This window comes from Pseudophryne corroboree, chromosome 5 (genome assembly GCF_028390025.1).
Source record: "Pseudophryne corroboree isolate aPseCor3 chromosome 5, aPseCor3.hap2, whole genome shotgun sequence".
NCBI lineage: Eukaryota > Metazoa > Chordata > Amphibia > Anura > Myobatrachidae > Pseudophryne > Pseudophryne corroboree.
The window spans coordinates 156,294,726-157,448,158 of record NC_086448.1 but is presented as its reverse complement, the minus strand read 5'-3'; the positions used below and the strand labels follow the sequence as shown (position 1 = coordinate 157,448,158).

The following is a 1,153,433-nucleotide window of genomic DNA, read 5'->3' as shown; positions in this document are numbered from 1 at the left end:
TTGTAAAAGAGAATCACAGTACAAATGATACACTACAATATAACAGAGACTACCTAACCAGATAACTACACAAGAAATACAATACAATACAATTACTATTTATGGGAAAATGGAAGGGGAAGAGAAGAAGAGAGAGATAGAGAGAAATGGCTCATGATAACATTAAATAAGAGACAACATGGTTGCAGATAAAACTACACATGTGAGAGACAATCGCTGCGCAGTTAGTCAATGCTGAATACAGCATGGGATGGAAGCTAGACTCCATTTTGAGAAAACTCCCATAATTCTAAAGACTGCACCACATGCCTGAAAGGGGGAGGGGAAGACATCCAGCAGCAGCCATTTTAGATTTGCAGGTCCAAACACATGGCACTCTATACTAAACCACAATCACATAGCAGAAAACACAAGACTCCATTTTCTTCCAAAATGTCCAAGCCTCAAAACAATGCATATGTTCTGATTTTACAATTCCAAACCATCTAAAACACCTTTCACAATGTAATCCAACTTCCTAGAACCATCTCATAATTTCACATCCCAAACAACTTCAGTATCTCAATAACCAGAGCATATTCATCACAAGACCAGATCACAATGTAATTAACACAAACGTAACTGCATGGTGGTATTTATGATTAACAGGATATATATATTATAACTAACCAGCACAATCTATTTTAAATCTCCATAGGCAAACAAATACCACAAATACTATGCTACAGATGGTATACTGTTCCAATTTATCACAGACTTCACAGAGTATCCACAAACACCCAACAATCACACAACCAAGTTACAATATCCTATTTAAACCAGAAAGCAATCTGTCTGTTTCCTTATCTAGCCATGTGAAGTTCAATACTTAGCCTTTAGTTTGGAAGATGTCCTGGGGGTTTAGCCGCCATGCTGCTGGGTGCCAGGTAGCTGTGTGTGTGTGAGTGTAGCTACATTACATCTGTTCTCTGAGGCCACACCTGACCACTACCTTCCTGTTTGACCAGTACCTGGGGGAGGGGTCTTTCTTTCTCCTTTGTATTGAGTCACCATTCTCTTTGTATATGCTAATCAGGTTCAGCCCTGAAAACTTAGTAAAAGGTTGTCTTGAGCATCCATTGTTCTAACAATATGATCTTAGCTTTTATACATATAATCATATCTATCTGCTGCAATGTCCCACAACAACACAACCGGCCTCAAACTAACCCACACCTCATTCTGCTTGCTTCAATACCAAACATGATGTGTTTATCTGGTTCGGTTCGAATGATACACATCCATGACATTAATTCATCAGCCAATTCTAAATCTCCATTATGTCTGGTGTTTGCTGTGCTCGCTGCGCATATTTGCAAGTATAGCGGCTTATATGTGTGCAGTTTATATGGTCTCTCTATGTAATATTTTTGACTTTGACACGCCTCTTTTTTTCTTTGCGTCATGTGCTGTTTGGGGAGTGTTTTTTGGAAGGGCCATCCTGCGTGACACTGCAGTGCCACTCCTAGATGGGCCAGGTGTTTGTGTCGGCCACTTGGGTCGCTGAGCTTAGTCACACAGCTACCTCATTGCGCCTCTTTTTTTCTTTGCGTCATGTGCTGTTTGGGGAGTGTTTTTTGGAAGGGCCATCCTGCGTGACACTGCAGTGCCACTCCTAGATGGGCCAGGTGTTTGTGTCGGCCACTTGGGTCGCTGAGCTTAGTCATCCAGCGACCTCGGTGCAAATTTTAGGACTAAAAATAATATTGTGAGGTGTGAGGTGTTCAGAATAGACTGAAAATGAGTGGAAATTATGGTTATTGAGGTTAATAATACTTTGGGATCAAAATGACCCCCAAATTCTATGATTTAAGCTGTTTTTTTAGGGTTTTTTGAAAAAAAAACCTGAATCCAAAACACACCCGAATCCGACAAAAAAAATTCGGTGAGGTTTTGCCAAAACGCGTTCGAACCCAAAACACGGCCACGGAACCGAACCCAAAACCAAAACACAAAACCCGAAAAATTTCCGGTGCACATCTCTACGGAAAACCAGAGGTTCTTTATCATACAGTACAACCAATTAACATATTTGTGTATTTATGAAACAGTTTCAATAAATTAAATTTACTCATGTTGCGCTCGTGCTTAGAGCGCCAGCCACTGGAGGGCACTATGAGCAAATATTTCTAGCACAGAGCCACACAGACATGACCCAGCCCCCAGTATACCCAATCAACAGAGGATGTAGCATCCTGGGGCTCCCCCTCCACTCTGCCTCCAACCTCACACTGGTGACACCCACTCCCATCGGCAGCAGCGTATCACCAAAGAGTAAGGGGTATATTTATTAACATTATTTTTACTAAAATAATGTGAAAAAGGGTGTTTTCACTTTTCACACCCTTTTCACATTATTTTAATATCACCTGAATGTATTAAAGGGCATTTGGAGCAGTTTTCATGAAAAACTGCTCCAAACCCTTTAATTCACTTTTTCTTTAGTAACCCACATCGCATTCCCCATACTTATAATGGGAAATGTGATGTGGCCAAATTTCCTAAAAAAAAATGTGACAAAATACCGCAGTGGGCCCTGTAATAATAGCTGGCGAGATCACAGGGCAGCACTGTGACAGGGAGGCATTTGCCCAGCTTTCTCTGCCCCTGGCAGAGAAAGTTGAGCAGGACCGGGCTCCAGTGATCAGCTCTGTGCGTCCGATGGACACACAAGCTGATCAGAGTGTAAAAAGAAAAAAAAAATAGGAAAATAAAACCCCAAAACCATACTCACCTGTCCAGGGAGCCGGTGTCTGCTGCTCAGGTGAGCGCTGCCGGGCGCCAGGTCCCCCACATGCTGCAATGTGACCCTGGTGCAGTAAAGTGACGCTGCAAAGCGGCAGGGCACTTTACAGCACCGGGGGTCACATTGCAGCACAAAGGATCCGGCGACCGGCAGCCCAGCAGGAGCAGCGCAGACCGGCTCCCTGGACTGGTAAGTATATTGATCTGCTGGGGGGGGTCCGCGAGCGGCGCGCGGGGGTAGTCGCAACAGTGGGTCTACCGGGCGGTGGCGGTAGCGGCGATGACGGCGGGGGTGGTGCATGCGCAGCAGGGCATCAGTGTATTTTTTTTTTTTAAATATCGGATGATGCTGTGGAGTGTCATCACAGGGACAGAGCTTGACCGCAAGCTCTGTCCCTCCATGCGATAATTATACTTTCCTGTGATGTAATAAATTATCGCAGTGCGAATTTGGGCGATTTTATCACCTGTCATCCACATCCTGGATGTGTATGGTGATAAATAGGCCCCTAAGTGAGATGTATGAAGAGGCAAATATATTTTTCTCTGTCAAAACAAATGTTAAGCAACTTTTCTTGATCTTATGCCCTTACTGTATGTATATAAGAGTACCAGGGTATATGTATGACTGACATGAATCTGATGCATGTGTTACTGATACAGAGCCGGATGTGTTTTGTGATGTGTATGCCTCTGCATATGAGCAGCTTTTTAGAAATTACTTACCACAGGTGCCTCCAAAATAGCATTACAAGGAACAGCATACCCGTCAACTACTGATCCCATCCATACCTCTCAGAACACTGATACACATAATGGTAGTTGCTCAAATCAATTTATTCATCCATCACAGGTGCTTGCAAGGGAGAGGTTAGTCTAAACTAGTAAAAACAACAGATTCCCCAAGCAAACCATAATGAACCAGCAGAGAGACATGCATACTACATGATAATAGCAATGTAGAGATCTCAGTTACATTGATTTGCAAACATATGGTAAGCCACCAGCCATGGCAAGGCGTCTCTTCTCCAGTGGTATTACTCTACATGATAACAGCATCTACTTTGGGTCTTGGCCAATGGGGTGAAAAGGTTGCTGCTTTATGGCACCTGTGTTTAGCTTACAGGGTCTCTGGAACGGCACCATGTAGCTTAGACAGTTGTCATAGAGCTGCCTTCTTCCTGGTCCTGGCGGCTTAGGTTATTCTTGTTCCCAAAGTCCCAGCCTCTCCGTCTTCATGTAAGAGGGTGGTGGCGGTGCGTGTAGTGCCTGCTGTCGTGCAGGTGTAGGTTCACCACTTACCAGGCGCCGCACTCTCTCACCTTCAGGTACCGGAACCTTCAACGGACCTGGAAATCTTCAGTCGGACCCGGACACGATGACCTAGGAGGAAGGAGATTGCTGAGTGCCATCCTCCTGGCTGTGGACCGAAACGCCCTCCGGAACCGAGGGAAATAGCGCTTTCGGGCTAGGTGAGGGTCATCCCAGGCGTACGCCTCAGAGCTCAAATTTCACCTATTGGCACTCTCGCACCAGGTGGAAATTCTACCTTGCACCGGTGTGCAAGGCTCACCGTTCGCCCTGAAGGAAGGGAGACAGATAGGGACAAACACAGAAGGAACACACAGACGGATGTTACTCACCGTCCTACGTCTTGTACTCCGATCTTCTCCACTTACAGGTCCCTGTAAGGAGGCAAAGAGAGAAACAGCCGTGCAGGGCCTAACTCTAACCTAGTGTGCATCCGCTACACTAGCTACATAAACAAAGTCCTCAAACTGGCTCAAGTGTGGGTGGTGCAACACAAACTATGCACAAACTCTAAAACAACATTTTGCCCTGCACGGTAACAAAACACATATCAGAGTACGACATCAGACGGTGCTGTTCCTTTAAATCCCTACCTGCACTCTGGGGGGTGGACGCCACACAGCCTACCCACCTCCTGTACCCTCCCTCATGTGGGGCTCAGGCCAAGCGAGCCTGCCTACCTATACACCTTGGGGTGGCCTGGGTCTAGCGCCCAGTGCCACCTTTATTCACCTTGGGGGCACTTATTTACTGGGCCTAGCGCCCCTAATTACACAGGCCAGAGGCTTGACTTTATCCCTCGGGCCTAGCGCCGGCCTAACTGGTCGCCCGTTGGGTGACCTGGGCCTAATGCCCTGGGTCACCTTATATCCCTAACCTTCAAAATACACTAGGGCCTAATGCCTGAATTGCCCCTCTGGCCTAATGCCCGCCTATCTTGCACCACAGGCCTGTGGCTTGACTATTCCTATGGGCCTAGTGCCCAAACTGTGCCCCCAGGCCTAGTGCCTGCCTATCAGGGCCACGGGCCTAGTGCCCGGTTGACAGGTCCACGGGCCAGGGGGGCCCGACTACACGTGCCCACGGGCCAGGAGGGCCCGACTAAACGTGCCCACGGGCCGGGAGGGCCCGACTAAGTGCCCACAGGCCGGAAGGGCCTGACTGTGCCCACGGGCCTAATGCCCAAACACCTGGTGGTCTAGGGAGGAGCGAGTACAGGGGCACCTGAGAAGGGCCTACCTGACCCGCTGGGAGAGGCACCAGGGGGGAGCTTCGTCAGCTCTCCTCCTTTCCACCCCTGGTGACCTCTCCGGCGCTCCTTTTCAATCTTCGGCCACTGGCCCGTCCTGGCCAGCGGCGCCGCCGTCGCCTCGTCCATCCGCCGCTGGACATCTTTTTTCCGGAGCCTGGAGTCTTCTGGCCTCTTCCGCGGCCACCCGAGCTCTTCAGCGCTCTTCCGCGCGCCCTCCGTCTTCGGCTCCCGCCCAGCGTCTGACGTCAGATGCCGGGGGCTGGGCCTGTGACGCGGCGAGCGCCGATTGGCTCGCCGCGCCCGCTTCTGATTGGCCGGCGCCCCGCAAGCCGTGATTGGCTCGCGGGCGGCGCCGGATTTGAAATCCCGCGGGCGGCGCTTCTGATTGGCAGCCAAATTGGTGCCAAATTCAAAACGCCGCCGCGCTGCCCGACTACGCTGACAGTCTGGTGCAGGGAAATATCTGATCCCTGCACCGGACACCCGCCGCTGCCGCACTCCCAGCGCTGGGGACAGACAAGCTGCCCCAGCGCTGTCCACAGCAAGGAACTGCAGGGGACGCAGATCCCCTGCACACTGTTGTGGTGATGTGCCCTGGGACACAGGGCACATCTCTACATTTCCCCCCCCTTTTTCCTTTGTAGTCCCTACAAAGGTCTCCACGACGTCCATTGTCCGCGGGTCAGGGAATTCCGAGGTCCCTCCGGCGAGGTTGTATTCGAGGGCCCAGCCCGGACAGACTGTGACCCCACATCCTTCCTCCTCCAGCTCCGGGTTCCTCTTCTTACGTCCTAACCTCCATCGGCGGATCCTCTGGGGGAGTGGCACCTCCTCACGGTCGCTCGACATTGGCCACCAAGGGGAATCTTCCTCCACGGGGACAACAGTCACCCACTCTTGACCTCCCATATTGTCTGGGGCATCGTCCCTGTCTTCAGGGTGTGGTACCGACCACCACCCAACAGCGGAATCCTCCGGGGCATCCGTTTCCTCCCGGTCAACAACCACCATCTGTCGCATTTCCTCGTGGGGCATCTCCAAAGGTCCTATGTCTTCCTCTGGAACGGGTCCTCCCATGGCATCACGATCCTCTCCCCGTCCGTCCGTCCAACTCGTCACTTCCGGCAGGTATTCTTGCTCCAGGACTATCTCCTCCTCTTCACGGAGGGCAATCAACTGGGAGCACGACTCCACCCGATCCTGCCAGTCACCCTCGTCGGCACTCCCGATGCCAGAGTCGTCCTCCATCTGTTCTTGGAGGGATTCATCGGCGGACATTTCACCGTAGTCCGAGTCCTCCTCCGATACCTGGACTAGGGGATTATTTTCCTCCTCAGCGTACTTAGTCCCTTCCGCTGGCGCCTCTAATTCCTCAGCGTACTTCTCTTCCGCTGGTATCTCTAATCCCTCAGCATACTCCTTCGCTTCCGCTGGCATCCCTACTTCCTCAGCGTACTCCTTCGCTTCCGCTGGCATCTCTACTTCCTCAGCGTACTCCTTCACTTCCGCTGGCATCTCTTGGTACCCAGGACACACCTGTTCCACACGTCCTGGTCGTGGACGGTTCCAACGCGGGGAGATTCCGGACATCCTCGTCACTGGGTCTTCACGCCTTTCTTCAAAGCGTGGTTTCTTCTCCTCCCAGTCGTCCACCTCCGCCTTATGCAGGAAAGGATCCTTCGTTACTGGAGTCGCTTTCTTGGGACAGAGTAGGTCCGCGGCATCTTCCCAGGGACACTCATTGGCCGAATGTCCTGATCGCCGACACTTCCAACAAGGGAGAGTCACTGCCACCTCCTTCACTGAGGGATCTTCACCCGTTGGTTCCGGCTCAGAGGAAATGGGCACCTGCGAACTAACTTCAAGCAGGGTCTTCCGCTCCATTTCCCTGGTTTCCTCCTCCCATCTCTGGGCACGACCATCCGCCATCATCCGGTCTTCATTCCACGGACAATCGGGAAGCTCATGTCCCCTAGCCTTGCAGAGCGCGCACACGGGCTCTGCAGCCACCCGGTCCCAAAGTTGCTGACGGGACTCCGTCAGCTGCTTCACCGTGGCTTCGTAGTCTGTCCTGTCTTCCGTCCATGGACACTCCGGGAGCCGATGTCGGGGATCTCCACAGCTTTCACACCAGGAATCACCAGGGACAACTGTTATGCTCATGCCCGTAGGTTCCGCAGAGCAAACACCAGGACTCTTTCTTCGCTTGGCCCTTCTGACATCTTCGGTCCGCTTCCTGGACCACCTTCTTTGGGGATGTCTCTCGCCAAGTACATTCATTGGCAAAGTGTCCCGTTTGCCGACATTTCTTGCAGGGCGTCACGGCGGCTTTCTTGCGCCCCTTCTCCCGGCGCTCTTCCTTTTCACGCTGGACCGACCGCTGCACCATCTTCAGGAGGTCTGCCCCAGACACCGTAACCCAGTCGCTCTGGTCCACACACATCCGGGGGTGGGTCTGTTCCGGAGCCGTCCACAGGGAGGTCTTCTTGGGGACGTTCCACATCGTGTCCGCGGTCCTTGATCCTGCCGACTATACCAAAATGTAAGAGGGTGGTGGCGGTGCGTGTAGTGCATGCTGCCGTGCAGGTGTAGGTTCACCACTTACCAGGCGCCGCACTCTCTCACCTTCAGGTACCGGAACCTTCAACGGACCTGGAAATCTTCAGTCGGACCCGGACACGATGACCTAGAAGGAAGGAGATTGCTGAGTGCCGTCCTCCTGGCTGTGGACCGAAACGCCCTCCGGCCCCGAGGGAAATAGCGCTTTCGGGCAAGGTGAGGGTCATCCCAGGCGTACACCTCAGAGCCCAAATTTCACCTATTGGCACTCTCGCACCAGGTGGAAATTCTACCTTGCACCGGTGTGCAAGGCTCACCGTTCGCCCTGAAGGAAGGGAGACAGATAGGGACAAACACAGAAGGAACACATAGACGGATGTTACTCACCGTCCTACGTCTTGTACTCCGATCTTCTCCACTTACAGGTCCCTGTAAGGAGGCAAAGAGAGAAATAGCCGTGCAGGGCCTAACTCTAACCTAGTGTGCATCCGCTACACTAGCTACATAAACAAAGTCCTCAAACTGGCTCAAGTGTGGGTGGTGCAACACAAACTATGCACAAACTCTAAAACAACATTTTGCCCTGCACGGTAACAACACACATATCAGAGAACGACATCAGACGGTGCTGTTCCTTTAAATCCCTACCTGCACTCTGGGGGGTGGACGCCACACAGCCTACCCACCTCCTGTACCCTCCCTTATGTGGGGCTCAGGCCAAGCGAGCCTGCCTACCTATTAGTGATGAGCGGGTTCGGTTTCCGAGAAACCGAACCCACCCGAGCTTTACCTTTTTTTACACGGGTCCGAGCAGACTCGGATCCTCCCGCCTTGCTCGGCTAACCCGAGCGCGCCCGAACGTCATCATCCCGCTGTCGGATTCTCGCGAGATTCGAATTCTATATAAGCAGCCGCGCGTCGCCGCCATTTTCAAACGTGCATTGAGATTGATAGGGAGAGGACGTGGCTGGCGTCCTCTCCGTTTATAATTGTAGAAGAGACAGTTGATTGCTTGTTTTATTACTAATTGTGGGGAGGATTGGGGAGCAGCTGTTAGGACTCGGAGTAGAGTGCAGAGTTTTGCTGATAGTGACCACCAGTTTTTTTTTATCCGTTCTCTGCCTGAAAAAAACGCTCCATACAATATCTGTGCTCAGTGTGCTGCATGATATATCTGTGCTGAGTGCTCACACTGCTTAATTGTGGGGACTGGGGAGCAGCTATAGCAGGAGTACATTGCACAGTTTTGCTGACAGTGACTACCAGTATACGTTTGTCTGCCTGAAAAACACTCCTGTGGTGGCTTTTTTTTATACTAGTTTAGCAGTCTGCTGACAGTGTCCACCAGGTCCATTATACTGTATATAGCAGTACGGTAGGCCACTGCTGTACCTACCTCTGTGTCGTCAGTCACTCGTCATCCATTAATAATAATAAGTATACTATCCATCCATCTACATTGTATACCTGTGGTGGCTTTTTTTCTTTATACTAGTTTAGCAGTTTGCTGACAGTATCCACCAGGTCCATTTATTATACTGCATATAGCAGTACGGTAGGCCACTGTTGTACCTACCTCTGTGTCGTCACTCGTCGTCCATAAGTATACTTTCCATCCATCTATATTGTATACCTGTGGTGGCTTTTTTTCTTTATACTAGTAGTACTAGTTTAGCAGTCTGCTGACAGTGTCCACCAGGTCCATTATACTGTATATAGCAGTATGGTAGGCCACTGCTGTACCTACCTCTGTGTCGTCACTCGTCGTCCATAAGTATACTATCCATCCATCTACATTGTATACCTGTGGTGGCTTTTTTTCTATATACTAGTAGTACTAGTTTAGCAGTCTGCTGACAGTGTCCACCAGGTCCATTATACTGTATATAGCAGTACGGTAGGCCACTGCTGTACCTACCTCTGTGTCGTCACTCGTCGTCCATAAGTATACTATCCATCCATCTACATTGTATACCTGTGGTGGCTTTTTTTTTTATACTAGTAGTACTAGTTTAGCAGTCTGCTGACAGTGTCCACCAGGTCCATTATACTGTATATAGCAGTACGGTAGGCCACTGCTGTACCTACCTCTGTGTCGTCACTCATCGTCCATAAGTATACTACCATCCATCTACATTGTATACCTGTGGTGGCTTTTTTTTTTATACTAGTAGTACTAGTTTAGCAGTCTGCTGACAGTGTCCACCAGGTCCATTATACTGTATATAGCAGTACGGTAGGCCACTGCTGTACCTACCTCTGTGTCGTCACTCGTCGTCCATAAGTATACTATCCATCCATCTACATTGTATACCTGTGGTGGCTTTTTTTCTTTATACTAGTAGTACTAGTTTAGCAGTCTGCTGACAGTGTCCACCAGGTCCATTATACTGTATATAGCAGTACGGTAGGCCACTGCTGTACCTACCTCTGTGTCGTCACTCGTCGTCCATAAGTATACTATCCATCCATCTACATTGTATACCTGTGGTGGCTTTTTTTATACTAGTAGTACTAGTTTAGCAGTCTGCTGACAGTGTCCACCAGGTCCATTATACTGTATATAGCAGTACGGTAGGCCACTGCTGTACCTACCTCTGTGTCGTCACTCGTCGTCCATAAGTATACTATCCATCCATCTACATTGTATACCTGTGGTGGCTTTTTTTCTTTATACTAGTTTAGCAGTTTGCTGACAGTGTCCACCAGGTCCATTTATTATACTGTATATAGCAGTACGGTAGGCCACTGCTGTACCAACCTCTGTGTCGTCAGTCACTCGTCATCCATTAAAAATAATAAGTATACTATCCATCCATCTACATTGTATACCTGTGGTGCCTTTTAGTTGTGCGCATTAAAATATGGAGAACAAAAATGTGGAGGTTAAAAAAATAGGGAAAGATCAAGATCCACTTCCACCTCGTGCTGAAGCTGCTGCCACTAGTCATGGCCGAGACGAGGAAATGCCATCAATGTCGTCTGCCAAGGCCGATGCCCAATGTCATAGTACAGAGCATGTAAAATCCAAAACACAAAAGATCAGTAAAATGACCCAAAAATCAAAATTAAAAGCGTCTGAGGAGAAGCTTAAACTTGCCAATATGCCATTTACGACACGGAGTGGCAAGGAAAGGCTGAGGCCCTGGCCTATGTTCATGGCTAGTGGTTCAGCTTCACATGAGGATGGAAGCACTCATCCTCTCGCTAGAAAACTGCAGTGCCACTCCTAGATGGGCCAGGTGTTTGTGTCGGCCACTAGGGTCGCTTAGCTTAGTCACACAGCTACCTCATTGCACCTCTTTTTATCATTGCATCATGTGCTGTTTGGGGAGTATTTGTTTGAAGGGCCATCCTGCGTGACACTGCAGTGCCACTCCTAGATGGGCCAGATGTTTGTGTCGGCCACTTGGGTTGCTTATCTTAGTCACACAGCTACCTCATTGCGCCTCTTTTTTCTTTGCATCATGTGCTGTTTGGGGAGTATTTTTTTGAAGGGCCATCCTGCGTTACACTGCAGTGCCACTCCTAGATGGGCCAGGTGTTTGTGTCGGCCACTAGGGTCGCTTAGCTTAGTCACACAGCTACCTCATTGCGCCTCTTTTTTTCTTTGCGTCATGTGCTGTTTGGGGAGTATTTTTTTGAAGGGCCATCCTGCGTGACACTGCAGTGCCACTCCTAGATGGGCCAGATGTTTGTGTCGGCCACTTGGGTCGCTTATCTTAGTCACACAGCTACCTCATTGCGCCTCTTTTTTTCTTTGCATCATGTGCTGTTTGGGGAGTATTTTTTTGAAGGGCCATCCTGCGTGACACTGCAGTGCTACTCCTAGATGGGCCAGGTGTTTGTGTCGGCCACTTGTGTCGCTTAGCTTAGTCACACAGCGACCTTGGTGCGCCTCTTTTTTTCTTTGCATCATGTGCTGTTTGGGGAGTATTTTTTTGAAGTGCCATCCTGTCTGACACTGCAGTGCCACTCCTAGATGGGCCAGGTGTTTGTGTCGGCCACTTGGGTCGCTTAGCTTAGTCACACAGCTACCTCATTGCGCCTCTTTTTCTTTGCATCATGTGCTCTTTGGGGACAATTTTTTTGAAGGGCCATCCTGTCTGACACTGCAGTGCCACTCCTAGATGGGCCAGGTGTTTGTGTCGGCCACTTGGGTCGCTTAGCTTAATCACATAGCTACCTCATTGCGCCTCTTTTTTTCTTTGCATCATGTGCTGTTTGGGGACAATTTTTTTGAAGGGCCATCCTGTTTGACACTGCAGTGCCACTCCTAGATTGGCCAGGTGTTTGTGTCGGCCACTTGGGTCGCTTAGCTTAGCCATCCAGCGACCTCGGTGCAAATTTTAGGACTAAAAATAATATTGTGAGATGTGAGGTGTTCAGAATAGACTGAAAATGAGTGGAAATTATGGTTATTGAGGTTAATAATACTATGGGATCAAAATGACCCCCCAAATTCTATGATTTAAGCTGTTTTTTAGGGTTTTTTGAAAAAAACACCCGAATCCGACAAAAAAATTTCGGTGAGGTTTTGCCAAAACGCGTCCGAACCCAAAACACGGCCGCGGAACCGAACCCAAAGCCAAAACACAAAACCCGAAAAATTTCAGGTGCACATCACTACTACCTATACACCTTGGGGTGGCCTGGGTCTAGCGCCCAGTGCCACCTTTATTCACCTTGGGGGCACTTATTTACTGGGCCTAGCGCCCCTAATTACACAGGCCAGAGGCTTGACTTTATCCCTCGGGCCTAGCGCCCGCCTAACTGGTCGCCCGTTGGGTGACCTGGGCCTAATGCCCTGGGTCACCTTATATCCCTAACCTTCAAAATACACTAGGGCCTAATGCCTGAATTGCCCCTCTGGCCTAATGCCCGCCTATCTTGCACCACAGGCCTGTGGCCTGACTATTCCTATGGGCCTAGTGCCCAAACTGTGCCCCCTGGCCTAGTGCCTGCCTATCAGGGCCAGGGGCCTAGTGCCCGGTTGACAGGGCCACGGGCCGGGGGGGCCCGACTACATGTGCCCACGGGCCAGGAGGGCCCGACTAAACATGCCCACGGGCCGGGAGGGTCCGACTAAGTGCCCACAGGCCGGAAGTGCCTGACTGTGCCCACGGGCCTAATGCCCGAACACCTGGTGGTCTAGGGAGGAGCGAGTACAGGGGCACCTGAGAAGGGCTTACCTGACCCGCTGGGAGAGGCACCAGGGGGGAGCTTCGTCAGCTCTCCTCCTTTCCACCCCTGGTGACCTCTCCGGCGCTCCTTTTCAATCTTCGGCCACTGGCCCGTCCTGGCCAGCGGCGCCGCCGTCGCCTCGTCCATCCGCCGCTGGACATCTTTTTTCCGGAGCCTGGAGTCTTCTGGCCTCTTCCGCGGCCACCCGAGCTCTTCAGCGCTCTTCCGCGCGCCCTCCGTCTTCGGCTCCCGCCCGGCGTCTGACGTCAGATGCCGGGGGCAGGGCCTGTGACGCGGCGAGCGCCGATTGGCTCGCCGCGCCCGCTTCTGATTGGCCGGCGCCCCGCAAGCCGTGATTGCCTCGCGGACGGCGACCGGATTTGAAATCCCGCGGGCGGCGCTTCTGATTGGCAGGCAAATTGGCGCCAAATTCAAAACGCCGCCGCGCTGCCCGACTCCGCTGACAGTCTGGTGCAGGGAAATATCTGATCCCTGCACCGGACACCCGCTGCTGCCGCACTCCCAGCGCTGGGGACAGACAAGCTGCCCCAGTGCTGTCCACAGCAAGGAACTGCAGGGAACGCAGATCCCCTGCACACTGTTGTGGTGATGTGCCCTCTGATTGGCCGGCGCCCCGCGAGCCGTGATTGGCTCGCGGACGGCGCCGGATTTGAAATCCCGCGTGCGGCGCTTCTGATTGGCAGCCAAATTGGCGCCAAATTCAAAACGCCGCCGCGCTGCCCGACTCCGCTGACAGTCTGGTGCAGGGAAATATCTGATCCCTGCACTGGACACCCGCCGCTGCCGCACTCCCAGCGCTGGGGACAGACAAGCTGTCCCAGCGCTGTCCACAGCAAGGAACTGCAGGGGACGCAGATCCCCTGCACACTGTTGTGGTGATGTGCCCTGGGACACAGGGCACATCTCTACATTCATACCTCCATACTCGTTTTTGCGGGACAGTACACATTTTTTAGGACTGTCCCGCTGTCCCATCCGCGGGCCACAGTGTACCGTAGTGGGGGGGGGGGGGGGCAGTTGGGAGGCTCCAGACACTCGCTGCTCTGCTCATGAAATGATATACTATAATATTATAGAAGATACAAGTATAGTATATAATTTCATTGAATGAGGGATCACTTATTTTCGCTCACTTACACCATTTCGCCTATATCATAGTACATTAATACGTGTGGACATTAATGTTCCTTAAATGTGGACGCTTGCTCTCGTTTCATCTTTTTTTATGTATATAATAATTAAAGTTATATTTTAATAATTTCATCATTTCAATTTTTCAAGTGTGCCCTGGAAAAGGCATATAGTTGCTTTTGTCCTTTTTCCTCTTTAAAGGACCTTTTCCGTTGTTTCCTGCCCATTGTCAGGGGTTTATTGCTCACTGTCAGGGGTCTCATGCTTGTTGCCAGGGGTTTCCTGCTCATTGCCAGGGGATTCCTGCTCATTGCCACGGGGTTTACATACACCAGCTACAGCCGGGGTGCAGGTTGCGGGCGAGCGACGGGCACCTGCGGGTTGACTGCAGCCATGCCCTTAGGCCCCAGCAACCCGGGAAGTCGCCCGGCTTGCCCACACCTAAAAACCACTCCTGTAGCCATCACTAGTGTAAGTTTGAATTTATATATATCGATTTGGGTATATGACAATATCCATACAACTTGGTAAGGATGTTAATAACAATTCTAAATCATGGATATTATGTGAGCTCAGATTGAGATAAACAAAAATAGTTGGCAATTATGAAACAGAAGGGGGTCGCACATAATTCTTGTTTTCATTTAGTCGTAAAATGGTGACATTGAGAATCTAGAAGGAACTGAGGCAGAATTATCGCTAGGCAGCCAAAGCAGCCGCTTAGGGCCCGGCAAGTCTGAGGGGGCCCCGTGACACAGGCGAATCTGAGCAGGAGCCGGCACTGAGTGAATAAACTGAAAATATACTACAGCTCTCAGCAGCCCTTGCTGCTGAAAGCTCCCGGCAGCAAGGGCTGTCGAGAGCTGTAGTTTATTTTCAGTTTCTTCACTCAGTCACGCCGGGGCGGATTGGCACCGCTGATTCTCCCTCTGTTTTGGCTGTGGGTGGGGATTGTGGCTGGCTGTTGCGTGGAGCAAAACCGGCACAAAACCACAGCTGGCAGCCTCACTTACTGGAAGCCGCTTGGGTAGTGACTGAGGGGCAGATTTATTAAGCCTGTTGAAGTGATAAAGTGGAAGGTGATAAAGCACTAGCCAGTCAGCTCCTGTCATGTTTCAAACCCAGCCTGTGACATGGTAGTTAGGAGCTGATTGGCTGGTACTTTTTCACTGTGCAATTTATCACTACATCAGGCTTAATAAATCTGCCCCTGTGATACATGAGGCATGAGCTCAGCAGGGGGTGGGGTAACATGGGACCCATGGGGTGGGGCTACACAGGACTGTCTCAGGCTGCCTGCTGACCACATGGCTGCTGCTGTTGCTGTGAAAGGGAGAGACGATACTGCTGCAGATCTATGGCCAGCCCAGCCAGTGAGACTGCACTCTGATGTCTTTTGTAAGGTACTGTAAAGGCCCATACACATTAGACGATGTCGCTCTGTGAGCGACATCGTCTAACGTTTCCCCCTCCCGGGCCGGCCGGCCGGTCGGCGGCCGCCTGTACGCACTGAGCGATATGACCGCTCATATCGCTCAGTGACGTCACGCCCCCGCCAGCCCTGCATGAAGGTCGTGGACGACAGTCCACATCCTTCATGCATGCCCTACCGACAGCGACGATCGTTGCCGACCCGCGGGGCTGCGCACCGGTCGTCGCTGGCGGCATACACACTTAACGATAAAATGAGCGACGTCGCTCAAGGAGGGGGAAAATGAGCGACGTCGCTCATTTTATCGTTAAGTGTGTATGGACCTTTAGAGTGAGTGGAGGCAATTGTATGTGTGTGTGTAACTTGTGTGTGTGTGTTAGACTTCCGTGTGTGTGTGTGTGTGTGTGTGTGTGTGTGTGTGTGTGTCTGTGTCTCCCTGTATAGCCTCATTGTTTGTCTGTAGTGTACAGTATGTGAGGTCTTTCCCTGTGTATCCTCATTGTGTGTCTGTAACGTGCAATGTGTGTGTCCCTCCCTGTGAACACTCAGCTATGAGATCGACCAGCTGTCCCTGAGGACACGGATGGGGTTAAGGGATGTCAGGACAAAGTACATCTATTAAAAGAGAGTTTAAAGTAGAGATGAGCGGGTTCGGTTTCTCTGAATCCGAACCCGCCAGAACTTCATGTTTTTTTTCACGGGTCCGAGCGACTCGGATCTTCCCGCCTTGCTCGGTTAACCCGAGCGCGCCCGAACGTCATCATGACGCTGTCGGATTCTCGCGAGGCTCGGATTCTATCGCGAGACTCGGATTCTATATAAGGAGCCGCGCGTCGCCGCCATTTTCACACGTGCATTGAGATTGATAGGGAGAGGACGTGGCTGGCGTCCTCTCCGTTTAGACAGTGACACTTGATTTACTAATTTTGGGGAGCATTAGGAGTACTCAGTAGTGTACAGTGCAGAGTTTTGCTGATAGTGACCAGTGACCACCACTTTTATTTATAATCCGTTCTCTGCCTGAAAAAAGCGATACACAGCACACAGTGACTCAGTCACATACCATATCTGTGTGCACTGCTCAGGCTCAGGCCAGTGTGCTGCATCATCTATTATCTATATATAATATTATATATATCTGTCTGACTGCTCAGCTCACACAGCTTATAATTGTGGGGGAGACTGGGGAGCAGTGCCAGTTATAGGTTATAGCAGGAGCCAGGAGTACATAATATAATCCGTTCTCTGCCTGAAAAAAGCGATACACAGCACACACTGACTCAGTCACATACCATATCTGTGTGCACTGCTCAGGCTCAGGCCAGTGTGCTGCATCATCTATTATCTATATATAATATTATATATATCTGTCTGACTGCTCAGCTCACACAGCTTATAATTGTGGGGGAGACTGGGGAGCACTACTGCAGTGCCAGTTATAGGTTATAGCAGGAGCCAGGAGTACATAATATATTATATAGTGAGTGACCACCAGACACACAGTGCAGTTTATTTAATATATCCGTTCTCTGCCTGAAAAAAGCGATACACACAGTGACTCAGTCAGTCACATACCATATCTGTGTGCACTGCTCAGGCTCAGGCCAGTGTGCTGCATCATCTATATATATTATATATCTGTCTGACTGCTCAGCTCACACAGCTTATAATTGTGGGGGAGACTGGGGAGCACTACTGCAGTGCCAGTTATAGGTTATAGCAGGAGCCAGGAGTACATAATATTATATTAAAATTAAACAGTGCACACTTTTGCTGCAGGAGTGCCACTGCCAGTGTGACTAGTGACCAGTGACCTGACCACCAGTATATAATATTAGTAGTATACTATCTCTTTATCAACCAGTCTATATTAGCAGCAGACACAGTACAGTGCGGTAGTTCACGGCTGTGGCTACCTCTGTGTCGGCACTCGGCAGCCCGTCCATAATTGTATATACCACCTAACCGTGGTTTTTTTTTCTTTCTTTATACATACATACTAGTTACGAGTATACTATCTCTTTATCAACCAGTCTATATATTAGCAGCAGACACAGTACAGTGCGGTAGTTCACGGCTGTGGCTACCTCTGTGTCGGCACTCGGCAGCCCGTCCATAATTGTATATACCACCTAACCGTGTTTTTTTTTTCTTTCTTTATACATACATACTAGTTACGAGTATACTATCTCTTTATCAACCAGTCTATATATTAGCAGCAGACACAGTACAGTGCGGTAGTTCACGGCTGTGGCTACCTCTGTGTCGGCACTCGGCAGCCCGTCCATAATTGTATATACCACCTAACCGTGGTTTTTTTTTCTTTCTTTATACATACATACTAGTTACGAGTATACTATCTCTTTATCAACCAGTCTATATATTAGCAGCAGACACAGTACAGTGCGGTAGTTCACGGCTGTGGCTACCTCTGTGTCGGCACTCGGCAGCCCGTCCATAATTGTATATACCACCTAACCGTGGTTTTTTTTTCTTTCTTTATACATACATACTAGTTACGAGTATACTATCTCTTTATCAACCAGTCTATATATTAGCAGCAGACACAGTACAGTGCGGTAGTTCACGGCTGTGGCTACCTCTGTGTCGGCACTCGGCAGCCCGTCCATAATTGTATATACCAGTGACCTAACCGTGGTTTTTTTTTCTTTCTTTATACATACATACTAGTTACGAGTATACTATCTCTTTATCAACCAGTCTATATATTAGCAGCAGACACAGTACAGTGCGGTAGTTCACGGCTGTGGCTACCTCTGTGTCGGCACTCGGCAGCCCGTCCATAATTGTATATACCACCTAACCGTGGTTTTTTTTTCTTTCTTTATACATACATACTAGTTACGAGTATACTATCTCTTTATCAACCAGTCTATATATTAGCAGCAGACACAGTACAGTGCGGTAGTTCACGGCTGTGGCTACCTCTGTGTCGGCACTCGGCAGCCCGTCCATAATTGTATATACCACCTAACCGTGGTTTTTTTTTCTTTCTTTATACATACATACTAGTTACGAGTAAACTATCTCTTTATCAACCAGTCTATATATTAGCAGCAGACACAGTACAGTGCGGTAGTTCACGGCTGTGGCTACCTCTGTGTCGGCACTCGGCAGCCCGTCCATAATTGTATATACCAGTGACCTAACCGTGGTTTTTTTTTCTTTCTTTATACATACATACTAGTTACGAGTATACTATCTCTTTATCAACCAGTCTATATATTAGCAGCAGACACAGTACAGTGCGGTAGTTCACGGCTGTGGCTACCTCTGTGTCGGCACTCGGCAGCCCGTCCATAATTGTATATACCACCTAACCGTGGTTTTTTTTTCTTTCTTTATACATACATACTAGTTACGAGTATACTATCTCTTTATCAACCGGTCTATATATTAGCAGCAGACACAGTACAGTGCGGTAGTTCACGGCTGTGGCTACCTCTGTGTCGGCACTCGGCAGCCCGTCCATAATTGTATACTAGTATCCAATCCATCCATCTCCATTGTTTACCTGAGGTGCCTTTTAGTTGTGCCTATTAAAATATGGAGAACAAAAATGTTGAGGTTCCAAAATTAGGGAAAGATCAAGATCCACTTCCACCTCGTGCTGAAGCTGCTGCCACTAGTCATGGCCGAGACGATGAAATGCCAGCAACGTCGTCTGCCAAGGCCGATGCCCAATGGCATAGTACAGAGCATGTCAAAACCAAAACACCAAATATCAGTAAAAAAAGGACTCCAAAACCTAAAATAAAATTGTCGGAGGAGAAGCGTAAACTTGCCAATATGCCATTTACCACACGGAGTGGCAAGGAACGGCTGAGGCCCTGGCCTATGTTCATGGCTAGTGGTTCAGCTTCACATGAGGATGGAAGCACTCAGCCTCTCGCTAGAAAACTGAAAAGACTCAAGCTGGCAAAAGCACCGCAAAGAACTGTGCGTTCTTTGAAATCCCAAATCCACAAGGAGAGTCCAATTGTGTCGGTTGCGATGCCTGACCTTCCCAACACTGGACGTGAAGAGCATGCGCCTTCCACCATTTGCACGCCCCCTGCAAGTGCTGGAAGGAGCACCCGCAGTCCAGTTCCTGATAGTCAGATTGAAGATGTCAGTGTTGAAGTACACCAGGATGAGGAGGATATGGGTGTTGCTGGCGCTGGGGAGGAAATTGACCAGGAGGATTCTGATGGTGAGGTGGTTTGTTTAAGTCAGGCACCCGGGGAGACACCTGTTGTCCGTGGGAGGAATATGGCCGTTGACATGCCAGGTGAAAATACCAAAAAAATCAGCTCTTCGGTGTGGAGGTATTTCACCAGAAATGCGGACAACAGGTGTCAAGCCGTGTGTTCCCTTTGTCAAGCTGTAATAAGTAGGGGTAAGGACGTTAACCACCTCGGAACATCCTCCCTTATACGTCACCTGCAGCGCATTCATAATAAGTCAGTGACAAGTTCAAAAACTTTGGGTGACAGCGGAAGCAGTCCACTGACCAGTAAATCCCTTCCTCTTGTAACCAAGCTCACGCAAACCACCCCACCAACTCCCTCAGTGTCAATTTCCTCCTTCCCCAGGAATGCCAATAGTCCTGCAGGCCATGTCACTGGCAAGTCTGACGAGTCCTCTCCTGCCTGGGATTCCTCCGATGCATCCTTGCGTGTAACGCCTACTGCTGCTGGCGCTGCTGTTGTTGCCGCTGGGAGTCGATGGTCATCCCAGAGGGGAAGTCGTAAGCCCACTTGTACTACTTCCAGTAAGCAATTGACTGTTCAACAGTCCTTTGCGAGGAAGATGAAATATCACAGCAGTCATCCTACTGCAAAGCGGATAACTGAGTCCTTGACAACTATGTTGGTGTTAGACGTGCGTCCGGTATCCGCCGTTAGTTCACAGGGAACTAGACAATTTATTGAGGCAGTGTGCCCCCGTTACCAAATACCATCTAGGTTCCACTTCTGTAGGCAGGCGATACCGAGAATGTACACGGACGTCAGAAAAAGACTCACCAGTGTCCTAAAAAATGCAGTTGTACCCAATGTCCACTTAACCACGGACATGTGGACAAGTGGAGCAGGGCAGGGTCAGGACTATATGACTGTGACAGCCCACTGGGTAGATGTATGGACTCCCGCCGCAAGAACAGCAGCGGCGGCACCAGTAGCAGCATCTCGCAAACGCCAACTCTTTCCTAGGCAGGCTACGCTTTGTATCACCGCTTTCCAGAATACGCACACAGCTGAAAACCTCTTACGGCAACTGAGGAAGATCATCGCGGAATGGCTTACCCCAATTGGACTCTCCTGTGGATTTGTGGCATCGGACAACGCCAGCAATATTGTGTGTGCATTAAATATGGGCAAATTCCAGCACGTCCCATGTTTTGCACATACCTTGAATTTGGTGGTGCAGAATTTTTTAAAAAACGACAGGGGCGTGCAAGAGATGCTGTCGGTGGCCAGAAAAATTGCGGGACACTTTCGGCGTACAGGCACCACGTACAGAAGACTGGAGCACCACCAAAAACTACTGAACCTGCCCTGCCATCATCTGAAGCAAGAAGTGGTAACGAGGTGGAATTCAACCCTCTATATGCTTCAGAGGTTGGAGGAGCAGCAAAAGGCCATTCAAGCCTATACAATTGAGCACGATATAGGAGATGGAATGCACCTGTCTCAAGCGCAGTGGAGAATGACTTCAACGTTGTGCAAGGTTCTGATGCCCTTTGAACTTGCCACACGTGAAGTCAGTTCAGACACTGCCAGCCTGAGTCAGGTCATTCCCCTCATCAGGCTTTTGCAGAAGAAGCTGGAGGCATTGAAGAAGGAGCTAACACGGAGCGATTCCGCTAGGCATGTGGGACTTGTGGATGCAGCCCTTAATTCGCTTAACAAGGATTCACGGGTGGTCAATCTGTTGAAATCAGAGCACTACATTTTGGCCACCGTGCTCGATCCTAGATTTAAAGCCTACCTTGGATCTCTCTTTCCGGCAGACACAGGTCTGCTGGGGTTGAAAGACCTGCTGGTGACAAAATTGTCAAGTCAAGCGGAACGCGACCTGTCAACATCTCCTCCTTCACATTCTCCCGCAACTGGGGGTGCGAGGAAAAGGCTCAGAATTCCGAGCCCACCCGCTGGCGGTGATGCAGGGCAGTCTGGAGCGACTGCTGATGCTGACATCTGGTCCGGACTGAAGGACCTGACAACGATTACGGACATGTCGTCTACTGTCACTGCATATGATTCTCTCAACATTGATAGAATGGTGGAGGATTATATGAGTGACCGCATCCAAGTAGGCACGTCACACAGTCCGTACTTATACTGGCAGGAAAAAGAGGCAATTTGGAGGCCCTTGCACAAACTGGCTTTATTCTACCTAAGTTGCCCTCCCACAAGTGTGTACTCCGAAAGAGTGTTTAGTGCCGCTGCTCACCTTGTCAGCAATCGGCGTACGAGGTTACATCCAGAAAATGTGGAGAAGATGATGTTCATTAAAATGAATTATAATCAATTCCTCCGCGGAGACATTGACCAGCAGCAATTGCCTCCACAAAGTACACAGGGAGCTGAGATGGTGGATTCCAGTGGGGACGAATTGATAATCTGTGAGGAGGGGGATGTACACGGTGATATATCGGAGGGTGAAGATGAGGTGGACATCTTGCCTCTGTAGAGCCAGTTTGTGCAAGGAGAGATTAATTGCTTCTTTTTTGGGGGGGGTCCAAACCAACCCGTCATATCAGTCACAGTCGTGTGGCAGACCCTGTCACTGAAATGATGGGTTGGTTAAAGTGTGCATGTCCTGTTTTGTTTATACAACATAAGGGTGGGTGGGAGGGCCCAAGGACAATTCCATCTTGCACCTCTTTTTTCTTTTCTTTTTCTTTGCATCATGTGCTGATTGGGGAGGGTTTTTTGGAAGGGACATCCTGCGTGACACTGCAGTGCCACTCCTAGATGGGCCCGGTGTTTGTGTCGGCCACTAGGGTCGCTAATCTTACTCACACAGTCAGCTACCTCATTGCGCCTCTTTTTTTCTTTGCGTCATGTGCTGTTTGGGGAGGGTTTTTTGGAAGGGACATCCTGCGTGACACTGCAGTGCCACTCCTAGATGGGCCCGGTGTTTGTGTCGGCCACTAGGGTCGCTAATCTTACTCACACAGTCAGCTACCTCATTGCGCCTCTTTTTTTCTTTGCGTCATGTGCTGTTTGGGGAGGGTTTTTTGGAAGGGACATCCTGCGTGACACTGCAGTGCCACTTCTAGATGTGCCCGGTGTTTGTGTCGGCCACTAGGGTCGCTAATCTTACTCACACAGCTACCTCATTGCGCCTCTTTTTTTCTTTGCGTCATGTGCTGTTTGGGGAGGGTTTTTTGGAAGGGCCATCCTGCGTGACACTGCAGTGCCACTCCTAGATGGGCCCGGTGTTTGTGTCGGCCACTAGGGTCGCTAATCTTACTCACACAGCTACCTCATTGCGCCTCTTTTTTTCTTTGCGTCATGTGCTGTTTGGGGAGGGTTTTTTGGAAGGGACATCCTGCGTGACACTGCAGTGCCACTCCTAGATGGGCCCGGTGTTTGTGTCGGCCACTAGGGTCGCTAATCTTACTCACACAGTCAGCTACCTCATTGCGCCTCTTTTTTTCTTTGCGTCATGTGCTGTTTGGGGAGGGTTTTTTGGAAGGGCCATCCTGCGTGACACTGCAGTGCCACTCCTAGATGGGCCCGGTGTTTGTGTCGGCCACTAGGGTCGCTAATCTTACTCACACAGCTACCTCATTGCGCCTCTTTTTTTCTTTGCGTCATGTGCTGTTTGGGGAGGGTTTTTTGGAAGGGCCATCCTGCGTGACACTGCAGTGCCACTCCTAGATGGGCCCGGTGTTTGTGTCGGCCACTAGGGTCGCTAATCTTACTCACACAGCTACCTCATTGCGCCTCTTTTTTTCTTTGCGTCATGTGCTGTTTGGGGAGGGTTTTTTGGAAGGGACATCCTGCGTGACACTGCAGTGCCACTCCTAGATGGGCCCGGTGTTTGTGTCGGCCACTAGGGTCGCTTATCTTACTCACACAGCGACCTCGGTGCAAATTTTAGGACTAAAAATAATATTGTGAGGTGTGAGGTATTCAGAATAGACTGAAAATGAGTGTAAATTATGGTTTTTGAGGTTAATAATACTTTGGGATCAAAATGACCCCCAAATTCTATGATTTAAGCTGTTTTTTAGTGTTTTTGGAAAAAAACACCCGAATCCAAAACACACCCGAATCCGACAAAAAAAATTCGGTGAGGTTTTGCCAAAACGCGGTCGAACCCAAAACACGGCCGCGGAACCGAACCCAAAACCAAAACACAAAACCCGAAAAATTTCAGGCGCTCATCTCTAGTTTAAAGTGCCAGCTTATACCTACAGCATGACATGTTTACCTCATGTGACAGAATGGTGCAGGTGCTGAGTAATACCCCTTTCACATTGCAAATGCCGGGTCCCACCCGGTAATTGGAAACGGGTCCTTACCGGGTGATACCCTGCATTTGACCCTACAAGCCGCATTCCCGACCTGGCATATTGCCGGGTCAGGCTACTATAGAAGGGGTGGGGACTGGCACATCATTGGGGGCCGAGGCGGCGCTAGAGATGAGATCATCTCCATGCCGCCTCTCCCTCTGTAGTGAACGGGTCCCGGGTCGCATCGACCCGGCAACCCGTTCACACTGCCACTGACCCGGTATTCAACCCGGGTATAATACAGCTTTATTCCTGGGTTGAATTAACGGGTCAGGCGACCTGGGAATTCGCCAAGGGCCTTTTCACATCGCACAGCAACCCCTGTCGACCCATCAATATGTCGGGTCGATACCGGGTTATTTGTGCGGCGTGACAGGGGTATTAGAGAGGAGATAGGCGGGCAGTGAGTAAAGAGGGGAAAAGAAAAGAATGGAGACAGACACAGATCAGAGTGCACAGGGGAGATTTAGAACTGAATGGGGCCCGTGAGCCGATGTCTCTAGACTCCCTCCCTCATATAAAGAAAAAGTGCACTGTAACTGTTCTAATAATCAAGCATTATCTTTGTAATTACTAGAGATGAGCGGGTTCGGTTTCTCTGAATCCGAACCCGCACGAACTTCATGTTTTTTTCACGGGTCCGAGCAGACTCGGATCCTCCCGCCTTGCTCGGTTAACCCGAGCGCGCCCGAACGTCATCATGACGCTGTCGGATTCTCGCGAGACTCGGATTCTATATAAGGAGCCGCGCGTCGCCGCCATTTTCACACGTGCATTGAGATTGATAGGGAGAGGACGTGGCTGGCGTCCTCTCCATTTAGATTAGGGTTGAGAGAGAGAGAGAGAGATTGACCTGAGGCTGTGATACTGTAGAAGAGAGTGCAGAGTTTAGTGACTGACGACCACAGTGACCACCAGACAGTGCAGTTGTTTGTTTTATTTAATATATCCGTTCTCTGCCTGAAAAAAACGATACACACAGTGACTCAGTCACATACCATATCTGTGTGCACTGCTCAGCCCAGTGTGCTGCATCAATGTATATATATATCTGACTGTGCTCAGCTCACACAGCTTATAATTGTGGGGGAGACTGGGGAGCACTGCAGTGCCAGTTATAGGTTATAGCAGGAGCCAGGAGTACATAATATTATATTAAAATTAAACAGTGCACACTTTTGCTGCAGGAGTGCCACTGCCAGTGTGACTAGTGACCAGTGACCTGACCACCAGTATATATAATATTAGTAGTATACTATCTCTTTATCAACCAGTCTATATTAGCAGCAGACACAGTACAGTGCGGTAGTTCACGGCTGTGGCTACCTCTGTGTCGGCACTCGGCAGCCCGTCCATAATTGTATATACCACCTAACCGTGGTTTTTTTTTCTTTCTTTATACATACATACTAGTTACGAGTATACTATCTCTTTATCAACCAGTCTATATTAGCAGCAGACACAGTACAGTGCGGTAGTTCACGGCTGTGGCTACCTCTGTGTCGGCACTCGGCAGCCCGTCCATAATTGTATATACCACCTAACCGTGGTTTTTTTTCTTTCTTTATACATACATACTAGTTACGAGTATACTATCTCTTTATCAACCAGTCTATATTAGCAGCAGACACAGTACAGTGCGGTAGTTCACGGCTGTGGCTACCTCTGTGTCGGCACTCGGCAGCCCGTCCATAATTGTATATACCACCTAACTGTGGTTTTTTTTTCTTTCTTTATACATACATACTAGTTACGAGTATACTATCTCTTTATCAACCAGTCTATATATTAGCAGCAGACACAGTACAGTGCGGTAGTTCACGGCTGTGGCTACCTCTGTGTCGGCACTCGGCAGCCCGTCCATAATTGTATATACCACCTAACCGTGGTTTTTTTTTCTTTCTTTATACATACATACTAGTTACGAGTATACTATCTCTTTATCAACCAGTCTATATATTAGCAGCAGACACAGTACAGTGCGGTAGTTCACGGCTGTGGCTACCTCTGTGTCGGCACTCGGCAGCCCGTCCATAATTGTATATACCACCTAACCGTGGTTTTTTTTTCTTTCTTTATACATACATACTAGTTACGAGTATACTATCTCTTTATCAACCAGTCTATATTAGCAGCAGACACAGTACAGTGCGGTAGTTCACGGCTGTGGCTACCTCTGTGTCGGCACTCGGCAGCCCGTCCATAATTGTATATACCACCTAACCGTGGTTTTTTTTTCTTTCTTTATACATACATACTAGTTACGAGTATACTATCTCTTTATCAACCAGTCTATATATTAGCAGCAGACACAGTACAGTGCGGTAGTTCACGGCTGTGGCTACCTCTGTGTCGGCACTCGGCAGCCCGTCCATAATTGTATATACCACCTAACCGTGGTTTTTTTTTCTTTCTTTATAGTCATACTAGTTACGAGTATACTATCTCTTTATCAACCAGTCTATATTAGCAGCAGACACAGTACAGTGCGGTAGTTCACGGCTGTGGCTACCTCTGTGTCGGCACTCGGCAGCCCGTCCATAATTGTATATACCACCTAACCGTGGTTTTTTTTTCTTTCTTTATACATACATACTAGTTACGAGTATACTATCTCTTTATCAACCAGTCTATATTAGCAGCAGACACAGTACAGTGCGGTAGTTCACGGCTGTGGCTACCTCTGTGTCGGCACTCGGCAGCCCGTCCATAATTGTATATACCACCTAACCGTGGTTTTTTTTTCTTTCTTTATACATACATACTAGTTACGAGTATACTATCTCTTTATCAACCAGTCTATATATTAGCAGCAGACACAGTACAGTGCGGTAGTTCACGGCTGTGGCTACCTCTGTGTCGGCACTCGGCAGCCCGTCCATAATTGTATATACCACCTAACCGTGGTTTTTTTTTCTTTCTTTATACATACATACTAGTTACGAGTATACTATCTCTTTATCAACCAGTCTATATATTAGCAGCAGACACAGTACAGTGCGGTAGTTCACGGCTGTGGCTACCTCTGTGTCGGCACTCGGCAGCCCGTCCATAATTGTATATACCACCTAACCGTGGTTTTTTTTTCTTTCTTTATACATACATACTAGTTACGAGTATACTATCTCTTTATCAACCAGTCTATATTAGCAGCAGACACAGTACAGTGCGGTAGTTCACGGCTGTGGCTACCTCTGTGTCGGCACTCGGCAGCCCGTCCATAATTGTACATACCACCTAACCGTGGTTTTTTTTTCTTTCTTTATACATACATACTAGTTACGAGTATACTATCTCTTTATCAACCAGTCTATATATTAGCAGCAGACACAGTACAGTGCGGTAGTTCACGGCTGTGGCTACCTCTGTGTCGGCACTCGGCAGCCCGTCCATAATTGTATATACCACCTAACCGTGGTTTTTTTTTCTTCTTTATACATACATACTACTACGACATCTCTTTATCAACCAGTCTATATTAGCAGCAGACACAGTACAGTACGGTAGTTCACGGCTGTGGCTACCTCTGTGTCTGCACTCGGCAGGCAGTCCGTCCATAATTGTATACCACCTAACCGTGGTTTTTTTTTCTTTCTTCTTTATACATACATAGTTACATAGACATCTCTTTATCAACCAGTCTATATTAGCAGCAGACACAGTACAGTACGGTAGTTCATGGCTGTGGCTACCTCTGTGTCTGCACTCGGCAGGCAGTCCGTCCATAATTGTATACCACCTAACCGTGGTTTTTTTTTCTTTCTTCTTTATACATACATAGTTACATAGACATCTCTTTATCAACCAGTCTATATTAGCAGCAGACACAGTACAGTACGGTAGTTCACGGCTGTGGCTACCTCTGTGTCTGCACTCGGCAGGCAGTCCATAATTGTATACTAGTATCCATCTCCATTGTTTACCTGAGGTGCCTTTTAGTTGTGCCTATTAAAATATGGAGAACAAAAATGTTGAGGTTCCAAAATTAGGGAAAGATCAAGATCCACTTCCACCTCGTGCTGAAGCTGCTGCCACTAGTCATGGCCGAGACGATGAAATGCCAGCAACGTCGTCTGCCAAGGCCGATGCCCAATGTCATAGTACAGAGCATGTCAAATCCAAAACACCAAATATCAGAAAAAAAAGGACTCCAAAACCTAAAATAAAATTGTCGGAGGAGAAGCGTAAACTTGCCAATATGCCATTTACGACACGGAGTGGCAAGGAACGGCTGAGGCCCTGGCCTATGTTCATGGCTAGTGGTTCAGCTTCACATGAGGATGGAAGCACTCAGCCTCTCGCTAGAAAAATGAAAAGACTCAAGCTGGCAAAAGCAGCACAGCAAAGAACTGTGCATTCTTCGAAATCCCAAATCCACAAGGAGAGTCCAATTGTGTCGGTTGCGATGCCTGACCTTCCCAACACTGGACGTGAAGAGCTGATTGAAGATGTCAGTGTTGAAGTACACCAGGATGAGGAGGATATGGGTGTTGCTGGCGCTGGGGAGGAAATTGACCAGGAGGATTCTGATGGTGAGGTGGTTTGTTTAAGTCAGGCACCCGGGGAGACACCTGTTGTCCGTGGGAGGAATATGGCCGTTGACATGCCAGGTGAAAATACCAAAAAAATCAGCTCTTCGGTGTGGAGGTATTTCACCAGAAATGCGGACAACAGGTGTCAAGCCGTGTGTTCCCTTTGTCAAGCTGTAATAAGTAGGGGTAAGGACGTTAACCACCTCGGAACATCCTCCCTTATACGTCACCTGCAGCGCATTCATAATAAGTCAGTGACAAGTTCAAAAACTTTGGGTGACAGCGGAAGCAGTCCACTGACCAGTAAATCCCTTCCTCTTGTAACCAAGCTCACGCAAACCACCCCACCAACTCCCTCAGTGTCAATTTCCTCCTTCCCCAGGAATGCCAATAGTCCTGCAGGCCATGTCACTGGCAATTCTGACGATTCCTCTCCTGCCTGGGATTCCTCCGATGCATCCTTGCGTGTAACGCCTACTGCTGCTGGCGCTGCTGTTGTTGCTGCTGGGAGTCGATGGTCATCCCAGAGGGGAAGTCGTAAGCCCACTTGTACTACTTCCAGTAAGCAATTGACTGTTCAACAGTCCTTTGCGAGGAAGATGAAATATCACAGCAGTCATCCTGCTGCAAAGCGGATAACTGAGGCCTTGACAACTATGTTGGTGTTAGACGTGCGTCCGGTATCCGCCGTTAGTTCACAGGGAACTAGACAATTTATTGAGGCAGTGTGCCCCCGTTACCAAATACCATCTAGGTTCCACTTCTCTAGGCAGGCGATACCGAGAATGTACACGGACGTCAGAAAAAGACTCACCAGTGTCCTAAAAAATGCAGTTGTACCCAATGTCCACTTAACCACGGACATGTGGACAAGTGGAGCAGGGCAGGGTCAGGACTATATGACTGTGACAGCCCACTGGGTAGATGTATGGACTCCCGCCGCAAGAACAGCAGCGGCGGCACCAGTAGCAGCATCTCGCAAACGCCAACTCTTTCCTAGGCAGGCTACGCTTTGTATCACCGCTTTCCAGAATACGCACACAGCTGAAAACCTCTTACGGCAACTGAGGAAGATCATCGCGGAATGGCTTACCCCAATTGGACTCTCCTGTGGATTTGTGGCATCGGACAACGCCAGCAATATTGTGTGTGCATTAAATATGGGCAAATTCCAGCACGTCCCATGTTTTGCACATACCTTGAATTTGGTGGTGCAGAATTTTTTAAAAAACGACAGGGGCGTGCAAGAGATGCTGTCGGTGGCCAGAAGAATTGCGGGACACTTTCGGCGTACAGGCACCACGTACAGAAGACTGGAGCACCACCAAAAACTACTGAACCTGCCCTGCCATCATCTGAAGCAAGAAGTGGTAACGAGGTGGAATTCAACCCTCTATATGCTTCAGAGGTTGGAGGAGCAGCAAAAGGCCATTCAAGCCTATACAATTGAGCACGATATAGTAGGTGGAATGCACCTGTCTCAGGCGCAGTGGAGAATGATTTCAACGTTGTGCAAGGTTCTGATGCCCTTTGAACTTGCCACACGTGAAGTCAGTTCAGACACTGCCAGCCTGAGTCAGGTCATTCCCCTCATCAGGCTTTTGCAGAAGAAGCTGGAGACATTGAAGGAGGAGCTAACACGGAGCGATTCCGCTAGGCATGTGGGACTTGTGGATGGAGCCCTTAATTCGCTTAACAAGGATTCACGGGTGGTCAATCTGTTGAAATCAGAGCACTACATTTTGGCCACCGTGCTCGATCCTAGATTTAAAGCCTACCTTGGATCTCTCTTTCCGGCAGACACAAGTCTGCTGGGGTTGAAAGACCTGCTGGTGACAAAATTGTCCCTGTCACTGAAATGATGGGTTGGTTAAAGTGTGCATGTCCTGTTTTGTTTATACAACATAAGGGTGGGTGGGAGGGCCCAAGGACAATTCCATCTTGCACCTCTTTTTTCTTTTCTTTTTCTTTGCATCATGTGCTGATTGGGGAGGGTTTTTTGGAAGGGACATCCTGCGTGACACTGCAGTGCCACTCCTAAATGGGCCCGGTGTTTGTGTCGGCCACTAGGGTCGCTAATCTTACTCACACAGTCAGCTACCTCATTGCGCCTCTTTTTTTCTTTGCGTCATGTGCTGTTTGGGGAGGGTTTTTTGGAAGGGACATCCTGCGTGACATTGCAGTGCCACTCCTAGATGGGCCCGGTGTTTGTGTCGGCCACTAGGGTCGCTAATCTTACTCACACAGCTACCTCATTGCGCCTCTTTTTTTCTTTGCGTCATGTGCTGTTTGGGGAGGGTTTTTTGGAAGGGCCATCCTGCGTGACACTGCAGTGCCACTCCTCGATGGGCCCGGTGTTTGTGTCGGCCACTAGGGTCGCTAATCTTACTCACACAGCTACCTCATTGCGCCTCTTTTTTTCTTTGCGTCATGTGCTGTTTGGGGAGGGTTTTTTGGAAGGGACATCCTGCGTGACACTGCAGTGCCACTCCTAGATGGGCCCGGTGTTTGTGTCGGCCACTAGGGTCGCTTATCTTACTCACACAGCGACCTCGGTGCAAATTTTAGGACTAAAAATAATATTGTGAGGTGTGAGGTATTCAGAATAGACTGAAAATGAGTGTAAATTATGGTTTTTGAGGTTAATAATACTTTGGGATCAAAATGACCCCCAAATTCTATGATTTAAGCTGTTTTTTAGTGTTTTTTGAAAAAAACACCCGAATCCAAAACACACCCGAATCCGACAAAAAAAATTCGGTGAGGTTTTGCCAAAACGCGTTCGAACCCAAAACACGGCCGCGGAACCGAACCCAAAACCAAAACACAAAACCCGAAAAATTTCAGGCGCTCATCTCTAGTAATTACGCCGCCAGTGCAATATTTCTGAAAATATCACGGAATAATGGTGCAGGCGGCAGTAGGACGGATAGGAGGCAACTGAAATGCCCACCCTGCACTGCAACCGTTATAAAGTAGATACGCCACTAAGAGTACCGTATACATGTACTTATCAGAATGCAACTAACATGTGCACATACTGTAGTACTGTTCATTTGCTTATGCATAAAGAATATAACCTGATAAATGTGAAGGTTGGAAGTACTCTGGCAGTTTGTATACTGTAGCTGGATACACACTGGAGCGATGTTGTTCCAAAACGCAGTTTTGGAACGACATATTGCTTAAATCACTCAGTGTGTATCCAGGATTGAGCACTCCCGCAGGGACAGACACTAGGTTTGATGTGCTGCACATCAAACCTAGCGATATCGCTAGCCTCATTGTTTATGCTAATGAAGGACAGAACATGGTTGTTCCGTCCCTCATTAAGGTCGCCCCAGTGTGTACGGGCCATCTGGCCTGACGGGGATTCGTTCCGCACCCCTTGCTATGACGTAACAGTACCGACATGTGTGGTCAGTCTTACATTTCTATGAGTAAAAGGTGTATACAGTAGCTCACTCATTTTGGTGTGAAGCTTTTGTAAACAGGAGTGTGGCTGTGCAGGCTAAGGATGCATTTGGGGTGACAGACCAAGTGTTGTTGGTGCTTTTACTTGTATGGAGGACCATAGGGCAAGATCTGAGCTGGGGCCGCACATATATGCTATGGCATAAGCGTTGCCACTGCCCTAAAATATTTGGAGGAGGTAAATCCAAGGCACGGTCACCAGGGAAGGGCATTGTAGTGGCATTAGCATGACATCGCAGATGCAACTGCAGCAAAAGACGCAAGGAGGCTGCAACTGCATCCAACTCAGAATCAGGCCCTATGAGGAATGATTCCACCCCCCTCAACAGACCTTACCCCCTCGACAGACCCTGCCCCCATTAAGACTTCTCCTATAAATTTTTCGGGCTAGTTTTCCATCCCAATCCGCCCTCTGTCTTTGGCTGTTTTCATGCTGTGTTCCTGTAGGCTGGAGAGAAAAGGGAAGGGGTTGCAATTTTGTCTGTGTAGTTGTTTTGTGATCATGTAGTGGTTGTTGTTGTTGTGTTGCTGCTTTGTGTGTTGTGTCTCTTTTATGGTAAAGCAAGGTATTTGATGCACTCCCTTGGTATGTGAATTACCTTTTTTCCCCCTTAAAATTTGGCTTAGCATCACGGTATTGCCATAGTGGGAGCAACTACTAAAGGAGATATATACATATATGAATATATTTAACCAAACGTGCTTGGAGACTGTTTTTAACACTAGGGGTTTTCTTATTTTTATTGATATACATGCAGCCCACCAAGAACCTTTGCAATCTGGTAGACAACTATGCAATATATAGCACCTATCCTTGTGCATCAATGCCTACAGATTGTAAGCTTGCGAGCAGGGCACTCCTACCTCTATGACTGTTTGTTATTACCCAGTTTTGTCTGCTCATTGGCCCTCATTCTGAGTTGATCGCTCGCTGCCTTTTTTCGCAGCACAGAGAACAGATTACTACTGCGCATGCGTATGCACCGCAATGCGCACGCGCATCATACGGGTACAAACAGCATCGTTGCTGTGCAATGCTTCTAGCGACCGATCGCAAGGAGATTGACAGGAAGAGGGCGTTTGTGGGTGTCAACTGACCGTTTTTGGGGAGTGGTAGGAAAAATGCTGGCGTGTCCAGGCGTTTGCAGGGCGGGTGTCTGACGTCAATTCCGGGACCGGACAGGCTGAAGTGATCGCAAGGGCTGAGTAAGTTCAGACCTACTCAGAAACTGCAAAAAACTTTTTCGTACCGCTCGGCTGCACATGCGACCGCACACTTGCAGAGCGAAAACACACTCCCCCGTGGGCGGCGACTATGCGTTTGCACAGCTGCAAAAAGTAGCTAGCGAGCGATCAACTCGGAATGAGGGCCTTTGTGTCCAGTTGTAAAGCACAACGGAATTTTCTGCGCTATATAAGAAACTTAATAAACAATAATAAGAATAATTACTTTGTCACTGCTGCTGCCGAGAGTGTGACGTCAACGCTCCCTGCTTCCTGGCCTCACCGTCCACTGGCTCCTTGTTCCCTGAAGGTGAGGGCGGCTGGCAGGACACATAGAGACATAGAAGAGGGAGGGAACACACACACACATAGAGAGACATAGAAGAGGGGGTGCAGAGATACATAGAAGGGGGAGGGGGACACACAGAGAGACATAGAAGAGGGGGCAGAGAGACATAGAATGAAGGGGGGGATTATGATACAGAGAGACATAGAATGAAGGGGGGATTATGACACAGAGAGACATAGAATGAAGGGGGAGACACAGAATAAAGGGGGGGAGGTACGCAGGCTAAACATGATGGTGTGGCAGAAAGACACATTTGGGAGATGATGTGGCTGAGAAAAGCAGGGAGAGATGGTATGGCTGAGAGATGCAGGGGGAGATGGTGTGGCTGAGAGATACAGGGAGATGATGGTATTGCTGAGAGGCAATGCAGAGAAAAGATAATGGTGTAGCTGATAGACGCAAGGGAGGAAATGATGGTGTGGCTGAGAGACGCAAAGGGGAGATGGTGTGGCTGAGAGATGCAAGGGGGAGATGGTGTGGCTGAGAGATACAGGGGGCAGGAAGTAGGTCTGGTTGAACTGTTGTTGTATGATGATGCCCTTGGTAATATTCCTACGCAAACAGGCATTTTCCGGACGACGCAATATCCAACATGAATAGTGAATACCAACTGAAGATGCCGTCTTTTCGGGGAGGATACATTACTTCAGAGGTTCCCCATTGTGAGAAACCATCATATAGGTAAGGTGCATATGGAATGGAAAGGAATGTTCCCACGGTGATTAGAAATGGGTGGCGTGTCATGTTGATGCGCCCCATTTTCGTGGCCATGTCCATGTTTTGGCAGACACCTTTGGCACGTGCACATAGTTTGGGGTGGGGGTGGGGGGTGTTCTTCATCTTGCCCTGGACGCCAAAGACCCTAGATACGCCTCTGCCTGTGCCTCAGCACCTGGCAGCGACTGGCCCCTGCTCACCCAGTGCAGTGCCACCACACTCCTCCTCCTCTGCAACTGTGAGGGCCTCTCATTGTCACTGCCCTAAGATGTGTGCACTGTGTACATGCAGCGAGCCAGCGTGACACCCTGTGTCTGCCTGCACTGGCCCTGCCGGCATCTGTGCCCGTGGAAATGGACTCGCATATACAGGCTGTGACCCTCTCTGCATGGGGTTCATTGTAACTAGTGGACATGATATCTGGGGGCAGGAATATGTGATGTGCACAGGATGTACTGCGTATATAGATTACTACTGAGATCATTGTGTGTGTTTCCCCCTTCAGCAGTGTGTGTTCCCTGTGTCTGCAGTGCAGAAGGCCTTATAGAGAAGGTATTATCTGTGATGGGTATATCCGGGGAGGATCAGTCTGCAGTATTATTAATGTAGAAATAAGTTTGCACAGATGTTACTAATGTTGATCATAAGTGTATTCATGTTGGTTGTACATGAACTTTGTATTTTATAGACGTGTGGTGTGAATCCTCACATCCTATGCAGGCCTTCAAAAAGCTACGTCTGATTTATTTCAGTGCAACTGGTACAGCATGCTGGTCCTATGCTTGTAAGATGATTTAATTTGCACTTCATCACCCCCTTCCTACCACCAGCTCTGCCTGCCCCAAGCTCCCTCTTTGCCCCTGTCGCTGTCTATCTTTACCCCCTCACTACCCCCAACACTGCCCATAGTACTGCCTATGCTTAACCCCCTCCTTGCACTACTGTGTGATATAATGTGTATAAGGGGTACTACTTTGTAGCATAATTATTATTAGCAGTTTCTTATATAGCGCAGCATATTCCACTGCGCTTTACATGTTGATACGGGTCTCTAATGTGTTGTGTAATATGAATAAGGGGTACTAATGTCTGTTGTAACATAAATAAGGAACACTACTATGTGGTGTAATGTGAGTAAGGGGCACTACTGTGTGGCATAATTTGAATTGGGGCGGTACTATGTGTGGCCACGCCGCTTACCCTGAATGACTGGAAGGGTTGTGGGGGGTGGATAGTATGTGGAAGGGGGGGCCCCAAATTAATGTCTTGCTTAGGGCACCACGAGATCTAAATCCGCCTCTGAGAAGGAACAATAATAAAGTTTGAAGGACAAAGATCAAATAAGACCTAATACCCCCAAATGAATAATTGCGCTAAAGCATTCTTTAAAATTCTTATGATAGGTTAGGATAATATTCCCACCAAGCCTGCTTCCTCCTTTCTTCCCCTTGCACTCAGTACACTGGCTATTCCTGATTGCCGCTTTTCTCCTCTGGACTGTTTGCTTCCGTTTCTGCATGCATAAAACACAACTATTTTCTTTAGGAGTTTTGCTGTTGTTGATTCAGCTGTGTACAAATGAGATGAGATCAAGTGGCTGCTAGTGACTGGGTGATCCCTGAAACATAAACCTGTCACTGCAAACATTGCTGGAGTGCTAAAGGCATAACACACATGACAGAAGCATGTTGGCATACAGTCACACGCTATACACTTTGGTTGATGAATACTGTTGGCTTTACTCTGTCATTCAACCTCACAACAGCTATACTGATAATTACATCACTAGCTATAACCCTTCATGTACATAAAGAGCAACAGAGTGCACATGTGAGGGGAGGGGAGCGTGGCCAAACCCCAGGGGCGTGGCTGCACCCACTCAAAAACAATCCATAAAAGGATGGACAAAATGCTCTGCTTCTGGATTTTTCTCTTAATGTATGATTGTCTGCACCTGTGTTGAACAGGTTTATGGATAAGAGAGGTGTTTCACTACAGGTGATGGCAATCATACGTTAAGGGGGAAGTCCAGGAGCAGAACATTCTGTCCATCCTGCAGAGGGTCATGTTGTGAGCTATGTATGTGCACCAAGAAGGATGTTACTCCTTCCATCCCCAGCTAACCTGGGCCCCTTAAGCTAAGTGCACATTGCCACATTTTTCTAGTGATCTCGACAATCGGACGATTTTTCTGGAAACCGTAGACACCAATACCCTACACACTAACAGATTTTTCTTTTAAAGGTACAGATTTTCTGCCACATCACACTGCATTTGCATATGCCACACAAGAAGGATAACATAGTGACAGGGAAACATAGGAAATATGGGCAGATTATTGGGAATGCACACACACTGCCCAATATCAGGAGATTGTGGCTGAGATTTTTGGTGTGGGACAACAGATTGCAAAATCGGTCGCTCCTGTGTGTGGATTTTCCAGAATTATGGGCGAAACGCAAAAACGATCCCTCGTACACACGATATAATAAATTTATCAGAGAACCCAAATATTGGCAAATCGGACCAATAATAGTATATTGTGTACCTAGCTTTAGACAAGACTGGGTAATTAGTGCCAGCTCGCTCCACCTCTCAGTACCTCTCTGCACATATACAATATACTGTTATCTTATATGCTGTAGGTGATGTCGAAGTCGAAAATATTACATAAAGAGAACATACAAACTTCACACATATAAGTCGCTATACTTGCAAATACACGCAGCGAGCACAGCCATATATGGTAACACACACATTTACACGGACATGCCACAGAGATGGATTCGACACTTATTTCATACAGTACATAATTATAATAATATCAAGCGCCAGACATCATGATGATTTAAAATTATCTAATGAATTAATGTCGTGAATGTGTATTATTTGAACAAAACAAGATAGACCTGTCATGTTTACTATTGAAACGACCAGATTAATGTGTGGATTCATTTGATACTTGTTATTAAGTTGTAGGACATTGCAACACGGAATTATGATTGAATGTATAAAAGCTAAAATCACTTTTATTAGAACAATAGATATTCCAAACAGGTAATGAACAGGAAACTCAGGCCAGCCCCTTTGGACGTCCCCAAGGCTGAACCTGTTCAGCATATACAAAGAAACTAGTGACTCATCCTGAATGAGAGAGAGTCCCCTCCCCCAGAAACTAGTTAACACATTTTGCTGATCACACAGGAAAGTAGTTCCTGTTTTGGTCTCAGAGTTGCTGTAAGGTCTCAGAGGAAGATGGAGTCCCAGCATTACATTACAGAGAGAGAGAGAGTAATATGGAAAGACGAATTTATATAACTTAAGGATAATGGTATTGTGTCGCTGGCATGTAACTGTATGTAACTGTATGTAACTGTAAGTTAAATCTGCTTACTGTGTGAGTGTAACCATGTAACTATAGGTATACTGTACTTTGTAATATATTGAATCCATTTCCTTTTAATAACAAATATATACATCAATGAGCTTTGGAACTCAGATAATGTGTGGGTGTATTGTTTTCTCTTATGGGATGCAGTGTTTTGCGATGTATAGCGCACATTCATGGGATATGGTAATAAGAGGTGCAGGCGTTTACAATATATATTAGAGCGGGCATTTTAAATATTTGTGAGAAATCAATTTGGCATTCTTAGATGGGGCTGGTCCGCGATATCACGTTCTTAATGATGCACTGTACATTATAAACGCAACGCTGTGGTTGATCAGCTTGTGATGGACGCATCATAAAAGCTGCGAAAATCATATCCGTGTGTATTGTTGTGTTATTAGTAAGACGCTGATATGAAATTCAAGGGACAATGCGTTTCTCATAATATTTAAGATGCTCAAATGTATTTTTATTGTTGCAAAACAAGGTTCAAATAAGTAATATTGTGTTTGATTCAGATTGGCTTGCTTATCTGTTAAGTAGGGTTAAAAGTACATTTAAAAGTTGCTGCATAGCCTTGATATAGTTTTTATTTTTAATTCAGGCCTAAAATAACTTCTGGTGCTTGTATGATGTGTAATTTCTTTGTGACAAAGGAAGCCGCATGGTCTGTCCTCCATTTTGGACTAACCACATGGCCTGTCCACCATTTTGTGTAACCCTCATGGATGTGGAATGGGGAGGAGCAGCGGCCATTTTGGGAAGGTCATTTTTCTAAATGGCTGATTTTTCACTGCTCAGAATAATCAGCTTTCCTTGGTCACATCAAACACCATTTATGAGTTACCAATGCATTTATTTAACCCATGCCATAGTAAATTACAAATAGTTTCAGCTGGGCCTAGTGAGATTTAAGAGATGAATACTTGATGTAAGAATTACACACAGATTTAAAAAAAAAAAAAGTTTTTTTTTCCTTTTACCTCTAGGATTTAGTTAAAATCTGCTTGCTAGTTTAGGATAGCCATTGAAATGTTAATTAACCTGTCTCACTACCCTCTTGAACAGGCATATGAACCTCTGTTGATATGCAAATTAGAAGCACCCAATGGGTAAATTTTGTCTAATAGGAGACCAGTGAATGGTACATATATATAATATTATTATAATTGTGTGTATATTTATATCAGTGTATGTTCTGCATGATAGCTATCCAATCTGAATCATATCATTTAAATTATTGATTATTGCTAGATTCATTATAGATCTGTGTGAAACCGAATACATTTGTTGCTATATACTTAAAACTAAAATAAATGTTTAAGGAAGTAAGTATAAAGACACAAAACGCAGTTCTGGCCCAGTCGTAATAGGGTTAAAACGGAACAAGTGTGTGTTGTGTTTAGTGGGCAATAGTAGTTTTTATTGCTCACATTTATCAAAGTTGTGTGAGTTGTTTTATTGCGTACGCACATTGGTACACGTGATACGGAATGTGAGGACAGCGTACAAAAACGTGCACGTGGCGCAAAGCCGCACACGTGGCATAGAGGTACGCACGGTTGCGTAATTACGCAAGCTTGCGTAGGGTTGTGTGTGCATAATAAAACCACACAATAGTGTTGTTTAGTTTAAAGGAGGGACAGTAGCCACGCTACAATAGCACAAAACTGCTCGGTTTCCAAAGATTAGTATAAAACTTTTTGTTTAAACTGTATTGCCTCTGGGGGAAATGAATGAATGAAAATTTTCTTTACAGAAATACAAAGTATACCTGAGTGAGCGAACGTAGGAGTGAGTGAAATTCGAACCCTGGAATTCGGGATCCCGTCGTTTGTTACATCAAGTGAGTGGAGGCTTGGTGGCGTGAGAAGGCTGACTCAAGTTAGTATAAGGTTTAATACGCAAATCGTGAGGTGATTTGTAGAGGAGCGTGATAGTGCATTGTATTGCGAAGTATTGAAGTAAAAAGGTTTTTTTTGGTATTACACTCCGGACTGAGGGTCCCTGTTTGTACAACGACCCGTGGTCGTACGGCAGATAAGTAACAAGTACCTATACGCTGTGCGATTGGACCGCGCGTTTGTGGGTGCGATACATAGCGCAATGTGATATCCTTTTACGAGCTTTTGCGTAAAATCGCGGTATCATTAGCGCTATATAGAGCATACGCAAGCGTGATTTGTGTATAATAAAGTGCATAGGGAGTTTTCGCTGGTCTCTCTCAGAAAAATCTCCAACGACCGATACTTTACTGGAAAGGGTAAGTTATTCCTAAAAACTTCCAGTAAATATAGGTCAGATAGGGCCCTAGGTTGGGTACATTGCCTTCGCTATCGACAGTGTATGGTAGTACTGGCCAACATGGGCGTGAGTGGGTGAAAGCGCTCTGAGAACTTTCACCGTCTATTCGTATTGTGCATTGGGGATTGCGTAAAAGGAAAAAGTCCGTGATGGGATCCAATTGCACAAGCGGTGGACATTTTGTAACCAGGGTTCAGGTTGAAGAGCCGCGGCCCAAGGGGTCAGCGAGGTTTGTTATGTGTGGAAAATATGGTTCACATACGGAAGACTTTTTGTCTGAATGGGTACGTATGACTGACAAAGATAGGGTACCATTCCCTAAAGTGGGCAGCTTTGAACCAGAGGTATTGCAGAACTTAAGGATAAGAATATGTCTGATAAAATCCCGAAAACAAAGGGTCAGACATACAAAGTGTTTAAACCTGTGACAGCAAGAGGGGTTGGGGAGTTTGATCCTAAGGTATTGCAGGTGGTATGTTTAACCAAAGTCATATAAGACAAGAATGGAAATATAAGAACTGTTTGAACTTGTAGCAACAATAAGTATGTAAGTACACCGCCTTATGTAGATGTGGAAGCAGTTACGGCCAGCATACAAACTATAGAAAATAATAAAAATATGAAAAATATGACTGTAACCTATATATGTACTAATGAATGTTGAAGTTTTATTTAGGAGGAGGTGACCTGATCGTTTTCAGCCATTTCTCATGCACCCAGAGGAGTATCCAACTGGTAAAAGAAGAGCAGTAGCCTGTGGGGGAAGTGGCTGAGACCAGTGGAACAGGTAAGTATGGTATCATTCGTGTACATATATAGTAAAACCCAAAAATAAAACAAAAAAAATCAAGAAAGTAACGTCAGAAATGGAGGGGGGAAAAAACCTGTCTGCACATTTAGTATTTGCCAGTAGGAAAGCAGGCAGAGACAAGGTAACCCCAGGGTATTTCTTTCAGTTACCATATAAGAAGTATTCATTCCTAGTAATGCCCCTAGTAAAGATGAGCTTGGAAATGTTTGTTGGACCATGTACAGACCCTTTATACGGGATGAGAAGGATTGAATGAAATACTTTGCATGACCTAGAAGCTTGTTAAACTATTTTTTTGTTTTTATCTTTTGCAGAAATAGAAAACTCTCCATCTGGATAAGATCACTGGTAAACACTAATTCGGCAAATGGGAGGTGGCTGTCTCTGTACAAATGGACGGGCTCAATAAGGCATTGAGTGTCAAGGTGCAGACTTCTTTGCAAAATTGGAAAGGTCAGAGTAGCTAATCTTAGATAGTGTGCTATTGAACATCACAAGAATAGTGTTAGGCGCAGAGAACAACAGGTGGAGAGGTTGAGGACGGCAAGTATACTGGCACATACAGGAAAGACCCATCAGTCCAAACCCCAGATCCCTAATGGTCAATAATATGTTACACTTGTAGGAAGGAAGGGCATTTTGCCAGAGATTGTAGGAGTAGTAGGACACATAGTCAATATAGATCCCCTAGACAGAAAACACAAGCCACATTATTAAACACATAGACGGGACCAAGGGACACATAGTAAGGAATCATAAGCCATATAGAAAACACAGATTCGGTTAATGGGAAGAACAAAATAAATGCAACTTACTAATGTTACATTTCACTGTTCTAGATGCATGTCCATCACAGGTAGAGGAAATTAACTCACAGATACCGGGTTCTCTATGAACTTAGGATGGACAGGACACTGGATTGATGGCTGAGATAGTCCCAGTAGAGATAAGACACACAGAAATTTTTTTTAAGGAGTAGACCAAGTAGAGAATCACTTCCCCGTAGTGCCCAATCCAGTTGTCAAAATTTTCATAAAATCTTCTTCACCTCTACAAACTCATCTGTCACCAACCTCTATTCTGTTTCTCTAGTTTTCCTCTTCATATTTTGCGTTCACACAGAGTGGTACAATACATGGACCCAAGTACAGTTCAAACTCCACATGCCTAGGTCCTTCAGAGTTCTGCCCGAACCCAGTATATCTCAACAGCACGATGACACCAGTATTACTGCAGTGTGCCTTGTCATGCACAAAGGGTGGAGAATGGGAATACTGGCGAAGGGAAATTTTGTATAGACACTGATATGTCTGTTGGTGAATGGCAAACCTGACATTTTCTTTTTCATTTTCTTCTCCTTTCTCTCCTCTAGAGATGTTTCTTTTTTCTTTTCTTTTTTTTTTGAGTTATGCTCATGGTACTCTACATTGCAAACACACAATAGTTAAATTAAGATACAAAAATTTGTGTTCCCTGCAGGAAGAGGCAGTCTGGAGGACAAAGGGGTATGGCCAGGAGTCCTCAGGACTGTGGGCAAGTTGACACGGTAAGCTAGTGGCCCACAGAGCATACCTTCTAAGTCTAGCTGAGGTGGCACACGGTCTCACTCATCTAGGCAAAGAGGGTAGGTGCAGGCTGATGAGAGCCTACTGGTGTGCGCCAGGATTCTATTCTCATGCAGGTAAGAGAGCAAAACCTGTCTTGCTTGCTTGAGGAAGAATATTGGTAAAGCAATACCAACAGAGCCATCCCATATCCCTCCTGCAGACGGATCTTTTCAGGAAATACAAATCGACTTCGTACAGTTAACACCCTTTAGGAATTATTGTTATGTATTGGTGTGCACTGATGTTTTCTCAAACTGGGTAGAGGCATTTCCTGCCGCCACGGATGCTGCTGTGTTTACCGCAAAGGAAAATTGCGCAGAAATTTGTGTGTAGATAATGGTACCCCTAGAAGTAGGAGCAAAGCTTGAAATTGTACTATTGTGATCATAGATACTGCCACTAGTATTATGTGGCTTCGGAACCACTCCCAGATCTTCACTCAACGAATCACCCTCTTCGAAATTTGTTTTTATTTTGGTTTTGGTATTTGTGTCTTTTTGGTTGTTTTTGGAAAACAACCTCATGTCATGATTGATCCGCACAATGATCAGAAATACACCAATGAGGTGACAGTACAATACCTTGTTGAGATGAGCCAGCATTTGAGAACTTGACAAAAGAACTTTAAACTGTTGATTGCTGGTATCCCAAATGCTGTCTTGATTGTGAACCAAGAGACTGTGTGATTGTTCTTACTCTCAGGTTGCCTAATAGACAGGTGGGAAGGACCATACCAAGATTTGTTGACAGCACTAAAGGTCGCCGAAAGAGAGACTTGGGTCCACTCGTCCCACTGCAAGAAGGTCGCTGGCCCGGAGAGTTTGTGTGTTCGAAGTGAACTGTGTGTTCCAAGTGAATTGTGTGTTCAAAGAGCAAGGTGGAGAGCAAAGTGAACTGTGTGTTCCAAGTGAACTGTGTGTCCAAAGAGCAAGGCAAAGAGAACCTTGTATCACTAGAGACTCTGTTCCGTGAAGACTGAGAGGCGGCACTGTTGAACACTACCTGAGTGTACTAAAGGACTGCAGAAAGACCAGTCATTGTAATTGATTTGTTATGAGCAAGAGTTGTTTTGTTCTATTTCTCTTTTCTCTCTTTCCCGCTGACAAACATTTTCTTTCAGGATATTCTATTTTTGCGAGGTTTTTTTTATGAGGAGTCGAGTGTGGGACTGGAACTGGTTCTGTAGGAAGGAGTGATTTCCTTATAGGATCCCAGGATTAGCCGATCAGTTTGTTAAAATCAGAGAAAAATCAAAGATCTAGTAGTTATGGAGTTCAGAGGTAATCAGGAACAATCAGACAATGGCTATTCACACATTGCAGATAAAGAGCTAATTAATATATGTGGAAGAAAGGTTTATGAGTGGCTCTCACCGAACTCCGAAGGTTTATGTTATTTAGGAAGGACACTACTTATAACCCTTGTTCAATGATTAAACAGACCTAGCATACATTCCAGAAATGGAAACAATGTTCAGAAAATGATAGGAATATGTAGATCATGAAAATTTTATATGTCACTGTCAGGATTTTTTTTGTGTCTTCTTCACCTACCCAGCAGAACCTCAATTGAATCCAAACATCAGTGTACAAAGACGTAGGTACATGGATGTGTGAAATGTTCGTTGCAAATCAGACATTATAGGCCAAAGCACTGTCCCAGCATACTCTATAGGTTGAATGTTGTCCCACACCCAACCAGTGGTCCCGTGACCGCCGAGTGCATATAGAGGATGTCTCGTCCTCCTCCCTGTCTTCCCCAAATATAGTCAAGCGTCTGATTTGCGAAATGCATACATACTCGTGTCTAGGTCACCGATTATGGTATGAAATATTTTTTTCTTATGTTAATAATTGATGGCAGTTATTGTTTACTGCCAAAGGGTGGACTGTCGAAGTCAAAAATATTACATAAAGAGAACATACAAACTTCACACATATAAGTCGCTATACTTGCAAATACGCGCAACGAGCACAGCCATATATCGTAACACACGCATTTACACGGACATGCCACAGAGATGGATTCGACACTTATTTCATACAGTACATAATTATAATAATATCAAGCGCCAGACATCATGATGATTTAAAATTATCTAATGAATTAATGTCATGAATGTGTATTATTTGAACGAAACAAGATAGACCTGTCATGTTTACTATTGAAACGACCAGATTAATGTGTGGATTCATTTGATACTTGTTATTAAGTTGTAGGACATTGCAACACGGAATTATGATTAAATGTATAAAAGCTAAAATCACTTTTATTAGAACAATAGATATTCCAAACAGGTAATGAACAGGAAACTCAGGCCAGCCCCTTTGGACGTCCCCAAGGCAGCATATACAAAGAAACTAGTGACTCATCATGAATGAGAGAGAGTCCCCTCCCCCAGAAACTAGTTAACACATTTTGCTGATCACACAGGAAAGTAGTTCCTGTTTTGGTCTCAGAGTTGCTGTAAGGTCTCAGAGGAAGATGGAGTCCCAGCATTACATTACAGAGAGAGAGAGTGATATGGAAAGCCAAATTTATATAACTTAAGGATAATGGTATTGTATCGCTGGCAGTTAACTGTATGTAACTGTAAGTTAAATCTGCTTACTGTGTGAGTGTAACCATTTAACTATAGGTATACTGTACTTTGTAATATATTGAATCCATATCCGTTTAATAACAAATATATACATCAATGAGCTTTGGAACTCAGATAATGTGTGGGTGTATTGTTTCCTCTTATGGGATGCAGTGTTTTGCGATGTATAGCGCACATTCATGGGATATGGTAATAAGAGGTGCAGGCGTTTACAATTTATATTAGAGCGGGCATTTTAAATATTTGTGAGAAATCAATTTGGCATTCTTAGTGATAATGACAAAAATTTGTTAAAGCAGAAAAATGGATCTTCTTAATGAATGTATTGCATAGCCCTAGTGGGCTAAATTAAAAAAAATGCTGATGTAAGAAATTATCATATATTTCTTACAGTATATTATATATTAGTTTAACATTGTATATGCCTCTCCAAGTACAACGTTAAATGCAATTAGTGTTTAAATGTTGTAATTATCTCCCCTAGAAGCATCTTTAATTAATTAGAAATTGTAATTGTTATCTCCGGGCATATTATAAATAGAGATATGCGGCGGGCACTTTTCATGTTTTGGGGGTCATTCCGAGTTGATCGTAGCTGTGCTAAATTTAGGAAAGCTACGATCATTCACACTGACATGCAGGCGGACGCCCAGCACAGGGCTAGTCCGCCCCAAACGTCAGTGCCAGCCCCCCCCCCGCAGAAGTGCAAAGCGATGCCTTTGCACTTCAAGAGTAGCTCTCAACCAGCGCACTTTAGCGTGCTGGCCAGGAGCTACTTGTCGATCCAGGCCCGCAACGCCCTGTCGCCTGCCCTCCCAACGGACCGGCCACGCCTGCGTTGGCCGGACCGCGCCCCCTAAACGGCGGCTTAATTCCACCGTCCAGCCCCCACCCGCCCAGCGACTGCCTATGCCTCAGAGGCGATTGCTAGGCAACGACGGCTGGCATGCACCGGCGCACTGCGGCGCCGCCGGCATGCGCAGTTCAGACCTGATTGCTGCGCTGCGAGAAACTGCAGCTAACGATCGGAATGACTCCCTTTGTGTTTTGGTTCTGGTTCCATCCTCGTGTTTTGGATCTGGATTGGTTTTGCCAAAACCACCCTTTCGTGTTTTTGTTTTGGTTTTGGATCTGGATGATTTTTGCAAAAAAAACAAAAACAACTAAAATCACAGAATTTGGGGTAATTTTGATTCTACGGTATCATTAACCTCAATAACATTCATTTCCACTCATTTCCAGTCTATTCTGAACACCTCACACCTCACAATATTGTTTCTAGGCCAAAAGGTTGCACCAAGGTGGCTGTATAACTAAGCTAAGTGACACAAGTGTGCTGCACAAACACCTGGCCCATCTAAGAGTAGCACTGCAGTGGCAGACAGGATGGCACTTAAAAAAACTAGGCCCCAAACAGCGCGTGATGCAAAGAAAAAAAAGAGGTGCAAGATGGAATTGTGCTTGGGCCCTCCCACCCACCCTTATTTTGTATAAACAGGACATGCACACTTTAACAAACCAATCATTTCACACGACTGTGGCTGAAATGACTGGTTTGTTTGGGCCCCCACCAAAAAAGAAGCAATCAATCTCTCCTTGCACAAACTGGCTCTACAGAGGCAAGATGTTGACCTCATCCTCCGATTCCTCACCCCTTTCAGTGTGTACATCCTCCTCCTCACAGAGTATTAATATGTCCCCACTGGAATCCATCATCACAGGTCCCTATGTACTTTCTGGAGGCAATTGCTGGTCAAGGTCTTCCCAGTGGAATTTATAATTTATTTTGATGAACATCATCTTCTCCACATTTTGTGGAAGTAACCTCCTATGCCGATCGCTGACAAGGTTACCGGCTGCACTAAACACTCTTTCGGAGTAAACACTGGAGGGGGGGCAACTTAGGTAAAATAAAGCCAGTTTGTGCAAGAGCATCCGAATTGCCTCTTTTTCTCTTACGTCCTAGAGGATGCTGGGGTCCACATTAGTACCATGGGATATAGACGGGTCCACTAGGAGCCACTGGCACTTTAAGAGTTTGAGAGTGTGGGCGGGCTCCTCCCTCTATGCCCCTCCTACCAGACTCAGTTTAGAAAATGTGCCCGGAGGAGCCGATCACAGCTAGGGGAGCTCTCCATTTTCTCTAGTAAAAGTTTTTTTAGAGTTTATTATTTTACAGGGAGGCTGCGGGAAACATCCTCCCTGCTTCGTGGGACTAAGGGGAGGAATAGTGTCTGCCCTGCGGGGTCTGAGCCACTATCTCCGCTGACAGGACACTGAGCTACCGAGGGTGCTTATCGCTAGCCGCTCCAGTTGACCACTCACTCCGGCAGCATGCCGCCACCCCCTATCAGAGCCAGAAGACTTCGGTGGCGAGTGAGTCACTGGCCCCCCTGGCAAGTGGGGAGCCAGTGTGAAGATGGCGGCAACAGGGTAGGGAGCGCAGTACTAACTGCGCTCCGGGGCTCAGCGGTACATAGTGCTGCGCTGTGAGGGGCGCCCTGAGCCAGCGCCTATACCCTACACTGGTCAGCAAGCCTGTCAGGGTCCCCGGATAGCTGCCAGCAGAAATCCTCAGGCTAGTATAATATAATGAAGAGCGGGAAGCAGCACCATGTTCAGGGGGCGGAGCTTCTCCTCAGAGCGGACCCAGCAGCGTTGTGTGTGTGTGTGTTTAATATCTCATATAGCGATGTCTAGGGACTCTGTGTCATATGCTGCAGAAGATGTTTCCTCTCAGGAGGGATCCACTCCATTTACACAGGATTGTAATGCTTTGTCTCAGATCCCTATTGTTGAGCCTGAGTGGTTATCTTCTATCAAAGGAATGATCTCTCAGATCTCTACTAGGGTAGCTAATACTGAGACTGAAACTCAGGTGTTGAAGAAGTCTATGGCAGTTTGGTCAGGCTCTGTCCCTACTCCTGCAAAATCCCCTAGCATGTTCCCGCAGAAACATGCACTTGCCCAAATTATGCAAGATGACACCGATACTGATTTTGATACTGCAGATGGTGATGGGGATGTGCTGAGGGGGGCGGCATCCGTTGCTAAGGGGGTGCAGCTCATGACTGTGGCCATTAGAGATGTGTTAAACATTAATGACAACACATGAGCAGGTTGAGGCGGTTTACTTCACTGACAATAAGAAAGCCTCGCTAACCTTCCCTGCGTCTAAGGAATTAAACGCTATAATTGAAAAATCCTGGGAAAACCCGGAGAAAAAATTCCAGATCCCAAAAATGGTTCTGGTTGCTTTTCCCCTCCCTGAGGAAGATAGGAAAAAATAGGAAAACCCACCCATTGTTGACGCATCTGTCTCCAGACTGTCTAAAAAGGTGGTTTTACCTGTACCTGGATCTACCGCGTTAAAAGAACCGGCTGATCGTAAGATTGATACTGCGCTCAAATCCATTTACACTGCTTCAGGAGTGGCATTAAGGCCCACTATTGCCTGTGCATGGATTTCTAAAGCCATAGTAAAGTGGTCAGGCACATTACTAGAGGATTTGGATACAATGGATAGAAGTGACATTGAATTGTTTTTACGTAACATACAGGATTCTGCGGGGTTTATGGTGGAATCCATGAAGGACCTGGGTACGCTGACTGCACGGATATCTTCCATGTCGGTCTCAGACCACAGGGGACTCTGGCTATGCCAATGGTCTGCAGACGCGGGGTTTATGGTGGAATCCATGAAGGACCTGGGTACGCTGACTGCACGGATATCTTCCATGTCGGTCTCAGACCACAGGGGACTCTGGCTATGCCAATGGTCTGCAGACGCGGAATCCAGGAGAAGTGTGGAGAACCTACCCTACACAGGTTTGGGGAAGCGTTGGATGCGTGGATTTCCTTCCTTTCCTTCCCTCTGCTACACCTTCTACGAAGAAACCATTTTCTTCAGCTGTGCCGCAGTCCTTTCGGACTGCTAAGGCAAAAAAGTCCAAGCCTCCTACCACTTTCTTTAGAGGTGGTCGTGCAAAATCCAAAAAACACTGCACCTGCAGGCTCACAGGACCAGAGACCTGCTTCTGGTTCCTCAAAATCCTCAGCATGACGGTGGACCACAAAGCCTGGAGGACGGGCTGGTGGGTGTCGTCCAGCCTGGATCCCTGGGTACAGGATATTGTGTCCCAGGGGTACAGACTGGAGTTTCAAGAACTCCCACCTCACGATTCTTCAAATCAGGCTTGCCAGCTTTGCTGACAGACAGGGCTATCCTACAGGAAGCCATCCTAAAATTGGAAATGTCACAGGTCATTGTCCCAGTTCCACCTCATATGCAAAACAACGGTTATTATTCAAGCCTTTTCGTGGTACCGAAACCGGATGGTTCGGTCAGACCAATTTTGAACTTGAAATCGTTAAACCCTTACCTGAGGGTGTTCAAATTCAAAGTGGAGTCTCCCAGAGCAGTGATTTCAGGTCTGGAGGAGGGGTAGTTTCTGGTATCTCTGGATATCAAGGATGCGTACCTCCATATTCCGATTTGGCTGCCACAACAGGCTTATCCCAGATTTGCACTGTTGGACAGTCACTATCAATTTCAGGCACTGCTACTCGGCCTCTCCACAGCACCGAGGGTGTTCACCAAGGTGATGGCAGAGATGATGGTTCTTCGCAGACAGGGGGTGAAAATGATTCCATATCTGGACGATTTGCTGATAAAGGCATCATCCAGGGAAACGTTGTTGCAGTCCATTGTTCTTATGACTCGTCTACTCAGGGAACACGGTTGGATCCTGAACCTTCCAAAATCACATTTGGAACCGACCAGGAGGTTGTCTTTTCTGGGAATGATCCTTGACACGGAAGTGCAGAGGGTGTTTTTCCCGGAGGAGAAAGCGTTGGTGATACAAGCAATGGTCCGGGATGTCCTGAAGCCAGCCCGGGTTTCGGTTCATCAGTGCATTCGCGTTCTAGGGAAGATGGTGGCCTCTTACGAGGCTCTACAGTAGGGAAGGTTTGATGCTCGATCCTTCCAACTGGATCTTCTGGACAAGTGGTCGGGATCTCATCTACACATGCACCAGAGAATACGTCTGTCGCCGAAAGCCAGGATTTCACTCATCTGGTGGCTGCAACTACCTCACCTTCTGGAGGGCCGCTGGTTCGGGATTCAGGACTGGATCCTTCTAACCACGGATGCAAGTCTCCGGGGCTGGGGCGCAGTTACTCAGGAAGAAACCTTCCAAGGACGGTGGTCAAGCCTGGAATCCAGCCTTCCAATAAACATTCTGGAACTAAGGGGGTCATTCCGAGTTGATTGCTAGATGAAAATGTTCGCTGCGCAGCGATGATGTAAAAAAACAGCACTTCTGCGCATGCGTATGCGGCGCAATGCGCACGCGCGACGTACTTTCACAACGGCCGATGTAGTTTCACACAAGGTCTAGCGACAATTTTCAGTCGCACTGCTCGCCGCAGAGTGATTGACATGAAGTGGGCGTTTCTGGGTGTCAACTGACCGTTTTCAGGGAGTGTTCAAAAAAACACAGGCTTGCCAGAAAAAACGCAGGCGTGGCTGGGCGAACGTAGGGCGTGTTTGTGACATCAAAACAGGAACTGAACAGTCTGAAGTGATGGCTAGCGCTTAGTAGGTCTGAAGCTACTCTGAAACTGCACAAACTTATTTTGTAGCCGCTGTGGGATCCTTTCGTTCGCACTTCTGCTAAGCTGAAATACACTCCCAGTGGGAGGCGGCATAGCGTTTGCACGGCTGTTAAAAACAGCTAGTGAGCGATCAAATCGGAATGACCCCCTAAGAGCCGTCTACGACGGTCTTCTCCAAGTGGCCCATTTTCTGCGAGATGGACCCATTCAAGTACAGTCGGATAATGTAACGACGGTGGCTTACATAAACCGACAGGGCGGAACGAAGAGCAGAGCTGCAATGTCAGAGGTAACAAGAATCATCCTCTGGGCAGAAAAACATGTGTTGGCGCTGTCACCAATCTTTATTCCAGGAGTAGACAACTGGGAAGCGGATTTCCTCTGCAGACACGATCTCCATCCAGGAGAGTGGGGACTCCATCTGGAGGTGTTCACGGAGGTATCAGATCTTTGGTGTGTACTTCAAATAGACATGATGGCCTCTCGTCTCAACAAGAAGCTTCGGCGGTATTGTTCCAGGTCGAGGGACCCGCAAGCAGTGGCGGTGGACGCCCTAGTGACTCCGTGGGTGTTCCTCCACTTCCACTCATTCCAAGAGTTCTAAAACTAATAAGGAAAATAAGAGTTCAGGCAATCCTCATTGCTCCAGACTGGCCAAGAAGGGCTTGGTACGTGGATCTTCTGGATCTACTGCTAGAAGAGCCGAGGCCTCTTCCTCTTCGGGAGGACCTGCTGCAGCAGGGGCCGTTCGCTTATCAAGACTTACCGTGGCTATGTTTGATGGCATGGAAGTTCATCAGTGCATTCACCTTCTGGGGAAGATGGTGGCCAGATATTAGCTCAGAAGGGCATTCCGAAGAAGGTTGTTCCTACCCTGATACAGGCTAGGAAAGGAGTAATGTCTAAACATTACCATCGTATTTGGAAAAAATATGTATCTTGGTGTGAGTCCAAGAAGTTTCCTATGGAGTTTCAACTGGGACGGTTTCTACTCTTCCTGCAAGCTGGTGTGGATATGGGCCTGTGGTTGGAATCCGTAAAGGTCCAGATTTCGGCACTGTCCATTTTCTTCCAGAAACAGTTGGTTTCTCTCCCTAAGGTTCAGAATTTTCTGAAAGGGGTTCTGCACATCCAGCCTCCTTTGTGCCGCCTACGGCGCCCTGGGATCTTAATGTGGTGTTACAGTTCCTCCAATTGAATTGGTTCAAACCTCTACCGGAGGTTGAGGTCAAATTTCTCACGTGGAACGCTGTCACTTTGTTGGCCTTAGCTTCTGCTAGGTGTGTGTCAGAGTTGGGGGCTTTGTCTTGTAAGAGCCCCTACTTGATCTTCCAATTCCTTCTGAAGGTTGTATCGGCATTTCATATCAACCAACCTATTGTGCTGCCAGTTGCTACTGACTCCTCAATTTCATCAAAGTCATTGGATGTTGTAAGGGCTCTGAAAATCTATGTGAAGAGGACTGCTCGTCACAGAAAATCGAACTCTCTGTTTGTCCTGTATGATCCCAAGAAACTTTGGCCGCTGAGGACCTGAAGTTTTGTCAATCAGCTCTGCAGGAGCCTCCGCACTCTCCCTCCCGTTCTGGGAGCTTTGGTACATCCCCATGATGCTAATGTGGACCCCAGCATCCTCTAGGACGTAAGAGAAAATAGGATTTTAATTACCTACCAGTAAATCCTTTTCTCGTAGTCCGCAGAGGATGCTGGGCGCCCGCCCAGCGCTTCGTGATCCTGCAGTGGTTACTTAGTTCAGTACTGCTTAGTTCTTGGTTAAGTACTGTTTTGTTACTTGGTTAAGAAGTGTTGTTCAGCCGTTGCTGATGTTTCAAGCTGGTTAGCTTGGTTTGCTTGTGTGTGTGAGCTGGTGTGAATCTCGCCACTATCTGTGTAAAATCCTTCTCTCGAAGTTTCCGTCTCCTCGGCACAGTTTCTAGACTGAGTCTGGCAGGAGGGGCATAGAGGGAGGAGCCAGCCCATACTCTTAAACTCCTAAAGTGCCAGTAGCTCGTAGTGGACCTGTCTATACCCCATGGTACTAATGTGGACCCCAGCATCCTCTACGGACTACGAGAAAAGGATTTACCGGTAGGTAATTAAAATCCTATTTTCCTGCCAGTATACATACAGACTGTATGACATGCCTACTTGGATGCTGTCACTCATATAATCCTTCACCACTCTTTCAATGGTGACAGAATCATATGCAGTGACAGTAGACATGTCAGTAATTGTTGGCAAGTCCTTCAGTCCGGACCAGATGTCAGCACTCGCTCCTGACTGCCCTACATCACCGCCAGTGGGTGGGCTAGGAAATCTTATCCTTTTCCTCGTAGCCCCAGTTGTGGGAGAAAGTGAAGGAGGAGCTGTTGACGGGTCACGTTCCGCTTGAGTTGACAATTTTCTCACCAGCAGGTCTTTGAACCTCTTTAGACTTGTGTCTGCCAGAAAGAGAGATTCAACGTAGGCTTTAAACCTAGGATCGAGCACGGTGGCCAAAATGTAATGCTCTGATTTTAACGTATTGACCACCCTTGAATCCTGGCAAAGCGAATGAAAGGCTCCATACACAAGTCCCACATACTTTGCGGAATCGCTCCGTCTTAGCTCCTCCTTCAATTTCTCCAGCTGCTTCTGCAAAAGCCTGATGAGGGGAATGACCTGACTCAAGCTGGCAGTGTCTGAACTGACTTCACGTGTGGCAAGTTCGTAGGGTTGGGGAACCTTGCACAAGACGGAAATCAATCTCCACTGCACTTGAGTCAGGTGCATTTCCCCTCCTTTGCCTATATTGTAGGTGGATGTATAGGCTTTAATGGCCTTTTGCTGCTCCTCCATCCTCTGAAGCACATAGAGTGTTGAATTTCACCTCGTTATCACCTCTTGCTTCAGATGATGGCAGGGCAGGTTCAGGTGTGTTTGATGGTGCTCCAGTCTTCGCCATGCAGTGGCTTAATGCTGAAAGTGGCCGCAATTCTTCGGGCCACCGACAGCATCTCCTGCACGCCCCTGTCATTTAAAAAAAATTATGCACCACCAAATTAATTGTTGTGCAAAACATGGGACGTGCTGGAATTTGCACAGATGTAATGCACGCACAATATTGGTGGTGTTGTCCGATATCACAAATCCCCAGGAGAGTCTAATTGTGGTAAGCCATTGTGCAATGATGTCCCTCAGTTTCCGTAAGAGGTTGTCAGCGGTGTGCCTTTTATGGAAAGCGGTGATACATAGCGTAGCCTGCCTAGGAACGAGATGGCGTTTGCGAGATGCTGCTACTGGTGCCACTGCTGTTGTTAATGCAGGAGGCCATATATCTACCCAGTGGGCTGTCACAGTCATATAGTCCTTAGTCTGCCCTGTTCCACTTGTCCACATGTCCGTGATTCAGTGGACAGTGGGTACAACTGCATTTTTAGGACACTGAGGACAAATTTTCTGACATCTCTGTACATTCTTGGTATCGCCTGCCTAGTGAAGTGGAACCTAGATGGGATTTGATACCGGGGACACAGTACTGTACCTCAAACAATTCTCTAAGTCCCACTGAACTAATGGCGGATACCGGACACACGTCTAACACCAACATAGCTGTCAAGGCCTCAGTTATCCGCTTTGCAAAAGGATGACTGCTGTCATATTTCATCTTCCTCACAAAGGACTGCTGGACAGTCAATTGCTTAGTTGAAGTAGTACAAGTAGTCTTCCGGCTTTCCCTCTGGGATGACAATCGACTCCCAGCAGCAACAACAGCAGCGGCAGCAACAGTAGGCGTACAACTCAAGGATCCTTCCTTTATGAATCCCGGTTAGGAGAGGACTCCTCAGTCTTGCCAGTGACATGGCCTGCAGGACTACTGATGTTCCTGACTGAGGAGGAAGTTGACATTGAGGGAGTTTGTGGTGTGGCTTGCAGGAGCTTGGGTACAAGAGGAAGATGGGATTGAGGTGTCAGTGGACTGCTTACGCTTTTACCCAAAGTTTCACAACTTGACACTGACTTCTGATGAATGCGCTGCAGGTGACATATAAGGGAGGATGTTCCTAGGTGGTTAACGTCCTTACCCCTACTTATTACAGATTGACAGAGGCAACACACGGCTTGACACCTGTTGTCCGGATTTGTGGAGAAATAATTCCACACTGAAGAAGTGGCTTTTTTGTTATTTTGCCCAGGCATCACAATTGGCTTATTCATCCCACGGACAACAGGAGTCTCCCCCGGTGCCTGATTTAAACAAACCACATCACCATCAGAATCCTCATCGTCAACTTCCTCCTCAGCGCCAGCAAGACCCATATCCTCATCCTGGTGTACGTCAACAGTGCTATCTTCAATTTGAATATCAGAAACTGGACTGTGGGTGCTCCTTCCAAATGGTGGAAGGAGCCACCTCTTCCCATCCAGTGTTGGGAAGGCCAGGCATCGCAACCGCCGACACACTTGGACTCTCCTTGGGGATTTGTGATGCCATCTTAGAATGCACAGTTCTTTGCTGTGCTTTTGCCAGCTTAACTCTTATCATTTTTCTAGCAGGAGAATGAGGGTTTCCATTGTCATGTGAAGCTGAACCACTAGTCATGAACATAGGCCAGGGCCTTAGCCGTTCCTTGCCACTCCGTGTCGTAAATGGCATATTGGCAAGTTTATGTTTCTCCTCAGACCATTTAAATGAATTTTTTTGGGTTTTTTTACTGAACTTTGGCTTTTTGGATTTTACATGCCCTCTACTATCACATTGGGCATCAGCCTTGACAGACGACGTTGATGGCATTTCATCGTCTATGTTATGACTAGTGGCAGCAGCTTCAGCACTATGAGGAAGTGGTTCTTGATCTTTTCCTATTTTAGCCTCCAAATTTTTGTTCTCCATTATTTTTCTGGAGTTATATAACAATATGCGGTACAGGAAAGCGTACCTCTACACCACACAGGGCAAACCCTGTGAAAATTATTTGGATTAAATATTAATAACCCCTTTATTTGGAGTAAATAATATACAGCACAGGACAGCACCACAGAGCTTATATGGCAGCACCACTGGACTGGATCACTGGAATTATACGGCAGGAACACTGGACTTATACGGCAGGATCACTGTAATTATTAGAGATGTGCACCGGAAATTTTTCGGGTTTTGTGTTTTGGTTTTGGGTTCGGTTCCGCGGCCGTGTTTTATGTTCGAACGCGTTTTGGCAAAACCTCACCGAATTTTTTTTGTCGGATTCGGGTGTGTTTTGGATTCGGGTGTTTTTTTCAAAAAACCCTAAAAAACAGCTTAAATCATAGAATTTGGGGGTCATTTTGATCCCAAAGTATTATTAACCTCAATAACCATAATTTCCACTCATTTTCAGTCTATTCTGAACACCTCACACCTCACAATATTATTTTTAGTCCTAAAATTTGCACCGAGGTCGCTGGATGACTAAGCTCAGCGACCCAAGTGGCCGTCACAAACACCTGGCCCATCTAGGAGTGGCACTGCAGTGTCACGCAGGATGGCCCTTCCAAAAAACACTCCCCAAACAGCACATGACGCAAAGAAAAAAAGAGGCGCAATGAGGTAGCTGTGTGACTAAGCTCAGCGACCCAAGTGGCCGACACAAACACCTGGCCCATCTAGGAGTGGCACATGACGCAAAGAAAAATGAAAGAAAAAAGAGGTGCAAGATGGAATTGTCCTTGGGCCCTCCCACCCACCCTTATGTTGTATAAACAGGACATGCACACTTTAACCAACCCATCATTTCAGTGACAGGGTCTGCCACACGACTGTGACTGAAATGACGGGTTGGTTTGGACCCCCACCAAAAAAGAAGCAATTAATCTCTCCTTGCACAAACTGGCTCTACAGAGGCAAGATGTCCACCTCATCATCATCCTCCGATTCATCACCGTGTACATCCCCCTCCTCACAGATTATCAATTCGTCCCCACTGGAATCCACCATCACAGCTCCCTGTGTACTTTGTGGAGGCAATTGCTGCTGGTGAATGTCTCCATGGAGGAATTGATTATAATTCATTTTCATGAACATCATCTTCTCCACATTTTCTGGAAGTAACCTCGTACGCCGATTGCTGACAAGGTGAGCGGCGGCACTAAACACTCTTTCGGAGTACACACTTGTGGGAGGGCAACTTAGGTAGAATAAAGCCAGTTTGTGCAAGGGCCTCCAAATTGCCTCTTTTTCCTGCCAGTATACGTACGGACTGTCTGACGTGCCTACTTGGATGCGGTCACTCATATAATCCTCCACCATTCTTTCAATGGTGAGAGAATCATATGCAGTGACAGTAGACGACATGTCAGTAATCGTTGGCAGGTCCTTCAGTCCGGACCAGATGTCAGCATCAGCAGTCGCTCCAGACTGCCCTGCATCACCGCCAGCGGGTGGGCTCGGAATTCTGAGCCTTTTCCTCGCACCCCCATTTCCGGGAGAATGTGAAGGAGGAGATGTTGACAGGTCGCGTTCCGCTTGACTTGACAATTTTCTCACCAGCAGTTCTTTGAACCCCTGCAGACTTGTGTCTGCCAGAAAGAGAGATCCAAGGTAGGTTTTAAATCTAGGATCGAGCACGGTGGCCAAAATGTAGTGCTCTGATTTCAACAGATTGACCACCCGTGAATCCTTGTTAAGCGAATTAAGGGCTCCATCCACAAGTCCCACATGCCTAGCGGAATCGCTCTGTTAGCTCCTCCTTCAATGTCTCCAGCTTCTTCTGCAAAAGCCTGATGAGGGGAATGACCTGACTCAGGCTGGCAGTGTCTGAACTGACTTCACGTGTGGCAAGTTCAAAAGGTTGCAGAACCTTGCACAACGTTGAAATCATTCTCCACTGCGCTTGAGACAGGTGCATTCCACCTCCTATATCGTGCTCAGTTGTATAGGCTTGAATGGCCTTTTGCTGCTCCTCCAACCTCTGAAGCATATAGAGGGTTGAATTCCACCTCGTTACCACTTCTTGCTTCAGATGATGGCAGGGCAGGTTCAGGCGTTTTTGGTGTTGCTCCAGTCTTCTGTACGTGGTGCCTGTACGCCGAAAGTGTCCCGCAATTCTTCTGGCCACCGACAGCATCTCTTGCACGCCCCTCTCGTTTTTTAAATAATTCTGCACCACCAAATTCAAGGTATGTGCAAAACATGGGACGTGCTGGAATTTGCCCATATTTAATGCACACACAATATTGCTGGCGTTGTCCGATGCCACAAATCCACAGGAGAGTCCAATTGGGGTAAGCCATTCTGCGATGATCTTCCTCAGTTGTCGTAAGAGGTTTTTAGCTGTGTGCGTATTCTGGAAAGCGGTGATACAAAGCGTAGCCTGCCTAGTGAAGAGTTGGCGTTTGCGAGATGCTGCTACTGGTGCCGCCGCTGCTGTTCTTGCGGCGGGAGTCCATACATCTACCCAGTGGGCTGTCACAGTCATATAGTCCTGAGTCTGCCCTGCTCCACTTGTCCACATGTCCGTGGTTAAGTGGACATTGGGTACAACTGCATTTTTTAGGACACTGGTGAGTCTTTTTCTGAGGTCTGTGTACATTTTCGGTATCGCCTGCCTAGAGAAATGGAACCTAGATGGTATTTGGTACCGGGGACACAGTACCTCAAACAAGTCTATAGTTGGCTCTGCAGTAATGATGGATACCGGAACCACGTTTCTCACCGCCCAGGATGCCAAGGCCTCAGTTATCCGCTTTGCAGCAGGATGACTGCTGTGATATTTCATCTTCCTCGCAAAGGACTGTTGGACAGTCAATTGCTTGGTGGAAGTAGTAAAAGTGGTCTTACGACTTCCCCTCTGGGATGACCATCGACTCCCAGCAGCAACAACAGCAGCGCCAGCAGCAGTAGGCATTACACGCAAGGATGCATCGTAGGAATCCCAGGCAGGAGAGGACTCGTCAGAATTGCCAGTGACATGGCCTGCAGGACTATTGGCATTCCAGGGGAAGGAGGAAATTGACACTGAGGGAGTTGGTGGGGTGGTTTGCGTGAGCTTGGTTACAAGAGGAAGGGATTTACTGGTCAGTGGACTGCTTCCGCTGTCGCCCAAAGTTTTTGAACTTGTCACTGACTTATGATGAATGCGCTGCAGGTGACGTATAAGGGAGGATGTTCCAAGGTGGTTAACGTCCTTACCCCTACTTATTACAGCTTGACAAAGGCAACACACGGCTTGACAAATGTTGTCCGCATTTCTGTTGAAATACTTCCACACCGAAGAGCTGATTTTTTTGGTATTTTCACCAGGCATGTCAATGGCCATATTCCTACCACGGACAACAGGTGTCTCCCCGGGTGCCTGACTTAAACAAACCACCTCACCATCAGAATCCTCCTGGTCAATTTCCTCCCCAGCGCCAGCAACACCCATATCCTCCTCATCCTGGTGTACTTCAACACTGACATCTTCAATCTGACTATCAGGAACTGGACTGCGGGTGCTCCTTCCAGCACTTGCAGGGGGCGTGCAAATGGTGGAAGGCGCATGCTCTTCACGTCCAGTGTTGGGAAGGTCAGGCATCGCAACCGACACAATTGGACTCTCCTTGTGGATTTGTGATTTCGAAGAACGCACAGTTCTTTGCTGTGCTTTTGCCAGCTTAAGTCTTTTCATTTTTCTAGCGAGAGGCTGAGTGCTTCCATCCTCATGTGATGCTGAACCACTAGCCATGAACATAGGCCAGGGCCTCAGCCGTTCCTTGCCACTCCGTGTGGTAAATGGCATATTGGCAAGTTTACGCTTCTCCTCCGACGATATTATTTTAGATTTTTGAGTCCTTTTTTTACTGATATTTGGTGTTTTGGATTTTACATGCTCTGTACTATGACATTGGGCATCGGCCTTGGCAGACGACGTTGATGGCATTTCATCGTCTCGGCCATGACTAGTGGCAGCAGCTTCAGCACGAGGTGGAAGTCGATCTTGATCTTACCCTATTTTTGGAACCTCAACATTTTTGTTCTCCATATTTTAATAGGCACAACTAAAAGGCACCTCAGGTAAACAATGGAGATGGATGGATACTAGTATACTTATGGATGGACGAGTGACTGCCGACACAGAGGTAGCTACAGCCGTGGACTACCGTACTGCGTCTGCTAGTATAGACTGGATGATAATGATATAAAAAAATATATACATCACTACTGCAGGACAGGTATATATTATATAATGACGGACCTGCTGGACACTGTCAGGAGCAGACTCCTAAACTACTAGTATGAAGAAGATAGAAAAAAAAAACCACCACAGGTAGGTATACAATTATGGACGAGCACTGCCGACACAGAGGTAGCTACAGCTGTGGACTACCGTACTGCGTCTGCTAGTATAGACTGGATGATAATGATATAAAATATATATATATATCACTACTGCAGGACAGGTATATATTATATAATGACGGACCTGCTGGACACTGTCAGCAGCAGACTCCTAAACTACTAGTATGAAGAAGATAGAAAAAAAAAACCCACCACAGGTAGGTATACAATTATGGACGAGCACTGCCGACACAGAGGTAGCTACAGCCGTGGACTAGCGTACTGCGTCTGCTAGTATAGACTGGATGATAATGATATAAAAAATATATATATATCACTACTGCAGGACAGGTATATATTATATAATGACGGACCTGCTGGACACTGTCAGCAGCAGACTCCTAAACTACTAGTATGAAGAAGATAGAAAAAAAAAAACCCACCACAGGTAGGTATACAATTATGGACGAGCACTGCCGACACAGAGGTAGCTACAGCCGTGGACTACCGTACTGCGTCTGCTAGTATAGACTGGATGATAATGATATAAAAAATATATATATATATCACTACTGCAGGACAGGTATATATTATATAATGACGGACCTGCTGGACACTGTCAGCAGCAGACTCCTAAACTACTAGTATGAAGAAGATAGAGAAAAAAAACCCACCACAGGTAGGTATACAATTATGGACGAGCACTGCCGACACAGAGGTAGCTACAGCCGTGGACTACCGTACTGCGTCTGCTAGTATAGACTGGATGATAATGATATAAAATATATATATATATATCACTACTGCAGGACAGGTATATATTATATAATGACGGACCTGCTGGACACTGTCAGCAGCAGACTCCTAAACTACTAGTATGAAGAAGATAGAAAAAAAAAAAACCACCACAGGTAGGTATACAATTATGGACGAGCACTGCCGACACAGAGGTAGCTACAGCCGTGGACTACCGTACTGCGTCTGCTAGTATAGACTGGATGATAATGATATAAAAAAAATATATATATATCACTACTGCAGGTATATATTATAATATAATGAATGACGGACCTGCTGGACACTGTCTGTCAGCAGAATGCGTTTATAGAATAAAAAAAAAAAAACACCACACGAGTGTTTAACTTTTTCAGGCAGACAATATACTGGTTGTCACTGGTCAGTCACACTGGCAGCAAAAGTGTGCACTGTTATGTACTCCTGCTATAACTGCTCCCCAGTCTCCCCCACAATTAAGCTGTGTGAGCAGTGAGCACTCAGCACAGTCAGATATACATAGATGATATTATCATGCAGCACACTGAGGCTGAGCACAGATATGGTATGTGACTGTGTATCGTTTTTTTTCAGGCAGAGAACGGATTTTAAATAATAAATAAAACTGGTGGTCACTAGTATAACTATCAGCAAAACTCTGCACTCTCTGAGTACTCCTAATGCTCCCCAAAATTACTAAAATTAAATTACTAGTAAATCAAGTGTCTCACTCTCTATCTAAACGGAGAGGACGCCAGCCACGTCCTCTCCCTATCAATCTAAATGCACGTGTGAAAATGGCGGCGACGCGCGGCTCCTTATATAGAATCCGAGTCTCGCGATAGAATACGAGCCTCGCGAGAATCCGACAGCGGGATGATGACGTTCGGGCGCGCTCGGGTTAGCCGAGCAAGGCGGGAAGATCCGAGTCTGCCTCGGACCCGTGTAAAAAGGCTGAAGTTCGGGGGGGTTCGGATTCCGAGGAACCGAACCCGCTCATCTCTAGTAATTATATGGCAGGATCACTGGTATTATACAGCAGGATCACTGGATTTATACGCCAGTACCACTGGAATTATACGGCAGTACTGCTGGACATATACGGCAGTTCCGCTGGACATATACGGCAGTAACGCTGGACATATACGACAGTAACGCTGGACATATACGGCAGTATCACTGGACTGGATTTATACGCCAGTACCACTGTAATTATACGGCAGGATCACTGGACTTATACGCCATTACCACTGGATTTAGATGGCAGAATCAGTGGAATTATACGGCAGGATCACTGGATTTATACGCCAGTACCACTGGAATTATACGGCAGGATCACTCAAATTATACGGCAGAAACACTGGACTTATACGGCAGGATCACTGTAATTATATGGCAGGATCACTGGTATTATACAGCAGGATCACTGGACTTATACGCCAGTACCACTGGAATTATACGACAGTACCGCTGGACATATACGGCAGTACCGCTGGACATATACGGCAGTATCAATGGACATATACGGCAGGATCACTGCAATTATACGGCAGGATCACTGGAATTATACAGCAGGAATACTGGAATTATACGCCAGTACCACTGGAATTATAGGGCAGGATCACTGGAATTATACGGCAGGATCACTAGAATTATATGACAGGATCACTGGATTTATACGGCAGGATCACTGCAAGTATACGGCAGGATCATTGGACTTATACTGCAGGATCACTGGTTTTATACACCAGTACCACTGGAATTATACGACAGTACTGCTGGACATATACGGCAGTAACGCTGGACATATACGGCAGTATCAATGGATATATATGGCAGTATCACTGGACATATACGGCAGTATCACTGGACTGGACTTATACGGCAGTACCACTGTAATTATACGGCAGGATCACTGGACTTATACGCCATTTCCATTGGACTTATATGGCAGGATCACTGGAATTATACGGCAGGATCACTGGATTTATACGGCAGTACCGCTGGACTTATACGGCAGGATCACTGGACTTATACGGCAGGGTCACTGGACTTATACGGCAGGATCACTGGAATTATACGGCAGGATCACTGGAATTATACGGCAGGATCACTTGAATTATACAGCAGGATCACTGTATTTAAACGGCACCACCGCTGGACATATATGGCAGTATCAATGGACATATACGGCAGGATCACTGGATATATACGGCAGTACCACAGGACATATACGGCAGCACAGGGACACCACCACTGGACTGATGCAAGACAACACAGCACCACTGCAATGGACTGGACTTATACAGCAGCACTGGACATATGGCAGCAGAGGACACCACCACTGTGACTGGACAGATGCAGCACAAGACACGGACACTGAGGATGGAGACACATCCTCTCTTTACACTCTCCAATGCCAGAGTGAAAATGATGGTGATGCGCGGCTCCTTATATGGAATCCAAACCCCGCGAGAATCCTATAGCGGGATGATGACGTTTTGCCTCGTTCTGCTTTCCGAGTCAGGCGGGAAAACCCGAGCCTGACTCGGATCCGGGCTCGGGTGGTGAAGTTCGGTAGGGTTCAGTTTCCTGAGAACCGAACCGCTCATCTCTAATTATAAATTATTAAGAGCTACATAAAATAAAACTATCATTGTACTTATGAGCTTTGACCAATATGGATTACAACTTGCTCTCTGACTAAGTTTCTGGGACTGTCCTGCCATCCTAACCATGGTTTGCAATGTCCCACGGTGGCAAAAGTGTGTGGGAGGAGAACTAGGTGCACGCAGCGCGAGTAGAGCCTGAGGGCAGCCCAGCATCTCCAGGAGCAGGGGCATTTTAACAAAGGAGTAGGCCCATGTGCAGAGTCTGGGTAGGCCCCCTCCTCTCTATGGCATAGTAAACTCTGGCATTGTGCCAGAGTCTATTGAGCATGTGCAGGTCTCTGGAAACATGGCGCCCTAATCACTACTGTACATGCATGGCGGCCATTTTGACAGTGATTTTTGCCGCAGCTGCCAAGTGCCACTCACTTGAGTTGAGGTGTGGGTGGGATCTGTACTGTTCAAACTAAATGGCTATGTGCTGCGCTCTCTATTGCAATAGGCATACTGTATACGTCCTTTCTCTAATTCATCCCTTCTACCAGTCTACCTCACTTAATTCTAGAGATGAGCGCCGGAAATTTTTCGGGTTTTGTGTTTTGGTTTTGGGTTCGGTTCCGCGGCCGTGTTTTGGGTTCGACCGCGTTTTGGCAAAACCTCACCGAATTTTTTTTGTCGGATTCGGGTGTGTTTTGGATTCGGGTGTTTTTTTCAAAAAACCCTAAAAAACAGCTTAAATCATAGAATTTGGGGGTCATTTTGATCCCAAAGTATTATTAACCTCAAAAACCATAATTTACACTCATTTTCAGTCTATTCTGAATACCTCACACCTCACAATATTATTTTTAGTCCTAAAATTTGCACCGAGGTCGCTGTGTGAGTAAGATAAGCGACCCTAGTGGCCGACACAAACACCGGGCCCATCTAGGAGTGGCACTGCAGTGTCACGCAGGATGGCCCTTCCAAAAAACCCTCCCCAAACAGCACATGACGCAAAGAAAAAAAGAGGCGCAATGAGGTAGCTGACTGTGTGAGTAAGATAAGCGACCCTAGTGGCCGACACAAACACCGGGCCCATCTAGGAGTGGCACTGCAGTGTCACGCAGGATGTCCCTTCCAAAAAACCCTCCCCAAACAGCACATGATGCAAAGAAAAAAAGAGGCGCAATGAGGTAGCTGACTGTGTGAGTAAGATAAGCGACCCTAGTGGCCGACACAAACACCGGGCCCATCTAGGAGTGGCACTGCAGTGTCACGCAGGATGGCCCTTCCAAAAAACCCTCCCCAAACAGCACATGACGCAAAGAAAAAAAGAGGCGCAATGAGGTAGCTGACTGTGTGAGTAAGATAAGCGACCCTAGTGGCCGACACAAACACCGGGCCCATCTAGGAGTGGCACTGCAGTGTCACGCAGGATGGCCCTTCCAAAAAACCCTCCCCAAACAGCACATGACGCAAAGAAAAAAAGAGGCGCAATGAGGTAGCTGACTGTGTGAGTAAGATAAGCGACCCTAGTGGCCGACACAAACACCGGGCCCATCTAGGAGTGGCACTGCAGTGTCACGCAGGATGTCCCTTCCAAAAAACCCTCCCCAAACAGCACATGATGCAAAGAAAAAAAGAGGCGCAATGAGGTAGCTGACTGTGTGAGTAAGATAAGCGACCCTAGTGGCCGACACAAACACCGGGCCCATCTAGGAGTGGCACTGCAGTGTCACGCAGGATGGCCCTTCCAAAAAACCCTCCCCAAACAGCACATGACGCAAAGAAAAAAAGAGGCGCAATGAGGTAGCTGACTGTGTGAGTAAGATAAGCGACCCTAGTGGCCGACACAAACACCGGGCCCATCTAGGAGTGGCACTGCAGTGTCACGCAGGATGTCCCTTCCAAAAAACCCTCCCCAAACAGCACATGATGCAAAGAAAAAAAGAGGCGCAATGAGGTAGCTGACTGTGTGAGTAAGATAAGCGACCCTAGTGGCCGACACAAACACCGGGCCCATCTAGGAGTGGCACTGCAGTGTCACGCAGGATGGCCCTTCCAAAAAACCCTCCCCAAACAGCACATGACGCAAAGAAAAAAAGAGGCGCAATGAGGTAGCTGACTGTGTGAGTAAGATAAGCGACCCTAGTGGCCGACACAAACACCGGGCCCATCTAGGAGTGGCACTGCAGTGTCACGCAGGATGGCCCTTCCAAAAAACCCTCCCCAAACAGCACATGACGCAAAGAAAAATAAAAGAAAAAAGAGGTGCAAGATGGAATTGTCCTTGGGCCCTCCCACCCACCCTTATGTTGTATAAACAGGACATGCACACTTTAACCAACCCATCATTTCAGTGACAGGGTCTGCCACACGACTGTGACTGATATGACGGGTTGGTTTGGACCCCCCCAAAAAAGAAGCAATTAATCTCTCCTTGCACAAACTGGCTCTACAGAGGCAAGATGTCCACCTCATCATCATCCTCCGATATATCACCGTGTACATCCCCCTCCTCACAGATTATCAATTCGTCCCCACTGGAATCCACCATCTCAGCTCCCTGTGTACTTTGTGGAGGCAATTGCTGCTGGTCAATGTCTCCGCGGAGGAATTGATTATAATTCATTTTAATGAACATCATCTTCTCCACATTTTCTGGATGTAACCTCGTACGCCGATTGCTGACAAGGTGAGCGGCGGCACTAAACACTCTTTCGGAGTACACACTTGTGGGAGGGCAACTTAGGTAGAATAAAGCCAGTTTGTGCAAGGGCCTCCAAATTGCCTCTTTTTCCTGCCAGTATAAGTACGGACTGTGTGACGTGCCTACTTGGATGTGGTCACTCATATAATCCTCCACCATTCTTTCAATGTTGAGAGAATCATATGCAGTGACAGTAGACGACATGTCCGTAATCGTTGTCAGGTCCTTCAGTCCGGACCAGATGTCAGCATCAGCAGTCGCTCCAGACTGCCCTGCATCACCGCCAGGGGGTGGGCTCGGAATTCTGAGCCTTTTCCTCGCACCCCCAGTTGCGGGAGAATGTGAAGGAGGAGATGTTGACAGGTCGCGTTCCGCTTGACTTGACAATTTTCTCACCAGCAGGTCTTTCAACCCCAGCAGACTTGTGTCTGCCGGAAAGAGAGATCCAAGGTAGGCTTTAAATCTAGGATCGAGCATGGTGGCCAAAATGTAGTGCTCTGATTTCAACAGATTGACCACCCGTGAATCCTTGTTAAGCGAATTAAGGGCTCCATCCACAAGTCCCACATGCCTAGCGGAATCGCTCCGTGTTAGCTCCTCCTTCAATGTCTCCAGCTTCTTCTGCAAAAGCCTGATGAGGGGAATGACCTGACTCAGGCTGGCAGTGTCTGAACTGACTTCACGTGTGGCAAGTTCAAAGGGCATCAGAACCTTGCACAACGTTGAAATCATTCTCCACTGCGCTTGAGACAGGTGCATTCCACCTCCTATATCGTGCTCAATTGTATAGGCTTGAATGGCCTTTTGCTGCTCCTCCAACCTCTGAAGCATATAGAAGGTTGAATTCCACCTCGTTACCACTTCTTGCTTCAGATGATGGCAGGGCAGGTTCAGTAGTTTTTGGTGGTGCTCCAGTCTTCTGTACGTGGTGCCTGTACGCCGAAAGTGTCCCGCAATTCTTCTGGCCACCGACAGCATCTCTTGCACGCCCCTGTCGTTTTTTTAAAAATTCTGCACCACCAAATTCAAGGTATGTGCAAAACATGGGACGTGCTGGAATTTGCCCATATTTAATGCACACACAATATTGCTGGCGTTGTCCGATGCCACAAATCCACAGGAGAGTCCAATTGGGGTAAGCCATTCCGCGATGATCTTCCTCAGTTGCCGTAAGAGGTTTTCAGCTGTGTGCGTATTCTGGAAACCGGTGATACAAAGCGTAGCCTGCCTAGGAAAGAGTTGGCGTTTGCGAGATGCTGCTACTGGTGCCGCCGCTGCTGTTCTTGCGGCGGGAGTCCATACATCTACCCAGTGGGCTGTCATAGTCATATAGTCCTGACCCTGCCCTGCTCCACTTGTCCACATGTCCGTGGTTAAGTGGACATTGGGTACAGCTGCATTTTTTAGGACACTGGTGACTCTTTTTCTGAGGTCTGTGTACATTTTCGGTATCGCCTGCCTAGAGAAATGGAACCTAGATGGTATTTGGTACCGGGGACACAGTACCTCCAACAAGTCTCTAGTTGGCTCTGCAGTAATGATGGATATCGGAACCACGTTTCTCACCACCCAGGATGCCAAGGCCTCAGTTATCCGCTTTGCTGTAGGATGACTGCTGTGATATTTCATCTTCCTCGCAAAGGACTGTTGGACAGTCAATTGCTTGGTGGAAGTAGTAAAAGTGGTCTTACGACTTCCCCTCTGGGATGACCATCGACTCCCAGCAGCAACAACAGCAGCGCCAGCAGCAGTAGGCGTTACACGCAAGGATGCCTCGGAGGAATCCCAGGCAGGAGAGGAATCGTCAGAATTGCCAGTGACATGGCCTGCAGGACTATTGGCATTCCTGGGGAAGGAGGAAATTGACACTGAGGGAGTTGGTGGGGTGGTTTGCGTGAGCTTGGTTACAAGAGGAAGGGATTTACTGGTCAGTGGACTGCTTCCGCTGTCACCCAAAGTTTTTGAACTTGTCACTGACTTATTATGAATGCGCTGAAGGTGACGTATAAGGGAGGATGTTCCGAGGTGGTTAACGTCCTTACCCCTACTTATTACAGCTTGACAAAGGGAACACACGGCTTGACACCTGTTGTCCGCATTTCTGTTGAAATAGTTCCACACCGAAGAGCTGATTTTTTTGGTATTTTCACCAGGCATGTCAACGGCCATATTCCTCCCACGGACAACAGGTGTCTCCCCGGGTGCCTGACTTAAACAAACCACCTCACCATCAGAATCCTCCTGGTCAATTTCCTCCCCAGCGCCAGCAACACCCATATCCTCCTCATCCTGGTGTACTTCAACACTGACATCTTCAATCTGACTATCAGGAACTGGACTGCGGGTGCTCCTTCCAGCACTTGCAGGGGGCGTGCAAATGGTGGAAGGCGCATGCTCTTCACGTCCAGTGTTGGGAAGGTCAGGCATCGCAACCGACACAATTGGACTCTCCTTGTGGATTTGGGATTTCGAAGAACGCACAGTTCTTTGCGGTGCTACTGCTTTTGCCAGCTTGAGTCTTTTCATTTTTCTAGCGAGAGGCTGAGTGCCTCCATCCTCATGTGAAGCTGAACCACTAGCCATGAACATAGGCCAGGGCCTCAGCCGTTCCTTGCCACTCCGTGTGGTAAATGGCATATTGGCAAGTTTACGCTTCTCCGACAATTTTATTTTAGGTTTTGGAGTCCTTTTTTTACTGATATTTGGTGTTTTGGATTTGACATGCTCTGTACTATGACATTGGGCATCGGCCTTGGCAGACGACGTTGCTGGCATTTCATCGTCTCGGCCATGACTAGTGGCAGCAGCTTCAGCACGAGGTGGAAGTGGATCTTGATCTTTCCCTAGTTTTGGAACCTCAACATTTTTGTTCTCCATATTTTAATAGGCACAACTAAAAGGCACCTCAGGTAAACAATGGAGATGGATGGACACTAGTATACAATTATGGATGGACTGCCGAGTGCCGACACAGAGGTAGCTACAGCCGTGGACTATTGTACTGTACTGTGTCTGCTGCTAATATAGACTGGATGATAATGAGATGTAGTATGTATGTATAAAGAAGAAAGAAAAAAAAACCACGGGTAGGTGGTATACAATTATGGACGGACTGCTGAGTGCCGACACAGAGGTAGCTACAGCCGTGGACTACCGTACTGTGTCTGCTGCTAATATAGACTGGTTGATAATGAGATGTAGTATGTATGTATAAAGAAGAAAGAAAAAAAAACCACGGGTAGGTGGTATACAATTATGGATGGACTGCCGAGTGCCGACACAGAGGTAGCTACAGCCGTGGACTACCGTACTGTGTCTGCTGCTAATATAGACTGGTTGATAAAGAGATGTAGTATGTATGTATAAAGAAGAAAGAAAAAAAAACCACGGGTAGGTGGTATACAATTATGGACGGACTGCCGAGTGCCGACACAGAGGTAGCTACAGCCGTGGACTACCGTACTGTGTCTGCTGCTAATATAGACTGGTTGATAAAGAGATGTAGTATGTATGTATAAAGAAGAAAGAAAAAAAAACCACGGGTAGGTGGTATACAATTATGGACGGACTGCCGAGTGCCGACACAGAGGTAGCTACAGCCGTGGACTACCGTACTGTACTGTGTCTGCTGCTAATATAGACTGGATGATAATGAGTTGTAGTATGTATGTATAAAGAAGAAAGAAAAAAAAACCACGGGTAGGTGGTATACAATTATGGATGGACTGCCGAGTGCCGACACAGAGGTAGCTACAGCCGTGGACTATTGTACTGTGTCTGCTGCTAATATAGACTGGTTGATAAAGAGATGTAGTATGTATGTATAAAGAAGAAAGAATAAAAAACCACGGGTAGGTGGTATACAATTATGGACGGACTGCCGAGTGCCGACACAGAGGTAGCTACAGCCGTGGACTACCGTACTGTGTCTGCTGCTAATATAGACTGGTTGATAAAGAGATGTAGTATGTATGTATAAAGAAGAAAGAAAAAAAAACCACGGGTAGGTGGTATACAATTATGGATGGACTGCCGAGTGCCGACACAGAGGTAGCTACAGCCGTGGACTACCGTACTGTGTCTGCTGCTAATATAGACTGGTTGATAAAGAGATGTAGTATGTATGTATAAAGAAGAAAGAAACAAAAACCACGGGTAGGTGGTATACAATTATGGATGGACTGCCGAGTGCCGACACAGAGGTAGCTACAGCCGTGGACTACCGTACTGTACTGTGTCTGCTGCTAATATAGACTGGATGATAATGAGATGTAGTATGTATGTATAAAGAAGAAAGAAAAAAAAACCACGGGTAGGTGGTATACAATTATGGATGGACTGCCGAGTGCCGACACAGAGGTAGCTACAGCCGTGGACTACCGTACTGTGTCTGCTGCTAATATAGACTGGTTGATAATGAGATGTAGTATGTATAAAGAAGAAAGAAAAAAAAAACACGGGTAGGTGGTATACAATTATGGACGGACTGCCGAGTGCCGACACAGAGGTAGCTACAGCCGTGGACTACCGTACTGTACTGTGTCTGCTGCTAATATAGACTGGATGATAATGAGATGTAGTATGTATAAAGAAGAAAGAAAAAAAAAACCACGGGTAGGTGGTATACAATTATGGATGGACTGCCGAGTGCCGACACAGAGGTAGCTACAGCCGTGAACTACCGTACTGTGTCTGCTGCGACTGGATGATAAATAATGATATAAAAAATATATATATATCACTACTGCAGCCGGACAGGTATATATTATATAATGACGGACCTGCTGGACACTGTCTGTCAGCAGAATGAGTTTTTTATTTTATAGAATAAAAAAACACCACACAAGTCACACGACGTGTGTTTAACTTTTACAGGCAGACATTCACAATACAATATAGTATACTATATACTGGTGGTCAGGTCACTGGTCAGTCACACTGGCAGTGGCACTCCTGCAGAAAAAAAGTGTGCACTGTTTAATTTTAATATGTACTCCTGGCTCCTGCTATAACCTAACTGCTCCCCAGTCTCCCCCACAATTAAGCTGTGTGAGCACAGTCAGATATTATACATAGATGATGCAGCAGCACACTGGGCTGAGCACAGATATGGTATGTGACTGAGTCACTGTGTATCGTTTTTTCAGGCAGAGAACGGATTATATTAAATAATATAAAACTGCACTGGTGGTCACTGGTCAGTCACTAGTATAACTAACTAATACTATCAGCAAAATTCTGCACTCTCTGTCTGAGTACTCCTCCTAAGCTCCAGTAAATGAAGTGTCACTGTCTCACTCTGTCACTAGTATAACTAACTAATACTATCAGCAAAATTCTGCACTCTCTGTCTGAGTACTCCTCCTAAGCTCCAGTAAATGAAGTGTCACTGTCTCACTCTCACTCTCCTATCTATTTCTTCTCTAAACGGAGAGGACGCCAGCCACGTCCTCTCACTATCAATCTCAATGCACGTGTAAAATGGCGGCGACGCGCGGCTCCTTATATAGAATCCGAGTCTCGCGATAGAATCCGAGCCTCGCGAGAATCCGACAGCGTCATGATGACGTTCGGGCGCGCTCGGGTTAACCGAGCAAGGCGGGAAGATCCGAGTCGCTCGGATCCGTGTAAAAAAAGCTGAAGTTCGGGCGGGTTCGGATTCCGAGGAACCGAACCCGCTCATCACTACTTAATTCCCTTTTCATTACATTTATAGCCTCCTCTTTTAGCTTGTTGCTCCTCATCCTTGATGCCCAATACACACTCTATGGGAAGATATACAAAGCGGTGGCTTGCTTCAAACAGTGCCGTAACTAGACATTTTAGCGCTGTGTGCAAGAAACAGCTCCCCCCCCCCCCCCCAATATTTTTAAAGCAGCTGAAAGGCCCCCGAAGTGTGCATCTTATGTGAATATTTAAATTAGATTCAAGGGTTAACTTTGGGTGGTGTTATGCTCTCACTGGGACTTCTATTAAGCATTTTTTCTGCAGAATGTAATTTCCCTCCACAGTCATGCACCTGTCCACAATATGCCCCCATAGTGGAGATACAGTCCACAATACACCACCACAGTTGTGCACCAGTCCGGAGTATGCCACCACATTAGTGCCCAAGTCTGCAATTTGATCACACAGTAATGGCCCAGAATACAATACACCCTTGTAATTTGAATTGTTACTATTGTGTGGCCACGCCCCACCCATTTTTTTGCGGCATGTGACTTTATTAAGTATGGGAGGGAGGGCACAAATTTATAGTTTGAATGGGGGCGCTGAACACCCTAGCAGCGGGCCCTGGCTCCAGCTCTCCATATCATGACACCATCATTACCAGCCGCCCACAAGTTGGCCGTAAATCATAAGTATTAAAATACAGGGAGTTCAGAAAGTTCCTCTGCAGTGAGCGTTTTCTCTGGCTGCAGATCTCCTCTGCAGCTGAGGGAAACCAGAGAGGGACAAAGCCAGACAGGATGTGACCAGAGACCGTGCAGCACAAGCTTATTTAATGTAAATAAAGTACTTAAAACCAATTATGTTGTCATATTGCTTAGCAGACATTTTCTGTGGGGAGATTTGCTTAGCACACACTAACAAAATGGTGCAATTTTGTACTTTTACATATTTAGGTAGACATTGGGGCTGACAACGTAGGGGATGGACACGTCGACATAGAGCACTGTCCACACCCACACAGAACTGGTTACTCCTCCTCCACTTCCCGTAAAAGGTCCTTGATAATTTTCAGCACCAGGCCATGTGGCCATTAATTCAGCCGTTCTGTCTGTTACTGTCTCCTCTTATCTGCTTCATATGTCCTCCCTCCCCAACCTGTCCCTGCTCATAGCTTTGCAGACTAGAAACTTTTTTCTCTTGTTCACAGAAACCCTCCCCCTCCTGTCATCTCCTCTCCTCCTTACCTATATTCCTCTACGCTCTCATTGTATGTCTCTTCTGAATTAGCACTTACAGTAGCTTGGCTCCGCTTCTCTTCATCCTTTATGACAGGGGTGGGGAACCTCAGGCCCGCGGGCCGTATAAGGCCCGCAGAGCCACTTTATCCCGCCCGGCTCACCTAACCGAGGGAGATGCCGGGCGTCTACTTATATTTTGTTACTAGTGGGCGCCTGGCTTCTTCCCCTCAGCAGCAGCCGGAGGCAGTAGCTCACTCCTGAGCTCCGGCTTCAGACTCTGCTGCTGTGTGCGTGTAGGCCCGGACTAGCCCATAGGGGTACAGGGAAAACCACCGGTGGGCCCCACTGCCTAGGGGCCCACCCTTTCAATTATACATTATGAATATGTTACATTATACTGCACAGGACTGTGGTGTATTTTCTGCAGGGCATTGCTGTTATTAATCTGGTACATTATCATGCATGCACTAGCAGTATTTACTATATATATTATTATCAAGGGGCCCAGACCATGCACTAATGGTTACCCAAGCCTCTAAGTATGGGCCCCTATCACTGCATTTCCCCTGGTGGGCCCTTCATGCCCCAGTCCGACACTGTGTGCGTGTGCGGCTGTGCGCTATGGGAGAGATGTCAAGACATCTCTCCCATAGTTCTGAGGAACGGGTGGCCAGGTGGAAGGCAGCGGTCCAAAAGCAGGAGCAGGGCTGTTGAGTATTGTGGGTTTTTTTTCTATTAATGTGTATGTGTAAGCGGCACTACTAGGGGGCATATCTAATGGGGCATAACATCTGTCTGTGGGCATATCTAATAGGGCATAACAACTGACTAGGGGCATATCTAATGGGGCATAACATCTGACTGTGGGCATATCTAATAGGGCATAACATCTGACTGTGGGCATATCTAATAGGGCATAACAACTGACTGGGGGCATATCTAATGGGGCATATTTAATGTGGCATAACAACTGACTGTGGGCATATCTAATAGGGCATAACAAGTGACTGGGGGCATACAGTATGTACTGGGGGCATATCTACTGGGGCATAACAACTGACTGGGGGTATATCTACTGGGGGCAAAACTACTGACTGGGGGCATAACTACTGACTTGGGGCATAACTACTGGGGGCCAGCCAATTTTTAACTTGATCATTTTTGTATGGTCCCCGAAGGATTTTATAAATATCCAAATGGCCCTTGGTAGAAAAAAGGTTCCCCACCCCTGTTTTATGATAAGGAGCCAAGTGCTCTGCAGACTGCTCCTTTTAAGCAATTTCAGGTAGGTCCTCTGCACACACATTATATGCAATGACCTATGTAATACCCTGGAACTGCATTGTTGTTCGCAGCACAGCGGTCAGGCTAAAAATCTGCATTTCTGTGCATGCGCATGCTCCGCAATGCGCACACGCGACGTACGGGTACAAAGCCCGTTGTGATTGTGCACAGGTTCTAGCGAAGTTTTCAGTCGCACTGGGGGCCGAAAGAAGATTGACAGAAAGTGGGCGTTTCTGGGTGTCAACTAACAGTTTTCAGGGAGTGTTTGCAAAATTGCAGGCGTGTCTGAAAAAATGCAGGCGTGGCTGGGCGTTCGCTGGGCGGGTGTATGACGTCAAATCCGGACACGAATAGGCTGAAGTGATCGCAAGCGCTGAGTAGGTTCAGAGCTACTCAGAAACTGCACAAACTGTTTTTGCAGAGCTCGACTACACATGCATTCGCACTTCTGCTAAGCTAAAATACACTCCTCAGTGTGCTCCGGCATAGCGTTTGCACGGCTGCTAAAACTAGTTAGCGAGCGATCAACTCGGAATGACCCCCCATGTCCTGTGCACTGATTGGGGGAGGTTTGGAGCTCAGCCGGCTTTCACCTGCAAACCTCATGCAGGAGGGGGGACAGGAAGTGTAAGCTAGGAAAGAGCAGAAGAGTGGAGTGTAAGCCAGGAGAAGGAGCAGGAGGTTTGCTGGGGCCATAGGATGGACAGTCGTCGTTCCCGTGGTCCCCTGCTTTGGGAACAGCTGCCATGAGCTGCATCCTAGATAGGGAGAAAGCAGCAGCACATGTGGGTTGCTGTGAATGAAGCCCATTTCTGCAGAGTAATATGAGAAGAATGCAGCCTCAGTGAGAGCTCCTCACAGAACATGTGGGGAGTGCTGCCAGTCACAGCAAGACACCTGACAGAGGGAGAGACCGCAGTGCGAGAGCAGCAGTACTCAGAGTCCAGTGAGAGGGTGATGCCCACCTTTAGGGGTGCCCTAGAAGAGTGTGCCAGGTGTGAGTCTCAGGAGACGACATATCTGGGTGAGTGGTCGGAAGCCTTGCGGCATGCTTAGGAGCCCCTCATTGACAAGAGTCTTCACTATGGATGAGAGAGACTGTAACCTGTTATGTGTAGCACTACTGGTCCCAGAATGTCCTGGTATGTATTGCTGTTCAGCATATTTATGCCGCTGCAATTAAGTGATGTGCTGGAGGAGGTGCCCTGATGCAACGATGCGATTACTGTGCAGGAGGAGTTGGATTGATATGTGATCTAATGTAACCATTATGCTTTGTGCTGGAGGAGAGTGTTATTATTATTAGAGATGAGCGGGTTCGGTTCCTCGGAATCCGAACCCTCCGAACTTCACCCATTTTACACGGATTCTCCCGTATGGCTCGGTTAACCCGAGCGCGCCCGAACGTCATCATCCCGCTGTCGGATTCTCGCGAGATTCGGATTCTATATAAGGAGCCGCGCGTCGCCGCCATTTTTCACTCGTGCATTGGAAATGATAGTGAGAGGACGTGGCTGGCATCCTCTCACTGTGTTTCAGGGGGCTGCATATCTTTATTCTGGGGACCAGCAGTATTATAGGAGGAGTACAGTGCAGAGTTTTGCTGACCAGTGACCACCAGTATACGTTGTCTGTAGTGATGAGCGGGTTCGGTTCCTCGGAATCCGAACCCCCCCGAACTTCAGCCTTTTTACACGGTCCGAGGCAGACTCGGATCTTCCCGCCTTGCTCGGTTAACCCGAGCGCGCCCGAACGTCATCATCCCGCTGTCAGATTCTCGCGAGGCTCGGATTCTATCGCGAGACTCGGATTCTATATAAGGAGCCGCGCGTCGCCGCCATTTTCACACGTGCATTGAGATTGATAGTGAGAGGACGTGGCTGGCGTCCTCTCCGTTTAGAATAGAAATAGATAGAGAGTGAGAGTGAGACACTTGATTTACTGGAGCTTAGGAGTACTCAGAGAGTGCAGAGTTTACTAGTGACTGACCAGTGACCACCAGTGCAGTTTTATTATTATTTAATATAATCCGTTCTCTGCCTGAAAAAAAACGATACACAGTGACACAGTATACCATATCTGTGCTCAGCCTCAGTGTGCTGCATCATCTATGTATATCTGACTGTGCTGAGTGCTCACTGCTCACACAGCTTAATTGTGGGGGAGACTGGGGAGCAGTTATAGCAGGAGTACATTAACAGTGCACACTTTTGCTGCCAGAGTGCCACTGCCAGTGTGACTGACCAGTGACCACTGACCACCAGTATATTGTGATTGTCTGCCTGAAAAAGTTAAACACTCGTCGTGTGGTGTTTTTATTCTATAAACGCATTCTGCTGACAGTGTCCAGCAGGTCCGTCATTATATAATATATACCTGTCCTGCAGTAGTGATATATATATATTTTTTATATCATTATCATCCAGTCTATATTAGCAGCAGACGCAGTACGGTAGTCCACGGCTGTAGCTACCTCTGTGTCGGCAGTCGCTCGTCCATCCATAATTGTATACCACCTACCTGTGGTGTTTTTTTTCTATCTTCTTGATATTAGTAGCTTACTTTAGGAGTCTGCAGTGCTGACAGTGTCCAGCAGGTCCGTCATTATATAATATATACCTGTCCGGCTGCAGTAGTGATATATATATATTTTTTATATCATTATCATCCAGTCTATATTAGCAGCAGACGCAGTACGGTAGTCCACGGCTGTAGCTACCTCTGTGTCGGCAGTCGCTCGTCCATCCAAGTATACTAGTATCCATCCATCTCCATTGTTTACCTGAGGTGCCTTTTAGTTGTGCCTATTAAAATATGGAGAACAAAAATGTTGAGGTTCCAAAAATAGGGAAAGATCAAGATCGACTTCCACCTCGTGCTGAAGCTGCTGCCACTAGTCATGGCCGAGACGATGAAATGCCATCAACGTCGTCTGCCAAGGCCGATGCCCAATGTCATAGTACAGAGCATGTAAAATCCAAAACACCAAATATCAGTAAAAAAAAGGACTCAAAAATCTAAAATAAAATTGTCGGAGGAGAAGCGTAAACTTGCCAATATGCCATTTACCACACGGAGTGGCAAGGAACGGCTGAGGCCCTGGCCTATGTTCATGGCTAGTGGTTCAGCTTCACATGAGGATGGAAGCACTCAGCCTCTCGCTAGAAAAATGAAAAGACTCAAGCTGGCAAAAGCACAGCAAAGAACTGTGCGTTCTTCGAAATCACAAATCCACAAGGAGAGTCCAATTGTGTCGTTTGCGATGCCTGACCTTCCCAACACTGGACGTGAAGAGCATGCGCCTTCCACCATTTGCACGCCCCCTGCAAGTGCTGGAAGGAGCACCCGCAGTCCAGTTCCTGATAGTCAGATTGAAGATGTCAGTGTTGAAGTACACCAGGATGAGGAGGATATGGGTGTTGCTGGCGCTGGGGAGGAAATTGACCAGGAGGATTCTGATGGTGAGGTGGTTTGTTTAAGTCAGGTACCCGGGGAGACACCTGTTGTCCGTGGGAGGAATAGGGCCATTGACATGCCTGGTGAAAATACCAAAAAAATCAGCTCTTCGGTGTGGAAGTATTTCAACAGAAATGCGGACAACATTTGTCAAGCCGTGTGTTGCCTTTGTCAAGCTGTAATAAGTAGGGGTAAGGACGTTAACCACCTCGGAACATCCTCCCTTATACGTCACCTGCAGCGCATTCATCATAAGTCAGTGACAAGTTCAAAAACTTTGGGCGACAGCGGAAGCAGTCCACTGACCAGTAAATCCCTTCCTCTTGTAACCAAGCTCACGCAAACCACCCCACCAACTCCCTCAGTGTCAATTTCCTCCTTCCCCAGGAATGCCAATAGTCCTGCAGGCCATGTCACTGGCAATTCTGACGAGTCCTCTCCTGCCTGGGATTCCTCCGATGCATCCTTGCGTGTAACGCCTACTGCTGCTGGCGCTGCTGTTGTTGCTGCTGGGAGTCGATGGTCATCCCAGAGGGGAAGTCGTAAGACCACTTTTACTACTTCCACCAAGCAATTGACTGTCCAACAGTCCTTTGCGAGGAAGATGAAATATCACAGCAGTCATCCTGCTGCAAAGCGGATAACTGAGGCCTTGGCATCCTGGGCGGTGAGAAACGTGGTTCCGGTATCCATCATTACTGCAGAGCCAACTAGAGACTTGTTGGAGGTACTGTGTCCCCGGTACCAAATACCATCTAGGTTCCATTTCTCTAGGCAGGCGATACCGAAAATGTACACAGACCTCAGAAAAAGACTCACCAATGTCCTAAAAAATGCAGTTGTACCCAATGTCCACTTAACCACGGACATGTGGACAAGTGGAGCAGGGCAGGCTCAGGACTATATGACTGTGACAGCCCACTGGGTAGATGTATGGACTCCCGCCGCAAGAACAGCAGCGGCGGCAACAGTAGCAGCATCTCGCAAACGCCAACTCTTTCCTAGGCAGGCTACGCTTTGTATCACCGCTTTCCAGAATACGCACACAGCTGAAAACCTCTTACGGCAACTGAGGAAGATCATCGCGGAATGGCTTACCCCAATTGGACTCTCCTGTGGATTTGTGGCATCGGACAATGCCAGCAATATTGTGTGTGCATTAAATCTGGGCAAATTCCAGCACGTCCCATGTTTTGCACATACCTTGAATTTGGTGGTGCAGAATTATTTAAAAAACGAGAGGGGCGTGCAAGAGATGCTGTCAGTGGCCAGAAGAATTGCGGGACACTTTCGGCGTACAGGCACCACGTACAGAAGACTGGAGCACCACCAAAAACGCCTGAACCTGCCCTGCCATCATCTTAAGCAAGAAGTGGTAACGAGGTGGAATTCAACCCTCTATATGCTTCAGAGGTTGGAGGAGCAGCAAAAGGCCATTCAAGCCTATACAACTGAGCACGATATAGGAGGTGGAATGCACCTGTCTCAAGCGCAGTGGAGAATGATTTCAACGTTGTGCAAGGTTCTGCAACCTTTTGAACTTGCCACACATGAAGTCAGTTCAGACACTGCCAGCCTGAGTTAGGTCATTCCCCTCATCAGGCTTTTGCAGAAGAAGCTGGAGACATTGAAGGAGGAGCTAACACAGAGCGATTCCGCTAGGCATGTGGGACTTGTGGATGGAGCCCTTAATTCGCTTAACAAGGATTCACGGGTGGTCAATCTGTTGAAATCAGAGCACTACATTTTGGCCACCGTGCTCGATCCTAGATTTAAAACCTACCTTGGATCTCTCTTTCCGGCAGACACAAGTCTGCTGGGGTTCAAAGAACTGCTGGTGACAAAATTGTCAAGTCAAGCGGAACGCGTCCTGTCAACATCTCCTCCTTCACATTCTCCCGCAACTGGGGGTGCGAGGAAAAGGCTCAGAATTCCGAGCCCACCCGCTGGCGGTGATGCAGGGCAGTCTGGAGCGACTGCTGATGCTGACATCTGGTCCGGACTGAAGGACCTGACAACGATTACGGACATGTCGTCTACTGTCACTGCATATGATTCTCTCCCCATTGAAAGAATGGTGGAGGATTATATGAGTGACCGCATCCAAGTAGGCATGTCAGACAGTCCGTACTTATACTGGCAGGAAAAAGAGGCAATTTGGAGGACCTTGCACAAACTGGCTTTATTCTACCTAAGTTGCCCTCCCACAAGTGTGTACTCCGAAAGAGTGTTTAGTGCCGCCGCTCACCTTGTCAGCAATCGGCGTACGAGGTTACATCCAGAAAATGTGGAGAAGATGATGTTCATTAAAATTAATTATAATCAATTCCTCCGTGGAGACATTCACCAGCAGCAATTGCCTCCACAAAGTACACAGGGAACTGAGATGGTGGATTCCAGTGGGGACGAATTGATAATCTGTGAGGAGGGGGATGTACACGGTGATATATCGGAGGATGATGATGAGGTGGACATCTTGCCTCTGTAGAGCCAGTTTGTGCAAGGAGAGATTAATTGCTTCTTTTTTGGTGGGGGTCCAAACCAACCCGTCATTTCAGTCACAGTCGTGTGGCAGACCCTGTCACTGAAATGATGGGTTGGTTAAAGTGTGCATGTCCTGTTTATACAACATAAGGGTGGGTGGGAGGGCCCAAGGACAATTCCATCTTGCACCTCTTTTTTCTTTCATTTTTCTTTGCGTCATGTGCTGTTTGGGGAGTAGTTTTTGGAAGGGCCATCCTGCGTGACACTGCAGTGCCACTCCTAGATGGGCCAGGTGTTTGTGTCGGCCACTTGGGTCGCTTATCTTAGTCACACAGCTACCTCATTGCGCATCTTTTTTTTCTTCTTTGCGTCATGTGCTGTTTGGGGAGTAGTTTTTTGAAGGGCCATCCTGCGTGACACTGCAGTGCCACTCCTAGATGGGCCAGGTGTTTGTGTCGGCCACTAGGGTCGCTTAGCTTAGTCACACAGCTACCTCATTGCGCCTCTTTTTTTCTTTGCGTCATGTGCTGTTTGGGGGGTGTTTTTTGGAAGGGCCATCCTGCGTGACACTGCAGTGCCACTCCTAGATGGGCCAGGTGTTTGTGTCGGCCACTAGGGTCGCTTATCTTAGTCACACAGCTACCTCATTGCGCATCTTTTTTTTCTTCTTTGCGTCATGTGCTGTTTGGGGAGTGTTTTTTGAAGGGCCATCCTGCGTGACACTGCAGTGCCACTCCTAGATGGGCAAGGTGTTTGTGACGGCCACTAGGGTCGCTTAGCTTAGTCACACAGCTACCTCATTGCGCCTCTTTTTTTCTTTGCGTCATGTGCTGTTTGGGGGGTGTTTTTTGGAAGGGCCATCCTGCGTGACACTGCAGTGCCACTCCTAGATGGGCCAGGTGTTTGTGTCGGCCACTAGGGTCGCTTAGCTTACTCACACAGCTACCTCATTGCGCCTCTTTTTTTCTTTGCGTCATGTGCTGTTTGGGGAGTGTTTTTTGGAAGGGCCATCCTGCGTGACACTGCAGTGCCACTCCTAGATGGGCCAGGTGTTTGTGTCGGCCACTTGGGTCGCTGAGCTTAGTCATCCAGCGACCTCGGTGCAAATTGTAGGACTAAAAATAATATTGTGAGGTGTGAGGTGTTCAGAATAGACTGAAAATGAGTGGAAATTATGGTTATTGAGGTTAATAATACTTTGGGATCAAAATGACCCCCAAATTCTATGATTTAAGCTGTTTTTTAGGGTTTTTTGAAAAAAACACCCGAATCCAAAACACACCCGAATCCGACAAAAAAAATTCGGTGAGGTTTTTGCCAAAACGCGTTCGAACCCAAAACACGGCCGCGGAACCGAACCCAAAACCAAAACACAAAACCCGAAAAATTTCCGGTGCTCATCACTAGTTGTCTGCCTGAAAAACACTCCATATCTGTGCTCAGTGTGCTGCATATATCTGTGCTCACACTGCTTTATTGTGGGGACTGGGTACCAGCAGTATTATATAGGAGGAGTACAGTGCAGAGTTTTGCTGACCAGTGACCACCAGTATACGTTGTCTGCCTGAAAAACGCTCCATATCTGTGCTCAGTGTGCTGCATATATCTGTGCTCACACTGCTTTATTGTGGGGACTGGGGAACAGCAGTATTATATAGGAGGAGTACAGTGCAGAGTTTTGCTGACCAGTGACCACCAGTATTATACGTTCTCTGCCTGAAAAATGCTCCATATCTGTGCTGCATTGTAGTATATAGTAGGAGTACAGTGCATAATTTTGCTGACCACCAGTATATAATATATAGGAGTACGGTACAGAAGGCCACTGCTCTACCTACCTCTGTGTCGTCAAGTATACTATCCATCCATACCTGTGGTGCATTTCAGTTTTGCACAGTTTGCTGACCACCAGTATATAATATATAGCAGTACAGCTCAGTAGGCCACTGCTCTACCTACCTCTGTGTCGTCAAGTATACTATCCATCCATACCTGTGGTGCATTTAAGTTTTGCACAGTTTGCTGACCACCAGTATATAATATATAGCAGCACGGTACAGTAGGCCACTGCGCTACCTACCTCTGTGTCGTCAAGTATACTATCCATCCATACCTGTGGTGCATTTAAGTTTTTCACAGTTTGCTGACCACCAGTATATAATATGTAGCAGTACGGTACAGTAGGCCACTGCTCTACCTACCTCTGTGTCGTCAAGTATACTATCCATCCATACCTGTGGTGCATTTAAGTTTTGCACAGTTTGCTGACCACCAGTATATAATATATAGCATTACGGTACAGTAGGCCACTGCTCTACCTACCTATGTGTCGTCAAGTATACTATCCATCCATACCTGTGGTGCATTTCAGTTGTGCGCAGTATATATAGTAGTAGGCCATTGCTATTGATACTGGCATATAATTCCACACATTAAAAAATGGAGAACAAAAATGTGGAGGGTAAAATAGGGAAAGATCAAGATCCACTTCAACCTCGTGCTGAAGCTGCTGCCACTAGTCATGGCCGAGATGATGAAATGCCATCAACGTCGTCTGCCAAGGCCGATGCCCAATGTCATAGTAGAGAGCATGCAAAATCCAAAAAACAAAAGTTCAGTAAAATGACCCAAAAATCAAAATTAAAAGCGTCTGAGGAGAAGCGTAAACTTGCCAATGTGCCATTTACGACACGGAGTGGCTAGGAACGACTGAGGCCCTGGGCCTATGTTCATGGCTAGTGGTTCAGCTTCACATGAGGTTGGAAGCACTCATCCTCTTGCTAGAAAACTGCAGTGCCACTCCTAGATGGGCCAGGTGTTTTTGTCGGCCACTTGGGTCGCTTAGCTTAGTCACACAGCTACCTCATTGCGCCTCTTTTTTTCTTTGCTTCATGTGCTGATTGGGGAATATTTTTTTGAAGTGCCATCCTGCCTGACACTGCAGTGCCACTCCTAGATGGGCCAGGTGTTTGTGTCGGCCACTTGTGTCGCTTAGCTTAGCCATCTAGCGACCTTGGTGCACCTCTTTTTTTCTTTGCATCATGTGCTGTTTGGGGACTATTTTTTAAATCTGCCATCCTGTCTGACACTGCAGTGCCACTGCAAGATGGGCCAGGTGTTTGTGTCGGCCACTTGGGTCGCTTAGCTTAGTCACACAGCTACCTCATTGCGCCTCTTTTTTTCTTTGCATCATGTGCTGTTTGGGGACTATTTTTTTGAAGTGCCATCCTGTCTGACACTGCAGTGCCACTCCTAGATGGGCCAGGTGTTTGTGTCGGCCACTTGGGTCGCTTAGCTTAGTCACACAGCTACCTTATTGCGCCTCTTTTTTTCTTTGCTTCATGTGCTGTTTGGGGACTATTTTTTTGAAGTGCCATCCTGCCTGACACTGCAGTGCCACTCCTAGATGGGCCAGGTGTTTGTGTCGGCCACTTGTGTCGCTTAGCTTAGCCCTCCAGCGACCTTGGTGCACCTCTTTTTTTCTTTGCATCATGTGCTGTTTGGGGACTATTCTTTAAATCTGCCATCCTGTCTGACACTGCAGTGCCACTCCTAGATGGGCCAGGTGTTTGTGTCGGCCACTTGGGTCGCTTAGCTTAGTCACACAGCTACCTCATTGGGCCTCTTTTTTTCTTTGCATCATGTGCTGATTGGGGACTATTTTTTTGAAGTGCCATCCTGTCTGACACTGCAGTGCCACTCCTAGATGGGCCAGGTGTTTGTGTCGGCCACTTGGGTCGCTTAGCTTAGTCACACAGCTACCTCATTGCGCCTCTTTTTTTCTTTGCTTCATGTGCTGTTTGGGGACTATTTTTTTGAAGTGCCGTCCTGCCTGACACTGCAGTGCCACTCCTAGATGGGCCAGGTGTTTGTGTCGGCCACTTGTGTCGCTTAGCTTAGCCATCCAGCGACCTTGGTGCACCTCATATTTTCTTTGCATCATGTGCTGTTTGGGGACTATTTTTAAATCTGCCATCCTGTCTGACACTGCAGTGCCACTCCTAGATGGGCCAGGTATTTGTGTCGGCCACTTGGGTCGCTTAGGTTAGTCACACAGCTACCTCATTGCGCCTCTTTTTTTCTTTGCATCATGTGCTGTTTGGGGACTATTTTTTTGAAGTGCCATCCTGTCTGACACTGCAGTGCCACTCCTAGATGGGCCAGGTGTTTGTGTTGGCCACTTGGGTCGCTTAGCTTAGTCACACAGCTACCTCATTGCGCCTCTTTTTTTCTTTGCGTCATGTGCTGTTTGGGGTCTATTTTTTTGAAGTGCCATCCTGCCTGACACTGCAGTGCCACTCCTAGATGGGCCAGGTGTTTGTGTCGGCCACTTGTGTCGCTTAGCTTAGCCCTCCAGCGACCTTGGTGCACCTCTTTTTTTCTTTGCATCATGTGCTGTTTGGGGACTATTCTTTAAATCTGCCATCCTGTCTGACACTGCAGTGCCACTCCTTGAAGGGCCAGGTGTTTGTGTCGGCCACTTGGGTCGCTTAGCTTAGTCACACAGCTACCTCATTGCGCCTCTTTTTTTCTTTGCATCATGTGCTGTTTGGGGACTATTTTTTTGAAGTGCCATCCTGTCTGACACTGCAGTGCCACTCCTAGATGGGTCAGGTGTTTGTGTCGGCCACTTGGGTCGCTTAGCTTAGTCACACAGCTACCTCAATGCGCCTCTTTTTTTCTTTGCTTCATGTGCTGTTTGGGGACTATTTTTTTGAAGTGCCATCCTGCCTGACACTGCAGTGCCACTCCTAGATGGGCCAGGTGTTTGTGTCGGCCACTCGTGTCGCTTAGCTTAGCCATCCAGCGACCTTGGTGCACCTCTTTTTTTCTTTGCATCATGTGCTGTTTGGGGACTATTTTTAAATCTGCCATCCTGTCTGACACTGCAGTGCCACTCCTAGATGGGCCAGGTGTTCTCTTTGCGCCTCTTTTTTTCTTTGCATCATGTGCTGTTTGGGGACTATTTTTTTTAAGTGCCATCCTGTCTGACACTGCAGTGCCACTCCTAGATGGGCCAGGTGTTTGTGTCGGCCACTTGGGTCGCTTAGCTTAGTCACACAGCTACCTCATTGCGCCTCTTTTTTTCTTTGCTTCATGTGCTGTTTGGGGACTATTTTTTTGAAGTGCCATCCTGTCTGACACTGCAGTGCCACTCCTAGATGGGCCAGGTGTTTTTGTCGGCCACTTTGGTCACTTAGCTTTGTCATCCAGCGACATCGTTGCAAATTTTAGGATTAAAAATAATATTGTGAGGTGTGAGGTGTTCAGAATAGACTGAAAATGAGTGGAAATTATGGTTATTGAGGTTAATAATACTATGGGATCAAAATGACCCCCAAATTCTATGATTTAAGCTGTTTTTGAGGGGTTTTTGTAAAAAACACCCGAATCCAAAACACACCCGAATCCGACAAAAAATTTTCAGGGAGGTTTTGCCAAAACGCGTCCGAATCCAAAACACGGCCGCGGAACCGAATCCATAACACAAAACCCGAAAAATGTCCGGTGCACATCACTAATTATTATTATTATTATTATTATTATTATTATCCTTTATTTATATGGCGCCACAAGGGTTCTGCAGCCCCCAATTACAGAGTACATAAACAAATAATCAAACAGGAAAACAGCAACTTACAGTTGACGACAATATAGGACAAGTACAGGGTAAATAAACATAGCTACATCAACAGATTACACTGGAATAAGTATCAGGTGGCAGAAGACTGCCGGATTTGGTGCAGCTGAAGATTATTAAAGTAAGAAAAGGGTAAGCACATGAGGGAAGAGGGCCCTGCTCGTGAGAGCTTACATTCTAAAGGGGAGTGTTCTGAAGTTATCCCTGCTATATCTCTGCTTTTATGTTAAATAAACTATTTATGCTGTTTTATGAGATGGCCTGGCACCCAATTCTTTCTGCGCTGCACTGACATCTGTAGTCCACTCCCACAATGCAACTGTAATAAACACCTGATTATTCAGGGGATCCCCTGGTACCTGTGCCTTACCCATGACCAGCCGGAGGAGAGTAAGTGTGATGCACTACACACAGTGGGGGGGTCATTCCGAGTTGATCACTAGCTGCCGTTGTTCGCTGCGTAGTGATCAGTGAAAAAAATGGCTAATCTGCGCATGCATATGCATACACCATAATGCTCACGTGCGACGTACAGGTACAAAGAGCATCGTGGTTTTGCACAGGTTCTAGCTAAGCTTTCAGTCGCACAGCCGATCGCAAGGAGATTGACAGGAAGGGGGCGTTTCTGAGTGTCAACTGACCGTTTTTTCTGGGAGTGTTTGGAAAAACGCAGGCGTGGACGGGCGTTTTCTGGGTAGGTATCTGACGTCATTACCGTGTCACTCGTCGCAGCAATCATTGCACAGGAGGAGTAACTACAGGACTAGTCTTGTTTTGCACAAAATGTGTTTGCAGGCGCTCTGCTGCACAGGCGTTCGCACTCCCGCAAAGCAAAAATACACTCCCCCGTGGGCGGCGACTATGCGTTTGTACGGCTTTTAAAAAATGCAACACGGAATGACCCCCAGTGACTGCAGTTTTGCATACCTAGTACCAGCGGGGTTTTACAAATATCAGTGGCACATCAAACTTAATTGAATTCCACCCAAATGTTAACAAATAATGAATCAAAATAGTACTGCAGGAACTAATGTTATTAATCAAGAACTGATTTGTACATTTCTCATACGTCCTAGAGGATGCTGGGGTATAGACGGGATCCGCAGGAGACATGGGCACACTATAAGACTTTGAATGGGTGCAGTGGCGGATTTAGGGGGGGGGCACCAAGGCACGTGCCCCCCGTCATTTTTAGTGCAGACTGACATGCGGACTAGCGTCCGCATGTCAGTCTGCGGTCTCGTTTCGTCCCCTGCTGTTAGGAGGGACACGGAGGGCACAGTGCGCACCTCTCCTGTGTCCCTCCTGTGTCTCCGGCGGCCGCTGGTCTCATAAAGGAAGTGCCGTTCGTGAGCACTTCCTTTATTACAGTGACCCGCGGCCGCCGGAGACACAGGAGGGACACAGGAGAGGCGCGCACTGTCCCCTCCGTGTCCCTCCTAACAGCAGGGGAGCGGGGGGAGCATCGGCGGCGGCGGCGGCGGAGGAAGGGACGCACTGGGGGGTTATATCTGGCACTGGGGGCATATTTGGCAGGGAGGGGGGAGGGGGGGGGAGAACATCTGGCACTGGGGACATATATGGCACTGGGGGGAATATCTGGCACTGGGGGCATATCTGGCACTGGGGGGGGGGATATCTGGCACTGGGGGCATATTTGGCAGGGAGGGGGGGTGAGAATATCTGGCACTGGGGACATATATGGCACTGGGGGGAATATCTGGCCCTGGGGGCATATCTGGCACGGGAGGGGGGGATATCTGGCACTGGGGGCATATGTGGCACTGGGGGGGGGGGGGGGGGATATGTGGCACTGTGGGGAATAACTGGCAGGGGAGGGATATCTGGCACTGGGGGCACATGTGGCACTGGGGGGGGAATATCTGGCACTGGGGCATATGTGGCACTGGGGCATATGTGGCACTGGGGGCATATAAAGCACTGGGGGGGGAGATATCTGGCACTGGGGGCATATGTGGCACTGTCTGGGAATATCTGGCACTGGGGGTATATGTGTACCTGGCACATGGGGGGGGCTATATTTGGCACTGGGGGCATGTGAGTACCTGGCACCGTGGGGGAATATCTGGCACTGGGGACATATGTGGCACTGGGAGCACAGCCCTAGCAACAAGGACTACCTCCTAGCAACGAGCATGACACCCAGTGCATGAAACTCCTGGCAACGAGCATGACACCCAGTGCATGAAACCCCTGGCAACGAGCATGACACCCAGTGCATGAAACCCCTGGCAACGAGCATGACACCCTGAGCATGAAAACCCCTGGCACCGTGCATGGAACCAAGAGCATGAAACCCCTGGCAACAAGCATGACACCCAGTGCATGAAACCCCTGACAACGAGCAGGTATTTGAAAAGTAATTAGAAGCCTTACTGTAGGACTTAATGTGTAATGGGCATTACGGTGTGTGGCATAATGTATCACGGACATTGCGGTGTGTGTCATAATGTGTCACAGGCATTACGGTGTATGGTATACTATATCGCTGGCATTGTGATATGTGGTATAATGTCTCGGGGTCATTGCAGTGTGTGGCATAATGTATCACGGACATTGCGGTGTGTGTCATAATGTGTCAGGCATTACGGTGTGTGGTATACTATATCACGGGCATTGTGGTATGTGGTATAATGTCTCAGGGTCATTGCAGTGTGGCATAATATATAACGGGCATTACGGTGTGTGGCATAGGGTATAACGGGCATTGCGGTATGTGTCACAGGCATTACGGTGTATGGTATACTATATCACGGGCATTGTGGTATAATGTCTCAAGGTCATTGCAGTGTGTGGCATAATGTGTCACAGACATTGTATGTGCTATAATGTATCAGGGGCAGTGCAGTGTGTAGCATAATGTATAACGGGCATTGCGATTCCTGTCATAATGTGTCACAGGCATTACGGTGTGTGGCATAATGTGTCTGGGGCATTACAGTGTGTGCATATTGTGTCATGTGCATTATTGTGTGTGGAATAATGTCTAAGGGCCATTGCAGTATGTGGAATAATGTATACTGGGCATTACTATAAGGAGGAAAAATGACAAATAATGTAAGGGGCATGAATCAGGATTATTTTTCTTTCCTGTGGTGGCCAACGTCTGGGCGTGCAGGTTGCAAAACTGGGGTATAAGGTAGTCTTTTCCTGCAATACCACGCCCATTCCAACGAAGCCACGCCCATTCCAACGAAGCCACGTCCCTAATGTTGCCCCCCCTGTAATTTTTTTCTGGATCCGCCCCTGAATGGGTGTGTACTGGCTCCTACCTTTATGCCTGTCCTCGAGACTTCAGTTAGACTTTGTGCCCAGGAGTGACTGGACACACACTAGGGGAGCTCTACAGAGTTTCTCTAAAAGACTTTATGTTAGGTTTTTTATTTTCAGTGAGACCTGCTGGCTACAGGCTCTCTGCTTCGTGGGACTGAGGGGAGAGAAGTCAGACCTACCTCTTCTTAGTTAAAGGCTCTGCTTCTTAGGCTACTGGACACCATTAGCTCCAGAGGGTTCGATCACTTGGTTCGCCTAGCTGCTTGTTCCCGGAGCCGCACCGTCAACCCCCTCGCAGAAGCCAGAAGAAAGAAGCCGGGTGAGTATGTGAAGAACAGAAGACTTCAGTGACGGCAGAAGACTTCAGTAACGGAGGTAACACGCAGCGGTCGCGCTGCGCTCCATGCTCCCACACACCAACGGCACTCACAGGGTGCAGGGCGCTGGGGGGCACCCTGGGCATCAAGTTACTAGAAGTTTAAAATACCGCTGGCATAAGTGCAGACTCTGTAACCTGGGCACCGTTACGATACCCCCGCCAGATATCGCAGCGGTCACGCTGCGCGCCATTGCTCCCACACGCCAACGGTTGTTACGAGGGTGCAGGGCGCTAGGGAGGGAGCGCCCTGGGCAGCAATGTGTATATATAAATTTCTGGGGGTGACATGACATCTATATTCTATACAGTGTCTAAACACTGTATAGGGACCCCCGTTGGCATACACGAAGTTATGTTTTTTGCGGGCTGGAGCGCGCCAGGAGGGGGGGGGCTTAGCCCTCACTTCAGGATACAGCGCCATTTTCTGCTTGCCCCCGCCAAAAGCATGATGGGGCACAATGTTTAGTGCTATTTAGAGAAAAATAGCACTATTTTTAGACAAATGGGCTTGTATTCTGTGTGTTATAAATATATATTTATATCTGTGTGTTCCCTGTCGGATACCCACTATAGTTTCGTCGACATAGGTCGACAGGTGTGAGTGCTCTGTCATTTATGTGGATCACAGTCGACATCGCCGACTACTGTTGGTACTTGATTCTGTAGGTGCAGTGTCAGCAAGTCGGTAGTTGTATACTTGTCAAAAGTAAACACTGTATGGGAGACACAGTAGTATGCAGGTGATTCTGTCGGCACCGACTGTTATTACTGGGTGTTCATTAGTGTGCGGTAACTACCTATACCTGTATATATGTATATGTAGGGTACGGTTCCGTGGGCCTGTTACTCATGCACAGACATGGTACAAGTATGTTATTTTGCATGATTACTACTCCCTGCTGTCGACGAATACTAGGTTTTCTGTCGACCATAATGTTTCCTGGTAGATCCACAACTGGGGATTCAGTACATGATCATACACAGTCAGAACACATTAATGTCATTAGGGACCCGTTGGTTCCGGATAATCCGCTTATATGTATATATATTAGTGATGAGCGGGTTCGGTTTCTCTGAAACCGAACCCCCCCGAACTTCACCTTTTTTACACGGGTCCGAGGTAGGTTAGAACCTTCCCGCCTTGCTCGGCTAACCCGAACGCGCCCGAACGTCATCATCCCGCTGTCGGATTCTCGCGAGATTCGGATTCTATATAAGCAGCCGCGCGTCGCGGCCATTTTCTCACTCGTGCATTGGAGATGATAGGGAGAGGACGTGGCTGGCGTCCTCTCCGTTTATTGTAGAACTAGAAGTTGATTGGTTTATTGCTTTTGCTTAATTGTGGGGAGGATTGGGGAGCAGCTGTTAGGAGGAGTATAGTGCAGAGTTTTGCTGATAAGTGACCACCAGTTTTTATCCGTTCTCTGCCTGAAAAAACGCTCCATACCATATCTGTGCTCAGTGTGCTGCATAATATATCTGTGCTGAGTGCTCACACAGCTTAATTGTGGGGACTGGGGAGCAGCTATAGCAGGAGTACAGTGCAGAGTTTTGCTGACAGTGACCACCAGTATACGTTGTCTGCCTGAAGAAAAACACTCCATATCTGTGCTCAGTGTGCTGCTTTATTGTGGGGACTGGGGACCACCAGTATAATTAATATTATATAGGAGGAGTACAGTGCAGAGTGCACTGCTGTACCTACCTCTGTGTCGTCATCCATTAAGTATACTATCCATATACATTCTATACCTGTGGTGCATTTTAGTTTTGCAGTTTACTGACAGTGTCCACCAGTATACTATATTAGCAGTACGGTAGGCCACTGCTGTACCTACCTTTGTGTCGTCATTTGTCATCCATTAAGTATACTATCCATCTACATTCTATGCCTGTGGTGCATTTTAGACAGTTTTGCAGTTTGCTGACAGTGTCCACCAGTATACTATATATATACTTATAGCAGTACGGTAGGCCACTGCTGTACCTACCTCTGTGTCATCACTCGTCATCCATTAAGTATACTATCCATCTACATTCTATACCTGTGGTGCATTTTAGACAGTTTTGCAGTTTGCTGACAGTGTCCACCAGTATACTATATATATACTTATAGCAGTACGGTAGGCCACTGCTGTACCTACCTCTGTGTTGTCACTTGTCATCCATTAAGTATACTATCCATCTACATTCTATACCTGTGGTGCATTTTAGACAGTTTTGCAGTTTGCTGACAGTGTCCACCAGTTTATTATATATATACTTATAGCAGTACGGTAGGCCACTGCTGTACCTACCTCTTTGTCGTCACTCGTCATCCATTAAGTATACTATCCATCTACATTCTATACCTGTGGTGCATTTTAGACAGTTTTGCAGTTTGCTGACAGTGTCCACCAGTTTATTATATATATACTTATAGCAGTACGGTAGGCCACTGCTGTACCTACCTCTGTGTCGTCACTCGTCATCCATTAAGTATACTATCCATCTACATTCTATACCTGTGGTGCATTTTAGACAGTTTTGCAGTTTGCTGACAGTGTCCACCAGTATACTATATATATACTTATAGCAGTACGGTAGGCCACTGCTGTACTACCTACCTCTGTGTCGTCACTCGTCATCCATTAAGTATACTATCCATCTACATTCTATACCTGTGGTGCATTTTAGACAGTTTTGCAGTTTGCTGACAGTGTCCACCAGTATACTATATATATATACTTACAGCAGTACGGTAGGTCACTGCTGTACTACCTACCTCTGTGTCGTCACTCGTCATCCATTAAGTATACTATCCCTCTACATTCTATACCTGTGGTGCATTTTAGACAGTTTTGCAGTTTGCTGACAGTGTCCACCAGTATACTATATATATACTTATAGCAGTACGGTAGGCCACTGCTGTACTACCTACCTCTGTGTCGTCACTCGTCATCCATTAAGTATACTATCCATCTACATTCTATACCTGTGGTGCATTTTAGACAGTTTTGCAGTTTGCTGACAGTGTCCACCAGTATACTATATATATATACTTACAGCAGTACGGTAGGCCACTGCTGTACTACCTACCTCTGTGTCGTCACTCGTCATCCATTAAGTATACTATCCATCTACATTCTATACCTGTGGTGCATTTTAGACAGTTTTGCAGTTTGCTGACAGTGTCCACCAGTATACTATATATATACTTATAGCAGTACGGTAGGCCACTGCTGTACCTACCTCTGTGTTGTCACTTGTCATCCATTAAGTATACTATCCATCTACATTCTATACCTGTGGTGCATTTTAGACAGTTTTGCAGTTTGCTGACAGTGTCCACCAGTTTATTATATATATACTTATAGCAGTACGGTAGGCCACTGCTGTACCTACCTCTTTGTCGTCACTCGTCATCCATTAAGTATACTATCCATCTACATTCTATACCTGTGGTGCATTTTAGACAGTTTTGCAGTTTGCTGACAGTGTCCACCAGTTTATTATATATATACTTATAGCAGTACGGTAGGCCACTGCTGTACCTACCTCTGTGTCGTCACTCGTCATCCATTAAGTATACTATCCATCTACATTCTATACCTGTGGTGCATTTTAGACAGTTTTGCAGTTTGCTGACAGTGTCCACCAGTATACTATATATATACTTATAGCAGTACGGTAGGCCACTGCTGTACTACCTACCTCTGTGTCGTCACTCGTCATCCATTAAGTATACTATCCATCTACATTCTATACCTGTGGTGCATTTTAGACAGTTTTGCAGTTTGCTGACAGTGTCCACCAGTATACTATATATATATACTTACAGCAGTACGGTAGGCCACTGCTGTACTACCTACCTCTGTGTCGTCACTCGTCATCCATTAAGTATACTATCCCTCTACATTCTATACCTGTGGTGCATTTTAGACAGTTTTGCAGTTTGCTGACAGTGTCCACCAGTATACTATATATATACTTATAGCAGTACGGTAGGCCACTGCTGTACTACCTACCTCTGTGTCGTCACTCGTCATCCATTAAGTATACTATCCATCTACATTCTATACCTGTGGTGCATTTTAGTTTTGCGCAGTAAATATAGTAGTAGGCCATTGCTATTGATACTGGCATATAATTCCACACATTAAAAAATGGAGAACAAAAATGTGGAGGTTAAAGGGAAAGATCAAGATCCACTTCCACCTCGTGCTGAAGCTGCTGCCACTAGTCATGGACGAGACGATGAAATGCCATCAACGTCGTCTGCCAAGGCCGATGCCCAATGTCATAGAAGAGAGCATGTAAAATCCAAAAAAATAAAGCTCAGTAAAATGACCCAAAAATCTAAATCAAAATCGTCTGAGTAGAAGCGTAAACTTGCCAATGTGCCATTTACGACACAGAGTGGCAAGGAACGGCGGAGGCCCTGGCCTATGTTCAAGGCCAGTGGTTCAGCTTCACCTGAGGATGGAAGCACTCATCCTCCTGCTAGAAAACTTAAAAGAGTTAAGATGGCAAAAGCACAGCAAAGAACTGTGCATTCTTCTAAATCACAAATCCCCAAGGAGAGTCCAATTGTGTCGGTTGAGATGCCTGACCTTCCCAACACTGGACGGGAAGAGCTTGCGCCTTCCACCATTTGCACGCCCCCTGCAAGTGCTGGAAGGAGCACCCGCAGTCCAGTTCCTGATAGTCAAATTGAAGATGTCACTGTTGAAGTACACCAGGATGAGGATATGGGTGTTGCTGGCGCTGGGGAGGAAATTGACAAGGAGGATTCTGATGGTGAGGTGGTTTGTTTAAGTCAGGTACCCGGGGAGACACCTGTTGTCCGTGGGACGAATATGGCCATTGACATGCCTGGTCAAAATACAAAAAAAATCAGCTCTTCGGTGTGGAATTATTTCAACACAAATGCGGACAACAGGTGTCAAGCCGTGTGTTGACTTTGTCAAGCTGTAATAAGTAGGGGTAAGGACGTTAACCACCTCGGAACATCCTCCCTTATACGTCACCTGCAGCGCATTCATCATAAGTCAGTGACAAGTTCAAAAACTTTGGGTGACAGCGGAAGCAGTCCACTGACCACTAAATCCCTTCCTCTTGTAACCAAGCTCCTGCAAACCACACCACCAACTCCCTCAGTGTCAATTTCCTCCTTACCCAGGAAAGCCAATAGTCCTGCAGGCCATGTCACTGTCAAGTCAGACGAGTCCTCTCCTGCCTGGGATTCCTCCGATGCATCCTTGAGTGTAACGCCTACTGCTGCTGGCGCTGCTGTTGTTGCTGCTGGGAGTCGATCATCATCCAAGAGGGGAAGTCGGAAGACCACTTGTACTACTTCCAGTAAGCAATTGACTGTCCAACAGTCCTTTGCGAGGAAGATGAAATATCAGAGCAGTTATCCTGCTGCAAAGCAGATAACTCAGGCCTTGGCAGCCTGGGCGGTGAGAAACGTGGTTCCGGTATCCATCGTTAATTCAGAGGCAACTATAGACTTGATTGAGGTACTGTGTCCCCGGTACCAAATACCATCTAGGTTCCATTTCTCTAGGCAGGCGATACCGAAAATGTACACAGACCTCAGAAAAAGACTCACCAGTGTCCTAAAAAATGCAGTTGTACCCAATGTCCACTTAACCACGGACATGTGGACAAGTGGAGCAGGGCAGACTCACGACTATATGACTGTGCCCACTGGGTAGATGTATTGCCTCCCGCAGCAAGAACAGCAGCGGCGGCACCAGTAGCAGCATCTCGCAAACGCCAACTCGTTCCTAGGCAGGCTACGCTTTGTATCACCGCTTTCCAGAATAGGCACACAGCTGACAACCTCTTACGGCAACTGAGGAAGATCATCGCAGAATGGCTTACCCCAATTGGACTCTCCTGGGGATTTGTGACATCGGACAACGCCAGCAATATTGTGCGTGCATTACATCTGGGCAAATTCCAGCACGTCCCATGTTTTGCACATACATTGAATTTGGTGGTGCAGAATTATTTAAAAAACGACAGGGGCGTGCAAGAGATGCTGTCGGTGGCCCGAAGAATTGCGGGCCACTTTCGGCATTCAGGCACCGCGTACAGAAGACTGGAGCACCACCAAACATTCCTGAACCTGCCCTGCCATCATCTGAAGCAAGAGGTGGTAACGAGGTGGAATTCAACCCTCTATATGCTTCAGAGGATGGAGGAGCAGCAAAAGGCCATTCAAGCCTATACATCTGCCCATGATATAGGCAAAGGAGGGGGAATGCACCTGACTCAAGCGCAGTGGAGAATGATTTCAACGTTGTGCAAGGTTCTGCAACCCTTTGAACTTGCCACACGTGAAGTCAGTTCAGACACTGCCAGCCTGAGTCAGGTCATTCCCCTCATCAGGCTTTTGCAGAAGAAGCTGGAGACATTGAAGGAGGAGCTAAAACAGAGCGATTCCGCTAGGCATGTGGGACTTGTGGATGGAGCCCTTAATTCGCTTAACCAGGATACATTTTGGCCACCGTGCTCGATCCTAGATTTAAAACCTACGTTGTATCTCTCTTTCTGGCAGACACAAGCCTGCAGAGGTTCAAAGACCTGCTGGTGAGAAAATTGTCAAGTCAAGCGGAACGTGACCCGTCAACATCTCCTCCTTCACATTCTCCCGCAAATATGGGTGCGAGGAAAAGGCTAAGAATTCCTAGCCCACCCGCTGGCGGTGATGCAGGGCAGTCTGGAGCGAGTGCCACTGCTGACATCTGGTCCGGACTGAAGGACCTGCCAATGATTACTGACATGTCGTCTACTGTCACTGCATATGATTCTCTCACCATTCAAAGAATGGTGGAGGATTATATGAGTGACCGCATCCAAGTAGGCACGTCAGACAGTCCGTACATATACTGGCAGGAAAAAGAGGCAATTTGGAGGCCCTTGCACAAACTGGCTTTATTCTACCTAAGTTGCCCTCCCTCCAGTGTGTACTCCGAAAGAGTGCTTAGTGCAGCCGCTCACCTTGTCAGCAATCGGCGTACGAGGTTACTTCCAGAAAATGTGGAGAAGATGATGTTCATCAAAATGAATTATAATCAATTCCTTCGTGGAGACATTCACCAGCAGCAATTGTCTCCAGAAAGTACACGGGGACCTGAGATGGTGGATTCCAGTGGGGACGAATTAATAATCTGTGAGGAGGGGGATGTACACAGTGAAAGGGGTGAGGAATCGGAGGATGATTATGAGGTGGACATCTTGCCTCTGTAGATCCAGTTTGTGCAAGGAGAGATTGATTGCTTCTTTTTTGGTGGGGGCCCAAACCAACCAGTCATTTCAGTCACAGTTGTGTGGCAGACCCTGTCGCTGAAATGATGGGTTCGTTAAAGTGTGCATGTCCTGTTTATACAACATAAGGGTGGGTGGGAGGGCCCAAGGACAATTCCATCTTGCACCTCTTTTTTCTTTCATTTTTCTTTGCATCATGTGCTGTTTGGGGACAATTCTTTGGAAGTGCCATCCTGTCTTGATTGACACTGCAGTGCCACTCCTAGATGGGCCAGGTGTTTGTGTCGGCCACTTGTGTCGCTTAGCTTAGTCACACAGCCACCTTGGTGCGCCTCTTTTTTTCTTTGCATCATGTGCTGTTTGGGACAATTTTTTGGAAGGGCCATCCTGTCTTGATTGACACTGCAGTGCCACTCCTAGATGGGCCAGGTGTTTGTGTCGGCCACTTGTGTCGCTTAGCTTAGTCACACAGCCACCTTGGTGCGCCTATTTTTTTCTTTGCATCATGTGCTGTTTGGGGACAATTTTTTGGAAGTGCCATCCTGTCTTGATTGACACTGCAGTGCCACTCCTAGATGGGCCAGGTGTTTGTGTCAGCCACTTGTGTCGCTTAGCTTAGTCACACAGCCACCTTGGTGCGCCTCTTTTTTTCTTTGCATCATGTGCTGTTTGGGGACAATTTTTTGGAAGGGCCATCCTGCCTGACACTGCAGTGCCACTCCTAGATGGGCCAGGTGTTTGTGTCGGCCACTTGTGTCGCTTAGCTTAGTCACACAGCCACCTTGGTGCGCCTCTTTTTTTCTTTGCATCATGTGCTGTTTGGGGACTATTTTTTTGAAGGGCCATCCTGCCTGACACTGCAGTGCCACTCCTAGATGGGCCAGGTGTTTGTGTCGGCCACTTGTGTCGCTTAGCTTAGCCATCCAGCGACCTAGGTGCAAATTTTAGGACTAAAAATAATATTGTGAGGTGTGAGGTGTTCAGAATAGACTGGAAATGAGTGGAAATTATGGTTATTGAGGTTAATAATACTATGGGATCAAAATGACCCCCAAATTCTATGATTTAAGCTGTTTTTTAGGGTTTTTTGAAAAAAACACCCGAATCCAAAACACACCCGAATCCGACAAAAAAAATTCGGTGAGGTTTTGCCAAAACGCGTCCGAATCCAAAACACGGCCGCGGAACCGAACCCAAAACCAAAACACAAAACGCGAAAAATTTCCGCTGCACATCACTAATATATATATATATATATATATATATATATATATGAGTAAAAACAGAGATTAATACTGCAACAGATATGTTATAAGAATGGCAACCCTAAATGATACTCCCTAGTGCTAGTAATGGGGCGTCAGCTCAGTCCCTCAATAAAACAGGGGTGGTAAATCCCTGAAATAAATTATGTGAGATATGGGGGAGGGTGATATATAGCGACCACAGTATCAAAAATAGTTTCAGGCGCCCATGGTATTAAAATTCTATTTAATATTAAACATACAGATACATAAAACATGCATAAAAAATGGGACAACAATACATACACAGCTGGACTAAAAGCACTAAATGAAATATGAGTTACAGTAAAAGTAATTAAAATCAAATTTTCCTTATCTTTAGAGTGAGGTAGGTACAGGTGACCTGTACCTACCTCACTCTAAAGATAAGGAAAATTTGATTTTAATTACTTTTACTGTGACTCATCTTTCATTTAGTGCTTTTAGTCCAGCTGTGTATGTATTGTTGTCCCATTTTTTATGCATGTTTTTATGTATCTGTATGTTTAATATTAAATAGAATTTTAATACCATGGGCGCCTGAAACTATTTTTGATACTGTGGTCGCTATATATCCCCCTCCCCCCGTATCTCATATATATATATATATATATATATATATTTAAGATATGTGTGTAGTTGTGTATTACATTATGTATATTCATATTACATTTTTAATGGTTGCTGAATTAATAGTATTCCTTCTCATGTGCTGGTCGCTCTGTTGGTAAAGCTCTAGGTCGGCCGTGACGAGTTGGTGTCAGAAAAAAGCCTGAATGTTTGTTCTTTTCCCGCTGCGGATAGAATACTGTGAAAGTCAACTCCTGGTCGACACGGGGCCCTGTCGCATAGGATCGTACACAGGAAGCTAAGTGATATTTTATTCTTTACTTTGGAGTTATTTACATTGCCTGCACATGGGGGGAATGTGCTTTTCGGAAAGGCATCCGATAGATTTACCCTTTGGAAAGAGGGGATGTGTCTTATGTTGATCCTTTTCTATAACATGGCAACAGGTTGCAGTGCGTCTGCAGTTGAAATGCTGAGGCTGAATCCGAGAGATACTGGAGTGTTTCCCTGGGACGGTGTACCGCTGTTGGGGAGGCCTCAGTTCAGTCAATCTGGGCAGATACCGCGGGTAAGTCTGACTACGTGAGTTGGATTCCCTCACAACCGTTGGTGACGCATTCGGTTGTGGGATGCAGTCATTTTAACCGGTTTGATACTTTTCTTTTTTCCTTTTCGGTGCAGATTGTGGAAGGTGACAAGGTAAGAGTTCTGCAGCCTTGTTAGGTTCGCAGAAGCGGATGTTGTTGTCTGTTGTCTACCACATCCACCGCATGTCGCTGGGTCTATCTGGCTGGAGCCTACTCCGGTGGGAACTCGTCTACTACTCTTCAGTCATTCCGAGACTGGACTTGGACCTGTGAGTTACTCATAGAATAAAAAAGGGGGACATGCTGGGGTTTACAGATGATTCCCCTCACTGTTTTTTTTAAAATAGATCTTAGCGATTCCCCTCTGGAAGGGGAGGTAGTACGCGTCGCCATACCAGAGTTGCGTCAGGTTCAGGACATTGTCCTGCTGTCCAAATAAAAAAAAAAAAAATTTGAATCTAAAGTTTCTACTTATGAAGGTGCTTCAGCACGTAAAGGTAGAAAAGGGGTTAAATGCGTTTTTCCCTGCATTCAGCTTACCTAGGTTGATATCCAGGTTGTCTTTGCCATTTCACCGGAGTGATGGCAGTATGCTGGGTTTCTTTCAATAGTAAGAGCCATTGTTATTCTGTACTGAGACACTCTCCTGATTAAGGCGAGGTCAAGAAACGAGTGGTGCAAATAGTTGTTTTTTCTCTGACTGTTCTTCAACATAGGGTATAGCTGTTGTTCCCAATGACGCAGATGTCGGAGGTGGGTATCAGAGTAGATACTGAACGGTGGAGGTTCTGTGTTTCCTGTGGAAAGAGGTCTGAAGATTCAGAGTCGAATCAGTTTTGCAGTGACAATCCATCAATATGTTCCGTTGATGAAGGAGTTGGTGCGGCCTAAGAGGCTTTTCGGTGAGCAGGTTAACTGCCAGGGTGGTTTTCACGGGGCCAGCTGGAAATGTGGTCCGGGTCTCACCTACACATGCGGATTATAATCCTAATGGCCAGGATATCGCTCCTGTGGTGTCTGCTCAGTTCTCACCTCCTAGAGGGACGAGGGTTCAGAATCCAGGAGGAGATCCAGGTGTCCATGCATGCAGATTTCCGAGACTGGGGAGCAGTCCTTGCAAGAGAAGTATTTCCAGAGGAAAAGGTCAAGCTGGGAAGCTTGTCTGCAATAAACTGTCTTGAATTAAGAGCTATTTTCAATGAACATATGCTTCGTGATCTGCCCGTGTTAATTCTGTCGGACGACTTGACAGCAGTGGTGTAAGTAAGCTGCTAGGGCGAAACAAGGAGCAAAGCGGCAATGGCAGAAGCTGAAAAAGGTTTTCCGCTGGGTGAAAAGACTGGTAAACGCTATATTACCAGCCTTCATTCCGGATGTGAACGACGGATAAATAGATTCCTCTGCAGACGCGATCTCCATCCAGGTGAAATACAGTCGTCATCGAGAAGTTTCACTGAAGTGACAAGTCTTTGAGGAGTGCCTCAAGTCGACATGTTGGCGTCTCGCCTCAACGAGAGATCTCAGGGATATTGTTCCGGGTCAGGGGACACTCAAGCTATAGCAGTGGACGTCCTCAGGACACCTTGGGTGTTTTCAGTCGGTCTATGTATCCCCTCCGTTTTCACTCTTCGGAAGGTGATAAACGTAAGAAGAACAAAGGTTCAGGCGACCCTCATTGTTCCGGTCTAACCAAGGAGGGCTTGGTATCCAGTTTTTAAAGATTTACTCATAGAAGATCCATGGCCTCTTCCTCTATGTGAGGAACTGTTACAACAAGATCCGGGCGTGTATCAAGACTTACCGTGGCTGCGTTTGACGGTGTGGCGGTTGAGCATCATATCCTAGCCAAAAAGGCTATTACCGGTGAAGTCATTTCCACACTTCTTCAGGCTAGAAAAAAAGTACAGGCAAAGCCTTCCCACCGTGTTTGGAGACAATATGTGTCTTGGTGTGAATCCAAGAAGGCTACTACGGAAAACTTTCAGTGGGGTCGTTCTTCTCCATTCTTTGCAAGCAGGTGTGGGTGCAGGCCTAAAGTTAGGCTCCATTTAAGTACGGTTTTGGCTTTATAAATTTTCTTTCAAGAAAGAATTGGCACCCTTTCCGGAAGTTCGGACCTTCGTGAAAGGAGTACTGCACATTCAACCTCCATTTGTGCCCTCGTTGGCACCGTGGGACCTTGACGTGGTGTTGCGTTTTCTTGTGTCACACTGTTTGGAACCTTTGTGAAAGGTTGTGTTAAAATTTCTCTTTTGGAAAGTGGCCATGCTATTGGCTTTGGCATCCGCAAGGCGGGTGTCCGAAGTAGCAGCTTTGTCTCACAAGAGCCCTGTTTGATCTTCCATGTGGATAGAGAGGAATTGAGAACTTGGATAACAGTTCTGCCAAATGTGTTTTCTGGGTTTTGCAGAAATCAGCCTATTTTGATGCCGGTGGTTACTTAGGCATTAGCTGATTCAATGTCTCTCGATGTAGACAGGGCTTTGAATATTTAGGTCGCCAATTTGGCTCAGATTGGGGAAACAGAGGCTCTGTTTGTCTGGTATGCTCCCAGCATGATTGGGGCGCCTGCGTCTTTGCAGTCTGTTACACGCTGGATCTGTGATACGTTTCGGCGTGCTCGCGCTACGGCTGGATTGTCGTTACCGAAGTCGGTGGAGACCCATTCTTCTAGGAAGATGGGCTCTTCTTGGGCGGATGCCCGAGGAGTCTCGGCGGTTCAACTTTGCCGAGCGGCTACTTGGTCGGGTTCAAACACTTTTGCTATGCTCTATGGGTTTGATACCCTGGCTGATGGGGACCTTTTGTTTGCTCAATCGGTGCTGCACGGTCGTCCACACTCTCCCGCCCGGTCTGGAGCTTTGGTATAAACCCCATGGTCCTTACAGAGTCCCCAGGACGTATGAGAAAATAGGATTTTAATACCTACCTTTAAATCCTTTTCTCTTAGTCCGTAGAGGATGCTGGGCGCCCGTCCCAGTGCGTACTGTGTCTGCAGTTATTGGTTATGGTTACACTCTTGAGGTGTTTCTTTTCTGTCAGGCTGTTGCTGACGTTGTTCATGCCATGGCATGCGGTGTCTTGTTATTGGTTGTGTTGACACACAGATTGTGTTACATATTCTCTCAGCATGTGGCTGTATATTTTTTCATGCCATTGGCTGGTATTCTATTGAATGCCACGTTTTGTGGTATGTTCGTGGTGTGAGCTGGTATGACACTCACCGTGTTTAAACAATAAATTCTTTCCTCTAAATGTCCGTCTCCCTGGGCACAGTTTTCTAACTGAAGTCTGGAGGAGGGGCATAGAGGGAGGAGCCAGTTCACACCCATTCAAAGTCTTATAGTGTGCCCATGTCTCCTGCGGATCCTGTCTATACCCCATGGTCCTTACGGAGTCCCCAGCATCCTCTACGGACTAAGAGAAAAGGATTTACTGGTAGGTATTAAAATCCTATTATTGTCTATAGGTAATTATAATAGCTACAATAACATATCTTTTCAGATGAATCTTATCAGAAGACATTTGAGGAGCAGCTGTGAACAGAATGCAGAAGAGTAGATACAGAAGGGACATTACAATGTAGGACGCAGAGAGAAAGAGAAGAGACCGAATCACATCAAAGGTCCAAGTCAACCTCTCCCTCAGTGACCATCTGCAAATAGTATGCCAAACACCAGACTCCTGTGTTACAGTACATGTTTTGTGGGTTTTGAAAATGGGGATCAAGTCTTGTTGCTGCCCTACGCTCATATATTCCATGTATACTGCCTTGCACAGTGAATTCAAAGAACACCCAACTGTCCCTTGTGCTGCAGACCATGCTTTCCACCACGCACCTGGGAATCCAGCTGTCCTACAGTATCTCATAGGCACATTCCATCGTGCACAAGGGAATCAGACTGTACAATCTATTAAGTACTTACCACCATTCACATGTGGATCCAGCTGTACAATTTACCAAGTACTGTACTTTCCACATGCACATGGGGAAACAGCTGTACAATCTCCTCAGTGCATTCAACCATGCACATGGCATCCAGGTGTCCTACACAGTACAGTATATCCTAAATTCTAGAGATAAATTGTCATTCCACCACTTAGTTCATTTCCATCAAGGAGCTTTTTGACAAATTAGCATTTTGTATATATTCCTCTAATAAATAAAATAGATAACAAATGATTCGAGTAGTTTCAGATAAGGACTGGCAAAATCAGATTGATGCTCCTTTGAACAGCCCTTTGGTCCTTAAAAAGGCCATCTCATACTATTACCACTGTTTTAGGAAAAATTTGAATCATGCATCCGCCTATAGAGGTATGGCATAATGGCTACAGAAATTCCCTGCATATACGGTAGAAGACCTGGTGAAAGCCCGGGTGTCTCCTGTAAGATGCTCACTTCATCTATGTACAAGGAAATGTTTTTGAATATCTTTCATAGAACATATTTATCTTCACATAGAAGTTTTTGAATGGGACGGTCATCCTCACATTCTTTTTTTTTTTTTTAAATCGTTTTATTGATTTTATAAGCATATAAACAAACAAATGAACCGTGATAAACAGTAAGAGGCATATAAGGAAATAATAGGGAGGGGGGCGCTAAACAGGTGTACCAATTGGAGAATATCAAACAACCCTCCGTTCGAACAGGCTTCATAAACTGTTACAAACATCAATGAAAATAAAAAAAGAAGAAAAGACCAAAATTGAGGGGGATAAAGAATAAAGAAAGAAAAGGAAGCAGGGGCGGGAGGGGATAATAAAGAACGGGGGGGGGGGGGGGGGGGAGAGAGAGGTCGGCCAGTCGGAGCCATGTATAATAGTAATCTGGGGCATAATTAAATAGATTGTCAGTGGCGGTTCAGCATTAAAGTGTAGGGTCCAAGGCGTCCATGTATTAGTAAGGGATTCTGGGGAGTCTCGAAGCGCAGCTGTAATGCGTTCTAGCTTATATGTGAACCAAATTGCGTTAATAGTAGCAGTCAAAGTGGGAGGGGCCGTGGACTTCCAATTAGACGCAATTTGACATTTAGCCGTATTCATAATGTGTTTAATTAAGGTGCGTTGGTGGTGTGAGGTGTCAGGAATGGGACGGGAGAGTAGCGAATAAAGAGGCGAGTCGGGGACGGTTATATTTGTAAAACCAATTTATGGATTTGTCGCCAATATTGGCGTATCGATGAATAAGACCACCAAACATGCAGCAGGGTCCCCCGGTGCCCACATAATCTCCAGAACTCAGCCGAGCACGTGGGATAGATAGTTTGCAGTCTAGCAGGAACCAGGTACCAGCGGTAGTACAATTTATATGAATTTTCAGCAATTCGAACAGAGATAGAAATTTGGTAATTTCTTGTCTAATATCCTCCCATTCCTCAACGGTTAAGGTTTCTCCCACCTCTTTCTCTCAAGCCAATTTGTGACTCTCTTTGGGGGGGACGTTGTGTGACAGTAACACCCGGTAAATGCGAGAGAGTAGTCCCTTCGTCGAATGAGGGCCGCGACACCACATCTCAAGGGGGGTAGCTACCATAGGGTGGGTGGGTTTAGTGAGAGTACCATAGAAATGTCGAATTTGTAAAAACTGATAAAAAACTGAATGGGGGAGCGAAAAACGGGATTGTAGATCCGCAAAAGATGGGAATGAGGAGAGAGGGGCTACGTCCTGCAGAAAAAGAATGTTGTGCGTGGTCCAATGGTGAAATGCGGAGTCATTATTGCCCGGAGGGAATTGTGTGTTATTCCATAAAGGAGTGAAATAAGGGTTGTGAGAACGGAGTTGATAGAAGCGAGTACAAAAATCCCATATCGACAAAGAGAAACGCACCGTTGGTAAGAGAAGAGTAGAGTTCGGGCGGGAGCGGGACGGACACAGCAGGGTTGAGGGTGAGAACATATGCAGAGAATGCGCCTCAAGAAAAGTCCACGTTCTCTGTGCCGGGGGTGAATGCCAAAGAACACAAGAGGCCAAATGTGTAGCACGGTAGTAACGAATAAGGTCTGGCACGCCAAGACCGCCCTCTAAGCGGTGTTGTTGGAGCAGCCGCATTTTGACTCTGGGTTTTTTCCCAGCCCAGATGAAATTAGATAAGTCTCGCTGAAGATTCTTCAATATCTTAACGGGGATGTGAATTGGAAGGGTTTGCCATAAGTATAATAAGCGCGGCAATAGGTTCATCTTAACTGCCGCGATGCGACCAAACCAAGAAATAAACAATTTATTCTACGCGGTGAGATCAGATTTCATTGAAGATATTAAACGTGGAAAGTTGGCAGCATATAACGATGAATAGGATTTGGTTAAGTAAATACCTAAATATTTGAGCTTAGTGCTTTGCCATTTAAAGGAATAAGAGGAACGTAAAAGACAAAGATCCTGTGGAGAAATGTGTAGGTCTAGAACCCCTGTTTTGTCAGCATTGAGTTTATAGTTCGAAAGGGAGCTATAGGTCTGAATCTCCTCAAAGAGATGTTGCAGGGAGGTGTGCGGGTCGGTCAAGGTTAAAATGACATCATCCGCATATAGTGCAATTTTATATTCATGATTGCCTAACAAAATACCCGAGATGTTGGAGTTCAGTCGGATTTTTGCCGCTAATGGCTCCATCACCAGGGCAAAAAGTAGGGGGGAAAGTGGACATCCCTGTCGGGTGCCATTTCTAATAGGTAGGGGCGGGGAGGAGAGACTGTTAACCAAGATAGACGCAGAGGGGTTAGAATAGAGCGAAGTGATGGCATTATAAAATGGACCATGCAATCCTATAGCCTGCAAGGCTTGCTGTATGAAAGGCTAGGCCACTCTATCGAAGGCCTTTTCCGCATCAAGAGCCACCACCAGAGTTGGAAGGGAGTCCCGATGGGAAAGGTGTATGAGATCAATAAGACGCCGTGTATTGTCCGCAGCTTGACGGTTGGGGATAAAACCCACTTGATCCGGGTGTATTAATGTGGGGAGATAAGGGGCGAGCCGGTTTGCAAGGATTTTAGCGAATAACTTTAGATCTGTGTTTAACAATGAAATGGGCCTATAGTTTTTCATTTCTAGTGGATCACGGTCAGGTTCGGCGATAACGATAATATTGGCTCTGGTGGTGGCTGCATCAAGGGAGCCCCCCTCCATCAATGAATTAAAGAGTGAATGCAACATAGGAAGAAGGGCTTGGGAGAATTTTTTATAATATATAGCAGTGTAACCATCAGGACCCCGGGGCGGAAGAGCGGCGGAGTTGCTTAACCGTAGTAAGGATTTCCTCGTGAGTGACAGGAGCGTTGAGTGTCTTAAGATCTACTGCGGAGAGTGTCGGTAGGTGACAAGAGGAAAGATATTGTTGGATAGCTGAAACATGGTGTGGAGCGGTAGAGACCTCGGGAGGGAGGTTATAGAGGGAGGTATAGTAATCTTGGAAGTGGGAGGCCATCAGTTTAGGGTCACATGTCGTGGATCCATCAGGGCATCTCAAAGCCAGTATACGATTAAGCATGCGTTTCACACGTAGTCGACGATTTTTCGTAAAATTTCTGACGGATCCACAAGAGTGATTTGATTGTCTTTTTAGTAAGGATTTGTGACAATTGCCCTTTCAAGGCGAGAATCTTTAGGTATAGTTTGCGTTTGGGGAAGCGTTGATGACGAAGAGTCAATGAAGCCAATTCAGCCTCTAAGTCCGCGATCCGTTTAGATTCAACCTTCCTCTGGGCAGACGTAAGGTTAATGAGGAGACCTCACAGTGTAGCCTTATGTGCTTCCTATAGTATCGCCGGTGAGATGTCGGGGGAGACATTTTCAACAAAATAGTGATGAATCGCGGCATCGATTTGAGACACGTTAGAAGACTTAAGAAGCAGGGACTCATTAAGGCGCCACTTACGTGTAGTCGAGGGTTTATAAGGAGTAGCGAAATCAAGTAATATCGCATAGTGGTCAGACCAGGTGATCGGGATCACTTGAGCGCCCGAGAGGGTTTGAGTGGAATCCCTATCTACAAAAACGTAATCGATACGAGTATATATATCGTGTTGTGGGGAATAGTGCGTGTAGCCCATAGCGGACGGGTAAAGTGTTTTCCAGCTATCATATAGGTTGTGAGCTGTGATGCATGATTGAAGAAGTTTAGATAGTTTCGTATGGGGAGAAGGCCCCAAGCATGGACGGGACCTGTCAACATGGGGGTCCAGGGTAGCGTTACAATCACCGGCCACAATAACCCAGGGATTCGAAAATTTAGAGAGATGGTCAGAGAACGTCTTAAAAAAGGAACCCTGCTGCATGTTTGGGGCGTAGATCGATGCCAAGGTGATGGGGGTTTGATTAAGGGAGCCGGAGAGAATTACAAATCTGCCATGGTCATCAAGTACCGTGTCTCGGACGACCAGGGGGAGGTCACGATGGAACAGAATAGCAGTACCTCTGCGCTTAGCTGACATTGTTGAATAAAAGGCATGAGGATAACGTTTGGAGCTTAAAGAGGGGTGTGGAGCCCTAAAATGGGTCTCCTGCAAGAATATTATATTCGCTTTTTGTCGGGCAAAAAACTGAAATGCCATGGATCGCTTGGTCGGGGAATTGAGGCCATTGACATTAATGGACAAAACTTTTAGAGTCATGGAGGATGAAAAACAGCAAAGCTCAGTAGAAAGAATAACCCATGACATGGCCGACCAGGGGGCATGAGAGAGGGAAGAAAAAGACAATAGAAACAGGTGAGGGGGAACGTAAGAACGAACTTAAGGGATAGACCCTTTTCTGAAAACGGGTTGGGTCCAGGAGTGAAAGGGCGGATGCCAGGTGGGCAGCCCCTTCGGAGTGGGGGGTAGCGCCAATAATAACAAACAATGAGGAGAAAGAGGAACATAAAGAAAAAGAAAATATACATTCTGCGAGCCAGGGTAAGGGGTGTGAGAAAATCAGGTCAGTGAGTAAAGAGGAGCAGGGAAAGAAGAGAAGACATTGCAGACAATATCTATGTATATAATAACAGTACCTTAAGATGTGAATTCAATCAAGACCTTTAAAAAACATCAAACAGTTATACAGCGATGATTAAAATAAATCAGTGGTGGTTTGCGAAAACAATAGCAACCAAAACAAACATGTCTAAACTATAGGCCAGGGTAGTCCCTCAGGATTGAGCGGTAGATTAGCCTTACCAAGTCAAGGCACGAGACCAACACACAAAAAAGGGACCACCAAGGACTGATGTGCAGGAGATCTAAACAACACATAGACCACCAAGCAACAAAAATCAAACGTGTAAAACAATGTAATAGGAAGGGGGAGGAACTAGCATGTAATAACAAACATAGCAAAAGGACATCTAAATGTAAAATTAGTTAACCTATCCATAGAAAAGGAAACAGTAGGCAGGTATACATTGAAATCTAAAGGAACTAGTGGCTATATGTAAAGAACCTAACATTTGGAATGGACAAAGTGTTTCTATAAGACTATGTTGTTCCCTGGAGCAGAGCGGCATAGTAGCCGACCCACTTCAAAGCACGCAGCCATCATAAGAGTGGGGTCACCATGGGCTGTCGTGCAGGAGTCCGAAACAACGCACAGTCCACTAAACCATAAAAGTCAAACGCGTAAAACAGTGTACCATGAGAAGAAAATGAAAAAGGGGGAGAACTAATGTGCAATGTCAAGTGTAGTAGCTAATCTGAATAGAGCATCTCAACTGCTCATTTAGTAGACCATTCAGTAGTAGGCGCCATAGTTCTTCTAGGGGAGGTGATAGTGAGATGATTCCGGATCTCGTCAGGAAGAGAGCCAAAGATGCCAAGGGACCTGAGGAGGTCGTAGCCTTGGGCGGGCGTTTTAATCGAATGGTGGGAGCCATCTTTGGAAACATGAAGTTGGAATGGGAATCCCCATTTATACTTGATGGAGTGGTCTCGAAGGACCTTGGTGATAGCGGTGAGGTCTCAACGTTTTCGAAGCGTGGAGGAGGCCAAGTCCTGGAAAATTTGTAGTTGGGTTCCGGAATAAACAACTGATTGGTGTTCCCGAGCCGCCATCATGAATTTCTCTTTTGTTTTGTAATAGTGGAACGGCAGGATGACATCCCGGGGGGGTTGAGTGGGGGGAGGACGTGGGCGCAATGCCCTATGCGCTCTATCGAGAAGAAGGAAATCTTTAGAAACCTCAGGAATCATAGTCAGCAGTAAGCCTTCCAGAAAACTCAGGAGGCCCTCCATAGAGACGCTCTCCGGTATGTTGCGTATCCGGACATTGTTCCGGCGATTCCAGTTGTCCAAATCCTCTAGGTGGTCTCCCTGTTGGACCAAATCCGCGCGAATCTCAGACAGCTCTTGTTCGACCACTACCTGATATTGGCAGACTTCATCCACTTTACATTCCAGGGAGTCAGTGCGGGTGCCAAGATCAGCGAGTTCAGTTCTGAATTCGGCTAGGACCGACCTCATTTCCGTCTGGATGGTTTTAGTGACGATAGCAATTACATCTTGGGTCGTGAACCAGCCATCGGAAAAGGAGCATCATCGGCATCTGACATGGGGTCTATGGTGGGGGAGTTACGAGAAGTAGCGCCTGCTTTCTCCCAAGCCCGGAGGATACTAGGTTTAGCAAGAGCAGGGGCTTTGCGGTTCCTCTGTGACATAGTGGAATGAGAGGTAGATGGGTAGCAGCAGAAACTATCGGTTTAGTGGAACAGTTGGTACAAGCGTGAAATGGGTAAATGACGGCTCCTTTAGACCCTATAATTAGTATCAAGAAGAGCCCCTAAACACTATAAGGCCGCAGAATGATTTAGCATAAAACAGGCATCATGTATTCCTCACATCGCAGAGGGCGAGGTAAGTAGTAATCAGGTGTGGTGTGAACCAGCGAGGTAGAATAAGGTGAGTATCCTCCACAAAGCCTATATCGGTAGCCGAACGGTGGGGGGAACATGCCAACATGGCCACGGACCAGCCAGCGACCAGTGGCAGTGCAACAGGGCTGAGTAAGGACACCACCCGGTCCACCCGTGGTCTCGAGGAGGAGATGGCACCGGGGGGGGGGGGGGGGCTACGATATATCTGCTTCTGTCTGGGCACGACTGGCCGTAGGATGGGTTGCTGATAGGGGGGGTTCACCACACAACCCGGGTCGGGCTCAGCCAGGGGCCAGGACAGGAGGGAGGAGGGGGAGGTCAACAATCCCCTGTACACCACAGCATCCCAGTGATGGCAGAGAACTGATCGTAGGCAGCAGAGCCTGGAGGGGGGGGGGAGCAGGGCTAATATCTGGTGCAGCTGGAGTGAGCACTCAGGCCAGCGCAGCTCCTGCCGTGGAGCCCTAGTGAGAGCCGCTGTCTGTGCACCATGCAGCGGGAAGCGAGGGCTGCACAGCGCCGCCCCCACACAGGGAGCTCCGGAGACAGTTACCTGGGGGCAGAAGGAGGAGACCGGCCGGCGGCAGGAGAGACCACGGGAGCCCAGCGATCCCGCTCACCGCGTCACCGGAGTCCAGCAGCGGTAAGATCACAGGGAACAGCAGCCGGAGGGAGGGCAGCAGCTCATACGGCCGGCGTCCCGGTGCACAGCGAGCTCCACAGCAGAAGGCAAGATGGCCACCGCTCGATCCCCAGTCCCGACGGGCCGCGTCCCCTCACTCGTCTCCCGCACGCCGGGGCTATATAGCGGCAGATGGGAGGATGAAGGAGCTGCATGGAGGCCTGTAGAATGTATACAGGGGACACTGAAGGCACCGCAGAGCCGGCAACGCAGCCACGGACATACGGCCCGGATGGGACTTCAACTCTAGGCCCCAGCTTCATGTTGGAGGAAAGGCCGCAATCCGCAGGAGGGCTGAAAAGCGCTCCCCGATTCCGCGGGACCCCCCCAACGACAACTGCAGGGTAAGAGGGGTTACAGGAGGCACTCCAAGGCTCTCAGGGAAGGAGCAGGCAGGTGAGAGGATTATTATAATAAGGTGCCCTCAGGAGCTGTAAGAGAGCACGTCCTCCCAGTACGATAGCTAGGCCACACCCCCATCCTCACATTCTTGTTACAGTTACGGAGAAGACTTTGCAGACTTATATCATTGCTTTTGGTCATGTCCACTTATTAGGAGTTTTTGGCTTCAGGTCCAAAAACATGTTGAGACTTATTTGCTTCATTATATATCCCTAAAAGCAGAGTGGGCTATATTTGGGCTAATTCCATTGGAGCTCAGAATCAGTAAAGGAGGTAGACGCTTGCTATTAGCAATAAGTGCGGCAGCCTGTAAAACAAACGTGCATGAGTGGATATCCCCTTACACTCCGTCATTGTCACTTTTGAAATCGAAACTTTTTCATTTGTTCTGTATGGCTTGGATTGAAATAACACTGGATAGGGAATCCAAAGTAGAATTTTTTCGTAATGTGGGAAAGTAACATTTCAACTTTATCATTGGAGATGAAGTGCCAGATTTATTATTGCTTAAGAGACACAACTTGGTATCTACAACAATTGATAGATAGAGGCAGGGCGTTCGGCGCCCCCCTGCAAACTATAAATTTGCGCCCTCCCATACATTACAAAGGGACAGCGCAGATAGGGGGTCATTCCGAGTTGATCGCTAGCTGCAATTGTTCGCAGCGCATCGATCAGGCTAAAAATCGGCACTTCTGCGCATGCGTATGGGGCGCAATGCGCGCGCGCGTCGTTCTTCTACAACGAATGAAGTAGTTTCACACAAGGTCTAGCGAAGCTTTTCAGTCGCACTGCTGGCCGCAGAGTGATTGACAGGAAGAGGGCGTTTCTGGGTGTCAACTGACCGGTTTCAGGGAGTGACGCTTAGACACGTAACGCCCCCTGTAGCAGTGACGCTTACACACGTAACAACCCCTATACCAGTGACGCTTACACACGTAACGCCCCCTGTACCAGTGATGCTTACACACGTAACGCCCCACTGTACCAGTGCCGCTTAGACAAGTAACGCCCCCTGTACCAGTGAAGCTTACACACGTAACGCCCCCTGTACCAGTGCCGCTTACACACGTAACGCCCCCTGTACCAGTGCCGCTTACACAAGTAACGCCCCCTGTACCAGTGCCGCTTACACACGTAACGCCCCCTGCAGTAGTGATGCTTACACACGTAACGCCCCCTGTACCAGTGACGCTTATACAAGATGCAGTGATTCTTACACACATAACGTCCCCTGTAGCAGTTCCGCTTAAACACGTAACGCCCCCTGTACCAGTGACGCTTAGACACGTAACGCCCCCTATACCAGTGACGCTTACACACGTAACGCCCCCTGTACCAGTGATGCTTACACACGTAACGCCCCCCTGTACCAGTGCCGCTTACACAAGTAACGCCCCCTGTACCAGTGAAGCTTACACACATAACGCCCCCTGTACCAGTGCCGCTTACACACGTAACGCCCCCTGTACCAGTGATGCTTATACAAGACGCAGTGACGCTTACACACGTAACGCCCCCTGCAGTAGTGATGCTTACACACGTAACGCCCCCTGTACCAGTGACGCTTATACAAGAAGCAGTGATGCTTACACACATAACGCCCCCTGTAGCAGTTCCGCTTACACACGTAACGCCCCCTGTACCAGTGACGCTTAGACACGTAACGCCCTCTGTAGCAGTGACGCTTACACACGTAACAACCCCTGTACCAGTGATGCTTACACACGTAACGACCCCTGTACCAGTGATGCTAACACACGTAACGCCCCCTGTACCAGTGATGCTTACACACGCAACGCCCCCTGTACCAGTGATGCTTACACACGTAATGCCCCCTGTACCAGTGACGCTTACACACGTAACGCCCCCTGTACCAGTGATGCTTACACACGTAATGCCCCCTGTACCAGTGACGCTTACACACGTAACGCCCCCTGTACCAATGATGCTTACACACATAACGCCCCCTGTACCAGTGACGCTTACACACGTAACGCCCCCTGTACCAGTGCCGCTTACACACGTAACGCCTACTGTACCAGTGATGCTTGCACACGTAACGCCCCCCCTGTACCAGTGATGCTTGCACACGTAATGCCCCCTGTACCAGTGATGCTTATACAAGACGCGATGCCCCCTGAAGCGGTAATGCTTACACACATTATGCTGCACACATATGTGGAAATGTGCCCTTTGTCCCAGGGCTCATCAGCACTGCAGGGTGCAGGGGATCTGTGTCCCCTGCAGAGCGCAAGGGTGGACAGCGCTGGGGCAGCTTGTCTGTCCCCAGCGCTGGGTATACAGCAGCGGCGGGTGTCTGGTGCAGGGATCAGACGTTTCCCTGCACCAGGCTGTCGGCGGCGCGGCAGCGGCGCTTTAAACTTGGCGCCATTCTGGGCACCAATCAAAAGCGCCGCCCGCGGCTTTTCAAATCCGGCGCCGTCCGCGAGCCAATCACGGCTCGCGGGGCGCCGGCCAATCGGAGGCGGACGCGGCAAGCCAATCGGCGCTCGCCGCGTCATGGGCCCGGCGTCTGACGTCAGACGCCAGGTGGGAACAAAAGGAGAGGACCGCGCGAGGAGAAGACGCCGGGCGGGAGCCGAAAATGGAGGGCGCGCGGAAGAGCGCTGAAGAGCTCGGGTGGCTGCGGAAGAGGCCAGAAGACTCCAGGCTCGGGGAAGGAGATGTCCAGCAGCGTCTGGACGCGGTGAAGCGACGGCGGCGCCGCTGGCCAGGACGGGCCAGCAGCAGAAGAGCCCATCCCGGATTGAGAAGCGCTGCAGTGGTGGGAAGCAATGGAGCTAGGCAGTTCCCCACTGCAGCCTTCTCCACCGCAGGTAGGCCCTTCTAAGGTGCCCCCCTCTCCTCCCTAGACCACCGGGTGTTCGGGCATTAGGCCCGTGGGCACAGTCAGGCCCTTCCGGCCTGTGGGCATTTAGTCGGGCCCTCTTGGCCCGTGGCACTGTCAGGCGGGCATTAGGCCCGAGGGCACATAGTGGGCACTAGGCCCGTAAGGATAGTCAGGCCACCGGCCTGTGGCACCAGTTAGGCGGGCAGTAGGCCCGTGGGGCAAGATCAGGCACTAGGCCTGTGGAGCATTAAATACCTCTCTCCACTCCAATCTATCCTCAATGCTGCTGCCCGGCTCATTTTCCTCACCAAACGCACTACGTCCACCTCTCCTCTCTTACTAGACCTTCACTTGCTCCCCTTCCCTTTCAGAATCAATTTCAAGCTTCTCACACTTGCTTACAAAGCCCTCACCCACTCCTCTCCCATCTACATCTCTGATCTTATCTCGCTTTACACTCCCACCCGTCCTCTTCGCTCTGCTAATGCTCGCCGACTCTCCTGCCTACGGATTAGAGATGAGCGGGTTCGGTTCCTCGGAATCCGAACCCGCCCGAACTTCAGGTTTTTTTACACGGGTCCGAGCGACTCGGATCTTCCCGCCTTGCTCGGTTAACCCGAGCGCGCCCGAACGTCATCATCCCGCTGTCGGATTCTCGCGAGGCTCGGATTCTATCGCGAGACTCGGATTCTATATAAGGAGCCGCGCGTCGCCGCCATTTTCACACGTGCATTGAGATTGATAGAAAGAGGACGTGGCTGGCGTCCTCTCCGTTTATAGAGAAGAGAGTGAGACTAGAGTAGAGAGAGACACAGTATTTACTTTAGTAATTTTGGGGAGCATTAGGAGGAGTACTACTACTTGCTGAAGTGATAGTGTGACTGTATATCTGACTTGTGGGGGAGACAGTGGGGAGCAGTTAGAGTCTGAGAGCAGGAGTACATATTAACGTACAGTGCACACTTTTGCTGCCAGAGTGCCACACTGCCATTGTGACCACACTGACCACCAGTATATATTGTGATTGTCTGCTTAGGAGTACTACTTTCAAGTTGCTGATAGTGTGACCAGTGACCTGACCACCAGTTTAATTAATCACTACCAGTTTAATATATATATATATATATATATATATATATAATTGTATATAATATATATATAATTGTATACCACCTACCCGTGTTTTTTTTTTTTTTCTTTCTTCTTGATACATACTACTATAGTAGCTTACTGTAGCAGTCTGCGGTGCTGAGCTGACAGTGTCCAGCAGGTCCGTCATCAGTCATTACATAATAAATATATATACCTTTCCGGCTGCAGTACTAGTGATATTATATATATATATATATATATATATATTAATTTCATCTCATTATCATCCAGTCTATATTAGCAGCAGACACAGTACGGTAGTCCACGGCTGTAGCTACCTCTGTGTCGGCAGTCGCTGGTCCATCCATAATTGTATACCACCTACCCGTGTTTTTTTTTTTTTTTTTCTTGATACATACTACTATAGTAGCTTACTGTAGCAGTCTGCGGTGCTGCTGAGCTGACAGTGTCCAGCAGGTCCGTCATCAGTCATTACATAATAAATATATATACCTGTCCGGCTGCAGTACTAGTGATATTATATATATATATATATATTAATTTCATCTCATTATCATCCAGTCTATATTAGCAGCAGACACAGTACGGTAGTCCACGGCTGTAGCTACCTCTGTGTCGGCAGTCGCTGGTCCATCCATAATTGTATACCACCTACCCGTGTTTTTTTTCTTTTTTTTTCTTCTTGATACATACTACTATAGTAGCTTACTGTAGCAGTCTGCGGTGCTGCTGAGCTGACAGTGTCCAGCAGGTCCGTCATCAGTCATTACATAATAAATATATATACCTGTCCGGCTGCAGTACTAGTGATATTATATATATATATATATTAATTTCATCTCATTATCATCCAGTCTATATTAGCAGCAGACACAGTACGGTAGTCCACGGCTGTAGCTACCTCTGTGTCGGCAGTCGCTGGTCCATCCATAATTGTATACCACCTACCCGTGTTTTTTTTTTTTTTCTTTCTTCTTGATACATACTACTATAGTAGCTTACTGTAGCAGTCTGCAGGGCTGCTGAGCTGACAGTGTCCAGCAGGTCCATCATCAGTCATTACATAATAAATATATATATATACCTGTCCGGCTGCAGTACTAGTGATATTATATATATATATATTAATTTCATCTCATTATCATCCAGTCTATATTAGCAGCAGACACAGTACGGTAGTCCACGGCTGTAGCTACCTCTGTGTCGGCAGTCGCTGGTCCATCCATAATTGTATACCACCTACCCGTGGTTTTTTTTTTTCTTTCTTCTTGATACATACTACTATAGTAGCTTACTGTAGCAGTCTGCGGTGCTGCTGAGCTGACAGTGTCCAGCAGGTCCGTCATCAGTCATTACATAATAAATATATATACCTGTCCGGCTGCAGTACTAGTGATATTATATATATATATATATTAATTTCATCTCATTATCATCCAGTCTATATTAGCAGCAGACACAGTACGGTAGTCCACGGCTGTAGCTACCTCTGTGTCGGCAGTCGCTGGTCCATCCATAATTGTATACCACCTACCCGTGTTTTTTTTTTTTTTCTTTCTTCTTGATACATACTACTATAGTAGCTTACTGTAGCAGTCTGCAGGGCTGCTGAGCTGACAGTGTCCAGCAGGTCCATCATCAGTCATTACATAATAAATATATATATATACCTGTCCGGCTGCAGTACTAGTGATATTATATATATATATATTAATTTCATCTCATTATCATCCAGTCTATATTAGCAGCAGACACAGTACGGTAGTCCACGGCTGTAGCTACCTCTGTGTCGGCAGTCGCTGGTCCATCCATAATTGTATACCACCAACCCGTGGTTTTTTTTTTCTTTCCTCTTGATACATACTACTATAGTAGCTTACTGTAGCAGTCTGCGGTGCTTCTGAGCTGACAGTGTCCAGCAGGTCCGTCATCAGTCATTACATAATAAATATATATACCTGTCCGGCTGCAGTACTAGTGATATTATATATATATATATATATATATATATATTTAATTTCATCTCATTATCATCCAGTCTATATTAGCAGCAGACAAAGTACGGTAGTCCACGGCTGTAGCTACCTCTGTGTCAGCAGTCGCTGGTCCATCCATAATTGTATACCACCTACCCGTGGTTTTTTTTTTCTTTCTTCTTGATACATACTACTATAGTAGCTTACTGTAGCAGTCTGCGGTGCTGCTGAGCTGACAGTGTCCAGCAGGTCCGTCATCAGTCATTACATAATAAATATATATACCTGTCCGGCTGCAGTACTAGTGATATTATATATATATATATATATATATATTTAATTTCATCTCATTATCATCCAGTCTATATTAGCAGCAGACACAGTACGGTAGTCCACGGCTGTAGCTACCTCTGTGTCGGCAGTCGCTGGTCCATCCATAATTGTATACCACCTACCCGTGTTTTTTTTTTTTTTTTCTTCTTGATACATACTACTATAGTAGCTTACTGTAGCAGTCTGCGGTGCTTCTGAGCTGACAGTGTCCAGCAGGTCCGTCATAAGTCATTACATAATAAATATATATACCTGTCCGGCTGCAGTACTAGTGATATTATATATATATATATATATATATATATATATTTAATTTCATCTCATTATCATCCAGTCTATATTAGCAGCAGACACAGTACGGTAGTCCACGGCTGTAGCTACCTCTGTGTCGGCAGTCGCTGGTCCATCCATAATTGTATACCACCTACCCGTGGTTTTTTTTTTTCTTTCTTCTTGATACATACTACTATAGTAGCTTACTGTAGCAGTCTGCGGTGCTGCTGAGCTGACAGTGTCCAGCAGGTCCGTCATCAGTCATTACATAATAAATATATATACCTGTCCGGCTGCAGTACTAGTGATATTATATATATATATATATATATATTTAATTTCATCTCATGATCATCCAGTCTATATTAGCAGCAGACACAGTACGGTAGTCCACGGCTGTAGCTACCTCTGTGTCGGCAGTCGCTGGTCCATCCATAATTGTATACCACCTACCCGTGTTTTTTTTTTTTTTTCTTTCTTCTTGATACATACTACTATAGTAGCTTACTGTAGCAGTCTGCGGTGCTGCTGAGCTGACAGTGTCCAGCAGGTCCGTCATCAGTCATTACATAATAAATATATATACCTGTCCGGCTGCAGTACTAGTGATATTATATATATATATATATATTTAATTTCATCTCATTATCATACAGTCTATATTAGCAGCAGACACAGTACGGTAGTCCACGGCTGTAGCTACCTCTGTGTCGGCAGTCGCTCGTCCATCCATAAGTATACTAGTATCCATCCATCTCCATTGTTTACCTGAGGTGCCTTTTAGTTGTGCCTATTAAAATATGGAGAACAAAAATGTTGAGGTTCCAAAATTAGGGAAAGATCAAGATCCACTTCCACCTCGTGCTGAAGCTGCTGCCACTAGTCATGGCCGAGACGATGAAATGCCAGCAACGTCGTCTGCCAAGGCCGATGCCCAATGTCATAGTACAGAGCATGTAAAATCCAAAACACCAAATATCAGTAAAAAAAGGACTCCAAAATCTAAAATAAAATTGTCGGAGGAGAAGCGTAAACTTGCCAATATGCCATTTACCACACGGAGTGGCAAGGAACCGCTGAGGCCCTGGCCTATGTTCATGGCTAGTGGTTCAGCTTCACATGAGGATGGAAGCACTCAGCCTCTCGCTAGAAAAATGAAAAGACTCAAGCTGGCAAAAGCACCGCAAAGAACTGTGCGTTCTTCGAAATCCCAAATCCACAAGGAGAGTCCAATTGTGTCGGTTGCGATGCCTGACCTTCCCAACACTGGACGTGAAGAGCATGCGCCTTCCACCATTTGCACGCCCCCTGCAAGTGCTGGAAGGAGCACCCGCAGTCCAGTTCCTGATAGTCAGATTGAAGATGTCAGTGTTGAAGTACACCAGGATGAGGAGGATATGGGTGTTGCTGGCGCTGGGGAGGAAATTGACAAGGAGGATTCTGATGGTGAGGTGGTTTGTTTAAGTCAGGCACCCGGGGAGACACCTGTTGTCCGTGGGAGGAATAGGGCCGTTGACATGCCTGGTGAAAATACAAAAAAAATCAGCTCTTCGGTGTGGAAGTATTTCAACAGAAATGCGGACAACATTTGTCAAGCCGTGTGTTGCCTTTGTCAAGCTGTAATAAGTAGGGGTAAGGACGTTAACCACCTCGGAACATCCTCCCTTATACGTCACCTGCAGCGCATTCATAATAAGTCAGTGACAAGTTCAAAAACTTTGGGCGACAGCGGAAGCAGTCCACTGACCAGTAAATCCCTTCCTCTTGTAACCAAGCTCACGCAAACCACCCCACCAACTCCCTCAGTGTCAATTTCCTCCTTCCCCAGGAATGCCAATAGTCCTGCAGGCCATGTCACTGGCAATTCTGACGAGTCCTCTCCTGCCTGGGATTCCTCCGATGCATCCTTGCGTGTAACGCCTACTGCTGCTGGCGCTGCTGTTGTTGCTGCTGGGAGTCGATGGTCATCCCAGAGGGGAAGTCGTAAGCCCACTTTTACTACTTCCACCAAGCAATTGACTGTCCAACAGTCCTTTGCGAGGAAGATGAAATATCACAGCAGTCATCCTGTTGCAAAGCGGATAACTGAGGCCTTGACAACTATGTTGGTGTTAGACGTGCGTCCGGTATCCGCTGTTAGTTCACAGGGAACTAGACAATATCTTGAGGTAGTGTGCCCCCGTTACCAAATACCATCTAGGTTCCACTTCTCTAGGCAGGCGATACCGAGAATGTACACGGACATCAGAAAAAGACTCACCAGTGTCCTAAAAAATGCAGTTGTACTCAATGTCCACTTAACCACGGACATGTGGACAAGTGGAGCAGGGCAGGGTCAGGACTATATGACTGTGACAGCCCACTGGGTAGATGTATGGACTCCCGCCGCAAGAACAGCAGCGGCGGCACCAGTAGCAGCATCTCGCAAACGCCAACTCTTTCCTAGGCAGGCTACGCTTTGTATCACCGGTTTCCAGAATACGCACACAGCTGAAAACCTCTTACGGCAACTGAGGAAGATCATCGCGGAATGGCTTACCCCAATTGGACTCTCCTGTGGATTTTTGGCATTGGACAACGCCAGCAATATTATGTGTGCATTAAATATGGGCAAATTCCAGCACGTCCCATGTTTTGCACATACCTTGAATTTGGTGGTGCAGAATTTTTTAAAAAACGACAGGGGCGTGCAAGAGATGCTGTCGGTGGCCAGAAGAATTGCGGGACACTTTCGGCGTACAGGCACCACGTACAGAAGACTGGAGCACCACCAAAAACGCCTGAACCTGCCCTGCCATCATCTGAAGCAAGAAGTGGTAACGAGGTGGAATTCAACCCTATATATGCTTCAGAGGTTGGAGGAGCAGCAAAAGGCCATTCAAGCCTATACAATTGAGCACAATATAGGAGGTGGAATGTACCTGTCTCAAGCGCAGTGGAGAATGATTTCAACGTTGTGCAAGGTTCTGCAACCTTTTGAACTTGCCACACGTGAAGTCAGTTCAGACACTGCCAGCCTGAGTCAGGTCATTCCCCTCATCAGGCTTTTGCAGAAGAAGCTGGAGGCATTGAAGGAGGAGCTAAAAGGGAGCGATTCCGCTAGGCATGTGGGACTTGTGGATGGAGCCCTTAATTCGCTTAACAAGGATTCACGGGTGGTCAATCTGTTGAAATCAGAGCACTACATTTTGGCCACCGTGCTCGATCCTAGATTTAAAACCTACCTTGGATCTCTCTTTCCGGCAGACACAAGTCTGCTGGGGTTCAAAGACCTGCTGGTGACAAAATTGTCAAGTCAAGCGGAACGCGACCTGTCAACATCTCCTCCTTCACATTCTCCCGCAACTGGGGGTGCGAGGAAAAGGCTCAGAATTCCGAGCCCACCCGCTGGCGGTGATGCAGGGCAGTCTGGAGCGACTGCTGATGCTGACATCTGGTCCGGACTGAAGGACCTGACAACGATTACGGACATGTCGTCTACTGTCACTGCATATGATTCTCTCACCATTGAAAGAATGGTGGAGGATTATATGAGTGACCGCATCCAAGTAGGCACGTCAGACAGTCCGTACTTATACTGGCAGGAAAAAGAGGCAATTTGGAGGCCCTTGCACAAACTGGCTTTATTCTACCTAAGTTGCCCTCCCACAAGTGTGTACTCCGAAAGAGTGTTTAGTGCCGCCGCTCACCTTGTCAGCAATCGGCGTACGAGGTTACTTCCAGAAAATGTGGAGAAGATGATGTTCATTAAAATGAATTATAATCAACTCCTCCGTGGAGACATTGACCAGCAGCAATTGCCTCCACAAAGTACACAGGGAGCTGAGATGGTGGATTCCAGTGGGGACGAATTGATAATCTGTGAGGAGCGGGATGTACACGGTGATATATCGGAGGATGATGATGAGGTGGACATCTTGCCTCTGTAGAGCCAGTTTGTGCAAGGAGAGATTAATTGCTTCTTTTTTGGTGGGGGTCCAAACCAACCCGTCATTTCAGTCACAGTCGTGTGGCAGACCCTGTCACTGAAATGATGGGTTGGTTAAAGTGTGCATGTCCTGTTTATACAACATAAGGGTGGGTGGGAGGGCCCAAGGACAATTCCATCTTGCACCTCTTTTTTCTTTCATTTTTATTTGCGTCATGTGCTGTTTGGGGAGTGTTTTTTGGAAGGGCCATCCTGCGTGACACTGCAGTGCCACTCCTAGATGGGCCAGGTGTTTGTGTCGGCCACTAGGGTCGCTTAGCTTACTCACACAGCTACCTCATTGCGCCTCTTTTTTTCTTTGCGTCATGTGCTGTTTGGGGAGTGTTTTTTGGAAGGGCCATCCTGCGTGACACTGCAGTGCCACTCCTAGTTGGGCCAGGTGTTTGTGTCGGCCACTAGGGTCGCTTAGCTTACTCACACAGCTACCTCATTGCGCCTCTTTTTTTCTTCTTTGCGTCATGTGCTGTTTGGGGAGTGTTTTTTGGAAGGGCCATCCTGCGTGACACTGCAGTGCCACTCCTAGATGGGCCAGTTGTTTGTGTCGGCCACTAGGGTCGCTTAGCTTACTCACACAGCTACCTCATTGCGCCTCTTTTTTTCTTTGCGTCATGTGCTGTTTGGGGAGTGTTTTTTGGAAGGGCCATCCTGCGTGACACTGCAGTGCCACTCCTAGATGGGCCAGGTGTTTGTGTCGGCCACTAGGGTCGCTTATCTTACTCACACAGCTACCTCATTGCGCCTCTTTTTTTCTTTGCGTCATGTGCTGTTTGGGGAGTGTTTTTTGGAAGGGCCATCCTGCGTGACACTGCAGTGCCACTCCTAGATGGGCCAGGTGTTTGTGTCGGCCACTAGGGTCGCTTATCTTACTCACACAGCTACCTCATTGCGCCTCTTTTTTTCTTTGCGTCATGTGCTGTTTGGGGAGTGTTTTTTGGAAGGGCCATCCTGCGTGACACTGCAGTGCCACTCCTAGATGGGCCAGGTGTTTGTGTCGGCCACTAGGGTCGCTTAGCTTACTCACACAGCTACCTCATTGCGCCTCTTTTTTTCTTTGCGTCATGTGCTGTTTGGGGAGTGTTTTTTGGAAGGGCCATCCTGCGTGACACTGCAGTGCCACTCCTAGTTGGGCCAGGTGTTTGTGTCGGCCACTAGGGTCGCTTAGCTTACTCACACAGCTACCTCATTGCGCCTCTTTTTTTCTTCTTTGCGTCATGTGCTGTTTGGGGAGTGTTTTTTGGAAGGGCCATCCTGCGTGACACTGCAGTGCCACTCCTAGATGGGCCAGTTGTTTGTGTCGGCCACTAGGGTCGCTTAGCTTACTCACACAGCTACCTCATTGCGCCTCTTTTTTTCTTTGCGTCATGTGCTGTTTGGGGAGTGTTTTTTGGAAGGGCCATCCTGCGTGACACTGCAGTGCCACTCCTAGATGGGCCAGGTGTTTGTGTCGGCCACTAGGGTCGCTTATCTTACTCACACAGCTACCTCATTGCGCCTCTTTTTTTCTTTGCGTCATGTGCTGTTTGGGGAGTGTTTTTTGGAAGGGCCATCCTGCGTGACACTGCAGTGCCACTCCTAGATGGGCCAGGTGTTTGTGTCGGCCACTAGGGTCGCTTATCTTACTCACACAGCTACCTCATTGCGCCTCTTTTTTTCTTTGCGTCATGTGCTGTTTGGGGAGTGTTTTTTGGAAGGGCCATCCTGCGTGACACTGCAGTGCCACTCCTAGATGGGTCAGGTGTTTGTGTCGGCCACTAGGGTCGCTTATCTTACTCACACAGCTACCTCATTGCGCCTCTTTTTTTCTTTGCGTCATGTGCTGTTTGGGGAGTGTTTTTTGGAAGGGCCATCCTGCGTGACACTGCAGTGCCACTCCTAGATGGGACAGGTGTTTGTGTCGGCCACTAGGGTCGCTTAGCTTAGTCATCCAGCGACCTCGGTGCAAATTTTAGGACTAAAAATAATATTGTGAAGTGTGAGGTATTCAGAATAGACTGAAAATGAGTGGAAATTATGGTTTTTGAGGTTAATAATACTTTGGGATCAAAATGACCCCCAAATTCTATGATTTAAGCTGTTTTTTAGTGTTTTTTGAAAAAAACACCCGAATCCAAAACACACCCGAATCCGACAAAAAAAATTCGGTGAGGTTTTGCCAAAACGCGGTCGAACCCAAAACACGGCCGCGGAACCGAACCCAAAACCAAAACACAAAACCCGAAAAATTTCCGGTGCACATCTCTACTACGGATTACTTCCTCCCACTCCTACCTCCAAGATTTTTCACGTGCTGCACCACTTCTCTGGAATTCCCTACCTCTCCCCCTCAGACTCTCCACCTCTCTACAAAACTTCAAACGGGGTCTCAAGACCCACTTCTTCACCAAACCCAGCCAAATCTCATCCTAAACCTCTGTTCCACGCTCTCTATGTACCCCATCTGTCTCACCCCTGTCTGTCTACCCCTCCCCTTTAGAATGTAAGCTCTCACGAGCAGGGCCCTCTTCCCTCATGTGCTTACCCTTTTCTTACTTTAATAATCTTCAGCTGCACCAAATCCAGCAGTCTTCTGCCACCTGTCATCTGCTGATGTAGCTCTGTTTATTTACCCTGTACTTGTCCTATATTGTCGTCAACTGTAAGTTGCTGTTTTCCTGTTTGATTATTTGTTTATGTACTCTGTAATTGGGCGCTGCGGAACCCTTGTGTCGCCATATAAATAAAGGATAATAATAATAATAATAATAATAATAATAATTAGAGGGCATTAGGCCCTAGTTCCCTTTGGCGTAGGGTTATAAGGTGACCCAGGGTATTAGGCCCAGGTCACCCAACGGGCGACAAGTTAGGCGGGCGCTAGGCCCGAGGGATAAAGTCAGGCCTCGGGCCTGTGGGCAGTTAGGGGGTGTTAGGCCCAGTAAATAAGAGGTTCCCTCCCCAAAGGTGGATAAAGGTGGCACTGGGCACTAGGCCCAGTCCACCCCAAGGTGTTTAGGCAGGCAGGCCCGCTCGGCCTGGGCCCCTAGAAAGACAGAGTACGGGAGGTGGGTGAGCTGTGCGGCCCCCACTGCCTGGTGCTCTGAGTCAGGTACTTAAAGGGACAGCACCATGGTAGTTGCTTGCACTGTATCGTGATGTATGTTGTTACCGTGCGGGGCAAAGTGTGAGCTTGTTAAGTCTGTGTATAGTTTTGTTGCACCACACCCACAGAGCTAGTTTGAGGGCTCTGCCGTTGTAGTTAGTATAGGGGTGTGAGACTAGGTTAGAGTTAGGCCCTGCACGGCTGTTTGCTTGTCTGTTTGCCTCCTTACAGGGACCTGTAAGAGAAGAAGACGTTCGCAGTGCGGAACTGACGGTGAGTAGCATCTGTGTACGTTTGTCCCTTTGTCTGTCCCCGAGCGCTGGAATAGGGGTTTGCTCACGGACGTGAGAACCCCTTCATCACACTACGCACGAGAGTGCGAGTGTATGACTACTGGGTGGCTGAGGCTTTGTGCCAGTGATGACCTTTCTCCCAACCAGTGAAGGTCGCCGTCACCCCTGGGGTATCCCCTTTTCCGGTGGAAGAAGGGTTGATACCCCCCTTAAGGTAGACTATTTTCTCCTCAGCTCGTTCGTCGGTCAGCTCCGAGAGGGTATCGCCGTGTCCGGATCCGACTGAAGATTTCCAGGTCCGTTGAAGGTTCCGCTACCTGAAGGTGAGAGAGAGCGGCGCCTGGTGAGTACCGAAACTACACCTGCACGGCAGCAGGCACCACCACACGCACCGCCGCCCTCTTACATTTTGGCGTAGTCGGCAGGATCAAGGATACAGGATCACGGACACGATGTGGAACGTCACCAAGACCTCCCTGCGGACGGCTCCGGAACAGACCCACCCCCGGATGTGTGCGGACCAGAGCGACTGGGTGACGGTGTCTGGGGCAGACCTCATGAAGATGGTGCAGCGGTCGGTCCAGCGTGAAAAGGAAGAGCGCCGGGAGAAGGGGCGCAAGAAGGCCGCTGTGACGCCCTGCAAGAAATGTCGGCAAACGGGGCACTTTGCCGACGAGTGTACTTGGCGAGAGACGTCCCCAAAGAAGGTGGTCCAGGAAGTGGACCGAAGACTTCAGAAGGGCCAAACAAAGAAAGAGCCCGTATGTGCGCTCTGCGAGGCTAGGGGACATGAGCTTCCCGATTGTCCATGGAATGAAGACCGGATGATTGCGGATGGTCATGCCCAGCTCTGTCCCAAGAAAGCGACCGCAGTAACGAAGGATCCTTTCCCGCATCAGGCGGAGGTGGACGACTGGGAGGAGAAGAGACCACGCTGCGAGGGAAAGCGTGAAGACCCAGTGACGAGGATGTCCGGAATCTCCCCGCGTTGGAACCATCCACGACCAGGACGTGCGGAACAGGTGTGTCCTGGGTACCTAGAGATGCCAGTGGAAGCGAAGGAGTACGCTGAGGAAGTAAAGATGCAAGCGGAAGCAAAGGAGTACGCTGAGGAAGTAAAGATGCCAGCGGAAGCGAAGGAGTACGCTGAGGAAGTAAAGATGCCAGCGGAAGCGAAGGAGTACGCTGAGGAAGTAAAGATGCCAGCGGAAGGGACCAAGTACGCTGAGGAGGAAAATAATCCCCTAGTCCAGGTATCGGAGGAGGACTCGGACTACGGTGAGCTGTCCGCCGACAAATCCCTCCAAGAACAGATGGAGGACGACTCTGGCATCGGAAGCGCCGACGAGAGTGACTGGCAGGATCGGGTGGAGTCGTGCTCCCAGTTGAATGCCCTCCGTGAAGAGGAGGAGATAGTCCTGGAGCAAGAAGACCTGCCGGAAGTGCCGAAATGGACGGACGTACGGGGAGAGGATCGTGATGCCGTGGGAGGACCCGTTCCAGAGGAAGACATGGGACCTTTGGAGATGCCCCGCGAGGAGATGCGACAGATGGTGGTTGTTGCCCGGGAGGAAACGGATGCCCCGGAAGATTCCGCTGTTGGGTGGTGGTCGGTACCACACCCTGAAGACAGGGACGATGCCACAGACGACATGGGAGGTCAAGAGTGGGTGACTGTTGTCCCCGTGGAGGAAGATTCCCCTTGGTGGGCCCCGTCGAGCGACCGTGAGGAGGTGCCACTCCCCCAGAGGATCCACCGATGGAGGTCAGGAGGAACGAAGAGGAGGAATCCGGAACCGGTGGAGGAAGGAGGTGGGGTCACAGTCTGTTTGGGCTGGGCCCTCGAACACAACCTCGCCGGAGGGACCTCGGAATTCCCTGACCCGCGGACAATGGACGTCATGGAGACCTTTGTAGGGACTACAAAGGAAAAAGGGGGGGGAAATGTGGAGATGTGCCCTGTGTCCCAGGGCACATCAGCAGTGCAGGGTGCAGGGGATCTGTGTCCCCTGCAGAGCGCAAGGGTGGACAGCGCTGGGGCAGCTTGTCTGTCCCCAGCGCTGGGTATACAGCAGCGGCAGGTGTCTGGTGCAGGGATCAGACGTTTCCCTGCACCAGGCTGTCGGCGGCGGCGGCGGGTAGCGGTGCGGCAGCGGCGCTTTAAACTTGGCGCCATTCTGGCCACCAATCAAAAGCGCCGCCCGCGGCTTTTCAAATCCGGTGCCGTCCGCAAGCCAATCGCGGCTTGCGGGGCGCCGGCCATTCGGAGGCGGATGCGGCGAGCCAATCGGCGCTCGCCGCGTCATGGGCCCTGCCCCCGGCGTCTGACGTCAGACGCCGGGTGGGAACAAAAGAAGAGGACCGCGCGAGGAGAAGACGCCGGGCGGGAGCCGAAGACGGAGGGCGCGCGGAAGAGTGCTGAAGAGCTCGGGTGGCCGCGGAAGAGGCCAGAAGACTCCAGGCTCGGGGAAGGAGATGTCCAGCGGCGGCCGGACGCGGCGAAGCGACGGCGGCGCCGCTGGCCAGGACAGGCCAGCGGCAGAAGAGCCCATTCCGGATTGAGAAGCACTGCAGTGGTGGGAAGCAATGGAGCTAGGCAGTTCCCCACTGCAGCCTTCTCCACCACAGGTAGGCCCTTCTAAGGTGCCCCCCTCTCCTCCCTAGACCACCGGGTGTTCGGGCATTAGGCCCGTGGGCACAGTCAGGCCCTTCCGGCCTGTGGGCATTTAGTTGGGCCCTCTTGGCCCGTGGCACTGTCAGGCAGGCATTAGGCCCGAGGGCACATAGTGGGCACTAGGCCCATAAGGATAGTCAGGCCTCCGGCCTGTGGCACCAGTTAGGCGGGCAGTAGGCCCATGGGGCAAGATCAGGCACTAGGCCTGTGGAGCATTAGAGGGCATTAGGCCCTAGTTCCCTTTGGCGTAGGGTTATAAGGTGACCCAGGGTATTAGGCCCAGGTCACCCAACGGGTGACAAGTTAGGCGGGCGCTAGGCCCGAGGGATAAAGTCAGGCCTCGGGCCTGTGGGAAGTTAGGGGGCATTAGGCCCAGTAAATAAGAGGTTCCCTCCCCAAAGGTGGATAAAGGTTGCACTGGGCACTAGGCCCAGTCCACCCCAAGGTGTTTAGGCAGGCAGGCTCGCTCGGCCTGGGCCCCTAGAAAGACAGAGTACGGGAGGTGGGTGAGCTGTGCGGCCCCCACTACCTGGTGCTCTGAGTCAGGTACTTAAAGGGACAGCACCGTGGTAGTTGCTTGCACTGTATCATGATGTTTGTTGTTACCGTGCGGGGCAAAGTGTGAGCTTGTTAAGTCTGTGTTTAGTTTTGTTGCACCACACCCACAGAGCTAGTTTGAGGGCTCTGCCGTTGTAGTTAGTATAGGGGTGTGACACTAGGTTAGAGTTAGGCCCTGCACGGCTGTTTGCTTGTCTGTTTGCCTCCTTACAGGGACCTGTAAGAGAAGAAGATGTTCGCAGTGCGGAACTGACGGTGAGTAGCATCTGTGTACGTTTGTCCCTTTGTCTGTCCCTGAGCGCTGGAATAGGGGTTTGCTCACGGACGTGAGAACCCCTTCATCACACTACGCGCGAGAGTGCGAGTGTATGACTTCTGGGTGGCTGAGGCTTTGTGCCAGTGATGACCTTTCGCCCAACCGGTGAAGGTCGCCGTCACCCCTGGGGTATCCCCTTTTCCGGTGGAAGAAGGGTTGATACCCCCCTTAAGGTAGACTATTTTCTCCTCAGCTCGTTCGTCGGTCAGCTCCGAGAGGGAATCGCCGTGTCCGAATCCGACTGAAGATTTCCAGGTCCGTTGAAGGTTCCGCTACCTGAAGGTGAGAGAGAGCGGCGCCTGGTGAGTACCGAAACTACACCTGCACGGCAGCAGGCACCACCACACGCACCGCCGCCCTCTTACATTTTGGCGTAGTCGGCAGGATCAAGGATACAGGATCACGGACACGATGTGGAACGTCACCAAGACCTCCCTGCGGACGGCTCCGGAACAGACCCACCCCCGGATGTGTGCGGACCAGAGCGACTGGGTGATGGTGTCTGGGGCAGACCTCCTGAAGATGGTGCAGCGGTCGGTCCAGCGTGAAAAGGAAGAGCGCCGGGAGAAGGGGCGCAAGAAGGCCGCTGTGATGCCCTGCAAGAAATGTCGGCAAACGGGGCACTTTGCCGACGAATGTACTTGGCGAGAGACGTCCCCAAAGAAGGTGATCCAGGAAGCGGACCGAAGACGTCAGAAGGGCCAAACAAAGAAAGAGCCCGTATGTGCGCTCTGCAAGGCTAGGGGACATGAGCTTCCCGATTGTCCATGGAATGAAGACCGGATAATTGCGGATGGTCGTGCCCAGCTCTATCCAAAGAAAGCGACCCCAGTAACGAAGGATCCTTTCCCGCATCAGGCGGAGGTGGTCGACTGGGAGGAGAAGAGACCACGCTGCGAGGGAAAGCGTGAAGACCCAGTGACGAGGATGTCCGGAATCTCCCCGCGTTGGAACCATCCACGACCAGGACGTGCGGAACAGGTGTGTCCTGGGTACCTAGAGATGCCAGTGGAAGCGAAGGAGTACGCTGAGGAAGTAAAGATGCCAGCGGAAGCAAAGGAGTACGCTGAGGAAGTAAAGATGCCAGCGGAAGCGAAGGAGTACGCTGAGGAAGTAAAGATGCCAGCGGAAGCGAAGGAGTACGCTGAGGAAGTAAAGATGCCAGCGGAAGGGACCAAGTACGCTGAGGAGGAAAATAATCCCCTAGTCCAGGTATCAGAGGAGGACTCGGACTACGGTGAGCTGTCCGCCGACAAATCCCTCCAAGAACAGATGGAGGACGACTCTGGCATCGGAAGCGCCGACGAGAGTGACTGGCAGGATCGGGTGGAGTCGTGCTCCCAGTTGAATGCCCTCCGTGAAGAGGAGGAGATAGTCCTGGAGCAAGAAGACCTGCCGGAAGTGCCGAAATGGACGGACGTACGGGGAGAGGATCGTGATGCCGTGGGAGGACCCGTTCCAGAGGAAGACATGGGACCTTTGGAGATGCCCCGCGAGGAGATGCGACAGATGGTGGTTGTTGCCCGGGAAGAAACGGATGCCCCGGAAGATTCCGCTGTTGGGTGGTGGTCGGTACCACACCCTGAAGACAGGGACGATGCCACAGACGACATGGGAGGTCAAGAGTGGGTGACTGTTGTCCCCGTGGAGGAAGATTCCCCTTGGTGGGCCCCGTCGAGCGACCGTGAGGAGGTGAAGCGACGGCGACGGCGGCGCCGCTGGCCAGGACAGGCGGCAGAAGAGCCCATCCCGGATTGAGAAGCACCTTCTCCACCGCAGGTAGGCCCTTCTAAGGTGCCCCCCTCTCCTCCCTAGACCACCGGGTGTTCGGGCATTAGGCCCGTGGGCACAGTCAGGCCCTTCCGGCCTGTGGGCATTTAGTTGGGCCCTCTTGGCCCGTGGCACTGTCAGGCAGGCATTAGGCCCGAGGGCACAGAGTGGGCACTAGGCCCGTAAGGATAGTCAGGCCACCGGCCTGTGGCACCAGTTAGGCGGGCAGTAGGCCCATGGGGCAAGATCAGGCACTAGGCCTGTGGAGCATTAGAGGGCATTAGGCCCTAGTTCCCTTTGGCGTAGGGTTATAAGGTGACCCAGGGTATTAGGCCAAGGTCACCCAATGGGCGACAAGTTAGGCGGGCACTAGGCCCTAAGGGATAAAGTCAGGCCTCGGGCCTGTGGGAAGTTAGGGGGCGTTAGGCCCAGTAAATAAGAGGTTCCCTCCCCAAAGGTGGATAAAGGTGGCACTGGGCACTAGGCCCAGTCCACCCCAAGGTGTTTAGGCAGGCAGGCCCGCTCGGCCTGGGCCCCTAGAAAGACAGAGTACGGGAGGTGGGTGAGCTGTGCGGCCCCCACTACCTGGTGCTCTGAGTCAGGTACTTAAAGGGACAGCACCGTGGTAGTTGCTTGCACTGTGTATCGTGATGTATGTTGATACCGTGCGGGGCAAAGTGTGAGCTTGTTAAGTCTGTGTTTAGTTTTGTTGCACCACACCCACAGAGCTAGTTTGAGGGCTCTGCCGTTGTAGTTAGTATAGGGGTGTGACACTAGGTTAGAGTTAGGCCCTGCACGGCTGTTTGCTTGTCTGTTTGCCTCCTTACAGGGACCTGTAAGAGAAGAAGACGTTCGCAGTGCGGAACTGACGGTGAGTAGCATCTGTGTACGTTTGTCCCTTTGTCTGTCCCCGAGCGCTGGAATAGGGGTTTGCTCACGGACGTGAGAACCCCTTCATCACACTACGCGCGAGAGTGCGAGTGTATGACTTCTGGGTGGCTGAGGCTTTGTGCCAGTGATGACCTTTCGCCCAACCGGTGAAGGTCGCCGTCACCCCTGGGGTATCCCCTTTTCCGGTGGAAGAAGGGTTGATACCCCCCTTAAGGTAGACTATTTTCTCCTCAGCTCGTTCGTCGGTCAGCTCCGAGAGGGAATCGCTGTGTCCGGATCCGACTGAAGATTTCCAGGTCCGTTGAAGGTTCCGGCACCTGAAGGTGAGAGAGAGCGGCGCCTGGTGAGTACCGAAACTACACCTGCACGGCAGCAGGCACCACCACACGCACCGCCGCCCTCTTACACATATACCACACACACACATATACATACAACACGTACATACATTACACACATGAAGTCACACATACACACACATACATATACACAGATACTGTATACATACACACACACATACTGCATACATATACACTTACACACACTTTCACTCACTCTTTCCAGCCACTTACATAAAGAAGCCTGGTAACTCGTCCTCCTGTGTTGCAACTGCAGCCTGGTCCCGTGTAGCCCCGCCCCCTTAACCCTGCCCCCTTATCCCCGTGTAGCCCCACCCCCTTTGGACTCGGCCAGCACTGCGGTGAGTCTGTAACAGGGGAGGGGGAGAGGATGCTTCATGATGCCGGCGCCGCTGCCTGTCATAGAGTGTGACAGGCGCAGCAGCTGGCATCAGCAGGGAAACTCAGCACTGGGATGCAGAGCGGGTAGAGCGCCTCTCCCCCCTGGCACCTACCTGCACTGCATCCCTTTGCTGAGCGGTAAGCGCCGGGCCTGGATAGAGGTTGACGTTACCAATGGTTAGGTCTACCTATATTGACCGGATCAGTGTGGATCTGTGGGCTGGAGGGGGGGGGGGCACTGCTCCCGGGGGAATGGGGGGCATGCGAGAGAGTGTCAACCTTTTCTTTTCTTATTATCTTCTTCTCACTGATCACATTACTGTACATTGGAAAGGGTTGGGTATGCTATGCCGGCTGCTGGGATCCTGGCAGAATGCCCGGAGGAAGGGGGGGGGGGTGCACCACAGGTTCTATTCACACTCCCATTTGTATTTCATATATGGATCTTTAAATAATTGGTCAATTTTCTCTGTTGTAAAGATTGTTTAACGACCTGATTTGTATGCACATAATACTTCTATAAAAATAATAGATAACAAATAACCTGGGGTGTTGGAATCATTACTTTAAAGACTAGACCAGTGGTTCCCAAACTGTGTACCTAGACACCCTGGGGTGCCTCGGGTCACTTTCAGGGGTGCCTTAGATTGGAAGTCCAGGACCAATTCAAATTATTTATGGTTAATGAAATGGGCAAACCAGTGCTGGTGGGTGCCAATCATAAAATATGTGGACAAACAGAAGCAAATCTTGTCCCTCACCACACAATTGTACCTAATGATGACATATAAACACAATTTACTTAACTTAATATTTATTTCTAAATTTCTCAATTAGAAACTTTTGGCCTAGGGGTGCCGTGAAAAAAAATTCTGATGCTGTAGAGTGCTGTGATTCAAAAAAGTTTGGGATCCACTGGACTAGACAGTTATCATCCTATTAAGTAACTGCCATATATGACATCATACTATGAAGTAACTGCCATATAGTAAATGACATCATACTATGAAGTACAGTAACTGCTTTATATGACCAGAAGCAGTGTTGGATCCCTCTTTGCAACCCAGAATTCATTCCCATGGCAAGCAGCAGGGCATAGAGAACAGTCGCCATATTGCAGACCTTAATATGCATGTTTTTAATAGTGTTATTATTCCACTACACCACCACTTTGATTTGTATGTTATACACAAGCTTTAAACGCACCATTATGTCTTGGGTAAGGAACACAGAAGTGACTGTGGCCATTTGTTATCATTAAGAGCCCTTTGATTACTGAACACTCCCTGGACACTATGGTCTTTAGACTATAGGTTGTACTGCGCAAGGGCCACGGGTTTGCCATTTTAATGTTTGTGTGAATGTTATATTTTTGCTATGTATTTATGGATGGTATTATTTGTTAAACGTGAGAAGGTGAATTCATGATTAGTACACATGCTGTCCCCAGACCATCTCATCCTTGGCATGTCGCAAAATAGTGCTCCATTGCACAGGTCAGAGAAAGGGTCAAAAAGTACAATTTACTTTTATCTGCCGCCTTCTAGGAGTGCCTGTAACCATATGTTTTCTACATCGATCTAATTAAGTATGGCAGCAACAACGTAAAAGGTCATGTAGAGGAGCACCTTCTATACCGCAGAACATATATGTAAGTATTCATTCCAAGCATGAATTGGACAAGGATTCATAGCTCTGAAGTAAACAGCTGCAGTGAAGATGAACATGCTGCACTTGTCACCTGCCAGCTTGTGTCTAATTTAGGTCTCTCAGATGTCCTGGGTGCTAGAGTGGCTTTAGCAAATGATTATGCTCTTTTTATTCCGGCACCTAGTCACAGCTAGCAACAGAGGCTCTGAGTCATAGAATCACATGGCTTCATACCTAAGTGTTCTACAGTACCTTAATACCCTCTATTATTCATTTTAAATGTTTACATGATAACGGTGTGCTGCAGAAAAATCAAATAAAAAAATAATTTTCGTATTTTTTGGCAGCATAGTTTTTCATTTACTAAGCCGGTCTAAGCCCCACGCTGCTGCGAGCACTTATCTGTCTTATATCATAGTGAAATATGCTAATGTTAGCACCGGCCCTTCCCCTGGCGTACAGGTGTGCTTCTGGATGTGCAAGGACTGAAATGATCACTTGAAGCATATTCAGTCACTGTAATACCACCTGATGCGTCTTTAGATCGGACTAGATTGCTAAGAAATTAAGCACACATCGCTCCGTGTGTAGGGTGCCGGCGACAGCGGTGTGCAGTCCCGCGCGTCGCTATCGCCGGCTCTATTTTTGGCGTGCATGCCAAATCTAGGTAGATCACTCACTTCACCGCTGTGCGAAGTGAGCGCCCCCCCGCCCCCCCCCCCCTTCGCACAGCACACATCGCGCTGAGTGCTAAGCGGGGGAGAGATGTGTGCTGAGTCTGTGGTCTGTGATATATAGCTCAGCACACATCTCCCCGTGTGTACCCCCCTTTAGCTACTGTGGCCAAGTTCTGGAATGTGTAGCGTTCTAGATCTTGGTAAAATTGGCATTTAAGCATCTCTCAGGAAAAGAAAAGAGTATACCACTAGTGGAAAACCCCGATCAGGCGCTTTATCTGCGCTGGTGTTTTCCAAACCGGGTAGTCACTCCACAATAAATAGATACATACAGTATAAAAACAGCGCATAATAACTAGTACTGCAGACAGGTGTAAATGGAGAAAAACAATTAATACAATTTATTTAAAAAACACAATTCATCGTGATCATGGTACTTTTCATAAACCACATAAATTCTCACGTCAGCAATATATCAAAAATGGGAGCTGTGTATCACCGATCTCTGGTATAACTTAAAAAAATGTTCATTAGGACATTAGAGTTCAGATCCTATATGGCGATGGATATTAGAGCCAGATATTTGAAGGGACTATTATCCAGTGAGTTGGAATAGTTACCAGTCCTGTGGGGCTCTGTTGGGTGTCCCGTTAGTGGTGATCCTATGGGCACACAAACAAGGGGCAATTAAATGCTACAGTCACTCGAGCACATCCATGCAAGGAGGCATTACACTTGTTTTCAAAATGTGTGATGAATTTGAAAGTGTTTCTCTCTACTTCACATACATGTACAAGACTGCGGTGTGTAATGGGGAAAATAAACCTCGCTTCTGTTTAACAAAACACCTGGAGTGTTCATTGTAATGTCTGCAAAGCACACAAAAGGCAACATGCAATAATTGCCAATAAAGGAACACACTCTATTCACACATTTTCTTACTCCCACGTTGCCTACCTTTTAACAACACTTGCTAATCACTCTGTTTACGAAGAAACCTCTTGTTTTTCACAAAAAAATCTCTTAGTAGTAGTACATATTCTCTTAGGCTATTAAGTTTTAATTTCAATGCATAAAAAAAATTTGTCTTAAAGAAAAATATTTGTTAAAGCAAAACTATATTCCCACAAGCATACGCGGGATCAGTGGGGCACCAAGGCACATGCCAGAGTTTGTTTTTTAAACACTTTATATCGCAGTGCGACCAGCAGGCTTTGCTTGGCGCTGCTAATAGACGTGCCCACACTGTGAGCCTCCTCTCTCTGCGGCAGTAGCAGCCAGTCCGCACCGCTTCCCTGGAACTAAAGAAGAGGGCTCTCTGGCCGTCACCGCCCGTGCTGTGCTTTCAGGCCATCTACAGTTGCTGTCAGAGTCTGGCGGATGGATCGGGGAGGCACAATCAGGGAACACTGGCACCTTCAGCAGCTGCAGACAGAGTAGCAGTGACCTCAGTCAGACTAGGGAGTCTATTTACTAAGAGATAAAGCGGATGGGGATAAAGTACCAGCCAAGCCACTTCTAACTGCCATGTTACATTCTGTGTTTCAAAAATGACAGTTAGGGGAATGCGGTCAATTTACTTACAATCAAAATCCCGACGGTCAAAATACCGACAACCATTGACCTACAGTCCAAATCCCAACATGGTTAAAATACCAACATGGTCAAAATACCGACATGAGTTTTTCATGATTTTTTCATTGAAATCGACTTGTTAAATCGACTTGTTCATACTTTACCATCCCAGACCCAGAGGACCTGGAGGGGGAATATAATAGCGTGCCCAAAGCTGCGAGCCATGCGAGGGGACGTGGTACACTTATATGGTGTCCATGTCGACCTATGTTGACATACACACCAAAAACAATGAAAAACTCATGTCGACTTTTTGGCCTGTTGACATTTTAAATGTCGATATTTTGACCTTGCCTGTATTTTAAATGTCGGTATTTTGACCTTGTTGGTATGTTGACCTTGTCAAGATTTTGACGTCAGGATTTTGAATGTAGGTATTTCATACTAAACCCCAGTTAGGAGCTGTTTGGTTGGTACTTTATCTCCGTCCACTTTATCTTTCTCCAAGGCTTAGTAAATAGACCCCTAGGCGAATGAGGGGGGATACCTTGCTCATTAGCGTGCGTGTGTATGAGAACCAGGGGGAGACCCATTGAAAGAATAATACCTGCAGCCGCCATATAGAAAGGAAGGCCGTCTGCACCGGGGACAGCCAGCGTGTCTATGGAGGATCCGTTCTTATTGTGAAAGGGTGGGAGAGAGTGCCAGGCCGATATATAATGTGTGTATGGAGGGGGGTGTATTATATGGGGGAGTAAGACTGCACAGGGGTCTGTGATAGTAATGGGGGCATATGCAGCTATATTAGGGCGTTCTGATTTTGTTTGGGTCAGATCTGTTATTGATGGGGAATATATTGTATTAGGGTGGAGGAGAATCTGTGATTGTTTTGGGGGGAGGGGTCCAGCGTTTTATTGGTGGTTGGATCTGTTATTGTATTGATGGTGGGAATATCCACAAATATAGACAAAGATGATTTTATAGGTGAGTAGCTATCCTCATCCAGCCCAGTCTATCCCACCATCTCACTGACTCCCCCATCCCAGTGTCTACCATCCTGCCAGACCAGTGTCTCCTCTCTTCCTTCCCTGACCAGCCCAGTGCCCCTCAGCAAGAACTCCCCCCAGCTAGTCCAGTCACACTGTCCTCACCCTCATTCAGCCGAGTGTACCACCTTCTCAAGCCTAGTGTCCCCTACTCTTATTACCATCTCACTGCCCCTTTCCCATCCAGCCCAGTTTCCCCCTATATATCACCCACTGTCTCTCCCCGTCACTCTGTCCCTGTCAATCACTGCCTTTCACTCGCTACCTGGCATCACCCACTGGCTCTCCCTGTCACTCACTGCCATTCATTCTCTACCTGGCATCACCCACTGCCTCTCCCTGTCACCCACTGCCTTTCACCCTCTACCTGGCATCACCCACTGCCTCTCCCTGTCACTCTCTCCATGTCATCCACTGCCTTTCACCCTCTACCTGGCATCACCCATTCCTCCCTCTGTCACCCATTCCATGGCATCACCCACTGCCTCACCCTCTGCCTCTCCCCTGCGTCACCATCTCCCTATCACCCTCTCTCACCTGTCATCCTCTGCCTCTTCTAGGCATCACCCTCTACCCATCATATGGATTTGGCATTCAAGGTCATACCCACTTTTCCTGGGAGATTCGTGCCTGAGGTGCGGTGCAAATAAACCCTCCTAATACCCCTGTCATGTTACCTCCCTGTCAGTTTGCTCTTGATCCACCCATGCCCACAAGAGCACAACACACACATACACATATATACATGCACACATACACACATATACTCACACACATACACACACATAATAAACTGTACAAGTTTTTACAAAATTGTGTTATTAAGAACAGTCTGCTATATCTATTATAAAATCTCCAATGGAATCAGTCAAAGGTATACGCAGTGCAGCACATGGTATTCCCATACCTAGATGACAGCTCCCTTAAGCAATAATGAAGAAGAAACGCCAGTGGAGAAGGTCTCATCCTAAATCCAGGGCCAGCGCCACCATTAGGCAGCTTTAGACAACTGTCTATGGGCGCCTGCACTTGGAGTGCGGCGCACAGTAAACCAAAAAAATGAGTGATGTGACAGGATATTCACCAGGAGGGATGTAAGGTGCCTGCTCACCCAGTATCTATATTTTTGTGGAGGAGCTCAGGCTGCAGTGGAAGCTGTGTAGCTGTTAGTGATGAGCGGGTTCGGTTCATCGGAATCCGAACCCCCCCGAACTTCACCTTTTTTTACACGGTTCCGAGCAGACTCGGATCCTCCCGCCTTTCTCGGTTAACCCGAGCGCGCCCGAACGTCATCATCCCACGGTCGGATTCTCGCGAGATTCGTATTCTATATAAGAGCCGCGCGTCGCCGCCATTTTTCACTCGTGCATTGGAGATGATCGTGAGAGGACGTGGCTGGCGTCCTCTCAGTTTCTATGTTCAGTGGGCTGCAAATTGTGCTGCAAATATCTGTGCTCAGTGTGCTGCAAATATCTGTGCTCAGTGTGCTGCAAATATCTGTGCTCACTGTGCTAATTGCTTTATTGTGGGGACTGGGGACCAGCAGTATTATATAGTAGGAGGACAGTGCAGAGTTTTGCTGACCAGTGACCACCAGTATTATACGTTCTCTGCCTGAAAAACGCTCCATATCTGTGCTGCATTGTAGTATATAGTAGGAGGACAGTGCAGAATTTTGCTGACCACCAGTATAACTATATATATAGCAGTACGGTACAGTAGTCCACTGCTCTACCTCTGTGTCGTCAAGTATACTATCCATCCATACCTGTGGTGCATTTCAGTTTTGCACAGTTTGCTGACCACCAGTATACATAATATATAGCAGTACGGTACAGTAGGCCACTGCTCTACCTACCTCTGTGTCGTCAAGTATACTATCCATCCATACCTGTGGTGCATTTCAGTTTTGCACAGTTTGCTGACCACCAGTATATAATATATAGCAGTACGGTACAGTAGGCCACTGCTCTACCTACCTCTGTGTCCTCAAGTATACTATCCATCCATACCTGTGGTGCATTTCAGTTTTGCACAGTTTGCTGACCACCAGTATATAATATATAGCAGTACGGTACAGTAGGCCACTGCTCTACCTACCTCTGTGTCGTCAAGTATACTATCCATCCATACCTGTGGTGCATTTCAGTTTTGCACAGTTTACTGACCACCAGTATATAATATATAGCAGTATGGTACAGTAGGCCACTGCTCTACCTACCTCTGTGTCGTCAAGTATACTATCCATCCATACCTGTGGTGCATTTCAGTTTTGCACAGTTTGCTGACCACCAGTATATAATATATAGCAGTACGGTACAGTAGGCCACTGCTCTACCTACCTCTGTGTCGTCAATTATACTATCCATCCATACCTGTGGTGCATTTCAGTTTTGCACAATTTGCTGACCACCACTATATATAATATATAGCAGTACGGTACAGTAGGCCACTGCTCTACCTACCTCTGTGTCGTCAAGTATACTATCCATCCATACCTGTGGTGCATTTCAGTTTTGCACAGTTTGCTGACCACCAGTATATAATATATAGCAGTACGGTATAGTAGGCCACTGCTCTACCTACCTCTGTGTCCTCAAGTATACTATCCATCCATACCTGTGGTGCATTTCAGTTTTGCACAGTTTGCTGACCACCAGTATATAATATATAGCAGTACGGTACAGTAGGCCACTGCTCTACCTACCTCTGTGTCGTCAAGTATACTATCCATCCATACCTGTGGTGCATTTCAGTTTTGCACAGTTTGCTGACCACCAGTATATAATATATAGCAGTACGGTACAGTAGGCCACTGCTCTACCTACCTTTGTGTCATCAAGTATACTAACCATCCATACCTGTGGTGCATTTCAGTTGTGCGCAGTATATATAGTAGTAGGCCATTGCTATTGATATATTACTGGCATATAATTCCACACATTAAAAAATGGAGAACAAAAATGTGGAGGGTAAAATAGGGAAAGATCAAGATCCACTTCCACCTCGTGCTGAAGCTGCTGCCACTAGTCATGGCCGAGACGATGAAATGCCATCAACGTCGTCTGCAAAGGCCGATGCCCAATGTCATAGTAGAGAGCATGTAAAATCCCAAAAAATAAAGCTCAGTAAAATGACCCAAAAATCTAAATCAAAATCGTCTGAGGAGAAGCGTAAACTTGCCAATGTGCCATTTATGACACGGAGTGGCAAGGAACGGCTGAGGGTCTGGCATATGTTCATGGCTAGTGGTTCAGCTTCACATGAGGATGGAAGCACTCATCCTCCTGCTAGAAAACTTAAAAGAGTTAAGATGGCAAAAGCACAGCAAAGAACTGTGCGTTCTTCTAAATCACAAATTCCCAAGGAGAGTCCAATTGTGTCGGTTGCGATGCCTGACCTACCCAACACTGGACGGGAAGAGGTGGCGCCTTCCACCATTTGCACGCCCCCTGCAAGTGCTGGAAGGTGCACCCGCAGTCCAGTTCCTGATAGTCAAATTGAAGATGTCACTGTTGAAGTACACCAGGATGAGGATATGGGTGTTGCTGGCGCTGGGGAGGAAATTGACAAGGAGGATTCTGATAGTGAGGTGGTTTGTTTAAGTCAGGCACCCGGGGAGACACCTGTTGTCCGTGGGACGAATATTGCCATTGACATGCCTGGTCAAAATACAAAAAAAAATCACCTCTTCGGTGTGGAATTATTTCAACAGAAATGCGGACAACTGGTGTCAAGCCATGTGTTGCCTTTGTCAAGCTGTAATAAGTAGGGGTAAGGACGTTAACCACCTAGGAACATCCTCCCTTATACGTCACCTGGAGTGCATTCATCAGAAGTCATTGACAAGTTCAAAAACTTTGGGTGACAGCGGAAGCAGTCCACTGCCAACTAAATCCCTTCCTCTTGTAACCAAGCTCCTACAAACCACACCACCAACTCCCTCAGTGTCAATTTCCTCCTTAGACAGGAAAGCCAATAGTCCTGCAGGCCACGTCACTGTCAAGTCTGATGAGTCCTCTCCTGCCTGGGATTCCTCTGATGCATCCTTGAGTGTAACGCCTTCTGCTGCTGGCGCTGCTGTTGTTGCTGCTGGGAGTCGATCGTCATCCCAGAGGGGAAGTCGGAAGACCACTTGTACTACTTCCAGTAAGCAATTGACTGTCCAACAGTCCTTTGCGAGGAAGATGAAATATCACAGCAGTCATCCTGCTGCAAAGCGGATAACTTAGGCCTTGGCAGCCTGGGTGGTGAGAAACGTGTTTACGGTATCCACCGTTAATTCACAGGGAACTAGAGAATTGACTGAGGTACTGTGTCCCCGGTACCAAATACCATCTAGGTTCCATTTCTCTAGGCAGGCGATACCGAAAATGTACACAGACGTCAGAAAAAGAGTCCCCAGTGTCCTAAAAAATGCAGTTGTACCCAATGTCCACTTAACCACGGACATGTAGACAAGTGGAGCAGGGCAGACTCAGGACTATATGACTGTGACAGCCCACTGGGTAGATGTATTGCCTCCTGCAGCAAGAACAGCTGCAGCGGCACCAGTAGCAGCATCTCGCAAACGCCAACTCGTTCCTAGGCAGGCTACGCTTTGTATCACCGCTTTCCATAAAAGGCACACAGCTGACAACCTCTTACGGAAACTGAGGAACATCATCGCAGAATGGCTTACCCCGATTGGACTCTCCTGGGGATTTATGACATTGGACAACGCCACCAATATTGTGCGTGCATTATATCTGGGCAAATTCCAGCACATCCCATGTTTTGCACATACATTGAATTTGGTGGTGCAGAATTATTTAAAAAATGACAGGGGCGTGCAAGAGATGCTGTTGGTGGCCCGAAGAATTGCGGGCCACTTTCGGCATTCAGCCACCGCGTGCCGAAGACTGGAGCAGCAGCAAACACTCCTGAACCTGCCCTGCCATCATCTGAAGCAAGAGGTGGTAACGAGGTGGAATTCAACCCTCTATATGCTTCAGAGGATGGAGGAGCAGCAAAAGGCCATTCAAGCCTATACAGCTACCTACGATATAGGCAAAGGAGGGGGAATGCACCTGACTCAAGCGCAGTGGAGAATGATTTCAACGTTGTGCAAGGTTCTGCAACCCTTTGAACTTGCCACACGTGAAGTCAGTTCAGACACTGCCAGCCTGAGTCAGGTCATTCCCCTCATCAGGCTTTTGCAGAAGAAGCTGGAGACATTGAAGGAGGAGCTAAAACAGAGCGATTCTGCTAGGCATGTGGGACTTGTGGATGGAGCCCTTAATTCGCTTAACCAGGATTCACGGGTGGTCAAACTGTTGAAATCAGAGCACTACATTTTGGCCACCGTGCTCGATCCTAGATTTAAAATCTACGTTGTATCTCTATTTACGACACAAGTCTGCAGAGGTTCAAAGACCTACTGGTGAGAAAATTGTCAAGTCAAGCGGAACGTGACCCGTCAACAGCTCCTCCTTCACATTCTCCCGCAACTGGGGCTGCGAGGAAAAGGCTAAGAATTCCGAGCCCACCCGCTGGCGGTGATGCAGGGCAGTCTGGAGCGAGTGCTGACATCTGGTCCGGACTGAAGGACCTGCCAACGATTACTGACATGTCGTCTACTATCACTGCATATGATTCTCTCACCATTGAAAGAATGGTGGAGGATTATATGAGTGACCGCATCCAAGTAGGCACGTCAGACAGTGCATACGTATACTGGCAGGAAAAAGAGGCAATTTGGAGGCCCTTGCACAAACTGGCTTTATTTTACCTAAGTTGCCCCCCATCCAGTGTGTACGCCGAAAGAGTGTTTAGTGCAGCCGCTCACCTTGTCAGCAATCTGCGTACGAGGTTACTTCCAGAAAATGTGGAGAAGATGATGTTCATCAAAATTAATTATAATCAATTCCTCCGTGGAGACATTCACCAGCAATTGCCTCCAGAAAGTACACAGGGACCTGAGATGGTGGATTCCAGTGGGGACGAATTAATAATCTGTGAGGAGGGGGATGTACACAGTGAAAGGGGTGAGGAATCGGACGATGAGGAGGAGGTGGACATCTTGCCTTTGTAGAGCCAGTTTGAGCAAGGAAAGATTGATTGCTTCTTTTTTGGTGGGGGCCCAAACCAACCAGTCATTTCAGTCACAGTCGTGTGGCATACCCTGTCGCTGAAATGATGGGTTCGTTAAAGTGTGCATGTCCTGTTTATACAACATAAGGGTGGGTGGGAGGGCCCAAGGACAATTCCATCTTGCACCTCTTTTTTCTTTCATTTTTCTTTGCATCATGTGCTGTTTGGGGACTATTTTTTGAAGTGCCATCCTGTCTGACACTGCAGTGCCACTCCTATATGGGCCAGGTGTTTGTGTCGGCCACTTGGGTCGCTTAGCTTAGTCACACAGCTACCTCATTGCGCCTCTTTTTTCTTTGCATCATGTCCTGTTTGGGGACTATTTTTTGAAGTGCCATCCTGTCTGACACTGCAGTGCCACTCCTAGATGGGTCAGGTGTTTGTGTCGGCCACTTGGGTTGCTTAGCTTAGTCACACAGCTATCTCATTGCGCCTCTTTTTTTCTTTGCATCATGTGCTGTTTGGGGACTATTTTTTTGAAGTGCCATCCTGTCTGACACTGCAGTGCCACTCCTAGATGGGCCAGGTGTTTGTGTCGGCCACTTGGGTCGCTTGGCTTAGTCACACAGCTACCTTATTGCGCCATTTTTTTTCTTTGCATCATGTGATGTTTGGGGCCAATTTTTTTTAAGTGCAATCCTGTTTGACACTGCAGTGCCACTCCTAGATGGGCCAGGTGTTTGTGTCGGCCACTTGGGTCGCTTGGCTTAGTCACACAGCTACCTTATTGCGCCATTTTTTTTCTTTGCATCATGTGATGTTTGGGGCCAATTTTTTTTAAGTGCAATCCTGTTTGACACTGCAGTGCCACTCCTAGATGGGCCAGGTGTTTGTGCCGGCCACTTGGGTCGCTTAGCTTAGTCATCCAGCGACCTCGGTGCACCTCTTTTTTTCTTTGCATCATGTGCTGTTTGGGGACTATTTTTTTAAGTGCCATCCTGTCTGACACTGCAGTGCCATTCCTAGATGGGCCAGGTGTTTGTGTCGGCCACTTGGGTCGCTTAGCTTAGCCATCCAGCGACCTTGGTGCACCTCTTTTTTTCTTTGCATCATGTGCTGTTTGGGGACTATTTTTTGAAGTGCCATCCTGTCTGACACTGCAGTGCCACTCCTAGATGGGCCAGGTGTTTGTGCCGGCCACTTGGGTCGCTTAGCTTAGTCATCCAGCGACCTCGGTGCAAATTTTAGGACTAAAAATTATATTGTGAGGTGTGAGGTGTTCAGAATAGACTGGAAATGAATGGAAATTATGGTTATTGAGGTTAATAATACTATGGGATCAAAATGACCACCAAATTCTATGATTTAAGCTGTTTTTGAGGGTTTTTTGTTAAAAAACACCCGAATCCAAAACACACCCGAATCCGACAAAAATTTCCGGGTGAGGTTTTGCCAAAACGCGTCCGAATCCAAAACACGGTCGCGGAACCGAATCCAAAACCAAAACACAAAACCCGAAAAATTTCTGGTGCACATCACTAGTAGCTGTAGGAGGATGTAGCAAGGAAGGCAGGACCAAGTCTGGCCCAGCCTGCTCTGCCTTGGCTGGCTTCTGATTCATGGGTATTTATGGGATGGGGCCTAATGTAGTGATGTCCCACCCCCATCATAGACCTATGCGGTACTGTATCTCCTGCTCTCCCTCTCCCTGACACTCTCTCTTGCTCCTCCCTCTCTATTTCTCTCTCTCTCCCTGACACTGTCTCTTTGCGCCCTCCCCCCCCACGCACACACACACACACACACACACACACACACAAACACTGTCTCTCTCTCTGACACTGTCTCACTCTGTTCCTGGCACTGTCTCTCTCTCTCTCTCTCTCTCTCTCTTCGTGACACTATACCTCTCTTTCTGTCTCTCTCTCTCCTGGCACTATCTCTCATTTTCTCTTTCCCTCTCTTCCTGACACTGTCTCTCTCTCTCCCTGATTCTATGTGTCTGGTTCCTGTCCCTGCCTCGCCCTCGCGTTGTTTGCTTCCCTGTCCTGATGACCGAGGAGAAAATCCCCTCCCTCCGCTGGCTCCCGGGCAAGCTACATGGCCTAATATACCACAATATTACTTATGGGGTAAAACTAGTGATGAGCGGGTTCGGTTTCTCGAAATCCGAACCCCCCCGAACTTCACCCTTTTTACACGGGCCCGAGCCATACTCGGATTCTCCCGTATGGCTCGGGTAACCCGAGCGCGCCCGAACATCACCATCCCGCTGTCGGATTCTCGCGAGATTCGGATTCTATATAAGCAGCCGCGCGTCGCCGCCATTTTCACTCGTGCATTGGAAATGTTAGGGAGAGGACGTGGCTGGCGTCCTCTCCGTTATTGTTGAACTTGATTGTGCACTATTGCTTAATTCTGGGGAGGGCTGGGGAGCAGCTGTATACTATAGGAGGAGTACAGTGCAGACTTTTGCTGATCAGTGACCACCAGTTATCCGTTCTCTACCTGAAAAAAACGCTCCATATCTGTGCTCAGTGTGCTGCATATATCTGTGCTCACACTGCTTAATTGTGGGGACTGGGGAGCAGCTGTATTATATAGCAGGAGTACAGTGCAGAGTTTTGCTGACAGTGACCACCAGTATACGTTGTCTGCCTGAAAAACACTCCATATCTGTGCTCAGTGTGCTGCTTTATTGTGGGGACTGGGGACCACCAGTATAATATTATATAGGAGGAGTACAGTGCAGAGTTTTGCTGACCAGTGACCACCAGTATATAATATATAGCATTACGGTACAGTAGGCCACTGCTGTACCTACCTCTGTGTCATCATTAAGTATACTATCCATCTAGATTCTATACCTGTGGTGCATTTCAGTTGTGCAGTTTGCTGACACAGTGACCACCAGTATATATAGCAGTACGGTACGGAAGGCCACTGCTGTACCTACCTCTGTGTCGTCATTAAGTATACTATCCATCTACATTCTATACCTGTGGTGCATTTTAGTTTTGCAGTTTGCTGACACAGTGACCACCAGTATACTATATATAGCAGTACGGTACGGAAGGCCACTGCTGTACCTACCTCTGTGTCGTCATTAAGTATACTATCCATCTACATTCTATACCTGTGGTGCATTTTAGTTTTGCAGTTTGCTGACACAGTGACCACCAGTATACTATATATAGCAGTACGGTACAGAAGGCCACTCTGTGTCGCCATTAAGTATACTATCCATCTACATTCTATACCTGTGGTGCATTTTAGTTTTGCAGTTTGCTGACACAGTGACCACCAGTATACTATATATAGCAGTACGGTACGGAAGGCCACTGCTGTACCTACCTCTGTGTTGTCATTAAGTATACTATCCATCTACATTCTATACCTGTGGTGCATTTTAGTTTTGCAGTTTGCTGACACAGTGACCACCAGTATACTATATATAGCAGTACGGTACGGAAGGCCTCTGCTGTACCTACCTCTGTGTCGTCATTAAGTATACTATCCATCTACATTCTATACCTGTGGTGCATTTTAGTTTTGCAGTTTGCTGACACAGTGACCACCAGTATACTATACATAGCAGTACGGTACGAAAGGCCACTGCTGTACCTACCTCTGTGTCGTCATTAAGTATACTATCCATCTACATTCTATACCTGTGGTGCATTTTAGTTTTGCAGTTTGCTGACACAGTGACCACCAGTATACTATTTATAGCAGTACGGTACGGAAGGCCACTGCTGTACCTACCTCTGTGTCGTCATTAAGTATACTATCCATCTACATTCTATACCTGTGGTGCATTTTAGTTTTGCAGTTTGCTGACACAGTGACCACCAGTATACTATATATAGCAGTACGGTACGGAAGGCCTCTGCTGTACCTACCTCTGTGTCGTCATTAAGTATACTATCCATCTACATTCTATACCTGTGGTGCATTTTAGTTTTGCAGTTTGCTGACACAGTGACCACCAGTATACTATTTATAGCAGTACGGTACGGAAGGCCACTGCTGTACCTACCTCTGTGTCGTCATTAAGTATACTATCCATCTACATTCTTTACCTGTGGTGCATTTTAGTTTTGCAGTTTGCTGACACAGTGACCACCAGTATACTATATATAGCAGTACGGTACGGAAGGCCTCTGCTGTACCTACCTCTGTGTCGTCATTAAGTATACTATCCATCTACATTCTATACCTGTGGTGCATTTTAGTTTTGCAGTTTGCTGACACATTGACCACCAGTATACTATTGTCAAAGTCAGAAAAATATCTCTATGCACACTACCATATTTGCACCTCACACAGGTCCGTGCTGCGCATGCGTGCGCTCTCCCGTACGTGCGCATACTCACAGTCGCGGGCACCCGCAGGCGCACGGTATGCGTATTTACGGTAGAGTTTATGTGATCGTAGCGTGCGACTCAATCGTTACATATTTTCACTATATAATGTATTTTGTAGATCATGGTCCCTTTGATAGATTCTGAAAGTTTAGTTAACATAGCATGTTCCTGAACAGAGAGATCCCTCTTTGTATTGTACGAAGGGTCTAACAGGGGTCATACAGTGGTGTTTGGTACCCATCGGAAGAGTATTTAAATAGCAATATTCCGGTGTTGGTTTGGAGCGGATTAATCGCTCGTGCGAATAGTTATGGACATAAGAAGTTTATGTCCATTTACTATTATTTGTTCTTATTTAGTCATGCGGCGGGAAACTCAGTGTCCCACCCACCTGAACAGTTGGAAGCAGTCACAGCCCACCTGTATGAATCAACCTATGACCTTTTGTTATAATGCGAAGCCGAATTCCTGTGTCCAATGAACAATGAGATTGTAGGGACCATTGAATTGCATTGTGTGTGGGGCATAAATAGGCAGGCCGACCATATCCAGTACACTCTCTTCAACGGTTCTCATTGCTGATAATCGGGAGCTGGATATCGAGGCGCATGCGATCGTTTCCCCTTGTGCGTAAGTGTTTCTCCGCAACTATATTGATCTTCTTGTTATTATGAGCCATTTCTCTCTCTCTTCTCTTTCTCTCTTATCTTCCCTTAGATAGTAATTGTATTGTATTTCCTGTGTAGTTATCTGGTTAGGTAGTCTATGTTATATTGTAGTGTATGATTTGTATTTGTATTAATTCTTTTGCAAGTATATCCTTCATAATATATATATTAGGCGTTGGACCCTAAGCCCAGATATCTGTGTATTTCTTATAGTGTCTAGTATTCTCAGAGCGTCGGTGACGCTCAAACAGCTTTTAAGTTAATCAGGTTACACAAGGTTGCATCTACACACTATCACTACACTAAGGTTTTACTGCATAATATACTGTTTATGGTTTAGATTTAAAGGTTTAACATTGTGAGCGTCTGCGCCGCTCGTGATCTCCTCGTGGTCTCGAGCGTCCGCTACGCTGATAGCGTAGCATTACGGTAGTCGCTCACCTATAAGTGTGCCCGATACCAACAGCGTATTCTCGTGAGCGTCTGTATCGCTCGAGCAGCCCGCTCCCGATACAGCGTCCGTTACGCTATAGTGAACCATTAAGTTAGTCAGCAGCCAATAGCGTGCCTGCCTGTGATCTCTTGGCCGTGAGCGAACGTGACGCTTGAGCGTCTCGACCACGGCTAAGCGATTGTTACGCAACAAGCGTACCCTTACGGTACTTCATACGTAAATAGCGTACAGTGTTCTTAGACCTCACAAAGGGTTTTATATATGATAAATATTCAGCTTTATCAATTGGCGGCTCGCCCGTCCTTCACATATCTGCACTAGGTAGATACAGCAGACATTATCCATCAGCAAAGGGCGGGAGGTTATATTCCTCGTAGTGCTGTCGGGATAAGCGTCTGCTTCTCTTAGTAAAGGGTGCTGAAGGAATCCGGGACCGGAGGTAAGAACAAAACGATAGTCTCTTTTAAAACTGTTTATTTTTCTGTCTTGCGTACACACGCACGCACATATATATCTGCATTTCTTTTTCATTTGTGTATTTTCGTATATCACTCTTCTGTTTGCCTTTTTATAATTGATAAACGTGCTGAGAGAGATTTGCCGCTGTTTCAATAGTTTGAGTAAAGGTAATATAGTTAAAGTATAGACAAACACAGCTGTGCCTGAGAGACAAGGAGGTCAGTGTGGTGCGCGGTAGATGATCGAGGATCATCTACATTGATAAACGTATAAGTTGTGTTACGGTGGATCTTTGCTTTACGTACACGTGTCTCTAACAAAGGACTGAGACTTGTGTACGCAATCCAAGGGCCGACGCACGCAGCGTATATTACGCAACGGAGCGTACGGGTACGCCCACGTAACTCAAACCACAAGTGTTATTTTTAAAAGGAGATAAATAGCGCAACGCGGTAAATAACGCAAGGCGATAAATAGCGCAACGCAGTAAATAACGCAAGGTGATAAATAGCACAAATTGATTTCAGTTTTTCCAAAACTTAGTTTAAATACCTTACTTTACTGTAACGCCTCTGGGGAGAGCTATCAGACTACGGGAAATGATTTTTCTGATCAGAAAACTATAAGAATGATAGTGGGTTGAAAACGGTATGAGTGTATTGAATCCCGCTTTGTGGACTTTGTGATCTATGTGATAAAACGGTATTGAATTCCGCTTTGTGGACTTTGTGATCTGTGTGATCTTTGGTGGAACGTGATGAGCACGGTCTGAGTGAAAACGTGCAACAGAGTGTGATAAAGTTTTCGTTGTATTACGCTCTGGCTGTTTTGGAGCACAGTAGGGAGACTCCAATGATCCTACCATTTATGGGCAACAAGTGTCTATAAGTGGTACGATTGGACCGCACGGTTGTATGTGTGACCAATAACGCAACGTGATATGAGGTCGTATATCCATGCGTAAATCTTGCCCTCATACGTGTTGTAGGGAGCACATGCAAGCGTGATTTGTGTAAAGAAAAAGGAAGGGAATTTTCTCAGGAAAATCTCTAAGAGATAGGGCCTGCAACGGCTACACGTGTCTGCTAGAAGGCGGACCGGAGATACTCGGAGCAGAAGAAGTTCAGTGGAAGAGCTTTAAGGATTTCCAACGTAAATTTCTGTGTTTGGTGCATTTTAGGAAGTTTTTCTGTGTAAGGTCCACAATGGCAGCCAAGTGCACAACACAGAGACGTTCAGCAGTCAGGATTCAGACTCCAGAGGCTTGCAGACCCCGAGGGTCTGCTCGGTTAGTAATGTGGGGGAAATATGGTCCCCACACTGAGACCTTTTGTGATGAATGGACACGAATGACTGCGGGGGATAAGGCACCATTTCCCGGGATAGGTAGTTTTGACACAGAGGTGTTGCATAATTTAAGGCGGAGGATCTGTCTCATAAAATTCTGGAAACAACGAGTTAAACATTATGATTGTTTGCAGTTATGGCAACAGGAAAGTGACATGCAAAGAAATGTAACTTACACACCTAACTTTCATCTTGAGAGGAGAGACATGGCAATGGAGAGGATTGTGGTTGCGGAGAAAAGCACAAGGGTGAACAATAAAAACGCTCTTAGCAACTGTAGTATAGATGATAAGAATAAGTGTAATAAATGTAACAATGATAATTGTAATGCTGTTGAATGTACAACTATTAACCCATGCAAGTCGCACCCCATGTTAAACTTTCCTCAGGAACAACAACAAGAAAGTGAGCCCAGCACAATGTCGGAGCCTTTTCCAGAAGCCATCACACAAGACATCCAGGTGGACGCGACCAAATCGGTAAAGACTGTAATCAAACCCCCTAATGGAGGGTCAGGTGAGGTCGTGTCCACAGGTACGTATGGTATTATACATCACGCACAAACAAATGTACCTTATATCGTAGAATCAATTCAGAATGACGTTACTGGACTTAATCCTGTCAGGGTAATTGCAGTACCAAATGGGAAAACTGACTCTTCAGGAGTCACTCCCGTCAGGAACATCGCCATGTACTGCCCCTTTTCCCGGACAGAATTAAGAACAATTCTGTCTGAATTTCCTGATCCCAGGAAAGACTTAGTTGCTTGTCAGAAATACATTAGAGTGCTAGGACATACTGCAGAGCCAAATAACAAAGATTGGAGGACAGTTTTGAGGACATGTTTACCCCCCGATGTTGATTCATTGAAATTTATCGCTGATTGTAAACTAGATGAGGAAGTGCCACTAACAGACGAGTATAACCAAGATAATGTAAAAAGAATTAATCTACAGTTGAAAGAATATTTTCCTACAGTAGTAAAGTGGAATAAAATCTTTACAATAAAACAAAAAGAAAGTGAATCCGCATCAGAGTATTTTCACCGGGCTCTGCAGGATATGGCTAGGTACACGGGTATAGATGACATTGACACTAATGTACACCACAGAGAGGTAGCTGTGTCTGTATTAATGAACAACTTAAAAGACACACTAAAAATTAGGGTACAAACCTCGATACCTCATTGGAGAGGTATCTCGGTCGCTGCATTAAGAGAGTCCGCTATCGAGCATGACTGAAATATCCAAAGAACCAGGGAAGCGCAGGGAGAGCGGTTAATGGCACTGAACATCCAAGCACTAGAGGAGGCATCAAGTCGACCGGAACCCCAGGCCCCTAGCACATGGAGAAAGCCAAGGATTTGTTATCATTGTAGAAGAGAAGGGCATTATGCCAGCAACTGTAATAACCCACATAAAGTTAGACCCCCTAGACCAAGAAATTAGCAAAATTATAACACACAAAATTATAATCAGGGATCATATAGGAAAAATTTTGGCCCACACCCATAATGTGCAGTCAGGAAAGGTGATCATTAGGACTGATGGTAAGCCTGAGGTTATAGTTAATAAATTGGGAGGTCATTCCCTGAAGACACAGGAATGACCGGGTGAAACGTTGTAAATGTATCTGTGAAATGTTTCTTTTTCTCTCTCCCCATCTCTGACGATTATTGGTAGGATTCAAACATTGCATATATACTTGGTCTTTGCAGAAGTCTACCAAACCCCAGCATGACCTATCCGCACCAATGTATTCTGGCCAGATACAGACAATGGAATATGGAAGTGCTGGGGGGAGGGACTGCGCAAGGAAACCATTAGACATGTAGATATGACAGCCTGATGATCTGACAATGTTTTAAAATGTTTTAAAATGTTTTGAAAACTGTTTGTTTGAAAAATGTTTTTTTCCCTGTGGTTGTTTATTGATGTGTTATGTTATATATATACATATATGAATTGTTCTCTCTCTCTTTTGTTTTTTTGCTGTTGTTGTTTTCTCTCTCTCTTCTCACTCATGCTTTCATGTTTTAAAGATGGTATGTCACACCTCAGTTAGGCAAATGGTAATGCAAGATTTTTTGCTCCTTACAGAAAGATCGCTGGTTTGGAGGGAATATTGCATCACCAGAATGTTCGTTTGGAAGACTGAGAGACAGCACCTTTGAGAAGACAGCAGAACAAGAAGAACAACAAGACGAAAGAACTAATTATCGTAACAAGTTTCTCTCCCCCTCAAACTGATTTTCTGTACCCCATTACAAATTTATTCTTTTCTCCTCCTGTAAGATGGACTTGCCCCAAGAGACTGTGATATGGATTTTCCTGTTTACCATGATGTTGACCAGAGCAGTCTGTTCCAGCGAGAGTACCGGAGAGGTCGAGAAAGGATCCAGAAAGGTCCTGATGATAAAGATGGAGGTGTAAATTTCCAATAACAACCCAATCACCAAGCAAAGGCGAGTACCGGAAACGATCCAGCAGTCATGTTATTTGTAAACATTGTGAAGGATTGTTAGCTGAAGAAAACTGTATCTGTCGGCTCTGTAACAATGTCATTGAGGATGGGTCCATAAAGAAATGCCAATCCAGTTTTAATATCCATATGGACCGGCATCCCTTGAGTGACTATCACTCCTTAGTGGGTAGTGTATTAAATCAAACAGATTGTTGGGTATGCTCTCAAGTACCTCAAGGTCATAGCAAATCAGGGCTAGTACCATTTCCTTTAACGGTAGGGGAGGTACTTGAGCTAAAGGGTGGGAGACCGGTGGACAGGAGGTTTAATATCTCCATCCCCCCTAGTTTGAAGCTCCACCAATACCATGTGGATAGGTCCCTATTATGTTTTAACATCTCCAATCCCCGAAAGCCGGGTAATTGGGAAGTGTCATGGAGTAATCAAACCATGACCTTTTCACATAGAGCAGATAGAATGCCTACAGATACAGAGCTTATACGCCACATAGCCAGTAGAGGAAAATCTTTCCGGTATAGGTATACCTTAGGAAATAGGATTACGAGAGTTGGAGAGGTATCACCAGGATACTGTGCACATATCGTACGACCTGATACGTGTACTAAGCAGATGGAAGAATTAGGGTTAGGAGATTTCACATGGAAGGTGTGTAATATGGTTATGTCCTACTCCGTCCCATATGTTCTCCCCGATGATGCATATTTCATATGCGGGAGAAAGGCGTATAAAGTGGCTTGCCCCAAACTCTGAAGGATTGTGTTATATTGGAAAAGTACTACCTGAGGTAATGAGTCTAAGGAATGAGGAAACTGTAATTCCAATGGACTTGATTTATGACCCAACGGTAGAAACAATGATGTGATGAAAATGCGATTTCTACGGTCCGTTTCTTTCACCTGTTTTTCCGTTTTCTCCAAGGTAAAAAGACCCATTTGGACGAGGAGTTTGATGAGCCGATATACAGACAACAGATGGATTAAAGAAGAAGTTTTGACAACCAGATACACAGATTTTTGATGAACTATGCCATGGATCCCCAGTTTCCCTAGAAATTTTAAAATTACGCTAGCCCAACACTTTTGTAAATCTATGGACATTGACAGCTTTTGCTCGCACCTTATGGGCAAAAGCACAAAGAAGACTGCATTCAACAGACACCAAACAAGACCTCAATCGACGAATGTACATTTACCTGACATAGAATACCACCGCATTTACCGTAATTATGTATTTTCTTCATTTCTATGACACACATAGTCGATAGGGAATACAGGCACAGATATCAGCAATCACATATCTCCCCCATTCATGTATCATCAACTAAAATGTGCTCCCCCATTTTGTTACAACCAAAGCCGAAAAGAGCTCGGTAAAGTTTGACAGCCCATCCACAGACCCGTACCACGGGATAAGAAGGAATTCAAATGTATACTTCGCAATACCTCGAAGCTTGATTTAAAACACGTACGGCATGATGATACATGACCCCCAAACACGGATTCATACACACATGCTTCTGCTATCTCACTAGGTCATACCCTTTTCCTACCTTCTCCTCTCCTCCCCTACCCAACCATGTAAATGTATTAACCCCTGACATATATTTTTCTCTTTTTGAAATGTTTTAGAAGGTGGCAGTTATTGTTGACTGCCAAAGGGTGGACTGTCAAAGTCAGAAAAATATCTCTATGCACACTACCATATTTGCACCTCACACAGGTCCGTGCTGCGCATGCGTGCGCTCTCCCGTACGTGCGCATACTCACAGTCGCGGGCACCCGCAGGCGCACGGTATGCGTATTTACGGTAGAGTTTATGTGATCGTAGCGTGCGACTCAATCGTTACATATTTTCACTATATAATGTATTTTGTAGATCATGGTCCCTTTGATAGATTCTGAAAGTTTAGTTAACATAGCATGTTCCTGAACAGAGAGATCCCTCTTTGTATTGTACGAAGGGTCTAACAGGGGTCATACAGTGGTGTTTGGTACCCATCGGAAGAGTATTTAAATAGCAATATTCCGGTGTTGGTTTGGAGCGGATTAATCGCTCGTGCGAATAGTTATGGACATAAGAAGTTTATGTCCATTTACTATTATTTGTTCTTATTTAGTCATGCGGCGGGAAACTCAGTGTCCCACCCACCTGAACAGTTGGAAGCAGTCACAGCCCACCTGTATGAATCAACCTATGACCTTTTGTTATAATGCGAAGCCGAATTCCTGTGTCCAATGAACAATGAGATTGTAGGGACCATTGAATTGCATTGTGTGTGGGGCATAAATAGGCAGGCCGACCATATCCAGTACACTCTCTTCAACGGTTCTCATTGCTGATAATCGGGAGCTGGATATCGAGGCGCATGCGATCGTTTCCCCTTGTGCGTAAGTGTTTCTCCGCAACTATATTGATCTTCTTGTTATTATGAGCCATTTCTCTCTCTCTTCTCTTTCTCTCTTATCTTCCCTTAGATAGTAATTGTATTGTATTTCCTGTGTAGTTATCTGGTTAGGTAGTCTATGTTATATTGTAGTGTATGATTTGTATTTGTATTAATTCTTTTGCAAGTATATCCTTCATAATATATATATTAGGCGTTGGACCCTAAGCCCAGGTATCTGTGTATTTCTTATAGTGTCTAGTATTCTCAGAGCGTCGGTGACGCTCAAACAGCTTTTAAGTTAATCAGGTTACACAAGGTTGCATCTACACACTATCACTACACTAAGGTTTTACTGCATAATATACTGTTTATGGTTTAGATTTAAAGGTTTAACATTGTGAGCGTCAGCGCCGCTCGTGATCTCCTCGTGGTCTCGAGCGTCCGCTACGCTGATAGCGTAGCATTACGGTAGTCGCTCACCTATAAGTGTGCCCGATACCAACAGCGTATTCTCGTGAGCGTCTGTATCGCTCGAGCAGCCCGCTCCCGATACAGCGTCCGTTACGCTATAGTGAACCATTACGTTAGTCAGCAGCCAATAGCGTGCCTGCCTGTGATCTCTTGGCCGTGAGCGAACGTGACGCTTGAGCATCTCGACCACGGCTAAGCGATTGTTACGCAACAAGCGTACTCTTACGGTACTTCATACGTAAATAGCGTACAGTGTTCTTAGACCTCACAAAGGGTTTTATATATGATAAATATTCAGCTTTATCACTATATATAGCAGTACGGTACGGAAGGCCACTGCTGTACCTACCTCTGTGTCGTCATTAAGTATACTATCCATCTACATTCTATACCTGTGGTGCATTTTAGTTTTGCAGTTTGCTGACACAGTGACCACCAGTATACTATATATAGCAGTACGGTACGGAAGGCCACTGCTGTACCTACCTCTGTGTCGTCATTAAGTATACTATCCATCTACATTCTATACCTGTGGTGCATTTTAGTTTTGCAGTTTGCTGACACAGTGACCACCAGTATATATAGCAGTACGGTACGGAAGGCCACTGCTGTACCTACCTCTGTGTCGTCATTAAGTATACTATCCATCTACATTCAATACCTGTGGTGCATTTTAGTTTTGCAGTTTGCTGACACAGTGCCCACCAGTATGCTATATATAGCAGTACGGTACGGAAGGCCACTGCTGTACCTACCTCTGTGTCGTCATTAAGTATACTATCCATCTACATTCTATACCTGTGGTGCATTTTAGTTTTGCAGTTTGCTGACAGTGACCACCAGTATATATAGCAGTACGGTACGGAAGGCCACTGCTCTACCTACCTCTGTGTCGTCAAGTATACTATCCATCCATACCTGTGGTGCATTTCAGTTGTGCGCAGTATATATAATAGTAGGCCATTGCTATTGATAGTTACTGGCATATAATTCCACACATTAAAAAATGGAGAACAAAAATGTGGAGGTTAAAATAGGGAAAGATCAAGATCCACTTCCACCTCATGCTGAAGCTGCTGCCACTAGTCATGGCCGAGACGATGAAATGCCATCAACGTCATCTGCCAAGGCCGATGCCCAATGTCATAGTAGAGAGCATGTAAAATCCAAAAAACAAAAGTTCAGTAAAATGACCCAAAAATCAAAATTAAAAGCGTCTGAGGAGAAGCGTAAACTTGCCAATATGCCATTTACGACACGGAGTGGCAAGGAACGGCTGAGGCCCTGGCCTATGTTCATGGCTGGTGGTTCAGCTTCACATGAGGATGGAAGCACTCATCCTCTCGCTAGAAAAATGAAAAGACTTAAGCTGGCAAAAGCACAGCAAAGAACTGTGCGTTCTTCTAAGTCACAAATACCCAAGGAGAGTCCTATTGTGTCGGTTGCGATGCCTGACCTTCCCAACACTGGACGGGAAGAGCTTGCGCCTTCCACCATTTGCACGCCCCCTGCAAGTGCTGGAAGGAGCACCCGCAGTCCAGTTCCTGATAGTCAAATTGAAGATGTCACTGTTGAAGTACACCAGGATGAGGATATGGGTGTTGCTGGCGCTGGGGAGGAAATTGACAAGGAGGATTCTGATGGTGAGGTGGTTTGTTTAAGTCAGGCACCCGGGGAGACACCTGTTGTCCGTGGGACGAATATGGCCATTGACATGCCTGTTCAAAATACAAAAAAAATCAGCTCTTCGGTGTGGAATTATTTCAACACAAATGCGGACAACAGGTGTCAAGCCGTGTGTTGCCTTTGTCAAGCTGTAATAAGTAGGGGTAAGGACGTTAACCACCTCGGAACATCCTCCCTTATACGTCACCTGCAGCGCATTCATCATAAGTCAGTGACAAGTTCAAAAACTTTGGGTGACAGCGGAAGCAGTCTACTGACCACTAAATCCCTTCCTCTTGTAACCAAGCTCCTACAAACCACACCACCAACTCCATCAGTGTCAATTTCCTCCTTACCCAGGAAAGCCAATAGTCCTGCAGGCCACGTCACTGGCAAGTCTGACGAGTCCTCTCCTGCCTGGGATTCCTCCGATGCATCCTTGAGTGTAACGCCTACTGCTGCTGGCGCTGCTGTTGTAGCTGCTGGGAGTCGATCGTCATCCCAGAGGGGAAGTCGGAAGACCACTTGTACTACTTCCAGTAAGCAATTGACTGTCCAACAGTCCTTTGCGAGGAAGATGAAATATCACAGCAGTCATCCTGCTGTAAAGCAGGTAACTCAGGCCTTGGCAGCCTGGGCGGTGAGAAACGTGGTTCAGGTATCCACCGTTAATTCAGAGGCAACTAGAGACTTGATTGAGGTACTGTGTCCCCGGTACCAAATACCATCTAGGTTCCATTTCTCTAGGCAGGCGATACCGAAAATGTACACAGACCTCAGAAAAAGACTCACCAGTGTCCTAAAAAATGCAGTTGTACCCAATGTCCACTTAACCACGGACATGTGGACAAGTGGAGCAGGGCAGATTTAGGACTATATGACTGTGACAGCCCACTGGGTAGATGTATTGCCTCCCGCAGCAAGAACAGCGGCGGCGGCACCAGTAGCAGCATCTCGCAAACGCCAACTCGTTCCTAGGCAGGCTACGCTTTGTATCACCGCTTTCCAGAAGAGGCACACAGCTGACAACCTCTTACGGAAACTGAGGAAGATCATCGCAGAATGGCTTACCCCAATTGGACTCTCCTGGGGATTTGTGACATCGGACAACGCCAGCAATATTGTGCGTGCATTACATCTGGGCAAATTCCAGCACGTCCCATGTTTTGCACATACATTGAATTTGGTGGTGCAGAATTATTTAAAAAATGACAGGGGCGTGCAAGAGATGCTGTCGGGGCCCGAAGAATTGCGGGCCACTTTCGGCATTCAGCCACTGCGTACAGAAGACTGGAGCACCACCAAACAGTCCTGAACCTGCCCTGCCATCATCTGAAGCAAGAGGTGGTAACGAGGTGGAATTCAACCCTCTATATGCTTCAGAGGATGGAGGAGCAGCAAAAGGCCATTCAAGCCTATACATCTGCCCACGATATAGGCAAAGGAGGGGGAATGCACCTGACTCAAGCGCAGTGGAGAATGATTTCAACGTTGTGCAAGGTTCTGCAACCCTTTGAACTTGCCACACGTGAAGTCAGTTCAGACACTGCCAGCCTGAGTCAGGTCATTCCCCTCATCAGGCTTTTGCAGAAGAAGCTGGAGACATTGAAGGAGGAGCTAAAACAGAGCGATTCCGCTAGGCATGTGGGACTTGTGGATGGAGCCCTTAATTCGCTTAACCAGGATTCACGGGTGGTCATTCTGTTGAAATCAGAGCACTACATTTTGGCCACCGTGCTCGATCCTAGATTTAAAACCTACGTTGTATCTGTCTTTCCGGCAGACACAAGTCTGCAGAGGTTCAAAGACCTGCTGGTGAGAAAATTGTCAAGTCAAGCGGAACGTGACCCGTCAACATCTCCTCCTTCACATTCTCCCGCAACTGGGGGTGCGAGGAAAAGGCTAAGAATTCCGAGCCACCCGCTGGCGGTGATGCAGGGCACTCTGGAGCGAGTGCTGACATCTGGTCCGGACTGAAGGACCTGCCAACGATTACTGACATGTCGTCTACTGTCACTTCATATGATTCTCTCACCATTGAAAGAATGGTGGAGGATTATATGAGTGACCGCATCCAAGTAGGCACGTCAGACAGTCCGTACGTATACTGGCAGGAAAAAGAGGCAATTTGAAGGCCCTTGCACAAACTGGCTTTATTCTACCTAAATTGCCCTCCCTCCAGTGTGTACTCCGAAAGAGTGTTTAGTGCAGCCGCTCACCTTGTCAGCAATCGGCGTACGAGGTTACTTCCAGAAAATGTGGAGAAGATGATGTTCATCAAAATGAATTATAATCAATTCCTCCGTGGAGACATTCACCAGCAGCAATTGCCTCCACAAAGTACACAGGGACCTGAGATGGTGGATTCCAGTGGGGACGAATTAATAATCTGTGAGGAGGGGGATGTACACAGTGAAAGGGGTGAGGAATTGGAGGATGATGATGAGGTGGACATCTTGCCTCTGTAGAGCCAGTTTGTGCAAGGAGAGATTGATTGCTTCTTTTTTTGGTGGGGGCCCAAACCAACCAGTCATTTCAGTCACAGTCGTGTGGCAGACCCTGTCGCTGAAATGATGGGTTCGTTAAAGTGTGCATGTCCTGTTTATACAACATAAGGGTGGGTGGGAGGGCCCAAGGACAATTCCATCTTGCACCTCTTTTTTCTTTCATTTTTCTTTGCATCATGTGCTGTTTGGGGACTATTTTTTTTAAAGTGCAATCCTGTCTGACACTGCAGTGCCACTCCTAGATGGGCCAGGTGTTTGTGTCGGCCACTTGTGTTGCTTAGCTTAGTCACACAGCGACCTTGGTGCGCCTCTTTTTTTCTTTGCATCATGTGCTGTTTGGGACAATTTTTTTGAAGTGCCATCCTGCGTGACACTGCAGTGCCACTCCTAGATAGGCCAGGTGTTTGTGTCGGCCACTTGTGTCGCTTAGCTTAGTCACACAGCGACCTTGGTGCGCCTCTTTTTTTATTTGCATCATGTGCTGTTTGGGGACTATTTTTTTGAAGTGCCATCCTGCCTTACACTGCAGTGCCACTCCTAGATGGGCCAGGTGTTTGTGTTGGCCACTTGTGTCGCTTAGCTTAGCCATCCAGCGACCTCGGTGTAAATTTTAAGACTAAAAATAATATTGTGAGGTGTGAGGTGTTCAGAATAGACTGGAAATGAGTGGAAGTTATGGTTATTGAGGTTAATAATACTATGGGATCAAAATGACCCCCAAATTCTATGATTTAAGCTGTATTTTAGGGTTTCTTGTAAAAAAACACCCGAATCCAAAACACACCCGAATCCGCCAAAAAATTTTCGGTGACGTTTTGCCAAAACGCGTCCGAATCCAAAACACGGCCGCGGAACCGAATCCAAAACCAAAACACAAAACCCGAAAAATGTCCGGTGCACATCACTAGGTAAAACCAAGGCTCTGTTGTAGTCTGGAACATAAAAACCAGTGGTTTAGTGTAGTGATGAGCGGGTTCGGTTTCTCGGAAACCGAACCCCCCCGAACTTCACCCTTTTTACACGGGTCCGAGGCATACTCGGATTCTCCCGTATAGCTCGGTTAACCCGAGCGCGCCCGAACGTCATCATCCCGCTGTCGGATTCTCGCGAGATTCGGATTCTATATAAGCAGCCGCGCGTCGCCGCCATTTTCACTCGTGTATTGGAAATGTTAGGGAGAGGACGTGGCTGGCATCCTCTCCGTTTATTCATTGTTGAGTTGATGCAAATATTTGTGCTTGCTTATATCATTGTGGGGACTGGGGAGCAGCTGTATATCAATATAGGAGGAGTACAGTGCAGAGTTTTGCTGATCAGTGACCACCAGTTTTATCCGTTCTCTGCCTGAAAAAAACACTCCATATCTGTGCTCAGTGTGCTGCATATATCTGTGCTCACACTGCTTAATTGTGGGGACTGGGGAACAGCTGTATTATATAGCAGGAGTACAGTGCAGAGTTTTGCTGACAGTGACCACCAGTATACGTTGTCTGCCTGAAAAACACTCCATATCTGTGCTCAGTGTGCTGCTTTATTGTGGGGACTGGGGAGTCGGGACCACCAGTATAATATTATATAGGAGGAGTACAGTGCAGAGTTTTGCTGACACAGTGACCACCAGTATATATAGCAGTACGGTACGGAAGGCTACTGCTGTACCTACCTCTGTGTCGTCATTAAGTATACTATCCATCTAGATTCTATACCTGTGGTGCATGGTGCATTTCAGTTTTGCAGTTTGCTGACACAGTGACCACCAGTATATATATCAGTACGGTACGGAAAGCCACTGCTGTACCTACCTCTGTGTCGTCATTAAGTATACTATCCATCTACATTCTATACCTGTGGTGCATTTTAGTTTTGCAGTTTGCTGACACAGTGACCACCAGTATATATAGCAGTATGGTACGGAAGGCCACTGCTGTACCTACCTCTGTGTCGTCATTAAGTATACTATCCATCTACATTCTATACCTGTGGTGCATTTCAGTTGTGCAGTTTGCTGACACAGTGACCACCAGTATTAATAGCAGTACGGTACGGAAGGCCACTGCTGTACCTACCTCTGTGTCGTCATTAAGTATACTATCCATCTACATTCTATACCTGTGGTGCATTTTAGTTTTGCAGTTTGCTGACACAGTGACCACCAGTATATAGAGCAGTACGGTACGGAAGGCCACTGCTGTACCTACCTCTGTGTCGTCATTAAGTATACTATCCATCTACATTCTATACCTGTGGTGCATTTTAGTTTTGCAGTTAGCTGACACAGTGACCACCAGTATATATAGCAGTACGGTACGGAAGGCCACTGCTGTACCTACCTCTGTGTCGTCAAGTATACTATCCATCTACATTCTATACCTGTAGTGCATTTTAGTTTTGCAGTTTCCTGACACAGTGACCACTAGTATATAGAGCAGTACGGTACGGAAGGCCACTGCTGTACCTACCTCTGTGTCGTCATTAAGTATACTATCCATCTACATTCTATACCTGTGGTGCATTTTAGTTTTGCAGTTTGCTGACACAGTGACCACCAGTATATATAGCAGTACGGTACGGAAGGCCACTGCTGTACCTACCTCTGTGTCGTCAAGTATACTATCCATCTACATTCTATACCTGTGGTGCATTTTAGTTTTGCAGTTTGCTGACACAGTGACCACCAGTATATATAGCAGTACGGTACGGAAGGCCACTGCTGTACCTACCTCTGTGTCGTCAAGTATACTATCCATCTACATTCTATACTTGTGGTGCATTTTAGTTGTGCGCAGTATATATAGTAGTAGGCCATTGCTATTGATACTTGCATATAATTCCACACATTAAAAAATGGAGAACAAAAATGTGGAGGTTAAAATAGAGAAAGATCAAGATCCACTTCCACCTCGTGCTGAAGCTGCTGCCACTAGTTATGGCCGAGACGATGAAATGCCATCAACGTCGTCTGCCAAGGCCGATGCCCAATGTCAAAGTAGAGAGCATGTAACATCCAAAAAACAAAGGTTCAGTAAAATGACCCAAAAATCAAAATTGAAAGCATCTGATGAGAAGCGTAAACTTGCCAATATGCCATTTACGACACGGAGTGGCAAGGAACGGCTGAGGCCCTGGCCTATGTTCATGGCTAGTGGTTCAGATTCACATGAGGATGGAAGCACTCATCCTCTCGCTAGAAAACTGCAGTGCCACTCCTAGATGGGCCAGGTGTTTGTGTCGGCCACTTGGGTCGCTTAGCTTAGTCACACAGCGACCTTGGTGCGCCTCTTTTTTTCTTTGCATCATGTGCTGTTTGGGGACTATTTTTTTGAAGTGCCATCCTGTCTGACACTGAAGTGCCTCTCCTAGATGGGCCAGGTGTTTGTGTCCGCCACTTGGGTCGCTTAGCTTAGCCACACAGCTACCTCATTGCACCTCTTTTTTTCTTTGCGTCATGTGCTGTTTGGGGAGTAGTTTTTTGAAGGGCCATCCTGCGTGACACTGCAGTGACACTCCTAGATGGGCCAGGTGTTTGTGTCGGCCACTTGTGTCGCTTAGCTTAGCCATCCAGTGACCTTGGTGCAAATTTTAGGACTAAAAATAATATTGTGAGGTGTGAGGTGTTCAGAATAGACTGGAAATGAGTGGAAATTATGGTTATTGAGGTTAATAATACTATGGGATCAAAATGACCCCCAAATTCTATGATTTAAGCTGTTTTTTTAGGGTTTTTTTTAAAAAAAAACACCCGAATCTAAAACACACCCGAATCCGACTAAAAATTTTCGGGTGAGGTTTTGCCAAAACGCGTCCGAATCCAAAACACGGCCGCGGAACCGAATCCAAAACCAAAACACAAAACCCGAAAAATGTCCGGTGTACATCACTAGTTTAGTGGTGGTTGTTATCGGTTACAGCCAGGGGCGTTTCTAGAGAGGAGGAGACCTGTGTGCAGGCTCCGTCTGGGCCCCCTCCTCTCTAGCCTGTATTTCTGGGAACTAGGGTCATTAGGGACTACAGCGCATGCGCAAAACACTGGGAAAATCGTGCCGCACCATTTTCTCAGTGATTTCTGTAGTGCTGCTGCTGTGCCACGGGACTCCGGAGGGTGAGTATTAAAACTAATGGGAGCAGGGTATGTGGTGTGGGGCCCCCTGGACCCCTGGGGATTGTGTGCATTGCACACACTGCACCAATTATAAATACGCCAGTGGTTACAGCCACATGTTCTGTTATCTTAAATCCCTTCCCTGGAGGTTGCCTATTGGCTTCTCCTCCTGTGCACAGGCCCCTCACACAGATAGTTGGGGTGTAGTATGGTATGCCAGCGGTCGGGCTCCCGGCGACCAGCATACCGGCGCCGGGAGCCCGACAGCCGGCTTACCGACAGTGTGGCGAGCGCAAATGAGCCCCTTGCGGGCTCACTGCGCTCGCCACGCTATTTTATTCTGCCTCCAGGGGGGTCGTGGACCCCCAAGAGGGAGAATAAGTGTCGGTATGATGGCTGTCGGGATTCTGGCGCCGGTATACTGTGCGCCAGGATCCCGACAGCCGGCATACTGAAGACCACCCAGATAGTTGACGTAGCAGGTGACTATAGTTCTCCCGTATCTTCCACTGTACAAATTTTAGTGATGTGCACCGGAAATTTTTCGGGTTTTGTGTTTTGGTTTGGGGTTCGGTTCCGCGGCCGTGTTTTGGGTTCGAACGCGTTTTGGCAAAACCTCACCGGAATTTTTATGTCGGATTCGGGTGTGTTTTGGATTCGGGTGTTTTTTTAAAAAAAAACTAAAAAACAGCTTAAATCATAGAATTTGGGGGTCATTTTGATCCCATAGTATTATTAACCTCAATAACCATAATTTCACTCATTTTCAGTCTATTCTGAACACCTCACAATATTATTTTTAGTCCTAAAATTTGCACCGAGGTAGCTGTGTGACTAAGCTAAGCGACCCAAGTGGCCGACACAAACACCTGGCCCATCTAGGAGTGGCACTGCAGTGTCAGACAGGATGGCCCTTCAAAAAAATACTCCCCAAACAGCACATGATGCAAAGAAAAAAAGAGGCGCAATGAGGTAGCTGTGTGACTAAGCTAAGCAACCCAAGTGGCCGACACAAACACCTGGCCCATCTAGGAGTGGCACTGCAGTGTCACGCAGGATGGCCCTTCAAAAAAATACTCCCCAAACAGCACATGACGCAAAGAAAAAAAGAGGCGCAATGAGGTAGCTGTGTGACTAAGATAAGCGACCCAAGTGGCCGACACAAACACCTGGCCCATCTAGGAGTGGCACTGCAGTGTCACGCAGGATGGCCCTTCAAAAAAATGCTCCCCAAACAGCACATGACGCAAAGAAAAAAAGAGGCGCAATGAGGTAGCTGTGTGACTAAGATAAGCGACCCAAGTGGCCGACACAAACACTTGGCCCATCTAGGAGTGGCACTGCAGTGTCAGGCAGGATGGCCCTTCAAAAAAATACTCCCCAAACAGCACATGACGCAAAGAAAAAATAAGAATTTACTTACCGATAATTCTATTTCTCGTAGTCCGTAGTGGATGCTGGGGACTCCGTCAGGACCATGGGGATCAGCGGCTCCGCAGGAGACAGGGCACAAAAGTAAAAGCTTTAGGATCAGGTGGTGTGCACTGGCTCCTCCCCCCATAACCCCCCTCCAAGCCTCAGTTAGGATACTGTGCCCGGACGAGCGTACACAATAAGGAAGGATTTTGAATCCCGGGTAAGACTCATACCAGCCACACCAATCACACTGTACAACCTGTGATCTGAACCCAGTTAACAGCATGATAACAGCGGAGCCTCTGAAAAGATGGCTCACAACAATAATAACCCGATTTTTTTAACAATAACTATGTACAAGTATTGCAGACAATCCGCACTTGGGATGGGCGCCCAGCATCCACTACGGACTACGAGAAATAGAATTATCGGTAAGTAAATTCTTATTTTCTCTGACGTCCTAAGTGGATGCTGGGGACTCCGTCAGGACCATGGGGATTATACCAAAGCTCCCAAACGGGCGGGAGAGTGCGGATGACTCTGCAGCACCGAGTGAGAGAACTCCAGGTCCTCCTCAGCCAGGGTGTGCCCCTGACCAAGTAGCAGCTCGGCAAAGTTGTAAAGCCGAGACCCCTCGGGCAGCCGCCCAAGATGAGCCCACCTTCCTTGTGGAATGGGCATTTACATATTTTGGCTGTGGCAGGCCTGCCACAGAATGTGCAAGCTGAATTGTACTACACATCCAACTAGCAATCGTCTGCTTAGAAGCAAGAGCACCCAGTTTGTTGGGTGCATACAGGATAACAGCAAGTCAGTTTTCCTGACTCCAGCCGTCCTGGAAACCTATATTTTCAGGGCCCTGACAACATCTAGCAACTTGGAGTCCTCCAAGTCCCTAGTAGCTGCAGGTACCACAATAAGCTGGTTCAGGTGAAACGCTGACACCACCTTAAGGAGAAACTGGGGACGAGTCCGCAGCTCTGCCCTGTCCGAATGGACAATCAGATATGGGCTTTTGTGAGACAAAGCCGCCAATTCTGACACTCGCCTGGCCGAGGCCAGGGCCAACATCATGGTCACTTTCCATGTGAAATATTTAAAATCCACAGATTTGAGCGGTTTAAACCAATGTGATTTGAGGAATCCCAGAACTACGTTGAGATCCCACAGTGCCACTGAAGGCACAAAAGGGGGTTGTATATGCAGTACTCCCTTGACAAACTTCTGGACTTCAGGAACTGAAGCCAATTCTTTCTGGAAGAAAATCGACAGGGCCGAAATTTGAACCTTAATGGACCCCAATTTGAGGCCCATAGACACTCCTGTTTGCAGGAAATGCAGGAATCGACCGAGTTGAAATTTCTTCGTGGGGCCTTCCTGGCCTCACACCACGCAACATATTTTTGCCACATGTGGTGATAATGTTGTGCGGTCACCTCCTTCCTGGCTTTGACCAGGGTAGGAATGACCTCTTCCGGAATGCCTTTTTCCCTTAGGATCCGGCGTTCAACCGCCATGCCGTCAAACGCAGCCGCGGTAGGTCTTGGAACAGACATGGTACTTGCTGAAGCAAGTCCCTTCTTAGCGGCAGAGGCCATAAATCCTCTGTGAGCATCTCTTGAAGTTCCGGGTACCAAGTCCTTCTTGGCCAATCCGGAGCCACGAGTATAGTTCTTACTCCTCTATGTCTTATAATTCTCAGTACCTCAGGTATGAGAAGCAGAGGAGGGAACACATACACCGACTGGTACACCCACGGTGTTACCAGAACGTCCACAGCTATTGCCTGAGGGTATCTTGACCTGGCGCAATACCTGTCCAGTTTTTTGTTCAGGCGGGACGCCATCATGTCCACCTTTGGTCTTTCCCAACGGTTCACAATCATGTGGAAGACTTCCCGATGAAGTCCCCACTCCCCCGGGTGGAGGTCGTGCTGAGGAAGTCTGCTTCCCAGTTGTCCACTCCCGGAATGAACACTGCTGACAGTGCTAACACATGATTTTCCGCCCAGCGAAGAATCCTTGCAGTTTCTGCCATTGCCCTCCTGCTTCTTGTGCCGCCCAGTCTGTTTACGTGGGCGACTGCCGTGATGTTGTCCCACTGGATCAATACCGGCTGACCTTGAAGCAGAGGTCTTGCTAAGCTTAGAGCATTGTAAATTGCTCTTAGCTCCAGTATATTTATGTGGAGAGAAGTCTCCAGACTTGATCACACTCCCTGGAAATTTTTTCCTTGTGTGACTGCTCCCCAGCCGTTCAGGTTGGCATCCGTGGTCACCAGGACCCAGTCCTGAATGCCGAATCTGTGGCCCTTTAGTAGATGAGCACTCTGCAGCCACCACAGAAGAGACACCCTTGTCCTTGGAGACAGGGTTATCCGCTGATGCATCTGAAGATGCGATCCGGACCATTTTTCCAGCAGATCCCACTGAAAAGTTCTTGCGTGAAATCTGCCGAATGGAATCGCTTCGTAAGAAGCCACCATTTTTCCCAGGACCCTTGTGCAATGATGCACTGACACTTTTCCTGGTTTTAGGAGGTTCCTGACTAGCTCGGATAACTCCCTGGCTTTCTCCTCCGGGAGAAACACCTTTTTCTGGACTGTGTCCAGAATCATCCCTAGGAACAGCAGACGTGTCGTCGGAGACAGCTGCGATTTTGGAATATTTAGAATCCACCCGTGCTGTCGTAGAACTACTTGAGATAGTGCTACTCCGACCTCCAACTGTTCTCTGGACCTTGCCCTTATCAGGAGATCGTCCAAGTAAGGGATAATTAAGACGCCTTTTCTTTGAAGAAGAATCATCATTTCGGCCATTACCTTGGTAAAGACCCGGGGTGTCGTGGACAATCCAAACGGCAGCGTCTGAAACTGATAGTGACAGTTTTGTACCATGAACCTGAGGTACCCTTGGTGAGAAGGGCAAATTGGGACATATAGGTAAGCATCCTTGATGTCCAGGGACACCATATAGTCCCCTTCTTCCTGGTTCGCTATCACTGCTCTGAGTGACTCCATCTTGATTTGAACCTTTGTATGTAAGCGTTCAAATATTTCAGATTTAGAATAGGTCTCACCGAGCCGTCTGGCTTCAGTACTACAATATAGTGTGGAATAATACCCCTTTCCTTGTTGTAGGAGGGGTACTTTGATTATCACCTGCTGGGAATACAGCTTGTGAATTGTTTCCAATACTGCCTCCCTGTCGGAGGGAGACGTTGGTAAAGCAGACTTCAGGAACCTGCGAGGGGGAGACGTCTCGAACTTCCAATCTGTACCCCTGGGATACTACTTGTAGGATCCAGGGGTCCACTTGCGAGTGAGCCCACTGCGCGCTGAAACTCTTGAGACGACCCCCCACCGCAGCTGAGTCCGCTTGTACGGCCCCAGCGTCATGCTGAGGACTTGGCAAAAGCGGAGGAGGGCTTCTGTTCCTGGGAATGGGCTGCCTGCTGCAGTCTTCTTCCCTTTCCTCTATCCCTGGGCAGATATGACTGGCCTTTTGCCTGCTTGCCCTTATGGGGACGAAAGGACTGAGGCTGAAAAGACGGTGTCTTTTTCTGCTGAGATGTGACTTGGGGTAAAAAAGGTGGATATTCCAGCTGTTGCCGTGGCCACCAGGTCCGATGGACTGACCCCAAATAACTCCTCCCCTTTATACGGCAATACTTCCATGTGCCGTTTGGAATCTGCATCACCTGACCACTGTCGTGTCCATAAACATCTTCTGGCAGATATGGACATCGCACTTACTCTTGATGCCAGAGTGCAAATATCCCTCTGTGCATCTCGCATATATAGAAATGCATCCTTTAAATGCTCTATAGTCAATAAAATACTGTCCCTGTCAAGGGTATCAATATTTTCAGTCAGGGAATCCGACCAAGCCACCCCAGCGCTGCACATCCAGGCTGAGGCGATCGCTGGTCGCAGTATAACACCAGTATGTGTGTATATACTTTTTAGGATATTTTCCAGCCTCCTATCAGCTGGCTCCTTGAGGGCGGCCGTATCTGGAGACGGTAACGCCACTTGTTTTGATAAGCGTGTGAGCGCCTTATCCACCCTAAGGGGTGTTTCCCAACGCGCCCTAACTTCTGGCGGGAAAGGGTATAACCCCAATAATTTTCTATCGGGGAAAACCCACGCATCATCACACACTTCATTTAATTTATCTGATTCAGGAAAAACTACAGGTAGTTTTTTCACACCCCACATAATACCCTCTTTTGTGGTACTTGTAGTATCAGAAATATGTAACACCTCCTTCATTGCCCTTAACATGTAACGTGTGGCCCAAATGGAAAATACGTTTGTTTCTTCACCGTCGACACTGGAGTCAGTGTCCGTGTCTGTGTCTGTGTCGACCGACTGAGGTAAATGGGCGTTTTAAAGCCCCTGACGGTGTTTGAGACGCCTGGACAGGTACTAATTGGTTTGCCGGCCGTCTCATGTCGTCAACCGACCTTGCAGCGTGTTGACATTATCACGTAATTCCCTAAATAAGCCATCCATTCCGGTGTCGACTCCCTAGAGAGTGACATCACCATTACAGGCAATTGCTCCGCCTCCTCACCAACATCGTCCTCATACATGTCGACACACACGTACCGACACACAGCACACACACAGGGAATGCTCTGATAGAGGACAGGACCCCACTAGCCCTTTGGGGAGACAGAGGGAGAGTTTGCCAGCACACACCAAAACGCTATAATTATACAGGGACAACCTTTATATAAGTGTTTTTCCCTTATAGCATCTTAATATATATAATCATATCACCAAATAAGTGCCCCCCCTCTCTGTTTTAACCCTGTTTCTGTAGTGCAGTGCAGGGGAGAGCCTGGGAGCCTTCCCACCAGCATTTCTGTGAGGGAAAATGGCGCTGTGTGCTGAGGAGAATAGGCTCCGCCCCCTTTTCGGTGGGCCTCTTCTCCCGTTTTTCTGAGACCTGGCAGGGGTTAAATACATCCATATAGCCCCAGGGGCTATATGTGATGTATCTTTTAGCCAGTATAGGTATTTCATTGCTGCCCAGGGCGCCCCCCCCAGCGCCCTGCACCCTCAGTGACCGCTGGTGTGAAGTGTGCTGACAACAATGGCGCACAGCTGCAGTGCTGTGCGCTACCTCATGAAGACTGAAAAGTCTTCTGCCGCCGGTTTCTGGACCTCTTCACTCTTCGGCATCTGCAAGGGGGTCGGCGGCGCGGCTCTGGGACCGGACTCCATGGCTGGGCCTGTGTTCGATCCCTCTGGAGCTAATGGTGTCCAGTAGCCTAAGAAGCCAATCCAGCCTGCACGCAGGTGAGTTCACTTCTTCTCCCCTAAGTCCCTCGTAGCAGTGAGCCTGTTGCCAGCAGGACTCACTGAAAATAAAAAACCTAACAAAACTTTTACTCTAAGCAGCTCTTTAGGAGAGCCACCTAGATTGCACCCTTCTCGGCCGGGCACAAAAATCTAACTGAGGCTTGGAGGGGGGTCATGGGGGGAGGAGCCAGTGCACACCACCTGATCCTAAAGCTTTTACTTTTGTGCCCTGTCTCCTGCGGAGCCGCTGATCCCCATGGTCCTGACGGAGTCCCCAGCATCCACTTAGGACGTCAGAGAAAAAGAGGCGCAATGAGGTAGCTGTGTGACTAAGATAAGCGACCCAAAGTGGCCGACACAAACACCTGGCCCATCTAGGAGTGGCACTGCAGTGTCACGCAGGATGGCCCTTCAAAAAAATACTCCCCAAACAGCACATGACGCAAAGAAAAAAAGAGGCGCAATGAGGTAGCTGTGTGACTAAGATAAGCGACCCAAAGTGGCCGACACAAACACCTGGCCCATCTAGGAGTGGCACTGCAGTGTCACGCAGGATGGCCCTTCAAAAAAATACTCCCCAAACAGCACATGACGCAAAGAAAAAAAGAGGCGCAATGAGGTAGCTGTGTGACTAGGATAAGCGACCCAAAGTGGCCGACACAAACACCTGGCCCATCTAGGAGTGGCACTGCAGTGTCACGCAGGATGGCCCTTCAAAAAAATACTCCCCAAACAGCACATGATGCAAAGAAAAAAGAGGCGCAATGAGGTAGCTGTTTGACTAAGATAAGCGACCCAAGTGGCCGACACAAACACCTGGCCCATCTAGGAGTGGCACTGCAGTGTCAGACAGGATGGCCCTTCAAAAAAATACTCCCCAAACAGCACATGACGCAAAGAAAAAAAGAGGCACAATGAGGTAGCTGTGTGACTAAGATAAGCGACCCAAGTGGCCGACACAAACACCTGGCCCATCTAGGAGTGGCACTGCAGTGTCACGCAGGATGGCCCTTCAAAAAAATACTCCCCAAACAGCACATGACGCAAAGAAAAAAAGAGGCGCAATGAGGTAGCTGTGTGACTAAGCTAAGCGACCCAAGTGGCCGACACAAACACCTGGCCCATCTAGGAGTGGCACTGCAGTGTCACGCAGGATGGCCCTTCAAAAAATACTCCCCAAACAGCACATGATGCAAAGAAAAATGAAAGAAAAAAGAGGTGCAAGATGGAATTGTCCTTGGGCCCTCCCACCCACCCTTATGTTGTATAAACAGGACATGCACACTTTAACGAACCCATCATTTCAGCGACAGGGTCTGCCACACGACTGTGACTGAAAGGACTGGTTGGTTTGGGCCCCCACCAAAAAAGAAGCAATCAATCTCTCCTTGCACAAACTGGCTCTACAGAGGCAAGATGTCCACCTCATCATCATCCTCTGATTCCTCACCCGTTTCACTGTGTACATCCCCCTCCTCACAGATTATTAATTCGTCCCCACTGGAATCCACCATCTCAGGTCCCCGTGTACTTTCTGGAGGCAATTGCTGCTGGTGAATGTCTCCACGGAGGAATTGATTATAATTCATTTTAATGAACATCATCTTCTCCACATTTTCTGGAAGTAACCTCGTACGCCGATTGCTGACAAGGTGAGCGGCGGCACTAAACACTCTTTCTGAGTACACACTGGAGGGAGGGCAACTTAGGTAGAATAAAGCCAGTTTCTGCAAGGGCCTCCAAATTGCCTACTTGGATGCGGTCACTCATATAATCCTCCACCATTCTTTCAATGGTGAGAGAATCATATGCAGTGACAGTAGACGACATGTCAGTAATCGTTGGCAGGTCCTTCAGTCCGGACCAGATGTCAGCACTCGCTCCAGACTGCCCTGCATCACCGCCAGCGGGTGGGCTTGGAATTCTTAGCCTTTTCCTCGCACCCCCAGTTGCGGGAGAATGTGAAGGAGGAGCTGTTGACGGGTCACGTTCCGCTTGACTTGACAATGTTCTCACCAGCAGGTCTTTGAACCCCGGCAGACTTGTGTCTGCCGGAAAGAGAGATACAACGTAGGTTTTAAATCTAGGATCGAGCGCGGTGGCCAAAATGTAGTGCTCTCATTTCAACAGATTGACCACACGTGAATCCTGGTTAAGCGAATGAAGGGCTCAATCCACAAGTCCCACATGCCTAGGGAATCGCTCTGTTTTAGCTCCTCCTTCAATGTCTCCAGCTTCTTCTGCAAAAGCCTGATGAGGGGAATGACCTGACTCAGGCTGGCAGTGTCTGAACTGACTTCACGTGTGGCAAGTTCAAAAGGTTGCAGAACCTTGCACAACGTTGAAATCAGTCTCCACTGCGCTTGAGACAGGTGCATTCCACCTCCTTTGCCTATATCGTGGGCAGATGTATAGGCTTGAATGGCCTTTTGCTGCTCCTCCATCCTCTGAAGCATATAGAGGGTTGAATTCCACCTCGTTACCACCTCTTGCTTCAGATGATGGCAGGGCAGGTTCAGGCGGTTTTGGTGGTGCTCCAGTCTTCTGTACGTGGTGCCTGTACGCCGAAAGTGGCCCGCAATTCTTCTGGCCACCGACAGCATCTCTTGCATGCCCCTGTCGTTTTTTAAATAATTCTGCACCACCAAATTCAAGGTATGTGCAAAACATGGGACGTGCTGGAATTTGCCCAGATGTAATGCACGCACAATATTGCTGGTGTTGTCCGATGCCACAAATCCCCAGGAGAGTCCAATTGGGGTAAGCCATTCTGCGATGATCTTCCTCAGTTGCCGTAAGAGGTTTTCAGCTGTGTGCGTATTCTGGAAAGCAGTGATACAAAGCGTAGCCTGCCTAGGAACGATTTGGCGTTTGCGAGATGCTGCTACTGGTGCCGCCGCTGCTGTTCTTGCAGCGGGAGGCAATACATCTACCCAGTGGGCTGTCACAGTCATGTAGTCCTGAGTCTTCCCTGCTCCACTTGTCCACATGTCCGTGGTTAAGTGGACATTGGGTACAACTGCATTTTTTAGGACACTGGTGACTCTTTATCTGAGGTCTGTGTACATTTTCGGTATCACCTGCCTAGAGAAATGGAACCTAGATAGTATTTGGTACCGGGGACACAGTACCTCAATCAAGTCTATAGTTGGCTCTGAAGTAACGATGGATACCGGAACCACGTTTCTCACCGCCCAGGCTGCCAAGGCCTCAGTTATCCGCTTTGCAGCAGGATGACTGCTGTGATATTTCATCTTCCTCGCAAAGGACTGTTGGACAGTCAATTGCTTACTGGAAGTAGTACAAGTGGTCTTTCGACTTCCCCTCTGGGATGCCGATCGACTCCCAGCAGCAACAACAGCAGCGCCAGCAGCAGTAGGCGTTACACTCAAGGATGCATCGGAGGAATCCCAGGCAGGAGAGGACTCGTCAGACTTGCCAGTGACATGGCCTGCAGGACTATTGGCTTTCCTGGGTAAGGAGAAAATTGACACTGAGGGAGTTGGTGGTGTGGTTTGCAGGAGCTTGGTTACAAGAGGAAGGGATTTACTGGTCAGTGGACTGCTTCCGCTGTCGCCCAAAGTTTTTGAACTTGTCACTGACTTATGATGAATGCGCTGCAGGTGACGTATAAGGGAGGATGTTCCGAGGTGGTTAACGTCCTTACCCCTACTTATTACAGCTTGACAAAGGCAACACACGGCTTGACACCTGTTGTCCGCATTTGTGTTGAAATAATTCCACACCGAAGAGCTGATTTTTTTTGTATTTTGACCAGGCATGTCAATGGCCATATTCCTCCCATGGACAACAGGTGTCTCCCCGGGTGCCTGACTTAAACAAACCACCTCACCATCAGAATCCTCCTTGTCAATTTCCTCCCCAGCGCCAGCAACACCCATATCCTCATCCTGGTGTACTTCAACACTGACATCTTCAATTTGACTATCAGGAACTGGACTGCAGGTGCTCCTTCCAGCACTTGCAGGGGGCGTGCAAATGGTGGAAGGCGCAAGCTCTTCCCGTCCAGTGTTGGGAAGGTCAGGCATCGCAACCGACACAATTGGACTCTCCTTGGGGATTTGTGATTTCGAAGAACGTACAGTTCTTTGCTGTGCTTTTGCCAGCTTAAGTCTTTTCATTTTTCTAGTGAGAGGCTGAGTGCTTCCATCCTCATGTGAAGCTGAACCACTATCCATGAACATAGGGCAGGGCCTCAGCCGTTCCTTGCCACTCCGTGTCGTAAATGGCATATTGGCAAGTTTACGCTTCTCCTCAGACGCTTTTAATTTTGATTTTTGGGTCATTTTTTTACTGATCTTTTGTGTTTTGGATTTTACATGCTCTGTACTATGACATTGGGCATCGGCCTTGGCAGACGACGTTGATGGCATTTCATCGTCTCGGCCATGACTAGTGGCAGCAGCTTCAGCACGAGGTGGAAGTGGATCTTGATCTTTCCCTATTTTTTTAACCTCCACATTTTTGTTCTCCATAATGGCCTACCGTACTGCTATATACAGTATAATGGACCTGGTGGACACTGTCAGCAGACTGCGTTTATAGTATAAAGAAAAAAAGACACCACAGGTATACAATGTAGATGGATGGATAGTATACTTTATGTATGACGACGAGTGACTGAAGACACAGAGGTAGGTACAGCAGTGGCCTACCGTACTGCTATATACAGTATAATGGACCTGGTGGACACTGTCAGCAGACTGCGTTTATAGTATAAAGAAAAAAAGACACCACAGGTATACAGTGTAGATGGATGGATAGTATACTTTATGTATGACGATGAGTGACTGAAGACACAGAGGTAGGTACAGCAGTGGCCTACCATACTGCTATATACAGTATAATGGACCTGGTGGACACTGTCAGCAGACTGCGTTTATAGTATAAAGAAAAAAAGACACCACAGGTATACAATGTAGATGGATGGATAGTATACTTTAAGTATGACGACGAGTGACTGAAGACACAGAGGTAGGTACAGCAGTGGCCTACCGTACTGCTAAATACAGTATAATGGACCTGGTGGACACTGTCAGCAGACTGCGTTTATAGTATAAAGAAAAAAAGACACCACAGGTATACAATGTAGATGGATGGATAGTATACTTTATGTATGACGACGAGTGACTGAAGACACAGAGGTAGGTACAGCAGTGGCCTACCGTACTGCTATATACAGTATAATGGACCTGGTGGACACTGTCAGCAGACTGCGTTTATAGTATAAAGAAAAAAAGACACCACAGGTATACAATGTAGATGGATGGATAGTATACTTTATGTATGACGACGAGAGACTGAAGATACAGAGGTAGGTACAGCAATGGCCTACCGTACTGCTATATACAGTATAATGGACCTGGTGGACACTGTCAGCAGACTGCGTTTATAGTATAAAGAAAAAAAGACACCACAGGTATACAATGTAGATGGATGGATAGTATACTTTATGTATGACGACGAGTGACTGAAGACACAGAGGTAGGTACAGCAGTGGCCTACCGTACTGCTATATACAGTATAATGGACCTGGTGGACACTGTCAGCAGACTGCGTTTATAGTATAAAGAAAAAAAGACACCACAGGTATACAATGTAGATGGATGGATAGTATACTTTATGTATGACAACGAGTGACTGAAGACACAGAGGTAGGTACAGCAGTGGCCTACCGTACTGCTATATACAGTATAATGGACCTGGTGGACACTGTCAGCAGACTGCGTTTATAGTATAAAGAAAAAAAGACACCACAGGTATACAATGTAGATGGATGGATAGTATACTTTATGTATGACGACGAGTGACTGAAGACACAGAGGTAGGTACAGCAGTGGCCTACCGTACTGCTATATACAGTATAATGGACCTGGTGGACACTGTCAGCAGGCTGCGTTTATAGTATAAAGAAAAAAAGACACCACAGGTATACAATGTAGATGGATGGATAGTATACTTTATGTATGACGACGAGAGACTGAAGATACAGAGGTAGGTACAGCAATGGCCTACCGTACTGCTATATACAGTATAATGGACCTGGTGGACACTGTCAGCAGACTGCGTTTATAGTATAAAGAAAAAAAGACACCACAGGTATACAATGTAGATGGATGGATAGTATACTTTATGTATGACGACGAGTGACTGAAGACACAGAGGTAGGTACAGCAGTGGCCTACCGTACTGCTATATACAGTATAATGGACCTGGTGGACACTGTCAGCAGACTGCGTTTATAGTATAAAGAAAAAAAGACACCACAGGTATACAATGTAGATGGATGGATAGTATACTTTATGTATGACAACGAGTGACTGAAGACACAGAGGTAGGTACAGCAGTGGCCTACCGTACTGCTATATACAGTATAATGGACCTGGTGGACACTGTCAGCAGACTGCGTTTATACTTATAGTATAAAGAAAAAAAGACACCACAGGAGTGTTTTTCAGGCAGACAAACGTATACTGGTGGTCACTGTCAGCAAAACTGTGCACTGTACTCCTGCTATAGCTGCTCCCCAGTCTCCCCCACAATTGAATTAAGCAGTGTGAGCACTCAGCACAGTCAGATATATCATGCAGCACACTGAGGCTTAGCACAGATATGGTATGGAGCGTTTTTTTCAGGTAGAGAACGGATAAAAAAAAACTAGCAAAACCCTGCACTGTACTCCTCCTGAGTCCTAACAGCTGCTCCCCAATCCTCCCCACAATAAGCTACGCAGTAGCAATCAGATCAACTAACTACTATAACTATATAAACGGAGAGGACGCCTGCCACGTCCTCTCCCTATCAATCTCAATGCACGTGTGAAAATGGTGGCGACGCGCGGCTGCTTATATAGAATCCGAATCTCGCGAGAATCCGACAGCGGGATGATGACGTTTGGGCGTGCTCGGGTTACCCGAGCCACACGGGAGAATCCGAGTACAGCTCGGACCCGTGTAAAAAGGCTGAAGTTCGGGGGGGTTCGGTTTCCGAGAAACCGAACCCGCTCATCACTATGTACAATACACAGCAGCAGCAGTATACACCCCTTTCTTCCGGGTCACTAGCAGCTGGGTGGGCACTGGGGTGGTGCTGAAGATTTGTCTAGGGTGCTGAGAAACCTTGCACAAGCCCTGCCTAAATCCCAAAGCCCAAGAAAGTCCCATGATCTGGGTATCTACACCTTCTACCCCAGAAGGTCATGTGAACCAGGCGTATAAATATAAAAGGATATCATAGTGATAAAAAAATAGAAAAAAAGGAATCCCTGTAGTTCTCTAAATATTAAAGGTGTTGAGGTAGGTGACGAGTTCTAGAAAGTCATTTTTTCCAGCATGAGGAGGGAGAGTGACTCAGTCTTACCATCGCTATTCACAGTCACTGGCTCTTATTGCTTCTGTTCAACCTTCCCAAGGAACTGGGTCATTGGGTCTAGGGGGGTGATTCAGACCTGATCGCTGGGCTGCTAAAATTGTTGTCCTGCTTTAAGATAGTCACCACGCAAGGGGAGTGTATATTCGCTGTGCAAGTGTGCGATCACATGTGTACGCCGAGCTGCTAAAAATCCTTCAGTCAGTGGAAAGCTGTAAATCCGTTTGCACCTCACTCACCATCGAATGATTTTTCTACTGTGTAAAGTGTGTGCGCAGCCCAGGACTTACTCCTACAGAGTGATGAGAACAGGCTGATCGGGTCCGGAGCTGACGTCACATACCCTCCCTGAAAACACTTGGGAACGCCTGGGTTTTCCCTGACTCTCCCAGAAAATGGTCAGTTACCACCCACAAATGGCCTCTTCCTGTCAATCAACTTGCGAATGCCTGTGCAAATAAAATATTCGCACCAGCCTGTCGCTGACTGGCGATGCCTGTTGTCGTTGTCCGACAGTGTGTGCATTGTGGTGCATACACATGCCCAGTCTATTGCTGATCTTCCGCTGTGCAAAAACGCACAGCAGCGATCAGGTCTGAATCACCCCCTTAGTGTCTTTATATATTAATTAGTTGTATAAAAATTTAATTATTTGCATCATTGCAATTTTTCCCTATATGGCGCTACGAACACTTGGTGCTGACAAAGAATAGAAAGATAATAATAATAATAATAATGCCTTCTTAGCACTACTTTGTGGGTTTTCCACAGAAATATAGGGGAAATAGGATGGTTAAATTTGACACAAAATCTCCCCTCGTTGGTGTCAAGAAATTCAAAAGTGTCATGACGACGTGCTATTAGAATTGCCGTACACCCCTTCTCTTCTGTCTGATACTGCATGTACTGTAAGAAGGTTGTTGGATAGGATCCAGATAGGTTACAAATAGTTTTGCGTCAGGTTGTTGACAGTTCCAGGGCTCCATAGATCACTAAAATGAGTAGCTGGCAGTGTATTGTGTTTACTATCACTGCATCTCGCACCAAAACATACTATTTATCTGCCAGTACTCACCAGTACTTCCATGTTCAGCAAGGTCCAGTGCTGTCCTTAAGGGGCATACACGCTAGATGACTTTTTCCAAAGATATGGACGATAAAGACGATTTTCAACAATATATCGTTAAAGTCATCTAGTGAATATGCACATCCCGACGGCCGATGCGCTCACCCGCACTTGTTAAGAGCAGGTCGCGGGTCGGCTGTGCAGGCAGCTTGTGACATTGCTCATCTCGGCATGTGTGTACACGATGAGCGATGTGCACAATGTGACATTGCTCCTCCTCCCGGACCCTCCCCGCCTCCATCTTACCAGCCGCTGCCGCCCGCCGCGAGCACAGAGGACGGAGCCACACGCCGCACAGCCAGCCAGCTCAGCCTCCTGCACAGTTTGTATTCTATTAAGTCACCGCTGCCCCACCAATGTACAGCCTACATTCACTATGCTACTAACGATTCTCACCCACTGCCCCACCAATGCACAGCCCACATTCACTGTGCTACCAACGATTCTCACCCACTGCCACACCAATGTACAGCCCATATTCACTGTGCTACCAACGATTCTCACCCACTGCCCCACCAATGTACAGCCTACATTCACTGTACCACCAACGATTCTCACCCACTGCCCCACCAATGTACAGCCCACATTCACTGTGCTACCAACGATTCTCACCCACTGCCCCACCAATGTACAGCCTACTTTCACTGTGCTACAAACGATTCTCACCCACTGCCCCACCAATGTACAGCCTACTTTCACTGTGCTACTAACGATTGTCACCCACTGCCCCACCACTGTACAGCCCAAATTCACTGTGCTACCAACGATTCCCACCCACTGCCCCACCAATGCACAGCCCACATTCATTGTGCTACAAATGATTCTCGCCCACTGCCCCACCAATGTACAGCCCACATTCACTATGCTACTAACGATTCTCACCCACTGCCCCACCAATGCACAGCCCACATTCACTGTGCTACCAACGATTCTCACCCACTGCCCCACCAATGTACAGCCCACATTCACTGTGCAACAAATGATTCTCACCCACTGCCCCACCAATGTACAGCCCACATTCACTGTGCCACAAATGATTCTCACCCACTGCCACACCAATGTACAGCCCACATTCACTGTGCTACCAACGATTCTCACCCACTGCCCCACCAATGTACAGCCCACATTCACTGTGCTACCAACGATTCTCACCCACTTCCTCACCAATATACAAGCCACATTTTAATAAAACTCTTCCACTGTGCCACCACAATGATTTCCACTATTGGCACTGTTTATATATATATATATATATATATATATATATATACATACAGAGGTGGAGGGGCACTCGGTATAGGGTAGCAGCTGCATGGGTGCCATTCCAATGCTGTGTATACCAAAGTTCCTATCTACATAGGAAAAGATGGCACTCCACGGACTTTTCTTAGAAGCTGATGTATTTAATGCCCACCAACGTTTCAAGACCGAAACGGTCTTTTTTTCAAGGTGCTTAAAGAGAACAAAGTGAAAGGTTCTTACCTTAAACAACAGTGAAGAGTGTAAGATCCTCCCGTACAGCCCGCCTTCCGGATGCCGCGCATCTGGTCCGTCACGTCATTTCCCTTAGAGCCCACTGGCATTGTGGGATCGTTGCTACGGTTACATGACACGGATTCGTCTTAGCCCGAGCGACTATCTGGTAACTTAGCAACCAACATCAGCTGGATGAGATGTCGCTCGTCCACGGCGCGCTGCAAGGGTGAGCTAAGATAGAAAGTACACAGATTAAAACATGAATATAACGGGCACAGGAACACATTAAAGATAATATAATACATGTCAAAGCGATCCAAATGAGAACACTGGGCGGACTTCTCAGTCAGGCGCCATCTCTTTTGTCGTGACGGATTGCACCTGACTGAGGAGGGGACAGCGGTGCTGGGGGGAAGGATGGTTAGAAGGTTGGAGGAGATTTTAAACTAGGAGCCTGGGGGGTGGGTTTAGCTAGAAACTACGGGTCATGCAGTGAGAATAGTGGGGATGGCGGTATTAAACGAAATGGGGGAGAAGTTGGGGGGAGGGTAAGAGCAGGCGGTAAGGTTACTAACATGGGTACTAAAAGAGATTTTACCAAAGCACTAACCAATGACGATTACAGGTCATCATTGCTACATAAGGTGAAAGATGTCCCTAACGCAAGGGAAAATACTTACCTTAGTTGTATGTATGTAAACGCTAGAAGCATTACTGGTAAAAAGGGTGAACTAGAAATACTTGCAGCAAGCAAACAGTATGATATTATAGGCATTACTGAAACTTGGTGGGATGAATCTCATGATTGGACAGTCAATCTAGAGGGCTATACACTGTTTAGGAGAGACAGACTAAATAAAAAGGGTGGAGGGGTGTGTCTTTACGTAAAGCCGTTTTTAAAACCTGATATACGGGAAGATATTCAGGAGGGGACTGTAGACACTGTCGAGATATTATGGGTAGAAATTGCATGCGGGGAAAAAGGAATAAAAAAGTTAGTATTGGGTGTATGCTATAGGCCGCCTGGTATCAACGCATCTGATGAGGAATTGTTACTAAAGCAAATTGAAAGAGCAGCAGGAGTAGGAGACATAGTAGTGATGGGAGATTTTAACTATCCAGAGATAAACTGGAAAAATGATTCATGTGATACTGCTAGGGGCAATATGTTTTTAAACACACTTAATGATAACTACTTAGTCCAACTAATTGAGGAACCAACTAGGTACAATGCAATCTTAGACCTGGTATTAACAAACAATGGGGATTTGGTATCAGGTATTATAATAGGGGAACCCATAGGAAACAGCGACCACAATATGGTCACATTCAATATCAGTTTCCATAAACAGCCCTATACTGGCTCAACTAGGACTCTAAACTTTAGCAAAGCAAATTTTGAAAAGATGAGGGTATTTTTCAGGGATATTGAATGGGAAGGTTTGTTTTTAGGAAAAAATACTACGGAGAAATGGGAGGTACTAAAATTCCTGCTAGCTAAAAATACACTCAAATGTATTCCTATGAGCAGCAAAAAAAGGAATAAAACTCATAAACCGATGTGGCTTAACAAAAAGATTAAGAACTTATGGGCAAGAAAAGGCGAGCATTTAAAAAATACAAATCTGACGGGGAAGCAGAGTCATTTCAGCACTATAAGGAATGTAACAAAATTTGCAAAAAGGAAATAAGAGCGGCTAAAGTAGAAACTGAAAAACTAGTAGCAGAGGAAAGCAAAGCGAATCCCCAAAAAATCTTTAAATACATTAATAGCAAGAGATTAAAGAAGGAGAGTATAGGCCCTTTAAAAGACAACTTGGGAGTCTTTTTTTCAACAGTATTTACTAGAGAGGACCCAATTCAGGGACTGACACACAATCTCAATAATGAGAATATCCCACTGATAGGTACTTATTTAAGCGAGGAAGTAATCTGTGACCGATTAAAACATTTAAAGATTAATAAATCACCAGGGCCCGATGGTATTCACCCAAGGGTTCTAATGGAGCTTCACTCTGAACTGGCAAAACCGCTATTTTTGATCTTTAAGGATTCAGTTATATCAGGTATGGTTCCCAAAGACTGGCGTATAGCGGAAGTAGTGCCTATATTCAAAAAGGGAAGTAAAGCTGAACCAGGTAATTATAGACCAGTTAGTCTTACATCTATAGTGGGGAAAGTATTGGAAGGTATTCTAAGAGATAGTATTCAGAAGTTCCTTGAAGTCAATAAGGTCATTAAAAGGAATCAACATGGGTTTATGAAGGACAGATCCTGTCAAACCAACTTACTTGGCTTTTATGAAACAGTAAGCGCAAACCTAGATCAGGGTAAAGACGTGGATGTAATCTTTTTAGACTTTGCCAAAGCGTTCGATACTGTACCACACATGAGACTTATCTACAAGCTACAAGAATCAGGGCTAGGAAGCACAATATGCACTTGGGTCAAAAACTGGTTAGATAATAGGGAGCAGCGCGTTGTGGTTAATGGATCTTTTTCAACTTGGACTGAAGTGCTAAGTGGTGTGCCGCAAGGCTCAGTATTAGGACCGCTATTGTTCAATATTTTCATTAACGACCTAACAGAAGGTCTAGAGAGCATGGTGTCAATTTTTGCAGATGATACCAAATTGTGTAAGGCTATAAATACAGAGGAGGATGCCGAATCTCTACAGAAAGACTTAGTTAAATTAGAAGCATGGGCAGCCAAATGGAGAATGCGCTTCAACACAGACAAGTGTAAGGTAATGCACTGTGGTAACAAGAACAAAAATTACACCTACCTACTAAATGGGGTAAAATTAGGGGATTCTGTACTGGAAAAGGACTTAGGTGTCCTCATAGATAGCAAACTAAGCAGTAGTACCCAAAGTTGGACTGCAGCAAAGAAGGCTAATAAGATATTAGCATGCATAAAACGGGGTATTGATGCTAGGGACGAGAGTATTATACTCCCATTATATAAATCACTAGTGAGGCCACACCTGTGTACAATTCTGGGCACCATACTACAAAAAGGATATCCTGGAGCTAGAAAAGGTTCAGAGGAGGGCGACCAAACTAATTAAGGGCATGGAGACGATGGAATACAAGGAAAGGCTTGAAAGACTAGGCATGTTTACATTGGAAAAGCGGAGACTAAGAGGGGATATGATCAACATCTACAAATATATAAGGGGACAATACAAAGAGCTTGCGCAGGACCTGTTTTTGGTTAGATCAACACAAAGGACTCATGGACACTCGCTCAGGTTAGAGGAGAGGAGATTCCGCACAATACGGCGTAAAGGCTTTTTCACAGTAAGGACAATACGTGTTTGGAATTCCCTGCCTGAGGGAGTTGTAATGGCGGAATCTGTCAACACCTTTAAGAATGGGTTAGATAAATTCCTAATGGATAAGGATATCCAGGGGTATGGTGCATAGTCATGTATTATAGTTACTATAAATAGGGATAAAATGCAACGGCTGACATCAGCATCAGTCAGAAATTTTAGTCAAATCATCATGCATAGGAGACCACAAATAGGTTGAACTCGATGGACAATTGTCTTTTTTCAACCTCAGATACTATGTAACAATGTAACTATGTATACCACGAATTTACTTGTGCATGTTACTGCATGCCTGATTTTGTGTTTTTTACCGGAATGGGGATGATTGAAAGTATTCCCTATCTCCATGTAACGACATGTAGTACATGATATACATCTATAACATCCCGTTTTTTTGTAAATGGTTTTAGGAACTGTCTGGAACATCGGAGTGATATCATTTTTCATGAGGATATCCTTAAGATTCCTTCCTCTTTTATAGCAGGTCATTGGTCTTTTATTCTGAAAAGTTGTCAGATCAATATCTGTACTTACTATGGGCCATAAGGCCCTAGTAGCTCTCGGAACTACTGAGGTGCCAAGTGTTAATTCTGTAATAAAAGGGATACTATTCATTTCACCTTTAGGAGGAGATGCAAGCAACTGATCACGTGACATTCTGAGCACGTCCTTTTTCTGTTGGAGTAAGGTTGTATGTATTCATATCCTCTGGCTAAGAATTTTTGTACAATCAGATCCACTTATGACTCAGCCTCCGTTGGATTGCTAGTTATGCGAGCCACACGCTTGTGACTTGGCTAATCCTTTCTTCAAGGCGGGGGGATGGAAACTATTAGATAATAATGTATTCAGTGATCGCGCTGAGACAAAAAAAACGTGGGTCACAGGGACCACTCACTTTTAAAAATTGGGATCCTACCTGTCCTTTTCTGGGTCCCATCGGAATAAAGGTTTTAATTAGTCTTATTAATGATTCAAATATAAAAACACAAACTTGATTTGGACACTACAAAAGTGGTGCAAGGGGGATGACAGGGTGACGATGATGCTGGGTTGTGTAGCAAACAGGACACCCCGCACTATAGATGTAACTAGACATTTTGGTGCCCTTGTGGCAGAAAGAGAATTGGTGCTCCCCCACTAACACTGAAAACTGCGACAATGCGCGCCGAAGGCATGGCTTTGTGGGGAAGGGGTGTGTGGTCACATAATAGTACCAATTCACATTACTCCAGACAGTAGTGCAGCTTATACACATTGCACCAGGTAAAACCTCCTATACACACTGAGCCAAGGAGAGCACGTTATACAAATTGTGCCAGGCAGAGCACGTTATACACATTGTGTCACACATTGCACCAGGTAGAGCATGTTATACACATTGCGCCAGGTCGAGCACGTTATACACATTGCACCACACATTGCACCAGGTAGAGCACGTTATACACATTGCGCCAGGAAGAGCACGTTATACACATTGCGCCAGGCAGAGCACATTATACACATTGCGCCAGGCAGAGCACATTATGCACATTGCACCAGGTAGAGCACGTTATACACATTGCGCCAGGCAGAGCACATTATACACATTGCGCCAGGCAGAGCACATTATACTCATTGCGCCAGGCAGAGCACATTATACACATTGCGCCAGGCAGAGCACATTATACACATTGCGCCAGGCAGAGCACATTATACACATTGCGCCAGGTAGAGCACATTATACACATTGCGCCAGGCAGAGCACATTATACACATTGCGCCAGGCAGAGCACATTATACACATTGCGCCAGGCAGAGCACATTATACACATTGCGCCAGGCAGAGCACATTATACACATTGCGCCAGGTAGAGCACATTATACACATTGCGCCAGGCAGAGCACATTATACACATTGCGCCAGGTAGAGCACATTATACACATTGCGCCAGGCAGAGCACATTATACACATTGCGCCAGGCAGAGCACATTATACACATTGCGCCAGGCAGAGCACATAATACACATTGCGCCAGGCAGAGCACATTATACACTTTGCGCCAGGCAGAGCACATTATACACATTGAGCCAGGCAGAGCACATTATACACATTGCGCCAGGCAGAGCACATTATGCACATTGCACCAGGTAGAACACGTTATACACATTGCGCCAGGCAGAGCACATTATACACATTGCGCCAGGCAGAGCACATTATGCACATTGCACCAGGTAGAGCACGTTATACACATTGCGCCAGGTAGAGCACTTAACAATTATAAGATTAAAAAACAGGACACCATTATTAAATAATACATTTTATATATGTAATGGGTTTATGGTGCCGTTATAATAGGAGCCCCAGACTGGATATAGACACTACAAAAGTGTTGTGGGGCAGGGAGGGGAGAGAGGGTGACAATGCTGCTGGGCTGTTATCATATCGGAAGTATGCGGTGGCGGCTGTGGGACTGCTCATATCGGTGGGAAGGCAGAGATGGGGTGCTGCATGGCGCTGGCAAACAGGTTGTTAAACACCACAAAAATGTTGCATGGGGTGGGGGTGAGGCGAGGGGGTGACAGTGCTGCTGGTCTGTGCAGCATACAGGACACTTGGTACAACCACTGGATTCGAGTCATGCTGCCTGTTATTTATGTGCTGAGTGATCAACTTTAGTGACACTCACTGTGCTGGCTGTCTTTACAGTAACCAGCAGCAACCAACAAAGACAGCCAGCACAGTGAGTGTCACTAAAGTTGATCACTCAGCACATAAATTACAGGCAGCATGACTCGAATCCAGTGGTTGTACCAAGTGTCCTGTATGCTGCACAGACCAGCAGCACTGTCACCCCCTCGACTCACCCCCACCCCATGCAACATTTTCGTGGTGTTAACAACCTGTTTGGCAGCGCCATGCAGCATCCCATCTCTGCCTTCCCACCGATATGAGCAGTCCCACAGCCGCCACCGCAAGTCCAGCTCACCCTTCCTCACAGCACTTACAGACAGCGTTCACCTCCCCCCGCAGCACAGTGTGTAGCGCGCTGCAGAGCCGTCCTCACTCTCTGTCTGGCCCCCGTGAAGCTGCAGCAGGTGATCGGGGCTGGGGGGGGGGTGCACCGCTGTCACCGCAAGAGAACTTGTACGGCTCCACCTCCGTCCTCTATTTTTAAAGACAACCAGTACAACCAGCTTCAGCAGAGCGCGTCCCCGGGGACCCACACAGTTTAGAAAAGTGAGTCCCCGGACCACAGAACTGGGTAAAATACGCGCTATAGCACGTATTTGCGAACACTGGTATTACGATCTGTGCTTTTACTATTCAGATGTTGAAATTCTTGAATTCTGTATACTAATTGTGATGTCCAGAAAGTTGCGCTCCTCTGGACTATAGTTATAACTTATAAGTAAATTTGATAGGTGTATTTTGAGAATTGATATCCTCGCCCCCCTGCCAAATCAGGAGCAGATCGTCGATATATCTCGTATACCAGATTATTTGATTCTCAATCTCCAAGTTAGTAAAGAAGAATCTCTTTTCGTATGCAAACATAAATATTCACAAATGACGGGGCAACGTTACTTCCCATCGCACAACTCGTTTTTTGTAAATAAAACTGACCATTAACATAAAAATAATTTCTTTTTAAGGTTAGTTCGAGAAGATGTAAAAAAAGGTTGGAGTCCATGGTTTTGAAAGAGTTTGTTTGCAACCTCCTTATAATTACTTATGATAGAAAGAAACTGTTTAGATTTCTTTTATTCCTAAATGCATTCTGATATATGATCATGAACATATTATTATCAAATCCATCCGTATTTAAAAAACAAAAATAAAAAACAGATAAATACACAAATATGTAAATAAATAAAGAAAACCTTATTGTCCGCTTGTCCATAGAATTCTCCTCTTTTCTCTATAATACATCCACAGCCATTTACCAAAATGTATTCATAATCTTTATCCCTAGGTGTGAACCCATACCTAATATACTACCAACATTAAGAAATATAAATTTAAAAACATTTTAGTTTGCTTAAATGTACCACTGTAATATCACCCCTTCATATGATTCGAACACCCAGCTTCACCCTTCCTAATCCTTTTCTCTACCATTCCTCCGCCACTGGGTACATATCAAGCATAGGAACATATTCTTTACTAATTTATCCATTTAACGAAATATATACATATGTGTACTGAACTCAATAATCGAACCAATAATTGTCCTGATTATCCTATTTATCCTCTACCATTGTGTTTACACTTATAAACTGAACTAATAATATATAAAAATAAGAATAAAAAATATTATGACAAAATATTTTATCATATTATCAATATTAAATCTTCTCCTTTTGTGATTCGTACACCACCCTTCCTTCCTCCCAACCCATAACCCTATTATTTCTCCATCTCTGGATCCATGACCAATATCCAAAAACCACATCCCCCAACTACCCTAATATTTAGTCCCCTCCCCAACACATACCTAGTTGAGATTAACATACATTCCTATTAACTTAGTTAAGTGTTTATATCCAAGACCACAAAACCAAAAATGTTTGGCATAGCCAAAAGACAGCTGAACTGACATTTTTCCCTTTTGTGCAAACCAGGGGGTCAGTCCACTGATTTTCCAAAACAGACTCCTAAGCAAAAGATTCAAATTCAATGCTTTCATTGAATCCCTGAGGTGATAGCGTTTTTTTTTGTAAATACAATTTTTATTTTTCAACGATAAAGAAGTATACAATCGAAAGGTGCATCGTCAAGTACATACAATGCTGGAATCCAAGAATGCAAGAACATTTAACACGAAGAACAAATCCAAGTACAACGCATTAATTTGGGGAGAAACAACGGCAAATACAATGCAGATTCTACTATAAATTGAGGATTCAATTTTGTTTATCCATGTAAAACTAGGACGATTACTTACAAGAAGGATAATATTGAAAAGGATAAAAGAAAAAGAAAAGCAGAGAAAAATGAAAACAATGAAGGGGAAGGGGAGGGAAGGAGGGGGGAGGGGGGGAGGATCTGATCTTTATTATCGAGAGAGGTCTGAAATGTTTTGTAACCATCTAAACATTGTTAAGTAATAAACCAATGAACCAATGTTGGGTGGAATTAGGAATTTGCGATAATACGTAAATGATGCCAGTCCGTATTTTTGTATACTTTCATAATTCTATCTTGAGTAGACGAGTCTAGAGAATGTATAAATGGGGACCATTTGGCATAAAACCGATCAACATGTTTATCCATATCGGGAAAGGTGCTATTTCTATCAAAGTAAAGAAGTTGTAAGAGTTTTAACTTCAATTCTTGCAGGGAGGGAGATGAGGAGGAGATCCAATGAGTAAGAATGATTTTCTTTGCAAGTGTCACAATGGTAACCAACAACGGAGTGTAGGGAGAAAGTTCTCTGTTAGGGAGCCAGTTTTTAAAGTTCGCACATAGGCAGGCTAAAGGGTCAGGGAAAACATGTGTGGAAAATAAAGAGTTTAGGTACACAATTGTTTTATTCCAGAAGCGTTTTATTTTCCCACAGTCCCAAAAACAGTGGAAAAAGTTAGTGTGGGAGCAATGACATTTAAGGCAAGAGCCTGATGAGTCTGGAACCATATGGCTTCTTTGAGCAGGGGATATGTAAGCTCTATGTAAGGTTCTCCAGTGAACTTCCTGAAGATAGGAGGATTTCAGAAACTTTAGAGTTTTAGAGCTGTGTTCAGTGAGAATCAGGGGGGAGTCAATGTCAGGGATATCGTTTTGCCAAGTTAACACCAGTGATTGCCATGATTTTGTATTGGGAATCGGTAATAATATAGTATAGATAAATTTTGTACGATAGGGGATAGAATTTAATAAACGTAGAAGGGAATTAATGGGATCAGTTGAGTGTTGATGTCTAGTCTGAGGGTCAAGCGAAAAGACGTAGTGCCGTGATTGTAAATACATGAAGAAATTAGAGGTGTGTAGCGAGAACTGTGTTTGAAGAGTAGAGAAAGACAGTATTTGACCTCCAGGATCGAAGACCTGTGAGGTAAGTGACAAACCTTTATCTTTCCACGTGTGGAATATTGGATTGGATAGCGATGGACAGAATGAGGGATTACCCCAAAGTGTATTATATGGAGAAGAAGACGGATTTCTTGCCAATTTTTTGTTAATAGTGATCCAAGCTGAAAAAGTGTCATAAAACAAAATATGGTGTAAAATATTTGGAGGAATATCGGATTTTTTGGAGTGAAGAAGGGCACTGGGAGAGTATGGGCTGAATAGAGCTGTGTCTAAAGAAATTGAAGTGTATGTGGATTTAGAGAGAAGCCAATCCGAAATATATCTAAAATGCGTGGCTAGAGTATACAGTTTTAGGTTTGGAAGGGACATGCCTCCGTGAGATTTGTGAGTTTGTAGTTTGTGGAAAGCGATTCGAGGGCGTTTGTTTTGCCAAATAAATCGTGATGTGATCTGGTCAAAACGTCTCAAGTCGGAAACAGAAAGACTGATTGGTAGCATTTGTAGTAAGTAGAAAATTTTAGGAAAAATTATGCTTTTAACTACCGCTATTCTTCCGATGATAGACAACGGCAGGTTTAACCATGAATCGTATAGTGAGGAAATTTTGGTAAGAGATGGTGTATAGTTGAGTTTATATAGAGAGGAGAGATCTGAAGGAATACGTAGGCCTAAGTACTTTATTTCTGTTTTGAGTATAGATGAGGAAAGGGGGTTTGTGGGAGAAAATTGGGATCTTCTAATTGTAGGATTTCTGACTTAGTCATGTTTATCTTAAATCCTGCTTGTGCTCCGAAATTAGATATTAATGAGAATAACGAGGGTAGGGAAGTAGAGGGGTCAGACAGAAAAAGTAATAGGTCATCTGCGTATAGGGCGAGTTTTAATGAGATTTTTCCAACTAGGATTCCTTGAATGTTAGGGGAGTTCCTGATTGAGATTGCTAATGGTTCAATAGCGATGGCGAAGAGTAATGGAGAAAGGGGACAACCCTGACGAGTACCTCGAGAGACTGCGAAGGGGGTAGATAAATGTCCATTACAGTAGAGCTGTGAGATCGGGGAGGCATACAGGGTTTGGATAATAGAAATGAAGGATGAGGGATAACCAAAAAGTTGCACGGATCTAAAAAGGTGTGGCCATTCCAAGAGATCAAATGCCTTTTCTGCATCTAAGGCTAGTACAATATTATGTGATGAGGTGGGATGAGTTTTCAAATGTTGGATTACAGAGAGAACTCTGCGCACATTGGTTACAGAGTGTCGGCCCCAAATAAACCCGGATTGGTCTGGGTGAATAATGTGAGGGAGAGAAAATTTTAGACGTTCAGCTAAGATTTTTGCAAAAATTTTATAATCTGAATTTAATAGAGAAATTGGGCGGTAGGAGCTTGGGAGGGAAGGGTCTCGTCCTGGTTTCAAAAGAACTTTGATTGTGGCACTATTAAAATATAGGGCGATAGATTTTGAAAGAATTATTGAGTTAAACAATGCCAGTAGATGTTTATCAATTTTGTCAATTAATAGTTTATAAAACTCATTTGAGAAGCCGTCTGGGCCCGGAGCTTTATTAGATTTCAAGTGGCTGATAGCTGAACGAACTTCCTCTAATGTAATGGGTTTGTCTAAGGTTTCAAGAAAATCAGAAGGAATTTGAGGTAAAAGGGGAAAAGACCAAGGTTGGGGGAGCTCTTCAGAGGGGGAAGATTGACCGGAGTATAATGTTTCATAAAATGATTTCATTATAGATGCGATATTTTGGGGGTCATTAGTTAGGGAACCATCAGGGAGTCTTAGAGGATGCACTATCATTGGAGGAGAGGTACCTTTCAGAATATTTGTTAGAAGCTTACCTGTCTTGTTTCCGAATTTGTGGAACCGGTAATCGACTTTAAATTTATATTTGTCACCCATCAGGGAGAGAAATTCATTAAACGGAAGTTTTAGTAATAAATATGAAGATTTATTAGACGGGGAGGGGTGGGATTTGAAAACTTGAAAAGCTGTAGATAAGGCTCTTTGCATATCTATATAAGATTGAGCATATTTTTTCTTTAAGGCCGAGGAGTATGAAATAATGTTGCCCCGAAGTACTGATTTGGCAGTTTGCCAAAATAGAGGAGGGTCCAGTTTTGAGTGTTGTTCATTTGAAAAGAAAAAGGAGTCCCAAGTCGACTGCAGGGAGTCGCAAAATTTTGAGGAATTAGAAAGATGAGAAGGAAATTTCCATTGAGGGGTTAGGGAATGAGAGGGTTGTAGAATGAAAGAAAACCAAATTAAAGCGTGGTCAGAGATAAAAATGGGTTCAATGGCTGAATCTGTAACTGATGGGAAGAGCCGATGGGTAATAAACACATAGTCAATTCTAGAAAATGTGTCGTGGGCGGAGGAATGACAAGAGAATTCTCTCTCTATTGGGTTAAGTGCATGCCATATGTCAATTAGTTGCAAAGTTTCAGAAAAGGTAGGTATACCAAGTTTGGGAAGGTGTTGGGGGTTCCTAGTAGTATTAGAGCGGTCTAAATAACTAGAAGAAATTAAATTAAAATCGCCACAAACAATGAGATTATCATTAGAGAATGGGGTTAATTTAGCTAGTAACGTCTGAAAAAAAGATTTTTTATACATAGTAGGGGCGTAGACGTTGCAAAGGATTAAAACACGGGAATTAACAGAAAGTTTGATGATTAAGAATCGGCCGTTTGGGTCTATGTCAGAGGACAATATTATGATGTTAAGGTTACGTTTAGCTAAGAGGACGACACCTCTGGATTTAGAGTTGAATGGAGCTGCCGCTATGAGGGACCAGTGTGACATCTGCAATTTCATGGATTCCTGGAGAGACAGATGGGTTTCCTGCAGAAATGCAAAATTAATATTCATCTTGGATAAATACATAAGGATTTTACGACGTTTAGCCCGGGAATTAATTCCACCAACATTCAGTGTACCAATTTTTAGGTCAAACATTTAAATATCCATGAAAAGTAGAAAAGTAAAAAGGTCAACCTTATAATAACTGATCGGATCCGAAAGAGGGAATAGGAAATGGGGGTAGGGGGGGGAGGGGCATGGGAAGAATGCAAATACATACAAGAAATTGTGGTTAATGTTCGACAAGCAAACAGACTTCCGGGCCAAAAATACAGAAATAGAACTGAAATTATTCTAAACATAACTTCTAGTCCGGAGCAATGCTCCAGATATTTTCCCGACAACGGCATCTGGGTAAAGTTATACTGTATAATATGATGGAGCTAATCTAAGAAATGTAACAGTAGGCAAAGGATATATTAAGAAATATACTAATCTTTAAATAAAAAAAATAAATAAAAAAAAAATAAAAAACATCAATAGGCATAAATGTTGAGATAATCATAAATGAGATCTAAAATAGCCTGAAAACGAGAATCAATTTTGATTAAGACTTCCCGTCTAGATGATATGCAGGTGTATGTAATGAATTTAAAATCCTGTAGGACATTGTCTATCATATTATAGATTATCACAAGATTTAAAGCACAATAAAACTTGACTAGTTTATGTGAATTATACAGGAACAAATGGGGGAAGCCCTTAATGTTACAATATTATGAGATGGACCTGGAGATCAAGTGTCAGGGATAGGAGCGACGTCGGCGATGTCATTGTGGTCGTCTGAAGGCCCTTCTTGGAGGTAGGACGTTGCGTCTTCTGGGGTAGAGAAATCTAGGTGTTTGTCTCCATCGTATATCCGAAGTTTCGCTGGATAAAGTAAGGAGAACTTTCGTTTGGAGGACACCAACCTTGAACAGATTGGGTTAAAGGCCTTTCTAGCTCTTGATAATTTGGCAGAAAAGTCTTGGAATATGAGCAGTCGATTGTTTTCCCATTGTAAAGATCTAGTCTTCCTAGACGCGGTCCAAATGGCAACTTTGTGAAGATAGTTGAGGCATCTGAATAAGGTGACCCTAGGGCGTCCCTCAGAGGAGCGAGGCGGAGGACCAACACGGTGCACACGTTCAATTACGAGGTCCTTGCAAGTGTCAGCGATACCCAGGAGGGTAGGGAGTGTCACTTTGACAAATTGAGAGAGATCGTCCCCTTTCACCGTTTCTGGAAGGCCTACCAGGCATATATTATTTCTTATGGACCTATTTTCTGCGTCGTCTAGCTTCATCCACAATTGGTAGTTCTCTTTTTCAAGACGTTTGACACAGCCCTGAACATTAGCCATGTCGTGACAGGGACCTCCAATTCTGTTTTCATTAACAGAAACTTTATGTGAGAGGTGTTGCAGTTGGAGTGATATATCTGAGACTGCTTTTGATAACAGGGGTGATATAGCTTGTGTTATGGCTTCTGTCAGATCCGCATAAGTAATTGGTGAGTCAGGAGATCGGACATTTGGTGCGTTACGTGAGGGAGATTGCGATGCAATTAATTTTTTGGGGGCTGAAGATGAAGGGGGGGTAGTAATGCTGGGAGCCATGGTTGAATTGGCTCTCCTTTTTTCTTGTCTAACAGGGAGGGAAGAGGGTAGAGCGGAAGGAGATAATCCATAGAAAACGGTCCATCAGCAAAAAGAGGTGGAGAGGGCACAGCTAATAAGTCTCTGAGTTAGTGAGGAGAAGAAAAGCTGGGTGATGTATAGAGAAGGCCTGTTTGTGGAGGCTATAATACCGTCTGGGGACTGCTGAGACTGAGCTTTTATCGAGGATTGTCCCTGGGAGAGACAGGGAGTTGGACAGAAGAGTAGAGATTTGTTATGAGAGCCATACCTTAATTAATCTCCGGTGATGTTTTGTAAACGTCTGAGACGTAATAAGTGCGTGTAGCCAAAGGGGGTCCGAGGTGAGGTGACCAGACTGTTTATTTTAGAGTTCAATGTGTGCAGCTGGAGTAGCCTGTTATCAGGCTGAGGAACTCAGCGGCAGCCAGGAGAGACAGTGTGGTAGGCAAACGCCGGAGAAAGTCAGAATGGCCTTGCTGTGGTTGCTATGGATACCGCACCTGTCCGTGTGAAGGCCGATCGTTGTGTCCGTCTGCAGGGTAACTTGCTGGCGGTTCCCGGGGCTGGACGGAGTGCTGCAAGGATCGTTGCAGACCATGGCGTTCGGTCTGGTACACTGGAGGCCCCGTGAGTGACGTCGCAGCGACACACCAGCCAGCGGGGGGATTCTCACGGCGGGAGAGCGGCTTGACGAGGGAAGGCAGACGCCGAAGGGGTCTCTCGGAACTGGTCCGTCAAGGATATAGTAGGGTTAATGGCTCCAGGAGACTGATGAATCAGTCGTTATAGCGGTGCCGGGGTCGGGAATCACCGGAGCTCTGCTGTGTTGCGTCTTCACAGCATGAGGCCGGAACCGGAAGTCGAGGTGATAGCGTTTTTAAACGAAATATCCATAATGCCTCTTTTTTACATAAACTCCGAAATCGATCTCACCCTCTTGTAGTCCCCTTCACATGATGGACCCCTATGCAACTCAGCCCTTTTGGATTTGATTGATGTACCATAAGAAATGGTGGGAGACGCTATGCTTGACGAATCCTTTGAGAATGTTCAATCGATGCTCCCTAAACCGAGCTTTTAATGACCGAATGGTCGTACCCACGTACTGCAGGCCACAAGGGCACTGCAGCACGTAGACACAATATACCGTGTCACAATTGATAAACTCACGTATAGTGAATTTCTCTTTTGTGACATTTGATTCAATTTCTGTGGATTTATTAGCCATGAAACCACACATTATACGTTTTCCTTTTCCACACCTATAACATCCCACAACCGGATTCCCTAACCAAGATGAACTACTTGATTGAGAGATCTCCTTGGGTGGTTTCTTTACCATACTGGGGGCTAGCAAGATTTTGAGATTCCTATTCTTTTTAAAGATAATCTGAGGTTCCGCCAAAATAGCAGTCTGTAATATATTATCCTGTTGTAATATCTTAAAATGTTCTTTCACCACTCTTTTAATTTCTAAGGACTGATTATTATATTTGGTTATGAACCTCATACGTGTTGGAGTTTCCGTATTGTTTATCCCATGTACATTGACCTTTTTCTTTGTGGTCAATAAAGTATTCCTATCACATTTTTCTATTCTATCATGCGCAGCAGATACTAAATCTTTAGGGTAGCCTCTGGCGACAAAATCACACGTCATCCCTTTAGCTTGTTCCCTATAATCTTTTATATTAGAACAATTCCTACGCAACCTGCCAAATTGACTGTGGGGCACATTGCGTAGCCATGGTTTATAATGATTGCTTGAGAAATGTAGGAAGTTATTAGTATCAACTTCCTTTTTATAGTTTTTTGTACATATAGTCCCTTCATCAGAGAAGATAGTCAGATCCAAATAATTAATACACACCTTACTGTAAGTGTGAGTGAATTTTAAATTAAAACTGTTTTTATTCAAATAAGTGACAAACTCAAGTGCTGATTGCGAATCCCCATCCCAAATAAACAATAAGTCGTCTATATAACGGCCATAGAATACCAGATTCGCGCTGAATGGTCCACTCCAAATGAACTCTTCTTCAAATGTTCCCATGTATAGATTAGCAAAGCTCGGCGCAAATCTGGTACCCATGGCCGTCCCTAGAATCTGTAAAAAAAATTCACCCTCAAAAACAAAATAATTGTGCTCCAATATAAACCTAATAGCTAAAAGTAAAAAGGTGCATAGTCCAGCCGAAATCTCATTATTTTTTATAAATGTATCCACTGATTCCACCCCTTTAATATGGGGAATGTGAGTGTACAACGCCTGTACATCCAAAGACAAGAATGCATAATTAGGCTTCCATTGTATACCTCTTAAAGAATTTAATAAACTTGTAGTATCCTTAATATGAGACTTCAGCGTGACCACAGACCCTTGTAAATAATAATCAATAAATTGTGACAAATTAGAAGTGATGGACCCTATACCAGAAATTATGGGACGACCAGGAGGTGAAGTGAGGGATTTGTGCATCTTGGGGATGTGATAAAAAATAGGAGTGACAGGATAATCTATAAATAAAAAATAAAATTAATCTTTGGAAATGATATCTCCTCTTCGGGCTTCTTCCAACAACTCTCTATATTGTTTCTGAAAAGACATTGTGGGGTCCTTATCTAATTTTATATAAAAGGTATTATCATGTAACTGATTATAGGCCTCCTTCAAATAATAATCTCTAGTCATTAACACAACCCCCCCCCCACCTTATCAGCACATCTGATCACCAAAGAATGATCTTTCTCTAATTCTTTTAAGGCTCTCCGTTCTTGTGGAGTAAGGTTAGACCACCCAGATTTCTTATCACAAACCCTCTGAAAATCATCCATAGTTTTCTTATAAAAATATACAATGGTATTAGATTTATGGAACGCAGGATTGAACTGTGACTTTCTCCTAAAGGGACTAACCCCTTCTTCCCCCTCTTTATGAGACCTCACATCAAACAACTGCAACGTTTTTTTCTGTTGAACATCTATATGATTCTCCTCCCATAAACTTTCTAACTCCAACAAGGAATCCAAATCCGTTTTGTCTAAAATTATAGGTGCTATTTCATCGTTCTTAAGTTTTTTTGAGGCAAAGTACCTGTTACGGCAGAGGTCACGGGTAAAGTAATTCAATTCAACAAACAGATCAAACATGTTAGGACCCTGAGAGGGTGCAAAATTCAATCCCTTTTTAAGGAGGGTAATTTGTTCATTACTAAGAGATCTATCCGTTAAATTAAATATACCCTTCTGGTTTAATTTAACCGGCCTTTTCTTACGTAATTTCCTCCCTCCTCTTCTTCCTCTTGTTCTCTGGGTCTTTTGGACTGATCTCTGCCTAAAGGGGCAAACCGGTTGTATGTGTTGAATTTTCCCAATCTTGAATTCACCTCTAAAAAATCACTATGGGGAGTTTCTTGTTGATCGCTGCTAGCCTTTCTCTCTTTTCTTTGGCTATATGTGGGGGTAAATTTGGAATACTGATTTCTATTTTCATTTCCATATTGTCTTCCCCAATCTTTAATGGGGGATCTACGAGATTGATGTCTACCATAATATGGTCTTCTATTCTCATATGAACTCTTAGGGTAGTGGGGCGTACTTTGTTGTAATTGCGTATCATTTCTTTGTTGATTACGTGGGAGCTGCTTACGATATGTTCTCACTTGACCATCCCTATAGTCATGATTATCCCTCATCAATTTCTTATTTTTCATTTCTACCAATTCCTTTTCAAAGTGCTCAACTTGTTGGTTGGTATTCCTATCCCTTTCAGAAAATAAGGGTGAATCTTTGTATTTAATCAAAGATTCTTTGGCTTCTTCTATTTTCTGTCCTATCTCTTTAACCTTATTTTCTCTGTAAACAATAAGAAGTTCCATTAATTTAAATGAACATTCATCCAACGTACAATCCCACTTCGATATTAAGGTGGGATCCTCATGAATAGACAGTGACTTAAAAATTCTCAACCCACGGGGTATTTGTTTAGCTGCTAGATATTTCCTTAAAGAGACACTGTCCCACCAATGTCTCATCTCGTCTTTCAGTAATTGTTCCAACTTAAAAAAACCTTTTATAATATCACCATCATTACCATTACTTGTTATTTCTATTGGTTCTGGTATATCTCTATCTGATTGCACATATAATTCCCTTCTGGACAAGCGGGCATTGAAACATGTGAATTCAGCCATACCATATAATTCCTTAGGCAATATGCCTCAATATTGAAAAGAAAGCTGCCCGGTTAAATATTCAGCTGGAACAAGTTCCTGCTGAAAACACCCAATCTATGCACAACACACAAACTGCAACCAGGCGCTTAATAGATAATTAAATTCAATTAATATATCATCAATTAATTGTTTTCAAGCTGCAATACAGAGCTACTGACTTGGGGTCTGTATTGATGACTTGGAGCTACTGACTTGGGGTATGTGATGATTTGGTGCCTGATCAATATGCAAAATAGGTAGGCCCACTGTTATCTCATATTTTGGCCACATAAAAATTAGTAATTGGTTCAAATTATCAACAAGTCACTAGTGTAAATTGTGAAAAATCTGAATTTTTGTTGCTGAGATGTGCCATGGGTTTTTAGAACTCATAGAAACAGAGAATGTGATGGCAGATAAGAACCACTTGACCCATCTAGTCTTACCCTTTTTACCATATTTTTATCTCAAACCTTATTTGATCCTTATTTCTTTGGAAGGATATCCTTATGTCTATCCCATGCATGTTTAAATTGCTCTACTGTGTTAGCCTCTTCCACCTCTGATGGGAGGCTATTCCACTTGTCCACTATCCTTTCTGTGAGTTTGCGTTTTTTCCTCAAATTTCCCCTGAACCTACCTCCCTCCAGTCTCAGTACATGTCCTTGTGTTTTATTGCTTCTCTTCATTGTTTCTCTGGACTTTGTTAAAACCCTTGATATATTTGATAGTTTCGATCATGTCCCCCCTTTGCCTTCTCTGCTCCAGACTATACATAATGAGATTTTGAAGTCTTTATGGGTATGTTTTGTGATGTAGGCCATGCACTATTTTAGTTGCACTATGAGCCAGTGTTAGGAATAGTTGGCCTCCAGGTGTTGTCAAATGAAACTAATGTATTTTTTATAAGGTTCCGAAGCTGGAGCTGCAATCTCTTCAGGAAACCCTTTCATTCATATATAATTTTTCTAGCACTATTGCCCCATCCTTCTGACATTCTTGTAATTGGATGATGTCCTGTAACAACTGCTATAGAACTTACTTGATGTGTTAGTAAGACAATACCTCATCTTTCTCCTCCGGCTGTTTAGTACAGCCATAGTCTGTTTTCCTATTATTGGGTATGTAGAGCAGGGGTGGCCAACCAGTCAGAGACAAAGAGCCAAGAAATCTTGTTAGGTACATCAAAGAGCTGACTTTGAGCCGAAGGCGCACTTACAAAAATGGGGTGTGACCTTGTGCCTGCTAGGCCACGCCCTGGTATAAAATACATTGAAAAAGCCAGATCCAACATAAAATACAATGTAAAAGCCACTTCTACATCAAATAATTAAAAAAGCGAGATCCGCAGAAAATATATTGAAAAGCCAGATTTACATAATACATATCAGTTCCCCCATGTGTCACGCCAGCCAGCTCCCCCATGTGTATTTGGCTCCCTCAGTTCTCAGTCTACGTAGTGCTGCTGCATGTCTGGCTGGAGTGAAGTGGTTTACAGATCTCTTGTGGTCACGTGACTTTGAGTGTTGGGAGCCACATTTGAAAAAAGAAAGCCGCATGTGGCTCAAGAGCCACGCGTTGGCCACCACTGATGTAGAGCCTTCCTGTAACTCCAATTGGGCTGAGAATTGGCTTTATTTACTATTAGTAAAATAAGAAAATATTTTTGAGGTAGTTTCAGAGGGATCATCATCTTCAGATTATTAATCAGTTAATATTATAGATCAATCTTACTGAGTCCAGTAGACTAGAGAGGGGAGTCAAGCTTCTGAGAGCTCACCACTAGAGGATTTGTATCCAGTCATGTTGAAGGCTTGTTCTAAGACCAGGATTTAATTCTTTAAGAGAATTAGAATGTAAGCTCTCATGAGCAGGCCCCTCAAGCCTCATGTGCTTATCCTTCTCTTAGTTAAACTATCCTCGACGTCACCTAATCCCGCGGTTTTCTGCCACTCTGATACTTATGTCAGTGTTATTTACCCTGTACTTGTCCTATATTGTCACAAACTGTAAGTTACTATTGTCCAGTTATAATTTTCATTTATGCACTCTATAATTGGGCGCTGCGGATCCCTTGTGGCACGATATAAATAAAGGATAATAATAATACTAATAATACTATGTTTTAGTTCACAGCAAAAGTTGAGATACAGTGATTGTAGGGACTATGCATTATTATTCCATTTTACATAATTTAGAGGAGGAATAATATTGTGTGACAATTACTTGCTAAATTATCAGAACTGATTTTGGCAGGGTCTTCACATGTAGAAATCTCCCATTCCATGGAATGGGGATGCGGTTTAATACCAGCGCAGAATCCTGACACATCCCAGAGGTAAGTACAGGGGTGGGGATTAGGGTTAGGCTTCGGGGGTGGGGGAGGGTAGGGCTAGACTGCAGGAGTGGGAGGTTAGGGTTAGGCTGAGGCAGGGGGAGGTTAGGGTAGGGCTGCAGGAAGGGTGGTTTAGGGTAGGGATTAAGGCAGAGGTGGCCCTAACCAATATGATGCCCTAGGCAAGATTTTGGCTGGTGCCCCCTACCCCCGCCACTAGTTCCGCCTCTGACCCTGCACCCCTTTCCCAGCACCATCCAGCAGTCCTCATTTTGGTACTCCTACCGCCTATATTTTAAATAGGAATAGTGCGCACATTTGGCGCAGAGCCCAAAAAAGGGCATGTTCTTGCTGGGAAGGGGCATGGCCACACAATAGTACCCCCAATTCAAATTACGCCACACTGTAGTGCAACTTTATTCACATTATGTCATGCGATAGTGTCCCTTATTCACGTTACATCACACAGTAGTACCACTTTACCTTATATACGTTACTCCTGACAGTAGTGCCTCTTATTCACATTACATTACACTGAATTGCTCCTTATTCACATTACACCACACCATATTGCTCTTTATTCACATTAGACCACACAGTAGTGCCCTTTCTATACGTTACACCAAACAGTAGAGCACCTTATACACATAATGCCACACATTAGTAATGCTTTTATACACATAATTCCACACAGTAATGCCCCTTACACATATGCCACAGATTATTAATGCCCTTATACACATAATGACACATATACTGCCCCTTACAAATATGCTGCACATTATTAATGCCCTTATACACAGAATGACATACATAGTGCCCTTACACATATGCCGCACTTTATTAATGCCCTTATACACAGAATGACAGACATAATGCCCTTACACATATGCCGCACATTATTAATGCCCTTATACACAGAATGACACACATAATGCCCTTACACATATGCCGCACATTATTAATGCATTTATACACATGACACACATATACCTCCTGACACACATAACGCCCCTTATGCCGAACACTACTGCACAACCAACCCACCGGCACACAACACTCACATGGCCGCTAACACTGTGACCTCTGCCTATGCTTGGATACAGATGTGTCCTCATACATCTTACCTCAATATGCCATGCAGCAGGTGATGCCTGGCGTGAGTCAGCTGGCAGCTCTGCTAATGTCGGGCACCTTTCTTGCTGAAAATATGTCTTATTTGCATTGCTATGTGGCTAGGATGCACGAGCAGCTTCTGTTGATTAAAATGATATGTGGCATGCCTATATTCTTTGTGTAATTGCGGCTGTATCTGCATATGAAATGCTATGTTGATTTATAGGAATACACTGTAACGCAGCATTTTGTTTGCAGATACAGCCGCAGACACACACAGAATATAGGCATGCCGCATATCATTTTAATCAGCAGAACCTGCTTATGCCCCATGGCTTTCCAAATGCCCTAGGCATTTGCCTAGTTTGCCTATGCCTAAGGCTGGCTCTGGATTAAGGGTAGGGTAAAAATACTTACCGGGATGTGTCAGGATTCTGGCTGTCAGAATCATGCTGTTGGTCTTTGATTGCCAGTATTTTGCACCCAACCATATGGAATGCTATGTGTTCACTGGTACTTTGTTGTAACCAGGTCTTAAACTAAAAGTAGTGATAGTTTATCAAGTTTAGTTTGAAAAAAATAGCAAGACTAGATGATTCAAATAACTAACCTACAAGTTCCACTCCAAAGTACCAGATCAGAGAAATGGATATAGCATAAAAGACAGTCAGCAACCCCATTTTAGCAGCAGAATACAGAAATAACAGAGTCATAGCAATAGGCAAACCAAACAGGATGCGCATGATGCAGAGTGTAGTAACCAAAGACACAGTTTGGCTGTAGAGTATGATGCAATAAGTAATGCATACAGATGGAATTGAATATAACAGGTGGTAGTAGCTGGCATTCGATGTAGTAAGATACGTGAAAAACACAGTCGGGTCTTGATTTAGATGGCATTACCATGAGGGAGGCATCTGAGCAAGCCTACATCCACAGAAAATTTGTGGTTCTCCAAGATGTTTGGAACAACCTCCCTGTCGAGTTCCTTCAAAAACTGTGCAAGTGTACATAGAAGCAGATGTGTTTACCATCCCAGCGGTCATGTGACAGACTCCAGAATCCTGACATCACTCAGGAGACTGGCACCGATCATCGAAAGCCCGAAGGTGAGTATTGGGGTTCAATGTTTGTATTAAGGCCCGGTAGGTGTGTGTGGGTGGGGACAGTTAGGATTAGGCACTTGTGGGGGTTAGGCTTAGGTACTAGGGGGGTGGTTAGCCATAGTGCCCACCCCGCCACCCCAAGGGTTTGCCATAGCCACCACCCCCAGTAGGTTAAGTTTAGGGTAGGGGACAGGCCACTAAATATTGATTTGATTTAGATTTCTTTTCTGTTTATTCACTTTGCATTTTGTTAATTGATCAAAATAAACTATTAACATTTCTATTTTTGAAAGCATTCTTACTTTGCAGCATTTTATCCACACCTGGCTAAAAGTTTTGCACAGTTCCGACTGCCGGCATCACAAACATAAGTATGCCAGGGATGGTTGGGTTAGGCTGCAGTGGGGGAGGTTAGGGTTAGGCTGCAGGGGAGGAGGTTAGGGTTACGCTGAGGGGTTTAGGGTTAGGCTGCAGGTAGGGAGGGTTAGGGTTAGGGAAGTAGGGCGAGGTTAGTGTACTTACCGGGTGTCGAGATCCTGACCATCGGCATGCCACTGTCGGTCTTCTGACTGTCGGCATGGTAAGTGCTGGGAAAACTTATGGCTAATTTCTACATGATATGTAGACAAAATACATATGAAATGCCGGTGTATGGGATGCTAAGAAATATGTAATTTAAAGCTACCCAACCCACATTTCTTTCCATACATTTTGCAAATATAGACCCTCCAAATTCAGAGCTAAACATTATGCTAGGATACGGATACAGACATAGGGCCTAATTCAGACCTGATCGTAGATGTGCTAAATTTAGCACACCTACGATCAGTCACGCAGACATGCAGGGGGACGCCCAGCACAGGGCTTGTCCACCCCGCATGTCAGGCCCGACCCCCCCCAACATAAGTACAAAGCATCGCACAGCTGCAAAGCTTTTGTGCTGTAGGAGTAGCTCCCTGCCAGCGCAGCTCTTGAGCGCTGGCAGGAGCTACTCGTCGCTGTGAGGGTCACAGCGCTTGCGTGTGGCATCACGCAGCCGCCGCGGTCAGCCCCCACACTTGCTTTGCCCGGACCGCACCCCCTAAATGCGGACTGCGCCCCCTCCCGCCATCGGCCGCCTCTGCCTGTCAATCAGCCATAGGCGATCGCAGGGCTGAGACAACCATCGGCTGTCTGGCATGCGCCGGCGCCACAGTTCAGACCTGATCGGCTGCTGTGCGAAAATGCACAGCAGCGATTAGAACTGAACTAGGCCCATATTGTGTCATTTAGCTTCAGTAGCAGTTTTCCTAAAAACAATACACTATTAAAGATTCACAGAAAATAATACAATTATGAAGGGGGGGGGGGAGGAATTACTGTTGTGACTAGAGGCACCCTCACCCCTAGATCCACCCTGGTTGTCTTATTCTAATCAGATATGCCCGCACTATAAGCCATACATTGCATTATTCTTTGAGCAATAGACCCTCATACAGTGTTATATTTATGAGAAGGGTACTGGGGAGAAGGCAACAAGAGATATATAGACTGGAGGGGGCAGTGGGTGCTATACAGGAGGCAATGAGAGATCTATAGACTGGAGGGGGCAGTGGGTGCTATACAGGAGGCAATGAAAGATCTATAGACTGGAGGGGGCAGTGGGTGCTATAGAGGAGGCTATGAGAGATCTATAGACTGGAGGGGGCAGTGGGTGCTATAGAGGAGACAATGAGAGATCTATAGACCGGAGGGGGCAGTGGGTGCTATACAGGAGGCAATGAGAGATCTATAGACTGGAGGGGGCAGTGGGTGCTATAGAGGAGACAATGAGAGATCTATAGACTGGAGGGGGCAGTGGGTGCTATAGAGGAGGCTATGAGAGATCTATAGACTGGAAAGGGCAGTGGGTGCTATAGAGGAGGCTATGAGAGATCTATAGACTGGAAGGGGCAGTGGGTGCTATAGAGGAGGCTATGAGAGATCTATAGACTGGAGGGGGCAGTGGGTGCTATAGAGGAGACAATGAGAGATCTATAGACCGGAGGAGGCAGTGGGTGCTATAGAGGAGGCTATGAGAGGTCTATAGACTGGAAGGGGCAGTGGGTGCTATAGAGGAGACAATGAGAGATCTATAGACCGGAGGAGGCAGTGGGTGCTATAGAGGAGGCTATGAGAGGTCTATAGACTGGAAGGGGCAGTGGGTGCTATAGAGGAGGCTATGAGAGCTCTATAGACTGGAAGGGGCAGTGGGTGCTATAGAGGAGACAATGAGAGATCTATAGACCGGAGGAGGCAGTGGGTGCTATAGAGGAGGCTATGAGAGATCTATAGACTGGAGGGGGCAGTGGGTGCTATAGAGGAGACAATGAGAGATCTATAGACCGGAGGAGGCAGTGGGTGCTATAGAGGAGGCTATGAGAGGTCTATAGACTGGAAGGGGCAGTGGGTGCTATAGAGGAGGCTATGAGAGATCTATAGACTGGAAGGGGCAGTGGGTGCTATAGAGGAGACAATGAGAGATCTATAGACCGGAGGAGGCAGTGGGTGCTATAGAGGAGGCTATGAGAGGTCTATAGACTGGAAGGGGCAGTGGGTGCTATAGAGGAGGCTATGAGAGATCTATAGACTGGAAGGGGCAGTGGGTGCCATAGAGGAGGCTATGAGAGATCTATAGACTGGAGGAGGTAGTGGGTGCTATAGAGGAGGCTATGAGAGATCTATAAACTGGAGGAGGTAGTGGGTGCTATAGAGGAGGCTATGAGAGATATATAGACTGGAGGAGGTAGTGGGTGCTATAGAGGAGGCTATGAGAGATCTATAGACTGGAGGAGGTAGTGGGTGTTATAGAGGAGGCTATGAGAGATATATAGACTGGAGGAGGCAGTGGGTGCTATAGAGGAGGCTATGAGAGATCTATAGACTGGAAGGGGCAGTGGGTGCTATAGAGGAGACAATGAGAGATCTATAGACCGGAGGAGGCAGTGGGTGCTATAGAGGAGGCTATGAGAGGTCTATAGACTGGAAGGGGCAGTGGGTGCTATAGAGGAGGCTATGAGAGATCTATAGACCAGAGGAGGCAGTGGGTGCTATAGAGGAGGCTATGAGAGATCTATAGACTGGAGGAGGCAGTGGGTGCTATAGAGGAGGCTATGAGAGGTCTATAGACTGGAAGGGGCAGTGGGTGCTAAAGAGGAGACAATGAGAGATCTATAGACCGGAGGAGGCAGTGGGTGCTATAGAGGAGGCTATGAGAGGTCTATAGACTGGAAGGGGCAGTGGGTGCTATAGAGGAGGCTATGAGAGATCTATAGACTGGAAGGGGCAGTGGGTGCTATAGAGGAGACAATGAGAGATCTATAGACCGGAGGAGGCAGTGGGTGCTATAGAGGAGGCTATGAGAGGTCTATAGACTGGAAGGGGCAGTGGGTGCTATAGAGGAGGCTATGAGAGATCTATAGACCAGAGGAGGCAGTGGGTGCTATAGAGGAGGCTATGAGAGATCTATAGACTGGAGGAGGCAGTGGGTGCTATACAGGAGGCTATGAGAGGTCTATAGACTGGAAGGGGCAGTGGGTGCTATAGAGGAGGCTATGAGAGATCTATAGACCAGAGGAGGCAGTGGGTGCTATAGAGGAGGCTATGAGAGATCTATAGACTGGAGGAGGCAGTGGGTGCTATAGAGGAGGCTATGAGAGAGCTATAGACCGGAGGAGGCAGTGGGTGCTATAGAGGAGGCTATGAGAGATCTATAAACTGGAGGGGGCAGTGGGTGCTACAGAGGAGGCTATGAGAGATCTATAGACTGGAGGAGGCAGTGGGTGCTATAGAGGAGTCTATGAGAGATCTATAGACTGGAGGAGGTAGTGGGTGCTACAGAGGAGGTAATGAGACCTCTATGGATTGGAGGGGCAGTGGGTGCTATAGAGGAGGCAGTGAGAGATTTATGGATTGGAGGGGCACATTTGGTTTTTCAGCACTTACACATCTGTTGTTCTAGGATTCATTATAAAATAACCTGCAGTTATGTATTACTAGGATTTGTCACCTCCCCCAGTTTGTAGGCCTCTAATTTAGTGTTTACTTATTTTTTCCTTTCATACTTATTATTTTTGTTATAAATCAATAAGTATTTTTTTTTTAAATGCACCTATTTCACTGGCTGATTATATTCTTGCAAAGACCACATATCAAGGAGAGGGGGGTCATGATCATTAATCAAATAAAAATAGATAAATTATAAGAATAATATTTTTAGAACCACAGATGCCATAAATTTATTCTCCAACAACCACGTACCTCCAGTGTCGGACTGGGGCATGAAGGGCCCACCGGGGGAATACAGTGGTGGGGGCCCATACTTAGGGGTGTGGTCAGCCTACAAAGGGGGTGTGGTCAACCCCCACAGAGGTTTGAAATACACAACAGACTTGTGCAGTGTAACGCAACATATCTACCATGTATAATACAAGTGCACAGTCTGGAACCTGATCCCTAGAAGAAGGAGTGGGGCCCCAGGCAGTGGGGCCCACCGGTGGATTCCCCTGAACCCCTGTGGGCCAGTCCAACCCTGCGTACCTCGGGTAGTAACCTACAACTCGCAAATGGATGTTCTCTAGAGATATTAAGCTACTTGAAATTTAAGTTGGACAAGGAATATAACCTTAATAAAACAGACATTGAGCTTCTGATACTGTCACGTGTAGCCACCATGGAAGAAGGTCATTGTTATTAAAGATGTGGCCATAAGGTACTTGGACAGATAGTACTACTCAACAGATGGGAGATACTCCATATACCGACTGTCGGATCCCGGCGCTCAGCATACCGGCGCCGGGATCCTGACTGCCAGGATACCGACATCTATTTTCCCTCTTGGGGTGTCCACAACACCCTTGGAGGGAGAATAAATAGCGTGGCGCACGTAGCTTGCCACCATACCCGCAGCATGGCGAGCGCAGCCAGCCCACAAGGGGCTCTTTTGTGCTCGCCCCGCTGCTGGCATTCCAGCGTTTAGGATCCCGGCACTGGTATGCTGGGCACCGGGATCCCGACAGCCGGCCAGTCGTACTACACCCCTAAAGATATGGTCATATTTACAGCATTTACATGGTGCTAAAGAAGGCTAACGGCCCATTATTACCAGCGATATCACAGGGTGATGGGATTTGTTTACTGAGCTACAGTGCCATCTGGGTAACCTGAATAGCTGCATGCGCTTAGAGTCTTCAAATTCCCCAGAAGCCAAAGTCTAAACGCCACAAACATATTTCATATTAAACCGATCAGTTGTACTCCAGCAGATGTGCAGTGTGAATGGCTATTTACGGAGCACGCTTATGTACTGTGTTTTGGGTTTAGCAGCATTACAGGGGGAGTGTATTAACCCACTGTGCCTGAAACCCTTAATTAAGCCTCCACCGACTCCTCAATCTATTGATGCTAGTGTGCTTAAACTCCAGTAATAAGCTTTCCTTGCTTGAAACTGAAACCAAGTGATGTTGTGAAAGAAAGCAGCATTTGCACCACACCACAGCATTTGAAATGATTGGCCATGGCAAACTATCCAAACCTTGAAGCAGGATATATCAATTCCACTAATGCAGAACAACTCCACCTGTAAGAAGGGCAATATTGCAAAACATCTTGTGTGCTTACATGAACCACCCAGTGAAATTTCCAAATTGCAGCTTTGCAACAAATACTGCCATTTTGCTATGTTAACCTATGCACCCAGGCAAAACTCTAGGCACACTTGCACAAACCGAGGCACCTGATGGGGGTCAATGCTAAATTTGCTCTGTACAGCTAAGCTAAGCTGCCACATTTTGCAAATGACTGCCAGAGAGTGTATAATGATCTATAAACACGAGCATGGATTTTTCAGTAACTGACCTTTAGGATAAACCATTGCAAGCATTGGGGTTTCCCACTACTTTTTTCAATTCATTCATTAAGACTTAATTCATATAGAAGACCTGGTTTACATCAATGAATGAAGAGACTCCACATGACGTCAGACAAAAAGTGGCAATACTGAAGCAGATCAATGACGCCTTCATGAAACATATCAAGTTGGGTTGTCTGTCTATTGTTATATAGAGCTATAGTTTTTTCATAATTTAAGTTAGCCTTAAATATATATTAATAATAGCAGGGAAATAATTGTGTGGCACAATAGCATAGTTAGGCCCAGATTAATCAAGCCTTGTAGATTGATAAATTGCATGGTGATAAAGTACCAACCAATCAGCTCCTAACTGTCATTTTTCAAATACAGCTTGTAACATGGCAGTTAGGAGTGGATTGGCTGGTACTGTATCACCGTGCAATTTATCACTCTCCAATGCTTGATAAATCTAGGCCTTAGGATCATTGGTAAACAATGGCAAAAATAAAAGTAAAATCGCAAAACTGTCATTCGGGCTAAAGGAAGCTACAAGGGTGCAAATAAGAAGAGCCAAAGAGATAAAAAAGAATGATAATTTTATTCAAGTATATTCAAGGTCAATACAAGAAGTTCTCAAGGGAACTTTTTATTACATGTGCTGTGTAGGTGATAAGTGGACATCACTTGAGATTAGAGAAAGTGAGCTTTTATGTGCAACATAGAAATGGTTCTTTACAGTAATGGCAATGGAAATGTACACATTATTAAGTAATGGCTAGCTGATGCAGTTGATACTTTTAACAACCGTTTAGACATTTTTAGAACAAAAGGATAAATGGATGCAACGAGTTATACACAGTAATACTAAACCAGGCAAAACTATAAATGAAATTTTTTGAAGTAGTGATTGGATTTTGTTGCCTCGTTAAAAGGAGGAAATGGCTTTTTCTCTGACTTTTAGTACCCATGGAGCGTGCTTTATTCAAACAAAAGGCACAACGAATCCACGCAGCCCTACAGAGACTGTATACGAAAAGTGCATTTAATCGGCACGCTTGTGGGCCGCATCACGCTAATCTTGTCAATTAAATTATCTTTATTTAAAAAAAATATCTGTGATATGAGACACCTGACTACAACGAAAAGAAAATCCATTACACAGGGTGCATACTTAGTTTGTGCGGTGATTCAGCACATGGAAAGATTTTGTTGTCCGTACAACATTTCACCATGGTGCCAAACAGCAGGCAGGATTTATAGAGAAAAACCCAAAGATTGCAGTGACAGGTAAAATAAGCCCCACACTGGATTCTCACCCTTAATCGTCTTATTGTACATGGCACCACACAATAAGATGGAATTGACTTTTTACACCAAGCCTAGAGTGGTCTTCTCTAGCATGCTGCTGTCCAGCTAAATAAAGACAATTACTTTTTAAAAAGCTGTGGATGGGTGGAAGACACACGATGATATGGCAGTTAGATTGGATGGAAAACATGCAATGGGGGATATATAGTTGATTAGATGGGGAAATGGGAAAGAATGACATAGCTATGGAAGAAACATTGCATAGACATTTTGGGTAGAATGTGGATGAGTAACTGAGAAACCCTGAGGGAGTCTGAGACATGGAGGCAATACAGAGACTTATATGGTTGGACACGTAGACTACTGTAACTGTTGGCAGAATTATAGGAAAGAAAAACAATATGGATTAGAAAAAGAGCTGAAAGAAACATGGGAGTGATGAGAGGCGGTGGCTACTAAGCAATATTTCTGTTAATAGCTGGGGCCTGACCGAAGATTTAAATGTTTTTTAATTTATTTCTTAAAAATCTCAAATAAACTTTTTTTCTCAGACATATTTAATTCAACAAAATTGTTGGTTATTTAGCACACGTTAATTCACCCTTTTTAAAAGCTTTATTTGCATTACCCATGCCAAGCAATTACACGTCAGCTTGTAATAACAGTTGAAATGTTTTGTAACAATTGTGAGCAGTAATATCCCAACTTTTTAATTTTATTTTTTTATATTACATAATTTGAGAGTTTATAATGCAGATCTTTAAACGACCATCTGCTCTCCCCTTGGAAAAAACAAAAACTTTTTTTATGTAAAAAAAAAATATATCAAATATAAATGTATGAAAGACCGTTCGAGACATATACAGTAGGTGTATATAGTTTTGCTACAGCAGCTTGTGATATTTGGATTTAACTTAGATACAAGGTCATATATAACCTTTACTAAACACACTAGTATAAGACCATAAATGAATGTATACAATCAGGCTTTGTCTGTGTATAGAGATACATTGCATTACTCTGTTACACATTAGCATACTCATAACCACGCCACTGTTATTACTTTTTAGGCTGCATAAGTTCTGGATGTAGAAATATAAAGCAAAGTTGACTGGTAATCAGTCAATGACTGTAGAGCATCTGCGCCCAGTTCTTCAAATGAAAAGTTATTTATTTTTATTTGCAAATAAATTGAACAGGAGGGGGTCCAGAACAGTTGTGTACTCGTACGTCATAACATCCTGTAAACGATATCTGATAGCATTTCAAAAACGATTATACAAATGATTCTTTGTCTCTGTCTGCACATATTTTAAAATCTGTGGACTCATCGCTTTTCGCAGTATCTTCTCTTTCCAACTGGACATTGTCACCTGTGTCCCTGGTTACACTGTCATAAGAAGGTGGAAAAGAAGTTGAAGAGAGAGATTCCACTTTATCCAAATGATGCCCAAAATTCTCATTCATAATAATTGCTATAAGACCTTCCTTTTCTGGGGCATCTTCCTCAATGATGTTGCCATCACATGACCTATGACGGTAAAGGAATGAGGCTTGTTTCATGGAACGATGAAGCAGATGCCTCCTGTAGGCTCTTTGGATGATACAGGCAGACACCTCTTCATGTTTACGTCTTAGTGTTGTGGTGATGGGTTCATAAGAAATTTTAGATGGGTTGGCCGCCATAAATTTTTCTTCCATTTGTATCTTTAAAGCATCCATCTCACCAGATTCACCAAGAACTCTTTTGGTGAATGCAAACAAAATATCTAAGCAATGAATCCTGTCTCCACTGACCATAGGAAGGTCCATTGCGATGAGTTTAATCCCATTTGGGATTGGTATACGTAAAGGCTCAGCAATGGAGTCTGCAAATGTGGAAAGTACTGAGTAATCAATGAACTGTGTAGCTTCTGGGTCAAATTTCTCCCAGACTTCATAAAACATTTCAAAGTCATCCTCACTTAGAGGTTCTGTACTTTCCTCTGTTGCCACACTGAAGTTCTCTAGAATGATGGCTATGTACATATTGACTACGATAAGAAATGATATGATAATGTAACTGACGAAAAAAACTATTCCCACTGTAGGATTTCCACAGTTCCCCACTGTACTGCTCCCTGGGTTGGGAAAAAATAGATCACAGTCGGGTTCTTTACTGTTTAAAATCGGGCTGAGAAGCCCATCCCATCCAGCTGATGTTGTGATTTGGAAAAGACAAATCATGCTGTTTCCAAAAGTTTGAAAGTTAAACATGTCGTCAATTCCACTTTCCATCTTCACATATGCAAAGTTTGACATACCAAATATGGCGTATATGAACATAACGAGGAAGAGGAGGAGACCAATGTTAAACAAAGCAGGAAGAGACATCATCAAAGCAAACAAAAGAGTCCTTATTCCTTTGGCTCCTCTAATAAGGCGGAGAACGCGCCCAATTCGTGCTAAGCGTATTATCCTGAACAGTGTCGGAGACACAAAGTAATTTTTGATAATATCCGAAAGTACAATGCCTAAAAAAAACACAAAGAGACAAAAAATTACCAAAAACAGGTCTTTGCTGATACTAACATATTTTCTTAAACCTGACAATAATAAAAAATAATTGAGCTAATGTTCAGAATCTGGCATAAATTATTAATTATTTCAATGTATTAAGATTAGTTATATTTATTCGTACTAATACTTATACTTATTAAGCCATTCTAATAAGCCTTTTTCACTAGTTCCTCTTGGCAAAGTTTATTTAAATAAGACAGGGCCATAACTAGTGGTGTGCAAGCGGTGCCGTACTGTCCAGAACAAAGCGCAATAGGGGCAGCACCATCGCTGCCCTATGGCACCCGCAGCCAGTAGTTCTGCAGAAGACCAACCCAGAGTGTCCAAGGGAAACTCCACTTATTAATGCCAGAAGTTCGGCCCCTTGGCATGTTGTCAGGAGTTTGGGGGGCAGGTCAGCATAGTGACCTGCTCAGCCCTGGTGGTACATGTACCACAGCAATCCTCTTATCACTGTCAATCTCAGGACAGTGATAACAGAGAAAACAGCAGAAATAAAATGCTTCTTAAAAACAATAGTCTGATTAATATTTTTCTAGGAAGTTTTTATTGTCTCAAAAGTGAAACTGTAATCAATCGGGATTCGGGGTCCTCTAGGCAAGCCTTATCCCTGCACATTAGTAAATAGACCCCATAGTTGTAGAATGTTGCTTGTACTGTAGAAATTATTTTATATAAGGGATCTTATTTAAAATAATTTTAACAAAAGCCCCTCCTGACAAAAAGCACATATACAGGTTGAGTATCCCTTATCCAAAATGCTTGGGACCAGAGGTATTTTGGATATCGGATTTTTCCGTATTTTGGAATAATTGCATACCATAATGAGATATCATGGTGATGGGACCTAAATCTAAGCACAGAATGCATTTATGTTACATATACACCTTATACACACAGCCTGAAGGTAATTTTAGCCAATATTTTTTATAACTTTGTGCATTAAACAAAGTGTGTGTACATTCACACAATTCATTTATGTTTCATATACACATTATACACACAGCCTGTAGGTCATTTAATACAATATTTTTAATAACTTTGTGTATTAATCAAAGTTTGTGTACATTGAGCCATCAGAAAACAAAGGTTTCACTATCTCACTCTCACTCAGAAAAGTCCGTATTTCGGAATATTCCGTATTTCGGAATATTTGGATATGGGATACTCAACCTGTATCACCAATCTTCTATTGTGACTTCTCCATAAGAAATAGTTGTCATGCATCAATGAAACAATGAAAATAGCACAGCACCCAGAATTTTTCATATGGTTCTAGTAATGGATTTAATGAGAAATCTGTTTCTTCTTAGGCAGTTAGTTGTTTTCTTACAGGCTTCTTCCAAACTGTGCATAAAAGTAAAAAAAAATCTTCCTCCCTTATAAAATACTCATATACATGCGTATTTCTCTTAAAGGGAAACTAAAAGAACAAAATATGTTCATATTATTTGTATACGAGTGTAGGTGTGGTTCTATCATTATATTTTAGAATGTGTCTCTAATATATTTAGCCTCTCCAGACAGTGATATTTAATATTTTTTTAAACACCATATTACCTAGTACATAAGTTATATAACTTTTAAAGTGTATTCATTATAGAATATTTAAGAGTTATATTATAATTAATTTGATTTTGAAGCGAAAATATATCCCACCTATAAGGTCTCATGTAGATGACATGGGGGAGATTTATCAAAGCTTTGAGAGAGATAAAGTGCAGAGAGATAAAGTACAAACCAATCAGCTCCTGTAATTTTCCAACACCACCTGTAAGCTGGCAGTTAGGAGCTGATTGTCTGGCACTGTATCTCTCTCTACTTTATCGCTCTCCAAGCTTTGATAAATCTCCCTCTAGGTTTAAAGCACTTATTTCTATGTTTTATTTAAAACACAAGAAAGCAATCCCAACATATATTTCTGAATCAGGCTGACATAAGAAATACTGCGGGGTAGATGTATTAATCCTGGAGAAGTAATCAAGTGGAAGGTGATATCGCACCAGACAATCAGCTCCTAACTGTCAAGTTACAGGCTAGGTTTAAAAAATGACAGTTAGAAGCTGACTGGCTGGTGCGTTATCACCTTCCTCTTTATCACTTCTCCGGGCTAAATTGATCTGCTCCTGTATGTCTTGTTGGCCGTTAGGTGCCCTGTGTAGATATAATCTGTTCACTGAGCTTCTTCAGTGTATTATCGTGTGTGTGTGTGTGTGTGTGTGTGTGTGTGTTTGTGTGTGTGTGTGTGTGTGTGTGTGTGTGTGTGTGTGTGTGTGTGTATACGTACGTGCTAAACAGCTGCTGCTCTTTGTCGGCAGGATATCTCAGTTGCTGAGATGGGAGTTCCCTACACTTAATACTGCCGGATAGTGTTTTTATTTGCTGATGTTGTACCCGAAGCTCAGTAAAATGGGGACACTTCAGCTGCACAATAAATGACATAGGCTATATCAATGTTTCCCTAACTGCAGCTAATGTAAAGCACATGCTCACATTTTCTTAATACACTCACCCACATGGTAATTACACAGATTCTGAATCCAAAGCAGAACACACACTAATTGAGGACAACATTTTTTTCTTAGAGACATATGTGAGTTACACAGATTTCCTCATATCTACAAATGGAAAACTCATGTAATGTGTATGCGAAACACTGACACATTTTTTTTTATATACATTAAGAAATTATAATTATGGGAGCATAGTTTCCCTAAAGTACCTTAGAAACAATTATATATAAAATGTATTATATAATGTTGCTAAATGCCTGTCTTCCGCATACGCTGTGAGAGTCAGGGGGTAGTATGAGCGCTGTAGATTCCTTTTACTTGCAATAATGGCGTCCACAGTTACAAGAATCTTAGAAAGAGACGGAGGATGGGCGCGAGTGATTGAGAAAGACAGAGAGAGGAGAAGATAGGGATGGCCATTGGTGTGGTTGCCATCAGAGCCATAACTAGACTTTTTGATGCCCTGTGCCAGAAAGAGAATTGCCCCCACCCTGCCATTTTTCCAATAGAGACATAAGGCGCATGCCTCACGGGGAAGGGGCATGACAAAATTAATCCCAGAGAAAGCCCATGCTATGCACACACATTTATAGAACACTGCGAGAAAATGGATTTAGACACAAATCCTCTTTATACCACATTCAAGCACTTAATCCGAGAGCTTGCCATCATTCAGCCACATACCCCTCATTAAATAACACATTTCAATATACTGCCAAACCCAGGACTCAAACCCACAACCTGCTGCATCCCAGCTAAGCACCCCTCCCACCGAGCCACTTGATCCCACATAAAAACTATGAGATTTCTAACTATATGAGTCTAACTGTACCCCATAACAAAATAATCAGTACCATAATCAAGCAGATCCATGCAGTGTTCAGCCACACATCCAATCCCCTGCAGCCACACACTACATAGATATCCCCAGCCATACCGCTGATCACCCCTTCACAAAGTACAAGGTAAGCTTCAAATAGTTAAAACTCTCCAGCTTGGAATTCTCTAGCTTTCTATGTAAGTGCAGATAACTCAATTAATAGATGGGTTAAAATCCCGGGCACATCAGCATCCTGAAATGTAATAAAAGACAGTGCCACTGAACAACAAAGAGCTATCAAGTCAAGTCCATGAATGCTGTATAGGTATTAGCGACTAAAGGGATGGGGGTAGGAGACAGAGGGGGTCAAGAGATGCTGGGCTTCAAAAAGGGGGGGGGGGGAAGCTGCAAGTGAAAGTAATTAGATAATTGACAAATGCTGCCAATAGTGCCCCCTACCCTGCAGCTCTATGTGCAGAGCACACTCCACACACACCTTCTTACGGCCCTGGTTGCCATTGATGGTTGCCCTCAATGGCGATATGACAAGTAACCATAGATGGCTGCCAACTATGCAGTGGATGACCATCGACAGTTACCACAACCAATGGTCATCCCTGTTTTTTCACTGACTGGGGGCTTCATGGGTGTCAGGGGGGCGGAGCTATGCTCCGTGTCCCGGTACCTCATCAAAAGAAAAAAAAATATTTGATTATGCCTTTCCAAAAGACACGTTCCTGCAATGAAGTGAGCCAAAATACACCTGGTGGCAAAATGACATTGCTTAAGTGTATGGGAACTTTTATAAGAAAAAAAAATGCTATTTTAAATTTGCCATTGATGCACGAGGTATACTGTTCACATTCCAGCTTTGGGCTCACCGTTCAGGGTAAAATTAGTGTATTAAATATAAAAAAATTAAAAAATTAAATATAAAATATTAATTAATGAAATGTATGAAATGTTAGCATTTTTATTAAATCATTGTTTGAGATTCGCAGTTACCCTGTTTCCCAAAATGTATAAAGTTTAGCATGACTATAGGCCTAACTCATGTGTGGAAGGAATTGCACAGCCAGAAGAAAGCGGCTGTGCAATTCTGTGTCATTAACATTCAAATTACTTTTGAAGAACAGTGCAGGATGCAGTCCCCGCTCCGTCCCCCAAATGCTGCAGAATGTCAATCATGCTGCGGCAGACAGGGGGGCTGGAAGCAGTTGTGCTAGTATTCCTAGCATAACTCAAGTTTATTAAAAAAAATAAAAAAAATAAAAGTATTTGTTTTTCTTACCAACAACGGATAGGATCACCACAACAAAATCGAAGATGTTCCATCCGATAGTGAAGTAGTAGTACCTGAGCGCCAGGATTTTCAACATACATTCCCCAGAAAAAATGACCACAAATGCCAGGTTAATATAGTAAAGTAAATTATCTACATAGTCAGTCTGTTCATCTGTTTCCACCATCATCGTGACCATGTTAAGACATATGAGGACCATAATAATAATGTCAAAGGCTTGCTTGGTTACAACATCAAAGATGAATCCTTGAAATTTGTTCTGAAAAAAAAAAAAAAAAATATATATATATATATATATATATATATAGCAGAAGCTTTAATTCACAAATATGACGTATTCCAATATTTGGAGCTTGCTTACAGTATCATGCTTTTGGACAAATGAACAACAAGCATCATGAATAGACACAAGCCACCTTCAGAAACTGCTTTGACACCTGATTGCTTGCTGCTATCAGAGCCGGCCTTAGGCATAGGCAAACTAGGCAAATGCCTAGGGCATTTGGCATGCTTAGGGGCACCAGCAGCTCCTACTGATTAAAATGATATGCGGCATGCTTATATTCTGTGTGTGACTGCGGCTGTATCTGCATACGAAATGCTACGTTGCGTGTATTCCTGGAAATCACTGTAATGTAGCATTTCGTATGCAGATACAGCTGCAGTCGCATAGGCATGCTGCATATCATTTTAATCAGCAGAAGCTGCTTGTGCATCCTAGCCATATAGTAATGCAAATAATATGCATTTTCATAAACAAAAGGTGCCCGACGTTAGCAGAGCTGACAGCTGACTCATGCCAGGCTTCTCCTGCAGAACTAGCGGCGGTGCTAGGGGGCACCAGCCAAAATCTTGCCTAGGGCATCATATTGGTTAGGGCCGGCTCTGGCTGCTATACATTCTCAGGTTCTTCATAAATGGTGGAACCAATATCACAGCATGTGGTGCAGCCGGGAGGTTAGGGTGTGACCTGGACCTGGCTTCTGCAGTTCTAGATTCCCCAACTCTGCTTGTGTAAGAGCAGAAAGACGTCTTCCGAGCAAGTCTTGGCCTAGCTCAGATGCAGTATACATGTGCCAGACCGTACATGATTAACAAAGTCTCCAGATCCAACCTTTTCAGAGCAGAGGTGTTACCATAAGAGACTACAGTTGCCAGACTGTTACCCAATATTGTTATAGGGGGGCCAGCATCGCATTATTTCTCCCCTGTGCAGAAGCATGGATGAAATGGCAAAATGTGCTTTTTAGCTTTGAATGTACACCTTAAGAGAATAGTGGCAGCGTGGGGTTAGTTGCATTGGAAAGTCTGGAAAGTCAGCGTGTTAGGAGTGGGTTGTTGGTGTTACCTCTCGCTCTTCTCACAAAGTACAGTATAGTCTGTAACCTTATTAACATTTATTTATACAGTGCCAGGATACGCTGTACACTTGAGCACAAGTACACTGATAAAATGACACTGACAAAGTTTACAATCTAGAGATGCGTCCTTATACACGGTGGCCGCAATCACGCCATGCAGCTCTTTTTTGCTCAATGTGCATCTTAGTTGCACAAATGAAACAATCGGAAGTGACAAACCCGCTTAACAAGACTGTACCGATTAATTTGACACTTGTACATCTGCATGTGAATGAGTCTGAATCTGTGTATGCAGCGCTACGGTGCAGCAGTCGCTGCTTTTTTTCACCTTGCGGCTCCCTCGTGGTGGGTGTATAATGCTGCGCCCCGTACTGGGGATTGGTGTATTAGGACATATATGTATAGGGAAACAGGAGATTGATACATGAAGTGAAACTTATTTCATATTGGTGCCACCAGATAGCAATAGGAAAAACCATTCCTGGAATATACCATGAAAATAAATGTAAGCTTGTATGAGCTATGTAGCATGGTGGGAATCAGGTAGAATAGTTTGGGGAAGTTATGAAGACAATGAAGGTGAGTTTTCATGGGAATGCGAGCAGGTATCGAGTGTGGATAAGAGGTGCAAATTCTGTGCAGAGAGGAGAAGTCAAGTTGTAGGATATTTTGAGACGACTCAAGCGATTTATTATTTTATCTTTTACAATACCTGTAGTAATGTAAAGTATTTTATATTAGATTTGTTAAAGTACAGGCAAGAAGTCCAGGGACTGACAGAGCATTATTGATTCTCATATGTTAAAGGATATATTTTAATTGTAATCTTTGCTATTTCTTATGTACAGATGTGTCCTCATACATCTTGCCTCAATATGCCATGTAGCTGAAGATGTCTGGCGTAAGTGAGCTGACAGGTCCCGTGCTGTTCCGTTAGTGTTGGATGTCTTATTTTGCTGAAAATGCATCTTATACACTTTAATGGACAAAGTTGCACGAGAAGATGCTCAGCGCTATCAAGTCAGATGTAAGTAGACACATCTGTAACTGTTTTTTTTGTGTTGTTGTTACAAAAGTTTCATGCAATAACATAATTGTAAAATATACAAGACTATTAAGAACATACTTTAGAAGTGGCATTGTTGTGTTGCGCTATAAATACAATCATGTATATATGACCTATATTTTACCTTTGGCCTTGGAATTGGTTTTTGAGGCTTTTTTGAGCCCAGCTTCTTCATTGCATTATAATATTTTTTTTGTTCCTCTGTCATAAAAATATCCTGGCCTCCTAAGTAATATGATAAAAAAAACACAATTATTGTTTTTGCAAATAATTCATTAAACAATCAAACGCATATTGTTATATACAGCTGATATAATTATATTTCCCAGTAATGGTGTTTATAGGAAACATTTGGTTTGGAGTAAGACTTCTTCAAGTAGCAATGTAATGTATTAAGTGAAAATTAAATTTACATATTAAAAATAATGAGGTCATTATATTGCAATTATAAAATGTTGTTATATAATTACATTTAACCTCCAAAATAATAACTACTGTATATCAAAAAAATAAATAAAAATTACTGTAATCAACAACGTAAATAAAAGATAATTAGGGAAGTGTGAAGGAAGCTCATTCACTTTACTTGAGGTATAATAGAATTCATTCTTTATTTTCAAAGAAAGTGCACTTAATATTTCATTACTTACAGTGCATCTGGAAAGTATTTTTCACGTGGTCACTATGGGGTATTGTGTGTAGAATTTTTAGGATAAAAATTAATTTATTCCATTTTGGAATAAAGCTGTAACATAACAAAATGTGGAAAAAGTGAAGCGCTGTGAATACTTTCTGGATGCACTGTAGATTCTTTTTTAAAGGGGAACTACAGTATATGCATATTTATGTTATATTTTGCAATTTAAATATAGAATAATATAATGATTATAAACACGCGCTATCATGTTGACTTGCTGCAGATATTTCAAACACTCAAGCAGATTTTTAAATAAAATTTAGAAAGTGCTTTAATACATCATCCCTGGTTATTCTACAGAGTATTCTACCGATCTTCTTAGAGGCTATACTAAAATGACACACTACATCATCCATAAACCCCAATGGCCACACTGAAATGGCAGCAGTGTGTGTGTTAAGAAAAGTGGTGGGGGGGGGGGGGTGTTTGGGGGTGACTGCTAATGAAGTCAAGCAGATTGCCTTTGGGCTCTTCCCTTGATTTTCTATTAAGTTCCTATTCTTTCCAGACTAAGAACTGTATGAGAGCTTACAAAGCTTGAGAGCATGATTGATGTCTCCTCAACTAGAAAGATATAAATGCCAGACTCTGGTATACAGTACACCAGGGCAATTCCCTTTAATTTCCCACACATGTTGCTAGTTCTTGATCTGAAGACTTAGATGTGGAACCAAACCTGTCTCAATTTGTAAACAAGTGATGTTCAACGTTAAAAAATGGATACACTCATCTATACTAATATTATGAGAACGTAGTGTCTGTCTGTTTGTTTTAAGTTGGCACAAAAACTACTGAACTGATTTTCATGAAAATTGCATAATTTTGTAGTAGAATTTTCCAGAAATAAACTGCACTTTGTTCAATGTCGATCCGTCAAGTTAAAGCTGATCAATAACAAAAACAAAATCTATTGTCATCTTCAATGCAAGAGATTGCAACTCGTGGTTATGCGAACATATGATCCTTGCACCAAGAACGAACAATTTAATCCTACTAACAGTTATACAGTATATTAGAGAGGTTTCCAGGTGCCAGATGTACTAAGAATTGTAAAGTGATAAATTGCATGGTGATAAACTACCAACCAACCAGCTCCTGTCATTTTTCAAACCCAGCCTGTAACATGGCAGGAGCTGATTAGCTGGTGCTTTATCACCGTGAAATGTATCACTTTTCAAGGCTTAGTATATCTGGCACCAGGGGAGATGAGAGTTTACATTTCTGTAAATACTGTCATGAATGTAGAATATGCAGCACACTATCCTAAATAATCTATCAGCAGGGTACAGTTCTTCATCAGAAATTTAGCTAGCTCACTGATTCTGAGTAATACGCAATGCTGATATTCAGGCAAATGGTTGATGTTTCAACTGCGCTTTAACGTTACTAAAAAGTCACGTAGTGCATGCGTTCCATAATAATAATAATAATAACATCTGGATAGTTTTTTTTGCAGGCTTAATTCTAGGGATAAAGCCATGGAATACATACAAAAGAGGTTTAAGTGGACCCAATGGCCTTTCCACAAGTCTTTTTTATGTTGTGATTTGAATTCACTGACCATTTATAATAGTTATAGTTATATTCCAACAGGATGTTTGGGAAATTGCAGACATCATACTGATCCATATATTTAATAAATCAGTATGTTAAACTTGTTATGACAAAATAGTGTACAATAATAATTTAAACTTGATTTATGAAAACCAAGTAATTATAGCACCAGAAATAGGGGAATTTTTTTCTTTTCTTTTTTCAATGGGTTATACTTTGAAGCAAACAAACTGTAGTTGGCAGGTCCACATTTTGTTAAATGCCTGGTATGGATGTTTTAACTACAAGTTTCAGTAAACTCTCTGACCCGGCTACAATCTAAGGGTTTACACTTGCGGCGGGATGCAATGCAGCCAGAGTCCGGCGGTCAGGTGGGATGCCGGCCAAACTCAGATTTTTTTAAAAGGGGCAAACACTTACAAGGCATGGTTTTGCCTTGTAAGCGATTGACCCTTTAAAAAACATCCGAGTTCGGCCGGCATCATGCACGGCCACCGGACTCTGACGGTATTACATCCCGCCACCGGTGTGCTGTCAATGTGTATTAGACAAGGGTCATTGCACATGTTATTACCTACTCCCCAGATCGGACATTTGCCCTGATTTATCAAGCCTTGGTGAGTGATAAAAAGCACGGTGATAAAGTACGAACCAATCAGCTCCTGTTATTTTTCAAACTCAGCCATTAACATGGCAGTTAGGAGATGATTGGCTGGTACTGTATCACCATGATATATCTCACTCTCCAAGGCTTGATAAATGAGCCCCATAGACAGCAAAAGAATATCCTGTAGCTAGTTAGATTGTGGGAAAGTTGACAGCTACCAATGAGAGCATTTTAGGATATGAGACAGTGGGGCAGATGTATTAAGCCTGGAGACAGCATATGGAAGTGATAAACCAGTGATAAGTGCAAGGTGATAAACGCACCAGCCAATCAGCTCCTAACTGTTCATTTACATATTGGAACTGATTGGCTGGTTCGTTTATCACCTTGCACTTAACACTGGTTTATCACTTCCTTATGCCTTCCCCAGGTTAATACATCTGCCCCATTGACTGCTATGGACCAGTCTTCTTGTATTATTATGTTAGAAAGGCAGTGTTGCAGGTGACAGCAGCAATGCTAATGGTATTAAGAGATGAATGGAGGCAAGAAGAAAGCCACAGACTATGGGGCCTATTTATCACCATCCACATCCAGGATGCTGATGACAGGTGATAAAATCACCCAAACTCGCACTGCGATAATTGATTACATCGCAGGGATGTATCAATTATCACATGCAGGGACAGAGCTTGAGGTCAAGCTCTGTCCCTGCGATGACACTCCGCAGCATCATCTGGGTATTTTTCGTAAAAAATACTCTGATGTCCTGCTGCGCATGCGCCGCCCCTGCCGACATCACCGCTACCGCCGCCGTCCGGTTGACCCCCCCGTCGCGACTACCCCCGCGCCCCGCGGACTTTCCCCCCAGCTGATCAATATACTCACCAGTCCAGGGAGCCGGTCCGCGCTGCTCCTGCTGGGCTACCGGGCGCCGAATCCTGTGTGCTGCGGTGACCCCCGGTGCTGTAAAGTGCGCTGCCATTTTGCAGCGTCACTATACAGCACCGGGGTCACATTGCAGCACACGCGGGACCCGGCGCCCGGCAGCGCTCAGCGGAGCAGCGGACACTGGCTCTCTGGACAGGTAAGTATGATTTGGGGGGGGGGGGGGGGTTTGCCTTTTTTTTTTTCTTTTACACTCTGATCAGTTTGTGTGTCCATTGGACACACAAAGCTGATCACTGGAGACCAGTCCCACTCAGCTTTCTCTGCCAGGGGCAGAGAAAGCTGGGCAAATTACTCCTTATCGCAGTGCTGCCCTGCGATCTTGCCAGCCTGGCGAGATTATCACAGGGCACACTGCAGTATTTTTTCACTTTTTTTTTTTTTTGTAGATTTGGCCACATCACATTTCCCATTACAAGTATGGGGAATGCGATGTGGGTTACTAAAAAAAGTGAATTAAAGGGTTTGGAGCAGTTTTTCATGAAAACTACTCCAAATGCCCTTTAATACATTCAGGTGATACTAAAATAATGTGAAAACACAATTTTTCACATTATTTAGTAAAAATAATGTTAATAAATAGGCCTCTAAGAGTTAGATAGTGAAAGGAGCAGCATTCCCCAACAGCATCCTGCCAACTGGGAAGACGGCCTTGTCAAAAGCTCTTCTTCCTTTAGCAAAGTTCATACTCTATATTTGACTTGTTACAGGATACCAACTTTACTAAAAATACATGCAACTCATTATAATAGATCAGAAATCTACAAAATTACTGTACACTAAGACAATAGCAAGACAAATATCCCTGAGTTGTTTGAATAATAAAATAGGGTCAGTATTTTTATTTGACACTTTAAGCATCATGTCTTACGTGAAATCTAAATATAATTGCCTGAATGCATTTAATAATAAAAGTAACTGCTTTGATAGAAAGTAAAGCTAGAAATCAGATTATCTATCTTGCTTATTATTATCCTGCATTTGGGTAAATCAACGTCACCTCTTTGTAGCAGTAGAATATCACGCCTGCCGGCTGTTTTCTTGTCTAACAGCACGTGTGAGATTATGATAAAGCTGCAATATTCTTCTAATGGGATATTCCCCTATCTTTTTCTACCTAAGACACAGGGGTAAATTTACTAAGAATCGTATTTTCCCGTTTGAGGTCAAAGTTCAATCACGAATGACATCGAAAGTGTAAATATGCAACTTTTTGAATTGATTACGACTAATTTACTAAGCTGCCGTATTCTGCATTTTCGGTTTTTCCGATGTCGATGTCATTCGTTTTTTTAGGCAGTGTTTTACGTGAGTGACTTGTAAAACACTGCCGACTTTAATACAATGAATCTCGGCCGGATCTGAGAGATCCGTGCTGGGCTTCATTGTTCACCTTGTAAAAAAAAATAAAAATGTTTAAACTGTAAAAAAAAATTGCGTGGGGTCCCCCCTCCTAAGCCAAACCAGCCTCGGGCTCTTTGAGCCGGTCCTGGTTGCAAAAATATGGGGAAAAAATAGACAGGGGTTCACCCATATTTAAGCAACCAGCACCGGGCTCTGCGCCTGGTCCTGGTTCCAAAAATACGGGGGACAAAAAGCGTAGGGGTCCCCCGTATTTTTGAAACCAGCACCGGGCTCCACTAGCTGGACAGATAATGCCACAGCCGGGGGTCACTTTTATACAGTGCCTTGCGGCCGTGGCATCAAATATCCAACTAGTCACCCCTGGCCGGGGTACCCTGGGGGAGTGGGGACCCCTTCAATCAAGGGGTCCCCCCCCAGCCACCCAAGGGCCAGGGGTGAAGCCCGAGGCTGTCCCCCCCATCCAATGGGGGGCTGATAGCCTTTGTTGAAAGTTATGAATATTGTTTTTAGTAGCAGTACTACAAGGCCCAGCAAGCCTCCCCCCGCAAGCTGGTACTTGGAGAACCACAGCGGTGAGGTTACTCTCGGTCAACCGCTGACCTCAAAGTTCCCACCATTGGTTACAATGGAGCGCATAGGCGCTACATTGTAACACTGCCGTGTGCTGCCTGTCATACAGTACAGGAGCACACAGCCAATCAGGAGGGTGCCAAACGTGGCGCTCCCTGATTGGCTGATGGAACCTTCTTGGACTTAAGTCAGAGGGGGTTCCAGGCATTCGGGGAAAGGGGTCCCATGTGAAAACATGGGGCCCCTTTCAGTTCGTGGTCGGGTCAGAGCCGAAACTAGGGAGGGGCTAGGGGGGCATGTGACCCGGGCGCGGGATTGTTTAGGGCGCTGGGATCAGCTGCGTCTGACACAGCAGAGAATCTAGTGAAGAAAAATGGGATTTGTAGTCATGTGTGCTACTGCTTACACTTTATGCAGTAGCATAGAGACTACAAATCCCATGATGCATTGCACCCTGCAGAAGATGGCCGCCGCTCGAGCTAGGGAGTCAGGGAAACGTCTAGTTTCCCTTCCTCAGCTGCAAGCCGAAAAAGTATTCCAGCCGCCCGCCCGCCCGCCCTAGCTATGAATGTGGTCATGCTGCTGACCTTTCTCTGGCCCCACACAGAACTGCATTCAGCGTTTCAGCACAGTGATAGCACAGTGATGGATGGAAGCAGGACTTGAGAGAATCGAGGTAAAACTTCACCACTGTGACAGCTACAAATTTTTTATATATATATATATATATATATATATGTATGTATGTGGCTGCGTACATATATACACACACGTATGTGTATATATGTATGTATATACATATATATATATATTTATATATATATATCAGTGATCGCAAAAACGCACTATAACGCGTATTTTACGCGTTATAGGCAGTGGGGGACTCAGTTTTTAAAAACGAGGGGGTCCTGCGGGACGCGCTGTGACTCCTCTACCAATTACCGCGGCCAGCATCACACGTCTCTTCAACCAGTCATAGCCAGCAGTGTCCCCAACCAATCACTGCTGGCAGCGTTTCCTGTCATCCAATCACTGCGGCAGCCTCCGTCCTGACTTTTCTTCCCGCTCTGCAGTCTGAATCCTCCTCCTTGGGCTCCGGGTGACAGCAATGTGTAACGTGCTCTACCCGGTGCAAAGTGTGTAACGTGCTCTACCCGGTGCAAAGTGTATAACGTGCTCTACCCGGTGCAAAGTGTATAACGTGCTCTACCCGCTGCAAAGTGTGTAACGTGCTCTACCCGGTGCAAAGTGTGTAACGTGCTCTACCCGGTGCAAAGTGTATAACGTACTCTACCCAGTGCAAAGTGTGTAACGTGCTCTACCCCGATGCAATGTGCATAAGCGGCACTACTGTGTGGTGTAATGTGAATTGGCACTATTATGTGGCCACGCCCCTAAATTTTAGCGGCGCGCCTTCGGCGCGCATTGCCTGTTCTTTGCAGTGTAGGGCGGGGAGCACCAATTCACTTTCTGCCACAAGGGCACCAAAATGTCTAGTTACAGCTCTGGTGCAGTGTCTGTATGCTTCACAGCCCAGCAGATTTCTCACTCCCCCCCCCCCTCCTGTTACACTTTTGTAGTGTCCAAATCAAGTCTGTGTTTTTATGTTTGAATCGGTAATGAGATTAATATGAACCTTTACTCCAATGGGACTCAGAAAAGGACCGGTAGGACCCCAATTTTTAAAAGTGAGGATTCCCTGGGACCCTCTTTTTTTCCGGCTCAGCGCGATCACTGATATATATATACACCATGTGTGTATTACGGGGGTCTGCTGGTCTGAGGGATATCTGTTTTGTGTTTAGTTGTTTGTTTCTTAATTTTTTATTTTTTTTTATTTTTTTTTTCTATTTTATTTTATATATATATAGAGAATTTTTTTATTTATTTTTTTTGGGGGGAGGGGGGGGGGGGCGCTAAATTTCTGTCTTGCCCCGGGTGCCGTTAGTCCTAGTTTCGGCCCTGGGTCGGGTATCCGTTTTTTTATTTTTTCAAGTACGTGGATTACAAAAGGATTACAAGCAGAGGAGCCTTCAACCATGGATTATGTGAGTATAATTTTTTCAACAGGTACACCATGGATTCTACTGGAGAAGAGGACCGACCTGCGTGGGAACATAGGTAAGTATGTATGTATGTATGTTGTTGTGCATGTATGTATTAAAGTTATACTTTCAAGGCGTGTGTGTGATGTCTTTTTTGGGGTATTTTTTTAGTAGTAGTACTACAGGTACCAGCGGGCCCCTTTTTTCCGCCACATGCTGGTACTTGTGGTTCTCCAAGTACCAGCTTGCGGGGGAGGCTTGCTGGGCCTTGTAGTACTGCTACTAAAAACAATATTCATAACTTTCAACAAAGGCTATCAGCCCCCCATCCGCAGCCCATTGGATGGGGGGGGGACAGCCTCGGGCTTCACCCCTGGCCCTTGGGTGGCTGGGGGGGGGGACCCCTTGATTGAAGGGGTCCCCACTCCCCCAGGGTACCCCGGCCAGGGGTGACTAGTTGGATATTTGATGCCACGGCCGCAAGGCACTGTATAAAAGTGACCCCCGGCTGTGGCATTATCTGTCCAGCTAGTGGAGCCCGGTGCTGGTTTCAAAAATACGGGGGACCCCTACGCTTTTTGTCCCCCGTATTTTTGGAACCAGGACCAGGCGCAGAGCCCGGTGCTGGTTGCTTAAATATGGGGGAACCCCTGTCCATTTTTTCCCCATAATTCTGCAACCAGGATCGGCTCAAAGAGCCCGAGGCTGGTTTGGCTTAGGAGGGGGGACCCCACGCAATTTTTTTAAAAAATTTCAAACATTTCCCACCCCTTCCCACTGAAAAACATGCACGGATCTCATGGATCCGTGCATGCCTATCCAAACATGGGATAAAAAAGCAGGTCTGTTTTTTTTTAGCACTTTTTCACGATTTGTATTTCATCACGCCAGTGTTTGGCTATTGTCGGCAGTGTTTGTGTTTTGCACTTTTTAGTAAATGACCGATTTCTACCAAATTGCAGGCGTATTTGACCGATGGTGTATTGATTCGTGATTTTTTCCTAGGACTTCCAAAATATTACGAATGCCCTCATCACTGCCGTGATTTTTGCTTAGTAAATTACCGAGATGACACTTTGAAGAAAAAACGGCATCTCGGTCAAAATCGGGAGCTTAGTAAATATACCCCACAGTTTCCGATGAGTAATGTGTTCCACTGAGTCATTATAGAAAAAGTGTCTTTGAAAGTATTCTCGCTTATCTGATTCAGCTTTATGAATCCAGGATTTTATGTCTGGGGTAAAAGTGAATGTTTTATATTATTTGTCTCTGAATCAAAGAACAGAAATTCAGTGAAGGATAAACTGGTAGATGTTTCACCGATGGACACACAAGCTGATCAATGTGTGTGTGCGTGTGTGTGTGTGGCTGCAGAGTGTGTGTGTGTGTGTGTGTGGCTGCAGAGTGTGTGTGTTCATGGCTGCAAAGTGTGTGACAGAGTGAGTGATGTAACAATGATAATTTTAATAGAATAAATGAAAGCTAATTAAAATTAGAGTATGCTGGTTTCAAGCTAATTATCGTAATTTTATTACAATTCACTGCACCGCTGGAGATTTTATTATGCTTTAAATTCATGACATTCTATTTATTGGTTTACGTTTGAACATACTATTTGCAGAACTGTGGGTGGAGGCAGGGCCCTGCCTATTCTGAAGGCAGCCTTGTACCCACCTGATACTATAACTCTGGCTGTTATCGCCTCTTCTCACTAAAACCTAGCCTACACCTACCTGATACTACTCCCGCTGGCAGGGTGCTACCTCCTCTTTTCAGTAAAATGTAGCCTACACCTACCTGTTACTATACCTCTGGGCACTACGAGCTACTATCCTATTGCTCTAGCTCTTGTTATCTCAGCATCACCTTCCCCCTCTAGATTATAAACTGCCACAAGCAGGGCCCTCACTATTCACGTGTCTCATGTCTGCACTTCTCCATCACTCTTGTACATCTTTGTTGTTTCTACATATAATTTATTTTTCCTGGATTTTCTTTGTTATACTGACTGTCCACCACTGCAAAGTTTAGTGGCCCTTCATAAATAACCGATGATGATGATGATTGGGATGTGACCATGTCTGGAATGGGAGAGAGCAATCTAGTACAAATGATTGCACTATTTAAGACTAAAAGTGTTTTTAAGATCTTAGAAAACAATTAATAAAATCTAAATTTTATATGAAATACCCGCATATAATTACTCTTATTTCTCCTCCATTAATATAAAGAGCAGTTTATGTGATTAGGGAACAGAAAGGTGCTAATTTGTGCACAGATGAAACATGATGGGGGTTTAATACTTATCTTCTTTTTTTGTTGGTTGAAGTTGTCTATGATCACACCAATAAAAAGGTTCAGGGTGAAGAAAGATCCAAAAATGATGAAAATGACAAAATACAGGTACATGTACTTATTTTTTTCATATATTGGCTGATATTCTTGCTAGAAGAGAAAAAAATGAAATACATATAAATTAAAATGTTATAGTGTACATGAGTTGCATATAGTGCTGTCTATCTGCACAAAAGACATTCTGCTATTGTTGGGTACCTTTGCCAGACATTGCAGGTGTCACTGTAGCAAAGGCCTGCCAATGTGGTCATAAAACACAACTGCAGCCACCGTGGGACAGTAATCTACTGAAGTACGTGCATTCCTAAGCAAAAGAACATCCAGCAAATCACTAAGGGCATACTCTATGGGCCTAATTCAGATCTGTTCGCTCGCTAGCGTTTTTCGTTGCGCAGCGATCGCAGGCGCGCCGTACGGCTACAAAGCGAATCTTTGTTGTGCACTGGTTCTAGCAAAGAAACCATTCGCACAGCCGTTCGCAAGGAGATTGACAGGAAGAGGGCGTTTGTGGGTGGCAACTGACCGTTTTCTGGGAGTGGTTGGAAAAACGCAGGCGTGTCAAAGCGTTTGCAGGGCAGGTGTCTGACGTCAATTCCGGGCTCGAATAGGCTGAAGTGATCGCAGCGGCTGAGTAAGGTCAGAGCTACTCAGAAACTGCACAAGCTGTTTTTGTACAGGGCGGCTGCACACGCGTTCGCGCACTTGCAAAGCTAAAATACACTCCCCTATAGGCGGCGTCTATCTGTTCGCAGTGCTGCAAAAAATAGCTAGCGAGCGAACAGATCTGAATTAGGCAAATCTCCATGAAAATGCCCGCTGCGCCATTTTCCCAGTGATTTCTGTCTGCAATGCCAGAGTATATGGGACTCCAGAGAGGCAAATATAATTATATGGGAGCATGGTGTGCGGCTTGGGCCCCCCTGAACCCTCACAACCTGCACCTATTATAGATGTGCCAATATCTTGCCCCATTAATTACAGCATCATTCCTTATGAGCACAATAAGAATTGATTTTTCAACCCAATTTAACAAAGCGTTCTTGCCAGGACAGCAGGTACCAACAGAGACTGTCCTGGCAAAGACCTTAGCAGTAAGTGGAATGTTATAGGGGCCTATTTATCACTATCCACATCCAGGATGCCGATGACAGGTGATAAAATCACCCAAACTCGCGCTGCGATAATTGATTACATCGCAGGTATGTATCAATTATCGCATGCAGGGACAGAGCTTGTGGCCAAGCTCTGTCCCTGCGATGACACTCCGCAGCATCATCGAGGTATTTTTCGGAAAAAATATCCCAATGTCCTGCTGTGCATGCGCCGCCCCCACCGACATCGCCACTTCCGCCGACATCCGGTCGACCCACCCTGTCGCGACTACCCCCGCGCGCAGTGGACCCCCCCCAGCAGATTAAAATACTTACCAGTACAGGGTGCCGGTCCGCACTGCTTCTGCTGGGCTGCCGGATCCTGTGTGCTGCGGTGACCCCCGGTGCTGTAAAGTGTGCTGCCGCTTTTCAGTGTCACTTTACTGCACCAGGGTCACATTGCAGCTGTCAAAGTCGGAAAAATATCATGCTACACGTTGCCATATATCCACCCCATGCGCGTGCCTGCTGCACGTGCACATTCTCTCCCGTGCGTGCGGATACTCGCAGCCGCGTGATGGCGCCTCGGCCATGCGCTCGAGCGCGTGGTATGTGCATTTACGGTAGAGTTTGTGTGCATCTAGCAGGCGACTCAATCGTTAAATAATAAAACCAAATAGTATGTTTTTTAGATAATGTTCCCCTTAATAATGACTGTAAGTTTGTTTAATGTAAATGGTCGCTGGATAGAGAAATTCCTCTTTGTATGGTACGAAGGGTCAGACAGGGTTTGAACAGCTGTGTCTGGTACCTAACTAAAGAACATTTTATTAGAAACAATCCGGTGCTGGTTAGGTAAAGATTAATCGCTCCTGCGTATAGTTATGGCCATTAGTATTTTCTGGACATTTACTATATTTGCGATTCATTACCCATGCGGCGGGAATCTTCAGATTCCCTCCCACCTCTGCAGTTTGATATAGTCGCAGCCCACCTGTTCAAACTAACCTATGACCTTTTGTTATGATGCAAGGAGACATTCCTGTGTCCAATGAACAATGAGATTATAGGTCCCTTTGTAGTATACTGTACTCAGTGTATATAAGATCAGCCAGCCTGGGCAGCTCTCTCACTCTCCACAAACGGTTTTCATCTTGACTAACTTGGAGCTGGTACCAGAAAGCTGCGCAGCGATCATTCCCATTGTGTGTAAGTAATTCTCTGTAATCAACTTGTTCTCTGTTTGTATTGGCCATTCTCTCTCTCTCTCTGTTATAGTATAAGTTTGTGACGCTATTGTATATTTCTGTCTAGATATTCTGTTAGAATTATATGTTAGCTTGTAGTGTATGACTTGTAAACTGTTTTTCCCCTTTTCAATATAACTAAAAGCTTGTTAGTAAAGGTGTTGGAACCTTAGCCAGGTATCGTGGGTTTATTATATTGCAGAAGGTAATAGGAGCGTCTCAAACGCTCAAGCAGCTTTAGCATTAACAAGGTTAAGCAGCGTTATATCGCTACCGTATTTCAGTACAAGGTTTACAGCATAAGAGTATCCTTTCTGTGTGTTACATTCAAGGTTTACTGATTGTCATCCCGTGAGCGTCTGCGCCGCTCGTGTTCTCCTCGTGGACTCGAGCGTCCGCTACGCTGGTAGCGTAGCATTATGGTAGTCGCCCGCCTATAGCGTGCTCGACACCACACATTAAGCTGTGATCGAGCGTGTCGCATGTGCGTCTTGATCACGGCTGAGCGTATGCTACGCTAAGTGCGTACCCTTACGGTACCCCATACGCCAATTGCGTACTGTGTCTCTTACCCATTTATTGTGAATGTTATAAGATAAATAGATAGCTTTATCAATTGGCGGCTCGTCCGTCCTCCACATATCCGCACTAGCGAACACAGACTTTATCTGTCAGCAAGGGCGGGAAGGCAGTATCCCTTCGTATCGGGATACAGTAGTGCTGGCTAGATAAGCGTCTGTTTCGCTACGTTGAAGGAGTGCTGGTGGAATCCGGAACCGGAGGTAAGAACAATACGCTAGTGTCTTTTAAAAACTGTTTATTTCTGTTTTGCGTACGCACGCACGCACACACCTGTATTTCTTTTCATTTGTGTATTCTCACATATCACTTTCCTGGTTGCCATTTCACAATTGATAACGTGCTGAGAAAGATGTGTTGCTATTGGTAGTTAAAAGTAATATTAATACGTTAAGGAGTAATTTGTAATACACGCGCACGGCTTGCATAAGATACAAGGAAGTTTGGTGTGGTGTTCGGTAGATGATTACAGTTAAAGATCATCTACATTGATATAAACGTGTTAAATTGTATCTCTGTGGACATACCTGGCTGGCGTACACGTGTCTCTAACAAAGGACGGGACTAGTGTACGCGACGCAAGGGTCAACGCACGGCGCGTATATTACGCAATGGAGCGTCTGGGTACGCCCACATAATACAAATCACACGATAGTATTGTTTTAGTTAGGCGATAAGGAGGCAACGCGATAATAGCGCAAATCGATCTGTGTCCAAAATTTTAAGCTAATAGATCCTTCTCTACTCTTCGGGATTAGCCTGCGATACTGAATGAAAGGGATTTCTGCGCAGAAACGAAAGTAAAGAGTATATGAGGTGAAAAAGTGTGTATATATATATATAAGTTTCTAATTTTTGGGGTTGAACCACAGGAAATCATCGAGTTCTCGTGAAGGTACATACGTGTAAGTGACTGCACGGTGGCTTGGGAGGCATCCCTTGTTAAACATTTAAAAAAGAGCATTAGAGTATAGCAGACCAGGAGGTCTACTGTAGCACAGACCAGGAGGTCCAGACAGACCAGGAGGTCCAGGTACAGCAGACTAAGAAGTCCGCTATAGATAAAGAGTAAAAGAGCACAACACCAGAAAGGGTTGGTGCGGTACCCATATAGGCCATTAAGCTCAGGCTGAAGGAATTCGCAGCCACAATTTTCGATTCCACTGGTCGCTCCGCACATAAGATTAGTTGCTTATGTGCAGAACGATTGTACCGCACGTAATTGTGTGCATTAGTTAGTAACTTGACCCAGTACCATTTGCGTACGCTAGAGGGGTCATAAACGCTATTTGTACATTCTAACGTGATTTGTGTAATTTTTTTTTATTTTAAGGGAAGTTCGCTGGTCACTTGGGAACTATCCAACAACCAATAGTTACTGGAAAGGGTTAAGTGCTCTTCGGATCACACCCACATGTTCCAGTAAATAGAGGTTCAGGTCGCAGGGGCCCTAGGTCGAGTACGCCAGCGCTAGAGCAGTGTGTGGGCGTATTGGTCGACGTAGGCGAGTGAGTGGAGTACTCGGTAAACTTCCGCCGCCGGCCTACCCCGGACATCTTGGTTTTTGTAAGGGTTCGCTGAAGACCCTGATTTGAAGGTCAGAGGTAGTGAAAGCAACACCTGCAAAGATGGGGGCCAGTTGTTCAGGTAGGGGGCGATCAACCTCGGTTCGGGTTGACTTAGTAAACCGACCAATCGGGTCGGCAAGGTATGTAATGTGTGAGAAATACGGTTCACACACAGAAGTTTTGTGCGATGAATGGGAAAGAATGTCTGTGCATGATGGGGAAAAGTTCCCACGGGTAGGCAGTTTTAGTCCCGAGGTGTTACAGAATCTAAGGAGAAGGATATGTCTCATTAAATCTGCAAAGAGATGGATCAAACATTATGATTATTTACAGTTATGGCAACAGGAAGGTGAAATACAAAGAGGATTGGCTCAAGCGGGTGGATCTAACCCTATCAGAAAACTGATAGCCACCGCGCCACCTCCACCATACATAACGGGAGAGAAGGTGGTTGCAGAGAATGGCACACTGGTGAATGATAAACATGCACTTAGTAACTGTATAAATGTTAAGACTAATGTAACCAAGATTGTTGATGCTAATGTTAACCCGTGCAAGCTGTACCCTGTTTTAAACTTTCCCCAGGATTGTGACCAAGAGGATGAACCAACAACAATATCGGCACTCTCTCTAGCAGCCACCATAGCAGAAACAACAGTGGGCACGGCCCAACCCGTAAGATTAGTATCAAAGGCCCCTAGTGGAGGGACAGGTGAGATCGTATCAACGGGTAAGTACGGCACCATACAATATGCTGAAACCATTTCACCACATGCTGTAGAATCTACTCAGAATGATGTTATTGAACTTAATCCCGTTAGGGTAATTGCAGTGCCAAATGGGAAAACTGACACTTCAGGAGTCACTCCTCTCAGACACATCGCCATGCACTGCCCCTTTTCCCGAATGGAATTAAGATCAATGGTGTCTGAATTCCCTGATCCTAGGAAAGATCTAGTTGCAAGCCAGGAATACATTAGAGAGCTAGGAAATACTGTGGAGCCCAATAACAAAGACTGGCAGATATTGCTGAGGGCATGTTTACCCTCCAATGTCGACTCAGCGAGATTTTTAGCTGACTGTAAATTAGATAAGGATGTACCCCTTACGGATGTGTACAACCAAGATAATGTAAAGAGAATACATTTACAGTTAAAAGAGTATTTTCCAGCTGTTGTCAAATGGAACAAAATTTTCTCCATCAAACAGAAAGAGGGAGAAACAGCAGCTGATTATTTTCATCGGGCACTACAGGATATGGCTAAGTATACAGGCATAGAAGACATTAAGACAAATGTGAATCATAGAGAAGTAGCAGTATCTGTGTTAATGGATGGTTTAAAGGAAGTATTGAGGACGAGGGTACAGACCACCCAACCATGTTGGCGAGGTCTGTCGGTGGCTACTTTGAGAGAGGCCGCTATTGATCATGATCGGAATATCACCAGACACAGGGAGTCGCAGAGTGATAAGTTAATGGCCGTAAGTATACAGGCCCTGACCACAAGGCCACCTCAGTATAAATCTCAGACCCCTGTGGGTAAGTCAAATGTGGTAACTTGTTATTTCTATCATAAAGAGGGACACTATGCACGAGACTGTAGATCAAAGAATGCACAAAAATCATATCAACCCCCTAGACAACGACATGACACACGAAATTGGGATCAAGGACCGCAGAGACGGAGTTATGAGCCACACGCAGGGGAAACAAAAAGGTATCACCCAAAAAGAGACTGGCAAGTCACTGATAGATCCCATTTACCCCTTTCACAGGTAATAGCTGCCAGCGCAATGCAGGGAGGCCACCACGCACCATAGGGGCGAGGCCACACCTGTAATCTGCAGCCAGTGAAATTAATTGCGAACCTTGGAAGTGAACCCGAGGTCACAATTGATGTAGCTGGTAAATCTCTAAATTTCCTTGTAGATACGGGGGCGGCCAAGTCAGTGATAAATTCGACCGTGGGCATGAGAACCACTGGTAAAACAATTCCAGCCATGGGAGTAACAGGAGTAGTACAGCACTACCCTTTAAGCAAACCTGCAGAGATTACGATAGGGCCTTTGCATACCAAGCATTCTTTTCTGCTGGCTGCATCGGCTCCGACTAATCTCCTAGGGAGAGATTTACTGTGCAAAATGGGATGCGTCATATACTGTACTCCTGAAGGTGTGTTCTTGGACATACCCGAAAACCACGCTCAGGAAGCGCAGGATATGCTAGACTCCCCAACAAGATTAATGTCACACACTGTTGTTGTAAATAGGTGTCCGTCCGAGGTAGAGGAAATGATTTCCCAGATACCGGAATCACTTTGGACCAAGGATGGACAAGACACTGGATTAATGGCAAACGTAGCCCCAGTAGTTGTGCAAGTAAAAGATGGTAGGATAGCTCCAAAAATCCCACAATATCCTCTGAAGCCAGAGGTGGAGTTAGGAGTCTTCCCTGTAATAGAGCGCTTGCTGCAACAGGGCATTCTGGTAAGAACGTCCAGCACTGCCAATAGTCCCATCTTCCCTGTTAAAAAGAGTGGGGGGAGGGGTTACCGATTAGTGCAGGATCTAAGAGGGATCAACAAAATAGTTGAGAGTCAATTCCCTGTAGTACCAAATCCAGCTGTCATCCTTATGCAAATCCCTCCCACTGCCAAATTTTTCACTGTGATTGACCTCTGCTCCGCTTTCTTCTCGGTACCTCTGCACCCTGACAGTCAATACTTATTCGCATTCACATACAGAGGAGTTCAGTACACTTGGACTCGATTACCACAAGGTTTCATAGACAGTCCAAGTATTTTCTCACAAGCTCTGCATGATTGTTTACAGTCTTTCCAACCAGAGAGTGGATCAATATTGATACAGTATGTGGATGATTTACTACTGTGTTCAGATTCACTGGAAGCGTCCCTGAGAGATACGAAACAACTCCTGTTTCATCTTTCAGACACAGGACACAAGGTTTCCAAGGACAAGTTACAATTATGCCAGACCCGTGTGAAGTATTTGGGACACTGTCTAACACAAGGACTGAGACACCTTACCGCTGATAGAATTCAAGCAATTCGTGACATGACCCTGCCACAAACCCAGCAACAGATTAGAACGTTTTTAGGAATGTGTGGGTATTGCCGTAACTGGATCCCAGGTTTTTCCATACTGGCCTTACCTTTGCAGGAGATGGTCTCATCAAGCAAACCTGATCGGATTTCGCACACAGACGAATCTGAGATGGCATTTGAGAGACTTAAACAGTGCCTAATGCAGGCACCAGCATTAGGTATGCCTGACTATGGGAAACCCTTTGAGCTGTACGGAACAGAGAGTGCTGGGTGCGCAGCAGGTGTCTTAACCCAGAAGCATGGTGATGCCAGCAGGCCGGAAGCCTACTATAGCGCTCAGCTAGATACGGTAGCGCGATCCCTCCCCACATGCTTGCGAAGTGTTGCAGCAATAGCATTGCTAGTCACAAAAAGCGAAGATGTAGTGCTAGGACACAACCTCACAATTCATACACCACATGCAGTGTCAGCCTTACTGAATTCTGCCCAAACCAGACACGTCTCATCAGCGCGGTTTACAAGATGGGAATTGGCATTGATGGCCCCCGTAAACATCACCATAAGGAGATGCAGCGCATTAAATCCTGCAACGTATCTCCCAGGTGTGCCTGGGCAGGCACAAAGGGTGGAGGATGAGAGTGATGGTGAAGGAGGATTTAATACAGGGGATGATACGCATGATTATATGGAATATTTGACCCAAAATTTCACGGCAAGGCCTGACATCAGTGACAACCCACTGGAATATGTATATTTTACCTTCTACACTGACGGTAGTTGTCACAGACAGACGGACTCGGGAGACTTGTGTACTGGATACGCAGTCGTAGATGACCAAGGTACCATAGAAGCAGAACCGCTAGGCCCACCACACTCAGCACAAGTTGCTGAACTGGTTGCCCTAACCAGAGCATGTGAATTGGCTAAGGGCAAATCAGCCAACATTTACACAGATTCTAGGTACGCCTTCGGAGTAGTCCATGATTTCGGAGCCCTATGGCGCCTCAGAAATTTCATGACGGCAGCTGGCACACCCATAGCGCATGCAGCCCACATCAAAAGACTTCTAACAGCGATACAGGAACCCGGCAGAGTGGCTGTTATCAAGTGTACAGCTCACACATATAGCCAAGACCCGGTATCACTTGGTAACAGCCGAGCAGACGAAGCTGCTAAATCAGCAGCCGGTAACCCCATACAAACAGACAGTACAAGACTGATGGTATTTAATACTGAAAACACACAGAAATTGTGTGAAATGCAAAATTTGTGTTCCCCACAGGAAAAGGCAGTTTGGAGGTCAAAAGGATATGGCCAGGAGTCCTCAGGACTCTGGACAGATGGACAGGGTAAACCAGTGGCACCCAGAGCATACCTTCCAAGTCTAGCGGAAGCAGCACACGGGCTGACTCATCTAGGCAAAGAAGGAATGTGTAAGCTAGTAAGAGCTTATTGGTGCGCCGCAGGATTTTCCTCCCATGCGGGTAAAAGAGCAATGCATGTCTCACCTGCTTGAGGAAGAATATCGGAAAGGCAATACCGACAGAGCCATCCCATATCCCTCCGACAGATGGTCCTTTCCAGGTAATACAGATTGATTTCATACAATTGCCACCTTGTAGAAATTTAAAATATGTATTGGTCTGTATTGATGTGTTCTCAAATTGGGTTGAAGCATTTCCCGCGGCCACAAATACCGCTGTATTTACTGCAAAGAAAATTGTGCAGGAATTTGTGTGTAGGTACGGTATCCCTAGAATAATTGAAAGTGATAGGGGTACCCATTTCACAGGTGAAGTCTTTCAAACAATGTGTAAGTTGATGGGAATTAATAGTAAGCTGCATACTCCGTACCGCCCCCAGGCGAGCGCGAAGGTGGAAAGAGTAAACAGCACTATTAAAAATAAATTGAGCAAGGTAATGACTGAAACAGGACTGTTATGGCCTGAAGCTTTGCCAATCATACTATACAGCATCAGAACCACTCCCAGGTCCCCTCTAAATCTGTCTCCTTTTGAAATTCTGTTTGGTCGACAACCCCATGTTATGATTAACCCCCAGGATGATTTGAAATGTAACAATGAAGTAACCGTAAAGTACTTGGTTAAGATGAGTAAGCAATTGAGGAATCAGAATGATAATCTAAAGTTGGTGATTCCTGATTTGCCAGACAGTAATTGTCATGACATTGAACCTGGGGATTATGTAATGATACGGAATTTTCTACGCTCAGGTTGCCTTATTGACAGATGGGAAGGACCATATCAAGTCTTATTGACCAGCACAACTGCTTTGAAGGTTGCCGAGAGAGAGACTTGGGTCCATTCGTCTCATTGTAAAAAGGTCACTGACCCAGAGAGGTCCTGTGATAAAGAACAGACGGTAGAGGTTGTATCACTAGAGTGTCTGTTCAGGGAGAATTGAGACGACACCTGAGCGCTGAGAATAACAAGACCGGAAGCTTGTCGAGCCAGATTTCTTTTTCCCATTTGTTATTTTCTCCAGTTCCCACCTCCCTCCTATTTCCTTTCCCCCTTCTTATTTTTCTCCTTTTACTCCTCTAAGATGGACTTGCCCCAAGAGACTGTGATCCGGATTTTCCTGTTGACCATGATGTTGACCAGAGCAGTCTGTTTCGGTGAGAGTACCATGGAGGTCGAGAAAGGATCGGGAATGGGTTCTGATGACCAGGATGCAGGCGTAGATTTCCAAGAACAACATAATCACCGAGTAAAGGCTAGTATCAGAAAACGATCTGGTAGCATTGACAATAGAAGGAATTGTGAAGGATTGTTAGCTGAAGAAAACTGCATCTGTAGGCATTGTGACAATATAGTTGAGGATGGGTGCATAAAGAAATGTCAGTCCAGTTTTAATGTCCACATGGACCGGCATCCATTGAGTGACTATCACTCCTTAGTGGGAAAAGTGTTAAATCAGACAGACTGTTGGGTATGCTCTCAAGTACCTCAAGGCCATAGCAAACCAGGACTAGTACCATTCCCATTAACTGTAGGAGAGGTACTTGAGCTAAGTGGTGGGAGGCCGGTGGACAAGAGGTTTAATATCTCTAGTCCTCCTAGTTTGAAGCTCCACCAATATCATGTGGATAGATCCTTAGTTTGCTTTAACATTTCCAATCCCCGAAAGCCGGGAAATTGGGAAGTGTCATGGAGTAATCAAACCATGACCTTTTCATACAGACCCGACAGAATGCCCATAGACACAGAACTTATACGCCAGATAGCCGACCATAGGAAATTTTTCCGGTATAGGTACACCTTAGGAAGTAGGACCATGCGAGTTGGAGAAGTATCACCAGGATACTGTGCACAGATCGTACAAACTGATACGTGTACTAAACAGATGGGAGAATTAGGGTTAGGAGATTTCACATGGAAAATTTGTAACATGATAATGTCATACTCCGTCCCATATGTTCTCCCCGATGATGCATATTTCATATGCGGGAGGAAGGCGTATAAGTGGCTTGCCCCAAACACAGAGGGATTGTGCTATATTGGAAAAGTACTGCCTGAAGTAATGACTGTAACCCATAACAAAATGAAAGATATTCACCGCAGTGCCCAAGCTCCTTATACTCACACTCATTACGAGCACATCGTTAAACGGCACCTGAGAACAGAGCATCCGGCCTCTGACCTGATCCATGAATCCACCGGGATTCAATTCCTAATCACGTTAGATATCACTCGTACCGCCAGAGGAGTGATAAATTATAAATATATATCTGCGCTTGCAAATTTATTAGACAATATCACCGAAATGTATGACGACACATTCAGGTACACTGGGAAAGAGTTACAAGCTTACAAAACAGAACTGGTTCAGCATAGGATGATTCTCAATTACCTCACAGCTGTGACAGGCGGGTATTGTGTTACCCTGGCAACTCAATATGGAATAAAGTGCTGCACGTACATTACAAACAGCACGGAGGACCCAGCCGAGGTCATAGACCAAAAGATGGATGACATTTTACAATTAAAGTGGGAGTTTCGAAGGAAACACAATCTCACACTCGCTGCTGTGGGTAATTGAGCTTACCAGTTGGGTGTCATGGTTGAACCCACGAAATTGGTTCTCGGGCTTAGGAGAATGGGCCCAAGGTATTATTATGGATGTAGGGAAATTCCTTTTGTGTATTCTGGGAGTCGTCATATTGGTTGGCCTGATATTTAGATGCGTTCGGGTTTTAGCGAAGCGTAAAAGTAATACCAGGGTGATGAGTCTAAGGAGCGAGGACACTGTACTAACAACGACTAATTTGATGTATGACCCAACGATAGAGACAATGTTGTGATGAAAATGTGAATCCACGGTCCGTTTCTTTCACCCGTTTCTCCTTTGTTTTCCTCCAAGGTACAAAGACATCCGCTTGGAAGAAGAATTTGACAACCTCTTTTATACAGACCATTGATGGACAATGCCATAGACCCCCAATATCCCTAGTGACTTTAACTTTCACGATAGCCCAATACTTTAAAGATTGTAAGTCTATGGACATTGAGAAAGCTTTTTTATCACCATTTATAGCAAAAGCATCGGGAGACTACAGTCAACATGTACATCGAGACAAGACACAAGACAAGACCTCAATCGGCAAATGTATATTAAACTCACATAGTTTATGACTGCATTTACCATAATTGCTTCTTATCTTCATTTCTACAATCTTCAGGTAATGACACACATAGTCAATAGGGAATATAGGCACAGATATCAGCACTCACATATCCCCCCAATCATGTATCATCAACTAAAATGTGCTCCCCCATTTTGTTACAACTAAAAGCCGAAAAGAGCTCGGTAAAGTTTGACAGCCCATCCACAGACCCTTGATACGGGATAAGAAGGAATTCAAAAGTATACTTCGCAATACCTCGAAGCTTGATCTAAAACACGTACGGCACGATGATACATGACCCCTCAAACATGGATTCATACACACATGCTTCTACTATCTCACTAGGTCATACCTTTTTCCCACCTGATCCTCTTCTCCCTTACCTAATCATAGAAATGTATTTACATATGACATATATTTTTCTTTTTTGAACGGTTTTAGGAAGTGGCAGTTATTGATGACTGCCAAAGGGTGGACTGTCAAAGTCGGAAAAATATCATGCTACACGTTGCCATATATCCACCCCATGCGCGTGCCTGCTGCACGTGCACATTCTCTCCCGTGCGTGCGGATACTCGCAGCCGCGTGATGGCGCCTCGGCCATGCGCTCGAGCGCGTGGTATGTGCATTTACGGTAGAGTTTGTGTGCGTCTAGCAGGCGACTCAATCGTTAAATAATAAAACCAAATAGTATGTTTTTTAGATAATGTTCCCCTTAATAATGACTGTAAGTTTGTTTAATGTAAATGGTCGCTGGATAGAGAAATTCCTCTTTGTATGGTACGAAGGGTCAGACAGGGTTTGAACAGCTGTGTCTGGTACCTAACTAAAGAATATTTTATTAGAAACAATCTGGTGCTGGTTAGGTAAAGATTAATCGCTCCTGCGTATAGTTATGGCCATTAGTATTTTCTGGACATTTACTATATTTGCGATTCATTACCCATGCGGCGGGAATCTTCAGATTCCCTCCCACCTCTGCAGTTTGATATAGTCGCAGCCCACCTGTTCAAACTAACCTATGACCTTTTGTTATGATGTAAGGAGACATTCCTGTGTCCAATGAACAATGAGATTATAGGTCCCTTTGTAGTATACTGTACTCAGTGTATATAAGATCAGCCAGCCTGGGCAGCTCTCTCACTCTCCACAAACGGTTTTCATCTTGACTAACTTGGAGCTGGTACCAGAAAGCTGCGCAGCGATCATTCCCAGTGTGTGTAAGTAATTCTCTGTAATCAACTTGTTCTCTGTTTGTATTGGCCATTCTCTCTCTCTCTGTTATAGTATAAGTTTGTGACGCTATTGTATATTTCTGTCTAGATATTCTGTTAGAATTATATGTTAGCTTGTAGTGTATGACTTGTAAACTGTTTTTCCCCTTTTCAATATAACTAAAAGCTTGTTAGTAAAGGTGTTGGAACCTTAGCCAGGTATCATGTGTTTATTATATTGCAGAAGGTAATAGGAGCGTCTCAAACGCTCAAGCAGCTTTAGCATTAACAAGGTTAAGCAGCGTTATATCGCTACCGTATTTCAGTACAAGGTTTACAGCATAAGAGTATCCTTTCTGTGTGTTACATTCAAGGTTTACTGATTGTCATCCCGTGAGCGTCTGCGCCGCTCGTGTTCTCCTCGTGGACTCGAGCGTCCGCTACGCTGGTAGCGTAGCATTACGGTAGTCGCCCGCCTATAGCGTGCTCGACACCACGCATTAAGCTGTGAGCGAGCGTGTCGCATGTGCGTCTCGATCACGGCTGAGCGTATGCTACGCTAAGTGCGTACCCTTACGGTACCCCATACGCCAATTGCGTACTGTGTCTCTTACCCATTTATTGTGAATGTTATAAGATAAATAGATAGCTTTATCACAGCACATGGGGGACCCGGTGCCCGGCAGCGCTCACCAGAGCAGCGGACACCGGCTCCCTGGACAGGTGAGTATGATCTTTTTTTTTTTTTACTTTCTACACTTTGGAACCGGGTCCCGCTCAGCTTTCTCTGCAAGGGGCAGAGAAAGCTGGGCAAATGCCTCCCTATCGCAGTGCTGCCCTGTGATCTTGCCAGCCTGAGCTGGCGAGATTATCACAGGGCACGCTGCTTTATTTTTCACATTTTCTTTTTAGTAAATTTGGCCACATCACATTTCCCATTATAAGTATGGGGAATGCGATGTGGCTTTCTAAAAAAAAAGTTAAAGGGTTTGGATCCAAATGCCCTTTAATACATTCATGTGATATTAAAAGAATGTGAAAAGGGTGTGAAAAAATCTAACTCTCTCTGCACATGTTAAATCTGCCTCCCCTGCAGTGCACATGGTTTTGCCCAACTGCTAACAAATTCCTGCTGCGATCAACTTGGAATTACTCCCGTTAAAACATGTTACCATCTTTGGGCCTAATTCAGACCTGATCGCAGCAGCAAAATTGTTGTCTAATGGGCAAAACCATGTGGACAGCAGGTGTGGCAGATATAACATGTGCAGAGAGAGTTAGATTTGTGTGGGGTGTGTTCAAACTGAAATCATTGCAGTGTAAAAATAAAGCAGCCAGTATTTACCCTGCACAGAAACAATATAACCTACCTAAATGTAACTCTCTCTGCACATGTTATATCTGCCCCCCTTCACCCCCCCTTCCCCCGCCCACTTCCCTGCAGTGCACATGGTTTTGCCCATTACAGAACAATTTTGCTGCTGCGATCAGGTCTGAATTAGGCCCCTTAACTCTCAAGGCTCCATATTGTTAACATTACAGGTCATAAACACACATGCAGACAATATTACATAATTAATGTCATTTAACTCGACGCCACTAAAAAAAAAAGCCTATTTTCCCTTTGAAAATGCAGTCTAATACTGTACGTATGTGTTGTTTTCGGCTATACTTCTGTTGTAAAATACAGCCAAATACAATACACACACTGTGAGAATTTCAGACTCTATTTAAGTTTGTTAATAATAACTGTAAGTCACTAATCACCATGAGAACTGTATAATACAATTCATAATCGGGTAAATATGTGCATATAAATGCTGTTATATGACTGAGCTCCTCCTGAAACCTCAGAGTCAATTCACGCTGTAGATTACTTTATGTCATCTGGAATATAGATCGGCATAATAAAAAACATGTGTCAATCAGTTCTGTCACCACATAGAAAACAATGACATAAAGACCACCAAGTGTAAATCAGAGACAGCAAAGAAGAAATCATTATATTACTAATGTTTTACATTCATCGCCACTCTTCTTGCTGCCACTATTGCTTGTAATAAAAAATAGTTATTTAATTAACAATATGAATGGGAATGCTACATAGCTTTTCTAATGCCAGCAACCTGACTGGTTTTAATGAATGCATCATTAAATCTTCAGTCTACTCTACTATTTCTAGTATATATTATACAGTACATAATACAAAAGGGGAGATGTATCAAAGTTTGGAAATAGATAAAGTACTAACCAATCAGCTTCTAAAGGTCATTATATAGGCTGATTACAGGGGCTGATTAGTTGCTATGAGCAACTTCTCCAAGATTTGATGGATCTCCTCCCAAGTACTGGAGCAGTATAGCGCATGACCATATAATGGCAAGCACTGTATTGAAAAGTATAAGCCATAGGTTCTCTAACGGTCCAGGTTTTAAGTATATCCATGCTTGACCACTGGTGACTTAATAAGTACCTCAGTCAATTTGATTAACCATATGTGCTGAGCCCTAGATATCTTTAAAAAACTGGAACATTAGGGTGACTTGAGGACCGCGTTTGGAAACCACTGGTATAAGCACTGGGAGGGTTGGGGCTGTTTTACCGGTGGGCAGGATACGGGTGGTCAGCATCCGTCGGTCACATAACTACATCCTCACTTGGACAACCAGCTAAAATATAGCCAGGTGTCGGTGGTAGACTTGGAAGGGCGTACACGCCCACCCCTTCCCCTTTCTGCTGAAATAGGCACAATAAAAATAATAAAAGGTCTAGAAGAATCAGTGCCCTATTACATTTTGGGCTATAGTAATATGACATTATGTGTAGTATTTATTTTCATATGTGAAATGTTTATAGTAAAAAAATTCAGCAGAGAAAGAAAATTTAGATATTTGCCGTAGTTCCCAATTTTTGATCACAGATTTTGATGGGGCTGCTATATTGGGATTTACCAAGTACGGGAATGCAAAGCACACAGTAGCTTGGCCCAGTAGCGAACACCATCTTCAGATGGTGTTAGCCTATAGTAGCCCATAGGCTACTATTTTTTGCATCTCCTTCCGTTAGCTCCCACTGATGTATGTCAGATTCATTAGGCTGGCCAAGAATGAAAGTGATAGCATAACCATTCACTCTCTTCGCCAAAACAGGCTCTTAGGTATGTGAAAATATTTGTTTTTGCTTTTGTGAATTTAGTCGTTATTATCATACCCCAACCACATTACAAATGCGGGACATGATAAATATGCCCCTTGGTCACATCTACCACTTGTGGCTCTTTACCATAGAAGAGATGCAACAATGGAGGGAAGGCGTGAGAGGACATAAGTCAAATACAGAACGTATAGGAGGTGTTAATGTTGTGGGTGTTGGAGGTCTGGTGTAATGAGACAAAGTGATGAAGATGATTATAAACTGTCAGCACAATTTAACCGCTGTTGATTGGATGTATCCGTTTGAGTCACCTATCCAGCTCATAGTACTTAAATCATTAATGTTGTTGCCATATTATATGAAATCACGGCCTTCTACTCACATTACTTAATTGATATTTTCATTTGGTCGGCCACAGGAATAGATTTTTAAAAGAGGAAATAACAAATCATGACAAACGAATCTTATTGACTTTTTTGATTCCGTGACTAAAATAATAGATTACAGGTGCATGTTTTCCAGGTCTCCTCACAAAATCACCAGTAAAATAATGAGCTCGACCTGTGGATGTTTTAAAATGAGTCAGTGAGTAATGAATAACCCTGTGCTCCTGCTAGGTGACCTGCAAAACGTGAACTGTGTGGGGTCCTGAGGACCAAGTTTAAGATCTGCTGTAATAGATCAAAGGGGGGCCGTAGCATAGCTAGACTTGAGTAAAGCATTTGACACAGTCCCATATCACATGACTGCTAAATAAACTCGAAAGCGTGGGATTGGATTATAAAACAGGGGAATGGATAAGAACCTAGATGAAGGATAGGAAACAGTTGTAGTAAATGGAGTGCATTCTCTCGAGGTATGTTACCAGTGGAGTACCCCAGTGCTTTTTAATATCTATGTTGGTGACATTGCAATTTGCAAACTGTATTGAAGGGAAAGTATGCCTTTTTGCAGCTGAAACAAATATATGCCACAGGGTAGACATACCAGGAGAGGTAAAACAAATAATTGACGATTTAGGTAGACTTGAGGAATGGTCAGGAACACTGGCAACTACAGTTTAACGCTAAAAAATGCCAAATCATCCACTTGGGTCTCAAAATCCCAAAGGCTAAATACAGTGGCGTAAGTTCGTCACAGTTGCCCGGAGGCAAGATAAATATTGGTGCACCCCATTTCCTATATTAAGATAAATATATGTATGTATGTAAGTGTGTGTGTGTGTGTGTGTGTGTGTGTGTGTGTGTGTGTGTGTGTGTGTGTGGAGTGTTCTGAAAATTTTTTATATACTGTATTTCTCTGACGTCCTAGTGGATGCTGGGAACTCCGTAAGGACCATGGGGAATAGCGGGCTCCGAAGGAAGCTGGGCACTCTAGAAAGATTTATGACTACCTGGTGTGCACTGGCTCCTCCCACTATGACCCTCCTCCAAGCCTCAGTTAGATTTTGTGCCCGGACGAGGTTGGATGCACACTAGGGGCTCTCCTGAGCCTTTAGAAAGAAAGTATAGAAATTAGGTTTTTTATTTTCAGTGAGACCTGCTGGCAACAGGCTCACTGCAGCGAGGGACTAAGGGGAGAAGAAGCGAACCTGCCTGCTTGCAGCCAGCTTGGGCTTCTTAGGCTACTGGACACCATTAGCTCCAGAGGGATCGACCGCAGGCCCAGCCTTGGTGTTCGGTCCCGGAGCCGCGCCGCCGTCCCCCTTACAGAGCCAGAAGCAAGAAGAGGTCCGGAAAATCGGCGGCAGAAGACATCAGTTTTCACCAAGGTAGCGCACAGCACTGCAGCTGTGCGCCATTGCTCCTCACACACACTTCACACTCCGGTCACTGAGGGTGCAGGGCGCTGGGGGGGGGGGGCGCCCTGAGAAGCAATAATAACACCTTGGCTGGCAAAAATACCACAATATATAGCCCCAGAGGCTATATATGTGGAAAATACCCCTGCCAGAATATAGGAAAAAGCGGGAGAATAGTCCGCGGAAAAGGGGCGGAGCTATCTCCCTCAGCACACTGGCGCCATTTTCACTCACAGCTCCGCTGGAAGGAAGCTCCCTGGCTCTCCCCTGCAGTCTACACTACAGAAAAGGGTAAAAAAGAGAGGGGGGGCACTAAATTTAGGCGCAGTATACATTATATAGAAAAAGCAGCTATAGGGGACATAACTCAGTTAGTCCCTGCATTATATAGCGCTCTGGTGTGTGCTGGCATACTCTCACTCTGTCCCCCCAGAGGGCTTTTGTGGGTCCTGTCCTCTGTTGGAGCATTCCCTGTGTGTGTGCGGTGTGTCGGTACGGCTGTGTCGACATGTTTGATGAGGATAATGATGTGGAGACGGAGCAGATGCCTTTAGAAGGGATGTCACCTCCTGCGGGGCAGACACCTGAGTGGTTGAGCTTATGGAAAGAAATGAGTGCACGTATAGACTCCTTACATAAGAAATTTGACGACATGTCAAATGTGGGACAGCCGACTTCTCAGCTCGTGCCTGTCCAGGCGTCTCACAGGTCATCAGGGGCTCTAAAACGCCCGCTACCTCAGATCGCAGACCCAGATGTCGACACTGATACTGACACCAGTGTCGACGACGATGAGTCTAACCTGATGCCCACTAAGGCCATTCACTGCATGATTGAGGCAATGAAAGAGGTGTTACACATTTCTGATATAAATACAGGTACCACTAAAAAGGGTATTATGTTTGGGGAGAAAAAACTACCCGTAGTTTTTCCCCCATCAGATGGATTAAATGAAGTGTGTGAAGAAGCGTGGGCTTTCCCTGATAAAAAATTGGTAATTCCTAAGAAGGTACTAATGTCGTTCCCTTTCCCGCCAGAGGATAGGTCACGTTGGGAAACACCTCCTAAGGTGGATAAAGCGCTCACACGTTTGTCTAAAAAGGTGGCACTACCGTCTCCGGATACGGCCGCCCTCAAGGAACCTGCTGATAGAAAGCAGGAGGCGATCCTGAAGTCTGTATACACACACTCAGGCATTATACTTAGGCCAGCTATTGCGTCAGCATGGATGTGCAGTGCTGCCGCTGCGTGGTCAGATAAACTGTCAGAAAATATTGACACATTAGACAGAGACACGATCCTGCTAACCATAGATCATATCAAAGACTCAGTCTTATATATGAGAGATGCACAGAGGGAAATCTGCCGGCTGGCATCTAAAGTAAGTGCATTGTCCATTTCTGCTAGGAGAGGCTTATGGACTCGCCAGTGGACAGGAGATGCAGATTCTAAAAGGCACATGGAAGTTTTGCCATATAAGGGTGAGGAATTATTTGGGGATGGTCTCTCGGACCTAGTTTCCACAGCAACGTCTGGGAAGTCAGCATTTTTACCCCATGTCCCCTCACAGCCTAAGAAGGCGCCGTTTTATCAGGTTCAGTCCTTTCGGACCCAGAAAAACAAGCGTGGAAAAGGCGGGTCTTTTCTGTCCAGAGGCAGAGGTAGGGGAAAAAGGCTGCAACAAACAGCAGGTTCCCAGGAGCAAAAGTCCTCCCCCGCTTCTTCTTCCAAGTCCGCCGCATGACGGTGGGGCTCCACAGGCGGAGCCAGGTACGGTGGGGGGCCGCCTCAAGAATTTCAGCGATCAGTGGGCTCGCTCACAGGTGGATCCCTGGATCCTTCAAATAGTATCTCAGGGGTACAAACTGGAATTCGAGGCGTCTCCACCCCACCGGTTCCTAAAATCTGCCTTGCCGATTGCTCCCTCAGACAGGGAGGCGGTGCTAGCGGCAATTCACAAGCTGTATTCCCAGCAGGTGATAATCAAGGTACCCCTACTTCAACAAGGCCGGGGTTACTGTTCCACACTATTTGTGGTGCCGAAACCGGACGGTTCGGTGAGACCCATTTTAAATTTGAAATCCTTGAACACATACATAAAACAATTCAAGTTCAAGATGGAATCGCTCAGGGCGGTTATTGCAAGCCTGGACGAGGGGGATTACATGGTATCCCTGGACATCAAGGATGCTTACTTGCATGTCCCCATTTACCATCCTCACCAGGAGTACCTCAGATTTGTGGTACAGGATTGCCATTACCAATTCCAGATGCTGCCGTTTGGACTGTCCACGGCACCGAGGGTATTTACCAAGATTATGGCGGAAATGATGATACTCCTTCGAAAAAAGGGAGTTTTAATTATCCCGTACTTGGACGATCTCCTAATAAAGGCGAGGTCCAAGGAACAGTTGTTGGTGGGAGTAGCACTATCTCAGGAAGTGCTGCACCAGCACGGCTGGATTCTGAATATCCCAAAGTCACAGCTGGTTCCGACGACACGGCTACTGTTCCTGGGTATGATTCTGGATACAGTCCAGAAAAAAGTGTTTCTCCCGGAGGAGAAAGCCAGGGAGTTGTCATCTCTAGTCAGAGACCTCCTGAAACCAAAACAGGTATCAGTGCATCACTGCACGCGGGTCCTGGGAAAGATGGTAGCTTCTTACGAAGCAATTCCCTTCGGCAGGTTCCATGCCAGAATCTTTCAGTGGGACCTGTTGGACCAATGGTCCGGATCGCATCTTCAGATGCATCGCTTAATAACCCTGTCTCCAAGAACCAGGGTGTCTCTACTGTGGTGGCTGCAGAGTGCCCATCTTCTAGAGGGCCGCAGGTTCGGCATACAGGACTGGGTCCTGGTGACCACGGATGCCAGCCTTCGAGGCTGGGGGGCAGTCACACAGGGAAGAAACTTCCAAGGACTATGGTCGAGTCAGGAGACTTCCCTTCACATAAATATTCTGGAACTAAGGGCCATTTACAATGCCCTAAGTCAAGCAAAATCCCTGCTCCTACACCAGCCGGTGCTGATCCAGTCAGACAACATCACGGCAGTCGCCCATGTAAATCGACAGGGAGGCACAAGAAGCAGGATGGCGATGGCAGAAGCCACAAGAATTCTCCGATGGGCGGAGAATCATGTTCTAGCACTGTCAGCAGTGTTCATTCCGGGAGTGGACAACTGGGAAGCAGACTTCCTCAGCAGACACGACCTCCACCCGGGAGAGTGGGGACTTCATCCAGAAGTTTTCCAGATGCTGGTAAACCGTTGGGAAAAACCACAGGTGGACATGATGGCGTCCCGCCTCAACAAAAAGTTAAAAAGATATTGCGCCAGGTCAAGGGACCCTCAGGCGATAGCTGTGGACGCTCTAGTGACACCGTGGGTGTACCAGTCGGTTTATGTGTTCCCTCCTCTGCCTCTCATACCAAAGGTATTGAGAATAATAAGAAAGCGAGGAGTAAACACAATTCTCGTGGTTCCGGATTGGCCAAGACGAGCGTGGTACCCGGAACTTCAAGAGATGCTCTCAGAGGACCCGTGGCCTCTACCGCTCAGACAGGACCTGCTACAGCAGGGGCCCTGTCTGTTCCAAGACTTACCGCAGCTGCGTTTGACGGCATGGCGGTTGAACGCCGGATCCTGAAGGAAAAGGGTATTCCGGAAGAAGTCATTCCTACGCTTATTAAAGCCAGGAAAGATGTTACGGCAAAGCATTATCACCGCATATGGCGGAAATATGTTGCATGGTGCGAGGCAAAAAAGGCCCCAACAGAGGAATTTCAGCTGGGTCGATTTCTGCATTTCCTGCAAGCAGGAGTGAATATGGGCCTAAAACTAGGCTCCATTAAAGTACAGATCTCGGCTCTGTCGATTTTCTTTCAAAAAGAACTAGCTTCAGTACCTGAAGTTCAGACATTTGTGAAAGGAGTGCTGCATATTCAGCCCCCGTTTGTGCCTCCTGTGGCACCTTGGGATCTCAACGTGGTGTTGAGTTTCTTAAAATCACATTGGTTTGAGCCACTAAAAACCGTGGATCTAAAATATCTCACGTGGAAAGTGGTCATGTTATTGGCCTTGGCTTCAGCCAGGCGAGTGTCGGAATTGGCGGCTTTATCATGTAAAAGCCCTTATCTGATTTTCCATATGGATAGGGCAGAATTGAGGACTCATCCTCAGTTTCTCCCTAAGGTGGTGTCAGCGTTTCACCTGAACCAGCCTATTGTGGTGCCTGCGGCTACTAGGAATTTGGAGGACTCCAAGTTGCTAGACGTTGTCAGGGCCCTGAAAATATATGTTTCCAGGACGGCTGGAGTCAGAAAATCTGACTCGCTGTTTATCCTGTATGCACCCAACAAGCTGGGTGCTCCTGCTTCTAAGCAGACTATTGCTCGCTGGATTTGTAGTACAATTCAGCTTGCACATTCTGTGGCAGGCCAGCCACAGCCAAAATCTGTAAATGCCCATTCCACAAGGAAGGTGGGCTCATCTTGGGCGGCTGCCCGAGGGGTCTCGGCTTTACAACTTTGCCGAGCAGCTACTTGGTCAGGGGCAAACACGTTTGCAAAATTCTACAAATTTGATACCCTGGCTGAGGAGGACCTAGAGTTCTCTCATTCGGTGCTGCAGAGTCATCCGCACTCTCCCGCCCGTTTGGGAGCTTTGGTATAATCCCCATGGTCCTTACGGAGTTCCCAGCATCCACTAGGACGTCAGAGAAAATAAGAATTTACTCACCGGTAATTCTATTTCTCGTAGTCCGTAGTGGATGCTGGGCGCCCATCCCAAGTGCGGATTGTCTGCAATACTTGTAAATAGTTATTGCTAACTAAAGGGTTATTGTTGAGCCATCTGTTGAGAGGCTCAGTTGTTTTCATACTGTCAAACTGGATATAGTATCACGAGTTGTACGGTGTGATTGGTGTGGCTGGTATGAGTCTTACCCGGGATTCAAAATCCTTCCTTATTATGTCAGCTCGTCCGGGCACAGTGTCCTAACTGAGGCTTGGAGGAGGGTCATAGTGGGAGGAGCCAGTGCACACCAGGTAGTCATAAATCTTTCTAGAGTGCCCAGCCTCCTTCGGAGCCCGCTATTCCCCATGGTCCTTACGGAGTTCCCAGCATCCACTACGGACTACGAGAAATAGAATTACCGGTGAGTAAATTCTTATTTTATACATTTAATTGTCTTTTATTTTAAATCACACATTTCTTAGCAGTCATACCCAGGATTAGAACCCATGACCTGTTACACTAACAGCAGACACTTTACTGATGGAGTTATTTGCTCCTGTATAGGAGGCATAAGAATTCTAACTATATGAAGTTATGTGTAATTGTCAGAGAAGTAGCTTCATATAGTTAAAATTCTCATATTTCCTATACAGGAGCAAACAGCTTCATCAGTAAGGTGTCTGCTTCCAGTGTAATAGGTTGTGGTTTCTAATCCTGGGTGTGATACTTGTAAAATGTGTATATTCAGTATAATAAAGAGGGTGTGATTTTTAAGGTGCAGGGACCAGTGAGGAAGTCGGCCACTGAAAAGACAGCGACAGCTATCAAATAACTTAATTCAATGGTGTCACAGAATGGGAGTAGAGGTGCCCCCCTTCAGAGCAGGAGCCCGGCGGCAGATGACTCCATTGCCTACCAGAGTTCTGCCTCTGGCTAAATACAGAATCAATGATACTATAATGGAAACTACTGAGGAGGAAAGGATTTAGGAGTCACCATTGCAAGTTATTTAAAGTCTGGGAAGCAATGTAACAAAGCAGTGAGAAAGGCTAGTTAGATGCTTGGCTGCATAGGGAGAGGAATCAGTAGCAGGAAAAACAAAGTAATAATGCCACTGTATAGGTCATTTGTACGGTCTCATCTAGAATACTGTGTCCAATTCTGGAAGCCATATCTCCAGAAGGTTATAAATACATTAGAGAGTGTACAAAGAAGGACAACTAAAATGGTGCTTGGGCTACATCACAAAACTTACACAGAAAGACTTAGGGGGAGATTTATCATAAATCACAATTACATTGCGCGTATGAAGTGAAAAATTAGATTCAATTTGCATTGCGATTTATATCTAAATCGCAGGAATGTATCACTATTCTCATGCCTAGGCCATACCTCCCAACTGTCCCGATTTTTGCGGGACAGTCCCTTTTTTTGGGGACTGTCCCACCCACGGGCCGCAGTGTCACGCGGTGGGGGGAGGGCAGTTGGGAGGCTCTGTCTCCCGCTGCCCTGCTTAGCAGAGCAGCAGTGAATAGACACTGTGTGCAAATGTAGAGTCTAATCCTACTGAGCATGCGCAGCTGTGACTGGAGACACTTGGCCGACCGCTGGACAGAGGGCTCCCACACTGTATGGAGAGAAGGCTACTGTGTGGCTCTCCTGTTTAACATTCTGACAACGCTGCTTACAAACCTGCACCCCCGTGCTTTTTTTTTTTGTATCTTGTAAGGTGACATGTATAATTTACCACTCTCCCCTCTCTGCTGCTCAGTCTCCCCTCTTACCATATACCTGTCATGCAGCGCTGAAAGGAGCTCCATTTCTTACTAATAACAGGAGTCCTCCGGCGGCTGCTGCTGCTGCTTAGCAAAACACAGAGGGAGGGAGGGGGGGGGGGGGGACGGACGCCGGAGCTGGACTGCTTTTTAGTAATTACGCAGTAAAAGCAGTATTATCGCATCTGCAGTGTTGAGAAAACAGCCATAACGCCATTTCCAGCTGGTGAAATTAACACCAGGTACTTCTAACTTATTTTTTCACAATTTGAGGTTAGTAAATTCAATCAGACCACATTTCCCATTATAATTATGTGAAATGCGACCTGCTTACTAAAGCAGTGTGATAATAAGGGCATAGAGGAGATTTTTGAGAATTCTCCTACAATTGCCCTTTAGTACAATCTTGTGATACTAAAATAATGTGAAAAGGGTGTGAAAACACCCTTTTTCACATTTTTTTTAGTAAAAATAATGTTAATAAATAGGCCCCTAAAAGATCTTAACATGTACAGTTTGGAGTAGAGAAGGCAAAGGGGGCTCATGATAGAAACTTTTAAATATATCAATATATGTACTACTTGGGTGTCATGATCAGAGCCGGCCCTAACCAATATGATGCCCTAGGCAAAATTTTGGCTGGTGCCCCCTAGCACCACCGCTAGTTCCGCCTCTGACCCTGCACCCCTTTCCCAGCACCATCACCCCCCACCCATAGCAGTCCTTTTTTTGTTTTCCTACCCCCTGTAATTTAAATAAGAACAGTGTGCACATTTGGCCTTACACATATGCCGCACATTATTAGTGCCCTTATACACATAATGACACACATAGTGCCCCTTACACATATGTTACACATTATGAATGCCCTTATACACATAATGACACACATAGTGCCCCTTACACATATGTTACACATTATGAATGCCCTTATACACATAATGACACATGTAGTTCCCAGCGTGAGTCAACTGGCAGCTCTGCTAATGTCGGGTGCCTATTTTTTTATGAAAATGCATCTTATTTGCACTGCTATGTGGCTAGGATACACAAGCAGCTTCTGCTGATTAAAATGATATGCAGCATGCCTATATACTGTGTGAGACTGTGGCTGTATCTGCGTACGAAATGCTACACACAGAATATAGGCATGCTGCATAGCATTTTAATCAGCAGAAGCTGCTGATGCCCCTAGGCATACCAGATGCCCTAGGCAATTGCCTAGTTTGCATATACCTAGGGCCGGCTCTGGTCATGAGGACTGTGTTTGGGAACCACTGGCCTAGTTATCACTTAATATTTAAATTAAAATTAAAATGCAGCATTTTGGACCAGTGTTGACCTTTTTCACCTGATATCCAGTATTAAATAGTACCCATTAATTTAGAATGTTAGGAAATAAAACATTTTATATTTGAGCAATGTAAACCCTTAATTTAAAAGTTAAACTACTTTAAAAGAGAAAAAATCCAGATCTGTACTGACCTCTTCCCGTGAGTCCACAGCAGCGTACATGATGTCCATCCATCCTTTAAATGTTGCCTGCAGAAAAGGAAACAATAAGAATTACACCATTCATCATTTTATTATTTATCTTTAGTATTATAATTTTTTAATTGTGTTTATCAACCAACGCTTGTCTTTGCTATGCTCAACAATGATGCTTATGTATTGGGCATGAGATCTGGTCCTCCGCTGAGAATCGCATCACAAAAAAAGCTTTAAATATTCAATTTACGATGGTGGCCAGATCTTTTTCAAACAACAAGTTTGTACAATGCCTCCTATTCTGTTTTCAAGAGGAAACAGCTGTGTCCCCCCCACAGGGGACCAGCACAGAACAATAAGGAAATAAAACAAGTTAAAATGCCAACAAAGTATCACCATGTCTGCACATTACATATTGCAGCAATTAGCACTGTTTCTGTCTATGTAAATAATACATTGCTAGGGCGCTCTGTCATTGCTGGCGAGGCCTCGGTACTGGATACAAAACCCAAGCATGAAATTATCAGGCAGTCTTATATATGACATGTCATTGTCTGCATCATTCTGAGGTCAGGTATAATATTAGAATAAGAATGCTAGATTTGAGTAATAAATGAGAGATGAGCGGGTTCGGTTTCTTTGAATCCGAACCCGCACGAACTTCACTTTTTTTTTCACGGGTCCGAGCGACTCGGATCTTCCCGCCTTGCTCGGTTAACCCGAGCGCGCCCGAACGTCATCATGACGCTGTCGGATTCTCGCGAGACTCGGATTCTATATAAGGAGCCGCGCGTCGCCGCCATTTTCACACGTGCATTGAGATTGATAGGGAGAGGACGTGGCTGGCGTCCTCTCCATTTAGATTAGATTTAGAAGAGAGAGAGAGAGAGAGATTGCTGTGATACTGTAGATTAGAAGAGAGTGCAGACAGAGTTTAGTGACTGACGACCACAGTGACCAGTGACCACCAGAGACAGTGCAGTTGTTTGTTTTATTTAATATATCCGTTCTCTGTCTGAAAAAAACGATACACAGTCACACAGTGACTCAGTCTGTGTGCACTGCTCAGCCCAGTGTGCTGCACATCAATGTATTGTATATAAAGCTTATAATTGTGGGGGAGACTGGGGAGCACTGCAGGTTGTTATAGCAGGAGCCAGGAGTACATGATAAATAATATTATATTAAAATTAAACAGTGCACACTTTTGCTGCAGGAGTGCCACTGCCAGTGTGACTAGTGGTGACCAGTGCCTGACCACCAGTATATTAGTAGTATTGTATACTATCTCTTTATCAACCAGTCTATATTAGCAGCAGACACAGTACAGTGCGGTAGTTCACGGCTGTGGCTACCTCTGTGTCGGCACTCGGCAGGCAGTCCGTCCATCCATAATTGTATTATAATATATACCACCTAACCGTGGTTTTTTTTTCATTCTTTATACCGTCGTCATACTAGTTGTTACGAGTATACTACTATCTCTTTATCAACCAGTGTACAGTGCGGTAGTTCACGGCTGTGGCTACCTCTGTGTCGGCACTCGGCAGGCAGTCCGTCCAACCATAATTGTATTATATACCACCTAACCGTGGTTTTTTTTTCATTCTTTATACCGTCGTCATACTAGTTGTTACGAGTATACTACTATCTCTTTATCAACCAGTGTACAGTGCGGTAGTTCACGGCTGTGGCTACCTCTGTGTCGGCACTCGGCAGGCAGTCCGTCCATCCATAATTGTATTATAATATATACCACCTAACCGTGGTTTTTTTTTCATTCTTTATACCGTCGTCATACTAGTTGTTACGAGTATACTACTATCTCTTTATCAACCAGTGTACAGTGCGGTAGTTCACGGCTGTGGCTACCTCTGTGTCGGCACTCGGCAGGCAGTCCGTCCAACCATAATTGTATTATAATATATACCACCTAACCGTGGTTTTTTTTCCATTCTTTATACCGTCGTCATACTAGTTGTTACAAGTATACTACTATCTCTTTATCAACCAGTGTACAGTGCGGTAGTTCACGGCTGTGGCTACCTCTGTGTCGGCACTCGGCAGGCAGTCCGTCCAACCATAATTGTATTATATACCACCTAACCGTGGTTTTTTTTTCATTCTTTATACCGTCGTCATACTAGTTGTTACGAGTATACTACTATCTCTTTATCAACCAGTGTACAGTGCGGTAGTTCACGGCTGTGGCTACCTCTGTGTCGGCACTCGGCAGGCAGTCCGTCCAACCATAATTGTATTATAATATATACCACCTAACCGTGGTTTTTTTTTCATTCTTTATACCGTCGTCATACTAGTTGTTACGAGTATACTACTATCTCTTTATCAACCAGTGTACAGTGCGGTAGTTCACGGCTGTGGCTACCTCTGTGTCGGCACTCGGCAGGCAGTCCGTCCAACCATAATTGTATTATATACCACCTAACCGTGGTTTTTTTTTCATTCTTTATACCGTCGTCATACTAGTTGTTACGAGTATACTACTATCTCTTTATCAACCAGTGTACAGTGCGGTAGTTCACGGCTGTGGCTACCTCTGTGTCGGCACTCGGCAGGCAGTCCGTCCAACCATAATTGTATTATAATATATACCACCTAACCGTGGTTTTTTTTTCATTCTTTATACCGTCGTCATACTAGTTGTTACGAGTATACTACTATCTCTTTATCAACCAGTGTACAGTGCGGTAGTTCACGGCTGTGGCTACCTCTGTGTCGGCACTCGGCAGGCAGTCCGTCCATCCATAATTGTATTATAATATATACCACCTAACCGTGGTTTTTTTTTCATTCTTTATACCGTCGTCATACTAGTTGTTACGAGTATACTACTATCTCTTTATCAACCAGTGTACAGTGCGGTAGTTCACGGCTGTGGCTACCTCTGTGTCGGCACTCGGCAGGCAGTCCGTCCAACCATAATTGTATTATAATATATACCACCTAACCGTGGTTTTTTTTTCATTCTTTATACCGTCGTCATACTAGTTGTTACGAGTATACTACTATCTCTTTATCAACCAGTGTACAGTGCGGTAGTTCACGGCTGTGGCTACCTCTGTGTCGGCACTCGGCAGGCAGTCCGTCCAACCATAATTGTATTATAATATATACCACCTAACCGTGGTTTTTTTTTCATTCTTTATACCGTCGTCATACTAGTTGTTACGAGTATACTACTATCTCTTTATCAACCAGTGTACAGTGCGGTAGTTCACGGCTGTGGCTACCTCTGTGTCGGCACTCGGCAAGCAGTCCGTCCATCCATAATTGTATTATATACCACCTAACCGTGGTTTTTTTATACCACCTAACCGTGGCAGTCCGTCCATAATTGTATACTAGTATCCAATCCATCCATCTCCATTGTTTACCTGAGGTGCCTTTTAGTTCTGCCTATAAAATATGGAGAACAAAAAAGTTGAGGTTCCAAAATTAGGGAAAGATCAAGATCCACTTCCACCTCGTGCTGAAGCTGCTGCCACTAGTCATGGCCGAGACGATGAAATGCCAGCAACGTCGTCTGCCAAGGCCGATGCCCAATGTCATAGTACAGAGCATGTCAAATCCAAAACACCAAATATCAGAAAAAAAAGGACTCCAAAACCTAAAATAAAATTGTCGGAGGAGAAGCGTAAACTTGCCAATATGCCATTTACCACACGGAGTGGCAAGGAACGGCTGAGGCCCTGGCCTATGTTCATGGCTAGTGGTTCAGCTTCACATGAGGATGGAAGTACTCAGCCTCTCGCTAGAAAACTGAAAAGACTCAAGCTGGCAAAAGCACCGCAAAGAACTGTGCGTTCTTTGAAATCCCAAATCCACAAGGAGAGTCCAATTGTGTCGTTTGCGATGCCTGACCTTCCCAACACTGGACGTGAAGAGCATGCGCCTTCCACTATTTGCATGCCCCCTGCAAGTGCTGGAAGGAGCACCCGCAGTCCAGTTCCTGATAGTCAGATTGAAGATGTCAGTGTTGAAGTACACCAGGATGAGGAGGATATGGGTGTTGCTGGCGCTGGGGAGGAAATTGACCAGGAGGATTCTGATGGTGAGGTGGTTTGTTTAAGTCAGGCACCCGGGGAGACACCTGTTGTCCGTGGGAGGAATATGGCCGTTGACATGCCAGGTGAAAATACCAAAAAAATCAGCTCTTCGGTGTGGAGGTATTTCACCAGAAATGCGGACAACAGGTGTCAAGCCGTGTGTTCCCTTTGTCAAGCTGTAATAAGTAGGGGTAAGGACGTTAACCACCTCGGAACATCCTCCCTTATACGTCACCTGCAGCGCATTCATAATAAGTCAGTGACAAGTTCAAAAACTTTGGGTGACAGCGGAAGCAGTCCACTGACCAGTAAATCCCTTCCTCTTGTAACCAAGCTCACGCAAACCACCCCACCAACTCCCTCAGTGTCAATTTCCTCCTTCCCCAGGAATGCCAATAGTCCTGCAGGCCATGTCACTGGCAAGTCTGACGAGTCCTCTCCTGCCTGGGATTCCTCCGATGCATCCTTGCGTGTAACGCCTACTGCTGCTGGCGCTGCTGTTGTTGCCGCTGGGAGTCGATGGTCATCCCAGAGGGGAAGTCGTAAGCCCACTTGTACTACTTCCAGTAAGCAATTGACTGTTCAACAGTCCTTTGCGAGGAAGATGAAATATCACAGCAGTCATCCTACTGCAAAGCGGATAACTGAGTCCTTGACAACTATGTTGGTGTTAGACGTGCGTCCGGTATCCGCCGTTAGTTCACAGGGAACTAGACAATTTATTGAGGCAGTGTGCCCCCGTTACCAAATACCATCTAGGTTCCACTTCTCTAGGCAGGCGATACCGAGAATGTACACGGACGTCAGAAAAAGACTCACCAGTGTCCTAAAAAATGCAGTTGTACCCAATGTCCACTTAACCACGGACATGTGGACAAGTGGAGCAGGGCAGGGTCAGGACTATATGACTGTGACAGCCCACTGGGTAGATGTATGGACTCCCGCCGCAAGAACAGCAGCGGCGGCACCAGTAGCAGCATCTCGCAAACGCCAACTCTTTCCTAGGCAGGCTACGCTTTGTATCACCGCTTTCCAGAATACGCACACAGCTGAAAACCTCTTACGGCAACTGAGGAAGATCATCGCGGAATGGCTTACCCCAATTGGACTCTCCTGTGGATTTGTGGCATCGGACAACGCCAGCAATATTGTGTGTGCATTAAATATGGGCAAATTCCAGCACGTCCCATGTTTTGCACATACCTTGAATTTGGTGGTGCAGAATTTTTTAAAAAACGACAGGGGCATGCAAGAGATGCTGTCGGTGGCCAGAAAAATTGCGGGACACTTTCGGCGTACAGGCACCACGTACAGAAGACTGGAGCACCACCAAAAACTACTGAACCTGCCCTGCCATCATCTGAAGCAAGAAGTGGTAACGAGGTGGAATTCAACCCTCTATATGCTTCAGAGGTTGGAGGAGCAGCAAAAGGCCATTCAAGCCTATACAATTGAGCACGATATAGGAGATGGAATGCACCTGTCTCAAGTGCAGTGGAGAATGATTTCAACGTTGTGCAAGGTTCTGATGCCCTTTGAACTTGCCACACGTGAAGTCAGTTCAGACACTGCCAGCCTGAGTCAGGTCATTCCCCTCATCAGGCTTTTGCAGAAGAAGCTGGAGGCATTGAAGAAGGAGCTAACACGGAGCGATTCCGCTAGGCATGTGGGACTTGTGGATGCAGCCCTTAATTCGCTTAACAAGGATTCACGGGTGGTCAATCTGTTGAAATCAGAGCACTACATTTTGGCCACCGTGCTCGATCCTAGATTTAAAGCCTACCTTGGATCTCTCTTTCCGGCAGACACAGGTCTGCTGGGGTTGAAAGACCTGCTGGTGACAAAATTGTCAAGTCAAGCGGAACGCGACCTGTCAACATCTCCTCCTTCACATTCTCCCGCAACTGGGGGTGCGAGGAAAAGGCTCAGAATTCCGAGCCCACCCGCTGGCGGTGATGCAGGGCAGTCTGGAGCGACTGCTGATGCTGACATCTGGTCCGGACTGAAGGACCTGACAACGATTACGGACATGTCGTCTACTGTCACTGCATATGATTCTCTCAACATTGATAGAATGGTGGAGGATTATATGAGTGACCGCATCCAAGTAGGCACGTCACACAGTCCGTACTTATACTGGCAGGAAAAAGAGGCAATTTGGAGGCCCTTGCACAAACTGGCTTTATTCTACCTAAGTTGCCCTCCCACAAGTGTGTACTCCGAAAGAGTGTTTAGTGCCGCCGCTCACCTTGTCAGCAATCAGCGTACGAGGTTACATCCAGAAAATGTGGAGAAGATGATGTTCATTAAAATGAATTATAATCAATTCCTCCGCGGAGACATTGACCAGCAGCAATTGCCTCCACAAAGTACACAGGGAGCTGAGATGGTGGATTCCAGTGGGGACGAATTGATAATCTGTGAGGAGGGGGATGTACACGGTGATATATCGGAGGGTGAAGATGAGGTGGACATCTTGCCTCTGTAGAGCCAGTTTGTGCAAGGAGAGATTAATTGCTTCTTTTTTTGGGGGGGTCCAAACCAACCCGTCATATCAGTCACAGTCGTGTGGCAGACCCTGTCACTGAAATGATGGGTTGGTTAAAGTGTGCATGTCCTGTTTTGTTTATACAACATAAGGGTGGGTGGGAGGGCCCAAGGATAATTCCATCTTGCACCTCTTTTTTCTTTTCTTTTTCTTTGCATCATGTGCTGATTGGGGAGGGTTTTTTGGAAGGGACATCCTGCGTGACACTGCAGTGCCACTCCTAGATGGGCCCGGTGTTTGTGCCGGCCACTAGGGTCGCTAATCTTACTCACACAGCTACCTCATTGCGCCTCTTTTTTTCTTTGCGTCATGTGCTGTTTGGGGAGGGTTTTTTGGAAGGGACATCCTGCGTGACACTGCAGTGCCACTCCTAGATGTGCCCGGTGTTTGTGTCGGCCACTAGGGTCGCTAATCTTACTCACACAGCTACCTCATTGCGCCTCTTTTTTTCTTTGCGTCATGTGCTGTTTGGGGAGGGTTTTTTGGAAGGGACATCCTGCGTGACACTGCAGTGCCACTCCTAGATGGGCCCGGTGTTTGTGTCGGCCACTAGGGTCGCTAATCTTACTCACACAGTCAGCTACCTCATTGCGCCTCTTTTTTTCTTTGCGTCATGTGCTGTTTGGGGAGGGTTTTTTGGAAGGGCCATCCTGCGTGACACTGCAGTGCCACTCCTAGATGGGCCCGGTGTTTGTGTCGGCCACTAGGGTCGCTAATCTTACTCACACAGCTACCTCATTGCGCCTCTTTTTTTCTTTGCGTCATGTGCTGTTTGGGGAGGGTTTTTTGGAAGGGACATCCTGCGTGACACTGCAGTGCCACTCCTAGATGGGCCCGGTGTTTGTGTCGGCCACTAGGGTCGCTTATCTTACTCACACAGCGACCTCGGTGCAAATTTTAGGACTAAAAATAATATTGTGAGGTGTGAGGTATTCAGAATAGACTGAAAATGAGTGTAAATTATGGTTTTTGAGGTTAATAATACTTTGGGATCAAAATGACCCCCAAATTCTATGATTTAAGCTGTTTTTTAGTGTTTTTGGAAAAAAACACCCGAATCCAAAACACACCCGAATCCGACAAAAATAATTCGGTGAGGTTTTGCCAAAACGCGTTCGAACCCAAAACACGGCCGCGGAACCGAACCCAAAACCAAAACACAAAACCCGAAAAATTTCAGGCGCTCATCTCTATCATACACACAGATCCTTTGGGATGTATGAAAATATTACTAGCTTTAAAGAATACTTTTTCCACAATCCAATACGCTTTCACCATTACATTCTATTGTATGGTTAGGCATACTTGGCTACACTTCTGGAATGTCCGGGAAGACTCATTAATACCGGGCAGTTGTCCCGCACTCTCTGGAAAATAGAAAAGTCCAGCGATTACCGTCTAGCAGATTGGCGAATCATGTAATTGAGGCCTTGACCCTTGCTGGCTCATAGCAAGAGTGTGCAAGAGCCGCTGCAGACACAGGCTAACCCAACCCTACTCGGGAACATGCACAACCATTTTTCACGCCAAGTACCGTTGTGCTTCATCAGCAACATTGTACATGTTTAAAACTAATTCCTGTGCAGTTATAGTCGCAGCCCAGCATCTGCAGTACACTTTGAGTGGTGCTTCGCTGCCTCTGCAATGTGCATAAGACAGAAAATTTATAGAAAAATATGGTAAGCTACATCACTCGGAGCGGCTCAGTTTCTCTAGGTGTCTCGCACCGCATGGCATTAAGATTCTAGGAGTATAGTTTACAACAAGTCAGCAGCAGCAGCATTACACTGTCAGCCCCAAACAAAGGAAAACATTTATGTTATTGTAAGAGTTGGTACTACAAAGACTGGAGCTTGTTAGCTGTCTGTCATTCTGATTGGTTAAGCACACTTATAGGCTGCAGAGCTGTCTCCTGAAAGCAGAGAGTAAACATGCACCGTAAAGCTTTGGTGTATGACCCAGGGCTGTCTTTTTGTATGGGCTCAATGGACAATTGCCCAAGGGCCCCAGGAGTATAAGGGCCCTAGGCTGATTTTTCCAGGGCTACCAGATTTTTTAAAATCGGCCCTGGGGAACCGGAGTTATCTGACTTCAAAGCAGTGGTCCCATCCGAGCTTGTTAATTGTTCTTCCCAGCCAGATATCACGGGTCCTGTTTGACAAAGAATGTTTCTGAGGGTATACTCCAAAAGCTGGGACTCTCCCCTTTCGGTGGACACTGGCAGCTTGTTTCTACTATGCCCAGAACCAGATATATCATCCTTTCAGCAGCTGGTCCCTGCTCCAACTCCACACGCCTGGTATGCAGTTTTATATCTTTGTTGGTGAATTTCTCTGGCTCCTGAAGTCTGATCCCCAAGTCCCCAGTACTTCCTGAACGATGGGACTCTCTATTTTTTTTATCACATTAAAAGCTATTAAATCTCTTTACAGAAACTGGCGATATCTGCAATCAAGCAAGCTGCCCTTCCACCGGAAAATGCTAAATATAAAGCCCACTCCACTATACACCCCTCCCCTGCTTATTAAACACCCCCTACCACCCTGGAAGTCATGTACCAGGCCCTTTCATTCAGTCCAATACCCACTTCTACAGGTCAGTGTTCTCCCTTCTTCCCCTTCTCCCACCATCTGTACAGTAAAGGAGTAATTAGCAGAAATTACTGTTCCAGGTCCAACATGCTGAGCGAAAGATAGAACACCCCCTACCACCCGCGGTACATCAAAGCTGCCACTGATAGCACCCCCCACTCCTACTGCTGGAGGATTGCTAGGGGCCCCAATGCATTGCTTTGCCCAGGGGCCTATACTGCTGTTAAGACGGTCCTGGTTTGTTCATCGAAGCACACAGGTGCGGAAATGTGTTTTGTAAATATGATCCTATAACACTTCCTGTAAATTAGAATACTCTTGTGGTTTAGTTATGAATTAGAATTTTGGTGGAAAATAACAGAGATGTGAACAGGTCATGATGTGATTATTTTGTAACTATTCTTGGCTTCATTGGGGTTAATTAAAAAAGTAAATTCCATTACCCCATTCCTAAACTAAGTAACATTTCTGCTTCAATCACCTGGAATCTGGAAATGATATACTACAATTTTGTTCTGTGTTTTTTTGTTGTTGTTTTTTTGTTTGTTTTTTCATTTTTACCTTTCCAATCCCTGATTTATTTATTTTTAGTAAGCAAAAATGAAAATGTTCTCTGGATGTCTAATATAATTCCACCTACAGCCTCCAACAGAACTAAAAAGAAAATTAGACCTTGTGACCGCATAAAACCTTGTAAGTTAAAGGTAGAAATGAAATAATGAATAAAGTACTTACTTATTTTATGTAACTCTTTAGCAGGAATAGTATAAGCTGTTAATGGCTTAGATTGTAATAACCCTGTCTTGGTGTCATGGCCATGCAGTGTAGAGGAAACTGCACTGAGACAATATAAGGTGGGCACATACACGGCAGATATGATTATCTGGCAGATAGATCCATTTTCTGACATGCAAAAATCATCAGATATGTTGGCCATAAATTAACAGATATTTAATCACGACCCACAGATTTTTTTGTTCTGAAAATCTGCTAGGCCCTGTCATATTATTGTTCCCTCACAGAGGTGGAAAATTTTTATTTGCTTAATATACTGGACAAAGGCAAATGCAGGAGGGGTCTCCGGTTGCCCAGAAAACCCCCTCTTCGCAAGTGGCTCAAAGTATGACAACAATAGCAATGGTGTATAATATGTTTACTAGAGCTGCCACAACATGCAGTGTAAGGAACAGAGCAGAGCTGCTGCACATGCCCAGTGGGAGCAGCTTCTTCTACCAAGTTCGCTGTTTGTGTGGAGAGTCCTCAATCAGTTCACAGGACCAGACAATAGCTACCAAGAAAAAGAGACAGGTGCCTTACCATGAGGTGGGAGAATGTGTGCTTAGAAAGTGCAGTTCTGTTTCTGCTATGTGTGTATTTATTTATGGTATGTTTAACCTTTTCCTGACCACTTATTTATATTGAAATATGTTTGATACAGCCTGAACTATAGACCATCTATAGTAGAAATGGAGCGCTTTGTGAAAGGTATTAAAATATCAGAAGGTAGGGGGGTGGGGGGGTTAAAATAAACGTAATTAGTGTCATAGACAAGAGAGACATGGGCAAGGAGAGACAAGGAGGAAAGAGAGATACAGTATATGGGGGAAAGAGAGAGACATAGGAAAAGACAGAGAGACACACATGGGGACATAGACAGAGAGAGAGACACAGACATGGGGTAAAGAAAGAGACACAGACAAAAAGACAACACAGTGAGACAATGGAGATGGGGAGGCCAGAGAAGAGATAGGAAAAAAGAAACCCCTGCAATGTTATTAATAAACAGTGTAAAAAAATATTTATTAAAAGATTTTTTTTTTCAAAATCAACATTTTAAATAAGTACATAAAAACACACACACACACACACACACACACACACACACACACACACACACACACACACAATGTTTCATGGCTAACGCGTCCTTTTTTCAACTCTCCCCTTTTTTTTCACCTGAAAAAAGGGGATGTAGTTATGTGACCACTGATCACATTACCGACGGCTACATCCCGTCTCTCTCTAAATCCCAACAGTCGGCATGCCAACTAGCAGGCATTATTCCCACTCGTGGGTGTCCACGACACTCATAGAGTGGGAATAGAAACTATGTCTCGCCACCGAGCTCACAAGGGGCTTGTTGCGCTTGCGTGGAGTAGGTGAAGATCTATTAGAGCATAGGTCTGCAAACTCGGTCCTCATTACCCCACACAGTGCATGTTTTGCAGGTAATCCAGCAGGTGCACAGGTGTATTAATTACTCATAGACACATTTTAAAAGGTCCGCAGGTGGAGCTAATTATTTCACTTGTGATTCTGTGAGGAGACCTGCAAAACATGCACCGTGTGGGGTAATGAGGACCGAGTTTGCAGACCTATGTATTAAAGTGATGAGTTTTCAGAGAGTATTTGAAGGATGTGGAAGAGACTGATCAAGGACAACAGGGAATTACATAGGCGGAACAGAAGAAGTCTTATAGTTGGGACTGAGAGTTTGTTATCAGAAAATAAACAATGCATAGGCCGGGGTTACATCTAAGAGGGTATATCAGAGATTATTTTGAGATGGGAATCTAGATGTACAGTGATGTACAGTGGGTATTGAGATGTACAGTGCTAAGTGTTTTGTAGGTAAGGGTGAGTAATTTTGATTGGATTCTGGAGGACATAGGGAGTTAGTGTAGGGATCTGCAGAGCGGTGAAGCGGCTGTAGGGCAGAGAGAGACCAATCTTGCAGCAGCATTTAAAATTAATTGAAGTGGGTATTAAATGGGTGAGGGAAATGCCAGATTTGAGGAGGTGGCAGTAGTTAAGGTGCTAGATAATGGATGAATACATAACAGTTTTGATAGCTAAGTGACCTCTGATGGTATATTTTGGCAATAAGGATATGGACTTCTCAATCTAAACATGATACCTGTACTTTATATGGTGGCAACAGGGGCAGTATGCTACAAAGGAGCCAGGTGTGTTTAACTAATAAGCCCCAGGAAAGTCATGCATTTGTCAGTATGACCGATGCCAGATAGTGGCCGGTGACTAGGGAAAAGTTCTGTGGTCATCCAAACTAAATAGAACAGGGGTGAAGGAGTCCAGAATCAGATTGCGTGTTTCCACTATAAGAATACTTTAAAACAATATTGAGTGAGATCAAGTCACATTTACAACACTTGAATAAATGACAAAGTACTTTAAAAACACTACTGGTTTCTGTTGGTTTTCAACTATGCAGTTAAATAAAAACCATCAATAGCACCACCAGTTGCAGAATTCCTGGAGGCAATGGAAGCATTAGCCTGTGGGCGCCAGCTGTCAAGGGGGCACAGTTAAATCCATCTACACCACTGCCTGTGCCTTGCTGATCACTGCAGCAGTGCAGGCAGTGGTTATGGATGGATCTATCCGTAGGGTCTGGGCAGCCGTGTTGCTTGCAGGCAGATGCTTGGTACAATAAAGTTTGTTTTTAATTGAGGCAAGGTGCGCATGATGTCATGCATATGCACCACTGAGAATGGTGCAGACACATCCACAAGACAGAAGTTGCCAAATGTCTGTGGGCTGCAGGGGGCTGGAGCTCTAGGTATACTGGGGGGCTGAAGAGACAGAAGGGGGCTGGCTGGGGAAACATTGGATGGCTGGAGAAAAGGGGGCTGGCTGGGGAGACATTGGGTGGCTGGAGAAAAAGGGGGCTGGGTGGGGAGACACTGGGTGTCTGGAGAGACAGAATGGGGCTGGCTGTAGAAACACTGGAAGGCTGGAGAGACAAGAGCAGGCTGGGGATACACTGGGTGAATGGAGAGACAGGATGCTGGCTGGGGAAACACAAAGGTGCCTAGAGAGTCTGAAGAAGGCTGGCTAGGGAGACACTGGGGAGCTGGAGCTGCACATACATGTAATCATTCTCAAATTGACCATATTAGTTTCTCTATATGAAAAAAAAAAAAAACATAAAACACTTACCACTTGAAGAAGCGCCAGGTATCCTGCACCAACATTATCGAAGTTGACTTTTACTTTAGTCCAGTAGGCTTCTGTTACATTCATTAACTTACAAAGGGTTTTATTGTCTGCAATGGAGGGATCCACCTCTGTCTTGTTATCAGCATAAATGCATTTTCCAAACTTTCCAGCAAATAAATTCACTCCCATAATGCTAAAAATGAGCCAGAAAATGAGACAGACCAGCAGGACATTCATGATGGATGGGATAGCCCCAATTAAGGCATTCACTACCACCTTAAAAAGGAACAAAACATAGTTAGTACACAAGTAAAAGAAAGAAGAAACATAACAATATATATGTAATAGTACAGTGATCATAACACAATAAACAAGACAGTTTGATTTTAAATTCAGTACAATATTTAAGTTTCATTATGGGGCATAAAGAAAAATCTACTTTAATACACCATGCGTATGATGCTGATGCTCTGTATCTCAATATATTGTTGGATTACTGCTACAATATAAGTCTTTTTTTTTATATAGTACCTGGAGTCGCTTTACGTTACTTTATATTCTGTAATGATCATGGCATCTGGACTGTACAAACAAATGTATTGACTCCGTAAACTCAAGCTGCAGTAATTTATTGCTCAGCTCTTTTTATTAAATATAATTTAATTCTACTATAATGAATCTATGCTTTAAGAAACCTGAGTCAGCATATATCCGCAGGCGATAAACCATTAAGCATTTCTGAATCAGTCTTAGTTGTAATATTGGGCGATTTATATCCAGAGAGGATTGTATTAATTATGTAGTATAAACTGTAATAATTAATTTAAAATTTCATATTCAGTCCAAATACCAAATGTATACTGTACATTAGTCATCTGCAAATTTTTTATTGTTATTAGCACAGGCTGGAAGGGCGCGTATTATGAACACATCATACATTATTAGAGGTATCGAAACACTAATGTCCACAAATAAGTTATACAATGTACCAAATAACTGTTTTAATAATTAAAACAAACTGGTATTTTTCCCTAAAACGTTGTGGCCTAACACCGGTACAGCTAAAATAGCCAAATTAATTCTTTCCCTGCCTGCAGTATTATACAACATTTGGGGGAAGGGTAATAAATACCAAAATCGCCAATTTTCAGGAATCTTTATTTTGGGATTTAAAGGAGCTGTCTAAAACAAAATCCCCACTTTAAAACATATTGTAAAAATTGCAGAAAATCCACAATTTTGATAAATAACCATTTCTTACATTTCCCCCTTTAATTTTCTCCCTACAGAACTAGCAAGAATTATTTAAAGTAGAAGGGAAATAATTGAAATCTCCCAATAACAAACTGTTCTTTAAATGCAACAACGGAATGGACTGGGGTTAATGACTGGTACTATGTATAAGTCATGTTTTTAAAATGTAAATTAGGATAAAATACTGTATACTCTACCCATGGATGGTTCAAGAGAGGAGGGGGCCAGTGTACAGACCCTCTCCTGTCTCTGCAGGTCAGTTCCAAGTAACTATCCCAGAGTTTACTGCGCAGGGAGGCGTTTGATAGACAATAAAAAGATAGAAGACAGTCACTAGGTTGACACCATATGGTTCACAGTGAAAAGGTCAACGGGGTCAAAAGTCAGACAGGGTCAAAAGGTCAATAAGGTCAAATTTTTAAATTTAATAATCATGTCACAAACTATTACCTTTAGTGACCTTGTGGCGAGCAAAGCGAGGCAAGCGAAGAGAGTCCGCGAGAGGCAGAATTTCAACAAATATGAGGAAAAAAATGTTTAAAAACCCCAAATTATTTTTTTTTTGTGTTGACTTTTTGACCCTGTTGGACTTTTGACCCCATCGACATTTTGACTGTCGACCATATCGTATTGACCTAATGACTGTCTATCTTTTAACTGTCTAACTTGTATATCACACCCTACTGCCCATGCCTAGGTCTCTGGGAAAATGTCAGCCGCACCATTTTCCTGGTGATATTCCTGACCCATTATAGATATGCCATTGGCTCTATCATAGTTATCAGTACAGTAAAACATATTTTGAACACTAGTGTTCCTTAATCACAGAGTCATTTCACAGTTGCAGAATTAGTGGAGACTGCACAGGTCATGGTATCAAGCAATGTGAATACTTTTTCCTATCAACACAGAAAACAACTACAAAGGGAAACATCACAAATATATAGAATATGTTGTTGGCATTACTCAATTGACACATTTCCTAATAAGCACTCAGTTATCATTATCTGGTACCAATCTATACAGGTGGGTTTTCTGCCACATCTTCCACACATTGAACATTGACTTAGCCAGGCTGTAAGCTAGGTCAGAGGTCAATGGTGACAGTGAGCAGTCCGGCAGTCAAGCAATACCCCAGAGAGACTGTCGCAGTGCTGCAGTGCTGCTGCAAAACTGCATAATGACAAAGGATCATTTTTGGTTTAATATGATGAAATATGGCCACAACATATTTAGTGAACAATTTATGATGGTTGTATACAACGTCTGAAACATAACAATGTTATGGTAGAGGAATTATTAGTAGTCATATGTTTAGTAGATCAACAATCTTCACAAAACATTCTGATAATTGTCCATTAATCCCTTAACGGTCACAAGTAAAGACGAGACTTAAAGAAGCAGTTCTCAAACTTTTTCACTAGGTTAAACATGTTCATTAACTCAAGAGCCAAGCCTGACCGAGATCACAATCAGTGAATTCAATGAAACGCGTTTATATATTTTCCATAGATTTTTCAGTGCACAAATAGTAAAATTATTATTGGTAATTCTTATAAATTAATTATCTTTTATTTACTATTTTTTTTCTATATAGAATCAAACTGATCCAAAAGTAAAGCTGGACAGTAAATAGACACATCATTAAAATGTCTCCTTGTGTATCACCGAGGTGATCCCTTACTTTATGTCTAACAGGCTAAGTTTACCCAAACTGAAGGAATCAACAGTTAGGCCTGGCCCAGTTTGAGAATGACCAATAAAACAAAAATAGAATATTAGAGGGAAAAGATACAAGAAACATTAGAAGTTCGAGTTCAACCATTTACACATTCATTTCATATTTGTTCAGACAAGTCACAGTTAATGTGAGGACACAGAATAATGCATCCACATGCAATTCAGCATTTAAGGCTTGTGAATATGTGTCTCGGGAAAGGCTGTTTTCGGTCAGACAATGGTACAGATTTATGCTGTCTATTTACTAAGCCTTGGATGGAGATAAATTTGCTGGAGATAAAGTACCAGCCAATCGGCTTCTAACTGTCATTGTTCATACCCAGCCTGTGACATGGCAGTTAGGAGCAGATTGGCTGGTATTATATCTCAAGCAACTTTATATCCATCCAAGGCTTAGTAAATAGACCCCTTAGGGGTCTATTTACTAAGCTGTAGATGAAGATAAAGGGGACGGAGATAAAGTACCAGCCAATCAGCTCCTGTCATTTTTCAAACCCAGCCTGTGACATGGCAGTTAGATACTTTATCTCCGTCCACTTTCTCTCCATCCAAGGCTTAGTAAATAGACCCCTCAATGGCCTGATTTACTGTTCAGCATAAAAATGCTCATACTGTATGAGCCACTATTTATCTGCACACTTGTGTTTCCACACATGCAACCTTATATTTAGCATACAGATATGTTAGGAGAGAAGTTGACCTAAACAGGGATGTAACTAGATATTTGTGAACTCCACAGCCAAATTTTCATATACCACCGGAGGGAGAAAAAAACATATAGATGCTGTATATACATCAGGAGCGTGACCTCATGTGTGAAGGATGAGATACCACTCCTGATTGGCTGGTCATCTATCATATGGGCACATGCCAACCTTAACTTATTCTGTGATGGAGGACAGGAAAATTCAGTTGTTTTTTGGGTGACTCTACTTTATGGGCACCCAACGGAGCAATTCAATTGTCCTGGGCGCCAATTAATTATTGCACTTGTCATGCACAAAAGAACCAGGTTTAGCTGTGTAAAGTGACTAAACCCGTCTAAACTACTGGTTAGGGTGGCCAAACCAAAGAGTTTTTGCACATTTCTGCCTAACATATCAGGAGGCTGCGGGCAGAAATGTGGGTGCCCTTGGCACTTGTGCCCGATCGGAGCAATAACTGAATTGCTCCATCAGGTGCCCATTAAAAAATTGCCTCCTATATATGTCTCTGCTGGTGGTTTTGCCATTTGCAATCCGCAGGGCACTGCCAGTGGGCTGCAAAGCACCCTCCAGTTTGGAGGGAAAACCAGTGGCCAGTGAGGTCAATAGACACCTCCAGCTTAGTACCATACAGAGCTATTGCTGCTGCTTCCACGGAATCAGCAGCGATAGCAACTCCGTCCACATCTATGTTATTGTAAGCAGACATGTGGGTCATCTTGATTACAAAAATGTTTGCTCTTTGGGGCTAACAATAAACCACAATTTTATTTATATTTGCATTGAGATACAGTACGAGATTAAACATAGGTGGCTACCTAAATAAAGGTATTCGTCAACTCCAAATGTGCTGCAGCTCAAAAATAGGAGACTGGCCAGGACTATTTAATGACAACAGACTCCAATATATCATAGGTCTAATTAATAAATGATTTCTTAATTAGAGACTGTTATGGGATTGCATTTTATATATTTTTAGAATGGTTGTTGTGCGAAACTTGTGTTTCACTGGTATGAACACTCATGGATTCAGCTAATCTAAACCGTGTTTCTCTCTTGTATGACCCATTTTCCCAAACGGCATTGGAGTAGAATTATCTCTAGGATTTTATATATACTTCTATGTATAGTATTAGTGCCTAGAATCACTAGAATCAAGAGTCAATCAGCCAAATCCTAAGAATTCAGTCAAATCCTAAAACTGGCAAAAATTCTGATGACTCCATCAAATCCTCAGCACAGTCCTGGGTTTGGTCCACCAGTGCAAGGCATTAAATAAATGAAGCATCACTAGATTTAATAAGACTGAAATGAAGTGTTCTTTCTTGCTGGCTGAAAACTACACCAGACAAACATACAGTAAGACGAAACACAGAAAATAATATAAGCATGCATGTTAACACAGGGGAATGTAGTCATGCAGAATACACTTTGAATATACACGTTAAATAAAAAATGAACTAAGACTTATTTATTTTAAAGTGTTCTTGACGGTATCCGGACTATGGGGGTAATTCCAAGTTGATCGCAGCAGGATTTTTGATAGCAACTGGGCAAAACCATGTGCACTGCAGGGGAGGCAGATATAACATGTGCAGAAAGAGTTAGATTTGGGTGGGTTATATTGTTTCTGTGCAGGGTAAATACTGGCTGCTTTATTTTTACACTGCAAATTAGATTGCAGATTGAACACACCACACCCAAATCTAACTCTCTCTGCACATGTTATATCTGCCTCCCCTGCAGTGCACATGTTTTGCCCAGTTGCTATAAAAAATCCTGCTGCGATCAACTTGGAATTACCCCCTATGGGGGTAATTCTGAGTTGATCGCAGCAGCAAGAAAGTTAGCAATTGGGCAAAAACATGGGGGTAATTCCAAGTTGATCGCAGCAGGATATTTTTTAGCAGTTGGGCAAAACTATGGCCCTCATTCCGAGTTGTTCGCTCTGTAATTTTCTTCGCATTGCAGCGATTTTCTGCTAACTGCGCATGCGCAATGTTCGCACTGCGACTGCGCCAAGTAAATTTGCTATGCAGTTAGGTATTTTACTCACGGCATGACGAGGTTTTTTCTTCATTCTGGTGATCGTAATGTGATTGACAGGAAGTGGGTGTTTCTGGGCGGAAACAGGCCGTTTTATGGGAGTGTGTGAGAAAACGCTACCGTTTCTGGGAAAAACGCGGGAGTGGCTGGAGAAACGGAGGAGTGTCTGGGCGAACGCTGGGTGTGTTTGTGACGTCAAACCAGGAACGACAAGCACTGAACTGATCGCACTGGAAGAGTAAGTCTCGAGCTACTCAGAAACTGCACAGAGAAGTCTTTTAGGAATATTGCGAATCTTTCGTTCGCAATTTTGATAAGCTAAGATTCACTCCCAGTAGGCGGCGGCTTAGCGTGTGCAAAGCTGCTAAAAGCAGCTTGCGAGCGAACAATTCGGAATGACCACCTATGTGCACTGCAGGGGAGGCAGATATAACATGTGCAGAGAGAGTTAGATTTGGGTGTGGTGTGTTCAATCTGCAATCTAAATTGCAGTGTAAAAATAAAGTAGCCAGTATTTACCCTGCACAGAAACAAAATAACCCACCCAAATCTAACTCTCTCTGCACATGTTATATCTGCCTTCCCTGCAGTGCACATGGTTTTGCCCAACTGCTAAAAAATATCCTGCTGCGATCAACTTGGAATTACCCCCCATGTGCACTGCAGGGGATGCAGATATAACATTTGCAGAGAGAGTTAGATTTGGGTGGGTTATTTTATGTCTGTGCAGGGTAAATACTGGCTGCTTTATTTTTACACTGCAAATTAGATTGCAGATTGAACACACCACACCCAAATCTAACTCTCTCTGCACATGTTATATCTGCCCCCCCTGCAGTGCACATGGTTTTGCCCAATTGCTAAAAAAATTCCTGCTGCGATCAACTTGGAATTACCCCCTATAGCTCTACACTAAAAAAGGTCTACTGTTAATAGGTCTACCACTAATGGTGGACATGCATTAGATCTACAGGGTCAAAAGGTCGACATGGTCAAAAGGCTAACATGTAAAAGGTAGACAGTTTAAAAGGTGACAGGGTCAAAAGGTTGACGTGACAATGGTCGACACAAGTTTTCTTTTTTTCATATTTATTTATTTATTTTTTTTTTTGTCAACTTTTTCATACTTTACCATCCACATGGACTACGATTGGGAATAATACGCTGTGCCGAGCGCAGTAGTAATGGAGGGAGGCACCTTGCCCGAAGCATCACGAGCTAATGTGGTACACTAATGGGGGTTGTTTGTTGCAGAAAAGTGACAAAACACCCACAAAAACAAAAAAATTGTGTCTACCTTTTTGTGTTGACCATTTACATGTTGACCTTTTGATCCTGTCGACCTTTAACCATGTTGCCCTTTCCTACTGTCTACCTATTCTGTCGACCTTTTGACCCTGTCGACCTAATGCATGTCTGCCATTCGTGACAGACCTATTGAATGTAGATCTTTTTAGTGTAGATCTAATAATTCACACTCGTTCTTGACATATAAAAGTGCACAGATGACTTATTGGGGCATATGTAATAGGGTCAGAGTTTGAAGGTTTTTTTTAAAGGGGCAATCAATTATAAGGCAAAACCATACCATGTAAATGATTGCAGCTTTAAAAAAACGTCCAAGATCGTCCGGCATCCCGCACTTCCTGCAAACTCGGACCCTATTACATATGCCCCATTACCTGTATCAATTCAAAAGGTATATACAATAATTATATAATGAAATTATATATCATTTCAGTTTACAAAAAAGATAAAGTATTTGTGTAAAGAAATATAAAGTTATTTTATATAGTGCATGTACAGTAATAAAATGTATCTGTTTAAAATATTCCATTAAACAATGTATCTATTTATAAGTTTGGCTACAGTGTTCCACTCTAAACTTGGATACTCACTTTTATGATCACTCGACTGATCGGGTTTCATGATCCTGATCAGCTGAGTAGTGTGTATCCAGCATGACCCCCTGTGGGGCGGTAGCAGCAGGAGTGAGGCGAGTGGCTGCTCTATGGTATTGGAAGAAATATTAAACTACGCATAAGATGCAATCTCCTGATCCTGACTGTTGCAGCAGCATTGCAAGCTGTTTATCAGCTGACGCTCCTGCAACAGTACGGCATACATACCTATGCAATCATCAGCTCGTTTACCAGATATCGAGTTTTCGGGCCATGGACTGTATAGGTGTGTACCCAGCTTTACAGTCATATGGTTCATCTAAATTTCTATGGACCCTACACACTTACAGATCTCACTGCACGATATGAACGTTCTCGTTCATATCGTGCAGTGTGTAGACACCAACGATTAACGATGCGCGGCCCCGTGCTCGTTAATCGTTGGTGCCGGGTCGCTTATGCATGCAGGCCAATATGGACAATCTCGTCCATATTACCATGCACTGCTATGGAGCCAGGTGACGGGTGGAATTAAGAAGAAACTTCACTCCCCCCATCACCTCCCCCCGCCGCCGGGTCGCCCATCAGCCGTATCCGCCATCGGGCAGCTCAAGTGTGTAGGGCCCATTAGACACTTTATGCTACATTATAAACACCTAGGGGCAGATTTACAATAGCTTCCAAACCAGACAAACGAAGGTGTTGCCCATAGCAACCAATCAGATTTGCTCTATCTTATTCTAGAATGTAATAGAGAAATTATAGCCAGAATTTGATTGGTTGCTATGGGCAACACCACTTTTTTTTTTTTTTTTTTTTTAAAGTAAGCTTTAGAAAATACCCATATTCTAATCATTTTTAGATCAATGATGTCCAAGTGTCTCTATTTTTGAACTGGGAATACTGTATGTTGGAATGTAAGTTTTTCATGTGACGGCCAGGACTCCATGTAATCTCGCTGGTGTGCGGGAAAAACAGCAACCAAATCAAATGTCTGATTGCTTACAATAATACCCAGTGTCTTTTTTTTTTTTTTTTTTTTTTTACTGTGTTCCGTCTGCTTATAAATATATAATCAGAATTATATATCAGTTTTATAATTATGAATTGTCTTTAACTCTACAGTTTTAAATAATGTGATCTTAAATGATTGCCCCTCTAACAACTGTCAGGATTTTATGAATGTTGTCCTTAACTAGTGGTTCCCAAACTTTTTTGAATCACGGCGCCATAGAATATCAGAATTATTTTCACAGCACCCCTAGGCCAAAAGTTTCTTATTGGGAAATTCAGAAATAAATATAAAATTAAGTAAATTGTGTTTATATATCATCCTTAGGTTCAATTGTGTGGGGAGGAACAAGATTTGCTTCTGTTTGTCCAAATATTTAATGATTGACAGCCACCAGAACTGGTTTTGCCTATTACATTGACCATACATCTTTTGAATTGGCACTGGACCACCAATCCAAGGCACCCCTGCAAGTGTCCCGAGGCATCCCAGGGTGCCAAATCTTTTGAATTGGCACTGGACCACCAATCCAAGGCACCCCTGCAAGTGTCCCGAGGCATCCCAGGGTGCCAGGGCACACAGTTTGAGAACCACTGCCCTAACTGTATGTCTCATGGATGGAAAGTCCTTATTTTGGACCCTAGTCCAACTTACCTTGTCTTCCAAATGCTGCTGTTGGGGTCTAATGTATGGATTCAAATGATCTCTTTCCTGTTCAAACAAATCTTACGTGAATCCAGTTATATATATATATATATATATATATATATAGTGTGTGTGTGTGTGTGTGTGTGTGTGTGTGTGTGTGTGTGTGTGTGGATATACACTGTATATCCCTTATCTAAAAGTCAGAATGTCAAGGATCCAGTTCTCAGAATCCAAGACATTCAGGAGTACTTAATTCACTACCATATGGCGTATAAGGAATACATATATATTTATTGGATTTACTGATTCCTACATAAAGGGGCGCTACTCGAGTACTGACTTTTCAATGCTCTTGACCATTGAATGTGCACTCAGTAAGTAAGCTGTGTGTGTTGGGTGGTTATGTGGTTGGAGTTGGGGTGCTATGTACAGGTTTAGTATATTATGTAGACAAGAGAGATTCAAAATGGTCATCATGTCAGTAGTAAACATGTTGACATTCCCCATGGTGAGATTCAGGATGCTAGCATTGGGGAAATGTTGACATGGTCAAAATGTCATCAATATATTTTGAGCCTTACCCTAATGTTAACCTAACCCTAAGCTGAACCTTAATGCTAATGTCGACAATTTCATATGTCAGTATTTTATATGTCACCCCACTATGTCAACATTTTTCAGATGCGGACATTTTAACCAGATTGACATCATAACTGTTGACATTCTGGTGTTACTATTATGAATATTGACATAGTGATTGTCAACTTAGTGAGTACTTACTCTAAGTATCATTATCTGACAAACTGCAGAAGTGTGTTGCCTGGAACCCTTACATTTTTGATACATGGAGGTTTATTATTAAAAATCAGATTAGGTGGACACCCCCTTTAAATGTACCTCTTTGGCCAGTTAAAATGTATGGAGGTCTGCTGTCCTCTTTCCTCCCAGCTCTTTACAAAGATAACCATACAGTACTTTCCCTTTGTATAACTTACATAACTGGTAAGTATCATAGAAGTCTACAAGGCATGTACAAAATAAGGTATTGTGTTCTGAACACAAACTTTTTGTATATTATGCCAAAGTGCATACAGAAACCCAGTAAGTGCTGTGAATTTCTGTATATTGAGGGTCATATACGTGTAATACGCCTTGCCAGCTGCAGTCCTCTAAAGACACAAGCAGGCCAAATATTCAGACCATTATGAAGGAATATGAATTAGATCATTGTGCAATAAATGTGTTCTGCTTAAATGAAAAACAGTTTCATTTCTACTTTAATTGTCCTGTAAGCTTTGTCTGTTTTTGCCAGATATTTTAATGTGTTGGGGCTTGAAAATAGTTTTCTCTGCAAACAACACAGCAATTTCTTAAAAGATACAGTATATGTTAACGTTACTCATAAACTTACAGGTATTAGAACTTTTAGGATTAACCCGTTTACTCTAAATAAACTTTTAGAACTGTTGTAGCTACTATTATAACAGCACACATGAAGATAACCACCAAACACTTTTTTCCTGCAGGCACTGGGAGGAGCACTACTACGCAAGGTGTGCAGAAAGGGAATTTGGCATGTGTTGCTTTTAATAAGACATGTTGGCCATATATGTTTTAAAAAATAACTAGATTGATTGTTCAGCATATTACGCATGTCCCTAGTTTGAGGTACATAATGTTTGATAGGAACTCTTTTTAAATATGATTTTCATTTAAGCTGTCATAGCAGCTGCCAAGTGCAAATTATAATTTTAAGTTGTTTTTTTTTTAAAGTTATTTTTTTTCTACATATTTCTGCATAACCAATAATACTGTAATTGGTCATTTTAGGCTCTTGTGGTGATTTTAATTCCCTTTTCATTGAGAAGTCCATGCTGTGAGGATGACAAGCACTTCATGCTGCTGTGTGGTTTGCTTGGAGGATGACCAGAAAAATTTAAAGCCAAACCGCTCCAGTAAAATCTGCAAAAATGTGCAGGAAAATGCAGGGTGAAAACAGGGTGAAAAGTTATGTAGCTCATCTCTAGTTAGAGACCAAATAATCAGCGTCTCTGTAATACCCCTTTTCCACTACTGTAGCACGGGTCACAGCCGTGTCGCCTTACACGGCGACGACCCGTGCTACAGCCCCCTAAAGACAGTGCTCACCAACCCGGCAATTGCCGGGTTGGTGACTCGGCTAGTGACGTGGCAGGGGCAGCGCTGGGAGATCACATGATCTCCCAACGCCACCCACCCATACACTGTGAACGGGAGCCGTGTCGCCTCGACACGGCTCCCGTTCAAACTAGACAGCTAGCCGGGTTGAACACGTGTTCAACCCGGCTAGCTACCAAGGTAGGATTCCCGGATCACTTGATCCGGGAATTTGCCGGGGGACCCTTTTCCACTATGGAAAAACACGGGTAAATGCGCGCCCCCGCGCATTTACCCGTATTTCTAAGAGCTAGTGGAAAAGGGGTATTAGTGTCATTTCTCCAGAGTTACACTGCATAGAAACTAAGCATTAGCTACATGTGTCCTGCCATTCATTGGGAGTTCTATTTACTTGATGACTTCAATACATACTTCCCTACTTTTGAAAAAGCATTTCAGGGAGATTGTGAAAGTAACACCTATCAGCGCGGACGTGTACTGCTACATCTGAGAGGCGTGTCATAAAAATGACTTACATCCAAATGTAAATGAGCCCCCAAGTTAGTAAGATCTGCTTGATGAAGAAAAGACACATATTTTTCAGGACCATTGTGTCTTATAACCAATGCAAGGAAATGGCACTGATGATCCCATTTGAATGTACAGTGGCCCTCCTTCCGAGTTGTTCGCTCGCTAGCTGCTTTTAGCAGCATTGCACACGCTAGGCCGCCGCCCTCTGGGAGTGTATCTTAGCTTAGCAGAATTGCGAACGAAAGATTAGCAGAATTGTGAATAGAAATGTCTTAGCAGTTTCTGAGTAGCTCCAGACTTACTCTGCCATTGCGATCAGTTCAGTCAGTTTCGTTCCTGGTTTGACGTCACACACATGCCCAGCGTTCGCCCAGACACTCTCCCGTTTCTTCAGACACTCCCGCGTTTTTCCCATAAACGCCAGCGTTTTTTCGCACACGCCCAGAAAACGGCCAGTTTCCGCCCAGAAACACCCACTTCCTGTCAATCACAGTACGATCACCAGAACGATGAAAAATCCTCGTTATGCCGTGAGTAAAATACCTAACTTTTGTGTAAAATAACTAAGCGCATGCGCTCTGCGAACCTTGCGCATGCGCAGTAAGCGACTAATCGCAATATAGCGAAAATCGGCAACGAGCAAACAACTCGGAATGACCCCCAGTATGTATCTCTGTTTTCTTTTGTTCCCCAAAAAATGTAACAGCTACATAATGGGGGTAAGGTGCAATCAGGGAGATAGCCGGACTATTCAGGGAGTAAGGGAGATTGCTGCTATTTCAGGGAGTCTCCTGCAGAATGCAACTATGCTTCGAAATATAGAAGAGTTGATATGTAAATGGTTTGGCACTTAAGCTAATATTACAAAAAAATATCTTGCCTGATAGTAGGGATGGTAATGGAATAGTTAACCAACTATGGTGCCATCGATGCTTAACATCGAGGGCATGAAACTACTGATAACCTCCCTGCTGTGTAGCATAGTGGTCCAATCAGGTACTGCAGGGAGGGGGTGGGGGCAGTGAAGCTACATTTTGACAGGAGATATGACCTCAAAGACATTGACTGGCACTCATACTAATGGAAGTATCTAAAAATAGGGGCGGGATGTAGTGTCGCCTGAGCTCATCTGATATGCGGGATTCCGGACTAACTCTGGCATTTTTATTTTTACATTCTACCCCATATCTATCATTCAATAGGGCAAGATTCTTTATCTAGTTAATAAATCAGGATACTATAAGGTATTAAAGTTTAAAATGTGGAAGCACAATTAGATCAGTTAGTAACGGAGGCACAAGGCTTGGTTTATTATTAGATAGACATTATAACAGCATTTATTCTTTCCCTGGTAACCACCATCTAGGAAGGGGGGAAACGTAATTACTATTCACCTTGCAGGTAGGGCACCAAGAGGGGGGGGGGGGGGAGCGGATATTAACTGTTGGGCTTGTTGGAGGGACTCCGGTCAGCTGCTAAAGGTTACAAATGTCCCCCTTTGCAGCCTCCAGTGACCTCTGTGCAACTACCGGCACTGGGTTTACTTATTTTCTTTTTGGGAAGCAGAGCAACACCTCACCAGATTTGGCCGTACCCCCTTCAGTACCTGGGCTGGCGTCCACTGAGTGGGCAGGTGATAATAATCTTTTGTGTTTGTATTAAAGTAAAATTGCCATTATAAAGTCTTTACATTTTGATTTACTGACTGAAAAGCACTATGATATTTTTCTAAATATATATATTTCTGACAAAGAGCACAAAGGTAACAGCTTTGACAAAGAACTGCTTTAAGCAACCAATCAGGTTCTGAAATTTTCCTAGTAACAGTTTAGAAAAAAATCAACAACTGATTGGATTCTGTGGTTTACAGCACCTTCTTGGATAACTGACTGTTTTACTTTTTATAAATGTTCTCAGTGTTTGGTCATTTGCGGTTTCTGCTGTGTTATTTTTAGTTTTGATAACAGCAGTACACTTTCCGATTTGCAAAAAGTAAATAAAACAAAAACGCAAAAACAAAATAAAAACAATTGTGTCATGTTAGCATATATCATTGTGGTTAAACAAAGGGATTAAAAAAGAGGAAACAAAAAGACAACATTGCCTCAGAGTCTTTAAGATTACAATATCATTTATCCAATATTGTTTCTCTGCCAGCAATCCCAATTTTTTTTGTTTTTGCAAAACACTATGGACTTGCAAAAGGAAATGTGGGGCTGATAGTTTTATGAACTACATAAAATCCAAAAAACTTTTTCAGTGTATCTGTTGGAATAGACATCTAACACCAACAAGAAGGCAGAATATTGTACACACTATAAAAACAGTGACACACTGTTTATTATGTATAAAGCTACTGTGACTCATTGTTTATTATGTATAAAGTTTATTTGAAAATTATGTAAATCAGCTATGAAATACTTATTTGTTATAATTTACAGACAATCTTGACCTCTGCAATTTCTCCTCCTCTATAGACTCCCTTGTCTCTATCATTACTACTCTCTCCTGGCCTAACCAAGCTTTCTCTTTGCTACCCCAGGTGTTAACATCGATCCCTCCTCCAACTCTGGCACGTTACCCTGACCCATTGTCTCAAAAACTGCTCTTGCTCAGCTGAGCGCCTGTGGAGGAAATCATGATCTATTGCAGACTTACTCCTCAGTCTTTAGTTCTACTTTCTCACTCATTAAAAAGTCTCAAAGTCCTCAATGCTTTCTGAAACTCAATATTTCAAAGAATGTAACTCATATTTCCCCCAGCCAACTTCGTTCCAAGGGGGTCATTCCGACCCGATCGTTCGCTGCCGTTTATGGCAGCGCAGCGATCGGGTCGGAATTGCGCATGCGCCAGTGCCGCAGTGCGCCGGCGCATGCCGGACGGCCGAAGGCCGTCGTTCAGCAGCAATCGCCTCTGCCTGTTTGACAGGCAGAGGCGGTCACAGGCCGGGAGGGGGCTGGGGGCACGGTCCGGCCAATGCAGGTGTGACCGGACCGTTGGGGGGGCGGGCCGCGGCGGCCAGTGGCAGCGACGAACAACTCCAGCCAGCCGCAGGAACTGCGCTGGCCGGGAGTTACTCCACAAATACAAAAGCGATGCTTTTGTATTTGTGTGGGGGGGGGCGGACTGACATGCGGGGTGGACTAGCCCTGTACTGGGCATCCCCCCGCATGTCAGGGAAGATGAACGTAGCTGTGCTAAATTTAGCACAGCTACGATCAACTCGGATTGACCCACCAAAGCCCTTCAGTTGATAATGTCTCTCTTCCTCTCCTCTCCTACCAAAGTCTACATTCAGTCCCTTTCCAAATGCTGCTATTTAGAAATCTGCAATATATCTAGTCACCTTGGAGGCTACTAAAACTCTTTTATGCCCTCATCATTTCTTGTCTATGGCCCTCATTCCGAGTTGATCGCTCGCTAGCTGCTTTTAGCAGCAGTGCAAACGCTAAGCCGCTGCCCTGTGGGAGTGTATCTTAGCTTAGCAGAATAGCGAACGAAAGGTTAGCAGAACTGCTCTAATTTTTTTCCATGCAGTTTCAGAGTGGCTCAGAACCTACTCCTAGATTGCGATCACTGCAGTCTGTTTAGTTCCTGGTTTGACATCACAAACACGCCCTGCATTCGGCCAGCCACTCCCCTGTTTCTCCAGCCACTCCTGCGTTTTAGCCTGACACGCCCGCGTTTTTTTAGCACACTCCTGGAAAACGCTCAGTTACCACCCAGAAACACCCACTTCCTGCCAATCACTCACCGATCAGCAGAGCGCCTGAAAAGCGTTGTTCGCCCCTGTGTAAAATTGCTTAGTTTTGTGTGAAATTACTTGGCGCGTGCGCCCTGCGGCCCATACGCATGCGCAGAACAGCCGGATTTTAGCCTGATCGCTATGCTGCGAAAAACGGCAGCGAGCGATCAACTCAGAATGAGGGCCAATATTACTGTAATCTACTCTTCACTGAATTTCCAAACTCCCAACTCACTACTTTTCAGTCTATCTTTAACTTTGTTGCCCACCTAATTTTCCTCTCTTGCCACCATACATCTGCTGCCCCTCTACCCATAACTCCACTGGCTCTCTATACCATTCAGAAACACAAACTTCTCTCTCTCACCTACAGAGCTCTCAGCTTCTCCTCTCCTTCCTACATCACGAACCTCATTTCCTCACATACGCTCTCTTTGCTCTGCTAATGACTGTGGCCTCACCTCCTCCTTGATCACCACTTCCCACTTTTGCATTTTCCTGGGTGGGTTTGTTAGTTTAGATTACGCTTAATGGTCCACTGGATTTTCATCCAGCCTTTCAGCCACTTGTGTATCTATAATATGGGTGCAGGATGGGTCCACACACTGTACCCATATAATTATACCTACCACCCCACTGGCCCGTCGCTGGCCACAAAACTGCAGAAACCAATAGAAGAATGGCTGCTGTGGCCATTTTCCCAGTGATTTGCACATGCACAGGAGAAATGTCCCTGGGAGCAAGGTGTAGGTGCCATGTTTCTGGAGACCTGTGCAAAAGCCAGTGGATCCCTATGGGGCGGTGAGCACTTTTGTGCGAATTTGGTTCGCCGTAAGGTGTGGCCACTGTTGCAATGATTCGCACCCACAATATAATCGCGGATAATAGGATCGACCCCTTAATGTGTGTCCAAAACATGTCTTTGAGAGCTTCTATGCGAAACTCGTTGTATGGGCTTGGAACTCTGGTGTAGCACACAGAGCCCTTCTGGCTCCTGGGCTTTTCATCGCTCCTCACCAAAAGTATAGCATATTGCAGCATTTAGTTAAATGTGAGTTAGATATTACTGTCGTGGAACTAAACACTAATGTATTTTAATATCTACTTTATCCTGTTTTGCTATATCCCGAGTTGTGTGGATCCAGCATATTGCAGGATTTTACTAACCATCAGTTGTGAGAACACAGCAAATATCTATACACCCATTCTTTGGTTTAATCCTTCCTAAGGGATAGGAAACAATATTTTGAATCAGTGCAATCAATATTTCTCACATTAAGGATTAGCATTGTGTAGTATAATTAATAATATTAAAAAAAACAAGCAAATTTTTGTTTGGACGTTAAAGTATTTCAAAGCTCATGTTTTACTGAACTAAATAGTAAATATAAAATAACAAATTACATATTATTTTGTACTACATCGGTCTAGCATAGGGTTGGCAAAATACGGCCCGCAAACCGATCCTGCCCGGCCCATTGTCTCCCACCAGCGAGCAATGACAAGTGGCCCGACCAGCTGAGCTGCTTGTCATTGCTCTGCACTGCAGTACCTCCAAGCTGCCAGCCAGATCAGTAAGTTATTGGGAAAAGTGAAAGAAAGTGTGTGTGTGTGTGTGTGTGTGTGTGTGTGTGTGTGTGTGTGTGTGAGAGTGATAGTGTGCATATATTTGTGTGTGTGGGCAGTGGCGTCAGACTGTTTTTAGGTTTGGGGGAGAGATCTTTAGCTCTCGCTGTACCAACCCCTCCCGTGTTCTATCACCATGTCACCCCCATGTTCTGTCACTATGTCACCCCCCCCCGTGTTCTGTCACTGTGTCACCCCCCCCCGTGTTCTGTCACTGTCACCCCGCGTGTACTGTCACTATATCACACCCCCCGTGTTCTGTCACTATGTCACACCTTCCGTGTTCTGTCACTGTGTCACCCCCACCGTGTTCTGTCACCGTGTCACACCTTTCCCCAGGGGCCATAAGACACTGGATAATTTGCTTGCTGCACAATAATTATCCTAAATAAAATGTTAATGTGTAAAAAGGCTCTCTACCTGCCGTAATGTGTGTAAAAGGGGCTCTACCTGGTGTAATGTGTGTAAGTGGCGCTGTGTGGCGCAATTTGAATAATGGAGACTATTGTGCAGCCTAATATGAATCTGTATTATTTTTTGCTCACACCCCTTCCACATGAAGCCACGTCCCTATATTTTGGCAAGTGGGGCGAGCTGCTATTTTGTATGTGGCCCTCGGATACTGACAGGAAATGTCAAGTGGCCCCTCAGCTGAAATAATTGCCCACCCCTGGTCTAGCATGTGTTTTGTGCATCCTTCTGAGGAACTACCATCTCCTGTGGACAGACTGCAGATTTGTACTCATAGACTGCATGATTACTGCATACTTGCTAACTACCGTGTTTCCCCGATAATAAGACACTGTCTTATTTTATTTTTCTGTCAAAAAAACACCATAGGGCTTATTTTCGGGGTAGGTCTTATTTTAATTAACATTGACAGCGCTAATAGTGTATAGCAACTCAAGTTGTAAAAGTGATTTGTATAGTTAAAACTTCTGGACAAGCAGTGTGTACCATATCGCAATAGAGCTCCAGGAAGGGCTGTAAACATTTGTTTAATTAACCATCCTTTTTTAAAGGTGCCACTTAATGAAATCAGCGCTCGTTTTTTACTATACATGCCCCTCAGTCCTGCTTTACAATACGGTACTTTACTTACCATTTTTTTCCCTTCACTTTCCTGTACCCTCCTCCACGGCGCAGCTGTAATTGGCACTGGCACGCACGCCAGCGTCATTCACAGAAAACGAGGGGAGGGTGCGCGCTCACTGTGAGAGAGTGAGACGCTGCAGCTGTGATGTGGTTGGATTCATGCGGGTGGGGGGGGGTGAGCTGGGGGCATTGTAGTGTAGCGCAGGGACCGGACAAAATGGGGATTTAGCTAGGTCTTATTTTCGGGGTAGGGCTTATTTTGGACCATTCTGCAGAAGTAAGGGTAGGTCTTATTATCGGGGTAGGTCTTATTATCGGGGAAACACGGTATCTCTGAAGGTCCAGGAGAGTCCCTAATTTTGGGGGACTCTCCCAGCCACCTGACAAAGTTAGCAATTCTCCTGATGCCGTCCACTTCCCCACTAATATGGGCGAATGGGAGGTTGGATGAAGCAAATCGGATTGAATTGCATCATCCTAGCCCCGCCTCACAGTTGTTAAATACAGAGAAGTGTGATTTTGAACAGCAAAGCATAGGGCCCCAATGCCATGCAGCCAGGGGCGTAGCGAGGGTGGAGCAAGTTGAGCTCGAGCTCCAGGTGCCGCTGGGGACAGAAGGTGATGACTCCCTGTAACACAGACCTGGAAGCCGGGACTCGGGTAGGAGGAGATGACGGGAAGAGAGGGAAGGGGTGGCCAACACACTGCCTGCATGTTCCATGTCACTGATTGCTGTGCAGAAAGTGCAGTATGGTGTGGTGTGTTGTTAGGGAAGAGGGAAGGTTTGGAGGCTCGTCAGAAGAAGCTTCCTGGCTGGCTGTCAGGTATCTGCATTCAGTGATCTGAAACATGCAGGCAGTGTGGTGGCCACCCCTTCCCTTTCCTCAGTCCTTTCCTTCTACCCACGGAGGCCCAGCCTGTCAATCACATAGAAGCTCCACCCCTCCAGGCTAGAACGAGGAGCTGCTCTGCTGCTGCCCACTTGGTGAGAATTAATGTGTGTATAGTGTGTGTGTGTGTGTGTGTGTGTGTGTTTGTATGTGTTTATGTTTGTGTATACTGTGTGTTTAAGTGTATATGTCTGTGTTTGTGTGTAAATGTGTGTATATGTCTGTGTGCATATATGTGTTTATGTGTATACATGTGTGTGTTTATGTGTATATATCTTTGTATACAGTATGTGTGAGTATATTTGTGTGTTTATGTATGTATATGTGTATGTCTGTGTATATCTGTGTGTATATTTGTGTTTATGTGTGTATGTGTATATATCTGTGTGTATATATGTGTGTGTTTATGTATGTCTGTGTGTATATTTGTGTGTTTATATATGAGTGTGTATATATCTGTGTGTGTTTATGTATGTCTGTGTGCTTATATATGAGTGTGTATATATCTGTGTATATGTGTGTTTACATACAGTGTGTGTGTGTGTATATATCTGTTTGTATATATCTGTGTATATGTGTGTGTTTTATGTATATCTGTATGTATATTTGTGTGTTTATGTCTGTGTGTATATATATGTGTATATGTGTGTTTATGTGTGTATGTGTGTGTGTGTATATGTGTGTGTTTATGTGTGTGTATATATCTGTGTATATGTGTGTGTTTATGTATTTATGTGCCTAAATGTGTGTATGTATGTATGTATGTATGTATGTATGTATGTATGTATGCATGCATGCATGTGTGGTGGTGGGTGGGAGCGTCGTGACATGATCCTGCTCCGGGTGTCATGTCTCCACGCTACGCCTCTGCATGCAGCTGTAAAATGTTGCTAACCGTGGCATTATACAGTGGGGCGGCGCCATGCCACGGCCATGAAAGAGGTTGCTCCCTCCGGGAATCTAGTCGGCAAACATGAATTACTGACATGCTACTGACAACTGACATGCTGCAATTGATCAATTTGGCCTAAACCAGAACAAATGTAAATGCTGCCTGGGAGTTGTGGAGGTGGCTGTAGCTGTTTGTGGGGGAACATATACTTAATTAAACTCTTTACACCCTAGCAGTAGAAAATCAGGAAAAGTCGGAATACAATATTTACCTTCAGGATTCATATATCAAGATTTTTTTTCTGTTTAGTTTACAGCCATGTCAATATTGCAATTTACTTTAATCAAGTTGCTGTGACTTTAAACTTTCAATAAAATGTGAATTGTTATCTCATACTGTACTATCAGGATTGCCGAGCTAACCTCACTTTAAATCTCCTGGTTTATCTGGCAATATTATGTGTAGGGAACTTGTTGCTAAGGTCTATTCATTCTAGTGTGTGTGCAATTATTCAAATTAAGCTGAACAAAAAATGTTCAAACTGAAAAGGAATTAGAGAAAATAAACTTCCCTCTAACAATACCTAATTACAAATATTGCTAATTGTTGTTTACAGCAGTGGAAGAGTCAGGGCACACAGCCAAATGCATTAATAGGCTTTTGGCATGTGCTTGGCGCAATACGTATTTGTCAGCATGATTGTCAACAGGCTGTGCTTTCCTCTCCCAGTTCTTTTACATGCATCATCTCCATGGGTATGTTGTTGGGTTGTTTTTTTTTTTTTACATACAACAAAATGATTGATTGAATTTTTTACTAGATACTTTAATAGGAGAAAAGTATCCTAACGGCACCACAGTCTTATTTTATGACCGCCAACATATTCTAAGGCTAGTGTCGCATGGCTATATTCCACAGCAGTGCCTTATAAGCCAATCAAATCAATGCTGATTTGGTCATTAATACATTTTTTTTTCCAGCAGTAGTAAAATCTCCACTTGCCAGTGGGTACATACCATGTGATGAAACAACCCAGTGTCGCGTTGTAACAATATACTGCATCCGTCATACAAATGATCGACTGTACAGTGGCTCATTGTTTCCTTAAGCTGGGTACACACTGGAGTGTCAGGGATTCGTTCCAACATCGGATCAAATTTCCCTCAGCCCGGACTACCTGTACACAGTGGGGTGACTTTAATGAAGGTCGGAACAATCATGTTCCTTCCTTCATTAACATACAGTACTGGATGCTAGCGATATCGTCAGGTTTGATGTGCAGCACATCCCAACCTGACGATGAGACCGCGGGAGTGTATTGAGTGTACACACTGAGCGATGTAGACAATACGTCAGTCTGATCCACGGACGGAATATCATTTAATGTGTACCCAGCTACTACATTGCGGTCGGCCATGGAATCATCCCTATTGGACATGCAGCGCATCCAATGGGATGTTTCAATAAATTATATCTGGGAATGACGTGGTGGAACACGCTATAGGATATATATTACAGTGTGTAAACAGCTTTAAACCAGAAATGTAATTTATTAATTATAATAATTGAAGTATGTAATAAGCATTCACTTAATAATTCATCATTTAATAATATATAATAAATATATGATATTTTATTTACACAAAGTAGACCCATGTCTTCTCTGATCCTCCTTTACAATGTGTATTTTATTCTGTACTTATACATCTGCTGTGTGTACTTGCCTGCATATTGCTGAAGCTCTAGTGCTATCATATTGCAAAGTAGTGCATGTAAATAAGGGCACATACTAATCATTTATAAATCACACAAGTCTAATTAATGTTTTGGGATCAAATGAAGTGAAACCTCTTAGCAAAGTTGTTCCCTGAGTATATGTGTATCTGCTGGTACTTTTAATAAAACGGTGAATGATCCCAATTAAAAGCTGAGTGCCTGCGTTGTCTATCAACTACATATACTGTATAATACCTAAATTATTATTATCTTTTAATTATTAACGAGCAACAGTGAGACTATTAAGCAAAAAGACACTGATTACAGGAACAAAACTTCAGACAGACACAGTGATGTCCTTAACAAGAGGTTTCAATATAAACCGCATGGGCTACAAGCTGATACCCATCACCAGCCAGAACACTAACTGCTAATAACACACTCTGGGTCAAACGACTATGGTAACTTGTATTCAGAGATAATGTGGTGAGGGGTGTAACATCAATTCATACACGAGCTAGAACACGTCATGCATAAAAATGGACACGCTTAATTATAAAATGCACTAAACCCTGCAGAAACAATTCTTTACAACACATATTGTACAATAAAACAAATGAATAATGAAATGCAACTTAAGTTTGCATATTTAAGATGCACCTATAAACTGCAAAAACATGCTTTAAAAATAGTTATGGAGTCAGACATACAATGGAAATGGCATGCAACTGAGAGAGCTTTCTAAGTGCAAAAAAGCAACAACGTGACACACAAGAATAATTAGTAAATATGAACATGCAAAAAATAATAATTAAAAAGATTAGCATGCTAGCAAAAAAACACAAGTATTTCAGAAGAAAGTCTTTGCAATGAATGTATTCATGGATTTAAACCTTAAAACAATCGGTGGAATACACCACAAATCTCAAAGTGGTTCTAAATTTTTTTGTACTGTCATGGATATCTCATTGCATTGGGTTGATCGATGACATACCCTCATCTGAAATCTTTTCATTATTTGGTTCATTCTTTGTAATGGGATCTTTCCCCTTTTTTTAGTTCTTGATTTCCCATACAGAGATGAAACAAATGTAGAAGAAACTACTGTATACCAAATGCATCAAGTCATTTTTGTATACAGATCTATTGACGACAAGTTCAAATAAAATGAGGTCCTTGACATGCTTTTGGTTCAAATAGACCCCATGTTGTTGTTGTTGTAGTCTTACCCTCATCCCTTCAAACCGTGACAATGCCCTTAACGGTCTCAAAGCTCTGAGGGTCCTAAGAGATTTTATAGGACCAAAGTCGGAGAATCCCAGTGCAGTAGCTATGAGGCTTATTAAAGACACCTAAATGGAGACACAAAGCAGAACCCAAGCTGTTAACACATGTTGACCATCTCCAACCTGCCTCAAATCAATGGAGAAAAACAACCACGGACCTGCAGGGGGCAAAAGTTGTTAGGCGTTAGAAAGGAGCTGCAGTCTCTATAGTTACAAACTGATTCCACTGTGTTCTTTATTATTTTTTAATCAAGAAGGAGGTTATGAGAATCCCCGCAACGGGGTCCATTGTAAATAAATTATGAAAATACTCAATTCACACCTTTAACACAATTTCAATTTACCACCTTAGACATTGAAATAAATTATGTAATGCTATTTATACTCCAGCTCTTTTCTTAATCACTGTGTTTGGAAGAAATAAAGAAAAATATGTTATTTACCTGTGGAAAAAAAATATGTTTAGAGACATATATAGGATTGTTGGTGAATTTTACCCTTACCCTCATTCCTTCAAATCTGGATAAGGCTCGGAGTGGCCTCAGGGCCCTCAGTGTCCTGAGAGACTTCACGGAACCCACTGTCACATGGCTATTCCCCAAAGTTGCTATCAGACATGCTACTGAAATCTGCACAGATTGAATGAAATGCAAAATTATTGATAAGATGCACGTAAAATGATCACCCAAATGTCTTTCGTTGTTGGTTTTCATAAGCAAATGGTGGCTGAGTTACATACTAAGCCGCTTGATTGGAGTTTAGTACAAAGGTCACATTTTCTATCATTACTTCAATATAAAAATTTATTTTTTCTTAATAGAAGCTCAACAACCATGTGTTACCTGATACTCCTTGATCAGATCAATAAACTCGCCCAGTCCGGATCCAATGAAGTACATACCAAAGTTTATTCTAACATTTTCAGCTAATTGGTTCAAAGGAGGGAAGATGTGACATTGCATAAATGCAGCAGCTTTAATGTTCTTTCATGGCAAATGGCTATTCCTTTTTTATATTTCCACCTATGATGATTATTGATCCAGTGCAATACTGATGTTTCTATGTATTTCAGGATAATGCTAAACAATTTACTGTTGGCGAGGTCCATTGTTTGAGAACCAGTGCTTGAAAGCACCTTATTTATTTATAAAAAGAGAGATTCCATCCTTCGATAATAACCACAATTATGCTAGTACAGTGTTTGTGTCAGACACATGTATCTGCTTTTTGTTTTCTATTATTGTGACCCCTGTAATACAGTTTGCAAGAGCTTCTATCAATCCTAGTAAAAGTTATCTTGGTTAGTACAGTAGTTTAAAGGAAAAAGAGAGTTGTGGCGGGGAAAGTGTTGCCTGCAGTGACATCACAGCCCTGTACACAGAAAGGATAGCATAAAGGTACAGCTGCCATGATGCACTGGGGTCCTGATGGTAGTGCAGTTAATGCCACAAAGCACTAATGTTTGGTACTTTGCATATGCGTGGATCCATACTGCGCAGGTGCAGCACAGGTCTGCGAACAGCTGTAGACTATCAGTGATTAACAGTCTGCTGCCATTTGGGGGTGGTAACAGTCACCGTTTCCCATAACAGAGGCGTGTCATCTATATTTGGGGGCAGTGACAAGGCCGGGATCTCCATCGGAAGATAAAGATTTTCTGGCCTCTTTGTTGGTTCTGCAGTGGTCCAAGCTAGCATGGCCGGACACCGCACAGATCACTAATGAAAGCAAGAGGAGTCTACTTATATCAGATGCCTCCTGCTGCATTAACATTTTAGTGCTATCACTGCTGCTTCCATATACTGTAGCACCTCCAACCATATCTGTATCATTTCCCTGGATCTTTACGCCAACAATAAACAGAGTCTATTTCTGCCACGCTGCTTGTAGCACAATTGTGCAAGCTAGGGTTTAAATCCAGCCTGCACGTTTCAACACAATATATGTACATCAATATACACAAACTTCAGAAACAATTAAAATATAATTTTTAATAGCATGAGTATTTCTTAATACATATTTTTGAGTAATGCGATTGGAGACTTTAATGAACCTTTCAATTAACTTGCTTATACTGTAGAAACACTGAAAAACCCTACAGTTTATATCAACTGCGTGTTTGATTAATTTAAAAAAAAATGCTCAATTTATTTAAGACGCAAAAAAAAAAAACCTTTGCCAAGTATATATCAGATAGGTTTTATGCAACCTTTCCCTCCTTGACATAAATTTGGGATGGTATGGTGCTAATCCCTTTTGATCCCAGGATTTAGGAATGTAAATCCCACCTGTTGCATCCATTCAGCAGGCGAAAGAAATTTAAGATAAATGATTTCCCATCTGCTGAACGAGGTGACAAATTGCAAGATCTGTGTGTGTCTGGAGGCAGATATTGTTCATCTGCTCACGTTTATAGGGCCATTATCCATTTTATTACTGACAGGAGACTACATCATGTTAGCTATTCTGTTTCCGCATGCATAAGTGCAGCACCACCTATGGCATCATTTATTTTTAGTATTTTTCCACTTATGCACAACTTTGTTATGCCTGGGGCAAGATAATATGGGATGTAGTTACATTTGCCGGCAGTCGGCCACCGGCATCCCATACCCAACGCGATAATATACTTGGAGTAGTTTTGGCTTATAAAACAATTGTTTTTTAAATGACCATATCTCTGTTATAAAATAGCATTCCTGCATAAAAGCAAACAATGACAAAAGCGATGGTATCTAAAAAATGTAGACATAACATTTTACTTTATGTCTAGACCATACTTACCTTCTTTTTCGGAATGGCCGGGAGGCTCCCAAAAATTGGATGGCGCTCCTGGCCCCCCTGGAAGAGAGGGCTAGCCTCCCGGCCAACGGCACCTGCCCCCACTTCCCCCGCAGTTGCACACAAGCTCCAACAGACAGGAGGTGGCAAGGATGTGATTTGCGGTGAATCGCGTCATCGTTGCCCCGCTCCCTGCCTCACAATGCCTGTAATGTCGCCATTGTGTAGCAAAGGCGGGTCCGTAATGACACGATTTACAGACACAACCCCACTCTGCCCCTATCCCGCATCACCCCCCCCCTCCATCACGCCCCCAGTATGCCAAGCCATGCCCCCAGCCATGCCGAGCTGGCTGCCTCCTCACATTTTTAATAGCACTGTACTCAGATAATTAGATCACTGTCTTGTGGGAGTAAGTTCCAGATTTGCACTTTCTGAGGAAAAAAAATAACCCTGTAAGTATATTATGTATCAAGAACTGCTGATTTATAGAACAGTTCAGAGGTGAACCTAGGCTTTCTGTCACCTGGGACAAAGACTTAGCTCAGTGCCCCCAGGCCCCAGTTGGTAGTAATCACCATTCTCTTGCTTAAATACAGACATCAACATTTTAAAGACTGAAACAAATGTAGTATAATAGCAAAAACTGTTACATCAAGATGCCAGCACCTGCTGTATTAATTAGTATCCGCCTCTGGTGCTCAGAGGCGGATACTAATAAATCAGGCCCGGGCTGCTGGAGGGGCCCAGGCTGCTGAATGGACCCGCTGCCCATCCCCCCCAAGTATACCTGTGGCCGTACCATCTTCCCGCGCCTGTATCTGCATCAGTGGCGTAACTATAAATTTTTCTCCCCCAAGCCAAAAAATCCTTTGGCGCCCCCCCCCCCCCCCCCCCCAATACCCCTCATAATTGGCACTAGTAAAGGGACAAATATGCGCGCGCGCCGCCAAAAAGGGTGTGTGGCTTCGTTGAAATAGGCGTGGCTTCGTGTAAAGGGGCATATTGCAGGAAAAGACTACCTTATACCCCAGTTTTGCAACCTGCACGCCCAGACGTTAGCCACCACAGGAAAGAAAAATAAATCCTGATTCATGCCCCTTACATTATTTGTCATTTTTCCTCCTTATAGTAATGCCCAGTATACATTATGCCACATACTGCAATGGCCCTTACACATTATGCCACACACAACAATGCACATGACACAATATGCACACACTGTAATGCCCCCGACACATTATGCCACACACCGTAATGCCTGTGACACATTATGACAGGAATCGCAATGCCAGTTATACATTATGCTACACACTGCAATGCCCGTGATACATTATAGCACATACAATGTCTGTGACACAGTATGACACACACCACAATGATCCTGAGACATTATACCACATACCACAATGCCCGTGATATAGTATACAACACACCGTAATGCCCGACACATTATGACACACACCGCAATGTCCGTGATACATTATGCCAAACACTGCAGTGACCCTGAGACATTATACCACATACCACACAACGCCCGTGATATAGTATACCACACACCGTAATGCCCATTACAAATTAAGTTCTACAGTAAGGCTTCCAATTACTTTTAAATTACCTGCTCGTTGCCAGGGGTTTCATGCTCTTGGTTCCATGCACGGTGCCAGGGGTTTTCATGCTCAGGGTGTCATGCTCGTTGCCAGGGGTTTCATGCACTGGGTGTCATGCTCGTTGCTAGGGGGTAGTGCTTGTTGCTAGGGCCGTGCTCCCAGTGCCACATTTGCCCCCAGTGCCAGATCTTCCCCCACAGTGCCAGGTATATGCCCCCAGTGCCAGATATTCCCCCACAGTGCCAGGTATATGCACCCAGTGCCAGATATTCCCCCACAGTGCCAGGTATATGCACCCAGTGCCAGATATTCCCCCACAGTGCCAGGTATATGCACCCAGTGCAAGATATTCCCCCACAGTGCCAGGTATATGCACCCAGTGCCAGATATTCCCCCACAGTGCCACATATGCCCCCTCAGTGCCTGCTCCCCCCAGTGCCAGATCTTCCCCCACAGTGCCAGGTATATGCCCCCAGTGCCAGATCTTCCCCCACAGTGCCAGGTATATGCCCCCAGTGCCAGATCTTCCCCCACAGTGCAAGGTATATGCCCCCAGTGCCAGATCTTCCCCCACAGTGCCAGGTATATGCCCCCAGTGCCAGATATTCCCCCCAGTGCCAGGTATATGCCCCCAGTGCCAGATATTCCCCCCCAGTGCCAGGTATATGCCCCCAGTGCCAGATCTTCCCCCACAGTGCCAGGTATATGCCCCCAGTGCCAGGTATATGCCCCCCCAGTGCCAGATATTCCCCCACAGTGCCTGCTTCCCCCCCAGTGCCAGATATTCACCCCCAGTGCCAGGTATATGCCCCCAGTGCCAGATATTCCCCCACAGTGCCTGCTTCCCCCCCCCCAGTGCCGGATATTCCCCCCAGTGCCAGGTATATGCCCCCCAGTGCCAGATATTCCCCCCCAGTGCCAGGTATATGCCCCCAGTGCCAGATCTTCCCCCACAGTACCGGGTATATGCCCCCAGTGCCAGATCTTCCCCCACAGTGCCAGGTATATGCCCCCAGTGCCAGATATTCCCCCCCCAGTGCCAGGTATATGCCCCCCCCGTGCCAGATATTCCCCAATAGTGCCTGCTTCCCCCCAGTGCCAGGTATATGCTCCCAGTGCCAGATATTCCCCCCCAGTGCCAGGTATATGCCCCCAGTGCCAGTTATATGCCCCCCCAGTGCCAGGTATATGCCCCCCCAGTGCCTGCTCCCCCCCCTCCCTTGTGTTGGAGGGACACAGAGCGCATAGCGCGCCTCTCCAGTGTCCCTCCTGGCTCTCCCCCGGCCGGTCTAATAAAGGAAGTGCCGGTTCGTGAGCCAATCAGAGCTCACGAACGGCACTTCCTTTATTAGACCGGCCGGGGGAGAGCCAGGAGGGACACAGGGGGGCGCGTGATGTGCGCTCCGTGTCCCTCCTTGCAGGGCGGCTCAGCGGCGGAGGGAAGAGACCACAGATTGACATACGGACGCTCGTCCGCATGTCAATCTGTGCAAAGTCAGTGGCGCCCCCGCAGCCCCTCGCCCCCAAGCCACCGCGAGGACTGCGGGGGCAGTAGTTACGCCACTGATCTGCATACAAAATACTACATTAGAGTTGCATTTGTATATACTACATACGAAATGTAGCAAAGCATTTCGTATGCAGATACAAGCGTGGTCGCACACAGAATATAGGCATGCCGCATATCATTTTGCGTCCTATTCTCTTTTTGAAAATAAGACGCACTTAAATGCAAAAAGTCGCATGAAAAGATGCACGGCGAGACCAAGTCACGCCACACCGGTTTAACGTGCCAGGAGGTTAGATGTAAGTGGACACATCTGTACACTCACCGTGCTACCACTGCTGGCCGCACTACAAGTCCCACTGCTTTTACTGCATCTACTTGAGGGAACCCACTACGAACACCTCACACCTCCTGCATTAACACACTCTTGGCTGGATCTGTCTCCCTGCATGGTGCTGCATTAACCCTGCATTGTACCACATCCTGCTGTTCTACCTGGTTAACAAACCAATCCCCGATTAAGCTATTCATCATGTGGACTGACCTCTATCACACACAGTGAAACTTATCAACATAGGTTCTGTCAGTAATATTTATCCACAATTTAAAATCTATTACTATTATTATTAAGTGGAGCTAATTACTTAGCAGTGAAAAGCTGTTGGGTGAACCAATCTGCTTGATTCCTGAAACTTCTGCTGCTCTCCGCTACACCTTTACTAGGTGAAGGGCATTGGCTAGAACTCTACCTGTTTGAAATTACCTATGTAGAGTTATGTAACTAATAATAAAAAAAAAACCTCTATGGCCCTGATGTAATGAAGTCCAAGCTGGCCAGAGCTGCGGGTTCCCGGCCAAACTCAGATATATTCTTTAAGGCGGCAATCATTTACAAGGCATGGTTTTGCCGCTTTGAAAAAAGTCGGAGTTCGGCCGGGAATCCGCACCTCCGGCCAACTCAGACTTCATTCCGGCCCTATAAGTGTTATCATTGTCAAGTGTATAGAAACTATATAATAATCGACTGTGATCTGTTCCTTCAGTCAAGCACAGTGAGAACCGACAGACATGTCTGTTATGTGCACCATCGCAGCGATGGAGACAGGATATACCACCAGGAGAGAGGACCACTGCCCTGACAATGGGGAAAGTATAGTGGGGAAAGTATAGTGGGGAGAAAGCAAGGAAAGAGTAGGGAAGAGGAGACCCCAGTATATGCCGGATCCATAGTACTAATGTTTTTTTTTTTGTAAATACAATTTTTATTGTTCAATAATAAAGAAGTATACAAACAAGAGGTGAATCGTCAATTACATACATTATGAAAATCTGGGTATGCAAAAATAGTTAACATGCGTGTCAATCTCAAGTACATCCCAAACTATTTGAGGAGTATTGACAGTAGGGGTCTTGCAAATGGTACTGTAGATTGAGGAGTCTGATTTGGTAAAACTATGTAAATTATGACGATTGCTTATAAGAAAGATATTATTGAAAAAGATAAAAGGTAAGAAATGTATGAGAACGAAAAGAAAAGAAAAATGAAATGAAAACTGTGAATGGGAAAGGGAGGGCCAGGGAGGGGGGAGGGGGGGGAGGATCCGATCACGGTCATCGAGAAAGGTCCGAGACGAGCTATAACCAATTAAATGTTATTACATGGTGAACCAATATATCAATGTTGGGTGAAATTAGGAGTTAGCGATGATATGTAGGTGATGCCAGTCCGTATTTTCGTATACTTTCAAAATTCTATTTTGAGTGAGCACATCTAGAGAGTGTAGAAACGGGGACCATTTGGCGTAAAATCGTTCAACATGTTTGTCCATATCAGGAAAAGTGTTATTTCTATCAAAGTAAAGCAGTTGTAAGAGTTTTAACTTTAGTTCTTGCAGGGAGGGAGAAGAGGAGGAAATCCAATGAGTGAGGATGATTTTCTTTGCAAGTGTCACAATGGTAACCAACAACGGGATATAGGAGGAAAGTTCTCTATTAGGGAGCCAATTTTTTAAGTTTGCGCATAGGCAGGCTAGGGGGTCAGGAAAAACATGTGTGGAAAATAAAGTGTTTAAGTACACAATTATTTTATTCCAGAAGCGTCTTATTTTCCCGCATTCCCAAAAACAGTGGAAAAAGTTAGCGTGGGAGCAATGACATTTGAGGCAAGAGCTTGATGAGTCTGGAACCATATGGCTTCTTTGAGCAGGGGATATGTAAGCTCTATGTATAGTTCTCCAGTGGACTTCCTGGAGATATGAGGATTTCAGAATCTTTAGAGTCTTATCGCTATGTTCAGTGAGGATCAAAGGGGAGTTAATGTCAGGGATATTGTTTTGCCAAGTTAGCATCAGTGAATGCCATGAATTTGTATCAGGAATCGGTAATAATATAGAGTAAATAAATTTTATACGATAGGGGATAGAATTTATTAAACGTAGTAGGGAATTAATGGGGTCAGTTGAGTGTAAATGTCTAGTCTTAGGGTCAAGCGTAAAGACGTAGTGCCGTGATTGTAAATACATGAAGAAATTAGAGGTATGTAGAGAGAATTGTGTTTGAAGAGTGGAAAATGGCAATATTTGACCTCCAGGATCGAAGACCTGTGAGGTGAGTGACAGACCTTTGTCTTTCCAAGTGTGGAATAGTGGATTAGATAACGATGGAAGAAATGAGGGGTTACCCCAAAGTGTATTGTATGGAGAAGAAGACGGATTTCTTGCAAGTTTTTTGTTAATAGCAATCCAAACTGAGAAAGTGTCAAAAAACAGAATGTGGTTTAAAATATTCAGAGGAATATCGGATTTTTTGGAGTGGAGAAGGGCGCTAGGAGAGTATGGGCTGAATAAGACTGTGTCTAACGAAATTGATGTGTATGTGGATTTGGAAAGGAGCCAATCCGAAATATATCTGAAATGTGTGGCTAGAGTATATAGTTTTAGGTTTGGAAGAGACATTCCTCCATGAGATTTGTGGGTTTGAAGTTTATGGAAAGCGATTCGAGGGCGTTTGTTTTGCCATATAAACCGTGATGTTATTTGGTCAAAACGTTTCAAGTCTGAAGCAGAGAGACTGATTGGTAACATTTGTAGTAGATAAAAAATTTTAGGAAATATTATACTTTTAACTACAGCTATTCTTCCAATGATAGATAACGGCAAATTCAACCAGGAATCATAAAGTGTGGAAATTTTGGAAAGAGCTGGGGAAAAGTTGAGTTTGTATAGCGATGAGAGATCTGAAGGGATATGTAGGCCTAAGTATTTTATTTCTGATTTGAGTATAGATGGGAAAAGGGGGCTTGTAGGTGATGGTGTAGAAATATTGGGATCTTTCAATTGTAGGATTTCAGATTTAGTCATGTTTATTTTAAATCCTGCCTGTCCTCCAAAATTAGATATTAGCGAGAGTAATGAGGGTATGGAAGTAGAGGGATTTGACAGAAAAAGTAGTAGATCATCTGCGTATAGGGCGATCTTTACTGGGATGTTTTCAATTAGGATACCTTGGATATTAGGGGATTTTCTGATTGAGATTGCTAACGGTTCAATGGCGATGGCAAAGAGTAATGGGGATAGGGGACATCCTTGACGAGTACCTCTGGAGATTGCAAAGGGGGAGGATAAATGTCCATTACAGTAGAGCTGTGAGGTCGGGGTGGAATATAGGGATTGAATAATAGAAATAAAAGATGAGGGAAAACCGAAAAGTTGCATGGATCTAAAAAGATGTGGCCATTCCAAGAGATCAAATGCTTTTTCTGCATCTAATGCTAGTATAATATTATGCGATGAAGCGGGGTGGGTTTTCAAATGCTGGATTACCGAGAGAACTTTTCGTATGTTGGTTACAGAATGTCGTCCCCTAATAAAGCCAGATTGGTCTGGATGAATAATGTGAGGGAGGGAAAATTTTAAACGTTCAGCTAGAATTTTTGTAAAGATTTTATAATCTGTGTTTAATAGAGAGATTGGGCGGTAGGAGCTTGGGAGAGAGGGGTCTCGACCTGGTTTCAGGAGAACTTTAATGATGGCACTATTAAAGTATAGGGGGATGGTTTTTGAAAGAATTATTGAGTTGAACAGAGCCAATAGATGTTTATCAATTTTATCAATTAATAGTTTATAGAACTCATTTGAAAAGCCGTCCGGGCCCGGCGCCTTATTAGATTTCAAATGACTGATAGCTGAGCGAACTTCATCTAATGCAATGGGTTCGTTTAAAGTTTCTATAAAACCTGAGGGGATTTGAGGTAATGGGGGAAAAGACCATGGATGGGTGGACTCGTCAGGGAGGGGAGATTGAACAGAATATAGTGTTTCATAAAATGATTTCATTAAGGCTGCGATAGTTTGGGAGTCATTTGTTAGGGAACCATCTGGGAGTTTTAGAGGGTGAACTAACATCGGAGGGGTGGAACCTTTCAGAATATTAGTTAGAAGTTTACCGGTTTTATTTCCGAATTTGTGAAATCGAAAATCAACTTTAAATTTATATTTATCGCCCATCTGGGAAAGGAATTCGTTGAATTGAAGTTTTAATGTTAAGTATGTAGATTTATTAGATGGCGAGGGGTGGGATTTAAAATTTTGGAAAGCTGTAGATAAGGCTCGTTGTATCTCAATGTAAGATTGGGCATATTTTCTCTTCAATGCCGAGGAGTATGAGATAATGTTACCCCGAAGTACCGATTTGGCAGTTTGCCAAAATAGGGGGGGGTCTAGTTTTGAGTGATGTTCGTTTGAGAAAAAAAAGGAGTCCCATGTTGACTGCAGGGAGTCGCAAAATTTGGAAGAATTAGTAAAATGGGAAGGGAATCTCCAATGAGGGGTTGGGGAATGAGAGGGTTGTAGAATGAAAGAAAACCAAATTAGAGCGTGGTCAGAGATCAAGATGGGTTCTATAGCTGAATCTGTGACTGATGGGAAGAGTTGTTGGGAAATAAAGACATAATCAATTCTAGAAAATGTGTCGTGGGCAGAGGAATGACAAGAGAAATCTCTCTCTAATGGGTTAAGTGCACGCCATATGTCAATAAGTTGTAAAGATTCTGAGAAGGAAGGAATGCCAAGTTTGGGAAGGTGTTGGGGATTCCTAGTAGTATTAGAGCGGTCCAAGTAATTAGAAGAAATTAAATTAAAATCGCCACAAACGATGAGATTATCATTAGAGAATGGGGATAATTTAGCTATTAACGTCTGAAAAAAGGATTTTTTAATGTGTAGTGGGGGCGTATATGTTGCAAAGGGTTAAAACCCGGGAGTTGATTGTAAGTTTAATAATTAAAAATCGGCCATTTGGGTCTATTTCAGAGGATAATATTGTGATGTTAAGGTTGCGTTTAGCTAATAGGACGACACCTCTGGATTTAGAATTAAATGGAGCTGCCGCTATGAGGGACCAGTGCGACACTTGCAATTTCATGGATTCCTGGAGAGACAGATGAGTTTCCTGAAGGAATGCAATATTAATATTCGTCTTAGATAAATACATAAGGATTTTACGACGTTTAGCCGGGGAATTAATTCCCCCAACATTTACTGTACCTATTTTAAGGTCAAACATTAAATAGTCTTGGAGAGTAAAGAAGTAGACAGGACAGTCTTATATTAGCTGATCGGATCCGATGAAAGGAGTAGGAAATGGGGATAGGGGGGGGGAGGGGCATGGGGAGAATGCGCATATAAACAGGAAATTGTGGTTAGTGTTCGGCCAGCGAACAAACTTCCGGGCCTAACATATGGAAACACATCTAGAATTAGTCTAAACATAACTTCTAGTCCGGAGCGATGCTCCAGATATTTTCCCGACAACGGCATCTGGGAAAAAATATACCATATAATGTGCTGGAGCTATTCTATAAGACGTAACATTAGGCATTGTATATAGTAAGAGATATACTACCATTTAGGTATAAATTCAATAACTGCTATAAATGTTGAAATAGTCATAAGAGAAACATTATATAATTTGAAAACGAGAGACAATATTGGTTAAGACTTCCCTATTGGATATTATACTCAAGTATAGGAAATAAACAGGGTCCTGTCGGACTTAATCTAATCTATTAAAGATTATCTCAAAGTTCAAAGCATAGTAAAACTCAAGCAGGTTAAATGAGAGAGACAGAGGGAAAAAAAAAGGGGGTAAGCCCTTGTGGTTACAATGTCATGAAGTGAACCTGAAGATCAGGTGTCGGGGATAGGGGCGACGTCAGCGATGTTGTTTTGGTCATCCGACGGCTCTTCTTTAAGATAGGATGCTGCATCTTCTGGAGAAGAAAAATCGAGGTGTTTGTCTCCGTCGTAAATCCGAAGTTTCGCTGGATAGAGTAAGGAGAATTTTTGTTTGGTGGAGATCAACTTTGAACAGATTGGGTTGAAGGCTTTTCTGGCTCTCGACAATTCGGCGGAAAAGTCTTGGAAAATGAGCAGCCGATTGTTATTCCATTGTAGAGATCGAATCTTCCTTGATGCGGTCCAAATGGCGACTTTGTGGAGATAATTGAGGCATCTGAACAAGGTGACCCTGGGGCGCCCTTCTGATGAGCGAGGCGGAGGACCAACACGATGCACTCGTTCGATTACTAGGTCCTTGCAAGTGTCAGCGATACCCAGGAGGGAGGGGAGTGTCACTGTAACAAATTGAGAAAGATCGTCTCCTTTCACCGTTTCTGGAAGGCCTACCAGGCGTATATTATTTCTTATGGATCTATTTTCTGCGTCGTCTAACTTCATCCATAATTGGTAGTTCTCTTTTTCAAGGCGTTTGACACAACCCTGAACCTCAGCCATATCGTGACAGAGGCCTCCAATTCTGTTTTCATTAACTGAAACTTTATGTGAGAGATGTTGTAGTTGGAGCGATATATCTGAGACTGCTTTTGATAACAGGGGTGACATAGCTTGTGTTATAGCTTCCGTCAGATCTGCATACGTAATTGGTGAGTCAGGAGGACGAGCATTACGTGAAGCATTACGTGAAGGAGATTGCGATGCAATTAATTTTTTGGGAGCAGGAGATGAAGGGGGGGTGGTAATGCCAGGAGCCATGGTGGAATTGGCTCTCCTTTTTTCTTGTCTAACAGGGAGGGAAGAAGGTAAAGCCGAAGGTGACGGGTTGGGGGACAGAAAACGGTCCATTAGCTAGATGAGGTGATAAGAGAGTACCTATCAAGTCTTTAAATTGGTAAAGAGAGACGTGGGGTGACGTGGAGAATATAGGACCAACTGGGGGTCACTGAGGTCGAGCTTTTATTTAAGGATCACCTTTAATCAGAGGAGTATATGATTTTTATGAGAAACGTGCCTTAAGTGATCCTTGGTAATGATTTGTTAGCGGCTGAGGTGTATAGCCAAAAATGAAAGGGGGGGGGGGGGTCCGGGGAGATGAGATTAGGCTGATTAAAATGTCAAGAGCGAGGCAGCCGGAATTATCTGATATCCTGCGGGTGCACTCTGTTGATGGTAGGAGAGGCAGCGTGGGAGACATACATCAGAAATTAGATAAAAGGTTCAGCTGCGGTTGTTATGGAAACCGCACTTACTCGTGGGGAGAGCCGTTCGTCCTGGTCGTCTGAGGGGAAACTTGTTGGTGGTACCTGTGGCTGTGCGGTGATCCGCTAGCTGCCGGGATCTCTGCAGCGCGTGACGGCTGGCTTGGCGAGATGGCTCGTCGGAGGCCCCGTGTGCGGCACAGCAGCGTCGCTCTTTCCAGCGGGGTTTCCTCACTGCGGGCGAGCGGCTCGACGGTGGAGGACGGACACCAGGGAGGGTTCTCGAGTCTAATCAGCCAGAGGTGCGGAGGGGGTTAGAGGCTCCGGGAGACTGACAAAGTCAGTCGTAGTATCGATGCCAGGGTCAGGAATCACCGGAGCTCTGCTGTGTGCGTCTTCACAGCATGAGGCCGGAACCGGAAGTCCCATAGTACTAATGTTTAACAAAATCCATAAACTTCCCATAAAAACTAATAATAATAGTAGTACAAGTTGAGTCTGCTTGGGACCAGAAGTATTTACATACTTTAATGAGTTATCTTGGGGATGGGACCCTAGTCTAAACACAAAATGCCTTTATGTTTCAGATACACCTTATACACACAGCATAAAGGTCATTTTATACAATACTGTTAATCATTTTGTGCATTAATAATACATTGAGCCATCAAAAATCAAAGGTTTCACTATCTTAGTCACACTCAAAAAAATCTGTATTTTGGAATATTGTGTATTTTGGAAGTTATGATATGCGAGACTCGACCTGTGATATAACCTAAATTCTGTGCACTAATATTATCTCTCTCTCTGTTTCATTTAACTAATATGTGTATGTTATTCTTTTGCAATATCATATTCATATTTTAGGGCATTTTGCTTACATTTTTATAGGTATGGAAAGTGGTGAGTGAATCAAGAAATTGACTGCAGGGAGAAGAGTTTTGTGTAACTGGGTTCATCGAAATGTTTCTTGCTGAATGGCTGAAATTCGTGCCCACTCATGGCCCAGATAAAATATATATATGAACATTAAACGGCCCCGTGACTGCATCATTAAACCGGGTTCATAACAAAAAATAATATTCTGAATACAAATCATATCCTAATCTACAGATCAAGTATGGAAATATTAGTTTCATAGCACTCTGCTCGTGCTTGTTTTTGTAATAAAACATGCTGACTCGTGAATTGCTTCAATGCTGAGAGCTCTGACAAGAAGTCTGCAAACATCCTAAGAGGTCTTACTACGACAGCAACCAGATTCTGGGGCAGATGTATTAAGCCTGGAGAAGTGATAAACCAATGATAAAGAAGTGATAAGTGTAAGGTGATAATGCAGCAGCCAATCATTACGGGTTTGAAAAATGACAGGAACTGATTGGCTGGTGTGTTATCACCTTCCACTTATCACTTCTTTATCACTTCAACAGGCTTAATACATCTGCCCCAAAGTTCTTTGTGGATTCAAAGAGAAAAATCTGTATTTGTTACAATCGAGTACCATAATGTTTTTGTTATATACTAGTATATTATAGATTTACCTCTACTATTCATTTATTCATAATACAGACAGATGTGTCCTCAAACATTATTGGTGAAGTTGCACAATACAACCTTTCTCTGCATGTCAGGTTCCATGCTACTCTGCTAGCCCCAGGTGTCTTTTTACCCAAAAAAATGTCTTAGTCGCAATGTGATTTGACTCACCACAAGATTATGCTGATTAATTTGATATAAAACACTGTGTGCGACTGAGTCTGAATCTGTATACTAAGTGCTACGTTGGAGCGGCCATAAGGCCCGATTCAGACCTGCTCGCTGCTCTGCGGTTTCGCACAGCGAGCGATTATCGATAAACTGCGTATGCATTTGCCCCGCATTGCATCGCCAAACAACAGGCATTCGCCGGAGAGCGACAGAATGGTGCGAAAAATTCAGTCACACAGCCATTCGCATGCTGATTGACAGGAAGAAGCCATTTTGTGGGTGGTAACTGACCATTTTCAGGGAGTGTCCGGAAAAACGCAGGCGTGCCCAAGCATTTTCAGGGAGGGTGACGTCAGCTCTGGACTCGATCAGCCTGTTCTCATCGCATTATAGAAGCAAGTCCTGGGTTGCGCACAGACTGCATACAGTGGAAAAAACATTCGATGGTGAGTGAGGTGCGAATGGATTTGCAGCTGTCCACTGACTGAGGAATATTTGTAGCATGGCGTACACATGCGATCACACGCTTGCACGGGTGAATATACACTCCCCTTGGGCAGGTACTATCTGATCGCAGGACAACAAATTTAGCAGCCCAGTAAACAGGTCTGAATTTCCCCCATAGCTTTTTCCAATACCTGGTTTTGTTGTGCTATATACAGTATACAGACTCGGGGGGGATCCAATTAGCTGCTAATCGTTCCCCCAGGGTCTATTAGCACCAAAAGCCTAAAAGAAGGAGAGGGAAAAATCCCTGATAACTAGTGATGTGCACCGGACATTTTTCGGGTTTTGTGTTTTGGTTTTGGATTCGGTTTCACGGCAGTGTTTTGGATTCGGACGCATTTTGGCAAAACCTCCCTGAAAATTTTTTGTCGGATTCGGTTGTGTTTTGGATTTGGGTGTTTTTTTACAAAAACCCCTCAAAAACAGCTTAAATCATAGAATTTGGGGGTCATTTTGATCCCATAGTATTATTAACCTCAATAACCATAATTTCCACTCATTTCCAGTCTATTCTGAACACCTCACACCTCACAATATTATTTTTAGTCCTAAAATTTGCACCGAGGTCGCTGGATGATTAAGCTAAGCGACCCAAGTGGCCGACACAAACACCTGGCCCATCTAGGAGTGGCACTGCAGTGTCAGACAGGATGGCACTTCAAAAAATAGTCCCCAAACAGCACATGATGCAAAGAAAAAAAGAGGCGCAATGAGGTAGCTGTGTGACTAAGCTAAGCGACACAAGTGGCCGACACAAACACCTGGCCCATCTAGGAGTGGCACTGCAGGGTCAGACAGGATGGCACTTCAAAAAATAGTCCCCAAACAGAACATGATGCAAAGAAAAATGAAAGAAAAAAGAGGTGCAAGATGGAATTGTCCTTGGGCCCTCCCACCCATCCTTATTTTGTATAAACAGGACATGCACACTTTAACAAACCCATCATTTCAGCGACAGGGTCTGCCACACGATGGATGGATGGATAGTATAGATGGATAGATGGATGGGATGGATGGATAGTATACTTGACGACACAGAGGTAGGTAGAGCAGTGGCCTACTGTACCGTACTGCTATATATTATATACTGGTGGTCAGCAAAATTATGCACTGTCCTCCTACTATATATACAGGTGGTCTTCAGTATGCCGACTGACGGGATCCCGGCGCACAGTATACCGGCGCCGGGATCCCGACAGCCAGCATACCGACACTTATTCTCCCTCGTGGGGGTCCACGACCCCCCTGGAGGAAGAAAAAATAGCGTGCCGCGAGCAGCGAGCCCGCAAGGGGCTCATTTGCACTCACCACACTGTCGGTAAGCCGGCGGTCGGGCTCCCGGCGCCGGTATGCTGGTCGCCGGAAGCCCGACCGCCGGCAGATCGTAGTGAACCCATATATACACTGCACCACTTAAATGCACCACAGGGATGGATGGATAGTATACTTGACGACACAGAGGTAGGTAGAGCAGTGGCCTACTGTACCATACTGCTATATATTATATATTGGTGGTCAGCAAAATTATGCACTGTCCTCCTACTATATATACACCGCACAACAACTAAAATGCACCACAGGTATGAATGGATAGTATACTTGACGACACAGAGGTAGGTAGAGCTGTGGACTACTGTACCGTACTGCTATATATAATATACTGGTGGTCAGCAAAATTATGCACTGTCCTCCTACTATATATACACCGCACTACTTAAATGCACCACAGGGATGGATGGATAGTATACTTGACGACACAGAGGTAGGTAGAGCAGTGGCCTACTGTACCGTACTGCTATATATTATATACTGGTGGTCAGCAAAATTATGCACAGTCCTCCTACTACAGCGCACAACAACTAAAATGCACCACGGGTATGGATGGATAGTATACTTGACGACACAGAGGTAGGTAGAGCAGTGGACTACTGTACCGTACTGCTATATATTATATACTGGTGGTCAGCAAAATTATGCACTGTCCTCCTACTATATATACACCGCACAACAACTAAAATGCACCACAGAGATGGATGGATAGTATACTTGACGACGCAGCGGTAGGTAGAGCAGTGGACTACTGTACCATACTGCTATACTGGTGGTCACTGGTCAGCAAAATTCTGCACTGTCCTGTCCTCCTATACTACAATGCAGCACAGATATGGAGCGTTTTTCAGGCAGAGAACATAGATATTTTCAGCACACTCAGCACAGATATTTGCAAGCACACTGAGCACAGATACTTGCAGCACACTGAGCACAGATATTTGCAGCACACTGAACACAACTGAGAGGACGCTGCACATCCTCTCCCTATCATCTCCAATGCACGAGTGAAAATGGCGGCGACGCGCGGCTCCTTATATAGGATCCGAATCTCGCAAGAATCCGACAGCGGGATGATGACGTTCGGGCGCGCTCGGGTTAACCGAGCAAGGCGGGAGGATCCGAGTCTTCCTCGGACCCGTGTAAAATGGGTGAAGTTCGGGGGGGGTTCGGATTCTGAGGAACCGAACCCGCTCATCACTACTGATAACTGATCGCGAAAACACTTGGATCTCGGAACTTATTGCGGATCCTGTGTGTTTCACACACAAACTGACTTTTTTGCACCGTAAACAAATCCCAATTTATAAAAAAACAGAAAGAAATAAAAAAAAATTAAAAAATAAAATAAAAAAAATCGCTATAAAGTCCTCTTTTGACAGCACAAAAAAAATATTGTGTCTGATTGAATTTCCCACATACTGTAGTCGCACACAGATATAAAAGTGTTGAATATCAAATTAATCAGCACAGTCTCCTGGGGAATCCTAGTTGCATCACATTGTTACTAAGCCATATTTTCACATAAGAAGATGTGAAAAAGTTTCTTGGCCCTAGTAGAGTTGCACGGGAAACGGCGTCTCACTTGCGCCAGGCACCTCGCGTCACTTGGCATATTGAGGTTAGTTGTATGATGACACATCTGAATTTCATAGTATTATTTTAGTGTATAAAAATAAGACTGCACTAAAGACTACATTATTTTTACTCCTTAAGTACAGTAGAGTATGAAAAGTTCAAATGTTTTTGTGCAGATAATTCTCATAGCTTGGCCTTTATCTTCCATTACGGTTAGTTGCTTCAATTTGAAGAATGGTTTAAGAGGTTTTTTTGTTATTATTGTAATTGCTTTTTAGTAGTTTTCTGTAGGCTGGTACATTTTATTTGAAGTACATATTACTAAAAGAAGGGAATTAGTGGCAAGCAGAGGAAGGGAAAGTAGTTATCAGGGGATGTAGTTAATATACTGGCTGTCAGGATCCTAATGCCGGAATCCAGACAGCTGGTAACACGCCTGTGGCCGCTGCCAGTATTACGGCTAGTGGGATGCCCCTATCGGGATCCTGGCAGCCGGCATTCCATCAGCCGGCATATCATACTGAAGCTACTGCCAGCTACTGCTCCTCCATCACAATAACCGGTCGTGAGTTCAGGGCCTGATTCACAGTTTATTGCTGGTGAGGGGCAGTATTCAGATTATTGTGAATCTGCGGCTGTACGGTCCATTCTGCACATGTGCAGAACAGGAATTGCAATGTCGCCCGTAGTTTCCCCCTGCCACTGCCTGATTGACAGGCAGTGCTGTTGACGGTGTGGGGATGGGGCGGCATGTGGCTTGCGTTCCTAGAAATGGGGGAGTGTCACCATGCCGACTTTCCTAGCCTCAAAGTCCCTGCTTCTGTAGGCCAGCTTCGCTAGCCAAGACTTACTCAGCTGGCCGACTGCGTAGAACAACTACACAGTCTAGGATCGGTTGCAGTGCTAGGATCATAGTTACATGCAGGAGGCATCTCTCCTGCTGAGACGTCTCCTGCATGTCCCTCCTAGAAATCAGATGGAAATTCAATGCTGAATCAGGCTCTCAGTGTGGTAAGCTGTGATATCACAACCCAATTCCCCACTGCCAGTTTTTCCCCAACTGGAACTGGCCTAGTAGAACATGCTCACGATAATTTAAACAATTAAACATACCCTCTATTTACCATTGAATCTCAGGGACACCAGAGCTCAGTAACATAAATTATGAAAAATAAATAAATAAGGGATAATGTCTTATGAATGATTTGAGTAGACCAAAGGTTAAACTTTTTTCACTTGACTCTAAACAATATGCTTGACACATCAGCTAAACATCATGCCTACATCGAAGCTTGGCAGTACCAGAATCATGCTTTGGGGCTGCTTTTCTTCAGCTGGGACAAGAGCTCTAGTCACAATAGAATGCATGATGTACTGTATAGCTCTAAGTGTCAAGATATTTTGGCACAAAACCTGCTGGCATCTGTCAGAAAGATGATAATGATGAAGAGAAGTCTCATCATTCAACATAATAATACTGTAATCCAAAGCACACATCCAATTCAGCCAAGGATTGCCTTTGAAAAATAAAGCTTGGAATGGCCAAGTTAGAGCACAGATCCTAAACTCACTGAAAACCTGTGGAATGACCAAAAGAGCTGTGAACGGACTCACCCTCCCTTCACAAGTTCAAAGTGTGCAAAGTATATAAATGCTTATTCAAAAAGGCTCACTGCTATAATAATAGCAAGATTTGCTGCCACAAAGTATTAGGTTAGGGGTGTTTACACTTATGCAGTATTGTAGGTTGTCTATTTTCACCATTCTGGGCATGATACAAGTGAGAAAGGGAAAGGACATTATTTTAATTTCAGACTTTAGATAAAATTCCTACAATTTCAGTAAAGGTGTGTACATTTTTTTGTATCCACCGTAAATAATAAAAAAGAAAATGTAAAAAAGAAAAAATTATACATATATATATATATATATATATATACACACACACACACACACACACACACACACACTCATAACTCATATACATACACACACACACATACATAAATTTATTTATTTTTTTATTTATTTTTTTACACACACACACACACACACACACACACACACACACACACACACACACACCACTGCAAATACTAAAAATTAGAAGTCACCAAGATGTTCCTTGCTTAATCGGCTGTTGACAAATAAAATGTGCAGTGCTAATTTTGACTAGAAATTTTTATTTCGTTTTAGTCTTAGTCACTTACTTAAAAAATCGTAGTTGGCTTAAAGTCACATTTTAGTCTTTTTTGCTTCATTTAAGTCAAGATTTAGTAAGTGGATATCAGTTTTTATTTTAGTCTAATTTTAGTCAATGTTTTAGTCAGAACTTTTGCAGTTTAAAGATGCTGAAATGGATTTTGCGGAAGAACATTTTTCTAAAATTCCCTTGAGAAATTTGCATACCTTTAACTATGTGTTTAGTAATCTAGGCTCAGTAGGCTGACAATGTGTTACATACTGAGTCTGACTTCCCATATATCATATACAAATGAATGCCTTAAGTCTGTAAGCACAAATAAGTGCAATACACAATCATATTTCCTTCACAGTAGGTCATTTTCTACAAATATCTAGAACACAAATGTTCTTGAAAAATGTAAAACACTACTTCCAGTGTTAATTTTGACAAGGATTTTTAATTTAGTTTTAAGGGTGAATGTAATAGAGTGTGAGAACCATTAAGTGCGGGACTTCATCCAAGCTCACTAGGTATGCGTGAAATCTTGCCTCTATCGCAAGATTTCCTATGCAGCCCGGAGCCGGCAGCCATCATAACCAGGGACAGCGCTGTCCCTGTAGTGGTGTATGGGCAACGACACCTGCAGCTGTTGAAATCGGTTCTACTGACCGTTCATACATTGCCCCCGCATATCTGTGTGCTATCTTATACATAGCAGCACCAATATAGACAGGGGCAATACAGCGCACATCTCCCATAACAACCTTTCTTTCATCTACCCCATAGATTGTAAGCTCCACTTGGATAGGTGAAGTATTCTCTGTAAAGTGCTGCATACTAAATGCTCACTATATAAATAACTGTTAATAAATAGAACAAACACGCTGTACTTTTATACACTGACCCCATTCCACCGTTCTTAATGTCTCAGAACCCAAAACTCCATACAGGTTTAGCACATGATTTTCATCTAACATAATGGATAAAGTAAGATTAAATCTGAACGTGACAATTTTCCCTGTATGAACTATGAATAAGACTGGACTTGATTAGCTGGCTTGTAATAAAAAGGTGCAAAAATGTTGAGGGTTGTTTTAGAACACATAAGGGACTTCAATTAGTAATTGTCTAAATAATTGATATCTGGGTGCATACAGTTCGTCTGTAACTACTTAGCATAGCTATAAAAGATTTCAATAAAAAAATAAAAAGACAAAATTTTATAATAAAATCAGTTCTTTTGAATGAAATTGATAATCAATTGGTAACCACGGTGGGTTGCCTATTTAGCCTAGCCAAAAAGTGTTTCTTTTGCTTTCAGGTTTGATGTGAATATGACTTTTCACTTTTTCACAGCATGTCTTGTTTTCTTATGGTTATAAAAGGAACAGTTAAAATGTGAAAAGTATTTTACAATTGGCTCCTATTTTATACAGTAACTGCTATTCACTTCAAACAGTACAGGATCGAAGGCAGAGATTTCATTAAGATACTGAAAATACTTCAAGGATGGCAATGTAGAGAAACTTCTCAAAAGACAATGTACACATCCTGTACATAATTAGTAGGAATTCGGAGACAAGAATTTGCTCAATGTAATTGAGGATTTGTCTTTCTTGGGAAAAACAATAGAGCAGACACATAAAAATAACCCATGCAGCACAATAGAAAACCTCTCGTCTCTCCTCAAATTTTGGTATCTGCCATCAAGATGTGAGGATTCCTCGTTGCACAGACATTTTAATAAGTATCACAACTATCCACCATTCATTTTGTTTAATGACTCTTTCCTGTTAAAAATATCTATATTGTTTTCTACGCAGAAACCTTTTGTATTTTTACAATTATATTATGCCCAAAGGCACATGAAAATTGGATGGAAGAATGTTATGATTTTTGGTTTAACAATCTCTTGTTACTCAAGCAGTATAACATTGGATATTCTGTCTGTGGTAAAGTATATCATTCTAAACGTTACAAATGAGAATAAGACACAGGAGTGAGACAGCATGTTTCTAGTCACTACAGGAACACTGGAGCTAAGCTGGAAAAAAGTTGGATGGGGTCATGGTTATGGTCCTGTTTAGACTTCAATAGGTCAACTATAAAAGTGATGAACCCTTTTCATCATCACTATGTACTGTATGTGGAGCCTTGGATCTAGGAACGTCCTCACAACAACTTCTGCTAGTAATGTACAGGAAGCACATGAAACTTGTAACCACTGTTCCAGACCTTTATAAGCGGCTTCCTGTGAACAAGCTACAGTATGGCCAGTTAAGTGATTTTAATGATGGTATTATTATTGATAATTATTATTATTATTATTATTATTAATAATAATTGTTATCTGCTTGGTACATGTTAATGTTGAACATTATAGTGTGAAATATCTAATTATAAATATTCAAGATTTTTCTATATACACACACTTTTAATTGTTCAGTACAATCATATGTGAATCCAGGTTTATTTAATTAAGTGGATAATTGGTAACCTGTCCCTAAGAAGGGAGTAAGGACAGTAAAATAGTACCTTTATCCTCTGAAGAAACGACCAGACTTGATCGGTCGAGAAACGCGTCAGCACATTTCATATGCGTGGACATTTCCGATATTACAGAGCCATTCACTTCACCCATTTGGAGCTGCCTTCCCTGGCTTTCTTGCTACACAGAAGCTGCGGCTATCCAGAACGCTGCTATATTGAATAACAGCCTCTAGCCCTCATCCCAACATCAAATAGAGCCGTCTCAGCAGGGACCACAGAGCCGTCCACACTGCCCTACTCGGAGCCGCCTGCCTGGCTTATTTGCTAAACCGAAGCCGCGGCTATCCAAGACACTGCGGGTATTAACGCTGAACCTACAGCCTGACTCAAGCTACCAACGGAGTCTTTCCCATTTGTGCTCTCCGGCAATACGACATGCGGCACTTCAACAAGTCTTGTCCCATTGTGAACATCTCACAATAACAGCTAATCTGTTACCTATTGGAGGTACAAGTGTAACGAAATTTTACTGAGGGGCAACTATATCCTACAGTACATGGTTGTCATTTTTCTTGATTAATCAGTTGTTGGAGAGACATAAAATCCATTAGTGCTGGAGGCACGTTATAACCTTTGAAACAAAGAATAATACAGATACAAAGATTACGTTCTCTTCTGTGTCTATAATACTAGTCCTTGAGGATTAAAGATAATTTTCCATTGAGGACTTCAGTTTATCACACAACTTTATATGCAACAATCGATACATTGTACACTCTGACCTTAAATCATTGTCACATTGTATGCTTGATGATACATTGTGGTTAGGCTATAGTTTTTTAGAAATTAATGTGAAGGTTATTGTCTGTTTTAAGGATCGTACCACTTATTAATCACCTATGATTAATTATTAATACATTTTTTAAAATAAGAAACTAAAGTCTGTTTGCGCTCCCGACTTTAAATTTTTTGTCTTTTATAAAGGGGTGTTTGCGAAGTACCCCAATCTGGGAGCAGCAAACAGCATATCAACGGTTCATCTGTTTTGTGGGTGCCTTATTTTGTAGTGGTGATTTTAATGATGCTTTCATTTTATTTATTTATTATTTATTACTAGTTATTTATATAGTGCACACATATTCCGCAGTGCTTTACAGAGAATATTTGCTCATTCACATCAGTCCCTGCCCCAGTGGAGTTTACAACCTATATTCCCTATCACATGTACACACATTCACGCTAGGGTTCATTTTGTTGGGAGCCAATTAGCCTACCAGTATATTTTTGGATTGTGGGAGAAAACCGGAGTACCTGGAGGAAACCCATGCAAGTACGGGGAGAATATACAAACTCCGCACAGTTAGGGCCATGGTGGAAATCGAACCAATGACCTGAGTGCTGTGTGTTTAATCCTGAAGTGTTTTCTGATAATATGATCTTGATTTATATTGTCTTTATTCATTTCCAGTCTTCTGATTTTGTTTTGCGTTACTGCATGCAACTATGTTGCTGTCCTGCCGGCCATGACCTTGGCCTGTTTGCTGTTCTGATAAGCTGACTGCACTGACCCTGGACTATCTGACTGAGGCCCTATCTCATCCCATGACACTTTCCATTCTGCCACTGCCCAGTACTGTTGAAGTCATAGTTAATGTAAAGTAAAACAAAGATGGCTACTCTATGCATTCCATAAATCCAGGCATTTTCTTGTGGCTTTACTATGACATCTCCTTTCAGTACAGTCTACATTTGGGGAAAGTCCCTGGACTCACTTATCTTCTGCAGGTCCTAAGGCTTATCATTGTTAACCCCTTAACTGGCTAATAAAATAATAAAAAATATGCTCAAAAATTCTCATTTTTAAAACAAATTACTTATATATTTTATTGAAAACAAATATATTCCTAGTGGTGTCTTACGCTCCTCCTTTCCATTTTCCCAGGCACCCATTGTAAAATTACCTCCTTCACGCCAGTGTTAGTAGGTCTCCCAGCAGCAAGAGATCCCTAGTCGCATTATCACTACTCCACAGAGGTGTTAGGTCCCCGATGGCATAACCCCCTCATCCCACCTGTATCCATAGACCCTCCTGTGTTAGTTTCCCCCATGTGTCATTATATAAGTATATAACTGCCTCCCCCCAGGGTCAATATTGCCCCCACCCCATTTTCCCTCAATTTACACCGCCCTCCCTTCCCCTGTGGTAATGCTTTTAGGGCCTAATTCAGACCTGATCGCAGCAGCAAATTTGTTAGCTAATGGGCAAAGCCATGTGCACTGTAGTGGAGCAGATATAACGTGCAGAGAGAGTTAGATTTGGGTGTGATGTGTTCAGAATCTAAATTGCAGTATAAAAATAAAGCAGCCAGTATTTACTCTGCACAGATACAATAAAACCCCCATTAGCTAACAAATTTGCTGCTGCGATCAGGTCTGAATTAGGCCCTTAGTTAATACATACTGTGCCTTTTAACATTTATCCACTAGTACTTAATGAAAATGTGTATATACGTACTGTACATATTCTGGATATGTACGTACTGTACATATCCAGAAATGCACTCCCTTTGTTACTTGGATACTACTGCAAGGAGTTATAACACAGTTTAGCAGTTAATCTAGACCTCACCTTTGACACAGATAACATGTTTAGCTGAAATATGCCACAAAGAAATGTACTGTCCACACCCATGTAAAATTGGCACCACCTATTGGATTTAGGGCTATAGGACCCAAAAACATTCTATTACACACATATACACTCTGTCACAAATTTGACGGAACGTAATGGAGTGCGAGTTTTTATTATGGGAAAAACCCGCACCTTCTCTCACATTATAAGGTGCGAGTTTGTACCAAAACTCGCCCAATATAATAGCCTGCGAGTTTTTAATTTCAAGGCTATTACATTTTGCGATGTAGGGTGAGTTTTCTAGAATGAAAACTCGCACAATGTAATGTGAATTTCATAACATTGTGCAAGTTTGACAGAAGCATGAACGGATCAGTGAAATCCGTGCATCCTTCTCTCTGTAAAAGTGTTTAAAGAGTTAAAAAAAATAAAGAAAAAAAGATGTGCATTTCCCCCACCAAAAGCATAACCAGCCCTGGGCTCTTTGAGCTGGTCCTGGTTGCCAAAATACAGGGAAGAAATTGTGTAGAGGTTCCCTGTACTTTAACAACCAGCACCAGGCTCTTGATCCAGTCCTGGTTCCAAAATAACAAGGGGGGGTGGACGTAGACGCCAAACTTATTTATTAAACCAGCACCGGGCTCCACTAGTAAAGAAGATAATGCCACAGCTGGGGGATACATTTATACAGGTCCCTGCAGCCATGGCATTACCCCCCAACTAGTCACCACTTTCTGGAGTTGCCTGGGGGAGTGGGAACCCCCCAATAAAGGGGTCCCCCAGGGATGATGCCCAGGGCTGTCCCTGCCATCCGTGAGCTGTGGATGATGGGCTGGTAGCCATTAATTGTAATATACAAATGTGTCCTCACACAGATTTTCTCAAAAGACATCTTTGCTCAAAACAGCAGTATGGTGTGGCCTTTCCGCAATGCATACACATCACGGTCACGCGCACCACCACAATTCTTTGTCTGCTACTAATTGCGGGTTCGTGCTGCTGCGAAAAATAACATGCAACAATTCAAATCGACGTTAAGTAAATACTGTATACCCCTTGGTGTTTTCCTCGGTTAGCAATTAGCAGATTCTGTAGCACATTACATGCATCTATAGTGTTTGCTTCAAGGTTCCATTAAAATGTTCGAACAGACCATTAATCGTTTTGTGACAGGAACAAGATAAAATAAGCTGTATCTCCATTTCCTTACAGAGGCACTGCATCTAGTTCCACATGAACTGGGTCTTTCGCTCTGTAATAATTGTTGTTGGTTTTTTTTTGGGGGGGGGGGACTCTACCTTATAGAGCAATTGTCTCTTTATAACCCATAATGGAGGATAATGCTATGGTTTCTGGGTACCAAGTAGTGTAATCTACTACCATTTACAATACAATATGGCCCTGCATGGAAGATTATTATCGGGAATGTGTCAAAAGCATTTGCATGTGCAACTGAGAGCCTAGAAGAGAAGGTTCTTCAGCCATAAAAGACCCCCAAAATAGGTATCTGGAGGTGGAAGGGTCTCACCGGGGGGGGGGCAGCAGGTTCCCAATAATATTGTATTTAGGGGAGGCCTGACCCCTAAATCTACTTAGGTGCTAATCATCCCAGTTGAGTACCAAATAACAGAATTTGTGTTTACAGTATGTGGTCGGAAGCGCCGACCTTTTTCATTCCCTTCCCTGCATCCAGGTACATTCCTCCATTTCTTGTGTCAGGACTTTCCCAGAATTACAGTATGACCTCAGAATTCACAATGTCAAGATGGAGTACTGTAGCATAATTTCATCCCCAGGGATAAAATGTAATAGCCTGAGAACTGCAGGCATTGGTGGGTTCCCGGCGAGTCTGCCTGATGTTTTAAAGTAGCAATCATTTTAGAATCAAAGCCAAGTTCAAGGGAAAGAAATACTGAGATACTGACCCATTTTGTTGCTTCCATTGGACACATGTGAAGAAACTTGTTCTTAACCATTAGCTTCTCCAAATCCTCAAAACAGGCACTAGCCATGGCAAAATAACCCTTTTGAAAAACGGGGAAGGGGAAAACGGTTTTGCAGAAATGTCTGAATAAAAAAAAAAAGCCCTGCATTTGTCCTTGTGACTTGTTTTAGTGCAAAATATGTTTATTGAAAAAACAATAGCAATAACAGACGGTTAACATACAGACAATCGTAATAGAAAGTAGTGTCGTAATACAGCTGCAGGCCTGTCTAACTCCCATGGCCAATAATAGAAGAACATGCAGTCAATATTATATAACAGCTCAAACACATGGATAGGTATAGTTTGTTAGTCAAACATGTCTTGTTAACCCTATTAGCCTGAAGCAAAAAACAAGATAAAGAAGAAGAGGAAAGAAAAGATACAGAGAGAGGCAGCGGAGAAAAAGAAAGGGGAAAGGATAAGAACAAGCATCAGATCAGAATCAGAATCACCTGGTCCAAAGCGCGAGTCTCTTGTTTACTACATAACGGGAAGCAGTACATTGAGGTGGGGAAGCGTCTAAGAGGACGTGGGAGAACTGGAGGCGTGGATGGACCTAAAGGTTGGGGAATCTTTGAAAAGTATCCATCGAGCCCACGTATCCCTGAAGAATGAGTAGCCCCCATCAGCGGATGTCATTATATCATCCAAGTCCATATAAAGATCTACTCTATTTAACCAATCTCTAATAGTTGGAGGGGAGGAGGATCGCCAACGGACAGGAATCACCGCTTTGGCGGCATTGTTGAGATGGCATAGTAGGGAGTGTTTATAGCTCGAGATGGGTTTGGACGAGTAATGAAACAGCCAAAACAGGGGATCTGTTGGTACCTCTTCTCCCGTAATTTCAGCAGAAAGCGAAAGTATCTCCTTCCAGTAGGGCTGGAGTACGGGGCACGACCACCATATATGGAGCGGGTTCCCTGGGCCAGAAGAGCAGCGCCAACAGGTATCGGGGAGTCCAAGACCCATTTTAGAAAGAATGTCAGGGCATCTATACCACCGAGAGATCAATTTGTACTGGGTCTCTACTACCAGTGTACTAGGGGAACAAGCATGAGCCAGTTTGAATATCTTCTCCCAAACGTCTTCTCCGAGCTCCCGGCCGAGATTTTTGTCCCACGTCTCAGTAAAGGATGGGAGAGCTGAGCTGGAGTCTGTTAATAAAAGGTTGTATATCAAGGAGATAGAGTGAAGCGGGGGTGACGGGCTGTCGCAGAGGCGTTCAAACGGTGTGAGGGTTGGGGGCCTTCCTCCAGGATAGCCCTGGGATATAAAAAAATGGCGAACTTGCAGGTAGCGCCAAAAATCCCTGGGCGGTAAATGCCATTTCTCTTGTAAATCCGAAAAGGAGACAACCCCACCCCCATCCATCAGCTGCCCGACCCTACAGGGTCCTAAATCAAACCAATGCTGGAAGGCCCGCGCGTCCATACCAGGGGGAAATCGTTCATTAAATAAAAAGGACATGTAAGAGGAAGTTGGCGTGGAAACGGAGGGGAATTTTCTAATCGCCTTCCAACACGCCAAAATGGGGCCCACAGTGGGATGGGAAATGGCAGGGAGGGCGTGTAACCACGGAGCGACGGCAATAGGTGAGGGGAGCACCTGGCTCTCAATCTGCACCCATTGTTTCGATGGTACAGCTCTAGACCACCAAACAATCCTTTGGAGGTGGCAGGCTCGATAGTAGTCTTGTATGTCTGGCAAGCGAAGGCCACCTTTGTCTCTCTGCCTAACCATCATGGAAAATTTCAAGCGGGGTCTCTTCCCTCCCCAGATGAATTCTCTAAATAGCAGTTGGACCTCCCTAAACCAAGTCGGAGGAATTTTGATCGGCAGGGTCTGCAATAGATATAAGATTTTGAGGAGGGAATTCATTTTGAGAATACCCAGTCTGCCTAGCCAAGAGAAAGACTTGGAAGTCCAGGACTGGAGGTCTGCACGAAGTTTAGTTAGGAGAGGTGTAAAGTTGGAATCAAAAAGACGTGAAAGGTCCCTGGTAATGGTAGTCCCTAAGTATTTCAATTGGGAGGTGTGCCAGGTGAAGGGAAGTGCCGCTTTAAGTCCAGATACCATGGAAGGCGGGGCAGTAAGATTCAGGGCCACTGATTTTGAGTAATATATTTTAAAATTAGAGAGCTCACCAAAGAGCTTAAACTCGACCATTAGATTAGGTAAGGAAACTGTAGGGTTTGTGATTGTAGCCAGTAAGTTGTCGGCGAAGAGGGCAAGTTTATAGTCATTGTCCTGAAGACTGATCCCAGAAATATTCGGATTTAGCCTAATCGCCCTAGCAAGGGCCTCCATGCAGAGAATAAAAATCATGGGGGACAGGGGACAGCCCTGCCTAGTCCCATTATTAATATCGAACGATCCGGACAAGGAACCGTTAATCACGATTCTGGCCGAAGGGGATGTGTAAAGGGCCAAGATGCGATGTAAGCAGGTCAGACCCAGTCCCATGTGCCTCAGCACCACAGCCATAAAACCCCAGTCAATTCTGTCGAACGCTTTTTCAGCGTCAGTGGATAGTAGGATCGCCGGGGAGTCTCTTGAGGAGATGTAGTGTATAAGAGCAATGATCTTAGACGTATTGTCCTTCGCCTCTCGGCCAGGGACAAACCCCACTTGGTCATTGTGTATAAGGGAGGGTAGGAGGGACCTGAGCCTATTAGCAAGGAGTTTGGCGAAGAGTTTAACGTCAACATTGAGAAGGGATAAAGGTCAGTAGCTGGGGCACAGGGAGGGGTCCTTGCATTCCTTAGGGATGACTGTGATGTGGGCCTCAAGAGATTGCCTAGAAAAAGGGTTAGTATCGGAGACTGTGTTGCATGCGTCCAAGAGGAGAGGGGACAATTTATCCTTAAAGGCTTTATAGTAATTGATGGTGAAACCATCAGGGCCAGGACTCTTTCCAGAGGGAGTGGATTTAATAGCATCATCGAGTTCTTGGGAAGTAAAGGGCCTTTCCAACTCCTCCCCGGCATCCTCTGAGAGTTTGGGGAAGCCAATCTTTGTAAGGTAAGGGTCTACGTCGCGTGACCTATCGCTAGCTGAATCGGGAGAGGGGAGATTGTATAGTGAGGTGTAGTACGAACAGAATGTCTCCGCAATTTTATCCGTGTCGTGGAGAGAATGGCCATGTGCGTCCTTTATGGAGGGGATAAACGAGAGCGCCCGCTGAGTACGCAAAGCCCTGGCAAGCATTTTGCCCGGCTTGTTGCCCGAACGGTAATACCGATTGTGACACTTCCGAAAGGAGAGTTTCACTTTATCTAACAATAATTTATTCAGGGACGAACGGGCAGCGACCAGATCTACATAAGTGTCAGGGGAGAGAGAGGCCTTATGGGCGGTTTCTAGGGATTCAATTTGCCGCAGAAGTCCCTCAATTTGTCCCAAACGTTGTTTCTTTAGATAGGAGCCCAATTGAATGCACTTTCCCCGGAGTACACATTTATGAGCCTCCCAAATCATCAAGTCAGAGACATCAGGGGAGACGTTACAGTCAATATACATATCAATGGCATCCTCAAGTTGGGCTTTACAGTACGGGTTGTGTAATAGAGACTCGTTAAAGCGCCACGAGCGTCGCTGGGCAGGAGAGGGACCGATGGCAATATCCAGTCTGACCGGAGCATGATCAGACCATGTTGTCTGGCCTATGGAAGCATCGCAGACCAGGGGTAGGTGTCTATGGTCAAGAAGAATATAATCTAGTCTAGATTATGAACGATGAGGAACTGAATAATATGTATAATCCGATCAGACGGGTGAAAAAAGCGCCAGACGTCGGACAGCTGATGGAGGTGGAGGAGGCGCCTCACTCTCCTGGACGAGCGGTGATGCACCAACGGGGGCTTGGAGGAGGTGTCTAGGGTGTGGTCGAGGGCCTAATTGAAGTCTCCCCCCACAATCAGGATCACCTGTTTCAGCGCGTCAACCCTGTCCATAATACTCTCGAGGAAAGCAGGTTGACCTTGGCTGGGAGCATATATGTTAACAATTGTAAAAGTCGTATTAAAAATAGAGCATACAAGTAAAAGGCATCTCCCCTCCTCCAACCTGTGAACCACCACATTGGTAATGGGTAAATGTTTAGCAAAAAGAATGGCCACACCTTTAGATTTAGATTGGGAATAATTACAATAATACGCAGTGGGAAAGAACCTATTTCTAATATGGGATGCAGAGGGGGAATGTCGGAAATGGGTCTCCTGCACAAGGACAATATCAGCTCTCTCCGCATGAAACGAACGGAGAGCACCGGCCCTCTTCTCAGGGACGTTTAAACCCCTGGCGTTTATGGAGAGTATCCTAAGTGTAGAAGCCATATGTCGGGGTGGTAAAGGACCTCAAAGATCGCACCCTGTGGACCAGGTGAAGAGAGAAAGAGAAGGAAGGATAGGACTAAGGAGAGAAGAGAAAATATAGGAGTATCCAAGAACAAGAAAGAAAGAAAGCGACATACCAGAGTAGGTCGAACAGTAAGATACCGAAGCCGGACAGGAAAGGGGCCGTAAGGGTGCCCCTGTCTCGGGAAAGCCATAGTGGTATGGGGTACATTAGGGGGCCGCAGCCCCGCCATCCTAAAAACAATCATTTCAAGTGAAACATAAGCAATGAAGATAACCAGTGTTGGTTGAGCAATGCAGGAACAGCAACATGAATAATAACAATAATAGTAATACTAGTAATAATAACGATAATAATGATAAAGGTCCTTCCAGGGCGGAAAAAAAAGGGGGGGAGGGGGTTCAAGGGCCATAAATGACGGCCATAACTGCGTTAAGTCAACGCGCAAGAATAAGGTTCTGGGTCTAAATGTAGAGTAGTAATTAACAGCTATGACATGGTACAAATATGAGAAACAGGGTACAGGTATTGTCAAACACCCAGGGGAACTGAGGGGAGAGGGAGGGAAGAGGAAAAAAAAAAAAAAAGTCTGAAGTCATGAGGCAGAAACAACAGAAAAACTAAGCAAATGAGTCTCACAGGGGGGTCCATCTGCAAACCCGACATAGGGAACTGACAAAATCAGAACTTGAAAAGGACTAGCAATGCCCTTCAGCTGGACACTCGTCAGGTGGCATCTACCGATTGGAGAGGATCTTCGCCTTTGGATTTCCATTTTGGATTGTGGACCTTGTGCCACCTCTCTCTTCTGGGTGGGTTGGCAGAGGCTAAGATGGGGAGAGTAAAAGCTCGCCTGTCGGGGAGGGAAATATCTTCTAGTCCCAGAGCAGAGCAAAATCCAGGCAAATCCGCTGGGGATTGGAGAGAGAGGACCTTACCAGCATGGGATACTAGCAAGGAGAACGGGAAACCACATCTGTACTTCAGGTCGCGTTTGCGTAGCGTTTCTGTCAAAGGCTTCAACAACCTCCGCTGTTGGAGCGTGCGCCAGGAGAGGTCTTGGAAAATTTGGATTCGAGTACCATTAAAATCAACTCCCTCCAAATCTCGTACCTTGCGAAGAATCTCCTCTTTCTGTGAGAAATAATGGAGTCTGCAAATGACGTCCCACGGGCGATCCGAAGCTGGCACTTTTGGTCTGAGGGCTCTATGAGCCCGGTCGAATTCAATCGAGTCAGAGGAATCCAGGCCCAGGATTTCACCGAATATTTTGGTTAGAGAGTCAACAAGGCCGGACGGAGGAACCTCTTCAGGAAGGCCCCAGACTCTAATATTGTTCCGACGGCCTCTGTTGTCCAGGTCGTCTAATTTATTCTGCATCAGTTCCATGTCCGACCCCTGTTGAGTGACCGTGTCCCAAAGCTGGAGTAGTTGGTCCTCCACTGTGTCCCTTTCCTCCTCCAGAGAGACAATTCTGGATCCCAGATGTTTAATATCAGATTGTACCGACGAGATCTGGGTTTGAATAGAGTCCTGAAGTCGGCATTCAAGAGCTTGCATGTCTTGTTTGGAAGGAAGGGAGCGGACGTGAGTCAGAATTTCCCCAATTTCACCCCGCAGTTGGGTCATTTGAGCCCGTAGATCTCCAGTCATGGGAGAGGAAGCCATCGTGGGCGGGGCAATACCCGTGTCAGGCGTAGGAGGAGGGGGGTCAGCAACAGGCGTTATGGATAAGTAGGCAGAGGTCAGGAGGAGAAAAAGCTATTATAAGGGCTATGCCTGCAGGAGCTGGGAAGAAGCACGTCCACTCTCCACAATGGCTAGGCCACGCCCCCCTTGTGACTTGTTTTATTCTTTGGAGGTACACGAACAGTTATTAAATGCAAGGATCAAGACCTTAAACAAAGCATTTAAATGGTGAGAAATTAAACAATTCCACAACAACCCAACAATCTGAGAAAAAGGAAGTCATCAGATCCAGAATTTGGATGTTACTGCCAGGGGTTACACATTACTTCTCAGTCTAGCCCTCTTTTATCACTCAGGTTTCAGATTTAACTGAAACACATCCCAAAGCGAGTCTTTCACATCCAGTCACTTAAAACTGCTGTTACCTACACTATACTGTATATTAATATAGGACATGTAATGTAACTCAGTATCTGTTGTACCTAGTACAGTGCAAGTGTCTACTCATGGAGACGACTGTTAGCACACATTTTTTTTCAGTGCACGCAGTACTGGAACAACATAAAGTAAACCTGATCTACTCTCAACTCTGCAACAAGCCCCTGGGGGTAAAGTTCGATTTGTGATTCATTTTTATGAATCTTAAAACTCGACTGAAACCAATTCTATTGAAACTACAAAATTCCTTAAAATATCCCCCATTTACTAAAAATCGATTTTGCATTCGATTTTCAGAACAAATTCAATTTTGATTCATTTTTAGAAGGGATTTTGTGTTGAGATTATGAAATCCCTTCCAAAAATCGAACCTCAAATCCCCATTAAAATTACCAGCAAAATCGAATGCAAAATCGAACAGATTTTCTTTATTGCTGCCCATTGGTCCAAATGTATCACATGCACACTGATTAATGAGGATGCTTTCTTTTTACACTGTTTTATACATAAAAACCTAACTGATAATTAAAATTCTGCGGGGGGGGGGGGGGAGGTTTATAAAAAAAAAAATACAACTGAAATAGTTAGCAATAAGCTTAGCCCTAATCTGCCTTCCTGCCTGCCTTCCACTTTCTGTGCTGACATATGGGGTGATTCAGACCTGATCATAGCAGCAAAATTGTTAGCAGTTGGGCAAAACCATGTGCACTGCAGGGGAGGCAGATTTAACATGCGCAGGGAGAGTTAGATTTGGGTGGGTTATTTTGTTTCTGTGCAGGGTAAATACTGGCTGCTTTATTTTTACACTGCAAATTAGATTGCAGATTGAACACACCCCACCCAAATCTAACTCTCTCTGCACATGTTATATCTGCCTCCTCTGCAGTGCACATGGGGGGTAATTCCAAGTTGATTGCAGCAGGAAATTTTTTAGCAGTTGGGCAGAACCATGTGCACTGCAGGGGAGGCAGATATAACATTTGCAGAGAGAGTTAGATTTGGGTGGGTTATTTTATTTCTGTGCAGGGTAAATACTGGCTGCTTTATTTTTACACTGCAAATTAGATTGCAGATTGAACACACCACACCCAAATCTAACTCTCTCTGCACATGTTATATCTGCCTCCCCTGCAGTGCACATGGTTTTGCCAAATTGCTAACTAAATTCCTGCTGCGATCAACTTGGAATTACCCTCCATGTGCACTGCAGGGGAGGCAGATATAACGTGCAGAGAGAGTTAGATTTGGGTGGGTTATATTGTTTCTGTGCAGGGTAAATACTGGATGCTTTATTTTTACACTGCAATTTAGATTTCAATTTGAACACACCCCACCCAAATCTAACTCTCTGCACATGTTACATCTGCCCCACCTGCAGTGCACATGGTTTTGCCCAACTGCTAACAAATTTGCTGCTATGATCAGGTTTGCATTACCCCCATAGTCAGTTGTTGGTAACAAAACCTCTGCCTGCTCCCTGCTTATTGTATAATCTTGGGGGAGTGGTTTTTCAATGCGTGATTATGCAATAGCAGCAGAGCGCAATATCGGACACTTTTGCCAAATTATATAATAATATGCCTCCCAAATTATCAACCTTGTTTTTAATAGTCCAAAGGTGCATTCTGTCATGGATTAGGTGGGTATAAGTGCTCTTTATACCTATGCTTAGCTGGAGTTTGATGATTTGACAATTGAGTCAGAAGCTAGGAGCAACAGCCATAGCCTAAATCACCTGTTGTAGGAGGGAGGGGGGGATGACAATATAGTAACAAGTACTATTAGCTGCATCATTAACACATACAAGTAACTTACCCAACAAATATCCCTCTGGAATTTGACTCACCTCAAATTTTGCAGGCAGAGATGATTTGCTGAGGATGTAGGCATCATGGCACGAACCAGGATAGTCAGTTACAACACACCTGAATTTAAGTTTCATTATATCATCCAACAAAAGTATAAGATATTATGCTGTTAGACATTCATGGACTAGGTATGATGCTTATTTGTATAAACTTGTGCTGTATTTAACTCATGAAGCTGCTGATGTTGCTCTGATTAATGCTACGGGGTTCTCTCAGTCAGGTGGTGATTTGCACACAGCAGGTAGGTGCACAACATACCATAACCATGGACAGCCACTATTCCTGCAGCCATACTGCTCCACATGCTTTTGGGTTCTTTAAAAGTCATCACAAACAATTTACTACCAATAGAATGGTGTTTAGAAGCACAAATTGAATGTCTAACATAATTCAACTCATTTGGGGATTTGAGGTTCGATTTAGTATTCAATTTAATATCAATTTGCGAATCAAATTTTAGTAACTGAGAGGATCCTATATTTGACTATGGGAAGACATCAATGTTTTTCAAAAATTAAATTTTGAGTAGGATTTGAGTTTCAGTTTTAGAATGGATTTGACATTCGATTTTGCCTTCAATCAAAACTGAATGGAAGTGGAATGGCAAATACAGATGGAGCCACGGTCATTTGAGGCGGCTCCATCACAGGCGTGCACTCTCAGCGTGACTAGGCGATCTGTCCGCCTAGTCACGCCGGGAGTGCACAGAGACTCTTCCCATTCTATGAATGGGAAAGCATCTCGGTCCGGGTGGGCGCAGCCGCCCAGACGGAGACGCTCTCGTCATTAGGCGCACCTGGGCGGGTGTGCCCAGGCACAGACGGAGCCACGACTAGCATGGCTCCATCTGTACCTCAAAACTGAAAATCGAACGATAGTAAATATACACCCTGGTGTGTAGATACTGTGGCTTATAAAGTTACTTCTACTCTTCAGGTACTGCTGAACTGTGTGCGAACTGGTCAGATGCATGCAGTAGATTGTGTACATGAATTAAAGCCTTCAGTAAGTCTGCTGATATGGATTGGTATATTGGTCTTTGGTTCAGTAGTACTCTATAGTAGTACCTACAGGTCAATCCTTTATCCATACTAGTATTTCATCCTATCAATTATCACCTGATAAGTTAGTGTATCACTATCCCGATTTTAAGTAGAGACAACCAAGTACCTGCGAACATATAGCTTTCCATGGAAATGGGAGTTGCTATAAGTGAAGTACTTTTCTAGATCGGTTCTGATAACTTGTCTTGTGCAACAATTGTGATAGTGTGGAGAAAGTTCCTTCCGGGTGGGAATGCAAACTAAAAAAAAAACAGTCTGCAATCTCCGTATTATCTCTGATACCTCACAGAAATGATTCCCCATTCAATTAACAGGTCATATCCCCCCAGACATGAATGCGCTGTGCGACCTTTTAAAGATTTAAACACATGCACAGTCACAAATATGGCAAATTTACGTGAACATCGACATTGCGTTTGATTCACAATCTACCCCTATGTTTTAAAAATTCAGATGTGTCCACGTACACCTCGCTGCAAGAACAATGCGGTGCAAGATGCATTGTGCTAGTGAGCTGTGATGAGTGGGGTAGTGCAGCATCTTTTAAAAAAAATGTTGCACCTTATTCGCACCACAGATGCAATGAAACACCACTCAAGCTGTACCAGAGATGCCGGGCTGCGACATAGCATTACGACCACACAGGGCCGCCATCAAGGGGGTGCCCTGTGTACAGTTGTCCCGGACCCGGCCACTCTGACAGAGTGGAGGGCCCGGGCTGCACACACAGTCAGCCGTGGATATTCCCGACGGCAGCCGCCGCTGCAGACAGTGAGTCACAGTGACTCACTGTCTACAGCAGCGGTGGCCAGCAAGCAACTCGATCCGCGCCCGGCTATCGCTGCCCGGTGCGCACTGACGTCTCCGGCGGCAGTGACTATCTTAAATTTGGCGCCGGCCCGTGAGCCAATCAGAGCACGCGGACCGGCAGCTGAGGCTCCTGATTGGCTGCCAGACTGCAAGCTCTGATTGGCTCACGGGCCGGCGGCGAATTGAAGATAGACACCGCCGCTGGGGACGGAGGGGTAGGAGAGGCGCGCGCTGCGCTCTCCTCCCCTCACAGCAGCAGGTGAGGAAGCGGAGGGGGGGAGGTACTGTGGGGGCATGTGTATCGGAACTGGGGGCATATCTGCCACTGTGGGAGGCACTGTGGGGGCATGTGTATCAGCACTGGGGGCATATCTGGCACTGTGGGAGGCACTGTGGGGGCATGTGTATCAGCACTGGGGGTATATATCTGGCACTGTGGGAGGCAGTGGCGGATTTAGGGGGGGGGGCACCAAGGCACGTGCCCCCCTGTCATTTTTAGTTGATTTTTGTATTGCTGCGGGGGCGCCACTGATTTAGTGCAGACTGACATGCGGACGAGCGTCCGCATGTCAGTCTGCGGTCTCGTTTCCTCCCCTGCTGTTAGGAGGGACACGGAGGGCACAGTGCACGCCTCCCTGTGTCCCTCCTGGGTCTCCGGCGGCCGCGGGTCTCATAAAGGAAGTGCCGTTCGTGAGCACTTCCTTTATTAGAGTGACCCGCGGCCGCCGGAGACACAGGAGGGACACAGAGAGGCGTGCACTGTGCCCTCCGTGTCCCTCCTAACAGCAGGGGAGCGGCGGCGGCGGAGGAAGCGGGGGGGACGCACTGAGGGGCCATATCTGGCACTGGGGGGGAATATCTGGCACTGGGGGCAAATTTGGCAGGGAGGGGGGGGGAGAGAATATCTGGCACTGAGGACATATATGGCACTGGGGGGAATATCTGGCACTGGGGGCATATATGGCACTGGGGGGGGATATCTGGCACTGGGGGCATATGTGGCACTGGGGGGGAATATCTGGCACTGGGGCATATGTGGCACTGGGGGCATATATAGCACTGGGGGGGGGATATCTGGCACTGGGGGCATATGTGGCACTGTCGGGGAATATCTGGCACTGGGGGCATATGTGGCACTGGGGGGGTATATGTGTACCTGGCACATGGGGGGGGCTATATTTGGCACTGGGGGCATGTGAGTACCTGGCACCGTGGGGGAATATCTGGCACTGGGGACATATGTGGCACTGGGAGCACAGCCCTAGCAACAAGGACTACCTCCTAGCAACGAGCATGACACCCAGTGCATGAAACCCCTGGCAACGAGCATGACACCCAGTGCATGGAAACCCCTGGCAACGAGCATGACACCCAGTGCATGAAACCCCTGGCAATGAGCATGACACCCTGAGCATGAAAACCCCTGGCACCGTGCATGGAACCAAGAGCATGAAACCCCTGGCAACGAGCATGACACCCAGTGCATGAAACCCCTGACAACGAGCAGGTATTTGAAAAGTAATTAGAAGCCTTACTGTAGGACTTAATGTGTAATGGGCATTACGGTGTGTGGCATAATGTATCACGGACATTGCGGTGTGTGTCATAATGTGTCACAGGCATTACGGTGTATGGTATACTATATCGCTGGCATTGTGATATGTGGTATAATGTCTCAGGGTCATTGCAGTGTGTGGCATAATGTATCACGGACATTGCGGTGTGTGTCATAATGTGTCAGGCATTACGGTGTGTGGTATACTATATCACGGGCATTGTGGTATGTGGTATAATGTCTCAGGGTCATTGCAGTGTGGCATAATATATAACGGGCATTGCGGTGTGTGACATAGGGTATAACGGGCATTGCGGTATGTGTCACAGGCATTACGGTGTATGGTATACTATATCACGGGCATTGTGGTATAATGTCTCAAGGTCATTGCAGTGTGTGGCATAATGTGTCACAGGCATTGTATGTGCTATAATGTATCGGGCATTGCAGTGTGTGGTATAATGTATCACGGACATTGCAGTGTGTGTCATAATGTGTCACAGACATTGTATGTGCTATAATGTATCAGGGGCAGTGCAGTGTGTAGCATAATGTATAACGGGCATTGCAATTCCTGTCATAATGTGTCACAGGCATTATAGTGTGTGGCATAATGTGTCGGGGGCATTACGGTGTGTGGCATAATGTGTCGGGGGCATTACGGTGTGTGCATACTGTGTCATGTGCATTATTGTGTGTGGCATAATGTCTAAGGGCCATTGCAGTATGTGGCATAATGTATACTGGGCATTACTATAAGGAAGAAAAATGACAAATAATGTAAGGGGCATGAATCAGGATTATTTTTCTTTCCTGTGGTGGCCAACGTCTGGGCGTGCAGGTTGCAAAACTGGGGTATAAGGTAGTCTTTTCCTGCAATACCACGCCCATTCCAATGAAGCCACGCCCCTTATGGTGCCCCCCCTGTAATTTTTTTCTGGATCCGCCCCTGGTGGGAGGCATGGTGGGGGCATGTGTATCAGCAATGGGGGCATATCTGGCACTGTGGGAGGCACTGTGGGGGCATATGTATCAGCATTGGGGGTATATCTGGCACTGTGGGAGGCACGGTGGGGGCATGTGTATCAGCACTGGGGGCATATGTGGCACTGTGGGGATATATGTATTTGCACTTGGGGCATATCTGGCACTGTGGGGGCATGTGTATCAGCACTGGGGGCATATCTGGCACTGTGGGGATATATGTATCTGCACTGGGGGCATATCTGGCACTGGGGGGACATGTATACCTGGCACTGGGGGGACATGTGTATCTGGCACTGGGGGATATCTGGCACTGGGGGCATATCTGACACTGAGGGCATATCTGGCACTGGGGGGACATGTGTATCTGGCACTGGGGGTCTTTCTGTATCTGGCACTGGGGGCATATCTGGCACTGTGGGGGCATTTCTGTATCTGGCACTGGGCGGCAATGTATATCTGACACAGTGGGAGCATTTGTGTATCTGGCACTGTGGGGCAATGTGTATCTGGCACTGTGAGGCAATTTATATCTGGCACTCTGGGAACATTTGTGTATCTGGCACAGTGAGGCAATGTGTATCTGGCACTGTGGGGCAATGTGTATCTGGCACTATTGGGGTCATATGTGTATCTGCCCCTCTCCCCATATGTGTATCACGCCCCCATTTTCATTGGCCATGCCCCATGTGGTATTTAGCCACACCTATTTTTTGGTGCACGCGCCGAAGGGGGGGGGGGGGGGGGGCTGCCTATTTTTTCAGTCCCGGGCCCCACAATTTCTGGTGGCAGCCCTGCGACTACAAAGCACACTTGAGCAGAAAAGAGGTTTGACCCAGAGTGGAGCAGGACCCAGTGCGCTGGCAAGGGCTGTTTGGCACGACTGTGGCATTAGTGTATGAGAAATTCGTATATGAGGACATATGTAGGTGAAGCTGCACGTACTTTAAAATGTGCTGGCTAATATTTGCTTCAGAAATGATCCACAGAATTATAAGAACATTTTAAGGTAATAGACAGTAGACCCAGGTCCATCTAGTGGAGATAAGCGTGCACTCCTTGGAATTTTTACACCTGCAAGGGGCCTATAGCATTGTAACTTGTTCTAATTTATTTAAGCCTGGACAAACATGACAAGAGCAACGTACAGTAGCTAGTACAACTCAAAGGGGTCAATCGTCTTGTGCAAGCTGCAAGTTGCCATTTTCTTTGCAAATTTGCACTGCGTATTGAACTTGCACACTAGTTCCAAACTTGCATTGTTTTTTTCAGATTAAATTTAGGTAGGAAAAAAATCTTTATTATTAGGTAAAAATATCAGACTTCAGAACCCCTTGCCAGCCACCCTAATCACTAATTAGGCATTTGGAAGTTTTCACTTGGGTTAACTGGACCAATAATTACATGTCATTTTTAGGGTTGAGCAAATAGCCATAAATTACCCCAAAATGAACTTTTATGTTAGCGTATACACCCCAAGTGTAATTAAATTATTCATTTAAATGAAAAATAATTGGTTTATCCTTTTTTTTAAAGTCTCCTCAAATTACCCCCAAAGCACAATTTGTCTACATAAAAAAAAAAAAAATTTTGTTTCATTCTGTTCTAATTAAATAAAATTTGTATGGTTATTTACATTATATTACTTCTTTTTTAAAATGCACAAATCAGCAATTTCACATGTTTTAAAGCATCCAGTACTTTCCTTATGCCCACTAACAGCCTTCTGTATGATTCTGCTAACAAAGTTTTAACTTTTTTGGGGTTCAGGAAGGTCTCCCCACTTTTTTATGCAGTTCTCCCAGATTGTATTTAGTAGAAAATTCGCACACCCTTACTGTGAGTTCCGCGAATTGCCATTTCTAACTGGATTAGCAAATTCTCGGGTGCGTGCATTGGTAAAAAGTCTGCAGTTTCATGAAACAAACTCGCATTTGCAGAATCACACCTAATTAGATTGACCCCAAAATGTGCTGTAAAAGAATACTTCTGTTTAGTTCCACTTTAGAAAAGTTTCCCAATGCTGTGTCTGATTTGCATCTGTAGCGCAAATGAACAACATATAAAAATAGCATTTTAATTACCTACCGGTAAATTCTTTTCTCGTAGTCCGTAGAGGATGCTGGGGTCCACATAAGTACCATGGGGTATAGACGGGTCCACTAGGAGCCATTGGCACTTTTAGAGTTTAACAGTGTGGGTTGGCTCCTCCCTCTATGCCCCTCTTACCAGACTCAGTCTAGAAACTGTGCCCGAGGACACGGTCAACTTCGAGAGAAGGATACTACACATATAGTGGCGAGATTCATACCAGCTCACACAAACAAGGCAAACCAAGCTAACCAGCCTGAAAACTCAGCAACAGCTGAAACATTACTGAACTCAGTAAAAAAATGCAGTACTTAACTAAGAACAAAGCAGTACCGAACCAAGTAACCACTGCAGGATAACGAAGCGCTGGGCGGGCGCCCAGCAATCTCTACAGACTACGAGAAAAGGATTTACCGGTAGGTAATTAAAATCCTATTTTCTCTTACATCCTAGAGGATGCTGGGGTCCACATTAGTAACATGGGGATGCACCAAAGCTCTCAGAACGGGAGGGAGAGTGCGGATGTTCCTGCAGAACTGCTTGACCAAACTGTAGGTCCTCAGAAGCCAAAGTATCGAACTTGTAGAACTTAGCAAACATGTTCGACCCAGACTAAGCAGCCGCTGGGCAAAGCTGAAAATCCGAGACACCCCGGGCAGCCGCCCAGGAAGAACCCACCTTACGAGTAGAGTGTGCCTTAACAGATTTAGGACACAGCAATCCTGCCATAGAACATGCATGCTGGAAAGTGAACCTGATCCAGCGAGAAATAGTCTGCTTAGAAGCAGGACACCCAATGTTCTTGGGATAATAAAGGACAAATAGAGAGTCCGATTTTCTGTGATGAGCAGTCCTCTTCACATAGATCTTCAAAGCCCTCACAACATCCAAGGACTTTGATGCAATTGAGGAGTCAGTAGCCACTGGCACAATACTAGGTTGTTAATATGAAAAGCTGACACAACCTTCGGAAGGAACTGTTGACGCCTCCTGAGCTCCGCTCTATCTTCATTGAAGATTAAATAGGGGCTTTTACAGGCCCTACTTAAGGCCAACAAAGTGACAGCCTTCCACGTGAGAAACTTGACCTCAGCCTCCTGTAAAGGCTCAAACCAATCCGATTGCAGGAAATGCAACACCACGTCAAGATCCCAGGGTGCCGTCGGCGCCACAAAGGGAGGCTGGATGTGCAGAACCCCTTTCAAAAAGGTCTGAACCTCAGGGAGGGCAGCCAATTGTTTCTGGAAGAAAATGGATAAAGCCGAAATCTGGACCTTTATGGATCTCAACCACAGGCCCATATCCACACCTGCTTGCAGGAAGAGGAGAAACCATCCAAGTTGAAACTCCACCGCAGGAAATTTCTTGGATTCACACCAAAACACATACCTTTTCCAAATTCGATGGTAATGTTTAGACGTTACTCCCTTCCTAGCCTGTATCAGGGTAGGAATAACCTCACTCGGAATACCCTTCTGAGCTAAGATCTGGTGCTCAACCTTCATTCCATCAAACGTAGCCGTGGTAAGTCTTGATAAGTGAACGGCCCCTGTTGCAGAAGATCCTCCCGAAGAGGAAGAAGCCTTGGACCTTCCAGGAGTAGATCCAGCAGATCTGAGTACCAAGCCCTCCTTGGCCAGTCAAGAGCAATAAAGATCGCATGAACTCTTGTTCTTTTTACAAGCTTTAGAATTCTTGGAATGAGTAGAAGTGGAGGGAACACACACTGACTTGAACACCCACGGTGTTACCAAGGCATCCACCGCCACTGCTTGTGGGTCTCTCGACCTGGAACAGTACCTCCGAAGTTTCTTGTTGAGACGCGAGGCCACCATGTCTATTTGAGGTACGCCCCAACGACTGGTCACCTCCGTGAACACCTCCGGATGGAGGCCCCATTCTCCTGGATGGAGATCATGCCTGCTGAGGAAGTCTGCTTCCCAGTTGTCCACTCCCGGAATGAAGACTGCTAACAGCGCCACTGCGTGCCTTTCTGCCCAGAGGAGGATTTTTGTTACCTCTGACATTGCAGCTCTGCTCTTCGTTCCGCCCTGTTGGTTTATGTAGGCCACCGTCGTTACATTGTCCGACTGCACTTGAATGGCCCGATCCTGCAGAAGGCGTGCTGCTTGTAGAAGAGCATTGTACACCGCTCTTAGTTCCAGGATGTTTATTGGAAGAAGGGATTCCTGACTTGACCACCTTCCTTGGAAGGTTTCCCCTTGGGTGACTGCGCCCCAACCTCTGAGACTTGCATCCGTGGTTAGAAGGATCCAGTTCTGAACCCCGAACCTGCGGCCCTCCAGAAGGTGAGACAGTTGCAGCCACAAGAGGAGTGAAATCCTTGCTTACGGCGACAGACGTATCTTCTGGTGCATGTGTAGGTGAAATCCCGACCACTGGTCTAGGAAATCCAGATGGAATGACCGAGCATGAAATCTTCCATACTGTAGAGCCTCGTAAGAGGCAACCATCTTCTCAGAAGGCGAATGCACTGATGAACAGACACCCGGGCAGGCATCAAGACATCCCGGACCATTGACTGTATCACCAACGCTTTCGCCACCGGTAGAAACACCCTTTGCACCTCCGTGTCGAGGATCATCCCCAGGAAAGACAATCTCCTTGTCAGCTCCAAATGTGACTTTGGAAGGTTCAGGATCCAACCGTGCTCCCTGAGCAGATGAGTCGTGAGAGCAATGGACTGTAACAACTTCTCCCTGGATGATGCCTTTATCAGCAGATCTTCCAGATATGGAATTATGTTCACACCCTGTCTGCGGCGAAGAACCATCATCTCAGCCATCACCTTGGTGAAGACCCTCGGTGCCGTGGAGAAACCGAATGGCAGTGCCTGAAACTGATAGTGGTTGTCTAACAGTGCACATCTGAGATAAGCCTGATGCGGTGGTCAAATTGGAATGTGGAGGTACGCACCCTTGATATCTAGGGACACCAGAAACTCTCCCTCCCCCAGACCTGAGATCACCGCCCTCAGAGACTCCATTTTGAACTTGAACTCCCTTAGATAAGGGTTTAACGATTTCAAGTTCAAAATTGGTCTGACCGAACCATCCGGTTTCTGTACCACGAAAAGGTTTGAATAGTAACCCCTGTTTTGCAGAAGAGGTAGAACAGGAACAATGACCTCTGACTTTTCCAATTTTTGGATGGCTTCCTGCAGGATAGCCCTGTCTGTCAGCAAAGCTGGCAAGCCTGATTTGAAAAATCTGTGAGGCGGGAGATTTTGAAACTCCAGTCTGTACCCCTGGGACACAATATCTTGTACCCAGGGATCCAGGCCGGACGACACCCAGACGTGGCTGAAATGCCTGAGTCTCGCCCCCACCAGCCCGTCCTCCAGGCTGTGTGGTCCACCGTCATGCTGAGGATTTTGAAGTACCAGAAGCAGGCTTCTGGTCCTGGGAACCTGCAGGTACAGGTTTTTTGGATTTTGCACGACCTCCTCTAAAGAAGGTGGTAGGAGGCTTGGACTTTTTCGTGTTAGCAGTTCGAAAGGACTGCGACGCAGATGAAGAGAAGGGTTTCTTCATAGAAGGCGGAGCTGAGGGAACAAAAGGTGACTTACCCGTGGTTGCCATGGAAATCCATGCATCCAACGCTTCCCCAAATAGGGCCTGACCTGTGTAGGGTAGGTTCTCCACACTTTTCCTGGATTCCGCGACGGCAGACCATTGGCGTAGCCAGAGTCCCCTGCGAGCTGAGACAGACATGGAAGATATCCTTGTATTGGCGTAGCCAGAGTCCCCTGCAAGCTGAGACAGACATGGAAGATATCCTTGTATTCAGCGTACCCAGATCCTTCATGGATTCCACCATGAACCCCGCAGAATCCTGTATGTTACGTAAAACCAGTTCAATATCACTTCTATCCAGTTTAACCAAGCCCTCTAGTACAGTGCCTGACCATTTTACTCTAGCTTTAGAGATCCATGCACAGGCAATAGTAGGCCTTTACGCCGCCCCTGAAGCAGTGTATATGGATTTGAGCGTAGTGTCAATCTTACGATCAGCCAGTTCTTTTAACGCGGTAGAACCTGGGACAGGTAAAACCACCTTTTTTAACAGTCTGGAGACAGATGCGTCAACTATGGGAGGAGTCTTCCAACTTTTCCTATCCTCTTCAGGGAAGGGAAAAGCAACCAGAACCCTTTTGGGGATCTGGAATTTCTTCTTCGGGTTTTCCCAGGATTTAACAAATAGAGCGTTTCATTCTTTAGACACAGGGAAGGTTAGCGAGGCTTTCTTATTGTCTATGAAGTAAGCCTCCTCAACCTGCTCAGGTGGTGTGTCTGTAATATTTAACACATCTCTAATGACTTCACTCATCTCTAATGACTTCACTTCACTTTGCAAGGGATGCCGCCCCCCTCAGCACATCCCCATCACCGACTACCGTGTCAGAGTCGGTATCCGTGTCATCTTGCATCATCTGGGCAAGTGCACGTTTCTGTGGGCATACGCTAGGGGATTAGAAGGAATAAGAACAGAACCTGACCAAACTGCCATAGACTTCTTTAAAATCTGAGTTTCAGACTCAGTGTGGGCTACCCTAGTAGAGTTCATTCTCTTAATAGAAGTCAACCATTCTGGCTCAGTAATAGGAATCTGAGACAATACATTACATTCCTGCGTACATGGAATGGACTCCTATGCAGCAGAAGACACAGAGTCCCTGAACATGGTTATGTGAGAAAGCATACACCCACACTCACACAGGAAAATGTCAAACACAGTTTTCCCCCAAATCCTTCAGAGAAGCACAGAGCTTGGAGCCAGCACACACACAGCGCTTCCCTAGGTAGATATAATACAACTACCTAGCGCTGACTGTGTACCTTATTAGACTACACAGTAATTACACAGCCCCCCCCCCCTCCCCCCCTTCTACAACCCCCTAGTACCGCAGAGGATAGCTGGAGTTGCATGGAGGGACAGTTCTCCCTGTCAGCGTCTCTGTAGCTGGATCTGCAGGCAGGAAAAAGGTGCTGAACGCTGCTGGGTCCGCTCTGAGGAGAAACTCTCCCCCCTGAAACATGGCGCTGCTTCCTGCACTTTACAACTTTATACTGGCCTGAGGTCTGGTGCTGGCAGCGTTACCGAGGTCCCTGACAGCCTGAGTGATCAGTGTAGGGCAGTGATTTTCAACCTTTTTCAACTCGCGGCACACCTGCAAGACTTAAAAATTGCCAAGGCACACCATCAGTGCCCCACGGGATAAAACCCCCATACACACACATTGGCCTCCACGGCAATTAAACAAAAACGCAGGCCCCATCAGAAGTGCAAACACATTGGCCCCCACAGTATTAAAACTAATTTATAATAATGCCACACACTGTCCTCCAGAGTAATTCAACCACACACTGCCCTCCCCAACTAATTTCACCTGCAACTTAACCTGGTCACTATTTACTCCTTATTTATAACTGTATAATGCAGAAGGAGTCATCAGGACCACGTCTAAAATTCCCCACCAGCAGTACAAAATTGCCACTTCATATATGCACAACTCCATATTGCATAAACATTGTCCCCAACAGTAATGTCACACTGCCCCCCCAATAGAAATTCCACTCACTGCACCCCCCTAGTAATTCCACACACTGCCCCCCCCCATAGTAATTCCATGCAATGTCTGCCCCCACCCCACAGTAATTCCACACAAATATATAAATAACCTATACCTGTTAAATCTGGGAGAAGTGAGGAGCATTGAGTGGATGGACCAGGCAGCGGCAGCAGCAGCACGGAGCAGCAGCAGTGGGTGGGCCGTGCATGACCTATGACTCGCCATAGGTCATGGGTGGGTAGCGGAAGTGCACAGCACTGCCGAACCGGCTACTGATTGCAACAGCAGCTGTGCTGGCATCTCTGGCGGGCGGCGCAGGTCTCTAGCGGGCGGCAGCAGGTCTCTCTGGCGGGCGGCAGCAGGTCTCTCTCTGGCAGGCGGCACAGGTCTCTCTGGCGGGCGGCGCTGGTCTCTCTGGTGGGCGGCAGTGGAATCTCTGGCAGGCAGCAGCGGCATCTCTGGCAGACAGCGGCACACCTGGCAACCGCTCACGGCACACTAGTGTGCCGCGGCACAGCGGTTGAAAAACACTGGTGTAGGGTATATGCGCTGGCTCAGGGCGCTCCTCATAGCGCTGCACTGTGTACCGCTGAGCTCCCACCCTGTTGCCGCCATCTTCACACCAGCTCCACGCTTGCCAGGGGGGCCTGGTGACTCAATCGCCACCGGAATCTTCTGGCTCTGTTAGGGGGTGGCGGCATGCTGCTGGAGTGAGCGGTCCCCTTGGGCGGCTAATGATCATCACCCTCAGGAGCTCAGTGTCCTGTTAGTGGAGATAGTGGCCATTAACCTCTCAGGGTTGGACACTACTTACCCCCCCTAAGTCCCACGAAGCAGGGAGGCCGTTGCCAGCAGCCTCCCTGTGCCGAAATAACTCTTAGAAAAAAAAGAAAACTAAAGAAGCTCTAGGAGCTCCGCTAGCTGTGACTGGCTCCTCCGGGCATATTTTCTAAACTGAGTCTGGAAGGAGGGGCATAGAGGGAGGAGCCAGCCCACAATGTTAAACTCTTAAAGTGCCAATGGCTCCTAGTGGACCCGTCTATACCCGCATGGTACTAATGTGGACCCCAGCATCCTCTAGGATGTAAGAGAAAAAAATTCCATTATATTCAAGGTGTCCATACACATTTACGTTCGAACTTACATCTGCGTACATTCGCATTGCTGCTTGTTCCACTTCAATGTGTTCAAGGCACATCAGCACACTCAATGAAATCCATTCATTTCCCATTCATTTCTCTGGCACATTCATTCAAATAACCCATTTATTCCAAAGGAGTTCTGCACATATGGAATATCAAATTAAATGAATGGGATGGGGAAATGAATGGGCTGCACATTCGCAATGGTAGAGATGGAGAAGAGCTAGAGGGCCTGATTCAGCTGGATATTCACATAGTCGAGTGATTATTTGGAACTGGGCATGTGCAAAAAAATGTAGAAATCCCCTATAGCGCAAGCGTTACGGTAGGCACAAAGATGCTGTTGTGATCGGGACAGATGGTGTGAGAAACAGAACAGCAAAGTGATGAGCATTCCTGGGAGGTGACTGGGAGGTGGCTAGAACTGAATAAATCACAGTCTGTTTCCAGGGCATATTATGGGAATGGCGCCCAGTCAGACACCTCTTTTACGCCAGGGTAGGGCTGATAGAACTTGCCTATTATCACTCCGGTAACAGACGCAAGAGCAGATGCAGCAGCATCCACCTCTAAATCAGGCCCAGAGAGAGAAGTACAGCAGCCCAGTGGAGCCGTAAGTATGGGGTTATGATGTCTGACTGCTGGGGGGCAGCTGAAAGGCAGAGATATCGGGCCGCCGGGGGAGGGATTAACGGACAACAGTTACATCAGTTATTGAGCTGGGCAAAATGAGTGAAGAAAAGTCGGCATAAGTGACATATATTCTGCAGATGCTTTGACTACATTGTTTGATACAGTTAAACCCCTATCCTTTCTTTTTTTTATTAATGTTTTCTAATACGCTTTAAGACAAATCTTCTGTCCTCTCCTTACTTTACCCCAAAGGAAGAGTTTCACAATCCCGTCTCTTTATGTTTTTAGCTAGATAATGCTGGTAATTTTCTCTTCATTGATTTCAGTTACACCATTCAGCATATTGTACATGTAAAATGCTTTAGCAAAACAGCTCAATCAATGTGAATAAATAGATATAAATAAATATGCTCTGAGATGCTTGACAAATTGTAGTGTGTCATGAGGATCATATCTTAACAAAATACATTAGTCAGAGCGTAGGCTATAAAAGGAGCTCAGAGTGGATTTTGTACTTTAACAAACATTTACCACTTCCTGAAGACTAGAACAAAGGGCTCTATTTATCATCCAATGACAACCCCTATTTCTCCAGTTTTCCATGGGAAAAGGGGTTATCACAGGCTAGTGCCATTTATCAAGGGGTTTCTGCCGTGAAATCAATGACGTACTGGGCAATCCTCTACTTACTGGTTTGTCTTTCTACCCCATACTCTGGCATGGGGAATGCGATGTGGTTACTATCTGCGGCTACCATTGTTTTAGATAAAGTCCCCATAGTCAATAATGGTGACTCAGCGTAGCCTTTTCAGGCTTTGCTGAACCCAAACTAGATAAAAGAGATATGTGATACTTTCTGACTGTTTTTACTCCTCTGTGGGAGAAACCCGGCTGCAGGCCACTCTTGGGGGAGGGGCTGGGTACTCCCGTAATTCGGCTTGGCCACTGCACGGAAAAATGCAGTGATTAGTGGGTGTGTTGGGAGGGGCGGGGCAAAAATTAGAGATGAGCGCCTGAAATTTTTCGGGTTTTGTGTTTTGGTTTTGGGTTCGGTTCCGCGGCCGTGTTTTGGGTTCGAACGCGTTTTGGCAAAACCTCACCGAATTTTTTTTGTCGGATTCGGGTGTGTTTTGGATTCGGGTGTTTTTTTCCAAAAACACTAAAAAACAGCTTAAATCATAGAATTTGGGGGTCATTTTGATCCCAAAGTATTATTAACCTCAAAAACCATAATTTACACTCATTTTCAGTCTATTCTGAATACCTCACACCTCACAATATTATTTTTAGTCCTAAAATTTGCACCGAGGTCGCTGTGTGAGTAAGATAAGCGACCCTAGTGGCCGACACAAACACCGGGCCCATCTAGGAGTGGCACTGCAGTGTCACGCAGGATGTCCCTTCCAAAAAACCCTCCCCAAACAGCACATGACGCAAAGAAAAAAAGAGGCGCAATGAGGTAGCCGTGTGAGTAAGATTAGCGACCCTAGTGGCCGACACAAACACCGGGCCCATCTAGGAGTGGCACTGCAGTGTCACGCAGGATGTCCCTTCCAAAAAACCCTCCCCAAACAGCACATGACGCAAAGAAAAAAAGAGGCGCAATGAGGTAGCTGACTGTGTGAGTAAGATTAGCGACCCTAGTGGCCGACACAAACACCGGGCCCATCTAGGAGTGGCACTGCAGTGTCACGCAGGATGTCCCTTCCAAAAAACCCTCCCCAAACAGCACATGACGCAAAGAAAAAAAGAGGCGCAATGAGGTAGCTGACTGTGTGAGTAAGATTAGCGACCCTAGTGGCCGACACAAACACCGGGCCCATCTAGGAGTGGCACTGCAGTGTCACGCAGGATGTCCCTTCCAAAAAACCCTCCCCAATCAGCACATGATGCAAAGAAAAAGAAAAGAAAAAAGAGGTGCAAGATGGAATTGTCCTTGGGCCCTCCCACCCACCCTTATGTTGTATAAACAAAACAGGACATGCACACTTTAACCAACCCATCATTTCAGTGACAGGGTCTGCCACACGACTGTAACTGATATGACGGGTTGGTTTGGACCCCCCCCAAAAAAGAAGCAATTAATCTCTCCTTGCACAAACTGGCTCTACAGAGGCAAGATGTCCACCTCATCTTCACCCTCCGATATATCACCGTGTACATCCCCCTCCTCACAGATTATCAATTCGTCCCCACTGGAATCCACCATCTCAGCTCCCTGTGTACTTTGTGGAGGCAATTGCTGCTGGTCAATGTCTCCGCGGAGGAATTGATTATAATTCATTTTAATGAACATCATCTTCTCCACATTTTCTGGATGTAACCTCGTACGCCGATTGCTGACAAGGTGAGCGGCGGCACTAAACACTCTTTCGGAGTACACACTTGTGGGAGGGCAACTTAGGTAGAATAAAGCCAGTTTGTGCAAGGGCCTCCAAATTGCCTCTTTTTCCTGCCAGTATAAGTACGGACTGTGTGACGTGCCTACTTGGATACGGTCACTCATATAATCCTCCACCATTCTATCAATGTTGAGAGAATCATATGCAGTGACAGTAGACGACATGTCCGTAATCGTTGTCAGGTCCTTCAGTCCGGACCAGATGTCAGCATCAGCAGTCGCTCCAGACTGCCCTGCATCACCGCCAGCGGGTGGGCTCGGAATTCTGAGCCTTTTCCTCGCACCCCCAGTTGCGGGAGAATGTGAAGGAGGAGATGTTGACAGGTCGCGTTCCGCTTGACTTGACAATTTTGTCACCAGCAGGTCTTTCAACCCCAGCAGACCTGTGTCTGCCGGAAAGAGAGATCCAAGGTAGGCTTTAAATCTAGGATCGAGCACGGTGGCCAAAATGTAGTGCTCTGATTTCAACAGATTGACCACCCGTGAATCCTTGTTAAGCGAATTAAGGGCTGCATCCACAAGTCCCACATGCCTAGCGGAATCGCTCCCTTTTAGCTCCTTCTTCAATGCCTCCAGCTTCTTCTGCAAAAGCCTGATGAGGGGAATGACCTGACTCAGGCTGGCAGTGTCTGAACTGACTTCACGTGTGGCAAGTTCAAAGGGCATCAGAACCTTGCACAACGTTGAAATCATTCTCCACTGCGCTTGAGACAGGTGCATTCCATCTCCTATATCGTGCTCAATTGTATAGGCTTGAATGGCCTTTTGCTGCTCCTCCAACCTCTGAAGCATATAGAGGGTTGAATTCCACCTCGTTACCACTTCTTGCTTCAGATGATGGCAGGGCAGGTTCAGTAGTTTTTGGTGGTGCTCCAGTCTTCTGTACGTGGTGCCTGTACGCCGAAAGTGTCCCGCAATTTTTCTGGCCACCGACAGCATCTCTTGCACGCCCCTGTCGTTTTTTAAAAAATTCTGCACCACCAAATTCAAGGTATGTGCAAAACATGGGACGTGCTGGAATTTGCCCATATTTAATGCACACACAATATTGCTGGCGTTGTCCGATGCCACAAATCCACAGGAGAGTCCAATTGGGGTAAGCCATTCCGCGATGATCTTCCTCAGTTGCCGTAAGAGGTTTTCAGCTGTGTGCGTATTCTGGAAAGCGGTGATACAAAGCGTAGCCTGCCTAGGAAAGAGTTGGCGTTTGCGAGATGCTGCTACTGGTGCCGCCGCAGCTGTTCTTGCGGCGGGAGTCCATACATCTACCCAGTGGGCTGTCACAGTCATATAGTCCTGACCCTGCCCTGCTCCACTTGTCCACATGTCCGTGGTTAAGTGGACATTGGGTACAACTGCATTTTTTAGGACACTGGTGAGTCTTTTTCTGACGTTCGTGTACATTCTCGGTATCGCCTGCCTACAGAAGTGGAACCTAGATGGTATTTGGTAACGGGGGCACACTGCCTCAATAAATTGTCTAGTTCCCTGTGAACTAACGGCGGATACCGGACGCACGTCTAACACCAACATAGTTGTCAAGGACTCAGTTATCCGCTTTGCAGTAGGATGACTGCTGTGATATTTCATCTTCCTCGCAAAGGACTGTTGAACAGTCAATTGCTTACTGGAAGTAGTACAAGTGGGCTTACGACTTCCCCTCTGGGATGACCATCGACTCCCAGCGGCAACAACAGCAGCGCCAGCAGCAGTAGGCGTTACACGCAAGGATGCATCGGAGGAATCCCAGGCAGGAGAGGACTCGTCAGACTTGCCAGTGACATGGCCTGCAGGACTATTGGCATTCCTGGGGAAGGAGGAAATTGACACTGAGGGAGTTGGTGGGGTGGTTTGCGTGAGCTTGGTTACAAGAGGAAGGGATTTACTGGTCAGTGGACTGCTTCCGCTGTCACCCAAAGTTTTTGAACTTGTCACTGACTTATTATGAATGCGCTGCAGGTGACGTATAAGGGAGGATGTTCCGAGGTGGTTAACGTCCTTACCCCTACTTATTACAGCTTGACAAAGGGAACACACGGCTTGACACCTGTTGTCCGCATTTCTGGTGAAATACCTCCACACCGAAGAGCTGATTTTTTTGGTATTTTCACCTGGCATGTCAACGGCCATATTCCTCCCACGGACAACAGGTGTCTCCACGGGTGCCTGACTTAAACAAACCACCTCACCATCAGAATCCTCCTGGTCAATTTCCTCCCCAGCGCCAGCAACACCCATATCCTCCTCATCCTGGTGTACTTCAACACTGACATCTTCAATCTGACTATCAGGAACTGGACTGCGGGTGCTCCTTCCAGCACTTGCAGGGGGCGTGCAAATGGTGGAAGGCGCATGCTCTTCACGTCCAGTGTTGGGAAGGTCAGGCATCGCAACCGACACAATTGGACTCTCCTTGTGGATTTGGGATTTCAAAGAACGCACAGTTCTTTGCGGTGCTTTTGCCAGCTTGAGTCTTTTCAGTTTTCTAGCGAGAGGCTGAGTGCTTCCATCCTCATGTGAAGCTGAACCACTAGCCATGAACATAGGCCAGGGCCTCAGCCGTTCCTTGCCACTCCATGTGGTAAATGGCATATTGGCAAGTTTACGCTTCTCCTCCGACAATTTTATTTTAGGTTTTGGAGTCCTTTTTTTACTGATATTTGGTGTTTTGGTTTTGACATGCTCTGTACTATGCCATTGGGCATCGGCCTTGGCAGACGACGTTGCTGGCATTTCATCGTCTCGGCCATGACTAGTGGCAGCAGCTTCAGCACGAGGTGGAAGTGGATCTTGATCTTTCCCTAATTTTGGAACCTCAACATTTTTGTTCTCCATATTTTAATAGGCACAACTAAAAGGCACCTCAGGTAAACAATGGAGATGGATGGATTGGATACTAGTATACAATTATGGACGGGCTGCCGAGTGCCGACACAGAGGTAGCCACAGCTGTGAACTACCGCACTGTACTGTGTCTGCTGCTAATATATAGACTGGTTGATAAAGAGATAGTATACTCGTAACTAGTATGTATGTATAAAGAAAGAAAAAAAAACCACGGTTAGGTGGTATATACAATTATGGACGGGCTGCCGAGTGCCGACACAGAGGTAGCCACAGCCGTGAACTACCGCACTGTACTGTGTCTGCTGCTAATATATAGACTGGTTGATAAAGAGATAGTATACTCGTAACTAGTATGTATGTATAAAGAAAGAAAAAAAAACCACGGTTAGGTGGTATATACAATTATGGACGGGCTGCCGAGTGCCGACACAGAGGTAGCCACAGCCGTGAACTACCGCACTGTACTGTGTCTGCTGCTAATATATAGACTGGTTGATAAAGAGATAGTATACTCGTAACTAGTATGTATGTATAAAGAAAGAAAAAAAAACCACGGTTAGGTCACTGGTATATACAATTATGGACGGGCTGCCGAGTGCCGACACAGAGGTAGCCACAGCCGTGAACTACCGCACTGTACTGTGTCTGCTGCTAATATATAGACTGGTTGATAAAGAGATAGTATACTCGTAACTAGTATGTATGTATAAAGAAAGAAAAAAAAACCACGGTTAGGTGGTATATACAATTATGGACGGGCTGCCGAGTGCCGACACAGAGGTAGCCACAGCCGTGAACTACCGCACTGTACTGTGTCTGCTGCTAATATATAGACTGGTTGATAAAGAGATAGTATACTCGTAACTAGTATGTATGTATAAAGAAAGAAAAAAAAACCACGGTTAGGTGGTATATACAATTATGGACGGGCTGCCGAGTGCCGACACAGAGGTAGCCACAGCCGTGAACTACCGCACTGTACTGTGTCTGCTGCTAATATATAGACTGGTTGATAAAGAGATAGTATACTCGTAACTAGTATGTATGTATAAAGAAAGAAAAAAAAACCACGGTTAGGTGGTATATACAATTATGGACGGGCTGCCGAGTGCCGACACAGAGGTAGCCACAGCCGTGAACTACCGCACTGTACTGTGTCTGCTGCTAATATATAGACTGGTTGATAAAGAGATAGTATACTCGTAACTAGTATGTATGTATAAAGAAAGAAAAAAAAACCACGGTTAGGTGGTATATACAATTATGGACGGGCTGCCGAGTGCCGACACAGAGGTAGCCACAGCCGTGAACTACCGCACTGTACTGTGTCTGCTGCTAATATATAGACTGGTTGATAAAGAGATAGTATACTCGTAACTAGTATGTATGTATAAAGAAAGAAAAAAAAACCACGGTTGGGTGGTATATACAATTATGGACGGGCTGCCGAGTGCCGACACAGAGGTAGCCACAGCCGTGAACTACCGCACTGTACTGTGTCTGCTGCTAATATATAGACTGGTTGATAAAGAGATAGTATACTCGTAACTAGTATGTATGTATAAAGAAAGAAAAAAAAACCACGGTTAGGTGGTATATACAATTATGGACGGGCTGCCGAGTGCCGACACAGAGGTAGCCACAGCCGTGAACTACCGCACTGTACTGTGTCTGCTGTTAATATATAGACTGGTTGATAAAGAGATAGTATACTCGTAACTAGTATGTATGTATAAAGAAAGAAAAAAAAACCACGGTTAGGTGGTATATACAATTATGGACGGGCTGCCGAGTGCCGACACAGAGGTAGCCACAGCCGTGAACTACCGCACTGTACTGTGTCTGCTGCTAATATATAGACTGGTTGATAAAGAGATAGTATACTCGTAACTAGTATGTATGTATAAAGAAAGAAAAAAAAACCACGGTTAGGTGGTATATACAATTATGGACGGGCTGCCGAGTGCCGACACAGAGGTAGCCACAGCTGTGAACTACCGCACTGTACTGTGTCTGCTGCTAATATATAGACTGGTTGATAAAGAGATAGTATACTCGTAACTAGTATGTATGTATAAAGAAAGAAAGAAAAACCACGGTTAGGTGGTATATACAATTATGGACGGGCTGCCGAGTGCCGACACAGAGGTAGCCACAGCCGTGAACTACCGCACTGTACTGTGTCTGCTGCTAATATAGACTGGTTGATAAAGAGATAGTATACTACTAATATTATATACTGGTGGTCAGGTCACTGGTCACTAGTCACACTGGCAGTGGCACTCCTGCAGCAAAAGTGTGCACTGTTTAATTTTAATATAATATTATGTACTCCTGGCTCCTGCTATAACCTATAACTGGCACTGCAGTAGTGCTCCCCAGTCTCCCCCACAATTATAAGCTGTGTGAGCTGAGCAGTCAGACAGATATATAATATATATAGATGATGCAGCACACTGGCCTGAGCCTGAGCAGTGCACACAGATATGGTATGTGACTGACTGAGTCACTGTGTGTATCGCTTTTTTCAGGCAGAGAACGGATATATTAAATAAACTGCACTGTGTGTCTGGTGGTCACTCACTATATAATATATTATGTACTCCTGGCTCCTGCTATAACCTATAACTGGCACTGCAGTAGTGCTCCCCAGTCTCCCCCACAATTATAAGCTGTGTGAGCTGAGCAGTCAGACAGATATATATAATATTATATATAGATAATAGATGATGCAGCACACTGGCCTGAGCCTGAGCAGTGCACACAGATATGGTATGTGACTGAGTCACTGTGTGCTGTGTATCGCTTTTTTCAGGCAGAGAACGGATTATAAATAAAAGTGGTGGTCAGTCACTGGTCACTATCAGCAAAACTCTGCACTGTACACTACTGAGTACTCCTAATGCTCCCCAAAATTAGTAAATCAAGTGTCTAAACGGAGAGGACGCCAGCCACGTCCTCTCCCTATCAATCTCAATGCACGTGTGAAAATGGCGGCGACGCGCGGCTCCTTATATAGAATCCGAGTCTCGCGATAGAATCCGAGCCTCGCGAGAATCAGACAGCGTCATGATGACGTTCGGGCGCGCTCGGGTTAACCGAGCAAGGCGGGAAGATCCGAGTCGCTCGGACCCGTGAAAAAAAACATGAAGTTCTGGCGGGTTCGGATTCAGAGAAACCGAACCCGCTCATCTCTAGCAAAAATGTCATGATTTGCATCCTTTAGCCCCCCCTCTTACCTGCGACTTGCAATGCCCGGTTCTATCTCCCCATCCTGCAGTGCCCACTTCATGTGAGAGATCCTCCCACTCCTTCGATGGTGCGGGGAACTATCCCAAAAATCGTAAGTCTCCTGCACCTTCCGGGAGGGTAGGCAAGTATGAGATAGGGACATATGCAGAAAGCTGCTACAGTATGTATTTAACATTAACCCAACTTGGCAGCGTTAGGTTGCTATCAACACAGAAAAGGACACTGCCAAGGAGGGAGCTACTGCTGGACCCGACCAGACAGGTAAGTAATGGTGAAAAGCAATGATATAGTTGTAAATATCACTGTGAGATTTAGTGATACTACATGAATAATACATGATCTGTTAATAGATCATAAGAAAATCTTTAATAGATCTTGAAAAAAATCTTTAAGCAATATTGCTATTGTTCCATTATTTAATATTTAAAACTACAGAGAATGCTACAGAAGTGTTCTATTACCTTAAAAACATACCTGCTACCTGCAGAAGATGTAATTAGTGATGCCTACGGTTCTTAGTGAATTGATAGCCTGGATTTTTATGAATATTGGTACTGCATATAGTTTACACATACAACCACATATGGTTGCACATATTTATAACCCATTTTTACACTCCATCTCTTAATACTTTATGGCTCAAGGGCATTGTAATCCAATTACAGCCCACATGCACACAATGTGCCACAATGCTTCTACACTTTGGACTAGAAATGAACCAGTATATTTCAAGCTCAAATGATTGGCATGGGCCTGCATTACAGGTATTGAGTGCTTGGTGGTTCTCTACTGGGAAAAATCCCCCAGTGATCTTCATGAGTGTTATATACTGTATTACAAATATCTGTAGTCTGACTCCTACAGCCAATGTAAGGTAATATGACAGTTCTGGGCTGCTTATGGGAAGCCCAGTGCCATGTGGACATAAGCTGAAAAGGAACCATACATGTTTTACAGAGGAAAGATACAATGTAATCATACAGTATATAATTAATTATGATGACAAGAATCTGTTATATCTGGCCTCATTAAACATTTCCACTTGCTGTAAAAAATAAATAAATAAAAAATAAAAAGAAGCTCCCATGCTCTACCTTGAGATAGTTGCGCTGGGAAGAAATACAACTTTTGTTACAGGATGGATGCCACATATCATATCATATTCGGATTATAGTACAGGTTGAGTATCCCATATCCAAATATTCCGAAATACGGAATATTCCGAAATACGGACTTTTTTGAGTGAGAGTGAGATAGTGAAACCTTTGTTTTTGATGGCTCAATGTACACAAACTTTGTTTAATACACAAAGTTATTAAAAATATTGTATTAAATGACCTTCAGGCTGTGTGTATAAAGTGTATATGAAACATAAATGAATTGTGTGAATGTAGACACACTTTGTTTAATGCACAAAGTTATAAAAAATATTGGCTAAAATGACCTTTAGGCTGTGTATATAAGGTGTATATGTAACATAAATGCATTCTGTGCTTAGATTTAGGTCCCATCACCATGATATCTCATTATGGTATGCAATTATTCCAAAATACGGAAAAATCCGATATCCAAAATACCTCAGGTCCCAAGCATTTTGGATAAGGGATACTCAACCTGTACCAAACCAAGAAGATAAATCTTTAATTTCCCATCTATAATGCTCCCAAATAACTGCTTTATCTTTTAGAAGGTAAAAGATACAACTCAATACAATAAAGAGAAAGTAAATGAGATTATCAGAAGAGGACGACTGATTGCTGCCTAAGGACTTCATTTAGAGGTTTATACAAAAGGGATCAGTGCTGCGTCTTCACTCACAGCGAACCTGAAAGGTTATGCTAATGCTTCTGGTGTCGTCTTATATATAGAGGTGCACCCTGTGGTTTCTCAGATCCGCCACTTGCATCTGAAGGTGCAGCATCGGTCATACATTGAATGTACCATCGGACCTCTCTGACTAACCTTACGGTCACTCAGAATACCCAACGGAACTGAGATGTTGGAGCCAGAAGCACTGAAGGCCAAGACACAGTCACTCGCTGTGACATGCTCCCAAATCAGTTGTGACGCACTTGCGTTTTAGTTGCCACACCCTGCTATCTCCCCAACGCTTGAGCCCCTACTACTGCATTCCTTGGTGGGCCCTTCATATGCCAATCCGACACTGCTGATTATTCATGAGCAGCTCTCATCCTGCTGGACTCTGCCTGACAATGGTATTCATGGTCCATCTTTAAAACCTCATTTGGACAAATTCTGCAAAATCCCCAACAAAGATTTACAGTACACAAATAAATATAGATCCATCAATGTAAAAATGGGCACACCTACAGGTACATTTTATTTACAAAATGTACCAATGGAAGATATTTCATTGGTTTCTACAGAACATTTATTTCAATACCCTGAAATAGTCTTCAATAAAAATGCCCAATTTATGCAATCATAAGTTCCCTTTTATGCCTTTATAATGCATTTTATTGATTATAATGGCATACTCATATCTAAGATTACATTTCATGAAACTGCATAATAGATTGAAAACAAGTGAATAAATTGGTAATAAAACAAATGCACAATACTTACACCAACTATGAAGAAATCCAGCCAACACCAAGCATTAGTGAAGTACTTCTTAAAGCCATACGCCACCCATTTCAGGAGCATTTCAAGGACAAAGATATAAGTGAAAACCTTGTCTGCATATTCCAAGATAACTTTGATGACTGTTTTCTTGTCGATATAAATATCTTCAAATGCCTGGGAAACGAAGAGGTTTGAGGCTAGTGTTTAAGACATAAGTGTACAGAGACAAAGTTTACATGAATTGTCCTCCTATTACGTCACCATGGCAACCAGGAACAGTTTCGCTAACTTTATACATACTGTGCTCGCTATTGACCTCTCTGGCTGAATTATAGCTAACTGTGAGAACTTTGAAAAAATGACTACTTGCATAGATAATTATCGTTATATCTGTTACTCCAACACAATCCTTTATAGCTACGAGATTCCAATTTACAAAAATATACAATTAACAAAATATAGACTCATGAGTAGAACATGCCACAGATGTTATCAATAGCTTTTCTTTGTAATCTACTAAATCTATAATTCTGTTATTCCATACAATGACAATTATGGGTCTCATTTAGAGTAAAAAACAAATTTGTGGAGAAAATGTGCAACTCAAAATACTGTGTAATAAAATGGCTGCACAAAGATGTGCTTTAAGCATACCTGATACACCAGTCAGCTTGCTGACAATGAGTCTTAGGGTGTGTACACATGGTGAGATATTTCTTTCGATTTTGACTATATAGTCAAAATCGCAAGAAAAGTTAGTGCAGATCGCAAGGTGAAAGTGACCTTGCGATCCCAATTCGATCCCGATGCGCGGTCCCGCCAGGTCAGCATCGCAAGAAAAGATAGACTGTGCAGGCAAGTCAATCCTTGCTAGATCGGTGTACTATCTAGTTCATCTCACATGTCAATGACATCTCACATAAGCCAAAATCTCACATAAGCCAAAATCGTAAGCACACATAGGGGTATATCTCAAGAAAAGTTAGTCAAAATCGGTGGTGCTGGGCTCCTGAGAGTTCAGGGGAAATCGCAAGTGAAAATCGGGCAGAGCAAGAATCTCACCGTGTATACACACCTTTATTCAGGTTTGTCAGCAAACCAAAAAAAGCACACTAATGGGCAAAACCATGCTGCACTGCAGGTGGGGGAGGTGTAACATGTGCAGAGAGAGTTAGATTTTGGGGGGGGGGTTCAAACTGAAGTCTAAATTACAGTGTAAAAATAAAGCAGCCAGTATTTACCCTGCACAGAAACAATATAGCCCACCCAAATCTAACTCTCTCTGCACGTTACATCTGCCCCACCTGCAGTGCACATGGTTTTGCTCATTAGTGTGTTTTTTGGTTTGCTAACAAACCTGGATAACCCCCCAATGAACGGTATATAAAGTGTATTTAAAACAAAACAAAACACACAATGTTTCTCACCAAGGGGTATATGCAATTGCGGTCAAATTCCGGCTGGAATTCGACCATTTTTTAATTCGACACAATTCGACAGTCAGACACCCTCCCGCCAGGACCCGAATTCGACATATTCAATAAAAAACGGATTCGACAGTCCTGCTGTCGAAAAACGGACCAATTGACAATAGTGTGCATCCTGGATTTGACTTTATGGACGGCACAAAAGTGTTTAAAAAACCCTGAAAAAAAATGCGTTGGCCCCCCCCTCCTAAGCATAACCAGCCTCGGGCTCTTTGGGCCGGTCCTGGTTGTAAAAATATGGGGGGAAAAATGACAGGGGATCCCCCGTATTTTAACAACCAGCACCGGGCTCTGCGTCCGGTCCTGGTGCAAAAAATACGGGGGACAAAAGACGTAGGGGTCCCCCCGTATTTTTCACACCAGCACCGGGCTCCACTAGCTAGAGAGATAATGCCACAGCCGGGGGACATTTTTATACCGGTCCCTGCGGCCGTGGCATTAAATCCCTAACTAGTCACCCCTGGCCGGGGTACCCTGGAGGAGTGTGGACCCCTTAAAATAAGGGGTCCCCCCTCCAGCCACCCAAGGGCCAGGGGTGAAGCCCGAGGCTGTCCCCCCCATCCAAGGGCGGCGGATGGGAGGCTGATAGCCAAGTGTCAAAAAAAAGAATATTGTTTTTTGTAGCAGAACTACAAGTCCCAGCAAGCCTCCCAGCAAACTGGTACTTGGAGAACCACAAGTACCAGCATGCAGGGGGGAAACGGGCCCGCTGGTACCTGTAGCTCTACTGCAAAAAAAAACCAAATAAAAACAGTACACACACACCGTGATAGGCGCTCCCTGATTGGCTGAAGGGACCCTCTTTGACAGCAGTCACCGGGGTCCTGCCAGTCGGGTAAAGGGGTCCCATGTGTAAACATGGGACCCCTTTCAGTGCGTGGATCGGGTTTTGCGTTTTATTATTTTGCCAAGTACGTGGATTACAAACTCTGAAGAGGACAGATCTACACAGGATTTTTGTGAGTATAATTTTATTTACAGGTAACCCGTGCATTCTACTGGTGAAGAGGACCGACTGCTTCGTGTCAACATAGGTAAGTATGTGTGTGTCAGTGTGCATGTATGTAATAAAGTTATACTGTCACAGTGTGTGTGTACTGTTTTTATTTGCGTATTTTTTTTATAGTAGAACTACAGGTACCAGCGGGCCCGTTTCCCCCGCATGCTGGTACTTGTGGTTCTCCAAGTACCAGCTTGCGGGGAAGCTTGCTGGGACTTGTAGTTCTGCTACAAAAAACAATATTTTTTTTTGGACACTTGGCTATCAGCCTCCCATCCGCCGCCCTTGGATGGGGGGGACAGCCTCGGGCTTCACCCCTGGCCCTTGGGTGGCTGGAGGGGGGGACCCCTTGATATAAAGGGTCCCCACTCCTCCAGGGTACCCCAGCCAGGGGTGACTAGTTGGGGATTTAATGCCACAGCCGCAAGGACCGGTATAAAAGTGTCCCCCGGCTGTGGCATTATCTCTATAGCTAGTGGAGCCCGGTGCTGGTGTGAAAAATACAGGGGACCTCTATGTCTTTTGTCCCGGTATTTTTTGCACCAGGACCAGACGCAGAGCCCGGTGCTGGTTGTTAAAATACGGGGGATCCCTTGTAATTTCCCCCCCCCCCCGTATTTTTACAACCAGGACCGGTTCAAAGAGCCGAGGCTGGTTATGCTTAGGAGGGGGGACCCCACGCATTTTTTTCAGGATTTTTAACCCATTCCCACCCCTTCCCACTGAAACACATTCTCTGATCTCTCCATATTATTTTAGTCAGTTAAAAAAAAATATTCTTTTAAAAAATATATTAAATAATACTTGTGGCTCCTAAATAGACAAACCAAGTAGGTAATCCCTTCTAATATAAATAGATATGCTATTAGCAATAAAAAAAAACACAAAAAAACATGTTTTTAAATTTTTTTATTAGATCACGCCAGCAAAATGAGGCGGACTGAAATTGACGAAATGACTGTCGAAAAGCACTGTTGTCAAATCGACATTCTTCAATTGAATATACTTTTGTCGAAAAGCCGCATTTTTACCATTACAGGGGGTTTTTGTCCCGGGAAAGGACCACGGGAACAAAGAAGAAAACCTCTTTGTGGGGGCACTCTTTAAAGATTATTATTTAAAACATGTTTAATCAAATTCTTTAAAAATGTGTGTACGTATTAATTCCTTTTGCTACACCTCTAACACTTATGATTTTCCCTATCACTTTGTATATATTATTTTAATCACACCACTTACATAGCACTTCGGTGCTTCTTATTAACCCCTATTAATTTTCACCTGTGTGCTGACCTGGGGTGGCCGACCTGTGCCGACATCGTGGGGTCCTGCACCCCGGACCCATACCTAGTATTAGGGACCCCCAGTGACGGAGAAGCCTCGTCGATCGGCATGGGGGCTTAACCCTATATCTGCAGATATACGCAACTAAGATCTCCGTATTATCTGATTATTATGTAGTAATATTTCTCACTCAGTGTGCATTAGGGAACACAGTTTTTTCCTACACAGAATTACCCCTCCCTTTTAGCACCTGAGTGACATTACAATCTGATTGAGCAGCTTTCCATTTTGTGTATTGTATTTAGAGAGGCATAGATGGGTCAGCATTAGGAGGGATTGCTGACTCCATAGTGCCATAGGGGAAGTCAGGGGTATCCCCAGGTAAGCTGGCTCTCAGATGCTGTAGGAGCCATTACCATGTGGCCTTACACTGGGAATTTAACCAAGACATATTTGTAATTATTTATGGGGTGGGCGTGGGGTGCAGTGGCCCCTGTGTCGGTATGGCTGGGCTGCTTCAGGTCGGCACACCCTAACACTTTATTAACACTTATGATTTTCCCTATCACTTTGTATATATTATTTTAATCACACCACTTACATAGCACTTCGGTGCTTCTTATTAACCCCTATTAATTTTCACCTGTGTGCTGACCTGGGGTGGCCGACCTGTGCCGACATCGTGGGGTCCTGCACCCCGGACCCATACCTAGTATTAGGGACCCCCAGTGACGGAGAAGCCTTGTCGATCGGCCTGGGGGCTTAACCCTATATCTGCAGATATACGCAACTAAGATCTCCGTATTATCTGATTATTATGTAGTAATATTTCTCACTCGGTGTGCATTAGGGAACACAGTTTTTTCCTACACAGTATTACCCCTCCCTTTTAGCACCTGAGTGACATTACAATCTGATTGAGCAGCTTTCCATTTTGTGTATTGTATTTAGAGAGGCATAGATGGGTCAGCATTAGGAGGGATTGCTGACTCCATAGTGCCATAGGGGAAGCCAGGGGTATCCCCAGGTAAGCTGGCTCTCAGATGCTGTAGGAGCCATTACCATGTGGCCTTACACTGGGAATTTAACCCAGACATATTTGTAATTATTTATGGGGTGGGTGTGGGGTGCGGTGGCCCCTGTGTTGGTATGGCTGGGCTGCTTCAGGTTGGCACACTCTAACACTTTATTAACACTTATGATTTTCCCTATCCCTTTGTATATATTATTTTAATCACACCACTTACATAGCACTTCGGTGCTTCTTATTAACCCCTATTAATTTTCACCTGTGTGCTGACCTGGGGTGGCCGACCTGTGCCGACATCGTGGCGTCCTGCACCCCGGATCCATACCTAGTATTAGGGACCCCCAGTGACGGAGAAGCCTTGTCGATCGGCCTGGGGGCTTAACCCTATATCTGCAGATATACGCAACTAAGATCTCCGTATTATCTGATTATTATGTAGTAATATTTCTCACTCGGTGTGCATTAGGGAACACAGTTTTTTCCTACACCTCTATACAGGTTAACAAATAGAAGACATGTAACAAAACAATATAAGAATTGCACTTCCTATACGACTGATTATTAAATTACCTTCTATTATTGAAGAAGATTGTGATCATTGCACATTTAGGAATAATCTGCTTCTGTTTCTGCTTTCTATTATGCATCAGTATCCCAGCATTTGTCGTAATTCAGAAGCAGTTAGTGTCCCACACTATGTTTTTATGTGGGTATGCAATTACTCTTAATACAGTCAAAAGATCAAGGAAGCGAGTATACTAAGCCTGGTGAATAAATATACGGAATGGGTATCAAGCAAATTGCGTGGTGTTTAAGAAATGCATCAATGAATAATGGTCATTATCACCACGTCGGGCATTTCAACTTACGTAGAGAAACAGCTTCTGCACTAATTGAGGACACTTTGTATGAGCCTGAAATAGGTATAGAGGGTCAGACCAGAGCCGAGTGTCCGCCAGCTTCTACTGCCTTCCCACGTGTGGAGTTCCACAGTGAATGGGAGGTGAGAGAGTCAGGCGGCCGGCACTGGTATGAAGAAAGAAGAGGGTGTTTACTGCTGTTGATAGCTGCGGGTCACAGAGTCTCTGGTGGCCAAGTGGTCATTGCAGAGAGACGCGTCCTGCCGCTCTTCAATGAGAGAGCACCAGAGTACCTGTCTGTAGGATTCGTAAGTGTGCAGCAGCCGCTGCAGTTAGGGCGCGTGTCTCTCCTGAAGCCCGAGATCGGAGCCGTGTTCTCTGCACGGGGATTCCGAATGACATCACCGTGACGTCCTAGAGATTGGACGTACGTTTCACCCAGGGCAGGGCTTGTTCACCAAGCATTTTTACCATTGCAGACATGTCGCATTTGACAAATGTCGAATTGCAAAAAGTTGAATCTGAAACGGCCGTTTTTTTTTTGTCGAAAAGTACTGTATTGCATTGTCGAATCATTTTTTTTTTGTCGAAAATGCCCCGTTTTTCGACATTTGCGGCAATTCGACCACAATTGCATATGGCCCCAAACCTGTAATCAGCATCAGCACTTATAGCCAACCCAGATTCCCACTAATGTGGGGGAGTAAACAGCTTTGGCTGTACCCACAACAAGACACACAGCACTAGGCTACTGTATATCAGAAAAAGCTGATCACTTTGTCTGAAGGATAGCATGTGAGGAGCACAGTGGGAGCTGCCCCTGTCACAGATCAGACAACATGACCCCTACCACAAGGTAAAAGTATTACTCCCCCGAACTTTTAACTTTATTTATGATTGCAGTCACCTCGTCTTTCTCATCAATTAATTAGTTCAACACAGGTGATGGCAATTATACATTAAGAAGGAAGCTCTGGAGCAGAGCATTTTGTACCTGGTGGAAGCAGTTGTGTTGGTGTGTGTGCTGTCTTGGTGTCAAATACCGTAGCCCAGAGGTTCTCAAACACGGTCCTCAAAGCACCCCAACAGTCCAGGTTTTAATATATCCTTGCTTGCAGGTGACTTAATTAGAATCTTATTCAATTTGATTTAACTGTCTGTGCTAATTCTTTACTTAAAAACTGGACAGCTGGGGTGCCTTGAGGACCGTTTTTGAGAACCTCTGCCATAGCCCCAGGATGGATAGCATAGGACTGACTGTTCCAGGGGAGATTGGGATACAAGAAAAGTGGGAAAACTCACCCAATGCTGAATAGCACTGGGGCTCATCCCAAACCCACTGGCTGGTGGGGGTTAGTGTGATGTGTTAAAGTTAGAAAACTAATAAATGTACATATATGAATTATGTTTAACTTGTTTGTTGCATACACATAAACTCTTTTATTAGATGTCCACATCCAGGCAATATTTATAAAAATAAATACATATGTATGCTGTTACTGTAGATGAGAATAGCTACAGGTAAAGGTTAATGTGTCTAGAATACTCCACTGATGCACCCTAAAGGTGGGAAACCACATGTTTTTCATCAGATTCCAGGAAGGTAAACACTGGCTGTTTCACTGTCAAGAAAGTGCTTACTTCTGAAGAGGGGCCTCCCACCCCACTCCACATGCTGCTCCCCCAGTTAGGTCTGCTCCCAGAATTTCCCAGGTAAGATTTCCATCCAATCTTCCCCTGCATATATAGTATTTCTATCCTTCACAAGTAAAAAAAAAAAATAACCTTCATTTGTTTTATTGTGAAGCCAATTGGCCGTTCCCTTTATTGCAGGTCTTAGCAAAACCGAAAACAACACTGTGACATCACATTCTACAAATTACTATAATCCCATTATAATCTGTCCCTTTAAACTATTGATAGATTAGCACCAGAAATCATACACCGTCCTAAGCGTGATTAATGTGACTTGTTACAGTAAACCATGGAAGATAATGACATAATTTTACTCAATGAGATTACGCTCATGCTATGCAGGAAGGATGTCTAATGTGGTCATTTCTGTGTCACCCTAGGGAAGTTAAACAATTATTAATGCAAAACCATTCAATTTCCACATCCAAACACAGGCATAAGAAAACAACGGAGGTCAGGAAAATGAGCACAAATAATTTTTTACACAGAATGAATCCTATTCTGTAACTGCACCCATTCCATTTATTGGATGCTTTTGTTTTTCATTAGTTTTGGGAAAAATAGGAACGGGTTTTAGGAAACAATCCATATGAATGGTGACTGCTGCAATAAACAAAAACTATATCCTGCCAAAAGCAAAACAAATCTGGCACTTTGCAATATTTACATTTAATTTCCAGGGATGCCTGGGCAAACACAGAAGCACAACGCCTCTCATGCCTCATGCCATTGTTCTATTGTCATTTTATTGCAAATACTCTAATTTTTACTGATCTTAGGGGGGGTGATTCAGACCTGATCGCTGCTGTGCATTTTCGCACAGCGGGTGATCAGCCATTAACTGCGCATGCGTATGCACCACAATGCACACGCGCTTCAGCAAACAACAACAGGCATCGCTGGTCAGCGACATGATGGTGCAAAAATTCTGATCGCACAGCCATTGGCATGCTGATTGACAGGAGGAAGCCATTTGTGGGTGGTAACTGACCGTTTTCTGGGAGTGTCAGGGAAAACACAGGCGAGCCCAAGCGTTTCCAGGGAGGGCGTGTGACGTCAGCTCCGGCCCAGATCAGCCCGTTCTCATCGCACTGTAAGTCCTGGGCTGCACACAGACTGTACACACTGGTAAAAACCATTCACTGGTGAGTGAGGTGCAAACGGATTTGCAGCTGTCTGCTGACTGAGGGATTTTTAGCAGCTCGGTGTACACATGCAATTGCACACATGCACGGCGAATATACACTTCTCTTGGGCGGCGACTAGCTGGTAACAGGACTACAATTTTAGCAGCCTAGCCATCAGGTCTGAATCACCCCCTTAGTGTATGTGAGACAAATGAATCTCTTGCTAGCCCTTCCACCAACTGGGCACATGATAATGAAGCGTGGTCTGCCATAGCATGATGTATTGGCCATATTAGAGAAGCATTCAAAAGCATACAGTCCAAGAGGGTATTGGAGGTGATCCCTGCACCGTGGCCTCCCTGGCTTCCAGCTGAAACTGGAGACTTGCCACCTCAGTGCTCCGGAGTGTTTGGATGTGCCTGATTCTCTGCCAACTCTCGGCAGGTACTCCTGGCTAATACAGCATCCTGTACCATACTGATCTCTACAACTAAGAGGGTAAATTTTATCTCCAGCAATAAGAACTGGAGATGTACCATGGAGGCCAAACACTGTATATTGTCACATCAAATTATATGTAAGCCCTGCCAAATGAAATGTCAGAACTCAGATTGTAATTATCAACTCTACAAAATTATCACAAATACATTTTCTCTCTTGGCCAAAGCTATAACTTCTGTTCCTGTGGCCCCTTCCTGTCCATGTTCACTCCATGTATAAACCTTTAACAGTGCTACTGCTAGAGAACTATTTCATTAATGCAAAGGTCAAGAAAAGAGCATGGGTAGCATCTTCTTACCATTCCTTACACTTAATGGATACAAGAGGCGTGTCCATTTCTGTAACTAAATAAACAATTTTTATTTTTTTTATGGGTCAGGTCAAAATTGACCACCCAGAAACGTTTACATGAAATCTTGGCAGTCAGTATATCGACGGTCAGAATGCAGACGGTGGCATCCCAACTGTTGAAATCCCAACGGATAACTAAGTATTTTATCCCCACCCCTACCCCTAAACCTAACCCACTCCTCCCACAGCCTAATCATAACCCTCCCCCACTCTGGCAGCCTAACCCTAACCTTCCCCCTAGTGCCTAACCCCGTCAGGATCCGTTGGGATTCCACTGTCTGTATCTTGACTGCCGGAATCCTGACTGCATCCCATCCACAGGACGTGGAGATTTTGAAGGTGTCATGTTAGGTTTCATCATTTTAACCATGTGGACATTATGACATTATGATGTCGGTTTTGATATTGTGATTGTCAACAGGATGACTACATCCTGGATGAACAGGTAAACATAAAACGGGCATAAATGAAACATTTCACTCACCAGTGCTCCACTACTGAGGAGAATCATGAAGATGATAAAACTCTCAAACCAGTTGTGTTCAACTATCTTGTAGCACGTCTTTCTCAGCTTCCACCACACTTTGCCCACTCCTTTTGTGACGTCTATTTTGAAACATGGGCAGTTACGCAAACAGCCTAAAAAATGTAAATGGTCATGAATGTAAAATTAACAAGGGCAGAGAAACATACTGCAATATAACATGAGTGCAACCACAAATATAGCTATACTTTATTATTTGCTAGGTTGCTTCTGGTGTTTAGTATCATCTCATTGTGTTCTGTTTTAGGTGAGATGTTATGACTTAGAATACAGAATGGACAAGGCATTAACTAAAAGTGACTTTATTCAGGCTACAAAACAGGTGAAAACATTTATTTTGTACTCATAATAATATGCTATTTATGGCTGTTTGGTAGCCATCTCCAAAAAGAATTAGCTGTATGTTACGTATCTGTAGCACATTATACTCTAAAAATTGTAAAAGAAAGGACGTCATCTTATCAATAAAATGTTACCAGAATGCCATTACAGTACATCAGTTTAATACATCAAGTACCAAATAAAAGTACTCTTATTCCAATCAGATGCACAATACTTTTTTCTTTACATACACAAACGATCTTTAGGATCTATACGGTATAAGCAGATATAATTTGTCCTAGAAGTGCACACATCAGATTGGCCCTGTGGGCGCAATTGTCCTAAACCACCCGCTATCCCTGCCGCTAGCTGCTGGGTCATTACAAACAGAGCCACGCCAGCTCCCGACACTAGTGATGAACCGCAGGGACTAGAGTGGCAGCTGGGCAGTATGCCAGAGCCTGGGCAGTGGCATATCCAGGGGGGTGCATGTCCATGTACGGATCTGCAGTGCAGCTCTGGCTGGGCACTGGGCTGCTGTGACTTGTGGCCAGCTGGCCATATACACAGTCAGCTGTCAGCCTGAACAAGGCAAGGCACACAGCCCTCCTCGGGGAGTCACAGGGGTTCCACCAATACTAGCTCAGTCCTGAGAAGGTAAGGTACCATGGAGGGATCATGTTGTATGTCTCTTGCCCCTGGTGGTGTCTCTGTGCTAGGGAATGCTGGAAAGTCAAAGTTCTATCTACTCCCTGTAGCCTGCAGCAATAAACAATGGCTGTCAGAAAGGGTGTGGATCATAGGAACGACAGTGTCTAGGTCGACAATGTTTTGGTCGACCACTATAGGTCGACAGTCACTAGGTCGACATGGTTTGAAGGTTGACAGGGCTTCTAGGTCAACATGTTCTAGGTCAGAAAACCCTACTACTATCAATTAAACTGACTGCAGTTTGAGTAGTAAGTGGAGGTTTGACTCAGTAACCTCCTTTGAACCAGCGGTTAGGTTCACACTTTCCGTCAGGACACAAGTTGCCAGTACTTATATTTAAAGTACATTTTAAAAATTATTTCCTTGACCTACACTAAATACACTAACTATATACTGAAGTCAGATTAATTTTAGGAGAAAATGTTTTGTAGGTGTGCACTTTATTCCATAAAACCTCATACATTACATCTTATCATTATTTCTTTTTTTAGGTTAAATAATTCTACTGCTGTTACACAGATTTTCAGAAAACCTCCAGTGAATTCCATTATGATAGCAATGGCCTATGATTACACATTAGAAATACTCCAACGTTGTGTTTAAGTGGCAGGCAGGGAGACATACTGTAGGACAGCTTTAGATAGCAATTCAGATTTTAGCACATTCCAGTATTTAACATTTTCACCATGAATGCAAATGGATTTAAGCCAACATCAAAACAGAACAAAGTGAACCTAAATGACACCAAAATAACCTGTTCAAACTCCAACTTTACTAATATTGTTATTAAAAAAAGAGAGTCAAACTGCAATATAGATTACTGTATATCAATACCCCTGTGAATATCATTTGAAAATTACTGTGATCCCTAATAATAATGATCTTAACTATTCGATCATAAGATGACTGTGTGTTATCAAGTATGTGTTTATCTTCAGTCCATGCTAACAGCCAAATGTTCGGATTCTGGGCCTAAAGGTCCATACACACTTAACGATAAAATGAGCGAAGTCGCTCATTTTCCCCCTCCTTGAGCGACGTCGCTCATTTTATCGTTAAGTGTGTATGCCGCCAGCGACGACCGATGCGCGGCCCCGCGGGTCGGCAACGATCGTCGCTGTCGGTAGGGCAAGCATGAAGGATGTGGACTGTCGTCCATGACCTTCATGCAGGGCTGGCGGGGGCGTGACGTCACTGAGCGATATGAGCGGTCATATCGCTCAGTGCGTACAGGTGGCCGCCGACCGGCCGGCCCGGGAGGGGGAAACGTTAGACGATGTCGCTCACAGAGCGACATCGTCTAATGTGTATGGGCCTTAATTCAGATCTGATCGCAGCAGCAAATTTGTTAGCTAATGGGCAAAACCATGGGGGTCATTCCGTGCTGATCACTCGCTAGCAGTTTTTAGCAGCCGCCCACTGGGGAGTGTATTTTCACTTTGCAGAAGTGCGAACGCTTGTGTAGCACAGCGCCTGCAAAATCTTTTTGTGCAAAACAAGACCAGTATTGTAATTACACTTCGTGTGTGTTGATTCTAAGCCACGCCTGCGTTTTTTCAGCCACGCCTGCGTTTTGCCAAACACTCCCTGAAAACGGTCAGTTGCCACCCAGAAACGCCCACTTCATGTCAATCTCCTTGCGATCAGCTGTGCGTTTGGAATCGTCGCTAGAACCAGTGCAAAACCACAAAGGACTTTGTACCAGTACGACATGCGTGCGCATTGCGGTGCATACGCATGCGCTGATTAGCCGTTTTTTTCACTGATCGTTACACAGCGAACAACAGCAGCTAGCAATCAACTCGGAATGACCCCCCATGTGCACTGCACGGGGGGCAGATATAACATGTGCAGAGAGAGTTAGATTTGGGTGTGGTGAGTTCAAACTGAAATCTAAATTGCAGTGTAAAAATAAAGCAGCCAGTATTTACCCTGCACAGAAACAAAATAACCCACCCAAATCTAACTCCCTCTGCAAATGGTTCTGTGGTCAGATGAATTCAAGCCTGCATTTCATCTGGTTTTAATCAGTCACAAAATCTGTGTAATTCATGAGTGTCCCAGTTTAAAGATATAGTATGGTAAGCCAAATCTTAATGGTTTGCAACAAACAAAATTAGGGCCACAAGGGTCTGCGCACTATAAAGACAGTTAGGTAAATGCTATACTGAGAAGTCTGTTCTCTAAATGAGGTGCCTTATTTGGAAATATAATCTTCGCTTTTAAAGTATTACATTTCTAATAGTAATAACCCATTACTTATATAAAAGTTAACAGGCAAATTGCCCTTCTGAAATATGCAAGTTGACAGTGATTAAAGGTACCTGGCCGGAAACGCAGAACAAAGGATGAAAATGGTCAATGGTATGGACTGCTGGTTACATGAAAGGTCATATTGCTAAGTATAAGCCTACTACAGCACATGCATAGAATTCAGTGCTTTTCTAGGGTGCAGTAATAATTATAATCATCGCTAAATACTTTATTGTGAATGTAACACATGATACTTTTGCACAATGCTTTTGCATTGATAATAATCTGCCACTTTTTTTTAATAATCCATTGGGTGATGAGGGTCTTGTGCCAAAAACTTTAAAAGCACCAATTTGCTACTGATTTAGCTTTAATCTCAATGGTTAGTTGTATAAACTACGGAGTCAGCAGCCTTACAAGATATCACCTTTCTGTCCCTTGTCAATAAACTAAATGTCTGACATTTTCTTATGGAAATAAGCATTTGAGTCAAAGCAAATTTAAATGAGAAGAGCAATGTGCAAAAGTACCAGGTTTTGTGAATTAGCTTTAATAGCACTAATAAATAGATCTATACATACAGTTAATGTAAAAAAAAATTAGGATACATGTGTAAAGGGCCCCATACACTTATACGACATGACGGTCCGTCATGTCATATAAGATTTCCTCCAACCTCCCGGCAGCCTCCCCGTTGGCATGATAGTATTAGATATATCGTAAGCAGGTTTTTTTTTTTGCATACGATGTATCTTTTACTTTCCCATCCATTTACTGCGGGATCCGACATATCACGAGTGCAGCTCTCTTGATATGTCCATACCTCCCAACTGTCCCGATTTTCGCGGGACAGTCCCGTTTTTTTGGGTCTGTCCCGCTGTCCCTCCCGCGGGCCGCAGTGTCCCGCGGTGGGGGGGGGGGGGCAGTTAGGAGGCTCCTGATCATTCACTGCTCTGCTCAGTTGAGAGCAGAGCAGCGTTGAATAGACGCTGTGCGCACGCGCACAGCGTCTGTTCCAGTGAGTTAGAGGGAGAGGGGGCATGCCAGCAGCTCAAAGAGCGCTGGCCATGCCCCCTCAGTGACGAAAATGGGGGCGTGGCTGGCGAGTGTGGCCCTCCAGCAAAGCCACGCCCCCTTATACACAGGCCACACCCCTTTCGGTCGTGCGCGCGCTACGCGCGCCAAGATGTCCCTCCTTCCTCTACTTCAATGTTGGGAGGTATGATATGTCGGATCTAGGGGGATCCGATCCGATGCACACGGGAACGTGCATCGGAACGAATCGGGGGAAAAGCACACCGAAAATGCCCGATTTCACCCAATATATCTGGCCGAATGCCCGAATTGGGCTGAAATCGGGCATCATCGGTCTAGTGTATGGGGTCCTTAACTGGTTACTATTGGAAAGGTTAAGCTCCAAACCATTATCTTATTTCAAACCACTTACAAAATGCTTTTTACCTGAATGGTCCCGGAAGTTTGCATCTACAAAAGCAACAATCAAATGTACCAGTTAATATCTATCAATCATTTGTTGTTTTTTTTAAAATGCCTCATAACCATATAGCAAGTGTTTTGAATGTCATGAATAGCACATGTGGGGGGAGATTTACTAAGAATCGTGTTAGGTCAATTTTCCGAACTTTAGCAATAAAGCCGTGATTTTGCAAATCAGGAATTTACTAATGTCCAATCTGCATGGATATCTCATGTCAAACATGACTTTGCAGACCAAATTGTAGCAACTCACCATTGAAGAAGCATCGTCAAAAAAACATTGGTACCAATGCAACTCACAAATTTACTAAGAATAATGCTTGCAAAATCGACGAAACTCGCACCAAAATAGCAAGACAATGCACAAAATCAATGCACTTGTTTACATGTGAAAACAATTTTAAGTCTTTCTGCTGACAAGCACGGCTGAGGCAGTCTATTCAGTCCTAAGGACTGAACAGACGCCACCAATACACATGTGTCAGCAGTTTGGGGGCGTTTTTATAACATGGTGATGACGCTGCAGCATGTACGGAGTCGGACCAATTGGGATATAATAAGATTTTACTCGCCGGTAAATCTATTTCTCGTAGTCCGTAGTGGATGCTGGGAACTCCGTAAGGACCATGGGGAATAGCGGCTCCGCAGGAGACTGGGCACAACTAAAGAAAGCTTTAGGACTACCTGGTGTGCACTGGCTCCTCCCTCTATGACCCTCCTCCAGACCTCAGTTAGGATACTGTGCCCGGAAGAGCTGACACAATAAGGAAAGGATTTGGAATCCCGGGTAAGACTCATACCAGCCACACCAATCACACCGTATAACTCGTGATACAATACCCAGTTAACAGTATGAAATATAACTGAGCCTCACTAACAGATGGCTCATAACAATAACCCTTTAGTTAGGCAATAACTATATACAAGTATTGCAGACAATCCGCACTTGGGATGGGCGCGCAGCATCCACTACGGACTACGAGAAATAGATTTACCGGCGAGTAAAATCTTATTTTCTCTGACATCCTAGTGGATGCTGGGAACTCCGTAAGGACCATGGGCATTATACCAAAGCTCCCAAACGGGCGGGAGAGTGCGGATGACTCTGCAGCACCGAATGAGCAAATTCAAGGTCCTCCTCAGCCAGGGTATCAAACTTGTAGACTCTTGCAAAAGTGTTTGAACCTGACCAAGTAACAGCTCGGCAAAGTTGTAAAGCCGAGACCCCTCGGGCAGCCGCCCAAGAAGAGCCCACTTTCCTCGTGGAATGGGCTTTTACAGATTTAGGGTGCGGCAGTCCAGCCGCAGAATGTGCAAGTTGAATCGTGCTACAGATCCAGTGAGCAATAGTCTGCTTAGAAGCAGGAGCACCCAGCTTGTTGGGTGCATACAGGATAAATAGCGAGTCAGTTTTCCTGACTCCAGCCATCCTGGAAATATATATTTTCAGGGCCCTGACTACGTCCAGTAACTTGGAGTCCTCCAAGTCCCAAGTAGCCGCAGGCACCAGAATAGGTTGGTTCACATGAAAAGCTGATACCACCTTAGGAAGGAATTGGGAACGAGTCCTCAATTCCGCCCTATCCATATGAAAAATCAGATAAGGGCTTTTTCCTGACAAAGCCGCCAATTCTGATACACGCCTGGCCGACGCCAAGGCCAACAGCATGACCACTTTCCACGTGAGGTATTTTAGCTCTATGGATTTAAGTGGCTCAACCCAATGCTACTTCAGGAAATCCAACACCACGTTGAGATCCCACGGTGCCCCTGGAGGCACAAACGGGGGCTGAATATGCAGCACTCCCTTAACAAAAGTCTGAACTTCAGGCAGTGAAGCCAGTTCCTTTCGGAAGAAAATGTACAGAGCCGAACTCTGGACCTTAATGGAACCCAATTTTAGGCCCATAGTCACTCCTGACTGTAGGAAGTGCAGAAATCGACCCAGTTGAAATTCCTCTGTTGGGGCCTTCCTGGCCTCACACCAAGCAACATATTTTCGCCATATGCGGTGATAATGTTTTGCGATCACATCTTTCCTAGCTTTAATCAGCATAGGAATGACTTCCTCCGGAATGCCTTTTTCCTTTAGGATCCGGTGTTCAACCGCCATGCCGTCAAACGCAGCCGCGGTAAGTCTTGGAACAGACAGGGCCCCTGCTGCAGCAGGTCTTGTCTGAGCGGCAGAGGCCATGGGTCCTCTGAGATCATTTCTTGAAGTTCTGGGTACCAAGCTTTTCTTGGCCAATCCAGAACCACGAGTATAGTTCTTACTCCTCTCCTTCTTATTATTCTCAGTACCTTGGGTATGAGAGGCCGAGGAGGGAACACATACACCGACTGGTACACCCACGGTGTTACCAGAGCATTCACAGCTATCGCCTGAGGGTCCCTTGACCTGGCGCAATATCTTTTTTTTGAGGCGGGACGCCATCATGTCCACCTGTGGCCTTTCCCAATGGTGTACAATCATTTGGAAGACTTCTGGATGAAGTCCCCACTCTCCCGGGTGGAGGTCGTACCTGCTGAGAAAGTCTGCTTCCCAGTTGTCCACTCCGGGAATGAACACTGCTGACAGTGCTAACACATGATTTTCCGTCCATCGGAAAATCCTTGTGGCTTCTGCCATCGCCATCCTGCTTCTTGTGCCGCCCTGTTGGTTTACATGGGCGACCGCCGTGATGTTGTCTGACTGGATCAGCACCGGCTGGTGTTGAAGCAGGGGTCTAGCCTGGCTTAGGGCATTGTAACTGGCCCTTAGTTCCAGAATATTTATGTGTAGGGAAGTCTCCTGACTCGACCATAGTCCTTGGAAGTTTCTTCCCTGTGTGACTGCCCCCCAGCCTCGAAGGCTGGCATCCGTGGTCACCAGGACCCAGTCCTGTATGCCGAATCTGCGGCCCTCTAGCAGATGAGCACTCTGCAGTCACCACAACAGCGACACCCTGGCCCTTGGAGACAGGGTTATCAGCCGATGCATCTGAAGATGCGACCCGGACCACTTGTCCAACAGATCCCACTGGAAGATCCTTGCATGGAACCTGCCGAATGGAATTTCTTCGTAAGAAGCTACCATCTTTCCCAGGACTCGCGTGCATTGATGCACCGACACCTGTATTTGTTTTAGGAGGTCTCTGACTAGAGATGACAACTCCTTGGCCTTCTCCTCCGGGAGAAACACCTTTTCCTGTTCTGTGTCCAGAACCATACCCAGGAACAGTAGACGCGTCGTAGGAACCAGCTGCGACTTTGGAATATTCAGAATCCAGCCGTGCTGTTGTAGCACTTCCCGAGATAGTGCTACTCCGACCAACAACTGCTCCCTGGACCTCACCTTTATAAGGAGATCGTCCAAGTACGGGATAATTATAACTCCCTTTTTTCGAAGAAGTATCATCATTTCGGCCATTACCTTGGTAAAAACCCTCGGTGCCGGGGACAGACCAACGGCAACGTCTGAAATTGTTAATGACAGTCCTGTACCACAATTTTGAGGTACTCCTGGTGAGGAGGGTAAATGGGGACATGCAGGTAAGCATCCTTGATGTCCAGTGATACCATGTAATCCCCTTCGTCCAGGCTTGCAATAACCGCCCTGAGCGATTCCATTTTGAACTTGAACCTTCGTATATAAGTGTTCAAGTATTTCAATTTTAGAATGGGTCTCACCGACCCGTCTGGTTTCGGTACCACAAACATTTTGGAATAGTAACCTCGGCCTTGTTGAAGGAGGGGTGCCTTGATTATCACCTGCTGGAAGTACAGCTTGTGAATTGCCGCCAGTACTACCTCCCCTTTATCCGAGGGCAGCAGGCAAGGCTGATTTGAGGTAACGGTGAGGGGGAGTCGCCTCAAACTCCAGCTTGTATCCCTGTGATACTACTTGCAGAACCCAGGGATCCACCTGTGAGCGAGCCCACTGGTCGCTGAAGTTCCCGAGACGCGCCCCCACCGCACCTGGCTCCACCTGTGGAGCCTCAGCGTCATGCGGTGGACTCAGAGGAAGCGGGGGAAGATTTTTGATCCTGGGAACTGGCTGTCTGGTGCAGCTTTTTCCCTCTTCCTTGTCTCTGTGCAGAAAGGAAGCGCCTTTGACCCGCTTGCTTTTCTGAAGCCGAAAGGACTGTACCTCATAATACGGTGCTTTCTTAGGCTGTGAGGAAACCTGAGGTAAAAAAAATTCTTCCCAGCTGTTGCTGTGGATACGAGGTCCCAGAGACCATCCCCAAACAATTCCTCACCCTTATAAGGCAGAATCTCAATGTGCCTTTTAAAGTTAGCATCACCTGTCCACTGCCGGGTCCCTAATACCCTCCTGGCAGAATGGACATTGCATTAATTCTGGATGCCAGCCGGCAAATATCCCTCTGTGCATCCCTCATATATAAGACGACGTCTTTAATATGCTCTATGGCTATAGTATCCCTGTCCTGACAGGGTAACAGACCATGCTGCAGCAGCACTATCCATGCTGAGGCAATTGCAGGTCTCAGTATAGTACCTGAGTGTGTATATACAGACTTCAGGATAGCCTCCTGCTTTTTATCAGTAGGCTCCTTCAAAGTGGCCTTATCCTAAGACGGCAGTGCCACCTTTTTTGACAAACGTGTGAGAGCCTTATCCACCCTAGGGGCTATCTCCCAACGTGACCTATCCTCTGGCGGGAAAGGGTACGCCATCAGTAACTTTTTAGAAATTACCAGTTTCTTATCGGAGGAACCCACGCTTCTTCACACACTTCATTCACTCATCTGATGGGGGAACAAAACACTGGCTGCTTTTTCTCCCCAAACATAAAACCCCTTTTTTGTGGTACTTGGGTTAATGTCAGAAATGTGTAACACATTTTTCATTGCCGAGATCATGCAACGGATGTTCCTAGTGGATTATGTATATGTCTCAACCTCGTCGACACTGGAGTCAGACTCCGTGTCGACATCTGTGTCTGCCATCTGAGGTAGCGGGCGTTTTTTGAGCCCCTGATGGCCTTTGAGACGCCTGGGCAGGCGCGGGCTGAGAAGCCGGCTGTCCCACAGCTGTTACGTCATCCAGCCTTTTATGTAAGGAGTTGACACTGTCGGTTAATACCTTCCACCTATCCATCCACTCTGGTGTCGGCCCCACAGGGAGCGACATCACATTTATCGGCATCTGCTCCGCCTCCACGTAACCTTCCTCATCAAACATGTCAACACAGCCGTACCGACACACCGCACACACACACAGGGAATGCTCTGACTGAGGACAGGACCCCACAAAGTCCTTTGGGGAGACAGAGAGAGAGTATGCCAGCACACACCAGAGCGCTATATAATGCAGGGATTAACACTATGGGGGATATTCAATTTGGTCCGAAGAGACATCGGGAGTAAAAACCCCCGATATTTCTTCGGGTTCTGCGGTCGGGCTATTTAATATGCTCGGCCGGTAACAAGTCCTCTTACACCCGAAAACACACAGGTTCAGTGAAACCTGTGTGTTTTTGGGTGAAACAGCCCCGTTTTCGGTTGAAAACGGGGCTGTTATCGGACATTTTGCTTCGCCTGCCGGAGGCAGGTGAAGCAAAGCCCCCGATAAGCCGCGGCACGCGCCGGCTTATCGGGGCCAATTAAATAGCCCCCACCGGCCGATACTTATCACCCGGCACCCCGGGCCAAATTGAATATCCCCTATAACTGAGTGATTTTTCCCAATAGCTGCTTGTATACACAATATTGTGCCTAAATTTAGTGCCCCCCCTCTCTTTTTAACCCTTTGAGCCTGAAAACTACAGGGGAGAGCCTGGGGAGCTGTCTTCCAGCTGCACTGTGAAGAGAAAATGGCGCCAGTGTGCTGAGGGAGATAGCTCCGCCCCTTTTTTGGCGGACTTCTCCCGCTTTTAAATGGATCTCTGGCAGGGGTATTTTACACATATATAGCCTCTATGACTATATATTGTGTAGATTTGCCAGCCAAGGTGTATAATATTGCTGCTCAGGGCGCCCCCCCCAGCGCCCTGCACCCATCAGTGACCGGAGTGTGAGGTGTGCATGAGGAGCAATGGCGCACAGCTGCAGTGCTGTGCGCTACCTTGGTGAAGACCGAAGTCTTCTGCCGCCGATTTCCAGGACCATCTTCTTGCTTCTGGCTCTGTAAGGGGGACGGCGGCGCGGCTCCGGGACCGGACGATCGAGGTCGGGCCCTGTGTTCGATCCCTCTGGAGCTAATGGTGTCCAGTAGCCTAAGAAGCCCAAGCTAGCTGCAAGCAGGTAGGTTCGCTTCTTCTCCCCTTAGTCCCTCGTAGCAGTGAGTCTGTTGCCAGCAGATCTCACTGAAAATAAAAAACCTAAACTATTACTTTCTTTTCTAGGAGCTCAGGAGAGCCCCTAGTGTGCATCCAGCTCAGCCGGGCACAAGATTCTAACTGTGTCTAGAGGAGGGTCATAGAGGGAGGAGCCAGTGCACACCAGGTAGTCCTAAAGCTTTCTTTAGTTGTGCCCAGTCTCCTGCGGAGCCGCTATTCCCCATGGTCCTTACGGAGTTCCCAGCATCCACTAGGACGTCAGAGAAATTTACGATTTCACTTTCATTGTAACTATGATCTGCAAATTCAGTTGCGAAAACCCTCAATACGACTGATCTCGCACACGCAATAACACGACTAGTTACACCATCAATGACAATACACAAACAATCTTGAGTCTTAATAAATGTGTAATTTGCAGCACAAAACGTTACGGCCAAGGTGTGATTACGGATTGCAGCCACCGTAATGTTACTGCTGATGATGTGGAGATCCTCCACATTCTATGCTCTATCTTTTGTAGGAGTGCTGCTAGGCCAAGGCAGCGGGTTTACATTCTGCCAGTTTTATTTTCACTGTATACTACTGCATACTTACAGCGGTTTCAGTTACTGTACTAGATGGCTACAATGGGCTAATTGAAACTATTGGTTATAAATTCCACTTAGAACACCGGGAGCGGGTCTGCAGATCGACAGTGTCTAGGTCGACAATGTTTAGGTCAACCATTATAGGTCGACAGTCACTAGGTCGACATGTCTTAAAGGTCGACAGGGTTTCTAGGTTGACATGTTCTAGGTTGACAGGTCAAAAGGTCGAAATGAGTTTACTTTTTACTTTTTTTGAACTTTTTCATACTTAACGATCCACGCAGACTACGATGGCGAGCGAAGTGAGCCATGCGAAGGGACACGGTGCACTAATTGGGCTTCCCGGTCACTGTACGGAGAAAATGACACAAAAAAAAACATGAAAACTCATGTCGACCTTTTGACCTGTCGACCTAGAACATGTCGACCTAGAAACCCTATCGACCTTCAAACCCTGTCGAGCTAGTGACTGTCGAGCTATAGTGGTCGACCTAAACATTGTCGACCTAGACACTGTCGATCTAATGATCCACACCCAGAACACCACAAGTGGCAAATTATCAAGAAACATGAAATAATATTTGTTAGTCTAAGTGATATATTTTAAATCTAGTTTTTCCAGTTCTTCATCATAACATCATTATTAAATACTCTACTCTAGAATTTACGAGACACTCACAAATTTTGGGGAGCTCTCCTCGACTCTCGGAAGAGTAGACAAGCCTATCAGATCAAATGGTTCCACAATGCATTTTCGTTGCAAGTTGCAGCATCACAACCCCTTCCCATGATACAGTGACAAAAATGGTGGGGGACAGGGCTAAAATGGTGTGATTCTCTATGCCATGGCCCACTCTCCCCTAACCGTTAATCTCCCTCCAGGATCTCCCATAGGGGGCCAGATAAAGTTGGCACATACTGTATGTATAACATGTAACCTAAAAATCCACTGCTCTGTTATACAAGCCATTATATAATTTCATTTTGAGCATTGCAAATACTGTCACATTTTGAAAATACAGTAAATAGATATTTTATTATATGACATTGCACTTTCTGTCTATACTTGGTGGAGGCAGCCATATTGTGGGAGGATCCAATTGTCATGGAAATGCAGCCTGTGTACACAGAGTAAAAAAAGCGTCTGTTAGATAATGGTGCGCTCCGCATCTGTCTCCAGATGCATAAGGTTCTGTGGGCACATCCCCTAGTGTTCATCCCCTAGTGCCAGTGTCTGAGGGAGGCGGAGCCTAGTGCATGTTTGTTCCTCCATCTTGTTGCGTTGAGACCGGAGAGCGGGGCTCAGTGTGAGTGAGACACATCAGCGCTCCTGCATGTACCGCGCTGCCGGAGCTATCAGAGAACCGGGCAGTGCATTCCCTTCACAGCGGGAAGTCACACTGCATGGATATGCAGTCCTCCATCCCTTACCACCGGAGACATTCCCTGCTGACATACCGCAGCCACATGGTCATACTGATAAGTACCGCTACAATCACTGTTACTCTGTCTGTTATAAAGGCCAATTACCCAATATTACAGCATATCCAAGTCACCTGTGTGTATACCAAATAAACCTGCATTGCTGTTTAACTCATTAAGTGTGTGGACTAACATCACTGCACTGCAATACTCTGCCAACAGCTGTTACATTTTTATTTAGTCTGGAACAGTGGGATTAATACTTCAACTTGCTCTTCCTCCAAATCTCGGTTACACAGTTGTTCATTTAATATTCTTTAGAGAATAACATTAAGAAATTATTGCGACAGGTGAAACGGCTAAGTAAATGTTCTTCCAGAAACAGCCATGGCAGGAGGACTCCTATGTTTGGTCTTTCTGTAACACCGAGTTGAAGTGTTTTCTCCCTTAAGAGCTTTTTAAGTCATGCATCAAATATCATTGAGCAAGAAGAAGAAAATTGCATTAGTCTATGAGGCATGTATTTCCATTACTGGCAGTTAAACTGCACCAAATTATCTTATTACTGTACATCCTAAAATGGAAGTGTGGCGCCAAACCACTATCAACCTAATTTGTAGTGAACCTGATGCTTTTCGTGTGTAAAGAGGGAGGGAAAATACTTAAGCAACTGGGAAATGTCAGCACAAGGTCACCATGCTGTGTAGTAGCTGTAAACACCAATACAGCAACTACACTTTCTCATGTCCATATACAGCCTCCTTAGGGTGACTGTGCGACATACTGTAACTGTGGCAGAACATTTCTGAAAATCACTGCGAAAGTGAAAGGTGACATTCACTGTTATCAACCAATCACATCAATATATAGCCCATATCTACCAATCAGATCTTTTTTTTCTAATGCAGTTTACAATATAAAAAGTTACTGCTGATTGGCTGCTGATGAACACAGAACAGCCAATTAGCAGGACATCATTTGCATCAGTTTTCAATTTTTCATAAATGTGTGCTATTGTTCTGTATGGACTGTATGTCCAACTCCATCTTGTCGCAGAAGCAAAGAAAGGTGCAACTCTAAGGACTATTTATTTGTCAGGCACTCATTTCCAGATCGGAAATAAAATCTAAACGAGGTAGACATATAAGAAATGATTGCAACTTTCATCACTCTGTATCCCTGCAATGATAGCGACAATACAGCAGTGATACGGGAAACCTTGTAAAAAATTTTATTTCTAAGGAATACTCTACAAAAGAATCAAAACTGTAGGCGCTGTACGTTCACATGTGATGCTTCCTGTGTGGCATGTGGATGGATGCACTGCATGGAGGGCAGTGAGAACATATTGCCCTCTAAGGTATACCCACTGGGGCTGAGACAGTCCCACGCAAGTGACAATGGGTATATGGATCTCATGGATTCCAGTATAATGCGCCAAAGAAAGAAATCAGCTTCTGCTCATATCTGGCATCAGGTATCCACACACGGACAGAGTTTGCTGGTGTGTACGGATCTATCCGCCGAGGGAACACAATGAGATGGGAATTACTGGGCCATGACTGGGCAGTGGCCATGCGACTGCACAGAATTCTCCTGTCTCTTGGGAGTGTGGGGGACATGTTGGCCGACTTCTGTGCTCATTCACAGCGTGTGGACTAGGAAGGCCAATCCCGGGACGTTTTTTCAATACCGGGTATCGGGATTGAAAATATCTCAATCTCTGAATTCCCGGCATCCAGGGATTGAACTGTCCTCCTTCAATTTATGTATGTGGGGGAGGGGGTCAGAGGGGTTTCAAGTAAAAAAAAAAAATCAATACAAATAACCTACTCACTAATGAGGGGTCCCCAAGGTCCAGAGGTAGTGTCAGGCATCAGGCAGTGTAAGTCCCTTACTGCCCGGCTTCAGAAGGCAGCGTCTGAGCCAGGTGCTCAGCGCTGCCCGGGAAGAGAGGCGGGGAACTGCGGATGTGCAATGTAATCCCATGAATCCCGGGATTGGAAGCGCCAATCCCTGGATTCAAATCACAGTGTTTTGGGGCCAGAATCCGATTGGCCTCCATAGTGTGGACGGAGACAGACACCTGTTTCAGCAGCATCTTTTGCTGCCATTAATCATAATGTAGTAAGCAGACAGAAAAGTAATGGTGGATGCATCTGCCTCAGACACACCCTGTCAGTTCACATTTACACATGTGCTAACAGCAGCAAGAAAAACCTAACTTACTTCAGGTAAAGTGCACTGCTTGAAGTAAGAATCAGTGTGTACTGACAAAGCGAATCACATACAGATCCGTTAAGGTTGCATTTAATATGCAGTTAGCAAAGCTGGACACCACTGCACTATCTTTACTATACTTAAGATAGGCATGTTACCTGCAGAGTGCTGCAAAGGACTAGAGCAGAATTTAGTGCAGCAATTAGAATGGTGGATGTCATTGGTCCACCTGTAGAAGAGCAAACCATACAAGTTATGCAGATGTTCTGCTCTCAGTAAGGTGAGCATTGGTGCCCACATAGACTAGCACCAAGGTACTGATGTGTCCCCATACATCTATTCTTAAATTGCCTCAAATTTAATATAAATTATATGTCTTAATCTGAGACTTCTACCAATTCCTTTGCAACACAACTACAAATCCGAAGTATACTATAAGTGAATTAAGATGCAAAATTCAGGAAAACATACTCAATCTGGGTAAAAAGCAAAAGACAAATGTCTGAAATGAGTTACCCACGCCAAGCCTTGTTATGTTTCATTTGACTTTATACCAATGGCTTTGTGACAAAAATACTTATCCTAAATACCTAGTGCACTGTAAGCTAATTTATATGTGACTAAGATGAAAAATTCAGGAAACAGTACACAAGCATGGGAATGACTACCCATGGCTGAGCATCTACCAGGTGTCTCAAACCATATGGCATTTAAAGGACAGGTGTATGAAGACACATCTGTACATCGATTTGTTAAGCAACTTTGTTTTCTCATGACCAGCTTATTTTTCCTGCTTAATAAACATATTCCTGAAGTACCTGGACAGTAAGATAGCAAAGAGCAATTGTTTTAGAAAATTTAGAGCTGTTCTGGTTTTCAAGCCTAAGTACAGTAATGACATAAATAGTGGAACAAGACTGTTGAAATTAAGGTTGTAGTGCATGAGAACCTGGAAATGGTTCACAGAACAGTGCATACCAGTGGCATGCAGTGGTGGGGGGAGTCAGTACAAGATCCCGGCAGTCAGGAGACCGACACCGGGAGCCCAACAGCCAGGATCCCAGCAGCGAGCGCAGAGTGTCCCCTCGCGGGCTCGCTGTGCTTGCCACGTTTCGGGCCCGATGGCCTCCAGGTGGTGGAGTGGACTGCCCCCCAAGAGGGGTAACCAGCCAGCGGTCAGGACTCCGACTCCGTATTTCAGCTGGTGTCGGGATTACGGCGTTGGTAACCTGACCGCCGGGATCCCGACAGGCGGTCAATTGACTGCCTCCCCGGTGGGGTGAGGCAGAGCCTTTCCTGTCATACTAAAGTACAAGCCAGAGTTTTGACTATATAACGTATATGAAAAATACAAAGAATACATCTTTGTATTATTCTAATAATTTTTATAATCAAAACTCTGGAGTAAAAAGTCAATAGCAGGTGAGGCCTATCTTTTCCACACATCTCTGATTAAAACTCACCAAATTTCCAACTGTGTATAGTGCTGCACCTGTGTATAATGCCCACATGAACCCTTTGGCTCATATATTGGGGTATATGCAATTGCGGTCGAATTCACGAATTGTCGAATTTCGGGAATTTTTCGCCCAAAAAAAAAATTCGACAATGCAATTCAGTACTTTCCGACAAAAAAACGGACTTTCAAAATTCGACTTTTTGAAATTCGACTTTTGACAAATTCGACTTTTTTGCAATGATACACATGCTGCAATTCGACCAAAGCCTATTCAATGGAAGTTTGGAAATTCGACAACAGTGCTTTTAGACAGTAAATTCGTCATTTTCAATCCGCCACACTTTGGAGGGTGAAACTAATAAAAAAAATGTAAAACATGTTTTTTTTGTGTTTTTTTTTCTTGGTAATATCATGTCTATTTATATTAGAAGGGCTTAGGTACTTGGTTTGTCTTTTTTGGAGGCACAAGTATTATTTATATATTTTTAAAAATATTTTTTTATTTTTTTTTGGATGGAATGGTAAAATCCCTGAAAAAAATGGCGTGGGGTCCCCCCTCCAAAGCATAACCAGCCTCGGGCTCTTCGAGCTGGTCCTGGTTCTAAAAATGCGGGGGAAAAATTGACAGGGGTTCCCCCGTATTTTTAAAACCAGCACCGGGCTCTGCGCCTGATGCTGGTGCAAAAAATACGGGGGACAAAAAGAGTAGGGGTCCCCCGTATTTTATACACCAGCATCGGGCTCCACTAGCTGGACAGATAATGCCACAGCCGGGGGTCACTTTTATACAGCGCCCTGCTGCCGTGGCATTAAATATCCAACTAGTCACCCCTGGCCGGGGTACCCTGGGGGAGTGGGGACCCCTTCAATCAAGGGGTCGTCCCCCCCAGCCACCCAAGGGCCAGGGGTGAAGCCCGAGGCTGTCCCCCCCATCCAATGGGCTGCGGATGGGAGGCTGATAGCCTTGTGAAAAATGTCAAAATATTGTTTTTTCCAGTAGTACTACAAGTCCCAGCAAGCCTCCCCCGCAAGCTGGTACTTGGAGAACCACAAGTACCAGCATGCGGGAGAAAAACGGGCCCGCTGGTACCTGTAGTTCTACTGGGAAAAAAATACCCAAATAAAAACAGGAGACCGACACCGTGAAAGTAAAACTTTATTTCACACGCCGACATCGGTCCTCTTCTCCAAGTAGAATCCAGGGGTACCTGAAAAGAAAAGATAAATACACTCACCTCATCCATGGTCCAGAGGTAAATCCACGAACTTGTCAAAAAAACAAACCGGACACCCGTACCACACGGACTGAAAGGGGTCCCATGTTGACACATGGGACACCTTTCCACGAATGCAGAGAGACCCCCTCGTGACAGCTGTCACTGAAAGGTCTCCTAAGCCAATCAGCGAGCGCAACGTCCTTGCACTCTGCTGATTGGCTCTGTGCACGTCTGAGCTGACAGCGCATCGCAAAGCCTCTCCATTATATTCAATGGTGGGAACTTTGCGGCTAGCGATGGGGTCACCCGCCGGTCAGCGGCTGACCGCGGGTAACCCCACCGCTGACGGCAAAGTTCCCACCATTGAAAGTAATGGGAGAGGCTTTGCGATGCGCTGTCTGAGGTCACACGCGCACAGCCAATCAGGTGAGCGCCACGGAAGTAGCGCTTCCTGATTGGCTGAAGGGACCTCAGTGACAGGAGTCACGTGGTGTCCCGGCATTCGGGGAAAGGGGTCTGATATGTAAACATGGGACCCCTTTCAGTCCGCTGGTACGGGTGTTCGTGTTTTTTTTTTAACAAGTACGTGGATTATCTCCCGGACACTGGATTGAGGTGAGTCTAATTTTTTTTCACAGGTACCTCGGATCGTCGGAGACTGTGGCAGTCGGCGTGTCAACATAGGTAAGTATGTGTGTGTCGGCAGTGTGTAATAAAGTTGTACTTGTCACGGTGTCGGTCTCCTGTTTTTATTTGGGTATTTTTGTTCCAGTAGTACTACAGGTACCAGCGGGCCCGTTTTTCTCCCGCATGCTGGTACTTGTGGTTCTCCAAGTACCAGCTTGCGGGGGATGCTTGCTGGGACTTGTAGTACTACTGGAAAAAACAATATTCTGACATTTTTCACAAGGCTATCAGCCTCCCATCCGCAGCCCATTGGATGGGGGGGACAGCCTCGGGCTTCACCCCTGGCCCTTGGGTAGCTGGGGGGGGGACCCCTTGATTGAAGGGGTCCCCACTCCCCCAGGGTACCCCGGCCAGGGGTGACTAGTTGGATATTTAATGCCACGGCCGCAGGGCGCTGTATAAAAGTGACCCCCGGCTGTGGCATGATCTGTCCAGCTAGTGGAGCCCGATGCTGGTGTATAAAATACGGGGGACCCCTACTCTTTTTGTCCCCCGTATTTTTTGCACCAGCATCAGGTGCAGAGCCCGGTGCTGGTTTTAAAAATACGGGGGATCCCCTGTCAATTTTTACCCCGCATTTTTAGAACCAGGACCAGCTCGAAGAGCCCGAGGCTGGTTATGCTTTGGAGGGGGGACCCCACGCCATTTTTTTCCGGGTTTTTCACGTTTTTTCCCGTTTTTTTAATTCGCGGCAAAATCCGGCAAATCGGCCGTTTTTCGCCCGCGGGACTGTCGAATCCGTTTTTCATTGAATATGGTGAATTCCGGCAGCCACCTGCCGGAATTCACCTGTCGAATTGTGTCGAATTAAAAAACGGCGCTAATTTGCCGCGATTCGCCGTGAATTGCATATACCCCATTGTGTGTAAATCTGGATCTGGTACTAGCCAGTGCCTGCTGAGCCATTTACCTCACCGCACATCCCTGGTGCATACAGTACTTACCTACTCTCCCAGAAGGTCCGGAAGACTCACCATTTTTCAAGCAGTCCACCTCTTCCTAGTAAAGTGGGCAGAATTGAGAGATACCACTGGGAACCACTGGGCCGTATGGAGTGGGTGGACACAATAGAATGTAATTGGATTCCTAATGATGTAAAGAAAGAGCACAGCCCCACTACTGGAGTGCTCATCTGTATCTCCTCTCCAGGTTTCTCCAGGGAAGAGAAATCACAAGTTGGCAAGTACTATATGGAGCAATTTCAAGGACTGATTCTAAGCAGAAAGGCATGTACAGTACTATAGCCTTGCACCTTGGTAAAACCATGATGCACAGAAGGTGGTGCAAATGTAAGAGAGATTCACACACACACACACACACACACACACACACACACACACACACACACACGTATACTGCTCAAAAAAATAAAGGGAACACTAAAATAACACATCCTAGATCTGAATGAATGAAATATTCTTATTAAATACTTTGTTCTTTACATAGTTGAATGTGCTGACAACAAAATCACACAAAAATTATCAATGGAAATCAAATTTATTAACCCATGGAGGTCTGGATTTGGAGTTACACTCAAAATTATAGTGGAAAAACACACTACAGGGTGATCCAACTTTGATGTAATGTCCATAAAACAAGTCAAAATGAGGCTCAGTAGTGTGTGTGGCCTCCACGTGCCTGTATGACCTCCCTACAACGCCTGGGCATGCTCCTGATGAGGTGGCGGATGGTCTCCTGAGGGATCTCCTCCCAGACTTGGACTAAAGTATCCGCCAATTCCTGGACAGTCTGTGGTGCAACGTGGCGTTGGTGGATGGAGCGAGACATGATGTCCCAGATGTGCTCAATTGGATTCAGGTCTGGGGAACGGGCAGTCCAGTCCATAGCATCAATGCCTTCGTCTTGCAGGAACTGCTGACACACTCCAGCCACATGAGGTCTAGCATTGTCTTGCATTAGGAGGAACCCAGGGCCAACCGCACCAGCATATGGTCTCACAAGGGGTCTGAGGATCTCGTCTCGGTACCTAATGGCAGTCAGGCTACCTCTGGCAAGCACATGGAGGGCTGTACGGCCCCCCAAAGAAATGCCACCCCACACCATTACTGACCCACTGCCAAACCGGTCATGCTGGAGGATGTTGCAGGCAGCAGAACATTCTGCTTGGCGTCTCCAGACTCTGTCACGTCTGTCACATGTGCTCAGTGAGAACCTGCTTTCATCTGTGAAGAGCACAGGGTGCCAGTGGCGAATTTGCCAATCTTGGTGTTCTCTGGCAAATGCCAAACGTCCTGCACGGTGTTGGGCTGTAAGCACAACCCCCACCTGTGGGTGTCGGGCCCTCATACCACCCTCATGGAGTCTGTTTCTGATCGTTTGAGTAGACACATGCACATTTGTGGCTTGCTGGAGGTCATTTTGCAGGGCTCTGGCAGTGCTCCTCCTGTTCCTCCTTGCACAAAGGCAGAGGTAGCGGTCCTGCTGCTGGGTTGTTGCCCTCCTACGGCCTCCTCCACGTCTCCTGATGTAATGTCCTGTCTCCTTGTAGCGCCTCGATGCTCTGGACACTACGCTGACAGACACAGCAAACCTTCTTGCCACAGCTCGCATTGATGTGCCATCCTGGATGAGCTGCACTACCTGAGCCACTTGTGTGGGTTGTAGACGCTGTCTCATGCTACCACTAGAGTGAAAGCACCGCCAGCTTTCAAAAGTGACCAAAACATCAGCCAGAAAGCATACGAGCTGAGAAGTGGTCTGTGGTCACCACCTGCAGAAAAACTCCTTTATTGGGGGTGTCTTGCTAATTGCCTATAATTTCCACCTGTTGTCTATTCCATTTGCACAACAGCATGTGAAATTGATTGTCAATCAGTGTTGCTTCCTAAGTGGACAGTTTGATTTCACAGAAGTGTGATTGACTTGGAGTTACATTGTGTTGTTTAAGTGTTCCCTTTATTTTTTTGAGCAGTGTATGTTTGGTTCGGGTGACCAGCGTTTGGGATCCCGACGGTCACCATACCGACGCTGGGACCCCGAGGGGGACGAGCGCAAACAAGCCACTTGTGGGCTCGCTGCACTCACCATGCAGCGGGCTCAGTGGCTCACTACGCTGTTAGTCCCTTTTAGTCGGGTTGTCAATCGGTCGGGATCCCAGCATGAGAGGCTGGTGGCTGCGGAGCAAGTGAAAAAAAAAATGTGCCATACACAACCGTTATGGTATTTTTGCATTGAAATACATATATGTCATTTGTTTCTTTATCTAAACAGCAGATGGCACTGTATACAACACAACAGAATCCCCTAAATTGTATCCACATTTAAAAACATAACATTTCCTTAGTTTTGATTAATAGCCCCTATTCATAAAATATTTTCCTATCTCTTAAATAATTCCATTTATATTTTTATACGTTCTAAAAAGAGTAACCGAAATAAATAACTAATTTCTTATTACACTCTCTACAAAAATCTGATAACCGAGGACATATTCTCCAAACTGTGGAAGTGTTCCAGTAAAAGCACCGGGCGTGAAGATTTTATGCTGATCATGTTTGCCTCTCACAGTGCCCCTGTTTTTAAATACTGAATATATTTATAACTATCTTCTTTAATTCTGTACAGTGTACAAGTTACTGTTTACTGAATAATAATAACACTGCATTGTACTATATTACAGTACTGTACTGCATGTGATCATTATAAGTTACTGTAGTGCCGGCAGCACTGACATGAGCCGGGAGACTAATCACTGGGAACGATGTAAGGCCATAATCACATTTGCAATTTGTGTACGTTTCCTTAAACGCATCAATATACAATATGCAATTTGTTTCAGGCAATTTCTTCAAACTTTTCTTTCTGCATCCATTAGCCTTGCCAATACAATATAATAAAGAAAACAAACATATACTGTAAACCATTGCCTACTCTCCTGGATCCTGCAGGAGACACCCCATTTTTGGTGTAGTCCCCGGCAGCCCTGGAAGAGTAGGCATCTCTACTTCCTAGAGAAGTTGTCAGAAGGCGGAGTTTAATATAAGGAATCCCGGGGGTTCCCAAGGAGTGGGGGGGCTTGTGACACAGTTCTTTGTAAATGCGTCATTTTGGCCCCACCTCTATGCAAATATGAACCAATCATAGACTTTACCCAGAAGGGATGGGGCATAATGATGCGCTTAGCTCAAACCCAGTCGTCGTCCCCCCACCTGACTCCCACCCACTTCTCTCTGGGCTTCTCCCAGATAAGGAGAAAGTAGGAAAGTATGCTGTAAATTAAAGTACAGCATGCTGTGCTCTAAAAAAAAAAATAATGGACCCATAATATCCAACATACATGTCATAATGAACAGAGCATTTTTGATTTTTCATGCTAGAAAACCCTAACATTTAAAGAAAAGTAAAATCTGCCTCCTCTATGTAAGGTCAGTTCTTTATACAGTACTGTACCTTCCGTAAAGCATTCCTCGGGCTCCATGAACTCCTCATTAGAGACAGGTTGTTGCTCGATGAGTTCTCCGGATTTTCTCAGGTCTACCGTGCTGCACTCGGAAATGCTGTCATACGGTTTCTGTACCAAATGATCAGAAAATTATTGACTCAGAGTTAAAAACATTAGATCATTAAAGTTGCGTAAAGATAAAATACATACCTAAACGAAATCATCATGTCTGAAAACTGGTTTGTACTGTAGATTAATAATCTGTACATGAATCTGACATTATGACTCGCAGAAAATGATACAATTTATGCATCATTCTAGGCAATAGTCAGCAAATAAATAAAATTAAAAAAATATTTAAAAACAAATGCTCACTTTATATTTGCTAAAACATAAGATTGTGGTAGATTACTGTGACAATATTTACTTTTTTTTTACCATATATGATTGTGCTGGTTTGTATAAGAGATGCTTAGAGCGCCATATCAGCTGTTGGCAAGTGGCAATCCAGGACGTAGCAATAAGGAATTAGCTGTACAGTAATGCAGAGCTCAGAAGTGAGTTACATTAATGTAACTGAAGTAACATTCGTATTGGCTGTTCATCAAAGGAAGTAATCAAAGCAAATTTCACAATTAGATGAGTTACTTCAAATAATGCTCATTTCCAGACATTAATGCCATAATCCACACCTGCCACTTGACGGGGATGCTGAGAGATAAGCATGGTGTATCTCGATGAGGGCACCTTGTGCCCATGAATTTTGGCCTTATCAGCCCATCCATTTTCCCAATGGTATTAGATTATATGTAAAAGATAGGGACTGCATTAACCATAGCTTCATATTGGTCAAGCTGCTATACACCCTCCTAGGCTGTATGGCCGAATCTGAGTCCAGTGCAAAATGGCTGTCTTTGTGTGATGCCGTAGAAGCCTGATTTACTACTACCTCACGTTAATACGAACTTCAGTGGAGCTAATGCGCAGATCTATGCTGCTTCAAGCAGAAAGCTGTTCCACCCGCTGTTTCTCCATCCACAACTATCATCATTAGTACAGGCGCTTATGTCAGAGACATCTTAGGTGCAAGAGATCCGTGTGAAACAGAATTCCCTTCTCCTTACGCACAAACTCAAGAACAGCACTGAGCTCATGTTACACTCCGCTGACACTCTTACAAAATCCATCAGATCCATGCGATGGCATTGTCCAGCCCCCAAATGCCTGTTTCAAGCAAAGACAAATCTGGCAAGGATCTGTCAAAATTATAGAGAACCGCAAAAATGAGTAAATTTGCTTTGGCGCATGCGCTATGGCTATGTGCGTCTGTGACACAAAACAGATCTATCCAGATCCATCTTACGCAGAATCAACCTGTTTGCGCAGTAACCAGTTCCTGTCTCTGCCATGCCAATACCATTTCTATTTCTATACTGTACAGTACTTTGTATAAAGAAGGTTGAGGAAGTGGGGATTACAATGTTATTACTGTGCCATTTAAAATTAGAAAAGGAATGTTCCATCCCTGTCATGTTCTTTTCAAAGCACGGTAGCAGCCACACTGTCTGAATGTATGCATGCCTGTCTTCCATTCATAACAATGTGAATTCACATGCGGCTATTTATTCTTTACTTATTTATTTTGTATTTTACACAGTTGCGATATATATCGTTCATACAGCCAAACAACAATATATCGACTGGAGCATTGGCCTGTGTGTACAGCCGATACGTCTGTGAATGCCATCGTTACAATATATCGACAGGAGCATTGGCCTGTGTGTACAGCCGATACGTCTGTGAATGCCATCGTTCACAGACATATCAGGTCGGCCATGCAGCACACAAGATGCTGATCTATTGTGCAGATACTATACATCTGTTTGTCGGCTGACCAAACAATATATTTGGACGCATAATCCATTGTATATGATGCCATTTGTCACACGTAGGCGGACGATTGGTAAGTGTGTATGCACAAGATTGTTTATGCATAAAGTTTACCAATCGTAAGATCAGCTGCCGGCTTGGTCGGGCACCCAATCCTTTGGCCAAGTCTGTACCCAGCTTTAGTTTCAAGTTGTATCAAACAATCAAATATATTATGTATTACATGAGTTTTCCATATTAGTAAAACATAAAGACATACTTAGAAGAAAGCTTTAAGTTTACAGTTCATAAATTGCGGCATAAATTAGCGTATAGAATTTATTAGATGTCATGACTCTGGTGCACATATACTGAATGATGATGACCATCGCAGGACTATGTGGGTGATTGTGGACTGACCTCACCAATAATAATAGTGTGAATATTTTACATTAACTTCTGGTTGTCTAATTGTTGTTTCAATATAGAACGTTGCAGGATAGATGATTCCCATTTACAGGATTTTTAAATGGATAAATAAAAGATGTAGGAGGTGTTTTTATTATTATTATTATTATTATTATTATTATTATTATTATATGTAACCATTGATTTTATTAAAAAATACTTTATTATCTCTTGTGTGTCTGACTGCATGAATACAATGATGTGTTACAATGTATACTGTTTATAATATTGCACTAATTGTATGGTACTTGAGTTTTGTTTATGTATGTAAATATGCTATTGTACAGTACACCTGTGTCTACTCTATTACCGCTGTCGTGCCAAACAGACCTCTTCGGTGCCCCTCAATCCTGTTCTTGAGAGCGTCTTTTTAGCTTCAATGACGCACATATTTAAACCATGGAGGTGACAAAACTGCACTGATTGACTTGCTAGGTGACATCTGTATATCTGTGTTCGAAAGAGTCGAAATCTGTATTTCAGCCGGACACCGCTTTTTCTCACGCTAAGTTCCATGTGCTTCATCTGCGACTTAAAACTAATTCCTGTGCGGTTAAAGTCACAGCCCGGCGTCTATGGTACAGATTGCTTGTTGTTTCACTGAGTCTGCGGTACAACTAATAAAAAGTCGCTACTCTACACTTTTTGAAGGGGCACACTTGCTCATAGTTGCCGACTTTTGGGCTGATCTCTCCGGGAGAGAGCAACCAGTCGGCTCAGCAGGGGGGCGGGCACGCCGGGCAGTGAGCTGATGTGAGGAGGGGGCGGGCCGGAGGCGGGCCAGAGGAGGGACGGGGCGTGGCTGCTGGATCGCGTCATGCAAGCCACGCCCCCACTGTGCAATGCCGCAATTACCGGCATTATACAGTGGGGGAGTGGCTAGCATGACGCGATTCAACAAGAATCGCGTCATCGCCTGCCCGGACCGCCCACTTCACTCGCTAAGTGGGCAGCCGGGCAGGGGGGGACCCCTGTAATCGGGAGACTTGCTTGCTCTTCCAGGGGGCCGGGAGGGTCACCCGATTTTCGGGAGCCTCCCGGCCATTCCGGGAGGGTAGGCAAGTATGCACTTGCTTCAGTGGTCTAGCCCAGCATGTCGTAATGAGGCTTGGTGTATGAGGACACATCTGTATGTGTAGATGTTGGATGGAGAATTAGTTTTTTTTTTGTTATTCTACTACTACAGAAGGCAAAGACACTTTAAATCATTCATTAATTAGAGAAAACAGATTGAATCTTAAAGTTCATTAATACACAACAGAATGAACTTCTGCTTAAGATTTTTTACATTTTTATCAATACTAAACAATTAAACTAATATTTTAATATCTGCGTTGCTAATTTAGTAAATTGGATGCTTTCTGTGAATAGGTCTTTGGCAGACATACTGTATCTATACATTGCTTGGCACAGGCAGCTATCTCTGAATGAAAGGTGTGTACTAAAATATATATCACTGGTTAGCAGCAGCCAGACAGTGATACAAGAACTGCACAGTCATGTCTAATATCAACATACAAATCACGTATTACACTGCATACCTCCCAACATGACCCTCTCCAGGAGGGACACAATGCTCTCCTCCTGGACTTCCCTCTTAATTTGTGATTGCCATCACCTGTGCTGAAACACCTTTCTTATCCATGAACCTGTTCAAAACAGGTGCTGGTAATCATAAATTAAGAGAAAAGTCCAGAAGTAGAGCATTTTGTCCCTCCTGGAATGGGTCATGTTGGGAGGTATGCACTGCAAGATTTAATAAAGAGAAAAAAACAGATGCAACAGAGATAGTTACCAGCAGGAACAGACTGGCTGAATTATGATGTGACACACGAAAAGTCGAAAACATATGTGGTAGTTCTAAAGGAAAAGCAGGCTCTATATTACAGTGCCCTGTGTAATCCCAAATAAATGCTGTATGGTTGGGTACAGAGTCATGACTATCATGTTAGCAGGGGCAGCACATGCTACAGCCAATCAGGAGACTGCGCAGGCCCCGTCATGTGTATGTGCAGAATGAGTCCTGTAATTGCATTGCAGGATTGTGCTGCCTGATTGAAAGGCAGAGGGTTCTTCAGGGGAAGGGATGGGGGGTTGGCGAGGCTCTTGGCCTAGTAAACTGCCCTGCGACGGCAAGCCTGAGTAAGACGAGGCTTACTCAGCCTGTCGCAGCAGATGAACATTGCAACCGATGGTCGCAATGTTTGATCCCAGGATGCGACACAGTCTCAGCACTGCGATTGCAAATGCAGCAAGGAGGCATGTATACACCTCCTACCAGTGGCGGATTTAGCGGGGGGCGATTAGGGCGAACGCCCCCCCTACACATACCAGCACCGGGATGGAGGCCGGGTCCCGCCGCGGTGTTGGGAACGAGGTGGAGAGCGGTGCAACGCGGCGGGGGAAGGGGAGAGAGAGAGAGCGTCCTCACGCGCATACAGCGGCTGAGCGACCTCTGTTCTGACCACGCCCCCTCCTTCCTGTACGCGCGTCAGGACGCTCTCTCTCTCTCCCCGTCCCCCGCCGCACTGCCCGCTCTTCACCTCGTTCCCAATGCCGCGGCGGCACCCGGCCTCCATCCGACTCCTCATGCTGCTGGCTGCAGCAGGTGTCACTGTCAGTGTATGCCATGTCTCCTACCCTCCAAACTTTAAGTAAGTGTGTGTGTGTGTGTGCCCCCTCTGTGTTCCATGTCTCCCCCCTCCGCTCCTAGCTAAAGTGCCTGTGTTCCATGTCTCCCCCCTCTTCTCCTAACTAAAGTGTATCTGTCCCTGCATTATTTTGGCTCATTCAGTGTACTGTAATGTGAATTTCGGCTTATACATTGTGCTATAATGTGAATTTTGGCTCATTCTGCGTGCTATAATGTGAATTTCGGCTCATTCAGTGTGCTATAACGTGAATTTTGGTTCATTCTGCGTGCTATAATGTGAATTTCGGCTCATTCAGTGTGCTATAACGTGAATTTTGGCTCATTCTGCGTGCTATAACGTGAATTTTGGCTCATTCAGTGTGCTATAATGTGCATTTCGGCTCATTCTGCGTGCTATGATGTGCATTTCGGCTCATTCTGCGTGCTATGATGTGCATTTCGGCTCATTCAGTGTGCTATGATGTGCATTTCGGCTCATTCTGCGTGCTATAATGTGAATTTCGGCTCATTCAGTGTGCTATAACGTGAATTTTGGCTCATTCTGCGTGCTATAATGTGAATTTCGGCTCATTCAGTGTGCTATAACGTGAATTCTGGCTCATTCTGCGTGCTATAATGTGAATTTTGGCTCATTCAGTGTGCTATAATGTGCATTTCGGCTCATTCTGCATGCTATGATGTGCATTTCGGCTCATTCTGCGTGCTATGATGTGCATTTCGGCTCATTCAGTGTGCTATGATGTGCATTTCGGCTCATTCAGTGTGCTATGATGTGCATTTCGGCTCATTCAGTGTGCTATGATGTGAATTTCGGCTCATTCTGCGTGCTATAATGTGAATTTTGGCTCATTCTGCGTGCTATAACGTGAATTTTGGCTCATTCAGTGTGCTATAATGTGCATTTCGGCTCATTCTGCGTGCTATGATGTGCATTTCGGCTCATTCTGCGTGCTATGATGTGCATTTCGGCTCATTCAGTGTGCTATGATGTGCATTTCGGCTCATTCAGTGTGCTATGATGTGAATTTCGGCTCATTCTGCGTTCTATAACGTGAATTTTGACTCATTCTGCGTGTTATAATGTGAATTTTGGCTCATTCTGCGTGCTATAATGTGAATTTTGGCTTATTCTGCGTGCTGTAATGTGAATTTTGGCTCATTCTGCGTGCTGTAACGTGAATTTTGGCTCATTCTGCGTGCTATAATGTGAATTTCGGCTCATACAGTGTGCTATAATGTGAATTTTGGATCATACTGTGTGCTACAATGTGAATTTCGGCTCATTTAGTGTGCTATAATGTGAATTTTGGATCATACTGTGTGCTACAATGTGAATTTCAGCTCATACAGTGTGCTATAATGTGAATTTCAGCTCATTCTGTGTGCTGTAGAAACAGAATTTGTCGGCAGATAAGAACCACTTGGCCCATCTAGTCTGCCCCTTTTTTTTTTTTTACATTATTTTTTATCTCTAACCTTATCTGATCCTTATTTCTTTGTAAGGAGATCCTTATGGCTATCCCATGCATGTTTAAATTGCCCTACTGTCTTAGCCTCTACCACCTCTGATGGAAGGAATGTCGATTCGCCAGTCTGTATCACCAGTGCGCAGGGTTCTCTCCACTAACTGGCAACATTTTATTAGTAATGGCAACAATAGGAAATTTAGAAGCGAACGGGAAGGGCATTACTAAGTGGGAGGGACTATGATTAGGGGGAGGAGTCATCATTCTTAAACCGCCCCCCCCCTAAAAGTTAAGTCTAGATCCGCCACTGGCTCCTACTGCATTTGCATTGTGTATGCCCATGCAGTTTTGATCTTCACCTCCTGACAGTAAACATTAGGACACATGTGCAGAGGGAAAACATTGGCTTTCCCCGCTTCCACCTCTGGATTACACCCCTTTGTGTCTAAATTTAAAGAATGTATGGTTAGATCTGGGGGTAAATTTACTAAGATTCGTGTTTTCCCGTTTGAGGTCAAAGTTCAATCACGAATGACATCGAAAGTGTAAATATGCAACTTTTTGAATTGATTACGACTAATTTACTAAGCTGCCGTATTCTGCATTTTCGGGTTTTCCGATGTCGATGTCATTCGTTTTTTTTGGCAGTGTTTTACGTGAGTGACTTGTAAAACACTGCCGACTTTAATACAATGAATCTCGGACGGATCTGAGAGATCCGTGCTGGGCTTCATTGTGCACTTTGTTAAAAAAAAAAATAAAGTTTAAATTAAAAAAAAAAATTTGCGTGGGGTCCCCCCTCCTAAGGCAAACCAGCCTCGGGCTCTTTGAGCCGATCCTGGTTGCAGAAATATGGGAAAAAAATGGACAGGGGTTCCCCCATATTTAAGCAAACAGCATCGGGCTCTGCGCCTGGTCCTGGTTCCAAAAATACGGGGGACAAAAAGAGTAGGGGTCCCCCGTATTTTTGAAACCAGCACCGGGCTCCACTAGCTGGACAGATAATGCCACAGCCGGGGGTCACTTTTATACAGTGCCTTGCGGCCGTGGCATCAAATATCCAACTAGACACCCCTGGCCGGGGTACCCTGGGGGAGTGGGGACCCCTTCAATCAAGGGGTCCGTCCCCCCCAGCCACCCAAGGGCCAGGGGTGAAGCCCGAGGCTGTCCCCCCCATCCAATGGGCTGCGGATGGGGGGCTGATAGCCTTTGTGATAAGTGTTTGATATTGTTTTTAGTAGCAGTACTACAAGGCCCAGCAAGCCTCCCCCGCAAGCTGGTACTTGGAGAACCACAAGTACCAGCATGCGGCAGAAAAATGGGCCCGCTGGTACCTGTAGTACTACTACTAAAAAAATACCACAATAAAGACATTACACACACACCTTGACAGTATAACTTTAATACATCCATCCACACCTCCATATACACATACTTACCTTATGTTCCCACGAGGGTCGGTCCTCTTCTCCAGTAGAATCCATGGTGTACCTGTTGAAAAAATTATACTCACATAATCCATGGTTGAAGGCTCCTCGGTAACTCCTTTTGTAATCCACGTACTTGAAAAAATAAAAAAACGGATACCCGACCACGAACACACATCGGCTGTGTGCTCCTGTACTGTATGACAGGCGGCACACGGCAGTGTTACAATGTAGCGCCTATGCGCTCCATTGTAACCAATGGTGGGAACTTTCAGGTCAGCGGTGAGGTCACTTTCGGTCAACCGCTGATCAGGAGGGTGCCACAACGTGGCGCTCCCTGATTGGCTGAAGAAACCCACTTAGACATCAGTCAGAGTGGGTTTCTGGCATTCGGGGGAAAGGGGGCCCATGTGAAAACATGGGTCCCCTTTCAGTTCGTGGTCGGGTATCCGTTTTTTTATTTTTTCAAGTACGTGGATTACAAAAGGATTACAAGCAGAGGAGCCTTCAACCATGGATTATGTGAGTATAATTTTTTCAACAGGTACACCATGGATTCTACTGGAGAAGAGGACCGACCCTCGTGGGAACATAAGGTAAGTATGTGTATATGGAGGTGTGGATGGATGTATTAAAGTTATACTGTCAAGGTGTGTGTGTAATGTCTTTATTGTGGTATTTTATTAGTAGTAGTACTACAGGTACCAGCGGGCCCATTTTTCAGCCGGATGCTGGTACTTGTGGTTCTCCAAGTACCAGCTTGCGGGGGAGGCTTGCTGGGCCTTGTAGTACTGCTACTAAAAACAATATCAAACACTTATCACAAAGGCTATCAGCCCCCCATCCGCAGCCCATTGGATGGGGGGGACAGCCTCGGGCTTCACCCCTGGCCCTTGGATGGCTGGGGGGGGGGGACCCCTTGATTGAAGGGGTCCCCACTTCCCCAGGGTACCCCGGCCAGGGGTGACTAGTTGGATATTTGATGCCACGGCCGCAAGGCACTGTAAAAAAAAGTGACCCCCGGCTGTGGCATTATCTGTCCAGCTAGTGGAGCCCGGTGCTGGTTTCAAAAATACGGGGGACCCCTACTCTTTTTGTCCCCCGTATTTTTGGAACCAGGACCAGGCGCAGAGCCCGATGCTGGTTGCTTAAATATGGGGGAACCCCTGTCCATTTTTTCCCCATATTTCTGCAACCAGGATCGGCTCAAAGAGCCCGAGGCTGGTTTGCCTTAGGAGGGGGGACCCCACGCAATTTTTTTCTGAAAATTTAGAACATTTCCCCCCCTTCCCACTGAAAAACATGCACGGATCTCATGGATCCGTGCATGCCTATACAAACACGGGATAAAAAAGCAGGTCTGTTTTTTTTTAGCACTTTTTCACGATTTGTATTTTATCACGGCAGTGTTTGGCTATTGTCGGCAGTGTTTGTGTTTTGCACTTTTTAGTAAATTCACGATTTCTAGCAAATTGCAGGCGTATTTGACCGATGGTGTATTTTGTCCTAGGACTTCCAAAATATTACGAATGCCCTCATCACTGCCGTGATTTTTGCTTAGTAAATTACCGAGATGACACTTTGATGAAAAAACGGCATCTCGGTCAAAATCGGGACCTTAGTAAATATACCCCCTGGAGTCTGATTTTATTACTCTTGTAATACAATCAAGAAATGAATGGGCGAATTTAGACCTGATCGCAGCAGCAACATTTTTCTCTAATGGGCAAAATCATGTGCACTGCAGGGGGGCAGCTATAACATGTGCAGAGAGAGTTAGATTTGGGTGGGGTGTGTTCAATCTGCAATCTAAATTGCAGTGTAAAAATAAAGCAGCCAGTATTTACCCTGCACAGAAACAATATAACCTACCTAGATGTAACTCTCTCTCTGCACATGTTATATCTGCCCCACCTGCACATGGTTTTGCTCATTAGAGAACAATTTTGCTGCTGCGATCAGGTCTGAATTAGGCCCTAAGTGTGATCAATTATTGTTTATTTTAACAATATACGGTAATCACTATTTTGCTCTCAAATATTTGGTGTACTGTATTATAGGTTGTAGATTGTTGGTTTTTAAAGTATGAATGAATGTATGTTTTTAATACTTTATTGAGCTCTGATCACAAAATGTATCCCAAAACCAGGGTATTGCTGGTTTTCACAAGCTGGTAGAACAATGGTCAATAACGATGTAATTCTGGCTTGGCAATAACATTATGGAATAACGATGTACTGGGAGAGTAAAAGATGCTAGAAAAACAACAACAGTAATGTATATGGTTGGTATAAACAAAAATCTACCCTAGACCATACTTGCCTACCTGACCCTCTCCATGAGGGAGAAAATGCTCTTTTCCTGGACTTTACATTACCAGGAAAGTACAGGAACAGAGCATTTTCTCCCTCATGGAGAGGGTCAGGTAGGCAAATATGCCCTAGACTAGGCAAACTATAATAGTATTTATTTATCTCTTGTAAGCATTATACATTACAAAAACCAAGATTAATGTTTATTATATTTCAGTTATGTGAGGACTTGTGTTTGTTTTGCATTTATAACTGTTACTGTCATAGTCTCTACATCATGCATATAAACAAATGCTGGACATACCTTTTTACATGTATCATCAGTCTGGTGAACGATATTATCAGCCAAGGACAGCAATAAAATAAATATAAAATTATTGTTATAACAATGTATTATTTCAACGTTCAGTGCAAACAGACAAGCAGCCATGAGCCATCTGACAGTATTATGTATTATCCTGTGCAGAATCTCGGTGTTGTCCTGGATGGTGTGCTGACACTTAAATATCAGGGGCCGTATGTAATAACGCCTAAGTTCGGCGTACTTGCGGGATGCCGGCTGAACTCGGACGTGTTTTTAAAGGGGCAATCACTTACAAGGCATTGTAAGTTATTATCCCTTTAAAAAAACATCCGAATTCAGCCGGATTTCCGCACCGCCGCCGAACTTAGGAGTCATTACATCCGGCCCTAGGTATCAGCCACAATCAAATCCTCATTCTTTCAGCTGAGGAACATAACCAGTACCAAGCACTTAATTCCCTCTGAAGATCTTCTAATAGTTATACATTTGTATTATCTTGATTAGACAACTGCAACACCCTCTACCTTGGTCTCCCAGCAGGGGAAATGCTATCCCGGGCCAATCTCTTTCAGGGGCCCCCACGCATTCAACCACAGTAGTGTCCGTTATTCACATTACACAGCACAGTAGCATCCATTATTCACATTACGCCAGACAGTAGCGTCCGTTATTCACATTACACAGAAAAAAAGTTTTTTTTTCTGTCAGCACTATCTGAACTACAGGGGATCCTGTGAGGCTGTTTTCAATGGAGGGCCTGGAGCTGCAGCTCCATCTGCCCCATTGTTAATACGGTCCTGTCTGTATTATAAGAATTCATTATTATTATTATTATTATTTATACTATTTAGCTCCTTATACAACGTACAAACCATGGCTTTAGTTATTGCACGGTGACAGTTGAAGTAATTTATCATCGATTTTTGCATTAAAAAAAGAGAAACTCTGAGCCTGCGCCTTCCTCAGTGATGGTTATTTAGTGCAAGTGTTTTCCTTTAGACTATATATATATATATATATATATATATATATATAAAAACAGCCATATTTACGGAAAATAGTGTAGTGCAAATGGGTGGTCTTCAGTTTGCCGGCTATTGGGATCCCGGCGCACAGTATACCGGGGCCGGAATCCTGACACCCGGCATACCGACACCTTTTCTCCCTCTTCGGGGTCCACGACCCCCCTGAAGGGAGAATAAATAGTGTGGCACGTATAGTGCGCCACCGTACCCGCACGAGCGCAGCGAGCCCGCAAGGGGCTCATTTGTGCTCGCCCAGCTGTCGGTATGCCGGCGGTCAGGATTCCGGCGCAGGGTATGCTGGCCACCGGCATACCATACTACACCTGTGCAAATGATCCCCAAACTGAATGGAAGGGAAGTGACTATTCACCATGAAAAAAAGTTGCCAGAGTAGGAAAATGGTGCTGATTTACTGGGCAACTAATTGGATTCTCTTTCACTCCAGATCACAGCTGTCGGCAGCAACTACATCAGCTTTAATGGGGTTATAAAAGAAAAAGACAAAAAACTTTTAACAGTTATATAATTCTTATAGCAGAAGAACTGATAGCGTTTTAGTTCCACTGCACATGCACAAACCAGAAGCTTTGTCACACATGTGCAGATGGCCCTGGGAAAACACTAGTAACTCATACCGCGTCTGGTCAGTGTCCGGTGATAAAATAGGAATCAACTGTCTCAAAGGTTACGGGGAGATGTACAGTATCAAGCCTTGGAAAACGCTAAAGTGGAGAAGTAACTATCATCTTCTGTCATTTATCTAGCACAGTCTATGAAACATTACGGTTGCCTTGGGCAACTTCTAAACCTTAGCCTCACCAAGGCTTGATACATTTGCCCTATAGTGTTCTCAATTTTTAAACAATAGTCCTATACAACAGCTTTGTCAGGGTGGTGTCTAGAACATTTGTATATATAGATTTGTAATAATAACACTTGTTTTAGTGTTTTTTTGGCAAGTCTATTTATAGAGACTGCTATGAAAACCTCTTGTCAGGCCAATTAGAGGTACATGACTGAGCCAGGTTATCAGCTCCGGCATACAGTAGGTACTAGAATTGGAAGCTGAGGCTCAGGCTTCTAGCTCAAGGTTCTACAACAATTAAAAAATATAGTATGGAAAGAAAATAATTAAGTAAAACATGGTGGGAAATGTACTAAGGTGGGAGTTTTTTTTTTATAGAACTGGTGATGTTGTCCATAGCAACCAATCAGATTGTATTATCTTCTAGAAGCAACTAGATAAATGTTACGTAGAATCTGATTGCTTGCTATAAGCAACATTACCAGTTCTAGTTCTAAAAAAAACCTCCCACCTTAGTAAATTTACCCAATAGACTTTTTAAAAAAAAATTACTAAACATAAGGAAATACAGGTTGAGTCTCCCACATCCAACATGCTTGGGACGAGAAGTGTTCTGAATTTTGGACTTTCTCGGATGCTGGAATATTTGCACACCACAATAAGATATCTTGGGGATGAAACCTAAGCCTAAACACAGAATGCATTTATGTTTCTTATACACATAGCCTGAAGGTCATTTTATGCAATATGTTTCATTATTTTGTGCGTGAAACAAAGTTTGTGTACACTGAAATAACAAAAAGCAATGGTGTCACTATCTCAGTTGTGCTCAGAAATGTTTTTGGGTTTTGGAGCATTTTGGATTCGGGATGCTTTATAGAAGTTTAAATCCTATTTGGAACAAACCACTACTCTTATGGATTTATTTAGTATAAATTAGCTGTTAAGTGTACTGTATGTTTCAATCATTGTATTTAGCAGAACGTTACAACTGCATGAAGCGAGCAGGCTGGGGAATCTTCTGATATTGGTGTAATCTCATTATACATCTGTAATCCTCTATTTATGAAATTTGTCATTTAATAAAGAGATTTGGCACAGATTTTGAATTTTCCACTGTTTCAGCCTCACAGAAAGTCTTGTTAGTTTCTTATAATAATATCTCAGTCATGGATCTATATTAAAAAAAAAAAAATGATGCTCCATTTCAATGGTAGACCAAATAGAACATGCAGCTTTTTCTAATAAAACAGAAAAGCAGAGACTCCGGTCCTATAGCAAATTCTGCATCACGGCGAGATGAAGTCACAATGAAATGTGCAGAGTGAGTGGCACCAACAAGTAGGTGATGGAAGGGGAACTATCAACACTGACAAAAGACTTCAGCACTGCACTCACATCCCGCAGCAATGTCTCTAATGGAGCAGATAGCAAAGTGTTGGAATGGAGTAACATGATCTGCTGCAAGGACGCTGCCAGGCAGGTGTGTTGAAAGAACTCTACGGCACATTACAGGTAATCTACTAAAAAAAGATCATGTAGGTGACAGAGTGAAGTTAGTTCAAAACATGTCTTCATTTCCTCTAGCACTTAGTGCCACATTTCCACTTTCACAAGGTTCACTACATCTTTACAAAATCTATTTTAGTTAGAGTCATTATAAGGTCAGCCCTCAAAATCTAATAGAAGCAAACGGGTCTATTTATTTAGGAAGTGTTTTTTTGTATCTGTTTAACTAAGAAAAGCAGCTGTGGAATCTGAGTGATGCTCACCTCCCTGGTTATACTGGGCAGGAGCAGAAGCAATCATGGACTTACTTGCACACCGAACAGTTTTGAATAGTACGATTGGGAATAATAACCTTGCCCGCAGCATGGAAAGTGAAGCGAGCCATGCAAGGGTACGCAGTACACTAATACCCCTTTCAGACCGCACAATTAACTCAGTATCAACCTGATATATTTCCAGGTCGACACGGGTCACTGTGCAGTGTAAAAGGGTCACTCCAGAAATCCCAGGTCGTCTGACCCAGTAATTTAACCTGGGAATAAAGAAGGGTTATTACCAGGTCAGGCGCAGTGTGAATGGGTTACCCGGGTCGATGCGACCCGGTACCCGATCACAGCATAGGGAGAGGCGGTGTGGAGATGATCTCATCTCCCAGCGCCGCCTCCGCTTCCGATGGCAACCTGACCTGGCATCTTGCCGTGTCAGGGAATCCAGTGTTAGGGTCCAATGCCAGGTTGCACCCGGGAAGGATCCATTCCCAGGTGCGACCCGGCATTTGCGGTCTGAAAGCAGTATAATTGGGGTTCCCTGTGCTCTGACGGTGAAAACAACACAAAGATATTTAAAAAATGTGTCAACTGGTTTGTGTCGACCATTTCCTATGTCGACATTTTCATGTGCCAACCTTTTCCTGCGTTAGCCTTTTGTCAGTGTTGTCGTAATACATGTCGGCCTTTTGCTAGTGTCTACCTTTTGCATGTCGACCATATGGGGTCAACCTAAGGACTGTCGACCTAGACATTGTAGATCCTCTATACCACAGTTACAGATGTGTCCTCTTACAGTCTTGCTGCATTGCAGGCAGTTACCAGGAAAGCGGGGTGTAATGGTACCGGCTTATGAATGGGAGCCATTGGCTGTGTGTGCATGCACGCTCCAAAAGTCCATTCATTCTAATCGGAGCCAGCTAGCAATGCGTACGCAGCGGCATGCTGTGACATCTACGCATTTTGGTTGCAGTGCAAAACGCTGCTATATGCAGCAACAATGTAGCGGGACACGTCTGTACTTACTGCTTTTTGCTTTACTTCCAAATCAGAATCAGGCCGCTACTCAGTTCTTCTCATAGAGTTTGGTCCTTAGAGTGAGGCAAAATACCATTCCCCACGGAAAGATCGGATTCTGCATGTTTTGAATAAACAGATGTGTTTTGGATATGCAATACAAAACACAGGAGAGAAGATCTTTCTATCAAAATTACATTTTGCTTCGTTATCAGATCCAAACTTGTCAGGGAAAAATTAGTCCGAGCTAAGTCACTCATCTTTTGTACAATAAACATGTGCAGGTCCTTCTTACATATGCAGTATGGGAAGGGGGGGGGGAGGAGCAATAGTTGGTGCTGTCAATCACATCCTGTGGTAGGGAGAATACCTAAACATGGCAAAAACACTAGTATGACAGTTGTCATATTGCATATATGTTCCTATGAAAATAACTTACTTTTTTGGTTGGCACTGATGTTGAGATATCAAAACATTATCAGAAACCATTAAGTCTGGCAATGCATAATATTACAGAAGCGTTACAGCTACAGGTAGGACACTGCATAAGCAATCTGAGGATACCCACCATTGTCAAATTACTGCAGTCCTTTATAGCAGGGATAGTCATCATTTACTAATTTATCACATCTAGCAATATGTCTGATATCAATAGGGTTTTTTTTCCTCTAGACGTTAATGCGTGCAAATAAATCTGATTGCCCGACCAGAAACTGCAGGACTACATTGCGGTAATTACAGCATACCCTGAAACTTGATTTATTGATTAACAATTGCAGCCACTTATTACTGACTTGCGTGTGATAAAACTCGCTAATAAATCAGACATCAAAAATGTATTTAGCACTGTATAATGTGTTTCTCTGAATTACATAAGTGGCTGTGGGATGGTTTGTAACCGCAAATGCGCAGAATATCAATAATGATAATTATCAATATTATTCTCACAATCATTAGCCTTATTCAATTTGCATGTGGCGATCTCATATTGTATCATGTATTGATTCGGGACCTATGACTGTCCATCCATACTTTAAAGTATTTCTGCTGGAGACTTGGTTTATTGCAGTTACAGGTCCTGATTCAGAGATGGTTGCAGTTAGCAAAGTCGCTGCCTCTTTATACGGAATGCTATGTAGCAGGAGGCGTCTGTAGTAGAAAGATGCCCACCACAGGCTTTTGTTATCTACTGCTGCGTCCGAAGTCACAGCAACAGATCATCTGCATGAACATCAGTCATCTGAGTAACCCTCGGATTACACAGGATGACCAGGTAATCTCCGTCGCTGAAGCCAGTGAAGCTGATTCCAAGAATGCAGACATTGGCTTCAGCACGCCCAGAAAATAGGGCCACCGCCCCAATTTTCAGAAAATGCCGGTCATTGCCCCTAAATGCTAGCAGCATGTACTGTAAATCACCATTTTGGGCACTGTGAGCGGCATTGTAGCCCCGGATCTGCACATTCACAGTGCGTCTTCCGTGCACGCGCAGATTCAAAATCACAGGAGATGTATGAAAATATCGGGTTTACAAACTGTACATATCTGAATTAGGCCCACGGTGCCAAAGGAAGTAGGGGGGCTAAGTCTGACACCCAACCCCTGAATCCAGAATTTCTCATTAAGGCATTATCACATGTTAGTTGACAAAAAAACATACAAGGCTGCATATACAGAGCTGTATGGACCCATGTAGCCTGAACAGCGTGAGGGAATTAGGAAAATCATATTAGCTGAGAAAAAGCTACGGACATTAATTTGGTTGAAACAATAGCTAAAAAGCATTTAATTTGGAAGTCATAAACGATCCATAATTACCAAAATTATTTAGATAAAATGATCGCTCAAGTTTCAATATTTTGGTCATCCATTATTGTTAAACAATCAGTGTGTGTTTAGTAATTGGCTAATATACATCGATCATCGTTGGCTTTGACCACTAGTTTTAAATGGCAATATGAATGAATACTAAACCAAGCGTGTTTAGCATTCATTATTACAGGTTGAGTATCCCATATCCAAATATTCCGAAATATACGGAATATTCCAAAATACAGAATTTTTGCAGTGAGAGTGAGATTGTGAAACCTTTATTTTCTAATTGCTCAATGTACACAAACTTTGTTTAATACACAAAGTTATTAAAAATATTGTATTAAATGACCTTCAGGCTGTGTGTATAAGGTGTATATGAAACATAAATGAATTGTGTGAATGTACACACACTGTGTTTAATGGACAAAGTTATTAAAAATATTGTATTAAATGACCTTCAGGCAGTGTGTATAAGGTGTATATGAAACATAAATGCATTCTGTGCTTAGACTTAGGTCCCATCACCATGATATCTCATTATGGTATGCAATTATTCCAAAATACAGAAAAATCCAATATCCAAAATACTTCTGGTCCCAAGCATTTTGGATAAGGGATACTCAACCTGTATTGCCGTTTTAAAACTATTGGCCTATTTCCCCGACGACTGGCAGCTTTGACAAACCGCGGCATAGTAAATATACACCATGGTATATATATATTTCTGCTGGGATTTGTGAGATATGGAATTACTGATATTATTGCTCTTGCCATCTTGATGAAGGGATGTAGTTGGCATCACGACATTTAGGATGCCACTAGTCAGAAGACAGTCATCGGAATCCTGATACGGTCAGAATCCAGATACCGGAATCCCAACAGTCACAATCCCAAACTTAAGTATGAGGGGGAGGGTTAGGCTGGGCATTAGCGGTAGGCACGGACATTTGCGGTAGGTGCAGACGGGCGGTAGCAGTAGGTGCGGGTGGTATCGGTAGGTGCAGGCGGGCCCCCCATTCTGCTTAGTGGCCGGGCCGGGGATGCCAGTACCGGCAGAATCCCCCATGATGATGGCTCTTGTCATCAGTGTATAAATGGTATTGGAGGCTTGTGAAATTTGTATGGGAGGAGGTGTAGAGGAAGAAAAAAGGCACCAAGAATGGAAAAATAGTGGATTCCTACAGGTAGAGGAGGGGAGGGGGCGGGTGAAGTCAGAAGTAGAAACTAACAAGGAGTGGTTAGTGATATAGAAGGTGAAATGTAATAGGACATGATGGAGAGGAGATCGAGGTCGACCTTGTCATAGGCAACAGATAGATCAGGAGGATGACTAGAAAGGAGTGATGTAGTCACAGATTTAATTTTATGGAAAACAATAACAATTACCACATAATAATCAGAAGTAAAACACATCTAATCTGAGAATAAGAAAACTCCAAACTCTACTATTAATCTGTTTGCACACTGGAACGATATTCATTGATAAAGACAAGTATGGAATATGAGTAAATTAACAACATTGATAAACATTTGTCTGCGATTCAGCGAACAGCACGTTCTGAGTCTGAGTCTCTGTTGAAAAGACCAGGGCAGAGAGTGCAGGGAATCTCTCCCGTCGTCAGGAAGTCTGTATCCATGCAACAGTGGGTCAAGCACAATTTTCTGTGGTGTCTCAAAGCAATAATGTAATAAGGTGGTAATGATAAAGATAGGAACGGCAGACACCGTGCTGCTGGTCCGTTATCCTACATCAGTATAATTAAATGGCATAGGACATCTAGATTCACAGTAGGTGATGACGCAATACTTTATGATGTTTATCCATACATAATGCTGCTTCATTGCTGCTTATCACTCATAGAAAAATCCAGCTTGACCTCATGACTGAGGAAAAATAACTAACTTTTTTTTTTTAAAGTCAGTGGTTGTGCTTGCTGTGTTTTTGCTTGGAACATATATACACACATATAAAACAGGGCTTACGGTATTTAATAATAATAGTAATGCTCAAACTGCAATGATGAGCTTTATCCCATACTGTCAGTCAGGATTCTAGTGCAGGTCTGGCCAACCCGTGGCTCTCCAGCTGTTGTGAAACTACACAGCCCAGCATGCCCTGCCACAGTTTTGCTATTAGGGAAAGTTAAAACTATGGCAGGGCATGCTGGGAAGTGTAGTTTCACAACAGCTGGAGAGCCACAGGTTGGCCAGGCCTGTTCTAGTGTATCTATGAAAGGTAATATCTCATAAGATGCTACAGGTTACTGCACTGCAATAATATCTGATGAGCTTCTGCAGCAGGTGGTAGTTACTGGTACTGATGTCATGGACAGGCTGCACAATAGGACATCACACACATGGTATTCTGAGCTGTTGCTTAGGAATCCTGACATCTCAATATGAGTTGCATGGTAACGTTATGTTTTATTTGAGGTTCCTAAACTATTTTCTGTTATCGCCAAACTTCATCCTGATTTAAGCCTGTACTTTTCTCTTTCTCTCCCTGAAGATCATTCCCCCCTATGATTCTTCAATAACAATGGCAAAGATAGCAAAACTATTAGTTTATGAATCAATTAGCTGACTGGGCCGTTACACACTGTATCCCAGATAGGAAAATCCTTAAGTGATGACTTTCTAGAGAAAGTAGTATGGGAAATCATCTGTCAAAATATTTTTAAGCTCTTAATATTATTTGATATATGTCTAAACATTTCACTGTTTTACTGTATAAGAGACTATGGGCAATATTCAATTAGTGTTGGATCCTCTCCGACACGGAGGATCCGACACCTCACTATTGTATTGCGGTCCATTTCCGCCAGTTTCCTCGCTGTTTCCGACCATTCATTTTCATCCTCTCTTATTGACGAAAATTAATGGTCAAAATCTGACCCGTTCTTGACTGGGGCGGGGTTGAAAACACATGGATGACCTGAGATTCCGCTCATCTGTGTGTTTTTCGACAGGGCGGAAAACTGGCACTACAACTGAAGTGTCAAATTATCGGCAGAAAATGACGTCTTTCCGTCCTGTCGAAATTTTTGACACTAATTAAATATTGCCCTATTGGTGCCCATACATAGATTTTTTTGGGTGTAGTATGGTATGCTGGCGGCCGGGCTCCCGGCGACCAGCATACCGGCGCCGGGAGCCCAACCGCCAGCATACCGACAAAGGAGCCCCTTGCGGGCGCGGTGGCGCGCTACGTGTGCCACGCTATTTATTCTCCCTCCAAGGGGGTCGTGGACCCCCACGAGGGAGAATATCTGTCGGTATGCTGGGTGTCGGGATTCCGGCGTCGGTATACTGTGCGCCGGGATCCCGACATTCTGCATACTGAAGACCACCCGATTTTTTAACCGGAATGACACACTGTTAAAAAAACCTTAACAGACTGGAAATAGTAATGTTTATAAAAGTAATATTTATACTATATTCAAATTTGTATTTGTACACTAATATTATATATGTAAGAAAATCATTAGCAAGTTGTTATAACACACCCAGCATGTCTTAAGTAGATATTTATTTATTTTATCATCTTTATATGTGGATGATTAAGTTTCGGTAGGTAACTTGTCACCTTTATCTGTATTACACCTTGTAACTGCTAGAAATACATTTGTTATATGTTTAACTTGTTATAATGTAAATGAAGAGGTTTCACTGAAAATGAGAAAAAAATTATTTAGGGCAGGGATGGGGAACCTCTGCCCTCCAGCTGTTTAACTACACATCCCAGCATGCCCTGCAACAGTTTTAGCAGCGTCAAATTGCAAAACTGTAGCAAGGCATGCAGGTATGTGTAGTTCAACAACAGCTGGAGGGCCGAAGGTTCCCCATACCTGATTTAGGGTAATGAAAATTCTCTTATTAATTCTTGTGAATTGAGCCTTTGGCCTGTCCTCTCTTAAAACAAGTCACTAAAGGGCCGTATTAACAGCCCAATTTGGGGAGAGATGTATGCCGAGCGAACCGTTTAGCACATACCTCTCACCCTCGCTCAGCACAGCGCGATGTGTGCCGAGCGTGCGGGGGGGGGGGGGGGGCGCTCATTTCATCCAGCGGGTGAAGTGAGTGACCTGCTAGATTGGCCAATCTAGCACCAGCGATAGCGGCTAGTCAGATTGCTTAGATTTTAAGCAGCGATCGCTCCGTGAGTACCCCCCTTAACTTGGCACATGGGACAGTAGCACATTACTCACTATTAATAGCCTTGGGGGGTATCCAATTAGAGGTTAAGAAACATCGGGCGTGAAGAACTTACATTTTTCACAATTTTCCCCAATGGTGTTACTTGCAAGCTTTGAATATACCTTTGAATAGGTACATGTGCGAGTCTGTGTGGTAGAATTGAGAATGCAACATCCAATGGCACAGGGGCAGATGTGAATGATTTCACATTCTCCGTAGAGTGCTGTGTATATGGGAGTCGAGCTACAGCCTGGATACTGAATAATCATAGATGCACAGCGGCAGTCAGGAAAAGTACAGTAGGCTTCCTGTGTCTGCAGAAAGCTTCCAAAGTGGGATCTTCTGCCAACTATTGGCTACTGCAGGATCTACTGCTGACTATTGGCTACCCTTTAATACATAGGGGTAGGTTTATAGAAGTGAGCTGTGGCCCATAGCAACCAATCAGATTCTACTTATTTATATACCGCCTTCTAGAAGACAGCCAGAATATGATTGGTTGCTATGGGCCAGATCTCCACTTCTATAAAACTGCACTTTAGTAATTATACATCCTAGAGTGCCCCCCCCTCCCCCTTCTTAATAAATAGAACTGTTATTAACACTTACAGGCATGTTCTCTATTTCAAAACTGTTAACAAAAAAAATTTGTGACATTACATTTTCAGAATAGTGTTGCTGCCGGTAAATATTATTATACAATATTGCAACCTTGGTAATCATTTGCTGGCTTTTATAATACAACTATAGTTGCATGTCATTATGGAGCAGCTATTAAAACTTCTATCAAGCATGTTTACTGGTTTGTTTTAGCTACACAAAGTGAAGCAGCTGACAGGCTGTATCACTGATGAAACAACACACCTGCTGTAAGAAACACAAGAGACCCTCAAACAGCCAAATCAGGAAACCACCAGCTCGCCTCCTGTTCCACGATGAGTGGAAGCACTAGGAGATGGATACTGAAACATAGTTGTATCATTTACCCGATAGCCACATACATATTCAGGGTCAAGGTCACAAAAGACTCTCCTCACATGATTGCATGTTATTTCCTATCAAAGCATTTTATCCCGCTCAAGGTTCTATTTCAATGCTGAAGTTCCTGATTTGGAAAGTACTGCACATTTAATATGTGGATTATTGAAGAAGAGGAAGCACTGGAATCTGATCAGAGGAATACAGTTAAAATCTAGTAAGAACATCCTAGTGTAAACTAGAGATGAGCGGGTTCGGTTCCTCGGAATCCGAACCCGCCCGAACTTCATGTTTTTTTTCACGGGTCCGAGCGACTCGGATCTTCCCGCCTTGCTCGGTTAACCCGAGCGCGCCCGAACGTCATCATGACGCTGTCGGATTCTCGCGAGGCTCGGATTCTATCGCGAGACTCGGATTCTATATAAGGAGCCGCGCGTCGCCGCCATTTTCACTCGTGCATTGAGATTGATAGGGAGAGGACGTGTCTGGCGTCCTCTCCATTAGAATAGAGATAGATTAGATAGAGAGAGAGAGATTGTGCAGAGTCGCAGACAGAGTTAAGGGGGGTACTCACGGAGCGATATTCTAAGCAATCTGACTAGATTGCTTAGAATATCGGCAGGATCGCTCCGTGTGTAGCCCCCTCGGCGATAGCGATGCGCGGCCCCGCACATCGCTATCGCCGCTGCTAGATTGGCCTGCATGCAGGCCAATCTAGCGGGTCGCTCACTTCACCCGCTGGGTGAAGTGAGCGGCCCCCCCGTCTCCCCCCGCACGCTCAGCACAGATCGCGCTGTGCTGAGCGGCAGGAGAGATGTGTGCTGAGCGGTTCGCTCAGCACGCATCTCTCCTTGATCGGCCCGTGAGTACTGGGCTTAAGTTTACCACAGTCAGTGACCAGTGCAGTTGCTAGTTAACTTTTATTTAATATAATATATCCGTTCACTTCTCTCTGCTATATCCGTTCTCTGCCTGAAAAAAAAAACGATACACAGCACAGTCAGTCACACAGTGTGACTCAGTCTGTGTGCACTCAGCTCAGCCCAGTGTGCTGCACAGTCATCAATGTATAAATTAAAAGCTTATAATTAATTGTGGGGGAGACTGGGGAGCACTGCAGGTTGTTAGCAGGAGCCAGGAGTACAATTATATTAATTAACAGTGCACACTTTTGCTGCAGGAGTGGTGACCAGTGCCTGACCACCAGTATAGTATTGTTGTATACTACTAATATCTCTTTAAATATCAACCAGTCTATATTAGCAGCAGACACAGTACAGTGCGGTAGTTCACGGCTGTGGCTACCTCTGTGTCGGCACACGGCAGGCAGTCCGTCCGACCAGAATTGTATTATTTATTATTATATACCTACCACCTAACCGTGGTTTTTTTTTCATTCTTTATACCGTCATAGTGTCATCCTAATTGTTACGAGTATACTACTATCTCTTTATCAACCAGTGTACAGTGCGGTAGTTCACGGCTGTGGCTACCTCTGTGTCGGCACACGGCAGGCAGTCCGTCCGACCAGAATTGTATTATTTATTATTATATACCTACCACCTAACCGTGGTTTTTTTTTTCATTCTTTATACCGTCATAGTGTCATCCTAATTGTTACGAGTATACTACTATCTCTTTATCAACCAGTGTACAGTGCGGTAGTTCACGGCTGTGGCTACCTCTGTGTCGGCACACGGCAGGCAGTCCGTCCGACCAGAATTGTATTATTTATTATTATATACCTACCACCTAACCGTGGTTTTTTTTTTCATTCTTTATACCGTCATAGTGTCATCCTAATTGTTACGAGTATACTACTATCTCTTTATCAACCAGTGTACAGTGCGGTAGTTCACGGCTGTGGCTACCTCTGTGTCGGCACACGGCAGGCAGTCCGTCCGACCAGAATTGTATTATTTATTATTATATACCTACCACCTAACCGTGGTTTTTTTTTCATTCTTTATACCGTCATAGTGTCATCCTAATTGTTACGAGTATACTACTATCTCTTTATCAACCAGTGTACAGTGCGGTAGTTCACGGCTGTGGCTACCTCTGTGTCGGCACACGGCAGGCAGTCCGTCCGACCAGAATTGTATTATTTATTATTATATACCTACCACCTAACCGTGGTTTTTTTTTTCATTCTTTATACCGTCATAGTGTCATCCTAATTGTTACGAGTATACTACTATCTCTTTATCAACCAGTGTACAGTGCGGTAGTTCACGGCTGTGGCTACCTCTGTGTCGGCACACGGCAGGCAGTCCGTCCGACCAGAATTGTATTATTTATTATTATATACCTACCACCTAACCGTGGTTTTTTTTTTCATTCTTTATACCGTCATAGTGTCATCCTAATTGTTACGAGTATACTACTATCTCTTTATCAACCAGTGTACAGTGCGGTAGTTCACGGCTGTGGCTACCTCTGTGTCGGCACACGGCAGGCAGTCCGTCCGACCAGAATTGTATTATTTATTATTATATACCTACCACCTAACCGTGGTTTTTTTTTCATTCTTTATACCGTCATAGTGTCATCCTAATTGTTACGAGTATACTACTATCTCTTTATCAACCAGTGTACAGTGCGGTAGTTCACGGCTGTGGCTACCTCTGTGTCGGCACACGGCAGGCAGTCCGTCCGACCAGAATTGTATTATTTATTATTATATACCTACCACCTAACCGTGGTTTTTTTTTCATTCTTTATACCGTCATAGTGTCATCCTAATTGTTACGAGTATACTACTATCTCTTTATCAACCAGTGTACAGTGCGGTAGTTCACGGCTGTGGCTACCTCTGTGTCGGCACACGGCAGGCAGTCCGTCCGACCAGAATTGTATTATTTATTATTATATACCTACCACCTAACCGTGGTTTTTTTTTTCATTCTTTATACCGTCATAGTGTCATCCTAATTGTTACGAGTATACTACTATCTCTTTATCAACCAGTGTACAGTGCGGTAGTTCACGGCTGTGGCTACCTCTGTGTCGGCACACGGCAGGCAGTCCGTCCGACCAGAATTGTATTATTTATTATTATATACCTACCACCTAACCGTGGTTTTTTTTTTCATTCTTTATACCGTCATAGTGTCATCCTAATTGTTACGAGTATACTACTATCTCTTTATCAACCAGTGTACAGTGCGGTAGTTCACGGCTGTGGCTACCTCTGTGTCGGCACACGGCAGGCAGTCCGTCCGACCAGAATTGTATTATTTATTATTATATACCTACCACCTAACCGTGGTTTTTTTTTTCATTCTTTATACCGTCATAGTGTCATCCTAATTGTTACGAGTATACTACTATCTCTTTATCAACCAGTGTACAGTGCGGTAGTTCACGGCTGTGGCTACCTCTGTGTCGGCAGTCGGCAGGCAGTCCGTCCATCCATAATTGTATTATTATTATAATATATACCACCTAACCGTGGTTTTTTTTTCATTCTTTATACCGTCGTCATAGTGTCATACTAGTTGTTACGAGTATACTACTATCTCTTTATCAACCAGTGTACAGTGCGGTAGTTCACGGCTGTGGCTACCTCTGTGTCGGCAGTCGGCAGGCAGTCCGTCCATCCATAATTGTATTATTATTATAATATATACCACCTAACCGTGGTTTTTTTTCCATTCTTTATACCGTCGTCATAGTGTCATACTAGTTGTTACGAGTATACTACTATCTCTTTATCAACCAGTGTACAGTGCGGTAGTTCACGGCTGTGGCTACCTCTGTGTCGGCAGTCGGCAGGCAGTCCGTCCATCCATAATTGTATTATTATTATAATATATACCACCTAACCGTGGTTTTTTTTCCATTCTTTATACCGTCGTCATAGTGTCATACTAGTTGTTACGAGTATACTACTATCTCTTTATCAACCAGTGTACAGTGCGGTAGTTCACGGCTGTGGCTACCTCTGTGTCGGCAGTCGGCAGGCAGTCCGTCCATCCATAATTGTATTATTATTATAATATATACCACCTAACCGTGGTTTTTTTTCCATTCTTTATACCGTCGTCATAGTGTCATACTAGTTGTTATGAGTATACTACTATCTCTTTATCAACCAGTGTACAGTGCGGTAGTTCACGGCTGTGGCTACCTCTGTGTCGGCAGTCGGCAGGCAGTCCGTCCATCCATAATTGTATTATTATTATAATATATACCACCTAACCGTGGTTTTTTTTCCATTCTTTATACCGTCGTCATAGTGTCATACTAGTTGTTACGAGTATACTACTATCTCTTTATCAACCAGTGTACAGTGCGGTAGTTCACGGCTGTGGCTACCTCTGTGTCGGCAGTCGGCAGGCAGTCCGTCCATCCATAATTGTATTATTATTATAATATATACCACCTAACCGTGGTTTTTTTTCCCATTCTTTATACCGTCGTCATAGTGTCATACTAGTTGTTACGAGTATACTACTATCTCTTTATCAACCAGTGTACAGTGCGGTAGTTCACGGCTGTGGCTACCTCTGTGTCGGCAGTCGGCAGGCAGTCCGTCCATCCATAATTGTATTATTATTATAATATATACCACCTAACCGTGGTTTTTTTATACCACCTAACCGTGGCAGTCCGTCCATAATTGTATACTAGTATCCAATCCATCCATCTCCATTGTTTACCTGAGGTGCCTTTTAGTTCTGCCTATAAAATATGGAGAACAAAAAAGTTGAGGTTCCAAAATTAGGGAAAGATCAAGATCCACTTCCACCTCGTGCTGAAGCTGCTGCCACTAGTCATGGCCGAGACGATGAAATGCCAGCAACGTCGTCTGCCAAGGCCGATGCCCAATGTCATAGTACAGAGCATGTCAAATCCAAAACACCAAATATCAGAAAAAAAAGGACTCCAAAACCTAAAATAAAATTGTCGGAGGAGAAGCGTAAACTTGCCAATATGCCATTTACCACACGGAGTGGCAAGGAACGGCTGAGGCCCTGGCCTATGTTCATGGCTAGTGGTTCAGCTTCACATGAGGATGGAAGCACTCAGCCTCTCGCTAGAAAACTGAAAAGACTCAAGCTGGCAAAAGCACCGCAAAGAACTGTGCGTTCTTTGAAATCCCAAATCCACAAGGAGAGTCCAATTGTGTCGTTTGCGATGCCTGACCTTCCCAACACTGGACGTGAAGAGCATGCGCCTTCCACTATTTGCATGCCCCCTGCAAGTGCTGGAAGGAGCACCCGCAGTCCAGTTCCTGATAGTCAGATTGAAGATGTCAGTGTTGAAGTACACCAGGATGAGGAGGATATGGGTGTTGCTGGCGCTGGGGAGGAAATTGACCAGGAGGATTCTGATGGTGAGGTGGTTTGTTTAAGTCAGGCACCCGGGGAGACACCTGTTGTCCGTGGGAGGAATATGGCCGTTGACATGCCAGGTGAAAATACCAAAAAAATCAGCTCTTCGGTGTGGAGGTATTTCACCAGAAATGCGGACAACAGGTGTCAAGCCGTGTGTTCCCTTTGTCAAGCTGTAATAAGTAGGGGTAAGGACGTTAACCACCTCGGAACATCCTCCCTTATACGTCACCTGCAGCGCATTCATAATAAGTCAGTGACAAGTTCAAAAACTTTGGGTGACAGCGGAAGCAGTCCACTGACCAGTAAATCCCTTCCTCTTGTAACCAAGCTCACGCAAACCACCCCACCAACTCCCTCAGTGTCAATTTCCTCCTTCCCCAGGAATGCCAATAGTCCTGCAGGCCATGTCACTGGCAAGTCTGACGAGTCCTTTCCTGCCTGGGATTCCTCCGATGCATCCTTGCGTGTAACGCCTACTGCTGCTGGCGCTGCTGTTGTTGCCGCTGGGAGTCGATGGTCATCCCAGAGGGGAAGTCGTAAGCCCACTTGTACTACTTCCAGTAAGCAATTGACTGTTCAACAGTCCTTTGCGAGGAAGATGAAATATCACAGCAGTCATCCTACTGCAAAGCGGATAACTGAGTCCTTGACAACTATGTTGGTGTTAGACGTGCGTCCGGTATCCGCCGTTAGTTCACAGGGAACTAGACAATTTATTGAGGCAGTGTGCCCCCGTTACCAAATACCATCTAGGTTCCACTTCTCTAGGCAGGCGATACCGAGAATGTACACGGACGTCAGAAAAAGACTCACCAGTGTCCTAAAAAATGCAGTTGTACCCAATGTCCACTTAACCACGGACATGTGGACAAGTGGAGCAGGGCAGGGTCAGGACTATATGACTGTGACAGCCCACTGGGTAGATGTATGGACTCCCGCCGCAAGCACAGCAGCGGCGGCACCAGTAGCAGCATCTCGCAAACGCCAACTCTTTCCTAGGCAGGCTACGCTTTGTATCACCGCTTTCCAGAATACGCACACAGCTGAAAACCTCTTACGGCAACTGAGGAAGATCATCGCGGAATGGCTTACCCCAATTGGACTCTCCTGTGGATTTGTGGCATCGGACAACGCCAGCAATATTGTGTGTGCATTAAATATGGGCAAATTCCAGCACGTCCCATGTTTTGCACATACCTTGAATTTGGTGGTGCAGAATTTTTTTAAAAACGACAGGGGCGTGCAAGAGATGCTGTCGGTGGCCAGAAAAATTGCGGGACACTTTCGGCGTACAGGCACCACGTACAGAAGACTGGAGCACCACCAAAAACTACTGAACCTGCCCTGCCATCATCTGAAGCAAGAAGTGGTAACGAGGTGGAATTCAACCCTCTATATGCTTCAGAGGTTGGAGGAGCAGCAAAAGGCCATTCAAGCCTATACAATTGAGCACGATATAGGAGATGGAATGCACCTGTCTCAAGTGCAGTGGAGAATGATTTCAACGTTGTGCAAGGTTCTGATGCCCTTTGAACTTGCCACACGTGAAGTCAGTTCAGACACTGCCAGCCTGAGTCAGGTCATTCCCCTCATCAGGCTTTTGCAGAAGAAGCTGGAGGCATTGAAGAAGGAGCTAACACGGAGCGATTCCGCTAGGCATGTGGGACTTGTGGATGCAGCCCTTAATTCGCTTAACAAGGATTCACGGGTGGTCAATCTGTTGAAATCAGAGCACTACATTTTGGCCACCGTGCTCGATCCTAGATTTAAAGCCTACCTTGGATCTCTCTTTCCGGCAGACACAGGTCTGCTGGGGTTGAAAGACCTGCTGGTGACAAAATTGTCAAGTCAAGCAGAACGCGACCTGTCAACATCTCCTCCTTCACATTCTCCCGCAACTGGGGGTGCGAGGAAAAGGCTCAGAATTCCGAGCCCACCCGCTGGCGGTGATGCAGGGCAGTCTGGAGCGACTGCTGATGCTGACATCTGGTCCGGACTGAAGGACCTGACCACGATTACGGACATGTCGTCTACTGTCACTGCATATGATTCTCTCAACATTGATAGAATGGTGGAGGATTATATGAGTGACCGCATCCAAGTAGGCACGTCACACAGTCCGTACTTATACTGGCAGGAAAAAGAGGCAATTTGGAGGCCCTTGCACAAACTGGCTTTATTCTACCTAAGTTGCCCTCCCACAAGTGTGTACTCCGAAAGAGTGTTTAGTGCCGCCGCTCACCTTGTCAGCAATCGGCGTACGAGGTTACATCCAGAAAATGTGGAGAAGATGATGTTCATTAAAATGAATTATAATCAATTCCTCCGCGGAGACATTGACCAGCAGCAATTGCCTCCACAAAGTACACAGGGAGCTGAGATGGTGGATTCCAGTGGGGACGAATTGATAATCTGTGAGGAGGGGGATGTACACGGTGATATATCGGAGGGTGAAGATGAGGTGGACATCTTGCCTCTGTAGAGCCAGTTTGTGCAAGGAGAGATTAATTGCTTCTTTTTTGGGGGGGGTCCAAACCAACCCGTCATATCAGTCACAGTCGTGTGGCAGACCCTGTCACTGAAATGATGGGTTGGTTAAAGTGTGCATGTCCTGTTTTGTTTATACAACATAAGGGTGGGTGGGAGGGCCCAAGGATAATTCCATCTTGCACCTCTTTTTTCTTTTCTTTTTCTTTGCATCATGTGCTGATTGGGGAGGGTTTTTTGGAAGGGACATCCTGCGTGACACTGCAGTGCCACTCCTAGATGGGCCCGGTGTTTGTGTCGGCCACTAGGGTCGCTAATCTTACTCACACAGTCAGCTACCTCATTGCGCCTCTTTTTTTCTTTGCATCATGTGCTGTTTGGGGAGGGTTTTTTGGAAGGGACATCCTGCGTGACACTGCAGTGCCACTCCTAGATGTGCCCGGTGTTTGTGTCGGCCACTAGGGTCGCTAATCTTACTCACACAGTCAGCTACCTCATTGCGCCTCTTTTTTTCTTTGCGTCATGTGCTGTTTGGGGAGGGTTTTTTGGAAGGGCCATCCTGCGTGACACTGCAGTGCCACTCCTAGATGGGCCCGGTGTTTGTGTCGGCCACTAGGGTCGCTTATCTTACTCACACAGCGACCTCGGTGCAAATTTTAGGACTAAAAATAATATTGTGAGGTGTGATGTGTTCAGAATAGGCTGAAAATGAGTGTAAATTATGTTTTTTGAGGTTAATAATACTTTGGGATCAAAATTACCCCCAAATTCTATGATTTAAGCTGTTTTTTAGGGTTTTTTGAAAAAAACACCCGAATCCAAAACACACCCGAATCCGACAAAAAAAATTCGGTGAGGTTTTGCCAAAACGCGGTCGAACCCAAAACACGGCCGCGGAACCGAACCCAAAACCAAAACACAAAACCCGAAAAATTTCCGGCGCTCATCTCTAGTGTAAACCATCATCATATAAATCTTATATGCGTGGTCTTATGTTACTGTTATTAATTGTAATTAAATAGTCTTATAGTTCGGAAACAAACAATGAACAGATGGCGGATCTTACTTAAGACATTTGAATAACTCACATTTTTAAACTAAAGACCCCCATATATCAGAGATGTATTGCAGCAATGTTCTGATCCCCCTACGGCTGGGTCAGGAAATTGTGAATATTAACGATGTTGAAAAATCTCGATTCCCCGATCCCGACTGTTTTCGGGGCCAAATTCAGACCTGATCGTAGCAGCATATTTGTTAGCAAATGGGCAAAACCATGTGAACTGCAGGGTAGGCAGATATAACATGTGCAAAGAGAGTTATATTTGGGTTGGTTATATTGTTTCTGTGCAGGGTAAATACTGGCTGCTTTATTTTTAAACTACAATTTAGATTTCAGTTTGAACACACCATGCCCAAATCTAACTCTCTCTGCACATGTTATATCTGCCCAACCTGCAGTGCACATGGGTTGAATTAGGCCCTAGGTTGGGATCAGGGAATCAAGCATTCTTAACATGTTCGATTTCCCCGATGCCCTGAAGGATCAGTGATCATTTCTTGCCTCCAGACAGCAGATTGGCGGTGGGTTGATGAATCTGGAATCACAGCAGCCGATGTATGGGGCCTTAAGTTTCAGCTAAACAATTACTAAAAAACCGACAAGATAAGAGTGACGGATTAGGGCTTACCTCTTTACCATTCTCAGCATCTGTGAAAATACTCTGTTCATCATCTTCATGATACTCTGCATCAGATTCACCCAAAGCAATAGGAACACAGACAGAGAGACGAGGGTTGGTCATGTAATCGTCACCCTCACTAACGACATACTTGTCCCCATTTTTTGAAATGCGTCCATTAGTATTATTTCCTTCCATGTAATCGCCCTTTTCTTTCCCAGTATCGGCCATGCTCATGTGATTGTTCAGATTGATGTTGTTGATATTCCTATCCTTTCTAGACAGAGTTGTTATAAAAGTGTCCCCAGTTTTTTTGGGCTTGGTGAATAAGTTGCAGAAAAAATCTAAGATGGTTTGTTTAGCAAAGGAAATGCCCCTTTGAATTCTAGCAATGGCGATCTGAAGATTGTTCATTTCTCCATCATCATCTGGTGCGCATAAATTGTCTGCGCTGAAAGAGCTTAGCAGGAGAGCCAAGAAGAGGTTCAGGACCTGTAAAGGACAAAACGGGAATGAAATAGCTACAGCATATAGTTTTTCTCCAAAGCGAAATACGTTACTTTGCATCATTTGTTTTATATTAAATTTACAACAGTAAAAAAACTGCAGTTTCACAAAACAAAAAGGGTTTAGCAGGAAGTACAACAAATTATTGCAATCTATTAATAAAGTTGTTTGTTGAAGTCTGGGGCAAAAGCAAAAAGCAATTAACACATTTAGCTAGGGCCCGATGAAAAATGGGGCAGATGGAGCTACAGTTCCAGGTCTCTACATAAAAACAGGCCCATCATCATGATGATGACCAACCACCAGCTGGCCGCACGGCTGGTCATAAATCATAAGCATTAAATTGTATTTCTATTTTCCACGCAAAATGATGCAATTTTTATAGTTTTACATATTTAGGGAGACATTGGGGCTAATACATTGCACTGGCCATGCCCACACAGCTCCGGTCACACCTCATCTGCTTCTCAAAATAGGCACTTTTTAGTCCCAGGAGGACTATGAGGCCCTAAATCTAGCCCTGCATTTAGCCAATATTTACTGAAGTGCGAGTTGAAAACAAAGGATCTACAGAAAATTTAGCAGTTTTTAATATTTTAATAACTTAGCTTTCATCTGTGTAGAGTAAAGTAAACATTAAAAACAAGTGTTATGTGGTGGCTATTATGTGTTGCAGGGGTTCTCAAGCCATTTCTCAAGTAAAACCAACAGGTCATGTTTTGTGGATTTCTTTAATCATGAACAGGTGAGTTCATCTATTTTGCTGTATCAGTAATTATCTCACCTGTTTCCACAGACAGAAATCCTGAAAACATGGGGGTACATTTACTAACATTCGTAATTCCCGAAAATAGGTCAAAGTTCAATCACGAATGACATCGACAGTGTAAAACTGCAACTTTTTGAATTTATTACGATGGATTTACTAAGCTGTCGTATTCGTGTTTTTCTTTTCTTCCGATGTCGATGTCATTCGTTTTTTTTTTACCTAATTTTACGGCAGTGATTAGCAAAACACTGCCTTTTTTTTTTTACAATCAATCTCGGCCGGATCTGTGTGATCCGTGCTGGGGTTCTTTTTTTTTTTTTTTTTTTAATTAAACAATGTAAAATCCCCAAAAAAAATGCGTGGGGTCCCCCCTCCTAAGCATAACCAGCCTCGGGCTCTTTGAGCCGATCCTGGTTGCAGAAATATGGGGGAAAAAATGACAGGGGTTCCCCCATATTTAAGCAACCAGCATCGGGCTCTGCGCCTGGTCCTGGTCCCAAAAATACGGGGGACAAAAAGAGTAGGGGTCCCCCGTATTTTTAAAACCAGCACCGGGCTCCACTAGCTGGACAGATAATGCCACAGCCGGGGGTCACTTTTATATAGTGCCCTGCGGCCGTGGCATCAAAAATCCAACTAGTCACCCCTGGCCGGGGTACCCTGGGGGAGTGGGGACCCCTTCAATCAAGGGGTCCCCCCCCCCCAGCCACCCAAGGGCCAGGGGTGAAGCCCGAGGCTGTCCCCCCCCATCCAATGGGCTGCGGATGGGAGGGCTGATAGCCTTTGTTGTAAAATAAAAGATATTGTTTTTAGTAGCAGTACTACAAGTCCCAGCAAGCCTCCCCCGCATGCTGGTACTTGGAGAACCACAAGTACCAGCATGCGGCGGAAAAACGGGCCCGCTGGTACCTGTAGTACTACCACTAAAAAAATACCCCAAAAAACACAAGACACACACACCGTGAAAGTATAATTTTATTACATACATACACACATACATACATACATACTTACCTTATGTTCTCACGCAGGTCGGTCCTCTTCTCCAGTAGAATCCAAGGGCTACCTGTTGAATAAATTCTACTCACCAGATCCATGGGTCCAGGCTCCTCGGCAAATCCAGGGATAATCCACGTACTTGAATAAAACAAAAAAACGGTTGCCCGACCACGAACTGAAAGGTGACCCATGTTTGCACATGGGTCACCTTCCCACGAATGCCAGAAACCCACTTTGCCTTCTGGCTAAGTGGGTTTCTTCAGCCAATCAGGGAGTGCCACGTTGTAGCACCCTCCTGATCAGCTGTGTGCTGCTGTCCTCACTGACAGGCGGCACACGGCAGTGTTACAATGTAGCGCCTATGCGCTACATTGTAACCAATGATGGGAACTTTCTGCTCAGCGGTGACGTCACTTTAGGTCAACCGCAGGGCAGAAAGTTCCCATCATTGGTTACAATGTAGCGCATAGGCGCTACATTGTAACACTGCCGTGTGCCGCCTGTCAGTGAGGACAGCAGCACACAGCTGATCAGGAGGGTGCTACAACGTGGCACTCCCTGATTGGCTGAAGAAACCCACTTAGCCAGAAGGCAAAGTGGGTTTCTGGCATTCGTGGGAAGGTGACCCATGTGCAAACATGGGTCACCTTTCAGTTCGTGGTCGGGCAACCGTTTTTTTGTTTTATTCAAGTACGTGGATTATCCCTGGATTTGCCGAGGAGCCTGGACCACTGGATCTGGTGAGTAGAATTTATTCAACAGGTACCCCTTGGATTCTACTGGAGAAGAGGACCGACCTGCGTGGGAACATAAGGTAAGTATGTATGTATGTGTGTATGTATGTAATAAAATTATACTTTCACGGTGTGTGTGTCTTGTGTTTTTTTGGGTATTTTTTTAGTGGTAGTACTACAGGTACCAGCGGGCCCGTTTTTCCGCCGCATGCTGGTACTTGTGGTTCTCCAAGTACCAGCATGCGGGGGAGGCTTGCTGGGACTTGTAGTACTGCTACTAAAAACAATATCTTTTATTTTACAACAAAGGCTATCAGCCCTCCCATCCGCAGCCCATTGGATGGGGGGGGACAGCCTCGGGCTTCACCCCTGGCCCTTGGGTGGCTGGGGGGGGGGGACCCCTTGATTGAAGGGGTTCCCACTCCCCCAGGGTACCCCGGCCAGGGGTGACTAGTTGGATTTTTGATGCCACGGCCGCAGGGCACTATATAAAAGTGACCCCCGGCTGTGGCATTATCTGTCCAGCTAGTGGAGCCCGGTGCTGGTTTTAAAAATACGGGGGACCCCTACTCTTTTTGTCCCCCGTATTTTTGGGACCAGGACCAGGCGCAGAGCCCGATGCTGGTTGCTTAAATATGGGGGAACCCCTGTCATTTTTTTCACCATATTTCTGCAACCAGGATCGGCTCAAAGAGCCCGAGGCTGGTTATGCTTAGGAGGGGGGACCCCACGCAATTTTTTTTTAAAAAATAAGCACTTTCCCACCCCTTCCCACTGATATACATGCACGGATCTCATGGATCCGTGCATGCCTATCCAAACACGAATAAAAAAAAAGTTCTGTTTTTTTTTAGCACTTTTTTACGAGTTGTAATTTTTCACGGCAGTGTTTGTTCTTTTTTTACTTTGCACTTCTTAGTAAATGACCGAGATTCATACTTAAACAGCCGCGTTTTGACCGATGGTGTATTCATTCGTAATTTTTTACCTGAACTAGCAAAAAATTACGAATGCCCTCATCACTGCCGTGATTAGTGTTTAGTAAATGACCGAGATTAACCGAGATGACACTTTGATGAAAAAACGGCATCTCGGTCAAAATCGGGAGCTTAGTAAATATACCCCATGATCTTTTGGGAAAACTTGGTTGAGGTTGAGAACCACTGGTTTATTGCAATTTTGCTCCTGACTGCTCATTTAGTAAATTAACATTAGTATATCTTTATTTTATGCTCTAGTCCAATTTTTATCTAAACTAATCCATACAGTATTTTAAAGTTATTTTGACTATGTATTTAAACTAGTGATGTGCACCGGAAATTTTTCGGGTTTTGTGTTTTGGCTTTGGATTCGGTTCCGCGGCCGTGTTTTGGATTCGGACGCGTTTTGGCCAAACCTCCCTGAAATTTTTTTGTCGGATTCGGGTGTTTTTTTTTACAAAAAACCCTCAAAAACAGCTTAAATCATAGAATGTGGGGGTCATTTTGATCCCATAGTATTATCAACCCCAATAACCATAATTTCCACTCATTTCCAGTCTATTCTGAACACCTCACACCTCACAATATTATTTGTAGTCCTAAAATTTGCACCAAGGTCGCTGGATGGCTAAGCTAAGCGACCCAAGTGGCACAAACACCTGGCCCATCTAGGAGTGGCACTGCAGTGTCAGACAGGATAGCAGATTTAAAAAATAGTCCCCAAACAGCACATGATGCAAAGAAAAAAAGAGGTGCACCAAGGTCGCTGGATGGCTAAGCTAAGCGACCCAAGTGGCAGACACAAACACCTGGCCCATCTAGGAGTGGCACTGCAGTGTCAGACAGGATGGCACTTAAAAAAATAGTCCCCAAACAGCACATGATGCAAAGAAACAAAGAGGTGCACCAAGGTCGCTGGATGGCTAAGCTAAGTGACCAAAGTGGCCGATACAAACACCTGGCCCATCTAGGAGTGGCACTGCAGTGTCAGACAGGATGGCACTTAAAAAAATAGTCCCCAAACAGCACATGATGCAAAGAAAAAAAGAGGTGTACCAAGGTCATTGGATGGCTAAGCTAAACGACCCAAGGGGCCAACACAAACACCTGGCCCATCTAGGAGTGGCACTGCTGTGTCAGACAGGATGGCACTTAAAAAAATAGTCCCCAAACAGCACATGATGCAAAGAAAAAAAGAGGTGCACCAAGGTCGCTGGATGGCTAAGCTAAGCGACCCAAGTGGCCGACACAAACACCTGGCCCATCTAGGAGTGGCACTGCAGTGTCAGACAGAATGGCACTTCAGAGATAAATATATATATATATATATATATATATATATATACTGGTGGTCAGCAAAATTCTGCACTGTCCTCCTACTATAATACTACGCACAACTACAATGAAGCACAGATATGGATAGTATACTTGACGACACAGAGGTAGAGTAATGGACTACTGTACCGTACTGCTATATATATACTGGTGGTCAGCAAAATTCTGCACTGTCCTCCTACTATATACTGCGCACAACTACAATGCAGCACAGATATGGATAGTATACTTGACGACACAGAGGTAGAGCAATGGACTACTGTACCATACTGCTATATATATACTGGTGGTCAGCAAAATTCTGCACTGTCCTCCTACTATATACTGCGCACAACTACAATGCAGCACAGATATGGATGTATAGTATACTTGACGACACAGAGGTAGAGCAATGGACTACTGTACCGTACTGCTATATATATACTGGTGGTCAGCAAAATTCTGCACTGTCCTCCTACTATATACTGCGCACAACTAAAATGCAGCACAGAGATGGATGGATAGTATACTTGACGACACAGAGGTAGAGTAATGGACTACTGTACCGTACTGCTATATATATACTGGTGGTCAGCAAAATTCTGCACTGTCCTCCTACTATATACTGCGCACAACTACAATGCAGCACAGATATGGATGTATAGTATACTTGACGACACAGAGGTAGAGCAATGGACTACTGTACCGTACTGCTATATATATATATACTGGTGGTCAGCAAAATTCTGCACTGTCCTCCTACTATATACTGCGCACAACTACAATGCAGCACAGATATGGATAGTATACTTGACGACACACAGGTAGAGCAATGGACTACTGTACCATACTGCTATATATATATATATATATATATATATATATACTGGTGGTCAGCAAAATTCTGCACTGTCCTCCTACTATATACTGCGCACAACTACAATGCAGCACAGATATGGATGGATAGTATACTTGATGACACAGAGGTAGAGCAATAGACTACTGTACCGTACTGCTATATATATATACTGGTAGTCAGCAAAATTCTGCACTGTCCTCCTACTATATACTGCGCACAACTACAATGCAGCACAGATATGGATGGATAGTATACTTGACGACACAGAGGTAGAGCAATGGACTACTGTACCGTACTGCTATATATATACTGGTGGTCAGCAAAATTCTGCACTGTCCTCCTACTATATACTGCGCACAACTACAATGCAGCACAGATATGGATGGATAGTATACTTGATGACACAGAGGTAGAGCAATAGACTACTGTACCATACTGCTATATATATACTGGTGGTCAGCAAAATTCTGCACTGTCCTCCTACTATACACTGCGCACAACTACAATGCAGCACAGATATGGATGGATAGTATACTTGACGACACAGAGGTAGAGCAATGGACTACTGTACCGTACTGCTATATATATACTGGTGGTCAGCAAAATTCTGCACTGTCCTCCTACTATATACTGCGCACAACTACAATGCAGCACAGATATGGATGGATAGTATACTTGACGACGCAGAGGTAGAGCCATGGACTACTGTACCATACTGCTATATATATACTGGTGGTCAGCAAAATTCTGTACTGTCCTCCTACTATATACTGTGCACAACTACAATGCAGCACAGATATAGATGGATAGTATACTTGACGACACAGAGGTAGAGCAATGGACTACTGTACCGTACTGCTATATATATACTGGTGGTCAGCAAAATTCTGCACTGTCCTCCTACTATATATTGCGCACAACTACAATGCAGCACAGATATGGATGGATAGTATACTTGACGACACAGAGGTAGAGCAATGGACTACTGTACCGTACTGATATATATATACTGGTGGTCAGCAAAATTCTGCACTGTCCTCCTACTATATACTGCGCACAACTACAATGCAGCACAGATATGGATGGATAGTATACTTGACGACACAGAGGTAGAGCAATGGACTACTGTACCGTACTGCTATATATATACTCGTGGTCAGCAAAATTCTGCACTGTCCTCCTACTATATACTGCGCACAACTACAATGCAGCACAGATATGGATGGATAGTATACTTGACGACACAGAGGTAGAGCAATGGACTACTGTACCGTACTGCTATATATATACTCGTGGTCAGCAAAATTCTGCACTGTCCTCCTACTATATACTGCGCACAACTACAATGCAGCACAGATATGGATGGATAGTATACTTGACGACACAGAGGTAGAGCAATGGACTACTGTACCATACTGCTATATATATACTGGTAGTCAGCAAAATTCTGCACTGTCCTCCTACTATATACTGCGCACAACTACAATGCAGCACAGATATGGATGGATAGTATACTTGACGACACAGAGGTAGAGCAATGGACTACTGTACCGTACTGCTATATATATACTCGTGGTCAGCAAAATTCTGCACTGTCCTCCTACTATATACTGCGCACAACTACAATGCAGCACAGATATGGATGGATAGTATACTTGACGACACAGAGGTAGAGCAATGGACTACTGTACCGTACTGCTATATATATACTCGTGGTCAGCAAAATTCTGCACTGTCCTCCTACTATATACTGCGCACAACTACAATGCAGCACAGATATGGATGGATAGTATACTTGACGACACAGAGGTAGAGCAATGGACTACTGTACCATACTGCTATATATATACTGGTAGTCAGCAAAATTCTGCACTGTCCTCCTACTATATACTGCGCACAACTACAATGCAGCACAGATATGGATGGATAGTATACTTGACGACACAGAGGTAGAGCAATGGACTACTGTACCGTACTGCTATATATATACTGTTGGTCAGCAAAATTCTGCACTGTCCTCCTACTATATACTGCGCACAACTACAATGCAGCACAGATATGGATGGATAGTATACTTGACGACACAGAGGTAGAGCAATGGACTACTGTACCGTACTGCTATATATATACTGGTGGTCAGCAAAATTCTGCACTGTCATCCTACTATATACTGTGCACAACTACAATGCAGCACAGATATGGATGGATAGTATACTTGACGACACAGAGGTAGAGCAATGGACTACTATACCGTACTGCTATATATATACTGGTGGTCAGCAAAATTCTGCACTGTCCTCCTACTATATACTGCGCACAACTACAATGCAGCACAGATATGGATGGATAGTATACTTGACGACACAGAGGTAGAGCAATGGACTACTGTACCGTACTGCTATATATATACTGGTGGTCAGCAAAATTCTGCACTGTCCTCCTACTATATACTGCGCACAACTACAATGCAGCACAGATATGGATGGATAGTATACTTGACGACACAGAGGTAGAGTAATGGACTACTGTACCGTACTGCTATATATATACTGGTGGTCAGCAAAATTTTGCACTGTCCTCCTACTATATACTACAATGCAGCACAGATTTGGAGCGTTTTCAGGCAGAGAACGTAGATATTTGCAGCACACTGAGCAGAGATATGTGCAGCACACTGAGCACAGATATTTGCAGCACACTGAGCACAGATATTTGCAGCACACTGAACACAGAAACTGAGAGAACGCAGCCACGTCCTCTCGCTATCATCTCCAATGCACGAGTGAAAATGTCGACGTCGCGCGGCTCTTTATATGGAATACGAATCTTGCGTGAATACGACAGCGGGAAGATCCGAGGCTGCCTCGGAACCTTGTAAAATGGGTGAAGTTCGGGGGGGTTCGGATCTCGAGGAACCGAACCTGCTCATCTCTAATTTAAACATTCAACTACCTTAATAGAATATATTTTACAAGACTGCGGTATATGGGGAAGAGAGTGGCCTTATACTGAGTTCAACCAACTCACACATTGCGTGTGTGTATAACCTTCAGTATGCAAAGCTGTAAGCATCTCTGACCGTATGCCCTTGTCCGAATGGTTGGTTAGATAGGTGTCATCATCATCATCATCAGCCCACACATGCTGCTGGCTAAACTTGGACCAAAAGATCCATCTGAAAACATGTGTATGCAGGGTCGGACTGGCACACAGGGGCACAGGGGAAACCCCTGGTGGGGCCCACCTCCTCCTCTAGGGATCAAGTACCAGACTGTGCACTTGAATTCTCAAATTATACATGTGTTACCTTATACTGCACAGGAGTATGGTGTATTTTCTAAAGTATATTGCTGTTATTAATCTGGTATATTATCATGCATGCACTAAGATATCTATCTATCTATCTATCTATCTATCTATCTATCTATCTATCTATCTATCTCAAGGGACCCATACCATGCACTTGGTCCTCAAAGCACACTAACAGTGCAGGTTTTAGCGATATCCAGGCTTCAGCACAGATGGTTAAATCTAATTGCACCCCCTCCTCGATATACTCCTTCCGCCATATACAGCATACTCTGCACCCACTCCTCCATATACTATGCTGCATCCCCAGGTTACTTTCCATCCCGGGACTCAGCAAGAAGTAGCAGCAGTAACCAGGAAACGGATGCAGGAACCACCAGATGGCCCTGCGGTGCTCAGAGCGGAGGCATTGGGGACATGTGTGGGCACTTACCGGTGAGGGCAGAAGGTGAATCAGTCTGGCAGGAAGAGTGTGTCAGGTGAGCAGTGCGGTGGCCAGCTAAGCTCCTTTATATATACTACAAACCACTGGAGGGGCAGGGTTCTGTGCTCGCCCCTCCTACAACCTGGACAGGCCATGCCCAGACACCTCTGGACAGCTGCTGGTGGCTACTGGTGTCCTCTACCCCCAGACTGGACGGGAGCTGTGCGGGGATTGGTAAGCTTACACGTGCCAGTACTGGTGTATATGGTGCAGCATCATTATAGCCTGCCTATTACAGATATACAGCATCTACATTTATAAATGGTTAACACTACACACTCACTCACTCACTCACTCACTCACTCACTCACTCACTCACTCACCATGACAGAGCCCTGGCTCCCAGCAGCAGGACTTCCTTAAACCGGCAGCTCCTGTGTGAGTAGCGCCCGCCCTCCTTATATAATCCGGCCCTGGTGTCCGTCATTTTGACGGGCTTTCAACTAGTCAGTGAATAAATAGGCATTGTCTCTACACCTTTATTGCATTTGAGTAATCTCACTCCACAAATGAAATCTTGCGTCTGTAATGCTCTGCCAAATCAGTAGCACTAATGCGCCTTCTCTGTACTGGGCAAGGCTGCTCTCTCTCCGCCCTACTATTCTGCTCTGCCTGTGCAAGCTTTTGCTCCTCTGCAAGTGCCGCAAACATACAGTATGCACCTCAGCGGAATCTTAGTGCACTTGTACAAACTGTGAAACCCATTGGAACCAAAGCTGAGTTTGGGCTATGTAAAATACCTCCACCGAAAAGTCAACAGCCACAGTTAATACTGCAGGACAGGAGCATAATAAAATGGTATGGCATTTTATCTGCATAAAAATATAAACCGATAACTGCATACAAAATTCTCTATGCAGAATCACATGTAGTGTAAGTTGGAATAGAAATGCATTATTTGCTATATTTAGCATGTATTACTATATTCAGTGGTGAAGGTATGGCGGTACGGGCTGGTACAGTGTACCATTAAGAAATTAGTAGCTGGTACACCATACCATTCGACCACCGTACTGCCGCGGTGCTGCCATTTTTAAGAGACTTGCACCACCGAGAGCTCGGCAACGTTACAGCACAACAGCAGTACCTCATCTTTCTCCCTTGCATCCGCTAGGGCTGCCGGGAGCACGTGGCTGATCTCATGACGTTACACTCCCTTATACAGAGGGGGGAGGCTGATGATGGACACAGAGGGGGAAGGCTGATGATGGACACAAAGGGGAGAGGCTGATGATGGACACAGAGGGGGAAGGCTGATGATGGACACAGAGAGGGAAGGCTGATGATGGACACAGAGGGGGAGCCTGATAATGAACAGAGGTGGGAGGCTGATGATGGACACAGAGGGGGAGTCTGATGATGAACAGAGGTGGGAGGCTGATGATGGACACAGAGGGGGAGCCTGATGATGAACAGAGGTGGGAGGCTGATGATGGACACAGAGGGAGAGCCTGATGACGGACACAGAGGCTGATGGTGGACACAGAGGGGAAGGCTGATGATGGACACAGAGGAGGAGCCTGATGACAGACAGAGGCTGATTATGGACACAGAGGGAGAGGTTGATGATGGACACAGAGGGGGGAGGCTGATGATGGACACAGAGGCTGATGTTGGACATGGGGGGGGAAGGCTCGTGATGGACACATAGGCTTATGGACACAGAGGGGGAAGGCTGATGATGGACACAAAGGGGAGGCTGATGATGGACACAGAGGGGGAGGATAATGATGATCACAGAGGGAGAGGCTGATGATGGTCACAGAGGGAGAGGCTGATGATGGACACAGGGGGGAGGCTGATGATGGTCACAGAGGGAGATGCTGATGATGGACACAGAGGGGGAAGGCTGATGATGGACACAGGGGGAGCCTGATGATGAACAGAGGTGGGAAGCTGATGATAGACACAGAGGGGGGAGGCTGATGATGGACACAGAGGGGGAAGGCTGATGATGGACACAAAGGGGGGAGCCTGATGATGGACAGAGAGGGGGAGGCTGATGATGGACACAGAGGGGGAGGCTGATGATGGACATATAGAGGGAAGGCTGATGATGGACACAGGGGGAGGGCTGATGATGGACACAGGGGGAGGGCTGATGATGGACACAGGGCGGGAAGGCTCATGATGGACATAGAGGGGGAAGGCTGATTATGGACACAAAGGGGAGGCTGATGATGGACACAAAGGGGAGGCTGATGATGGACACAGAGGGGGGAGGCTGATGATGGACACAGAGAGTGGGGAGGCTGATGATGTACACAGAGGGATGAGGCTGATGATGGTCACTGAGGGAGAGGCTGATGATGGTCACAGAGGGAGAGGCTGATGATGGTCACAGAGGGAGAGGCTGTTGATGGACACAGAGGGGGAAGGCTGATGATGGACACAGAGGAGGAAGACTGATGATGGACACAAAGGGGGAGGCTGATGATGGACACAGAGGGGAAGCCTGATGATGGACACAGAGGGGGGAGGCTGATGATGGACACAGAGGGGGAGCCTGATGATGAACAGAGGTGGGAGGCTGATGATGTACACAGAGGGGGAGCCTGATGACGGACACAGAGGCTGATGGTGGACACAGAGGGTAAGGCTGATGATGGACACAGAGGAGGAGCCTGATGATGGACAGAGGCTGATTATGGACACAGAGGGAGAGGTTGATGATGGACACAGAGGGGGGAGGCTGTTGATGGACACGGGGAAGGCTGATGATGGACACAGAGGCTGATGATGGACACAGGGGGGAAGGCTCATGGAGGACACATAGGATGATGATGGACACAGAGGGGGAAAGCTGATGATGGACACAAAGGGGAAGTTGATGATGGACACAGAGGGGAATGCAGAGAACCACAGAGTGATGGGGGAAGGCAAGCTGAGAGATAGAGTCAATGCGGCTCAGGCTGAGAGACACAGAATTAAAGGGGCAGGCTGAGAGTAGGAGGGGGAGATGATGTGAGGCTGAGAGATGCAGGCTGTAAATGATGGGCAGGGTGACGTGAGGCTCAAGGGGGAAGATGACAGTGTAACTGAGAGAAGCAGCGTGGTAGATGACGATGTGACTGAGAGACGCAGTGTAGAAGATGACAGTGTGACATAGACACAGGGGACATGTCTTGTTGAACCTCTGTTATATGACGATGACTTGGTTATATCACAAACAGGCATATCCAAGACCATGTGATTTCCTACATGAATAGTGTATAGCGTCTGAAGAGACTGGGGTAAATTTACGAAGATGGGAGTTCTATTTAAGATGGGATATTGCCCATAGCAACCAATCAGATTCCAGGTATTATCTTCTAGAAGGTGCTAGATAAATGATAAGTAGAATCTGATTGGTTGCTATGGGCAACATCCCATCTTAAATAGAACTCCCATCTTCAGAGATTCAGATTCTTCAGAGGATCCCCATTGTGAGAAACCACCATATAGTAAGGTGCATTTGGATTGCAAAAGAATGTTCCCAGTTTCACTGACACTCTGGGAAGACTGAATGTTCCCAGAGTGACGATAAAAATGGGTGGCGTTTCATGTTGACACACACCCATTTCCGGTGACCATGCCCCCTTGAGGAATATTGCCCCACCCATTTTTGGCATGCACCTTCAGCGCGCACACACGGTACTACTAAGAAATATTTTCTATTTGCACCACTGATTATATTGCTACAGACACTTTCAATAAAATTATTAAAATGATTGCTCAGTATTCCGTATGACGGCCTGATTCAGAGGTGGACGCTGCTGAACAGCAACAATGTCCATGGATCATCAGCACGAATGTGCAGGATGACTGAGACCACATGGGCAGACTGAAAACATTGGCTCGTTGTGTCCTAGGACATCCTGCGTCCACATCTGAATCAGGCCCTGTGTCTTTTTCAATGTCCCTTGCATTGATAAACACTGTTCATATAGGGCAGTGGGACAGTTGGCATACAGGGCAGTGGGACAGTTGGCACACAGGGCCAGGGTCGGACTGGCCCACAGGGGAACAGGGGAAACCACCGGTGGGCTCCACTTTATGCGGGCCCTCCTCCTCCTCCTCTAGGGATCAGGTTCCAGATTTTATCCAGGTGCACTTGAATTATGCATTATACATATGTTACATTATACTTCACAAGAATATGGTTTATTATATATTTACACAGAAAATGTACTCTTTAATGGTTAGTCAAACCTCTGTGGTGGCTGGCCACACCCCCACTGGAGCCTGGCCACACCCTTAAGCATGAGCCTGTACAACAGCATCCCCCCGGTGGGCCCTTCATGCCCCAGTCCGACACTGCACAGGGCAGTGGGACAGTTGGCACACAGGGTAGTGGGACAGCTGGCACCCAGGGCAGTGGGACAGTTGGCACACAGGGTAGTGGGACAGCTGGCTCCCAGGGCAGTGGGACAGTTGGCACACAGGGTAGTGGGACAGCTGGCACCCAGGGCAGTGGGACAGCTGGCTCCCAGGGCAGTGGGACAGTTGGCACACAGGGCAGTGGGACTGATGACACACAGGGTAGTGGGACTGATGGCACACAGGGTAGTGGGACTGATGGCACACAGGGTAGTGGGACTGATGGCACACAGGGCAGTGGGACAGTTGGGCCTCACTTTTTGCATCCTAAGCTATATTATGTACTTCACTGCATCCCATTGTTAAAAGTTACCTGGTAATAATCAACGCAAACTGGGCCTAGGGTCTATTTTTTTCTCTTTAAATGTGTATCTTATGCGGATCATTCTGCATATTAATATGCAGAATTAATAAAAGCGTAAACAAAACAATTCTGTACAATGCAGAACACTAGTGTGCCGCCCCAGCCTACCTCACTTTCACAAACATGAGCCCTGGAACAATACATGCAGAACAATAGGTAGAAAAGCTGACAACGAGGGTAACCTTTATGTTAAAGAGTAGTTGAAAGAAAAAAGAAAAATGACAACTGTGATAAAATTGAATGTTACAGAGTCCCTTAATAACTCGAATAGCATGTTCATACAGAAAAAAAAAAAAAACAGTCGGACCATTTTACCTAGCCACTAGCTCTGACATGTCACCGTGAAGGTGCTCTGATTTCTATTCAAGACCAGCCTGAACAAAGCCTTCAAAAATAGATCTGGACAGAAATAGAACTGAGAGGGAAAAAAAATCTATTTAATGTCACATATGTTCGTATTTTGTGCGAGGAATCAAGTAACAAGACTAAGAACACATTTCCGTGGTACCACTCTGAGTGTGTGGGAGTGAGTATTCAGATTGGGAAAAAAACAGAAATAAGAGAAACGATTCAAAATGGAGGCAGCATGCTGGTTTCTTTGATCCAAAAGCATGGTGCCCCCATGAAGTCTTAATCTGCAGCATTGTGCAATAAATTGCTGGGGTGCAGCATGGGGCTTCTGGCCAAACCATAAGCACAACTACAGTTTTGCAGCTTGATACTCATGGGTTGAGTGGGAAATTTACATTGTAACCTTTTTTTTTCCAGCGTAAAAACCTCCGCACTGACATACAATTTAAATCAACTTGAGTTCTCATACACAGGTTTTGTGAAAAGGTTCAATAGAAATATAGTTTTACTGTCTTTTTAGCCATAAAAGGATATTTCTTCCACACGTAAAGTATCAGCCGTGAGCTGGAAGAACGTTGAATAGAATGGAAAATTCCAAATTCATAGCGCACCTTCTAGACACATATGTTGAACTTAAGTACATTTTGATCACAGTTCAGCAACATGCATTGATAGGGAAGAGTATTTACCACCGCTTATCGCAAAAATAATAAAAGAAAACCCTTACTACTGCTATTTATCAAGAAAATATCACCTGGGCAGATGAGCAATAAGTATTTCTGTCAGTGAAACTTGCCCAACGTGGAAAGGGTTATTTTATCGACTGGTGCAAACACAAGCTTTTAGTTACTAGCGGGTTTTCAGTGCCAGCAATAAAAAAAGTAACTGAATTGTACAAAAAAAAAAATTGCTATTGAAATAATAAATAAATTTTTTTTTTTGTAACAAATTTCTTCTGTCACCATCAACGAGATCGTGATAACAGATCAAGTACACATGACGCTTGTACACCCATGCTTAGGCTGAAAGTACTGTAGTAACCCCTTGATATATAGGATGCAGGCATAAAGGTCTGTATTGCTGGTAGAGATGTGTGGGTTTGGATTTACCCAGATTCACTCGGATCTTAAAATTGCATCTTATTGGTTATCCAGCTGTCACATGATTTGGATAGCCAATTAGATAAGTCCGAACTTGCGCTAATTTGGCGTTAGTAACCAAATACATCCAAACCCACACATCTGTAATTGCTGGGCAAAATACCCATTTTCGCTGTCAATAAGGTATCTAATGGAAGAGGAGGTGTTCAATTATGCTTGTCAACATTTTATAGCTACCCTCCGGGAGACTTCACGGAGATAGGGGGGTGTCATCTGCAGCTGACTTGCATGAACTAAGCGTAACTTGTTATATACAGTGTATATATGTATTTATATATATATATATATATATATATATTTATTATAATGTAAGGTTAATTATTATCGAAATTTCTACCGAAACGTAGTAAATAAATCAACTGTTTAATATCATGTTTAGAGTTTATCAATTAACATAATTGTCTTCGCAATTTTACTTCTTTTTTATTTATTTTTATTTTACAACATACAGTATGTAGCTGCTAACTGTTTAGGCTGGATTCTTTCTATGCCAGTGAAATTTAAACTTGATGCATAATATAAGGCAGATTCTACTACTTATACATCATTCAGACATAGGGGGTAAATCAGAGTTGATTGCGGCAGCAAATTTGTTAGCAGTTGGGCAAAACCATGGGGGTCATTCCGAGTTGTTCGCTTGCAAGTGAATTTTAGCAGATTTGCTCATGCTAAGCCGCCGCCTACTGGGAGTGAATCTTAGCATCTTAAAATTGCGAACGATGTATTCGCAATATTGCGATTACACACCTCGTAGCAGTTTCTGAGTTGCTTCAGACTTACTCGGCATCTGCGATCATTTCACTGCTTGTCGTTCCTGGTTTGACGTCACAAACACACCCAGCGTTCGCCCAGACACTCCCCCGTTTCTCCGGCCACTCCTGCGTTTTTTCCGGAAACGGTAGCGTTTTTTCCCACACGCCCATAAAACGGCCTGTTTCCGCCCAGTAACACCCATTTCCTGTCAATCACATTACGATCGCCAGAACGATGAAAATGCCGTGAGTAAAATTCCTAAGTGCATAGCAAATTTACTTGGCGCAGTCGCAGTGCGGACATTGCGCATGCGCATTAAGCGGAAAATCGCTGCGATGCGAAGATTTTTACCGAGCGAACAACTCGGAATGACCCCCCATGTGCACTGCAGGGGGGCAGATATAACATGTGCAGAGAGAGTTAGATTTGGGTGGGTTATATTGTTTCTGTGCAGGGTAAATACTGGCTGCTTTATTTTTACACTGCAATTTAGATTTAAGTTTGAACACACCCCACCCAAATCGAACTCTATCTGCACATGTTATATCTGCCCCCCCTGCAGTGCACATGGTTTTGCCCAACTGTTAACAAATTTGCTGCTGCGATCAACTCTGTATTAGGCCCATAAACCAAAACACTGTGTTTTTTGCAGTGAACACTCATTGACAGTCCTGGGTCCTGTGACCCTGCAACTGACAAGGGTTAGTCCCGGGGCTAGCGACCTGGATTAGTGCCCCAGCAACTGTCTGAAAGGTATGACCTGGGTCTTGGTGAGAGACAGTAGCGCTTTGAGATTACATAATCTCCAAACGCCCACTGTAAAACAGAAGACCCGGGTCACTGGAAGACCTGGATCTGGTGTGAAGGATGACCACCCTGGAATAAACCTGGTCGCCACCCAAGTGTGAACGTGGACCTTGTCAGAAAGCTTAAGCTTCAGCCCATGCTCAGTGTCCTGGGTCCGAGCTGTGTTGAAGCTGGGGTTTATGTCTGAAAGGGGTATTACTGTACAATAACATAAAATAATAAGTCCATCCATGTCTTTGTCTATCTCACTGGTCGCTTGTATGTTGGCGGTTATGTTAGTGTGACTATGTAAAAAGCATGTCATTATTGCACAGGATCACAAAAATGGTTTGACAGAGGTTAAAAACTTTCACTCTACAATTAAATTTTTTGTTTAATATAATTGCTATTCAATAAAATGTAGGACAGAATTGCTTCCTCTGTACTTTTTGTCAAAGCGATATAATTAAGGCAGTCTTCTAAATGTCACTAATTCTATGATGCACATTTGCCTATTCAGATAGTGAATAATTTTTGCGGTGCATTCAGACACCAGAATCAAACAAGTTACAAAACTTCTAACAGAATCGGTAATAACTGTACTCAGGGGGCTATTCAGGTTTGTTAGCAAACCAAAAAAGTAAGCAATTGCGCAAAACCATGTTTCACCGCAGGTGCGGAGATGTAACATGTGCAGAGAGATTAGGATTTAAGCAGCCAGTATTTACCCTGCACAGAAACAATATAACCCACCAAAAACTAAATCTTTCTGCACATGCACCTGCAGTGCAGCATGGTTTTACCCAGTTGCTTACTTTTTTGGTTTGCTAACAATCCTGAATAAAGCCCTAAACTCCATACAAGGTCTTCCACTTTGCCCCTTGTGAAAAGAAAAAGGGAAACCAATGGTTTTAAAGGATATGTGATTCAGTGACTTAAGGCCCGTACACACTGGTCGATATATCGGCCGTTCTCTTGAACGGCCGATATATCGCGGGACCGTCAGCCAGTGTGTACGGCCGATACGTCTGTGAACTCCGTCGTTCACAGACGTATCGCGTCGGCCGCGCAGCACAGCCGACGGCCAATATATCTACCGATATATTGGCGCGTCGCTGTGTGTGTACGGGGCGGTCGGCCGACCGCCCGTACACATGCTGCGGCGGCCGGCGATGATTGACAGGTGAACTGGGCGGGCGTGTGTACACGCCCGCCCAGTTCATGACGTCAGTCCCCGACGGATCGGGCAGTGTGTATGCTGAACACACTGCCCGATCTGTCCATAGATATATCTGCAGATCAATTGATCTGCAGATATATCTATCAGTGTGTACCCACTACCCACCTTTAGGGTCTTATGTATCAAATGAATAAAAAAATGCGTTCAATCCTTTAAAAATGGCTGTTTTTATAGGGTTGTCATTTTCCATTTACCAAGGGAGTACTGCATTAGAAATTTGGGATATCTGCAGCGTTCTCCCCCTTAGCAAAGCTAAAAGTCTATGGGGACTCCCTCAAAAAAAATGAAAAAAGCTCCATTATCACAATGTGCTTTAGGTTTGATGTGCAGCACATCAAACCTAACATCCGTCACTAGTGACTGCCAGGAGCATACAATCACCTGTACAAACTGAGTGATGCAGGCGATTTGAGATTACAAAATATCAAATCAGACTGCAACACTTCAGTACGTTCCCAGCTTTAGGACCTGGTTGGTTGGTACCTTATCTCCATCCACTTTATCTCTTTCCAAGGCTTAGTAAATAGAGCCCATTGTCACAGGTGGTGCTCACTTCCTGCTACCTTCTCTCCTCCAACTGTCAAAGTAAACAGGTGGCTGTGGCCCTATAGGGGCGCATGTGCTGACATATTTGACATTTAAAGGGGAACTCCGGGAGTGGTACAGCATGTAATACAGTAATCAGTAGTACGCCTGGAATCTGCCAACAATAGTTCAAACCAACTACCAGAGCATGATGGCTGGAGCCTATGGGGGTCATTCCGAGTTGATCGCTCGCTGCCGTTTTTCGCAGCGCAGCGATCAGGTCTATACTGCGCATGCGTATGCACCGCAATGCGCATCGTACAGGTACAAAGCGGATCATTACTGACCGATGGTTTTAACGAAGAATCCATTTGCACGGGCGATCGCAAGGAGATTGACTGGAAGAGGGCATTTGTGGGTGGCAACTGACCGTTTTCTGGGAGTGGTTGGAAAAACGCAGGCGTGTCCAAGCGTTTGCAGGGCAGGTGTCTGAGAGAGTTAGATTTAGGTAACAAAATAACCCACCCAAATCTAACTCTTTCTGCACATGTTATATCTGCCCCACCTGCAGTGCACATGGTTTTGTCCATTAGAGAACAAATTTGCTGCTGCGATCAGGTCTGAATTAGGCCCATAGACCACTAGAATACGCAATGAGCAAGCAGATGTATTCAGAGGACTTGCTAGAAGTCAGGATACCAGCAGACTGAAAACTTAGCAGTAGAAGCACTATGGAAGTCTTGAAGGATACTTCAGGTAGCTGCACAGGCAGGGACAAGCAAATAGCAACCAGGCTAGACAGGAACTGGATCCAGGATGAGGAACACAGGCAATACAATGCAGGCTGATCTGTACTGGAACCGTTGCTTAAACTGGAATGGGACCGAGGAAAGTAAAACTCAAACCAGACTAGAACCATAGAAGAGGAAGCTTGAACACAGGCTGTAAATAGTGCTGGCACGGCCCAGGTAATAGTACCAGATTGCAGAGTAACTGAAGCAGACTCAGAGGCAGCGGCAAGACAGGAATCCAGCAGACAGGAGTGCAGGATAAGACAGTTGATCGGAGAATATACACACTGGTGAGGGAGCAGACAGAGGGGTGTTGTACTGACATTGTACTGACAAGGTGCTTGTGGCAGGTGCAGGTTTAAGCTAGAGATGTGCACCGGACATTTTTCGGGTTTTGTGTTTTGGTTTTGGATTCGGTTCCGCGGCCGTGTTTTGGATTCGGACGCGTTTTGGCAAAACCTCACCGAAATTTTTTTGTCGGATTCGGGTGTGTTTTAGATTCGGGTGTTTTTTACAAAAAACCCTAAAAAACAGATTAAATCATAGAATTTGGGGGTCATTTTGATCCCATAGTTTTATTAACCTCAATAACCATAATTTACACTAATTTCCAGTCTATTCTGAACACCTCACACCTCACAATATTATTTTTAGACCTAAAATTTGCACCGAGGTCGCTGGATGGCTTAGCTAAGCGACACAAGTGGCAGACACAAACACCTGGCCCATCTAGGAGTGGCACTGCAGTGTCAGGCAGGATGGCACTTCAAAAAAATAGTCCCCAAACAGCACATGATGCAAAGAAAAAAAGAGGCGCACCAAGGTCGCTGTGTGACTAAGCTAAGCGACACAAGTGGCCGACACAAACACCTGGCCCATCTAGGAGTGGCACTGCAGTGTCAGGCAGGATGGCACTTCAAAAAAATTGTCCCCAAACAGCACATGATGCAAAGAAAAATGAAAGAAAAAAGAGGTGCAAGATGGAATTGCCCTTGGGCCCTCCCACCCACCCTTATGTTGTATATAAACAGGACATGCACACTTTAACGAACCCATCATTTCAGCGACAGGGTCTGCCACACGACTGTGACTGAAATGACTGGTTGGTTTGGGCCCCCACCAAAAAAAGAAGCAATCAATCTCTCCTTGCACAAACTGGCTCTACAGAGGCAAGATGTCCACCTCATCATCATCCTCCGATTCCTCACCCCTTTCACTGTGTACATCCCCCTCCTCACAGATTATTAATTCGTCCCCACTGGAATCCACCATCTCAGCTCCCTGTGTACTTTGTGGAGGCAATTGCTGCTGGTGAATGTCTCCACGGAGGAATTGATTATAATTCATTTGATGAACATCATCTTCTCCACATTTTCTGGAAGTAACCTCGTACGCCGATTGCTGACAAGGTGAGCGGCTGCACTAAACACTCTTTCGGAGTACACACTGGAGGGAGGGCAACTTAGGTAGACTAAAGCCAGTTTGTGCAAGGGCCTCCAAATTGCCTCTTTTTCCTGCCAGTATACGTACGGACTGTCTGACGTGCCTACTTGGATGCGGTCACTCATATAATCCTCCACCATTCTTTCAATGGTGAGAGAATCATATGCAGTGACAGTAGACGACATGTCAGTAATCTTTGGCAGGTCCTTCAATCCGGACCAGATGACAGCACTCGCTCCAGACTGCTCTGCATCACCACCAGCGGGTGGGCTCGGAATTCTTAGCCTTTTCCTCGCACCCCCAGTTGCGGGAGAATGTGAAGGAGGAGATGTTGACGGGTCACGTTCCGCTTGACTTGACAATTCTCGCGAGCAGGTCTTTGAACCTCTGCAGACTTGTGTCTGCCGGAAAGAGAGATACAACGTAGGTTTTAAATCTAGGATCGAGCACGGTGGCCAAAATGTAGTGCTCTGAATTCAACAGATTGACCACCCATGAATCCTGGTTAAGCGAATTAAGGGCTCCATCCACAAGTCCCACATGCCTAGCGGAATCGCTCTGTTTTAGCTCCTCCTTCAATGTCTCCAGCTTCTTCTGCAAAAGCCTGATGAGGGGAATGACCTGACTCAGGCTGGCAGTGTCTGAACTGACTTCACGTGTGGCAAGTTCAAAGGGTTGCAGAACCTTGCACAACGTTGAAATCATTCTCCACTGCGCTTGAGTCAGGTGCATTCCCCATCCTTTGCCTATATCGTGGGCAGATGTATAGGCTTGAATGGCCTTTTGCTGCTCCTCCATCCTCTGAAGCATATAGAGGGTTGAATTCCACCTCGTTACCACCTCTTGCTTCAGATGATGGCAGGGCAGGTTCAGGAATGTTTGGTGGTGCTCCAGTCTTCTGTACGCGGTGGCTGAATGCCGAAAGTGGCCCGCAATTCTTCGGGCCACCGACAGCATCTCTTGCACGCCCCTGTCGTTTTTTAAATAATTCTGCACCACCAAATTCAATGTATGTGCAAAACATGGGACGTGCTGGAATTTGCCCAGATGTAATGCACGCACAATATTGCTGACATTGTCCGATGTCACAAATCCCCAGGAGAGTCTAATTGGGGTAAGCCATTCTGCGATGATCTTCCTCAGTTCCCGTAAGAGGTTGTCAGCTGTGTGCCTCTTCTGGAAAGCGGTGATACAAAGCGTAGCCTGCCTAGGAACGAGTTGGCGTTTGCAAGATGCTGCTACTGGTGCCGCCGCTGCTGTTCTTGCTGCGGGAGGCAATACATCTACCCAGTGGGCTGTCACAGTCATATAGTCCTGAGTCTGCCCTGCTCCACTTGTCCACATGTCCGTGGTTAAGTGGACATTGGGTACAACTGCATTTTTTAGGACACTGGTGTGTCTTTTTCTGAGGTCTGTGTAAATTTTCGGTATCGCCTGACTAGAGAAATGGAACCTAGATGGTATTTGGTACCGGGGACACAGTACCTCAATCAAGTCTCTAGTTGGCTCTGAATTAGCGGTGGATACCGGAACCATGTTTCTCACCGCCCAGGCTGCCAAGGCCTGAGTTATCTGCTTTGCAGCAGGATGACTGCTGTGATATTTCATCTTCCTCGCAAAGGACTGTTGGACAGTCAATTGCTTACTGGAAGTAGTACAAGTGGTCTTCCGACTTCCCCTCTGGGATGACGATCGACTCCCAGCAGCTACAACAGCAGCGCCAGCAGCAGTAGGCGTTACACTCAAGGATGCATCGGAGGAATCCCAGGCAGGAGAGGACTCATCAGACTTGCCAGTGACATGGCCTGCAGGACTATTGGCTTTCCTGGGTAAGGAGGAAATTGACACTGAGGGAGTTGGTGGTGTGGTTTGCAGGAGCTTGGTTACAAGAGGAAGGGATTTAGTGGTCAGTGGACTGCTTCCGCTGTCACCCAAAGTTTTTGAACTTGTCACTGACTTATGATGAATGCGCTGCAGGTGACGTATAAGGGAGGATGTTCCGAGGTGGTTAACGTCCTTACCCCTACTTATTACAGCTTGACAAAGGCAACACACGGCTTGACACCTGTTGTCCGCATTTGTGTTGAAATAATTCCACACCGAAGAGCTAATTTTTTTTGTATTTTGACCAGGCATGTCAATGGCCATATTCGTCCCACGGACAACAGGTGTCTCCCCGGGTGCCTGACTTAAACAAACCACCTCACCATCAGAATCCTCCTTGTCAATTTCCTCCCCAGCGCCAGCAACACCCATATCCTCATCCTGGTGTACTTCAACAGTGACATCTTCAATTTGACTATCAGGAACTGGACTGCAGGTGCTCCTTCAAGCACTTGCAGGGGGCGTGCAAATGGTGGAAGGCGCAAGCTCTTCCCGTCCAGTGTTAGGAAGGTCAGGCATCGCAACTGACACAATTGGACTCTCCTTGGGTATTTGTGATTTAGAAGAACGCACAGTTCTTTGCTGTGCTTTTGCCAGCTTAAGTCTTTTCATTTTTCTAGCGAGAGGATGAGTGCTTCCATCCTCATGTGAATCTGAACCACTAGCCATGAACATAGGCCAGGGCCTCAGCCGTTCCTTGCCACTCCGTGTCGTAAATGGCATATTGGCAAGTTTACGCTTCTCCTCAGACGCTTTTAATTTTGATTTTTGGGTCATTTTACTGAACTTTTGTTTTTTGGATTTTACATTCTCTCTACTATGACATTGGGCATCGGCCTTGGCAGACGACGTTGATGGCATTTCATCGTCTCGGCCATGACTAGTGGCAGCAGCTTCAGCACGAGGTGGAAGTGGATCTTGATCTTTCCCTATTTTAACCTCCACATTTTTGTTCTCCATTTTTTAATGTGTGGAATTATATCCCAGTATCAATAGCAATGGCCTACTACTATATATACTGCGCACAACTGAAATGCACCACAGGTATGGATGGATAGTATACTTGACGACACAGAGGTAGGTAGAGCAGTGGCCTTCCGTACCGTACTGCTATATATACTGGTGGTCACTGTGTCAGCAAACTGCAAAACTAAAATGCACCACAGGTATAGAATGTAGATGGATAGTATACTTCATGACGACACAGAGGTAGGTACAGCAGTGGCCTTCCGTACTGCTATATATAGTATACTTGTGGTCACTGTGTCAGCAAACTGCAAAACTAAAATGCACCACAGGTATAGAATGTAGATGGATAGTATACTTAATGACGACACAGAGGTAGGTACAGCAGTGGCCTTCCGTACCGTACTGCTATTATATATAGTATACTGGTGGTCACTGTGTCAGCAAACTGCAAAACTAAAATGCACCACAGGTATAGAATGTAGATGGATAGTATACTTAATGACGACACAGAGGTAGGTACAGCAGTGGCCTACTGTACCGTAATGCTATATATTATATACTGGTGGTCACTGGTCAGCAAAACTCTGCACTGTACTCCTCCTATATAATATTATACTGGTGGTCCCCAGTCCCCACAATAAAGCAGCACACTGAGCACAGATATGGAGTGTTTTTCAGGCAGACAACGTATACTGGTGGTCACTGTCAGCAAAACTCTGCACTGTACTCCTGCTATATAATACAGCTGCTCCCCAGTCCCCACAATTAAGCAGTGTGAGCACAGATATATGCAGCACACAGCACAGATATGGAGCGTTTTTTTTAGGCAGAGAACGGATAACTGGTGGTCACTGATCAGCAAAACTCTGCACTGTACTCCTCCTATATTATACAGCTGCTCCCCAGCCCTCCCCACAATTAAGCAATAGTGCACAGCACAATCAAGTTCAACAATAACGGAGAGGACGCCAGCCACGTCCTCTCCCTAACATTTCCAATGCACAAGTGAAAATGATGGCGACGCGCGGCTGCTTATATAGAATCCGAATCTCGCGAGAATCCGACAGTGGGATGATGACGTTCGGGCGCGCTCGGGTTAACCGAGCTATACGGGAGAATCCGAGTATGCCTCGGACCCGTGTAAAAAGGGTGAAGTTCGGGGGGGTTCGGTTTCCGAGAAACCGAACCCGCTCATCACTAGTTTAAGCAGGGTGCTTTTGCTTGGGACAGGTGGAAGAGGTTATGTGAGTGCAGCAGACAGGCAGGGACTGGATACTGGGGTTCAGCTGATCCAAACCATCATGGCTGTGCTTGTGATGCCCAGTAATGCAGTGACAGTGTTTAGACACAGAATGGCCCACATTGATAAGGCACTGCCAGGCAGGTGAATGATTAAGTCCTGGTTTTGTGACACTATGGGCTACATCTTTGCAATTACTGTAGGAGAGGACTCCTTCAGATACCTCTGTAAAAAAATAAATAGGACTTTAATTACCTACTGGTAAATCCTTTTCTCGTAGTCCGTAGGGGATACTGGGAATCCATCCAGTACCAAGGGGTATAGACAGGTCCAGGCTTGGACTGGCCCACAGGGGTACAAGGGAAACCACCGGTGGGCCCCACTGCCTGGGGGGCCCACCTCCTGCTCTAAGGATCAGGTTCCAGACTGTGCACTTGAATTATACATGATACATATGTTACCTTATACTGGACTATGGTGTATTTTCAACAGTGCATTGCTGTTATTAATCTGGTACATTATCATGCATGCAGCAGCTGAATTTACTGAATTTAATGAAAGGGCCCAGATGTTGCACTCTCTAGTGGTTAGTCAAACCAATGTGGTGGCAGGCCAGACCCCATCTGCAGACTGGCCACACCCCTAAACATGGGCCCCTACCACTGCATACCCTCGGTGGGCCCTACATGCACCAGTCCGACACTGGACAGGTCCCTTTAAGAGCCATGGTCACTATAGAAGTTTGATTGTGTGTGCTGGCTCCTCCCTCTATGCCCCTCTTACCAGACTCAGTCTAGGAAACTATGCCCGAGGAGACGGACATACTTTGAGAGAAGGATATAGAAAAGGAAAGTGGTGAGAATTCAAACCAGCACAACCATAACAAGAGGAAAGCCATGCTAACCTAACTTGCAAACAGGGACATCAACAGCTATACCAAACAACATTACTTAACCAAGTAACAGAGCAGGAAGAACGAAGCACCGGGCGGGCGCCCAGTATCCCCTACGGACTATGAGAAAAGGATTTACTGGTAGGTAATTAAAAAGTTACTATTTTCTCTTATGTCCTAGGGGATACTGGGAATCCATTTAGTACCATGGGAAGTACCAAAGCTCCCAAACCGGGTGGGAGAGTGCTGAGGTTCCTGCAGAACTGACTGACCAAACTGAAGGTCCTCAGAGGCCAAAGTATCGAACTTGTAAAACTTAGCAAACATGTTCAAACTCGACTAAGTAGCTGCTCGGTAGAGATGTAAAGCTGAGACACCCTGGGTAGCCGCCCAAGAGGAACCCACCGAACTAGTGGAGTGGGCTTGAACAGATTGCGGAATCGGCAAACCTGCCGTGGAATAAGCATGCTGAATAGTGAGCCTGATCCAGCGTGCAATAGACTGCTTCGAAGCAGGGCACCAATTTAATTGGAATCATAAAGAACGAACAGCAAGTCTGATTTCCTGTGACGAGCTGTTCTCTTCACATAGACCTTCAAAGCCCGTATGACATCCAAAGACTTTAAAGTAGCAGAGGCATCTGTAACAGCCGGAACCACAATAGGTTGGTTGATGTGAAACGCGGAAACCACCTTAGGAAGAAATTGCTGATGAGTCCTCAGTTCAGCTCTGTCCTCATGGAAAATTAAGTAGGGGCTCTTGTGAGACAATGCCCCTAGCTCTGACACACGTCTTGCTGAAGCCAAGGCGGTCTTCCACGTAAGGTACTTTACGTCTACCTCCTGTAATGGTTCAAACCAGTTCAATTGAAGGAACTGCAGTACCAAATTGAGACACAAAGGAAAGTTGTAATTGCAGAACACCTTTCAAGAACGTCTGGACCTCAGGGAGAGAAGCCAATTGTTTCTGAAAGAAAATAAACAAGGCCGATATCTGAACTTTAATGGAGCCTAGGCGTAGGCCCACATCCACACCCGAAGGCAGAAAAAGCAGGAAACATCCCAGATGAAATTCCACCACAGAAAATCGTCAGCTCTCACACCAAGAGACATATTTCTTCCAGATACGGTGGTAATGTTTAGACGTTACCCCCTTTCTGGCTTGGATCATAGTCGGGATGACCTTGTCAGGAATCCCTCTCCTGGCTAGAATCAACCGTTCAACTTACATGCCGTTAAACTTAGCCGTGGTAAGTCTTGATAGACGAACGGGCCCTGCTGCAGAAGATCCTCTCGAAGAGGCAGAGGCCATGGATCTTCGACCAGCATCTGGAGAAGATCCGCATACCAGTCCCTTCATGGCCAGTCCAGAGCAATGAGGATTGCATGAACCTTTTCCCTTTTTATTCTTTTTAGAATTCTTGGGATCAGAGGAATGGGAGGAAACAAGTACACCAGTTGGTAAACCCACGGAGTTGTCAAGGCGTCTACCACTACTGCCTGTGGGTCCCTCGACCTGGAACAATACTGCTTGAGCTTCTTGTTGAGTCGAGAGGCCATCATGTCGATTTGTGGGTACCCCCACCGACGTGTTAACCACCGGAACACCTCCAGGTGGAGGCCCCATGTCCCCTGGGTGCAGATCGTGTCTGCTGAGGAATTCTGCTTCCCAGTTGTCTACTCCCGGAATGAAGATCGCCGACAATGCCACAGCATGTTTTTCCACCCAGAGGAGAATTCTCGACACCTCTGACATTGGAGCTCTGCTTTTCGTTCCGCCCTGTCGGTTTATGTACGTTACCGCAGTCACATTGTCCGACTGGACCTGAATGGCCTGATTCTGAAGAAGAGATGAGGCCTGCAGAAGGGCACTGTAGATAGCCCTGAGTTCCAGGATGTTTATTGAAAGGACGACTTCATGACTTGACCATCTTCCCTGAAACTTCACCCCCTGGATGACTGCTCCCTAACCTCTGAGGGATGCGTCTGTGGTTAGCAGAATCCAATTCTAAATCCTGAACCTCCGACCCTCGACTAGGTGAGAAGTATGTAGCCACCACAAGAGGGAGATCCTGGCTTTTGGTGACAGACAATTCCTCTGGTGCATGTGAAGATGCGATCCGGACCATTTGTCCAACAGATCCAGCTGGAAGGGCCTCGCATGAAACCATCCGTACTGAATTGCTTCGTAAGAAGCTACCATTTTCCCCAGAAGGCGTATGCAGAGATGAACTGAGATTCGGGTCGGCTTCAAGACGGCCCGAACCATCGACTGGATTACTGATGCCTTTTCCAAGGGAAGGAATACTTTCTGAGACTCTGTGTCCAGTTTCATTCCCAGGAACTGAAGCCTCTGCGTTGGTTCTAGGTGAGATTTTGGCAGGTTCAGAATCCACCCATGATCCAGGAGTAGTCTGGTTGAGAGGGCAATGTTCTCCAACTGCTGTTCCCTGGACGGTGCCTTTATCAGAAGATTGTCCAAGTATGGAACTATGTTCACTCCCTGTCTGTGGAGCAACATCATCATCATCTCTGCCATCACTTCGGTGAACACCCTCGGTGCTGTGGCGAGACCAAAAGGCAGGACCTGAAACTGGTAGTGACAGTCCTGCAGTGCAAACCGTAGATAAGCCTGATGAGGTGGCCAGATCGTAATGTGAAGGTACGCATCCTTGACATCCAGAGACGCTAGGAATTCCCCCTCCTCCAGACCTGAAATCACCGCTCTCAACGACTCCAGCTTGAATTTGAACACTCGTAAGAACGGCTTACCGAACCATCCGGTTTCGGTACTACAAACAAGCTGGAATAGTAACCCTTGTTTTATAGATGAGGTGGAACTGGAACAATGACCTGGGTCTGTAACAGTTTTTGAATAGCATTGTGTAAGTGTACTCTCGCATCTTGTGAAACAGGTAAGCCTGATTTGAAGAATCTGTGAGGTGGGTAGCCCTGGTATATAAGGTCTATGATCCAGGGATCCTGGCACGATCCTGTCCAGATGTGACTGAAGAATTTTAGCCGGGCTCCCATCTTCCTGTCTTCCAGGCATCGCGGTCCACCGTCATGCGGAAGGATTTGAGGAAGTAGAGCCTGTGCCCTTTTTCTGTGAACCAGCAGTCACTGGTTTGCGTGGTTTACCTCTAGCACCTCTGGCGGCGGTAGAAGAACCTCTGGCCTTGCCCTTAAATTTGGCAGTCCGAAAGGACTGTAGATTAGGTCCTGAGTAGGCCTTCCTAGCTGGCGGAGCTGCAGAAACGTAGCCATAATCCTCTGCATGCCGACACTGCCATAGCTGCAGTGCGTGCATTAAGCAAATCTATTTCTTTTATGGCTCCCATCATAAAATTTGTAGAGTCTTGTATATGTTGCAGGAGCAAAACAATTTCCTCTTGAGGTAAGGTGTCTAACCCCTCATTTAAATTACTTGACCATTTAGCAATGGCTCTTGTAATCCACCCACTATGCTATAGTGGGTCTCTGGGCCACACCGGCAGCAGTATACAATGATTTGAGTGTCGTCTCAATCTTGCAATCAGCCGCATCTTTTAGGGAGGCTGCACCAGGGACAGGTAATAAAATTTTACGTGAAAGACTGGAGACTGATGCATCCACTATCGGTGGATTTTCCCATTTTTTCCTATCCTCAGAGGAAAAAGGAAAAGATTATAACAACCGCCTCCAGGAATTTGTAATTTCTTATCTGGATTAACCCATGGTTCTTCAAACAGGGTATTTAGTTCCTTTGACACAGGAAAAGTGGCTGAGGATTTTTTCTTAATATTAAAGTAAGATTCCTCACTCTCCTCTGTCACCTTATCAGGGATATTTAGAATTTCTGTGATAGCATCTATGAGAGCCTCTACACCCTGTGACAGAGTACCCTCCCTTACCACCTTACCTTCCTCCATTTCTGACCCTTTATTATCAGAGTCAGAATGCAGGATATGGGCCAAAGTACATTTTTGCGGACAAATGGTAGAGGACTGAGATGCTGGTCTGGGTACTGAGTCCTTTTTCATAAACTCATCCATATACTGCCTTAAGTATTGCGTCTCTTTCTCATTACGAGATAATTTTGTTGAAATGGTGGAAATCATTCCCCTAATGGAGTCCAGCCATGCTGGTTCTACCCCACAAGCCTGGGAAGGGATACTACACTGAGTACACACTAATGTAACCCCTGGAAAAGAGGAACACTGTGCCTTACATGAAACTCACTCTTTGCCTGACATACTGCAGTAGTGACAGCACACACACAGGAAAAGGTTAAAAGCACAATTAACCCACAAAGAGCCCTTCCAGAAAGACACAGAGAGAGTATGGAACCAGCACACGGCGCCCTTATCGCTAATGCCAAGCTTAGCTGGGTCGCAGACTAAGTACCTGCTATAAGCCACTGGTACCCCTGAGGTAATTTGGGTACTTTTCGGAGGAGATGCGCGTCCCTGTCAGTCAGCGTCTGTGTCAGCTGCAGTAGGGAAAATGGCGTTTGTGAGCTGCTCGATCCGCTCATAGTGAAGCCCCGCCCCTTCAATGGCGCGCAGTCTTCCCGCTCTTCTTTATACTGGCTTATGTGTCTGTGTGCATAAAATGGAGACATTCCCCTTTTATGGCTGTAGTGCCAGTCTGGGTACTGTATACACTACAGTGTACTTAGTCAGGAGACTCAGTCCGCCCCGTGTAGAAGCTGTGCGTCTCCGTGCCCTCATGGCGCCATAATGGCCGGCGACCCACTAACAGGGACGCCGGCTTAGTACTCAACACTCTTCATTCTTCTGACTCTATTAGGGGTGGCGGCGTGCTGTGGGAATGTACGCTCGTCGTGGTGGGTCTTGTGAATCGTTCCCTCAGGAGCTAACGTCCTGTCAGCGGTGAACGGGACCATTAACCCTTACTTAGTTAAAAAAAACTGATGATGTGCCTTACCAATTCTAAAAGCTTGTTAAGCGTACCGCAAGTTGAAAAAGGTTGAAAATCACTGATCTAAAATGAGACAGTTGGGAAATTTAGGCCCTCATTCCGAGTTGATCGCTCGCAAGGCGAATTTAGCAGAGTTGCTCACGCTAAGCCTACGCCTACTGGGAGTGTATCTTAGCTTCTTAAAATTGCGACCGATGTATTCGCAATATTGCGATTACAAACTACTTAGCAGTTTCAGAGTAGCTTCAGACTTACTCTGCATCTGCGATCAGTTCAGTGCTTGTCGTTCCTGGTTTGACGTCATAAACACACCCAGCGTTCGCCCAGACACTAGAGATGAGCGCCTGAAATTTTTCGGGTTTTGTGTTTTGGTTTTGGGTTCGGTTCCGCGGCCGTGTTTTGGGTTCGAACGCGTTTTGGCAAAACCTCACCGAATTATTTTTGTCGGATTCGGGTGTGTTTTGGATTCGGGTGTTTTTTTCCAAAAACACTAAAAAACAGCTTAAATCATAGAATTTGGGGGTCATTTTGATCCCAAAGTATTATTAACCTCAAAAACCATAATTTACACTCATTTTCAGTCTATTCTGAATACCTCACACCTCACAATATTATTTTTAGTCCTAAAATTTGCACCGAGGTCGCTGTGTGAGTAAGATAAGCGACCCTAGTGGCCGACACAAACACCGGGCCCATCTAGGAGTGGCACTGCAGTGTCACGCAGGATGTCCCTTCCAAAAAACCCTCCCCAAACAGCACATGACGCAAAGAAAAAAAGAGGCTTTTTACTGATATTTGGTGTTTTGGATTTGACATGCTCTGTACTATGACATTGGGCATCGGCCTTGGCAGACGACGTTGCTGGCATTTCATCGTCTCGGCCATGACTAGTGGCAGCAGCTTCAGCACGAGGTGGAAGTGGATCTTGATCTTTCCCTAATTTTGGAACCTCAACATTTTTGTTCTCCATATTTTAATAGGCACAACTAAAAGGCACCTCAGGTAAACAATGGAGATGGATGGATTGGATACTAGTATACAATTATGGACGGGCTGCCGAGTGCCGACACAGAGGTAGCCACAGCCGTGAACTACCGCACTGTACTGTGTCTGCTGCTAATATATAGACTGGTTGATAAAGAGATAGTATACTCGTAACTAGTATGTATGTATAAAGAAAGAAAAAAAAACCACGGTTAGGTCACTGGTATATACAATTATGGACGGGCTGCCGAGTGCCGACACAGAGGTAGCCACAGCCGTGAACTACCGCACTGTACTGTGTCTGCTGCTAATATATAGACTGGTTGATAAAGAGATAGTATACTCGTAACTAGTATGTATGTATAAAGAAAGAAAAAAAAACCACGGTTAGGTCACTGGTATATACAATTATGGACGGGCTGCCGAGTGCCGACACAGAGGTAGCCACAGCCGTGAACTACCGCACTGTACTGTGTCTGCTGCTAATATATAGACTGGTTGATAAAGAGATAGTATACTCGTAACTAGTATGTATGTATAAAGAAAGAAAAAAAAAACACGGTTAGGTCACTGGTATATACAATTATGGACGGGCTGCCGAGTGCCGACACAGAGGTAGCCACAGCCGTGAACTACCGCACTGTACTGTGTCTGCTGCTAATATATAGACTGGTTGATAAAGAGATAGTATACTCGTAACTAGTATGTATGTATAAAGAAAGAAAAAAAAACCACGGTTAGGTCACTGGTATATACAATTATGGACGGGCTGCCGAGTGCCGACACAGAGGTAGCCACAGCCGTGAACTACCGCACTGTACTGTGTCTGCTGCTAATATATAGACTGGTTGATAAAGAGATAGTATACTCGTAACTAGTATGTATGTATAAAGAAAGAAAAAAAAACCACGGTTAGGTGGTATATACAATTATGGACGGGCTGCCGAGTGCCGACACAGAGGTAGCCACAGCCGTGAACTACCGCACTGTACTGTGTCTGCTGCTAATATATAGACTGGTTGATAAAGAGATAGTATACTCGTAACTAGTATGTATGTATAAAGAAAGAAAAAAAAACCACGGTTAGGTCACTGGTATATACAATTATGGACGGGCTGCCGAGTGCCGACACAGAGGTAGCCACAGCCGTGAACTACCGCACTGTACTGTGTCTGCTGCTAATATAGACTGGTTGATAAAGAGATAGTATACTACTAATATTATATACTGGTGGTCAGGTCACTGGTCACTAGTCACACTGGCAGTGGCACTCCTGCAGCAAAAGTGTGCACTGTTTAATTTTAATATAATATTATGTACTCCTGGCTCCTGCTATAACCTATAACTGGCACTGCAGTAGTGCTCCCCAGTCTCCCCCACAATTATAAGCTGTGTGAGCTGAGCAGTCAGACAGATATATAATATATATAGATGATGCAGCACACTGGCCTGAGCCTGAGCAGTGCACACAGATATGGTATGTATGTGACTGAGTCACTGTGTGCTGTGTATCGCTTTTTTCAGGCAGAGAACGGATTATAAATAAAAGTGGTGGTCACTGGTCACTATCAGCAAAACTCTGCACTGTACACTACTGAGTACTCCTAATGCTCCCCAAAATTAGTAAATCAAGTGTCTAAACGGAGAGGACGCCAGCCACGTCCTCTCCCTATCAATCTCAATGCACGTGTGAAAATGGCGGCGACGCGCGGCTCCTTATATAGAATCCGAGTCTCGCGATAGAATCCGAGCCTCGCGAGAATCCGACAGCGTCATGATGACGTTCGGGCGCGCTCGGGTTAACCGAGCAAGGCGGGAAGATCCGAGTCGCTTGGACTCGTGAAAAAAAACATGAAGTTCTGGCGGGTTCGGATTCAGAGAAACCGAACCCGCTCATCTCTACCAGACACTCCCCCGTTTCTCCAGCCACTCCTGCGTTTTTTCCGGAAACGGTAGCGTTTTTCTCCACACGCCCCTAAAACGCCTTGTTTCCGCCCAGTAACACCCATTTCCTGTCAATCACACTACGATCGCCGGAGCGAAGAAAAAGCCGTGAGTAAAAATACTATCTTCATTGTAAAATTACTTGGCGCAGTCGCAGTGCGAATATTGCGCATGCGTACTAAGCGGAATTTCACTGCGATGCGATGAAAATTACCGAGCGAACGACTCGGAATGAGGGCCCTAATACTGATGTATTTGTGTCAAATTGTCATAGATCAGCGATCCAAGTAAGTTCAGTTCGCTTGTTAAATTAAATGACCTGACAAATTGAAGAAAATGAAGCAAAATAACAGATCATTCTAAGTGGCAATAGAATTAGTAAAGAAAATGTATAAAATCCAAACTTTAAAAATGGACCTGTCACCTGCACACAACAGACATTTTTGGGCTTATATTGGTTGAAATTATTGGGAACTACTAACATCACTGAGGCATGAAGTGTAGCCTGCAATAATGTCTTTATGAGCCTAATTCAAACCTGATCGCTCCTATGCGAATTTGCAGAGGTTTACAATCAGATAGTTGCCGCCCAGACAGAGTGAATACCGGCCCCGTGCGAGTCTGCGTACGCCTTGCGAAAATGTCTGCGAATGCTGGTCGGCTGCAAATCTGTTCGCAACTCACTCACCATCAAATAATTTTTCCAGTCTGTGCGTAGCCCAGGACCTACCCCTACAGTGCAATAGAAACAGGCTGTTCGGGGCCGGAGCTGATGTCACACACCCACCCTGAAACTAGTGATGTGCACCGGACATTTTTCGGGTTTTGTGTTTTGGTTTCGGTTCCACGGCCGTGTTTTGGATTCAGACGCGTTTTGGCAAAACCTCACCGAAATTTTTTTGTCGGATTCGAGTGTGTTTTGGATTCGGGTGTTTTTTTCAAAAAACCCTAAAAAACAGCTTAAATCACAGAATTTGGGGGTCATTTTGATCCCATAGTTTTATTAACCTCAATTACCATAATTCCCACTCATTTCCAGTCTATTCTGAACACCTCACACCTCACAATATTATTTTTAGTCCTACAATTTGCACCAAGGTCGCTGGATGGCTAAGCTAAGCGACACAAGTGGCCGACACAAACCCCTGGCCCATCTAGGAGTGGCACTGCAGTGTCAGGCAGGATGGCACTTCAAAAAAATTGTCCCCAAACAGCACATGATGCAAAGAAAAAAAGAGGTGCACCAAGGTCGCTGTGTGACTAAGCTAAGCGACACAAGTGGCCGACACAAACACCTGGCCCATCTAGGAGTGGCACTGCAGTGTCAGGCAGGATGGCAATTCAAAAAAATTGTCCCCAAACAGCACATGATGCAAAGAAAAAAAGAGGCGCACCAAGGTCGCTGTGTGACTAAGCTAAGCGACACAAGTGGCCGACACAAACACCTGGTCCATCTAGGAGTGGCACTGCAGTGTCAGGCAGGATGGCACTTCAAAAATATTGTCCCCAAACAGCACATGATGCAAAGAAAAAAAGAGGCGCACCAAGGTCGCTGTGTGACTAAGCTAAGCGACACAAGTGGCCGACACAAACACCTGGCCCATCTAGGAGTGGCACTGCAGTGTCAGACAGGATGGCACTTCAAAAAAATTGTCCCCAAACAGCACATGATGTAAAGAAAAAAAGAGGCGCACCAAGGTCGCTGTGTGACTAAGCTAAGCGACACAAGTGGCCGACACAAACACCTGGCCCATCTAGGAGTGGCACTGCAGTGTCAGACAGGATGGCACTTCAAAAAAATTGTCCCCAAACAGCACATGATGCAAAGAAAAAAAAGAGGCGCACCACAGGTATAGAATGTAGATGGATAGTATACTTAATGACGACACAGAGGTAGGTACAGCAGTGGCCTTCCGTACCGTACTGCTATATATAGTATACTGGTGGTCACTGTGTCAGCAAACTGCAAAACTAAAATGCACCACAGGTATAGAATGTAGATGGATAGTATACTTAATGACGACACAGAGGTAGGCACAGCAGTGGCCTTCCGTATCGTACTGCTATATATAGTATACTGGTGGTCACTGTGTCGGCAAACTGCAAAACTAAAATGCACCACAGGTATAGAATGTAGATGGATAGTATACTTAATGACGACACAGAGGTAGGCACAGCAGTGGCCTTCCGTATCGTACTGCTATATATAGTATACTGGTGGTCACTGTGTCGGTAAACTGCAAAACTAAAATGCACCACAGGTATAGAATGTAGATGGATAGTATACTTAATGACGACACAGAGGTAGGCACAGCAGTGGCCTTCCGTATCGTACTGCTATATATAGTATACTGGTGGTCACTGTGTCGGCAAACTGCAAAACTAAAATGCACCACAGGTATAGAATGTAGATGGATAGTATACTTAATGACGACACAGAGGTAGGCACAGCAGTGGCCTTCCGTATCATACTGCTATATATAGTATACTGGTGGTCACTGTGTCGGCAAACTGCAAAACTAAAATGCACCACAGGTATAGAATGTAGATGGATAGTATACTTAATGACGACACAGAGGTAGGCACAGCAGTGGCCTTCCGTATCGTACTGCTATATATAGTATACTGGTGGTCACTGTGTCGGCAAACTGCAAAACTAAAATGCACCACAGGTATAGAATGTAGATGGATAGTATACTTAATGACGACACAGAGGTAGGCACAGCAGTGGCCTTCCGTATCATACTGCTATATATAGTATACTGGTGGTCACTGTGTCGGCAAACTGCAAAACTAAAATGCACCACAGGTATAGAATGTAGATGGATAGTATACTTAATGACGACACAGAGGTAGGCACAGCAGTGGCCTTCCGTATCGTACTGCTATATATAGTATACTGGTGGTCACTGTGTCGGCAAACTGCAAAACTAAAATGCACCACAGGTATAGAATGTAGATGGATAGTATACTTAATGACGACACAGAGGTAGGCACAGCAGTGGCCTTCCGTATCATACTGCTATATATAGTATACTGGTGGTCACTGTGTCGGCAAACTGCAAAACTAAAATGCACCACAGGTATAGAATGTAGATGGATAGTATACTTAATGATGACACAGAGGTAGGCACAGCAGTGGCCTTCCGTATCGTACTGCTATATATAGTATACTGGTGGTCACTCTGCACTGTACTCCTCCTATATAATATTAATTATACTGGTGGTCCCCAGTCCCCACAATAAAGCAGCACACTAAGCACAGATATGGAGTGTTTTTCAGGCAGACAACGTATACTGGTGGTCACTGTCAGCAAAACTCTGCACTGTACTCCTGCTATATAATACAGCTGCTCCCCAGTCCCCACAATTAAGCAGTGTGAGCACAGATATATTATGCAGCACACTGAGCACAGATATGGAGCGTTTTTTTCAGGCAGAGAACGGATAAAACTGGTGGTCACTGATCAGCAAAACTCTGCATTGTACTCCTCCTAACAGCTGCTCCCCAGTCCTCCCCACAATTAAGCAATAAAGCAATCAAGTTCAACAATAAACGGAGAGGACGCCAGCCACGTCCTCTCCCTATCATCTCCAATGCACGAGTGAAAATGGCGGCGACGCGTGGCTGCTTATATAGAATCCGAATCTCGAGAGAATCCGACAGCGGGATGATGACGTTCGGGCGCGCTCGGGTTAGCCGAGCAAGGCGGGAAGGTTCGAACCTGTCTCTGACCCGTGTAAAATGGGTGAAGTTCGGGGGGGTTCGGTTTCCGAGAAACCGAACCCGCTCATCACTACCTGAAACTGCTTGGGAACGCTTGCATTTTTCCTGACACTCCCAGAAAACTACCAGTTACCACCCACAAACCTCCGCTTCCTGTCAATCAACTTGTGTACGCTTAGCGATCAAAAAAGGCACTGGACTTTTTCGCACTTTGGCATCCGCCTGCGCACTATGATCCGTACGCATGCGCAATCGATTGATAGTCGTCCGCCTTGCGAATTCGCACAACAGCGATTAGGTCTGAATCGGGCCCTATGTAAGTAACTTTGTGTCTGGAACAAACCATGTTGTCATGCAAATATATTTATATTTTTTCTGTGCAGGGTAAATACTGGCTGCTTTTGCATGTAGCCCACAAATGTTAGACAGCTTTATTTTTATACTGCAATTTATATGTCAGTTTGAACACACCCCACCCATATCTAAATCCCTCTGCATGTTACATCTACCCCATTTGCAGTGCAACATGATTTTGTACAGTTCCTTGCTTTTTTTTGCTCTACTTACAAACTTGAATCAGGCCCTATGCTTGTAACTTAGTTACTACACTGTAGAGTGTCAGTGGTCACTGGACTTCAGCCCATAGGTAGTAGAACATGATTTAGCTTTTGTATTGAAAACTCATATCACACTTTATTTTTTATTGGCTGCACTTAAGACATAGCTATCCTTGATATCAAACCACAAAGTGAGAAGTTCTAATCAAGGCTGCAATTTTAGTAGGATACAGACTTCCCAGTAGAATGTCTATTCCAGTTACTTTAATGTATCAAGGTTATTTAATATCACCAATATGTGGAATGAGTCTGACTAGATTCAAAAAACAAATTGACTACAAATAAATAACTAGAACCTTTTAGCACCATACAAATTTAGGAAAGAATATACACAGAGGAGCTAAATACACTGCAACACATAATAAAATGTAACTATTCGGTTATGTAGACCTTAACTTGAATTCATAGAAGACATTTCATTCAACTAGAGAAGTATTGAATCCTTCAAAAACTGATTAAAGACATACCTGTTTTCTAAAGCCTTTCACTAATTGTCCCCAAAAATACAACCAAAATACTGTTACGTTTATTTTGTATCTTGTATTTTTTCATTGCAAATCGTAAGTACTGTACTTAGGGGTCAATCCAATTAGGTGCGAATTGCCATGTACAAGCTGCCATTTTCATGAAAATTCGCAATACAAATTAATTTTGCAATCTTGCAAACTTGCATTGAAACAGAATAAACTCACACTTTTTGGTCTGCTACCCCCTGAAGATAGGAAAAGGTAAGAAAAATCTTTATTTTAAGGTAAAAATGCCCGGGTTTGCTTCAGAACCCCTCGGATACCCTTCCTAATGACTAATAAGGCACTTGGAAGTTTAAAATTAGCTTAATTGGGCCAATAATTACATGTACAGTAATATTTGGGGTTAAAAAAAAAAGATGGGCTCAAATTACCCCAAAATCATTTGTTGTTCGATTATGCAACCCAAATTTCTTAAAAACATTTATTTCAGCCAAAAATAATTGCTTTGGATAACGTTTTTTAACTTTTTATTTAGCTTTAAAATGGCTGCAAATCAGTGGCAGGCTGGGTCAGGGTCCGTTTGGCAGAGCAGGTGGCCCAGGACACTAGTCCGGGGCCGCCTGCTCCGCCAAACCCTGGTGGTCCAGTGGGTAATGATAAGGCCATGATCTGAATATCACTGTTGGCATTTGCGACCCACGTAATCGCGGTGGCACTGCACTACAGGGCTACGGAAGCCCTGTAGGTCAAAAGTTAGTTACATACTGTATCTGCCCCACCTGCAGTGCAACATGGATTTGTCCAGTTATGTGCTTTTTTGCTTTGCTTTTTTGCTTTGAGGTCTGTGTGGTGGGCGGGTGGCGGGAGCCGGTAAGGTCTATGCGGTCGGTGGCGGACGGCTGCCTACGCATTGTGACCTTTGACTTCATGTCACGATGCGCAGGGGGAGCTGGGGGGAAGGAACCTGGCAGTGTCTGAGCCTCCTGAGGACGCTCAACGCTGTCTGGCATTAAAAAATCAAAGGGCCGCCTGATCCCAAAATCCCCGGGATTGGAGCTTTCAATCCCGGACGATTTTTGGCCTAAATCCCGGGATCCCACTGATCCCGGGATTGGCCACCCTAGTTACTTCTCTGGGGTCCAGGAAGGTCTCCCCACTTTTTCATACACTTCTCCCACTTCACTAATACCCCTTTCACACCGCATGCACAAATAACCCGGTATCGACCCGGCATATTGCCGGGTCGACACGGGTCAGTGTGCGGTGTGAAAGCGCCATGTCAGATTTCCCGGGTCGCCTGACCTGGTAATTCAACCCGGGTTATAAGCAGTATTATTCCCGGGTTGAATACCGGGTCAGTGGCTCTGTAAATGGATTCCCGGGTTGAGATGATCTGGGACCCATTTACAAGATAGGGAGAGGCGGCGCTGAGATGAGCTCATCTCCCAGCACCACCTCCAACTCCACTGCCGGCTCCGCCCCCCGCCGCTATGGCAACCGAGCCAGCAATATGCAAGCCAGCAGAAAGAGGCAGGAGAGTCTCCAAAGCCGGATCCGACTCGGGAAGGACCCGTTTCTAATTCCCGGGTGGGATCCGGCATTGGAGATATGAAAGGAGTAATATTGTAGGAAATTTACACACCCCTGCTGCAAGTACTGCGAATAGGCATTATTAAGTGGATTGGAGAATTCTTCGGTGCGTGCATTACATGCATTCCATCCAATTTGGTGCAAGTCTGCAAGTTTGTTTCATGAAACTCGCAGACTTGCACCTAATTGGATTGACCCCTTTGAGTCCTATTGGGAGAAAAGTGCTGTAAACTGTAAATAACATTATTATTATTATTATTATTATTATTATTATCATCATCGTTATTTTTATCTATACAAGTGTTTATCTTTAATGAGAGGGAACACTCATGTTTCCCCCAAAATCCATGCTCCTTTAAATCTAGTGTATCATTATGTACAGTGTAAAATTGTGGTCATCATCATCACCATCAACTAGGAAATCTGCATCAGTTCTGTGGGACATGCAAATATATACCTCCAGTACAAAATATGTACTGTACAGGGCCGGCTCCAGGCATGTTCCAAAAGAGCGGCCGCGCAGGGCGCCACCCTTAATGGGCGCCGCACGCTGGCACCGCCATATTGGAGCCTGGTCCTGTGTCTGTGTGTTTCTCCGTCCCCGGCCGCCTCTGAGTCCCACTCCCAGCCAGCAGTCAGTGTGCTGTGGGCGGGACTATGCAAAACTACTCAGTGCGCGCGCGCTGTGCGGCGTCAGACGTTAGCGTCGCACAGCGCGCATAGTGCACACTGAGTTACCAGTGCTTGTAGTTCGCCCACCCGCTGTAGACTAAGGGCAAGAAGAGGCGCACGCTGCGCTCTCCTCCCCGTCCTCACTCACAGCAGGAGCAGCCGCCGCCACTTTCACCTCCCCGCCCAAGAGAACCATCGGCAGCAGCAGCTCGGTGAGCATCACTTGGGGGGGGGGGAGACACTGTGGGGGATGTGTATCTTGCACTGGGGGTCATATCTGGCACTGGGGGTAGGTGTATCTGGGACTGGTGGGCATATCTGGCACTGTGGGGCAGGTGTATCTGGCACTGGGGGGCATATCTGGCACTGTGGGGCAGGTGTATCTGGCACTGTGGGGTAGGTGTATCTGTCACTGGGGGCATATCTGGAACTAGGGGGCATATCTGGCACTGGGCATACCTGGCACTGTGTGGCAGGTGTATCTGCCATGGGGGGCATATCTGGCACTGGGACAGGTGTATCTGGCACTGGGGGCATATCTGGCACTGTGGGGCAGGTGTATCTGGCACTGGGGGCATATCTGGCACTGTTGGGGCATGTGTATCTGTCACTGGGGGCATATCTGGAACTAGGGGGCATATCTGGCACTGGGCATACCTGGCACTGTGTGGCAGGTGTATCTGCCATGGGGGGCATATCTGGCACTGGGACAGGTGTATCTGGCACTGGGGGCATATCTGGCACTGTGGGGCAGGTGTATCTGGCACTGGGGGCATATCTGGCACTGTTGGGGCATGTGTATCTGGGACTGGGGGCATATCTGGCACTGTGGGGCAGGTGTATCTGGCACTGTGGGACAGGTGTATCTGGCACTGTGGGGCATATCTGGCACTGTGGGGCAGGTGTATCTGGCACTGGGGGCATATCTGGCACTGTTGGGGCATGTGTATCTGGCACTGTTGGGGCATGTGTATCTGGCACTGTGGGGCAAGTGTATCTGGCATTGTGGGGCAGGTGTATCTGGCACTGTGGGGCAGGTGTTTCTGGCACTGTGGGGCAGGTGTATCTGGCACTGTGGGGCAGGTGTATCTGACACTGGGGCAGGTGTATCTGGCACTGGGGGCATATCTGGCACTGGGGGCATATCTGGCACTGTTGGGGCATGTGTATCTGGGACTGGGGGCATATCTGGCACTGTGGGGCATATGTATCTGGCACTGTGGGGCATATGTATCTGGCACTGTGGGCATATGTATCTGGGACTGGGGGCATATCTGGCACTGTGGGGCATGTGTATCTGGCACTGGGCATATCTGGCAATATGGGGCATGTGTATCTGGGACTGGGGGCATATCTGGCACTGTGGGGCATGTGTATCTGGGACTGGGGGGCATATCTGGCACTTTGGGGCATGTGTATCTGGGACTGGGGGCATATCTGGCACTGTGGGGCATGTGCATCTGGGACTGTGAGCATATCTGGCACTGTGGGGCATGTGCATCTGGGACTGGGGGCATATCTGGCAATGTGGGGCATGTGTATCTGGCACTGTGGGCATATCTGGCACTGTGGGACATGTGTATCTGGCACTGGGGTCATATCTGGCACTGTGGGGCATGTGTACCTGGCCTGCTACGGGGCATATCATGTGTAGCTGGCACTGCTGCGGGGCATATCAGGTGTAGCTGTCACTGCTGGGGGGCATATCATGTGTAGCTGGCATTGCTGGGGGGCATATCATGTCTATCTGGCACTGCTGGGGGTTTGTCATGTCTATCTGGCACTGCACTACTGTAGACATTGTGTATCTGGCATTATACTGGAGACATTGTGTGTAAGGAACACTACTGTGTTATGTGTAAGGCTGCTAATTCTGTGCGTAGAAGGAGTGTGAAAATATATTATTTATAGTGTGATAATATGAAGTTGTGAGGCCACGCCCACTTTTCCAGGAGGCCGCACCCACTTTCCCAGGAGCGCGCGTGCCTTCGGCGCGCGCATAGGGGGTGGGGGCGCTTTGACATTTTCTCGCTCAGGGTGCTAGTAGGCCTGGAGCCGGCCCTGTAACTGTATAAGACAAAGAGGGACATGTATGAAGTCTTCTAAAGAGTTGAGAAGTGGGCAAATTTCCCATAGCAATCAATCAATCAATCAATCAATCAATTAATCAGCTTGGAGGTGGCCTTTATCAAGTACAGTCTAGACAGACATTTATTGGTTGCCATGGGCAAGTTGTCCACTCTTTAGAAGGCTTGCTACATCTCTCCTTTAAATGGCTGAATATCTAAGAGATTTGGTTAACTTATCCACTTTCCTATACTGATCTTATATGACAATGCCCTTGATACGCCTCTTCAAATGTAGATGTACGCGAGTATAACATGCATCCTCACATTTTCCCATGACACAAATGGACTTACATCTAAATCAGGTCAGGGAGCAGTTTTCATGACGAAAAATGGCATTGATTACACCAATTTCCATATTCACTGTGGAATATAGTACGTTTCCAAAATATATTATTGAATCTCCCGCTATTCCGCTATCTGAAATATTCTGAAAAACTGAATATTTTGGATCAGTGGTTGACGTCATCAAACCTGGAAGCAGAGTGTACCTCTTTGAAGCCTGGCAGTCCCCAAGAACCCCCACAGTGTCACGGTGTGTCCTCCATGAAGCTTGACAGTCCCACAGGGCCCTGCTGTGTACTTCATTAAGCACGTTAGTCCCTCAGGTCCCCCGCAGTGTCCCAGTGCATCGACCAGGAAGGACCCTAGCAGACTTTCCCTGGGGCCTGCTCCAAGAAAGACCCCCGCGGCTGCTCCATGAAACCTGGCAGTCTTCCCCGCAGAGTGTCCCAGACGCAGGTATATAAATATTCCAAAATCTTGAAATATCTCATTTTTGAACTACTTCTGGTCCAAAGCATTTCGATTATGGGAGACTTAACCTGTACCAGCAATTGCAATATATGTATGCAATATAGCAAAAAGTCATCCCTCAGTACAAAAAAAAAACAGACTCTTTGAGATATTGAAAATAAATATATAAATATAGAGCATGCTTGCCTACTCTCCCAGAATGGCCGGGAGGCTTCTGAAAATCAGGTGCGCTCCCAGCCTCCTGGAAGAGTGGGCAAGCTTCCCGGAGCTAGACGTGGTAAGTGGTCGGTCCCAATGGCTAATGATGCAAGTAGCATCATCATAGCCATGCCTCCCACTCTACAAATGCCAGTAATCTTGGCATTGTATAGCGGGGGCATGGCTATGATGAGGCAGTAGCGGCCACCACGTCCCATACCGTCTCTTATGCCTTGCCCTGCCCCCTATGATGCATCACGCCTCCCTGCTGGAGGGGGCAGCCAGAAAGTTGTCAATCATTTTATATATAGAGAGAGAGAGAGAGAGAGAGAGAGAGAGAGAGAGAGAGAGAGAGAGAGAGAACTACATGATCGTGGATTAAACATTATTAAAGCATGATGTTATATGGAGGTGTTTTGAGGCAGTTGGAACTAAGAAACCTCAGAAGCCTACATCCGCCACATGGGATGCCAAGTGGACAGTCCAGAAATAGGTTAAGAAACAGAAGCAACTAAAAATACAAAAATGCCCAAGATAATGGCCAAGTCTTTATGAGTGACAAAGCTACAGTATAGAACAATAACAAATCCACTAAAATAACTCCCCTTATGGGGTATAAATGTGAATTTCTGACTAACTGCAAACTAATTCTGCTCTACATGTAAATGCAATCTAGTGGGAGAAGCCTTCAGTAGCATGCTGTGGTTTTCCATTATGTTGTTCAAGAAGCTTATCAATGGGGTATTGTTTTATTTACGAAGAAATTAATACTCAAATTGATCTCTGGCTTTCTTGAATACAGTAGAGCCATCTGTGCCTACAGGTTGCAAAGTGGAGAACATCTGAGAAAAGTCTTTAATAAAAGACGTGGTAAGCTTAATGTTCATTTTATGCATATTGTGCTTAGCAGGTGAGATTGGCAGTTCTACAGGTTTTCCGATATGGTGTTAAGGCTATTTGCCTTATTTAATTAAACATCCGCTGGTATCAAGAGTAAAGGTCCCTCTATTTCTACTAAGACATCTGAAGATGTCGTTAGCTGCAAAATCCTAAGTGCTACATTTTGCAAAACTTACTGGGAGATGCTTCCTCCCGGAACTTGCCACCACACATGCATGCTCAGTAGACCGCACATGCACAGGAGTTCGATAGAGGAGTAAAGAGACCACTAATGCGAATACATCATAGAGACGGGTTCCATTAGGAGCCCCTGTGGGTGTATATTTATACATCCAGGCAAAACTTAATTTCTTATTGCAGCAAATAGCTTTGATAAGAAATTACAATTACCGAGTGTAAAATTATCCTTTTGGATATACTGTAGTCAGAAACAATTCAGTCTTCCTCAATTCTGATCTTCCTCGTCTACCTTTCTAGACCTTCCTCGTCTACCGTTCTAGATCCTTCATAGGTAATGGCATCATCATCATCATCATCATCATCATCAATATAGAGGTTAATTTCACAGACAGCACAAATATGTAGCAACCTCCTACACATTCCATTTCTGTAGTCCTACTTGCACCATGACAGTTTCAGCACATTGGGGTGTAACATAAAATGTCCAGAAGAAGCACGAGTCATAAATTATGTTTAAAAACTCATATTGTGGGGGGCGTGGCCTGGACGAGCATGGAGTAGCACTTGCACAGTGCAGCTCTCCAGCCTAAATATCCTGACTCAATATCCTGGACTCCCTCCCTGGGTCTGAAATTGAGGACAACGCTGCATGAATGCCCCCTGCCCCTTTGGAGTGAATTTGGGCTGGATGTCAGTGTTCCCCTAGCTCCTGCAGCCCTGTCTGTCTGTCCGGCGGGCCCTACTCGGCGCTGGAGCTGCTGCCTCGCGCTCACCTCGGACCGGAAGTTCGGCTCCCGCTCTCCGCCGCTGCCCGTGTCTCTGTGGGGAGAAGTGAAAGACACCCATATGCCGCCCGGTGTGACTGCTGAAGATCTGATGGGGATCTGCGGCGCTTGAAGCATCCTGCACCGCCGAGGATCCATGCCGCCCGGGGGACCGGAAGTTCGGCTCCAGCTTTTTACCGCCGCCCGCACTCCTGTGGAGGGAGGTGAGGAGAGCTCGACTGCCGCCATACGAGCCTGCTGGGGGACGCAGCTTATAGCTAAAGCCGCCCGGGTTGTCATCCTCCGCCGCCGCGGGCCCGGGGGACCGGAAGTGCGGCTCCCGCGATTTCTCTCTGCCCACTGCAGCCTTCAGGGACACTATAATCTGCGGGGACCTATCTGAGCTGGCTGCAAAATTATTGGGTCGAGTGTGCCCTTCCCCCCTCTCTCTCCGCTGCACGTCTCTGGCTGGCCGATCCTGATCTCACCCTGCCTAGAGGTCAGTACGGGGGACTGTCCAGCTTTAATACACGGCTCTGAATAAGGGGGATTACCTGACTACCTGCTCCATCGGGCGGACATACATTACTTCCGGAGGCCTTAGCCCTGCTGTTTGGCTATACATATTTATAACCTGCCCTGAGCCCGCTGCCCTTGCTATAGGGTGTCGGCGCGGGCGCCCCCCTCTTGCTTGCTTATATTTGCTTTGATATATCTGCTCGGCTAGGCAGAGCGACACCGTGTTGTCTAAAATGGTGCGCGGCCGCCAAAGTAATGCGGCGGCGGGCGCAATGGATAAGTTTGTCCGGAATCCTGGCAATCAGCGGCGGGGGGGTGAGAATGCTGGATCTGAATCTGCACCACCATCTCCTGCGTATAGTTCCGCTTCCTCAGACCATCCGGATGCTACTCTGCAGAGAGTATTAGATGCGGTGACTGCCAGCGAGGCGCGTCTGGCGGACAAGATTGGGCAAGTGCAGTCTGATCTCTCCATTATCCATCAGGACCTTCAACGAGTGAGAGAACGAGTGGGCGAGGCTGAGACCCGTATATCCAATGTTGAAGACTCTGTCGGCCCGCTGGGTCGCCGCACTGATGCTTTGGAATCTCAAATGACCGAGGTGCGCAAAAAACTGACGGATATGGAGGGGCGCTTGCGGCGCAATATCGTCCGTTTTGTTGGCCTGCCGGAAAAGGAGGAGGGTTCATCTCCTGAAGAATTTCTTGTAAAATGGCTTCGTGATGCTTTTGGAACTGAGGAATTCTCACCTTACTTTACCGTAGAACGGGCCCATAGAGTTCTGATGCGCCCGCTGCCTCCGGGGGCTCCACGTTGCACCTTTATTGCTAAGTTCCTCCATTTCCGAGACCGCGACACAGTCCTACGGCTGGCTCGCACTAAGGGCCCTTTGAAGTGGAATGGATCGCCCATATCGGTTTTCCCTGACTTTGCCGTGGATGTACAAAAGGATAGGGCTCAATTCCTGTCTGTTAAGAGGAGGCTCCGTGAACTTGACCTGCCATATGCCATGCTCTTCCCATCTAAGTTGCGAGTGGTGGCTGATGGAGAAACAAAGTTTTTCGTGACTTCCCGAGAGGCCACGGCGTGGCTGGATAGACGATTCCCGGCGAGGCGTGCCCTGGCAGATCCCTGAGTCTCCGGCCTAACCCTGATGCTAATTCTACCCTGTTTGCTTTAGTCATGTCTTTTTTCTCTCCTTGTGCTCTCCTCTTGTTATTAATTATGTGGGCTGTACATGCGTGTTCATTAATGTGCGGCAATAGGCTGCGGGAGTGTTGGAATGGGGTCATTGTCCTCTATATCCCAGTATCCTAGTTACCCTACTCTGCTCTCGCAGGTACGGCAGGTCGAGTGACTACTCGTCTGCCTACTTTGATGCTTCGGGTAGGCCTTAGAGTTTATGTTATCCCCTGATGCCTCTGGGGGATGGGGGGGGAGTTGCGCTTGCGGTTCGATATGTTTGGCTCTTTACTATATGTGTATGCTTGTCTTGTTTCGGGTATGCACGGACCCAGGGGGTGGATGTCTATGATTTGCCCTCCTATACTGTTCGGGGGGGGGGGGGGGGGGTTGGTGGCTGGAGGCTATCTCTGGTCTCCCAAGAGTCATTATATTCTTGGCCCCGATCAGGGTATACTTGCACCACTTAATGGTGCAACGAAGGTTATATATTTGAATTTGGGTACTTGCGTTTAGTTTTGGGATCCAAGTATGCTGCAAGTTGGGGGTGGTATACAGGGTGGGGGGCGGGGGAGGGTTCTGGGTTATGGTTTTACTGTGTGTGGAGATGTATGGTGTGAGTGGACATGGTTCATTGTTGTACTATCTGAGTATTGGTATCTGATAACTGAACATAAGCATGGTGGATTTGGCTGGCCGCGGGGTGCTGCATTTATTTTACCTTTGATGCATTATGGCTGGGATTAAAGTGTTATCGTGGAATGTGAGGGGTCTCAGTGACAAAGTTAAGAGGTCTCTGGTACTCCGACAGATTAAAACTTGTGCCGCTGATGTGGTCTGCCTTATGGAAACACACTTGGTGGGGAATAAGATTCTTTCGCTAAAAAGGCCATGGGTGGGATGGGCGTACCATTCCACGTATACTTCTGCCTCTCGTGGAGTTTCAGTCCTTATTAAGCGGACCATCCCCTTCGTGCTGGAATCTGTGCACACGGATCCGTGGGGGAGATATGTGTTTCTGAAATGTAGATTATTTTACGTCCCTGTCCTCCTTTTGGCGGTCTATGTGCCCCCTCCCTATTCCCCTGATGTTCTTAAGAGGGCTGCCGGGTTCATGGCCTCTTCCCCCGGGATATCGGTTATTTGCCTCAGGGATTTTAATAATGTGCTAGACGCGGCGATGGACAGGCTGTCTAGGTCTCCGTCGACTGCATGCCCTGGGAATACCTCTTTTGCTAATGTGGTGTCGGGGCTGGGCCTGGTCGATCCTTGGAGATTGAGACACCCGTCTCTTAGACAATACTCCTGTTTCTCTCACTCCCACTCTTCGTTCTCCAGGATTGACCTGGCCTTCCTCTCGAGCGACATGGTTCCCCGGGTGGGCGATATTAGATATGAAACTAGGGGTATATCAGATCACTCCCCTTTGATCCTTACTTTAGATTTTAATTGTTCTAGGGGCCAGGCTGTATGGAAATTTAACCCATTCTGGCTCGTCCATATGGGGGACGGCTCTGACTTGGTGGCCGCATGGCGGGAATTCTTTGAGTTAAATAGTGCCGGAACTGCTATCTCTATTCTATGGGACACGTTTAAGGCCTTTCTGCGAGGGAGCTTGATTAAACGGGTAGCTAACTTGAAGTCCTTTTATAAGCAGCGGGAGATGGTATTGGAGTCCCGGAGCGTCGCCGCGGAATTGCAATACTTGCAGGATTCCTTAAATAGTTCTAAGTTAGCCTGGTTATCGGCTCAGAGAGAATGGAAGGATTATCTAATGGAGAAGACTCAGCATAGACTCCTTTTCTCCTCCCATACATTTTATGCTACGGGTGATAAGCCGGGGGCGTACTTGGCCTCCCTTGCCCGGGGTGACAGACCTACTAGTGTAGTGGTTGAGATTTTAAATTCTGATGGCATTTCACTAACTCAGACCCCACAAATGGCGGCTGAATTTGTGTCCTATTATAGTCGTTTGTATGAATCTAAACTGGAGTGCACACAGTTGCATATCAATGATTATTTGGACGCTGTTTCCTTCCCCACCCTATCCAGCGAGGCTTGTGATCTGCTGGAAGCGCCTATCTCATCTGATGAGATTATGGCTGCTATTAAGGCCTCCCCTAGTGGTAAAGCCTCCGGCATGGATGGCATACCTTCAGAGATCTATGGGCATCATCTGGATTTTTTGGTCCCTCGCCTCCTAGAGTTGTACGGCCAAATTTTTACACAGGAGTCTCTCCCTCCATCTATGGCGGAAGCATTGATTGTGGTTCTCCCTAAACCAGATAAGGATATTAGGAGAGTTGAGTCCTATCGCCCTATATCCCTCTTACCCACTGATATTAAAATATTAGCTAAGGTTCTGGCTGGTAGATTAAATACAGTCATATCTCACATTATACATCCGGACCAGACGGGATTTATGCCCAATAAGTCGACATCCATTAACCTAAGACGTCTGTTTACTCATCTACAACTCCCCTGTAGGGACCCCACTTCCTCCATAGTCGTTTCGTTGGACGCCGCTAAGGCTTTTGATTCCGTAGAATGGGCTTATTTGTGGGAAGTTATGCGTAGATTCGGTATAGGCCCAAACTTCATTAAATATGTTCAATTGATGTATTCCTCTCCCTCGGCGAGAGTGGCAGTTAATGGTTTCGTATCTCATTCCTTTCCTTTATCTAGGGGTATGCGACAGGGCTGCCCACTGTCCCCTGCTCTATTTGCTATGGCCATTGAGCCCCTTGCGTGCCTCTTGAGGGCGGACGCGGGGATCGCTGGCTTCAGGGTGGGTGCCCGCGAGGACAGGGTGGCACTGTATGCCGATGACGTTTTGCTATTCGTGGATCGCTATGCTGAGTCTATGCCTAGGATCTTGGAGATTATTGTTGAGTTCGGGCGATACTCTGGGCTCCTGATTAATTGGGAGAAATCCTTTATTATCCCACTCCGGGGGGAGGTTCCTGCTTCCCCACTGGTGGCTCTTCCGTTGCGATGGGTGGACTCATTCAAATACTTGGGCATCTGGGTGTCTAATGATCCTCAAAAGTTCTCCTCCCTAAATATCACTCCACAAATAACGTATCTCCGTAGTCGGGTGAGGGTATGGGGGGAAATTACCCTTAACAGTCACAGGGAGGGTAAACATGGTAAAAATGGTCTTCCAGCCCAAACTTCTGTATGTTCTCCAACAATCTCCCGTTTATATCCCGCTGAAGATTTTTAAACAAATAAATGGGTTGCTTTCCTCCCTGGTGTGGGCTAGCAAGCGGGCACGTTTGCGACTGGATGCTTTGACCAGGTCACGGGACATGGGGGGTTTGGCTCTCCCCAACTTCCGCTTTTATTATTATGCGGCGCAGCTGGCGCATGTCTGGGAGTGGGTTACCGACCTCGATGCCCTGGCTTTGCACTCGCTGATGTTGCACCATGACTACCCTGGGGGCTCCCCATTGCAGCTGCACTTGTGTGGTAGCGTCAAGATGTCCACATTGCCACTGATTAAACAATCCGTCCTGATATGGAAATTGGTGCACTCTGTGATGCGAGGCCATGGTATTGATCCTGATACCCCACTGGATAATGCGTACGGGTTACCGGAACTAAATCAACTTCAGGTCAGGGAAGTGTGGGGTAGTTGGGTAGTACACTCCTTAAGACAGATATATAGTGACGGGACCCTTACCTCATTTCAACAACTTCAACAGGCACATAATATCCCCTCGGGGTTCTTTTATCGATTCCTTCAGCTGACACGCTTTGGCTACCCAATTCCCAGGTGGCCCTCCGATCCTCGTTGACTCCCCTGTCAAATTAATGTTGCAAACGCTAGACTCAGGTCACTTGGTCTCTAAGATATACGGTCGTGTTCTGCAGCTACATCATGCGGATCCTCTGACTGCTCTCCGGGGAAAGTGGGAATCGGATGTGGGTATGTTGTCGGATGATGCATGGAGTACCGCTATGGGAGCCCATCGGATCTCCACTTCCTCTGTCAGGTACCAGCAAATACAGCTATATATCTTGCATAGAATATATATGACCCCGGTGAGGTTAGCACATATTGGAGGGTCTCACAGCTCCCAGTGCCCTAAGTGTGGAATCACGGTTGCTGATTTCTGGCATCTACTCTGGGTGTGCCCAGTCGTGTCTCGATTCTGGATGGCTGTCATACGTACTATATGTGATACGGGGGTCCCCTCCTCCATATGCACACCTGCTCTTTGTACCCTGTTGATAGTGGACGAGGAAGCTTTAGACCCACCTATCAGACGATACGCTATCAACCTATGCGCTTTAGCCAGAGTTTGTATAGCCCGGCTGTGGCTGGCGGGTGAGGCCACGACAGTTAAGGCCTGGATAGCCTTGGTCAACGAAACTGTCGCACACGAAAAATTTGTGTTCCTGGCAAGGAAGGTGGAGAGGAAATGGTGTACAATATGGGGCAGGTGGATAAAGTCTAAATATTCCAAGGATACATAAAATCCAGCCTTGTGTCTTTCTCCTTACTTTGTCCTGGTATACTTTAGGGGTAGTTGCCCCGCGGCCGGCCTTGCTGAGGTATACTGAGCTCTACTGTGCTTGTTCTAATATGCTAGTGTCTGTTTTGGAAATGTTATGTTTGGGATGTGACACTCTCACAAATAATCCATCTGAGAATATGTGTTATAGGAGTTACTATATACAAATGATGTACCATGCGCCCTATGCCTGTGCGGTTGATTTGTGCATATTGGATGTATATGTAATGTTATGTTTGTTTGTTTTTGTGTGAAATGTTCATGAAAACCTGAATATTCAAATAAAAAAGTATTGAATTTAAAAAAAAAAAACTCATATTGTACAGTCTAGGCCTCTCAAACCAGCCCCAATAATGTCCTGGACATTAGCCCCACTACCAAACACAAAAGTCCACATACGGATGTAGCCACGCTCATCATGGCTACATCTTACCGTGATCATGCCGCATGTACGTCCGGGGTGCACATTTTTTAGATGAGCACGCGCCCCATTCGCATGGATTCGAGTGTCAAATACAACAGCTCAGCACTGCCAGTCGCGGGCGTGCCTAGCCGCCGGAGAGTGCACGTTTACCGCAGATGTAGCCTTGATGAGCATGGCCACATCTGTATCAGCCTTGTTTCTGTTTCTGATTACATTGCTGTATCATTCATACTATAGAACAATTTGCTAATATAAGCTTTTTCAAAAAACAAATTTATGATATGCGTACAAGTGCCACCCTTTCTCCTCATTAAGTTGCCTATTTATTATGGACAGTATCTGAAGTTTCCCCCAGTAAATAACTTATAATACTGCATTTTATAATTCAGAATTATTTGTAATAACTTAATAAAATTGCTGTCCAGAACAGTGCTTCCCAAAACAGGTGGTTCGAGGAGAAGCACTTTACCAAGAGTAAAGTATTTTGCCGATAATTTATAGCTGTGGCGGACTTAAATTCCCAGCGGAAACCATTGATGGTAAACCACAATTTGGCCGGAGCTTTACTTATGGAAAATGGTAGCTAATGACGTCTGAAGATGGCGTTATTTACTGCACTGGTATGCTAAGCTTTTCGGAATTTGATCATTTGGGTAATATCGACATGTCGATAAAGATTTATGGGAATGGTGGAATCCTCCAGTAACTATAGTATATGAGGGCCCTAATAGTGACTAACTTAATATGATCCTTTTGCCTCGAAAACTGTCATTTTCACACGCTTTATAGTTTGATAAATAGGTCCTTTCCTGTGCATCCTGAAAGTATTAACATTGCTTACTTTTTCCACATTTTGTTATGTTACAGCCTTATTCCAAAATGGAATAAATTCATTTTTATTCTCAAAATTCTACACACAATATTTATTAAAAATAAACTAAGAAATCACATGTAAATAAGTATTCACAGTCTTTGCCATGTAGCTCAAAATTAAGCTCCGGTGCATCCTGTTTCCACTGATCATCCTTGAGATGTTCCTACAGCTTAATTGAAGTCCACCTGTGGTAATTCAGTTGACTGGATATGATTTGGAAAGGCACACACCTGTCTATATAAGGTCCCATACTTGACAGTGCATGTCTGAGCACAAACCAAGCATGAAGTCAAAGGAATTGTCTGTAGACCTCCGAGACAGGATTGTCTCGAGGTACAAATCTGGGGAATGGTGCAGAAAAATATCTGCTGCTTTGAAGCTCCCAATGAGCGCAGTGGCCTCCATTATCCGTAAATGGAAATAGTTTGGAACCACCAGGACTCTTCCTAGAGATGGCCGGCCATCTAAACTGAGCAATTGGGGGAGAAGGGCACTAGTCAGGGAGGTCAACAAGGACCTGATGGTCTCTCTGTCAGAGCTACAGCATTCCTCTGTGGAGAGAGGAGAACCTTCCAGATGGACAACCATCTCTGCAACAATCCACCAATCAGGCTTGTATGGTAGAGTGGCCAGACGGAAGCCACCCCCGCGTAAATGCCAGGCATCATATTTGGAGGAAACCAGGCACCGCTCATCACCAGGCCAATACCATCCCTACAGTGAAGCATGGTGGTGGCAGCATCATGCTGTGGGGATGTTTTTCAGTGGCAGGATCTGGGAGACTAGTCAGGATAGAGGGAAAGATGAATGCAGTAATGTACAGAGACATCCTGGATGAAAACTTGCTCCAGGGTGCTTTTGATCTTAGACTTGGGCGACGGTTCATCTTTCAGCAGGACAACGACCCTAGGCACACAGCCAAGATATAAAAGGTGTGGGTTCAGGACTCTGTTAATGTCCTTGAGTGGTCCAGCCAGAGCCCAGATTTGAATCCGATTGAACATCTCTGGAGAGATCTGAAACTGGATGTGCACTGAAGCTTCCCATCCAACCTGATAGAGCTTGAGAGGTACTGCAAAGAGGAATGGGTGAAACTGCCCAAAGATAGGTGTGCCAAGCTTGTGGCATCATATTCAAAAATACTTGAGGCTGTAATTGCTGCCAAAGGTGCATCAACAAAGTATTGAGCAAACGTTGTAAATACTTATGTACATGTGAATTCTTAGCTTTTTATTTTTAATAAATTTGCAAAAATCTCAAAAAACTTTTTCATGTTGTCATTATGGAGTATTGTGTTTAGAATTTTGAGGGGAAAATTTTATTTATTCCACTTTGGAATAAGGCTGTAATATAACAACATGTGGAAAAAGTGAAGCGCTGTGAATACTTTCCAGATGCACTGTATATATACAATTCCACCACTCACTGTAGTATGATCTATGTGCCACCACTGCATGCCACCAATAGAAAAACATTCAATTACAAAACCTGTTGAGAATTACGGCATACATTTGTGCAAGTAATTACATACATAACTTGAAATACTTTTTTTTTTTTTAAGTTTCTGACCTTTTCTACAGCTCACTGCATTTTATCTTCCATTAATTATTTCACATAAATGTGCTTCTGACAGGCATTACATTGGAAAAAGATAATTTACTTAATTATTACTTCAGCACTGACCTGGCATAACTCTAACTTGTTGATTGCAGAGTAATGCTTCATTTTGTCTTCTATCCAGAGAACTATGCATGCAGTGTTAGCAGCCAATCAAAAGAATCTGAAATAAAATATAGCAACTAAAGGCAAAGTATCTATCTATCTATCTATCTATCTATCTATCTATCTATCTATCTATCTATCTATCTATCTATCATACCTCCCAACTTTTGTCCCTTTGGAAGAGGGACACGCCACGCCGGAGGCGCGCCCGCATCTGTAAAGGGGGCAGAGCTTTGAGTAGAGGGGTGGGGCCTCTCGGTAAGGGGGTGTGGCTTATTGTCGCGACCCCCGTTTTTGCCATTTTGGGGGCGTGTCCAGCGCTCCATGAGCTGCTGGACAGCCCCCGGCTCTCCTCCTTGTGCTGATAGATGCCGTGCGCATGCGCACGGCATCTGTTCAGTGTGATCACCGGCTGCTTTGCAAAGCAGAGCAGCTGTGATCACTACCTCTCCCAACAGCCCCCCCACCCGCGGGACACTGCGACCCGCGGGAGGGACAGCGGGACAGTGTCCAATTAGCGGGACTGTCCCGCTGAAATTGGGACAGTTGGGAGGTATGCTATCTATCTATCTATCTATCTATCTATCTATCTATCTATCTATCTATCTATATCTCACATACTTACTGTACCTTCAGAGGCAGCTGCTCTTGCTTGTGGCGGAGCAAAGTAGATTGTGTCATTCAGCATAATGTGCACGGAGAGGCGGAACCAAAATAGCACCCACGAGTCATGGTATTATGCCACAAGGGGAGGGCTCCGATCGTGGTCAGTCGGAGAGGGATATGTTTCTAAGCACACAGAACCCCCCTGCATGCACCACTGTGTGCTAACATCCTCCGTGTGAAGATGCATATGCATGGATGGTGTATTGGTTAGTATTACTGCCTCACAGCACTGAGGTCATGGGTTCGATTTCCACCATGGCCCTAACTGTGTGGAGTTTGCATATTCTCCCCGTACTTGCGTGGGTTTCCTCCGGGTACTCCGGTTTCCTCCCACAATCCAAAAATATACTGGTAGGTTAATTGGCTCCCAACAAAATTAACCCTAGCGTGAATGTGTGTGTGTACATGTGATAGGAAATATAGCTTGTAAGCTCCACTGGGGCAGGGACTGATGTGAATGAGCAAATATTCTCTGCAAAGCGCTTCGGAATATGTGTGCGCTATATAAATATCTGGTAATAAATAAATAATAAATAAATACGCATGGTGTAGCACATGCACAGTCTGGGATTCCTTCTTGTGGCGCATGTGCGGTCTGCTGATAATCACAAGAAGTGTATATTGGACTTGTGTCTGACTCAGAACCAGGCCAGTGTGCAGGAATTCACACTTTGTAGAATCATCAGTGTGCAGAAATTAATACTTTGTTACCATGTCTCTGAGTCCCACTAAGTCACAGTACAGTCGCTATAATAATTTATATTCTAGTTTTAATAACATTTGATAATACGACAATTATGATAATAATTTTCTGGATGGGAAGCCCCTTGCATGTACGTTAACTGTCCCCCTTTTGAACCTATATATCCTCCCTAGTCTTAGTTTGCTATGTTGACTTATAGCAAGCAAGAAATATCCATGTTTATACTAATTTTATAGGATTTCATTGTTTTTTAATGGTTCTGTGAAATGTTCTGCAAGACATACTGTAAATATAACTTATTGAACTCAACATACATAACTTAAAAATAGTAGCGTGAGCCATAATTATCATGCTCTTAGGGGGTAATTCAGACCTGGTCACTGGGCAGCGATTTTTGCAGCCCTGCGATCGGATAGTTGACGCCTACGGGGGGAGTGTATTTTAGCTGTGCAAGTGTGCGATCGCATGTGTAGCAGAGCTGCACAAACTGATTTTGTGCAGTGTCTGTGCAGCCAGGGACTTACTCAGCCGCTGCGATCACATCAGCCTGTCCGGGACCGGAATTGACGTCAGGAACCCTCCTTGCAAACACATGGACACGCCTGCGTTTTTCCAAACACTCCCTGAAAACGGCCAGTTGATACCCGCAAACGTCCTCTTCCTGTCAATCTCCTTGCGATAGCCCGTGCAAATGGATCCTTCGCACAAAGTCTTCGCTGAGCGGCGATCCGCTTTGTAGCCGTGTGACGCACCTGCGCATTGGGGTGCATACGCATGCGCAGTTTGTGTTTGATCGTCTGCTGTGCGAAATCGGGATTGCAGCTGCATATAGGATCATAGTTGCAGCTTCAAACTTGCTACCAAAATGCGCCTGCATTGCCGCCACTCCAACTGCACAGCCAACTGGAAGATATGACATGCGACCCAGTGCACTGTTATATCATTCATAATATTGGGCTAGTGTGTACCGGCAATCTGGCATGGTGTGGTGTGGAGGGAATGGGCCCGATTGCCGGTCGTCCCCTATGGGAAGATGTTAGACCTTCTAAAGAGGACAACTGTAGAAGTTTTCCATAGCAACCAATTAGATTCACCTATTATTTTCTAAACTATACTAGATAAATGATAGTTAAAAGCTGATTGGCAGCCATGGGAAACGTCTCTACTTGTCCTCTTTAAAAAGTTTGATACGTCTCTCGCTGATGCTGGACATACACACTACAATTATCTGACTGATCTTCCGCCCGATATCAGCCGAATGGCAAGACAACTGCAGCTTGTATGTGGCCGACCAATCTGAAAATATTGATCGGTTGGTCATGCCGGATTGTCCTGCATGTTCCTCCAATGCAGTGTCCGGCTGACCGCATTGGGCAGCGTATGCCTTGCTGCGGCTGACTGACAGACATTTCCCTGTTCATTCACACCGGAGCACAGATATCTTGTGACATACACTGTGAGAGATCTCACAGTGTATGTCCCGGATATCTGCATGGTCTGACAGGCATTTTTCTGCCCGTGTATGCCCTGCACTACATTATATTTATAAAATGAACCTCATTGAACAGTTATCACAAAGTATATTTATTTACACCTTAATCTACTGTAATCTGATTTGTCTTCTTGGAGAATGTATGAATTCCTCTAGAACTATCAGCTATATTCAGAGTCAGATGTATCAATAAATGAACAACCAGCTTTAAATCTGACAGGCCCTTACTTTCTAGACACAGGATTGTGGAGAGACAGAGACCATGGTGTGGTAGATTACTGAGGACCTCATAACTCACAACTCATTAAAGACTTTGGAGCATATGTATCAGAGCTTGGAGAGAGATAAAGTACCAACCAATCAGCTCCTACTGTAACTGACATTTTTCATACACAGGGGTCTATTTACTAAGCCTTGGAGAGAGATAAAGTGGACGGAGATAAGTGACCAGCCAATCAGCTCCTAGCTGCCATGTCACAGGGTGGGTTTGAAAAATGACAGTTAGAAGCCAATTGGCTGGTACTTTATCTCCATCCAAGGCTTAGTAAATAGACTCCACAGCCTGCAAACTGATTGGCTGGTACTTTATCTCTCTCCAAGCTTTGATATATACCTGTTAATATTCCATGGCAGATAATGTACAAATGAATTTAGCACAGTTGAAACTCTTTCATGGAATGGCCATCCAACAAAAATCACTCAACAAGCAGCACATAAAATAGTCATGCTTCATTGTAATGTTCTGTAATGAAATGCAGGGCTCCATTGACAAATGAGCAGAGGTGAAAATGGGACTTTTTTTTTACATATACGAGAATTATTAGGTATGGGGTACCTGACAACCTGCATTTCATCGACAGAACATTGCAGTGAAGTATGATAGTGAAAGACCCCTTGTCTGAAGTCTAGGTTGTATGACTGAAGTCTGAATTCCACCCACAGGTCTGTACGGTGAATATCAGGGTATTGTTAGGGTCTCCTGCCCTGTGCTGCCACGTCGTCATGGCAACCGGGAGACAAGTGCTAGCGGAGTAACCTGAGCGCAGCTGATACTCCGGTTCGGGTCTTTTGCTGTGCAGTGGTTACAGGCTCTGTGCACGGCAGGGGATCCGGTGCTGGTTTTTGTGCTAACAGTCTGTGAGGTCTGAGTGGGGCGTGGACAGCACCTGCTTTATAAGGCCTCTTCTCAGGTTAAGCAGATGCTGCTGAATCTTTGTTGGTTAGTCAGTTCCTGAAAGTTAGCCAGTACTGTGTAGCTTTGTATTTGTTGTTGCTTACTGCAAATAGGCCTGGGGATTTGGTACTACACTCTGCCAATCCAGACCTAGCAGTAAGACTGGAGTCAGTCGTTTAACCTGCTGGGGTTCTTTTACTACTCTGTGAACTTAGCAAGTTTGCGGCTGTATTCTAAGACTTGCCTGCCTAAATCCTGTCTCACTGTGCAAGGTCTCAGGTGTCAGTTTAGTGGCAGTAAGCTGAACCTGTGCACTGCAAGTGAGAATTAGGATTGTGGAGACTCTCCTTGTGTCTATCATTCCATCTCTGACCAAGGAGTTTACTGCCACACCCGTTGGTAACCCTTTAGGGTTTTGCTGTTGCCCTTAGCAACAGCATTTCGGGTTCTCTACGTATTAAAACACAACATCTTGCTTTTCCCATCTGAGCATTACTAATACTAGGGAGACACCCAGTTCCTTAGCCTCTAGGCTTCTCTGTTCACTTTGTGTGTATTTTGTTACCCTATCACCTTCTGTGTACGTAATGTCATATTCCCCAGTCTGTCTGTGAGTTCATTTGTTTTGCATACCTATCCGTTCAGACACCAGTACATTCCTGCAGGCACTGGTGTGCATAACAGTTCAAACACCAGTACATTCCTGCAGGCACTGGAGTGCATAACAGTTCTGACACCAGTACATTCCTGCAGGCACTGGTGTGCATAACAGGTATTTGTTCACCAACTGTTACATACAGTAAATTAATGTGGGTCATGCAGCATAATAGTGTCTTTACGGGTTCGGTATGCGTGACTGGAGGTCAGGAGACTACGGGTCACCATACCGATGCAGGAATCCCAACTTGCAGATTGCAGGGAGGGGGGGGCAAGCGGAGTGAAGCCCCGTGTGGGCTTGATGCGCTCACTACACCGCGGGGTCGTTGGTGATCTGCACTCGCCATAGGTTCTATTCCCACTCTATGGGTGTATGGGTGTCGTGGAAACCCACGAGTGGGAATAGTCCCTTTTATTTGGCATGCCGACTATCGAGACTGTAAGGGGGCGGGATTCCGGCGTCGGCATTGTGACCGGCGGTCTCCTGACAGTCGGTCACGTAACTGCCTCCTGTCTTTAATTCACAGCAAAAAGGCTAATGCCAATAAATATCAAATTCTTGAATGACCGAATTTACTCAAGTGGGAAATAGGCCAACAATGTGACACAGTTGAATTAGTTCTGTGAACAGTAAAATAAAATGGTTCCAAAGCAATACAGTATATAGAATTTACGTATCAACAGGTTTAAAGTAGATAATCATTGCTGCCAAATTAAATGCTAACAGTTACAAAGCAGAAATAAAAGTTTCCAACAAAGACTGTCTGTAATGGGTCCCATGCATCAGACAGATTTAGGGGCATTTCTGCATTCTGCCAATGTCTGGGCGGGGGGTTGGGGGGGGGGGGAGGACAGAGAAATCCAGCACATTGGAAATCAGGATTGGGATTGCGGAGTCAGGGATTTTTTACATGCAGTATTTTTGCAGATTCCCAGATGGATAGCCGATCACTGATGTTCACCCGTCGTTGGGTCGCTAGAAAGGGGCAATGGGCCATAGATGTATTGCTCACAAAATAGATATATGTTATTTTATTTTGTACTTTATTTGTATAAATCAGAGCCTTTGTTTACATGTCAAAATAGCTGAAGGCAACAGTCACACTTAGGAAAAATCAATGTAGGAATATAGAAAATGTTAAACTTATTCTCAACCCATGGATAATAGCCCAATAACTAAAAAAATAAAAAGTCACACATATACAACACTTTAAATCAGTGGTTCTCAAACTGTGTACCATGGCACCCTGGGTGCCTCAAGTCACTTGCAGGGGTTGCCCTGGGTTGGTGGTCAAGAACCAATTCAAATTATTTATGGTCAATGTAATAGGCAAAACCAGTGCTTGTGGCTGGCAATCATAAGATGACATATAAACACAATTTACTTAATTTACTATTTCTTTCCAAATTTCTCAATAAGAAAATTTTGGTCGAGGGGTGCCGTAAAAAAAAAAACCTTGATGCTCTAGGGAGCCGTGATTTAAAAAAGTTTGGGAACCACTGCTTTAAATTGATGAAGGAATTGTAAGATATATATTATGCGCGTGCGCCGTGCATGCTTGCGTGTGTGTTGGCATATACCAGGCCTGGCCAACCTGTGGCTCTTCAGCTGTTGTAAAAACTACACATCCCAGCATGCCCTGCCACAATTTTTGCATTCCTTAATGGCAAAACTGTGGCAGGGCATGCTGGGACTTGTAGTTTCACAACAACTGGAGAGCCACAGGTTGGCCAGGCCTGGCATATACTGTATGTGTCTGTTAAGTGTAAACAAGGATTTCACCTTTTTGTAGATGGAATCTGTCTGTTCACAAGTAAACTGGACTTAAATGATAATATTATAACTTACCACCAGGTTTCCTATAACCATGACCAGCAGGAAGACAAGGAGGCACAGTGGTTTACCGCTAACTTCCATACAATCCCACATGGTCTCAATCCATTCTCCACACAAAATTCGGAACACAATGAGGAATGAATGAAAGAAGTCATTCATATGCCATCGTGGTAATTTGCAATCCTCATTAATTTTGCAGACACAGTCCAGGTAGTTCCGACCAAAAAGCTGCACTCCCACCACAGCAAAAATAAAGACAATGATTGCCAAAACAAGGGTGAGGTTCCCTAGTGCTCCAACAGAATTGCCGATGATTTTGATGAGAGTGTTTAATGTTGGCCAAGACTTTGCCAATTTGAAAACCCGAAGCTGTAACAAAAACAAAAATTAGTAGGTACATCTTAATGTATGATATGGAACAATATCACACATGCTACAGAAAACAATTCACAGCTTACCAGTCGGAAAGAGCGCAAGACAGACAGATTTCCCATACTGGAAAGATTATTCAGATAGGATTCCGTTAAACTCAGAGTCACTATGATGCTATCGAAAATATTCCATCCCTGCTGGAAATAGTAGTAGGGATCTAAGGCAATAATTTTGAACACCATTTCAGCAGTAAAAATACCAGTGAAAACCTGTAGAAATATAATGAAGACAACATAGTAGGGATTTAGAAAAAAAAACTATAAATGCTACAAATTCTAAATTTGGCATTCTGACAAATAAATTAAATTTTAAAGCATTGGTTACTTATGCCCTCCTGCAAATTGTACTTTTTTTTAGCATTTTTTTTCTGTGTTTATCACAAATACTGTACAGTATGTCCTTTTTAGAGCTTCTTTTTTTGTTTACCATGGGTATGATACAGATCATTTCTACGCAATGAATATTATATAATACATTCATAAAGCAGTTTTGTGTGTTATCCAAGGGATAGGTGAAAAAAAAAAACAGATATACCTAGTTGACAAAGCGGTTGATGAAAACCACAAAAGCAAAATAATGTACTGTATGAAGCAGTGTATTTAATAAGAGTTAGGGTAGGGGCGTGTACAAACAAACTAGTATAACTGTCTTGATCTGAAGTCCAATATTAAGGTGGGAATATAATAGCTATTTCTTTCAGTATGATATGTACATTTTCATTATGATAATCACTCATACTGTAATTCTTATAGCTGCTTATTGGTCACTGACAAACCTTCTAAATTGGACAAGTGGAAAAGTTGCCTACCATAGCAATCAATCACCTTCTAGCTTAGGTATCATTTATCAAGTATATTCTATTAAATGGTTGCTAGAAGCTGATTGGTTGATGTGGGCAGATACTCCACCTATACTTTTTAGAAAATTGCATACATTTCCATTACTATTATCTTGAGCAGCCTAGCACATCATGGGGCACACTGTGGAATGTACTTCCACAAAAATGTTAACTTCACAGTGAGGGTCATTCAGGTCTTGTTGGATCTGCTTCTTCATGCGCAAAGTAATGATGTTCGGTACTTTGCACATACGCAGGACCCATTCGCACTCACGATGTAGGAAGCAGGACGGCTCATTGACAGTCTGTGGCTATTTGGGGGCGGCGACAGACTCTGTTTCCCAAAATGGAGCCACATTGCAGCCGTTTAGGGGGAGGGAAGAGGCCAGGGTTCTCCGTCGCTGAACGGGCAGCTTGCACATGCCCATGGGAGCCGTAAGCCATCCGATGGTGTGTGAGTGATCTGATGCCTGCATCCTAGGATGCAGGACAGATCACGATTGCAGCAGGAGGTGTGTGCATGTAATAGATGGCTCCTGCTGCATTACAATACAGAGCTATCACTGATGCTTCCAAGGAAGTAGCCACGATAGCCACTCCAACCACATCCATACCTTCCAACATTTCATTCAATGAAAGTGGGATACTTTAGTCCATGCGTAGCCGCTATCACTGGTCATGTCCCCCGTTTTTCGTCACTAAGTGGGCATGTCCAGTGCTCTGTGAGCTGCTGGCATGACCCTTCTCCTTCTGTCTCCATTGAATAGACGCTGTGCGCATGCGCACAGCGTCTATTCAACGCTGCTCTGCTAGGTAGAGCAGTGATTGACAGGTGCCTCTCAACTTCCCCCCCATCGCGGGTGGGACAGCGGGACAGTCCCAAAAAAAGGGACTGTCCCGCAAAAATCGGGACAGTTGGGACGTATGCACATCTGAATTATCCCCAGTCAACCTTCCTATTGATTGTGTGCAGCCATCAAGGGAAAATAAACAGTAGTGTCATTTACTGCAAGCAATCAAGAAGGCTGATCTACAGCCAAGCCAATCCCAGCAGAGGGAGTACTTCTGGTAATGTATCAACCACCCCATAATGCAACCTAATTAAACTGTTTTTCTACCTTTAAAGACAATAATTTATTGCTTATATGTATCCAAATAAATATGCAATAGAACAATTTAGAAAAGGTTCAGTAAGGTGTGCATTATTACTTTACAATATACAATATACTGTCTACAGTGGTATAGAGAACGGAAGCCTCCTCGTCAATCTCAGAAAGCTTTGCATGCTTAACCTATAAGATGACCCCAGAAGCAACTGAACAAAAGCATAGATAATACAGTATTGATTTATTAAAATAGGTGCACAAATGGGTTCAAATATTATATTGCTTCTTTCCTATGTATTTGCCTGACTGTCCATATGCCAGGATATGATGTAATTCCAGGCAACATCACAGATATGGCAGCTCCCGAAGGAGCAGCGATGCTTCCAACATCTAAATATAGTTGCAGACGCCGTTCTGTTGCCCGAGCTGGTACTTGCTATGTGAACTTCTGAAATGCTGCCTGGAACAAGTTAAGTGGTGTGTTTTCTTTTTCTTTTTTTTTAAGCTTTTTATTCTTCATCATCTAGTTAATGCATTGTCGATAACAAGTCTGCTCTTCGATCGTTCATGTTTTAAATGCAGTTTACATTTACTGTAAACAAGCATATGCCTCTGGGAACATGATGCCCCCGGGGGAACACGTATCCTAACTTTCTTGGCACTGCACTGGCTTAGTGTAGAACAAGGCATCCGTACGCAGTTGCCTTAGGTTTATCGTACAGACTTACAAATAAATGAAAATCATTTAACTCAGACATATTTCTGATTCTGGCAATAGCCTGATTAGTTGCATTTATATTTCATTATAGATGCAGCACACGTCAAATCGTCTTCTAATGCTGGACTGCCATCACATAACCCATGCAGGTTAAAAACAAAAAAAACATTGATAAGATAGGACATTTTGGAGATAAACACTGATCTGGTGCATTTGTTTCACCATTTATATCAGTCGTCTTCTCTTCTCAGACAGGAAGTCTTTAACTATTTTAGAAAACACTACAGTAAGTCCATTAGATCATCTTTGGGAAAACTGTACAGTAAATAAGTAATAGTAATAATAAATGTAGACTTTATTGCTACAATCAAATATTGTCATGGTATATTTGATACAGATGTGTCCTCATACATCTAGCCTCAATATGCCACACACTGCGTGATGTCTGGCGTTAGTGAGCCACCAGGATTCGTGCAAATCTAATTACGTTGGGCGTCATTTCTTGCTGAAAATGCATCTTAGTCGCAATGCAATGTGACTAGGACACACAGGAACTATACTGGTTAATTTGATAAGTGACACTTGTATCTGTGTGTGGATCCTGGCATGGAAAAAAACCACGGCCGCTACATCATGGAACTTAGGGCCTAATTCAGTAAGGATTGCACCTTAGCAATTCAAATGCATTTGCAATGGCAATACTGCGATTGATGCAATCACGGTCCGGGGCGAACATCGCGACAGTTGGTCGCGATATTCATCTGTGATGGCAGCCTTGCCATTGCTGGGCGGCTTGCGAGGCAAAGGAAACTGCGTCTCACAACAACGCAGTCCTTTGCCTCGCCACTCTGGAAAAAAGGGGGCGATATCGCGTAAAGCAAGTAACCAGCAGAGGAAGAACAGAGTGAATATTTGGTATGGAATTAACAGTGATCTCTGTTCCTCTACCTAGCAATCCAAGGGAAGGGAACAGCTTTTTTTCATGCTTTAATTGTTTGTGTGTATCACCTCTGTGACAGCTTCTCTTTAAATGCTTTCAGGTAATTGTAAAGCTTTGCTTTTTTTATTGACAGTGATGAGCTTTCTAATGGGCATATTTATCACAATCAGCATCTCGGATGAGGATGGGATGTGATAAATGTGCCCAAATCCGAAATGCGATATTTGAGTACATAATAAGGATGAATCAAGTTATCGCATGCAGGGACAGAGCTTGAGAGAAAGCTCTGTCCCTGCAAATCCTCTCACAGCAATTCTCAGCGTATTTTTCTTGAAAAATACATTGAGCATGTGCTGCTGCTTATGCTAACTCCACTTACATTTACCTGCAGCCAGGACCGGTGATCGTTGATCTGGGAGGCCAGCCGGTCATCTGATCCTTTGCTCCACTGTGACTCCAGGTGCTGTAAAGTGGTGCTCCAGGTGCTGTTCAAGGCATCACTTTACTGCACCAGGGGTCGCAGCAGGAGCACAGCAATTGAATAATTGGCTGCCCCCAGATCACTGGTCCCTGGGTGCAGGTAAGTATTTTTGCTTTTTTACTTTTTTTTATTTACACAGTGATCAGCCTGTGGTTTATCAGATACACATTACTGATCACAGTGGCCAGCTCTGAGCTCAGCATTCACTGCTAGCAGGCAGAGAAGGCTGTGCAGGTGTAAGGGAACCAGACAGAAGTCTTATAAATGCTATCTGAAGGTAGCGTTATTATCACAGGGCTCCCTCCGGTAGTTTTTTTTAAAATTATTTTTAGTAAATTCTGGAAAATTCTGGAAAATTGCATTTCCCATTACAAGTATGGGAAATGTGATATGGTACAAAAAAAATGTGAATTTAAAGGATTGATCATTAGTACAGTCAGAAAATTGAAAAGGGTGTGAAAACAACCTTTTTCACATTATTTTAGGGGGGAAAATTACCTGTAAATAACAATAATGTTTTATTTTTAATCAAGCTAAATGTTGCCTTTTAAAAAGTGTAGGGGAATGCATTGTAGTAAGCATGCACTGGAAAGGATAAACTACTTTACATTTAGGTGGACACATTACAAAGACATCAGTAACACTGTCATAGCTACTCACGTAGTTGCCAGTGTTTAGCATTCTTTTAAAGTCATCTGTCATCGCGTCGTGTTCCAAAGCCAAGAAGAGGGTGTTCAGTACAATACAAATGGTGATGGTTAGGTCCGTGAAAGGATCCATGACAACGAATAGCACACCTTTCTTGATTTGTAACCACAGTGTACAACAGTCCCAGATCAGGAACCTCTGGGCAAAATGGTTCCAGCAAGAAGGACATTTCTGTCTGGATTCTTCAAGTTCTAAAACATATTAAATATATAAAATACATTTTGTTTGTCTTGGATCTGAATAAGTTTGTACTGTAATGTTATAAACTTGTCAAAAACACCATTGAAACAAAAGTAGTGCACATACAGGGTGTGATTCAGAGTTGCATGCCAGGCAGCCGCAATACAACTGAGATCCATGAGACTCTGATTCTCCTGTAATTGCTGTAAGTAGGGTTTGCAGGCACGGATGCATGCACTGCTTGCTAAAAATCCAGATTGCTAAAGACCATGGGGGTAATTCTGAGTTGATCGCATCATCAAATTTGTTAGCAATTGGGCAAAACCATGTGCACTGCAGGGGGGACAGATATAACATGTGCAGAGAGAGTTAGATTTGGGTGGGTTATTTAGTTTCTGTGCAGGGTAAATACTGGCTGCTTTATTTTTACACTGCAATTTAGATTTCAGTTTGAACACACCCCACCCAAATCTAACTCTCTCTGCACATGTTACGTCTGCCCCCTCTGCAGTGCACATGGGTGGTCATTCCGAGTTGTTCGCTCGTTGCCGATTTTCGCTATGCTGCGATTTGTTGTTAAATGCGCATGCGCATGGTACGCAGCGCGCATGCGCTAAGTTATTTTATACAAAACTTAGTAGATTTGCTGTGGATCCTGCGGCGCTTTTCAGTCGCACTGCTGATCGGTGAGTGATTGACAGGAAAGGGGCGTTTCTGGGTGGTAACTGAGCATTTTCCGGGAGTGTGCTAAAAAAAAGCAGGCGTGTCAGGGAAAAACGCGAGAGTGTCATGAGAAACGGGGGAGTGGCTGGCCGAACGCAGGGCGTGTTTGTGACGTCAAACCAGGAACTAAACGGACCGAGCTGATCGCAATCTAGGAGTAGGTCTGGAGCTACTCAGAAACTGCAAGAAAATACTTAGTAGCAATTCTTTCGTTCGCTATTCTGCTAAGCTAAGATACACTCCCAGAGGGCGGCGGCCTAGCGTGTGCAATGCTGCTAAAAGCAGCTAGCGAGCGAACAACTCGGAATGACCACCATGGTTTTGCCCAACTGCTAACAAATTTGCTGCTACGATCAACTCAGAATTAGGCCCCATACTTGCCTACCTGACCCTCTCCATGAGGGGGAAAATGCTCTGTTCCTGGACTTTCCTGGTAGTGTATGATTGCCATCACCTGTGGTGAAACACCTTTCTTATCAATTAACTAGCTCACCACAGGTGATGTCAATCATACATTTCCAGAAAAGTCCAGGAACAGAGCATTTTCTCCCTCATGGAGAGGGTCAGGTAGGCAAGTATAAACTTAAAGACCCAGCTGCAGGCTGAATTGCATGCAAATGTGAACCAAGCCCACAGTGTTTGTATTGCCATTTACTGTCACGACAACCATTAATAAAACATTCAGTTTTCAGGACTGTGTAACAGACTTGTCACCTTTAAGACTGTTTACGCTACACAATAATCAGTGCCTCTACATAATAATTAAATGCAACTAAAATCAATGGCATTTGTTGGCAGATATACAAATAGTACCTTTTAGGAAGAGAACATAAAAGTAATGTAATGCTCTGTGTTCAATCCCTATAGACACTATTATTTGTTCAATACAGGTTGAGTATCCCTTATCCAAAATGCTTGGGACCAGAAGTATTTTGGATATCGGATTTTTCCGTATTATGCATACCATAATGAGATATCATGGCGATGGGACCCAAGTCTAAGCACAGAATACATTTATGTTTCATATACACCTTAAACACACAGCCTGAATTTCATTTTAGCCATACTTGCCTACCTGACCCTCTCCATGCGGGAGAAAATGCTCTGTTCCTGGACTTTCCTGGTAATGTATGATTGCCATCACCTGTGGTGAAACACCTTTCTTATCAATTAACTAGCTCACCACAGGTGATGGCAATCATACATTACCAGGAAAGTCCAGGAACAGAGCATTTTCTCCCTCATGGAGAGGGTCAGGTAGGCAAGTATGATTTTAGCCAATATTTTAAATAACTTTGTGCATTAAACAAAGTGTGTGTACATTCACACAATTCATTTATGTTTCATATACACCTTATACACACAGCCTGAAGGTCATTTAATACAATATTTTTTAATAACTTTGTGTATTAAATAAAGTTTGTGTACATTGAGCCATCAGAAAACAAAGGTTTCCCTATCTCACTATCTTTTAAAAAAATTCAGTATTTCGGAATATTTGGATATAAACCTATAGTATGAAAACACAATCTGCTGGACTCCAAATATAGGCGCCCAGTGTTCCCTACTCACCAAGAATAACTGAAAAATATTTATTTGATTACATTTACTGTCTTCATTTTTACTCCCACAAGCAGGGCCGGATTAACAATGGGGCGGATGGAGCTGCAGCTCCAGGCCCCCTCTTCAAAATAGGCCCACAGGATCCCCTGCAGATGGAAACAGGAAAAAAATGTTTTCCTGTTTTCCTGTTCAGTAGCCGTCTGATGTCCCGCCCCCTTGAGATAAGGCACAAGCGCCGGCCAGCGTGCAAGACAGCGGCAGCCAGCAGCGGACTTGCCTGCCTGGAAGTCGGGTGACTTTCTCTGCCGAGACCGGCTCCTGCTGCTTGCTGAATGTTAGGATTTTTTCTCTCAAAGGGGCGTGGTTACGGACCCGTGATTAGGCCACGCCCCCGACTGTGCCTGGTCTGTCTTTATGGTAGATGCTAGAATCAAGTGGGCTAAGGGACCTTTTCCGTAAGGGGGAGGAGTTACGACGCAAGGGGGAGGAGCTAGGCCAGCGGGATAGTTCCTCTACTATCCACGCCACCAACTATTACCTTTAGTAATTAGGTGGTGAGCGAAGCGAGCCACCGTGCCCGAAGCGTGGCGAGCGAAGCGAGCCACCGTGCCCGAAGCGTGGCGAGCGAAGCGAGCCCGCGAGGGTACTTTTTGGGTACCCTGTTCGCCCGTAGCTCCTCCCCCTGGTGACGTAGCTCCTCCCCTCAATACGTCACAAGGTCCCTTCAGCCCCTCCGATATAGAACCAACCCTGTCTTTATGCACCCCTGCTTTCTTCTTCTGTGTCCCGCTTGCTCAGTAACGGGTTGGGTGGGTGAGGGGCGAGCAGTGTGTGTGTGTGTGTGTGTGCATACGTATGGTGCCTGGAGGGGGTAGGCTGGCTTTGTGTGTATGGGGTGGGGGGGGGGTGCTGGGGGGAACAGGCTGTGTGTGTGTAGGGACTGGGGGGGGGCAAGCTGTGTATGTGTGTGTGTAGGGACTGGGGAGGGGGACAGGCTGTGTATGTGTAGGGACTGGGGGGGGGTGAACAGAGTGTGTAGGGAATGGGGGGAACAGACTGTGTGTGTGTGTGTGTGTGTGTGTGTGTGTGTGTGTGTGTGTGTAGGGACTGGGGGAACAGGCTGTGTGTGTGTGTGTGTGTAGGGACTGGGGGGGAGGAACAGGCTGTGTATGTGTGTGTGTAGGGACTGGGGGGGACTGTGTGTGTATAGGGACTGGGGGAACAGGCTGTGTATGTGTGTGTAGGGACGACAGGCTGTGTATGTGTGTGTGTAGGGATGGCGGAGAAACAGGCTGTGTATGTGTGTGTGTAGGGACTGGGGGGGACAGGCTGTGTGTGTGTGTGTGTGTGTGTGTGTGTGTGTGTGTGTGTGTGTGTAGGGACTGGGGGGGAATAGGCTGTGTGTGTGTGTGTGTGTGTGTAGGGACTGGGGGGGGGGGCAGGCTGTGTGTGTGTAGGGACTGGGGGGGGGACGACAGGCTGTGTGTGTGTAGGGACTGGGGGGGGGTGAACAGAGTGTGTAGGGACTGGGGGGAACAGACTGTGTGTGTGTGTGTGTGTGTGTGTGTGTGTGTGTAGGGACTGGGGGAACAGGCTGTGTGTGTGTGTGTGTAGGGACTGGGGGGGAGGAACAGGCTGTGTATGTGTGTGTGTAGGGACTGGGGGGGACTGTGTGTGTATAGGGACTGGGGGAACAGGCTGTGTATGTGTGTGTAGGGACGACAGGCTGTGTATGTGTGTGTGTAGGGACTGGGGAGGGGGACAGGCTGTGTATGTGTAGGGACTGGGGGGGGGGTGAACAGAGTGTGTAGGGACTGGGGGGAACAGACTGTGTGTGTGTGTGTGTGTGTGTGTGTGTGTGTGTGTGTGTGTGTGTGTGTGTGTGTAGGGACTGGGGGAACAGGCTGTGTGTGTGTGTGTGTAGGGACTGGGGGGGAGGAACAGGCTGTGTATGTGTGTGTGTAGGGACTGGGGAGGGGGACAGGCTGTGTATGTGTAGGGACTGGGGGGGGGTGAACAGAGTGTGTAGGGACTGGGGGGAACAGACTGTGTGTGTGTGTGTGTGTGTGTGTGTGTGTGTGTGTGTGTGTGTGTGTGTGTGTGTGTAGGGACTGGGGGAACAGGCTGTGTGTGTGTGTGTGTGTAGGGACTGGGGGGGAGGAACAGGCTGTGTATGTGTGTGTGTAGGGACTGGGGAGGGGGACAGGCTGTGTATGTGTAGGGACTGGGGGGGGGGTGAACAGAGTGTGTAGGGACCGGGGGGAACAGACTGTGTGTGTGTGTGTGTGTGTGTGTGTGTGTGTGTGTGTGTGTGTGTGTGTGTGTGTGTGTAGGGACTGGGGGAACAGGCTGTGTGTGTGTGTGTGTGTGTGTGTGTAGGGACTGGGGGGGAGGAACAGGCTGTGTATGTGTGTGTGTAGGGACTGGGGGGGACTGTGTGTGTATAGGGACTGGGGGAACAGGCTGTGTATGTGTGTGTAGGGACGACAGGCTGTGTATGTGTGTGTGTAGGGATGGCAGAGAAACAGGCTGTGTATGTGTGTGTGTAGGGACTGGGGGGGGCAGGCTGTGTGTGTGTGTGTGTGTGTGTGTGTGTGTGTAGGGACTGGGGGGGAATAGGCTGTGTGTGTGTGTGTGTGTGTGTGTGTGTGTGTGTGTGTAGGGACTGGGGGGGGGGGGGGCAGGCTGTGTGTGTGTAGGGACTGGGGGGGGGACGACAGGCTGTGTGTGTGTAGGGACTGGGGGGGCAGGCTGTGTGTGTGTGTGTAGGGACTGGGGGGGGTGGGACAGGCTGTGTGTGTGTGTGTGTGTGTGTGTGTGTGTGTGTGTGTGTGTGTGTGTGTGTGTGTAGGGCATAGGTGCCGATTCCGTGGATGCTCGGGCCCGGTAGCACCCACGGAAAATGATGAGCATCCAGTGCCGGCGCTCAGGGCAGCAGGCCCAGGGCACCGTACCGCACGGACAGCACAGCGGCAGCAGCACACTACAGCCCTGGGAGCTGCCTGTATTCCCGGATGTGGCTCCCAATCCCCACTGCCCTGGAGCAAAGGTGACGGAGAATAGGCACGGACCAGTTAACATCCTAGGTGCGGATTGGCCAAGGCTCCTCACTGGGAAGATTTTGGCATTTGGCCCCGTCCCCCTGTTTGATCACTCTCGTTAGATGGACATTTACTACCTGCCGTCGGCTCTGCACCTCCTGCTATGGGATGGGAAACTGGAGGAAAATCCTGTAAATCTTCTGGGGGTATGTCTCAGCCGTTTACTAGGTACTGTGTAAGCAGTTGTGGGGTGCCATGTTGACTATGTTTATACAAATATGGGGTTTTGTTATTAATGTGTACAGTCTTTTGTTGCAAGGCATATGTGAGACCCATAGTTGTTCTTGTTTAATTTTTCATTTCAATTTACCCTCCCTCTAAGCGTCCCTCCCTCTTAGCGTCCCTGCCCTCACCCTCCCTCCAACTCCCCCTCAGCGTCCCTACCCTCACCCTTCCTATAACTCTCCCTCAGCGTCCCTGCCCTCACCTTCCCTGTAAGTCCCCCTTCAGAGCCCCTGCCCTCAGCCTCCCTCTAACTCCCCCTCATCGTCCCTGCCCTCACCCTCCCTCCAACTCCCCCTCAGCGTCCCTGCACTCACCCTCCCTCCAACTCATCCTCAGCGTCCCTGCCCTCACCCTCCTTGTAACTCTCTCTCAGCGTTCCTGCCTTCACCCTCCCTGTAAGTCCCCCTTCAGAGCCCCTGCCCTCAGCCTCCCTCTAACTCCCCCTCATCGTCACTGCCCTCACACTCAGCCGAAGAGGGGGGGGGGGGGTGTTGATTTTGCCGGGTGTCGGATGCCACGCTTCAAGGTGCTGGCGCCGCTGTTTGTCATAGTGTGATAGGCGCAGCGGCAGCCGACAGATACAGAGCAAGGAGAGCGCCTCTCCCATCCGGCGCCTCCCTGCTTTTGCAGACCCTGCTGAGCGGCTTGCACCAGGCCTGACAGCGTGTATATATAGATAGATATAGAGTGAGAGAGAGCCAGAGAAGAAAGAATGGAAGTGTAATACCACCAGAAAAATGTATAACCTGCATCATATGCTGTAGTAAAGGCTAGGGCATGGGTCTTCAACCTGCGGCCCTCCGGGTGCTGTGAAATTACACATCCCAGCATGCCCTGCCACAGTTTTGCTATTAAGGCATGCTAAAACTGAGGCAGGGCATGCTGGGATGTATAGTTCCACAGCAGCTGGAGTGCCGCAGGTTGAAGACCCATGGGCTAGGGTGTGGATCATAGGGTCGACCACACTTAGGTTGACCACTGTTAGTAGACAGCGACTAGGTCGACACCCGAAATAGGTAGACGCGGTCATTAGGTCGACATGGAAAAAGGTCAACATGAGTTTTAATTAAAAAATTGCTATCGTTTTCTTCGTAAAGTGACCGGGAACCCCAGTTAGTGCACCGTGTCCCCTTGCATGGCTGACAAGGTGCCTCGCTCCGCTACCGCACGGGGTACTATTCCCAGTCGTAGTCCACGTGGATCGTAACATATGAAAAAGTTTAAAAAATAATAAAAAAAAACCTCATGTCGACCTTTATCCATGTCGACTTAGTGACCATGTCGACCGAATGCACGTCGACCTAATTACTGTCAACCTAAGTGTGGCTGACGTACAGACCGGATACCGAAGGCTATGAATTATATATTCACCTAAAGTGTCAATGCTTTGATGCCGTTCTGGAACAATTTCAAGACCAACAACAATCACACAAGCTGCTCTCAAAGCAGAAAGTACCGGCATTTACTTGTCGGCTTGAGATCGGCTGCACTAATTATCGGCAGTCTTGAAAATGGTCCGGAAGGGGACTGAAACATTGATGCCGACATTGTGAACATGTCAATATTCTGCAGAAGCTGACATAGTCCATGCTGACATTTCAAAAATGTTGACATCATAACTTCTGACATTGGAATTGTTGACATGCTGACTGCATCCCATAAATACAATACCACACTTTAGTGCACAAATCATTATACACAACACAGCTGCAGTGATGCGTCGCAACCAAAATGTTGCCTTTAAAATTAAAACGTGCCATACTCTGTAATCAGCAAATGTGATTCCGCGCCTCTGCTTACCTGCTACAGCACGCAGACACTAGGGGCATTTACTAAAGGTTTTAACAATGAAAAGTGGTGATGTTGCCCATAGCAACCAATCAGATTCTGACTATCATTTATCTGGGATGCATTAGAGAAACGATAGACAGAATTTGAATGGTTACTATGGGCAACATCACCAATTTTCATTTTTAGAACCTTTAGTAAATGAACCACTAGTACCCAGGATGGCTTTGACTCAGGCAAAGAACAATGGTGGTCATTCCGAGTTGTTTGCTAGCTGTTTTCGGTCACAGCGCAGCGTTTAGTCAAAAAAGCGGCACTACTGCTCATGTGTAAGTGCCGCAATGCGCATGTGCGACGTACTTTCACAACAGCCGATGTAGTTTCACACAAGGTCTAGCGACGCTTTTCAGTCGCACTGCTGACCGCAGAGTGATTGACAGGAAGTGGGTGTTTCTGGGTGGTAACTGGGTGGTAACTGACTGTTTTCGGGGAGTGTGTGGAAAAACGCAGGCGTGTCAGATACAAACGTAGGCGTGCCTGGAGTAACGCAGGCGTGGCTGGGCATACGCAGGGCGTGTTCGTGACGTCAAAACAGGAACTAAATAGTCTGAAGTGATCGCAAGCGCTGAGTAGGTCTGGAGCTGCTCAGAAACTGCACAATCTTTTTTTTGTTGCCGCTCTGCGATCCTTTCGTTTGCACTTCTGCTAAGCTAATATACACACCCAGAGGGCGGCGGCTTAGCATTTGCACGGCTGCTAAAAACTGCTAGCGAGCGAACAACTCGGAATGAGGGCCAATGTGTGGCGGGCCCTGCATGAGTCACAAACCCGCTGTTGCTGGTCACAACCCCTGCGGCGGTACACAATAGGCCCTTCATAAATTTCAGCTCCAGGCCCATGTGGTCCTTAATCTGGCACTGCCCACAAGGCACAGTGCCTGGACTAGATCAGTGGTTCTCAAACTCTGTCATCAGAACCCCAAACATTTCCTGTTTACCAGGTCACCCAGCAGATGCACAGGTGCATTTATTACTCACTGATACATTTTAAAAGACCCACAAGTTGAGTTAATTATTTCAGCTGTGACTCTGCAAGGAGATCTGGAAAATATGAACTGTTTGGGGTACTGAGGACCGAGTTTAAGAACCTATGGTCAAGATTTGTTGAAAGTCTACATACAGTATGCCAATGCCTACAGTGGCAGAAATTAAGCATCAGCGCTTTAACCTATGTCACACATATTATTATTTTTTTGTATTAATTATAAATTTGTCTGATTTAGAGTTGGCCATATGTCCGGGTCGTAAGCACAATATGTGCTTTCTGTACTGTGCATGTGCTGTAAATGAGTGCACATCTATTGTAGGCCATACTTCTACCCAGTAATTCCCAGGATTTTGGATGATAAGTCAATAGGTCAATAGGTTGACTCCAAATGGTCAACATGCAATAGGTCGACAGATACAAAATGTTGACGTGAAGGTCAATAGGTTCAAATGGTCAACATGACAATGACACACATATGGTCAACACAATTTTTTTTGATCTTTTAAACTTTTTTTATAATTTACAATCCACGTGGACTACGATTGTGAACAGTAACCTGACCAAAGAGTGGCGAGCAAACGCTGTACAACAATTGGGGTCACGTGGTTTAACATAGAAAATGACACCCAAAAAACAACAAGTGTCAACCTTTTTAGTGTACATGTCGACCTTTGAACCCTATCGACCTATTGCAAGTTGACTATATGGGGGTCAACACTGTGACCCACACCCCAATTGCCCGACTCCCTGATGCTGATCCAGTCCATCTATCAGCATACTTCGCTTATCTGCAATTTCTTGGGGGATCAGCAAATCTTTTTTGTCATAATTGTCAAAATAAGAATTTCCAAAAAGTTGGATTTTTTTCCAATGACCCAGCATAGTCATCAAAATGGAGAATTGCCCCAGTTAATTCAAGATGTATAGGCCACTTAAGTCCTCTATATTATCTGACTCCTGAACTTCTCAACACTTACATGGAAAAATGAAGTGAAGGGGAAGGGTTGCATAGCCCAAGTAAAGTAAGGGCGTTCAATGCACTTTTCCATCATGTAGGAGTGGAAACATCTACATATATGCCTTCCTCACCTGGTACAAGATCCACATTGATGATGATCATCAGCATAAACCTTGCACAGGCAAAGAAATAAAGCAACATAATGCAAACAAAAAGTGACACCCCCCCAACACACACACACACACACACACACACACACACACACACACACACACACACACTAGTAGTATTGCTAACATAGGCTAGTATCTGCAAAGTTGGAGGGGTCGGGTCCAAACGTAGTGGGGTCTGCCTGAAAATGCTAATACCAGGACTAAGCTGGGTCCGCCAGGGATGGTGCTTAGCAGGAAAATCCTCAGCACTGGGTCCCCTAGCCACAGAGGCTGACAGTAAGCAGAAGGAGGTAATCAGGCATAAAAAGGACAGCACCAGCCTAGAAGTAGGCAGCCCTATGCTGAAAGCTCTATGACTTTTCCCAAACCCATGGTCTGGTGGGGTGTAGTATGAGCGGCCGGTATTCCGGGGGCCAGCATACCGGCGCCGGGATCCCGGCCACCAGCATACCGACAGCTGGGCGAGTGCTAATGAGCCCCTTGTAGGCTCGCTGTGCTCGCACTATTTATTCTCCCTCCAGGGCAGTCGGGGTCCCCCAAGAGGGAGAATATGTATCGGTATGCCGGCGGTCTGGATCCCAGTGCCGGTATGCTGGTCGCCGGGATCCCGGCCAGTGGCATACTGAAGACCACCCGTCTGGTAGGTGTGGTGTATTGTTAAACACACAAGTGATCACAGTATCTTTCCATGTTGCAATACTACTATCTCAGCATGACCTGAAGGCCTAAAAGTATTTAGGTTTGCTGCCACTTGTAGTAATAGTAGTTTTTCGTATTAATATACAAATATTTCAAATGTAATCCACAGTAGTTAGAACCATTCTCGCAACCAATACTGCACAACCCCACCCAGATTAGTAATAAAAAGCACCAGCATCCTCATGGCTGCCTGAGATTGTTGTCCCTTTTACAACTACAAAAGCCATAATGAACTGTTCGTTATCTAGGACCCGTTGACAGCTGAAGTGCACCATATAGAAATTCTTAGGGGAAAAAAAACACATATACAATATGATTTTCATTATATCATTTGAAATAAAACCCTCTCTACACGCAACCTTCATGCTACACTTTAATGCTCCTCCAATTCCTGATGTCTTGGGATGTTATCTTCGGTCCATATAGGCAATCAACGGATTAAAAAATTAGAAAACCCCTCATTAGATGACGCATGAACTAGAAGTGGTATATTACTTCTATTTATACAGTCGTATTCTTAAGAGATGCATTTTACGTCTATGTTTGTGGTATTAATTGTGTCCAACTCTACATCAGCCAAAATATGCACACTATACACTTTTAACCATGGAGTACATTAGAGATGAATCATCTCCTATATAATAGCCCAGGTCTGTCACTTTGTGACTGTGTGGATAACGCTGGGTGGGGCTAAGAGCTCTCATTGGGATAGCAGCAGGTCTATCACACCCAGTCCACAGATGATTGGCCGAGAAACGCCATCCCACACTGGTTACATCCAATGGGAGGCTCTGCCCTTTGACTGCTGTGTGTTCCCAGAGCAGTATTAACAATAGGGCTGATGGAGCTGCAGTTCCAAGTCCACACCCCAAAATAGGCCCACTGCATCTGCGGCAACATACCCTCCAACAATTTACACATAAAAATCGGTACAAATTCTAAAAGGGGGTGTGACCACGCCCCTTTTCCTATACTTTCAATGGAAGTTTGGAGAGCCAAAAATCGGTACAAACCATAAAAAAAAGGTACTGTACCTGCCAAAAAGGTACAGTTGGAGGGTATGCCACTCCATCTGCAGCAAGTCTCTGCGCTGCAGATAGTTAAAAAAATAAAAACTTTTACTGCAGCGTCCTATGTCCTGCTGCCAGTCCACCTGCCCCCTCCAGCATCAACAATCCCCACTCCCTAGCCGTGGAACAGGTGGAACAAAAGCTGCTCCGTCCACCGGCATAGATGTGTATGAAAGTGGCGCAGCGGAAGGCTTTCATAGCAGTCCCTGTGCCGCATACTCTGAGACCCAGAGCCTCCTCTGCGCAGTGGCGCACCCAGGGGGGGTTTCAAAGTACCCAGAAACCCCCTCCACTAAAAAAAAAAAAAAAAATTTTTTTTTTTTTTTTTTTTAGCTGCATGAGTATTATTAATGACTGTCTAGCGTCCTGGTGGCACTTGCAAGTGCAATAAAAGTTTACTTTATTTTAATTATAGTACATATATATCCATGTGCATACATATATACACATACATACATACATACATATAAACACACACACACATATGATATACATATATACATATATATACATGTGTATATATATGTGTACTGTATGTGTGTGTACATATATATATATATATATATATATGTATGAATGTTTAATATGCTATGTATATGTGTATATGGGTTCACTACGATCTCCCAGCGACCAGCATACCTGCGCCGGGAGGCCAGCCGCCGGCTTACCGACAGTGTGGTGAGCGCAAATGAGCCCCTTGCGGGCTCGCTGCGCTCGCCACGCTACGGGTACGGTGGTGCGCTACTCGCGCCACACTATTCTATTCTCCCTTCAGGGGGTCGTGGACCCCCACGAGGGAGAATAAGTGTCGGTATGCCGGCGGTCGGGCTCCCGGCGCCGGTATGCTGGTCGCCGGGAGCCCAACCGCCGGTATACTGAAGACCACCCATGTATATGTATCTGTGTGTGTATGTATATATATATATGTGTAGATATATGTATGTATATATATATATATATATATATATATATACACACATACACACACACACACACACACACACACACACACTAGTTTTACGGACCCAGCATATACTGGGTCACCTCAGTCCCCACCCCCGTGATTGGCTCCGCCCAGTTCTGGAAACCCCCCCTTGCAAATCCTGCGTTTGCCACTGCTGCGTGTGATGTCACAGAAGTGCCTCCCCACCACAACTGCGCCCAGATCCCCAGAGGCCCTGACTCCTCAACACAGCACCTGGGCTGCCGGCCTGGAAGCCCCGAGATGGCTAATGTAACGGATAGAGTGGGTGATATTGCGAAGGGTAATGTCTGGACGCTGAATCAATGTAAAAGGTGACAATGCTGTGCAGTGCAGTGGGTGTGCAGTGTCACCCACCTTTTACATTGATTTAGCGAGTCAGTCAGTTCTGCCAGGCAGTCACTACTGTTTGCGCCGGTGTCCCAACGCACTGCATTACAGGGAAGTAGACACACTAAATAAACTATAGCTCCCAGCAGCCCTTAGCGCTGAAGCATTCCAGCACTAAGGCCTGCTGGGAGCTGTAGTTTATTGAGTGCATCTTCTTCCCTGTAATGTGGCGCGTTGGGACCCCGGCGCTAACAATACTGACTGGCTTATATATTGGTAGATGCTCAATTAGCTTAGTGATATCATTCAGGTGCCTGAAAGGGAGGGGTATTTCTGAGCAAGAAAAAAAAGGCATTTTGTTTCCCCCAGCAACCTGAATAACAGTAACCAGATATAAATCCCACATAATAATAGAATTCAGAGATCTTCGTTACACATATTTGCGCAAATGTGTGGTTAAGCCCCAAAGCCGCATCAAGGCGTCTCTGTATATTTGGGGTCCCTAGCGCTATATCTAGGTGCAGGGTGTGGCACCCTAAAACACCAGCATAAGCCAGAAAGCCCAGCGTAGCATACCAGTGAAAAAACTATAGTGTTAATAAATTAGTATTTAGGAAGCCGAAGCTATAGAGAGGGTGATACAAAAATGAAATGTAATTAAAATAGAGAAATAGTGTTAAAAAATGAATAAGTGAAAAGTGTAAATAGAATGTAAAGGTATGCCACACTAAAGCCATCCAGCTCAGCCAGTCCAGAGGCACCACACCTCACACCTCCATTACCCCAATCTGTGACTGGCTGCTTGGATGCTGTGCGAGTCTCTGGGAAAGCCACTGCCAAAGGGAGGACAGCAGCTTAGCTGCTTTCAGGAGGAGAAGCAGGAGAAGCATTATCCGCCCCTCCCCCACTCGCAGTACCTCTGGGCCCCATCCGCAGCACCCGCACACACGCCCTTCTACCACCCGTGGTTGCTCCGGACTCCTCCCCCACCCACAGCACCCCTGCACCCGCCCCTTCCCCACCTGCGGTGGCTCCAGACCCCCACCCGTGGCACCCACGCACCCGCCCCTCCCCCACCCGCAGCACCGCCGCACCAGCCCCTACCCCACCCACGGCACCCCCGGACCCTCTCCCCCATCCGCGTCTCCCCTGCACCATATAATACAATTATTGCACGCCACAAGGGCGTGCAAGGGTTAAGGGTGCGTAGCCCCTTATGACGGTGTGAAGATGAATCACCTAGTTTCTGTGTATTTAGTTTACACAGACATAATGCAATGGAGTTGTAACCCACTGTTGTAGGAGGTTCTTAACAACCCAAAAATATTAGAATGGGACAGACAGCATACTACTGTATGGGTATCTCCTTGTGGAACAGTAATTAGGAAAACTACTGAAGTATTAGCCTAGCGGCAGTTGTGTATGTACAACTTGGACTTCCAAGGTCAGAAATTACTGCTATGTGTTGTGGTAATTGTGGGATTATCAACCTATTTACTGTCTTAACAGTGATTGAAAAATGTGAGCCAACCTTCTCAATTAAATAATACTTATCATTTTATAATCTGATGATAAAATATTGCCTGTTTCCTAAGCCTGGAAATACATAATTCAATCAATCGGAATAGCAGACTGAGAAATGTAAATAAATAAAAAAATCTAGTATTTTATTTCCCCCTTGTATTTATTTATTATCTTGTTTTTTCTCATTGATCTTTTATAGGATTGAAGGGTGCTTCTTTGAAAACTGCCTTGAAGGATGACTGGTATTTAGGTTTAAAAAGTCTTTACAAATGCACAGACCCTGTCAAGCTTCAACGGCTACAAGATAAAATAACTGTGGTAATCATCACTGGGATACACTGAAGACTTCATCACATAAACTGCCCAATTATCAGTGAGTCACCAGCCACATTTTCACAGTAAAGACTGAAAATTCCGGATATTTGATTCCAAGAAAATAAATGTTTGTTTAACCCTTAACAGACATTAAAATAAAGCATGGCTGAGCATTGTCAAGGGTTACTGGCTATGACAAAGAAAATTTAATCAGGGAAATATTTTTACATTTAAAGGAAATTATGTATTAGCATTGGTGTATTTATAGTGGTTGCAGTGTGCATGGTGCACACGGGCTTTCAAGGTCCAGGGGAGTCCAGGGGGGACCATACTGCACACCCTTCACCCATTTTTTTCAATACGTACTGTACCTTCAGAGTCCTGCGTCAGCAATAGCAGTGCTGCAGAAATCATCAGGAAGATTGTGCAGTGGCCATCTTCCTGGCATTTCGCGCATGCACAGTAAGAAAAACAACGGGAAAATGGCTGTGGCACGTTGCTGGGTAGAGAGAAAGGGGCCATGCACACGGGCCTCCGTTTCTCTTGAAGCTCCCCCTGCGTATAAGCAATTTTATATTATTCTGTCTCTTTACAAGCTCCCTGTACACTGGCCATGCCTCAAATGGCATTTTTTGGTCAATAATCTCAATGAGCCTGACAGACTTACTGGTGACAATTTATAAAAGCTTAAATAAATAAATAAATAATACAAATTTGCCAATTTTACCACATTATGCATAAATAAACAGGTGTCTGTTCCATGTTTTGAATTGATTGTATACTTTTGTCTATGGGGGTCATTCCGAGTTGTTAGCTCGGTAAATTTTTTTGCATCGCAGCGATTTTCCGCTTAGTGCGCATGCGCAATGTCCGCACTGCGACTGCGCCAAGTAAATTTACTATGCAGTTAGGAATTTTACTCACGGTTTTTTCTTCGTTCTGGTGATCGTAATGTGATTGACAGGAAGTGGGTGTTTCTGGGCGGAAACAGGCCGTTTTATGGGAGTGTGCGAAAAAACGCTACAGTTTCTGGGAAAAACGCGGGAGTGGCTGAAGAAACGGAGGAGTGTCTGGGCGAACGCTGGGTGTGTTTGTGACGTCAAACCAGGAACGGCAAGCACTGAACTGATCGCAGATGCCGAGTAAGTCTGGAGCTACTCAGAAACTGCTAAGAGGTGTGTGGTCGCAATTTTGAGAATCTTTCGTTCGCAATTTTAAGAAGCTAAGATTCACTCCCAGTAGGCGGCGGCTTAGCGTGTGTAAAGCTGCTAACAGCAGCTTGCGAGCGAACAACTCGGAATGAGGGCCAATGCTGGGAAAAAATATATTGTTACTATAATGTAAGCAACATAGGCCCTCATTCCATACTTACCTACTCTCCCGGAAGCTGCGGGAGGCTCCCATTTTTTGGGGCAGCCCCCCGCACCCCCGGAAGAGTGGGCAGGTCTCCCGCATCCTGCTCGCACCCTAGTGATGCGAGCAGGATGGAGAGATAACCTCCCGCATTCGCGGGTCCGTCGGGTGGAGAAGGGGTTAAAATGACGCAAATCACGTCATTTTAGCGATGTCACAGCCCGGCCCTGCCCCCCGAAGACACTGCAGCGTCTCCTCTCCGGGCTTCTCCCGGAGAGGAGAAATAAAATGTAGGTAAGTATGCCTCATTCTGAGTTGTTCGCTTGCTAGCTGCTTTTAGCAGCATTGCACACGCTAGATCGCCGCCCCCTGGGAGTGTATCTTAGCATAGCAGAATTGCGAACAAAAGATTAGCAGAATTGCGAATAGAAAATTCTTAGCAGTTTCTGAGTAGCTCGAGACTTACTCCTACACTGCGATCAGCTCAGCCCATTTCGTTCCTGGTTTGACGTCACAAACACGCCCTGCGTTCGGCCAGCCTCTCCCCCGTTTCTCCAGACACTCCCGCGTTTTATTCTGGCACGCCTGCGTTTTTTCGCACACTCCCAGAAAACGGTCAGTTTCCGCCCAGAAACACCCACTTCCTGTCAATCACACTCCGATCACTTCAACGATGAAAATTCTTCGTTCGGACGTGAGTAAATCTACTAAGTTTTGTGCTAAAATACTTAGTGCATGCGCACTGCGTACCATGCGCATGCACATTTTTGCCTTAATCGCTCTGTTGTGAAAATCGGCAACGAGCGAACAACTCGGAGTGACCCCCCAAAGGACCTAATTCAGACCTGATCGTTAGCAAACGATTTTTGCACTGCTGCGATCAGATAGTCGCCGCCTACACGGGGAGTGTATTTTAGCTGTTCAAGTGTGCGAACGCATGTGTAGCAGAGCTGTACAAACTGATTTTGTGCAGTCTCTGTGCAGCCCAGGACTTACTCAACCGCTGCGATCACATCAGCCTGTCCGGGACCGGAATTGACGTCAGGAACCCACCCTGCAAACGCATGGACACGCCTGCATTTTTCCAGACACTCCCTGAAAATGGTCAGTTGCCACCCACAGACGCTTACCTTCCTGTCAATCTCCTTGCGCTCGCCTGTGCGAACGCACCTGCGCATTGCAGGCCATACGCATGCGTAGTTTGGACCTGATCGCCCGCTGAGCAAAAACGGTGGTCAGGTCTGAATAACCCCCATAGTAACTACTACTTTTATTTCATTTTTCTTTTGAAGCCCATGGCTTCAAACACCCAGTGCAGTGGAAAAAAAAACCTGCTGGGGGTTTAGGACTCTGGTGGACCATCTCCAAAAGGTGAAGGGCCCCATTACTCCATATCCCTTGAGAGGGTTTGAGAAGAAGAGTTCATCAACCTAGTCAGACACAAGCTTTTTGTGAAGTAAGCAGTCCCAAATGTCTCATGAGAGTACAGACTTTACTAGTGCATAGGTGGCTTCTGTCATGCTGCCGCCCCGGGCTCCATACTTACCTCTCCGGGAGCGCTGGTCCTCTCTGCAGCCGTCCTCGCTGGCGGCTCCCGGCTCCCGTCGCTCGGCCCGGCGTCTGAGCGGGTGACGTCATCAGGTACTTCCCACCAACCAGCTGGTGATGGGAAGTATAAATTCAGGCATCAGTGCCTGAGTATCATCAGTTCCCCAGGAGTGGTGATCGCCAGACTTCCGTGCCTCCAAGCACCTCCGTGCCTCCAGCACCTCCGTGCCTCCAAGCACCTCCGTGCCTCCAGCACCTCCGTGCCTCCAAGCACCTCCGTGCCTCCAGCACCTCCGTGCCTCCAAGCACTTCCGTGCCTCCAAGCACCTCAGTGCCTCCAGGCACCTCAGCGTCTCTACGCGCTTCAGCGCCTCCAAGCACCTCAGCGCCTCCTAAGCACTTCAGCGCCTACAAACACTTCAGTGTCTCTAAACCCCAGTGCACGTTAGCGCAGTTGTGCCTCCAGCACCTAGTATTCTTTTCTGATTCACCAGCACCTTTCGAGTTCTGTCTTTCAGGAGACCTTCAGCGTCCACACGTACCCTCTGTCTGCCGACCTGATCCTGCATGAGGAAAACTTACATCCGGCCATCTCTGCTGCGGCCCAGTTGCGGTTCCTCTTCCCGGTCACCGGAAGAAATCCCGAGTCCACAACACTCCCAAACCAGGTCAGTGATAGCTTCCAACATCAGTGCATGTTCAGACACCCCTGACTCAGGAGGCCCCTTGGGCTTCAGGCCACCAGCCTCTTGCCCAGAAAGTCGAGTGATGACCCATTGCCTACTGGGGGTGCCTTTAAGACCACCAACATACATAGGTATCTGCACATGGTCTTAGCCAAAAGGCAGATAAGCGATATTAAGTACTACTGCAAGATCAGGAAAAGTAATGTTGAGCCTGAAAGTAAATCAACTTTTTTAAATGTGTGTCATACTTGAGTACTCTCCCGGAACCTGTGTGTAGTGTACCAGCATCCTGAGGACAAGTCACAATGGGTTTGAGAAGAAGAGTTCATCAACCTAGTCAGACACAAGCTTTTTGTGAAGTAAGCAGTCCCAAATGTCTCATGAGAGTACAGACTTTCTGGTCCTAAACAGAGTTTCTCTTTACATGTTTGTTTCTTCTTCTGTGCAATGTTTGGGAGGTCTGGTGGTGAATACTGATTAGTTCAGTTTTTGTTTTATATCAATGTTTATGTTACTAATAACAACTCATGTAGGCAAAACCATTAGTAAATGTACTGACAGTCACCAATCATGGTCATTCCATATGTGCTTTTCTTCTGTATTAAATATATCTGCTGGAGAATTAATACAACATAGAGATGCATTTCTCTCTATGCTGCGCAACTTCCACCCCTTACATGGACGGCTACTGCATACACATTTACAGGATACCACGAAAAATTGATGCTCACATAATTTTCTCACAGCTAACTCTCTACAGCATAGATCCATAGCAGATTCATAGAGATCAAAAGACCATCATGTTGTGAAATTCCTCTGCAGGTTTTTTAGAACTCTACAAATCTGCAGTCAAACCATCAGCATATCTATAATGGGTGCAAGGTGTGTGGGGCACACAGGCCCCTGGGTCCAAGGGTACAGGCCCCTGGGTACACCCTGCACCCATTTCTTGAATACTTAACCATCCAGAGTACCGCACTGACGGCAGCAGCGCTGCAGAGATCACCAGGGAAAATGGTACGGCTGACATTTTTCTGGAGACCTGCACATGCACACTAGAGATGAGCGCCTGAAATTTTTCGGTTTTGGTTTTGGGTTCGGTTCCGCGGCCGTGTTTTGGGTTCGACCGCGTTTTGGCAAAACCTCACCGAATTTTTTTTGTCGGATTCGGGTGTGTTTTGGATTCGGGTGTTTTTTTTAAAAAACACTAAAAAACAGCTTAAATCATAGAATTTGGGGGTCATTTTGATCCCATATTATTATTAACCTCAAAAACCATAATTTCCACTCATTTTCAGTCTATTCTGAATACCTCACACCTCACAATATTATTTTTAGTCCTAAAATTTGCACCAAGGTCGCTGGATGACTAAGCTAAGCGACACTAGTGGCCGACACAAACACCTGGCCCATCTAGGAGTGGCACTGCAGTGTCACGCAGGATGTCCCTTCCAAAAAACCCTCCCCAATCAGCACATGACGCAAAGAAAAAAAGAGGCGCAATGAGGTAGCTGACTGTGTGAGTAAGATTAGCGACCCTAGTGGCCGACACAAACACCGGGCCCATTTAGGAGTGGCACTGCAGTGTCACGCAGGATGTCCCTTCCAAAAAACCCTCCCCAATCAGCACATGACGAAAAGAAAAAAAGAGGCGCAATGAGGTAGCTGACTGTGTGAGTAAGATTAGCGACCCTAGTGGCCGACACAAACACCGGGCCCATTTAGGAGTGGCACTGCAGTGTCACGCAGGATGTCCCTTCCAAAAAACCCTCCCCAATCAGCACATGACGCAAAGAAAAAAAGAGGCGCAATGAGGTAGCTGACTGTGTGAGTAAGATTAGCGACCCTAGTGGCCGACACAAACACCGGGCCCATTTAGGAGTGGCACTGCAGTGTCACGCAGGATGTCCCTTCCAAAAAACCCTCCCCAATCAGCACATGACGCAAAGAAAAAAAGAGGCGCAATGAGGTAGCTGACTGTGTGAGTAAGATTAGCAACCCTAGTGGCCGACACAAACACCGGGCCCATTTAGGAGTGGCACTGCAGTGTCACGCAGGATGTCCCTTCCAAAAAACCCTCCCCAATCAGCACATGACGCAAAGAAAAAAAGAGGCGCAATGAGGTAGCTGACTGTGTGAGTAAGATTAGCGACCCTAGTGGCCGACACAATCACCGGGCCCATTTAGGAGTGGCACTGCAGTGTCACGCAGGATGTCCCTTCCAAAAAACCCTCCCCAAACAGCACATGACGCAAAGAAAAAGAAAAGAAAAAAGAGGTGCAAGATGGAATTGTCCTTGGGCCCTCCCACCCACCCTTATGTTGTATAAACAAAACAGGACATGCACACTTTAACCAACCCATCATTTCAGTGACAGGGTCTGCCACACGACTGTGACTGATATGACGGGTTGGTTTGGACCCCCCCCAAAAAAGAAGCAATTAATCTCTCCTTGCACAAACTGGCTCTACAGAGGCAAGATGTCCACCTCATCATCACCCTCCGATATATCACCGTGTACATCCCCCTCCTCACAGATTATCAATTCGTCCCCACTGGAATCCACCATCTCAGCTCCCTGTGTACTTTGTGGAGGCAATTGCTGCTGGTCAATGTCTCCGCGGAGGAATTGATTATAATTCATTTTAATGAACATCATCTTCTCCACATTTTCTGGATGTAACCTCGTACGCCGATTGCTGACAAGGTGAGCGACGGCACTAAACACTCTTTCGGAGTACACACTTGTGGGAGGGCAACTTAGGTAGAATAAAGCCAGTTTGTGCAATGGCCTCCAAATTGCCTCTTTTTCCTGCCAGTATAAGTATGGACTGTGTGACGTGCCTACTTGGATGCGGTCACTCATATAATCCTCCACCATTCTTTCAATGGTGAGAGAATCATATGCAGTGACAGTAGACGACATGTCCGTAATCGTTGTCAGGTCCTTCAGTCCGGACCAGATGTCAGCATCAGCAGTCGCTCCAGACTGCCCTGCATCACCGCCAGCGGGTGGGCTCGGAATTCTGAGCCTTTTCCTCGCACCCCCAGTTGCGGGAGAATGTGAAGGAGGAGATGTTGACAGGTCGCGTTCCGCTTGACTTGACAATTTTCTCACCAGCAGGTCTTTCAACCCCAGCAGACTTGTGTCTGCCGGAAAGAGAGATCCAAGGTAGGCTTTAAATCTAGGATCGAGCACAGTGGCCAAAATGTAGTGCTCTGATTTCAACAGATTGACCACCCGTGAATCCTTGTTAAGCGAATTAAGGGCTCCATCCACAAGTCCCACATGCCTAGCGGAATCGCTCCGTGTTAGCTCCTCCTTCAATGTCTCCAGCTTCTTCTGCAAAAGCCTGATGAGGGGAATGACCTGACTCAGGCTGGCAGTGTCTGAACTGACTTCACGTGTGGCAAGTTCAAAGGGCATCAGAACCTTGCACAACGTTGAAATCATTCTCCACTGCGCTTGAGACAGGTGCATTCCACCTCCTATATCGTGCTCAATTGTATAGGCTTGAATGGCCTTTTGCTGCTCCTCCAACCTCTGAAGCATATAGAGGGTTGAATTCCACCTCGTTACCACTTCTTGCTTCAGATGATGGCAGGGCAGGTTCAGTAGTTTTTGGTGGTGCTCCAGTCTTCTGTACGTGGTGCCTGTACGCCGAAAGTGTCCCGCAATTTTTCTGGCCACCGACAGCATCTCTTGCACGCCCCTGTCGTTTTTTAAATAATTCTGCACCACCAAATTCAAGGTATGTGCAAAACATGGGACGTGCTGGAATTTGCCCATATTTAATGCACACACAATATTGCTGGCGTTGTCCGATGCCACAAATCCACAGGAGAGTCCAATTGGGGTAAGCCATTCCGCGATGATCTTCCTCAGTTGCCGTAAGAGGTTTTCAGCTGTGTGCGTATTCTGGAAACCGGTGATACAAAGCGTAGCCTGCCTAGGAAAGAGTTGGCATTTGCGAGATGCTGCTACTGGTGCCGCCGCTGCTGTTCTTGCGGCGGGAGTCCATACATCTACCCAGTGGGCTGTCACAGTCATATAGTCCTGACCCTGCCCTGCTCCACTTGTCCACATGTCCGTGGTTAAGTGGACATTGGGTACAACTGCATTTTTTAGGACACTGGTGAGTCTTTTTCTGACGTCCGTGTACATTCTCGGTATCGCCTGCCTAGAGAAGTGGAACCTAGATGGTATTTGGTAACGGGGGCACACTGCCTCAATAAATTGTCTAGTTCCCTGTGAACTAACGGCGGATACCGGACGCACGTCTAACACCAACATAGTTGTCAAGGCCTCAGTTATCCGCTTTGCAGCAGGATGACTGCTGTGATATTTCATCTTCCTCGCAAAGGACTGTTGAACAGTCAATTGCTTACTGGAAGTAGTACAAGTGGGCTTACGACTTCCCCTCTGGGATGACCATCGACTCCCAGCAGCAACAACAGCAGCGCCAGCAGCAGTAGGCGTTACACGCAAGGATGCATCGGAGGAATCCCAGGCAGGAGAGGACTCGTCAGAATTGCCAGTGACATTGCCTGCAGGACTATTGGCATTCCTGGGGAAGGAGGAAATTGACACTGAGGGAGTTGGTGGGGTGGTTTGCGTGAGCTTGGTTACAAGAGGAAGGGATTTACTGGTCAGTGGACTGCTTCCGCTGTCACCCAAAGTTTTTGAACTTGTCACTGACTTATTATGAATGCGCTGCAGGTGACGTATAAGGGAGGATGTTCCGAGGTGGTTAACGTCCTTACCCCTACTTATTACAGCTTGACAAAGGGAACACACGGCTTGACACCTGTTGTCCGCATTTCTGTTGAAATAGTTCCACACCGAAGAGCTGATTTTTTTGGTATTTTCACCAGGCATGTCAACGGCCATATTCCTCCCACGGACAACAGGTGTCTCCCCGGGTGCCTGACTTAAACAAACCACCTCACCATCAGAATCCTCCTGGTCAATTTCCTCCCCAGCGCCAGCAACACCCATATCCTCCTCATCCTGGTGTACTTCAACACTGACATCTTCAATCTGACTATCAGGAACTGGACTGCGGGTGCTCCTTCCAGCACTTGCAGGGGGCGTGCAAATGGTGGAAGGCGCATGCTCTTCACGTCCAGTGTTGGGAAGGTCAGGCATCGCAACCGACACAATTGGACTCTCCTTGTGGATTTGGGATTTCGAAGAACGCACAGTTCTTTGCGGTGCTACTGCTTTTGCCAGCTTGAGTCTTTTCATTTTTCTAGCGAGAGGCTGAGTGCCTCCATCCTCATGTGAAGCTGAACCACTAGCCATGAACATAGGCCAGGGCCTCAGCCGTTCCTTGCCACTCCGTGTGGTAAATGGCATATTGGCAAGTTTACGCTTCTCCTCCGACAATTTTATTTTAGGTTTTGGAGTCCTTTTTTTACTGATATTTGGTGTTTTGGATTTGACATGCTCTGTACTATGACATTGGGCATCGGCCTTGGCAGACGACGTTGCTGGCATTTCATCGTCTCGGCCATGACTAGTGGCAGCAGCTTCAGCACGAGGTGGAAGTGGATCTTGATCTTTCCCTAATTTTGGAACCTCAACATTTTTGTTCTCCATATTTTAATAGGCACAACTAAAAGGCACCTCAGGTAAACAATGGAGATGGATGGATACTAGTATACAATTATGGACGGACTGCCGAGTGCCGACACAGAGGTAGCTACAGCCGTGAACTACCGTACTGTGTCTGCTGCTAATATAGACTGGTTGATAAAGAGATGTCGTAGTATGTATGTATGAAGAAGAAAGAAAAAAAAACCACGGTTAGGTGGTATACAATTATGGACGGACTGCCGAGTGCCGACACAGAGGTAGCCACAGCCGTGAACTACCGTACTGTACTGTGTCTGCTGCTAATATAGACTGGTTGATAAAGAGATGTCGTAGTATGTATGTATAAAGAAGAAAGAAAAAAAAACCACGGTTAGGTGGTATACAATCATGGACGGACTGCCGAGTGCCGACACAGAGGTAGCCACAGCCGTGAACTACCGTACTGTACTGTGTCTGCTGCTAATATAGACTGGTTGATAAAGAGATGTAGTAGTATGTATGTATAAAGAAGAAAGAAAAAAAAACCACGGGTAGGTGGTATACAATTATGGATGGACTGCCGAGTGCCGACACAGAGGTAGCTACAGCCGTGAACTACCGTACTGTGTCTGCTGCGACTGGATGATAAATAATGATATAAAAAATATATATATATCACTACTGCAGCCGGACAGGTATATATATTATATAATGTCGGACCTGCTGGACACTGTCTGTCAGCAGAATGAGTTTTTTATAGAATAAAAAAAAAAACACCACACAAGTGAAGTCACACGACGAGTGTTTAACTTTTTCAGGCAATCACAATATAGTATACTACTAACTATACTGGTGGTCAGTGTGGTCAGGTCACTGGTCAGTCACACTGGCAGTGGCACTCCTGCAGCAAAAGTGTGCACTGTTTAATTTTAATATAATATGTACTCCTGGCTCCTGCTATAACCTGTAACTGGCACTGCAGTGCTCCCCAGTCTCCCCCACAATTATAAGCTGTGTGAGCTGAGCACAGTCAGATATATAATATATACATAGATGATGCAGCACACTGGGCTGAGCAGTGCACACAGATATGGTATGTGACTGTCTTGTACTCCTGGCTCCTGCTATAACCTATAACTGGCACTGCAGTGCTCCCCAGTCTCCCCCACAATTATAAGCTGTGTGAGCTGAGCACAGTCAGATATATAATATATACATAGATGATGCAGGCATGCAGCACACTGGGCTGAGCAGTGCACACAGATATGGTATGTGACTGAGTCACTGTGTGTACCATTTTTTTCAGGCAGAGAACGGATATATTAAATAAAACAACTGCACTGCTGGTGGTCACTGTGGTCAGTCACTAAACTCTGCACTCTCTTCTACAGTATCAGCCTCAGGTCAATCTCTCTCTCTCTCTCCTAATCTAAATGGAGAGGACGCCAGCCACGTCCTCTCCCTATCAATCTCAGTGCACGTGTGAAAATGGCGGCGACGCGCGGCTCCTTATATAGAATCCGAGTCTCGCGAGAATCCGACAGCGTCATGATGACGTTCGGGCGCGCTCGGGTTAACCGAGCAAGGCGGGAAGATCCGAGTCGCTCGGACCCGTGAAAAAAAACATGAAGTTCGTGCGGGTTCGGATTCAGAGAAACCGAACCCGCTCATCTCTAATGCACACTAGACTCAGGTACAGCGCTAGTGTGTACTAGTAACCCTAGTGCTCCGAGTCACTGAGCTGCCAGCTAGAGAGGAGGGGGCCCAGATGGAGACTGCTCCTGGGTCAAAGAGTTCTACATGAGATGTTATTGACATTGAAATTCAAAATATTTATTTATAGTTTCTACAAGTTTTTAATGATGGTCAAAAAAGAATCACATTTATTTTCTCTAACAATGTTTATTAGAGTACAGTCTCCACCTCTCTACAAAACTTTAAACGGGCTCTCAAGACCCACTTCTTCACCAGACCCAGTCAACTCTCCTCCTAACCCTCTGTTCCGCGCTCTCTGTCTACCCCATCTGTGTCACCCCTATCTGTCTACCCTCAAGTTACCACGAGTAGGGCCCTCTTCCCTCATGTGCTTATCTTTTTCATACTTTAATAATCTTCCACTGCACCAATTCCCGCGGTTTACCGCCACCCTGTTACTTATCTCAGTGTCATCTGCTGATGTAACTACGTTTATTTACCCTGTACTTGTGTAAAAAGGGGGCCTGGCTGCCGCAATGTGTAAAAAGGGGGCCTGGCTGCCGTAATGTGTAAAAGGGGAGACTGGCTGGTGCAATGTGTAAAAAGGGGGACTGCCTGCCGCAATGTGTAAAAAGGGGAACTGCCTGCCGCAATGTGTAAAAAGGGGGACTGGCTGCCGTAATGTGTAAAAAGAGGGACTGGCTGCCGCAATGTGTAAAAAGGGGGACACCATCTGCCGTAATATGTAAAAAGGGGGCCTGGCTGACACAATGTGTAAAAAGGGGGACTGGCTGCTGCAATGTGTTAAAACGGGGATACCGTCTGCCGTAATGTGTAAAAACGGGGACGCTGTCTGCTGTAATGTGTAAAAATGGGATGCTGTCTGCCGTAATGTTAAAAAAGGGGACGCTGTCTGCTGTAATGTGTAAAAAAGGGGGAAGCTGTCTGCCGTAATGTGTAAAAAAGGGGACACTGTCTGCCGTAATTTGTAAAAAGGGGACGCTGTCTGCCGTAATGTGTACAAAGGGGGACTGTCTGCTGTAATGTGTAAAAAGGGGGACGCTGTCTGCTGTAATGTATAAAAGGGGCTCTACCTGGTGTAGTGGCGCTACTGTGCAGCGTAATTTGAATAATGGAGACTACTCTGCACCGTAGTATGAATTGCTATTATTTTGTGGCCACACCCCTTCCCATGAAGCCACGCCCCTATGTATTTTTCACGCGCCTACGGCGCGCACTGCCCCTATCTTACATGGTGGGGAGGGGGCGCCAATGTAATTTCTTGCACACAGCACTAAAATGCCTAGTTACGGCACTGTAAATCAGTATGCCAGCTGCTGCCCTTTTGGCAGTCGAAAAGTGACCCTAGGGTTTTATATACTTTTATTGGTCTCCAGATTTTAGCAGCGCCCAATAATGTTATGGGGCACTGCTAAATGTTATGTGGGTTAATGCGCTGTAATACTTCACCTTTGGTCACAGATTCAAACCCCACTAGGGTGTTAAGATTACATTTTCTTTTTCTCAAATTTATTTTAATTAATATATTTATTGCTTTATACCCTATTGACTCTCAAGTGGACTAATTTAACATTAATTTAACAAACAAAAGTCCATGATAAACAATTTCTATAACCTGGAAAAGAGGGTGGTCTTTAGTATGCCGACTGTCGGGATCCCGGCGCACAGTATACTGGCGCCGGAATCCCGACAGCCGGCATACCGACACTTTTTCTCCCTCGTGGGGGTCCACGACCCCCCTGGAGGGAGAATAAAATAGCAAGGCGCGCATAGCGCGCCACCGTGCCCGCAGCGTGGCAAGTGCAGCGAGCCCGCAAGGGGCTCATTTGCGCTCGCCACGCAATACTCCTAATTAGTGCAGATAGGTGAGTGGGCGAATTCAGTTCATCACTCCACAAAGGGTCATAACTTGAGCAGGGGCAATAAAAATATTTTTAGTTATTAGCATTTCATGTTTTAATATTTTGTTAAAATCCAACTGATGCCCCTTTCGTATAAGCTCTGCCCTCCAAGGTCCAGGTTTTTAAATCAGGAAAAAAATGTGTCTGGGATCCAGATTCAAGATCCACGCCCTGCGACTCAACTCGGGGGCCACCCTGTCAGAGGTGTGCTAGAACTTACCACTCTTCCCGGTCTGAGGCATGCTAATGCTTACCACACTCCCGGGTAGGCGTGCCAGGTCTTATCACACTCCCCGGTAGCTTTCTGGGCGAAGTGGTCGGGGTGGGTCTCGAACCCACAATGCCGGCTTCCCAGACACTATGCCACAGTGCCTGCCAGTAGCATGATGTGAACTTGAGGACATTGTAATGTGGCATAATATGAACTTAGGGCACTGTAATGTGACATATGAACTGGGGGTACTGTGTGACATTATGTGTACTGCTGGCAAACCCAAAATGTGACATCATGTAAACTAGGGAACTGCAATGGTTCATAAAATAAATTAGAGCACTACTATGGAACATAATTTTAACCAGGGCACTTTATGGTTCAGAAAACTAGGGATCTATTATGGGGTATAAAAACGAAAAACTTCTGCAGAGACGTATCTCTCAAAAAGCATTGGGACAGGGGCCCGTGCAATATGTTGCTATGGGGCCCATAAAGTTCTGGTTCATATCTCCCAACAGTCCTGATTTGCGTGGGCAATCCCATTTTTGGGCACTGTCTTGCTTTCACACCAGCAGGCCACAGTGTCCTATAGTCCTGCAGTGAAGGGGGGGTCAGCTGGGAAGTTCCCTGTAACTCGCTGCAGTGGTGAATAGTTGTTGTGCACATGCGCGCAGCATCTATTCACGGGAGACAGAGGAGCTGGGGGCATGGGCTGCAGCCCACAGAGTTCTGGGCATGCCCCCTTTTCAGGCACACATGCAATTTCCTGTGATGACTCTCCAGAAAGTTGGGAGGTATGCTGGATACATCCCTGCACTGAACCATCAGAAAGCAAAGGTGTCACTGTCACTATCTCAGGCACGCTCAGAAAGTTTCGTATTTCAGAATTTTGGATATGGGGAGTGGGACTCAACCTGTAAAGCAGCACAGATGGAAATGACAATAGAAAAACAGGAAGCCAGGAAAGATACGTTCTTTGGGGATAATTCAGACCTGATCATTAGGGTGTGTTTTTTTGCATCCCTGCGATCAGGTAGTCGCCATCTACAGGGGGAGGGGGTAATCGCTGTGCAGGGGAGCGATTGCATGTGCAGGAGAGTTGCACAAACAGAAGTTTGTGCAGTCTCTGCACAGCCCAGGACTTACTCAGCCGATGCGATGTTCGGTGCCGGAGCTGACGTCACGAATCCTCCCTCCCGTGTCCCTCCTGCGTTTTTCCGGACACTCCCTGAAAACGGTCAGTTTCCACCCACAAACGCCCTCTTCCTGTCAATCTTCTTACGATCACCGGTGCGATCAGATTTTTCGCACCATCCCGTCGCTTCCCGGCGCTCCCCGCCTCTGCGGACCGTCGCGCCTGCGCATTGTGGTGCATATGCATGCGCAGTTCAGACCTGATCGCCCGCTGTGCGAAAACGCACGGCAGTGATCAGGTCTGAATTAGTGATGAGCGGGTTCGGTTTCTCGGAAACCGAACCCCCCCGAACTTCAGCCTTTTTACACGGGTCCGAGGCAGGTTCGAACCTTCCCGCCTTGCTCGGCTAACCCGAGCGCGCCCGAACATCATCATCCCGCTGTCGGATTCTCGCGAGGCTCGGATTCTATCGCGAGACTCGGATTCTATATAAGGAGCCGCGCGTCGCCGCCATTTTCACACGTGCATTGAGATTGATAGGGAGAGGACGTGGCTGGCGTCCTCTCCGTTTATAGAGAAGAGAGTAGAGAGTTAGAGACACTATTTGGTATTTACTAATTTTGGGGAGCATATTAGGACTGGAGTACTACTACTTGCTGATAGTGTGACCATTGACCACCAGTTTAATTAATCCGTTCTCTGCCTGAAAAAAAACGATACACAGTGTGACACAGTCACATACCATATCTGTGCTCAGCCTCAGTGTGCTGCTTCATCATATGTAATACTGTATATCTGACTGTGCTGAGTGCTCACTGCTCACACAGCTTAATTGTGGGGGAGACTGGGGAGCAGTTAGAGCAGGAGTACATAAATAAATAATATATTTTAAGTACAGTGCACACTTTTGCTGCCAGAGTGCCACACTGCCAGTGTGACTGACCAGTGACCACACTGACCACCAGTATATTGTGATTGTCTGCTTAGGACGGAGTACTACTTGCTGATAGTGTGACCAGTGACCACCACCAGTTTAATTAATCCGTTCTCTGCCTGAAAAAAAAACGATACACAGTGTGACACAGTCACATACCATATCTGTGCTCAGCCCAGTGTGCTGCATCATATGTAATACTGTATATCATTATCTGACTGTGCTGAGTGCTCACTGCTCACACAGCTTAATTGTGGGGGAGACTGGGGAGCAGTTATAGCAGGAGTACATATTTTAAGTACAGTGCACACTTTTGCTGCCAGAGTGCCACTGCCAGTGTGACTGACCACTGACCACCAGTATATTGTGATTGTCTGCTGACCACCAGTATATTGTGATTGTCTGCCTGAAAAAGTTAAACACTCGTCGTGTGGTGTTTTTATAAACGCATTCTGCAGACAGTGTCCAGCGGGTCCGTCATTACATAATATATATACCTGTCCGGCTGCAGTACTAGTGTGATATATATATATATATATTTTTTAATTTTATCTCATTATCATCCAGTCTATATTAGCAGCAGACACAGTACGGTAGTCCACGGCTGTAGCTACCTCTGTGTCGGCAGTCGCTGGTCCATCCATAATTGTATACCACCTACCCGTGGTTTTTTTTTCTATCTTCTTGATACTAGTAGCTTACTTTAGGAGTCTGCAGTGCTGACAGACAGTGTCCAGCAGGTCCGTCATTACATAATATATATATACCTGTCCGGCTGCAGTACTAGTGTGATATATATATATATATATATTATTTTTATCTCATTATCATCCAGTCTATATTAGCAGCAGACACAGTACGGTAGTCCACGGCTGTAGCTACCTCTGTGTCGGCAGTCGCTGGTCCATCCATAATTGTATACCACCTACCCGTGGTTTTTTTTCTATCTTCTTGATACTAGTAGCTTACTTTAGGAGTCTGCAGTGCTGACAGACAGTGTCCAGCAGGTCCGTCATTACATAATATATATATACCTGTCCGGCTGCAGTACTAGTGTGATATATATATATATTTTATTTTTATCTCATTATCATCCAGTCTATATTAGCAGCAGACACAGTACGGTAGTCCACGGCTGTAGCTACCTCTGTGTCGGCAGTCGCTGGTCCATCCATAATTGTATACCACCTACCCGTGTTTTTTTTTTCTATCTTCTTGATACTAGTAGCTTACTTTAGGAGTCTGCAGTGCTGACAGACAGTGTCCAGCAGGTCCGTCATTACATAATATATATATACCTGTCCGGCTGCAGTACTAGTGTGATATATATATATATATTTTATTTTTATCTCATTATCATCCAGTCTATATTAGCAGCAGACACAGTACGGTAGTCCACGGCTGTAGCTACCTCTGTGTCGGCAGTCGCTGGTCCATCCATAATTGTATACCACCTACCCGTGTTTTTTTTTTTTCTATCTTCTTGATACTAGTAGCTTACTTTAGGAGTCTGCAGTGCTGACAGACAGTGTCCAGCAGGTCCGTCATTACATAATATATATATACCTGTCCGGCTGCAGTACTAGTGTGATATATATATATATTTTATTTTTATCTCATTATCATCCAGTCTATATTAGCAGCAGACACAGTACGGTAGTCCACGGCTGTAGCTACCTCTGTGTCGGCAGTCGCTGGTCCATCCATAATTGTATACCACCTACCCGTGTTTTTTTTTTCTATCTTCTTGATACTAGTAGCTTACTTTAGGAGTCTGCAGTGCTGACAGACAGTGTCCAGCAGGTCCGTCATTACATAATATATATATACCTGTCCGGCTGCAGTACTAGTGTGATATATATATATATATATATTATTTTTATCTCATTATCATCCAGTCTATATTAGCAGCAGACACAGTACGGTAGTCCACGGCTGTAGCTACCTCTGTGTCGGCAGTCGCTCGTCCATCCATAAGTATACTAGTATCCATCCATCTCCATTGTTTACCTGAGGTGCCTTTTAGTTGTGCCTATTAAAACATGGAGAACAAAAATGTTGAGGTTCCAAAAATAGGGAAAGATCAAGATCGACTTCCACCTCGTGCTGAAGCTGCTGCCACTAGTCATGGCCGAGACGATGAAATGCCAGCAACGTCGTCTGCCAAGGCCGATGCCCAATGTCATAGTACAGAGCATGTAAAATCCAAAACACCAAATATCAGTAAAAAAAGGACTCAAAAATCTAAAATAAAATTGTCGGAGGAGAAGCGTAAACTTGCCAATATGCCATTTACCACACGGAGTGGCAAGGAACGGCTGAGGCCCTGGCCTATGTTCATGGCTAGTGGTTCAGCTTCACATGAGGATGGAAGCACTCAGCCTCTCGCTAGAAAAAAGAAAAGACTCAAGCTGGCAAAAGCACAGCAAAGAACTGTGCGTTCTTCGAAATCCCAAATCCACAAGGAGAGTCCAATTGTGTCGGTTGCGATGCCTGACCTTCCCAACACTGGACGTGAAGAGCATGCGCCTTCCACCATTTGCATGCCCCCTGCAAGTGCTGGAAGGAGCACCCACAGTCCAGTTCCTGATAGTCAGATTGAAGATGTCAGTGTTGAAGTACACCAGGATGAGGAGGATATGGGTGTTGCTGGCGCTGGGGAGGAAATTGACAAGGAGGATTCTGATGGGGAGGTGGTTTGTTTAAGTCAGGCACCCGGGGAGACACCTGTTGTCCGTGGGAGGAATAGGGCCATTGACATGCCTGGTGAAAATACCAAAAAAATCAGCTCTTCGGTGTGGAAGTATTTCAACAGAAATGCGGACAACATTTGTCAAGCCGTGTGTTGCCTTTGTCAAGCTGTAATAAGTAGGGGTAAGGACGTTAACCACCTCGGAACATCCTCCCTTATACGTCACCTGCAGCGCATTCATAATAAGTCAGTGACAAGTTCAAAAACTTTGGGCGACAGCGGAAGCAGTCCACTGACCAGTAAATCCCTTCCTCTTGTAACCAAGCTCACGCAAACCACCCCACCAACTCCCTCAGTGTCAATTTCCTCCTTCCCCAGGAATGCCAATAGTCCTGCAGGCCATGTCACTGGCAATTCTGACGAGTCCTCTCCTGCCTGGGATTCCTCCAATGCATCCTTGCGTGTAACGCCTACTGCTGCTGGCGCTGCTGTTGTTGCTGCTGGGAGTCGATGGTCATCCCAGAGGGGAAGTCGTAAGACCACTTTTACTACTTCCACCAAGCAATTGACTGTCCAACAGTCCTTTGCGAGGAAGATGAAATATCACAGCAGTCATCCTGCTGCAAAGCGGATAACTGAGGCCTTGGCATCCTGGGTGGTGAGAAACGTGGTTCCGGTATCCATCATTACTGCAGAGGCAACTAGAGACTTGTTGGAGGTACTGTGTCCCCGGTACCAAATACCATCTAGGTTCCATTTCTCTAGGCAGGCGATACCGAAAATGTACACAGACCTCAGAAAAAGAGTCACCAGTGTCCAAAAAAATGCAGCTGTACCCAATGTCCACTTAACCACGGACATGTGGACAAGTGGAGCAGGGCAGGGTCAGGACTATATGACTGTGACAGCCCACTGGGTAGATGTATGGACTCCCGCCGCAAGAACAGCAGCGGCGGCACCAGTAGCAGCATCTCGCAAACGCCAACTCTTTCCTAGGCAGGCTACGCTTTGTATCACCGGTTTCCAGAATACGCACACAGCTGAAAACCACTTACGGCAACTGAGGAAGATCATCGCGGAATGGCTTACCCCAATTGGACTCTCCTGTGGATTTGTGGCATCGGACAACGCCAGCAATATTGTGTGTGCATTAAATATGGGCAAATTCCAGCACGTCCCATGTTTTGCACATACCTTGAATTTGGTGGTGCAGAATTATTTAAAAAACGAGAGGGGCGTGCAAGAGATGCTGTCGGTGGCCAGAAGAATTGCGGGACACTTTCGGCGTACAGGCACCACGTACAGAAGACTGGAGCACCACCAAAAACGCCTGAACCTGCCCTGCCATCATCTGAAGCAAGAAGTGGTAACGAGGTGGAATTCAACCCTATATATGCTTCAGAGGTTGGAGGAGCAGCAAAAGGCCATTCAAGCCTATACAATTGAGCACGATATAGGAGGTGGAATGCACCTGTCTCAAGCGCAGTGGAGAATGATTTCAACGTTGTGCAAGGTTCTGCTGCCCTTTGAACTTGCCACACGTGAAGTCAGTTCAGACACTGCCAGCCTGAGTCAGGTCATTCCCCTCATCAGGCTTTTGCAGAAGAAGCTGGAGACATTGAAGGAGGAGCTAACACAGAGCAATTCCGCTAGGCATGTGGGACTTGTGGATGGAGCCCTTAATTCGCTTAACAAGGATTCACGGGTGGTCAATCTGTTGAAATCAGAGCACTACATTTTGGCCACCGTGCTCGATCCTAGATTTAAAACCTACCTTGGATCTCTCTTTCCGGCAGACACAAGTCTGCTGGGGTTCAAAGACCTGCTGGTGAGAAAATTGTCAAGTCAAGCGGAACGCGACCTGCCAACATCTCCTCCTTCACATTCTCCCGCAACTGGGGGTGCGAGGAAAAGGCTCAGAATTCCGAGCCCACCCGCTGGCGGTGATGCAGGGCAGTCTGGAGCGACTGCTGATGCTGACATCTGGTCCGGACTGAAGGACCTGCCAACGATTATGGACATGTCGTCTACTGGCACTGCATATGATTCTCTCCCCATTGAAAGAATGGTGGAGGATTATATGAGTGACCGCATCCAAGTAGGCACGTCACACAGTCCGTACTTATACTGGCAGGAAAAAGAGGCAATTTGGAGGCCCTTGCACAAACTGGCTTTATTCTACCTAAGTTGCCCTCCCACAAGTGTGTACTCCGAAAGAGTGTTTAGTGCCGCCGCTCACCTTGTCAGCAATCGGCGTACGAGGTTACATCCAGAAAATGTGGAGAAGATGATGTTCATTAAAATGAATTATAATCAATTCCTCCGCGGAGACATTGACCAGCAGCAATTGCCTCCACAAAGTACACAGGGAGCTGAGATGGTGGATTCCAGTGGGGACGAATTGATAATCTGTGAGGAGGGGGATGTACACGGTGATATATCGGAGGGTGAAGATGAGGTGGACATCTTGCCTCTGTAGAGCCAGTTTGTGCAAGGAGAGATTAATTGCTTCTTTTTTGGGGGGGGTCCAAACCAACCCGTCATATCAGTCACAGTCGTGTGGCAGACCCTGTCACTGAAATGATGGGTTGGTTAAAGTGTGCATGTCCTGTTTTGTTTATACAACATAAGGGTGGGTGGGAGGGCCCAAGGACAATTCCATCTTGCACCTCTTTTTTCTTTTCTTTTTCTTTGCATCATGTGCTGATTGGGGAGGGTTTTTTGGAAGGGACATCCTGCGTGACACTGCAGTGCCACTCCTAGATGGGCCCGGTGTTTGTGTCGGCCACTAGGGTCGCTAATCTTACTCACACAGTCAGCTACCTCATTGCGCCTCTTTTTTTCTTTGCGTCATGTGCTGTTTGGGGAGGGTTTTTTGGAAGGGACATCCTGCGTGACACTGCAGTGCCACTCCTAGATGGGCCCGGTGTTTGTGTCGGCCACTAGGGTCGCTAATCTTACTCACACAGCTACCTCATTGCGCCTCTTTTTTTCTTTGCGTCATGTGCTGTTTGGGGAGGGTTTTTTGGAAGGGACATCCTGCGTGACACTGCAGTGCCACTCCTAGATGGGCCCGGTGTTTGTGTCGGCCACTAGGGTCGCTAATCTTACTCACACAGCTACCTCATTGCGCCTCTTTTTTTCTTTGCGTCATGTGCTGTTTGGGGAGGGTTTTTTGGAAGGGCCATCCTGCGTGACACTGTAGTGCCACTCCTACTAGATGGGCCCGGTGTTTGTGTCGGCCACTAGGGTCGCTAATCTTACTCACACAGCTACCTCATTGCGCCTCTTTTTTTCTTTGCGTCATGTGCTGTTTGGGGAGGGTTTTTTGGAAGGGACATCCTGCGTGACACTGCAGTGCCACTCCTAGATGGGCCCGGTGTTTGTGTCGGCCACTAGGGTCGCTTATCTTACTCACACAGCGACCTCGGTGCAAATTTTAGGACTAAAAATAATATTGTGAGGTGTGAGGTATTCAGAATAGACTGAAAATGAGTGTAAATTATGGTTTTTGAGGTTAATAATACTTTGGGATCAAAATGACCCCCAAATTCTATGATTTAAGCTGTTTTTTAGTGTTTTTTGAAAAAAACACCCGAATCCAAAACACACCCGAATCCGACAAAAAAAATTCGGTGAGGTTTTGCCAAAACGCGTTCGAACCCAAAACACGGCCGCGGAACCGAACCCAAAACCAAAACACAAAACCCGAAAAATTTCAGGCGCTCATCTCTACATCCAAGTAGGCACGTCAGACAGTCCGTACTTATACTGGCAGGAAAAAGAGGCAATTTGGAGGCCCTTGCACAAACTGGCTTTATTCTACCTAAGTTGCCCTCCCACAAGTGTGTAGTCCGAAAGAGTGTTTAGTGCCGCCGCTCACCTTGTCAGCAATCGGCGTACGAGGTTACTTCCAGAAAATGTGGAGAAGATGATGTTCATTAAAATGAATTATAATCAATTCCTCCGTGGAGACATTGACCAGCAGCAATTGCCTCCACAAAGTACACAGGGAGCTGAGATGGTGGATTCCAGTGGGGACAAATTGATAATCTGTGAGGAGGGGGATGTACACGGTGATATATCGGAGGATGATGATGAGGTGGACATCTTGCCTCTGTAGAGCCAGTTTGTGCAAGGAGAGATTAATTGCTTCTTTTTTGGTGGGGGTCCAAACCAACCCGTCATTTCAGTCACAGTCGTGTGGCAGACCCTGTCACTGAAATGATGGGTTGGTTAAAGTGTGCATGTCCTGTTTATACAACATAAGGGTGGGTGGGAGGGCCCAAGGACAATTCCATCTTGCACCTCTTTTTTCTTTAATTTTTCTTTGCGTCATGTGCTGTTTGGGGAGTATTTTTTTGAAGGGCCATCCTGCGTGACACTGCAGTGCCACTCCTAGATGGGCCAGGTGTTTGTGTCGGCCACTAGGGTCGCTTAGCTTACTCACACAGCTACCTCATTGCGCCTCTTTTTTTCTTTGCGTCATGTGCTGTTTGGGGAGTGTTTTTTGGAAGGGCCATCCTGCGTGACACTGCAGTGCCACTCCTAGATGGGCCAGGTGTTTGTGTCGGCCACTAGGGTCGCTTAGCTTACTCACACAGCTACCTCATTGCGCCTCTTTTTTTCTTTGCGTCATGTGCTGTTTGGGGAGTGTTTTTTGGAAGGGCCATCCTGCGTGACACTGCAGTGCCACTCCTACCTGTTCCACAGGTGAAACGTACGTCAGAACAAGGACGTCCAAACAGTGACGTCTCTGCGGCTTCGCCCTCTCCGGAACGGGCGGCCGCACGGTCTCAGACCTCGGAGCACGGTCAGCTTCGTCTAGCAGGTTACACCGATCGGCTGCCGGGACACTTATATCTCCGGAAGCGGTAACTGTATATGCTACATTTGTACTTCAGTAGCGCTACAGACCTTCAATTTGGGTCTAATTACTCTAATGCCTGCTCCATATGTGTATTTAGGAATGAACCTATTAACTACTAATCAAGGAATAATATTGTAAGCACATGGAAAAATAAGACTTTCATTTATATTCTATATACTTTTTCATTTTTCCATTTTTTTCTCTTTTTCAATTCTTTTTCATCATTTTTTCATTCATTTTTTACATTTTTTCATAAAGGTTTAAATTGTAAGTTGCCAATACCAACATTGCTATCATTATTCCCACATGGGGACAAAGGCAACAATTTTTGCTGTTCGCATATAATGTTTGCTACTTTGTATTCATTTCAGCAAGTTTACAGGATGCAAAACCTACACTGTGGGACTTGACAAATCCAGTACCCACGGTTACCACCAATTAGGAATTGCATGATCATTTGTAATTATCTCTAAATAGAGACAAGAGAACGCTTGTCATTAATTTTGTGCAACACAATCAAAGTTTATTGCCTATTTACAGTGGACACTCTCAAAGTGGCAACCTCCAACACTGCATCCACCGTTTCTAAATAGGGACAAGCAATACTCTCAACACCGTTGCTCTGAATTAATCAATTCAAGTCCAGTGTCCATCCATAGTGGAGACACTCAAAGTGGCAATCTATAACATTTCAGCTATATATATTTTCCCTCTGGGTCCTAATGCCTAAGTTATATTCATCCTTCAGGTTTCAATTTATTTATTTATCCACAGTCATTAAGCGATCATCACACCAGTCCTATTGATTGGAACTCCTTAGTGGATCATTTAATTTTCAAATTAACCCAACAAACACTTTAATTCCTGATACAATTGGCCCACGGCCATACTATCCTGAATGCGCCCGATCACGTCCGATCTTGGAAGCTAAGCAGGTATGGCCTGGTCAGTACGTGGATGGGAGACCTCCAGGGAATACTAGGTGCTGTGGGCCCTTTTCCTATCAGGAAATCCAATCTCATCCTTTCTTCTTGTTTTCTCAAAGCTTACCATATATTCCGATTGGTCTGTGACCCATATATACTGTTTCTTTTAAACAATTATACCATAATTATATCTACATTTTCACCTGTTACATCTAGAACCATATTTGGTACAACGGCAATCTAGATAAATTCAATTGTAATATTATTATTTACTTTTTGTTCACCCAAGCGAATTTTAATAAGATAATCAATAAAAGTTAATTTTTAATCTTTTTGAGGTAGGACTCAAAGGGGTCCCCTCCTCAACCAAATATTCCTTTCACATTCTTTTCTATATCCAATTAATGAGTGCTTCCACACAAGGTTATTTTGTCTTTCTCTTGTCTGTTGTCTGTAGGTTAACTACAAAATCCATGGGAGCACCGCCAAAGTTTAGTACTATTTATAATTTGTAATAATAGTCAGTATTTTGGTACATACATTTTTTCGTCCAATCTCAAACACTTAATTGTAAAGCTGGTGCAGATCCACAACTTTGTTCTTACGACCACTCCTAGATGGGCCAGGTGTTTGTGTCGGCCACTAGGGTCGCTTAGCTTACTCACACAGCTACCTCATTGCGCCTCTTTTTTTCTTTGCGTCATGTGCTGTTTGGGGAGTGTATTTTGGAAGGGCCATCCTGCGTGACACTGCAGTGCCACTCCTAGATGGGCCAGGTGTTTGTGTCGGCCACTAGGGTCGCTTAGCTTACTCACACAGCTACCTCATTGCGCCTCTTTTTTTCTTTGCGTCATGTGCTGTTTGGGGAGTGTTTTTTGGAAGGGCCATCCTGCGTGACACTGCAGTGCCACTCCTAGATGGGCCAGGTGTTTGTGTCGGCCACTAGGGTCGCTTAGCTTACTCACACAGCTACCTCATTGCGCCTCTTTTTTTCTTTGCGTCATGTGCTGCTGTTTGGGGAGTGTTTTTTGGAAGGGCCATCCTGCGTGACACTGCAGTGCCACTCCTAGATGGGCCAGGTGTTTGTGTCGGCCACTTGGGTCGCTTAGCTTAGTCATCCAGCGACCTCGGTGCAAATTTTAGGACTAAAAATAATATTGTGAGGTGTGAGGTGTTCAGAATAGACTGAAAATGAGTGGAAATTATGGTTTTTGAGGTTAATAATACTTTGGGATCAAAATGACCCCCAAATTCTATGATTTAAGCTGTTTTTTAGGGTTTTTTGAAAAAAACACCCGAATCCAAAACACACCCGAATCCGACAAAAAAAATTTGGTGAGGTTTTGCCAAAACGCGGTCGAACCCAAAACACGGCCGGGGAACCGAACCCAAAACCAAAACACAAAACCCGAAAAATTTCAAGTGCACATCTCTAGTCTGAATTAGCCCCTTTGTGCAGTTATCAGTATAGCATTTGAAATACCAAACAAATATATTATACTCCTGTCATGCAATATAAGGTGCGGCCCTTTAGGTCTAAATGTGCTGCATCGCAGATCACAATAATGTTGCATTTAAATGTTCACAATGAACAACTGTACGACAAGTGAGATACAGTACAGTTTTGTGAGAGTAGTCATATATGAGAGGGCAAAGTTCTACTCTTTGAAACGTATTATTCAGTTCATGTTGTAATGGCAAAAGCACTGTGCTGAGCTTCATTTCAATTACCTGGAGTAAGATGTTAAAATAGCAAAATGCTCAATAACAATCACTATTTTCCTGTTGTTATAATAATTGTGAAGCCTCATATTACCCAGAATTCAGTGCAAAACATGGCTTTCATATGATCAAGACCGGAGGCCCTCACAACAGAGGGGGTCATTCCGAGTTGATCGCATGTAGCAACTTTTTGCTGCTCCTGTGATCAGCTAGACGCCGCCTATGGGGGTGTGTATTTTAGCATAGCAAGGCTGCGATCGCTTGTGCAGCCCTGCTATGCTAAAAAAGTTTTGTGTAAAACAAGACTAGCCCCAGACATACTTACCTGGTGCGATGATTTCAGCGATGTAGGTCCCGGAATTGACGTCAGACATCCGCCCTCCAATCACCTGGACACGCCTGTGTTCGCCGAACCACTCCCGGTCAGTTGACGCCCCAGAATGCCTTCCTCCTGTCAATCTTATTGCGGTTGCAGCTGCAACCTCTTTTGTCGTTAGCGGCATAGCTGGCTGCGGGCAATGATACGCCTGTGCAATGTGGCCGCCGCGCATGCGCAGAACCGACCCGTTCGCAGCACTGCGACAAATAGCAGCGTGCGGACGGGTCGGAATGACCCCCAGAGTTAGATGTACACAATCTAAACAAATGGCACAAGGAAGTTTTCAGCAAAAAATGCTAACAAGAAAGAGACAGTGGAATCTTTTCTAATATACAAAAGATACTTAGATCACATGCCTAAAAATAAATTAAGCCACTAAGGGGGACATTTATTAAGTAGTGATAAGAGCGGAGAAGTGAGCCAGTGGAGAAGTGCCCATGGCAACCAATCAGCATTGAAGTAACATCTATAATTTGCATACTCTAAAATTATACAGAGCTGCTGATTGGTTGATGGGGCAACTTCTCCACTGGCTCACTTCTCCGCTCTTATCACTGCTTAGTAAATGTCCCCCTAAGTTCCCCAAAAGTGAGTCAAGCATATAATACATTGCATGTGTTATTGCAGTGGTTCCCAGACAGGGTGCCTCAGGACCAAAACAAATTATTTATTGTCAAAGTGATAGACAAAACCAGTGCTGGTGGCTGCTAATCATAAAATATGAGTTGGTAGCTTATCATACCTCCCAACATGACCCTCTCCAGGAGGGACAGCATGCTCTGCTTCTGGACTTTTCTCTTAATGTATGATTGTCTGCACCTGTGTTGAACAGGTTAATGGAAAGGAAAGGTGTTCCAGCACAGGTGATGACAATCATAAATTAAGAGGGAAGTCCAGGAGCAGAGCATTGTGTGTCCCTGCTGGATTGGGTCATGTTGGGAGGTATGGCTTATGCTAAAACAGCATAAACTGCTACTGATAAAATCGCATACTGGGGGATGAGATGCAATTCAAGATGCGATCGCATAGTGAAAGCCCATGCACGTGCAATGCGTTCGCGGTACATGCGCAGATGGTGAAATAAATGGCCTGTCAGCATACTTGCCTACCTGACCCTCACCATGAGGGAGAAAATGCTCTGTTCCTGGACTTTCCTGGTAATGTATGATTGCCATCACCTGTGGTGAGCTAGTTAATTGATAAGAAAGGTTTTTCACCACAGGTGATGGCAATCATACATTACCCGGAAAGTCCAGGAACAGAGCCTTTTCTCCCTCATGGAGAGGGTCAGGTAGGCAAGTATGCCTGTCAGTGTTTTTTGGAAAGTGCGCCCAGGTCTGTTCACCATATAAATGAACCTAAGGGTGACAGGTAAGCACAATTTACTTATTTTTAACATATATTTTTTAAATTTATAAATAAGTGACTTTTGGCCTAGCGATGCCTTTAAAAAAATAAGATTTTACTCACCGGTAAATCTATTTCTCGTAGTCCGTAGTGGATGCTGGGAACTCCGAAAGGACCATGGGGAATAGCGGCTCCGCAGGAGACTGGGCACAACTAAAGAAAGCTTTTAGGTCACCTGGTGTGCACTGGCTCCTCCCACTATGACCCTCCTCCAAGCCTCAGTTAGGACACTGTGCCCGGACGAGCTGACATAATAAGGAAGGATTTTGAATCCCGGGTAAGACTCTTACCAGCCACACCAATCACACCGTATAACTCGTGATACCATACCCAGTTTAACAGTATGAAAACAACTGAGCCTCTCAACAGATGGCTCAACAATAACCCTTTAGTTAACAACAACTATGTACAAGTATTGCAGACAATCCGCACTTGGGACGGGCGCCCAGCATCCACTACGGACTACGAGAAATAGATTTACCGGTGAGTAAAATCTTATTTTCTCTGACGTCCTAGTGGATGCTGGGAACTCCGAAAGGACCATGGGGATTATACCAAAGCTCCCAAACGGGCGGGAGAGTGCGGATCACTCTGCAGCACCGAATGAGAGAACTCAAGGTCCTCCTCAGCCAGGGTATCAAATTTGTAGAATTTTGCAAACGTGTTTGCCCCTGACCAAGTAGCAGCTCGGCAAAGTTGTAAAGCCGAGACCCCTCGGGCAGCCGCCCAAGATGAGCCCACCTTCCTTGTGGAATGGGCTTTTACTGATTTAGGATGCGGCAGTCCAGCCACAGAATGCGCCAGCTGAATTGTGCTACAAATCCAGCGAGCAATAGTCTGCTTAGAAGCAGGAGCACCCAGCTTGTTGGGTGCATACAGGATAAATAGCGAGTCAGTTTTCCTGACTCTAGCCGTCCTGGAAACATAAATTTTCAAGGCCCTGACTACGACCAGCAACTTGGAATCCTCCAAGTCCCTAGTAGCCGCAGGCACCACAATAGGTTGGTTCAAGTAAAAAGCTGATACCACCTTAGGGAGAAACTGGGGACGAGTCCTCAATTCCGCCCTATCCATATGGAAAATCAGATAAGGGCTTTTACATGACAAAGCCGCCAATTCTGACACGCGCCTGGCTGAAGCCAAGGCCAATAACATGACCACTTTCCACGTGAGATATTTTAGATCCACGGTTTTAAGTGGCTCAAACCAATGTGATTTTAAGAAACTCAACACCACGTTGAGATCCCAAGGTGCCACTGGAGGCACAAACGGGGGCTGAATATGCAGCACTCCTTTCACAAACGTCTGAACTTCAGGTAGTGAAGCTAGTTCTTTCTGGAAGAAAATCGACAGAGCCGAGATCTGTACCTTAATGGAGCCTAATTTCAGGCCCATAGTCACTCCTGCTTGTAGGAAATGCAGAAATCGACCTAGTTGAAATTCCTCTGTTGGGGCCTTCTTGGCCTCACACCAAGCAACATATTTCCGCCATATGCGGTGATAATGCTTTACAGTTACATCTTTCCTGGCTTTAATCAGCGTAGGAATGACTTCCTCCGGAATGCCCTTTTTCTTCAGGATCCGGCGTTCAACCGCCATGCCGTCAAACGCAGCCGCGGTAAGTCTTGAAACAGACAGGGCCCCTGCTGCAGCAGGTCCTGTCTGAGCGGCAGAGGCCATGGGTCCTCTGAGATCATCTCTTGAAGTTCCGGGTACCACGCTCGTCTTGGCCAATCCGGAACCACGAGTATTGTTCTTACTCCTCGTTTTGTTATTATTCTCAGTACCCTTGGTATGAGAGGCAGAGGAGGGAACACATAAACTGACTGGTACACCCACGGTGTCACTAGAGCGTCCACAGCTATAGCCTGAGGGTCCCTTGACCTGGCGCAATATCTCTCTAGTTTTTTGTTTAGGCGGGACGCCATCATGTCCACCTGTGGTCGTTCCCATCGATTTACAATCAGCGTGAAGACTTCTGGATGAAGTCCCCACTCTCTCGGGTGGAGGTCGTGCCTGCTGAGAAAGTCTGCTTCCCAGTTGTCCACTCCCGGAATGAACACTGCTGACAGTGCTAGTACGTGATTTTCCGCCCATCGGAGAATCCTTGTGGCTTCTGCCATTGCCATCCTGCTTCTTGTGCCGCCCTGTCGATTTACATGGGCGACTGCCGTGATGTTGTCTGACTGGATCAGTACCGGCTGGTGTAGAAGCAGGGATTTTGCCTGACTTAGGGCATTGTAAATGGCCCTTAGTTCCAGAATATTTATGTGTAGGGAAGTTTCCTGACTCGACCATAGTCCTTGGAAGTTTCTTCCCTGTGTGACTGCCCCCCAGCCTCGAAGGCTGGCATCCGTGGTCACCAGGACCCAGTCCTGTATGCCGAATCTGCGGCCCTCTAGAAGATGAGCACTCTGCAGCCACCACAGCAGAGACACCCTGGTTCTTGGAGACAGGGTTATTAGGCGATGCATCTGAAGATGCGATCCGGACCATTGGTCCAACAGGTCCCACTGAAAGATTCTGGCATGGAACCTGCCGAAAGGAATTGCTTCGTAAGAAGCCACCTTCTTTCCCAGGACCCGCGTGCAGTGATGCACCGATACCTGTTTCGGTTTCAGGAGGTCTCTGACTAGAGATGACAGCTCCTTGGCTTTCTCCTCCGGGAGAAACACTTTTTTCTGGACTGTATCCAGAATCATACCCAGGAACAGTAGACGTGTCGTCGGAACCAGCTGTGATTTTGGAATATTCAGAATCCAACCGTGCTGGTGTAGCATCTCCTGAGATAGTGCTACTCCCACCAACAACTGCTCCTTGGACCTCGCCTTTATTAGGAAATCGTCCAAGTACGGGATAATTAAAACTCCCTTTCTTCGAAGGAGTATCATCATTTCCGCCATTACCTTGGTAAACACCCTCGGTGCCGTGGAGAGTCCAAATGGCAGCGTCTGGAATTGGTAATGGCAATCCTGTACCACAAATCTGAGGTACTCCTGGTGAGGATGGTAAATGGGGACATGCAGGTAAGCATCCTTGATGTCCAGGGATACCATGTAATCACCCTCGTCCAAGCTTGCAATAACCGCCCTGAGCGATTCCATCTTGAACTTGAATTTTTTTATGTATGTGTTCAAGGATTTCAAATTTAAAATGGGTCTCACCGAACCGTCCGGTTTCGGTACCACAAACAGTGTGGAATAGTAACCCCGTCCTTGTTGAAGTAGGGGCACCTTGACTATCACCTGCTGGGAATACAGCTTGTGAATTGCCTCTAGCACAGCCTCCCTGCCTGAGGGAGTTGTCGGCAAGGCAGATTTTAGGAACCGGTGGGGTGGAGACGCCTCGAATTCCAGTTTGTACCCTTGAGATACTATTTGAAGGATCCAGGGATCCACCTGTGAGCGAGCCCACTGATCGCTGAAATTTTTGAGGCGGCCCCCCACCGTACCTGGCTCCGCCTGTGGAGCCCCACCGTTATGCGGCGGACTTGGAAGAAGCGGGGGAGGACTTTTGCTCCTGGGAACCTGCTGTTTGTTGCAGCCTTTTTCCCCTACCTCTGCCTCTGGACAGAAAGGACCCGCCTTTTCCACGCCTGTTTTTCTGAGTCCGAAAGGACTGTACCTGATAAAACGGCGCCTTTTTAGGCTGTGAGGGAACATGGGGTAAAAATGCTGACTTCCCAGCAGTTGCTGTGGAAACTAGGTCCGAGAGACCATCCCCGAATAACTCCTCACCCTTATAAGGCAAAACTTCCATGTGCCTTTTTGAATCTGCATCCCCTGTCCACTGGCGAGTCCATAAGCCTCTCCTAGCAGAAATGGACAATGCACTTATTTTAGATGCCAGCCGGCAGATCTCCCACTGTGCATCTCTCATGTATAAGACTGAGTCTTTTATATGCTCTATGGTTAGCAGAATAGTGTCCCTGTCTAGGGTGTCAATATTTTCTGACAGGGAATCTGACCACGCAGCGGCAGCACTGCACATCCATGCTGACGCAATAGCTGGTCTAAGTATAATGCCTGAGTGTGTATATACAGACTTCAGGATCGCCTCCTGCTTTCTATCAGCAGGTTCCTTGAGGGCGGCCGTATCCGGAGACGGTAGTGCCACCTTTTTAGACAAACGTGTGAGCGCTTTATCCACCCTAGGGGGTGTCTCCCAACGTGACCTATCCTCTGGCGGGAAAGGGAACGCCATTAGTAACTTCTTAGAGATTACCAATCTTTTATCAGGGAAAGCCCACGCTTCTTCACACACTTCATTTAATTCTTCTGATGGGGGAAAAACTACGGGTAGTTTTTTCTCCCCAAACATAATACCCTTTTTAGTGGTACCTGGGTTTATATCAGAAATTTGTAACACCTCTTTCATTGCTTCAATCATGCAACGAATGGCCTTAGTGGACATTAGACTAGACTCATCGTCGTCGACACTGGTGTCAGTATCCGTGTCGACATCTGCGTCTGCCATCTGAGGTAGCGGGCGTTTTAGAGCCCCCGATGGTCTTTGAGACGCCTGGACAGGCACGAGCTGAGAAGCCGGCTGTCCCGCATTTGGCATGTCGTCAAATTTTTTGTGTAAGGAATCGACACGTGCACGCAATTCCTTCCATAAGTCCATCCACTCAGGTGTCTGCCCCGCAGGGGGTGACATCCCTTCTATAGGCATCTGCTCCGCCTCCACATCATTATCCTCATCAAACATGTCGACACAGCCGTACCGACACACCGCACACACACAGGGAATGCTCTAACAGAGGACAGGACCCACCAAAGCCCTTTGGGGAGACAGAGTGAGAGTATGCCAGCACACACCAGAGCACTATATAATGCAGGGACTAACTGAATTATGTCCCCTATAGCTGCTGTTATATATACTGCGCCTAAATTTAGTGCCCCCCCTCTCTTTTTTACCCTTTTCTGTAGTGTAGACTGCAGGGGAGAGCCAGGGAGCTTCCTTCCAGCGGAGCTGTGAGGGAGAAATGGCACCAGTGTGCTGAAGGAGATAGCTCCACCCCTTTTTCGCGGACTATTCTCCCGCTTTTTTATGGATTCTGGCAGGGGTAATTATCACATATATAGCCTCTAGGGCTATATATTGTGGTATTTTTGCCAGCCAAGGTGTTTTTATTGCTGCTCAGGGCGCCCCCCCCCTAGCGCCCTGCACCCTCAGTGACCGGAGTGTGAAGTGTGTATGAGGAGCAATGGCGCACAGCTGCAGTGCTGTGCGCTACCTTGGTGAAGACTGATGTCTTCTGCCGCCGATTTTCCGGACCTCTTCTTGCTTCTGGCTCTGTAAGGGGGACGGCGGCGCGGCTCCGGGACCGAACACCAAGGCCAGTTCCATGCGGTCGATCCCTCTGGAGCTAATGGTGTCCAGTAGCCTAAGAAGCCCAAGCTAGCTGCAAGCAGGTAGGTTCGCTTCTTCTCCCATTAGTCCCTCGCTGCAGTGAGCCTGTTGCCAGCAGGTCTCACTGTAAAATAAAAAACCTAATTATATACTTCTTTCTAGAAGCTCAGGAGAGCCCCTAGTGTGCATCCAACCTCGGCCGGGCACAAAATCTAACTGAGGCTTGGAGGAGGGTCATAGTGGGAGGAGCCAGTGCACACCAGGTGACCTAAAAGCTTTCTTTAGTTGTGCCCAGTCTCCTGCGGAGCCGCTATTCCCCATGGTCATTTCGGAGTTCCCAGCATCCACTAGGACGTCAGAGAAAATGCTGATACTCTAGGGTGCCGTGATTCAAGAAAGTTTGGGAACCTGTATTGTGTTTATAAGGAGGCATATGCAACCATCATACCCAATTAAATAATACTCTACTGTGGTATGAAGTAAAGAACATTGGGCCTAATTCAAGGTTGAATGCAAAAATAACATTTCCCCAAATGGGCAAAACCATGTGCACTGCAGCGGGGGAAGGGGAGGGGGCAGATATAACATGTGCAGAGAGTTAGATTTGGGTGGGTTATATTGTTTCTATTCATGGTAAATACTGTCTGCTTTTACACTGCAATTTAGATTTCAGTTTGAAGTACACACCTCACCCAATCTAACTCTCTCTGCACATGTTATATCCACCCCCCATTAGGTGAAAATGTTATTTTGCAATCAACCTTGAATTACTGTAGGCCCATTATCACAGTAATGTACTGTATAAACAAAAAATGCCAAATCGCTTAGTAAAAACCAGCAACAACTGCGTAATATGGACACAATAAATTGTGAATATCACAGGAAGTCTATTTAATAAGTGCAGATGTCTAGTAATCCATGATGTTTGCTTTCGTTGTCTAATTTGCACAGGATTGATCAAAGTTTATTGCTGATTGCGTCCCCTGAGTCACTGCACACCTGTACTGCTCCACACAGACAATAGATGCACTGGAAAATCATTTGTGTTTGTGGTTTCTACCTTCATTACAACTGATTCTATACATTGTAATTCTCTGTCCCTTTAGTGCGTGATTATTTAATGTACTTACATTTTCTCTGCATGACTATTGTACTAAAAATATCATAAACATGTCTAAAAAGAAAAACAAGCAAACTCCATATTGTTTCATAGTTTAGCCCAGACATATGGCAATTACACAGATATTTACCTTCCATGGCATTGGTCAATACACTGACAGCACTGACTGCCCGCTGACGCTGAAATGGCTGGTCCATGTATTCCACTGAGAGGCGATGAGGCATCAGCAACTGCATCTTACTCATTTCAAGGTCTGAGGGAGACATCTATTAAATAAAATAGCAAATTAAGTATCCATAGCTCTGGAAACATCAACAAATAATTAAAAACAATATTTTGCACATTGGCATTATTTTATTTCTGTCTACTCAGTACTCTACCAGCAAGTGATTTAAATACCACAAACCCATGCATCCGCAAGATCAAGCTTTCATCTGTGCTTTTCTGTAGTAAGAGTAGTGTACAGTGTTTACGTAGAAGTACTTCCCCACAGAATACATGGTAGACTTTAAGTTGCTGCTAGTCACAATACGTAAGAATTTCCAAGAATTCAACTTCCATGTAAAAAATTCCAAAACAGCACACAGCTTATCAGTCCACTCAAACGTGCATGGAGAGCTTTCAAGTGTGATATAGAATTCAGGGGATACCAGGCTGAATATTTCTAGGAATCAGATAACAGAAGCAATTGGAAAGACTACTAGCATGGAACAGACAAAGCCATTAAATGTCCCATTAACTTTACATTTTTTAAAATACAAAGAAAATTAAATGTCACATTTGATTTGTGAAAATGCTATTTGGAATATAAATGTAAGACATTTTTCATGTTTAGCAAAGTTTAAAACCTTTAAAGATTGTTTTAACTACACATGGCACATTGCAAAGGAGCTCACTGCACGCTCTTTAGCAGCCATGTGTGAACTTGTTATCAGTCTTTATTTATACTTCAAGAACGTCCTGGTCTCCCCCACTCTTAAGAAACCCTCACTTGACCACTCCCCCCTCTCTCTCTAACAAATGTGCCATCTATCTTCTCACTTATGAGCCTCATAATCGGAGACAGTCACATCAGAATATGTGTCCGTCCCAGCAAACTTCGTACTAAGATACGTTAATGAAGCCAACTGTCTATTTATGTGTATATTAGTTTGATTTCATCTCACCTCCCAACGGGATCTGGGCATGTGACCAGCACTCAGGATTCCGGCAGTCACCATGCCAAGGCCGGGATCCCGCCCACTTGCAAGCCCGACAGTCGGCATGCCGACTAACAGGGACTATTCCCACTCGTGGGTGTCCACGACATCCATAGAGTGGGAATAGAACCTGTGACGGGTGCAGCGAGCTCGCAAGGGGCTTTGTTGCGCTCCCCCCCCCCCCCTCGGCATTCTGCTGCCGGGAACCTGGGGTCAGTATGCTGACCGCCGGGATCCTCCAGCGCCGGTCTCCCAGCCCCAACCCCTCCCAAAATTTGGAGCTGGAGCTGGACCTGAACGCGTGTTTGGAAAGGGGACAAAGCCTCAATGAAATGAGCAAAGTCTCACAGATCCCCTGGATGCGTCACATTGGGGGCGTGCCCAGCACTATATGAGATGCTGGGCTGCCTCCAGGCTTTCCCTCCGCTGTAAATAGATGCCGTGTGTATGCGCACAGCATCTATCACCCGCTGCTTACCTTCTGCTTTGCTGTACAGAACAGAGGTCACAGTGTTTCCCCCCAACTCTCACTTACCCCACCGTGGGACACTGTGGCCCACAGGTGGGACAGCGGGACAGTCCCAGAAAAATGGGGCTGCCCTGTTGAATGCGGGACAGTTGGGAGGTATGTTTCATGCATTCCGGTCACATCCCCCACTGTTTCTTTGCGTCAGTGCTTCAGCCACCTTTATTAGTCACTGGACGTGCACCAACCACATGCTGGGCACAGGAGATCTATCTGAAACAGGCCTCCCAACTGCATACAAACACCTGAATTGAGCATGGAAATTGTAATACACACTCACGACACTCCCATCAGACACAACCACTCCATGTATCTTAATAATTGTTGCCGAGATACGCCTACTTGACGTTAGTCTCCTTTTTCACAAGTTTTGACACAGTTGCAACTGTTTTTTAACTTAAACCTCCTAATGATAATGTGTGGACCTTTATTCAAAAGTAAAGCATTCAATACCTTTAATACCAAGAAATAATGACACGGAGACTTGAATTTGGCAGAAAATTGTTAGCTATTTATTGTACTCTAACCATTAGAAAAAACCTGTAAAGTAAAATGTAAGTTAACATACCGATTCAGCCGGCTTATGGTGGCAGAAAAAAGAACGGCTATATTCCACTGACGATAACCTCAAAAAACATTAAAACCCAAACGATCCTAATTTACCACAAACCATACATAGGTAATAGGTGCCCGACTCAGACCTCCACGCTGACTGCCCACCCTGATGGGTGATGACGCTGCCCCCTGATGGGTGATCTAGCGACCTTAAAAGTCAATGGAGGTGAGTGCACCTAAACCACACCAATACTGTAAACAACTGTAACTAACAAGTCAAACTACAACCTGCCGTTCTTTTCCGCCGACAAATAGCCAACGATAAAACACGCCAACAATTCCGAGCCAAGGCACTCCGTGCCAAAACCTCTACCAAATGGGGTGGGAGGGCGGGAAGGCAAACCAGCAGCAAGAGAGACCAAGCTAGGCTATACATCCCTATATATACTGATCCCTCCCCTCTCTACCATTGGCTGTACTTTTCATAACAGTTAGGTCCACCCCTCACAGGAGGTTTAACTCTCTCCATTCCTATGCTGTCATTTCGCTCTCCTAAACCTCCTAATGATAATGTGTGCCCCCTGATGGGTGATCTAGCGACCTTAAAAGTCAATGGAGGTGAGTGCACCTAAACTACACCAATACTGTAAACAACTGTAACTAACAAGTCAAACTACAACCTGCCGTTCTTTTCCGCCAACAGCGAAAGACTCTTCTCCAAAGTCTTCGCACCGCCACCATACCCTCAACCTAACTCCTGCAACACCAGAAACAGATCCTCCAGGAAAAACAACATCCCTTCCTTGGACAGATGCACACCATCAGGCCGAAAAAGGTGACTGTCACGAAACCGAATCCTAGGGTGGCGAACCACTTTCCCTCCGTGGGCCAACCCCCACTTCACCCCTGCCGCATTCACCTTTTGCCTGGCCTCATCAATTGGGCGACCGTCCGCCACTCCTCGCCAACGCAACCTTGGCACCATCATAGAGAAAACCATAACACAATTGGGCCACGCTGCGGCCACACTGGCCAGATCCTCCATCATGGCCCGCCGCAGCTCCAAAGATGTCCTCTTCCCCAGATCATTGCCACCCAAATGGCCAACCAGCACCCTAGGGACTCCATGCTCGCTGACCTGACTGACCAATCTACTCCTCAGATCTTGCCACATCATCCCCCACCAACCAAGCCAACGAACGCCATGATCCCAAGGAAACCGCTGTGCCCCCTCCGAGGCCAAAAACCTGGCGGCCCAGTAAACATAAGAGTGGCCAACTACCCAGATTGCCAAATCGTCTTCTACCCAACCTGAAGAGAAGGAAAGGAGTAAAATTCGGTTAATAAGTATCCTAACAGGAGTTTATTGAACACATTAACCTGAAGGATCTGCCAAAAGAAAAAAGGGGGTTTTCTGTGTCTTGCAGAAGTCACGGCCTAGCCGATCTAAACAAGCTTCCAGCCAATCGAAGCATAACATAAACACACAATGGGAAAGATCAAAATAAATTAAGGAAAATAAAAAGGGGGGGGGGTTTAAAATGGGAAAAAACATGTAAGAACTCAACTGGAGGTGAAAGCGTAAAAACCTGCTGAGGGACTTTGATTTGTACTGATCAGCCGAATTGTAGATTGGAATTCAGTCCGTCAAGTCAGGCAAAAAATCGCAAAAGAACTCCAGACCCCCGCTGCCAGCAGCGGCGAGTAGCTAATCCCTGAGTAGGATGAACAGGGGAGACAAACAGACACAACTGCACAAGGACGTACTTAACCGTATAACATGAACTTATACAACGACTAATAAAACTGAACAGTTAGTCAAACAAAAAACTGATGGAACCGGGCGAATATACCGTCTGTAACTTGACGACTTCCATCGCCCAACCGCCTGGATCTCCGCAACGGAAAACCCCGCCGACGCAGCCGACGTCGCCGCCCCGATTCGGAAGGAATGCGTACCGAAAGCAGCGGGTGAAAGGCCCAAGCTCGCCAGACAGCGACTCAGCATCCAACGAAACTGATATTTCGTTAAAGGATAACCGTCATAATGCAGCAGCCACGACCCCTGCACACCGGGCCGAACCGCTGCATATTTCGATGCCAACCTCACCGGGCAAATGCTCTCCTCCAGAGACGGAACCAAAGTGACCCATCGCCCCCTACCTACTTGGTCCGTCTTACGACCACCACGTCATCCAGAAGCATGCGCGAGTCTGCCCGCTTAGATGGCGCTATCAGCTCCGAAATCCGAAAGGCTCCGTGGTAAGCCATGGAGATCGCCAACTGGAACAAAAGTGATTCAAAAATTGACGACGCGATACCGCCCACCGCATCGATGACAGCCGGTAGCAAGGCCGCATCGATGGGCCGTCGCCCATCAGGCGGCGTTGGCGCCACGCGCGCCCACCATTTCATCGCCTTAACCAGAAGCCCGCTCTTTGTCACGTCAGGGACCCCCTTGATTTTATTAAAAAACAAAATCCCAGCTAAGTACCGGGACACCACCGCTCTGGACCTACCCGTGACAAAAAGCTGCCAAATAAAAGAAAGCATCATCCGATGCCCGCTCTTACCTTCATGACTACGTCCTTGGACAAACTCTTCCCACTCGCTCCAAGCTTGCCCGTAAGCCTTGAGCGTGTTCGGAGCCACAGACCGCATCGCTAGACCCTCCAGTCCGGTCCGATCACCTGCCAGACATAACCGGGACATTGAAACCCACGCTCATCGGCCTCGGGCGCCAACAAACGAAATCTCTCCCACTTACCGAGGGACAACGCGTCGGCAATTCCGTTCTCAAGCCCTGGCACATGCTGCGCGCGGAACCATACATTCTTATGCAAGCAAGTCAGCAGCAATCGCCCGAGCACCCTCAGAACCACCAGCGACTTCGCCCTCTGGTTATTGATCGCATGCACCACGCCCAGATTGTCACATCTAAACACAATGCTGCGATGAGCCAGACGATCTCCCCAAACCTCCAGTGCCACCATAATGGTGAAAAGCTCCAGCAGCAAAAGGTCCTTAGTGAAACCTTAGCGATGCCATTCCTCAGGCCACGAGGCCATGCACCAAGATCCCTCTAGGTAGCAACCGAACCCAGAGGAACCCGCCGCGTCGGTAAACAGCTGTAACCGAACATTGTCGACCGTAGGGGCCAGCCAGATACGCACCCCATTGAAGTCCTCCAGGAACGAGGCCCAGACGGCCAAATCCCTCTTAATCTCGGAGGACAAACGAATAAAATGATGCGGCCTGGCACACCCCTCCGTCACCCTCTCCAGGTTACGGCAGAAAACCCTGCCCATCGGGATCACCCGGCATGCAAAGTTCAAGAGGCCCAGCAAGGACTGCGCCTGCCTCAGCGTGACTTTCCGCAACATTACGAACTGGCAAATAACCTCGTGGAGCTTTGCAACCTTGGCCTGAGGAAGGCGACACGATCCCGCCCCCGTGTCGATTTCAATCCCCAAGAACGACAAACAGGAAACAGGTCCCTCCATTTTATCCTCGGCCACAGGAACGCCAAAGTGATAAAACAACGCTCGGATGCTGAACAGCAAGTCGCTGCAGCGCGGCAAATTCGCCGGTCCCACACACAGGAAATCATCGAGGTAATGCGCCACTCCATGACCGCCTGAAGAAGACTCCACGCACCAATGCAAAAATGTGCTAAACTTTTCGAAAAACGAGCAGGAAACGGAACATCCCATCGGCAAACATTTGTCAATGAAATATTCCGCTCCGATTCGAAGACCAATAAAACGGAATGAGTCCAGATGCAACGGGAGCAACCGAAACGCGGATTCCACATCGATCTTAGCCATCAGAGCTCCCGGGCTGTAACTACGAACCAACTCCAGCGCCTCATCAAACGACTGGTACACCACCGAGCAGTGTGCCGGCGGTATCGCGTCGTTGACCGTTGACCCCGACGGGTAAGAAAGATGCTGAATGAGCTGAAAGGCACCCGGAGTCTTCTTGGGGACTACCCCCACTAGGGAAATGACCAAGTCATCCACAGGGGGCGAGCTAAACGGGCCCTCCATCCTACCGAGTCGCACCTCTTTCTCAACTTTCTCGCGCAAAAACGGACGGCAAGGCGCGAGCGGACTGAAGATTCCGGGGAGCCTTGACCGATACCTCGCCCGCAACAGGCAAGCGGATACCAAACTTAAAACCATGAAATTAAAACTGAGCGTCCGTGCTATTCGGATACCAATCCAACCATTTGGACATGGCGTCCAAATTAATTGGCGTTGGGGCCCTGCGGAGCGATCCCGCTCGCGCCGGGCCTTGTGTAGCTTTGCTTCCCCCTCGCGCCTTGCCGATTCCCTTTAAAACAGTTGGAGGCCGGGTGGAAGCCGCCGCATTGCAAGCATGAATGTCGAAACCGACACTGCTTGCCGAAGGAACAGGTCGCATTATTAAATGCGAAGCACTTCCCCTTCGCGGCGGCCTGCCCACCCCCTCGGACAGCCAACCTACCTTTCCTACCCGGTCCCCCCTCCGCGCTACTCCCCTGGGCGGACGACCCTGCGCGCTGCCCGTCCGCCCCCGGATTCCGGGGCTCCTTTGCGGGTTGAGAAGCCCGGGTGACCTGGAGCCAGACCTCCACGTCCTTGCACCCGAAGTCAATAATCCATAAGCAGTCCTGCTTCTCTCAGAACTTCTCATCATACATCCGCCATTCGATACCCGACGAAGTGCGCTGCATATTGTGTATCAAGTGCAGGTATCGTATGACGTTCATATGTTCGTCAGGCCTATCTTCCAGGTAACATGCCGCAAAGACGCAAAAACCGTCCAGCCAGTTGTCGAAAGTACGGAAAGCTTCAGCTCCGATGCCCTTCTTAGTTGCCGCTAACTTATATTCCTTCTTCGCGTCCTTAGTCAGCACGAACATATCCACGTAATCGCCCCTGCAGATCTTCCTACGGCAGCTATCCCGCAACCCCCTCAAAACTGCCGTATAATCACAGTGGACTACCGCAGGCAAATCGCGGCACTTCTTGGCCCTGCGAGCATCCTCGCTAACCCGCTTGCGCCTCTTCTGCCTCTCCTGCTGCCCCGCTGCCCTCTTAGCGTACTTCGTCGCCCTCCTCTTCGCCCTAGTCGTGCTACTGACGTCTGACGCTTGCAACGCCAGGGACGAAGAGGAGGAGGAACTGAGAGAACTGGAGCGAGTGGTGGACCCCGACGCCGACTGGTCAACCTCACCTGACGCCGACGACTGATCGGCCTGGGAGTCCTCCGGTGTGGAAACTTCGAAATCCTCCTCATCGCTCACGTCCACATCAACCTCTCCGCGATCACCTGAAAAATAAGACACAGCACGGGACCCGGAAGCCACTCCCGGGGCATGCCTAGCACTCCGGAACAGAGACGTCCCCACCTCGCGACCGCGCTCCGTCCGTACTGGACGGTGTCCCAACTGCGCCGCGGCCGCCCCCAGGTCACGGCAAGTGCGCGCAATACGCTGAGCCGCTGACCCCTGCTGCGCACCGGACGCCTCTGCTTCAGCGCGCGTGCCGGAATGCCTTGCCGCCCCCGGGGATGCGGCCGCGGCCAATGGGCCCAATGCCGCCACCACCGTCGACAGAGCCGACGCCAGCTCACCGGAAGCCTCCCGATTTCCCCAAAAATCGCGGCCGGCACTGGCGGGAGCCCCCGCAGACGCCGGCGCACTTCTCCTGGCCCGTCGGCCGGCAGGTGCCGACAGGGGACGCAACGGCCAAAGCCCCGCCTGGTCTGCCGGCAAGCCGCTGGCCCCCCCGACCACAATTGGTGTGGTCCCCCACCAATCCTCCGAACTAGCCTGCGCCCGCTGGCCCTCACTACAGCTGGTGTGCCTGCCACCTGCCCCCCCGCGCGTGTCCTCCCCCCGCAGGCCGGAGCTCTCCCCGTCTGCAGGGTAGACACTTCTGCGGGGCTCCATGCTGGTGCACCCTATCATGGGGCACCTCCCCCGCCGCCGCACCCCGCTGGGCTCCGGCAGTAAGGGAGGCAGCAGGGGAGACGCTGAAACTGGCGGCGCCGCTGCGCGCACACGTGCGCAAATGGCGCCACTTGCTGAGAGCGCGGCCCGCCGCGCACCGCACAGCACTGTGGGACTGACACAGACGCTAGGGGTCATAATTGACCTCTAGTGTCTGTCTATGCCAGATCCGAGGAGACGAGCGGCGCCGGCGGAGGTCTGTAGCGGTCTGTAGCGGTCGGGAGCAGGGATAGTAAGTATTATTATTTTTTTCTTTTACAGCGGCGCTACTCTACTGTACAGGGGGCGTAACTGACCACGCCCCCTGTATGAAGCCACGCCCATATTTCCTGCCCGGGGCGCCAAAAGGGCAAGAACCAGCCCTGAGCAGGGGCTTCAGGTGAAAGGGGTATTAGTGACCTCACTTTTTTGTAAAAGCTGGGACACTTATCACTGCCATAGCTGCCCATGGAAGCACGAAATTATAGCCTACTGTTAGTGCTAACAATCAAAATATAGAGAAATCCCTTTTAATACATATTCCGAGAAGTGATATACAGATGTGTCCACATACATCTAGCTTCCTGGTACATTAAACAGACATTCCAATCACTCCTTGCTGTGGTGTAACTTGGTAGTGCAGAGCGTATTTTCGTGCAACTTTTTCCTTAAAAATGCATCTTCTTTGCAAAACGATAAGTTACCGTGTTTTCCTAGTAAATACTGTAACGTACCATTTTGTATGCAGATGCAGCTGCAGACGCACACAGAATATAGGCATGCCACATAGAATTTTAATATGCATAACCTGAATGTGCATGCTATTCGCATTGCTTTTAAATAAGATGCATTTTTGGCAAAATAAGACGCCCGACACTGAGTTGCACGGGACCTGTCAGCTCACTCATGCCAGGCATCTCCCGCTGCGTGGCGTATTGAGGCAAGATGTACGAGGACATATCTGTATACAGGGATTTCTCTCTTTTTCCATTTGGGACCCTTATCTCCCCTTAGTACATGTATCCCATAGTTGTTTCAAAATGGTGAGAAGCTCTCGTTTCTTCAGCTGTCTCCGACTCAGAATAACCTCTATGCCCCTAAGGGGTATAATTACTAATAAAACAAGCCTGATTTAACATATACTGTTATTGCTGATTTATAATTCAGTGGTGATAATTGACAGATTTAAAAGCCCACTTTTTAATAAATAAATTCCAAACTCCTTGAACTGGTGGAGTACAACTGCCTCACCTCCTTCCTCTCCACCCAACCCCTCCTAGACTCACTCCAAACCTACTTTTAGAATACCTCCCATATGTTCCACATTCAGCAGGACAGTCCCTTTTTCCTAGGGTTGTCCGGCTGTGCCACCTGCGTGCCACAGTGTCCCACGGATGGGGGGGGGGGGTAAAGGTTCAGAGCGTACCACCCCTCCTACTATCTCTGCAGTCTCTGCCCTCTTCTACCATTGTGGCCATAGGTATCCCTTCTAGGCGGTGCCCTGGTGCAGAGCTTTCTCCCCTTCTCCCGTCTCTACATGATTATGGGGATTGCACAATGTAATTATTTATTTATGTGAAGTTGTCAGTCCGTACTTATTAACATGTTGTCCGTTTTATTTCCCTTGTATGGTGCTGCAGAACCATTGTGGCAACTTATAAATCAAATATATCAACAATAAAGAGCCAACATATTACACAACAGTGCACAAATAAAAATAATACTCAGATAGCTATTATTCAGGCTGTTCCAGTGGAGCGTACAATCTAATTTCCTTAGAACAGGCACACGAAACAGACGCACACACACTTTGCCAACTTAGGGACTAATTCAGTGAGGATTGCATTTGCAAAGCTGCTCGCAGCAGCTTTGCTGCATTTACGCTCTGCACAATGTGATGCGATCACAGTTCTCGATGAACATCGCAACATGAGTAAGCCTGAGCTTACTTAGACAGTCGCAGTGCGGCTTGCAAGGCCAAAGGACACAGTCCTTGGCCTCGCCACTCCTGAAAAATGAGGGCAACGCTGGCCACCCCCACCCTGTCCCTCCCCTGAGCACTCACAATATGATCACAGGACCTGTTCTGCACATGCGCAAATTCCTGACCATCGTGAAACTGTGGGTTAAGCGATCCAACCTGAATAAGGCCCTTAATCATCAGCTGTGGGAGGAAGCCCATGTGATTACAGGCAAGGCTCCAATGCTATACATTGCATCACTATGCCACCCTCTGCCTAGATGGAGCAAACTATGGGCCTAATTCAGACCTGATAGCAGCAGCAAAACTTTTTATCTAATGGGCAAAACCATATGCACTGCAGGGGGGGGGGGGGGAATATAACATGTGAAGAAAGAGTTAGATTTGGGTGGGGTGTGTTTAAACTGAAATCTAAATTGCAGTGTAAAAATAAAGCAGCCAGTATTTACCCTGCACAGAAACAAAATAACCCACCCAAATCTAACTCTCTCTGCACATGTTATATCTGCCCCCCCTGCAGTGCACATGGTTTTGCCCATTAGTGAACCTGAATTAGGCCCTATGACTGATGGCATAGTTGCTCACTCAGAGTTGCTTACTGTTGAATTTTGGCAGGGGAATAGATAAGCCTCCAAGATCCCCAGTGAAGTGGTCAGTCTTGGTGATTGATGACCCAAATCGATGTGAACCCACATCATTATGGCCCCACCTTTATGGCACAAATCGCAGCACGGAGGAGTCGGAAGCAGGGCTGTGTTGGTGCTATTTGCCACATTCCCTGGATCTCCCACATGGACACCACTTTTGGAGAGTACCGGAGGTGATGAAAACTAAATGTGTAGTATGGCTGAAGATGAAGGCACTCTTAAGTGTGATAAGACAATCACAAACTCCATTAGCTTACTGCCCACTCACTAATAACTTCACTGATTCTTAGCCAAATGATAGGGTGGTCTTCAGTTTGCCGGCTGTCGGGATCCTGGCGCACAGTATACCGGCGCCGGAATCCCGTCAGCCGGCATACTGACACTTTTTCTCCCTCTCGGGGGTCCACGACCCCCCTGGAGGGAGAAGAAATAGCGTGGCACACGTAGTGTGCCACCGTACCCGCAGCGTGGCGAGCGGAGCGAGCCCACAAGGGGCTCATTTGCGCTCGCCACGCTGTCGGTATGCCGGCGGCTGGGATCCCGGCGCCGGTATGCTGTCGCCGGGAGCCCGGCCGCCGGCATACCATACTACACCCAAATGATAGACTGTGCCCTAATAAACAGTGGCTTAGCTAACAAACTGGCTGCATTGTAACTGTGTAGGTGACAGACTTTAAAGGGAGTAGAGGAAATTGCTGAAAGTGAATGACCACCCTCAGTGCTTTCGCTGCAGTATTTCTGCCTATAATTTCACAAATACTTGCTAAGAGTGGTTTAGGCAGATGAATGTGTCTAGCTGTTCGCCACATGCAGGGCTAAGATGATTTAAATGAGATTTAGGGATGGAGAAGCATTTCTTTATCCCTTAAGGGAGTACTAAGCATGGAATGAACCATGTTGTAAAACTGCTGGGTGGACATCTGGTTCCCTGAGGTGTTCTGGGTTGTATGATTCCTGTTATTATAAAATAAATTCATTTTGCAGCTCTCCCGCTCTAATCTTTGCACAGAATAATTTCTAGGTCCATTTTGACCATTGTAAAAAATATATACAAAAGACACACATAACAAGGACAGTCTCCATGTCGCCTCACTCTCATCAATAAATGAACACGCAAGCAAGGTTAAACAACCAGTGGCGTATTTATAATGGATGCAGTCAGGGCCAGATTAACAATGGGGCGGATGGAGCTCCAGCTCCAGGCCTCCACATAAGAATAGGCCCACCATGACAGCATAATGATGACCAGCCACCAGCTGCACAGCTGGCCACACAGTCGAACATAAATCATAAGCATTCAATTGTATTTCTATTTTTTGTGTACTTTTACATATTTAGGGAGACATTGGGGCTGATATTGTAGGGGTTCTACATGTCTACGGCACTGGCCCCACCCACACAGTATTGGTCACACCCCCTCTGCTTCTCGTAATAGGCCCTTGAACATTTTCAGCACCAGTAATCTGGCCCTGGGTGCAGTGTGTGCAGTGCACATGGGCCCACGGGGTCCAGGGGGGTCCATATCGCACACCCTACACTCCTTTTTTTCAATACTTACCCTCTGGAGTCCTGCGTCAGCAGCAGATGGAATCACCAGCCATGTTTTGCGCATGTGCAGTAAGAAAAATGGCTTCTGCACCATTTTCCTGGAGACTTGTGCATGAGCAGTAGACTCTGGTACAGCACTAGGGTTCCCTAGTGACCCCTGTGCCCAGAGTATACAGCGCCGCCGGGAAGAGAGGAAGTGGCCTAGATGGATCCTGCACACAGGCCTCCTTCTCTCTTTATACGCCCCTGCGAACAGCACTTGATTAAATTAATTTGGCGCTCCAGTGGTAGTGGGCAAGACTTTTCTGAAGTGATATTTCACTGTATAAACAAGGCACAACTCCTGTCAGACCCACAACATGCATGTCTACTCTCCCAGAATGTCTCCCGAATGTCACGGAGTTCTGAAACCCCTGGAAGACTAGACCAACTTCCTGGAACTCACCCATGTGCCCAGTGATTGCGCAATTTGTACTGAATTGCGTCATTATCCAGCCCCCACTGTGAGAGCTATTACTTTACTTTTTTCTCTTCACAGGCTGATAATAAAGCCTGTATGCCTGTAAGAGATTATTGATACATGCCCTGATAAATAATTTCTTAAGGTTCCGATACAGTATGCTGTGATAAGAATTTGTCAGGGAAAAATGCGGGAAATTATACATCAGGCCGTTAGTTCTCTTCCATACACTCAATTTATTGATCCTTGCCGTAAATAGACAGTCTAAAATAATGGAAAACACAAATATATTATGTATGACGATGCACAGACGGCTGTTGTGCCACAAAGTGGGTGTTATAGTTTTTAAACTATATTAAACCAATAAAACAGCGACATCTCTCATTCTCGGCAAGTGTGTATGCACCTTAACTCCCTAAGGCTGCTATTTATCATAGAAAACATGCAGGATGTTCCCTGTAATAATTGGGCAGAGCGTGTGCGAGGGGGGGGGGAGAATTGTGATATCTGTAATTTCCAGTATTCCCTGCATATATCTAGAAAGGGGTCCGGGGGCAGGTGGAATATGGGGGGCAGCATTAGATATGGAAAGATAACTGCTGTGATGCCCTGTTTCAGTCACAGTAGCCCCCAAAGGATTCTATAGGGGGCTGCTATTTCTTAAAGCATGGCCTCCGGTAACTATCATCATCATACGTCTGTAAAAGTTACCCGGAGATGGTCACTCATGCACACAGCACATGGTCTGTTGACCATGCATGTGCAATGATCACTTTACACCTGACAGTGCCTATATTTCTGGGAGGGGAGAGTAAAGGGTCTGCATATCACCATGCATTCTTCCCGGCCCCGCAGCCTCTGCATCCATACCTGCCAACATGACCCTCTCCAGGAGGGACAAAATGCTCTGCTTCTGGATTTTTCACTTAATTTATGATTGCCATCACCTGTGTTGAACAGGTTAATGTATAAGAAAGGTGTTTCAGCACAGGTGATGGCAATACTAGATTAAGAGGGAAGTCCAGAAGCAGAGCATTCTGTCCTTCCTGGAAAGGGTCATGTTGGGAGGTATACACATCTGTTGGCCAGTTGTGCAAGCTGAGGCTTACTCAGCTGGCCGGCTACATGGAACATTACGACCGATGGCCACGTTGTTGGATCCCAGCTTGTAACGTTGGGTGCAGTGCTAGGATTGCAGTTACATGCAGGTGATGTCTCTTTTACCGACACGTCTCCTGCTTGCCTCTCCTAAAGATTGGACGGAGATTAAATGTTGTTTGCATGCGGCATTGAATTTCCGTTAATCTCTGAATAAGAGCAGGAAAAGGGAGGTTTCCAAATACTTGATTTAAGAGTGAGTATGGAAAGCCCATGAAGAGGGCAAAATTAGCACTTTACAAGCTATAGGGGTATATTCAATTAAAGTCGGATCCATTCCGACATGCATTTGTTGGAATGGATCCAACAACCCCTATTCAAATCTCATCTCAATTCGACTTTTTCAAGTCGAATTGAGATGAGGGACCCAAAGGGGGAGAGGGGGGGGGGAAGCCACGGGGAGACCGGTGGGGACAGCCGCCGGAGATCAGCACTACAGTAGCGCTGCAGGAGGATGTCACACAGCTGCCCAACCTCACGGCAGTGTCCACCCGGGTCCAGCAAGCGTAACCTCACTTGCTGGAGCCAGGTGGAAGCTGCCGTGAGCGGCGCGGCTGTGTGACATCCTGCTGCAGTGCAACTGTAGCGCTGATCTCCCCTGTATGCCAGTGGCTGTCCCCCCGTCTCCCTGCGGCTCCCCTCCCCTCCACCTCTCGGGTCCCACATCTCAGTCTGACATTTATGTCGGACTGAGATGGTCAAAAAGGGGGCCAAAACCGTTTTTCGACACAAGCACGTGGATCGGCAGCTATTCCGCCGATCCACATGCTTTTCGACAAGTCGAATTCCTCGACTCGTCGAATAGCATTGAATAGGTCGAATCACGTTTCGACCTTAAAAAGTCGAAAACTTTTCGACAGACGGCGGTTTTCGACACCAATTGAATATACCCCATAGTCTGACTCATACAACGTGCAGTGTATGTAATATTTCAGCCATATTCACCGGGCCAGCAATCACAGTAAGCCATAGATGAGGTAGTAAGACAAGCCAACCTGAGCTGGATAATTTTTTCCCCAGACGTGGGCACAATTCCACATCCCACATGGCAAAAGAACCTGGGCATAAATGTACACATCGGGCGCCTTATACGATGGATAATGTATGTCATTAATAATCAACACTATACAGTACTGTAGGTGGTCTATAGAAGTGTTTCCCAAACTCAGACATCAAGGACCCCTAAGAGTGCATGTTTTCCTTATCTCCTAGTTGGTGCACAGGTGTATTCATTACTGGCAGATACATTTTACATGATCCACATGTGAAACTAATTATTTGTATTGCGATACTGAGGACATCTGTAAAACACGCACTGGTAGGGTTAGCTGAAAACCAAGTCTGGGAAATACTGGTCTATGGCATAAGCTGTAGGGGAGAGAGAGATATATTTCTGACATATGTTAAACTGTATTTATATTTCAGCTTCCACTTAATTATGCCAAGTGTTTAGCAGTTTACACTTGTGTGTGGCATGTATCACTTTTCATTTCAAAGGGGTTAATTGGCTTCCCTGCAAAGCACCAGTTAAATACTTATATAGCTGGTGCAGCATATGTTCCACTGGAAGCGCCGACTGCAAGCTTCACACCAGAGAAAGCAGGTGGCAGAGGGAGACTTGCATTATGCATTTGTTTTGTTTAAACATTACTGTTCGTAGGAGGAGAAATAGCTGCCATTCTAAGCTGGTGTGGAACACATGGCAGAGAGACGGGCACTTGTGTATGTAATCAGCCACTGGCATTACTAAGCTAGCACAGAGGAAATATTTTATAAAGCAAATAAATGTACTTCCAAGTGAATGCTAGAGACAGTTTATTAGGGGTATATTTATCACTAGTGATAGTGGGGCCCCAAAAAGAATCCTATTTTGGCCCTGCTGCAGTACTGGGCATGTGCAAGTGGATGTCATTGGAGATCCAACAGATTCCTCTTCCATAGAAATCTGCGACCAGAAGCCCATAGGCTACAGTGGCTAATACGACCCTTATAGAAACACTTTGCTTTTGCAAATGATAACGGGGGTTCAGCAGATACAGTATCTCCAATTTCTGCTGTGGTTCCCCCGTAGATACATTATGGGAATATGTAATATTTGCTGGTACCCCATGAAAACAGCTCTTTTCAAGGGATATCTAACAAATGATTTTATGAACAGGCCCCTATATAAGACCAAATACAGAACTTAGCAAGTCAGGGACAGCAGAGCAAGATTCTCAATCATACCCAATGGTGCATATACTCCAAGGTGAGTTTAAATCAAACTGTGGTGTGCTGCGTGGCTAACATCAAAATGACGAGCAAGTAATCACTGTAATAATGTGTCCATCATTGTACTTTCTGCAAATGATGAACTGACTACAAATAGAGCAAGCTGCATCCATAGTCTTCCCTTTGTTCAGAATAAGTACAATGAGTAAGGAAAGGGTGTTCTTCTTGCATCATAGGACAACGTACAACAGGCAGATGCAAAATGGCCTGTGGGTACAAGCCCGCAAGAAAGCAGAAGGAAAGAACACAGAACAAGATAACAACAAATAATGAAATATAAATAAGCAGTGGTATAACAGTGATCCTGGCAGACACACAATGTGAAGCAGAAAATGAGATGTGGGGTTAGTATTCTCACAATTACCGAAGGTGAGAAATGTTATACAATCCTCTTCTGCCTAGCTAAGAACCTTCTTTGCTTCTGAAATCTGTTGTCTGGAATATAATGGCCTCTTATAAAACTGCAATGCAAGTAATGCAGTTCTTAATGTGCCAGTGTATTTGCCGAATGCATATAAAGTTGCAAGGCTGCACCCTACTCTTGTCTAGTATCCCGGTATTTCCAGGCTCCTGATAGACTGGGTAACCTGCCCACATCCTGACACATCTCCAGTGAAGGGGCTGTGGGAGGGGGAGGGGTGGGAGGGGCTAGTCTGATGATGCTTTTTGCTATAATGTACAAACTATAAGGATACTGAAATTCACTATTTACATAATAATAATCATCATCATCATACAGACGGCAATTTACATACTTGTGCAGACAAAAGCATACGGCAGAGGGCCCTGCTCAGGAGAGCTCTTTATTCTGAAGGGAAGGCCAACACAAAGCAGCGAGATGCAGACGCTGGAGAGTTAGGAGGATAGGTGGTAGTCTGGAATAAATAGGTGGGTTTAAGGGCGTTTAAAAAGCTGGTTGGCTGGATGAGAATGGATGGACATACCAGGGGCTGAGAGTTGTGTGGGAGTGGGAACAAGGTATAAAGGCGGTTGCCAGGCGGCACTCAGTGGCAGCCACTGAAACATTTGACCCACCCCCCTCACCTCACCCCATCATTTAGTAAAATGCCCTCTTCCCAAAGAATTCTTTATAAAGTAAAATACACATCAGGGCTCCCAATATCTCTAGTGAAAAGGATTTTAATCTCCCTTCCTTACATATATAGATCACGGACACATATATTTGGAAATGGCATGTTACTTGCATTATACTGTATACCTGTACCACCTGTATCACCTGTACCTGTACTGTATACCTGTACCACCTTTTACAGATTTTGTGCATAGTAAGGATAATCATTGATTCTAGCCCCCATCTTTTCAGACGGGCCGTGATCCACACAAGCTATTATTTCATCCTGTACAAGTTGTACTCATTCTGCATTTCATCGCACACGTCTATTCACAGTTCTGCAGAAAGTGCAGCACAGGCCAGAAACAGATCACAAAGGCACTTATGGGACATTTACATGGCGCCAACATTTTGCACCTGCCCATCGTCCATATCACAAACTGAGGTCAGCTTTCAGCACTGATATGCCACTAAAATAAGAAAAACATGGTGAGGAGGAAGAGCTGGACTGTGCTATGGGATATATTTCCGTCATCCATAGGGCTTTGCCCTATACTACAAAGGGTCACCACCAGTGATACGTTTTATTCTTTGAATAAAGCTTTTCAACAGACAAAATGTGAAAATATTTTTTATATATTTGCATTTATTTTAAACAATTATTATTTTTAATTAGTAGAATTGAAAATCTGAGTCTGGTCTTTCAGTTACACTGCACATGCATGAACCAAGTAGCCAGTACACGCTTGCACCAACTGGCAAAGACCGGCTCAGTGATGTGTTAAATGAAAGCTTAGTATCGCTCAGCTGTCTCAGTGACCGATTACTGAAAAATTGCGCTGATAACAGAATATTTTATTACTGTGATTGTAACAAACCGGGATTTTGGAGTTAGAGGAAAAATATACTTTTTTCATAATATGCACGTGCAAGCTCTTAAGGTTTGATAGAACCTCTATCACGGTATAATTTATAGTATTCATTTGGTCAAGCACTTTTGCCATGGGTATTCATCTGTTGTTGGGCAACAATTCCCATCATGAATCTTGAAATGTTTCTGGGCATTAATGAAATGAAAGGATTAGCTCCACAATAGATAAAGCACCACAAGTCTCCTACTGTATTGGAAGTTCACCTCATAATTCATATGGGTTACATCATGTTTTGTGACAGATAATATAATTATCAGATATCCCAAATATCCTAAAACTTTCAAAAATGTTCCCTGGAAATGTCTATTGACGATAATCACTTACTTTTTTAGCTACTCCACTTAGCCACTCCACTCAAGAGGATCTCTTTTTTTTTGGGGGGGGGGGGGAAAGGGGGAGGGGGGATTTTTAGATTTGCATCATTGCAGTGACTTGGAGGAGTATAATGATGTGATTTCTTGTTAAAGTCATAGTGCACCTAACCTGACAACTTTACTGGGGAAGTGGTTTGGATCTGGAAAGGTAGCAGTGGTAAACACAGGCTTTCTAGAGGGGGTTTCCAAATGCAGTCCACAATCTCCCACTCTGCGGAACATTGGAGCAAGTGAGGGAGTCTAGAAGAGCAGTAGAAGATGTAAAAAGCTTACTTTTAATTGAATCCATATAAAATTGTTTTTATTGACAAAAATAATTTAATAAATCCTTTGTCCACTATACCATGCAAAATTTCATACTCATATCGATTACCCATGGTAAAAAGACAATCTGCAATTATAGAATTAATTAAGGCATCATAGCTTAATATGCAGCAGGATACTGATAAAACCCTATATTAAGGAATTAAACAACGGCGCCCTCAAAATATGTTGTGAATCCTAACACTCAATAAATGAAAATAATAAGAATTTACTCACCGGTAATTCTATTTCTCATAGTCCGTAGTGGATGCTGGGGACTCCGTAAGGACCATGGGGATTAGCGGCTCCGCAGGAGACTGGGCACAACTATAAAGAAAGCTTTTAGACTACTGGTGTGCACTGGCTCCTCTCACTAAGACCCTCCTCCAGACCTCAGTTAGGATACTGTGCCCGGAAGAGCTGACACAATTAGGAAGGATTTTGAATCCCGGGTAAGACTCATACCAGCCACACCAATCACACCGTATAACTCGTGATACAATACCCAGTTAACAGCATGATAACAGAGGAGCCTCTCAACAGATAGCTCAACAATAACCCTTTAGTTAAGCAATAACTATATACAAGTATTGCAGACAATCCGCACTTGGGACGGGCGCCCAGCATCCACTACGGACTATGAGAAATAGAATTACCGGTGAGTAAATTCTTATTTTCTCTAACGTCCTAAGTGGATGCTGGGGACTCCGTAAGGACCATGGGGATTATACCAAAGCTCCCAAACGGGCGGGAGAGTGCGGATGACTCTGCAGCACCGAATGAGAGAACTCAAGGTCCTGCTCAGCCAGGGTATCAAATTTGTAGAATGTTGCAAACGTGTTTGCCCCTGACCAAGTTGCAGCTCGGCAAAGTTGAAGAGCCGAGACCCCTCGGGCAGCCGCCCAAGAAGAGCCCACTTTCCTCGTGGAATGGGCTTTCACTGATTTAGGATGCGGCAGACCAGCTGCAGAATGTGCAAGCTGAATCGTACTACAGATCCAGCGAGCAATAGTCTGCTTAGAAGCAGGTGCACCCAACTTGTTGGGCGCATACAGGATAAAGAGCGAGTCAGTCTTCCTGACTCCAGCTGTCCTGGAAACATAGATTTTCAGGGCCCTGACTACATCCAACAACTTGGAAGCCTCCAAGTCATTTGTAACCGCAGGCACCATGATAGGTTGGTTCAGATGAAAAGCTGATACCACTTTGGGGAGAAACTGGGGACGAGTCCTCAATTCTGCCCTATCCATATGGAAAATCAGATAAGGGCTTTTACATGACAAAGCCGCCAATTCTGAAACACGCCTGGCCGAAGCCAAGGCCAACAACATGACCACTTTCCACGTGAGATATTTCAAATCCACGGTTTTCAGTGGCTCAAACCAATGTGACTTTAGGAAATCCAACACCACGTTGAGATCCCAAGGTGCCACTGGAGGCACAAAAGGGGGCTGAATATGCAGCACTCCCTTAACAAAAGTCTGAACTTCAGGTAGTGAAGCCAATTCTCTCTGGAAGAAAATCGATAGAGCCGAAATCTGGACCTTAATGGAACCCAATTTAAGGCCCATAGTCACCCCTGACTGTAGGAAGTGCAGGAATCGGCCCAGCTGAAATTCTTCCGTTGGAGCCTTCCTGGCCTCACACCACGCAACATATTTTCGCCATATGCGGTGATAATGGTTTGCGGTTACTTCTTTCCTAGCTTTTATCAGCGTAGGAATGACTTCCTCCGGAATGCCCTTTTCCTTCAGGATCCGGTGTTCAACCGCCATGCCGTCAAACGCAGCCGCGGTAAGTCTTGGAACAGACAGGGCCCCTGCTGCAGCAGGTCCTGTCTGAGCGGAAGAGGCCATGGGTCCTCTGACATCATTTCTTGAAGTTCCGGATACCACGCTCTTCTTGGCCAATCCGGAACAATGAGTATCGTTCTTACTCCTCTTCTCCTTATTATCCTCAGTACCTTTGGTATGAGAGGAAGAGGAGGGAACACATAAACCGATCGCTACACCCACGGTGTTACCAGAGCGTCCACAGCTATAGCCTGCGGGTCTCTCGACCTGGCCCAATATTTTTCTAGCTTTTTGTTTAGGCGGGACGCCATCATGTCCACCTGTGGTTTTTCCCACTGGTTTACAATCATTTAAAAGACTTCTGCATGAAGTCCCCACTCTCCCGGGTGGAGGTCGTGCCTGCTGAGGAAGTCTGCTTCCCAGTTGTCCACTCCCGGAATGAACACTGCTGACAGTGCTAACACGTGAATTTCCGCCCATCGGAGAATCCTCGTGGCTTCTGCCATCGCCGTCCTGCTTCTCGTGCCGCCCTGTCGATTTACATGGGCGACCGCCGTGATGTTGTCTGACTGGATCAGTACCGGCTGGTTTTGAAACAGGGGTTTTAACTGACTTAGGGCATTGTAAATGGCCCTTAGTTCCAGAATATTTATGTGCAGGGTAGTCTCCTGACTTGACCATAGTCCTTGGAAGTTTCTTGCCTGTGTGACTGCTCCCCAGCCTCGAAGGCTGGCATCCGTGGTCACCAGGACCCAGTCCTGTATGCCGAATCTGCGGCCCTCCTGAAGATGAGCACTCTGCAGCCACCACAGCAGAGACACCCTTGTCCTCGGAGACAGGGTTATCAGACGATGCATCTGAAGATGCGATCCGAACCACTTGTCCAACAGGTCCCACTGAAAAGTGCTTGCATGAAACCTGCCGAATGGAATCGCATCATAGGAAGCTACCATTTTTCCCAGGATCCGCGTGCAATGATGCACCGACACCTGTTTTGGTTTTAGGAGGCCTCTGACTAGAGATGACAGCTCCTTGGCCTTTTCCTCCGGGAGAAACACTTTTCTCTGTTCTGTGTCCAGAACCATCCCTAGGAACTGCAGGCGTGTCGTAGGGACCAGCTGTGACTTTGGAATGTTCAGAATCCAGCCGTGCTGTTGTAGCACTTCCCGAGATAGTGCTACCCCTACCAACAACTGCTCTCTGGACCTCGCCTTTATCAGGAGATCGTCCAAGTACGGGATAATTAAAACTCCCTTCCTTCGAAGGAGTATCATCATTTCCGCCATTACCTTGGTAAAGACCCTCGGAGCCGTGGAGAGACCAAACGGCAACGACTGGAATTGGTAATGACAATCTTGTACCACAAACCTGAGGTACTCCTGGTGAGGATGGTAAATGGGGACATGTAGGTAAGCATCCTTGATGTCCAGCGATACCATGTAATCTCCCTCGTCCAGGCTTGCAATAACCGCCCTGAGCGATTCCATCTTGAACTTGAATTTTTTTATATATGTGTTCAAGTGTCAAAGTCAGAAAAATATCCCCATGCACGTTGCCATATTTGCACCGCACACTGGTCCGTGTTGCGCATGCGTACGCTCTCCCGTGAAGGCGCATACCCGCAATAGCGTGCACTCGCAGGCGTGGTATGCGTATTTACGGTAGAGTTTATGTAGTCGTAGCGTGCGACTCATTCGTTACATATTTTCACAATTAATGTAGTTTATAGATCATGATCCCTTTGATAGTTTCTGAAAGTTTGGTTAATATAGAAGGTCCCTGTTTAAAGTAATCCCTCTTTGTATTGTACGAAGGGTCTAACAGGAATCATACAGCAGTGTTTGGTACCCATCGGAAGAGTATTTAATTAGCAATATTCCGGTGTTGGTTTGGAGCGTATTAATCGCTCGTGCGAATAGTTATGGACATAAGAAGTTTATGTCCATTTCTATTATTTACGCATACTCAGGTATGCGGCGGGAAACCTAGTTTCCCACCCACCTGAGCTGTTGGAAATCGTCACAGCCCACCTGTATGAATCAACCTATGACCTTTTGTTGTGATACAGGGTCGAATTCCTTCATCCAATGGACAATGGGATTGTAGGGACTATGAGATTGCATTGTGTGTGGGGCATAAATAGGCAGGCCGACCACATCCAGCTCTCACTCTTCAACGGTTCTCATTGCTGAAAATCGGGTGCTGGATGTCCAGGCGCATGCGATCGTTTACCCTGTGCGTAAGTTTCTCTCCGTAATCATTGTCTTTCTGTGAGCCAATTTCTCTCATCTCTCTCCGTCTCTCTCTCTCTTTCCCTTCTCTTTCTCTCGTATCTCCCCTAGACTAGTATTGTATTGTATTAGATAGTATTGTATTTTGGTTAGGAAGTCTCTGTTATATTGTAGTGTATCATTTGTACTGTTATCCCCTTTTTACAAATACATTAGATATAATACAGTTAATAGGCTTTGGACCCTAAACCAGTATCTGTGTATTTCCTATAGTGTTAAGTGTTCACTTGAGCGTCGGCGACGCTCAAGCAGCTTTGTAGTTAGTCAGGTTACACAAGGTTGCACTTACACCCTGTACTCACATTAAGGTATTCTGTGAATTTTATTGGTATAAGGTTTAGACATAAAGGTATAGCGTTGTGAGCGTCTGCGCCGCTGGTGATCTCCTCGTGGTCTCGAGCGTCCGCTACGCCATAGCGAATCATTACTCTAGTCATAGCCAATAACGTGTCCTGTGATCACTGGGCCGTGAGCGAACGTGACGCTTGAGCGTCTCGCCTACGGCTGAGCGATCGTTACGCAACTAGCGTACCATTACGGTACTTCTTAAGTAAACAGCGTACAGTGTTCTTAGACTTCATAAAGGGTTGTTTATACGACAAGGGAATTTAGCATTGTCAATTGGGGACTCGTCCTATCCTTCTCATATCTGCACTAGGTAGATCAGCAGACATTATCCCCCCAGCAAAGGGTGGGAGGTTGTCTCGCAGTGCTGACGGGATAAGCGTCTGCTTCGCTTAGATAAAGAGTGCTGAAGGAATCCGGGAACCGGAAGTAAGAACAAAACGCTTGTGTCTTTTAAAACTGTTTTATTTCTCTTCTGTCTTGCGTATACACGCACACATACATTTATCTGCATTTCTTTTTCAAATTTCGTATATCACTATTCCTGTTTGCCAAGTTTTATAGTTGATAGAAAGTGCAAAAAGAGATTTGCTGTTATTTCATAGTAGAGGTAATAGTTAAAGTATAGACCAACACACGGCTTGTCTGGGAGATAAGGCAGTCAGTGTGGTGTGCGGTAGATGATCAGGGATCATCTACATTGATAAAGGTAGAAATTGTGTTACGGTGGATCTTTGTTTTGCGTACACGTGTCCCTAACAAAAGACTTGCGTACGCAATCCAAACGGCAGACGCACGCAGCGTACATTATGCAACGTAGCGTCTGGTTACGCCCACGTAGCTCAAGTCACGAAAAGTTGAATTAGCGCAAAGCGATAATTAGCGCAAAGGCGATAAGTAACGCACAGCGGTAAATAACGCGACACGGTAAATAACGCAAATCTATTTTTGGAAAAATCTGAAATTTAGTTTAACAGATCCTGCTCCTAATTGGTAACACAGTTGGACTGAAGACAATTTCTGCGCAGAAATAGATATAGAAACAAAGTGTACATGTGTTGAGTGAGTGTGTTTTTATCACATAAGTTTATATAACTTAGAGGTTGAACCAAAAGGAAAGTCGGGTACTCGTCAAGGGACACACGTGTAAGTGACATATACGGTGGCTAGGGAGGCATCCTTGGTTAAATAATTTGAGCATTAGAGTATAGCGGACCATAAGGTAACAGACCAGGAGGTCATAAGGTAACAGACCAGGAGGTCATTAACAGACGGTAACAGACCAGGAGGTCATAAGGTAACAGGTAAAATAGACGAAGAGGTCCGCTATAAAGGTACAAGAGGCGCAACGCCTGGGGTGTTGGTGCAGAACCCATATAGGCCACAAGCTCTTGCTGAAGGAATCGCGGCCGGAAACATCGATTCCATTGATCTTTCAGTACATGACAAGTAGTGCTTATGTACTGAACGATTGGACCACACGTAATTGTGTGCAGTAGTTAGTAATCTGACCTAATACCATTAGAGTAAAGTGGTCACAAACGCTATCTGTACATTCTGACGTGATTTGTGTAATTTTTTATTTTTAAAGGGAAGTTCGCTGGTCACTCAGGAACTATCTAACAACCCCAACTTTACTGGAAAGAGTAAGTGTCCTTCGGGTAACCCTCATATGTTCCAGTAAACAGAAGGTTCACAGGGGCCCTGGGTTGGGTACAGCAGCTCTGGTTACAGTTATTGCAGTACTGGCCAACGTGGGCGAGAAGTAAGTGGGGTACTTGGTAAACCGCCACCGCCGGCCTGCCCAGGACATCTTGGTTTGTTTGTAAGGGTTCGCTGAAAACCTTGAGATAAAGATCCAAGGAGGAATAAGCAACACCTGCAGAATTATGGGGGCCAGTTGTTCAGGTAGGGGGCGATCAACCTCGGTTCGGGTTGATTCAGAGAACCGACCCGTTGGGTCGGCAAGGTACATCATGTGTGAAAAATACGGAAGTCACACAGAATCTTTATGTGATGAATGGGAGAGAATGACTGTACAAGACAGGGACAAAGTCCCAAGAATAGGTAGCTTCAGTCCAGAAGTGTTACAAAATTTAAGGAGGAGGATATGTCTCATTGAACCAACAAAGAGACGAAGTAAACATTATGATTATGTGCAGTTAGGGCAACAGGAAGGTGAATTACAAAGAGATTCAATTGACTTTTCTGAATCTTATCTTGAGAGGAGAGACATGGCATCGGGGAGGATTATGGTTGCGGAGAAAAGCACAAGGTTGAACAATAAAAACGCTCTTAGCAACTGTAGTATAGATTATAAGAATAAGTGTAATAACTGTAACAATGATTATTGTAATACTGTTGAATGTACAACTATTAACCTATGCAAGTTGCACCCCATGTCAAACTTCCCTCAGGAATACAAACAAGAAAGTGAGCCCAGAATGATGTCAGCACCTCTTCCAGCAACCATCACAAAAGCCATCCAGGTGGACGCGACCAAATTGGTAAAGGCAATAATCGAACCCCCTAACGGAGGGTCAGGTGAGGTCGTGTCCACAGGTACGTACAATGTTTCATATCACGCACAAACAGATATACCCCAAAATATAAGACCAACACAAGATGATGTAACTGAGCTCGATCTGGCCAGGGTGATCTCAGTCCCCAATGGGAAGACTGACGATCAGGGAATCATTCCCGTCAAGGACAGTGCAATGCGCTGTCTCTGGTCCCGGACCGAATTGAGATCAATTGTGTCTGAATTTCCTGATCCTAGGAAAAATCTAGTCAAATGTCAAAAGTTTATTAAAGAACTAGGAAACGCCACAGAACCCACCAACAAAGAATGGCGGACAGTGCTGAGGGCATGTTTGCCCTCCAGTGTTGACCCTGAAAAATTCATTGCTGATTGTAAATTAAACACGGAGGTACCTTGTATGGAAGAACACAATCAGGAATGTATTAGGCAGATTAACCGACAGTTAGGAATATATTTCCCAGCTGCTGTCAAGTGGAACGACATTCTCTCCATAAGGCAAAACGAAAGGGAAAATGTTTCTAATTATTTCAATCGAGCACTGCAAATAATGGCTAGAAACACTGGGATCACAGACATCAAGACAAATGCACAACATAAAGGAATAGCGGTTAAGGTATTAATGAATGGTTTAAAAGATGAATTAAAAACAAGGGTACAGACCACCAACCCAAACTGGAGAGATATCTCGGTGACCGCACTAAGAGAGGCCGTCATCAATCATGATCAGAATATCACCAGATACAGAGAGTCACAAAGAGATGAGTTAATGGCAGCAAATATACAGGCCCAAAACACAAGACCACCCCAACAAAAGCCCCACACCCCTGTGAGAAATCCAGATATGGAAGTCTGTTACAATTGTCATAAAAAGGGACACTTTGCAAGAGATTGTAGATCAAGAGAAAGACAACACCATAATCATAAAATCCAAGGAATCAGGGAAGTACAGGGGAAACGATTGATGATGATGAGCATCCGAGCGTTTGAGGAGGCATCAAATCAACCAAAACCTCAGGTCATTGACACGTGGAGGAAGCCCAGGATTTGTTATCATTGTAGGAGAGAAGGGCATTATGCTAGCAACTGTAATAACCCACATAAAGTTAGACCCCCTAGACCAAGAAATGAGCAAAATTACAATACACACCATTATAATCAGGGATCACATAGGCAGGAAAGGTGATTATTAGGAATAGAGGCAAGCCTGAGGTAACGGTTAATGAAGTGGGAGGTCATTCACTGAAGACACAGGAATGACCAGGTGAAAAGTTGTAAATGTATTTGTGAAAAATGTTTTTTTTTTCTCTCTCTCACTATCCCCATCTCTGACTAGTATTGGTAAGAATTCACACATTGCATATCCACTTGGTCCTTGCAGAAGTCTACCAAACCCCAGCATGACCTCCGCCACAATGTATTTCTGGCCAGATACAGACAGTGGAGTAATGCAGGTGCTGGTGGGAAGGGACTGCTCAAGGAGACCATTAGACACATAGATATGACAGCCTAATAAGTCTGACAATGATTTTCTAATGCTAACAATGTTTTCTTAATGTTGACAATGTTTAAAAATGCTTTGTTTCTCTTTTCTTATTAATGGTTATTGTCGAGTTATGTAATGTATATATGCACATGAATTGTTCTCTACCTCTTTTTTTTTTTTTTTTTGTGTTATCTCTCTCTTCCCACTCATGTTTCCATGGTTTAAAGATGGTATGTCACCCCTCAGTTGGACCAATGGTAATGCCAGATTTTTGCTCCTTACAGAAAGATCGTCGGTTGGGAATGAACATTGCATCACCAGAATGTTCGTTTGGAAGACTGAGAGACAGCACCTTTGAGAAGACAGCAGAACAAGAAGAACAACAAGACGAGAGAACTTATTATCGTAACAAGTTCTCTCTCCCCCCCCTCAAACTGTTTTCTTATACCCCCTTTACAAATTTCTTCTTTTCTCCTCCTGTAAGATGGACTTGCCCCAAGAGACTGCAATATGGATATTCCCGTTAACCGTGATGTTGACCAGAGCAGTCTGTTCCGGCGAGAGTACCATAGAGGTCGAGAGAGGATCTGGAATGGGTTCCGATTATGATGATGGAGGCGTAGTTTTCCAAGATCAACCAAACCAACAAGCAAAGGCGAGTATCAGAAAACGATCCGATAGAAGAAATTGTGATGGATTGTTAGCTGAAGAAAATTGTATCTGTAGGCTCTGTGATAATCTGGTTGAAGATGGATGCATAAAGAAATGCCAATCCAGTTTTAATATCCATATGGACCGGCATCCATTGAGTGACTATCACTCCTTAGTGGGTAGCGTGTTAAATGAGACAGATTGTTGGGTATGCTCTCAAGTACCTCAGGGTCATAGCAAATCAGGGCTAGTACCATTTCCTTTAACGTTAGGGGAGGTACTTGAGCTAAGTGGTGGGAGACCGGTGGACCGGAGGTTTAACATTTCCAGCCCTCCAAGTTTGAAGCTCCACCAATACCATGTGGATAGGTCCCTCTTATGTTTTAATATCTCCAACCCCCGTAAGCCGGGAAATTGGGAAGTGTCATGGAGCAACCTTACCATGACCTTTTCACACAGAGCAGATAGAATGCCTACAGATACAGAGCTTGTACGCCACATAGCCAGTAGAGGAAAATCTTTCCGGTATCGATATACCTTAGGAAATAGGATTACTAGAGTTGGAGAGGTATCACCAGGATACTGTTCACATATCGTACAAACTGATACGTGCATTAAGCAGATGGAAGAATTAGGGTCAGGAGATTTCACCTGGAAGGTTTGTAACATGGTAATGTCCTTCTCCGTCCCATATGTTCTCCCCGATGACGCATATTTCATATGCGGGAGAAAGGCGTACAAGTGGCTTGCCCCAAACTCTGAAGGATTGTGTTATATTGGAAAAGTATTGCCTGAAGTGATGACTGTTACACATGACAAAATGAAGGACATACACCGTGGTGCCCAAGCTCCTTATACTCACACTCATTACGAGCACCGAGTTAAAAGACAACTGTCAGAAAGGTTAGAGCATCCGGCCTCTGATCTTATCCATGAATCCACCGGGATTCAGGTTCTGGTAGCGTTAGATTTCACTCGCACCGCTCGAGGAGTGATGAATTATAGATACATTTCCGCACTCGCCAATTTGTTAGATAATATCACTGAAATGTATGATGACACGTTCAGATACACTGGAAGAGAACTTCAAGCGTACAAAACAGAACTAGTTCAGCATAGGATGGTTCTTAATTATCTTACAGCAGTAACAGGCGGATATTGTGTTACATTGGCAACACAGTATGGCATAAAGTGTTGCACTTATATCACAAATAGCACCGAGGATCCGGTAGAGGTCATAGACCAAAAGATGGACGATATTCTGCAATTAAAGTGGGAATTTCGTCGAAAACACAATCTCACCCTTGCTGCTGTAGGTAATGAGCTGACTGGTTGGGTGTCATGGTTGAACCCGCGAAATTGGTTCTCCGGTTTAGGAGACTGGGCTCAAGGAGTCATAATGGATGTTGGAAAGTTTCTACTATGTATCTTAGGTGTTGTTATATCGATTGGATTGATATTTAGATGCGGGCAGGCTTTAATGAGGTGCAAACAAAGTACAAAAGTGATGAGCCTGAGGAGTGAGGAAACCGTAATTAACCTGGATTTGATTTATGACCCAATGATAGAAACCATGATGTGATGAAAATGCGATTATACGGTCCGTTTCTTTCACCTGTTTTTCTGCTTTTCTCCAAGATACAAAGACCCCCTTGGACGAGGAAGTTGACGAGACGCTATACAGACAACAGACAAGCACCAAAGATGAAGTTTTGACCACTTGAGAAATGGACATTTGATGAACTTTGCCATGGATCCCCAGTTTCCCTAGTACTTTTAAACTCACGCTAGCCCAACATTTTTTTGTAAATCCGATGGCTCTGACAAAGCTATTTGCTCATGCCCAAGGAGCAATACAGCGCAAAGAAGACGACTCTCAACAGATACCGAACACAACTTCGACGACAGATGTACATTTCCCTGACATAGAATATCATTGCATTTTCCATAAGTGTTCTTTATCTTCATCTCTACAACCCTCAGGTAATGACACACATAGACGATAGGGAATACAGGCACAGATATCAGCAACCACATACCTCCCCCATTCATGTATCATCAACTAAAATGTGCTCCCCATTTTGTTCAAAATCCGAAAAGAGCTCGGTAAAGTTTGACAGCCCATCCACAGACCTGTACCACAGGATAAGAAGGAATTCAAATGTATACTTCGCAATACCTCGAAGCTTGATTTACAACACGTACGGCACGATGATACATGACCCTCCAAACATGGACTCATACACACATGCTTCTGCTATCACACTAGGTCATACCCTCTTCACACCTACTCCTCTCTCCTCCCTCACCCAACCATGGAAATGAATTAACCCCTGACATATATTTTTCTCCTTTTGAAATGTTTTAGAAGGTGGCAGTTATTATTGACTGCCAAAGGGTGGACTGTCAAAGTCAGAAAAATATCCCCATGCACGTTGCCATATTTGCACCGCACACTGGTCCGTGCTGCGCATGCGTACGCTCTCCCGTGAAGGCGCATACCCGCAATAGCGTGCACTCGCAGGCGCGGTATGCGTATTTACGGTAGAGTTTATGTAGTCGTAGCGTGCGACTCATTCGTTACATATTTTCACAATTAATGTAGTTTATAGATCATGATCCCTTTGATAGTTTCTGAAAGTTTGGTTAATATAGAAGGTCCCTGTTTAAAGTAATCCCTCTTTGTATTGTACGAAGGGTCTAACAGGAATCATACAGCAGTGTTTGGTACCCATCGGAAGAGTATTTAATTAGCAATATTCCGGTGTTGGTTTGGAGCGTATTAATCGCTCGTGCGAATAGTTATGGACATAAGAAGTTTATGTCCATTTCTATTATTTACGCATACTCAGGTATGCGGCGGGAAACCTAGTTTCCCACCCACCTGAGCTGTTGGAAATCATCACAGCCCACCTGTATGAATCAACCTATGACCTTTTGTTGTGATACAGGGTCGAATTCCTTCATCCAATGGACAATGGGATTGTAGGGACTATGAGATTGCATTGTGTGTGGGGCATAAATAGGCAGGCCGACCACATCCAGCTCTCACTCTTCAACGGTTCTCATTGCTGAAAATCGGGTGCTGGATGTCCAGGCGCATGCGATCGTTTACCCTGTGCGTAAGTTTCTCTCCGTAATCATTGTCTTTCTGTGAGCCAATTTCTCTCATCTCTCTCCGTCTCTCTCTCTCTTTCCCTTCTCTTTCTCTCGTATCTCCCCTAGACTAGTATTGTATTGTATTAGATAGTATTGTATTTTGGTTAGGAAGTCTCTGTTATATTGTAGTGTATCATTTGTACTGTTATCCCCTTTTTACAAATACATTAGATATAATACAGTTAATAGGCTTTGGACCCTAAACCAGTATCTGTGTATTTCCTATAGTGTTAAGTGTTCACTTGAGCGTCGGCAACGCTCAAGCAGCTTTGTAGTTAGTCAGGTTACACAAGGTTGCACTTACACCCTGTACTCACATTAAGGTATTCTGTGAATTTTATTGGTATAAGGTTTAGACATAAAGGTATAGCGTTGTGAGCGTCTGCGCCGCTGGTGATCTCCTCGTGGTCTCGAGCGTCCGCTACGCCATAGCGAATCATTACTCTAGTCATAGCCAATAACGTGTCCTGTGATCACTGGGCCGTGAGCGAACGTGACGCTTGAGCGTCTCGCCTACGGCTGAGCGATCGTTACGCAACTAGCGTACCATTACGGTACTTCTTAAGTAAACAGCGTACAGTGTTCTTAGACTTCATAAAGGGTTGTTTATACGACAAGGGAATTTAGCATTGTCACAAGGATTTCAAATTTAAAATGGGTCTCACCGAACCGTCCGGTTTGGGTACCACAAACATTGTGGAATAGTAACCCCTTCCTTGTTGAAGTAGGGGCACCTTTACTATCACTTGTTGTGAATACAGCTTTTGAATTGCCTGTAACACTGCCTCCCTGCATGAGGGAGTGGTTGGCAAGACAGATTTGAGGAAACGGCGGGGGGGAGACGTCTCGAATTCCAGTTTGTACCCCTGAGATACTACTTGAAGGATCCAGGGATCCACCCGTGAGCGAGCCCACTGATTGCTGAAATGTTTGAGACGGGCCCCCACCGCACCTGGCTCCGCCTGTGGAGCCCCAGCGTCATGCTGTGGACTTAGAGGAAGCGGGGGAGGACTTTTGCTCCTGGGAACTGGCTGTATGCTGCAGCTTTTCCCTCTACCTCTGCCTCTGGGCAAAAAGGACGCGCCTTTAACCCGCTTGCCCCTATTGGGCCGAAAGGGCTGTACCAGATAATACGGTGCTTTCTTTGGTTGTGAGGGAACATGGGGTAAAAATGTAGACTTCCCAGCTGTTGCTGTGGAAACGAGGTCCGAGAGACCATCCCCGAACAATTCCTCACCCTTATAAGGCAGAACTTCCATGTGTCGTTTGGAATCTGCATCACCTGTCCACTGCCGAGTCCATAACCCTCTCCTGGCAGAAATGGACATTGCACTAATTTTGGATGCCAGCCGGCAAATATCCCTCTGTGCATCCCTCATGTATAAAAGTGCGTCTTTTATATGCTCTACGTTTAGCAAAATAGTGTCCCTGTCTAGGGTATCTATATTTTCTGACAGGGAATCTGACCACGCAGCAGCAGCACTGCACATCCAGGCTGAAGCTATAGCCGGTCTCAGTATAACACCTGTGTGTGTATATATAGATTTCAGGATAGCCTCCTGTTTTCTATCAGCAGATTCCTTCAGGGCGGCCGTATCCGGAGACGGTAGTGCCACCTTCTTTGGCAAGCGTGTGAGCGCTTTATCCACCCTAGGGGATATTTCCCAGCGTGACCTATCCTCTGGCGGGAAAGGGTACGCCATTAGTAACCTCTTAGAAATTACCAGCTTTTTATCAGGGGAAGCCCACGCTTCTTCACACACTTCATTTAATTCTTCAGATGGAGGAAAAGCTACTGGTAGTTTTTTCTCTCCAAACATTATACCCTTTTTTGTGGTTCCGGGGGTAACATCAGAAATGTGCAACACATTTTTCATTGCCTCAATCATGTAACATGTGGCCCTACTGGAAGTTACATTAGTCTCATCGTCGTCGACACTGGAGTCAGTATCCGTGTCGACATCTGTGTCAACCATCTGAGGTAGTGGGCGTTTCAGAGCCCCTGATGGTTTTTGAGACGCTTGGGCAGGCACAGGCTGAGAAGCCAGCTGTCCCACATCTGGAAGAATCGGAACAAATACAGCCCACTAAGACAGGATTCACCCAAAAGAAAAGCAGGCGATATAGAGGATCCAGAGGCGGACGTAAGGAATCAATCAAAAAGTGCAAAAAGAGATTAAGGAATCAGGGCCTATTTAATCTTTCTTCAAAAATATTAACTGAAAATGAAAAAGCCATTATTTCCAAAGGCTTAAAATTTGCACCGTCTACTGGTCCAGATCCCTTTGAGTTGTATGTAGAACTAAATAGATATACCAGAGATCTATGTAGACAACGATATTTCACTACTAAGCGACTTAGAAATCTAGATATAGAGGCCTTACCGATTCTTCTAGATAAAAATGACATGGAGGCTCTTGGCACTTTGGAGGCATTAGAATCAGAGAATACATCTCATGATATCCCTCAGCAAATTTATGATGTTAATACTAATCAAATCACTAGATTAAAGAAAAAATCCGAATTTTACCCAACACAACATAAAAAAGGGTGTATAGAGGCATTTTATTCAACAACTTTAGAAGATTTCAGGGAGCTATGCAATAGACCAGCTGCAAATAATAAGAGACGTGATAATCTACACCCAAATGAACGTAGAGCATTAATTAATCTAAAGAAGGATGATACAATTATTATTAAAGCCGCCGATAAAGGCGGCGGTACTGTGATTCAGGATAAGAACGATTATCTTTCCGAGGCCTATCGACAACTAGAGAATAAGAGATTCTATACAATCTTACCAAATGACCCAACCACTAGGTATTTGGGTAAATTTAAAATGTTTTTGGAAAAGGGTTTGGAGGAAGGGGCAATATCCAGGAATGAATATTTATATTTATTTAACCCTTACCCCGTCATCCCCACTTACTACCACTTACCGAAAATACACAAAACACTTCAGTCACCTCCTGGGCGTCCTATTATTTCGGGTATAGGGTCCCTTACCACTAATTTGTCGGCTTTTGTTGATCACCTTTTGCAAACACATGTCACATCACTTAGATCTTACATCAAAGACTCGACACAATTTTTGAATCTTATAAAAGGAGTCTCTTGGGACCCAAACTATATATTCATGACATGTGATGCAGAGTCATTATACACAAATATCCCACACAAGGAAGGTGGATTGGCACTCCAGTTCTATTTAGAACAAAATTCGAGTCTAACTGATGTAAGACGGAAATTTATATTAGATGCGGTCCAATTTATTTTATCACATAATTACTTCACGTTTAATGGTGCTTTTTATTTACAGATTATGGGTACCGCCATGGGCACTCGGTTCGCCCCAAGTTTTGCCAATCTATATATGGGCCGCTTCGAAGAAAAATATATTTGGGGCGGCCCATTTGGGGCGAACCTAGTGCTCTACGGGCGGTACATAGATGATTTATTTTTTATTTGGGATGGGGATCACTTCTCAGCTTCACAGTTCGTCACTTATCTTAATCATAACACGTTTGGGTTAAAATTTACTAGCACTGTTAACGATAGTCACATCACCTTCCTGGATATTGCCCTAGAAGTAGATAAAGATAGAATTGTCACCTCCACATATAAGAAAGAAGTGGACTCTAATAAATATTTGAATTATTCTAGTTGTCACTATAGGCCATGGTTGGATAACATACCAAAAAGTCAATACTTTAGACTAAGGAGAAACTGTTCAGAATATGAGAAATTCGAATCACAAGCTAAAGATCTTACTAATGCTCTATTAGAACAAGGATATCCTGTAAATCTACTTAGCTCTGCACTCGAAGAAGCCAGCTCTAAAGAGAGAGAAACATTGTTACTGGGAAAAACAAGTATAGATACACAAGAATCTATGATGGAAGGACTTGATCATGAATTGATCTTTGTGTCCAAGTATAATTCTTGTTCGAAAGATATTAAGAGAATTATTAAGAAGAACTATGGACTCTTAAAAACAGATAGAGTCCTATCCACATGCTTGAAGGAAGAACCTAGAATAGTCTATAGAAAAAATCGAAGTCTGCAGAGTCTCTTAGCCCCTAGTCATTTTAAAATTGAGAAGAAATTGGATAATACTGCTATAACTTGGTTAGGCAAGATATCAAATATTAAGGGATGTTATAAATGTGGCAGGATAGGTTGCATTACCTGTAATTTTATAATTAATAAAAGTACCACATTTAATTCTACTGCACTAGGAACCATCTTTAATATTAATCATCACATTAATTGTAACTCCACATATGTTGTATATCTGATAACATGCCAATGTGGAGCACAATATGTAGGAAGAACAACGCGTTCCTTAAATACAAGATTCCTGGAACATAGGCGGAATGTCCTGAAAGGGCTATGTATACATAGCCTATCCCGCCATGTACAGACTAAACATAAGGGGAATATTAATGTATTACAGGTACAAGGAATCGAACATATTGGGAACACAACCAGAGGTGGAGATCGCTTTAACCTCCTATGTAAAAGAGAGGCTTATTGGATCTTCTCTCTAGGGTCTTTGTTCCCCGCAGGATTAAATGAGTCAGTTGAACTAAATAATCTTTAATGTCCTCTTAGCATAAGATAATCTACTGGAGAACGTGATTTATGGTTTGTCTGCCTATCTCTTAGTGTGCTTATAACTACCCTAGGGAGTTATATTAGTTACACTGACTTCAGAAAAATACTTGCTCTCTCTCTATATATATATATATATATAATTTCTCATTTTTTGTTATTTGGATTTATCTATAGCTACAAATCGATTACTAGTATATGTGTATATAGGTACTTGTGAAGAAAACAGAACTATAATTATTGGTGAAATATATAGAAAAAATTGGTAAATCGGAGGGCTGGTTCTAAAAAGCATGATCAAATCAGCTTGAAGATACTAATAAGTTAAGCTTTGATAAATTAAACTTCCCTTTCCCCCTCCCCTCTTCCAATTCCCTTCCCCATTCTTATGACTATATGTACCCTTTTGTGATGATTGAAATTTTGCTTTTGTTTTTCTCCTCTCTCCTTCTCATCTATGAGTTTATATGATTACGCTCTTTAGAGAAATATGATTAGAGACAACTGATCTGATTATATATTAACAATACATAGGTATTTTTGAAAATAATATATAAGATCGCTAGAGAGAGAATATATAATTTGATTAATAAAAAGCCGAATAAAGAAGGAGATAGATGAGAGGAGAGAAAAACAAATAACAATAATAATACTAATAATAAATAAATAATAATAAAAAATATATATTGGTGATACGATTTGGGTTTGGATGGGAATCGAACACAGGTCTAGTGGCATACGTGACTCCTGCATTAGTCTGCTGTGCCACTGACCTTTTTGGTATTTATATTGGTTGTTTTCTATTAGTTGAAATCTATTCCTTGGAACATGAATTGCGGTGATGCCTTCTTATAACAAACAAAACATCAATTGTTTTTGTAAAAAAAACGTTTTATATATATAAAAATATTGAAAGCCTGTGTATATATTAATAAATATTGTTGATGTTTTATGATATTATTTTTAAAAAGTGGAGTTAGAGATTAACTCTACTAATATTGAACACTTGTTTTAGACTATTAAGTACACCTGTTTGCTGTTAAATGGCCTCTGTGGATTGGCCAACTGCACAATAAATATCGGATCAGCTTGACACCTAATTATACCTTCTGAGGAAACCGCTATACGTTGACAGCGGAGAAACGCGTAAAGGCTACCCCCGTGAGGACCACAACACTGCCGGGCTCTGTCTCCACTGTTCCACTGCCAGTCTACAGCCGCGCTCCTTTCCACGTGTACCCTGAGAAACATCTCATCAAGCTCGCCCCTAATTGTGGAGTACGGAGCACGGGCTGACAGGGACACTGTGAGCGGCGCTGCTGACAGCCACTCTTTCCTCTCTTCATACGGCATTTGGATCCAGAGAGGCGTATGCTCCTTCTCCCTCCGCTGCATCAGATAATGGGAAGTTTATTGCTATTGAACTCCAGCAGCGGTGAGCATCAGATTTACTTCTAAAAAACCATCATTCTGTGGAACTTTATTCAAACATAGTAGAAAAAGCTACCAACATTTGAGACAGTGATTTATTTACAGACAATTACCGGATCAGTTACAGGTTGTGGAACCCTCTGGGGGTGTGTCAAGCACCAATAATTTATTTGACTTTTTAGAATAACCTTTTAGAATAACTTTGTTTTTAATTTTGTCCATTATATGTTGTGCATGTATTACAGTATTTACTATATTTTTAATTGCAATTGCGCTCTCATTTATTTCCAAATATTGTCTTTAATTAGGTGATAATCCAAATCACCTGTTGGGAGCAGCAACTACAATTATTTATTTACAAGTGTTCAATTAGACTTAAGGGAAACTTGCGCCTGATAAACAAGTGTTATTGTTTATTATTGTTTTTTGTCCCACATTTGGTATGTCGTCGAACCTTTTATGTAAGGAGTCAACACTATCACGAACTTCCTTCCACAGCACCATCCACTCAGGTGTCGACCCCGCAGGGGGTGACATCACATTTACAGGCATCTGCTCCGCCTCCACATAAGCCTCCTCATCAAACATGTCGACACAGCCGTACCGACACACCGCAAACACACAGGGAATGCTCTGACAGAGGACAGGACCCCACAAAGCCCTTTGGGGAGACAGAGAGCGAGTATGCCAGCACACACCAGAGCACTATATAACACTGGGATCCCACTATCAATGAGTGTTTTCCCTATAGCTGCTTATAATATCTATACTGCGCCTAAATTTAGTGCCCCCCCTCTCTTTTTTACCCTTCTGTGGTATTCAGACTGCAGGGGAGAGCCAGGGAGCTTCCTTCCAGCGGAACTGTGAGGGAAAAATGGCGCCAGTGTGCTGAGGGAGAAGCCCCGCCCCCTTTTCGGTGAACTTTCTCCCGCTTTTTCTGTAATACTGGCAGGGGTAATTTTACATCTATATAGCCTCTAGGACTATATATGATGTATATTTTGCCAGCCAAGGTGTTATTTATTGCCCTCAGGGCGCCCCCCCCCCAAGCGCCCTGCACCCATCAGCGACCGAAGTGTGAGGTGTACATGAGGAGCAATGGTGCACAGCTGCAGTGCTGTGTGCTACCTTGGTGAAGACCGAAGTCTTCTGCCGCCGATTTTCCGGACCTGCTTCGTGCTTCTGGCTCTGTAAGGGGGACGGCGGCGCGGCTCTGGGAACGAACACCAAGGTCGGGTCCTGCGGTCGATCCCTCTGGAGCTAATGGTGTCCAGTAGCCTAAGAAGCCCAAACTACCACCTGTTAGGTAGGTTCGCTTCTTCTCCCCTTAGTGCCTCGCTGCAGTGAGTCTGTTGCCAGCAGATCTCACTGAAAATAAAAAACCTATATACTTTCTTTCTAGGTGCTCAGGAGAGCCCCTAGTGTGCATCCAGCTCAGCCGGGCACAAGAATCTAACTGAGGTCTGGAGGAGGGTCTTAGTGGGAGGAGCCAGTGCACACCAGTAGTCTAAAAGCTTTCTTTATAGTTGTGCCCAGTCTCCTGCGGAGCCGCTAATCCCCATGGTCCTTACGGAGTCCCCAGCATCCACTTAGGACGTTAGAGAAATAGAGGTTAATAATTATTAATATCAATTCACAATTTTTGACCAACAATTAATTAATTTTACCACCACATTGGTTTGACTAACCATTAGAGAGTGCAACTTCTGGGCCCCTTCATTAAATTCAGCTGCTGCATGCATGATAATGTACCAGATTAATAACAGCAATGCACTGTAGAAACTACACCACAGTCCAGTATAAGGTAACATATGTATGATGTATAATTCAAGTGCACAGTCTAGAACCTGATCCTTAGAGCAGTAGCTGGGCCCCCACCGGGGGTTTCCCCTGTACCCCTGTGGGCCAGTCCAAGCTTGCTTGTCTCCTATACATTGATTAACCAGTAGTACCCTACTGTACCCATGGTGCACCACCAACTAATGATAACTGGCAATATCAGCACTTAGCAAATTGAGAGTTGGTTTCATTGATATTATATTATCTTTTGACTTGATTGTTTATTGGTGCGGAAACACAACTATAGTACAAGAGCAGTAGAAGAACCTAGTAATGACCCTAGACATTAATGTACACATTGGTCTTTTTATATGCTGGATACTGTATGGAATAAGAGTATTAATATTTAACACTATAGATGGTCTATAATATAAGTTATATCAAACATATTTAAAAAATATAAATAAGATAAGTGGTCAGGAAAAGGTTAAACATACCCTAATAAATATTAAAAATCAACCAGTATTGCACTTTCGAAGCACATATTCTCCCACCTCATAGTAAGGCTCCCGTCTTTTCTATCTGGTACCTTCTCTCTGGTCCAATGCACTGACTGAGGACTCAGATCCACAAATAGAGCAAACTTGGTAGAAGCTGCTACCAATGGGCATATGCAGCAGCTCTACTCTGTCTCTTAAACTGCATGACGTGGTAGCAGTTCTAGTAACCGTATTACAGGTTGAGTATCCCTTATCCAAAATGCTTGGGACCAGAGGTATTTTGGATATGGGATTTTTCCGTATTTTGGAATAATTAGATACCATAATGAGATATCATGGCAATGGGACCTAAATCTAAGCACAGAATGCATTTATGTTTTACATGCACCTTATACACACAGCCTGAAGGTAATTTTAGCCAATATTTTTTATAACTTTGTGCATTAAACAAAGTGTGTCTACATTCACACAATTCATTTATGTTTCATATACACCTTATATACACAGTCTGAAGGTCATTTAATACAATATTTTTAATAACTGTGTGTATTAAACAAAGTTTGTGTACATTGAGCCATCAGAAAACAAAAGTTTCACTATCTCACTCTCGCTCAAAAAAGTCCGTATTTCGGAATATTACGTATTTCGGATATTTGGATATGGGATACTCAACCTGTATATACAATTGCTATTGTTGTCAACCGGAAACCTCCCCTGCATTTGCCTATGGGTAGGCTGCTAGTATAGGGGAACTCACCAAGTTCTGGTGTCTCCCAGACATTTCAGGAGAGTAGGCAAGTTACGAGTATGATTCTGTCCAAAAGTGTAATTCAGTTCTTCCTTATAATGGATGCAACTGTCCATATATGTACATATTTTATATGCATTCTGAGTTAATATTAATGGAGCATGAAGTGCACGTTCCTTTTTTTACTGAAGGAGCCTTTTATAGTAGTAGTAAAAAGTATATATGAATAATGCTGAATCCAGCAGATGTCTGCTTAAAGGGAGTTATATTTTCTGCCGTAACCTTTATAAAAGCCGGTTTCTTAGGTATGATATCCCATGTACCATAAAATAATGGTCATTAGATAGCTCATTCAGGATTGCAAGGACAGCACATCAATATGGATCCAGATAAAAATACCTATTAGCATAGAATATGCCATAGGATGGAGGTCAAAAGTACAGTCTAATGAAATATTCATACTTTACTTGTCTGCTTTTGGGACCCATAGGGGAGATCCAACCAGCAACTGCAGGTGGTATGACTATGAGGATGTAGTTAATATCCTGGATCTCAGGATCCCGACGGTCATCCAGACAGATACAGTACTGATGGTAAGTACTAGGGCTAGGGTTCGGCAGAGAGGAAAGGTTAGGGTTAGGCTGCAGGAGGGGACGGTTAGGGTTAGGTTATGGGGAGGGGTGAGTTAGGATTGAAATAGAGACCAGGATCAGTAGGGATTTTGAACCTTGGCATGCCTCCTTTGGCATTCTGACCTCTGGCATTCTGTGCACCAAGATATTGACACCAACCCACATGCGCAGGAGAACAGGGCAACCTTCCTGATTCCGTCCTCTTCCCTAGTGAAGTGGTTAGAACCTTGATGATGCGTTTCACTGTGAATCATATATTCATGGCCCTGCTGTGTGAATAGCAGCATTGCATTACAAGTGGCAATACCATAATGACACAAATCACAGATATTCCAGGAGAGTAGGCAAATATGGAAATATTACACCGCCTTCATTTCATCACTGACTCAATACTATTGATAAACCACTAAAATACAGAATGAGACTCATGATGGCATCTGCCAAATTACATTTTACAGTACCACAGTGGTGCAGAGTCCCGTCAATATAATCTTTGACTTCAGCTTTTGCTATGCCATTTCCGGAATGCAATTCTACACTTTATTTACACATTTGCAGCATGCCCCATTGTTTTCCATTTGCTGACATATCCACCATCACTACCAATAGGTGAAAGAGGTTCTTCTGAAATAGGTGTCCCCCATGGCATACATCCGGAATAGGACGCAACCCTTGTTGCACACCCATGACACTTGAATGTCACTAACACAAGACAATTTTCTTTTTACAAGGCAAACCCAACCAGGGTTTGTCTTGTAATTGATTTCCACTTTAAAAATATGGGCAGACTTGCTGGAATTCCCGCACAGCCTGCTGCTTGCAGGCTATTACCAACAGGCCCTCTTAATAACCAACAAGTACATACATAATGGGTATTAACGCATGGCATTGTGAATTCTTATATCATTTTATTATGTATTGAATTGTAGAGCATAAGATAGCTGCAATATACTCTTATTTTCTAAAATTGGGCATACACAGTACAATTATCTGGCAGATCCGTGATATAACCAGTTTGTCTGAACGACAGGTTTTGACCATTTTCCAGTGTTTGGGAACAAAAAGTCGATTGTCATTTGCCCTCATCCATTACCAGCTTTTCATCTCAACCAACCAGATCTGGAAGATGATCTGCCAGATAATTGTATAGTGTATGCCCAGCTGAAGTAATCCAGGTACAGAACTGTTGAAAAGAGCTACTGTAAAGAAACAGTAACAGAAATATACAGTATCTTATGTCAACACATACGCAGAGAATCAGCAAACTCATCTTCATCACCTGCCCTATAGTGAGATTCATTATGGAACACGTGCAATATGATATGATATCACTTTGAAATCAACCATCCACAATGACCTGTTGTAAGCAGAAAAAGAGAACAAAGGCAATGCAATAGTTTTCACAACAGAATTCATAAGAGACGGAGACTTTTCTGTGACTTAATTGTATTTTCTATAAAACTGAGTATATCAAATGTAAAACTAGCCTGAGCTGGATTCCTGCTAAACTTTGATGCTGCAGATGGGGCTGGCAGCAGGAAATTCTACGGATAACTTGTGTTAGATATTTGTCAGGACACAAAGGGAGGAGAATATAGAGCAGGTACACAAAGAATGGCCCCAGGTTCACACAACAGATGGCTGGTGTATTCTGTATCAGCTGTAATTCTTCCACACTGCGTCTGAGCTCTTGACTATAGGATTTATTTGCTCTTTATTTTGAATGGTGATAACTGCAGTTTGCTATTAACTTCGGTGCTACAAATAGGATTTATTTAGTGATTTACATTATATTATCACTATTAAGAAGAAAACTCAAGTAATCATAGATAAGGTGGCTGGCTTAATCCTGGCCCATGTCTAATGCCGCAAGGAATTCTTTCTGGATGACAGCTGTCACTATTCTTCTTTATCCATATTGTCTTTACTGGAGCTCTCCGATGTGATCTTTAGACAATCGGCTTGATAGTGTAGATCGGTATTTTGTATAGCCAAAACTATTTCCTTTTTTTTTTGTCTAGCATCTCTCCAATATGTTGCTTTCATCCAAAAGAGAGTCTGCTCTGGAATTAGGAGGTTTGGGCATACTTACCTACTTTAAAATTGCTCTCTGAGAGATTATTATTTACAGTTTCTTATGTAGCGTAACATATTGCGTTGCGCTATACAATCAGAGACAGTGATACAACAAAACTGGCTAATAACAAACAGACATAGAGGTAGGAAGGCCCTACTCACAAGCTTACAATCTAAAGGGAAGTAGGCATTAATACACAAGGATAGGTGCTATCTATTGCATAATGGTCCAGTCAGAGTGCAAACATTCTTGGTGGGCTGTATGATGTGGTCACACAGCAATGATGAACTGGGGTCAGGAAAATGTGAAAGTGAAGAGAGAAAATATGGGAGGATATGTGTGGACTCTACAGTGGGGAAGTGATTGAATAGGAAAGTTTGAAGGTTATGTGGGTGGGCGGTTCCGGAATTTGACAAGCTTGCCTGAAAAGATGAGTTTTCAGGGAACGCTTGTTTTTTGGACTAGAGGAGAGTCTTATTGTGCATGGGAGGGCATTCCTTAGAGTGGGTGCAGCCCGAAGATCGAGCAATCATGAATGGGAGTGAATAATGGGAATATGTACGATTTACCAGTGGATGGGATGCTGGCTGTCATGATCCCGACAGCGGGATCCTGTCTGCCAGAATGCTGGCAGCTGCTCTTGCCAAAGGGTATATTGTCCGTATATGGGTGTCATGGACACACACAGAGGGAGAATAGCCTGTGTTGCCGGTATTCCGGCCTGTGTTGCCGGTATTCCGGCAGCTGCATTTCACCGCATGTCAGGATTCCGGTATTGTGACCGCCGGGATCCAGACTGGTGGTATTTTAACCACTTCCCGAATAATGATTGTAGATTAGACATGCAGATCTTGTGCAGAGTGGAGAGGTTGGGAGATATTTTGAGATAAGCAAAGAGATGTACGTTGGTGTAGTTTGGGTAATAGCCTTGTGTGTAAGTAAAAGTATTCTATATTGAATATGGTAGAAAACAGGTACCCAATGAAGAGACTGATGAACATTTAGCGAGGAAGATTAGTCTCCCAGCTACATTCAAAATGGATGTAGTGGTGTCTGAGAGTCTGTTTTTGGCAAGATTAGTAAGGAAACAATTGCAATAATGCGGGAGATAATAAGAGCATGGATTCGAGTTTTTGCAGTGTCTTGTGTAAGATACAGTATGGTCATATTTTGGATATGTTTCTTAGATGTATGTAACATGATTTTGAGACAGAATGAATGTGGGGAACAAAAGACAGTTCAGAGTCAAGAATGACATCTAGGTAGCAAACTTGTGGGGTAGGATTGAGTATCAAGTTATCAAGAGTGATAGAGATACCAAGTTGGTAAATACAGTATTATTGGCTGGTAGAAATACAATAAATTATGTTTTGGAAATATTAAGTTTGAGGTGGCGAGATGACATCCAAGCTGTAACGACAGAAAGGCATTTAGTGACGCAGACCAATAGAGATGGTGAAAAATTGGAACATAATAGGTAGATTTGAGTATCATCTCCGTACAGATGATACCGAAATATATAAGAGCTGATTAGTTTGCAAGAGATATGGTATAGATTGAGAAAAGGACCTAAGAGTGAGCCTTGTGGTACTGCAACTGATAGAGGCAGCAAAGAAGAGGTGAATTGAGAGAAATGAACACTGAAAGAGCGATTAGATAGGTAAAATGAGAACCAAGAAAGGGCTGTGTTCTGAAGACCTGGGGATTATAGTGTTTCTATGAGAAGAGAGTAGTCACAAACAACAGAAAGCTGTAGATAAGCAAGAAGTGAGTAATGGCCTTTAGACTTAGCAGTAACCATATCATTCACTACTACAGTCAGTGCTGTCTCTGGGGGTAATTCAGATCTGATTGCAGCAGCAAATTCGTTAGCTACCCCACCCAAATCTAACTCTCTCTGCACAGGTTATATCTGCCCCCCCTCCCTGCAGTGCACATGGGGCCTAATTCAGATCCGATCGCTGCAGCAAATCTGTTAGCTAATGGGCAAAACCATGTGCAATGAAGGGGGGGCAGATATAACATGAGCACTGAGCAGAGTCGGACTGGCCCACAGGGGAACAGGGGAAACCACCGGTAGGCCCCACTGACTGTGGGCCCTCCTTCTCCTCTACGGATCAGGTTCCAGTCTCTATCCTAGTGCACATGAATTATGCATTATACATACTTCATAAGAAAATGGTTTATTATATATTTACCAAGGGAGACAGAACATGTACTCTGTAATGGTTAGCCAAACCTCTGTGGTGGCTGGCCACACCCTTAAGCATGGGCCCCTACAACAACATTCCCCCGTTGGGCCCTTCATTCCCCAGTCCGACACTGGCACTGAGAGTTAGATTTGGGTGGGGTGAGTTCAAACTGAAATCTAATTTGCAGTGTAAAAATTAAGCAGCCAGTATTTACCCTGCACAGAAACAAAATAACCCACCCAAATCTAACTCTCTCTGCACATGTTATATCTGCCTACCCTGCAGTGCACATGGTTTTGCCCATTAGCTAACAAATTTGCTGCTGCGATCAGATCTGAATTAGGCCGTCTGTGGAGTGTTGGCAATGAAATCCTTATTAAAGTTGGTCCAATAAATTTTGTGAGCTAAGAAAGTGTGTGAGACGAGTGTAGGAAATTCTCTCCAGCAACTTGCAGGGGCATGGGAGGTGGGAGATGGGACAGTAGTTTGAGAGAGCTACGGTCGTTTTTTTCCCCCCAGAATGGGAGTAAATACTGCAGGCTTTAAGAGTGATGGAAAGATACCAGTAGAGAGAGATGACAAATTTTAGTTAAGGTTGGAATGAACACAGGAGACAGAGTTTTACTGATTTGTGAGGGTATAGGATCAAGACGAGAGGTACAGTAGCAAAGTAGGAGGATGAGAAAAGTGTTGATACTTCATGTTTATTTGTGGGATCAAATGAAGAGAAGGTGTCAGAGGGCTCAGGTAGGGAATTGAGCAGGTCACTGGCTGAGGAAGAGCATACCATTTCATTTTGGATTTTATCAATCTTGTCCTTGAAGTATGTTGAGGGAGGGTTAAGAATCGATTTAAATGTAGTAAAATGTATGTGCGATTGGAAATATGTTTGTTTTGCAGTGTTCAGGGCATTATGGTAGGAGTGTTAGATACTCTTATATGTGAGGAAGCAGTTGGAGTGCGAGATTTATTTATGCCACTAACGTTCTACTCAGTGGTCAAAGTGGGCCGTTATGCGGTGGCTGGGCATACCGGCACTTCATTCCCACTGACGAGGAAGTGTTTTTCTTTTAAGTGTGCAGCCCTGTGCAGCAGGAGGCAGGGCTGAGTGGCTAGCCTACTGCACTTACAAGAGCTGTTCTGTATTGGAGGTGCTGTTGGTCCCATCACTGCTGCTGCTGGTCCCCCTGCGGTCCAGCTGGTCCACATGTGCTGCACTCCTTCCTTCCCGTTGGGCATCCATGTGTGTTGCACCCAGCTCAGTGGCAGATCCAGCAGGGCCCGATGCACAGCGACCCAGCGCTGCCCACTTGTTCCTCCGGGCAGCAGAGGTCAGGGGAGCTGAGCGCGACGGCCGGAACCTGGCCGCATTGAGTCAGGGCAGCTGAGACGGTGCCAGGCGCTAGGTGGGATCGCCCAGTGTGCCCCAGCCCCTGCTACCAGACGCAGCACAACTCTCCGTGCCGTGCCCTTGTTCGCTCCTTTAGCTGAGGAGGAGCTGCTGCCGCCGCCATGTCTGTCTGACCAGGAACTGCAAGGACGCCCAACAGGTAAGGGGAGGGGAGAGGATGGGATGCAATCGGCTGGTGTGGAGAGAGCAGCCGGAGTGCTATGCTGGGGAGAGCTAGGGCAGGAGAGACAGGGTACCCATCCCGGCAGATGGAGGAGGAGGAGGATCGCTGGGAGGACAGGACTCTATCCTATTGTGTCTATGTACTGTATGGTGCATCACTAGTGTCTGTATGTGCATGGAGTGTTAGTAGGGGTTGTGTGTGCTGTGTATCACTAGTGTGTGTGTGTGTGTGTGTGTGTGTGTGTGTGTGTGTGTGTGTGTGTGTGTGTGTGTGTGTGTGTTAGTAATGTGAATTTCGGCTCATACTGTGTGGTATAATGTGAATTTTGGCTCATACTGTGTGGTATAATGTGAAAGGGGCACCAGTACTAGTTAGTATAAGGGGTCCTACTATTGTGGTGCATAATGTGTATAAGGGGTATATGGTGTTTTGAGTGACCATGCCCCCTTTTCCGGGCGCACGCAGAATTGCAACCTTCACTTTTCCATACCCCCACTTCAAAATTTCCACTTCGACCACTGGTTCTACTTTAAGTGAGTGGTTTTGTAGGTGTCTTGTTAATTTAGAGTGCCATGGTTGACAAGTCTACATGGAGTGTGAAGGGCTATTTTAAGAGTCTTGTTCAGGTGGGACACAGCAGTCTCAGGAGAAGTGAATGTAGAAATTGGTGAGAGCAGTTGTTGCAGAGAGATGGAGATTTCTTGCTAATTAGTAGTGTTAATATTTCTGCGAATTTGAGGAGGACTGAAGGACTTCAGTGACACTGAGTTTGAATCAATTGGAGGAGAGCGTGCAGGTAATAAGATTATGATTTGAGAGAGGGAAAGGAGTGTTAGTGAATGGAGCATAGTCTGGAGAATACAAGATCAATGCAGTGTCCCTCCTGATGAGTAGAGGAGTCAGTCTACCGGGAGAGGCAAACAGATGGCACATTTGGATGGCATATGGCGTAGGTGGGAGGTGAGAGTGGAGAGGTGCAGAGTATTGTGTTATTGCAGCTCCACCTACTGGATAAAGCAATGAACGATGGTGACATGATAACGCGATTCACTGCAAACCTTGTCATCAAGCCCACGGATCTGTAAAGCGTACAGTCCATGGAAGGCTGCTCTATTCTCTCAGAAGTTAGGGAAAGCTGAACGTTTCTTGTTTATTCCAGGAGAGTAGGCTAGTATGGATTTTGGGGAGTGCTCGGTCAGCACTAAAAGCAGACATTAAGGATACAATTCAATTTAAAGTGATGCTGGCAATGTGCTGTCAGTACAGCATGGGAGCTCTCGTAATGACGGAACATCACACCCTCAACATCGCTCATTTCACCTCACAATGGCACAGGGGGGAGCAATAAAATGAGCGATGTTGAGCTACCATGAATGTTGTTGAAGAATTACTATATAGACAGTCTAGACACACACCTAAAGAAGTACTATGCATGGAAATGGTTCTATGCTAATCTTATTTATGTTTTTATTTGTTTTTTCCTTTCTTTTAAGTATTGCTCATTTACGCCTCTTATCTGATTGATTGATTGATTGATTGATTGATTGATTGATAGATAGATAGATAGATAGATAGATAGACAGACAGATACATATGTCCTCAGTGTCACCACAGCCCTTCTCAGCATGCCTGGTCCTTTGCCACTTTTTTGTGTCTTTTTCCATGAAAATTTGTTTTTTTTCCGCACTGCAGTTATGCCTAGGATGCACCTGGAGACTGTACTGATTCATTTGTTATGCAACACTTTGCTAGTATGAATCTGTATGCGAACAGGGCCATCTTAACAGCAGTGTGGGCCCCTGGGCACAGCAATGCACTGGGGCCCCTACCCATCCTCCAGGGGGGGTGCTATCAGCGGCAGCTTTGATGTCCTGCGGGCGGTAGGGGGTGTTCTATCTTCCGTTCAGCATGTAGGACCTGGAGCAGTCATTTCTGCTAATTACTCCTTTACTGCACAGATGGGGTGGGAGGGAGAACACTGAACTGTAGAAGGGGGCATTGGGCTGAATGAAGGGGCCACGGCACATGACTTCCAGGGTGGTAGGGGGTGTTTAATATGTAAGGGAGGGGTGGATAGTGGAGTGGGCTTAATATTCATCATTTTCTGGTGGGAGGGTAGCTTGCTTTACTGCAGATATCTCAAGTTCCTGGAAAAGATTTCTTAGCTCTGAATGGGATAAAAAACTAGAGAGTCCTACCTTTCAGGAGGTACTGGGGACTTGTGGATCAGAGTTCAGGAGCCAGAGCAAGCCATCAACAAAAATATAAAACTGCATATTAGGCGTGTGGAGCTGGAGCAGGGACCGGCTGCTGGAAGGCTGATATCTCTGGTTCTGGGCATAGTAGAGACAAGCTGCCAGTGTCCACTGAAAGGGGAGAGTCCCAGCTTTTGGAGTATATCCTCAGAAAAACTCTTAGTCATAAAGAACCTGAGATATCTGGCTGGGAAGAGCAATTAACAGGCTTGGATGGGGACCACTGCTTTGAAGTCGGATATCTCTGGTTCCCCAGGGCCGATTTTCAAAAATCTGTTACCCCTGGAAAGAGGGGACCCTCAGCTATCAGCCTAGGGCCCTTATACTCCTGGGGCCCTTGGGCAAGAGCCCATTGAGCCCATACGAAAAGACGGCCCTGTATGCGAAGCGCCACAATGCAGCTGCTGCGGCTATTTTCCACACCAGGTTCTGTTGTGCTACGTTTACAGACTCAGTTGCACATAAATATACAAGTGTCACAAATAAAGTTCATTAGCACAGTCTCCTGGTGCGTCCTAATCACTATCACTTTGCATTTTTTCGGGTAAAAAGACACCCAGCGCTAACAGAATCACACAGGACTTGGCGACTTACTTGCACCACTTGGTGTTTTAAGGCTAGTTGCAAGGGACAGACAGACAGACAGACAGACAGACAGACAGACAGACAGACAGACAGATAGATAGATAGATAGATAGATAGATAGATAGATAGATAGATAGATAGATAGATAGATGAGCATAAGCAGGTGAAATATGGAATTACTAATGGATGGAATATTCTAGGGCTATTTCTGATATAAGCAGTACTTATAAAACCTATAAAATCTAACTTTGTTGATTTTCAGTACATTGTGACACTATCAACGTTTGACTTGACACCTCTAAACTAACAAATAACAAAGCAATCTTTCATTACAGTGAGCTGTGAAAGTGTTATAGTGTGCTGCTAACGCCTGATCTCTAGCTTATGACTGACACTTTATCAGCTACAATAAAACAGTTGTAGACAAAATGATATATTCTCACCAGTGCACTGATAACAATGATTTTCTGTCACCATGAATATCCTTTATCGCCATCATTTATTATTGGGGAGTTGATCCCTAACTGCCCAGCAACACAGGTTTGCATCGGTAAAAGGAGTCTTACCACTTCACCAACCAGTCTTGTATGTATCTGTGCTGGTTCACACAGCTACTGGGTTTCGGTCAAGCTTTGGTTTGAGTCTTTTGTAGCAGCCCCGCCACAATTGAACAAAAAATTGTTTTCAAAACCTGTACAGTGTCCCATACTGTGCATTTATAACAGTGCAATAGTAACCATAGATAAAATCAATGGTAATCCCAGATGTGGAACTATGATATGTTCACATACAGTATGCCATCTCACATAAGGCGGGATGTACTAATAGACATCTCCGCCCACGCCACGATGCTAATCACATATGTACTTACAAATGCGTTTAACATTGCGGAGGACAGCTCTTCCGATAAGAGCTATCTTCCGCGATTCCCAGCGGCTGCCTGACTTCCGGGATTCGACCTCGGGTGTCAGTTTGCGCATGCGCAGGTTGACGGGGCCGGGCGCGGGGCATCCTAGGAGGGATCTGATCGGATCCCTCACACAGCGCTGCGGAGAGAAGCCCACAGGCTTCTATGGGGTATCGTCAGCAATAGTTAGCAAACCCCTCCGCGGCACAGCCCTGGCGACTGGGGCTTAGTACATTCTGAAAATGCAATAAACGGGAGTTTAACACATTACACATTTTCCGCTACCTAGACACTAAAAATTCCCACACCAGGATCACACTTCTTGTAATTCCTCACTGGAGGACAGCTTAAGCCATGTTCCAACTGCTCACAAGCCTCACACCAATTATTCCAAGACCTGGCCATCTCAATAAGGCCATTACCTCTTTTATACCAAGTTATGCTTTTGTTTCTTGGGAGGCATGTGAGGGGACTAACACACTCAGAATGATTAAGCCACTTGATGGTCATGTTATTGCTCCCTATAAATAATATTTATACTTTACCTTGGTAGATGTAGCAATATGTTAAATAATACTAACCAGTGGTGCAAGTAGAAATATTTTCTTAGTGGTACTGAGTGACGAAAAACTGAGTGGCTACATGCTGCTAGTGGGAGTGGCTACATGACACTAGCTTCATGGCCACACGACACAGCCCCTAGAAATATATAGTGATACCTCCAGTATAATAGAAATATATAGTAATGCCCCCAACTTAATAACAATATATAGTAATAGTAATGCCTCCATTATAGCAGGAAAATTCAGCCACTGTTCACACTCCCAGTAAGTCAGTAACCCTGACAAAGTGGGAGGAGCCGTCATGCTGCCAAGCACCATGCTCTTGTTGCTTTGTGGCACATTATAATTGTGGTAATGGCAAAGTGTGTGGCAGGCGATACTATGTACCCGCTGCCAAATTCTTAAGGGTACTCAGTACCCGAGCGTACCCGCATACTTGCACCACTGATACTAACATACCTCCTGTGTTTCCTTTTAGAGTACCAGGGTCAAGGCACGCACTAAAATGACCTTTTGAATGGTCTGCTGATATGTAACATACAGTATATGTCCACATACACCTATCCTCAAATCGCCCCATTTGGCGGCCATGGACTCTGCAGCTTAGTTGTAACAAGCATTCTTCCAGAATCTTTTTCACAAAATATGCTTGTTCACATCACTAATGCATCAAAAGTACAATACACAAGTTCACTGAATGCTGATGCTGGCATATCATGTAGCTTCCGTGTGTGACTCATTTGCTAATGTAGGTAAAAAAATGCAAAGGGCAAAGGTCAGCTATGAGTGACTGGTGCCATGCTTTATACAACACAACGTTATGCTTAGTCTGCGACTGTATTCCAGTTCCTTTGCAACAAAAATACAAAATCCTAAGTACCTAGGGTACAATAAATGAAAATATATATATTTATTTATTATTTATAACCAGTTATTTATATAGCGCACACATATTCTGCAGCGCTTTACAGAGAATAATTGTCCATTCACATCAGTCCATGCCCCAGTGTAGCTTACAATCTATATTCCCTACCACATGTACACACAGACACATTCACACTAGGGTTACATTTTGTTGGAAGCCAATTAACCTATTGGATTGTGGGAGGAAACCGGAGTACCCAGAGGAAACCCACGTAAGTACAGGGAGAATATACAAACTCCACACAGTTAGGGCCATGATGGGAATTGAACCCATGACCTCTATATATATATATATATATATATATATATACACACATGAGGCTGTGACACGAGTAAGACACAAAACAAAGGAAAAAGTCAGAATTACAGGAATGGCTATCCATAGTAGAGCATCAAAGTTGTGCCATGCGTCTCACACCATATGGCACAAAAATGCTACATGTAGAGATGTGTCCTTTTATACTATGGCTTCAGTAACACCAAATAGCCCCTCTCAGAATGCCAGGTACTGTGCACCGGAGCCCTGACAAATGTGCGTCTTAGTTACATAAATAAAACAACTGGAAGTGACAAATCTGCACAAATAGCGTACACTGTACACTATGGTGAGCAATTATGTACATCGATCAGCCCAAATCTGTGTAGTAAGGGCTCTGATGTGAGCAGCTGCAACTTTTTCTCATGCCAAATTCTGATGTTATGCATCTGCAACTCTTGTATGCGTGTAAAACCAATTCCTGTGCAGTTAAGGCAGCAGCCTTCTGTCTCTAGTACCCTGAGAGACAGTTTTCCCTACTTCTGCGGTGCAAAATTTTATGAAACGTTGTGTCGGGTGTCTCGCACCATGTGACGTAAAGACGCTCAATGTATTTATATGAACAAGACGTAATTCCCATCTAGACTGATCAGGTCACAGCTGTCCTAGGGGGTCATTCCGAGTTGATCGCTCGCTAGCAACTTTTTGCTGGCTTGCGATCAAATAGTCGCTTTTCGCTTTGCAAGTGTGCGAACGCGTGTGCTGCCGAGCGGGCCGAAATTATTTTGTGCAGTTTCTAAGTAGCTCTAGACTTACTCAGCCCTTGCGATCATTTCAGCATGTCTGGTCCGGATTTGACGTCAGACACCCGCCCTGCAAACGCCTGGACACGTCTGCGTTTTTCCAACCACTCCCTGAAAACGATCAGTTGACGCCCATAAACGCCCTCTTCCTCTCAATCACCGTGCGTTCAGATGTGCGAATGGACTCTTCGTTAAATCCATCGCTCAGCAACTAACCACTTTGTACTCGTAGAGCGCGCCTGCGTATTGCGGTGCATACGCATGTGCAGTTTAGCCGCGGTTGAGATGATCGCTGCGCTGCAAAAAGTTGCTAGCGAGCGATCAACTCGGAATGACCCCCCCTAGTCAGGATGCAGGGACAAAGCCCTGAAGTTGGGACTGTCCTCCTTAAAGTATGACAGCTGGAGTTGTAACGGGAGGTCTAATGTAACTAAATAAGGGAATGTGAACACCGCGTCGGCTGTCCTTACCTTCTGCTTCAAAAGTCCCAAAAAGTAAGAAAGAAAAAAACACATAATCACATTTTTACAGCTATTACTATCAAGAAGTAACAATTAGCAACCGTATGTAAATGTAATATAGCTGTATATGTATTTCTGTGTGAACATTATATTTATTAAGGTATAAAACAGAAAAAATTTTAAGCCAAAACTTTTTTTTTTTTTTTTTTACCTCACTAACATCAAAACAATTTTGAGGCATGTGCAGTTTGTCTCTGCTTTGGTTACCAGGAACAAAATATTCAATTATTTACAGCTTTATTGATGCAGATAAGTAATATGTGATATAATTGCATGAGGCACGCAAAATGACAATAGGGAAATAAAATCAGCGGGACGAGGGAAAAGAAATGACTCCACAGCGTTTCTATATTTACTTCCACATAGTTTAGCTTGTGTTGTGCTAAGCTGCCCTTTCGCTGCCACTTCAAAATGAATGTGAGACAAAGAGCTCCCCGGCACTTGGCTTTCAAATCCAGAATGAATTTTCTACATAGATTAGATACCAAAGCCTGTTTTGCAGCAACATCCTTGTTATTGCATCATCAAATGAGCATATGTTGCCATGGAGCTATGGACATATTTCCTAGACAACCATGATGCTTCTATTCGCATCAGCCCCCTTCCATCGCTCCTATCTCCTTCTGACCTAGGCTAGTTCATGTAAAATATCCATTACATTAAAGAGACTTTACCATGTAATCGCTTTCCAGGGGCTGCAGTCATTTATCCTGGGACTCACTAGTTTTCTCAGAGCCCTGGCGGATGGAGATGGGTGTGAGTGATACTTGGCAAAACTGTATGCTTTCCCCTTTGGGAGATCTCTGGGGGAGAGGTTAAGTGGAGGATTTGGGGGGAGTGGTGTAGCAATATGCATCATTAAGCCCTACGCCCCAATGTGCAATGAAAACATCACACAGTATGTGACATAGGATGGGGCTCAATAACAGTATTCATGGCATGTGTCAGTAGGTGGGTTCTGGGAAGTTGGTCTACATTCCAAAAATTCAAGCGTCAACTGGAAATTCCAGGAAAGTAATCGACTATGATGTGAGTCTGAGCACCAATCACAAGCCACATCTCCTGCTCACACAGCACCCTGCAGCCATGTTAAGATGCGTTCACACTGGCCGATATATTGCAGGTTCATTGGCCAGTGTGTACGAGCGATATGTCTGTCATACAGCACAGCCGACGGACAATATATCTAACGATATACTGTATACAGTGCTGTGTGTACGGGCGGTCAGTCGACCGCCCGTACACTTGCTGCAGACGCCGACGGTGACTGACAGCTGCACTGGGTGGGCGCATGTAAAGCCCACCCAGTTTGTGACATCAGTCCCGATGGATCGGGAAGTGTGTATGCTCAATACACTGCCCGGTCCGTCTGTAGATATATCTGCAGATCAATTGATCTGCAGATATATTTACCAGTGTGTACCCAGCATTAGAGTAATGAGCTAAGGCTCAGATTTATCAAGCCTTGGAGAGTAATAAAATTGCATGGTGATAAAGTACCAGCCAATCAGCTCCTGTCATTTGGCAGGCAGAGATCCGCATAGGCTCGAAGCCACATAAGCACCCTGAATTTTTATGACATTTGGCTAAGGTAGGCAGGGCTAGCCTTAGTGATGGACAGTTGGGGTCAGGTGATTCAGGGTGCCTATCAGGTGTAGGTAGGAGTAGTATATACAGGGGTATATAGGCCTGGGTGTTGGCAGCCATCTTCCTCTTAGCAGTTTCTTCAGATGCAGTAAGGAGTGTCATTACATTGCTGTGATTGTTTAGTATTCCCCTTTAACATACATTTTACTTTGTACTGTGCCTTTAGTATTCCCCTTTCTCTGACGTCCTAAGTGGATGCTGGGACTCCGTAAGGACCATGGGGAATAGCGGCTCCGCAGGAGACAGGGCACAAAAGTAAAGCTTTAGGATCAGGTGGTGTGCACTGGCTCCTCCCCCTATGACCCTCCTCCAAGCCTCAGTTAGATTTTTGTGCCCGAACGAGAAGGGTGCAGGCTAGGTGGCTCTCCTGAGCTGCTTAGAAGTAAAGTTTAAATAGGTTTTTTATTTTCAGTGAGACCTGCTGGCAACAGGCTCACTGCATCGAGGGACTAAGGGGAGAAGAAGCGAACTCACCTGCGTGCAGAGTGGATTGGGCTTCTTGGCTACTGGACATTAGCTCCAGAGGGACGATCACAGGTACAGCCTGGATGGGTCCCGGAGCCGCGCCGCCGGCCCCCTTACAGATGCTGAAGAGTGAAGAGGTCCAGAAATCGGCGGCAGAAGACGTTCCTGTCTTCATTAAGGTAGCGCACAGCACTGCAGCTGTGCGCCATTGCTCCCAGCACACTTCACACTGCGGTCACTGAGGGTGCAGGGCGCTGGGGGAGGGGCGCCCTGGGCAGCAATGTAAATACCTCCTATGGCAAAAAATACATCACATATAGCCCCTGGGCTATATGGATGTATTTAACCCCTGCCAGTTTTCCAGATAAAAGCGGGAGAAGAGCCCGCCGAGAAGGAGGCGGGGCCTATCTCCTCAGCACACGGCGCCATTTTCCCACACAGCTCCGCTGGTAGGAAGGCTCCCAGACTCTCCCCTGCACTGCACTACAGAAACAGGGTACAACAGAGAGGGGGGGCACTTATTTGGCTAAAAATATATATAAGCAGCTATAAGGGATAGACACTTATTATAAGGTTGTCCCTATACAGTTTATAGCGCTTTGGTGTGTGCTGGCAAACTCTCCCTCTGTCTCCCCAAAGGGCTAGTGGGGTCCTGTCCTCTATCAGAGCATTCCCTGTGTGTGTGCTGTGTGTCGGTACGTTTGTGTCGACATGTATGAGGAGAAAAATGATGTGGAGACGGAGCAGATTGTCTGTAATAGTGATGTCACCCCCTAGGGGGTCGACACCTGAGTGGATGTACTGTTGAAAATTACGTGACAGTGTCAGCTCTGTATAAAAGACAGTGGTTGACATGAGACAGCCGGCTACTCAGCTTGTGCCTGTCCTAACGTCTCATAGGCCGTCAGGGGCTCTAAAGCGCCCGTTACCTCAGATGGCAGATACAGACGCCGACACGAATACTGACTCCTGTGTCGACGGTGAAGAGACAACCGTGATTTCCAATAGGGCCACACGTTGCATGATTGAGGCAAGGGAAAATGTTTACACATTTCTGATAATATGAGTACCACCAAAAAGGGGTATTATGTTTGGTGAGGAAAAACTACCTGTAGTTTTCCTGAATCTGAGAAATAAAATGATGATGCATGGGTTTCCCCCCGATAACAATTGATAATTTCTAAAAAGTTATTGGCAGTATACCTTTTCCCGCCAGAGGTTAGGGTGCGTTGGGAAACACCCCCTAGGGGGGATAAGGCGCTCACACGCTTGTAAGAACAAGGGCTCTACCCTCTCCTGAGATGGCCGCCCTTAAGGATCCTGCTGATAGAAAGCAGGAGGGTATCCTAAAATGTATTTACACACATACTGGTGTTATACTGCGACCAGCAATCGCCTCAGCCTGGATGTGCAGTGCTGGGTTGGCGTGGTCGGATTCCCTGACTGGAAATATTGATATCCTAGATAAGGACAGTATATTATTGCCTATAGAGCATTTAAAATATATGCGAGATGCACAGCGGAATATTGCCGACTGGCATCAAGTATAAGTGCGTTGTCCAATTCTACCAGTAAAGTGGTCAGGTGAGGCGGATTCCAAACGGCATTTGGAAGTATTGCCTTAAAAAAGGGGACATTTGGGGTCGGTCTTTCAGACCTGGTGGCCACGGCAACAGCTGGGATATCCACGTTTGTACCCCAGGTCGCCTCTCAAAATAAGACGCAGTATTATCAGGCGCAATCCTTTGTTGGCAAGCGGACAAAAGGTTCCTCTTTTCTGCTCGTGACAGAGGGAGAGGAAAAAGGCTATAGAGATGAGCCAGTTCCCAGGAACAGAAACCCTTTCCCGCCTCTGCCAAGCCCTCAGTATGATGCTAGGGCTTTACAAGCTCAGGCACGGTGGGGGCCCGTTCTCAATGAATTTCAGTGCGCAGTGGGCTCACTCGCAAGTAGACCCCTGGATCCTTCAGGTAATATTTCAGGGGTACAAATTGGAATTCGAGACGTCTCCCCCTCGCCGTTTCCAAAAGTCGGTTTTACCGACGTCTCCCTCTGACAGGGAGGCAGTTTTGGAAGCCATTCACAAGCTGTATTCCCAGCAGGTGATAATCAAGGTACCCCTCCTGCAAAAGGAAACGGGGTATTATTCCACACTATTGTGGTACCGAAGCCAGACGGCTCGGTGAGACCGATTCTAAATCTAAAATCTTTGAATACAGAGGTTCAAATTCAAGATTGAGTCACTCAGAGCAGTGATTGCGAACCTGGAAGAAGGGGACTACATGATGTCTCGGGACATCAAGGATGCTTACCTTCATGTCAAAAAATTTACCCTTCTCACCAAGGGTACCTCAGGTTATGGTACAGAACTGTCACTATCAGTTCAGACGCTGCCGTAGGGATGGTCCACGGCACCCCGGGTCTTTACTAAAGTACGGACCGAAATGATGATATTCCTTCGAAGGAAGGGAATTTTAGTTATTCTTTACTTGGACGATTCCCTGATAAGGGTAAGATCCAGGGAACAGTTGGAGGTCAGTGTAGCACTATCTCAGGTAGTGTTGCGGCAGCACGATTGGATTCTCAATATTCCAAAATCGCAGCTGGTTCCGACGACTTGTCTTCTGTTCCTAGGGATGATCCTGGACACAGTCCAGAAAGAAGGTGTTTCTCCCGGAGGAGAAAGCCAGGGAGTTATCCGAGCTAGTCAGGAACCTCCTAAAACCGAGCCAAGTCTCAGTGCATCAATGCACAAGGGTTCTGTGTAAAAATGGTGGCTTCCTTCGAAGCAATCCCATTTGGCAGATTCCACGCAAGGACTTTCCAGTGGGACCTACTGGAAAAATGGTCCGGGTCGCATCTTCAGATGCATCAGCGGATAACCCTGTCACCAAGGACAGGGGTATCCCTCCTGTGGTGGTTGCAGAGTGCTCTTCTTCTAGAGGGCCGCAGATTCGGCATTCAGGACTGGGTCCTGGTGACCACGGATGCCAGCCTGCGAGGCTGGGGAGCAGTCACACAGGGAAGGAATATCCAGGGCTTATGGTCAAGCCTGGAGACATCACTTCACATAAATATCTGAAGCTAAGGGCCATTTACAATGCTCTAAGCTTAGCAAGACCTCTGCTTCAAGGTCAGCCGGTGTTGATCCAGTCGGACAACATTACGGCAGTCACCCACGTAAACAGACAGGGTGCCACAAGAAGCAGGAGGGCAATGGCAGAAGCTGCAAGGATTCTTCGCTGGGCGGAAAACCATGTGATAGCACTGTCAGCAGTATTCATTCCGGGAGTGGACAACTGGGAAGCAGATTTCCTCAGCACGACCTCCACCCGGGAGAGTGGGAACTTCACCCAGAAGTCCTCCACATGATTATAAACCGTTGGGAAAAACTCGACAGGTTTTGCGCCAGGTCAAGGGACCCTCAGTCAATAGCTGTAAAGGCTCTGGTAACACCGTGGGTGTACCAATCAGTGTATGGGTTCCCTCCTCTGCCTCTTATACCCAAGGTACTGAGATTGATAAGATGGAGAGGAGTAAGCACTATATTCGTGGCTCCGGATTGGCCAATAAGGACTTGGTAACCGGAACTTCAAGAGATGCTCACGGAGGATCCGTAGCCTCTACCTCTAAGAAGGGACCTGCTCCAGCAAGGACCCTGTCTGTTCCAAGACTTACCGCGGCTGCGTTTGACGGCATGGCGGTTGAACGCCGGATCCTGAAGGAAAAAGGCATTCCGGATGAAGTCATCCCTATCCTGATCAAAGCCAGGAAGGATGTAACCGCAAAACATTATCACCGCATTTGGCGAAAATATGTTGCGTGGTGCGAGGCCAGTAAGGCCCGACGGAGGAAATTCGACGATTCCTACATTTCCTGCAAACAGGAGTGTCTATGGGCCTGAAATTGGGGTCCATTAAGGTTCAAATTTCGGCTCTGTCAATTTTCTTCCAAAAAGAACTAGCTTCAGTCCCTGAAGTTCAGACGTTTGTAAAAGGGGTACTGCATATACAGTCTCCTTTGGTGCCTTCAGTGGCACCTTGGGATCTCAATGTAGTTTTTGGGTCCCAAAAGTCACATTGGTTTGACCCACTTAAATCTATGGAGTTAAAATATCTCACAGGAAAAGTGGTCATGCTGTTGGCTCTGGCCTGGGCCAGGCGCGTGTCAGAATTGGCGGCTTTATCCTGTAAAAGCCCTTATCTGATTTTCCATTCGGACAGGACGGAATTGAGGACTCGTCCTCAGTTTCTCCCTAAGGTGGTTTCAGCGTCCACCTGAACCAACCTATTGTGGTGCCTGCGGCTACTAGGGACTTGGAGGACTCCAAGTTGCTAGACGTTGTCAAGGCCGGAAAATATATGTTTCCAGGACGGCTGGAGTCAGAAAATCTGACTCGCTGTTCATCCTGTATGCACCCAACAAGCTGGGTGCTCCTGCTTCTAAGCAGACGATTGCTCGTTGGATTTGTAGTACAATTCAGCTTGCACACTCTGTGGCAGGCCTGCCACAGCCAAAATCTGTTAAAGCCCATTCCACAAGGAAAGTGGGCTCATCTTGGGCGGCTGCCCGAGGGGTCTCGGCTTTACAACTTTGCCGAGCAGCTACTTGGTCAGGGGCAAACACGTTTGCTAAATTCTACAAATTTGATACCCTAGCTGAGGAGGACCTGGAGTTCTCTCATTCTGTGCTGCAGAGTCATCCGCACTCTCCCGCCCGTTTGGGAGCTTTGGTATAATCCCCATGGTCCTTACGGAGTCCCAGCATCCACTTAGGACGTCAGAGAAAATAAGAATTTACTTACCGATAATTCTATTTCTCGTAGTCCGTAGTGGATGCTGGGCGCCCATCCCAAGTGCGGATTGTCTGCAATACTTGTATATAGTTATTGTTACAATAACATCGGGTTGTTTATTGTTGTGAGCCATCTTTCAGAGGCTCCTACGTTTTATCATACTGTTAACTGGGTTCAGATCACAAGTTGTATGGTGTGATTGGTGTGGCTGGTATGTGTCTTACCCGGGATTCAAAATCCTTCCTTATTATGTACGCTCGTCCGGGCACAGTATCCTAACTGAGGCTTGGAGGAGGGTCATAGGGGGAGGAGCCAGTGCACACCACCTGATCCTAAAGCTTTACTTTTGTGCCCTGTCTCCTGCGGAGCCGCTATTCCCCATGGTCCTTACGGAGTCCCAGCATCCACTACGGACTACGAGAAATAGAATTATCGGTAAGTAAATTCTTATTTTTCCATACATTTTACTTTGTACTGTGCCCTTAGTATTCCCCTTTTACATACAGTTTATTTTGTACTGTGCCCTCTCTGTTCCCCCCTTGCACCATACCCCGTCCGCGTCGAGCAGCGCCCCCTCCCCGGCGCCTTTCTGAGGCCGCCCGCCTGCTCACGGCGGTGGGTTACCGCCGGCCGAGTGTGCGTGCGGTCTCCCCCCCCCCCCCCCCTGCTATCCCGGCCGCACGAGAGCTGTCGCTGCTCTCCCCGGGCGGCGTGTCTCCCCGGCAGCTGCTACTATCGGAGCTCGGCGCGGCGGTAGCACCGCGCGCGCCGGGTCTCCGGCCTCCCTTGTCCTTCCGTCTTCCCCTCGGCTGCGGTGTGCGGGTCAGGTGACCCGTCGAGGGTGTCCCTTGACGCCGCGCATCGGCGCTTTATGTCAGGGCTCTCCCCGGCCGGTTTCCCCCGCGGGTGCCTGGCTGGGGGAGGAGTTTAGTTCAAAGCAACAATTCCGGGAGCAGCTCGGGGGGCGGGGCCCGCTTTCAGCAACGCATCTGGGGTTGGGGCAGTACCTCTTTTTCCCCCGCTGTTCCCCTGGTTATCGCTCCTGTGGTGAGGGTGGGGGCGGCGGCATCGGGGATGGACGGGCAGGTAGCTGGGATTCAGCCGAGTGCGCCCCCGGTGTCCCAGACCCTGCTGCCATAGATCTGAGGCCCGTGGCACGGCGATGTGACGCCATCTGCTGGCCAGCTAATGGTACAGCAGATGGGGTCAGTCCACAATAGCATGGCCGCTTCGTTTGCGGCAACAGGCAGTGAGTCTCAGGCTTCACCCACGGGTCTCCTGCCGGCTGCGTCGGTGCCGGTGGACTGGTCGGTTGCGCTACAATAAACGGCCATGACCTCTGGGGCGTTTCGCCTGATTTCCAGGGGGGGCGCCCCTCCCCCCCCCCTTCCTGCCACTTATTTGTCTCCGGCGTTTTGCGCATTCCCAGGGCTCAGTACCCTCTTGGCCCGTCCCGACGGGTCCGGGGTGGCCCCATTCCGGGGTCTTACGCCGGGGGCGTTTTCCACCGGGGCCCTCAAGCAGACGCCTTATTGGTCGGGGATGTTCCCGCAGGCTCCGTTCGCCTGGCACCCGGGTTTTGCCGCTCCGGCCAGCTGGCCTCCCTCCTTGGTGCGGCCTTTGGCCCGGGGCGCGCGGAATCGTTGACCGCGCCTGCCCCCCCCCCTTTTTCTGCTTCCCCCTTTCCATTGTCTCCTTGTCCCCCTACGGGGGCTGCCGCATTTTGTACCTCCCCCCTCCACTGCTGTCTCCCCATCAGGTGCCGATGTGTAAAGGGGAAGTCTCTCCCCCGGGAGGATCGTCTGGAGCCATGGCGGTAGCAGCGTCCAGTGCAACGCGGATGGGATTCGGCAGCACAGAGCGAGCAGGTGCGAACAGGCAAAGCTGGGGGGATCTCGGGTCCCCGAAGACATGCTGCCCGGCCCCGCCGCCAAGTCCGAAGAGGTGGGAGGTCCTCCTGGAACTGGTGAGATATTTGATTCTTTTTTTTTTCCTTTGATAGCTCTTCTTCCACCTCTTCTTTTGATGATGTCTTCCGGGTCCCCTGGGCGCCCGCGTAAATTAGCCAGGCTCATTTGCGCACAGAGCCAGGATAGCTCAGTGGGTAGAGCATCAGGCTTTTAATCTGAGGGAAAATTAGGAAGGGTAAATATGGCGACAAGTTCACCCTTACGGATGACATGCGGAAGGCTTTCGTCATGGCTAGGAAAGCAGGGGGCATTGGTGAAGATGCATCTCGCAATTTTCATCAGTGGCTCCGAAGGTTTTTTAGTATTCACGGCGGGCTACGCCGAGAAGAGGCAGGCTGAAGATCATAAGGCAGTCATTCCACTCCCGGGTCCCGGCCCTCAGAGGCTGCCGAGGTGATTGGAAGTGGAAAGTAAGGCTTTTTCCCCCATTGACATCCCGGAATTGAACAAATGGTTGGGTGCTTACCCCGACCTCACTTCCGGTCTGTTTTGGTTAGACGGTTTCCGTCACGGTTTCAGGCTTCCCATTCCAGATTCAGTCCGCGTTGTCTCCAGGCGCAAGTTGAAAGCCGCGTGCGATTTCCCTTCAGTGGTCTCTCGGACGGTTCAGGCGGAAATCAGATGGGGGCGCATGGCGGCCCCCTTTTTCCCGTCCCCTCCCGTGCCCCGGCTATGCATATCCCCCGTGGGGGTGGTTCCCAAGAAGGCCCCGGGCCAACTCCGCCTCATTCAACATTTGTCTCACCCCCGTGGCGGCTCGGTCAACGGCACCATCCCGGCCGAATCTTACAGGGTGCGGTACCAATCCTTTGTCGAGGCCCTTCGGTTGGTCAATTTGACGGGCCCCGGTGCCCCCCCCCCCCCCCTGACCAAGCTAGACATTGAGTCCGCTTTCCGCCTGCTGCCCATTCACCCCGATTTCTCTTGTTTCCGCAGTTTTCAGTTAGGGGTGGGGGGGAGTTTCTATGTTGACGGTGCTTGCCGAGGGGTTGTTCGGTTCCTGGTGCCTATTTGAGAAATTCAGTTCTTTTGCATTGGTGCGTGGTGTCTGCCTCCGGTCAACCGGGGGTTGCCCACTACTTGGACGATTTTTTCTTTGTGGGTCCGAGGGACAGTCCGGTTTGCGGGGATGTCCTGGGTTTAGCTCAGCGTTTGTTCGGCCGGCTGGGCTGCTCGTGGCCTCGGGTAAGACCAAGGGGCCACGGTTTGCCGCAGTTGTTGGGCATTGGAATCGATGCGGAGGCCAGTGGCTGCCGGCTTCCCGCCGATGGGGGTGCACAAATTGCTGGGTCATATAGAGCAATGCCTTCTTAGCCGTAAGGTCAGGTTACAATGAGTGCAGTCGTTACTGGGGTCTTTCAAATTTGCGTGCACGGTCATGCCCATGGGGCGCGCTTTCTGCCGTAGATTTGAGAGGTCTATGGCAGGGGTACGCAAGCCTCACCATACGGGGTATATTTCGCGCGAAATTAAGGAAGACTTGCAAATCGGGTCCACCTTTTTGGGTTTACGTTAACCGGGAGGTGTTATGGCCAGCGGAGCGCTGTTCCAAAGCCGCTTTGCAGCGGTTTACTGATGCTGCCGGTGGTCCGGGTTTCGGGGCTTTTTTCAGGTTGGAGTGGTGCGACGCCCCTTGGCCATGGTCAGGGTTTCCAGCGTTTTCTCAAAGAGCTTGCTTCTTTTGGAATTGTTCCAGTTGATAGTTGCGGTTGAATTGTGGTCACCCGGCTTGTCGGATCGAAGTACTGGGTTCCGCTGCGGCAATCTGGGTGTAGTACACGCGGTTAATAACCAACATTTGTCCTCTCCGCAAGCTTTGCGCCTGGTGCGTTAGTTAGGGCTAAAATACCGGAGGCATAATATTCATGCACGGCTGCGCATGTCCCGGGGGGTGACAATAGAATTGCTGATGCGCTGTCCCGTTTTGAGTTTTGGTAAGTTTTGGGAGCTGGTTCCTGAGGCGGCTGTTGGTGAGTTTACCGGTTCCGCCCTTCCTGGGGAAGCTCGTTGACTAGGAGTTCCGGTGGCCCGTTGCCTCGGTTTCGCTGGCGGCCGATGTGGCCTGGTGGCGACAGTCATGAACGCTGTCCGCGGTGAGTGGGTCCTGCCCTTACGGGTAGGACGCTGGCTTGGGTCGCGGAAGCCCGGTTGCAGTTGACAGGTTTTGCGACCTGGCTGTTGGGAAGTTCAGATGTTAAGTTGTGATTTGTTGCGCCTGTTGCGCGAACCCAAAAACGCGTTTTTACCCGTCGGTTCTAGCGTTCAGGAATGGAGGGTGTGAAGTGAATTTTTAAATTTTCCTCCGAGGGGGCTGAATTACAATTGGCATTTCACTCACGGTCCACGGGAGGTTTTTTGAGTTTTCTCCTTCACTTGGGTTCTTTTATTTAGGCATGTTGCATTATGTTGCGTGCGTGAATAATTTGCTGACGGTAGGAATTTTCCTTTACAGCGGCTTTGGGCGGAGAGGCATCCTATGGCGGGGCGAACGGGTGAGGTATTTGGGGACAAGGTAGTCAGATCATTGGGTGTTAGAGGTTGCGTTGGTGGGGTTTTACTTAGTCTGCTGTTTCGCCACGAACGAAGGTAGGGGCGGCCTGGCAGGATTATCATTCACCTCGGGGGGAGGGATATGGGTCGAGTCAAAGGCATAGACCTCATTCTGAGTATCAAGGCGGACTTGGTCGCGTTGCAAGCATCCTGGCTTCAAGTGACAGTGGTTGGTCTGACATAGTTCCCCGTTTCCAATGGCGGGGTGCTGTTCGTCTTTCTTTAATTGTAAAGCTAGGAAGAGAGTTAATTCTGCAGGGTCAGTATATTTGCAGGCGATAAGGGGTTCGGTTGTCAGGCACCCGTTTTTTAGTTCTTCGCAAGGTGCAGTTTTATAGGGAGGAAGGGGTGCACCTTTCTCCTGCGGGTATTGGTGTGTTCTGAGAAAGTATCTTTCGAGTTTTGTCGGGTTGAGTTTTTTCCTTTGGTTTGGTTGGATGGCGGTCTGCGGGTTTTGCTGTCGAAAATCCTTGTTGTGGCGGAAAGTCGCTACCAGCCAGCGGTCAAAAGTTACATAAGTGGTCACTGTGGGGCACCCCCTTTTGATAGAACAGCGAGTGTGCCCTCCCCTTGCGGGTGGACTACGGATGTTCCCGTGCGGGTTTGTCCACGGCTCTGCTAGAGTAAAGGGGGTGAGCCTGCGCAGTGCGGGTTATGTTAAGGAGGCGGTTGTGAGTCCCCTCCTAGTTTTATGGTTATTATAGTTGACTGGTGCTGGTGAGTTGGTAGCGCCTTTTCTCGCCATCCTCCAATATTTAGCTTAAATGACAGGTCATCGAACAATAAATACCAGTTTGACCTTTTAAATCTAGCAGTTGGTGTCAGTGTGGTTATTTCATAGTGATAAGCTAGCTAGGTGTTAATGTTAAGTGCGTCATAATAAAGACATGGGTGACTTATTCAAACACAGCCTGTAACACAGCAGTTAGGAGCTGATTGGCTGGTAATCTATAACCGTGCAATGTATCACTCTACAAAGTTTTAGAAAATGTTTTACCAGCCCTATAGTAAAGAAAGGGAGGAGCTCCATGTAGCCATTTTTCTTTGGGGAGGGGGAGCAGAATTTAAAGTTTAACAATTCGGTGGTATTGCAGTTGAAGAGGAAAAGACATATGGACAGAAACTTACTGAATAGCCCTCAAATCACATTTACCTTATAAAGTACATAACAAAATTGATCTTTTTGAATCCTAAAGCTTTATTTTCACACATACTGCACACGTGTGCATTGCTGTGTTCACAAAAGTATCATGTAGCGCCAGCAAATAAAAAAATCTACATGAGAAACAATTATTTCACCTTCTGCCACATCTAATCTATGCTTAGGAAACACAATAAGCACAGTACATTAGCTGAAGCTTTTTGCTGTTCTGAGTTAAATTGCTTTATTTCACGTTTCTGTTTGATTCACGTTATCTTAGCAGGAGTCAAAGTCTCAAAGAGATTTCTTTCTTCCAACCAGCGCCATATAATAAGTAAACACTGCTTTCATGCGACCACTCCAACAATTAAAAGGGGAAGGTTTTATCCCAATTGGAAACCACTTTGCTTTGCATCTGTTTACCCCATGTAAAGCATGGCGATTAGTACTCTGCCACACAAAGGGCCGCATTCTGGCACACTTACAGTAAAAAATTAAGTACTTCACCATAGAATAACTTGGAGAGACCACTAGTCAACATTCTAGCTCAACATTTATTCTGCTAAACAAATGCTAAATCACCCATATTACATGCTTAACTCATCTCAGTGTTAGTAAAGACAGTTCTAATATTATCGCGCTAAGTGCCACATGCATTGGAGGCAAAAAGAGCTGCCTTTATCAGTCAGTGTTATTTTTCATCAATTGACAATTAATTTCCTTAAGCCACTGTGTTATATTCATACATGTCTACTCTCCTGGAATGCTCTGACAAAGCAGATGACTCTCCTGAGGCTGGAAGATGCAAGTTGCTGCATACCCTCACTTCCTAACCTTCTCAGAGGGCAATATTAATAAAGTTAATATTAATATAGTTTATTATATGGTTATTTAATATATTTATATACAATATATCTATAAATATATCTAATACAGCATGAGACGCCTGATGCGACTGAGACGCGCAGATAGGTGCAGCGCACTTTTTTAGAATTTTTAGTCTTAAGGCCCATACACACTGGGTGATTTTGAGCTGAAAGCAGCTCACTTTTGGTGTTTTGAGCTACTTTCAGCTCAAAACCGCCAAGTGTGTATGACCCGGCGATGAGCAACCGCCGTTCATCTACTGGTATTACCATCAGATGAACGGCGGGGTGGATGGCTTTCTATAGCGTCCTGCTATGGAAAGCCGTTCACCCCCGCTGACATCGCTGGGCAGGGGGGGGAAATCGCTCAGTGTGTATGCACTGAGAGATTTTCAGCCCAGCGATGTCAGTGATCATCGCTATGCATACACGCTGGGCAAAAACGCCCAGTGTGTATGCACCTTTATTCGCACTGCAGGTGCAGCAAAACACCACACACAGCACCTGATTCAGAGATGCCTGCATACCACACACAATGCTGATGTACTGTACATGCAGTTAAGCCATTATTTTTTACTGCATATGCACAACATTTTGTGAAAACCCCAACAGCACATGCATTACAGAGTGTACGCAAAAAAAAAAAATAATAATTCTCAGTGCTATGTCCCCAGTATGTGGTATTATAATGGATATGAATAATTTGAAATAAATAACCGATAGTTCCTAACTGTTGGTGACACAGTTCAACCATAATATTCAATGCAATCTCTATCCAATTCAACAGCGCTAACAGCATTATAAAAACATTAAAAAATATATGCATAGACCATAAGTACGAAAGATAAACCAAGACACAATACATCTATTAGCTAAAGAATCAGCATAGACAATCTTATACAGATGTAGCCACGCTCATCGTGGATACATCTGTGGCCCGATGCGCATGCGCGTCATAGACCCTCATCGCGTCATAGACTCTCATGCGCTCTTTCGCGTGAAATGGAGCGGCTCTGTAAGCTGCCTCGGCGCGGCTAGGTGCTGGATCGCCTAGCCGCGCCAAGAGTGCCCGTCTGTGATGTAGGCAAGCTAGATGAGCATAGCTACATCTGTATGTATTCACGTAAAATATAACCTCTATAAAAACATCAATGAGACAGAGAAACTTCACATTAAACTTAATGGATTGATTTCATATAAATATATATGAGGCTTGCAATACCAAGTTAAGGAATCAGCCTTGTTGAACTATAAGTCCCAGGAAGAATAAGTGATGCACTGAATCTATGTGCAAACAAAGGTATACAACCAGTGTACATTTTGTCGGTGAAAAGTTTGACAAAAAGTATTTGTCAACTACAGTTTATTTCAGGACTAAAATTAGACTAAAATGGAAACTGATATCTACTGACTATAAATCTTAACTAAAACAAAGCATAAAAAAGCCACTAAGACTAAAACTAAATTTAAGATTCTCTTCAAAATTAACACTGGAAGTAGGAATTATGTGTTATGTGTTGCATGTTTGCAGAAAATAAATATGACCTGCTGTGAAGGGAATAGGACTGTATATTACACCTATTTGTACTAACAAACTCAAGGCATTCATTTGTATATGATATATATGGGGATCACTACGGTAAGAAATACAATGTTATGCAACAGATTATCAGCCTACTGAGTCTAAATTACTAAACACATAGTTAAAGGTATGCAAACTTCTCAAGGGAATTTTAGAGAAATGTTCTACAGTAAAATCCATTACAGTATCATAAAACTACTTGTAAAAGTTATGACTAACAAATTTACTAAAATCAGACTAAAATGAAAACTGAGGTCCACTGGTTAAATCTTGACTAAAACAAAGCAAAAGACCAAAATGTGACTTACCAACTACAGTTTTAAGTAAGTGACTAAGGCTAAAATTAAATTGAAAATTGTTGTCAAAATTAACATTATATGCAACCAAGTTCCCTCAAGCGACAAGCTGTATCAGAGCTATTTGGAGGCGGATGTCACTGTTCCGGGCAAAACGTGCACTGAGTGACAATTCATAAGCTAGCGCGGAGAGTCTGCAGACTGAACGTCCATCCTCCGCCACCGCACTGGTGCCTCTCTCTCTCCCCGACTTAATGAATGCAGCAGACATCTTTATAATCTGTATTCCAAAGTGACCCCATTCTCTGGTCCACATTGGCTTGCACGGTAGGGCAAGGGCTGTAGCAGAAATCTTGGGTCCCGGTACACTCATGTTTTTGGGCCCACCCCATCCCTCCCTGGTAGGTATAAGCTAGTCCTAGGCCACTCCCTTCTAAATTCTCAACACACATCCCCTGTCCGTTCTCCAGACCCATCCCCCTCTCTGTCTCTCTGGCTTTAGCCTGATCTCCATCTTTGTCTCCAGCATCATTCCCTTTCTGTCTCCAGCCTCATTCCCACCTACATCTATTTGACTCTAGCCTTATCCCCCTCTCCAGCTCCTGCACTATCCCCTTCTCCGGCTTCAACCTTATCTATGGCTCCAGTCCTATCCCCTTCTCTGGTACCAGCCGCATCCCCATCTCCATCTCTACCACTCCAACCTCATCCACCTCTCTGGCTCCTGTCCTACCCCCCTATTCGGCACCAGCCCTATCTTCCTGGCTGCTCCAGCTTTATCTCTCTCTCTCTCTCTCTGGCTCCAGCTTCATCCCCCTCTTCAGCTCCAACCTCATTCCCATCTCCATCTCTAGCACTCCAGCCTCATTGCCCTCTCTGGGATCAGTATGTAATCCAACTATCAATATGCTGACATCAGGATCCCGGCCACCAATATGCCGGCAGCGGGGCAAGTGCAGGATTTATTCTCCCTCTATGGGTGTCGTGGCTCCTGTCCTATCCTCTCTCTGGCTCAAGCCATATCCCATTCTGCGGCTCCAGCTTTATCCCTCTCTCTGGCTCCAGCCTCATTCCACTTTGCATCTCTTGCTCCAGCAGTGCACCCACTGTGTTTCTTGGTATCCAGTCTCTTTTCATGCCGCAGCCATTAGGTTCCCAGTACCTCTTCATGCTGCAGCCGCTGTGTTCCCAGTCCCTCTCCATGCCTGTGTCCTGCAGCGTTCACTGCACCGGTACAAGCTGGGCCAGCTGCAGTGGCCAGAATCTAGACTGGTCTCTGCAGTCTACTCAGTGACTGGGACCCCTCAGAGTGTTCGGGCCCGGTACAACTGTACCCTTTCTCAAATCCATCTGTTGGAGGTGCCTGTATCATGCACACTTCTCAGCTGATAGCCCAATGTGTGCACTGGCAGTGGGGAGTCAGTGTGCTTCCTCCAATGGTGCTATGCATATAAGTGTGGTTCACCTTTCCCAACAGCAATAGTAGTGGTGGCCAGTGCCCAGCACTTCCATATCGTAAGCAAGTCTCATAATGCAGGTTAGTCGGTAAGTCTTTAAGCAATCTTTGATATGGTTCACCCTCAATTAGGGCTTTTTCTCTTCTCACACTCATTATTAAGATGTGCATATATATCCTAGAGATGAGCGGGTTCGGTTCCTCGGAATCCGAACCCGCCCGAACTTCAGCTTTTTTTACACGGATCCGAGCGACTCGGATCTTCCCGCCTTGCTCGGTTAACCCGAGCGCGCCCGAACGTCATCATGACGCTGTCGGATTCTCGCGAGGCTCGGATTCTATCGCGAGACTCGGATTCTATATAAGGAGCCGCGCGTCGCCGCCATTTTCACACGTGCATTGAGATTGATAGGGAGAGGACGTGGCTGGCGTCCTCTCCATTTAGATTATAAGAGAGAGAGATTTACTGGAGCTTAGGACTAGGAGGAGTACTGTAGAAGTGTAGAGAGTGCAGAGAGTTTACTAGTGAGTGACCACCAGACAGTGCAGTTTATTTAATATATCCGTTCTCTGCCTGAAAAAAGCGATACACACAGTGACTCAGTCACATACCATATCTGTGTGCACTGCTCAGGCTCAGCCCAGTGTGCTGCATCATCTATATATATTATATATCTGTCTGACTGCTCAGCTCACACAGCTTATAATTGTGGGGGAGACTGGGGAGCACTGCAGTGCCAGTTATAGGTTATAGCAGGAGCCAGGAGTACATAATATTATATAGTGAGTGACCACCAGACAGTGCAGTTTATTTAATATATCCGTTCTCTGCCTGAAAAAAGCGATACACACAGTGACTCAGTCACATACCATATCTGTGTGCACTGCTCAGGCTCAGCCCAGTGTGCTGCATCATCTATATATATTATATATCTGTCTGACTGCTCAGCTCACACAGCTTATAATTGTGGGGGAGACTGGGGAGCACTGCAGTGCCAGTTATAGGTTATAGCAGGAGCCAGGAGTACATAATATTATATTAAAATTAAACAGTGCACACTTTTGCTGCAGGAGTGCCACTGCCAGTGTGACTGACCAGTGACCTGACCACACTGACCACCAGTATAGTTAGTAGTATACTTATATTGTGATTGCCTGAAAAAGTTAAACACTCGTCGTGTGACTTCACTTGTGTGTTGTTGTTTTTTTTTATTCTATAAAAATAAAACTCATTCTGCTGACAGACAGTGTCCAGCAGGTCCGTCATTATATAATATATAATATATACCTGTCCGGCTGCAGTAGTGATATATATATATTTTTTATATCATTTATCATCCAGTCGCAGCAGACACAGTACGGTAGTTCACGGCTGTGGCTACCTCTGTGTCTGCACTCGGCAGGCAGTCCGTCCATAATTGTATACCACCTAACCGTGGTTTTTTTTTCTTTCTTCTTTATACATACATAGTTACATAGACATCTCTTTATCAACCAGTCTATATTAGCAGCAGACACAGTACAGTACGGTAGTTCACGGCTGTGGCTACCTCTGTGTCGGCACTCGGCAGGCAGTCCGTCCATAATTGTATACCACCTAACCGTGGTTTTTTTTTCTTTCTTCTTTATACATACATAGTTATAGACATCTCTTTATCAACCAGTCTATATTAGCAGCAGACACAGTACAGTACGGTAGTTCACGGCTGTGGCTACCTCTGTGTCTGCACTCGGCAGGCAGTCCGTCCATAATTGTATACCACCTAACCGTGGTTTTTTTTTCTTTCTTCTTTATACATACATAGTTACATAGACATCTCTTTATCAACCAGTCTATATTAGCAGCAGACACAGTACAGTACGGTAGTTCACGGCTGTGGCTACCTCTGTGTCTGCACTCAGCAGGCAGTCCGTCCATAATTGTATACCACCTAACCGTGGTTTTTTTTTCTTTCTTCTTTATACATACATAGTTACATAGACATCTCTTTATCAACCAGTCTATATTAGCAGCAGACACAGTACAGTACGGTAGTTCACGGCTGTGGCTACCTCTGTGTCTGCACTCGGCAGGCAGTCCGTCCATAATTGTATACCACCTAACCGTGGTTTTTTTTTCTTTCTTCTTTATACATACATACTACTACGACATCTCTTTATCAACCAGTCTATATTATTAGCAGCAGACACAGTACAGTACGGTAGTTCACGGCTGTGGCTACCTCTGTGTCTGCACTCGGCAGGCAGTCCGTCCATAATTGTATACCACCTAACCGTGGTTTTTTTTTCTTTCTTCTTTATACATACATAGTTACATAGACATCTCTTTATCAACCAGTCTATATTAGCAGCAGACACAGTACAGTACGGTAGTTCACGGCTGTGGCTACCTCTGTGTCTGCACTCGGCAGGCAGTCCATAATTGTATACTAGTATCCATCTCCATTGTTTACCTGAGGTGCCTTTTAGTTGTGCCTATTAAAATATGGAGAACAAAAATGTTGAGGTTCCAAAATTAGGGAAAGATCAAGATCCACTTCCACCTCGTGCTAAAGCTGCTGCCACTAGTCATGGCCGAGACGATGAAATGCCAGCAACGTCGTCTGCCAAGGCCGATGCCCAATGTCATAGTACAGAGCATGTCAAATCCAAAACACCAAATATCAGAAAAAAAAGGACTCCAAAACCTAAAATAAAATTGTCGGAGGAGAAGCGTAAACTTGCCAATATGCCATTTACGACACGGAGTGGCAAGGAACGGCTGAGGCCCTGGCCTATGTTCATGGCTAGTGGTTCAGCTTCACATGAGGATGGAAGCACTCAGCCTCTCGCTAGAAAAATGAAAAGACTCAAGCTGGCAAAAGCAGCACAGCAAAGAACTGTGCATTCTTCGAAATCCCAAATCCACAAGGAGAGTCCAATTGTGTCGGTTGCGATGCCTGACCTTCCCAACACTGGACGTGAAGAGCATGCGCCTTCCACCATTTGCACGCCCCCTGCAAGTGCTGGAAGGAGCACCCGCAGTCCAGTTCCTGATAGTCAGATTGAAGATGTCAGTGTTGAAGTACACCAGGATGAGGAGGATATGGGTGTTGCTGGCGCTGGGGAGGAAATTGACCAGGAGGATTCTGATGGTGAGGTGGTTTGTTTAAGTCAGGCACCCGGGGAGACACCTGTTGTCCGTGGGAGGAATATGGCCGTTGACATGCCAGGTGAAAATACCAAAAAAATCAGCTCTTCGGTGTGGAGGTATTTCACCAGAAATGCGGACAACAGGTGTCAAGCCGTGTGTTCCCTTTGTCAAGCTGTAATAAGTAGGGGTAAGGACGTTAACCACCTCGGAACATCCTCCCTTATACGTCACCTGCAGCGCATTCATAATAAGTCAGTGACAAGTTCAAAAACTTTGGGTGACAGCGGAAGCAGTCCACTGACCAGTAAATCCCTTCCTCTTGTAACCAAGCTCACGCAAACCACCCCACCAACTCCCTCAGTGTCAATTTCCTCCTTCCCCAGGAATGCCAATAGTCCTGCAGGCCATGTCACTGGCAATTCTGACGAGTCCTCTCCTGCCTGGGATTCCTCCGATGCATCCTTGCGTGTAACGCCTACTGCTGCTGGCGCTGCTGTTGTTGCCGCTGGGAGTCGATGGTCATCCCAGAGGGGAAGTCGTAAGCCCACTTGTACTACTTCCAGTAAGCAATTGACTGTTCAACAGTCCTTTGCGAGGAAGATGAAATATCACAGCAGTCATCCTACTGCAAAGCGGATAACTGAGGCCTTGGCATCCTGGGTGGTGAGAAACGTGGTTCCGGTATCCATCATTACTGCAGAGCCAACTAGAGACTTGTTGGAGGTACTGTGTCCCCGGTACCAAATACCATCTAGGTTCCATTTCTCTAGGCAGGCGATACCGAAAATGTACACAGACCTCAGAAAAAGAGTCACCAGTGTCCTAAAAAATGCAGCTGTACCCAATGTCCACTTAACCACGGACATGTGGACAAGTGGAGCAGGGCAGGGTCAGGACTATATGACTGTGACAGCCCACTGGGTAGATGTATGGACTCCCGCCGCAAGAACAGCAGCGGCGGCACCAGTAGCAGCATCTCGCAAACGCCAACTCTTTCCTAGGCAGGCTACGCTTTGTATCACCGGTTTCCAGAATACGCACACAGCTGAAAACCTCTTACGGCAACTGAGGAAGATCATCGCGGAATGGCTTACCCCAATTGGACTCTCCTGTGGATTTGTGGCATCGGACAACGCCAGCAATATTGTGTGTGCATTAAATATGGGCAAATTCCAGCACGTCCCATGTTTTGCACATACCTTGAATTTGGTGGTGCAGAATTTTTTAAAAAACGACAGGGGCGTGCAAGAGATGCTGTCGGTGGCCAGAAGAATTGCGGGACACTTTCGGCGTACAGGCACCACGTACAGAAGACTGGAGCACCACCAAAAACTACTGAACCTGCCCTGCCATCATCTGAAGCAAGAAGTGGTAACGAGGTGGAATTCAACCCTCTATATGCTTCAGAGGTTGGAGGAGCAGCAAAAGGCCATTCAAGCCTATACAATTGAGCACGATATAGTAGGTGGAATGCACCTGTCTCAAGCGCAGTGGAGAATGATTTCAACGTTGTGCAAGGTTCTGATGCCCTTTGAACTTGCCACACGTGAAGTCAGTTCAGACACTGCCAGCCTGAGTCAGGTCATTCCCCTCATCAGGCTTTTGCAGAAGAAGCTGGAGACATTGAAGGAGGAGCTAACACGGAGCGATTCCGCTAGGCATGTGGGACTTGTGGATGGAGCCCTTAATTCGCTTAACAAGGATTCACGGGTGGTCAATCTGTTGAAATCAGAGCACTACATTTTGGCCACCGTGCTCGATCCTAGATTTAAAGCCTACCTTGGATCTCTCTTTCCGGCAGACACAAGTCTGCTGGGGTTGAAAGACCTGCTGGTGACAAAATTGTCAAGTCAAGCGGAACGCGACCTGTCAACATCTCCTCCTTCACATTCTCCCGCAACTGGGGGTGCGAGGAAAAGGCTCAGAATTCCGAGCCCACCCGCTGGCGGTGATGCAGGGCAGTCTGGAGCGACTGCTGATGCTGACATCTGGTCCGGACTGAAGGACCTGACAACGATTACGGACATGTCGTCTACTGTCACTGCATATGATTCTCTCAACATTGATAGAATGGTGGAGGATTATATGAGTGACCGCATCCAAGTAGGCACGTCACACAGTCCGTACTTATACTGGCAGGAAAAAGAGGCAATTTGGAGGCCCTTGCACAAACTGGCTTTATTCTACCTAAGTTGCCCTCCCACAAGTGTGTACTCCGAAAGAGTGTTTAGTGCCGCCGCTCACCTTGTCAGCAATCGGCGTACGAGGTTACATCCAGAAAATGTGGAGAAGATGATGTTCATTAAAATGAATTATAATCAATTCCTCCGCGGAGACATTGACCAGCAGCAATTGCCTCCACAAAGTACACAGGGAGCTGAGATGGTGGATTCCAGTGGGGACGAATTGATAATCTGTGAGGAGGGGGATGTACACGGTGATATATCGGAGGGTGATGATGAGGTGGACATCTTGCCTCTGTAGAGCCAGTTTGTGCAAGGAGAGATTAATTGCTTCTTTTTTGGGGGGGGTCCAAACCAACCCGTCATATCAGTCACAGTCGTGTGGCAGACCCTGTCACTGAAATGATGGGTTGGTTAAAGTGTGCATGTCCTGTTTTGTTTATACAACATAAGGGTGGGTGGGAGGCCCCAAGGACAATTCCATCTTGCACCTCTTTTTTCTTTTCTTTTTCTTTGCATCATGTGCTGATTGGGGAGGGTTTTTTGGAAGGGACATCCTGCGTGACACTGCAGTGCCACTCCTAAATGGGCCCGGTGTTTGTGTCGGCCACTAGGGTCGCTAATCTTACTCACACAGTCAGCTACCTCATTGCGCCTCTTTTTTTCTTTGCGTCATGTGCTGTTTGGGGAGGGTTTTTTGGAAGGGACATCCTGCGTGACACTGCAGTGCCACTCCTAGATGGGCCCGGTGTTTGTGTCGGCCACTAGGGTCGCTAATCTTACTCACACAGCTACCTCATTGCGCCTCTTTTTTTCTTTGCGTCATGTGCTGTTTGGGGAGGGTTTTTTGGAAGGGACATCCTGCGTGACACTGCAGTGCCACTCCTAGATGGGCCCGGTGTTTGTGTCGGCCACTAGGGTCGCTAATCTTACTCACACAGCTACCTCATTGCGCCTCTTTTTTTCTTTGCGTCATGTGCTGTTTGGGGAGGGTTTTTTGGAAGGGCCATCCTGCGTGACACTGCAGTGCCACTCCTAGATGGGCCCGGTGTTTGTGTCGGCCACTAGGGTCGCTAATCTTACTCACACAGCTACCTCATTGCGCCTCTTTTTTTCTTTGCGTCATGTGCTGTTTGGGGAGGGTTTTTTGGAAGGGACATCCTGCGTGACACTGCAGTGCCACTCCTAGATGGGCCCGGTGTTTGTGTCGGCCACTAGGGTCGCTTATCTTACTCACACAGCGACCTCGGTGCAAATTTTAGGACTAAAAATAATATTGTGAGGTGTGAGGTATTCAGAATAGACTGAAAATGAGTGTAAATTATGGTTTTTGAGGTTAATAATACTTTGGGATCAAAATGACCCCCAAATTCTATGATTTAAGCTGTTTTTTAGTGTTTTTTGAAAAAAACACCCGAATCCAAAACACACCCGAATCCGACAAAAAAAATTCGGTGAGGTTTTGTCAAAACGCGTTCGAACCCAAAACACGGCCGCGGAACCGAACCCAAAACCAAAACACAAAACCCGAAAAATTTCAGGCGCTCATCTCTAATATATCCGCACATAGGAAAATACAACCACTCTGTTTGATCTGGTTACTAACATGATAATATAATTCTATTGAACTCTGCGCCTACATAGGACACTATACCCAGCTACTGTAGTATGAAATGGTAACTAACAAGATAATAATACAATTCTATTACACTCTATACCTACATAGGTCACTACACCCACCCTGTATGACCTGGCCACTGACAAGATCATAAAATAATTCTATTACACTCTATACCTACTGTACATAGGATAATTCACCCATTCAGTATGATCTGGTCACCAAAATGACAAAAAAAATTCTACTATCTATATTATACATGACAAATAACACATATATCATTATATACTGTTATACAGTTTGCTTACTTTCTCTCAATACTTATCTACTATGGTTATATACTGTTATACAGTTTGCTTACTTTCTCTCAATACTTATCTACTATGGTATGATGACTAGATATGACCACGCGCCCCTTCCTTCTGCCTTTCCAGGCTCAAATGCCAGAATCACAAACCTGTGCATAGGCATTCGCTCCTTCCTTTCACCTCTCCAGGCGCACATACCAGAATCACGAGGCCTGTGCATAGCAGAGGAATGCCTCTTCCTTCTGCCTTTCCAGGCGCTAATACCAGAATCACAACACCTGTGCATAGCAGAGGAATGCCTCTTCCTTCTGACTCTCCAGGCGCTAGTGCCAGAATCATGAGGCCTGCACATAGCAGATGAATGCCTCTGCCTTCTGCTTCTCCAGGTGCTAGTGCCAGAATCACAATGGCCTGTGCATAGCAGTAGAATGCCTCTTCCTTCTGCCTCTCCAGGTGCTAGTGCCAGAATCACAACACCTGCGTATAGCAGAGAAATGCCTCTTCCTTCAGGCTCTAGAGGCGCTAGTGCTAGAATCACGAGGCCTGCACATAGCAGATTAATGCCTCTTCCTTCTGCTTCTCCAGGTGCTAGTGGCAGAATCACGAGGCCTGCACATAGCAGATGAATGCCTCATCCTTCTGCTTCTCCAGCTGCTAGTGCCAGAATCACGAAAGTCAGCACATGCATGCGTCTGCTTTATGGGCATATGAAGAGAGATTTTACTCAAGCTATGGTTCGCACACTGGTGTACTACACAGTTCCATTGTCAGGAACAAAACTATGCCAGTCACCAGTCTTCAAAACCCGGGATAACCCTTGGAAATGAACCAATGTTGGGTTTTTTTTGTCACAGTGTACTCTGATGTAATAGCAATAGAGCTCATTATTTTTGTTAATTAAATGAACAGTAAAAAATAATGACAGTTGGCTTCTGAAAGGGTGTAAAATTCCCCATTAATGGCAAAACTTCAAACACATTTACTGTATGGTGTTATATAAAACATACAGCAATATTCTATTTATTCAGGGAATGCCTATAAGTTATTACTTAAAACAGCAATGATAAAATCCAGTATAAAGATTTAAATAGACAAGAACTGCCTAAATTAGATAATGCTATTCCATTTATAATTATTTCTCAAAAAAAATTAACAAAACTCTTTTCAAAAGGTTTATACTTTATTACTCAGATATTTTGGTTTAACGTGAACCCTTTATTTTATTGGGAATCTCAGCTATGGTAAGTATGTTTTTAAGAATTTTCTATGTCTAAAATATATACAATATTCACCAGAATTTAGTTTTTAAGGAACAAATGTCTCATTGTGCTGATTGTACTGCTATACTGCGTAATCCCAATGTAGTTGCAGTTGTTGAAAAAGTATCGATTGTTTTTGACAAAGCTCCTAAAATTGGTCTCTGCTGTGATTTTCAAAACCGGTATTTATGGTTCAGCTTTACAATTGCATCTGTGTTCTCCAGCCAGATAAATATAAGCCTTTGGCTTACCGATAAAGTGTACCGGCAGTGTAGTATTTATTTTGCTGGCATAACTTTTTTCAGAAAAGCTTTTTTTTTTTTTATAACAATCAATGTTTCAGCAACTATAGAGATTATCTGCAGAATAAAAGAATTGTACATGGGCTAATGATATATAGACTTAAATGATCTCTATCTTATGTGTAGAATGCCTGCAATGTCTACAAAACTAATATAATACTCCCATGTGTGGAACATCAGATACAGTATGAAACAATGTTTATACAATACAATACACAAGGATCTCTTTCCAACCGCTTGCACGTGTGCTTAGGAACGCAATGAGCCGGGCTGGGCCTGGTTACTGGGGAGGCGTGACCCAGTAAAAGGAAGTGTGGTCATTCCTCCTTACAACCCCCCCCCCAAAAAAAAAATAAAAAAAAATTGTAATTGCGGCTCCGCTTCCATTTTCCACATGGGGTACCACTGTGCCCTTCAGCCAGAAGAAGATCAAGGGGGGCATGATCAGTGCGATCACTCCCCCTCACACAGCCAGAAGAGACTGCTGTTGCTCAGTGGTAGCAGCCTCCCTGCACCTGCGTGTGCTGGATGGAGGAGACAGGCAGAAACCGCTGACTGGTAAAGAGAAGGGAGGGAGATGGGACAAGCGGCAGACCCAGGCCCCCACTAGGCCTCTCCTTCAGGCCCAGGCTCGAGTAAATAGTACCCACTCTTGATGACACTGCATAAACATGGGTCCCTACCACTGCTTTCTCCTGGTGGTCTCCTAAAGCAGTCCAACACTGGTGCGGTCTATTGACCGTGCATGTGCCTTTAGCAAGCCAGGACCACTATCACTATACTTTTTCTCTAGGCAGGCATGGGCACTTATTGCTGCTATATGCGGTGATAGGAAAATCTACATTCTGGGTCTAGAATGCAGGGCGAAACCAATTTGCCAGTATAGGGGAGATTTGACTGAAAACGGGTGGTAGTCTGGGGCTTTAATGTCCAGGGCTATTCAATTAGACTCCCCACTTCTCCCGATAGTCTACTTTACGCTTATTAATTTAAAATACAGTGTTAACAGGTAATAACATGGGTTATCGGGCGTTAACACATGGGTTCATGCATTAACAGAGATGCGGGACCTGTTAACCCCCTGAGATATCCGCTGATTGCTGGCTTTGGAGCTAATTGCAGTAATCTACCATGGCTACTTGAATTCCCCTTATGTCTTTCTATCACAAAAGATACTTAGTAGGATATCCAATTAACAGCTGTAATTTACAGCTGCTAATGGATTCCCCTGGGGCTATCATATTATTCCTGATGCCGGCGCGCTTACCCTCCGATACCGGCATTTATTGGGCACCTGAAGCATAATCCCAGATAAGATGCCCTTCAGAGCTACGATAACACATGGGTCTGAGAACTTAACCTGTATCCATGTGTAATCAGTCAAAAACGGGAATTTTTTTTGCCAAGAAAATGGGCTTTAATAGGATAGCCTGATACTTACTATCGGGCTTAAATAACGATATTAGCCATTTTTGTTTTGTACAAAAAATGAACGGGGCTAATAGGATACTGGCCTAAGTGGTACATTTACTTAAACTAGTAAAAAATAAAGGTGTTCACTGTTATCTACAGAAACCAGATTCCAGATAATTTTCTATAACGGCATAAAGGACAGCTAGAATCTTTTTGATGCTATGGACAAAATCTCTACTTTTTCTCTAAGACATTTTAGTAAATATAACCATAACAGAGCTCAGAAGGGCACAGTATATCAGGGGTTAAGTAATAACCTGTGAGATGCAGGCATCTGCGAGATTTCAGTGTCGGTGCGTTGTTTTATTTTAAGCAATCATTTAAATGGCAAATACAACCTGGTTTTGCCTTTTAAATGAATGCTGCTTTAAATTAAAAATGTGCTGACTGACCGGATTCTCACAGGCTATTATATCTCTCCTATGATATGAATATGGCTCGAATGTATCACTGTTCACTCTGCAGAGTGCAAGTTTCCTACCACAGGAAAGCTTTAACTGGGAATGCTTATTTTTGTAGAATTCAGACTCAAGTTGGACCTGTATTACCTAGTGGGAATAGACTGATAGAAGTATAATCCTTTGGCACTGAATATGGGAGTCCTAGATGTGGGTGGATCAAGAGCAGATAGTTATAACATGAAATGTTGGGAGGTATGCTAATATTTACACAGTATGTCATTGGTAAATGTTACCGACATAAACAATAACTTAAAATGTCACAATGACATTTTAGGATTGTCATTTATCAAGGTCTTCAACCACAATTATCATTTATGAAGTGTGTCTATGTAGAAATGCAGGAGACACTGCATTTACGCTACATCCGGAAAGTATTCACAGCGCTTCACTTTTTCCACATTTTGTTTTGTTACAGCCTTATTCCAAAATGGAATAAATTCATTTTTCCCCTCAAAATTCTACACACAATAACCCATAATGACGACTTGAAAAAAGTATTTTTGAGATTTTTTTCAAATTTATTAAAAATAAAAAAACTAAGAAATCACATGTACATAAGTATTCACAGCCTTTGCTCAATACTTTGTTGATACACCTTTGGCAGTAATTACAGCCTCAAGTCTTTCTGAATATGATGCCACAAGCTTGGCACACCTATCTTTGGGCAGTTTCTCCCATTTCTCTTTGCAGCACCTCTCAAGCTCCGTCAAATGAAGGAGGCCACTGTGCTCATTGGGACCTTCAAAGCAGCAGATATTTTTTTGTACCCTTCCCCAGATATGTGCCTCGAGACAATCCTGTCTCGGAGGTCTACAGACAATTCCTTTGACTTCATGCTTGGTTTGTGCTCAGACATGCACTGTCAAGTATGGGACCTTATATAGACAAGTGTGTGCCTTTCCAAATCATGTCCAATCAATTGAATTTACCACAGGTGGACTCCAATTAAGCTGCAGGAACATCTCAAGTATGATCAGTGGAAACAAGATGCACCTGAGCTCAGTTTTGGCTGTGAACAGGCTTGGACTGGCCCACAGGGGTACAGTGGAAACCACCGGTTGGCCTCACTGCCTGGGGGCCCACCTCCTGCTCTAAGGATCAGATTCCAGACTGTGCACTTGAATTATACATCATACATATGTTACCTTATACTGGACTATGGTGTATTTTCTACAGTGCATTGCCGTTATTAATCTGGTACATTATCAAGCATGCAGCAGCTGAATTTACTGTATATATTTATGAAGGGGCCCAGATGTTGCACTCTCTAATGGTTAATCAAACCAAGGATGTGGCAGGCCACACCCCCTCTGCAGACTGGCCACACCCCTAAACATGGACCCCTACCACTGCATTCCCCCGGTGGGCCCTAAATGCCCCAGTCTGACACTGGCTGTGATTATTTATGTACATGTGATTTCTTAGTTTTTTTATTTTTAATAAATTAGCAAAAATCTCAAAAATAACTTTTTTTCACGTTGTTATGGGGTATTGTGTGTAGAATTTTGAGGGGAAAAATTAATTTATTCCTTTTTGGAATAAGGCTGTAACATAACAAAATGTGGAAAAAGTGAAGCACTGTGAATACTTTCCGGATGGACTGTATGTCAGTATCGGAGCATACAATGGGGCAGATTCAATAGTTTTTTTGCGTGGCAGACCTAGTGGGCACCCGATGGCAGCAATTCAGTTGTTCCGCTGTTCGGGCACCCATTAGCCTCCTGAGGTGCGAGAAAAAATGTGTTGAAAATCTCCTCTTTTAGACACCCAAAGCAGGGAGTTAAGACGGGTTTAGCCGTTTTAGGTGACTAAACCCGGACTGCGTGGGCACGACATGCGCAATGTGCATGGGTGCCCAAACACAATTGAATTGTGACAATTGTTTGGGGCATCTAAAAAGTCCAGTTTAGATGGGATTTTTAGACACCCAAAACAATTGAATGGGCCCCAATGTATGGGGATGTAGAGATTGTACCAAGCTCCGAAAACAAAAGTGCTGGACAGCTTTATTCTTCTATTCTGCAATTTAGATTTGCACTTGGACACGGCTCACCCAACTCTAAATCTCGAAACATGGATTGTCCAAATACAAATGTATTCCTTTTCCCCTAAAAGTTAGTAGTATCAACTGTTACGTGATAAAAGTTAAATGTTATGCCAATGTACGGTATATTATTAACTAAACTTCAACATATGCATTTCTAGATTACAGTTTTTATATTTTTTAGAACGCATTACTGAATCACAGTCATCACACGAAAACAATATATAAAATGTAGAATATCAAAGTAATACCATATGTGATCATATAGTACAACACACCTAATCATGGAAATGCATCCATTCTGTGTATCATATACAGTAGTTAAAGTACTATAGAACTTGCAACTTACATTTTCTTCCATCCCAGATTTCTCCACAATGACGGCTGGCAGTAGTAATGATCCTGGAGAGGGTGGATTGGAGTGAGTGCCAGCTCCTCCAACCAAAGACACCACTCCATTACAGTCCACCGAACTGTTCCTCTTGCCATTCTGTGTAAATCCAGGGGTGTTTGGATAGGAATGTGCACTTGTTTGGCTCTGGACACTTTGGCGTCTTCCAGCACGTGGAACGAGCAATGATCCTCTATGACCGTCACTGGCATTGCTTACTTCATCATCGGCAAATTCAGTCTCTGAGCAAAGATCCCTTCCACGGATACGAAAGTTAAATATACTTCCTTGACTTATCCTTCGTTTTGCTGAGCTGGGCCCAAAACCAATGCCAAGAAGAGACTACAAAATCATTAAAACATAAAAGTAAATTAGTTCAATGGTGTAAAAATATGTTTACTCTGTAACGTTGCTTCAATTGTTATTTGTATTGTTATATTCTTATAGCATGTGTGCCGTGGAATATGTTACAAAACGTAAACAAAGTTTGCTTTAGTATAACTGGTGTTTTAGGCAACGTTCGGGTCCACAGTGACGTGAAAACTGTCATGAACTGCTAGAGTGCTCTTTAATCTGATCCAAATTAACTGCAAACAAATAGGTGTGGAAAGAAATGACATTTGCTTTATTTGAAAGACTAGAACAGTGGCTACTTCCTCCCACAGAACACAAACAGGTGCACTTGGGCCATATTCCTTTGCAAAGATGATTGATTGATTTATGAATTAATGAAGGAGAACTTCAAAGGAACATTGAAGTATTTTGACTCACAACCCAAATTTGGGCTGAGCGAGCATGCTAAGGCATTGTGTGTTAGTATGAGGGACATGAATAGGTCAGCCCTGTTCAGGAGGCAGCACATACTTGTTTTATGTAAATAATGTAAATCTACAGGTAGATAGATAGATGGATAGATAGATAATAGACAGATAGAAAGATAAATAGATAGATATGATAAAGAAAGATAAATAAATAAATACGATAGATAGATAGATAGATAGATAGATAGATAGATAGATAGATAGATAGATAGATAGATAGAGATCGGGTAGGTAGACAGACAGACAGTAAGATAGTAGATAGGCAGATATACAGTAGTTATGAAATAGATTTACCATCTTTCGCATGCTGTCTTCATCAGACTCTCCTCTGTGAGCTCTCGTGTGATCATTATACTCGTCAACTTCTGAGGATTTTTTTTTCTTTCTTCGGTTTCTCCTTTCTTTGGCACTTTTGGAACTGAAGGGCGACATTTCACAGGAGCTGTGAGATCCAGCATCAGGTCCTCTGCTGGCAAGTGCCTACTCAAGAAACACAGAAAACATTGACCATTCTATAGAAAGGAAAACAAAACACTGCAATGCTCAAATGGCATACCCATTGACTACACACAGTAGAGGAAGCCATTTTGCGGCCTGAGCCAACATACATCAGGAAACCAAGCTCATACCTTAGGGAAGACACTATTTCTAAGTCAAGTGATAAGATGGATTTTCAACCATACTGGCTCAGCTCACAAATTTGTGGCTGCCCCCGCTTTGTTTAGAAATGTAGATGGAATGATGGAGAGAAATAACTCAAAATTACCATTTGTAAGTAGTTATTGTAATCATAAGGGATATGCCCAGTGAAGGCAAACAATCATATCAAATATTATAACAGTACAGTAAATCTATCCCTCTACTGTATATGTCCACTTCTCACACCAGTCACAGAGGATGCCCACTGCTAGCTCTGCACTTTGTTTACACAGAATATGAATCTTGCTCTAACCAATGTTGTGGTACTTACTGTATGCGTACTTACTTTATGCCTTCTTGTACACTGGTATCAAGAAATAAGGAAGATGAGAGGTAGTGGGGTAACGAGTCTGGGGCAATTAACTACTCGACAACTTGAGTTGTTTGAAAGGCAAAGAGTTAAGGAGTTGCCATCTTAAACCCACATTTACACATCATTATTGGAAAACATAATCTTAACTTAGGTCTTTGCCATTTTATGTTTCCAATTTGCCACTAACAACATGACAAATATACATAATGATCCCTGTTTTCTTACATAACTGGTGGTACTGAAATTTTAAAGATGTCAGTGTATAATGAGGAACCTTGTTTATTTCTGTCAGTGATCCCTAATGGAGAGTCTCATATCCAATAGCGGTGACTGGCAGAGCCGCTACTGGCACAAGATGCTGGGAGGAGAGAATGCTGATATATTGCATGGATGGATTTCTATAATTACAGTGCAGGCTGATATCTTGCATGGGATTGCATTTTACTGAATACTGATAATACATCCACAAATATTATATGATGCATAATATGGTGACGCTACACAAATAAATTATAATAAACATGCATACATTTGACACTGCAGCATTGTCAGGAGGTCTTAGTACTAGGGTTGTTGGATATTATTTATTACTGCACTAAAAGAGAAAGAACTAAGTCATGTAGCATTCTTGGTACTGTATAAATGTAGCACCTAACATGGTGTAGTACATGCATGTATTAACCTCTTGCTCCTTCTTTAGTTGCTCCATGGCTTGCTGAAACTCCTTTTCCTTTTTCTCTGCCTCAGCAATGCTGGCCTGGTTCTGCTCTTCATACGCCATGGCGACCACAGCAAGGATCAAGTTTACCAAATAAAAGGATCCCAAAAAGATGACGAATACAAAAAATATCATGTATGTCTTCCCTGAAGCCCTGAGAGTCTGAAAGGATATAGATTCAATCAAGATGAGATTTAGATGTCAGCTGAAGCGTCTTTCTAATTATAAACATACGGTATCATTCTTATATATCATGTCTTGCAAAACGCTTTACTGATAAAAGCTGGCATATGTCATTTTAGTCAATTGGTTTTCCAGCCGCTATGCTCTCTTTTAGGGAACATGATCATTACATTGAGCGTGTGCATATTTGCTCAGCTCAACAGGTCAACTTTGACCAACTGACGACTTATTGTGCCTTGCAGTGCCCCAAAAGGTTATTCTGCTATATCTCATAAAAATCACGTCTGATTGAGTTTCAGCATTCATATAAAAGATCCAGGACTGTGATGAGTCTTATTAATGGTGTCTGTGTGAGATTATCAGTTGACCAAGAAGTTGCTAGTGTTCCAAAGTGGCTGGGACAACTGTTTGGATTGCAATGTGTGATTGGAGGCAGTCATGCTGGATTCGGTCATTCAACAAATGGAGCACAGAAAGCAAAGTGGTTTTAGTAGTTTGAAAGGGATACAGTCATTACGTCGACAGCACTTAGGTCAACAGTCATTAGGTCGACCACTATTGATCGACATGCAGTAGGTCGACAGGGTCACTAGGTCGACATGATCATTAGGTCGACATGGGAAAAGATCGACATGAGCTTTTCACATTAAAAAATTTTTTTACAACTTTTTCGGACTTTACAATCCACGTGGACTACAATTGGGAATGGTAACCTGTGCCAAGCGCAGCGGAAGCAGAGCGAGGCACCTTGCCCGAAGCATGGTGAGCGAACACGGTGCACTAATTGGGGTTCCCCGTCACTTTACGGAGAAAACGACACCAAAAAAAGTTAAAAACCCCATGTCGACCTAGTGACCCTGTCGACCTACTGCATGTCGACCAATAGTGGTCTACCTAATGACTGTTGACATATGTGTGGTTGACCTAATGACCCAGATCCATCTGAAAAGTGGATTACACTTGTGGGCCTTCCACTTTCCAGTCCAGAGCTCTTTACCTTTTACAACAATACAATGTATTATTTAAATTATAATAAACCCATATATTCTTTAGCAATATAGCTAAATAAATTCTTACCTGCTGATATAAATTCTCCCAGTAGTCCTGTGTCATAAGTCGGAAGAGAGAAAGGAAAGCCCACCCAAAGGTATCAAAACTGGTGTAGTCGTAATTGGGGTTCTTCCCAACCTTCAGACAAATGTAACCTTCAGGGCACTTCCTAATGTGAGCAAAGAGACAAAGCAAATCCAGTAACTTTCACATGCATATTCCTTGGTGTTCCCACTCTCTATGGGGGAGTTGCAGCAAAGCTTTAAAAATTGAAACAGTGGATCTATAATTTTGTAGAATGTACTTGATAAATGCTAACTAAATGCAATGGGCAACTGCTCCACTTGTCCTTTTCTGCAGGTTTGATACATCTCCCCTTATATTCTTAGCTGAACATTACACCTTTCTTGGGTCCTGCTTTGTTACTATCCGGTATTGGCCTCATCTCAACTCAAGGTGAAGGGTGTAAAAATGCTGTGAAACACATTCATCCCCTCGGGAGGTACGGACATTCTTCTGTTGAGAATGTGTTGGGAGCCTATGAAGGCACAGAAGACCAGACCAGGGGCCTCCATAATGGATGGAACAGCAGTGCCAGGAACCTCCACCATCAGCAGACCCTATAGCAGCTGCAATCTTAACTATAGTAACATCACCGGCTCATGGAAATAATGCTGTTTTTCAATTCTACAGTATTTGCAATATTCACATATCTATTGAAAAACTATACACGGTTTCTGGACAAGGAAAATGCTCTACTGTATGCCATCATAGAAGTAGACTCTCCTAGGTTGTCTGCATTCCTATAAAATATTTGCTGAAGGCCAGAGTTTTCTATAAACTTATTAATACTGATTGTACTCCATGTGTACCCAGCCTTGACTGCTGCTTCTGAGTAATTCAGTTTCAGCATTTTAGTCGGGCAGTTCTACTGCTTTATATATTATGTATCTATATATTACTCCCAAAGGTTAAACTTTCTTAAACCATTAATTTCATCTTATAGCAACATATTCACACACATCAGAAATGATTCATCATGGTCTGTTGAGGACTCAGTAAGAAAACAATTAGGGTCACAATACTGTAAATCACAGAGAGGTAAACCATACTTACCTAATTTCCTAGAATATCCAGAAGATTCACAAAATTTAGGGGGCCTCAAAGGATTCCCACTAGAGTGGGTCATTCTCCTACCCATTGCATATCTGGGGTTGGGGCTGTTGACGTGATTTGTGTCCCCACACCCCCCCTAGCACTGGCATGCCCATGGGGTGTACAGGGTGTGCGCCCGCAGACTCCTTAAGCACAGCATGAGTGCTGTTTGGTCAGTACAGCCTGGCAGATCATTCATCAACAGTCCTTGCAGGACATTGCCAGATTAGCTAGTGGAGGGTGCGGTCGAAGGGATCACCCCAGGGCTCCCAACCACAGGGTCAGAGAGTCCAACACTTCCCAAGAAAAGGTGTCCTGCCGCACCTGTTCCCAAATGGGGAATGTCTGCAGAGAGCAGATCCTGCAAACCTTAAGTATGACATCATGCCTGCAATGTTTAAGGGAGACCGTATGCACATACAGCAGCCACACACCTGTAGCACAGAGGAGTAAGAGACCACCACAATGGAGGTAAGTACTAGTATCTGTGGGGATCTATGTGGCATGATGGTGCTCCATGTGGCATACTGGGTCACTGTGTGACATAAAAGGTCACCATGTGGCTTACTGATGGCACTGTGTGGCATATGGGGAAACTGTGGCATACTGAAAGCTCTTTGTGGCATAATAGGGGAACTGTGTGACATACTGAGGCCTCCCTGTAGCATAATGAAGCACGGTGCGGCATAATAGGGGAAAGAGTGGCATAATGTAGGAATTGTGTGGCATACTGGATGCACTATGTGATAATAATAATAATAATTGTATATATATAGCGCTCTTTCTCCAACAGGACTCAAGGCTTATACTGGGGCACTATGCCACATAAAGTGCACGATGGGGGTACAGTGTGGGATACTGGTAGCACTATGTGACATAATGTTTATAGTAGCTCACTGTGTGGCATGTTTATATGGTGGCACCCTTTATTGTTCATAGGACCCCATTGTATCATTTAGCCCCATGGTAATAGATACCCCAATGGCATAAACCCCTAATCCATATGTTTAAAGAATAACCCCCTCCCCCAGGGCCCAAACACCACTTATGAAGCGACTGTGCACACTTTTGCCCCCTTCCTGCAATGTCCACCAGCATCTCCTGGTGGTAAGTAATGAAAGCCAGCAACTAAGTATGTTTATAGTCTTTATCATTCATCAGTATGCACTAAATGTGTTAATGAAAATGACAAAACTTGCATTAATGCAAATGTATCATGCGTCTTACCCAGCGTCGCTGCTATTTCCACAAAGCAAGGCATCTTTTGCTCCAGGTTTTTTGAAGATATTCTCTTTAACGAAAAAAATATATATATGTTTGATACGCAAATGGACATCAGAAATATTGATAAAAATAGCCAATTAAATGTATTGTTGGTATAAACATAGTGATACAACCTATTAGGTCAATCCTACTCTATAATTGTAGAAATGAAGAAACACAAACATTTGAGGCACGTCCATAATTCATAAAATATTCATAGTAAAGGAACATATTGTTTTGAAAGCTTGCACTGTGTAGTAACCAATCAGATCTTTGCAATGAAACTAGTGTGTGGGATCATCCTGTTTGGCAAGAGGGCAGTGGCATAGTTAGGATTGAAGGCACCGAAGGCAAATGAAGCAATGGCTCTCAGAACCTTAAGGCCCATACACACTTGCCGATAAAATGAGCGACGTTGCTCATTTTCCCCCTTCCTGACCGATGTCGCTCATTTTGTCGGCCAGTGTGTATGCCGCCAGCAATGATCGGTGTGCGCCCCGCGGGTCGACAACGATCGTCGCTGTCAGCAGTGCATGCAAGCTCGATCTGGACTGTCGTCCAGGAGCTGCATGCACAGCCGACGGCTGCGTGATGTCACTGAGCGATCATAACACTCAGTGTGCACGGACGGCCGCCGACCGCCTGGCCCGGCAGGGAAACACTAGACGACATCTCACATAGAGCGATGACGTCTAGTGTGTATGGACCTTTAGTCCCTACAACATCTTATCTGAACGTCTTCCATCCTTCCTTTGCTGATACATGATGCAGCGCTGCGTACTACAAACCTCTCCCTTTGAGACACACCCAGTGCCATCGCTCTACTCTGCAGTCCGCCATCACCTGACTCTTTGTATAGCACAGGGCATGTGTGATACCCCCAAGACAGGGCATCACTAAACAGAGCCAGCACAAGGAGAGAGCTGGGACTCAGAAGGGGCACATGGAAGTGGCACATGGCTCTGTATACCAGCTATAGGAAACACACTGTGAAACTATTACCCCTTTCACACTGCCAGCGTATCCCGGGTTATTTCATGTGAATGCGCAGGAAACCCAAGATATTGTGTAGTATGAAAGCTTCCAGATGAAATAACCCGTGTCCATCCATCGGGCATTTCAACGCGGGTATCGACCAGGGTTGAACACAAGTTCAGCTCGGGTCATGGTGTAGTGTGAACGGATAAGCCGGGTTGATGCAACCAGAGACCCATTCACAGCAACGGAACAGCTGGTGCTTGGAAATGTGCTGGGGAAGTGGCCTGTGTCCGCTGTGCTGAGCTCCTACCCTGTGAGGGGATCAGAGCAGAATATACGGACTGTTGTTGAGGGTAAGCTGTAGGGAGAAATGGTGGAGCAGGGAGCGCTCTGGACACTATAGCTGGAGGTTCTCCCATTATTGGAGCCTCACACACCATGTATACCTCTCTACTCCTAATAAGTAATTCCACCTACAAAATCTGAGGATAATAGTGAGAATTGATTATGATAGCTGCAACGCTAAGCATATGCATTAAGGACTGGGAGCCTAGTTGTCATAGACACTACAGAAACTGCAGATACTGTAATACCCTCTTCAGTCAGATACATGCTTATCCTGTATGCCCCAGCTAAATTACCCTTAAGAAGGGCAATAGCATACCCCCAACTGTCCCGATTTTGGTGGGACAGTCCCGCTCTTCACGGTCTATACTGCTGGTCACAGTGTCCTGCGGTGGGGGGCTGGGCAGTTGGGAGATCTCCCCCGTCACATGCGCACAGCATCTATTCTCTGGCAGATAGGGACAAGGGGCCTGGCCAGCAGCTCACTGAGTGCTGTTCATGCAATCGCAGCACTTCCCATGAGGTCATGCCCCCTAACCACGAGGCCACGGTTTTGGGTGCGTGCAAAGATGTATTGCTTTTGCACACAAAGAAGTTGGGAGGTATGCAATAGCAGAGACAGAAGATCCCAAATTGATTTATTAGTTGCTCTACTTTGCCTTCACAGACAAATACCACAGACGGTCCAGTAGTGTGGGGGAGTATTCATTTACACAGTATGGGGAATCTCATACATTGGTACCACATATTAGGGCCTTCTGCTAAACTAGTTCTGGATGAAATGATGTACTAGTCTGCAGAGAACAGTCTGTTATGATACTACTCTGTGTACAATTCTGGGCACCGTACTACAAAAAGGATATCCTGGAGCTAGAAAAGGTACAGAGGAGGGCGACCAAACTAATTAAGGGCATGGAGACGATGGAATACAAGGAAAGGCTTGAAAGACTAGGCATGTTTACATTGGAAAAGCAGAGACTAAGAGGGGATATGATCAACATCTACAAATATATAAGGGGACAATACACAGAGCTTGCGCAGGACCAGTTTTTGGTTAGATCAACACAGAGGACTCGTGGACACTCGCTCAGGTTAGAGGAGAGGAGATTCCGCACAATACGTCGTAAAGGCTTTTTCACGGTAAGGACAATACGTGTTTGGAATTCCCTGCCCGAGGGAGTTGTAATGGCGGAATCTGTCAACACCTTTAAGAATGGGTTAGATAAATTCCTAATGGATAAGGATATCCAGGGGTATGGTGCATAGTCATGCATTATAGTTACTATAAATAGGGAAAAAATGCAACGGCTGACAGCAGCATCAGTCAGAAATTTTAGTCAAATCATCATGCATAGGAGACCACAAATAGGTTGAACTCGATGGACAATTGCCTTTTTTCAACCTCAGATACTATGTTACTATGTTACTCCGTACATAAAGCTCAGCATTAAATGTAATATATCCAGCTTTCGATAAAAGGGACAGAATATAGATTCTGCTCAGGATATCCTCCAACTGAGATAAAGTATTACAGCCCTCTCGCTATCAGCAGAACAGTTGTACTCCTTTGTGCACCACCGTAGCATGGCATGCACATAGACGGTGTCACTGACTGAATTACCGTTTTAAAGTAAATGGTTGCTTAATGTAAACTGTAGGTACCTAAACCCCTTCTTAGGGTTGTGAAGTGCTAGCCATTAGGGGAAGTTGTTGATAGTAACAATGTAGAAAAATAAGTATAGCAGTAATTAGTTGCTTAGCTATGTTGTATTGAATTATATTGCCTGTCATTTGCTGTCATTTATTATGTATATTTTAGTATCATTTTAAAAAATGTGTTAAGGTGTGTACACACGGGTCGATTTTTTCTTCCGATTCTGACTATATAGTCAGAATCGGAAGAAAATATAGTGCAGATCGCAAGGTGACAGTCACCTTGCGATCCCGATCCGATGCCGATGCGCGGCCCCGCGCGGTCGGTATCGGCCGAAAAAATAGGCTGTGCAGGCAAGTCAATCCTGACTATCTCTATAGAAGAGATAGTCAGGATTGACACTTAGCCAAAATCGCATCGCAAGCACACTCATTATGTGCTTGCGATACTGGCTAAGTGCCGACCCGGCCCCCTGTCGCACGGTGAGAATCGGATAAGTCCGAATCTCACCGTGTGTATGCACCCTAAATGTTAATGTTTAACAACCACATTACATTGTTGCTTTCCTAATGGCATTTTAGGACAAACAGGATTTACTACTGAGGAAGTTTTTGAGACTAATAAAACAGAATATTATTTAAATCTGCGTTTTTATTGGGTGTGGAATCGGGCTGCCTTCCCCCTGTTGACCCAGAACCCATGTTGCAGTGTAACTGAACCCACCTGATTATTCAGACACCAAAGATGGGTATTACACACTAAACATGAGAAAAGATCAATGATCAGTTTGGTGACATATGTAAGTGGCCATAACAAGTGAGATTTGTATGTTGGGTGCACTGATGTTACCTCACCGCCATAGGCTGCAGGGTATCCGGTCTGTAGATCTACACTAAAAAGGGCTACAGTCAATAGGTAGACCACTAATGACTGACATGCATAAGGTCGATAGGGTCAAAAGGTCAACATGTAAAAAGTAGAAAGTTCAAAATGCTGAGAGGTTCAAAAGGTCAACATGTAAAATGTAGAAAGTTCAAAAGGTCGACATACATATGATCCACGCAGGTTTTTTGTTGTTGTTTTTTTCAGCTTTTTCATACTTTACCATCCACGTGGACTACGATTGGGAATAGTAAGCTTGATGCAAGGGGGCACGGTATACTAATGGGGTTTGTTTGTTGCAGAAAAGTGCCAACACATCCATTTCCATGTCGACCATTTGACCCTGTGGATCTAATGCATGTCAACCATTAGTGGTCAACCTATTGACTGTAGGCCTTTTTAGTGTAGATGTAATAATCCACACCCAGGTCGCAGTGTCAGACCACCTAATCAATTTGCCATTATTGTGTGGCCAGTATAATATTCAATATACTGTACACATCGAATTGCTGCTTAGTTATTATGGTTTAATGCACTGTTCCAATGAAGTATGCAGCTGATATTTTATTTAACCTCATTACAATCTGACACACAGAGAAATCATGATTTAATTAACAGCTGAAATGTTTAATTACAATTGTCACAATTCTCTTTTAGTAAGGAATGGTGCGCATTATCCATATAGTGTCACTTGATTTATACAGGTGAAAGATTCAAATGAGTTGCTTTTATGGAAAATGCACTCATTTACATTTACCCCATTTTATGGGCGTACTGTGCATAAAAGTGGAATACAGCCCATCAGAAATCCATGGAGTCACTAGATAGTAACCACAATAGGAATTGTAAGCAGATTTAAGGGCCCTACACATTTAAAGATCCGCCGCCGAGCTGCCCGACGGCGGATACGGCTGACTGGCGACCCGGCGGCTGGGGGGCAGTGATGGGGGAGTGAAGTTACTTCACTCCCCCCGTCACACGGCTCCATAGAACTGCAGGCAAATATAGACGAGATCGTCCATATTGGCCTGCATGCACAGCCGACGGGGCACCAGCGATGAACGAGCGCGGGGCCGCGCATCGTTCATCGCTGGTGCCTCCACACTGCACGATATGAACGTTATCTCGTTCATTAATGAACGAGATCGTTCATATCTTGCAGTTAAATCGCCCAGTGTGTAGGGCCTGTTAGGGCGGAACTCAGCTAATTGTTCCCCCAGGGCTATTCAATTAGCCCCGAAGTCAGGAGTTACCTGGGACTTTTTTCACCTGCCTCAGCTGGTTGAAAAAAAAATCACTGATAACTCAGGGGTTGACGGGTGGCAAGACCCTGTTAACACACACATCCATGAACTTTTAACGCCCGTTAACAAGCTACTTTAATAGGCATTAGCAATGCTATCAGGGGAAATCAGGAGTGCAATTGAATAACAGCTACCTCTTGTTTTCACCCATGGTAAATTAAATCACCCCAATGAAGCTGATTAAACAGAAAAGCTATCAATGTAAAAACACATTGCTAGGAAATCAAATACAGAAAATTAGCAATATATAATCTATAAAAGTTTCGCTTTAATGTTATGGTCTGAAGGACTGCATTATACGTGGCCTAAGGGCAAATGTCACCTTTTCCCTATCATTAACAATCTGTGAGAGACTGTATTGCTGTCACATAAAACACTGTGTAAGGGAACATGCAACGTCCACAACAGCCCAGCCTCAGCCCAAATGGAAGTGATATGTAACCTGAGACGCTAATGACCAAGCACGGAGAGTGTTTGACTTGTGATAATGTGGAAGGATGCTCTCTGGAGAGTTAAATACTTTAATCCCCTCCCTACAAAACACAGCAGGTGACAATGCAGCAGATCTACCAGACAGAAGAGGCAGCGTGATCCCTCCCTGCACTTGCCTTGTTCACATCCGTGCCTTCCGTATATGTCATATTTGCTTAGTAATGTCAATATATGTGCGTGAGCAGGTAATGCACTACACACACATTTATAGATACTTATGCAAAATTAGCTCACGCATCAGAATTATTCTGAATATCCACACAATACAACCACTGAAATTAAAACTATGCAGATCATTATCCTTTTGCATTTACATGAAACCAGGAAATGTACCAAGATACTCTAGATTAAGTTTTATGTCCAATTTATCAAAACGCACCAATAACGATAAGTTTCCAAAATCTGCAATCACTCAATTACCGTTAAAACAAGCCAAGATAGTTCAATACTAGCCGCTGATAAAATGGAAAGAGATAAAATACCAACCAATCAGCTAACAGCAGTGGCGTGTGGTGAGGTGAGGCAGAACCTTTCCTGTCATACTAACGTATACGCCAGAGTAAAGACTATATAAAGTATATGTAAAATACAAAGAATATATTATAAATATCTTCTTTGTATCATTTGAATCATTTTTATAAGCAAAACTCTGGAGTAAAAAGTCTATGACAGGTGAACCAGTGACACAGCTGTCTATTTTTTTCATAACATCTCTGATCAAAACTCACCAAATGTCTAGCAGTATACACTGCTACACCTGTGTATATTGCCCACATGAACCCTTTGGTCTTATATATTGTGTGTAAATCTGGCTCTGGTACTAGCCAGTACCTCCTCAGTCATTTACCTCACTGCACATCCCTGGTGTACAGTCTCCATTTGGGCCCCCTCCTGTCTAGCCGGCAGCCCAGTACAGACTCTGAGCACTAGGGTCACTAGGGGTCTAATGCACATGCGTAGGTATTTGGGGGACGGGGTGGTGTCCAATTTCCTTTAAATTTTCTTACTGCACTTACGCAACACACCAGGAAAATGGCAGCTGCACTGTTTTCCCAATGAATTTCTGCAGTGCTGCTGCCACTAACGTGGGTCTCCTCACGGTTAAGTATTTAAGAAAAGGGTGAAGCGTTTGTGGTGTGGGCCGCGCTAGACCCAAGGGCCTGTATGCACGCACATCTTGCGCCCATTATAGATACGCCATTGATTACAGTCTTCCTATATAAAACTGTGAAATGTTACGATTAATAGCCTGTGCATATGAGTGTTTATTAATTCTCCTTCTCCTCTGATGGACGGAATATGACAGAGATAAGTGCGAAAGTACAATACACTATGCGGGTCATTCCGAGTTGATCGTAGGTGTGCTAAATTTAGCACAGCTACGATCATCTTCCCCGACATGCGGGGGGACGCCCAGCACAGGGCTAGTCCGCCCCGTATGTCAGTGCTGCCCCATACCCCCCCCCCCCCCGCACAAATACAAAAGCATCGCACAACGGCGATGCTCTTGTATTTCAGGAGTAACTCCCGCTGGCCGCAGTGGCTGTGTGAGACGTCACACAGCCACCGCGGCCCGCCCCCTAACGGTCCGGCCTGCGTTGGCTGGACCGCGCCTCCTAAACAGCGGCTTAACGCCGCCGTCCAGCCCCCTCCCGCCCAGCGACCGCCTCTCTCAGAGGCGATCGCTAGGCAGCGACGACTGCCATGCGCCGGCACCTGCGCGGTTTCCGACCCGATCGCTGCGCTGCGACAAACTGCAGCGAGTGATCGGGTCAGAATGACCCCCTATGTACTGTATTATTATTATTACATTTTATTTATAAGACGCCACATGGGTTTCGCAGCGCCGTACAAAGGACAGTACAGGGAGACAAAACATAGCATTACAGTAAATAAATAACAGAAATAGAGTACAGGTAACATAGAGGGGATCCGGACTGAAAGTCGACAGTAACCATGTCGACAATGTCTAGGTGGACCACAATTGGTCGACAGTAACTAGGTCGACAGGGTGTCTAGGTCGACAGGGTCCTTAGGTCGACATGTTCTAGGTCGACAGGTCAAAAGGTCGACATGAGATTTTCACAATGTTTTTGAACCTTTTCATACTTAACGATCCACGTGGACTACGATTGGAACGGTAATCTGTGCCGAGCGAAGCGGTAGCGGAGCGAAGGCACCATGCCCGAAGAATGGCGAGCGAAGCGAGCCATGCGAGGGGACGCGTTGCACTAATTGGGGTTCCCGGTCACTCTACGAAGAAAACGACACCAAAATAACATTAAAAACTCATGTCAACCTTTTGACCTGTCGACCTAGAACATGTCGACCTAGACACCCTGTCAACCTAGTTACTGTCGACCAATAGCCACCCACATAGAGCACCACACATTCTAAAGACATAAAACAGCTAAGATGCAAGTAGTGAGGGAGTGATCATCGTACTACTAGAGGCTGGTGGCCATAGATGGAGATGAGCCTTTACTTGCAGGGTAAAGATGGTCTTGAGTAGGGGAGAGCTGTGAGTGAAATGTGTCGAGATGAGGGCTTAGATAACAAGAGGAAAGAGGGCCCTGCTCTGAAGAGCTAACAATCTAGTGGGGAGGGGCGACAGACAGATGACAAGAGGTGCAGGCAAGTGGTAGGTAGCCTGATGGCAGTATGCAAGCAAAGCTGAGATGTTCACGGCATGAGGCAGGGGGGTGGAGGCGTGGCTTCAGCACTGGGTTATGCATCGGGAGGGTATGCTTTGATGAATAGGTGGGTTTTTAGTGCCCGTTTGAAGCTTTGCAAGGTCGGGGAAGTCTAATGGAGCGGGGGAGTGCGTTCCACTGAAGGGGTGCAGCACGGGCAAAATCCTGAACTCATCAATACGTGTTAAAAAAAAAAAAAGGATAAACAGCCATGTGCATTAATTCTAAGGGAATTTACACTAGAAAAAGTACATAGAGTGTTCCACGATATAAATAGCAATAATGAATAGATGTTCTATTGAAGAGTTATATAGAGTAAAGCCCACGTAACTACATGAAGGATAGTGAAATGCTTTTATTTTAGATGGAACAGAAGCAGCTGTCGCAGACTATGGGAGAAGCAGCTGTCGCAAGACTAGCATCAGGCTGATGTTGAGATTGACGGATGTTGTTTTTGCTTGCAGATTAAAGTTAATGCAGAAGTGCTGCCCTATTGGTCTTCTACTAGCTGTGGGCACTACCATATTCTAAAGCAGACACAGAAACCTAAACATTTTAAAAATCATTATATAATAAATGAGATAACTAAGATTTATGCCTCCTGAAATGACCCTCTCTTGTGTGTGGGATCTCTCCTCAGAATGATTTGGGTTACCACACTGTTTTGGACTTGTAGGGTGTTACTATGTTGACAGGATAAGCAACTATCAGTGTGTAACACAGCCCAGAACTTTATCATCACAGCACAGGAATTTTCTGACAGAGGCAGGTCAGCAGTCAGCGCTGCAAAGATAACCAAAGCAAAGTCTATTTCGGCAGTGGTCCTCTCTCTATTTAGGCACAGATCACAGTGTACAGAAGAATCTGTTTTCTTCCCAACTACTAATCAACTATAGTGCTCTAGTATCTGAGGCAAGCGTCACACGTGGGTGAAGTCCATGAATAGATGTCAAATGTCAAGTGGAGTGCACGCTCTCCACATAATGTACCTAAGCAGGATGTGCTACAGTCATTCCTATTAGTAATAGGATGAGATGAAGGGGATCTCTTGTTTAATTCATGAGTTCACCATTGATCAGATGTTATCTACATTGCCAAAGTAATTTATTGAAATATTTTGGACATTAGACATAGGTGACGTCAGATCCACATGCTAAAATACGAAATGATTTCATGCAATCATAGCTATACTCAGTTTTATTGCTGACCGCTAAATCAGAGTTATTTAACAAGTAGCCATAAGCCATGTCCCTAGACAAGGGCAATTTCACAGCTCTAACAGCCCCTGTATGGTGAATTGCAACAGTATATCATTATGTATCACAGAGATATGCAGCGAAACAAAATGATAAGAACCACTGATGACAAATGATAAATAAATCCCTTTGTGTTAATGGCGACATCTTGAAGTGTACTTGTCACCTACAGAATGGAGATGGTCATTTTTGGAGCAGAATATTGTAGTGATATCAGTGAGGTATGAGGTCTACTTTTAAAGTCATGTCCCATATTATGTCAAATTAGTTAAAAACTAGTTACCAGCCCGTCAAAATGACGGAACAACATAACAGGAGTGTCAGCACTGGCGGCTGTGCGCGCCCAGACGGAGCAACACTTGAATTCCCCACAGAGAGGTGAGAAGTAATGTTACCCTTTTGTTGTATAGGATATATTCTTCCCCCTTTCATTCACTTTACATATACTGTTTATTATTAGAGATGTGCGGGTTCGATTTTACTCGGATTTACTCAGGTTTTTTTTTATTTTTCTTATTGGCTATCCAAAAGACATGACATCCGTGAGCCAATAAGATGCCGTTTTAAGACCCAAGTAAATCCGAGTAAAACCGTACCCGCACATCTCTTTTTATTATAGTGTTCATTCTGCCTACAGAAATTAGCTCACTTGTTTTACTTCCTGTATTGTCTCTTTTTGTGTCTATATCTGTGGGCTCAAAAAATGCAGAATTGAAAAAAAAATATGAAACAGTAATTTTGCTACTTTAAATAGTAATATTCATGTTAACTGCAGAAGAAATTGGTATGTACAGTATTTGGAAAAGTGTTTCATTCAGTACTTTCTTAGAATGTGAGCTGGCCCCTTCAGTATCTTCCTCCACATAACTATGTAATCTGGCTTCTTCCTACAGATGTGTCCTCATACTCTGTGACTTCAGCCACATCAAACACCCCATCTCGATGCAGCAGTACCCGGATGACTTGGCTGCAGCAAGCGTCTTTCTCACTCAAAATGTGCGTTTTATTTGCACAAATAAAACAACTGGGGCGGTATTCAATTCTTTCCAAGCCCTTCCACACCCGTTCTGTTTCTGCTGTTGGCCGTGGTATCATCATTTCAGGCGCCCAACCCTTTACACAGCTACACCTGATTACTATGGACGCGATATGCACGATAACGAGGATCATTTTTTAGAAGATTGGGCATCATATATCATTTGAATACCGCCCCTGGAAATGACAAAACGACTTTGCTAGATTGCACTGATTGATTTAAAGTGCAACTGAGTCTGAATCTGTATAGGAAGTGCTTTGATGCAGCAGCTTCAGCTTTTCACATGCAAAGTTCAAATGCGTTTCAATTGTGACTCTGTACATGTTTAAAACTAATTCCTATGGGGTTAAGTTAGCAGCCCACAGTCTCTAGCACACTCTGGCATTTTGCTGTGTCTGTGATGCGAATAAAATGTAAAGAAAAAGGCAATGTGCTACACCTCTTGGAGTAGCTCAGTCACGCTTGACACCACATGGCATAAAGGTGCTAGCTGTATGAGGACACATCTGTATTTATACTTCTAAAGTTGGTAACTTGTATGTACTATAACTGCCTGTTGATCACAAATGTGCTATAGAATGTTGCTTTGCGTTCCATCTACTATGTATGACGCTGCAGAAACCTTGTGGCACCAAATTAATAAAAGGTAACTACTGTATATAGCATAGGGCTGTAGCAGTGTGATAATCCGCCCTGTGAGGACACCTCTCCTGAACATATAAAATCATGACATCACAACAGGGCCGGGCTGACAGGGCTAGTAAAAAGCTGAACACCCCAAGCGTACTAAGGATGATCCGAGCAGCGCTCTGCTGGTTACTGTTCCTGGGCCCCTGGCAGCAACACCACTCATCCTCTCCTTGTAATAGCCCTGATTTTCCATGCTTTTGTCATCAGAGCAACTGTACTGTATACACAGGGTCAGACTGGCCCACAGGGGAACGGGGTAACCACCAGTGGGCCCCGCTGCCTGTGGGCCCTCCTCCTTCTCTAGGGATCAGGTTCCAGACTCTTTCCTAGTGCACTTGAATTATGCATTATACTTATGTTACATTATACTTCACAAGAATAGGGTTTATTATATATTTACCAAGGGGAACAGAACATGTACTCTGTAATAATTAGCCAAACGTCTGTGGTGGTTGGCCACGCCCCAGTGAAGCCTGGCCACACCCTTAAGCATAGTCCCCTACAACAGCATTTCCCCCGGTGGGCCCTTCATGCACCAGTCCGACACTGTGTATATAATTGTGGGCTAAACAATGGTCATTTCTTATGTACTGTACAAATGAAGAAAATAAATGTGACACTGCATTCATTCTAACTTGCTCTGTTATTTTTGTTAATAAAGCTAATTATTTGTAGATATGCTTTGTACTCTACCTAAAACTAGCTTTTCAGCTCTGCTCGGTCGTTCAGCCCACAGACAGAGAGGGGTCGGCCGACAAGCTCCGCTGCCCAGCACACTGCTACAGAGAGATTGGTGCGTGATGCGAGGCCAGGCCACCATGACTCATGGAACGCCCCCATGAGGTGTGACCATGCCCCCTTCTCACTGAGAATGGGGGGCGTGCTGCAAGGGCCAGGCCCCCGAGACATTTGGCACGCACCTGTAAGGCATGACCATGTCCCCATTGTCACAGAGAGATGGGGGCATGCTGCGAGGCCTGGCTCTCGTGACTCGCAGTACGCCCCATGAGGTATAACCACAGAGGCATGGTATATGTGCAGTATACAGTGCCAGGGCTGCATAAAAGCCCCAGGGCCGGATGTAATGGCTTGCGAGACGGCTGAAGCTCCGAGACTCCGGCCAAACTCGTACATTTTTTTTTAAAGCAGCAAATGTTTACAAGGCAAAACCTGGTTGGTTTTGCCTTGTAAAAGTTTGCTGCTTTAAAAAACATACTAGTTCGTCCGGAGTCTCGGATCTCCGGCCGTCACACAAGCCATTACATCTGGCATGAAGTCTGTCCCTGTCTAAGGATATTACATATGGGCCAAAATCCTTGTTCCAACATAAAGAGACTTTGATTAAAAAACTATTAATTGACGGATGTCTGTGTGGTTCTCTTAATGTGGTATGTATAGCACAAGAGGGTAACTCATTTTAGATTTTTAATATAATTAGAAATAACATTAACTTTATAACTAAAACAAGAAGACATACACAAAATAAACAGAAGGGGTATTTGTAAAATATTAAAAAGACGTGATATCATTTTTTTATATATGTGCATACATTAGAGTGTACAGTACATACAGTAGTCTAAATGAACATACTTTAGAAGATACTTGATAAACATACACCATTATGCGGGTAAGCAGAAAAATTATTGCCAAGAAAGTGGGTCTATAGAGACCATTCAATGAGCCTGATGAATTCAATAAAACACCTTATCCTAGATGGCAGATGGTAACATGTTGAATTATAAAAGTCACCGTCTGTGTTGACAATTTATAGTGTTGTGTTAGGAACGATTAAGGATAAAGCCTTATCTTTATTTTGCAATTCTCCCTGAAGCTGTGCTTTAGGATCAGTTACAAAGTAGGTGTTTTAATGGAAACAGTGCTGACCTTTTGTGTATTATGGGGATTTATACATTTAAAAGTTTTCAATTTATTTTTACAGCAGTTAAGAATCTTGCTATTATTTCCCCCCCCCATAATTACAAGTTTTACATATAAAGGTCTGAAAACAAATGTAATTGTCTTTGGAAAATTCTTGTCCAACATACTGTACAGTATGTGAACTGGTTAACAATCTCCATACTTATTACATGTTTTAATGATTAAAATCCTCTATTGCACAGTCACAGTCAGATTCACAGCCCCTTTTATTCCGGCAGAGGTGATGTACTCACCTAATAGTAGTAACTTGGCACCTGTGGTTAGAGATTTATGTAGGAATAGAATCCCAGGGCATTAGTAAAGAAAACAATAAGACACAACTGTCCATTATTGTGAAAGTGCCCCATCTATTTAACCATAGCCCTCCTTTTTGTTTTACATGCACTAGTTCAGTGATGGCAAACCTTGACACTCCAGCTGTTGTTGAACTACACATCCCATCATTCCCTGCTACAGTTTTGCTATTTGGCCATGCTAAAACTGATGCAGGGCATCCTGGGATGTGTAGTTCAACAACAGCTGTCAAGGTTAGCCATCACTGCACTAGTTTCACATGCTCCATGGTGGTGTTTAATTAAAGGGGTTTGGATCATTGGGTTGACAGTAACTAGGTTGACCACTATTGATCGACACGGCCATTAGGTCGACATGTAAAAAGGTCGACATGAGTTTTTTACTTTTTTGGGGTGTAGTTTTCTTTGTAAAGTGACCGGGAACCCCAATTAGTGCACCGTGTCCTCTTGCTGTACTCGGCACAGGTTACTATTATTGTAGTCCACATGGATCATAAAGTATGAAAAAGTTCAACTTTAAAAAACAACAACTCATGTTGACCTTTTCATGTGTCGACCTTTGCCATGCCGACCTAGTGACCATGTTGACTTAATGCATGTCGACCAATAGTGGTCAACCTAAGTGTTGTCGATCTAAAGACCGGATACCAACTGAAGTTTATTCATGCACATTTGCCGCAGTGGAGCTAACAATCTAGTTACAGGTACACACACACAAGCACGCACATCAGGATGAATTTAGTAGTACTGTAGCTTATCAATGTATCTTTGTACTGAAGAGCACTATGGGGAGTTTTTGCAAACATAGAGTGTACAAGCTCAGGCTTGGACTGGCCCACTGGGGTACAGTGGAAACCACTGGTGGGCCCCACTGCCTGGGGCCCCCCTTCCTGCTCTAAGGATCAGGTTCCAGACTGTACACTTGAATTATACATTATACATACGTTACCTTATAATGGACTATGGTGTATTTTCTACAGTGCATTGCTGTTATTAATCGGTTTTTAATCTGGTACATTATCATGCATGCAGCAGCTGAATTTACTGTATATATTTATGAAGGGGCTCAAAACGTTGTACTCTCTAATGGATAGTCAAACCAATGAGGTGGCAGGCCACACCCCCTCTGCACACTGGCCACACCCCTAACATTGGCCCCTACAGCCGCATTTTCCCGGTGGGCCCTACATGCCCCAATCCGACACTGTACAAGCTCCATATCTCCAGACTTATATCAGCACAACAAACAAACAGTGCTAACCACCAAGCCACCATGTTGCTTCCATGTCCAGTTTTCATCTGAAATTGTGGAAAACAGCCTCATAAATGGGTATGTAGAGCAAGATGGCTGAGTAGAAGTTTGCAGCAATCAACAGGGGGGTAGAATAGGATGTTCCTTGCCAGGAACAGAGATGGTGCATTGGTTGTGTTCTTCTGTGGAACAGTAGTAAAAAATAAAATAAAAAGACGACAAGATTTCAGCAACTTGCATGCGCCACAACGTTTGTAGGTTGGAAGGGGCCGAGATATAATTTTATTTTGGCACCCTTAAATTGCTGAATGTCGACAAATTTGGGGCAGCACACAGTCAATAGACAGACAGGGGCTGGAGCTGGGAGCAGGGCAGAGGAGGGGACTCGAGGTGAGTGGAGAAGGGCTGTGGGGAGGGAGGAGGTGGAGGAGCTGGAAAGGGGATGATCTCTATCCTGACACTGCCCCATGACCCAGTACATTGCCTGGCGGCTGGCGCATCCCCCCTCCCGTTCTGACACCTATGGCACCAGCATTAATGGAAATCTAGTTCTATAAGTATATTGGGGAACATTTGACATCTCTGAGGGGCAGTCTGATGCAGAAGCGCATTTCTTGGTGTTGCAGCTAAGGGCCTTATTTTTGAGTTGGACACAAAGGGGGAAATTCAAATGTTTGAAAAGTCGGTTGGGTGTCTGTTTTTTCCTATCTAATAGACAGGAAAAAACAGACTGCCAACTGACTTTTCAAACATTTGAATTCCCCCCAAAGTGTCCATAAGTGTGGATGGCCATGATAGTTATACTGTATTTGCCACCTCATGCGGATATCAATCCATCTTCATGTGAATAGTCGCACTGACCACTGTTTTTCCATCTGCAGCTGCAACCATCATCAATTATAATAATAATAATAATAATAATAATAAAAAATTATTATTATTATTATTATTATTACTACTGCTACTATTATTATCTACAATATATCCTTCTCATAGTATATTGTAATAGTGTGGATCATATAAAATAAATTTGCATTTATTTGCATTATTCATATTCAAAAAAGGATGGACAAATAAAGGACATAAATGTTACTCTGCACTGAGAATCTTTTCTCCCTTTATACATTCAGTTATGCCCCTTTCACATCGCACAAATAACCCGGTATCGACACGGCATATTGCCGTGTCGAAACGGGTCAGTGTGCGATGTGAAAGGTCCTTTGCTGAATTAGCGGGTCGCCTGACCCGGTAATTCAACCCGGTAAAAAAGAAGGGTTATTACCGGGTTGAATACCGGGTCAGGTGCAGTGTGAATGGGAGCCGTTCCGATGCGACACGGCTCCCATTCACAGCATAGGCAGAGGCGGCGCAGGAGATGAGCTCATCTCCCAGCGCCGCCTCCACCCCCGCCCCTGCTGCTGCTGCGCCCCCCGCTGCTATGGCAACCGACCCGGTATATTGCCGGGTCGGAAAGCCAGCAAAGGAGCGCAAATGCCGGATCCCACCCGGTAAGGACACGTTTCTCTTACCGGGTGGGATCCGGCATTTGCGATCTGAAACCAGCATTAGTAGACTCTGCTAGATAACTGATAATTAGAGTCTGATTGGTTGCTATGGGTAACCTCTCCACTGTATCTCTCTTTAAAAAATGTAATATATCTCCCTCTCTATCTCTCTTTTCTCTTCTGTCTTCCTCCCTAGATCTCGTACCCTCTTTCCCTATCACACTTACCTGTCCCATTTCATCTCCATGCTAGTCCTGTTACTAGTATTCACCATCTACTGCAGTGCAGAAAATGCAATTACCTTCCATTCAAGTCAGTCACATTACCTGGCTCACCTGTCATCACTAATCCCTTCTATGAAACACAAGTCTATGGGGGTGATTCCGAGTTGTTCGCTCGCTAGCTGCTTTTAGCAGCATTGCACACGCTAAGCCGCCGCCCTCTGGGAGTGTATCTTAGCTTAGCAGAATTGCGAATAGAAATTTCTTAGCAGTTTCTGAGTAGCTCGAGACTTACTCACAGATTGCGATCAGATCAGGCCGTTTCGTTCCTGGTTTGACGTCACACACACGCCCAGCGTTCGGCCAGCCACTCCCCCGTTTCTCCAGACACTCCCGCATTTTTCCCTGACACGCCTGCTTTTTTCCGCACACTTCCAGAAAACGGCCAGTTTCCGCCCAGAAACACCCACTTCCTGTCAATCACACTCCGATCACTTCAACAATGAAAATTCTTTGTTCGGGCGTGAGTAAATCTACTAAGTTTTGTGCTAAAATACTAACCGCATGCGCACTGCGTACCATACGCATGCGCATTTTTGCCTTAATCACTCCATTGCGAAAATCGGCAACGAGCGAACAACTCGGAATGACCCCATATATGCACTAAAGGCCAAGCAACATAAGTAGACTGTAACATGTGTCTGTATATTAGATTCTTACACTTATATAAAGCTAAAGATATTATATTGTGACACCATCTTCAGCGCTCTACGGGCCTGATTCAGACCTGGATGGAGTACAACAATGCTTTTGTGCAGAGCCGGCCCTAACCAATATGATGCCCTAGGCAAGATTTTGGCTGGTGCCCCCTAGCACCTGCCTCTGACCTTGCACCTCTTTCCCAGCACCATCACCCCTCACCCATAGCTGTCCTTATTTTGGTGTTTGTACCCCCTATATTTTAAATAGGAACAGTTCGCACATTTGGCGCACAACCCAAAAAGGGGTATGTTTTTGTTGGCAAGGGGCATGGCCACACAATAGTAACCCCAATTCCAATTACGCCACACAGTACTGCAACTTTATTCACATTTTATCATGCGATAGTGTCTATAATTCATATTACATCCCACAGTAGTATCACTTTACCTTATAAACGTTACTCCTCACAGTAGAGCTCCTTATTCACATTACATCACACTGAATTGCTCCATATTCACATTACACCACACCCTATTGCTCTTTATTCACATTAGACGACACAGTAGTGCCCTTTCTATATGCAACGCCACATAGTAGAGCACCTTATACACATAATGCCACACATTAGTAATGCATTTATACACAATTCCATACACAATTCCACACAGTAATGCCCCTTACACATATGAGACACATTAATGTCCTTATAAACATAATGCGCCTTACACATTATGAAAACCTTTATTCATGCCCTTTTACACATAATGTCCCTTACACACATCCCACACATTATTAATGCCCTTATACACATAATGACACACATAGTGCCCCCTACACATTTGCTGCACATTATTAGTGCCCCTATACACATAATGACACACATACATTAGTACCCTGTTACACATATGCCAAACATTATTAATGCCCTTATACACATAATGACACACATAGTGCCCTTTACACATATGTTGCACATTATTAATGCATTTTTACATGACACACATAATGCTCCTTACACATATTCCGAACACTACTGCACAACCAACCCACTCACATGCACACAGCACTCACACTGCCACTAAGATGTGTCCTCACAAATCTTGCATCATTGCTAATGTTGGGCTCTTTTTTTTAATGAAAATGCATCTTATTTGCATTGCTATGTGGCTAGGATGCACAAGCAGCTTCTGCTGATTAAAATGATATGCAGCATGCCTATATACTGTGTGAGACTGTGGCTGTATCTGCATATGAAATGCTACATACACAATATAGGCATGCCGCATATCATTTTAATCAGCAGAAGCTGCTGATGCCCCTAAGCATATCAAATGCCCTAGGCAATTGCCTAGTTTGCCTATGCCTATGGCCGGCTCTGCTGCTACATGTGTTTATAAAGTAATGAAAATGATATAGAACAATCTTATGCCACAAATTCCTACAGAAAATAGTGGGTAGTGCAATATGATTTTCAAATACAAAGTTTTAACATTTCTACTGAAAGAGTAAATGATTCTTGGTCTACAAATACACAAAGTAGGGTACAGCATTGTGTTGTTACTTTCTGCTTCTGATTACAGCATTGTGTTGTTACTTTCTGCTTCTGATAATGTCCCATATGCTTGTGGTTATATTATTATTAATAAGAATAAAACTGAGCATAGTCAAAGAAGAATGTTTGTAGACTCAGGGGCAGAACCGCGCATTGTCGAGCCCACAGCAAAGTCTATGTGGCAGCACAAAGAACCCAGTATAGCCACTTGGGCCATCGCCGCTTCCAGAAGAGCAAAGCGTGGGGGCTACACCAATGCTGGTCAGGACTCAGAAAAATCTTTCAACCTCTTCTAACTGGTGGCCTCAGAAGTGCGGGGACCCAGGGCCATCTTAATGTATGGGCACACTCCTTGGCTGATGCATCAGGAGTTTTCTTTGGAGGCAAGTAGAGAATTCTGCCTGGCCGCTCTGATAGAGAATGCACCCTGACTACCTTCCAGCAGCAGCAAGACACCAAATGCCTGTCAGCTTGCTGATTGGTGGATGGCTGGAGCTATCTACCAACCAGGCAGATAGAGAATGACTGTCAGCTTGTGATTGGTGCATGGCCGGAACTATACCGCAATCAGAGTGCTGACAGCCATTCACTGTATGGTAGCATGTGGAGAGGAGTAAGTTATGATTTTTTCTTATTTCTTCCGTAAATGGGTGGGTAGGGGCCCGAGTAAATTTCTTTGCCCAGGGCCTTCAATGCTGTTAAGATGACCCTGTGGGGACCTCAGTCAGGGTGGAAGAGTCAAGCAGGGAGCTAAGTTTTCATCAACTATACACCATACTTGCCTACCTGACCCTCTCCATGAGGGAGAAAATGCTCTGTTCCTGGACCTTCCTGGTAATGTATGATTGCCATCACCTGTGGTGAGCTAGTTAATTGATAAGAAAGGTGTTTCACCACAGGTGATGGCAATCATACATTACCAGGAAAGTCCAGGAACAGCATTTTCTCCCTCATGGAGAGGGTCAGGTAGGCAAGTATGCTGTACACACACATGTGGGTATTAATGTTCAGGATCATGACACTTCATTAAAAGAGCCAAAGGAGCCATAAGCAAGAACCTAGGGCCTAATTCAGACCTGATCGCAGCAGTAAATTTGTTAGCTAATGGACAAAAACATGTGCACTGCCCGGGGGCAGATATAACATGTTAGATTTGGATGGGTTATTTTGTTTCTGTGCAGGGTAAATACTGGCTGCTTTATTTTTACAGTGCAATTTATGTCTGAATTAGGCCTCTAGTTTCCCAAACTCCGCCATTACAGTCCAGGTTTTTAAGGATATCCATGCTTGAACACAGGTGACTTAATTAGTACCTTAATAAATTGGACTCAGGCATGGACAGCCTTAAACTTGTGAAACTCTGGCATAATGGATTATCTGGCTCTGCCGTTAACTAGATTTGGAAGCTTTGTAGTAATTTGTTAGGTTCAGGACTCCCAAGTCTCACATTTCATTTACACTGTACCATAATACCTGGCAGACAAATGGGCAATTATTTTATTGTTGTGTCTCTTTTAGAGGGGACCATTCCAAAGCTGGTTGGCACAGCATGCTTGTGTAGAGTACAGAACAGTACGGATAGGGTTAAATCTGCAGCTCCTCATGTGATACCTCCATAAGTAATAGAGATCTCATCTGGACATCTTGCCCTCTATTAGACTCTGCTTGTAAACCAATTTGTGTTGAAACATGCATTGCTGCTTTGAGAAAGATGTACGTGAGATTATGAGTATAGATCACAACAGGATACAATATGCAGTACAAACAAAAACACACACCTCCAAGCTTCTAATTACTTGTGATTCAGTGCCAGTCTGTGTATGTGTAGGTGTGGAAATAAGCAATGCAAAGAGACTCCTCAGTAATGAGGCCTGCTGTACACTTCTCTTCTATCTAGCGTAATGTTCTCACCATTCAGGGAATAGCTGCCCAACAGCTAATGAATGCAATAAGTGCACATAGATGTCTCATCTCCAATTTATACTATTAGGGCCATAATGTGCACCACCGGCCTGGGCACAAGATCATGAATGGGTGCAGTGGGCCAGGGTGGGATTCTTTTTAACATTATTTAAAACAAGGAGCTGCGGAGGTTGGCTGTATAAAGTGATGCCGTGTGCTGCAGTCTGTGCCACAGCACGGTCATTTTGTGCCCAGTGCTGGCCCCATTCTCTGAACAAGTCAAACCATGAAGTACAGCAGCGCCCTGGGCAATGGCACTGCTCGCACAGTTCAAGTAAGTCACGATGTAGGGAGGAAAGGGTGTAGCTGTGGGAAGATAATATTAAGAATATGAGGATAATGTGGGGGTCAATTAAGATGAAGAGTTTATTTTGATGAACTTGAGGTAGGTAATTAGGGAGTCAGTGAACATGACTGGAGTTAATGGAAAACATGAGGGTTAATTAATGTTGCGGTCAAGGGATATAATAATTGTAAAGGGATTAATTATATGGAATGTTGTTGTTATGATGATGCAGAATTAGATAATTATTTTTACAAAGGGGATAATTCATTAAGTTGTATGGTGATGTGATATTCTCTGTATTGTATGTCATCAGTCACTGTGATGATCTCTGTATTGTATGATGGTCACTGTGATGATCTTTGAATTATATGGTGGTCCAAGCGATTCTGGCAGGTTATTCTGGGCACTGGGTTAGGCCCACTGGTCAGGTCTGGTTAAACTAGAGTGAGTGAATGGGTGAACAACAACTGGTTCTACCCTCTGGACATTGAACAGGAGACATGACACGATACGGAAGGAATATATACAGTCAATACACACATTAGGTATATGCACCCACTGCACATGATGTTTGGTATAGAATACTCGAAGCCTGCAGGCTGATATAGGCACTGCAAGATGATAATAGCAGACAGTTGTAATCAGGGCATGCAGGTCCCTTTAGACTCTGCTTGTGCTAGGCGTTTTGTTTGCGTCTTTTTTTTGCCCCAAAATGTATCTTTGTTGCAATGCATTGTGATTATGACACACCAGCACCTGCATATCTGTGTGTGACTCAGCACAGCTGTAAGTAGAGTGGTGCTTATAGTGTGCCACACACTGCGTGATCTCCGATCTGTATACCTAGAGCCCATCTGCACATGGCCCATCACATCTTTCCTGCTGCAGTGCCGACTACGCAGAAGCCCTACCGGCTCTTACCATTGGCTGCTGCTGAACGGCTTTGCACTGCATGCTAGGAGATTTAGTCCTGCCGATGCTGGCTGTCTGTAGGAAACACTGGGAGTTCTGTTACAGGAGGACTTGTCTTCCCAGAATTCCCCAGTCTTACAGTCGTGGTTCCAGTCGGCTATGCCCCCACATGTAGCGCTGCCTCAGGTGAGTGGCTTAAACACAGTGTAAACTGAGAGACAGGCATCTCCCTGGAGCCCATGTGGAGGCCAGCGCTGGAGCTGCTCTGGTCAGATGTGTGATTGGCAGCTATTGGTCCTGTCAGCATCTTCAGAGCTTTAATATGTATATGTCATATTGTCACAGGGTGCACACATGCACTGGTTAGGAAAACAGTTATTTGAATAGCCCACTCCCCAAGCAAGGAACACTGGAGCATAAAGATGGGAGCCTCCCATTATGTGTCCATGCTGCACACTATTTTATTGAACATAATTTGTGATCATTTCCTTTTAAATATCTCTCATTTGTACATCCACTCGGGTGCTGAGCATCAGCAACATAATGAAGTATCTTTAAATTGAAACAGCTATTGTTTAATAGGTCTTTGTGTTATAAAGAGCTATATTATTGTGCTGGGTGTGTGTTTGTGTCTTACGCGTAGGAATTAAGACACACAAACCCACACCTAGCCTCAGGTATATTTGTGATCCAGCTGGTAGCCAGAATAGGTGCATGGCTGTTATACACTTACCTATATATTCTCAGCCTTTGCTAAGGGATATCTATCTATCTATTTCTCTATCTACCGTATCTACAGTAGCTCATAAATATTATCTATCTTTCTCATAGATTTATCAATGATTACTGATGCATCATGACAGCCATGATTGGCCTGTGGGGGGATTATTAAGGTGATAAAGGAGAGAGAAGCATAGGTGGGGGGGGGGAGGGGTGACAATGTGTAAGGGTACTACTACTGTGTGGCATAATGTCTAAGGAGCAGTATTGTGTGGCATAACATGTATAAGGTGTACTACTGCGTGGCATAACATGCATAAGGTATACTACTGTGTGGCATTATGCGTATAAGGTGTACTACTGCGTGGCATAATATGTATAAGGTATACTACTGTGTGGTGTAATCCGTATAAGGTGTAATACTGCGTGGAATAACATGTATAAGTCATACTACTGTGTAGCGTAATGCGTATAAGGTGTACTACTGCGTGGCATAACATGTATAAGGTATACTACTGTGTGGTGTAATGTGTATAAGGGGCACTACTGTGTGACGCAATGTGAATAAGGTATACTACTGTGTAGTTTAACATGTATAAGGGACACTACTGTGTGATGTAACATGCATGAGGGGCACTACTGTGTGACGCAATGTGAATAAGGTGTACTACTGTGTGGTGTAACATGTAGAAGAGGTACTACTATGTGGTGTAATGTGTATAAGGGGCACTACTGTGTGGCGTAACGTGTTTAAGGTGTACCACTGTGTGGTGTAATGTGAATAAGGGTACTGCTGTCGGTGTAATGTGAATAAGGGATACTACTATTAGTGTAATGTCAGTAAGGGTCACTACTGTGTGGCATAACTTTCATTGGGTGTACTATTGTGTGACCACTCCCCCTCACACGTTGCCCTTATTTAAAATATGGGGGCTCTAATGCACTTTCTGGCATAGGGCACCAAAATCTCTAGTTACGGCTCTGTGACTGAGAATCTGTATCTGCATATGAAATGCTGTGATACAGTGGCCGCAGAGTTGTAAGTGACTTGGTAGCTCCATCGCCGTGGCATCTCGCGCTGCATGGCGTACATAGGCTAGATGCGTGAGGACACATCTGACAGATAACAGAACAGCTAGTCTGGCTTGTGACAGATTCTCTCTGTATTGTATGTGCAGAAAAGGGTATGGATGGGTGCGTGTGCACTATTGTACATTGCCCAAAGCATTAGAAGCTCTTGCTATGTCCCTGTATACAATAACTTGATGATATTGCATAATAGTAATCCAGAATGATGTTAACTGCAATGTTGTAATTTTTTTACATATTGTTATTGTGAGCCAGGGAAAATCACAGTAATTTACATGTCATTATTAATTATGTGTTTTCTAAGGTAAAATATCAGTATTATACTAAAAATAAGAATTTACTTACCGATAATTCTATTTCTCATAGTCCGTAGTGGATGCTGGGAACTCCGTAAGGACCATGGGGAATAGCGGCTCCGCAGGAGACTGGGCACAAAAGTAAAGCTTTAGGACTACCTGGTGTGCACTGGCTCCTCCCCCTATGACCCTCCTCCAAGCCTCAGTTAGGATACTGTGCCCGGACGAGCGTACACAATAAGGAAGGATTTATGAATCCCGGGTAAGACTCATACCAGCCACACCGATCACACCGTACAACCTGTGATCTGAATCCAGTTAACAGCATGATAACAGAGGAGCCTCTGGAAAGATGTCTCACAACCACAATAACCCGATTTTTGTAACAATAACTATGTACAAGTATTGCAGACAATCCGCACTTGGGATGGGCGCCCAGCATCCACTACGGACTATGAGAAATAGAATTATCGGTAAGTAAATTCTTATTTTCTCTGACGTCCTAGTGGATGCTGGGAACTCCGTAAGGACCATGGGGATTATACCAAAGCTCCCAAACGGGCGGGAGAGTGCGGATGACTCTGCAGCACCGAATGAGAGAACTCCAGGTCCTCCTCAGCCAGGGTATCAAATTTGTAGAATTTAGCAAACGTGTTTGCCCCTGACCAAGTAGCTGCTCGGCAAAGTTGTAAAGCCGAGACCCCTCGGGCAGCCGCCCAAGATGAGCCCCTTTCCGTGTGGAATGGGCTTTTACAGATTTTGGCTGTGGCAGGCCTGCCACAGAATGTGCAAGCTGAATTGTGCTACAAATCCAACGAGCAATAGTCTGCTTAGAAGCAGGAGCACCCAGCTTGTTGGGTGCATACAGGATAAACAGCGAGTCAGATTTTCTGACTCCAGCCGTCCTGGAAACATATATTTTCAGGGCCCTGACTACGTCCAGCAACTTGGAGTCCTCCAAGTCCCTAGTAGCCGCAGGTACCACAATAGGCTGGTTCACGTGAAACGCTGAAAACACCTTAGGGAGAAATTGAGGATGAGTCCTCAATTCCGCCCTGTCTGGAAGATCAGATAAGGGCCTTTACAGGATAAAGCCCCCAATTCTGACACGCGCCTGGCCGAGGCCAGGGCCAACAACATGACCACTTTCCATGTGAGATATTTTAACTCCACAGACTCAAGTGGTTCAAACCAATGTGACTTCAGGAACCCCAAAACTACATTGAGATCCCAAGGTGCCACTGGAGGCACAAAAGGAGGCTGTATATGCAGTACCCCTTTTACAAAACGTCTGAACTTCAGGAACTGAAGTTAGTTCTTTCTGGAAGAAAATTGACAGGGCCGAAATTTGAACCTTAATGGACCCCAATTTTAGGCACATAGACACTCCTGTTTACAGGAAATGCAGGAATCGACCTAGTTGAAAATTCCTCCATCGGGGCCTTACTGGCCTCGCACCCCGCAACATATTTTCGCCAAATGCGGTGATAATGCTTTGCGGTTACATCCTTCCTGGCTTGATCAGGGTAGGGATGACTTCATCCGGAATGCCTTTTTCCTTCAGGATCCGGCGTTCAACCGCCCTGCCGTTAAACGCAGCCGCGGTAAGTCTCGGAATAGAAAGGGTCCTTGCTGGAGCAGGTCCCTTCTTAGAGGTAGAGGCCACGGGTCCTCCGTGAGCATCTCTTGAAGTTCCGGGTACCAAGTCCTTCTTGGCCAATCCGGAGCCACGAGTATAGTTCTTACTCCCCTCCGTCTTATAATTCTCAGTACTTTTGGTATGAGAGGCAGAGGAGGGAACACATACACTGACTGGTACACCTACGGTGTTACCAGAGCATCCACAGCTATTGCCTGAGGGACCCTTGACCTGGCGCAATACCTGTCCAATTTTTTGTTTAGGCAGGACGCCATCATGTCCATCTTTGGTTTTTCCCAATGGTTTACAATCATGTGGAAGACTTCTGGGTGAAGTCCCCACTCTCCCGGGTGGAGGCCGTGCCTGCTGAGGAAGTCTGCTTCCCAGTTGTCCACTCCCGGAATGAATATTGCTGACAGTGCTATCCCATGATTTTCCGCCCAGCGAAGAATCCTTGCAGCTTCTGCCATTGACTGCTTCTTGTGCCACCCTGTCTGTTTACATGGGTGACTGCCGTGATGTTGTCCGACTGGATCAACACCGGCTGACCTTGAAGCAGAGGTCTTGCTAAGCTGAGAGCATTGTAAATGGCCCTTAGCTCCAGGATATTTATGTGAAATGATGTCTCCAGGCTTGACCATAAGCCCTGGAAATTTTTTCCCTGTGTGACTGCTCCCCAGCCTCGCAGGCTGGCATCCGTGGTCACCAGGACCCAGTCCTGAATGCCGACTCTGCGGCCCTCTAGAAGATGAGCACTCTGCAACCACCACAGGAGGGACACCCTTGTCCTTGGTGACCGGGTTATCCGCTGATGCATCTTAAGATGCGACCCGGACCATTTGTCCAGCAGGTCCCACTGGAAAGTTCTTGCGTGGAATCTGCCGAATGGCTTTTCTTCGTAGGAAGCTACCATTTTTCCCAGAACCCTTGTGCATTGATGCACTGAGACTTGGCTCGGTTTTAGGAGGTTCCTGACTAGCTCGGATAACTCCCTGGCTCTCTCCTCCGGGAGAAACACCTATTTCTGAACTGTGTCCAGAATCATCCCTAGGAACAGAAGACGAGTCGTCGGAACCAGCTGCGATTTTGGAATATCGAGAATCCAATCGTGCTGTCGCAACACTACCTGAGATAGTGCTACACCGACCTCCAACTGTTCCCAGGATCTTACCCTTACCAGGAGATCGTCCAAGTAAGGGATAACTAAAACTCCCTTCCTTCGAAGGAGTATCATCATTTCGGCCATTACCTTGGTAAAGACCCGGGGTGCCGTGGACCATCCAAACGGCAGCGTCTGAAACTGATAGTGACAGTTCTGTACCACAAACCTGAGGTACCCTTGGTGAGAAGGGTAAATTTGGACATGAAGGTAAGCATCCTTGATGTCCAGAGACACCATGTAGTCCCCTTCTCTTGAATTTGAACCTCTGTATGTAAGTGTTCAAAGATTTTAGATTTAAAATCGGTCTCACCGAGCCGTCCGGCTTCGGTACCACAACAGTGTGGAGTAATACCCCTTTCCCTGTTGCAGGAGGGGTACCTTAATTATCACCTGCTGGGAATACAGCTTGTGAAAGGCTTCCAACACTGCCTCCCTGTCTGCTTGTAAAGCCCCAGCGTCATGCTGAGGGCTTGGCAGAGGCGGGAGAGGGCTTCTGTTCCAGGGAACTGGCTGATTTCTGCAGCCGTTTCCCTCTCCCTCTGTCACGGGGCAGAAATGAGGAACCTTTTGCCCACGTGCCCTTATGGGAACGAAAGGACTGCGCCTGATAATACGGCGTCTTCTTATGTTGAGAGGCGACCTGGGGTAAAAACGTGGATTTCCCAGCTGTTGCCGTGGCCACCAGGTCTGAAAGACCGACCCCAAATAACTCCTCCCCTTTATAAGGCAATACTTCCATATGCCATTTGGAATCCACATCACCTGACCACTGTCGTGTCCATAACCCTCTTCTGGCAGAAATGGACAGCGCACTTACTCTTGATGCCAGTCGGCAAATATCCCGCTGTGCATCACCCATATATAGAAATGCATCTTTTAAATGCTCTACAGGCAATAATATACTGTCCCTATCTAGGGTATCAATATTTTCAGTCAGGGAATCCGACCACGCCAACCCAGCACTGCACATCCAGGCTGAGGCGATTGCTGGTCGCAGTATAACACCAGTATGTGTGTAAATACATTTTAGGATACCCTCCTGCTTTCTATCAGCAGGATCCTTAAGGGCGGCCATCTCAGGAGAGGGTAGAGCCCTTGTTTTGACAAGCGTGTGAGCGCTTTATCCCCCCTAGGGGGTGTTTCCCAACGCACCCTAACCTCTGGCGGGAAAGGATATATGCCAATAACTTTTTAGAAATTATCAGTTTTTTTATCGGGGGAAACCCACGCTTCATCACACACCTCATTTAATTTCTCAGATTCAGGAAAACTACAGGTAGTTTTTCCTCACTGAACATAATACCCCTATTGGTGGTACTCGTATTATCAGAAATGTGTAAAACATTTTCCATTGCCTCAATCATGTAACGTGTGGCCCTACTGGAAGTCATATTTGTCTCTTCACCGTCGACACTGGAGTCAGTATCCGTGTCGGCGTCTGTATTTGCCATCTGAGGTAACGGGCGCTTTAGAGCCCCTGACGGCCTATGAGACGTCTGGACAGGCACAAGCTGAGTAGCCGGCTGTCTCATGTCAATCACTGTCTTTTGTAAAGAGCTGACACTGTCATGTAATTCCTTCCAGCAGTTCATCCACTCAGGTGTCGACCCCCTAGGGGGTGACATCCCTATTACAGGCAATTTGCTCCGCCTCCACATCATTTTCCTCCTCATACATGTCGACACAAACGTACCGACACACAGCACACACACAGGGAATGCTCTGATAGAGGACAGGACCCCACTAGCCCTTTGGGGAGACAGAGGGAGAGTTTGCCAGCACACACCAGAGCGCTATATATATATACAGGGATAACCTTATATAAGTGTTTTTCCCCTTATAGCTGCTGTATTGTTTATACTGCGCCTAATTAGTGCCCCCCTCTCTTTTTTAACCCTTTCTGTAGTGTAGTGACTGCAGGGGAGAGCCAGGGAGCTTCCCTCCAACGGAGCTGTGAGGGAAAATGGCGCCAGTGTGCTGAGGAGATAGGCTCCGCCCCTTTCTCGGCGGCCTTTTCTCCCGTTTTTCAGTGTAATCTGGCAGGGGTTAAAATTCATCCATATAGCCCTGGGGGCTATATGTGATGTATTTTCGCCAGCCAAGGTGTTTTTATTGCTGCTCAGGGCGCCCCCCCTAGCGCCCTGCACCCTCAGTGACCGAAGTGTGAAGTGTGCTGAGGAGCAATGGCGCACAGCTGCAGTGCTGTGCGCTACCTTGGTGAAGACAGGATGTCTTCTGCCGCCGATTTTCCGGACCTCTTCTTGCTTCTGGCTCTGTAAGGGGGCCGGCGGCGCGGCTCTGGGACCGGACTCCATGGCTGGGCCTGTATTCGATCCCTCTGGAGCTAATGGTGTCCAGTAGCCTAAGAAGCCCAATCCACTCTGCACGCAGGTGAGTTCGCTTCTTCTCCCCTTAGTCCCTCGATGCAGTGAGCCTGTTGCCAGCAGGTCTCACTGAAAATAAAAAACCTAAAACTAAACTTTTCACTACGCAGCTCAGGAGAGCCCCTAGTGTGCACCCTTCTCGTTCGGGCACAAAAATCTAACTGAGGCTTGGAGGAGGGTCATAGGGGGAGGAGCCAGTGCACACCAGGTAGTCCTAAAGCTTTACTTTTGTGCCCAGTCTCCTGCGGAGCCGCTATTCCCAATGGTCCTTACGGAGTTCCCAGCATCCACTAGGACGTCAGAGAAATGTAAATATTTTTCGTTAACTCGCATTTGCTGTATTAATACAGGCCATACATCTACCTAGCAATTACTTGATCCCCCATTAGCAAAATCCTACACGTTCAAAATCCCTGAATCACCAATCTGATGATTTTTGGGTTGGAATTGGGGAATCGAGGAAATCCAACAGGATGGATTTTACAGATACCCAATAGGCAGAACGGGAATTGCCACAATTAATCGCAGATACAACTTAAAGCATTGTTTTTACAAAAGGAATGGTGTTTTATGATTTACCCATCATGCACTTTTCTGTATTCAAATGACCCTACACAGCATATGCAACACCAAAAGTAGTTTGTTTCACGAGTTGTACATTTTTTTCTATAAAGTGTTGGTGAGGATGCAATACCTAATTTATTTCTAAGGTACCTGTATTCTGACAAAGAAAAATTAATTTATGTTATTGCACTATGCATTGTTTTATAGACTGTGCCAACCAGTGGTGCAAGTAGAAATATTTTCTTAGTGGTACTGAGTGCCGAAAACTGGGCGTAGTCATGTGTTGTGAGGGGGAATGGCCACATGTCACTAGTGGGAGTGGCTACATGACACTAGCGGACAACACAGACCCTTTTCTTTGGACTCTGAGGGCAAAGTTAGAATATAGTATATTATGTAGTAATATATAGTAATGCCTCCAGTATAATAAATACATATAGTAATGCCCCCAATTTGATAACAATATATAGTAATGCCTCCAGGATGCTTTGTGGTGCATTATAATTGTGGCAATGGTAGTCAGGGGTGCAAAGTGTGTGCCAGGTGGTACTGTGTACCCGCTGCCAAATTCTTAAGGGTACTCCATACCCGAGCGTACCCGCATACTTGCACCACTGGTGCCAACACATACTGTATGCATACTAAAGCAATGTCAGCACAAATTCAATACGTTACACATCTCGTATAGGGGAACCTGGGAAACAAAGTGTATCTGCTTACTAATTGTCAACACACAGTAGAATGTTATATAGAACTAATCACTGGTGGGATTTGCCTGATTTATTAACCTTTTTTATTTACTTGGAATACTCTGACAACTGTGAACGTTCAAATGATCTGATTGGTTATGCTGTGACATGCCTGGCTATCAAATTACATTCATAGCAGATTAGATTGAATACATAAGGTCATAAGGGAAGGTGATGATGATAACCCACCAGCCAATCAGCTCTGAACTGTCATTTTCAAACCTGTGATGATTGGCTAGTGCGTTATCACCTTGCACTTATCACTGCTTTATCACTTCTCCAGGCTTAATACATCTGCCCCACAAGTGTCCTTAGTATAAAGCAGTGATTTGATTTGACATCTATTTTAAAATGTATTCTTTCAAGATAAATACAGTATATCTACCACTGTTGATACTAGGCAACTGCTACTGTTAGATGGCCACTAAGCATTATTACTGCTGTTAGAAAAAATATAGATAGACAGTCTACTTAGACAGTCAATAGACTGACCCCATATGGTCGACATGCAGTAGATTGACATGGGCAAAGGGTCAACATGGTCAAAAGGGCAACAGGTAAAAGGTCAACTGTATTTATGGTTGACAAGAACAAAAGGTCAACAGGTTCAGACGGTCGACATGACAATGGTCGACACATTTTTTGTTTTCTTTTGCTTCATTTACCATCATTTAAATGTATTTTATCTTCCAGTGTGTACACACTATATCACTAGTGATGCGCACTCCTGCGGGTCATTAGCAAGGTCCTCTGTTGTCTATACATGCAGCTCAATTTTGAAAATGTCCATAACGGCTAGGTGCAAATCGTCAAGTGTGTACGCTACCAACAACGAACGATATGTTAAATTAGGCTGAAACCCAACAATTTGGTAGTATCGGATGACTCATGTACAGTATATAATTTGGTCGTTTGTAAAATCGCACAGTGCGTATGCACAATGGCCCTCATTCCGAGTTGTTCGCTCGTTGCCGAGTTTCGCTATATTGCGATTAGTCGCTTACTGCGCATGCGCAAGGTTCGCAGAGTAGTTATTTTACTCAAAAGTTAGGTATTTTACTCACGGCATAACGAGGATTTTTCATCGTTCTGGTGATCGTACTGTGATTGTCTGGAAGTGGGTGTTTCTGGGCGGAAACTGGCCGTTTTATGGGAGTGTGCGAAAAAACGCTGGCGTTTCTGGGAAAAACGCGGGAGTGTCTGAAGAAACGGGGGAGTGTCTGGGCGAACGCTGGGTGTGTTTGTGACGTCAAACCAGGAACGAAACTGACTGAACTGATCGCAATGGCTGAGTAAGTCTCGAGCTACTCAGAAACTGCTAGGAAATGTCTATTCGCAAATCTGCTAATCTTTCGTTCGCAATTCTGCTATGCTAAGATACACTCCCAGAGGGCGGCGGCTTAGCGTGTGCAATGCTGCTAAAAGCAGCTAGCGAGCGAACAACTCGGAATGAGGGCCAATATCCTTTGTCCGGGAGATCCAGGGAAATTGTAAGTGACATCATATCATTTGCATGCATGTGTACCCGGCTACAGATAGACTTGTATTAAAATGGTTTGAAAATATGTTCCGCAAGCTTGCAAATATTTATCCTATCTTCTTGTGGTCCTGTGCTACTTACATATTACAGTAAGTAAGAATGCTGCAACATATAAACCACACAGCTGGCTTCACAGTTCATATACTCCGAGATTGGAATCTTATACCTAGACACATGTGAGTACACTTCACTTGTTTTACTGACTATCTAATGACATGCACAGTACTGCATCTTGCTTTATTACAGCAACAGCAGCCTTGTAATTTAGTTGTGATACAAGTATCAATGTGTGCATGTTGTAAAATTGAAGAACACTCCTGTTTTATATTAAATAATATATTGTTAATATTTAATATAATGTACTGTATGTTTTTAATATATAATAAATATTTTATTGTTAAGTAGGACTGGTTTTGGGAGAGCGCCTGGTTGTCTGGGTACACACATATGCACATTTTAGTTTTGTGATGTGTGTTGATGTGTGCACACAAATAGAATCTTGTGGATGTGAGAAACAGCCTGAAGACAGAATGTGACGCAGCACTCGGATCCTCGCTAATGCAAACAGGAAGTGTCGGGGTGTAGTTATGTGACTGGCGGTCAGGTGACCAGGGGTTATATTGCCTCCCCCTACGTCCTGCCCCCTCACAATCCCGACAGTCGGCTATTCCCACTTGTGGGTGTCCACGACACTCATAGAATGGGAAGAGAATGACACACATAGAGTGGGAATAGAACCACCGAGTTCGCAAGGGGCATGCTATACTCGCCCCCCACCCCCGCCGACATACTGCGGCCGGGATCCCGGCATCAGGATGCTGACCCCGAATGCCGGCATCCCGATACACAGCCATCTATCTCCTATAGTTGCCTCCTGCTGTATTCAAATTTTCATTAGATAGAATTGCAATTGCTGTGCAATTCCATACAAACCGGAATCGGGCCCTAAGACTATACCGGTGCATGGACTGATGCTAATGTTTAAATATTCAATGTAAAGAGCTGTGTAATATGTAGTGCTATATAAATAAAGGATAATAAGTAAATACTCCAACCATAGCTGACACCTCTCTACACTTTTGGGCACCAGATTTAATGGGGCAATTTTAGTAAAAGCAAAATCCAGCATGTTTCGTCTACAATACAATAGCCGTTTGAAATCCAGTGGGGGAAAAAAAAAATATTTGATTTTGACAAATCGCAGCTTATTAAGTTTTGCAGTAAGAAGTTGAGAAAATGCAGTAATAATTGTTGTTTGTCTACTTTAGGTACAAATGTGACAAGTCATCTGGTGAACTCTTCTCATACCGACATGACTCCTGTGAAACCATTAAAAATGAGAACAAGGTTTGCTATAAACCATTCATATAAGGTGTTGCTAAAACTGTCTGTTCCTGGAGTTAGCTGCATTATATCATCAAAAAGACTTGTCTAATCATGAAATATGTTATTTTGTCTTACAAAAACCCTCCAACTTTTTTTTTTACCTCTGATACAATTTCTACAATAAATGCTTTATTCTTGCACACTTAACCCCTTCACTGTTATTCCTGTGCTGAACCTATTTTAGTGTTTTTGAGATCATCATATTCCGACTCCAATAACTGTCATTTTTCTGGGCAGTCAACACAAAATAGAACTAGTGTTTTTTTTTTATAACCCAAGAGCAATATCCACAGTAGCTTCCATTTTCAATAAAAAAAAAGTTGTTAACACAAATGGAAAACAAAAGATTTTATTGTATTTGGTTAATAACTTCAGCTCTGTCATTAGTTACTTATATCCCTCATACTCCCTAAACCAGAGGTTCTCAAACTCGGTCCTCGGGGGCACACACAGTGCATGTTTTGCAGGTAACCAAGCAGGTGCACAGGTGTATTAATTACTCACTGACACATTTTAAAAGGTCCACAGGTGGAGCTAATTATTTCACTTGCGATTCTGTGAGGAGACCTGCAAAACATGCACTGTGTGTGCCCCCGAGGACCGAGTTTGAGAACCTCTGCCCTAAACTGATAGATCTTTTGGAATTATTATTATTTTTTTTTAAATATGAGGAGTTCATTATAGAAATCAGAGCACAAAATAAAAAAAAATGAATTTAAGAAAAATTAGGAAGGCTAAGGGGTAAATTCGACACAATTCGACAGTCACTTACCCTACCGCCGGGACCCGAATTCGACATATTCAATAAAAAACGGATTCGACAGTCCCGCTGTCGAAAAACGGACCAATTGACGGATAGTGTGCGTCCTGGATTCGACTTTTTGGACGGCACAAAAATGGTTAAAAACTCTGAAAAAAATTGCGTGGGGTCCCCCCTCCTAAGCATAACCAGCCTCGGGCTCTTTGAGCAGGTTCTGGTTGTAAAAATACGGGAAAAAATTTGATAGGGGCTCCCCCGTATTTTTAGAACCAGCACCAGGCTCTGCGTCCGGTCCTGGTGCAAAAAATACGGGGGACAAAAGACATAGGGGTCCCCCCGTATTTTTAACACCAGCACCGGGCTCCACTAGCTGGAGAGATAATGCCACAGCCGGGGGACACTTTTATATCGGTCCCTGCGGCCATGGCATTAAATCCCCAACTAGTCACCACTGGCCGGGATACCCTGGAGGAGTGGGGACCCCTTAAATCAAGGGGTCCCCCCCTCCAGCCACCCAAGGGCCAGGGGTGAAGCCCGAGGCTGTCCCCCCCATCCAAGGGCTGCGGATGGGGGGCTGATAGCCTTGTGTCAAATAAAAGAATATTGTTTTTTGCAGCAGAACTACAAGTCCCAGCAAGCCTCCCCCGCAAGCTGGTACTTGGAGAACCACAAGTACCAGCATGCGGGGGGGCCCCCCGCTGGTACCTGTAGTTCTACTGCAAAAAAAATACCCAAATAAAAACAGTACACGCACACCATGAAAGTAAAACTTTATTACATACATGCCGACACCAGTAGCGGATCTTGCCACGGGCAAGCAGGACTTTTGCCCGGGGCGGCGCCTTCCGGAGGGCGCCGCACCATGGCAAGATCCGCTGCTGATGTGCCGTGCGCCCCCCGCTGCCGCTGTCCCCCACCGTGAAGGGAACTAGACGCGTAGCGTCTAGTTTCCCTTCGTGGAGAGGACGTTTACTGTGCGGTGCGCGATGACGTCATCGCGCACCGCACAGCAAAGGTCCTCTCCACGAAGGGAACTAGACACGAAGCGTCTAGGTTCCCTTCGTGGAGAGGACCTTTGCTGTGCGGTGCGCGATGACGTCATCGCGCACCGCACATCATGTCATCGGCGCTACTACTGTACAGTGACAATGCCCCCTGTATGAAGCCACGTATGAAGCCACGCCCCCATCGCCTGCCCGGGGCGCTCAAAACCGTCGAGCCGGCCCTGGCCGACACACACATACTTACCTATGTTCACACGCCGACTCTGTCCACGTCTCCAAGATGAATCCATGGGGTACCTGAAAATAAAATTCTACTCGCCAAAATCCAGTGTAGCATCTCTCGTCTTCTTTTTTGTAATCCACGTACTTGGCAAAAAAACAAACCGCATTACCCGGACCACGCACTGAAAGGGGTCCCATGTTTACACATGGGACCCCTTTCCCCGAATGCTGAGACCCCCGTGACTCCTGTCACAGAGGGTCCCTTCAGCCAATCAGGGAGCGCCACGTCGTGGCACTCTCCTGATTGGCTGTGCGCGTCTCAGCTGTCAGACGGCACATCGCACAGCCGCTCCATTATCTTCAATGGTGGGAACTTTGCGGTCAGCGGTGAGGTCACTCGCGGTCAGAGGCTGACCGCGGGTAACCTCACCGCTGACCGCAAAGTTCCCACCATTGAAGATAATGGAGCGGTATGTGCTATGCGTGTCTGACAGCTCAGACGCGCACAGCCAATCAGGAGAGTGCCACAACGTGGCGCTCCCTGATTGGCTGAAGGGACCCTCTGTGACAGGAGTCACGGGGGGTCTCAGCATTCGGGGAAAGGGGTCCCATGTGTAAACATGGGACCCCTTTCAGTGCGTAGTCCGGGTAATGCGTTTTCTTTTTTTGCCAAGTACGTGGATTACAAAAAAGAACAGGACACAGCTACACTGCATTTTGGTGAGTATCATTTTATTTTCAGGTACACCGTGGATTCTACTTGGAGAAGTGTACAGAGGTCGGCGTGTGAACATAGGTAAGTATGTGTGTGTCGGCATGTATGTAATAAAGTTTTACTATCACGGTGTGCGTGTACTGTTTTTATTTGGGTACTTTTTTGCAGTAGAACTACAGGTACCAGCGGGCCCGTTTCCCCCTGCATGCTGGTACTTGTGGTTCTCCAAGTACCAGCTTGCGGGGAGGCTTGCTGGGACTTGTAGTTCTGCTGCAAAAAACAATATTCTTTTATTTGACACAAGGCTATCAGCCCCCCATCCGCAGCCCTTGGATGGGGTGGACAGCCTCGGGCTTCACCCCTGGCCCTTGGGTGGCTGGAGGGGGGGACCCCTTGATTTAAGGGGTCCCCACTCCTCCAGGGTACCCCGGCCAGGGGTGACTAGTTGGGGATTTAATGCCACGGCCGCAGGGACCGATATAAAAGTGTCCCCCGGCTGTGGCATTATCTCTCCAGCTAGTGGAGCCCGGTGCTGGTGTTAAAAATACGGGGGATCCCCTGTCAATTTCCCCCCCGTATTTTTACAACCAGGACCGGCTCAAAGAGCCCGAGGCTGGTTATGCTTAGGAGGGGGGACCCCACACATTTTTTTTCTTGATTTTAACCCATTCCCACCCCTTCCCACTGAAAACCATGCTCTCTCTATTTTAGTCAGTTAAAAAAAAAAATCTTTAAAAAAATATATAAATAATACTTGTGCCTCCTAATGGACAAACCAAGTAGATAATCCCTTCTAATATAAATAGATATGCTATTAGCAACAACAAAAACACACAAAAAACATGTTTTTAATTTTTTTTATTAGATTCCGCCAGCAAAGTGAGGCGGAATGAAATTGACGAAATTACTGTCGAAAAGCACTGTTGTCGAATCAACATTCTTCAATTGAATATACTTTTGTCGAAAAGCCGCATTTTTAACATTGCAGACATGTCGAATTTGAGTAAATGTCGAATTGCAAAAAGTCGAATCTGAAACGGCAGGTTTTTTGTCGAAAAGTACTGTATTGCATTGTCGAATCCAATTCGACATGTTTTTTTGTCCAAAATGCCACGTTTTTCGACTTTTGCGGCAATTCGACCGCAATTGCATATACCCCTAAATATTTAGAAGACTGGGAGATAAGGAGATAAAGTACAAACCAATCAGCTCCGATGTGTCATTTATCAAATGCAGTGTACTGTATATACTGATAATTAGAAACTGATTGGTTTGCACTTTATCTTTCTCAAAGCTTTGATAAATCTCCCACCAAATTTCAAATATCTTTCTTAGGGGGCATACACATGGGGCGATGTTTGCCTATTTTTTAAGCGATCTGTCCAGATCGCTTAGAAATTAAGCATGGATCGCTCCGTGTGTACACCCAATAGCGATGGTAATGTGCGGTCCCGCTTGTTGCCATCACCCACACAGATCTTTAGCACATGCAGGCTAGATCTAGTTAGATCACCTAGCATGTGCATACAGAACTGTGGTTAGCACACATCGCTCAGCACACATCACTGTGTGTATAGTGATGTGTGCTAATCTAAATCACTTAGCACGCAGCACAAGTTGCCCCATGTGTATGCCCCCCTAACGTAACCCTAACCTTGGGAGACCCTAACACTCTCCACGCAGCCTAACCCTAACCTCCCCTCCCACAGACTAACCCTAACCTCCCCTCCCACACCTTAACCCTAACCTCCCCTCCCACAGACTAACCCTAACCTCCCCTCTCACAGACTAACCCTAACCTCCCCTCCCACAGACTAACCCTAACCTACCCTCCCGCAGACTAACCCTAACCTCCCCTCCCGCAGACTAACCCTAACCTCCCCTCCCACAGACTAACCCTAACCTCCCCTCCCACAGACTAACCCTATCCTCCCCTCCTGCAGACAAACCCTAACCTTCCCTCTCACAGACTAACCCTAACCTTCCCTCTCACAGACTAACTCTAACCTCCCCTCCCACAGACTAACCCTAACCTCCCCTCTCACAGACTAACCCTAACCTCCCCTCCCACAGACTAACCCTAACCTCCCCTCCCGCAGACTAACCCTAACCTCCCCTCCCACAGACTAACCCTAACCTCCCCTCCCACAGACTAACCCTAACATCCCCTCCCACACCTAAACCCTAACCTCCCCTCCCACAGACTAACCTTAACCTCCCCTCCCACACCTAAACCCTAACCTCCCCTCCCACAGACTAACCCTAACCTCCCCTCCCACAGACTAACCCTAACCTCTCCTCCCGCAAACTAACCCTACCTACCCTCCCCCAGACTAACCCTAACCTCCCCTCCCACAGACTAACCCTAACCTCCCCCCCACAGACTAACCCTAACATCCCCTCCCACACCTAAACTGTAACCCCCCTACCACAGACTAACCCTAACCTCCCCTCCCACAGACTAACCCTACGTACCCTCCCACAGACTAACCCTAACCTCCCCTCCCACAGACTAACCCTAACCTCCCCTTCCACACCTAAACCCTAACCTCCCCTTCCGCAGAGTAACACTACCTATCCTCCCACAGACTAACCCTAACCTCCCCTCCAGCAGACTAACCCTACCTACCCTCCCACAAACTAACCCTACCTACCCTCCCACAGACTAACCCTAAACTTCCCTCCCACAGACTAACCCTAACCTCCCCTCCCACAGACTAACCCTAACATCCCCTCCCACACCTAAACCCTAACCTCCCCTCCCACAGACTAACCCTACCTCCCCTCCCACACCTAAACCCTAACCTCCCCTCCCACAGACTAACCCTAACCTCCCCTCCCACAGACTAACCCTAACCTCTCCTCCCGCAGACTAACCCTACCTCCCCTCCCACACCTAAACCCTAACCTCCCCTCCCACAGACTAACCCTACTTACCCGCCCACAGACTAACCCTAACCTCCCCTCCCACAGACTAACCCTAACCTCCCCTCCCACACCTAAACCCTAACCTCCCCTCCCACAGACTAACCCTAACCTCCCCTCCCGCAGACTAACCCTACCTACCCTCCCCCAGACTAACTCTAACCTCCCCTCCCACAGACTAACCCTAACCTCCCCTCCCACAGACTAACCCTAACATCCCCTCCCACACCTAAACCCTAACCTCCCCTCCCACAGACTAACCCTAACCTCCCCTCCCACACCTAAACCCTAACCTCCCCTCTCACAGACTAACCCTAACCTCCCCTCCCACAGACTAACCCTAACCTCTCCTCCCGCAAACTAACCCTACCTACCCTCCCCCAGACTAACCCTAACCTCCCCTCCCACAGACTAACCCTAACCTCCCCCCCACAGACTAACCCTAACATCCCCTCCCACACCTAAACTGTAACCCCCCTCCCACAGACTAACCCTAACCTCCCCTCCCACAGACTAACCCTACTTACCCTCCCACAGACTAACCCTAACCTCCCCTCCCACAGACTAACCCTAACCTCCCCTTCCACACCTAAACCCTAACCTCCCCTTCCGCAGACTAACACTACCTATCCTCCCACAGACTAACCCTAACCTCCCCTCCAGCAGACTAACCCTACCTCCCCTCCCACAGACTAACCCTAACCTCCCCTCCCACAGACTAACCCTAACCTTCCCTCCCACAGACTAACCCTAACCTCCCCTCCCACAGACTAACCCTAACATCCCCTCCCACACCTAAACCCTAACCTCCCCTCCCACAGACTAACCCTACCTCCCCTCCCACACCTAAACCCTAACCTCCCCTCCCACAGACAAACCCTAACCTCCCCTCCCACAGACTAACCCTAACCTCTCCTCCCGCAGACTAACCCTACCTCCCCTCCCACACCTAAACCCTAACCTCCCCTCCCACAGACTAACCCTACCTCCCCTCCCACACCTAAACCCTAACCTCCCCTCCCACAGTCTAAGAAAGTCAACATTTCCTAAGCCGAAATTGTGAACATGTTGAAATTCCGAAGATTTTCTACAATGTTGACATCATAACTGTCAACATGGTGGTGTCGGCATTATAATTGTTGACACTGTAAATGTCGACACGATGACTGCATCCCATCTGGTAAAATACCAAACTGACCACAATCACAAACTGGATCTGTGATGACTCACATCAGCCACCGCATTCATAAACTCATGATACCTCACGGTGAGACCATCCTTTCCTGCTAGATTTCTACTGTGACACTTGCCAACAAGTCAGCTTGACATCTTTTATAATCCATCTTCCTGTGCGGAGGAGACATACAGTATGGGAAATCAGTGTCGGACTGAGGCATGAAGGGCCCACTGGGGAAATGCAATGCTAGGGGCCCATGCTTAGAGGTTTGGCTAACCATTAGTGCATGGTCTGAGCCCCTTGATAAATATATATAGTAAATACTGTTAGTGCATGCATAATAATGTACCAGATTAATAACAGAAATGCACTGTAGTGATTACACCTGTGCAGTATAATGTAACATATGTATAATGCATAATTCAAGTGCACAGTCTGGAACCTGATCCCTAGAGGAGGCAGTGGGGCCCACCAGGGTTTTCCCGCTGTACCCCTGTAGGCCAGTCCAACCCTGTGGCCACTGTGTGCTGGGGAATTAATCCCCATCATCGGCAGTGTGCATTATCTACACTGGAGTCACACAGTTAAACTACGTGTGAGCAGCCTATCATATAATAGCCATTTTTTGATCATTGGCTCTCCATGGATCAGTCATTATCCATGCTACAGGACATTATCCATTACTAATCAGAGAGAATTAAGGAACTTTATATGCTGAGCAGTCATGCTTTATGTCGCAGGGCATTGCATTGACATCAGATCACTGCTGTTTTTAATGGTTGTTTGTCTTGTTATTTTGTGCAGTATGCAATTGTTTGACTCCGGGAGTCGTATTTTATTGTCATTTTATACCAGTAAGGCTAATTTGCATTTGGAATAATGTGGTGTACAGTATCATTAATTATATATTATTGTAAGGAACGTCAGCTCTCCCTTGTTTTATTCTTACATTTGGAAGAGTTTACCCATTAATGGTTATTGTGCATTTAAATGAAGCATATTTTGCCAAAAGTAAGCTGCGGTATATAGTATAATATTTCTTCTTTATCTCTGTACAAGTTAAGAATAAGATAGTCGTTCAGTTAAATATTATAGAAATGTGAGATCAGAGTTCTTTAAATTTGCTTTGATAATACATAAAACAATTACACTTACATAGGGAACAACTGTTCTAAAATGCACTTAAGATATCAATATCTTAAAACAATTACAATCGACACTTAAGATATCAATATCTTAAAACAATTACAATCGACGTTTGTAGACAATTCCTGAATAATGAATGTTTTGAATGTAATTGCTGAAGTATACCTATACTGTACATGAAACTATTATTATATATTAGAGCACAACAAATGACCAAAGAGGCAGAATCAGTCTATATTCTAGTAGTTTAAAAAGAAGAATGACCACTTCCGCTCTGGCTTTAAGAATATGGGGCGAGATATAATGAAGTCTGAGTTAGGCGGCCGTGCGGGATGCCGGCTGAGCTCGGATGTTTTCTTAAAGGGGCAATCATGTACAAGGCATGATTTAGCCTTTATACATGATTGCCCCTTTAAAAAAAAGTCTGAGTTTGGCCGGGATCCCGTGCGGCCATTGAACTCGGACTCCATTACATCCGGGCCATGATATCAAAGAAAAATAAGAATTTACTTACCGATAATTCTATTTCTCGTAGTCCGTAGTGGATGCTGGGGACTCCGTCAGGACCATGGGGAATAGCGGGCTCCGCAGGAGACAGGGCACATCTAAAAAGCTTTTTAGGTCACATGGTGTGTACTGGCTCCTCCCCCTATGACCCTCCTCCAAGCCTCAGTTAGGTACTGTGCCCGGACGAGCGTACACAATAAGGAAGGATCTTGAATCCCGGGTAAGACTCATACCAGCCACACCAATCACACCGTACAACTTGTGATCTGAACCCAGTTAACAGTATGATAACAAAACGAAGTAGCCTCTGAAAAAATGGCTCACAACAATAGTAATAACCCGATTTTTGTAACAATAACTATGTACAAGCATTGCAGACAATCCGCACTTGGGATGGGCGCCCAGCATCCACTACGGACTACGAGAAATAGAATTATCGGTAAGTAAATTCTTATTTTCTCTAACGTCCTAGTGGATGCTGGGGACTCCGTCAGGACCATGGGGATTATACCAAAGCTCCCAAACGGGCGGGAGAGTGCGGATGACTCTGCAGCACCGAATGAGAGAACTCCAGGTCCTCTTTAGCCAGAGTATCAAATTTGTAAAATTTTACAAACGTGTTCTCCCCTGACCACGTAGCTGCTCGGCAAAGTTATAATGCCGAGACTCCTCGGGCAGCCGCCCAGGATGAGGCCACCTTCCTTGTGGAATGGGCATCTACATATTTCGGCTGTGGCAGGCCTGCCACAGAATGTGCAAGCTGAATTGTACTACAAATCTAGCGTGCAATAGACTGCTTAGAAGCAGGAGCACCCAGCTTGTTGGGTGCATACAATATAAACAGCAAGTCAGACTTTCTGACTCCAGCCGTCCTAACTATATATATATATATATATATATATTTTTAGGGCCCTGACAACGTCTAGTAACTTGGAGTCCTCCAAGTCCCCAGTAGCCGCAGGCACCACAATAGGTTGTTTCAGGTGACAACGCTGACACCCCTTTAGGAAGAAACTGGAGACGAGTCCCAGTTCTGCCCTGTTCAAATGGAAAATTCTAATATGGGCTTTTGTAAAACAAAACCGCCCATTCTTTTTGACAATCGCCTGGCCGAGGCCAGGACTAACAACATGGTCACTTTCCATGTGAGATATTGGTCAACAGCATGGTCACTTTCCATGTGAGATATTTCAAATCCACAGATTTGAGCGGTTCAAACCAATATGATTTTAAGGAATCCCAACACTATGTTGAGATCTCACGGTGCCCCTAGAGGCACAAAAGAACTGTATATGGAATACACCCTTTACAATCTGGACTTCAGGAACTGAAGTCAATTTTTTCTGGAAGAAAATCTACAGGGCCGAAATTTAAATCTTAATGAACCCCAATTTGAGACTCAAAACACTCCTATTTTCAGAAAGTGCAGAATCGACCTAGTTGAATTTCCTTCGTGGAGCCTTCCTGGCCTTACCCACGCAACATATTTTCACCACATGTGGTGATGACGTTGTGCGGTCACCTCCTTCCTGGCTTTGACCAAGGTAGGTATGACCTCTTATGGAATGCCTTTTTCCCTTCAGAATCCGGTATTCAACCGCCATGCCGTCAAACGCAGCCGCGGTAATTCTTGGAAAAGACATGGTACTTGCTGAAGCAAGTCCCTTCTTAGCTCCCCAGGCCCTTAGTCCTCTGTGAGCATCTCTTGAAGCTCCGGGTACCAAGTCCCTCTTGGCCCATCCGGAGCCACTAGTATAGTTCATACTCCTCTATGTCTTATAATTCTCAATACCTTGGTTATGAGAAACAGAGGAGGGAACCCATACACTGACTGGTACACCCACGGTGTTACCAGAACATCCACAGCTATCGCCTGAAGGTCTCATGACCTGGCGGAATACCTGTCCCGTTTTTCGGGCGGGACGCTATCATGTCCACCTTTGGTCTTTGCCAACGGTCCACAATCATGCTGAAAAACTTCCCTATGAAGTTTCCACTCTCCCGGGTGGAGGTCATGCCTGCTGAGGAAGTCTGCTTCCCAGTCGTCCACTCCCGGAAAGAACACTGCTGACAGTGCTATCACATGATTTTCCGCCTAGCGAAAAATCCTTGCAGTTTTGTCACTGCCCTCCTGCTTCTTGTGCCGCCCTTTCTGTTTACGTGGGCGACTGCCGTGATGTTATCCCACTGGATCAATACCGGCTGACCTTGAAGCAGAGGTCTTGCTAAGTTTAGAGCCTTATAAATTTGCTCTAAGCTTATTTATGCAGAGAGAATTCTCCAGACTTAATCACACTTCCCTGGAAATTTTTTCCCTGTGTGACTGTTCTCCAGCCTCTCAGGCTGGCCTCCGTGGTCACCGGCATCCAATCCTGAATGCCAAATCTGCGGCCCTCTAGAAGATGAGCACTCTGTAATCACCACAGGAGAGACACCCTTGTCCTTGGATATAGGGTTATCCGCTGATGCATCTGAGGATGCGATCCGGACCATTTGTCCAGCAGATCCCACCGAAGAGTTCTTGCGGGAAATCTGCCGAATGGAATTGCTTCGTAATAAGCCACCATTTTTACCAGGACTCTTGTGCAATGATGCACTGACACTTTTCCTGGTTTTAGGAGGATCCCGATTAGCTCGGAGAACTCCCTGGCTTTCTCCACTGGGAGAAACACGTTTTTCTGGACTGTGTCCAGAATCATCCCTATGAACAGTAGACGTGTCATCGGAAAAAGCTGCGATTTTGGAATATTTAGAATCCACTCGTGCTGACGTAGAACTACTTAAGATAGTGCTACTCCGACCTCCAACTGTTCTCTGGACCTTGCCCTTATCAGGAAAGCGTCCATGTTTCCTTTTAAGAAAAATCATCATTCCGGCCATTACCTTGGTAAAGACCCGGGGCGCCGTGGACAACCCAAACGGCAGCGTCTGAACTGATAGTGACAGTTCTGTACCAGGAACCTGAAGTACCCTTGGTGAGAAGGGCAAATTTGGACCTGTAGGTAAGCGTCCCTGATATCCAGTGACACCATATCGTCCCCTTCTTCCTGGTTCGCTATCACTGCTCTGAGTGACTCCATCTTGATTTGAACGCTTGTATGTAAGTGTTCAAATATTTCAGATCTCACCGAGCCGGTTGGCTTCAGTACCACAATATAGTGTGGGATACTACCCCCTTCCATGTTGTAAGAGGGGTACTTTGATTATCACCTGCTGGGAATACAGCCTGTGAATTGTGTGAGGGGGAGATGTCTCGAATTTCCAATGTACACCTGGGATACTACATGTAGGATCCCGGAGTTCCCTTGCGAGTGAGCCCCCTGCGTACTGAAACTCTTGAGATGACCCCCTACCGCACCTGAGTCCGCTTGTACGGCCCCAGCGTTATGCTGCGGACTTGGCAGAAGCTGTGAGGGGCTTCTGTTCCTGGGAATGGGCTGCTTGCTGCAGTCTTCTTCCCTTTCCTCTACCCCTGGGCAGATATGACTGGCCTTTGCCCGCCTGCCCCTATGGGGACGAAAGGACTGAGACTGAAAAGACTGTGTCCTTTTTTGCCGATATGTGATTCGGGGTAACAAAAAGTGGATTTTTCAGCTGTTGCCATGGCCACCAGGTCCGATGGACCGCCCCTTTATACGGCAATACTTCCACATGCCGTCTGGAATCTGCCTCACCTGACCACTGTCGTGTCTTCGTCTGGCAGATATGTAAATCACATTTACTCTTGATGCCAGAATGCAAATATCCCTCTGCGCATCACGCATATATAGAAATGCATCCTTAAAATGCTCTATAGTCAATAAAATCTTGTCCCTGTCAAGGGTATCAAAATTTTCAGTCAGGAAATCCGACCAAGCCCCCTCAGCGCTGCACATCCAGGCTGAGGCGATTGCTGGTCGTAGTATAACACCAGTATGTGTGTATATACTGTCATGATATTTTTCAGCTTCCTATCAGCTGGCTTCTTGAGGGCGGCCGTATCTAGAGACGGTAACGGCATGTTTTTATAAGCGTGTGAGCGCCTTATCCACCCTAAGGTGTGTTTCCCAACTCGCCCTTACTTCTGGCGGGAAAGGGTATACCGCCCATAACTTTCTATCGGAGGAACCCCACGTATCATCACACACTTCATTTAATTTATCTGATTCAGGCAAAACTACAAGTAGTTTATTCACACCCTACAAAATACCCTTATTTGTGGTACTTGTAGTATCAGAAATATGTAACAGCTCCTTCATTGCCCTTAACATGTAACTCGTGGCCCTAAAGGAAAATTACGTATGTTTCTTCACCGTCGACACTGGGGTCAGTGTCCATGTCTGTGTCTGTCGACCGACTGAGGTAAATGGGCGTTTTTACAAGCCCCTGACGGTGTCTGAGACGCCTGGACCGGTACTAATTTGTCCGCCGGCCATCTCATGTCGTCAACCGTCTTGCAGCGTGTTGACATTATCACGTAATTCCATAAGTAGACCATCCATTCCGGTGTCGACTCCCTAGAGAGTGACATCAACATTACAGGCAATTTGCTCCGCCTCCTCACCAACATTTTCCTCATACATGTCGACACACACGTACCGACATACAGCACACACACAGGGAATGCTCTGATAGAGGACAGGACCCACTAGCCCTTTGGGGAGACAGAGGGAGAGTTTGCCAGCACACACCAAAAGCGCTATAATGTATATAACAACCCTAGAAGGTGTTGTTTCTATATATGCGCTCTTAATATATCATTATATCGCCAATTTATGCCCCCCTTCTCTTTTAACCCTGTTTCTGTAGTGCAGTGCAGGGGAGAGTGGGAGCCTTCCTCACCAGCGGAGCTGATCAGGAAAATGGCGCTGAGTGCTGAGGAGAATAAGCTCCGCCCCCTTTTCGGCGGGCTTTTCCTCCCGGTTTTTTAATAACTGGCCTGGGTTAAAATACATACATATAGCCTTAATGGCTATATGTGATGTATTTATTTGCCAAATAGGTATTTATATTGCTGCCCAGGGCGCCCCCAGCAGCGCCCTGCACCCTCCGTGACCGTGTCAGTGAGCCGTGTGACAACAATGGCGCACAGCTGCAGTGCTGTGCGCTACCTCTCTGAAGACTGTGAAGTCTTCTGCCGCCTGTTTCCGGACCTCCGTTCCGCCGTCTTTCTTCAGCGTCTGTAAGGGGGATCGGCGGCGCGGCTCCGGGACGAACCCCAGGCTGACCTGTGTTCCGACTCCCTCTGGAGCTCAGTGTCCAGTAGCCTAAGACTTCAATCATCCTGCACGCAGGTGAGTTGCCAGTCTCTCCCCTAAGTCCCTCGTTGCAGTGATCCTGTCGCCAGCAGGAATCACTGATTAGAAACCTAAAAAAAAACTTTACTAAATAGCTCCTTAAGAGAGCCATCCAGTTTGCACCCTTCTCGGACGGGCACAAAAACCTAACTGAGGCTTGGAGGAGGGTCATAGGGGGAGGAGCCAGTACACACCATGTGACCTAAAAAGCTTTTTAGATGTGCCCTGTCTCCTGCGGAGCCCGCTATTCCCCATGGTCCTGACGGAGTCCCCAGCATCCACTAGGACGTTAGAGAAATGTAATTTTGAATGCACCAATCCTTTTGCAGTCTTTTAAAGTCACCAGCATAGCCCCATTTACATGATAGCTAATGTAATTTAAAAAAATTGGTAATGCTATGACATCTTAAGCGGTGAGTAATGGGATATGGTTTAAGATTCTGAACACATGCACAATTAGTATAATGGTAAGCATTAATTCCTCACAGCCAGCGGGTACTCAAATTTAGTAGGGGGGCCGCCGCTAACCCTGTGTCTGGAAATGAGATGGTCAGCTCCATGTCATGGCACCTGCACAATGGTGCCGGGACCAGCACATGCGCAGAGTAGCAGCTACGCATGCGCAAACCCCTGGCTTCTATGGACTGCAGCGGCTGCAGCTCATGGAAGCCAGATCGGATTGGGCTGCGCCAAAGGCAAGGGGTGGCTTCCTAGAGGAGGAAGCCTATCACAGTCCGGTCTGGCAGTCCCAGAGGGAGGAAACACCTCCCAATGGGACTGCCTTGTGCGTCTGTGACTGACAAGTAGGACTTCCAATAGGAAGTCACTGCCAGTCACAGTGAAGCCAGTGCAGTCACAGAATGCATCTGGCTTTACTGACACTGAGCTGAGTTGGTAAAATCCGCCATTACTCACAGCACTGAGGTCTTGGGTACTATTCCCACCAAAGCACTTTGTGGAGTTTATATGTTTGTGTTTGCATGGGTTTTCTCCCACAATCCAAAAACATACTTGTACGCTAAATGGATTAGGCCAAAAATTAACCCTAGTGTACATGTAGTAGGGACTGTAGATTGCAAGCTGCACTGGGGCAGGGATTGATGTGAATAACTTAATTATTCTTTGTAAAGTTCTTTGTAACATGTGTGCACTATAATACTGTTAGTAATGAAAATGTATTATTTTTGCAAGTGTAAAAAAAAAACATTAAAAAGTTGGGATGTACAGTAGGACTTAAACAGCAGCACAAACCAAACAATGTTACAGTAAGTAGATATAACAAATTAGTTAAACCAAGGCAGAAACAAACATCATTTGACATAAGTGAAAAATAAAAACTTACTATCATCTTTGATGAAATCCTCATAAGATGACCAGGTAGAGTTCTCCATTTCCCAAGACAAGCTTTGAGATATTGTTTTGTTATAGTCAATGAAATCTCGAACGCATTTTTGTTTTAAATGGCCCATAAAGAGTTGCAGCCCTATCAGGGCAAAGACGCTCAAACAGAAAACCGTCAAGATCATAACATCCGCAAGCTTCCTTACTGACTGGATGAGAGCTCCGACAATGGTCTTCAGTCCTGTGGAGAACACCAGCAATAAGATACAAGCTAGAGCAGAAGCACAGAACACAACACAGCAAAGTTGCTACATTGTGCGTTGTACATCTTGTGCAAGTTGTAAGAGCAATTCGCCTAGGTGTTCCATGTTAGAGCACAGTGTCAAGATTATTATACTACCCTTATATCTCTGAGGTGTCTGCAGTAGGGATATGTTATTCCGTACAATACACAATTGTTTCAAATTAATACTGGAAAGAGGACTATTTTGAAGATGCAGTTTGTAACATGCTGCATGCAATGAAAAGGGTTCTGCACAGTGGCAGACCTTATTTATGGGCAGCACCATCTACCCCCCCCCCCCCCCCCCCCCAAGAGAATCCACCACCACAATGACTGCACTGGCAGTGCAGTGGCTTCCCATTAGAAGTACTTTCTGCTAATCACAACTTGCCCGGCAGGCCCAGTAGGAGATGTTGCTGGTCCGGACAACCATAGCCGGGAGCACTTCCAATGGGAAGCCTCTCCCCTGCTATCACGCCAGCCCTATCTGGCTTCTAGGAACTGCAGTTGATGCAGTCCCTAGAAGCTGGCTGGCTTGTTAATTTGCGTGCATGCGCGGGATTGTGACATTTACAGATCCCCCAGCCACACAGGTAAGGAGCTGCGTCTGGTCCTGCACATTAGGAAAACATATACCTCCTCCCTATTTTTCTACACAAATAGAGCAGGATTAATTAAGGGCAGTGTCTCCAAAACTCAGGGCAGGATTAGTTAAGGACAGTATTTCCCAAACTCAGCCTCATGGACCCCGTAACAGGGCTTGATTTCCAGATCTTCTAGTTGGTGCACAGGTGTATTCATTTCTGGATGACACATGTGCAGCTAAAGATGTGTCCTCATATTCTCTTGCAGCAGTATCGTCCAACAGCCTTTCTCGGTGCGCCCAGGTTCCGTGCGACTAGGCTGGCGCCGAGCTTCTTTTCACTTGATATGCACCTAATACCCCTTTTCCACTAACTCCTTAAAACTAGAGATGAGCGGATTCGGTTTTACTCGGATTTACTCGGTTCTCAAAACGTCATCTGATTGGCTATCCAAAACACGTGACATCCGTGAGCCAATAAGATGCCGTTTTGAGAACCGAGTAAATCCGAGTAAAACCGAATCTGCTCATCTCTACTTAAAACACGGGTAAATGCGCGGGGGCGCGCATTTACCCGTGTTTTTCCCTAGTGGAAACGGGTCCCCCGGCAAATTCCCGTATCAAGTGATCCGGGAATCCTACCCGGGTAGCTAGCTGGGTTGAACAAGTGTTCAACCCGGCTAGCTGTCTAGTGTGAACGGGAGCCGTGTTGAGGCGACACGGGTCCCGTTCACAGTGTATAGGTAGGGCGGCGCTGGGAGATCATGTGATCTCCCAGCGCCGCCCCTGCCGCGTCACTAGCAGCGTCACCAACCCGGCAATATGCCGGGTTGGTGATCGCTGCTGAAAGGGGGCTGTAGCACGGGTCGCAGCCGTGTCAGGCGACACGGCTGCGACCCGTGCTTATAGTGGAAAAGGGGTATTAGTCACACAGATTAAACAATCGGGTGCAAGTACTGTCACCTATTGTACAACGTTTGATTTATTGTCTTGCTTCAGAATCATAAATATATATTTAAAAAAAAAAACAATTGATGAAACAAAACTTCTTGAGACTACACTGATTAATTTGATATGCGACACATGTACCGCTCCATAGGAAGTGCTACGATGCAGCAGCTGGGGCTTCTCACACCAAGTACCGCTGTGTGTCATCTGTGACTTTTCACATATTTCCAATTAATTCCGAAAGTTAAAGAGAGAGCCCGGTGTCTCTGGTACAGACTGAATGGTGTTTTACTGCATCTGAGATGTGAATAAGATGCAAATTCAAAGAAAATTTCACTATGCGTCACTACTCGGGGCGGCTCAGTCACGTGGGTCGTCTCACACCGCATTGCGTATTGAGGCAAGGTGTATGAGGACACATATGAAATTATTTCAATGCAACAATGAGGAGCTCTGTAAAACATGCACTGCTTGGTTCCCTAAGGACCAAGTTTGTGAAAAATACTGATTAAGGAGGTTTTGTCCAAAGTGGAAATATGTTTTCATTTTAACTTAAACTCAACACTAAAAATTACATGGCATCAATTCAAAATAGCCATAGATTCATGCATGTGTTGTGCCAAATTCCAGATCAAGATCGATAGAGATCAGGGGAAAACAAACTAGGTCAGACATTGACAGTGATCTAATAACACAACCCGTTGACACAGTCAGAATTTATTTAAGGTAATTGCTAATAGCATCAAAATTCTGAAATAATATTGTAAACACACACACACATAAAAAAATACACAGGAAAACAGGAATGAGATCTTTGAACCATAAAAGTTCAGAGAATCAGAGAATCTCTTCCCACAGGAGGAGAGAAATGCCATCAGCTATGTGGGAATAGACAAGGGAAAAACTTTCATTTCAATTAATATATTCTAAACCATCAAATTAAATAAAAATCCCTTATCTTGATGTAACCAATAAATCTCAGGCATTTGGTGGTATAGATCTCATATCTGTATTGCTGAAATTAATAAAAATACAAAACATCAGATTTACACACTACTATACACACACACACACACACACTCAGACGTTGAGACTGTACTACCACTGTAGTGGGAAATTTAAAGTGCTTACACAGTTTACAAAATAAACTGGTTGGGATGGGTTTGTCTGATTAACAGTTTCCTTCTGGTTTGAGCTATGACTAGGTGTGTGTTTTAAATTGAATACACAAAGAATTATTAAAGTGAATTGTTATCTGGCTGCACCTTCTTCTATGGGCAATCCTTGTTTAAGGAATGTAAAAGTATCTAGGAAACAAGGGAGGACACTATAAACTACACAGGGTGATTGAGAGAGAGCGAGAGAGTGCGAGAGAGAGAGCAGGGCGTTAGGTACAGACACACAGTGAAAGTGTGAAGTTACAGTAGGAGCTGATGAGCCTGTTAGATAAGTCCATAACAAAAAGTGTAACATATTGACCTCTAGCAGATGATTTATGCCTTCTAATTAGTGTCTTAATTAAGCTGTCACACTAAAATAAAAGATATGACATAAGTAAAGCTTTCTGTGCCACCCTCTGTTGCTTCTTTAACTAAAACTGTATTGCCACTTTGGAAAAAAAAAATCTATAAGGTGGCTGCCCCCATCAGAGAGCACAGGTGGATGCAGATAGCAATAATTTAGCCAAAACCGAGCTGGAATACCATACAAAAGATCACCAGCCCCACCGACACCTCACTTTCCCTGGAAACTTGTCTCCGCCTCGGGAGAATTGGCACCTTAGGAAAACATTTTCCAAGTGGTCGTGCTGCTTTACTTTAGGCTCTAGATCAATTCTGTGTGGAACTGAGTAGATATTAGTTTTAATAAAACAAAGAAGGTACTGACACAACATAGGTACATATTTACCTTTAGGACTTATGGTAGATTGACTTTATTTAAAAGTAGGTGTTTGTTTTTATCTGGACCTCATTACATAAAATAAGCAACTCCTCTTTATAACAAGTGAATACTGGGAAAGTTTTTTTGAGGCATAACAGGGACTAGGCAAACTGTAGGGACATTCTACTATGTTTGGTGTGCATGACAATAAATATACGATGCAAAGATTGGGTTCCCTAAATTAAATCCTGCACAATCAGTTGCACTTGTTTTTTTTATTCAATTCTATTAAAGAGCCACCACCCATGCATACAGACGGACATCTGAGATTCAATATAAGATTACGTTACAGACTTTAACATTGGTCAATTCTTAATAAGTGTAAAGAAATAATCAGATTTACGTGAAGCTGGATTAGCACACACCAAAGTGAAAATAATATAGTTAATAGAAGGAATACCAAAATGATCATTTAAAAACAAACAAACAAAAAAAAACATTTATAAACATGCAACACGGAGCAGAGAATCACAGAAGCCAAGATCACTCTCTACAACAAAGCATCCAAAGAATAACATTTGTCTTTGAGGTTTATCTAGATAATTCTAAACAGACATTGGCAATGTATACCAAGTACAAAATCTACAATTTAAATTCTAAAAATTTAGAGTAAGAGTACATTGGAAAAGTTCCTTTAATAGGTGATCAGAAATTCAGAACAGGTAGAGGCCATATTTCTTTCTGGCAGACAGTCAAACATGGACTTTCCATTTGCCATGTGATACTTATACAGTAAGTGTTATATGCTCTCAGTGAAGCTAATTCCACTTACAACAGTATTCCTGGTTCTCAAATGACTGCCTTCAATAGTTGAAAACAGGATTATTCCCTTATGAGCTCAGGTGATACTGCTAGATTGTCTCTCCCTTGTATTGACTGATCCAACTTCTTTTTGTGACAGTGTGACAGGAGGAAAATAAACACATCTTGAATGGCTTTGGTTGAGGCATTAGTATTGTGTATGAAACTGATGTTGATAAATTGGCATAATAATAATGTTATGTACTGTAAGTATATAGTGCTTATCTCCAATAGGATGCAAGGAGCTTTACAGATACTATGAACATAATACAGGAGTTTGGATACCACCAAACGTGGGGGATGCAAACCAATATTCATGTCCAACAATGAGCCCTTTTAAATGTATAGAATAATTTTTGGGGATGCTCAGAGCCACTAGAACGCTGGAGTGCCCGGGCATTGAAGGGGGCATGGCCAAGACAGGGAGTCATGGTCACGCCCCCTCCAGGAAAAAAAATAGTGGGAAATACTATCCATGACACTGGGAAGTAGGGAGGCACATTGCAATGGGAGACTTTAGCCTGGGTCAACTCTGGGCCCCTCTAACAGGCCTGGGCTCAGGTAATTAGTACCCGGTCCGCTCCTTTTGGCACCCCTGGGGATGGTTGAAATCTGGTCATCAGTTAACTGTTATCAGCCCATGTGTTTCGTTACTTGCTTATAGGACCTCAATTTGGCCTATGTGTCACCTGCACTATACCTACTTTTTGTCTGCGCTGGAGATCAAAAAAGTTCTGGTAAAAAATGGGATAGTTTCTGTACAGGGAGTTACACTGCTTGAGTCATAGGAATAGCAAAGAACTTAGTAAGTTATAAATCCCTTCAGGATTACTTTTGTATCAGTACATACATTTAGGCTGGGTACACACTAGAGCAATATTGCCAAGATTTGCCGTATCGGAATGACAAATTGTGCATATCATCTAGTGTGTCTGCTCCACGGCCCACCAGAACATATCATGTGTGACCCGGTACTTTATAATTAAGGGAGGAATGAGATGTCATTCCATCGTTCATTACATCTTGTGTACCGGCAATGTTGCATGGTCCGGATCGAAGGGTATTCATCCCAACCATCTGCAAGATTGCCGGTCAGCCTTAGTTACAGTCCACCAGCAGATATTTTCACCTGACTTCTTGCAATAGATTTTTAATAATTACTTTTCACTGAATTTCTTTTATTAAGTTATATGACATCATAAATCACACAAATCACACCCCTTTCATATCACACAAATAACCCTGTATATTACCGGGTTGACGCAGGTGCAGTGTGAAAGGGGTATGCTATAATTTCCCAGGTCAACTAACCCGGTTTTTCAACCCAGGAATAAATCAGGGTTATTCCCGGAATGAAGTGCAGTGTTAACGGTTTGCCGGGTTGATGCAACCCAGGACCCATTCACACTATAGGGAGAGGTGGCGCAATAGGGACAGGAAGCACTTGGAGATGATCTGATCTCCTGGGGCCACCTCCGCACACATCACCAACCTGGCAATATACCGGGTTGGTGCCGCCAGTCTGAAAGGGGTCTCAAGCGGGTCACACTCGGGAAGGACCCATGTAGAAGTCCCGGGTGCTATCCACCTTTAGCAATGTGAAAGCGGTATAAGCCAAACCCAGTTAACCACTTAGCTGAGGATTTTTTCCCAAAAACATCGCTCTGAAATGGTCAGGTTTTTTTATGAGTGAATTAGGAGAAGGACATGAATTTAACCCTATCCAAAATGATTCTAGATAAAAAATATATATATTTTTTGGAGGTTTTTTAATCCCCCCCCCCCAACATCGATCAGGAACATCGTGACCATTGGAACATCGAAACATTGCGGCTTTCATTTTGAAAGCCGGGATAGCATTCAGGTACACAGGGGGGGCTTGGGGGGTGTGTGTTAATTTACACTCCCCTGAGGCTGCTATTGCCGTGCTGACTGATCAGCAGTGATCGGCAGCACGGCAATCAGTAGGGGTGAGTGCAGGGAGGCAGAGGGACCTTCTGGTCCCTCTGACAGCAGCAGCGGAGGGAAGTTTCCCTTACCTGCCGCTGCTAACACAGTTTATCTGACTGGTCGCATCCTGTGCTACCAGGTCAGATAAAGCACTTGCAGCGCTTGGTCGCATCTGATGCGACCATGCCAGTCAAGTGGTTAAGACCATTTATCTATTAGCATTAAAATAAACAAGATTAACTTCCGGTTTCATATCTGATGCATGCTTGCATACACAAGACTGAATGCACTTGTGAATGCACCTGAACACACACACACACACACACACACACACACACACACACATATATATTATATACACACACACACACACACACACAAAATGCGGTTCACATGCACTTTAGCATGCATTTTCGATCAGCAGAGAATCGCACAGAATCTTTAATCACCATAGTAACATTATGTATACTTTGATTACATCTATGTCTGACATATGATTGCCAATGTCTGTGTAAGGATGCTTACATACGTTATCATGCAGACCTACCAACACCTTTCCATGCAGGTCAGAAATGTTAATCACTAAGGCTGAATGAGACTTGTCCCCAGAATGTGCTTTAGTCTTGACACAATGTGCCCAACAGAGCTGGTAATGGAGCAGATTCAGAATACAATCATCTTTTTTCCAAACCTACAAGCAGCTAATTATAAAATTAGTGAATAGCAATTATTAGGTGCATATAAGTGCTTTCTAACTGCAGGTTGAAAGGATCAAACCTATAAATATACTGGGACAGAGTTCTTTCTCTTTTTTTTTAAACTTCTGTGTGAAAACATTCCTACTCTGGGGAGCGCAACAGCATCCAAAATCAATTTTGCTGTCAAACTGAGGATAATAGAAGGGAAACTCTGCTGTTTCTCTAGACTTACACTGTGCTCGATTTGTATTCAACGCAGAGGCGGATTTGTTTTATGTTGTATGAAATTACATAGGGACTTTCCTGTCTCACAGTCAGTTATTAGTAAGGAGTCCTTCATTTTGCTAATAGACTCACTAAACACTAGTGTCAGAAAAATTTAAAGAGAACTTAACTTGTGTTCAAGGCTTATACAGTACATCACTTTTATTTCGACTGCCTTATGGTGGAAATAAAGCACACACTGAAACTGGTCTGTTTAGGCCAGGGCTACACTAGCAATAGTGCCCTGGGATCATACATGTGATAGGGTAGTATAGTATACTATACAACCTACAGGACCATTGCATACCTCCCAACATGACCCCCTCCAGGAGGGACACAATGCTCTGCTCCTGAACTTTCCTCTTAATTTGTGATTGCCGGCACCTGTGCTGAAACACCTTTTTTATCCATTAATCTGTTAAACACAGGTGCAGACAATCATAAATAAAGAAAAAAGTCCAGAAGCAGAGCATTGTGTCCCTCCTGGAGAGGGTCATGTTGGGAGCTATGCCATTGGATGAAAACTGACAGCTGAAAAGAGTTGCAAGGCTTCTAACCTATCTAATTATCAGCTGGACACTTGAAGAAATTTGATTTTGTTTAATAAATGCTTTCTAGTGTGTAATATTCCCTAACTTATATTACAAATATAAGAGAATAAAAAAAAACTAGCTAGGAGGCTATTTTCAGACAGTAGAAAGAGATCCTTCTCAACTGTCTAAGGGGTTTATTCATGAAGCAGTAAAAAGAGTGGAGAAGTGAGCCTGTGTAGAAGTAGCCCATGGCAACCAATCAGCTGCTCTGTACAATTGTATAGTATGCAAATTATAAATGTTACTTCAGTGCTGATTGGTTGCCATGGGCAACTTCTCCACTGACTCACTTCTCCACCCTTGTCATCGCTTCACGAATAGACAATTTCTTGTGGAAGGTGGGACTTTGGAGGCATGCCGATAGTGTCACACGCACATAGGTACCTGCCTCCATTAAGTGTGGTAAGTCAAAGGTGTTTTAGGAGGAAGGGAGGTTGTGGCTAATGTTGCACAATGAAAGCACGCCTGATGGGTATGTGCCCACTATGATGCTGCTATGCTTCGCAACGTACCACAGTGATGTCTCCATATCCTAAACCCATGATTCATAACTTTGGGAACTATGGTACTAGAGCCTTCTAATAGAAAGCTCTGTTCAAAGAACAGATGTTATTTTATCTTCTTGCTTTATTAATCTATAATAAAAGGCAGAGAGGAAGGAATGTGAGGCTTTGTGGTGCCCCATCTCCTAGGCAGCACATGTGACCATGAGGATTAATAACAAGATGCTGGCCCATGCACTCACTTTCCCCTACCTGTTATCCTGCCCAGATGAGGCCATGGATAGGAGAATGAGGGACCTATATCCTTATACAGGATCTCTTATCCAAAAATGCATCATCCAGAAAAAAATAAAATGGAAATAACTGCTGATGCTTGGAAAGTATGTCTGATTGCACACGGACATGATGATCAAGTGACGTCTACAGTCATTGTAAAAATAGACAGCAGTCAGTTTCAAATATAATTTGCTACACTTTAGATATGGTGCTATAAATTGCAGGAACCTCCCAAATCCAGAACTACGGGGGTAGCTGAATCAAACCTTCTAAAAAGGATACATAGAGGTGATGCCTGCAGTAACCAATCAAATTCCAGCTATCATTTTATAGAATGTACTAGATGATAGATAGCTAAAATCGGATTTGTCTTCTTTAGAAGGCTGATTAATCTCCCCTTCTGTGTGTAAAAGTGATGTAAAATATTCTATAATTATTGTATTCTGGAATTCTGTAGCATTCATCAATAAGAAAATGTCCAAAATATTCATTTTGCAGACAAGCCTCATTCTCAACATAGAACCATTCCGAAGAATTGCATGGTCAGACATCAGTTGGTTAATTGGAATGGTATGTGGGCTTTCACAAGCAGCCTTAGTGTTTAACCCAATCCTCACCTGGAATGACTGAGATTGTTTTCAATGCTCGAAGTACTCTGAATGTTCTTAAAGCTGACACATTGCCCAGGTCGACAATCTCAGTGGCATATCTGTAATAAGGGAAAGTCACACACAGACAATAGCAAAACACCATCCAACAACGGCAGCAAAAGAAGGAAAACAGGGCACAGACTGAAGCGCTTACAGCAGCCGAGAGCTGGAGAGGTGAAGCGCTCTTACCTGGGACTACCGAAAGAGTTTTCAGAGCTCTCAGTACTCTGAAAGTTCGAATGGCTGAAATATTGGCTAGGTTTAATGAATCTGTTACAAACCTGTAGAACCAAACCATAGTTACTTGGAATCGATGAATCTAAGAAGCCACTGCATGAATGCTGAGACATTGACATAGCAATGTAACCCAGCTGTAAGACAAGATTATCATTATAACAGAAATATTGTGCCTTACGGACAGATTGGGTCGCCTTTATTTACTTTAATCTGGGAAACACGGATACACTATTCTATAAGGTGACCTGAGCTCTGTTGCCTTGCATTAAAACTTAGGGCCTAATTCAGAGTTGATCGCAGCAGCAATTTTGTTAGCAGTTGGGCAAAACCATGTGCACTGCAGGGGGGGGGGGGGGGAGATATAACATTTGCAGAGAGAGTTAGATTTGGGTGGGTTATTTTGTTTCTTTGCAGGGTAAATACTGGCTGCTTAATCTTTACACTGCAATTTAGATTTCAGTTTGAACTCACCACACCCAAATCTATCTCTCTCTGCACATTTTATATCTGCCCCACCTGCAGTGCACATGGTTTTGCCCAACTGCTAACAAATTTGCTGCTGCTATCAACTCTGAATTAGGATCCATGTGTACTGCATGGGAGGGGGGGGGTCAGATATAACATGTGCAGAGAGATTTGGGTGGGGTGTGTTCAAACTGAAATCTAAATTGCAGTGTAAAAGTAAAGCAGCCAGTATTTACCCTAAACAGAAACAAAATAACCCACCCAAATCTAACTCTCTCTGCACATGTTATATCTGCCCCCCCCCCCTGCAGTGCACATGGTTTTGCCCAACTGCTAACAAATTTGCTGCTGCGATCAACTCTGAATTACCCCCTAAGTACAGCAAAAAATAACATATATATGTGTTAGTATAGATGTAAGGGTGCTTGTAGTATAACCAGGTACTGCACTTCTTGAGAGCCAAGTTTACTTGTCATTTTTGGCCCCCATTTCTCAAACATTGGAGAGCGATAAATAGCACAGTAATAAAGTACTAACCAATCATCTCCTAACTGTCATTTTTCAAACACAGCCTTTATCACTCTCCAAAGCTTGATAAATCTGGGCCTTTGTTACATGTTAAGGCTGTGAGCTTCTCAAACACAATTTTCTCAACCCTTTCAAATGACTATATTGGTAAGACTAGTAATTATAGGTAGCTACCTATCCAGGAGATAATGGGAATGGGAAACATTATCAGGACTGGATGTAAGAATATAACTTGTGGCTATATCCTCATTTTCTACTTTGTGATTCTGAAATGTCTCTTCTTATTTAACACAATTTTATATTAGACATTTTGCATTGTGGTAGGTAGTGATAATACTTGTTGTTGTGATTGTCAAAATGTGCTTTAGCTTTTTCTTCATTTTAAGGGACAGAGGGGGACATTTACTAAGCAGTGATAAGGGCGGAGAAGTGAGCCAGTGGAGAACTTGCCCCATCAACCAATCAGCAGCTCTGTAACATTTTATAGTATGCAAATTATAGATGTTACTTCAGTGCTGATTGGTTGCCATGGGCAACTTCTCCACTGGCTCACGTCTCCACTCTTATCACTGCTTAGTAAATTTCCCCCAGAGTGCTTTATACAGTTTGACCTGGCTGTCTTATGAGCCCATATAAAAAATATTATTTAATAAGATAAAGCAAATAATACTGAAATACTCACATTTAGCAATAGGCTCAAGATGAGATGGCACTATCATGATGTCACAATGCCAGTGCATGATGATATCACTGAGCGCAATGGTGTGCCATGGGGAAAAAAAGATCTGAAGTGACTTCTTCACATGTATACAAATATATGGGGATAGTGGCGTTCCACCTTAAAATATAGTATATGAACTCAGAGGCACCCACCATTAATAGTGATTGCCTGGTGGACACACCATGGGGTCTATTCATTATGAAAACTATATTACTAGTGATACCTTAGTTCTGAACTCTCTACGAGTTAGTTGTAAAAATTACGGTAGATCTATTCCTTATTCCTCCTGTGCAAAAATAACACTTCTGAAAAAGCTGCTCTTTCAGCTGAGTTAGCGTTTTGGAAGTTTGGGAGTTTTTGCTTGCTGCTCTGGTCCTCCGATATTCTTTGCAGCAGCATTGATGTGATGTACATGCGCAGTCAGCTGCACGGGTGGTCGAGCTTTCAGTCATACAGGCCCTGCCCCCAGATCTGTTGGTAATTACAAAACTCCGTTCGGATAATGGGGATCCTCGCTGAATGCTGGGACCCAGAGGAAGCTTCAGTAGGGACCGGCGTAGGGTCACAGCAGCTCTGCAAGCATTGCACACAGAGGTCCGACAAAGTAGACAGTGCTGGAGGTGAAGTGGGTACAGTAAGTACACAGGTGGGGGGGGAAATCCCTCTGCTGCACAAGCTGCCATGTAAATGCAGCTCGTGTAGACTATTAAAGGCTGTACGCCATTTCTGGATGGCACACTGTTTCACACAGAATGTCTGAAAAATGGTTTTTCGGAACTTGTTGAATGGCTAAAGTATGGATACTGTGGAAATTATCGGAGAATTGTAACCAGGATAAATCACTGATATCTCTTGCATTACACAGGTACTGAATTGCCCTGACACTTAATTTCTACTAGTAGGTTTACATGCCCACATGTTCCCGATCCTGGCAGTAAAAAAACAGGGGTCCCATCATTTGATGTGGTAGAGTTTATAGTTTCTACATATAGAATCTGACTTTTTGCTACTTTGGAAAGATGGATTAATGTGGATGCAAAAAATAACAAGTATTTATTGGTACTGGATTTTTTTTATACACACATTTACAGTCATTTTACTTCTCTTTCATTTTGGTAATTTTGTTTAGCTTTACCTGCCAGGTTAAAAAAGATAAGCAAACTAATGTTATTTTCTGAAAAAAAAAGTCTTCTGGAAAAAAACAACAACACCACAAGGTATGATTACTGATACTGACTTTGGTACGTGACCGGCCTAAGACGTGCCAAAAATAGGCTCAGCACTAGGTCGAGAAAACCCTCAGTAGCGAATGAGTTAAAGATCCACAATAATTTCTCCTTGTATAAAATAGCTGAATTTACTCTCATGAACAATCATTGCATTGCTTGGAAGGAACTGCACTAAAGTGTGTAATCTGAAGAGAATATTTAAATTTAGACTGATTTCTATGTACTCACAATACAATTATAACTTAATGCAAATTACAAGACTATTTTTTTGTAAATGTGGTAAATCGTCTCTGTGTTCATTCAGCTCTTATGAGTCATAATTCAATAAGACTGAAATGTAACATACAAATATGGGCCGTTTATTAAATAATCTTGCTTCTGGGTCCAGTACATTTATGTTATTTCTATACCCTACATTAATCCAAGTGGCTCCCTCACCCTGTGTAATGTTTAAACAAAGTACATAGGAACAAATCACATTTAAAAACATATTATTATTATTATTAATATATATATATATATATATATTTATTTATATATGATGTGTTTTATTTTACATTTTACACACAACACATTCTGTTGTTTTTTTACATATATATTATCTGCCACTAAATAATACGTATATGTGTATTTAAAATTGCTGGTCTGAGCAATTTTAAAGGGATCAGTTCATCTACTACATGTGTCAATGACAATGTGTGATTGAGGCTGAGGTGGGGAAAATACCATAAATGAGAAAACAACCTGTAGGAGTAGACTAGAAAAAATGGGGACTTGGAGCCTTTGCTATACAGTAGCTGGTATTATAGGACATATGAAATCATATGTAGGGTAAAATGTAATTATTTTTCAACGTACATAGCTTAATGTGGACACGTATTACTGGGAACGGTACACACTGTTAAGGAAATTTTAGAGCAGTCTATTTTTGAAGTGTTTAAGAAATATCTCTTTAAGAATAGTGATTGACAGGTCAGGGCTCTACTGTACAATTTGTATCTATAGCTACAGGTACACTGTACATGGCTATGGACGTCTGCAGGAGAATTCTCCACAATTGGAAGAAGAAAAGAATATAGAACTACGCTGGTCACCTACTACCACAAGTACTGATTTTAACAATAAATTAGGATAAACATTTACATTTTCCAGGATGAAATGCAAGCCTGGTAAATCTATTTATTACCACTGATTCATTCATCTGATGAATTAAACATTTTTTGTAAATTGAGTATCAGTATAACAGTAAATTATAGCCCAATCACTGCTTTGTACATTGCATGCCATGTTATTATTTAACAGACAGCACTATTTCAAATGCCGAATAACAAAAGCAGAGAGCCGGCTTAAAATCAATTTATAGGCTTGTTTTACTAAAGGTTAAACTGACTAGTCTTAACAGTTTTTCAATGAAAATAAAAGCTGAAATATGGATGTTATTGCTACTTCCAATACATGTTCTGTTTATCACACAATGAAATAAGTTCTAAGAGGTCTATTTACTAAGCCTTGGGTGGAGCTAAAGTGGACGGAGTTAAAGTACCAATCAACCAGCTCCTAACTGCCATTTTTCAAACAATGAGGTAACCATAGGGATCATTACTCCCACTCTTATGGGACATGTGACGGTCTATGTACATTGACATTCTAATAAAAGGATTAAACTCTTTAAAAAACTACATAGATAAATATCCTTATACTTCAACCATGCAGCTCATCTGCATGAGCTACAGTTGCTGTCTTGTGTACATTATAATGACCAATAAGAGAAGTCTTAGGGTTAAGAGGATGGGGGTCTACCAAAAAAGAGACATAACATTGTTCAAAATAGGAGTGGCATATCCAAATGTAAAGCCTAATTCAGACCTGATTGCAGCAGCAAAGTTTTCTCTAATGGGCAAAACCATGTGCAGTACAGGTGGGGCAGATGTAACATGTGCGGAGAGAGTTAAATTTTGATGGGGTGTGTTCACACCTTCAGTAATGAAGGTTGTGTTATGCTGTAAGTAAGATCCACAAACTTCATGAGCATTCTGTATGTGCGTCAGTCAGTGGCCCATTCCACAGTGAGGAAATACAGGAGCCAGGGAAAAGCTGCTCACTTTATGATACATATAAATTACACCAAGGGCGTTATGTAATGCCGCCCGAGTACGGTGGGCATGCGGAATGCCGGCCGAACTCTGACTTTTTTTAAAGGGGCAATCACTTACAAGGCATGGTTTTGCCTTGTGATTGCCCCTTTAAAAAAAAGTCTGAGTTCGGCCAGCATACAGCACGGCCGCCGAGCTTGGGTGGTATTAAATACCACCCCTAAAGTCAGGTGATGGACACACACCTTTAGGAGGTCATTAAAAATAATCTCAATAATATTGATTAATTCACGTATTTCCTTTTCTGTATATCTTTACTATATAAATATATATGTATATGTGGCAAATTATTAAATCATAAAAAGCTACACAAAAATCAACCATCACAACATATAAATTTACAAATTCTACTCACGCCATAACAATAACACTGAAGTCCAGCCAGTTCCATGGGTCTCGCAGGAAGGTAAATTCTTTCATACAGAACCCTCTTGCCAGGATTTTTATCATTGATTCAAAAGTGTAAATGCCAGTGAAAGTATACCTGGTTAGAGTGTGTAAGAAGAGGCAAAGTAAAGAACTTGTTTACCTTTGAATTTCGATGAACACCATAACGCGGCTGCCTTCTGGTGCTGTTTCCAGGGAGGCACCAGAGTCTTATTTAATGAGATCCAACAGCATACAGTTCATAATTTAATCTTAAATGCAAATATATAAAGAAAACCTAATTCCTAATCTTAGAAGGTAAAGTACAAATTATGTGAGTAATATAAATAAACCACTGTCGGAAATAGACACCAACCTTTTATAGTTATCTGCTCTTTATGGTTGATTTGTAAATGTTTGGACCCGCGTTCCTTGATCTTGCCTCTCATAGTGTGTAAATGTTGTTTGGCCCAATGAAAGTGTTCAAGCTCACAATGTGCGCAATACTCCTTTTTGACATGAACCAATGATCCAATAGCCAAAGATCCTGTTAGTAAGTTCTATAGGAAATCCAGTTGCCTCTACTTTTCATTTAAGCCCTAGGAAGCCTGTGTCTGGAGTTAACCCTGCAAAGAGCGAGAACTCCTGCTTTCCTGTGTCAGATTATTAATCACTCTGAATTGTATCTAGATCTGGTTATATTTAATTGCACCTACTAATTACTCAGTCACCTTGTTTACCAGTTGTCTTTGTTCAAACTCTAATAAATAGTGGAAAACTGCTCTAATCAAGCTGGTAACAATCCCCAGGTGCTGCGGGAGGGGATTACTCTAGACAAGAAATACAAAAGGGATTTTTCCCACGCACTCTGCTGGCTGTTAGTAAGAAGAACTATATACTATGTAATAATAGGAAATTTAGAGTTCTTCGTTACATATGTTTTGCAAAAGATATGATAAGCCTCCAGGCCACTTCACGGCTGCTCTATTACTGGAGGTCCCTAACTAAGCATAGGTCCAGGGCTTGGACCCCACAAAGTCGGCTCAGGCCCGACCACCCCAGGGCAGCACACCAAACTCTGCCTGCCCTTACCATTGGCTACACTTTGATTATTTGTGTTCTTGTACAAAATATGAACTGTACCAATCTATGTAGACATGCTGCTCATTGGATTCCTATCTTGAACTAGTTTCCTTGCTACCTGGTTCTTGCCAGCAAGATCCTGACAGTCATCTATTTTTCAGTTAATAGGACACAACTTTGCCCCAATCTCAATAATAAAAGTTGGAGAGACGATTGTATGAGCAAGACCCCAATATCAGTTGTAGCCAGGGTAGTTTTAATAAAGGCACAGAAAGACCATCTGTCAAGGGCCCATCGGGAACTTGGGCCCAGCAGTGGGCTTTTATTATAGCCTTCTTGTGTTCTAGGAAGGGAACAAAATACTATTGCCTTCTCTTTCAAACAAGTTGCTAGATAAATATAGTAATTTTATTCTAAACCTGTAATCTAAACCTTCCAACTAGCCATGCCTATCTATAAACAGCTGTACACTGGCTGGGGCTGACAAATCTTGTTTGCTGCCTGCTCTGACCTCTGCCCAAGCATACTATATGTCCCTGGCTGTGCACATCGGTGCACTAATTGCTTTGTTCTCTTAGTATATATTTGACATCATTCTCAATTCCTATTGGTGCAGTGTCTTCCATTTTTCCTGTGTACTAGTGACCATGTTCAGCTCTAAGGGAAAGATGGCTGCAATAGATGTGGCCCATGTCTAGTGTCGTTTTAGTGGCTCTTGGAGTTGTTTAGCATCAAAGCACTTAAATATCTCACCTCTTTCAGTCACTGCAAATCATGATGTGTGGTGTTATCACTGTCATTACTGCACGTCACACACATGTGGCAAGCTGTTTACACTGTACACTAGTTCTTTGTATATAGTTATAATTTAGTAACATAATCTATGAAAAGGTGATAGGCACCATTCAATCCACTGGTGCTAGTGTATTCATAATATAAACTAAAAGATACTATGAGGTAAACTTACTAAAGCTTGTAAAAAAGAGAACTGGTAATGCTGCCCATAGCAACCAATCAGATGCTGTCTCTAATTTATCTATTGCCTTTTAGAAAATGATAGACAACATCTGATTGGTAGCTATGGGCAACATCATCAAATCTGTTTTAGAAGCTTTAGTAAATTTAGCCCTAATAATGCAGTATTATTACTTAGAAGATAAGCATTTGCAATGGGTTTACTGTGTTTTTGTCATGGTACAACACTATTTCTCTCTGTGGAACAGTTTTAATTTACTGACCCTCCATGCAGATATTACATTGCAGTTAATCATGCACATGCTGAACAATATTAATAGTGTCTGTTAAATAGACGATGTTGAGGACATGATTATGCAAATGGGAGCTTCAATACAGCATCTCCGTATGGACGGGCAATAATTAGATCAAGCATGGGCGCCACATCCTGGAAATCAATTCATTAATGAGCATAACCTAGATAGGGAGATGGAACGTTGATGAATCATGGTGAGTTCTGTTCTCTTGCTTTGCAGCATGGATTACACAAATCATACCTCTCAGCTCTTACCAGGGATACACAGCAAACAGCGCTGATCTGAGCACACCAGCTTGATGGAACAATAGTTTCAAATTTGCCATTTACTGTGTATGTACTTGGACAATTTTTAATATAATCATTTACGTTTATGTTATAAAAATGTGTACTGGTCTCTATATCGCAGATAATTCCTTTCAGCCTTTATCTATTATTTTCATTCATGTTCAACTCACACTTACCGTTGTCATGCATTTCATTTGCACTTATTTTGAATTAGTAACTTGCAGTTATTTTGTCTCGTCAGGGTTTTCCTCAATCATAGAGATCACAGATGACAGGCTTCAATAATTAATACAATTTAGCAGCAGCCACCACCACCACAATGTCACAGTGTTAACAAATAGATTATTGTAGTTTGGAATGTATTTATTATGCGTTCTCTGCCAGAAGCAATTGGTGGAGAAGTGTTCCGTCACAAGTTAGTTTCCCTTCCGCTGGCTGCCCTGCATCTATGGACACATCTGTAGAGCCATTCTGGTAGTTTGTGATGATTACAGAGTCACACTACAGCCAGATGTGGTTATAGTAGTCTTGCTTCTAGGGAGCGTACTTACTAGCTTCCTGCTCCCTCACAGTGTAGCTTTTTTCCTCTCTGGCCATTATAAGTGCAGTGTATCCAGGCTGCGTAGCTTCCTGTACTGTGTGTATACAATTGTTTCAAACAGGGCCCACACAATCACCAACTGAACATAAAACATGACTATCCACAGGTAATGAAGCTTCAAGACCAGGTAGGAGAGAGCAGAACATTCTGCTAACTGTCCTTGGGGGTCATTCCGAGTTGATGCTAGATAAAAATGTTCGCTGCGCAGCGATGATGCAAAAAAAGCCACTTCTGCGTATGCGGCGCAATGCGCATGCGCAACGTACTTTCACAACAGCCAATGTAGTTTCCCACAAGGTCTAGCAAAGCTTTTCTGTCGCACTGCTCACCTCAGAGTGATTGACATGAAGTGGGCATTTGGGTGTCAACTGACCGTTTTCAGGGAGTGCTCGAAAAAACGCAGGCGTGCCAGGAAAAACGCAGGCGTGGCTGGGCGAACGCAGGGCGTGTTCATGACGTCAAAACAGGAACTGAACAGTCTGAAATCATCGCAAGTGCTGAGTAGGTCTGAAGCTACTCTGAAGCTGCACAATTTTTTTTTTTTTTTTGCCGCTCTGCGATCCTTTCGTTCGCACTTCTGCTAAGCTAAAATACACTCCCAGAGGGCGGCGGCTTAGCGTTTGCATGGCTGCTAAAAACTGCCAGCAAGCGATCAACTCGGAATGACCCCCCTGATTCTGTCGTGAAGGGGGGGATTGTGTATCTGAGGTGGCACTCCAAAAATAAAAGTGACTCGGAAGTCGATGGACTGGCAGCTGGAGTAAAAGATGTTTTCTACCTCTGTCTTAGTATATGTCTGGTTCTGAATCTTTTCATTGCTGCTTGCCTTGCTATATTTTGTATGCCGACTTCTCTTTGGATTGCCATTCGCCCTGACCTTTGCCTGGATGCAGGTTAGTGTAGTTTTTGCATTGCTGACACTCTTACCTCTGCCGACATACCGAGCATTCTGACACCTGCAAAAACTTCCCCTGGCCAATATGAATATCTGCATTTCACCTTCGAGCACATCCGTTATGTATGCTTTGCCATGGGACGTATACATTTATGTATCATGCACTGGTGCCACATTTTCAAACTTAGGGGCAATGTAGTGCTGGGAGCATGTCCAGCTCTCTGGGAAATAGGACTTCTAAAGGCTAAAAACACTAGTCAGGTTCTAGAGGTCAGAGCCGTATTATCCATTAAGTCTATGGGTCCAACCAAGAATCCAATGAGACTGGATTACTATAATCAATTTGAAAGTGCATGTGTGTGGGTGGGGTTTGGCGAATGGAGTGGGGACGGGGTCCTAAACCAGAATTTAATATAGGCCCCAAGGCATCTTAACCGGATCCGCTGGAAGTGTACTCTGGGAGTTTTGTGTCTGGTGTCACAGATTTGGGCTATTTAGCTGCTTACAATACAGTGTACACTATGATGCTTGTCATTGTTTTGTATTTTGTACAAACAAATGTGAAATATAAAGATGTACTTCTTGTACAAAATCCAAGGCTATTTTGTTACTATAACTGAAGCTATAACAGTAATGACGATTACATGTTGGATCTGTATGGGAACATCTCTGAAGTGAATTAGGTTGAGTATGATTGCCATTGGAAATATCCTATGTAATCCTAAAAATAGTCCAATTTCTTAACCATGGTTATCTCTGAATGTCACGTTCAATGGAAAATTAGGTAGTTAGGAAATTATTGACAAACCCATGAGGAAAATCAATATGCACAGAGTAGCATGGATAATGACACAGTGGAGACAGACATTTTGTGGGATGTACCAAGATTCAGCCAAAGCTTGGATAAAGTGGAGAGAAATAAAGTACCAACGAATCAGCTCATAACTGCCATGTTGCAGGCTGTGTTTGAAAAATGACAGTTAAGAGCAGATTCGTTTGTACTTTCTCTCTCTCCAAGCTTTGATAAATCTCTCCCTTCATTTGAGGTAAAGCTCATGATTTCATGCTCAGCCCACAAATACGGCTGCTTTCCCTATATGTACATCTACGTTAAAGGGATCTGGGATTACCACAAAGGAGTGGCAAATGACTAAGAGGTTAAATAATAAATTTACCTATGGTCATTTGAAACAGAAGATTATCAAACATTAGACTGATTTAAATTAAAATGTCTTGTTCTAATGTTTCTACAGTATGTTTCGTGCTGCATCCTGTAGCCCAACAATGTTTCCACAGCACATTTAAAATTGATTTTTCTAAGAGTTGCTGCTGTATTTGTGTCCTGACATGAATGGCTGGTCAATATTTAACATGTTCAGGGCAGGAGGACACTGCGGTGTATGAGAGTGTTTCTCTCAGTACAACTAGGTTGCAAAATGAGTCCCTATATATTGAACAAATTCTATTCTTCCAATGTAAATGAAGAACTCTATTTAATAACTAATATGTGCTGGTCTAATATCAGACAACCATGATATATTATTGTGCACCTGTGCTGTGGATTAGCATAAGGCACTGTACTCAGGATGCTTTTCAGTGTGTTTGTACTAATACGTAACTATAAGAATATCTGAAACGTAGGAATTAGAGGTTTTGCTTACCACCGAGTTTCCTCATGAATTGATAAATCTAAATGTGAAATTAATCAGAGAAGTATGTGTGGGTGGCAGATATTTGTACAGTGCTGCTGGATTAGATACTGTAGATCCCTTTTAAAAGCTTTCACGTCTCTGCACCCCCACCTGTAATGTACACTGAACTGTACCCAGCCATGTGTGCTGTAATACCAGGTGCCTATGCCTAATGTGCCTGCAAAAGAAGGAGCTTATATAAGTGATGTTAAATATATGCCTACACTCACATCCTTTTCCGCTATTTTACACCCTGATTGCTACTAAACGTCCCTTTGTCCTTTTCATCCACACAGAATAAGCTGCATTAACTTGATTGTGTGTATTGCTGCTTTTTATTCATCACAAAGCTGCTGTTCAACTATAGTGCTTAGGTACTTGCATTGCATTTATCCAGTACAACCAATCAGCAATTAGCTGTTACATACAGTATCTAGTGCAAGTAAGACAATAAAAGCAAGTTTCTTATAGGTTGCCGTGGTTCAGAACACGTTTTGCACCGACAACAAATGCAATGTTACAACATAGCCTTTATATTCTTTATGACTCTTGTATATGAAGATATTAACGGGTATGTCACTGAAATAATCACTCCACTTAAACATTGTTAAAATGCTTTATAATGTAACATAATAGCAATATTAACACATACAAATATGTGTACAATGCATTCTGTAACTATAAGGCAGGTCACCCATATAATTATACCTATTACCTACACTGGTAAATATGATACTTTATGTCAATGATATCAATACTGCAGACCTGTAACAGTAAAGCTAGGTACACACTATACAATTATCTGGCAGATAATCTGTCAGATCTAGCTGCTTGGAATGAAAATCTGGCAATGGATAATCGCAAATTACAATCTCTCATTTGCTCCCAAACACTGGAAAACAAACAAAACTTGTTGTTCATACAAATTAGTTAAACACAAATTTAACCAACTTGGATGAACGACTGTTTTTGTCCGTTTTGCAGTGTTTGGGAGCAAATGGTCGCTTGTCATTTGCTCTTATCCATTACCAGATTTTCATTCCAACCAACTAGATCTGCCAGATAATTGTATGGTGTGTACCTATCTTAAGACTGGTGTTTTGGGGGTTTATATGCAGAAAAGTTTAGATCACTAGTCATGTATAAACCATACATGGCCATGCATACATTATTTCCATGTATGTGTATATAAGACTGTGCATGTACTGTTATATAAAGAGATACAAGTAACCATTTCACTACAGTAAATCATAAGTAGTCATCTCCATACAGTGTAACATGTACGGTGTCAACCATTCAATGGCAACACATATGGTATCAGCCATTCAGTGACACATGTCACATACAGTGTCAGTCAAGCATGCAGTAACACACACGTATATACACAAACATATAGTATCTGCCATACAGTAACACATACATAAATAGTATCCGCCATACAGTGACACACAGATATAGTATCACCATACAGTGACACCCACATATTGTATCCGACATACAGCGACACACACATATAGTATCCGCCATACACAGACACACACATATAGTACCCGCCATACCAGGGCCGGATTAAGCCTTGGGGGTACCCGGGGCACTTAAGACAGGGGGGCCCCAGTGGAAGGTGGGGGATGTATATTAGATTGTGCATACCTCCCAACATGTCCCATTTCAGGAGGGACAAAATGCTCTCTACCTGGACTTCCCTCTTAATATATGATTGATGTCAACTGTGTTGAACTATTTAATTGATAAGAAAGGTAGTTCAACACAGATGTTTGCAATCATAAATTAAGAAGGAAGTCCAGGTAGAGAGCATTTTGTCCGTCCTGGAATGGGTCACGGTGGGAGGTATAGATTGTGTATATTGAAACCAATAGTGTATATTTGTTTTAATAGTTTAATAATGCCTGCGTATTGTTTATACAGATAGCTCCACCTAATTGAAACACAACTATTTTATACAATTTTCTTGTAGGGGAACAAAGACAACTTAAACATACACATAGAAAAATAAAATAATTTATCTTGTTACATGCAAGAATAGCAGCAGCCTCTGCACTACTTACACACTGGGACAGAACTCAGGAGGAATCTCTGTATGTGTCTCTATCGCTAGACGTAAATGGTTTAGTTGCATAACAGTTTACACAGGACCCAGACACCCAGGCAGGGAGGAGGAGAAGCTGGGATCCCTGTGTCACTTACAGCTCACTCCACCCTCCTATCTCTTCTCTGGTCAGAAAGCTCTGTCTGTAGCTCATGAAACATGATATTCCTGTGTCTCTGCCTGCACTGCATATTGTCCTGCTCGCATTCTGGATCTCTCATTAAGAGGGAAAACTAGTGATATCAGTGTGCTTTGGCCGGGGGCCCCTGACACAGGGGGACCCGGGGTACAGTATGCGCTGCATCCCCTCCTTAATCTGGCTATGTGACATACACAAATAGTATCACCATATAGTGACACCCACATATAGTATCTGACATAGTGACACATACACACATACTGTAGTATCCGACATACAGTGACACACACATATAGTATAAGTCATACAGCGACACACACACATAGTATTAGCCACACAGCAGCACGCACATATAGTATCCACCATACAGTGACATACGCATATAGTATCCACCATACAGCAACATGCACATATAGTATCCACCATACAGCGAGATGCGCATATAGTATCCGCCACATAGCAACACACGCATATAGTGTTCATCATACAGCGACACGTGCATATAGTATTCACCATACAGCAACATGCGCATATCGTATCCACCATACAGCGACATGTGTATATAGTATTCACCGTACAGCGACACGCACATATAATATTCAACATACAGTGACACACACATATAGTATCCGCCAAACAGTGACATGTGCATATAGTATTCACCATACAGCGACACGCGCATATAGTATCCGTCATACAGCGACATACACATATAGTATCTGCCATACAGTGACACGTGCATATAGTATTCACAGTACAGTGACACGTGCATATAATATTCACCATACAGTGACACACACATATAGTATCCGCCAAACAGCAACATGTGCATATAGTATTCACCATACAGCGACATACGCATATGGTATTCACCACACAGCGACATGAGTATATAGTATCCGCCATACAGTGACACGTGCATATAGTATTTGCCATACAGCGACAAGCGCATATAGTATTCACCATACAGCAGCACATGCATATAGTATTCACCATACAGCGTCATGCACATATAGTATTCACCATACAGCGACATGCGCATATAGTATCCGCTATACAGTGACACGCGCATACAATATCTGTCATACAGTGACACACACATATAGTATCAGGAATATGGGAGGTCATTCCGAGTTGTTCGTTTGCAAGGCGATTTTAGCAGAGTTGCTCACGCTAAGCCGCCGCCTACTGGGAGTGAATCTTAGCATCTTAAAATTGCGAACGAAGTATTCGCAATATTGCGATTACACACCTCGTAGCAGTTTCTGAGTAGCTTCAGACTTACTCGGCATCAGCGATCAGTTCAGTGCTTGTCGTTCCTGGTTTGACGTCACAAACACTCCCAGCGTTCGCCCAGACACTCCTCCGTTTCTCCGGCCACTCCTGCGTTTTTTCCGGAAACGGTAGCGTTTTTTCCCACACGCCCATAAAACGGCCTGTTTCCGCCCAGTAACACCCATTTCCTGTCAATCACATTACGATCGCCAGAACGATGAAAAAGCCGTGAGTAAAATTACTAAGTGCATAGCAAATTTACTTGGCGCAGTCGCAGTGCGGACATTGCGCATGCGCATTGAGCGGAAAATTGCTGCGATGCGAAGATTTTTACCGAGCGGACAACTCGGAATGACCTCCATAGTGACACACACTTACAGTATCTACCGTGCAGTGACACACACTTACAGTATCTACCGTACAGTGACACACACATATAGTATCAGCAATATAGTGACACACATACAGTATCTACCGTACAGTGACACACATATATAGTATCTGCCATACAGTGCCACACACATACAGTATCTACCGTACAGTGACACACACATATAGTATCAGCCATACAGTGACACACACATACAGTATCTACTGTACAGTGACACACACATATAGTATCAGCCATACAGTGACACACACATATAGTATCTACCGTACGGTGACGCACTCATATAGTATTAGCTGTACAGTGCCACGCTCATATAGTATCAGCCGTACAGTGACACACACATATAGTATCAGCAATATAGTGACACACATACAGTATCTACCGTACAGTGACACACATATATAGTATCTGCCATACAGTGCCACACACATACAGTATCTACCGTACAGTGACACACACATATAGTATCAGCCATACAGTGACACACACATACAGTATCAACTGTACAGTGACACACACATATAGTATCTGCCATACAGTGCCACACACATACAGTATCTACCGTACAGTGACACACACACATAGTATCAGCCATACAGTGACACACACATACAGTATCTACCATAGTGACACACATATATAGTATCAGCCCTACAGTGACACACACATACAGTATCTACCGTACAGTGACACACACATATAGTATCAGCAATATAGTGATACACATACAGTATCTACCGTACAGTGACACACATATATAGTATCTGCCATACAGTGCCACACACATACAGTATCTACCGTACAGTGACACACACATATAGTATCAGTGTAAACCAAATAAAAATGTGCAACCTCTATATAGGCGCCAACTATAATGAAAAGGAAAATATACGTTCCTTTTAAACCATAAATCAGGGCGGTATGTTGGGGCACAACAACGGTGACAGAGGTTCTGCATCTGCCAGGAGGGGTCAGAGCTCAGAGGTCCAGTGAGCGGGTCCGGGTCGCCGACTGGTTTTCAAACTTCTCTCTTACTCCCAGGAATTTCTGGTGAATCTCAGCATTACCCAAGTTGTGCCCGGAATTTGAGTGTTGCTATTTGGAGGATGACGATGGATTTTAGGATTTTATTGTTCATTGTACAATTTTAGCTGGTAATTGTTTTGGATTCACCATTCAGGATTTATGAAGTGGATCGTGTGCTGTTTTTTATATAAAGAGTGTTTATTATTAAAAACGTATTATACTATGCAATTTTCTCTGTCCTATTAAATACACGGTGCATGTGGAGGAATTTCGCTTGATGGAAACTGCATGACAAGTGGCATAAGAAGGGAGAAGGAAGACTACACATCTTGATACCGCCCTAATTTATGGTTTAAAAGGAACGTATATTTTCCTTTTCATTATAGTTGGCACCTATATAGAGATTGCACATTTTTATTTGGTTTACACATTCATACATTAGGAGTTGTGGGAAGAATCTCCTTTGGCATTTTCTCAGTGGGCTGCCACTATTTGCGCACACTAGGACTCACTACTTTCTCTATACATATAGTATCAGCCCTACAGTGACACACACATACAGTATCTACCGTACAGTGACACACACATATAGTATCAGCCATACAGTGACACACACATACAGTATCTACCGTACAGTGACACATACATATAGTATCAGCCATACAGTGACACACACATACAGTATCTACCGTACAGTGACACATACATATAGTATCAGCCATACAGTGACACACACATACAGTATCTACCATACAGTGACACATACATATAGTATCAGCCCTACAGTTACACACACATATAGTATCAGCAATATAGTGAGATACACATAGAGGGGCTGTAGTTTCGGGCAGCTGCAGAAGCCTAATTTACTACCTCATGCTAATGCGATAATCAGTAGGGCTAAAGTGGGGGTTCATGCGTCAGTGGAAACCCATTCCGCCAATTAAGTTTATGTTAGCTGCCAAAACAGCAGAACTGCCATCATTAGTACTGGCACTAGACCAGCCCCATGGTAGGTGCAAGAGGTCTGTCAAAACCGGCTTCCTTTCACCAGTCAGAATCATATGGAGCTTTAAATGCATCAAATAAGTGGTTTCTTTTATCTTTGGAAGGCGGTTACTACTGATACAGAGCTCACACTCATGTATACACTATAAATTAATAATAAGCTGTATAATTAGCTCTATACTCTGTGTAGCTGAAGAATTCTGGTCTATTACAAATTAATCTTTCAAGTTATCTTGGAGGTGAAGCGAGAGGGATGGTTTATGACTGCATCACATGAACAGTTGGGTGGACTGATTGGGTGGACCTCAAAGGTGGAAAAGGATATTGAGAAATCAGAAGCCAGGATGCAGAAAGTGCAGCCAGGGGAGTGAAAACCCCTCACGCCACCGGCATACCTAGTAACAGAGTGAGGGGTATGGTGGAGAGAGACTTACCAACAGGGACCAATTGGAGCTATTTATCAGCCCCTGCATCTCTGTAAGGGGCATGGTTATGCATCACGTGGGTGTGCTGTGAGTCACAGGACATGGCTTCTCCTTGCACCACTATGTATGTCAGCCGAACAAAGCTCCGGGAGGCATAGTTGCATGGCCAGGCCTATCAGCCCATCGGCTCTTCTTGCATTTGTCAGAATTACCAGTCCAACCGTGCTTCCCAATGAGAGAGCAGAAGGGCATGTGGTGTCAGAAGGAAAAATACAGTTTTCCAAGATTTTACAGAGGTTCAGAGATTTGGAAATGGGTTATGGAGAGTCAGTCATGGATAAAGGCCAGTTTGTTACATACAGCCCTGGCATCCCAGGGGCCCAGGAGAAAGGGGGAGGAGTGAAGAGGAGGAAGGGGTAGATAGACTGGGTTGATGCTGTGTAGTATGGTTAAGGAGCATGGCTATGGGAGTGAGAGGGGGTTGGGATGCAGGAGCATCCCAAACAAGGGACTTGGAAGGGAGATGTGAGATGAGAAGGGGAGTGTACTGAGGCAAGATTGGGGGATGTTCTGTGACCAAGGGAGAAGGGAAATAAGAGATAAGGAAAGGATGAGAGGCATATGGAGGAGAAAGGACAAAGGATAGAGGAAAGAGGGAGATGACATTGCCATTAATCAGAGTGAGGAATGACAAGGAGAGTAATAGGGATAGGGTGCTGAACAGGAAGAGGGGCTAAGACACTGATTCATGACAGGTGGAACATGATTGGCAGAACAGAGTAATAATACACAATCAGCAGCACAGCCGTACAACAAGGTGACTGAGGAGACTAAAAAGTAGGACCGGGCATCTCCAAGTGATTACAGGCCACAGATGATGATGATTAAAGTATGGACCTCAGTAGAGAACTCATCTGGGCACAACAGTGAGTATATTTGCACTGCAGCATGTTCTGCTACTTAGAAATTAACTGGGTATAAAATTAAGTTTTGTTATTAGAATTTATGTAATTACAAACAATAAATAAATTACCAATATTCTTATTTTCAATATCTGCTTTGGCACATGATCTTGTGTCTGGCTGCTTTTGTGGAGTCACTATACATGAAGCAGTGAAAAGAGTGGAGAAGTGAGCCAGTGGAGAAGTTGCACATGGCAACCAATCAGTGCTGAGGTAACATTTATAAAATGTATTCTATAAAATGATATGTAGCAGCTGATTGGTTGCCATGGGCAACTTCTCCACTGGCTCACTTCTCCACACTTTTCACTGCTTCATAAATAGACTCCTTAGTCTGTGTTATATGTTATATGACCACACAGACATCTTCTGGCTCATTTTGCTGAGCGCACAGAAGTTCCAATTCCATACCCATCCTACAGCTCTGCCCATATCCTACAAAAACTCATCCCCTTTTCAATGATCTCCTCCTCTCCAAGGTCCATGATTCGGCTTTTTACTTTTTTCTGGGGTGGTATCCTAACCTAGTGTCACACAGGTCTAGGGTAGGGTTAGCCAACCCTGGTCCTCGAGAGCTACCAACAGTTCACATTTTCCAGACCACCTAGTTAGTGCACAGGTGTATTAATTACTCACTGACACATTTTAAAAGATCCACAGATGGAGCTAATGACTTCACTTGTGATTCTGTGAGGAGAACTGGAAAAGGTTAACTGTTGGTAGCTCTCGAGGACCAGAGTTGGCTACCCCTGGTCTAGGGCCTCTTCACGGTTTGCACACTCCAGTGGGCGGTGACGCAGGGCGGGACTTCAACCCATTGCAAAGCAGTGATGTGCAGTGAGGTGAGGCAGGGCCTTTCCTGTCATACTAACGTATGTGCCAGAGTTTTGACCATATAAAGTATATGAAAAATACAAAGACTGTATTAGAAATATCTTCTTTGTATTATTCTAATCATTTTTGTAATCCAAACTATGGAGTAAAAAGTCTGTGACATGTGAGGCAGTGCCTGCCTACCTTGTCTGCACATCTCTGATCAAAACGCACCAAATTTCCAGAAGTATATACTGCTGCACCTGTGTATAATGCCCACATGCACCCTTGGGCTGGTATATTGTGTGTAAATCTGGCTCTGGTACTGGCCAGTACCTCCTCAGCCATTTATATCACCGCATGTTCCTGCTGCAAAGGTACATGCCACTGGCCAGCCAATAGCTGGAGGCAGCTTTCAGAGACTTGAAGCTCATTAACCCTTACATCATTATTATAAACAGCATGCCATCGCACCACATGGCGGGAGATGCTGTAACCATCTGGAGAACATATATCATCAATTCTATATTCGGTTTACATGGATAATACGATATGTGTGTTTCACACACATACAATATCAGAAAGCAGCTACACAAACATACAGTATTAGGCATGCAGTGACACATATATCAAATAACCACACACACACACACACACACACACACACACACACACACACACACAATATTGCCCAGTGACATGTCATAGTATTAGCAATTTAATAAAACACATAGTGGCAGCCATACAGTAAGACACAAATAGTAGTAGTCATAAAGTACAATAACATTTGTATATAATCATTCCCACACTTTGCCGGATGAAAATGACTATATAGAGTAACACATGGTAATGTCACATATGTATAGTAATAATTACCATAGAGCAACTCATTTCTAGTCATTCCCATATAGCAAAATGTAGTAATTTCACTGACAGTGTCACACATCTAATCATATCTATTCATTTCATATATAGTCAAGCGGTGGCGGCTCAAAAAGACCATTTATGCATCCACCAACACAATGTTCTGAGAGAAGCTTTTCAGACTTTGCACAATCTAGGAGTGTTACATACTGTGTGTATAATCAGACAGTGGGGGCTAATGTACCCCTTTCTGTTCCCGGAGAGAATGAGAGGTATGATCGTTCTCAGTTGACAATAAAATGACAGAGTCAGTTACATGCTAAAATGTTCATGAATTATTTCAGGACTGATATACTATAATACCGATTCCACAATGCTGCATTATGGTAATTTGTTATTCGCAAGGGATCTTTTGCATATCATACAGTTACTAAATAACATCATCGTTTAACTAGATCTCTTCATAAAAGTCAACACACTTCAGTTGTTAGACTACAACACCTAACATCCTCAGAAACCAAATCTATGGCATGAGTCCAGCGGTTCTAGTCCCATGCAGTTCTAGGCCTCATGACAAAGTCTGACTATTGCAATTGCATCTATTATTATTGCTCGGCTGTTAGTCAATGTGGCAGTGATTTGGATCCTGTAGACAGGAGATATTTCATGTGCCGTGTAACCTGGAGCATTTTCCTTTCTTTCGGTAACAATGACGAGATAAGCCATTGCATTTCAAAGCAGCAGATGCTGGTGATTATCATATTGCCTTTGTCACAACAGGTAAAACCAGCCAACTTATTGCTTTGTTGATTGCGTTTGAATCTTCTGTTTACATTTATGGACAAAAAAAAAAGATAAACACGATTCTTTCCATAGATTTCTATCCAGATAATGAGAGCAATAGTCTATATTTGGAAATGAAACAAATATTTCCAGAGCTGACATCATATTGTAAAAAAGGTAGATACTGCATTATCTCCTAAGGTAAACTTCTCTTTATATAGACATTAAGGGGCATACTGTATATTCCACAATCTGCGGTAACAGTGTGAAAAAATCCTCCTGATTGCAATGTGGTAATGTAAATTACCACTTGAGTTTACCATTCTAGAGGTGCTAGGACAGAGCTTTCGAGCTAAATGCACATGTGCGGGCATCAGACTATGCATATGGCACTGTAGTCCTGAAGGGTGGGATCCAAATGATTGCTCTCCAAAAAAAAAACAAGAGTAGCCCATAGGCTACTATGGGCCAACACCATCTGAGGATGATGTTGATTACCGGGACCAAGCTCTGGAATGTGATTGTCACATATTAGCAGCCCTATGAAGGCTGCTTTAGTGATTGGAAATGCAGAGGCCTCTGTCTTACACCCAGGAGTTACACATTTTTTGCAGTTTGAAAAATATGCCCCTGTGACTTATTTAGCTCAATGGTTTAGGATAATGTCTCCACATCAAGTCTTACAGTGCATGTTATGGCGGGACAGAAAGCAATGTCCTGTGGCAAATTCAGAGGAGGCATGCTGTATTACAGTAAAGCAGTGATTATCCAGCCTCCACCTGTCCCCTAGCAGTGTGTCCGCAGTTGCATACTTCACAGATGTGCTTGTCAGCTCCGGTATCATGGCAGCTGCTGTATAGGGTAGCAGTCCTACAGGGACCAGGATGGTTGAGATGCAGCAGGTAAGATGCTCTGCCTGCCGATAGAGGTTGCAGGGGAGGTTCTTGGCCGATTGGCACTTAACCACTTCCTTCTGCTTCCTGGTTTCCTCCCCCCCAGTGCCTGCTGTGCTGCTGATCACTGCTGATCACCTTCTGTGACAAGCTTTTTTTGGGTGAGTTTTTTTTTTTTTTTAAAGAAAATAGTTTTGGTCAATGTATAGTTAAATATTAACCTAATTTGATCATAAAAAAAACTGTCAATTTCTGAGCGGTCTTTGGAAAAAATATTTGTCAGTTAAGTGGTTAAGGGGTATCTGGTGAGTCTAATGGCATGTGGGAGCTCTGGTTCACACTTAAGTGCCTTGTGTCAATGATATAGTGGGTATTTGGGGGTAGTCTGATGGCATACATGAGGACTAATTGGCACAATAGGAATGTTAGGGTGGTCTGAAGGTGAAGGTCTGTTTGGCACTTAATGGGCATGTGGAGGTCTGCTGGGCATGTGGTGGTGCCTGATGGGACTTAAGAGAAATGTGGAATGTCTTAACATGGGAGAATTGACACTTAGATATTATGTAAGGGGGGTCTGATGGTGTGGGGGAGGTCTGATTGTAATTTGAGGTACACATGTGGGAGTCTGATGGGCACTTAAAGGACATGTGTGGGATCTAATGGCATTGGGGAGACCCATTTGACACTTATGGGATATGTGAAGGGGGGGGGGGGGGTGATGGCTTGGGCAGGTCTGATTGGCACATGGCATTGGGGATGCCCATTTGACACTTAGGGGGTATGTCAGGGTAGTCTGATGGCGTGGAGAGGTCTGAATGGTACTTAAGGGGCATGTAATAGTCTGATGGGCATGTGGGGCTGGTTTGATGGTATGGGGAACGTCTAACTGATAGGACCCTGAGGTCCACATAATTCTACATTCGTTGCAATTACTGCATATGTACTGCCTCCTTCCTCATTTAGACTCCATACTTAATGAGTCGCGGCACAAAGGACGCATAAGAGCCACCAGCTCCCATGCGACTTGGCCAGGTCTTCTTTGCCCCGAAAATGCATTTTATTTGCATCATTATGCAGCTGTATCTGCATACAAAATGGTATGTTACAGTGTGTTCCTGGAAAACACTGCAACATAGCGTTTTGTAAGCAGATACTGCCACAGTTGCACACAGCATATAGTCATGCCGGGTATAATTTTAAACAGCAAAGTCTCTCGTGCGTCTTTTTTTGGGGAAAATGCAAGGAAATATGCTTGGCAATAGTAAACGCGCTCTTGACTAGGCGTGGCTAGAAGAACTGTATAACATAACCACAGCAACGATGAGGGATGAGGGATCTGTATGCCCATATATATACCCAAGATCACTTACACAATCACACAAGTGGACAGGTCACTCCTCTCTTCAAGGTATTCATACTCATCTTTGGAAAGTGTTTGCCCTACTGTGATCAACCCGACAATCCAGACTGTTGCTCAGCCTTTTCCGGCTGTGAGTGATTATCGTCCAGAACCACACATTGAACAATAATTGTTCAAACCAGACTGTAAGTGAGTCTTGAGGACTGAGGTTTGGAAACACTTCTGTACATATTAAAAAATATTTTTGCTATTTCTGAGGTCCCTTATATATAATTCACAGTTCAGCATATTACTGTACACTGTACATAGCACCTATTTCCCCCCACAATGACTGACCAGCATAAAATAGAGAAAATAAGACTAATACGTATTAAATCCCTTATCTCTGAATGACAGAATGCAGGTGGATAAGCCCTGCCCATGGTGTTATTGCGATGCAGCATAACCGGTGAGTTAGGAAACTTCATGAGAGGGCATGGAGGAGTTTTGGGTTTACTTACGTGCCTAGCGAGTCTCACAAGATAAGAAAGCCCTGGCAAAGCATTTTATTAAAATATAGACATCAATATACATGAAAACAACAATTAAAAGACAGACATTGTACACAAAACGCGCATTAGAACAAGACACAATCACAGACATTAGTATGAATTAGAAAGACTAAAGTAATTATTTAAGAACAACCAAGCCTCTCAAATAGGAGAGTAATGCCTGTAACCACTTCTCAATAGCTGATAACAAGTCATGCTTCAGACAATGAGTATATATATATATATATATATATATATATATATATATTTATTTTTATACAAAAAAGTGCATTGTGGAGTTATTGTATAGTCAAAATATGGAAGTGATGCCAGCCATATACTGTATGCATACCAGGCATGTCCAAACTGCGACCCTCCCAGCATGCCCTAAACAGTTTTGCTGTCAGAGAATGCTAAAGCTGTGTCAGGGCATGCTGGGATGTGTCGTTTCTCATCAGCTGGAGGGCCGCAGTTTGGACATGCCTGGCATATACTGTATGCAGCTATATCACCAAATTAACCTGATATTGCCACATGTACTGCCCAAGAATAATCAAACTGAGGCAGAATGAGCCAACTCAAAACAATCAAATAATTTCTCATATGCTTAAACTTCTGGTCAGTGTCAGTCTGTATGTGTGAACTCCCTGTAGACTCCCATGCCAGCTCACTGATCAACATGAGTCCCACACTTTGGATCTGGGCAATATGGTACGGCCTGTGTATGTGGTCACTGGAAACTGAACCAGTCTAGGCCTTAGTACCAGGGAGCAAGTTCAGCCCATTTGTGACAAAGCTGAAAAATTCAGTCAGTCATGCAGAAATCTCTCCAAGGTGCTCCAGGCAAAGTATTGTAGATGCCTTATCATATGCTATTACATGTATTTCTTCTAACTTATGTTACTATTATCAGTGGACAAACTAACAAAAACAGGTCTCTATGTCATGCTTTTCTTAATGCAAAACAATTTTGTATAGAGATAGAGATTGTGCACAAATTAAGCAGAATAGGTCATTTCACAGGTTAAGGGGTCTATTCAATTAGTGTCAGTATTCAATTTGCTGCCAAATCCAACAGGTGTTGGCCATTTTCGATTTGGCTGCAAATTCGACAAAACATGTTGGATCCTCGGCTAATCCGCTGATCCGTGTGTTTTCCGACAAGTCAAAAATTCTGACAATTTGGAATTTTCGACTTCAATTGAATAGATCCCAAAGTGTTGAATCCTTAAACTGCCAAAGACATTTCATGCTATGGGCTGAATAAGAAGTTCTAAACATTTACGGGGTATTCAATTAAGAAGTACCGTTTTTTCGACTGGTCGAAAAATCAGCACTAATTCGACAGAGAGAATTCAATTGCGGGCGTTTTCGCCCATTTTTTAATCCATTTTCACCCATGCCGTTTAACTTTTTTGTCAAATCGGCATGGGCAAAAATTGCACCAAAAATGGGCGAAAATGCCAGTGAATTCGCCAAAACACATGTATTGCCGGCGAATTCGCAGATACATGTGGTTTTCACCAATGCAGTAACTTTTGACCAGTCAGAAAAAAGGCACGGGCATTGAATAGGTTCAATGTAAATTCGACCTAAAAACGGTTGTAAAGTGCCGTCACTAATTGAATACCCCCCTTGGAAAGAAACTACCCACAGTACACAGTTCTTTCAGCTAATCAGAGTCCGTAGGGAATACGCTATTTATTCTCTATTTATATCCATCAGAAGCAGTTAAAGGTTACCGCTGTTTTAAGAACCTTACCTAATGTACTTGAGTTGTACTTAGCAAAATTCACTAATTTATTATAAGAATAATAATACAGGTTGAGTATCCCATATCCAAATATTCCGAAATATGGAATATTCCGAAATACGGACTTTTTTGAGTGAGATAGTGAAACCTTTGTTTTTTGATGACTCAATGTACACAAACTTTGTTTAATACACAAAGTTATTAAAAATATTGTATTAAATGTCCTTCAGGCTGTGTTTATAAGGTGTATATGAAACATAAATGAATTGTGTGAATGTACACACACTTTGTTTAATGTACAAAGTTATAAAAAATATTGGCTAAAATGACCTTCAGGCTGTATATGAAACATAAATGCATTCTGTGCTTAGATTTAGGTCCCATCGCCATGATATCTCATTATGGTATGCAATTATTCCAAAATACGGAAAAATCCGATATCCAAAATACCTCTGGTCCCAAGCATTTTGGATAAGGGAGACTCAACCTGTAATAATCAGTAGTTAAAACCTGGCTTGTTACTGGCATTTGGAAGCATTGTGTTCAGCTGAACTAGGGCCCTCATTCCGAGTTGTTCGCTCACTAGTGGTTTTCGCAACGGAGCGATTTGTCGCAAAATGCGCAATGTTCGCAGTGCGTCTGCGCCAAGTAAATTTGCCAAAAAGTTAGGTAATTTACTCACGGCTTAACGAAGAAATTTCTTCGTTCTGGTGATCGGAGTGTGATTGACAGGACGTGGGTGTTTCTGGGCGGAAACTGGCCGTTTTATGGGTGTGTGCGGAAAAACGCTGCCGTTTCTGGGAAAAACGCGGGAGTGGCTGGAGAAACGGGGGAGTGTCTGGGCGAACGCTGGGTGTGTTTGTGACGTCAAACCAGGAACGAAACTGACTGAACTGATCGCAGTGGCAGAGTAAGTCCCGAGCTACTCAGAAACTGCAAATAAATTTCTATTCGCAATTATGCAAATCTTTCGTTCGCAATTCTGCAAAGCTAAGATTCACTCCCAGTAGGCGGCGGCTTAGCGTGTGCAAAGCTGCTAAAAGCAGCTAGCGAGCGAACAACTCGGAATGAGGGCCTATGTTATGTAGAATTTACAGAACACTTGCAGGGCAGCTCATTAGTGAAATGGAAGCTTATGATGGCTAAGTCCTAGCACTCATAGTTAGATTAAGTTTTAGGGTAATTGAAAATTGTATCACTACAGCTGGCCATACACCTTAAAGCTAGCCATACATGTTAAGATTATCTGTCCAACCATTCACCTAGTTAGCTGGTTGGAACGAAAATCTGGTAATGTATGGGAGCAAATAAGAATCGACAATTTGCTCCAAACACTGGAAAACGTACATAAACGGTCGTTCAAATTGGTCAAATCTGTTTGATCCAACCATTGTCTGAATTACCAGTTTTGTCCATTTTCCGTTGTTTGGGAGAAAATAGTCATTTATAATTTGCTCCCATACTTTACCAGATTTTTGTTCCAACCAGTCAACTAGGTGAATGGTTAGACAGATAATCTTAAAATGTATGGCCAGTTTAAGACAGCTTTCCAAAAATATTGGCTCAAGCAAGATCCATTTAAAGGTTCCCTGGAGTGAATGGAGAGAAAGGGCAGGTCTTCCAAACAGACTGCAGGCTGCGAAACCTAAAACAACCGTTGTAACAGTCTGCTGTGCATGCTGATGACGCAGGAAGCATATGAGGTGCAATTGGCCTATTGCAAGTGAGATAAAGATAACGGTAACCTTTGTGTCTGTGATCTGGGTATAAGATCCGCCAGACTTAAAGAAGGATAAACTGCTAGTAAATGCGGGCTAGGATTTTATTTATTTCTATTTTTGTGACTTTTATTTCTGCTACAACTATGTCTAGTGGAAGCAGCTTACTTGACTATTGTGCCGTTTACTGCCTGCTGGTTTGTAAAATGCAACCGTGTCACCCAGGAGACAGCAACTGCTACCTGTTCCCATGACAGATAGAAAAGAGGCCATTATGAGCAATTACTACAGTAGAAAATTATATACATTTTATAGTACATTTCAAATATTTGTTTTCTGCATTTATTAACTATGCTGAAATATATTTCACTTTTAGAAATAATTTCTGAGACGTGCACTATCCCGTGTGACTGGGAAGTGAAAGAATACAGTTGTCATTATATACTATATAAACATTCAGTTGATAAATGTAGACAGAATAATGAATGGTACTTACTCAACATATTTGCTCCACGGTCCAAGGTCTGACATCGCCATGAAAACGCAGTTTGTGAGAATAGTGCACATTATAAACATACTGAACAATGTAAATATCATCTGTCAAGGAAAATAACTGTGCATTTATACAATATTTGAAATACACATGCAATGTTCTTTTACCATATATATGTGTACAGAGTATATATGTTATTTATTTATTTATTACTAGTTATTATATAGTGCACACATATTCCGCAGCACTGTACAGAGAGAATTATTGTCCATTCACATCAGTCCCTGCCCCAGTGGAGCTTACAATCTATGTTCCCTACCCCATGTACACGCACAATCATTCACGCTAGGGTTAATTTTGTTGGGATCCAATTGACCTACCAGTATATTTTTGGTTTGTTGGAGGAAACCGGAGTATCCAGAGGAAACCCACGCAAGTACGGGGATAATATACAAACTCCACACAGTTAGGGCCATGGCCAATTGAACCCATGGATCCGTGCTGCCATATGTTGGATAGTGATGATTCATTGAATACATACGAAATACCAGTGGTCAGGATGCCGGCTGTCACATCCTTATTGTTATGACAATAAGAAGCTGTATCCATATGGGAGTTGCACATTCCCAAATGATTTAGCAAAATCAAACATTTATAATATTTAGAACTGATCAGACACATGTAACTTTTTAGTGCTCCTTTAAGATTTTTCTAAAACAAAATAATAAAATCTTATAGTAAGTACATGATAAATACAAAATTGGGGAGCCTCTAATATGTAATTGCCATCAATCACAGTTTAAAATGATCAAATACACGTCTGTCATTACTGATTGATCTTAAGTGACTTTTAGCCTTTTTGTACATTTTCACTTCCATTTTTAGTTGACTATTTCCCGGGAATGTAGCTTTTTAGTAAATGTCTTTCTAGTTTCAAACATATAAGATCAGGGCTTTTGGGTGGGGGGTTGTGACTAAAAAAGGAAAACCTACATAGTATATTTTATTTAAACAACAGTAAGAATATATTATGAATGTGATTTAGATAAAACACTCTATATAGAGCCGCAGATTGGTAAAAGGAGAAATCTCAACATAGGACCCGAATCAGGGGGAGTTGCAGACAGCAGGCGCAACGCTTACATATGGTAATGCAGCAGGAGGCATCTGGTATAAGTAGACACCTCCTGCATGCATGTGCAGTGCTGTATAGAGATTGCCTGGGCTCCAGTAAAGTCAGGGGCGTGGCCTAATTTGAAGGTGGGGCCATGCCCCCTTTAAAAAATGGGTAACAAACCTGTATGGGGGCGCCACCTGCCCCTCAGACAGGTGCAGATGGAGAAGAGCGATCAGTGCAATCGTTAGCGCCCCCTGCAGGCACAGGAGACTGCTGCACTCAGTGGTAGACCCACCACAGCCTAGCACACAGCAGAATGTGCTGAATTGGAAAGAGAGGCTATAGCTGACTGACAGGTAAGAAGGGAGGGTGGGGGGAGTGTAGACCTGGGCCCCCGTCGGGCTCCTCCAACAAGCCCGGCCCAGGTAATGAGTACCTCCTCCCTGCCCCATATGGCCGCAGACTGTCAATCACCTGCCGTCTGCAGCCTTATTGCATCCGAGGATGCACATGCACAATACAGGTCCTGTGCATGCGTAATGTACTGAACATGGGGGTCAATCCGAGTTGTTCGCTCATTGCCGATTTTCGCAACGGAGCGATTAAGGCAAAAATGCGCATGCGCATGGTTCGCAGTGCGCATGCGGTTAGTATTTTAACACAAAACTTAGTACATTTACTCACGCCCGAACAAAGATTTTTCATTGTTGAACTGATCGGAGTGTGACTGACAGGAAGTGGGTGTTTCTGGGCGGAAACTGGCCATTTTCTGGGAGTGTGCGGAAAAACGCAGGCGTGTCAGGGAAAAACGCGGGAGTGTCTGGAGAAACGGGGGAGTGGCTGGCCGAATGCTGGGCGTGTGTGTGACGTCAAACCAGGAACGAAACTGACTGAACTGATCGCTATTTGTGAGTAAGTCTCGACCTACTCAGAAAGTGCTAAGAAATTTCTATTCGCAATTCTGCTAATCTTTCGTTCGCAATTCTGCTAAGATTCACTCCCAGAGGGCGGCGGCCTAGTGTGTGCAATGCTGCTAAAACCAGCTAGCGAGCGAACAACTCGGAATCACCCCCATTGGTACATTGCGACTTTTACCTAACAGCATCCGTAGCTGAATCAGGCCCATAATCTGATATAAGGACATACTGGGATTTATAGTTCCACAAAGGTGAATAATTGTCAGAATGCCTAAACCTGTATTCATCCTTGCAGAAAGCTGTCACATTTGATACATGGGTGTAGTTTGCCTACTGACAAACCCAATGTTACTGTCCTCCATTGCAAGGATAAATCATAATTAAAATAAATATTCAACGTACAATTTAGTTCTGAGAAATGGTTGTGACTTTAAATATATAATTTAAATAAATTAGCGTTTAAAGGGAAACCCAGAATATTTCTTGGACTTCTATGGATGGGTGGTTATTATCCAAAAGATTTTTCTTTTCTAACTGAGCTTTATGATACTTATCATGGACTCATAACGTTCTACATTTTCCGGTTTATAATAAACCAGACATAAAGAAATGTGAGAAGTCTTTAAAGACATTCGAGTAGCTGCGACTCATTTTCCTTTTGTTGTTTAAATGTGATTTATATCATTCTCATTTAAGTACATATGAAAGGAATAATAAGAACAGTCAAGAAAAGTGCCGGACTTCAGCAGGGTTGTCAAAGGTCTCACAGAACAGAAGACGGAAAGAGGAAACATAGGAGTAAAAGGATCAGAATAAAAATACAGTTAAAAGAAGGGGAAAGCAGTATGGAAGAAACAAAAGTATTCCTCGCTTGGGGGGCTTACGGGGGTCCAGAAACCAAGGGAGAGGTGGGACTCAATTAAAGCACGTTTATTTGCACATGATTGCTGGGAGGAAGCTACCACTGTACTGTATGGGTGTGGATTATTAGATCTACACTAAAAAGGTCTACAGTGAGTCAACAGGTCGACCACTAATGGTAGACATGCATTAGACCGACAGGGTCAAAAGACGGACATAGAATAGGCATAAAGTAGAAAAGGTCGACAAGGTAAAAATGTTGACATGATCAAAATGTCGACTTGGCAGTGGTTGACAAAACAAAGGTAGACACAATTTTTTTTTTTTTGGGGTGTTTTTAACTTTTCAGCCACAAACAAGCCCAAATAGTGTACCACATCCCCTCGCATGGCTCCCTTCACTCACCATGCTTCAGGCTTGGCGCAGGTTACCATTCCCAATTGTAGTCCGTGTGGATGGTAAAGTATGAAAGGTTCAAATAAATGAAACTTAAAAAAAAAAAAATTGTGTTGACCATATGTGTGTCGACCATTGTCACGTCATCCTTTTGACCCTGTTGACCTTTTGAACTGTCTACCTCTTACATGTCGACCTTTTGACCCTGTCAACTTAATGCATGTCTACCATTAGTGGTCGACCTATTGACTGTACACCTTTTTAGTATAGATCTATAGACTGGATACCATACTGTTGTCCAGATTTATCAAGCTTTGGAGAGTGATAAATTGCACGGTGATAAAGTACCAGCCAATCAGCTCCTAACTGCCATGTTACAGGCTCTGTTTGAAAAATATCAGGAGCTCCAATCAGCTCCTAACTGCCATGTTACAGGCTCTGTTTGAAAAATATCAGGAGCTGATTGCTCGGGTATTTTATCACTATGCAATTTATCACTCTCCAAAGCTTGATAAATCTGGGCCTGTGTGAGGTTTCAGACCAGTCTTTCCAACGCCCATGTCTGACTGTACTTCAGAAGGTCTGGATCACTAACACATCCAAAACTTGTATGATTTTCTGAAAAGACTGATAATTCAGACGTGATTGAAAAAAGCATGATAATCAATATTCAATTCAAAATGTTATCACAAAGTAGGATAATGTTGAGAAAGGACATTTTTATTTTAATGTTTGACTTAAAGAAAACAAGCCAGTTTTGCAAGATTTCTTTTTTAGGTAGTAATATCAAATCTTAATATTAGATATTTAACTTCCACATTTATTTGGGGAATTTAGTTCAAACTCATATCATGTCTATGATAATCATACATTATTTTAAAATGCAAGGTTAGTGCTACACTGTGTATTAATAAACAACTGCAACCCCAGCAAAAATACATATTCTCTTGTGATCTGTTTAATTACACACAAGGGGAATTAAATATTAGACAACATAAAAATATTTTCCACTCAGGTTGACAATTGAAAAATTGCATAGTCACATGAAGATTACAGATGCAGATTAGGCATGTGTGACAATCTTATTCTGTCATGGGATGGGTGGGGTGGGAAGGCCTGGAGTGCAGTTTGGTAGATCAGGCAATGTTGGACTGGGGCATGAAAGGCCCACTTGGGGGATGCAGTGATAGGGGCCCGTGTTTACGAGGGTGGCCAGCCACAACATTGGTTTGCCTAACCATTAGAGAGTGCATGGTCTAGGCCCCTTAATAAATATATAGTAAATACTGCTAGTGCAACATGGTAATGTACCAGATCAATAACAGCAATGCACTGTAGAAAATACACAATAGTTCTGCGTAGTATAAGGTTACATGTATAATGTATAATTTAAGTGCACAGCCTGGAACGTGTTCCCTAGATGAGGAGGTTGGTCTCCAGGCAGTGTAGCCCAACAGAGTTTTCTTCTGTACTGCTGAGGGCCAGTCCAACCGTGATATCAGGGATGTGACCTATCTCCTCCCAAATTACCAATTGTTAATGTTGGCAGCTATGAAAGACAGTGTACTGTAGAAGGCTAATCAGCGTTACATAATTGCATACTAATATGTTTATTATAATGATTTAACCATTTCTTATATGATACAGTCATTCAGTTCACTATACAGCACTGATGAGTTTAAAAAAAATGACTTATAACATCGTAACGCTGAACAAAATTCAACAAAACAAATACCTTTCTGGGTTTCTAATCAGTGATTTCATACTAAAACCGAATGTACCATGTGACCATTCTTGTTTGAATTTCCCCTTCTATCCGTCCACTAGTGGAAGATAACTTGCACCTGCAGATACTGCTGCTCTCCAGGAACAGTGTGAATACTGTGGAGGTCAGTGCTGAGGTTGGCAGCTGGAAGCGGATTGGCTAGAGAGGGTTGCTAATCAGCTTTCATCTGACAAGCCCAGGCAGTTTTGTTTATACAGATGGAGCCACGCTAATCGTGGCTCCGTCTGTGTCTGGGCGCACCTATCACCGGAGTGTCTCCGTCCGCGCGTCCGTGACGGAGACGTGCCCCATTCACTAGAATGGGGGAGCGTTTCTGTGCACTCCGGTGAGGCTAGTTGGACGGATCGCCTAGTCACGCCGGGAGTGCACGCCTGCAATGGAGCCCCACTGGATGAGTGTGGCACCATCTGTACTTTTGAACCAGAGGATTTAACGCCCCCTTATTCAATGAGTTATAGGGACCAGAGGTTAGGTACAGAATTGCATAAAATACTCATGGAATGTATAAAATATGCTGTTACATTTGTTTTCTGCCATTGCTGCTACGTTTGTTCTGTTCTACAGAAAGCAGATGGATGACTTTTGGGGGGAACATGCAGCACACAATGACGAGTCAGCGATTCAGACAGAATGTCATTTAACATGAAAGGATATGAATGTACCAAAATTTTGATTGAAGCTCTTCTGATAGGATGGAAAGGACTAATTATATACAAAGCAGGTGTGGCACTAAATCTGAAGATTGTCTTTCCTTTGTTTAGTACTACAAAGGTCTAGGGAAGAGAGAAAAACAATGCAGTGAAATAATTGCCACGGATTCAGGACAGCCTGTAACTCAAAACAATGTAATCTTTACTAAAGCACTGATCCACCAAAATCCATCCCTCATTAGCATAACAGTACAATGCAAGTTAGAGGAAACAGTAGGCAAGCTGGTTTGCAGCTACAAACCTTTAAATACATATTAAAGGAAGACTATGCTATTAGAAAGGAACAGATTTTTGCATTATGTGCACCAAGCTTTGTATGGTACGCCTGGTGCCCTGACACAAACTGCATTATGGTCATATCCAGTGACTGGTTAACTGGGGATCCCAACAGTCAGGATGCTGAGATTCAAAATACCGACAGCGGCATCCCACCTGTCATAATCCCGACACATTTTGGTAAGTACTGTAACTCTTACCCTTTCCCTCCCCCTAACCATCCATCCCACAGCCTAACCCTAACCTCCCACAGTCTAACCCTGACCTCCTCCTCCTGTAGTCTAATCCTAACCTCCCCCTCCTGTAGTCTAACCCTAACCTCCCATCCCCCCGCAGCCTACCCTTAACCCTAATACTTACCAGCGGAATGTGTCGGGATCCTATCTTTCGGGATACTGCTGTTGGTATTGTAACCATCGTCATCCTGACTGTCATAATCCCAACACATTTTGGTAAGTACTGTAACCTTAACCCTTTCCCTCCCCCAAACCCACCCCTCCTGTAGCCTAACCCTAGCCTCCCAGAGTCTAACCCTAACATCCTCCTCTCACAGCCTAACTGTAACCTCCTCCTCCCGCAGCCTAACTGTAACCTCCTCCTCCCACAGCCTAACCCCATTCTCCCCCTCCCACAGTCTAACCCTAACCTCCTCCTCCCACAGCCTAACTCTAACCTCCTCCTGCCGCTGCCTAACTGTGACCTCCCCCTCCCGCAGCCTAACCCCATTCTCCCCCTCCCACAGTCTAACCTTAACCTCCTCCTCCCACAGCCTAACTCTAACCTCCTCCTGCCGCAGCCTAACTGTGACCTCCCCCTCCCGCAGCCTAACCCCATTCTCCCCCTCCCACAGTCTAACACTAAGCCCCCCCCCACCTCATCCCTCCGCAGCCTGACCTTAACCCTAAGGGCTGTAACACACTACCTGGTTTACACCGGTTGTCAAAAAGCCGGACAAACTTTGTCCGGCTTTTTGCCATCTGGCAGAGCCTTTCACACACAATGTCTTTGAGCCATGTGTAATGCTATGCGCATGCGCAGCAGCAGACATGGCTTAAAAAAAAAACGTGTGTGAAAGCTCCCATTCACACACACAGTTCTCTGCCTACAAAGACGGCACGGCCCCGGCTCGGCAGCCGGACCTTCCAGTGGATATTTCCGGCTGCAACCCGGCAGCCGGGGCCGTGCCGTGTGAAAGGACCCTACCCCTTACACTGTTAATTACAATACCGGCACAGGAAAAAGCCATCCGGCTTTTTCCCGCCCGGCAAAAGCCGGCGAGTGTGTTACAGCCCTAATACCTACCAGTGGAATGTGTTGGGATTCTGACTTTCAGTTTGCTGCTGTCGGTATTGTTATTGTTGGCATCCTGACTGTCGGGATGATGACAAGATCCCATTTAGGGTGCTCCACTTTAGTGAATGTTACTTATATACAATTTATAAAATATAAGAAATGGAAAAAAATGACTAATAAGATGACATGCAATACACATTTATTTTTGTGTTATTTTTTAAGTACTGTGTCATGGTGAAAGAAGCATACTAACTGATGCTGTACTGCACTACTAGTTAACTGTTATGTTTTTTTTAATAACAACCCAGAGAAGAGAGCAACCTACTGACTGCCTGCTAAGGTTTTTTTGTAATGAGTTACTCAAAGATATTCAGCCCAGACATTTCATAGGAGGAACAATTCAATTCTCAGTGATGTGTCGATATGCGGCTGCACATATTATCAGGAATTAGAGCAGGGGTGGGCAATTATTTCAGCTGGAGGGCCACTTAACACTTCCATTGAATATTCGAGGGCCGCACACAAAATATCTTGTATATACAATACTCCTATAGGTGTGTGGTATGCGTGACCGCCGGGATCCCGGCAGTGGAATCCCGGTGGGGGGTGGTGAGTGCAGCAAGCCTCTCGCTCTCCACGCTACGGGCTCGGTGGCGAATGGGTTCTATAGTGAGAATAGTCCCTGTTGGTTGGGATTGTGAGGGGGCGGCATGTAGGGGAGATTATGTGACTGGCGGTCAGGAGACCCCTCCTAGAGCAGCTCCCATCTCCCCTGTACCCATATAGAAGCTTCTATCCCCCCCCCCCCTCCATCTTCCCTGGACCCATATAGCAGCTTCTGTCCCCCCCTCCCTCCATCTCCCCTGTACCTATACAGCAGCTTCTACCCCCCCCCCTCTACTCCTCCATCTACCCTGGACCTATATAGCAGCTTCTGTCCCCCCTCCTCCCTCTCCCCTGTACCCATACAGCAGCTTCTACCCCCCCCCCCCCCCTCTTCTCCTCCATCTACCCTGGACCTATATAGCAGCTTCTATCCCCCCTCCTCCCTCTCCCCTGTACCCATACAGCAGCTTCTACCCCCCCTCTTCTCCTCCATCTACCCTGGACTTATATAGCAGCTTCTGTCCCCCCTCCTCCCTCTCCCCTGTACCCATACAGCAGCTTCTACCCCCCCCCCCTCTTCTCCTCCATCTACCCTGGACCTATATAGCAGCTTCTGTCCCCCCTCCTCCCTCTCCCCTGTACCCATACAGCAGCTTTTAAACGCCCCCCAACACAAACACTACCTTCCGCCCCCCCTCCCCACCTTCGGACACAGTTAGCAGCTTTTAACTTCCTCCCCATACTCTGCACCGCTGTGCCCTCGCCAGGCAGCTCCCGTTGCCAGCCGCCAGCTTTGCATGTTTTCAGATGTGCCGTCCGGATCCACGCTCTTTCTTTGGTTCCGCCCCCGTGCCGCCCAGTGGCTGACATCAGAGAGGAAATCCCGGTCAGCTGCCCCGGTGCCGCGATCTTTTCTCAGCGGTGCCGCGTCTTGGAGCTGCTGTAGCGCAATGACAAGCAGCTGAGCCGGTCGGGCCACTTGTCATTGTGCACTGGGGGGGTGCAGCGGGCCACGCAGGATCGGTTCGCGGGCCGCATCCGGCCCGCGGGCCGCCTGTTGCCCATCCCTAAATTAGAGGAACCCAACATTACACATTTTTCTGTGACCCTTCATGGGGTACAAGTTCATATGCTTGATGTTGGCTCGCAAAGTGCTAAAATTCTGACCCTTTTTCCGGCACTTCACAACCAGCCCTGCAAATTAAACTGCCCACCTTAGAGGTATTGATTTAGGCACATCTCTGCACAACTGACGTGGGGTGGATGATGCAGCAAGATCTCCTAAACATTTTTGTTATAAAATGTAGCAAAATTTATTTTCTAGGGGCTTCAAAAACTGCATTTTGGGTTGGAAACAATAGCAGGGCCAGATTTATTTGTTGTTGTTTTTTTTTTTTTAAGAAACTATGGATCCTATGCATAAAGTGATGCTGATGATGCAGAAGAATCTAATAAACATAGAATTTCTAAATAATATAATAATAGTATTTAAAAAAAAGAGTTCTGGCTAAGGTGGTACATGCATAGCTACATTCCACTTTAAATATATGATAGGGATTAAAGATTTACGGGAATATTCAATTTGCCTTGAAGAGACATCGGTGAGTAAAACCCCCCAATATTTCTTCAGGTGTTGCTGTTGGGCTATTCGATTAGCTTGGCCGGTAAAAAGTGCACTTACACCCGTAAACACACAGGTTCAGTGAAACCTATGTCTTTTCGGGTGAAATAACCCCGTTTTCAGATGAAAATTGGGCTGTTAGCGGGGATTTTGCTTCGCCTGCCGGAGGCAGGTGAAACAAAATCCCTGATAAGCCGTGGCATGCGTCCGGCTTATCGGGGCTAATTGGATAGCCCCTCCCAGCTATACATTACACCCGACAGCAAGTTGGGGTAACCGAATATCCCCGTTAAACTGGCTTATATCAAGCACATATAGTTTAAACATGCTAATAACAGAGATGATGTCATGATTCAAAAAAATAATAATTAACATTATTACAAACAAAAGATATCTTTGCTGGTAATTTATGAAAAATAAATACACCTGGACCACATTTCTACTGTGGAGATGATTGGGTCAAACCCTTAAGCTGCTGTCACCTTTTGGTTTTTGTAGAAAGGGTCAATATCCTCCAGGGGTTGTCCGATGAGATGTGATGGAAAGTCCCCAAAGATTCGAGGCAGCTGTTTGCCAGCCTCCAAGTCAGGATGTGGCGCAGGTTTGTCCTCTGTGTTCTCATTGTTCTCTCCATCTCGGTATTCCCGTTTGGCACTTCTGGCCTGTTCCTCAGCAATACGCTTCTCGATAGCAGCCAATGATTCGGGGGTGAAGCGGCGGAAGCTGTCAGGACCTGGTGGCAACAACAGGACTGCCATATTTTCATCCTGCTCCTTCTGCCCTAATTCTTACTTATAGCATTGGAAACAGCTGTAATGAAAAAACAACAACAAATGGACAAATTGAGTTCAAATACCAAAAAGAGCAGGCCATGTCACTTGTCACTATCTGATTCTGTGTATCAGGTTTAACGTTTATGACTAATGCCACTACGGGAAGAGACATTACTGGGAAGACACAAGGATGATGAGCATAAATAGTCATCTTCACCTCAACCAGCCGTACACAGGAACATATCACACTATGCAGGAATGTGCATCATATCTGTGTCATACACTTTCACTTTCATTAAACCTCAGTTTTCAGTAATGAAATATCCAATGTCAGCCAAGGAGCTATTGGGAAATATATACAATGTTGCTAGTAGCAAACTATATATCAGAAAGGTATAAAATAGTTAAATATTCTCTATGCTATGTATTCTTTGTCGAAGACCATAAACACCATTTAATTACTGTAGCTACGGAAACGCAGTTATTTTCTATTTGTGCAATTGTACCTGTTTGTCTCAGTTACGGTAGACAGCAGACTGACAGCACGCCCTAGCTCTGTAATGTTGAAATGCGCCTGTAAGCATGCACCGGGTGACCTTTTGCCCCTAAAATACTCCAGATTTTAGATTCACATGTGTATGAAATTAATAATGAGCGTGGAGACATCTAAAACAAGTTACTTATAAGGATGCAGTGTGCTTAAAAAAAACACTGTTTCATATAATATTTACTGGAAGAAGCACAAAGTGTCCCATTAGAAGTATAAGCCAACACTTGTTCTCTACCTCCTCTATAATTGTGTAAATATGAGGTCTAAGAAACACAATGAAAGTCCTGATCCACTACAGCCTTCGGATGGAACTTTTTGTTAATGATTAGTTGCTATGGGTAACAGAGCATTTTATTTTTTCACTGCACCAATTTTCAGATTTCACCCGTGTCACTGTTGCTTTTTCTCTCTACGCAATAGTTTAAGGGAAATATTTCTCTAGACTTCTAAATAGGACAAGTGCAGGTGCTTCCCTTAACAACCAGTCAGATTGTAGCTGTTATTTATCTTGTCCATTCTATAAAATGATAAGGGCGGTATTTAATTCCTTTCACCCCCTTCCACGTCTGTTCTGTTTCTGCTAATGGGCGTGGTGTAATCATTTTAGCTTGCTACCCCCGGGGTAGCGAGGGAACCCAATCCTTTAAACAGCTAAACCTGATTACTATGGGCGCGATATGCACGATAACGGAGATCACTTTAGAAAGAATTGGGCGTGATATATCATTTGAATACCGCCCATAGAGTCTAATTGGCTCCTTTGGACAACATCTCCGCTTGTCCTCTTTAGAAGGTCTGATACATTTTGGACCTTATTCAGTAAGGGACGCTAAAGTGATGCGATCGCATTGATGCAATCTGCCTGCATGCATGACTGACAGGCAGAGGCGTTTGTGAGGTGGTTGGGGGCGGCGACACAGCGCTGCGGGGGTGGCAACAGCAGGAGGACTTCCCTTATTCAACAATGTGATTGCAATTGAATTGAGATCGCATCACTGGCCGCCATTAGCATGCTTGGTGGCCTGGCCCTGTACTGGGCGTACCCCCATCCCGCGATCACAAGCAGTTGCAGTTTTGCTAATTTAGCAAAGCTGCAACTGATGCTGAATAGGGTCCTTTATTCCTTAGTGGCAGACAGATCTCTTCTGTCAGTAGTGGCTGCAATAACAGCTGCAGGTTATGAGCAGGCTTAATGGCCCACATTAAAATTTCAGGCAACGTAGATATGTAGAATTCATGCATGGAGCCAACAATAGTCTGGAGTAATGATCACACTGCTTTTAAGGAAACCTGTAGAAAAAGCCCCTGGTATTCACCTATAGCAAACCCCTTTTACCATCAAATGCAATAAAGTCACATGTACTTTGCTCCGAGGACTGAAATGAAGGTAGTACAAGTTTATAGTGAGCTTGGTGAAGCAAAAAGCAGGTCATGTATGAGACAAGATGCACCCACTGAACTAACAATGTGCTGGATAACACTCATGTTATGAAAGTACAGTATGTACACACTGACAGCATAGACCTACAGCACTTGCATAAGAATACACAGTAACAATAACAGTCATGGTAGGTGGCATAAACAAAACCAAAGAGTGATCAATAGTCAGGGCAAGTAGCAAAGAGCGTAATCATAACACAAGAGAGGGGTCAGGGCTGGCAGCAAACTAGAATGGTCAAAATACAATCCAGAGTCTGGGTAACAGCAAACTAAATAGTCAAATAGTAATCCAAACTGGCAAACGCTGGGCAGAGTAGTGAAAAAGGCAAAGGTCAAAACACCAGAATAGCAGAATAAGACAATATGAGACAGCCTGAAAGCTATAAGTGGCAGTGTGTTAGTGTCACTGACAACCTTATAAAATACATGAGGGTCTATGTACTAAGCCATGGAAAGTGATAATGGGGATAAAGATGAAGTACCAGCCAATCAGCACCAAACTGCCATGTCACAGGCTGGGTATGACAAATTACAGGAGTTTGTTGGTTGGTATTTTATCTCCGTCCACTTTATTTAATCACAGATTCTCCCATAACCCTGCACCTACAGTAACAATGATGGACATGTACCAGTGGAAGGATAACATGCAATTAAATGTTCTGATCCTGACACTACTGACATTGTTATGATGAGAAAAGACATTCTATTGGAAGGGGAAGAGGGAATCAAAGTAATGTTGACTATTGTATTTATGGCAATTCATGTACAATGGTAACACATTTGTACACAGTATAGTCACAACCATGAAGTCAACAAACTACGTTTTGTGCAGATCGACAAGTTCACTGCTTCACACATTCATCACATACAGATGGAGCCACGCTAATCGTGGCCCCGTCTGCGACTAGGTGCGCCCAGTGAGGCGCACCACCGGGAACGAATGGGACGCGCATGCACTTTAAATTGGAGCATCTCTGTACCCTCGGCGCTCGCCCCCGCCTGCGATGTAGCCATGCTCAACGAGTGTGGCTCCATCTGTATAAATAAATGTAGACAGGGCCTAGAAAGACCTTTTGGCTGGTGCTAGGTGTAAACATGCTGGCGTTATGTAAATTGCAGTACAAGGCACCTGTGTGGCTGTCCATCAGCAACAATTATCCCCATTGTGTTAGTACCTACTTACTTCTATTTGCAGATGCATAAAGGCAGCGAGTCCGGGCAGCTGTGGCATCCAGATGTTAGGGGAGATGTATCAAATATTCCAGAGAGATAAAGTGGAGACATTGCCCTTAGCAACCAATGAGTTATTGGCTGTGCCAGATGACTGCTAGTTATATGCTGATTGGTTACTATGGGCAACTTCTCCACACTTGAAGACTTGATACATTTCCCCTTAGTACCATACACTAATGCAGATATCTGGCAGTGTATCATCCGTTTATGTGGCTATTTGGAAGCGTACCATATGCTAAAGCGGCTATCTAGCGGTGTACCTTACGCTAATGTGGCTATCTAGCAGTGTACCATATGCTAATGCAGCTATCTGGCGGCAGGCTTACCATAAACTAATGCAGTTATCTGCGGCTATCTGGTGGCGTACCATATGCTAGTGCAGCTATCTGGTGGCTTACCATACACTAATACAACTATCTGGCAGCGTACCATACGCTAATGCAGCTACCTGGCGGCGTACCATACGCTAATGCAGCTAGCTGCTCGAGTACCATACGCTAATACAACTATCTGGTGGCGTACCATATGCTAATACAGCTATCTGGCAGCGTACCATACGCTAATGCAGCTATCTGGTGGTGTACCATACGCTAATACTGCTGTCTGGTGGCGTACCATACGTTATTCTAGCTATCTGGCGGCTTACCATAAGCTAATGCTAATACATATTGCCGCACTGCCCACTTGTTTTCTACCCGCAGCTGCACCGATCATCATTAGTGTCAGTGCTTACACCTACACCATGCTGGGTGCTAGAGATCAGGTTTCCCAGGCTATTAACTCAAATTGTACATTGGCCCTCATTCCGAGTTGGTCGGTCGCAAGGCGAATTTAGCAGAGTTGCTCACGCTAAGCCGCCGCCTACTGGGAGTGAATATTAGCTTCTTAAAATTGCGACCGATGTATTCGCAATATTGCGATTACTAACTACTTAGCAGTTTCAGAGTAGCTCCAGACTTACTCTGCCTGTGCGATCAGTTCAGTGCTTGTCGTTCCTGGTTGACGTCACAAACACACCCAGCGTTCGCCCAGGCACTCCCACCGTTTCTCCAGCCACTCCTGCGTTTTTTCCGGAAACGGTAGTGTTTTCAGCCACACGCCCCTAAAACGCCGTGTTTCCGCCCAGTAACACCCATTTCCTGTCAATCACATTACGATCGCCGGAGCGAAGAAAAAGCCGTGAGTAAAAATACTTTCTTCATAGTAAAGTTACTTGGCGCAGTCGCAGTGCGAACTTTGCGCATGCGTACTAAGCGGATTTTCACTGCGATGCGATGAAAAAGAACGAGCGAACAACTCGGAATGAGGGCCATTGTTACTAGATTAGAGGGTCTGTTTCCTGGTGGAGCAGGGCCACTGATAAACATGGGTTCTTGGTTCACTTCTATAGAAACTACACCAAGATGTTCCTGATGGTTAGCCAAGCGTCTGTGGTGGCTGGCCACATCCTCTCTGGTGGATGACCACCACCTTAAGCATGGGCCCCTACCATAGCATTCCCCTAGTAGGTCCTTTATACCCCAGTCTAACACTGAGCCTATCACAGTCACACCCACACCATAGCCAACGTCCTAGTGAGTTTTAGAAAAATCTATGCAATTAAGAGAACACACAAGGCCCACACATATAGCATCTTGGTCAGAATCAAACATAAGACCCCAGGGCTGTGAGTCAGCAATGCTATCCAACTGTGTCACTCATCCGCCCAATAAATTTGAGTTGGTTTTCTGTAATTGCTTAACTCAATTTAATCCCACAATTTGTCCTATGTCTGCAACATACTAAGCAACCTGCTGGTTTAGCATGCTGGGAATTATAGGTGAACAGCTGCTAAAGTATACTACAGTACTTGCCAACCTTGATCTAGATCAAGCAGCCCACATTCTATAACCAGAAGATTTGAGCAAATAATCTGCTAATAGTACATCATGTAATATACGTGTATAATACATTCAAACACGTTTCTTGTTTTTAGAGAATTAATGACTAATCCATTCACACAGACAATATCTGCCTTCTAGCACGGAAGCAGTTAAGAGGATTATGTTACAAAATACTTTAATGTGGAGCGTAACATATCAGTAACTTTCTTTTAATGTAGACACATGTCATTTAGTTAAAGAATGCAGATGAAGAAAATTAATCTATGCAAATTAATAACAAACAATGTTTTATAGGCAGAGTATAATAAAACAATAATTCATATGCTGTGGAAACAGATATGACGGCAGTTTTACATTTATTTTCAAAAAACTAATTAGAGTACAGTATGTGGCTTTCTTATTATCCACTGTTTTTTTTTTTTTTTCTTTTTTATCTCACTTATTTTTGGGTTTTTTTATACCTCAGTTGTTACTGTGTTCTATGACTTTGTATTGTTGCTTATAAAAACATTTGGTTTAAAAAGATGCCCCATTTGCATTACAATAAATACAATACTGTACCTTCCTAATAAATGTAAGGAAAATACTTAGTATTATTACTTCTTATTAATATTACTTATTATTAATATTAAAATACCCATTTAAAAGTACTATTCAAAAGTAGCTGCGCTAGAGATTCTGCTTTTAAGCTAGGTATAGACCCTTTACAATTGTCAGATGGGTCTTTCAATTTATGACCCTTTCATTAGATATCATATGAGTGTGTATGCATGGGTGGTCTTCAGTATGCCGCCGACTGGAATCCCGGCGACCAGCTTACCGGCGCCGGGATCCCAACCACCGGCATGCCGACACATATTCTCCCTCTTGTAGGTCCACGACCCCCTGGGGGGAGAATAAATAGCGTGGCGCGTGTAGCACATTAGCACTCACCCAGCTGTTGGTATGCCGGCTGTCGGAATTCCGGCGCCAGCATGCTGGCCCCGGAATCCCGACCACCGGCCACTCATACTACACCCGTATGCTCCTTTGATCATGTTTTAGTGAAAGAAAACTGGTTGCATCTGTGCAGTTTAATATTCACAGATGCAATGGTACAATGGGCCTAATTCAGAGTTGATGCAGCAGCAAATTTGTTAGCAGTTGGGCAAAACCATGGGGGTCATTCCGTGTTCATCGCTCGCTAGCTATTTTTTTTAGCGCTGCAAATGCATAGTTGCCGCCCAGAGGGGAGTGTATCAGTGTATCTTAGCCTTCCAAGTGTGCGATCGCATATGCAGCCGAGCTGTGCAACAACACTTTGTGCCTTTTCTGAGTAGCCCTGAACTTACTCAGCCGCTGCGATCACTTCAGCCTGCCCGGTCCCGGAATTGACGTCAGACACCAGCCCTGCAAATGCTTGGACACGCCTGCGTTTTTCCAAACACTCCCGTAAAACGGTCAGTTGACACCCAGAAACGCCTTCCTCCTGTCAATCTCCTTACGATCGGCTGTGCGAATGGATTCTTCGTACAATCCATCGCCCAGCAACAATCCGCTTTGTAGCCGTACGACACGCCTGTGCATTGCATACGCAGTTCTGACCTGTTCGCAGCGAAAAATCCTAGCGTGCAATCAGGTGGGAATGACCCCCCATGTGCACTGCAGGGGGGGCAGATATAACATGTGCATGGGGTGTGTTCAAACTGAAATCTAAACTGCAGTGTAAACATAAAGCAGCCAGTATTTACCCTGCACTGAAACAATATAACCCACCCAAATCTAACTCTCTCTGCAAATGTTATATCTGCCCCACCTGCAGTGCACATGGTTTTGCCCAACTGCTAACAAATTTGCTGCTGTGATCAACTCTGAATTACCCCCAATATCGGACAAATAGTGAAGTGTGTACACATTTTCGGACGTTCCGCCCTATGTTTCTGCCAATACTCCTCCAGTATCAGTGCTGCCTTTGTGTCTTTTCAGCAGGTATTTTAGACAGATGAAGTTTGTAGATCGCAAGTAAGATTATAAAGGTGTGTACGCGCAGATCACACTTTGAACAAATGTAAGTGTAAAATTACACTGAAAGTGTGTACAAGTGAGTAACTAGCTTTCATCCCATTTCCAACCTAAATAATATGGCTACAGAATATAAAAAGCATTGGTGAAGTATGTTACATTATTGGATTTTATTATAAAACCATAGCAACACGATCATCTGTAAAACAGTAAATTAAGGCAGCCCATAGAACACTTAGATTTGTAAAAACAAGACATTGACATGAAACATTTGTTAGTGCTGAGAACATTCCTATTAAATGCTTACAGACCTAAATAAATCTAAAATCCATAGCAACATCCTCACTGTTATCTGCCCATAAGGTTCAACTTGACTCAGTTGATCTTAGTAACCATGTTAACACTCACAGAACTTTCCATACTTTTTCTTCTAATTTGTTTTGAATAACTAAGGAATCTATAAATAAATGTAACAAGTTGTCTTTGTTCAAAATTGTATTTAGGCAAACTTATTATTCATTGTAAATGTCCATTTGGATAAACTTGCTGGTAATCACACACAGGGAACATGTTTCACACAACATGGAGTGAATATTGTGGCACTGGTATAAAAAAAACTGTATAATGTATAATATAGGGCCTGATTTGAATTTGTACATAAACCCGATGGTTTACGTACAAATCCGATATCTGGGGGTCTGTGCATGCACAGATCCTATAGTTGCCTCCTCCAGGATCCTCCAGGAGAGTCCCATTTCCAAGTCTAGTCTCCCACTGCCATGTATTATAAATCAAATCCTCTGTATTCTTTGGATTCTTCACTACAGCCAGGGGACCACCAAGGAGTTTTTGGGGAAGGACAGATATTTGCTGTAGTCACTAGGACTGCTCTCTGTGCTTATCAGCCTCTGCTGTTGACTCTTAGCAAATCTGTGTTGGGCCTCTGGCAGGAAAGAACATAACTTGCATGACCACAGCGATCTCAGTGTCTTCTTATCTCAACATCTGCTGCTAGTGTGTGTGAGCTGTGGTTGATGGTGAATGTTTTATTAGTAATCCTTAGTTAAACACACAAAAATGCCAATACAAGAAAAAAATTTAAAATCTTTTTTTTTTTGTTTTGTTTTTACCAATTGTTGACCATGAAAGTAAGCCTGTAATTTCTGACCATACATGGTAAACCAATGGTATTTAGGCAAAAATATACAGTAGTTTCAAAAATAGCTGCATAAGCATCACATATCGGGGGGGGGGGTCATTCTGACCCGATCGCACGCTGCACTTCTTCGCAGCCGTGCGATCGGGTCGGAAATGCGCATGCACCGGCGCCGCAGTGCGCCGGCAAATGGCAGTCATCGTTGCCTAGCGATCGCCTCTAAGACAGAGGCGGTCGCTAGGCGGGAGGGGGCTGAATGGCGGCGTTTAGCCGCCTTTAGGGGGAGCGGTCTGGCCAGCGCAGGCGTGGCTGGACTGTTGGGGGGGCGGGCCGCGTCGGCTGCGTGACGTGTCACGCAGCTGCTGCGGCCAGCAGGAGCGACAAGTAACTCCTGGCCAGCCGCAGGAGCTGCACTGGCCGGGAGTTACTCCTCAAATACAAAGGCATCGCCGCTGTGCGATGCTTTGTATTTGTGAGGGGGGGGCCGGCACAGACATGCAGGGCGGTCTAGCCCTGTGCTGGGCGTCCCCCCGCATGTCTGAGTTTACGATCGTAGCTGTGCTAAACTTAGCACAGCTACGATCAACTCAGAATGACCCCCATCATGTATATTGTGCTGTGTAAGAAGAAATAGCACAGTGAATAGTTGCAAACAAGAAACTAAATATTGCAGGCAACAATGTGAGTATCAATACTTGCAAAATTTCCCAAAATTATATTGTTACTAATGTTATATAGAAATATATATTTAAGTACATATATATGATATATGTCCATATGTGGTGTTAGACACGGCTTTTGGGCAGAGCATGACATGCTCTCGCACTGCACTTTGCACGGGTTGGGTACGGGATCCCGGTGGTCGGGATCCCGGCTAGTTTTTAAAAGTAGGCAAGTATGACAGAACCCATTCTGTGCATGTGCAGAACGGGTCCTGTGAGAATGCTCGCAGTCCCCCCTTATTTGCAGCATGATTGACATGCTGCAGTGTTGGGGTAGGGGGGGGTGCCGAAATCCATTTTACAAAATGGGACTTGGCCCCATTTTGTAGGCGCAGCAAGCCGAGAGTCTGCATCATCGCACTGGTGATCAGACGTCTCCTTCTGCATTTGCATTTTATTTGAACGGTATTGCAAATCAGAGTCATGTTAAATATACAGGGTTATTACAAAAGGATCAGACAGAAGTTATAAAAGAATGACAATTTAAGATAACAAAACAGAGTTTCATAGAAAAATTTTGGAAGTTTTATCGATGGAAAGCCATGGTGACGTAAGCAACTTGAAGTGCATCATGTGACCAGTCAGGCAAGATGGCCGCAAATGTTGTGGAGAAGGGGTTTTGTGTGCTCCAGTCATGTAAAACAAGTTCCATAACAGTTGTCAATTACATTTTAGAACGCGATTTGGGAAATCACCACCGACAGGACAATCCATTTACGACTGGCACAAGAAATCTGAGACAACATGATAAATGTTTGTGTAAAAGTGATAGCCCTGGGCGACTGCATGTATCAAGTGGAGCGTGATCACGCCATTTATCACTGCAGCCCAAATAAATCTATAATGAGGGTCTGGAGTTAAAATTCCACAACTAACTGGAAAATTTTGTGGAAGCGTCTGCAGATGACTCCGTACAGACTGCAGTTACTACTGTGGAACGCACAGCATCTAAGTCGAAAATGCCCCGTTTTTCGACTTTCGCGGCAATTCGACCGCAATTGCATATACCCCTAAGTGACCAAGTAAAAAAAAAATCACACGTCATGATTTCTGACTAGGAATGAGGGGCCACTGTGAAGTAGAAGGTTTTATTGAGCATCCAACCTTCCACACCAGCAGGAAAGTTAACAAACAGAATGTTTGCAAAGGGGGACTGAACATCCGAGATCAACAATTCAGCATCTGTGGGATTCCCCCGAAGGTTAATGTCTTCTGTGCAATGTCCTGTAAAAAAGTGTATGGCTCCTTCTTTTTCCAAAACCAAAATGTAAACATCTCTAACTTCCATCGTTTCTCTACAAAACGGTGTATGGTGTTATCATAAATAGTCGTTATTTTATAAATGGTTAAAATTGTCTATTACTTTTATAATAACCCTGTATGTATTAGACTTATAATAGGATAAAGGATTTGGGACATATGTAATGCAGTGCGAGATCGCCAGAGCGGATTCTGGCCAAACTCGTACGAGTTTGGTTTTGCCTTGTAAATGTTTGCTGCTTTAAAAAGACGTACTGTACGAGTTCGGCCGGAATCTCAGAGCTCCGGCCGTCTCACTCCATTACATCCAGCCCTTAAGGGGGGTACTCACGGAGCGATCGCTGCTTAAAATCTAAGCAATATGACTAGATTGCTTAGATTTTAAGCAGCGATCACTCCGTGTGTACACCTTACAGCGATAGCCATGCAGGCCAATCTAGCAGGTCGCTCACTTCACCCGCTGGGTGAAATGAGCGCCCCCTCCCCCCCCCCCCCCCCCGTCATCGCGCTGTGCTGAGCGGGGGAAAAGATGTGTGCTGAGCGGTTCGCTCAGCACACATCTCTCCCCAAATCGGACTGTGAATACGGCCCTTTAGAGTGAGTATACTGAGGAGATAGTTCAAGCATGCAATCAGTGGTCATGACAGGTGACAATGGCAACCCCTCTTAAATGGAAGCTTAGGATATCTTTCAAGACTTTAGCATTGTTGTAAGGTTCTGCTGAGGTAGATACTGGAGTGGCGAGGGCTCAGTTTAGGAGTGTTCCGTGCTCTGCACTGTACTGTACAGTATTCTCTGTGGCAGGAGATTCTGGTCTCACGGTGTACTTTTAATGTACTGCATTTTGTGCCTTCCTAAGTGAGCTTTGATGAGTAGAAAACAATTCTTCAAACACAACAGACAGTTGCAATGTCTCCTCAATTTCAAGATACATTTAAGTCATAAGTAAACCTAAACTAAACAGAGGATAAAAGGTCAACTTCCAGAGCCATTTTAGCAAGGTCCAAAAAGAAGAAGAGATTTTCTTTGTTGTTGGGGCATACTTGCCTACTTTAGAAAACTAGTTTCAGGGAGATTCTAGATGGTATAAGAGTTTGCGCGGTACACCGCCGAGGGAGTATGTCATGCTCCGCCTTAAGGGTGTGTCTATCTCCACCTGTGGGCGGGTCTATTGCCACTTATTTTTATAACCTTCACTGTTTGGACACAGAAGGGGTCAGTGCCACCCTACACACACACACCCACAGGGGTCAGTGCCACCCTAAACACACAGCCCACACAAACATAGAAACATAGAATGTGATGGCAAATAAGAACCATTTGGCCCATCTAGTCTGCTCATGTACACTCACACACTTGGTTAATTGGCTCTCGACAAAAATTAATCCATCAATATAGTGTTGGATTGTGGGAGGAAACCGGAGTATCCGAAGGAAACCCACATAAGCATGGGGAGAACATACAAACTCCACATAGTTAGGGCCGTGGTTGGAATCAAATCCATAACCTCAGTGCTGTGAGTAATGCTAACCGTTACACCGTCCGTACTGCCCTTACAACATCAGTAATGTCCCAAGCTGGACAGTCTGTGGGCAATTTAATTGTGTCTACCATAAAAAGATACATATGCTGGAACTAGCTTTGTGAGAAGTCTCTAATTCTAGACTACTAAGAACTAGTCCCAATAAATTCAAATCACAACCCCAACACTGACCATCACAACACTGCTAGGGATACAGACATGGATCTAAATAAGAGGTGCCGGGATCCCAAACAAACTTCTGCCAGCTCTGGGGCATTTGGTGGGCAGGGTTTAGGTTTAGCCTGTGGGGGTGGGGGGGATAGGGTTAGGCTGCGAGCGAGGAAAGGTTAGGGTTAGGCAGCCTAAATACAGCGTCTTTATAAAGCTATATTTTCACACACATATAAGTGAACACAAAATGTGCTGACCATATCACTGTAAAAAAAACCTTTACACAAACACACCTGGGGACCTGGCACTCCTCCTCTTCCTCCAGCCTCTCTGAGCTGTCAGCAGCCTAACTCTCAATCTTCCAGAGAGGCTCCACGCTGACCCAGCTCCCATCATTGGCTGTGACACTGCAGCCTCGTTTGCCCTTCAGGGGCCCTGGCTTCTAACGCGGAGGGGTTGGGGGGGAGGGATCCGCTGCTGCCGCGGGAGAGTGGCGTTGTGTGGTTTCCATGCCTACACTGTGGGTGGCTCACCAGTCTTGCTCTGCTGGCCGCGGCTGGCCGTCAAGCTCCGCCCCCGTATCGTCAGGTTTGCGCATGCGCAGTTTACATTTCAGCGGGACTGGGGAATTCTGGGGGATTCCGGGGGAATGAGTGGCGTTTGCGGGGCAGCGTGAGACTGGCCAGTAAAACGGGAGCCTCCCGCAGAATGCGGGAGTGTTGGCAAGTATGTGTTGGGGGTGATGCAGTGTATCTGTCTCTGGATCCTCTTGATATTTGTATATCTCTATGTACTGTGTCTGTCTTCGCCACCATAACAAGCTTTCAATTTGTATTGAGTTCTTAGCAAACTCAAAGGGCCATATTTAATTAAACACATTATTTCTGTTTTCCCACAGGCAAAATTTCAGGCAGCTGTAGGGTTTTTGATATTTAATTAGAAATGAGAATGTTAGCCACAGTAATTTATATCATCATCATCGTCGTCAGATATTTATATAGCGCACACATATTCCGCAGCGCTTTACAGAGAATATTTGGCCATTCACATCAGTCTCTGCCGCAGTGGAGCTTACAATCTATGGGCCTAATTCAGATCTGATCGCAGCAGCAAATTTGTTAGCTGATGGACAAAACCATGTGCACTGCAGGAGGGTGGGGGGCAGATATAACATTTGCAGAGAGAGTTAGATTTGGGTGGGTTATTTTGTTTCTATGCAGGGTAAATACTGGCCTTTTTATTTTTACACTGCAATTTAGATTTCAGTTTGAACACACCACACCCAAATCTAACTCTCTCTGCACATGTTATATCTGCCCCTCCTGCAGTGCACATGGGTGGTCATTCCGAGTTGTTCGCTCGGTAATTTTCTTCGCATCGCAGCGATTTTCCGCTTATTGCGCATGCGCAATGTTCGCACTGCGACTGCGCCAAGTAAATTTGCTATGAAGATTGGTATTTTACTCACCGCATTACGAGGTTTTTTATTCGTTCTGGAGATCGGAGTGTGATTGACAGGAAGTGGGTGTTTCTGGGCGGAAACTGGACGTTTTATGGGAGTGTGTGAAAAAACGCTACCGTTTCTGGGAAAAACGCGGGAGTGGCTGGAGAAACGGAGGAGTGTCTGGGCGAACGCTGGGTGTGTTTGTGACGTCAAACCAGGAACGACAAGCACTGAACTGATCGCACTGGAAGAGTAAGTCTCGAGCTACTCAGAAACTGCACAGAGAAGTCTTTTCGCAATATTGCGAATCTTTTGTTCGCAATTTTGCTAAGCTAAGATTCACTCCCAGTAGGCGGTGGCTTTGCGTGTGCAATGCTGCTAAAAGCAGCTTGCGAGCGAACAACTCGGAATCACCCCCATGGTTTTGCCCATTCGCTAACAAATTTGCTGCTGCGATCAGAACTGAATTAGGCCATATGCTCTCTACCACATGTACACACACAAACATTCATGCTAGGGTTAATTTTGTTGGGAGCCAATTAACCTACCAGTATATTTTGGATGGTGGGAGGAAGCTGGAGTACCCGGAGGAAACCCACACAAGCACAGGGAGAACATACAAACTCCACAGTTAGGGGCTATGGTGGGAATCAAACCCAGACAATAATACTAACCATTTCACCATCCATGCAGGCAATAGGAATTCACTTTTTTCTCTCTCGCAGAGCATGTAACACTCCCCCTAATGACTAATTGGAAGTTTTCAGTTAGCTTAATTGGGTCAATAATGACATATCATGTCATTATTGGGGTGAAATTCTGCTTAAAAGATGTGGGACATATGTGTGTATATGGGGGTGTTGTATAGAGGGTACAGGTAATTTAAACTTTGCATGTGGTATTTAAAGGTGTTAAAGTGGCTTCATATTATCCCCAAATGAACTTTATTTCTCCTATGTCCTAGAGGATGCTGGGGACTCCAAAAGAACCATGGATACCCCATGGTATAGACGGGATCCGCAGGAGACATGGGCACTTTAAGACTTTAATGGGCGTGAACTGGCTCCTCCCTCTATGCCCCTCCTCCAGACCTTAGTTAGATTCTGTGCCCAGAGGAGACTGGTCACACACTAGGGGAGCTCTACAGAGTTTCTCTAAAAAAGACTTTTGTTAGGTTTATTATTTTCAGGGAGCACTGCTGGCAACAGGCTCCCTGCTTCGTGGGACTGAGGGGCGAGAAGCAGACCTACTTCTGTGAATTCAAAGTCTCTGCTTCTTAGGCTACTGGAAACCATTAGCTCCAGAGGGTCTGATCACTTTGTATAGCCTAGCTGTTCGTTCCCGGAGCCGCGCCGCCGCCCCCCTCACAGAGCCTGAAGTAAGAAGCCGGGTGAGTAGCAGAAGCAAGAAGACTTCAGAGGCGGCAGAAGACTTCAGTTCTTCCTTGAGGTACCGCGCAGCGGTCGCGCTGTGCACCATTGCTCCCACACACACAAGGCACTACATGGGTGCAGTGCGAAGGGGGGGGCACCCTGGGCAGCAATAAAACCTCTAACTGAGACAGGGAAGTTGGTATACAGTGCATAGGCACTTTATACAGACCCCCGCCAGTATAAAGAAAAGCGGGACACAAGCGCGCCATTGAGGGGGCGGGGCTTCGTCCTCCAGCTCTAACCAGCGCCATTTTATCTCCACAGCTTGCTGCAGAGACGCTGCTCCTGGCCCTTCACTGCTGTCACAAGTAACAGGGTGCAAAAAACAAAGGGGGGGGGGGGGGCACAGCAATTTGGTGTTGGTTACTATTATATAAAAGCGCTTATAGGTCTGGGGCATTATTTAATTCTTTCAGACAGGTGAGGCGCTGGGTGTGAGATGGCAAACTCCCTTTCTGTCTCTCTGAAGGGCCTTACTCTGGGTCTGTCCCCTATAGCCCAGTGTGTTTGTGGGTGTCGGTACGCGTGTGTCGACATGACTGAGGCTGAATGCTCTTCCCAGGAGGAGGCTGTGGTGGAAGCTGAACAGAATGAGGGAGTGACTCCGTCGGCACAGCCGACTGCTGATTGGGTAGAGATGTGGAATGTTTTAAATACAAGTGTGGCTTTGTTGCACAAGAGGTTGGACAAATCTGAGGCGCAGAACCAAGCATGGAGACAATCCATGGGAGATGTTTTGTCACAATCTCAGACCCCCTCAGGGTGCCAGAAACATTCATTTACCCAGATAGCAGACACAGACACCGACACGGATTCCGACTCCAGTGTCGACTATAATGATGCCAAGTTACATCCTAAGGTGGCTAAGAGTATTCAGTACATGATTGTAGCAATAAAAGAAGTGTTACATATCACAGAAGACCCCCCTGTTCCTGAGACAAGGGTCTGTATGTTTAAGGGAAAGAAACCTGAGGTAACGTTTCCTCCCTCTCATGAACTGAACACTCTTTTTGAAAAGCTTGGGAATCTCCTGACAAGAGACTACTGATTCCCAGGAGGATTTCTATGGCGTATCCATTTCCCTCGGGGGATAGGTTACGGTGGGAATCCTCCTCTACGGTGGACAAAGCCCTGGAGCGTTTGTCCAAGAAGGTGGCGCTACCATCCCCGGACACGGCAGCACTTAAAGAGCCTGCCGATCGTAAGCAGGAAACTACCTTGAAATCTATTTATGTCACATCAGGGACGCTGCAGTCTATCTAAAGGACGCTGCAAGAGATATTGGCCTCTTGGCTTCAAGGGCCAATGCCATGGCAATCTCGGCTAGGAGGGCGTTGTGGACCCATCAGTGAAATGGTGATGCTGAATCTAAAAAGGCTATGGAGGCTCTGCCCTTCAAAGGTGAAGTTTTGTTTGGTGAAGGCCTCACGGACCTGGTTTCTACAGCTGCCGCGGGTAAGTCATCCTTTTTGCCTTTTGTCCCTCCACAGCAAAAGAAAACCCCTCAATACCAGGTGCAGTCCTTTCGGTCTCATAAATTCAGGAAAGGACGAGGGTCCTCTTACCTTGCTGCTAGAGGTTAGGGAAAAGGAAAAAGATTGCCGGCTGTGGCAAGCTCCCAGGAGCAGAAGTCCTCCCCGGCTTCTACCAAATCCACCGCATGACACTGGGGCTCCGCTGTGGGAGTCCGCACCGGTGGGGGGCGCGTCTTCAGCTCTTCAGTCAGGTCTGGGTTCACTCGGGCCCGGATCCTTGGGTGCTGGAAATTGTGACCCAAGGATACAAACTGGAGTTTCAAGACGTGCCTCTGCACTGATTTTTCAAATCGGCCTTGCCAGCTTCTCTTCCAAAAAGAGAGGTAGTGTGTGCGGCAATACAAAAGCTGTGTCGGCAGCAAGTCATTGTCGCGGTACCCCCGTTACAGCGGGGGGGGTTTTATTCAACCCTGTTCGTGGTCCCGAAACCGGATGGCTCGGTCAGACCGATTCTGAACTTAAAATCCCTCAATCTCTATTTAAAAAGTGATCTCCAGTCTGGAGGGGGGGGGGGGGATTTTATGGTGTCAGTTGACATAAAGGATGCTTACCTACATGTCCCCATATATCCTCCACATCAGGCGTACCTGAGGTTCGCTGTGCAGGATTGTCACTACCAATTTCAGACGTTGCCGTTCGGTCTTTCCACGGCCCCGAGGATTTTCCCCAAGGTAATGGCCGAAATGATGGTACTCCTGCGCAAGCAAGGGGTCACAATTATCCCGTACTTGGATGATCTCCTGATAAAGGCGAGATCACAGGAGCAGTGACTAAAAAATGTTGCGCTCTCCCTGACAGTTCTGCAACAACATGGCTGGCTCCTAAATTTGCCAAAGTCGCAGTTGATTCCGACAACACGGCTGTCGTTTCTGGGCATGATTCTGGACACGGAACTACAGAGAGTTTTTCTCCCGTTGGAAAAAGCTCTGTAACTCCAGAACATGGTCAAGAAGCTTCTGAAACCGGCAAGAGTGTCGATTCATCAATGCACTTGAGTGCTGGGGAAAATGGTGGCGGCCTACGAGGCCATTCCGTTTGGCAGGTTCCATGCAAGAACTTTTCAGTGGGACCTGTTGAACAAGTGGTCTGGGTCCCATCTACACATGCACCGGAAGATAAGCCTGTCCCCCAGGGCCAGGATTTCTCTCCTGTGGTGTCTCCAACTTTCTCACCTTCTAGAGGGTCGCAGGTTCGGGATCCAAGATTGGATCTTGGTGACCACGGATGCGAGTCTCCGAGGTTGGGGAGCAGTTACACAGGGGGTAAATTTCCAGGGAAAATGGTCAAGCCAAGAAGCTTGTCTACACATAAACATTCTGGAATTAGGGGCCATCTACAACGGCCTTCTACAAGTGGAACATCTGCTGCGCGGCCTACCCGTCCTGATTCAGTCAGACAACATAACAGCGGTGGCACACATAAACCGCCAAGGCGGAACAAGGAGCAGAGCGGCGATGGCGGAGGCCACAAAAATTCTTCGCTGGGCGGAAAAACATGCAAGCGCTCTGTCAGCGGTCTTCATTCCAGGTGTGGACAACTGGGAAGCAGACTTCCTAAGCAGACACGATCTCCATACAGGAGAGTGGGGTCTTCATCAAGAGGTCTTTGCAGAAGTGACAGGTCGTTGGGGAATTCCTCAAATAGACATGATTGCGTCTCGCCTCAACAAGAAGCTTCAGACGTATTGTTACAGGTCGAGGGACCCTCAGGCAGTAGCTGTGGACGCTCTAGTGACACCGTGGGTGTTTCAGTCGGTCTGTGTGTTCCCTCCACTTCCTCTCATCCCAAAGGTGATAAGGATCATAAGAAGAACAAGGGTTCAGGCGATACTCGTTGTTCCAGATTGGCCACGGAGGGCCTGGTATCTGGATCTTCAGGAATTACTCATAGGAGATCCCTGGCCTCTTTCTCTAAGAGAGGATCTATTACAGCAGGGGCCGTGCATGTTCCAAGACTTACCGCGGTTGCGTTTGACGGCATGGCAGGTTGAACGCCAAATCCTAGCTCGAAAGGGTATTCCCGGTGAGGTCATCCCCACTCTACTGAAAGCTAGAAAGGAGGTAACGGCGAAGCATTACCACCGTATTTGGAGAAAATATGTGTCTTGGTGCGAATCCAAGAAGGCGCCTACGGAAGAATTTCAGCTGGGTCGTTTTCGCCATTTTTTTGCACGCTGGTGTGGATGCGGGCCTTAAGTTAGGCTCCATTAAAGTGCAGAGCTCGGCCTTATCTATTTTCTTTCAAAAGGAATTGGCCTCGCTTCCAGAAGTACAGACTTTCGTGAAGGGCGTGCTGCACATCCAGCCTGCATTTGTGCCCCCAGTGGCACCATGGGACCTTAACATGGTGTTACAGTTGCTTACGTCGCATTGGTTTGAACCTTTACAAAAGGTTGAGTTGAAATTTCTCACTTGGAAAGTGGTCATGCTATTGGCCTTGGCGTCCGCAAGGCGGGTGTCAGAGTTGGCGGCTTTGTCTCACAAAAGCCCCTACTTGGTTTTCCAGGTAGATAGAGCGGAGTTGAGGACTCGTCAACAATTTCTCCCAAAGGTGGTTTCTTCGTTTCACATGAACCAACCTATTGTGGTACCTGTGGCTACTGAAGCCTTGGCTGAGTCAAAGTCTCTCGATGTGGTCAGGGCTTTGAAAATGTATGTAGCCAGAACGGCTCGTATTAGGAAAACAGAGGCGCTGTTTGTCCTGTATGCTTCCAACAAGGTTGGGGCTCCGGCTTCTAAGCAGACCATTGCACGCTGGATCTGTAATACGATTCAGCATGCTCATTCTACGGCTGGATTGCCGTTACCGAAATCGGTGAAAGCCCATTCCACTAGGAGGGTGGGCTCGTCTTGGGCGGCTGCCTGGGGTGTCTCTGCGTTACAACTTTGTCGAGCAGCTACTTGGTCGGGTTCAAACACTTTTGCAAAATTCTACAAGTTTGATACCCTAGCTGATGAGGACCTCATGTTTGCTCAATCGGTTGCCTCAGAGTCATCCACACTCTCCCGCCTGGTTTGGAGCTTTGGTATAAACCCCATGGTCCTTTTGGAGTCCCCAGCATCCTCTAGGACGTAGGAGAAAATAGTATTTTAATACCTACCGGTAATTCCTTTTCTCTTAGTCCGTAGAGGATGCTGGGCGCCCGTCCCAGTGCGGACTTTTTTCTGCAGTACTTGTTAATGGTTATTGCTTTTGTTACACAAAGGTTGTGTTTCGGTTAAGGTCAGCCTGTTGCTGATCTCTTTGGTTCACGCTGTTACCCGGTTTTAGTTAAATGCCATGTTGTACGGTGTGTTGTGGTGTGAGCTGGTATGTATACTCACCCTTAGTTAACAAAATCCTTTTCCTCGAAATGTCCGTCTCCTCTGGGCACAGTTCCTATAACTGAGGTCTGGAGGAGGGGCATAGAGGGAGGAGCCAGTTCACGCCCATTAAAGTCTTAAAGTGCCCATGTCTCCTGCGGATCCCGTCTATACCCCATGGTCCTTTTGGAGTCCCCAGCATCCTCTACGGACTAAGAGAAAAGGATTTACTGGTTTTGCCCCCTGCATTTAACTAAAGCGTTTAAAAATAAATAAATGCTTTTTATAATTTTTTTTGTTTCCTTCTTTAAAAAAATGCATAAATCAGCCTTTTAAACAATTTAAAATCTCAAGTAATATTTCTTTGGGACAGGAATATACATCTGTACGGGATGTAGTTAATATCCTGGCGGTTAGGATCCCGACACCGGGATCCCAACCGTTGAGAATGTCGACATCTGCGTCAGGGCTATTCCCACTTGTGGGTCTCCACGACACCCATAGAGTGGGAATAGAACCTGTGGTGGGACCAGCAAGCCACCGAATCCATAAGGGGCTTTCTAGCACTTACCCTGCTGCCGGCATTCTGATGGCTGGAATCCTGGTGTCGGTACACTGACCACTGGGATCCCGGCCGCTAGCATTCCATCCCCAACCCATCTGTACAGTTACCCAATATTTATTTTAATATTTTTGGGGGTACAGGCTGTTTTTTTTAATTTCCTACAGGTTTTTGCAAGAAAACTTATCGCGCTCGATTTTTTTTCAGTTGTTAGGGCAAGAATCCTCAGTGCACATGCCCACGATAATTGAAAAATAGGCGCGACAGTCGCAGTAATTTTTGAGGCAAAACCCTCATACTTAATTGGATATGCCCCAAAGAGTGTTTAAAGCCTGCTACACACTTGAAACCTGTCCTTGTATACAGCCCTGCCATTGTCTCCTTCTATCTCACTGCCTTGTCTACTTTGCTGTTTCCTTATCTCAGCCTCAGTCCTTGTCCAAGGCTATTGTTCCTTCTAAAGGGGTAATTCAATTAACTCACCCCCATAAGGGAGGAGAGCGAATTGCCTTTGCAAGGGCGCATACATGCTGGCAACGGCAGCCGGACTTGCCCCCCTCACGGCTTGACCTCACCCTGGACTCACTGCAAACAAAAATCAACAAGTCCAGATCTACTGCAAAAGCGGCATATGGCCGAACTTACTCAAGGATGAAATATTGCATGATCACGCCTAATTGAACAAACCTCAAAGTTTTAGTCTGTATCATGTAGATCATGTTCTCCCTGTCCTATTTGTTTAGCCTGTGTCTACCATGTGTTGTCATTCCATACATTCCCTTGTTTCTCCGACCTGGTCCTGAAACCCTCTGTTTGCCCTACTTTAGTTCAAATATTTCTTGTGCAATTCTAAGTTCTGAGGGCGAAGACAGCAGTCATAGGGGTTTGTTTTTGAATGGGAGAAATGCCCTTTATTCAGTAAAAAGTCTATCTTCAATAGTAATAGGATTCCTCCCGATTTATCAAGACCAGCAGCAGGGAATGTTTATTGTTAGGCCTCACCGATGCTAGTAATAGTTGAGGCTCTTCTGCTATATGACATAGCCCTCAAATCAGGATTGTCCTAGCTATATCAGGCGAATAAACAGGTACGCAATATCTTCAGCAAAATCAAGGTAATAAGCCTGGCATTAACCTCAGTCCTAATGTTAACTGAAACCCTATTTCAAACAGTGCACTTACTGTAGCTCACCCCCTAAAACTGTCCATTGTTATAACTGGATTCTGAACTTAGTTCTCCATATTCCTAATAGTTAAGAAACACACAACTCAGTTTGTTTCTGTGAAGATATTTGAAACACTTGAAACATTGCCACTTTTGGAAACGGCTGCAAATTGCCCTTCTGTTTGAGGACCTTCTAATCATGTGATCTTTTCCGAGTCCAGTAGAGTCTTGAAGTGCCCTTGGAATGAAATGTTCCTTCCTTGGGTCTGAGGTCTCCCTGCTCATGGCTCACCCAAAAGCTAACCAAATGTACTTAATGTTCTGTTTAATCTCTTTGTAATCTTCCTGTGTGCATCCATCATTTACGGATGAACCTCAGCCACTTTGGACCCTTTCCAGTCTCTCTCTGTTACTGGTCAAAAACATGAGCTCCTCCATTAATTGCTATCGGTTTTGGAAAAGAGTATATTCTGTAACAGAATTAACAGCTGGTCTCTTTTATAAATGAAATATGGAATGTGAATTAATCAGATAAAGCTTTACTTACAATTAAACAACTGGAGAATAGTTTTCATAACAAGAACCTGATAATTAAAATGGGAACACTGAGAATGGTGTTATGCTACACTATTTGATCTGCTCCGTGACGGCCTGCATAGGTCCATTGCTTGGTATATTTAAGAGACAAGCGCATGCTAAACAGAAAAAGGTGGTTTAAATAAAGACAGCGGAACTGATTCTGAGCCGGATGAAAAGCCAAATACAGACGTATTTTGCGGATGTCTGCACACTGCGCGTGCATTGTAGAAAGCAATTACTAATTGCATGCGCCGTACCATCCATATGCATAAATGTGGAAATTGCAGATGGATTGTTTTGTCTGTTCACAGATCACTCTTCATAAAACGTTTTTTTCTGCATGGCAACTTGAGAGCTACCATGCAATCACATGGAGCTGTACCATATTGTGGGAGTGTCTTGGGCATGTAGGCAAGCTACTCAGACTACTTGTTTGTGACATGCTGCAGACAGAGACGGGAAACCCATTTCAGATGGAACTTTTGCACGCAGTATGGAGTGGGTGTAAGTCATACTTACCTACTCTCCCAACAATAAGCTGGTAAGTATGAGGTAAGCCCCTATACTAATTATGGCGCTGCAACTGCAAATGAAAAAACTAAGGGCAGCCCAGTCTTTCACATGAAAACAAATGTATAATCAGCATAGACAGGCAGATACTCATGTTATCACAAGGTAGAAAGCAGGCTGCCGGGGCTGTATGGGAGAAAGGCCGCAGATGTGTCTGACTGTGGATCAGGTCTACTGTTTATAAAATATACAGGGAGAGATGTATCAAATCTTGAGGAGAGATAAAGTCGAGAGGGATAAAGTAACAGCCAATCAGCTTGTCACAGACATATAGGAGCCTGTATATGAATAATGACAGTTGGAAGCTGATTATTGGTTAGTACTTTATCCTTCTCCAAGGTTTGATACATCTCCTCCACAGTGTGCGTTATATGGGGGTAATTCCAAGTTGATCGCAGCAGGAAATTTGATAGCAGTTGGGCAAAACCATGTGCACTGCAGGGGGGGGGGGGGGGGGCAGATATAACATTTGCAGAAAGAGTTAGATTTGGGTGGGTTATAGTGTTTCTGTGCAGGGTAAATACTGGCTGCTTTATTGTTACACTGCAAATTAGATTGCAGATTGAACACGCCACACCCAAATCTAACTCTCTCTGCACATGTTAAATTTGCCTCCCCTGCAGTGCACATGGGGGTAATTCCAAGTTGATCGCAGCAGGATATTTTTTAGCAGTTGGGCAAAACCATGTGCACTGCAGGGGGGCAGATATAACACTTGCAGGGAGAGTTAGATTTGGCTGGGTTATTTTGTTTCTGTGCAGGGTAAATACTGGCTGCTTTTTTTTTACACTGCAATTTAGATTGCAGATTGAACTCACCACACCCAAATCTATCTCTCTCTGCACGTTATATCTGCCCCCCCTGCAGTGCACATGGGGGGTCATTCCGAGTTGTTCGCTCGCAAGCGGATTTTAGCAGATTTGCTCATGCTAAGCCGCCGCCTACTGGGAGTGAATCTTAGCATCTTAAAATTGCGAACGATGTATTCGCAATATTGCGATTACACACCTCGTAGCAGTTTCTGAGTAGCTCCAGACTTACTCGGCATCTGCGATCATTTCAGTGCTTGTCGTTACTGGTTTGACGTCACAAACACACCCAGCGTTCGCCCAGACACTCCCCCGTTTCTCCAGCCACTCCCGCGTTTTTCCCAGAAACGGTAGCGTTTTTTCCCACACGCCCATAAAACGGCCTGTTTCCGCCCAGTAACACCCATTTCCTGTCAATCACATTACGATCGCCAGAACGATGAAAAAGCCGTGAGTAAAAATCCTAACTGCATAGCAAATTTACTTGGCGCAGTCGCAGTGCGGACATTGCGCATGCGCATTAAGCGGAAAATCGCTGCGATGCGAAGATTTTTACCGAGCGAACAACTCGGAATGACCCCCCATGTCTGAGGTTCTTTCATTGCACCAGATTTATCACCTACCCTGCAAAATGATCTAGCTCCTCAGCCAGGGTTGTTTTGTTTAAAACACCTTGGTTTAAACTAGAGATGAGCGGGTTCGGTTCCTCGGAAACCGAACCCCCCCGAACGTCACCCATTTTACACGGGTCCGAGGCATACTCGGATTCTCCCGTATGGCTCGGTTAACCCGAGCGCGCCCGAACGTCATCATCACGCTGTCGGATTCTCGCGAGATTCGGATTCTATATAAGGAGCCGCGCGTCGCCGCCATTTTTCACTCGTGCATTGGAAATGATAGTGAGAGGATGTGGCTGGCGTCCTCTCACTTTGTTTCAGGGGGCTGCATATCTTTATTCTGGGGACCAGCGGTATTATAGGAGGAGAACAGTGCAGAGTTTTGCTGACCAGTGACCACCAGTATTATACGTTGTCTGCCTGAAAAACGCTCCATATCTGTGCTCAGTGTGCTGCATATATCTGTGCTCACACTGCTTTATTGTGGGGACTGGGGACCACCAGTATATTATATAGGAGGAGTACAGTGCAGAGTTTTGCTGACCAGTGACCACCAGTATACGTTGTCTGCCTGAAAAACGCTCCATATCTGTGCTCAGTGTGCTGCATATATCTGTGCTCACACTGCTTTATTGTGGGTACTGGGGACCACCAGTATATTATATAGGAGGAGTACAGTGCAGAGTTTTGCTGACCAGTGACCACCAGTATTATACGTTGTCTGCCTGAAAAACGCTCCATATCTGTGCTCAGTGTGCTGCATATATCTGTGCTCACACTGCTTTATTGTCAGGACTGGGGACCAGCAGTATATTATATAGAAGGAGTACAGTGCAGAGTTTTGCTGACCAGTGACCACCAGTATTATACGTTGTCTGCCTGAAAAACGCTCCATATCTGTGCTCAGTGTGCTGCATATATCTGTGCTCACACTGCTTTATTGTGGGGACTGGGGACCAGCAGTATTATATAGGAGGAGTACAGTGCAGAGTTTTGCTGACCAGTGACCACCAGTATTATACGTTCTCTGCCTGAAAAACGCTCTATATCTGTGCTGCATTGTAGTATATAGTATTAGTACAGTGCATAATTTTGCTGACCACCAGTATATAATATATAGGAGTACGGTACAGAAGGCCACTGCTCTACCTACCTCTGTGTCGTCAAGTATACTATCCATCCATACCTGTGGTGCATTTCAGTTTTGCACAGTTTGCTGACCACCAGTATATAATATATAGCAGTACGGTACAGTAGGCCACTGCTCTACCTACCTCTGTGTCGTCAAGTATACCATACATCCATACCTGTGGTACATTTAAGTTTTGCACAGTTTGCTGACCACCAGTATATAATATATAGCAGTACGGTACAGTAGGCCACTGCTCTACCTACCTCTGTGTCGTCAAGTATACTATCCATCCATACCTGTGGTGCATTTCAGTTGTGCGCAGTATATATAGTAGTAGGCCATTGCTATTGATACTGGCATATAATTCCACACATTAAAAAATGGAGAACAAAAATGTGGAGGGTAAAATAGGGAAAGATCAAGATCCACTTCCACCTCGTGCTGAAGCTGCTGCCACTAGTCATGGCCGAGACGATGAACATAGTCTGCCAAGGCCGATGCCCAATGTCATAGTAGAGAGCATGTAAAATCCAAAACACAAAAGTTCAGTAAAATGACCCAAAAATCAAAATTAAAAGCGTCTGAGGAGTAGCGTAAACTTGCCAATATACCATTTACGACACGGAGTGGCAAGGAACGGCTGAGGCCCTGGCCTATGTTCATGGCTAGTGGTTCAGCTTCACATGAGGATGGAAGCACTCATCCTCTCGCTAGAAAAATGAAAAGACTTAAGCTGGCAAAAGCACAGCAAAGAACTGTGCGTTCTTCTAAATCACAAATCCCCAAGGAGAGTCCAATTGTGTCGGCTGCGATGCCTGACCTTCCCAACACTGGACGGGAAGAGGTGGCACCTTCCACCATTTGCACGCCCCCTGCACGTGCTGGAAGGAGCACCCGCAGTCCAGTTCCTGATAGTCAAATTGAAGATGTCACTGTTGAAGTACACCAGGATGAGGATATGGGTGTTGCTGGTGCTGAGGAGGAAATTGACAAGGAGGATTCTGATGGTGAGGTGGTTTGTTTAAGTCAGGCACCCGGGGAGACACCTGTTGTCCGTGGGACGAATATGGCCATTGACATGCCTGGTCAAATTACAAAAAAAATCACCTCTTCGGTGTGGAATTATTTTAACACAAATGCGGACAACAGGTGTCAAGCCGTGTGTTGCCTTTGTCAAGCTGTAATAAGTAGGAGTAAGGACGTTAACCACCTCGGAACATCCTCCCTTATACATCACCTGCAGCGCATTCATCATAAGTCAGTGACAAGTTCAAAAACTTTGGATGAAAGCGGAAGCAGTCCACTGACCACTAAATCCCTTCCTCTTGTAACCAAGCTCCTGCAAACCACACCACCAACTCCCTCAGTGTCAATTTCCTCCTTACACAGGAAAGCCAATAGTCCTGTAGGCCATGTCACTGTCAAGTCTGACGAGTCCTCTCCTGCCTGGGATTCCTCCGATGCATCCTTGAGTGTAACACCTCCTGCTACTGGCGCTGCTGTTGTTGCTGCTGGGAGTTGATCGTCATCCCAGAGGGGAAGTCGGAAGACCACTTGTACTACTTCCAGTAAGCAATTGACTGTCCAACAGTCCTTTGCGAGGAAGATGAAATATCACAGCAGTCATCCTGCTGCAAAGCGGATAACTCAGGCCTTGGCAGCCTGGGCGGAGAGAAACGTGTTTCCGTTATCCACCGTTAATTCACAGGCAACTACAGACTTGATTGAGATACTGTGTCCCCGGTACCAAATACCATCTAGGTTCCATTTCTCTAGGCAGGCGATACCGAAAATGTACACAGACCTCAGAAAAAGAGTCACCAGTGTCCTAAAAAATGCAGTTGTACCCAATGCCCACTTAACCACGGACATGTGGACAAGTGGAGCAGGGCAGACTCAGGACTATATGACTGTGTCAGCCCACTGGGTAGATGTATTGCCTCCCGCAGCAAGAACAGCAGCGGCGGCACCAGTAGCAGCATCTCGCAAACGCCAACTCGTTCCTAGGCAGGCTACGCTTTTTATCACTGCTTTCCAGAAGAGGCACACAGCTGACAACCTCATACGGAAACTGAGGAACATCATCGCAGAATGGCTTACCCCAATTGGACTCTCCTGGGGATTTGTGACATCGGACAACGCCAGCAATATTGTGCGTGCATTACATCTGGGCAAATTCCAGCACGTCCCATGTTTTGCACATACATTGCATTTGGTAGTGCAGAATTATTTAAAAAACGACAGGGGCGTGCAAGAGATGCTGTCGGTGGCCCGCAGAATTGCGGGCCACTTTCGGCATTCAGCCACCGCGTGCCGAAGACTGGAGCACCAGCAAACACTCCTGAACCTGCCCTGCCATCATCTGAAGCAAGAGGTGGTAACGAGGTGGAATTCAACCCTCTATATGCTTCAGAGGATGGAGGAGCAGCAAAAGGCCATTCAAGCCTATACATCTGCCTACGATATAGGCATAGGAGGGGGAATGCACCTGACTCAAGCGCAGTGGAGAATGATTTCAACGTTGTGCAAGGTTCTGCAACCCTTTGAACTTGCCACACGTGAAGTCAGTTCAGATACTGCCAGCCTGAGTCAGGTCATTCCCCTCATCAGGCTTTTGCAGAAGAAGCTGGAGACATTGAAGGAGGAGCTAAAACAGAGTGATTCCGCTAGGCATGTGGGACTTGTGGATGGAGCCCTTAATTCGCTTAACCAGGATTCACGGGTGGTCAATCTGTTGAAATCAGAGCACTACATTTTGGCCACCGTGCTCGATCCTAGATTTAAAACCTACGTTGTATCTCTCTTTCCGGCAGACACAAGTCTGCAGAGGTTCAAAGACCTGCTGGTGAGAAAATTGTCAAGTCAAGCGGAACGTGACCCGTCAACAGCTCCTCCTTCACATTCTCCCGCAACTGAGGGTGCGAGGAAAAGGCTAAGAATTCCGAGCCCACCCGCTGGCGGTGATGCAGGGCAGTCTGGAGCGAGTGCTGACATCTGGTCCGGACTGAAGGACCTGCCAACGATTACTGACATGTCGTCTACTGTCACTGCATATGATTCTCTCACCATTGAAAGAATGGTGGAGGATTATATGAGTGACCGCATCCAAGTAGGCACGTCAGACAGTCCGTACGTATACTGGCAGGAAAAAGAGGCAATTTGGAGGCCCTTGCAGAAACTGGCTTTATTTTACCTAAGTTGCCCACCCTCCAGTGTGTACTCCGAAAAGAGTGTTTAGTGCAGCCGCTCACCTTGCCAGCAGTCGGCGTACGAGTTTACTTCCAGAAAATGTGGAGAAGATGAGGTTCATCAAAAGTAATTATAATCAATTCCTCCGTGGAGACATTCACCAGCAATTGCCTCCAGAAAGTACACAGGGACCTGAGATGGTGGATTCCAGTGGGGACGAATTAATAATCTGTGAGGAGGGGGAAGTACACAGTGAAAGGGGTGAGGAGTCGGACGATGAGGAGGAGGTGGACATCTTGCCTCTGTAGAGCCAGTTTGTGCAAGGAGAGATTGATTGCTTCTTTTTTGGTGGGGGCCCAAACCAACCAGTCATTTCAGTCACAGTTGTGTGGCAGACCCTGTCGCTGAAATGATGGGTTTGTTAAAGTGTACATGTCCTGTTTATACAACATAAGGGTGGGTGGGAGGGCCCAAGGACAATTCCATCTTGCACCTCTTTTTTCTTTCATTTTTCTTTGCATCATGTGCTGTTTGGGGACTATTTTTTTGAAGTGCCATCCTGTCTGACACTGCAGTGCCACTCCTAGATGGGCCAGGTGTTTGTGTCGGCCACTTGGGTCGCTTAGGTTAGTCATCCAGCGACCTCGGTGCAAATTTTAGGACTAAAAATAATATTGAGAGGTGTGAGGTGTTCAGAATAGTCTGAAAATGAGTGGAAATTATGGTTATTGAGGTTAATAATACTATGGGATCAAAATGACCCCCAAATTCTATGATTTAAGCTGTTTTTGAGGGGTTTTTGTAAAAAAAACACCCGAATCCAAAACACATCCGAATCCGACAAAAAATTTTCAGGGAGGTTTTGCAAAAACGCGTCCGAATCCAAAACACGGCCGCGGAACTGAATCCAAAACCAAAACACAAAACCCCGAAAAATTTCCGGTGCACATCACTAGTTTAAACCCATTTAACTTTTTTAAGTAAACACTCAATTTCTTTTCTTTTTTTTTTTTTTAAGCTGTGACTACAGGCACGGTGTGTGACTTCTTAAAAAAAGACTATTTTAAGGGAATACCCCTGGTATTATTCCACATTCGTGTTGCCTGTGGTCTTCTTCATTTGAATGAGCTGAACCAATGCAGTAAAGTCAAATACATAACAGAGAAATAGGGAGGGAGAACCAGATCAGAGAGGTATTAAATATGTCTAACATCAGCTAAAAGGCCCTACACACTGGGCATTTTTCGCCAAGGTGCCCGACGGCCGATACGGCTGACCCGGCGGCGGGGGGAGGGGTGACGGGGGGAGTGAAGATTCTTCACTACCCCCGTCACCCAGCCCCATAGCCCTGCATGCTAATATGGATGATATTGTCCATATTGGCATGCATGTATAAACGAGCCGGCACCAACGATGAACGAGCGCGGGGCCGCACATTGTTCATCGTTGGTGCCTACACACTGGAAGATATGAACGATATCTTGTTCATTAATGAACGAGATTGTTCATATCTTTCAGTGTTATCGTGTAGTGTGTAGGCCCTATGGTGGCCAATCCCGGGATCGGGGGGATCCCGGGATTTAGGGCCAAAAATGGCCGGGATTCAATCCCGGGATTCGAAGCAGCTCCCCAGCGTAGCCTGAGAGGTCACCCTGCACCATCACCTGCTGCAGGGAGCCGCCAGGAGAGATCAGAGGTTGTTCCCCACCCGCCTGCCCTCGGTATATGGTGAGTTATGTGTGCGGGGCGGGGTGGGGCGGCCACATAGCTAAAAGCCAATCCCGGGAATCCCGGGATTGGCCATTTTTTAATCCCGATACCCGGGATCAGTGGCAGATTTAGGGGGGGGGCACCAAGGCACGTGCCCCCCCTGTCATTTTTAGTGCAGACTGACATGCGGACGAGTGTCCGCATGTCAGTCTGCGGTCTCGTTTCGTCCCCTGCTGTTAGGAGGGACACGGAGGGCACAGTGCGCGCCTCTCCTGTGTCCCTCCTGTGTCTCCGGCGGCCGCTGGTCTCATAAAGGAAGTGCCGTTCGTGAGCACTTCCTTTATTACAGTGACCCGCGGCCGCCGGAGACCCAGGAGGGACACAGGGAGGCGTGCACTGTGCCCTCCGTGTCCCTCCTAACAGCAGGGGAGCGGGGGGAGCAGCGGCGGCGGCGGAGGAAGGGGGGGGGGGGACGGGGGACGCACTGGGGGGGAATATCTGGCACTGGGGGCATATTTGCAGGGAGGGAGGGGGGGGGGGCGAATATCTGGCACTGGGGACATATATGGCACTGGGGGGAATATCTGGCACTGGGGGCATATTTGCAGGGAGGGGGGGGGCGAATATCTGGCACTGGGGACATATATGGCACTGGGGGCATATCTGGCACTGGGGGGGGGGATATCTGGCACTGGGGGCATATGTGGCACTGGGGGGGGATATCTGGCACTGGGGGGAATAACTGGCAGGGAAGGGATATCTGGCACTGGGGCATTGTCTGGCACTGGGGGCATATGTGGCACTGGGGGGGGGGATATCTGGCACTGGGGCATATGTGGCAATGGGGGCATATATAGCACTGGGGGCATATGTGGCACTGTCGGGGAATATCTGGCACTGGGGGTATATGTGTACCTGGCACATGGGGGGGGGCTATATTTGGCACTGGGGGCATGTGAGTACCTGGCACCGTGGGGGAATATCTGGCACTGGGGACATATGTGGCACTGGGAGCACAGCCCTAGCAACAAGGACTACCTCCTAGCAACGAGCATGACACCCAGTGCATGAAACCCCTGGCAACGAGCATGACACCCAGTGCATGAAACCCCTGGCAACGAGCATGACACCCAGTGCATGAAACCCCTGGCAACGAGCATGACACCCTGAGCATGAAAACCCCTGGCACCGTGCATGGAACCAAGAGCATGAAACCCCTGGCAACGAGCATGACACCCAGTGCATGAAACCCCTGTCAACGAGCAGGTATTTGAAAAGTAATTAGAAGCCTTACTGTAGGACTTAATGTGTAATGGGCATTACGGTGTGTGGCATAATGTATCACGGACATTGCGGTGTGTGTCATAATGTGTCGCAGGCATTACGGTGTATGGTATACTCTATCGCTGGCATTGTGATATGTGGTATAATGTCTCAGGGTCATTGCAGTGTGTGGCATAATGTATCACGGACATTGCGGTGTGTGTCATAATGTGTCAGGCATTACGGTGTGTGGTATACTATATCACGGGCATTGTGGTATGTGGTATAATGTCTCAGGGTTATTACAGTGTGGCATAATATATAACGGGCATTGCGGTGTGTGGCATAGGGTATAACGGGCATTGCGGTATGTGTCACAGGCATTACGGTGTATGGTATACTATATCACGGGCATTGTGGTATAATGTCTCAAGGTCATTGCAGTGTGTGGCATAATGTGTCCCAGACATTGTATGTGCTATAATGTATCAGGGGCAGTGCAGTGTGTAGCATAATGTATAACGGGCATTGCGATTCCTGTCATAATGTGTCACAGGCATTACGGTGTGTGGCATAATGTGTCTGGGGCATTACAGTGTGTGCATATTGTGTCATGTGCATTATTGTGTGTGGAATAATGTCTAAGGGCCATTGCAGTATGTGGAATAATGTATACTGGGCATTACTATAAGGAGGAAAAATGACAAATAATGTAAGGGGCATGAATCAGGATTATTTTTTTTTTCTGTGGTGGCCAACGTCTGGGCGTGCAGGTTGCAAAACTGGGGTATAAGGTAGTCTTTTCCTGCAATACCACGCCCATTCCAACGAAGCCACGCCCATTCCAACGAAGCCACGTCCCTTATGGTGCCCCCCCTGTAATTTTTTTCTGGATCCGCCCCTGCCCGGGATTGAAAAAATGGCCCGGGATTGGCTTCCCTAGTAGGGCCTATTAGACTCCTCCAACTCCTCCCCTAACAATCCTAAAGGACAAGAGAAAACCACAACTAACATTCTTATTTTCAATTTCATCCATCTCTGATTGTACTGTACTGTATGTTTAATATTAGTCTCTCTACATATATTCAGATGTAATAGGAATAATATGCGGTAAAACATTGGTTTTATTGAAAGATGTCTAAGAAATCATATCATAGCCTAATAACTTGAATTATTAATGTTAGAAAGTATTAAAACATGGTTGATCAAAAGTTCTTATTCCTTGCAATGTTTTACAGTATTAATATAACAAGCAGGAGTCAATGTTTTTTCAATAAAACATTCATGCAAAAAAAAAATGGCTTTAAAAAATTTTACACAAAAAGTTTTGTTTTCTTTTTGTAAGAAAAATCCTTATTTTTCCAACCCTGCCCTCAGCACATAAGGAACCAGTGCTCTCAGTTGTAGATATTCTAAAGCTTCTTAAACTAAGTGATGATGTTGCCCATAGCAAACCAATCAGATTGTAGCTATCATATCTTTATTGCATCCTAGGAAATTCTAGACAGAATCTGATTGATTGCTGTAGGCAACACCACCAGTTTTCATTATTAGAAGCGTAATAAATTTTCCCCTAAGTCCCTGAATGTACAGGAGATGGATTTCCAACATACTTTCTGTTTTACCTGTACCTTATTTAAAATTTGCATTGGCATTTTCATGTAATGAGTATTATTTAAAAAGGACATACCGTATATACTTGAGTATAAGCCGACTTTTTCAGCACATTTTTTATGCTGAAAAAGCCCCCCTCGGCTTATACTCGAGTGAGGGTCTCGAGTGAGGGTTCTCCGGTCTCTCCCGCGGGCGCCTGCAGCCTCTGTGTTGTCCGTGCTGGGCAAGAACCTGCCCGCTTCTGTGTGCTGGTACCTGGGGTGCACCGCATCCTTGTCAGATGAATGTCGATGCGGCCGCTCTTCTCCAGGGCTGTGACCAATGACGTAGCCTTTGGTCACGCCCCCTTGCTCCGCCCTAGAAATGGATCCCAATACTGCTAATCCCGGACCAAAACAAAAACGCAGGTCATACGAAGCTGGTTTAAAACTTAAGGTTGTGTCAAGTAGCTGCTGTATTTCCCACCCTAGGCTTTTACTTGTTTTTTTCCCAGTTTTTTGTGGTAAAATTAGGTCCCTCGGCTTATATTCGGGTCGACTTATACTCGAGCATATACGGTATTATTGTGTTATATTTCACCTAAAACAATTGCATAGATCTTTCTGTTTGCATCTATCCATTTACATAGGTGCTATACTGTCCTCTTAAACATACAATGGGGGTAATTCCAAGTTGATCGCAGCAGGATTTTTGATAGCAATTGGGCAAAACCAATAGAGTAATTCCAAGTTGATCGCAGCAGGAAATTTTTTAGCAGTTGGGCAAAACCATGTGCACTGCAGGGGGGGCAGATATAACATGTGCAGAGAGAGAGATAGATTTGGGTGTGGTGAGTTCAATCTGCAATCTAAATTGCAGTGTAAAAATAAAGCAGCCAGTATTTACCCTGCACAGAAACAAAATAACACACCCAAATCTAACTCTCTCTGCACATGTTACATCTGCCTCCCCTGCAGTGCACATGGTTTTGCCCAACTGCTAAAAAATTTCCTGCTGCGATCAACTTGGAATTACCCCCCATGTGCACTGCAGGGGAAGCAGATATAACATGTGCAGAAAGAGTTAGATTTGGGTGGGTTATTTTATTTCTGTGCAGGGTAAATACTGGCTGCTTTATTTTTACACTGCAAATTAGATTGCAGATTGAACACACCACACCCAAATCTAACTCTCTCTGCACATGTTATATCTGCCTCCCCTGCAGTGCACATGGTTTTGCCCAATTGCTAACAAAAATCCTGCTGCGATCAACTTGGAATTACCCCCAATATCCTTTTCCAGGGAAGTTAAAGGGATTTGTCTAAAATAGCAAACATTTGACATTGGGGTTCACACCACGATCACCAAACAAGGCGTAAATATTATTTTTTCAAGTTGGTGCACTCAGGGGTCTATTTACTAAGCCTTGGATGGAGATAAATTGGACGGAGATAAAGTACCAGCCAACCAGCTCCTAACTGTCAATTTTCAAACCCAGCCTGTGACATGACAATTAGGAGTTGATTGACTGGTACTTTATCCCCACTCAAGGCTTAGGGGTACATTTACTAGGCAGTGATAAGAGTGGAGAAGTGAGCCAGTGGAGAAATTTCCCCATCAACCAATCAGCAGCTCTGTATCATTTTATAGTATGCAAATTGTAGATGTTACTTAAGTGCTGATTGGTTGCCATGGGCAACTTCTCCACTGGCTCACTTCTCCGCTCTTATCACTGCTTAGTAAATGTACCACTTAGTAAATAAACCCCTAAGTGCCTGATTCTGATATGGACGCAATGCTGGTGCTGTATGCAATGGAGCTTTTTTGTTTTGCTACTGCGTATGTGTCTACGTCGCACTGTGCATGTGACGTGACGGCGGTCGCAGTATTTATTTGCAAAGTGATTGACCGGGAGCGTTTGGGCGAGGTAAGGTGGAGTGACGACTCAAACGCAGGTGTGCTGCGGCCGTTTTAGTGGCATGTCACAGCTTGCGACTGCGATCCAATATGCAGTAAACATGACTCCTGTGTCTTTCTGTACTTCCGATGACCATGCTGAGCGACCACAGAATGTCGAGTAAATCCCAGCAGCTGCGACATTTGCATACTTTGGTACAGCTGCTGCGTACAGGATCGCAGCTGCAGAGGCTTTTGTGTATATCTTTGAATGAAGCCTCTATCACCATTTTTCCATACGCTTTATATACCTATTTCTCTACTATTGGGAACAATGTAAAAGGAGTTAATGCAATGGAAAACAGTTTTATGACATTCACTATATTATTTCCAGATTTTTTTATTTACTTAAGTGGAAAGTATAACTTTTTTAAATCTCATAAAGGCAGTGTACCAGATATCCTACCATGCATGCCTGATAATCAGTATTTACTTACTGTGATGTTGAGGTTTAGTAAACACTGGTACACCACCTGTTCTTATTCTCTCTAAACTTCTTCTTTTAGAAATCTGTCCGTTTCCCTGGTCACTGACAAAGGATACAAGGCAAAGTGACCTGGATGTGTGTGGATGAAGCAGATGGGAACCTTTTCAGCCTGTTTACTTTTCTCTTTTTTGTAAATGATTGAAAAGTGTAAATGGATCAAATCATGTTGGTTCCCACAAATACCACAGAAAATGCAACTACTGATATAATAGTAACCAGCCCGTCAAAATGACGTAACATAGCAGTAATGTCAGCGCTGGCAGCTGTGCACTCCCGAAAGGAGCAACTCTTGAATGACTCCATTGGGCACCATCTAGTGGCTGCCAGCATGCAAAATACCTGAATCCCCCCCCATAAAAGTGAGGAGCAGCATTAGCCTTTTATCATACAGGGGTTATTCAGGTGTGGTTGGAGTGGCGTTCTATGCAGTGGAGCGAATTGGTCCTGCGACACAGGACTGTAGCAGACTGTCAGAGATTGACAGTCTCATGTCATCTGGAGGGTGGGGATGGGGCGGCGATTGTGTGTTGCCGCCTTTGCGGGGACGGACAAGGCCGGGGTCTCCGTCAGTGGACAGATATTTCCTGGCATCTTGGTAGCTCCTGCGGCAGCCGGTTTGTGCAGCCCCATGTGTCACGCAGCCGGCCGTTGGTGTTGGAGTTGATCCGTAATCAGTGTTGGATCACTAATGCAGCAGGAGGCGTGACGGGTAGATGGCGCATGCACACAAGAGAGCAAACCTCTGGCACAGTGTTGCACAATCTTCCCGAAGATGGCACTGGTTGTCACATTGTGTCCGCCAGGCAAACATGCATAATTTCTTTTTTTAACTTGTGAACTTTTTATTGAGTTTTTCAGAAGAAAAAAAAAGTTTACAAATGTATGAATAAAGATTGCATTGTAGACCACAAGTGAATCAAGGTGTGGTTATTGGTCAGGTACAGTGTCAGTAGTAAAACAACAAAATTAATAAATAAAGACACGGATGGTGTAATCGTTAGTATTACTGCCTCACAGCACTGAGGTCATGGGTTCTATTCCCATCATGGCCCTAACTGTGCGGAGTTTGTATATTCTCCCCGTACTTGCGTGGGTTTCCTCCGGGTACTCTGGTTTCCTCCCACAATCCAAAAATATACTGGTAGGTTAATTGGCTCCCAAGAAAATTAACCCTTGCGTGAATGTGTCTGTGTACATGTGATAGGAAATATAGAGTGTAAGCTCCACTGGAGCAGGGACTGATGTGAATGGGCAAATATTCTCTGTAAAGTGCTGCGGAATATGTGTGCGCTATATAAAGAACTGGTAATAAATAAAATAAATAAAGACAGACAGCGGTGTCCTAATACATTATACAAAAAAAAAACAACAACAGATAGATAGATGAAGCATCATATTGAACAGCACACATCGAAGGCAAAAATGCATAATTATTTTTCTGCTCATTCACATGCATAAAATAGTAAATTTGCAGCATAAAAAAAATGCACCTACGCCCAACTCAGCATTTATACATACAACATGGGGTACGAATTTGCCACATCTCAGAATAACCTGTAGGCAAATATTTTGAGCCAGGTGGCAAAACCTAAAACCCCAAAGCAAAGTTACGCATCTTCGCCTTACCAGGAATATTTCCTGTATACTTCCAGCATAGCCCTTGTAGTAACACTTACTGTATACCATTAATACCGAGCTTTAGAATCCTTGTCATCAAACAGAGAAGCAAAATCTCATGGACATATTTACTTCTTAACCGGACATCTCATTACTAAAATCTGTCAAGACCTCTGTCTATTTTTAGTTCATGTACAGAGACCAGAGACGGCCACTGCTGACAAAGGTAAGACTTCCCGGGAGGCAATTAACAGGAATTTTCAGAATGACCGGATGAATACTATCATCAGCATGTCAGAGATCCCAGGAAGAACACACTGGAGTATTTCTGGAGGTTTGTTTTACTTTTATGGCTACAGGAGTCCTGCCAATACGGGTGGGACTGTACCACAGCAGAATATAATGTTCTTCTACTTATCGACTGGATCTCCGAGGAAAATAAGTAATGTAAATATAGACCCTCTGAGCGGAAACATAATGAGCAAACTGCCTTGGGAAGTATGTGGTATTGCAACAAAATATTGCTGGCTAATAAAAAGCAGAAGATGCGTAATGTTGGATTCTTATACTTAGCTGAGTTCCTAAATACTCAACTTTTCTAAAATCTGAAGTACATTATAAAAGAGGTCAGATTCTGGGAAGTACAAAGTACTGCAGTCACTTGTCCTGGGACTTAGAGACACAGAGGGTTCTCTACCATTTAGTTTTTTTCTGTAAGTTCTGTAAACTTGTGCAAAATGTGCAATTTTTATCAGCTTTGTAATTCTCAAGCATGATTCAGAAAGTATGTACTGTATAACTAAGGTTCACATAGTAATTATTAACTGCCTGCAGCTAAGAATTCCATATTATTCCAATAATTTATGTGTCAGTATTACCACTCCAATGGTGCATGCAGGGGGGTTCTGAGTATCCAGCACCTCCCACCCACACCCAATAAACAGATTTTTTTTCTTTACTCATTCAGAGAGCTCTGATCCCAAAAGCTCTCTGTACTGCACACAGATTGCCGAAGGACAGCTGCTGTCATATAAAAAACACAGGAGCAGCTCCTCACATCATCTGGTGCGTATCCTCTTCTCATCCCTGGGCCAGGTAAGTATATGTATGTCTATAATATGTAACTATACGTGTTTATTTGTGTTCGATATATATAAATTCCCACTATGGTCCTAGCTGTGTGGAGTTTGAATCTCCCTGTGCTTGCATGTGTTTCCTCCGGGTACTATGGTTTCCTTCCACAATCCAAAATTATACCAGTAAGTTATTTGGCTCCCAACAAATAATTAACGCTAGCGTGTATGTGTTGGGCAGGCAACAGAAATCTTGGGGCCCTGTACAAACATCTTTTTGGGCCCCTCATTCCTTCCTGGTAGATACATGTGAATACCAGAACACCAAAGATAAAAACAGGAACTCTACAGTCAGGGGGTCAACTACACAATGAAAATTCACATTTCTGTCATACTGTGCCACTTCACAATATATGCCAATCTGTGCCCCCAATTCACAATATATATTTCAGTGCCCACCAATACCCAATATATGCCACACGGTGCCCCAGATAAACAATATAACAAACACAGTACCGCCAATTCACAATATATTACACACAGTACCCCCAATTCACAATGTTTATACACAGTGTTCACAATGTATTACACACAGTACCCCCAATTCACAATTACACATGGTGCCCCCAATTCACACTGCATAACGCCATACACGGTGTTCACAGTTTACAATGTATTACACACGGTATTCCCAATGCCAGATTAAGGTCCTCATGGGCCTGGAGCTGAAATTTATGAAGGGCCTATTGTGCACTATTGCAGGGGGTGTGACCAGCATGATGGGGATGTGCCCAGTGCTGCGAGGGTGTGGTCTGTGCCATGTGGTGTGGATAACTCCATGGGGGGCATAGCTACCAGTGGCCAAAGTAGAAAATTTGAAGTGGGGTTGTGGAAATATCTCAAGGGCTTTACCTAGGCAGGCCCAAGGGCTGAGTTCTCCTGATATTTCTATACCAACTTCACAGCACAGCTCCCTGCACCGCACTACACCACAGTTCTGCTCACCACACAGCTCCTCTCTATGCACTAGACCACAGCTCTGCTCAACGCGCAGCTCCCCTCTCCGCACAACAGCACAGCTCCGCTCACTGCACTAAACCACAGTTATGATCATCACACAGCCCCCCTCTATGCACTACACCACAGCTCCACTCAACGCACAGCTACACCACAGCTCCGCTCAACGCACAGCTCCCCTTTCCGCTCTACAGCACAGCTCCGCTCACTGCACTACACCACAGTTTTGCTCAAGGTAGAGATGAGCGGGTTCGGTTTCTTTGAATCCGAACCCGCACGAACTTCACTTTTTTTTCCACGGGTCCGAGCGACTCGGATCTTCCCGCCTTGCTCGGTTAACCCGAGCGCGCCCGAACGTCATCATGACGCTGTCGGATTCTCGCGAGGCTCGGATTCTATCGCGAGACTCGGATTCTATATAAGGAGCCGCGCGTCGCCGCCATTTTCACTCGTGCATTGAGATTGATAGGGAGAGGACGTGTCTGGCGTCCTCTCCATTAGAATAGAGATAGATAGATTAGATAGAGAGAGATTGTGCAGAGTCGCAGACAGAGTTAGTTTACCACAGTCAGTGACCAGTGCAGTTGCTAGTTAACTTTTATTTAATATAATATATCCGTTCACTTCTCTCTGCTATATCCGTTCTCTGCCTGAAAAAAAAAACGATACACAGCACAGTCAGTCACACAGTGTGACTCAGTCTGTGTGCACTCAGCTCAGCCCAGTGTGCTGCACAGTCATCAATGTATAAATTAAAAGCTTATAATTAATTGTGGGGGAGACTGGGGAGCACTGCAGGTTGTTAGCAGGAGCCAGGAGTACAATTATATTAATTAACAGTGCACACTTTTGCTGCAGGAGTGGTGACCAGTGCCTGACCACCAGTATAGTATTGTTGTATACTACTAATATCTCTTTAAATATCAACCAGTCTATATTAGCAGCAGACACAGTACAGTGCGGTAGTTCACGGCTGTGGCTACCTCTGTGTCGGCACACGGCAGGCAGTCCGTCCGACCAGAATTGTATTATTTATTATTATATACCTACCACCTAACCGTGGTTTTTTTTTCATTCTTTATACCGTCATAGTGTCATCCTAATTGTTACGAGTATACTACTATCTCTTTATCAACCAGTGTACAGTGCGGTAGTTCACGGCTGTGGCTACCTCTGTGTCGGCACACGGCAGGCAGTCCGTCCGACCAGAATTGTATTATTTATTATTATATACCTACCACCTAACCGTGGTTTTTTTTTCATTCTTTATACCGTCATAGTGTCATCCTAATTGTTACGAGTATACTACTATCTCTTTATCAACCAGTGTACAGTGCGGTAGTTCACGGCTGTGGCTACCTCTGTGTCGGCACACGGCAGGCAGTCCGTCCGACCAGAATTGTATTATTTATTATTATATACCTACCACCTAACCGTGGTTTTTTTTTCATTCTTTATACCGTCATAGTGTCATCCTAATTGTTACGAGTATACTACTATCTCTTTATCAACCAGTGTACAGTGCGGTAGTTCACGGTTGTGGCTACCTCTGTGTCGGCACACGGCAGGCAGTCCGTCCGACCAGAATTGTATTATTTATTATTATATACCTACCACCTAACCGTGGTTTTTTTTTCATTCTTTATACCGTCATAGTGTCATCCTAATTGTTACGAGTATACTACTATCTCTTTATCAACCAGTGTACAGTGCGGTAGTTCACGGCTGTGGCTACCTCTGTGTCGGCACACGGCAGGCAGTCCGTCCGACCAGAATTGTATTATTTATTATTATATACCTACCACCTAACCGTGGTTTTTTTTTCATTCTTTATACCGTCATAGTGTCATCCTAATTGTTACGAGTATACTACTATCTCTTTATCAACCAGTGTACAGTGCGGTAGTTCACGGCTGTGGCTACCTCTGTGTCGGCACACGGCAGGCAGTCCGTCCGACCAGAATTGTATTATTTATTATTATATACCTACCACCTAACCGTGGTTTTTTTTTCATTCTTTATACCGTCATAGTGTCATCCTAATTGTTACGAGTATACTACTATCTCTTTATCAACCAGTGTACAGTGCGGTAGTTCACGGCTGTGGCTACCTCTGTGTCGGCACACGGCAGGCAGTCCGTCCGACCAGAATTGTATTATTTATTATTATATACCTACCACCTAACCGTGGTTTTTTTTTCATTCTTTATACCGTCATAGTGTCATCCTAATTGTTACGAGTATACTACTATCTCTTTATCAACCAGTGTACAGTGCGGTAGTTCACGGCTGTGGCTACCTCTGTGTCGGCACACGGCAGGCAGTCCGTCCGACCAGAATTGTATTATTTATTATTATATACCTACCACCTAACCGTGGTTTTTTTTCATTCTTTATACCGTCATAGTGTCATCCTAATTGTTACGAGTATACTACTATCTCTTTATCAACCAGTGTACAGTGCGGTAGTTCACGGCTGTGGCTACCTCTGTGTCGGCACACGGCAGGCAGTCCGTCCGACCAGAATTGTATTATTTATTATTATATACCTACCACCTAACCGTGGTTTTTTTTTCATTCTTTATACCGTCATAGTGTCATCCTAATTGTTACGAGTATACTACTATCTCTTTATCAACCAGTGTACAGTGCGGTAGTTCACGGCTGTGGCTACCTCTGTGTCGGCAGTCGGCAGGCAGTCCGTCCATCCATAATTGTATTATTATTATAATATATACCACCTAACCGTGGTTTTTTTTCCATTCTTTATACCGTCATAGTGTCATACTAGTTGTTACGAGTATACTACTATCTCTTTATCAACCAGTGTACAGTGCGGTAGTTCACGGCTGTGGCTACCTCTGTGTCGGCAGTCGGCAGGCAGTCCGTCCATCCATAATTGTATTATTATTATAATATATACCACCTAACCGTGGTTTTTTTTTCATTCTTTATACCGTCGTCATAGTGTCATACTAGTTGTTACGAGTATACTACTATCTCTTTATCAACCAGTGTACAGTGCGGTAGTTCACGGCTGTGGCTACCTCTGTGTCGGCAGTCGGCAGGCAGTCCGTCCATCCATAATTGTATTATTATTATAATATATACCACCTAACCGTGGTTTTTTTATACCACCTAACCGTGGCAGTCCGTCCATAATTGTATACTAGTATCCAATCCATCCATCTCCATTGTTTACCTGAGGTGCCTTTTAGTTCTGCCTATAAAATATGGAGAACAAAAAAGTTGAGGTTCCAAAATTAGGGAAAGATCAAGATCCACTTCCACCTCGTGCTGAAGCTGCTGCCACTAGTCATGGCCGAGACGATGAAATGCCAGCAACGTCGTCTGCCAAGGCCGATGCCCAATGTCATAGTACAGAGCATGTCAAATCCAAAACACCAAATATCAGAAAAAAAAGGACTCCAAAACCTAAAATAAAATTGTCGGAGGAGAAGCGTAAACTTGCCAATATGCCATTTACCACACGGAGTGGCAAGGAACGGCTGAGGCCCTGGCCTATGTTCATGGCTAGTGGTTCAGCTTCACATGAGGATGGAAGCACTCAGCCTCTCGCTAGAAAACTGAAAAGACTCAAGCTGGCAAAAGCACCGCAAAGAACTGTGCGTTCTTTGAAATCCCAAATCCACAAGGAGAGTCCAATTGTGTCGTTTGCGATGCCTGACCTTCCCAACACTGGACGTGAAGAGCATGCGCCTTCCACTATTTGCATGCCCCCTGCAAGTGCTGGAAGGAGCACCCGCAGTCCAGTTCCTGATAGTCAGATTGAAGATGTCAGTGTTGAAGTACACCAGGATGAGGAGGATATGGGTGTTGCTGGCGCTGGGGAGGAAATTGACCAGGAGGATTCTGATGGTGAGGTGGTTTGTTTAAGTCAGGCACCCGGGGAGACACCTGTTGTCCGTGGGAGGAATATGGCCGTTGACATGCCAGGTGAAAATACCAAAAAAATCAGCTCTTCGGTGTGGAGGTATTTCACCAGAAATGCGGACAACAGGTGTCAAGCCGTGTGTTCCCTTTGTCAAGCTGTAATAAGTAGGGGTAAGGACGTTAACCACCTCGGAACATCCTCCCTTATACGTCACCTGCAGCGCATTCATAATAAGTCAGTGACAAGTTCAAAAACTTTGGGTGACAGCGGAAGCAGTCCACTGACCAGTAAATCCCTTCCTCTTGTAACCAAGCTCACGCAAACCACCCCACCAACTCCCTCAGTGTCAATTTCCTCCTTCCCCAGGAATGCCAATAGTCCTGCAGGCCATGTCACTGGCAAGTCTGACGAGTCCTTTCCTGCCTGGGATTCCTCCGATGCATCCTTGCGTGTAACGCCTACTGCTGCTGGCGCTGCTGTTGTTGCCGCTGGGAGTCGATGGTCATCCCAGAGGGGAAGTCGTAAGCCCACTTGTACTACTTCCAGTAAGCAATTGACTGTTCAACAGTCCTTTGCGAGGAAGATGAAATATCACAGCAGTCATCCTACTGCAAAGCGGATAACTGAGTCCTTGACAACTATGTTGGTGTTAGACGTGCGTCCGGTATCCGCCGTTAGTTCACAGGGAACTAGACAATTTATTGAGGCAGTGTGCCCCCGTTACCAAATACCATCTAGGTTCCACTTCTCTAGGCAGGCGATACCGAGAATGTACACGGACGTCAGAAAAAGACTCACCAGTGTCCTAAAAAATGCAGTTGTACCCAATGTCCACTTAACCACGGACATGTGGACAAGTGGAGCAGGGCAGGGTCAGGACTATATGACTGTGACAGCTCACTGGGTAGATGTATGGACTCCCGCCGCAAGAACAGCAGCGGCGGCACCAGTAGCAGCATCTCGCAAACGCCAACTCTTTCCTAGGCAGGCTACGCTTTGTATCACCGCTTTCCAGAATACGCACACAGCTGAAAACCTCTTACGGCAACTGAGGAAGATCATCGCGGAATGGCTTACCCCAATTGGACTCTCCTGTGGATTTGTGGCATCGGACAACGCCAGCAATATTGTGTGTGCATTAAATATGGGCAAATTCCAGCACGTCCCATGTTTTGCACATACCTTGAATTTGGTGGTGCAGAATTTTTTTAAAAACGACAGGGGCGTGCAAGAGATGCTGTCGGTGGCCAGAAAAATTGCGGGACACTTTCGGCGTACAGGCACCACGTACAGAAGACTGGAGCACCACCAAAAACTACTGAACCTGCCCTGCCATCATCTGAAGCAAGAAGTGGTAACGAGGTGGAATTCAACCCTCTATATGCTTCAGAGGTTGGAGGAGCAGCAAAAGGCCATTCAAGCCTATACAATTGAGCACGATATAGGAGATGGAATGCACCTGTCTCAAGTGCAGTGGAGAATGATTTCAACGTTGTGCAAGGTTCTGATGCCCTTTGAACTTGCCACACGTGAAGTCAGTTCAGACACTGCCAGCCTGAGTCAGGTCATTCCCCTCATCAGGCTTTTGCAGAAGAAGCTGGAGGCATTGAAGAAGGAGCTAACACGGAGCGATTCCGCTAGGCATGTGGGACTTGTGGATGCAGCCCTTAATTCGCTTAACAAGGATTCACGGGTGGTCAATCTGTTGAAATCAGAGCACTACATTTTGGCCACCGTGCTCGATCCTAGATTTAAAGCCTACCTTGGATCTCTCTTTCCGGCAGACACAGGTCTGCTGGGGTTGAAAGACCTGCTGGTGACAAAATTGTCAAGTCAAGTGGAACGCGACCTGTCAACATCTCCTCCTTCACATTCTCCCGCAACTGGGGGTGCGAGGAAAAGGCTCAGAATTCCGAGCCCACCCGCTGGCGGTGATGCAGGGCAGTCTGGAGCGACTGCTGATGCTGACATCTGGTCCGGACTGAAGGACCTGACAACGATTACGGACATGTCGTCTACTGTCACTGCATATGATTCTCCCCCCATTGAAAGAATGGTGGAGGATTATATGAGTGACCGCATCCAAGTAGGCACGTCAGACAGTCCGTACTTATACTGGCAGGAAAAAGAGGCAATTTGGAGGCCCTTGCACAAACTGGCTTTATTCTACCTAAGTTGCCCTCCCACAAGTGTGTACTCCGAAAGAGTGTTTAGTGCCGCCGCTCACCTTGTCAGCAATCGGCGTACGAGGTTACATCCAGAAAATGTGGAGAAGATGATGTTCATTAAAATGAATTATAATCAATTCCTCCGCGGAGACATTGACCAGCAGCAATTGCCTCCACAAAGTACACAGGGAGCTGAGATGGTGGATTCCAGTGGGGACGAATTGATAATCTGTGAGGAGGGGGATGTACACGGTGATATATCGGAGGGTGAAGATGAGGTGGACATCTTGCCTCTGTAGAGCCAGTTTGTGCAAGGAGAGATTAATTGCTTCTTTTTTGGGGGGGGTCCAAACCAACCCGTCATATCAGTCACAGTCGTGTGGCAGACCCTGTCACTGAAATGATGGGTTGGTTAAAGTGTGCATGTCCTGTTTTGTTTATACAACATAAGGGTGGGTGGGAGGGCCCAAGGATAATTCCATCTTGCACCTCTTTTTTCTTTTCTTTTTCTTTGCATCATGTGCTGATTGGGGAGGGTTTTTTGGAAGGGACATCCTGCGTGACACTGCAGTGCCACTCCTAGATGGGCCCGGTGTTTGTGTCGGCCACTAGGGTCGCTAATCTTACTCACACAGCTACCTCATTGCGCCTCTTTTTTTCTTTGCGTCATGTGCTGTTTGGGGAGGGTTTTTTGGAAGGGACATCCTGCGTGACACTGCAGTGCCACTCCTAGATGTGCCCGGTGTTTGTGTCGGCCACTAGGGTCGCTAATCTTACTCACACAGTCAGCTACCTCATTGCGCCTCTTTTTTTCTTTGCGTCATGTGCTGTTTGGGGAGGGTTTTTTGGAAGGGCCATCCTGCGTGACACTGCAGTGCCACTCCTAGATGGGCCCGGTGTTTGTGTCGGCCACTAGGGTCGCTTATCTTACTCACACAGCGACCTCGGTGCAAATTTTAGGACTAAAAATAATATTGTGAGGTGTGATGTGTTCAGAATAGGCTGAAAATGAGTGTAAATTATGTTTTTTGAGGTTAATAATACTTTGGGATCAAAATTACCCCCAAATTCAATGATTTAAGCTGTTTTTTAGGGTTTTTTTAAAAAAACACCCGAATCCAAAACACACCCGAATCCGACAAAAAAAATTCGGTGAGGTTTTGCCAAAACGCGGTCGAACCCAAAACACGGCCGCGGAACCGAACCCAAAACCAAAACACAAAACCCGAAAAATTTCCGGCGCTCATCTCTAGCTCAAGGTACAGCTCCCCTCTATGCACTACACCACAGCTCCGCTCACTGCACTAAACCACAGTTCTGATCATCACACTGCCCCCCTCTATGCACTACACCACAGCTCCACTCAACGCACAGCTACACCACAGCTCCGCTCAACGCACAGCTCCCCTTTCCGCACTACAGCACAGCTCCGCTCACTGCACTACACCACAGTTTTGCTCAAGGTACAGCTCCCCTCTATGCACTACACCACAGTTTTGCTCAAGGTACAGCTCCACTCTATGCACTACACCACAGCTCCGCTCACTGCACTAAACCACAGTTCTGATCATCACACTGCCCCCCTCTATGCACTACACCACAGCTCCACTCAACGCACAGCTACACCACAGCTCCACTCAACGCACAGCTACACCACAGCTCCGCTCAACGCACAGCTCCCCTTTCCGCACTACAGCACAGCTCCGCTCACTGCACTACACCACAGTTTTGCTCACGGTACAGCTCCCCTCTATGCACTACACCACAGCTCCGCTCAATGCACAGCTCCCCTCACCACAGCACAGCTCCCCTCTCAGCACTACACCACAGCTCCACACAACACGCAGCTCCCAGCACCGCAACTCCGCTAATCACACAGCTCCCTGCACCACACTGCAGCACAACTCCATATTCCACATTACACCACAGCTGTGTTCACCTCACGACAGCCCCCCCCCCCCATGCACTGCATTACACCACAGCTTACCTCATACCAGTCCGCAAGCCATAATTGGCTCATGACTGGCACCAAATTTAAATGCCACAGCTGCATGTGACTGGCATTAGGAGCAGTCATACTCTCACAGCACTGGCTATCCAAGTGAAGCGCTGGTATGACATACACATATATATATATATATATATTTATATATTATGTATATATTCTATACAAACTGTGTGTGTGTGTGTGTGTGTATATATATATATATATATGAATTAGTATGATCCCTTAGTGCGCTCTTAGTGTACACTACTGAAGTATTTATTTACTTTATGTCAGTTAGTTTCTAAATTAACTAACATAGGTACTGTAATATTTCCAAATAAGGGGGCAAGCTTCAACACAGAGCGGATCCTTTGCCGGTAGGGATCAAATGTAGATAAAAAAAAGAGAGAATATCTCTGTGGAGCGCACTTATTTTATAAACTGATATAGTTAGATAATTTTTGACGGATATTTTATAAAGAGAGGATGACCTTACACATATAAACACCCATATTAAAATCACATATATCTTTTTATTATAAGATTTAAATTTAAAATGAATTGATAATGAAACTTTCTTTTACATTGAAGATACAATTGTATGTTTCAGCATTATTCATGTAAGAAATATATATAAAACGATATAAAAGAGCTTTCACCCAACGCGTTTCGTCTATATCGACTTCTTCAGGGGTGTTCTTCGGGGTGTAATCAAAAAAATAAGATTTTAAACCTACCGGTAAATCTATTTCTCCTAGTCCGTAGAGGATGCTGGGGACTCCGTAAGGACCATGGGGTATAGACGGGCTCCGCAGGAGACATGGGCACCTATAAAGAACTTTTAGTATGGGTGTGCACTGGCTCCTCCCTCTATGCCCCTCCTCCAGACCTCAGCTAGAGAACTGTGCCCAGAGGAGATGGACAATACGAGGAAAGGATTTTGTAAATCTAAGGGCAAGATTCATACCAGCCCACACCAATCATACCATATAACCTGGAATACACATAACCAGTTAACAGTATGAACAAACAACAGCAACGGTCCAAGACCGATTCCAACTGTAACATAACCCTTATGTAAGCAATAACCATATACAAGTCTTGCAGATTTTCCGCACTGGGACGGGCGCCCAGCATCCTCTACGGACTAGGAGAAATAGATTTACCGGTAGGTTTAAAATCTTATTTTCTCTTACGTCCTAGAGGATGCTGGGGACTCCGTAAGGACCATGGGGTTCATACCAAAGCTCCCAATCGGGCGGGAGAGTGCGGATGACTCTGCAACACCGACTGAGCAAATGCTAGGTCCTCATCAGCCAGGGTATCAAACTTATAGAATTTAGCAAAAGTGTTTGACCCCGACCAAGTCGCTGCTCGGCAAAGCTGTAATGCCGAGACGCCTCGGGCAGCCGCCCAAGAAGAGCCCACCTTCCTAGTGGAATGGGCCTTTACTGAATGTGGTAATGGCAATCCAGCCGTAACATACGCCTGCTGAATCGCGTTACAGATCCAGCAAGCAATAGTCTGCTTTGAAGCAGGCGCGCCAATCTTGTTGGCTGCATACAGAACAAACAGAGCCTCTGTTTTCCTAATTCTAGCCGTCCTGGCTACATAAATCTTTAAGGCCCTGACTACATCCAGGGACCTGGAATCCTCCAAGTCACTCGTAGCCACAGGCACCACAATAGGTTGGTTTATATGGAATGAAGAAACCACCTTAGGTTAAAATTGAGAACGAGTCCTCAATTCCACTCTATCAACATGAAAAATCAAGTAGGGGCTCTTGTGAGACAAGGCCGCTAATTCTGACACCCGCCTTGCAGATGCCAAGGCCAATAACATGACCACCTTCCAGGTGAGAAATTTCAACTCAACCGTGTTAAGGGGTTCAAACCAGTGTGATTTTAGGAACTGCAACACCACGTTCAGGTCCCATGGTGCCACTGGGGGCACAAAAGAAGGCTGGATGTGTAGCACTCCCTTTACACAAGTCTGGACTTCTGGAAGAGAAGCCAATTCCTTCTGAAAGAATATCGACAGAGCCAAAATCTGTACCTTAACAGAGCCTAATTTTAGGCCCATATCCACTCCTGTCTGTAGGAAGTGGAGAAAACGACCCAAATGGAAATCTTCCGTAGTAGCATTCTTGGTTTCACACCAAGAGACATATTTCCACCAGATACGGTGATAATGTTTTGCCATCACCTCCTTCCTAGCCTTTATTAGAGAAGGTATGACCTCTTCCGGAATACCCTTCTCAGCTAGGATCCGGCGTTCAACCGCCATGCCGTCAAACGTAACAGCGGTAAGTCTTGGAACATGCAGGGCCCCTGCTGCAACAGCTCCTCCCTTAGAGGAAGAGGCCAAGGATCTTCTGTGAGCATCTCCTGAAGATCTGAGTACCAGGCCCTTCGAGGCCAGTCTGGACAATGAGTATTGTCTGTACTCTTTTTCGCCTTATGATCCTCAACACTTTTGTGATGAGAGGAAGAGGAGGAAACACGTAGACCGATTGAAACACCCATGGCGTTACCAGAGCATCTACTGCTATTGCCTGAGGGTCCCGGGACCTGGCACAATACCTCCGAAGCTTCTTGTTGAGGCGTGACACCATCATGTCTATTTGAGGAACTCCCCAAAGACCCGTTATCTCTGCAAAGACTTCTTGATGAAGTCCCCACTCTCCTGGATGGAGATCGTGTCTGCTGAGGAAGTCTGCCTCCCAGTTGTCCACACTCGGAATGAAGACAGCTGACAGAGCACTTATGTGATTTTTCGCCCAGCGAAGAATCCTGGTGGCTTCTGCCATCGCGACTCTGCTCCTTGTCCCGCCTTGGCGGTTCACATGAGCCACTGCTGTGACATTGTCCGATTGAATCAGCACCGATAGGTTTCGAAGAAGACTCTCCGCTTGTCGAAGGCCGTGGTATATGGCCCTTAATTCCAACACGTTGATGTGCAGGCAGGACTCCTGGCTTGTCCATAGTCCTTGAAAATTTCTTCCTTGGGTGACTGCTCCCCATCCTCGGAGGCTCGCGTCCATGGTTACCAGAACCCAGTCCTGAATGCCGAATCTGAGACCCTCTAGGAGGTGAGCACTTTGCAGCCACCACAGAAGAGACACCCTGGCCCTGGGGGACAGTGTTATCTTTTGATGTAATTGTAGATGGGACACGGACAATTTGTCCAGAAGGTCCCATTAAAACGTCCTCGAATGGAACCTGCCGAAGGGGATGGCCTCGTAATAGGCTGCCACCATTTTCCCCAGAACACGAGTGCATTGATGAACTGACACTCTTTTTGGCTTTAGCAGGTCTCTGACCATGTTCTGGAGGTCCTGGGCTTTTTCCAACGGGAGAAAAACCTTCTTTTGTTCCTTGTCCAGTATCATACCTAGGAACGCTAGTCGAGTTGTTGGAACCAACTGTGACTTCGGTAGATTGAGAATCCAACCGTGTTGCTGGAGTACTCTCAGAGAGAGTGACACGTTTCTCAGCAATTGCTCTTTTGATCTCGCCTTTATCAGGAGATCGTCCAAGTATGGGATAATTGTGACTCCTTGCTTGCGCAGGACCACCATCATTTCCACCATTATCTTGGTGAAAATCCTCGGGGCCGTGGAAAGCCCAAACGGCAACGTCTGAAACTGGTAATGACAATCCTGTACAGCGAATCTCAGGTACTCCTGATGAGAGGGATATATGGGGACATGAAGGTAAGCATCCTTTATGTCCAGTGACACCATAAAATCCCCCCCCCCCCCCTCCAGGCTGGCTATTACCGCTCGGAGCGATTCCATCTTGAATTTGAATCTTTTCAAGTACAGGTTTAGGGATTTTAGATTTTGTCAAAGTCAGAAAAATGTCTCAATGCACGTTGCCATATTTGCACCGCACACTGGTCCGCGCTGCGCGTGCGTGCGCTCTCCCGTGGATGCGCATACCCGCAATAACGTGCACTCGCAGGCGCGGTATGCGTATTTACGGTAGAGTTTATGTAGCCGTAGCGTGCGACTCATTCGTTACAAATGTTCACAATTAATGTAGTTTATAGATCATGGTCCCTTTGATAGATTCTGAAAGTTTGGTTAAAATACAATGTCCCAGAGCTGAGGAATCCCTCTTTATATCGTACAAAGGGTCTAACAGGAATCATACAGCAGTGTTTGGTACCCATCGGAAGAGTATTTAATTAGCAATATTCCGGTGTTGGTTTGGAGCGTATTAATCGCTCGTGCGAATAGTTATGGACATAAGAAGTTTATGTCCATTTCTATTAATTACACATACTCAGGTATGCGGCGGGAAACCCAGTTTCCCACCCACCTGAGCTGTTGGAAATCGTCACAGCCCACCTGTATGAATCACCCTATGACCTTTTGTTATGATACAGGGCCGAATTCCTTCGGCCAATGGACAATGGGATTGTAGGACCAGGAGATTGCATTGTGTGTGGGGCATAAATAGGCAGGCCGACCACATCCAGCTCTCACTCTCTCATCAACGGTTATCTGCTGATAGCCGGGAGCTGGATATCGAGGCGCAGGCGATCATACCCTTTGTGCGTAAGTTTCTCTCCGTTATCATTGTCTTTCTGTGAGCCAATTTCTCTCATCTCATCTCTCATCTCTCTCTCTCTCTCTCTCTCTCTCTGTTCTGTTCTCTCATATCTCCCCTAGACTAGGCTAGTATTGTATTGTATTAGATAGTATTGTATTGTATTGCATTCAGGTTAGTATAGTATTGTCTTTTTGTATTTATTGTTTAGATCTGTGGTTAGGAAGTCTCTGTTATATTGTAGTGTATCATATGTACTGTTATCCCCTTTTACAAGTATATTAGACATAATACAGTTAATAGGCCTTGGAACCTAAACCAGTATCTGTGTATTTTCTATAGTGATAAGTGTTCACTTGAGCGTCGGTGACGCTCAAGCAGCTTTGTAGATAGTCAGGTTACACAAGGTTGCACTTACACCCTGTACTCACATTAAGGTATTCAGTGTATTTCATTGGTATAAGGTTTTATCATAAAGGTATAGTGTTGTGAGCGTCTGCATCGCTGGTGACCTCCTCGTGGTCTCGAGCGTAAGCTACGCCATAGCGAATCATTACTCTAGTCATAGCCAATAACGTGTCCTGTGATCACTGGGCCGTGAGCGAACGTGACGCTTGAGCGTCTCGCCTACGGCTGAGCGATCGCTACTCAGATAGCGTACCATTACGGTACTTCTTAAGTAAACAGCGTACAGTGTTCTTAGCTTCATAAAGGGTTGTTTATACGACAAAGGAATTTAGCATTGTCAATTGGGGGCTCGTCCGACAAATCCTGGGCTCCCTCCACGTGTCAATGACCTGAGGTTTTGGTTGATTTGATGCCTCCTCAAACGCTCGGATGCTCATCATCATCAATCGTTTCCCCTGTACTTCCCTGGTTCCTTGGATACCATGATTATGTCGTTGTCTTTCTCTTGATCTACAATCTCTTGCAATGTGTCCCTTTTTAAAAACAAGGGTACAGACCACCAACCCAAACTGGAGAGATATCTCGGTGGCCGCACTAAGAGAGGCCGTCATTAATCATGACCAGAATATCACCAGGTACAGAGAGTCACAAAGAGATAAGTTAATGGCAGCAAATATACAGGCCCAAACCACAAGACCACCCCAACAAAAGCCCCACACCCCTGCGAGAAACCCAGATATGGTAGTCTGTTACCATTGTCATAAAAAGGGACACATTGCAAGAGATTGTAGATCAAGAGAAAGACAACGACATAATCATGGTATCCAAGGAACCAGGGAAGTACAGGGGAAACGATTGATGATGATGAGCATCCGAGCGTTTGAGGAGGCATCAAATCAACCAAAACCTCAGGTCATTGACACGTGGAGGGAGCCCAGGATTTGTTACCATTGTAGGAGAGAAGGGCATTATGCCAGCAACTGTAATAACCCACATAAAGTTAGACCCCCTAGACCAAGAAATGAGCAAAATTACAGTACACACCATTATAATCAAGGATCACATAGGCAGGAAAGGTGATCATTAGGACTGATGGTAAGCCTGAGGTAACGGTTAGTAAATTGGGAGGTCATTCACTGAAGACACAGGAATGACCAGGTTAAACGTTGTAAATGTATTTGTGAAAAATGTTTTTTCTTTCTCTCTCTATCCCCATCTCTGACGATTATTGGTAAGAATTCAAACATTGCATATTCGCTTGGTCCTTGCAGAAGTCTACCAAACCCCAGCATGACCTATCCACCACAATGTATTCTGGCCAGATACAGACAGTGGAATAATGCAAGTGCTGGTGGGGAGGGACTGCTCAAGGAAACCATTAGACACGTAGATACGACAGCCTAATAGTCTGACAATGTTTTCTTAATGTTGACAACGTTTAAAAATGCTTTGTTTCTCTTCTCTTATTGGTGGTTATTGTCGGGTTATGTAATGTATATATGCACATGAATTGTTCTCTATCTCTTTTGTTTTTTTTATTTTCTCTCTCTCCTCACTCATGTTTCCATGATTTAAAGATAGTATGTCACCCCTAAGTGTTAACCAATGGTAATGCCAGATTTTTGCTCCACACAGAAAGATCGCTAGTTAGGAAGAAAGATTACATCACCAGAAGGTTCATTCGGAAGACTGAAGAGACAGCACCTTTTGAGAGGACAGCAGAACAAAAAGAACAACAAAACGAGAGAACTTATTATCGTAACGAGTTCTCTCCCCCTCAAACTGATTTTCTTATACCCCATTTACAAATTTCTTCTTTTCTCCTCCTGTAAGATGGACTTGCCCCAAGAGACTGTGATATGGATTTTTCCCGTTAACCATGATGTTGACCAGAGCAGTCTGTTCCGGCGAGAGTACCATAGAGGTCGAGAGAGGTTCTGGAATGGGTTCCGATTATGATGATGGAGGCGTAGTTTTCCAAGATCAACCAAACCAACAAGCAAAGGCGAGTACCGGGCACGATCTAACAACCATGTTATTTGTAAACAACTGTGAAGGAATGTTAGTTCAAAAAGAAAGTTGTATCTGTAGGCTCTGTAACAAAGAAATGCCAATCCAGTTTTAATATCCATATGGACCGGCATCCATTGAGTGACTATCACTCCTTAGTGGGTAATATGTTAAATAAGACCGATTGTTGGGTATGCTCTCAAGTACCTCAGGGTCACAGTAAATCAGGGCTAGTACCATTTCCTTTAACGTTAGGGGAGGTACTTGAGCTAAGTGGTGGGAGACCGGTGGATCGGAGGTTTAACATCTCCAGCCCTCCTAGTTTGAAGCTCCACCAATACCATGTGGATAGGTCCCTCATATGTTTTAACATCTCCAATCCCAGAAAACCGGGAAATTGGGAAGTGTCATGGAGCAACCTTACCATGACCTTTTCACACAGAGCAGATAGAATGCCTACAGATACAGAGCTGGTACGCCACATAGCCAGTAGAGGAAAATCTTTCCGGTATCGATATACCTTAGGAAATAGGATTACTAGAGTTGGAGAGGTATCACCAGGATACTGTGCACATATCGTACAAACCGATACGTGCATTAGGCAGATGGAAGAATTAGGGTCAGGAGATTTCACCTGGAAGGTTTGTAACATGGTCATGTCCTTCTCCGTCCCATATGTTCTCCCCGATGACGCATATTTCATATGTGGGAGAAAGGCGTACAAGTGGCTTGCCCCAAACTCTGAAGGATTGTGTTATATTGGAAAAGTATTGCCTGAAGTGATGACTGTTACACATGACAAAATGAAGGACATACACTGTGGTGCCCAAGCTCCTTATACTCACACTCACTACGAGCACCGGGTTAAAAGACAACTGTCAGAAAGGTTAGAGCATCCGGCCTCTGATCTTATCCATGAATCCACCGGGATTCAGGTTCTGGTAGCGTTAGATTTCACTCGTACCGCTCGGGGAGTGATGAATTATAGATACATTTCCGCACTCGCCAATTTGTTAGATAATATCACTGAAATGTATGATGACACGTTTAGATACACTGGAAGAGAACTTCAAGCTTACAAAACAGAACTAGTTCAGCATAGGATGGTTCTTAATTATCTTACAGCAGTAACAGGCGGATATTGTGTTACATTGGCAACACAGTACGGCATAAAGTGTTGCACGTATATCACAAATAGCACCGAGGATCCGGTAGAGGTCATAGACCAAAAGATGGACGATATTCTCCAACTAAAGTGGGAATTTCGTCGAAAACACAATCTCACCCTTGCTGCTGTAGGTAATGAGCTGACTGGTTGGGTGTCATGGTTGAACCCGCGAAATTGGTTCTCCGGTTTAGGAGATTGGGCTCAAGGAGTCATAATGGATGTTGGAAAGTTTCTACTATGTATCTTGGGTGTCATTATATCGATTGGATTGATATTTAGATGCGGGCAGGCTTTAATGAGGTGCAAACAAAGTACAAAAGTGATGAGCTTGAGGAGTGAGGAAACTGTAATTAACCTGGATTTGATTTATGACCCAATGATAGAAACCAGAATGTGATGAAAATGCGATTATACGGTCCGTTTCTTTCACCTGTTTTTCTGCTTTTCTCCAAGATACAAAGACCCCCTTGGACGTGGAAGTTGACGAGACGCTATACAGACAACAGACAAGCACCAAAGAAGAAGATTTGACAACTTTAAATATGGACACTTGATGAACTTTGCCATGGATCCCCAGTTTCCCTAGTATTTTTAAACTTACGCTAGCCCAACATTTTTGTAAATCTGATGGCTCAGACAAAGCTATTTGCTCATGCCCAAGGAGCAATACAGCGCAAAGAAGACGACTCTCAACAGATACCGAACACAACTTCAACAACAGATGTACATTTCCCTGACATAGAATATCATTGCATTTTTCGTAAGTGTTCTTTATCTTCATCTCTACAACCCCCAGGTAACGACACACATGGACGATAGGGAATACAGGCACAGATAGCAGCAACCACATACCTCCCCCATTCATGTATCATCAACTAAAATGTGCATCCCCATTTTGTTACAACCACAGCCGAAATGAGCTCGGTAGAGTTTGACAGCCCATCCACAGACCTGTACCACAGGATAAGAAGGAATTCAAATGTATACTTCGCAATACCTCGAAGCTTGATTTACAACACGTACGGCACGATGATACATGACCCCCCAAACATGGATTCATACACACATGCTTCTGCTATCTCACTAGGTCATACCCTCTTCACACCTTCTCCTCTCTCCTCCCCTACCCAACCATGGAAATCAATTAACCCCTGACTTACATTTTTCTCCTTAAATGTTTTGTGGCAGTTATTATTGACTGCCAAAGGGTGGACTGTCAAAGTCAGAAAAATGTCTCAATGCACGTTGCCATATTTGCACCGCACACTGGTCCGCGCTGCGCGTGCGTGCGCTCTCCCGTGGATGCGCATACCCGCAATAACGTGCACTCGCAGGCGCGGTATGCGTATTTACGGTAGAGTTTATGTAGCCGTAGCGTGCGACTCATTCGTTACAAATGTTCACAATTAATGTAGTTTATAGATCATGGTCCCTTTGATAGATTCTGAAAGTTTGGTTAAAATACAATGTCCCAGAGCTGAGGAATCCCTCTTTATATCGTACAAAGGGTCTAACAGGAATCATACAGCAGTGTTTGGTACCCATCGGAAGAGTATTTAATTAGCAATATTCCGGTGTTGGTTTGGAGCGTATTAATCGCTCGTGCGAATAGTTATGGACATAAGAAGTTTATGTCCATTTCTATTAATTACACATACTCAGGTATGCGGCGGGAAACCCAGTTTCCCACCCACCTGAGCTGTTGGAAATCGTCACAGCCCACCTGTATGAATCACCCTATGACCTTTTGTTATGATACAGGGCCGAATTCCTTCGGCCAATGGACAATGGGATTGTAGGACCAGGAGATTGCATTGTGTGTGGGGCATAAATAGGCAGGCCGACCACATCCAGCTCTCACTCTCTCATCAACGGTTATCTGCTGATAGCCGGGAGCTGGATATCGAGGCGCAGGCGATCATACCCTTTGTGCGTAAGTTTCTCTCCGTTATCATTGTCTTTCTGTGAGCCAATTTCTCTCATCTCATCTCTCATCTCTCTCTCTCTCTCTCTCTCTGTTCTGTTCTCTCATATCTCCCCTAGACTAGGCTAGTATTGTATTGTATTAGATAGTATTGTATTGTATTGCATTCAGGTTAGTATAGTATTGTCTTTTTGTATTTATTGTTTAGATCTGTGGTTAGGAAGTCTCTGTTATATTGTAGTGTATCATATGTACTGTTATCCCCTTTTACAAGTATATTACACATAATACAGTTAATAGGCCTTGGAACCTAAACCAGTATCTGTGTATTTTCTATAGTGATAAGTGTTCACTTGAGCGTCGGTGACGCTCAAGCAGCTTTGTAGATAGTCAGGTTACACAAGGTTGCACTTACACCCTGTACTCACATTAAGGTATTCAGTGTATTTCATTGGTATAAGGTTTTATCATAAAGGTATAGTGTTGTGAGCGTCTGCATCGCTGGTGACCTCCTCGTGGTCTCGAGCGTAAGCTACGCCATAGCGAATCATTACTCTAGTCATAGCCAATAACGTGTCCTGTGATCACTGGGCCGTGAGCGAACGTGACGCTTGAGCGTCTCGCCTACGGCTGAGCGATCGCTACTCAGATAGCGTACCATTACGGTACTTCTTAAGTAAACAGCGTACAGTGTTCTTAGCTTCATAAAGGGTTGTTTATACGACAAAGGAATTTAGCATTGTCAATTTAAAATGGGTCTGACCGAACCATCCGGCTTCGGGACCACAAAGAGGGTCGAATAGTACCCTTTTCCCTGTTGGTTTAGGGGAACCCTGATAATTACTTGCTGTTGACACAGCGTTTGAATTGCAGCTAACACTACATCCCGCTCTGGGGTAGAAGTTGGTAAGGCCGACTTGAAAAATCGGCATGAGGGCACCTCTTCGAATTTCAGTTTGTAGCCTTGGGAAACTGTTTCCAATGCCCAAGGATTCACGTCTGACCTGACCCAGACCTGGCTGAAGAGTCGAAGGCGTGCCCTCACTGGTGCGGACTCCCGCAGGGGAGCCCCAGCGTCATGCAGTGGGTTTTGTAGAAGCCGGAGAGGACTTCTGTTCCTGGGCACCAGCCGAAGCAGGTGTTCTCTTTCCTCTACCCTTACCTCTGGCAAGGAAGGAGGATCCCCGACCTCTTCTGGACTTTTGCGACCGAAAGGACTGCATGTGATATTGTGGAGTTTTCTTTTGCTGTTGGGGAATAAAAGGTAAAAAGGTAGATTTACCCGCGGTAGCTGTGGAAACCAGGTCCGCGAGCCCATCCCCAAACAACACGTCACCCTTATAGGGTAAAACCTCCATATGCTTTTTCGAATCCGCATCACTCGTCCATTGGCGGGTCCATAAGGATCGTCTCGCTGAAATAGCCATGGCATTGGCTCTGGAACCCAGCAACCCAATGTCCCTTTGAGCGTCTCTCATATACAAGACTGCATCTTTAATATGGGCTAGAGTTAACAAAATTGCATCCCTATCTAGAGTATCAAGGTCAGCCGACAGGGTATCTGTCCAAGCTGCAACTGCGCTACATACCCATGCCGACGCAATTGCCGGTCTGAGCAAAGCCCCAGTATGTGAATAAATAGACTTTAATGTAGTCTCCTGCCTGTAGGGTCCTTGAGGGCCGCTGTGTCTGGAGACGGCAGCGCCACTTTCTTGGACAGGCGTGTTAAAGCCTTGTCCTCAGTGGCAGAGGATTCCCAACGTACCCTGTCCTGTGTAGGGAAAGGGTATGCCATATTAATTCTTTTGGGAATCTGCAGCCTCTTATCTGGAGTCTTCTAAGCTTTTTCAAATAACTCGTTAAGTTCATGAGATGGGGCAAAGTTTATTATCTGTTTCTTTCCCTTAAACATGTGCACCCTCGTGTCTGGAACAGAGGGTTCATCAGCAATATGCAACACATCTCTTATTGCAATAATCATACACTGAATACTCTTTGTCACCTAAGGGTGCAATCTAGCTTCATCATAGTCGACACTGGAATCAGAGTCCGTGTCAGTATCTGTGTCCACAATTAGTGACAAGGGACGCTTTTGAAACCCCAACGGGCCCTGTGAGTCGGTCCAATCCGAGGATTGACCCCCTGATGCCTCCCTGGATTCAGCTTTATCTAGCCTCTTATGTAAAGATGCCACACTTGCATTCAACATATGCCACATGTCCATCCATTCCTGAGTCGGCACTACCGACGGCGGCACACCACTCATCTGCTCCACCTCCTCCTTGGAGAAGGCTTCCGCTTCAGACATGCCGACACGCACGAACCGACACCCCCCACACACAGGGATATACCTATAAGGGGACAAATCCCCAACCAGGCCCTTAGGAGAGACAGAGAGAGTATGCCAGCACACAACCAGCGCCAAACTGACACTGGAAAATCCAGACAGCGCTTTTATATTATTATATAATGCCAATCTTCCCACTCACTGCGCTCCAATGTGCCCCCCTCCTCTTTTTCAGCCCTCTGGGGTGTACAGCAGGGGAGAGTCCGGGGAGCCAGCGTTCTCTGCAGCCTCTGTGAAGAAAATGGCGCTGGTTAGTGCTGAGGGATCAAGCTCCGCCCCCTCCAGCGGCGGGCTTCGGTCCCTCTTCAATTTTAATAAAATGGCGGGGGATCATCTATTTGCTGCCTCCGCAGCCTAATGTGACCTTTTTTGCCCCAAGAGGAGGTTTATTGCTGCCCAGGGCGCCCCCCTGCGCCCTGCACCCATCAGTGCTTTCTGTGTGTCTGTGTGTGGGAGCAATGGCGCGCAGCTTACCGCTGCACGCTTTACCTCATGAAGATCTGAAGTCTTCTGCCGCCTTTGACGTCTTCTTGCTTCTCATACTCACCCGGCTTCTATCTTCCGGCTCTGTGAGGAGGACGGCGGCGCGGCTCCGGGACGAACCCCAGGGTGAGACCTGTGTTCCGACTCCCTCTGGAGCTAATGGTGTCCAGTAGCCTAAGAAGCAGAGCCTATCATTTAAGTAGGTCTGCTCCTCTCCCCTCAGTCCCACGATGCAGGGAGCCTGTTGCCAGCAGTGCTCCTGGAAAATAAAAAACCTAACAAAATTCTTTTTTCCACAGAAAACTCAGGAGAGCTCTCTGCAGTGCACCCTTCTCCTCTGGGCACAGGATCTAACTGAGGTCTGGAGGAGGGGTATAGAGGGAGGAGCCAGTGCACACCCATACAAAAAGTTCTTTATAGGTGCCCATGTCTCCTGCGGAGCCCGTCTATACCCCATTGTCCTTACGGAGTCCCCAGCATCCTCTAGGACGTAAGAGAAAATAAAAAGTATAAAACCTGTATAAATAAAAAGGAACATTGATAAAGAGAGCAATATGCATATCACAATAAGGTCATATTATCCATATTTGAACAAACTGATATTGTATATAACGATAATGATTTTATGAATTATAAAGGGAACTGCTCACATACTTTCTTATACATTATTTAGATTTTACTTGTTTTTAACAACACTCACATCCTATTATAATAATGGTTGTCTGCTGAATCCGCCGTAATCAGTAGGCCAGGCAGTTGACCCATCAGTATAATGGTACTTACTTCTAAATAACCGCTCTCTATTTAATTTAGAATAGCTGTATCATTCATAAAAGGTAATGAGTTTTAATTGGACCAAATTGTGCCTAAGTTGAAAATAAGAGACCAAATCTTAATGTAACCCAATTTCATTTATATATTAGCTTAATTATATACATTTGTTTTGATATACTTACTGAATTTTTTTTTAAAACTAGGTTGGAAAACTTGAGGAAGAGGATTCCCAAACTGTGATGGCATTTGATGGGGTTCCTTATTATAGGCCACCCTACATGATAATATGAATATATAAATACATCTTTCGGGTTTCATTTTTTTAACATTTTTTTAATAATATATTTATCTAATAAAAGATTCCACAATACTTACTAATGAATTATATTCTTCTCCAAAATGTAGATATATTATTGTTTATTTATCTTGCCTCATTAGGTTAATATTTCTAACGAGAACAGAGCGATAATTAATTATCTCCTACTATTCTTAATTCATAAAAGCTGAAATCTTTTTTTATAATTATTTTTAATTTATAAAGCATAGCTTACCCGCAATTTTTCAAAATATCTGTGAAGCACAAAAGGACGGATCCAATTATGAGCTTAGGGTAAATAAATCCCTTTTGTTTTCCTAATAAGAACAATGTGTTACTTACTATCTTATTTATATCCAGACTGCAATAATGTAAAGAGTAGCCATATTTGCTTACCAGCAGTTGTCCTATAGGTCTGCATGCATGGGGATCCAATATTGGAATGAAGACTGGGCTCACAATCTCCCTATTTATGCTCCTCAGCCTGTTACATCACTTCCTATCATAGCTTGTGAATTACTTAATTGATATATTTAATCTGAACATTTCTTATGTATTTTAAATTGAAATAAAAGAGACTTTATTTAATGAAACAATTTTGTTAATGATTCCTAATTGAAGTAACTGTGTTGTCAAGTGAGATTAAGCTCATAGTATAGAATTTAAACCAAATTGAAGTTTTTAATTGGCATCATAGAAGCAAAGAGATGCTTCCTATATGAGTCCCAAGCCTCCTTATGGCGGGGGTGACGTCATCACGCACGTTCGGTTGCCCAGCAACTGTTAGAGTAATCACTAATAGTTATTATATGTCCCAGGAGCGGGAAACCGCTTCCTGTGGATATTCATACCACGGGCGTGACGTCGGCGTGTACGCCCCGTTGCCCAGCAACGAGCGTGTTGTCGGCGTGTGCGCCCCGTTGCTCGGCAACAAGCGCAACGTCAGCGCGTGCGTCCCATTGCTAAGCAACAAGGTAAGCGCTACTCAGAGCGCTTCCCGTATACGGTCTCCTAGCAACCGTTTGTGCATGCAGGATAAGCGCTACTTAGAGCGCCTCCTGCGTGCAGTTATCTGACTCCAATGTCTTACATACAGGATAAGTGCTACTTAGAGCACTCCCTGTATGTGGTGTCTGTCTCCTCACGAATTGTTAAATATTGTTAAATCTGTTTACTATCAATTAATATTAAACACCACATTGTGATAATTATAAATTATCGGAGATTAAGCCCGGATTACTCCACATTAAAAACCGGGGACTACAGTTGAGATTAACCCCCATAAATGCAAATTTATGGGGGTTAATAAATTAAATAATATTTAATGGCCTCCCAACATGCATATTAACTTCATATATTAATAGATTATTTTAACCCTAGTAATTAAATTATTCAATATATAACTGAAATAACCTCATTAGTGAAAAATTTTTTCTTTATTTTATATTCTAATTTATTTCATTTATTAGATTTTATTATTGTGAATAATTAATTATGTAAAAATTTGATAATGTTAAATGGTGGAATTTGTTGAATATATAAACCCTATTACTTAATGAATCCCTAATTAAGTGCTCACTAATAGTAAACTAAATCTATGTTATTTTATTTTTATTTATTTTATATATTTTAGTGCTCGCTGATAGTGACTAAATTTATTTTATTTTATTTCTATTTGTTTTGTATATTATTCTTATTTAATTTTATGAATCCTTAATGGATACAACTTTAATATTAATTGTCTTATAGTGTTCTTCCTTATTAAACTTATGATTTGTTTAAATCAATAATTATTAACTACTTGAGGACTTAATAAAGTTACTGATGTTTCTCAAATAACTCAATTCACCATCAAATTGGTTACCTTTTAGTATCATACCCCCTTATTGTTGATGAAGTTTGTAGATTAATTATAGTTTGCCCCTTAATACTATAATCTACTTTTACTGGAGTCTTTCAAATGACAAGCGTTTTCCAAATAGACCAAATTGATATATAAAAGGACAATAACAAAAACATCATACACATGAAACTAATTAAACAAAATCATCTTATTGTCATTTTATTAATTTCTGATGGCAAAAATACAACAACTCCATTGTCTATGGAGCTAAACAAGATTGACACCATATCTATATTAAAGAAATGAGACAATATAAATTCCCTTATTCATTCCATAAGGGATAAGGGTATTCAAGGTGAAAATCCAAAAGGATTCTCTTTTGGATAATTGTAATTCTCTATTTCCCCCTCTTTCATTTTCTGTTATATGTTCCAATATAGTGAATTTTAAACTTTTAGTGTCCGAATTATGAGCTTCTGAGAAATGCCTGGGTACACTGTGTGTGGTGATCCTGTTTTTAATGTTTCTAAGGTGTTCTTGAATCCGTACCTTAATAATGCATTTGGTTTTGCCTATATAGGCTTTCCCACATCCACAGGTGATTCTGTAGATGACGAAAGTAGAACTGCAAGTAAGGATCCCTTTTAAACTATACATTTTATTATTCAATTCATCATGAATTGCTGGGGATTTTTCTATAAATTTACAACATATGCACCTAGTGCACAGAAAAAATCCTGATTGCATCAAAAAATTTCCTGGTTTGTGGTTAGTTTTATCTAATGGTCTTAAATTACTCGGAGCCACCATTTCTTTCAAATTAGTTGCTTTTCTAAAGATAAGGGTAGGTTTCTGGGAGAGATGGGGACCCAATGTCTCTTTGTTAAATAGGCCAATTATTTTCAATTATTCTTTTGATCTGTATATGTTCTTTATTAAATTGAGTGATGAATGGCCTATTCTTTATGGTGCCTTGATCTTTATTTATTTTTGGGTTCAATAGTTCTGTTCTATTTCTTTTGAATGCTTTGATTCTGGCCTCTTCTATTTTTTCTTTACAGTAACCTCTTTCGAGGAATCTTGTCACAAGTTTTTCTGATTGTTCCCAATAACCACTGTCCTCACTGCAATTCCTTCTAATTCTAAGGAATTGTCCAAATGGGACATTGTGTTTCCAGATGGGAAGATGACAGCTATCAGCCGGAATATAACTATTCATATCGGTATCTTTAAAGAATGTGGAGCTTTCTATTTTCCCTGATGCAGAACCCTTCAATATTAAATCCAAATAGTCGATTTTTTCAGTATCAGTTTTATAGGTGAATTTTAAATTATATTCATTAGTACTGATGTAGTCAATGAATCTATCAATACTAATCTGGTCACCCTTCCAAATAATAATCAAGTCATCAATATATATTTTGTATACTGCGATGTGATTTGTCTCCCAATCGGTATCATATATAAAATTATGCTCCCAATCTCCCATGAATATATTTGCATATGCGGGTGCAAATTTGGTTCCCATGGCTGTACCTTGGCACTGTAAATAAAATTCACCTTCAAATTTGAAATAGTTATGATTTAGTATAAATGAGATACCATCAAGTATAAACTGACGTTCTTTAAATGATATTTCACTATCCTCCAATAGTTTTTTCTCCACTGCTTCTAAACCCTTCTGATGTGGTATTGACGAATACAATGATTGAGCATCTATTGTTAACCATTTGTAATTTGAATACCATGTGATTTCATTTAAGATGTTGAGGATATTCATAGAATCCTTAATATAGGATTTAAGATTTTTTACATATTTCTGCAACTTTAAATCAATGTAATGCGACAAATTTGCCATTAAGGAATCCATTCCAGATATAATAGGCCTTCCAGGGGGACAGTTCTTATCTTTGTGTACTTTAGGTATGTGATATAGTGTGGCTATACGTGGATGTTTCATATATATATAGATTCAAATTCTTTTTCATTAATTAAGCCATCTATTTTTGCTGTATTAAGTATTTGAAATAATTATTTCTGATACTCTGTCGTAGGATCTAGTTCTAATTTTCTAGAAGTGTTTTCATCATTCAGTATTTTATATGCCTCTACTAGGTATTGATTTCGATTCTGAATTACAACTGCCCCCCCTTTATCAGCTTGCTTTATCACGATAGTGTTATCAGTTTTTAATTGTTTTATTGCCTGTTTTTCTACAGGATCAAGATTGCAGTCTTTATACTTTTTTGTATTAATCTTAAGCTTTTTGAAATCTTCCTTGACACAGTCATAAAAAAAATTCTATATGACTGCCCTTGGACTCAACTGGATAATATTTGGATGGAAGTGGAACTAGTGTTTTTTTTTTGAGGTTCGTAGGATAATTTTGGCACTGGATTTTTTAAGAAATGTCTTTGTAGAGTTAAATTACGGACATATTTATTTAGATCAATAAATAAGTTAAATCGATTTGTATGTAAATCAGGAGCAAATTTTAAACCTTTTTCTAATATCTTACTTTGTGGCTCTGATAATTGCTTGTTGGATAAGTTGATGACTCCTGTCGGTTTTCCTCTACAGGGTTGGGCGGGTTTTTCCTTTTTTTTGGTGATCCTCCCACTGCCCCTCTTTCCTCTTCTCAACGCACAGCTCCCCTTTCCGCACTACAGCACAGCTCCGCTCACTGCACTACACCACAGTTTTGCTCACGGTACAGCTCCCCTCTATGCACTACACCACAGCTCCGCTCAATGCACAGCTCCCCTCACCACAGCACAGCTCCCCACTCAGCACTACACCACAGCTCCACACAACACGCAGCTCCCAGCACCGCAACTCCGCTCATCACACAGCTCCCTGCACCACACTGCAGCACAACTCCATATTCCACATTACACCACAGCTGTGTTCACCTCACGACAGCCCCCCCCCCCCCCTGCACTGCATTACACCACAGTTTTGCTCACGGTACAGCTCCCCTCTATGCACTACACCACAGCTCCGCTCAATGCACAGCTCCCCTCACCACAGCACAGCTCCCCTCTCAGCACTACACCACAGCTCCACACAACACGCAGCTCCCAGCACCGCAACTCCGCTCATCACACAGCTCCCTGCACCACACTGCAGCACAACTCCATATTCCATCACAGCTGTGTTCACCTCATGACAGCCCCCCCCCCCCTGCACTGCATTACACCACAGCTAACCTCATACCAGTCCGCAAGCCATAATTGGCTCATGACTGGCACCAAATTTAAATGCCACAGCTGCATGTGACTGGCATTAGGAGCAGTAATACTCTCACAGCACTGGCTATCCAAGTGAACTGCTGGTATGACATACATATATATATATATGAAACAGAATAGAAATATGGTGTGTGTATTCTGGCGCGGTCTAAAGTGTCAACCCAATCTCACTCCTCTAGTGATTTGCCCAACCACAAATCACACACAATAATGATAAATGTAAGGGTTTGTTGAGGGGAAATCAAAGGCGATACTTAATACAGAAATAAAGTAAAAAATATAAAATAAATCAATATACGTCACATGAAATCCCAATGAACTGATGTTAATGTTGATTTTTTCTTATTCAGTGTCTATGGTGAATTTTTTCTTATCAGTTCAGACAGATCTCCAACGTGGAATGTATAGGAAACAAAAATGAAAGAGGGGCATACAATGTGTAGCAACGTTTGTTATGAAATAACATAAAAATAAGTCCAGTGACTTCTCCATGGAAAAAGACTCTGTAAGGTGTGAATCTTGATAGATGAGAAAGGGACAGTTCCTCATCACCTTTTCATATAGAAATGAACGTACCAAAACTCACTTAAGTAAATATATCGCCATACATATCAAGGTATCTTTATAATTTCTAAGAGGAAAACAGCAAAAGAAGTCGAAAGTTCATTCAATTAAACGTACCACACTCACTTTCTTGGAATGCGGGTATCCTCATATAAAGGTTTCTTTAGAATAGATGTACGTGAAGCCTTCTCTTTTCCAAAAAAAGGTCATTTATTGTTACAAATAAAATTACATAAAATAATTTTTCCTCCTTATATGTTACCATAAAAAAGGTATAGATACAATAGGTGGGTCAGATTGAATGAGAATGACATAGGTGAATTCCGGACTATCGCCTAGGTAACACCAATGTACTATACCTTCAAAATTTTGGGTGGCAACAGGAGGACGCAGTAAAAACACGGATAAATCACTGTCTGGGTGCACCAACGCCGTTTCGACCCACAGGTCTTTTTCAAGGTGTGTGCCCAAACAGTGACAGGCAGGATATTTATACTCTAAAACAGGAAATAGTAAGGAAGCATGGGTAATATTTTTACCAGAAATATCTGGCTCCAGTTTTATCTTTACAATCTAGATTCCTATGTCTATAACCAGTACTTGTGTTATCTATGAATGCTTTTCAATATTTTAATAATATAAACTGTTTAAAAGGTCTGTTGTAGAATCGCGGGAGCCACACTTCCGCGTTCCAGCGTGCGTTCCACTGAATCGGAAGTGGCCCGCGATTACGTTTCTGCTGTGGTCTACTAGTGTATTCACACTGCCATCAATGCAGTCGTAGTCCCACAGCGGTTTAGCCTGCACGATCAATGTGTGTTATATACGAACTTAGAATCTGTGGTAGATGGTCTCTTCCATGATCTATTTTCTACAGGAGCCGCACTTCCGCGTTCCATTGTGCGTTCCACTGACCGGAAATGATCTAGACGTTGTCAGTTTCCACTATACTACAGAAACATAAATAATATTGTATATAGTGATATTCATTTTCTTAGTGAGTTTATATATTTAGGGTAATCGAATGGAGGGGAATCAAATCTCCCTTGTAATGGACCCATTTTCACTGTATCCATTATGTTACACACCGCAAAAGATGGAAAAAACTTAAATGGAATCTTGGTGGATATGGATGGCACTCGCCTCTGTGTACACCTCCTATGATTTCTTTTTTTATATAACCTCCCATGAATTTTATATAAAGGTTTGAAAAACATAACAATACTGTATAATGGGGAATTTATAAGTCTCCATATAATGACAATAAATGAGGTAAAGTGATAATTACAAATTTATAAAGAAATTACATAAACCATTTTAATTTGAAATCCGAATTTAAGCCACAAGGGGAGAGGGTGTTTAATTTAAAGATCCAGCTCATTTCAGCATTAGCGAGATTGGTCTCAATGTCCCTATCTCTCCAATTAGATCTAATTTGCTGAATACCCAAAAAGTACAGTATTTTAGAAGTGGAACAATTGTGTTTTTTGGAAAAATGTTCAGAGAGTGAGTGTGTTTGTAGGCCTTTCTTTATATTACGTATATGCTCTGCTATCCTGGTTTTAAGAGCTCTACTTGTTCTGCCCACATATAATAGGCCACATTCACATTTTATCAGATACACAACATTAGTTGTGTGACAAGTAATAAAAGTATTAATTTTATATTCCACATTATTGATTGTAAAGCTAGTGATTTTTGAAGTGTCTGACTGTATAGTTCGGCATGGTATGCATGTGCCGCATCTGTGAAATCCCTTCGTACGTAGGGGATTGGTGGAATCTACAGATAGAGCGCTTTGTACCAAAGTATTTTTGAGGTTTTTTCCTTTCCTATAAATAAATTTTGGTTGGGATGGAATGATTTCTTTCAACACTGGATCTCTTAGAAGGAGATGCCAGTGTTGTCGGATGATCTGCTCCTGTTTTTTGTAATTAGCTCCAAATTCTGAGATAAAGGCCCATTCTGCCTGATTGGATTTGGACTTTTTATTTTCTTTTTTCAGGATATATTTCCTATTTATAGCTTCCACTTCTTATTCCGCTTTTTCTAGAAGTTCTGAAGTATAACCTTTTTTCAAGAATTTCTTTTTCATAACATTCTTTTGGGTCTCATAGTGATGGTTCTCACTGCAATTCCTCTTTAACCTCAGGAATTGTCCTTTTGGGATACCCCTTAACCAGTGTGGATGATGTTGACTTGAAAAAGGAATAAAACTATTTGAGTCCGTGGGTTTTGTATACCCTTTGGTATGGATAGCATTATCTTTAATGTATACTGTTAGATCCAAGAAATGTATTTCTTCTTTACTAATGTTGTATGTTAATCTTATATTCTTGTCATTGGAATTTAGATGGGAGCAAAATTCTTCTAGACAATGTTGATCTCCTTTCCACAGGAAAATTATGTCATCTATATACCTGTGCCATGACACCAAGTCCGCACCGGCCGATGTATGGCTCCACATATGTTCCTCCTCCCATCTTGACATGAAGAGGTTTGCGTAGCTCGGTGCGAACTTGGTGCCCATGGCCGTGCCAACTTTCTGCAGAAAATAGTCTCCATTGAAAAAGAAGAAATTGTTTTCAAGTATAAACTGGATGCTTTCTAGGATAAATTCTCTCTTCTCCATCTCCAAATCTGATTTTTCTAAATGCCATTTCACTGCATTTAGGCCATCTTCATGTTCAATTATGGTATACAGTGATGTAACATCAGCTGTAACCAAAAATGCCCCTTCTTGCCATTCAATTTCTGCCAATTTTTTGATGGTCTCTGTGGCATCCTTCAAATGAGATTTTTCCTTAATGACCAGTGGTTGTAAGTAAAAATCAATCATTTCGGAAAGGTTGGTGGTCAAACTGCCCACCCCCGAAATAATTGGACGCCCTGGTGGTTGTTTGGGATTTTTATGAACCTTTGGTAAGGTATAAATAGTCGGGGTTTTAGGATGATCGATATTCAAAAAATCAAATTCTTTTTTTGTTAGTGTACCTTTTTCCAAATATTTGGTAATGAGTTTAAGATAATTATTTTTTATTTTTACTGTTGGATCAGATTTTAATTTCTGATAGGTACCGTTTGCACTCAATTGTGTGTTGATTTCTTTGATATAATCCCCCTTGTCTTGGATTGTTATTCCACCCCCCTTATCACAAGGTTTTATCACTATGTTTTTATCACTCTGGAGGGTTTTTAAAGCTGCTCTCTCTTTTCTTGTCATATTATATTTCTGGTGGGATTTCTTTACTGTTGCTCCTAAGGGCTTAATCTTTTTGAAATCTTCTGACACAGATTTTGTGAAGCTCTCCACCATGCATCCTTTCACGTGTGATGGAAAAAAGGTAGATTTCTTCCTAAAAGGTGTAATTTGAGTTGTGTCTAAATCTGTAGTCTTCGTTGCAGTATTAGTTGCAAAAAAAAAGTTTTTAGAGTAAGTTTCCTGGAAAACTTCTGCACATCAATATGAGCATTAAATGGATCAGTAATCGATGTAGGGGCGAATTTGAGACCTTTATGTAAGAGACTTTCTTCATCTTTTGTTAATTCACGTGAGCTTAAGTTGAATATTCGTATATCTTCTCCCTCACTTGTGTCGTTTTTCTCATTAGATCCTTTTTCTTTTTTCTTTCTCTTTCGTCTCTTTTTTTGTCCCCCTCTTTTGCCCCGTCTTTTAAACTTCAATATCTGGTATTCCACCTGTTGTTCTGTCTCCCTAAAAAAGGCCCCCGATCTTTTCTAAAATTGTCAAGGGCCTCAAAACGGTTATATGTGCTAGCCTGAGGTCTTCTATTCCATCTGTTGTATCCGGAATCTCTTTTTGCAAATCTTCTTGGATATCTCCAGTCATTTTGTTGGTAATGTTCTTCATCCCTATTCCTTGGTGGATATCTATTTCTTTGTTCTCTTCGATAATCCTCATGTATGGGTATGTTGTCATCCTGATAGTCATTCGAATTGCAGTGAGAACCATCACTATGAGACCCAAACGAATGTTATGAAAAAGAAATTCTTGAAAAAAGGTTATACTTCAGAACTTCTAGAAAAAGCGGAAGAAGAAGTGGAAGCTATAGATAGGAAAGATATCCTGAAAAAAGAAAATAAAAAGTCCAAATCCAATCAGGCAGAATGGGCCTTTATCTCAGAATTTGGAGCTAATTACAAAAAACAGGAGCAGATCATCCGACAACACTGGCATCTCCTTCTAAGAGATCCAGTGTTGAAAGAAATCATTCCATCCCAACCAAAATTTATTTATAGGAAAGGAAAAAACCTCAAAAATACTTTGGTACAAAGCGCTCTATCTGTAGATTCCACCAATCCCATACGTACGAAGGGATTTCACAGATGCGGCACATGCATACCATGCCGAACTATACAGTCAGACACTTCAAAAATCACTAGCTTTACGATCAATAATGTGGAATATAAAATGAATACTTTTATTACTTGTCACACAACTAATGTTGTGTATCTGATAAAATGTGAATGTGGCCTATTATATGTGGGCAGAACAAGTAGAGCTCTTAAAACCAGGATAGCAGAGCATATACGTAATATAAAGAAAGGCCTACAAACACACTCACTCTCTGAACATTTTTCCAAAAAACACAATTGTTCCACTTCTAAAATACTGTACTTTTTGGGTATTCAGCAAATTAGATCTAATTGGAGAGATAGGGACATTGAGACCAATCTCGCTAAGGCTGAAATGAGCTGGATCTTTAAATTAAACACCCTCTCCCCTTGTGGCTTAAATTCGGATTTCGAATTAAAATGGTTTATGTAATTTCTTTATAAATTTGTAATTATCACTTTACCTCATTTATTGTCATTATATGGAGACTTATAAATTCCCCATTATACAGTATTGTTATGTTTTTCAAACCTTTATATAAAATTCATGGGAGGTTATATAAAAAAAGAAATCATAGGAGGTGTACACAGAGGCGAGTGCCATCCATATCCACCAAGATTCCATTTAAGTTTTTTCCATCTTTTGCGGTGTGTAACATAATGGATACAGTGAAAATGGGTCCATTACAAGGGAGATTTGATTCCCCTCCATTCGATTACCCTAAATATATAAACTCACTAAGAAAATGAATATCACTATATACAATATTATTTATGTTTCTGTAGTATAGTGGAAACTGACAACGTCTAGATCATTTCCGGTCAGTGGAACGCACAATGGAACGCGGAAGTGCGGCTCCCGTAGAAAATAGATCATGGAAGAGACCATCTACCACAGATTCTAAGTTCGTATATAACACACATTGATCGTGCAGGCTGAACCGCTGTGGGACTACGACTGCATTGATGGCAGTGTGAATACACTAGTAGACCACAGCAGAAACGTAATCGCGGGCCACTTCCGGTTCAGTGGAACGCACGCTGGAACGCGGAAGTGTGGCTCCCGCGATTCTACAACAGACCTTTTAAACAGTTTATATTATTAAAATATTGAAAAGCATTCATAGATAACACAAGTACTGGTTATAGACATAGGAATCTAGATTGTAAAGATAAAACTGGAGCCAGATATTTTTGGTAAAAATATTACCCATGCTTCCTTACTTTTTCCTGTTTTAGAGTATAAATATCCTGTCTGTCACTGTCTGGGCACACACCTTGAAAAAGACCTGTGGGTCGAAACGGCGTTGGTGCACCCAGACAGTGATTTATCCGTGTTTTTACTGCGTCCTCCTGTTGCCACCCAAAATTTTGAAGGTATAGTACATTGGTGTTACCTAGGCGATAGTCCGGAATTCACCTATGTCATTCTCATTCAATCTGACCCACCTATTGTATCTATACCTTTTTTATGGTAACATATAAGGAGGAAAAATTATTTTATGTAATTTTATTTGTAACAATAAATGACCTTTTTTTGGAAAAGAGAAGGCTTCACGTACATCTATTCTAAAGAAACCTTTATATGAGGATACCCGCATTCCAAGAAAGTGAGTGTGGTACGTTTAATTGAATGAACTTTCGACTTCTTTTGCTGTTTTCCTCTTAGAAATTATAAAGATACCTTGATATGTATGGCGATATATTTCCTAAAGTGAGTTTTGGTACGTTCATTTCTATATGAAAAGGTGGTGAGGAACTGTCCCTTTCTCATCTATCAAGATTCACACCTTACAGAGTCTTTTTCCGTGGAGAAGTCACTGGACTTATTTTTATGTTATTTCATAACAAACGTTGCTACACATTGTATGCCCCTCTTTCATTTTTGTTTCCTATGCATTCCACGTTGGAGATCTGTCTGAACTGATAAGAAAAAATTCACCATAGACACTGAATAAGAAAAAATCAACATTAACATCAGTTCATTGGGATTTCATGTGACGTATATTGATTTATTTTATATTTTTTACTTTATTTCTGTATTAAGTATCGCCTTTGATTTCCCCTCAACAAACCCTTACATTTATATATATATATATATATATATATAATAGAACAAATGACCTGCGGCACTCAGAGACTTGATGCAAAAACGTGCTGTATTAACAAATACACATGAACTCCAACGTTTCGGGGTTGACACACCCCTTTGTCAAGGAAAAGCTTTTCCTTGACAAAGGGGTGTGTCAACCCCGAAACGTTGGAGTTCATGTGTATTTGTTAATACAGCACGTTTTTGCATCAAGTCTCTGAGTGCCGCAGGTCATTTGTTCTATTATACCCATTATATTCTGGAGGCACCGGAGCACCCAACAATACCAAGAGGAGTGCCGGTCCATACACTGGTATATATATATATATATATATATATATATTATGTATATATTCTATACAAACTGTGTGTGTGTATATATATATATATATATGTGTATAGGAGTGTGAGGGTGCACTCGATAAATCCAAGTATAATGTTGCTGGGGTGCCTTCCCAGAATTTAAATAGAACAGTGGGGTAACACTGATATAGATAGATAGATAGATAGATAGATACATCTGTATATGTATATACTGTATATATAGATATATATAGATATATATATACATATGCTAAATACAGCTTTTGCAATAGTCCCATATATTATAAATAACATGGTTTGACTAAAAAGTATTATATATATTTCTTTAATTAACAGAGCATCGGCCTGCCCTGCCCCCCACCATGCCACATACAGTAACTGAATTAGAGGCTACAGCAGTAGCCAGGCATCCAACAGGTGACATGTCTGACACCTCAAATGTCTGACACCTCACCACAGACTCAGGAGGATCATCAAACCCCCTTCACGGAGCTGCTACTGCTTTCAGTCACCGCACAGTGCACTGGCCGGCGTCCGCCCTATGTTGGAGACTGGGCGGTACTCGTGTGACCGCACACTATCATGTCACGCGAGCAGAGGAGGCGCCGAGTCAGAGTGTGTATGCAGAGCAGGGAGGGCTGGGAAAGCCTTCCACTGCGCCGCCACCATAGGTAACAAACACATCTATGCCGGCGGCAGCATTTGACTCACCGGGCGCTGCGGCTGAAAGGGGGTGGGTGGTCTCAGGTCGTGAGGCCAGAGGGGACAGGACCTAGGGAGCAGCAAAAGGATTTTTTTATCCTATCTACAGCACACAGCGATGTGTAAAATGCCGTGGGCCTGGAGCTGCAGCTCCATGAGCCCCATTGTTAATCCGGCCCTGGGTATTCCCAATTTACAATGTATTACACACGGTGTCCCCAATTCACAATGTACTTCACACAGTGTCCCCAATTCACAATGTACTACACACAGTGTACCCAATTCACACTGTATTACACACGGTGCCCCCAATTCACACTGTATTACACACGGTGCCCCCAATTCACAATGTACCCAATTCACACTGTATTACACACAGTGTTCCCAATTCACACTGTATTACACACGGTGCCCCCAATTCACACTGTATTACACACAGTGTTCCCAATTCACACTGTATTACACACAGTGCCCCCAATTCACAAAATCCAGTGTAGAAGGCTCTTCTTGTAATCCATTTGTAATCCAGGTACTTGTCAAAATAAAAAAACGGACACCCGACCTCGCACTGAAAGGGGCCCCATGTTTTCACATTGTGGCACCCTCCTGATTGGCTGTGTGCTCCTGTACTGTATGACAGGCAGCACACGGCAGTGTTACAGCGGTTGACCGAAAGTAACCTCACCGCTGACCACAAAGTTCCCACCATTGGTTACAATGGAGCGGATAGGCGCTACATTGTAACACTGCCGTGTGCTGCCTGTCATACAGTACAGGAGCACACAGCCAATCAGGAGGGTGCCACAATGTGGCGCTCCCTGATTGGCTGATGGAACCCTCTTAGACATAAGTCAGAGGGGGTTTCTGGCATTCGGGGAAAGGGGTCCCATGTGAAAACATGGGGCCCCTGTCAGTGCGAGGTCGGGTGTCCGTTGTTTTATTTTGACAAGTACCTGGATTACAAATGGATTACAAGAAGAGCCTTCTACACTGGATTTTGTGAGTATAATTTTTTCAACAGGTACACCATGGATTCTACATGGAGAAGAGGACCGACCCTCGTGTGAACATAGGTAAGTATGTGTATAGGGAGGTGTGGATGTATGCATTAAAGTTATACTTTCAAGGTGTGTGTTTTATGTTTTTATTGGGGTATTTTTTTAGTAGTAGTACTACAGGTACCAGCGGGCCCGGTTTTCCTCCGCATGCTGGTACTTGTGGTTCTCCAAGTACCAGCTTGTGGGGAAGGCTTGCTGGGACTTGTAGTACTGCTACTAAAAACAATATTCATTTTTTTACAAAACGGCTATCAGCCTCCCATCCGCAGCCCTTGGATGGGGGGGACAGCCTCGGGCTTCACCCCTGGTCCTTGGGTGGCTGGAGGGGGGGACCCCTTGATTGAAGGGGTCCCCACTCCTCCAGGGTACCCCGGCCAGGGGTGACTAGTTGGTTATGTAATGCCAGGGCCGCCGGGACCTATATAAAAGTGTCCCCCGGCTGTGGCATTATGTATCTGGCTAGTGGAGCCCGGTGCTGGTTTCAGAAATACGGGGGACCCCTACGCTTTTTGTCCCCCGTATTTTTGGAACCAGGACCAGGCGCAGAGCCCGGTGCTTGTTGTTTAAATATGGGGGAACCTCTATCATTTTTCCCCCCATATTTTTGCAACCAGGACCGGCTCAAAGAGCCCGAGGCTGGTTTTGCTTAGGAGGGGGGACCCCACGCATTTTTTTTTTAAGAAAATAACACTTTCCCATCCCCTTCCCACTGATAAACATGCACGGATCTCATGGATCCGTGCATGCCTATCCAAACACGGGATAAAAAAGCAGGTCTGTTTTTTTTAGCACTTTTTCACGAATTGTTATTCAGCACGGCAGTGTTTGGCTATTGTCGGCAGTGTTTGTGATTTGCACTTTTTAGTAAACTACCGATTTCTACCAAATTGCAGGCGTATTTGACCGATGGTGTATTGATTCGTGATTTTTTTCCTAGGACTTCCAAAATATTACGAATGCCCTCATCACTGCCGAGATTTTTGCTTAGTAAATTACCGAAATGACACTTTGAAGAAAAAACGGCATCTCGGTCAAAATCGGGACCTTATTAAATATACACCACAGTGCCCCAATTCACAATGTACTACACACAGTGCCCCCAATTCACACTGTATTACACACAGTGCCCCCAATTCACAATGTATTACACACGGTGCCCCCAATTCACACTGTATTACACACAGTGTTCCCAATTCACACTGTATTACACACAGTGTTCCCAATTCACACTGTATTACACACAGTGTTCCCAATTCACACTGTATTACACACAGTGCCCCCAATTCACAATGTATTACACACAGTGCCCCCAATTTACAATGTATTACACACAGTGCCCCCAATTCACACTGTATTACAGTGTTCCCAATTCACACTGTATTACAAACAGTGTTCCCAATTCACACTGTATTACACACAGTGCCCCTAATTCACAATGTATTACACACGGTGCCCCCAATTCACACTGTATTACACAGTGTTCCCAATTTACAATGTAATACAAGCAGTGTTCCAAATTTACAATGTATCACACATGGTGTTCCAAATTTGCAATGCCTTACAGTGTTCCCAATTCACACTGTATTACACACAGTGTTCCCAATTCACACTGTATTACACACAGTGCCCCCAATTCACAATGTATTACACACAGTGCCCCCAATTTACAATGTATTACACACAGTGCCCCCAATTCACACTGTATTACAGTGTTCCCAATTCACACTGTATTACACACAGTGTTCCCAATTCACACTGTATTATACACAGTGCCCCTAATTCAAAATGTATTACACACGGTGCCCCCAATTCACACTGTATTACACGGTGCTCCCAATTTACAATGTAATACACGCGGTGTTCCAAATTTACAATGTCTTATACAGAGTGTTCCCAATTTACAATGTATTACACACGGTATTCCCAATTTACAATATATACGACACATGGTGTTCCCAATTCACACTGTATTACACACGGTGTTCCTAATTTACAATGTATTATACACAGTGCCCTCAATTCGCACTGTATTAGTCGGTGTTCCCAATGTACAATGTATTACACACGGTGTTACAAATTTACAATGTATTACACACGGCCAATCAGCTCCAATATGTAAATTAACAGTTAGGAGCTAATTGGCTGGTGCATTTATCCCCTTGCACTTATCACTGGTTTATCACTTCCTTATGTCATCTCCAGGTTAATACATCTGCCCCAGTGTTCCCAATTCACAATGTATTACACACGGTGTTCCCAATTTACAATATATTATACACGGTGTTTCCAATTTACAATATATTACACCCTGTATAGGTGAAACATTGATTTACAAGTAAATGCTCCTGAATTAAAAATAAAGTCTGGTTAGTGCCTCTCTATTTAGTGTGTGTGTGTGTGTGTGTGTGTGTGTGTGAGTGTGTGTGTGTGTATAGACATACAGAAGCTTTATAAATAAAAGATCATCATCATCGTCATCATCATCATTTTCCTATGCTTTGCATACAGCTGCATTATCTGAGATCATAGTGGCAGGCAGACTTTGCCTCTAGGGGCCTGATCCTGAGTCAGACGCAGATACGGGTGAGTCTTTTGCAGCAGTCGCATCTCTTTGCTAAGGCTGCAGTTGATGAGCTTAATACTGAGACTCACTTGCAGCGAAGCAAATATGTCTTGGAGCACCCTGGAAACTTTCACCAGCCCTTATGACAGTCGCAGTGTCTCCATCTGCACATGGTGTCCTGTGTGAGCGGTTCTGCATCTTTAGAAACAGCTGTTGTTAGCGACAGGCCTGCGTCTTGCTAGCCACCTTCATGCCACCTCCCAAGAACATCCACTGAAATCCACTCTTCTTGTGTACCTATTCAATCTATACCTCGGAGCACCAACAATCGGAACACATGCGCAGGCATAAAACATAGGGCCCGATTCAGACCTCATCTCTACTGTTCATTTTCGCACAGCGGGCAATTATTGATAGTCTGCGAATACACCGAAATGAGCACGCGCATCGCCAAACAGAACTACAGGCATCGCTGAACAGCGACAACCTGGTGCAAAAATTTTAATCTCACGGACGTTCGCAAACTGATTGACAGGAAGAAGCCGTCTGGGGGGTGATAACTGACCGTTTGCTGGGAGTGACACGGAAAACACAGGCGTTGCCAATCGTTTTCAGGGAGGATGTGTGATGTCAGCTCCAGCCCCGATCAGCTGTTCTCTTCGCCATGTAGGAGTAAGTCCTGGGCTGCGCACAGACTGCACACACATGTAAAACCATTCGATGGTGAGTGTGGTGCGAACGGATTTGCAGCTGCCTGCTGAATGAGGGACATTTGCAGCTCGGCGTACACGAGATCGCAAACTTGCACAGTGACTATACAATCCCCTTGGGCGGCGACTATCTGATCGCAGGACAGCAAAATTAGCAGCACAGCAATCAGGTCTGAAGCCCACTATCCGCTTGCCTGCAATATTGTCATTGCGTCCACCTCTGAATCAGGCCTTAGGGAGTTCAAATCATACAATTGCACGGAGATAAAGTACCAACCAATCAGCTTCTAACTGTCATTTTTCAAACCCAGGGCGGGATGTATTAACATACATTGCCGGCCCTCACAGCGATGTTGATCGCATATGTACTAACAAATGCGAGCAACATCGCAATGCGGTGACGGAGGCCCCCTGCGATACCTGTGAAGTGGTGTGCGGGGGGTCTCTGTCACCTCCCTGGGCTCTCCCTCTCCTCAGCTGCCGGGAAGCAGCAGCAGGCTGTCCTGGGTGCCTCCTCCTCCCCCTGCTATGGAAAGAGTTTACCTTCCGGGTCCAGGGCTGTCTGGAGGAAGGTATGGTGGGGGGAGGAGGGTCGGAGTCTGCGGCGGGTTGCGGTGGCTGGTGATAAGAAGCCCATAGGCTTCTATAGGGTATTGCCATCTTTGCGATACCCTCAGCGGCGAAAACCCAGCGGCAGGGTCTTAGTACATATGAAAATGCGGTAAAACCCCCATTACCCTTTAGTACATTCCGCCCCCAGCCTGCAACATGACAGTTAAGAGCCGATTGGTTGGTACTTTATCACCGTGCAATATATCACTCTCCAAGGCTTGATAAATCTGGGCCTTTGTATGAAGACGACTGCAGGACAGTTGCCCAGACCTGTGGCCTATTTTTGTTCACAACAGTGTAAAACTGCAGCCATCACCTATACATGTTATATGCATCTGGAAAGGGTATGTACAGCTGGGAGGGACGGGGGTGTGGTGCTAAAAAACACATCATTGCAATTAAATTGCAGCATTACAGGTTGATGATCACATGACACATGATTTATAGTGAAACGCGTGGCCACAGCCTCACCTCTCCTGCTTCACTGGTTACGTGGCCAGGATCTAGGAGGTTAATACAGTCCCCTGGGGGCCAGGGACAATGCCCTGAATTTCAGAAACCTCCTGGAGATTACAGGAAAGTAGGAAATTATGATTAGAAGCAGTATTTTCTGGATTATCTTATTTCTTAATGGTACCACTGCTTCTCAACTGTTTTTATTAATACGGATATTGTATGATATTTCAATGTGCAATACAGTAGAACTTGACCTTAAATAATATTAAGAAAGAAAGTAACTACAACAACAACAACATACAGCCCCTGCAAAGACTCAGTCAGTGACTGCAGCATGGTTGCTGGCGCAGATCCAGCTGTTAAGGGAGGGTTAAGGAATGAATTTGGTTGGTCAAAGTAAGTAACAGGTCTTACAGGAGCTAGTGAGGGATATGACACAAGGTTAGGCAGCGGAAGTGTTTAGATGAGAGGAGAGAGACAGTAAAAGAGGTGAGCAGCGCATGCCCAGTAGTTGATGAAATATATATAAGCAGAAAGAGCACTCATCCCTCTCTTTCCACACTGAACAAAGCCCCTCTAAAGCCCATTACACACTAGCCGAGCCCCCCACCGATACTGGCGGTGACAAGGTTCCGGCATCGGCAAGTGCATACACACTTGCCGATGTCAGTGGGGAAGGGAGCGACGGCGGGGGGAATGACACCCATGCTGCATCTGTACATGGTCAGACGAGGGAGGGGGTTGTTAACGATGCGCGGGAGCGTGTATCGTTAATGACACTGAGTGTACACACTGGATGAGATTGTAAAAGATCTCGCTCAGATTGGCCCTTCTCAGCGAGATCTTTTACTTTCTCGTCTAGTGTGTATGGGGCTTAAGCCCACCCAGAACAAATGAGGTATTTAGGAAGAATACAGACAGTTCTGTTCTTCTCATAGTAATTTGCTAAGGACTGTCCCGTCTTCAACATACATGTGCTTGCCCATTGAACGACACCCCCTGCAAAGGAGAGGGGACAGACGTAGCGCTACAGAAAAGGAGGACCCTGCAAATCACCAGGAACAGGGTAAGTATGTGAGAGAGGGGCGGCATGAAGGAGCAGGAGTGGGGGTTAGTGTACTGGACGGAACAGAGGGACAAGACGAGCAGTAAGAAGAGGGGTCACAGCCAGAGAGAGCAGGAGTGGCAGACTTAGGTGACCCATTATATGTGCCCCTTTACTGGTAAGAATAATAAGAAGGAAGAGAATAGAAATGTATAAGACTATGGGGTATATTTATCACAATCTGCATAATTAATGCTACCACACCATCCTGAAGGAGAGCTGAAAGCAGAGTGATACAGTAGCTTATGCAATAGCAAACAACAAATACTGAATCTAGCGCTCTGTCACTTCCAATCAATATGCTGCCAGCAACATAGGGCTACTCACCCCTATTGGATTGAAAAATCAAACAAGCAAAAAAAGAAAATAATGTTGCAGCGCATATAGATTAGAAATATTAAGAATCTATTTATTAAAACACATATATGAATAAAATATATTATACAAACTATGCAATTTATACCACCGGCCGGTCAGTACACTTTTACAATGATTATTGCACATATAAACTAGATGTAGCATATATTGTAACAAATTGCCTCCTATCCGTTCAATATATCTTGGCAACACCTATTGCGGTGATTGAAATATAATAAATCTGATTGATTATTCAGGCTGAATGATACACACAATATTCTTTCCTGTGAGGTTATATGACAGTCATTTTGGTGGAAAAATGATGAAATAAAGTTATTCCTCACATCAAGTGCAAGTAGATGTGCTGTATATAGCCACAGCCTGTAATAAACGTGAGCCAATGCTCCCTCTAAGAACGTGTCTGGCCAGACATTAATATAATACGGTCTCACCACTCCTGTGCATGGATAATTTCACCCGACATGTCCTCCCGGCTGCTGGTGCTTTTCAACCCTTTATCGCGCAGTCATCTCTGGGGGACCATATGAAAATGGTGAAGAATTCCAATAGCACCTTGCTGGAGTGTACGGTTTAGCTGTAGAATCCTCCGGATAGTGGTATATCAATTTAAATGAGTAATTGACGCGTTTCCCCGCCTCCCTCCGGGTTCAGCGGCTTCATCAGAATGAATGTGGTATCTCCTTTCTCTTCATTTAAGCTGAGCGCTCGATTGTTAGCCCTCCCACCTTGCTGACATTTCAATCTCCTGGGCGTTTCAAGCCTCATTTTAGTTATGGAGCGCATGTCGGTTTTCAGGTGTATAGCGGCTTCGGGACTTCTCGTAATTTCAGTCCCATCTGTGGTCAATCATTCATTAACTGTGTCTAAAGCACAATGCAGATGCCTAACAGATTAGTAGAGGATTTTATGCAGCCCTCAGATAACCAAAGCTTCTATTTAAATACATTGTTTCGAATTTTATTTTTATCTTTATGTATATTTTTGACATGTCTCCCAAAAGATATATATAAACACAAACATCAAATTTACTGTTATATGGATATTGTTGTAATATTTGGTAAATGGTATGTTCTTTGAAGTGAATGTTGTTCTCCTTTACATTCTATAAGGAAGCCATTCGAAACAATGTATTTAAATAGAAGCTTTGGTTATCTGAGGGCTGCATAAAATCCTCTACTAATCTGTTAGGCATCTGCATTGTGCTTTAGACACAGTTAATGAATGATTGACCACAGATGGGACTGAAATTACGAGAAGTCCCGAAGCCGCTATACACCTGAAAACCGACATGCGCTCCATAACTAAAATGAGGCTTGAAACGCCCAGGAGATTGAAATGTCAGCAAGGTGGGAGGGCTAACAATCGAGCGCTCAGCTTAAATGAAGAGAAAGGAGATACCACATTCATTCTGATGAAGCCGCTGAACCCGGAGGGAGGCGGGGAAACGCGTCAATTACTCATTTAAATTGATATACCACTATCCGGAGGATTCTACAGCTAAACCGTACACTCCAGCAAGGTGCTATTGGAATTCTTCACCATTTTCATATGGTCCCCCAGAGATGACTGCGCGATAAAGGGTTGAAAATCACCAGCAGCCGGGAGGACATGTCGGGTGAAATTATCCATGCACAGGAGTGGTGAGACCGTATTATATTAATGTCTGGCCAGACACGTTCTTAGAGGGAGCATTGGCTCACGTTTATTACAGGCTGTGGCTATATACAGCACATCTACTTGCACTTGATGTGAGGAATAACTTTATTTCATCATTTTTCCACCAAAATGACTGTCATATAACCTCACAGGAAAGAATATTGTGTGTATCATTCAGCCTGAATAATCAATCAGATTTATTATATTTCAATCACCGCAATAGGTGTTGCCAAGATATATTGAACGGATAGGAGGCAATTTGTTACAATATATGCTACATCTAGTTTATATGTGCAATAATCATTGTAAAAGTGTACTGACCGGCCGGTGGTATAAATTGCATAGTTTGTATAATATATTTTATTCATATATGTGTTTTAATAAATAGATTCTTAATATTTCTAATCTATATGCGCTGCAACATTATTTTCTTTTTTTGCTTGTTTGCTTATGCAATAGGTCTGCTTCCTGCTTCGGGTCCTCTGAGCACAATGTGAATGAGCGGCCACTGGCAGTCGCATGCGTCAGTGAGGGGACATGGAAAGGGATCTGGAGAATCTCACGTCCAAAAAAGTAGATTTGCAGCTAACATGTTCAAATTTGCATTTGCATCCTGGAGCTTGGGAAATCCAACTGCATCCCAGCCCCAATAGAAACCTATGGAGAACCTAAGGAGGGTCTGCGGCACAAATTGGAGATATCTGCTGCAGTGGCTGGGATGTAATGAAGTCCGAGTTCAGAGGCCGCGCGGGATGCCGGCCGAACGCGGACATTTTTTTTAAAGGGGCAATCATATACAAGGCTAAATCATGCCTTGTACATGATTGCTTTTAAATGATTGCTTTTAAATTAAAAAAAAAAGGCCGGGCTCGACCAGCATCCAACACGGCTGCTAAACTAGGTCTTCATTACATTAAACCCTGTATCTCTATGGTAAATCCCAAGGATCGTTAATATTTGCCGGTCCCCCCCTCCCCCCATGATATCCTGCAAATATTATTTAGAAATAGGCCTCTATATGCAATACTAAAATGTTGTGTTATTTTGATGTAAGGCGGTGAAGGGTTTTATTGATTGTTCCCAATTAAAGTGGGGATGTACAGTTCCAGTTTGCTGAGAATTAGTTCTTTCATTTATCAGAACCCAGGATGAGGCACTGAGTGGCCAGAGGATTGGGCACTGTAAACGCTGCCCTTGAATTATCTGGATTGTGTGACCCATGATTATAATTGTTTGTCCAGTATGCCCTGCCCATTAAGAGAATTAAAGTAAAAGGCTGTGGCCATATTCTCTGTATTTGAGAGAACACATGGCAGAGAAGCAGATAGGGGGTCATTCAGGTGCGGTTGTTCTTCCTACTCCTGTTGCAATTATTTGGCGTATGCAATTGTAATTATATGCTAATTTGGGCAGAAGCTATTTGCATATTTGCATTTTTAGATAAAATAAAATAAATATTTATCAATGTTCATTAGTGTTTCCAAGAGCCATATAATATAAACCTAGCAACATCCAGAAGAAAAAACTGTTCCCCAAGCATAAGCCGGAATAAATAGGCAGGTGACAAAATAATCAGCGCAGCATTTGTATCACTCTTCCTAGTTTAGTGTACTGTGCAGTACAGCACAAATATCAAATACAACTATTAATTTAATGCAGATATCCAGCCTCCACAGGAAGCGAGAGCTGGGAATGTGTCATTTAGCTGTTTGAGGTGATTGCAGCTCTTCGTACCAATATGCCATATATTTGTTTTTTTGAAAGCACAGTGGTAAAAGCATGAGTCACCTCAATGAGACACAGGAAGGGACTGTACTGTAGTTATTTGTCACATCAAGGTACATTGTGAAAGCAGGATGACATATGGCTACAACCTGATATTAAAATGCAAAAACTTTCATCTACTACTACTTCAGGCAAGTGAGAACATTATCCTACACAATGGTTGCCTATGGGGCCAATTTATTAAATCATCAATCCTGTGGAAACACCCGCTTTTACAGGGTTTACAGCAAATTAGAGTTTCACTCCAATTTACTATTACATTAAAACCGGAAACATCACAGATACAGGATGTCCGACATTACTTAACGTACAACATGTACCCTTAAAGAACTGCCTTCCCAATAGTTCTCTATGGGGATGATGCTGCAGGGCTATCTACCAAACCCCCTACCACCTCAACCCCACCCCATGGTGGTAGTAGGTTCGGTATACCGGCATTCCGAGCAGTGTTGGGTTTCCAGCATCGGTATTTTGACTGCCGTGATCCCACCCGCTGGGATCCTGGCTGGATCCAGAATGGATACCTAAACTGATTTACTGGTAACTAGGGTACAACATTTAATATTTTTCAGATAAACAGACAGTGGTGGACCTACATTTTTGGGGCCCTGAGGCTGTTATTGGGGGCCCCTTTCACAACCAGCAACATTAGGAAAACATCCTTGAAAGGACCTCAGTAGAGAACAGGATGGTGGGGTGGAGCACTTGAAAATGGGCCATACAGTGAGTCCTTTCCCATCAGCCTGTGTCTGCGGGACAGGTCAGGTATTTGGCATGGGTTGGTATCGATATACTGGCGTCCATCATCCCAGTGGTCAGAATCCCGACCACAGGATGCCAGACGCCAGAATGCCGGCAGTGGGGCGAGCGCAAAAGACACCCTTGCGGGCACGGTGGCGCGCGCTATTTATTCTCCCTCCAGGGGTGTTGTGGACACCCCAAGAGGGAGAATAGGTGTCGGTATCCCGGCGGTCAGGATCCCGACTTGAATGTATCACATTTGGCATGGCAAGAGAGTCTACAGGGGCAGATACGGTGGGTGATGGAGTGAGAGTCTGTGGGGGCAGTTGTAGTGGGTTGAGGGGGTGATAGAGTCTACGGGGCAGTTGTGGTGGATGGGTCTGGTTATAGCATCCCCCCTTCCCCTTTAATGTCTACCTCTCACAGCACTCCCCGTTTCAATAATCACCTCAAAGAACACATCACTCAGCCCCAGCAAAATTACATTATTAGACACCTCCTTGTCAAGCGCTCCTTCTCACATTTCATAGTGCCTAGCCTCCTTCCTAGGATTAGCATTCTCAGGCTCCGCCATTCCCGGTAATGTCACAAAGAGAAGCTGTTGGGAATTGTAGTTTAAAATAGATACACGTTTCACGCTAATTACAGAGCGTAAATCACAGAGCTAGACTACAACTCTCAGCAGCCCCCGTGGTACCAAGCACCGTGCATCCAAGCTGTAATAGCAGCTATGCTGTACTAGAAGCATGGTTGTCATGGTGTTGAGCTACAGTATAACCCTAGAGTACATAAAAACAAGAGGTGAAATTGGGCCCTTCTGGGATTATGGACCATGAAGTTTAAGCTTCATTAGTTTCATAGTAGATTCGCCCCTGTAAATAGAAACACCTACAAAACCCTAATCACATAGGCTATACTCTCTCTATAAACAAGACAGGAAATAGCTGACATTACAATAGTGAATAATATATAATAGTGTATAACAGTGTATAATAGAGCCTCCCCCTCATCCCGCGGCAATCAGTATTCAAATAAGTTTGTATAAAGCTGACTTTCATTTAAAATAAAAAAAAAATCATACCTGCCCACATAACCGGACACAACCCAATCCACATTACATTATTTTTATCGCCAAACAAATTGCTTATGATTTTATTTATTGTTGCATGTCATTTTGAAGACATATATAATGTGACTGGTACATCCGGATTAGCTGTACTAATATAAATCAGTGGGAAGCAAATATTTTCATAATAATGAAAAATGTATTGAATAAAGAACATTTTTCCAAGATAGCACGTCATCCAGAATTTCCCAACTGAATGATTCGGTGATAAGGTACAACACTTGAGCTCATTACTGTACCGTGCTGAATGTGTAATGCGTACGGCTGGGCTTAAGCAGAATGCATTTTACATGGCCAGACTCTGTGCTTGCTTTTATTATATATTTAAATTAAAATATGTATTTGTTCCTGTTTGAACTCTACTAAAGGAGGACAATAGCAGATATGTACTGTATTTTATGTGTTTTTCTATGTTGAACATAATGAAAATTATCCCAATATCCTAATATTGCGATTTAACTTTCCAAACTCAGGGAAATAGGTGTGATAGTGAAGGCTGCTATTTAATGGGCTTATGCAACCTATCATTTCCAAAACAGTCACTGCCTCATATACAGTATATTCGATCATTAAGTAGTTCAGAAATGTTAATGTTTCCTATGTACGTATTGAACAGGGAAAGTGCTTAGTCATCACATGACTACTCCAACTCTTAATTAGGCCCACTAAGTGTTAAAGCAAATATTCGGTTAGGGATACGCAATTTCTCCTTGAACCTTGGACTGTCCAGAGTACAGCTCCAGCCAATGAATTGAAGAACATGCAGGACTATTCCTGGTTACCATTACTGCCTAATACTTTTCTTTATCAACAAATTTTTTTAAATATGCTATGTACTGTAAAATGTTGCAAAGCATATTATTTTGAGATAAAGTTAAAGAAGGCAGATATTTCCTACACACAACTGCTCAGTCTTCTGGAATGTCCAGGAAAATGTCACCATATTATCAGGCCCTGTCCCTGTTGCACTACAACGCGTTTCACATCATAGTGCAGGGGCGGAAGACACGTGATCATATTTGCATCCTTGCGCAGAGAGATTAGGGCTTTACTGAATTATGTCATTGCACCTTACGCGCTTATCCTTTGGCAAGTATATGCTATACAAAGCAGACATTGGGGAAAATTTATAAAGCAATGGTTTAGGAGTCACTTAGAAACCACAGTCAATTTTAAGGCAGTTTCTACAGTATGTCTAATTGATGGCGTTTACTAAAGATCGATTTTGACATCTAAACTGAAACCACTGTGAATCCCCAGCAGTTTCTAAAAGACAACACGTCATGGCATGTTTTATTCCTTAGTGGGGACGGGTTAAAATACCGCTAGTTAGGATCCCGGTAGTCACAATGCCGAAGCCAGTATCCCGACTAGCGGTGAAATGCCACCGCCGGAATACTAGCGCCAGTCTATTCTGGTTCTATTCTCCCGCAGAGGGAGAATAGAACCAGTGGCGAGCGCAGCAACCCACCGTGCCCGCTGTGTGGCAGGGCAGAGAGCCTGCAAGGTGCTTTCTAGCGCTCTCCCCGCTGCCAGCATTATGGCGGACTGGATTCCGCTGTCGGGATCATGACAGCTGGGATCCCGTCTGCCGGCATTTCATACTGATATCCCCCTTAGTGGTTTCCATTGAAACCACCGCGGAACAGAAGGTAAAGAATACTGTAGATAAGCAGGTGTGTCGGGACCACAAAGAAAATGGGCTCCCCGCTCCCCAAGGGACAACCCCAGTGTGTTGGGTGCAGGGTCAGTGGTTAATAAAGAGTTAATAATATTATTGTCCAGATGCAGCCTACAAGTCCCAGCAAGCCTGCCCTGGCATGACGGCACTTGTAGATCCCCAAGTAATACTTGCATACTTTTGACTGGCTGCTTGCACACACAGCTGCGACGAAATGACAGGTCACTTGAGCACATTGCCATAGAAATGAATGTGGAAGAAATGATTGGCTTGGAGTGGTGCTCCTTTGCTCTCAGCCAATCAGTTCTTATTTTCCATGGCAGTGTCCGCAAAACCACCAGAATTTAGAACCCACAGTTTGGTCAATTTTTCCCTTCTTTTCAGTAACCTCATTAAATACACCTAAGTCACCCCATCTAGTAAGAGCTTGCACTCAGGCTCAAAGCAAATGTAAAAAGATTGTGAAATATTTTATAGCAATAGTAACTCCCCTGTTCTAATTGGTGGAATTAGTCTTATAAAGTATATATTTAAAACAACGTTAAAGCTTTAGACATAGAAATTTATTGGACACCAAAAAAACATGTAAAATGACAAGATAACAGATGTTGGATTATTACAGCTCTCTGTACAATGGTTGGCAGGAATTGGCAATCTGATGTACCAGGAAAATAGAAGTCAAAGCTAGCTTATTGTTTATAAGAATAAGAGGAACTTGCAGGCCACAGTGAGAAATGATAACAGGCTGGATAGAAAGATTAGTGCCACAATACACACAGAAGGTGTATGTCATTCACGTCACCCCACACCTGGCACGGGTGATGCTCACTCCTGGATGAGTCACATTACAGCCTTAAAACATGTACAAAAAACAGTACAATAAACACCATGTTGGAAAATGACTGAAGTGAAAATTCTTTTAACACGTTTAAAACCACTAAATTTACCAACTGCCAAACTGCTCAAATAGCGCCCTATAAGATGTTGGCATGTTGATTTTTTTGGCATGATATGACAGACCAATTGTGAGATCTAAAAGTCATAATTTGTCAAATTGCTGGAAAACTGGACAGAAATCCCACCGGAATAAAACAGAGCGGGCTCAGAGAGGCAGGATTTGCTGAAACTATCTGACCATCAGAATAAAATAGGAAGCATTATACAGGGATTACAAATGAGGGTAATCATTATTTATTTATTAACTAAGGGGCTAAAATAATTATCCTGTGTAGGCAAAATTATGTAATGGCTATATTTGGGGGGAGGTGCAAAATTAGTATGTTGACACCCATTGGTCGACAGTAGCTAGGTCGACACTAAAAACAGACCGACATGGCCATTAGGTCGACATGAAAAAAAGGTTGACATGAGTTTTTAATGTTTTGTTGGTGTCCTTTTCTCCGTCAAGTGACCGGGAACCACAATTAGTGCACCGTGTCCCCTCGCATGTTACCGTTCCCAATCGTAGTCCACGTGGATCGTAAAGCATGAAAAAGCCCCCCCCCCCCAAGAAAACCCTGAAAAACTCATGTTGACCATTTTTCATGTCGACCTTGTTCATGTTGACCTAATGGCTGTGTCGACCTATTTCTAGTGTCGACCTAGCCACTGTCAACCAATGGGTGTCGACTTAACTGGTGTCGACCCAGCGTTCGGATACCATGCAAAATAAATGTATGATTGTATTAAGGAGGAATTTTTATTTGATTGCTTATGGGAAACTATTACATGGGCAACATGTATCATTTCCCCATAGGAGCACTACAAGTGCCAACATGCATTTGCTCCCATGTGCATACCGAAATATTCTCTCAAATTAAAAAGTTCTCATCATTTTTTGCAATTAAATTTTAGTAATGTCCCATGAAAATGGAGATAATTGATGGTATGCAGCCTCTCTCATCCTCACTGCTTCAAAAACACATGCTGAGAAATGATGTAATATATTATGCTACTCTAAAGGTGCCTGGGGGATGTAAAACAACAACAACAACAACAACACCAAAAACAATAATGAACTGAATAGTAAATAAATAGCTAAAGCTATATAAAAAAAAAAGGGTTACATAAAAGTGACAAAAAATGAAACGTTGGATTTTTCTACGTGCAAAATTAATCAGATATAAATATGGAGCTCCATTAATTCAACTTCACTAAATGCATCTAATTTTTGTGAATTTATAGTCCACGTAGTTTATTCATACTTGGACTTGTCTCCTGGAATGTCATAAATTTGAGGGAATCCTCCTGGAATCCTGGGAGAACAGAGACCCCTGAATCTTGCTTTTCTTTCTTGGGAAGTAGGCAGGTCCTTTATTAGCTGCAGATCCCATTCTGGTGGCACCACCCAACTGCACATTGCATCATTGTGAAACGAGGCGTTGTCACAACCATGCATTTGTACAAAGGTATGTTTTAAATGGCTCACTTGGCAACCTTATACACTCTGTGCCTCATCTAGGGCCACATCTATCAAGCCTTCTAAAGAACAGAGAAGTTGCCAACAGCAACCAGTTATTTTCTATGTATTATTTTATAGAGTGTAATTGACAACAACTAGCTAGAAGCTGCAGTTTTGCAAAATTGCACTGCAGGAGTGGGAAATGCAAAATGGGTGCAGAATTGGAAGTGGAGCTCGTCCTCCCAGGGCTCTGTGGGCGACACCATCGCTGCCCCATAGTCCCCATTTGGCTAGCAGTGTGACTAGAACAGCACCCTGCAGCCAGGATCACTGCCACAATGCAAACCAGAGTATCTTTTAAACGCTCCAGGCCGTCACCCTTGAGTCTCTGCAGACCCCCTCCCCGAGTGTCCTCAGAACACTCTGGGCAATGCCGCTCTCATCTGCACCGGTGGCCCCATCCCCTCAGTTATGTCTTGCTCTTTTGTGTCCCGATTGGTCTGGGGCTGTGGCCACCACAGGGCACTGGACAGCCTTGTTACTGTTCTGTGTCCTCTTTAACTGTAAATAACAGTGATTAAAATAAAGCTGCTCAGGATTGGAGTGTTACAAAGAGTAGGAGTACAACAGCAGCCAGTAATTTCCCTGCATGCAAAAACATAAAAATAAATATTAAATATATTAGAGATGAGCGGGTTCGGTTTCTCTGAATCCGAACCCGCCAGAACTTCATGTTTTTTTTCACGGGTCCGAGCGACTCGGATCTTCCCGCCTTGCTCGGTTAACCCGAGCGCGCCCGAACGTCATCATGACGCTGTCGGATTCTCGCGAGGCTCGGATTCTATCGCGAGACTCGGATTCTATATAAGGAGCCGCGCGTCGCCGCCATTTTCACACGTGCATTGAGATTGATAGGGAGAGGACGTGGCTGGCGTCCTCTCCGTTTAGAATTAGAATAGATTAGAGAGACACTTGATTTACTAATTTTGGGGAGCATTAGGAGTACTCAGTAGTGTACAGTGCAGAGTTTTGCTGATAGTGACCAGTGACCACCACTTTTATTTATAATCAGTTCTCTGCCTGAAAAAAGCGATACACAGCACACAGTGACTCAGTCACATACCATATCTGTGTGCACTGCTCAGGCTCAGGCCAGTGTGCTGCATCATCTATTATCTATATATAATATTATATATATCTGTCTGACTGCTCAGCTCACACAGCTTATAATTGTGGGGGAGACTGGGGAGCACTACTGCAGTGCCAGTTATAGGTTATAGCAGGAGCCAGGAGTACATAATATAATCCGTTCTCTGCCTGAAAAAAGCGATACACAGCACACAGTGACTCAGTCACATACCATATCTGTGTGCACTGCTCAGGCTCAGGCCAGTGTGCTGCATCATCTATATATATTATATATCTGTCTGACTGCTCAGCTCACACAGCTTATAATTGTGGGGGAGACTGGGGAGCACTACTGCAGTGCCAGTTATAGGTTATAGCAGGAGCCAGGAGTACATAATATTATATTAAAATTAAACAGTGCACACTTTTGCTGCAGGAGTGCCACTGCCAGTGTAACTAGTGACCAGTGACCTGACCACCAGTATATAATATTAGTAGTATACTATCTCTTTATCAACCAGTCTATATTAGCAGCAGACACAGTACAGTGCGGTAGTTCACGGCTGTGGCTACCTCTGTGTCGGCACTCGGCAGCCCGTCCATAATTGTATATACCAGTGACCTAACCGTGGTTTTTTTTTCTTTCTTTATACATACATACTAGTTACGAGTATACTATCTCTTTATCAACCAGTCTATATATTAGCAGCAGACACAGTACAGTGCGGTAGTTCACGGCTGTGGCTACCTCTGTGTCTGCACTCGGCAGCCCGTCCATAATTGTATATACCACCTAACCGTGGTTTTTTTTTCTTTCTTTATACATACATACTAGTTACGAGTATACTATCTCTTTATCAACCAGTCTATATATTAGCAGCAGACACAGTACAGTGCGGTAGTTCACGGCTGTGGCTACCTCTGTGTCGGCACTCGGCAGCCCGTCCATAATTGTATATACCACCTAACCGTGGTTTTTTTTTCTTTCTTTATACATACATACTAGTTACGAGTATACTATCTCTTTATCAACCAGTCTATATATTAGCAGCAGACACAGTACAGTGCGGTAGTTCACGGCTGTGGCTACCTCTGTGTCGGCACTCGGCAGCCCGTCCATAATTGTATATACCACCTAACCGTGGTTTTTTTTTCTTTCTTTATACATACATACTAGTTACGAGTATACTATCTCTTTATCAACCAGTCTATATATTAGCAGCAGACACAGTACAGTGCGGTAGTTCACGGCTGTGGCTACCTCTGTGTCGGCACTCGGCAGCCCGTCCATAATTGTATATACCACCTAACCGTGGTTTTTTTTTCTTTCTTTATACATACATACTAATTACGAGTATACTATCTCTTTATCAACCAGTCTATATATTAGCAGCAGACACAGTACAGTGCGGTAGTTCACGGCTGTGGCTACCTCTGTGTCGGCACTCGGCAGCCCGTCCATAATTGTATATACCACCTAACCGTGGTTTTTTTTTCTTTCTTTATACATACATACTAGTTACGAGTATACTATCTCTTTATCAACCAGTCTATATATTAGCAGCAGACACAGTACAGTGCGGTAGTTCACGGCTGTGGCTACCTCTGTGTCGGCACTCGGCAGCCCGTCCATAATTGTATATACCACCTAACCGTGGTTTTTTTTTCTTTCTTTATACATACATACTAGTTACGAGTATACTATCTCTTTATCAACCAGTCTATATATTAGCAGCAGACACAGTACAGTGCGGTAGTTCACGGCTGTGGCTACCTCTGTGTCGGCACTCGGCAGCCCGTCCATAATTGTATATACCACCTAACCGTGGTTTTTTTTTCTTTCTTTATACATACATACTAGTTACGAGTATACTATCTCTTTATCAACCAGTCTATATATTAGCAGCAGACACAGTACAGTGCGGTAGTTCACGGCTGTGGCTACCTCTGTGTCGGCACTCGGCAGCCCGTCCATAATTGTATACTAGTATCCAATCCATCCATCTCCATTGTTTACCTGAGGTGCCTTTTAGTTGTGCCTATTAAAATATGGAGAACAAAAATGTTGAGGTTCCAAAATTAGGGAAAGATCAAGATCCACTTCCACCTCGTGCTGAAGCTGCTGCCACTAGTCATGGCCGAGACGATGAAATGCCAGCAACGTCGTCTGCCAAGGCCGATGCCCAATGGCATAGTACAGAGCATGTCAAAACCAAAACACCAAATATCAGTAAAAAAAGGACTCCAAAACCTAAAATAAAATTGTCGGAGGAGAAGCGTAAACTTGCCAATATGCCATTTACCACACGGAGTGGCAAGGAACGGCTGAGGCCCTGGCCTATGTTCATGGCTAGTGGTTCAGCTTCACATGAGGATGGAAGCACTCAGCCTCTCGCTAGAAAACTGAAAAGACTCAAGCTGGCAAAAGCACCGCAAAGAACTGTGCGTTCTTTGAAATCCCAAATCCACAAGGAGAGTCCAATTGTGTCGGTTGCGATGCCTGACCTTCCCAACACTGGACGTGAAGAGCATGCGCCTTCCACCATTTGCACGCCCCCTGCAAGTGCTGGAAGGAGCACCCGCAGTCCAGTTCCTGATAGTCAGATTGAAGATGTCAGTGTTGAAGTACACCAGGATGAGGAGGATATGGGTGTTGCTGGCGCTGGGGAGGAAATTGACCAGGAGGATTCTGATGGTGAGGTGGTTTGTTTAAGTCAGGCACCCGGGGAGACACCTGTTGTCCGTGGGAGGAATATGGCCGTTGACATGCCAGGTGAAAATACCAAAAAAATCAGCTCTTCGGTGTGGAGGTATTTCACCAGAAATGCGGACAACAGGTGTCAAGCCGTGTGTTCCCTTTGTCAAGCTGTAATAAGTAGGGGTAAGGACGTTAACCACCTCGGAACATCCTCCCTTATACGTCACCTGCAGCGCATTCATAATAAGTCAGTGACAAGTTCAAAAACTTTGGGTGACAGCGGAAGCAGTCCACTGACCAGTAAATCCCTTCCTCTTGTAACCAAGCTCACGCAAACCACCCCACCAACTCCCTCAGTGTCAATTTCCTCCTTCCCCAGGAATGCCAATAGTCCTGCAGGCCATGTCACTGGCAATTCTGACGAGTCCTCTCCTGCCTGGGATTCCTCCGATGCATCCTTGCATGTAACGCCTACTGCTGCTGGCGCTGCTGTTGTTGCCGCTGGGAGTCGATGGTCATCCCAGAGGGGAAGTCGTAAGCCCACTTGTACTACTTCCAGTAAGCAATTGACTGTTCAACAGTCCTTTGCGAGGAAGATGAAATATCACAGCAGTCATCCTACTGCAAAGCGGATAACTGAGTCCTTGACAACTATGTTGGTGTTAGACGTGCGTCCGGTATCCGCCGTTAGTTCACAGGGAACTAGACAATTTATTGAGGCAGTGTGCCCCCGTTACCAAATACCATCTAGGTTCCACTTCTGTAGGCAGGCGATACCGAGAATGTACACGGACGTCAGAAAAAGACTCACCAGTGTCCTAAAAAATGCAGTTGTACCCAATGTCCACTTAACCACGGACATGTGGACAAGTGGAGCAGGGCAGGGTCAGGACTATATGACTGTGACAGCCCACTGGGTAGATGTATGGACTCCCGCCGCAAGAACAGCAGCGGCGGCACCAGTAGCAGCATCTCGCAAACGCCAACTCTTTCCTAGGCAGGCTACGCTTTGTATCACCGCTTTCCAGAATACGCACACAGCTGAAAACCTCTTACGGCAACTGAGGAAGATCATCGCGGAATGGCTTACCCCAATTGGACTCTCCTGTGGATTTGTGGCATCGGACAACGCCAGCAATATTGTGTGTGCATTAAATATGGGCAAATTCCAGCACGTCCCATGTTTTGCACATACCTTGAATTTGGTGGTGCAGAATTTTTTAAAAAACGACAGGGGCGTGCAAGAGATGCTGTCGGTGGCCAGAAAAATTGCGGGACACTTTCGGCATACAGGCACCACGTACAGAAGACTGGAGCACCACCAAAAACTACTAAACCTGCTCTGCCATCATCTGAAGCAAGAAGTGGTAACGAGGTGGAATTCAACCCTCTATATGCTTCAGAGGTTGGAGGAGCAGCAAAAGGCCATTCAAGCCTATACAATTGAGCACGATATAGTAGGTGGAATGCACCTGTCTCAAGTGCAGTGGAGAATGATTTCAACGTTGTGCAAGGTTCTGATGCCCTTTGAACTTGCCACACGTGAAGTCAGTTCAGACACTGCCAGCCTGGTGTCCGCTGCTCCGCTGAACGCTGTCGGACGTCGGGTCCCCCATGTGCTGCAATGTGACCCCGGTGCTGTAAAGTGATGCTGCAAAGCGGCAGCGCACTTTACAGCACCGGGGGTCACTGCAGCACACAGGATCCGGCGCCTGGCAGGAGCAGCGCGTACCGGCTCCCTGGACTGATAAGTATATTGATCTGCTGGTGTGCGGGGGTAGTCGCGAGGGAGGGTCGACCGGGTGGTGGCGGTAGCGCCAATGTCGACGGGGGCGGCACATGCGCAGCAGGGCATCGGGGTAATTTTTACGAAAAATACCCCGATGATGTTGCGGAGTGTCATCGCAGGGACAGAGCTTGACCGCAAGCTCTGTCCCTGCATGCGATAAATGTAATCAGTTATCGCAGTGCGAGTTGGGGCGATTTTATCACCTGTAATCCGCATCCTGGATGGTGATAATTAGGCCCCTAAATCTGCTCTGCATCTGTTACTTCTCATTGCCAATCCCTCCTCAAACTTCCCTTCCTTAATGAATCCAATGTACTCCTCACCCTCACCTACAAAGCTCTTACCATCTCCTCTTTCACCTACTGTACATCTCCAACTTCCTTCTACCTCTGATAACCACTTCTCATTTCTGCCGCCAAGATTTCTCCTATATTGCTCCCAATCTATGGAAAGTTTGGACTATAAGATTCTCTCCCAGCCATCAGTGCGTCAAACACCCCTACAAAATTCAGTAATTTACTAAATCCTACTGGACTTCTGTCTGATAGTTTTGCCCTATCAGAGTACAGTACTTACCTATAACCAATGTTTGACACTTACAGGCTTAAACATGTTCACATGGAATGTATGAGCCTGCCTGCTATCTGTGAAAATATAGGGTACAGTGCATGCCCCCATGGGATTACAATACCATATGCATGCTCTTGCCCATATAGTTTGGGGCTTGTTCATGTTAGAAAGGGAGAGCACTACTGCGCATTCTGCAATATGGCTCCTCTGGGGATGATGTTTCATTCCCTTACCAAGATGGCCGCCGGAGTTTAATACTGCTCCATCTTCTTACTGTGTATAGTGACATAGTGGGAGACGGAAATTTCTCTCTTAGCACCAAGAGACCTTTTACTTTTACCTGCAATACTGCTGTTCCAACACCCTGCACCACTACCCGCATCCAGAGGACAGTTACCGGCTGGTGAGCTGTCAGTACCCTGCTCTGCTACAAGCTCTGCTTTATGCTTGAACCAGAGAAACAGGGAGTACGGCTGTACCTTCACTTCTCAATATACAACACAACTGGTTAATCCACTTGACTTGTGATTGGGTCAAATACAATTTTGCTGGGGTGTATGTACATTACTCTGCCAAAGCACTGCTGTACACACATATTTCCAACAGTTCCAACATGTTCGCACAATATGTTTAATTCCATCTCCCAGGTCCAATGATTGTATTAATGTTTATGACTGTACTGCACAACTTAGTTAGGTTTGTACCATAGCCAGCAGATCATGCAATTTTTCTGTAAAGTTTATCACATATTAAAAATTTGGAAATCACTGACCAGTCCAAGCATTTCTTGAACCCAGTCTACAAAGTAAAAATAACAAAAAGGAGAAGCTGCAGCAACATCACTATTCTTATACATTACAGCATGAAGTGCACTATTCTCATTATTATACATGTGGCACAAAGTCATTATATTGATTAGAATAATTTTCTCATGAACAACAAGTTGAAGGCAACACCCATTGATGAAGTCCTTAAGATGAAACGCATCAGAGGTCTTTCAATTACTGGAATTGTGCAAAGAATATCTTGGAACTGCCTCTACTGTATCCTCCATTATTTGGTAATTCTTCTTACATTGCATAACACTATTGGGCACTTCTGAATGTTTATTCTATAAAAAATAACTTCATGGCACTGCAAGAGGCATACATCCAGGACAGGAGCCCAATGTCAGCGCTTCAAACTGAAAAAAAAGGGGAGTGTGTAGTATATATGCATCATTTAATTTATATTTTTTATGTTTTTACCACAGTCTTTCTTTCTGTCTGTCTGTCTGTCTATCTAACTATCTATCTATGTTTTTAAGTATATTAGTGCCTTATGTTGATTCATAAGAATTAATTCAAAAATATACTGGCAGGTTAATTGGCTCTATTGCTTTTGGGACCGTCTTTACTCCGGATAGGGCTTGATAAAAGGTTGTGGAGCACCAGAGCCGGGAGTGGACAGGAACCCGTTTACTAGAGGACTGTCGCGGTAAAAACAATCAGATATTTAAAGCATGGCCATGTCTAATAGAGTTTAACAATTATAACTCTGTAATTCATTTCAACTCTGCATGCATAAAAGTTCCAAATTTGCTTGGCAAACCAATACTTAACAACTGGAACTCTTGTTACAATACTTGGAAATAACTGTGTGGACTTGTAACCATTTGTGCTATATGAAACAAATACTGCAACAGTTACTACTACAAAGTTACTTATTATATTTTGCTGCCATTCAAACATCTGGCTGTATTAAGTGCACTAATTCTGCTGTATAAATTTATTACATTTATTTTTGGCCAAAACTTATAGTGTTGTGATTATAGGGAACTCATTTGTCTATTTACTGTTAGGGATTGATCAGAATACTATAGTAATATAGTGTCTAAAGGTAGTCTAGGAACAGTCCTTATGTATTTTACATATTTTAATAAAAAGTGAGTGTATTTTAATATTGTATAGTGTGTCAGCACTTTCTTAGTTGTTTTTCTTTGTAGATTTGATATAAGAGGCGGCAGGCACTAGACCCGCCACGGCTCTAACAGCGAGTCCGTGTGGTAACCAATGGTGCGGGGTTCAAATGCCAGCATCGAGTAAGACTGTTACTTATGGCGGCGCAGAAGGCTTCATTAGCCCTCATTGAACCACACAGTTTCCCAGCGCTTCCTCCTCCACTTCCTTTACCACCGTGATAGGTGCAGTCACACTCAGCCTCGGCTTTGAGAAGGCAGCCTGTGTGATTGTGACAGGGCTGTCCTGCAGATGTCTTATGCTGATTGTTGGAGATCCAGCTGGCTGCTTCTGCTCATCAAAGATGGGACGTTCGTGTCCTGCAGTCTGAGTCTCACTGCAGTGCCCAAAACAAGGTATGCTGCACCTACCACCACCAACTAAAAACTATAATAATTATATTGTGCTGGGGTGCCTTCCAGGCTCCCATAACTAATGGAACAGGTGACCAACATTTCAAGTCCCAATCAGCCTTTTCATCAGGGTGAAACATTGGCAATAAACCAGGATGCGCTCCTACAGCTAATCATTACCTGATGGCGTATTCTGTGAGGCCACGCCCCCGTGATACCACATCCCTTATATAGGAGCACATGTGCCTTATGTTCATGTACATATAACTATTTTGCATTTTGGATTTAGACAGAACAATTTAAAGATTTTTTAAGGAAAAAAAATGATGTTGAAATTATCATTTTCACATTTACAATTTTTAGCTATCTGTTCTCCCAAGTGTATTTGATTTAATCTTCCTGTGAGAACTGTTGCTCTATCGTTAATTTTCAGCAGACTCTAGAAGTATTGACCGGACCTTCAAAGGCAGGATGGCACTTCAAAAAAATAGTCCCCAAACAGCACATGATGCAAAGAAAATGAAAGAAAAAAGAGGTGCAAGATGGAATTGTCCTTGGGCCCTCCCTTATGTTGTATAAACAGGACATGCACACTTTAACAAACCCATCATTTCAGTGACAGGGTCTGCCACACAACTGTGACTGAAATGACTGGTTGGTTTGGGCCCCCACCAAAAAAGAAGCAATCAATCTCTCCTTGCACAAACTGGCTCTACAGAGGCAAGATGTCCACCTCCTCCTCATCCTCCGATTCCTCACCCCTTTCACTGTGTACATCCCCCTCCTCACAGATTATTAATTCATCCCCACTGGAATCCACCATCTCAGGTCCCTGTGTACTTTCTGGAGGCAATTGCTGGTGAATGTCTCCACGGAGGAATTGATTATAATTACTTTTGATGAACATCATCTTCTCCACATTTTCTGGAAGTAACCTCGTACGCCGATTGCTGACAAGGTGAGCGGCTGCACTAAACACTCTTTCGGAGTACACACTGGAGGGTGAGCAACTTAGGTAAAATAAAGCCAGTTTCTGCAAGGGCCTCCAAATTGCCTCTTTTTCCTGCCAGTATACGTATACGTCTGACGTGCCTACTTGGATGCGGTCACTCTATAATCCTCCACCATTCTTTCAATGGTGAGAGAATCATATGCAGTGACAGTAGACGACATGTCAGTAATCGTTGGCAGGTCCTTCAGTCCGGACCAGATGTCAGCACTCGCTCCAGACTGCCCTGCATCATCGCCAGCGGGTGGGCTCGGAATTCTTAGCCTTTTCCTCGCACCCCCAGTTGCGGGAGAATGTGAAGGAGGAGCTGTTGACGGGTCACGTTCCGCTTGACTTGACAATTTTCTCACCAGCAGGTCTTTGAACCTCTGCAGACTTGTGTCTGCCGGAAAGAGAGATACAACGTAGGTTTTAAATCTAGGATCGAGCACGGTGGCCAAAATGTAGTGCCTGATTTCAACAGATTGACCACCCGTGAATCCTGGTTAAGCAAATTAAGGGCTCCATCCACAAGTCCCACATGCCTAGCGGAATCGCTCTGTTTTAGCTCCTCCTTCAATGTCTCCAGCTTCTTCTGCAAAAGCCTGATGAGGGGAATGACCTGACTCAGGCTGGCAGTGTCTGAACTGACTTCACGTGTGGCAAGTTCAAAGGGTTGCAGAACCTTGCACAACGTTGAAATCATTCTCCACTGCGCTTGAGTCAGGTGCATTCCCCCTCCTTTGCCTATATCGTAGGCAGATGTATAGGCTTGAATGGCCTTTTGCTGCTCCTCCATCCTCTGAAGCATATAGAGGGTTGAATTCCACCTCGTTACCACCTCTTGCTTCAGATGATGGCAGGGCAGGTTCAGGACTGTTTGCTGGTGCTCCAGTCTTCGGCACGCGGTGGCTGAATGCCGAAAGTGGCCCGCAATTCTTCGGGCCGACAGCATCTCTTGCACGCCCCTGTCGTTTATTAAATAATTCTGCACCACCAAATTCAATGTATGTGCAAAACATGGGACGTGCTGGAATTTGCCCAGATGTAATGCACGCACAATATTGCTGGCGTTGTCCGATGTCACAAATCCCCAGGAGAGTCCATTTGGGGTAAGCCATTCTGCGATGATGTTCCTCAGTTTCCGTAAGAGGTTGTCAGCTGTGTGCCTCTTCTGGAAAGCGGTGATACAAAGCGTAGCCTGCCTAGGAACGAGTTGGCGTTTGCGAGATGCTGCTACTGGTGCCGCCACTGCCGTTCTTGCTGCGGGAGGCAATACATCTACCCAGTGGGCTGTCACAGTCATATAGTCCTGAGTCTGCCCTGCTCCACTTTTCCACATGTCCGTGGTTAAGTGGACATTGGGTACAACTGCATTTTTTAGGACACTGGTGACTCTTTTTCTGAGGTCTGTGTACATTTTCGGTATCGCCTGCCTAGAGAAATGGAACCTAGATGGTATTTGGTACCGGGGACACAGTATCTCAATCAAGTCTGTAGTTGCCTGTGAATTAACTGTGGATAACGGAAAAACGGAAACACGTTTCTCACCGCCGAGGCTGCCAAGGCCTGAGTTATCCGCTTTGCAGCAGGATGACTGCTGTGATATTTCATCTTCCTCGCAAAGGACTGTTGGACAGTCAATTGCTTACTGGAAGTAGTACAAGTGGTCTTCCGACTTCCCCTCTGGGATGACGATCGACTCCCAGCAGCAACAACAGCAACGCCAGCAGCAGGAGGCGTTACACTCAAGGATGCATCAGAGGAATCCCAGGCAGGAGAGGACTCATCAGACTTGACAGTGACATGGCCTGCAGGACTATTGGCTTTCCTGTGTAAGGAGGAAATTGACACTGAGGGAGTTGGTGGTGTGGTTTGCAGGAGCTTGGTTACAAGTGGAAGGGATTTAGTGGTCAGTGGACTGCTTCCGCTGTCACCCAAAGTTTTTGAACTTGTCACTGACTTATGATGAATGCGCTGCAGGTGATGTATAAGGGAGGATGTTCAGAGGTGGTTAACGTCCTTACCCCTACTTATTACAGCTTGACAAAGGCAACACACGGCTTGACACCTGTTGTCCGCATTTGTGTTAAAATAATTCCACACCGAAGAGGTGATTTTTTTTGTAATTTGACCAAGCACGTCAATGGCCATATTCGTCCCATGGACAACAGGTGTCTCCCCGGGTGCCTGACTTAAACAAACCACCTCACCATCAGAATCCTCCTTGTCAATTTCCTCCTCAGCGCCAGCAACACCCATATCCTCATCCTGGTGTACTTCAACAGTGACATCTTCAATTTGACTATCAGGAACTTGACTGCGGGTGCTCCTTCCAGCACTTGCAGGGGGCGTGCAAATGGTGGAAGGCGCCACCTCTTCCCGTCCAGTGTTGGGAAGGTCAGGCATCGCAGACGACACAATTGGACTCTCCTTGGGGATTTGTGATTTAGAAGAACGCACAGTTCTTTGCTGTGCTTTTGCCAGCTTAAGTCTTTTCTTTTTTCTAGCGAGAGGATGAGTGCTTCCATCCTCATGTGAAGCTGAACCACTAGCCATGAACATAGGCCAGGGCCTCAGCCGTTCCTTGCCACTCCGTGTCGTAAATGGCATATTGGCAAGTTTACGCTTCTCCACAGACGAATTTAATTTTGATTTTTGGGTCATTTTACTGAACTTTTGTTTTTTTGATTTTACATGCTCTCTGCTATGACATTAGGCATCGGCCTTGGCAGACGACGTTGATGGCATTTCATCGTCTCGGCCATGACTAGTGGCAGCAGCTTCAGCACGAGGTGGAAGTGGATCTCGATCTTTCCCTATTTTACCCTTTACATTTTTGTTCTCCATTTTTTAATGTGTGGAATTATATGCCAGTATCAATAGCAATAGACTACTACTATATATACTGCGCACAACTGAAATGCACCACAGGTATGGATGGATAGTATACTTGACGACACAGAGGTAGGTAGAGCAGTGGCCTACTGTACCGTATTGCTATATATTATATACTGGTAGTCAGCAAACTGTGCAAAACTGAAATGAACCACAGGTATGGATGGATAGTATACTTGACGACACAGAGGTAGGTAGAGCAGTGGCCTACTGTACCGTACTGCTATATATTATATACTGGTGGTCAGCAAACTGTGCAAAACTGAAATGCACCACAGGTATGGATGGATAGTATACTTGACGACACAGAGGTAGGTAGAGCAGTGGCCTTCTGTACCGTACTCCTATATATTATATACTGGTGGTCAGCAAAATTATGCACTGTACTCCTACTATATACTACAATGCAGCACAGATATGGAGCGTTTTTCAGGCAGAGAACGTATAATACTGGTGGTCACTGGTCAGCAAAACTCTGCACTGTACTCCTCCTATATAATACTGCTGGTCCCCAGTCCCCACAATAAAGCAGTGTGAGCACAGATATATGCAGCACACTGAGCACAGATATGGAGCGTTTTTCAGGCAGACAATGTATAATACTGGTGGTCACTGGTCAGCAAAACTCTGCACTGTGCTCCTCCTATATAATATACTGCTGGTCCCCAGTCCCCACAATAAAGCAGTGTGAGCACAGATATATGCAGCACACTGAGCACAGATATGGAGCGTTTTTCAGGCAGACAACGTATAATACTGGTGGTCACTGGTCAGCAAAACTCTGCACTGTGCTCCTCCTATATAATATACTGCTGGTCCCCAGTCCCCACAATAAAGCAGTGTGAGCACAGATATATGCAGCACACTGAGCACAGATATGGAGCGTTTTTCAGGCAGACAACGTATAATACTGGTGGTCATTGGTCAGCAAAACTCTGCACTGTACTCCTCCTATATAATATACTGGTGGTACCCAGTAACCACAATAAAGCAGTGTGAGCACAGATATATGCAGCACACTGAGCACAGATATGGAGCGTTTTTCAGGCAGACAACGTATAATAATACTGGTGGTCACTGGTCAGCAAAACTCTGCACTGTACTCCTCCTATATAATATACTGGTGGTCCCCAGTACCCACAATAAAGTAGTGTGAGCACAGATATATGCAGCACACTGAGCACAGATATGGAGCGTTTTTCAGGCAGACAACGTATAATACTGGTGGTCACTGGTCAGCAAAACTCTGCACTGTACTCCTTCTATATAATATACTGGTGGTCCCCAGTACCCACAATAAAGCAGTGTGAGCACAGATATATGCAGCACACTGAACACAGATATGGAGCGTTTTTCAGGCAGACAACGTATAATACTTGTGGTCACTGGTCAGCAAAACTCTGCACTGTACTCCTCCTATATAATATACTGGTGGTCCCCAGTACCCACAATAAAGCAGTGTGAGCACAGATATATGCAGCACACTGAGGACAGATATGGAGCGTTTTTCAGGCAGACAACGTATAATACTGGTGGTCACTGGTCAGCAAAACTCTGCACTGTACTCCTCCTATATAATATACTGGTGGTCCCCAGTACCCACAATAAAGCAGTGTGAGCACAGATATATGCAGCACACTGAGCACAGATATGGAGCGTTTTTCAGGCAGACAACGTATACTGGTGGTCACTGGTCAGCAAAACTCTGCACTGTACTCCTCCTATATAATATACTGGTGGTCCCAAGTACCCACAATAAAGCAGTGTGAGTACAGATATATGCAGCACACTGAGCACAGATATGGAGCGTTTTTCAGGCAGACAACATATAATACTGGTGGTCATTGGTCAGCAAAACTCTGCACTGTACTCCTCCTATATAATATACTGGTGGTCCCCAGTACCCACAATAAAGCAGTGTGAGCACAGATATATGCAGCACACTGAGCACAGATATGGAGCGTTTTTCAGGCAGACAACGTATACTGGTGGTCACTGGTCAGCAAAACTCTGCACTGTACTCCTCCTATATAATATACTGGTGGTCCCCAGTACCCACAATAAAGCAGTGTGAGCACAGATATATGCAGCACACTGAGCACAGATATGGAGCGTTTTTCAGGCAGACAACGTATAATACTGGTGGTCACTGGTCAGCAAAACTCTGCACTGTACTCCTCCTATATAATATACTGGTGGTCCCCAGTACCCACAATAAAGCAGTGTGAGCACAGATATATGCAGCACACTGAGCACAGATATGGAGCGTTTTTCAGGCAGACAACGTATACTGGTGGTCACTGGTCAGCAAAACTCTGCACTGTACTCCTCCTATATAATGTACTGGTGGTCCCCAGTACCCACAATAAAGCAGTGTGAGCACAGATATATGCAGCACACTGAGCACAGATATGGAGCGTTTTTCAGGCAGACAACGTATAATACTGGTGGTTACTGGTCAGCAAAACTCTGCACTGTACTCCTCCTATATAATACTGCTGGTCCCCAGTCCCCACAATAAAGCAGTGTGAGCACAGATATATGCAGCACACTGAGCACAGATATGGAGCATTTTTCAGGCAGACAACGTATAATACTGGTGGTCACTGGTCAGCAAAACTCTGCACTGTACTCCTCCTATAATACTGCTGGTCCACAGAATAAAGATATGCAGCCCCCTGAAACAAAGTGAGAGGACGCCAGCCACGTCCTCTCACTATCATTTCCAATGCACGAGTGAAAAATGGTGGCGACGCGCGGCTCCTTATATAGAATCCAAATCTCGCGAGAATCCGACAGCGGGATGATGACGTTCGGGCGCGCTCGGGTTAACTGAGCCATACAGGAGAATCCGAGTATGCCTCGGACCCGTGTAAAATGGGTGAAGTTCGGGGGGGCTCAGTTTCCGAGGAACCGAACCCACTCATCTCTATAAAATACTATACCTTATCAATATTGTAAACATTATCTATACTTCATCAGCGTTAGTCTCCTTGTAAATCATTTAGCAGTGTTTTTCATACTGACTAAAGACGGGTGGTCCTGCCTGTGTGTCTGACACTATCAGTGAGCAGCAGTAATTAATTAATCTATGTGATGAAGTTATTATGTATGACAAAACACTTTGAGGGTGCTGAATGCTGACGTCATAACATATACAGGAGTGGAAGTAATTGTCTGGAGTGGTACTAGTACGGCTATTGGACAAAGGAGCCGGAGAATCCAGCTTGTAAGGTGCAAGCGGGAGATTCTGAAACTTATTAACTTGAAGTATGTGTATTTTCTTTACTTTGCTATTACATTTATTCTGATTATGCTAAATTGTTGTACGCCCCCTGTATTCTAATACAGATACTGCGGTACCCCTGAGGAAGGGTTGCTGAATAAAATAGTGGAATGGACATTTTTAAGGATCTTCTACTCACACTTATAATATACTAACAATTTTCTATGGTATATCCGGTCTCCTAAGTGAGTGTGTAGTAGAGCCCAGGGCAAGCGCTGCTCCTTAAATGGCTCCTACTGCGAGGGAGACAGCACAGACTATAGGAGGCTTCTGGGAAGAAGGAGGACCTGTCTTCTAAATGGGTAAGTGTGGGAGCGGGGGAAAGGGGTTGGGAAAGGGTGGGATGGAGCAGGGGGCGTGACTTAGCAGGGGAATGAGGTGAGCTATATCCTATTAAATCTATATTAGTGTACTGTATGGGGGGCATTTAAATTCCCTGTGATGTGCCATGGAGTACCTACGGAAAGATCATGAAGGCACTATTAAATATATACTAGTGTACAGAATAGGGGCATTTAAATTTGCTGTGATGTGCAATGGGGGTGGGATCCGGTCTGATGATCGACACTGTCTAGGTTGACAATGTTTAGGTTGACCACTATAGGTCGACAGTCACTAGGTCGACAGGGTTTCTAGGTCGACATGTGCTAGGTCGACAGGTCAAAAGGTCGACAGGATTTTTTTTTTTTACTCTTTTTTGGAACTTTTCCATAGTTAACGATCCACGTGGACTATGATTGGAACGGTAATCTTGCCCGAAGCATGGCGAGCGAAACGAGCCATGCGAGGTGACACGGTGCACTAATTGGGCTTCCCAGTCACTGTACGGAGAAAACAAAACCAAAAATACATTAAAAACTCATGTCGACATTTTGACCTGTTGATCTAGAAAGCCTGTCGACCTTCAGACCCTGTCGACCTAGTGTCTGTCGACCTATAGCAGTCGAACTAAACATTGTCAACTTAGACACTGTCGATTTGGTGATCCACACCCCATGGGGGTACCTCCGAAAAGATCATGAAGGCACTCCATGTTGCTGAAACTGTTAATTTTCCTCACATCCAATAGAGGTGAACAGTAAAATGACTGAGGATCCCTTACCACAATTAACTGTAAGATTTGCGCATGCGCAGTGGAGAAGTCTCTGAAAACAAGCGCAGGCACCATGTTCATGGTGATCTGCGCACGCTAAGTAGACTCTGGCACAAAGCCAAAATCTGCTGAACTGCCAGAGAGGGGGGACCCGAACGGAGCCTGCACACAGACCCTCTCCTCTTTTTAATTGCCCCTGGTCTGTAGTTACACCATCTGCACTAAATATTATCGCAACTACTGCTAAAGCTGGTTGTCATCATCAGTCTCTTATAGCTTGGGTGCAGTGAACAGACATATACTGTATGGACATGCTGTGAATAAACAGGACACTGATTGACAGTCCACTGTTTAATCCTGGACATGGAAGCTAGGATTTACAGACCAATGAATAATATGACAAGCATCTTAATCCATTAGTATGTCTGTCTGGAAACACAGTAAAATGGTCTTTTAACCTGGTCAATGGCATACATGGATTACCAGTCCCATTTAAGCACAAAAGGGAAAGAGCAAATTGATTGAGGCCTGTAATAGTGAATATCTTAATAATGGAAAAACAGATACTTGAAAATAGAATGGTTTATATTGTTTAACAAATTGAAATTGATTGAACTGTCATTTATGTTGAAATAGCAATATATAGCTTATTGACAGCATTAGTTTTAGAACTAACGGGAAACAAACACCGGATGTTGATGACAGGTAGAGGTCGCTTGACCTATTCAAACTGTCCACTTAGTGTAGTAATGGTTTATTCTCACAGATTGGAAAGATTGAAGATCACTATAAAGGGCCGTATTCACGGGCCAATTTGGGGAGAGATGTGTGCACACATCTCTCCCGCCGCTCAGCACAGCGCGATGTGTGCTGAGCATGCGGGGGGAGACAGAGGGGCTGCTCATTTCACCCAGTGGGGGGCTGCGCATCGCTATCGCTGTGAGGGGTACACACGGAGGGATCGTTGCTTAAAATCTAAGCAATCTAGTAAGATTGCTTGGATTTTAAGCAGCGATCGCTCTGTGAGTACCCCCCTTAAGGGTCTCACGTGTATAGCTATCTCCTGAAAAACAGCATAGTGCCATCCATTGAGGCTAGAGTAAAGAGGTTTTATCAACAGTACAAAAAAGGGGTTTTAGATTAGGGTAGTATAGATGTGCAATATATCTGCCACATAAGAAAGTTTGGTTTCAATACAGAAGATACTTTAAAGATGCCTTTTGAAGGACATTCCAAAATTGATGCATAGGTAATTGTGCAAACAGCAGTGACCAAGACAACTATTGTTCTTCACTTTCTAAGCTCTACTAGGAACATGAAAAAAATGACTGGTTGCTATAGGATACACATTGCTTTGCCCAGTTACCTGTCTACCAGGTTCCATAATTATCCAGCATCTTGCTTTAGAACAGAAGCATAAAGAAAGCTGTGATCATTTAGTTAAGGATGGATTTGATACAAACTAAAACTATGTTTCTTTGTGTGAAAAAATTGTGATCCTTATTAAAATAAATTAGAAGTGAATTTCATTTAATTTTTGTTGTCCTTTCATTATATCAACAATGGGAAGATGAAGAAAGGTTACACAGGAGTATTTTTTGTTTTCAACCTACATAGCTGTGTAAGCACAGGCAAGTGCACAGGGGATATTTGCTTCCTAGAATCCCCCTCTGGATTACGGCTACAATGTAAAATATAAATCAAGCCCTTGAACTGATTCCTCTTTACAGGGCAGCAGGATTTCTGGACTTTTCCTAAGGAAGACATGTAAATAATGATTCCTGTGTATAACTCTGACATCATTTTAATTTACATATTTGATCCTTTTTATGTTCGTCAGTTAAGTAAATCTTTAGAAATAGCACAGTGGCACAGGGGTTAGCATTCCTGCATAAACCACTAGGGTAATTGGCTCTATTCCAACAAGAGCCCTATGTGTGTGGAGTTTGTATTTTCTTCCATGTCTATGTGGGTTTCCACTATGTACTCTGATTTCCTCCCACAACCCAAAAACATCCTAGTAGTTTAATTGGCTTCTGACAGAACAAGGTAAAAATAAATCTTGTGTTTGTTTATGCAAAAAGGGAAAATAGATTGTAAGCTCCACTGTGCAAGGACTAATGTGAATGACTTAAAAAGCCCAAGGTAATCTGTAAGCACTATACAAAAACTGTTACTAACGCATCTGTGCTATTTTACATTCATTACTGATAGTGTTAATACCGTTCACACAACGTGTAGGGAAGCATTGACTGTAAACCTTCCCCATCAAATCTTTCAAAAAATTCATTCATCTTTAAAAATCTGTTGTGTGCAGATTGCTCACTTCACCCTATGCTATATGTCATCATGATCACTAAGAGCCTCACTCCAGGGGTTAAAGTGGGGGAACGGGGTAGAACTGAGTTCCACCACCCAGGGCCGGTGCTAGGGTGTTTGGCGCCCCCCTGCAAATTATAAATTTGCGACCTCCCTCCCATACTCCACAAAAGCATGCGGCGCATAATAAGGGTGTGGTCTGCTGGGAATCCAAGGGAGGAGGGCACAGTGGCTAGGAGAGAACACAGATGGTGTTGGGGGTAACACAATGGCTGGGACGGAACATTAAGGGGGGTGACAGAACATGGGGGGGTGACACAATGGCTGGGATAGAACACAGAGGGGGGGAGCGGTAGAGAGAGACCTCCGAGTGTCTGCAATATCATGAGATCCAGGAGTCTCAGTAGGTATGCTAACCTGGACGCTTGCGTCCCTGTGCCCTTCCCAGTGATCTGAAGCACTGCGCAGTGCAGCGCTGCGACCACCCACTCGGGATGCTGGGTTTCTGGCTCCAGTGCTGCCTGTCTCTGCCCATGGCGGCTACAATGCTGTCTTGTACAGCTGGTTTACTTACATTTCCTCTTGTGCACTGACCACAGCTGTGGGGACTCTGGGGGATTCATGGTGGTCGTGGAGGGCCAGAATGTGGCTGGCCGCAGAAGCAATATGAGACGCTGCCAGGCAAAAGGGGTGGGGCTTGCTAGGGAGGGTGAAGCCTGACCTGCTCTACTATAACTGTGCACCTTCATTGTTTTGAATAAAGTATATGCCACACCAACTATGGGGTGGTCTTCAGTATGCCGAATGTCGGGATCCCGGCGCACAGTATACCGGCGCCGGGATCCCGACACCCGGCATACCGACAGCTATTCTCCCTGGTGGGGGTTCACGACCCCCCTGGAGGGAGAATAAAATAGCGTGGCGCGCGTGCGAGCCCGCAAGGGGCTCCTTTGCGCTCGCCACACTGTCGGTATGCCGGCGGTCGGGCTCCCGGCGCCGGTATGCTGGTCGCCGGGAGCCCGGGCGCCGGCATACCATACTACACCCCCAACTATGCCTCATAGACCCACCATTACTTTGGTATATAAAACATACATGGCACTGAGCACTCACCATGGAAGGAGCCAGAGATGTTGCTAATGGTTCTTGGAGTGGGCGTGGCTTTCAGAAGGCGTGACAGGCAGCAAGAGCATTAGCTGTTTCAGGTGGGCGTGGTCAGTGTGTGCCTTGGCCCTTTTTCATCCAGTTCGGGGCAGCCAGCCGCTGCTAGGGGGAAGAGGGGGTGGGTATTCCGGTCCAGACGTTGCTCAATCACTAACATAGGTGAAACTATGTGGCGTGCCCCAAAGCACCCATCAACAGTGGTGGCCACCGCATTGGAATAAAACAGTAGGCAGCGCTTCCACTATACACCGCAGCGGAGGCAGGCTGAGGCATTGCCGGATACTGGATATGGCAGCTACTGGATGCCTAAACCGCTGCTGTCTGCACATGGCAGTGTAACACGCAGATGGGGAAGTATAGTCCTTCCCTTGGTGTTGCCTGAGTGCCGGCTCCTGCCCACCCTACTCCAAGTGACACTTCACAAGCGCTACACACGTGTATGGTAACGTCAGCTACGTGGTCCAATCCGCAGTGCACACTATACAAACTGTGTGCCCACACTCCACACAGCGGCTGGCGCCGCTGCCAATTATAAAGTATGACAGGCACAGCAGCAGCCGGCAGCTACAGTCATGTACAGCACAGGGATGCAGAGCAGGGAGAGTGCCTCTCCAGTGCAGTGTCTACCTGCACTGCATCCCTTCGCTGAGCGGGTTGCGCCGGGCCTGCCACCACCTGTAATGGTAGGTGGAACTAGTTCCACCTTCTCCACAGCCCTGCACAGTAATTCTAACAGAAAAGCCTATGTCACCACCCACATAAATAGATGATACAGGTGACGCTAAACTGACGAACTGCAGCCACCTCCCTCCTCCTCAGGTTCTGGTGGCTTCATAGACCTCCTCCATCTGTGGCCTGCCCCTCCTGGTACTACCACATGCTGTTTCTGCGTTTATCCCCTCCACAGGACCCAGCAGCTTCCTTTTCTGGTATGGAATATGGGATGTCATGTCATCAGTGAAGATGGCTGAAGTGAAGAAGAGCCAGAGCAGGAACAGGCTCTGTGCATGCTAAAGACAAGATGAGAGGGGGCTGGAGGCATACAGAGGGATATTTAATAATAACATAACATAATTATCTCATAAAAGCTGGAAAATTTAATATTTATGTTCTCTGGAGATAAATATCTCCTTTCAAGTGGCAGTTGCAGAGCAGTCAACAATTCACATAGGGGAGCCACATCAACTGCCACCCCAAACACTGCCAGACATTGCTGTTCGGGACTCCCTGGCAGTTGGTGTGGCTCCCCTATCTGAATATTGGACTGTGCTGCAACTGCCACTGGAGAGGTGTGGAAGCTACTGGAGGGACACAGGGCATGGAACTGCTGGATGGATATAGGTGGTGAGCTGCTGGAGTGACAGAGGCACAGATGTGTATAAGGGGCACTACTGTGGGCATTTTGTGTATAAGGGGCACTACTGAGTGACGTAACATGAATAAGGGGCATTATTATGTGGTGTAATATGAATCATGCGGTGTAATGTTACTAAGATTGTGCTACTGTGTGGTGTAATTTGAATTGGGGTCACTATTGTGTGCCCACACCCCTTCTTTGTGAGACCACTGTCAGCTTATAAAGTTTTTAAAAAAAAGAGGGCTGAGTGGTTATTATCTGCCATCAAATTCAATGGGGGAGATTCAAATGTTTGAAAAGCCAGTTGGGAGTCTTTTTTCCCCCTATCTAATAGGAAAAAACAGACACTCAACTGACTTTTCAGACATTTGAATCTCCCCCAATGTTTCCATATGAGGTAGGGCACAAATTTATAATTTGCAGGGGGGTGTCGAAAACCCTAGCACTGGCCCTGGCTACTCCTAATGGGAGTTTGGGGGGGTAGGTGGCGGAGGACGGAGTAAATGAGTTCCACCACCTCTCCAGGACCACTTTGAGCCCTGCCTCACTCTGAGCTGGACGTAAAATCATTGTGCAAAATTTTGAACTGAGGGCGTGTCAGGCAAAAACGATTCCCACTACACTATCAAAACCGCCAGCGTTCAAGCCCTTAACTTTCAAGCAGCTCAGCCTAAAAAAGAATTGTGTGAGGCAGCTTTACTCGTGGACTGTAATGAGAAAAGTCAAGTTGGGTATGCACTAGAGCTATATTGCCCCCAATATGTTATTTCCAGCTGAACTGGAATGTCTTACTGGACAGATCGTTCAGTGTGTATATCCAATCTGCGCGCTCCCAGCACTGTAATAGGACTGTAATGCGCCCTATGCCGGCACCTCCCCTGAGCGTCGGACATCCCAAAAGCAAGTGCCATTGGAGATAATGGTGCTGCCCACAGATCCCTACACTCCGTGCGGCGGCACTGCTTACACATACCTAGGTACATCACGGAGTCTTCTAGATAGACTTCTGAATAGTGCCATTTACATGGGTGTCCTCTGAGTCAGTACTTTATCATGAATTATTAGGGCATGACAATGGGTGCCTGATCCAGGAATGGCCGTAATGTTGGTGCTGTACGCAGCGGAGCATTTTTTTCCACTTTCTATGCGTATAAGTCGCACTGCACATTTTCCGCGATGGTTTTGTGACTGCGACCGCATTGTGCACATTGCAAATTTTGAAGGTGTCTCTCAGGTAGCATTTGTGGGAGGTAACGTAGGAGTGGCGGCTCTATCACAGGTATGTCGCCACAGTTGCAGTGACTGCAATCCGATACATGGCTCTGACATCTTCCTTCTTACAGACATGATGCACGTCCATAGGGTAACTTAGAAGTTCGATAATCAAGCGATGTGTGTCCGATGTTGAGTCTTCGTACACAAGTGGGGGTTCAAAGATGTATCCTGTGGGCATCTTCATACACATTACGGTGACTGCAACATTTGCATATTTCTGAACAGCTGCTGCGTATGGAAATGCATGGACTTTTTCAGGGCCTGTATATGCCGTCAGCTGCGATCATTTACATACAAAAACGTAGCACCTGCGTCACTACTGCTGTGTCCAGTCTGCATAGCAATACAACTATATGAGGGGAAGGGGTTTGGTTACCCATAGGGCTTCCCTAACAGATGATGTTCCTCGTTATTGCGTATAGGCTGATTATGTATGTGTACGCAGTTGCTGAGTGCTTTGCAATGGCTCCAGCAGGCGTCAGTCTTCTTTTCTGGGCAGCAGTTTCACTTGCGATGATTATCAATTTACAGCTGCGTAGGCAATTGCATACTAACATGACTTAGGGCCTAATTCAGACCTGATCGCAGCAGTATATTTGTTCTCTAGTGGGCAAAACCATGGGGGTGATTCAGAGTTGATCGTAGGTGTGCTAAATTTAGCACATCTACGTTCAGTCACACTGACATGCGGGGGGACGCCCTGCTAGCCTGCCCCGCATGTTAGTACCTGCCCCGTCACCCAAGTACAAAAGCATTGCACAGCGGCGATACTTTTGTACTTGAAGAGTAGCTCGCAGCTCCTGCGCGCTGGCAGGGAGCTACTCGTCGCAGCCCGGGTCACAGCGGCTTTGTGTGACATCACGCAGCCGCCACGGACCCCCCCCCCTCTCCCCTCCAACAGTCTGGGCATTCCTGCATTGCCCAGACCATGCCCCCTAAATAGCGGCTAAACGCCGCAGACCCGCCCCCTCCTGCCCAGTGACCGCCTCTGTCAATCAGGCAGTGGCGATCGCTAGCTAAAGACAGCCGTCGGCAGTGGCAAATGCAGGATTTCTAGAAGGGGGTTTCCAAATGCAATCTACAAATATCCCACTCTGTGGAATATGGAATACAGTATAGATGATCTATAGTATAGGCTGAATCAAATATATTTCAATAAAATAAATAAGATAAGTGGTCAGGAAAAGGTTAAACATACTATAATAAATAAATGCACAAACATTATAGAGCCAGTACTGCACTTTCTAAACATTCTCCCTCCTCACGGTAAGGCACCTGTCTCTTTTTACTGGTAGCTACTCTTTGGTCCAGTGCACTGAATGAGGGCTCTGAACCACACACACAGCAAACTTAATAGAAAAAACTGCTACCACTGGGCAGTATGTGGCAGTGACTTTAGTAATTGTATTATATACCATTGGTATTGTCATAATTTGCCACTTGCCAAGAGGAGGGGAGTTTCTGGGCAACTGGAAACCCCCCCTACGTTTGCCTATGGTCGGCTGTCTGGCATGCACGGCACCGCAGTCCGCAATGCACAGTAGCGATTGGGTCTGAATGACCCCCCCACCCATGTGCACTGCAGGGGGGAGGGGGGAATATAACGTGCAGAAAGAGTAAGGGTGTGTACACACGGTGAGATTTTTTCTTAAGATTTTGACTATATAGTCAAAATCGTAAGAAAAGTTAGTGCAGATCGCAAGGTGAAAGTCACCTTGCGATCCCGATGCGCGGTCCCGCCAGGTCGGCATCGCAAGAAAAGATAGACTGTGCAGGCAAGTCAATCCTTGCTAGATCGGTGTACTATCTAGTTCTTCTCACATGTCAATGACATCTCACATAAGCCAAAATCTCACATAAGCCAAAATCGTAAGCACACATAGTACAGATCTCAAGAAAAGTTAGTCAAAATCTGTCCTATCTGGCCTCCGGGGAGTTCAAGGGAAATCGCAAGTAAAAATAGGACATAGCAAGGATCTCACCGTGTGTACACACCCTTAGGGTGCATACACACGGTGAGATTCGGACTTATCCGATTCTCACCGTGCGACAGGGGGCCGGGTCGGCACTTAGCCAGTATCGCAAGCACATAATAACTGTGCTTGCGATGCTGGCTATGTGCGATTTCAATCCTGACTATCTCTTCTATAGAGATAGTCAGGATTGACTTGCCTGCACAGCCTATTTTTTCTTCCGATGCCGACCGCGCGGGGCCGCGCATCGGCATCGGATCGGGATCGCAAGGTGACTGTCACCTTGCGATCTGCACTATATTTTCTTCCGATTCTGACTATATAGTCAGAATCGGAAGAAAATATCTTACCGTGTGTACACACCTTTAGATTTGGGTGCGGTGTGTTCAAACTGAAATCTAAATTGCATCGTAAAAATAAAGCAGCCAGTATTTACCCTGCACAGAAACAATATAACCCACTTAAATATAAATCTCTCTGCACATGTTATATCTGCCCCACCTGCAGTGCACATGGTTTTGCCCATTAGAGAACAAATTTGCTGCTGTGATCAGGCCTGAATTAGGCCCTTAGGCCCATAGTTCATAGGGGGTCATTCCAACCTGATCGCATGCTAGCTATTTTTTGCAGCGCTACAATCAGGTCAAAACTCGGTAAAACTGTGCATGCGTATGCACCGCAATGCGCAGGCGTGTCGAATGGGTACAAAGTGGATCCTTGCTGGGCAATGGATTTAACGAAGAATCCATTCGCACAACCGATCGCAAGAAGATTGACAGGAAGAAGGCGTTTATGGGTGTCAACTGACCGTTTTCAGGGAGTAGTTGGAAAAACGCAGGCCTGTCCAAGCAGGGCGGGTGTCTGACGTCAATTCCGGGACCGGACAGGCTGAAGTGATCGCAGCGGCTGAGTGAGTTCAGACCTACTCGGAAACTGCACAAAACTTTTTTGTACCGCTCGGCTGCACAAGCGTTCGCACACTTGCAAAGTGAAAACACACTCCCCTATAGGCGGCGACTATCTGATCGCAGCACAGCAAAAAATAGCTAGCAAGCGATCAACTCGGAATGACCCCCACAGTCATGATTTATGTACCACAGACATGCGCTTTTTTTTTAAAAAAATTTCAAAACATAGTTTTGTGAAAGAGGCACATTTTTTGTTTGTTTAGCATTTTTTATTTCTTTTTGCTGGTGCATATCGTCTGCAATCAACATTTTAAACAGGTAGTTTATCAAATTCATTGGCATAACAAGAAACATGCTTTGTGCTTTCAACAAATTAGCCCTATAATTTCCCCAATTACATTTCAGGAGTATATTGATTTTGTGTAAGCTGCTAGACCTTGGATCTGATAAGGAGCCTGGTAGAAGATAGGCTTTTTGTTGTCTCCCCCCCCCCCCCAGACTATTAAGGGAGCAAATTCTCTAAGGGAAGAAGATGTTATCTTCTACTAAGAGCTCTGGTTTCATGTCAAACATGCAAGATCAACCTCCTGCCAAGCTATTCTAGTTCAGAACATTATAACTAATCGCAAGTCTTTACAAAAGGAACAATGCACCATGGATAAAAAAACATCTCTTCATTTGGAAAGGTTTTTTTTGTGCTCACTAATGATACAGTAAAACATTATTAATAATTCATAAAAAATAATATCTCTAAACATTTCTGACATTTGAAGGATACATTGTTAGTGTAATAAATAGTGTAAAGTTACAAGAATCCTAGCGTACAATTGTCTTTGTGACCTATTTGTTAACAATAGGCAATAGGTCTTCTTACGAACAGTTTGGATATTATATATTGATGACATTGCGCCTTAACTTTCTACATACAGTATACAGGACTCTTCAAACTGACCACCACTAAATTATAAATTAAATAGGTTAGCACAGAATGTAGTACCTGGTGTAATTATATACATGACTGTAAGTTGGAGTGACCTGCCCAGGCAGAGAGGATTATGTTTAAGAGGAAATAAATTATAAATCAGATATATTTACAGAGAAGAGACAACAAAACAAGGATGAAATGAGATGGGCGACTGACTGTTATAAAACCAGTATACAAGAAGCAGAAAAGCAACAGTAACCTGCATTGTGAGTAATCGTTTGCTGTCTAGTTCAAAATAAAATGCAGACAATGGGCTATTTAAAGTGAAAAAATAAAATAACTGAATGCACTTTTCCATGTTACTGGTGTAATGCATATGTACACAAACACACCCACTAAAAGGTCAACGAAAACATAGAGAAGCAGAGCGAGAAAAAGACCTGGAGAGACCTGGGAATGAATGAGATAAGATGACCTACTAGAGCAGGCATGTCCAAACTGCGGCCCTCCAGCTGTTGTGAAACTACATATCCCAGCATGCCCTGACACAGTTTTGCTGTCAGAGAATGCTAAAGCTGTGTAGGGGCATGCTGGGATGTGTAGTTTCACAAAAGCTGGAGGGCCGCAGTTTGGGCATGCCTGTACTAGAGAGCAGGGAAGGAGGGGGGATAATGATGACATGAACAGTGCAGGGAAGGACTGAGAGTAATGGAGTCGAAGAGAGCAGGGAATGAATGAGGTAAGATGACCCAGAGAGTACAGGTAATGAATGAAGTACAGTAAGATGACCCAGAGAGTATGCCTATGCGAAAAAAAAGCAGCACTGCTATTGCATAGGGCGAACCCCCATTTGCCCTCAAAAATAGCAAAAAGTGAAGTTTTTCGCCTAGGCGAAAAAACGGGCCCTAATTGAATACTCCCCTGAGAGAGCAGGGAAGAAGGGAGTGATAATTATATGAAGACAGCATGGAATAGCTTAGTGAAGATGAAGGAGTTAAGATGACCTGGAGCAGGCTTGGCCAACCGGTGGCTTTAAGTCCCATCATGCCCTGCAACAGTTTTACAGTTAGGGATTGATAAAACCGGGCAGGCCATGATGGGATATATAGTTTAATAACAGCCGAATACCCACTGTTGCACCATTTCTGGAGAAATCAGGGAATAAATGTAAAAGGATGGAGAGAAAATGACATATAGAGAGCAAGGAATGCACAATGTAAGATGAAATAATCTAAAGGAGTGAAACTGGGAGCACACAAGAAGTCAGCCCAAACTTTGACACTAAATATCTGCCCAATCAGATTAAAAATGGAAATGAGTAAGAAAGAGAGGGAAGGATCGAAGGCGACAACAATAACACTAGGATATATAATGACACTAGGATATACAATGATTTATACAACCCATATGTTCCTTATCATCTGTATCGGAGCCAATATTCTTCCTCACTGTTGTTTGAGAAGTTCAAAAGGAACCATAGAATAAAAACAGAAAAAAACTAAACAACAATGTGTAGTATTGCTTTAAATTCTCAATCTTATAATTAGATCTCCAAGTGTTTGGAAGTAGAAAGGTGGTTATATCTTATAACCCAGGTAAGTACAGATTCTCGCCACCGCCAAAATTCTAACAGGGATGTACAAACACTCACTTAAGTATACATAGAGGCAAACATATAAAGGTATCTTTTCACCAGGAACTTAGTAGCCAGACATGGATATGAACACGAAATGGGATTAAGCGTATCCAACTCATTTATAAATGGGGTGAGTTCCACATATCAAGGTTTCTTTAAACATGAATTCCACAGGAAACCGAAAAGCATTTATTCCAAAATAAGAATTTCCATAAAAATATTTAAAATGGTGTGAGCCATTTTAAAAAAAATTATGGAAATTCTTATTTTGGAATAAATGCTTTTCAGTGTGTTTACCTCTATGTATACTTAAGTGAGTGTTGGTACGTCCTTATTAGAATGTCGGCGGTGTCAAGAATCTGCACTTACCTGGGTGATGAGATATAACCACCTTTCTACTTCCAAACACTTGGAGATCTAATTATGAGATTGAGAATTTAAAGCAATACTACACATTGTTGTTTTGCTTTTTTCTGTTTTTATTCTATGGTTCCTTTTGGACTTCTCAAACAATTGTGAGGAAGAATATTGGCTCTGATACGGATGATAAGGAACATAAGGATTGTATAAATCATTGTATATCCTAGTGTTATTGTTGTCGTCTTTGATCCTTCACTCTATTTCTTACACAATGTAAGATGGCCTGGAGAAGGCAATGAATGCACAAGGTAAAATGGACTGGAGAAAACAAGGAATGCATGAGATAATATTGCCCAGAAAGAGCAGGGAATGCACAAAAAAAGATGGCCTGGAGAGAGCAGGGAATGCATGAGGTAAAATGGACTGGAGAGAACATGGAATACATGAGGTATGAAGGCCTGGTGAGAGCAATGAATGCATGAGATATGAAGACCAGAAGAGAACAGGGAATGCATGAGGTATGAAGGCCTAGTAAAAGCAATGAATGCATGAGATAATACAGCCTGGAGAGAGCAGGGAATTATTGAGGTAAGATGACCTAGAGAGATCAGAAAATGCATGAGGTAAGGTGGCCTGGAGAGAACAGGGAATGCAGAATAGAAAAGGACATGGAGAGAGCAGGGAACACATGAAGTAAGATGCCCTAGAGAGAACAGGGAAGAAGGAAGGGATGATATGAAGAAAGCATGGAAGGAGGCAGAGGTAATGAGAATGAAGGGGATATGTACTAAGCAGTGATAAAAGTGGAGAAGAGAGCCAGTGGAGAAGTTGTCCTTGGCAACTAATCAGCTGCTCTGTATACTTTTATAGTATGCAAATTATAAATGTTACGTCAGTGCTGATTGGTTGCCATGGGCAACTTCTCCACTGGCTCACTTCTCCATTTTTATCACTGCTTAGTACATGCCCCCTAAAAGAGAGGGAATGAGGGATAGATGATGACATACCGTACAGAGAAAGGGTATAGAATAGGACATAACATGAACATGATATGACTAAAAAATATCATGGGGTGACTTCTTAACCTTGTTAAAGGACAAACTAATGGACATTCTAGTATCCACAACCTTGCTTACATAATTCATACTATTAACAAGCACAGGAAAAGCAATATCCATAAATAGCAAGCTGATGGCAATGGGAAGTAGACTGTCTACTTATAAACCTTTTTCCAGACAGAGAAATGTACTAACCAAATGTATGTACTCAATGATCAGATATAGTTCATTACACCCCTGCAAGAAGGGCAGGTGCAAGCAGATAATTAAAAAATTAAATTGTAGCACTGTGCTACAAAGAAGGTTAAATAACATAACATTTCGAGGATATTCTGTATATGCAATATGCATACTTGCCATTTCTGGGAAGGAACATAGAAATGAAGGACAGTCTTACTGCATTAGAGTTTGTGTCTAGCCTTCCTAGTACAGCTTTTAAAGACATGAAAATCCTTGTGTCTTTTCTAAAATTCCAATTTAAAATAATTTTTTTAATTAATTTAACTTAAGTACATGTAGCCACAAACTGCACGTCTACATTACAGGGAATAAAACTTAGTTTGTAATAAAAAGACTAGTAATATTTGTTTAAGGCCTTGATACTGGAGGCAAGAGAACAAACATTCTAAGTGAGCCATATAACCAATCCATGAAGAAAGTAGATGAAAAGGGATGAGTGCAGAATCCAAGGGGACTACTTTCTGAGTGGATCGCAATGTAGTCAATCAATGCACTAAATCAGGGCTGGCCAAACCGGTCCTCGAGATCTACCAACAGTTTATGTTTTCCAGGCCTCCTGGAGATCTGTAGAATTGTCAGGAATGAATGCAGCACATCTTAATTAGTAATGACTATACCTATGCACCAGCTAAGTGGTCTGGAAAATCTGAACTGTTGGTAGATCTCGAGGACTGGTTTGGCCAGCTCTGCACTAAATAGTATTAGCACATGACTAGCCTGAAGGCAATCAGACCATTGCTATGCTCACAAGTCTATAGCAACAGATACCTCCCAAAAGTCCTGATTTTGGTGAAGCAGTCCTGATTCATGGAGCATGCAAAGGTCAGCTTATGTCCATTGTGGCCATTTCGGGTTGGAATTGGGCAAGATGTGGGTGGATCAAGGTAGGAATTGGGATGAAGAGAGGTGGTCTTATTTTACTCCAATTACACATATTATACTGTTGGCCACTATGCAATTTGTGAATTTTGTTTACATATCATAACAATGAAATCAGTAATGTCAATTTGCACATAAGAGACTAATGGGGACATTTACTAAGCAGTGATAAGAGCGGAGAAGTGAGCCAGTGGAGAAGTGCCCATGGCGACCAATCAGCACTGAAGTAACATCTATAATTTGCATACTATAAAATTATACAGAGCTGCTGATTGGTTGATGGTAAAACTTCTCCGCTTTTATCACTGCTTAGTAAATGTCCACCTAGGGTTAGATTTACTAATGTTTCTAAAAGTGAAAAAAGATAATGTTGCCCATAGCAACCAGTCAGGTTGCAGCTAACGTTTCTCTATTGCAGAACAGAGTCTGATTGATTGCTATGGGCAACAGCACCAGTTTGACTTTTTAGAAGCTTTACTAAATCTACCCCAATTGTCCACCTCATGCATAACAGAGATTATGGCCACATCAAACCAACGTTTTGGATTTTAGAATTGCCACTGTAAAAATGCCATGTGACCTTTTATGGATTTACAAGATTGTCTAGACATATGAAAAGAAGACTAAAAACATCCCTTTAAAGTCTACTCTAGTTATACTTTATGATCACCCCCTCCATTAAGTTTCATGTTTTTCTCCAAAATACTGCTTGATTTAGCCTTAGTTATGTCTTGAGGTAATCAAGAGTTCATATCGGGATTGTTTTTATTACATATTTGAGTGCTTAGATGCACATTGAGTTGTGCGAAATGTGCTTAGGCACTCCCATACTGTGTAACATGTGCCTGCAAATTCTCTTAAGGCACTGAAGCTATGAAGTAGGAAGGAAGTCTAGGATCCCAAATAAAAAGGGGTATGGGACTGAGGGTTGACAGTGTCTAGGTCGACACACATTAGGTCAACACCTATTGGTCGACAGTGAGTAGGTCAACATAGGAAATAGGTCGACACGGCCATTATGTCAACATGAACAAAGTCGACACGGAAAAAGGTCAACATGAGTTTTTTTTATTTTTTTGGGTGTAGTTATCTTTGTAAAGTGACCAGGAACCCCAATTAGTGCACCGCTTTGCTCGCCATGCTTCGGGCAAGGTGCCTCGGTGCGCTCGGCAAAGGTTACCTTTCCCAATTGTAGTCCATGTGGATCATAAAGCATGAAAAAGTAAAAAAATAAAAAAAAGATCAAAATAAAAATGTGAAACTCATGTCGACCTTTTTCCATGTTGACCTACTCACTGTCGACCAATAGGTGCCGACCTAATATTGTCGACCTAGACACTGTCGGCACCAGAGTCCGGATACCATAAAAAGGACATAGGGGGACTTCCTTTGTTCCTACACACAGGGCCGGACTGTCCCTCAGGAAAATTTCCGGTGGGTCCCTCTACCTGAGGCCCCTTCCCACTAGGGGTCAATTTCATGGATAAACGTATGTTTTTGGTATGGACACACCCCTATTCCCTTCTTTATGAAGAGGTTCTGTTGTTTGCATGTCCTCTCTAATAGTTGGGCAAGTGCCTTTTTGGTGACTTGGAGATACCCCCTTTGGGTGGCTGGTCACACCCCTTAAGCTTGAGCCCCTAGTATTGCATTCCCTGGTGGGCCCTTCATATCCCAGTCCAACACTACCTACACATACACTGTGCACTAGGACACTAACCAAAACCTGATAGGTTCTCTGTAAACATGGGTTGTAAACACACTTTAAGGTAGAGGAAATAAGGGTTTCCCGGAGTGACAGTTTCTTCTAATGTGCCAAAGGAATATAAAAATCTAGTGATGTTGCCAATACTATCACTAAATTGTACATGACTCAGCTGTCGAGATTCAGTGTACACAAATAGAAGAAAAAGCGTCGGAAGCTTTTTGTCACTGATGGCAACTTGTAGGAAAAATGAATTCTTATTATTACTGAGGTCTGTGTGGAGAACTGAAAGGAAGCAAATATGAAAAGAAAAGGACAGAATGCTGGGATGATAAGGCAAATATATGAGATAACCCTGGAGGAGAAAAGACGTCACAGACTGACACATTCTATAAATAAAAACACATTTTGTATCCTACTGCTCGCTAAGAATGGGGTTATTCCAGTACTCAAATTGATATTGCCTCTGTAATAATAGTTTAATGTGTCCATTAATTCCTAAAAATATCCCACTCTAGGAAAACAAAACTTAATAAACTTATTTAGTAAGATGATTTATTTTTCAACAAGCTCTAGAGCTTTTCCAGTAGATTAGATCGTTATCCTATGCTAAATATAAATGGATCAAAACATGTGTAGCCCTCTGTAGCTCTTGTCTCCCAGGCCCAGACTGGTTCTCATGCTGTACATGGTTGTATGAGTTGTTTTATAGGTTATGGCTGGCTGATCATAGATAAGATGATCCACACCATTCTGCCGGGAAAACGTGTATGTGTTGCGGGGTTACATTTGCCCCCCCATTCCCTTCCCACGCTGGATCGACCATTGTAAGGCAGGATTAAGGAAAGTACCTGCAGTTTAGCAAATACACCTTATTAAAATGGAGGTTTGTTAATATAGCCCAATTTAATAATGCTATTTTCAATTTAATCATGCAAAAGCTTTGTATTATTATGTCTCCTCGACTGATGGTTAAGAAAATATTACAATGGATACACTACTGTATGATATATTTGAAAGTTTCAGCCTATAGCACAATTTATTTAGTGGTACATCAATATCCGCAGACAACTTTCTATTTTTACTGTTCTACATTACCATCAAACACAAATTTCTGGACAAATAATTCCTATCCCAAGGCTGTCAGCTAATCAATGACTCTGAGGACAAACCTTGGTAAGGAGGTCTCATGAGGTAAAAATATCCTGCATAGGAAAAAGGTCGACTAAAAAGCTTTTGGGTAGCTACAGTTGCCATATGCCCATATTATTAAAGTAGAGTTGGCGCTGTTATTGAAAGAGGGATGGAAAGTCTGTTTTTTTGGTTTTTTTTTAGAAGCAAGCAACTAAACCTATATTTCAAATAGACAGGAATCAGGATAATTGCAATAGTTTTGGGTAGAATTAGGTACGTTAAATAGATAATGGGGAGATTTACTGAAGCTTCTAAAAAGAAAAGTTGATGCGTTGCAATAGTGACCAGATTCTAGCAGCTATCATTTTCTACAATGTACTAGATAAATAATAGCGAGAATAGAATTAGTTGCCATGGGCAGACCCTCTTTCTTCCTTTTTTTTTAGAAGCATTACTAAATTTACCTCTATCTCACTGCGCTGGGTATGAAATGCCGGCAATCAGAACATCGGTTGCGGCATCCCGATGATGGGAATCACTACAGGGGAAAGGTAAATACAGTATACTCAGCTTCCACCAATGCCCCCCTTACCCTTCCTACCCACAGCCTCAACCTAATCATCCCCCCCTTCCCCTGCAGCCTAGCCCAGTAGCTGTGCCCCCAGATTTTCCCCAAGTAGTTGTGCCCCCCAGTTGATTTGCCCCCTGTAGCTGTGCCCCCAGTAGTTGTGCCCCCCCTAGATTTGCCCCCAGTAGTTGTGCCCCCAGCAGCTGTGACCCCAGTTAATTTGCCCCCAGTAGCTGTTTCCCCTGTAGCAGTGCCCCCTGTAGTTGCTCCCCTAGTAGTTGTGCCCCCTGTAGCTGTGCCCCTTGTAGCAGTGCCCCTAGTATGTGCCCCCTGTAGTTGTGCCCCTTGTAGCTGTGCCCCCAGTACAGTGCCCCTTGTAGCTGTGCCCCCTGTATGTGCCCCCTGTAGCCGCTTTGAAACCCTAAAAGAAAACACAATACTTACCACCAGCCTCGCTCCTGCTTCCGGACCGCTGCTTCTGCTGTCTCCGGGCGCCGGCTCCTCTCTATGGGAGAGGCGTCATGACGTCTCTCCCATAGCAGCGCCGCACTGACACTAGGGGGTAAATTTACTAAGGTGGGAGATTTTTAGAACTGGTGATGTTGCCCATAGCAACCAATCAGATTATATCTATTATCTGATAGAAGCAGCTAGATAAATGGTAAGTAGAATCTGATTGGTTGCCAAGGGCAACATCGCCAGTTCTAAAAATCTCCCACCTTAGTAAATTTACCCCTAGGGGTCAAATTTGACCTCTAGCCAGAGTCAGCGACGCCGGCTGCAGCGGGCGCACACGGCACTCGCTGCAGCCGGGGAGCGGGGAAGGATGGAGGACAATAGTAGCGGCTCTTGCCACGGCGGCGCCCTCAGGGTAGCGGCGCCCCGGGCAAAAAGCCTGCTTGCCCGTGGCAAGAGCCGATACTGTACAGGCTAAACCTAACCCTCCCTCCACCACAGCCTAACTCTAACCTTCCCTGGGGTGCCTAAACCTACCCCCTACCCCCCACAGCCTAAACCTAACTGCCATCCCCGCAGCCTAAGCCTAACATCGCCCCGCGTGGCTTACCTCTCCATTGGCCCAGCAAAAGCTCGATTGAGATTCTGGTGCTCAGGTTTCCAGCAGATGGGATCCCAGCGCCAGGCTTGTGAACCTTGTTGGGATACCAGCGCCGTTGTTACCATCAGTGTTGGGATTCTGACAATGGCATTTTGACTGTCGGGATCCCGACTGCTGGAATGCTGACTGGATGCCATCTCACTTACATTCCCTTCCCTCATCCCACAGGTCCTGTGCTTTACAAGGTCGCGTGGACAGAGTTCAATCTGTTAGCGGGACTGTAAAATGTGTAGCCTGTGACCTTTTCAATCACCCATATGACCAAGAGAGAGGTCCCTAAAGCCGGGGACACACTTGGCGACTCTCTAAGTTAGCAATCAGCGCTATATCAATGATTGCTAATTAGGGGAGATCGCCTGTGCATACACAATGAACGATATCGTTCAGTGACTCAATCCCCCGTGCTCCCCAAACATGCAGCTCAACGATACAGTTAAAGCCATTACGGTAGATAATGCCTGAACGAGAACGATCTGTGGGTGCGCACATCGTTTAGGCATACACACTAGAAGATATAGATATAAACAATCGATCTTGTAAAAAAATATTGTTATCATTCATATTGTCTAGTCTGTTGCCCAGTGTGTACGGGGCCTAAGGCTGGGTGGACACTGTCCGATGTGCACCTGATATATCGTACAAACCGCCGCCTCATACGATATATCGGTCACATTGGACAGTGTGTATGGGAGATATAGTATACGATGCACACTCCCGCCGGTTGTATACGATGTCACATCTTTTGTTCTGCACTTGAGAGCAGAAGATACAGTATGTGACAGGCCTGCATGCTCCGGGATGTGGGTGGTTGCGGTCACAGACGATACATCATACAGTGTGTATTCACTTGCGATATATCATTTGCAATGTCGCATCTGTCCGACATCCTGTAGTGTGTACCCAGCCTAATAGGCAGCACAATACCTGCTCGATTGGAGGAGTAGGATCTTGTTCGACTCACCACACTAATTCCACGCAAGCAACGATTTTTTGTTTTGCTTTGGGTAGAATTAACCTTTCAATTTAATTAATTTCTAATATATTTAATGTCATCATGTAATCACAAGCTGAGATGTGAACATATATATACACCACAGAAATGCATGTTACGCATATTACATTAGTGGCATTTTTGCTGTAGAATGATGATTCGTGAAAATTCACTGGATCAAAAACTCTTTACTTTTTAAAATCATGATATTCGTGAGCTCATGCTTACTTATGAGAATCCAAACTGGAATTCAAGCAGAATTGATGAATGCCCATTTGCACAAAGTTAGCTCCAGAAATGGGTGCATGCAAATATGGGTGATGCCTAGTTGATTGCACCTATGCTTACAACTGAAGAGGCAGAACTGTGTAGCAATGGGGTGTTCTCAAGCAGCTCAGTAAAAGGTGCGATGGTGAGACTGCGGGCTACGCAGAGCAGAACATAAGCAAATATGCACCTGCTTGGAGGTGCGTCTTTTATACCTACAAAGGTGTCTTTAGTAAGTTTTGTTAAGACTGCGCCAAAGACCTCTCTATCTCACACCACTGTGATGGATACAGTGGCACACCATGTTATCGATCATTTGCAGTGTGCAGCTTCTGCCAAAAGATTCTTGTTTTTATACATTAAATATCCAAAGAAATTGTGAAAAGCCAATGAAATAACTAAAACTAGCAAATAGTAGCAGAATATTAGCATAAGCGGTCTATCTATAAGATATACTTATCTACTTTTATGGTAGGACACTGCAGGACACTTCGGGGAAGGGGGATGGGGGCTTGGGCTGTCTTGTTGTTGCTAAGAACTGCCCCCGTTGTGGCAAAATGCTATGATTTGCGAGTCTGTGGGGAGGAGTGGCAACATTATGCAAATTTGCACAATTTAGCCCCGCCCACTCTGTATGGATCCACGAACCCCAGGTGTAATCTGCTCATCCTGCCTTTATCACTAGGGACTGGGCGTAATGCAGGAGATTCAGGCACTATTCTGTGGGCTGCCCGAAAAATCAGGAGTTTCCTGCAACATGCAGGAGAGTAGGCAAGAATGGCATAAGGCTAACAATAAGGCTAAATGTGGAAAACCATGTTGTAGATATGATGCAGTGCTCTATGACATACAGATATAGCGACGCTCATCTTTGCTTGATGAGTATGTATCGCGGCATAGGAATTAATGGAGCGATCGTCGGCTGCGAAAAGTCGCAGCCTGGCGCACAATGCAGAAAGCGAGCATGGCTACATCTGTACATGACAGACAATATAATTTCCTATTTCAGCTGCATTGACTGTCATAGTAACATAGTTTCTGAGGTTGAAAAAAGACAATTTGTCCATCGAGTTCAACCTGTTAGTGCTCTCCTACACTAAGACCAATTTTAACTGTGGTGAATGTTTATCCATAAACTAAAATACTCCGTTTTTTATTACTATAGTACATGATTTACCCACAATAACCCTGTATATCCATTAGGAATTTATCAAGCCCATTCTTAAAAGTAATGACTGAGTCCGCCATTACTACTCTCTCAGGCAGGGAATTCAAAATACGTATTCTCCGTACTGTGAAAAACCTTTCCGTCTCTGTGTGCGAAATCTCCTCTAACTTAAGCGGGTGTCCACGTGTCCTTCTTGATGATCTTACCAAAAACAGATCCCCGCTAGCTCTGTGTATTGACCCCTCATATATTTCTAAATGTTAATCATCTTCCCTCTTAATCTCCTTTTTCCAGTGTATACATACCTAGCATACTGTAGCAAGCCTTTCCTCGTATTCTAGAGTCTCCATCCCCTTTATCAAATTGGTCGCCCATCTCTGAACCTTTTCTAGTTCCAGGATATCCTCTTTGTAGTATGGTGCCCATAGTTGTGCACAGTATTCGAGATGTGGCCTCACTAGTGATTTCTATAATAGAAGTATAACACTCTCATCCCTTGCATCAATTCCTCGCTTAATGCATGCTAATAACTTGTTTGCCTTTTTTGCTGCATTCCTTCTTTGGGTAGTACTGTTAAGTTTGTTATCTATGTGAACACCTAAATCTTTTTCCATTACAGAATAGTGATCTTTGCTACTTTTGTGCTTACATTCTTGCATGTATTTTTCGTTCATTTTGTGCAAATGTTCGCAATTGAAAATGCAACCGAGCAGCAGTGTGAAAATAATATACTTGTGAAACCTTAGCGGGAGATGATGTCATTAATGAGCGCACCATCTCGCGCCACTCTATTCAATACATGTCATGCTGAGAGCAAAGCTAAGGATACATCTGTAGTATAGGCACTCGCATTTGCACACTGATTGTGGTGACTAGGAGCAAACCAGGTTCTCCCATCAGTATACAGGCGGATATATAAATCTGTTTTCATGCATCATAAAGTAAGCCCAATTGACGGTCAACCCCTATTTCACTATCTACAAACTCATAAGATTATTTTGTTGAAACATGAAAAGCTTCACTAAACTAAGGGCCTAATCCCGATCTGATCGCAGCAGCAAATTTGTTAGCTAATGGGCAAAACCATGGGGGTCATTCTGACCTGATCGGACGCTAGTTTTTTTTTTTGCAGCGTTGCGATCAGGTCAAAACTCGGCAAAACTGCGCATGCGTATGCACTGCAATGCGCAGGCGCATCATACGGGTGCAAAGTAGATCGGTGCTGGGTGATGGATTTAATGAAGAATCCATTCGCACAGCCGATCGCAAGAAGATTGACAGGAAGAGGGCGTTTGTGGGTGTCAGCTGACCGTTTTCTGGGAGTGTTTGGGAAAACGCAGGCGTGTCCAAGCGTTTGCAGGGCGGGTGTATGACGTCAATTCCAGGACCGGATAGGCTGAAGTGATCGCAGCGGCTGAGTAAGTTCAGAACTACTCAGAAACTGCACAAAACTTTTTTGTACCGCTCGGCTGCACAAGCGTTCGCACACTTGCAAAGCAAAAATACACTCCCTTATAGGCGGCGACTATCTGATTGCAGCGCTGCAAAAAATAGCTAGCGTGCGATCAGGTCAGAATAACCCCCCATGTGCACTGCAGGGAAAGCAGATATAACATGTGCAGAGAGAGTTAGATTTGGGTGGGGTGTGTTCAAACTGAAATCTAAATGACAGTGTAAAAATAAAGAAGACAGTATTTACCCTGCACAGAGACAATATACCCACCCAAATCCCAAATCTAACTCTCTCTGCACATGTTATATCTGCCCTCCCTCCCCCCTCCCGCACTGCACATGGTTTTGCCCATTAGCTAACAAATTTGCTGCTGCAATCAGATTTGAATTAGGCCCAAAAAGTGGAAGCGTTGTATAAACTCTGGATTATATTATCATACCTCCCAACATGACACTCTACAGGAGGGACACAATGCTCTGCTTCTGGACTTTTCTCTTAATCTATGATTGACGACACCTGTTTTGCATACCTCCCAACATGACCCTCTCCAGGAGGGACAGAATGCTCTGCTCCTGCACTTCCCTCTTAATGTGTGATTGCCATCACCTGTGGTGAAACACCTTTCTTATACATTTACCTGTTCAACACAGGTGCAGGCAATCATAAATTGAGAGGGAAGTCCAGGAGCAGAGCATGCTGTCCCTCCTGGAGAGGGTCATGTTGGGAGGTATGGTTTTGGACAGGTTGATGGATAAGAAGGGTGTTTCAGCACAGGTGATGGCAATCATAAATTAAGAGGGAAATCCAGAAGCAGAGCATTCTGTCCCTCCTGGAGAGGGTCATGTTGGGAGGTATGTATTATAGGAGCAATTTTCTCCAGATTTTTATTCAGTAGTGATAAAGCATGCACCGCTATCATTCTACAGACAGGTACGTACATACATACGAAAAATAGTACACCTGCGCTGATGCTCTGGTTTACAGGGGTGGTCCCTGGATAACCAGAGCTACATCTTTTTTTTTTTTTAAATAATGTGTTTCCAAATGTTTTTTTTTATCAGTGTGCATATACACATTACTCTTCTGGTACACTGATACAGGGAGGCACTGCATATACAACCAAAATCACATTTTCTCTGTTGTCAAATGTAATTTCCTACAAGAAAACAAAATCACTTTTATGAACTATGAAACAACAACTTTCAGTTGGCATTTAACCTGAAAAAGTTAAGTTGCCATAGAAATACTCCAAATGAAAATAATTGTATCATCTGTTGTCATTTAATTTAAGATTACAATTTTGTGCAAAATTTGCACTTGACGATAGTATTGTTTGCCTTATATTGCCTTAAGCAGGGCAGAAAGATTTTTGTCACCAGGGTAAGGCAGTAATTTCATGTCGGCCCCCTCCTCCCCCATAGTGTCACTACAGCAGTCTGTGGGGTCTATTCATGAAGCAGTGAAAAGAGTGAAGTTTGCCACCGGAGAAGTTGCCCATGGCAACCAATCAGCTTTTTAGTAACATTTATCAAGTGCTTTCTATAAAATTACAAGTAGTTGATTGGTTGCCATGGGCAACTTAGACCCCTGTGTGCCCTCCTCCCTGTAACTCTGCAGCAGCCTGACAGGCAGAAGGTGACAGGGAGAGGCAGAGGGTGACAGGAAAAGTCAAAGAGTGATGGGCAGAGGGTGACAGACAGAGGGTGATGGGGAGAGGCACTTTAGGCAACTTGTGCTTGCTGCACCCACTATCATCTTTCTAGCTACAGTATGATAACATGCATCAAACCATCTGGGAACAACACCTCCCTCCCATTGTATCTACCTCTGTTATATACGGGTGGTAGTCATGTGACCGCCAGTCGGCTGACCGACAGTCACATGACCTCCTCCGTGAGCCCGACGGCTCACTATCCCGATGGTCGGCATGCCGACCAACAGGGACTATTTCCACTCGTGGGTGTCCACGACACCCATAGAGTGGGAATAGAACCCGTGGCGACCGCAGGTCACCACCGAGCCCGCAGCGTGGCGAGCGCAGCGAGCCCGCAAGGGGCTTGCTGTACTCGCCCCTCCCCGCCGGGATCCCGGCGTCGGTATGCTGCCGGGATCCCGGCGTCGGTAAGGTGACCGGCGGTCAGGAGACCGCCGGTCACCCGTACTACACCCGTTATATACAACACTGCTGCCCACAGTTGTATTATTATTGCATACCTCCCAACTGTCCCGATTTCAACGGGACAGTCCTGCTATTCGGACACTGTCCCGTTGTCCCTCCCACGGGTCACAGTATCCCGTGGGTGGGGGAATTAGTTGGGGGAGGCTTTGATCACCCGCTGCTCTGCTCTGCAAAGCAGCGAGTGATCTCTGAAAAGATGCTGTGAGGACGCGCACAGCATCTATTCAGTTCGGGGCTGCCTAGCTGCTCAGGGAGCGCTGGGCACGCCCCCAAAATGACGAAAAATGGGTCTTTGATGCATGGTCACGCCCACTCTGTCACAACCACGCCCCTTCCATCCAAGGCCACGCCCCTTTTCGAGAGTGGCCTGACTCAGAAGAATACAAAGTTGGGAGGTATGTAATTGACCCTTATGGCTCTCAATGGTGAAGCTATTGTCATGTTTCTCTGATTGTAGCTACTCCATGCAAAGCATGGAGAAGTCTATTTACCAAAGATCTCTGCAAACTGTACTGCTGTAAACCTACATCTGTTACCGCCATATCATGATGGTCAAAGCAGAATCTGCTCAGTGAAAAATAGCTAAATTATTACAATAATCCTTCCTTCTACACGTGAATTACTGCAAAGTGTTTATATATCCCATAGGGCTAGGCGGAAGATAGGTAAATACATCCCTGCACAGCGATATCTTACTAATATATTATGGCAACAGGATTTTTTCCTATGGCTGCATTATACGGCGATAGAAAACCATCCCTATCACCTGTTTTACATTAAATAAAAACATATATGCAATACCATTAATAAACTGTCTCTATCGGACAAAACCTACTATCAATACTGCATATAGCATACATGCAGCAGTTATTAAGTGTAAATACACCTATGTTGAACCAATTATTTAGACTTCTCTAGGATCCCCCAACCCCCCGATAGTTGCTGCTCTCAACGTCTTCCAACCCCCGGCGCCTCTTTGCCACTCTCAACTCACTCCTCTGCCCACCTCCACCTCGTCTCCCTTCCTCACTCTCTGCTCTTGACTTTGCCACGTACTTCACATCCAAAATTGACTCCATACGTCAGGACATCACATCACAACAGACCATTAGTAACCATCCCTCTCCCATCCCTTACCAACCCTCCCTATCTCTCGCACCAACTCTGACATCTTTCTCCCATGCATCTGGAGAGGAAGTCATGGCCCTCATTCGTTCCTGTTCCCTCACCACCTCCCCACTTGACCCTATCCCCTCTCGTCTCCTCTGCTACCTCTCTCCTTCTGCTTGTTCCCATCTTTCCCACCTTCTCAATCTCTCCCTCTCATCAGGCACTCTCCCCTCTGCCTTCAAGCATGCACTCATCTCTCCTATTCTTAAAAAACCTACCCTTGATCCAAACACTCTCTCCAACTACCAACCCATCTCTCTCCTCCCTTTTGCCTCCAAACTCCTTGAGCGTATTGTCTACAACTGCCTTACTTCCTTTCTTTCCTCACACTCACTGCCTGACCCATTCCAGTCTGGCTTCCGTCCTCTCCACTCCATTGAAACTGCCCTTACAAAAGTATGCAATGACCTCCATGTTGCTAAATCTAAGGGACACTACTCTCTACTTATTCTACTTGATCTCTCTGCTGCTTTTGACACTGTGGACCATCCTCTCCTACTGCAAATCCTTCACTCCATTGGTCTGCGTGACACTGCCCTCTCTTGGCTGTCTTCCTACCTTTCTGACCGTTCATTCTCTGTCTCCTCTCATGACTCCACAGCCCCCTCACTTCCACTAACTGTAGGGGTACCCAAGGTTCTTTCCTTGGTCCTCTTCTCTTCTCTCTCAATACGTCCTCACTAGGTAAGCTCATTTGGTTTCCAATGTTATCTCTATGCTGATGACACTCAAATCTATCTTTCCTCTCCAGACCTCTCCCCTGCTCTCCTCACTCGTATCTCCAACTGTCTCTTTGCTACCTCTTCCTGGATGTCCCAGCGCTTTCTTAAACTTAACATGTCTAAGACCAAGCTGATCATCTTCCCTCCCTCCCGCATAACCTCACCTCCTACAATCTCATTATCTATTGATGGCACTACTATCTCCTCTTGCCCCCAAGTGCGCTGTCTTGGAATAATCCTTGACTCCTCCCTCTCCTTCAAACCACACATTCAGCACCTCTCACAAACCTGCCGTTTTCATCTAAAAAATATTTCCAGGATCAGACCCTTTCTGACCCAGGATGCTACTAAGACTCTTATCCACTCACTGGTCATCTCCAGACTGGACTACTGTAATCTCCTCCAGTCCTGACTGGCATTCCTGACAAATACCTCTCTCCACTCCAATCTATCCTCAATGCTGCTGCCTGGTTCATTTTCCTCACCAAACGCACTACGTCCACCTCTCCTCTCTTACTAGACCTTTATTAGCTCCCCTTCCCTTTCAGAATCCATTTCAAGCTTCTCACACTTGCTTACAAAGCCCTCACCCACTCCTCTCCCATCTACATCTCTGACCTTATCTCCCTTTACACTCCCACACGTCCTCTTCACTCTGCTAATGCACGCTGACTCTCCTGCGTACGGATTACTTCCTCCCACTCCTACCTCCAAGATTTTTCACGTGCTGCACCACTTCTCTGGAATTCCCTACCTCTCCCCCTCAGACTCTCCACCTCTCTACAAAACTTCAAACGGGCTCTCAAGACCCACTTCTTCACCAAACCCAGTCAAATGTCATCCTAAACCTCTGTTCCATGCTCTCTATGTACCCCATCTGTCTCACCCCTGTCTGTCTACCCCTCCCCTTTAGAATGTAAGCTCTCACGAGCAGGGCCCTCTTCCCTCATGTGCTTATCCTTTTCTTACTCTAATAATATTCAACTGCACCAAATCCAGCAGTCTTCTGCCACCTGATACTTATTCCAATGTCATCTGCTGATGAGGCTATGTTTATTTACCCTGTACTTGTCCTATATTGTCGTCAACTGTAAGTTGCTGTTTTCCTGCTTGATTATTTGTTTATGTACTCTGCAATTGGGCGCTGCGGAACCCTTGTGGCGCCATATAAATAAAGGATAATAATAATGTCAATTCTAAAATACAAATGTGCTTGTTTTCTTTTTACTTATGCGTTGCTTACAGGTAATATACAGTAAGCCTTGCTCTATGTCTTTCTATGTGTTTTACGCAGGTAAAACATTATGGCAAATCAAGTCAAAGACAGACTTAAAACAAACATATCTTCAGCACCTTACTATTTTCCTGGTCTTCTCACAAATCTCATTAATTACGTGTGAGCAGACAAAATAATTCAGGAATGACAGCTGCTGTTGAGACTAGCTAAGTGCTCCTGTAAGTCTCAGTACCACGTCTGTCACAGAGGGCTTGCAGGCTTTTTCATACAATGCCAATGTACATAGATCTCAAGTGAAGCAGAATGCTATTCTAACCTATGATGTGTCCACCAGCAGAGCCCACGTACATCATTGTCACTGATGAGTCTCCTAAACAAGGTTAAGCAAGTTATTTTAAGTCTTGGCTCATGCTGTATATTCAATTACTAAATACCATTAATTGTCTTTAGTATACTAAGAATAACGCAATTGTTTCAGGTTTGCAAAATGCTACTCCGACTAAAATTATCTAGAATATACAGCAGCATACAAAGAGATTTTATTATTGGTTTCTTTTTGCAAAATTGTAGTATATCCATGCAATAAATAATAAAAAAAAAAGTAATTTACTGACGCACATTTCGTGCTTATCAAGGAGATTCTGCAATTGGCATTACATGTAATATGTTAGGCAAAGGTTAAGTAGGGAATCATTCCCAGGTCTACGGGTACACATTATGAATAGCCAAATACATTGCGGTACTGTAGTCAATAGAATTACCTGTTGCATTCAGCTGATTCCCCTGGCTATCCTTATGTTCTCAGCAAGTTCTACCTATTTCTACCTATTTCAACTTCCAGGTAAATTAAAATTATTCCACAGGAAAATGTTTAGCACAGTAAAGGTGCATACACACTGGGTGTTTTTGCCCAGCGTGTATGCACAGCAAAGATCGCTGACATCGCTGGGCTGAAAGGCGCTCAGTGCATACACAGAGTGCTTTTCCCCGCTGCCCAGCAATGTCAGCGGGGGTGAGCGGCTACTCACCCCGCCGTTCATCTACTGGTAATACCAGTAGATGAACGGCGGCCACCAGCGATGAATCGGGAGCGCACATCAGCTCTCACCGTTCATCATTTGGGCATACACAAAGCAGCTCAAAACACCAAAAGTGAGCTGCTTTCAGCTCAAAATCGCCCAGTGTGTATGGGCCTTTAGTAGCGGTCATACAATTAAAAGATTAGGTATGTTTCAGAGCGTTGGGTATGCGAGACCGGCGGTTGGGATCCCAGCGGTCAGGATACCGACGCCGGGATCCCGACTGCCAGAATGCCAACAGGGGGCAAGTGCAACAAAGCCCCTTACGGGCTTGCTGCGCTCGCCACAGGTTCTATTCCCACTCCATGGGTGTCGTGAACACCCAGGAGTGGGAATGATTGTCGGCATTCTGGCCTGGTCTCGTAACTACGTCCTGACATCCTGCTCAGAGTGTAATACATGATTTGAAAAAAAACTGAGAATTTGCTCTCCAGGTCATATGCTCTGGAATTCTTGAAGGTAGTGGAGAGGCTCCATTACATGTGCTCAATGAACCATGTAACCATCACTTACAATGAATAGCTGGTGGCAAAAAATAAAAATAAACAGCTGTATCAATGAGGACCACAAAATGTGCTTGAAACAAGGGTTTCCTTGCAGATACTGTATATATATCTTAGATAACATGTTTAATGAAGATTACTTTAGAACAGCGGTTCCCAAACTTTTTTAAATCACGGCACCCTAGAGTACCAGAATTTTTTTCACAGCACCCCTAGGCCAAAAGTTTACAACGATATATTAAATTAAGTTGTATTTGTATGTCATACTTAGATACTTTGTTTCTGTTTTTTCACACATTTTATGATTGGCAGCCACAAGCACGGGTTTTGCACATTACATTGACCATAAATAATTGTAATTGGTCCTAGACCACCAATCCAGGGCACACCTGCAAGCGCCCCAATGCACCCCAGGGTGCCATGGCACACAGTTTGGGAACCATTGCTTTAGAAGTCAAAGGATATTGTAAAAGAAAAGAAACCCTTAAAACTTAATGAAATATGGGTACTCAACATATCCACATCGGTTCCTCCAGTACAGCACCTCACATAATATGGCAGATGCTTGAAGATGGCAAGACAATGCTGCAATTCACTATGTCCCGCTCAATGACACATCTATCATACCCACTATTCTTCCTTCTCTGACACTCTAGGTGTGATTGGTCAGTAAGTGACCCAATCACCGTTCAGTTCTTCCTATCAGTATTGTGCTTCTCACTCAATGCCAGTGGGAAAAGAACAAGTGATTGGACCACTGGCAACTAATGACTTGGAGGAACGAGCAGCACTGAAATGGGTTTTAAATCATTTTTGAAAGGGTAACTATTGTTGGAAAAACCATCAACGGTTTAGTCATCAACTGTTTGTGACTGCACAAGCTCAGATGAAAGGAGACTATGGCCATGCCTGTGCAAAGTCGAAAGATGCACGTTTTCACCTTTTGACTCCTGCCCTGAATAGTATAACCATCGACCATCACCAGCAAAACTTATAAGTGAGGGGAGAGTAGAGAGCGCAGAGTAAAGGTGGCCAAGACAGACAAACAGCTACCATAGGAGTCAGCAAAGTTCTGGAGTGCAAGAGAAGAACGGCGGCACTCGTCAGGCTTAATTTTAAAGTGAAGAAAAATCCATTTATTAGTGCCGTAAAGCCAACATGTTTCGGGGTTAGACCCCGTCCTCAGGGCCAAACACAAGTGTTTGGCCCTGAGGACAGGGTCTAACCCCGAAACATCGTTCTTCTCTTGCAATATATATATATATATATATGTTATCAGCACTTACCCCATCATTCTGTACTAGGCAGAGACCAGTGATCACTTGCAAGCATAAAACATGTACTGTAGAAAGATTTATTGAATGAACAGCATGCATCACAAGTATCGCAACTGGCCTGGCAGATGTTTCAACTACCCACTGGTAGCTTGTAGAGGTTTTGACTGTCATTAGTCATATGTTGTCGATACCCAATGCATTTCAACCTCCTATTCTGCAGCAAAGCTGAGGGCAATTTGCCATCAATCTGCGGTTGATTTATAGCACTACACAGATTACTATGGTCTGTACAGTCTTTGCTTTATTAATAAGCTTTAAAAATGAAAGCTTTAACCAGCCTTGTGTCTCTGAGCCTAGGATGGTATTGCAATTAGGGAGGGGGGATGGCGTGAGGTCCCCCCTATTTTCCAACAACCAGCACTAGACTGAATCAGTCAGGGCAGTACACAGGGTGGGTGTCTCCAGGGGGTGGTATTCATGTGACCGACGGTCGGGAGACCGACGGTCACATGACCTCCTCCAGCCTTCCGACACCCACTATCCCGATGGTTGGCATGCCGACCAACAGGGACAATTTCCACTCGTGGGTGTCCACGACACCCATAGAGTGGGAACAGAACCCGTGGCGACCGTAGGTCGCCACCGAGCCCACAGCGTGGCGAGCGCAGCGAGCCCGCAAGGGGCTTGCTGCACTCGCCTCTCCCCGCCGGGATCCCGGTGTCGGTATGCTGCCGGGATCCCGGCGTCGGTAAGCTGACCGGCGATCAGGAGACCGCCGGTCAGCCATACTACACCCGTCTCCAGGCCATAACGACAACCAACCATAAACAACTGGTCAGCCTAGGGCAGGTATTAATAGTGAATTGGAAACCACCAAAAATGAATGATGGATGAAGATGGATCCAAAAGAAGTACAGGTAAGAGTCCTAGTTGTTGCTGATACTGGGACTTTAACTGTAGAACTTTTACCTGTACTCCTTTTGGATCCATCTTCATTGGGGCAAAGTGTGTGGTGTGTTGCTCGGCTGCCTGCTGGGAACCTGCTTTTTAACATCAAGGCACACACCACATACCTCAAATGGTATGAGCCAGATGTTCAGTTTTTCTTCTTCTTTTACAAGCACAAAAGACTGCTTTCAATGGTGGTCATTCCGAGTTGTTCGCTCGGTAAATTTCATCGCATCGCAGCGATTTTCCGCTTAGTGCGCATGCGCAATGTTCGCACTGCGACTGCGCCAAGTAAATTTGCTATGAAGTTAGGTATTTTACTCACGTCTTTTTCTTCGTTCAGGCGATCGTAATGTGATTGACAGGAAGTGGGTGTTTCTGGGCGGAAACTGGCCGTTTTATGGGTGTGTGTGAAAAAACGCTACCGTTTCTGGGAAAAACGCGGGAGTGGCTGCAGAAACGGAGGAGTGGCTGGGCGAACGCTGGGTGTGTTTGTGACGTCAAACCAGGAACGACAAGCTCTGAACTGATCGCAGATGCCGAGTAAGTCTGGAGCTACTCAGAAACTGCACAGAGATGTCTTTTCGCAATATTGCGAATCTTTCGTTCGCAATTTTAAGAAGCTAAGATTCACTCCCAGTAGGCGTAGGCTTAGCGTGTGCAAAAGCTGCTAAAAACGGCTTGCGAGCGAACAACTCGGAATGAGGGCCAATGTTCACATGCCAATGTTTACTAAAGGGTCTGTGCAATATATATATATATTTTTATCTTCATGTTTTATGTAATCATGTCATATCCATGAATTTGTGCACTGTGTCACTTTATATTCATGGTAGTCTGTCCAAATAAAATATATGTCGTTTTATTTTGATACAAACCAGACTTGTTTAATTGGACTGTAAATCTCCTTTAAAGAGAATAGCGCTCACTATAGACACCATTTTTTTCACATATTCTAGTAATAAAGCAAAGCCTGTACAGATCGTAGTGATCTGTACAGTGCTTCACAAAAATTCACCTGCCAGAGGTAGCTCTATTATTTGGGTGGGTTTGCCATTGACTTTGCAGCAGGTTCTAAACTATCCAAGGTTTCTCATCTTCTAACTAAACAAATCATCGATACTGAGTTAATGTTCTGAGTGGATTGCAAAACCAACAAAAAAAATGCCCAAAAAACCCCAAAATAGACTTTAATACTACTTTCACACAGAAAAGTCTGAAAGTCACGGCAATTACCCGGCATTTCAGTGCCGTGTCGTTTTGCCGGGACCTGCCTGACCCCCCCCACCCCCTTCACACAGACATGCAAATTACCGTGTCAAAAATTTCGACCCGGTAATTTGCAGATCAACACGAGTATTTTGTCTGTGTGAAAGGGTCAACCCGTGTCATAATTCCCGTGTCTCTGACCCTGGTAGATTCCTGGGTCGAAGTCCCGGGAATTACAATACGGGTTGACCCTTTCACGCAGAAAAAGGACCCACGTGTTTCATGAAATTACCGGGTGGAACTGCTTCACCCGGTAATTTAATTTTCTGTCTGAAAGGGGTATTAGTAAATATAGGTCTCCCAGTGTCAAATCGCCTGAATCTGTATCTCCTGCTCTGTCTGTCTCTTTCCTTGATTGCTCAGTGCTTCGGTCAGTGCTTGGCTCAGCCCCCCTGAGAGCACTTAGAATCAGCTCCTATCAGCAACAGCTGTCTGGAGTTGTAGTTTATTGCATCCAGGCCAGCAACAGTAGAGAGTACCAGCACGGGTGTTGCATCAAACTGCTTTACCCACGTATTCTGGACACCTACTACTGTATGTTCTCAAAGGTTCTGACTGCTGTGAAAAATTTCCCCAAAAGTATCACACTTCCAAATGAGGACTTTTTCACTGACCTCAAAAGAGAAGACAAATCCACATGTGCAGAATGTAATAGGTGATGTATTACCCTTATACCAGAAGTTCCCAAACTCAGGCCTCATGGCACCTTGACAGTCCAGATTTTGAGGATTTCCATGCTTGAGCACAGTTTACTTAATTAGTACTTCTGACAATTTGATTTATCCTACTATGCACAAAAACATGGATAATCTTAAAACCTGGACTGTTAGTCTACCTTGAGGAGTGGATTTTGGACCTTAAGGAGTGGGTTTTGGAACCACTGCCCTATACCACAGGTTCTCAAACTCGTTCCTCAGGACCCCACACAGTGCATGTTCTCCAGGTCTCCTCACAGAATCCCAAGTAAAATAATTAGCTCCACCTGTGAACCATTTAAATTGTGTCAGTGAGTAATTAATACACCTGTGCACCTGCTGGGTTACTGTACCTGCAAAACATGCACTGCGTGGGGTCGAGTTTGAGAACCTGTGCACTATACATTAGTTCTACTCACATAAAAAAAATATTTTTTTTTACCTTCCAGCAAAGTTGGTTTCAATATAATTCCCACATCATTGTAATTAGTGCTGTACAGTGCGACTCTGGTAGACACCCAGCCTCACCCCAGGAGGAGATTTTAAGCATATTACTGTACCTTTTGGATATTTTGTCATATTTAAGGGCAATACACTGGGAAGATTAGGTACATTTCTCCTAGTCATTTACATATATATATATATATATATATATATATATATACAGGTTGAGTATCCCTTATCCAAAATGCTTGGGACCAGAGGTATTTTGGATATGGGATTTTTCCGTATTTTGGAATAATTGCATACCATAATGAGATATCATGGTGATGGGACCTAAATCTAAGCACAGAATGTATTTTTGTTACATATACACCTTATACACACAGCCTGAAGGTAATTGTAGCCAATATTTTTTGTAACTTTGTGCATTGAACAAAGTGTGTGTACATTCACACAATTAATTTATGTTTCATATACACCTTATACACACAGCCTGAAGGTCATTTAATACAATAGTTTTAATAACTTTGTGTATTAAACAAAGTTTGTGTACATTGAGCCATCAAAAAACAAAGGTTTCACTATCTCACTCTCACTCAAAAAAGTCCGTATTTCGGAATATTCCGTATTTCGGAATATTTGGATATGGGATACTCAACCTGTATATATATATATCATATGCTGGGATGCAATACATGTTTTATGTAAGAACCAGTGGTATAGGGCAAAACATCACCCATTATATTTTGTTTTCACAGTAATCAGAACTTTTAGACCCTATGGGGGGATTCAATTATTTTATGTCTGCGCATATTAAGGTCCGTCCAATGGAGAAAGTCAATCGTTGCTCCTTCTGGGTGCAAACAGCAAGCAAAAACGAATGAAAAGTCAGCCGTTTTCTGGTGCTTTTGGGTGTGACAGGCATGATAATTAATGGGCACCCAAACAAAGCTGAATAAAGCCCTTAATTAGCGAGGCCAAATAAACAATTGAATCCCCCCCCCTCCCCTTCCCCCGCGTGTTCAAACAAGGAAGTGCTGGATTTATACTTTCCCCCCCTATATTAAGCAATACAGCAACGCAACTCCAATACATACAAGTTTATTGGAAAAAAAGCACTGCATCTTTAGAAATAAACTGTTTACATACAGTATATAATTGAGGTAAATGCCTATAGCAATAGATAGTACTGTACGGGTATTTTTCAGGAGTACTTTCTATTATCTAACTGATATGTTTTTTTCCTTTGTGCTACGTTACTACATACAGGGGTTATGTATAAAAAAATGCTGTAAATCCCAGAGGCTTTCCATCAAATATTGTGTAAACTTCAACTACTTATCGTAAAATGTATTGTCATGTGTACCAGTCATACTTTCTGACCTTCTGGCTGCCCTCTCCGGGAGGAGCCAGCCAGGTCAGCTCACCATAAGTGGGGGCATCAGTATTACGGCATTGTAAATTGATGGGCGGTGCTATGATGATGCAATTCAGTGCGAACTGTGTCATCACCCCAACCACTTTTGCACAGCAAGTGGGCAGATTAGGTGGGTTATGGTAGATGAAGTTGAGGGGGGGGGGACAGGACACCAGGCAGGGGTGTGCGGGAGGATGGCTAGTTCTGGGAGACTTACCTTCTTTTCTGAGTGGCCACCAGTGCCACCTGATTTTCTGGAGCCTCCTAGCTGTTCAGGGAGAGTGAGCAAGTATGGTTTCAAGAAAACGGAAAACACTCTTAAATGCGATAACATCATATTCCGATAAAGATAAATTAACTGCGCATGCTCTGCTTGTTTGTTGCACTTGGGAATATTCATGGTACAACATAGCTGTAGCTATAAATGATAATATTTATAGTTATGTCTCCGATGTCTCTAATTTTCCTATAAATCATTTTATGGTATACATATCAAGAAGACACAGAAAGGGGAGGACACTAATAATAAATAGAATTGTGATCATTAGTTCCCCCTCTTTCTGTGTCTTCTTGATTTTCTATCCAATTCCCCATTTCTTCCTGGAAACAAGGTATGTGCTGTAGTTGATGTCCTTCACCATAGAAACATCCTTAATTCGTGAACTCTTTCATCGGATAGAACAAGCCAATAGTCATTTAATTATTAATTATTTAGTTGTCAAGTATTTGCGAATTAAAATCAGTTTACTGATAGATCACACAGGGGCTATTACAGCGGCGTATCTAGAGAGGAGGGGACCCGTGTGCAGACTCTGTTTGTGGGCCCCCTCCTCTCCTGTAGCCGTCACCGCCGCTGCTAGCGCTCTCAGCGCTGAGACTCTGGCACAGTGCCAGAATCTACAGAGCATGCACAGGACTCCGAAAAATGGCCTCCACGCCATTTTTCCGGAGCCCTGCGCATGCGCTGTAGACTCTGGCACTGTGCCAGAGTCTCTAGCGCTCAGTGTGCTAGCAGCGGCGCGACGTCTACGGGAGAGGAGTGGGCCCACACACGGTCAGCGATGGACACCGGAAAGGTCAGAATAGAAGAAATGGGTGCAGTGTGTGCGGTGAGGGCCCCCTCTGGACCCAGGGGCCCGTGTGCACCGCACACACTGCACCCATTATAGATACAGTACGCCAGTGGGCTATTACTAGTGATGTGCACCGGACATTTTTCGGGTTTTGTGTTTTGGTTTTGGATTCGGTTCCGCGGGCGTGTTTTGGATTCGGACGCGTTTTGGCAAAACCTCGCTGAAAATTTTTTGTCGGATTCGGGTGTTTTTTTTTACAAAAAAACCTCAAAAACAGCTTAAATCATAGAATTTGGGGGTCATTTTGATCCCATAGTATTATTAACCTCAATAACCACAATTTCCACTCATTTCCAGTCTATTCTGAACACCTCACACCTCACAATATTATTTTTAGTCCTAAAATTTGCACCGAGGTCGCTGAATGACTAAGCTAAGCGACCCAAGTGGCCGACACAAACACCTGGCCCATCTAGGAGTGGCACTGCAGTGTCAGACAGGATGGCAGATTTAAAAAATAGTCCCCAAACAGCACATGATGCAAATAAAAAAAGAGGTGCACCAAGGTCGCTGGATGGTTAAGCTAAGCGACCCAAGTGGCCGACACAAACAACTGGCCCATCTAGGATTGGCACTGCAGTGTCAGACAGGATGGCAGATTTAAAAAATAGTCCCCAAACAGCACATGATGCAAAGAAAAAAAGAGGTGCAATGAGGTAGCTGTGTGGCTAAGCTAAGCGACCCAAGTGGCCAACACAAACACCTGGCCCATTTAGGAGTGGCACTGCAGTGTCAGACAGGATGGCAGATTTAAAAAATAGTCCCCAAACAGCACATGATGCAAAGATAAAAAGAGGTGCACCAAGGTCGCTGGATGGTTAAGCTAAGCGACCCAAGTGGCCGACACAAACAACTGGCCCATCTAGGAGTGGCACTGCAGTGTCAGACAGAGTGGCAGATTTAAAAAATAGTCCCCAAACAGCACATGATGCAAAGAAAAAAAGAGGTGCAATGAGGCAGCTGTGTGGCTAAGCTAAGCGACCCAAGTGGCCGACACAAACACCTGGCCCATCTAGGAGTGGCACTGCAGTGTCAGCCAGGATGGCAGATTTAAAAAATAGTCCCCAAACAGCACATGATGCAAAGAAAAAAAGAGGTGCACCAAGGTCGCTGGATGGTTAAGCTAAGCGACCCAAGTGGCCGACACAAACAACTGGCCCATCTAGGATTGGCACTGCAGTGTCAGACAGGATGGCAGATTTAAAAAATAGTCCCCAAACAGCACATGCTGCAAAGAAAAAAAGAGGTGCAATGAGGTAGCTGTGTGGCTAAGCTAAGCGACCCAAGTGGCCGACACAAACACCTGGCCCATCTAGCAGTGGCACTGCAGTGTCAGACAGGATGGCAGATTTAAAAAATAGTCCCCAAACAGCACATGATGCAAATAAAAAAAAGAGATGCACCAAGGTCGCTGGATGGTTAAGCTAAGCGACCCAAGTGGCCGATACAAACAACTGGCCCATCTAGGATTGGCACTGCAGTGTCAGACAGGATGGCAGATTTAAAAAATAGTCCCCAAACAGCACATGATGCAAAGAAAAAAAGAGGTGCAATGAGGTAGCTGTGTGGCTAAGCTAAGCGACCCAAGTGGCCGACACAAACACCTGGCCCATTTAGGAGTGGCACTGCAGTGTCAGACAGGATGGCAGATTTAAAAAATAGTCCCCAAACAGCACATGATGCAAAGATAAAAAGAGGTGTACCAAGGTCGCTGGATGGTTAAGCTAAGCGACCCAAGTGGCCAACACAAACAACTGGCCCATCTAGGAGTGGCACTGCAGTGTCAGACAGAGTGGCAGATTTAAAAAATAGTCCCCAAACAGCACATGATGCAAAGAAAAAAAAGAGGTGCAATGAGGCAGCTGTGTGGCTAAGCTAAGCGACCCAAGTGGCCGACACAAACACCTGGCCCATCTAGGAGTGGCACTGCAGTGTCAGACAGGATGGCAGATTTTAAAAATAGTCCCCAAACAGCACATGATGCAAAGAAAAAAAGAGGTGCACCAAGGTCGCTGGATGGTTAAGCTGAGCGACCCAAGTGGCCGACACAAACACCTGGCCCATCTAGGAGTGGCACTGCAGTGTCAGACAGGATGGCAGATTTAAAAAATAGTCCCCAAACAGCACATGATGCAAAGAAAAAAAGAGGTGCACCAAGGTCGCTGGATGGATAGTATACTTGACGACACAGAGGTAGGTAGAGCAGTGGACTACTGTACCGTACTGCTATATATTATATAATGGTGGTCAGCAAAATTATGCACTGTCCTCCTACTACTGCGCACAACAACTAAAATGCACCACAGGTATGGATGGATAGTATACTTGACGACACAGAGGTAGGTAGAGCAGTGGACTACTGTACCGTACTGCTATATATTATATACTGGTGGTCAGCAAAATTATGCACTGTCCTCCTACTACTGCGTACAACAACTAAAATGCACCACAGGTATGGATGGATAGTATACTTGACGACACAGAGGTAGGTAGAGCAGTGGACTACTGTCCCGTACTGCTATATATTATATACTGGTGGTCAGCAAAATTATGCACTGTCCTCCTACTGCTGCGCACAACAACTAAAATGCACCACAGGTATGGATGGATAGTATACTTGACGACACAGAGGTAGGTAGAGCAGTGGACTACTGTAATGTACTGCTATATATTATATACTGGTGGTCAGCAAAATGATGCACTGTCCTCCTACTACTGCGCACAACAACTAAAATGCACCACAGGTATGGATGGATAGTATACTTGACGACACAGAGGTAGGTAGAGCAGTGGACTACTGTACCGTACTGATATAATACTGGTGGTCACTGGTCAGCAAAATTCTGCACTGTCCTCCTACTATATACTACAATGCAGCACAGATATGGAGCGTTTTTCAGGCAGAGAATGTATAATACTGGTGGTCACTGGTCAGCAAAACTCTGCACTGTCCTCTTACTATATAATACTGGTGGTCCCCTGTCCCCACAATAAAGCACACTGAGCACAGATATTTGCAGCACACTGAGCACAGATATGGAGCGTTTTTCATAGAGATGTGCACTTGAAATTTTTCGGGTTTTGTGTTTTGGTTTTGGGTTCGGTTCCGCGGCCGTGTTTTGGGTTCGACCGCGTTTTGGCAAAACCTCACCGAATTTTTTTTGTCGGATTCGGGTGTGTTTTGGATTCGGGTGTTTTTTTTAAAAAACACTAAAAAACAGCTTAAATCATAGAATTTGGGGGTCATTTTGATCCCAAAGTATTATTAACCTCAAAAACCATAATTTCCACTCATTTTCAGTCTATTCTGAATACCTCACACCTCACAATATTATTTTTAGTCCTAAAATTTGCACCTAGGTCGCTGGATGACTAAGCTAAGCGACCCTAGTGGCCGACACAAACACCGTGCCCATCTAGGAGTGTCACTGCAGTGTCACGCAGGATGGCCCTTCCAAAAAACACTCCCCAAACAGCACATGACGCAAAGAAAAAAAGAGGCGCAATGAGGTAGCTGTGTGAGTAAGATAAGCGACCCTAGTGGCCGACACAAACACCGGGCCCATCTAGGAGTGGCACTGCAGTGTCACGCAGGATGGCCCTTCCAAAAAACCCTCCCCAAACAGCACATGACGCAAAGAAAAAAAGAGGCGCAATGAGGTAGCTGTGTGAGTAAGATAAGCGACCCTAGTGGCCGACACAAACACCGGGCCCATCTAGGAGTGGCACTGCAGTGTCACGCAGGATGGCCCTTCCAAAAAACCCTCCCCAAACAGCACATGACGCAAAGAAAAAAAGAGGCGCAATGAGGTAGCTGTGTGAGTAAGATAAGCGACCCTAGTGGCCGACACAAACACCGTGCCCATCTAGGAGTGGCACTGCAGTGTCACGCAGGATGGCCCTTCCAAAAAACCCTCCCCAAACAGCAGATGACGCAAAGAAAAAAAGAGGCGCAATGAGGTAGCTGTGTGAGTAAGATAAGCGACCCTAGTGGCCGACACAAACACCGGGCCCATCTAGGAGTGGCACTGCAGTGTCACGCAGGATGGCCCTTCCAAAAAACCCTCCCCAAACAGCACATGACGCAAAGAAAAAAAGAGGCGCAATGAGGTAGCTGTGTGAGTAAGATAAGCGACCCTAGTGGCCGACACAAACACCGTGCCCATCTAGGAGTGGCACTGCAGTGTCACGCAGGATGGCCCTTCCAAAAAACCCTCCCCAAACAGCACATGACGCAAAGAAAAAAAGAGGCGCAATGAGGTAGCTGTGTGAGTAAGATAAGCGACCCTAGTGGCCGACACAAACACCGGGCCCATCTAGGAGTGGCACTGCAGTGTCACGCAGGATGGCCCTTCCAAAAAACCCTCCCCAAACAGCACATGACGCAAAGAAAAAAAGAGGCGCAATGAGGTAGCTGTGTGAGTAAGATAAGCGACCCTAGTGGCCGACACAAACACCGTGCCCATCTAGGAGTGGCACTGCAGTGTCACGCAGGATGGCCCTTCCAAAAAACCCTCCCCAAACAGCACATGACGCAAAGAATAAAAGAGGCGCAATGAGGTAGCTGTGTGAGTAAGATAAGCGACCCTAGTGGCCGACACAAACACCGTGCCCATCTAGGAGTGGCACTGCAGTGTCACACAGGATGGCCCTTCCAAAAAACCCTCCCCAAACAGCACATGACGCAAAGAAAAAAAGAGGCGCAATGAGGTAGCTGTGTGAGTAAGATAAGCGACCCTAGTGGCCGACACAAACACCGGGCCCATCTAGGAGTGGCACTGCAGTGTCACGCAGGATGGCCCTTCCAAAAAACCCTCCCCAAACAGCACATGACGCAAAGAAAAAAAGAGGCGCAATGAGGTAGCTGTGTGAGTAAGATAAGCGACCCTAGTGGCCGACACAAACACCGTGCCCATCTAGGAGTGGCACTGCAGTGTCACGCAGGATGGCCCTTCCAAAAAACCCTCCCCAAACAGCAGATGACGCAAAGAAAAAAAGAGGCGCAATGAGGTAGCTGTGTGAGTAAGATAAGCGACCCTAGTGGCCGACACAAACACCGGGCCCATCTAGGAGTGGCACTGCAGTGTCACGCAGGATGGCCCTTCCAAAAAACATTCCACAAACAGCACATGACGCAAAGAAAAATTAAAGAAAAAAGAGATGCAAGATGGAATTGTCCTTGGGCCCTCCCACCCACCCTTATGTTGTATAAACAGGACATGCACACTTTAACTAGAGATGAGCGGGTTCGGTTTTACTCGGTTTTACTCGGTTCTCAAAACGGCATCTAATTGGCTCACGGATGTCACGTGTTTTGGATAGCCAATAAGATTCGGTTTTGAGAACCGAGTAAAACCGAGTAAAACCGAATCCGCTCATCTCTAACTTTAACCAACCCATCATTTCAGTGACAGGGTCTGCCACACGACTGTGACTGAAATGACGGGTTGGTTTGGACCCCCACCGAAAAAGAAGCAATTAATCTCTCCTTGCACAAACTGGCTCTACAGAGGCAAGATGTCCACCTCATCATCATCCTCCGATATATCACCGTGTACATCCCGCTCCTCACAGATTATCAATTCGTCCCCACTGGAATCCACCATCTCAGCTCCCTGTGTACTTTGTGGAGGCAATTGCTGCTGGTCAATGTCTCCACGGAGGAATTGATTATAATTCATTTTAATGAACATCATCTTCTCCACATTTTCTGGATGTAACCTCGTACGCCGATTGCTGACAAGGTGAGCGGCGGCACTAAACACTCTTTCGGAGTACACACTTGTGGGAGGGCAACTTAGGTAGAATAAAGCCAGTTTGTGCAAGGGCCTCCAAATTGCCTCTTTTTCCTGCCAGTATAAGTACGGACTGTGTGACGTGCCTACTTGGATGCGGTCACTCATATAATCCTCCACCATTCTTTCAATGGTGAGAGAATCACATGCAGTGACAGTAGACGACATGTCCGTAATCGTTGTCAGGTCCTTCAGTCCGGACCAGATGTCAGCATCAGCAGTCGCTCCAGACTGCCCTGCATCACCGCCAGCGGGTGGGCTCGGAATTCTGAGCCTTTTCCTCGCACCCCCAGTTGCGGGAGAATGTGAAGGAGGAGATGTTGACAGGTCGCGTTCCGCTTGACTTGACAATTTTCTCACCAGCAGGTCTTTGAACCCCAGCAGACTTGTGTCTGCCGGAAAGAGAGATCCAAGGTAGGCTTTAAATCTAGGATCGAGCACGGTGGCCAAAATGTAGTGCTCTGATTTCAACAGATTGACCACCCGTGAATCCTTGTTAAGCGAATTAAGGGCTCCATCCACAAGTCCCACATGCCTAGCGGAATCGCTCCGTGTTAGCTCCTCCTTCAATGTCTCCAGCTTCTTCTGCAAAAGCCTGATGAGGGGAATGACCTGACTCAGGCTGGCAGTGTCTGAACTGACTTCACATGTGGCAAGTTCAAAGGGCATCAGAACCTTGCACAGCGTTGAAATCATTCTCCACTGCGCTTGAGACAGGTGCATTCCACCTCCTATATCGTGCTCAATTGTATAGGCTTGAATGGCCTTTTGCTGCTCCTCCAACCTCTGAAGCATATAGAGGGTTGAATTCCACCTCGTTACCACTTCTTGCTTCAGATGATGGCAGGGCAGGTTCAGTAGTTTTTGGTGGTGCTCCAGTCTTCTGTACGTGGTGCCTGTACGCCGAAAGTGTCCCGCAATTCTTCTGGCCACCGACAGCATCTCTTGCATGCCCCTGTCATTTTTTAAAAAATTCTGCACCACCAAATTCAAGGTATGTGCAAAACATGGGACGTGCTGGAATTTGCCCATATTTAATGCACACACAATATTGCTGGCGTTGTCCGATGCCACAAATCCACAGGAGAGTCCAATTTGGGTAAGCCATTCTGCGATGATCTTCCTCAGTTGCCGTAAAAGATTTTCAGCTGTGTGCGTATTCTGGAAAGCGGTGATACAAAGCGTAGCCTGCCTAGGAAAGAGTTGGCGTTTGCGAGATGCTGCTACTGGTGCCGCCGCTGCTGTTCTTGCGGCGGGAGTCCAAACATCTACCCAGTGGGCTGTCACAGTCATATAGTCCTGACCCTGCCCTGCTCCACTTGTCCACATGTCCGTGGTTAAGTGGACATTGGGTACAGCTGCATTTTTTAGGACACTGGTGAGTCTTTTTCTGAGGTCTGTGTACATTTTCGGTATCGCCTGCCTAGAGAAGTGGAACCTAGATGGTATTTGGTAACGGGGGCACACTACCTCAAGAAATTGTGTAGTTCCCTGTGAACTAACGGCGGATACCGGACGCACGTCTAACACCAACATAGTTGTCAAGGCCTCAGTTATCCGCTTTGCAGCAGTATGACTGCTGTGATATTTCATCTTCCTCGCAAAGGACTGTTGGACAGTCAATTGCTTACTGGAAGTAGTACAAGTGGTCTTCCGACTTCCCCTCTGGGATGACCATCGACTCCCAGCAGCAACAACAGCAGCGCCAGCAGCAGTAGGCGTTACACGCAAGGATGCATCGGAGGAATCCCAGGCAGGAGAGGAATCATCAGAATTGCCAGTGACATGGCCTGCAGGACTATTGGCATTCCTGGGGAAGGAGGAAATTGACACTGAGGGAGTTGGTGGGGTGGTTTGCGTGAGCTTGGTTACAAGAGGAAGGGATTTACTGGTCAGTGGACTGCTTCCGCTGTCACCCAAAGTTTTTGAACTTGTCACTGACTTATTATGAATGCGCTGCAGGTGACGTATAAGGGAGGATGTTCCGAGGTGGTTAACGTCCTTACCCCTACTTATTACAGCTTGACAAAGGCAACACACGGCTTGACACCTGTTGTCCGCTTTTCTGTTGAAATACCTCCACACTGAAGAGCTGATTTTTTTGGTATTTTCACCAGGCATGTCAACGGCCATATTCCTCCCACGGACAACAGGTGTCTCCCCGGGTGCCTGACTTAAACAAACCACCTCACCATCAGAATCCTCCTGGTCAATTTCCTCCCCAGCGCCAGCAACACCCATATCCTCCTCATCCTGGTGTACTTCAACACTGACATCTTCAATCTGACTATCAGGAACTGGACTGCGGGTGCTCCTTCCAGCACTTGCAGGGGGCGTGCAAATGGTGGAAGGCGCATGCTCTTCATGTCCAGTGTTGGGAAGGTCAGGCATCGCAACCGACACAATTGGACTCTCCTTGTGGATTTGGGATTTCGAAGAACGCACAGTTCTTTGCGGTGCTTTTGCCAGCTTGAGTCTTTTCAGTTTTCTAGCGAGAGGCTGAGTGCTTCCATCCTCATGTGAAGCTGAACCACTAGCCATGAACATAGGCCAGGGCCTCAGCCGTTCCTTGCCACTCCGTGTGGTAAATGGCATATTGGCAAGTTTACGCTTCTCCTCCGACAATTTTATTTTAGGTTTTGGAGTCCTTTTTTTACTGATATTTGGTGTTTTGGATTTGACATGCTCTGTACTATGACATTGGGCATCGGCCTTGGCAGACGACGTTGCTGGCATTTCATCGTCTCGGCCATGACTGGTGGCAGCAGCTTCAGCACGAGGTGGAAGTTGTTAGGCGCCGGGGTCCGCTCGTCGGTGCGGCCCGGCGCCTAGCAACCAGGGACGCCGTGCGCGTACAGCCGCCGGCTCCCTGGCAACGCTGGACGCCGGGCGCACGGAGCCGCTCAGACCCTAGCAACGGGGACGCCACGTTCGGGCCGCGTTCTCCGTTGCTGGGTCTTTTCTAATTTGTATTAATGGTGTGCTGGCCGTGCAGCATGCAAGCTGCACGGCATTACTTGTGATTACCCAGTCTGGCTCCTGATTGGGGAGCTCACAGTTATAAGCACCCTTTGGACTTCTCACAGACGCCGGTGATAGCTTCCTGTTTGCCTGTGTCAGTTACAGAGAGTTTCCAGTCCTGCTCAATCCGGTTGTTCCTGTCCTCAGTGATCCTGTACTCAGACCTCTGCCATAGATCTCCTCTGGTCTGGAGTACGGGAATCATAACATTATCACCGGCCAGACTAAAAATTAAAATTAACAGGAGTTAATTTTTCCCTTGTTCAGTTGGGAGATTTGTCGGCCTCATGAATCCCACCGGTGTCGGGCCAAATCCTGGCCAGCTTCTAGTTAGCCAGATTCAAGAACTTACTCAGATGGTTCAGGATCTGTCCCTTCGGGTGAGGTCACAGGAAGATCTGTTACGGACTTCCCCAAGGGTCATTCCTGAACCAAAAATGCATCTGCCTGACCGTTTTTCTGGGGATAGAAAACAGTTTTTTAATTTTAAAGAGTCTTGTAAACTTTATTTTCGTTTGAGACCAGTCTCCTCAGGTACGGAGGCTCAGCGGGTTGGAATTATTATTTCTCTGCTTCAGGGGGATCCTCAGACCTGGGCTTTTGGTTTAAAGACAGACGATCCGGCTTTATTTTCTGTAGACGCCTTTCTGAAGTCTTTAGGACTGTTATATGATGACCCTGATAGAGAGGCATCCGCCGAGATTCAGTTGCGTGCTCTCAGACAGGGTAGGAATCCCGCAGAGAATTATTGTACGGAGTTTCGCCGTTGGTCGAATGACTGTGGATGGAATGACCCAGCCCTGCGCAGTCAGTTTCGCCTCGGCTTATCTGAGTCTATAAAAGACAGTCTCCTTCAGTATCCCGCTCCTGAGACTCTCGATAAACTCATGGAGCTCTCTATTAAGATTGATCGTCGGCTCAGAGAGCGGAGGGCTGAAAAAGGAGCATCTGTCGGGTCAACTCCTTGTGTTTTTTCCATCCCTGTAGACATAGAGGAGCCTATGCAGATAGGTCTCTCCAAACTGTCTCCTGAAGAAAGAACCAGAAGGCAAAATTCTGGTCTTTGTTTATACTGTGGAGGTAAGGGACATTTTGCCCGTAGTTGTCCGAACAAGTCGGGAAACGTCTCGACCAAGTGAATTGTGAGGGGGTTCACTTTGGTCTGCAGCTTATCTCCTCAAATAATTCACTGTTAGTCCCAGCTAAAGTTTCCTTTGGCAGCCTCTGTTCCTCGGTCTCTGTTTTTGTGGACAGTGGAGCTGCAGGGAACTTTATGGATTTAACATGGGCCAAGACCTTAGGTATTCCTCAGTTAGCCTTGGGTAGGTGTATCACCATGCATGGTTTAGATGGGAGTCCCTTGTCCAATGGGGTTATTTCTCTCTGTACACCTCCTGTTCTACTCTCGGTAGGAGCTCTGCATTCTGAAAAAATTGAGTTTTTCCTCACCCATTGCCCAGCAGTTCCAGTGGTTCTGGGTCACCCTTGGCTGGCCTTTCATAATCCCATCATTGATTGGCAGTCGGGGGAGATCTCACAATGGGGTACCATCTGTAATAAAGAATGTATTACGCTTCCCATCAGAATAGCTGCTGCCATTCCCGCACCCATTCCTGTGGAATACCAGGATTTTGTTGATGTTTTTTCCAAGGGCAATGCGGATATTCTGCCTCCCCATAGGCCTTATGATTGTGCTATTGAGCTAATTCCTGGTGCCACTTTGCCTAAGGGAAGGTTATATGCATTGTCCGGACCTGAAACCGTGGCCATGAATGAGTATGTTAAAGAAAGCCTAGGGAAAGGATTTATCAGGCCATCTAAATCCCCTTTAAGTGCAGGCTTCTTTTTCGTAGAGAAGAAGGATGGTTCACTCAGACCCTGCATTGACTTTAGAGCCTTGAATAAAATCTCAGTAAAAAATACTTACCCTCTGCCACTGATCTCTGTCCTCTTTGATCAGCTACGTTCGGCTGTGATTTTTTCTAAGATTGACCTGAGAGGAGCATATAACCTCATCAGAATCAAGTCAGGGGATGAGTGGAAAACGGCATTCAGTACTCAGTCAGGCCACTATGAGTATCTGGTTATGCCATTCGGCCTGTCTAACGCTCCGGCAGTTTTCCAGGATCTCATTAACGATGTGCTCCGTGAATTTCTTGGAAAATTCGTTGTAGTCTACTTAGACGATATTTTGATTTATTCTGACTCGGTAGAACAACATGTTACCCAGGTGCGTCAGGTTCTAAAAAAATTACGTGAAAATCACCTATATGCCAAGCTGGAGAAGTGTGAATTTCATGTCACGGAGGTATCCTTTTTAGGATACATTATTTCCCCTCGGGGATTCCGTATGGAACCAAAAAAGCTCCAAGCCATCCTCAGTTGGGCGCAACCCACCAACTTAAAAGCAATTCAGCGCTTTTTAGGGTTTGCGAACTACTATAGAAGATTTATTCACTCTTTCTCTGACCTAGTTGCTCCCATTGTGGCACTGACTAAAAAGGGAGCAGATCCTACCAATTGGTCACGTGAAGCTGAGTTATCTTTTCAGGCCTTGAAACAAGCCTTTGTCTCAGCCCCTGTCCTCAGACACCCCAACCCAGAATTGCCTTTCATTGTTGAGGTTGATGCCTCAGAGGTTGGAGTAGGGGCTATCCTGTCTCAGAAGGATCCGGATTCCCTTGAATTACATCCTTGTGCCTTTATGTCCAGGAAATTCTCTTCTGCTGAATCCAACTACGATGTTGGTAACCGGGAATTGCTGGCTATTAAATGGGCTTTCGAGGAGTGGAGGCATTGGCTTGAGGGAGCGACTCATATCATTTCAGTTTTGACTGATCACAAAAATCTTCAATACATTGAATCAGCTAAACGACTGAATGCCCGGCAGGCTCGTTGGGCTTTATTTTTTACTCGTTTCAAATTCATTATCACCTTCAGGCCAGGTTCCAAGAATACCAAGGCAGATGCCCTGTCACGCAGTTTTCTTCCAGTTCAAGACAACAGTCCTGTTACTCCCATACTTCCGTCTTCAGTCATTCGGGCAGGCCTCACACAGGATTTATTTACCCAGTTAAAGCTGCTTCAACATCAAGCTCCTGGAAATACTCCTGCTGGTCGTCTTTTTGTCCCTGAGTTTTTGAGAGCAACTGTTTTGACGGAGTTTCATGATAGCAAAGTTGCCGGGCATCCGGGAATCGCTAAGACTTTGGAATTAGTCTCCCGCTCAGTATGGTGGCCTGGTCTTTCCAAAGACATTAAAGAGTTTGTTGTTTTTTCGTGTCAGGTCTGTGCACAGCATAAAGTTCCCCGTTCTTTGCCTATCGGTCAGCTTATGCCCTTGAATGTTCCTCTTAGGCCATGGTCTCATATCTCCATGGATTTTGTGGTGGACCTCCCTCTGTCAGCCGGATGCCGAGTCATATGGGTGGTAGTGGACCGTTTTAGCAAAATGGCCCATTTCATTGCTCTTCCCCGATTGCCATCTGCCCAGGGATTGGCAGTCTTGTTCCTCCGCCATGTTTTCAGACTCCATGGGTTACCCACTGATATTGTTTCTGATCGGGGTCCACAATTCATTGCACAGTTTTGGAAATCTTTTTGTGTCTCATTGAAGATGAAATTATCTTTAACGTCAGGCTACCATCCCCAATCCAACGGGCAGACTGAGCGAGTTAATCAATCACTAAAACAATATTTGCGTTTGTACTCGGCCAAACTCCAAAATGACTGGTCTGAGTTTCTTCCATTGGCGGAGTTCGCTTACAATAATGCCTGTCATTCCTCCACCAATGTGTCTCCATTTTTTGCAGTTTTTGGTTTTCACCCCAGAGCAAATTCCTTTTTTCAACATTCCTCTGTCTCCTCACTGACCTTGACCTCTCATCTTAGGCTCATTTGGAGAAAAGTGCACCTGGCTCTCAGAAAAGCGGCATTTCAGGAAAAGAGATTTTCTGACAAGCTCCGGCGGCCGTGCACTTTTAAAGTAGGAGATAGGGTATGGTTGTCGACTCGCAACATTAAACTTCGACAAACCTCAGCCAGATTGGGTCCTAAATTTATTGGACCATTTCACATTATCAAAAAAGTCAATCCAGTTGCCTTCCGGTTACGTTTACCAAAAACTTTACGGATCGGAAATACTTTCCATTGCTCTTTGCTGAAACCATTTGTCTCGTCCAGTAGATTTCCTCGTAAGATATCTCAGGGGAGATCACCAATAGATGTACAGGGTCAGCAGGAGTTCTTGGTGGAGAAGGTTCTCGATTCCAAGTTGTCCCGGGGTCGGCTTTATTTTTTGGTGCATTGGAGAGGTTATGGTCCAGAAGAAAGGTCTTGGGTCCTGGATAAGGATCTCCATGCCCCGAGGCTCAAGAGGGCATTTTTTCGAGAATTTCCCCAGAAACCTGGCTTTAGGGGTTCCTTGACCCCTCCTCAAGGGGGGGGGTACTGTTAGGCGCCGGGGTCCGCTCGTCGGTGCGGCCCGGCGCCTAGCAACCAGGGACGCCGTGCGCGTACAGCCGCCGGCTCCCTGGCAACGCTGGACGCCGGGCGCACGGAGCCGCTCAGACCCTAGCAACGGGGACGCCACGTTCGGGTCGCGTTCCCCGTTGCTGGGTCTTTTCTAATTTGTATTAATGGTGTGCTGGCCGTGCAGCATGCAAGCTGCACGGCATTACTTGTGATTACCCAGTCTGGCTCCTGATTGGGGAGCTCACAGTTATAAGCACCCTTTGGACTTCTCACAGACGCCGGTGATAGCTTCCTGTTTGCCTGTGTCAGTTACAGAGAGTTTCCAGTCCTGCTCAATCCGGTTGTTCCTGTCCTCAGTGATCCTGTACTCAGACCTCTGCCATAGATCTCCTCTGGTCTGGAGTATGGGAATCATAACAGAAGTGGATCTTGATCTTTCCCTAATTTTGGAACCTCAACATTTTTGTTCTCCATATTTTAATAGGCACAACTAAAAGGCACCTCAGGTAAACAATGGAGATGGATGGATACTAGTATACTTATGGATGGACTGCCGAGTGCCGACACAGAGGTAGCTACAGCCGTGGACTACCGTACTGTGTCTGCTGCTAATATAGACTGGATGATTGATAATGAGATGAAATCAATATATATATGTATGTATATATAATATCACTAGTACTGCAGCCGGACAGGTAGATAATATATTTATTAGGTAATGATGACTGATGACGGACCTGCTGGACACTGTCAGCTCAGCAGCACCGCAGACTGCTACAGTAAGCTACTATACTCTATAGTAGTATGTACAAAGAAGAAAGAAAAAAAAAAACCACGGGTAGGTGGTATACAATTATGGATGGACTGCCGAGTGCCGACACAGAGGTAGCTACAGCCGTGGACTAACGTACTGTGTCTGCTGCTAATATAGACTGGATGATTGATAATGAGATGAAATCAATATATATATGTATGCATATATAATATCACTAGTACTGCAGCCGGACAGGTAGATAATATATTTATTAGGTAATGATGACTGATGACGGACCTGCTGGACACTGTCAGCTCAGCAGCACCGCAGACTGCTACAGTAAGCTACTATACTATAGTAGTATGTACAAAGAAGAAAGAAAAAAAAAAAACCACGGGTAGGTGGTATACAATTATGGATGGACTGCCGAGTGCCGACACAGAGGTAGCTACAGCCGTGGACTAACGTACTGTGTCTGCTGCTAATATAGACTGGATGATTGATAATGAGATGAAATCAATATATATATGTATGTATATATAATATCACTAGTACTGCAGCCGGACAGGTAGATAATATATTTATTAGGTAATGATGACTGATGACGGACCTGCTGGACACTGTCAGCTCAGCAGCACCGCAGACTGCTACAGTAAGCTACTATACTATAGTAGTATGTACAAAGAAGAAAGAAAAAAAAAAAACCACGGGTAGGTGGTATACAATTGTGGATGGACTGCCGAGTGCCGACACAGAGGTAGCTACAGCCATGGACTAACGTACTGTGTCTGCTGCTAATATAGACTGGATGATTGATAATGAGATGAAATCAATATATATATGTATGTATATATAATATCACTAGTACTGCAGCCGGACAGGTAGATAATATATTTATTAGGTAATGATGACTGATGACGGACCTGCTGGACACTGTCAGCTCAGCAGCACCGCAGACTGCTACAGTAAGCTACTATACTATAGTAGTATGTACAAAGAAGAAAGAAAAAAAAAAAACCACGGGTAGGTGGTATACAATTATGGATGGACTGCCGAGTGCCGACACAGAGGTAGCTACAGCCGTGGACTAACGTACTGTGTCTGCTGCTAATATAGACTGGATGATTGATAATGAGATGAAATCAATATATATATGTATGTATATATAATATCACTAGTACTGCAGCCGGACAGGTAGATAATATATTTATTAGGTAATGATGACTGATGACTGACCTGCTGGACACTGTCAGCTCAGCAGCACCGCAGACTGCTACAGTAAGCTACTATACTATAGTAGTATGTACAAAGAAGAAAGAAAAAAAAAACCACGGGTAGGTGGTATACAATTATGGATGGACTTCCGAGTGCCGACACAGAGGTAGCTACAGCCGTGGACTAACGTACTGTGTCTGCTGCTAATATAGACTGGATGATTGATAATGAGATGAAATCAATATATATATATGTATGTATATATTATATCACTAGTACTGCAGCCGGACAGGTAGATAATATATTTATTAGGTAATGATGACTGATGACGGACCTGCTGGACACTGTCAGCTCAGCAGCACCGCAGACTGCTACAGTAAGCTACTATACTATAGTAGTATGTACAAAGAAGAAAGAAAAAAAAAAACCACGGGTAGGTGGTATACAATTATGGATGGACTGCCGAGTGCCGACACAGAGGTAGCTACAGCCGTGGACTAACGTACTGTGTCTGCTGCTAATATAGACTGGATGATTGATAATGAGATGAAATCAATATATATATGTATGTATATATAATATCACTAGTACTGCAGCCGGACAGGTAGATAATATATTTATTACGTAATGATGACTGATGACGGACCTGCTGGACACTGTCAGCTCAGCAGCACCGCAGACTGCTACAGTAAGCTACTATACTATAGTAGTATGTACAAAGAAGAAAGAAAAAAAAAAAACACGGGTAGGTGGTATACAATTATGGATGGACTGCCGAGTGCCGACACAGAGGTAGCTACAGCCGTGGACTAACGTACTGTGTCTGCTGCTAATATAGACTGGATGATTGATAATGAGATGAAATCAATATATATATGTATGTATATATAATATCACTAGTACTGCAGCCGGACAGGTAGATAATATATTTATTAGGTAATGATGACTGATGACGGACCTGCTGGACACTGTCAGCTCAGCAGCACCGCAGACTGCTACAGTAAGCTACTATACTATAGTAGTATGTACAAAGAAGAAAGAAAAAAAAAACCACGGGTAGGTGGTATACAATTGTGGATGGACTGCCGAGTGCCGACACAGAGGTAGCTACAGCCGTGGACTAACGTACTGTGTCTGCTGCTAATATAGACTGGATGATTGATAATGAGATGAAATCAATATATATATGTATGTATATATAATATCACTAGTACTGCAGCCGGACAGGTAGATAATATATTTATTAGGTAATGATGACTGATGACGGACCTGCTGGACACTGTCAGCTCAGCAGCACCGCAGACTGCTACAGTAAGCTACTATACTATAGTAGTATGTACAAAGAAGAAAGAAAAAAAAAACCACGGGTAGGTGGTATACAATTATGGATGGACTGCCGAGTGCCGACACAGAGGTAGCTACAGCCGTGGACTAACGTACTGTGTCTGCTGCTAATATAGACTGGATGATTGATAATGAGATGAAATCAATATATATATGTATGTATATATAATATCACTAGTACTGCAGCCGGACAGGTAGATAATATATTTATTAGGTAATGATGACTGATGACGGACCTGCTGGACACTGTCAGCTCAGCAGCACCGCAGACTGCTACAGTAAGCTACTATACTATAGTAGTATGTACAAAGAAGAATGAAAAAAAAAAAAACCACGGGTAGGTGGTATACAATTATGGATGGACTGCCGAGTGCCGACACAGAGGTAGCTACAGCCGTGGACTAACGTACTGTGTCTGCTGCTAATATAGACTGGATGATTGATAATGAGATGAAATCAATATATATATGTATGTATATATAATATCACTAGTACTGCAGCCGGACAGGTAGATAATATATTTATTAGGTAATGATGACTGATGACGGACCTGCTGGACACTGTCAGCTCAGCAGCACCGCAGACTGCTACAGTAAGCTACTATACTATAGTAGTATGTACAAAGAAGAAAGAAAAAAAAAAACCACGGGTAGGTGGTATACAATTATGGATGGACTGGCGAGTGCCGACACAGAGGTAGCTACAGCCGTGGACTAACGTACTGTGTCTGCTGCTAATATAGACTGGATGATTGATAATGAGATGAAATCAATATATATATGTATGTATATATAATATCACTAGTACTGCAGCCGGACAGGTAGATAATATATTTATTAGGTAATGATGACTGATGACGGACCTGCTGGACACTGTCAGCTCAGCAGCACCGCAGACTGCTACAGTAAGCTACTATACTATAGTAGTATGTACAAAGAAGAAAGAAAAAAAAAAAACCACGGGTAGGTGGTATACAATTATGGATGGACTGCCGAGTGCCGACACAGAGGTAGCTACAGCCGTGGACTAACGTACTGTGTCTGCTGCTAATATAGACTGGATGATTGATAATGAGATGAAATCAATATATATATGTATGTATATATAATATCACTAGTACTGCAGCCGGACAGGTAGATAATATATTTATTAGGTAATGATGACTGATGACTGACCTGCTGGACACTGTCAGCTCAGCAGCACCGCAGACTGCTACAGTAAGCTACTATACTATAGTAGTATGTACAAAGAAAAAAGAAAAAAAAAAAACCACGGGTAGGTGGTATACAATTATGGATGGACTGCCGAGTGCCGACACAGAGGTAGCTACAGCCGTGGACTAACGTACTGTGTCTGCTGCTAATATAGACTGGATGATTGATAATGAGATGAAATCAATATATATATATGTATGTATATATTATATCACTAGTACTGCAGCCGGACAGGTAGATAATATATTTATTAGGTAATGATGACTGATGACGGACCTGCTGGACACTGTCAGCTCAGCAGCACCGCAGACTGCTACAGTAAGCTACTATACTATAGTAGTATGTACAAAGAAGAAAGAAAAAAAAAAAACCACGGGTAGGTGGTATACAATTATGGATGGACTGCCGAGTGCCGACACAGAGGTAGCTACAGCCGTGGACTAACGTACTGTGTCTGCTGCTAATATAGACTGGATGATTGATAATGAGATGAAATCAATATATATATGTATGTATATATAATATCACTAGTACTGCAGCCGGACAGGTAAATAATATATTTATAACGTAATGATGACTGATGACGGACCTGCTGGACACTGTCAGCTCAGCAGCACCGCAGACTGCTACAGTAAGCTACTATACTATAGTAGTATGTACAAAGAAGAAAGAAAAAAAAAAAAACACGGGTAGGTGGTATACAATTATGGATGGACTGCCGAGTGCCGACACAGAGGTAGCTACAGCCGTGGACTAACGTACTGTGTCTGCTGCTAATATAGACTGGATGATTGATAATGAGATGAAATCAATATATATATGTATGTATATATAATATCACTAGTACTGCAGCCGGACAGGTAGATAATATATTTATTAGGTAATGATGACTGATGACGGACCTGCTGGACACTGTCAGCTCAGCAGCACCGCAGACTGCTACAGTAAGCTACTATACTATAGTAGTATGTACAAAGAAGAAAGAAAAAAAAAACCACGGGTAGGTGGTATACAATTGTGGATGGACTGCCGAGTGCCGACACAGAGGTAGCTACAGCCGTGGACTAACGTACTGTGTCTGCTGCTAATATAGACTGGATGATTGATAATGAGATGAAATCAATATATATATGTATGTATATATAATATCACTAGTACTGCAGCCGGACAGGTAGATAATATATTTATTAGGTAATGATGACTGATGACGGACCTGCTGGACACTGTCAGCTCAGCAGCACCGCAGACTGCTACAGTAAGCTACTATACTATAGTAGTATGTACAAAGAAGAAAGAAAAAAAAAACCACGGGTAGGTGGTATACAATTATGGATGGACTGCCGAGTGCCGACACAGAGGTAGCTACAGCCGTGGACTAACGTACTGTGTCTGCTGCTAATATAGACTGGATGATTGATAATGAGATGAAATCAATATATATATGTATGTATATATAATATCACTAGTACTGCAGCCGGACAGGTAGATAATATATTTATTAGGTAATGATGACTGATGACGGACCTGCTGGACACTGTCAGCTCAGCAGCACCGCAGACTGCTACAGTAAGCTACTATACTATAGTAGTATGTACAAAGAAGAATGAAAAAAAAAAAACCACGGGTAGGTGGTATACAATTATGGATGGACTGCCGAGTGCCGACACAGAGGTAGCTACAGCCGTGGACTAACGTACTGTGTCTGCTGCTAATATAGACTGGATGATTGATAATGAGATGAAATCAATATATATATGTATGTATATATAATATCACTAGTACTGCAGCCGGACAGGTAGATAATATATTTATTAGGTAATGATGACTGATGACGGACCTGCTGGACACTGTCAGCTCAGCAGCACCGCAGACTGCTACAGTAAGCTACTATACTATAGTAGTATGTACAAAGAAGAAAGAAAAAAAAAAACCACGGGTAGGTGGTATACAATTATGGATGGACTGGCGAGTGCCGACACAGAGGTAGCTACAGCCGTGGACTAACGTACTGTGTCTGCTGCTAATATAGACTGGATGATTGATAATGAGATGAAATCAATATATATATGTATGTATATATAATATCACTAGTACTGCAGCCGGACAGGTAGATAATATATTTATTAGGTAATGATGACTGATGACGGACCTGCTGGACACTGTCAGCTCAGCAGCACCGCAGACTGCTACAGTAAGCTACTATACTATAGTAGTATGTACAAAGAAGAAAGAAAAAAAAAAAACCACGGGTAGGTGGTATACAATTATGGATGGACTGCCGAGTGCCGACACAGAGGTAGCTACAGCCGTGGACTAACGTACTGTGTCTGCTGCTAATATAGACTGGATGATTGATAATGAGATGAAATCAATATATATATGTATGTATATATAATATCACTAGTACTGCAGCCGGACAGGTAGATAATATATTTATTAGGTAATGATGACTGATGACGGACCTGCTGGACACTGTCAGCTCAGCAGCACCGCAGACTGCTACAGTAAGCTACTATACTATAGTAGTATGTACAAAGAAGAAAGAAAAAAAAAAACACGGGTAGGTGGTATACAATTATGGATGGACTGCCGAGTGCCGACACAGAGGTAGCTACAGCCGTGGACTAACGTACTGTGTCTGCTGCTAATATAGACTGGATGATTGATAATGAGATGAAATCAATATATATATGTATGTATATATAATATCACTAGTACTGCAGCCGGACAGGTAGATAATATATTTATTAGGTAATGATGACTGATGACGGACCTGCTGGACACTGTCAGCTCAGCAGCACCGCAGACTGCTACAGTAAGCTACTATACTATAGTAGTATGTACAAAGAAGAATGAAAAAAAAAAAAAACCACGGGTAGGTGGTATACAATTATGGATGGACTGCCGAGTGCCAACACAGAGGTAGCTACAGCCGTGGACTAACGTACTGTGTCTGCTGCTAATATAGACTGGATGATTGATAATGAGATGAAATCAATATATATATGTATGTATATATAATATCACTAGAACTGCAGCCGGACAGGTAAATAATATATTTATTACGTAATGATGACTGATAACGGACCTGCTGGACACTGTCAGCTCAGCAGCACCGCAGACTGCTACAGTAAGCTACTATACTATAGTAGTATGTACAAAGAAGAAAGAAAAAAAAAAAAACACGGGTAGGTGGTATACAATTATGGATGGACTGCCGAGTGCCGACACAGAGGTAGCTACAGCCGTGGACTAACGTACTGTGTCTGCTGCTAATATAGACTGGATGATTGATAATGAGATGAAATCAATATATATATGTATGTATATATAATATCACTAGTACTGCAGCCGGACAGGTAGATAATATATTTATTAGGTAATGATGACTGATGACGGACCTGCTGGACACTGTCAGCTCAGCAGCACCGCAGACTGCTACAGTAAGCTACTATACTATAGTAGTATGTACAAAGAAGAAAGAAAAAAAAAACCACGGGTAGGTGGTATACAATTGTGGATGGACTGCCGAGTGCCGACACAGAGGTAGCTACAGCCGTGGACTAACGTACTGTGTCTGCTGCTAATATAGACTGGATGATTGATAATGAGATGAAATCAATATATATATGTATGTATATATAATATCACTAGTACTGCAGCCGGACAGGTAGATAATATATTTATTAGGTAATGATGACTGATGACGGACCTGCTGGACACTGTCAGCTCAGCAGCACCGCAGACTGCTACAGTAAGCTACTATACTATAGTAGTATGTACAAAGAAGAAAGAAAAAAAAACCACGGGTAGGTGGTATACAATTATGGATGGACTGCCGAGTGCCGACACAGAGGTAGCTACAGCCGTGGACTAACGTACTGTGTCTGCTGCTAATATAGACTGGATGATTGATAATGAGATGAAATCAATATATATATGTATGTATATATAATATCACTAGTACTGCAGCCGGACAGGTAGATAATATATTTATTAGGTAATGATGACTGATGACGGACCTGCTGGACACTGTCAGCTCAGCAGCACCGCAGACTGCTACAGTAAGCTACTATACTATAGTAGTATGTACAAAGAAGAATGAAAAAAAAAAAACCACGGGTAGGTGGTATACAATTATGGATGGACTGCCGAGTGCCGACACAGAGGTAGCTACAGCCGTGGACTAACGTACTGTGTCTGCTGCTAATATAGACTGGATGATTGATAATGAGATGAAATCAATATATATATGTATGTATATATAATATCACTAGTACTGCAGCCGGACAGGTAGATAATATATTTATTAGGTAATGATGACTGATGACGGACCTGCTGGACACTGTCAGCTCAGCAGCACCGCAGACTGCTACAGTAAGCTACTATACTATAGTAGTATGTACAAAGAAGAAAGAAAAAAAAAAAACCACGGGTAGGTGGTATACAATTATGGATGGACTGGCGAGTGCCGACACAGAGGTAGCTACAGCCGTGGACTAACGTACTGTGTCTGCTGCTAATATAGACTGGATGATTGATAATGAGATGAAATCAATATATATATGTATGTATATATAATATCACTAGTACTGCAGCCGGACAGGTAGATAATATATTTATTAGGTAATGATGACTGATGACGGACCTGCTGGACACTGTCAGCTCAGCAGCACCGCAGACTGCTACAGTAAGCTACTATACTATAGTAGTATGTACAAAGAAGAAAGAAAAAAAAAAAACCACGGGTAGGTGGTATACAATTATGGATGGACTGCCGAGTGCCGACACAGAGGTAGCTACAGCCGTGGACTAACGTACTGTGTCTGCTGCTAATATAGACTGGATGATTGATAATGAGATGAAATCAATATATATATGTATGTATATATAATATCACTAGTACTGCAGCCGGACAGGTAGATAATATATTTATTAGGTAATGATGACTGATGACGGACCTGCTGGACACTGTCAGCTCAGCAGCACCGCAGACTGCTACAGTAAGCTACTATACTATAGTAGTATGTACAAAGAAGAAAGAAAAAAAAAACCACGGGTAGGTGGTATACAATTATGGATGGACTGCCGAGTGCCGACACAGAGGTAGCTACAGCCGTGGACTAACGTACTGTGTCTGCTGCTAATATAGACTGGATGATTGATAATGAGATGAAATCAATATATATATGTATGTATATATAATATCACTAGTACTGCAGCCGGACAGGTAGATAATATATTTATTAGGTAATGATGACTGATGACGGACCTGCTGGACACTGTCAGCTCAGCAGCACCGCAGACTGCTACAGTAAGCTACTATACTATAGTAGTATGTACAAAGAAGAAAGAAAAAAAAAACCACGGGTAGGTGGTATACAATTATGGATGGACTGCCGAGTGCCGACACAGAGGTAGCTACAGCCGTGGACTAACGTACTGTGTCTGCTGCTAATATAGACTGGATGATTGATAATGAGATGAAATCAATATATATATATGTATGTATATATAATATCACTAGTACTGCAGCCGGACAGGTAGATAATATATTTATTAGGTAATGATGACTGATGACGGACCTGCTGGACACTGTCAGCTCAGCAGCACCGCAGACTGCTACAGTAAGCTACTATACTATAGTAGTATGTACAAAGAAGAATGAAAAAAAAAAAAACCACGGGTAGGTGGTATACAATTATGGATGGACTGCCGAGTGCCAACACAGAGGTAGCTACAGCCGTGGACTAACGTACTGTGTCTGCTGCTAATATAGACTGGATGATTGATAATGAGATGAAATCAATATATATATGTATGTATATATAATATCACTAGTACTGCAGCCGGACAGGTAGATAATATATTTATTAGGTAATGATGACTGATGACGGACCTGCTGGACACTGTCAGCTCAGCAGCACCGCAGACTGCTACAGTAAGCTACTATACTATAGTAGTATGTACAAAGAAGAAAGAAAAAAAAAAAACCACGGGTAGGTGGTATACAATTATGGATGGACTGGCGAGTGCCGACACAGAGGTAGCTACAGCCGTGGACTAACGTACTGTGTCTGCTGCTAATATAGACTGGATGATTGATAATGAGATGAAATCAATATATATATGTATGTATATATAATATCACTAGTACTGCAGCCGGACAGGTAGATAATACATTTATTAGGTAATGATGACTGATGACGGACCTGCTGGACACTGTCAGCTCAGCAGCACCGCAGACTGCTACAGTAAGCTACTATACTATAGTAGTATGTACAAAGAAGAAAGAAAAAAAAAAAACCACGGGTAGGTGGTATACAATTATGGATGGACTGCCGAGTGCCGACACAGAGGTAGCTACAGCCGTGGACTAACGTACTGTGTCTGGTGCTAATATAGACTGGATGATTGATAATGAGATGAAATCAATATATATATGTATGTATATATAATATCACTAGTACTGCAGCCGGACAGGTAGATAATATATTTATTAGGTAATGATGACTGATGACGGACCTGCTGGACACTGTCAGCTCAGCAGCACCGCAGACTGCTACAGTAAGTTACTATACTATAGTAGTATGTACAAAGAAGAAAGAAAAAAAAAACCACGGGTAGGTGGTATACAATTATGGATGGACTGCCGAGTGCCGACACAGAGGTAGCTACAGCCGTGGACTAACGTACTGTGTCTGCTGCTAATATAGACTGGATGATTGATAATGAGATGAAATCAATATATATATGTATGTATATATAATATCACTAGTACTGCAGCCGGACAGGTAGATAATATATTTATTAGGTAATGATGACTGATGACGGACCTGCTGGACACTGTCAGCTCAGCAGCACCGCAGACTGCTACAGTAAGCTACTATACTATAGTAGTATGTACAAAGAAGAAAGAAAAAAAAAACCACGGGTAGGTGGTATACAATTATGGATGGACTGCCGAGTGCCGACACAGAGGTAGCTACAGCCGTGGACTAACGTACTGTGTCTGCTGCTAATATAGACTGGATGATTGATAATGAGATGAAATCAATATATATATGTATGTATATATAATATCACTAGTACTGCAGCCGGACAGGTAGATAATATATTTATTAGGTAATGATGACTGATGACGGACCTGCTGGACACTGTCAGCTCAGCAGCACCGCAGACTGCTACAGTAAGCTACTATACTATAGTAGTATGTACAAAGAAGAAAGAAAAAAAAAAACCACGGGTAGGTGGTATACAATTATGGATGGACTGCCGAGTGCCGACACAGAGGTAGCTACAGCCGTGGACTAACGTACTGTGTCTGCTGCTAATATAGACTGGATGATTGATAATGAGATGAAATCAATATATATATGTATGTATATATAATATCACTAGTACTGCAGCCGGACAGGTAGATAATATATTTATTAGGTAATGATGACTGATGACGGACCTGCTGGACACTGTCAGCTCAGCAGCACCGCAGACTGCTACAGTAAGCTACTATACTATAGTAGTATGTACAAAGAAGAAAGAAAAAAAAAAAAACACGGGTAGGTGGTATACAATTATGGATGGACTGCCGAGTGCCGACACAGAGGTAGCTACAGCCGTGGACTAACGTACTGTGTCTGCTGCTAATATAGACTGGATGATTGATAATGAGATGAAATCAATATATATATGTATGTATATATAATATCACTAGTACTGCAGCCGGACAGGTAGATAATATATTTATTAGGTAATGATGACTGATGACGGACCTGCTGGACACTGTCAGCTCAGCAGCACCGCAGACTGCTACAGTAAGCTACTATACTCTATAGTAGTATGTACAAAGAAGAAAGAAAAAAAAAAACACAGGTAGGTGGTATACAATTATGGATGGACTGCCGAGTGCCGACACAGAGGTAGCTACAGCCGTGGACTAACGTACTGTGTCTGCTGCTAATATAGAGTCTAGACTGGATGATAAATTATTGATAATGAGATGAAATCAATATAATATCACTAGTACTGCAGCCGGACAGGTACTATATATATTTATTATGTAATGACTGATGACGGACCTGCTGGACACTGTCAGGTCAGCACAGCACCGCAGACTGCTACAGTAAGCTACTATAGTAGTATGTATAAAGAAGAATGAAAAAAAAAAAAAAACACGGGTAGGTGGTATACAATATTATATATATATATATTATATACAATTATATATATATATATATATATATATATATATATATTAAACTGGTGGTGATTGATTATTAAACTGCTGGTCACTTCAGGTCACGTTGCAACTTGCAACTAGTACTCCGAGGCCTAAGCAGACAATCACAAAATATATTATTATACTGGTGGTCAGTGTGGTCACAACAATGGCAGTGTGGCACTGACTCTGGCAGCAAAAGTGTGCACTGTACGTTATATGTACTCCTGAGTCCTGCTCTCAGACTCTAAAGGTGTGTACACACGGTAAGATATTTTCTTCCGATTCTGACTATATAGTCAGAATCGGAAGAAAATATAGTGCAGATCGCAAGGTGACAGTCACCTTGCGATCCCGATCCGATGCCGATGCGCGGCCCCGCGCGGTCGGCATCGGAAGAAAAAATAGGCTTTGCAGGCAAGTCAATCCTGACTATCTCTATAGAAGAGATAGTCAGGATTGAAATCGCACATAGCCAGCATCGCAAGCACAGTTATTATGTGCTTGCGATACTGGCTAAGTGCCGACCCGGCCCCCTGTCGCACGGTGAGAATCGGATAAGTCCGAATCTCACCGTGTGTATGCACCCTAACTGCTCCCCACTGTCAGTGTCTCCCCCACAAGTCAGATAATACACTTACAGTCACACTATCTATTATCTAATCTATAAATATCACTTCAGCAAGTAGTATAGTAGTATACAGTATAGTAGTACTCCTCCTAATAATGCTCCCCAAAATACTGTGTCTCTCTCTTCTCTAAACGGAGAGGACGCCAGCCACGTCCTCTCCCTATGACTCTCAATGCACGTGTGAAAATGGCGGCGACACGCGGCTCCTTATATAGAATCCGAGTCTCGCGATAGAATCCGAGCCTCGCGAGAATCCGACAGCGTGATGATGACGTTCGGGCGCGCTCGGGTTAGCCGAGCAAGGCGGGAAGATCCGAGCCTGCTCGGACCCGTGTAAAAAACCTGAAGTTCGGGCGGGTTCGGATTCAGAGGAACCAAACCCGCTCATCTCTAGTTTTTCAGGCACTGAGCACAGATATTTGCAAGCACACTGAGCACAGATATTTGCAGCACACTGAACACAACTGAGAGAACGCTGCACACGTCCTCTTCCTATCATCTCCAATGCACGAGTGAAAATGGCAGCGACGCGTGGCTCCTTATATAGAATACGAATCTCGCGAGAATCCGACAGCGGGATGATGATGTTCGGGCGCGCTCGGGTTAACCGAGCAAGGCGGGAGGATCCGAGTCTGCCTCGGACCCGTGTAAAATGGGTGAAGTTCGGGGGGGTTCAGATTCCGAGGAACCGAACCCGCTCATCTCTAGCTATTACTATTAACATCAGCAGTAGCTGGCGTTAAAAATACACGTTAAACATTAGGTATATGTCACGATCTGAGAATGATACGATTTCCACTCACTTTCCAAACAAAACAAAAATATCCATTCCGAATGATGGAAGCATTTAATTACCGGGAATTTTTTTTAAATAAATTATAGCGAAACTGCTTTTTACATTCTGATGATATTCATCGCAAATTATTTTTTTTTTTCCACTTTAAACGCATTTCTTTTAGTTAGAGTATTATATATATATATATATATACAGTATATATATATACATACATACATACATACATACACATACCCTCCAACATGACCCAGTCCATTAGGTACAAAATGCTCTGTTCCTGGACTTCGTTGCCAGTGGCAGTTACAAAGGTGAGTTTACAGCGCAGTCCAAATTTTAACTAGGGGAGCCACACCAACTGTCACCCCAAACACTGCCAAACATCACCGGCCAGGACGCAATGGCAGTTGGGCTGGCTCTCCTATTTGAATTTTGGACTGTGCTACCTCTGTAACTACCACTGTCAAAGAAGTCCAGGAACAGTGCATTTTGGCCCTCATTCCGAGTTGTTCGCTCGGAGATTTTCATCGCATCGCAGTGAGAATTATCTTAGTGCGCATGCGCAATGTTCGCACTGCGACTGCGCCAAGTAACTTTACTATGAAGAAAGTAAGTTTACTCACGGCTTTTTCATCGCTCCGACGTTCGCATTGTGATTGACAGGAAATGGGTGTTACTGGGCGGATGCACGGCGTTTTAGGGGCGTGTGGCTGAAAACGCTACCGTTTCCGGGAAAAACGCAGGAGTGGCCGGGGAAACGGTGGGTGTGCCTGGGCGAACGCTGGGTGTGTTTATGACGTCAGCCAGGAACGAAAAGCACTGAACTGATCGCACAGGCAGAGTAAGTCTGAAGCTACTCAAAAACTGCTAACTCGTTTGTGATAGCAATATTGCGAATACATCGGTCGCACATTTACGAAGCTAAGAGTCACTCCCAGTAGGCGGCGGCTTAGCGTGTGTAACTCTGCTACATTCGCCTTGCGAGCGAACAACTCGGAATGAGGGCCTTTGTACCTAATAGAGCGTGTCATGTTGGAGGGTATGTAAATATATATTTTACACAGTACATATGTATATAGTGCATTCTATTTTAAAATAGTAAAATGAAAATCAATTTATATATTTTGATTATTACAGTATTACAGACAGCACAAGGAGAACTTTGCAATTAATTAAGGATACCCTGTATGGAATTCTCAGGCATAACGACATGAACAGGAATGGTGATTCATATGACACACGATATCCTGTCAATCCAAACAGCTCCCTCAGACACCCAGTAATGTCACCACTCAGTAACACAGAACACTTCCTTTGATATGATATCATGTCCTTCAGACGTGGTCCAGTGCCAAGCAAGTGCTCACAACGTGTGTATTCAGACACAAGACCCAGATCCTTCCACAGACACTGCACAGTAAGGACCCACTGCTGCCAGAATGTATTACTTCAGTAGTAGTTTGAGTACCCTTAGGGCTGTTTCATACTACCCGGTTATCACCGGATGGCAAAAAGCCGGACAAACTTTGACCGGCTTTTTGCCATCCGGCAGGGTCTTTCACACACAACGGCTTTGAGCCGTGTGTAATGCTGTGCGCATGCGCAGCAGCTAAAAAAATCCGGTGTGTGTGAAAGCTCCCATTCATACACACGGTTCTCTGCCTACAAAGACGGCACGGCCCCGGCACGGCAGCCGGACCTTTCAGTCGATATTTCTGGCTGCAACCCGCCAGCCGGGCCGTGTTGTGTGAAAGCCCCAATATGCAGCAATACTCAATAAAAAAACATGCACAGGAAAAAAAACGGACGGTTTCTTGCCATCCGGTTAAAACTGCTGCGTGTGAAATAGCCCTATGTGTAAAGAAATACATTTGCTTGAGGTAAACATTTTTATGTATTCATAAAAAAAAATCTGTAGTAATGAAAGCAGGCGGGTCAGATGGACCGTACGGAGTTACCAGTCATTAATATCCAATATTGTTTCTGCTTTAATAAATCATATTTCACACAATATGAATACCTGTGCATCAATAGAAAAAAAAAAACCATACTTCATACTTACATTAATAAAGATAAGGACTAATTAAACAAGATGGCATAAAAATGTACTGCAACCCATAGCAACCAATTGGAAATAGCTTTCATTAGTCTAACTACAAGAGATGGCTAAAAGAATGACTGATTGACTGCTGTACAGTAGGTTACAGACTACAATGTTTCTCCACATCATGTTCTTATAAAAGCCTGTTAACTTTATCAGTCATCATTTCAATAATATTGCCAGGGATACCATCAGGTCATATCCACTATATTGTCACAGAGAACTGCAATGTCAATATCATATTAGCACACGGCAAGCTCATAACATAATTCAATTTAAAATAATTACCTTCAATAAATATTAACTTGTTACTCAAAATGATGGAATACGATCATTCAGCGAAAAAGAGCAAAACAAGTGCTACTGTATAATTCAGTGGTGGGCAACAGGCAGCCAGCATCCTGGAGAGACAATGTGACTCGAACTGTGTTCTTCACTATGACTTATTTTTCAACTACTTATCTATAATATAGAGTTGGGGGGAGGTCCATGCCCTCACTGGCTGCCTGTAAGAAGACCCTGCCCCTCGCCTCAATAGCTCTCACTGGCTGCTTGTAACATCCTATATTCTTCACCAGCAAAAAAGGTCCACCTGGCTGAGGAGAATGTCCCACACAGTGAAGACTTTGTCTGGACATTTCTCAGGTTTATGTCTCAAATATAACTATTGAGTAACTTAAAAACCACAGGACTAAAGGGGACATGTACTAAGCAGTGATAAAAGTGGAGAAGTGAGCCAGTGGAGAAGTTGCCCATGGCAATCAATCAGCTGCTCTGTATATGTTTATAGTATGCAAATGATAAATGTTCCGTCAATGCTGATTGGTTGCCATGGGCAACTTCTCCACTGGCTCACTTCTCCACTTTTATCACTGCTTAGTACATGTCCCCCTAAATCCCATTTCTGGTATAAAACAACAACCAGTTGCCATTGTTCATGCACTTGCGTAGCTTAGTGATAAGTGATTGCTCCTGCACTTGACACTCCTGCACTTCCCGCTCCTGCCATTAAACTTCATTATGTTAATGCGCAATTTATTAATGATTAATACCTCTTCTCTATCACCGTCGTACTGGTGATCGAGTATTATTAAGACATAATAGAGTGTGATGGAGAAGGTTCCAAACCGGGTACCCCCATACACCTCTGGGGAAAAGAAGGGAAGAGCGATGGGAGGAACTGGGTGAAAGAGATAGATGAGAGGAAGAGAGAGAGAGAGGGATAGATGGGAAAGAGACGAAGCGATGAGAGCAAGGAAGCGACAGATGGGAGGAAGAGGGAGAGATTTCAGGAAGGGTGAAAGAGCTGGCAGAAAGAGTGGGAGAGCTGAGAGGAAGAGCTGCAAACGTGGAAGAGAGGAAGGTGGCAGGGGGGAGAGGGTGATGGCTGAAAGACAGGGGAGAGAAAAAGATGGTAGGAAGACCTAGGAGAGAGATGGCAAGAGAGGTAAAAAAAACAAAACCTGCAACGCCAGGAACAATAGCTAGCAACCCAGCGAATAACGATAGTAGTGAATGAAACTGCCTGTTAAGAGAGCAGAGAATAATTTTACTTAGCAGCTTATATATCATGTGACATCCTCCACCCAATGGACATCCAATCGCAGGACGAGAGAGTCCAGTCTATTCTAGAGATGTGCACTTGAAATTTTTCGGGTTTTGTGTTTTGGTTTTGGGTTCGGTTCCGCGGCCGTGTTTTGGGTTCGACCGCGTTTTGGCAAAACCTCACCGAATTTTTTTTGTCGGATTCGGGTGTGTTTTGGATTCGGGTGTTTTTTTCAAAAAACACTAAAAAACAGCTTAAATCATAGAATTTGGGGGTCATTTTGATCCCAAAGTATTATTAACCTCAAAAACCATAATTTCCACTCATTTTCAGTCTATTCTGAACACCTCACACCTCACAATATTATTTTTAGTCCTAAAATTTGCACCGAGGTCGCTGGATGACTAAGCTAAGCGACCCTAGTGGCCGACACAAACACCTGGCCCATCTAGGAATGGCACTGCAGTGTCACGCAGGATGGCCCTTCCAAAAAACACTCCCCAAACAGCACATGACGCAAAGAAGAAAAAAAGAGGCGCAATGAGGTAGCTGTGTGAGTAAGCTAAGCAACCCTAGTGGCCGACACAAACACCTGGCCCATCTAGGAGTGGCACTGCAGTGTCACGCAGGATGGCCCTTCCAAAAAACACTCCCCAAACAGCACATGACGCAAAGAAGAAAAAAAGAGGCGCAATGAGGTAGCTGTGTGAGTAAGATAAGCGACCCTAGTGGCCGACACAAACACCTGGCCCATCTAGGAGTGGCACTGCAGTGTCACGCAGGATGGCCCTTCCAAAAAACACTCCCCAAACAGCACATGATGCAAAGAAGAAAAAAAGAGGCGCAATGAGGTAGCTGTGTGAGTAAGATAAGCGACCCTAGTGGCCGACACAAACACCTGGCCCATCTAGGAGTGGCACTGCAGTGTCACGCAGGATGGCCCTTCCAAAAAACACTCCCCAAACAGCACATGACGCAAAGAAGAAAAAAAGAGGCGCAATGTGGTAGCTGTGTGAGTAAGATAAGCGACCCTAGTGGCCGACACAAACACCTGGCCCATCTAGGAGTGGCACTGCAGTGTCACGCAGGATGGCCCTTCCAAAAAACACTCCCCAAACAGCACATGACGCAAAGAAGAAAAAAAGAGGCGCAATGAGGTAGCTGTGTGAGTAAGATAAGCGACCCTAGTGGCCGACACAAACACCTGGCCCATCTAGGAGTGGCACTGCAGTGTCACGCAGGATGGCCCTTCAAAAAAACACTCCCCAAACAGCACATGACGCAAATAAAAATGAAAGAAAAAAGAGGTGCAAGATGGAATTGTCCTTGGGCCCTCCCACCCACCCTTATGTTGTATAAACAGGACATGCACACTTTAACCAACCCATCATTTCAGTGACAGGGTCTGCCACACGACTGTGACTGAAATGACGGGTTGGTTTGGACCCCCACCGAAAAAGAAGCAATTAATCTCTCCTTGCACAAACTGGCTCTACAGAGGCAAGATGTCCACCTCATCATCATCCTCCGATATATCACCGTGTACATCCCGCTCCTCACAGATTATCAATTCGTCCCCACTGGAATCCACCATCTCAGCTCCCTGTGTACTACTTTGTGGAGGCAATTGCTGCTGGTCAATGTCTCCACGGAGGAATTGATTATAATTCATTTTAATGAACATCATCTTCTCCACATTTTCTGGAAGTAACCTCGTACGCCGATTGCTGACAAGGTGAGCGGCGGCACTAAACACTCTTTCGGAGTACACACTTGTGGGAGGGCAACTTAGGTAGAATAAAGCCAGTTTGTGCAAGGGCCTCCAAATTGCCTCTTTTTCCTGCCAGTATAAGTACGGACTGTCTGACGTGCCTACTTGGATGCGGTCACTCATATAATCCTCCACCATTCTTTCAATGGGGAGAGAATCATATGCAGTGACAGTAGACGACATGTCCGTAATCGTTGTCAGGTCCTTCAGTCCGGGCCAGATGTCAGCATCAGCAGTCGCTCCAGACTGCCCTGCATCACCGCCAGCGGGTGGGCTCGGAATTCTGAGCCTTTTCCTCGCACCCCCAGTTGCGGGAGAATGTGAAGGAGGAGATGTTGACAGGTCGCGTTCCGCTTGACTTGACAATTTTGTCACCAGCAGGTCTTTGAACCCCAGCAGACTTGTGTCTGCCGGAAAGAGAGATCCAAGGTAGGTTTTAAATCTAGGATCGAGCACGGTGGCCAAAATGTAGTGCTCTGATTTCAACAGATTGACCACCCGTGAATCCTTGTTAAGCGAATTAAGGGCTCCATCCACAAGTCCCACATGCCTAGCGGAATCGCTCTGTGTTAGCTCCTCCTTCAATGTCTCCAGCTTCTTCTGCAAAAGCCTGATGAGGGGAATGACCTGACTCAGGCTGGCAGTGTCTGAACTGACTTCACGTGTGGCAAGTTCAAAAGGTTGCAGAACCTTGCACAACGTTGAAATCATTCTCCACTGCGCTTGAGACAGGTACATTCCACCTCCTATATCGTGCTCAATTGTATAGGCTTGAATGGCCTTTTGCTGCTCCAACAACCTCTGAAGCATATATAGAGTTGAATTCCACCTCGTTACCACTTCTTGCTTCAGATGATGGCAAGGCAGGTTCAGGCGTTTTTGGTGGTGCTCCAGTCTTCTGTACGTGGTGCCTGTCCTCCGAAAGTGTCCCGCAATTCTTCTGGCCACTGACAGCATCTCTTGCACGCCCCTGTCGTTTTTTAAAAAATTCTGCACCACCAAATTCAAGGTATGTGCAAAACATGGGACGTGCTGGAATTTGCCCATATTTAATGCACACACAATATTGCTGGCGTTGTCCGATGCCACAAATCCACAGGAGAGTCCAATTGGGGTAAGCCATTCCGCGATGATCTTCCTCAGTTGCCGTAAGAGGTTTTCAGCTGTGTGCGTATTCTGGAAAGCGGTGATACAAAGCGTAGCCTGCCTAGGAAAGAGTTGGCGTTTGCGAGATGCTGCTACTGGTGCCGCCGCTGCTGTTCTTGCGGCGGGCGTCCATACATCTACCCAGTGGGCTGTCACAGTCATATAGTCCTGACCCTGCCCTGCTCCACTTGTCCACATGTCCGTGGTTAAGTGGACATTGGGTACAACTGCATTTTTTAGGACACTGGTGAGTCTTTTTCTGACGTCCGTGTACATTCTCGGTATCGCCTGCCTAGAGAAGTGGAACCTAGATGGTATTTAGTAACGGGGGCACACTACCTCAACAAATTGTCTAGTTCCCTGTGAACTAACGGCGGATACCGGACGCACGTCTAACACCAACATAGTTGTTAAGGCCTCAGTTATCCGCTTTGCAACAGGATGACTGCTGTGATATTTCATCTTCCTCGCAAAGGACTGTTGGACAGTCAATTGCTTGGTGGAAGTAGTAAAAGTGGGCTTACGACTTCCCCTCTGGGATGACCATCGACTCCCAGCAGCAACAACAGCAGCGCCAGCAGCAGTAGGCGTTACACGCAAGGATGCATCGGAGGAATCCCAGGCAGGAGAGGACTCGTCAGAATTGCCAGTGACATGGCCTGCAGGACTATTGGCATTCCTGGGGAAGGAGGAAATTGACACTGAGGGAGTTGGTGGGGTGGTTTGCGTGAGCTTGGTTACAAGAGGAAGGGATTTACTGGTCAGTGGACTGCTTCCGCTGTTGCCCAAAGTTTTTGAACTTGTCACTGACTTATTATCAATGCGCTGCAGGTGACGTATAAGGGAGGATGTTCCGAGGTGGTTAACGTCCTTACCCCTACTTATTACAGCTTGACAAAGGCAACACACGGCTTGACAAATGTTGTCCGCATTTCTGGTGAAATACTTCCACACCGAAGAGCTGATTTTTTTGGTATTTTCACCAGGCATGTCAACGGCCCTATTCCTCCCACGGACAACAGGTGTCTCCCCGGGTGCCTGACTTAAACAAACCACCTCACCATCAGAATCCTCCTGGTCAATTTCCTCCCCAGCGCCAGCAACACCCATATCCTCCTCATCCTGGTGTACTTCAACACTGACATCTTCAATCTGACTATCAGGAACTGGACTGCGGGTGCTCCTTCCAGCACTTGCAGGGGGCGTGCAAATGGTGGAAGCCGCATGCTCTTCACGTCCAGTGTTGGGAAGGTCAGGCATCGCAAACGACACAATTGGACTCTCCTTGTGGATTTGGGATTTCGAAGAACGCACAGTTCTTTGCGGTGCTTTTGCCAGCTTGAGTCTTTTCATTTTTCTAGCGAGAGGCTGAGTGCTTCCATCCTCATGTGAAGCTGAACCACTAGCCATGAACATAGGCCAGGGCCTCAGCCGTTCCTTGCCACTCCGTGTGGTAAATGGCATATTGGCAAGTTTACGCTTCTCCTCCGACAATTTTATTTTAGATTTTGGAGTCCTTTTTTTACTGATATTTGGTGTTTTGGATTTTACATGCTCTGTACTATGACATTGGGCATCGGCCTTGGCAGACGACGTTGCTGGCAATTTATCGTCTCGGCCATGACTAGTGGCAGCAGCTTCAGCATGAGGTGGAAGTGGATCTTGATCTTTCCCTAATTTTGGAACCTCAACATTTTTGTTCTCCATATTTTAATAGGCACAACTAAAAGGCACCTCAGGTAAACAATGGAGATGGATGGATACTAGTATACTTATGGATGGACCAGCGACTGCCGACACAGAGGTAGCTACAGCCGCGGACTACCGTACTGTGTCTGCTGCTAATATAGACTGGATGATAATGAGATGAAATTAATATATATATATATATATATAATATCACTAGTACTGCAGCCGGACAGGTATATATATTTATTATGTAATGACTGATGACGGACCTGCTGGACACTGTCAGCTCAGCAGCACCGCAGACTGCTACAGTAAGCTACTATAGTAGTATGTATCAAGAAGAAAGAAAAAAAAAAAAAAACACGGGTAGGTGGTATACAATTATGGATGGACCAGCGACTGCCGACACAGAGGTAGCTACAGCCGTGGACTACCGTACTGTGTCTGCTGCTAATATAGACTGGATGATAATGAGATGAAATTAATATATATATATATATAATATCACTAGTACTGCAGCCGGACAGGTATATATATTTATTATGTAATGACTGATGACGGACCTGCTGGACACTGTCAGCTCAGCAGCACCGCAGACTGCTACAGTAAGCTACTATAGTAGTATGTATCAAGAAGAAAGAAAAAAAAAAAACACGGGTAGGTGGTATACAATTATGGATGGACCAGCGACTGCCGACACAGAGGTAGCTACAGCCGTGGACTACCGTACTGTGTCTGCTGCTAATATAGACTGGATGATAATGAGATGAAATTAATATATATATATATATATATATATATATATATATATATATATATATAATATCACTAGTACTGCAGCCGGACAGGTATATATATTTATTATGTAATGACTGATGACGGACCTGCTGGACACTGTCAGCTCAGCAGCACCGCAGACTGATACAGTAAGCTACTATAGTAGTATGTATCAAGAAGAAAGAAAAAAAAAAAACCACGGGTAGGTGGTATACAATTATGGATGGACCAGCGACTGCCGACACAGAGGTAGCTACAGCCGTGGACTACCGTACTGTGTCTGCTGCTAATATAGACTGGATGATAATGAGATGAAATTAATATATATATATATATATAATATCACTAGTACTGCAGCCGGACAGGTATATATATATATTTATTATGTAATGACTGATGACGGACCTGCTGGACACTGTCAGCTCAGCAGCACCGCAGACTGCTACAGTAAGCTACTATAGTAGTATGTATAAAGAAGAAGAAAGAAAAAAAAAACGGGTAGGTGGTATACAATATTATATATATATTATATACAATTATATATATATATATATATATATATATATATATTAAACTGGTGGTGATTATTAAACTGGTGGTCAGGTCACTGGTCACACTATCAGCAACTTGCAAGTAGTACTCCTAAGCAGACAATCACAATATATATTATACTGGTGGTCAGTGTGGTCACAATGGCAGTGTGGCACTCTGGCAGCAAAAGTGTGCACTGTACGTTATATGTACTCCTGAGTCCTGCTCTCAGACTCTAACTGCTCCCCACTGTCAGTGTCTCCCCCACAAATCAGATATACATTATACAGTCACACTATCTATCTATCACTTCAGCAAGTAGTAGTACTCCTCCTAATGCTCCCCAAAATTACTACTGTGTCTCTCTCTACTCTAGTCTCACTCTCTTCTTCTCTTCTCTATAAACGGAGAGGACGCCAGCCACGTCCTCTCCCTATGAATCTCAATGCACGTGTGAAAATGGCGGCGACGCGCGGCTCCTTATATAGAATCCGAGTCTCGCGATAGAATCCGAGCCTCGCGAGAATCCGACAGCGGGATGATGACGTTCGGGCGCGCTCGGGTTAACCGAGCAAGGCGGGAAGATCCGAGTCGCTCGGACCCGTGTAAAAAAAAATGAAGTTCGGGCGGGTTCGGATTCCGAGGAACCGAACCCGCTCATCTCTAGTCTATTCTCCACCACATTTTCTCCCTCCCTCACCTCCATTTTATGGCAAGTAAGAGAGTCCGTGATATGGGGATGAACTTTGAAGCAAGTGAGGGGCTTTATTTGGGACTGTTTATTTTTTTTTTTTTTTCTTGCCATGAGTTGTAATATTTGGTTCTTTTAAAAGATGGAGGTCTGCAACTCATGGCACTTGATCCACATCAGGCTACACATCACTTGTGCAGTAAATCAGTATTAAAACAGAATGTTTGTCAAGGATGAAACTTAAAATTCTTTAATTTTCCCTCAAAATCTGTAACAGATGGTAACTATGCCTGTAGTGAAATGTTTGAGCTGTATACAACAATTAATACTGTAATCTCCTACCTTTACCATGACTGGTCTACCTATTTACATGATTGGTCTACCTATTATGTAATATTTATTTTTCTCTCTCTATTTATATAATTGTACCAATGTATATAATTTTCTCTACATGGCACATTACCATAAATATCATCATTAAATGTAACATGAGACACTGGGCGGTATTCAAATAATATATCACGCCTAATCTCCTTTTGAAAGTGATTCCCGTTATCACACATATCACGCCCATAGTAATCGGGTTTAGCTGCATAAAGGGTAGCGATCTGAAATCATTATATCACGCCCGTCAGCAGAAACAGAACGGGTGTGGAAGGGGGTGAAAAGAATTGAATACCGCCCTTTGTGTTTCCTGTCTCAGTGATGTCACAAATTCCTGCTGGAAAAAAATTCCATTGCTCTGTGTTGAAATATTGGGATGGTGGTCCGTAATATATATTGACATGTAGTATACCATCACTAGTGATGAGCGGATTCGGTTTTACTCGGTTTTACTCGGTTCTCAAAACCGAATCTTATTGGCTCACTGATGTCACGTGTTTTGGATAGCCAATAAGATTCGGTTTTGAGAACCGAGTAAAACCGAATCCGCTCATCACTAACCATCACCTTGTGTAATGGCGTCAGTATTTGCTGACAGAGCTGCAGATGTAACGTTTATCTGTATGAAATGTGTATGCTAAGCTATCAATCACGCTAGTGTGTGAATGATACAGTGGGGGCAAAAACAGCTACCTCAGAATATAATAGCATTAATTGGCTCATTGCATATTTCAATTAACAAAGAAATGAAAGATAGCACAAAATAAAACAATAGAAAACTTTGATATGCTGTAAGGTGGATGGTCTGTCACCCCCAGCAACGCTCACACCCTAGGGCAGTACCTTGTGGCAAAGTCACAACTCAATGCAGTATGTCGTCTTGTCTGGACACTGGACCAGGGCCATCTTAATGTATAACCACACAGGGCAGCTGCCCAGGGACCCACAATTGTAAGGGTCTTCGAGCAGGGGCAGGTGTTGGTCACATAATCAGAGAGGTGAGGCAGCATTCTTCCAGCCTGCAGACAGGCAGTGAATGACTGTGAGCATGCCGATTGGTGGTTGGCTGGAGCTAGCCACCAATCACAGTGCTTATAGCCATTCACTGTATGGCTGTTTTTTTTTATTGGTTCCTGTGAATGAGTGTGTAGGGGCCCTAGTGCATTTCTCTGCCCCAGGTCTAATATACTGTTAAGACAGTCCTGCACTGGACAACTGCCACCTAATGTACCAATTCTTTTGTGCTGCTGACAGCTTATACCTCCCTCTACCTAAGCTGCAAATACAACTCTATGTAACACTGTATTCAAACTAGTTTATCCTATTATCTGTGTTCACTATTCTGATTATTAATACTTATTTATAAAGCATTCCCAATATCTGGCAGATGAGAAGAAGAGTAAAAGCTTATGAAATTGGTCATATAATTTGTTTTTAAGCCCATTAAAAGGGAAAGTGAGTAATGACTGTTAGAGCACACATCTCTGCTTTGGAAAATTAACAAATACTGAGAATCAATTAATATTACATTAACTTCTGTTTTATACACATTGGCCTATGTGGGTACTAGTTAAGAGACATTTGTGTCCTTCTCGGTCTCCAGGTCGACAACAAAAAGGTCGACACACCTTAGGTCGACGCAAATTGGTCGACACACCTTAGGTCGACATGGACAAAAGGTCGACATGGGCAAAAGGTCGACAGGAACAAGGTCGACATGGAAAAAGGTCAACATGAGTTTTTTATGTTTTTTGGTGTCGTTTTCTTCGTAGAGTGACCGGGAACCCCAATTAGTGCACCGCGTCCCCTCGCATGGCTCGCTTCGCTCGCCATGCTTCGGGCATGGTGCCTTCGCTTCGCTCGGCACAGATTACCGTTCCAATCGTAGTCCACATGGATCGTTAAGTATGAAAAAGTTCCAAAAAAGAAAAAAATTGTGAAAAACTCATGTCGACCTTTTTCCATGTCGACCTTGTTCCTGTCGACCTTTTGTCCATGTCGACCTAAGGTGTGTCGACCAATTGGCGTCGACCTAAGGTGTGTCGACCTTTTTGTTGTCGACCTGGAGTCCGGATACCGTGCTTTTGCGCCCATTGTCCATGAATTCTCTACGGTTTTCTAAAGGTTATTTGAATCACAGTAATTTACACGGGTCAGAAAGGTTCAGGGTCAGGTATGAAAGAGACAACCACAAATAACATCTGGGTTGCTGGGTCTACTTTGATTGTAAGAGCTGCAAAAAGAGACAGCAGGTAAATCACTGCAGCACATTATCCTCTACCACGGGATATTAACAGCGGTTCACTTCTAGTGTAAATAATTCATAGAAGAAAAACCAAACAGGAATCTCATCCAAAGTGAAACATTCTGTACAACATTCATACTAAAGCCTAAAATTCAAGGCAAAGAAACCCCATTCCGATCAGGTTACCATCTCTGAGCTAAGAAAATCAATGTGTGTAAAAAGCTTAATTCCCCTTGTGCGTGCTGATTTAAGTAGCAACCATCCCTGCCCACCCGAAGAAAGTAAGGTCATATACGGTAGCTGCCCGCCAGCTGAAAGGCTAAATGCTATTATCTTATATTAGGCAAACAATCATGAAAGACACGCAACATAGATTCAGCAACTGTCTGAGTTTAAATCGTGTTGTACAAAGGGGCCGAACACACCCACATTATGCCTATGACAAGCAACCGCCCTCATGCACAGCTTTAACGCAGGTCCCTATAGAATTCTAATAAAAATAAATAAAAAAAGTTCTCTGCACAAAGAAATGCATCAGAAAGTGTCACATAGAGATAAACATGCATTCTGTACTTACACACTGTCAGTGACAATAAGTCCGTAGCACAAATGCTTCATGAAGTCACAAATCCAGAGATAGACAATTATTTCTCTCCAAATACTTATTGCGTGTAAATCCTAGATGTACGCCACCAAACATTTATTGTGTATTTTCCTAGAGAAACAGGTCCAGCTGTATCTGAACATGTCCCAGCTCTTCCTGGCTCCGTCGGCACCTTCTCCCAGCAGTCCCAGACTGGCAGCACTCCACCGCTCACACCAAGTGGTGCTTCACACAGAAGGGGTGGGGAGACTAAAATGAATCTGTAGACTGTCTCAAAGTCCCAGTTTCACCCTGCTCCATAGAGCTACACTACACTCAATACATATCGTCTTCTATTATCTTAGCTTTAATAATTTATCAAATATTTACTGACATTGCTAATAGATCAGTGAGTCGAGCCATGAGATGTAGAACGGAATACAATACTGGTATAAGCTTACAGAAGAAAGAAGGACAGATTAAAAGAACCACTTTACATAAATGTTACAGGACTCTTCCTGCTGATTAAAACGAGCTTATTATTACTGATAGGATATGCATCATTAAGAAGTTATTAGTGACATATTACTCTTTATTATTAATTATTGAAATGCTTTACTTTTCAAGGCCAACAAACTCTTCATGCTACTGACATGTGGACTGCCAACTAAAAGCTCAGTTTGCACAGAAACCACACCTCCTCTAGGTTGTACACTGGTACTACACCCTATAAATATTAGCAGTGCTGCAAATCAGGGTTTATTGGATATTTGACATATAACTGTAAGGAGGACGTGAAACACAGATTACATGGCGCATTAACAGACAACAGTCAATGGGGGGTCATTCCGAGTTGATCGTAGCTGTGCTAAATTTAGCACAGCTACGATCGTAAACTCAGACATGCGGGGGGACGCCCAGCACGGGGCTAGCCCGCCCCGCATGTCAGTGTCGGCCCCCCCGCACAATTACAAAAACATCGCATAGCGGCGATGCCTTTGTATTTGAGGAGTAACTCCCGGCCAGCGCAGCTCCTGCGGCTGGCCGGGAGTTGCTCGTCGCAGCCGCTGGCAGCAGCGGCTACATGACACGTCACGCAGCCACCGTGGGCCGCCCCCCCCCCCCCAACGGTCCGGCCATGCCTGCGTTGGCTGGACCGCTCCCCCTAAACGGCGGCTTAACGCCGCCGTTCAGCCCCCTCCCGCCCAGCGACCGCCTCTGTCTCAGAGGCGATCGCTGGGCACTGACAACTGCCATGCGCCAGCGCACTGTGGCGCCGGCGCATGCGCAGTTCCGACCCGATCGCTGCAAAAAACTGCAGCGAGTGATCAGGTCGGAATGACCCCCAATGTTAAATGCATATATCTTTAATAGGTGAACAAGACGTCAGTTTACCAAAACTATTTCCTAAATCCCCCCATGCAGTGGAAGTTTTTCTTTGGGTGGTTCAGAGTTTTTCCGTTCCAATCTTCCTAAGCAAGTGCAGTTATTATAATTATTTACAATACATCTTAATTACAAAAAAAATGAATGCAATAAATGCAGGGCAGTATGGCTGGTGTAATGGTTAGAATGACTGCCTCACAGCAGTGGGTTTAATTCCCACCACGGCCCTAACCATACTTCCAAACTGTCACAATTTTTGCAGGACAGTCACATTTTTTGGGCACTGTCCTGCTGTGCCACCCACGGGCTGCAGTGTCCCACGGTGGTTGTGGTGGGGGCAGTTTCCTCCTATACTGCAAGAATATACTGGTAGGTTAATTGGCTCCTGACAAAATTAACCCTAGTGTGTGTGCAAGTACTGTAGATGGGCTAAGCGGATCTTATCTGCTGTGAAATTCTTAAGACAATTAGGACAGTGCCACGTAGTGCCAAGGATGACGATATGTAGATGTTATAGTACCTGCATCTTATTATTACATTTTATTATAAGGTGCCACAAGTGTTTCACAGTGCCACACGGCACACATTATTACACATCGGAACAATACAGGGTACACAGAGTTTAACATTACAATAAATAAAAAACTAAAACAGAAGACAGGCAACAATTAGCAGCACAATTCTCAGAACACAATACAGCTGTGAGCGTAACACAGATCAGGGAGTGCAAAGAATGAGCATTAGATTTACATTTTGAAATACAAAACCCACATGCATCGAGAGAAAGGGTTGGGGGTTATGCTAATTACCCAGGCCCGGAACTTCTGTGGAGAATGAAATGTCCCCTTCCGCGGTTCATAGTATTTTTCCCTTTTTTGTGATTTTTATTTTCTGAGTGAGCATGTCCACACCTCCCCAATTTGGCAACACTCCCTGTATCACCTGTGCCCACTACATGCCCCTGCCACTCTGCCAACACCCAAACGACAAGTTGTGTGAAACTGTATGGCGGGGCAAAACTCAACTGCTAATGCTAAGACAATAATGTTTAAAATAGATGTTTAGGCCAAACCTGACAAAAAAGCACCTACATATTTACATAAAGTACTTGTATACTCTCCAAAAATATCCAGGAGACTCCCAAATTTCAGGTAGAGAACCCACCAAAATCCAGTCCACTTCTGCAATTTCCACCAGTGTTCTCCCCATGATCGATTTCATGGGTGTTCCACCTGGCTGTTTTGACATGCCACCCGGAACTAATCTGCTCTTACCTTACTATGACAGGCACAGTGGCAGAGATCTCTCCCCCATCTGCAGGAAACAGGGCTCGGTTTGGACGGTGGAAACATTGCAGAGAGAAGTTGAAGAGTACAGATGTGAGCCGTGTGTCAGCAGGCAGCACTGTGTCTCAGCTTGCATTGTTGGAAACATTTATATCTGAGACCAGCCAGCAAGTGGGCAATGTCTGCAAGAGTCTTTACAAATGATAACAGTCTCCAGCCAGATTACACTGCCCTACCCAGCTACACTTTAGTGTCACCCGGCTGGCAACATTTTCTGGGGAGAACACTGCTAACCCTCACAACCTTTTGGAGCGGCATCCGACATAGTTGGCAGCTATAAAGCAACCTGTGCAGCAACGTCACATACAAAACCAACTTGGGTGGGCAAAGGGTATGTGCAAATCTATGTATGCTACAGCATCAGAGGCGGAACTATCATTGGTGCCTCAGGTACATTGCACCAGGGCCTTGAGGACTAAGGGGCCCACTGCTAACTGGCACTATCAGAGTCCGACTGGTCAAGTGCAAAACTGAGTATAGCACAAGGGACGGGGGCCCCTGTCACAGACAGAGCAGAGGCCACTGTGTTCCTGCCCCCACCAAGGTAAATGCCCCCTGTCTCCACACCACACAGGATATTGTGTTTGTATACCTGTCACCCACTGCCTCCCCCTTTTACCCTCTGCCTCCCCTTGCCTTCTGTTATCACCCTCCGCCTGCGCCTTGCCTTCTGTTGTTACCTTCTGCCCACTGGAGCAAGTAGAAATATTTTCTTATGGGTACTGAGTGCCAAAAAAATGGGCGTGGTCATGTGTTGTGATGGGGCGTGGCCACATGCTGCTAGTGGGAGTGGCTACATGACACTAGTGGTGTGGCCACATGACATAGCCCCTTTTTTTTTGGTATTCTGGAGGCAAGGCTAAAAATATATAGTGATACCTACGGTATAATAGAAACATATAGCAATGCCCCCAATTTAATAACAATATATAGTAATAGTAATGCCTGCATTATAACAGGAAAATACAGTCACTGTCGCACTTCCAGTAACCCTGACAAAGTGGGAGGAGCCGTCATGCTGCCAAGCACCATGGTCTTGTTGCTTTGTGACACATTATAACTGTGGTAATGGCAAATTGTGTGGCAGGTGGTACTGCGTACCCGCTGCCAAATTCTTAAGGGTACTACGTACCCGAGCGTACCCGCATACTTACACCTCTGCTTCTGCCTCCCCTTGCCACCCTATGCCTCCACTTGCCCTCCGTTGTCATCCTCCGCCTCCACTTGCCTTCCGTTGTCACCATCTGCCTCCACTTGCCTTCCGTTGTCACCCTCTGTCTCCCCTTTGCCTTCCGTTGCCTCCACTTGCCTTCCGTTGTCACCCTCTGCCTCCCCTTGCCTTCCGTTGTCACCCTCTGTCTCCCCTTGCCTTTCTGTTGACACCCTCTGCCTCCCCGTACCTTCCATTGTCACCCTCTGCCTCCCCCTGCCTTATGCTGTCACCCTGTACATTGATAATAAATGATGATACAAACCAGAGCCAAAGATGTACAGTAGAGATGAGCGGGTTCGGTTTCTCTGAAACCGAACCCGCACGAACTTCATGTTTTTTTCACGGGTCCGAGCAGACTCGGATCCTCCCGCCTTGCTCGGTTAACCCGAGCGCGCCCGAACGTCATCATGACGCTGTCGGATTCTCGCGAGACTCGGATTCTATATAAGGAGCCGCGCGTCGCCGCCATTTTCACACGTGCATTGAGATTGATAGGGAGAGGACGTGGCTGGCGTCCTCTCCATTAGAAATTAGATTAGAAGAGAGAGAGAGATTGTGCAGAGTCAGACAGAGTTTACCACAGTGACCAGTGCAGTTGTTGTTAGTTAACTTTTATTTATTTTAATATATATCCGTTCTCTGCTATATCCGTTCTCTGCCTGAAAAAAAACGATACACAGCAGCAGCCAGTCACACAGTGTGACTCAGTCTGTGTGCACTCAGCTCAGCCCAGTGTGCTGCACATCAATGTATAAAAGGCAAAGCTTATAATAATTGTGGGGGAGACTGGGGAGCACTGCAGGTTGTTATAGCAGGAGCCCCCAGGAGTACATAATATTATATTAATTTAAAATTAAACAGTGCACACTTTTGCTGCAGGAGTGCCACTGCCAGTGTGACTAGTGGTGACCAGTGCCTGACCACCAGTATAGTAGTATATTGTTGTATGTATTGTATACTATCTCTTTATCAACCAGTCTATATTAGCAGCAGACACAGTACAGTGCGGTAGTTCACGGCTGTGGCTACCTCTGTGTCGGCAGTCGGAACTCGGCAGGCAGTCCGTCCATCCATAATTGTATTACAATATATACCACCTAACCGTGGTATTTTTTTTTCTTTCTTTATACCGTCATAGTGTCATACTAGTTGTTACGAGTATACTACTATCTCTTTATCAACCAGTGTACAGTGCGGTAGTTCACGGCTGTGGCTACCTCTGTGTCGGCAGTCGGCAGGCAGTCCGTCCATCCATAATTGTATTATTATTATAATATATACCACCTAACCGTGGTTTTTTTTCCATTCTTTATACCGTCGTCATAGTGTCATACTAGTTGTTACGAGTATACTACTATCTCTTTATCAACCAGTGTACAGTGCGGTAGTTCACGGCTGTGGCTACCTCTGTGTCGGCAGTCGGCAGGCAGTCCGTCCATCCATAATTGTATTATTATTATAATATATACCACCTAACCGTGGTTTTTTTTCCATTCTTTATACCGTCGTCATAGTGTCATACTAGTTGTTACGAGTATACTACTATCTCTTTATCAACCAGTGTACAGTGCGGTAGTTCACGGCTGTGGCTACCTCTGTGTCGGCAGTCGGCAGGCAGTCCGTCCATCCATAATTGTATTATTATTATAATATATACCACCTAACCGTGGTTTTTTTTTCATTCTTTATACCGTCGTCATAGTGTCATACTAGTTGTTACGAGTATACTACTATCTCTTTATCAACCAGTGTACAGTGCGGTAGTTCACGGCTGTGGCTACCTCTGTGTCGGCAGTCGGCAGGCAGTCCGTCCATCCATAATTGTATTATTATTATAATATATACCACCTAACCGTGGTTTTTTTTTCATTCTTTATACCGTCGTCATAGTGTCATACTAGTTGTTACGAGTATACTACTATCTCTTTATCAACCAGTGTACAGTGCGGTAGTTCACGGCTGTGGCTACCTCTGTGTCGGCAGTCGGCAGGCAGTCCGTCCATCCATAATTGTATTATTATTATAATATATACCACCTAACCGTGGTTTTTTTATACCACCTAACCGTGGCAGTCCGTCCATAATTGTATACTAGTAAACTATCCAATCCATCCATCTCCATTGTTTACCTGAGGTGCCTTTTAGTTCTGCCTATAAAATATGGAGAACAAAAAAGTTGAGGTTCCAAAATTAGGGAAAGATCAAGATCCACTTCCACCTCGTGCTGAAGCTGCTGCCACTAGTCATGGCCGAGACGATGAAATGCCAGCAACGTCGTCTGCCAAGGCCGATGCCCAATGTCATAGTACAGAGCATGTCAAATCCAAAACACCAAATATCAGAAAAAAAAGGACTCCAAAACCTAAAATAAAATTGTCGGAGGAGAAGCGTAAACTTGCCAATATGCCATTTACCACACGGAGTGGCAAGGAACGGCTGAGGCCCTGGCCTATGTTCATGGCTAGTGGTTCAGCTTCACATGAGGATGGAAGCACTCAGCCTCTCGCTAGAAAACTGAAAAGACTCAAGCTGGCAAAAGCACCGCAAAGAACTGTGCGTTCTTTGAAATCCCAAATCCACAAGGAGAGTCCAATTGTGTCGTTTGCGATGCCTGACCTTCCCAACACTGGACGTGAAGAGCATGCGCCTTCCACTATTTGCATGCCCCCTGCAAGTGCTGGAAGGAGCACCCGCAGTCCAGTTCCTGATAGTCAGATTGAAGATGTCAGTGTTGAAGTACACCAGGATGAGGAGGATATGGGTGTTGCTGGCGCTGGGGAGGAAATTGACCAGGAGGATTCTGATGGTGAGGTGGTTTGTTTAAGTCAGGCACCCGGGGAGACACCTGTTGTCCGTGGGAGGAATATGGCCGTTGACATGCCAGGTGAAAATACCAAAAAAATCAGCTCTTCGGTGTGGAGGTATTTCACCAGAAATGCGGACAACAGGTGTCAAGCCGTGTGTTCCCTTTGTCAAGCTGTAATAAGTAGGGGTAAGGACGTAAACCACCTCGGAACATCCTCCCTTATACGTCACCTGCAGCGCATTCATAATAAGTCAGTGACAAGTTCAAAAACTTTGGGTGACAGCGGAAGCAGTCCACTGACCAGTAAATCCCTTCCTCTTGTAACCAAGCTCACGCAAACCACCCCACCAACTCCCTCAGTGTCAATTTCCTCCTTCCCCAGGAATGCCAATAGTCCTGCAGGCCATGTCACTGGCAAGTCTGACGAGTCCTTTCCTGCCTGGGATTCCTCCGATGCATCCTTGCGTGTAACGCCTACTGCTGCTGGCGCTGCTGTTGTTGCCGCTGGGAGTCGATGGTCATCCCAGAGGGGAAGTCGTAAGCCCACTTGTACTACTTCCAGTAAGCAATTGACTGTTCAACAGTCCTTTGCGAGGAAGATGAAATATCACAGCAGTCATCCTACTGCAAAGCGGATAACTGAGTCCTTGACAACTATGTTGGTGTTAGACGTGCGTCCGGTATCCGCCGTTAGTTCACAGGGAACTAGACAATTTATTGAGGCAGTGTGCCCCCGTTACCAAATACCATCTAGGTTCCACTTCTCTAGGCAGGCGATACCGAGAATGTACACGGACGTCAGAAAAAGACTCACCAGTGTCCTAAAAAATGCAGTTGTACCCAATGTCCACTTAACCACGGACATGTGGACAAGTGGAGCAGGGCAGGGTCAGGACTATATGACTGTGACAGCCCACTGGGTAGATGTATGGACTCCCGCCGCAAGAACAGCAGCGGCGGCACCAGTAGCAGCATCTCGCAAACGCCAACTCTTTCCTAGGCAGGCTACGCTTTGTATCACCGCTTTCCAGAATACGCACACAGCTGAAAACCTCTTACGGCAACTGAGGAAGATCATCGCGGAATGGCTTACCCCAATTGGACTCTCCTGTGGATTTGTGGCATCGGACAACGCCAGCAATATTGTGTGTGCATTAAATATGGGCAAATTCCAGCACGTCCCATGTTTTGCACATACCTTGAATTTGGTGGTGCAGAATTTTTTAAAAAACGACAGGGGCGTGCAAGAGATGCTGTCGGTGGCCAGAAAAATTGCGGGACACTTTCGGCGTACAGGCACCACGTACAGAAGACTGGAGCACCACCAAAAACTACTGAACCTGCCCTGCCATCATCTGAAGCAAGAAGTGGTAACGAGGTGGAATTCAACCCTCTATATGCTTCAGAGGTTGGAGGAGCAGCAAAAGGCCATTCAAGCCTATACAATTGAGCACGATATAGGAGATGGAATGCACCTGTCTCAAGTGCAGTGGAGAATGATTTCAACGTTGTGCAAGGTTCTGATGCCCTTTGAACTTGCCACACGTGAAGTCAGTTCAGACACTGCCAGCCTGAGTCAGGTCATTCCCCTCATCAGGCTTTTGCAGAAGAAGCTGGAGGCATTGAAGAAGGAGCTAACACGGAGCGATTCCGCTAGGCATGTGGGACTTGTGGATGCAGCCCTTAATTCGCTTAACAAGGATTCACGGGTGGTCAATCTGTTGAAATCAGAGCACTACATTTTGGCCACCGTGCTCGATCCTAGATTTAAAGCCTACCTTGGATCTCTCTTTCCGGCAGACACAGGTCTGCTGGGGTTGAAAGACCTGCTGGTGACAAAATTGTCAAGTCAAGCGGAACGCGACCTGTCAACATCTCCTCCTTCACATTCTCCCGCAACTGGGGGTGCGAGGAAAAGGCTCAGAATTCCGAGCCCACCCGCTGGCGGTGATGCAGGGCAGTCTGGAGCGACTGCTGATGCTGACATCTGGTCCGGACTGAAGGACCTGACAACGATTACGGACATGTCGTCTACTGTCACTGCATATGATTCTCTCAACATTGATAGAATGGTGGAGGATTATATGAGTGACCGCATCCAAGTAGGCACGTCACACAGTCCGTACTTATACTGGCAGGAAAAAGAGGCAATTTGGAGGCCCTTGCACAAACTGGCTTTATTCTACCTAAGTTGCCCTCCCACAAGTGTGTACTCCGAAAGAGTGTTTAGTGCCGCCGCTCACCTTGTCAGCAATCGGCGTACGAGGTTACATCCAGAAAATGTGGAGAAGATGATGTTCATTAAAATGAATTATAATCAATTCCTCCGCGGAGACATTGACCAGCAGCAATTGCCTCCACAAAGTACACAGGGAGCTGAGATGGTGGATTCCAGTGGGGACGAATTGATAATCTGTGAGGAGGGGGATGTACACGGTGATATATCGGAGGGTGAAGATGAGGTGGACATCTTGCCTCTGTAGAGCCAGTTTGTGCAAGGAGAGATTAATTGCTTCTTTTTTGGGGGGGGTCCAAACCAACCCGTCATATCAGTCACAGTCGTGTGGCAGACCCTGTCACTGAAATGATGGGTTGGTTAAAGTGTGCATGTCCTGTTTTGTTTATACAACATAAGGGTGGGTGGGAAGGCCCAAGGATAATTCCATCTTGCACCTCTTTTTTCTTTTCTTTTTCTTTGCATCATGTGCTGATTGGGGAGGGTTTTTTGGAAGGGACATCCTGCGTGACACTGCAGTGCCACTCCTAGATGGGCCCGGTGTTTGTGTCGGCCACTAGGGTCGCTAATCTTACTCACACAGCTACCTCATTGCGCCTCTTTTTTTCTTTGCGTCATGTGCTGTTTGGGGAGGGTTTTTTGGAAGGGACATCCTGCGTGACACTGCAGTGCCACTCCTAGATGTGCCCGGTGTTTGTGTCGGCCACTAGGGTCGCTAATCTTACTCACACAGTCAGCTACCTCATTGCGCCTCTTTTTTTCTTTGCGTCATGTGCTGTTTGGGGAGGTTTTTTGGAAGGGACATCCTGCGTGACACTGCAGTGCCACTCCTAGATGGGCCCGGTGTTTGTGTCGGCCACTAGGGTCGCTAATCTTACTCACACAGCTACCTCATTGCGCCTCTTTTTTTCTTTGCGTCATGTGCTGTTTGGGGAGGGTTTTTTGGAAGGGACATCCTGCGTGACACTGCAGTGCCACTCCTAGATGGGCCCGGTGTTTGTGTCGGCCACTAGGGTCGCTAATCTTACTCACACAGCTACCTCATTGCGCCTCTTTTTTTCTTTGCGTCATGTGCTGTTTGGGGAGGGTTTTTTGGAAGGGACATCCTGCGTGACACTGCAGTGCCACTCCTAGATGGGCTCGGTGTTTGTGTCGGCCACTAGGGTCGCTTATCTTACTCACACAGCGACCTCGGTGCAAATTTTAGGACTAAAAATAATATTGTGAGGTGTGATGTGTTCAGAATAGGCTGAAAATGAGTGTAAATTATGTTTTTTGAGGTTAATAATACTTTGGGATCAAAATTACCCCCAAATTCTATGATTTAAGCTGTTTTTTAGGGTTTTTTGAAAAAAACACCCGAATCCAAAACACACCCGAATCCGACAAAAATAATTCGGTGAGGTTTTGCCAAAACGCGTTCGAACCCAAAACACGGCCGCGGAACCGAACCCAAAACCAAAACACAAAACCCGAAAAATTTCAGGCGCTCATCTCTAATGTACAGAGACAAATCTTTAAAAATTGTGACTATCCCTAGGAATCAGGACCAACTAGAGACTAAGGGCTAGATGCATCATCGCTTGGAGAGTGATAAAATGGAGAGTGAAAAAGTGACAGCCAATCAGCTCCTAACTGACATTTTTCAAGCACAGCCTGTGACATGGCAGTTAGGAGCTGATTGGCTGGTGCTTTTTCACTCTCCATTTTATCACTCTCCAAGCGATGATGCATCTAGCCCTATGTGACAGTAGGTCACATTTGATGTAAATTATAATATGCGCATAAACCAGACATGAATGTCTCAATGTAAAACATTCTAAACATATTTATTCCCTGCAGTGCCTTTTACATCACATATTGCCCCATACGGGCCCTCATTCCGAGTTGTTCGCTCGGTATTTTTCATCGCATCGCAGTGAAAATCCGCTTAGTACGCATGCGCAATGTTCGCACTGCGACTGCGCCAAGTAACTTTACTATGATGAAAGTATTTTTACTCACGGCTTTTTCTTCGCTCCGGCGATCGTAATGTGATTGACAGGAAATGGGTGTTACTGGGCGGAAACACGGCGTTTCAGGGGCGTGTGGCTGAAAACGCTACCGTTTCCGGAAAAAACGCAGGAGTGGCCGGGGAAACGGTGGGAGTGCCTGGGCGAACGCTGGGTGTGTTTGTGACGTCAACCAGGAACGACAAGCACTGAAATGATCGCACAGGCAGAGTAAGTCTGGAGCTACTCAGAAACTGCTAACTCGTTTGTAATCGCAATATTGCGCGTACGTCGGTCGCAATTTTAAGAAGCTAAGATTCACTCCCAGTAGGCGGCGGCTTAGCGTGTGTAACTCTGCTACATTCGCCTTGCGAGCGATCAACTCGGAATGAGGGCCACAGTACTAGGCACTGCTGCATACTTACCTACTCTCCCGGATTCTGCGGGAGACACCCGGTTTTCGGGTAGTCCCCCCGCAGCCCCCGGAAGAGTGGGCACCCCTCCCGCATTCTGCCCACTTCCCAGTGAAGTGGGCAGAATAGGGAGAATAACACAGTAAAATCACGGACCCGGCGGGGGCGGAGCCTAATGACGCGATCAGATGCTAATCGCGTCCTTTTAGCCCCGCCCCTAGCCATATTTCATCCAATTACAGTCGTTTACCGGGGAGTGGGCAGAGCCTACTGATGTAATCAGCTTGGCTCCTCCCTCATCCCCGCCCACCTGCTTCTCCTCTCCGGTCATCTCCCGGAGAGGAGATTTAAAATATCTGTAAGTATGCACTGCTGATGGTCTGTGTTACACTGCCGTACATCCAAGTGTGCTCCAGGCATACCCTGTATATTTCAGTTACAGTATACTATACCGTTACTCATAGTTATCTAATGTGCGCTCTCTGGAGTTCTAGGGGATATATTTACTAAAGTGAGTGTTTACAGAAGTGGAGATGTTGCCAATAGCAACCAGATTCTAGATGTAATCTTCTACAAGGTGTTAGATAAATAATAAGTAGAATCTGATTGGTTGCTATGGGCAACATCTCCACTTCTGTAAACCTGAACCTTAATAAATACACCCCCTAGTGTCTACTTAGTTGCTGTGAGTGTCAGACAGCATGTGATTAAATAAATAGACTTTATAGAGCATACAGAGCATAGGGCCTGATTCAGGTTGGATTGCAATACGCAATCCAACCGCAAAATCTGCTAAGAGGTTGTGGGCGCATGCGCAGGGCCCGTCCTACGCATGCGCCTGCATTTTCTGGAGTGCCCCTGCAGAAAATACGAACACCTCTGCCTGTCAATCAGGCAGAGGCGCTCGCGGGGCGGCAACGCTCCATTTCCTAGGCAGAGATGGAGCGTTACAGGGGGCGGGGAAACTGGTGCATATGCCATATGCATGATCGCGGCGGCTAGGTGACATCACACGCAGCCACTGGGATCAGAAAGATGGCGACAGGCCTCCAAGCAGGTGGCAACCCGACTTTCTTCGATCATGCTGAAATTGCGGTGCGACTGCAATTACAGCGTTGTCAAGGGGGGGAGGCGGCGAGTTGCATGCTGGTTGGCCTTGTCCTGCGATGGGTGGCCCCAGCATGTGATCAAAAGGATTGTAAATTGTGCTAGATTAGCAGTTGTTTTTTTTAAAGATTTGTCTCTGTAAATCTTTGGCTTTGATTTGTTTAATTTATTATCAACTTATATTTGTTTTTTTTAGGTTATTCTTATTATGGGGTCATTTAATGTGTGCAAATGCATTTGAAAAATCTGCTTGAACGAGTCAGCCATTTTGTTTCTTGTATCCAATAGAAAAATTACTAAAATGCAATGACATCACAGATATACTGATACATGCAGCTGTCAGTGGAGATAATATTCATGAGAATGCAGTCAATTGATTTATCAGTAAATATACTCTCAGTTATGTTATTGGTTCCTACTGAATTAATAGTATGCATTTTCATGAATATATTAGCTTTGCTCACAAAATGGACGCTTCTGATGTGTGTAGGTGACATGTAATGCAAAAAATAAATGGGATCCTTAATCTAAGCTCGTCATGGGCGGGATGTACTAATGTACATCGCCGCCCTGCGCCACGATGCTGATCGCATATGTACTAACATATGCGATCAGCATTGCGGAGGACAGCTCTTCCGATAAGAGCTGTCCTCCGCGATGCGCAGCGGCAGCCTGACTTCCGGGATTCGGCCCCAGGAGTCAGTCTGCGCATGCGCGGGGTGACGGGGGCGGCCGCAGGGCATGCTGGGAGGGATCCGATCGGATCCCTCACACAGCGCCGCGGAGAGAAGCCCATAGGCTTCTATGGACTATCGCCAGCTAAAGCTGGCGTACCCCGCCGCGACGCTGACCTGCCGGCCGTTAGTACATCAGGAAAATGCGGTAAACAGGGAGTTTACCGCATTTTCCGCTTAGTACATCCGGCTCCATAAGAGGTATAGCCTAGGCACACCATCTTATTCATGCCAAAATGTATTCTGAAGTCAAATATTTATTTATCCTATTCCTGAGGATCTTCAGATGTGTGTCATGATATTTATGTGGTGGATCCTGATGTCACTCATCATCAGTCCACAGAATTACCTTGCTGCTTTGTATAAAAAATGGTATTGCAATGTGCTAATACCCTTCACAGTGCTGGATGTTTGTTAGAAACATCTTATACTACAGTGGTTTGCTGAGTCATTCTGTCACATTCATGATGCAGATTGTTCCGGTAACCTGTCTTCTGTCATTTTTTTGCGTTGTAGTGATTTAATTACACATTGGTGACCACAGACAATGTATGAATTCTACCCTGAGGAAAATGACTACGAGGCAATAATTCTGCTTATATTGGCACGAAAGGCACAACTATCACCCTAAACACTTTCCTCATAAATCCAACAAGGTAATCCTTTACAGGCAGATATGTCCCCTGATAAAGCTGAATATTTATCTTATTTAAATCCCTCTAAAAGGTTATAGAACACAGTACGCAATTGGCGCAAAAAGTACCGCAAGGGTACGCCCTTAACTATACCTTAAGGAATGTACTTATACTGTAAACATTTGTGCAGTGATAATGTGTAGATGTAATGCAGTGTAACCTTGTTAGCTTAAAAGCTGTATGAGCGACTATGACGCTCTGAGAACCTTTATGCATTTATAATAATCAATCAAATACCGGTCTAAGGTTCTAACGCCTTTAGTGAGAGAATGAACTTTCAAAAAGAATAATACAATACAAGCTATACACTACCAAAATAACATAGAATATCTAACCAAGTAACTAACATATAATACAATAAAGACACAAGTACGTTTAAGGGGGAGGGGAGAGAGAGGGGGAGAGAGAATGGCTAACAATAACAATAAGACAATATGGTTATATGGCTGCAGAGAAACTTACACATGTGAGGAACAATCGCTGCGCAGTTAGTCAATGCTGAGAATCTTTGTGGAGAAAATACTTGAGCTTACCCAGGCTGCCTGTCCCTATATACACAACACCCAGCAACACAATTTTCCCTACAATGCCGCATGGGGCAGAAGCTAGACTCCATTTTGGCAAAAACCTCCCATGATTCCAAAGACTGCAACACATGGTTCAAAGGGGGAGGGGAAAACACCCAGCAGCAGCCATCTTCTACACCTGATCACAATGTAACCACACATATCATCCTGCCATTCCTACAAACACATGCTATATTTCAGCAAGATGCACTCTATATAAAACCACTACAATCTGTTATAAATCACCATCCACAAAATTATACCAGAGATGCTATGCTACAGATTGTCTACTGTTCCAATTCATTACAGATTTCATAGAGTATCAGCACAAACACCCAACAATCACACAACTGCACAAGCCTCATTAACCTTAAGCCATTTGTATCTCCAAACCAACCACTCTATACCAATCACTTCACAACTACTCTACCTCAAACACATATTTAAACTATTCTATGCCAATCAGCCATGTGATATTGAGATTATGATACTTAGCCTTTCGCTTGGTAGTCAGTCCCGGGGATAGGCCAGCCATGCTTCTGGGTGCCAGGTAGCTGTGGGAGTAGCTACAGTACATCTGTCCTCTGAGGCCACAAGCAACTGAACACTGACCTCTTTTTTTAGCCAGGAACTACTTTAAACTATTTGACTAGTTCCTGGGGGAGGGGTCTCTCTTGCTTTGTATATGCTGATCAGGTTCAGCCCTGCAAACTGCCAACTGTATCATTCATTGTTCTAACAAAGGGATTTTAGCTTTTATACATATAATCATATCTATCCGCTGCAATGTCCCACAACTTCACAACAAGTATCAAATTAATCTACACACCAATCTGCTTGTTTTAATATTAAACATGACGGGTGTATCTGGTTCTGTTCAAATAATACACATTCATGACATTAATTCATTAGCTAATTTTAAATCTCCATGATGTCTGGTGCTTGATATTATTATAATTATGTACTGTATGAAATAAGTGTCGAATCCATTTCTGTGCCATGTCCGTGTAAATGCGTGTGTTACCATATATTGCTGTGCTCGCTGCGCATATTTGCAAGTATAGCGACTTAAATGTGTGCAGTTTGTATGTTCTCTCTATGTAATATTTTTGACTTTGACACCCCCAATAAGATTTCCAGGCCTTTAAATATAAAATTTGGCACTACACATAGTATAATCATCACTGAAGCAATATTAGATGTGGACCAAACTATAGTTGCAGTAGCAATGACAGAAGTACTCTCAGTGACCAGGGAGGCACCATTTTATGGGGCCCACAGGAGACAACAACACTTTCCATGGTCATAAGATCAGAGTGTGTGAGCAATATGAGCATTTTGTGGCTTTGGTACATGAGCCAGATCCACAAGTGATGTTAGAAAAGCAGCGGCCACGGGTGGGTGGACCAGCATCACTGCCCTAATTTTTAAATGGGGTCCAGCCCCGCAATGTAGATTTCTTTACAACACCACATCCAGCATGTGCTCAGTTGGCAATGTTCTTTATACATTGATGGCCACACATAAAGTTATGTATGCATGTACATAGAAACATAGAATTTGGCGGCAAGTAAGAACCACTTGGCCCATCTAGTCTGCCCCTTTTTAAACTTAAGCTATTCTGAACCCTATTTGAATTTGATCCATAATTATTTGTCAGGATATTCATATGCCTATCCCAAGCATACTTAAATAGCTCTACTGACCACTTAAAGCTGAGTACACACTAGACGACATGTTGCCCGATCTCGCGGAATAGCGCGACAGATTGGGTACATCTAGTGTGTACCCATGATATTTTCGCTCCCAGTCGCCGCTGCAGCAGGGCCAATGGGGGATGTCGCTTGCGCTGACAAACTACAGAATGCACTATGTCACATGCCCCCCCCATCGGACCTGGCATCAGCAAGTGTGCATGCCAATGGTTCTCAAACTTTTTTGAATCACGGCGCCCTAGAGAATCAGAATTGTTTTCTCTGCACCCCTAGGCCATAAGTTTATTCATGAGAAATTTAGAAATAAATATTAAATAAAATAAATTATGTTTACTAGAAATGTCATCCTTAGATTCAGTGATGTGGTGAGGGACAGGATTCCCTTCTGCTTGCCCACATATTTTTATGATTGGAAGCCACCAGCACTGGTTTTGTCTATTACATTGACCATAAATAATTTGAATTGGTATTGGACCACCACCCCAGGACACCACTGCAAGTGTCCCGAGGCAGTGCCTAGGCAAACAGTTTGAGAGCCACTGGTGTATGTACTTGCTGCATGCTGGGTCCTGTCAGCAGTGATGTCGGGCTAGGTACACATCGCTAAGTGTGTACCCAGCCATAGCCTCAACCACCTCATATCATTTACCACAGAACATCTGTCCTCTTATTTTGCTGCATAACCATGGTGCTTTCAGTCATGCACCGGGTTAAATGTGCTAAATAAGTTATCTAGTAGACGGATGCCGTATAATTAATTTTCTCTGAACAGCACAGGCAATTTCTACACAGACATCTGCTGGGCAAGTCACATAATTTAAGTAATCCATCTTTATAACTGTTGCCCTGATCCAAAGCCACCTCTAAGTTTGCACTAAATTACAGACTGTCCCATCCTATGATGTCTGCCAGTAATGTAAACGAACGTGACAGCGACAAAACTGTTTCATACTACAAAATGCTGTCAAAACCATTTGTTACCTAGATGCTTTCTGTTTCCAGTGCCCTATTCAGTGTATGGACGATTCAGCCATATATTGCCCATAAACTCGCTACTGTGTGGGAAGTCTTAGGGTGGGTACACACGGAAACAATATCGGCCTGGTTTGATGTTGCTGAACAAATTTAGGCATATCATTAACTGTGTAAGCCTGCATTGCCAACCAGAAGATATCGTGTACAGTGCCAAGCTGCCAAATGCAGCATGGCATCATACATCGTGCCCTGCATCGTGCAAGTGTGTACGCACAGCACGATGCAGGGCCCTGTCGCCCATCGGATTGTCAGGGTACACATCATTCTGAACTGATGCAGAGATAGCTGGTACAATGTGCCTGACGTCAATTTGCAATGCGCATGTGTCCATGCCTAGTTGCGCGAATCTGCGACTTTTATCTGCCTGTGCTTACATGGGTTGAAGGGGAATCTACGGCATGTCTCCCTGACCCAACACATTAAGAATTGAGACTCCTTTTTCAGGTTTAAGGCGAAAAGGGGCCATATCATTATGGGAAGGGGGCATGGCCTTGTGACACGCCCCCTTTTTCCATCACTATAGGGGAATGCCCAGCAGTCCTAGAGGTGCTAGGTTGGCATCAGGCTTTCCCCACATGAGCACGGCATTTATTCTCCCCCTAACAATGCCATCCCCCAATTCCACACACCCTCCCTCGCAGAACACTGCGGCTCCTGGGTAGTCCTCGAAAAGCAGGATGGTGCCATCCAAAATGGGCCAGTTGGGGGTATGGGACGGGGGCACAGTAAAAGAATGTGTGCACAATTTGCAAACATGTACAGACAAGGGTAAAGACGCATATACGCATAGGAAAGCCATATCACCTGTGCGTAGCTTGCGGCAGATGCAAACAGCATACAATGATGATGGGCGTCGTTGGATCTAGTGAACTGCTTGGATTGCTGATTGTGAACACTTCATTATCACTTATTCTTGCTTTCTTCATCGCTCGGGCACAGATTATGTTTTGTAAGTGTGTTAAACAAATTATTATTCACAAGTGAAATGTGGAGTTGATTTTGCTGTATTAGAGACATAAACCAGACACATATGCAAACTGCTGCCAGCTGGAATGCATATCAGGCTCTGCAATGCGTGGAAATGCGCCAATTTTGTGACAAACTCTGCATCAGTTCCTTTATGCATTCCATAGATTTTAGGGAAAAGGGGATATTAACAAATATTAAAGTACCTTTGTGCCTGGGTGGAGCATGGAACATAGCTGAAATTGTTTGAAATGCACTATTTTATGTCAGCATCAAGATGGTGCAAATTTCAAGTCCACTGGAGCAGTTAAAAAGCGTGTCTGAAAGATCAAGAGCGCCTATGAGTGTAGACTCCACACCAGATCACAACATATCTTATACCTCAAATCAAAACCTAATTTTTGTGCCTGGTTCCAGAGCTGGTGCAGTGCAGGGAGGTGCCAGGCTGAGGAGGCACTCTCCCCTATCTGATACCCCGCTGATGCTGCCGGCTGCCACTGCGCCTGTCACACTGTATGACAGGCAGTGGCACTGGCAGAGGGAAGCATGGCTGTCAGTGTCAGATCCCTCCAGCAGTCTGGCTCCCTCCTCTCTGCTGCACCTGTCAAGCACTATGACAGGCAGCAGCGCTGGCAGCTTCAAGCTGATCTCCTGTGTAAGTACCGCACACTCCCCCCTCTCTCCCCTCCTGTAGACATACTGTATGTGTGAGGGGCTTTACTACTGTGGGCATTATGTGTGGCACTACCACTGTATGTGTTATGTGTAAGGGGCACTACTACTGTGGGCATTATGTGTGGCACTACTACTGTATGTTATGTGTAAGGGGCACTACTACTGTGGGCATTATGTGTGGCGCTACTACTGCATGTATTATGTGTAAGGGGCACTGCTACTGTGGGCATTCTGTGTAAGGGGCACTACTACTGTGGGCATTATGTGTGGCACTACTACTGTATGTGTTATGTGTAAGGGGCACTACTACTGTGGGCATTGTGTGTAAGGGGCACTACTACTGTGGGCATTATGTGTGGCACTACTACTGTATGTGTTATGTGTAAGGGGCACTACTACTGTGGGCATTGTGTGTAAGGGGCACTACTACTGTGGGCATTATGTGTAAGGGGCACTACTACTGTGAGCATGTGTATAAGGAACAGTACTGTAGGCATTGTCTAGAAGAGGCCCTAGTGTGTAGCATAAATTGTATAAGGGGCACTACGGTGTAGTTTCACATGACTAAGGGGCACTACTGTGTGAGGTAATGTGAAAAAGGGGCACTACTGTGTGTCGTAACGTGAATAAAGGTACACTACTATGTGGGGCACTATGTGTGGTGCAATGTAATTTGAATTGAGGGTACTATTGTGTTGCCAAGTATCTTCCTATATAACCCCTTACACATGGAATAAAAAGTCAGAGTGAATCTGGAAAGACACAAAGCTTGTCGTGATGATTTCACCCTCTATGGCCACATTTCAATGTTGATCTGAATGACTGACATTGCTTGCTTTACTATGGTGAATTGAGGAGTGACAGAAGCACCACATTTATCACTTGTGAGATCACACCCCTTTTTTTTGCTGTCCCTTTATTACATATGGAAGGGGGTCACAAATTTATAGCAGGGGGGAGCCGAACGAACACCCAAACACCGGCCCTGCCTTGATCATTACTCTCTTATCCAAGAAATGACCCCTGCACATAACAATTCAGAATTATTGTTTGTGCTAAGACAATACAGAAAAATAGATAACAATGTATTTACATTTTTGAAAATAAAGATGAAAAATCATGGCCTGAAAAATATTGTTGAAATTCCAGATAAATGTATTCAAAAGTTCTAGCCTTCCATCTTGAATATGACAGGTTACTACTAGAGCCTACTTTCTGCATCAGTATTCCATGCATCTGTCGCCTACATAAATATAGTACAGTGTATTAGGAGTACCTTGCCCATATGGTCTGTACAGTGCACATCTAGTTGCAAGCATACTCTCCTGTCTCATAAGTTGTTTTCACAAACTAGAATTGGGCTTAGGTGTGCAGACCAGTGGGAAAGTCTAAAGTGCCACACTGTAAAATTCACTGCCTGAGTACAACCTTTTACTGCTTTAGAACCTTAACTTTAATTAATTGAAAAAATGTCTTCTCCTTAAATATTGCACACCACAGCCTCCTTTTTGACTTAAAAATATCATGATAGTGAGAGTACATAGGTACTGCCTCGACATGTGTACACTTGGCTCTTTGTGTTGAGCTACAGTACTTGTTTAATTGCAATATTTTGGATTTATACAAACACCTGTTTTATTGCTGGAACTGCAACTTACATTATTAAAGTCATGGTGAAACATACTTACCTACTCTTCTGGAATGGCCAGGAAACTTCTGAAATTTTGAGTGGCACTTCCAGTTGCCCGGAAGAGTGGGCAAGTCTCCTGGAGTCAGCTACAAACCCATCTGCAGTCGCCCACTTACCAGGCACTCTGGCCAGTGATGCAATTTATGCAGAATTGCATCATTGTGACCCTATCAACAGCATCACAATGCCGGCATTGTGTGGTGGGGGCAGGTCAATGATTACGCAATCACGTTATAATGCCCACTGCACACCACTTTTCTGTGACACATCCTCCAGCTCAGCAGACCTGTTTACACCCTCCCGTGGTGAAGAAAGCCATTTTGTGGGATGATTCAATATGCAGCTAACTAGAAATTAGTGACACCCAGTAGCTGAGACATGCATATTACCTCAGTCTACAAAATGGCTGCCTAGACTATGGCTAGGCAACCAGTAAGCTAGAACAGGGGTCTTCAACCCGTGGCCCGCGGGCCACGAGTGGCTCCATGACCCTCCAAGCACTGGTTTATATATATTTTTAAAGATCCTCCGAAGCGCGCCGGAGCTAAGCGTCGCGTCACATGACTCCCTGCGCTACAACAGCTGCACTGGCAGCTACTCTCCCTACTTCCCAGCAGCCAGTGCAGCTGCTGAAGCGCAGGGAGTCATGTGACGCGGCGCTGAGCTCCAGGTAGCGTGCTTCTCTCAGGCTGATCGCATGTGTTGAGACACTCCGCTCCTGTATGGACACATTTCTGCAGCAAGGTGGTAAGTTTATATATGCCGGGGGAGTGCGGGCGCCATTAATAAATTATGCTCACCTTGTCCTGCATGAGTGCGGGGACCCAGCCGAGCGGTCGCATGTGCTGTCTATGGAGTGGGTGAGGAATGATTATAGTGCCTGTGCTGTCTATTGGGGGCATATGTGTATCTGGCACTGCACTACTGGGGCATGTGTGTATCTGGCACTATTGGAGGCATATGTGTATCTGGCACTGCACTATTGGGGGTGTATGTGTATCTGGCACTATTAGGGGCATATGTGCATCTGGCACTGCACTATTGGGGGCATATGTGTATCTGGCACTATTGGGGCATATGTGCATCTGGCACTGCACTATTGGGGGCATATGTGAATCTGGCACTATTAGGGGCATATGTGCTTCTGGCACTGCACTACTGGGGGCATATGTGAATCTGGCACTATTGGAGGCATATGTGTATCTGGCACTGCACTACTGGGGGTGTATGTGTATCTGGCACTATTAGGGGCATACGTCCATCTGGCACTGCACTACTGGTGGCATATGTGTATCTGGTACTGCGCTATTTCTGTCATTTATTATTATTTATTTATTAACAGTTTCTTATATAGCGCAGCATATTCCGTTGCGCTTTACAATTAGAACAACAGTAGTAGAACAAAACTGGGTAAAAACAAACATATAGAGGTAGGAAGGCCCTGCTCGCAAGCTTACAATCTATAGGGAAATAGGCATAGATACACAAGGATTGATGCTACCTATTGCATAATGGTCCACCAGATTGCTAGGTTCTTAATGGGTTGTATGATGATACCCCACAAAGTTGGCCAAGTGTCAGGAGGGTGTGAGACTAAAGAAAGACAAGATATGTGATGTTATGAATACTCTACAGAGGATGTAATTAGATAGGGAAGCACTGAAGGTTATGTGGGTGGGTCTAGAATTTGATAGGCTTGTCTGAAGAGGTGAGTTTTCAGGGAACATTTAAAGGTTTGGAGACTAGAGGCGAGTCTTACTGTGCGTGGGAGGGCATTCCACAGAGTGGGTGAAGCCCGGATAAAGTCCTGTAATTTTGAGTGTGAACAAGTAATGCGTGTGGATGAGAGACGTAGATCTTGTGCAGAGCGGAGAGGTCGGGTAGGGAGATATTTTGAGATGAGTGAAGAGATGTATGTTGGTGCAGTTTGGTTAATAGCCTTGTATGTGAGTAAAAGTATTTTATATTTAATACGGTAGAATACCGGTAACCAATGGAGGGACTGACAGAGCGGATCTGCAGACGATGAACGTCTGGCAAGGAAGATTAGCCTCGCAGCTGCATTCAAAATGGATTGTAGTGGTGAGAGCCTATGTTTGGGAAGACCGGTCAGGAGACTATTACAATAATCAATGCAGGAGATAATGAGAGCATGGATTAGAGTTTTTGCTGTGTCTTGTGTAAGATATGGTCGTATTTTGGATATGTTTCTTAGATGTATGTAACATGATCTTGAGACAGATTGAATGTGGGTAACAAAGGACAGTTCAGAGTCAAGAATGACACCTAGGCAGCGAGCTTGTGGGGTAGGGATGATTGACGAGTTCTCAACAGTGATAGAGATATCAGGTTGGAAACTACTATTGGCTGGTGGAAATATAATTAATTCTGTTTTGGAAATATTAAGTTTGAGGTGGCGAGATGTCATCCAAGATGAAATGGCAGAAAGGCATTCAGTGACACGGCCCAATACAGATGGTGACAAATCAGGGGAGGAGAGGTAGATTTGAGTATCATCCGCATACAGATGGTACTGAAATCCGAAAGAGTTGATTAGTTTGCCAAGAGATGTGGTATAGATAGAGAAAAGCAGAGGACCTAGGACTGAGCCTTGCGGTACTCCAACTGAGAGAGGTAGCGAAGGAGAGGTGGAATCAAAGAAACGAACACTGAAGGAGCGATTAGATAGGTAGGATGAGAACCAAGAAAGGGCTGTGTCCTGAATACCTAGGGATTGTAGTGTTTGTATGAGAAGAGAGTGGTCAACAGTGTCAAAAGCAGCAGAGAGATCAAGGAGAATAAGTAGAGTAATGTCCTTTAGATTTAGCAGTGACCAAATCATTCACTACCTTAGTCAGTGCTGTCTCTGTGGAGTGTTGGCGCACGAAATCCTGACTGAAGTGGGTCCAGTAGGCTGTGTGAGTTGAGAAAGTGTGTGAGGCGAGTGTAGGCTAGTCTCTCAAGTAGCTTGGAGGGGCATGGGAGCTGAGAGATGGGACGATAGTTAGAGAGAGAGTTCGGGTCAGAGTTTTGTTTTTTCAGAATGGGAGTAATCACAGCATGCTTGTATAGAGAAGGAAAGACCAGTAGACAGGGAGAGATTACAGATTTTCGTTAAGGCTGGGATGAGCACAGTAGACAGAGCTTTACTAATTTGTGAGGGTATAGAGTCAAGGGGAGAGGTATTAGAGTAGGCAAATGAAAAAAGTGCAGGTACTTCATCTTCATTTGTAGGATCAAAGGAAGAGAAGGTGTTAGAGGGTTCAGGCAGGGAATTGAGCAGGTCACTTGCTGTGGAAGAGCATACCATTTCATTTCGGATCTTGTCAATCTTGTCCTTGAAATAGGAAGCAAGATCTTGCGCACTAACAGTGGCTGGTGGGTTAGGTGAGGGAGGGACAAGAAGTGATTTAAATGTATTAAAAAGTTGCTTGGGGTTAGAGGCTTGAGCAGAGATGAGAGATTGAAAATATGTTTGTTTGGCAGTGTCCAGAGCATTACGATAAGAGTGGTAGGTGGTCTTATATGTGAGAAAGTCACTTGAACTACGAGATGTACGCCACTGGCGTTCAACTTTACGTGAGAGTTTTTGTGTCTAGTGTATTTAGAGTGCCACGGTTGACATCTAAGTCTACGTGGAGTGTGATGGGTAGCTGGAGCCACTTCATCAAGTGCTGTTTCTAGAGTTTGGTTAAGGTGTGACACAGCAGTCTCTGGAGAGGTGAATATAGAAATTGGTGAGAGCAGTGGTTGCAGAAAGGTAGATAGTTGTTGAAAATTAATAGCGTTAATATTTCTGCGGGTAAGAGGTGTCCTTGTAGACTTTATGGACATTGAGTTTGAAGTAATTGAGGAGAGCATGCAGGTGATAAGGTTGTGATCTGAGAGAGGGAAAGGAGTGTTAGTGAGTTCAGAAACAGAGCATAGTCTGGTGAATACAAGATCAAGGCAGTGGCCCTCCTGATGAGTAGGGGAGTCAGTCCATTGGGAGAGGCCAAGAGAGGAGGTTAGAGAGAGTAGTTTAGAGGCATGGGGAGATTGTGGACTATCAATAGAGAGATTGAATTCGCCCATAATGATGGTGGAGATGTCAGAGGATAGAAAGTGAGGGAGCCAAGCACATATGGGGAGTCATATGTGTATCTGGCCCCCCATATGTGTATCACCCCCCCCCCATTGTAATTGGCCACACCCATTTTTGGTGCACGCACACAGTACCATTAACACATTTTTTCTACTTACACTACTGTAAATATGTATATATAATATGTGGAAGGCCTCCTGAGCCTGGGATGACTGCTGGGGAGGGAGCGGGGACCACGATGAGCCGTGGAGACCTGGAGCATAGGCAGCAAAATGCGTTTAATGGCCCTCGGACTTCACTGAATTTTTTAATGTAGCCCACACTTTCTTAAAGGTTGAAAACCCCTGCGCTAGAATATAACTGTATAAGTAAGACTGGTTTTGTTTATGTACCATAGGCAAAATAGTTAGACACAAAACATTCTGTCCACACCCACTCTGCACTTCATTACTTTATGAGAAGTGGCTCCTATCCACTAACTTTAAATGTACTCTGTAAAGATGTAACATTTGGAAACAGATTTAATAGCTAAAGGGGGAATTGTAATTGTTATAAAGCATTAGAAAGCAGAGGCAGGATGAGATGTCCATTGTTTTGCATTTCCTGCTAGCTGTGGCATTACCTAAGATCTCTAATGCTGTTTTATGTCTGCTTGCTATATGCATATACTAATAACCAGACTGGCCTCTCACAGAGTGCTGTAGCTTTCTTAGTCTTGAACAGGGCTGCCTATATTACGTATATACTCCTGCTGTCTCAGAAAGGCTAGTCCTTTCCCTAGAGCTCACTTTCATGTCTGATAGTCAAACAATGTGACTGTCAATATCTCCTGTCAAATTTTAGCTGACCTTTTGTCAGAGCATATTAATTGAATAAACTCATTACCCAATCCATCAACCATAATCAGATGTTAATGGCTTTAGTATACCCGTCGCCTACACTAATTGGAGGCGGACATTTTGTTTGCCGAACCAATATTCATGGCTAAACCAGTCTATCAATGCACTAGGAACTAATAATATCACACATCACTGAGGCATGTGGCAAAGTGGCATTTGTGGCTGATGATGAGCATGCTCTTTTGGGGGTCACACTGTGGTAGGTGCACTTAAAGGGGGATGCATGATTATGACCTCCCGCCCTCATGGCTCCCCTGTTCAGTACTCTGGTGTCAGCAAGGTCACTAGTATACAGTGAATTGATTGGCTGCAGTCTCAGAAATGTTGCTTATGTGCACAACATGGCAGCCTTCTCAAAGTGTAGACCACAGGTTCACTTTAAAGGCTATGGCATAAAGAATACCTCCAAACATTCTTATTCTGTGTCCACAAGACCACATCCCTGGTGTGAGGCATTTGGGTCTGATACAGAAGACAGACATTATAAAGATCTACAATCATTAGGTCTATATCATAGGGTCAAGTCAAAAGGTCAACAGGGTCAAATTGCCAACAGTCAGATGGTCAACAGGGTCAAAAGGTCGACACAATTTTGTTTAATGTTATTTTGTTTTTAAATTTTTTTTACCCAAATTGTTGAAATTCGGCCCCTCGCCGGCTTGCTGCACCCGCCACAAGGTTACTATAGGTAATAGTTTGCAACATGGATAGTCAATCCAGCAAAAGTTGCAAAAACATGAAAATATATGTGTCGACCTATTGACCCTGTCGACCCTATAGTGCCGACCTATTGACTGTCTATCAACCACTTCCCAGGCATTTCGGTCACACCCCTGTTTCTCATCATCCTGGGGGCGAGCCCAGCACTTCGGCAGCTGCTCGGCTGCCCCACAGCCTTTTCCCGCTCTAAATAGATAACACTCACAGGGCACTAAGGCTCACAGGCAGGACAACGGGATAATGTCCGAAAAAAGAGGTACTGTCCCGCCAAAACTGGGAAGTGTTGGGGAATATGTATAAAGTTGCAAATATTAATTCATGACATTTAAGCAGTGTAGAAGATATTGGGCAGGATGCATCACTCATCACATTCTGAATGTGATTCAGTCATCCCGTCACTGGGGGTCATTCCGAGTTGTTCGCTCGCAAGCTGCTTTTAGCAGCTTTGCACACGCTAAGCCGCCGCCTACTGGGAGTGAATCTTAGCTTATCAAAATTGCGAATGAAAGATTAGCAGAATTGCGAATAGACACTTCTTAGCAGTTTCTGAGTAGCTGCAGACTTACTCGGCATCTGCGATCAGTTCAGTGCTTGTCGTTCCTGGTTTGACGTCACAAACACACCCAGCGTTCGCCCAGACACTCCTCCGTTTCTCCAGCCACTCCCGCGTTTTTCCCAGAAACGGTAGCGTTTTTTCACACACTCCCATAAAACGGCCAGTTTCCGCCCAGAAACACCCACTTCCTGTCAATCACATTCCGATCACCAGAACGAAGAAAAAACCTCGTAATGCCGTGAGTAAAATTCCTAACTGCATAGCAAATTTACTTGGCGCAGTCGCACTGCGGACATTGCGCATGCGCATTAGCGACTATTCGCTCCGTTGCGAGAAAAAAATAACGAGCGAACAACTCGGAATGACCCCCACTGATCACAAGCATAGCGGCATTTAGTAATGCGGGATACATGTACAATTGCAATTAAATCCACAAAGGACAGCTCTTAAGCATGAGGACTTCTGGGTTGGCCAGTGCATCAGCGAACCGTGGGAGACACTGGAAGAGATCTTACTGGATCTCTGTCGTGAAAGTCTTCAGTAAGAAGCCCATAGGCTTCTATTAGGCAACACCATCTATAGATAGCGTTGGCTACAGGGAACATGCTCCGGAAAGTTTTGCTTTCCAGAGCTTGATGCATATAGGGAATGTGGCCAAACCTCCAAAAATGCATTTTCAGAGGGTGCACTGCAATTTTGAGGATAGTGCATCCTGTCCATTATAATAAATTAGGGCCCAATTCAGACCTGATCGCTGTTGGTGGCCGATTATCGTTCGATTGCGCATGCGTATGGATCGTAATGGGCATGTACAAGGCCAAACTGTTGATTGACAAGAAGCCAGCGTTTGGGGGTGGTAACTGGCCGTTTTCTGGGAGTGTCAGAAAAAACGCAGGCGTACCCAAGCATTTTCAGGGAGGGTGTATGACGTCAGCTCAGGCCCTGATCAGCCTGATTCTGTCGCACTGTAGGAGTAGGTACTGAGGTATGCACAGATTGGAAAAATCATTCGATGGCGAGTTACAAATGGATTTGCAGCTGACCGCTGCTCTCAGAGATTTTCGCAAGGCATACGCAGACTTGCATAGGGCGGAATTTCACTCTGGCTGGGCAGCAACTATCTGATCGCAAACCTCTGCAAATTCGCAGAGGTGCGATCAGGTCTGAAGAGCAGTGCATCGGAGGAAAAATAGCGTTCACAGGGAATACAACAGTTTTGGGTTTAGTGGGAAGGTGCTAGTGATATAGCAGCCCGTTCTTCACTTCTGATCATGTGCTATGGCACTATCATGTGATTATGAAATAATTGGCAAAGACATATATGGGGTCTAGTAAAGGTGTGGACAGACACATCTATCTAAACTGAAATATAACAAATGTCCCAGTGTCATTACTTCAGGACGGACAGAATCCACATCTACCCATTGCTTCATTTCAACAATGCTGGAGTTGATTAGAAAAACACAGGTTCCAAATATTGTGTCAGTGTCCTGGCTAAGACTCCAATGAGATAATTGAAAGAATTATTAAGTAAGAGCCTGTGCCGGAAACTACTGCTGATCCACTGGAGCCTGCAGCATAAGCAGGGCCACACAAACAGTGGAAATATTGTCCAAGTTCACAGAAACATAAGAAGAGAAATAATATGTACACCACTGGATGACATATACCATTATTGAATATCTGGAGTAATAGACCCTACACACTTGCCAATGTGTGCAGCCGATATGAACAATCTCGTTCAATAATGAACGAGAAATTGTTCATATTGCTCAGTGTGTAGGCAGTGGCACCAACGATGAACTATGCGTGGCCCCGCGGTCGTTCATCGTTGGTGCCGGGTTGTTTATGCCTGCAAGCCAGTATGGACAATATCATCTATATTAGCATGCAGGGCTATGGGGCCAAGTGACGTCACCCCCCACTGCCGGGCCGTCCGTATTGGCTATCAGGCACCTCGGCGGCAAATCGGCAGGTGTGTAGGGCCCTTAAGACAGGAAACAACAATATTCTTGTCCTATTATTAATAGTGATGAGCGGGTTCGGTTCCTCAAGATCCGAACCCCCCCGAACTTCACCCATTTTACACGGTTCGGAGGCAGACTCAGATCCTCCCGCCTTGCTCGGTTAACCCGAGTACTCCCGAACGTCATCATCCCGCTGTCGGATTCTCGCGAGATTCGTATTCTATATAAGGAGCCGCGCGTCGCCGCCATTTTCACTCATGCATTGGAGATGATAGGGAGAGGACGTGCAGCGTTCTCTCAGTTTCTGTGTTCAGTGTGCTGCAAATATCTGTGCTCAGTGTGCTGAAAATATCTACGTTCTCTGCCTGAAAAACGCTCCATATCTGTGCTGCATTGTAGTATAGGAGGACAGTGCAGAATTTTGCTGACCAGTGACCACCAGTATTATATAGCAGTACGGTACAGTAGTCCACTACTCTACCTACCTCTGTGTCGTCAAGTATACTATCCATCCATACCTGTGGTGCATTTTAGTTGTGCGCAGTATATATAGTAGGAGGACAGTGCAGAATTTTGCTGACCACCAGTATATAATATATAGCAGTACGGTACAGTAGGCCACTGCTCTACCTACCTCTGTGTCGTCAAGTATACTATCCATCCATACCTGTGGTGCATTTCAGTTGTGCGCAGTATTATATAGTAGGAGGACAGTGCAGAATTTTGCTGACCACCAGTATATAATATATAGCAGTACGGTACAGTAGTCCACTGCTCTACCTACCTCTGTGTCATCAAGTATACTATCCATCCATACCTGTGGTGCATTTTAGTTGTGCGCAGTATTATATAGTAGGAGAACAGGGCAGAATTTTGCTGGCCACCAGTATATAATACATAGCAGTACGGTACAGTAGGGCATTGCTATTGACATATTACTGGCATATAATTCCACACATTAAAAAATGGAGAACAAAAATGTGGAGGGTAAAATAGGGAAAGATCCACTTCCACCTCGTGCTGAAGCTGCTGCCACTAGTCATGGCCGAGACGATGAAATGCCATCAACGTCGTCTGCCAAGGCCGATGCCCAATGTCATAGTAGAGAGCATGTAAAATCCAAAAAACAAAAGTTCAGTAAAATAACCCAAAAATCAAAATTAAAAGCATCTGATGAGAAGCGTAAACTTGCCAATATGCCATTTACGACACGGAGTGGCAAGGAACGGCTGAGGCCCTGTCCTATGTTCATGGATAGTGGTTCAGCTTCACATGAGGATGGAAGCACTCATCCTCTCGCTAGAAAAATGAAAAGACTTAAGCTGGCAAAAGCACAGCAAAGAACTGTGCGTTCTTCTAAATCACAAATCCCCAAGGAGAGTCCAATTGTGTTGGTTGCAATGCCTGACCTTCCCAACACTGGACGGGAAGAGGTGGCGCCTTCCACCATTTGCACGCCCCCTGCAAGTGCTGGAAGGAGCACCCGCAGTCCAGTTCCTGATAGTCAAATTGAAGATGTCACTGTTGAAGTACACCAGGATGAGGATATGGGTGTTGCTAGCGCCGAGGAGGAAATTGACAAGGAGGATTCTGATGATGAGGTGGTTTGTTTAAGTCAGGCACCCGGGGAGACACCTGTTGTCCGTGGGACGAATATGGCCCTTGACATGCCTGGTCAAATTACAAAAAAAATCACCTCGTCGGTGTGGAATTATTTTAACAGAAATGCGGACAACATTTGTCAAGCCGTGTGTTGCCTTTGTCAAGCTGTAATAAGTAGGGGTAAGGACGTTAACCACCTAGGAACATCCTCCTTATACGTCACCTGGAGCGCATTCATCACAAGTCATTGACAAGTTCAAAAACTTTGGGTGACAGCGGAAGCAGTCCACTGACAACTAAATCCCTTCCTCTTGTAACCAAGCTCCTGCAAACCACACCACCAACTCCCTCAGTGTCAATTTCCTCATTAGACAGGAAAACCAATAGTCCTGCAGGCCATGTCACTGGCAAGTCTGACGAGTCCTCTCCTGCCTGGAATTCCTCAGATGCATCCTTGAGTGTAACGCCTACTGCTGCTGGCGCTGCTGTTGTTGCTGCTGGGAATCGATCGTCATCCCAGAGGGGAAGTCGGAAGACCACTTGTACTACTTCCGGTAAGCAATTGACTGTCCAACAGTCATTTGCGAGGAAGATGAAATATCACAGCAGTCATCCTGCTGCAAAGCAGATAACTCGCCTTGGTAGCCTGGGTGGTGTTAAACGTGTGTCCGGTATCCACCGTTAATTCACAGGGAATTAGAGAATTTATTGAGTTAGTGTGTCCCCGGTACCAAATACCATCTAGGTTCCACTTCTCTAGGCAGGCGATACCGAGAATGTACACAGACGTCAGAAAAAGAGTCACCAGTGTCCTAAAAAATGCAGTTGTACCCACTGTCCACTTAACCACGGACATGTGGACAAGTGGAGCAGGGCAGACTCAGGACTATATGACTGTGACAGCCCACTGGGTAGATGTATTGCCTCCCGCAGCAACAACAGCGGCGGCACAAGTAGCAGCATATCGCAAACGCCAACTTGTTCCTAGGCAGGCTACGCTTTGTATCACCACTTTCCAAGGGAGGCACACAGCTGACAACCTCTTACGGAAACTGAGGAACATCATCGCAGATTGGCTTACCCCAATTGGACTCTCCTGGGGATTTGTGACATCGGACAATGCCACCTATATTGTGCGTGCATTACATGTGGGCAAATTCCAGCACGTCCCATGTTTTGCACATACATTGAATTTGGTGGTGCAAAATTAATTTAAAAATGACAGGGGCGTGCAAGAGATGCTGTCGGTGGCCCGAAGAATTGCGGGCCACTTTCGGCATTCAGCCACCGCGTGCCGAAGACTGGAGCACCAGCAAACAAACACCCCTGAACCTGCCCCACCATCATCTGAAGAAAGAGGTGGTAACGAGGTGGAATTCAACCCTCTATATGCTTCAGAGGATGGAGGAGCAGCAAAAGGCCATTCAAGCCTATACAGCTACCTACGATATAGGCAAAGGAGGGGGAATGCACCTGACTCAAGTGCAGTGGAGAATGATTTCAACGTTGTGCAAGGTTCTGCAACCCTTTGAACTTGCCACACGTGAAGTCAGTTCAGACACTGCCAGCCTGAGTCAGGTCATTCCCCTCATCAGGCTTTTGAAGAAGAAGCTGGAGAGATTGAAGGAGGAGCTAAAACAGAGCGATTCCACTAGGCATGTGGGACTTGTGGATGGAGCCCTTAATTCGCTTAACCAGGATTCACGGGTGGTCAATCTGTTGAAATCAGAGCACTACATTTTGGCCACCGTGCTCGATCCTAGATTTAAAACCTACGTTGTATCTCTCTTTCCGGCAGACACAAGTCTGCAGAGGTTCAAAGACCTGCTGGTGAGACACTTGTCAAGTCAAGCGGAACGTGACCCGTCAACAACTCCTCCTTCACATTCTCCCACAACTGGGGCTGCGAGGAATAGGCTAAGAATTCTGAGCCCACCCGCTGGCGGTGATGCAGGGCAGTCTGGAGCGAGTGCTGACATCTGGTCCGGACTGAAGGAACTGCCAATGATTACTGACATGTCGTCTACTGTCACTGCATATGATTCTGTCACCATTGAAAGAATGGTGGAGGATTATATGAGTGACCGCATCCAAGTAGGCACGTCAGACAGTCCGTACGTATACTGGCAGGAAAAAGAGGCAATTTGGAGGCCCTTGCAGAAACTGGCTTTATTTTACCTAAGTTGCCCCCCTTCCAGTGTGTACTCCGAAAGAGTGTTTAGTGCAGCCGCTCACCTTGTCAGCAATCGGCGTACGAGGTTACTTCCAGAAAATGTGGAGAAGATGATGTTCATCAAAATGAATTATAATCAATTCTTCCGTGGAGACATTCACCAGCAATTGCCTCCAGAAAGTACACAGGGACCTGAGATGGTGGATTCCAGTGGGGACGAATTAATAATCTGTGAGGAGGGGGATGTACACAGTGAAAGGGGTGAGGAATCGGAGGATGAGGAGGAGGTGGACATCTTGCCTCTGTAGAGCCAGTTTGTGCAAGGAGAGATTGATTGCTTCTTTTTTGGTGGGGGCCCAAACCAACCAGTCATTTCAGTCACAGTCGTGTGGCAGACCCTGTCGCTGAAATGATGGGTTTGTTAATGTGTGCATGTCCTGTTTATACAACATAAGGGAGGGTGGGAGGGCCCAAGGACAATTCCATCTTGCACCTCTTTGTTCTTTAATTTATCTTTGCATCATGTGCTGTTTGGGGACTATTTTTTGAAGTGCCATCCTGTCTGACACTGCAGTGCCACTCCTAGATGGGCCAGGTGTTTGTGTCGGCCACTTGGGTCGCTTAGCTTAGCCATACAGCGACCTTGGTGCACCTCTTTTTTTGTTTGCATCATTTGCTGTTTGGGGCCTATTTTTTAAATCTGCCATCCTGTCTGACACTGCAGTGCCACTCCTAGATGGGCCAGGTGTTTGTGTCAGCCACTTGGGTCGCTTAGCTTAGCCATCCAGCAACCTTGGTGCTCCTCTTTTTTTCTTTGCATCATGTGCTGTTTGGGGACTATTTTTTAAATCTGCCATCCTGTCTGACACTGCAGTGCCACTCCTAGATGGGCCAGGTGTTTGTGTCGGCCACTTGGGTCGCTTAGCTTAGTCATCCAGCGACCTCAGGGAGGTTTTGCCAAAACGCGTCCGAATCCAAAACACGGCCGCGGAACCGAATTCAAAACCAAAACCCGAAAAATTTCCGGTGCACATCACTAATTATTAATCTACTGCAGAGACACATCCAGCCAACTGTATTGAAGTTACAATGAATACAGGGGGTCATTCCGAGTTGTTCGTTTGCAAGTGAATTTTAGCAGATTTGCTCATGCTAAGCAGCCGCCTACTGAGAGTGAATCTTAGCATCTTAAAATTGCGAACGATGTATTCGCAATATTGCGATTACACACCTCGTAGCAGTTTCTGAGTAGCTTCAGACTTACTCGGCATCTGCGATCATTTCACTGCTTGTCGTTCCTGGTTTGACGTCACAAACACACCCAGCGTTCGCCCAGACACTCCCCCGTTTCTCCAGCCACTCCTGCGTTTTTTCCGGAAACGGTAGCGTTTTTTCCCACACGCCCATAAAACGGCCTGTTTCCGCCCAGTAACACCCATTTCCTGTCAATCACATTACGATCGCCAGAACGATGAAAATGCCGTGAGTAAAATTCCTAAGTGCATAGCAAATTTACTTGGCGCAGTCGCAGTGCGGACATTGCGCATGCGCATTAAGCGGAAAATCGCTGCGATGCGAAGATTTTTACCGAGCGAACAACTCGGAATGACCCCCACATATGTAAACACCCACTTCACAGTTCAGTCCTTGTGCAAAAGTTGTGTGTTACCATTTATTGGACTGCAGACGGAAATGTAAATTGTAAAAAAATAAAAAAATGGACCTAAAATCCAACCTTTTTAAATGTAAAACTCATTGCATTTCATTGTTATGTTCTCATTGTGGAATTGACTGATTTTCTTGGCTGTTCCTTTGCTTTATGTTTCTCAGCTCTCTACATTATTTGACTACTGGATGTTCTTCCTGTAATGCAGTGCTTTCTAAATAAAAGGTTTAAAAAGAAACAAGATGTTCAGCCTACTATTATTTTAGTATAAAGTAGTGATGAGCGGGTTCGGTTCCTCGGAATCCGAACCCGCCCGAACTTCAGCTTTTTTTACACGGATCCGAGCGACTCGGATCTTCCCGCCTTGCTCGGTTAACCCGAGCGCGCCCGAACGTCATCATGACGCTGTCGGATTCTCGCGAGGCTCGGATTCTATCGCGAGACTCGGATTCTATATAAGGAGCCGCGCGTCGCCGCCATTTTACACGTGCATTGAGATTGATAGTGAGAGGACGTGGCTGGCGTCCTCTCCGTTTAGAGAAGAAATAGATAGGAGAGTGAGAGTGAGACAGTGACACTTCATTTACTGGAGCTTAGGAGGAGTACTCAGACAGAGAGTGCAGAATTTTGCTGATAGTATTAGTTAGTTATACTAGTGACTGACCAGTGACCACCAGTGCAGTTTTATATTATTTAATATAATCCGTTCTCTGCCTGAAAAAACGATACACAGTGACTCAGTCACATACCATATCTGTGCTCAGCCCAGTGTGCTGCTGCATCATCTATGTATAATATCTGACTGTGCTCAACACAGCTTAATTGTGGGGGAGACTGGGGAGCAGTTAGGTTATAGCAGGAGCCAGGAGTACATATTAAAATTAAACAGTGCACACTTTTTTTCTGCAGGAGTGCCACTGCCAGTGTGACTGACCAGTGACCTGACCACCAGTATATAGTATACTATATTGTATTGTGAATGTCTGCCTGTAAAAGTTAAACACACGTCGTGTGACTTGTGTGGTGTTTTTTTATTCTATAAAATAAAAAACTCATTCTGCTGACAGACAGTGTCCAGCAGGTCCGTCATTATATAATATATACCTGTCCGGCTGCAGTAGTGATATATATATATTTTTTATATCATTATTTATCATCCAGTCGCAGCAGACACAGTACGGTAGTTCACGGCTGTAGCTACCTCTGTGTCGGCACTCGGCAGTCCATCCATAATTGTATACCACCTACCCGTGGTTTTTTTTTTCTTTCTTCTTTATACATACTACATCTCATTATCATCCAGTCTATATTAGCAGCAGACACAGTACAGTACGGTAGTCCACGGCTGTAGCTACCTCTGTGTCGGCACTCGGCAGTCCGTCCATAATTGTATACCACCTACCCGTGGTTTTTTTTTTCTTTCTTCTTTATACATACTACATCTCATTATCAACCAGTCTATATTAGCAGCAGACACAGTACGGTAGTCCACGGCTGTAGCTACCTCTGTGTCGGCACTCGGCAGTCCATCCATAATTGTATACCACCTACCCGTGGTTTTTTTTTCTTTCTTCTTTATACGTACTACATCTCATTATCATCCAGTCTATATTAGCAGCAGACACAGTAAAGTACGGTAGTCCACGGCTGTAGCTACCTCTGTGTCGGCACTCGGCAGTCCATCCATAATTGTATACCACCTACCCGTGATTTTTTTTTCTTTCTTCTTTATACATACATACTACATCTCTTTATCAACCAGTCTATATTAGCAGCAGACACAGTACGGTAGTCCACGGCTGTAGCTACCTCTGTGTCGGCACTCGGCAGTCCATCCATAATTGTATACCACCTACCCGTGGTTTTTTTTCTTTCTTCTTTATACATACATACTACATCTCTTTATCAACCAGTCTATATTAGCAGCAGACACAGTACGGTAGTCCACGGCTGTAGCTACCTCTGTGTCGGCACTCGGCAGTCCGTCCATAATTGTATACCACCTACCCGTGGTTTTTTTTTCTTTCTTCTTTATACATACATACTACATCTCTTTATCAACCAGTCTATATTAGCAGCAGACACAGTACGGTAGTCCACGGCTGTAGCTACCTCTGTGTCGGCACTCGGCAGTCCATCCATAATTGTATACCACCTACCCGTGGTTTTTTTTTCTTTCTTCTTTATACATACATACTACATCTCATTATCATCCAGTCTATATTAGCAGCAGACACAGTACAGTACGGTAGTCCACGGCTGTAGCTACCTCTGTGTCGGCACTCGGCAGTCCGTCCATAATTGTATACCACCTACCCGTGGTTTTTTTTTCTTTCTTCTTTATACATACATACTACATCTCTTTATCAACCAGTCTATATTAGCAGCAGACACAGTACGGTAGTCCACGGCTGTAGCTACCTCTGTGTCGGCACTCGGCAGTCCATCCATAATTGTATACCACCTACCCGTGGTTTTTTTTTTCTTTCTTCTTTATACATACATACTACATCTCATTATCAACCAGTCTATATTAGCAGCAGACACAGTACGGTAGTCCACGGCTGTAGCTACCTCTGTGTCGGCACTCGGCAGTCCGTCCATAATTGTATACCACCTACCCGTGGTTTTTTTTTCTTTCATCTTTATACATACATACTACATCTCATTATCATCCAGTCTATATTAGCAGCAGACACAGTACAGTACAATAGTCCACGGCTGTAGCTACCTCTGTGTCGGCACTCGGCAGTCCATCCATAATTGTATACCACCTACCCGTGGTTTTTTTTTTCTTTCTTCTTTATACATACATACTACATCTCTTTATCAACCAGTCTATATTAGCAGCAGACACAGTACGGTAGTCCACGGCTGTAGCTACCTCTGTGTCGGCACTCGGCAGTCCGTCCATAATTGTATACCACCTACCCGTGGTTTTTTTTTCTTTCTTCTTTATACATACATACTACATCTCTTTATCAACCAGTCTATATTAGCAGCAGACACAGTACGGTAGTCCACGGCTGTAGCTACCTCTGTGTCGGCACTCGGCAGTCCATCCATAATTGTATACCACCTACCCGTGGTTTTTTTTTTCTTTCTTCTTTATACATACATACTACATCTCATTATCAACCAGTCTATATTAGCAGCAGACACAGTACGGTAGTCCACGGCTGTAGCTACCTCTGTGTCGGCACTCGGCAGTCCGTCCATAATTGTATACCACCTACCCGTGGTTTTTTTTTCTTTCTTCTTTATACATACATACTACATCTCATTATCATCCAGTCTATATTAGCAGCAGACACAGTACAGTACAATAGTCCACGGCTGTAGCTACCTCTGTGTCGGCACTCGGCAGTCCATCCATAATTGTATACTAGTATCTATCCATCTCCATTGTTTACCTGAGGTGCCTTTTAGTTGTGCCTATTAAAATATGGAGAACAAAAATGTTGAGGTTCCAAAATTAGGGAAAGATCAAGATCCACTTCCACCTCGTGCTGAAGCTGCTGCCACTAGTCATGGCCGAGACGATGAAATGCCAGCAACGTCGTCTGCCAAGGCCGATGCCCAATGTCATAGTACAGAGCATGTCAAATCCAAAACACCAAATATCAGTAAAAAAAGGACTCCAAAACCTAAAATAAAATTGTCGGAGGAGAAGCGTAAACTTGCCAATATGCCATTTACCACACGGAGTGGCAAGGAACGGCTGAGGCCCTGGCCTATGTTCATGGCTAGTGGTTCAGCTTCACATGAGGATGGAGGCACTCTGCCTCTCGCTAGAAAAATGAAAAGACTCAAGCTGGCAAAAGCAGTAGCACCGCAAAGAACTGTGCGTTCTTCGAAATCCCAAATCCACAAGGAGAGTCCAATTGTGTCGGTTGCGATGCCTGACCTTCCCAACACTGGACGTGAAGAGCATGCGCCTTCCACCATTTGCACGCCCCCTGCAAGTGCTGGAAGGAGCACCCGCAGTCCAGTTCCTGATAGTCAGATTGAAGATGTCAGTGTTGAAGTACACCAGGATGAGGAGGATATGGGTGTTGCTGGCGCTGGGGAGGAAATTGACCAGGAGGATTCTGATGGTGAGGTGGTTTGTTTAAGTCAGGCACCCGGGGAGACACCTGTTGTCCGTGGGAGGAATATGGCCGTTGACATGCCTGGTGAAAATACCAAAAAAATCAGCTCTTCGGTGTGGAACTATTTCAACAGAAATGCGGACAACAGGTGTCAAGCCGTGTGTTGCCTTTGTCAAGCTGTAATAAGTAGGGGTAAGGACGTTAACCACCTCGGAACATCCTCCCTTATACGTCACCTGCAGCGCATTCATAATAAGTCAGTGACAAGTTCAAAAACTTTGGGTGACAGCGGAAGCAGTCCACTGACCAGTAAATCCCTTCCTCTTGTAACCAAGCTCACGCAAACCACCCCACCAACTCCCTCAGTGTCAATTTCCTCCTTCCCCAGGAATGCCAATAGTCCTGCAGGCCATGTCACTGGCAATTCTGACGATTCCTCTCCTGCCTGGGATTCCTCCGATGCATCCTTGCATGTAACGCCTACTGCTGCTGGCGCTGCTGTTGTTGCTGCTGGGAGTCGATGGTCATCCCAGAGGGGAAGTCGTAAGACCACTTTTACTACTTCCACCAAGCAATTGACTGTCCAACAGTCCTTTGCGAGGAAGATGAAATATCACAGCAGTCATCCTACAGCAAAGCGGATAACTGAGGCCTTGGCATCCTGGGTGGTGAGAAACGTGGTTCCAGTATCCATCATTACTGCAGAGCCAACTAGAGACTTGTTGGAGGTACTGTGTCCCCGGTACCAAATACCATCTAGGTTCCATTTCTCTAGGCAGGCGATACCGAAAATGTACACAGACCTCAGAAAAAGAGTCACCAGTGTCCTAAAAAATGCAGCTGTACCCAATGTCCACTTAACCACGGACATGTGGACAAGTGGAGCAGGGCAGGGTCAGGACTATATGACTGTGACAGCCCACTGGATAGATGTATGGACTCCCGCCGCAAGAACAGCAGCGGCGGCACCAGTAGCAGCATCTCGCAAACGCCAACTCTTTCCTAGGCAGGCTACGCTTTGTATCACCGGTTTCCAGAATACGCACACAGCTGAAAACCTCTTACGGCAACTGAGGAAGATCATCGCGGAATGGCTTACCCCAATTGGACTCTCCTGTGGATTTGTGGCATCGGACAACGCCAGCAATATTGTGTGTGCATTAAATATGGGCAAATTCCAGCACGTCCCATGTTTTGCACATACCTTGAATTTGGTGGTGCAGAATTTTTTTTAAAAACGACAGGGGCGTGCAAGAGATGCTGTCGGTGGCCAGAAGAATTGCGGGACACTTTCGGCGTACAGGCACCACGTACAGAAGACTGGAGCACCACCAAAAACTACTGAACCTGCCCTGCCATCATCTGAAGCAAGAAGTGGTAACGAGGTGGAATTCAACCCTCTATATGCTTCAGAGGTTGGAGGAGCAGCAAAAGGCCATTCAAGCCTATACAATTGAGCACGATATAGGAGGTGGAATGCACCTGTCTCAAGCGCAGTGGAGAATGATTTCAACGTTGTGCAAGGTTCTGATGCCCTTTGAACTTGCCACACGTGAAGTCAGTTCAGACACTGCCAGCCTGAGTCAGGTCATTCCCCTCATCAGGCTTTTGCAGAAGAAGCTGGAGACATTGAAGGAGGAGCTAACACGGAGCGATTCCGCTAGGCATGTGGGACTTGTGGATGGAGCCCTTAATTCGCTTAACAAGGATTCACGGGTGGTCAATCTGTTGAAATCAGAGCACTACATTTTGGCCACCATGCTCGATCCTAGATTTAAAGCCTACCTTGGATCTCTCTTTCCGGCAGACACAAGTCTGCTGGGGTTGAAAGACCTGCTGGTGAGAAAATTGTCAAGTCAAGCGGAACGCGACCTGTCAACATCTCCTCCTTCACATTCTCCCGCAACTGGGGGTGCGAGGAAAAGGCTCAGAATTCCGAGCCCACCCGCTGGCGGTGATGCAGGGCAGTCTGGAGCGACTGCTGATGCTGACATCTGGTCCGGACTGAAGGACCTGACAACGATTACGGACATGTCGTCTACTGTCACTGCATATGATTCTCTCAACATTGAAAGAATGGTGGAGGATTATATGAGTGACCGCATCCAAGTAGGCACGTCACACAGTCCGTACTTATACTGGCAGGAAAAAGAGGCAATTTGGAGGCCCTTGCACAAACTGGCTTTATTCTACCTAAGTTGCCCTCCCACAAGTGTGTACTCCGAAAGAGTGTTTAGTGCCGCCGCTCACCTTGTCAGCAATCGGCGTACGAGGTTACATCCAGAAAATGTGGAGAAGATGATGTTCATTAAAATGAATTATAATCAATTCCTCCGCGGAGACATTGACCAGCAGCAATTGCCTCCACAAAGTACACAGGGAGCTGAGATGGTGGATTCCAGTGGGGACGAATTGATAATCTGTGAGGAGGGGGATGTACACGATGATATATCGGAGGATGATGATGAGGTGGACATCTTGCCTCTGCAGAGCCAGTTTGTGCAAGGAGAGATTAATTGCTTCTTTTTTGGGGGGGGGTCCAAACCAACCCGTCATATCAGTCACAGTCGTGTGGCAGACCCTGTCACTGAAATGATGGGTTGGTTAAAGTGTGCATGTCCTGTTTATACAACATAAGGGTGGGTGGGAGGGCCCAAGGACAATTCCATCTTGCACCTCTTTTTTCTTTTCTTTTTCTTTGCGTCATGTGCTGTTTGGGGAGGGTTTTTTGGAAGGGCCATCCTGCGTGACACTGCAGTGCCACTCCTAGATGGGCCCGGTGTTTGTGTCGGCCACTAGGGTCGCTTATCTTACTCACACAGTCAGCTACCTCATTGCGCCTCTTTTTTTCTTTGCGTCATGTGCTGTTTGGGGAGGGTTTTTTGGAAGGGCCATCCTGCGTGATACTGCAGTGCCACTCCTAGATGGGCCCGGTGTTTGTGTCGGCCACTAGGGTCGCTTATGTTACTCACACAGTCAGCTACCTCATTGCGCCTCTTTTTTTCTTTGCGTCATGTGCTGTTTGGGGAGGGTTTTTTGGAAGGGACATCCTGCGTGACACTGCAGTGCCACTCCTAGATGGGCCCGGTGTTTGTGTCGGCCACTAGGGTCGCTTATCTTACTCACACAGTCAGCTACCTCATTGCGCCTCTTTTTTTCTTTGCGTCATGTGCTGTTTGGGGAGGGTTTTTTGGAAGGGCCATCCTGCGTGACACTGCAGTGCCACTCCTAGATGGGCCCGGTGTTTGTGTCGGCCACTAGGGTCGCTTATCTTACTCACACAGTCAGCTACCTCATTGCGCCTCTTTTTTTCTTTGCGTCATGTGCTGTTTGGGGAGGGTTTTTTGGAAGGGACATCCTGCGTGACACTGCAGTGCCACTCCTAGATGGGCCCGGTGTTTGTGTCGGCCACTAGGGTCGCTTATCTTACTCACACAGTCAGCTACCTCATTGCGCCTCTTTTTTTCTTTGCGTCATGTGCTGTTTGGGGAGGGTTTTTTGGAAGGGACATCCTGCGTGACACTGCAGTGCCACTCCTAGATGGGCCCGGTGTTTGTGTCGGCCACTAGGGTCGCTTATCTTACTCACACAGTCAGCTACCTCATTGCGCCTCTTTTTTTCTTTGCGTCATGTGCTGTTTGGGGAGGGTTTTTTGGAAGGGACATCCTGCGTGACACTGCAGTGCCACTCCTAGATGGGCCCGGTGTTTGTGTCGGCCACTAGGGTCGCTTATCTTACTCACACAGTCAGCTACCTCATTGCGCCTCTTTTTTTCTTTGCGTCATGTGCTGTTTGGGGAGGGTTTTTTGGAAGGGCCATCCTGCGTGACACTGCAGTGCCACTCCTAGATGGGCCCGGTGTTTGTGTCGGCCACTAGGGTCGCTTATCTTACTCACACAGTCAGCTACCTCATTGCGCCTCTTTTTTTCTTTGCGTCATGTGCTGTTTGGGGAGGTTTTTTTGGAAGGGACATCCTGCGTGACACTGCAGTGCCACTCCTAGATGGGCCCGGTGTTTGTGTCGGCCACTAGGGTCGCTTATCTTACTCACACAGCGACCTCGGTGCAAATTTTAGGACTAAAAATAATATTGTGAGGTGTGAGGTATTCAGAATAGACTGAAAATGAGTGTAAATTATGGTTTTTGAGGTTAATAATACTTTGGGATCAAAATGACCCCCAAATTCTATGATTTAAGCTGTTTTTTAGGGTTTTTTGAAAAAAACACCCGAATCCAAAACACACCCGAATCCGACAAAAAAAATTCGGTGAGGTTTTGCCAAAACGCGGTCGAACCCAAAACACGGCCGCGGAACCGAACCCAAAACCAAAACACAAAACCTGAAAAATTTCCGGCGCTCATCTCTAGTATAAAGCCCAAGATGGTTCTGGTGTTTGGCTTACCTTAGCAAAGTGGCTCACACACACACAACACAGATATGCCATTTCACTATATTACTACATTAGACCATTAAAAAATGACAAACCCCTAGACTGTTCTAAAACTTTTCTCCTCATACTTGCCACCTTTTTTTATCACCTCATAACTGCCTAACTTTTCTCTTCATAGTTTCTTCACTCTAGGAAAGTCCTGGAGGGGCAACCATGATGGAGGTGATGGGGGAAGAGGTAACATAGAGTGACTTGTGGCGTTGTACAGCCGGACCATGAGAATTTGATTCAAATCACGTCATCAAACCTCTGGACTGGCCACTTCACTCAGGTGGAAGGCACATAGGGGGTCATTCCGACCTGATCGCACGCTTCTGTTTTTTTTGCAGCGCAGTGATCAGGTCACTGCTGCGCATGCGTATGCACCGCAATGCGCAGGTGCATCGTACGGGTACAAAGCGGATAGTTGCTGAGCGATGGATTTAATGAAGAATTAATTCGCACAGCCGATCGCAAGGAGAGTGACAGGAAGAAGGCGTTTATGGGTGTCAACTGATCGTTTTCTGGGAGTGTTTGGAAAAACGCAGGAGTTTGCAGAGTGGGCGTCTGACGTCAATTCCGGGACCAGACAGGCAGAAGTGAACTCAAGGGCTGAGTAAGTTCAGACCTATTCAGAAACTGCACAAAAATGTTTTTGCAGAGCTCGGCTGCACAGGCGTTCGCACACTTGCAAAGCTAAAATACACTCCCTTATAGGCTGCAACTATCTGATCGCAGCGCTGCAAAAAGTAGCTAGCGAGCGATCAACTCGGAATGACCCCCATAGGCTGAGCAGCTATTTCTGGAGAAGTACAGAAAAGACTACTACCATGTATACCAATTAGACCCCCTCACCCACCCACAATAGACACACTATTATGTGAAGCCAAGAGCCAGCTCATTCCGCTGATGGGTTGGGGTCAGGTGACCGGCGGTCAGGATTCCGGCGGTCAGCAAACCGACGCGGGGGGTGAGCGCAATGAAGCCCCTTGAGGGCTCGCTGTGCTCGCCACGCTGCGGGGTTCAGTGGACACCCACGAGTGGGAATAGCCCTGGTCTCCCTGCCAGCATCCTGTCATCCGGGAACCTGACCGCCAGTCACCTGACTACATCCCCTGCAGATGATGGGGTGTGTGGACTAATGGGTATATTTATGAAAGAGCCTATAACTCAGGGAGGTACTGCAGGTAATAGTACTACTATTTGCTAGCAGACTATTTAACCAGAATGTTTGTGGTATGTGTAACGCCGCAATACATTTACTGTTACTTATAACAGAAGAAAACAAACTAAAAAAACAATTTATTCTTGGAATAAAGCAATTTTTCAATGGACATTGGAAATTTTTATAGCTCACGCCTGACACATGCCTATATCACCCAATACTGGCTCGGGAAATCAGTACATTATAAGGATGGACATCAACCATAGATTGTTTTGCAAGCATCGATGGTCTATAGCAGTTGGTAAGTGTTTTTTTTGTGTGTGCCATGGATGAAGGGACACTTATTCTGCACCATCAGCGGTGGTAGCACGACCTGATGTTGTAAGTCTGCAAATGCGCACTATTCAGCCGTCGATTAATCAACAATTGATGACTTTCTGATGATAGGCAGTACGGACCGTGTAATGGTTAGCATTACTGCCTCACAGCACAGAGGTCATGGGTTCGATTCCCACCATGGCCCTAACTGTGTGGAGTTTGTATATTCTCACCATGCTCGCGTGGTTTTCTCTGAATGCTCCAATTTCCTCCCACAAGCCAAAAAATACACTGGTAGGTTAATTGGCTCCCAACAAAATTAACCCTAGTGTGCATGTACATGTGATAGGGAATATAGATTGTAAGCTCCAATGGGGCAGGTAATGACGTGAATGGGCAAAAATGTTCTCTGCAAAGCGCTGCGGAATATGTGTGTGCTATAAAAATGAACTGGTAATGTATAATGTTTTAAAAACATCAACCACCTATGGTAGAGCCATTGATGGCCATCGCTAGTAAGTTAACTTGTACTGCTCTGGACCAATATTGTTGAGTATCTTAGCATGCAGGAAAAAAAATCACTTTACTGATATTTGTTCCTATGCCATTCAGCTAAAAGGGGGATTCTTGATGGGGAGGGGGAATTGCTATGTACCTCTAATATATAAGGTAGAGGTAAGATTAGTGTTGGACTGGGGCATGGAAGGCCTACCAGGGTATGCAATGGTAGGGGGCCAAGCATAAGGGGTGTGGCAGGCCTCCAAAAGGGTCGCGGTCGCTGCATTCAGACGTGCGGCTGCGTCCATTTCTGAATCGCCCCTAAGTACTTTTGTAGAGAAATTAAGTATTGTGCCCTCGTACCAAGATACCTAGGAATGCCATGCTGACCTTCCTCAGTTTTTCCCTGTTGGATTGAAATTGCTCATCTCAGATAGGCTAATTTCTCACAAGCTTTTTCTAGATCACAACATAATTTGTTTGTTATTGTAGATTCTTAATTAACAAAAGCATTTAATTAAACATGTTAATGATGGGGTAGTACAGTACACGACTATCTCTTCAGGGCTCATCTAAATATAGTAAGAAAGAGCAATATTATGTACAGGAGCTCATAGAAACCCTTCAGATATCAACTTTTAACAATGATGTGTAGATAGACTCATGAAAGCTACAGTAACATCTGATTTGTTGCTATGGCACCACAATTAGATGTAAAAGGCCCATAGGGACCCAAAGCTATCCCCTGCCAGCAGTTTTCAAAATGACTGATGTTGGCAGATACCTGTATAGCAGAGGAGAGTATTTTATGCCATGATATACTGAACAAGTTCAGTTCAGTGCACTCTGCAAAGGACTGTATCTAGCCAACTAACGGTTCTATTTATTTAGTAAGCCTTGGATGGAGATAAAGTACCAGCCAATCAGCTCCTAACTGCCATGTTACAGGCTATGTTTGAAAAATGAGAGGTGCTGGTTGGCTGGTACTTTTCATCCATCCACGGCTTAGTAAATAGACCCCTAAGAACATTAAAGACTTGTATTTGCAAAACAGACCCTATGGGTCTATAACAGTGGTTCTCAAACTCGGTCCTCAGGACCCTACACGGTTCATGTTTTTCATGTCACCCAGCAGGTGCACTGTGTATGACCAACTGCATACCTCCAAACTGTCCAGATTTTCACGGGACAGTCCCGTTTTTTTTTTGGGTCCGCCCCACCCGCTGGCCACAGTGTCCCGTGGTTGGGGGGGGGGGGGGGGCGGTTGGGAGGCACCTGTCAATCACTGCTCTGCCTAGCAGAGCAGCGTTGAATAGACGCTGAGGAGTGGCCATGCCCCCTTCTGGGGAAAAATAGTAAAACAAAGTAATTTCAACGCTGCGTGCTGAACTGAGGTGGCACCATGAGCCCACCAGCCAGTGGCAAAATCAGGGGAGGGGGCATTCAGTGTGATTCCCCTGCTCACCCCTGCAGCACAGGCAAATGAGACGGAAGCTGCCTGGCCTCAGTGCACCTGGACTGGGGAGAAAAGGCACAACTGATACATCTAGGGACAGACTAGATGGCCCAAGTGGTTCTTATCTGCCGTCAAATTCTATGATCCTAACTGACAGGTAAGAAGGGTGAAGCAAGAGACCCAGGCCCCTGCCAAGTACCTCCAACAAGTCCGGGCCTGTGTAATTAGAACATGCCCCCCCCCCCTCCTTTCGGTGACCCTGTCATGAAGCAGTTTATATGTAAAAGATGTTACAGCTGTAATGACCTTTAGATTACATCAGATGACATTTTATTTTTGCCGCACTATGTAGTTGGGTGCAGGGCTACAAGAGGAACAAATGGAAGGGGTAAACCCTGGGTTTACGAACCAGGTGTGTAGGGAAAAATTTAAATGAATAGAGTCTAAAAATGACTCAATAAACGACAATTCGTAGTTTGTATGTAGTGATAGAATCAATGCCAGTCGATATGTTATAGCCACCTGTATACAAAGTACAACAGCAGAAAGTAGAGACAGCGCAGTGCATTGAACCATAAGATGTTCCTAAATAATATACAGTAAATGGGGATGTAGTTATGTGCTGACCACCGGTCACGAATACCCAACATAGTAAGTGCATCAACTGACCATAGTGTAAAAATTCAGCAGCTATTTACTGGATTTCAAGCACTAAACCTAAAAATGAATGAGCATATACAAATTACAGAATATAATTAAATAAAATTGTAAACATAAATGTAACTGTAATCAGTCCCGAGGAGCATGTCTGCAGGTTCACATATAAAGGGGGGAATTCAATTATTTGAGAAGTCGGTTGGGTGACTGTTTTTTCCTCTCTATTAGATAGTAAAAAAACAGACGCCTAACTGACTTTTCAAACAACTGAATTCCCCCCAAAGAGTTTTAAATAAAATAAATGTATAATTATAAACCCATGTGTAGGAGGTGGGCGTCACAATGGAAAATCAGAGGGCCTTTAATAGTGTACACCTGAGAAATCTATAGTGATCCTGCAGCTAAAGGATCCAGGAGGGTCATTCTGACCTGATCGCACGCTGATGTTTTTTTGCAGCGCAACGATCAGGTCATTACTGCGCATGTGTATGCACCACAATGTGCAGGCACGTTGTACAGGTACAAAGCGGATCGTTGCTGTGCGATGGATTTAACGAAGAATCCATTCGCACAGCCGATCGCAAGGAGCTTGACAGGAAGAGGGTATTTGTGGGTGTCAACTGACCGTTTTCTGGGAGTGTTCGGAAAAACTCAGGCGTGTCCAAACGTTTGCAGGGTGGGTGTCTGACGTCAATTCCGGGACCGGACAGGCTGAAGTGATCTCAAGGCAGTGGCGGATCTAGACTTAACTTTTAGGGGGGGCGGTTTAAGAATGATGACTCCTCCCCCTAATCATAGCCCCTCCCACTTAGTAATGCCCTTCCCGTTCGCTTCTAAAATTTGCTATTGTTGCCATTACTAATAAAATGTTGCCAGTTAGTGGAGAGAACCCTGCGCACTGGTGATACAGACTGGCGAATCGCCATTCCTTCCATCAGGGGTGGTAGAGGATAAGACAGTAGGGCAATTTAAACATGCATGGGATAGACATAAGGATATTCTTACAAAGAAATAAGGATCAGATAAGGTTAGAGATAAAAATAATGTAAAAAAAAAAAAAAAGGGGCAGACTAGATGGGCCAAGTGGGTCTTATCTGCCGACAAATTCTGTTTCTACAGCACACAGAATGAGACGAAATTCACATTATAGCACACTGAATGAGCCGACATTCACATTATAGCACACTGTATGAGCTGAAATTCACATCATAGCACACTGAATGAGCCGAAATTCACATTGTAGCACACTGTATGAGCCGAAATTCACATTATAGCACACAGAATGAGCTAAAATTCACATTATAGCACACAGTATGATCCGAAATTCACATTATAGCACACTGAATGAGCCGAAATTCACATTGTAGTACACTGAATGAGCCGAAATTCACATCAAAGCACACTGAATGAGCCGAAATTTACATTGTAGCACACTGAATGAGCCGAAATTCACATTATAGCACACTGAATGAACCGAAATTCACATTGTAGCACACTGAATGAGCCGAAATTCACATGATAGCATGCAGAATGAGGGAAAAATCACATGATAGCACGCAGAATGAGGGAAAAATCACATTATAGCACACTGTATGAGGCAAAAATGACGTTATAGCACGCAGAATGAGCCGAAATTGACATTATAGCATGCAGAATGAGGCAAAATTCACATGATAGCACGCAGAATGAGGGAAAATTCACATTATAGCACGCAGAATGAGGCAAAATTCACATGATAGCATGCAGAATGAGGGAAAAATCACATTATAGCACACTGTATGAGGCAAAAATTACATGATAGCACGCAGAATGAGGCAAAATTCACATGATAGCACGCAGAATGAGCCGAAATTGACATTATAGCACGCAGAATGAGGCAAAATTCACATGATAGCACGCAGAATGAGCCGAAATTGACATTATAGCACGCAGAATGAGGCAAAATTCACATGATAGCACGCAGAATGAGGGAAAAATCACATTATAGCACACTGTATGAGGCAAAAATGACATGATAGCACGCAGAATGAGGCAAAATTCACATGATAGCACGCAGAATGAGGCAAAATTCACATGATAGCACGCAGAATGAGCCGAAATTGACATTATAGCACGCAGAATGAGGCAAAATTCACATGATAGCACGCAGAATGAGGCAAAATTCACATGATAGCACGCAGAATGAGGGGAAAATCACATTATAGCACACTGTATGAGGCAAAAATGACATAGCACACAGAATGAGGCAAAATTCAGCCAAATAATGCAGGAAGAAGAGGGGGGGGGGGAGAAATGGGAGACACACACACACACACACACACACACTCACACTCACACACACACTCACACCTCATAGATGGAGGCCTGTCCCGCCGCGGAATTGGGAACGGGGTGCAGAGCGGTGCAGCGCGGCGGAGGACGAAGACAGAGAGAGAGCGTCCTGACGCGCGTACAGGAAGGAGGGGGCGTGGTCAGAACAGAGGTCGCTGTACGCGCGTCAGGACGCTCCTCTCTCTCCTCGTACCCCGCCGCGCTGCACCGCTCTCCACCCCGTTCCCATTACCGCGCCCGGAACCCGGCCTCCATCCCGGTGCCGGTATATGTAGGGGGGGGCGTTCGCCCTAATCGCCCCCCGCTAAATCCGCCACTGTCTCAAGGGCTGAGTAAGTTCTGAGCCACTCAGAAACTGCACAAACTATTTTTGTACCGCTTGGCTACACACAGGTGATTGCACCCTTGCACAGCAAATATACACTGCCTAGTGGGCGGCGGCTATGCTTTGCATAGCTGCAAAAAGTAGCTAGCGAGCGATCAACTCGGAATGACCCCCCAGGATCCCTGGCGATTCACACACCTGACAAAATCTTCTAACTGGATTCTCATCCGCAATAATTACTGGTAACTTACACCAGTGGTTCCCAAACTTTCTTAAATCATGGAAAAAATTGTAAATTACCTGTAGGTAAATTGTGCATTACATATTGGGAGGTACTGTATGTGCCTTACATACCTCTCACAGTGACCCATCCTAGGAAGGACAAAATGCTCTGTTCCTGGATTCCCTCTTAATTTATTGCAAACATCTGTGTTGAAACACCATTCTTATCAATTAACTATAGTAGTTCAACAAAGGTGATGGCAATAATAAAGTTGTCCAGGAACATAGCTTTTTGTCCCTCCTGGAATGGGTTATGTTGGGAGGTACTGTATGCTCTTTGGTACAGTTATGTGATAGTGTACAGTTGTGATTCTGATTGTCCACATGTATTATGATTGGTAGCTACTAGCACTGTTTTTTGCCTATCACTTTGACCATAAATGATTTGATTTGGTCCTGGACCACCAACCCAAGGCTCTTCGGTTTTCTATTGTGATGACCACCTCCCACATATGCGTGTGCAAAGGCTGATTTCAAGAGGCCAACACACATCTGAATTGTCTTATTGGCCCACAAATGCTCATCTAGGAGGATCCCATACCGCACATCAGATCTGCTAAGGTATTCAATCTGGAGAGACTCACACGTAGTTGGAGTTCTTATATCCTCATGGGGCACCATTAGTTTATACCAATTGGTTTTTACTGAACTACCATTTATATACATTTAAATGGGGTTTTGTTTTAAAGCTCTTCATATGTGAACCTGCAGGGATGATCCTCAATTTTATTCACTTATCATTTTTATATGTTCATTAATTTATATTTTTATTGCTTGAGACATATTAAATAGCTGCTGAATATTTACACTATGACCAATTTTTTAATTTAATGTACACTATAGAGACAAAAGTATTCAGACGCCTGACCATTACACCAACAGGGACTGTAATGACATTGTAGTTAAATACATATACTTTAATATGGAGTTGGTCCCCCTTTTGCAGCTATAACAGTTTCCACTCTTCTTGGAAGGCTTTCCACAATATTTTGGAGTGTATCTATGGGAATTTGTGCCCATTCATTCTGTAGAGCACAGGTTATCAAGGACCCCACACAATGCATGTTTTCCAGGTCTCCTCGTAGCATCGCAAGTGAAATAATTAGCTCTACCTGTTTGAGGATCTCTGAAACCATGTCAGGGAGTAATGAATACTCTTGTGTACCTCCTGGGTGATCTGGAAAATGTGAACTGTTTGGGGTCCTGAGGACTGAGTTGTGAACCACTGCTGTAGAGCATTTATGAGGGCAGGCACTGATGTTGAACAAGAAGCCCTGGCTCACTATCTCCATTATTGTTCATTACAAAGATGCTTGATGGGGTTTAGGTCAGGGCTCTGAGCTCTTGAGCCAGTCAAGTTCTTCCACACAAACTCATCAAACCATGTCTTTATAGTCCTTGCTTTGTGCACTGGGACACAGTCATGTTGGAATAGAAAAGGGCCTTTCCCAAACTGTGGCCACAAAGTTAGAAGCATAGCATTGTCCAGAATGGGTTTTTGCCCTTTACTGGAGGTAAGGCGCCTAGCCCGAACCCTGAAAAACAGCCTCATACTGTACCTCCTTCACCAACCTTCACAGTTGGCATAATGCGATCAAGCAGGTAACGTTCTCCTGGCATCCGCCAAACCCAGACCCCCCCATCTGACTGCGAAACAGAGAAGCGTAATTCATCACTCCACAGAACACGTTTCCACTGCTCCACAGTCCGGTGTCGGTGTGCTTTACACCACTCCATCCGACGCTTGACATTGGACGTAGTGATATGAGGCTTGCATGCAGCTGCTTGGCCATGGAAACCCATCCCATTAAGCTCCCATCGCAGTTTTTGTGCTTACATTAATGCCAGTGGAAGTTCAGAACTCTTCAGCTATGGAATCAGCAGGGCGTTGGTAATGTTTACGCACCATGCGCCTTAGCAGTCATTAGCTCTGTGATTTTATGTTGTCTTTTACATAAAACAGTCTTATTGTAAAGGTGGCGTCCTATCACAGTACCACGCTTGAAGTCCCTGAGCTCTTCAGAATGATCCATTTTGTATCACAAATGTTTGCAAATGGAGACTGCATGGCTAAATGCTAGATTTTATAGACCTGTGTCAACGGGTCTGATTGAAACACCTGAATTTAATAATTAACAGGTGTGGCTAAATACTTTTGTCCATATAGGGGGTTATTCAGGTCGTTGTCATCACTGCGCACGTGCAGATTCAGTCCTGTGCTTGCACGGCCGCCAAATGCGTTTGGGTCGCAATGAGTGCGAACGCCTCTGCCTGATTGACAGGCAGAGGCGGGTGGGGGTGGAGACGACCATTGCAGGAGCTGCGCGGGAGAACAGGGGTGGGTTGGCGGTGTTTTCAGGGTGCGCCAATGGAAAAATGGTGGTGGACCCCCTGCATCCACAGTTGCTGCAACTGCAATTAAATTGCGGTTGCAGGCACTGGGCAGGCATTGCCCTGCGATGGGCGGCCCCCAGCATGTGATAGAAAGGATTGCAGATTCTGTTGTTTAGCAGTATCTGCAATTCTTACTGAATAACCCCCTCAGAGAATATTATTTAGGTACTGCTTACGGTTCAATACACTGCAACTGTCCATTTCTATAGGGAAGTAGGTGGCATCCTGGATGCTGGGTTACTCTGTCGGGAGCAAGGGAGAACTCCCCAGAATTTGTGAGTGACCCGAAAATACCTGGATACAAGAAACATTGACAAACAGAAGACAGTATAAACTGATTGTGAGCTGAGCCATTGTATAAATATAAAACACTTTTAGTAAGAACAAAATAGCATAACACATTACCACCATACAAGGGGACAACAGCTGCTTTTCAACAGTATGTTATCCACACTCCTCATCCACCAGAAGCTCATACTACAGATCATGGTGCAGAGTTGCATACAGTACAGTCTCCAAATCTATGTAAGGCCAGGGTTGTTACCATACTTCAAGCTTCCTGTAGGAGGGGGCAGCCATGTCGGCTCAGTAGGGGGCATGTTGTGAGAAAGTGGACATGGCCGGTAGGCATGATAACGCAAATGTGTCATCAAGCCATGATTACCGGAATTGTGAAGCAGGGCGGAGCCATGATGTGATTAAGCCTTAATCAAGTCATCCCCCACCCACATCGCCCACTTTTGCTCGTAAGTGGGTGGCTACTAGCAGGTGGTGGCCAGCTACAGAAGACTTGTCCACTCTTCTGGGTGGCCTGATAACAGCCTGATTTTCGTGAGTCTTCAGGACATGCCGGTAGAGAAGACATGTATGGTTCTTACCCATTACAAATTCCTGAAAGGGTTAGGAAATATTGAACCAACAGAGTTCCTTTCGTTCAGCAAATGAAATCACAAATTGTATATCACTTGTTCAATCAAAAATTGATTAGACAGACAGCTAAAATATATCATTTGAAATGTAAAATGGTTTAAATTGCATATACAAGTTCACCAATTGCATTTTGAAATATACCTGTGTTGTAAATTCTGCTTTCTTTTTCAGCATCACCTCGTATAGATTCAGAGAATCTTATTTGATTCACATATATCTTAAGACTAAAGAAGAGCGGTTCGGATTTTAAGAAATCCGAACCGCTCCTAACTTCCGGGATCCGAGGCAGTAAAGCCCCAACAGGCTGGCCGCTGATTGGCTGAGAGAGCAGTTTGCCACAGCTTTCAGCCAATCAGCGGGTCCCTATAGCTTTTAATGGGGAAAGATGGCGGCCCGCACCGTGCTGACACCGCCGCCCGCACTGCGGACACAGACGCCTGCACTGCCGACACCCCCGCACTGAGGATACCTCCGGCACTCCCGCACTGCTGACACCCCTGCACGGAGGACACTGGCGACACTCCCGCACTGCTGACTCAGCCGGCACCCCCACATTGCCAACACATCCCAGCATTCCCATGTTGTTGGCACTCCTGCCTTGAGGACACAACCAATACCCCTGCACTGCCGACACTGCCAGCAGTCCACCACAACTAACACCATCGGCAACCCTGCAATGATAACACTGCCAGCACTCCCACTCTGCCGACACAGCCAGCACCCCTGCACTGAGAACAACACTATCACTGCTGACAAATTGAGTGGAAATGACTGTAAATTAATGTTATTGAGGTTAATAATACTCTGGAAACAAAAAAAAAAAGGCCCAAATCAAGTAATGATAACTTTTATTTGTCATTTAAAAAAAAAAAATCAAAACCAGTCACGGCGGTTTGGCAAATTCAAATCTGGCCGACGAATCAGAACCAAATCCAGCAAAAATGGCCCGGCGCACATCCCTACTTAAGACTGCTATCTTTATTCTTTTAAATGTATATTTAAGAACAGGACTGTCACAACATGACTTCCAAAGATAAACAAAATAAAGGCTGGGTCATGAAGGAGATGTTATATTACCTTATAAACAATAACACTCATACTCTGATGCCAAAACAAATAGTGTCGTAATATAACGCACTGATTTTTACAAAACAATAAATGAATATTCAATTAGAAAGAAATTACAGTTTCTGATTTCCAAAGGCTTAAAAACGCGGGAATGGTCATGGTGAGGTGTTACATTACCTGGTGCTCACCTTGTGTATAATCCCTTCCCCCTAGTGCCTGACTTGGTATCTGATTAATCTCGATTCTTTTTTTAGCAGTTGTTTATTGTTCATTCCCTAGTTAATGGATGGACCAGCAGAAGAGTAGTGACGTATTCTGTAGCCTAGCATGCGATCAGCAACAGTTATTATCTACCACACCCATTGTACTGGATGAGCCTTTTCCAGAGACACAAAATGAACAAGAACTATGTAGAATAGTTTCTTGTTTATTGGTACTGCAAAGTATCAAAGTAGTCAGCTTTAGAAAATTGCTATTTATATTTTACAATAGGATGGCAGACACAATGGGGCCTGATTCATGTTTGAAAATAAAGCAAAAAAGCAAGCAACTGGCCAAAACCATGCTGCCCTGCAGGTGGGGCAGATGTAACATGTGCAGAGAGTTAGATTTTGGTTGGGTGTGTTCAAACTGACATCTAAATTGCAGTGTAAAAATAAAGCTAACATGTGTGGGCTACATGCAAAACCAGAGAATATTTACCCTGCACATGGTTTGTTCCAGACACAGTTACTTTTTTTTTTGCTTTACTCAAAAACATCAATAAGGCCAATTGTAAAGATAAAGCAGGGGGTCATTAGACCTGGGTATAAGGGGATTCTTTTTAATCAAGGGGTCTACTTAGGAAGCAACTCAGTTTTGCAGTTATAATTTTCATTTACCATAATCTCTATTCACTGTTATCACAAATGTATTTTTTTTAGGGCAATTTAACAAAAATATCTCACCTCTAATAAGAGCCAGTTACAGGAAAAAGTGAACAGTAAAATTATAGGTTCTGGTATCAAGGACACCTGAGATGGGAGGTGCAAGTAATTATCCAAGCCCGAGCTTACTGCAGGGGCCCGGGTCCACCGCCTTCCCCAGGGCCGGATCTAGCCCTTGTGGCGCCCCGGGTGGGAAAATAGGGGCGTGGCTTCATGAAGGGGCGTGGTCAGTTATGCCCAGTAGCGGATCTTGCCACGGGCAAACAGGACTTTTGCCCGGGGCGCCGCCTTCCGGAGGGCGCCGCACCATGGCAAGATCCGCTACTGTGCCCCCCGCTGCTGCTGTTGATGACGTCATCGCGCACCGCACAGCATTGTGGGACTGGCACAGATGCTAGGGGTCATAATTGACCTCTAGTGTCTATGCTGTGCTATGGGAGACGTCATGACGTCTCTCCCATAGATCCGAGGAGAGGAGCGGCACCGGCGGAGGTCTGCGGCGGTCGGGAATCAGGAGCGGGGATAGTAAGTATTCATTTATTCTTTTTTTTTCTTTCAGCGGCGCTACTCTACAGGATGCACAAATGGGGGTGTAACTGACCACGCCCCGTAGGAAGCCATGCCCCTATTTTTTGCCCGGGGCGCCACAAGGGCTAGAACCGGCCCTGGTTATGCTCCCGGTAGTATTGCTCCTAGTACAGTTGTTGTTTCCCCTAGTTTGTGCCCCCAGTAGTATTGCCCCCAGTAGAGTTGTGCCCCCTAGTTTGTGCCACTTACAAAAAAATAAATTAATACTCACTATCCCCGCTCCTGATTCCCGACCGCTGCTGCCCTCCGTGTCCGGCCGCTGGCACCACTCCTCTGATCTATGGGAGAGACGTCTCTTCCATAGCACCGTATAGACACTAGAGGTCAATCATGACCCCTAGTGTCTATGTGCCGCTCCCACAATGCAGTGCGGTATGACTTCATTGCGCACCGTACAGTCAGCACCACACAGCACCGGGGGGCACCACCAGTAGCGGATCTTGCCACGGTTGCGGCTCCCTCCGGAGGCGGCGGCGACCAAGGCAAAAATCCTGCGTGCCCGTAGCAAGATCCACTACTGGCCTTCCCCTCACATGTCTTACCTGTCAGCGGCAGCAGCCTCTCTCCCCAAGCACAGAATATACTGCTGTGTGCTATGGTGGGTCGAGTGGCAACAGTAGTCTCCCTCTTTGCATGATGTGCAGTGGCGAGTGATTGCGCTGATCACCCCTCTGGATCCGCCCCTGTCTGAGGGGTCCCAGCACATACTTGCCTACCCTCCCGGAAAGGCCGGGAGGCTCCGGAAAATCAGGTGGCCCTCCCGGAAAGGTGGGCAAGTGTCCTGCATTTTCTGGCAGCCCCCGCACTCCCCCTTGGCCGCCCACACCAGAGGACAAGTGGGCAGTCTGAGGGGGATACAATGACGTGATTTGCACCATCGTAGCTCCGCCCACCGCTGTACAGTGTCTGTTTTCTCGACACTATATAGCGGGGGAGGGGATATGATGACGCGAATATGGTGCCACGCCCCCGGACTGCTCACTTTTCCCATCGGCCACGCCCCTGGGCCACCCACATTGCCGCCAGACACCCCCCCATTAGCCTACCATGCCGCAGCCTCCTGAAGGACGGTGCAGCAAGGTAGACAACTATGTCCCAGCATTCCCCAGTGTAGCGCATATGGGTTTTGTTTTCTTGGTACGAGGGCATGGCCACACCTCCGTGATTAGGCCATGCCCTTACAGTACCTGGGCCAAACTTCAGAAAGCTAGGATGAACTTGGTAAATTGGGGCTATATTGCCATTAAAAGCGGCGGTGCTCTGCTAATCCTTAATTAGTGCAGGAGATCTGTTATATCTCCTGCATTACAGTTTTCAGGCCCCTAATACTAAAAGTTTCAATAATTTTTTTGGAAAGAAATCACAATAGTTTTCTAAAATTAAATTAAAAAATAATTTTTAGTTTAAATGTACATTTCTACCTAGAAATCCCTTATTTATAAACACGTACAATTCTTACAAATCTATTTTTTTGTTTTAATCCACCAGTAGATAAAAATCATTGTAGCTTTACTATATATGTACACTAGATAGGAGAGAGTATTGACTGCATAGGAGAGGAAAGAGTTAAACATCTGGGGAGGGGTGGACCTAGCTGTGAGGAAAGTACAGCCTTCTTTAGGGGGAGGGTTTGCTATATATAGGGAAGGAGAGGCCATCTTAAGTCTCTTGGTGATTTGCTTTCCCACCCTCCCGCCCTGGTATAAAGAATTTGTGGCACGTGGGCTTTGGCTTTAAGTTGTTGGCTGTTTTCGTTGGCTATTTATTGGCGGAAAAGAACGGCAGTTTTGTATTGTAGGGAAAACTGTAGTGTTTTTTACAGTTTGTTGTGGTTTAGGTGCACTCACCTCCATCGACTTATGGCCGCTTGACCACCCGTCCGGGAAGGCAGCGGCAGGGCACCCAGGAGCGGTGGGTAGTCACTGTGGGGGTTGAGTTGTCACCTATTACCGGTTTATAGTAAGTTTTAGTAAATTTATAGGGTTAGTTATTTAAAGTTAATTCAGATTAATTGAGCCGTTCTTTTGGGCCGCCACCATATGCCAGCTGGAGCGGCATATTAAATTAATTTCTTTATTACAGGTTTCCTAATGGATAGGGACAAATAAATAGCTAGCAATTTTCTGCCAAAATTCAAGTCTCAGTGTCGTTATTTCTGGTTCTAGGTTATGAATGCTTTACTTTCAAAGAAAGGGGTCCACCAAATATCACTAAGATGTTTAGGCTTTATAATATACCAATTGTGGTATAAAATGCATCTTAGATATTTGCACACAGAGAAAATGCTCTTTTACTCTACACTGGTGACACTAACAGGCAAGCAAGCTAGCACTTTTAAGTATATCCCTGGCTGAGCACAATTGGTAAATGAAACTGACCGAGGTACTGTACTAATTAAGTTGCCTGCGCTCAAGAATAATTATCCTTTATCCTGGACTGTTTGGGTGTGTTGAGGACAAGGGGCCTAATTCAGCACAGATCGCTATTGCTACTAAAAGTGTGCTTTTCTGCAAACTCAATTTCAAAGAATCGCACAGGTAGTTTCCGCCCAGAAATGGCAAAAGACGCCCATTGCAGTTTTGCAATCCATACGTGGGAACATCAAAGAAGTAAATCCCACAATCACAGATGACATCAGAGACCCGCCCACAAAATGGCCACGACACTCCTGCATTTTTTCCACCATTCCCACAAAACATCTTGTTACCACCCCTAAATGCTCACTTCCTGTCAGTGTGCAATCGCTTTACTTTAAAATTGTGAACGCACCAGACTCCCCTTCCCTCCAGTCCCGGGCTCCCCCTCCTCCTCCCTGCAGCCAGAAGGACAACTGGCTGTATTGCAGGGGAGGAGGAGGTTGGGGGATTGTAGAGCACGCCTGGAGGCTGACAGCATGCAGGGGAGTCGGCATGAGTGACACGGGGTGGGAGGATGCGGTAAGAAACCTATAGGCTTCTATAGGGTATCGCCTGATAGCCCCAGCATCGGTAAACAGGCAACCAGGGTTTAGTACATTTGAAAATGCGGTAAAAAACCCAGAAAACATTTCTCCTTAAGTACATCCTGCCCTGGAAGGTTAACAGAACAACTTTACAAACCTTTGGCCAGTTTATCAGAGAATAATCCTTAATGCTCTCAAAAAACAACAACAATTTTTCCCACTTTGCTCCATGTTAAAGTGGTTATTGCTGTCAATAATTTTATTTTTCAGTGCTCTGCCCCTGAAATACTGTAAATAGTGCATGGGTGAGGGAGGAATGATAGATAAAAGGTATATATTATCTGATGCTATATTTTTGTATAAAAAGGCTTTAAAAAAATAAATAAATGAAACGAGTTTAAACCAGATCATTAGATCAAAATGGGGGCTAACAGTCATAAGTAACTCTTACTGTCATGGTAACAAGTATAGGAGGTCTGAAGCGAAATAGTTGATCCGTAATCCATTAAACTCGATGTCTTTGATGCATAATTATATCCATTAATATAAATTGTGGTTTCCATTCCAACTTATATCCCTTTTAATGCAAATACATCTGCTAACAAATTTGACATGCCAAATATACATGTAGCATTGCTAGCAGAGCTGTAACTAGACATTTTGGTAACCTGTGCCAGAAAGAGAATTGGTGACCCCCACACACATATTGAATATAAGAACTGTGACGCTGTACAGCAGTGTCATTCACCGCACAGTGGGTTATACACATTAGACCGCACAGTAGTATCTGTTATTCACATTGCACCACATCGTAGTACCCCTTATACACATTACACATTACACCACACAGTAGTGCCACTTACACACTTTATGCCCATACAGTATTACCCCTCCAACACCCTCTCTATGCCTCACTACAGTATCTCTAGATGGCATCTTTCCCAGGAGATGCTGTGGCCGGAGAAGGGGGAGCCAGTGGCAGAACATGCGGGCAGCCAGCTGCTGTACTGCCCGGCTACCCATTAATGTGTGTAGCAGTAACAGTGCAAGAGGAGACGGGCGACGGCACACCCCAACATGAGCAGCGCTGCGGCTAATGGCGATGATGGACCATAGTGCGGCGCACCTATGGGGGTGTTGCTATTGGCTCTCTGCCCACAGAGAAAAAGGGGCAGCATATGCGGTGTGTGCCAGGCACCACCTGCACCACCCTAGTTATGACCCTGATTGATAGACAGATAGATACAGTATATGTAAAAGTTTCTGAAACCAGTAAAAAAATTGGGATTTAATGCCACAAAATTTATTTTGATTGTCCCAGATAATAAGATTCAAAACATTATTATAAAGTTTCTGACACATTTAAGGGTGGTTTCCAATTAGCTGCGTAATTTACCACAGCAAATTGATACCCTGGGGGCCAGGGTTGTACTTGCCCATAGGTATACAGGGGAAAACCCTGGGAGGCCCCACTGCCTGAGGGCTCCGCCCACTCCTTTAATGGTCAAGTTCCAGACCATGCAAACAAATTACATATAGTTACTCTACTAGAGGGTTAGTAAATGGGTGGAGCAGAACCATGAATCTATTTAGATGCTTGGTTCATTTCTATGGAAACTACATAAAAAATAGCCATCCTGCCAATCAAATTGGGCAGTCCTGATACACCTCTTTCTGTTCCTTTCTAAATGGAGTCTCTTCTTTGCAGGCTGACTGCCGTATGTCCTCTCTAATGATTGGTCAAGTCCCTCTGGTGCGGCTGGCCACACCCCTTAATCATGGGCCCCTACCACTGCATTCCCCAGTGGGCCCTTCATGCCCCATTCCCACACTGCCGAGGGCTATCCAATTAGCCACAAAAGCCTGCAGATATTTGTTTTTCCTAGAGGTTGGCAAAAAAAAATCCAAGATAACGAACCCTATGAGCCTCCTTTTTTCACGGAAATACATATGTCCGGGAACTTAAAACAGGGATTAACTAGATAGGGAGAATAATAAATTGGTAATAATGTAAAAAAAATAAATAAATCACAAAACACCCCCGTTTTTGGAGGTCAAAATTATTTTGGGGCTAATAGGATACCTCCCTATAACAGAAATAATAGATTCATATATATTACATGCTCTTTGCCCGTGATTTTCACACAACCATTTTCTTTAACTACCTCACATCTATTCATTACAAAAGTACATTGACTATCATCATTAAGCATGGGTACACGCTATGCGTACAGCTTAGAAAACTACTTATGGCATAGTGCATATGTCCATGTGTGCAGATCATATGTCTGTACAGAAGCCACTGAATAAGATGTCACAAGTGAGCTGCTGCCAGATATATTGGGGCGGACAAATGAATGGTACTGTAGGTATATATGCACAAGACTGTTTGTGCATAACCCTTACCATCGTTAGATCCATTGGGGGATCGGCCGGACTCCTAGTCTGTCAGCCAGGTGTGTGCCCAGAATAAGACATGTCAGAATACTTGTATGCTCTTCAACACAATTAAGCCTTGATACTGAAGATTTGGTTAAAGTACTGTATTTCAACCATAAGGCAGCAAAGAAATGAATAGCATTTGTTTATTTTTTTTATTTTTTATGATTTAATTATCATGAAAAAAGCGTGGATATTTGAAGATGTTTTAAATTGCACATGTTGCATTGTTATCTACAGTAGCTACGTTTAAGGTCACCATATCATGACAAAAATAAATGTCAGGTATTTGTCTTTGGGTCACGTGCGTTCAATCATCTACAACAGTAACTGTTTTCTCTTTTGCATGTGAAAATGGAAACCAAAAGACTGTCTGTGACTTGTTGAAGTGCCAGGGCCTTATGTGGGAACTCACATAAATCATACACCATTCATTACAATATGAATCTCTTCCATTTCCCCCACCTTTTTGTCTGAATGACAGATGTAACAGCTGCTGCTGCACAGCCATAGGAAGCAGAACAATTTGAAAACTGTGACAACAACATTAACAGAAGACAAAAAGTCAGCAACTCCCCAACCTCCCAAGCCTGGCAGCCCTGCACTGATTGATTCCTGGAGCTCGTGCACAGGACCCTGGTACAGCAGCAAGCGGCAGCTGTCGTGGAGATGTGATGCGCAAGAACGCAGCCTTTCCTTCCCTGACTAGGAAAAAAGCGGAAATGCCAAGAGCCCTGTGGCACGCTACATTCCACCTGCCAGGGTAAAGGGACTTAACCCTTTGGTTTCTGTGTTGGCAGTGAGCTCTCTAAATGACTGCTGCAACGCAGTGCAAAGTCTGTAATTTTAGTGTATCTTCAGTTATATGTAGCACATGCTAAATTGCTCGCTACAGTATTATAGATTTTTGCATTTGTACCCAGACTCCCAAGCTACAGGACTTACGATATTTGATGTTATGAGTAATCTTATCAGCTATTTTCATACTTACTTTACTATTTCAGACTCTGCGTAAGAAACTCTAAGGACAGCCTTGGCCAACCTGTGGCTCTCCATCAGTTGTGTGATTACAAGTCCCATCATACCTGTCCACTGATCAGCTGGTAAAGCATGCTGGGACTTGTAGTTTTATAACAGCTGGTGAGCCACAGTTTGGCCAGGTCTGCTCTAAGTCATACTAAGAGAAAGTCACTTAGAGATAGTGGTGCCGAGAGGGGGGAAGGGGTGGGGTACTAACTACCTGGGCCCAGGCCTCGTAGAGGTGCCCGATGGGGTCCGGGACAGCTGTTCATAGAGATGGGCGCATTCACTTCCAAAGTGCGGACCTAAAATATGTGCTGCAAGGATGTTGCATTTACATGTTTATTTTCAGTTGCACATAACATCCTATAAGTACATCACAAAATATTATGTTAAATGCATTCACATGGAGATATGTTTAATGTACATCAATATGCACTTTTAATGTATTTTTTTTTTAGCTCAACCCCATCTTTAGAAGGTGTTAGCCATCGTAGCCTATAGACTACATTTATGCCAGGCACACACTAAATGATGTGTGTACCTGGAGAGCTCGTTAGTGACGGGACCCAGCGACGAAGAGGCGGCGGGGAAGGGAGCGGAGTCATGCTGCATTTGCCAGCATGGCATCACTAGCAACATCCCCAGATTGAGCTGCATGTACAGCCAATTGGGGATGTTGCAAGCGAACCTGCGGAAGTGCGCATCACTAACGATCTAGTGGTTACACACTGGACGATAAAACAAATTTGTCATATTTTGATTGGTCATTAACAGCAATTTTGTATGAAATATCGTCTAGTGTATATCCAGCTTAATACATTTTTTCTCAGAGATGGATTGGACGGATACCTCTCCAGTACCTACCAGTTGCACATGGATGGCCTATTACACATTAGACAAGCAAGATCTGAACCCAGAAGAATGTATTAGCATTAGCTATTACTTTACTTTTTAGACTTTGCCAGAATGTGCTCCCCATAATAAGTACTTCTGAAAAAGCATTCCAAATCACTGCAATGTACAGCGACAAGGAACGCTAATTATCAGCAATTTCACTGCAATAAATAAGAAATTATCCTGTCAGTATTGACCCTTACATTTATACTTTATGAGGCAATGTTATTTTGTTGTTGTGATGTTTCCATTATAATAGAGGCTTTCAAAGTATTTTACTTATGGTGAATGGCTTTTGTCTCCATTATCTACAGTAACTCACTCTAAACTCAAATGATGAGCCAACTTGTATGGATATGTTTTGGCATTATTATATACAAATCCATTCCTATCCACAGTTGTTAGATACATTGGGCCTAATTCAGACCTGGTCGCTGTTAAGTGAAATCGCACAGAGGCCAATTATCGAACAACTGCGCATGAGTATGCACCACATTGTGCAGATGTGAGGCCAAACAGCTACAGAATGGTGCAAAAACTTTGATCGCTTGGCGTACACAAGTGGATTGACAGGAAGCGGACGTTTGTAGGTGGTTACTGCCTATTTTCTGGGAGTGTCAGAAAAACACAGTCGTTCCCAAGCATTTTCTGAGAGGGTGTGTAACGTCAGCTCCGGCCCCGATCAGCCTGTTTCTATCGCACTGTAGGAGTAAGTCCTGGGCTACGCACAGACTGGAAAAATCATTTGATGGTGAGTGAGTTGCGAACAGATTTGCAGCTGTCTGGTGAAATTTTCACACAGCGTATGTATGCATTCGCACACTTGCACGGGGCGGGTTTTCTCTCTGGGCGGCGACTATCTGATCGCAGACCTCTGCAAATGTGCAGAGAAGTGATCAGGTCTGAATTAGGCCCATTATCTTATAGATTGCATATAATATTTAGAGTTCATTCTCATAATTTGCTGCGGGGGTGTGTTAAAACGTACATGGGGGGTGATTCAGACCTGATTGCTGCTGTGCATTTTCGTACAGCGGGGGATCAGGTAGTAACTGCATGTGCGTATGCACCACAATGCACACGCGCGTTGGACAACAACAACGGGCATTGCCGGTCAGCGCTGGGATGTTGCGAAAAATCCGATCGCACTGGCATTTGCAAGGTGATTAACCGGAGGAAGCTGTTTTTAGGTGGTAACTGACCATTTATTGGGAGTGTTTGGAAAAACGCAGGCATGTCCAAGCGTTTTCATGAAGGGTGTCTGACGTCAGCTCCGGCACCGATCAGCCTGTTCTCATCGTACTTTAAGTCCTGAGATGTGCAGATACTGCACAAAGTGGATTTTTGCAGCTCTGCGTACACATGCGATCGCAAACTTGCACTGCAAATTTACACTCCCCCCGGAGGCGGCGTCTATCCGAACACAGGACAGCAAAGTTGTTCTATAATACGTACTTCAAAGATTGTTTTCTATAAATATAGTAGTACTCCTGTTTCCACAATTATTTGGGAAATTATTACATATGTGCATATTTCTCATGTTGGGATTTAAATAATAATAATAATAATAATAATAATAATAATAATAATAATAATAAAAAATGTCCTAGACAACTGCCTCCTCTCATCTTTATAATGTACAGTATATGGAGGCCTTAGAAAGGGCAATTAGCTGTAACACGGATATTCGGGGGCTACGGTAGAAAACAAACTGGAGCTTCTTGCGGAAGATCTGTTAGCAATCATCTCTAATCCAGTGGTGTCATTACTAAATTTTACTTTAGAATTGCAGAGGTTCAGTTCTTTATCAAATTGTACTTCAAAATTAATTATTCAAAGTCTGTGGCGCTCAGTCTAAACACCCCGGAGTATGATGTGCGGTGTTACCAGTCGGCATACAGCTGACAAAGAATGCTAAGGACTTACAGTATTTCAGACTAACTTACCCCCTTCAGTCCTGGCAACCTAAATTTTTTTCATGAATAGGGAGGGTAAATATCAATGGCCTTCCAAGGATTTTGTATTGTTTACAGACAATCCCTACTGGGATTCCACCATTTTTCTTATGTAATCTCCAGAAGGTGGTCCATGACTTCATTTGGTTTGGCAGGAAACCTAGATTTTGCCCAGGAGCAGATTGGCCATAGGGCTCACCAGAAAGATTCCTAGTAAGCCGACGTGTCTGCAGGGCCTGTTTTGTGTGTTCTAATGTGCCCCTCCCCACATGACAGGAAGCCAACGGCAGTACACTGCATTCATTGTCACCATTAATTCTGTTATTCCATCTCTGCAGTACATCAACTCTGCCATCCAGTGATGCTGTCATGGCTACATGGTATGTTATACCTCTTGTGTTACCCATGTCGGGCCACTTCTACAAAGTTTTACGGGGCCACTTTTAGGTCCCAATCCGCTCCTGGTCTCAGACACAACTCCACATTTGTGAACAATCAGGCTCAATGAGGAGGGATCACGCCCCCCTCAACAGACCCTACCCCCTCATCAGACCACACACCCATTAGGGCTGCTTCTATAAATTTCCCGGGTTGCTTCTCCAACCCAATCTACCCTTGATATTGCAAATACATTTTATACAGAAAAAAGGTGAACAGGGGACTTCAGTTACCTCATTTTCTACTTTACCACCAAGCAGTCCATCTCCATCTGATTGCAGAAAAACAATGTGATTCTGTAGAGGAACATCCCAGTCCTATTCCTTTAGAAGCCCTGTCCTGGTTTCATACTAGTCCCCTGATTGTCCATCCTACTAAATTATTTGTCCCGTTTTACAAATTTGGAAGAAGTGTTTTACCTCCCATTTGTCCTCAGCAATGTATAATTCTGATTTTCCTCCAGGCTTAGTGGCCCGTGCTTTTTGAATTGGAAATACCTCAGAATTTTAGGATTAAGTCAACTGGTTCACTCGAGAGGTCTGCCGACCTTTTCAGTTTTACGAGAGGAATTGTAACTACCCCTGTCTGTCAGAATATTGGTACTATATGCAACTGAGATCATATGTTACAAAAGTTAACTTGCAGGGTGTACTACTTACAAGTCTAACACCCTTTGAGGGGCTCTGTACCCAAAAGGAACCCCTTCTTCACTCCATTTCCATTATTTAGAACATTTTATTAGATCGCACCTTTGTTGCCCTACCTAAGTTTACTGATGGCTTGAACAAAGATCTGAACATCCAACTCACTGACAAACAATGCTTTAATGTGTTTCAATATTTACATGTTTCATTCCAAAGCGTGTCTGTTCTTGAGCACCAATACAAAGGTATTACTAATGGTATAGGTGTCACAGCATATTGAACAGTACTGTATGTTCCCAGGTCTTTCCAAGCTGTGCGGAAATGTAACAACAGTGAGGGTTCTCAATTACATACTTGTACCCCTTTCACATTGTACAAATAACCCGGTATCGGCCCGGGTCAGTGTGCTGTGTGAAAGGGCCAGGTATGGTAAATAGTATCTATTCCCCTGTATGAATACTGCAGCCAGGGCAGTTATTCCAGTCTAATGGAGATCAACTTCCCCTCTAACACTAAGGGCTGGTCCTTATATTGCTTATGTGCTGTATATGGATATGGAAGAGATCTCACTGTCAGCATCATACCGCCCTGCCACGTTTACTTCCACTTGGTTTTACTAGCTGGAATTTAAAGAGTCTTAGGGGTATATGCAATTGCAGTCGAATTGCCACAAATGTCGAAAAACGGGGCATTTTCGACACAAAAAAATGATTCGACAATGCAATACAGTACTTTTCGACAAAAAAACGGCAGTTTCAAATTCGACTTTTTGCAATTCGTCAGTAGTCAAATGCGACATGTCTGCAATGGTAAAAATGTGGCTTTTCGACAAAAGTATATTCAATTGAAGAATGTCGATTCGTCAACAGTGCTTTTCGACAGTCATTTTGTCAATTTCAGTCCGCCTCATTTTGCTGGCGGGATCTAATAAAAAAATTTAAAAACATGTTTTTTTGTGTTTTTTTTTAATGCTAATAGCATATCTATTTATATTAGAAGGGATTATGTACTTGGTTTGTCTATTAGGAGCTACAAGTATTATTTAGATATTTTTTTAAAGAATATATATTTTTTTTACTGACTAAAATAATATGGATTGTTCAGAACATGTTTTTCAGTGGGAAGGAGTGGGAATGGGTTAAAAATCCTGAAAAAAAAATGAGTGGGGTCCCCCCTCCTAAGCATAACCAGCCTCGTACTCTTTGAGCCGGTCCTGGTTGTAAATATACGGGGGGGAAATGACAGGGGATCCCCCGTATTTTCACAACCAGCACCAGGCTGTGCGTCTGGTCCTGGTGCCAAAAATATGGGGGACAAAAAACGTAGGGGCCCCCCGTATTTTTAACACCAGCACCGGGCTCCACTAATCAGAGAGATAATGCCACAGCCGGGGGACACTTTTATATCGGTCCCTGCGGCCGTGGCATTAAATCACTAACTAGTCACCCCTGGCCGGGGTACCCTGGAGGAGTGGGGACCCCTTAAATCAAGGGGTCCCCCCCTCCAGCCACCCAAGGGCCAGGGTGAAGCCCGAGGCTGTCCCCCCCATCCAAGGGCTGCGGATGGGAGGCTGATAGCCAAGTGACAAAAATAAAGAATATTGTTTTTTTGTAGCAGAACTACAAGTCCCAGCAAGCCTCCCCAGCAAGCTGGTACTTGGAGAACCACAAGTACCAGCATGCGGGGATAAAACGGGCCTGCTGGTACCTGTAGTTCTACTGCAAAAAAAAAAATACCCAAATAAAAACAGTACACGCACACCGTGAAAGTAAAACTTTATTACATACATACACACACACACACACACATACTTACCTATGTTGACACGCCGACTCGGTCCCCTTCTCCATGTAGAATCCATGGGGTACCTGAAAATAAAATTATACTCACCAAAATCCTGTGTAGATCTGTCATCTTCTCCTTGTAATCCACGTACTTGGCAAAATAATAAAACGCAAAACCCGGACCACACACTGAAAGGGGTCCCATGTTTACACATGGGACCCCTTTCCCCGAATGCTGAGACGCCCCGTGACTCCTGTCACAGACGGTCCCTTCAGCCAATCAGGGAGCGACACGTCGTGGCACTCTCCTGATTGGCTGTGCGCTTCTGAGCTGTCAGACGGTGCATAGCACTATGCTGCTCCATTATAGTCAATGGTGGGAACTTTGCGGTCAGCGGTTGACCGCGAGTAACCTCACCGCTGACCGCAAAGTTCCCACCATTGAATATAATGGAGTGGCATAGTGCTATGCGCCGTCTGACAGCTCAGACGCGCACAGCCAATCAGGAGAGTGCCACGACGTGGCACTCCCTGATTGGCTGGAGGGACCCTCTGTGACAGGAGTCACGGGGGGTCTCAGCATTTGGGAAAAGGGGTCCCATGTGTAAACATGGGACCCCTTTCAGTGTGCGGTCAGAGTTTTGCGTTTTATTATTTTGCCAAGAACGTGGATTACAAGGAGAAAATGACAGATCTACACAGGATTTTGGTGAGTATAATTTTATTTTCAGGTACCCCATGGATTCTACGTGGAGAAGGGGACCGAGTCGGCGTGTCAACATAGGTAAGTATGTGTGTGTCGGCGTGCATGTATGTAATAAAGTTTTACTTTCACGGTGTGCGTGTACTGTTTTTATTTGGGTATTTTTTTGCAGTAGAACTACAGGTACCAGCGGGCCCGTTCCCCCCCCCCCCACCATGCTGGTACTTGTGGTTCTCCAAGTACCAGCTTTTGGGGGAGACTTGCTGGGACTTGTAGTTCTGCTACAATAAACAATATTCTTTATTTTTGTCACTTGGCTATCAGCCTCCCATCCGCAGCCCTTGGATGGGGGGGGGGGGGGGACAGCCTCGGGCTTCACCCCTGTCCCTTGGGTGGCTGGAGGGGGGACCCCTTGATTTAAGGGGTCCCCACTCCTCCAGGGTACCCCGGCCAGGGGTGACTAGTTAGTGATTTAACGCCACGGCTGCAGGGACTGATATAAAAGTGTCCCCCGGCTGTGGCATTATCTCTCTGACTAGTGGAGCCCGGTGCTGGTGTTAAAAATACCGGGGACCCCTACGTTTTTTGTCCCCCATATTTTTGGCACCAGGACCGGATGCAGAGCCCGGTGCTGCTTGTGAAAATACGGGGGATCCCCCGTCATTCCCCCCCCCCCCCCCCCCCCCGCATATTTACAACCAGGACCGGCTCAAGGAGCCCGATGCTGGTTATGCTTAGGAGGGGGGATCCCACACATTTTTTTTCAGAATTTGTTACACACTTTTGTGCAGTCCATGAAGTCGAATCCAGGAGGCACACTATCGTCAATTGGTCCGTTTTTCGACAGCTGGACTGTCGAATCCGTTTTTTTATTGAACATGTCGAATTTGGGTCCCGGTGGGAGGGTGTCTGACTGTCGAATTGTGTTGAATTTAAAAACGGTCGAATTCCAGCTGGAATTCGACCGCAATTGCATATACCCCTTAATGAGAATTCAGGGGCAGATTCATTAAGCCTGGTGAAGTGATAAAGTGGAAGGTGATTAAAGGACCAGCCAGTCAGCTCCTAACTGTCAGTTTTCAAACCCAGATTGTGACATGGCAGTTAGGATCTGATTGGCTGGTCCTTTATCACCTTCCATTTTATCACTTCACCGAGCTTAATAAATCTGCCCCCTATTGATTTAAGACCTCTCATTCTTCAAGATGTTTCTGTGTCTGCTATGTGGTTTTTCTGTTGGAGACCTTCCCCCTTCCACTCTGTCACCTCCCTTCATTCTTTCCTCTTCACTGCCCCCCTTTGTCTGTTTATACAGTGTTGTATCCTGTATTTGTTATCTCTTGGAAAACTATGGGATCATTTTGTTCACATTGTAATGTTATCCTCATTTTTGCAATATGTTTTACTGCACTGGGCATGTGTATCTTCAAATAAAATATATTTGAAAATTTAAAAAAAATGTCATTCAGTATAGACAAGAAAATCCCCAGTAGTATTGAGGAAGCAATACTGTACAAAAGACATTTAGTTACTGACAAAGTATGGAAACATTAACTTAAATGATTAATGTTGTGATAATATAAATGCATGGCTGAAGACCACAGAAACACAAAGAGGTCGATTTATTAAAGTACTTTTGGGGACAGTTCTCTGAAAATGGCTCATTTTGGGGGACTGCATTATTGAAGTTCTGTCGCCGTTTATTATGAGGGTAGCGACACAAAGATTTGATCTAGCAGCAAGCGGTAACGGTCACCAACATCTGATGAGTGGGGTAACGGCCTTTCCTTCTATGTGAAATAAGCAGAAATTCTACGCTGCATTCCACCTATACAGCTAAAGCAGTGGTGGGGAACCTTTTTTCTACCGAGGGCCATTTGGATATTTATAAAATCCTTTGGGGGCCATACAAAAATTCTCAACTTAAAAAATTACCCTGCCCCCCAGTAGGTCTGCCCCTTAGATGCACTGTGTGTGTGCGCCGGAGGCGCGCGCACCAAAAAATAGGTGTGTCCAATTAAAATGGGATGTGATACACAAATGACCCAATAGTGCAGTGCCAGATCCACAATTGCCCCCACAGTGCCAGGTATACAAATGCTCCTCACAGTGCCAGGTATACAGATGCCCCCATAGTGCCAGGTATACAAATGCCCCCACAGTGCCAGGTATACAAATGCCCCTCACAGTGCCAGGTATACAGATGCCCCCACAGTGCCAGGTATACAGATGCCCCCCACAGTGCCAGGTATACAGATGCCCCCACAGTGCCAGGTATACAAATGCCCCTCACAGTGCCAGGTATACAGATGCCGCCACAGTGCCAGGTATACAGATGCCCCCCACAGTGCCAGGTATACAGATGCCCCCACAGTGCCAGGTATACAAATGCCCCTCACAGTGCCAGGTATATAGATGCCTCCCCCCCCCCCGTGCTGCTCACCGCTGCTTCTTTCGGTGGCACATGGAGGAGAGTGTGGCTATGTTGGGCAACGGCGTGTAGGACTTGAAACCAGCCGCCGGTTCGAGAGCCAATCAGAGCTCGAGGACCGGCAGCCGCGGCTCCTGATTGGCTGCCAGTCTGCGAGCTCTGATTGGTTCACAAACCGGCGGCTGGTTTCCAGTCCCACACGCCGCCGCCGCCATCCGCCGCGCTCTCCTCCTGAGTCCCTGTCCTGACAGCTGAGACACGCTGCCGCCGGACTGAGCAGCGGCGTGTCTCACAGAGAAGCGGGTGGGCCGGAGCAAACGGCTTTGCGGGCCTTATACGGCCCGCGGGCCGGAGGTTCCCCACCCCTGAGCTAAATGAACGTAGCCCTTAGGTTTCTGTGTAAGCTGCGATCTCTCTAGAACACTGCAGCTATGCAGTCCAACATCTGACTTTTTAGTGTATAATAACTGTAACCTTTCTTAAATAATACATAAAAAAAAACCTCTATGAGTCAATATTAATTACAGAATGCAAACACATATACAGTAATAGACGATTAAAGACAGCACAAATGGTCATGGCTGGGTGTCTGTCCTCTGGATGTACAAGCTAACCAATAAAAAGGAAACATAATCCTAAAAGTATATCCCCCCCTTGTAGGCTTATGGGGTTTATTTGGGCAAAGGTTTTAGTAGGAAATAATCATGTTCATAAAGGACGGAATATTTACATGACCATTGAGCAAGCCGGGTCTGAACCTGGGAGTAATATTATAGATTTAGCTGTGACTTTACTCGTTAGCCTCCGTCAGCTCTTTGTGGAGCCCGTGTTTCAATTTCAAATCATTCAATATATAAGAAATAGGCAGCAAAGTCACTATTGACCCTGTTATTTTTACAGCAGGGCGTATATGACTTAGTTTCTGATTTAATAATAGAGTCTTTAAAAGTATTTTACTTATAGTGGATGGCTTTTGTCTTCATTATGTCACTCCACTCTATCCTCAAATGATAAGCCAACTTGTATGGATACATTTTGGTAATCTCTCCCTATCTACAACTGTATTTTATGTTCTAGATTGTACAGTATATAAGATTACGAGTGCATTTTCATCATTTTATTGCTTGCTGTTGAGGGCTTGGGGGGGTCAACTAGAACAACGCCAATCACTATTGCAACTTCATCTGGCTGATATAAACAGAGTCTAGTTGGACAGCGTGAAAGATAAGTGCGCTGTAAAGTTTAAATCTACAGTTGTCCTATAACACATAACTTATATTTTATAGGTTATTCTATATAAATATAGTATAGTCCTTTTTACACCATTATTAGGGAAATTAGCATGTCCATATTTCTAATATTGGGATTTAGATTATTATAATATTATTAATAATGATAAAACACATTCATTACAAGACACATTCAGTTACTTATAAAATATGGAAACATTCAATAATTTAATAGACAAATGAAGCCCATACAAAGGGGGGAATCCAAATACCCATTGTGTAAAGTATGAAATCAATGGGTTTCACAATGCATTAAACAACATTGGCCACCCTTTATTGCAGATTTTTCCTCACAACTTCTGATGTGGCTTTTGAATTGGCCAGGGAGGGTACTAAATTGGATCCTAAAATAATTCTAAAAACCACATCCCTCTTGCATGCTTATGGGGTTTAATTAGGCACTTCGTTTGGGGGGAAAATAAGATAATTAATTACAGAATATTACTCACTCAAAATTGCACTGATTTGTGGGATATAGGCAGTGGCGTGCAAGCTCCCTAATCTCTAGCTGGTAGCCAGACAGCGTAGAAGAGTATTAGCACTAGGGGGCATGGGCTCTATTGTGCATGTACAGATCTCTGGGGAAATGGCGTGGTGGCCATTTTCCCGGCTATTTCCTTACAGCACATGTGCAAAACACTTGGAAAATGGCTTCCTCAACATTTTCCTGGTGACTTGTGGAGAGGTGCTGCCACTGATGGGGGACTCTGGAGAGACAAGTATTGAAAAAAAATGGGTGCAGGATGTGTGGTGTGAGCCCCCTCTGAACTAAAGGGCCCATGTGCACCGCACACCATGAACCCATTATAGATATGTCCCTGGATATAGTATACTTTCCAATTGCTAATAACTACAGTATAAAATACACCACCAGTGACACCCAAATTATTAGGAGCTCTCATTATAATCATGTTGTTAACCCAACTGCATCTAATGCAAAATGAGGCCCTGGGAGGGGATGTAGTTAGCATCCCGATGGACTTATGGTATCCCATACCCAACCTGAAGCAGACGTAGGTGGCATCCTGACTGATGAAATGCCAGCTGCCAGAAGTCAGGTGCTGGACTCCCGACACCTGTCAGAATGCCGACACAGGAATCACAAATTATGTCAGAGAGGGTTAGACTGTGGAGGGGGGAGAGGGGGGGGGGGGGGGGGCTCCAGGGAATGGGTTAAGCTGCTGGGGAAGGATTAGGCTGCGGGAGAGGAGGGTTAGGGTTACTTTAGTTGCTCGCACCTGTCAGGATTACAGCAGTGGGGATCTCGGGGTCAGTGTTCTGACCGCCGCCATCCTAACTGCTTAACTTCTCCTACACATGCAGCAGAAATGAGAATATACACTGCTCAAAAAAATAAAGGGAACACTAAAATAACACATCCTAGATCTGAATGAATGAAATATTCTTATTAAATACTTTGTTCTTTACATAGTTGAATGTGCTGACAACAAAATCACACAACAATTATCAATGGAAATTCAATTTATTAACCCATGGAGGTCTGGATTTGGAGTCACCTTCAAAATTAAAGTGGAAAAACACACTACAGGCTGATCCAACTTTGATGTAATGTCCTTAAAACAAGTCAAAATGAGGCTCAGTAGTGTGTGTGGCCTCCACGTGCCTGTATGACCCCCCTACAACGCCTGGGCATGCTCCTGATGAGGTGGCGGATGGTCTCCTGCGGGATCTCCTCCCAGATCTGGACTGAAGCATCTGCCAACTCCTGGACAGTCTGTGGTGCAACGTGGCGTTGGTGGATGGAGTGAGACATGATGTCTCAGATGTGCTCAATTGGATTCAGGTCTGGGGAACAGGCGGGCCAGTCCATAGCATCAATGCCTTCGTCTTGCAGGAACTGCTGACACACTCCAGCCACATGAGGTCTAGCATTGTCTTGCATTAGGAGGAACCCAAGGCCAACCGCACCAGCATATGGTCTCACAAGGGGTCTGAGGATCTCATCTCGGTACCTAATGGCGGTCAGGCTACCTCTGGCGAGCACATGGAAGGCTGTGCGGCCCCCCAAAGAAATGCCACCCCACATCATTACTGACCCACTGCCAAACCGGTCATGCTGGAGGATGTTGCAGGCAGCAGAACATTCTCCTTGGCGTCTCCAGAATCTGTCACGTCTGTCACATGTGCTCAGTGAGAACCTGCTTTCATCTGTGAAGAGCACAGGTCGCCAGTGGCGAATTTGCCAATCTTGGTGTTCTCTGGCAAATGCCAAACGTCCTGCACGGTGTTGGGCTGTAAGCGCAACCCCCACCTGTGGACGTTGGGCCCTCATACCACCCTCATGGAGTCTGTTTCTGATCGTTTGAGTAGACACATGCACATTTGTGGCTTGCTGGAGGTCATTTTGCAGGGCTCTGGCAGTGCTCCTCCTGTTCCTTCTTGCACAAAGGCGGAGGTAGCGGTCCTGCTGCTGGGTTGTTGCCCTCCTACGGCCTCCTCCACGTCTCCTGATGTACTGGCCTGTCTCCTGGTAGTGCCTCCATGCTCTGGACATTACGCTGACAGACACAGCAAACCTTCTTGCAACAGCTCGCATTGATGTGCCATCCTGGATGAGCTGCACTACCTGAGCCACTTGTGTGGGTTGTAGGGAGGTCATAAAGGCACGTGGAGGCCACACACACTACTGAGCCTCATTTTGACTTGTTTTAAGGACATTACATCAAAGTTGGATCAGCCTGTAGTGTGTTTTTCCACTTTAATTTTGAGTGTGACTCCAAATCCAGACCTCCATGGGTTAATAAATTTGATTTCCATTGATAATTTTTGTGTGATTTTGTTGTCAGCACATTCAACTATGTAAAGAACAAAGTATTTAATAAGAATATTTCATTCATTCAGATCTAGGATGTGTTATTTTAGTGTTCCCTTTATTTTTTTGAGCAGTATATATATATATATATATATATATATTATATATATATCCAAAAGGAGAGTCTGCTCCCTCCTACTGGGTATTAGATACTGTGAATGTTTGTTTATGGGTACACTGCTTTAGGGCCCTATTCAGCAAGGATCGCAAAATAAATAAAAAAATGCAATCTGGGCAATTACGTATTGAGCTGTGCATGCGCAGCAATCGCATTGTGTGTGCGCACCTGCAATTTGCGATTATTTTTGCAAACGCATTGTGCCTCAATGCAATGACATTTTGAGTGACAGGAAGCCAGCGTTTAGTGGAAGAAACATGGCATTTTTTGAGTGTTTGTAAGACAAGGCATTTCCTGGGGTTCTCTGACGTCAGCGATGACCACTTCCAGCCTCTTGTGTATGCAGAATTGTGGATGACTTTGCCTGGTGCAGATGGGAAAACTCTCCAATGTTCCGGTATTTACGAATAGTTATGTGATCACATCGCGCACTGCGTTTCAATCGCAATTTCTGCAATAGGCTTTTTTTTTCTCTCACTTTGTTGGTTTGTAAGTCAGAGGTAAGGCACCTCCTGGCCTTCTCAAAATCCTCCCTGCCTTTTGTCTCCAGACCTACTCACACTCAAGGCCTGGCCTGGCTTTTTCTCAGCAATATAAGCACAGTCATAGAGATTGGTGATCTTCCCTGCCTCCTGCAGGTATAGGCACTGGCATCCTGGCCCCCACAAGCTTCCTCGCACACTGGGCTATTCGACTGCTGTTACAGCCTGACTGGCTTTCACGACCCCACCTGAGCAGGATACACACTGTTCTGCTTCCAGTCCCACTTGGACTGTTTTCACTCAGCAGCCATTAGGTGAGGCCACAACTCCATTTTCCTGTGTGGGCAGATGCCTCCTGCCTCACACAATCCATGGCTTAGTACTGCCATCTATGTTCATAATGCCACAATATCTAGATAGATAGATAGATAGATAGATAGATAGATAGATAGATAGATAGATAGATAGATAGATAGACAAACTCCCGCTCAGAAAACCTGTATTTTCCCCTGGATACATATTAAACAGCTGTAACTCCTAAACCACCTACTGTATACTGGCACATAAACAATTGGCTAATAAAACACACGACGGACATAAAAGTATTCACAGTTTATCCAAATACATTGAATAAATAAGTAGTAAAAATCACAATAAAACAAATAACTGAAATACAATGACTTGTTGTCACCCCTGCCGGTTGTGATCACACTTTTGACTAATGTCACTCTGCAAAATGTTCCAAAATTTGAATTTATTAATCCCAATGAAAAATGTAATTAGTGCCTCTGCACTAGGGCATGTAGTAAATAGAAATATGCATGTAGTGATAAATAAATGTTTTAGTAAACAGCTAAAATTACAAAAATTGTGTCAGTGTCCAAATATATATGGACCTAACTGTATAACACTCTCTATATTGCTATGACAACAACTGTTCTGGATGCAAAATTTGCCAGGAGAAACATGTAAGAAGAGATTTATCTTCTTCTGCAAATTGTTAAGGAGCCAATCTATCAAACTAAAAACTGAAGAATATTGGCACTGTTTTTGGAGGGGTACCACGACAGGAGATACAGTATTTGCTGTGGTTACCCTCTTAACAATCGCAGAAGTAGCCCTCATATTGATCTATGGGAACAGGGACTGCAAAAATGCTGATTTACTAGGCTCCGAAAAAGCTTAGCTTTTCGGAGCAGTAGTTCCCTTTAGGTAATTCCGATGGTGTCAGCCATTGTAGCCTATAGGCTACACTAACAATTTCTTCTTTCGGACAGGTATTGGGGTAGCCAGAACCGGAATCAGAAGTAAAATTACAGCTTTAATTTTACTTATTAGCCTTTGTCGGCTCTTTTTGGACAGCATGTTTCATATCACCCCATATGCAGTGATGAGGCTGTGCCACAATTTATAATAGATAGGCAGCTAAGTCAGTATTGACCCTGTTATTTTATAGCAGGGTGTACTGTATATTAATTTGTTTCTGTTTTAATAAAGGTTTTAGAAGTATTTTACTTATAGTGGATGGCTCCATTATCTCACTTCACACTAACCTCAAATGACAAGCCAACTTTTATGGATACTTTTTGGCAATGTTAAATACAAATCTCATCCTCTCCCTGCCTACAACTGTTAGATATATTATCTATTAGAGTGCCTATAAGATTTAGAGTGTACTGTATCTTCGGATTGTATTGCTTGGTGCTATCAGAATACTGAATACAGAATCCGCCTGTTAAAAAAAACAAAAACCTGCAACATTAAATAACAGCCAAAGTATGGAAACATTCAGCTAAATAATTGTTGTGTGGATGATATAAAAGCATGGCTGAAAATCACAGAAGGGACCATAAAACATACTTGTCTACTTTTGAAAAAGCATTTCAGGGAGAGTGTGAAAGTAACACCTATCAGTGCGGACGTGTACTGCTACATCGGAGAGGCGTGTCATGAAAATGACTTACATCCAAATGTAAATGAGCCCCAAAGTTAGTAAGAGCTACTTGTTGAAGAAAAGGCACTGATATTTTTCAGGATTTGTTCATGTATTGTGTTTTACAAGAGGTTCCATAAACTGTAAGTGGCCATGAGAAACATTATTTAAACTGCATGTAGCCATAGGGATCATTGTACCTTATAACCAATGCAGGGAAATGGCACTGATAATCCAATTTGAATATATGTATCTCTGATTTCTTTTTATCCCCCTTCCCCCTCCACCCCCAAGAATGTAACAGCTACATAATGGGGATAAGGTATAATAAGGGAGATTGCTGGACTATTCAGGGAGTCAGGGAGATTGCTACTATTTAAGGGAGTCTCCCGCAGAATGTGGGAAGGTAGGCAACTATGCCATAAAGTCAAAGCGGCCTATTTATTTGCAGTCAATACTCTGAAAAAGACTCTTTTCGGAGGATTGCAGGATTAAGTTTATTATGACGGTATCACAAAAGATATCAGTGATATCTGCAGCGGCCCTTTGTTTTTGTTCACAATAACAAACCTTGTTATTACAAAGCAAAAAAAAACTTAGATCTTAAGACAGTGGGCCTAATTCAGACCTGATCGTAGCCCTGCAAAATTTTGCAGGGCTACGATCAGGCACACTGACATGCAGGGGGACGCCCAGCACAGGGCTAGTCTGCCCCGCATGTCAGGCCCGCCCCCCTCCCACGCAGAAGTACAAAAGCATCGCACAGCAGCAATGCTTTTGCACTTCAGGAGTAGCTCCCGGACGGCGCAGCTTTTGCGTGCTGGCTGGGAGCTTCTCGTCGCTACCCGGGTCGCAGCGGTTGCGTGTGATGTCACGCAGCCGCTGCGGACCACCCCCGCATGGTCCGGCCACGCCTGCATTGGCCAGACCGCGCCCACAAAACGGCAGCTAGGTGCCGCCGTGCCGCCCCCTCCCACCCAACGACCACCTCTGCCTGTCAATTAGGCAGAGGCGATTGCTAGGCAATGACAGCCGTCGGCTGTCAGCCATGCGCCGGCACACTGCAGCGCCAGCGCACTTCAGACCTGATCGCTGCGATGAACAGCAGCATGCGATCAAGTCAGAATGACCCCCACTGTCCCCAGCAGCTAACGCCACCTTTAGATGTGTTGGCCATTGTAGCCTTTGCTTTTTAGAGTTTGACCCTGATAATTAACCATCTGAGGTTGGCGTTACGCGCTGCCACCTACAGAACCGTGCACATGATTTCCTGCTGGCAATAACAGTATAGAGAACGATGTCCCTTGTGTCAGAAGCCAAAGATGTACTTGAGTGTACATTAACAAGAAGGGCATTTGTAAGGTGAAATGGTGATGTCAAATAATGTGCAATTTATTTTTTAGTTTCTTTTTTAAGTAATGATGGAAATATGTTAGAGTGGTCAATCAATACACAAACTGCACTGTCCATTAAACAAGCAAGAACATGTCCAAGAGCCCGTTACTGTCTCTCCAAGCCAGACAAGTAGAGGCTAGATGGGCACCTTACCTGTAATTAGCCTTGAGGCATTAACACTGCATACCAAAGACCCATTCATGTTAGTTATCAATAGCTAGCAGCAATGAATTACGTGTGTATAATACTGGCTAGCTTAAAAAATGTTTCACTCCAAAATCCAGATCAGAAAATTTGCCCAGTTCCACATTACTAGGGGCAAATATAATCACATATCAATGTTCTCATTCATGTGTTGCATTAAAAGACTGCTATTCACCTCATAAATGATGAGAAATTACATTTATTTATATAGTATAAGTCCTTGAAGGAACAGGGATATGGGGGGTAATTCAGACCTGATCGTTGCAGCAAATTTGTTAGCAGTTGGGCAAAACCATGTGCACTGCAGGAGGGACAGATATAACATGTGCAGAGAGAGTTAGATTTGGGTGGGGTGTATTCAAACTGAAATCTAAATTGCAGTGTAAAAATAAAGCAGGCAGTATTTACCCTGCACAGAAACAAAATAACCCACCCAAATCTAACTCTCTCTGCAAATGTTATATCTGCCCCCCCCCCCCCTGCAGTGGACATGGTTTTGCCCAACTGCTAGCAAATTTGCTGCTGCGATCAACTCAGAATTACCCCCCATGTGCACTGCAGGGGTGCAGATATAACATGTGCAGAGAGAGTTAGATTTGGGTGTGGTGTGTTCAAACTGAAATCTAAATTGCAGTTTAAAAATAAAGCAGCCAGTATTTATTCTGCACAGAAACAAAATAACCCACCCAGATCCATACCTCCCAACTTTATCCTTGTTGGAAGAGGGACACACGTGCGGCAAATCCACGTGCGCTATCGAAAAGGGGAGTGGCCTATGAAAAGGGGGCGTGACTTCACAGAGGACCCGCGATTGTGAGCCATGCCCCCGTTTTCGTCACTGAGGGGGCATGCCCAGCGATCTGTGAGCCGCTGGCATGCCCCCTCTCCCTCTGACTCCAGTGAATAGAGGTAGCAGAGCTGCACAAACTGATTTTGTGCAGTCTCTGCTCAGCCCAGGAATTACTCAGCTACTACGATCACATTCAGGCTGTTCAGAATCGGAATTGATGTCAGACACCCTCCCTTCAAACGTTTGGACATGCCTGCATTTTTCCAGACACTCCCTGAAAACAGCCAGTTGACACCCACAAACGCCCTCTCCCTGTCAATCTCCTTGCAATCACCCGTGCAATCGCTTTTTTCATACCATGCGCCTGCGCATTGCGGTGCACACGCCTGCGCAGTTCGGACCTGATTGCAGGCTGTGAGAAAATGCAGCCTAGCGATTAGGTCTGAATTACCCCCTATGTACTAAGCATTGGAGAGAGATAACGTACCAGACAATAAGTACCTAGCTGTCACGTTACAGGGCAGAGGCGGATTGGCCATAGGGTTCACAGGGAAGATCCCCGGTGGGCCGACGCATCAGTGGGGCCTGTTTTGTTTGAGGACATGTGATCCTATTTATAGACATAATGAATAAGATGCCAAACAATTTGCATATATGAAAATGACTTTGCCACTTAGCCTGTGATTGCAGATGATCTAGTGTATGCTCTGTCTGCCTGCTTGGCTGACATATAAGATTGAGTGAATAGTGATTGGGATATGGTTGGTGTAATAAGCAAGAAATATATTTTTCTAAAGAATTATATAGTTTCCTAAATTCTAAAGGTGTATCATATAATGTGCTCATAATATTTAATCTTATTTCCTTTTAACTTCTCCTTGATGCTGGACATCCCCACTATCTGGAAAGTCTTGGGGGGAGGGTGCTGCTGCCATGGCCCATGGCTGGACCTTACACCTCTGGTGCTGCCCATGTGGGGCCACCAGTACAAATTTTTTCCAGGGCCGCTTTTTGTTCCCAATCCGCCCCTGTTACAGGGTGTGTATGAAAAATGACAGTTAGGGGCTGCTTGATTGGTACCTTATCTACATCTACTTTAGCTCTCTCCATGGCTTAGTACATCTCCCCCATAGTACCTGACTCAGATGTACAGCAGATGCAGTGTAGATGGCGCACTCAGACAGCCAAAGTCTGCACATGCATGTGACTTTCATGGTTGCACCACACGTGTCCCGATTGTCTACGCACAGAAACACAGCTCAGAATCGTCCGCAAAGCCTGTGAATTTTAGTGGTATTCCAGGAAGGTAACGGGGATGGCGAAGCAGACGCAGGTGTAAGGCTAAAAGCGGCTGCATTTGAAAGATGCTCAGCTACTCACACAGGAGGCCAAACTCAGATGATGAAACTGCACCTGCCATAGGGCTGGTGCAAGTTCCAATAGAGCGACCGTCAACACTAATGTCTCAGCATTGTGCTATGTGTACAGGCAGTTACCTGTACACTTGCCCGCTCTGCTATATGATGGGGACGGCATATAGGGTGGCCGAATGGCAGGTGTGTACACTTACCATGTTCAGACTTTTGCGTGGCGTGACGGTGGGTCCATAGACATATCTGTTAGGTTACCCAGCCTAAGGGTTCAGGTTAGGCTTTAATCAAGGTTAGGGTTAGACTGCAGTTACAGTAATGTTGACATACGGATGCCTACAGTCTTGTGTCATCATTCTGCATGTTGTATATATCACAATTCCTTAGCATACTAATCGCCAGAGAAATATTAGCGTTATTACTGTCACAAGACACAGTGACATAGGCAGCCATTTTGTGGACTGTACCATTAATCACAACTCAAAGATGTCTGCTTTAACATCCATGAGACAACAGATCCTAGTGATTTGATTGGCTGTATTTTCATTGTACAGTCCCAAAAAAAATATATTGTGTGTCGGTTCATAGATGATCTGCAATTGTGGAATTCCTACACGTTGAATGACGTTAGGGCTGTGGGACACGTTGAATGACGTTAAATAACAGTGTTTTGTCCAATTTCTAGACATATTGCTGACTTAACTGAACCTTTGGTAAACTGACAAAGAATGGGAAGACAATGCATAAAAAGCTCAGACAGGCAAATTCTTGCTTATTGTTGAGATGTCAACAATAAAATGTGAAACATATACTTTAAAATGACACAAATGCTATTAAACTATCCGTGTCTCTGGCCTGCTCCAGTGATTACCCTTGTTAGGCTGCTGTGCCAGGAGTGGGGACATAAATCTGCATTGGCATTTCGAGGCAGGAAGGACTCACAGATACAACTATGTATGGATATCTCGCAGGTCCCTTGGACAATGTTTGTGAATTTACTGGAACTCAGAGTTTTCGCAGTGACTGCAGGGAAGAAAGCATATTAAACTATTTGCTTAATTAACAAACCTGCAGAATGTGTTTGTGGATGGAAATTTGCAAACACTCAAGACGTAACAGAGAATTTCTGTGACTTGTGGATTAACAATAGAAAATATTTCAGGCAGATAAAGATGTCCTAGCTACTAGAGTATTACATATTTTATAGAGAGCCTAGTGCTTGCATCTGCATTGAGGATTTTGTGTGATGTATTGCTATTGCGATCATTTCATTTCAGTGTTACAGGGACATCAGTGTAGCAGTTCCCATGACCTCTGTTGCAGGCGCCGACAGGTACCCCCCACCCCCGGTATATCCCCCCCCCCCCCCAACAGGAGCAAATATTGTTTATTTTATGTTATTATTTGGTTTCCATGTTATTTTAGTGTTGCCTGCTGCATCCATGTTTAGCAGAATATAATTACGTTATATGAGAAGGCTGCTAAATAAATTGTACAGTATGAGAAATGCTACTAGACAGGATAATGAACGTGACTCTAATGCTCTTTTAAAGTGAGGACAAAGTACAAGGTTTTACCTGTGCTTTTAAAGAGTAGTGATTTTCACCATCTGTCTGTATGATGAGTACGCACAAGACTTCAGCTGCTGATGACAACCTTATAGGAACTGTGCTTGCAGACTACCAGTCCCTATCGCTAACAGTGCCTAATTCTCAGGGACTGTACTCAGTTTTGTTGTTCTGAGGTTTTTATTTAGAATGACAGGTTCTACAGTACAGTATGTGGAATACAATTCTTATGTGCAGTTTGCATTCTGCATAATATACAGGTTAGTATTTATTGAAGAGAAGTATTTCTAATGCAACAAAATGACAATATGGCTTAGAGAACGGTCACATTATGTTGGTGGTGCAGCCAATTGGACTGCATTGTGTGAAATACTTATACCCAGTAGAAAATGAGTGTTTGAATGCTAGTAAGGAGTGATAAAGGAGTGTGGAGGTTTAATATCGTAGCCGCACATGACAATGGCTACTACGGTGACTAAATAATCATATCAGCTTTACCCAGGATTCTCTGCTATCGGAAATTCTTACTGAGTGAAAAGAATACTGTATAATTAGGCACTTTGCTGTAATGAGTTTTTCATAGATTTCGAGAGCACACAAACTGTGAATTCAAACTAAAATTAAAACAACTTAAAGTCTACAGCACCATTTTCACATCTATGTTTAATGCAGAAAACACAGCATGCTGCTTTCTTTATGTACAACCATTTGGCTTTGCAGGTAAAGCAATATAATATATGTCAGATACCAATATGAAAAATAAACTTTAAAGCCGCATTGTCACCTAAAAAAATATTTCCCTAGGTCGCCCCTCCCCTACGCAGGAGTCCCAGGAGCTGCACAGTGTCATCGTTTCCCTGGTGCTCTTTCGTTTCTCTGGCAGTCCTTACCTCAAAATGAGGGGGTGGGGGTGGGAGGGGAGCAATTACAAGCTTCATTCAAGGGATTGTAATTGGTCCTCCTGTAAATATTCCCCACCGCAGCCAAAGATGGTATTCTTTAACTATTGGTAGTAGTGATACTTTAAGACACACTTATAATGCATCTAATATTGGCTATATTCCTATATGTACTGCAGTTTGGGGTATTTAACTAAACACACCAAAACTACCCTGGAAACACTTCTAGAGTTGTTTAATAGTGTCCAAATTAATAATATATCCATTATCTGCAAATTTGTTGTTTGCAAAAGTTGTATAATATACTGTATATATATATATATATATATATATATATAAAACTGCATCAACATACGAGAATAACTGAGCTGCACTGCATGTGAAGGAGAAACTCCTTGTATGTATGTATGTATGTATGTATGTATGTATGTTTGTATGTATGTATGGATGGATGTTAAAAGGATCTGGAACATTTCTATTAGAATTCCTGCCTGGACAGAGCAGATTCATCCCCCAGGGACCTGTCAGCCAGCTCACCTTTGAATGGACAGGTAAAACCCTGTCCTGAGGGCTGTCTATTCCTAAATAAAGCACAGAGCCATTGAGACAACGTGTGATCAAACAGCAGGGAGCAGATGCAGCAATTAACATTCCATCCACCTATTCTCATCCTGTGGATATATTTAATTTATGGACAATGTACAAAAATGCTTTATCCCAACTAACGGATCCAAATATTAGAACAAAATCTTGATTCCCCCCCCAGTTCTACACTTTAATCAAATCACAATCATGAAGATAATTATATTGTTGGTATAGTCTAACAATCTGTGTTCAACTAAGTTTTAATTTCCATTTGTTATCAACATAAAATGATAAGCATTACATCGTAATGTGCATTCAATCATTATTTTTTGTGTGTTCACATTTACCAGTAGGAAAGTACCCTAATGAGCATGAGTATAACATGTATAACACAAGCCAAGGTTTCACAAAATAACATTGTAGATTGATGCCCACAGTCACAGACACTTCTATATTCCATTGATTTACCCAGATATTCCACTATTTTACTTTGGCGTGAAACACAATATCGCAAACTACAGGTTTCTTTATTTTGCACAATTGTGTGATAATTACAAAAACTCCAGACACACGTATGCCATATAATCAACGCATATCACAAACAATAAATAAGGCACAGCATATACAATTAGTTATAGCCAGAACTGCTTTTCCTAAAGTACCTCTGAACAATTACATTTATAATTTAAAAATAATTTGATATTTTATTTTAAATCCAACATCTTGCCTCATAGATAAGCAATTATCCATATTCCTATTGCAGAAAGAAGTTTAATCATGTGTAGTGAGCAGAACCTCGGAGTGTTTTCAAACGGAAAAGATTTTAAAACATTTTCTGGGGGATCCACTCACAAAAGCAAACAACAAACATTTGAATGAATATCAGTTATAATATTGATAGTAAGATTGATGATTATGATAATAACAACAACACTAATATTACAAAAATTGCAACAGTAGTGGCGATGACAAATCCAGCACTGTCAGCCATGCTTGTAAAATTGGATAAAATAATTTGATCAATTAGGTAAATGCATTTAAAGTCAAACACACTTCCAACGAAGCCACCACTATTCAGAGTAATTTAGTTACACAATCACATGGGCAAGGTGAGGTATATACAGCTGTACAGCAACCTCTACTCCTGTTTGCCTTATGCCCCTCTCCCATTTAATCCAATAAAATTGTAATTTATTACAGAGGGAGCAAAAAAACAACACTATGTGATAATGGACTTTAATTCTCCATGTAAGGTTACAAAGTTGAACTGTGAAAAAGATACTGACGTCCAGATGAGGTTCTCTGCTCATATTTTACACTGTCAGAAAGTCTGGGATGTATTCCAAATACGTGTTATAAATCTTTTTTATTTTCTGACCGCAAAATTCAGTGGATTAAACACTTTGACAACTAAAGCTTTCAATATATAGAAACACACCTAGCCACAGAAATAAAGATAAAATGAAAGAGTGCAGGGACAGGTGCAAAGAAAAAATGTTTTATTGTCAATGATATAAAAAATATTCAACCATAACTCCTACGGCTGCCTGAGAATTCTCAGCCAATTTTTATGCTGGTTCCAGTCGAAGATTTATTGGAATTAGAAAAGGATAATGAATGCACGCACTTAAGAAGTGAGAGACTCCTGTGCTGACGACTGGGGGAAGCAGGAAAAGCTGTAACATAGAGCATATAAGAGCATCACATACTTACATTGAAGTGCAGCTTGTCCTGTAGATCTATATAGTTCTGATGCTGCCTAGATCTGTATATAAATTCTCGGGTTAAGTCCACAAACTGCTCTGTTCTCTACCCTTGATGGTTAGTCCAATTAAAAACTCAGCTCATGTTGCTTTTGTGGGAGGCACAAATTGGGGGGGAGCCCTCCTCCAGCTGCTGGACTGTGCCAAGCTGATCTGTAAAGATGAGGATGGGAAGAGGAAGGCTGAGCTGGTCCAGAGGGGGATAATGCTGGAGTTTAGAGGGTTAGAGCTGTAATTACCTGCTGAGGCTTGTTGTGTGCCTGGAACCCCTCCAAGGTTTTGTGTGATCTCTGATCAGCAAGCTCAAGACTGGTCTCAAGGTAACCACTCCCTGAAACGGAGCCAGGCAGCAGCTGCCTCCAACACATACAGGGCTGGCCTGGGAGGTCTCTCTCCCATCAGGCAACAACAATTGGTCATCCAAGTTTTTGCTGGAATTCCCAGGTGCCTCCAAACCTGGGAGTCCCGAGGCTGTCAGGGAATACCTGGGATGGAAGATAAAGGACCCTGTAAAAGCAGCTCCCCAGGCTTTTAGCATCAGAAGGACACTAATTAGCCTCCTGTACCTTCATGTAAGCAAGCCAGCCAGAAGTCACAGATATACTTCTTGTACTTTCTTTACCTTCTGTACGAGATTTATTATTTAGTCACATTAAACTCAAGCGATGTTACCGAGATATTGGAAACAGGTGAAGTTCAGAGAAGTATCCTCCCAACTCCATGTAAGTAAGTGTCACATCCATCTCGACTTTTCCTCCTCTTTGTCCAAATAGTCCTCAGAAAAATAATCCACATTAAACATCCCACAAATAGAAACTTTTAAAAGAGAACATAAACCAGGAGTACTGTGTTGCAAACCCTTCTCTTTGTCCGGATGGGTAATATAATCATTGCCATGCAGGAATCAAATGCTCTTCTGCACCTGACAGTGAATACCCAGTGCAGGTGTGATCATTATAATAAGGACTACAGGGAGCTCATCACTGGAAAAGACAAATGCACCCAAGCAGCAGCCAGTCATTCTCTGCTCTGATCCTCCCACTACATCCCAGCAGTAATTCCAACACAGGCATCTTGTCACCACCTAGTGGCTATTTGCAGGACGTTTAAAGTTACTAATCATTTTATAACGTTCTAGGTCTTAACCATAAAGCACCATCCCATCTGATCTTTATAATTAAAACGCTGTATCTAATTATAAGGTCTGGGTAAAATACATGCTGCACTGTCATAAAATAATGTACTGAATTATGTAAAACTTTGTTTCAGAACCGTTACATACAATCATGATGATGGTTGGGGTTCACTGAACGTATACAGGTCTAATGACTACACATATATTGTTGTGTATGTATGTATGTATGTATGTATATACACACACACACACACACACACACACACACACACACACACACACACACAGTGGGGCAAAAAAGTATTTGGACAGCCACCGATTGTGAAAGTTGACCCACTTAAAAAGATAAGAGAGGTCTGTCATTTCCATTGTAGGTACACTTCAACTGTGAGAGACTATATCTGTAAAAAAAAAACTAGGAAATCACATTGTATGATTTTTAAACAATTTATTTGTATATTCTTGCAGAAAATAAATATTTGGACAATCAAAAAGTTTAACCCAATACTTTGTAATATAACCTCGGTTGGCAATTACAGAGGTCAAACGTTTCCTGTAGTTCTTGACCAGGTTTGCACACACTTTGTAGCAGGTATTTTGGCCCACTCTTCCATGCAGATCTTCTCTACATCTGTCGTGTTTTGGGGCTGTCGCCGGGCAATACGGACTTTCAACTCCCTCCACAAATTTTCTATTGGGTTGAGGTCTGGAGACTGGCTAGGCCTCTCCAGAACCTTGAAATGTTTCTTACGGAGCCACTCCTTAGTTGCCCGGGCGGTGTGTTTGGGGTCATTGTCATGCTGGAAGACCCAGCCATGTTCAATGCTCTTACTGAGGGAAGGAGGTTTTTGCCCAAAATCTCACGATACATGGCCCCATTCATCCTCTCCTTAATACGGATCAGTCGTCCTGTCCCCTTTACAGAAAAGCAGCCCCAAAGCATGATGTTTCCACCCCCATACTTCACAGTGGGTATGGTGTTCTTGGGATGCTATTCATCATTCTTCTCCCTCCAAACACGGTGAGTGGAGTTTATACCAAAAAGTTAGATTTTGCTCTCATCTGACCACATTACATTCTCGCAATCCTCCTCTGGATCATCCAGATGGTCACTGGCAAACTTTAGTCGGGCCTGGACATGTGCTGGTTTAAGCAGGGGGACCTTTCGGGGGCTGCAGGATTTCAATCCATGACAACGAAGTGTGTTACTAATAGTAACCTTTGTGACTGTGGTCCCAGCTCTCTTGAGGTCATAGACCAGGTCCTCCGTGTAGTTCTGGACTGATTCTTCACCGTTCTCAAGATCATTGATACCCCACAAGGTGAGATCTTGCATGGAACCCCAGGTCGAGGGAGATTGTCAATGCTCTTGTATTTCTTCCATTTTTAATAATTGCGCAAACAGTTGATTTCTTCTCACCAAGCTGCTTGCCTATTGTCGAGTAGCTCATCCCAGCCTTGTGCAGCTCTACAATTTTGTCCCTGGTGTCCTTAGACAGCACTCTGGTCTTGGCCATGGTGGACAGGTAGCAGTCTGAATGTTTGAGGGTGTGGACAGTGTCTTTGATACAGATAACCAGTTCAAACAGGTGCCATTAATACAGGTAACGAGTGGAGGATAGAAGAGCTTCTTAAAGAAGAAGTAACAGGCCTGTGAGAGCCAGAAATCTTGCCGCTTGGTAGGTATCCAAATATTTATTTTCCACAAGAATATACAAGTAAATTGTTTAAAAATCATACAATGTGATTTCCTGTTTATTTTTTTCAGATTCTGTCTCTCACAGTTGAAGTATACCTATGATGGAAATTACAGACCTCTCTCATCTTGTTAAGTGGGTCAATTTGCACAATCGGTGGCTGTCCAAATACTTTTTTGCCCCACTGTGTATATATGTGTATATATATATATATATATATATATATATATATATATTATATAAAGCTATAAAGCAAGGAAACCTGACTGCCATGACCCTGATCCCGAACTTTAGCAAATGTCATCACTTACTTTATTATTATTCTAAAGCTGATGCTTCTTACTAAAACATAGACATGACCCTCACAGGCCTGCTCCCCTATTATGGTGGGGGTTGAGGTGAGGGTTAGAGGTTAGATCATTGTTCATTGCATGAAGGAAGATCAAAAGAACAAAATACTGACAATCACATAATTTTCTTTTATGTGGAAATACGTATTTTTACACGCTTCCAGGATTGGAATAGGTTAGAAAAGCAACTCCTTATATCAGAAGCCTAACTATTTATTTTCTTTAAAGGCCAATACAAGAAAGGAACTCTATGCAGTCTATGCATTTGACCCCTGTGCTATGCAACACTGCCTCCCTTATACACTATGGGTTAAACGGTCACTTTGAGGGCTCAATATGAGAGAGGCCTTGTGGCCCTGTATACCTGACAGCTGCTCCTGCAACAACAGATATTCCAAATATTTCAACTTCTCCTAGCACATGGCTCCTGTACTAACCTGGACTTTTTTTCTGTAACATTGGCTCCCTCTTGTGGTAAGCATGTTGAAGAGTCTGCGCTTTAGCTTCAGAACACTTCTTATTGGTTAGCTTGAAGTTTCAGCACCTTGGACAAGAACGCAGGCGGACAAACGGAGAACCAAACTGACAAGCGATACAGTCCTGGCATATACTACCCATAACATGTACATTTCTTTTTTGCATCTAATTATGTAGATTGTATGTAAATAAAACTTTATTTTTTTGAGTCTGAGTGAGTGTTTGGGAGGAGGGGGTTTAATGTTATGTTAGGGGCATGCGAGAAAAGTTGTGTTTTTCTCGTAGCTAGCACTGAAGTGCTTAGTTTCATTTTATTAAATGCACTAATAAAATAAGGGCAAATCTATGGGGTTCATGCCTACAGGTGTTAAAAGCAGACACATCAGAAAGGTTTAGGTAGTTGGTGTAATGGGACCAAAACAGTCATATAAGTGAGTGTACCCCAACACATAAATTTTATGACAAGAGTTGGCATCAATTTCAGTGTTGGTTAAACAGTCACATTCATTGAGGCTTGGAAACATCTAATATAGTCAGGACTGTCTTAACAGTCTAGTAGGCCCTGGGCAAAGCAGCCTAAGCACCCATTCATGGGAATAAAGGCAGGCTAGGAGAATGCTACCTTGCCGCTCTGATTGTGTGGCCACCACCCTCCCCTGCTTGTAGGACCCTAAAATTATGGGGCCCTAGGCAGCTGCTCAGTGTGCCTTTATAATAAGATGGGCCCGAATATAGTCTTAGGTTGGCCCTAGATCTTTAGCATCTATATAGCAAAAAAATATTCAATCCATGGGGGTCATTCCGAGTTGTTCGCTCGTTGACGATTTTCGCAACGGAGCGATTAAGGCAAAAATGTGCATGCGCATGGTACGCAGTGCGCATGCGGTTAGTATTTTAGCACAAAACTTAGTAGATTTACTCACGTCCGAACGAAGATTTTTCATCGTTGAAGTGATCGGAGTGTGATTGACAGGAAGTGGGTGTTTCTGGGCGGAAACTGGCCGTTTTCTGAAAGTGTGCGGAAAAACGCAGGCGTGCCAGGAAAAAACGCGGGAGTATCTGGAGAAACGGGGGAGTGGCTGACCGAACGCAGGGAGTGTTTGTGACGTCAAACCAGGAACGAAACGGGCTGAGCTGATCGCAGTGTAGGAGTAAGTCTCAAGCTACTCAGAAACTGCTATTTCTATTCGCAATTCTGCTAATCTTTCGTTCACAATTCTGCTAAGCTAAGATACACTCCCAGAGGGCGGCGGCCTAGCGTGTGCAATGCTGCTAAAATCTGCTAGCGAGCCAACAACTCGGAATGACCCCCCTTGTTTTAGTATTTTATAGCTTTTAAAAATTTCAGTTTAGGAATTTATACGTTATATGAAAATAAAACAAAACCATGCACCATATCGTTATGTTTGAAACACTGTTCCTTTATTACAGATGAGTCCTGCTACTTCCTTGCAGCGTTTGCTCAGCGATGCGCTACAGCCGTGGGAGGCTGCGATGCACTTGCAGCTACATTTTCCCATAGAAGCGATTGGATGTGTGTACGCTCGCACACATGAATCTCGGGAGCCAGCAGTTGCGCTGAATATGCTAAGCAGCAAGGCTGTTACAGGACACATCTGTATATATGAATTACATATGAAAATTTGAAAACTACTCATTTCACACATTTCCACAGTAAATATATCTAGTTTAAACTTAAGTAACAGAATTAGGTCTTTTTAGGTCCTAACAGTCAAAATAGGCAATTTTAGGTACTAACACCCAGATTAGGTCATTTTAGGTCCTGTAGAAATTAATGCCCTCATTTATCAATGGGGTTTTGCTGTTAAAAACCCATTGGTAGTGATAAATAACTGTTTTGTTTATTTACGAAGAACCCACAGCTCTGTTTTATGTCAGCACTATTTTTTTAAACACCCTCACTGACTTTACATGTTTAAGTTTATTTAACAATTAATGGTATTCCCCAAATACCGCTCATTGTGCTGTTACAAAATCGCCTGCTTTGTGGGTCTGTTAAGTAGCGCTCACCGTGCTGCGCTCCCGGACAGGGTCCTCCAGTTCTCGTGGTCTATCCCATAATGCACAGCTCTCACCGGGTCACTCTAACTGGCAGCAGAATTTCCAATTCGTCTGCAGGCAACCCTGTGTATGTCCAGAAGTCTTAACCGCACATGTGCGAGAAAAGAAATACATGGCACACGCACAGTTAACAGCAAACTTGGTCGCTGCGTCCAGAAGATAATAGTGTGCAAGTGCCGGAATTTGCCGATGGCTGAGCAAGGCGGCAGCACAACTCTTCATTCGTCAGCGCTGCAGGAGAGTAAACAGCAGCGCTGACAGGCGAAATACCGCTACCACTCACCGTGGATTGAGCTCATCTTAAATAGATGAGCATACAATCAAAATACCACAGTGATTGAAAACGGAAATTAGCGGGGCCGCGCATCGTTCATTGCTGTTGCCTCCGCACTGCACGATATGAACAAGTTCTCGTTCCTTAATGAACGAGAACGTTCATATCGTGCAGTATCATCTGCCAGTGTGTAGGGCCCATTAGTTATAGGGAACAATTGTGTAAGCAAAAACACACAGGGCCCTATTTAAGGAAGCTTCTGTTTGCACATAATTGAAGTACTTTTCTAATATAGGTGTATTTACTTTAAGCTAGAGATGTATCCTACATTCAGCAAGTAATGCAGAAGACTTTATAGTGTAACATATTCTCAAAGGGTACTGCGGTTTGGGACAATATTATAAGGAGTGGGTGGGGGTCTGGACTGCATACCCTAATTCTAAACATAAGAGATGCTACCATGCTGAGACTTGTAGTACCACAAAAAAAGAGAAAATGCAAGTGCACACTTTAAACACTAAGAACACTGGCAATCTCTCTGCAATTTAACATGGAGTAAAATAATGGCCAGGATACCTCATCGGGTGGGCCCCTAACATTTTTAAGGTTCAAGTCCAGAGCACAGAACCAGCACAACCTGACCGCCCTAAAGCATCACACTAGTGAGAAGTAGCAGTTTAAGTGTTAAAATGTTACATTAATAAGAAGGTGCTGCTCAGTACTAAAAGTTTTACATTGGTGAGTAGTAGTAATTAGGGTGTTAAAAAGTGTTACATTAGTGAAAAGATGTTTAGGGGCCTAATTCAGACCTAATTGCAGCAGCAAAATTGTTCTCTAATGGGCAAAACCTTGGGGGTAATTCTGAGTTGATCCCAGCAGCAAGTTTGTTAGCAATTGGGCAAAACCATGGGGGTAATTCTGAGTTGATCGCAGCAGCAAGTTTGTTAGCAATTGGGCAAAACCATGTCCACTGCAGGGGGGACAGATATAACATTTGCAGAGAGAGTTAGATTTGGGTGGGTTATTTTGTTTCTGTGCAGGGTAAATACTGGCTGCTTTACTTTTACACTGCAATTTAGATTTCAGTTTGAAAACACCCCACCCAAATCTATCTCTCTCTGCACATGTTATATCTGCCCCCCCTGCAGTGCACATGGTTTTGCCCAACTGCTAACAAATTTCCTGCTGCGATCAACTCAGAATTAGGCCCCATGTGCACTGCAGGTGGAGCAAAACTAACGTGCAGAGAGAGTTAGATTTTGGTGGGGTGTGTTTATACTGAAATTTAAATTGCAGTGTAAAAATAAAGCAGACAGTATTTACCCTGCACAGAAACAAAATATCCCACCCAAATCTACAGATGGAGCTGCACTTATCTAGTGTGGCTCCAGCGCCCCAGATGCAGCGGTAGGCGTGCCCAGACACAGACGGACGGAGCCACGATTAGCGTGGCTCCATCTTTACCTCTCTCTGCACATGTTATGTCTCCCCCCCCCCCCTGAAGTATACATGGTTTTGCCAATTAGAGAACAATTTTGCTGCTGCGATCAGGTCTGAATTAGGCCCTAGGCACTAAAAAGTGTTAGATTAAGTGTTGCAATAATGACTCCCCGAAGTAGCCCGCCCACACCAACAAGACTTAGTTTAGCTTGGATGCCATGTTCAGCCATTCAGTCCCTATGGGGAGACCTTCAATAAAGATGGATATTCTGAATCCTCCTCAGCATCCTCCAAGCTCATTTCTCATTTATCTCTGTGCATACACAGAACCAGAACCTGGCAGTATACTGATTGCAATCGCTATTACTTTACTGCAGACTCTTTGTATGGAGAGGTTCTTATTGGAGGAGCAGTCCTTGGGGGGATATTCAAATGTTTGAAAAGTCAGTTGGGAGTCTGTTTTTTCCTATCTAATAGACAGGAAAAAAGACACCAAACCGACTTTTCAAACATTTGAATCTCCCCCTTTGAGTTTTTTTTTTTAAAATAGGCAGAGGAGGAGATATGTAGTGGTATCAAATGATAGCTTATGGGACCTCACTAACACCTATAGAGCACAGTGGACTGTGGTACAGCTTTTAGAGATGCTGACAAATTGGTCTAAAAACTCCATTGAAGCAAGATCAAACTACTGTATCTCCACCTCCACCAGTGTTGTTTATAAAGCATCCTTTATACAGAGCTCTATGCTTTTAAAGTCTTTTGCTCACTGGTAATTGTATCTGTTCTACCTCTGACTTGATTTGCTGAAGGCTGACTAAGCATGCGGCCATATAAGAGCCCCATTTTTTGAGATTGGTTTGTTCATGACTAAGTTGCTAGGTAGTTTTTGTAAGGGTCTGGTATTCTTCCAATAGGTTTGGTTGCCTGTCAGTCAAGGTTTTGTGGATGTGGGTTTAGGCCAGTATATAATCTCAGTCATGTGCCTCAGACTTCCTCTTGCCATTTTGGAATGCCCTCCCTGACGTTTTTTCTTTTGTTCTTGGTAGTTAATTGGTTGGCTATTGACAGCCAGATAGACGGGAAGTCGCTACCAGCCAGCTAGGCATAAGTGGTCATTGTGGGGCACCCTCTTTAGAAAGACATCAAGTGTGTCCTTACCTTGCGGGTGGACAATTAGACATTCCCCTGCGGGAACAGAGTATTTGCCAGAGAGAAATGTGGTGAGTCCTGCACAATGCGGGTAATGCAGGGAGGAGGCGGTGTTGTTGTTTAGTCCCCTCCTCAGTTTTTGTGCTTCAATTTAAGTGACTGGAGCTGGCGTCTGGTAGCAACTTTTCCTTTGCCATCCTCCAACATAAAATCATTAAATTTAATATTCTAGTTTAACAAACAGGTCAGCTATCAATAAATACTGTCTGACCTTTTACTACAGCTATCAGTGTCTGTCATTATTTTAGTGTTAAGCTAGCTTAAAATAAGTGTTTAAGTTTGTCACAATAAAATTATGGGCGCCTTATCATGTTTACATTGTGATGAACAGAACAAAAAATAAGCAATTACATAGAGCTAGGATGTGATATTAGCCTTGGTGTATGTTACAGGAGAATTGTACATATATTGTGTGAACAAAACACCAGTGTCTGCTCACTTCAATGGAGAATTACAAATTACTATTTATATTTATTGCACCTTTTTTCTTCTTGTTAGTCTTTTTCTGGTACAGAGTATGGGGTCTATTCATGATCACCAATGGGCCCATTACACATGTGGAACTGCTATTTTCCACATGTTTTGTTAGCATAAGTGCACATTGGGCCTAGTATACGAACAGTAAAAACTGAACATTTTGAAAGTTTGCTTGTGGGAACCATTGCCATCTTCACAAAGAAAGGAGGTCCAGATTGCAGGCAGGGTTTGTCCTGTTCTGGTGTAGGTTTGGACAATGGGGGTAATTCAGAGTTGATCGCAGCAGCAAATTTGTTAGCAGTTGGGCAAAACCATGTGCACTGCAGGGGGGGGGGGGGGGCAGATATAACGTGTGCAGGTAGAGTTAGATTTGGGAGGGTTATTTTGTTTCTGTGCAGGGTAAATACTGGCTGCTTTATTTTTACACTGAATTTTAGGATTCAGATTGAACACACCCCACCCAAGTCTAACTCTCTCTGCACATGTTATATCTGCCCCTCCTGCAGTGCACATGGTTTTGCCCAACTGCTAACAAAGTTGCTGCTGCGATCAACTCTAAATTACCACCCAATGGGGGTAATTCCAAGTTGATCGCAGCAGGACATTTTTTTAGCAATTGGGGAAAACCATGTGCACTGCAGGGGAGGCAGATATAACATTTGCAGAGAGAGTTAGATTTGGGTGGGTTATTTTGTTTCTGTGCAGGGTAAATACTGGCTGCTTTATTATTACACTGCAATTTAGATTGCAGATTGAACTCACCCCACCCAAATCTAACTCTCTCTGCACATGTTATATCTGCCTCCCCTGCAGTGCACATGGTTTTGCCCAATTGCTAATAAAGTTCCTGCTGCGATCAACTCAGAATTATGCCCAATGTCGGGTCGCGGTCCTGGCAATGTAAAACATCACTGCTACTAATTAGTGACTAAAATATCTGTGACAGGTATCATGGGGACGTCTGCTTGTCAGAGCAGCCATCTCCATACCTTAGCATTATGGAATCACTCTGGTATTTTAGTATCCACCAATGAGTTGAATATTTAATTATCGATTGCCCCGAATGATGTATAGATCCCTGTGAGAGACTTCACTGACGCAGTACTCACTGTTATAAACTCACACTTTATTTGTTCTACACTCTCTATTTTACATAACAGTGAAGCCTTCTTTACTGTTGTATAGTTGCTGGATATTAAGTTCCAGTTGGCCATTCCCCATGACTTTATATGTATACATTTTTGATATAGGTTACTGCTCTTTACCGTATTTTATGTGATTGTTATATAAAACCTGTCTATTACATGCTGCTATAAATAATAGACAAAATAAAGCATCCCAGACAATGGAAATTCTGTCTACACACGGATGTAACTATAATTATAGGAGTCCATGTAAATGCTATAGGACCGGCAGCACAGGGACCTGTCTGTGTAAAAGCACAATGGGCCTAATTTAGAGATGATCGCAGCAGCAAATTTGTTAGCAGTTGGGCAAAATCATGTGCACTGAAGGGGGGGGGGGGGCAGATATAACATGTGCAGAGAGAGTTAGATTTTGGATGGGGTGTGTTCAAACTGAAATCTACATTGCAGTGTAAAAATAAAGCAGACAGTATTTACCCTGCACAGAAACAAAATAACCCACCCAACTCTAACTCTCTCTGCAAATGTTATATCAGCCCCACCTGCAGTGCACATGGGCCCTCATTCCGAGTTGTTCGCTCGCTAGCTGCTTTTAGCAGCATTGCAAACGCAAGGCCGCCGCCCTCTGGGAGTGTATCTCAGCTTAGCAGAATTGCGAACGAAAGATTAGCAGAATTGCTACTAAATAATTCCTTGCAGTTTCTGAGTAGCTCCAGACCTACTCCTAGACTGCGATCACCTCAGTCCGTTTAGTTCCTGGTTTGACGTCACAAACACGCCCTGCGTTCGGCCAGCCACTCCCCCGTTTCTCCAGCCACTCCTGCTTTTTTACCTGGCACGCCTGCGTTTTTTAGCACACTCCCTGAAAACGCCAAGTTGCCGCCCAGAAACACCCACTTCCTGTCAATCACACTACGATCACTCGAGCGTTGAAAAAACGTTGCTCGAGCGTGTGCAAATCTCCAAAGTTTTGTGTTAAATTACTTAGCGCATGCGCGCTGCGTACCATGCGCATGCGCATTTTCCACCTAATCGCTGCGTTGCGAAAAACGGCAACGGGCGAACAACTCGGAATGACCACCATGGTTTTGTCCAACTGCTAACAAATTTGCTGCTGCGATCAACTCTGAATTATCCCCTATGTGTCTTCTAATTGGATATATCCATGAAGTTGTATGATTTCAACTATGATTTTCAGACTAATGTGGCAGATTAGCTGTAGTTAGACCTATGCACTACCGAACCCAGAGTAGGGATGGAGCACATATGGAGGTAGGTATGACCACAGAATAGTGCATAGAGGGCTCCATAACAATCTTGCTATTGGATCCAGATATTTCTAGTTATGCACCTGTTTCTATGCTGTGATGCCTTGGCAGGTGGGACCAGAACATTCACAGAGAAATTAAGAGGGGGAGGGGGATGGACATAAAATATATAAAGGGTGGGGGTAATGAGCACAAAATAGAGGGATGCACAAAAATGTATAACATACAATGAAAAGGGAATACAGGGCACAGAATCACTAATGTTATATATATATATATATATATATATATATATATATGGAGTGTTGTGGGAGGGTATATATATATATAGAGAGAGATCTATCTATATATATATATATATACTGTATATATATATTTTTCTCTCTCTCTCTCTCTCTATATATATAATATGGCCTGGGATCCCGGAGGTTGGAACTGGGGCTACCCATTATCAAATGTTTAGTTTCGTCTATGATTTGTGTTCTATGTTTCTGGCGATGTTTTGCAAAATGTAGGAAATACTTGTGATAGCTCCAGAGTTTCAGCAATGATACAGAGTGGTAATTAAATATAGCAAACAAAATGTGGACCATCTTTTTGCCCTTTTCTTTGTGTGAAAAAAACCTGCCGGAAGGAACATTAGTCTCTTAATGTATAAATCAGTCTCTTAATGTATAAATCAGTAGATTATCATTTTCTTAACAAGCGCATCCATCACCTTGACAAAGGGGCTTGCTAGGCCCGAAACGTTGGAATGTTATGTAGTGAATTATACATTTTTGATACTGAAATTCTCTGAGTGCCGCTGGATTTCTTCTTACCAATATCTTGCCTATTCCTCATCAGAGGGCACCACAGCAGACAACTGAACGTGTGGGAGTGCCGGTCCACGAGATTTCAGTTTTATATATATATATATATATATATATATATATATATATATATTAATTTTGAGTCCAATGCAGGCTGGTGGCTGCCCACATAAGTATCATTGTGACATCACCGCCTGTGGCAAAATACTGTGATGCTAGCCTCACTCTCAGATTATGACATCACCGCCTGTGGAATAATACTGTGATGCTGACCTCGGGCCTCACTCTCAGAATAGCCAGGGAAAGAGACAGAGCGATTCAGAAATGACTGCTGTGTATTTCTTGATTTGCCTATTCGGCATATTATCAAAAGGTATGAAACAATTAATTTATATAAAATTATTTTAGTAAAAAGTTTTAAATCAATTTATTTAGAATTTTGGGCCTACTTATCAAGTGTGAAGAACCCTATTACCGTTATCAGTAGCTCTTTCTGGCACTTTACTTGCATGCTGTTTATTTCATTATTATCAGTGGTGAAAACAAACTTATTCACAGTCAGTTTGAAAGGCAATTTCAGATTATTATTTTTTTTGTCTTAAATTGAACTTGATTAGAGGAGGGAGACCTGCGCTGGTGAGACTACCGGCACACAGTATACTTAGTGAGATTGCCGTCATGCAGTATACTTAGTGAGATTGGCAACTCACAGTACACTGAGAATCTGAAATGAATTCTCTTAGTGCATCTCCTACATTGAGAGTCCTTTGATACTGTATAGTGAATATTAGGAACCTGGGCATACATTATACTAGGCCTAAAAAACCATCCATGTCATATTTGTAATAACGCCCTCCTCTCCTTCTCATACCCTCCTGGTAGTGAGGGGGCTAAATAGGCAGCTATGGAATGCATCATTAGCAATGTTTACATTAAATTTAAGACATGAATGTGACAAATATTCTTAGTTCTGACGGCAATGGTAAAGCACAGCATGTATATATATATATATATATATATATATACACACTGCTCAAAAAAATAAAGGGAACACTAAAATAACACATCCTAGATCTGAATTAATAAAATATTCTTATTAAATACTTTGTTCTTTACATAGTTGAATGTGCTGACAACAAAATCACACAAAAATGATCAATGGAAATCAAATTTATTAACCCATGGAGGTCTGGATTTGGAGTCACACTCAAAATTAAAGTGGAAAAAAACACTACAGGCTGATCCAACTTTGATGTAATGTCCTTAAAACAAGTCAAAATGAGGCTCAGTTGTGTGTGTGGCCTCCACGTGCCTGTATGACCTCCCTACAACGCCTGGGCATGCTCCTGATGAGGTGGCGGATGGTCTCCTGAGGGATCTCCTCCCAGACCTGGACTAAAGCATCCGCCAACTCCTGGACAGTCTGTGGTGCAATGTGGCGTTGGTGGATGGAACGAGACATGATGTCCCAGATGTGCTCAATTGGATTCAGGTCTGGGGAACGGGTGGGCCAGTCCATAGCATCAATGCCTTCGTCTTGCAGGAACTGCTGACACACTCCAGCCACATGAGGTCTAGCATTGTCTTGCATTAGGAGGAACCCAGGGCCAACCGCACCAGCATATGGTCTCACAAGGGGTCTGATGATCTCATCTCGGTACCTAATGGCAGTCAGGCTACCTCTGGCGAGCACATGGAGGGCTGTGCGGCCCCCCAAAGAAATGCCACCCCACACCATAACTGACCCACTGCCAAACCGGTCATGCTGGAGGATGTTGCAGGCAGCAGAACGTTCTCCTTGGTGTCTCCAGACTCTGTCACGTCTGTCACATGTGCTCAGTGAGAACCTGCTTTCATCTGTGAAGAGCACAGGGCGCCAGTGGCGAATTTGCCAATCTTGGTGTTCTCTGGCAAATGCCAAACGCCCTGCACGGTGTTGGGCTGTAAGCACAACCCCCACCTGTGGGTGTCGGGCCCTCATACCACCCTCATGGAGTCTGTTTCTGATCGTTTGAGTAGACACATGCACTAGTGATGAGCGGGTTCGGTTCGTCGGAATCCGAACCCCCCCGAACTTCAGCCTTTTTACACGGGTCCGAGGCAGACTCGGATCTTCCCGCCTTGCTCGGTTAACCCGAGCGCGCCCGAACGTCATCATCCCGCTGTCGGATTCTTGCGAGGCTCGGATTCTATCGCGAGACTCGGATTCTATATAAGGAGCCGCGCGTTGCCGCCATTTTCACACGTGCATTGAGATTGATAGGGAGAGGACGTGGCTGGCGTCCTCTCCGTTTAGAATAGAAATAGATAGAGAGTGAGAGTGAGACACTTGATTTACTGGAGCTTAGGAGTACTCAGAGAGTGCAGAGTTTACTAGTGACTGACCAGTGACCACCAGTGCAGTTTTATTCTTATTTAATATAATCCGTTCTCTGCCTGAAAAAAAACGATACACAGTGACACAGTATACCATATCTGTGCTCAGCCTCAGTGTGCTGCATCATCTATGTATATCTGACTGTGCTGAGTGCTCACTGCTCACACAGCTTAATTGTGGGGGAGACTGGGGAGCAGTTATAGCAGGAGTACATTAACAGTGCACACTTTTGCTGCCAGAGTGCCACTGCCAGTGTGACTGACCAGTGACCACTGACCACCAGTATATTGTGATTGTCTGCCTGAAAAAGTTAAACACTCGTCGTGTGGTGTTTTTATTCTATAAACGCATTCTGCTGACAGTGTCCAGCAGGTCCGTCATTATATAATATATACCTGTCCTGCAGTAGTGATATATATATATTTTTTATATCATTATCATCCAGTCTATATTAGCAGCAGACGCAGTACGGTAGTCCACGGCTGTAGCTACCTCTGTGTCGGCAGTCGCTCGTCCATCCATAATTGTATACCACCTACCTGTGGTGTTTTTTTTTCTTTCTACCTTCTTGATACTAGTAGCTTACTTTAGGAGTCTGCAGTGCTGACAGTGTCCAGCAGGTCCGTCATTATATAATATATACCTGTCCGGCTGCAGTAGTGATATATATATATTTTTTATATCATTATCATCCATGCTATATTAGCAGAAGACGCAGTACGGTAGTCCACGGCTGTAGCTACCTCTGTGTCGGCAGTCGCTCGTCCATCCATAATTGTATACCACCTACCTGTTGTGTTTTTTTTTTTCTATCTTCTTGATACTAGTAGCTTACTTTAGGAGTCTGCAGTGCTGACAGTGTCCAGCAGGTCCGTCATTATATAATATATACCTGTCCGGCTGCAGTAGTGATATATATATATATATTTTATATCATTATCATCCAGTCTATATTAGCAGCAGATGCAGTACGGTAGTCCACGGCTGTAGCTACCTCTGTGTCGGCAGTCGCTCGTCCATCCATAATTGTATATCACCTACCTGTGGTGTTTTTTTTTTCTATCTTCTTGATACTAGTAGCTTACTTTAGGAGTCTGCAGTGCTGACAGTGTCCAGCAGGTCCGTCATTATATAATATATACCTGTCCGGCTGCAGTAGTGATATATATATATTTTTGATATCATTATCATCCAGTCTATATTAGCAGCAGACGCAGTACGGTAGTCCACGGCTGTAGCTACCTCTGTGTCGGCAGTCGCTCGTCCATCCATAATTGTATACCACCTACCTGTTGTGTTTTTTTTTTTTCTATCTTCTTGATACTAGTAGCTTACTTTAGGAGTCTGCAGTGCTGACAGTGTCCAGCAGGTCCGTCATTATATAATATATACCTGTCCGGCTGCAGTAGTGATATATATATATTTTTTATATCATTATCATCCAGTCTATATTAGCAGCAGACGCAGTACGGTAGTCCACGGCTGTAGCTACCTCTGTGTCGGCAGTCGCTCGTCCATCCATAATTGTATACCACCTACCTGTTGTGGTTTCATTTTTCTATCTTCTTGATACTAGTAGCTTACTTTAGGAGTCTGCAGTGCTGACAGTGTCCAGCAGGTCCGTCATTATATAATATATATCTGTCCGGCTGCAGTAGTGATATATATATATTTTTTATATCATTATCATCCAGTCTATATTAGCAGCAGACGCAGTACGGTAGTCCACGGCTGTAGCTACCTCTGTGTCGGCAGTCGCTCGTCCATCCATAATTGTATACCACCTACCTGTTGTGTTTTTTTTTTCTATCTTCTTGATACTAGTAGCTTACTTTAGGAGTCTGCAGTGCTGACAGTGTCCAGCAGGTCCGTCATTATATAATATATACCTGTCCGGCTGCAGTAGTGATATATATATATTTTTTATATCATTATCATCCAGTCTATATTAGCAGCAGACGCAGTACGGTAGTCCACGGCTGTAGCTACCTCTGTGTCGGCAGTCGCTCGTCCATCCATAATTGTATACCACCTACCTGTTGTGTTTTTTTTTTTCTATCTTCTTGATACTAGTAGCTTACTTTAGGAGTCTGCAGTGCTGACAGTGTCCAGCAGGTCCGTCATTATATAATATATACCTGTCCGGCTGCAGTAGTGATATATATATATATTTTTTATATCATTATCATCCAGTCTATATTAGCAGCAGACGCAGTACGGTAGTCCACGGCTGTAGCTACCTCTGTGTCGGCAGTCACTCGTCCATCCATAAGTATACTAGTATCCATCCATCTCCATTGTTTACCTGAGGTGCCTTTTAGTTGTGCCTATTAAAATATGGAGAACAAAAATGTTGAGGTTCCAAAAATAGGGAAAGATCAAGATCGACTTCCACCTCGTGCTGAAGCTGCTGCCACTAGTCATGGCCGAGACGATGAAATGCCATCAACGTCGTCTGCCAAGGCCGATGCCCAATGTCATAGTACAGAGCATGTAAAATCCAAAACACCAAATATCAGTAAAAAAAGGACTCAAAAATCTAAAATAAAATTGTCGGAGGAGAAGCGTAAACTTGCCAATATGCCATTTACCACACGGAGTGGCAAGGAACGGCTGAGGCCCTGGCCTATGTTCATGGCTAGTGGTTCAGCTTCACATGAGGATGGAAGCACTCAGCCTCTCGCTAGAAAAATGAAAAGACTCAAGCTGGCAAAAGCACAGCAAAGAACTGTGCGTTCTTCGAAATCACAAATCCACAAGGAGAGTCCAATTGTGTCGTTTGCGATGCCTGACCTTCCCAACACTGGACGTGAAGAGCATGCGCCTTCCACCATTTGCACGCCCCCTGCAAGTGCTGGAAGGAGCACCCGCAGTCCAGTTCCTGATAGTCAGATTGAAGATGTCAGTGTTGAAGTACACCAGGATGAGGAGGATATGGGTGTTGCTGGCGCTGGGGAGGAAATTGACAAGGAGGATTCTGATGGTGAGGTGGTTTGTTTAAGTCAGGCACCCGGGGAGACACCTGTTGTCCGTGGGAGGAATAGGGCGATTGACATGCCTGGTGAAAATACCAAAAAAATCAGCTCTTCGGTGTGGAAGTATTTCAACAGAAATGCGGACAACATTTGTCAAGCCGTGTGTTGCCTTTGTCAAGCTGTAATAAGTAGGGGTAAGGACGTTAACCACCTCGGAACATCCTCCCTTATACGTCACCTGCAGCGCATTCATCATAAGTCAGTGACAAGTTCAAAAACTTTGGGCGACAGCGGAAGCAGTCCACTGACCAGTAAATCCCTTCCTCTTGTAACCAAGCTCTCGCAAACCACCCCACCACCAACTCCCTCAGTGTCAATTTCCTCCTTCCCCAGGAATGCCAATAGTCCTGCAGGCCATGTCACTGGCAATTCTGACGAGTCCTCTCCTGCCTGGGATTCCTCCGATGCATCCTTGCGTGTAACGCCTACTGCTGCTGGCGCTGCTGTTGTTGCTGCTGGGAGTCGATGGTCATCGCAGAGGGGAAGTCGTAAGACCACTTTTACTACTTCCACCAAGCAATTGACTGTCCAACAGTCCTTTGCGAGGAAGATGAAATATCACAGCAGTCATCCTGCTGCAAAGCGGATAACTGAGGCCTTGGCATCCTGGGCGGTGAGAAACGTGGTTCCGGTATCCATCATTACTGCAGAGCCAACTAGAGACTTGTTGGAGGTACTGTGTCCCCGGTACCAAATACCATCTAGGTTCCATTTCTCTAGGCAGGCGATACCGAAAATGTACACAGACCTCAGAAAAAGACTCACCAGTGTCCTAAAAAATGCAGTTGTACCCAATGTCCACTTAACCACGGACATGTGGACAAGTGGAGCAGGGCAGGCTCAGGACTATATGACTGTGACAGCCCACTGGGTAGATGTATGGACTCCCGCCGCAAGAACAGCAGCGGCGGCACCAGTAGCAGCATCTCGCAAACGCCAACTCTTTCCTAGGCAGGCTACGCTTTGTATCACCGCTTTCCAAAATACGCACACAGCTGAAAACCTCTTACGGCAACTGAGGAAGATCATCGTGGAATGGCTTACCCCAATTGGACTCTCCTGTGGATTTGTGGCATCGGACAACGCCAGCAATATTGTGTGTGCATTAAATCTGGGCAAATTCCAGCACGTCCCATGTTTTGCACATACCTTGAATTTGGTGGTGCAGAATTATTTAAAAAACGAGAGGGGCGTGCAAGAGATGCTGTCGGTGGCCAGAAGAATTGCGGGACACTTTTGGCGTACAGGCACCACGTACAGAAGACTGGAGCACCACCAAAAACGCCTGAACCTGCCCTGCCATCATTTGAAGCAAGAAGTGGTAACGAGGTGGAATTCAACCCTCTATATGCTTCAGAGGTTGGAGGAGCAGCAAAAGGCCATTCAAGCCTATACAACTGAGCACGATATAGGAGGTGGAATGCACCTGTCTCAAGCGCAGTGGAGAATGATTTCCACGTTGTGCAAGGTTCTGCAACCTTTTGAACTTGCCACACGTGAAGTCAGTTCAGACACTGCCAGCCTGAGTCAGGTCATTCCCCTCATCAGGCTTTTGCAGAAGAAGCTGGAGACATTGAAGGAGGAGCTAACACGGAGCGATTCCGCTAGGCATGTGGGACTTGTGGATGGAGCCCTTAATTCGCTTAACAAGGATTCACGGGTGGTCAATCTGTTGAAATCAGAGCACTACATTTTGGCCACCGTGCTCGATCCTAGATTTAAAACCTACCTTGGATCTCTCTTTCCGGCAGACACAAGTCTTCTGGGGTTCAAAGAACTGCTGGTGACAAAATTGTCAAGTCAAGCGGAACGCAACCTGTCAACATCTCCTCCTTCACATTCTCCCGCAACTGGGGGTGCGAGGAAAAGGCTCAGAATTCCGAGCCCACCCGCTGGCGGTGATGCAGGGCAGTCTGGAGCGACTGCTGATGCTGACATCTGGTCCGGACTGAAGGACCTGACAACGATTACGGACATGTCGTCTACTGTCACTGCATATGATTCTCTCCCCATTGAAAGAATGGTGGAGGATTATATGAGTGACCGCATCCAAGTAGGCACGTCAGACAGTCCGTACTTATACTGGCAGGAAAAAGAGGCAATTTGGAGGCCTTTGCACAAACTGGCTTTATTCTACCTAAGTTGCCCTCCCACAAGTGTGTACTCCGAAAGAGTGTTTAGTGCCGCCGCTCACCTTGTCAGCAATCGGCGTACGAGGTTACATCCAGAAAATGTGGAGAAGATGATGTTCATTAAAATGAATTATAATCAATTCCTCCGTGGAGAGATTCACCAGCAGCAATTGCCTCCACAAAGTACACAGGGAGCTGAGATGGTGGATTCCAGTGGGGACGAATTGATAATCTGTGAGGAGGGGGATGTACACGGTGATATATCGGAGGATGATGATGAGGTGGACATCTTGCCTCTGTAGAGCCAGTTTGTGCAAGGAGAGATTAATTGCTTCTTTTTTGGTGGGGGTCCAAACCAACCCGTCATTTCAGTCACAGTCGTGTGGCAGACCCTGTCACTGAAATGATGGGTTGGTTAAAGTGTGCATGTCCTGTTTAAACAACATAAGGGTGGGTGGGAGGGCCCAAGGACAATTCCATCTTGCACCTCTTTTTTCTTTCATTTTTCTTTGCGTCATGTGCTGTTTGGGGAGTAGTTTTTGGAAGGGCCATCCTGCGTGACACTGCAGTGCCACTCCTAGATGGGCCAGGTGTTTGTGTCGGCCACTTGGGTCGCTTATCTTAGTCACACAGCTACCTCATTGCGCCTCTTTTTTTCTTTGCGTCATGTGCTGTTTGGGGGATGTTTTTTGGAAGGGCCATCCTGCGTGACACTGCAGTGCCACTCCTAGATGGGCCAGGTGTTTGTGTCGGCCACTTGGGTCGCTTATCTTAGTCACACAGCTACCTCATTGCGCCTCTTTTTTCTTTGCGTCATGTGCTGTTTGGGGGGTGTTTTTTGGAAGGGCCATCCTGCGTGACACTGCAGTGCCACTCCTAGATGGGCCAGGTGTTTGTGTCGGCCACTAGGGTCGCTTATCTTAGTCACACAGCTACCTCATTGCGCATCTTTTTTTTCTTCTTTGCGTCATGTGCTGTTTGGGGAGTAGTTTTTTGAAGGGCCATCCTGCGTGACACTGCAGTGCCACTCCTAGATGGGCCAGGTGTTTGTGTCGGCCACTAGGGTCGCTTATCTTAGTCACACAGCTACCTCATTGCGCCTCTTTTTTTCTTTGCGTCATGTGCTATTTGGGGGGTGTTTTTTGGAAGGGCCATCCTGCGTGACACTGCAGTGCCACTCCTAGATGGGCCAGGTGTTTGTGTCGGCCACTAGGGTCGCTTAGCTTACTCACACAGCTACCTCATTGCGCCTCTTTTTTTTCTTCTTTGCGTCATGTGCTGTTTGGGGAGTAGTTTTTGAAGGGCCATCCTGCCTGACACTGCAGTGCCACTCCTAGATGGGCCAGGTGTTTGTGTCGGCCACTTGGGTCGCTGAGCTTAGTCATCCAGCGACCTCGGTGCAAATTTTAGGACTAAAAATAATATTGTGAGGTGTGAGGTGTTCAGAATAGACTGAAAATGAGTGGAAATTATGGTTATTGAGGTTAATAATACTTTGGGATCAAAATGACCCCCAAATTCTATGATTTAAGCTGTTTTTTAGGGTTTTTTGAAAAAAACACCCGAATCCAAAACACACCCGAATCCGACAAAAAAAATTCGGTGAGGTTTTGCCAAAACGCGTTCGAACCCAAAACACGGCCGCGGAACCGAACCCAAAACCAAAACACAAAACCCGAAAAATTTCCGGTGCTCATCACTAACATGCACATTTGTGGCTTGCTGGAGGTCATTTTGCAGGGCTCTGTCAGTGCTCCTCCTGTTCCTCCTTGCACAAAGGCAGAGGTAGCGGTCCTGCTGCTGGGTTGTTGCCCTCCTACGGCCTCCTCCATGTCTCCTGATGTACTGATTTACTGATGTACTGATTTTAGTATCCACCAATGAGTTGAATATTAGAGATGAGCGCCGGAAATTTTTCGGGTTTTGTGTTTTGGTTTTGGGTTTGGTTCCGCGGCCGTGTTTTGGGTTCGACCGCGTTTTGGCAAAACCTCACCGAATTTTTTTTGTCGGATTCGGGTGTGTTTTGGATTCGGGTGTTTTTTTCAAAAAACACTAAAAAACAGCTTAAATCATAGAATTTGGGGGTCATTTTGATCCCAAAGTATTATTAACCTCAAAAAACATAATTTACACTCATTTTCAGTCTATTCTGAATACCTCACACCTCACAATATTATTTTTAGTCCTAAAATTTGCACCTAGGTCGCTGGATGACTAAGCTAAGCGACCCTAGTGGCCGACACAAACACCGGGCCCATCTAGGAGTGTCACTGCAGTGTCACGCAGGATGGCCCTTCCAAAAAACACTCCCCAAACAGCACATGACGCAAAGAAAAAAAGAGGCGCAATGAGGTAGCTGTGTGAGTAAGATAAGCGACCCTAGTGGCCGACACAAACACCGGGCCCATCTAGGAGTGTCACTGCAGTGTCACGCAGGATGTCCCTTCCAAAAAACCCTCCCCAAACAGCACATGACGCAAAGAAAAAAAGAGGCGCAATGAGGTAGCTGTGTGAGTAAGATAAGCGACCCTAGTGGCCGACACAAACACCGGGCCCATCTAGGAGTGGCACTGCAGTGTCACGCAGGATGTCCCTTCCAAAAAACCCTCCCCAAACAGCACATGACGCAAAGAAAAAAAGAGGCGCAATGAGGTAGCTGTGTGAGTAAGATAAGCGACCCTAGTGGCCGACACAAACACCGGGCCCATCTAGGAGTGTCACTGCAGTGTCACGCAGGATGTCCCTTCCAAAAAACCCTCCCCAAACAGCACATGACGCAAAGAAAAATTAAAGAAAAAAGAGGTGCAAGATGGAATTGTCCTTGGGCCCTCCCACCCACCCTTATGTTGTATAAACAGGACATGCACACTTTAACCAACCCATCATTTCAGTGACAGGGTCTGCCACACGACTGTGACTGAAATGACGGGTTGGTTTGGACCCCCACCAAAAAAGAAGCAATTAATCTCTCCTTGCACAAACTGGCTCTACAGAGGCAAGATGTCCACCTCATCATCATCCTCCGATATATCACCGTGTACATCCCCCTCCTCACAGATTATCAATTCGTCCCCACTGGAATCCACCATCTCAGCTCCCTGTGTACTTTGTGGAGGCAATTGCTGCTGGTCAATGTCTCCACGGAGGAATTGATTATAATTCATTTTAATGAACATCATCTTCTCCACATTTTCTGGATGTAACCTCGTACGCCGATTGCTGACAAGGTGAGCGGCGGCACTAAACACTCTTTCGGAGTACACACTTGTGGGAGGGCAACTTAGGTAGAATAAAGCCAGTTTGTGCAAGGGCCTCCAAATTGCCTCTTTTTCCTGCCAGTATAAGTACGGACTGTGTGACGTGCCTACTTGGATGCGGTCACTCATATAATCCTCCACCATTCTTTCAATGTTGAGAGAATCATATGCAGTGACAGTAGACGACATGTCCGTAATCGTTGTCAGGTCCTTCAGTCCGGACCAGATGTCAGCATCAGCAGTCGCTCCAGACTGCCCTGCATCACCGCCAGCGGGTGGGCTCGGAATTCTGAGCCTTTTTCTCACACCCCCAGTTGCGGGAGAATGTGAAGGAGGAGATGTTGACAGGTCGCGTTCCGCTTGACTTGACAATTTTCTCACCAGCAGGTCTTTCAACCCCAGCAGACTTGTGTCTGCCGGAAAGAGAGATCCAAGGTAGGCTTTAAATCTAGGATCGAGCACGGTGGCCAAAATGTAGTGCTCTGATTTCAACAGATTGACCACCCGTGAATCCTTGTTAAGCGAATTAAGGGCTCCATCCACAAGTCCCACATGCCTAGCGGAATCGCTCCGTGTTAGCTCCTCCTTCAATGTCTCCAGCTTCTTCTGCAAAAGCCTGATGAGGGGAATGACCTGACTCAGGCTGGCAGTGTCTGAACTGACTTCACGTGTGGCAAGTTCAAAGGGCATCAGAACCTTGCACAACGTTGAAATCATTCTCCACTGCACTTGAGACAGGTGCATTCCACCTCCTATATCGTGCTGAATTGTATAGGCTTGAATGGCCTTTTGCTGCTCCTCCAACCTCTGAAGCATATAGAGGGTTGAATTCCACCTCGTTTCCACTTCTTGCTTCAGATGATGGCAGGGCAGGTTCAGTAGTTTTTGGTGGTGCTCCAGTCTTCTGTACGTGGTGCCTGTACGCCGAAAGTGTCCCGCAATTCTTCTGGCCACCGACAGCATCTCTTGCATGCCCCTGTCGTTTTTTAAAAAATTCTGCACCACCAAATTCAAGGTATGTGCAAAACATGGGACGTGCTGGAATCTGCCCATATTTAATGCACACACAATATTGCTGGCGTTGTCCGATGCCACAAATCCACAGGAGAGTCCAATTGGGGTAAGCCATTCCGCGATGATCTTCCTCAGTTGCCGTAAGAGGTTTTCAGCTGTGTGCGTATTCTGGAAACCGGTGATACAAAGCGTAGCCTGCCTAGGAAAGAGTTGTCGTTTGCGAGATGCTGCTACTGGTGCCGCCGCTGCTGTTCTTGCGGCAGGAGTCCATACATCTACCCAGTGGGCTGTCACAGTCATATAGTCCTGACCCTGCCCTGCTCCACTTGTCCACATGTCCGTGGTTAAGTGGACATTGGGTACAGCTGCATTTTTTAGGACACTGGTGACTCTTTTTCTGAGGTCTGTGTACATTTTCGGTATCGCCTGCCTAGAGAAATGGAACCTAGATGGTATTTGGTACCGGGGACACAGTACCTCCAACAAGTCTCTAGTTGGCTCTGCAGTAATGATGGATACTGGAACCACGTTTCTCACCACCCAGGATGCCAAGGCCTCAGTTATCCGCTTTGCAGCAGGATGACTGCTGTGATATTTCATCTTCCTCGCAAAGGACTGTTGGACAGTCAATTGCTTACTGGAAGTAGTACAAGTGGTCTTCCGACTTCCCCTCTGGGATGACCATCGACTCCCAGCAGCAACAACAGCAGCGCCAGCAGCAGTAGGCGTTACACGCAAGGATGCATCGGAGGAATCCCAGGCAGGAGAGGACTCGTCAGAATTGCCAGTGACATGGCCTGCAGGACTATTGGCATTCCTGGGGAAGGAGGAAATTGACACTGAGGGAGTTGGTGGTGGGGTGGTTTGCGTGAGCTTGGTTACAAGAGGAAGGGATTTACTGGTCAGTGGACTGCTTCCGCTGTCACCCAAAGTTTTTGAACTTGTCACTGACTTATTATGAATGCGCTGCAGGTGACGTATAAGGGAGGATGTTCCGAGGTGGTTAACGTCCTTACCCCTACTTATTACAGCTTGACAAAGGCAACACACGGCTTGACAAATGTTGTCCGCATTTCTGGTGAAATACTTCCACACCGAAGAGCTGATTTTTTTGGTATTTTCACCAGGCATGTCAACGGCCCTATTCCTCCCACGGACAACAGGTGTCTCCCCGGGTGCCTGACTTAAACAAACCACCTCACCATCAGAATCCTCCTTGTCAATTTCCTCCCCAGCGCCAGCAACACCCATATCCTCCTCATCCTGGTGTACTTCAACACTGACATTTTCAATCTGACTATCAGGAACTGGACTGCGGGTGCTCCTTCCAGCACTTGCAGGGGGCGTGCAAATGGTGGAAGGCGCATGCTCTTCACGTCCAGTGTTGGGAAGGTCAGGCATCGCAACCGACACAATTGGACTCTCCTTGTGGATTTGGGATTTCGAAGAACGCACAGTTCTTTGCGGTGCTTTTGCCAGCTTGAGTCTTTTCAGTTTTCTAGCGAGAGGCTGAGTGCTTCCATCCTCCTGTGAAGCTGAACCACTAGCCATGAACATAGGCCAGGGCCTCAGCCGTTCCTTGCCACTCCGTGTGGTAAATGGCATATTGGCAAGTTTACGCTTCTCCTCCGACAATTTTATTTTAGGTTTTGGAGTCCTTTTTTTACTGATATTTGGTGTTTTGGATTTGACATGCTCTGTACTATGCCATTGGGCATCGGCCTTGGCAGACGACGTTGCTGGCATTTCATCGTCTCGGCCATGACTAGTGGCAGCAGCTTCAGCACGAGGTGGAAGTGGATCTTGATCTTTCCCTAATTTTGGAACCTCAACATTTTTGTTCTCCATATTTTAATAGGCACAACTAAAAGGCACCTCAGGTAAACAATGGAGATGGATGGATACTAGTATACAATTATGGATGGACTGCCGAGTGCCGACACAGAGGTAGCTACAGCCGTGGACTACCGTACTGTGTCTGCTGCTAATATAGACTGGATGATTGATAATGAGATGAAATCAATATATATATGTATGTATATATAATATCACTAGTACTGCAGCCGGACAGGTAGATAATATATTTATTAGGTATTGGTAATGATGACTGATGACGGACCTGCTGGACACTGTCAGCTCAGCAGCACCGCAGACTGCTACAGTAAGCTACTATACTATAGTAGTATGTACAAAGAAGAAAAAAAAAAACCACGGGTAGGTGGTATACAATATTATATATATATATATATATATATATATATATATTATATACAATTATATATATATATTAAACTGGTGGTGATTGAACCGAACCCGCTCATCCCTATTGAATATTTAATTATCGATTGCCCCGAATGATGTATAGATCCCTGTGAGAGACTTCACTGACGCAGTACTCACTGTTATAAACTCACACTTTATTTGTTCTACACTCTCTATTTTACATAACAGTGAAGCCTTCTTTACTGTTGTATAGTTGCTGGATATTAAGTTCCAGTTGGCCATTCCCCATGACTTTATATGTATACATTTTTGATATAGGTTACTGCTCTTTACCGTATTATATGTGATTGTTATATAAAACCTGTCTATTACTTGCTGCTATAAATAATAGACAAAATAAAGCATCCCAGACAATGGAAATTCTGTCTACACAAGGATGTAACTATAATTATAGGAGTCCATGTGAATGCTATAGGACCGGCAGCACAGGGACCTGTCTGTGTAAGAGCACAATGGGCCTAATTTAGAGATGATCGCAGCAGCAAATTTGTTAGCAGTTGGGCAAAATCATGTGCACTGAAGGGGGGGGGGGGGGGGGGGCAGATATAACATGTGCAGAGAGTTAGATTTTGGGTGGGGTGTGTTCAAACTGAAATCTACATTGCAGTGTAAAAATAAAGCAGACAGTATTTACCCTGCACAGAAACAAAATAACCCACCCAAATCTAACTCTCTCTGCAAATGTTATATCAGCCCCACCTGCAGTGCACATGGGCCCTCATTCCGAGTTGTTCGCTCGCTAGCTGCTTTTAGCAGCATTGCAAACGCTAGGCCGCCGCCCTCTGGGAGTGTATCTCAGCTTAGCAGAATTGCGAACGAAAGATTAGCAGAATTGCTACTAAATAATTCCTTGCAGTTTCTGAGTAGCTCCAGACCTACTCCTAGACTGCGATCACCTCAGTCCGTTTAGTTCCTGGTTTGACGTCACAAACACGCCCTGCGTTCGGCCAGCCACTTCCCCGTTTCTCCAGCCACTCCTGCGTTTTTACCTGGCACGCCTGCGTTTTTTAGCACACTCCCTGAAAACGCCAAGTTGCCGCCCAGAAACACCCACTTCCTGTCAATCACACTACGATCACTCGAGCGTTGAAAAAACGTTGCTCGAGCTTGTGCAAATCTCCAAAGTTTTGTGTTAAATTACTTATGACCACCATGGTTTTGTCCAACTGCTAACAAATTTGCTGCTGCGATCAACTCTGAATTATCCCCTATGTGTCTTCTAATTGGATATATCCATGAAGTTGTATGATTTCAACTATGATTTTCAGACTAATGTGGCAGATTAGCTGTAGTTAGACCTATGCACTACCGAACCCAGAGTAGGGATGGAGCACATATGGAGGTAGGTATGACCACAGAATGGTGCATAGAGGGCTCCATTACAATCTTGCTATTGGATCCAGACATTTCTAGTTATGCACCTGTTTCTATGCTGTGATGCATTGGCAGGTGGGACCAGAACATTCACAGAGAAATTAAGAGGGGGAGGGGGATGGACATAAAATATATAAAGGGTGGGGGTAATGAGCACAAAATAGAGGGATGCACAAAAATGTATAACATATACAATGAAAAGGGAATACAGGGCACAGAATCACTAAATATATATATATATATATATATATATATATATATGGAGAGGGGTGGGAGGGTACATATATATATAGAGAGAGATCTATCTATATATATATATATACTGTATATATATATTTTTCTCTCTCTATATATATATATAATATGGCCTGGGATCCCGGAGGTTGGAACTGGGGCTACCCATTATCAAATGTTTAGTTTCGTCTATGATTTGTGTTCTATGTTTCTGGCGATGTTTTGCAAAATGTAGGAAATACTTGTGATAGCTCCAGAGTTTCAGCAATGATACAGAGTGGTAATTAAATATAGCAAACAAAATGTGGACCATCTTTTTGCCCTTTTCTTTGTGTGAAAAAAACCTGCCGGAAGGAACATTAGTCTCTTAATGTATAAATCAGTCTCTTAATGTATAAATCAGTAGATTATCATTTTCTTAACAAGCGCATCCATCACCTTGACAAAGGGGCTTGCTAGGCCCGAAACGTTGGAATGTTATGTAGTGAATTATACATTTTTGATACTGAAACTCTCTGAGTGCCGCTGGATTTCTTCTTACCAATATCTTGCCTATTCCTCATCAGAGGGCACCACAGCAGACAACTGAACGTGTGGGAGTGCCGGTCCACGAGATTTCAGTTTTTTATATATATATATATATATATATATATATATATATATATATATATATATATTAATTTTGAGTCCAATGCAGGCTGGTGGCTGCCCACATAAGTATCATTGTGACATCACCGCCTGTGGCAAAATACTGTGATGCTAGCCTCACTCTCAGATTATGACATCACCGCCTGTGGAATAATACTGTGATGCTGACCTCGGGCCTCACTCTCAGAATAGCCAGGGAAAGAGACAGAGCGATTCAGAAATGACTGCTGTGTTTTTCTTGATTTGCCTATTCGGCATATTATCAAAAGGTATGAAACAATTAATTTATATAAAATTATTTTAGTAAAAAGTTTTAAATCAATTTATTTAGAATTTTGGGCCTACTTATCAAGTGTGAAGAACCCTATTACCGTAATCAGTAGCTCTTTCTGGCACTTTACTTGCATGCTGTTTATTTCATTATTATCAGTGGTGAAAACAAACTTATTCACAGTCAGTTTGAAAGGCAATTTCAGATTATTATTTTTTTTGTCTTAAATTGAACTTGATTAGAGGAGGGAGACCTGCGCTGGTGAGACTACCGGCACACAGTATACTTAGTGAGATTGCCGTCATGCAGTATACTTAGTGAGATTGGCAACTCACAGTACACTGAGAATCTGAAATGAATTCTCTTAGTGCATCTCCTACATTGAGAGTCCTTTGATACTGTATAGTGAATATTAGGAACCTGGGCATACACTATACTAGGCCTAAAAAACCATCCATGTCATATTTGTAATAACGCCCTCCTCTCCTTCTCATACCCTCCTGGTAGTGAGGGGGATAAATAGGCAGCTATGGAATGCATCATTAGCAATGTTTACATTAAATTTAAGACATGAATGTGACAAATATTCTTAGTTCTGACGGCAATGGTAAAGCACAGCATGTATATATATAGTTGAATAGTTGAATGTGCTGACAACAAAATCACACAAAAATGATCAATGGAAATCAAATTTATTAACCCATGGAGGTCTGGATTTGGAGTCACACTCAAAATTAAAGTGGAAAAAAACACTACAGGCTGATCCAACTTTGATGTAATGTCCTTAAAACAAGTCAAAATGAGACTCAGTAGTGTGTGTGGCCTCCACGTGCCTGTATGACCTCCCTACAATGCCTGGGCATGCTCCTGATGAGGTGGCGGATGGTCTCCTGAGGGATCTCCTCCCAGACCTGGACTAAAGCATCCGCCAACTCCTGGACAGTCTGTGGTGCAATGTGGCGTTGGTGGATGGAACGAGACATGATGTCCCAGATGTGCTCAATTGGATTCAGGTCTGGGGAACGGGTGGGCCAGTCCATAGCATCAATGCCTTCGTCTTGCAGGAACTGCTGACACACTCCAGCCACATGAGGTCTAGCATTGTCTTGCATTAGGAGGAACCCAGGGCCAACCGCACCAGCATATGGTCTCACAAGGGGTCTGATGATCTCATCTCGGTACCTAATGGCAGTCAGGCTACCTCTGGTGAGCACATGGAGGGCTGTGCGGCCCCCCAAAGAAATGCCACCCCACACCATTACTGACCCACTGCCAAACCGGTCATGCTGGAGGATGTTGCAGGCAGCAGAACGTTCTCCTTGGTGTCTCCAGACTCTGTCACGTCTGTCACATGTGCTCAGTGAGAACCTGCTTTCATCTGTGAAGAGCACAGGGCGCCAGTGGCGAATTTGACAATCTTGGTGTTCTCTGGCAAATGCCAAACGCCCTGCACGGTGTTGGGCTGTAAGCACAACCCCCACCTGTGGGTGTCGGGCCCTCATACCACCCTCATGGAGTCTGTTTCTGATCGTTTGAGTAGACACATGCACATTTGTGGCTTGCTGGAGGTCATTTTGCAGGGCTCTGGCAGTGCTCCTCCTGTTCCTCCTTGCACAAAGGCAGAGGTAGCTGTCCTGCTGCTGGGTTGTTGCCCTCCTACGGCCTCCTCCATGTCTCCTGATGTACTTGCCTGTCTCCTGGTAGCGCCTCCATGCTCTGGACACTACGCTGACAGACACAGCAAACCTTCTTGCCACAGCTTGCATTGATGTGCCATCCTGGATGAGCTGCACTGCCTGAGCCACTTGTGTGGGTTGTAGACTCCGTCTCATGCTACCACTAGAGTGAAAGCACTGCCAGCTTTCAAAAGTGACCAAAACATCAGCCAGAAAGCATAGGAGCTGAGAAGTGGTCTGTGGTCACCACCTGCAGAACAACTCATTTATTGGGAGTGTCTTGCTAATTGCCTATAATTTCCACCTGTTGTCTATTCCATTTGCACAACAGCATGTGAAATTGATTGTCAATCAGTGTTGCTTCCTAAGTGGACAGTTTGATTTCACAGAAGGGTGATTGACTTGGAGTTACATTGTGTTGTTTAAGTGTTCCCTTTATTTTTTTGAGCAGTGTATATATATATCAGTGTCGTAACTAGACATTTTAGCGCTGTGTGCAAGAGACAGCATTGGCACCCCCCATATTTAAAATAGGGCCAGTGCGTGCCTATGGCACATGGCAAAATAATAGGAGCGTGGCTTCATGAGCAAGGGGCGTGGCCACAAAATAATACCTATTCATATTATGCTGCACAGTAGTCTCCATTATTTAAATTACGCCGCACAGTAGCGCCACTTAAACACATTACACCAGGTAAAGCCCCTTTTTCACATTATGCCAGGTAGAGCCCTGTCACACATTATGCCAGGTAGAGTCCCATTTTACACATTACTCCAGGTAGAGCCCCATTTTACACATTACTCCAGATAGAGCCCCTATCACACATTACGCCAGGTAGAGCATCCTTTTACACATTACAGAAGCTAGAGCTCCCTTTTACACATTACGGAAGGTAAAGTCCCCTTTAAACACATTACGGCAGCTAGAGCTTCCTTTTACACATTACACCGGGTAGAGTGCCCTTTTACACATTACGACAGCTAGCGTCCCCTTTTACACATTACGGAAGGTAGTGTCCACTTTTAAACATTACGGCAGCTAGAGCTCCCTTTTACACATTACAGCAGGTGGAGTCCCTTTTTACACAATACGGCAGGTAGAGCTATCTTATACACATTACGGCAGGTAGAGTCCCCTTTTACCCAGTACAGCAGCAGAGTCCTCTTTTAAACAGTATGGAGCAGAGTCCCCATATCTACACATTACGGCAGGCAGAGTTTCTTATTTACACATTACGGCAAGCAAAGTCCCCTTTTACACAGTACGGCAGCAGAGTCACCCTTTTTACTCATTATGGCAGGCAGAGTCCCCTTTTTACATATTATGCATGCAGAGTCCCCTTTTTACACATTATGGCAGGCAAAGGAGGGGAGGAAGAGAGCGAGAGACAGACAGAGTGAGTGTTATACTTATGTTTGCTCCAGGGCAGCAGCATCCACCGGTCAGCAGTCCTCTTGTCCTTGCTGTCCTACGCTGCAGCTCTTCGCAGTGCAGTGCACCTGTGGGTGGGCTGGGGACGGACTGGGAGAGATATCATCTCTCCCAGAAGACAGGGGCAGAGGAAGGGGAGCAGGGAGGCAGGGCTAGATGAGCTGCAGCGCTACCCGGCTTTATGTGAGAGAGGTAGCTGCAGCTGAGCAGCGGTTTGGCGCAGGTGATATACATGGCGGATGAATGGCCGGTTGGACCACACACAATGCAGCGGCATGGATCAGCAGGTGTTGCCAGTGGTTTGTGCCCACAGTGCTTGTGTGCTGTGTGCCAGGCAACACTGGCACGCACCTAGTTATGGCCTTGACCAATCCCTACACACACACAGCCTGTCCCCTCCAGTCACTACACACGAAGCCTGTCCCCTACACGCAGTCTGTTGTCCCAATCCACACACAGGACCCAGGACCTAAAGAAAAGTGACTACACAAGTCACTTTCAAACACCAGCTCCCTGCCGCTCCACGTGTCGCTCCACAAGCCTGGCACCTACCGGTGACGTCATCTCCCTGCAGCCCACTGGACACAGCGGACGAAAGTACGGGAAGCCGCGGTCAGCATGGAACATCCACTGAGAAGAAACCGCTGGCCGTCATAGGGGTGAGTCATCAAAGAAGTGGAAGCACTTAGCGGACTGGTCTGACACTCACTTTCCCAAAAAAACAAAAAAGTGGTTGTAAACGTTGTTACCTAATATTTTTGTTTTTTACAGCTGCCACAGAACAAATATAACTCACACACATACACGTTTGTTAAGCGCTCTTACCCCCCCAAAAAAAATCTGAATTTCCACTTAAAGGAGCAGCTACACATTTTACAAGTGCAGTGCTATATCTACATTCAATCACACACACAAACAAACCTGTCCCCTCCAGTCACTACACACAAAGCCTGTACCCTACACAGTCTGTTCCCCCAATGCGCGCACACACACATACACACAGACTGTCCACTACACATAGATGCACACACAGCCCGTACCCTACACACAGAAGTCTGTTCCCCCAACACACACACATACACCCACTTGGCCTGTCCCCTACACGCAGTCTGTTCCCCCAATACACATCTAGACTGTCCCCTACACACACACAGCCTGTGCCTTACAGACACACGCACACAGCCTGTCCCCTACACACACAGTCTGATCGCCCAATGCGCGCGCACACACACACAAACAGCCTGCCCCCTACACACAAACACACACACACACACAGCCTGTACCCTACACACAGTCTGTTCCCCCAAAACACACACACTCAGCCTGTCCCCTACACGCAGTCTGTTCCCCCAATCCACACACACAGCCTGTCCCCTACACACACACACGGGAGCCCGTACCCTACACACACAGTCTGTTCCCCCAACACACACACATACACCCACTTGGACTGTCCCCTACTCTGTTCCCCCAATCCACACACAGACTGTCCCCTACACACACACAGCCTGTGCCTTACAGACACACGCACACAGCCTGTCCCCTACACACACAGTCTGAATGCCCAATGCGCGCGCACACACACACAGCTTGCCCCCTACACACAAATACACACACAGCCTGTCCCCTACACACAGTCTGTTCCCCCAAAACACACACACTCAGCCTGTCCCCTACACGCAGTCTGTTCCCCCAATCCACACACACAGCCTGTCCCCTACACACACACATACAGCTTGTCCCCTACACACAAATACACACACAGCCTGTCCCAGACACACAGTCTGTTCCCTCAATACACACACACTCAGCCTGTCCCCTCCAGTAACTACACATAAAGCCTGTCCCCTACACACACAGTCTGTTGCCCCAATGTGCACACACACACAGCCTGTCCCCTACACACAGCCTGTTCCCCCAATGCGCATGCGCACACACACACAGCCTGCCCCTACACACAAATACAAACACAGCCTGTCCCCTACACGCAGTCTGTTGCCCCAATCCACACACAGCCTGCCCCTACACACCCAGTCTGTTCCCCCAATGAGCGCACACACACACTCAGCCTGTCCCCTACACACAAATACACACACAGCCTGGCCCCTACACACACAGTCTGTACCCCCAATACACACACACTCAGACTGTCCCCTACATGCAGTCTGTTCCCCCAATCCACACACACAGCCTGTCCCCTACACACACACAGCCTTTGCCCTACACACACAAACACACATAGCCTGTGCCCTACAGACACACACACGGAGACTGTCCCCTACATGAACAGTCTGTTCTCCAAATCCACACACACTCTCCCCACCCTACCCAGTTCCCAACTTTTTACCTCCATTTTTTAGGCTTCGGATCCTGTAATAAGAAACACAATTTTTCAGGCTTGGGATCCTGTGCCAGAGAAACCCCATTTCAGACCCCATTTTTTAGGCTTGGGACCCTGTGGCGAAGAGACCCCATTTTTCAGGGTTCGGACCCTGTGGCGTAGACAACCCATTTTTCAGGCTTGGGATCCAGTGCCAAAGAAACCCCATTATTTACCAGTGGCTGTTATTGCATGGCTATTGGGCGTGGCCTATAGGCGATGAGGTTACCGGTTCTTTGAGAACTGGTAGTGGCACAGCCACCATGGACCAACGCAATATTAATTTTATGTTGTAAGTTAGAAAATGTATGTTTTAGCCTTTAACAAGGTAAGCTTACAGTACTTGGGATCAGGCTTGGGATCCTGTAGAAAAGAAACCCCATTTCAAGCTTGGGATCCTGTAGCAAAGAAACCCCATTTTTCAGGCTTCGGAACCTGTGGCGAAGATACCCCATTTTTCAGGATTTGGACCCTGTGGCGAAGATACCCCATTTTTTAGGATTCGGACCCTGTGGCAAAGAAACCCCATTTTTCAGGAATCGGACCCTGTGGCGAAGATACCCCATTTTTCAGGCTTGGGACCCTGTGGTGAAGATACCCCATTTTTCAGGCTTGGGATCCTGTAATAAGAAACACCATTTTTCTGGCTTGGGATCCTGTGGCGATGAGACCTCATTTTTCAGGGTTCGGAACCTGTGGCAAAGAGACCCCATTTTTCAGGCTTCGGACCCTGTGGCAAAGAGACACCATTTTTCAGAATTGGGACCCTATGGCAAAGAGACCCCATTTTTCAGGCCTGGGATCCTGTAGCAAAGAAACCCCATTTTTTAGGGCTTCGGAACCTGTGGCGTAGATACCCCATTTTTCAGGCTTCGGACCCTGTTGCAAGGAGACCCCATTTTTCAGGCTTGGGACCCTGTGGTAAAGAGACCCCGTTTTTCAAGTTTCGGACCCTGTAGCGAAGAGACCCCATTTTTCAGGGTTCAGACCCTGTGGCGTAGACAACCCATTTTTCAGGCTTGGGATCCTGTGCCAAAGAAACCCCATTTTTTACCCGTGGCTGTTATTGCATGGCTATCGGGCGTGGCCTCAAGGCGATGAGGTTACCGGTTCTTTGAGAACTGGTAGTGGCACAGCCACCATGGACCAACGCAATATTAATTTTATGTTGTAAGTTAGAAAATGTATCTTTTAGCCTTTAATAGAGATGTGCACTTGAAATTTTTCGGGTTTTGTGTTTTGGTTTTGGGTTCGGTTCCGCGGCCGTGTTTTGGGTTCGACCGCGTTTTGGCAAAACCTCACCGAATTTTTTTTGTCGGATTCGGGTGTGTTTTGGATTCGGGTGTTTTTTTCAAAAAACCCTAAAAAACAGCTTAAATCATAGAATTTGGGGGTCATTTTGATCCCAAAGTATTATTAACCTCAAAAACCATAATTTCCACTCATTTTCAGTCTATTCTGAATACCTCACACCTCACAATATTATTTTTAGTCCTAAAATTTGCACCGAGGTCGCTGGATGACTAAGCTAAGCGACCCTAGTGGCCGACACAAACACCGGGCCCATCTAGGAGTGGCACTGCAGTGTCACGCAGGATGGCCCTTCCAAAAAACACTCCCCAAACAGCACATGACGCAAAGAAAAAAAGAGGCGCAATGAGGTAGCTGTGAGTAAGATAAGCGACCCTAGTGGCCGACACAAACACCGGGCCCATCTAGGAGTGGCACTGCAGTGTCACGCAGGATGGCCCTTCCAAAAAACACTCCCCAAACAGCAAATGACGCAAAGAAAAAAAGAGGCACAATGAGGTAGCTGTGTGAGTAAGCTAAGCGACCCTAGTGGCCGACACAAACACCTGGCCCATCTAGGAGTGGCACTGCAGTGTCACGCAGGATGGCCCTTCCAAAAAACACTCCCCAAACAGCACATGACGCAAAGAAAAAAAGAGGCGCAATGAGGTAGCTGTGTGAGTAAGATAAGCGACCCTAGTGGCCGACACAAACACCGGGCCCATCTAGGAGTGGCACTGCAGTGTCACGCAGGATGGCCCTTCCAAAAAACACTCCCCAAACAGCACATGACGCAAAGAAAAAAAGAGGCGCAATGAGGTAGCTGTGTGAGTAAGATAAGCGACCCTAGTGGCCGACACAAACACCTGGCCCATCTAGGAGTGGCACTGCAGTGTCACGCAGGATGGCCCTTCCAAAAAACACTCCCCAAACAGCACATGACGCAAAGAAAATTTAAAGAAAAAGAGGTGCAAGATGGAATTGTCCTTGGGCCCTCCCACCCACCCTTATGTTGTATAAACAGGACATGCACACTTTAACCAACCCATCATTTCAGTGACAGGGTCTGCCACACGACTGACTGAAATGACGGGTTGGTTTGGACCCCCACCAAAAAAGAAGCAATTAATCTCTCCTTGCACAAACTGGCTCTACAGAGGCAAGATGTCCACCTCATCATCATCCTCCGATATATCACCATGTACATCCCCCTCCTCACAGATTATCAATTCGTCCCCACTGGAATCCACCATCTCAGCTCCCTGTGTACTTTGTGGAGGCAATTGCTGCTGGTCAATGTCTCCACGGAGGAATTGATTATAATTCATTTTAATGAACATCATCTTCTTCACATTTTCTGGAAGTAACCTCGTACGCCGATTGCTGACAAGGTGAGTGGCGGCACTAAACACTCTTTCGGAGTACACACTTGTGGGAGGGCAACTTAGGTAGAATAAAGCCAGTTTGTGCAAGGGCCTCCAAATTGCCTCTTTTTCCTGCCAGTATAAGTACGGACTGTGTGACGTGCCTACTTGGATGCGGTCACTCATATAATCCTCCACCATTCTTTCAATGGGGAGAGAATCATATGCAGTGACAGTAGACGACATGTCCGTAATCGTTGACAGGTCCTTCAGTCCGGACCAGATGTCAGCATCAGCAGTCGCTCCAGACTGCCCTGCATCACCGCCAGCGGGTGGGCTCGGAATTCTGAGCCTTTTCCTTGCACCCCCAGTTGCGGGAGAATGTGAAGGAGGAGATGTTGACAGGTCGCGTTCCGCTTGACTTGACAATTTTCTCACCAGCAGGTCTTTGAACCCCAGCAGACTTGTGTCTGCCGGAAAGAGAGATCCAAGGTAGGTTTTAAATCTAGGATCGAGCACGGTGGCCAAAATGTAGTGCTCTGATTTCAACAGATTGACCACCCGTGAATCCTTGTTAAGCGAATTAAGGGCTCCATCCACAAGTCCCACATGCCTAGCGGAATCGCTCCGTGTTAGCTCCTCCTTCAATGTCTCCAGCTTCTTCTGCAAAAGCCTGATGAGGGGAATGACCTGACTCAGGCTGGCAGTGTCTGAACTGACTTCACGTGTGGCAAGTTCAAAGGGCAGCAGAACCTTGCACAACGTTGAAATCATTCTCCACTGCGCTTGAGACAGGTGCATTCCACCTCCTATATCGTGCTGAATTGTATAGGCTTGAATGGCCTTTTGCTGCTCCTCCAACCTCTGAAGCATATATAGGGTTGAATTCCACCTCGTTACCACTTCTTGCTTCAGATGATGGCAGGGCAGGTTCAGGCGTTTTTGGTGTTGCTCCAGTCTTCTGTACGTGGTGCCTGTACGCCGAAAGTGTCCCGCAATTCTTCTGGCCACCGACAGCATCTCTTGCACGCCCCTGTCGTTTTTTAAAAAATTCTGCACCACCAAATTCAAGGTATGTGCAAAACATGGGACGTGCTGGAATTTGCCCAGATTTAATGCACACACAATTAGAGATGAGCGGGTTCGGTTTCTCTGAATCCGAACCCGCCCGAACTTCATGGTTTTTTTCACGGGTCCGAGCAGACTCGGATCCTCCCGCCTTGCTCGGTTAACCCGAGCGCGCCCGAACGTCATCATGACGCTGTCAGATTCTCGCGAGACTCGGATTCTATATAAGGAGCCGCGCGTCGCCGCCATTTTCACACGTGCATTGAGATTGATAGGGAGAGGACGTGGCTGGCGTCCTCTCCATTTAGATTAGAAGAGAGAGAGAGAGAGAGAGATTGACCTGATTTACTGGAGCTTAGGAGTACTGTAGAAGTGTAGAGAGTGCAGAGTTTACTAGTGACTGACCACAGTGACCACCAGACAGTGCAGTTTTATTTAATATATCCGTTCTCTGCCTGAAAAAAACGATACACACAGTGACTCAGTCACATACCATATCTGTGTGCACTGCTCAGCCCAGTGTGCTGCATCATCTATGTATATATATCTGACTGTGCTCAGCTCACACAGCTTATAATTGTGGGGGAGACTGGGGAGCACTGCAGTGCCAGTTATAGGTTATAGCAGGAGCCAGGAGTACATATTATATTAAAATTAAACAGTGCACACTTTTGCTGCAGGAGTGCCACTGCCAGTGTGACTGACCAGTGACCTGACCACACTGACCACCAGTATAGTTAGTAGTATACTATATTGTGATTGCCTGAAAAAGTTAAACACTCGTCGTGTGACTTCACTTGTGTGGTGTTTTTTTTTTTATTCTATAAAAAACTCATTCTGCTGACAGACAGTGTCTGTTAGGTTCCTGGTGCTCAGAACAAGGGAGATGTTATGAAGCGAGTCCAGAGCACCAGGACGGAATGCTGGGAAAGGGGAATGGAAAGGGAATAGCCCCTGGCGCCCTATCTCCGTTGTCTCACCCGTGCTGTCAGTACACTCTTGCGAGACTATGGTTGCTTGAGCCCATGGCAGCCGCGTTTGAAGGGCGGATTACGTCTGCCCAACTTCGATGCCCCCTCAGGTCTTAATGAGAGACAAAGAGTGAAACCGAGACAGGGTGATAACAAGGGGCCCTCTGACTAAACAACAAGGCCAGGGGCTACTAACAAACCTAAAAGCAAAGTATGTGCGGCTTGCCGCCAAAGGAAAAGAACAACAAAGGAAATGCTGACCACACACCGACACAATACTTTTGTGTACTGGCGGTGACAGCATAAGCAGAACCCTCTGCAAAACACCAGTGACAGAAATAATAAGGGAACACAGCGGCCTAAGCCAACGGACGCGGCCGTGCCGCTACTCACGGAACCGGTACGAATACTGGCAAACGGACAGGAACTCCCAATGCTGCTGACACAGACTCTCAGAACTGGAGGACAGGCAGAATCCCAAACGACAGACCGGTGGACACCAAGAAGCCAGAAACTTGCACAGGCAAAGGTACTGGACCTCAGGACAGGAACGCCTCACGGCAGGACACGGGATCAGACATAGGAATCGACACAGGGACTGACACAGGAATCGACACAGGAAGCTCAGGAACTAGCAGGAACCAAGCTCAGAACTCAAGCAGACTGAAAACCCAGGAATTATCACCAGCATCTGTGAATTGCAAACAGCCAGCATATAACAGAGAGGCCTAATTAGTAATCCCATGCAGCTGCCTTGTTGCATGATTCCAACTGACCAGATGCAATTAGCAGCCAGGTGAGGCTGAACACAAGGGAACAAGCTGCAATTACACAGACTCACCAGCGGCAGCAGACAAGAGGATTCTAAAACAGAGCAACAGGAAATCCTGGCATGCAAGACAACTTTATAAACATAAAATAGGAATGAACCACTACCTGTGGTTCATAACAGTATCCCCTCCTTAAGGGTGAGCTCCGAGCACCCCATGACACCTACGGGGAACATAAACAGAAGTATAACATGAAATACAAAACTGCAAAACAGGAATGAGCCACAGCCGTGGCTCATAACATCACCCCCCCCTTGAGGAGGGGTCAAAAGACCCCAAAATTCAGACTATCCAGAACAAGGGATACAAAAAAAAAACCTGACACACTGGTCTAACAGACAAGAAAAAAAAAAAAAAAAAAACAAGTTGTAGCAACAACTTGTAACAGTGCCCTCCCCTTGATGGTGGCCACTGGACACAAGACAAGGGGGAAAAAAAAATCTTTTTTTTTTTTTATCAAGGCAAGAGTCAAAAAATTATTTCTTTTTCTTCTTCTTCTTTTTACAAAGCTCTTTAGGTCTGACCAAGGTAATTCCCCAAACATTGTCTGAACTGATGGTACCACCCAGCAAGGCTGCGTTCAAATCAGAGACAGGTTTCTTACCCTTGGGAGCTGAACTTTCTGGTAAAGTACTATTATTAGAAGAAGAAGAAGTCAAAAAAGCACATCCTGCAGTCAAAACATCGGGCTGGGACTCTTGTGCAGAGTTTACAGTATTTGGTGGACTCTCAGCAGACAAGACGGGTGACTTAGAGGAACCTGAACCAATTTCTTTGGAACCGTATCTTTTAACAATTGCATCACAGAATGCTAGGGGATCCTGAAGAATGGGATCTTCAGCTTTCATTAGGCTGGTTGCCCACTCAGAAGGCTCTCCTCTAAAAGAATAAATCAGATAGAGCCCAAGGTTTTCTGAAGTGATGCCCAGAAATGGTCTAGACAACATAATAGTGTAATAGTGTTTGAAAAGCGCCAGAAATTGGGCGAAGTCCCCATCAAAGGTTATGGATGTTGAGATATCAGAGTCAAGATCTGTTTCCTTCTCATCTGACTGACTGGAGTGCTTTGCTAGGACCTGGTCACTATTGACCTTACTCGAGGCTGAGACTCTCTGAACCCCACCCGGGGCTGAGACTTTCTGAACCCCACCCGTGGAAGTGACTTTCTGAACCCCACCCGGGGCAGTTACTTTCTGAACCCCACCCGGGGCAGTGACTTTCTGAACCCCACCCGGGGCAGTGACTTTCTGAACCCCACCCGGGGCAGTGGCCTCCGGGGACCCCGCTGGGGCAGTGGCCTCCGGGGACCCCGCTGGGGCAGTGGCCTCCGGGGACCCCGCTGGGGCAGTGGCCTCCGGGGACCCCGCTGGGGCAGTGGCCTCCGGGGACCCCGCTGGGGCCAGCACCTCGGATTCTTTTACTGGGACCGGGCCGTTGGCCTCCCTGACTGGGATCGGGCCATCGGCCTCCCTCTCTGAGTCGATAATTATCGAAAGTTCTCCCGGGACTATGACTTCCGGGACTTTTGCTGAAGCAATAACGTTCAGATCCTCCACTAATGCTATGCTTCTTAAGTTCTTTCCTGGGGAAGCGACTTCTAGACCCTTCTTTGGGGCTGCGTCTCTCGAGACCCCACTTGGGGATATTACTTCAAAGATCCCTTCTGGGGTTTTGCTTCTCGAGTTCCCCTCAAGAACTATGGTTTTAGAGACCCTTTCTAGGGTTGCGCTTTTCAAGTCCCTACCTGGGGTAACAGCTTCTGAGACCCCTTCCGATATGGACACCTGAACTATAATATTTGATGTCCCTCTATAAGCTAGGGCATCGGGTACCGCTCCAGCACTCTGGGCATCGGGTACCGCTCCAGCACTCTGGGCATCGGGTACCGCTCCAGCACTCTGGGCATCGGGTACCGCTCCAGCACTCTGGGCATCGGGTACCGCTCCAGCACTCTGGGCATCGGGTACCGCTCCAGCACTCTGGGCATCGGGTACCGCTCCAGCACTCTGGGCATCGGGTACCGCTCCAGCACTCTGGGCATCGGGCACCGCTCCAGGACCCTGGGCTACGGGCACCACTCCAGGACCCTGGGCTACGGGCACCACTCCAGGACCCTGGGCTACGGGCACCACTCCAGGACCCTGGGCTACGGGCACCACTCCAGGACCCTGGGCATCGGGCACCACTCCAGGAACCTGGGCATCGGGCACTACTCCAGGAACCTGGGCATCGGGCACCACTCCAGGAACCTGGGCATCAGGCACCACTCCAGGAACCTGGGCATCAGGCATCACTCCAGGGACTTGCAACTCCGCTTCCACAGGAACCTCAAGAGAGGAGAGAAACATTCTCTTTTGATTCCTGAATCTATAATGGGGCTCCCTTGCCCAAGGACCCCAATTATAGGACAGAGAGCTTTTTTGTGTGGGTTGTGTGACAAGTACCTCTGCCACAGTAGAGACAGGAGTAGGTCTTGTATCATGACTCAACTTGGCCAGAGGGCAAGACTCGTCACCACACTTTGGCTTGCGCAACTCACAGGTCTGCAGATAATGGCCTAAACCCCCACAATATAGGCATAAGTTTAAGTTTCTGCGACGCAGACGCTCCTCTTCTGAGAGCCTGGGCCGCAGAAAACTTTTAAACCTTTTCTCTTCAATTAAACCAGAGGATTCTCTTGTCACCATACTGTGAACAAGAGTCTCTTTAGAGATAGATGTACTCTCAACGACTTCTGGCAAAATGAGCAAGATTTTAGTCAGAAGGTTTTGCAGTTGCTTTAGGGATTGCTGCAAAACTTCTAGTCGCTCTGGTCTCAAAGCACTGAATACAGAGTTCAGGGCTGCGAGAGATGCCTGCAGGGCTTGCATAGTAGACATAGGAGGATTTAAAACTAGACAAGACAAGACAAGACAAGACAAGGCAAGGCAAGGCAAGACTAAATTTTGCTAAACAAAACAAGACTTTTTTTTTTTTTTAAACACCGGACTGGATTCTAAACACCGGACTGGATTCTAAACACCGGACTGGATTCTAAACACCGGACTCTAGACAAGACTGGATTCTAACACCGGACTGGATTCTAAACACCGGACTCTAGACAAGACTGGATTCTAACACCGGACTGGATTCTAAACACCGGATTCTAGACAAGACTGGATTCTAACACCGGACTGGATTCTAACACCGGACTGGATTCTAACACCGGACTGGATTCTAACACACTGAAATCTAGACAGGACTGGATTCTAACACCGGACTGGATTCTAACACACTGAAATCTAGACAGGACTGGATTCTAGACTAGACACTGGACTGGGCCAAAAAAGAAAAAAAAAGTTTTATTTCTTTTTTGTGGTATGGCTGGTGATAATGTTAGGTTCCTGGTGCTCAGAACAAGGGAGATGTTATGAAGCGAGTCCAGAGCACCAGGACGGAATGCTGGGAAAGGGGAATGGAAAGGGAATAGCCCCTGGCGCCCTATCTCCGTTGTCTCACCCGTGCTGTCAGTACACTCTTGCGAGACTATGGTTGCTTGAGCCCATGGCAGCCGCGTTTGAAGGGCGGATTACGTCTGCCCAACTTCGATGCCCCCTCAGGTCTTAATGAGAGACAAAGAGTGAAACCGAGACAGGGTGATAACAAGGGGCCCTCTGACTAAACAACAAGGCCAGGGGCTACTAACAAACCTAAAAGCAAAGTATGTGCGGCTTGCCGCCAAAGGAAAAGAACAACAAAGGAAATGCTGACCACACACCGACACAATACTTTTGTGTACTGGCGGTGACAGCATAAGCAGAACCCTCTGCAAAACACCAGTGACAGAAATAATAAGGGAACACAGCGGCCTAAGCCAACGGACGCGGCCGTGCCGCTACTCACGGAACCGGTACGAATACTGGCAAACGGACAGGAACTCCCAATGCTGCTGACACAGACTCTCAGAACTGGAGGACAGGCAGAATCCCAAACGACAGACCGGTGGACACCAAGAAGCCAGAAACTTGCACAGGCAAAGGTACTGGACCTCAGGACAGGAACGCCTCACGGCAGGACACGGGTTCAGACATAGGAATCGACACAGGGACTGACACAGGAATCGACACAGGAAGCTCAGGAACTAGCAGGAACCAAGCTCAGAACTCAAGCAGACTGAAAACCCAGGAATTATCACCAGCATCTGTGAATTGCAAACAGCCAGCATATAACAGAGAGGCCTAATTAGTAATCCCATGCAGCTGCCTTGTTGCATGACTCCAACTGACCAGATGCAATTAGCAGCCAGGTGAGGCTGAACACAAGGGAACAAGCTGCAATTACACAGACTCACCAGCGGCAGCAGACAAGAGGATTCTAAAACAGAGCAACAGGAAATCCTGGCATGCAAGACAACTTTATAAACATAAAATAGGAATGAACCACTACCTGTGGTTCATAACAGTGTCCAGCAGGTCCGTCATTATATAATATATACCTGTCCGGCTGCAGTAGTGATATATATATATTTTTTATATCATTATTTATCATCCAGTCGCAGCAGACACAGTACGGTAGTTCATGGCTGTAGCTACCTCTGTGTCGGCACTCGGCAGTCCATCCATAATTGTATACCACCTACCCGTGGTTTTTTTTTCTTTCTTCTTTATACATGCATACTACTACATCTCTTTATCAACCAGTCTATATTAGCAGCAGACACAGTACAGTACGGTAGTCCACGGCTGTAGCTACCTCTGTGTCGGCACTCGGCAGTCCGTCCATAATTGTATACCACCTACCCGTGGTTTTTTTTTCTTTCTTCTTTATACATACATACTACTACATCTCTTTATCAACCAGTCTATATTAGCAGCAGACACAGTACAGTACGGTAGTTCACGGCTGTAGCTACCTCTGTGTCGGCACTCGGCAGTCCGTCCATAATTGTATACCACCTACCCGTGGTTTTTTTTTCTTTCTTCTTTATACATACATACTACTACATCTCTTTATCAACCAGTCTATATTAGCAGCAGACACAGTACAGTACGGTAGTCCACGGCTGTAGCTACCTCTGTGTCGGCACTCGGCAGTCCGTCCATAATTGTATACCACCTACCCGTGGTTTTTTTTTCTTTCTTCTTTATACATACATACTACTACATCTCTTTATCAACCAGTCTATATTAGCAGCAGACACAGTACAGTACGGTAGTTCACGGCTGTAGCTACCTCTGTGTCGGCACTCTGCAGTCCGTCCATAATTGTATACCACCTACCCGAGGTTTTTTTTTCTTTCTTCTTTATACATACATACTACTACATCTCTTTATCAACCAGTCTATATTAGCAGCAGACACAGTACAGTACGGTAGTCCACGGCTGTAGCTACCTCTGTGTCGGCACTCGGCAGTCCGTCCATAATTGTATACCACCTACCCGTGGTTTTTTTTTCTTTCTTCTTTATACATACATACTACTACATCTCTTTATCAACCAGTCTATATTAGCAGCAGACACAGTACAGTACGGTAGTTCACGGCTGTAGCTACCTCTGTGTCGGCACTCGGCAGTCCATCCATAATTGTATACCACCTACCCGTGGTTTTTTTTTCTTTCTTCTTTATACATACATACTACTACATCTCTTTATCAACCAGTCTATATTAGCAGAGGACACAGTACAGTACGGTAGTTCACGGCTGTAGCTACCTCTGTGTCGGCACTCGGCAGTCTGTCCTTAATTGTATACCACCTACCCGTGGTTTTTTTTTTCTTTCTTCTTTATACATACATACTACTACATCTCTTTATCAACCAGTCTATATTAGCAGCAGACACAGTACAGTACGGTAGTCCACGGCTGTAGCTACCTCTGTGTCGGCACTCGGCAGTCCGTCCATAATTGTATACCACCTACCCGTGGTTTTTTTTTCTTTCTTCTTTATACATACATACTACTACATCTCTTTATCAACTAGTCTATATTAGCAGCAGACACAGTACAGTACGGTAGTTCACGGCTGTAGCTACCTCTGTGTCGGCACTCGGCAGTCCGTCCATAATTGTATACCACCTACCCGTGGTTTTTTTTTCTTTCTTCTTTATACATACATACTACTACATCTCTTTATCAACCAGTCTATGTTAGCAGCAGACACAGTACAGTACGGTAGTTCACGGCTGTAGCTACCTCTGTGTCGGCACTCGGCAGTCCGTCCATAATTGTATACCACCTACCCGTGGTTTTTTTTTCTTTCTTCGTTATACATACATACTACTACATCTCTTTATCAACCAGTCTATATTAGCAGCAGACACAGTACAGTACGGTAGTCCACGGCTGTAGCTACCTCTGTGTCGGCACTCGGCAGTCCGTCCATAATTGTATACCACCTACCCGTGGTTTTTTTTTCTTTCTTCTTTATACATACATACTACTACATCTCTTTATCAACCAGTCTATATTAGCAGCAGACACAGTACAGTACGGTAGTTCACGGCTGTAGCTACCTCTGTGTCGGCGCTCGGCAGTCCGTCCATAATTGTATACCACCTACCCGAGGTTTTTTTTTCTTTCTTCTTTATACATACATACTACTACATCTCTTTATCAACCAGTCTATATTAGCAGCAGACACAGTACAGTACGGTAGTTCACGGCTGTAGCTACCTCTGTGTCGGCACTCGGCAGTCCGTCCATAATTGTATACCACCTACCCGTGGTTTTTTTTTCTTTCTTCTTTATACATACATACTACTACATCTCTTTATCAACCAGTCTATATTAGCAGCAGACACAGTACAGTACGGTAGTCCACGGCTGTAGCTACCTCTGTGTCGGCACTCGGCAGTCCGTCCATAATTGTATACTAGTATCCATCCATCTCCATTGTTTACCTGAGGTGCCTTTTAGTTGTGCCTATTAAAATATGGAGAACAAAAATGTTGAGGTTCCAAAATTAGGGAAAGATCAAGATCCACTTCCACCTCGTGCTGAAGCTGCTGCCACTAGTCATGGCCGAGACGATGAAATGCCAGCAACGTCGTCTGCCAAGGCCGATGCCCAATGTCATAGTGCAGAGCATGTCAAATCCAAAACACCAAATATCAGTAAAAAAAGGACTCCAAAACCTAAAATAAAATTGTCGGAGGAGAAGCGTAAACTTGCCAATATGCCATTTACCACACGGAGTGGCAAGGAACGGCTGAGGCCCTGGCCTATGTTCATGGCTAGTGGTTCAGCTTCACATGAGGATGGAGGCACTCAGCCTCTCGCTAGAAAAATGAAAAGACTCAAGCTGGCAAAAGCAGTAGCACCGCAAAGAACTGTGCGTTCTTCGAAATCCCAAATCCACAAGGAGAGTCCAATTGTGTCGGTTGCGATGCCTGACCTTCCCAACACTGGACGTGAAGAGCATGCGCCTTCCACCATTTGTACGCCCCCTGCAAGTGCTGGAAGGAGCACCCGCAGTCCAGTTCCTGATAGTCAGATTGAAGATGTCAGTGTTGAAGTACACCAGGATGAGGAGGATATGGGTGTTGCTGGCGCTGGGGAGGAAATTGACCAGGAGGATTCTGATGGTGAGGTGGTTTGTTTAAGTCAGGCACCCGGGGAGACACCTGTTGTCCGTGGGAGGAATATGGCCGTTGACATGCCTGGTGAAAATACCAAAAAAATCAGCTCTTCGGTGTGGAGGTATTTCAACAGAAATGCGGACAACAGGTGTCAAGCCGTGTGTTCCCTTTGTCAAGCTGTAATAAGTAGGGGTAAGGACGTTAACCACCTCGGAACATCCTCCCTTATACGTCACCTGCAGCGCATTCATAATAAGTCAGTGACAAGTTCAAAAACTTTGGGTGACAGCGGAAGCAGTCCACTGACCAGTAAATCCCTTCCTCTTGTAACCAAGCTCACGCAAACCACCCCACCAACTCCCTCAGTGTCAATTTCCTCCTTCCCCAGGAATGCCAATAGTCCTGCAGGCCATGTCACTGGCAATTCTGATGATTCCTCTCCTGCCTGGGATTCCTCCGATGCATCCTTGCGTGTAACGCCTACTGCTGCTGGCGCTGCTGTTGTTGCTGCTGGGAGTCGATAGTCATCCCAGAGGGGAAGTCGTAAGACCACTTTTACTACTTCCACCAAGCAATTGACTGTCCAACAGTCCTTTGCGAGGAAGATGAAATATCACAGCAGTCATCCTACTGCAAAGCGGATAACTGAGGCCTTGGCATCCTGGGTGGTGAGAAACGTGGTTCCGGTATCCATCATTACTGCAGAGCCAACTAGAGACTTGTTGGAGGTACTGTGTCCCCGGTACCAAATACCATCTAGGTTCCATTTCTCTAGGCAGGCGATACCGAAAATGTACACAGACCTCAGAAAAAGAGTCACCAGTGTCCTAAAAAATGCAGCTGTACCCAATGTCCACTTAACCACGGACATGTGGACAAGTGGAGCAGGGCAGGGTCAGGACTATATGACTGTGACAGCCCACTGGGTAGATGTATGGACTCCCGCCGCAAGAACAGCAGCGGCGGCACCAGTAGCAGCATCTCGCAAACGCCAACTCTTTCCTAGGCAGGCTACGCTTTGTATCACCGCTTTCCAGAATACGCACACAGCTGAAAACCTCTTACGGCAACTGAGGAAGATCATCGCGGAATGGCTTACCCCAATTGGACTCTCCTGTGGATTTGTGGCATCGGACAACGCCAGCAATATTGTGTGTGCATTAAATATGGGCAAATTCCAGCACGTCCCATGTTTTGCACATACCTTGAATTTGGTGGTGCAGAATTATTTAAAAAACGACAGGGGCGTGCAAGAGATGCTGTCGGTGGCCAGAAGAATTGCGGGACACTTTCGGCGTACAGGCACCACGTACAGAAGACTGGAGCACCACCAAAAACTACTGAACCTGCCCTGCCATCATCTGAAGCAAGAAGTGGTAACGAGGTGGAATTCAACCCTCTATATGCTTCAGAGGTTGGAGGAGCAGCAAAAGGCCATTCAAGCCTATACAATTGAGCACGATATAGGAGGTGGAATGCACCTGTCTCAAGCGCAGTGGAGAATGATTTCAACGTTGTGCAAGGTTCTGCTGCCCTTTGAACTTGCCACACGTGAAGTCAGTTCAGACACTGCCAGCCTGAGTCAGGTCATTCCCCTCATCAGGCTTTTGCAGAAGAAGCTGGAGACATTGAAGGAGGAGCTAACACGGAGCGATTCCGCTAGGCATGTGGGACTTGTGGATGGAGCCCTTAATTCGCTTAACAAGGATTCACGGGTGGTCAATCTGTTGAAATCAGAGCACTACATTTTGGCCACCATGCTCGATCCTAGATTTAAAGCCTACCTTGGATCTCTCTTTCCGGCAGACACAAGTCTGCTGGGGTTGAAAGACCTGCTGGTGAGAAAATTGTCAAGTCAAGCGGAACGCGACCTGTCAACATCTCCTCCTTCACATTCTCCCGCAACTGGGGGTGCGAGGAAAAGGCTCAGAATTCCGAGCCCACCCGCTGGCGGTGATGCAGGGCAGTCTGGAGCGACTGCTGATGCTGACATCTGGTCCGGACTGAAGGACCTGACAACGATTACGGACATGTCGTCTACTGTCACTGCATATGATTCTCTCCCCATTGAAAGAATGGTGGAGGATTATATGAGTGACCGCATCCAAGTAGGCACGTCACACAGTCCATACTTATACTGGCAGGAAAAAGAGGCAATTTGGAGGCCCTTGCACAAACTGGCTTTATTCTACCTAAGTTGCCCTCCCACAAGTGTGTACTCCGAAAGAGTGTTTAGTGCCGCCGCTCACCTTGTCAGCAATCAGCGTACGAGGTTACATCCAGAAAATGTGGAGAAGATGATGTTCATTAAAATGAATTATAATCAATTCCTCCGCGGAGACATTGACCAGCAGCAATTGCCTCCACAAAGTACACAGGGAGCTGAGATGGTGGATTCCAGTGGGGACGAATTGATAATCTGTGAGGAGGGGGATGTACACGGTGATATATCGGAGGATGATGATGAGGTGGACATCTTGCCTCTGTAGAGCCAGTTTGTGCAAGGAGAGATTAATTGCTTCTTTTTTGGGGGGGGTCCAAACCAACCCGTCATATCAGTCACAGTCGTGTGGCAGACCCTGTCACTGAAATGATGGGTTGGTTAAAGTGTGCATGTCCTGTTTTGTTTATACAACATAAGGGTGGGTGGGAGGGCCCAAGGACAATTCCATCTTGCACCTGTTTTTTCTTTTTCTTTGCGTCATGTGCTGTTTGGGGAGGGTTTTTTGGAAGGGACATCCTGCGTGACACTGCAGTGCCACTCCTAAATGGGCCCGGTGTTTGTGTCGGCCACTAGGGTCGCTTATCTTACTCACACAGTCAGCTACCTCATTGCGCCTCTTTTTTTCTTTGCGTCATGTGCTGTTTGGGGAGGGTTTTTTGGAAGGGCCATCCTGCGTGACACTGCAGTGCCACTCCTAGATGGGCCCGGTGTTTGTGTCGGCCACTAGGGTCACTAATCTTACTCACACAGCTACCTCATTGCGCCTCTTTTTTTCTTTGCGTCATGTGCTGTTTGGGGAGGGTTTTTTGGAAGGGACATCCTGCGTGACACTGCAGTGCCACTCCTAAATGGGCCCGGTGTTTGTGTCGGCCACTACGGTCGCTAATCTTACTCACACAGCTACCTCATTGCGCCTCTTTTTTTCTTTGCGTCATGTGCTGTTTGGGGAGGGTTTTTTGGAAGGGACATCCTGCGTGACACTGCAGTGCCACTCCTAAATGGGCCCGGTGTTTGTGTCGGCCACTACGGTCGCTAATCTTACTCACACAGCTACCTCATTGCGCCTCTTTTTTTCTTTGCGTCATGTGCTGTTTGGGGAGGGTTTTTTGGAAGGGACATCCTACGTGACACTGCAGTGCCACTCCTAGATGGGCCCGGTGTTTGTGTCGGCCACTAGGGTCGCTAATCTTACTCACACAGCTACCTCATTGCGCCTCTTTTTTTCTTTGCGTCATGTGCTATTTGGGGAGGGTTTTTTGGAAGGGACATCCTGCGTGACACTGCAGTGCCACTCCTAAATGGGCCCGGTGTTTGTGTCGGCCACTACGGTCGCTAATCTTACTCACACAGCTACCTCATTGCGCCTCTTTTTTTCTTTGCGTCATGTGCTGTTTGGGGAGGGTTTTTTGGAAGGGACATCCTGCGTGACACTGCAGTGCCACTCCTAGATGGGCCCGGTGTTTGTGTCGGCCACTAGGGTCGCTTATCTTACTCACACAGTCAGCTACCTCATTGCGCCTCTTTTTTTCTTTGCGTCATGTGCTGTTTGGGGAGGGTTTTTTGGAAGGGACATCCTGCGTGACACTGCAGTGCCACTCCTAGATGGGCCCGGTGTTTGTGTCGGCCACTACGGTCGCTAATCTTACTCACACAGATACCTCATTGCGCCTCTTTTTTTCTTTGCGTCATGTGCTGTTTGGGGAGGGTTTTTTGGAAGGGACATCCTGCGTGACACTGCAGTGCCACTCCTAGATGGGCCCGGTGTTTGTGTCGGCCACTAGGGTCGCTTATCTTACTCACACAGTCAGCTACCTCATTGCGCCTCTTTTTTTCTTTGCGTCATGTGCTGTTTGGGGAGGGTTTTTTGGAAGGGCCATCCTGCGTGACACTGCAGTGCCACTCCTAGATGGGCCCGGTGTTTGTGTCGGCCACTACGGTCGCTAATCTTACTCACACAGCTACCTCATTGCGCCTCTTTTTTTCTTTGCGTCATGTGCTGTTTGGGGAGGGTTTTTTGGAAGGGACATCCTGCGTGACACTGCAGTGCCACTCCTAGATGGGCCCGGTGTTTGTGTCGGCCACTAGGGTCGCTAATCTTACTCACACAGCTACCTCATTGCGCCTCTTTTTTTCTTTGCGTCATGTGCTGTTTGGGGAGGGTTTTTTGGAAGGGACATCCTGCGTGACACTGCAGTGCCACTCCTAAATGGGCCCGGTGTTTGTGTCGGCCACTAGGGTCGCTAATCTTACTCACACAGCTACCTCATTGCGCCTCTTTTTTTCTTTGCGTCATGTGCTGTTTGGGGAGGGTTTTTTGGAAGGGACATCCTGCGTGACACTGCAGTGCCACTCCTAGATGGGCCAGGTGTTTGTGTCGGCCACTAGGGTCGCTTAGCTTAGTCATCCAGCGACCTCGGTGCAAATTTTAGGACTAAAAATAATATTGTGAGGTGTGAGGTATTCAGAATAGACTGAAAATGAGTGGAAATTATGGTTTTTGAGGTTAATAATAATATGGGATCAAAATGACCCCCAAATTCTATGATTTAAGCTGTTTTTTAGGGTTTTTTGAAAAAAACACCCGAATCCAAAACACACCCGAATCCGACAAAAAAAATTCGGTGAGGATTTGCCAAAACGCGGTCGAACCCAAAACACGGCCGCGGAACCGAACCCAAAACCAAAACACAAAACCCGAAAAATTTCAGGCGCTCATCACTACACACAATATTGCTGGCGTTGTCCGATGCCACAAATCCACAGGAGAGTCCAATTGGGGTAAGCCATTCCGCGATGATCTTCCTCAGTTGCCGTAAGAGGTTTTCAGATGTGTGCGTATTCTGGAAAGCGGTGATACAAAGCGTAGCCTGCCTAGGAAAGAGTTGGCGTTTGCGAGATGCTGCTACTGGTGCCGCCGCTGCTGTTCTTGCGGCGGGAGTCCATACATCTACCCAGTGGGCTGTCACAGTCATATAGTCCTGACCCTGCCCTGCTCCACTTGTCCACATGTCCGTGGTTAAGTGGACATTGGGTACAGCTGCATTTTTTAGGACACTGGTGACTCTTTTTCTGAGGTCTGTGTACATTTTCGGTATCGCCTGCCTAGAGAAATGGAACCTAGATGGTATTTGGTACCGGGGACACAGTACCTCCAACAAGTCTCTAGTTGGCTCTGCAGTAATGATGGATACCGGAACCACGTTTCTCACCACCCAGGATGCCAAGGCCTCAGTTATCCGCTTTGCAGCAGGATGACTGCTGTGATATTTCATCTTCCTCGCAAAGGACTGTTGGACAGTCAATTGCTTGGTGGAAGTAGTAAAAGTGGTCTTACGATTTCCCCTCTGGGATGACCATCGACTCCCAGCAGCAACAACAGCAGCGCCAGCAGCAGTAGGCGTTACACGCAAGGATGCATCGGAGGAATCCCAGGCAGGAGAGGAATCGTCAGAATTGCCAGTGACATGGCCTGCAGGACTATTGGCATTCCTGGGGAAGGAGGAAATTGACACTGAGGGAGTTGGTGGGGTGGTTTGCGTGAGCTTGGTTACAAGAGGAAGGGATTTACTGGTCAGTGGACTGCTTCCGCTGTCGCCCAAAGTTTTTGAACTTGTCACTGACTTATTATGAATGCGCTGCAGGTGACGTATAAGGGAGGATGTTCCGAGGTGGTTAACGTCCTTACCCCTACTTATTACAGCTTGACAAAGGCAACACACGGCTTGACAAATGTTGTCCGCATTTCTGTTGAAATACTTCCACACCGAAGAGCTGATTTTTTTGGTATTTTCACCAGGCATGTCAACGGCCATATTCCTCCCACGGACAACAGGTGTCTCCCCGGGTGCCTGACTTAAACAAACCACCTCACCATCAGAATCCTCCTTGTCAATTTCCTCCCCAGCGCCAGCAACACCCATATCCTGGTGTACTTCAACACTGACATCTTCAATCTGACTATCAGGAACTGGACTGCGGGTGCTCCTTCCAGCACTTGCAGGGGGCGTGCAAATGGTGGAAGGCGCATGCTCTTCACGTCCAGTGTTGGGAAGGTCAGGCATCGCAACCGACACAATTGGACTCTCCTTGTGGATTTGGGATTTCGAAGAACGCACAGTTCTTTGCGGTGCTTTTGCCAGCTTGAGTCTTTTCATTTTTCTAGCGAGAGGCTGAGTGCTTCCATCCTCATGTGAAGCTGAACCACTAGCCATGAACATAGGCCAGGGCCTCAGCCATTCCTTGCCACTCCGTGTGGTAAATGGCATATTGGCAAGTTTACGCTTCTCCTCCGACAATTTTATTTTAGATTTTTGAGTCCTTTTTTTACTGATATTTGGTGTTTTGGATTTTACATGCTCTGTACTATGACATTGGGCATCGGCCTTGGCAGACGACGTTGCTGGCATTTCATCGTCTCGGCCATGACTAGTGGCAGCAGCTTCAGCACGAGGTGGAAGTGGATCTTGATCTTTCCCTAATTTTGGAACCTCAACATTTTTGTTCTCCATATTTTAATAGGCACAACTAAAAGGCACCTCAGGTAAACAATGGAGATGAATGGATACTAGTATACTTATGGATGGACGAGCGACTGCCGACACAGAGTTAGCTACAGCCGTGGACTACCGTACTGTGTCTGCTGCTAATATAGACTGGATGATAATGAGATGAAATCAATATATATATATATAATATCACTAGTACTGCAGCCGGACAGGTATATATATTTATTATGTAATGACTGATGACGGACCTGCTGGACACTGTCAGCTCAGCAGCACCGCAGACTGCTACAGTAAGCTACTATAGTAGTATGTATAAAGAAGAAAGAAAAAAAAAAAAACCACGGGTAGGTGGTATACAATTATGGATGGACGAGCGACTGCCGACACAGAGGTAGCTACAGCCGTGGACTACCGTACTGTTTCTGTTGCTAATATAGACTGGATAATAATGAGATGAAATCAATATATATATATATAATATCACACTAGTACTGCAGCCGGACAGGTAGATATATTTATTATGTAATGACTGATGACGGACCTGCTGGACACTGTCAGCTCAGCAGCACCGCAGACTGCTACAGTAAGCTACTATAGTAGTATGTATAAAGAAGAAAGAAAAAAAAAAACCACGGGTAGGTGGTATACAATTATGGATGGACGAGCGACTGCTGACACAGAGGTAGCTACAGCCGTGGACTACCGTACTGTGTCTGCTGCTAATATAGACTGGATGATAATGAGATGAAATCAATATATATATATATATAATATCACACTAGTACTGCAGCCGGACAGGTAGATATATTTATTATGTAATGACTGATGACGGACCTGCTGGACACTGTCAGCTCAGCAGCACCGCAGACTGCTACAGTAAGCTACTATAGTAGTATGTATAAAGAAGAAGAAAAAAAAAAACCACGGGTAGGTGGTATACAATTATGGATGGACGAGCGACTGCCGACACAGAGGTAGCTACAGCCGTGGACTACCGTACTGTGTCTGCTGCTAATATAGACTGGATGATAATGAGATGAAATCAATATATATATATATAATATCACACTAGTACTGCAGCCGGACAGGTAGATATATTTATTATGTAATGACTGATGACGGACCTGCTGGACACTGTCAGCTCAGCAGCACCGCAGACTGCTACAGTAAGCTACTATAGTAGTATGTATAAAGAAGAAAGAAAAAAAAAACCACGGGTAGGTGGTATACAATTTTGGATGGACGAGCGACTGCCGACACAGAGGTAGCTACAGCCGTGGACTACCGTACTGTGTCTGCTGCTAATATAGACTGGATGATAATGAGATGAAATCAATATATTTATATATAATATCACTAGTACTGCAGCCGGACAGGTATATATATTTATTATGTAATGACTGATGACGGACCTGCTGGACACTGTCAGCTCAGCAGCACCGCAGACTGCTACAATAAGCTACTATAGTAGTATGTATAAAGAAGAAGAAAAAAAAAAAAAAACGGGTAGGTGGTATACAATATTATATATATATTATATACAATTATATATATATATATATATATATTAAACTGGTGGTGATTATTAAACTGGTGGTCAGGTCGCTGGTCACACTATCAGCAACTTGCAAGTAGTACTCCTAAGCAGACAATCACAATATATATTATACTGGTGGTCAGTGTGGTCACAATGGCAGTGTGGCACTCTGGCAGCAAAAGTGTGCACTGTACGTTATATGTACTCCTGAGTCCTGCTCTCAGACTCTAACTGCTCCCCACTGTCAGTGTCTCCCCCACAAGTCAGATATACATTATACAGTCACACTATCTATCTATCTATCACTTCAGCAAGTAGTAGTACTCCTCCTAATGCTCCCCAAAATTACTACTGTGTCTCTCTCTACTCTAGTCTCACTCTCTTCTCTATAAACGGAGAGGACGCCAGCCACGTCCTCTCCCTATGAATCTCAATGCACGTGTGAAAATGGCGGCGACGCGCGGCTCCTTATATAGAATCCGAGTCTCGCGATAGAATCCGAGCCTCGCGAGAATCCGACAGCGGGATGATGACGTTCGGGCGCGCTCGGGTTAACCGAGCAAGGCGGGAAGATCCTAGTCGCTCGGACCCGTGTAAAAAAAACTGAAGTTCGGGTGGGTTCGGTTTCCGAGAAACCGAACCCGCTCATCTCTAGCCTTTAACAAGGTAAGCTTACAGCACTACTTCAGGCTTGGAATCCTGTAGCAAAGAAATCCCATTTTTCAGGCTTCGGAACCTGTGGCGAAGATACCCCATTTTTCAGGCTTCGGACCCTGTGGCAAAGAGACCCCATTTTTCAGGCTTGGGACCCTGTAGCAAAGAGACCTAATTTTTCAGGGTTCGGAACCTGTGGCAAAGATACCCCATTTTTCAGGCTTCGGACCCTGTGGTAAAGAGACAACCCATTTTTCAGGCTTGGGACCCTGTGGCAAAGAGACAACCCATTTTTCAGGCTTGGGACCTTGTGGCAAAGAGACCCCACTTTTCAGGCTTCGGACCCTGTAGCGAAGAGACCCCATTTTTCAGGGTTCGGACCCTGTGGCGTAGACAACCCATTTTTCAGGCTTGTGATCCTGTGCCAAAGAGACCCCATTTTCCAGGCTTGGGATCCTGTGCCAAAGAAACCCCATTTTTCAGGCTTGGGATCCTGTGCCAAAGAAACCCCATATGTCAGGCTTGGGATCCTGTGCCAAAGAAACCCCATTTTTTACCCGTGGCTGTTATTGCATGGCTATCGGGCGTGGCCTCAAGGCGATGAGGTTACCGGTTCTTTGAGAACTGGTAGTGGCACAGCCACCATGGACCAACGCAATATTAATTTTATGTTGTAAGTTAGAAAATGTATCTTTTAGCCTTTAACAAGGTAAGCTTACAGCACTACTTCAGGCTTGGGATCCTGTAGCAAAGAAACCCCATTTTTCAGGCTTCGGAACCTGTGGCGAAGATACCCCATTTTTCAGGCTTCGGACCCTGTGGCAAAGAGACCCCATTTTTCAGGCTTGGGACCCTGTGGCAAAGAGACCTCATTTTTCAGGGTTCGGAACCTGTGGCAAAGATACCCCATTTTTCAGGCTTCGGACCCTGTGGCAAAGAGACAACCCATTTTTCAGGCTTGGTACCCTGTGGCAAAGAGACCCCAATTTTCAGGCTTGGGATCCTGTGGCAAAGAGACCCCATTTTTCAGGGTTCGGAACCTGTAGCGAAGAGACCCCATTTTTCAGGGTTCGGACCCTGTAGCAAAGAGATCTAATTTTTCAGGGTTCGGAACCTGTGGCAAAGATACCCCATTTTTCAGGCTTCGGACCCTGTGGTAAAGAGACAACCCATTTTTCAGGCTTGGGACCCTGTGGCAGAGACAACCCATTTTTCAGGCTTGGGACCTTGTGGCAAAGAGACCCCATTTTTCAGGCTTCGGACCCTGTAGCGAAGAGACCCCATTTTTCAGGGTTCGGACCCTGTGGCGTAGACAACCCATTTTTCAGGCTTGGGATCCTGTGCCAAAGAGACCCCATTTTTAAGGCTTGGGATCCTGTGCCAAAGAAACCCCATTTTTCAGGCTTGGAATCCTGTGCCAAAGAAACCCCATATGTCAGGCTTGGGATCCTGTGCCAAAGAAACCCCATTTTTTACCCGTGGCTGTTATTGCATGGCTATCGGGCGTGGCCTCAAGGCGATGAGGTTACCGGTTCTTTGAGAACTGGTAGTGGCACAGCCACCATGGACCAACGCAATATTAATTTTATGTTGTAAGTTAGAAAATGTATCTTTTAGCCTTTAACAAGGTAAGCTAACAGCACTACTTCAGGCTTGGGATCCTGTAGCAAAGAAACCCCATTTTTCAGGCTTCGGAACCTGTGGCGAAGATACCCCATTTTTCAGGCTTCGGACCCTGTGGCAAAGAGACCCCATTTTTCAGGCTTGGGACCCTGTAGCAAAGAGACCTACTTTTTCAGGGTTCGGAACCTGTGGCAAAGATACCCCATTTTTCAGGCTTCGGACCCTGTGGTAAAGAGACAACCCATTTTTCAGGCTTGGGACCCTGTGGCAAAGAGACAACCCATTTTTCAGGCTTGGGACCTTGTGGCAAAGAGACCCCATTTTTCAGGCTTCGGACCCTGTAGCGAAGAGACCCCATTTTTCAGGGTTCGGACTCTATGGCGTAGACAACCTATTTTTCAGGCTTGTGATCCTGTGCCAAAGAGACCCCATTTTTCAGGCTTGGGATCCTGTGCCAAAGAAACCCCATATGTCAGGCTTGGGATCCTGTGCCAAAGAAACACCATTTTTTACCCGTGGCTGTTATTGCATGGCTATCGGGCGTGGCCTCAAGGCGATGAGGTTACCGGTTCTTTGAGAACTGGTAGTGGCACAGCCACCATGGACCAACGCAATATTAATTTTATGTTGTAAGTTAGAAAATGTATCTTTTAGCCTTTAACAAGGTAAGCTAACAGCACTACTTCAGGCTTGAGATCCTGTAGCAAAGAAACCCCATTTTTCAGGCTTGGAAACCTGTGGCGAAGATACCCCATTTTTCAGGCTTCGGACCCTGTGGCAAAGAGACCCCATTTTTCAGGCTTGGGACCCTGTAGCAAAGAGACCTAATTTTTCAGGGTTCGGAACCTGTGGCAAAGATACCCCATTTTTCAGGCTTCGGACCCTGTGGTAAAGAGACAACCCATTTTTCAGGCTTGGGACCCTGTGGCAAAGAGACAACCCATTTTTCAGGCTTGGGACCTTGTGGCAAAGAGACCCCATTTTTCAGGCTTCGGACCCTGTAGCGAAGAGACCCCATTTTTCAGGGTTCGGACTCTATGGCGTAGACAACCTATTTTTCAGGCTTGGGATCCTGTGCCAAAGAGACCCCATTTTTCAGGCTTGGGATCCTGTGCCAAAGAAACCCCATATGTCAGGCTTGGGATCCTGTGCCAAAGAAACCCCATTTTTTACCCGTGGCTGTTATTGCATGGCTATCGGGCGTGGCCTCAAGGCGATGAGGTTACCGGTTCTTTGAGAACTGGTAGTGGCACAGCCACCATGGACCAACGCAATATTAATTTTATGTTGTAAGTTAGAAAATGTATATTTTAGCCTTTAACAAGGTAAGCTTACAGCACTACTTCAGGCTTGGGAACCTGTAGCAAAGAAACCCCATTTTTCAGGCTTCGGAACCTGTGGCGAAGATACCCCATTTTTCAGGCTTCGGACCCTGTGGCAAAGAGACCCCATTTTTCAGGCTTGGGACCCTGTAGCAAAGAGACCTAATTTTTCAGGGTTCGAAACCTGTGGCAAAGATACCCCATTTTTCAGGCTACGGACCCTGTGGTAAAGAGACAACCCATTTTTCAGGCTTGGGACCCTGTGGCAAAGAGACAACCCATTTTTTAGGCTTGGGACCTTGTGGCAAAGCGACCCCATTTTTCAGGCTTCGGACCCTGTAGCGAAGAGACCCCATTTTTCAGGGTTCGGACCCTGTGGCGTAGACAACCCATTTTTCAGGCTTGGGATCCTGTGCCAAAGAGACCCCATTTTTCAGGCTTGGGATCCTGTGCCAAAGAAACCCCATTTTTCAGGCTTGGGATCCTGTGCCAAAGAAACCCCATATGTCAGGCTTGGGATCCTGTGCCAAAGAAACCCAATTTTTTACCCGTGGCTGTTATTGCATGGCTATCGGGCGTGGCCTCAAGGCGATGAGGTTACCGGTTCTTTGAGAACTGGTAGTGGCACAGCCACAATGGACCAACGCAATATTAATTTTATGTTGTAAGTTAGAAAATGTATCTTTTAGCCTTTAACAAGGTAAGCTTACAGCACTACTTCAGGCTTGGGATCCTGTAGCAAAGAAACCCCATTTTTCAGGCTTCGGAACCTGTGGCGAAGATACCCCATTTTTCAGGCTTCGGACCCTGTGGCAAAGAGACCCCATTTTTCAAGCTTCGGAACCTGTGGCAAAGAGACCCCATTTTTCAGGCTTGGGACCCTGTGGCAAAGAGACCCCATTTTTCAGGCATGGGACCCTGTGGCAGAGAGACCTCATTTTAAGGGTACGGAACCTGTGGCAAAGATACCCCATTTTTCAGGCTTCGGACCCTGTGGCAAAGAGACAACCCCTTTTTCAGGCTTGGGATCCTGTGCCAAAGAAACCCAATTTTTTACCCGTGGCTGTTATTGCATGGCTATCGGGCGTGGCCTCAAGGCGATGAGGTTACCGGTTCTTTGAGAACTGGTAGTGGCACAGCCACAATGGACCAACGCAATATTAATTTTATGTTGTAAGTTAGAAAATGTATCTTTTAGCCTTTAACAAGGTAAGCTTACAGCACTACTTCAGGCTTGGGATCCTGTTGCAAAGAAACCCCAAATTTTTCAGGCTTCGGAACCTGTGGCGAAGATACCCCATTTTTCAAGCTTCGGAACCTGTGGCAAAGAGACCCCATTTTTCAGGCTTGGGACCCTGTGGCAAAGAGACCCCATTTTTCAGGCATGGGACCCTGTGGCAGAGAGACCTCATTTTAAGGGTACGGAACCTGTGGCAAAGATACCCCATTTTTCAGGCTTCGGACCCTGTGGCAAAGAGACAACCCCTTTTTCAGGCTTGGTACCCTGTGGCAAAGAGACCCCATTTTTCAGGCTTGGTACCCTGTGGCAAAGAGACCCCATTTTTCAGTGTTCAGACCCTGTGGCGAAGACAACCCATTTTTCAGGCTTGGGATCCTGTGGCAAAGAGACCCCAATTTTCAGGCTTGGGATCCTGTGGCAAAGAGACCCCATTTTTCAGGGTTCGGACCCTGTAGCGAAGAGACCCCGTTTTTCAGGGTTCAGACCCTGTGGCGAAGACAACCCATTTTTCAGGCTTGGGATCCTGTGCCAAAGAGACCCCATTTTCCAGGCTTGGGATCCTGTGCCAAAGAAACCCCATTTTTCAGGCTTGGGATCCTGTGCCAAAGAAACCCCATGTGTCAGGCTTGGGATCCTGTGCTAAAGAAACCCTATTTTTTACCCGTGGCTGTTATTGCATGGCTATCGGGCGTGGCCTCAATGCGATGAGGTTACCGGTTCTTTGAGAACTGGTAGTGGCACAGCCACCATGGACCAACGCAATATTAATTTTATGTTGTAAGTTAGAAAATGTATCTTTTAGCCTTTAACAAGGTAAGCTTACAGCACTACTTCAGGCTTGGGATCCTGTAGCAAAGAAACCCCATTTTTCAGGCTTCGGAACCTGTGGCGAAGATACCCCATTTTTCAGGCTTCGGACCCTGTGGCAAAGAGACCCCATTTTTCAGGCTTGGGACCCTTTAGCAAAGAGACCTAATTTTTCAGGGTTCGGAACCTGTGGCAAAGATACCTAATTTTTCAGGCTTCGGACCCTGTGGTAAAGAGACAACCCATTTTTCAGGCTTGGGGCCCTGTGGCAAAGAGACAACCCATTTTTCAGGCTTGGGACCTTGTGGCAAAGAGACCCCATTTTTCAGGCTTTGGACCCTGTAGCGAAGAGACCCCATTTTTCAGGGTTCGGACCCTGTGGCGTAGACAACCCATTTTTCAGGCTTGGGATCCTGTGCCAAATAGACCCCATTTTTCAGGCTTGGGATCCTGTGCCAAAGAAACCCTATTTTTCAGGCTTGGGATCCTGTGCCAAAGAAACCCCATATGTCAGGCTTGGGATCCTGCGCCAAAGAAACCCCATTTTTTACCCGTGGCTGTTATTGCATGGCTATCGGGCGTGGCCTCAAGGCGATGAGGTTACCGGTTCTTTGAGAACTGGCAGTGGCACAGCCACCATGGACCAACGCAATATTAATTTAATGTTGTAAGTTAGAAAATTTATCTTTTAGCCTTTAACAAGGTAAGCTTACAGCACTACTTCAGGCTTGGGATCCTGTAGCAAAGAAACCCCATTTTTCAGGCTTCGGAACCTGTGGCGAAGATACACCATTTTTCAGGCTTCGGACCCTGTGGCAGAGACCCCATTTTTCAGGCTTGGGACCCTGTAGCAAAGAGACCTAATTTTTCAGGGTTCGGAACCTGTGGCAAAGATACCCCATTTTTCAGGCTTCGGACCCTGTGGTAAAGAGACAACCCATTTTTCAGGCTTGGGACCCTGTGGCAAAGAGACAACCCATTTTTCAGGCTTGGGACCTTGTGGCAAAGAGACCCCATTTTTCAGGCTTCGGACCCTGTAGCGAAGAGACCCCATTTTTCAGGGTTCGGACTCTATGGCGTAGACAACCTATTTTTCAGGCTTGTGATCCTGTGCCAAAGAGACCCCATTTTTCAGGCTTGGGATCCTGTGCCAAAGAAACCCCATATGTCAGGCTTGGGATCCTGTGCCAAAGAAACACCATTTTTTACCCGTGGCTGTTATTGCATGGCTATCGGGCGTGGCCTCAAGGCGATGAGGTTACCGGTTCTTTGAGAACTGGTAGTGGCACAGCCACCATGGACCAACGCAATATTAATTTTATGTTGTAAGTTAGAAAATGTATCTTTTAGCCTTTAACAAGGTAAGCTAACAGCACTACTTCAGGCTTGGGATCCTGTAGCAAAGAAACCCCATTTTTCAGGCTTGGAAACCTGTGGCGAAGATACCCCATTTTTCAGGCTTCGGACCCTGTGGCAAAGAGACCCCATTTTTCAGGCTTGGGACCCTGTAGCAAAGAGACCTAATTTTTCAGGGTTCGGAACCTGTGGCAAAGATACCCCATTTTTCAGGCTTCGGACCCTGTGGTAAAGAGACAACCCATTTTTCAGGCTTGGGACCCTGTGGCAAAGAGACAACCCATTTTTCAGGCTTGGGACCTTGTGGCAAAGAGACCCCATTTTTCAGGCTTCGGACCCTGTAGCGAAGAGACCCCATTTTTCAGGGTTCGGACTCTATGGCGTAGACAACCTATTTTTCAGGCTTGGGATCCTGTGCCAAAGAGACCCCATTTTTCAGGCTTGGGATCCTGTGCCAAAGAAACCCCATATGTCAGGCTTGGGATCCTGTGCCAAAGAAACCCCATTTTTTACCCGTGGCTGTTATTGCATGGCTATCGGGCGTGGCCTCAAGGCGATGAGGTTACCGGTTCTTTGAGAACTGGTAGTGGCACAGCCACCATGGACCAACGCAATATTAATTTTATGTTGTAAGTTAGAAAATGTATATTTTAGCCTTTAACAAGGTAAGCTTACAGCACTACTTCAGGCTTGGGAACCTGTAGCAAAGAAACCCCATTTTTCAGGCTTCGGAACCTGTGGCGAAGATACCCCATTTTTCAGGCTTCGGACCCTGTGGCAAAGAGACCCCATTTTTCAGGCTTGGGACCCTGTAGCAAAGAGACCTAATTTTTCAGGGTTCGAAACCTGTGGCAAAGATACCCCATTTTTCAGGCTACGGACCCTGTGGTAAAGAGACAACCCATTTTTCAGGCTTGGGACCCTGTGGCAAAGAGACAACCCATTTTTTAGGCTTGGGACCTTGTGGCAAAGCGACCCCATTTTTCAGGCTTCGGACCCTGTAGCGAAGAGACCCCATTTTTCAGGGTTCGGACCCTGTGGCGTAGACAACCCATTTTTCAGGCTTGGGATCCTGTGCCAAAGAGACCCCATTTTTCAGGCTTGGGATCCTGTGCCAAAGAAACCCCATTTTTCAGGCTTGGGATCCTGTGCCAAAGAAACCCCATATGTCAGGCTTGGGATCCTGTGCCAAAGAAACCCAATTTTTTACCCGTGGCTGTTATTGCATGGCTATCGGGCGTGGCCTCAAGGCGATGAGGTTACCGGTTCTTTGAGAACTGGTAGTGGCACAGCCACAATGGACCAACGCAATATTAATTTTATGTTGTAAGTTAGAAAATGTATCTTTTAGCCTTTAACAAGGTAAGCTTACAGCACTACTTCAGGCTTGGGATCCTGTAGCAAAGAAACCCCATTTTTCAGGCTTCGGAACCTGTGGCGAAGATACCCCATTTTTCAGGCTTCGGACCCTGTGGCAAAGAGACCCCATTTTTCAAGCTTCGGAACCTGTGGCAAAGAGACCCCATTTTTCAGGCTTGGGACCCTGTGGCAAAGAGACCCCATTTTTCAGGCATGGGACCCTGTGGCAGAGAGACCTCATTTTAAGGGTACGGAACCTGTGGCAAAGATACCCCATTTTTCAGGCTTCGGACCCTGTGGCAAAGAGACAACCCCTTTTTCAGGCTTGGGATCCTGTGCCAAAGAAACCCAATTTTTTACCCGTGGCTGTTATTGCATGGCTATCGGGCGTGGCCTCAAGGCGATGAGGTTACCGGTTCTTTGAGAACTGGTAGTGGCACAGCCACAATGGACCAACGCAATATTAATTTTATGTTGTAAGTTAGAAAATGTATCTTTTAGCCTTTAACAAGGTAAGCTTACAGCACTACTTCAGGCTTGGGATCCTGTTGCAAAGAAACCCCAAATTTTTCAGGCTTCGGAACCTGTGGCGAAGATACCCCATTTTTCAAGCTTCGGAACCTGTGGCAAAGAGACCCCATTTTTCAGGCTTGGGACCCTGTGGCAAAGAGACCCCATTTTTCAGGCATGGGACCCTGTGGCAGAGAGACCTCATTTTAAGGGTACGGAACCTGTGGCAAAGATACCCCATTTTTCAGGCTTCGGACCCTGTGGCAAAGAGACAACCCCTTTTTCAGGCTTGGTACCCTGTGGCAAAGAGACCCCATTTTTCAGGCTTGGTACCCTGTGGCAAAGAGACCCCATTTTTCAGTGTTCAGACCCTGTGGCGAAGACAACCCATTTTTCAGGCTTGGGATCCTGTGGCAAAGAGACCCCAATTTTCAGGCTTGGGATCCTGTGGCAAAGAGACCCCATTTTTCAGGGTTCGGACCCTGTAGCGAAGAGACCCCGTTTTTCAGGGTTCAGACCCTGTGGCGAAGACAACCCATTTTTCAGGCTTGGGATCCTGTGCCAAAGAGACCCCATTTTCCAGGCTTGGGATCCTGTGCCAAAGAAACCCCATTTTTCAGGCTTGGGATCCTGTGCCAAAGAAACCCCATGTGTCAGGCTTGGGATCCTGTGCTAAAGAAACCCTATTTTTTACCCGTGGCTGTTATTGCATGGCTATCGGGCGTGGCCTCAATGCGATGAGGTTACCGGTTCTTTGAGAACTGGTAGTGGCACAGCCACCATGGACCAACGCAATATTAATTTTATGTTGTAAGTTAGAAAATGTATCTTTTAGCCTTTAACAAGGTAAGCTTACAGCACTACTTCAGGCTTGGGATCCTGTAGCAAAGAAACCCCATTTTTCAGGCTTCGGAACCTGTGGCGAAGATACCCCATTTTTCAGGCTTCGGACCCTGTGGCAAAGAGACCCCATTTTTCAGGCTTGGGACCCTTTAGCAAAGAGACCTAATTTTTCAGGGTTCGGAACCTGTGGCAAAGATACCTAATTTTTCAGGCTTCGGACCCTGTGGTAAAGAGACAACCCATTTTTCAGGCTTGGGGCCCTGTGGCAAAGAGACAACCCATTTTTCAGGCTTGGGACCTTGTGGCAAAGAGACCCCATTTTTCAGGCTTTGGACCCTGTAGCGAAGAGACCCCATTTTTCAGGGTTCGGACCCTGTGGCGTAGACAACCCATTTTTCAGGCTTGGGATCCTGTGCCAAATAGACCCCATTTTTCAGGCTTGGGATCCTGTGCCAAAGAAACCCTATTTTTCAGGCTTGGGATCCTGTGCCAAAGAAACCCCATATGTCAGGCTTGGGATCCTGCGCCAAAGAAACCCCATTTTTTACCCGTGGCTGTTATTGCATGGCTATCGGGCGTGGCCTCAAGGCGATGAGGTTACCGGTTCTTTGAGAACTGGCAGTGGCACAGCCACCATGGACCAACGCAATATTAATTTAATGTTGTAAGTTAGAAAATTTATCTTTTAGCCTTTAACAAGGTAAGCTTACAGCACTACTTCAGGCTTGGGATCCTGTAGCAAAGAAACCCCATTTTTCAGGCTTCGGAACCTGTGGCGAAGATACACCATTTTTCAGGCTTCGGACCCTGTGGCAGAGACCCCATTTTTCAGGCTTGGGACCCTGTAGCAAAGAGACCTAATTTTTCAGGGTTCGGAACCTGTGGCAAAGATACCCCATTTTTCAGGCTTCGGACCCTGTGGTAAAGAGACAACCCATTTTTCAGGCTTGGGACCCTGTGGCAAAGAGACAACCCATTTTTCAGGCTTGGGACCCTATGGCAAAGAGACAACCCATTTTTCAGGCTTGGGACCTTGTGGCAAAGAGACCCCATTTTTCAGGCTTCGGACCCTGTAGCGAAGAGACCCCATTTTTCAGGGTTCGGACCCTGTGGCGTAGACAACCCATTTTTCAGGCTTGGGATCCTGTGCCAAAGAGACCCCATTTTTCAGGCTTGGGATCCTGTGCCAAAGAAACCCCATTTTTCAGGCTTGGGATCCTGTGCCAAAGAAACCCCATATGTCAGGCTTGGGATCCTGTGCCAAAGAAACCCAATTTTTTACCCGTGGCTGTTATTGCATGGCTATCGGGCGTGGCCTCAAGGCGATGAGGTTACCGGTTCTTTGAGAACTGGTAGTGGCACAGCCACAATGGACCAACGCAATATTAATTTTATGTTGTAAGTTAGAAAATGTATCTTTTAGCCTTTAACAAGGTAAGCTTACAGCACTACTTCAGGCTTGGGATCCTGTAGCAAAGAAACCCCATTTTTCAGGCTTCGGAACCTGTGGCGAAGATACCCCATTTTTCAGGCTTCGGACCCTGTGGCAAAGAGACCCCATTTTTCAAGCTTCGGAACCTGTGGCAAAGAGACCCCATTTTTCAGGCTTGGGACCCTGTGGCAAAGAGACCCCATTTTTCAGGCATGGGACCCTGTGGCAGAGAGACCTCATTTTAAGGGTACGGAACCTGTGGCAAAGATACCCCATTTTTCAGGCTTCGGACCCTGTGGCAAAGAGACAACCCCTTTTTCAGGCTTGGGATCCTGTGCCAAAGAAACCCAATTTTTTACCCGTGGCTGTTATTGCATGGCTATCGGGCGTGGCCTCAAGGCGATGAGGTTACCGGTTCTTTGAGAACTGGTAGTGGCACAGCCACAATGGACCAACGCAATATTAATTTTATGTTGTAAGTTAGAAAATGTATCTTTTAGCCTTTAACAAGGTAAGCTTACAGCACTACTTCAGGCTTGGGATCCTGTTGCAAAGAAACCCCAAATTTTTCAGGCTTCGGAACCTGTGGCGAAGATACCCCATTTTTCAAGCTTCGGAACCTGTGGCAAAGAGACCCCATTTTTCAGGCTTGGGACCCTGTGGCAAAGAGACCCCATTTTTCAGGCATGGGACCCTGTGGCAGAGAGACCTCATTTTAAGGGTACGGAACCTGTGGCAAAGATACCCCATTTTTCAGGCTTCGGACCCTGTGGCAAAGAGACAACCCCTTTTTCAGGCTTGGTACCCTGTGGCAAAGAGACCCCATTTTTCAGGCTTGGTACCCTGTGGCAAAGAGACCCCATTTTTCAGTGTTCAGACCCTGTGGCGAAGACAACCCATTTTTCAGGCTTGGAATCCTGTGGCAAAGAGACCCCAATTTTCAGGCTTGGGATCCTGTGGCAAAGAGACCCCATTTTTCAGGGTTCGGACCCTGTAGCGAAGAGACCCCGTTTTTCAGGGTTCAGACCCTGTGGCGAAGACAACCCATTTTTCAGGCTTGGGATCCTGTGCCAAAGAGACCCCATTTTCCAGGCTTGGGATCCTGTGCCAAAGAAACCCCATTTTTCAGGCTTGGGATCCTGTGCCAAAGAAACCCCATGTGTCAGGCTTGGGATCCTGTGCTAAAGAAACCCTATTTTTTACCCGTGGCTGTTATTGCATGGCTATCGGGCGTGGCCTCAATGCGATGAGGTTACCGGTTCTTTGAGAACTGGTAGTGGCACAGCCACCATGGACCAACGCAATATTAATTTTATGTTGTAAGTTAGAAAATGTATCTTTTAGCCTTTAACAAGGTAAGCTTACAGCACTACTTCAGGCTTGGGATCCTGTAGCAAAGAAACCCCATTTTTCAGGCTTCGGAACCTGTGGCGAAGATACCCCATTTTTCAGGCTTCGGACCCTGTGGCAAAGAGACCCCATTTTTCAGGCTTGGGACCCTTTAGCAAAGAGACCTAATTTTTCAGGGTTCGGAACCTGTGGCAAAGATACCTAATTTTTCAGGCTTCGGACCCTGTGGTAAAGAGACAACCCATTTTTCAGGCTTGGGGCCCTGTGGCAAAGAGACAACCCATTTTTCAGGCTTGGGACCTTGTGGCAAAGAGACCCCATTTTTCAGGCTTTGGACCCTGTAGTGAAGAGACCCCATTTTTCAGGGTTCGGACCCTGTGGCGTAGACAACCCATTTTTCAGGCTTGGGATCCTGTGCCAAATAGACCCCATTTTTCAGGCTTGGGATCCTGTGCCAAAGAAACCCTATTTTTCAGGCTTGGGATCCTGTGCCAAAGAAACCCCATATGTCAGGCTTGGGATCCTGCGCCAAAGAAACCCCATTTTTTACCCGTGGCTGTTATTGCATGGCTATCGGGCGTGGCCTCAAGGCGATGAGGTTACCGGTTCTTTGAGAACTGGCAGTGGCACAGCCACCATGGACCAACGCAATATTAATTTAATGTTGTAAGTTAGAAAATTTATCTTTTAGCCTTTAACAAGGTAAGCTTACAGCACTACTTCAGGCTTGGGATCCTGTAGCAAAGAAACCCCATTTTTCAGGCTTCGGAACCTGTGGCGAAGATACCCCATTTTTCAGGCTTCGGACCCTGTGGCAGAGACCCCATTTTTCAGGCTTGGGACCCTGTAGCAAAGAGACCTAATTTTTCAGGGTTCGGAACCTGTGGCAAAGATACCCCATTTTTCAGGCTTCGGACCCTGTGGTAAAGAGACAACCCATTTTTCAGGCTTGGGACCCTGTGGCAAAGAGACAACCCATTTTTCAGGCTTGGGACCCTATGGCAAAGAGACAACCCATTTTTCAGGCTTGGGACCTTGTGGCAAAGAGACCCCATTTTTCAGGCTTCGGACCCTGTAGCGAAGAGACCCCATTTTTCAGGGTTCGGACCCTGTGGCGTAGACAACCCATTTTTCAGGCTTGGGATCCTGTGCCAAAGAGACCCCATTTTTCAGGCTTGGGATCCTGTGCCAAAGAAACCCCATTTTTCAGGCTTGGGATCCTGTGCCAAAGAAACCCCATATGTCAGGCTTGGGATCCTGTGCCAAAGAAACCCCATTTTTTACCCGTGGCTGTTATTGCATGGCTATCGGGCGTGGCCTCAAGGCGATGAGGTTACCGGTTCTTTGAGAACTGGTAGTGGCACAGCCACCATGGACCAACGCAATATTAATTTTATGTTGTAAGTTAGAAAATGTATCTTTTAGCCTTTAACAAGGTAAGCTTACAGCACTACTTCAGGCTTGGTATCCTGTAGCAAAGAAACCCCATTTTTCAGGCTTCGGAACCTGTGGCGAAGATACCCCATTTTTCAGGCTTCGGACCCTGTGGCAAAGAGACCCCATTTTTCAGGCTTGGGACCCTGTAGCAAAGAGACCTAATTTTTCAGGGTTCGGAACCTGTGGCAAAGATACCCCATTTTTCAGGCTTCGGACCCTGTGGTAAAGAGACAACCCATTTTTCAGGCTTGGGACCCTGTGGCAAAGAGACAACCCATTTTTCAGGCTTGGGACCCTGTGGCAAAGAGACAACCCATTTTTCAGGCTTGGGACCTTGTGGCAAAGAGACCCCATTTTTCAGGCTTCGGAACCTGTGGCGAAGATACCCCATTTTTCAGGCTTCGGACCCTGTGGTAAAGAGACAACCCATTTTTCAGGCTTGGGACCCTGTGAAAAAAAGAGACAACCCATTTTTCAGGCTTGGGACCTTGTGGCAAAGAGACCCCATTTTTCAGGCTTCGGACCCTGTAGCGAAGAGACCCCATTTTTCAGGGTTCGGACCCTGTGGCGTAGACAACCCATTTTTCAGGCTTGGGATCCTGTGCCAAAGAGACCCCATTTTTCAGGCTTGGGATCCTGTGTCAAAGATACCCCATTTTTCAGGCTTAGGATCCTGTGCCAAAGAAACCCCATATGTCAGGCTTGGGATCCTGTGCCAAAGAAGCCCCATTTTTTACCCGTGGCTGTTATTGCATGGCTATTGGGCGTGGCCTCAAGGCGATGAGGTTACCTGTTCTTTGAGAACTGGTAGTGGCACAGCCACCATGGACCAACGCAATATTAATTTTATGTTGTAAGTTAGAAAATGTATATTTTAGCCTTTAACAAGGTAAGCTTACAGCACTACTTCAGGCTTGGGATCCTGTTGCAAAGAAACCCCATTTTTCAGGCTTCGGAACCTGTGGCGAAGATACCCCATTTTTCAAGCTTCGGAACCTGTGGCAAAGAGACCCCATTTTTCAGGCTTCGGACCCTGTGGCAAAGAGACAACCCATTTTTCAGGCTTGGGACCCTGTGGCAAAGAGACAACCCCTTTTTCAGGCTTGGTACCCTGTGGCAAAGAGACCCCATTTTTCAGGCTTGGTACCCTGTGGCAAAGAGACCCCATTTTTCAGGGTTCGGACCCTGTGGCGAAGACAACCCATTTTTCAGGCATGGGATCCTGTGGCAAAGAGACCCCAATTTTCAGGCTTGGGATCCTGTGGCAAAGAGACCCCATTTTTCAGGGTTCGGACCCTGTAGCGAAGAGAACCCATTTTTCAGGGTTCGGACCCTGTGGCGAAGACAACCCATTTTTCAGGCTTGGGATCCTGTGCCAAAGAGACCCCATTTTCCATGCTTGGGATCCTGTGCCAAAGAAACCCCATGTGTCAGGCTTGGGATCCTGTGCCAAAGAAACCCCATTTTTTACCCGTGGCTGTTATTGCATGGCTATCGGGCGTGGCCTCAAGGCAATGAGGTTACCGGTTCTTTGAGAACTGGTAGTGGCACAGCCACCATGGACCAATGCAATATTAATTTTATGTTGTAAGTTAGAAAATGTATCTTTTAGCCTTTAACAAGGTAAGCTTACAGCACTACTTCAGGCTTGGGATCCTGTAGCAAAGAAACCCCATTTTTCAGGCTTCGGAACCTGTGGCGAAGATACCCCATTTTTCAGGCTTCGGACCCTGTGGCAAAGAGACCCCATTTTTCAGGCTTGGGACCCTGTAGCAAAGAGACCTAATTTTTCAGGGTTCGGAACCTGTGGCAAAGATACCCCATTTTTCAGGCTTCGGACCCTGTGGTAAAGAGACAACCCATTTTTCAGGCTTGGGACCCTGTGGCAAAGAGACAACCTATTTTTCAGGCTTGGGACCTTGTGGCAAAGAGACCCCATTTTTCAGGCTTCGGACCCTGTAGCGAAGAGACCCCATTTTTCAGGGTTCGGACCCTGTGGCGTAGACAACCCATTTTTCAGGCTTGGGATCCTGTGCCAAAGAGACCCCATTTTTCAGGCTTGGGATCCTGTGCCAAAGAAACCCCATTTTTCAGGCTTGAGATCCTGTGCCAAGAAACCCCATATGTCAGGCTTGGGATCCTGTGCCAAAGAAACCCCATTTTTTACCCATGGCTGTTATTGCATGGCTATCGGGCGTGGCCTCAAGGCGATGAGGTTACCGGTTCTTTGAGAACTGGTAGTGGCACAGCCACCATGGACCAACGCAATATTAATTTTATGTTGTAAGTTAGAAAATGTATCTTTTAGCCTTTAACAAGGTAAGCTTACAGCACTACTTCAGGCTTGGGATCCTGTAGCAAAGAAACCCCATTTTTCAGGCTTCGGAACCTGTGGCGAAGATACCCCATTTTTCAGGCTTCGGACCCTGTGGCAAAGAGACCCCATTTTTCAGGCTACGGACCCTGTGGTAAAGAGACAACCCATTTTTCAGGCTTGGGACCCTGTGGCAAAGAGACAACCCATTTTTTAGGCTTGGGACCTTGTGGCAAAGCGACCCCATTTTTCAGGCTTCGGACCCTGTAGCGAAGAGACCCCATTTTTCAGGGTTCGGACCCTGTGGCGTAGACAACCTATTTTTCAGGCTTGGGATCCTGTGCCAAAGAGACCCCATTTTTCAGGCTTGGGATCCTGTGCCAAAGAAACCCCATTTTTCAGGCTTGGGATCCTGTGCCAAAGAAACCCCATATGTCAGGCTTGGGATCCTGTGCCAAAGAAACCCAATTTTTTACCCGTGGCTGTTATTGCATGGCTATCGGGCGTGGCCTCAAGGCGATGAGGTTACCGGTTCTTTGAGAACTGGTAGTGGCACAGCCACCATGGACCAACGCAATATTAATTTTATGTTGTAAGTTAGAAAATGTATCTTTTAGCCTTTAACAAGGTAAGCTTACAGCACTACTTCAGGCTTGGGATCCTGTAGCAAAGAAACCCCATTTTTCAGGCTTCGGAACCTGTGGCGAAGATACCCCATTTTTCAGGCTTCGGACCCTGTGGCAAAGAGACCCCATTTTTCAGGCTTGGGACCCTGTGGCAAAGAGACCTCATTTTTCAGGGTTCGGAACCTGTGGCAAAGATACCCCATTTTTCAGGCTTCGGACCCTGTGGCAAAGAGACAACTCATTTTTCAGGCTTGGTACCCTGTGGCAAAGAGACCCCAATTTTCAGGCTTGGGATCCTGTGGCAAAGAGACCCCATTTTTCAGGGTTCGGACCCTGTAGCGAAGAGACCCCATTTTTCAGGGTTCGGACCCTGTGGCGAAGACAACCCATTTTTCAGGCTTGGGATCCTGTGCCAAAGAGACCCCATTTTCCAGGCTTGGGATCCTGTGCCAAAGAAACCCCATTTTTCAGGCTTGGGATCCTGTGCCAATGAAACCCCATATGTCAGGCTTGGGATCCTGTGCCAAAGAAACCCCATTTTTACCCGTGGCTGTTATTGCATGGCTATCGGGCGTGGCCTCAAGGCGATGAGGTTACCGGTTCTTTGAGAACTGGTAGTGGCACAGCCACCTTGGACCAACGCAATATTAATTTTATGTTGTAAGTTAGAAAATGTATATTTTTAGCCTTTAACAAGGTAAGCTTACAGCACTACTTCAGGCTTGGGATCCTGTTGCAAAGAAACCCCATTTTTCAGGCTTCGGAACCTGTGGCGAAGATACCCCATTTTTCAAGCTTCGGAACCTGTGGCAAAGAGACCCCATTTTTCAGGCTTCGGACCCTGTGGCAAAGAGACCCCATTTTTCAAGCATGGGACCCTGTGGCAGAGAGACCTAATTTTAAGGGTACGGAACCTGTGGCAAAGATACCCCATTTTTCAGGCTTCGGACCCTGTGGCAAAGAGACAACCCCTTTTTCAGGCTTGGTACCCTGTGGCAAAGAGACCCCATTTTTCAGGCTTGGTACCCTGTGGCAAAGAGACCCAATTTTTCAGGGTTCGGACCCTGTGGCGAAGACAACCCATTTTTCAGGCTTGGGATCCTGTGGCAAAGAGACCCCAATTTTCAGGCTTGGGATCCTGTGGCAAAGAGACCCCATTTTTCAGGGTTCGGACCCTGTAGCGAAGAGACCCCATTTTTCAGGGTTCAGACCCTGTGGCGAAGACAACCCATTTTTCAGGCTTGGGATCCTGTGCCAAAGAGACCCCATTTTCCAGGCTTGGGATCCTGTGCCAAAGAAACCCCATTTTTCAGGCTTGGGATCCTGTGCCAAAGAAACCCCATGTGTCAGGCTTGGGATCCTGTGCCAAAGAAACCCTATTTTTTACCCGTGGCTGTTATTGCATGGCTATTGGGCGTGGCCTCAAGGCGATGAGGTTACCGGTTCTTTGAGAACTGGTAGTGGCACAGCCACCATGGACCAACGCAATATTAATTTTATGTTGTAAGTTAGAAAATGTATCTTTTAGCCTTTAACAAGGTAAGCTTACAGCACTACTTCAGGCTTGGGATCCTGTAGCAAAGAAACCCCATTTTTCAGGCTTCGGAACCTGTGGCGAAGATACCCCATTTTTCAGGCTTCGGACCCTGTGGCAAAGAGACCTCATTTTTCAGGCTTGGGACCCTTTAGCAAAGAGACCTAATTTTTCAGGGTTCGGAACCTGTGGCAAAGATACCCCATTTTTCAGGCTTCGGACCCTGTGGTAAAGAGACAACCCATTTTTCAGGCTTGGGGCCCTGTGGCAAAGAGACAACCCATTTTTCAGGCTTGGGACCTTGTGGCAAAGAGACCCCATTTTTCAGGCTTCGGACCCTGTAGCGAAGAGACCCCATTTTTCAGGGTTCGGACCCTGTGGCGTAGACAACCCATTTTTCAGGCTTGGGATCCTGTGCCAAATAGACCCCATTTTTCAGGCTTGGGATCCTGTGCCAAAGAAACCCTATTTTTCAGGCTTGGGATCCTGTGCCAAAGAAACCCCATATGTCAGGCTTGGGATCCTGCGCCAAAGAAACCCCATTTTTTACCCGTGGCTGTTATTGCATGGCTATCGGGCGTGGCCTCAAGGCGATGAGGTTACCGGTTCTTTGAGAACTGGCAGTGGCACAGCCACCATGGACCAACGCAATATTAATTTAATGTTGTAAGTTAGAAAATGTATCTTTTAGCCTTTAACAAGGTAAGCTTACAGCACTACTTCAGGCTTTGGATCCTGTAGCAAAGAAACCCCATTTTTCAGGCTTCGGAACCTGTGGCGAAGATACCCCATTTTTCAGGCTTCGGACCCTGTGGCAGAGACCCCATTTTTCAGGCTTGGGACCCTGTAGCAAAGAGACCTAATTTTTCAGGGTTCGGAACCTGTGGCAAAGATACCCCATTTTTCAGGCTTCGGACCCTGTGGTAAAGAGACAACCCATTTTTCAGGCTTGGGATCCTGTGGCAAAGAGACCCCAATTTTCAGGCTTGGGATCCTGTGGCAAAGAGACCCCATTTTTCAGGGTTCGGACCCTGTAGCGAAGAGACCCCATTTTTCAGGGTTCAGACCCTGTGGCGAAGACAACCCATTTTTCAGGCTTGGGATCCTGTGCCAAAGAGACCCCATTTTCCAGGCTTGGGATCCGGTGCCAAAGAAACCCCATTTTTCAGGCTTGGGATCCTGTGCCAAAGAAACCCCATATGTCAGGCTTGGGATCCTGTGCCAAAGAAACCCAATTTTTTACCCGTGGCTGTTATTGCATGGCTATCGGGCGTGGCCTCAAGGCGATGAGGTTACCGGTTCTTTGAGAACTGGTAGTGGCACAGCCACAATGGACCAACGCAATATTAATTTTATGTTGTAAGTTAGAAAATGTATCTTTTAGCCTTTAACAAGGTAAGCTTACAGCACTACTTCAGGCTTGGGATCCTGTAGCAAAGAAACCCCATTTTTCAGGCTTCGGAACCTGTGGCGAAGATACCCCATTTTTCAGGCTTCGGACCCTGTGGCAAAGAGACCCCATTTTTCAGGCTTGGGACCCTGTGGCAAAGAGACCTCATTTTTCAGGGTTCGGAACCTGTGGCAAAGATACCCCATTTTTCAGGTTTCGGACCCTGTGGCAAAGAGACAACCCATTTTTCAGGCTTGGTACCCTGTGGCAAAGAGACCCCAATTTTCAGGCTTGGGATCCTGTGGCAAAGAGACCCCATTTTTCAGGGTTCGGACCCTGTAGCGAAGAGACCCCATTTTTCAGGGTTCGGACCCTGTGGCGTAGACAACCCATTTTTCAGGCTTGGGATCCTGTGCCAAATAGACCCCATTTTTCAGGCTTGGGATCCTGTGCCAAAGAAACCCTATTTTTCAGGCTTGGGATCCTGTGCCAAAGAAACCCCATATGTCAGGCTTGGGATCCTGCGCCAAAGAAACCCCATTTTTTACCCGTGGCTGTTATTGCATGGCTATCGGGCGTGGCCTCAAGGCGATGAGGTTACCGGTTCTTTGAGAACTGGCAGTGGCACAGCCACCATGGACCAACGCAATATTAATTTAATGTTGTAAGTTAGAAAATGTATCTTTTAGCCTTTAACAAGGTAAGCTTACAGCACTACTTCAGGCTTGGGATCCTGTAGCAAAGAAACCCCATTTTTCAGGCTTCGGAACCTGTGGCGAAGATACCCCATTTTTCAGGCTTCGGACCCTGTGGCAGAGACCCCATTTTTCAGGCTTGGGACCCTGTAGCAAAGAGACCTAATTTTTCAGGGTTCGGAACCTGTGGCAAAGATACCCCATTTTTCAGGCTTCGGACCCTGTGGTAAAGAGACAACCCATTTTTCAGGCTTGGGACCCTGTGGTAAAGAGACAACTCATTTTTCAGGCTTGGGACCCTATGGCAAAGAGACAACCCATTTTTCAGGCTTGGGACCTTGTGGCAAAGAGACCCCATTTTTCAGGCTTCGGACCCTGTAGCGAAGAGACCCCATTTTTCAGGGTTCGGACCCTGTGGCGTAGACAACCCATTTTTCAGGCTTGGGATCCTGTGCCAAAGAGACCCCATTTTTCAGGCTTGGGATCCTGTGCCAAAGAAACCCCATTTTTCAGGCTTGGGATCCTGTGCCAAAGAAACCCCATATGTCAGGCTTGGGATCCTGTGCCAAAGAAACCCCATTTTTTACCCGTGGCTGTTATTGCATGGCTATCGGGCGTGGCCTCAAGGCGATGAGGTTACCGGTTCTTTGAGAACTGGTAGTGGCACAGCCACCATGGACCAACGCAATATTAATTTTATGTTGTAAGTTAGAAAATGTATCTTTTAGCCTTTAACAAGGTAAGCTTACAGCACTACTTCAGGCTTGGTATCCTGTAGCAAAGAAACCCCATTTTTCAGGCTTCGGAACCTGTGGCGAAGATACCCCATTTTTCAGGCTTCGGACCCTGTGGCAAAGAGACCCCATTTTTCAGGCTTGGGACCCTTTAGCAAAGAGACCTAATTTTTCAGGGTTCGGAACCTGTGGCAAAGATACCCCATTTTTCAGGCTTCGGACCCTGTGGTAAAGAGACAACCCATTTTTCAGGCTTGGGGCCCTGTGGCAAAGAGACAACCCATTTTTCAGGCTTGGGACCTTGTGGCAAAGAGACCCCATTTTTCAGGCTTCGGACCCTGTAGCGAAGAGACCCCATTTTTCAGGATTCGGACCCTGTGGCGTAGACAACCCATTTTTCAGGCTTGGGATCCTGTGCCAAATAGACCCCATTTTTCAGGCTTGGGATCCTGTGCCAAAGAAACCCTATTTTTCAGGCTTGGGATCCTGTGCCAAAGAAACCCCATATGTCAGGCTTGGGATCCTGTGCCAAAGAAACCCCATTTTTTACCCGTGGCTGTTATTGCATGGCTATCGGGCGTGGCCTCAAGGCGATGAGGTTACCGGTTCTTTGAGAACTGGCAGTGGGACAGCCACCATGGACCAACGCAATATTAATTTAATGTTGTAAGTTAGAAAATGTATCTTTTAGCCTTTAACAAGGTAAGCTTACAGCACTACTTCAGGCTTGGGATCCTGTAGCAAAGAAACCCCATTTTTCAGGCTTCGGAACCTGTGGCGAAGATACCCCATTTTTCAGGCTTCGGACCCTGTGGCAGAGACCCCATTTTTCAGGCTTGGGACCCTGTAGCAAAGAGACCTAATTTTTCAGGGTTCGGAACCTGTGGCAAAGATACCCCATTTTTCAGGCTTCGGACCCTGTGGTAAAGAGACAACCTATTTTTCAGGCTTGGGACCCTGTGGTAAAGAGACAACCCATTTTTCAGGCTTGGGACCCTATGGCAAAGAGACAACCCATTTTTCAGGCTTGGGACCTTGTGGCAAAGAGACCCCATTTTTCAGGCTTCGGACCCTGTAGCGAAGAGACCCCATTTTTCAGGGTTCGGACCCTGTGGCGTAGACAACCCATTTTTCAGGCTTGGGATCCTGTGCCAAAGAGACCCCATTTTTCAGGCTTGGGATCCTGTGCCAAAGAAACCCCATTTTTCAGGCTTGGGATCCTGTGCCAAAGAAACCCCATATGTCAGGCTTGGGATCCTGTGCCAAAGAAACCCCATTTTTTACCCGTGGCTGTTATTGCATGGCTATCGGGCGTGGCCTCAAGGCGATGAGGTTACCGGTTCTTTGAGAACTGGTAGTGGCACAGCCACCATGGACCAACGCAATATTAATTTTATGTTGTAAGTTAGAAAATGTATCTTTTAGCCTTTAACAAGGTAAGCTTACAGCACTACTTCAGGCTTGGTATCCTGTAGCAAAGAAACTAGAGATGAGCGGGTTCGGTTTCTCTGAATCCGAACCCGCCAGAACTTCATGTTTTTTTTCACGGGTCCGAGCGACTCGGATCTTCCCGCCTTGCTCGGTTAACCCGAGCACGCCCGAACGTCATCATGACGCTGTCGGATTCTCGCGAGGCTCGGATTCTATCGCGAGACTCGGATTCTATATAAGGAGCCGCGCGTCGCCGCCATTTTCACACGTGCATTGAGATTGATAGGGAGAGGACGTGGCTGGCGTCCTCTCCGTTTAGACACTTGATTTACTAATTTTGGGGAGCATTAGGAGTACTCAGTAGTGTACAGTGCAGAGTTTTGCTGATAGTGACCAGTGACCACCACTTTTATTTATAATCCGTTCTCTGCCTGAAAAAAGCGATACACAGCACACAGTGACTCAGTCACATACATACCATATCTGTGTGCACTGCTCAGGCTCAGGCCAGTGTGCTGCATCATCTATATATATTATATATCTGTCTGACTGCTCAGCTCACACAGCTTATAATTGTGGGGGAGACTGGGGAGCACTACTGCAGTGCCAGTTATAGGTTATAGCAGGAGCCAGGAGTACATAATATTATATTAAAATTAAACAGTGCACACTTTTGCTGCAGGAGTGCCACTGCCAGTGTGACTAGTGACCAGTGACCTGACCACCAGTATATAATATTAGTAGTATACTATCTCTTTATCAACCAGTCTATATTAGCAGCAGACACAGTACAGTGCGGTAGTTCACGGCTGTGGCTACCTCTGTGTCGGCACTCGGCAGCCCGTCCATAATTGTATATACCAGTGACCTAACCATGGTTTTTTTTTCTTTCTTTATACATACATACTAGTTACGAGTATACTATCTCTTTATCAACCAGTCTATATATTAGCAGCAGACACAGTACAGTGCGGTAGTTCACGGCTGTGGCTACCTCTGTGTCGGCACTCGGCAGCCCGTCCATAATTGTATATACCACCTAACCGTGGTTTTTTTTTCTTTCTTTATACATACATACTAGTTACGAGTATACTATCTCTTTATCAACCAGTCTATATATTAGCAGCAGACACAGTACAGTGCGGTAGTTCACGGCTGTGGCTACCTCTGTGTCGGCACTCGGCAGCCCGTCCATAATTGTATATACCACCTAACCGTGGTTTTTTTTTCTTTCTTTATACATACATACTAGTTACGAGTATACTATCTCTTTATCAACCAGTCTATATTAGCAGCAGACACAGTACAGTGCGGTAGTTCACGGCTGTGGCTACCTCTGTGTCGGCACTCGGCAGCCCGTCCATAATTGTATATACCAGTGACCTAACCGTGGTTTTTTTTTCTTTCTTTATACATACATACTAGTTACGAGTATACTATCTCTTTATCAACCAGTCTATATATTAGCAGCAGACACAGTACAGTGCGGTAGTTCACGGCTGTGGCTACCTCTGTGTCGGCACTCGGCAGCCCGTCCATAATTGTATATACCACCTAACCGTGGTTTTTTTTTCTTTCTTTATACATACATACTAGTTACGAGTATACTATCTCTTTATCAACCAGTCTATATATTAGCAGCAGACACAGTACAGTGCGGTAGTTCACGGCTGTGGCTACCTCTGTGTCGGCACTCGGCAGCCCGTCCATAATTGTATATACCACCTAACCGTGGTTTTTTTTTCTTTCTTTATACATACATACTAGTTACGAGTATACTATCTCTTTATCAACCAGTCTATATTAGCAGCAGACACAGTACAGTGCGGTAGTTCACGGCTGTGGCTACCTCTGTGTCGGCACTCGGCAGCCCGTCCATAATTGTATATACCACCTAACCGTGGTTTTTTTTTCTTTCTTTATACATACATACTAGTTACGAGTATACTATCTCTTTATCAACCAGTCTATATATTAGCAGCAGACACAGTACAGTGCGGTAGTTCACGGCTGTGGCTACCTCTGTGTCGGCACTCGGCAGCCCGTCCATAATTGTATATACCACCTAACCGTGGTTTTTTTTTCTTTCTTTATACATACATACTAGTTACGAGTATACTATCTCTTTATCAACCAGTCTATATATTAGCAGCAGACACAGTACAGTGCGGTAGTTCACGGCTGTGGCTACCTCTGTGTCGGCACTCGGCAGCCCGTCCATAATTGTATATACCACCTAACCGTGGTTTTTTTTTCTTTCTTTATACATACATACTAGTTACGAGTATACTATCTCTTTATCAACCAGTCTATATTAGCAGCAGACACAGTACAGTGCGGTAGTTCACGGCTGTGGCTACCTCTGTGTCGGCACTCGGCAGCCCGTCCATAATTGTATATACCACCTAACCGTGGTTTTTTTTTCTTTCTTTATACATACATACTAGTTACGAGTATACTATCTCTTTATCAACCAGTCTATATTAGCAGCAGACACAGTACAGTGCGGTAGTTCACGGCTGTGGCTACCTCTGTGTCGGCACTCGGCAGCCCGTCCATAATTGTATATACCACCTAACCGTGGTTTTTTTTTCTTTCTTTATACATACATACTAGTTACGAGTATACTATCTCTTTATCAACCAGTCTATATTAGCAGCAGACACAGTACAGTGCGGTAGTTCACGGCTGTGGCTACCTCTGTGTCGGCACTCGGCAGCTAGGCCACTAGGGTCGCTAATCTTACTCACACAGCTACCTCATTGCGCCTCTTTTTTTCTTTGCGTCATGTGCTGTTTGGGGAGGGTTTTTTGGAAGGGCCATCCTGCGTGACACTGCAGTGCCACTCCTAGATGGGCCCGGTGTTTGTGTCGGCCACTAGGGTCGCTAATCTTACTCACACAGCTACCTCATTGCGCCTCTTTTTTTCTTTGCGTCATGTGCTGTTTGGGGAGGGTTTTTTGGAAGGGACATCCTGCGTGACACTGCAGTGCCACTCCTAGATGGGCCCGGTGTTTGTGTCGGCCACTAGGGTCGCTTATCTTACTCACACAGCGACCTCGGTGCAAATTTTAGGACTAAAAATAATATTGTGAGGTGTGAGGTATTCAGAATAGACTGAAAATGAGTGTAAATTATGGTTTTTGAGGTTAATAATACTTTGGGATCAAAATGACCCCCAAATTCTATGATTTAAGCTGTTTTTTAGTGTTTTTGGAAAAAAACACCCGAATCCAAAACACACCCGAATCCGACAAAAATAATTCGGTGAGGTTTTGCCAAAACGCGTTCGAACCCAAAACACGGCCGCGGAACCGAACCCAAAACCAAAACACAAAACCCGAAAAATTTCAGGCGCTCATCTCTAAAAGAAACCCCATTTTTCAGGCTTCGGAACCTGTGGCGAAGATACCCCATTTTTCAGGCTTCGGACCCTGTGGCAAAGAGACCCCATTTTTCAGGCTTGGGACCCTGTAGCAAAGAGACCTAATTTTTCAGGGTTCGGAACCTGTGGCAAAGATACCCCATTTTTCAGGCTTCGGACCCTGTGGTAAAGAGACAACCCATTTTTCAGGCTTGGGACCCTGTGGCAAAGAGACAACCCATTTTTCAGGCTTGGGACCCTGTGGCAAAGAGACAACCCATTTTTCAGGCTTGGGACCTTGTGGCAAAGAGACCCCATTTTTCAGGCTTCGGAACCTGTGGCGAAGATATCCCATTTTTCAAGCTTCGGAACCTGTGGCAAAGAGAACCCATTTTTCAGGCTTGGGATCCTGTGCCAAAGAAACCCCATATGTCAGGCTTGGGATCCTGTGCCAAAGAAACCCCATTTTTTACCCGTGGCTGTTATTGCATGGCTATCGGGCGTGGCCTCAAGGCGATGAGGTTACCGGTTCTTTGAGAACTGGTAGTGGCACAGCCACCATGGACCAACGCAATATTAATTTTATGTTGTAAGTTAGAAAATGTATCTTTTAGCCTTTAACAAGGTAAGCTTACAGCACTACTTCAGGCTTGGGATCCTGTAGCAAAGAAACCCCATTTTTCAAACTTCGGAACCTGTGGCGAAGATACCCCATTTTTCAGGCATCGGACCCTGTGGCAAAGAGACCCCATTTTTCAGGCTTGGGACCCTGTAGCAAAGAGACCTAATTTTTCAGGGTTCGGAACCTGTGGCAAAGATACCCCATTTTTCAGGCTTCGGACCCTGTGGTAAAGAGACAACCCATTTTTCAGGCTTGGGACCCTGTGGCAAAGAGACAACCCATTTTTCAGGCTTGGGACCTTGTGGCAAAGAGACCCCATTTTTCAGGCTTCGGACCCTGTAGCGAAGAGACCCCATTTTTCAGGGTTCGGACCCTGTGGCGTAGACAACCCATTTTTCAGGCTTGGGATCCTGTGCCAAAGAGACCCCATTTTTCAGGCTTGGGATCCTGTGGCAAAGAAACCCCATTTTTCAGGCTTAGGATCCTGTGCCAAAGAAACCCCATATGTCAGGCTTGGGATCCTGTGCCAAAGAAACCCCATTTTTTTAGAGATGAGCGCCTGAAATTTTTTGGGTTTTGTGTTTTGGTTTTGAGTTCGGTTCCGCGGCCGTGTTTTGGGTTCGAACGCGTTTTGGCAAAACCTCACCGAATGTTTTTTGTCGGATTCGGGTGTGTTTTGGATTCGGGTGTTTTTTTCAAAAAACACTAAAAAACAGCTTAAATCATAGAATTTGGGGGTCATTTTGATCCCAAAGTATTATTAACCTCAAAAACCATAATTTACACTCATTTTCAGTCTATTCTGAATACCTCACACCTCACAATATTATTTTTAGTCCTAAAATTTGCACCGAGGTCGCTGTGTGAGTAAGATAAGCGACCCTAGTGGCCGACACAAACACCGGGCCCATCTAGGAGTGGCACTGCAGTGTCACGCAGGATGTCCCTTCCAAAAAACCCTCCCCAAACAGCACATGACGCAAAGAAAAAAAGAGGCGCAATGAGGTAGCTGTGTGAGTAAGATTAGCGACCCTAGTGGCCGACACAAACACCGGGCCCATCTAGGAGTGGCACTGCAGTGTCACGCAGGATGGCCCTTCCAAAAAACCCTCCCCAAACAGCACATGACGCAAAGAAAAAAAGAGGCGCAATGAGGTAGCTGTGTGAGTAAGATTAGCGACCCTTGTGGCCGACACAAACACCGGGCCCATCTAGGAGTGGCACTGCAGTGTCACGCAGGATGTCACTTCCAAAAAACCCTCCCCAAACAGCACATGACGCAAAGAAAAAAAGAGGCGCAATGAGGTAGCTGTGTGAGTAAGATTAGCGACCCTAGTGGCCGACACAAACACCGGGCCCATCTAGGAGTGGCACTGCAGTGTCACGCAGGATGTCCCTTCCAAAAAACCCTCCCCAAACAGCACATGACGCAAAGAAAAAAGAGGCGCAATGAGGTAGCTGACTGTGTGAGTAAGATTAGCGACCCTAGTGGCCGACACAAACACCGGGCCCATTTAGGAGTGGCACTGCAGTGTCACGCAGGATGTCCCTTCCAAAAAACCCTCCCCAATCAGCACATGATGCAAAGAAAAAGAAAAGAAAAAAGAGGTGCAAGATGGAATTGTCCTTGGGCCCTCCCACCCACCCTTATGTTGTATAAACAAAACAGGACATGCACACTTTAACCAACCCATCATTTCAGTGACAGGGTCTGCCACACGACTGTGACTGAAATGACGGGTTGGTTTGGACCCCCCCAAAAAAGAAGCAATTAATCTCTCCTTGCACAAACTGGCTCTACAGAGGCAAGATGTCCATCTCATCATCACCCTCCGATATATCACCGTGTACATCCCCCTCCTCACAGATTATCAATTCGTCCCCACTGGAATCCACCATCTCAGCTCCCTGTGTACTTTGTGGAGGCAATTGCTGCTGGTCAATGTCTCCGCGGAGGAATTGATTATAATTCATTTTAATGAACATCATCTTCTCCACATTTTCTGGATGTAACCTCGTACGCCGATTGCTGACAAGGTGAGCGGCGGCACTAAACACTCTTTCGGAGTACACACTTGTGGGAGGGCAACTTAGGTAGAATAAAGCCAGTTTGTGCAAGGGCCTCCAAATTGCCTCTTTTTCCTGCCAGTATAAGTACGGACTGTGTGACGTGCCTACTTGGATGCGGTCACTCATATAATCCTCCACCATTCTATCAATGTTGAGAGAATCATATGCAGTGACAGTAGACGACATGTCCGTAATCGTTGTCAGGTCCTTCAGTCCGGACCAGATGTCAGCATCAGCAGTCGCTCCAGACTGCCCTGCATCACCGCCAGCGGGTGGGCTCGGAATTCTGAGCCTTTTCCTCGCACCCCCAGTTGCGGGAGAATGTGAAGGAGGAGATGTTGACAGGTCGCGTTCCGCTTGACTTGACACTTTTGTCACCAGCAGGTCTTTCAACCCCAGCAGACTTGTGTCTGCCGGAAAGAGAGATCCAAGGTAGGCTTTAAATCTAGGATCGAGCACGGTGGCCAAAATGTAGTGCTCTGATTTCAACAGATTGACCACCCGTGAATCCTTGTTAAGCGAATTAAGGGCTCCATCCACAAGTCCCACATGCCTAGCGGAATCGCTCCGTGTTAGCTCCTCCTTCAATGTCTCCAGCTTCTTCTGCAAAAGCCTGATGAGGGGAATGACCTGACTCAGGCTGGCAGTGTCTGAACTGACTTCACGTGTGGCAAGTTCAAAGGGCATCAGAACCTTGCACAACGTTGAAATCATTCTCCACTGCGCTTGAGACAGGTGCATTCCACCTACTATATCGTGCTCAATTGTATAGGCTTGAATGGCCTTTTGCTGCTCCTCCAACCTCTGAAGCATATAGAGGGTTGAATTCCACCTCGTTACCACTTCTTGCTTCAGATGATGGCAGGGCAGGTTCAGTAGTTTTTGGTGGTGCTCCAGTCTTCTGTACGTGGTGCCTGTACGCCGAAAGTGTCCCGCAATTCTTCTGGCCACCGACAGCATCTCTTGCACGCCCCTGTCGTTTTTTAAAAAATTCTGCACCACCAAATTCAAGGTATGTGCAAAACATGGGACGTGCTGGAATTTGCCCATATTTAATGCACACACAATATTGCTGGCGTTGTCCGATGCCACAAATCCACAGGAGAGTCCAATTGGGGTAAGCCATTCCGCGATGATCTTCCTCAGTTGCCGTAAGAGGTTTTCAGCTGTGTGCGTATTCTGGAAAGCGGTGATACAAAGCGTAGCCTGCCTAGGAAAGAGTTGGCGTTTGCGAGATGCTGCTACTGGTGCCGCCGCTGCTGTTCTTACGGCGGGAGTCCATACATCTACCCAGTGGGCTGTCACAGTCATATAGTCCTGACCCTGCCCTGCTCCACTTGTCCACATGTCCGTGGTTAAGTGGACATTGGGTACAACTGCATTTTTTAGGACACTGGTGAGTCTTTTTCTGACGTCCGTGTACATTCTCGGTATCGCCTGCCTAGAGAAGTGGAACCTAGATGGTATTTGGTAACGGGGGCACACTGCCTCAATAAATTGTCTAGTTCCCTGTGAACTAACGGCGGATACCGGACGCACGTCTAACACCAACATAGTTGTCAAGGCCTCAGTTATCCGCTTTGCAGTAGGATGACTGCTGTGATATTTCATCTTCCTCGCAAAGGACTGTTGAACAGTCAATTGCTTACTGGAAGTAGTACAAGTGGGCTTACGACTTCCCCTCTGGGATGACCATCGACTCCCAGCGGCAACAACAGCAGCGCCAGCAGCAGTAGGCGTTACACGCAAGGATGCATCGGAGGAATCCCAGGCAGGAGAGGACTCGTCAGAATTGCCAGTGACATGGCCTGCAGGACTATTGGCATTCCTGGGGAAGGAGGAAATTGACACTGAGGGAGTTGGTGGGGTGGTTTGCGTGAGCTTGGTTACAAGAGGAAGGGATTTACTGGTCAGTGGACTGCTTCCGCTGTCACCCAAAGTTTTTGAACTTGTCACTGACTTATTATGAATGCGCTGCAGGTGACGTATAAGGGAGGATGTTCCGAGGTGGTTAACGTCCTTACCCCTACTTATTACAGCTTGACAAAGGGAACACACGGCTTGACACCTGTTGTCCGCATTTCTGGTGAAATACCTCCACACCGAAGAGCTGATTTTTTTGGTATTTTCACCTGGCATGTCAACGGCCATATTCCTCCCACGGACAACAGGTGTCTCCCCGGGTGCCTGACTTAAACAAACCACCTCACCATCAGAATCCTCCTGGTCAATTTCCTCCCCAGCGCCAGCAACACCCATATCCTCCTCATCCTGGTGTACTTCAACACTGACATCTTCAATCTGACTATCAGGAACTGGACTGCGGGTGCTCCTTCCAGCACTTGCAGGGGGCGTGCAAATGGTGGAAGGCGCATGCTCTTCACGTCCAGTGTTGGGAAGGTCAGGCATCGCAACCGACACAATTGGACTCTCCTTGTGGATTTGGGATTTCGAAGAATGCACAGTTCTTTGCTGTGCTGCTTTTGCCAGCTTGAGTCTTTTCATTTTTCTAGCGAGAGGCTGAGTGCTTCCATCCTCATGTGAAGCTGAACCACTAGCCATGAACATAGGCCAGGGCCTCAGCCGTTCCTTGCCACTCCATGTCGTAAATGGCATATTGGCAAGTTTACGCTTCTCCTCCGACAATTTTATTTTAGGTTTTGGAGTCCTTTTTTTTCTGATATTTGGTGTTTTGGATTTGACATGCTCTGTACTATGACATTGGGCATCGGCCTTGGCAGACGACGTTGCTGGCATTTCATCGTCTCGGCCATGACTAGTGGCAGCAGCTTCAGCACGAGGTGGAAGTGGATCTTGATCTTTCCCTAATTTTGGAACCTCAACATTTTTGTTCTCCATATTTTAATAGGCACAACTAAAAGGCACCTCAGGTAAACAATGGAGATGGATACTAGTATACAATTATGGACTGCCTGCCGAGTGCAGACACAGAGGTAGCCACAGCCGTGAACTACCGTACTGTACTGTGTCTGCTGCTAATATAGACTGGTTGATAAAGAGATAGTATACTCGTAACTAGTATGTATGTATAAAGAAAGAAAGAAAAACCACGGTTAGGTGGTATATACAATTATGGACGGGCTGCCGAGTGCCGACACAGAGGTAGCCACAGCCGTGAACTACCGCACTGTACTGTGTCTGCTGCTAATATATAGACTGGTTGATAAAGAGATAGTATACTCGTAACTAGTATGTATGTATAAAGAAAGAAAAAAAAACCACGGTTAGGTGGTATATACAATTATGGACGGGCTGCCGAGTGCCGACACAGAGGTAGCCACAGCCGTGAACTACCGCACTGTACTGTGTCTGCTGCTAATATAGACTGGTTGATAAAGAGATAGTATACTCGTAACTAGTATGTATGTATAAAAGAAAGAAAAAAAAACCACGGTTAGGTGGTATATACAATTATGGACGGGCTGCCGAGTGCCGACACAGAGGTAGCCACAGCCGTGAACTACCGCACTGTACTGTGTCTGCTGCTAATATAGACTGGTTGATAAAGAGATAGTATACTCGTAACTAGTATGACTATAAAGAAAGAAAAAAAAACCACGGTTAGGTGGTATATACAATTATGGACGGGCTGCCGAGTGCCGACACAGAGGTAGCCACAGCCGTGAACTACCGCACTGTACTGTGTCTGCTGCTAATATATAGACTGGTTGATAAAGAGATAGTATACTCGTAACTAGTATGTATGTATAAAGAAAGAAAAAAAAACCACGGTTAGGTGGTATATACAATTATGGACGGGCTGCCGAGTGCCGACACAGAGGTAGCCACAGCCGTGAACTACCGCACTGTACTGTGTCTGCTGCTAATATAGACTGGTTGATAAAGAGATAGTATACTCGTAACTAGTATGTATGTATAAAGAAAGAAAAAAAAACCACGGTTAGGTGGTATATACAATTATGGACGGGCTGCCGAGTGCCGACACAGAGGTAGCCACAGCCGTGAACTACCGCACTGTACTGTGTCTGCTGCTAATATAGACTGGTTGATAAAGAGATAGTATACTCGTAACTAGTATGACTATAAAGAAAGAAAAAAAAACCACGGTTAGGTGGTATATACAATTATGGACGGGCTGCCGAGTGCCGACACAGAGGTAGCCACAGCCGTGAACTACCGCACTGTACTGTGTCTGCTGCTAATATATAGACTGGTTGATAAAGAGATAGTATACTCGTAACTAGTATGTATGTATAAAGAAAGAAAAAAAAACCACGGTTAGGTGGTATATACAATTATGGACGGGCTGCCGAGTGCCGACACAGAGGTAGCCACAGCCGTGAACTACCGCACTGTACTGTGTCTGCTGCTAATATATAGACTGGTTGATAAAGAGATAGTATACTCGTAACTAGTATGTATGTATAAAGAAAGAAAAAAAAACCACGGTTAGGTGGTATATACAATTATGGACGGGCTGCCGAGTGCCGACACAGAGGTAGCCACAGCCGTGAACTACCGCACTGTACTGTGTCTGCTGCTAATATATAGACTGGTTGATAAAGAGATAGTATACTCGTAACTAGTATGTATGTATAAAGAAAGAAAGAAAAACCACGGTTAGGTGGTATATACAATTATGGACGGGCTGCCGAGTGCCGACACAGAGGTAGCCACAGCCGTGAACTACCGCACTGTACTGTGTCTGCTGCTAATATAGACTGGTTGATAAAGAGATAGTATACTCGTAACTAGTATGTATGTATAAAGAAAGAAAAAAAAACCACGGTTAGGTGGTATATACAATTATGGACGGGCTGCCGAGTGCCGACACAGAGGTAGCCACAGCCGTGAACTACCGCACTGTACTGTGTCTGCTGCTAATATAGACTGGTTGATAAAGAGATAGTATACTCGTAACTAGTATGTATGTATAAAGAAAGAAAAAAAAACCACGGTTAGGTGGTATATACAATTATGGACGGGCTGCCGAGTGCCGACACAGAGGTAGCCACAGCCGTGAACTACCGCACTGTACTGTGTCTGCTGCTAATATAGACTGGTTGATAAAGAGATAGTATACTCGTAACTAGTATGACTATAAAGAAAGAAAAAAAAACCACGGTTAGGTGGTATATACAATTATGGACGGGCTGCCGAGTGCCGACACAGAGGTAGCCACAGCCGTGAACTACCGCACTGTACTGTGTCTGCTGCTAATATAGACTGGTTGATAAAGAGATAGTATACTACTAATATTATATATACTGGTGGTCAGGTCACTGGTCACTAGTCACACTGGCAGTGGCACTCCTGCAGCAAAAGTGTGCACTGTTTAATTTTAATATAATATTATGTACTCCTGGCTCCTGCTATAACCTATAACTGGCACTGCAGTGCTCCCCAGTCTCCCCCACAATTATAAGCTGTGTGAGCTGAGCACAGTCAGATATATATATACATTGATGCAGCACACTGGGCTGAGCAGTGCACACAGATATGGTATGTGACTGAGTCACTGTGTGTATCGTTTTTTTCAGGCAGAGAACGGATATATTAAATAAAACAAACAACTGCACTGTCTGGTGGTCACTGTGGTCGTCAGTCACTAAACTCTGCACTCTCTTCTACAGTATCACAGCCTCAGGTCAATCTCTCTCTCTCTCTCTCAACCCTAATCTAAATGGAGAGGACGCCAGCCACGTCCTCTCCCTATCAATCTCAATGCACGTGTGAAAATGGCGGCGACGCGCGGCTCCTTATATAGAATCCGAGTCTCGCGAGAATCCGACAGCGTCATGATGACGTTCGGGCGCGCTCGGGTTAACCGAGCAAGGCGGGAGGATCCGAGTCTGCTCGGACCCGTGAAAAAAACATGAAGTTCGTGCGGGTTCGGATTCAGAGAAACCGAACCCGCTCATCTCTACATTTTTTACCCGTGGCTGTTATTGCATGGCTATCGGGCGTGGCCTCAAGGCGATGAGGTTACCTGTTCTTTGAGAACTGGTAGTGGCACAGCCACCATGGACCAACGCAATATTAATTTTATGTTGTAAGTTAGAAAATGTATATTTTAGCCTTTAACAAGGTAAGCTTACAGCACTACTTCAGGCTTGGGATCCTGTTGCAAAGAAACCCCATTTTTCAGGCTTCGGAACCTGTGGCGAAGATACCCCATTTTTCAAGCTTCGGAACCTGTGGCAAAGAGACACCATTTTTCAGGCTTCGGACCCTGTGGCAAAGAGACCCCATTTTTCAGGCTTGGGACCCTGTGGCAAAGAGACAACCCCTTTTTCAGGCTTGGTACCCTGTGGCAAAGAGACCCCATTTTTCAGGCTTTGTACCCTGTGGCAAAGAGACCCCATTTTTCAGGGTTCGGACCCTGTGGCGAAGACAACCCATTTTTCAGGCTTGGGATCCTGTGGCAAAGAGACCCCAATTTTCAGGCTTGGGATCCTGTGGCAAAGAGACCACATTTTTCAGGGTTCGGACCCTGTAGCGAAGAGAACCCATTTTTCAGGGTTCGGACCCTGTGGCGAAGACAACCCATTTTTCAGGCTTGGGATCCTGTGCCAAAGAGACCCCATTTTCCAGGCTTGGGATCCTGTGCCAAAGAAACCCCATGTGTCAGGCTTGGGATCCTGTGCCAAAGAAACCCCATTTTTTACCCGTGGCTGTTATTGCATGGCTATCGGGCGTGGCCTCAAGGCAATGAGGTTACCGGTTCTTTGAGAACTGGTAGTGGCACAGCCACCATGGACCAATGCAATATTAATTTTATGTTGTAAGTTAGAAAATGTATCTTTTAGCCTTTAACAAGGTAAGCTTACAGCACTACTTCAGGCTTGGGATCCTGTAGCAAAGAAACCCCATTTTTCAGGCTTCGGAACCTGTGGCGAAGATACCCCATTTTTCAGGCTTCGGACCCTGTGGCAAAGAGACCCCATTTTTCAGGCTTGGGACCCTGTAGCAAAGAGACCTAATTTTTCAGGGTTCGGAACCTGTGGCAAAGATACCCCATTTTTCAGGCTTCGGACCCTGTGGTAAAGAGACAACCCATTTTTCAGGCTTGGGACCCTGTGGCAAAGAGACAACCTATTTTTCAGGCTTGGGACCTTGTGGCAAAGAGACCCCATTTTTCAGGCTTCGGACCCTGTAGCGAAGAGACCCCATTTTTCAGGGTTCGGACCCTGTGGCGTAGACAACCCATTTTTCAGGCTTGGGATCCTGTGCCAAAGAGACCCCATTTTTCAGGCTTGGGATCCTGTGCCAAAGAAACCCCATTTTTCAGGCTTGAGATCCTGTGCCAAGAAACCCCATATGTCAGGCTTGGGATCCTGTGCCAAAGAAACCCCATTTTTTACCCGTGGCTGTTATTGCATGGCTATCGGGCGTGGCCTCAAGGCGATGAGGTTACCGGTTCTTTGAGAACTGGTAGTGGCACAGCCACCATGGACCAACGCAATATTAATTTTATGTTGTAAGTTAGAAAATGTATCTTTTAGCCTTTAACAAGGTAAGCTTACAGCACTACTTCAGGCTTGGGATCCTGTAGCAAAGAAACCCCATTTTTCAGGCTTCGGAACCTGTGGCGAAGATACCCCATTTTTCAGGCTTCGGACCCTGTGGCAAAGAGACCCCATTTTTCAGGCTACGGACCCTGTGGTAAAGAGACAACCCATTTTTCAGGCTTGGGACCCTGTGGCAAAGAGACAACCCATTTTTTAGGCTTGGGACCTTGTGGCAAAGCGACCCATTTTTCAGGCTTCGGACCCTGTAGCGAAGAGACCCCATTTTTCAGGGTTCGGACCCTGTGGCGTAGACAACCTATTTTTCAGGCTTGGGATCCTGTGCCAAAGAGACCCCATTTTTCAGGCTTGGGATCCTGTGCCAAAGAAACCCCATTTTTCAGGCTTGGGATCCTGTGCCAAAGAAACCCCATATGTCAGGCTTGGGATCCTGTGCCAAAGAAACCCAATTTTTTACCCGTGGCTGTTATTGCATGGCTATCGGGCGTGGCCTCAAGGCGATGAGGTTACCGGTTCTTTGAGAACTGGTAGTGGCACAACCACAATGGACCAACGCAATATTAATTTTATTTTGTAAGTTAGAAAATGTATCTTTTAGCCTTTAACAAGGTAAGCTTACAGCACTACTTCAGGCTTGGGATCCTGTAGCAAAGAAACCCCATTTTTCAGGCTTCGGAACCTGTGGCGAAGATACCCCATTTTTCAGGCTTCGGACCCTGTGGCAAAGAGACCCCATTTTTCAGGCTTGGGACCCTGTGGCAAAGAGACCTCATTTTTCAGGGTTCGGAACCTGTGGCAAAGATACCCCATTTTTCAGGCTTCGGACCCTGTGGCAAAGAGACAACCCATTTTTCAGGCTTGGTACCCTGTGGCAAAGAGACCCCAATTTTCAGGCTTGGGATCCTGTGGCAAAGAGACCCCATTTTTCAGGGTTCGGACCCTGTAGCGAAGAGACCCCATTTTTCAGGGTTCGGACCCTGTGGCGTAGACAACCCATTTTTCAGGCTTGGGATCCTGTGCCAAAGAGACCCCATTTTCCAGGCTTGGGATCCTGTGCCAAAGAAACCCCATTTTTCAGGCTTGGGATCCTGTGCCAATGAAACCCCATATGTCAGGCTTGGGATCCTGTGCCAAAGAAACCCCATTTTTACCCGTGGCTGTTATTGCATGGCTATCGGGCGTGGCCTCAAGGCGATGAGGTTGCCGGTTCTTTGAGAACTGGTAGTGGCACAGCCACCATGGACCAACGCAATATTAATTTTATGTTGTAAGTTAGAAAATGTATATTTTTAGCCTTTAACAAGGTAAGCTTACAGCACTACTTCAGGCTTGGGATCCTGTTGCAAAGAAACCCCATTTTTCAGGCTTCGGAACCTGTGGCGAAGATACCCCATTTTTCAAGCTTCGGAACCTGTGGCAAAGAGACCCCATTTTTCAGGCTTCGGACCCTGTGGCAAAGAGACCCCATTTTTCAGGCATGGGACCCTGTGGCAGAGAGACCTAATTTTAAGGGTACGGAACCTGTGGCAAAGATACCCCATTTTTCAGGCTTCGGACCCTGTGGTAAAGAGACAACCCATTTTTCAGGCTTGGGGCCCTGTGGCAAAGAGACAACCCATTTTTCAGGCTTGGGACCTTGTGGCAAAGAGACCCCATTTTTCAGGCTTCGGACCCTGTAGCGAAGAGACCCCATTTTTCAGGGTTCGGACCCTGTGGCGTAGACAACCCATTTTTCAGGCTTGGGATCCTGTGCCAAATAGACCCCATTTTTCAGGCTTGGGATCCTGTGCCAAAGAAACCCTATTTTTCAGGCTTGGGATCCTGTGCCAAAGAAACCCCATATGTCAGGCTTGGGATCCTGCGCCAAAGAAACCCCATTTTTTACCCGTGGCTGTTATTGCATGGCTATCGGGCGTGGCCTCAAGGCGATGAGGTTACCAGTTCTTTGAGAACTGGCAGTGGCACAGCCACCATGGACCAACGCAATATTAATTTAATGTTGTAAGTTAGAAAATGTATCTTTTAGCCTTTAACAAGGTAAGCTTACAGCACTACTTCAGGCTTGGGATCCTGTAGCAAAGAAACCCCATTTTTCAGGCTTCGGAACCTGTGGCGAAGATACCCCATTTTTCAGGCTTCGGACCCTGTGGCAGAGACCCCATTTTTCAGGCTTGGGACCCTGTAGCAAAGAGACCTAATTTTTCAGGGTTCGGAACCTGTGGCAAAGATACCCCATTTTTCAGGCTTCGGACCCTGTGGTAAAGAGACAACCCATTTTTCAGGCTTGGGGCCCTGTGGCAAAGAGACAACCCATTTTTCAGGCTTGGGACCTTGTGGCAAAGAGACCCCATTTTTCAGGCTTCGGACCCTGTAGCGAAGAGACCCCATTTTTCAGGGTTCGGACCCTGTGGCGTAGACAACCCATTTTTCAGGCTTGGGATCCTGTGCCAAAGAGACCCCATTTTTCAGGCTTGGGATCCTGTGTCAAAGAAACCCCATTTTTCAGGCTTAGGATCCTGTGCCAAAGAAACCCCATATGTCAGGCTTGGGATCCTGTGCCAAAGAAACCCCATTTTTTTAGAGATGAGCGCCTGAAATTTTTCGGGTTTTGTGTTTTGGTTTTGGGTTCGGTTCCGCGGCCGTGTTTTGGGTTCGAACGCGTTTTGGCAAAACCTCACCGAATGTTTTTTGTCGGATTCGGGTGTGTTTTGGATTCGGGTGTTTTTTTCAAAAAACACTAAAAAACAGCTTAAATCATAGAATTTGGGGGTCATTTTGATCCCAAAGTATTATTAACCTCAAAAACCATAATTTACACTCATTTTCAGTCTATTCTGAATACCTCACACCTCACAATATTATTTTTAGTCCTAAAATTTGCACCGAGGTCGCTGTGTGAGTAAGATAAGCGACCCTAGTGGCCGACACAAACACCGGGCCCATCTAGGAGTGGCACTGCAGTGTCACGCAGGATGTCCCTTCCAAAAAACCCTCCCCAAACAGCACATGACGCAAAGAAAAAAAGAGGCGCAATGAGGTAGCTGTGTGAGTAAGATTAGCGACCCTAGTGGCCGACACAAACACCGGGCCCATCTAGGAGTGGCACTGCAGTGTCACGCAGGATGGCCCTTCCAAAAAACCCTCCCCAAACAGCACATGACGCAAAGAAAAAAAGAGGCGCAATGAGGTAGCTGTGTGAGTAAGATTAGCGACCCTAGTGGCCGACACAAACACCGGGCCCATCTAGGAGTGGCACTGCAGTGTCACGCAGGATGTCCCTTCCAAAAAACCCTCCCCAAACAGCACATGACGCAAAGAAAAAAAGAGGCGCAATGAGGTAGCTGTGTGAGTAAGATTAGCGACCCTAGTGGCCGACACAAACACCGGGCCCATCTAGGAGTGGCACTGCAGTGTCACGCAGGATGTCCCTTCCAAAAAACCCTCCCCAAACAGCACATGACGCAAAGAAAAAAAGAGGCGCAATGAGGTAGCTGACTGTGTGAGTAAGATTAGCGACCCTAGTGGCCGACACAAACACCGGGCCCATTTAGGAGTGGCACTGCAGTGTCACGCAGGATGTCCCTTCCAAAAAACCCTCCCCAATCAGCACATGATGCAAAGAAAAAGAAAAGAAAAAAGAGGTGCAAGATGGAATTGTCCTTGGGCCCTCCCACCCACCCTTATGTTGTATAAACAAAACAGGACATGCACACTTTAACCAACCCATCATTTCAGTGACAGGGTCTGCCACACGACTGTGACTGATATGACGGGTTGGTTTGGACCCCCCCAAAAAAGAAGCAATTAATCTCTCCTTGCACAAACTGGCTCTACAGAGGCAAGATGTCCACCTCATCATCACCCTCCGATATATCACCGTGTACATCCCCCTCCTCACAGATTATCAATTCGTCCCCACTGGAATCCACCATCTCAGCTCCCTGTGTACTTTGTGGAGGCAATTGCTGCTGGTCAATGTCTCCGCGGAGGAATTGATTATAATTCATTTTAATGAACATCATCTTCTCCACATTTTCTGGATGTAACCTCGTACGCCGATTGCTGACAAGGTGAGCGGCGGCACTAAACACTCTTTCGGAGTACACACTTGTGGGAGGGCAACTTAGGTAGAATAAAGCCAGTTTGTGCAAGGGCCTCCAAATTGCCTCTTTTTCCTGCCAGTATAAGTACGGACTGTGTGACGTGCCTACTTGGATGCGGTCACTCATATAATCCTCCACCATTCTATCAATGTTGAGAGAATCATATGCAGTGACAGTAGACGACATGTCCGTAATCGTTGTCAGGTCCTTCAGTCCGGACCAGATGTCAGCATCAGCAGTCGCTCCAGACTGCCCTGCATCACCGCCAGCGGGTGGGCTCGGAATTCTGAGCCTTTTCCTCGCACCCCCAGTTGCGGGAGAATGTGAAGGAGGAGATGTTGACAGGTCGCGTTCCGCTTGACTTGACAATTTTGTCACCAGCAGGTCTTTCAACCCCAGCAGACTTGTGTCTGCCGGAAAGAGAGATCCAAGGTAGGCTTTAAATCTAGGATCGAGCACGGTGGCCAAAATGTAGTGCTCTGATTTCAACAGATTGACCACCCGTGAATCCTTGTTAAGCGAATTAAGGGCTCCATCCACAAGTCCCACATGCCTAGCGGAATCGCTCCGTGTTAGCTCCTCCTTCAATGTCTCCAGCTTCTTCTGCAAAAGCCTGATGAGGGGAATGACCTGACTCAGGCTGGCAGTGTCTGAACTGACTTCACGTGTGGCAAGTTCAAAGGGCATCAGAACCTTGCACAACGTTGAAATCATTCTCCACTGCGCTTGAGACAGGTGCATTCCACCTACTATATCATGCTCAATTGTATAGGCTTGAATGGCCTTTTGCTGCTCCTCCAACCTCTGAAGCATATAGAGGGTTGAATTCCACCTCGTTACCACTTCTTGCTTCAGATGATGGCAGGGCAGGTTCAGTAGTTTTTGGTGGTGCTCCAGTCTTCTGTACGTGGTGCCTGTACGCCGAAAGTGTCCCGCAATTCTTCTGGCCACCGACAGCATCTCTTGCACGCCCCTGTCGTTTTTTAAAAAATTCTGCACCACCAAATTCAAGGTATGTGCAAAACATGGGACGTGCTGGAATTTGCCCATATTTAATGCACACACAATATTGCTGGCGTTGTCCGATGCCACAAATCCACAGGAGAGTCCAATTGGGGTAAGCCATTCCGCGATGATCTTCCTCAGTTGCCGTAAGAGGTTTTCAGCTGTGTGCGTATTCTGGAAAGCGGTGATACAAAGCGTAGCCTGCCTAGGAAAGAGTTGGCGTTTGCGAGATGCTGCTACTGGTGCCGCCGCTGCTGTTCTTGCGGCGGGAGTCCATACATCTACCCAGTGGGCTGTCACAGTCATATAGTCCTGACCCTGCCCTGCTCCACTTGTCCACTTGTCCGTGGTTAAGTGGACATTGGGTACAGCTGCATTTTTTAGGACACTGGTGAGTCTTTTTCTGACGTCCGTGTACATTCTCGGTATCGCCTGCCTAGAGAAGTGGAACCTAGATGGTATTTGGTAACGGGGGCACACTGCCTCAATAAATTGTCTAGTTCCCTGTGAACTAACGGCGGATACCGGACGCACGTCTAACACCAACATAGTTGTCAAGGCCTCAGTTATCCGCTTTGCAGTAGGATGACTGCTGTGATATTTCATCTTCCTCGCAAAGGACTGTTGAACAGTCAATTGCTTACTGGAAGTAGTACAAGTGGGCTTACGACTTCCCCTCTGGGATGACCATCGACTCCCAGCGGCAACAACAGCAGCGCCAGCAGCAGTAGGCGTTACACGCAAGGATGCATCGGAGGAATCCCAGGCAGGAGAGGACTCGTCAGAATTGCCAGTGACATGGCCTGCAGGACTATTGGCATTCCTGGGGAAGGAGGAAATTGACACTGAGGGAGTTGGTGGGGTGGTTTGCGTGAGCTTGGTTACAAGAGGAAGGGATTTACTGGTCAGTGGACTGCTTCCGCTGTCACCCAAAGTTTTTGAACTTGTCACTGACTTATTATGAATGCGCTGCAGGTGACGTATAAGGGAGGATGTTCCGAGGTGGTTAACGTCCTTACCCCTACTTATTACAGCTTGACAAAGGGAACACACGGCTTGACACCTGTTGTCCGCATTTCTGGTGAAATACCTCCACACCGAAGAGCTGATTTTTTGGTATTTTCACCTGGCATGTCAACGGCCATATTCCTCCCACGGACAACAGGTGTCTCCCCGGGTGCCTGACTTAAACAAACCACCTCACCATCAGAATCCTCCTGGTCAATTTCCTCCCCAGCGCCAGCAACACCCATATCCTCCTCATCCTGGTGTACTTCAACACTGACATCTTCAATCTGACTATCAGGAACTGGACTGCGGGTGCTCCTTCCAGCACTTGCAGGGGGCGTGCAAATGGTGGAAGGCGCATGCTCTTCACGTCCAGTGTTGGGAAGGTCAGGCATCGCAACCGACACAATTGGACTCTCCTTGTGGATTTGGGATTTCGAAGAATGCACAGTTCTTTGCTGTGCTGCTTTTGCCAGCTTGAGTCTTTTCATTTTTCTAGCGAGAGGCTGAGTGCTTCCATCCTCATGTGAAGCTGAACCACTAGCCATGAACATAGGCCAGGGCCTCAGCCGTTCCTTGCCACTCCGTGTCGTAAATGGCATATTGGCAAGTTTACGCTTCTCCTCCGACAATTTTATTTTAGGTTTTGGAGTCCTTTTTTTTCTGATATTTGGTGTTTTGGATTTGACATGCTCTGTACTATGACATTGGGCATCGGCCTTGGCAGACGACGTTGCTGGCATTTCATCGTCTCGGCCATGACTAGTGGCAGCAGCTTCAGCACGAGGTGGAAGTGGATCTTGATCTTTCCCTAATTTTGGAACCTCAACATTTTTGTTCTCCATATTTTAATAGGCACAACTAAAAGGCACCTCAGGTAAACAATGGAGATGGATACTAGTATACAATTATGGACTGCCTGCCGAGTGCAGACACAGAGGTAGCCACAGCCGTGAACTACCGTACTGTACTGTGTCTGCTGCTAATATAGACTGGTTGATAAAGAGATAGTATACTCGTAACTAGTATGTATGTATAAAGAAAGAAAGAAAAACCACGGTTAGGTGGTATATACAATTATGGACGGGCTGCCGAGTGCCGACACAGAGGTAGCCACAGCCGTGAACTACCGCACTGTACTGTGTCTGCTGCTAATATATAGACTGGTTGATAAAGAGATAGTATACTCGTAACTAGTATGTATGTATAAAGAAAGAAAAAAAAACCACGGTTAGGTGGTATATACAATTATGGACGGGCTGCCGAGTGCCGACACAGAGGTAGCCACAGCCGTGAACTACCGCACTGTACTGTGTCTGCTGCTAATATAGACTGGTTGATAAAGAGGGTTCACTACGGGTGGCCGGCGGTCGGGCTCCCGGCGACCAGCATCCCGGCGCCGGGAGCCCGACCGCCGGCTTACCGACAGCTTGGCGAGCGCAAATGAGCCCCTTGCGGGCTCGCTGCGCTCGCCACGCTACGGGCACGGTGGCGCGCTACGCGCGCCACACTATTTTATTCTCCCTCTATGGGGGTCGTGGACCCCCACGAGGGAAAATAAGTGTCGGTAAGCCGGCGGTCGGGCTCCCGGCGCCGGTATACTGAGCGCCGGGAGCCCGACCGCCGGCAAACAGAAGACCACCCGATAAAGAGATAGTATACTCGTAACTAGTATGTATGTATAAAGAAAGAAAAAAAAACCACGGTTAGGTGGTATATACAATTATGGACGGGCTGCCGAGTGCCGACACAGAGGTAGCCACAGCCGTGAACTACCGCACTGTACTGTGTCTGCTGCTAATATAGACTGGTTGATAAAGAGATAGTATACTCGTAACTAGTATGACTATAAAGAAAGAAAAAAAAACCACGGTTAGGTGGTATATACAATTATGGACGGGCTGCCGAGTGCCGACACAGAGGTAGCCACAGCCGTGAACTACCGCACTGTACTGTGTCTGCTGCTAATATATAGACTGGTTGATAAAGAGATAGTATACTCGTAACTAGTATGTATGTATAAAGAAAGAAAAAAAAACCACGGTTAGGTGGTATATACAATTATGGACGGGCTGCCGAGTGCCGACACAGAGGTAGCCACAGCCGTGAACTACCGCACTGTACTGTGTCTGCTGCTAATATAGACTGGTTGATAAAGAGATAGTATACTCGTAACTAGTATGTATGTATAAAGAAAGAAAAAAAAACCACGGTTAGGTGGTATATACAATTATGGACGGGCTGCCGAGTGCCGACACAGAGGTAGCCACAGCCGTGAACTACCGCACTGTACTGTGTCTGCTGCTAATATAGACTGGTTGATAAAGAGATAGTATACTCGTAACTAGTATGACTATAAAGAAAGAAAAAAAAACCACGGTTAGGTGGTATATACAATTATGGACGGGCTGCCGAGTGCCGACACAGAGGTAGCCACAGCCGTGAACTACCGCACTGTACTGTGTCTGCTGCTAATATATAGACTGGTTGATAAAGTGATAGTATACTCGTAACTAGTATGTATGTATAAAGAAAGAAAAAAAAACCACGGTTAGGTGGTATATACAATTATGGACGGGCTGCCGAGTGCCGACACAGAGGTAGCCACAGCCGTGAACTACCGCACTGTACTGTGTCTGCTGCTAATATAGACTGGTTGATAAAGAGATAGTATACTCGTAACTAGTATGTATGTATAAAGAAAGAAAGAAAAACCACGGTTAGGTGGTATATACAATTATGGACGGGCTGCCGAGTGCCGACACAGAGGTAGCCACAGCCGTGAACTACCGCACTGTACTGTGTCTGCTGCTAATATATAGACTGGTTGATAAAGAGATAGTATACTCGTAACTAGTATGTATGTATAAAGAAAGAAAAAAAAACCACGGTTAGGTGGTATATACAATTATGGACGGGCTGCCGAGTGCCGACACAGAGGTAGCCACAGCCGTTAACTACCGCACTGTACTGTGTCTGCTGCTAATATATAGACTGGTTGATAAAGAGATAGTATACTCGTAACTAGTATGTATGTATAAAGAAAGAAAGAAAAACCACGGTTAGGTGGTATATACAATTATGGACGGGCTGCCGAGTGCCGACACAGAGGTAGCCACAGCCGTGAACTACCGCACTGTACTGTGTCTGCTGCTAATATAGACTGGTTGATAAAGAGATAGTATACTCGTAACTAGTATGTATGTATAAAGAAAGAAAAAAAAACCACGGTTAGGTGGTATATACAATTATGGACGGGCTGCCGAGTGCCGACACAGAGGTAGCCACAGCCGTGAACTACCGCACTGTACTGTGTCTGCTGCTAATATAGACTGGTTGATAAAGAGATAGTATACTCGTAACTAGTATGTATGTATAAAGAAAGAAAAAAAAACCACGGTTAGGTGGTATATACAATTATGGACGGGCTGCCGAGTGCCGACACAGAGGTAGCCACAGCCGTGAACTACCGCACTGTACTGTGTCTGCTGCTAATATAGACTGGTTGATAAAGAGATAGTATACTCGTAACTAGTATGACTATAAAGAAAGAAAGAAAAACCACGGTTAGGTGGTATATACAATTATGGACGGGCTGCCGAGTGCCGACACAGAGGTAGCCACAGCCGTGAACTACCGCACTGTACTGTGTCTGCTGCTAATATATAGACTGGTTGATAAAGAGATAGTATACTCGTAACTAGTATGTATGTATAAAGAAAGAAAAAAAAAACCACGGTTAGGTGGTATATACAATTATGGACGGGCTGCCGAGTGCCGACACAGAGGTAGCCACAGCCGTGAACTACCGCACTGTACTGTGTCTGCTGCTAATATAGACTGGTTGATAAAGAGATAGTATACTCGTAACTAGTATGACTATAAAGAAAGAAAAAAAAACCACGGTTAGGTGGTATATACAATTATGGACGGGCTGCCGAGTGCCGACACAGAGGTAGCCACAGCCGTGAACTACCGCACTGTACTGTGTCTGCTGCTAATATATAGACTGGTTGATAAAGAGATAGTATACTCGTAACTAGTATGTATGTATAAAGAAAGAAAAAAAAACCACGGTTAGGTGGTATATACAATTATGGACGGGCTGCCGAGTGCCGACACAGAGGTAGCCACAGCCGTGAACTACCGCACTGTACTGTGTCTGCTGCTAATATAGACTGGTTGATAAAGAGATAGTATACTCGTAACTAGTATGTATGTATAAAGAAAGAAAGAAAAACCACGGTTAGGTGGTATATACAATTATGGACGGGCTGCCGAGTGCCGACACAGAGGTAGCCACAGCCGTGAACTACCGCACTGTACTGTGTCTGCTGCTAATATATAGACTGGTTGATAAAGAGATAGTATACTCGTAACTAGTATGTATGTATAAAGAAAGAAAAAAAAACCACGGTTAGGTGGTATATACAATTATGGACGGGCTGCCGAGTGCCGACACAGAGGTAGCCACAGCCGTGAACTACCGCACTGTACTGTGTCTGCTGCTAATATATAGACTGGTTGATAAAGAGATAGTATACTCGTAACTAGTATGTATGTATAAAGAAAGAAAGAAAAACCACGGTTAGGTGGTATATACAATTATGGACGGGCTGCCGAGTGCCGACACAGAGGTAGCCACAGCCGTGAACTACCGCACTGTACTGTGTCTGCTGCTAATATAGACTGGTTGATAAAGAGATAGTATACTCGTAACTAGTATGTATGTATAAAGAAAGAAAAAAAAAACACGGTTAGGTGGTATATACAATTATGGACGGGCTGCCGAGTGCCGACACAGAGGTAGCCACAGCCGTGAACTACCGCACTGTACTGTGTCTGCTGCTAATATAGACTGGTTGATAAAGAGATAGTATACTCGTAACTAGTATGTATGTATAAAGAAAGAAAAAAAAAACACGGTTAGGTGGTATATACAATTATGGACGGGCTGCCGAGTGCCGACACAGAGGTAGCCACAGCCGTGAACTACCGCACTGTACTGTGTCTGCTGCTAATATAGACTGGTTGATAAAGAGATAGTATACTCGTAACTAGTATGACTATAAAGAAAGAAAAAAAACCACGGTTAGGTGGTATATACAATTATGGACGGGCTGCCGAGTGCCGACACAGAGGTAGCCACAGCCGTGAACTACCGCACTGTACTGTGTCTGCTGCTAATATAGACTGGTTGATAAAGAGATAGTATACTACTAATATTATATATACTGGTGGTCAGGTCACTGGTCACTAGTCACACTGGCAGTGGCACTCCTGCAGCAAAAGTGTGCACTGTTTAATTTTAATATAATATTATGTACTCCTGGCTCCTGCTATAACCTATAACTGGCACTGCAGTGCTCCCCAGTCTCCCCCACAATTATAAGCTGTGTGAGCTGAGCACAGTCAGATATATATATACATTGATGCAGCACACTGGGCTGAGCAGTGCACACAGATATGGTATGTGACTGAGTCACTGTGTGTATCGTTTTTTTCAGGCAGAGAACGGATATATTAAAAAAAAAAACAACTGCACTGTCTGGTGGTCACTGTGGTCGTCAGTCACTAAACTCTGCACTCTCTTCTACAGTATCACAGCCTCAGGTCAATCTCTCTCTCTCTCTCTCAACCCTAATCTAAATGGAGAGGACGCCAGCCACGTCCTCTCCCTATCAATCTCAATGCACGTGTGAAAATGGCGGCGACGCGCGGCTCCTTATATAGAATCCGAGTCTCGCGAGAATCCGACAGCGTCATGATGACGTTCGGGCGCGCTCGGGTTAACCGAGCAAGGCGGGAGGATCCGAGTCTGCTCGGACCCGTGAAAAAAACATGAAGTTCGTGCGGGTTCGGATTCAGAGAAACCGAACCCGCTCATCTCTACATTTTTTACCCATGGCTGTTATTGCATGGCTATCGGGCGTGGCCTCAAGGCGATGAGGTTACCTGTTCTTTGAGAACTGGTAGTGGCACAGCCACCATGGACCAACGCAATATTAATTTTATGTTGTAAGTTAGAAAATGTATATTTTAGCCTTTAACAAGGTAAGCTTACAGCACTACTTCAGGCTTGGGATCCTGTTGCAAAGAAACCCCATTTTTCAGGCTTCGGAACCTGTGGCGAAGATACCCCATTTTTCAAGCTTCGGAACCTGTGGCAAAGAGACACCATTTTTCAGGCTTCGGACCCTGTGGCAAAGAGACCCCATTTTTCAGGCTTGGGACCCTGTGGCAAAGAGACAACCCCTTTTTCAGGCTTGGTACCCTGTGGCAAAGAGACCCCATTTTTCAGGCTTTGTACCCTGTGGCAAAGAGACCCCATTTTTCAGGCTTCGGAACCTGTGGCGAAGATACCCCATTTTTCAGGCTTCGGACCCTGTGGCAAAGAGACCCCATTTTTCAGGCTTGGGACCCTGTAGCAAAGAGACCTAATTTTTCAGGGTTCGGAACCTGTGGCAAAGATACCCCATTTTTCAGGCTTCGGACCCTGTGGTAAAGAGACAACCCATTTTTCAGGCTTGGGACCCTGTGGCAAAGAGACAACCTATTTTTCAGGCTTGGGACCTTGTGGCAAAGAGACCCCTTTTTCAGGCTTCGGACCCTGTAGCGAAGAGACCCCATTTTTCAGGGTTCGGACCCTGTGGCGTAGACAACCCATTTTTCAGGCTTGGGATCCTGTGCCAAAGAGACCCCTTTTTTCAGGCTTGGGATCCTGTGCCAAAGAAACCCCATTTTTCAGGCTTGAGATCCTGTGCCAAGAAACCCCATATGTCAGGCTTGGGATCCTGTGCCAAAGAAACCCCATTTTTTACCCGTGGCTGTTATTGCATGGCTATCGGGCGTGGCCTCAAGGCGATGAGGTTACCGGTTCTTTGAGAACTGGTAGTGGCACAGCCACCATGGACCAACGCAATATTAATTTTATGTTGTAAGTTAGAAAATGTATCTTTTAGCCTTTAACAAGGTAAGCTTACAGCACTACTTCAGGCTTGGGATCCTGTAGCAAAGAAACCCCATTTTTCAGGCTTCGGAACCTGTGGCGAAGATACCCCATTTTTCAGGCTTCGGACCCTGTGGCAAAGAGACCCCATTTTTCAGGCTACGGACCCTGTGGTAAAGAGACAACCCATTTTTCAGGCTTGGGACCCTGTGGCAAAGAGACAACCCATTTTTTAGGCTTGGGACCTTGTGGCAAAGCGACCCCATTTTTCAGGCTTCGGACCCTGTAGCGAAGAGACCCCATTTTTCAGGGTTCGGACCCTGTGGCGTAGACAACCTATTTTTCAGGCTTGGGATCCTGTGCCAAAGAGACCCCATTTTTCAGGCTTGGGATCCTGTGCCAAAGAAACCCCATTTTTCAGGCTTGGGATCCTGTGCCAAAGAAACCCCATATGTCAGGCTTGGGATCCTGTGCCAAAGAAACCCAATTTTTTACCCGTGGCTGTTATTGCATGGCTATCGGGCGTGGCCTCAAGGCGATGAGGTTACCGGTTCTTTGAGAACTGGTAGTGGCACAGCCACAATGGACCAACGCAATATTAATTTTATGTTGTAAGTTAGAAAATGTATCTTTTAGCCTTTAACAAGGTAAGCTTACAGCACTACTTCAGGCTTGGGATCCTGTAGCAAAGAAACCCCATTTTTCAGGCTTCGGAACCTGTGGCGAAGATACCCCATTTTTCAGGCTTCGGACCCTGTGGCAAAGAGACCCCATTTTTCAGGCTTGGGACCCTGTGGCAAAGAGACCTCATTTTTCAGGGTTCGGAACCTGTGGCAAAGATACCCCATTTTTCAGGCTTCGGACCCTGTGGCAAAGAGACAACCCATTTTTCAGGCTTGGTACCCTGTGGCAAAGAGACCCCAATTTTCAGGCTTGGGATCCTGTGGCAAAGAGACCCCATTTTTCAGGGTTCGGACCCTGTAGCGAAGAGACCCCATTTTTCAGGGTTCGGACCCTGTGGCGAAGACAACCCATTTTTCAGGCTTGGGATCCTGTGCCAAAGAGACCCCATTTTCCATGCTTGGGATCCTGTGCCAAAGAAACCCCATTTTTCAGGCTTGGGATCCTGTGCCAATGAAACCCCATATGTCAGGCTTGGGATCCTGTGCCAAAGAAACCCCATTTTTACCCGTGGCTGTTATTGCATGGCTATCGGGCGTGGCCTCAAGGCGATGAGGTTACCGGTTCTTTGAGAACTGGTAGTGGCACAGCCACCATGGACCAACGCAATATTAATTTTATGTTGTAAGTTAGAAAATGTATATTTTTAGCCTTTAACAAGGTAAGCTTACAGCACTACTTCAGGCTTGGGATCCTGTTGCAAAGAAACCCCATTTTTCAGGCTTCGGAACCTGTGGCGAAGATACCCCATTTTTCAAGCTTCGGAACCTGTGGCAAAGAGACCCCATTTTTCAGGCTTCGGACCCTGTGGCAAAGAGACCCCATTTTTCAGGCATGGGACCCTGTGGCAGAGAGACCTAATTTTAAGGGTTCGGAACCTGTGGCAAAGATACCCCATTTTTCAGGCTTCGGACCCTGTGGCAAAGAGACAACCCCTTTTCAGGCTTGGTACCCTGTGGCAAAGAGACCCCATTTTTCAGGCTTGGTACCTGTGGCAAAGAGACCCCATTTTTCAGGGTTCGGACCCTGTGGCGAAGACAACCCATTTTTCAGGCTTGGGATCCTGTGGCAAAGAGACCCCAATTTTCAGGCTTGGGATCCTGTGGCAAAGAGACCCCATTTTTCAGGGTTCGGACCCTGTAGCGAAGAGACCCCATTTTTCAGGGTTCAGACCCTGTGGCGAAGACAACCCATTTTTCAGGCTTGGGATCCTGTGCCAAAGAGACCCCATTTTCCAGGCTTGGGATCCTGTGCCAAAGAAACCCCATTTTTCAGGCTTGGGATCCTGTGCCAAAGAAACCCCATGTGTCAGGCTTGGGATCCTGTGCCAAAGAAACCCTATTTTTTACCCGTGGCTGTTATTGCATGGCTATTGGGCGTGGCCTCAAGGCGATGAGGTTACCGGTTCTTTGAGAACTGGTAGTGGCACAGCCACCATGGACCAACGCAATATTAATTTTATGTTGTAAGTTAGAAAATGTATCTTTTAGCCTTTAACAAGGTAAGCTTACAGCACTACTTCAGGCTTGGGATCCTGTAGCAAAGAAACCCCATTTTTCAGGCTTCGGAACCTGTGGCGAAGATACCCCATTTTTCAGGCTTCGGACCCTGTGGCAAAGAGACCTCATTTTTCAGGCTTGGGACCCTTTAGCAAAGAGACCTAATTTTTCAGGGTTCGGAACCTGTGGCAAAGATACCCCATTTTTCAGGCTTCGGACCCTGTGGTAAAGAGACAACCCATTTTTCAGGCTTGGGGCCCTGTGGCAAAGAGACAACCCATTTTTCAGGCTTGGGACCTTGTGGCAAAGAGACCCCATTTTTCAGGCTTCGGACCCTGTAGCGAAGAGACCCCATTTTTCAGGGTTCGGACCCTGTGGCGTAGACAACCCATTTTTCAGGCTTGGGATCCTGTGCCAAATAGACCCCATTTTTCAGGCTTGGGATCCTGTGCCAAAGAAACCCTATTTTTCAGGCTTGGGATCCTGTGCCAAAGAAACCCCATATGTCAGGCTTGGGATCCTGCGCCAAAGAAACCCCATTTTTTACCCGTGGCTGTTATTGCATGGCTATCGGGCGTGGCCTCAAGGCGATGAGGTTACCAGTTCTTTGAGAACTGGCAGTGGCACAGCCACCATGGACCAACGCAATATTAATTTAATGTTGTAAGTTAGAAAATGTATCTTTTAGCCTTTAACAAGGTAAGCTTACAGCACTACTTCAGGCTTGGGATCCTGTAGCAAAGAAACCCCATTTTTCAGGCTTCGGAACCTGTGGCGAAGATACCCCATTTTTCAGGCTTCGGACCCTGTGGCAGAGACCCCATTTTTCAAGCTTGGGACCCTGTAGCAAAGAGACCTAATTTTTCAGGGTTCGGAACCTGTGGCAAAGATACCCCATTTTTCAGGCTTCGGACCCTGTGGTAAAGAGACAACCCATTTTTCAGGCTTGGGGCCCTACGGCAAAGAGACAACCCATTTTTCAGGCTTGGGACCTTGTGGCAAAGAGACCCCATTTTTCAGGCTTCGGACCCTGTAGCGAAGAGACCCCATTTTTCAGGGTTCGGACCCTGTGGCGTAGACAACCCATTTTTCAGGCTTGGGATCCTGTGCCAAATAGACCCCATTTTTCAGGCTTGGGATCCTGTGCCAAAGAAACCCTATTTTTCAGGCTTGGGATCCTGTGCCAAAGAAACCCCATATGTCAGGCTTGGGATCCTGCGCCAAAGAAACCCCATTTTTTACCCGTGGCTGTTATTGCATGGCTATCGGGCGTGGCCTCAAGGCGATGAGGTTACCGGTTCTTTGAGAACTGGCAGTGGCACAGCCACCATGGACCAACGCAATATTAATTTAATGTTGTAAGTTAGAAAATGTATCTTTTAGCCTTTAACAAGGTAAGCTTACAGCACTACTTCAGGCTTGGGATCCTGTAGCAAAGAAACCCCATTTTTCAGGCTTCGGAACCTGTGGCGAAGATACCCCATTTTTCAGGCTTCGGACCCTGTGGCAGAGACCCCAATTTTCAGGCTTGGGACCCTGTAGCAAAGAGACCTAATTTTTCAGGGTTCGGAACCTGTGGCAAAGATACCCCATTTTTCAGGCTTCGGACCCTGTGGTAAAGAGACAACCCATTTTTCAGGCTTGGGACCCTGTGGTAAAGAGACAACCCATTTTTCAGGCTTGGGACCCTATGGCAAAGAGACAACCCATTTTTCAGGCTTGGGACCTTGTGGCAAAGAGACCCCATTTTTCAGGCTTCGGACCCTGTAGCGAAGAGACCCCATTTTTCAGGGTTCGGACCCTGTGGCGTAGACAACCCATTTTTCAGGCTTGGGATCCTGTGCCAAAGAGACCCCATTTTTCAGGCTTGGGATCCTGTGCCAAAGAAACCCAATTTTTCAGGCTTGGGATCCTGTGCCAAAGAAACCCCATATGTCAGGCTTGGGATCCTGTGCCAAAGAAACCCCATTTTTTACCCGTGGCTGTTATTGCATGGCTATCGGGCGTGGCCTCAAGGCGATGAGGTTACCGGTTCTTTGAGAACTGGTAGTGGCACAGCCACCATGGACCAACGCAATATTAATTTTATGTTGTAAGTTAGAAAATGTATCTTTTAGCCTTTAACAAGGTAAGCTTACAGCACTACTTCAGGCTTGGTATCCTGTAGCAAAGAAACCCCATTTTTCAGGCTTCGGAACCTGTGGCGAAGATACCCCATTTTTCAGGCTTCGGACCCTGTGGCAAAGAGACCCCATTTTTCAGGCTTGGGACCCTGTAGCAAAGAGACCTAATTTTTCAGGGTTCGGAACCTGTGGCAAAGATACCCCATTTTTCAGGCTTCGGACCCTGTGGTAAAGAGACAACCCATTTTTCAGGCTTGGGACCCTGTGGCAAAGAGACAACCCATTTTTCAGGCTTGGGACCCTGTGGCAAAGAGACAACCCATTTTTCAGGCTTGGGACCTTGTGGCAAAGAGACCCCATTTTTCAGGCTTCGGAACCTGTGGCGAAGATATCCCATTTTTCAAGCTTCGGAACCTGTGGCAAAGAGAACCCATTTTTCAGGCTTGGGATCCTGTGCCAAAGAAACCCCATATGTCAGGCTTGGGATCCTGTGCCAAAGAAACCCCATTTTTTACCCGTGGCTGTTATTGCATGGCTATCGGGCGTGGCCTCAAGGCGATGAGGTTACCGGTTCTTTGAGAACTGGTAGTGGCACAGCCACCATGGACCAACGCAATATTAATTTTATGTTGTAAGTTAGAAAATGTATCTTTTAGCCTTTAACAAGGTAAGCTTACAGCACTACTTCAGGCTTGGGATCCTGTAGCAAAGAAACCCCATTTTTCAAACTTCGGAACCTGTGGCGAAGATACCCCATTTTTCAGGCTTCGGACCCTGTGGCAAAGAGACCCCATTTTTCAGGCTTGGGACCCTGTAGCAAAGAGACCTAATTTTTCAGGGTTCGGAACTTGTGGCAAAGATACCCCATTTTTCAGGCTTCGGACCCTGTGGTAAAGAGACAACCCATTTTTCAGGCTTGGGACCCTGTGGCAAAGAGACAGCCCATTTTTCAGGCTTGGGACCTTGTGGCAAAGAGACCCCATTTTTCAGGCTTCGGACCCTGTAGCGAAGAGACCCCATTTTTCAGGGTTCGGACCCTGTGGCGTAGACAACCCATTTTTCAGGCTTGGGATCCTGTGCCAAAGAGACCCCATTTTTCAGGCTTGGGATCCTGTGTCAAAGAAACCCCATTTTTCAGGCTTAGGATCCTGTGCCAAAGAAACCCCATATGTCAGGCTTGGGATCCTGTGCCAAAGAAACCCCATTTTTTACCCGTGGCTGTTATTGCATGGCTATCGGGCGTGGCCTCAAGGCGATGAGGTTACCTGTTCTTTGAGAACTGGTAGTGGCACAGCCACCATGGACCAATGCAATATTAATTTTATGTTGTAAGTTAGAAAATGTATATTTTAGCCTTTAACAAGGTAAGCTTACAGCACTACTTCAGGCTTGGGATCCTGTTGCAAAGAAACCCCATTTTTTCAGGCTTCGGAACCTGTGGCGAAGATACCCCATTTTTCAAGCTTCGGAACCTGTGGCAAAGAGACACCATTTTTCAGGCTTCGGACCCTGTGGCAAAGAGACCCCATTTTTCAGGCTTGGGACCCTGTGGCAAAGAGACAACCCCTTTTTCAGGCTTGGTACCCTGTGGCAAAGAGACCCCATTTTTCAGGCTTTGTACTCTGTGGCAAAGAGACCCCATTTTTCAGGGTTCGGACCCTGTGGCGAAGACAACCCATTTTTCAGGCTTGGGATCCTGTGGCAAAGAGACCCCAATTTTCAGGCTTGGGATCCTGTGGCAAAGAGACCACATTTTTCAGGGTTCGGACCCTGTAGCGAAGAGAACCCATTTTTCAGGGTTCGGACCCTGTGGCGAAGACAACCCATTTTTCAGGCTTGGGATCCTGTGCCAAAGAGACCCCATTTTCCAGGCTTGGGATCCTGTGCCAAAGAAACCCCATGTGTCAGGCTTGGGATCCTGTGCCAAAGAAACCCCATTTTTTACCCGTGGCTGTTATTGCATGGCTATCGGGCGTGGCCTCAAGGCAATGAGGTTACCGGTTCTTTGAGAACTGGTAGTGGCACAGCCACCATGGACCAATGCAATATTAATTTTATGTTGTAAGTTAGAAAATGTATCTTTTAGCCTTTAACAAGGTAAGCTTACAGCACTACTTCAGGCTTGGGATCCTGTAGCAAAGAAACCCCATTTTTCAGGCTTCGGAACCTGTGGCGAAGATACCCCATTTTTCAGGCTTCGGACCCTGTGGCAAAGAGACCCCATTTTTCAGGCTTGGGACCCTGTAGCAAAGAGACCTAATTTTTCAGGGTTCGGAACCTGTGGCAAAGATACCCCATTTTTCAGGCTTCGGACCCTGTGGTAAAGAGACAACCCATTTTTCAGGCTTGGGACCCTGTGGCAAAGAGACAACCTATTTTTCAGGCTTGGGACCTTGTGGCAAAGAGACCCCATTTTTCAGGCTTCGGACCCTGTAGCGAAGAGACCCCATTTTTCAGGGTTCGGACCCTGTGGCGTAGACAACCCATTTTTCAGGCTTGGGATCCTGTGCCAAAGAGACCCCATTTTTCAGGCTTGGGATCCTGTGCCAAAGAAACCCCATTTTTCAGGCTTGAGATCCTGTGCCAAGAAACCCCATATGTCAGGCTTGGGATCCTGTGCCAAAGAAACCCCATTTTTTACCCGTGGCTGTTATTGCATGGCTATCGGGCGTGGCCTCAAGGCGATGAGGTTACCGGTTCTTTGAGAACTGGTAGTGGCACAGCCACCATGGACCAACGCAATATTAATTTTATGTTGTAAGTTAGAAAATGTATCTTTTAGCCTTTAACAAGGTAAGCTTACAGCACTACTTCAGGCTTGGGATCCTGTAGCAAAGAAACCCCATTTTCAGGCTTCAGAACCTGTGGCGAAGATACCCCATTTTTCAGGCTTCGGACCCTGTGGCAGAGACCCCAATTTTCAGGCTTGGGACCCTGTAGCAAAGAGACCTAATTTTTCAGGGTTCGGAACCTGTGGCAAAGATACCCCATTTTTCAGGCTTCGGACCCTGTGGTAAAGAGACAACCCATTTTTCAGGCTTGGGACCCTGTGGTAAAGAGACAACCCATTTTTCAGGCTTGGGACCCTATGGCAAAGAGACAACCCATTTTTCAGGCTTGGGACCTTGTGGCAAAGAGACCCCATTTTTCAGGCTTCGGACCCTGTAGCGAAGAGACCCCATTTTTCAGGGTTCGGACCCTGTGGCGTAGACAACCCATTTTTCAGGCTTGGGATCCTGTGCCAAAGAGACCCCATTTTTCAGGCTTGGGATCCTGTGCCAAAGAAACCCCATTTTTCAGGCTTGGGATCCTGTGCCAAAGAAACCCCATATGTCAGGCTTGGGATCCTGTGCCAAAGAAACCCCATTTTTTACCCGTGGCTGTTATTGCATGGCTATCGGGCGTGGCCTCAAGGCGATGAGGTTACCGGTTCTTTGAGAACTGGTAGTGGCACAGCCACCATGGACCAACGCAATATTAATTTTATGTTGTAAGTTAGAAAATGTATCTTTTAGCCTTTAACAAGGTAAGCTTACAGCACTACTTCAGGCTTGGTATCCTGTAGCAAAGAAACCCCATTTTTCAGGCTTCGGAACCTGTGGCGAAGATACCCCATTTTTCAGGCTTCGGACCCTGTGGCAAAGAGACCCCATTTTTCAGGCTTGGGACCCTGTAGCAAAGAGACCTAATTTTTCAGGGTTCGGAACCTGTGGCAAAGATACCCCATTTTTCAGGCTTCGGACCCTGTGGTAAAGAGACAACCCATTTTTCAGGCTTGGGACCCTGTGGCAAAGAGACAACCCATTTTTCAGGCTTGGGACCCTGTGGCAAAGAGACAACCCATTTTTCAGGCTTGGGACCTTGTGGCAAAGAGACCCCATTTTTCAGGCTTCGGAACCTGTGGCGAAGATATCCCATTTTTCAAGCTTCGGAACCTGTGGCAAAGAGAACCCATTTTTCAGGCTTGGGATCCTGTGCCAAAGAAACCCCATATGTCAGGCTTGGGATCCTGTGCCAAAGAAACCCCATTTTTTACCCGTGGCTGTTATTGCATGGCTATCGGGCGTGGCCTCAAGGCGATGAGGTTACCGGTTCTTTGAGAACTGGTAGTGGCACAGCCACCATGGACCAACGCAATATTAATTTTATGTTGTAAGTTAGAAAATGTATCTTTTAGCCTTTAACAAGGTAAGCTTACAGCACTACTTCAGGCTTGGGATCCTGTAGCAAAGAAACCCCATTTTTCAAACTTCGGAACCTGTGGCGAAGATACCCCATTTTTCAGGCTTCGGACCCTGTGGCAAAGAGACCCCATTTTTCAGGCTTGGGACCCTGTAGCAAAGAGACCTAATTTTTCAGGGTTCGGAACCTGTGGCAAAGATACCCCATTTTTCAGGCTTCGGACCCTGTGGTAAAGAGACAACCCATTTTTCAGGCTTGGGACCCTGTGGCAAAGAGACAACCCATTTTTCAGGCTTGGGACCTTGTGGCAAAGAGACCCCATTTTTCAGGCTTCGGACCCTGTAGCGAAGAGACCCCATTTTTCAGGGTTCGGACCCTGTGGCGTAGACAACCCATTTTTCAGGCTTGGGATCCTGTGCCAAAGAGACCCCATTTTTCAGGCTTGGGATCCTGTGTCAAAGAAACCCCATTTTTCAGGCTTAGGATCCTGTGCCAAAGAAACCCCATATGTCAGGCTTGGGATCCTGTGCCAAAGAAACCCCATTTTTTACCCGTGGCTGTTATTGCATGGCTATCGGGCGTGGCCTCAAGGCGATGAGGTTACCTGTTCTTTGAGAACTGGTAGTGGCACAGCCACCATGGACCAACGCAATATTAATTTTATGTTGTAAGTTAGAAAATGTATATTTTAGCCTTTAACAAGGTAAGCTTACAGCACTACTTCAGGCTTGGGATCCTGTTGCAAAGAAACCCCATTTTTCAGGCTTCGGAACCTGTGGCGAAGATACCCCATTTTTCAAGCTTCGGAACCTGTGGCAAAGAGACACCATTTTTCAGGCTTCGGACCCTGTGGCAAAGAGACCCCATTTTTCAGGCTTGGGACCCTGTGGCAAAGAGACAACCCCTTTTTCAGGCTTGGTACCCTGTGGCAAAGAGACCCCATTTTTCAGGCTTTGTACCTTGTGGCAAAGAGACCCCATTTTTCAGGGTTCGGACCCTGTGGCGAAGACAACCCATTTTTCAGGCTTGGGATCCTGTGGCAAAGAGACCCCAATTTTCAGGCTTGGGATCCTGTGGCAAAGAGACCACATTTTTCAGGGTTCGGACCCTGTGGCAAAGACAACCCATTTTTCACGCTTGGGATCCTGTGCCAAAGAGACCCCATTTTCCAGGCTTGGGATCCTGTGCCAAAGAAACCCCATGTGTCAGGCTTGGGATCCTGTGCCAAAGAAACCCCATTTTTTACCCGTGGCTGTTATTGCATGGCTATCAGGCGTGGCCTCAAGGCAATGAGGTTACCGGTTCTTTGAGAACTGGTAGTGGCACAGCCACCATGGACCAATGCAATATTAATTTTATGTTGTAAGTTAGAAAATGTATCTTTTAGCCTTTAACAAGGTAAGCTTACAGCACTACTTCAGGCTTGGGATCCTGTAGCAAAGAAACCCCATTTTTCAGGCTTCGGAACCTGTGGCGAAGATACCCCATTTTTCAGGCTTCGGACCCTGTGGCAAAGAGACCCCATTTTTCAGGCTTGGGACCCTGTAGCAAAGAGACCTAATTTTTCAGGGTTCGGAACCTGTGGCAAAGATACCCCATTTTTCAGGCTTCGGACCCTGTGGTAAAGAGACAACCCATTTTTCAGGCTTGGGACCCTGTGGCAAAGAGACAACCTATTTTTCAGGCTTGGGACCTTGTGGCAAAGAGACCTCATTTTTCAGGCTTCGGACCCTGTAGCGAAGAGACCCCATTTTTCAGGGTTCGGACCCTGTGGCGTAGACAACCCATTTTTCAGGCTTGGGATCCTGTGCCAAAGAGACCCCATTTTTCAGGCTTGGGATCCTGTGCCAAAGAAACCCCATTTTTCAGGCTTGAGATCCTGTGCCAAGAAACCCCATATGTCAGGCTTGGGATCCTGTGCCAAAGAAACCCCATTTTTTACCCGTGGCTGTTATTGCATGGCTATCGGGCGTGGCCTCAAGGCGATGAGGTTACCGGTTCTTTGAGAACTGGTAGTGGCACAGCCACCATGGACCAACGCAATATTAATTTTATGTTGTAAGTTAGAAAATGTATCTTTTAGCCTTTAACAAGGTAAGCTTACAGCACTACTTCAGGCTTGGGATCCTGTAGCAAAGAAACCCCATTTTTCAGGCTTCGGAACCTGTGGCGAAGATACCCCATTTTTCAGGCTTCGGACCCTGTGGCAAAGAGACCCCATTTTTCAGGCTACGGACCCTGTGGTAAAGAGACAACCCATTTTTCAGGCTTGGGACCCTGTGGCAAAGAGACAACCCATTTTTTAGGCTTGGGACCTTGTGGCAAAGCGACCCCATTTTTCAGGCTTCGGACCCTGTAGCGAAGAGACCCCATTTTTCAGGGTTCAGACCCTGTGGCGTAGACAACCTATTTTTCAGGCTTGGGATCCTGTGCCAAAGAGACCCCATTTTTCAGGCTTGGGATCCTGTGCCAAAGAAACCCCATTTTTCAGGCTTGGGATCCTGTGCCAAAGAAACCCCATATGTCAGGCTTGGGATCCTGTGCCAAAGAAACCCAATTTTTTACCCGTGGCTGTTATTGCATGGCTATCGGGCGTGGCCTCAAGGCGATGAGGTTACCGGTTCTTTGAGAACTGGTAGTGGCACAGCCACAATGGACCAACGCAATATTAATTTTATGTTGTAAGTTAGAAAATGTATCTTTTAGCCTTTAACAAGGTAAGCTTACAGCACTACTTCAGGCTTGGGATCCTGTAGCAAAGAAACCCCATTTTTCAGGCTTCGGAACCTGTGGCGAAGATACCCCATTTTTCAGGCTTCGGACCCTGTGGCAAAGAGACCCCATTTTTCAGGCTTGGGACCCTGTGGCAAAGAGACCTCATTTTTCAGGGTTCGGAACCTGTGGCAAAGATACCCCATTTTTCAGGCTTCGGACCCTGTGGCAAAGAGACAACCCATTTTTCAGGCTTGGTACCCTGTGGCAAAGAGACCCCAATTTTCAGGCTTGGGATCCTGTGGCAAAGAGACCCCATTTTTCAGGGTTCGGACCCTGTAGCGAAGAGACCCCATTTTTCAGGGTTCGGACCCTGTGGCGAAGACAACCCATTTTTCAGGCTTGGGATCCTGTGCCAAAGAGACCCCATTTTCCAGGCTTGGGATCCTGTGCCAAAGAAACCCCATTTTTCAGGCTTGGGATCCTGTGCCAATGAAACCCCATATGTCAGGCTTGGGATCCTGTGCCAAAGAAACCCCATTTTTACCCGTGGCTGTTATTGCATGGCTATCGGGCGTGGCCTCAAGGCGATGAGGTTACCGGTTCTTTGAGAACTGGTAGTGGCACAGCCACCATGGACCAACGCAATATTAATTTTATGTTGTAAGTTAGAAAATGTATATTTTTAGCCTTTAACAAGGTAAGCTTACAGCACTACTTCAGGCTTGGGATCCTGTTGCAAAGAAACCCCATTTTTCAGGCTTCGGAACCTGTGGCGAAGATACCCCATTTTTCAAGCTTCGGAACCTGTGGCAAAGAGACCCCATTTTTCAGGCTTCGGACCCTGTGGCAAAGAGACCCCATTTTTCAGGCATGGGACCCTGTGGCAGAGAGACCTAATTTTAAGGGAACGGAACCTGTGGCAAAGATACCCCATTTTTCAGGCTTCGGACCCTGTGGCAAAGAGACAACCCCTTTTCAGGCTTGGTACCCTGTGGCAAAGAGACCCCATTTTTCAGGCTTGGTACCCTGTGGCAAAAAGACCCCATTTTTCAGGGTTCGGACCCTGTGGCGAAGACAACCCATTTTTCAGGCTTGGGATCCTGTGGCAAAGAGACCCCAATTTTCAGGCTTGGGATCCTGTGGCAAAGAGACCCCATTTTTCAGGGTTCGGACCCTGTAGCGAAGAGACCCCATTTTTCAGGGTTCAGACCCTGTGGCGAAGACAACCCATTTTTCAGGCTTGGGATCCTGTGCCAAAGAGACCCCATTTTCCAGGCTTGGGATCCTGTGCCAAAGAAACCCCATTTTTCAGGCTTGGGATCCTGTGCCAAAGAAACCCCATGTGTCAGGCTTGGGATCCTGTGCCAAAGAAACCCTATTTTTTACCCGTGGCTGTTATTGCATGGCTATTGGGCGTGGCCTCAAGGCGATGAGGTTACCGGTTCTTTGAGAACTGGTAGTGGCACAGCCACCATGGACCAACGCAATATTAATTTTATTTTGTAAGTTAGAAAATGTATCTTTTAGCCTTTAACAAGGTAAGCTTACAGCACTACTTCAGGCTTGGGATCCTGTAGCAAAGAAACCCCATTTTTCAGGCTTCGGAACCTGTGGCGAAGATACCCCATTTTTCAGGCTTCGGACCCTGTGGCAAAGAGACCTCATTTTTCAGGCTTGGGACCCTTTAGCAAAGAGACCTAATTTTTCAGGGTTCGGAACCTGTGGCAAAGATACCCCATTTTTCAGGCTTCGGACCCTGTGGTAAAGAGACAACCCATTTTTCAGGCTTGGGGCCCTGTGGCAAAGAGACAACCCATTTTTCAGGCTTGGGACCTTGTGGCAAAGAGACCCCATTTTTCAGGCTTCGGACCCTGTAGCGAAGAGACCCCATTTTTCAGGGTTCGGACCCTGTGGCGTAGACAACCCATTTTTCAGGCTTGGGATCCTGTGCCAAATAGACCCCATTTTTCAGGCTTGGGATCCTGTGCCAAAGAAACCCTATTTTTCAGGCTTGGGATCCTGTGCCAAAGAAACCCCATATGTCAAGCTTGGGATCCTGCGCCAAAGAAACCCCATTTTTTACCCGTGGCTGTTATTGCATGGCTATCGGGCGTGGCCTCAAGGCGATGAGGTTACCAGTTCTTTGAGAACTGGCAGTGGCACAGCCACCATGGACCAACGCAATATTAATTTAATGTTGTAAGTTAGAAAATGTATCTTTTAGCCTTTAACAAGGTAAGCTTACAGCACTACTTCAGGCTTGGGATCCTGTAGCAAAGAAACCCCATTTTTCAGGCTTCGGAACCTGTGGCGAAGATACCCCATTTTTCAGGCTTCGGACCCTGTGGCAGAGACCCCATTTTTCAGGTTTGGGACCCTGTAGCAAAGAGACCTAATTTTTCAGGGTTCGGAACCTGTGGCAAAGATACCCCATTTTTCAGGCTTCGGACCCTGTGGTAAAGAGACAACCCATTTTTCAGGCTTGGGACCCTGTGCCAAAGAGACCCCATTTTCCAGGCTTGGGATCCTGTGCCAAAGAAACCCCATTTTTCAGGCTTGGGATCCTGTGCCAAAGAAACCCCATATGTCAGGCTTGGGATCCTGTGCCAAAGAAACCCCATTTTTACCCGTGGCTGTTATTGCATGGCTATCGGGCGTGGCCTCAAGGCGATGAGGTTACCGGTTCTTTGAGAACTGGTAGTGGCACAGCCACCATGGACCAACGCAATATTAATTTTATGTTGTAAGTTAGAAAATGTATCTTTTAGCCTTTAACAAGGTAAGCTAACAGCACTACTTCAGGCTTGGGATCCTGTAGCAAAGAAACCCCATTTTTCAGGCTTCGGAACCTGTGGCGAAGATACCCCATTTTTCAGGCTTCGGACCCTGTGGCAAAGAGACCCCATTTTTCAGGCTTGGGACCCTGTAGCAAAGAGACCTACTTTTTCAGGGTTCGGAACCTGTGGCAAAGATACCCCATTTTTCAGGCTTCGGACCCTGTGGTAAAGAGACAACCCATTTTTCAGGCTTGGGACCCTGTGGCAAAGAGACAACCCATTTTTCAGGCTTGGGACCTTGTGGCAAAGAGACCCCATTTTTCAGGCTTCGGACCCTGTAGCGAAGAGACCCCATTTTTCAGGGTTCGGACTCTGTGGCGTAGACAACCTATTTTTCAGGCTTGGGATCCTGTGCCAAAGAGACCCCATTTTTCAGGCTTGGGATCCTGTGCCAAAGAAACCCCATATGTCAGGCTTGGGATCCTGTGCCAAAGAAACCCCATTTTTTACCCGTGGCTGTTATTGCATGGCTATCGGGCGTGGCCTCAAGGCGATGAGGTTACCGGTTCTTTGAGAACTGGTAGTGGCACAGCCACCATGGACCAACGCAATATTAATTTTATGTTGTAAGTTAGAAAATGTATATTTTTGCCTTTAACAAGGTAAGCTTACAGCACTACTTCAGGCTTGGGATCCTGTAGCAAAGAAACCCCATTTTTCAGGCTTCGGAACCTGTGGCGAAGATACCCCATTTTTCAGGCTTCGGACCCTGTGGCAAAGAGACCCCATTTTTCAGGCTTGGGACCCTGTAGCAAAGAGACATAATTTTTCAGGGTTCGAAACCTGTGGCAAAGATACCCCATTTTTCAGGCTACGGACCCTGTGGTAAAGAGACAACCCATTTTTCAGGCTTGGGACCCTGTGGCAAAGAGACAACCCATTTTTTAGGCTTGGGACCTTGTGGCAAAGCGACCCCATTTTTCAGGCTTCGGACCCTGTAGCGAAGAGACCCCATTTTTCAGGGTTCGGACCCTGTGGCGTAGACAACCCATTTTTCAGGCTTGGGATCCTGTGCCAAAGAGACCCCATTTTTCAGGCTTGGGATCCTGTGCCAAAGAAACCCCATTTTTCAGGCATGGGATCCTGTGCCAAAGAAACCCCATATGTCAGGCTTGGGATCCTGTGCCAAAGAAACCCAATTTTTTACCCGTGGCTGTTATTGCATGGCTATCGGGCGTGGCCTCAAGGCGATGAGGTTACCGGTTCTTTGAGAACTGGTAGTGGCACAGCCACAATGGACCAACGCAATATTAATTTTATGTTGTAAGTTAGAAAATGTATCTTTTAGCCTTTAACAAGGTAAGCTTACAGCACTACTTCAGGCTTGGGATCCTGTAGCAAAGAAACCCCATTTTTCAGGCTTCGGAACCTGTGGCGAAGATACCCCATTTTTCAGGCTTCGGACCCTGTGGCAAAGAGACCCCATTTTTCAGGCTTGGGACCCTGTGGCAAAGAGACCTCATTTTTCAGGGTTGGGAACCTGTGGCAAAGATACCCCATTTTTCAGGTTTCGGACCCTGTGGCAAAGAGACAACCCATTTTTCAGGCTTGGTACCCTGTGGCAAAGAGACCCCAATTTTCAGGCTTGGGATCCTGTGGCAAAGAGACCCCATTTTTCAGGGTTCGGACCCTGTAGCGAAGAGACCCCATTTTTCAGGGTTCGGACCCTGTGGCGAAGACAACCCATTTTTCAGGCTTGGGATCCTGTGCCAAAGAGACCCCATTTTCCAGGCTTGGGATCCTGTGCCAAAGAAACCCCATTTTTCAGGCTTGGGATCCTGTGCCAAAGAAACCCCATATGTCAGGCTTGGGATCCTGTGCCAAAGAAACCCCATTTTTACCCGTGGCTGTTATTGCATGGCTATCGGGCGTGGCCTCAAGGCGATGAGGTTACCGGTTCTTTGAGAACTGGTAGTGGCACAGCCACCATCGACCAACGCAATATTAATTTTATGTTGTAAGTTAGAAAATGTATATTTTTAGCCTTTAACAAGGTAAGCTTACAGCACTACTTCAGGCTTGGGATCCTGTTGCAAAGAAACCCCATTTTTCAGGCTTCGGAACCTGTGGCGAAGATACCCCATTTTTCAAGCTTCGGAACCTGTGGCAAAGAGACCCCATTTTTCAGGCTTGGGACCCTGTGGCAAAGAGACCCCATTTTTCAGGCATGGGACCCTGTGGCAGAGAGACCTCATTTTAAGGGTACGGAACCTGTGGCAAAGATACCCCATTTTTCAGGCTTCGGACCCTGTGGCAAAGAGACAACCCCTTTTTCAGGCTTGGTACCCTGTGGCAAAGAGACCCCATTTTTCAGGCTTGGTACCCTGTGGCAAAGAGACCCCATTTTTCAGGGTTCAGACCCTGTGGCGAAGACAACCCATTTTTCAGGCTTGGGATCCTGTGGCAAAGAGACCCCAATTTTCAGGCTTGGGATCCTGTGGCAAAGAGACCCCATTTTTCAGGGTTCGGACCCTGTAGCGAAGAGACCCCATTTTTCAGGGTTCAGACCCTGTGGCGAAGACAACCCATTTTTCAGGCTTGGGATCCTGTGCCAAAGAGACCCCATTTTCCAGGCTTGGGATCCTGTGCCAAAGAAACCCCATTTTTCAGGCTTGGGATCCTGTGCCAAAGAAACCCCATGTGTCAGGCTTGGGATCCTGTGCCAAAGAAACCCTATTTTTTACCCGTGGCTGTTATTGCATGGCTATCGGGCGTGGCCTCAAGGCGATGAGGTTACCGGTTCTTTGAGAACTGGTAGTGGCACAGCCACCATGGACCAACGCAATATTAATTTTATGTTGTAAGTTAGAAAATGTATCTTTTAGCCTTTAACAAGGTAAGCTTACAGCACTACTTCAGGCTTGGGATCCTGTAGCAAAGAAACCCCATTTTTCAGGCTTCGGAACCTGTGGCGAAGATACCCCATTTTTCAGGCTTCGGACCCTGTGGCAAAGAGACCCCATTTTTCAGGCTTGGGACCCTTTAGCAAAGAGACCTAATTTTTCAGGGTTCGGAACCTGTGGCAAAGATACCCCATTTTTCAGGCTTCGGACCCTGTGGTAAAGAGACAACCCATTTTTCAGGCTTGGGGCCCTGTGGCAAAGAGACAACCCATTTTTCAGGCTTGGGACCTTGTGGCAAAGAGACCCCATTTTTCAGGCTTCGGACCCTGTAGCGAAGAGACCCCATTTTTCAGGGTTCGGACCCTATGGCGTAGACAACCCATTTTTCAGGCTTGGGATCCTGTGCCAAATAGACCCCATTTTTCAGGCTTGGGATCCTGTGCCAAAGAAACCCTATTTTTCAGGCTTGGGATCCTGTGCCAAAGAAACCCCATATGTCAGGCTTGGGATCCTGCGCCAAAGAAACCCCATTTTTTACCCGTGGCTGTTATTGCATGGCTATCGGGCGTGGCCTCAAGCCGATGAGGTTACCGGTTCTTTGAGAACTGGCAGTGGCACAGCCACCATGGACCAACGCAATATTAATTTAATGTTGTAAGTTAGAAAATGTATCTTTTAGCCTTTAACAAGGTAAGCTTACAGCACTACTTCAGGCTTGGGATCCTGTAGCAAAGAAACCCCATTTTTCAGGCTTCGGAACCTGTGGCGAAGATACCCCATTTTTCAGGCTTCGGACCCTGTGGCAAAGAGACCCCATTTTTCAGGCTTGGGACCCTTTAGCAAAGAGACCTAATTTTTCAGGGTTCGGAACCTGTGGCAAAGATACCCCATTTTTCAGGCTTCGGACCCTGTGGTAAAGAGACAACCCATTTTTCAGGCTTGGGGCCCTGTGGCAAAGAGACAACCCATTTTTCAGGCTTGGGACCTTGTGGCAAAGAGACCCCATTTTTCAGGCTTCGGACCCTGTAGCGAAGAGACCCCATTTTTCAGGGTTCGGACCCTATGGCGTAGACAACCCATTTTTCAGGCTTGGGATCCTGTGCCAAATAGACCCCATTTTTCAGGCTTGGGATCCTGTGCCAAAGAAACCCTATTTTTCAGGCTTGGGATCCTGTGCCAAAGAAACCCCATATGTCAGGCTTGGGATCCTGCGCCAAAGAAACCCCATTTTTTACCCGTGGCTGTTATTGCATGGCTATCGGGCGTGGCCTCAAGCCGATGAGGTTACCGGTTCTTTGAGAACTGGCAGTGGCACAGCCACCATGGACCAACGCAATATTAATTTAATGTTGTAAGTTAGAAAATGTATCTTTTAGCCTTTAACAAGGTAAGCTTACAGCACTACTTCAGGCTTGGGATCCTGTAGCAAAGAAACCCCATTTTTCAGGCTTCGGAACCTGTGGCGAAGATACCCCATTTTTCAGGCTTCGGACCCTGTGGCAGAGACCCCATTTTTCAGGCTTGGGACCCTGTAGCAAAGAGACCTAATTTTTCAGGGTTCGGAACCTGTGGCAAAGATACCCCATTTTTCAGGCTTCGGACCCTGTGGTAAAGAGACAACCCATTTTTCAGGCTTGGGACCCTGTGGCAAAGAGACAACCCATTTTTCAGGCTTGGGACCCTATGGCAAAGAGACAACCCATTTTTCAGGCTTGGGACCTTGTGGCAAAGAGACCCCATTTTTCAGGCTTCGGACCCTGTAGCGAAGAGACCCCATTTTTCAGGGTTCGGACCCTGTGGCGTAGACATCCCATTTTTCAGGCTTGGGATCCTGTGCCAAAGAGACCCCATTTTTCAGGCTTGGGATCCTGTGCCAAAGAAACCCCATTTTTCAGGCTTGGGATCCTGTGCCAAAGAAACCCCATATGTCAGGCTTGGGATTCTGTGCCAAAGAAACCCCATTTTTTACCCGTGGCTGTTATTGCATGGCTATCGGGCGTGGCCTCAAGGCGATGAGGTTACCGGTTCTTTGAGAACTGGTAGTGGCACAGCCACCATGGACCAACGCAATATTAATTTTATGTTGTAAGTTAGAAAATGTATCTTTTAGCCTTTAACAAGGTAAGCTTACAGCACTACTTCAGGCTTGGGATCCTGTAGCAAAGAAACCCCATTTTTCAGGCTTCGGAACCTGTGGCGAAGATACCCCATTTTTCAGGCTTCGGACCCTGTGGCAAAGAGACCCCATTTTTCAGGCTTGGGACCCTGTGGCAAAGAGACCTAATTTTTCAGGGTTCGGAACCTGTGGCAAAGATACCCCATTTTTTAGGCTTCGGACCCTGTGGTAAAGAGACAACCCATTTTTCAGGCTTGGGACCCTGTGGCAAAGAGACAACCCATTTTTCAGGCTTGGGACCCTGTGGCAAAGAGACAACCCATTTTTCAGGCTTGGGACCTTGTGGCAAAGAGACCCCATTTTTCAGGCTTCAGAACCTGTGGCGAAGATATCCCATTTTTCAAGCTTCGGAACCTGTGGCAAAGAGACCCCATTTTTCAGGCTTGGGATCCTGTGCCAAAGAAACCCCATATGTCAGGCTTGGGATCCTGTGCCAAAGAAACCCCATTTTTTACCCGTGGCTGTTATTGCATGGCTATCGGGCGTGGCCTCAAGGCGATGAGGTTACCGGTTCTTTGAGAACTGGTAGTGGCACAGCCACCATGGACCAACGCAATATTAATTTTATGTTGTAAGTTAGAAAATGTATCTTTTAGCCTTTAACAAGGTAAGCTTACAGCACTACTTCAGGCTTGGGATCCTGTTGCAAAGAAACCCCATTTTTCAGGCTTCGGAACCTGTGGCGAAGATACCCCATTTTTCAAGCTTCGGAACCTGTGGCAAAGAGACCCCATTTTTCAGGCTTCGGACCCTGTGGCAAAGAGACCCCATTTTTCAGGCTTGGGACCCTGTGGCAAAAAGACAACCCCTTTTTCAGGCTTGGTACCCTGTGGCAAAGAGACCCCACTTTTCAGGCTTGGTACCCTGTGGCAAAGAGACCCCATTTTTCAGGGTTCGGACCCTGTGGCGAAGACAACCCATTTTTCAGGCTTGGGATCCTGTGGCAAAGAGACCCCAATTTTCAGGCTTGGGATCCTGTGGCAAAGAGACCACATTTTTCAGGGTTCGGACCCTGTAGCGAAGAGAACCCATTTTTCAGGGTTCGGACCCTGTGGCGAAGACAACCCATTTTTCAGGCTTGGGATCCTGTGCCAAAGAGACCCCATTTTCCAGGCTTGGGATCCTGTGCCAAAGAAACCCCATGTGTCAGGCTTGGGATCCTGTGCCAAAGAAACCCCATTTTTTACCCGTGGCTGTTATTGCATGGCTATCGGGCGTGGCCTCAAGGCAATGAGGTTACCGGTTCTTTGAGAACTGGTAGTGGCACAGCCACCATGGACCAATGCAATATTAATTTTATGTTGTAAGTTAGAAAATGTATCTTTTAGCCTTTAACAAGGTAAGCTTACAGCACTACTTCAGGCTTGGGATCCTGTAGCAAAGAAACCCCATTTTTCAGGCTTCGGAACCTGTAGCGAAGATACCCCATTTTTCAGGCTTCGGACCCTGTGGCAAAGAGACCCCATTTTTCAGGCTTGGGACCCTGTAGCAAAGAGACCTAATTTTTCAGGGTTCAGAACCTGTGGCAAAGATACCCCATTTTTCAGGCTTCGGACCCTGTGGTAAAGAGACAACCTATTTTTCAGGATTGGGACCCTGTGGCAAAGAGACAACCTATTTTTCAGGCTTGGGACCTTGTGGCAAAGAGACCCCATTTTTCAGGCTTCGGACCCTGTAGCGAAGAGACCCCATTTTTCAGGGTTCGGACCCTGTGGCGTAGACAACCCATTTTTCAGGCTTGGGATCCTGTGCCAAAGAGACCCCATTTTTCAGGCTTGGGATCCTGTGCCAAAGAAACCCCATTTTTCAGGCTTGAGATCCTGTGCCAAGAAACCCCATATGTCAGGCTTGGGATCCTGTGCCAAAGAAACCCCATTTTTTACCCGTGGCTGTTATTGCATGGCTATCGGGCGTGGCCTCAAGGCGATGAGGTTACCGGTTCTTTGAGAACTGGTAGTGGCACAGCCACCATGGACCAACGTAATATTAATTTTATGTTGTAAGTTAGAAAATGTATCTTTTAGCCTTTAACAAGGTAAGCTTACAGCACTACTTCAGGCTTGGGATCCTGTAGCAAAGAAACCCCATTTTTCAGGCTTCGGAACCTGTGGCGAAGATACCCCATTTTTCAGGCTTCGGACCCTGTGGCAAAGAGACCCCATTTTTCAGGCTTGGGACCCTGTGGCAAAGAGACCTCATTTTTCAGGGTTCGGAACCTGTGGCAAAGATACCCCATTTTTCAGGCTTCGGACCCTGTGGCAAAGAGACAACCCATTTTTCAGGCTTGGTACCCTGTGGCAAAGAGACCCCAATTTTCAGGCTTGGGATCCTGTGGCAAAGAGACCCCATTTTTCAGGGTTCGGACCCTGTGGCAAAGAGACAACCCCTTTTTCAGGCTTGGTACCCTGTGGCAAAGAGACCCCATTTTTCAGGCTTGGTACCCTGTGGCAAAGAGACCCCATTTTTCAGGGTTCGGACCCTGTGGCGAAGACAACCCATTTTTCAGGCTTGGGATCCTGTGGCAAAGAGACCCCAATTTTCAGGCTTGGGATCCTGTGGCAAAGAGACCCCATTTTTCAGGGTTCGGACCCTGTAGCGAAGAGACCCCATTTTTCAGGGTTCAGACCCTGTGGCGAAGACAACCCATTTTTCAGGCTTGGGATCCTGTGCCAAAGAGACCCCATTTTCCAGGCTTGGGATCCTGTGCCAAAGAAACCCCATTTTTCAGGCTTGGGATCCTGTGCCAAAGAAACCCCATGTGTCAGGCTTGGGATCCTGTGCCAAAGAAACCCTATTTTTTACCCGTGGCTGTTATTGCATGGCTATTGGGCGTGGCCTCAAGGCGATGAGGTTACCGGTTCTTTGAGAACTGGTAGTGGCACAGCCACCATTGACCAACGCAATATTAATTTTATGTTGTAAGTTAGAAAATGTATCTTTAAGCCTTTAACAAGGTAAGCTTACAGCACTACTTCAGGCTTGGGATCCTGTAGCAAAGAAACCCCATTTTTCAGGCTTCGGAACCTGTGGCGAAGATACCCCATTTTTCAGGCTTCGGACCCTGTGGCAAAGAGACCTCATTTTTCAGGCTTGGGACCCTTTAGCAAAGAGACCTAATTTTTCAGGGTTCGGAACCTGTGGCAAAGATACCCCATTTTTCAGGCTTCGGACCCTGTGGTAAAGAGACAACCCATTTTTCAGGCTTGGGGCCCTGTGGCAAAGAGACAACCCATTTTTCAGGCTTGGGACCTTGTGGCAAAGAGACCCCATTTTTCAGGCTTCGGACCCTGTAGCGAAGAGACCCCATTTTTCAGGGTTCGGACCCTGTGGCGTAGACAACCTATTTTTCAGGCTTGGGATCCTGTGCCAAAGAGACCCCATTTTTCAGGCTTGGGATCCTGTGCCAAAGAAACCCCATTTTTCAGGCTTGGGATCCTGTGCCAAAGAAACCCCATATGTCAGGCTTGGGATCCTGTGCCAAAGAAACCCAATTTTTTACCCGTGGCTGTTATTGCATGGCTATCGGGCGTGGCCTCAAGGCGATGAGGTTACCGGTTCTTTGAGAACTGGTAGTGGCACAGCCACAATGGACCAACGCAATATTAATTTTATGTTGTAAGTTAGAAAATGTATCTTTTAGCCTTTAACAAGGTAAGCTTACAGCACTACTTCAGGCTTGGGATCCTGTAGCAAAGAAACCCCATTTTTCAGGCTTCGGAACCTGTGGCGAAGATACCCCATTTTTCAGGCTTCGGACCCTGTGGCAAAGAGACCCCATTTTTCAGGCTTGGGACCCTGTGGCAAAGAGACCTCATTTTTCAGGGTTCGGAACCTGTGGCAAAGATACCCCATTTTTCAGGCTTCGGACCCTGTGGCAAAGAGACAACCCATTTTTCAGGCTTGGTACCCTGTGGCAAAGAGACCCCAATTTTCAGGCTTGGGATCCTGTGGCAAAGAGACCCCATTTTTCAGGGTTCGGACCCTGTGGCAAAGAGACAACCCCTTTTTCAGGCTTGGTACCCTGTGGCAAAGAGACCCCATTTTTCAGGCTTGGTACCCTGTGGCAAAGAGACCCCATTTTTCAGGGTTCGGACCCTGTGGCGAAGACAACCCATTTTTCAGGCTTGGGATCCTGTGGCAAAGAGACCCCAATTTTCAGGCTTGGGATCCTGTGGCAAAGAGACCCCATTTTTCAGGGTTCGGACCCTGTAGCGAAGAGACCCCATTTTTCAGGGTTCAGACCCTGTGGCGAAGACAACCCATTTTTCAGGCTTGGGATCCTGTGCCAAAGAGACCCCATTTTCCAAGCTTGGGATCCTGTGCCAAAGAAACCCCATTTTTCAGGCTTGGGCTCCTGTGCCAAAGAAACCCCATGTGTCAGGCTTGGGATCCTGTGCCAAAGAAACCCTATTTTTTACCCGTGGCTGTTATTGCATGGCTATTGGGCGTGGCCTCAAGGCGATGAGGTTACCGGTTCTTTGAGAACTGGTAGTGGCACAGCCACCATTGACCAACGCAATATTAATTTTATGTTGTAAGTTAGAAAATGTATCTTTTAGCCTTTAACAAGGTAAGCTTACAGCACTACTTCAGGCTTGGGATCCTGTAGCAAAGAAACCCCATTTTTCAGGCTTCGGAACCTGTGGCGAAGATACCCCATTTTTCAGGCTTCGGACCCTGTGGCAAAGAGACCTCATTTTTCAGGCTTGGGACCCTTTAGCAAAGAGACCTAATTTTTCAGGGTTCGGAACCTGTGGCAAAGATACCCCATTTTTCAGGCTTCGGACCCTGTGGTAAAGAGACAACCCATTTTTCAGGCTTGGGGCCCTGTGGCAAAGAGACAACCCATTTTTCAGGCTTGGGACCTTGTGGCAAAGAGACCCCATTTTTCAGGCTTCGGACCCTGTAGCGAAGAGACCCCATTTTTCAGGGTTCGGACCCTGTGGCGTAGACAACCCATTTTTCAGGCTTGGGATCCTGTGCCAAATAGACCCCATTTTTCAGGCTTGGGATCCTGTGCCAAAGAAACCCTATTTTTCAGGCTTGGGATCCTGTGCCAAAGAAACCCCATATGTCAGGCTTGGGATCCTGCGCCAAAGAAACCCCATTTTTTACCCGTGGCTGTTATTGCATGGCTATCGGGCGTGGCCTCAAGGCGATGAGGTTACCGGTTCTTTGAGAACTGGCAGTGGCACAGCCACCATGGACCAACGCAATATTAATTTAATGTTGTAAGTTAGAAAATGTATCTTTTAGCCTTTAACAAGGTAAGCTTACAGCACTACTTCAGGCTTGGGATCCTGTAGCAAAGAAACCCCATTTTTCAGGCTTCGGAACCTGTGGCGAAGATACCCCATTTTTCAGGCTTCGGACCCTGTGGCAGAGACCCCATTTTTCAGGCTTGGGACCCTGTAGCAAAGAGACCTAATTTTTCAGGGTTCGGAACCTGTGGCAAAGATACCCCATTTTTCAGGCTTCGGACCCTGTGGTAAAGAGACAACCCATTTTTCAGGCTTGGGACCCTGTGGCAAAGAGACAACCCATTTTTCAGGCTTGGGACCCTATGGCAAAGAGACAACCCAATTTTCAGGCTTGGGACCTTGTGGCAAAGAGACCCCATTTTTCAGGCTTCGGACCCTGTAGCGAAGAGACCCCATTTTTCAGGGTTCGGACCCTGTGGCGTAGACAACCCATTTTTCAGGCTTGGGATCCTGTGCCAAAGAGACCCCATTTTTCAGGCTTGGGATCCTGTGCCAAAGAAACCCCATTTTTCAGGCTTGGGATCCTGTGCCAAAGAAACCCCATATGTCAGGTTTGGGATCCTGTGCCAAAGAAACCCCATTTTTTACCCGTGGCTGTTATTGCATGGCTATCGGGCGTGGCCTCAAGGCGATGAGGTTACCGGTTCTTTGAGAACTGGTAGTGGCACAGCCACCATGGACCAACGCAATATTAATTTTATGTTGTAAGTTAGAAAATGTATCTTTTACCCTTTAACAAGGTAAGCTTACAGCACTACTTCAGGCTTGGTATCCTGTAGCAAAGAAACCCCATTTTTCAGGCTTCGGAACCTGTGGCGAAGATACCCCATTTTTCAGGCTTCGGACCCTGTGGCAAAGAGACCCCATTTTTCAAGCTTGGGACCCTGTAGCAAAGAGACCTAATTTTTCAGGGTTCGGAACCTGTGGCAAAGATACCCCATTTTTCAGGCTTCGGACCCTGTGGTAAAGAGACAACCCATTTTTCAGGCTTGGGATCCTGTGGCAAAGAGACAACCCATTTTTCAGGCTTGGGACCCTGTGGCAAAGAGACAACCCATTTTTCAGGCTTGGGACCTTGTGGCAAAGAGACCCCATTTTTCAGGCTTCGGAACCTGTGGCGAAGATATCCCATTTTTCAAGCTTCGGAACCTGTGGCAAAGAGACCCCATTTTTCAGGCTTGGGATCCTGTGCCAAAGAAACCCCATATGTCAGGCTTGGGATCCTGTGCCAAAGAAACCCCATTTTTTATCCGTGGCTGTTATTGCATGGCTATCGGGCGTGGCCTCAAGGCGATAAGGTTACCGGTTCTTTGAGAACTGGTAGTGGCACAGCCACCATGGACCAACGCAATATTAATTTTATGTTGTAAGTTAGAAAATGTATCTTTTAGCCTTTAACAAGGTAAGCTTACAGCACTACTTCAGGCTTGGGATCCTGTAGCAAAGAAACCCCATTTTTCAAACTTCGGAACCTGTGGCGAAGATACCCCATTTTTCAGGCTTCGGACCCTGTGGCAAAGAGACCCCATTTTTCAGGCTTGGGACCCTGTAGCAAAGAGACCTAATTTTTCAGGGTTCGGAACCTGTGGCAAAGATACCCCATTTTTCAGGCTTCGGACCCTGTGGTAAAGAGACAACCCATTTTTCAGGCTTGGGACCTTGTGGCAAAGAGACCCCATTTTTCAGGCTTCGGACCCTGTAGCGAAGAGACCCCATTTTTCAGGGTTCGGACCCTGTGGCGTAGACAACCCATTTTTCAGGCTTGGGATCCTGTGCCAAAGAGACCCCATTTTTCAGGCTTGGGATCCTGTGTCAAAGAAACCCCATTTTTCAGGCTTAGGATCCTGTGCCAAAGAAACCCCATATGTCAGGCTTGGGATCCTGTGCCAAAGAAACCCCATTTTTTACCCGTGGCTGTTATTGCATGGCTATCGGGCGTGGCCTCAAGGCGATGAGGTTACCGGTTCTTTGAGAACTGGTAGTGGCACAGCCACCATGGACCAACGTAATATTAATTTTATGTTGTAAGTTAGAAAATGTATCTTTTAGCCTTTAACAAGGTAAGCTTACAGCACTACTTCAGGCTTGGGATCCTGTAGCAAAGAAACCCCATTTTTCAGGCTTCGGAACCTGTGGCGAAGATACCCCATTTTTCAGGCTTCGGACCCTGTGGCAAAGAGACCCCATTTTTCAGGCTTGGGACCCTGTGGCAAAGAGACCTCATTTTTCAGGGTTCGGAACCTGTGGCAAAGATACCCCATTTTTCAGGCTTCGGACCCTGTGGCAAAGAGACAACCCATTTTTCAGGCTTGGTACCCTGTGGCAAAGAGACCCCAATTTTCAGGCTTGGGATCCTGTGGCAAAGAGACCCCATTTTTCAGGGTTCGGACCCTGTGGCAAAGAGACAACCCCTTTTTCAGGCTTGGTACCCTGTGGCAAAGAGACCCCATTTTTCAGGCTTGGTACCCTGTGGCAAAGAGACCCAATTTTTCAGGGTTCGGACCCTGTGGCGAAGACAACCCATTTTTCAGGCTTGGGATCCTGTGGCAAAGAGACCCCAATTTTCAGGCTTGGGATCCTGTGGCAAAGAGACCCCATTTTTCAGGGTTCGGACCCTGTAGCGAAGAGACCCCATTTTTCAGGGTTCAGACCCTGTGGCGAAGACAACCCATTTTTCAGGCTTGGGATCCTGTGCCAAAGAGACCCCATTTTCCAGGCTTGGGATCCTGTGCCAAAGAAACCCCATTTTTTAGGCTTGGGATCCTGTGCCAAAGAAACCCCATGTGTCAGGCTTCGGATCCTGTGCCAAAGAAACCCTATTTTTTACCCGTGGCTGTTATTGCATGGCTATTGGGCGTGGCCTCAAGGCGATGAGGTTACCGGTTCTTTGAGAACTGGTAGTGGCACAGCCACCATTGACCAACGCAATATTAATTTTATGTTGTAAGTTAGAAAATGTATCTTTTAGCCTTTAACAAGGTAAGCTTACAGCACTACTTCAGGCTTGGGATCCTGTAGCAAAGAAACCCCATTTTTCAGGCTTCGGAACCTGTGGCGAAGATACCCCATTTTTCAGGCTTCGGACCCTGTGGCAAAGAGACCTCATTTTTCAGGCTTGGGACCCTTTAGCAAAGAGACCTAATTTTTCAGGGTTCGGAACCTGTGGCAAAGATACCCCATTTTTCAGGCTTCGGACCCTGTGGTAAAGAGACAACCCATTTTTCAGGCTTGGGGCCCTGTGGCAAAGAGACAACCCATTTTTCAGGCTTGGGACCTTGTGGCAAAGAGACCCCATTTTTCAGGCTTCGGACCCTGTAGCGAAGAGACCCCATTTTTCAGGGTTCGGACCCTGTGGCGTAGACAACCCATTTTTCAGGCTTGGGATCCTGTGCCAAATAGACCCCATTTTTCAGGCTTGGGATCCTGTGCCAAAGAAACCCTATTTTTCAGGCTTGGGATCCTGTGCCAAAGAAACCCCATATGTCAGGCTTGGGATCCTGCGCCAAAGAAACCCCATTTTTTACCCGTGGCTGTTATTGCATGGCTATCGGGCGTGGCCTCAAGGCGATGAGGTTACCGGTTCTTTGAGAACTGGCAGTGGCACAGCCACCATGGACCAACGCAATATTAATTTAATGTTGTAAGTTAGAAAATGTATCTTTTAGCCTTTAACAAGGTAAGCTTACAGCACTACTTCAGGCTTGGGATCCTGTAGCAAAGAAACCCCATTTTTCAGGCTTCGGAACCTGTGGCGAAGATACCCCATTTTTCAGGCTTCGGACCCTGTGGCAGAGACCCCATTTTTCAGGCTTGGGACCCTGTAGCAAAGAGACCTAATTTTTCAGGGTTCGGAACCTGTGGCAAAGATACCCCATTTTTCAGGCTTCGGACCCTGTGGTAAAGAGACAACCCATTTTTCAGGCTTGGGACCCTGTGGCAAAGAGACAACCCATTTTTCAGGCTTGGGACCCTATGGCAAAGAGACAACCCAATTTTCAGGCTTGGGACCTTGTGGCAAAGAGACCCCATTTTTCAGGCTTCGGACCCTGTAGCGAAGAGACCCCATTTTTCAGGGTTCGGACCCTGTGGCGTAGACAACCCATTTTTCAGGCTTGGGATCCTGTGCCAAAGAGACCCCATTTTTCAGGCTTGGGATCCTGTGCCAAAGAAACCCCATTTTTCAGGCTTGGGATCCTGTGCCAAAGAAACCCCATATGTCAGGCTTGGGATCCTGTGCCAAAGAAACCCCATTTTTTACCCGTGGCTGTTATTGCATGGCTATCGGGCGTGGCCTCAAGGCGATGAGGTTACCGGTTCTTTGAGAACTGGTAGTGGCACAGCCACCATGGACCAACGCAATATTAATTATATGTTGTAAGTTAGAAAATGTATCTTTATCCCTTTAACAAGGTAAGCTTACAGCACTACTTCAGGCTTGGTATCCTGTAGCAAAGAAACCCCATTTTTCAGGCTTCGGAACCTGTGGCGAAGATACCCCATTTTTCAGGCTTCGGACCCTGTGGCAAAGAGACCCCATTTTTCAGGCTTGGGACCCTGTAGCAAAGAGACCTAATTTTTCAGGGTTCGGAACCTGTGGCAAAGATACCCCATTTTTCAGGCTTCGGACCCTGTGGTAAAGAGACAACCCATTTTTCAGGCTTGGGATCCTGTGGCAAAGAGACAACCCATTTTTCAGGCTTGGGACCCTGTGGCAAAGAGACAACCCATTTTTCAGGCTTGGGACCTTGTGGCAAAGAGACCCCATTTTTCAGGCTTCGGAACCTGTGGCGAAGATATCCCATTTTTCAAGCTTCGGAACCTGTTGCAAAGAGACCCCATTTTTCAGGCTTGGGATCCTGTGCCAAAGAAACCCCATATGTCAGGCTTGGGATCCTGTGCCAAAGAAACCCCATTTTTTATCCGTGGCTGTTATTGCATGGCTATCGGGCGTGGCCTCAAGGCGATAAGGTTACCGGTTCTTTGAGAACTGGTAGTGGCACAGCCACCATGGACCAACGCAATATTAATTTTATGTTGTAAGTTAGAAAATGTATCTTTTAGCCTTTAACAAGGTAAGCTTACAGCACTACTTCAGGCTTGGGATCCTGTAGCAAAGAAACCCCATTTTTCAAACTTCGGAACCTGTGGCGAAGATACCCCATTTTTCAGGCTTCGGACCCTGTGGCAAAGAGACCCCATTTTTCAGGCTTGGGACCCTGTAGCAAAGAGACCTAATTTTTCAGGGTTCGGAACCTGTGGCAAAGATACCCCATTTTTCAGGCTTCGGACCCTGTGGTAAAGAGGCAACCCATTTTTCAGGCTTGGGACCCTGTGGCAAAGAGACAACCCATTTTTCAGGCTTGGGACCTTGTGGCAAAGAGACCCCATTTTTCAGGCTTCGGACCCTGTAGCGAAGAGACCCCATTTTTCAGGGTTCAGACCCTGTGGCGTAGACAACCCATTTTTCAGGCTTGGGATCCTGTGCCAAAGAGACCCCATTTTTCAGGCTTGGGATCCTGTGTCAAAGAAACCCCATTTTTCAGGCTTAGGATCCTGTGCCAAAGAAACCCCATATGTCAGGCTTGGGATCCTGTGCCAAAGAAACCCCATTTTTTACCCGTGGCTGTTATTGCATGGCTATCGGGCGTGGCCTCAAGGCGATGAGGTTACCGGTTCTTTGAGAACTGGCAGTGGCACAGCCACCATGGACCAACGCAATATTAATTTAATGTTGTAAGTTAGAAAATGTATCTTTTAGCCTTTAACAAGGTAAGCTTACAGCACTACTTCAGGCTTGGGATCCTGTAGCAAAGAAACCCCATTTTTCAGGCTTCGGAACCTGTGGCGAAGATACCCCATTTTTCAGGCTTCGGACCCTGTGGCAGAGACCCCATTTTTCAGGCTTGGGACCCTGTAGCAAAGAGACCTAATTTTTCAGGGTTCGGAACCTGTGGCAAAGATACCCCATTTTTCAGGCTTCAGACCCTGTGGTAAAGAGACAACCCATTTTTCAGGCTTGGGACCCTGTGGCAAAGAGACAACCCATTTTTCAGGCTTGGGACCCTATGGCAAAGAGACAACCCAATTTTCAGGCTTGGGACCTTGTGGCAAAGAGACCCCATTTTTCAGGCTTCGGACCCTGTAGCGAAGAGACCCCATTTTTCAGGGTTCGGACCCTGTGGCGTAGACAACCCATTTTTCAGGCTTGGGATCCTGTGCCAAAGAGACCCCATTTTTCAGGCTTGGGATCCTGTGCCAAAGAAACCCCATTTTTCAGGCTTGGGATCCTGTGCCAAAGAAACCCCATATGTCAGGCTTGGGATCCTGTGCCAAAGAAACCCCATTTTTTTACCCGTGGCTGTTATTGCATGGCTATCGGGCGTGGCCTCAAGGCGATGAGGTTACCGGTTCTTTGAGAACTGGTAGTGGCACAGCCACCATGGACCAACGCAATATTAATTTTATGTTGTAAGTTAGAAAATGTATCTTTTACCCTTTAACAAGGTAAGCTTACAGCACTACTTCAGGCTTGGTATCCTGTAGCAAAGAAACCCCATTTTTCAGGCTTCGGAACCTGTGGCGAAGATACCCCATTTTTCAGGCTTCGGACCCTGTGGCAAAGAGACCCCATTTTTCAGGCTTGGGACCCTGTAGCAAAGAGACCTAATTTTTCAGGGTTCGGAACCTGTGGCAAAGATACCCCATTTTTCAGGCTTCGGACCCTGTGGTAAAGAGACAACCCATTTTTCAGGCTTGGGATCCTGTGGCAAAGAGACAACCCATTTTTCAGGCTTGGGACCCTGTGGCAAAGAGACAACCCATTTTTCAGGCTTGGGACCTTGTGGCAAAGAGACCCCATTTTTCAGGCTTCGGAACCTGTGGCGAAGATATCCCATTTTTCAGGCTTGGGATCCTGTGGCAAAGAGACCCCATTTTTCAGGCTTGGGATCCTGTGCCAAAGAAACCCCATATGTCAGGCTTGGGATCCTGTGCCAAAGAAACCCCATTTTTTATCCGTGGCTGTTATTGCATGGCTATCGGGCGTGGCCTCAAGGCGATAAGGTTACCGGTTCTTTGAGAACTGGTAGTGGCACAGCCACCATGGACCAACGCAATATCAATTTTATGTTGTAAGTTAGAAAATGTATCTTTTAGCCTTTAACAAGGTAAGCTTACAGCACTACTTCAGGCTTGGGATCCTGTAGCAAAGAAACCCCATTTTTCAAACTTCGGAACCTGTGGCGAAGATACCCCATTTTTCAGGCTTCGGACCCTGTGGCAAAGAGACCCCATTTTTCAGGCTTGGGACCCTGTAGCAAAGAGACCTAATTTTTCAGGGTTCGGAACCTGTGGCAAAGATACCCCATTTTTCAGGCTTCGGACCCTGTGGTAAAGAGGCAACCCATTTTTCAGGCTTGGGACCCTGTGGCAAAGAGACAACCCATTTTTCAGGCTTGGGACCTTGTGGCAAAGAGACCCCATTTTTCAGGCTTCGGACCCTGTAGCGAAGAGACCCCATTTTTCAGGGTTCGGACCCTGTGGCGTAGACAACCCATTTTTCAGGCTTGGGATCCTGTGCCAAAGAGACCCCATTTTTCAGGCTTGGGATCCTGTGTCAAAGAAACCCCATTTTTCAGGCTTAGGATCCTGTGCCAAAGAAACCCCATATGTCAGGCTTGGGATCCTGTGCCAAAGAAACCCCATTTTTTACCCGTGGCTGTTATTGCATGGCTATCGGGCGTGGCCTCAAGGCGATGAGGTTACCAGTTCTTTGAGAACTGGTAGTGGCACAGCCACCATGGACCAACGCAATATTAATTTTATGTTGTAAGTTAGAAAATGTATATTTTAGCCTTTAACAAGGTAAGCTTACAGCACTACTTCAGGCTTGGGATCCTGTTGCAAAGAAACCCCATTTTTCAGGCTTCGGAACCTGTGGCGAAGATACCCCATTTTTCAAGCTTCGGAACCTGTGGCAAAGAGACCCCATTTTTCAGGCTTCGGACCCTGTGGCAAGAGACCCCATTTTTCAGGCTTGGGACCCTGTGGCAAAGAGACAACCCCTTTTTCAGGCTTGGTACCCTGTGGCAAAGAGACCCCAAATTTCAGGCTTGGGACCCTGTGGCAAAGAGACAACCCATTTTTCAGGCTTGGGACCCTATGGCAAAGAGACAACCCAATTTTCAGGCTTGGGACCTTGTGGCAAAGAGACCCCATTTTTCAGGCTTCGGACCCTGTAGCGAAGAGACCCCATTTTTCAGGGTTCGGACCCTGTGGCGTAGACAACCCTTTTTTCAGGCTTGGGATCCTGTGCCAAAGAGACCCCATTTTTCAGGCTTGGGATCCTGTGCCAAAGAAACCCCATTTTTCAGGCTTGGGATCCTGTGCCAAAGAAACCCCATATGTCAGGCTTGGGATCCTGTGCCAAAGAAACCCCATTTTTTACCCGTGGCTGTTATTGCATGGCTATCGGGCGTGGCCTCAAGGCGATGAGGTTACCGGTTCTTTGAGAACTGGTAGTGGCACAGCCACCATGGACCAATGCAATATTAATTTTATGTTGTAAGTTAGAAAATGTATCTTTTAGCCTTTAACAAGATAAGCTTACAGCACTACTTCAGGCTTGGGATCCTGTAGCAAAGAAACCCCATTTTTCAGGCTTCGGAACCTGTGGCGAAGATACCCCATTTTTCAGGCTTCGGACCCTGTGGCAGAGACCCCATTTTTCAGGCTTGGGACCCTGTAGCAAAGAGACCTAATTTTTCAGGGTTCGGAACCTGTGGCAAAGATACCCCATTTTTCAGGCTTCGGACCCTGTGGTAAAGAGACAACCCATTTTTCAGGCTTGGGACCCTGTGGCAAAGAGACAACCCATTTTTCAGGCTTGGGACCCTATGGCAAAGAGACAACCCAATTTTCAGGCTTGGGACCTTGTGGCAAAGAGACCCCATTTTTCAGGCTTCGGACCCTGTAGCGAAGAGACCCCATTTTTCAGGGTTCGGACCCTGTGGCGTAGACAACCCATTTTTCAGGCTTGGGATCCTGTGCCAAAGAGACCCCATTTTTCAGGCTTGGGATCCTGTGCCAAAGAAACCCCATTTTTCAGGCTTGGGATCCTGTGCCAAAGAAACCCCATATGTCAGGCTTGGGATCCTGTGCCAAAGAAACCCCATTTTTTTACCCGTGGCTGTTATTGCATGGCTATCGGGCGTGGCCTCAAGGCGATGAGGTTACCGGTTCTTTGAGAACTGGTAGTGGCACAGCCACCATGGACCAACGCAATATTAATTTTATGTTGTAAGTTAGAAAATGTATCTTTTACCCTTTAACAAGGTAAGCTTACAGCACTACTTCAGGCTTGGTATCCTGTAGCAAAGAAACCCCATTTTTCAGGCTTCGGAACCTGTGGCGAAGATACCCCATTTTTCAGGCTTCGGACCCTGTGGCAAAGAGACCCCATTTTTCAGGCTTGGGACCCTGTAGCAAAGAGACCTAATTTTTCAGGGTTCGGAACCTGTGGCAAAGATACCCCATTTTTCAGGCTTCGGACCCTGTGGTAAAGAGACAACCCATTTTTCAGGCTTGGGATCCTGTGGCAAAGAGACAACCCATTTTTCAGGCTTGGGACCCTGTGGCAAAGAGACAACCCATTTTTCAGGCTTGGGACCTTGTGGCAAAGAGACCCCATTTTTCAGGCTTCGGAACCTGTGGCGAAGATATCCCATTTTTCAGGCTTGGGATCCTGTGGCAAAGAGACCCCATTTTTCAGGCTTGGGATCCTGTGCCAAAGAAACCCCATATGTCAGGCTTGGGATCCTGTGCCAAAGAAACCCCATTTTTTATCCGTGGCTGTTATTGCATGGCTATCGGGCGTGGCCTCAAGGCGATAAGGTTACCGGTTCTTTGAGAACTGGTAGTGGCACAGCCACCATGGACCAACGCAATATCAATTTTATGTTGTAAGTTAGAAAATGTATCTTTTAGCCTTTAACAAGGTAAGCTTACAGCACTACTTCAGGCTTGGGATCCTGTAGCAAAGAAACCCCATTTTTCAAACTTCGGAACCTGTGGCGAAGATACCCCATTTTTCAGGCTTCGGACCCTGTGGCAAAGAGACCCCATTTTTCAGGCTTGGGACCCTGTAGCAAAGAGACCTAATTTTTCAGGGTTCGGAACCTGTGGCAAAGATACCCCATTTTTCAGGCTTCGGACCCTGTGGTAAAGAGGCAACCCATTTTTCAGGCTTGGGACCCTGTGGCAAAGAGACAACCCATTTTTCAGGCTTGGGACCTTGTGGCAAAGAGACCCCATTTTTCAGGCTTCGGACCCTGTAGCGAAGAGACCCCATTTTTCAGGGTTCGGACCCTGTGGCGTAGACAACCCATTTTTCAGGCTTGGGATCCTGTGCCAAAGAGACCCCATTTTTCAGGCTTGGGATCCTGTGTCAAAGAAACCCCATTTTTCAGGCTTAGGATCCTGTGCCAAAGAAACCCCATATGTCAGGCTTGGGATCCTGTGCCAAAGAAACCCCATTTTTTACCCGTGGCTGTTATTGCATGGCTATCGGGCGTGGCCTCAAGGCGATGAGGTTACCAGTTCTTTGAGAACTGGTAGTGGCACAGCCACCATGGACCAACGCAATATTAATTTTATGTTGTAAGTTAGAAAATGTATATTTTAGCCTTTAACAAGGTAAGCTTACAGCACTACTTCAGGCTTGGGATCCTGTTGCAAAGAAACCCCATTTTTCAGGCTTCGGAACCTGTGGCGAAGATACCCCATTTTTCAAGCTTCGGAACCTGTGGCAAAGAGACCCCATTTTTCAGGCTTCGGACCCTGTGGCAAGAGACCCCATTTTTCAGGCTTGGGACCCTGTGGCAAAGAGACAACCCCTTTTTCAGGCTTGGTACCCTGTGGCAAAGAGACCCCAAATTTCAGGCTTGGGACCCTGTGGCAAAGAGACAACCCATTTTTCAGGCTTGGGACCCTATGGCAAAGAGACAACCCAATTTTCAGGCTTGGGACCTTGTGGCAAAGAGACCCCATTTTTCAGGCTTCGGACCCTGTAGCGAAGAGACCCCATTTTTCAGGGTTCGGACCCTGTGGCGTAGACAACCCTTTTTTCAGGCTTGGGATCCTGTGCCAAAGAGACCCCATTTTTCAGGCTTGGGATCCTGTGCCAAAGAAACCCCATTTTTCAGGCTTGGGATCCTGTGCCAAAGAAACCCCATATGTCAGGCTTGGGATCCTGTGCCAAAGAAACCCCATTTTTTACCCGTGGCTGTTATTGCATGGCTATCGGGCGTGGCCTCAAGGCGATGAGGTTACCGGTTCTTTGAGAACTGGTAGTGGCACAGCCACCATGGACCAATGCAATATTAATTTTATGTTGTAAGTTAGAAAATGTATCTTTTAGCCTTTAACAAGATAAGCTTACAGCACTACTTCAGGCTTGGGATCCTGTAGCAAAGAAACCCCATTTTTCAGGCTTCGGAACCTGTGGCGAAGATACCCCAATTTTCAGGCTTCGGACCCTGTGGCAAAGAGACCCCATTTTTCAGGCTTGGGACCCTGTAGCAAAGAGACCTAATTTTTCAGGGTTCGGAACCTGTGGCAAAGATGCCCCATTTTTCAGGCTTCGGACCCTGTGGTAAAGAGACAACCCATTTTTCAGGCTTTGGACCCTGTGGCAAAGAGACAACCCATTTTTCAGGCTTGGGACCTTGTGGCAAAGAGACCCCATTTTTCAGGCTTCGGACCCTGTAGCGAAGAGACCCCATTTGTCAGGGTTCGGACCCCAGGGCGTAGACAATCCATTTTTCAGGCTTGGGATCCTGTGCCAAAGAGACCCCATTTTTCAGGCTTGGGATCCTGTGCCAAAGACACCCCATTTTTCAGGCTTGGGATCCTGTGCCAAAGAAACCCCATATGTCAGGCTTGGGATCCTGTGCCAAAGAAACCCCATTTTTTACCCGTGGCTGTTATTGCATGGCTATCGGGCGTGGCCTCAAGGCGATGAGGTTACCGGTTCTTTGAGAACTGGTAGTGGCACAGCCACCATGGACCAACGCAATATTAATTTTATGTTGTAAGTTAGAAAATGTATCTTTTAGCCTTTAACAAGGTAAGCTTACAGCACTACTTAAGGCTTGGGATCCTGTAGCAAAGAAACCCCATTTTTCAGGCTTCGGAACCTGTGGCGAAGATACCCCATTTTTCAGGCTTCGGACCCTGTGGCAAAGAGACCCAATTTTTCAGGCTTGGGACCCTGTAGCAAAGAGACCTAATTTTTCAGGGTTCGGAACCTGTGGCAAAGATACCCCATTTTTCAGGCTTCGGACCCTGTAGTAAAGAGACAACCCATTTTTCAGGCTTGGGACCCTGTGGCAAAGAGACAACCCATTTTTCGGGCTTGGGACCTTGTGGCAAAGAGACCCCATTTTTCAGGCTTCGGACCCTGTAGCGAAGAGACCCCATTTTTCAGGGTTCGGACCCTGTGGCGTAGACAACCCATTTTTCAGGCTTGCGATCCTGTGCCAAAGAGACCCCATTTTCCAGGCTTGGGATCCTGTGCCAAAGAAACCCCATTTTTCAGGCTTGGGATCCTGTGCCAAAGAAACCCCATGTGTCAGGCTTGGGATCCTGTGCCAAAGAAACCCATTTTTTACCCGTGACTGTTATTGCATGGCTATCGGGCGTGGCCTCAAGGCGATGAGGTTACCGGTTCTTTGAGAACTGGTAGTGGCACAGCCACCATGGACCAACGCAATATTAATTTTATGTTGTAAGTTAGAAAATGTATCTTTTAGCCTTTAACAAGGTAAGCTTACAGCACTACTTCAGGCTTGGGATCCTGTAGCAAAAAAAACCCATTTTTCAGGCTTCGGAACCTGTGGCGAAGATACCCCATTTTTCAGGCTTCGGACCCTGAGGCAAAGAGACCCCATTTTTCAGGCTTGGGACCCTGTAGCAAAGAGACCTAATTTTTCAGGGTTCGGAACCTGTGGCAAAGATACCCCATTTTTCAGGCTTCGGACCCTGTGGCAAAGAGACAACCCATTTTTCAGGCTTGGGACCTTGTGGCAAAGAGACCCCATTTTTCAGGCTTCGGACCCTGTAGCGAAGAGACCCCATTTTTCAGGGTTCGGACCCTGTTGCGTAGACAACCCTTTTTTCAGGCTTGGGATCCTGTGCCAAAGAGACCCCATTTTTCAGGCTTGGGATCCTGTGCCAAAGAAACCCCATTTTTCAGGCTTGGGATCCTGTGCCAAAGAAACCCCATATGTCAGGCTTGGGATCCTGTGCCAAAGAAACCCCATTTTTTACCCGTGGCTGTTATTGCATGGCTATCGGGCGTGGCCTCAAGGCGATGAGGTTACCGGTTCTTTGAGAACTGGTAGTGGCACAGCCACCATGGACCAATGCAATATTAATTTTATGTTGTAAGTTAGAAAATGTATCTTTTAGCCTTTAACAAGATAAGCTTACAGCACTACTTCAGGCTTGGGATCCTGTAGCAAAGAAACCCCATTTTTCAGGCTTCGGAACCTGTGGCGAAGATACCCCAATTTTCAGGCTTCGGACCCTGTGGCAAAGAGACCCCATTTTTCAGGCTTGGGACCCTGTAGCAAAGAGACCTAATTTTTCAGGGTTCGGAACCTGTGGCAAAGATACCCCATTTTTCAGGCTTCGGACCCTGTGGTAAAGAGACAACCCATTTTTTAGGCTTGGGACCCTGTGGCAAAGAGACAACCCATTTTTCAGGCTTGGGACCTTGTGGCAAAGAGACCCCATTTTTCAGGCTTCGGACCCTGTAGCGAAGAGACCCCATTTGTCAGGGTTCGGACCCCAGGGCGTAGACAATCCATTTTTCAGGCTTGGGATCCTGTGCCAAAGAGACCCCATTTTTCAGGCTTGGGATCCTGTGCCAAAGAAACCCCATTTTTCAGGCTTGGGATCCTGTGCCAAAGAAACCCCATATGTCAGGCTTGGGATCCTGTGCCAAAGAAACCCCATTTTTTACCCGTGGCTGTTATTGCATGGCTATCGGGCGTGGCCTCAAGGCGATGAGGTTACCGGTTCTTTGAGAACTGGTAGTGGCACAGCCACCATGGACAAACGCAATATTAATTTTATGTTGTAAGTTAGAAAATGTATCTTTTAGCCTTTAACAAGGTAAGCTTACAGCACTACTTCAGGCTTGGGATCCTGTAGCAAAGAAACCCAATTTTTCAGGCTTCGGAACCTGTGGCGAAGATACCCCATTTTTCAGGCTTCGGACCCTGTGGCAAAGAGACCCCATTTTTCAGGCTTGGGACCCTGTAGCAAAGAGACCTAATTTTTCAGGGTTCGGAACCTGTGGCAAAGATACCCCATTTTTCAGGCTTCGGACCCTGTGGTAAAGAGACAACCCATTTTTCAGGCTTGGGACCCTGTGGCAAAGAGACAACCCATTTTTAAGGCTTGGGACCTTGTGGCAAAGAGACCCCATTTTTCAGGCTTCGGACCCTGTAGCGAAGAGACCCCATTTTTCAGGGTTCGGACCCTGTGGCGTAGACAACCCATTTTTCAGGCTTGGGATCCTGTGCCAAAGAGACCCCATTTTTCAGGCTTGGGATCCTGTGCCAAAGAAACCCCATTTTTCAGGCTTAGGATCCTGTGCCAAAGAAACCCCATATGTCAGGCTTGGGATCCTGTGCCAAAGAAACCCCATTTTTTACCCGTGGCTGTTATTGCATGGCTATCGGGCGTGGCCTCAAGGCGATGAGGTTACCGGTTCTTTGAGAACTAGTAGTGGCACAGCCACCATGGACCAACGCAATATTAATTTTATGTTGTAAGTTAGAAAATGTATCTTTTAGCCTTTAACAAGGTAAGCTTACAGCACTACTTCAGGCTTGGGATCCTGTAGCAAAGAAACCCCATTTTTCAGGCTTCGGAACCTGTGGCGAAGATACCCCATTTTTCAGGCTTCGGACCCTGTGGCAAAGAGACCCCATTTTTCAGGCTTGGGACCCTGTAGCAAAGAGACCTAATTTTTCAGGGTTCGGAACCTGTGGCAAAGATACCCCATTTTTCAGGCTTCGGACCCTGTGGTAAAGAGACAACCCATTTTTCAGGCTTGGGACCCTGTGGCAAAGAGACAACCCATTTTTAAGGCTTGGGACCTTGTGGCAAAGAGACCCCATTTTTCAGGCTTCGGACCCTGTAGCGAAGAGACCCCATTTTTCAGGGTTCGGACTCTGTGGCGTAGACAACCCATTTTTCAGGCTTGGGATCCTGTGCCAAAGAGACCCAATTTTTCAGGCTTGGGATCCTGTGCCAAAGAAACCCCATTTTTTTCAGGCTTGGGATCCTGTGCCAAAGAAACCCCATATGTCAGGCTTGGGATCCTGTGCCAAAGAAACCCCATTTTTTACCCGTGGCTGTTATTGCATGGCTATCGGGCGTGGCCTCAAGGCGATGAGGTTACCGGTTCTTTGAGAACTGGTAGTGGCACAGCCACCATGGACCAACGCAATATTAATTTTATGTTGTAAGTTAGAAAATGTATCTTTTAGCCTTTAACAAGGTAAGCTTACAGCACTACTTCAGGCTTGGGATCCTGTAGCAAAGAAACCCCATTTTTCAGGCTTCGGAACCTGTGGCGAAGATACCCCATTTTTCAGGCTTCGGACCCTGTGGCAAAGAGACCCCATTTTTCAGGCTTGGGACCCTGTAGCAAAGAGACCTAATTTTTCAGGGTTCGGAACCTGTGGCAAAGATACCCCATTTTTCAGGCTTCGGACCCTATGGTAAAGAGACAACCCATTTTTCAGGCTTGGGACCCTGTGGCAAAGAGACAACCCATTTTTCAGGCTTGGGACCTTGTGGCAAAGAGACCCCATTTTTCAGGCTTCGGACCCTGTAGCGAAGAGACCCCATTTTTCAGTGTTCGGACCCTGTGGCGTAGACAACCCATTTTTCAGGCTTGGGATCCTGTGCCAAAGAGACCCCATTTTTCAGGCTTGGGATCCTGTGCCAAAGAAACCCCATTTTTCAGGCTTGGGATCCTGTGCCAAAGAAACCCCATATGTCAGGCTTGGGATCCTGTGCCAAAGAAACCCCATTTTTTACCCGTGGCTGTTATTGCATGGCTATCGGGCGTGGCCTCAAGGCGATGAGGTTACCGGTTCTTTGAGAACTGGTAGTGGCACAGCCACCATGGACCAACGCAATATTAATTTTATGTTGTAAGTTAGAAAATGTATCTTTTAGCCTTTAACAAGGTAAGCTTACAGCACTACTTCAGACTTGGGATCCTGTAGCAAAGAAACCCCATTTTTCAGGCTTCGGAACCTGTGGCGAAGATACCCCATTTTTCAGGCTTCGGACCCTGTGGCAAAGAGACCCCATTTTTCAGGCTTGGGACCCTGTAGCAAAGAGACCTAATTTTTCAGGGTTCGGAACCTGTGGCAAAGATACCCCATTTGTCAGGCTTCGGACCCTGTGGTAAAGAGACAACCCATTTTTCAGGCTTGGGACCCTGTGGCAAAGAGACAACCCATTTTTCAGGCTTGGGACCTTGTGGCAAAGAGACCCCATTTTTCAGGCTTCGGACCCTGTAGCGAAGAGACCCCATTTTTCAGGGTTCGGACCCTGTGGCGTAGACAACCCATTTTTCAGGCTTGGGATCCTGTGCCAAAGAGACCCCATTTTTCAGGCTTGGGATCCTGTGCCAAAGAAACCCCATTTTTTAGGCTTGGAATCCTGTGCCAAAGAAACCCCATATGTCAGGCTTGGGATCCTGTGCCAAAGAAACCCCATTTTTTACCCGTGGCTGTTATTGCATGGCTATCGGGCGTGGCCTCAAGGCGATGAGGTTACCGGTTCTTTGAGAACTGGTAGTGGCACAGCCACCATGGACCAACGCAATATTAATTTTATGTTGTAAGTTAGAAAATGTATCTTTTAGCCTTTAACAAGGTAAGCTTACAGCACTACTTCAGGCTTGGGATCCTGTAGCAAAGTAACCCCATTTTTCAGGCTTCGGAACCTGTGGTGAAGATACCCCATTTTTCAGGCTTCGGACCCTGTGCAAAGAGACCCCATTTTTCAGGCTTGGGACCCTGTAGCAAAGAGACCTAATTTTTCAGGGTTCGGACCCTGTGGCGTAGACAACCCATTTTTCAGGCTTGGGATCCTGTGCCAAAGAGACCCCATTTTCCAGGCTTGGGATCCTGTGCCAAAGAAACACCATTTTTCAGGCTTGGGATCCTGTGCCAAAGAAACCCCATGTGTCAGGCTTGGGATCCTGTGCCAAAGAAACCCCATTTTTTTTACCCGTGGCTGTTATTGCATGGCTATCGGGCGTGGCCTCAAGGCGATGAGGTTACCGGTTCTTTGAGAACTGGTAGTGGCACAGCCACCATGGACCAACGCAATATTAATTTTATGTTGTAAGTTAGAAAATGTATCTTTTAGCCTTTAACAAGGTAAGCTTACAGCACTACTTCAGGCTTGGGATCCTGTAGCAAAGAAACCCCATTTTTCAGGCTTCGGAACCTGTGGCGAAGATACCCCATTTTTCAGGCTTCGGACCCTGTGGCAAAGAGACCTCATTTTTCAGGCTTGGGACCCTTTAGCAAAGAGACCTAATTTTTCAGGGTTCGGAACCTGTGGCAAAGATACCCCATTTTTCAGGCTTCGGACCCTGTGGTAAAGAGACAACCCATTTTTCAGGCTTGGGACCCTGTGGCAAAGAGACAACCCATTTTTCAGGCTTGGGACCTTGTGGCAAAGAGACCCCATTTTTCAGGCTTCGGACCCTGTAGCGAAGAGACCCCATTTTTCAGGGTTCGGACCCTGTGGCGTAGACAACCCATTTTTCAGGCTTGGGATCCTGTGCCAAAGAGACCCCATTTTTCAGGCTTGGGATCCTGTGCCAAAGAAACCCCATTTTTCAGGCTTGGGATCCTGTGCCAAAGAAACCCCATGTGTCAGGCTTGGGATCCTGTGCCAAAGAAACCCCATTTTTTTTACCCGTGGCTGTTATTGCATGGCTATCGGGCGTGGCCTCAAGGCGATGAGCTTACCGGTTCTTTGAGAACTGGTAGTGGCACAGCCACCATGGACCAACGCAATATTAATTTTATGTTGTAAGTTAGAAAATGTATCTTTTAGCCTTTAACAAGGTAAGCTTACAGCACTACTTCAGGCTTGGGATCCTGTAGCAAAGAAACCCCATTTTTCAGGCTTCGGAACCTGTGGCGAAGATACCCCATTTTTCAGGCTTCGGACCCTGTGGCAAAGAGACCTCATTTTTCAGGCTTGGGACCCTTTAGCAAAGAGACCTAATTTTTCAGGGTTCGGAACCTGTGGCAAAGATACCCCATTTTTCAGGCTTCGGACCCTGTGGTAAAGAGACAACCCATTTTTCAGGCTTGGGACCCTGTGGCAAAGAAACAACCCATTTTTCAGGCTTGGGACCTTGTGGCAAAGAGACCCCATTTTTCAGGCTTCGGACCCTGTAGCGAAGAGACCCCATTTTTCAGGGTTCGGACCCTGTGGCGTAGACAACCCATTTTTCAGGCTTGGGATCCTGTGCCAAAGAGACCCCATTTTTCAGGCTTGGGATCCTGTGCCAAAGAAACCCCATTTTTCAGGCTTGGGATCCTGTGCCAAAGAAACCCCATATGTCAGGCTAGGGATCCTGTGCCAAAGAAACCCCATTTTTTACCCGTGGCTGTTATTGCATGGCTATCGGGCGTGGCCTCAAGGCGATGAGGTTACCGGTTCTTTGAGAACTGGTAGTGGCACAGCCACCATGGACCAACGCAATATTAATTTTATGTTGTAAGTTAGAAAATGTATCTTTTAGCCTTTAACAAGGTAAGCTTACAGCACTACTTCAGGCTTGGGATCCTGTAGCAAAGAAACCCCATTTTTCAGGCTTCGGAACCTGTGGCGAAGATACCCCATTTTTCAGGCTTCGGACCCTGTGGCAAAGAGACCCCATTTTTCAGGCTTGGGACCCTGTAGCAAAGAGACCTAATTTTTCAGGGTTCGGAACCTGTGGCAAAGATACCCCATTTTTCAGGCTTCGGACCCTGTGGTAAGGAGACAACCCATTTTTCAGGCTTGGGACCCTGTGGCAAAGAGACAACCCATTTTTCAGGCTTGGGACCTTGTGGCAAAGAGACCCCATTTTTCAGGCTTCGGACCCTGTAGCGAAGAGACCCCATTTTTCAGGGTTCGGACCCTGTGGCGTAGACAACCCATTTTTCAGGCTTGGGATCCTGTGCCAAAGAGACTCCATTTTTCAGGCTAGGGATCCTGTGCCAAAGAAACCCCATTTTTCAGGCTTGGGATCCTGTGCCAAAGAAACCCCATATGTCAGGCTTGGGATCCTGTGCCAAAGAAACCCCATTTTTTACCCGTGGCTGTTATTGCATGGCTATCGGGCGTGGCCTCAAGGCGATGAGGTTACCGGTTCTTTGAGAACTGGTAGTGGCACAGCCACCATGGACCAACGCAATATTAATTTTATGTTGTAAGTTAGAAAATGTATCTTTTAGCCTTTAACAAGGTAAGCTTACAGCACTACTTCAGGCTTGGGATCCTGTAGCAAAGAAACCCCATTTTTCAGGCTTCGGAACCTGTGGCGAAGATACCCCATTTTTCAGGCTTCGGACCCTGTGCAAAGAGACCCCATTTATCAGGCTTGGGACCCTGTAGCTAAGAGACCTAATTTTTCAGGGTTCGGACCCTGTGGCGTAGACAACCCATTTTTCAGGCTTGGGATCCTGTGCCAAAGAGACACCATTTTCCAGGCTTGGGATCATGTGCAAAAGAAACCCCATTTTTCAGGCTTGGGATCCTGGGCCAAAGAAACCCCATGTGTCAGGCTTGGGATCCTGTGCCAAAGAAACCCCATTTTTTACCCGTGGCTGTTATTGCATGGCTATCGGGCGTGGCCTCAAGGCGATGAGGTTACCGGTTCTTTGAGAACTGGTAGTGGCACAGCCACCATGGACCAACGCAATATTAATTTTATGTTGTAAGTTAGAAAATGTATCTTTTAGCCTTTAACAAGGTAAGCTTACAGCACTACTTCAGGCTTGGGATCCTGTAGCAAAGAAACCCCATTTTTCAGGCTTCGGAACCTGTGGCGAAGATACCCCATTTTTCAGGCTTCGGACCCTGTGGCAAAGAGACCCCATTTTTCAGGCTTGGGACCCTGTAGCAAAGAGACCTGATTTTTCAGGGTTCGGAACCTGTGGCAAAGATACCCCATTTTTCAGGCTTCGGACCCTGTGGTAAAGAGACAACCCATTTTTCAGGCTTGGGACCCTGTGGCAAAGAGACAACCCATTTTTCAGGCTTGGGACCTTGTGGCAAAGAGACCCCATTTTTCAGGCTTCGGACCCTGTAGCGAAGAGACCCCATTTTTCAGGGTTCGGACCCTGTGGCGTAGACAACCCATTTTTCAGGCTTGGGATCCTGTGCCAAAGAGACCCAATTTTTCAGGCTTGGGATCCTGTGCCAAAGAAACCCCATTTTTCAGGCTTGGGATCCTGTGCCAAAGAAACCCCATATGTCAGGCTTGGGATCCTGTGCCAAAGAAACCCCATTTTCCAGGCTTGGGATCCTGTGCCAAAGAAACACCATTTTTCAGGCTTGGGATCCTGTGCCAAAGAAACCCCATGTGTCAGGCTTGGGATCCTGTGCCAAAGAAACCCCATTTTTTTACCCGTGGCTGTTATTGCATGGCTATCGGGCGTGGCCTCAAGGCGATGAGGTTACCGGTTCTTTGAGAACTGGTAGTGGCACAGCCACCATGGACCAACGCAATATTAATTTTATGTTGTAAGTTAGAAAATGTATCTTTTAGCCTTTAACAAGGTAAGCTTACAGCACTACTTCAGGCTTGGGATCCTGTAGCAAAGAAACCCCATTTTTCAGGCTTCGGAACCTGTGGCGAAGATACCCCATTTTTCAGGCTTCGGACCCTGTTGCAAAGAGACCTCATTTTTCAGGCTTGGGACCCTTTAGCAAAGAGACCTAATTTTTCAGGGTTCGGAACCTGTGGCAAAGATACCCCATTTTTCAGGCTTCGGACCCTGTGGTAAAGAGACAACCCATTTTTCAGGCTTGGGACCCTGTGGCAAAGAAACAACCCATTTTTCAGGCTTGGGACCTTGTGGCAAAGAGACCCCATTTTTCAGGCTTCGGACCCTGTAGCGAAGAGACCCCATTTTTCAGGGTTCGGACCCTGTGGCGTAGACAACCCATTTTTCAGGCTTGGGATCCTGTGCCAAAGAGACCCCATTTTTCAGGCTTGGGATCCTGTGCCAAAGAAACCCCATTTTTCAGGCTTGGGATCCTGTGCCAAAGAAACCCCATATGTCAGGCTAGGGATCCTGTGCCAAAGAAACCCCATTTTTTACCCGTGGCTGTTATTGCATGGCTATCGGGCGTGGCCTCAAGGCGATGAGGTTACCGGTTCTTTGAGAACTGGTAGTGGCACAGCCACCATGGACCAACGCAATATTAATTTTATGTTGTAAGTTAGAAAATGTATCTTTTAGCCTTTAACAAGGTAAGCTTACAGCACTACTTCAGGCTTGGGATCCTGTAGCAAAGAAACCCCATTTTTCAGGCTTCGGAACCTGTGGCGAAGATACCCCATTTTTCAGGCTTCGGACCCTGTGGCAAAGAGACCCCATTTTTCAGGCTTGGGACCCTGTAGCAAAGAGACCTAATTTTTCAGGGTTCGGAACCTGTGGCAAAGATACCCCATTTTTCAGGCTTCGGACCCTGTGGTAAGGAGACAACCCATTTTTCAGGCTTGGGACCCTGTGGCAAAGAGACCCCATTTTTCAGGCTTCGGACCCTGTAGCGAAGAGACCCCATTTTTCAGGGTTCGGACCCTGTGGCGTAGACAACCCATTTTTCAGGCTTGGGATCCTGTGCCAAAGAGACTCCATTTTTCAGGCTTGGGATCCTGTGCCAAAGAAACCCCATTTTTCAGGCTTGGGATCCTGTGCCAAAGAAACCCCATATGTCAGGCTTGGGATCCTGTGCCAAAGAAACCCCATTTTTTACCCGTGGCTGTTATTGCATGGCTATCGGGCGTGGCCTCAAGGCGATGAGTTTACCGGTTCTTTGAGAACTGGTAGTGGCACAGCCACCATGGACCAACGCAATATTAATTTTATGTTGTAAGTTAGAAAATGTATCTTTTAGCCTTTAACAAGGTAAGCTTACAGCACTACTTCAGGCTTGGGATCCTGTAGCAAAGAAACCCCATTTTTCAGGCTTCGGAACCTGTGGCGAAGATACCCCATTTTTCAGGCTTCGGACCCTGTGCAAAGAGACCCCATTTATCAGGCTTGGGACCCTGTAGCTAAGAGACCTAATTTTTCAGGGTTCGGACCCTGTGGCGTAGACAACCCATTTTTCAGGCTTGGGATCCTGTGCCAAAGAGACACCATTTTCCAGGCTTGGGATCATGTGCCAAAGAAACCCCATTTTTCAGGCTTGGGATCCTGGGCCAAAGAAACCCCATGTGTCAGGCTTGGGATCCTGTGCCAAAGAAACCCCATTTTTTACCCGTGGCTGTTATTGCATGGCTATCGGGCGTGGCCTCAAGGCGATGAGGTTACCGGTTCTTTGAGAACTGGTAGTGGCACAGCCACCATGGACCAACGCAATATTAATTTTATGTTGTAAGTTAGAAAATGTATCTTTTAGCCTTTAACAAGGTAAGCTTACAGCACTACTTCAGGCTTGGGATCCTGTAGCAAAGAAACCCCATTTTTCAGGCTTCGGAACCTGTGGCGAAGATACCCCATTTTTCAGGCTTCGGACCCTGTGGCAAAGAGACCCCATTTTTCAGGCTTGGGACCCTGTTGCAAAGAGACCTGATTTTTCAGGGTTCGGAACCTGTGGCAAAGATACCCCATTTTTCAGGCTTCGGACCCTGTGGTAAAGAGACAACCCATTTTTCAGGCTTGGGACCCTGTGGCAAAGAGACAACCCATTTTTCAGGCTTGGGACCTTGTGGCAAAGAGACCCCATTTTTCAGGCTTCGGACCCTGTAGCGAAGAGACCCCATTTTTCAGGGTTCGGACCCTGTGGCGTAGACAACCCATTTTTCAGGCTTGGGATCCTGTGCCAAAGAGACCCAATTTTTCAGGCTTGGGATCCTGTGCCAAAGAAACCCCATTTTTCAGGCTTGGGATCCTGTGCCAAAGAAACCCCATATGTCAGGCTTGGGATCCTGTGCCAAAGAAACCCCATTTTTTACCCGTGGCTGTTATTGCATGGCTATCGGGCGTGGCCTCAAGGCGATGAGGTTACCGGTTCTTTGAGAACTGGTAGTGGCACAGCCACCATGGACCAACGCAATATTAATTTTATGTTGTAAGTTAGAAAATGTATCTTTTAGCCTTTAACAAGGTAAGCTTACAGCACTACTTCAGGCTTGGGATCCTGTAGCAAAGAAACCCCATTTTTCAGGCTTCGGAACCTGTGGCGAAGATACCCCATTTTTCAGGCTTCGGACCCTGTGGCAAAGAGACCCCATTTTTCAGGCTTGGGACCCTGTAGCAAAGAGACCTGATTTTTCAGGGTTCGGAACCTGTGGCAAAGATACCCCATTTTTCAGGCTTCGGACCCTGTGGTAAAGAGACAACCCATTTTTCAGGCTTGGGACCCTGTGGCAAAGAGACAACCCATTTTTCAGGCTTGGGACCTTGTGGCAAAGAGACCCCATTTTTCAGGCTTCGGACCCTGTAGCGAAGAGACCCCATTTTTCAGGGTTCGGACCCTGTGGCGTAGACAACCCATTTTTCAGGCTTGGGATCCTGTGCCAAAGAGACCCAATTTTTCAGGCTTGGGATCCTGTGCCAAAGAAACCCCATTTTTCAGGCTTGGGATCCTGTGCCAAAGAAACCCCATATGTCAGGCTTGGGATCCTGTGCCAAAGAAACCCCATTTTTTACCCGTGGCTGTTATTGCATGGCTATCGGGCGTGGCCTCAAGGCGATGAGGTTACCGGTTCTTTGAGAACTGGTAGTGGCACAGCCACCATGGACCAACGCAATATTAATTTTATGTTGTAAGTTAGAAAATGTATCTTTTAGCCTTTAACAAGGTAAGCTTACAGCACTACTTCAGGCTTGGGATCCTGTAGCAAAGAAACCCCATTTTTCAGGCTTCGGAACCTGTGGCGAAGATACCCCATTTTTCAGGCTTCGGACCCTGTGGCAAAGAGACCCCATTTTTCAGGCTTGGGACCATGTAGCAAAGAGACCTAATTTTTCAGGGTTCGGAACCTGTGGCAAAGATACCCCATTTGTCAGGCTTCGGACCCTGTGGTAAAGAGACAACCCATTTTTCAGGCTTGGGACCCTGTGGCAAAGAGACAACCCATTTTTCAGGCTTGGGACCTTGTGGCAAAGAGACCCCATTTTTAAGGCTTCGGACCCTGTAGCGAAGAGACCCCATTTTTCAGGGTTCGGACCCTGTGGCGTAGACAACCCATTTTTCAGGCTTGGGATCCTGTGCCAAAGAGACCCCATTTTTCAGGCTTGGGATCCTGTGCCAAAGAAACCCCATTTTTCAGGCTTGGGATCCTGTGCCAAAGAAACCCCATATGTCAGGCTTGGGATCCTGTGCCAAAGAAACCCCATTTTTTACCCGTGGCTGTTATTGCATGGCTATCGGGCGTGGCCTCAAGGCGATGAGGTTACCGGTTCTTTGAGAACTGGTAGTGGCACAGCCACCATGGACCAACGCAATATTAATTTTATGTTGTAAGTTAGAAAATGTATCTTTTAGCCTTTAACAAGGTAAGCTTACAGCACTACTTCAGGCTTGGGATCCTGTAGCAAAGAAACCCCATTTTTCAGGCTTCGAAACCTGTGGTGAAGATACCCCATTTTTCAGGCTTCGGACCCTGTGCAAAGAGACCCCATTTATCAGGCTTGGGACCCTGTAGCTAAGAGACCTAATTTTTCAGGGTTCGGACCCTGTGGCGTAGACAACCCATTTTTCAGGCTTGGGATCCTGTGCCAAAGAGACACCATTTTCCAGGCTTGGGATCCTGTGCCAAAGAAACCCCATTTTTCAGGCTTGGGATCCTGGGCCAAAGAAACCCCATGTGTCAGGCTTGGGATCCTGTGCCAAAGAAACCCCATTTTTTACCCGTGGCTGTTATTGCATGGCTATCGGGCGTGGCCTCAAGGCGATGAGGTTACCGGTTCTTTGAGAACTGGTAGTGGCACAGCCACCATGGACCAACGCAATATTAATTTTATGTTGTAAGTTAGAAAATGTATCTTTTAGCCTTTAACAAGGTAAGCTTACAGCACTACTTCAGGCTTGGGATCCTGTAGCAAAGAAACCCCATTTTTCAGGCTTCGGAACCTGTGGCGAAGATACCCCATTTTTCAGGCTTCGGACCCTGTGGCAAAGAGACCCCATTTTTCAGGCTTGGGACCATGTAGCAAAGAGACCTAATTTTTCAGGGTTCGGAACCTGTGGCAAAGATACCCCATTTGTCAGGCTTCGGACCCTGTGGTAAAGAGACAACCCATTTTTCAGGCTTGGGACCCTGTGGCAAAGAGACAACCCATTTTTCAGGCTTGGGACCTTGTGGCAAAGAGACCCCATTTTTAAGGCTTCGGACCCTGTAGCGAAGAGACCCCATTTTTCAGGGTTCGGACCCTGTGGCGTAGACAACCCATTTTTCAGGCTTGGGATCCTGTGCCAAAGAGACCCCATTTTTCAGGCTTGGGATCCTGTGCCAAAGAAACCCCATTTTTCAGGCTTGGGATCCTGTGCCAAAGAAACCCCATATGTCAGGCTTGGGATCCTGTGCCAAAGAAACCCCATTTTTTACCCGTGGCTGTTATTGCATGGCTATCGGGCGTGGCCTCAAGGCGATGAGGTTACCGGTTCTTTGAGAACTGGTAGTGGCACAGCCACCATGGACCAACGCAATATTAATTTTATGTTGTAAGTTAGAAAATGTATCTTTTAGCCTTTAACAAGGTAAGCTTACAGCACTACTTCAGGCTTGGGATCCTGTAGCAAAGAAACACCATTTTTCAGGCTTCGAAACCTGTGGTGAAGATACCCCATTTTTCAGGCTTCGGACCCTGTGCAAAGAGACCCCATTTATCAGGCTTGGGACCCTGTAGCTAAGAGACCTAATTTTTCAGGGTTCGGACCCTGTGGCGTAGACAACCCATTTTTCAGGCTTGGGATCCTGTGCCAAAGAGACACCATTTTCCAGGCTTGGGATCCTGTGCCAAAGAAACCCCATTTTTCAGGCTTGGGATCCTGGGCCAAAGAAACCCCATGTGTCAGGCTTGGGATCCTGTGCCAAAGAAACCCCATTTTTTACCCGTGGCTGTTATTGCATGGCTATCGGGCGTGGCCTCAAGGCGATGAGGTTACCGGTTCTTTGAGAACTGGTAGTGGCACAGCCACCATGGACCAACGCAATATTAATTTTATGTTGTAAGTTAGAAAATGTATCTTTTAGCCTTTAACAAGGTAAGCTTACAGCACTACTTCAGGCTTGGGATCCTGTAGCAAAGAAACCCCATTTTTCAGGCTTCGGAACCTGTGGCGAAGATACCCCATTTTTCAGGCTTCGGACCCTGTGGCAAAGAGACCCCATTTTTCAGGCTTGGGACCCTGTAGCAAAGAGACCTGATTTTTCAGGGTTCGGAACCTGTGGCAAAGATACCCCATTTTTCAGGCTTCGGACCCTGTGGTAAAGAGACAACCCATTTTTCAGGCTTGGGACCCTGTGGCAAAGAGACAACCCATTTTTCAGGCTTGGGACCTTGTGGCAAAGAGACCCCATTTTTCAGGCTTCGGACCCTGTAGCGAAGAGACCCCATTTTTCAGGGTTCGGACCCTGTGGCGTAGACAACCCATTTTTCAGGCTTGGGATCCTGTGCCAAAGAGACCCAATTTTTCAGGCTTGGGATCCTGTGCCAAAGAAACCCCATTTTTCAGGCTTGGGATCCTGTGCCAAAGAAACCCCATATGTCAGGCTTGGGATCCTGTGCCAAAGAAACCCCATTTTTTACCCGTGGCTGTTATTGCATGGCTATCGGGCGTGGCCTCAAGGCGATGAGGTTACCGGTTCTTTGAGAACTGGTAGTGGCACAGCCACCATGGACCAACGCAATATTAATTTTATGTTGTAAGTTAGAAAATGTATCTTTTAGCCTTTAACAAGGTAAGCTTACAGCACTACTTCAGGCTTGGGATCCTGTAGCAAAGAAACCCCATTTTTCAGGCTTCGGAACCTGTGGCGAAGATACCCCATTTTCAGGCTTCGGACCCTGTGGCAAAGAGACCCCATTTTTCAGGCTTGGGACCCTGTAGCAAAGAGACCTAATTTTTCAGGGTTCGGAACCTGTGGCAAAGATACCCCATTTTTCAGGCTTCGGACCCTATGGTAAAGAGACAACCCATTTTCAGGCTTGGGACCCTGTGGCAAAGAGACAACCCATTTTTCAGGCTTGGGACCTTGTGGCAAAGAGACCCCATTTTTCAGGCTTCGGATCCTGTAGCGAAGAGACCTCATTTTTTAGGGTTTGGACCCTGTGGCGTAGACAACCCATTTTTCAGGCTTGGGATCCTGTGCCAAAGAGACCCCATTTTTCAGGCTTGGGATCCTGTGCCAAGGAAACCCCATTTTTCAGGCTTGGGATCCTGTGCCAAAGAAACCCCATATGTCAGGCTTGGGATCCTGTGCCAAAGAAACCCCATTTTTTACCCGTGGCTGTTATTGCATGGCTATCGGGCGTGGCCTCAAGGCGATGAGGTTACCGGTTCTTTGAGAACTGGTAGTGGCACAGCCACCATGGACCAACGCAATATTAATTTTATGTTGTAAGTTAGAAAATGTATCTTTTAGCCTTTAACAAGGTAAGCTTACAGCACTACTTCAGGCTTGGGATCCTGTAGCAAAGAAACCCCATTTTTCAGGCTTCGGAACCTGTGGCGAAGATACCCCATTTTTCAGGCTTCGGACCCTGTGGCAAAGAGACCCCATTTTTCAAGCTTGGGACCCTGTAGCAAAGAGACCTAATTTTTCAGGGTTCGGAACCTGTGGCAAAGATACCCTATTTGTCAGGCTTCGGACCCTGTGGTAAAGAGACAACCCATTTTTCAGGCTTGGGACCCTGTGGCAAAGAGACAACCCATTTTTCAGGCTTGGGACCTTGTGGACAGATTGGGTATCTGCACACTCACTATGTATTTATTGTATTTCTTGTGAGTGTATGTGATTCATAGAAACATAGAAACATAGAATTTGTCGGCAGATAAGAACCACTTGGCCCATCTAGTCTGCCCCCTTTTTTTTTTTATATATTATTTTTTTTTTATCACTAACCTTATTTGTTCCTTATTTCTTTGTAAGGATATCCTTATGTCTATCCCATGCATGTTTAAATTGCTCTACTGTCTTAGCCTCTACCACCTCTGATGGGAGGCTATTCCACTTGTCCACTACCCTTTCTGTGAAATAATTTTTCTGCAAATTTCCCCTGAACCTCCCCCCCTCCAGTCTCAGTGCATGTCCTCGTGTCCTATTGCTTCTCTTCATTTGGAGAATGTTTCCCTCCTGGACTTTGTTAAAACCCTTCATATATTTGAAAGTTTCTATCATGTCCCCCCTTTCTCTTCTCTGCTCCAAACTATACATATTGAGATTTCTTAGTCTTTCTGGGTATGTTTTGTGATGTAGGCCATGCACCATTTTAGTTGCCCTCCTTTGTACAGTTTCTAATGTATTAATATCCTTTTGAAGATATGGCCTCCAGAACTGAATACAGTATTCTAGATGAGGCCGTACCAATGACCTATACAGTGGCATTATTACTTCTTTCTTTCTGCTGCTGATTCCTCTCCCAATGCAGCCAAGCATCTGACTAGCCTTCCTCATTGCCTTGTTACATTGCTTACCTGCCTTTAAGTCATCTGAAATAGTGACTCCTAGATCCCTTTCCTCCTCAGTAGTTTCCAGTATAGTGCCATTAATACTGTATTTAGCTTTAGGATTTTTGAGACCCAAGTGCATGATTTTGCATTTTTTGGCATTAAACTGTAATTGCCAGACTCTTGACCATTCCTCTAGTCTACCTAGATCCTCAATCATTTGTTTTACCCCACCTGGTGTGTCTACCCTGTTGCATACCTTTGTGTCATCTGCAAAAAGGCATACTTTCCCTTTAATCCCATTTGCAATGTCACCAATAAAGATATTGAAAAGCACTGGTCCAAGTACAGATCCCTGGGGTACTCCACTGGTAACATTTCCCTCTTGTGAATGCACTCCATTTACCACAACTCTCTGTTTTCTATCCTTCAACCAAGATCTTATCCATTCAATAATCCTAATATCCAATCCCAAACTTTCAAGTTTATTTAGCAGTCTGCGATGTGGAACTGTGTCAAAAGCCTTACTAAAGTCAAGATAAGCTATATCCATGGCTCCACCTTTATCCATCACTTTAGTCACACAATCAAAAAAGTCAATAAGATTTGTTTGACATGATCTTCCCCCAGTGAATCCATGCTGTTTGGGATCCAGTAAATTGCCGGATTTGAGATGATCTACAACTCTTTCTTTTAAGAGTGTTTCCATCAATTTCCCTACTACTGATGTAAGACTCACTGGTCTGTAGTTGTTTGCCTCTTCCTTGCTTCCACTTTTGTGCAGTGGGACTACGTTTGCTCTTTTCCAGTCCCCTGGAATTTCTCCTGTAGCTAATGACTGGTTGAATAATTCTGTCAATGGTGCTACCAGCACCTCTTTAAGTTCTTTTAGTATCCTTGGATGTATCCCATCTGGCCCCATAGATTTGTCCACTTTCAGCTTTGAGAGTTCTGTTAGGACCTTCTCCTCTGTAAATGTACTTGTTTCATTTTCCTGAATATCCCTGCAACTTAACTGTGGCCCCTTCCCCTCTCTTTCAGTAGTAAATACTGAGCAAAAATAATCATTAAGATGATCTGCTATTAAATTGTCTCCCTCAACAAGATTCCCAGTGTCCGTCTTTAGTTTTATAATTCCGCCTTTTGTTTTTCTTTTTTCGCTTATATACCTAAAAAAAGTTTTGCCTCCTTTACCCACTGACTGGGCCATTTTCTCCTCAGCTTGTGCCTTTGCACATCTGATTACCTTCTTTGTCTCCTTCTGTCTAACAAGATATATCTTTTTGTCTTCATTATTTTGTGTCTGCTTATATTTCCTAAAAGCCATCTTTTTTGCTCTCACAATATTTGCTACTTCTTTTGCAAACCACACTGGCTTCCTTTTCCTTGTGTTTTTCCTAACAGTTTTGATACAAAGGTCTGTTGCCTTCAATATTGCACATTTGAATGTTTTCCACCTCTCCTGCACTGTTTCCAAGTTCCTCCACTCTGCCAAAGAATCGCTTACACATTTTCCCATCCCTACAAAATCAGCCTTCCTAAAATCCAACACCTTTGTTTTTGTATGGGACGAGTCAGTCTCTGTCTTAATGCTGAACCATACTGCTTGATGATCACTGGATCCGAGGTTTTCACCCACTTTTACGTCTGATAATCTGTCTCCATTTGTAAGTATTAAGTCTAATATTGCGTCTTTCCGAGTGGGCTCCCTCACCAATTGGTGGAGGGATGCTCCCTGAAGGGAATTTAAAATGTTCCTACTTCTAGTTGAACTAGCAACAGACACCTCCCAGTTTACATCAGGAAGATTAAAGTCTCCAATGATTATTACCTCTCCTTTTAATGCCATTTTAGTTATGTCCTGCAATAGGTTCTTGTCAAGTTCCTCTTCCTGACCTGGTGGCCTGTATATCACTCCAATACGAATAATCAACTTTTCCCCTGTTTCTATGGTCACCCAAAGGGCCTCAGTTTTTTCTTCAATACTTTGTATTAATGTAGTATTTATGGCATTTTTTACATACATTGCTACCCCTCCCCCGATTTTTCCAATTCTGTCCTTCCTAAACAAAGTATATCCCGGTATAGCTATGTCCCAGTCATGATTTTCATTGTACCATGACTCTGTAATTGCCACAATGTCTAGATCATCCCTTGTCATTATTGCAGTTAGTTCTGGGATTTTATTTCCTAAGCTCCTAGCATTTGCACACATAGCTTTTAGAGTTTTGTTTGTGCTTTTTCTGTTCCTAGCTATGTTCTTCTCTCTGCCTATTTTTATTTGGTTTTGATCTGAATTATCTTCTGTTGCTGTGGATATGCTTCCTATTCCCTTTGCCTGCAGAAACAATACCTCTGTGTTGGGGGAGCAGATTTCTTTATTCCTATTTGATTCATCACCATACATTCACTTGGCGAACTCCTTTCCTATATCATATATTATTAAATGTACTCAGGGGGTGCTGTCAACTACAGGGTATTGAAACTAGAATGTAAGAGGAAAGAAACAGAAGGAAATCTGTATTGTTGACGCACTGAGGAGATATGAATTTATTCTAAAATATAACCTTTATTTGATATGCATTAAAATAGAGTTGGATATCGTCCTGAACAGCAGTGAAACAAAAGAGTTAAAATGACAGTACTAACAAATATGTGAAAAGACTGGAAAAATGTGAATAAAGAGTTAAAAACGTGTCCACATGTGTTTCACGTCTAATTCTTAGGAGTTGCTGAGATGACTTATATATCAATAGTCTTTATCCAATATCAAAAAGGCTGTCACAATCTATGATGTTGGAACCCGCTATATTACATCAGTGGTCTAAATGTTTACTCTTCATGTGTGTATCTTCTTCACTCCATGAAGATTACCATCTGACGGGTACTCCCCCTTGTGCAGTAGAAATATGTGGACTATAGATTCAAATAAATGCACATATATCACCCAGTTTCAGATAAAATTATCTTTGAGTATATGTGGTTGCTTTAGTCTTAATTTCCCTATTGCTGTAGATATAATTCTCTACTGAAATACGGATCTCCAAGCATCAGGAGTCCTACACACTTACTGTCTATACCTTCAGAGGATCTATTATATGTGTGGGTTAAGTTGCTTCGGAGGTTATAATATTCCCCACTTGTTATGGGAAACGACCTACGTGTATATTAATACACATCGGCTCTGTTTTAATCTGTCAGGAGTATGGCTAGAAATTGCTTATATTAGGGGTATAGCAGCCCCAATTTTTCTTAGAAAGCAATCCACCTGTAGACTCAACTCATTTCCTGTGCGTCTGTAGTATATTAACACTGAGGATTATTATGTGTATCCTCAATTAATTATAGTGTATTTCTCATTTACATAATGATTTCCCATTAGTCAATGTAAATCA

At 45.4% G+C, this 1,153,433-nt stretch overlaps 1 protein-coding gene and 1 pseudogene across 1 annotated transcript; one reads left to right on the top strand and one right to left on the bottom strand.

The window, feature by feature from the left end:
* Positions 1–209,810: 209,810 nt before the first annotated feature.
* LOC134927416 (sodium channel protein type 5 subunit alpha-like) lies at positions 209,811–992,647 on the bottom strand. Its single transcript, XM_063921835.1, has 28 exons — positions 991,602–992,647; positions 720,457–720,784; positions 716,123–716,241; positions 710,395–710,484; positions 688,013–688,141; positions 682,292–682,383; positions 672,836–673,075; positions 624,244–624,307; positions 621,889–622,030; positions 620,593–620,790; positions 619,193–619,378; positions 618,036–618,419; positions 534,640–534,775; positions 486,248–486,486; positions 481,531–481,713; positions 481,085–481,441; positions 418,749–419,231; positions 397,617–397,637; positions 387,126–387,246; positions 363,996–364,150; positions 354,177–354,350; positions 293,003–293,125; positions 269,838–270,113; positions 256,666–256,722; positions 230,257–230,394; positions 220,288–220,392; positions 217,725–217,995; positions 209,811–213,054 (listed from the first exon to the last, which is right to left on the bottom strand). Exons 2-28 carry the CDS (start codon positions 720,730–720,732, stop codon positions 211,817–211,819), a joined length of 5,997 nt encoding a protein of 1,998 aa, XP_063777905.1. The 5' UTR covers positions 720,733–720,784; positions 991,602–992,647; the 3' UTR covers positions 209,811–211,816.
* On the top strand, positions 524,477–524,594 carry LOC134930696 (5S ribosomal RNA; annotated as a pseudogene).
* Positions 992,648–1,153,433: the final 160,786 nt, after the last annotated feature.

Excerpts from the sequence above, each read along its gene's own strand:
- LOC134927416 (XM_063921835.1), bottom strand. The coding sequence starts at position 720,732 with ATGGCAGTCCTGTTGTTGCCACCAGGTCCTGACAGCTTCCGCCGCTTC. Across the intron at positions 688,142-710,394 it reads CCGTGGAGCAAATATGTTGA|GTATACTTTCACTGGCATTT; the intron begins GTAAGTACCATT and ends CACTCTAACCAG. Across the intron at positions 682,384-688,012 it reads TTCAGTGTTATTGTTATGGC|ATATGCCACTGAGATTGTCG; the intron begins GTGAGTAGAATT and ends CCCTTATTACAG.